At 46.4% G+C, this 1,153,433-nt stretch overlaps 1 protein-coding gene across 1 annotated transcript; it reads right to left on the minus strand.

Moving 5' to 3' along the window:
• Positions 1-7,925: 7,925 nt before the first annotated feature.
• On the minus strand, positions 7,926-620,000 carry RAB4B (RAB4B, member RAS oncogene family). Its single transcript, XM_069644452.1, has 8 exons — positions 619,869-620,000; positions 430,193-430,273; positions 273,824-273,938; positions 257,834-257,896; positions 231,167-231,321; positions 96,372-96,467; positions 41,240-41,389; positions 7,926-8,972 (listed from the first exon to the last, which is right to left on the minus strand). Exons 1-7 carry the CDS (start codon positions 619,882-619,884, stop codon positions 41,274-41,276), a joined length of 642 nt encoding a protein of 213 aa, XP_069500553.1. The 5' UTR covers positions 619,885-620,000; the 3' UTR covers positions 7,926-8,972; positions 41,240-41,273.
• Positions 620,001-1,153,433: the final 533,433 nt, after the last annotated feature.

A 1,153,433-nucleotide genomic window follows, 5' to 3' on the forward strand; every position in this document is an offset into this window, starting at 1 on the left:
GGGATCGGATTTAAGGAGTTCTACTGGAATTTACTCTGGGCTGGCTCCTTGCCCCGAAGTTGGCTATTCAGGGCCTTCTTTATTTCTTTAAGCGAGAATACCAAGTGAGTTTAACCACCTTGGCGGGTTAATAGTACAGTTAATTCATCCATTCCTCTACTCATTAACGATCTATCCTCTGTGTGCAATTTTGGGAAGTGATAGGAGATCAAACCCCACGCTATCACGGTGGTCTCCTTGTTACGCAGCTTTTCAGAATGTTTTCATATTGTTTGAAAACTATGCGTTTATCGGATCCTCCAATCTTTCTTTTGCCTTTTCTTTTTTTTTTACAAATCAATTTCTTGCAATCTTTCCTGATAATAGCAATCTCCCTGGTTTGAGTGTTTAATGTCTTAATCAGATCACCCTTTTCTTCCTACATTTGCCATCCAACAAACTTCTTTTCTTGTGTGCGATTAGCATATTTTCGTACATGGTTTAGTCAGGAAGGGTTCAAGAGAGGAGGATGTGTCAGTTTATGCAAGTCCCATAGCTGCTGGTCATTACTGTTAACGCCTCCCACAATTTTCTCCAGGGTAGGCAGCAGGGAGCCATATATTCCTGGGGCCCACCTAGTTAAAGTAATAGCCTGCCATTTTATTCTTAGCTTTTCTGTTTGAGCAGACCTGTAGTCCCTAGTCTTCTCTTTGGATCACCTACAATCATACTTGAGCACTTTTTTTGAAACAGTAGCAGAAACTGCATTATGATCACTTTCCCTCCTGTTGAGGACTGTTGTGGCACATGTTCCCAATTTGGAAGGAGGATCAACATGTAATGTATGAAGCTCTTCTTTGAGTCTCGAATAAAGTTTGGGAAGCTTGAATATCATCACACCCTCTACCACTGCATGTGTACAATCCTAGTTAAATAGAATTTTAGCCATTTATAATGCATAATTATAGTGTCACTGTGTCTTAGGCATAGAAACAGGGGAAATGCTCTCATCATCCTCATCCATGATTTCCTTTTATTTTAGGGGATCCAATTGCACATTAAAAACACCCATTATGATAACTGGAGGGATAGTCCCCACTTTATTTAAGCCCTTTTCTAATGAAGATTCTAATTTGTACAGAGTTTTCATTCCATTTGTACCATATGGGTGTTTATAAATGTTGGATAAGAGTAACCCTTCCCTGATCACAGGTTCAAGAAAAAACACAGTAAATCACTTGAGTAGGTTTCTCTTTGCAGAACTTTCATGTTTAGACTTCTACTCACCCATGCGGTTAACTCCCCACCAGGTCTGTCTTAAGTATAGGAACCAGAGGTAGCTTTGCTGATGAAACAGGAATACCCTTCCAGAGTTACGCAGGGGATGTAGAGGTACAACACTGCATGCGTATGAAATACCATCCTAAAAGATAACTTTTTTTTTAGGAATGGTGCTGAAGTCATGCCTTACAACTGGTGCAAGTGAAATGGGTAAGCACTGGTTTTGGCTTGTTGTGATATGGATTAAGTTTCCCATAAAGAAAGCAAGTGCCTTGCCAAGCTAATTTATGTGAAATTAAACTTTGAATTCATTTATATACTGTATGTTACGGCAATGGGGAATCCGAGGAATTAAACCAAATGGCGTTTGTTTGCTGAGGAATTGAAACATAACATTGCGCACATCCACAAATGTTTGCGATGCCCTACAATTTAAGTGACCATCTTGTATGCTCTACTTTACATTATGCTTTTGTAAAAGGTCTCAATAAAAAGCCCTATCGGATCATGTAATGCCTTCTGTTCCCTGTTAAAAATACTGTTTGTGCATTCACTATACACCACTTATGTAGCGGTTTCACCTAGTTGGGGATTATGTGCAATAACCAAAGTTCAAATAAATATTTTACTGATAAGTGAATACCAAGATCTTTCAGAAGATATCTAGGTGTGTTGAGCACTTTGCGGAGTGACACACGTTAATGTGCCCGTCCAGAGGTGTAGCCAAGAATTCTTTATATGGTGGGCCTGGCACCATAGTGATGCAGGCTTGAGGGAGGGTCACCCACAAACGAAAGGAGATATCATATTCTATTGAAGCATTGTCCTTTGACACAGATGTTGACCAGGCTTTAATCACCTACTGTATGTTTTTAACTAAAATGTTAAAATACACTTGAAATGTTTACTTTCTTTATATCAAAACACTGAGACCCAAAAAAAACTACTAGGAGTTTTTTTCAAGGTGTACAACAAAAACTGTGCTTGTAATCCATTTCCGACAGAGGCATGCAAATTGTTGTGTGCAATATGTCAATAATGCAACGGTTACGAAAATGCAAACCATTTGTGAATGTCTAACATGAAGATATTAGGAAAACAAGTTCAGCTTAGAATTAGACAGTAGGTGTTACCTTCCATTAGTCCAGCTCAACCATTTGGGAAGTCTGGGTTAGGGTGGAGGGAGCCCCCGGGAGGTTAAGTATAAGACCAGGGACTCTCCTTGGTCTGGCTCTCCTGCAATCCCTGTGACAATTAACAATACATTCTCGAAACTACCTAAACAAGTTGTGGAGTTCTTAAAGCCATCTGTGACAAACAGCTAAGGTCCTTCATCTTGTGTGCGTGCTCCATTTCCATCCAAGGGAGACTCATTAATAGAAGAGGATTTTATACAATGGAGGAAAGTGCTCTGTGGTCACCCTCATTTTTAAGGGTCAAAAGCCTTGGATTTATTCTCACCCCCACAATGATTACTATGCTTGCATAGACTTCAATAGATCACTGAGATGGAAAACAAAGACCCAACAGGAGTCCAAATCATTTCTCTAGGGTCAGCTGTCAAAAGTAACTGACTCCACCAACTATGGACACTGATATAGTGGGTAAATATTGTATCATGTTTTACCTGTGCTGTGCCCAGTTATTAGCTGCGCAAATGATATCTGTCGGGGTCTATATAATAAATGGGCGTTAGCTTTCTGCAATTAAATGTTAATACAAATTCTAAAATGACTGTTGACTGCTTTCTGTGTTTTTTTGCGAAAATACTTAAAGAAATATGTATGAAAAACTGGGAAACCCTCTCCCGTTATGCATTGGAGAAGAAAGCATCTTCTGTGTTTTGTTGTGACAAAGGATTGCATCAAGACGGACAGGTTTGAGGTCGGCAGCTTCACACGTCAGCAGGGGAATGCGTTATCTGATCTGCGTCACAAGAGCATTCGATGTTAACTCAAATCGGGTCTGCCTGTCCATTAAGGCAAGATGGCTGTGCCACATAAGTCTATGTTGTTTCTTCATAGCATTAAAAAGCGATGTTCCATAGTACGCATTATTACAATACATAGCTATATATGTGGAGCAGGTGTAAAGACAATACATGGAGAAATGCGAGAAGGGTCCTTTAAACTCATTATTATTTGATCAGCTGTAGGTCTGCTTCTGTGGGTGCTAACTGGCTATCTGCGGGCCAGGTGAGTGGATCCACCTGGTCCCTTAGTCCGAGTACATTCCTTTCTTCGCAATATTATCATTTCTTTATTGCATGAAATGGTCACTTAACAGTCCAGCATGAATTCCACTTATACCTCAACCTCGGCAATACTTCATAGAGGTCTGTGTATGTCCCTACTTGGAAATCAAGACAGAGGCAACTGACATCACATACAGTATATGCACAATTAACTTCTTTGCATTGTAGTGTACAAGTTCTTTCATCGCAAATTGCATTCTGATATGGTATCACATGGGAATCTAGTTCAAATAAACAGGTAGACAAGCAACATTTTGTAGAAATAAATGCTTTTTTATTATTATATATTTATACATATGTTTTAACCTTAGGACTTACAGTAACACTGCAGTTCGCATTGGACGCGTACAGTAGTAAAACAGTGCCTCAATTCCACTGTGCACCCATGAAACAACTGTCAGGATGGGACCATTTGGGACACTAGTCAGAGAACACAAAAACCCTAACATTTCTCACAATTAACTGTGCAATTCAGACTTGTTACCAATATCCGGCTCTTTTGTGCAAGGACATACAAAATAACATTAGGTAACAAGGGGACATTTTACTGATGCATAAATATTTGTAATGCACTTCTACATGTTCTAACATTGCCAATTTGTTTTAAAGCCCCACTGTGAGCAGCAGTTACTAGAAAACTGTGCCTAGTGCTTTCAGTTATATGACCAGCCAAGTAAAATATGGCCTGAAGGGCATAAGCAAAGAGGAAGGAGACTGGTCCATGTCAAAATTGGGTAGCTATGATGCACATGAGATTAAGAGTGGAGTTTGCATGTGTGATCACCTATGAAGACGCTTTCAGTATTTTGGCCAAAGATCCAGTTCCAGAAATTAGATTTAATGATCTAAACTAAAAAAAAAATCAGTATATCCTCAAGACTTTTATTCCACTCATTGCAATGCAGATATAAAAGGGAATGTCTCCTGGCAAGGCTATTTCACCGTTATAGAGGTCAGTACAGTGGTGCACTAACCAATATGAAAACGGTGTTTGCCATTAAAAAAAAGACAATACTGATTCCATATATGAACACAGAAATCATAAAGAAGGACCATCTTCAATTACAGCCATTGTGACGAAGTTAAATTGGGAACCATATTAAGCTAAAACAGATATTGCATGATTAGATTGGAATCTGGTCCTTATATGCTAAAATGATTCCTATTTGGAAAGCTATACCTTGTAAATCTAAACATTTCAAATGAAGTAGTGTGCAGAAGTCCTTCCTATTTCTTCTCCCCCACCACCTTAAAGATGCAAGTTAGAAGGCCATCTTGGAGGAACACGTTTACTACAGTTTGGACATGGTGAGGCAAGATGATCTCTGGTCTGAAAGCATGAATCATCAACTCTACAAATCTGCTAGAGGAATAATGCTTTTTGGTACTATATTGCAAAGAAAGCTATAGTTGGAAAATGAGTAACAGAAGGCAGTGGATCCGTCCTAATCGTTCTAGCTACATTTGTAGCAGTGCTCTGGATTAGCTGAACATCTATTTAGTATGTGATAGCACGTGAGAATTGCAACATGCGCACAAGAACCTTTTGAAACTGGAGACATTTTTAAAGGTGCAAATTAAAAACCTATGTAGAGCAGGGACTGTTTCTAATTCAGCTGTAGGCCACCATCAAGGTGGACAGTGAGTGACGCAAGTGCAAAGTTTTCAGTTTTTCTTTTCGGAACTGGCTGTATGGACAGTGGGGAAGTTTGGTTTTTCCAAATCTTTTCAGCAAGCCAGTGAACATTTCCTAACAGGAGGGAGGAGAGAAAACTCTCAAGGCATGCAATACCCCATGATGTATTGAGAGATGTGCTGCCGACAGTCACCATTGAGTTACCACCAATCAGGCTACGGTTGTAAGAAAATCCTAAGCACTAAAGTCCATATAGAAAGGCACTTTTTAATACAAAAAAACATGGGAAGTATCAAGACAAGTCCACTTGCATTGGAATGAAGGGATACATTTCCATTTTTACTTTCGGGGTGCCTTCGGGGTATAGCACAAAATGTGCCTAAAGTCCAATTCCCCCCAAAATATTCTATTAAGTCAGAATGTAAGAGGTTGTTCCAGTGATGTGACTATTTGCACAAAACTCGTAGATAACAGTGCATATTTGTTCTATAGTTGTTAAAGTTGCATTGTAGCTACAATAGCTACAATAACATTCTGCATTATTTGTGAAAATTACAAGAAGCTACAATTGACAGCAAAGGTCTATGGGTTCACTGATTGAGCATTTGAGATACTGACCCAACAAATAAGGGTAATACTTGCAAAATTATTCCTGTGAACAGTTTGCTATATATTGTATAGGAACAAAGCATATGGAAACTGGGTCTCCAGGGCTCCCTTCATGCATCAGCATTAAAACCTATGGCGTGTTCATTTTAAATTCCACAGCGGCTCAAGAGAACATAGGCAATAGCAAAGGGAATTGGAATAAAACTCTTTCAGGGATATCAGATAAACATTGGAGTACATTCTGGCTGAAAGGGAGGTTCTTGTTCCTAGTCTTTTCCTATGCCACATTAAGTATTTAAAAAACACTAAGAAATCGATGCTATTGAAGAAATTCATCCCAGACAAACAAAACATAGTTATGCCCCAGTAACTAGCACTAGTAAATATTTTAATTCAAAAAGTGAATAAAATTAACGTTAAAAGCCTGAGATTATGAAAGAGGTCTTGTGCTGATCTAGGCATATTCGATTTAAGAAAAAAGGAATTGTTAATTGCACTTGAAATTAGCACAACCTGAAAAGAATCATCACAAAACAGCAGCAGCCCTACTAAAATAAAGGGAGCATGGGATCTGCACTTGACTATCAGTTTCATACTTAAAGTCACACAGTCACTGTATGAATACTCCGAGGATGTGAAATGTTTCTTTCTATGAAAGAACCAATAGTGTAAATACAAGACAAAAAAACAAACAAGAATTGAAAGACCATTTTAGGAAAACTTCTCAATCAAATGTTTTTTGCGCAATCCATCTTCTCTTCCTCGCTTGATTTAGAAGCATACAGTCTACTCCATTCCAAAATAAGAGCTGTCCCGCATTTCTTTTTGTACGCAACACCACACAATGCTGGAGTGTGGCCATTGCAACACTATCCAATGCGTTTCAGTGATGAAACAGTAAGTACATATACTGATTATCACAAAGTCGGGAAGCTCAACAGTGATTTCTAAAGTTCAAGCACACTGAACAGCTCCAAGGTACTAGAAAAGCAGACTAACTTTAGCAGAAAGAACCAGCTGGAATGTTGCCAGATTAAAGACACTAAAAACACTTTCCAATGTCACACTACATTTATATGCTCTAACTCTTCCTTTAAATAATGGAGGACAGTGACAGTAATGTTAAGTAAGGCCTGGGAGAAATCCGCTCCATACAAGTGACGAGATACAAGCCAGCTAATAATGGAACAGGAGTAGATCACAGGAGATATTTAGGAGAATAAAATATCCAGGCTACCTTTAGTCGATTTGTTTATGGGAAGTATTTGCCTCGTCACTCAGCTCAGGTACCGTGGATGCATTGTGCAATGTCTTTCTCTGTGCTTTCTACCAGATCTCAAGTGCACTGAAAAAGAAAAAAAAACCTAGGAAATAACAAAAGGCTTCTTGTGCTATTATTTGAAGATAACTGTGACTTGTCACACCCCACTGCATTATTTTTAAATGATGTAATTTAAATAGTTTGAGTTTTTTGTATCCATGAACACCAGTCTCTCCAATGCTGCCCAGATGTAAGGGGGAGGGAGCGGGGACGACGACATCAATGAACGAGTTTATTACATAGCACTTTTATAAATCGCCCCCACCAAAGTAGCAGCATGAAATCACATCCAGTTGCATGATTTCAATGCGGCGGCTAATTAAGCCCTTTGTGTGCCATGGCTCTCGCCTCGCTCAGGCGAGAAATACATGTGATAAAGATCTTCTTTTCACATATTCTACATGCAACATAGGTCAATTGTAACTGCTGTCATTCTCATTTTAATATCAGGCACTCGGGCATAGTTGAAAGTGTGTTCTTTACCATTCAAATACCAGTTTAAATGAAGACCCTAACAAAACTAAGGAGTGGTGAAGAAAAGGCTCGATATGCTCCAGTTGCACTCTGGTCTGACCTTGAGGGCTGGGGACGATTAGCTGCATGTTCAAATCCAGGCAAAGCTAGTGTAGGAAAAGAGGGCGGTTAGTCATGGCTTTGCTATCGCAACACTAAATTCAAGCTAAATTTAAAACCACCTTAAGTCACTTTTTCAGGCACACACCATGAAAGTCTTAGAGAAAACTCATTGCTATACACTAAGTGACCTTCAAAAAGACTAACAGCAGGTATAGATCAGGGCAGAACTCACTCTACCACTACAAATGCATCATTTTGAGAGAGACATGCAGAAATGCAAAACAATTGGGTTCAGGGATAAACACAAAAATACTACCAAAAAAATAAATGCAGAACATATGCTGCAAGATGGTACTGTGGCAGGTAGGCAACATTAATATTCTGTCTGTAGCATTTTACTTGACTGTGCATGCTTATGTGCTTTTTCTTAAAGGAGTAGGCATTTGTGTCTGAAAATACGATAACTGCTATTAAAAGCATTATTAAAATCCCAGTTATTAGACTTGAAAAGAGGACACGTCTCATCTGAACTAAAAACTCAAGATTCAAGTGGAAACAAATATTCTTATCCATCTGTTTTCAAAGGACGTTAAAAAGGAGCAAAGTTTACCGGAGAAAACCCTTTTTGCACAACTAAATATATAACTACATAAATAAAAGCAGAAATACTGAAATAAGCATGACTACTAAAGTACAGGGGGACAGCACTGGGGATTGCAGAAATGTATCCGGAATAAGGGAATCACGAGTCAACTTGCATATCCAGGGTTATGCGGCTAGTTCCATCGAGCAAACACTACGCTGTCCTGTGGTCAAAGGTAATTTGCCTCAAATCCTGAGAAAAACTTAAGTTAAAGTGCCAACTCCAAATACGTTTTTGCTTTCCTCGTCCCTAGAGTGCACATATTGTTTCCCATCAAAGTGTGGTGTTACCTATCGCCTCGTCGGCACATGGTTCCTACATAGCCAAGCACCTTTTAGAAGTAGTCTGGGACGGCAGGAGTGGATGAAAGCAGCAGCTGTTTCTAAAAACAAAAGAAGGGCTTGCAACTACCTTTACTGTCTTAAGAACACAATCTGCCAGCAGTGGTTTCAGAAAACATGTGCGGAGAACACCTCCCCCTGACACTCGGAGTATGCACCAGCAGACTGTATCCAGCCAGAATACACAGGGGAGAGAAGCCCTCTGGCAGGCTCATCGGCAGTGGAATAATTATGCAGGGGGCAAAGGATTCACTGGAAAAGCAGCAAAGACCAGAGCTCTTGAAATAAGGAATCCTCCTTCACCCTCGGACCACAATGGGCAGGTTACAGCACTAGAGAAAAACAGGAGACAAAAAAAGCAGTTAGTAATTGAAAGTCGACTTCATTATCACCAAGTTCCACAGTTAAATCAGACCTTCAAACATTTTATATATTTGCAATCTTTTCTAGGTCTGCTCTTATGCAATTACACCGAAGTTCAGCGGTGGACAGAGTAGGCAACAACCTGCCAACCTAAACCCAAGGTAGACCATAGGGTAGCAAAGGCTCAGAGCGGTTGCTGCCTTATCCGCCCCCGTGGGACGGATAGGCCAATTTCCCATAAACAAATTAAAAACACCAAAACGGCCACTTGGAAAATAAATAAGGGGACATTGCCCTTTCCCATTTCTGCAGTGCACAATTGGCATAGGGAAATGTGTTGGCTGGTTGTTTGCCGAGGAACGAACGAGAACCATGGTTCCCCATCCGTGTCCCTGACGATCCGATTGGCTGCCAACTGTCCCAATAGATACATATAGAAAAAGCATTGGTAAAGCCAACTGTTTGGGCTTTGCAAACTGCTACTATCAGTGTCCAGTTAATACCAATAGGCAGTGCCTGGTTTTTCAATGGTTTGGTGGTATGCAGTAGACAGGAAGCAAGTAGGAGTCTGCAAGTAAGTCTTCAATGTAAGTTCCCTATTTAAGTTCATTGTCTCAAGTAAATATTAAGTACATAGGGAGATGGAGACATGCCGGCTCCCAGCACCCAGGTAGCTAGCTCTAAGTGGCACATACCCATGAATCCCTGGGTCAAGAGCATTCTATGAGAGACCTGAACATCACATGACATCACACCCTCCCAGCATAGACATACCAGGTAGCATGAATGGGGGTCCGGGGGGGGGAAGTGGGACAAGATACCACAAGTTTCAATCTGGCACAGCGCACGTCCTGAACTCTTTGCATAAGTGAACTGATTTCTCCCAAACCATGACCAATACTGCTTTGCTGAAGTTATGGGGAGTGCTGTGTTATGTTCCTTTGTGTTTCTTTTTAATGTGACTATTAGATTGCAGTTTTTGTTTGGTGATTTGCCCACCCATTGACTGCACATGGCCATGCTAATCCCTTTGGCCATTCCCACCCAGATCCTACCCTTCCTGCCCAAAACACGTCCTCTTGGGAACTCTGAGGTCACTTTAATCAAGCCCAACCATCAAAAGTTGCACTTGAAGTGCCTGCCAGTGTTTTTTCAAAGCGTCTTCTGAGAGTTAATGGCTTAATTGGAGCTGTAAACACGTTACTGGCATACGTTTTGGCTTTTGTATAAGTATTAGGCATTTGACAGACACTGCTATTAGATGCCCAGGTATCTGCACCATTTTGCATCTGCTACTATCAATGGGCAGTTAATCTACTGCGGAAGTACCTGGAAAATGTCTTTCCCAGGCCTAATCAAAAGCCCAAACTGTTGGCATTGTCAATGCTTGTTTAAAGATGGACTGAAATGTGAACAGCAAATAATTTAGCATGTCTTTTAGCATTTTCACTTCGTTTTGGAAATGCAAAGATTGAAATTTTGCACATAAGTGCAAACGGATATCGTCCGTTACAATGCAATTTAATAGTCATGTAAAATGACGTCCTTCGACTTCGCAGTTGGAATGTTTTGGTTTCTTCGTGACTTCATAAAAGACAAAGTATGTAACTGAAATTAAGTCTTGGTTCCAACAGGATTCAAATCTGTGAAAAGCAGGTTGCATAGATTTCTCCAAATTGTACAGCAACCTGCTGAGCTATATTATCTTAATGCTAAAATAGCTTCCTTTCCCCACACTATAAAGGGGCGTTGAGGAAATTATAACGGGCGTCAAGCGATCTGTACGATATATCATTCTTTTGAATTTGTCTTCAGAAATGGTTACGGGATAGTTTCCATATGTACTAAGTAAGTACCGAGTGCTTCACAACTGTGAACGTTGGTGGAACCAACAAAGCACAATACACGTGTGTCAGATGAAAACGGGAAGACGTTTTTGTTTCTAATCTTTTTTTAATGTAATTGAAGAGCGTACTAGATTACCAACAAAAACAAACTGTCTGCTGCAATGCAAGGGAGCCGTGACACAACCCAGGCCCCTGGTAATGTACGAAAAGGCAGGAAGCAAGCCCAGCTTGCTGGATACAGTACAAGTAGGTCAAGTTCCTCCAATACTGACGTTAAGCTTGTAAAAAGCCTTCTCTTCATAAAAGTACAATTGAGCTGCAGTGCGAAATGTGTTCCTCTGAGGTAGGACAGGCATGCGCTTCTCACATACCTGAGGGAGCTTGAAACTTCCGAAAATATTAATTTATTCAACGTAAACTGCTTTTATGGGCACGGGCTGCAAAGCTCAGCTGGTTTACAGGAGGAACGAAGCCCATCTGGGTACAGAATGTTTCCGACGAGCCCGGGGAGAGTCATGAAGAAAGCACACAGTGTGCCGCTCAAAGGCACGCCTCTTAGATGCAATTGCATGGATGCAGTGAGAGCAAAAAGTACCTGCTGCGCAAACTCTTCTGCTGTTACAGAGCGCCCAATGCGGGAAGAGGCCTTGCTTATCCGTGCACTGTACCTCTCACAGGACCTCACAGCAAGGACTACAAAATATGCATTGAATTTAGTCTGTACGAAGTGTGAAAAAACAACACTAGCGCTGGAGAGGAACAATTTACTTACCAACTGTAACGTTCTTTCGACTGGATGTTCCTCCCACGTATTCCTCATCTTGTGATAAATCGTTATCTCCAGCTTCGCTGCTTCGGAAAAAATGTTTCTCGGCAGAGGGCGCTGTGCTCGAGGTCGTGGCGTCGATTGTCCCTCGACGTACTCCGTACTCTGTCGACGTCACCGATGGTATAAGTAGCTCGAGCCGCGCCCGTTGCTTCAGTTCTGTTTTTTCGATGAAATATATATAGGAGGAACACCCAGGCGTGTCCCATGACTGATACATTCTTCGTGAGAGGAAAGTGTAAGAAAACGTAAACTGTACTGTGGGGTAGGATGGGAGGGTCGATGAGGAATACGTGGGAGGAACATCCAGTCAAAAGAACGTTACAGTTGGTAAGTAACTTGTTCTTCGAATGGATTGTGTCCTCCGATGTATTCCTCATCTTGTGATAGGCTCCCATAGCAGTATCAATTTTTGGAGGTGGGAGTACTAATTTCAGTTTTCGTGGACAGAGTGCAGAACTGCTTTTGCAAATAAACCCTCATTAGAGGAGGCAGTGTCCAAACAATAATGTTTAACAAAAGTATGCATTGTTTTCCAGGTTGCAGCTGCACAAATGTCTGCTGCCGGGACTCCCCTCTTTAGAGCCGTAGCCATTCCCCTTGTAGAATGGGCACGAAGCCCATCTGGTGGTTCTTTTCCCTCTAATCTGTAGCATTCAACTATGGCTAATATGATCCAGCGGGAAATAGTCTGTTTTGTTACAGATGAGCCTAATTTTTTACCAGTATAACCCACAAACAGTTGGTCATCTTGTCTCAATTTAGCCATCCTAGAGATGTAAAAACTAAGATCCCTCTTGGGATCTAATCTGTGTAATCTCTGCTCTTCTTTGCCCAGATGAGGAGGAGGATAAAAAGTAGGTAGTACTATTTTTTGTGAAAATGGAAGTCCGAGACTACTTTTGGCAAAAACAAAGTTAACTTTAAGGACTATCTTATCTTTATAAAAAATAGTATATGGTGGTTTGCATGAGAGAGCCTGAAGTTAGCTAACCCTGCGTGCTGATGATAGGGCCACAAGGAGGACAGTTTTTAGAGTCAAAAGCCTCAATGGACATGAGTGCAGAGGCTCAAAAGGTATGCTAGTCAAGTATTTTAATACTAAATTTAAGTCCCAGATTGGTACATGAAAAGGTACTGGAGGGTATACATTAGTGAGCCCCTTTAAGAATTGAATTATTAACAGTATTTTGAAATATGAAACCTCTTCCGAGGAGCGCTTGAAAATGGACAGCGCAGCAAGGTATCCTTTGATTGTTCCTATCTGGAGCCCCAGATTAGCTAGATGTAGCAGAAAGGAAAGCACCATTGGGGTGCCACACTGAAAAGGGTCCACATCCTTGTCTTTGCACCAGTTACTAAACCTATTCCAGCGACATCGGTACAAAGACTTTGTTGCTGGGCTTCTGGCTGAAAGCAAGATTTCCATTACGTCATCCGGAAGATCCCAATCCTTGTATCTCAACCTCTCAGAAACCATGCGTGAAGGTTGAGTGTCTTGACCTCTGGATGGAGAACCCGACCTTCCTCTTGCGAGAGAAGATCCTCTCTTTGCGGAAGACGTATTGGAGGGCAGATGGACATGTCTAGAAGGTCCGGGTACCACGTTCTCTGGCCCAATCCGGGGCAATTAGGATCATGGTTTTCCTGAACTTTCTCAACCTCTGATTACTTGAGGAATCACGGGGATTGGGGGAAACACGTACAGCAGTGGAAACTTCCACTCCACTACGAATGCGTCTCCCGAGCTCCTCTTTGAGGAAATTCCCTTGAGCAGTACTCATTGCACTTCCGGTTGATCGTGGTGGCGAACAGATCCACTTGAGGGGTTCCCCAAAGGGCGAAGATCTCCAGAAGGACTTCCTGAGCCAGCTCCCACTCGTGAGAGACCGTGCTCTGCCTGCTCAGAGCGCCTGCCGCCGTGTTCTTCTCTCCGGCTAGGAGGTGAATTGCCGACAGAGAGATTCCTTCTCGTATTGCCCAAAACCATAGCTGCATTGCCTCTCTGCACAGTGGCAGTGACCCTACACCTCCGCTCTTGTTGAGATAGTACATGGCCACTGTATTGTCCTTCATTATCAGGACATTCTTTCCCTGTACAGAGGGCAGAAAGGCCTTCAGAGCTAGTCTGATTGCCCTCAGCTCTGATAGGAGGTCAACCTGAATGGCAGAACTCGAAACTGATCATGAGAATTGCCAATCGCGAACCTCAGGTACTTTCTGTGCTTTGGATGGATTGGCACACGAAAGTAAGCATCCTGAAGGTCCAATGATACCAACCAATCTTGGAGTTGGAGAGCCTGAAGGATCTGAGACGGAGTCACCATCTTGAACTTGTCGTTCCTGAGGAACTTGTTCAAGTTTCTCAAGTCCAAGATGGGTCTCAGTCCTCCGTCCTTTTTTGGGATGAGAAAATATGGGGAGTACCAACCCCTGTTCCTCTCCGCTACAGGTACCAGTTCTATGGCACCTTTCTCTAGCAGGGTTAAAATTTCCTGCAACAGGAGCGGATCCGGAATTTCGGCAGAGTTGGCTCCCGGTGGATGATTCTGAGGCCTTTTTAGAAAGGGGAGACAGTAACCTTGGGCTACTGTTTCCAGTGCCCAAGCATCTGAGGTAATGCCTCGCCATTCCTTCAGATGTTGAGAGATCCTGCCTCCCACTGGTGTTTTGTGTAACAAGGTCTCAAAGGGATTTGGAGGCGGCTGCAGGAGTGGCTGAGGCTACAGATGCCACTCCTGAGACTGATTTTGCACCTCTTCCTCGTGCTCCACGAGGGAAGTTTCTTTTGCCCCTTTGAGAATCCTGTCCTCTTCCTCTACCAAAAGAGGAGTAGTATCGAAAAGAACGACCCCTCCAGGAAGATGAGCCGGAATAGGGTTTTAGAGGCTGGCGCAAAGAGGCGCTAAGTGATTTAGCTGCCGCTTTCGAGGTCTGAAGTTTTTCTAGGCTTTCATCAGCCTTACTGCAAAAAGAGCCTCGAGCCATCAAAGAGCATGTTGAGGAGTCTAGCTTGCACGTCCGGTGCAAATCCCGACTTCCTCAACCACGCAAATTTGCGTAGCACAACGCTTGCAGCTATGGATCTGCTGATACTATCAGCAGTATCCAGTCCAGACTGGAGGCATTCCCCCATTGCCTCCTTCCCGTCTTTGACTATATTCAGGAAGCCTTCCCTTTCTTTGCCTTCCGGAATATGATCAGCCGCCGCCGAAATACAGTCCCACAGGGTATGGGTAAACCTGGCTAGAATACAGGTGACATTTGCCGACATAAGTGCCATACTGCCGGACGTGAAAACTTTACGTGCCCAGGCGTCAATTTTTCTATCCTCTCTATCTGGAGGGATAGCTGGATAAGCAGTTTGTTTTGAAGTAGATGCTGCTTGAATGACTAAACTCTCTGGAGTCAGATGTTTATTCAAATATTCAGGATCCGTTCCAGCTGTATATTTTCTTGGAAAAGTGCTATCTGCAGCAGCAATAGTTTCTGGTTTCTCCCAGTTTTTCAAGGGCCCTGTGAAAAGGGAGAACAGGATCTTTCTGAGGTCCCTTGACGATAATATCCATCATGTCATCTTGTTCAAAAATGGGTTAAGTATTACCCAAACCCATGTATTCAATTACCCTGGTCATAAGACCCCTGTACCCAGCATCTGCATGCTCTGCAGCATCAGGTTTGGCGAACTCTAATTCTGGGGATGGGTCAACTCCACTGGCAGAATGTAGAGTACCACTCAGGTCTCTCATTCTAGATTCTTGGTCAATAAGATCTTCAAGAACTTGTCTTGTACCATAAGTAGCTCCCAAAGGAGTAATCTCGTCTTCTTCTGAAGCAGACTCTTCATAGATTGCTGACATACATTTGAAAAAGTCTGATCTGGGCAAAGGAGTGAATCTCCTTTCTTCCTCTTCCATCTGCTTAGAAGGAAATGGCAAATCCCTCGAAGTTTTCGAGGGTGTCTTCGAAGTCTTCGAAGTTTTCGAAGATGACTTAGATAATGGCGTCGATGACGCATTTGGCTTTGGCGTCGAAATTATCGACGTCGACGAAGTTGTCGAAGTCTTCGACGACTTGTGTTTCTTGGCCGGCACTGGAGAGGTGCTCGACTCTCGAAGATTCTTCGACGGTTTTACGTCGACTCGAGGTTTTTTGTATTCCTCGTCGCTACTGGTCTTGGCCATTGTAGCCTTGGACTTCCCTTTGTCGTCCAATGGAGCGACTTTAGGGGTTAGGTTTTTTCGAGGTTCTTTCGAGGGGGTTGAGGCCGCATTCTCGAAAACCTCCATCATCTTTTTGCGGAATTCTTCCCACTTACTGGGAGAGTCCGATTTAGTCGGAAAACAAATTTCTTCGGTCGACTCTGAAGAGGAAGATAATGAGGGAGATCTATGTCTCCTCTTAATTTTTTTCGATGACGACAAAGAGTGTCTCGATCTACTCCTAGATCGAGATCTCTTCGAGTGCCTATGGTGAGCCGATTCCTTAGAATCAGTCGCTTTCTTATGTCTTTTTGACAAAACCTTTTTTGAGGCCTCCCTCCCCACCGACAGTTTACCTCTCCTCTCACGAAGAGCTTTTTCGGTCATCGATTGGCAGGACCCGCAGTCGTCTGTTCGGTGACTGGAACCGAGACACCAGAGACAAATCCGGTGGGGATCGGTGATCGACATCTTAGATCCATAATCTGCACACTTTTTAAACCCAGTTCTGGGCGTCGAAGGTGTCGAAGATGATGACATTTTCTTCACAGAAATTAGAAGTGCGCCGTTATCGATAGCGAAGCGATCGGAAAAACGGAACTGAAGCAACGGGCGCGGCTCGAGCTACTTATACCATCGGTGACGTCGACGGAGTACGCCGAGGGACAATCGACGCCACGACCTCGAGCACAGCGCCCTCTGCCGAGAATTTATTTTCCCGAAGCAGCGAAGCTGGAGATAACGATTTACCACAAGATGAATACGTGGGAGGACACAATCCATTCGAACAACAAGTTACTTATCCCTGGTAACGTTCTTTCGACTGGATGTTCCTCCCACGTATTCCTCATCTTTGATATACGATATCCAGCTTCAGATTTTTTTTTGGGCAGAGGGCGCTGCACGTTAATGGCGTCAACTCAATGTCCCTCGAAGGCCTCCGTCTCGATGATGAGGTCATCGAAGGCATATATAGCACGTGCAGCGCCCGTTTTCTTCAGTTCTGTTTTTTCCCTTACAGCAGAAATACCTGCATAACTACGGGAATGACGGTACTCCGCCTTGAAGGAACAAAAGTTTTAATAGCATGGGAAATTCTACTGTGGGGGCAGGCTGGGAGGGCGATGAGGAATACGCAGGAGGAACATCCAGTCAAAAGAACGTTACCAGGGGTAAGTAACTTGTTCTTTGAATGGATTGTGTCCTCCCACATATTCCTCTCATATTTGATAAGATTCTGAAAGCAGTATTTGATTTGGTGGAGGGAGTAGAATTTGTATTTTAATTATTTGCATGAACCGAGTACAGGACTGCTTTACCAAAGCTACCATCCTGACCGAGGGAAGATTCCAGGCAGTAATGCTTTGTGAACGTGTGGATAGTAGACCACGTTGCTGCTCCACAAATATTTCTTATAGGGACACTCCTTTGCAGGGATGCATAGGTAGCCATGCCTTTGGTGGAATAGGCCCTTAATACTTGCAGAGGTTCCTTCCCTGCCAAAACGTAACATTCTGAAGTGGCCAGAAGGATCCATCGGGATAAGGTCTACTTAGAGACAGCCTGACCCAATGACCAGCTGATCATCAATACAGAGATTTGACATTCTAGATCTAAAACCTTAAAGCTCTACGAGGGTCCAACCTATGTAATCTCTCCTCCTTGCTAGGATGCGGGGGATAGGGTGATAGGATAGAAATAAGGCAAAACCATCTTTTTGTCCCATGAGGAAATCAGAAATGATTGTGGGTAAAAATGAAGGTTTAACCCTTAAAACAACCCTATCCTTGTGGAAGATAGTAAAGGGTGGCTTGTACGAACGTGCCTGTAACTCGCTCACTCTACGGGCTGATGTTAGAGCTACCAATAGAATGGACTTAAAGGTTAAAACCTTAAGGGACATGAAAGTAAAGGTTCAAAAAGTGCACACATTAGAAATGTTACCTGGAACAGAGATAGGGGCGAACACATTGGTGAGCCCCTTTAGAAATTGTGTCACCAGTGGAAGCTTAAAGTATGAACATTCCTCTGATGAGGGCTTAAATATGGACAGTGCTGCCAAATGGCCTTTAATAGTACCAACCTGGAGCCCCAGATCGGCTAAAGATAGCAGAAAAGATAAAACATCCAGTGTTTTACATAGAATTAGATCTACATTCTTTTCTCTGCACCAGTTGCAGATTTTATTGCAACGGCAACGTTACAAAAACTTTGTTGCTGGCCTTCTGGCCAAAAGCAAAATCTCCATTACGTCTTCCGGGAGGTCCCAATCCTTGTATCTCAACCTTTCAGAAACCAAGTGTGAAGGTTGAGTGTCTAGACCTCTGGATGGAGAACACGACCCTCGTCTCGCGAGAGAAGTTACTCTCTTTGTGGAAGACATTTTGGAGGACAGAGGGACATGTCCAGAAGGTTCAGGTACCACGTCCTCTTGGCCCAATCCGGGGCAATTAGGATCATGTGTTTCCCGAACTTTCTCAACCTCCTGATCACTTGAGGAATGATTGGGACTGGAGGAAAGGCGTACAGTAGTGAAAATTCCCAATCAACCACTAACGTGTCTCCTAGAGATACTCTTGAGGAGGAAATTCCCTGGAGCAGTACAATTCACACTTCTGGTTGAAACGGGTCGCGAACAGATCCACTTGAGAGGTTCCCCAAAAGAGTGAACATCTCTTGAAGGACTTCCTGAGCTAGCTCCCACTCACGGGAGACTATGCTCTGCCTGCTCAGAGGGTCCACCACTGTGTTCTCCTCTCCGGCTAGGTGAACTGCTGATAGGGAGATTCCTTTTTGTATTGCCCAGTAGCAGAGTTGCATTGCCTCTCTGCACAATGGCAGTGACCCTACACCTCTTCTCTTGTTGAAGCAGTACATGGCTACTGTGTTGTCTGTCATTATCAGGAAAAATGTTCCCCGTATAGAGGGTAGGAAGGCCTTCACAGCTAGTCTGATTGCCCTCAGCTCCAAAAGATTGATGTATAGTTTGGATTCCAATGGAGACCAACGACAGCCAACTGTCAGATCGTTGGTGTGGCCCTCGCACCCTGTGAGTGAGGCGTCCGTTACTACTGCCATCTCCGGCCATGGTCGCCAAAATTGTTCTCCCTTCAGAATATTGTCCTCACAGGCCCACCACAGAAGATCCTGTGCGACCCTGCTTGGAACCTGAAGTAAGTCCTGCATCTTTCCTCACAACTGGGACCATTGAGGTTTTAGAGCCCATTGAAGGGATCGCATTCTCAGGTGGACCTCTGGCACTAGAAAAATGCAGGACGCCATGAGGCCGAGCAACCTCAAAAAAAAAAAAATCGAAGGCCAGAAGAGACACTGGCCACTCTGAATTTTGGTGATCATCTGAAGAATGTCTTAAGCCCCAACCTCGGGTGATATGATATTTTATTTGTATCATGCTCATACACAAGTGTTTCAGAGCATAACGAGGCAAGGGAGGACAAAACAACGATCTTACTAGGTCCAGTGACATTGAGAACGTGCAAGTGCAAGGGAAAGGGAAGGGGGAGAGTGCAAGAGAGAGGGGAAATGGAAAGTGCTGAGCAATCGATAACAAAATAAACAAATGGTAGTGCAGCCAGCAAGGTGGCAAGTGCAGGTTTCGGGCGCAGACAGGGGGTGTCTGATAAGTTTCGGTAGGGGTATTGTAGGGCTACAGATACAGACGCAAGTGCAAGGGGTTGGCAGGAGGCAGTGTGGGTGTGTGGCTGGGTGTGCAGGGACCTGGACCTGAAATCAGAGGGTAACCCAGGTGCACAGTGCCAAAGCAGAGCAGATCAGCAAGGGAGAGGAAGAGTGGAGGCCGAAGCAAAGAGGAAGGTCTTGCGGTGCTTCCGGAACCGAAGACGGTTCTCAAGTTTCAGAGTGGCAGGGAGGCTGTTCCAGAGGGAGGCTCCAGCCTAGCAAAGAGATCTACCCCCAACTCGTTGCTTGGAGAAGCGACTGACCCTGACGGAGTTGAAGGTGGACGAGCGAAGAGCTCGGGAGGGAAGTTATTTACGGTGGGAGAGTTAAAGGTATTTAGGACCCAGGCCCCAGAAAGCCTTGTGGACAATGCAGAGGGTCTTGAATTTAATCCTTGCAGCCACTGGGAGCCAGTGAAGAGATTTCAGGGCTGGAGAGAAACCATCCGAGGGCATGAGGCAACTGACAAGACTTGCAGTCCTGTTCTGGATGAGTTGCAGAGGGCGGAGAGTTGAAGCAGACAGATTTAGAAAGAGGCTGTTACAGTAGTCCAGCCTAGAGAGGACCAGAGCTCTAGAGATCGTAAGCTTCTGGGGGGAAGGAGAGGAAAGGAAGAATACCTCTGAGGAGGTGCAGTTGGTAGTTTGACCTTAGAGACGACAGATGTGAGGAGCAAAGGAGAGTGTGGAGTCGAAGAGGACCCAGGGGTTCTTTGCCTCACAGGTGTGAGCAGAAAGAGGGCCAAGGGAGGCAGGCCAGAGAGTGACAGGAAAGGAGGGTGCAGGTGTGCCAGAGAGGAGAATCTCTGTTTTACAGGCATTAAGGCAGGGATCTCATTGGCGGTACACCACTCCTGGATAGCAGACAGTCGGAGATGAGAGGAGGTGGCAGAGGGAAGCCTAAGAACGAGCTGAGTGTCATCCGCATAGCACTTATAGTTGGAGAAGAATGCAGCAATGAGGCGGGCAAGGGGTGCCAGGTATTGGTTGAACAGCCATGGAGAGAGGTTAGAGCCCTGGGGAACACTACAGGTAGAAAGTGAGATGGAAGAGAGGAAGGACCCAAGTTGAACCTGAGAAGGTCGGTCGGAGAGGAAAGAAGTCAGCCAGGCCAGAGCCTGACCAGTGATACCCAGGTTATCAAGGAGACCGTTGAGCAGGATGGTATGTTGTTTTTGTTTATTTTAAATATTTTCTTTTATAACATTTTATTGATTTGCATTTTTCACGTTACAACATATAACATTAGACTCTTAGGGAGTCAGCCAACATCAACTTTCATCTGAACTTTGGATCCAAAGAGACATTTACCACGAACACTGTTTTCTTAACATCATTAGCACATCATATATACAGGTTTCACAACAGTTAGTATGTAACAGATTATTGAGCATCTTCCCATTTCTGCCATATTTTCCGGACTTTCCTCAGGCATCCTATGGCTGTGTATACCCTCTGTTCCAATGCTATGCATATGTCTACGTCGGTGACCCATTGTGCGTGTTGCAGGGTTATTTCGGAGCCCCACAGTTTAGCTATTTTCCTTTGAATTCATGCAGTAGTAGTTGAGAAAAGCAATTATCATACCGCGTCATAGTCCCTTCGTCCTCAACTCCCAGTAATAGCAGTTTAGGGTCCCCAAGAACCATTTGTCCCAAGGCTTTCGAAAGCGTGTCACAGCACTGCTGCCAATATTGTTGAATTAGGGAGCAGTCCCACAGTATGTGAAAGAATGCGCCTTCCTCACATTTACAGCGCAGGCAGTTTGGGCTTGTGGTCCTGCCCCAGCGATAGAGTGCTACTCTTGGGTAGTATATTCTATGTATTCCCTTTAGATGTACAAGCCAGAGTCTAGATGATATGGCCGTTTCACAGGGGTACAATAGGTTAGTGATCCAGTCTTCGGGCAGGATTTCACCCACATCCCTTTCACATTTCGATTTCAAGCTTGCTAATTCGGGAGTAGCAAAGGAGGTTATAGCACTGTACATTACAGAGGTGATTTTATTGTCGATACGGTCCAAGACAACGTTTCTCTCCATGGGAGTGCAATCCAGCATGTTGGATAGGGCTGGGAGATGGTTCTGTAGTGCATGTTGTAGTTGTGTGTAGTAGTATCTTTCAGTATCAGGGAGACTGAACTGGGTCGCTAAATTCTCCAAGGAAATGAGCTTCCCTTCTGTGATTACATCGCCAACTTTTGTTATCCCCACCGATACCCAGCTCGGCCACCTCAGAAGTCTGCCTACCTCAGGGAGATTCCCATTTTCCCATAAGGGTTGTACGGGGGTGATTTTCTTGTCCCATCCAATAAATTTGTGGGTTTCTGCCCATATAACCATCATATGAGTCTGCATCGTCCGGAGGGGATGCAATGCTTACTGCCTCGTAGAGACCTTCTGTCTACTTAGTTTTGGTCTTGCAGTGGTTTCCGCCCTAATGTGTGGTAGTGTTGTATCGCCGTGTAGCATATCATTCACTACTGCCATCTAGCTCGGCCAGTAATAAGTCTGCAGTCGGGGCAGCCCCAAACCCATGGACCGTTGAAATGTATGGAGCGCTATCCGTGGATGCCCCCCTACCCATAGGAGCTTTCTGAGTAAGATGTCAATTTTGGGGAACTCACACATTGGAATGTGAACTGGGGCGTTCTGTAGGATGTATAAAAAGTGAGACAGTGCCATCATTTTGAACAGCGCTGCTCTTCCTAGCAAAGTTAGTGGCAGAGAGACCCAGTGTCGTGCACCCTGCGTAAATCGTTCCACAATAGGATAAAGGTTTCTAGCCACATATTAATTCAGGTTTGTAGTGATCTGTACTCCTAGATATCGAAAGTGGTTCATTTCTACGCGGTAAGGGCAATTATTCGGGACAACGTCTCCTGCGCCTTTAATCGGGAATAATATGGACTTGGACCAGTTTACCCTCAGTCCACTGAAAGATCCATATCTTTCTAAAAGGCGCGTTACTATGGGACAGGAGTTGGCTGGATCTTCAGGTCATCTGCGTATAGGGTGATCTTATCTTCCTAATCCTCTGTTCATCGGAAGCCACACCATGTCTATGCATCTCTCAGTAGTCCGGCTAGGGGTTCTATCGCTAGCGCAAAGCACATTGCAGATAGGGGACAACCCTGTCTTTTTCCCTTCCCTGGTGTGAAGGGTATTGATGGCCATCCATTCACCCTAGTCTCTGCCTCAGGGGAGTTGTAAAGGAGTTGTACCCAGCCCATATATTTTCACTAAAGCCCATTCGGTGCATTATTTCCCATAAAGCTTCCCAGTACACTGAATCGAAAGCTTTTTTGAAGTCTATGGCGAGTAATGCTAGTTGGACTTGGAGAGTGGGTGCTCTTTCAAGTTCTGAATGCAATCTGTGTATGTTCATGCGCGTGGACCTTTGTGGCATGAAACCACATTGATCCGGGTGTATCAATGTCGTTATGACTCCCTGTAGTCGAATGGCCAGTATTTTCGCCAGTAGCTAGGTTTTTGCTTTTGTGTATGAGGGAGATTGGTCTGTATGAACTGCATCGATCTGGGGGTTTATATGCTTTGGGTAATACTATTATGGTGGCTTTCGTTAAGTCTGCAGGTAGGTGGCTCTGTTCCTTAGTGTGTACATACCAGCGTAGCAGGTGTGGAGCCACCTCACTCACTCCTATCCTCTTCCATATCTCAATTGGGAAGCCATTCGGTCCCGGGGTTTGCCCCGATTGGAGTTGCGATATGGCGAGTCTCAGTTCTTCCATGAGGTCTTTTTCCAGAAGGGTTGTTTGGTTGGGACTAAGTGAAGGGAGGTTGATCTCATTTAACACTGCAGTGTGGGAGTGTTAGGGGTTTTATACAGCTCTGCGTACAAAAGTTGCAAATCCCTCAGTTATGTCCCGATCAGTGAGCAGTGGATCTGTGTCGTCCGGTTTGATCACCCTGACCTGGCAGTGCCCTTCATCTCTGCGTTTAAGCCACGGCAGCATTTCGCCCGCTTTGTCACCTGTTTCGTATACTCTGCCACTCATCGCTCTGTGTGCCTGTTTGGCACAGTCTAAAGCTATGTTCTGTAGGCGTTTTTGGACCAGTATTAGTGATCTACTTGCATCAGGTAGATCTAGCGCAAGATGGTCCTCCTCCGCCTGTCTCATGTCTGCCGCTTTCAGCGTTTTCTGATGTGGCTTTTTGTGCGCTGTGGTCCATGAGAGAATTTCTCCTCGCAGCACCATCTTGTATGCCGCCCATAACACCCCAGGGTTATCTACTGACCTAGCGTTCAGTTCGAAGCTGTTTGTAGCTGTTTGAACATGTTCTATAAAGTTTGGAAAGCTTAAATAGTAATTGTTAAAGGAATAGGAATAGTGCGCTCAAAAATATTATCCCGAGGGTTCGGGCATGTGTTTTTAAGTATACGTTGATCGATCGCACAAACATTTCCAATGCACCTTACCGTAGTTTTCCTCTTTTGTACACATGCAAAATCAGGCAGCAGGGCGCGGCCATCTTGTGATAATTTGATCAGTTGCTGCATCGCCCAAGGTGGACTGCCATGCCGGCACTAAATCATATCCCCCGCCCTGAGGCTGACATCACCAAACCTAGTGATATTCTCCGCCTATCTCCATGACCTTACTGGGCAGCGTAGCCAAACGCACCAGGTCATCACCTATGGGCCATGATGCAGAACCCGGAAATCAACACACATCAACCCACAACACAGCGCGTCACAATTCGGAATACAAAACTATTCTTCAAAATGAAATCGCAAAACAGTACAATTTCTAAAGTACCTTTATTTAATAATAATCAACGATCCAACAACATCCAGCGATTGCCATATTCAATGAAATGAGTAATTTTTTTCTTTATTCTTGTTTTTTTCTCGCTCCACAAATGTTTGTTGTGAGTCACGCGGTGTTCCTTTTGGGTAGGTATAAGAAACGCATCAGACGCACCACGAAGGGGGTGGAAGCGGTCTTGTCATTGTTAATTCCATTAGTAAGGGGGAGTGGTCTGAGATACCTTGCAGGAGCAGAGTCGCTATGGTTGCTCTGTGTATATCTGTTGCTGGGAGGAAGAAGTAGTCCAGCCTCGAGAGTGAGGCATGGACTCCAGAGTGGTATGAGTATTCTCGAGTGTTGGGATGTAAATCACGCCACACATCTTTCAGTCCTAGTGCAGCAGTAAAGGTGGCAAGTTTGGTATGAATTCTGGGGTTCCTTGCCCGTAAATGTGTGCGATCCATCTCCATGTCCATAACCTAATTGAAATCTCCCCCCAGGATCAGAGTGTCCAATGTGTCTTTGGTGATTATAGGTGGGATGTCATTTATTAACGCCAATATCAGTGAGGGAGGCAAATAGATCGCTGTTACAGCAATGGTTTGGTTCCATAATGTACCTGTGATGTGTGTAAATCTACCCCCCTGTGTCCTGTATCACATTGGAGAGGGTAAAAGAAAGTTTTTTGTGCAGCAGTATGAGCACCCCTCTTGAGACCATGGAGAACCCGGCATGTATCGCTGTGTGATAGTTAGTTCACTTAAATAAGTTACATGTTGTGCCTGCCAGGTGGGTTTCATTGAGGAGTACTATGTCTGGAGAGTGTCTATTTGGGAACTGCATGACTAGTCGTCTTTTGACTCCACTGCCCAGCCCATTGACATTCCATGTCAGAATTCGTAGGGTTCTGACATCACTACTAGGTAAGGTCATTGTAAGTGGGGTGGATGTTGGTAAGCACTATACTGTGATTTCTGTGTAGAATGACGCATCAGTTCCATGTTGCGCTATGATCTCGACGGGGTACATGCGATATGGCCTTTGGATCCGTATATAACGAAATAGGGTAACCAGCATGACAGTATGATGGTTGATGGTGTGTTGCGTGATTGTAAAGATGCCTTGGGTATACTCCTTGGAACCGTGAATAACCAGAACAAACAAAAAATAAATTCCCCTCCCCATCCCCATCCCCATACTCCACCCAACCTGAAGCATCTGTCGCCCGAACAACAAATGACAGCTGAAGAAAACAATCAGCTATCAAACAAACAAACCCCTCTTAGTTGGACTTGTTATATCATCAGAGTTGCCTTAGTGGCACCCAACCTCTCAAACAAGGTGCGCTGCCACCCAACAAAGTGAAATAGTCAACTGTTTTATAAGCAAACTTAGACTCGCTAATTCTAGTCAGTCCCGAGTCTCCTCTGGCTAAGCAGCACTTGAGTGACCTCTCAGTGGGGTAGTAGGGGGAGGGGGGGGGAGCATTTGTCCCTGCTGTCTGCCAATTCTGTGTCTATCTATGTTCAGCACAGAGGTTCATTACGTTTCATTTCACAAATTGTTTACTTTGCCCCTCACTTGAGGTGCGGCAGGAGGTGGTGGTTTCCGGATGTCTTTAGGCATCAGTCTTCCCTCTCATGCAGCGGTAGTTCTTGCTCTGGTGATCACTGGTCCGGTGCTTCCCGCTCCGGCAAAGGTCATGGGTTTCTGTTATTCCGCACTGATCTCCAATCTCCTATGTGTTGCTCCACCCATTTCCATGCTTCTTTTCGGTCCGTGAAGTGAACTGCCTTTGTGGTGTATTTTAAGTTGGGACGGAAACATTAGCCCATACTTCGCATTTAGGGACTGTAGCTGTCTTTTAAGCTGGTCTAACAATTGCCTGGCTTTCTGTACTTCCCTCGTATAGTCCGGGAAGAACGTAATTCTGGATCCGTTGCAAGTTAGCGTGCCTTTGGCTCATGCCATTTGGAGTAGCGCATCGCGGTCCCTATAGTTCAATAATTTTGCTATCACGGTGCGTGATGGTGCACCTGGCACTGGTCTTTCAGTTGGCATTCGGTGGGCGCGTTCGATCGAAAAAAACGTGGAGAAAGATTTTGGTTCAAACATATCTGTGAGCCATAGTTCTAGGAATAGTTCCATGCTCGGCTTTTCTGTTTTTTCAGGTAGGCCTAGGATCCGAATATTGTTACGTCTTGATCTTACTTCACTGTCGTCCACCCTTTCCTCCATGGTTTTCAGGCGTGCTTTGACTCCAGCCAGTTGTTGATCTAAGTTTCGCAGTCTGTCTTCCGTCCCAGATATTCGCTGTTCTGCCTCCCCAGTACAGGACGTCAATTTCTGTAGGTCGCCGTGGGAGAGTGAAAAATGCATGCTGATATCGTCCATCTTTTGTTCCATGGAGGCGCGTGAATCTGCAATTGCAGCCATGACATTTTTCAAGGATATTGAGATTTCTGCCATGTTGTCCGGTTGTTCTTGTTCGACTTGCTTATTTGTTGTGGATGTGAGTGGTTAGTTTTTTTGATTTGTCTTTTCCCATAGTGGGCTCAGACGGTGGCAGCACACACTGTCCGGGAATCTGGGTGCCTGTGGCTCGCCCACGCAGGCCACAATCTTTGCGCAGGGGCAAGTGGGGGAAAGGGGACTTCAGACACCTCTCCACTCAATCACTATTAGCTGCATGGGGTTATTGTCTCACCAGTAATATGGCGGCCTGCTGCAGGGACGTCGGGCACACGTGCGGGCCACTTACCAGTGTATATCTTCTTTAAGTACCATCCCCAGCACATCTCTGCTCTGCTTCGATGTGCGGGAGGATCAAGCGGATCCTGGGCAAGGTAGATCAATGCTCCTCATTTTCCAGTTGCAGAGTGATCGTGGTTCTGTGTCCCGCCTCCTTTCAGTGTAGGCAGATGGTGTCGGGTGGCAGATTACCAGAGGGGGAACCTTTTCATGTGCTCTCCTGTCCGCTCGTTGGGTTGGGGCTGAAATGAACGTGGCCCCTCTGTCCACCCCCGCCAGGAGTTCCGCACACCCCATTTGCACCGGTGGGGGTTCGACATGGGGGGCGGCACGATATCAGGAATTCTCTTCCTCAGGCAACATTGCGGCGGGACAATTACCTCAGTTCTCCTGTTCCCAGCCTCCAGTGGCCGCGCTCCAGTCCCAGTGGTGCGTCGCAGGGCCGCCTCAGGTATCTCGATTGCCTGCTGCCATGTACGTGGTCTGTGCAGGCAGCGCAGTGTCACAGGGCACCGGAGCAGCTGGTGGGCTGTCCTTATTTGCTCGGCTACAGTATTCTGCCATTTTCCTCTGGTCTTCTCGCAACGTCTCATATTTCAGCTCTGTTCTTGGTCCTCCCCGGTCAGTACGTAGTACGCGCCCATTTTGAGCGTTCAGCTTGGCATTCAAGCGTGCTATGTTGGGCGGTTCCGAACTTGGTCCAGTAACCACCTTCAGCGTCCACGTTGCTTCTGTATGTTCTCGAAGCCTTTATCTTTCGATAGGAATGCTTTTCTTCTCAATTCATGCGTATAGCAGGCTGATTTTCAGGATATATGTGGCGGCCACAGGAGCTTCGGGGACTCACGTCTGCATTGCTCTGCTGCTGGCCACGCCCCCCAGCAGAAGAGAGTTAGAGTAGGATGAGGACAGAAGGGATGCTGGAATCAAGGTTGGAGAGCAGGTCTTCATGTTCCGTGCTTCTGGCAGCTCTAAAGCCAGACTGATGGTTGTGGAGGCAGAAAGCAGAATCAGTGAGCAGACTGAGCTGAGAGATGGCCAGCTTTTCCAGGAGTTTTGCCCAGGAAAGGAGTGCTGGAGATCGGGTGAAAGTTAGCCGGGCAAGAAAGGTTGGCTGTGGGTTTCTTGAGAAGAGGGTGCACAAGAGAGTGGTTCAGGGGGAGGGGAAAGCCCCAGAAGCAAAGAAAAGGTTGCAGAAGTCAGCAAGGGTGTCGATATGGTCCTTGATTGTTTTGGATGAACAGGGAAGAACCTGTTTTAACAAGAATTTCATAGATCGGACTTGTCTAGAAACCTCGTCTGGGGAGAACAGAGGAAAAGAAGAGAAAAAGTGGGGGGGTATGTGACTGCAGGATGATCAGAGTTAGCAGATAGAGAAGGGGGAGGAGGAGAGGAAGAGCGAGTGGACAGACTGTGCTGGGATTAAATGAAATGTGGGTAGACCATGCAGAGGGCCTGAGAGGCAACAGGAGATGTAGAGACTGAAGAGGGATTGGCCAGCTCTTTGCAGATTGTAAAGAGTTCGGCCAAGTTGTTAGATGGCGTAGAGACACAGGATTGGATGTGGGCTCTCAGTTCGGACAAGGAGCTTGTATTGCCTTTGGAGCAGGCAGCAGGCCAGTTCGTGAGAGGATGTACAAGAAGCCCATTTCCACTCAGCCCCCATACACTTACGTTTAAGGGTAGCCAAGTCAGAATCATACCAGAAATTGCACTTGGACTTGGGCTTCAAGTGGATCCTCGTGACAGGGGCAAGAACATCCACAGTGTCGGAGATAGAGTAGAGCATGGAAAAAGCTGTGTCAGGATGAGTCAGCCAGGAGGAGGAGATGGGGGCGATAAAGTGGTGGCAAAGGCCTCAACTGACACACATTTCATTGGTTGGATGACCAAGAAGGTAGGTGGCAGTGTTGGAGTTAGCTTGGTCTGTGGGGTAGAGAGGGAGAGGTGGGAGGAAAGAAGAGAATGATCATTCCAGAAGAGAGGAGTGGTCAGAGGGGTGGAGAGGGGGAGGTCAGAGGAGATCAAAACATCAAGGGTGTACCCTGCAGAGTGAGTCAGGCCAGAGGGGAGAATAAACAGGGAAAGAGAATAACAAAGGTCACAAAAGAGAATCGCAGAGGTCACGAAAGAGTCCATAGGAGGGACACGGAACATCCAGATGGATATTGATATCACCAAGCAGGAGGAGTTAGGAGGACAGGAGGCAAGAGGAGAGGTCCGCCCACTCAGATGTAGGAGATGATCTGACCAGGAGTCCGATAGATAGTAGCCACGTTAAGGGGTGGCCAGGAGAGAGAGAGAGAGGCTGCAGACAAGGCATTCAAAAGAGGAGTAGGTCTGCGAACGGATGACAGAGGCAGGAATCCACTCCGGGAAGATAAGGGCTACACCCACTTGAGACCGGGTGGATCTGGGTGCAGAGAGGATCTTGTAATCATCAGGGAGGAAAGTGTCAAAGCTTGTGACAGAACAGGCCATGAACAATGTCTCAGTGAGACTGAGGACACTGAGGTCAGGTTCTTCCAGGAGGCGGCAGATGTCAGAGTAGTGTTTGACGGCTGAGCGAGAGTTGAGAGTGGCAATATGGAGGAGGTTGCCACCTGTGAAGGACTTTCGGGGAGGGGAACAGATCAGAGGTATGCCCTAAGGGGTGTAGAAGAAGCCCAAGGGGGGGCAGGAGAGGGAAAGGTTGCCAAAGAGGGGACAGGGTGGAGAGGCAAGGAATCCGGGGAGGGAGGGGACAGCAGGAGCTGAAAGGAAATTGATGAGGCATGGGAAGCGTCTATCAAAGAGGAGAAGGTTGGCCTGAGGGCCTTGGACCAAGACCGTGCCATTCAGGAAAACATTAATGATGACCTTAGAGGAGTCAAAGGGGGCCAGCAGGGCTTCCCAGCGGGTGCCACCATTAATGGGAGAGGAGGATAAAGGAGAGAACACAGTGATCATATGAAGAGTCCATAGATCTGGTGAGGGAACGACAGAGGATGTCGGTGAGGATTTGTTTAGAGGAAGCGCTAGTGTAGGTGTCAGTGACAGAGAGACCAGGGTTTGAGAGCAGGATATCCTTTTTGAACTTCATCCTACCAGACTTAGTGAGAAGGGAAGGATAGTCAATGGAGAAACAGTTAGAGAAGATAGGAGAAACAGAGTGCCATGTGAGAGATAGAGAGGGGGGGGGGGGCTGAAGCAGCGGGGGAGGGTAAGGATCAGAAAAGCAGGGGCAGAGCAGCACAATGCAGTCACTGGGCCAACCGAGTTAAGTGAAAACACGCAATACAACCAAAAAGGACACAGCAAAGAATTCAAAAACAAATGTTGAATCAAAAATGAAGCTATATTCATAACAGCTAGAATAAAAAATGCAGCTAGATTCAAAGAAGAAAAGGTAAAATGCTAGCAAAGGGTGAACGCACAGGGCAAACACATACCATAGGCATGGGAGACAAGGTGAGCAGGAGGAGAAGGCAAAGGTGTAGGAGTGGATTCAGTAGGGTGTAGCTAACCCATTGTAAAGGAGGTGGGGAAAAAAAAGTCACAGAAGTCCAGGTCCCATTGAGGTGTCTCATGAAAGCTCATTGAGGGATGCAGAGCTCACCTTACTGCGTACCAGCAGCGGACAGGGGCCTTTGCTGAATGGCCGGCTGTCGCCTCCCGGCGCCACCTATTGGCTCCAATACCAGAGGGAAGCCAATGGAGAGGGGGCAAGCCCAGGCAGAACGAGACTGGTAGAAGGTGGTGCAGTCATCTTGGAATGGAGACGAGCGCATGGCCAGTGAATACTGAGCAAGGTCTCATATCTAAACAAGCAGCATTAGCACACACAGTGCAGTTGTAATGAAATCGCACCATATAAAAGCACACTATAGTTTTAAAACATGTGCTTCTTGATGATGGTGCAGCAGCGTGTATCACGCGACGAAATGCAAAGTATGAAGTTCAATGGTTAAAGTAATATTGAATTTCGTAATGCTGCGGGCAATAAATAATGGAGATGTAGCCACAGGGCTTACCCTCCATTCATGAGAATCAGTTGCAGGAAAAGATGAGGGATGCGTGCGTGGAGCGCGAGATCAGCTGTTATCCGATGCACAGAAAAAGAGAGGTAGTCCCAGGGCCCCCCCGTGGGCCTTTGCTGAGTGGCTGGCTCCCGCCTCCCAGTGCCACCTACTGGCTCCAATAGCAGAGGAAAGCCAATGGGGAGGGGGCAAGCCCAGGCAGAACAACAAGCCTGGTGGAAGGTGGTGCAGACATCTTGGAACGGAGGAGAGCGCAGGGCCAATGAATAATGGAGCTGTAGCCACAGGGCTACCATCCATCCACAACAATCAGTTGCAGGAAAAGATGAGGGATGCGGAGCGCGAGATCAGCTGTTGTTGATCCGATACACAGAAAAGGGTGGCAAGCTCTTTCCCAAAGATGAATCCAGAACAGCTCTGATGAATTGTAGTTTCTGAGAATGTGTCATATGGGACCTCTTGTAATTGAGGAAGAAAACCCCAGTCTGTGAAGTGAGTGGCAGGTGACGTTGAGATGATCCAGGACTTGTTCGGAAGAATGTGCCCTGATCAGTCAATCGTCCAGGTAGGGGTATATGTGAATCCCCCTCTCCTGAGACTCGCTGCCAAGACCGCCCATCAGTTTGGTGAAAACCCTCAGGGTGGAGGTCAGCCCAAATGGCAGAACTCGAAATTGATAATGAGAACCGCCAACTGCGAACCTCCAGTATTTTCTGTGCTTAAGATGGATTGGCACAAGAAAATAAGCATCCCGAAGGTCCAATGACACCAACCAATCCTGGAGCTGGAGGGCCTGAAGGATCTGAGGAAGCTTGACCATCTTGAACTTGTCCTTCCTGAGGAACTTGTTCAATTATCTCAAGTCCAAGATGGGTCTCAGTCCTCTGTGCTTCTTGGGTATTAGGAAATAAGGGCAATACCAACCCTTGTGCCTTTCTGCTACAGGCACTGGTTCTATAGCGCTCTTCTCCAACATGATTAAAATCTCCTGCACAAGGAACGGATATGGACTCCTCAAAGAGTGGTTCCCCAGTGTATTGTTCTAAGGTCTCTGTATAAAAGGAAGCCAGTAACCGTGGGCTACATTTTCCAAAGCCCAAGCATCCAAAGTAATGTCTCACCATTCTTTTAGATGCTGAGACAATCTGCACCCCCCACGCCCAACTGGTGACGTGTGACTGAATACCTCAGAGGGGTTTTGAAGTGGCTGATGCAGCGGCAGATGGTAAAGAAGCCCTGCTTGAGCTGGCTTTGCACCCCTTCCTCGTCCACCACGAGGAAATCTTCTTTGGCCCCTTTGACTGACCATTCCTCTCGCCCTTCCAACTGAGGAGTAGTAGTGAAAAGATCTACCCCTCCAAAGTTGTCCACTAGGTTGAAAAGACTGAGGTTGCCTAATAGCAGGGGCCTAAGGATTTGGCTGCTGCCTTCGAGGTCTGCAACTTCTCAAGACTCATCAGCCGTGTTGCCAAAAAAGTGAGACCCGTCAAAGGGCATGTTGAGGAGTCTGGATTGCACATCCGGTGCAAAACCCGACTTCCACAACCACGCAAACCTGCGCATAACAGTGCTGGTAGCCATGGCTCTGCTGATGCTATCAGCAAAATCCAAACCTGAGTGAAGAGACTAGCACATGGCTTCTTTACAGTCTCGAACTATGGGCAAAGAACCTGTCCCTTTCACCCCCCTCGGGAATGTGCTCTGCTGCCATGGAATTGCAGTCCCATAGAGTAAACGTAAATTTTGCAAGGGCAAATGTGGAGTTGGCAGATTACAGTGCCATACTCCCTGCGGAAAATACCTTCCCTGCCCATCCATCTACTCGTTTGTCGTCCCTATCTAAAGGGATCGTAGGGAAAGCTGCTTGCTTAGATGTTGCAGTAGCTGCCTGCACCACCAGACTCTCTGGAGTGGGGCGTTTCGACAGGTAGTCAGGGTCACTGCTGGAAAGGCGGTACTTCTTGGTCAAGTTCTTATTTACAGCTTGATTGGTTTACATTGTTTCCCAATTCGTCGCCAAACCTTTCTGGCAACATGAAATGGTAATATGGGATCTGACCGAGGACCCTATTCTAAGATGTCGGTTAGATCATCTTGTTCGAATGACAATGGAGGTCTACTCCACCCCATGTAGTCCACTACCTTAGACATGAGCTGTCTGTAGGACGAATCTGCATGCTCCCCAGCCTCGTCTCCCAAACGCCAACTCAGGTGAGGTATCCACCCCATTTGCAGTCTGTAAGTTGTCATAGAAGTCCCTCAACCTTGACTCCTCTGCAATAAAACTGTCAGGTACATTGACCCTCTTCATTTCTCCATCTTCATGCTCATTCTCTTCATAAATTGAAGAAAGACATCAAAAGTCTTTCCTGGGTAGTGGTATGAGGGATTTTACAAACAATGGCTATGACGCTGGACGAGTCGTCAAAACATTCTTCATTGGTGCCGTCGATTTTACTGGGGCACTCTACGTCAATGGTGCAGCTGGTAATGATGGCGCAGCTGGCGTCGATATCTAGGGCTTGGCTGGCGTCGGAGGCACTGGCAAAGGTGTCAATCAAGTCGACCACCTCGACTTATGCTTCCGGGTTGATTGATCCTTTGATGAGACTTCATCAGATCGAGGCCTTGACGCCTCTCAATGCTGATCGGGACTTCATCCAGGGCTCGAGGGCACATGGGATTTAGGTCCAAGCCTTTTCCTTCCCGGCTTCTTTCAATAGCTTGGAGGCTTTTGGTTTTCAAATATTTTGAGCATCGCTGCTCTGAAGGCCTCCCACTCGGCCGGAGTTTACTTTTTGGTTGGGAAAGAAACCCTCTTGAGGGAAGCGTCCGAAGACGAAGGCGACCTACGGTGCCTTCTCTTCGACTTCGAGAACAAAGAAGAGTGGTGGGAGCCACTCCTCGATCTCGACCGCTTGGCCTTTTTCCTCTGAGGAGAGTCGCCCCTCGACTTAGGTTTCACGGTCGGGGTAGGAGATTTACGGATTCAACCTACCTTCAATTTCCCCTCACGTTCCTTCAAGGCCTTTCTAGACATAGACTGGCACTTGGAGTAGTCTGAAGTGTTATAGTCCCTCCTTGGCACCACAAACAGATTCGATGGGGATCGGTCAAAGACATTTTCGACCCACAATTCCAACACTTTGTGAACCTGGTCTTCGGGTTGTCGATGTCAAAGACATTTCAATTTCTCGAAATAAAGTCGTCACGAATGTGAAGAAGTGCACCGTATTTCTCAAAGCTAAAGCTGCCACGGAAATACAGAACTGAAGCCAACAGGCGCTGGGTGTGCTATATATGCCATAGATGACATCCTCGAGACAGAAGCCTTCGAGGTACATCGAGTCGATGCCATCGATGGACAGCACCCTCTGCCGGAAAAAAAAAATCTGAAGCAGCTGGATATCATATCAAAGATGATGAATACGTGGGAGGACACAATCCATTAGAAGAACAAGTTACTCTCTTACTTGGTAATGTTCTTTCAATGGGATGGTCCGACGACGTATTCCATATCTATGACAGGTAATGTCCACAGCTGTGCTGCTCCGGAAAATTTTCGGCGTCTGCGTCCTGCGTCGATGACATTGATGCGCCGTCCCCGAGGACCTCCTCCGATGGCCGACGTCACCCGATGTGATAAGTAGGACGCACATGGCCTCAGTTGTAGTTTTTTCCCCAGAACGTGACACTAGTTTTCTGCCAGTCAGACACACAAGGCCTTGCGGAACGCAAGCTGCAATCGCATAAGAAATTCCGCAGCGGGGAAGGTAGGTAGGGAGCGATATGGAATACGTCGTCGGACCATCCCATCGAAAGAACGTTATCAGGTAAGAGAGTAACTTTTTCTCCGACGTATTCCATATCTATGACAGACTCCCAAAGCAGTACCAAGCAAGGAGGTGGGAAAATAATTTAGAACACAAATTTAGCATGCCCAATCAAATAGCGGAATAAAGGACTGCCTTGCCAAAGGCCAGATCCTGCCCTCGGATGGAATCGAGGGAGTAGTGACGTACAAAAGTATGTACCGAAGCGCAGGTGGCTGCATCACAGATGTGACGAATAGGAACACCCCTCTGCAGGGCAGTAGATGCAGCCACACCCCTGGTAGAATGGGCCCGCAAGCCAGCCGGAGGGTCTTTACCCCGCCAAGCGGTAACACTCAGAGATAGCTAAAATAATCCAACGAGACAAAGTCTGTTTTGTCACAGCTTGTCCCAAACGCTTTCCAGCGTAACCAATGAAATGTTGATCGTCCACTCTGACCTGGGACATGCGCGAAATATAAAAGCTCAACGCTCTCCTAGGATCAAGCCTATGGAGCCTCTCCTCTTCCTTACCAGAATGTGGAGGAGGATAGAATGCTGGAAGAACCACCTTCTGGCTCAAATGAAATTCCGAAACCACCTTCGGAAGAAAGGAAGGACGAACTCAAAGGACAACCCTGTCCTTATGAAACACAGTGAAGGGTGGCTTAACTGAAAGTGCCTATAACTCACTCACTCTGCGAGCGGAAGTAACCGCAACCAAAAACACAGTTTTAAGAGTCAACAGTCTCCAAGGGCAAGAATGCAAAGGCTCAAACGGAGCACCCATAAGAAACTTAAGAACAAGGTTCATATCCCAACCGGGCACCAGAAAAGGTGACAGAGGGAACACATTAGTGAGCCCTTTCAAAAACTGAGAAATCAAAGGAATCTTAAAATAGGAACATTCCTCAGACGAGCGCTTAAATATGGACAGCGCCGCCAGGTAACCTTTAATGGTACCCACTTGCAAGCCCCTGTGGGCCAAGGAAAGCAAAAAAGTCTAAACCATTGGAGTGTCACACTCAAAAGGATCCACATTCTTAACTCTGCACCAGTCGCAGAATTTACGCCAACGGCAACGGTACAGAGACTTTGTTGCCGGCCGTCTGGCCGAGAGCAACACCTCCAACACGTCTTCAGGGAGGTCCCAATCCTTATACATCAACCTTTCAGAAGCCAAGCGTGAAGGTTGAGGGATCTGACCTCTGGATGGAGAACCTGACCCCCCTCCCCCCTCCCGTGAGAGCAGATCGTCTCGGTAGGGAAGACGACATGGAGGGCAGATGGACAAGTCGATAAGGTCCGGGTACAACGTCCTCCGGGCCCACGCCACAGCAATGAGGATCATCCGGGAACCGAAGCTCCGTAAACCTCTGCAGTACTTGCGGGATGACGGGGACTAGAGGAAACGCATACAGCAGTGGGAGTGACCACTCCACCACGAACGCGTCTCCTAAGGCTCCTTTTGGACGAAATTCCCACGAGCAGAACCTTTCGCACTTCCGGTTGACACTGGAGGCGAAGAGATCCACTTGAGGGGTCCCCCAAAGGGCAAAGATCTCCAGGAGAATCTCCTGAGCCAGCTCCCACTCGTGAGAGATCGTGCTCTGCCTGCCGAGAGCGTCCGCCATCTCGTTGTTGTCTCCGGCCAGATGAACAGTCGAGATCGAAACTTCCTGCTGGATGGCCCAGAACTCGAGCTGCATCGCCTCCCTGCACAGAGGAAGTGACCCTGCCCCCCCACCAATTTTTGTTAAGGTAGTGCATGGCCACTGTGTTGTCCGTTTGGATCAGGACACTTTCCTCGCACAGTTGGCAGAAAAGCCTTCAGGGCTAGCCTGACGGCCCTCAGCTCCAACAGATTGATATGGAGTCTGGACTCCGACGGAGACCAACGACCGCTGACTCGAACGCCGGGAGCGTCTGGGCAAGTTGAAACTTGTGCACCATCTGCTGAATGTGAAGAGCCCTCACCTGGGGAGGAAAACACAGTCCCAGGGATGTGTCGAGCACTGCTCCGATGTACTGGAGCCTCTGAGTTGGTGTCAAATGGGACTTCTTTAAATTGAGGGAGAAGCCCAGCTTGTGAAGGGAGTGGCAGGTGACGGACAGATGATCCAGGACTTGCTTGGGAGAGCTCCCCCTGATCAACCAATCGTCCAGGTAGGGGTAGACGTGAATCCCCCCTTTCCTGAGATGCGCTGCCACCACCACCATGAGCTTGGTGAAAACCCTCGGGGCGGAGGTCAATCCGAACGGCAGGACCCGAAACTGAAAGTGCGAGTCGCCAACCGCGAACCTCAGGTACTTCTTGTGCTTGGATGGATCGGCACATGGAAGTAAGCGTCCTTGAGGTCGAGAGACACCAACCAGTCCTGAAGTTGAAGGGCCTGGAGGACTTGAGAGAGAGTAACCATCTTGAACTTTTCCTTCCTGAGGAGTTTGTTCAAACCGCGCAAGTCCATGATGGGTCTCAATCCCCCCGTCTTTCTTCGAAATAAAAAAATAAGGGGAATACCATCCCTTGTTCCTCTCCGCTACAGGCACCAGTTCTACGGCGCCTTTCTCCAGCAGGGCTTGAATTTCCTGCGCAAGGAGCGGATCCGTGGATTTTCGTGAGGCCTCTGCCGAAAGGGAAGACAGTAGCCGTGGGTTATGATCTCCAGAACCCACACATCTAAAGTAATGGCACGCCACTCAACAAGATGCTGCGCCAGCCTTCCCCACAACCGGCGAACCATGGGACCTGGCCTCATGACTGAGTGGAAGCGGCTGCGGCGTTGCCTGAGGGCAACGAGGCAACTGCCCGAGCGGCCTTGGCACCTCGAGTACCCCGTTTTCCACCTCTGGCACTCTTACGGTGGCCTCCTTGACTGGCCGTTCCTCTCGCTTTACTGAAGGACAAGTAATAGCGAAAGGAACCTCCCCTCCATTGTTGTCCCCTAGGATGAAAAGGCAGAGGTTGTCGAACTGCAGGGCCCAACGACTTCGCTGCAGCTTTGGAGGTCTGCAACCTCTCAAGGCTCTCGTCAGACTTGCTGCCAAAAAGATGTTCACCGTCAAAGGGCATGTTGAGGAGCCGGGACCGCACATCAGGAGCGAACCCTGACTTCCGCAACCATGCAAACCTGCGTATTACGGTGCTCGCCACCATGGACCGGCTGACACAATCTGCCATGTCCAAACCCGACTGAACGGCCTTACTCATGGCATCCTTGCCATCCTGAAACATAGCAAGGAAACCATCCCGTTCGTCCTCTTCGAGAATATGTTCAGCCGCTAATGCAACACAGTTTCACAGAGTGTGTGTGTGATATGAGACAAGGCACATACGGAGTTGGCCACCTGAAGCGCCATACCCCCTGAAGAAAACACTTTCTTTGCCCAGCCATCAAAACGTTTGTCGTCCCTATCCGGAGGGATAGTAGGATACGACGCCTGCTTTGCCGGGGCCGTAGCCGCCTGCACCACCAAACTCTCCGGAGTGGGGTGGCTGGACAAGTAGCAGGGGTCGCTACTGGCTGGACGGTATTTTCGCGACAAAGACTTGCCCACTGCTGGGAGACTCTCCGGAGCAGTCCAAGCCGCCGCCACCCTTCTCTGCAGAGCCATATGAAACGGCAGTACCGGGTCAGTGGGGGGACCAAGATCAAGGATGTCCGTGAGATCATCCTGAACAAACTCCCCTGGGGGAGCCGACCATCCCAAGTACTCGGTGACCCGAGACATAAGACGCCGGTACGAAGAATCGGCATGAGTGCCAGGCTCCGGCCTACAAAACTCCACCTCCGGAGAGGTGACCAGTCCACTGGCATCATGCAGCGACTGCCTCAGGTCATCAAATTGGCTGTGGCCCGAGAGAAGCTCATCAGGCACTGTAACCGGAACCAAGCCCTCATCAGAGCCCTCATCACCCTCTGAAATGTACTCCAGGCGGTGAGAGGAAGACACCAGAGGACCAAAGTTATGCCTGACCTTAGCCAGAGCCTTTCTAGGGGCTACCCCCGTGCTAATGGGCCCCTCCGACACCACCGCCTCAAAAGTCGTCGAGGGCGGCGAACGAGTCGGCGTCGAGAGAATCGGATTCGAGCGAATCAGCGTCGAAGTCAGCGCAGCGCCGCCAGCACTGGCGGCGTTGACACAGACCTCGAAGCCATGGCTCCGAGCGTGTCCTTCGACGACCTAGGCGCCGACAGCGTCGACGACCCCCTCGAAAGCGGAGCCTCGAGAGAGGTCGACGACCTCGGCACCACAGGCGTCGACGTCTTCCTCGAAGACGGCACAGGATCACGCGGTCTCGAGCGCGTCGAGGACCTGGAACGGGCATGGCGAGAACAGTTACCCTTGTCCGAGCGGGACCTCTCTCGCGAACCGTGCCGACCACCCGAGCCCGAAGGCGTGCGAGCAGTGTCTCTCGACCGATCACGACCGACCCCACTCGGAGGCGCGGACAGACCGGTGCCCTGCGATTCAAGAATCGCCAACATCTTCTTTCCGAAGGAAGCCCATTCCTCCGGTGTCGCTTGCATGGTGGGATAAGCGACCCGCTGATGGGCGGAGTCCTCGGAAGAGGACGGGGAAGGCAACCGATGCCGGCACTTCCGGGAATGCCTCGAAGAGGCGGAGGAGTGGCGAGACCGACTCCTGGAAGGAGACCCACTGGACCTCAGACGATGATGCGGAGAGTCGCCTCTCGAATCATCCGTCGAAAGCCCCGCAGACCTCGACTTCCTGGGCTTAGACACCCAACCTACTGACAACTTCTTCTTGCGCTCCCGCAAGGCCTTGGCCGTGAGCGACTGGCAGTCGACACAGTCGTCCGTGTCGTATGCCTCCCCGAGACACCAGTGGCAGGCGTCGTGCGAGTCCGTTACCGACATCTTGGACCCACAGTCCCCACATTTCTTGAAGCCTGGACGCGGGTTTGAAGACGAGGTAGACATTGTCACAAAAACCGAACAGGTTCAAAGAACCGTGAAGAATACAACAAACTCCAAAGAGTCGAGGCGTACCGAGATTCACGAAGCAAACACGTTCGTGGAAAAAACGGAACTGAGGCTACGGGCGTCGTGCGTCCTACTTATCACATCGGGTGACGTCGGGCGTTGGAGGAGGTCCTCGGGGACGGCGCATCAACGTCATCAACGCAGACGCCGAAAATTTTCCGAAGCAGCACAGCTGTGGACATTACCTGTCATAGATATGGAATACGTCGGAGGACCCAATCCCCTCGAAATGTTGATCTAAAACAGATAAAAACTAATAAACAATGTCACCGATATACAGATCCAGTGACATTCCTTGTTCAAATGCAGTTACTTAAGGAAAACAGAACAATATGAAGGCATGGACTTGCATTGTATTCAGCAAAAGAAATGTCAAACACATTCTTTATATAGATTTTCCACACTAAGATGCATGGTATCTTTCTTATTCAAAGATAGCTGCTAGTTTTGGCTCGTTTCCAGAGAGCTTCCTTAGAGACAGTCATCCAAGATGGCTGCCTCCATGAATGAGCTCAGAGCTCAAAGTGTTCTGAGATGGGCAGGAATGGGTGGGATTAGCCATAGGAATTTCAAAGACAGTATCAAAGCGCCACAAGGCAAAAGTAAAGGCAAGGGAGCAAATATACATTGAAAAATAGACGAATAAAAAGCAACCAATAACGTTCCTACTAGGCCTCGAGACATTCAGAGCGTGCAAGTGCAGTGAAGAGAAAGAAAAAAGGGGGTGTATGTGCTATTGGGGTCCCCCGGGGAGGCAGGTGGAACTGGGGTCGGAGGAGTGGGGCCAGAGGTGCCTGTTAAAAGGCACCAGGTAAGGGAATGGGCCGGCGAAGAGGGGGGGGGTGCTACCTCCCAACAAGCAAGTGCAGGGCGAAGGTTAAACCAACCAATAGCTGGGTGTGGGCCCAGAGGGCAGTGCAGAAAGGTGAAGGGGATTAGCATGGCTAGCGGCAGAGAATGGGAAGGGATTCATAACCAAACACCACCAAATACACTGTGTATCCCTCCTCAAACATCTCCATTGAAAAACATTACAGACGCTCATTCAAAGCCCATATTTGAAGCTTTTATGTTAAAGCTCTTAAAGACAATAGTTTTGGCTTAAACATAGCACTTACAGCGCCACCTAAAAGCACAAACTAAACACGTGCATGTCTATCTAAACCATAGTGACACAATGGAGGCAGCATGCCTCATGAGATAAGAATTCAGACAAATCCAATGCTTTCTGCATACATCCAATACAGACAGTTTATAGGATTGCAGCTCAATCACAGTTATCATTCAACAGGGCATCCTACCTTCTAGAAGTCAGCACAGCATTCACAATTGGCCTCAACAGTTGCATTGCTGCCTTGTCTGCGCCTGGGATCCTCGCGGCTGCCGGAGCTGGCGCAAAGAGGTGTCGCCGTACTGAATACCAGAACCCATCCTTTCTGGGTCAAGTTCCCCTGCAAACCAAAAGAACCTTGTCATAACTAGTATAGGATAGTCCAAATCTATTAAGAGAAGCCACAGGTGTGTGACTTAATGTGGCTTTGAAAGAGTAGCCAAAGAAAGTCACAGACGCCTGTGAAGCGACTTTTTTTTGTTTGTAATATTATCTGGGTGCTGCATACAAATGATCGTAGAAATAATTGTAAATGACTGTAGTACATACATTCATCATTTATAACATGTAGTAAAACTGGTATTAACTCGAAATGAAGAGGGAAAAAGGAGCAAGACAAAGCACAAGTATAACTTCTAAGTTTCTTAAAGGTTTTACAAAAATAAAACAATGGAAGGAGGTGGATGAAAATGGGGAAAGAATGACGCCAGTGGCATCGCTACAGAAAATGCTTGGGTGAGAACATGGAAAAAAGTTAAAATGACTCAGCGCGGTGCCTATTATACTCGCAGTCCGTAGTACCATTTCCTCCATACCTTTTTGGATGCCGTCCCTGGGGGAACGGGACCAGAGCACTCTGCCCTGCAGATTTAGGAAGCAACAAAGCATGTAAACATGGGAAAGCCTGCATGCTCACCCCCCCCCCCTCCTCACACACTGCTCACCCCCAAATCATCAGTGCCTTTCGTAACAGGAATTATACTATAAAGGGAGACTTATTCACAGGCAAGGCGGTCAGGTAGCATGGATGAAAAATGACTATGGACTAGGAGTACACTAGTCACCATGGTAACGTTAACCTACTCCTACATCTCAGCACTCTTCTTCCATACCGTTTGGAGTAACTTGAAGGGGGAGATGGCTAGTGCAAACTGAACAATGCCAATTTCTTTTGCAGATTAATTTAACCACATTTCTATGATCTTTTAAAATACACCATTCCTAGTAATAAGGTTAAGACATGGGTTTTTCTGTAAATCAGCCAAAATGTGTCTTACTGGTCAATTTCTTTTTACTGTAATGGCTGAGATTTTTCCACAATTTGCCTTTAGGTATTGGTTGATACAAGACATCTGTATGGTTTAGGGATTTACAAGAGTAAGGTTAGAGCCTTTATTTTCTCTGAAAATAGGATTAATACTTCAAAGACGTATTGGTTCATTTAGTATTGATTTAGAAAGGGAGGTAGACCATCCTTATCTACCCTGAAGGAGAATATGAATATCCAAAACGCATAGGATCGGATGTAGAGAGACATTTGATCTGTGTCCTGAGAACAATTGTGGACTTTAACTGGTATTATCGTTCATCTCTATGCTGTCACTACACATTTTTGTAAATAGAAATTTCTTGAATGAATTTGTATCCCTCTATTGAAAAAAAGAGTCATGAGCCGAATGTTCATTAAAAAATAAGACAGTAAAAGAAAAGGTACGCTATTTACGGTTTCTTGAGTAATTTTTAGAAACAAAGATTTTTCTGAAACCTAAAAGGTTACTTTACACTTTAATATTTGAATTTCTTTGAATTCCTTTTGAAGACATTGAAGTTAAGGAAGGAAGATGCGATAATCGTGCCATTTGGGTTTCTCATCTTTTTTAAATGAACATTTGCTTTCTGTATATTAACTATTTGTCCACTAACCTAGGACTTTACCCAAGGCACCAGAAGTGTTCATAAGGATGGCGCCTATTTTTTCTGTATCTTTTTTAATTTATGCTAAAATTCGCTGTGCACCCTCACATTTTTTCAAAAGCTGCCATTCGCTCATAAGCTGAAATCTTGACAGTATGCTTGCAAAACACGTGTGCCAGAGACCAAGTGGCGGCTTTGCAAATTTCCTTGTGGGGGACGTACCTCCAAAATGCAACAGAAGCTGCATTGGCAACGCTCGAAAGGGCTGAATGCCTTTGGAGGTCGAACGATCCAGTGCCTTGAAAGCTTCCAAAAAGCATGCAAAAAGCATGCAACCAGCCATTTACCTACAGTGGATTTGGGTGTCAGTTCCTGGGTAAAACCCCCCTGCAAGTGCCTGTTTGAAGACCTGACTTGTTCTGCATGTTCAAGTTAAAACCTGAGTGCCTTTACAACATCCAAATTATGCAGAGCCCTTTCCGATTGCCTAAAGGATCTGGGAGAAATACTGGGAGAGTTATCTCCTGGATGAGGTGCAATTCCATCACTAACTTAGGGAAGAATGAAAGGGTATGTCGTGACACTTTCTCTGTGAAATTGGATAAAGGGACCCTTGCAACAGAGGACTTGCAGCCCCACAATATTGCTGCCCAAAACGCCACAAGGAATGCAGTCGTCTTGGAAACAAAGCTGAAAACTGAATGCCATAGGCCTTAAAAGCTTTTTCATAAAACAATAAAACCACATTGTGGCCCATTGTGGCCTAAGTTTTTAAGTCACCCGAGTTACACTGAGCACCAATAGTCGACAGATTGGAGCAACATGAGTGACAATTACTGATTAAGAGAGTTTATAGACAAAGGAAAGAATGTCATGTAAACCTTGCCCATTTACTGCAGTATGACCTTCTTGTAGAATCCTTGCATGCTATTTTCAGAACTGACATTCTCCTGTGAAAGACCGCGATGCTTACAGATTAAGCCCTCCAGAACTAAAGAGCAAACACAAGTGATTGAGGGGACGGGTGGAGAATCTCCGCCATTTGCCGGTTGAGAAAATGCATTACCAACATGAGCAGAGAGACGCAATGCCACTTCCAGTAGGTTTGAAAACCAATCCATTGTGGACCAGTACAGAACTACAAGGAACATTCTACAATTCTGTGACTGTCTAATCTTGTGCATTACTTTGCTCGAAAATAGAATGTAAGGCGAAGAACAAAGACAAACTCTCCCTTCCACTGAAGTAGGAATAGTTTTCCAAGGGGCTGTGGTCCCTTGCCTACGTTTGATGCATAGAGGGCATTGAGAATTCTGTGCAGTCACAAAGAGGCCAAAGCATGGGAGAGCCCTTATATTGGGAAGATTCCTGCTAGAATATGTGTTGGGTTTCAAATTCTGTGGGGCATTTGACATCCTGCTGAGAGCATTTGGCTGCATATTGAGACCCTGGCAGGTTACTGGCTTACATGGAGATCGATTGTGACAAGGATTTTATATATTAGCTATGGTGTTTTCAGGCATTGGTTGGGACTTCATGGTTAACTTTCAATCCATATCAAACCATGCCTGGATCTGATGAAGATGTCTCAAGGGCTTTCATCATCAGCTCCATCAGAAGGCGGGCGAGCTGGTGGTGGCAAAGGTAAGGACTGTCCCCATATGTGTGAGGGATGAGGTAACAGCCAAGTTGCACAAACTGGAAAAGAAGGGAATTATTGAGCAGGAGGAGACTTCCTAGTGAGTTTCACCCATTGCGGTGGCACCGAAACCCAATGAACAGATCTGTTTGTGTGTGGATTTCAGAGGACTAAATCGTAATGTTGCGATGGACTGGTACCCCTTACCGGACATAGGAGAGATGGTCAGTTTGGTGGCAGGAGCTGACGTTTTTCAGTACCATCCCCAACACCCAAGTCCACTCCACTCCCTACCCGAAAGCTCAGTGATCTGCTCCTCAATGTTTCCTCCTCTGGTTGCTTGTAGACTCCTTGCTGCCAGTTGCCCGCTCTCACCGGTTAGCTCCCACTCCCTTTTTCCCCTGTTCCCTCACTTTGTTCTTCCCCTTATGATTGTAAAGCGCATCATTGCTTCCCGAAGCCAAGTCTGTGCTCAATAAATGCCATCATAATAATAATAATACCCTTGACCTTGCTTCTGAATACCACCAGATTAGGCAACTGCCAAGCTCGTGAGATCTCTCAACATTTGTAACTTAAGATGTACATATAGATTCAAGAACATGCCATTTGCGTTGGTGTCAGCTGCAGATTCTTTCAGAGAGTCATGCACACGTTGTTTAGGGATGTCGAAGGGGTGGTTTGTTTCCAGGTGATATTCTAGTCTTGGGAAGAATTGAACAAGAAAATGTGTTGAGACAGGGCAGAGTTCTGCGAAAGAAATTGGAGGCAGGGTTGATGCGAAGGAGGAGCGTAACATAAGGGTCAAGTCCATAGAGTATCTAGGTCACACCTTGAGTGGGGTGGATCCCAGGAAGGGGTTTGGTATGCGCCATAGAAGATTTGAGAAATCCAAGTATTGATAGAATGTGCTGTCATTTTTAGGATTAGTGGAATATTATTCCAAGATTGTGAGAAATGTTGCTGATAGTTAAGTAAGAAGGGTGAGGAGTATAACTAGACAGAGGTGTGCAAGTCTGAATTGAATGACAAAGGGCTATTCCTTCAGCACCTGCATTGGCTCATTTCGATACGCAATATGGCACCTGGATAATGACTGAAACCAGTGAGGCGTGTCTTTGAGCTGTGCTCTTTGTTAGGGAGAATTCTCATAAATGTGCCAATTCCCTTCACCTTAGCGACCCCCAGCAACTTTGCTGGATTTTGAGAACTTGATTTATTTACCTGGACAGAGTGTGAGCCTTTTTTGCCCACTCCCTCATGTATTTTGCTGTGTGTTTTACACTTGTGTTCTTTGATTATGGAGTTTTAGACAACTGCATAGGCATCATCTTTTCATGTGTGTCACACAGCACCCTCAGTGCAGTGACACAGGGAAGCCTTTCAGGCTGTCCCAAGGTACTATACTTTCTCTGGGATAAACTACTGTTTCCCAGAGAAAGTGAAGTGAAATTGACTTTAAAAGTCTTTTCGAAATTCCTACAACCAGAACACACTATCTTACAATAGAGTGCTGGAGGGGTTACTTAGTATCCCCCATGTCTAGAAACTTATGTAGCAGTCAAATGCTAATGTCGAAATGGCTGGTGGCAGTGGTTTTACAACAAACTACCACAATTTTTCCAGACCGCGAACACCGTTAGCGTTAAATGGTGGGAGTCATGTTTTTCAAGATGTCGTCTGAGCCTCCTTTGTTTAAACAGGTCCCGGTCTTCTTTTTTCGCCATTTCTTTTTGGAAAGGTCCTTCTAGAGTTTTTCTCTGCGCACCAAACCAGGTTTGGTCCCTTTGTTCCTACACCTTTGGCAGGTATCAGGACTGAAGACCGCCTCCGCACCTGAGTGTCTGGGGTGGGCAGGAAGTGAGGGAGGTGCCCGAAACTCCCTGTGCTTAGTCTCCTAGCAGACCCGAATGCACTCTGGCGTGATTGGCTGGCTGACTGTCCGGCCAGGACAGCTGCCCTGCCGGGTGAGTGGCAGCTACTTTGGAAAGAATGGGAGAAAACGGTTTAAAAGGCGAGTCTCTTGACTTGGAAGGCAGAGTTGACCACTGGAACGAAAGAACCAAAGATGAGCTGGAAGAGGACGGCTGCTGCAACTCCTGGGCCGTTGGTTTGCTCGGTGAAGCCTTGCTGCAGGTTCGAATCGCCAAGTTCATCTCGACAGAGAAGCCCTTCAAGGACGACATCTCCCTTTGAGTTGGTGGGACCTATTAACTCGTAAGCCACCTCGTAAGCTACCATTCTCGGAGCTGGTTGCATTTTCCTCAGAGTGCTGCAAGAAACCAAATAGCCAGGGAGAAGGACACCAGTTTGTGTGCTTCACTACAGCTACCGGAATCAAAGATGACTTGCTTTTGACAGCTTTTTGACCAGTCCCGTGCATTGCAGGAGTCCCCCGACATCCTCCCTCTTGTCCCCATGACTGAGGCTCAGGAACAGCGAGATCTGCAGGAACTGCCAGGAACAGAAGTCTTCAGCTGTATCTTTTTCTTCAACATAAGGTACTGTGAAAACCCGACCGAGAGAACTTACCTCTCACTGCGAAAGTGCGTGAAACTTTGGCAACTTGCAGGCCTAGTCAGCTTGTGACCCAACATATGAATCTTTCTTCTATGAACTACTTCTGAGAACCGTGGCGAATACTTTTCCGTTTAACTACCAGAACCATTTTTACCTATACAAAACTCTAGCCTGTTGGCCTACCTATTGCATTGAATCAACTCCTCTGGTGAACTCAAACTATTTGCACTGTTTAAGAGTAACTGTAATATTCATTTTATTAACTTATCCCTTTTTGCTCCTACTTCAAATGCTCTGAATGACATTTTGCTCCTCCTTCAACGTAGTTTAAATGTCACAGAAGCAGATAGTGTGAAGTACTGTAGTATATTTTTGTGTGATATTGATTGCCTCCTTTTAGTGAATGTTTTCTAACTGACTGTGTAAAAGATTAATAAGTGTTTTTACCAAGAAACCTTGAATACAAGTGTCTATATGAATACTTGTGATTTTAGACCTCTGTGTAAAACCCTTACAGCTCACATTCCCTCTGGACATATGTCTGGCTGCACAACTCGCTACCAAAAACTGTGTGGTACAGATTTATTTGAGAGGTTGGTTTTGCTTAAACCTGTAGTCATAGTTGTGTGTAGTGGTCACAGAGGGTACTGCATGCAAACTTTGCCTAACACTCTTACAAAGGCAGGTTGGTGTAGACAGAGTGGTAGCATTTGCCTTGAGAGGTTTAAGAGGAGCTGAATTGTGATCCCCCAGTTATCGATAAGGAAGCGCTCAGTGTAGTGTGGGCAAAAAATACATTCAAAGATTTTCTTTGGAGCCATATAATTTACCCTTTTACTGATCACTAACTGTTGATTGGCGTTTTAACAACTCATGGACTGGAAGGGATATCTCGGAGCATCATGAGTTGGGTCACCTCACCACAAGGACAAGATTATACCATTTAACATGTGGAGGATAAGGAGAACATAGTGGCATACTTCTTGTTCCGAGCAAGGTGATGTGGAGAACAGGTAGAAGGTGATGGAGTGGAGAATTTGGAATAACAGGTCTATGTGGTATGTGGGGGAGTGACCAATAAGCAAGAGCGAGACAAGGCAGTGGAACAGAATGTGCAGCTAAGGGATGTTGTCAGTGGAGAGGAGTCAGGATGGGACAGGCAAGTGGATTGTCCAGGACTCCAGCAGTAAAGTTAACGATGAATTAAGCATAGAGGAAGGTTTCCTCTGCAAGGGAGGTAGAGTAGTACCTCCTTAGGGTATAAGCAAAAATGACTCGATGTCTCTCATGAAAGAAATCTAGGCATGTCAACGGTAGGCATTCAGTGCGACTATTGTTGGTCTGGAATGGATTTGAATGTTGGAAAAAAATTGTCAATGAATGCAGTGTGTGTCGTGATGCTGATGAGATGTTGAGTAACAGGATCCGTCCATTAAAGCCGCTGGAATTTGGCAGCTTAGCTTGGGAGTTTGTGGCATTGAATATACTAGGTCCTCTGATGGTGAAACGGGGTGCAATTAAGTATCTTCTAGTACTAATGGTGCTGAGAAGGAGGAAGCCACAGTGCAGTGCTGCCCCGGCTTTGGGATGTGCAAGGTTTGTGGAATGGGACGAAGCGAACAGAAAGGGTGAATGAGGAGTTGAAAAACAAATTAAGGTGAGGTAAAATCTTCAGAAGAATATTAAAAGGAGTGATTTTCAGGAAGGGGAAAAGTGAAAAAAGGCAGGAACGTCAGTAAAGGACTCAGTAGGTTTTGGGTCCCACAAAAGATCTAAGTATATGATAATGTTGTAGTCATGGATGATGGGAGGATATGGAATAAAAGTAAGCTTGCCAAAGTGAAGGCTTGTAAGGGATAAGTGGAAGGAGTTGGTTGGAACCTCATGGATAACTCATTATGTCAAAAAAAAGCAATTAGATTGAACACTAATGTTAAAAAGAGGTTTATTTAAGTTCGGTATTATCATCAGTCCTGGTGTCAGAGGCTTCTAGCGAATAGCCCATAAAGACATTGCATTTTTTCAGACTGTGCAACCATAATTCAATCAATACCACGCACTGTGTGGGAACTTCCAAAAATGATAATGCATTTCCAAAAATTTCAAATTGATTTCAAATTGATTTCTTATTTTTTTTTTTACACAAAAAATAGCATTTTATCACGCAATAATCATTCAAAATATTTTTCGGGAACATTAAAAGTACAATAACTTTTCAATAAATCAAAGAAGACATATATTACTCACTGTAATCATATTTCTGGTGCTTGCATCTGCTTAGATTCACATGCTGTGCATCTGACATCTAGTGGTAATCGCAGAGCATTGCATCTTTTTTTCGATGATCGATAAGGCACGTCGACCTGGGCTTGTCTGTAATACTATCCCTACCGTGACGTGTATTGTACCCATGAGCTATCACGTGTCGAGGTCCCCCCAGTTGTTTTTGTTCTGTATTGAGGGAGCTTGAAGAGAATCTGTGAGTGAGCACAGAAGAAAATAAGGTGTACGATTTCTATGTTCCTTCAACTCCAAGAGGGGAGGAAGGAAGGCGCATGCGAGTGCAAGCAGATACAAGCACTAGAAATACGATTGTAGTGAGTAATGTATGTGTTCTGATGCTTGTGACTCTGCATAGAATCACATGCTGTGCATACACTAGCGTGCAATACCAGGAGATGGTGGTGGGATGCAAGAAGGAATAGCAGCAAAGAAATGTCTTACCACTTGACCCACCTGAGAATCCATTTTAGAATGTCTATGTAAGCAGTACTGTTGTGTAAAGGTGTGACCTCCAGGTAACTGTTTTGCAAATAGAATTGAGAGGAACATTTGCAATGAAAGCTATAGTAGCTCCGTTGCCTCGAATAGAATGTGCTCTAGGCGTAAATGGTAAATCTCTCAGAGTAACAACTACATACATTTAACAATCTATCTGGAGCATGATGACCTAGAGGAAGGGTCCCCTCCTCTACCAGCGGCAACAGAGACAAAGAATTGATCCTGTCATGGTGCTTGCCCCCAGACATCAGGAGCAGACCAGCCTGCCCCAGGCACCAGCACCTATGGGGACCTTTAAGGCCCCAAAAGGTTGCCTCAAGACTTCCTGGACTCTGTCCTGGCGCCGTTGGTGCCAGGCTCATAATGTTCTTTCAAGTAAGGCAGGTTGCAGGGGAAGAGGAATCACATTCAGCCCAGTCTGAGTCATGCTGGAGGGACTACTTTACCTGGGACTACTTGTATATGGTGTGGTTGGAGGGACTACTTCACTTGGGACTACTTGTATGAGGCTATACAAACAACACCCTAAGAACAGAACACGATTCGCGTTATTCTGCACTCCTGCAGCGTAACGCTCACCGTGTCTGCTAGCTTCAGTCAACCCGGTCTTCAGCCACGCCCATCCTGAATTTCACGAACCATCGCTTGTGGAGAAAGAAAGGAGGAGAGAGAGAAAACAAGAACAAGACAGCAGTTAAGTTCTTACCTGACGCTCCATCTTCAGTTGCTCTGGAGCCGCTGCCGAACAGTAAAGAAACATCAGGTTAGTCGCGCAGAGGAAAAAGGCCACATTAAAGACATTTCAACATTACGCAGCGCTAATACTCACCCGAAGGCTGCACACTCTTGCGATCCATCGAGACACCATCACGCGATCGCTGCTCGAGTCACCGCACCTGCAGAACAGAAAAGGAACAGCAGGTTAGTCGCACAGAGGGACAAATACCATATTTTAGACATTGTCACTTCACGCTAGAGTTGAAACTCACCTCTGGAATTCTGCTCATCATTGTGGAGGGGAGACACTTCATCGGGTGCATCAAAAAACGCATCTGCAAAGAAACAAGTACAGTAGTGAGGATTTTGGCAACTTGAACTCAAAGCAATCTATACCAAGAAACTATTGGCAGAAAGACTTACCTACAGAGTCACAGTTGTTCAGGGCTCTACAGCAACCTGTAGGATCAGTGATGTAACTAGATCCTATGAACAGCAACGCACCCCTGCATACAGTCGCAGGACAAGAGTCTGCCATTCATAACTCTAAGGTGAAACATAGAGGGGTGCACACAAGCAGGTCACGGGAGGTGGGAGCCGGTCCTCCTCCTTATGGCTAGATAATATTTTGTTTCAACATTTCAGGCAAGTCTTCATTTGTGACGGAAGGGTAAAACAGAGAGGGCACATGCAGCCATTGACCACTCTGCTTCCTGTGACGCTGGTTGAGACAGTCGCCGCCCAGCTTCGTTCGGCGCCCCAGTGGACACAGGGTGAGCATAACAGATCTGTCTTTCTGAGAGGTTTTGTCTTATTAAAGGTAACACATCACTGCTCTCCTAACATATGGTGTATGGGGGCTTCTCTCAGCCGAGTTAGTGGGATGCTGAAAGAAAGTTGGAAGTTCATTGGAATGGTTTATATGGAACTTGGAAATGAATTTAGGTAAAAAACGTAGGTGTGTGCACAAAACTACGTTGTCTTTATGAATAGTAAAAATGGGTCTTGAACTGAGAGAGCCTGCAGTTTACCAACTCTCCTAATGGAAGTACTAGCTAGCAGAAAAGCAGTCTTATAGGTGAGATCCTTAAGACTAGCTTTGTGAATTGGCTCAAAATGTGGGTCCATAAGCTTAGTAAGGATAACATTCAACTCCAATCCAGGAGTTGGATTTAGGTGGGTGAAGTCTTTTCACTCCTCCCTTGAAAGCCTCGATTACTTAGTAAGGATAACATTCAACTCCAATCCAGGAGTTGGATTTAGGTGGGTGAAGTCTTTTCACTCCTCCCTTGAAAGCCTCAATTACAGGGAATTTCCACCAGGAAACCTTGCTTTGAGAGGTGGTGTAAGCCGGAAGGGCAGCAAGGTGGACCTTAAGTTAGAAACTAGTCCTGGGTCTAAGAGGTGAGTTAGATAAAGGACTATGGGCCTCATTACGACTCAGGCGGCAAGGGGTTTACGCCGGCGTAAACAGCGCCGACCCTTACCGCCTGAGTACGAGGTCCCTTAGCGCCATGGCGGATTTAACACCTGCTTTTAGCAGGTGTTAAAATCCATGGCGCTAAGGGACCATGGAGTTAATTACGCCACCGTAATTTACGGTGGCGTAATTAACGCCTTCCCCACTCCCATTATGCCCTATGGGGCAAAAATGGGGAAGGGTAAATGGGGATTGGGGACTTACCGGCCCGGCAACCTCGGAATGGGGAGGTAAGTCCGCCAACCACCATGGCGTAAACCTAGTTTACGCCATGGTGGTAAAGTCACGGCCCAGGCGGTAACTTACCGCCTGGGTCGTAATGAGGCCCAATGTGTGTGGGTGAATAGTCAATTGGGTTGATGTACCAAATGACAAAGTGTTTCCACTTACTGGAATAACAGTGCCTGCTATAGATTTCCATGTCTCTCTAAGAATGCCATACACCACTGAGGCAGCAGGAGATGCCCAAACACTATGACCTCAGGAGCCATGCTGCTAAATTGAGAGTAAGGGTGTAGTGTTGTCCCTTGATCCTGGGACAGCAAGTTGTAAGGCCAAGGCAGCTTCACCGGAGGGCAAGTTACACTCTCATGAGATGTGAGAAGCACGGTTGACAAGCCCTCATTGGTGCCATCAGGATTAGTGCAACCTGTTCCTGGTGCATTTCGTGAATTATCCTGTTGGGGGGGATGGGGGATGTAGGCAAATCTCCCTGGCAATTTGATCCAGAGACCATTCGCATTTGACATCTTTTGGGGGTACCTGGATACATAATCAAGGCATTGTGTGTTCTCCAGTGTTGCAAAGAGGTTGATGTGTCGATGTCCCCATTCTGCAAAGACATTGTGCAAAATGTGTTTTTGCCAGTGCCACTCATGTTCAACGGGTATATGCACGTCTCTGCTGAGCACATCTGCAAGAAGATTGTGTTCCCCTGGAACGTGTTGTGACGGGAGGAACATGTGTTTTAGTGCACGTTTCCAAATGCTCTGTGGAAGTTTGGACATCCCTGGCGAGTGAGTACCTTCCTGTTTATTTACATAATGCATGGCCGTGATGCTGTCTCTAAGGACTAGTACGGTATTCCCTTGCAGTTGTGTCTGAATGACTTTCAGGGCCTTGAATACAGCAAGTAGCTTGAACAGGTTGATGTGTATGTTCACTACTGTTTGTGACCATGTGCCATGCGCTGTCTGGTGTAGAAGATGAGCTTCACACCCTGACAGGGATGCGCCTGTGGCGAGAGTGGCCTCTACTGCAGGGGTGGTGAATGATTGTCCTTCGACCACCACTGCAGGGACAGGAGGAGGGCTTTCGAGACAATCACTAGATCGTCCCACTGACCGCTTGCTTGACACCACTGGCTCGAGAGCCACTCCTGCAAAGGACTCATGCGCTGACTGGCGTGTGGAACCAGGAAAATGCAGGATGTCATCATTCCTAATAGCCTCATGGCTTTCTGTACAGTTATTCGACGACCCACTACATACGGAGGGATCTGAACAACATGTTTTGAACCCTCTCGTTGTTTCACTTGGCTGGGGACAAGACCATTTCTTCTTATTGTTGGAGAACCCCAGTTGAAAAAGTAGGTCTATAGTATTTTGGGTGTTCACCAGACACGCTTGATGTATCTCTAGTTATGAGGCAGTCTAGATAAGGGTACACTAGAACAGACCGTCTGCGCAGGTGAGCTGCCGTTACTGCCAGTGCCAGTACCTTGGTAAAACCCTTGAGCCTGAGGCAATCCGAAGGGGAGTACTTTGAATTGATAGTGAGTGATCTCTATCTGGAACTTTAATTCCTGTGCACTGGTAACATTGAAATATGAAAGTATGCATCTTTCATATCCAGGTGGGCATGTAATCCCTGTGCTTCAGCAGAGGAATTAACTCTTGCAGAGTTGTCATCCTGCACCTCTGAGGCTTGACATACTTGTTTGCAGGGGGCAGGTCTAAGACAAGGCTGTATGGTTGGATCCTTTTTGGGTACAAGGAAGTACATTGAATAGATACCCTCGTTTAACTGATGATCTGGGAGGAGTTTGATTGCTCCCTTTCGCAGCAGGGCTTCCATTTCTTTAAAGGACGACGAGATGGTCTGGAGACAGTCTTTTTTTCGACAGATGATAGAGGTGTTTGAAGAAGCTTGATGCAAAAACCTTCGCCTATAGTCTTGAGCACCCACTTGTCTGAAGTGATCCACTCCCATGCATCAGCAAAGCATATATTCCAACCTCCTATTTGACATGCATGGGAGGGAACTCAAACTGGAGAGTAATTTCCTGGCAGGGGAGCCTCTATCGGCTGCATTCCTACCCCTTTTCTTTGCCACACCGAAATCCCTGCTGTACAGTGGTCTGATAAGCACTGGAATCTCCTTGGCCAGAGTACCAGGGTTATCTGCCTGTACTGTAGGAACCCTGAGCAGTTAGAGAGCAGGATTGCCCACAAAAGGAGCAGCAGGTATTAAAAACCCAGCGTTGCACATACGGCCTGCTAGAGATTTGGTTGAGAGACTATTGTCTCATGCTCTTTCTTTGACGTCTAGAGAGTGGCGCCCACTGCTTTGCCAAAGAGAGCAGACTGCTCAATGGGTTTATTGAGGAGTGAGGGATGCGTCTCGGGTATAAACCCAGAATTTCTTAGCCAAGCATGGCGTTTTAAAAGAGTTCCCTCTGCTAACATTCTGCCAGCTGCCTCTGCAGAGTCAAGCATGTTCTTTAAGATATTTTGCATGACCTGATGTCCTTTCTACACAATCGCAAGTAGTTGTGATTTTGTTGGTTCAGGAACATTTTGAAGTTCATCCTGTATCAGGCCCCACTGGACAAAATTGAGGCTGGCAAGCAGAGTGGTATTATTGGCAATGCGGGTTCTATGGGCTGCAGAAGAAGTAATTCTCTTGCGCAAGGTATAGAGTTTCTTACAGTCTTTATTAGGAGAAGCCTTGGATGAAGACAGGGGAACACCTCCCCATTTTCTAGTTGTGGTGACCACCAAGTAGTCTGCAATGGAGTGTCCCCGAATATAAAGTGGGCACCGGCAGAAACATCTCAAAGCGCAGATTCGGCGCTTGAGTAAAGGAGGACATAAGTAAAGATGGGGCAATGCGCTTCTTAATGGAGTTGAGAAGGGGTATAGCCTGGCTGACCGGAACGTTCGTTATCTTTGAGGATGTCTTCCACAAAGTCTGAGTCAGGCTCCACTTCTTGAGTGACAATTTGAAAAGGGTCCGGTGCCTTCGGAAGGATGTTATTGAAGAGCAGCTTGTCTTCAATAGGGGAAGAATTCCGGACTGGGTAACAGGAGGGGCATCCCCAAAAATGTTATCAGGCTCTGCCTTACGAGCAGGTGTAGTGGGCCAGTTCCCTATATCATCTGCATTAAGCCACACGTTTGGGTCGTAAGAAATGGGGTCCTGGAATCGATCATCATGATCCGGATCATAGAACATGTATGATCATACTGATCATCTGGAAACATTTCTTCAGAGGGATCAGGTAGTTTCAGACCAGGAGAGGCAGGGTAGCCACGGGGAATCGAAGCCTAGGAGACTTGTAGAACCTAGGGCTCTCCTCAAAGGAATGAGACCTTCTAAGAATCTCATCAAATTTTGTTGCAAAACCAATAATTCAGCGACCTTGTCCACCTTTCCCTAGTACAGGAGCTAGTGACTGGTGTTTCTTCAAGTGGAAAAACAAACTCTGCCTGAATAGGGCCATTGGGTCCCTGTAAGGACTGTGATAATGGATAGGAGGCCTGTGTATAGCGTGGGGGCAGAGAAGAGGGTGTCTGGTGACCAGAACTATGTAAAAGGGCCTTAGCATGCTGTTCCCATAATTTAGAGTGAGTTCGGCCTAAAGAGGTGCATTTCGTCAGTTCTTACGACATGCCAGAAACAGGTGTCTAAACTTTAGGGGAGGCACCCAGTGTAGAGGAAGACCTGGGACCATGCACCACACGCGACGGCAGAGGAGCAGATGGCCCTCACCAAGCCCCAGTGCTCCAGATAGGATTTTGAGGTGGGAGCATTTTGCGCATGCTTTTTCAAATTAGAGAGTAAATGCAATATCAAGAGAGTAAAAATGAGTTTTCTCCTGCAAGAGAGTAAAACGTACCCAACACATACTATTGAATTGTATATTTTAAAGCGCAATATGCAGAGATGTGATGGAAGTCTTTCTTGAAAGTAACAGCTTTAAAGTTTTACTGCGTTTGTTCCAAGTACATTTTTCTGAACAAACACAGTAAAACTTTAACACTGCCAGTTTCGGCGAAAGGCTTCCCTCGCCTCTCTGCCTAACCAAAGGCAAGTGTGCACATCTAGGGGTGCACAGAGTCATAAACCTTGTGCCCTTTCTCTCTCTATGCACAGCCAAACCAATCTGGCTGTATGTATTTACCTTACCAATGAGGAGACTTGAACCTGCAACCATGCCACTGGAAACCACATGCCCTAACCTAGGAGCTACTGGGCCCTCCAAAGCGAAAGCACAGGTGACTATGTAAATGATTCATGAAAATATCCTAGAAAACCGTGCACTAAATCTGCTGACACTAAATCATCACAGAAACCATTGTGCCCCCCACTACCGCTGTGAGCCCTTGAAGGAAGCCCAGTACATGAAAACAAATAAGCTGCAACGAACATTGCTATGCACTGCAATCGCTCGGACCATGGGTTTTGCCCATAATGGGACACACATTAATCCTTATTATAGGAGGGATGGCTTTGAAGGGCTATGACTAACATAAATGAAACACAGTACCACCGATATACACTTTTAGACCAGACACAGACAGAGGTAGTCATCAAAGTATACCGGATTATTTGAAGGACTGTGCAAAAGTGGTCTTCACTATTCATCACAAATGAATCACATTTACAGAAAGCATTATACTTGAAGACTATACACTGCCAGTCGTAACAATCGTTATGGAGGAGGCATTTACAGTAGCTAAGCGAAGAAGTAATTCATGCAAAACCCATTAACTCGTTATTGGGCAACTCTGTGCCCTGTTACTGCACTGCGATTTGTAATTCTACAGACTTTTTCGTATGGTCAAAGCCATACACCTTCACCCCTAAACGCCCATACGAGCAAGCAGACCCTAGCACTCACTAGACATAAGCCAAGTTATCCTACTCCACGCGACGGCTGGAAAGATCGGCTGCTCTGCAGCCATTGCCTCGAAAAAATAAATAAAAACACTCCCCTTTGCCGATCAAGCAGACCCCCTTGGCTGTGCATATTTTTGCAGGCTGAGCAGTGTCTTGCAGAGCTTGATATCCAGAAATCCAGTGGCACTGCAGTCTGCTGACGAAGCTCCTGTGTGCAGAACTGATCATTCCTATAACAGTGCCATCTACTGGCAGAAAGAGGATTTTTTTAAATAAAGAATTACAGTGAAAATCCAGCGTCAACCGTACGCATTTAAAAGTGAAATGTACCGTATTGGAAAGAATTAAATGCGTACAAAGGGCTGTTACGCCCCTTATCTGGAGGGCTGCCAAGCCCCATTGAAACCTCTGACGGGCCTGCGAGTGCCAGAGGCCTTTTTGATGGTACTGTCAAAGGAGGCTGAGGGGTTGTCTGTTTAGCCTTGGTGGTGTGAGAATGTGTACCCTTGTCGCCAGTAGGTGGACTCCCCGAAGCAGTGCGTTCGGCATGCCTAGTGGGGTGGGCACTTGGGAGTCAGCCTACTTGGGAGTCCGCCTACTTCACAACAATGTCTTCGGTCTCCAAACTGGAGCAGTGATTGCTAGAGGAATCCTTGTCCGAGGCACCGGCAGGAGAATGGGACTCTGCCTGTACGGCGCAGGCCACCTACCGCTTTGTGAGATTTTCTTTAAGCGTCTTCGGCCTAAAGAGCCAATAGGCTTTGCAACAACGCTTGTCGTGGTCACGAGGTAAGCAGTTATTACACTCCTTTAATATGAAGTTTCTGTGGAAGGGCAACATTTAAACAGTTCTCTCCATAATAAAGTGGAAAAAGATCAGTCAGACAAGTGAAAGAAGAGTCGGGAAAGGAAAGAAGAGGCATTCTCTAAAGAGAAATGCTGAGAGTAAGAGTCCTCTCCCTACTGTAAAGGCTGAAGCCTGAAGGTCGAAATTTCGATCAAATGTTCGCAGGGTGGCCATCAAAGAAACCTTTGAAATTATGCTTCAAAGACGCGTAGAAACAGCAACACATCTCATTAACACAAGCTCTGCATGTAAACGACTGACCAGTATAGAGGAGAAAAACAATCTGGTCGGGACCTCAACATGTGAGGGATCATGGGTACAATACATGTCACGATAGGGATAGTGTTACAGACAGACCCATGTTGAGGTCCCTTTTCAATGTTCGAAAAAGATGCAATACTCTGCGATTACCACTAGAAGTCGGACTAAATGCACAGCATGTGATTCTAAGGAAATTCACAAGCATCAGGACATTAGATTTAAGTATTTCAGTATCTTTCTGAAATCACAGAAATTCTGCTTTCACTTGTTAGCCACCAGCTCTATCTCCAGTTCTATTTCTAGTTTTGCATAGATCTTAACACCTATAGTGTGTGCATTAATGTTAGATGCTCCATATTTGAAGATATGGTTGCATTCCAATGCGTAACAAACCCTTCTTCAGGGGTAGTGGGGTCTAACTTCCTTTCTGTAGCTCTAAAAAAAATCCAACTAAGTACAGTCAACAGCCAATAGGGTCTAAATGTAAATAGTTAATAGAAATGCAAATTAATTAATTTACTAACCATCTTCATCTGTGTGGAAAGGTAAAGAAGGAAACCTGATTGCCAGAATTACGTGGAGAAACTTCCACAACAGGGATCCTGAATCGTATATGTCACCCATTATATCCATTATTTATCTTCCATTGAGGTAAAAGAAAAAATATCTGCATCTCCCTAAATGTTATTCCGCATCTTCAAGAATTCTGTATGCCTGCTAAACACCTCATCCTCATCAGAGCGACTCAGCTTGGAAATAAATCTTGCCAAAATCGCAAAAATACTTGTGGTTTCCTTAAATGAATAATCAACTAAAGAGCTGCTATGCCATGGTTAAGTACCATTAGTGCAAACATATTGTGTAACACAACTTCATAAAGTCCTAATAGTTATCCTCAATATGTACTGCTTTGTAGAGAAAAGTGTACTTTTATAAGTAAAGATGAAAAGAACCACTCCTGAAATAATTGAGAGAGCATCCATTAATTATTGAAAATTCGAAATTAACAGTTGAATAAAATAAAGAATTTAATTTCTTCAAATTAAAGTAAAGCCAAATAGCAATACGTAATCAATGACATAGTATGTTGGCAATTCAAGTCAGTACAATGGAGAGGGAACATTAGAGAAGACAAAAGAGGAAGCCTGTACACTACCACCAACAACTGACCCCGCCCAGGGAACCTTGTTTATCATGGCACAGATTCACCCAGCTCCTAACGTCTCTAAGGAGAATCATCTGCTTAAAAACGTATCATTTGGGCTTGGAGTCTTTTGCCAGAAGAGAAAACATCATCTTTTATAGGCTGCTCACAAGCACGCCCTGCAGAGGAGCGGTCCTGCTGCTGCTCCTTTCTTGGGCATGCAACTGGAAGCCTCCAAATGCCCAGAACACACTACCTTTGGAGAAATGTTCAAGTCATTGGACAAGCGTCCTTTATCAAACTAGGCCCGTCACATCCGTGAACTCTGGTCTGTGCACCTCAGGAACCACATGGTATAAAAAGTGTGCACGTCTGCTGGGTCACTGGACCCTTTTTACCAGGCTGGGCCACAGAGAAAGTGTCATGCCTGCAGGGAGCTCTCCCATCTCCTGCCCACCCGACCATGCTCCCTCACCAAAGTATTGCAAATCTTGGGGTCTCTGATAGTGAGAGAACAAAACTCGAGACTGCCTGCGCTGGTGTTCCATGATTAAACTTTTTTTTTTCCTCAGTGCGAGATATTGTATTCTAAATATCAGCCAACACATGTTTCAACCCTCCTGCGTCTTTATCAAGGCAATCTAAGTCTTAAGAAAGGCACATATACTATGGATATTCCATGCAGTAATATGGGGTGATTATTTCTTTTTACAGCTTTATTCGGCGGTTGCTATAAAAGCATAAAACATCTACAATTTGTAGTGATTAAAAACGATAGTACATCAAAATCACACCACCATTAAAAGTACAGACCACAAAATAAAACATGAATTCCTATTAAATATCTAAAAACCATCACTAGCTGTTCTCTACAAAGATCATAGGCTTAGAATTCCACGTAAGGCCTATAAAAAAATAAAAATAAACATAAGCAGATCGCAGTGACCAATTGTAAAAGACATACTTCATGTTTCATACAAGCGTTTCTGAAGAGCTTCTCACACGCCACATGGTGCCCTGCCACAATACAATGGTATATCTAATTAGTTAGGGTGCTGCACAACAACAAAATACGGGTGCATTAAACATGGCTCTCAAAGCGAATTTCACCAGTCACTATTACTTTGGCCCTTCACAGCCAGGCCATATGGATGTCATTTTCTGCAAAGTGAACAGCATCAAAGTTGCCAGAGGATCTGCATAACTTCATGGTATCATCAGTTGTTGAAATACCAAAAAGCCGGAAGACGGGCTTCAAATGCCTAACCCAAAGGTCTTTTTGGCCTTCGCATATTAGCATGAAATGGAGCAGATTCCACATTTGCCCACATAGCGGACAATCACCCATGAGGTTCCTGTCCCAGTGGCTGGTATAATCCTGCACCGGAAGGCAACAAGCATATGCTGGAGTTATTGTATCCAAGAATTCTTCAAAGCCCAGGGTTGGTTTCAGGTTAAGATAGTCTGGTCCGCTGGCCAAGGCGAGACACATAGTTGACGCCCTATTTTGCTTGTCTCTCGCAAACGCAGATTTCACCTTGGCCTTTGCACCTCCTTTCATGGTGCTTGGGTTGTCCCAAAAATCAGACAAACCCAGAAGAGCAAGTCATTTTCTCACATGGGCGAACCAGCAGATCTTTTACCAGCCCCCCCAGTAACATTACATATTTTAGAGCCTCTCGCTATTTCCCCAACTCCTGTCTTCCACACCCACAGCCAATAGTAGACCGGTCTGATCTCAACTTGTTCTCCGAGTGGGGGCAAGTTGCATTCCATGAGAGTTGTCATGCTGGGCATACTTTAAAGGCAACAACAAGGTGCTTTTCTGAAATGTATTTTTCGTGACGGTCAAGGACACAGCATCTATGTGACCCCAAACTTCCTGATACAATTTTAGGGCCGGTTTTATGCCACGACACCCATGCCTTGCATGATAGCTTTTCAAGGCCACGTAATTTTTCTGCAGTATAGTGTTTAGTTGGCCAACCCAGTTTCCCCCACTAGAGAAACGAATTCCCAGGTAGTGATACCACTCACTTGTTCCAATCTGCAGCCGCCCGCCTATACATTCATGTATGCTTTATGCCCTGATTTCTTGGTGGTAAACATTATGGCCTTGTTCCTAAAGGTATTAATCTCTAGGCCCCAACTCGCTGCATTTCTCTGAAAAGATTGTACGGGCAAGATGCAGCCCCATTGGAGTTGTTGACAGGAGGATTGCGCCGTCCGTAAAAACAATGCCGGCTATCGGTCACCCACCATCCTTTGCGGGTCCGTTCTGTTAGCAAGGAGTGCTTCGATGATTAGATGTATGTATATGCAGAACAAGACAGGTGCCAGAACACATCCCATGTAAACTCCTCTCTCAACAGCAAATGAATCTGTCACTTCTCCCGCCAGGCCACAACAAACCACTGCAGTGTTATTCATTTACAGAAGTTTTATCAGCTGCAATAACCCCTGGGGATGTTTTTGGCATGCAATGTAGCCCGAAGCTAATCTCTAGGACCATGTCAAACGCAGTTTTTAGGTCTATAAATACACGTACATCTAGGTATTAGAGCTCGTTAGGTGCTTTTGAATTGTCAGATAAAGCCTGAAGCTTTGGTCGACCGTGCTCATTCCTACCTGGAACCCAACCTACAGATGGCTAAGCTGGTTGGTGTCCCCCACTCATTACATTAAGTGGTACAACAGTGTCTTCGCAAAGATTTTCCCTACTGAGTACAATAAGGAGATAGGGAGGTAGTTGTCAGGATTGGCCCGATCACCTTTTGAATATTGGGACAATCACGGCAGAAGTCCAGCTAACGGGCACCCGGTTTAGCTGCATTATGACATTAAAGATAGATGTTAGCACTGGGGCCCACGTAGTGATCTCACTTTTTTATAGGTCCACCAGTACACAATCCGGGCCAGGCGCTTTTCCTCCTTTCTGAGCCTTGATCAACCTCTCCAGGTCTCCCAAGGTTAATACCAGATATGGGGCTGCCCCTCTCTTCCTCCAAACCTACACCTCTAGTACACAGCATGCCTTGCCTTCCCCCACCAGCCGGCGGCTGGTAAAGTGCTTGAAAGGGACCTTTCCAGCTGGTAGCGGCAATCCTCTCGTAAAAATGTTCATCAGCCTTCAGATCTGTGTCGGTGATCGATTTCCAGAATCTGACGTGGTCACCATCATTCACAAAATCTGCCATACTAGCCCACTTCTCTCCCATCTACTGGCTTCCTTTTGTGGCCACTACTCTCTCAGGGAGCGTAGGTGTTCGCTATCGATCCGTGCCGCTCCCCCCTCAGGCAAGCCATCAGAGTACACTTGGCTTCCCTAAAGTCCCCATCATACCATGTTGCCCTTTTTTTCCGCCCTTTTCATATTGCCAGATGCCAGGGTTGTCACTGTGGGCTTTATGAGCAATGCGGTTACGTCAAAGTTCCGGAACATATCCTCGGGCTGCCTGTTCACATCACACATTGTTTCAAATCTGGCTCAGAATTTTACCATATAATATCGGGGCAAAGCCCTCCTGAATTATGGAGGCCCATTTAATCGTATGGCGGGCATGGCCTTAGAGAGCTGTGTCCACAGAGCTACTGCCAGCCCTGACGGTGGGTTGCGTAATGCCCCTAACACATAGCATTATTGGCCCGTGGTCACTTTTTAAACGATTCAGCACCCCAAACCTCACCACCAAATTCCATTGGCGTCCCAAAACAAAAGCATAGTCTCTCCTCGATCTCCAGTTTGAGACATAATGTGTTCTTTGCCGGTTGGTCGGCTTGAAACTGGACATTGCAGGCCCTGAGCCTAATATTGTGGAGCCTCCTCGCAATATCTGCCCTTCTGGAGTAGGTTCTTGCTGGTAGATCTGCCTTTGCTTGCGGGACTCCCCAGGCCTTGTCCTGGTCATCTCATAGACCTTCCAAATAGCTCGGCAGATCCAGTTTGGTATTAAATCTCCCAACACGATAACCCCCTTATTTGACCCACCGATCATTTCCCTGTTGTCGACCTCTTCACATAGGGCTATTACTGCATTTGACTTTCACTTGTCTTTCAGTCTATTGTAGACGTTGAATAATAGAAACGTGTTGCATTTAGGCATACTAACCTCTAGTAGTATGAGATCCGGTGATCCCATGGTACCTTACTTAACCTACCAGTTTAGGGCGGTCTTCACCCAAACTCCCAGGCCTCCAAACGGCCTCACGCTCAGTCCGTTTGAGGGTTTAAGTCTCAAATGCCTGTATCACTGTGTCCTCCTGGGCCCAGGTCTACTGGAAAGCAATAACAACATATTCCTCCAAAGACCTGACCCATTCACTGTCCACAAGATGTTTGCCTAAGCCTGCTATATTCCAGGACAAAAATGTAATCAGGGTCTGACCAAGGGTTGTTTACGATTCATCGTTTTGGGATAGTCAGTTAACGCCCTGCAGGTTTTTGGTCAGTACACTATGTGCAGTCCACCTGTCCATTATGGTCAGCCCCAGTGGTTCCCTCATTCCGCGGGTGCCCCAGGGCTCGCTCATTATATGTCTGCCCTCCTCAATGCATGCAGTAGGGGGCATTACCTTGGTAAATGTGGCCTTCAACATTATGTAACAACCTGGGGTGGGTACGTTTTAAGTTCAATTCCCAACAATCCCTGTACCAGTACCAACCACTCTTCCTTCAGGAAAACCTGTATACAATCACCCTTAGCATAGGGAACACCTAATTGCTTGCAGTAGACAATGTCACCTCGGATCACCGTGGTGCATTCAATCAATAACTTTATTGGTCAATGACTCTCGACTCTTGCATCTCCCTTCGTCTAGCCTAGGGACCCTGATCATAACTATGAAGTGTTTATAACCCCAGCTGTCTTCTGGCCCATCAGGGTATCTTGGTGGTACCCACCTTGGTGCCTTCCTGGGCTCAAGTACGGGCCCCAGATTGGGGTTTCCTTGGGCCAAAGTTGACCTACCCATTGAGGTTTTTGGGCCCATGGGTTCCCGCTTACATTGACCTTGTCCCTACGCGATCCATGAGCCTTTGCAGCTTGGTTCGTGATGACTTCCATTAATGGACTTGCCCAGTTGGGGGCCATATTCCCTTGCTTTGAGCCAGGATGCTACTCACCCTTCCTTGTCACACTTTGGTTGAAAATGACCCAAGTCTGGCCCTCATTACTTTTCAAATAGGTCAGAGGCTTGGGGGCGCTCACGCTTAATCCTTTGTAACTATTTCCAAGGGTGCTAGCATGCGCCTGGCCAGGGTTTGCCAGTGCTCCATCTAGTTCTGCCATGATTTTCACCAGCATATGTGCCACACCCTAACTAATGCTTCAATAACCCCACCGTACAGTGACATAATGGCCATTTCCTTTCCACTTTATTCTGCCCCTTTTCCCCCTCTACCAACCCCTGGCCTCGGTGCCTGCCGTTCCCTTCCCCTTATCGGATCTTGGTCGGAAGAAAAGGGCCTCTTTGGGCCTTTGAGTCCCCCCCCTCACCCCCGGGGTTTGGTCATCCCTTTACTGTGGCATCCTGATTATTCAGTGTGGAGAACTTATTTGCAGTTGAAACAGCCACAATAACTTCCACCACATCCTCCTCTGCCATGTCTCCTCTCCCTGCTGTTCCCTCCCCCAGGATTGAGACATCCTTAATGCTTTGATTCAGGCAGATGGGGGGGGGGGTCATTTATTAAGCTGGCAACTTCCAGGAATTCGGGAAGAGGTTGTACATGTCTTGGTCCATGATCTGGGGGAAGGTTGTGGGGGATAATGTGATCATTCACAATCTCCAGCAAGCCTCCCTCTGCATTGTCCACAGCTATTTGAAACGGGCATCCCTCTAGATCGTATAATAGGTCCTTAATTTCAGTTATTAGAATATTGACATAGTCGATTGGTTTACAAATTTTAAAAAGTCTTTTTGCGCCTTCTCCTGAAGATTGCTTTCCTTTTTGACATAACTGGAACACATGTATGCAAATGCACGTGCACTGTTGCGCTTGTGCCCGAGTTCTATCACAAGCTTCTCCAAGTTTTATTAGCGGCTGCTCTGCACTGGAGCTTGGTAATTTCCCAAATTCAAATGCGCAGTCAGCTGCTTTTGGTTGTTGCCCCTGAGGTGCTGTGTGGAGCCTTTGGGAGAGAGAATGCCCAAACAGAGTACGCCCGACTAGCTAATGGGGCACCCAGAGTCCGACTCCCCATCTCTGTTCAAGGCAATGAAACCAGGTCCAATTCTTGACATTTAACAAAGGCACGTTTGAGTTTCACCCATGATGTTGGTTTTGCTAACTTAAATCTACATTTAGCAAAGTAGCAGCAGTAATGTAAGCAAGGTTAGGCAACGTCAGTCTGTGCTATTCAAATGGCAAGCGACTTGAGAAAAAAATAAAAATAAAAATGGTTAAACATTTAAAGTAAACACTGAGCACCAAGCTCATCTAGCAGCCATCATAAATGTGTTGCAGGGTTGATGAATACGTGATTGGGGAGTAAAAAGAGGGCGTCCTACTGTTGCAGCTGCTTTTGCCGAATACCTTGAGGAGAGCCTGTGCTGGCCTTTTTACGTCTCTCCAATGCTGCGTTCACCCTCGTAAATACCACCTTGGTCATCCAAAAGTAATCGCATGTGCTTTTGTCAAATTGGCTTTATAGTGTAGCCTTACTGTGAAAGTGTGCGCAACAGGAAGCGTTACAGGTGATGGCTACCATGGTGGCGCCTGGGGCCTGGGACAAGCTCCTCCGGGGGTCAGAGACGCACTTGTGGTGCATGTCTCCACAACTTATTCCACCCAGAGGACGACCGTTTCGGCACCCGCACTATGGGGAGAGGGCGAGTACGCATGGCGCACAGCCCCTCTCTGATTGGGATCCTATCTGTGGGGCATGCTGACATGACGTTCACCACCACAGGGACTCTGGATGGCCGCCCGAACAGTGTGCAGCCCCCGGCTCCCACCTTTCACATGGGGAACATGTGTGCTGCTCCCATGCATCACGCCGGAGGCAGGGCTCACCCATACTCAGGGTGTTGGCGTACCCAGCGCAGAGTCGGTGATAACGCGGATGTTGAGTGCTGGAGGGGAGGTGCCTTCAGCAACTCGGGAGGGGCAAGTTTGAGGTTCCGGACGGCAGCCAATATAGGGGCGGGCTATTACGACATCACCCAATCAGGAGGGGTTGGTATTGAAAGACCCTGATTGGTTTAGAGTCAAAACGGAAGAAAGGGATACATTGCCTTAGATTAACCACATGGTTGTTGATCATTGCAGAAAGCTGAACACCGGGAGCAGAGTGGAAGCGACTGGTGGGCCTACCTGGGCTCGAATGAATAGGAGGAGGCTGAAAAGGGATTGCTTTACCCCCATAGCTCTCAACTCACACGCTTTTGGCGGGTGTCACCAGCCTTGTAAAAGACTGACTCACCCGCCAAGCCTCCTGCACGCCCATACATTCCAATGGCCGTTTCACCCGCCAAAAACAAAATCGGGTGATTTCACCCGCTGTTGCAACACAAATGGTTGAGAGCTATGTCCCAAGTCTGACAGTGAAGTAACTGTCCAGAAGCTCAATTACCATCCTCTTGCTTATTGATTTTGAGGACTCTTTACAAATTCAAGTGTTATTTTGGCATTCATTACCGACTCCTGTCCTGAATCTTACAAGTGGTGACGAAGGTGGGATATGGTTGAGCGCCATGGAGAACCTGATAAAAACCCTGTCGGAAGAACAGCAGCAATTACAGCAGTTGATACAGATTCAATCCCCGACAAGTTGTGCCCGACCGCCAAGCGCTCCAACATGCAATCCAATTGCAAGGTTCGTTGTAAACGACAGCCCAGGATAAACAACATGAAACAATACTCAGACTTACCGATGCGGTTGCAAGCTCAAGAAATTACCATTAGCACCCTCCGCCATATTACAAAAGGAACAAGTTACTTACCTGTAACTGTTGTTCTCCAGCATGGGTCTGGAATGGATTCACATGCTCATGAATATTCCCCGTCGTCAGGCCGGGAATCCTCGGTATAGAAAAAAAAAAGTCAGTATCAGTTTCGTTTCTGATCCGTCTTTCTTAGTAGTAACCAATCACTGGTCTCTGGGTCATACTGCCCCCAGCCAATGACTGCCCTCTCCCTAAGCCCCGCCTCGGGCAGCCATCCTCAGATTTGGTAGCACGTAAAGTGGCAGTATGACCAAGTGAAGAGCCGCAGAGGGGTAGGCGGGAGGGTTCCCATGTGAATCTATGCCAGACCCATGCTGGAGAACAACAGTTACAGGTAAGTAACTTGTTCCTTCTCCAGCATGGGGTCTGGCATGGATTCACATGCTCATGAATAAGAGAATACATAGCAGTACACACATGCACAACCACGGGAGGTGGCAACAGGCTCAACATTAAGCAATACAACAACTCAACATTAAGCAACTCTTACCTCCTCACCAGGCTCACCTTAGGCGAACAGGTTGCGCAGCACTGCTTGGCCGACCCTGGACTCCTCCGTGAAGTCCCGATCGACACAGTAGAATCTTGTGAAGGTGTGCGTCGACCTCCACATCGCAGCCCTGCAGATGTCCAGCAGGGGCACACCAGACAGGAACGCCGTGGTAGCAGCGATCGCTCTGGTCGAATGGGCTCTCGGACGGCCGGCAGCTGTCGGTTTGCCAACCGGTGACAGTGCATGATGCAGCCGGAGAGCCATCTGGAAATGGAAGTCTTCGAGAGAGCCTTCCCTTGATTCACAGTCCCAAAATTCACAAACAGCTGTGACGTCTTCCGAAACCTCTTTGTGCGGTCCACGTAGAACTTCAGCGCTCTAGCTACATCCAGCGAGTGCAAAGTCCTCTCGGCCGGCGACGAAGGCGATGGGAAGAAAACTGGCAACACCAAGGGCTCGTTGAGGTGGAAGTCCGACGGCACCTTGGGCATAAAGGTGGGGTGTGTCCTCAGCACCACCCTCGTGTCATGAAAAGTCAAGTATGGAGGCTTGCAAGATAGGGCCTGGATCTCTCCCACTCGTCGTGCGGAGGTGATGGCCACGAGGAAAGCTGTCTTCCATGACAGGAACTTCAAAGGCGCCGAATGCATTGGCTCGAATGGGGCCCCCCATGAGCCTGGTCAGCACCACATTAAGCTCCCACGCCGGGGCAGGAGCCTTCACCGGCGGGAATGATCGGAATAGTCCCTTCATGAATTCTTTCACCAGGCGATGAGACCACAAGGATGCCCGTCCCGTAGTCCTGGTATATCGGGAGATTGCAGCCAGATGTATTTTGATGGAGGCGTGAGCCAGTCCAGCTTTGGCCAGCGACAGTAGGTACGGCAGTACTTGAGGGGCCGTAATCCGCAGAGGGTTAATCTTCTGTGCACGGCACCAGACAGAGAACCTCTTCCATTTATGTCCATAGCACTTGAGAGTTGAGGACACCCTGGCCTTAGCAAGAACCTCTCTGCAGTCGGCCGGGATGTCGTACCCTTCAAACTCTAGTGCTGCAGGAGCCAGGCCTGCAAGTTCAGCGACTCCGGGTTGTGGTGAAGAATGGCGCCTCCTTCTCTGTAGAGAAGGTCTGCGTCCGTCGGTAGCTTTACTGGTGGGGACGTTGACAAGTCCAGAAGGTCCGGGAACCAGATCTGTCTCGGCCACGCCGGTGCGACGAGGATCATCCTGCACCGGGATCTCTTGAGCTGGTTGATGAGCCGGAGCAGCAACGGCAGCGGAGGGAACGCATAAAGAAATTGGCCGTCCCAGGGGAACGAGAAAGCATTGCCCATGATCCTCGGCTGGGGGAACCTGCTGGCGAACCTCCGGCACTTGGAATTCGTCGCCCTTGCGAAGAGATCGATTTGGGGTTCGCCCCATCGTCGGAAGAGTCGATCCACTTGATCCTGGCGTAGTTCCCACTCGTGGCACGAGCGCAGCTCCCTGCTGAGTGAGTCGGCGATCGTGTTTTTTATTCCTGCCAGATGAAGAGGCACCAGAAACATCCCCGGGGCGACGGCCCAATGCCACAGATCCTGGGCTTCCTTGGATAGGGCAGGGGACCTGGTTCCGACCTGCTTCCGGATGTAGAACATCATGGTGGTGTTGTCGGTGAAGATCCTCACCACCTTGCCCTTGAGGGACGGAAGAAAGGACCTGAGGGCCCAGAACACTGCACGGAGCTCCAAGATGTTGATGTGGAGAGACTTCTCCTCCGGGAGCCAAAGGCCCCTCGCGTGAAGATCTCCGGAGTGCGCTCCCCAACCTTCCAGGGAGGCGTCTGTCGTCACCCTCACCTGGTGAGCTGGGGTCTGAAAGTCCGTGCCCGCCGACAGATGGGAGCGGGTACCCCACCACCGGATCGCCTGACAGAACGTCTCGTTGAGAGGGATCCTGTCCTCGAAGCTGCCCGTCGACTGGACCCAGCGGGCGTCGAGGAACTCTTGTAAGGGGCGCATCCGAAGCCTGCAAAGGCGCACCAGATAAATGCAGGAGGACATCATCCCGAGGAGGGATTTGACAGATCTTACCCTGGCCATGTCCGTGGCCAGCAGACGCTGCACCTTGCCCAGAATGGTCCTGGTCCTTTCCTCCGACGGCTAAGCCAGCCACGCCACTGTGTCGAGCTTGGCTCCCAGAAACAGGGCGACTAGCGACGGAACCAGGTGGGATTTTGGAAAGTGGATGGAGAATCCCAGGTCCATGAGCAGCTGGACGGTCTTTGCAGTGTGCTCCACGGCGAGCTCCCTTGTCCTCGCCCGGATGAGCCAGTCATCCAGTTTGGGGTAGACGTGGATCCCCTGTAGGCGCAGCCGCGCCGCCACCGGTGCGAGGCACTTGGTGAACACCCTGTGTGCCGACTTCAATCCGAATGGGAGGGCCTTGAACTGGTAGTGCCGCCCTTGGACCACGAACCTGAGGAACTTTCGGTGTCTTTTTAGAATGGGGATGTGGAAGTACGCATCCTCCAAGTCCAACGACGACAGGAAATCGCCCTCCTCCAGTTGTCCCAGCACGTGCTGGAGGGCGACCATACAGAACTTCTGTGCCTTGATGTACTTGTTCAGTCAACTCAGTAAACTCCGGAGCCCTAAAGCCTCTTTGGGACGAGCTCGATGGCGATGCTCAAGAAGGGTGCCCTTACTTCCAACAGTAGTTGAGGGACGTGATTTTCCTTCCTGGCCATGGGTGGAACGCGAGGGCACTTCTGAAAAACTCGAGGGCGTGCCCTTGGGCCAGGGCGTCCAGCACCCAACGGTCAGTGGAGATGGACTCCCACACGCTGATGAACCTCGCCAGCCGGCCTCCCACCGGGGTGCTTCGGCGGGGGCCCGACCCCACGGTCGGTTCAATCTTGTTTGGAGGCCGCCTTGCCTCCTTGACCTCCCTGTCGACGACGATGGGCACCACCTGACTTGCCGTGTCCCCTGTAGGCTTCCTGGGACGAAGATCTTGCCGCTTGGCGGTATGTGGAGGAGCCACTGCCGGATCCCTTGGAGGCACCTTGTCTGCCTCCGGAGCTCCGAAAGGACAGCCGTCGTTGTTGGAGCACTCCCAGTGCCCGGGCAGTCTCTGTGTCTGTCTTGATGGCCTGAAGGGACTCATCAACCGCCTTCCCAAACAGGTTGTTCCCGTCGAAGGGCATGTCCGAAACCTTGGTTTGTACGTTCTGGTGGAAATCCGTGGCCTTGAGCCATCCTAGTCGTCTCAAGCAAACGCCGTTGCCCAACTGACGGAAACCGGTGTCGACGATGTCCGTTGCCACCGTGATGGCGTGGTCCGAAGCAATCTCACCCTCCTGTAGGATTTCAAGGGCCTCAGCCCTTTTGGCGTCCGGAAGGAAGTCCAACAGAGGGGCGATTTTGAACGACAACTCCCTGTCGTAGCGAGCTACGATAACCAGGGCGTTGTCCGCCTTGGTAGTCATCGCTGTGGATGAAATGATTTGCCGTCCCATCGTGTCCAACTTCCGGCCCTCGCTGTCTGGCGGGGAAGTTGATGTCGAGGCCGATGCCCCCCCAGCTTTCTTCTTTGCCGCTGCCGAGACGGTCCCTCTTTGCCGGCACAAACCCTGCGGCAGGGTTCTTGAGGAGGGCGAGCCCTTCATCCCAGATGTCATCAAGAAGCGGTACGGCGAGGACCGTCTTCCTTTTAGCCTCGCGCCGTTGGTAAAGGAACCCTTCCTTCTTCTCTTCTGGGCAGAGCTGGAAGAGCTCGGATGCCCTAGAAATCATGGCATGAAAGGATCCAATTTTGTCGGGCAGGGACGCCCGAGCAGGGGGCGACGGGGGACACGTCCCGTCGTCGCCTCCGTCATCATCTGTACCTGTCGTAGCCGTGTCCGGGCCTGTATCATATCCGTGGGTAGTAGACCGGGGGGAAGGCAGAGCAGGCCGCAGAGGTGGGAGAGGTGGCGTAGGATGCGTCGTCCTCTTATGCAGTGGACTTTCCGAAAGTCCTGGCTCCGGTTCCCCCGTCGGGTCTGGCTAAGGTACCTCCATCGGGGGGAGGGGCAACCTTGTCTTCATCTCCGAACATAAGGACTGAATCGCTGACAAAATGGCCGCCGAAGTGGCCGGAAACGACGGGCGCGAGGGCTCTTGAGGAGCCTTGTCGGCGACCCCATCGCTCTCGTCGTCGCCCTCGTCGGGATCCCTCCCGATGGGCTGGGCCCACGACTTCGATGAGCTCTTCTTCAGAGGTCGTGTCCATATCCACGATGGCCACCAGCCCCTCCCCCACCTTTTCCAACGAGGACTTCGTGGGGGTCTTCTCAATGGGCCTGAAAGACGACTCCCTCCGTGGTGGCAGGGAGACTTTGGGTCCTGAGGGCGCCTCCACTGGTGTAGCCTCCACAGGCTGAGCCAGGGCCGCGGCAACATCCTCAATCGAGGTTTTAGCAGGGTGAATTAAGGCCATCGTCACCTTCTGGACACCTGGGGCCTTCACCTTGGGGGGAGGGTCTGAGCCCCGCTCCCCCTCTGCTGGAATCTTCGAGATCGACCGGGGCCTCTCCAGAAGCTTCGCCAGGTTCTCGGACTTCCTCTTACCCGAGCCAGAGCGTTGTCTCGTGGTTGATGGCCCGGGGAGGATGCGCCCTGCCTGGCAGCCAAGGAGCCCGACCGTTCGGCGCTCCCGGTGCCCGCGGACTCAGAGCGCTTAGCCTTTTGTTGGGCCCCCGTCGCCAGGGTGCCCTCACAGGACAAGACCGCTCAGACTTCTTTTTCTTCTTCTCGCCTGACGGGCTCTTCCCTTCCAGCCAGTTGGCAAGACGGAGGTGGTGATCCTTCATGGTCCGCTCCGACATGTTCGCACAAAATGCGCAGTCCTTCTCCGGGTGCGTCTTGTCCTCATGGAGACAGTAGAGGCATAACGAATGCTCGTCCTCCTTGAAAACATTCTGAAGCTGGCATCCAGGGCAGGTCCTAAACAGCTTCCCGGGCGTCGAGCTTCCTTTCTCCTGGGCCATGTCCGGGGTAGGCCTTGGAACTTCTGGAATCCTCCAAAAGGGTAACTCGACGAAATCTTCACCCTTGAGGGGCGTAGAAAACTCCGAAACGGATCCCCGTTGATCGGATGTAGAAACGGTGGAGCTTGAGGCTCTATTTAACCGAAAAATGAGAAAAATCTCCTGAAAAAAGCGCGAAAACGCAGCAAAAGCTCGAGAGCTACAGCACAAGGACTCCCAACAGGAGGATGGCTGCCAGAGGCGGGGCTTAGGGAGAGGGCAGTCGTTGGCTGGGGGCAGTATGACCCAGAGACCAGTGATTGGTTACTACTAAGAAAGAGATCAGAAACGAAACTGATACTGATTTTTTTTTTCTATACCGAGGATTCCCGGCCTGATGACGGGGAATATTTCTATATATTCATGAGCATGTGAATCCATGCCAGTCCCCATGCTGGAGAATTGTAAGTATGGAAAGGCCCCGGCATTTTTTAAAAAAACTAATTTTGAAAGAATAGCATGGAACGTACAAAGGCCACCGGACCGCTGGGGTCAATACATGGCGCCTTTGTTATCAGAAATGATGCAAGGGTCGTACCAGGCAGTCTACCCCAACAGGAATACCCTGTATGCAGAAATTAAGACGGCGGTATTGGACAGACTGGGCCTGGATAAAGAAGCCTACCAAATTCAGTTATGGGACACCAGACTGAAAACTGGAGAGAGTCCACAGCAGCTAGATTACCGGATTAAGGACCTTGTGGAGAAGGGGCTACAACCTCCCTCATCTGCTATTCCAGACCTGTTGGATAAACTTAACTTGGAGCAGTTTATAGAAGCACTCCTCAGTCCAAGGCAGAGGTGGGTTAGACCGCATCACTGACCGACATTGGCTGAAGCAGTGGACATAGTGTGTGCCCATCAGAAGGCTGGTTTCAGCAGAACACTCCTGGCGAGTACCTCAACTTGCACGTTCTTGCCCAATATTGAATCACAATCACCCAAGGGAACAAGAACCATGCTACCAAGATGGAGACAACCGGAGGAACGCATGATAAGACCAGAGGAAAGAAGGCCTGGCTCTGAAGTAAAAAGGCCCACCGTGGCCACCCTATATTGACAACCTAAATGTTTTGATTATGGGGAATGGGGCCACATTGCTCGGTTCTGCCCAAAAAGAAGGGGGACGGAGCCCATGGAGATCGGATACATGAGGGCAAACCATGAGCAAAGCTTTTCTGGTCCCTACACAGTGGATATCCGGGTTGATGGGATACCAATTCGAGCCCTACTTGATAGCAGAAGCAGGCGGACTGCCATCACTCCAAACGTGAGCGACTCTCCTTTTTTTACTTAATGTAATAGTAACTATACGTTGCATTCATGGGGACGTAAAAAACTAACCAATGAAGAAAATCCAAGTTGAATTAGATCACATGTTACAACCTTACAAGCTGCCGTCCTACCCTCCTTGCCCACCCCAGTTGTGATTGGAACTGACCTATCACTCTTCAACAAGGCCATAAAAACCCTGGAAACCGATTGGTGGAGGAATCGCCTTATGGTCGAGACACTGTAGAGGCAGACACTAAGGTCCCAAAAAAAAAAGAAGTGATAGAAGGGAGAACCGACTAGCATGGTGTTGTAATATATATGTCGCACAACCAATTGACTGGAATCCCAAGGACCATGTAGAATCCATTCAGGGGGAAACACTGGCTGACCCAACTCTCGGAGTAGCCAGAGAACCAACTCTCAGAGTAGCCAGAGAAAAGGCCCTCCAGGAAATATACCCCGACGTAGACAAGGGTCCAGGATTCATTTCCCGTCATGGGTTGCTATACCATGTATATAAGGCCAAAGACGGAACTATAGGAAAACAACTCCTACCAAAATCTCACTGGCTGATTATCCTACAGCTGGCCCAAAATCACCTGTGTGGAGGACATATGGCCTCATTGAAAAACTGAACAAAATATATTGAAGAGATTCTACTGGCTGAGTGTTTATGGAGATGTGGCCAAATTTTGCAAGGAATGTGCAACGTGTCCACTGACTAGTGGAGTAAAACCAGCAAGCACCCCCGTACAACGCACACCTCTCATAACCATACCCTTCCAACGTATCAGCATGGACATGGTAGGACCACTTGGGCCTGCCTGTAGAAGTTAATACCTGCTGGTAATTGTGGACTATGCAACCCGGTATTCGCAAGTATTCCTGTTAAAAGGGACATCCACCCGACAGATCTGTGATCAGCTCATACCATTTTTGTGAGGGTAGGAATACCTACAGAGGTCATCACAGACCAAGGGACCAACTTTATGTAATGTAATGCGCCAGGTCTGTGAAAGACAACAAATAAAGCAACTAAGGGTCCCTGTATACCATCCTCAAACGGATGGGCTTGTTGAGCGATACAACAAAACAATCAAAAAAATGTTGAGAAGCGTTACAGGACCAGAGGGAAAGAATTGGGATTGGGTGTTGCCACTGATCCTCATGGTGCTACAAGACACGCCGCAATCCTCAACCGGTTTCTCTCCCTTCAAATTACTTTTCGGGAGACAACCGCGAACCATCCCCGATTTGGTGAAGGAAGAATGGGAAGACACCAAGGAAATCTCTGACGGAATATACCGAAGAATTGAAGGAACATCTAACCACTCTTAGAGCACTGGCCAAAACAAATTTGGGCCAGCCCAAGCGAACCAAGAGAAAGCCTACAATAAAGAAAGCTGCATTAGGACATTCCAACCAGGTGATCGAGTAATGGTTTTGCTGCCCACGAGTACTAATAAACTATTGGGAAGATGGAGAGGAGCCTATGCAGTAAAATATGTTTTAGGACCTGTCAATTACAGAATACACCAACCTGAGCGAACCCCCCAACCAAAATGTACCAAATAAATCTGTTGAATAAATGGACGGAACCCACTACCATGGCAATCATGACCCCTTGCAACACAGAAGACGACGAACAATATATCACTAAAACGTCCGACCACCTGGGGGAAGTATAGTGGGGCAAACGTTGTCAAAGGCAATGAAGGAAGAGCTAAATTGTAAGACTTTCTAGTTACAACCAGACCTTCTCGACTCTGCCCAGCTGAACAGACTTGATAAAACACTGTATTGAGACAATACCTGGGCAGATAGTCAGGCTCAGACCCTATCGAATCCCGGAGGCAAGAAGGCAAGTAATAAAAGATGAAATAGAGGAAATGTTATGACTGGATATCATTGAACCCACCAACAGCGCATGGTGTTCCCCCATCGTATTGGTACCCAAACCGGATGGAAAAATCTGGTTTTGTATGGACTATCAGCAACTCGATCTGCCAGTATGAAGGAAAACCCATGCCAAGAATGCATTAACCTTTAGAAAGATTCGGATCGGCCCGTTACCTCAGCACACTAGACCTCACCAAGGGATATTGGCGGATCCCACTACAACACTTGGATCGAGAGAAAACAGCCTTTTCCACACCACAGGGTTTGTACCACTTCATGGTGCTGCCCTTTTGGTTGCACGGGGCCAAGACGACCTTTCAGAGATGAATGGACATCCTTCTACAGACCCATGAAGACTACGCAACTGCGTACTTAGATGACATCGTAATCTACAGCAATACCTGGGAGGAACATCTACAGCATTTGGATACAGTGATTGGAGCCTTATCCCACGCCGGTCTCCACATCAACCCAAGTAAAACAGTGATTGGGGCCCACGAGACCAAGTATTTGGGACATACAGTTGGTGGGGGTATTATCCGACCACAAGTCTCAAAAATCGAGGCGCTACATGGAATTCCGGTACCCTCCACAAGGAAGCAAATATGGGCCTTCCTAGGCTTTGTCGGCTATTACCACTGATTAATACCTGAATTCTCGAGCAGCGCCCTTGATGGACGCTTTATTGAACGGTGGATCACCCGACCTGAAAACAACACTGCGAAAGTCTGAAACAAAGTATTACCTTGGATCCAGTTTTGAAATCCCCGATTTCATCAGTCACTACTACCTACAGACCGACGCCTCTGGCTAGGGACTAGGGGCTGTCCTTTTGCAGGATTATGATGGTGTTCTCAGCCCAATGTGTTTTATAAGATGCAAACTTTTAACACATGAATTGTCATACTCAACGATAGACCTGGATATTAAGTGGGCTGTTGACTCGCTGTGGTATTATCTCCTAGGAAGGCGCTTCACGTTGTATACGGATAATGCCCCTCTACAATGGCTCATGAAACACAAGGACACCAACCAGTTGCAGTGGTTTTTGTCACTGCAGCCCTTCGACTTCCTCACCTTACATGGACCGGCTGGATTTCAGGTTGTGGCCGACTACCTGTCCATGTGTTTGCCCTTGCCCGATCGGCATAGGTCTGTGACAGGGGTGTGTGAAAGTGTGAGCGAACAGGAGGCGTTACAGCCGCTGGCTACCATGGTGGTGCCTGCGCTGCGGGGACAGGGCACAGAACCGTACTCGGCCCTTGGACACACTCTTAAGGGGGTCGGAAGACGCACTTGTGATGCACGTCTCCGCAACTTTTCCTGGCCGAGTGTGACCGTTACGGCACCCGCACTATGAGGAGAGGGAGAGTACGGGATCCGCACATGGTGGCCAGTCCCTCTCGGATTGAGATCCTACCTGTGGAGCATGCTGATGCAGCATTCCCCGCCGCAGGCACTCTGGATGGCTGCAAGAACTGTGTGCAGCCCGGGGCTCGCACCTTTCGCTGGGGAACATGTGTGCTGCTCCCAGGCATCACCCCGGAGGCAGGGCTCACCCATACTCAGGGTGTTGGCGTAGCAGGCACAGAGTCGGTGATCACGCGGGTGTTGAGTGCCTTCAGTGACTCAGGAGGGGCAAGTTCAAGGTTCCGGGCAGCAGCCCATGTAGGCGGCGGACTATTGTGACATCATCCAATCAGGAAGGGGTTGGTATTGAAAGACCCGGATTGGTTTAGAGTTAAAACGGAACAAAAGGATAAATTGCCTAACATTAACCAAATGGTTGTTGATCATTGCAGAAAGCTGAACAACGGCAGAAAGGTAGCGACTGGTGGGCCTACACAGGCTCAAATGAATAGGAGGAGGCTGAAAAGGGATAACTTTACACCAAGACTTTGACAGTGAAGTTACTGTCCAGGAGTTCAATTACCATCCTCTTGCTTATTTATTTTGAGGACTCTTTACAAATTAAAGTATCATTTTGGCATCCATTACCAACACCTGTCCTGAATCTTACACTTACATAGTACTATGTCACGACTAATCCACAGGCTTAATGCAGGTACTTAAGCTGCACAGATGGTGGTGGAACAAATCGAGCCACTTACTACAGGGCTTGAGAAGTCAGCATACAAATGCACTCATGTGTTTGATGACTTGCGTGGTCCATGAAATCAAGATCCTGTCCACCTGTCAATCAGCCCAACAGTACTGCAGCACCCTTATTAGCAGCTGGCTTTCTATGGAGCCCCCTAATATAGGGTGATATGTTTCCAAAGTAGAGATCTCTGGAGGGGAATAAATTGTATCCCCTACTGCGCTTTTCAGCATTTATGTGGCGTCCCGCTAGGGATAGTGACCTCTGACTGCAACACTTCATCATTACCACTGCCTCTGCTGCTCGTATTAACTTCAACACTCGGAAAATGTGTTCTTTTCTTACTAACCACTCTACACAAAACGAAATCTCATGCTCTGCAAACCTAACTACTAAGGCTACTCCTGGGCCTCTAATCCTTTCTCCTTCTAAGCAAATGTTGTCTACTCAACTTTGCTACCCCAACAAGCTAATCCCATCCACTCCCATTTCTAACTACCGACAACATGCTGGTTGGCTCCCGATGCACAACCGCTCTTCTCACGTACCTTCCAGTCTACACAGCTATCAATGGTCTTGCTCATCAGTATCTGTCTGATTGCATCTCAGTTTACTTGTCATCTCCTTCCCTCTGATGCTTCTCTGCACTAAACTTCACTGTCCCCATACCCTCCCTGTGCCTCTTCTAACTTCTGCACTTTAACAATTAAAGCAAGCCCAAGTGTGGATCTCTTCAAAGCTCAGCTTAAACTTCATTTACTTGCTAAAGAGGGAGTTCACCCTCCCTCTGCCCCACCCTCCCTACCTGACCTCACCACTTACTCCAGCAAAGATAATAATGTAATTTTATAGAGCACTCTTTAGTTTGAAGCACTTTTTTAAGACATCGGTTTTCTTATACATCATTTTTTTGTTTGGTTGTCCCCGGTATGGATCACACATTTTTACACCCTCAACCTGCCTCACCACTTGTTCCACCTTTTGTGCTATCATACCGGCACACTGTGTGGGAACCCCTTCACCATCTTTAAATATGTTATTGTAAGTAATTTCTGATAAAAATCGACATCTCTGTCTTTCAAAGAAATAGAAATACGAAATAGAAAAGGCGCTGCACATTACCCCTTCAACAAAGACTTGAAAGCACAGAGGGACCAGGCACTGGAAAAGGTCCTTGCAACATGAGACTCTTGAGTTGAGTCATTTTAAAGTGTGTTACAAAGCATGCAGGGTAGCCAGTCGTGATCTGGGCCTAAACAGGCCAGACACAAATGGTGGGGATACGCTGATGAGAAAGTCTTGTCAAAAGAGCGTCAGCAACTTCAACCCCAGGAACAGTGCACAGAGGTGGGCCAGCAAAAAAAGTACAGCAACAGTAGTGCTCCTTACTCAACTGGGCAGAGAAAACGACTGTATGAGCGGAGGCTGCAGCAGGTGAGCATTCCCAAGCATGCAACCTTTTCTGTAAATCTGCTTGGAGCACGCTTGGGGACAAAATCCCAAAAGTATGGATGAAAGGGGATGGGACATAGGAGCATCTTGAGATATTCAAACTAAGAATGCGCTGGTTTGGGGTACTTTTCAGTCTTCAGAAATCTGCAGCTCATCAGCTAGGTAGGTGGCTTTGCAAATTACAGGTATTACATTATAGGTAATACAACAAATCTTCAGAAACGTGTTCATGTGTACGGGTAAACAATGAAGCGATATTAAGGTATGTGAAAACGTCCACTGGACAGAAAACAGCTGAGCTCCTGACTTTAAAACATTAAAGAGCCATTCCCATCAAGATGACATTACTTCTGACAAGCTGAGATAAAACTAAGGCTTGGACAGCAATGCTGAAGTATGACGAGGGAATAACCTAATAAAGATAACTGAATAAAACAGCATTCTGTTAGCTGTGCAATGTAACCTTTATGGATAGGTTAAAATTAAGAGAAAAAAACTCAGCTTTAACATAGGACAGGAGGCCATGAGTGCAATCAAAGTAGCCATTCTTGAATTGTAAGTCCTAATTATGAAGTAAAAACAACATACATTTCGGTTTTGTATGATTGTGTTTAGGTAAAGTGGGTACATTCAGTCCGACAGCACCCAGACAGTTCAGCAAATGGATGTTTACCTTGGATGACACTTCGATATAATTCAGCACCATATGCATGCTGGTTTACTGAGAAACCAGAGTAGCAATCGGATCTCCTGTGTCTGCATATAAACATTAAAAGAAACCGTGATAGAATACAACCTGTGTCAAGAATGGCAAGACAAGATGTAACCTACCTTGGCACACTGTGCACAACCATACAAATATGAGGAAAATCACCACATCAAAAGACGCCCAACCGGACAATTTTATTTTACATAAATTGTGAATTTAACTAAGGCAAAATCCCTATGTAAATCTTGGGCCTTGTGTAGCTCTACATAGATTAAATCAGATTGAGCTTTTCCCAAATCTTCAAGCAAGCTATACATATGCATCTCAGGATTTGCGCAGGATAGGTATCATTGTCTCCGCTAAGTTTGAAACAGCTTCATTTTTAAATGAGTAGACGTTGATGACTGGACAGGAGTGGAATCAGAATAGAGATTGTGGCAGAGTAGCCAAAAGGTATAAAAGGGACTAGCAATTTTCATGATTGATCTAAAAAGATTTTGAGAAGCTTAAAGTGTGGGTAGCAAACTACTGAAAGTCCCCTACAACGGCCACAGACTTGGCCCCTTCTGGCTTTGGTTTGGAGGTTGTATCGGTACCCTTGTCTTTGACTTTGTATTGCAGATTTGCAGTGTATCCGAACACGGATGAGGAGGCTTCAAGTTGGAAAATGTCTGGGCTTCAACAGGCAGGTAGAAGAACGGCTACAGGAGGCAGCCAGCAGGGTGAATGCCTCCTTGTTCAAGGGGTTTAGTCCTTGAGTTACTCCCCTCCATTATGTCACTACCAGAACCTCCCTGTCCCTTGGTGAGGCAGCACTGCCATGTTCCTCATCCCACATATACAATCTGGTCCACTGAAACCTTGCTAGTTATATAGTAGAGGGTGTATGTCCTCCCTCCTCCGATTGTTGACGGCCGGGTTCCTCTTATCCTCTGTGCAAACTTTATTCCTCCTCCTCTTCAAACATTTCTCCTCCTCACAACACTCTTCCCCAGATAGTAACTGCTCCTCTACCGTTCACCCTTTTCCTCCCAGTACAATGCTAGTTGCTGGAGGTCTCACCCCATGAAGGCTATTTGCCACCTTTTCTTCTGTGCTAGCTATTCCTTCCAGCAGTGGAGCCGAGCCTCAAAAGCAGTGGTATTCAAGCTATTTTATGCTGCGCTCTCCCCAATCACCCTTGAGTGAAAGTGTTGCTGAGGCCCCACACAAGCCATAACTGCTTATATGTCCCATTAAAAGCTGTCGGCATACTATTTTATTTTTTAAAAAGAGCTTCATACAGCCTGGCACAGGTGCTTTCGACCCCCCGTTTGCGTCCAGCCCTACAATTTGAAAACCACTTCTTTGCAGCCTCAGGGTAGTCAGACTAATTCTCTGACTCCACATATGGTGCCTGCTACTTTCTTATTGCTGGTAGAACCCTGTTGATGAGCCCACCCCCCAGCCTCGAAGTGCTTAAGCATCTTGTCTCCAAACCTTTCAATTTTATCTCTCCCTTCTGATGAAGGCCATCCACCATCAGCGTAAGACAATCCTCTTGGGAAGGAACAACTCTGCCTCACATATTTCTGCAACAGTTCATGCAGATATTAACTCACCCTATTTTTCCTCAATTTTTTCTCCAAACAATTCTCTCTCTCCAACCTCCTCCACAATATTCTCCTCAGTACTCTGCTTCCTCTCGCCACTCTGACAAATCCCTTCCTCCAACTCCTACTCTAACATCTCACACACTCGAAGTATGCTAATTTGTATAGCCTGGTCTTTCCTCCCCTTTGTTCGGATTTAGGGACATGGTTTTCACTAGTCTACTGTTGCCTGGCTGGTCAGGTCGCCTGTTATAGAGTTAATCTAATTCTATTTATTAAGCAAATGTGCGCATGGCGTAACCACCCAAAGGCATCCATGCACACAGGGCTTACACCTGGAGTAAACAAAGAACAAAACAGACTTGGGTAAAGAAACATACAAGGAAAGCCACAACTTGACTATGAAAGTAAATTTTACTCCTTTTCCTGTACTGAAGGAGGTTCAGTATTCCCCGTATTTCAACTAGTAAAGCATTCCAGAGTTTTACTGCCTGGACTGTACTTGATCTACCCAAGAGCCTACTCTCTTCAGATTTTTGGGAAAATAAATTGGATGTGAGCAATATTGTCTTGATGGGCGTCCGCCTAATTGAAAGAAAATCTGGCTATTGTAAGCATCATTTTTGTAAAGGATTGTCCAATAGATAGCTTAACACGGTGTAACAAAATCGAACAGTTTCAAATACTGCAGATATCTAATAACATCAATAATCCTGTGTAGCCTTCATCAATGATCTTACGAAAGATGTCTTTTGACATCCAACGTTGCCATCGCTGTGCTTCTGTAGAGTAGAAAGCCTGACTGCCTGTTTCACAAAACATGTGGGGCTTTATGATGAATTTGCAGCTGAACTTATGAAAAGAAAAGATTATACCAAGGATAAGTACAGATAAAACGTCAGCCCATTCCTTGATGATAAAAGAATGACAAAGTTACCTATTAGTAGGATTCAAGCTCAAGATAATGTTTTTGATGTCTTTAGCGGTTACATCCTTAAATATAAACTGCGAGGGGGTAGTTGTCAAATTCTTTAGTATTGGTATAACTTGAGTTCCAAATCACAACGACTTTTGTTGTTGTGACTGTCTACATTGATGTGGAAAGAAATATCACAGACTGTTACACCAAGTCTTTGACTGACATCTTTTAGCCATAGGTGGGGGATTTCTTTGTTCATTTAGAAGAACTAGTTACTCTTACCTTGTAACGTTCTTTCGATGGGATGTTCCTCCGACGTATTCCTTATCTTAGATAGAAATCCTTCAGCTTTGCTGGCCTCGGAAAATTTTTTCGCCAGAGGGCGCTGCGCGTCGATGATCGCCGAGTCGATGACCCTCGACGGCCTCCGTGCCGACGTCGACGTCATCCTGCCTATAAAGGCCGCGCGCAGCGTCCGTTGCTCAGTTCCGTTTTGTAGTCCCCAGTAATGTTTTTGGATTAGACTAATCACCTTGAAGGAGCATAGGCTGCAAACCCACAGGAAGTCATACTGCGGGGATGGATGGGAGGGTCGATAAGGAATACGTCGGAGGAACATCCCATCGAAAGAACGTTACAAGGTAAGAGTAACTAGTTCTTCGAAGGGATTGTGTCCTCCGACGTATTCCTTATCTTAGATAGACTCCCATAGCAGTGGTATTGTGACTGGAGGCGGGAGTAATAAAAGTTATGTTACCCTTCCAGAATGGACAGAGTGTAACACAGCCTTGCCGAATCTAGTTTCTTGACTAGAGGAGGAATCCAGGCTATAGAATTTGGTAAATGTATGTGCGGACGACCATGTGGCAGCCGCACATATATCTCGAATTGGCACCCCTCTTTGAAGGGCTGAGGATGTTGCGATACCCCTGGTAGAATGAGCCCTTAGATTTTGAGGAGGCTCCTTTCCTGCCAATTTGTAGCACTCCAGAATGGCTAAAATAATCCATCTGGAGATGGTTTGTTTTGTTATTGGAAGGCCCAACTTATGTCCTGCATAACCTACAAAGAGTTGGTCTGCTTGTCTGATCTTAGCCAATCTGCTGATATAGAAGCTCAAGGCTCGCTTAGGGTCCAGCCTGTGCAGTCTCTCTTCCTCCTTCCCCGGATGAGGAGGAGGGTAGAAAGAAGGTAATATAATCTTCTGAGTGATGTGAAACTCCGAGACTACCTTCGGGAGGAAGTTAGGCTTCACCTGAAGAACAACTTTGTCCTTGTAAAAGATTGTATGTGGAGGTTTACACGATAAGGCTTGCAACTCGCTAACCCTTCTAGCAGATGTCAATGCTATTAGCAAAACAGTTTTGAGGGTGAGAAGCTTCAATGAACAAGAGTGTAGTGGTTCAAAAGGGGCACCCTTTAGGAAGTTTAAAATTAGGTTTAAATCCCATAAGGGAACTTGAAAAGGTTTCGGGGGATAAACATTAGTTAATCCTTTTAGGTATTGTATTACCAATGGAATTTTGAAGTATGAAGGCTCCTCTGCAGTGCGCTTAAAGATTGATAGCGCTGCGAGATAGCCCTTAATTGTGCCAACCTGTAGGCCTGAATTAGCCAGGTAAAGTAAGAATGACAACACCATAGGTGTACCACAAGAAAAGGGTTCAATATTCTTTTCTCTGCACCAGCTGCAAAATTTGTTCCAACGGCAGCGGTATAGAGTTTTAGTTGCCGGCCTTCTGGCCGAAAGCAACACCTCCATAACATCATCCGGAAGGTCCCAATCCTTGTACCTCAACCTTTCAGACACCAAGCGTGAAGGTTGAGGGTCTTGATGGCTGGATGGAGAACCTGACCTTCCTTCTGCGAGAGAAGATCCTCTCTGTATGGCAGTCGAATTGGAGGGCAGATGGACATGTCTAGAAGGTCCGGGTACCACGTTCTCCTGGCCCAATCCGGGGCAATTAGGATCATGGTCTTCCGAAACCTTCTCAACCTCCTGATCATTTGAGGAATGACAGGGACCGGAGGGAACGCGTACAGAAGTGGGAACTCCCAGTCCGCTACGAACGCATCTCCTAGAGCTCCTCTCGGGGGAAATTCCCTTGAGCAAAATCTGTCGCACTTCCTGTTGATACTGGTGGCGAACAGATCCACTTGAGGGGTTCCCCAAAGGGCGAAGATCTCTTGAAGGACTTCCTGAGCTATCTCCCACTCGTGAGAGACTGTGCTCTGCCTGCTCAGAGCGTCCGCTGTCAAGTTCTTCTCTCCGGCTAGGTGAATTGCCGATAGAGAGATTCCTTCCTGAATTGCCCAAAACCAGAGCTGCATCGCCTCTCTGCACAGTGGTAGTGAGCCTACGCCTCCTCTTTTGTTGAGGTAGTGCATGGCCACTGTATTGTCCGTCATTATTAGGACGTTTCTTCCCCGTACAGACGGCAGAAAAGCCTTCAGCGCTAGTCTGATGGCTCTCAGCTCCAACAGGTTGATATGTAGTCTGGACTCCGATGGAGACCAACGACCGCTGATGGTCAAGTCGTTGGCGTGAGCTCCCCACCCCGTGAGTGAGGCATCCGTGACTACTGTTATCTCCGGCCATGGTTGCCAAAACATTTCTCCTTTCAGGATGTTCTCCCGACAGGCCCACCACTGAAGGTCTCGGGCTACTTTGACCGGGATCCGAAGGAGATCTGTCATCCTTCCTGAGAACTGTGACCACTGAGTTCTCAGTGCCCACTGGAGGGATCTCATTCTCAGGCGAGCCTCCGGCACGAGGAATATGCAGGATGCCATGAGGCCTAGCAACCTCAGAAAGTCGTAGGCTGGGAGATATTGGGCATTCTGAAATCTGATGACCATCTGCAGAATATCTCGAGCCCTCACCTCTGGTGGCAAGGCTTTTCCCAGGGAAGTGTCCAGGACTGCTCCAATGAATTGGAGTCTCTGTGATGGTATCATCTGTGACTTCTTTAAATTGAGGGAGAAGCCCAGCTTGTGAAGGAAGTGGCAAACATAATCTAGTTGTCTCTGAGCCTGTTCCGAAGATACAGCTCTGATCAACCAATCGTCTAGGTAAGGGTAGACATGAATCCCTTCCCTCCTTAGACTTGCAGCCACAACCGACATTAGCTTGGTAAAGACCCTCGGGGCGGAGGTTAGCCCAAATGGCAGAACTCGAAATTGATAATGAGAGCTGCCAATTGCGAACCTCAGGTATCTCCTGTGCCTGGGATGGATCGGCACATGGAAATAAGCGTCCTGGAGGTCTAGAGATACCAACCAGTCCTGAAGCTGGAGGGCCTGAAGGATCTGAGAGAGAGTCACCATCTTGAACTTGTCCTTTCGGAGGAATTTGTTCAATTCCCGTAAGTCTAAGATGGGTCTCAGTCCTCCGTCCTTCTTCGGTATTATGAAGTAGGGGGAGTACCAACCCTTGTTCCTTTCCGCTACAGGTACCAGTTCTATGGCACCTTTCTCTAGCAGGTCTAAAACCTCCTGCAAGAGGAGCGGATCTGGAAGCTTCAAAGGGTTGTTCCCCGGTGGATGACTCTGAGGGATATGTAGGAAGGGCAGGCAGTAACCTTGGGCCACTGTCTCCAGAGCCCAAGCATCTGACGTAATAGCCTGCCATTCCGTCAGATGGTGAGTTAACCTGCCCCCTACTGGTGTTCTGTGAGGGGAGACCTCAGAGTGGTTTTGAAGCGGCTGATGCAGTTGCCGAAGGTAAAGTGGCTCCTGCTCCTGCGGGTGCGGCTTTCTTTCCCCTACCCCGTCCACCACGGGTAAATCTTCCTTGGCCTCTTTGAGCCGGTCGTCCCCTGCCCCTTCCATATGAGGAATAGTAACGAAAGGACCGTCCTCTCCACGATGATCCCGAAGGACGAAAGGTATTCTGACGGATAGCAGCTCCCAATGACTTGGCTGCTGCCTTGGACGTTTGCAGTTTCTCCAAACTGTCATCCGCCTTCTTTCCAAAGAGGGTAGAACCGTCAAAGGGCATATTCAAAAGCCTGGTCTGCACGTCAGAGGCAAAACCAGACTTCCTCAACCACGCATGCCTGCGGATTGTGGTACTTGCCGCCATGGCCCTGCTGATACTGTCAGCAGAATCTAGGCCAGTTTGTAGGGTCTCGCACATCGCATCTTTACCATCCCTGATGATGTTTAAAAATGCGTCCCTTTCCTCTCCTTCTTGGAGGCAGTCAGCCGCTGATGAAGCGCACTCCCAAAGGGTGTGGCTGAACCTAGCGAGCGTACAGGTCGCGTTAATAGACTTTAACGCCATGCTACAGGCAGAAAAAACCTTCTTAGCCATGGCATCATACTTTTTGTCATCCCTATCCTGCGGAGCAGTGGGGTATGCAGATGTGCTGCCTGATGAGGTTGCAGCCTGTACAACCAAGCTCTCAGGAGTAGGGTGTTTTGACAAATATTCAGGGTCAGAACTAGCCACCCTGTATTTTGTTGACAGTTTTTTATTTACTGCCGGGATAATTTCTGGCGTTTCCCAGTTTGTCAAAATCCTTCTCTGTAGAGCAGAGTGAAATGGAACCACAGGATCCTCCTGTGGGCCCTTGTCCAGTATGTCAGTGAGGTCATCCTGCTGAAAGGCAGGAGAAGGTGCAGACCAACCCATAAATTCTATGATTCTAGACATCAGAGCTCTATATGGAGTCTCCGCATGTTCTCCTGGGTCTGGTTTGATAAATTCTGCTTCAGGAGAAGTGTCCAAGCCACTAGCTTCCTGAAGTGCATCCTGAAGATTTTTTAATCTTCCTTCCTCAGAGGCGAAAGTCTCTGGCTCTGGTGATGTGGTCCTCTGTAAATCAATATCTTGGTCTGAATCCTCCCTTTCCTCAAAAATCGAGGTTAAAGGGGGATACATTGGTTTTTGGAATGGTATAAACCCCATTTCCAATGCAGAAGGAGCCATCATCACAGGCCTTGAAAACGTCGATGTCGTCGACACCGACGTGAAAGTACTCGAAGGCGCCGTGAAAAGCGTCGAGAAATGTGTACTAGGCCTCGAAGAACTCGAAAGGATCGGAGTCTTGCTCGAGAACGACGTCGACGTTCTCGGCGTCGAGTCGGAGGTCTTTTGTCTAACCGTTGGCTGTGGAGTAGCCGTGGTTCTTTCCTTCACCGGCGTCGATATCGGCGTCGACGTCGGCGTCGACTCGATCGACTGATGCGCCGATGAATCCTTCGACAACGGCGTCGATGGCGCCGACCTCTGTTTCGAAGGAGTTTTCGACGATGGCGTCGATGATGCTTTATCTCCCGATGGCTCGAGGCGCTTTCGGGTTGACTTTTCCGCCGGGTACTGCGACTCGCGGCGTTTAGATTTTTTGGGTTTTTTACCCGGGGTATCACCCTCAGCTGTCTTCGAGGGGGACGAGGCCGCTTTCTCGAAGACGCTTAGCATCTTTTTCCTGAATTCCTCCCACTCAGCTTGCGAGCTGCGTTTTGTGGGGCAATGAACTCTCTCAGGAGAACTCGACGAAGATGACGAAGGGGATCTCCTACGTCTCTTCTTCGAGTGTCTCGATGTCGACGAGTGGTGGGAGCCACTTCGTGATCTAGATCGAGAGTGTTTTTTATGGTGAGGAGACGAACGTCTCGACTCTACCGAAGAAGCTTTCGAGGAAGTTAAAGTTGACCTACCTCTCTCGAGCTTCCCCCTACGCTCCTTCAAGGCTTTCGCCGTCATGGAAAGGCATTCCTCACACTCCGAACTCTGGTGCGTGATTCCCAGACACCACAAACAGACCCTGTGAGGGTCCGTCAACGACATTTTCTTCCCGCAGTCTCGGCACTTTTTGAAACCGGACCGAGGGGTCGTCGGGTCGGAGGAGGATGCCATCGATATCGAGGTAAATAGTAGTTATTATATACGTTATCTTGACGAGAACTGAGCAACGGTGTTCCGAGGCACAACGAAGCGCGGAAAAACGGAACTGAGCAACGGACGCTGCGCGCGGCCTTTATAGGCAGGATGACGTCGACGTCGGCACGGAGGCCGTCGAGGGTCATCGACTCGGCGATCATCGACGCGCAGCGCCCTCTGGCGAAAAAATTTTCCGAGGCCAGCAAAGCTGAAGGATTTCTATCTAAGATAAGGAATACGTCGGAGGACACAATCCCTTCGAAATGTATTTATTTAGAAATATAAAAAAGGGCTTTCGAAGAGTTTGCAGAAGAGTCAATTTTACTGGCAAAAATGTTTCTTTTGGCATCAAGTACAGCCAATTGATATTTAGAGTGCAACCTTTTTAGATTAAAGCAATTCCCCCTGGTATGGGTTTTTACTCCAGGTACACCCAAGTTTCTATACAATCTTTTTCATGACTTTCAAGCTCTTAATATACCAGACATCGCTGTGGGTTTTTACTTCAATACTTCAATAGTTTCATTTTGAAAAGGTCAGCATCCTCAATTGTTTGACTAGCACATATTATAATTGTTTATTTGTAAAGCGCTTATACATAAATGAAGTGCTTCAAAGCGCTTCAAGGCGGGAAGGGAGCAAGGGGCCTTGGTGATTCCGAATGATCGTAACAAAAAACTAGCATACTGGGCAAGAGGCATTTCAAATAGTGCAAGTGCATGACAGGAGGGAATGAGGGAAGGAGGATGCCCAACGACTAGCCAGATAGTGCAGGTGCATTACAAGGAGTGAGGAGAGGACAGTGGGGGGGGGGGAGGGAAAAGGACATATTGAACATTAAGCTACCGCCTGGTGACATTTCAGATTGATTGGCGATTCGTTGTAACTAATATGCCTATGTTCGAGTAGTTCAGGTACAACCAAACAAGGTAGGGGAGACAGAGGGAGGACAGGACAGAAACTTGGAAGGCCTAGTGCGTTCACGGTCATGCAAGTGCTCAGAAAGGAAGTGCGAGGGAGGGGGCACGCCCAGTTCAGCAAGGGCCTGAGTTAAGTGTAAGGTGATTAACCCTCTCGAGGAGCGCATTACGAGTGCAGTGGTGCCAAGAAAAGTGCAGAGGCCTGGAGGCAAGTGCACGACTGGAGGGGGGGGGGAGCCTAGGACCTGTGAGGTTATGGAGGTACACCAGGCAACCAGTCAACAAACTAAGCAGGTTGGGAAGATAAAGAAGGAGGGGGGCAGGCGAGAGTGAAAGAGTGAGAAGAGGAAGGTCTTGGGGAGTTTTCAGATCTCAAGGAGGTCTGGTTCAAGACAGAGGCAGTGAGGCTGTCCCAGAGGCAGGCACCTGCAGAAGATGGAGATCTACCCCCAAATCTCGGGTTTGGAAAAATGGCTCACCCGCAGAGAATTGGAGGAGACCGAGCAGAGCGCTCGAGAATAAGAGAATTTAGGAAGAGTGCGTTGTAGGTAGTACCGGCCCCAGAAAGTCTTGTGGATTTTGCAGAGGGACTTGATCATTGCAGCCACTGGGATCCAGTGGAGAGATGTCAGCTCCAAAGAGAGGAGGTTCTCTGTTCTGGGGAAAGTGAAGAGGTCAGAGATTAGCAGTAGGAAGATTGAGAAAGACTGTAGCAGTAGTCCAGTCTGGAGAAGAACCAGGGCTCTGGAGACAGTGAGCCTCTGGGGGAAGGTGAGAAAAGGTAGACTTACTTTGAGGAGGTGCAGTTGATGGAGGGACTTTTTGGAGGTGTACGAGATGTGAGAAGAGAAGGAAAGAGTAGAGTCGAAGAACACCCCCAGATTTTTTGCCTCACTGCTGGGTAAGGGCACAGAACCAAGAGAGGCCGGCCAGAGTGAAAGTGGGAAAGCGGGAGCAGGGGTCCCAATGTGGATTATCTCTGTCTTACTGGCATTAAGGCAGAGATTGTTATCAGCACACCAGGACTGAATTGCTGACAGTCTGGAATGAGCGAGAAGCAGGAGGATGCAGAGGGTAGCCTGAAAGAGAGCTGTGTGCCATCCGCATAACACTGAAATTTTGAGGTGAAGGCAGAGATCTTGTGGGCAAACGGGGCCATGTAGACATTGAAAAATCAGGGGTTAGATTGGAACCCTGGGGAACACCACAAGTAGAGAGCGAAAGCGGAGAGAAAGGGCCCAAATTCCACGTGGGAAGGAGGGTCAGAGAGAAAGGAGGCTAGCAATGCCAGGGCCTGATCTGTGATGCCTAGGGTATCACAGGGACAGGAGATTAGGATCTTGTGATTTGCTGAATTGAAAGCAGAGGAGAGGTCAAGGAGAATGAGGACAGAGGGAGAGTTAGAGTCAAGATTTGAGAGCAGGTCTAGACAGGTATCCAGAGGAGCATTTTCCGTGCCACTGGATGCTCTAAAGCCAGACTGATGGTCATGGAGACAACCAACAGATTCAGTGTGGATCGTGAGCTGAGAGACAGCCAAATTCTCCAGGAGTTTGCCCAGGCAAGGAGTAAAAGATATCGGGCGATACCGGAATGGAAGGGTAGGCAGAAGGTTTTTTGAGAAGAAGGTGTACAAGATAATGCTTGAGAGAAGTGGGAAAAACTCCAGTGGCGAAGGAGAGGTTGCAATGGTCTGCCAAAGCTGGAGCTAGAGAGATATGAATGCATATAATGAACATACAGTACATTCATTATATGCATTCACTGAAGTGTCCCACAGGAGCACTTAGCTCAAAATGGTCTTAATTTATTCAAGAAGGGTTCAAATACTTGGAAGGGAGTTCATTTATCCATGTATGGAATAGGGCCTTCTCTGCTAGAGGACTCAAATTTTGACAATAGGTGAGAAGTTACATATAGCTCGATCACGCCACTACACATGGCCGAATTAGATATCCAATCTATATTATGCATGAATATTCAGGCCAAAGTTTGTCCTTTATTGTGGGTGCATGTACTGACCAAATTCGAGAAACCCAAATACAAAAGAGTATTTCTTAATTGTTTAGCATAAGAATATTTAGGATTGTTACAATCTAAATTAAAATTCATTGAAAACAAGCGAGGAAATCTTTATCTACTGTGCAATAGTGCTAAGAATAGCATTCCAGAAAAGCGGATTGTACTTCGGCGTCAATAAATGATAAATAACCATATAGGTAAAATAAAATGACCACACACTTTAGGAATCCCTGAAAATGGCATGGCATTAGCTTTTTATGTATTCCTTAAAATAAGAGTTACTCTCCTCCCCTTTTCCCTATAGTCTATTTGAAGTGATAATGAGGCATAAGGGAATGGACACTGCAACTGCTGCATCTGAGAAATATGGTTATTGCTAAGAGATTCAGATTATGCTAAATGAAATCCAATATTTCCATAGTGTGTTCCGGAATAGGAAGCACAATAATAAAATTGCCATTTTAATGTTTTGTGTACTTATTTGAATAGAAGACTCATCTCCTGAAGAAATGGGTTCAGAAATAAAATTGCAATGTATCATGCCGTCTAAAGTGTAAGTTGATTTGTACAAACTGAAATCACAGGTTTTATAGTGGCTGAAGAGGAGTAATACTGCCAAGAGTCAATGGGATCTGAAAGTCTTTGAAATAACGATATAGGACTAGTAATCAGGAGGGTACCAGCGAAGTTATGGACTTTTCCTTGGATGCGGTCTCAATAATTATCTTGTTCAAACAAATCTGTTTTCTACAGACTAAATGGTGGTAACAACAGAGACTGTTGTATGATGGGCATTAGCAAAGGCAGTTGTAGATTCTGTAAGAACTAACACACCCAGCTCTTTAATTGGATTTATCAAAAGGATATTATCCGTGATATGCTTTGCAGTCAGTGAGCTCTCATTAGTAGTGAGTTGTTTAGGCAATACAAATTGAGTTGCAGAGATCTTGAAGTACCATATGTAGATAGTTGATAAACCTGCTGTGGGAAGTCAAATTCAGGAGGCGGACAAGAGATCAAAGCTTTTTATTAGCAAGGGGAAAAAAGCCCATGTTTCCATATGTCTAATGAGGACTTTGCCTTAGTCTACAAGAACAATAAAAAAGGAGCTTGTCAGGATGTTTTCACAATGAAAATCAGTCCTGTTTCAACCCTAGTCTACTTCAAGTATGTCCCTAAATAACAAAAAGGCATAAATTCTCCCAGAACCCGCCCGGAAGCAGACTTCTGCTCGATCCTATAAACTCTTGGCTAATTTCCAACCCCCGCCAAAATGGTGCAACTCAATCTCACTCAAGGTATAATATGTCTTATCCTCTGTGGTAGGCTCTCACATATTCTCTTGGGTACTCTGGGTTTCCAACCCATAATTGGGACTCTTTCTCTCTTACTCCTGCTTGGGGCTATCTCAACATCGTTTGGGACTTTTTCTCTTTTTCCCCAGCTTGTGGCTTTTTCCCCCTCAACCTAGTGTAGGGCTCTATCTCCCTCATCCCAGCTTGGGGCGGGGCTGTTTCTCTCTGCCCAGTTACCTGGAACAACCACGTACATTGGTTGCTGTGGGTGTGTTCATCTGGGGAGGAGTTTGCCGGTCTGGATGTGGAGCCATGGCTCAGGTCCACCCCCTGCCCCCATCTGCATCTTCTCATTGGCTTAGTTTTGTTCAGTCAGTGATTGACAGGTTTTCAGGATCTTTGGTTGCAGGTGCTGTTTACCACCATTGGCGTGGTCTGTTCTCTACATTAGCTGTCGAATCGCCCCTTACGCGATGTGGCCACTTTAGAAAAGGCAGTATCACACGTGCCAAGAAGCTACTATGCGCACCGTCCGAGTGGGATGGTCTTTGGATTCCACCTTCCAGGGGGACGTCTCTTCATGCTGTTCTGGCCGTAGGAATTCCTTCCCTGTCTTTGTTGCTCTAACAAGTCCTTTAAACTCCCAGCTGTAACGAGATTAATCAACCTCCTGTTTTTGCAAGTCAGACACCTTCCTGATCTTTAAGGATTCAGAAACCATTTTGGCTATGTCAAAAGGAGCTTGTATGCAATTCCTGCTTTGATTGACATAACCAACAAATAAAATGGTACTTGTCAGATACAGAAAACTGAATATGAATCCTATCTATGCATTCCATGACCTCAAGGGTGGTGGGGGGGGGGGAAGAGGGTCAGCAACAGTGGGGCACCATTTGCCCTGTCCCCTACGGGGTGTTCAGCCTAGTGGGCTCACATTCCTACTCCAAAAGAGGGTGGCCACCCCTTGGGGAGAAGGGATGAATTCCCTGGATTCGTCACAGTGGGGAACTTTGGGCTATTTTAGTTTCCATAAGATGTGTACTAGTTATTTATGTAACTGCAAAACTTGTCATACACAGACTAGAATAAGCAATGAAAGCACCAAGCATACTTCCGATAGGTAGGGTGGACTAAACAGGCAGCAGTCTGTGCCCATCAGTCCACCAAGGTACTAACAGGCTAAACGGTTTTGCGTCAATAAGAAGCTCGTCAGGCAAAGACTGAATGCAGAACAGCCATTGACAACCTGAGGCTGTTACGAGGTTTAGTACCATCTATGTACAGGAGATCTAAAACCGCTAAGAAAGCACTCTAAATAAAAGCTTGAATAAAACTTCACAATGTTTACATCTGTAGTCACACATGACACTTTATATCAAGGTAGTGGAACGAAAGATGTAAAACAAAGAAAGAAAACATGAGCTATCTAACAGAGTGGACTCATGCCGATGCAAGTCAGTTACTCCAGTCTGGTACAGACTGATGACACAGAACATACAGTATCTCACACACCCAGGCTGTTGGGAGGAGCAGTGCCTTCTAGCTGCGACAACACAGCCAAAAGCCCACTGAACTGCTAATGTGCGTGCAGTGAAGGAAGCTTGTGAAACAAAGCTTGAATAAAAAATCCAAAATTAGTCACACGGCAACTTTGTATCAATATAGATGACCAAACACTATAAAACAGAAAATAAAATGCTTAGAAACGTGAGCTACAGAAAAGCTTGATCTGAGTTTATATAAACGTCTCCCACTGTTTGTCCCCAAGGGTAGGCAGAAGTGTTTGTCAGAGAATATATCCAGGAACAGAAAAATGTAACATGATCAGACCAATCTAGGCAAATGGTGAGGGGTGGGGGTAAGAAATAAAATATAGCCTTAAAACTCAATTCAAACATTGGCAAGGCATTGAGCTGCTAAGTGAACACCTTGAACAAGACAAACTGAACAAGGTTTCAGAAAGCCTGAGGAAGCGACTCAGCAGCAATATTCCAGTGAATAGTAAAATCATGTCAAAATATATTTGTCAAATAGAGCATAGATTTAGGCGTACAATATTCTCAAATACCATCTTTCGATACAGGCACATGTTGTCTGAACCTCATTGAGTGGATATCCAGTGATAATGCTGCTGTTAAAATGGCCGTCAGGTGGTGACATTTACCTAAAAATGCACCATCCAGACAATCAAATACTTTCCCCAAATATTCTACAATATTTGGGGAAAGAAATTTAGGGGTCAGTGCGACATTATCACATGGAACCATATCGGATTGATAGGCAGACTAAGAGCAGCCAAATAAAGGAAACTATCCCGTCTATATACTTGCAAGCACTTTTGTGGCCTATACAAAACTAGATTTACAGAATGCAATGTTGTTTTAAAGCATTTAGGAGCGTTATCAATCAAATTTGAGGCACTTCTGGCAAAATCTAACCAAACCAGTTACTGTGGAAATCATTACAAAGGAGCTATTACACTAGCTCTGACACCAGCAAAGCAATCCATGCGTTGGGAGACATAACCAATGTGCCCCCATCCTATGAACTTTAATGTTTTGCACTATGGAAGGACGGTTAATCTGTGCATGTAAATGTGGACATTACGATATCAATCATCTACCAACGGATGTGGGACATATAATCTTCAGCAGTACTCTTATGGAACAAGGTACCAAAACAGACTGATGCAAACACGCATGTGGCCAGTCAGGGTAACTGAACAAGTTAAGCACATGTAGACTTCTCTAAGCCATCAAAGTTCACTGTTGGATTTGGCACTGGGATGGAGCAGATGGACATTGGTGCCCAACTGACACATCAGATGAATGAAAGTATGGCTTCTATTGAGCTACAACCATGACAGTCAAGTTATGCCAGTTAGGTCTAGATGCAGCGGCCCCGGAAGCCTGAGGCAGAAAAGGTCAGGCAAAAGCGTGGCGTGCAGTGCGTCAAGCTTCTGGGGTCACGGTATCCAGACAGTCGGAGGGAGGAAGCCCGGGAAGCAGAGGTTGACGCACAACAGAAAGACCAGGAGATGGCCATTTACAAAAGGCTGAAACTGCGAATTGCACGTTTTGCCTTTTGTTAAGGTCATTCTGACATAGAACGGGGGGACGGTCTTGTGATAGGCACCCAAGGAGAACGACAGCGTACACCTCATGCATTAACGACACAGCAGCAGCCTTCGCAAGCATTGATAGAGAGGAGAGAGAGTACATCTCAGAAAAAACAGGATGTGGGATGTCAGTCAAATTCTATTAAAGAGAGTAGACAAAAAAAATTAAGTAGCCATAGAGCTCACTTTCAGTGGCTAATGACTTGTCATACATACCAGATTCAATTTTATTTAATATAGTCCTTGCGCATTTTAAAAAAGCTTCTTCTACGTTTTCACCACTCAAGGCGCTTGTCTCCAAAAACATCAGCTCTGCAAGGCAATAAGCGAAATTAGAGAATGGAAACAAATATACCTGTGCTGCTTCCAGTATATCTGTTCACAGCTGTGAGCCAAGAGAAAAGAGGAAAAAGCAAACATGCCATGGAGTGAGGAGGGCAGCACAGTTAGCAAATCATTGAAGTCCAGAAACCCGTAACCAGCTACTACTAGGTCCTGCATTAAAACAGAATAGCGTAGCTCAAGCATTACCACTACTGTTGGTATGGTGTGCACACATACAATAATTGTGTAGCTGGTTGTGGAAATATAATTTCACCCCACGTTTCTTTCAATACAATTCTGTACAGACCCACACTTGGGTATGAAATGTTATAAATGTGCACAATACATTTAACCATATCACTTCTGTTTACAATCCCAGTGGCTTTTTGCAACAGTCCGTAAAATACTCATGGCTTGATATTTGCTGTAAGAAAATCTAAAGGTTTGTGTGCATAAATGTAAAATTGTGTGCGATGGTGCACATGAACTAGTAGACAATATAGTACAACGATGGCAACCTTTAGCACAGACTCTTGCTGAATAACAAAGCTTTTATAGGTAAACATAGCTCTCAAAGTAAAAATATAATCTAGATCTACTAAATCCATTTCAGGGTACTACTCACACATTCCTTGGACATTTAAAGTGTCAGCAAATTGGAGGAAAATATACTCTAAAACTGGAAAAATAATTCAAAATGAACAGTGGACTCTTTAATATACTTGATTAAATATTTACTGATTCACAGAAATAACCATACATTTCTACAAATTAGTTTAATGCAGACATGTCACATTACATTAATTAAAAGAAAACAAAATATGTTGTATGATTGAGCTACACTACAATAACCTAAAAAGATCCAGTACTTCAAATAAACACATAGACACAATGAATATCTTTGACCTCGTGTGAACAACATTTCAAAGCCAATCCTGGCTCCATTTAATACATTTTTGTTAAATGTTGTCCGTTTGCCCTCCAAAAGTGAAAAATGCCCTGATACTAATAAATTCCTCGTCACTGTCTAACAAGTTCATTATAGCGACCTATAGACAGAAAAACAGGAGAAAAAAGATAATGTAACAAACAGCTTTTATTTGGTCAACAATCTTGAGGTACACCATGAACTGCAGACATGTGGAAAGCAATAACCAGGTAAAGTGGATCTATTCTGAGGAAAGAGGTGCAAGTTCACCATATCAACTACTGACTCAGTAGATACATAAGTCTCACCAAATGTTCATGGCATGCAAGCCTCTTATAAACTTCTGTATGCATCTCCCATTGTTAGAACAGATATAATATTGTTTCGTCCTCATAGTATATGTTGGCCTATGCCCAGTCGCTTTGCGAGGAAAATCGTATTACAAGGTCGTGACCTCAAGTGAATCAAGCCTCCATTTTAGGTTAGAACCGCCATTTTAGTTTATTGTACAGGGTCACCCTGTAGTCTAAAATGGCTGTCTCGTGTGCTCTTGTTCTTGCCTTAACCTCTTCAACCTCTGTAGGAGGGTTAATGTCTAACCTGCCTTCAGGCTACATGTTAGGGTCATGTAGACCTTGTCCTTCGTTGACCTCGGGATCAGGGGATTACTTGAATTAGCAATGTTAACCTACAAGTATACAAGAACAATAATGCTATCCAAATACGACATGCGAAACATTTGTTCGATCTGTATTAAAGCAATGTGTAAAGAGTGTAACGTTAAATTAGAGAATAATCATGTTTGTTAGTAAATGTATTTAAAAGTATATCGCATGCACGAGATATGTAAATTAGGAAAACGAACCTGGAGTAAGCCTAGCACAGTGTATAATTAACTTGTAAGAAGCTGGACATCATTACAACAAACTGTATAAATATGCTGATGTCCAGCTAGCAGATTCTGCTCACTGCTCACATTGAACCCTGCTGGTGGTCTCTGTGATGTATTGACAGCCAAATAGCTATTTGTGTACTTTGTTCAATACTGTTCAGTTTTGTAATAAAGATTCTGGGAATCTTTACAAGCCTCTGTTGGTGTATTTTCCTTTGCATGGTGTAACAGCCTTAATATTGTATTTTTCTGATTCCACAGATGGCGCCCGAATAGGGACCCTCAAGATCGACTTTGTCTCGTTGAAGGTTGGCTCAGCTATCGGACCGGGATCGGACGGTGCCAACAGAAACGGCCACTCTAGACGAGAAGCAAATTCCTTGACAAAACTGCACGATCCGATCCCTGAACGGTGAGCTGTAGCCCGAGACGACGTCTTGACGAGGGTCCATGAATCGAGGTGGGTAAATTTGCCGAAAATCACCAGACACGTGGGTCCTTAGCATTGTCCTTAGTAACCCGATCGGGCCTCCCAGTCCTTTGGTCAGGTGAATCGTGTCCCGATTCTTAATCTAACCCTGACAATTTGAATTTGGAGCATTGTAATCGCGAGCACAATTACTTAACCAGGTCACACCAAAACTTTGATATGCCTGGGAAATTGTCTGCCTGCTTTAGGGCATTATTCCGCAGCGACAGACAATCTTTGGAAGATAGCCGTGCCGCACCACAGGAGGGGTCGCCGGCATGTACTATGTACTGTAAGAAAGGCATTGGTAGTATAGCATTTAATTACATTTGGCACAGATAGACCAGACATAATTCTAATCTTCGGTGGCCAACCAATGGTAGTTTTGAAATCCCTAGTATAGAATATTTAGAGTCTGTATTAGTAAAGAAAAAGGCTAGACCTGCAGCATTTTGACACATTGCACAGTTGGAAAACAGATGCTTTGCAGCAACAAAAGAGTAGAGAGAAACATATGCGTAGACATATGACAAGTGTCGAAAGAGGCACGGTTATATGATCAAAATAAACAATTGGAGTCAGTTAGGAACACCGACAGGGCGTTTCAATTAGGCATTCAGAAAATCTACCCGTCAAAAGATTTTCATACGTCAGATGAATTGATTAATAAACTTTTGCATGAACGAAGGCCCAAATGCCTCCGCGCCACCTCCCGGCGCTTTGCCCCTTCCCGTTGTTGTTCCCCCTCCTATAGTTCCTCCGGTCCTCCCTGTTGTTCTTCCAGCGTCGCTCCTTTGCCTGCCCCCTTGCCTCCACATGTTGATATTCAGACTGTGCCTACTCTTCCTCTTCCAATTGATTCTGCATCGCTTGTAGTAGTCGAGGGAGCGTGACCAAGGGTTGTGACTCGTAATACTGTGTCCCCAGACAAAAAGAATGAATTGATTGCTTGGGCTAAACATGGTATGGAGAAGGGTGAACAGGCTGATGTTTTTTCCACACTCGAAAATTTAAAAGGTATTCCTGAGAAAAATGTTTTTATTGAAGGATTAGGGACTCATTTGAGTATAATGTGGAATAGATTAAACAATGTAGATTTCCCACAGGGGTTACGGGATTTGAATGCCTTAGCGTTGTCCAGAGATACTGCGGAGAAGGTATTTGAGCATGTTGAGAGGATTTTTGAGTATAGGAAGGAGTTGGAAGGGTTACAGAATGAGGAAGCAGATGGTGGTAGTTTAGGTATTATGTACTTATAGAAACGGTTTTCTCCTCGCCGTGAATTAAAAGGTGAGGAAGCGCAAATTTGTATAAAAGATGCGAAAAGATGGATTTCGGATATGTCGATAACTCCAGATGAAGTATATGACACATATAGTCAGTATACGTTAGAAATACAAAAGAAGGTGATACAGGTGATGGTAGAGTACCTGCAGAACGAGTGCGTAAATAGAAAGATTTGTTGTCCCGCAGAATTGTTGAGTGTTTATAAGAGAGCTTTTTCGGTTGATACTTCTTCAACTGCCTTAGCGCTTGATCTGGCTCTGTTGCTTAGTAAGCGTTCGGAGCTGCCTACTTCTCAGTTGCCTATGAGAGATGTCCCTCCGACATGTGTCCCGAAAGTTGAGATTGCAGCCGATGCTGTGCGAGGAATACTCACGGTGGACATTCCTGCACATTACGTATCGCAGTTTGTTCACGTCCCGTTTTCAAGACAGGAAGTGAACACCATAAAGCAATCTATTCCCGATGTAAATAAGAATCCGACCGGGTTCTATAAAGAAATAGAGTCGGTCTTACAGTCGTCGGTATTCACCTTAAGTGATATTGACTTATTATTTCCCGTACTCCTGCCAGTCGATTTGTGGAAACAGATTAGGACTATAGATGACATACCTGGGTTGGGAGATACATGGGATAACATGGTTAGGCTAGATAGAGAAAGACCAGCTGGTGAACGACCGCCTCAAGTGATATTAACCTTGCCTGATAGAATTATTGTAAAATTGAAACCTATAGTTCCTGAAAAAAGAATCATTTGGGACAAGTTTACGGCCTGTGTCCAAGGAAAGTCTGAGGGTGCTACCGATTTCTTCAATCGGTTCGAGCAGGTATTTTCAGATTTCAGTGGACAAGACTTAGGCACAGAGTCAGGGAAAAGGCTGTTTGTCGACAAATTTGTACATGGATTGCTGCCTGACATCCAGTTACAGATTATGTCTTCTGAAAGCGCTTGGCAGGCGAAGTCTCAATCAGAAGTACTGCATATGGCTCAGTACTACGAAAATCGTGTAAATACTGAAAAGGAAAAACTTGAGAAAAAAAAAGGGTGACCTGAAAACAAAAGTTTTATTACAACAGATTGTTAGAAGCCCTAGAGGGGGTAATCAATTTAGAGGTCAGTACATTCCACAGGGAAGTGCGCCCTTGGCTCCGGTAACCATTAACCAGTGTGCCTATTGTCGGCAGGAAGGCCACTGGCGCGCACAATGTCCGACCTTGCAGCAAAGGTCATTTGGGAACATGGGTAGACGCCCAGGTGCAGGGGGCCCTGGCAGAGGTCAGTTTGCACCAGAATCACAGCAACCTCCTTCACAGGATAAGCAAGTTTTGAATGTGGATAATAGAAACATTTTTGATCACCCTTCTGCCGCGTACCTCTCTGAAGAGCTTCCTTTTGATAATATTCTGTTTCGCTAGGATTGCCCGAAGCAGGATTTGGAACCTACGCCTATTCCCGTTCATCAGAAAGGCCCCCTACGTTGAGATGGTGGTGGGAAATAGGAAGCATCTATTTTTAGTAGATACGGGAGCACAGAAATATTCCATTGATCATTCACGGGTTCCAAATATTCCCCTGTCAGGGCAGTCCAATGTTTCTGTAGGGTTTTCAGGCACACCTGTAGTTTGTCCGGTCTCTTTGCCGGTACCGATAACACTGGGTACCTTCACGGAACAGTGTCCATTTCTACTTATCACAAACTGTGGGGAGAACTTGCTGGGGCTAAATTTGTTGAAGGCATTGCATGCAGTAATACATTGTTCTCCGGACGGAGTTCGGTTAACGATTTCACCTGAGCAATCACTCGCCTCTCAGTTTTTGACTCGACCTTTATCGCCAGAATTCAGTAATGTTCCAGAATGCTTATGGGCAATTGATGATAATTATGTGGGCATTCTTCAAATTGAACCTGTTAAAATTATTTTGAAACATGGAATAAAATTGCCTCGCATCCCGCAATTTAAGATCTCAGTTGAAGGCGAGCAGGCTTTGAAATGTATAGTTTCTGATTTTGTGCATTGTGGAGTAATTGAGGAAATTACGGGTAGCCTATGTAACAGCCCCATTTTTCCAGTATACAAAAAAGGTGATAATGCGATTCCCTTTCGTTTTATAATTGACTTACGTGCTATTAACAAAATTGTGGCTCTTCAATTTCCTATTGTACCTGATGTTACAACGATACTAACCATGAATCCGGCTTCTGCCACTCATTTTAGCATTGTTGATCTTAAAAACGTGTTTTTCAGTATTCCCATACACAAAGATAGCAGGTATTTGTTTGCGTTTACCCTAGGTGGACGCTCATTTACATTCACTCGTGCACCACAAGGGTACACTGAGAGTCCAAGTATTTATAGTAGGGCATTGAAAGAGCAGCTCGATACTCTCGAGTTGCCGACTACTTGCACATTACTACAGTATGTAGATGATCTCCTCTTGGCTGCTGATTCTGAGAGCACCTGTAAAGAAGGCACCGTGTTGTTGCTTTGACATCTAGCGAAACATGGCCACAAAGCTTCACTTAAAAAAATTACAATATTGTTGTCAGGAGGTCGCCTATTTAGGCTACCTCCTGTCAAAGCAGGGAAGACGGTTGACACCTGAAAGAATAAAGACTATTTCTGGCATGTCTGTCCCAAACATGCAGAAGGAAGTTAGAGCCCCAATAGGTATGGCTTCTTACTGTAGATTGTGAATCCCTAACTTTTCGTTAACGATTAAACCAATGCTGGCTTTGACAAAGAAGGGCATTTCTTTGCCATTGCCATTGAATTTGGAAAACCAGACAGCATTTGATTTGCTCAAATCTGCGCTGTGTTCAGCGCCGGTTTTAGGAACTCCGAATTATGACAAGGCCTTTGTATTGTTTGTGCATGAACGTGATGGATGTGCTTTGGCTGTATTAACGCAGGAGCATGGAGGGAAGAATAGGCCGCGCGGTTACTATTCCTCCGCCCTTGATCCTGTAGCATGCGCTTTGCCAAGATGTTTGCGTGCTGTCGCTACTGCGTCTGTAAAACAGTGAGGGAATGGTCCTGGGTCATGCGTTAACCCTAATGGTACCTCACTCTGTAGCTATTTTATTGAATAGAACTCAAACGCAACACCTCACTTCAGCACGATTGACAAGATATGAACTAATCTTGTTTGCCCCCCACATTTAAATTCAGAGGTGTTGTGTATTAAATCCGGCTGAACTTTTACCTGTCCCGCAAGATATTGTTGATGGTGACGAAACGTCACACGATTGCCTTTATGTGACAGAACAAGAGACTAAAGGCAGAATCGATCTGAAAGACACGCCTTTGAATAGCCCACAAGCAGAGCTATTTTGTGATAGCTCTTGTTTTAAACTTCCGAACGGTACATCCACGGCTGCTTATGCCGTCGCTACTTTAAACACGATTGTGGAAACCAAAAGAATTATGCATAATTCTGCGCAGGCCGCAGAAATTATAGCGTTAACTCGAGCTTGTGAACTTGCTCAAGGATTTACAGTAAATATATATACCGATAGTCCGTATGCTTTTGGGGTGGTCCACAACTTCGGTAGACTTTGGAAAGAACAAGGTTTCTTGACCTCGCACGGAACGAAAATTCAACATGGCACTTTCATAGTGCGATTACTTTCAGCACTTGCACTCCCTGTTCAGTTAGCCATTATAAAATGTTCAGCACATCAAAAGGTTACAGATGATGTAGGAAAAGGGAATGCTTTTGCTGATCAGATAGCTAAACAAACTGCCACTGATTCCAGTTCAGAAATATATGCTGTAAGAGAAACTGTAAATATTTGCACTTTGGGTGAAAGTATCGATGCTGTAAAAGACATTCAAGCAGATGCTACCATAGAGGAAACTAAGCGATGGATCGAGGGTGCAGGGAGATTGGATGATGATGGGTGTTGGGTGGACAATATTGAAGGAAAATGGTTACTCCCCGACGCCTACATTACAATGATGGTTATTATGGCTCACGGTCCGACACATGTTTGTGCGTGTAAATTGACTAAAATGCTAAACAGTGTATGGGCTAATGATAAGATTTTCAAAACCGCGGAGCGTTTTGTCCAAGGGTGCATGGTCTGCTTGCAGCACAATGTAGGACAAGGTACCTCGACTCCTAGAGGAAGTTTCGCTCCACCTTCTGTCCCGTTTGAGGTTATTCATTTTGATTTTATTGAAATGGAACGTTGTAACAATCTTAAATATGTGTTGGTTGTCATTTGTGCCTTTAATAAGTGGGTTGAGGCCTTCCCGGTTAGAGATGCAACGGCCATAACCACGGCAAAAACTCTGTTGAAAGAGTTTTTTCCTAGGTTCGGGCTGCCAAGAGTCATCTGGTCGGATAATGGGCCACACTTTATCGCTACTGTAATCCTACAAATTTGCAAAGGATTACAGATTGACAAACGGTTCCATTCGGCCAGACATGCCCAAAGTGCCGGATTAGTGGAAAGGCATAACGGCATTATAAAGAACAAGCTCGCTAAAACGTGTGCTGGCACCAAGTTAAAATGGCTGGACGCCTTACCGATCGTGTTGCTGTCAATGAGAACAACCCCTCAAACTAAGACTGGGCTCTCTCCCTTTGAGGCGGTAATGGGGAGACCTGCTAATATTTGGGGTTTGCCAAAAAGCAATTCATTACAGGACATAGAAAATGTGCTTCTTTCAGATTACTGTAACCAGCTGACTAGAAATCTGTTTTCAATTTATCACCAGGTGCGAGAGGCATTACCTGTACGCTATGAGGGTCCCGGTCACAGTCTACGACCGGGGGACTGGATCCTCACAAAGGTTTTTGAGAGGTCATTTTACCTTGCACCTCGGTGGAGGGGTCTCTACCAAGTCCTGCTAGTCACTCAGACTGCTGTACGAGTAGCAAGAACTGGATCCATGCGACACACACCAAACGGATCCCACAGCCCGTGCCATACGATACAGAAGATACAGAATCTCTTCCCACTGCTGTAACTAGCGTGCCTGAAACAGCAACAACCAACAAGGGAGAATCGGAGACCGCTTCAGAATCCGCAAGGCCAGACAAAACAGCCATCTTGTCTCCGCACTCTCGGAAGTTCCACTGTTGGGATCAATCCTTTGCTGATCCCATTCCCGTTCATTCGCCATTTCCAGGAGGAAGTGACGACCCTTTGTCCTCACCAGAAACTGTGAAGTATAATTTGCGTCCAAGGAAGTAAACGTACAGCATGGTCTGACTGTGCGATTGGAAAAAAATCATTTGAGGACTTGTCTTTTGGCCCAACTGTACGGGAAGATTCTGTTGGCTAAGGGTTGTGGGAAAGACATTAAGAAGACGCGCGACTGGAGTCGCCAGCAAACTAACAATTGGTGTTTTTCGGTTGAAGACTACAATGACCCGCTACCGCTCGTATCGAACTTTTAGATAAATATGTAACTAGCAGAGACAATGATCAAGCATGTAAGGGGACCCCCAAAGTGTATTGTTGCCTTTTTGTGATAATTATTGGATTTTTAGTAACTGTTGGTCTTGGGTTATGGTACCTGGAGGAAGCATATGCGCTAGAGGACTTTTTACCTATTGAAAATGTATCTGTTATCCCAACTCCTTCCATGCAATTACATACTTTATCGCCCAGAGATTCTTCGCATAGACGGAACTATCAGAATAATACCCTTTTGTTAATTATGAATGCCACTCATGCAATTTTAAATAGAACCAATTGTTGGATCTATTCACATCTACCGCAACATGGGGATAAGGGGCTAGGTTGGTATATTCATCCTTTACCTTTGACAACTGCCTGTTACGATTCTCTTAGAGCACTATTCTTTGGCCGATGGAATGACAGCATCTCAGGGAACTTTGATGGTACAAATTTAAATAGTTTTGAAAAACATGTTTTGATGCCCCTGGGATGCTCGCTTTTTGCAAATAGAAGTAAGCCAAACGTTGCTTCTGTTAGGCCCTCTGATAGATTGTCTCATCCTTTCAGCCTTTAATCTCTTTCAAAATGGCTCCTATAGGCAATAAGTATGCCACGCCTCCATCTTATTCTGTTAACCATAGCCCCGATTCAGTATCCTTCTGCATACAGAGGAATGGAACACGGTCAATGGGTAATTTTAGAAAGTGCGGCAACGTTGCGAATTTGACTAGTGAGAACAGACCTCTGTACGTAGGCAAACCTGTCCATTTTGTTTGCGGTAATGTGGCATTTCCATGGTTGCCCAGGGATTGGCAAGGAACCTGCTATTTAGGGATTCTACTACCTGGGGTATTTATTGCCAGTACTGCATAGGTTTCGAAAACTCGTCCACGACGAGGTGTGAAAGGGGATACTCCAGTGCAAACTCTAGGAGATATCATGAAATCCTTTGTGCTATTTTTTGGGCAAATTACGAATTCAGAAGATATCAGGGGACTAGCGAGAGTATTGAAGAGAACCATCAATCGGACCACTGACATACTCTATAATATGACGTTAGAACAGAAAGCGATAAGATTAGTGGCTCTTCAGAACCGGAAGGCATTAGATGTCATTCTGGCCGAGCGTGGAGGAGTATGTAAATTAGTGGGGTCCGCTTGCTGCGTTTACGCACCAGACTCCTCTCCAACGATCTTTAGGGCTATCCAAAATCTACATGTTCTTAGTTCAGAAGTACATGTTCCTGACGGAAACTGGGAACTTAGTGCATGGTTTTGGGACCTCCTACGGTCATGGGGATGGAAGTTGTTTTCAGCCCTGCTGATTATCTTGGGAAGTTTTCTGTTTCTTTGTTGTTGTATACAGTGTCTCCCTGGTATATGCTCAGTATTAGGGAGATGTTGCGCACAAGCAACAAGTGTATTAGGGCATAAAATATACGCCCCAGAGAAGGTTTCCAAAGAGTATGTGTTAAAAGAAACTCTGGTGTCTGATCTAATGGCAATAGATATGTCAGACAATGATTCGGGATGTATAGATGATGAAATGTGGAGTTAGTCGCAAAGTGATTGAAGGTAGTTTAGCGCTTGGCATAGGCCAAAAGGAGGGTTTGTTAGAACTGATATAATATTATTTCGTCCTCATAGTATATGTTGGCCTATGCCCAGTCGCTTTGCGAGGAAAATCCGTATTACAAGGTCGTGACCTCAAGTGAATCAAGCCTCCATTTTAGGTTAGAACCGCCATTTTAGTTTATTGAACAAAGTCACCCTGTAGTCTAAAATGGCCGTCTCGTGTGCTCTTGTTCTTGCCTTAACCTCTTCACCCTCTATAGGAGGGTTAATGTCCAACCTGCCTTCAGGCTACATGTTAGGGTCATGTAGACCTTGTCCTTAGTTGACCTCGGGATCAGGGGATTACATGAATTAGCAATGTTAACCTACAAGTATACAAGAACAATAATGCTATCCAAATACGACATTGCGAAACATTTGTTCGATCTGTATTAAAGCAATGTGTAAAGAGTGTAACGTTAAATTAGAGAATAATAATGTTTGTTCGTAAATGTATTTAAAAGTATATCGCATGCACGAGATGAACAAGTTACTTTCTTACCTGGTAACGTTCTTTCGATGGGATGGTCCGACGACGTATTCCATATCTATGACAGTATTCACCACAGCTGTGCTGCTTCGGAAACTTTTTTCGGCGTCTGCGTTCTGCGTCGACGTCGCCGATGCGCCGTCATCGAGGACCTCCTCTGACGTCCGACGTCATCCGATGTGATAAGTAGGACGCACGACGCCCGTAGCCTCAGGTGTAGTTTTTTTCCCACAGAACGTGTGACATTAGTCAACTGCCAGTCAGACACAAAGCCTTGCGGAACGTAAGCTGCAATCGCAAAAGAAATTCTGCAGCGGGGAAGGCAGGGAGGGAGCTATATGGAATACATCGTCGGACCATCCCATCGAAAGAACGTTACCAGGTAAGAAAGTAACTTGTTCTTCGAGGGGATTGGGTCCTCCGACGTATTCCATATCTATGACAGACTCCCAAAGCAGTACCAGAGCAAGGAGGAGGGAAAGAATTTAGAATCAAAATTTAGAATTGCCAATCAAATAGCAGAGTAAAGGACCGCCTTGCCAAAGGCCAGATCCTGTCCTCGGATGGAATCAAGGGAATAGTGACGTACAAATGTATGTACTGAAGCCCAGGTGGCTGCATCACAGATGTTGCGAATAGGAACACCCCTCTGCAGGGCAGTAGATGTAGCAATACCCCTGGTAGAATGGGCCCACAAGCCAGCCGGTGGGTCCTTACCCCCCCAAGCGGTAACACTCCGAGATGGCCACAATAATCCAGCGAGACAAAGTCTGTTTCGTCACAGCTTGCCCCAAACGCTTTCCAGCGTAACCAATAAAGAGTTGATCGTCCACTCTGACCCGGGACATGCGTGAAACATAAAAGTTTAAAGCTCTCCTAGGATCAAGCCTATGGAGCCTCTCCTCTTCCTTACCAGGATGCGGAGGAGGATAGAATGCCAGAAGAACAACCTTCTGGGCCAAATGAAATTCCGTCACGACCTTCGGGAGAAAAGAAGGACGAACTCTAAGGACAACCCTGTCCTTGTGAAATACAGTGAAGGGTGGCTTAACTGAAAGTGCCTGTAACTCACTCTGCGAGTGGAAGTAACCGCAACTAAAAACAGACTTAACAGCCTCAAAGGGCAAGAATGTAAAGGCTCAAACGGAGCACCCATAAGAAACTTAAGAACAAGGTTTAAATCCCAACCGGGCACCAGGAAAGGTGACGGAGGGAACACATTAGTGAGCCCTTTCAGAAACTGTGAAATTAAAAGGGATTTTAAAGTAAGAACACTCTTCAGACGAGCGCTTAAAGATGGACAGCGCCGCCAGGTAACCTTTAATGGTACCCACTTGCAAGCCCCTGTGGGCCAAGGAAAGCAAAAAAGACAGAACCATGGGGATGTCACATGCAGAAGGATCCACATTCTGAACTCTGCACCAGTCGCAGAACTTACGCCAACGGTACAGAGACTTTGTTGCTGGCCTTCGGGCCGAAAGCAACACCTCCATCACGTCTTCAGGGAGGTCCCAATCCTTATAACATCAACCTTTCAGAAGCCAAGCGTGAAGGTTGAGGGATCTGACCTCTGGATGGAGAACCTGACCCCCCTCCCATGAGAGCAGATCGTCTCGGTAGGGAAGACGACGTGGAGGGCAGATTGACAAGTCGAGAAAGTCCGGGTACCACGTCCTCCGAGCCAACGCCGGAGCAATGAGGATCATCCGGGAACCGAACTTCCGTAACCTCCGCAGCACTTGCGGGATGACGGGGACTGGGGGAAATGCGTACAGCAGCGGGAATGACCACTCCACCACGAACGCGTCTCCTAAGGCTCCTTTTGGAGGAAATTCCCGCGAGCAAAACCTTTCGCACTTCCGGTTGACACTGGAGGCGAAGAGATCTACTTGAGGGGTCCCCCAAAGGGCGAAGATCTCCAGGAGAATCTCAAGAGCCAACTCCCACTCGTGAGAGATCGTGCTCTGCCTGCTCAGAGCATCCACCGTCACGTTTTCGTCTCCGGCCAGATGAACTGCCGAGATCGAAACTTCATGCTGGATGGCCCAGAACTCGAGCTGCATCACCTCCCTGCACAGAGGAAGTGACCCTGCCCCCCCCCTTTTTGTTGAGGTAGTGCATGTCCACTGTGTTGTCCGTCAGGATCAGGACACTCTTTCCTCGCACAGTCGGCAGAAAAGCCTTCAGGGCTAACCTGACGGCCCTCAGCTCTAACAGATTGATATGGAATCTGGACTCCGACGGAGACCAACGACCGCTGACTGTCAGCCCGTTGGCATGAGCTCCCCATACCGTGAGGGATGCATCCGTCACGATCGTCACCTCCGGCCAGGGAAGCCAAAATGGAGCCCCCTTCATCAAGTTGCCTTCGACGGCCCACCACAGAAGGTCCCGGGCGACCCAGGGCGGCACCTGAACCGGGTCCGACATCCTGCCGGAGGACTGCGACCATTGCATCTTGAGTGCCCACTGCAAAGATCTCATCCGCAGGCGAGCCTCTGACAGCAGAAGAATGCAGGATGCCATGAGGCAAGCAACCTCAAGAACTCGAACGCTGGGAGCGTCTGGGCATGCTCAAACTTGTGCACCATCTGCTGAATGTGAAGAGCCCTCACCTGGGGAGGAAAACACTGCCCCAGGGAAGTGTCGAGCACTGCTCCGATGTACTGGAGCCGCTGTGTTGGCGTCAGATGGGACTTCTTTAAATTGAGGGAGAAGCCCAGCCTGTGAAGGGAGTGGCAGGTGACGGACAGATGATCCAGGACCTGCTCGGGAGAGCTCCCCCTGATCAACCAATCGTCCAGGTAGGGGTAGACGTGAATCCCCCCTTGCCTGAGATGCGCTGCCACCACCACCATGAGCTTGGTGAAAACCCTCGGGCGGAGGTCAATCCGAACGGCAGGACCCGAAACTGAAAATGCGAGTCGCCAACCGTGAACCTCAGGTACTTCATGTGCTTGGGATGGATCGGCACATGGAAGTAAGCATCCTTGAGGTCGAGTGACACCAACCAGTCCTGAAGCTGAAGGGCCTGGAGGACTTGAGAGAGAGTAACCATCTTGAACTTGTCCTCCCTGAGGAGTTTGTTCAAACCGCGCAAGTCCATGATGGGTCTCAATCCCCCGTCTTTCTTCGAAATAAAAAAATAAGGGGAATACCATCCCTTGTTCCTCTCCGCTACAGGCACCAGTTCTATGGCGCCTTTCTCCAGCAGGGCTTGAATTTCCTGCGCAAGGAGCGGATCCGGACTCTGCAAAGAGAGGTTCCCCGGTGGATTGTCGCGAGGCCTGTGCCGAAAGGGAAGACAGTAGCCGTGGGTTATGATCTCCAGAACCCACACATCTGAAGTAATGGCTTGCCACTCTACAAGATGCTGCGCCAGCCTTCCCCCAACCGGCGAACCATGGGACATGGCCTCATGACTGAATGGGAGCGGCTGCGGCGTTACCTGAGGGCAAAGAGGCAACTGCCCGAGCGGCCTTGGCACCACGGGTACCCTGTCGTCCACCTCTGGTACCCCTGCGTTGGCCTCTTTGACTGCCAGCTCCTCTCGCTTTACTGAAGGAGTAATAGCGAAAGGAATCATCCCTCCACTGCTGTCCCCTAGGACGAAAAGGCGGAGGTTGGCGAACTGCAGCGCCCAACGACTTCGCTGCAGCTTTTGAGGTCTGCAACCTCTCAAGGCTCTCGTCAGCCTTGCTGCCAAAAAGGTGTTCACCGTCAAAGGGCATGTTGAGGAGCCGGGACTGCACATCAGGAGCAAACCCCGACTTCCGCAACCAGGCAAACCTGCGTATTACGGTGCTTGCCGCCATGGACCTACTGACGCATTCAGCTAAGTCCAAACCCGACTGAACGGACTCACACATGGCATCCTTACCATCCTGGACCATAGCAAGGAAACCATCCCGTTCGTCCCCTTCGGGAATATGTTCAGCCGCTAATGCAACACAGTTCCACAGAGTGTGTGTGAAACGAGACAAGGCACAAATGGAGTTGGCAAGCGCCATACCAACAGAAGAAAACACTTTCTTCGCCCAGCCATCAAAACGTTTGTCGTCCCTATCAGGAGGGATGGTAGGGTACGACGCCTGCTTTGCCGGGCCGTGGCCGCCTGCACCACCAAACTCTCCGGAGTGGGGTGCCTAGTCAAGTAGCAGGGGTCGCTACTGGCTGGACGGTATTTTCGCGACAAGGATCTGCCCACCGCCGGGAGACTCTCCGGAGCAGTCCAAGCCGCCGCCACCCTTCTCTGTAAAGCCATATGGAACGGCAGTACCGGATCAGTTGGGGGACCAACATCAAGGATGTCCGTCAGATCATCCTGCACAAACTCCCCTGGGGGAGCAGACCATCCCAAGTACTCAGAAATCCTAGCCATAAGGCGCCGGTACGAGGAATCGGCATGAGAGCCAGGCTCAGGCCTACAAAACTCCACCTCCGGAGAGGTGTCCAGTCCACTGGCATCATGCAGTGACTGTCTCAAATCGTCAAACTGACTATGGCCCGAGACAATTTCATCTGGAACCTGACTAGGAACCAGGCCATCAGAATCCTCATTCGCCTCTGAAATATAGTCCAGGTGGCGAAAAGAAGGCACCCGAGAGTGCTTGCTCTTAACCAGAGCCTTCCTAGGGGGTTCTCCCGTGCCACGGGGTACCTCCGACACGAAAGGCGTCGATGGTGTCGAGCGAATCGGCGCCGGCGTCGAGAGAACCGGCATCTGCGCCGAGAGGATCGGCGTCGAGGAAATCGGCGTCGAAGTCAGATGCAGCGCCTCCAGCAACGGCGGCGTCGACACAGCCCTCGAAGCCGGAGCCCCGAGCGTGTCCCTCGACGACCTGAGCGTCGACGGCTTCGACGACTTCCTCGGAGCCGGAGCCTCGAGAAAGCCTGTCGACGCCCTCGACGCCTCAGACGTCGATGTCTTCCTCGAAGACCTCACAGGTGCATGCGGTATCAAACGCGTCGATGACCGGGACCTGGAACGGGTACGTCGAGAACGAGTCTCCTTGTCCGAACGGGACCTCTCCCATGACTTGTGCCGACCACTCTTGCGAGCGGTGTCTCTCGACCTCTCACGACCGACCCCACTCGGGGGCGCGGACGGCTTAGTACCCTGCGACTCAAGAATCGCCAGCATTTTCTTCCCGAAGGAAGCCCATTCCTCCGGCGTCGCACGGCTGGTGGGGTAAGCGACGTGCTGGGCAGAGTCCTCCGAAGAGGACCTGGAAGACGACCGGTGTCGGCGCTTCCGAGAATGCCTCGAAGAGGCTGAGGAGTGGCGAGACCGACTCGTAGAAGGAGACCCACGAGACTTCCGACGATGACGCGGAGAGTCACCCCTCGAATCATCCGTCGAAAGCCCCGCAGACTTCGACTTCCTGGGCTTGGACACCCGACCTACCGACAACTTCTTCTTACGTTCGCGTAAGGCTTTGGACGTGAGCGACTGGCAGTCGATACAGTCATCCGTGTCGTGGGCCTCCCCGAGGCACCAGAGGCAGACGTCGTGCGAGTCCGTCACCGACATCTTGGACCCACACTCCCCGCACTTCTTGAAACCCGGACGCGGGGTCGAAGACGAAGTAGAAGACATCTTCACACGAAGGATTTTCACAAAACGAACAGGTTCGAAGAACCGAGAAGAACAGAACTCCAAAGAGTCAAGGCGTTAACCGAGATTCACGAAGCAACACGTTCGCGGAAAAAACGGAACTGAGGCTACGGGCGTCGTGCGTCCTACTTATCACATCGGATGACGTCAGAGGAGGCCCTCGACGACGGCGCATCGACGTCATCGACACAGACGCCGAAAAAAGTTTCCGAAGCAGCACAGCTGTGGTGATTACATGTCATAGATATGGAATACGTCGGAGGACCCAATCCCCTCGAAATTGACTTTATGCAGATATTTAAAAATAATTCACCATCTAACTACTGCTCCTATGATTCTAAGTGCACAAACTAAGACCCCTGGAAGTAGTGATACTGCCAGCGGTCTACCACTTCCTACCTCTATAGATGAGATGGAAGATGGTTGAGGGGGAGGGGGGCATGGCCACCCCAGTTATGAGTCGAGTGCCTATGTATGTTGACCAAACATCTCAAAACTCTGTCTTGGAACATATCTTCCAAGCTGCATGATTCTGGCATCCCCTTCTTTAGGCAGCACATATTTGCCTGCAGGAGACGGTCTTTCCAGTCTGTGCCCAAACATGGATAAAGAACCCTCCCCCCCTTTCCTGCCATAAAGGTTTCTCTGGGGAGCCCAGCAGAGGGGCTGCCAACACTCAGTATATTCAAATAATTCTTATCAAAATCCAGTTGCTTAACATTTAGAACAGGCCCCAAAGTTCTAATCAAGATCCATCCACCTCAGTAGAGCTTGAAAGGTAACTGGATACAAACCAATTCGAAACAGGGTAAAAGAATAATAAAGATTGTTGTAGGTGATCTAACTGTACAGTGTAAGCCTATTTAACCATATGGGGATATCCTGCAGGAAGCTAATGAGCCATGGAGCATCCCCAGCTCAGAATACCCTTGCCTAAACACACTCTTCAATAAAAGGCTTTGCTTGCTCCCTTTGTTGCACGCTTTTAGGAGGCTCCTGATTGCCAAACTTAAATCCACCAGATGACACAGGCACAATGCTTTCCGTTTCAGAACTAGGTTTAATGTTAAATGAAGGCATCTTTAATGCAGGGGCAGTTTTGTCTTGCTCAGACTGTCCAAATTTAAAGCTGCTTTCTGAAAAAACGTTCTTAGATTCTGGGTCAGATTGCTCACAAATAGGCTCTGAGACTTTACTCTTCAATCCAAATGTAAAGGCTAATGAAGCTGGGGAAGGGGCAGGGCCTGTTTTGGTAGGGGAGGAGGAGGAGCACGTTTCCATGCCTGCAATAACACTCCTTTGGAGATATTCTGACTAACCCTGCCTTTAAAACAGCTTGGCAAGAAAGCCACATTTACCCTATTCTCTTGGCCCTAGATTGCTGGGAATGAATAAACCAGTTACTGAAAGACCTGAATGTGATCATGGCCGTCTAGTTTTAAGTTGGACCCTTTATGATAGCGGAAAGAACGCCCTACCTGCCCATCCATTTTAGCTAGGCACACAGATGTGTGATGCAGCAGAAAACGATTCCCTTGAGGTAGGATACATCTGTTAACATTACCGCTAATTTACAATGCTGTGGGGAATTTTACAATTTTAAGGGAAAGTTCTCTCAGGAAAGTTATGATTTTTAAATGTCGGCCACAATATAAAAGATATATGCGCATTTCTTTAAAAAAAGTTCCAATGGAAAATCATTTTTAAAGTGAGCCTACAAAAGTCTTGCTTTTCAAGGACTCCGAGGCATCAGTTTTCTAAACAGGAGCAGTTTCATGTGTTTCTTTTAAATATACACTTGTGGCAGTAATCAAGCCAGAGTCCCCTACTTGGAGCTTTTGCTTGTTGATCCCGGCGAGCAGTGAACATATTCAAACGACAGCATGTCGTTTTCAGTTGGCCACTTAAATCTTTGTGACTTGTGTTGGAGGGTCGCAGGGGGACTCCTGAAGTGCGAGGCTCCATGTGAAGGAAACCAATCGGGAGCAGACACAAACAGATGAGACATTTCAGAGGTGAATCCTTGAGCTGTCCTGCTATTCCAAAAGCCTTAATCTCTTCCTATGCCCAATTAAGTAATTTGAAGATTGCAAGTAAATGACTTTTTTGGCCTAAGGTATCATCTTCTTGTCGTTTATACCATTATCAAATATAGCACAAGAAAACTGAACAATATATATATCTGGAGGAGCTGGTATTTTAGAGTCTTTGGAGTGCAGCCCATGTGCTTCACAGCATTACACATACATATATATATATATATATATTCACTGAAAAAAACTTTGTTAAAGGGACCTTATGGTTACAAGTAAAATCGAAAAAACCCTGAAATTTGCCAGTTAAGGTAAGCTAAGCAACCATAACTCGTGCCACCACCGTGCACTGATAAGACTAACAGCCAGGACATCAAAGATGACATCACAAATATCATTGACCACATCACATGTGTATTTACTTTTCATACAAGGGGTTGTGAATGTAATGTTGGCAAAAATATCAGGGATTATCGGGAGATGTGTAATAAACTACATACTTCATTACGTAACAGTGTTCTAAAGAACATTCCATTACAGTGTTCTTTCTAGTACAGGAACCTACTCATACAGAAATGTGCATTAGTGCAACTTGACCATAACATCCCTTTAACAAAGTTTTTTCATTGAATTTCATAGGTTTTTATAAGTCCAACTTAACCATAACGTCCCTTTAACAACGTTTTTTCAGTGAATTTCATGGGTTTTTACCAGTGCATGCTATTTTCCTACAACTTACTAATATCATATTTACCAAATATAGCAATATTTGTGTCTAATTTACAAAGTGTCACCTTAAACCTCTGCAATTTCCCACCTTTTAGAATAATTTTTAACACTTCTATACACTTTTTGCAACTATTTCAACTAGTTTTGCATCCGTAGAAGTCTACGAACATCTGACTTCATTGCGGACCTTCCGGACAGTGCCACATGACCATACGCTGGCGCGCGGCATGATGACGTGTCCGAGAACCCATCCGCACTTCACAATAAGATCTGTCCTTTGTGGACAGTTCGGAACTGCATTTTCTACTGATCTAGGAACTTTCAACTTAAAAAATGTCCCTTGCACACCTCCTACACCTTTTCATACTCATTATCCATTACCAATTTAGTACACAGTACATACTTGGAAGAATGTTATCAAAACAGCAATGTATCTTAAAAATGGCATCAGATATTGCCATCCCTCCTCCACATTAGCCGCCACCACCATCAGCTGGAGGACCTTCACAACAAAAAAAGTGCAGTATTTTCAAAGACAATGAAGAGGACCAAGAAGATGAGGTAGAGGAAGTGCCTACTTCTAACACCATGATCGAATCATGGGTGTGCCAGTTCTTTGCTTCTGTTGGGAGTGTGCCAAAGGCTAAAGCTACCAAAGTGAAATGCACTGAGTGCAATTTTGTACTCAGTCGCAGACTACCTGAACAGTACTCCTATGGGACCACCTGTATGCGCCGCCACACCAAATCCAATGACCGCACTGCTCTCAGAAAGATTGTTCCTTTCTCAGAAAGTAGTAAGCTGTCTTCCTACAGCTCAAACCACACAGCCTGATGTCTGCGGGCATTGGTGCGTTATAAATAAATAAGGAGGGCTACAGACCATTATCGTCCATTGCAGCCCCTGAAATAGGGGATGAAGGCCATTAGCACCCCTGGTTCCCAAAGCGGGAACCCAGGGTGCTAAAACATAGATTTATCTTCCTATAGCGGGACGCCTATAGTGTCCTGCTGTAAGAAGGAAGGAAAATCCTTTTCCAAGACAGCCAACATGGAAAGAGAAGGTGGGGCTCCGTACACAGCCCCTCTTCCCTTGCCATGGCAGCCTGCAAAACCCTATGAACATATTACCACAAGCACTTTTTTTTCCCTTTCAAACCTATCCACCTTCGAATAACTGTACCACCATTTTAACACCATTTTTCGTCCCCAACGGTCATGGCCAGTAGCCAGATTGTCTGCGTCATGACATTATGCCATGACCCAGACAATCTGGCTACTGCCCACGGCCACAGGCTATACCTCAGTCACCAAAGGTATATGACTATTTTCTGTACCTACATTATTACACTTGTCAAAAAAGAAAACACGGCACATGTACAAAACCATGCTTTAATGTCCTTGCCAATGCTCCTCATGAGTTTGCTCGAAATCCGCCCATGTTTTTTTTTTAAAGTGTCAAAATGTATGTACATACAATAGTCATATAACTTAGCCCCCACTTGACAAAATCCATTCAGTCTTTACACAAACATTGAAGGTTGGGTCTATAATCTTTCTCAAAACTTTTGTCCACATTCGTCAAATAGCAACAAAGTTATAATCCATCTAAAAATGTTGAGACCCCCCCTCTAATTTTGCCCCCTCCTGACAAAATCCTACCAAACTTTAGAAAACCATTTATATCTCGATCCAAAATCGTTTTGCCAAATGTTGTGCAGATTCGTCAAATTACCACATTTATATGCCTTTACAATATTCTGGGACCCCCCTCTCTAATTTTGCCCCCTCTTGACAGAATCCCACAAAGCTTTGCAAAACCATTCAGGGTTAGTCCTGGAATAAAATTGCACAATTCCATGTAGTTTCGCTGAGTAGCGCAAAAGTTATTGGCCATCCAAAAACTGCTTTTCCCCCAACCCTGTAATGCAGAAATAGGTACAGATGTCCTAGGACATCTGAAGTGTCCGCGAATACCACAGGAGTGTTCGCGGACTTTCAAGGGATGAAACAACCCATTTTGGGGCTTCTTATGGCCACATCCAATCCAATCTTCACCCTCACCCATCCCCAGGGATTGTTGAGTTTGACAAGTGAAATGCTGCTTTTTTAAATGTTTCCACAGTGCTGTCCGCGCACCCCAAAAAGTCAGCGAATCCAAGATGACGGGCGTTTCAGGAAAACCGGCGCATTTCACGTTTTCCCACCAGCCAATCAACAAGCACGTCCCGATGTCCAGAAGTCCGCAAATTTTCTGGCCAATCCACGGACTGAACAGGGAAGTGAGTCCACGGAGCGGACATAGATATCACACATTTTGTTGCCTTACGTTTTGGTTGTTTAAAAAAAAAAAAAAATTATTGGACGGATTTACACCAAATTAACAAAAGCATCCTTTCGGGACCAAGCTGCCGCTCCAGGGGGTTTGGGCTGTAGGCGTGAGTCAAATTTTTTCCCATTATGTCTATGGGAAAAAAATACATTTTGGGCCCCCCCCTCCCTATAACTTTGCCCTCCCTTGCCCAAACCTCACCAAACTTTGCTTAAAGATTTAAAGATTCAGAGTGGCCCATATACTTTTTGTTTGGTGAGGACTCGTCCAGGGGGAGCGAGGTTATAAGCCACCCAAAAAGTGCTCTTCCTATGGGTTTAGCAACTTAACCATAACTACTGCAGGCCATGTATATATATATTACATTACTCACCGTAATCGTATTTCTGATGCTTGTATCTGCTTAGATTCTAATGCTGTGCATAGGCCGACATCTAGTAGAAGCTGCAGAGTATTACAGTTTGTTTTTCAAAACTCGAAAAGGGGCGTCGAACTAGGGTGTGCCAGTAATAGTATCCTTAGTGTGACGTTCACTGTACCCATGATCCCTCACACGTGTAGGACCCTCAGATTGTATTTTTTCTGACATGAGGTAGCATGAGGAGTAGCACAAGTACAGAGTATCCAAACAGATAAGATAGATAAGACTACAAGCATCCATTCACCTTCTCTCAGTGGGGAGGAAGGGCGGGCACATGTGAATCTAAGCAGATACAAGCATTACAAATACGATTACAGCGAGTAATGTATCCCTTCTGAGGCTTGTGGAATCTGCTTAGATCACATGCTGTGCATAGATTAGCGAGCAGTGTTAGAGGAAGGAGGTGAGATGTGAGAAGGGTCATGAGCAAACAAATGTCTTAGAACCGCTTGTCCCACTTGAGTATGTCTTGGAATGAGTGTCAATGCAGTAGTGCTGAGTAAATGTGTGAAAAGAGCTCCATGTAGCTGCTTTGCAAATGATGTCAATGGGGGTACATTTGCAATGAAAGCCAGAGTGGCTCCAGTACCTATTGTAGAGTGGGCCCTTGGCGTAAAAGGCAGTGTTTTATCTGAAAGGGAATAGCACAGTTGGATACATCTGACTATCCATTTTGAGATGGCATTCTTAGAGACGCGATCTCCCTCAATGTCGGGAGCTATGGAGATGAACAGTTGATCTGTTTTTCTTAGCGGTCTGCTTTTGTCTACATAGTAGAGGACCGTCCTCCTCACATCTAGTGTGTGGAGTTTCACCTCAGCAGAGCTTTTGGGTTCTTGGAAAAAGGCTGGTAGCTCAATAGACTGGTTAACATGGAATTTGGAAATTAACTTGGGTGCAAACCTAGGGTGAGTGTGTAAAACCAGTTTATCCTTATGAATAGTAAAGAAGGGATCCTGCACAGAGCTTGAATTTCACGGACTCTTCTTATGGAAGTGATGGCTACTAAGAAAGCAGTTTTATAAGTCAGGTGTTTGAGACTAGATTTGTGCATGGGCTCAAAGGGGTGTCCCATGAGCTTAGCAAGTACCACATTAAGGTCCCAACCTGGTGGTGGGTTAGAAATTGGGGGGTGGAGTCTCTTTACCCCTTCCATAAATGCTTTGACAACTGGCACTTTCCACCATGGCACCTTGTTATGGGAAGTGGTATAGGCTGATAAAGCAGGCAGGTGCACTTTACGTGAGTTAAATACTAACCCTGCATCCAATAGGTGGAGCACATAGGTGACAACATTAGGAGGAGTACAATCAACTGGGCTGATTTGCTTGTTCTGGCACCAAACAACAAATCGTTTCCATTTGTCATAGTAACAGTGCCTTGTGCTAGGTTTTCTTGACTCTTTCAAGATATCCATACATCTCTGGGGTAAATTGAGATGTCCAAACTATGAATTCAGGAGCCATGCTGCCAAGTTCATTGAGTTGGGCTGAGGATGCACTGTTAGCACCTCGTGCTGGGAGAGTAGGTTGTACCGGCATGGGAGTTTGATGGGATCGCACAGCGCCAGTTTGCGTTGGTGTGGATACCACAGTTGTCTCGCCCACATAGGAGCAACTACTGTAACGCTCACCTGATTCCCGTAGAGGCGCCGGTCTTGACTGGGCGTATACCGTATCTTCAAAGGTGATGTGTAACACACGGCTGGCTCTTTGGGCTGGACCTCTGTGCACTGTATGTTTGACTCGAAGGGTAAGATGTCTTAGGTAAGTGAACGCCGTGCTCTCCATCTGCCTCGGGGCAGGGTGCTGTAACCAGTTTCTTCACTGGATAAGGGGAGCAGGCCTCTTGACTTCAGAGGACTGCTGTCCGTCGTTTACTGCACGAACGGTAAGTTTCGAGTAATTCTAATGTCTTTAAAGTCTTTAGTAATGATGTTTCTTGTTTTGCAGGGTTCCGGCGATGGCGGATGATGGGCTGAAGTGAGTTGAAGATGGAGCCCGTGTGATGAATAGAAGCGCCTGGAAGCACGTAAGTAAGCGCTAGTTGCCTGCTTCACGATGCGCTCTAACTGTCTTTTTATTTTGCAGGTATAAGTTTGGAGCGACTGCAGGGTGCCGGAATACCCACTGGGTTAGATGTGGAAAGGAGTAATAGCACGTGAGTATTAAAGTTCCCCAATGTCTTTAAACGCACCTTGTTTTGTCTTTCAGATGTGGGATGCAGCGCCGAAGGCCTCCGGAGCGTGCGAAGAGTTGGTAAGCTTTTGTCTTTCAGATGCCGGAATGCAGTGTGAAGACCTCCGGAGCGCACGAAGAGTAGGTAAGCCTTTGTCTTTCAGATGCCGGAATGCAGCGCGAGGCGTTGGTGACAGCCGATGGACCAGGTAAGTGAAGAGCTGTCACTGAAGACCGTAATGCTAACCTGTTCTTTCTTGTCTTTATAGGTGTTGCTGAAGACTGAATTCAGGATGGTAAGCCTTTTTCCTTAGGCCCAGGATCAGATGCAGAAGACACGATGAGCGTTCTGCTGCAGAGGATGCAGAATAACGCAAAGCAAGATTCATCCATCGGGTGTGGTTTAAATAGCCTCCTGTAGTGCTTAGGTGTCTCCTTCCACAGCCACGCCTAGGTAAGAAAAGAGTTCCTGCTTTCCAGAAGAGTTCCAGTGTTCTGAATCTAGGGAGTGGCTCCTGCCCCACCCAACAGGAAAAGTACTTCCAAACAGAAGAGGATCAGAGGCTCAACTGGCAGGCAAGTAAGCAGCATGGTCTGCTGCAGGTAAGTCCACCCAAGCATTATGAGCCCGGCGCTTCCAGCGCTGGGAGTGGGCATATTTATGAGCCTGGTGCCACTGGCGCCAGGACTGGGTCCAAAAGGTCCCAATTGGGACTGGTTGGCACTCGGAACCTGGGTTATGGATCTGCTTCCAAGGGAGTTGGGAAAACCCTGACCCTTTGGAAGCAGAGATCATGACACTACGATGAGTGTCATCGGTTCCCTGTGGATCTTGTTCACCACCTTCCACATCAGAGGGGTTGGTGGAAAAGCATAGGCAAACATCCCTGACCAATTCATCCACAGGGCGTTCCCCTTGGAGCCCGGCTGGGGGAACCTGGATGCGAAGTCTGGGCATTGCCTGTTTTCGCTTGTGGCGAATAGGTCTATAGTGGGGAAACCCCACAGAGAAGAGATCTCCTACGACCTCTCTGTGTAGTGTCCACTCGTATTCTTCTGGTAGGGGATCCCTGCTCAGAGCATCCGCTAGAGAGTTGAGATCCCCTGGAACATGTTGGGATGATATGCAAATCTTCTGTTCGAGTGCCAATCTCCAAATTTTCAGGGCAAGCTTGGACAGATTTGGCGAACGAGTGCCCCCTTGTTTGTTAAAGTAAAACATTGCCGTCGTGCTGTCTGTTAGGATCTGCACTGACAGGTTGGATAGGAGAGGTTCGAATGCTCGAAGCACTCTGAAGACTGCCAGAAGTTCTAGCAGATTGATGTGGTTTTGAGCCACTGTGTGAGACCAGAGACTCTGAGCTGTATGGTGCAGGTAGTGGGCTCCCCTCCCTGCTAGGGAGGCGTCTGTTGTGACAACGGCCTGTATCTCTGGATCGTAGAAGGGTTTCCCTCTCTCTTTCTCTCTTGTCCACCAACGAAGACTCTGTACTAGTGTTGGCGAAACTACCACTAGATCGTCCCACTGACCACTTGCTTGAGACCACTGTTTCGCCAACCATTCCTGCATGGGTCGCATGCGCAGGCGCGCGTGGGGAACCAGGTAAATGCAAGTTGCCATCATGCCTAGCAAACGCATTGCTTTGCGCACCCTTATTTAGCGACCGGACTGACATTGAGGAATTTGCAGCAACAGATTCCAAATTCTTTCCTCTGATGGAAAGGCCAACCCCTCTTGGGTGTTTAGGACAGCTACTAGGGACTGTTTTGAGGTGCTTGGCACCCGGCATGATTTTTTCTCGTTGATCGAGAAGACCGATTGGAAGAGGAGGTCGATTGTTCTTTGAATGTTTAGTCTGCAAATTACGGGGGTTTCCCCTGTGATGAGCCAGTCGTCCAGGTAAGGGTACACTGGGATTGCCTCCGTGCGTAGGTGCGCCGACACCATCGCCAGTACCATGGTGAATACCCTTGGAGCGGAGGCTATACCAAAGGGCAGCACTTTGAACTGGTAGTGCTGTTTGTTTATTTTGAAACGCAAGAATCTTCTGTGCGCTGGGAACACTGAAATATGAAAATAGGCATCTTTCATATCCAATGTTGCCATGTAATCCCCCTTTTTAGTAGGGGATTACCTCTTGGAGTGTAGTCATGCAGAATTTATGTGGCTTGACATACTTGTTTGCAGGGTGCAAATCTAATACTGGGCGCATTGTTGGATTTTTTTTGGCACAAGGAAGTAGGTTGACTAAATACCCCCGTTTACCTGGTTGCCCGGGACGAGTTCTATGGCGTCCTTTGCAAGTAGAGTGGCAATCTCCTCGAGAAGGATTTTCTGGTGCTCCAACGAGTGTACCTTTTGTCTTGGGGGATGGTTGTGGGGTGCGCTAATAGTTCTATACAGTATCCTGCAGGCACTGTGGACAGCACCCATCTGTCCGAAGTGATCCCCTCCCATGCGTGGGTGAAGGTGGAAATGCGCTGCGCCCCCCCCTCCAACTGGGGATGCATGGGAGGGGACCTGAAGCCGAACGTCACTGTTTACTGGGTGGCGTACCACCTCTGACGGGGCTGCCTCTACATCACCTAGGCTCCCATTTATGGGTTGCATTTGTGGAATTACGTTGCATCATTACTGTGGAGTGATTTTTTTCTGTTTATGTTCTTGTTTTCTCTGTATTTAGTACTCTCTTGATTTATTCAATGAGAGTATTCTCTAATTCACTTTTGTATTCAATTTATATGAAATATGTGTATGAAATTTCAAATTAAAATATGTAATGGTTTTAGATTTTCTAACTTTGGTATTATGCATGATTGACTAATGTGTTGACATTTGAGCACATGGGTTAGTATCCCCTATTCATTCTATGAGAGCGGTGTTTTGTGATTCACAGGCTTGTTTGTATATATCAAGGGTTCCACCCTTTACGGGAGGGTTTGCCTGTGACTCCAAGTTTTCCCTCAACCTCCCAGTGTTTTCTTGTGGGGCTGCCTCTACCCCTAGTGCGGCTCCTGCGCTGGCCTCTGGTGAATCCCTGTGATGTCTGGAACTGATTGTTGCCCCATGAGGTTCCGTGATTTTGGTAGTAGTTGGAACCCCTCTGGGAGCCTTGGCAGTGAAAGCGACGAAAATTATTATTTCCCCCGAGAGATTTTAGGGTCTCGTACTCATCTTTAGCTGTCTTTAATGCCTCTTCCACTGCCTTGCCGAACAGAAAGTTCAGCTCTACCGGCATGTCTATAAGCATGGCTTGGGTCTCGGGTTTGAACCCAGACTGCCATAGCCAAGCGTGGCGTTTTATTACTGTGCCTTCGGCTATCAATCTTCCAGCATTATCTGCTGCATCAAAATTTGTATTAAGGATGCATCCAGATACGGACCTTCCGTCTGCTGCAATTTGGGCCAACTGGCCTTTTAGGGGCTCAGGTGCGGAGGATACTAAGGCAGCTACCTTTTCCCATTGATGGCAGTTATAACTTGTCAAAAGAGTGGCACTGTTGGTGATGCATGCCTAATAGGCTGAAGTGGAAGCCACTTTCCTACCTAGAGAGTATATTTTTTTGCTCTCTTTATCGGGGGTGCTTCAGAAGAAGCAAGAGGTGTACCTGCCCTCTTTCTGGTGGTTGTAACTACAAGGGACCCCTAATGTACATAGGATCAGAGGGTGCAGCACAAAATAATTTTCCAACTGTGGATTAACCGCACGAGTCAGATTTGGGGTTACCAGCGAAGGATTAATCCTATGTTGGATAGATTTTAATATCGTAATAGCCTGGGTAATAGCTCTTTTGTCTCCAAGGATCACTTTCGCGAAATCCCCATCTTCTTGCACACCCAGTGTGTCGATATGGAAATGGGCTGCTGCCTTAGCTAATACCTCGTTGAGGAGTGGCTGGTTATCTACCGGTGAATCATGCACCGGAGGGCCTTTAGGAATAGGGGAGTCGAGATTGTAGGCTTCCGCCTCATCCTCCTCCTCCTGGTCCTCGTGATCCCCATAATAAGAGACGCCTGTCTGGTCATCTACCACTTGGGGTTCTGTCTCCTCGCAGTATGTTTCGGGGTGGTAACATTCAGCCACCAAAGGGTTTGTGACCAAACTCCTTGAGTGTACCTCAGCAGGGGGCTGAGAGTCCTTAGACCCCCGAAGGAGCAGAGGTAGCGGGGGTGTTAGCATAACTATGAAAATAGGTAGGGTCTTTCTCATAGAAGTCTGACATAAATGACATCCTTCTCATCACCCTATCAATATCAGCTGAGTTCCATTCCCTGGAACTAGGAATAAACCTCTCTTGTTCTGGTTCCTCATCCATGCCCATATCATGAGGAGTGGGAGGGACAATTTTACTCTTAGGAGTAGTGTCAGGGACCTTGAACTTCCCTATTACTTTGGAAGCCTTCTGTTTTTCCTTATGGTGTTCTGAAGGTTTCTTGAGTTGTTTATCCCGCTTCCCGTGAGTAGAGGAATGTTTTCTGGAGGTTTTAGGGGTTTCCGAGGATTTCAACGCTTTGCGTCGAGGTTCGAAGACGGTTTTTGATGCTTTGCATCGAGATTCGGAGGTAAGTAATAAATGGAGGGTGCTGAATTTCTGGAGTAGACGCTAAGCGCTTTGACTTGGGAGCATAGAGGTCGGAATCGTCTTCTGACGATCGAGCCTCTGGAACTATTGGGAGTGCAGCACCTTTTTCAACTGCGGACGGTTGATCTTTGTCATGTGGCGAAGGGGAACGCCCAGAGGATGCCGAATCGTTGGACTGCTCTCTCAGTGCCTTCCGTTGCTGATCGCTCGACACGCGTGTCGAGTCACGGCTGGGGCTGTTGTGTTTAGAGGAAGTGGTGTCAGTTGCGCTTCTGCCGCCGGGTGTTGTCCCCATAACTGGGCCGTTGGCCAGTCCTCCAAGGTCAGGGGCTTACGTGTCTGAAGTCACCCCTCTGCCCAAGCCGTCCGATACGGTGGTGTTGCTGCCATCGCTGAATGACCCTTCGACGTCCATGGCCTCTAGCTGCCTGGCGTAGTGGGCCCAGCGCTTCGTCGAGCGGACCTTAAGTGTCTTTGGCTTTAAGAGCTTACAAGCTCGACACATAGCCTCGGGATGGTCCCATGGGAGACACAAATTGCACGTATTGTGCTTATCTATCCTCGGCTTCCACTAGATGTCGGCTTATGCATAGAATGTGATTTAAGCAGATTCCACAAGCCTCAGAAATTATATATTCAGTAAAAAAAACTTTGTTAAAGAGACGTTATGGTTAAGTTGCGCACCTATGAAATTCAGTGAAAAAAACATTGTTAAAGGGATGTTATGGTTCCAAGTAAAACCGACAACCCCCTGAAATTCGCTTGTTATGGTAAGCTAATCAAGCATAACTCGTGCCACCACCGTGCACTGCGAAGACTAACATCAAGGACATCAAAGATGACATCACAAATTTCATCGATGACATCACATGTCTGGCTCCCTCTTTTTTCCTTTACTGACATATTTAGGCCAGCAACAGTCAGGAACAAAAAATTCAAAAAGTACTAGATTTGTAGATTATACTTCAAATATGTTCTTACAGTAATTCACTTGGGGTTCACTCAGAGCATATGAAACATACATAGGGAAAACACAGACTTGGAAGACACCAATGCTTTCTATGTATGAAGATGATCAGCTCTGAACACTTATAGTTCTGCTGTTTTTTTATTACTGTACTTTCGCTGGATATGTTCTTATGAGCAAGTTACTCTCTTACCTGGTAACGTTCTTTCGATGGGATGGTCCGACGACGTATTCCATATCTATGACAGTATTCACCACAGCTGTGCTGCTTCGGAAAATCTTTCGGCGTCTGCGTCCTGTGTTGATGACATCGATACGCCGCCCTCGAGGACCTCCTCCGATGGCCGACGTCACTGGATGTTATAAGTAGGACGCACAACGCCCGTTGCCTCAGTTGTAGTTTTTTCACAGAACGTGTGGCACCAGTCTTCTGCCAGTCTGACCACACAAAGCCTTGCAGAAACGTAAGCTGCAATCGCATAAGAAATTCTGTAGCGGGGAAGACGGGGAGGGAGCGATATGGAATACGTCGTTGGACCATCCCATCGAAAGAACGTTACCAGGTAAGAGTAACTTGTTCTTCGAGGGGTTTGGGTCCTCCGATGTATTCCATATCTATGACAGACTCCCAAAGCAGTACCAACGTAAGGAGGTGGGAAAAAGAATTTAGAAGATAGAAATTTAGAATGCCCAATCAAATTGCAGAGTAAAGGACTGCCTTGCCAAAGGCTAGATCCTGCCCACGGATACAATCGAGGGAGTAGTGACGTACAAAAGTATGGACCGAAGCCCAGGTGCCTGCATCACAGATGTTATGAATAGGAACACCCCTCTGCAGGGCAGTAGAGGCAGCCATACCCCTGGTAGAATGGGCTTGCAAGCCTATCTGAGGGTCCTTACCCGCCAAGCGGTAACATTCAGAAACTGCCAGGATAATCCATCGAGACAAAGTCTGCTTAGTAACAGCATGTCCCAAACGCCTTCCAGCGTAACCAATAAAGAGTTGATTGTCCACTCTGACCCAGGACATGCGTGAAATATAAAAGCTTAAAGCTCTCCTAGGATCCAGCCTATGGAGCCTCTCCTCTTCCTTACCAGGGTGCGTAGGAGGATAAAACGCCGGAAGAATAACCTTCTGGCTTAAATGAAATTCCGACACCACCTTCGGAAGAAAGGAAGGACGAACTCTAAGGACAACCCTGTCCTTGTGAAACAGTGAAGGGTGGCTTAACTGAAAGTGCCTGTAGCTCACTCACTCTGCGAGCGCAAGTGACTGCAACTAAAAATACAGTTTTAAGAGTTAACAGTCTCAAAGGGCAAGAATGCAAAGGCTCAAACGGAGCACCCATTAGAAACTTGGGAACAAGGTTCAAATCCCAACCGGGCACCTGGAAAGGTGACGGAGGGAACACATTAGTGCGCCCTTTTAGAAACTGAGAAATTAAAGGAATTTTAAAATAAGAACACTCTTCAGATGAGCGCTTAAATATGGACAGCGCTGCCAGGTAACCTTTAACCGTACCCACTTGCAGGCCCTTGTGTGCCAAAGAAAGCAAAAAAGACAGAACCACAGGAATGTCACATGAAAAAGGATCCACATTCTTAACCCTGCACCAGTCGCCGAACTTTCTCCAACGGCAACAGTACAGGGACTTTGTTGCCGGCCGTCTGGCTGAAAGCAACACCTCCATCACGTCTTCAGGGAGGTCCCAATCCCTATACCTCAACCTTTCAGAAGCCAAGCGTGAAGGTTGAGGGATCTGACCTCTGGATGGAGAACCTGACCCCCCTCCCGTGAGAGCAGATCGTCTCGGTAGGGAAGACGACGCGGAGGGCAGATGGACAAGTCGAGAAGGTCCGGGTACCACGTCCTCCGAGCCCACGCCAGAGCAATGAAGATCATCCGGGAACCGAACTTCCGTAACCTCCGCAGCACTTGCGGGATGACGGGGACTGGAGGAAACGCGTACAGCAGCGGGAATGACCACTCCACCACGAACGCGTCTCCTAAGGCTCCTTTTGGAGGAAATTCCCGCGAGCAAAACCTTTCGCACTTCCGGTTGACACTGGAGGCGAAGAGATCCACTTGAGGGGTCCCCCAAAGGGCAAAGATCTCCAGGAGAATCTCCTGAGCCAACTCCCACTCGTGAGAGATCGTGCTCTGCCTGCTCAGAGCGTCCGCCGTCACGTTTTCGTCTCCGGCCAGATGAACTGCCGAGATCGAAACTTCCTGCTGGATGGCCCAGAACTCAAGCTGCATCGCCTCCCTGCACAGAGGAAGTGACCCTGCCCCCCCCCCCCCTTTTTGTTGAGGTAGTGCATGGCCACTGTGTTGTCCGTCAGAATCAGGACATTCTTTCCTCACAGTCAGCAGAAAAGCCTTCGTGAGGGATGCGTCAGTCACGATCGTCACCTCCGGCCAGGGTAGCCAAAATGGAGCCCCCTTCATCAGATTGCCTTTGACGGCCCACCACATAAGGTCCTGGGCGACCGAGGGTGGCACCTGAATGGAGTTCGACATCCTGCCGGAGGACAGACCACTGGAGCTTGAGTGCCCATTGCAAAGATCTCATCCACAACCTGGCCTCTGGCACCAGAAGAATGCAGGATGCCATGAGGCCGAGCAATCTCAAGAACTCGAATGCAGGGAGACTCTGGGCATGTTGGAACTTGTGCACCATCTGCTGAATGTGATGTGCCCTCACCTGGGGAGGAAAACACTGCCCCGGGGACGTGTCGAGCACTGCTCCGATGTACTGGAGCCTCTGAGTTGGCGTCAAGTGGGACTTCTTTAAGTTGAGGGAGAAGGCCAGCTTGTGGAGGGAGTGGCAGGTGATGGACAGATGATCCAGGACTTGCTCGGGAGAGCGCGCCCTGATCAACCAATCGTCCAGGTAGGGGTAGACGTGAATCCCCCCTTTCCTGAGGTGCGCTGCCACCACTACCATGAGCTTGGTGAAGAACCTCGCGGCAGAGGTCAATCCGAACGGCAGGACCCAAAACTGAAAGAGCGAGTTGCCAACGGCGAACCTCAGGCACTACTTGTGCTTTGGAATGATCGGCACATGAAATTGAGTGTCCTTGAGGTAGAGAGACACCAACCAGTCCTGAAGTTGAAGGGCCTGGAGGACTTGAGAAAGAGTAAGCATCTTGAACTTGTCCTTCCTGAGGAGTTGGTTCAAACTGCGCAAGTCCATGATAGGTCTCAATCCCCAGTCTTTCTTTGAAATCAAAAAATAAGGGTATTACCATCCCTTGTTCCTCTCCGCTACAGGCACCAGTTCTATGGTGCCTTTCTTCAGCAGGGATTGAATTTCCTGCGCAAGGAGCGGATCCGGACTCTTCAAAGAGAGGTTCCCTGGTGTATTGTCGTGAGGCCTCTGCCGGAAAGGAAGACAGTAGCCGTGGGCTATGATCTCCAGAACCTACACATCTGAAGTTATGGCACGCCATTCGACAAGATGCTGCGCCAGCCTTCCCCCAACCGGCTAACCATGGGACATGATCTCATGACTGAGCTGAAGCGGCTGCGGCGTAGCCTGAGGGCAAAGAGGCAAAAGCCCGAGCGGCTTTGGCACCTCAAGTACCTTGTTTTCCACCTCTGGCACTCCTACGGTGGCCTCTTTGACTAGCAGCTCCTTTCGCTTTACCAAAGGATGAGTAATAACGAAAGGAACCTCCCCTCCATTGCTGTCCCCTAGGACGAAAAAGGCGGAGGTTGGCGAACTACAGCGCCCAATGACTTTGCTGCAGCTTTTGAGGTCTGCAACCTCTCAAGGCTCTCGTCAGCGTTGCTGCCAAAAAGATGTTCCCTGTCAAAGGGCATGTTGAGGAGCCGGGATTGCACATCAGGAGCAAACCCGACTTCCGCAACCACGCAAACCTGCGTATTACGGTGGTCTCCGCCATGGACCGGCTGACGCAATCTGCCATGTCCAAACCCAACTGAACGGCCTCACACATAGCATCCTTACCATCCTGGACCATAGCAAGAAAACCATCCCATTCGTCCCCTTCGGGAATATGTTCAACAGCTAAGGAAACAGTTCCACAGAGTGTGCGTGAAACGTGACAGGGCACATACGGAGTTGGCAACCTGAAGAGCCATACCCCCCCTGAAGAAAACACTTTCTTCACCCAACCATCAAAACGCTTGTCGTTCCTATCAGGAGGGATGGTAGGATACGACGCCTGCTTTGCTGGGGCCGTAGCCGCCTGCACCACCAAACTCTCCGGAGTGGGGTGCGTGGTCAAGTAGCAGGGGTCGCTACTGGCCTGGTGGTATTTTCGCGGCAAAGACTTGCCCACTGCCAGGAGACTCTCCGGAGCAGTCCAAGCCGCCGCCGCCACCCTCCTCTGTAGAGCCATATGGAACGGCAGTACCGGGTCAGTTGGTGGACCTTGGTCGAGGATATCCGTGAGGTCATCCTGAAGAAAATCCCCTGGGGGAGCAGACCACCCCAAGTACTCAGTGACCCTCGACATAAGGCGCCGGTACGAGGAGTCGGCATGGGTGCCAGGCTAAGGCCTACAAAACTCCACCTCCGGAGAGGTGTCCAGACCACTGGCGTCATGCAGTGACTGACGCAGGTCCTCAATCGGACTATGTCCCGAGATAATCTCAGTTGGCACCATAACAGGGACCATACCATCATCAGAGCCCTCATCCACCTCCGAAATGTAATCAAGATGGTGGAAAGTGGGCACAGAATGGGGAACAAAGCCATGCTTGGCCTTCCCCAGGGCCTTTCTAGGGGCTTCCACCGTACCCCGGGGTACCCCCGTCGAAACAGCCTCGAAAGGCGTCGAGTGAATAAGCGTCGACGCCGAACGCGGCGCCGACAGCATCAACGCGTCGACCCAGGCCTCGAGGGAGGAGCCCCGAGCGTGTCCTTCGACAGCATGGGCGCTGAGGGCGTCGACGACTTCCCCGGAGGCAGAGCCTCGAGAGAGTCCCTCAACAACCTCGGCGCCACAGGCGTCAACGCCTTCTTGAAAGACATCACAGGTGCACACGGTCTCGAGCACATCGAGGACCGGGACCTGGAACGGGCATGACTAGAATGATTCCCCTTGTCCGAGCGGGACCTTTCCCGCGAATCGTGCCGACCACCCGAGCCCGAAGGCGTACGCGTGGTGTCTCTAGTACGGTCATGCCCTGACACCACTCGTAGGCGCGGACGGACCGGTGCCCTGCGATTCAAGAATCGCCAGCATTTTCTTACCGAAGGAAGCCCATTCCTCCGGAGTCGCATGCTTGGTGGGATAAACGAACCGCCGACGGGCGGAGTCCTTGGACGAGGACGGGGAAGGCGATCTATAACAGCACTTCTGGGAGTGCCTCGAAGAGGCAATGGAGTGGCGGGACCCACTCCGGGACCGAGACCCCCTAGAGTTACGACAATGCGGCGAGTCGCCCCTCGAATTGTCCGTCGAAAGCCCAGTGGACCTCGACTTCCGGGGCTTGGACACCTTACCGACCGACAGATTCTACTTGCGCTCCCGCAATGCTTTGGACGTAAGCGACTGGCAGTCGACACAATCATCCGTGTCGTGGGCCTCCCAGAGGCACCAGAGGCAGGCGTTGTGCGAGTCCGTCACCGACATCTTGGACCCGTAGTCCCCGCATTTCTTGAAGCCCGGACGCAGGGTGGAAGAAGAGGAAGACATCTCGAAAACTTCGTACAACCGAATAGGTTCGAAGAACCGAAAGAACAGAAACTCCAAAGAGTCAAGGCGCGCCGATATCTCCGAAGTGAACATGTTCGCGGAAAAAATGGAACTGAGGCTATGGGCGTTGTGCGTCCTACTTATAACATCCAGTGACATCAGCCGTCGGAGGAGGTCCTCGAGGGCGGTGTATCGACGTCATTGACGCAGGACGCAGAAAGATTTTCTGAAGCAGCACAGCTGTGGTGATTACTGTCATAGATATGGAATATGTCGGAGGACCCAGTCCCCTCGAAGTGTACACATTGTACTCACTACTTTCCTTAGGGTCCAGTCACATTATGTGATAGTTATACATAGGGAAGTAGTAGCTTTAAAGTAGAGCAATCATTTCTGTGCATGAAGATAATTAGTTAGGTATGAAGATTGCCTGGTAATACTGTTTTTTTGTTTACTTAATTTTCCCTGTATATACTCCTATTTGTATGTGGTGTTGTCGGTCTGTGTTTTCTTTGCAATAATGCAGTAAATGGTTCTTATTGGGTACTTATTAAATGTTTACAGTATGCAGAACACTAATAAGAAAGCAATTATAATGTTTGTATTTAACATAGCATGATTATTAATATTGCACCTCCATCATGTCTGCTGCTCACTATACCTATGTTTCTACATATGTACCTTAGTATACTGGAAAAAACTTCATAATAGAATGCTATTTTGATTAATGCATTGCTTAATACACTACGCACCTCATGATATTTATTCCAATGATCCTTGACACTTTATTAACATGACAAAAAGAATCCCTTGTACAAACTTTTCATGAAAAGTAAATGCACATGTGATGTCATCAATGACATTTGTGATGTCATCTTTGATGTCCTGGGTGTTAGTCTTAGAAGTGCACGGTGGTGGCGCAAGTTATGGTTGCTTAGCTTACCATAACTGGCGAATTTCCAGGATTTTTCGGTTTTACTTGGAACCATAACATCCATTTACCAAAGTTATTTTCACTGAATTTCATAGGTTTTTTGTAGCGCAACTTGACCATAATGTTCCTGTAACAAAGTTTTTTCATTGAATCTTAAATATATAGATAATGTAAATTTGATAAATGTTTAGTAGGATGCCCTTAGTTTATATACATATAACATAAAACATACTGAACCCCAACCTGCGCTAGTGCATCTGATATCCGCGGACCATGCACCCATTAGCGGACGGACTCGGACAACATCAACACTATCCAAAAACTCAGGGGGTATCTTACATTGTTATATCATCCAAAAAAGAAAAACACTAAACATGTTCAAAAAGCAGCACATCAATAAATTACATTCAATAATAAATGAGAAGTGAAACTATGTATGTAAAACGCTAACAGTCCAATTACATAGCATATGCAACATAGTGGAATAAACAAAAACACAATAAATAGACCTCCAACAGAATTACCTCACAGAAATTGCACAGCAAAAATCAACAGGACACCTATGCAGCAGTAACAGCAAAACTTAGCAAGAAACTATTGAGTACACTACATTTAGTGTATATATTTATAAACTTTCTGTATTAGGTACACTAAGACTCATTTTTTTTTTTTTTACACAGAAATGTCAAGTACTTTGGAATGGCTGGCAGAAAATCTTCCTCGGGATGAAATGAGTGAAGACAGTGATACTAATGGTAGTCATTACACTTCTCTATGTAAGCCAATTAATAACCATTACTTTATGTGTACTTAACACTTTTTTTTAACAGACAGACCACACAGACATTAAAAATAATATACCAAGAGAGAAGTTAGAAAATCCTCTACATCGAATGGAGCTAAAAATGGATCTGTTAATGAAAAAAGTCATTCTTTAAAAAAAAAAAAAAAACGTTGTGGAGGACCATATAAAAGAAAACACTAAATATCACTGTCCCACATGTACCTGTACCCACTCTCCATGTCCCAGCTAACTAGCCCAAAAAACTACCCAGCTAGTAAAAAGTTATGAGACTTCAATCCCTTCCTCCCCTACCATCCATCATGTCCAAACCCCTAATTCCCCTGTTTTTATATCAGTTTCTGCTTCCCCCTCTCTTTCATAATTTTTATACTTTTATACAATAAAATATTAAGTGTATTGTTAGTATATTCCTCTGTGTCTTATTTTTTTTAAAAAGGCAACAAGTGTGTCCGTGGACAGCGGGGCTGTCTGGGATGTCCTCAATTAACCAAAATGGGGGTGTCCCAAGGACACTATACCTGTTCGAATTGGGCATAGTCAAAATGGGGGTGTCCATAGAACACTAAAGACGTCTACATCTTCGTAGCTATGCAAAATAAAGTGTCCTAAGATTATTCCCCCTGTTCGCATTGTTCATAACCAGAATGAATATGTCCGTAGAACACATAGCACAACCGCCTGTCCGCAAAGTTGTGACGCACATTTGTTTTGTTCGGGGACCTGAACACTGTCTGTAGAACACCTGCGTGCATGCGTAGCACACCTTTGCCCCTACGAACATTGGCCTGTCCGAAACTGTCCGCCGCACGTGTGTCGCACTTTTAATTAGTTTGGGGACTGGAACACTGTCCATAGAACACCTGCACGCATGCGTAGACCTGACCACGTGCATTTGGTGTCCTACAGACAGCTGTCACATTCGCCAATGTATCGTCGATGTCATCATGTGACCGCACACGCGCTAAGTGTAACAAACACTGTCCGGGCCCCCGGACACCTAAAGTGTTTTTTTCAGCAATCCAAGTTATTTTCCTGGGAAAGTTCACCCATGCACGTGTCCCACACTATGTCCCTGGTGATCTGCATACTTTTGGGATTTTTTTTAGCTGTTTCTTGGTGTTCGAAATGTTCGGGGACAGTGCGGGTGTGCGTGCAGCACGCCCCAGCACCCCTATAAAAGGGCCACACCCTACAGCTGCTCCTTACTCTGTTTTTGGGCTTCCACGACAGATACTGCTCCTTGTTGCATTGGATTGCTCTTTGAAACAGCTGTCCTGATGGCATCCATGGCTGCTGCTGGTACTACTGCTGTCTCAGCAGCACCCCCAACCCCTCCACCACCAACACCTCCCCGAGGGCCTGCAGAGGGTAACAGGCGGCAGGATACAGAGGAAAGTGATGAAGAGGATGAAGTAGTGGAAGTCCCTAATACTAGTTCTCACTGTGAATCTTGGGTGTGGAAGTTATTTACCACCGTTGATGGAGTACCAAAAGCACGTGCAGACAAGGTGACCTGCAAACAGTGCAAGATTGTGCTGAGTCGTCAGAAACCAGGTTTGTACAGCTATGGTACTAACTCAATGAAGCAACACCTAAAATCGTTCCACAGTGAGGCTTTCCGTACGGTTGTACCTTGCGATAAACGTAGTACGTTGAGTTCCCCTGCAGCATCCTCCACTTCTGCTCCTGCCACCACAAGAGACACTCCTGTGGGGCAGCGCATGCCTCTAGCTGCCTTGCAGGCCATACATGATGCTGTTGATCATAACCTTTCGAGAGTCACAGTATTGTGCATTAACTGTGATGCAGTACTCTGCAGGGGGGGGAGAACCTTCAAAGTGCTTTCGAGACTGTGGTCAAGGAGTATGAGAAGAACTGCTACCTACCTGAATAAGGCCCACCCTACATCTTCCTCTCTCCACCTCCCCTTTCTTATCCCCGTGGCTGGTGTCCCTTCCTTACCATCCTTTCCCTTCCTTTCCTTGTGTGTCATGTTTAAAAAAGCAAAAAAAAATATAAAACAAAAACCAACAAAAAGGTTCTTTTCAGAGCCACCTTTCACAGTTCGAAAAGTAGTGTCAATGAAATGCACAGTGCCCTGTGCATTCTTAGAAGTATACGGACTGTCCGCGGACCTCTAAATTCTTTGCGGTGTTGTCCTACCACAACCATTGCACTCTTCGCTCAGAGGAAGTGGTGGCTCTGAAAAGAGCTTTTTGTGGTGATTTTTTGTGTTTCGAAAACTTTAAATGGTCAACACCTACTGCAAAATGGATTGCTTTAATTCCAAAAAAGGTTGCAATGCATTTTGTATATTTCGCAGAAAAATCTGATTGCCGGCATAAGTAAGATGTACTCCATCTCTGCAAAATGTGTGTACTACGAAACATAATGTTTTCATTGTGAAAAGAGGACATACCAACATCTCTCAAAAAGGCATAGACAGCCTCGTTAAAATTGCGCCTTGCTTTCTTCATTTGTGGACAAAATGAAGAAGAACGCAGACACATAGGTCTCTGCGTAATACAGGAAAAAATTACTCTGGAGTTTGGATACATGTCCATGACTTGGCAATTTGCAATGAAAGAAGGACTTGGGAAAGAGATTCCAGACACATGCCCTAAACTGTTCCCTCCACAATGAATAATAATAATGTCTGGATGACACTGTGGGGGGTAATTCATGGAATTTAGTGCACAAGTGGCGCACGCGGCTGGCGCACAGTGTGCGCGTGCGATAGTCTGCGCCAGCCGCATGCGCTAAAATCCATTTCGGCGCACAGCGTATTCATGGACTTTAGCCACCAAAAGCAGCCGCGGCGCAGAGTGGCGCAGCGACCCTGCAGCTGTGCCAGTAATGTCCCCAAGAACGCCCCTTGCGCAAGGAAAAGCCATCACAATCCCCAATCCAGCGCAAAGGGCTGCGCTAACCCTGGACCAGTATACAGGGCCGCCACACGGCAAGCGGGGAACGTGTATTACTGGGGTTCGCGGGAAGTTTCACACGCGATTTCAGCAGGGCACGTGTATTTCTGGGGTGCGGGGAAGTTCCACACACGATTTCAGCAGGGTACATGTATTACTGGGGTGCGCGGGAAGTTCCACAAGCGATTTCAGCAGGGTACGTGTATTACTGGGGTGCGCGGGAAGTTCCACACGCGTGGGGTACGTGTATTTCGGGGGTGCAGGGGATTCCTACACGTGAATTGGCAGTGTGGGTCCTCCCAGGTGTTCCCTCTACACCCTCCACGGCCCCTGCACCCCTGGTCATGTCCCGCAGGCAGCCCATCCACCATGGGCATGCCCCCCCCAGCCAAGCCACATGTCACCTTGCACTAGTGATCACCAACGCATTACCCCCTTGCACCTCCACCCCCCCAGCTGTGCAGGGCACCTGCCTGCAGGCCCCCACTCATGTCCCCCAGCAGTCAGGGACACCTGCCTGCAGGCCCCCATTCATGTCCCACTCATGTCCCCTTGCACCCCCACCCCCAGCAGTGCGAAACCTGCCAGCAGGCCCCCACTCATGTCCCCTTGCACCCCCCAGCAGTGCAGGGAACCTGCCAGCAGGCACCCACACATGTCCCCTGCACCCCCACACCCCAGCAGTGCGGGGCACCTGCCAGCAGGCCCCGACACATGTCCCCTAGCCAACACGTCATCACAATCTAGATCCCTGGCCCTTATGGGCAGCCTCCACATGCCAAAGACCCACCCAAGTATTGCATCCTCCCACATAGAAATGCCAATTACATGATACAACTCCAATGGCAAGTATGTAAATGAACACGTCAGTCACACACACACACAATGGGTGCAAGTGAATGTCAAAACCCATATCATGACATGCATGAAAACAATGAGATAATACCACAAATGGAAGTATAAAAAAATATATATTAAAGATAACATGAACGTAAATCAAATTAAACACACAACAATGGGAATAACAAAAGAAATGGTCCATGTACGATAAATTATGAAAATCAAGAAAACATAAGCAAAAGAAATCCCAAAAGAAATGTTGTCCGAAGTCACAGTTCAATAAATCAAATCCAAGGGAAAATAAAAACCATTGCTGCATGGTGAACACAAAAAAATATTAAAAAAGATGAATCCAATGTAGAACTATGTACAATAGAAGAATCCAGGGTCCATGAGCCCAACTTAAGAAATGAAACCTACCAAAAACTACCTAATAAAAAACCTATGTACAAAAATGTGGTCCATTGTCCAAGCGGTCCAAAATAAAGAAAAAACGAAAGGAAACCTAATAGTAACTAACTAACTATTTACAAGGGCAGCGGGCAAGTCCAACAGCTCACATGTTGATGTCCCGGGCCAGCGCATCATCAAACTCCTGCTCGATGTCCCGGAAGCGGTCCTCTTCCATGGCCCAGAGGGTTCGCAGGGACGATGACATCTGGAACTCCAGGTCCCTGCGAATGGCTTCGAGGCACTCGGCCCGCCTCAGGGCCCTATGCCTGGAGTTCTCCGCCCTGACCATCGTGAGCCATGCCTCTTCCGCCTCTGCCGCTCCGCATCTATCGCATGGCCCAACCGCTCCCACACGGAAGACACTTCCCCGTCCAGGGTCCTCCTGCCCTCCGGCCGATGCCTGCCCCTCCGATGTTGATGGCCCCGAGCCATCATTGCTCCCACCTACAGCCTGCTCCTGCTGTCCATGTGCCTTGTCCGATGGTGCCTGCACATCCTCCATCTGCTGGTCTCCAGTTGTGGTGTCCACCCCTGCTGGACCGCCAACTCCCGACTGTGGCAGGGATGGGATCTCCACCAAGCTGGCTGTGTTGGTCAAGCCAGGTCCACAGGGGGCCCTGGTGGAATCTGGGCCGGAAGACGATGTGGAGAGCGACCGGCGCATAGCCTCCACAGAGGAGAAGAGGTCCGCCAAGTGCGCGTCACATGTAGGAACCACCCCCAACCATGGCCCCTCCCAGCAGGGCCACGTCACGACGCTGCTCTTTGTGATGGCGTGCGTTCTCTGCCCAGGAAGAACGCACGTCATCACAAATGCGCGCACACACACACACGCACACACACACACACGTGCACCATACATGTATATGACATCAGCACCCATTCCTCATCCCCCCTCCATGTCCAGGAACAGAGACTGGCAAGTTTTCAGGTGTGCATTCTGCATAGAGGTCCCCATGTTGCATGAAAACACATGCACCATCGCTCCACAGCCAAGCCCCAGGACCCAGTTGCCCACCCATGTGTACACCTCCGCCAACTGTCGCAGTGTTGAGATCGGCAGCCATGTCACATATGCCAATCAGTCTTCCACATATCAGTGTCACATGCATCCATGTTGCATCACTGTTGCACCCTTGTCAAATACACACATATGCACATGTAAACGGTGCAGATACATGCAGCTGGAACCAACATCCATGTGTGACACCACAACCATGCCAACTGACATACACAGTAATCCAAACATGTGTGCTCACACATCTGCATTTGGCTTGCATGCTTACCCATACATACACCATCCTTGTGTCTCACACATGAAAGGACTTGCATGTGTCAGCCTCACAGCCCTGTACATACACATCTATACATGGCCCTAGAAAAACACATGTACAACCTACACACTACTGGCAGACCACCACACGCACAGCTTTCAATCAGTATGCATGTACACTTATCGCTCAACTCCAGACGGGTCTGCCTCTCAAGGACCTGGACGTAGAGCGCTGGGCATATGCATTCCAGGACCCTCATCTGATGTTCCGACAGGTGGCCCCGGCGCCCCTTAGCATCAGCTGCCTTCAAGAGGTGCCGGGCCTTGTTGAGGGTCCTGGACCTGAAGTCCTCCGAGCGCTTCTTGACATTTTGGAAGTCGCGGACTGCCACCCCCTCCGTGTTGATGGCAGTCACGATGTCCATCCAGATCCGAGTCCGTCCTTCCTTCCTTGTTGGTGCATCTTGTTCCATAGAGGGCATCATACTGCCCCAGGACTTGCTCCACTAGGACACCAACTTCGGTGGCAGTGAAGCTGCTGCCCCTCTGCCTCTCTGGCTGGGGGTTGCCAGTGGTGCCAGATGGTGTAGTGCCCGACATGGCAACCCCAGAGGGCAGGTGTGGGTGGGCAACTGGGTCCTGGGGCTGGGCTGTGGAGCGATGGTATCCCAGTCGGGAGTCTTCAGTTCCAGCAGGGGTGGTCACAGCAACTGCACCCCTGGCTGATGTGCAGGCAGCAAATAGTAGGGCATGTGGGCAGCAGGCAGTCAGGCGGCAGCAGCAGATGGCAGGTGGGAGCGTGCTCAGGGCTCTGGGGGGCAGTGATTCGGCCTTTTGGGCAGGAGCGTGGTCTTCCGTGTGTTTTCATGTGGCCAGCTTGATACGGAGTGATTTGGCACGTGAAAAATGTGCACGTCAGCGTGTAATTCGAGGAAAGGCCTCTAGCGCGTAAGCGCGTCAGCACTCGTACGCGCTTTCATTGGACCAAAGGCCCTTCAAGCGTAAGCGCCTCTGTGACATGTCGCGCGCGGGCGTTTCCCTCGTGACGTTAGCATAGTGGTTCAGCGCGCGTGAAAAAACTGCACGTCCGCGTGTGAATGCGTGTAATCCGAGGAAAGGGCCTATGCGCGTAAGTGACGTGACGCCCGCGGGCGTTTCCCTCAGCACGGTTAAAGGTGAGCGGGGGCAGCATTTCGCTGTACATGCCTTTCGTGGAGACCGACGAGTGTTGCTGCTTCCTGTTTCGCGCGCCATCACAACTTCACAGCTATCAAGGACGTATCTCTTCTTTTGGCGGGGGTATTGGCTACACGTGTTTTTCTGCATCGCGCTAGTCAGATGCTGAGTCACACACGCTATTTTTCCCACTGCGGGTGCCCCTGTGTATCGCACCCATTTTCGAGGTCATAGTAGCCTGCGTGTCCCACGCGTATGCGTTATTCGTGTTACTGGGTGCCACCGCATACTGCGGGAGGTTGATTCCACGCACGTAGGCTGCAGGGTTGCGTGCACGGTTTTACTGTAGTTTTGGGGTGCCTGAGCATTGCGTGACCCGTCACTACATCACCGGGGTCACATACAGCCTTGCAGGTGCAGGGGGGCTGTTAACATCTTGCTTCCCACCCCCTTTGCCCAGGTCAATTGTGGTGTACACCTCCCATTGGCACTACTACATCTGTGCCATGGTTGGGAGGCCACCAAAGGTGAGGGGCGCCTCAGCTGGGCGTACTCCTCGTGGCAGGCGTGGTCGGGGACGTGGCCCTGGTGACCAGGGAGTAGGGGTACTCCAGGGTGTCCAGGGCAGCCACAGAGGGGGAAGAGGCAGGGGTGTGCCACTTGAGCACAATGTTGTGCCATGTGTCGGTGCAGTCATGCCACCACCCCCTGTGGTTCTGGGAGATGCAGCTTCTGCATCTGGCACTGGCGCCCGTGTGACCCGGCAGTCTGTTCCATCGACTGCCACGGGCCCAAGGGTAGTGGTAGCTGCAGGTGCAGCTGTGGACACCGCCACCCAGGCTCAGGGTCTGCCAGCGCAGGCTGCGTTGGCACTTAAGGAGCCCTTGGAAGATTTCCAACAGGCCAGGAGGGAAACCGTAGGGGCACGCAGGGCTGCTCTGACCAAGACACGTGTCCCCTGGGGCAGTAATGTCATCGGCTGCCCCGAATAGCCGGGTGTTGGCAAGTGCAGGGGCAGATGCACCCAACAACACCCCGGTTGTGAGTCTGCCAACCAGGACCGTTGCGGTCAATGACCCTGCCACAGCGGATGTTGCTGCGCAGGGTCCATTAGAGGGCACCCAGCTGCCACTGACACAAGTCAGGCCTTTGGTCGTCCCTCCACCTGCCACTCCCTTGGCTCAATCCACCGAACCCACTGGCCATACTGGTCAGGGCGGCATTAGCCAGCCAGGGTCTGCGCCACAGTCCAAGAGGAGGAAGGTTGCACCTGCAACACAGGCTGGGACCCCACACACAGCCATGACCTCCTGCACGTCAAGGAAGAAGCCTTTCTGCAAGCAGGAACTGGACTTCCTCGTGGACTACGTGCGGGGCCACAGCCGTGACATGGTAGTGGGTGCCAATAGTCAGACTACGGCTGCCCACCGTGACACCCACTGGAAGCAAGTTGCGGAACATGTCGGTTCATTCGGCCATGAGGTGCGCACGGCGCAAGAGTGCAAAAAGCGTTGGAATGACCTCAAACACAGCGCTAAGGCTAAGCGTGCCTCAAATTACAACTTGACTCTGGTGACTGGCGGTGGGCCTGCACCAGAGGAGGAAGAGCTCACTCCGCATGAGTCACTCGTTGCAGAGTTCATACCATCTGAATCGGTCGAAGGAGTGGGAGAGATGCTGGACTTTGATGCCCAGTCCAGTGAGTGTTGATGTGTGTTTGTTGAGGACGTGTGTGTTTTACTTGTGGGATGTGTTGTGCATGATTGCCACTACATGTGACGTGTACATGGTTCTGATGTGCAAGTAATGCAATGCTTCCGTGATGCATGTCTGCTGTGCTGGATGGTGGACATGTGGAGCAGACGCGGAGTGTCCGCATCACCACTATTGCACCCTACTCACATGCTGGTTACCAGTATACCCCTCCGATCCATGTTCCAGCTCACTGGCCCTTCTGCATGTAGCGTGGGGTGACCTTCCTCTCAGCCCAGGCACAATGTCATAGCATGACTGACGTGCATGTGTCCTCTGCTTGCATGCGGGTACTCCATGTAGGCATGCTCCCTTGCCCCTCCTCCGCCACTCTGCACCCCAGTTCCACCTTTGCACTGGTCTGCTTCAATCTTGCCATTGGGTACTTTCCTGTTCATGCGTCCTGTGTACATGCTAACTTCCAGCGGACAATCTGCCAGACATATGCTGTGTGGTACAGCCTTAGTACTTGATGCAGGGTATCTCACATGTACTGTGCAGAGGTCAGATGCCCCGCAGGGACATGAGTGCCCATTCATGCTCCATGTGCATTGCACGCATGCCCCTATGTGTCCTTGAATGGATGATCACTGTAATACAAGTCCTGGGTGACATACATTGCATGGCATCTCATCAGCCTTCCCATGTCAACTGTGGCTCAGTACTGCGTTCCACACATGTTTAGGATCTGACAATCTGTGTGGGTCACAGGCCTCAGCCTGTTTAATGGCCAATGACTCTGTCCGACTGTTGTAGTGTCTTCTTCACACATGGGCGGCCTCCAGAGGTTTCATCATGTGTCCCGCTTACTGTCCCATCATCGTTTGAAGTGTTGTCACTTGAATCACATTAAGCTGTTGATGCCTGTCAATACACAGGTCTATGGTCAGCCTTTTGATACCATGCTAGGCATCTCTGCTTTTGCACTTGGGTGGATGGATGCTTTCCTTGTAGATATGCTACCCATTGAATGCACATTGCACGTGATGCCTGAAGTTGACCTTGCACTGCATTCACATTTCCTGACACACACCATGAAGTCCTTGTACATGTAGGTAGTGAGTGACATACACATTTGCTGCACTGCATAGACCCACTTCTATGCAAACTGCCACCTTTCAACAGGTCTGATCACAGAAGCAATTCAAAGTTGACCCAGCATGCATGCCAGGTTCTATTTTGTGTGCCACATGTCTGCCTGATGTGTTTGTTGTCGGTGTGTGTGTTGTGTGCTTCTGACATGTGTAGTGACCTTTTTTATCTATATTTTTCAGATGATGACGCAATGGAGCCGGAGGATGGTGTTGTCATGCCAGACACAGGGTTGTTACCACTACATCAACCCGGCACAAGTGGGGGTCGTGGGGTGGTAGGCCACGAAAAGCCCCAAGTGCTACAATCCATCTCGTCTCTGGCTGCCTATGAGTCCAGCCCTGATGACGACTCCGACGTCCATGTCGAGTTGGATGAGCATCAAGTCCAAGTGTCAGGGGTGAGTGATTCTGATGTGGACACTCCTCTGTCCGCGACACCTGCACTGAGGGGTCAGACAGTCTTGGTACCTCTGCCCATGGTGGATCGGGACGCAGGGTCACCCTCCATATCAGTCACTGATGTGCCTGGGACATCATGTCGACGGGGGCATGTAGTCGTGCAGCCGCGGGCGGTGCCAACACAGCGAGGACACCCGGTCCTTGGGTCCCACAGGGGTCAAGCCCAGCAACGCGGTCGCCGCACACAACCGCAGTATACGGAGTGGGAGCAAGACATGACTGCCAATTCTGAACGGCAGGGGGCAGCAATGGAGAACATCGCTGAGAGATTGGAGCGTGTGGCCCGATCTGTGCTCCCCCCTGCTAGGCAGGTGCTTTTCCAGCAGCAGGCGGCATGGTCCACGGCCCGCTCGCTCACTCAGGCTGGGCATGGCGGCCTCAGACAGGGCACGCCAGGCTGAAATGTCGTCTCTGCGTAAAGCAATTGCTGCTCACGCAGAGGTGCACATGGAGGCCCTGAGGGAGGAGTATGCTTCCCTCAAATCCACTCTGGGTGTCCTTCTGATGTCCCAGAGGCAGCGGGCAGAGGAGAGGTTTGCACAGCTTGAGCGTACCATCTCGGCTGAGCTACAGGCTTGCTGGGAGGTGCAGACGTTGTCCAGCCAGGCCTTGCAGGAGGAACTCTGTGTTACACGTGCTACCTTGCAAGAGGAAGCACGTGTATCACGTGAGGTTCTGCATGCAGACCTACGTCACATCACCACACAGAACCAGGCTCACCCGTCCGGCAGACTTGCTGCCGTCGAGGGGCAAGCTGCGGCTAGGCGTGGCCAGGCTACTGTGCCACGTCCTCCTTTCCAGGATGAGCCAGACTCGGACGACCATCTATCTCCCACATAGGTCGGGCTGTGCAGGCGTTGAGCCCTTGGAGGTTTTTTTTTTTGGCTCAGCATCATCGCATGTGGGTGTTGAGCAGCACCCTGTACCTCCCCACTCCTGGGTGCCTCCCCCCACCCCCCATGTCGTATGTGGCCATTTTTGATTTTTCTTTTAGTTTAGTTAGTTACGTTTCTGTTTGATAGTTTAATTAGGTAATGTAGGTTTTTCATAGTTAGTGTAATTAGTTAATATAGTTTAAAATTGCTCGTCTATTGTGCTTTCATGTGACGGTGCGGTGCTTTGTGGCTTTTGAAAGCATCCACTGTCTGTTCCAGCTGAGCCCTTCAGGCTTGTCTTGTGTATGTGTTTGCTGCTTGGGGTCCTTGACTCACGTATGCCACTCCTGCTTCCCTTATCCATGGGCTCGCAAGGATGGTTCGGTCTAACAGCCTATTACACAAGGGCTTTGGACTGTCATATCTGTGGCATGTCTGGTGCTGTGTAACTTGTGTTAACACCCCTAGTGGGGATGATTGCGGTGTTATTGACCACTGTTCTGCTTTTGCTAGATGGGGTGTTTCATGATTAATGTGTACATTCATTGCTATGCATTGTGTAGTATGTTTCTTATCTTTACTGTACACGTGCTTGTTGCAATTCATGGCGTAGATAGTGTGTTCCACACTTTGGATGTGAAAGACGGACTGATAGTGTGATTTCTGATGCACGTCTCTGACATGGTCCAGTAATGAGATGCCTGAAGAGACACACACAGATGACTCTAAAGCATTAATCATGTGTTTCATGCCCTTTCTGCAGGGGGGGATGAGCCTCCAGACCACCTTTGCCAGCAGACATGGCCCATTGGACGTCTGGATTCTGGACACGTTTGGTGGTGCCCACATGCACATGTGTGCGCAAGCAGAGGCACAGGGATTGCAGACATACATCCTAGAACTGCTGACGTGTTTCAAGGGACTCCAGGCAAGGTGAGCAGCAAAGGGGGGCCACAACACAGCAAAGCTTCCACCAGGCGAGTTGCACATGCATGCTTAGTAGCAGCACTGACGGTGAGCTTGGACGAATATTGGTGTTGAAGCGCACAATACAGCTCAGATGTGTTGGTGGACTGATGGCTAGTTGATTGTAAGGTTGTCTGGGGCACCTGCAGGGGCAGTGGCACATACCCTCCGGTCCACCATGGGCCATTGAGGCACTTGTATCACCCATGTAGCCTTCCGAGACATGGAAAGGAGCAGCTCACAGGGACATACAGCAAGGGACAGACTCGGTCATGGTGGAACACAACTTTTTCTGAAGTCATACCTTGCTATATGCGTCGGTCTGCTTACCCAGGGAACATTGCATGTTGTGTGAATCGTGACACATTGGTGTTCCATTTGCAACGCACCCACCGGCGCCTGACTAACTGCATTGACTGTGTATGAACCATCACAGGGGTAATGTTACGTATGGGTACGAAGCATCCACACCAGATTGTCTGTTTGTAGAGTAGTTTGTTGCTATGGGGCATATTTGGTGGTGTGTTTGTGTGTTATGGGCAAGCACAGATTATTAACTGTGGCTCTCTTTGCAGCATTGAAGTGCTCCTGTAACCGGACCTGAGAGTGCGCAGACAGGATGCCAGCACTCAAAACCAGAGCCAAGTGTCTTGTTTTTTTTTCTTTCAAACTGCTCTGCATAGGCTTGCTGGGGGGTGCACTAATGCATGGATGAATGTGTAATTCTATTTGGTATGTTTTCTTTTCCCTAATCACCCGAGTCCTATCCAATACTAAACCCTGTACCCTCTACCCGGTGTTCCTGCTTCCCGTACCTATCCAACCAACGTTCCCTAACCCTCTTTCCCCGCTGGGGTTGCGGATGCCTGTGTAAGCCCCAAGCTTGCAGGCGCCAAAACCCTAGAAGGGGTGGTTGGTTCGTGCCACTCCTGCACCTGGACTCCGGAAGGCCCTGACAATGATGTACAAGTTTGTTATGATTGTGTATGTGTTAATGCAAGTACTACATTTTAGTGCATTCCCTACTTTCACGTGTCATTCCTACTCCCCTCTCCTGCCCCTCATTCCAGTTATCCAGTATGCCAACACCTGTCCCGACTGCATATCCCTGACCCTCCTTCCCCACCAGGGTCTCAGAGGCCTGTGTGAGTTTGACCTTGCAGGCACCCAGGCCACGGTGGGGGTGGTTTGTTGCCACTCCTGCGCCTGTACACGGGAGATGTGACAGTGCACATCCGTTCGTGGTGCATCATTCTATGTTATGTACCACACATGGTTCACATCCTGTTGTGACATTGTTCTACTGTGCTACCTTGGTTGTTACAGCATTGTGGTAGTACTTGGCCTTTGTGAGGTACTGCTACTTCAAGTCATCTACTGGAGGCTGTTCTGGTTCGTTTTTCTGCCTTGGATTTTGTGTTTTTGCAAATGAAGGTGGAATCTGAGGGTGAAGGCAACTTTTTACACACAAGGTGGGAGATGGTGACGAAGGGGAAGGGTGATCCTGTGGCCAGGTGAAATTGAGGGTTCAAGGCTCCATGACCCAGGTGCAGTTGTTCAGTGGGTCATGGTCATTTGTGAGGGGGGGGTGTTTTGTTGTTGATAGTTGCCTTGCCCTGCATTGTGATGGGAACCCTGACATTGTAATTTTGGTATCCTATGTACATGATGTGTTCTGCTGATCAATGCCTGTTCATGTGTTGTGTTTACCTTTCAGGTGTGAGGGGATAGTTGTGGTTTGACATGCTGGGGTGTACACATGGTGAATGTTCACATGTGATGTGTAGAGGACACTGATGGTCACTTGATTGCACATGCATATGTTGAGTGCATGTCCTTACTGACCCACACACACGCACTATGATGCACTACATGTACAACCACCCTTCGATATCCACATGTACACTCTGTTTGCCTTCTGCTGCCCACTGTGTCCCTGCAGCACATGTTCTGTGACCAATTATGGATCCTGTACATGCCTAATTTGCTTTTTGATGTGGTTTGTCGCTTAGATGTGATGCTAACGGTGTGCATCACACACAATGGCTGTTCACTGTGCTGTTTGCTGAGCAATGTGTTGCAGGAGTTGGACACAGCACACAGAAGCTGCAGTGTTAATTTTGCAATGCGCATGTAGACAGGCATTCATTGTTATGTTACGGCTACAACTTTTGTAATGCATTTGGGAATTACTTATTTTGGGTGGGAGGTTGTTGGTCAGTCATTTCATCTGATTCCATGTCAGGCATCATTGTCTGATGCCAATTTACATTTTTCACATGGCAATGTGTACCTTATTGGTACTGTGTTGGTGTATGGCTATTGTTTGCCATGTCATGTTGTGGTTTGGGAGGGTTTGAGTGACATAACAGTGATGGTCATGGCCTGTTTTGCAGGTGTGTGTGATTTACATCTTGCATGTCAGGGTCAGCCGCTTCTCGAAGCAACGAGCTAGGGGTAGATCTCTCTCCGCGGCAGGGGCCTCCCTCTGGAACAGCCTTCCTGCCTCCCTGAAACTTGAGGAGAAGCATCTCCGGTTCCGGAAGCACCTCAAAACCTTCCTCTTTGCTTCTGCTTTCTCTCTCCCTCTCCCTTGCTAATTTCTTCACTGAAACTGCACTGAATCTGCAACTGGGCCACTCTCACCGACCTCGGTCCCTGGCCCAGCCACTCTCCACTTGTACTGCCTCCCTGGCAACCCCTGCACTGCGGGACTGTGTCTGTATCCCTACAGCCGCCCCCTTCCCAGCACTTGTCTGCACTTACCTTTGCACATGCCACCAGCTGGCCTATTTATTTATTTTTTATTCTACTTACCCTGTACTGCACTCCCCCCCTCCCCTTCCCCTTGCACTTTTCCCTTCCCCCTACCCCTGCACGATCTAAATGACACCTGGCCTAGTAGGATCGTTGTCTGTCTTCCCTTGTTCCCCCCTCCCTGCCTCGTCGCGCCTTGAAACACTTGTGTATAGGCGCGTTACAAATGCCATATATCATATATCATGTGTGCCTTTTGGTCACACAGGATAGCTTGTGTTTAAGTAGCTAGGGATGCACACAATGTGGCACTTCCATGGCAACAATCTCAGGGTGGTAAGGTTGTGACAGTTGACTGTCTCTTTGTCATCATCGATTGTCACCTGGTATGTGCCGGGCCTGTGTGCACTCCGCAGGAGTGGGAGTTTAGGTGAAAAATGTGGCCACAAGCTGGGTCCGGCCGTCCTCGCCATGTACCCTATCCCCTGCCATGGGCAGCGCCTGTGGTTGGGGATGTGGGGGCACCACCATGTCCACCGGTACGCCCTGCCGTGTTGCAACATTATGCAGGACACATGCTGCCACAATGATCCTGCACACTACTGGGGGTGCATAGAGTAGCTGCCGCCAGAGCGGTCAAGGGAGCAGAAGCGTGACTTGAGCACTCCGAATGTTCGCTCCACTATGGCCCTGGTTGCAATTTGGGCCGCGTTGTATCTTACCTGGGGTGGTGTGGTGGGGTTCCGGATTGGCGTCATCATGTGGTTGCTCAGAGGGTAGGCACTGTCCCCTGGGGAGGTGAAAATGGTTGTGGTTATTGGGGTTTGTGTGTGTGTCTGTGTGTGACATGCATGCATGTGCAAGGGCATTTGTACTCACCTAGGAGCCATGTGTCGCCATGCTGCCCAGCTTCCAGGGCCCGGCTCAGGGTGGACATTCTGTATATGAAACTGTCATGGGTGGAGCCAGGGTAGTTTGCATAGACAGAGGTGATGATTCCCTTTGCATCGCATACCACCTGTACATTGATGGAATGCCAGTGCTTGCGGTTTCGGTAGATGTGCTCAGTGGCCCTAGGGGGACGTAGGGCCACATGGGTGCAATCTATGGCACCGACCACTTTGGGGAAGTGTGCTCCCTGTAAAAATCCAGGACAATCGCCTGCCTGTCTGCGGGTGTTCTGCACATGTATATGTGCCTGCGGACTGAGGGGCGCGCTGTCTTGATTGCCAAGACCTGGTGTAGCCAGCGTGACTGCGTAGCCTGTGAGACCACCCCCCCCACTATGGCAGTAGTCCATTGAAATGACCCACTGGCCAAAAAATGCAGGACATTGAGCATCTTCTCCAAGGGACTCAATGCTTGGGAGCAAAGGGTGGGGGATGTAAGTTCATCTTCCCACTCCCTGACGAGGTCTAGGATATGGGGTGGAAACCTATACCTGCCATAGACCTGGTCGTCAGGCATCCCAAAAAGGCTTGTCCGTGGTGAGAAAATGCGTGCCCTGGCTATTCTCCTCCTCCTGCGGTGTCCCACGATCAGTGCTGCGACAAATGGGGCATTCATCGTAGCTGTATATACGCGTTTGTTGTTTGCGTGCACATTTATACTGTGCGCGGGGACGCTTCCGCCTGCCTTCGTGTGGCGAACGCATTGACGCCTGTGCGCGTCTTTTGCCGTGCGCGGGTTTCCCGTATTCGAATCCATGAATACGGGTTGTTCGCGTGCGTGTGGGCGTTCCGTGTAGTTCCCTGCAGTACTTCCCCAGTTACGCCTTCTTTTTCACGCATTGTTCCCCATTCCGCGTGTTACGCCCACTGTTACGCCCACTTTTGTTGTGTGCGTCGCACTATGTGCGCTTTTGCTGTGCGCGTAGCACACGCCGTTTGATGACGTGTGTGCGCGTGTGAGACATGCATGGATTTGGCACACGACCAGCGGGAAAACAAGCCAGCGCCTTCCTTGAATCGCACGCGTGCGCTTGGTTTCTCACGCTTGCGCCACCTTGCGCCTGCTTGCGCTGGGATTTTCGGCGCACGTTTGTTCCATGAATCGACCCCTGTGTCACCAAAGCAGCACAAAGAGGTACCAAATCCAGCCACTTCATTCCATGCACTCCATGCCAGTGCACTTCCACATGAGGGAATCCAGGATGTACAGCCACTCCGCAGCGATCTGCATGCACCTCCAACCAATTTATCCACAAATCTCCCAAAATCCAGACAATCTGCTTTCTAAAACACACAGCCAAAGCTATCTCCTCTCCTCTCACGAAAAATACAAGTTAGAATACGCCAACAGGTATCTAACTGCCCCAAGAATCTGCAACAAAGAAACAGATAAATGAATACCACTAAAATGGAAAAAGAAATAAACAAATAGAATTCAACAACTGCTATCTAATTGGAACAGTACTACCACCACTTCCAAATGAAAAACCATACACCTATTCAATTCCTCCTATTGAAATCAATGAAAGAAATATATTGTACCACAACGTAGAAAGTTTTTTTTTTTTTAATCCAGCATGGATTTTTTTCCCACCGTCCCAATGATTTAATCAACAAACACAGGAACTGAGCAAATTGCACAGTGCATAGGTTTGAACTATAGTACTTCTAAAGTACTAACTATGAGGGTCGACAAAAAACAGAAATGTGTACTATGCAATGCAATACTCATTATAAACTACCTACACTAAGAAGTGATTTTTTTCTTTTATCACAGTGATTGAAAAAGTATGTGCGCTCCAACTACCCATGTCAGGAAAAAACTGCATACAACCACAAAAAGTCAAACAGTAAATATATAATGATTGGACTCAAACACCACAGCATAACACACCCATTCAAGCAAACACCTGACCATAAACCACAATCCAAAATGTTGGCTTCCATGGGTATCCCATGCTGCAGCGTTTCTTGCCAAACACTACAATCTTGACTGCATGGCCAGGACAAAACACTTCATACAACCTCAACAAAAGGAAACAGTAAGTATATAATAATTAATCTCACTAACACCGCAACATAACACAGCCATACAAATGAACACCTCACGAATAAATACAAACCAAAATGCCTAGTCTTTAATACCAACAATCTGAACACAATCCAACAAACAAACACACACACATCATCTCACTATCCTATAAACACTATTGCACTACTACCAATCAGTACTCGCATTTTTGAAAACATATCCCCTAAGCAGCCCACATACCACAATCAAAATGTTTGGTATAATTGTAGAGTTATGCTGTGGTGGTTGTGGCCAGGGCCTAGAGTCTTGTGCCTAGCCACAACCACCACAGCATAACACACCCATAGAAACAAACACCTACCAAATGACCAAAACCCAAAAACATAACTCCACCTCAAAACTATCCACTTCAAGTTAACATTCTAAAAAATAATTACAACCAACGTACACACTCTTCAATACATACCCTCTTCACCCAAAGCTCTTCTAATGACCCAAAACCAACATCAAACTACAGTAAAATGCCACGTAGTGTGCCCAGTGTTAGTATGTCTGTGTGTTAGTATGTCCGCGGACACTGCTAACACATCACGGCTTTCTCCCACCTAAACAAATACAGCATTTGACCCATCTCTTACTCCCCCACCCTCTCCAAGCACTCATACACACCAATACACTCCCCAAAATTGGATTTATGCTCACTCCCAGCGCATGTCCGCACATCCAATATGGCGGGCGCATCAAAACAATTTGACGCACCTCACGCCTCATCCCAGCCAATCAGACCACATGGCGGGTGTCCGCGGACATGACGCAAGCCCATTATCCAATCAGTTGCCTGTCCGCAGAGCGAACAGGGAAGTGTGACCGCTGGGCAGACATAGATATCACATTTTTTTGCCTTACATTTTGGTCGTAAAAAAAAAAAAAAAAAAAAAGACGACAGATTTACACCAAATTAACAAAAGCACGATTCTTTTGGGACCAAGCCACTGCACCTGCTGCAAATTTGGTGAAAATCCGTCCAGCGGTTTGGGCTCTAGGCGCGACAGAAATGTGTTCCCATAATGTCTATGGGAAAAAAAATAATTTTGGGTCCCCGTATAACTTCACCCCCCCTTGACCAAACCTCAAACAACTCAGAAAAATTCAGAGTGGGCCACATACTTTTTTTGGCAAAGTTTGATGAAGATTCGTCCAGGGAGAGCAAAGTTTTAAGCCACCCAAAAAGTGCTCTTCCTATGGGTTTAGCAACTTAACCATAACTACATGGCCACTACAGAGTACCGAGGGCCGTGTAATTATTCACATGCTGTGCATAGGCCGACATCTAGTAGAAGCTGCAGAGTATTAAAGTTGTTCTCGAAACTCGAAAAGGGACATCGATAGGGCGTGCCAGTAAAACTATACCTAATGTGACGTCTACTGTACCCATGATCCATCACGCGGCGAGGTCCCTGAGATTGTTATTTTTCTGACATGAGGTAGCAAGAGGTGTATCACGAGTACAGTTGTCTCCAAGCAGATCTGTATCAGGCAAGTTCATAAGCATCCATGCACCTTCTCTCCGAGGGGAGGAAGGGTGGGCGCATGTGAATCTATGCAGATACAAGCATCAGAAATACGGATTACGGTGAGTAATGTATCCCTTCTGAGGCTTGTGAAATCTGCTCAGATCACATGCTGTGCATAGATTAGAGAGCAGTGTTAGGAGATGGGATGTGGGAAGGTTCATGAGCGAATAAATGTCTTAAAACTGCTTGTCCCACTTGTGCGTCTGTCTTGGAATGAGTGTCAATGCAGTAGTGCTGAGTAAAAGTATGTATTGCGTTCCATGTAGCTGTTTTGCAAATACTGTCTAAGGGGACATTTGCAATGAAAGCCAGGGTGGCTCCTGTGCCTCTTGCGGAGTGAGCCATAGGCGTAAAAGGCAGCGTCTTATCTGATAGGGAATAGCACAGTTGGATACATCTGACTATCCAACTAGAGATGGCATTTTTTGAAATGCGTTCACCTTCTGTGCCTGGCGCTATGGAGACAAACAATTGATCGATATACCTTACCGGTCTGGTTTTGTCTACATAGTAGAGGACCGCCCTCCTCACATCTAGTGTATGGAGTTTTACCTCAGCTGAGCTGTTGGATTCCTGGAAGAAAGTCGGTAGCTCAATTGGCTGGTTTACGAGAAATTTGGAGATGAATTTAGGGGAGAACCTAGGGTGAGTACGCAAAACCAGCTTCTCTTTGTGTACAACAAAGAAAGGATCCTGCACTGAAAATGCTTGTATTTCACTCACTCTTCTTATGGAATTGATCACTTCTAAGAAAGTGGTTTTGTAAGTCAGTGTTTGTGACTAGACTTGTGCATAGGCTTGAAAGGGGGGTCCCATGAGCTTAGCAAGTAACACATTGAGGTCCCATGCTGGCGGTGCATTAGAAATTGGAGGGTGGAGTCTCTTTACCCCTTCCATAAATGCTTTGTTGACTGGTACCTTCCATCATGAGACCTTATTATGAGAGGTTGTGTAGGCTGATAAAGCCGCCAGGTGGACTTTTAGGGAGTTAACCCTGCATCTAGCAAATGGTGCATACAAGTTAGAATGTGGGATGGAGTACATTCTATGGGGTTGATAGGTTTAGCTTGGCACCAAATTACAAATCTTCTCCGTTTGTCAAAGTAACAGTGCCTAGTGTTTGGTTTTCTTGATTCTTTCAAGATATCCATGCATCTCTGTGGCAGGTTGAGATGTCCGAACTCTATGACCTCAGGAGCCATGCTGCCAAGTCCATTGAGTGCTGCTGTGGGTGCACTGTTAGCCCCTCGTGTTGGGTGAGTAGGTTGTACTGGCACCGGAGTTTGATGGGATAGCATATCGCCAGTTTACACAGATGTGGATACCATGGTTGTCTTGCCCACATAGGAGCAACTAGGATGAGCGTCACTTGTTCTTTGTGGATCTTATTCACCTAGAGGTGTTGTGGAAAGGCGTAAGCACATTTCCCTGACGAGTTCATCCATAGGGCGTTCCACCTTGGAGCCTGGTAGGGGGAACCTGGACGCGAAGTCTGGGCATTGCTTGTTTTCGTTTGTAGCGAACAAGTCTTGCCACTCATGTTATTCTGGTAGGGGAACTCTTCTCAATGAATCCGCAAGAGAGTAGTGTTCCCCTGGAACGTGCTGCGACGATAGGAATATTTTCAGTTTGAGTGCCCATTTCCAAATTTGTTGCGCAAGCCTGGACAGATTTGGAGAGCGTGTGCCCCCCGTTTCTTGATGTAAAACATTGCTGTAGTGCTGTCAGGACTTGCACCGATTGGTTCGCTAGGTGAGACTCGAACACCTGAATGGCTTTGAATACTACAAGAAGTTGTAGATTTATGTGGTTTTGCGCTGCCGCATGAGCCCACAGACCCTGAGCTGTGTTGTGAAGGTAGTGAGCCCCCACCCAGCAAGTGAGGCGTCCATTGTGACAATCACTTGTACTTCTTGATCGTAGAAGGGCTTCCCCCTCAACAGGTTTTCTCTTGTCCACCAGTGAAGATTTTGTACTAGGGTTGGCGAAACGACCACTAGATAGTCCCACTGACCACTTGCCTGAGACCACTGTTTCGCCAACCATTCCTGCATGGGTCGCATGCACAGGTGCACGTGAGGTACCGGGTAAATGCAAGATGCCATCATGCCTAGCAAACGCATAGCTTTGTGCACCCTTATCTGGTGGCCGGCCTGATAATGCGGTATTTGCAGTAACATGTTTTGGACTCTTTACTCTGATGGAAAGACCAACCCCTCTTGAGTGTTTAAGACAGCTCCTAGGAACTGTTGGTCGTGCTTGGCACTAGGCTTGATTGTTTCTCGTTGATGGAGAAGCCCAATTGAAAAAGAAGAACAAGTTACTTCTTACCTTGTAACATTCTTTCGACGGGATGTTCCTCCGACGTATTCCTCATCTTAGATATCTCCTTCCAGCTCTGCTGGCCTCAGAAAATGTTCTCTCTCTAGAGGGCGCTGCGCGTCGACGTCCTCCGAGTCGATGTCCCTCGACAGTCGCCGTATCAACGTCGACGTCATCCTGCCTATAAAGACCGCGCGCAGCGTCCGTTGCTCAGTTCCGTTTTGTAGCCCACAATAATACTTTCTGGACTAAACTAATCACCCTGAAGGAGCGTAAGCTGCAACAACAAGGGAAGTAGAACTGCGGGGATGGGTGGGAGGGTCGATGAGGAATACGTCGGAGGAACATCCCGTCGAAAGAACGTTACAAGGTAAGAAGTAACTTGTTCTTCGAAGGGATTGTGTCCTCCGACGTATTCCTCATCTTAGATAGGCTCCCATAGCAGTATTCTATTATCGGAGGAGGGAGTACTGACTTCACGCTGTCTTCTATTGATGAATAGAATGCAGTACAGCCCTTCCAAACCTAGTCTCTTGACTGGAGGAGGAATCCAAATTGTAAAAACGTGTAAAGGTATGGACAGACGACCATGTAGCGGCCGCACAGATGTCTTTAACCGGCACGCCTCTTTTGAGGGCCGATGAAGCTGCAATACCTCTGGTCGAATGAGCCCTAAGGTTTTGAGGGGGCTCTTTCCCTGCCAGTTTATAACATTCCAGAATGGCTAGAATGATCCATCTGGAAATGGTCTGCTTAGTTATTGGTAACCCCAGCTTGTGACCTGCGTAACCTACAAACAGCTGGTCTGCCTGTCTTATCCTGGCTAGTCTACTGATGTAAACACTTAAAGCCCTCCTAGGGTCTAGCCTGTGTAACCTCTCTTCCTCTTTCCCCGGGTGAGGAGGAGGATAGAAAGATGGTAGGGTAATCTTCTGAGTGATATGGAATTCAGAAACCACCTTTGGGAGGAAATTAGGCTTCACTTGCAGGACAACTTTGTCTTTGTGAAATATTGTGTGAGGGGTTTACAAGTAAGAGCTTGTAATTCGCTCACCCTTCTAGCAGATGTAAGTGCTATTAATAAAACAGTTTTAAGGGTAAGGAATCTTAACGAACAAGAATGGAGAGGTTCGAAAGGTGTGCCCATCAGGAAAGTTAGTACTAAGTTTAAATCCCATAGGGGAACTTGGAATGGTCTTGGGGGATAAACATTGGTTAACCCCTTTAGAAACTGTATTACCAAGGGTAATTTGAAATAGGATGGTTCTTCCGCAGTACGCTTAAAGATGGATAGCGCTGCGAGATAGCCCTTAATGGTGCCAACTTGAAGGCCTGAATTTGCCAAATATAGTAGGAAGGACAAAACCATTGGTGTACCACATGAAAAAGGGTCGATATTCTGTTCTCTACACCAGCTGCAAAATCTGTTCCAACGGCAGCGGTATAAAGACTTTGTTGCTGGCCTCCTTGCCGAAAGCAACACCTCCATAACATCATCAGGGAGGTCCCAATCCTTGTACCTCAGCCTTTCAGAAGCCAAGCCTGAAGGTTGAGGGTTTTGATGTCTGGATGGAGAACCTGACCTCCCTTCTGTGAGAGTAGGTTCTCTCTGAGTGGAAGTCGAATTGGAGGGCAGATGGACAAGTCTAGAAGGTCCGGGTACCACGTTCTCCTGGCCCAATCCGGGGCAATTAGGATCATGGTTCGCCGGAATCTTCTCAACCTCCTGATCATTTGAGGAATGACAGGGACCGGTGGGAACGCGTACAGAAGCGGAAACTCCCAGTCCACTATGAACGCGTCTCCCAGAGCTCCTCTCGGGGGAAATTCCCTTGAGCAGAACAGGTCGCATTTCCTGTTTAGGCTGGTGGCGAACAGATCTACCTGAGGGGTTCCCCAAAGGGCGAAGATCTCTTGAAGGACTTCCTGAGCTAGCTCCCAGACTCGTGGGAGACTGTTCTGCCTGCTCAGAGCGTCCGCTGTCAAGTTCTTCTCTCCGGCTAGGTGAACTGCCGATAGAGATTCCTTCTCGGATTGCCCAAAACCAGAGCTGCATCGCCTCTCTGCACAGGGGTAGTGATCCTACGCCTCCTCTTTTGTTGAGGTAATGCATGGCCACCGTGTTGTCCGTCATTATCAGGACGTTCTTCCCTTGTACAGCTGGCAGGAACGCCTTCAGCGCAAGTCTGATGGCTCTCAGCTCTAACAGGTTGATATGTAGTCTGGACTCCGATGGAGACCAACGACCGCTGATGGTCAAGTCGTTGGCGTGGGCTCCCCACCCCGTGAGTGAGGCATCCGTGACTACTGTTATCTCCGGCCAGGGTTGCCAAAACTGTTCTCCTTTCAGAATGTTCTCCTGACAGGCCCACCACTGAAGGTCTCAAGCTACCCTGCCGGGAACCTGAAGAAGATCTGTCATTCTCCCTGAGAATCTGTCCATTCTCAGGCGAGCCTCTGGCACTAGGAAAATGCAGGATGCCATGAGGCCTAGCAACCTCAAAAAGTCGAAGGCTGGGAGACGTTGGCATGTTGGAACTTGGTAACCATCTGTAGAATATCTTGAGCCCTCACCTCTGGTGGCGAGGCTTTTCCCAGGGAAGTGTCCAGGATCGCTCCTATGAACTGGAGTCTCTGCGATGGTATCATTTGTAACTTCTTTAAATTGAGGGAGAAGCCCAGTCTGTGAAGGAAGTGGCACACGTGATTTAGCTGGATCTGAGCTTGTTCCGAAGAAACAGCCCTGATCAACCAATCGTCCTGGTAGGGGTAGACGTGAATCCCTTCCCTCCTTAGACTTGCAGCCACTACCGACATTAACTTGGTGAAGACCCTCGGGGCGGAGGTCAGCCCAAATGGCAGCACTCGAAATTGATAGTGAGAGTTGCCAATTGTGAACCTCAGGTATTTCCTGTGTTTGAGTTGGATAGGCACATGGAAATAAGCGTCCTGAAGGTCCAGAGATACCAACCAGTCCTGGAACTGAAGGGCCTGGAGGATCTGAGAAAGAGTGACCATCTTGAATTTGTCTTTTCTGAGGAATTTGTTCAATTCTCGCAAGTCCAAGATGGGTCTCAGTCCTCCGTCTTTCTTTGGAATGAGAAAGTAAGGGGAGTACCAGCCCTTGTTCCTCTCCGCTACAGGTACCGGTTCTATGGCACCTTTCTCTAGCAGGTCCAAAATTTCCTGTAAGAGGAGCGGATCTGGAGATTTCTGAGAGCTGATCCCCGGTGTATGACTCTGAGGTATACGTAGGAAAGGCAGGCAGTAACCTTGGGCAACTGTTTCCAATACCCAAGCATCTGACGTGATAGCCTGCCATACCGCCAGATGTTGAGTCAACCTGCCTCCTACAGGTGTCCTGTGAGGGAAGTCCTCAGAGTGGTTTTGGGGCGGCTGATGCAGATGCCGATGCTAAAGAGGCACCTGCTGTTGCTGCGGCTTTTGAATATCTACCCCGTCCACCTCGGGTAGTTCTTCTTTGTCCCCTTTGAGCCGGTCGTCCTCTACCTCTTCCGAATGCAGAGTAGAAGCGAAAGGACTTGCCCCTCGCAGAGCTTCCTGTAGGACGAAAGGGAGTCTGACGGATTGCAGCTCCTAGGGATTTTGCTGCTGCTTTTGAAGTTTGCAGTTTCTCTAAACTGTCATCCGCCTTTTTCCTGAACAAAGAAGAGCCATCAAATGGCATGTTCAAGAGCCTGGCTTGCACATCTGGGGCAAAACCAGACTTTCTCAACCAAGCGAATCTCCTGGTTGATGTACTTGCCGCCATTGCTCTGCTGATACTGTCAGCCGAATCAATGCCTGTCTGGAGGGATTCGCACATAGCGTCTTTACCGTCCTGTATAATATTCAGGAACGCATCCCTTTCTTCTCCCTCCGGGATGCAGTCAGCCGCTGTAGAAGCACACTCCCAAAGTGTATGGCTGAACCTAGCAAGGGTGCAAGTAGCATTAACAGATTTTAACGCCATGCTACATGCTGAAAAGACTTTCTTTGCCATAGCATCATATTTTTTATCGTCCCTGTCCTGTGGGACGGTAGGATAAGCTGTTTTGACATCGGTAGAGGATGCTGCCTGTACCACCAGACTTTCTGGGGATGGGTGTTTAGACAAAAACTCCGGGTCTGTAGAAGATACCCTGTACTTTGTAGACAGTTTTTTATTTACTGCTGGTACTACATCTGGGGTTTCCCAGTTTGTCATGATCTTCCTCTGAAGAGCTTTATGAAAAGGCACCACAGGATCCTCCTGTGGGCCTTTGTCAAGAATATCCGTGAAGTCATCTTGTTGGAAAGATTCTGAAGGTGCAGACCACCCCATGAACTCTGTGATCCTGGCCATTAAGGCTCTATAGGGGGTTTCAGCATGCTCCCCCGGGTCTGGCCTAGCAAACTCCACCTCAGGGGAAGTGTCTAACCCACTTGCCTCATGTAAGGAATCATGAAGATCCTTTAACCTGCGTTCTTCAGAGGAAATTTCCTCTCTAATTGGGGTTACAGGTCCCTGCAACTCAAATGTGTCTTCCTGTTCAGACAATTCACCCTCTTCCAAAATTGAGGACATAGTTCTCAATTGTTCTGAACTCATAAAGGGAGTAAATCCCATTTCCAAGGTAGAGGGAGCCGAACTTGTCATTATCGGCCTCGAAAACATCGATGTCGTCGACGCCGAAGGCTTCGAGCGTGGTGTCGAAAACAAAGGCGGAGGCCTCGAAGTCCTCGACAGAATTGGAATTCTACTCGACAATCTCGAAGCCATCGACGTCGAGGATCTGGGGATAGTCACTGGGTGTGTCGTAACCATGACTTTTCTTGGCGTCGATGCCGGTGTCGAAGCTGGCGTCGAGTCGACAGACCCGTGTGTCGAAGGTCCCTTCGACAACGGCGTCGAATACATCGACCTCGACGGAACCCTCGTCGACGGCGTCAACGGAACCTTCGAGTAAGGTTTGGAGGTCATAGTCCTACTCGAGGGTTCGAGAAGCGCTCGAGAGGTTTCCTTCGCCGGGTACTGCGACTCGCTGCGTTTTTGACCTTCGGGTCTTTCGACCAGAGCATCGCTCTCGGCAGTCTTCGAGGGGGTCAAGGCCGCTTTCTCGAAGAAGCTCATCATATTTTTGCGGAATTCCTCCCATTCAGCCCGGGAACTATGTTTCGTGGGGCAAGGGATTCTTTTTGGCGAAACAGAGGAAGAGGAAGACGGAGAAGGGGATCTTCGACGTCTCCTCTTCGAGTGCTTCGACCTCGAGGAGTGATGAGACCCACTCCGAGACCTGGAGCGCGAATGGTGACGAGGAGACGAGTGTCTCGACTTACTCGACGAAGAAGAAGCGTTAAAAGTCTTACCTTTCTCCAGCTTCCCCCTACGCTCCTTCAGGGTCTTAGCTGTCATGGACATACAGTCCTTGCATTCCGAACAATGGTGTTCAGCTCCCAAACACCACAGACAAACTCTGTGAGGGTCAGTCAGCGACATCTTTTTCCCACAATCTCGGCATTTTTTGAAGCAGGATCGAGGAGTTGTCGGTTCCGACGAGGAAGCCATCGAGTACGGATCGAATAACTCTAAGTAAATAGGATTAATCTGACAAGAGCTGAGCAACGGTATTCCGAGGCACCGAGTAAGCGCGGAAAAACGGAACTGAGCAACGGACGCTGCGCGCGGCCTTTATAGGCAGGATGACGTCGACACGGCGGCTGTCGAGGGACATCGACTCGGAGGACGTCGACGGGCAGCACCCTCTAGAGAGAAATTTTTTTCCGAGGCCAGCAGAGCTGGAAGGAGATATCTAAGATGAGGAATATGTCGGAGGACACAATCCCTTCGAAGGTTGATAGTTATTTGAATGTATTTTTTAACATTATTTTTTATTAACATCTCAAACACACAAAACGATGCACAGGAAATCCCTGGCGCTCCAACATCAACAGAGAAAAGGTGTTAACTTTTCCTTAAATGCTGTATAAACCACATCCCTCCCTCCCCCCCTGTCCCCAACCCAACCAGGAAGGGAGAGATTTTAGGGAAGTCCACAACAAATCCCTCACTTTCTTCGGATGGGTATGGCAGTCCTCAATATAGGTCCAATACGTCCACATACCATCCCTCATATGCTCCAACATCACGCAAATCTGTGCTGCCTTGTGGTACCGTTTAAAGTCTGGAAGGCCAAAGCCACCATACAGCTTAGGTAGGGTTAGAGTCGCAAACTTGATTCTTGCTTTTTTGACATTCCAGATAAAACGGTGAATACGTGAGTGCAGAACCTCAAAAAAAGGCATCCGGAATCACCACAGGGAGAGCTGAGAAGAGATAAAGAAGACGGGGCAAGATGTTCATTTTCACCGTGACCATACGCCCAAACCATGAAAGGGTAAGAGGGGCCTATCGAGTAGAACAAGTTACTTTCTTACCTGGTAACGTTCTTTCGATGGGATGGTCCAACGACGTATTCCATATCTATGACATGTAATCACCACAGCTGTGCTGCTTCGGAAACTTTTTTCGGCGTCTGCGTCCTGCGTCGATGACGTCGATGCGCCGTCGTCGAGGACCTCCTCCGACATCCGACGTCATCCGATGTGATAAGTAGGACGCACGACGCCCGTAGCCTCAGTTGTAGTTTTTTCCCCCAGAACGTGTGACATTAGTCAACTGCCAGTCAGACACAAAGCCTTGCAGAACGTAAGCTGCAATCGCAAAAGAAATTCTGCAGCCGGGAAGGCAGGGCGGGAGCGATATGGAATACGTCGTCGAACCATCCCATCGAAAGAACGTTACCAGGTAAGAAAGTAACTTGTTCTTCGAGGGGATTGGGTCCTCCGACGTATTCCATATCTATGACAGACTCCCAAAGCAGTACCAGAGCAAGGAGGAGGGAAAGAATTTAGAATCAAAATTTAGAATAGCCAATCAAATAGCAGAGCAAAGGACCGCCTTGCCAAAGGCCAGATCCTGTCCTCGGATGGAATCGAGGGAATAGTGACGTACAAATGTATGTACTGAAGCCCAGGTGGCTGCATCTCAGATGTTGCGAACAGGAACACCCCTCTGCAGGGCAGTAGATGCAGCCATACCCCTGGTAGAATGGGCCCGCAAGCCAGCCGGTGGGTCCTTACCCGCCAAGCGGTAACACTCCAAAATAATCCAGCGAGACAAAGTCTGTTTCGTCGCAGCTTGCCCCAAACGCTTTCCAGCGTAACCAATAAAGAGTTGATCGTCCACTCTGACCCGGGACATGCGTGAAACATAAAAGCTTAAAGCTCTCCTAGGATCAAGCCTATGGAGCCTCTCCTCTTCCTTACCAGGATGCGGAGGAGGATAGAATGCCGGAAGAACAACCTTCTGGGCCAAATGAAATTCCGTCACTACGTTCGGAAGAAAAGGACGACAAACTCTAAGGACAACCCTGTCCTTGTGAAATACAGTGAAGGGTGGCTTAACTGAAAGTGCCTGTAACTCACTCACTCTGCGAGCGGAAGTAACCGCAACTAAAAACAGTTTTCAGAGTTAAACGCCACAAAGGGCAAGAATGTAAAGGCTCAAACGGAGCACCCATAAGAAACTTAAGAACAAGGTTTAAATCCCAACCGGGCATCAGGAAAGGTGACGGAGGGAACACATTAGTGAGCCCTTTCAGCAACTGTGAAATTAAAGGGATTTTAAAGTAAGAACACCCTTCAGACGAGCGCTTAAAGATGGACAGCGCCGCCAGGTAACCTTTAATGGTACCCACTTGCAAGCCCCTGTGGGCCAAAGAAAGTAAAAAGGACAGAACCATGGGGATGTCACATGCAAAAGGATCCACATTCTGAACTCTGCACCAGTCGCAGAACTTACGCCAACGGTACAGAGACTTTGTTGCTGGCCTTCGGGCCGAAAGCAACACCTCCATCACGTCTTCAGGGAGGTCCCAATCCTTATACCTCAACCTTTCAGAAGCCAAGTGTGAAGGTTGAGGGATCTGACCTCTGGATGGAGAACCTGACCCCCCTCCCGAGAGAGCAGATCGTCTCGGTAGGGAAGACGACGTGGAGGGCAGATGGACAAGTCGAGAAGGTCCGGGTACCACGTCCTCCGAGCACACGCCAGAGCAATGAGGATCATCCGGGAACCGAACTTCCGTAACCTCCGGAGCACTTGCGGGATGACGGGGACTGGAGGAAACGCGTACAGCAGCGGGAATGACCATTCCACCACGAACACGTCTCCTAAGGATCCTTTTGGAGGAAATTCCCGCGAGCAAAACCTTTTGCACTTCCGGTTGACACTGGAGGCGAAGAGATCCACTTGAGGGGTCCCCCAAAGGGCGAAGATCTCCAGGAGAATCTCCGGAGCCAACTCCCACTCGTGAGAGATCGCGCTCTGCCTGCTCAGAGCATCCGCCGTCACGTTTTCGTCCCCGGCCAGATGAACTGCCGAGATCGAAACTTCCTGCTGGATGGCCCAGAACTCGAGCTGCATCGCCTCCCTGCACAGAGGAAGTGACCCTGCCCCCCCCCTTTTTGTTGAGGTAGTGCATGGCCACTGTGTTGTCCATCAGGATCAGGACACTCTTTCCTCGCACAGTCGGCAGAAAAGCCTTCAGGGCTAGCCTGACGGCCCTCAGCTCCAACAGATTGATATGGAGTCTGGACTCCGACGGAGACCAACGACCGCTGACTGTCAGCCCGTTGGCATGAGCTCCCCATCCCGTGAGGGATGCATCCGTCACGATCGTCACCTCCGGCCAGGGAAGCCAAAATGGAGCCCCCTTCATCAAGTTGCCTTCGACGGCCCACCACAGAGGGTCCCGAGCGACCGAGGGCGGCACCTGAACCGGGTCCGACATCCTGCCGGAGGACTGCGACCATTGCGTCTTGAGTGCCCACTGCAAAGATCTCATCCGCAGGCGAGCCTCTGGCACCAGAAGAATGCAGGATGCCATGAGGCCGAGCAACCTCAAGAACTCGAACGCTGGGAGCGTCTGGGCATGCTGAAACTTGTGCACCATCTGCTGAATGTGAAGAGCCCTCACCTGGGGAGGAAAACACTGCCCCATGGAAGTGTCGAGCACTGCTCCGATGTACTGGAGCCGCTGTGTTGGCGTCAAATGGGACTTCTTTAAATTGAGGGAGAAGCCCAGCCTGTGAAGGGAGTGGCAGGTGACGGACAGATGATCCAGGACTTGCTCGGGAGAGCTCCCCCCTGATCAACCAATCGTCCATGTAGGGGTAGACGTGAATCCCCCCTTGCCTGAGATGCGCTGCCACCACCACCACCATGAGCTTGGTGAAACCCCTCGGGGCGGAGGTGAATCCGAACGGCAGGACCCGAAACTGAAAGTGCGAGTCGCCAACCGCGAACCTCAGGTACTTCTTGTGCTTGGGATGGAACGGCACATGGAAGTAAGCATCCTTGAGGTCGAGTGACACCAACCAGTCCTGAAGCTGAAGGGCCTGGAGGACTTGAGAGAGAGTAACCATCTAGAACTTGTCCTTCCTGTGGAGTTTGTTCAAACCGCGCAAGTCCATGATGGGTCTCAATCCCCCGTCTTTCTTCGAAATCAAAAAATAAGGGGAATACCATCCCTTGTTCCTCTCCGCTACAGGCACCAGTTCTATGGCGCCTTTCTCCAGCAGGGCTTGAATTTCCTGCGCAAGGAGCGGATCCGGACTCTGTAAAGAGAGGTTCCCCGGTGGATTGTCGCGAGGCCTGTGCCGAAAGGGAAGACAGTAGCCGTGGGTTATGATCTCCAGAACCCACACATCTGAAGTAATGGCTTGCCACTCTACAAGATGCTGCGCCAGCCTTCCCCCAACTGGCGAACCATGGGACATGGCCTCATGACTGAGTGGGAGTGGTTGCGGCGTTACCTGAGGGCAAAGAGGCAACTGCCCGAGCGGCCTTGGCACCACGGGTACCCTGTTGTCCACCTCTGGTACCCCTGCGTTGGCCTCTTTGACTGCCAGCTCCTCTCGCTTTACTGAAGGACAATTAATAGCGAAAGGAACCACCCCTCCACTGCTGTCCCCTAGGACGAAAAGGCGCAGGTTGGCGAACTGCAGCGCCCAACGACTTCGCTGCAGCTTTTGAGGTCTGCAACCTCTCAAGGCTCTCGTCAGCCTTGCTGCCAAAAAGGTGTTCACCGTCAAAGGGCCTGTTGAGGAGCCAGGACTGCACATCAGGAGCAAACCCCGACTTCCGCAACCACACAAACCTGCGTATCAGGGTGCTCGCCGCCATGGACCTACTGACGCATTCAGCTAAGTCCAAACCTGACTCACACATGGCATCCTTACCATCCTGGACCATAGCAAGGAACCCATCCCGTTCGTCCCCTTCGGGAATATGTTCAGCCGCTAACGCAACAAAGTTCCACAGAGTGTGAGTGAAACGAGACAAGGCACAAATGGAGTTGGCCGCCTGAAGCCCATACCACCAGAAGAAAACACTTTCTTCGCCCAGCCATCAAAACGTTTGTCGTCCCTATCAGGAGGGATGGTAGGGTACGACGCCTGCTTTGCCGGTGCCGTGGCCGCCTGCACCACGAAACTCTCCGGAGTGGGGTGCCTGGTCAAGTAGCAGGGGTCGCTACTGGCTGGACGGTATTTTCGCGACAAGGACTTGCCCACCGCCGGGAGACTCTCCGGAGCAGTCCAAGCCGCCGCCACCCTTCTCTGTAAAGCCATATGGAACGGCAGTACCGGGTCAGTTGGGGGACCAACATCAAGGATGTCCATTAGATCATCCTGCACAAACTCCCCTGGGGGAGCAAACCATCCCAAGTACTCAGAAACCCTAGCCATAAGGCGCTGGTACGAGGAATCGGCATGAGAGCCAGGCTCAGGCCTACAAAACTCCACCTCCGGAGAGGTGTCCAGTCCACTGGCATCATGCAGTGACTGCCTCAAATCGTCAAACTGACTATGGCCCGAGACAATTTTATCTGGAACCTGACTAGGAACCAGGCCATCAGAATCCTCATCCGCCTCTGAAATATATTCCAGGTGGCGAGAAGAAGGCACCCGAGAGTGCTTGCTCTTAACCAGAGCCTTCCTAGGGGCTTCCCCCGTGCCACGGGTACCTCCAACACGAAAGGCGTCGAGCGAATCGGCGCCGGCGTCAAGAGAACAGGCATCGGCGCCGAGAGGATCGGCGTCGACGTCAGATGCAGCGCCGCCAGCATCGGCGGCGTCGACACAGCCCTCGAAGCCGGAGCCCCGAGCGTGTCCTTCGACGACCTGAGAGTCAACTGCTTCGACGACTTCCTCGGAGCCGGAGCCTCGAGAAAGCCTGTCAATGTCTTCCTCGAAGACCTCACAGGTGCACACGGTCTCGAACGCGTCGAGGACCGGGACCTGGAACGGGTACGTCGAGAACGAGTCTCCTTGTCCGAACGGGACCTCTCCCGTGACTCGTGCCGACCACTCTTGCGAGCGGTGTCTCCCGACCTCTCGCGACCGACCCCACTCTGGGGCGCAGACGGCTTAGTACCCTGCGACTCGAGAATCGCCAGCATTTTCTTCCCAAAGGAAGCCCATTCCTCCGGCGTCGCACGGCTGGTGGGTTAAGCGACTTGCCGGGCAGAGTCCTCCGAAGAGGACCTGGAAGACGACCGGTGTCGGCGCTTCCGAGAATGCCTCGAAGAGGCTGAGGAGTGGCGAGACCGACTCCTAGAAGGAGACCCACAAGACTTCCGACCATGACGCGGAGAGTCACCTCTCGAATCATCCGTCGAAAGCCCCGCAGACTTCGACTTCCGGGGCTTGGACACCCGACCTACCGACAACTTCTTCTTACGTTTGCGTAAGGCTTTGGACGTGAGCGACTGGCAGTCGATACAGTCATCCGTGTCGTGGGCCTCCCCGAGGCACCAGAGGCAGGCGTCGTGCGAGTCCGTCACCGACATCTTGGACCCACACTCCCCGCACTTCTTGAAGCCCGGACACGGGGTGGAAGACGAAGTAGAAGACATCTTCACACGAATGATTTTCACAAAAACGAACAGATTCGAAGAACCGAGAAGAACAGAACTCCAAAGAGTCGAGGCGTTAACCGAGATTCACGAAGCAACACGTTCGCGGAAAAAACGGAACTGAGGCTAGGGGCGTCGTGCGTCCTACTTATCACATCGGATGACGTCGGACAAAGGAGACGAGATGCACCCATTGACTAGAACCCGCGTCAGAGGATCGTTGTACAGGGCCGACACCCATACGCAAAAGTTCTCCCCCATACCCATTTTCCAGAGCACTTAACCCACATAAGGCCATTCGACACGGTCAAATGCCTTTTCTGAGTCAAGTGAGAGAAGGTACCCTTCCTCATCCTGCCTAGAGTCCTCATGCATGAGATCTACGGTCTTTCGAACATTATCGGATCCCCGACGACCAGAAATAAAACCAACCTGGTCCCCATGCACCAGAGCCGGACGGTGTTTCGCCAGCCTATTCGCCAACAATTTAGCTAAAATGTTGACATCCGTATTAAAGGATAGTTCCGGGACTTTTTTTTTTATTGTCCCTACGGTTCGGCCATGTGTTTTTAAGCATAAATCGGTAGATCGTAGAAAACTTTCCTATGGACCTTACCCGACTTTTCGTCCATTAACGCACTCGAAATCAGCCGCCATTTTGTGATAATCCTATCATTTCCCCCCATCGACCTGACTCACCTGCGTTTGCGGCACTAAATCAAATCCCCCGCCCCTGAGCCTGACATCAGCAGACGCGTACCGCCCATTTCCCAACGCCAAAGCACGTTTCGTGTCAACAATCGCTGCGCCTCAGCTAATGAAGTGTCGCCATGGAAATGGCAGGACGCCTCTTTCCTCAATAAGTATAAACACACCGTTTCACAACACACAGCAGCAGATTTTCGATTCCATTCCTCTCTCTATGTTACTTTGAGTATTCTGTGACTCGTTTCTGTGCTCTGGTCAGCTACCTTCGCCGCTTCTAGGCCTTGTGAACACCTGTACCATCTCTGTAAATTATTTTACTTTCTTTACCACACAATGGCTACAATAATGCCGTAAATGTACGAGCCCCAGTACACCGAGGAGGAACTACTGGAAAGGCAAGCACGCGAAAACGATGGGGATTCGGACGGCAGTTGGGAGGACCAGTCAACGGATGAAGAGCCTGGACCATGTCACATGGACGGCGTCTCCACCTGGTGCACGTGCAATCGGTGCGAGCTAATGCCAACTGAGGAGGAGAACTGCTGCTGCCGTGAAAATTCCGGGTGCTTGGCCTACATTTCGGAAGGCGAGCCAAGTCCGCAATGCATCACCGAGCTGCCAGAGTTCGGGGAAGCCTGCCTCTCACGGACCGTGTTGAGGATGATGATGGTGCTTATGCACGAACTTCGCGGCACTGTTCGTCCGCGTAATCCGAGTAACGAGTAAGTATACTCTGGTTGTGATGTCAGTGATGCCACTACTATTTCATGGTCGTCTCCCACATATAAAATTACATCTACATATCATTCGAACGCATGTAAATTGGTTCCATTGCATCTTTCTTTTTCACAGGTGGTACAGGCTGGTGGCCTATCGTTGCTTCACTTGGTGGCTTCACGGGAGGCTCGGACACCGCGTTCGGAGAGTAATACCTGCCTGTGCGGTACTTGCCATTAGACAACATTTCCCCAGCGACAGTGGACAATACCGCGGATTTTCCCTGGATGTGCTGCAACCGGAACTTTACAATGTGTAATGTTTATTATTTATGTTCAATTGAAATTAAGATCTAAAATAAAACCCAACATATATTTTAACAATGGTTGTTTTGATTTTTTAAATGAATCTAGTGTGTCTCCATTGAATAGTCTTCCTGTGCCTTGTCTTGTCACACCACATGTCTCCGGCCAGCATCCTCCCTCACGCTGGCCGCCCACCTTCAAACCACATAAGTGTGTTTCCTTTCACGAGTCTTCCTGTGTCTTGTCTGCACGACCACCGCCCCAATCCACCCCCCACCCTATCAAAGGCAGTTCGCACCGGGGTACTTGCGCTGGCAAGTGGAGCTGTCAGGGAGCGATAAAGGCCAAGAGGTGCCAAAGACCATGTACACTTCAAAGTGGTCTATAGAGCATGGGTTGTTGTTCCCATGTCTACCTCCAGACCCCGTGTATCCTGCCAAGCATCCTCCCTCACGCTGGCCGCCCACCTTCAATCCACATAAGTGTGTCTCCATTCATGAGTCTTCCTGTGTCTTGTCTGCACGACCACCGCCCCAATCCACCCTCCGCCCTATCAAAGGCAGTTCGCACCGGGGTACTTGCGCTGGCAAGTGGAGCTGTCAGGGAGCGATAAAGGCCAAGAGGTGCCAAAGACCATGTACACTTCAAAATGGTCTATAGAGCATGGGTTGTTGTTCCCATGTCTACCTCCAGACCCTGTGTCTCCTGCCAAGCATCCCCCCTCACGCTGGACGCCCCCCTGCAAACCGCATAATGCCACGACATATACACGTCATTCATTCACAAACACACCCCTGTTTCGAATTCTTTATAACCCACTTCATATTTCGAATGAGAACTTCTTTGCGCTTTGCTAGTCAACCCGTGAAGGTGCTGGTTATCTGCTCTTCGTCTCTGTGAACTTCCGTGACCACTTCGAGCAAACTCGTCAGTTTGCAACCTGTGAACTTCTCCCTATTCTACGACAAGAAACTACTCTGATCCCTGCATCTGTTTGTTCGTCAAGGTAAGGCCATGTACCATAATCATTTTGCGTCCAATTTTTTCATTTATATCTATTTGCTAGTAGTCATCAAATTGCATCCATGTTTTCTTTTCGTTCAAGACAGTACATGCAAGGAACTAGTCACATGTTCTGAGTTTAGTCAAATTATTTTTCTATTTTTTTAAAGTTATTCAAATACTTATCCGCATGTGAATAACGTGTATAGTTCCAAGAACCAAAACGAACCTTGCATTGGACCTTTTATGTGTCATTTAATTTTTTAACACATTGGTATTCATTGAGAATTGTTGATCTTTACTTTTCAGAACTTTCCACAATGCCTGCCTGTTCCATTGGCGGTTGCCCTTCGAAGACCCATAATAAATCTGAAGGTACTATAATGCATGTTTTCCCTAAAACAATATATCAGATAAGAGAATGGGTCCGATATTGCGGATATCCACCGTCTGAGCTTGAAAGTAGAGTCCTAGAAGTCTTTGCGGACAAGAGGGGTGATCGATACCGCATCTGCAGCAGGCACTTTAGCTCAGACATGTACTACACATCATTGCTAATAAAGAAGAAAACACCGCGAGCGAGGTGAAAATTGCTCTCAACCGCTATTCCCACTCTATTCGTCCACATCCCTCCACTGGTGAGTCAAGTTTACGGATTTAGCTCTCGGCCTTGCGGTAGTGTGTAGCATTAGCTAACAATAATTTCCCCATTTATGTATCCACTCAATATGAAGGCGGAAGATTCTCCATCCGTGTCGTTATTGCAGTCATCAGCCACTTCAAGCGCCTATCGGGTAATCTTACTTAGCTATTCTGCCACTGACTTGTTTTAGGCATGTAAATCAATAGTTTTAATTTATCGTGTAATTATTTTACCTAATGGTACACCCTAGTACTCGTCCTCTAGTCTTTGTTTTCAGTTATAATTATTGTTATCCAAAATAATGCAAGTACTGTCTTTCAGGGAGATGCTGAGGAGTCCAACGCATTGACGCCAACTGTTGATGTCACTCAGATGCTCGAGGTACGTTTCCGGACAGTTCCATCGATGGAGATCATCAGATCTTGCATTCTTGTAGCGTGATTGTTACACACAATGTTTCTTTCGTTTTTAGCCATTGATATGTCCTTCTGTCGTCGCCCTCCTATGTGTCTTCTTTTTTCAATATTGTGTTCATTACTAATGAAAGTCCCATGTTTCAGGGAGTCGATGGAGCATTAGTCCAAGAAGAAGGGGGAGCATGCAGTTACGGGTCGGCGCAACAGCTTGCAGAAGTGTGCACCGCAGTTACAGCGTCCTTTGATGTTCTTATGCATTTCGAGGTATGGATACTGACAGTTCGATCAAGCGAGATCATATGACGTGATTACATCCACTATACTTCCTTCTTTATTAACGCAAGTACTATGTTTCAGGGAGATGACGGAGCTTCTTCTACAAGAACATCACCCATAGTAGTGGATGCAGATCTCTGGGTGGTGACACTTCCTACGATCGAGCAAATCGAATCATATTTAGATATCCATTATTTATTTTAGACAACTGATCATTTGTGCACGTCTATTTAGATGAGCCGTTGACGCCTGCACAAAGTTTATGTTCTTTTTAACAAAATAGAAAACCATACTAATGCAATTACTGTGTTTCAGGGAGTTGCTGAAGCATCATCTTCAATAATATCATCAATGGAAGTCTATGCGGAGCCCGAGGTATGGATCTTGACAGTTCCATCTAACTAGATCAACAATGCGTGAATAATTGTCGTTTGAATGTTCTACACAATGCGTTCATTCGTGTTTTGCTATTGAGATGTATGTGGGTATTGGTCCCCAAGTACATTTTGTGTTTTCAATATTATTATACATACTAATGAAAGTTCTATGTTTCAGGGAGTCGATGGAGCGTCAGTGCGTGATGGATGTGCTTATCATGAAAATATAGTCGTTGCAGCGCAAGAGGAAGTGGAGACATGCACACAGGAGTCGGAGCAACAGCGTCCAGATGTTGAAGTTCGAGGCAAGAAAGTTTCAAAGAAAAGAAAGCAAAAGAAGGTTAGTGTCCTGGTCACTATATTATGTTGTTTTTCACTGTTAATAGATCAATACTGTAAGTTGTGTTTAAACTGAACATCCCTTTTCCAATCTGTCCTCTAGTTGCGAGTGGGTGTACGAACTACATCTACACAGACAGTGAAGCGAACGAGAGATGTTGCTTGTCAAACCTTTTGGCAGGGACTTGAGACTGGAGATGCATCGTGCCAATGGGAAGAATATGAAGTGATTGACAACGGAGCTATACCACCACCAGCCATTGATAGCGAATGTCCTCCTGGTAGTTCGGATGCAGTCGGAGATCAATTCACAGAATCCACACCCGCAAAAACTAAGACCGCGAGAAAGTTGAAGAAATTGTTTTATTCTCCCATCGCCGGAGAAGGAACAGATGTTGCAATGGAAGAGAATGTAATGGACGACAATGAAACACCATCAATATCACTGAACATAGCGGAAGACGATATCAGAGATTGTACCTTTAATGTGAGTGACATGTCCTCAACGTTACAGGCCGAACCAGCTGGGATGCAGAGTGACAGTATAAGGAAAGAGGCCAAATTCATTGTATTCGATAGTTGTTTGATTGATATTATTATTATGCTGAAATGTGGGCATTCGGTTGGTGGGGAAGTATGTGGGGAGCCATTGATTAATGTGACTCGTGCAATTGGAGGCACTAACCTTAAAATACATGCCACCTGTACACAATATCATCCGTTCTCATGGTCTGCACAACCCATGCTGGGGCAACTGCCAGCAGGCAATCTACTTTGTGCAGCGGCCGCACTTTTTAGTGGTTCAAGTTTTAAAAAGTTAGAGTATTTCTTTCAGTTTGTGGGAATCCATTTCATTGCGAAAACTCAGTTCTACAAATACCAAACCGATTATCTATTTCCAGCCATTAGCGAAGCTTGGAGAATGGAAAAAATGTCTATTGAAAGTACATTCGCGGGCAAACGGTTCAGGCTAGCCGGTGATGGACAGTGCGACAGCCCAGGATTTTCAGCCAAGTACTGCACCTACCACTTTCAGGACATGGAAAGTAAGAAAATTGCGAGTTCGGTGGTCGTGCAGGTGTCACAAAGTACATCCTCAGTGGCCATGGAGAAAGTTGGCTTTGTAGCATCATTGCAAGAACTACAATCGCGGGGAATGGTGATCGACCTGATAGCCACGGACAGACACGTTTCAATTGCCAAGACAATGAGAGAAGAGTACAAAAATATAAATCACCAATTTGACGTATGGCATCTTGCAAAAACAATCAATAAAAAAATGTCGGCTGCAGGTAAAAAAAAAGATATGCAAGGTATTTCACAGTGGTCCAAGTCAATCAGCAACCATCTTTGGTGGAGCTCAAAAACATGTGACGGGTCGTTGGAAATTCTACTGGAAAAATGGCGGTCAGTAATGCTACACTGTAGCAACGTTCACCGCTGGACCACAAACCAACATTTCCACAATTGTGAACATGGCCATTTGTCCACAGAGGAGGCACGGAAGAAGAAGTGGTTGATTCCTTCATCACCCACTCACAAAGCCATTGAAAAGATTGTATTTGATAAAACTATAGCAAGAGATTTGAGGGGACTCACAGAATTCTGCCACACAGGAGATTTGGAGGTGTTCCACAATATGTGCCTAAAGTACAGGCCAAAACGATTGCATTTTGGCATGGAGGTCATGATAAATCGGACTCTTCTAGCGGTCTTGGCACATAACCATAATGTTGGCCGTCAACAAAGTAGGACGACCGGAACTTTAGGGACACTTCGCTACAATAAGGCCTTCACTAAAAGAAGTAAACAATGGGTGATCAAACCAGTGTTTGAGGATATGCAATATGAGTTTATTGAGAGACTTATTGTTGATGTCCTAGATAGGCACATACATGGAGTTGTGAACGAACCTGTGCAGGGGACAACTGCATTGCCACCCAACATTGCCTCTGTTCCATGTCTACCTAAAGCAGAGCTCATTGAGAAATACACATCACGGTTTAAATGATTGTAATTTGATTGTCTGTTCTCTCGAGTCTCCTCATGTCGCAGGCCCATTGAATATGTGTAGCTATGTATTGTGTAAATAAAAGTGATTGCTCAGTGTACATGCAATGTGTCTATCCAACCTTGTTCATTTGCGCATTAAATTAAACCAAACAGTAATATAAATCATTTTTCAAAACATATAGAATCTCTCCGTATTTATGGTTCTCTGGGGCTGCAAAGCACGCAGACAAAATGCAAAGATGGACTGTAAATTTCAAGTCCTGTGAGATGGCCTTACACTGAATGTAGCTAACTAGGAATGTGTGCTCGTTCAAAGTGAAGGTCAGCTGCTTTGATTTTTTGCTCGGGTGCCGGAATGGCCCACGACTCAGTATAAGGTTCTATTGTTATTTGACCTTGACAGGCCGGGACCATCCCGAAAGACTTCTTTTTGGGGGTGTGGTGCAATAACGTAAGAAACGCTAATGAATAAAATTTCAGAAACGATAGCCATTTAATGTTCGTTCATTAGAAGAAATAACGTCGGCATAGAAGGAGTGGTATTTCGGGGCTGCCCTACGCACAGACACAATGGAAAATGCAAATATAATGTAAGTAACTCTTTAGATGAGTTTATACCGCAATTTAATTACTATACAGTTGCTTTAAAGACGGGTTAAGTTGTACTTGTTCGTTCTATGTGGCATATTGTTTTGCATCGCGCACTATCTTGAGGAGAACCATCTCCTTTTACGGAAGCACCTCAAAACCTTCCTCTTTGCTTCTGCTTTCCCTCTCCCTCTCCCCTGCTACAACTGGTCCACTGTCTGCGACCTCGGTCCTGGGCCCTTCCACTCTCCACCTGCACTGCCTCCCTGTCAACCCCTGCACTGGGGGACTGTCTCAGTATCCTACAGCCCCCCCTTCCCAGCACTTGTTCTGCACTTACCTTGCACTCGCCACCAGCTGGCCCTATGTATTTATTATTTTATGCTACTTACCTTGTACTCCACTTCCCCCCTCCCCTTCCCCTTGCACTTTTACCTTCCCCCTACCCCTGCACTACTTCTCCTTGTTCCACCCCCCTCCTTGCCTTGCCACGCCTTGAAACACTTGTGTATAGGCGTGTTGCAAATGCCATATTATATCATATCAGTGACAAAGTGGTCCACTGGCGCTCAGGCGGCTCTGAAAAAGGCGGAGGAGAGGGGGTGGGTTACTGGAAATGACGCACTGTCCTAGCTATGAAATAATTTCCCGACCTAATATATAAAATGAATAATTTTAATAAAGATCTGATGGTGAGACTAATTTCATTTTTTATGTTTTGAAAACAGGTACATCCTTCATTATTGTCCGTGTCACGAGTACCAGACACCGGCGGATGGCTTTTACAACCGCCAGTTGCTTCTCCGCGTGAACAACGTTACCACCCTGACCATTTTATGGGACGATCGCCAAGTACAAGTATGCCCTTACGCGGTACTAATGGCTAGATGCAACATACATACCGTTGTGGTGGCCTAGTGCCTCGTTGTTGGAACAGCCATGCGATTATCAGTGCGACCGAAGAGCTTATTTTATCGTAAACCAACACCCTGTGTACTGCACACGAACATCGCTTGCCTCAAGACGAACTATTTTGGATCGAGAGCAAAGAAAAATGCAAATCGCTGAATATTCTCTAAACATTTGATGTCCAATAAATGTACTTTACCAAATGTACCGTGTTGCTGTTTGATTTAAAAGTACAGTTTCATATTCCGAATTGTGGCGCGCTGTGTTGTGAGCTGATCTGTGTTGGTTTCCGGGTTCTGTGTGGAGTCGCGTAGAAGACGCCTGGGCGCGTTTGCCTACGCAGCACAGTCACGTCACGGATAGAGGCGGGGAATATGAATGTTTTGATAAAGTCTGTTTCAGGGGCGGGGGATTTGATTTAGTGCCGCAAACGCAGGTGAGCCAGGTCGATGGGGGGAAATGATAGGATTATCACAAAATGGCGGCTGATTTCGAGTGCGTTAATGGACGAAAAGTCGGGTAAGGTCCATAGGAAAGTTTTCTACGATCTACCGATTTATGCTTAAAAACACATGGCCGAACCGTAGGGACAATAAAAAAAAAGTCCCGGAACTATCCTTTAAGGAGGGAGATAGGGCGATAAAACTGGGAATGAGACAGATCTTTCCCCTCTTTGGGGAGAACCACTATGAGGGCCGACAACATGGAGCGCGGAAGGGTACCTAGCTCCAATGCAGCATTAAACATTTTAGCCATGAAGGGGGCCAGGGTGGATCGGTACGTTTTAAAGATACTGACGGTGAAACCATCATTACCTGGGGAGGTGCCACTCTTCAGGGAGGAAATGGTATCAATTATTTCTAGGGGAGTAATAAGCTGTTCAAGAGAATCGGCTTTTTCAGGGGGGGCGCAGGGGAGGGGTATGGGCAGGGACTCCAAGAAGCGATCAACATCACCACCATCCCTAGTATATTCAGCGGAATATAGACGCTCGGAATATAGTCTAAACAGCTCCGCAATCTCTGCCTCCCGCAGAGCTATAGACCCCTCAGGGGTGTGACTAGAATTAACTCTCCTACTGTTCCTAAATTCACGCAGTCTCCACGCCAATATCGTATCTGCTTTCTCCCCTTTCGCCATGTATTTCTGTTTCAGGAAAGACAACTTTCTTTCTGTCCACCCCACAAGTAGAGCTGCTAGCTTAGAGCGCAGCTGCTGTAGTTCTTCCCATCTACCTGGAAACATCTGCGCCTTCAATTCCCCCCCAGGCTGGATAGCTGTTCTCTTTTCCCTCAACAGCTTCTCTTCCCAATCCCTTTCTTTGTTTTTTCTCAAGCCCACCTCAATGAGGACACCCCCAATGGTAGCCCTAAATGCATCTCAAACTCCCATGACACCCACCTCCCTGTTGTCATTATTAGAGAAATAATCTTTGATAGCCGCTAAAACCATTTGTCGCACCTCCTTATCCTGTAGCAGAAAGTCATTGCACCGCCACTAGGAGGGAACCCACCGGTGAGGAGAGAAGAGAAGACCCATCTTAACCCTAACCATGTTGTGGTCGGACCACGGAATGACTTCCACCCCAAACTCTGATCTCCTCCTTCAATGACATATCTACCAGGATGTAGTCAATCCGGGAGAACGCTGCACGCGTCTTAGAGTAGTGGGTAAAATACGGATCCCGATCATGTTCTCCGGTCCCTGTATCCCACAGCCCCAACTCCTCGTCCAACAACCACTTGGAAGACTAATTACATTTTTTTTATGGACAACTTCCTATCTCTATCCGGACATAGGGTCATAGTAAAGTCCCCACTCACCAACAGAGTACCCTCTGTGAACTCCACAATTCTACCCTTCATCCCCTCCCAGAAGGCATCCTGAGCCTCATTCAGTGTGTATAGAACTACCAGTGTAAGCATAGAACCCTTCACTTCTCCCTTGACTAGGATATACCGTCCCTCTGAATCCGTCTTTTGGGCTTTAAGCACAAAGTACGCCTTGGGGGAGACCAATAGGGCTACTCCCCGTTTTTTGGCAACATAGGAAGAGGTGCACACATGCTGAACAGACTTGCCCCTGATTTTTGGTTCTTTACCTTTAACCCAGTGCGTTTCCTGCTGAAAGAAGTGAAGCTGAAGCCTAGTAAACTCTCTCAACAGCATCGACCGCTTTGTAGGGGAGTTCAAACCTCGCACATTCAGGGACCCCACCGTCAACCATTGAAGGTTATCCTTCATCAAAGAAACAAATGTTGCTCATAGAAATGCTTAGTATCGTTCCCTCCCCTCACCAGTCTGGTTTTGGGGCCTTGTAATAGAATAAAACGCCCTCCAAATCTACAATTATTCCCGGAATACTTGGAACAAAACCCCCGTGAACAACCCCCAGCAACCACCCCGACTCCCCCACCCCCCACAGAACGCCTGCAACCCAAGCAACACCATCTTGCCACTAGGTCCAGCCACCAGTGCCTTCCCTCCCCCGAAACCATACACCCACTAAAACAGCCAAAAACAAGAGCTCCCTCCACCCCCCCCCCCATCTCCAGTGCTGATCCGAGGAGCGACTACCTCCATATTACCCCCTTCAGTCTGGGCCCCAGAGGAACCCCGAACCCCCTCCAGCGCCCCAGATGCAAGCCCACCAACAAGAGTTAGAAATGAGATCCCCCCATAGGATCGCAACCAACACCAATGCCTGAACCAAGGAAGAATGTCAGGTGTTAGAGGCACTCGGTGAAGCTGGAGCCACTCTCCTGAATTTCCTGTGCCCTCTGACTTTCCTCCTTTCCGTGGAGGCCTCATACCTTCCTGGGCCGACCGGGGCGCGCTTCTTATCGAGGTCCAATGTTCCTCCAACTGGGGCACCCAAAAGCTCACGTGAAACCCTGCGGATATCTTCCTCAGTAACCAGCGCATATTTGTAGCCCTCAAATTCGAAAGAGAGCGAGAATGGGTATCCCCAGCGATATCTCACCCACTTGGCCTGCAGCATTTTCGTGAGAGGAGAGCAGAGCCGCCGCCTCGCCAGGGTGAAGGCTGAGAGGTCTTGATCTACAGAGATCTGTGTCCCTTCCCACTCCACTGGGCCTTTTCTGCACGCCAGCTCCAGTATTTTGCTTTTCTCAGAAAAAGTAATGAAATCGGACCATAACAGACTTGGGGTCTTTGCTGGGAGCCCCAGCCCTGTCGCCCTGATCAATGGTGGATCTATTTGTGTTGGCATCAAAGAGCATTCTCACCACGGCTCTAACAGCTTTAACAATGTCCAACTGCGTTTCTCCCTCTTGCTCCGGAAGGCCCAAAAAACGCAGGTTGCATCGGCGCTCCCCATTCTCCAAAACGTCCAGTTTCAGAGCACACTTTTCCCCCTCCTCTCCCGCTCCGCCAGACGCATGTCCGACTGTATTTCCACTATATCCATTGAAGCAGTGTTGGCCTCCAGAGTTTGAACCCTATCATCAATAGCATCAATCTTCTTGCCGTGAAACCTCGAATTTACTCCAGGAGGGCGCTATACCCTTAGCCACAGAGGAAGGATCCCCCACCCCTTCGGAAGAGCAGAGGACGCCATTGCAGGACGGAGATCAGGGGCTGACCGGCGAAACTGCTGCAGGGACTCAGACCAGTTCATGGGCTCATGCAGCCCTCCGCTCCACCGACAAGAACTCCCCGCAGCCCCCCAGGAATGAAGGCAACACCCTCCAAACCGGGGTCCAGCCAGGCTCTGGGTGCCCCTTAGTCCTGGGGGCAAGCTGAAAACAACCAGTAGGCCACAGGCTCACCTCCACAGGCTGCCCCGAGTTTCAAATCCCCGGACCCACTCTCTTCCAGGCGAAGATCCCCGGGGGCAGGGGACAGGCCCAAGAAGCGGACGCTCCCCCCGTCACCGGCTTAAACCAACCAACTAGGTAGGGCTCCAGCACCACTTTCAACCAAGGACCACAAGCTATCAGCGGCTGGACACTCTTCAATTGGAACTTGTCATTTTGAATTTGATATGCCGACAACAGGGGCCCCCTCACAGGCCCCCTGGGCAGGCCCCAGACCACTCCAGGAGCCGCTGGAACAATGTTGGGCCACCGGGCCCTGGACTGCTTCCCAGCTGTGTTACCCCGTCATGCGGCGGCGCCCAATCTCAGCCACCCAGGGAGCGCAATCCAATGCCACACACTCCTATCTGGGACCTTCAAACGTCTCTTCACCAGGTGTCCTCCAAGGTCCGCCCGCAGGGCCATGGGTGCTCATCCACCGCAGCAGCGTCGGTCCCGCTGCCTCGCCTCTGGCCTGAAAGGAGCTCGCCCGCCGAGTCACCCACACCGCAGCCCGGGCGGAATTCCTCACAGGGATAAGAGGCACTCCTCCTGCCTCTGCACGTGCCTATCGGCCAAGTCCTGCGCTCCACCAGATATGCGCTGCCGGTCCAGTTCTCCTCGCTGGGGCACAGGACACCCCTTCAGTCCCGGGTCACTTTCCACCAAGAGGCCTCACGCCCCTCCCCCACCATCGGTGAGGCCTTCCTGCCGTGGAGCGGCCGACGGGGGCTGCACTTCAGATTTCACTGCTCAAGGCTGACAGCGCCGTTCTCCCGTTATACTCCACCACCAGATGTCCGGATTTCAACCCCCAGGCGCACGGGGGCTAGGGGCGCTGATTCGGGGGGCCAGTCACCTCACGGGGGGGGGGGGGTCTTGGTGGGGAGGCTCAGGTCCCGCTTACTCGGACCGCAGAGAGAGGAAGTCTGAGGCACGTCAGATCATCTTGGCGCCCCCTGGTGGTTCCCTTTGAATGTTTTTTCTGCAAATTAGGGGAGACTCCCCTGTAATCAGCGTGTCATCCACGTAAGGGTACACTGGGATTGCCTCCCTGCGCAGGTGTGCTGCCACCACCACCAGTAGCTTTGTGAATACCCTTGGAGCAGATGCTATTCCGAAGGGTAGCCCTTTGAATTGGTAGTGCTGGTTCGCCATCTTGAAACGCAAGAATCTTCTGTGTGCTGGGAACATTAAAATATGAAAATAGGCATCTTTCATATCCAGTGTTGCCATGTAGTCTCCCTTTTTTAGTAGGGGGCTTACTAGTTATTGTAGTGTAGTTATGCAGAACTTTTGTGGCTTGACATATTTGTTTGCAGGGCGCAAATCTAATACTGGGTGCATTGTTGGATCTTTCTTTGGCACAAGGAAGTAGGTTGAATAAATACCCTTGTTTACCTGCTTGGCCGGGATAACCTCGAGGGCATCCTTTAAAAGAAGTGTGGCGATCAACACGAGGAGGATGAGCTGGTGCTCCTTTGAATGGGTCTTTTGTCGTGGTGGGTGGTTCTGGGGTTGTTCCAAGAGTTATATGCAGTATCCGCCTGTTACAGTGGACAGTACCCATCTGTCTGTGGTGATTCCCTCCCATGCGTGGGTGAAGCTGGATATGCGCCCTCCGACTGGAGAGGCATGGGAGGGCACCTGAAGCGGATAGTTACAGCTTTTGAGGTGGAGTGCCACCTCGGGAGGAGTTGCCTCTACCGCGTCTGCGGTCTCTGCACACTCCTCTTGGGTAATACTGGGAGGACTGACCCCGATTATTTCCCCAGGTAGTACCTTGTCTGGCTATAAGTGGAACCCCTAGGAGAATGTTGGCCACGAAGCGACGAAATTTCCTGTTTCCCCTCTGGTCAGTGGGTTTATTGGTGATTTGGCTTAGAGACCTGAGAGTCTCGTACTCTTCTTTGGCTGTTTTTACGGCATCTTCGACAGCCTTGCCAAAGAACACATTGGGTTCAACGGGCATGTTGATAAGGGTAGCTTGTGTCTCTGGTTTAAAACCCAATTGGCGCAACCAAGCATGACGCTTAACAGTACCCTCCGCTATTATTCTGCCTGCGTTGGCCACGGTGTCAAGATTGGTCTTTAATAAGCAGCTTGACACTGCTCTGCCCTCTGCGTCTACTTGGGTAAGCTGAGATGTAAGTGGTTCTGGGGCCGATCATAGTAAGGCCGAGACCTCATCTCATTTGTGGCAGTTGTAACTGGCCAACAGAATGATTAGCAATTCTAGTCTGGAAAGCCACGGAGGAGGCCACCTTTCTGCCCATCATGTAGATTCTCTTGCTTTACTTGTCAGGCAGGGCCTCAGAGGAAGCTAGGGGCATACCAGCTGTTTTCCTTGTTGTAGTTACAACTAATGAATTGGGCTTCAGTTGCCGTCTGATATACAGCGGGTCAGCAGGGGCAGGTCTAAACAGTTTCTCTATGTTGGGGTTCACTGCCCGCATAAGATTAGGGCTGTATAGTTTTGAGGAGTGCGATAAAAAGTAACAGCCTTCTTATGCCCAAGGATTTCTTCTACAAAGTCATCTTGTTGTAAAGTCTCTATCTAAAAATGCTATGCCGCTTTGACTAGCACCTCATACATATTTGCCTCGGGGTCAACCTCAGGGTCTTCTTCATCCCTGTAATAAGGGTCTGCTGCATCATCTCCATAAGGGTCTGCTGCCTCTTGAATAGAGAGGTCTTCATGGTCATAGTCCGGGACATGGGGATCAATGACTGTGCTTTGCAATGGAATCTCGGGGGGGGGGTGGGGGGGTGAGACCTCTTAGCAGGGGGTTGAGCAGGTAGAACAGGGATCTGCGACCCAGAGGGTGCTGTAGTGGAGGAGTAGACTGACATCCAGTGGACTGTGATGTCATCTTTGATTTCCTGGGTGTTAGTCTTAGCAGTGCACGGTGGTGGCGCGAGTTATGGTCGCTTAGCTTACCTAACTGGCAAATTTCTGGGGGTTTTCGGTTTTACTTGTAACCATAACGTCCCTTTAACAAAGTTTTTTTTTATTGAATTTCATAGGCTTTTATTAGTGCAACTTAACCATAACATCACTTTAGTTTTGTCATTGACTACACACTTTTTGCAACTATTTAAACTAGTTTTGCATCCGTAGACATCTACGAACATTGGACTTCACTGCAGACCTTGCAGACAGTGCCACATGACCATATGCTGGCGCGCGGCATGATGACGTGTCCGAGAACCCGTCCGCACTTCACAATAAGATCCGAACTGCCTGCGAAGCACAGAACTGCATTTTCTACTGGTCTAGGAGCTTTCAACTTCAAAATTTCCATTGCACAGTTCCAACACCTATTCCTACTCATTATCCATTAACAATCTGGTACACAGTACATGCTTTTAGCAAAACTGCTATTCATCTTAAAATGGCATCAGCTAACGCCATGCCTCCTCCCCAAGAGCTACCACCACTGCTGTAATCAAGAAGCATGAGAAACACTGCCCCCTACCTTAGAAATAACACACGCGCAACATTTTCCCCTGTCCACCTACCCCTCCATATTAGTGTTTGGTGCCTCTTCCCTCATTTCCCTCCCCACCTTTCGTTCTTAGCTCTCCTGCCAACAAAAAGATACATCCAAAAACAATAAAAGCAATGTTCCTTTAGGAACCACCTTTCACAGTTAAAAAATAGAACTAACAAAAACGTATAGACTCCATCTACTTTATATTTCTCCGTAAAGTACATAGACTCAATAAGATTTTCCAACATTTCCATTTGCATTTTGTGTTATGCTAATGGGAATATTGTAGCGTTCATCCTCTGTTCCAGGGACTGGAAGGGTGGCTACCGGCCCGGCAGCCCAAGTTATCAGCCCAAGTGAAGTGAGGGTGGATAACAAGGTCTCTAGACCATTATCCCCCCCATTCCAGCCCCTGCAATGGGGGATGAAGGCCTTTAGCACCGGGACGCTGTGTAGGTAGGAAAATCCTTTTCCAAGATGGCCACCATGGAAAGGGAAGGGAAGGTTCCATACAGGGCCGCTCTTTGCTTTCCATGGCAGCCTTCAGAAGGCAAAAAGAGAACTCTATGACCATATTACCACAAGCACATTTTTCTTCCTTTTCAAAGCTATCCCAATCTCAAATAACTTTACCACAAAGCCAGTCCCAGGTGGACATGGGCAATTTAACCCCATGTTTTGTCCCTCGTGGTCATGGCCAGTAGCCAGACTGTCGGATCATGACATTACTCCATGACCCGCACAAACTGGCCACTGCCCATGGCCACAGGCTACACCTCAGTCACCAAAGGTATATCACTATTTTTTGTACCTACATTATGACACTTGTCAAAATATAAAACACAGGCACATTTGCAAAACGATGCTTTCAGGTCCTTCTCAATGCTCCTTACACAAGTTTGCTAGAAATCCACCCAGGTTTTATTTTTTCAAAAGTGTCAAATGTATGCACATCCAATCATCATATAACCTAGCCCCCCACTTGACAAAATCCATTCAGACTTTAAAAAAACATGTATATCTAGATCTATAAAACTTTTTGCAAACCTTTGTGTAGATTTGTCAAATGGCGCCATACTTCTAAGCCTTTACAATATGTTGGGACCCCTCCCCCACCCTCTAATTTTGCCCCCTCTTGACAGAATCCCACCAAACTTTGCAAACACATCAGGTCAGGAATATAATTGCAAAACTGCATGCAGTTTCATTAAGTGGTGCCAAAGGTATAAGCCATCCAAGAACTGCTTTTCACCAACCCTGTAATGCAGAACTGTCCATGAAATTCACAGACCGGTTGGCGAACATCCAAACCGTTTGCTGACTTTCGCAGTGAAAAACACCAGTTTTTTTTTGCATCTTGGAGCCATATCCCATCCCATCCTCATCACCCCTCACCTACCCAGAGATTATTTGATAAGTTTGACAGTTGCAATGTTGTGTCCGCGAATCCAAGATGGGGGCGTTTCCAAAAATCTGATGCACCTCACGCTTCACTCCAACCAATCAGTGAACACTTTGCGTTTTCGCGGACATCACGCAAGCCGATTAGCCAACCAGTGTCCTGTCCGCGAAGGAAACAGGGAAGTGTGTCCGCGGAGCGGACACTAGCACTAATTTTTTGAGACCTACTTTTTGGTCGTTTAAAAAAAATACTTGACGGATTTTCACCAAATTTACAAAAGCACGATTTCTGGACCAAGCCGCTGCTCCTGTTGCAAATTTGGCGAAAATCCGTCCATCGGTTTGGGCTGTAGGCGCGACAGAAATGTTTTCTCCATTCAGTCTATGGGAAAAAAAGAAATTTTGGGACCCCCCTATAACGTTGCCCCCCCTGGACCAAACCTACATACATTTTGATGCTTTAAAAAAAATAAAACATGGGCAGATTTCAAGCAAACTTGTGAGGAGCACTGGCAAGGACATTAAAGCATGGTTTTGCAAATGTGCCCATGTTTTCTTTTTGACAAGTGTCATAATACATAGTACAAAAAATAGTCATACCTTTTGTCACTTAGGTATAGCCTGTGGGCGTGGGCAGTAGCCAGACTGTCTGGGTCATGGCATAAGGTCATGACGCAGACAATCTGGTTACTGGTCATGACCGCTATGGACAAAAAATGGTGTTAAAGTGGCTATTTTTTTTTATTTTACCTGGACTATGTCGTAAAGTTATTCGAAGGTAGGATAGGTTTGAAAGGCAAAAAAGTGCTTGTGGTAATATGTTCCTAGGGTTTTGCAGGCTGCCATGGCAAGGGAAGAGGGGCTGTGTAAGGAGCCCCACCTTCTCTTTCCATGTTGGTTGTCTTGGAAAAGGATTTTCCTTCCTACATCGGGACACTGCAGGCGTCCCACTATATGAAGAAAAATCTATGTTTTAGCACCCTGGGTTCCCACTTTGGGAACCAGGGGTGCTAATGGGCTTTATCCCCATTTCAGGGGCTGCAATGGACAATAATGGTCCGTGGCCCTCCTTATTTATTTATAACGTGCCAAAGCCTGCAGACATCAGGCTGTGTGGTTACAGTATTTGTTGAGGTCAATGAGGTGGAGGAAGACCGCTTACTACTTGCTGAGAAAGGAACAACCTTTCTGAGAGCATTGCAGTCATTGGAATTGGTGTGGCGGTGCATGGAGGTGGTCCTATAGGAGTACTGTCCAGGTAGTCTGCGAATGAGTACAAAATTGCACTCAGTGCATTTCACTTTGGTAGCTTTAGCCTTTGGTACACTCCCAACAGTATCAAAGAACTGGCACACCCATGATTCGATCTTGGTGCTAGAAGTAGGCACTTCCTCTACCTCATCTTCTTGGTATTCTTCATTGTCTTTGAAAGTACTGAACTTTTTTGTTGTGAAGGTCCTCCAGCTGCTGGTGGTGGTGGTGGCACCAGAGGAGGAGGGATGGCAATAACTAATGCCATTTTTAAGATGAATAGCAGTTTTGATAAAATTCTTCCAAGTATGTACTGTGTACTAGATTGGTAATGGATAATGAGTACGAAAAGGTGTAGGAGGTGTGCAAGGGAAATTTTGAAGTTGAAAGTTCTTAGATCAGTAGAAAATGCAGTTCCGAACTGTCTTCGAAGCACGGATCTGATCATGAAGTGCAGACGCCTTCGCGAAGACGTCACCATGCCACACGCAAGCGTATGGTCATGTGGCACTGTCCAGAAGGTCTGTGATTAAGTCAGACGTTCCCGGACATCTAGGGATGCAAAATTATTTCAAAAAGTTGCATCAAGGTGGGAAATGGCAGAGTTTTAAGGTGAACCTTTGTAAATTGGACACAAATATTGCTTATTGGCCAAGTATGATATTAGTAAGTTGTAGGAAAACAGCATGCACTGGTAAAACCCATGAAATTCACTGAAAAAAACTTTGTTAACGGGACTTTATGGTTAAGTTGTACTAATAAAAACCTATGAAATTCAATGGAAAAACATTGTTACAGGGACTTTATGGTTATAGGTAAAACCGAAAAACCGCAGAAATTCACCAGTTAGGGTAAGCTAAGCAACCATAACTCGCACACCACCATGCACTGCTAAGACTACTGCTAAGTCATTTTTACAATTCTTTCCCCCATTAAAACACCTCCTAGCAAATTTGTACAAATCGCACACAAAACTATCAGGCAGCCTTTCCGACCAAACTATCCAAAGTGCATACATTTCAAGCAGAAAGACACCCGCACGTTATACATAACAGCAGTTAAGCAATAAAAAATGTTATCGCCACATTCACAAGAGTAACATTCGTAAATGTGCACAATGAAATTAAAACCCAAAAGCAATGCCTTCACTCATGTACTAAGTATACATATGCAAAAAACTGAATACAAATGGACGCCCGAAAACTTTGTGCTTTCCACTCTGTACATCTTTCCGCACCTTTTGTCTCATCCTTCCCAATGTGCACTACTGCATTTGTGAAGTAAATAGGCCTACACTAATACACACACGTTTTTCATAACAAGTGATACACTAAATTCCCAAATAGCCCGCCTACTCCCTTAACAAACATGCTTATGCTCCCAAGTGCCCTCCATATTGTAGACCTTCCATATTGTAGACCTTCCATTTATACACACACACTTAGTCTTCCTGCCAAGACATCCCACTATAGTTTTGAAAAATGTAACTTACAAATGTAAGCCGTATGTAATTAACCAAAATATTTTCTTACTATAGTCTTATGCAGGAGCAGTACCCACTTGTTTCTGGAAAGCCGCTGGAGTGTGCACTTCAAAATACAGCCTGCAATAAACCTACTCTCTGCAATCAACAAAGTAAGTACAATACCAGCATACTCGTATATGTCTTACTAAACAAGTGTACTATTGTTGTACTGTAGCATATAGATGTGTGCCCATCCAGCCGTATGTACTTCATGGTTACTTATCACACCTCTACAGGTGCTAAGTGTTTGTTATGTCACCACCATTATAATAATGCCCACATACTAACAGTGTCCCCAAACTAACCTTGCACACCAATGCACAGCCACACACTTGCAATTAAATAGCTGCCTACCCTCCCCTTCACCCACTTGACTCACATTACACACACATACATGTGAAAATGTGCACACCCACACTTCCCTTTCTTCGCCAACAGCTACTACACAATGCCTACCAAACGGCAATTCCATAGACAGCAACGTAGAAAGAGTCACGCAATCTACAAACACAGAAAGTAGCCATCCACTGCAAACTCAATGTGAACAGAAAGGTGAAGGAAAAGAGGTAATTTAGTCACTAAGGAAAACGGATGCATCTAACAGTAAAGACAGTGTAGGCGATCTGGCAAAATGTGAGAATGTAAAGAAAACCACTACATAGAGTGGCACACACACTACTGCTAAGAGAGCACATACAAATGGTAATGTAATCACAAGCAAGCATTCTAAAAAGGTAATTTTACAATAAATGCTCCACCACAGAGTCCTTCAGAACCTTACAGGTAGAGGGCAGAAATCACGCTCAACCCTCAAAACCTACTGCAGAAAAGTCATCCTAGAAGCTCCTGTAGACAGTGCTAGAAGCGTGAAGCAGAAATTGTTTACAGTAATTTTGAAGAGAATGAAACCAATAACAAGATTAATAAATTGCAAGCACAACTTCGCAACATGAGCATAGATACCTTTGGCTACATCTGTACAGGTGAGTGGAGTCACACCACAAACACAGAGCCATACTTCAATGAAGAATCAAACAAACAACAACAAACTAACCAAATTGCCTTACATCAAAGTGGACGAGGGTATGAAAAGATACACAATACCATAATGGAAGAGGAAACACTGCTTTCAGAAATATCCCCATCAAATTTAGATGTCACTCTCCAATCCACCAAACCAACACGCCTCACCTCCAAATGGCCATGCACATCAATGTGCAACGTTCACCAAAGCCTAATCAAAAATCTGCAGCAATTCCTCAATCAGTATGTCAAAGGCAACAACAAAAGACAAATGAAAATACTGCAAACTAAGGACTCCTGTGCAGTGCGCAACTAAACTGGAATACAAGGACATTCCTTAACCTGTATTTCTGGACCAACTTGCAAAAGCACCTTCCACCGTATTAAAATGTTAGCAACCCACCATTCAACAGTCAGAAATCTAGTGTACAAACTGTACTGTACAAAAACGCCAGCTTTAGCACTCCAACATTTAAATTATATTCTCTTGCATGGTACAGCCAAACAAGTGCTCGATGAAATGCAGCACATCCAAAGGAAATACTGTGGAACTGAAGAGCAGTTACAAACAACATTTCCAGACAACAGTACTGAAAAAAGTGCAGCTATCAATTTTTTTATATCACACATAACAGAAAAGAAATACAAACGTTCAAAAGCACTTCTGCTGAAATGCCAAACCAAGTATGTGTGTTGTCGTAGAACCTTCTACAAAAAGAGCACCAAAACTGTAGATATAATGCAGAAAATAGAAGGCAATGAAGAATCCTATAGGTTTCAATTAGCTCTGTACCTTCTAGCAGAAAACAAGTACGACATTGCCAACAACTCCATACTGTGTGCATACTGCACTGCAAAACTTGACAATAACCAAAGGCCTTCATGGGCATAATCATTTGGCACTATTTCCACTGCCAAACACACTGCAGCAGCTTAATTTGTAGGAGAGCATTATAATACAAACAGTAATAATACGTCTTCAACCAAAAACTGCTAAATTACCTCCCACCGAATTACTGAAAGGCATTTGTGGTAAAGTAGTCTATTTACCATTAGATCTCAAAGAAAATGTAGACACTCTACGAGTGCAAAGGCCAATACATGAATAGCCAAAATAATGCAGGACACCTCAACAACTGCCAATTTGAACATCTAGAGCCTAGTGCAACCTCCAGTATTTTAGACCTCTATACAATTCACCGACTGCACTCCAAAGACACCATAGACGATGCACGGAAAAAAGTGTGGAAGCACGAGCCTTTCCTCAATTCGTCGCAACTGGAAAAAATTGAAGATATGATGAAAGAAGCACACAAATAACAGCATCAGAATACCGCTGTTTACGAAGGTATTCTGCAGACCCTAGATTTAGACAGAGCGTGTAGTACATATTCCACCTGCTCTTTGAAAGTGAGCTAGCTACGCTATATTATGGAGTTGCCCACACATTAAAAACAGGTTCGCATTTTCAAAACATGTCTGCTACACAACTACTTCAAACGGTGCAAGAGAAGGATGAAGTTTTACAGTCAAGAGTTACAAATCTCTTGGCAAACATGCGTGGTACGAAAGAGTACTGATTCCGATGGCACGCAGATGTACGGGGTATGCTACGCAACCTTGGCCCTCCCACATGGTTTGTCACTTTAAGTTGTGCTGAGTATGCATGGGAAGACTTGCACACTTTCCTATGCATAACAAAAACATGCTCCTAATTTTGGTGAGGAAAGTGATGTTTTGCAGTTCATTCACAAATATGTCACTTGCAAAATCCCTTCAGAAAGTACCCATAGTGACCTTTGCAATTCCAAAGGCACAAGTGTGGCAAGTATTGTTGACGCAAATATAAGTACAGAGGCAAATACTACACCAAATGTCGCTTGGTTTCCCTGGACCAGTTTCAACAACAGGCCAAGTAAACCGCTTCATGTCTTCGGTTCGACACAGTGTGAAAGGAAAATCTCCTAAAAACACATACTGCTTAAAAAGGAGTGAAGTGGGAGAATGGAAGAACAGGCTCCCGCCAATCCCCTCTCGCGCTTGGCCTAGAGGATCACGGCCTAGACACCCGCCACGAGCGAAGTTTGCCTATCTACCAGACGACCAAATACCCTGGTACAGGAACATACGGATGTACCCACCCACCTGCCCAGCAGCCCGACCTGCCCATGCCGACACCTGCGGCATAGATCAACTCGACTAAACCAACACATCGTTAGAGATGCCATGACGACCTAGCCAACGGTCAGCACACCTGTGCAAAACATACACACCGGACACTCCCACACCAATCCACACGAAGAACATACTCAGTGCTATGACGTAGGCGACGGACACACCCACGGACGTGCATCTTTATTATTTTCCACATAGGCTCTCAAAATTCAGAAACGCAAGACGCATAATGAACTTATCTAAAAAGGCTTGCTCACGCTTCTTCTAAAAACATGTACCATAATGAAGAATATAACGAAGACACGATACTGGGGATAGAGCAATATGATACCGTAACCTAAAGCGCTCTGCATCAAACGGTTCCACCTATGCACCAGGCCCAAGTAGGCCGCAAGCAAAAGCTTCCATGAACATTGAATGAGCAAGAGCTCGGTTGCTGACCCTGCAGAATGAGCCCGGCGAAAGCACACAGCCAAGGGTACAATGTTGCAATCTCGCACGCCGCAAGCCGACGTCAAGGTCGCACCTGCAAATTAAACCAGGCACATAGTGGAAAAAACAATATTAATTGTGCAGAATTCTGCCTCAAACACGGTCCCACCTCACGTGACCAAGCCAAACCTGACAGGATGCCAAGGCCAGGGGGAAGGAGACGCCTGAATCCCACGTTTCAAGACACAGGCAGATACAATTAAAAGACTCAATGGACATCTGCGACAGTGGGAGTAGTCGGCCTTCCAGCATATGAATAAATCCTCACATTGTCTGCACCTACCCATAGTGAAACATTGTTGCAAATGACAGGTGCACCGCGAGCTGGGAACAGCGATGGTCCCAGACTGGGAGGCTCGCGAGCGGACCAATCAGAACATGGGGCTCTTATCACTGACGCCATTAATATTGACCAATCCTCAGGGGTCTTCATGTAACAATTTTCATGTATCAAATTGAAGGGACAACCCAAGTATATCACCTGACTTACCCTCAACCACTAACACCGTTCTCTATACGTATGCTATACTAACTCTACCACTCGAGTAACCAATCCAGAGTGGAGATAGGTTTTTGCTAAACTTTCTAAGGTGACGCAAGTAGCGCGTCATACTAAGGTAAAAAGGGCCTGCGAGCCCCACGATTGAGTGTGTGTCAGGACGGACGCGTACGATCCTTGACCCATCCCTGCCGTTTTGTCTAATAAACAGCAGAATCACCTTGCTTCTTGCGTGTGTCTCATACTCTCTCTCTTTTGGGATATACGGGAGGAGTTGGGGCCTCCCTGCCCGGAGGTCTGCGGACGGCCCGGCCGACCCCGGCAGAATTTCCCCCCGACAAGTTGGAGGCACTGCTGAGATCTGTTTAAGATCTGCTTTTTATTTTTCCAGGTACTCCCGTTGCGAGGAGGCCCGGCGGCGCGGCCCCCTCTGCCGCTGCCCCCTTCTGAGGACTACAGGACCATCGCGGAACTGCGAGAAGACCGGACAGCGCAATCCGGATATTGGCCTTCGGGAGCCGGTTGAGAAGTATCCCGCCCGCGGTTGGCGAGTGTCCAGACGTGGTCCAGACGAGGGGAGGTGGCGAGCCGCTTGGAGGGGTGCACGCAGTCGAGCGGCCCCGTATAAAGAGAACTTGGTGAGCATGCCACGCACAAAAAGCAATATGAAATTGTGAGGGAGGGGGAGAGGAATTAAATACGGGAGGTGGGAGGTGTTGCACAGGTGTGCGGCGAAGGTTTGACAATTTAGTGTTGGCAATGAAATGAATGGTAGCCGAACGAGTGCGAGAGCAGTCGGCTACGTTACGCGAGAGAGGGGGGCGGAGCACGAAAACATCACGTGCGGCCGCTCGTAGACACTGATTGGCCTAGGTCGCGACTACGTGTAAGGGTGTGTGTGTGTGGTTTCCTACGATTTGGCATTTTTTGATCAATGAGTAGATGAGGATCCCTATTGTTCGAGCAAGAAACTCGATAGGTAGATGACGTTTCCCTGTAGGCGGTAGCTAGCTAGTTGCCCAGTACGGAAGATGATTGGCTGGTTAAGCCCTCCTGTCGAGGGGCGTATCACACGCGAGGGGACGCAGCGTGCGCAGTCCGATTATATTATTGATTACCTTGTTCCAGGCGAGACAGGAAGACAGTGGTGGGGTTAACGGGGGTAGATTGCAAGTGTATTAAGAACTTACCAGTAGTTTGAAGAGATCGGTGACGTCACCAGTAGGGCTTTCATAGGATATCCCGAGCACAAGGCATCTTTCTTTCTGAGAGTGGTGGGGAAGAGAATTGTGGTAAGAGAGTGGAAACGGAGATAAACGGTAATGAGTTGATCGGGGGAAGGCGAAACGGGGGACGTGGCTGCGCACGGAGAATGCCGGCCACGGCAAGTGTAGAAGAGGGAGAAGGAGCAAATGAAAATAGGACGGCTATATAAGAACGTCACAAGGGGTACGCAGCCGCAGGGGGCTACGTGCGCCTCGGCCGCAGGGGGCCGTAAGAGTGTTCTGTAAAGGAAGAAAAGAAAGAAAAGAATATACAAATGCAAATACTATATTTTAATAATTTTCCTCAGCGGACTATCGCAAGTCCCCAAACTTACGGGGCCAGGTAAAGGTATAAGGCTGTGTATCGTAAGTGTTAGTAAGATAATAGCTACCAGATAGGTGAAAGATAACAAGTGGAGCGCTACTATGTCATACGGGGCAGGATCGGGAGGGTGGGGGAACACCCTCACTACCCCACTACAACACATATGTAAAACACTGTCACCCCATAGGGAGAAACTGATCAAGTATAGCATAGAATGGAATGGACACAGGGGACGGACAACAAAATGATAACACCATGGCCGCCTAATGGTAGCTTCGATCCATATACCCAACATTCACTATTGAACCATCTGCATAACACATACAAGGGGAAGAAGTTGACACACAACGTGGAGGTGTTTAACTTATGGAGGATGTTCCAGGGGTCCCGACCAGGACCAAATGGAATGTTCACTGTGGGGGAAACACCGGAAGAAAAAGAGATCAAGGGGGAAGGAGAGAATGGGGAAAAGGAGAGTGAAGGTCCAAAGAACACGGGTAACGGACAAGAGGGAGGAGAAAAGAATAATAACTCAAAAGAAAATGAAATAAAAAAGGAACAGGGTGACGATATACCCCTAGCGAAGGTAGTGAAAACAGAGGGAGGGGGGTTGTACCCTTTAAGAGAACTAGGAGAAATAGAAAGAGAACAGTTAAGGGCGGCTGAGGGGTACTCGAACCCGGCATACAGCCCGCCACCATATGCAGCTCATAGGAAGATGCCAGCAGGGGTGGGGAGGACTGGAGAAGAGCAAACTGCAGAAATAGGACATGATGAGTGGGTAGCTGCGCAGATACTATTAAAGTTACAAGGTTCATTAACGGGAGAAGAGAAGGAGGTAGTAAGGAAAGTGGACGAGGATAATACCAGGGAGAGTGAAATGAAAGGGGAAGAGCTGTTACGACAAAAGGAAGAGATTTTGGAGGAACGACTAGCAGACTTAAGGAATGAGCAGAATGAACTGATCAAACAGCTTGAGAGGGAGGAAAGAGAGAGGGCGAGGGCAAGGAAGGAAGGTAAGAACGAGTTGGAAAAAATAAGGGAACGAACTGAGGAGCAAAGGAGAGAAGCCGAAAGGGTAAAAGCAGCAGCAGAAAGGGTATCAAGTGCAGTACTACGAGAGAGGAAAAAGGAAGAAGAAGAGAAAGAAAAAGAAATGGCAATGTGGAAGAAGAGATTACTATCAGAAACGACTAGGAAATACGAAGAAGGGAGGGTGATAGAGAGTATATTAGAACGGGAGAGGGTGAGATGGGAAAGGAAGAAAGAGGATGAAAGGATATTGGAAAAGATGAGTAGTGAAGTAATGGAGGAATTAAAAAGGAAAAGGGAGGAAATTGGTAGAGAGATGGAGGAGAGAAATAAAGGGGAAAGAGAAGATAGGAGAGGGGAGAGTGAAGTAAGGGGGTATGTATATAGAGACACAGAAGTAGCAACAACATCAGCGCAAAGGGGAGCGGTTGGTAAAGAAGAAAAGGGAGAACCGGACCTAATAGACTTAAAAACAGTAACGATCAAGGGGAAAAAGACAGAGTGGGGGCCGCCATTTACAAATGACTTTTGTAGTGAGGAAGAAGAAGGAATGGAAAAGGAAGGAAGAAATAGTGAAAGAGAAAGCCTAGATAAACTATACACCACCCGGACCAATACAGACTCACCATGGATTTGTAGGAGAAAGGATGAACTGGAGAGAAGTGAGGAGGAAGAGCAAGGAATAGCGGAAAGACAGACACATGAAGCCACACCGTCACCATCCCACCCTACATGCTCAACCACCTCACGCCCATTACGTACAACCAAACTCGCGACCTTTACAAACGAATTGACACCCTATGCAGGTAGGCTTAGAGACCTCCCTAGACGCAGGCAGGAAGGACGAATACACACGCCCACACTAAATACAGGAAATGATGAAAGAAGGGGAAAAGATGGAGAAGAAAGAGTTACGAGCAGGGGAAATACGGACGAAATTGACGATGTAGGAGAGACGGAAGAAGAGGAGGGGTGTGGGGACTCGATTTTATGGAGCCCAAGGGGTAAAACGAGACACAATGTAATGCCACTTCTGGAGAGGGGAGGGGTTAGACCACAATACGTCCCTTGGAAGCATGCAGACAAAGAAAATATAAAGTGCAGGCTCCCATCATTAAGCGGAGGTGCGGGTAAATGGATATATGAAATGAAAAAACACACCGCAGGACAGAAACTGGCAGTGGGAGATGTAAAGGGCCTTCTAATATCCATATTAGGGGATGCAGCGGATGACATTTGGAAGAGAGCGGGATTCACTGGGGTAACAATAACAAACACATCGCACGATGGGGCACCATTTGCAAATTGCAGACATGCACTATGGCAGGCACTGAGGGTACAGTACCCAGACACAGCAGACATAGGAGCAATTACCTCACGCAAGATGCGTGAGAACGAAGATCCTGTTGATTATATCCAGGAAATCCAAGAGAAGTGGCGCATGGAAACTAGAGAACAATGGGACAAAACACCAGCAATATTCTATCATATACTAGTACAAGGGCTCCCAGAAGGAGTTCAGAAACAACTGAAGAAAGTAGTGGGAATGGAAGCAAAAGCATGGCCAGAAATACAACTGACAATAGTGCATCATTGTAGGACATGGCAAGGAAAAATGAAACAAAAAGAAGAGGACAGGAAAACGGAAGAGGCTAAACTAGTACAGAAAAAACTTACTAAATACACAATGGAAGGGGGCACTAATAACTACACCTACAACAATGACCCAAAGCCCCACACAAGTAGTGGCCGCACAAGATCCCTCCCAAATACCATCCTCACAGACTATAACACAACAGGTGCCGCCACTCCAACCATACACGACCAACATGGGAGGAGGATACTCAGTGCCAGGAGCTGGGTATTATAATTACAACAGGGGAAGAGGAGGAATAATGAGAGGGAGAGGATACGGATATAACACACAACAGCAGGTGGGAGGACTTAGAAATTCCTACCCCACCGGGCAACCAGTATACCAGGACAACACAGGAAGCTTTCCATGGCAGAGTAGGGAACCACTGGTGTGTTGGAGTTGTGGATTAGTAGGGCACATGTCACGCACGTGTAGAGTAAGACCAGGAGCACCATCATGGGGCGAACAGGGACAACTAAGGCCAACACAGGAACAGCAGGGCATACAGCAACAGCAGACGTTGCAACAGGGAAATGAACAGCAACAACTAATAACACAACAACAGCCACAGACATATTCAATGCCACAACAACAGGTAGCGATAACACAACAACCCCAAGCCCAACAAACACAACTGGGTAGGGTGACGGTCCTGGGACATAACCCTTACACAGGAAATGGTCAATCGTTGTACCCTCAATAGGACAGCCCACAGACGGCCTTGGTGTGTCCCATCCTGTCAGTAACACCTAATAGTGCGGAGGAACCACGCATAGAGGTAACGATAGGTGACAAAAAATTATCATTCCTTGTTGACACCGGGGTGACCCAGTCTTGCATAAGGGAAGGTAAATTTAAGATGTCAGGCGAAGCCATGAACACCCAAGGATTCTCTGGGGCTAGAGGGTTGGTTCCCTTTACTGATAACATTCCCTTATCAATAGGGGATTACGACATGTCAGTCCCACTTTTATATTCTAGTGCCTCACCAGTAAATATACTGGGGAGAGGCATCATGAACAGGTTGAATATGACGATCTCCTTTACGGAGGACGGCATAATTTGCTCTACTCCAGGAATTAACATGCTCACAGCACGACAGATTATGCAAGCATACTGCGGACAGACAGCGATTAGGGCTGAGCCAGTAGATGGTGAACTATTCCAGTACGGGACAGACATGGCATTTGCATGGATGCCAGGGATAGAAGGAAAGATCTGGAGGAGGCCAGCAGCCTATTTGTTCAGACCAGAAACACCAGCCAATGAACCAGAAGGAAAGGTGATTTCAGTGGACATAGAAAGCATTATAGCAACAGCTGATTACATTGCGGTGCAAGCCCAAGACAGAGAAGGAAGAGCATGGAGGGCAGTGATAGCACTAGCAGAGGGATGTAGACTCACCCAGGTGTCAGATGAGGAGCTGTTCTCAGAAGAAAAGGAGGAAGGTGAAATGGTGTTTATGATGAGTGTGGAAATATGGCTAAGAGTAGCGTACAAACAAGTGGCACAGAAAATTACAATGGCACTTGAGGCACCCACATCCACCCCAGTTCCCTTCTTTAAGGAGGATATGTCAAAAGTACCCACGTCATTATGGACTACCAGCCCCTATGACGTGGGGTGCATAAAAAGTATAGGGGGAGTAAGGATAAAATTGAAAAAAGGTGCAATACTCCCCAGAGTGAAACAGTACCCACTATCAAAAAAGGCAGATGAGGGTATATATGAAACAATAACGGCCCTTATAAATAATGGCATATTAGTCCCCTCAGAATCACCATGTAACACGGCTGTATACCCAGTGCGCAAGGCTAAAGGGGGGGTCTTGGCACTTCATACAGGACCTCAGGCCCTTAAACAACATAGTGGAAGCAGAATACCCCATAGCCGCAAACCCGGCCACAATATTGTGTGGCATTCCAGCAGAAGCATCACGATTTACAGTGATCGACCTTAAAAATGCTTTTTTCTCAATACCATTGCACCCAGACTCACAAGATCTGACAAGCTTTACTTACAGAAACACAAAGTGGAAACACACCAGATTGCCACAAGGGTACTGCGAATCACCCTCAATATTCAACAGAGTAATACAGATGGATTTGGGTAATATTGAAGTAGAAAGCACAGTGTTGCAGTATGTCGACTACATAATAATTTGCAGCACAAACGAAAAAACATGCAGAGAGGACTCATTAAAGATGCTGACAATATTGGCTGAAAAAGGTTACAAGGTAGACATGGAAAAGTTACAGTACTGTCAGGAACAGGTACTTTACATTGGTCAGCTGATATCCCAACATGGAAGAAAGATTGCACCGGAAAGAGCACAGGCCATTTCAAAAACGCCAGTGCCACAAACAGTGAGGGAACTGCAGCAATTCCTAGGTTTGTGTAACTACTGTAGAGCATGGGTATTTGATTACAGCTCATACATAGGACCCCTTCTTGAGGCGTTAAAGGAAGCTAACAAAGGGGAGAAAAAGTTGGGATGGACAATGGAAATGAAAGAGGCTTTTGATGAACTAAAAGATGCGATATCAACTGCTCCAGTACTGGCAACCCCAGACTATGAGCGACAATTCTTTATATTTATTTTCACATTGCGACTCAGCAGTAATGAAAGCAGTGTTGGCTCAAAAAACAAGCCTGGGCTACAAGCCAGTTGCGTTTTACAGCGGCCACTTAGATCCTGTGATGTTAGGACATTTCCCTTGCGAACAAGGTCTCGCCGCAGCTGCTTTTGCGGTAGAGAAAGCGTCAGCAATCACCATGGGGTGCCCAACCACGCTATTTGTGGAACATGCACTATTTGCAATATTGAATAAACCTAAGTCCACCCTAACCACGCAGAGGGCATCAGGTTATGAGATCATCTTATCTAGAGCTGAACTATCAATTGTTAGATGTAGCACAGTCAACCCTGCAAGGTTTTTACAAGAAGTAATTGAGGAAGGAGATTATGCACACGATTGTACACAAATCACTGAAATGTACTCATGTACTAGAAAGGTTGAAGAGAACGCACTAGAGGGTGGTGAGCTACTGTTCATTGATGGGTCATCAACAATTGACCAAAGGGATGGCATAAGGAGGACTGGGGCAGCGGTGGTAAAAATGATGGAGGTACCGGTGTGTGTGGCAATGAAATGTGTACAACTACCACAGCATTACTCTGCCCAAGCAGCGGAATTGGTCGCACTGATCTTGGCGTTGAAGGGACGCTTTGACAAACGAGTGACCATATATTCTGACAGTGCATATGTTACGTCCACTGTCCACTCAGGGCTGTCGAAATGGAGAAGAAGAGGGTTTAGGAGAGCTGACGGCACTCCAGTGCAACATGCTCTCTTATTGGCTGAACTAATTGAAGTCATAAATGACCCCCAAGAATTAGCTTTGGTCAAATGTACCGCACACAAGTATGCTGCATATTTTGGTGAGATATGGAACCCCCCCAGAGTCAGAGAGAGGGAGAGGGAGGGGAATGGCTAAGGAGATGTTGATAAGAGAAGGGTATACCCATCTCCCAGCCACACAGATAATGGAGCTACAAGCGGCTGCGCCAATGGCAGAAAAAGAAACATGGGTAAAAAGAGGATGCACAATGTCACCGACTGACGCACTATGGCGCCAGGGTAACACTGGAAAGATTGTAATGCCACTGGCACTATTGAACACCACCCTGAGCCAACTACACCACCCAGCCCACACAGGCAAGGAAGTAATTGCAGCACGAATTAGAGAAGATTGGTTCTGCCCCGAGTTAAATTCCCATGTGTCAAATTTTATCAGCAATTGTCTCACATGCCAACAGTTCACGGCCGGTCACACGCTGAAGGTGATAAAAGGTACTATACCCCGGCCAGAGGGACCCTTCCGACATCTCCATATTGACTATGTTGATATGATCAACGTATGTCAAGGAAATAGGTATATGATTGTAGTAGTATGCCCATTCTCGAGGTGGATTGAAGCAGGGCCCTGTTCACACCCAGATGCATTCAGAGCAGTTAAATTCCTAGTGAGGGAGGTCTTCCCCAGGTGGGGAGTGTGCGAGGTACTGCGGTCAGATAATGGCCCACATTTCGCAAACGAAATGTTCCAGCACATCACATCCTTGCTGAACATCAAACATAAATTTGCATGTGCATACCACCCACAGGCCAACGGTATATGCGAACGCCTGAATGGCCTACTAAAGGAGGCAATTGCAAAAATACAGCAAACAACAAAGAAGAGTTGGTTGTATTGCCTCCCGCTAGCCCTATTTGAGCTAAGGAATAGACCAGGTTCCGACCACCACCTCATCCCTCACGAGGTGATTACCGGACGTCAAATGCGCCTTCCCCTAACGCCAACATCAAGAGCATTCACCGATCACGAAAATACTGCAACTGTTCTTGGTGATGAAATGTACCAATATGTGTCTTCTTTGATTACTAGTGTAGTGTTTGTGTCTCAACAGCTCGAGCGCACGCGGGGCGGGTCTAACAGCGATCAACGAGAAGACGCGGACAAAGAACTGGAAAAGGAAAGACTGTGCAAAGTTGCTAAAGGTGACCACGTACTACTTCGCAATTTCAACAGGAAGTGGAACAGCCCACGCTTCACTGGCCCTCATCTGGTAGAGGAGGTATCAACAAGAGCAGTAAAGCTACAAGACAAACGTGCCTGGAATCACCTACACGACGTAAAGATCTACAAACTCCAGACCCGCCCCAGCACCACCGACAGGGCCACTGGAAGAACAACAACAGCATCGCCAACGGAGGAAGAGACTTCTACCACAACTAACAGCCAAAGTGTCCCCATACCCTGCCACCCCCCAGATTCCCCAGAGACAACTACCAGAAAAGAAAGGGGTGATCCCCATACCGCCCACCCCATGGTCACACGATCAAAGAGTAAAGAGACTTCCGCCAGTTGAGCCCAAACCCTCTGCCCATTGACCCCCTACCCACTGCAGTAATAACTGAACTGAAGGACATTGTCTTGCACATATACACATGTAAACACTTGAATGCTCTTTCTTTTCTCTCGCACATGCAGGTACAGCGTATTATTGTACTGCTAAGAAAGTAGATAAATAACAAATTCACTGCCCAGGAGTAGATGGTACCCTCAGATGATAACTACCCAGAAGAATTGTCACACCAATTTGTATATGAAATAAAAAGGCCAACGAACCTGAAAAAAAGGAGGGTACGTATCTACTACACAGCATTCCTCTTGGCCATAGAACATTCAATGCCCCACCTCCAACCATACTTGACTGCCCTAAGAGATAGATTGCTTAGATTGGCGTGCAAACAGCTCTTCACCTGGGCACTGAATGACTATTTAGTAGGGAGAGCTTAAAAATAACAACTAACACTAATAACAAGCATATTGAGAATTTTCAGGCGGGCAACTTTAACGTCGCAAGAATAAGCTTCCGGACTGCAGCAAGGTAAGAGCAAAATGCCGGTGAAATTAGCCTCTGTAATAAAGTTGATAGGGATTTTAATGATCACCGGGTTCTTGGCTGCCTCTGTATGGCAGTACAGCTATGCTATCAATATTATTGCTGTACCCAAACCTAATGCACCCCCAACCCCAGCTGCAACAGGTGTTACGTCAGGTGGTACTAGTAAAATCCCACACAAGGGAAATAGAGTTAAACGCAGCACATACTCAGATAATAAAGGTATTGACAACTACATACAAGATTCAGCACACATCTCAAACAACATATGGTACCAACACATGACCCACATAGGTAAGCAGACAACAGAAGACAGCTGCTACGTTTGCTCATTGATCCCATACGCCATGAGCGCTTCTCGAACATTCGTTGCCACGGAAATAGATGAAAAGATAGCACGATGTATAATATACCTGGCACTGTTCCAGACGAAAGGAAGATTTCAAGGGACAGTGGTGCAGCTGGTGTGGAAAACACAAGATAAATATCCATATGAAAACAACTTCCTCAAGACTTATTTGAGTTACCACAAGAGCAGTTTACATGCTGAAGCATTCAGATACATAACAAGTGGTCCTGAAAAAGGAGAAACAAAGAAAGTAACACTACAGTACCTACCATGTGATTGGTACGCCACTGAAGTTCCTGGTAAACAAGGATGTTGGGAAAGACCACTGGTGACAATAACAGGGAAGGTGTACATGGACAACAAATGGGACATAGGAGTGGTTGGCAGCAACATGGTAACAAGAGAAAATATTTCAACTATTGATGGACACAACCATAGGTGTTGGATGACTTGGGTCAAGTACGTACCCATGCTCACGTGGATGGAGAAGGATGAAGACCCAATAACAATACTGCCGCTAACTGCGCCTAAGGTATGCTACCAACATAAAGGAGAGGTGGACGTAGGATACAACACCAACTGTGCAATCGTGATGGAGTTACCTGAGGGGGGAGCAGGAACAGCAGTAATAATGGACCATTACTGGGCCTGTGGAGAAAAGGCATACCACACACTGCCCCCTCTGTGGAATGGTATATGCACAATGGTGCACATTAATGTACCATCACTAGTGGTACCCCAGAAACATGTCAATGTGGCCAACTTCCCCAAAATGGATGAAGGGAACAAGAGGAAGAAGAGATCTGTACAACCTCAGAAGGGGCCAGAGAACAAAAACAACCGCAATAATACTGTCCTGAATAGAAAGAAAAGACAAGGAGAACCTCTGACAGGAAATTACCTATGGGGAAGGTCGGAAACAGCACTCACTTCAATTCCGCCAGAACACAGACTATTCAGCAGAGCAGCAATGTTCTTCTCCTCAATAATACATCCAGGACTGCAGGCTTACGCAAACGCAAAGTGGCTCCAGATAACTCGATGGGAACTAATGATGACTATTAATTCTACAGTAAATGGATTCAACGCAATAAAAGAGGAACTGCGAGCTGTGAGGATGGTAGCACTTCAGAACAGATATGTACTGGACCTCCTCACAGCAATGGAAGGAGGAGTTTGCGCAAAGATAGGAGAATCATGCTGCACATTCATCCCTGCCAACGATGCTGACAATGGTACACTGACAGAAGCAGTTTCACAATTGGCCCAGATGCACTCCAAAATGATGGATGAAAGTAAAGGTGTGAAAAAGGATGAGAGCTGGTTTTCAATATTATGGTCATGGATGCCATCTTGGCTGTCGGATGGACTGAAGATTATAGTTGGATGTACTATTTTGGCTGGAGCTACACTGATCATAATAAGATTTTGGAAGGCCCGGAAGGCACGCACCACAGACGAGATGATCGAAATGGTTAGTATGCACCCCTTGATGCCAACAGATGACGGCCAACACACAGGCACAATCATAAAAGAGAGAGAGAAGTTGCGCAACCAGATCATCACCAACCACCTGGACCCACCATCTGTGAAGCTCGAAAACCCAAGAAACCCAAGGAGCTACATAGGGAAATGGGTATACTGCACTCCTGGAGGAACCTGTGCATATATGTATTGGTCATTTGAAGACCATGTTAACCACTATGGACATTTGGGAGGAATAACTAAAATATGGAGAGTGAGAGGAGATAAAGAAAAGGATATGTTTGTGGTCGACAAGTCAACCAGAGGGGGGACTGAAGTGGGAGAATGGAAGAATAGGCTCCCGCCAATCCCCTCTCGCGCTTGGCCTAGAGGATCACGGTCTAGACACCCGCCACGAGAGGAGTTTGCCTATCTACCAGACGACCAAATACCCTGGTACAGGAACATACGGATGTGCCCACCCACCTGCCCAGCAGCCCGACCTGCCCATGCCGACACCTGCGGCATAGATCAACTCGACTAAACCAACACATCGTTAGAGATGCCATGACGACCTAGCCAACGGTCAGCACACCTGTGCAAAACATACACACCGGACACTCCCACACCAATCCACACGAAGAACATACTCAGTGCTATGACGTAGGCGACGGACACACCCACGGACGTGCATCTTTATTATTTTCCACATAGGCTCTCAAAATGCAGAAACGCAAGACGCATAATGAACTTATCTAAAAAGGCTTGCTCACGCTTCTTCTAAAAACATGTACCATACTGAAGAATATAACGAAGACACGATACTGGGGATAGAGCAATATGATACCGTAACCTAAAGCGCTCTGCATCAAACGGTTCCACCTATGCACCAGGCCCAAGTAGGCCGCAAGCAAAAGCTTCCATGAACATTGAATGAGCAAGAGCTCGGTTGCTGACCCTGCAGAATGAGCCCGGCGAAAGCACACAGCCAAGGGTACAATGTTGCAATCTCGCACGCCGCAAGCCGACGTCAAGGTCGCACCTGCAAATTAAACCAGGCACACAGTGGAAAAAACAATATTAATTGTGCAGAATTCTGCCTCAAACACGGTCCCACCTCACGTGACCAAGCCAAACCTGACAGGATGCCAAGGCCAGGGGGAAGGAGACGCCTGAATCCCACGTTTCAAGACACAGGCAGATACAATTAAAAGACTCAATGGACATCTGCGACAGTGGGAGTAGTCGGCCTTCCAGCATATGAATAAATCCTCACATTGTCTGCACCTACCCATAGTGAAACATTGTTGCAAATGACAGGTGCACCGCGAGCTGGGAACAGCGATGGTCCCAGACTGGGAGGCTCGCGAGCGGACCAATCAGAACATGGGGCTCTTATCACTGACGCCATTAATATTGACCAATCCTCAGGGGTCTTCATGTAACAATTTTCATGTATCAAATTGAAGGGACAACCCAAGTATATCACCTGACTTATCCTCAACCACTAACACCGTTCTCTATATGCATGCTATACTAACCCTACCACTCGAGTAACCAATCCAGAGTGGAGATAGGTTTTTGCTAAACTTTCTAAGGTGACGCAAGTAGCGCGTCATACTAAGGTAAAAAGGGCCTGCGAGCCCCACGATTGAGTGTGTGTCAGGACGGACGCGTACGATCGTTGACCCATCCCTGCCGTTTTGTCGAATAAACAGCCGAATCACCTTGCTTCTTGCGTGTGTCTCATACTCTATCTCTTTTGGGATATACGGGAGGAGTTGGGGCCTCCCTGCCCGGAGGTCTGCGGACGGCCCGGCCGACCCCGGCAGAATTTCCCCCCAGCATCAAAGTACATCAAAGATTACAATGCAATTATTGCCCTCTTATGGAATGCCAATGCTGATGTACAGTACATTGCAAACAATTCCACTGCTGTTGCACGATAGGTCACCGCCTACTTAACCAAAGCAGAGACAACAGAGCTCAAAGACCTCTGGGATGACATATCCTCTGACAAAACATTGGCACAAAAATTGTACAGCTTTGGCATTACAATGCTGTCCCATAGAGAATGTGGCAGCTGCAAAGCCGCTGACCGCTTAACCGGGACAGCCTTATATGGGAAATCTGACAACAGTGTGGCTAAGCCTTGGGCCTGCTGCAACCAGAAGAAGAGTACTTACATTCTACAAAGACATACAAAAAATAGCCAAAAGCGATCCCAACAGCCAGGACATTTTGAAGAACTTATTGGACACATACTACCCAAACAGAAGTAGTACTTTAGAAGCCTTGTGCTTATACCAGGTAGCCCAAAACATTTCATACAAAAACAACATTACACCAAATGAGGTAAAAGGTAGATACAGAGTGGAAAGTTGTGAAGGCAGCCTGGTGAGACTTACCAAATGCAGACTAATCATATGAAGCTGTCCTTAAAAACTCCTCAACACAAAGATCTGTACTACATGGCTCTACTGTAACTTTTCAAACCATGGAGAAAATAAGATTCATAAGCCACCTACACCTCCTATGAAGATGCTTTCAAAGCTACTCAAAGTGCAATTAGAGATGAAACCTTTACACAGTAAAAAACCATATTGGACAGTGAACGCCAACAAGAAGAAGAACTTCAAGTACAACTAAATGTAGACACTTCTGAGAGCAGTGAACCTTCACAAACAGGCAGCCAAGAACCACTTGGAGCCACTCATTGCAAATAAGACAGGATTAGCCATGATGGAGGTATCCGGCACTATGCTTCAGTATGAGCACTCTACAGAAGAGTTGGAAGTACTTAAATCCCAACTAAACGATGAACAGCATACAATTTCTGTAGAAATAAGTAAAACCATTGAACATGGTATACAGCACGAAAGTAAAACTTGCACCTGTGACAACTACAATCCTGAACTAGTGCATGTAAGTGGTGAAGCTGAGTCAGGTAAAACATTCTTAATAGAAATTACAGTAAATACCTCCAACAATTTACAAAAACTTTCTGCGGTTATAACCGCCCCTTAGGTTTGGCTGCCTACAACATAGGTGGAGTCACTACACCGATTGCTGCTCCTTCCAGTAGAACACTAAAACAAATTAAGTACTATAAACTTTCAGCAGAATCTGCTATGGAGCTACGCAGAGTTTTGAAACAAATGAAAATGCTCCTAATAGATGAGGTGAGCATGGTCTCCAACCTAATGTTGGCTTTGATTCGGATTGCAAGAGGTACTCAAAACAGACTACGAAGAACTCTTTGGAGGAAACCATGTAATTGTTTTCAGAGATTTCCTTCCATTGACACCAGTCAAAGGTGAACCTATCTTCAAAACCTTAGGACACAAACAGTGCCGTAAAAGTCTTGGAAGCATCGGGAATGTAAATCTTTGGCAACATTTCCAATATAGAGAACTAACTCAAAACATGCGTCAGTCTGCAGACCTCACCTATGCCAACATTTAAAAAATCATACGTATTGGTGTACTATCAAAGGAGGCGCAGTCTACCCTCAATAGTAGACACATCCATGAGCTGTACGGGCGTAACACGTGTGCTACTGATGTCATGGAAAAAATTAGCTCTTAAAAAGGTCAGCTGTATGGCCTTAATGCCAACTCTAGCACGCTGTGCACAATTTAATGCAACAATGCTTAAAAAAGAAAAACAACCACTAGTGGAAATTCATGCCACAGGCAAACTGGAGGTACACGGTATGACAATACCTATGTGTCAACAAGGCATAGCACGACTACAAGCCTTGGAGAACTCCATCTCCAACACAGCTTGTTTGGAGAAAATGTTAACTTTATGTGGCAACTGTAGAGTTCTGCTAAAGCGTAACATTGACGTAGAGCAAGGTTTAGTTAATGGAGCACTTGGTACAGTTGTTAGCTTCCAGACATACCAACGGGACAACAGCATTCAGTTTGTAAACTTTCAGAAATCAAAAATCTAGGACGCACAACTGTGAGATTCTTTTCAAAGACATGTATGTACGCAGAGAACAGTTCTCTCACTAGCTTATGCAGTAACTATTCATAAATCGCAAGGTCTAACCTTAGATGAAGCATTGATTGATATTGGCAACACAGTCTTCAAAGAAGGCATGAGTTATGTAGCACTGTAACTACATACAGTTGAAGGACTGTATGTAGTTAATTTTGATGCAACTACAGTCAGTGCAGAAATTCCTTTCACAGTACAACAGACTTTGTGCACTGTACACACACCATCTAAAAATGGTATCCTATTCCTAAAAACCAAAAAGGTTTGAAAAGAAGGCTTATTCCATCAGTACTAAATGATTTCGCCACACTACCTTCAAAGAAATTGAAATAAACTCATATTACAGCAACGACCAAAAGCATATACAAAAGGAGTAAAATTGACAAACCATACCCAACTCCACCCACACAAAAAATGCCTCTGCAAAGAAACCACGTACCCTTCCATCAAAGGGCTCAGGCACAGAATTACCTGGGACCAAATTTTCCCAATACAACAGGCGGTAATTGCTATGCAAACGTAACAATCCATGTTCTATTCTAAACAACAGCAGTGGTGAAAACATTTATTTAAATGGCGCATACCAGTTGTGTTTGCAAATGCTCGTCCTTCACAGAAATGCAGTAAATAATCCTGACACCATTTACAGTGTCTCAGGAATAAGGCAAGAATTGGACTACAGTGCTGGAATGGTGAAATTCACTTTAAACCGACAAGAAGATCCACAGGAATTTCTAATGTACTTACTACAAATGCTGGAAAGAAAACACATACTTATAAATGTAATCTTTCACATTTCCTACATGTGAAAACATACATGCACCCTTTGCAACCATGCCATTGATGAGCAAGTCCCTTACAAATTCTTTGTGTATGTATCAATACATAACGGTGACACCATTCCATTTCGGCAACTAGTACAAAATGCAAACCATAGCATGTGGTGTACGTCGTGCAATTCTGATATTCGTTTGACGCTACATATACACTCACATAGTCAATATGTGATATTAATGCTCTTAAAATACATTGCCTACGGTACCAAAAACAACTGCAAACGTACTGCCTTAACACATGGACAGGTATCACTTGGCAAAAAAACCTTCACAACTGTAGCCATAATTTACCACACAGGGGACTCCACCAATGGAGGCCACTATACTGCATACATTAGAAAGCAATCGTCATGGTGGGAATGCAATGATACAGCCATCAGTTCAAAGCACAGACTACCTGCAAATCTTTCAAATGAATAATTAATATTCTTGAAGCTAAAATGTACTCATTGATGTACAAACGTACTATACCTTACTCCCCAGCACCAGTAACGCTAGTCAGTGACTGCTGCATGGTGTGTGCGGCACACAGACATTACTAACGGAAGCGATGAACACATTAAAATTGCACACACTAACAGCTCCACCCGCTTCAGTTGCCCATCTCAACAAGTACGCCAAACAAAGTTAACAGTGTGATGGCCTGCCCTCCTGTATATAGCTGGACTTAACGGCGTTCATGTTGTTATCGGCTGCAAGTGTATGTGTCTTGAACTGTACACTATCCCTACTTTACATGTGTAATGCTTATTAACTCGTGTCATGTCGCACTACCTTCGATTCGCTCTCAAAGTACAGGGTATTGCAAGACATATACCATACAGTACATTAATTGTGGCATTTCCGTATGTGAATGGCAACAAGGCCAATGACGTTCACCATATTCAAGTGCAGTCACTTCACGCCACCTCTACTGGTGTGCCAACTGCAAAATTTCCTCCACAACCATGCTGTCACAGTGAGCACCCACAGGAGACGTACATATTTCCAACTGTGTAAGCTGGAGTTACATATCAGTACAAGAACTGACGCAAAGAAGGCAACATTCTGAAACCTACTTCCAAACAATGTCCACATTGTTACTTCATACTTCCATACATGGCAGCAGGCGCTTGCCACTGCCAACACAACATGGTACATTGATTACAAATATCCCTACATCATCTGCAATACACGCCCCATCCCCAATAGCCTCTGAAGGTTGTCGCCTGCGCACCTACCCCCACATCTCTTTATGTGTTAGTATCTGTGTACATGGGCTATGTCGCAAACGTTACGCAGTGAAACAATCCTTTCATGTCACACTTTCTTACTACACTCCCGGCCTACGGCCTCCACCCATGCACCCAATAGCCTACACCTTCAAGACATCGAGCAAAATGCAATAGAGGCATACATGGTACCATGTGGCCACGTACCTTTCCTGACTACCGGTACGAATGGGTACAGTAAAGAACTCACAACGCTACATTCCCCAACCTACTTCCAACCAGTGGCCAGCATGGAAACATGTGACCACTTACCTTTTCTGTCCACAAGTACATATCGGTACAGTACTGAACCCAAGCAAGGCAACTTTCTGTTACCTACTTCCAACCAGTGCCCACCCGGTTAGGTCCAAGGGCCCCAGCCATGCACACAAGCCAGTATGGGTTTCGCAGGCACAAGACAATATAGCACTCCGGCTGCAAATATCCTCATATTGTCTCCAATGCACTCCCCATCCCCAATGGAGTCTCCCTGCACTCACCAAAAAGGATAGTCTCCTCCACAAATGTGCCCATGTCTGACTGCCCTCCCTAAAGCAAGGCTGTGCCCAAGCCCTAGGCTCTTCAGTGCATATGCAGAGGCCGATGGCCTCTGCCCATGCACACAACTGCCTAGTCCTACTACACACCCACTGGAAGGAAAGAGGCATGCATGGTAACATTTCCCACAGTGCTTTCCTGCCTACAAATACGTATAGCTACACTAACGGACCCAAACAAGGCAACATTCTCACACCTATTTCCAACCAGTCCCACACTGTTACGGCCACGGGCCGTAGCCATGCACACAAGGCAGTAGGGCCTTTGCAGGCACAACATAGTACACTGACTGCAAATATTCTTATATTATGTCCAATGCACTCCCCATCCCCTATACAGTCTGCCTACACTGACCAACATATGATGGTCCCCTGTGCACCTAACCTCCAATGCAGTGTATGTCAGCAGCTGCGGGAATGCTCCACATCGCAACAGTTTGCTGCCACACAATCCTTCCATTTCTCCATGTCGTTATGGCCTCCCTTGCAGTAACGGTGTTCTCAGACTCGGCTACATACCTAACCGCTAAGTGCATGGAGGCATTACATTGCGAGGGTGGTTCCCAAGCGCTAGGCTCTTGCTACATGACATGCCCATGCAATAAAAAGGCTACGCCTCACCCATAACCACTACAAGCCAAGTCAGACAAGCAGGCGAACATTTCGCCACAAACCCACCACCGCAAAACAACGCAAACGCACTAAGTCAACATAACCACTGGCAGCCGTATGCTACAGCAGAAAACATTGCCAATATCTTCACTTCACCCTCTTTCACCCAGCCGATCCTGCAAACCATGTTTTCCAATGCCTTTCGTGGGCGCCACTATCCTCCGATACACCATGGCAGCGTTTCCCAAAAACATTCACGCACAGCACGCTTCCCTCCAGCCAACCACCAACCACCGGCCGCTTCCAATGTTCGCCGACATCACGGCGTACTGCAGGCCAATGGAACTTTGGTCCCGGAACGAACAGGGAAATGGGTCCACGCAGCGGACCCAGATAGCACTAATTTTGTGGGACGTACATTTCAGTGTTTTACATAAAAAGTACTGGTCCGATTTCCACCAAACACACAAAAGCACGCTTTCTAACCCAAGCCCCCACTCATGCCGCACATTTTGTGAAAATCCATCCAGCCGTTCATGCTGTAGCTGTGCGCAAAGTTTTTCCCCATTCAGTCTATGGAAGAAAGAAAATGTGGGACCCCCCCTATAAAACTTAGCTCCCCCCGCACAAAACCTCACCAACTTGGTGTAATAATTCAGAGCCGGCCATATACTTTTTTTGCAAAGTTTGGTGAGGATTCATCCAGGGGGAGCGGAGTTATAAACCGCTGAAGAAAGTGCTCTTCCTAGGAGTTTAACAACTTAACCATAACTTCAAGCCTGCTACCGCGGGCCATGTAATATATATTTTGAAGACAACAATCCCACAGCTCGCAGGACGACTGCACTCTAAGGACTACAGTCGATTCAGAACATAAAAAATTGTCGAAAATATAAATAATAGTTATTAAAGCAAAGGCCTCGGCGAGGCAGGCAAACGGCAACACGTTTCACATCCCTGGGTGCTCGATCACACAATTTCATATGTCCAGATTTCCACAAACAAAAGTGTCAATTTTCCAGGTTTCATTCCAGAAGGATCATAGAGATTTTCTAGCAACAACGGCAGCCATCTTTCACCGTCATAGCCTACACAAAATGTCACAAATGTGGAATATAGACCACCGCCTGGGATCCATAAACTGTTATGCATTTAGTGCAATATATTATTAAATTGCTATTTCTCAATTTGTATTTCTAAAAGTGAACGCTGTAGAAAATAAAGTGCATAGTGCAGAGTAGCCATTGAATATAACATAATTGGCTAACCGTTTTGTATAAACTAAATGCAATTTGATAGTCAACAATTGGTGGGCCACCCAGGACAATGCTGGCCAAATGTTCATGTAGGCATAAAATGCGGTCTACAATTAAAGTGCTCAATGCATGCAGCACAAATCTGATGCCATAATCACACTTGTAAACGAACCACTATGCAAATATAGTTATTTACATCAAAGTAATAGATGTACCAAAAGAATAACTCGAGTTCAGCTGCACATGAGCTAAACTGAACATAATTCAAAGTGCATAGCAGCTATTGGAACATTCAAATTCCCTAAAATGAGGCCACCAGGGGGCGCATACATGGGAGCAGCCCAGGTGTCCTGCTCTTGTGCCACGGGCTCTAAAAAGGAATTGGAGCCCCACCACCACCCGTGACCACTTCGGGAGGTGGATGGCTGTCTGCCGGAATACCCGAGGCACTGCTGGCAGAAATCTTGGCGCTTTTGACTGGAAGGGAGCTGGGGCATCTGCGGCAAGAAATCAGCAGGGGAAAGTGCTCCTGCTTCACCTGTGGCAATGCTCTGCCCACGCTTCCCACGACCAACAGTAGATCGTGGGGCGATCTGGGCATGTCCTTCTGGGCCTGTTGTGGCTGGAGGCTCCTGGGACCCTGATTACGCTGTTGGATGAGCGAGGAGTGGGACCTAGTGAGCGAGCAAGGCTGCACACTGATGGCGAGCAGGGGACAATGGAAAGAGCCTGGAGCAGCAACCACACAGTGGTGGTGACCGAGGAGACTGGCAGCAGACACAGCAGCCTGCAGTGTGGAGGCTTCGGCTTAGAGAATTGGGTCGGAGCGGCAGGCTCCACAAAGATGCTTACAGCCGCAGCTTGGGAGGACACAGCTGCTCTGAGCCAGAGAGAGGAACTGCCCAACATCTACCATCTCACAGGCAGAGGTAGGGGTGGGTCTGTGGAGGAAGCCACGAAACGTGCTGGACCTTGCTAGTCCCCAGGGAGGCTAAATGGAGGCCAGTGAGGTAATTTTGGGCTTTACCTGGGGGGGGCAGGACTGGGCCCCAGTGGGCTGCCAAGAATAGGCCCCTCTTCCTGGGTGAGGGCCTCTGGGAATGGAGCTGTGGAGTGCAGGTATCCGGTTGAGTCTCTGCTGGGTGAGGTCAGGGAATCCCCTTGATACAGCCTATGGGGACGTTTGCTGCTCAATTTGCTCTAGGCTTCCAGATTAACCACAAACAGCAGTAACCACAGGACACCTAAATGGCCCCTCACTGCTGTGGTACCCCTGTCACTGTGGTTATCTGTGATCGCCATTTGGAAGACGGAGGGGCGGAACATATTGTAGGCACAGGTTATATTGACAATATTTCACACACTTGCTTGGAAGCTGGGGGCACTTGGAGTGGACCAGACATTTTCGGTGGCATTTGCAGAAGCAGTCTCTGCAGGCTTGTACCTAGGGGGTGTGGACCCGATTCTGTGGACTCTGGGTGGGGATCTTGGAGGAGCCCGTGGGGCTATGGCTTAGTGGCGTCCTGCTGCAAAAGGTATGCTTGGCCCACGGTGCCATTTTGGGGTTGCTATGCATTGGAAGAAGGCTCAGTGTACCCACTCAGATTGTTGGCCTATATGAAGCAGCTGTTGGTGGTGGTGAATGGTACTGGACCACAGCGCTTGGACGGAGGGACCTGCTTGGGGGCCTAATTCCCTCTCCCTGGTCACAGTTTGGGACAAAATATTGCGAGTGGCTGATCAAGCGGAGTTATCACTCCTCGTTATGTTAGACCTCTCTGCAGCCTTTAATACAGTGAACCATGACATTTGGTAATGTCTCAGATCGGGTTATTAAATGGTTCACTTCCTTTCTGTCTGAACGGTCCCAATGAGTGAAGGGGTTTCCCATCAGATGCCCTCCTGCAGCATTGTGGAGTCTTCCAGGGCTCCTCTTTGTCACTGCTATTGTTTAATGTATACCTTCGTCCATTAATGGATAGCCTTCAAAAGCATAAGGTTTGCTTTTAATCATATGCTGATGACACCCAGGTCTTCCTTAGACTTGTGATATCGAAGAGTCCTTTCTACGGGTGAGTGAACTACCTAAAGGAAGTCAGTGCATGGATGTGCACTAACTTGCTTCAACTCAACCCGACTAAAACCAAGGTTATACTGTTCAGCCCAACGCACCTTCTCGGCGAGAATAGAGGTCCTCTGCCCATTTCTTCTGGGTTCAGAAATTAAGTATGTTAGCAGAATAAAGAACCTGAGCTGCATATGACAGATATTTGGGTTGCTGAAGACAAATTGGAGCCAAAGTACAGGCGGTTTTCTATAACCTTCGACTGCTTCGGCAGGCGTTTCCTTATATTCCCATAAAGGACCATGCAGAAGTTGCAGAAGCTCTGGTCAATTCAAAGCTGGACTATTATAACTGTTTATTGGCCAGGGCTCCTGCCAACCAAATATCCCGGCTGCAGAAAGCTCAGAATGCAGCAGTTAGAATGGTGTTTGGTGTTAAGATGTCCTCACCAATCTCAGGGCTTCGCCTGGCAATCACTGGTTGGCCGTGGAAGACAAGATACAAATTTAGATCGGGTGCATTGTATTTAAATGCCTGAAATATCTAGTTCCCTCCTATTTGGTTGACAAGCTAAATCGCTACCATCCATCACGGCTAAGGTTAAAAGATGAATCCTTACTGATAATCGCCTCGTCCCGCTGTTTATTCAGGGAGGACTGTCGATTTTCGGTGCATTGGCAAGATTGTGGTACAGTCTACTCCTAGAGATTAGGACAATAGAGTTGCGGCCCAAGTTTGGAAAGAAATATAAAACCTTTCTGTTTAAATAAGGTTGAGGTTGTCGGCTTAGAGACAGTATAGCAATTTCATTGTGGGGGAAACAGAACTGCGGATAAAGTTCCAACATCTGCGCCTTGATATGATTGGTTTCGTGATAGCGCAACATAAATCCCTCAATCAATCTCCGTTAGAACTGTTGAAAGACTTGAAAGCTTGGTGATGGGAACCCCTTTTTGTACTGCGAAATCTTTGAACCTTCGGGAAGGGAAACCTTTTGACCAAGAGCTGGACGAAGCTCTGAACTTTAATTTGAACACTTATAATTTTGAGGCCGACATCCCTGCACATTGTATACCAATAGATGCAAGGACAAGTATAGGTTTTGGGCACAGGCAGATTTGCTTTGGACTTCCTGGTACATACCATCCTTAGTTTTATTTAGGTAGGGAACTCATACCTTAGCTTAGGGCAAGTTAGGCCTTTTTTCCAATGTTTATTTTAAATAAATGTTTGTTGCCCAAACTTTCAGTGCATTGTCTGGGTCTCATTCACAATACCTTCACAGAAGGAGCCCGGAAGAAAAGGGAGAGAACCTTGCTGGAGAATCAGTTGCAGACCGAGATTTCCCTCCTTGAAAGGGAAGTACAGGAGTCGGATTTGGAATAGAGGAGCAGATAGAGAAAGTGCGGGCAAAAAAGAGGAGTTGCAGTTGTTGGAGGAGGGTAAGATTGTTCAAAAGCTTAAGTATTATGGAAAAACGGTATCCGGTGATTCTATCGAATACAAAGCATCGAATGCAAAAGCATTGAAAATAATTCATTTTTCATAGGTAAAGGTTTTATTTGTATTATAATGGTTTTTGAGGGGTAAAAAAAACAGGGGCTTGGGGAGACACCCCCCCCCCCCCATAAAAAAAGAAATTATTTTTTTTCTATGAATTTTTTTCAATGCTTTTGCATTCGATGCCATCACTATAAACCTGGAAAAAGTACTAAGGGAAGGGGGATAAAGCTTGTGCACTGCTGGCGGCCCTCCTTAGGGGACAACAAGCGGAAATATGGGTCAAGGAGATACAGGGAATGTAGGATCAAGTTGAAACTACCTCAGAGGGGCTTGTAGATAGATTTGCGTCCTTTTACGAGGAGGTGTATAGGAGGAAGGATCAGGAGGATGCTGGAAGTCTGGAGGGCTACTTAAAGGGGGTCTGTATTCTGGTGCAGAGTCTCGAGGATGCAGCAGGTATTGACACTCCTATAACGGAGGATGAGCTTTTGATGGCTATTCGTCAGTTGAAGCTGGACAAGGCCCTAGGGGAGGATGAGTATACATCAGGATTTTATAAATCATTCTCCGTACTGCTGGTGCCTCACTTAACAAGGTTAATAGCATCTTGCTGTCTGGGTGGGCTCCTGGTTGTTTTGTGAGGGCTCTCATCTCAGTGATACCAAAGGTTCTTCCCCTTGGCAAGTGGGTCCTATAAACCCCTCTCGCTTCTTAATTTGGATGCAAAGATTTTTACCAGAGTACTTGCTTCTAGGTTGGACGTGCACATGCCTCGACTGGTCCACTCGGACCAGGAGGGATTTATAAGGGTGCACCAGGGACCGGATACAATGCGGAAATCCCTGCATCTGATTGACTGAAGGAAGGGGGGGTGGGCAACCCTACGTTGGTCTCCATCGATGCGAAGAAGGGCTTTGAGTTTACTGGGTGTTCCTTGAGGCTATGTTGCGCCAGTTTGGATTGCGGACCAGAGTGACGAATGGGATTATGGCTTTTTATTTTAATCCGAATGTGTGTGTGTGGCGTTGAATGGATGGTTTTCCCACTGGTTTGGCCTGGGTTGGGGCACAAGACCGGGCTCCCCCTTTGTGGGAAGGATGGTATATACATTGGGATTATATGCGGATGACATCAAGCTACATCTTCAGAACCCTCTGGTGTCCGTGCCAGCAGTGATTGATCAGATTGGGAAATATGGGTTGTTTTGGGCGGGCAAGTCTATCTTGTTTCCCTTTGATCAGGAGGGAGAGGGAGACGCGGGAGGGCTGGACCGGTTGGGAATGAAGGTGAGAGTGGACCAGCTCCTCTACTTAGGGATGCAGCTCACTGGAGATATACAGGGGTTTTACAGGGGTTGTACAACCCTCCCCTTGCTGCATCGGTTGTTTGCAGACATGGTGAAATGGGAGGGATTTACGATATCATGGATGGGTCGCCTTAATGATGAACTTCCTCCCCAGATTATTGTATCCATTTCAGATGCTGCCTATTGTGGTGCCTGAATATGTTCAGAGAAGTGAAGTGACGTTTTTGCCTACAATGAGTTACTGTTGCCGAAAGAGAAAGGATGTGTGGGTTTTCCAGACCTGTGTTAGTATTATAAGGCAGCTCAGCTTCGGTTCGTGGTACTATACTGCATTTGAGGGAACAGGTGGAGCATCAATGGGTGGGGTCAGATAATTTCCATCTTCGGCCGGCAATGGTGGGGGAATGGTTGTGGGTTCCGAGGGACCGGCTCAACCAGAGGATACTGGAGCATCCTATTTTGAGGGTCATGTGGAATATTTGGCGGAAGGGACCCGAGATGTTAGGGGTTAAGACTTGACCCTCCCATTTGAGCCATTTATGGGCCCCGGGGGTGAGGGAGCATATCCCGAATTTAGAGAGTTTTCAGAGTTGGTTCGAGGATGGCTTGACGAGGGTGGGACAGTTGTGTAAGAATAGGGAGTTTCTCAAGATCTCTGAATTGGAAGAGGCCCTGGGTATTGGGAAGTTGTGCTTTTCATATCTGCAATTGAATGGGGTACTTACGGCAGAAGTCGTGAGGGTGCAGGTGCAGCAGGATCTCACCCCGATCAAGAAAGATCTCGACTCTAGAACGGTGATGAAGGGCTTGATCTCACTGTTATACGATGCCCTAGTGGAGAAAGGTAAGGGGAGTACTGATAGACTTCGGGGCAGGTGGGAAAGAGACCTAGGCTGGGAATTGGACAGGAGTTTGTGGCACAAACTGTGTTGTAAGACATTTAAGGTGTTGATTGCCTGCCAAAACAAGCTGCATGCCATTGATGGCAGTACAATCCGGTTCGCCTTTCTAAAATGTTTGTTGGCGTTAATCCACTTTGTTGCCACAAGTGTGGTGTGCGGGGTGATTATTTGGCATATGTGGTGGGGGTGCGAGTGGGTGCAGGTCTTTTGGGACAAAGTGCTTGGATGGATAAAGGAGATGGAGAGTGAGAGGGCTATCCCGGGACCGTACCCAGTTACTGGTGCGGTTTCATGTGGAGGCAGTTTAGGGGGACTTCTGGGGGTTGTCATACCTGGCACACTGATTATTGTTGGCGGCTAGGGAATGGTTGGCTATGCACTGGAAGAGGGTATGACCAGGGAAAATGGAGTGGGTCAATGCAGCTAAAAGCATTTATGTAATGGAAAGGATCACAGTAGCCATGTAGGGTTAGAGTGTGGAATTCGAAACAGAATGGAGTGGATTTCGTGCCTGGGTTTTGACTTCTGGCGGTTTTCTGCTGCTGGAGAGGTTGGTATGGTGAGGGGCGGTCCCCCCATGGGGTTGGTTGGTCACCTTGCCAAAGATTAGATTTTTTTTTTCTTCGGGCGCTGTATCGGATTTACTGTTGGTGGACTTTCTTGGAGATCAGAGGGTGCTTCTATTTTGTTTCCCCTATACCAGGAGGGTGGAGCTAGGGAAAATATGGGAGTTGCAATGGTTTGACTGTTACTTGTATTGAGGAGGATGGGTTTGCTTCTTCACATTTGTTTGGTGAGAAAATGCTAATAAAACTAAGAATTAAAAAAGAAATCCCTAAAATATAAGGTGCAAAAAGCTTTTAAAATGCTCAATTCTACCAGCTACAAAAATATTTACAATTCATAATTTCAGGCAAAATACATAAGATATATGCCAAAAAAGGTAGCAGGCCCTCCTCTACAGAAAGAACATGGCATGAAAACCTGTTCTGAGATGAGAGTTTGCAACACACGCTTTTTGCTCACTGTACCTTTTACAAAGGGGAAATATCCGTTTGCATATCAGTCTTTGTTCCGCTCACATAGGCAGTCCAGCACCGAAATGCAATGGCAATTCCTCTCTGAACAAGAGTACCAACAGCAACCCCATACACGCGTTTCAGCCCTGTTGGGGCTCATCAGTGAGGTGAAGCTGTGCCTCTCTGGAAGGCCTCTAGTGCCTCAACTGGAAGGGGGCGATGGACAATCGGGAAGCTCGGAACGCGGGCGGTATGGTACAAACTCAAGTTTCGAAGCAGCCTGTGTGCTGCATGCCAGCACCCCTTCCAGCCACCTTCTGTTCCTCACCTGCCACCCTTCACCTCTTTGCACCTGTGCAGTTTCCTACATCGGTGGCAAGTGTGGAATTTAAAAAGAAAAACAAATGTGTGCACGGCCCGGCCCTGCACTGTTACCCAGAGTCTATTTCAATGCTGATTTTAAAATATATCAAACCATTAGCCCCCGCACGTACAACTTTGCTTGACTCTTAACTTGGATGGCAGGCTGTTACAGACAGGGTTAACCCGCCGCCTTGGGGCATATTGCCTAAATAGTTAACATTGTATATGTTGTACATGTTTGAATATTTATAATGTATTAATTTGTTGAAGTGTCGTTACTATTGATTATAGAAATGTTTTAGAATTACTTCAGCAACGCTTAGACCTTACAGTATAATTACGTGTTTTATATGGCTTGATTTTAAAAATACACATTTTACATATTGCAACATTTTAATTGTTAACTAAACTCAGATACTTCCTTGTATTGGTAGGTTTTGAAAAACATACAGTAAGTTTATGTTATGTGTAGTGTTTATGAAATATTAATACGCCCATTTCTAATTGGAAAGTTAATTATAAAACTTGTATTAAAGCGACGTAACATTTGTATTTGCAAGTAATGTGATGTATGTTTATTTTTACAATTTGTACTTTAAAGTAAACAATAACACTGAATATGGGTGACCTCTCGGGTGCTTCATGTACATCCTCTCACAAACTGGCCTGCCGCCTGCCGCAAAAGCTATACCGGCTCTCTGTCCTAACCAAGAAGGTAGCGCATATCCAAGCCCGCGTCTCTGCGGCATCTAACAACTCGGCCGAACTCTTTAAAATCTGCAAAGAACTGGCCAATCCTGCCACAGTCTCTACCTCTCCTGTCCCCTCCCAGGCCCTCTGTACGGCACTTGCTTCTCACTTCATCTCTAAAACTCAGGACATCCAGTCCTCTCTCTCCTCCTATCCCCTCCCTCCCCAACTCCCTTCTCTTCTCTTCCTCTGGGCTTTCTGCAGCCACCTCCCCTCTCTCCTTCTCTGCCTTTCCCTTTTTCTACGCAGACGAGGTCTCGTCGAAACAGGTTCACCCCTGTTCCTCCAAAACTATCAAGGACCAAATTGACTCCCTGGCTCCTGTCCTGGCTGATTTTTGCAATCACTCCTTTGCCACTGAAGTCTTCCCATCCCCCTGAAGAACTCCCTTGTGCACCCCCTTAACAAACCCACTGCCGACCCCTCCTGCCCGGCCAACTATCGCCCAATCTCAATCACTCCCATCTCCCAGCTTAATCTCCACACTGAATCTGTTGGTTGTCTTCATGACCATCAGTCTGGCCTCAGAGCTGCCAGAAGCACGGAAACTGCTCTCCTGAACATCTGTGAAGACCTGCTCTCCAACCTCGACTCCAACACCCCTTGCGTCCTCATCCTGCTTGATCTATCGCCTTTGACACGGTCAACCATGCCATCCTTCTCAACCGTCTCCGTGATAACCTGGTCAGGCGCTGGCATGGCTGACTTTTTTCCTCTCCGACCAACCCTCCCAGGTCCAACTTGGGTCCTTTCCCTCAGCTATCTTTTTCTCTACCTGTGGTGTCCCCCAGGGGTCTAACCTCTCTCCCTGGCTGTTCAACCAATACCTGCCACTCCTGGCCCACTGCATCGCTGCTCTCTGCCCCAACTTTCAGTGCTATGAGCATTGCACCCAGCTCGTCTTCAGGCTACCCTCGGCCTTCTCCTCTACTTCCCTCATCTCAGACTGTCTGTCTGCTATCCAGGAATGGTGTGCCACCAATAACCTCTGCCTCAATGCCAGTAAGACAGATTCTCCTCATCGGCACACCCACGCCCTCCTTTCCTGTAGCTCTGTGGCCAGCCTCTCTTGGCCCTCTTCATGTTCCCACCTGTAAGGCTAAAAACCTTGGGGTCATCTTTGACTCCACACCCTCCTACTCACCTTCTCTCCTCACATCTCTGACGTCTCTAAGAAGTCACACTACCAGCTGCACCTCCTCAGAGGTTTTGTTCCTTTCCTCTCCTTCCCCCAGAAGCTCACGGTCTCCAGAGCTCTGGTTCGCTCCAGGCTGGACTATTGCAACAGCCTCTTTCTAAATCTGCCTGCTTCTACTTTCCGCAACTTATGGAGAAGAGAACTGCAAGACTTGTCCTTGGCCTCAAGCCCAGGGACCATATCTCTCCAGGACTGAACTCTGCACTGGCTCCCAGTGGCTGCGAGGATTAAGTTCAAAACCCTCTGCATCGTCCACAAAGCCTTCTTGGGGCCTCAATACCTTCAACTCTCTCTCCCTAAATACCTTCCTTCTCAAGCTCTTCGCTCATCTACCTCAAACTCCCTCAGGGTCAGTTGCTTCTCCAAGCAACAAGTTGGTGGTAGATCTCTATCTTCTGCTGAGGCCTCCCTCTGGAACAGCCTCCCTGCCTCCCTGAAACTTGAGGAGAATCATCTTCGGTTCCGGAAGCACCTCAAAACCTTTCTCTTTGCTTCTGCTTTTTCTCCTCCTCTGCCTTGCTGACTTGCTGGCTGACAGGGACATTGCACTGGTAACGTGGTCACCCTCTGATCTCGGGCCCAGGTCCCCTCCCCCACCAGTCACACTCCTGCACTGCCCTCCTGGCAACCCCCGCACTTGGGGACTGTTTGTGTGTCCCTACAGTCCCACTACCAGCACTTGACACCTGATGTCTGCACTTACCCTTGCACCTGCTGGCCGTACTTTTACTTATTGTTTGTTTTTCTTATCCCATGTACTGCACTGTCCTCTCCCCTTTCCCCCTGAACTTCTCCTCCTTCCCCTTCCCATGCACTTGCACAATCTGAAAGACACCTGGCCTAGTAGGATCGTTGTCTGTCTTCCCTCTGTTGCCCCTCCCTTGCCTAGTCACGCCTTGAAACACTTGTGTATAGGCGCGTTAGAAATGCCATATCATATCAATAGGTATGAGAGAAGAAGCTACAGCAATTCAAGAATCCCAGGTTTCTAGGGACAATAAATCATCTTCAGATCCTTCACCATTGAGCAAGGTATCTAAAGAGAAGGATACTCCTGCGATTATCTCATCTTCATGAGAAAAATCCAGATTCACAGAATGGACCCCAAAGGGCTTACCCTTACATTTGCCCCATCCCCACTTTCACGGCATCACTTGCGCCACAGGTTACACAAGATCTAATGCATCTGTATATGTAGGGAGGCTTGGAGATTCCACTGCCAGGCTTTGGGTAGTTAGTCCCACTACCATTTCCATGCACATGTGGCTTATTCCCCTTATGAAACGTTTTGTGGGCCTTATGGGAAGATGTTATCAGTAGTCCCACTCACTCTCTTTTCGCTTTTTCCCCTCTTCAAGCTTACCTGACACATGTTTGTCCTCATGGGGCACTCAATGGAAAACCCAAATATCAGCAGCAATGGCCAGCTTCTTAGGAACCAACTCCTTAGAATATGCCAAATGCAGCTTAAGCTCAGGGGAACACGAGTCTAAAATATGTTCCACAACAAGGAATCTGTAGCAAAAACAAGCATCATTTTCTTTTTTCTTGGGCAGTTTTCCAAAATTTTAAGCATGATTAAGTTGGAGATTGAAAGGATTGATAAACAAAAAGATAGGGCTCACCTGTTGGAGCTGGCCAGACTGCAAGGGTCTCAAGGCCCCTGCAGAGGTCCTGGCTGTGGTACTGGATCCGCTTCTAATCCTGGTTTCCCAAGGATCTGCTCAGTATGTATGATGAAAAGAATGACATCTTAGATTGGCTTATAACATTTGAGTATGCCTGTGAGGTGCAAGAAGTAGGTGAGACTGACAAGAGTGCTTGTTTGCTCAGCAGACTACCCCATTCTGGTTGCCGCTAACTATCAAGTAGTAACATCAAGCCATGTTTGGTGAAGGGCCTGCCAGTGGCATTTCAGAGCAGTCTTCTGAGAGTTAATGGTTTCAGTGCGGCGGTAAATGCACTACAGGTGTAATATAAATGGTGGGGGAATGCCGGCAGGTGTCCTACCAAAGAAAATTGCTTGGGGTAGTGTATAATGGGAGTCCAGATCAGGGATTATCCATCGGATGACAGCAAATCAACCGTTGTCTGCTTCACTACCTCCCTGAGCCGTAAAGCAAAAGATACATTTTCATACCTCTAGCAATCATCACCAAGTCTCCTTGAAACCTAAGCAAAGAAGGGAATGGCTACTAGATTCAAGAATGCCAATGATCTGCATGCAAGAGAAGAGGACTTCGTAGTGATATTCAGTCTCTAGGCAGTGAAGTGCCTTGTGGAGTAGTATTATATTTTAACCTAGATTCTTTCTCCAATATGGAGCCAGGGCAAAGATTTATGGCATGTGTTGACATTAGGGCCGGCTGAAGATGCGCCAGAGTTCGTGGGTGGGCCGAATTCAAAATGCAGTTTGGAGGCCTACTAGCCCACAGCTAAGCAAACCAGTCTGAGGCACCTGTGGAGTGCATATATTATAATGCAGAGATAAAGGAATGGAGAGAGGGGGAGAGTAGCTGCAGATATCACATGTGACAGGAGTAGTAGGTTATCTGCACAGAACGAAACACTAAATGCTCACTGAAAAGCTGTTTTCTTTTAACCATTTTATTAAACCATAACACATTTTATATATATATATATACATATATATATATATATATATACATATACATATATATATATACATACATACATACACTTGTATTCCTAAGAGTTATAATGAACGAGATAAAGAAGAGAAAAAAAAGAAAAGAAAAAACCACCCCACTTAAACCAAGGTAATATTAAGCTGAATTAAAACATTGTGAGACAAACCTCCATATTCTGTAATCCTTTTACAATACGCACTTTATCCTCAAGGTACCAATTCCCAAAGCAAGAGGATGAAAGTAGAAACCTTTAACTATTATAATGAAACATGAATGTCCACTTATCTTCACACAGGCCATCACAAAACTGGACACAAGATCCAAACAATTCCGTGCTCAGAAAGGCCTTCCAAATCCTGTAAAAAGTAAGCATTTTCTTCTGCACAGAATAGATCACATTTTCAAATTGCATGTGCGATCTCCTCTAACCAAATGCTTTTTGTCAGATATGCAGTAGATTTCCAGTTATGTAGTATCAACTTCTTTGCCAACATGGTCCCTCTCAAAATCCAGGTGGACTGATGCGGACTCAAAGAATTCAACAGGGTGGATTCATGGCGACCTCACTCCAGAGGTTCTTCACCTTATGGCACTCCCATAGCATATGCTCCACTGTGCCAAGAATGTAACCACAACATCTGTCTGATGTTGCCAAATTCCTTTCCTTCATCCTGGCCGGTGTACAAAACACTATTCAAGATCATAACTTGACGGGACCTCTCCCCTATATTCAGGAACATTCTTTTGATATTCCTGCTTAGATCACTCCATCTAGTAGGTGTCAACTCTTCCCTCAGGCAACCAGACCAAACCTGCTGAATCTAATCATTCCCTCTGGCATAACCGCCCAGCAAATTATACACCTTGGAAGGTGAGTGGTCACTTTCGCCAATTCTCCCGACATCATACCATAACTCAGATTTGTCCAAAGATGGAATGTTCACTGCTTTCTTCAGTTTCCTGTATAAAGGCTGGTAAATCATATTCAAGTTTCAGTTCTCAAAACGTCTTCCGTTTCGCTCCTACAAAGAGGTCCTTGATTCTATTCATACCAGCAGAGAACCATGTCGGCCAAAATAAGACTTTTATCCACTTTGATGTCCAGGTTCATTCAGAGAGGGGAAACGTCAGTTTTATCATGGGTTAATTTTGCTCCTATTTCACACGATCTCCATGTTTTTTTGAGGAAGTTTGTTAATACAGAACGGCCATTCTTCTCCTTTGTGGTAGTGGAGAGAAAGGCCCGAATACCTAATGGGTCTGCACCACTAGCCTCTGCTTTGGCCCATTCGTCTCCCACATCTTTCAAGAATGACACGATGTAACGTAGAGAATATGCTAGATGATATTGTTCGAAGTTTGGAATGTTCAGCCCTGCTCTGATCTCCTGCAATTGCAATTTCAAGAGTTTTAATCTCAGTGTTTTCTTGTTCCATAAAAAGCAGTTTAAGATATTATCTACCTTTCTCCATGTGTGTTTGCCAACTTGAAGAGGTAACATGCCCAAAAAGTAGTTCAATTTTGGTACCAGAATCATTTTAATAGCATTGACTTTCCCACCAATAGACAGGTTGAGCTCGTTCCATCGGTCCATCGGTCTACTTCCGATTTCATTTTCTGTAATACCGTTTCCAAATTCAGACTCATCATGTCTCTTAAACTCAGTGACCCAAATCCCCAGATATTTCATTTTCGTGGGGCACCATCTGAAGCCCTGATCCTTTAGGAGCTTACTGTTTGTCAGTTGAGAGCATTGTAGAGCCTCTGATTTAGACCAGTTGACTTTATAGTTTGATATGATACTGAAAGCTTCAATCTAGTTAATCAGCTCTGAAATACAAGGGCAACCCTGCCTTGTCCCCCCGTTGCAATTCAAACCTTTCAGATACAACTCCATTTGTGTTGATCTCGGCAGTTGGTTTTGAGTTGGGTGAAAATGCTGTAAACAAAACCTCTAGGCCGAAATTCATTCTCTCCATGGTTCCTAGCAAGAAGCTCCACTTCACACGGTCGAATACCTAAGCAGCAACTTTCTCATATTCGTGGAGGAATCTCTGCCTTTAATGAAACCAACTTGATTTTGGTGAATAATTTTAGGGAGGATCTTCTCCAGCCTGATGGCCAGGATCTCAGATAATATTTTTGAGTTGCAATTTATTAGGCTGATTGGTCTGTAGCTACTTGCATCTAGTTCTGGACGGCTCTGTTTATGCAGAAGCGAAATCGTAGCATGTCTTAGAGTTGGCGGAAGTACGCCTTTTGACTTGCTCTGTATGAACATGTCTCTCAGTAGAGATATAACTTTTTCTGGTATCACAAGATAGAATTCGATTGGAAGCCCGTCCGGACCAGGACATTTCCCTAGGTTTAGCTTCCATATTGCAGTTCTCACTTCATCAAGGGAGATCGGAGTCCAAAAATTCTCTTTCTGCATTTGATAATTTCTTCATCTTCAATGATTCGAAAAACCTGTTAAACTGGTCCGTATCCATTTGAGAATGATGCTGTACAAGTCCTCATAAAAGCTTTTAAAGATTTTATTAATTTCACTTGGGTCTCTGGTCACACCCTGATTGCCCTTAATTGCATCTATTAACCTACTTGCTTCCCTCAGCTTTAATCTATGGGCTAGTAACCTACTGCATTTCTCACTCCCTTCATAATATTTGCATTTGGATCTAAAAATTGTGAACTCTACTTTATCACTGAGGATATTGTTAAAATCGTACTTAATTTTCATACATTTTGTGGATTTCTCTGCATCATGACATTTCATTAGGTCTTTTTCTAAAGTTTTAATTGAAGTTTTCAATTTTTCAACCTCCTTAACCCCTTTTTTCTTCTTAACCCCAGACAATTTCATAGCCACACCACGCATCACACACTTGAAGGCCTCCCATGCAAAGTCAGTCTCCACCTCTCCATTTAAATTTGTCTCAATATATCCCTTAGCCACGTCTATTAGCATTTCTTTCAACACCTCTTTTAAAATCATGGTATTCATCCTCCAAACCCTCGATCTTACTGACGTGTAGGTGAGTGAGAGATCTAACCCAACAGGTGCGTGATCAGAAATAATGATGCTGTTGATTTCACAACTTATAATATTCTGAGTCACCACTCCAGATGTCAACACATTGTCTATTCAAGAGTAAATGTCATGGGCACCTGAATGAAAGGCATATACCCCCTTCCAGTGGGATGTTGTAATCTTCAAACATTGGATAAACCAAAATCTTTCATTAGTAAGTGCAGAGTGTCCCTATCCCTTTTTCTGCAATCTCTTCCCATTCTACTACTCCTGTCCAGAGCTGGATCGAACACCAGATTGGAATCACTGGAAATCAACAAGTATTTTTTTCCTTTCATCCAGCAAACTACGGCCTAAGGCATTAAATAACACACCACTGTTCATATTGAGAGCGTTAACATTACAAATGGTGAATTCGAAGTCTTGGATCTGGAGTGTGAACAACAACCAACGACCCTCCTTATCTTTTTTAGAACTTAATATTTCCCCTTGGAATTTCTTTTTAAACACTGACACACCTCTTGAGCTTGAGCAGTATGTCGAGTGGAGCATTTGCCCAGGCTAGCCTTTCTCAAACTTTACGGCTTCCTCCAAATGAGTCTCCTGTAATATCTGCCATAAGATGTCAAGTGTGTTAGAACGTTCTTTCTTTTAATAGGGTTATTCAACCCATTAACATTCCATGACACCACTCGGACAAGATCTTTTGTTGAGTTAGGATGGACAGCCATACTAGAACTATGGGGACTTTATCCACTAAAAATAAAATTGTTTCTTTCCTTTCTATTTTCAAACAAAAAAAGTCCAAGTAAACAAGACTAACAAAGTACTAAAAAGGCCTAAGCCAAACCTAAAAAACATACCACAACACAGAGCTGTGCTGAGAATAGAACCAGTAATTAAACTGTGTTCCCCGCCCTCACGGAGAGCCGTATCTCCCTTTAATCCATGAATCACAGAATTCAAAATATCCATACCACATCCCCTATTCTGGAAGGCAAATTGCTTTATGCATTAATGGGTCAGTGAGACGTGCAGTATTAATAGGCATAAATACAAATTTGGAAACATCTAGGAGTGTACAATGTGTAAACCCGAATCACTAATACCTTAACTACAACGCCCCCAAAACACCAGTGGAATACCTAGGCACCTCCCGATTCTGAAAAGTGGCCAAAAGGCTGTGAACCATACCTCCCTGGAATTACAAACTTTCAACATGCTGAGAGAGCTAAATATCGCTTAATCACCTCTGACCTCTGTTCAGATGTAGATGGCAATAACTCATAGCTTGCACACCATTGGTAAACATCCAAGGGAGTAAGACAAACCTTACCTAATAAAATGTAAAGCCCCAATATCCTCCGTCGATCCATCCAAACACCCATAAACCTTTGACAATGTGCAATGTATATTGAATGATGACCAAACAGGAGGTATATTCAAATGTATAAATAAAAATACACAACATCCCCCCTGGACGTGCACACGCACGAACTATGCGTTGAAGTCCTGGACCTATATGATCAGCAATAACTGAGAGGTCCGGAACAGTATGTGCGACTTCTGAGCAACCCCCAACACTGGGTGAATATGTAAAATACGTGAAAAGTGTGGTTTATGCTCCTCTGAAGACACTTCCCATAATGTCAGTGCAGAACCCATTAATGTCATCTATTAGCCCAGAACGAAACACTAAATGCTCACTGAAAAGCTGTTTATTAATCGCTCTTTGTCAGCAAGGTGCTAATGTAGTCAAAACCAGAGAAAAAAGACCACAAAGTGATAAGAGCACTGATGTAGGTAGGGGATAGCCTTTGGGCACCAGTAAAAGCAGCACTGTAAAAATGCAACACAAGGCGTACATGCATTTGCTCATTTATTGTACTGTACCAACATGCGGGCAGCAGTGCTTGGATGGGGTCCTTGTGGACAGAGGCCCATTTCAAGGGAATAGGTCATAAGACTCTGGTGCCGTCCCTCCTTCAACCGGTCCGAGGAAGATGTAGCAGAATTGCTCCAGACTTTGAAGTTTGTTGCTGGACATTGACGGGAGCTCTTGGAAGTTGCAATAGATCGGTAAAACAGGGAAAACGGAATGCATGCTACTAAAAAGCTGAGCACGTGTCCTGGGCGGTGCATTTTTTTGAAAGGTATTGTAAGGTCTACAACATATCAAATGCTTGACCGGAATATGGATTGAGTAAAAAATGTAAGTGTGGGGGGACTCTTTTGTATGCAGTGGGAGGTGACATCCCAGGTACTGAGTGTAAATTGAAAGAAATTTCCATATTTAAATTTAGGATGTCTTTCTCAATCCCGGAAAGTGCACAATACAAGTAAGCATTTCCCAAGAGAATGGATGATCTAAACATTGCTTGCCAAGCACAAAAGCTCCACATTTGTAATGTCTTACAATGTATCCGAAAACATGTACTGTACAGCAGAAAGTCCATATGATATATTTTACTACTACTTGCTATGAGATGCAAGGCGGGCTGCTCACTGCTTACTGGAGGGGGGGGGGGCTGTCTTGCTCCACACCTCTGCCCCTCACCTGCTTCAGAAGAGAGGCAGGCAGTTCCAGCTGGGACCTGGGCTTGTTGGGTAATACAGTTGCAAGGATATATGCTGGCAGTCAAAGAGTATCCCCCAAGACAACACGCCATATAACACGCAAATATCTCCTCACCAGCGCTTTCTGTGCTGCACCGTGCAATTGAGCAATACCAAGGAGTATTAAGCACACCAAGCACTAAGGAGTATTTATCACTGTACGTACTGCATGAAAAAAGGGACAGCGGCAATAGCCGCCTTGGTGCTGTAGGGTTGCGGGACCAAGTGCGTTCCTACCCTGTTTCTGTATTTTGTTTTTGCTTCTTGCTCGTCCGGCACGGAGGTTCACCATATTAGCTGCGCCGAGGGGGCACGCCCCGAATGGTTAGGCGATTGCAGAGGCTTGACACAGCAAAACGTAGCCTGCACACGAGCCACTGCCCTGGATCCGTAATTTTCCACTCAGTCGACAATGTAAGGAGCCATGCTAAGAGAGGGTGGGGGGAGTGTGCTGTGCTGTACTCCATCTTTGATTCCCTTTCAGGCCACCCTCTCCCCTCTCTTTTTATACTAGTGCAATTGTCGAAACTGTTGATAGAGATGACACTGCCCCCTCTCAACATTGCAAAGCCCCCCCTTGCTGGCCAAATCTGAGAGGAAAATAGTGACCCTCAAGTGGAAAATAAAAATGGGACACTGCCCGTGTCTCCCTCAAGCCACAGCAGCCTCGAGGTGCAATCGCAAAGCTCTGTTATGGTAGCGGGTGATGTATACAAACTGATCAAAAGATCAATCTGTTCCTGGGAAGTTCAATGGACAAAAAGTGCTGATAAACTACTGGCACCACCATCCCCCCTCCTAGTGATTTACCCCTCAGTGACATCGCAAGTGGGGACCAGGGAGTATTAGCCTGTCCCTTAGGGAATGGTGGGTGGGATTGTGGCATAGCCAGCCAGTTGCAAGTGGAGCTATCAAGATCGACCAGTTTCGCCAAGGGGAAGCTGAACGGGTTAACGATAATGAAGAAAATCCGGATGCAACTGCTACTGCAATTGTACCTTCAGTCCCTGCCCCAGCTCCAGTCTTAGCCCTAGCTTTAGATGCACCTTCCTTTACCACCCCCGTCAATTTCAAACTTGAGACTACAGAGCTTATTCCTGAAAGCATGCCCAAAGAGATTACGGCAGTCACCCCGGATACTGGTCCACCCCTAAAGTCTGGGTTAATTAATTAAGGTGTCACCGATAGCAAAAATACTAGTCCCTTGAACATGGTGCATTCTCCTAATGTTAGTCTCTAGAATATGGTGCATTTCCCTACAATAGAGGGGACACAAGGGGGAGAAGCTCCTCCCTTCAGGACGAGTTCCCTTCCATCACTGAGAACCTCTGAAAAATGATGTTCTATGTGTTTTGAATACCCAAGCACGTAGTTCCCTCAGGATCTCCCCCGCCTCCTCCAAAGTTACTGAGGCCCCACCACCACCAGGTTGCAAATGTTCCCTTATTTGGACTGAAATAATGGCTTTAATAAAACAGCCAATGCGTGTGCTACAAGACTGCAGAGACCCAGGTGGAAGTGCATGGGGGGAAACCAGCCCAGCATTAAGGACAAGCTAGGAGTCATCCATCCAGCTGTGAATAACCATGACATTCCAATGGAGGCTGCAACTCAACTTGACACAAATGTCATGAATACCAACCTTGTTGATCATCCCGCTGAAATGGAAGAAAGGGCCCCCAGCGGTATGTCGCACCTGATATTTGTGCTGCCAGCAAAAACTTGCAGTATACACCAGGACATATGGCTTGGCGGGTTGATCATGAGAGGGAAACTGTTAGGGTCAGTAAATTACCACAAGAAGGAAGACTGGGTGTTGGGGATGTCAACACAGTGTGGGTCTAGATGCTGGTAGACAAAGACCTAAAAAAAAAAAATCAAAGATATGGTACTTAGAGTGGCAAAATGATAAGGCCCCATATGTCCCATAGGGGGAATTGAGGGTGGGGGGATACGACAATATTCCTGCATCGAGTGCCGGAATGCACAAGTTCCCAACCAGAAAACAGGGATTCTTTAACAAACAAATGTACTCACTGGCTCAAAATAGTCTGTGTGCGCTATTCCCTGATCAGAGAGGACATCGTATGCTACAGAAGAACAAGTTACTTACCTTATCTGGTATCTTTCTTTCGATGGGATGTTCCTCCGACCTATGACACAATCGCCTCGAAGAATTTGTTATAAGGGGAGGGACTCCCGAGATTCTATTCGAATTGACTTGAGGGAGTATGGAATGGCTCTACCCGAATAAAGTTGTTTTGATGATGATGATACTAATCTCGAGGTCTATTTGCTTGCCTCATAGCCACGCGACTGGTGTTCAAATCCAAGATGCAGCTTTTATGAAGCAGGGGCATCATATTTTTCATTCATTGAAAAAACGCTGTCCACCTGCGTGTTACCTCGACTTGTACCCAGACTGTAATTTGCAAAGGGGATACAATTGAACAGTCCTGCACGCTGGTCTAAGTTTCAAAACACTTACCGCTTTCCTGTGCGAACCTTGAAGCCTCTAAGAAGGTCACTTCGCGATCAGCATCCAGGTCTTTCTTGTTTCCACAGAGAATGATGGCTATATTCGGGCTGGCCAGTGTACGTGCATCTGTTAACCAGTTGGTCAATGCATTATAGGTCTCTCGGCTTTCAAACATGAACAAAAGAGAAGAAAATAAAATCTGGATAGCTGATAAAATACAAAGTGTCAGTTTACATTTCATTAAAATGTTCTTTGCCAGGCTTAATAGTTGACTAATCAGTAAGTAAACTAATTTGAAAGTACTATTTCATAAAAGAGCAACGCAAATGAACATAGAATACAAAACATGCACTAAAATACAGCAGTAGGAACATTGAACTTTCCAAGAAGGCATTTTCAATAAAACCATAAATAGAATGGGTAGTCACGTTCTTGCAAAGAAGAGAAACCAAAAGCATCTTTGCCTCATTTAATGTTCTAACATTATACAACCTAAAACTAGGAAGAAGAAACTTTAAATTATTCAGGACAAAGGAATACAAATCAGCGACATTGTCCATTGTACTACAGTCACAATAACAAAATGCAGTAATAGCCTATATCTTGCTAGAATTCCACATAGCCCATACAGAGGGAAAAGGTTAACAGTTAGCTCTATAATAATCTGACCATCTGGGGTGGGTTTGAGAACCAGTTTTTATAATTATACAGAAAGAATTGGGGACAATGCTCAAAACAAATGTTGAATCATGGGCTTTGCAACCTCAAATCTTTGAAGAATCAGGTGGCCCAATCCCCTCAAAAACCACATCTGCTAACCAATTTGAAATTCCTGTCCAATCACCAAGACGCCAAGTACCTGCAGATGTTCAACGAAAGTCATGTTATTAAAGAACTACATAAATAGCAAAAAACATGAGTAAAGGCAGTCAAATTTGGTAAAGGTACCCAAAATAGTAGTAATGGTGTATAATCTGTATGAATTATTTATATAACACTTTATTACCCAACCGAAGTTGGTTCTCATTTGAGGGTTGAAACGCGCATATCGTGGTTAAGGGTGAGCGCAACAACAATTATAGTGGAATCTGCATGTTCCACTCCCCAATTCTAAACAGCCAGGTTGCCCACTGACCACAATCCGACTGGTTGAAGCACATGGCATTCCAGCCAAACAGGGTCTGCAAACTGTTCCAGCCTCACTAATTAACAAACTCCGATTGGCCCACATTTTGCCTAATGAAAGAGGCTGAAGTAGTGGCTGATCAGTGGTCTGCACGACAGAGAAGAACTGCAGATGGGTTGATTGCAACCCCATTCAACCATTCCACTCATGTACCAACTTTAGCTGGGTAGTAATAATTGTATAAAAAACATTTCTATTTACAGCGCTCTGGTGAAAGCGCTATATAAATAAATGTATAACTGTGGCCAACGTTTTCGTTCAGCAGCAACTGCAGTTTCATCTCTCCAGTAGCTCAGCACAGTCTCTTGAATTCCATTTTTTTTGCTCTATTTTCAGCATGGCAGCAACACAACACTAAGACAGGAAAGCTCAAATTGTAGCACCAGATTTTCCAGCAGCTCAGCACAGTGCATCTTTGGTGTCCAAAGTACTTGGCTGCATGGTTTCCAACATCACAACAGTTGAAGATTATACATTTTCTTTTGAGTTCTTTCTGACGCTAAGCAAAAACATATTTTCCAGGTGCACACATCAGCAAGATGCATGGGAAGAAAAAGATACTTATCCGTGGTAACGTTCTTTCGACTGGATGTTCCTTCCACGTATTCCTCATCTTTGACATTCAAGTCTGCTTGCAGCTTGCTTCGGAAATTTTTTCATTAAGTCGAGCGTCGTGCAGCTCTGAGTCTTCGTCCTCGATGGCTTCTGTGGTGTCCCTCATGATGGCGATGCTGGTATATAAAGCACACACGCTGACCGTTACCTCAGTTCTTCGTTTTTTCCCTTCTTAAAACTTACATGCTGTGTCATAGGAGGAGACAATCTTGATGTTGCGAGAAAGGAAGGAACACGTTTCTTACCTGTAATTGTTGTTCTCCAGCATGGGTCTGGCATGGATTCACATGCTCATGAATATTCCCTGTCGTAAAGCTGGGAATCCTTGGTAAAGAAAAAAAATAATCAGTTTAATTTCTGAACCGTCTTTCTCCTAACAACCAATCACTGAGCTCTGGGTCATACTGCCCCCTGCCAATAACTGCCCTCTGCCCAAGTCCGTCCTCAGGCAGCCATCTTCAGATTTGGTAGCACGTAAAGTGTCAGTAGGACCAAGAGAAGAACCGCAGAACGGTAGGAGGGTTTGCATGCGAATCCATGCAGGAGAACAACAGTTCCAGGTAAGTAACTTGTTCCTTCTCCAGCATGGGGTCTGACATGCATTCACATGCTCATGAATAAAGACTACATAGCAGTACACACATGCACAACCACGGGAGGTGGCAAGACTCAACATAAGCATCTCCTACCGCCTCACCAGGCTCACCTTCAAGCGAACAGATTATGCAGCACTGCTTGGGCGACTCTGGACTCCTCCCTGGTATCCCTGTCGACAAAGTACAATTTCGTGTAGGTGTGCTTCGACCTCCACGTAGCAGCCCTGCAGATGTCCAGCAGGGGCACACCAGACAGGAACGCTGTAGTAGTAGTAGTGATTGTCCTGGTGGAATGGGCTCTCGGACGGCAAGGCAGCGGTCGATTTGTCAACCAGTGACAGTGCATGATACAGCCGGAGAGACACCTGGAAATGGAAGCCTTGGACAGGGCCTGCCCGTGGTTCACAGGACCAAAGTTCACATAAATCTGAGATGTTTTCCAGAAACTATTCGTGCGGGCCACATAAAACTTCAGCGCTCTAGCCACATCCCGAGAGTGCAAAGTCCTTTCAGCCGGCGACAAAGGCATCAGGAAAAACAAAGGCAACACCAAGGGCTCGTTTAGATGAAAGTCTGACGGCACCTTGCCCAGGCCTTGGGCATGAAGGAGGGGAGCGTCTGCAGCACCACCCTCGTCTTGTGGAAATTCAAGTAATGTACATGAGAGGGCCTCACCCACTCGTCGTGTAGCAGTGATGGGCACGAGAAAATCTGTTTGACGCAGAAACCTGAGTGGAACAGAATGCATAGGCTCAAACATGGGTCCCATGAGACTAGTAAGTACCACATTGAGCTCCCACACCGGGGCCGGAGCCTTCACTGGCGGGAACGAGCGGAATAGTCCCTTGACAAATTCCTTGACCAACTGGTGCGACCACAAGGAGGTTTGTCCTGGGCATCTGGTGTAGCGGGAGATAGCCGCCAGATGAACCTTGGAGGCGTGAGCCAGCCCCGATTTGGCCAACGACAGCAAATATGGAAGTACCTGAGGAGCCGTGACCCTCAGAGGGTCCATCTTCTGGGAACGGCACCAAATAGCAAATCTCTTTCACTTGAGTCCGTAGTGCTCTAGCCTTGGCAAGAACTTCCTTGCAGTCTGCCAGGAGATCGTAGCCACTGAATTCTAACGCTGCAGGAGCCAGGCCTTCAGGTTCACAGACCCTGGATCGTGGGGACATGGACATGCTGAGAAGGTCCGGGTATCAGATATGCCTCGGCCACGCATCCGGCACCTGAGTTGACTGATGACTCGAAGTAACAACGGCAACGGAGGGAATGCATGCAGAAAGAGGCCTTCTGACAGGAACGAGAAAGCGCCCCCAATGCTCCCCTGCTGGGGTAACCTGCTGGTGAACTTCCGGCACTCGGTGTTCGTCGCCGTCACAAACAAGTCGATCTGGGGATTGCCCCATTTGAGAAAAAGATTCTCCACTAGGTCCTGCCGAAGTTCCCACTCGTGGCAAGAGCGAAGCTCCCTGCTCAGAGAGTCGGCGACTGTGTTCTTTACTCCTGCCAGATGAAACGGAATTAGGAACATCCCATGGGCGACAGCCCAGTGCCATAGTCCTGCGCCTCTTTGGAGAGCGTTGGAGATCTGGTGCGGTCCCCCCTCCCCCATTTCCTGATGTAAAACATTGTGGTGGTATGGTCTGAAGACCTGCCCCACCTTGCCATTGAGGGACGGCAGGAACGATTTGAGGCCCAAAAAACTGCCCGTAGCTCCAAAACATTGATATGCAACGTCTTCTCCTCCGGCAGCCACAGCCCTCTGGCGTGAAGACTTACGGTGTGGACTCGCCATCCTTCCGGGGAAGTGTCTGTCATGACCGTCTCCTGGTGCGGTGGGCCTGGAAATCCGTGCCTCTGGTCAGATGCGAGCGGATGCCCCACCACCTTATCGCCTGACAGAATCCCTTGTTGAGGGCAATCCTTTCCTTGAAGCTTCCGGACACCTGAATCCAACAGGCGTTGAGGAACTCCTGCAGTGGGTGCATCCGTAACCTGCAGAGTTGAATGAGGTAAATGCATGATGACATCATGCCGAGCAGAGACTTGATGGTCCTCACTGTGGAGATCTTCTGAACTAGCAGCCGTTGCACATTGCCTAGGATGGCCACTACCCTCTCTTCCAATGGTGACGCCAGTCATGACACCGTGTTGAGCCACGATCCCAGGAACAGCGAGTCCTGTGATGGAGTCAAGCAGGACTTTGCATAATTCACTGAGAACCCCAGATCCGTCAATAGGCGGACGGTCTTCGCCGTGTGGTCGACGGCCTTGAACTGGCCCGGATGTCGTCCAAGTACGGGTAGACGTGGATCCCTAGTAGATGTAAGATGGGCCGCTACCGGCGCGTGGCTCTTGGTGAAGGCTCTGGGCACTGACTTCAGCCCAATGGGAAGGGCCTTGAATTGGTAATGCTTCCCTTGAACGGCGAAGTGGTGTCCTTTGTGGATGGGGAAGTAAGCATGCTCCAGATCCAACGACGACAGAAAGTCTCCCTCCTCCAGTTGTCCAAGCACGTGTTGAAGAGGGACTTTATGTATTTGTTTAGTCGTTGCAAATCGAGATTGGGCATTGCGCGCCCGCTCTTCTTTCGCACAAGGAAGTCCCTTGAATAAACTCTGGAGCCCCGGAGCCACTTTGGAACTAGCTCTAGCGCCCCTTTCTTGAGGATGGCCCAAACTTCCAACAGCGGCTGAGGGACATGGTTTTCCTGGCAGGCCACCGGTGGCATTTGGGGAGACCTTCATTGGAACTCCGAGTGTGACTGTGGGCGAAAGCATCCAGCACCCAGCGGTCGGTGGAGATGGTCTTCCACACGCTGACGATGTTCACTAGCCGGCCTACCAACGGGGTACATGGGTGGGGGGCCAGACATCCTGGATGGTTCATTCCTGCTTGGAGGTCGACGGGCAGCATTGGGGTCCTTGGCGACGACAGTGTCCTCCTCCGAAACCAGAGTCCGGCGATGGTTGGACCCGCAAGCACATAGGCGCAGAGTCCGGCCCCTTGTACTTCTTCTCTAGGCGGTCCCTCTTCGCTGGAACTGTAGAAGGGTTCTTCATGAGCACTAGCCCTTCATCCCAAATGACATCCAAGAGCGGGACTGAAAGGATGGTCTTTCTCTTCGCCTCGCAGCGTTGGTATAATAAACCCTCCTTCTCCTCCGCCGGTGCAAGCTGGAAGAGCTCTGATGCTCTGGAGATCATTGCATGGAACGATCCTATCCTCGTCCGGCGGAAAGGATCTGGGCGGAGGCGACGGGAGGTACCCCAATCCGTCGTCGTCCGTGCACGTCGTCACTGTGTCTCACCTGTGGGGGGTGGGAGAGCAGGCGGCGGCGCCGACATCCTCTTTTGTATCTCGGATACCAGTGTATGCAGGGTGGAGAGAATGTCGATTGAAAGATATCTAGGTGGCAGTTGCGGCGTAGGGGTAGGCGGCTGGGGCCTAGGATCCGGGCCAGGGCCCTCATCGTCCTGAGGCCCTCCATCGCCTTCCTCAACGGTATCGCCCGAGTCATAGGGCGTGACTCCGATGTCTTCCTCGTCGCCACTGTCTTCCTGGATGGTCGGGGAGGCAGACAAGTTCCCTCCTTCTCGGCAGAGGAGGTATCCGTGCCCTGGAGGACTTCTACACCCCCCCCCCTTTCTTAGCATCCAGAGGGGACAGTCTCAGGGAGATGATCGGCATCGTCTTCTCCAGGGTCTTCTCAATGGGTTGGAACGCAGCCTCCCTTCTGGGAGGGAGGGACACATCGAAAGGGTGCCCTGCGTGTCCACCCCCGCGGCTTTTGAAAGGGATGCTACCCCACCTCGATGGAAAGCGCTGCCTTAGTCTGGTGCACTGGGCCTTCATGGTCAGGCCAGGCCCCTTGTCCCGCTTGGCCTTCGTGGTCGCCCCGGACACCTTATCCTGCTTGGCCTTCTCCTTAAGGGCTGGGTCAGAAGCTCGTTCCCCTTTGGCCTTCTCCGCAGAGGGTAGGCCGGACGCCGTACCCTGTTTGGTCTTCTCCTTGGTCGTCTCCGGGGCCACCTTCAACTTGCCCGGGTGATCCGACTTCCTCTTGGATGAAGATCCAGAGCGTTGACTGGATACCGATGCAGCTGGGGATGTCAAACGCACCCTGGTTGCCGAGGAGCCAGTCGCAACGGTGCTACTGACAGTAGAGGACTCGCTGTGATTGGACTTTTGTTGGACCCCCGTGGGAGGGGCGCTCTCAAAGGACTTAGAAGCCTGCTCAGCTTCTCCGGATCCGGGTGAAGCATGCTCCTGGGACCTACCCGGTGCAGAGGCCTTGGCCTCCATCCCCTCCTCCAGCCGTTCACGCCGATCCTTCAACGTGCGTTTAGAGAGTTCACGGCAAAACATACAATCCTCTTCCTTATGCGCTGGGTACAGGCACTGGGAATGTTTATCGTCCATGTAAACATTCTGTAAACCGCAGTCGCAGCAAAGTTTGAAAAGGGAAGAGGAATCCTTCTCATCCGACATGATCCACGTGGTGTAGGCCTGAAGAATCTTCTGGAAGCTCCCATGAAGAAACTCGAAAAAATCCACCCTTGAGGGAAGCTGAAGAATCCGAAAAACGGGTCCCCGTTAATCGAAAGGATGATCGATGGAGCACAAGGCTTGATTGACTGAAAAATAAGACAAACTCTACCAAAAAGCGAAAAACGCAGTAAAAGCTCAAGAGCTAAGCACGAGGACTCCCAACACTTGAACATGGGGTAAAAATCTGAAGATGGCTGGGTGAGGAGGGGCTTGGGTAGAGGGCAGTCATAGGCTAGGGTTAGCGATCGGTTGTTAGGAGAACGACAGTACAGAAATGAAACTGATTTTTTTTTCTTTACCGAGGATTCCCAACCTGACAACGGGGAAAATTCATGAGCATGTGAATCCATGCCAGGCCCCATACTGGAGAAGGTGTAAGACGTGGACATTTCTAATTAGGTAAGAGGGGATGGATGAGTGGGCGATGAGGAATACGTGGGAGAAAAATCCAGTCGAAAGAACGTTACCATAGTTGAGTAACTTGTTCTTCGAATGGTTTGTTTGCAGTTTGAGTTAGGCGGTGGGTGCCAAGAATGTTCTTATTTAATATTATGAAGGACAGCCTGGCCAAATTTGGCTTCCTCTCCTGAAAACAAATCTACACAGTAAAATTTACTGAAAGTATGAATCGATGACCAGGTTGCTGCTCTTCAAATGTCTTGCACGGGCACACCTCTTTACAGACCTAAAAAGCATCCACCCCCTGTAGTGGAATGCACCCTCAAACCTACGGGTGAATCGTTGACTGTTAATGAGTAACACTGTTATGCACATTACAATCCATCTCGAGATTGTTTTTTCACTGCCATGCCCAGTCTTTGGCCAGTATAACCGATGAAAAGCTCATCATGCTGAATACTTGCAGTCCTTGTAATGTAGTAGCTTGGTGCCATTTTCGGGTCCAGATAATGTACTCTCTCCTCCTCTTTAGATGGATGAGGAGGGTAAAGACGGCAATGCAATACGTTGTGCTAAATAAAACAGACAACTTTCTGAAGGAAAGATTACCTGAATATTACTTTATCCTTGGAAAAGTATGCAAAAGGTTGTTTGGAAGATCAGGCCTGTAGCTCACTTACACTACAGACAGACGTGATAGCTACTAGAAAGACTGTTTTCATAGTGAGCATCCTCAGCGGACACAAATTAAGGGCTCAAATGGAGCTCTCATAAGACTTCTTAATACAAGACTTAAATCCAATGATGGCAGATTAAGGGAGTGGGCGGAAAACAAATTAGTTAAGCCCTTCAGAAATTGTACTACAATCGGCACTTTGAAGTATGACCCCTCATCTGGAGATCTTTCTTTTTTTAAATTGCATCATTTGTTTTTAGTGCATAAGCACCTTTACAAATAAGTAATATAATACATATCATACATATTTCTTTAAAACATAAATATTGTGGCCACACAAAGATACATATTTCCCAGATCAGAAGTAGTACATTAAAAGATTGTGGGACAGTGGTCAAATTAGAAGAATTGATCCAAAATAAAAGGTTAAATCAACAAACAGTTTTAGAAACACTCTAAATATATGACATCAAATTCATCATTTAAAATCAACCATAATATCTTGTAGCATAACAGAGTTAATATGGTAAAATCAGAGAGTATAACATTATGACAGTGTTCATACCTAAGTGCAAAGGAATTGCTAACATATTCATTCAATAAAAATCGACTGTTAAGCCTGCACCATGTGCAGAATTGGCATACACAAATCAAAGTACAACAGAACAAGGAAACAACCTAAAAACAAATAAAATGAAAACCTAATAAGTCTAGAACCATAACAAAGATTTAGTCAGAATAAACACAAAATAGCACATGAATATACCATAACTACAATATGCAAAATAACAATCAAAATAACATACAATCAGACATACATGCAAGTGAATTGTGGCACTACCACTATAAAATATTGCTTGAAACCATCCCTTGTTTTAATTCTGATTCAATATAAGTTAAAAAACAACCTATGGCAAAAATAATTGATTTGCTTCTGCCCCACATACATCTAATCCAAATGAGATTACGAGCCAGTATCGAGGGAGCGTACTGAAAATCTTTCAGGAAATATAGTCTTTGTTGTTAAAAATGGGAGCCATGGAGGAAAAGATGTTTTAAAGATTCCTGATCATCCATAAGGCAATAAAAGCGACATATGTCAGGAGTTGCATCAAAACTAAATCCCCAATTTTTGGTGTGAAACAGGTCTAATTGGAATCTCATATAGAGAGTCTGTAACTTATTACATGGAAAAAGAATAAGGTAAGCGAGACAGCTGGCTATGTCTACATTTTGTATATTCCCCAAAGGAGGAATAAGTAGTAATATGATCGGAAGTGGCAGCCCAATCGTTTTGAAAATGTCTTTTTTGCTAAGCCGGGACGACATTTAAGTTCTTCTGGACACATATTGATAACTACTAAAAGCAAGCATGCCTTACTGGAATTGAGCAATCGAAATAGGAAGAGTATTTGATAGCATAAGAGAACAATCTTGATAAAGAGAGTTAGCAGGCAGGAATAACATTTTGGTATAGTTGGATAGCAACCGCCAATTAAATTGGGAAGCCAACGAGTGGAGGCCAATTCATGTCTTAGTATGGCATTGGGTAAATATTTATGAAGACCAAGAAGGAACTTCCACATTTTTCCGTGAAGATTATTCAGGTAGGGTTCAATTTGAGCAAGACAAAGGTCCAGCCCATAAAGGATCACTGCCTCCACCTCCATGGAGGTAAAAATCAATAAGGGGAGTGAGAGAGAATTTACAATATTTGCAGAAAATGAGTTTCATTTGCGCCATTAGGGGAAACAGCTTATCAGAAAGAGAAGCTTGCCATTTAGTAAGAGAGTTACTATTGGAGAGGTTGTAACCTAGATTGGTCAAGTCATAGGAAAGATTAATTTTCTTAAAATTGATGGACCATTTAAAAATACGTTTTTTTTTTTTAGGAAAAAATATATGTTCCATTTTGAAGGATTGATAGATAAGTTGTTTTGTGTGCAATAAAGAGAAAAGTATTTAAGCTTGTTTTGTAATCCGCATTGAGTGCGGTCGAACAAGTTGCCATCGTCCGTGAATGCAAGCCAATTAAGGCGAAAAGCACCCATTCTGACAGCAAATATATCTAAAGAATTCCAAATGCGATTGATGTCAGCAAGGTAAAGGTTAAAATGAACCGCTGCAAGGTTGCAGCCTTGCTCGACACCGATTGCAGTGGGAATAGCATCTGTAAGCAGTCCTGCATGGTTGATTCGGACTTTGAAGTTAGTGTTGTGGTGGAGGAGTGATATAAGCTCAACTTTATAGGGAGGAAAACTATAATCCAACATTTTCTTCCATAACAATCTTCGCACCACACTGTCAAAAGCTGACGACAGGTCTAGTGATGCCATGAAAATCGGACCATTGGAGAGATGATGGGACATGGTAATGAGATGTGTGAGAAAGGTTTTGTTTAGTTGGGTTCCCATGTCTTTTCTGAAGCCAACCTGTGCTTTAGAGAGAATGGGGTTGGTTGCCATGAAGTTCTCTACTTCATTCAAAATGAGCATGTCAAAAACTTTTACTGCTACATCAATTAGTGCAATGGGCCGGAAATTGTTGGGGTCGTTAATTGCACCTTTTCTATGTAGTGGAATAATGATTGATGTAAGCCAAGTAGTAGGAATGTTTTTAGAACGAAAAATGGTGCGAAATATATCTAAAAAGGATTTTGCCCAAAAGAGCGGGCCATCTTTTATTACACAAGGCAGCAAGCAACCCGGGCCATCCGATTTAGAAAATTTGAGCTTGTGAATAGCAAGAACAATATCATCAGAGGACTATGGGCATTCAGAAGGACTGTACTGAAGTAATGAAGTTGGATCGAAGAGAGTGAAAGTCAGCAGAAGCGTATATTTAGTCTTAAAAAAAGTAAACCAAGACAAGCCATCAACTGATGATTCAAGAGAAGAAGTAGTGGGCCTTGCAGGCATTCTCAAGAGTATCCAAATATCTTTGATGTTTCCTTTACAAAGATTATGGACCATTCTTTGATTCACTTCCAGATGAGATTGAAAGCAATTTTCTTTTAGCTCCAATTTATATCGAGCTATAATTAGTTTCTTGACCAGAGGATATGAAATATGGTCAGAGGCAAGAGTTTTTGCTCTTCTGAGATCGCAGTTTTTAGAATTTTTAAGAACTATAGAGGAAGAAAAGGAATTGGGGTCGGGGGAAGTGGACGTAGACAAGACGGAACAGGCTATGGTACACAGATGAGACTTGATAACTTAAGGCGAGACGGCATCATTCGTAGCAACCCACAGGTCACGGTTGACTAGGAATGTCAGTTCCCTGCACGTCTTGGGGTTCCAATAAATGGATAGCGCATGTCTGTCCATTTGTACGAGAGAAAGGGAAGGCATGGCTGTAAAGCTACGTGGCAAAGATCGCAAGATGGTAGATAAAATCCTATGGTCACAGGATTATTAATGACAACAGGGGCAAAGAGACCTGCCAACATCCTTGAAGCTGCTATGAAATCAATCGATAAGCATACTGCTCCTCTCTGCCAGGTTGTATAAGTGTGCAAAGAGGCAGGGAGAACAAGATGAATGTCCCATTCTTACAGAAAGTGGACCCAGGTGCGCCCTCTCATAAGTGAAAGCTTGTGATAAGCAGACTGTCGACTTCGAGATGCAAGGCATATCAACACACATGTTCAATATATTGCCAGCCCCCCCAAAGGTCTTCCAACTGATGTGCGTTTAGCAGGAGAGAGGAAGGACGAAAATCCGACAAAGTGCAAGTCGTAAGTGCACATAGTCTCCTGTATCATAATGACAGATGGGAGTGTATTAGAAGAAATTTGAGCCACGCTCGAAGATTTTTGAGGCCGCAACAATTCCATGAAAGAATAGAAAAGGAGGTAGACTATGAACTAGTTTTGGGTTCCCCACCATGTGCCACCACTTTCAAAGGTTCTAGCCATGTTAGTCCTTTGAGGGCAGTAGCCAAAGATGTTAGCTGTTCTAACATTTCATTATTATTGACTTTGGGAAGAGAGCTGTTACCAACAAAGCCTAATTCTTGTTTAAGAATGGGCTGGAAATCAAGAAAAACCCATGCATCTTCTAAACAGTGAAAGGCCTGCATTTCCAGACCAAGTAAAGCTAGGTCTGATTTGTGGTCCCAAAGAAGCTTTGCAATCATGGGAGATTGCAATTTGTACAGCATCCGATTGTTGTTAAAATTAGAGAGCTTGATCCATTCAACGTCGTTACATATAAGATTGCGTAAGGATGGAATTTTATATAAAGCGTTCATCAGATAAGACCGGTTTATGCGTGCAGTACCTTTAAGTAGAGGGTCGCTAGACCAACCCAAGATGTTCTTCATTTTGTTGGGAATTTCCATAAAAGAAATTAAAGCAGACCTCGAAATCACTAGAGGAAAAGGAGGCAAACCAGCACCATGCGCGTCAAAAGAACTCACATGTGATGGTGCTGGGGATGGACCTGGAATGGTACTAGGATATGGCTTAACTGCAGGGAATTGGGACCTGTAGGTGAACCTGAATACTCAAGACAGGTGGCTGTGCGTTGTTAAATTCAGATTTACTTTGGGACCAAGTTGTCAGAATAATCGAGGAGTGTCTCTTCCCAGCCCGTGAGGTGCACAAGAAGGAGACACATGGGACTCCATACTGGTCTTAATAGACGCCAAAGGGGTGCTCTTTTTCTCAGACTTCAGAGGGGCACTTGAGCTTGCCTCTGGAAAACTACGAGCATTTTCAAACAGAAGTTTTCTAATTCCGCCGGAGTAGGGTTCTTTTTTTTTTAAAAGAAATTTGTTCAGGAGAGTTGGACGATCACGAGGATTATGGTGTAATTTTTTACTCTTCTAATGAGAAGAGGACAAGTGCCGTGAACTAGACCTCAAAAGTCTTTGGTGTTTTTGGGCCCTTTGTAACGGGAGAAACATCTCTCGATTAAGAGGATGATTTTATTTTTTTATGGGGTCATAGCCAGTGATATGGGAAAGAGGGCTTACCTGCATCAAGTATTCCCTTCCTTTCCCGCAAGGCCTTGACAGTCATGGATTGACATGAGCCACAGTTTTTGACTTTGTGGACGACCCCAAGCACCACAGACAGACGTTGTGAGGTCTGTGGTAGACATTTTCGCACCACAGTCTGAACACCGCTTGAAGCCCGTCTTCGGTGTCATGGACATTATTAGAAGAATATGTAGAGAAAGGAACAAGTTACTAACCTGTCACTATTATTCTACAACATGGGTCTAGGATGGATTCACATGCTCATGAATATTCCCCGTTGTCAGGCCAGAAATCCTTGGTAAAAGAAAAAACACTTTCACTCTGAAACTATTTGTGCTATAAACCAATCGCTGTCCTCTGGGTCATAGTGCCCCCATCCAATGACAGTCTTCTCCCTAAGCCCCTCCTCTGGCAGCCATTTTCAGATTTGGTAAGCACATAAGATGGCAGTATGGCAGAGGGGATGGAGGTAGGGTTTGCATGTGAATCCATCCTAGAGAACAATAGTTACAGGTAAGTAACTTGTTCCTTCTCCAGCATGAAATTCACATGCTCATGAATAACGAATACAAAGCAGTACAACATTACACAACCACCGGAAGTGGCAAGACTCAACAGAAGCAATGAACTCTTACCTCTGGAACATACTCGCCTCAAGCGAACAGGTAGCGTAGCACTGCTTGGCCGACTCTGGACTCCTCCCTGAAATCCCCATCGACCCAGTGGAACTTTGTGAAGGTGTGCGCGGACCTCCACGTAGCAGCCCTGCAGATGTCCAGCAGGGGCACACCAGACCAGAACGCCGTCGTTGCAGCGATCGCTCTGGTGGAGTGGGTTCTGGGACGGCCGGGCCGTGGTCGATTCACCAAATGATGACAGTGTGTGATGCAGCCGCAGAGACACATTGAGATGGAAGCATTGGACAAGGCCTTCCCATGGTTCACAGGACCAAAGTTCACAAACAGTTGAGAAGTCTTCCGAAAACACTCTGTGTGCGTGTCATGTAGAACTTCAGTACACGAGCAATGTCCAGCGAGTGCAAAGCCCTTTCAGCCGATGACAAAGGCTTCTGTGAAAAACACAGATGACACCAATGGCTTGTTGAGGCATGAAAGAGGGGTGCGCCTGCAGCACCACCCTCGATATGTGGAAAGTCAGATATGGCTGTTTGGGACCTGGCTCTCTCCCACTCTGGTGATGACCTAGCCATTTTCCAGGAGAGGAACGAGATGGGCCTGATGCATAAGCTTGAAGGGGGCTCCATGAGCCTTGTCAGCACCACATTGAGTTCCCAAGCTGGGGCAAGAGCATTCACCAGCGGGAAAAATCTTGAGGAACTCCTTGACGAGTTGATAAGGCCAAAGTGAAGATCTTCCTGGAGTCCTAGTGTAGCGGGAGATAGCCGCCAGATGTAACTTGATGGAGGCGTGCGCCAGTCCGACGTTGGCCAAGGATAGCAAGTACAGAAGAATTTGCGGGGACATGATCCTCAGAGGGGTAATCTTCTGAGACCGGCACCACGTCGCAAAACGCTTCCATTTGTGACCGCAACACTTCAAAGTCGACGACGCCCTGGCCTTGGCACGGACCTCCCTACAGTCTGCCGGCAACTGATATCCTCCAAACTCAAGGGCTGCAGCAGACAAGCCTTCAGGTTCAGTCATCCTGGGTCACGGTGAAGGATTGCGCCTCCTTCTCTGATGAGAAGATCCGGAGCCAGCAGCAGCTTGACGGAGGCGACGCTGACAGACTGAGAGGGTCCGGGTACCAAATCTGCTTCGGCCTCACCGGGTGATGAGTATCATCCTGCATTGGCACTGTCTGAGTGCATTAATAACTCATAGCAGTAGAGGCAACAGAGGCAAGGCATACAGAAACAGGCCTTCCCACGGGAAGGAGAATGTGTCACCCAGGCTCCTTGGTTGGTGGAATCTGCAGGAAAACCTCTGACATTTTGAGTTCTCTGCTGTCGCAAACAGATCTATTTGGGGCCTGCCCCACTTGAAGATGCAGTCCACCTGGTACTGCCGAAGTTCCCACTCATGGCAGGAGCGCAATTCCCTGCTGAGGGAGTCTGCAATGGTGTTCTTGGCTCCCACCAGGTGAAGAGTAATGGGGAACATCCCCTGTCCATTCCCAGTGCCACAAGTCCTGTGCCTCTTTGGGGAGCGCTGGGGATCGAGTGCCCCCTGCTTCCTTATGCAGAACACTGTGGTGGTGTTCTCCGGGAAGATCCTCACCACCTTGCCTTTCAGAGACTGAAGGAACGGCTTGAGGGCCCTGAACACTGCCCATAGCTCCAGGATATTTATATGAAGATCATTCGCCTCTGGCAGCCACTGGCTTCTGGCGTGCAGACGTCTGGTGTGGGTTCCCCACCCCTCCAGGAAAGTGTCCGTGGTGACCATCGCCTGGTATGGCAGGGTTCTGAAACCCTGTGCCCGGGCAATGTTGAAGCAAATGCCACACCACTGTATCGCGCAACGGAACTCCTGGTAGAGAGGGCTCTCGAGATACCTGTATCCAGCGAGTGTCCAGGAACTCCTGAAGAGGTTGCATCCGTAACCTGTAGAGCTGGATAAGGTAGACAACATTGTGCCGAGCAGCGACTTTATGGTTTTCACCGTGGGGGTCTTCATTAACTACAGGCATTGCACTGTCCACAGAATGGCCGCTACTCTACTCCGAGGGCGACGCTAGGAAGGTGACTGTATTGAGTCTGGCTCCTAGGAACAGCGGACTTCGGACAACTGATGTAGAATCCCAGATCTGTCAGCAGCTGGACGGTCGTCTGCGTGGGTCCGATGGCCAACTCTTGCGAACTGGCTCCGATGAGCCAGTCTTCAAAGTAAAGGTACCACATGTATCCCCCATAGATGCAGATGGGCCACCACCGGTGCCAGGCACTTTGTGAACACCCTGGGGGCCAACTTCAAGCTGAAAGGAAGGGCCTTGAACTGGTAGTGCTGTCCCTGCACTACAAAGCATAGAAATGTTCTGTGTTTCTTGTGAATGGGGACGTCAAGAAGTCTCCTTTTTCCAGTTGGCCGAGCACATGCTGCAACTTGACCATCCTGAATTTGTGGGACTTGAGGTACTTGTTCAGACGTCGCAGGTCCAGAATGGGCCTCCAGCACCCGGTGGTCTTTTTAACTAAAAAGTATCTGGAATAGACTCCGGAACCCCAGAGTCGCCAGGAACCAGCTCTATCACCCCTTTTCGTAGCAGGCCTGTAACTTCTCAAAGACCTGAGGGATGTGCTGCTCCTACCGGCCACCAGAGGGATCTGCAGACAGCTGTGTTGAAACTCCAGGGTATGTCCTTGCGCGAGAGCATCCAGCACCCATCTGTCGGTGGTGTTCTTTTCCCACTCGCTGATGAATCCCATCAGCTGTCTTCCCACTGGGGTGTGCGGGTGGGGCCCCCCTCTCCCTGTCCCGACATCCGGGCCAGTTCAGGCCCGCTTTGGTGCCAGAATCCTGCCTTGCAGGCGACAGCGGCGACTGCCGCCTCCAACGTAGGTCTGGGAACCACCTCTGTAGGCTTCCTGAGTCGTGGATCTTGAAGGTTGGCGGTACAACGAGGAAAAACCTTTTCACGACCTGCTGGACTTTCCTTCGAAGGAGCGAAAGAAGAGCAGTGCTGCTGGAGCGTGCCCAGGGAACGGGCCGTCTCAGTATCTGTCTTGATGGCCTGCAGGGACTCGTCGACTTTCCCAAAAAGGTCATCTGTCGAAAGGCATGGCCAGCACACCTCGCCTGGTCCTCCTGGCAGAAATTTGTGGCCTTCAACTAGCCCCGACAACGAAGGCAGACACCGTTCCCCATCTGCCGGAACCCTGTGTCAGAAATGTCCGATGCCACGGTGATGGCGTGATCCGACGCTACCTCTCCCTCCTTGAAGAGGGCGATCCCCTCCATCTGCTTGTCGTCGGGGAGGAATTCCAGAATCGGGCCCATCTTGTACCACAGCTCCCTGTCGTACCTGGCTAGGATCTCCAGTGCATTGGCCACCTTGATGGTGGATGCCGGGGTGTTAATGACCTTCCTTTCCATAGCTGTCTGGAGGTAGTGCAGGGACGGGTTAGCCAAGAGTTTTCTCACGGCCATCGAAACCACAGAATCCGGCGATGGTTGAGACCTCAGGCACTTGGGTGTGGATTCCAAAAACCCAGTTCTTCTCCAGCCTATCCTGTTTGGCCGGAGCCATATAAGGGTTTCAAGAGGGCCAGGCCCTCCTCCCAAGTGTTGTCCAGAAGGGGCACCATGATGGTCTTCCTCTGGGCCTCACGCCTCTGGTACAGGAAACCCTCCTTCTTGGTTTCCTATGGCACAAGCTGGAAAAGCTCAGAGGCTTTGGCGACCATGGAATGGAACAACCCCACCTCATCAAGTGGGGATGCCCTTGGCTGCGGAGACCCACCGCCCGCTGCAACAATATCGTCATAGTCAGCCATTGCCGTATCCGTCCCAGTGTCTGGGTCCAACTAGGGGGTAGGGTGCCCAGCGTGGATGGGGAGGCTGAAACTGGGCCATCAGATGACCCTTCCTCTTTGTTGGAGGCTGATCAGGGGCTTAGGGGGGGGCACAGGAACCGGGCCCTGCGGCATCCTCTTCTGGATCTCCGACACCAAAGTGTGGAGGGTCGATAGGATGTCCAAAGATACATCCTTCGGCTAAGCTGGCGTGATCAGAACACTAGGGCCAGCACCATCGTTGCTGGCGTTAACGTCGTCCTCCACGTCCTCGTGGACTGTAAGGACTCAGGTCCTCGCTGCCTGTGGACGGGGGCTGGTCCGGGACTTCCTTGCGCCCCCTGCCCCCTTTTTCCACCCTGAGGGGTCGGAGCCATGCTCAGAGATGGCATCCTCTTCTCTGACATGCCAGCAGACTTCGCCAAAGTCACTGCCGCGGTTTCTCGCCTTGAAGGCAGGGACACCTTCTGCGGTGTGGGGGTTACCTTCATGGGGTCAGCCCCTTTCGCCTTCGTGAGAGCAGCCGCCACCAGCTTCATCATCGACAAAGACTTCTCCTGAGCCGCTTGGGCCTTCATTGAGCAATTCGGGAGTCTTCGGCTCTATCCGTGGCTGCTCAGGCTAAGCTGTTTTGGACGATTTCCTCTTCGAGGACAAGCTTGATCACTGGCTAGCAATTGGGGCGGATGGTGATGTCGATCGCGTCCTGTCCATCGCAGGACCAGCTTGCGCGGTGACTCCGATTGAATCCGAATTGCAGTGCTTGACCTTGTCTTGGGCCCCCATGGATGTGGCGCCCTGGAAGGATTTAGAAGCCCGCTCCTCGGACCAGCCGGTCCTGGGTGAGGCATGGCCCTGCTCAGAGCACAGGGTAGAGGCCTTAGCGTTCAGCAACACCGCCAGTCTGCTGTGCCCATCCTTCGTCGTCTTCTTTGAGATGTCGAGGCAGATCTCACACTCTCCATCCTTGTGGTGCGGATGAAGACAGTAGAGGCAATTGGAGGTGTTGGTCCTCCACAAACACGTTCCATAGCCCCCACTTCCTTCTCCTCCATCATGGTCGGAGGGCCCAATGGCCTTTGAAGAAACTTAGTCGATCTTCGCCCTTCAGAGGCTCTGAAAATTCACAGACAATGCATCCCGCTGTCTGGAGTTGGAGAACAAAAATAGAACTTTTTTCCGTCGAAAAACTAAAAAACATAAAAGCAGCTCTCAGAGCAAAACTTGCAGACTCCCAACACTGAAGCGTGCAGTAAAAATCTGAAGATGGCTAGCAGAGGCGGGGCTTAGGAAGAGGACTGCCATTGGATGGCGGCAGTATGACCCAGAGGAGAGTGTTTGATTTAGAGGAGAGATACAGTTTGTAAGTCAAAGTGAAACTTGTTTCCTTTTATTGAGGAATCCTGCCCTGAAGGGGAATATTCATGAGCATATGAATCCATGTCAGACCCTTTTTGCTGGAGACCGTATCTAAATTTCGCTGAGACGAGTAGCTCTGAAGTACAAAGCAATGCAGAAAAAACAGAACGGTCAGCGCGCGTGCTTCATATACCAGCGTCGAAGTCACGAGGGACCCTACGGAGGCCATCGAGGACCAAGACTCGACACTGCACGACCCTATGAAAAAGAAAATCCGAAGCAAGCTGCAAGCAGACTTGAATGTCAAGATGAGGAATACATGGGAGGACACAATCCATTCGAAGTGCAGCGTTCAGTTTCCGGTATCTTAATACTTCAGGTGCAGTGCTTTGCAGAAAAAGTAGGGAGTGCATCTTGTGTATGGCAAATGACAAGAAATATAAACTGCCTCAACAACCTCGTCCTAAAAGGATCCACCTTAAATCGCCCTGCTTGACAGATCCTTGGATCTCAACAGCTAGCTCATGCATATCAATAAACTGAGACAAGAAGACATTTTCGAGCAACAGGCAAGGCAAAAGCTCCTCCTGGCTGAATAATAGAGTGCATGTGGAATCATGTGCTGTTTTGAATGAGTAGTTAACAGATTATTTAAAGCGAATAAATAATATGCTTTTAGAGAGGTTTTTAGCACTATTGCTTGCCCATAGGCAGGACTACCCACCCAACAACAGGTCAGGCTGAGTGGATGCTGTCATACCTTGACCTCCCCTAGAAGCAATGACTCTCTCTGGGACATTCAAAAGCGTAGCACAATGCATTTTGGGAAATGTAGTTTCTGGCTTCAGAGTATTTAACATCAGGAAGGTTGTAAAGTTCACATTTCATCTCTACATCTTACAGTAGGAGATGCAGTTTCTGGCTGCATCATTTAGCATTACAGCCGGAACAAGTGTAGATTTAATTTTCAATTCTTCCAGTAGCTCTGCACAGAGCAACTTGACAGAAGTATTTTATGTTCACATGGAAGATTACAAAACACAGTTCTTGTTTTAAGATCCTCCATAAGTTCAGAACAGTGTATTATCAGAGGTGTAGTAATTTTATCTTGTGCATGGCAATTAATGTTAATTTCTTATAAAGTACATAAGCCCCCACTCGACTGCATGAGCACAATGCACCTGCCACTGTGGAAGTACTGGGAACTGACCCCATCAGTCTTTTCTGCATCACTTTGAGCTTTGCCCCCTGGCCACCAACCTAGTTCCCCTTTGGTGGAGGTCAACTGAGAAGGTTTAGGGTTAGGGCTTGGAAAGCTACGGAGGATTTATACAGGGTAGGAGACAAGGCAGCGGCGGCCATTCGTTGAAAACACCAAAGACTAGTCTACTCACACAATATTCCCATCCTTGTACACCGACTCCTTCCAAGAAGGACACTGAACTCCCAATGTAAATTGGCCCAACTTTCTTTTAGCACATGGAGGTTTCTCCATTGCCACGCTGGTCTGCCATACTGCTATCAAGTATGTAACCTTGATTGCGTTTGTCTGGGCTATATGTCAATAACACTTTTCACCAACTAGGCTGGCCTCTCAGTTCTCACACAAGGCTGATTCTGAAAATCCATGCTACCAACAACCATCAAAGAACCCTCTCTGGAAAACAGAAGAAAGACACGGGGGACTCATTCTAAATGTGGCGGTTCAGAAATGAGGGTGCTGCTCGCACCATACCGGCAGTCTTTCCGGACCGTCACACTACAACTCTGCGGGCGGTGGCCGTTGCGCCCGACATGTCTGACCTGCCGAGCGTAACAGCACCCGCATGCAGAGTTTTCACAGAAGCACTGGGGCTCCTATGTTCCCATTCCCATGGTGTCCAATCGGACTCTGTGGGAATGGGGACTTACACTTCCCACCGCCTGATATCCCAGTCCGCCGGGACTTGTAATGTCCCAGCGGCATCAGGATCTCAGGCAGCGGAAATGTGTCCATCTGCAATAAGCCAGTAGCAACGGTGGGTTACCGCGGGAAGTGTAATGAGGCCCACTTTCTGAATGTCCCTTTGCCTTGGTTTGAATTTTAAATTACAATATACATAGTATAAAGCATGTAAAAGCATTTCTGATGGTTGTATCTGCTTAGATTCACATGCTGTGCATAGTCCGACATCCAGTGGTCACTACGGAGTATTGCATTTTGTTTTTCGTAGTCGAAAAGGGGACGTCGACAAGGCGTGTCTGTAACACTATCCCTATAGTGACGTGCAGTGTACCCACAATCCCTCACGCGTCGAGGTCCCTCTGTTTGTATTTTTTCTGCCCTGAGGGAGCCTATTAGACGTGAGTGAGTACAGAAAAGAGAGATATAGAAGAAAGTCTATGTTCCTTCCATCCGAGCGGGGAGGAAGGGTGGGCGCATGTGAATCTAAGCAGATACAACCATCAGAAATGCTTTTACAGTAAGTAATGTATTGTCTTCTGATGTTTGTTAATCTGCTTAGAATCACATGCTGTGCATAGACTAGCGAGCAGTACCCGGAGTTGGAGGTGGGCTGTGAGAAGGAACAGTAGAAAAAAAGAGGTCTTAATACTGCTGGTCCCACCTGGGAATCAGATCTAGTGTGGTCATCTAGACAGTAGTGTTTTGTAAAGGTGTGAACAGAACTCCAGGTTGCCGCTTTGCAAATGGACTCAAGAGGGACATTTGCAATGAAAGCTATGGAAGCCCCGGTGCCTCGAGTGGAGTGTGCTCTTGGCTTGAAGGGTAGTTCTCTCTTAGCAAGAGTGTAACAGAGAGTGATGCATTGTACAATCCATCTAGAAATAGTGGATTTTGAAACTGCATCTCCTTCTCTTCCTGCTGCCACCGAGACAAATAACTGATTAGTCTTTCTCAATGGTCTAGTTCTTTCCATATAAAACATCACGGCTCTGCGAACATCCAATGTATGCAGGCTCTTCTCACCTAAGTTTGAAGGATTTTGAAAGAACGTTGGTAGTTCTATTGACTGATTGACCTGGAATTTAGAGATACATTTTGGTGCAAACCTAGGATGTGTGCGTAGAACCACCTTATCCTTGTGAACTGTTACAAAGGGGTCTAGTACAGAGAGCGCTTGTAGTTCACTTACTCTCCTAATGGAGGTGATAGCTATTAGAAAAGCAGTCTTAAGAGTGAAAGTGTTTATTTGTGCATGGGTTCAAAGGGTGACCCCTTGAGCCTGGTTAGTACCACATTTAGGTCCCATCCGGGAGCGGAGTTAGCTATGGGAGGGTGGATCTTCTTCACTCCTTCCATGAAGGCTTTAATAACTGGGACTTTCCACCATGACACTAAGTTGGGAAGTGGTGTATGCGGAAAGTGCAGCTAAATGGACTTTAATAGAGTTAAACACCAAGCCTGAGTCTAGTAGGTGAGTCAGGTACAGAACAATTTGTGTGGGAGAGCAGTCAACTGGGTTGATGCTCCTTCCCCTACACCAGATGACAAATCTTTTCCATTTGCTAGAACAACAGTGACGAGTGTTAGGCTTTCTAGCCTCCCTGAGAATGTCCATGCATCTCTGTGGGAGTTGTAAATGTCCAAATTCTATGATCTCAGGAGCCAGGCTGCCAAGTTCATGGTCTGAGGGCATGGATGCAGTGTTCTGCCCTTGTCCTGTGACAGCATGTTGTACGGGCAGGGAAGTTTCACTGGAAGAGATAGGGACATCTCCATCAAGTGAGCGAACCATGGCTGTCTGGCCCACATAGGGGCCACCAGTATCATGGTAACTTGTTCCTGGTGCATCTTGTGCACTATCTTGTTGAGAAGGGGAGTCGGGGGGGGGGGGGGGGGGAAGCGTAAACAAATTTCCCTGAAAATGGCATCGATAAACCGTTCCCCTTGGATTGGTTCTAGGGGTACCTGGAGGCGTAATCTTGTCATTGGGAGTTCTCCAGAGTTGCGAACAGATCTATTTCTGGGAATCCCCATTGTGTGAAGACGTCAAAGACAATGTCTTCGTGTAACCGCCATTCGTACTCCGAGGGCAGAGGGAAGTCTCTGCTGAGTTCGTCTGCTAGCAGATTGAGTTCCCCTGGTACATGTTGTGACAGTAGGAACATGTTGTGTTTGAGAGCCCACTTCCAGATGTTCTGGGACAGCTTGGACAGTCCTGGAAAGTGAGTGCTCCCTTTGCTTGTTGAGGTAGTACATGGCTGTGGTGCTGTGCGTGAGGACCATCACTGTCTTCCCTTGCAGGTGTGCCTGGAAGGCTTTCTGTGCCTTGAACACAGCTAGTAGCTCCAGTAAGTTTATGTGCTTGGATGCTATGCTCAGAGTCCAAACTCCGTGAGCAGTCTGATGGGATAGGTGAGCCCCCCATCCTTGAGGGATGCGTCTGTGGTTAGAGTGGGTTCCACTGCGGGGGTGGCAAATGGTTTCCCTATTACCAGGTTTTCTTTCGACCACCACCGTAGCGGGAGAACCAAGGCATGCGAGACCACCACTAGATCGTCCCATTGTCCGCTGGCCTGACACCACTGGCTGTTGAGCCACTCTTGCATTGGGTGCATGCATAGGAGCGCGTGAGATACCAAATAAATACATGACGCCATCATTCCCAGTAAGCGCATTGCTTTGCGTACCGCGTCACCTCTCAACCGGCCACATATTGAGGGATCTTAAACAGCATGTTTTGGACCATCTCGTTGGAGGGGAAGACCAGGCCGTCCTTTGTTCGAATTAGAGCCCCTAGGAATTGTTTGATCTGGTTGGGGTCTAAACTGGATTTCCTCTCATTGATGGAGAAGCCCAGTTGAAACAAAAGGTCTACAGTCTTTTGGGCATTTGAAAAGCACGTTTCATAAGAATACCCTGTTATGAGCCAATCGTCGAGGTAAAGGTATACTGGGATGGACAACCTGCGCAGGTGGGCCGCTGCCACTGCCAGTACTTTCGTGAATACTCTTGGCGCTGATGCTATGCCGAAGGGTAGCACTCTGAACTGGTAGTGTTTGCCCTCTATCATGAACCTGAGGTATTTCCTGTGCGCTGGCAACATTAAAATATGAAAGTATGCATCTTTATCTTTCATGTCCAGTGTTGTCATGTAATCTCCCTGTCAAAGCAGGGGGATTACCTCCTGTAGAGTCACCATACAAAACTTTTGAGGTTTGACAAATGTGTTCCCTGGGCGCAGATCTAGTACAGGGCGCATGGTTAAGTCCTTTTTGGGTACAAGGAAGTACACCCAATAAATACATTCCGTTACCTGAGACAGAGGCACAACCTCTATAGCTCCTTTTTCTAGTAGTTGGTCCACTTCTTGAAGAAGGATGGCGAGGTGTTCTGGTGACATGCGTCGTCCCCTTGGGGGTCTGTATGTAGGGGAACTGTTGAATTCTATTCAGTAACCGGGGGCTATGGTTGATAGTACCCAGCAGTCTGATGTTATCCCCTCCCATGCTGGAAGAAAGGATGTTAACCTGCCCCCGACTGGCAATGCATGGGAGGGGACCCGAATCTTTGAGTCATTTGGTGTTGGTGGCTTGGGAACCTCTAGGGGTGGGACCCCGACTTCTTCCCTTGCCATGACGTTGTCCTCTTTGGTTGTATTGTCCACTGGTGCCTTGGTTGAAGGACCAGTTACCTGCAGAGTATTGTTGCTGCTGGCATTGGCCTCGAAAAAAGCATTTTTTGCCATAACCAGGTTTGTTGGGAGGCCTTGAAATTTGGTCTAGGGTTTTGATGGTGTCAAATTCCTTCTTTGCGGTCTCTAGTGCCTCATCCACCGCCTTACCAAAGAGGTTGGCATCTTCTATAGGTATGTTAATTAGAGATGCTTGTGTTTCAGGTTTAAAGCCTGAATTACGTAGCCAATATGGCGTTTGAGGAGGATTCCTTGGACTAGGGAACGGCCAGCCGTTTCTGCAGCATCCAGAGTATTTTTAATGATGCTTTCGTTGACTAAGGTCCCTTCAGTAACCGTGGCTAGAAGCTGAGTACGTAGGGGTTCCGGTACCTCCTCGATGTCCTTACGTAGTTTGCTCCATTGTGCATCTGCGTAACTTGCCAGCAAAGAGTTGTTGTCAATTCTTGCGGCAAAGGCAGCAGATGCTGTAATCCTCTTTCCTAGGGCATACAATTTTGTACCCTCTTTATCTGGTGGTGCCTCGCTAGTTGACAGCGGGACCCCTGCTCTTTTCCTTGTATTTGTCACCACTAAGGAGTCTGGTACAGAGTGGCCCCTGATGTATAACGGGTCCGATGGGGAAGGACTAAATAATTTTTCTATCCTCGGGTTGACCCCTCTGATCAACGCGGGTGTCGATAGTGAAGGAATAATTTGTCTCTTTACTGAGGCAAGAAGAGGAACGGTTTGGCTGACAGGGGGTTTCTCCTTGATGATCTTTTCTACAAAGTCTATGTCAGGAGAAATTTCCCCGGTCTCGATTTTGAAATGCGCTGCTGCCTTGCGCAGTAGTGCATTAAAGGTAGGCTGATCGTCTATAGGTGACGTATTCCTAATAGGTGAGTCCTTGGAAAGTGGGGTCCCCTCCAGTGAGGTCATATAAATCAACATCCTCTTTGGGGGGGGGGGGAATCAAACATCCTAGGGTACTTGGCCCTGGGATCCTGCTGAGGTCCCTCTCTCTAGGGTTTCTTGAGGTACCCCAGAGCGGTCAGGGGGGGGGAAAAGGGAGGGCCTTCACTTTGAAAACGCTTCGACCCATCCCATAACGCCAAAGAAACATTCCCCTCGCCTTCTGAAAAACCTTCTGGTAGGCTAGGAGTCCCTCTCGACGGAGGGGGCAGTTCCTACCTTCGTTCTGACCTTTTCGGCGTCTCCCGGGCCTTGTGAGCGGTGATTGACGTTTCTTTCGCCGTCCGTCTCTGGCTATCGGTGGAAATAATCTGCGCCAGGCTCTCGACAACTGAACTGTCTGTCGAGGGTACCTCCGGCGTCCACGTTACAAGCGTCGCTTGCTCTACGTCGACGGGCGCTCTCTGACGGTGCGCGTCGTCTGGCGGTTTTGTGATAGCGCCCTTATTTGGGGGTAGCCCAGTCGCTAGTCGCGTTTCGAGGGGGGCTTAAGACTCTTACGGTCTGAGGCGGCTATCGGTAGGACCTGCGTCTCCGTTGGCGCTAATGCTCTCTTTGTCTTCGACGAGGAAGAGCTGTGGGTCATGTGTTTATGTGAGTGTTCTTGAAACGCAGGCAAAACCTAAAGGGTGTCCTCTCCATAGCTGAGGAACCAATTGCATGCAACAACAACCCCGAAGGAAAGGGAGGGGAAAGGGAAAGGCATTCTCAAAGAGAAACAATAAATTTCCCACAACCCCACTCTCCCTACTGTATTTGGCCGGCGAGGCCACGTGTTCGGCGAACACCGAACAACCTCCTCCGTCGAAGGCACCGCCGTCGGAGATCTTGATCGGCAGTGAACAGCTTTGCAGCTACGACGCCGAAGGAGGGGTGTAAAGTAATAATAATAAGTTAATAACGACCAAAGGTCGAATAAATGTTTTTGCAATGTCTCTCGAGGAGCTCTGCGTAAAGGCGACCAATATCTGGGTGGAAAAAAACAATCTGAGGGACCTCGACGCGTGAGGGATTGTGGGTACACTGCACGCCACTATAGGAATAGTGTTACAGACATGCCTTGTCGACGTCCCCTTTTCGACTACGAAAAACAAAACGCAATACTCTGCAGTGACCACTGATGTCGGACTATGCACAGCATGTGATTCTAAGCAGATTAACAAACATCAGAAACCAAATTACTCTGTTCATATTCGCAACAAAACTAAAGGCTAGCAGCCAACAGCAGTGTAGAGACTCACCTGGTTATGTCATATACTAGGAGTGCTCCAGCTGCACCACGATAATAGCTCCTGGTCACAGACCTATGGTGGTGGTAAAAAAAGAAAGAAAAAAAAGGTTTACAATTACTTCAGAGTCAATGCAAAACAAATTGTATACAACACCTGGAAGCGCTATAAAAACTCTGTTTTTCGCCAACACATTTTCAGCTAAAAGTCAATCTATCTGGTCAGTTCACACGGAGGTCTCATTCCAGACGATCCTTGGGCAAACATTTGTGAGTCTGGTCATGAATAATGGCATGATTTATATAGCAATGTATACAAAATAAGAATTTTGATTTGATAGGTCTGCTTTAAAAATTAAATATAAAAAAATTGCATATCAGTCAAGGTTAGACAAATAGTAGATCGTCAAATTGGCAGCACAAATTTAGTCCTGAAAATCTACATTTGGGTGACACTCTAGTTACTAGCAGTGAGGATTTCTGTTAAGAGTTTGCAACTCTGGTCTCTGCACCGTGCGTAGGCGCTAAATATGATATCTGGGCAGAAAGGGCATTTGGCGTAGAATGGGCAGGGTGCAACTGAAAGACAGAGAATGAACTAGCCAGTCATCCGATACACAAGTCACACAGCACAGGGGTGCTGAAAAGAATGTGTCTGAAAAGAATGTGTCTGAAGCAGTGCAAGCTTCTCATCATGAGCACCAGTACACACAAAATTCACTAAAGAAACAGCAGAGGATACGTTTGGAGGTCATGATATTACAATACTTGGCCTTGCCTAGGAATTAAACATTCCAATTGATGCCAAAGATAGAATTGTATCTGGTAAATGGGAAAATAAATAAAGACAAACATATGTACAGTACACAGGGCACCAAAGTGCTAGTTGGTATCAATCGCTGGGCTATATCAACAAGGATCCAGTCAAGCAAGTGACAAAAAGCATTATTTATCAAACCAGTCATCTAGCACTGCTTCGCCTGCACCCTTCACGTCTTTTGTGGTCCCTGGTACATTTCCAAAGAGCAGCACAACTTCATGGCATTTTCAAAAAATTCCAAATTCTTTCAGAGTTTTAGAGGGCATCCCCTGAAAGCAGGAACACCTATGTAATCTAATGGAGCTTTTGGGGCCCAGGATGCCCACAGGCTAAGTGAATTGCTACGCACAGGTGGAATACAAGGGGTCCAACAGATTCCCTCCTCACATCCTATACCCTTATGCTCATAGTCTGTACTAAGTACACTGTAAATCACAATCCTAGGAAGCAAGTCCCCCCACCGCCTTCTGCTGCAAACCAACCCAATCCCTGGTAAAACAACACTTCCTTAAATGCATGATCCTCCGTTCACTTCGCCATGAAGAACACAAGAGAGGAATCCCTTTGGCATTACAAGAATCTTCATTCCCAAATACTAACCCAGCTTTGGTTGGGAAGCAGCTGTCAGCAAGTGCTTATGCAGACACTCTGTTCCATGCAAGTCTCATGCTGGTTTTCACTGCAGTTCAAGCACACAGCATGGATGCTGAACCAAATGTTTTAATTTAAATAATGTCTCTAGGTCTTTGCTGCAGGGAATAGTCAAAGCTTAGCTTGTGTATCTATTCAAGAAATTAAGTGTTTTTTTGTCATCTGCACCAGATGCAGTTTATTTTGCCAGGATACCTAAACGCATTATATTGCATCGGTTGCTCTATAACATTACTAACATTTTAATGCAACATTTCACTTAAGGCAAATACAGTTGAAGCATTCGATTTTCTCTGACATCAATGCACTTATGTGTTGGAGAAGAACAAGTTACTTACCAACTGTAACGTTCTTTCGACTGGATGTTCCTCCCACGTATTCTTCATCTTCGATATATTGTCTCCCAGCTCTGCTGCTTTGGATTTTTTTTTTCACCAGAGGGCACTGTGTTCGAGGCTGTGGAGTTGCAGTCCCTCGAGGGCCGCCGTCTAGCATCAACGTCATCCGCAGTATAAAGGGTTCGAGCCGCGCCCATTACCTCAGTTCTGTTTTTATGATGTTCATGGTTGCATCAGTTAGTCAGGCTTTAAGTCCTTAGGCTCATAAGAAAGTTTGAGTGCAACTGCCGTAAACTGTACAGACGGGTAGGTTGGGAGGGTCGATGCGGAATACGTGGGAGGAACATCCAGTCGAAAGAACGTTATAGTTGGTTAAGTAACTTGTTCTTCAAATGGATTGTGTCCTCCCACGTATTCCTCATTTTAGGGAGTACCAGAAATTTCAATCATGGACTGAACGGAGGACAGCTTTTAGAAATAAGCCTCCTTGACATGATGTAGAGTCCAAGCAGAAATGTTTTATGAAAGTATGCACTGACGACCAGGTGGTCGCCGCACAAATATCCTGCACCGGGACACCCCTCTGAAGAGCTGTGGAAGTTGCCATGCCTCTAGTTGAATGAGCCATTAGCCCATCTGGAGACTCTTTTCCAGCCAATATATAGCACTCCAAAATTGCCATAATTATCCATCTGGATAAAGTTTGCTTAGACACTCCAAGGCCCAATTTGTGTCCAGTATATCCAACAAACAGTTGGTAACTTTGTTGGAAATTTGCCATTCGAGAAATATAGAAACAGAGCCCTTTTTGGGTCCAGTCTGTGGAATCTCTCATCTTCCTTACTAGCGTGTGGAGGAGGGTAAAAAGAAGGTAAGGTGATTTTATGTGACAGGTGGAAATCAGACTATTTTAGGCAAGAAGGACGGTTTGACCTTTAGGATAACTTTGTCCCTATGGACAATGGTGTGAGGAGACTTACAAGAGAGCCCCTGCAACTCACTCACCCTGCGGGCTGATGTTATAGCCACTAATAAGATTGTTTTTAAAGTGAGAAGCCTTAACAGGCAAGAATGTAAAGGCTCAAAAGGGGCACACATGAGATATTTTAAGACTAAATTCAAATCCCAGATGGGGACGTGAAAAGGTGTCGGAGGGTACACATTTGTCAGTCCTTTCAAGAATTGAATGACCAAGGGCATTTTAAAATCGGATACCTCTTCCGAGGAGCGCTTAAAGATAGATAGCGCTGCCAAATATCCTTTTATAGTGCCAACTTGGAGCACCAAATTTGCCAAGTGTAAAAGGAAAGAAAGTACTGTAGGAGTATTACATACAAATGGATCCACATTCTTATGCCTGCACCAGTTACTGAACTTGTTCCAACGACACCGATAAGGATTTTGTTGCTGGCCGGCTGTCCGAAAGCAGGATCTCCATTACATCATCCGGGAGGTCCCAATCCTTATATCTCAGCCTCTAACAAACCATGCGTGAAGGCTGAGTGTTTGACCTCTGGATGGAGAACCCGACCTTCCTCTTGCGAGAGAAGATCTTCTCTTTGTGGAAGACATATTGGAGGGCAGATGGACACGTCCAGAAGGTCTGGGTACCACATTCTCCTGGGCCAATCCGGGGATAATGGTTTTCCTGAACTTTCTCAACCTTCTGATAACATGAGGAGTCACGGGGACTGGAGGAAACGCGTATAGGAGTGGAAATACCCAGTCCACCATGAACGCGTCCCCTAGAGCTCCTCTTGTGGGAAATTCCACTTGAGGGGTTCCCAAAGGGCGAAGACTTGAAAGACTTCCTGAGCTAGTTCCCATTCATGAGAAACTGTGCTCTGCCTACTCAGAGCATCCGCCGCCATGTTCTGCTCTCCAGCTAGGTGAATTGCGGCCAGAGAGATGCCTTCTTGCATTGCCCAGAACCAGAGCTGCATAACATCTCTGCACAGTGGAAGTGATCCTATGCCTCCTCTTTTGTTGAAATAGTAAATGGCCACTGTGTTGTCCGTCATTATCAGGACATTCTGTCCCCGTACAGAGGGCAGAAAAGATTTCAGCGCTAGTCTGATTGCTTTCAGCTCCAAAAGGTTGATGTGTAGTTCGCTGATTGCCAGATCGTTGGTGTGGGCTCCCCACCTAGTGAGTGAGTGAGCCATCCGTCACTACCGTCATCTCCGGCCATGGTTGCCAAAAAGATTCTCCCTCGAGGATATTTTCCTTGCAAGCCCACCATAGAAGATCTTGAGCTACTCTGACCGGGACTAGCAAAAGATCTGACGTATCTCCCGAAAACTGGGACCATCGAGTCCTGAGGGCCCATTGAAGGGATCTCATGCACAATCTGGCCTCTGGCACCAGAAGGGTGCAGGATGCCATGAGGCCGAGCAACCTCAGAAAATTGAAGGCCAGCAGATGTTGGGCATTCTGAAACTTTGTTACCATCTGCAGAATGTGGTGAGCCATTTCCTCGAGAAGCGAGGCTTTCCCTGAGGAAGTAGCCAGGACTGCTCTGATGAATTTGGCGTGGAATCATTTGTGACTTCTTGTAATTGAGGGAGAAGCCCAGTCTGTGCAAGAAGTGGCAGGTCATGGCCAGATATTCCTGGGCTCGTTCGGTTGAACTTGCCCCGATTAGTCAATCGTCCCAGTAGGGGTAGACGTGAATTCCCCCCTCTCCTGATACTCGCTGCCACTACAGCCATCGGCTTGGTGAAAACCCTCGGGGCAGAGGTCAGCCAGAAAGGCAGAATCCGAAACTGATAGTGAGAACCGCCAACCGCGAACCGCAGGTACTTTCTGTGCTTGAGATGGATTGGCACATGAAAGTAAGAATCCTGAAGGTCCAATGAAACCAGCCAGTCCTGAAGCTGAAGAGCCTGAAGGATATGAGAAAGGGTCACCATCTTGAACTTTTCCTGCCTGAGGAATTTGTTAAATTTTCTTTAGTCCAAGATGGGTCTCAATCCTCCGTCCTTTTTGGGAATGAGAAAATAAGGGGAGTACCAACCCTTGTTCCTTTCCGCTACAGGTACATTTTCTATTGCACCTTTCTATAGCACGGTTGAAATCTCCTGCACAAGGAGCAGGTCTGGAATTTTGACAGAGGTGGCTCCTGGTGGATGATTTTGAGGTCTTTGATGAAAAGGAAGGCAGTAACCATGTGTTACTATCTCTAGCGCCCAGGCATCTGACGTAATGCCCCGCCATTCGTTCAGATACCGAGTGATCCTGCCTCCCACCAGGGTCTTGTGGGTGAAGATCTCAAAGTGGCTTTGCAGTGGCTGCAGCAGTGGCTGAGGAGGTAGTATCCGCTGCTGGGGCTGACCTAGCACCTTTCCCCTTTCCACCACAAAGGGGTTTTCTCTGTTGGCCTCTTTGACTGGCATGTCCCCTCCCTCTTCCCAAAGAGGAGTAGAAACGAAAGGGACGACTCCTCCAGGAAGATGACCCTGCGTAGGAGTGTTGTTGAGGCTGTCTTGTAGCAGCGCTGAGTGATTTCGCTGCCGCTTTTCAAGGTCTGCAGCTTCTCCATGCTCTCGTTCGCATTGCTGCTGAATAGCCTCAAGCCATTAAAGGGCATATTGAGTAATCTGGACTGCACATCAGGTGCAAAGCCAGATTTCCTCAGCCATGCAAATCTGCGTAGGACCGTGCTAGATGCCATGGACCTGCTTATACTATCAGTAGTGTCCAATCCTGACTGGAGGCATTCCTCCATAGCCTGTTTTTCATCTTTCACCATCGCCAGGAAATAATCCTGTTCCTCACCATCCGGGATGTGTTCAGCCGCTGATGTCATACAGTCCCACAGGGTGTATGTAAATCTTGCCAAAGTGCAAGTTACATTAGTCGTTTTAAGGATCATGCTGCCTGAGGAAGAGACTCTCCGGGCCCAAGCATCAACTTTTTTATCTGGTGGTATTGACGGGTAAGCTGACTGCCTAGTGGAGGTTGCAGCTTGTACCACTAAACTTTCAGGTGAGGGATTTTTATATAGGTATTCAGGATCTGATGAAGATGGTCTGTACTTTCCCACACATTTTTATTTACTGCAGAACCCGAATCAGGGGTATCCCAATTTGTCATCACCCTTTTTTGCAGTGCCTTATGGAAAGGGAGGACAGGGTCTTTTTGGAGGTCCCTCATTCAGGATGTCAGTGCTATCATCCTGGTCGAAACCTGGGGAAGCTGTTTTCCAACCCATGAAATCAATTACCCTTCCCATGAGGTTCCAATAACCAGGATCTGTGTGTCTGGCTTCCCAAATTCCACTTCAGGGGAAGTGTCTAGGCCACTGGCATTTTGAAGACAAAGATCTGTCATCTTGGTACTCGGGTCTACTAACTCGTCAGGAACCTGCCCGGCTCCAAACTTAACCCGAGCCGAAATAACATCCGCTTTATAGAATTGCTCTTCAAAAATAGATGACATAGACCTGAAAAATTCCTGCCTGGGTTGAGGATGGAAAACCTTTTCTGGTAAAGGGGGTGGCATCAACCTAGGCTTGGACAATGGCATTGACTTTGGTATCGGGATTAAAGAATGCCAAGATAAAATGCATCGAAGGTATAGACGCTGGCTTCAGCGTTTTTGAAGGAGGCTTCGACACTGTCGAAGGTGTTGACGCCATCGTCGTGGACTGCGTCGAGTCGAGTTTCGACTTTGATTCCGCTACGCCCGATTTATGCACCAGTGGTTTTGCCTTTACATGAGGTGTCGGAGAACTTTCTTCTGATGACACCCTCGACTCTTTGTTGGCTTTCGCATGCCTGGTCTTTGATCTCCCTCTGTCACTTTTGGAGTGGGCAGGGCATGAGATCCACGCAGCTTTTTCTAGGGGGTCTGGGCTGCTTTCTCAAAGATTTTAAGCAACAAAGCCCTAAAGGCCTTCCAATTTCCAGGGGAATCGTGCTTGGAAGGATAAGTCACCCTTCTCTCAGAAGAGGAGGAAGAAGATCTGTGACGTTGTTTCTTCGACCTCTTGGACGAAGACGAGGAAGATTTCTTCGAGCGACTCTTGGACCTCGACCTCCTCGACCCATGTCGAGATTTTCCACTCGACCCTCCTGAATCTTTTTGTCCTTTCGAAGACCTATAAGATTCCGCCCCCACCGTCAGCTTACCTTTCCGTTCCCTAAGAGCCTTATTGGACATGGCCTGACAGGAGCCACATCCGTCAACCCGATGGTCAGGGCTCAGACACCAAAGGCAATTCCGATGGGGGTTGGTAATTGACATTTTCCTAACACTCTTCAGACATTTTTTAAAACCTGTCTTGGGTGTGGTCGGAATAGATGACGAGGACATTGTTGAGAAAAAACCTGATGCGCTGTTCTGTGACACGAAGAAGTGCTCGGAAAAACGGAACTGAGGTAACTGGCACGGCTCAAGCCCTTTATACTGCGGATGACGTTGACTCCGAGGCCTCGAACACAGCGCCCTCTGGTGAACAAAAAATTCCGAAGCAGCAGAGCTGGGAGACAAGATATGTAAGATGAGGAATATGTGGGAGGGCACAATAAATTTGAAATTAACTTTACTCCTATTCAAAAATATCTATGCACGAACTTGCCTGTGAACATGGAAGTTAGTGACTGTATTAGCTATCTAGACGCCGCCTGACATATAGGCAAGGAAGAGCCAAGTCATTTCCATGCAAAAAGCAACTTCATTGCATCGGCTCATCTAAGTTTGCATTCAAAAGTGCTGTCCTCGGGGATCTATATGTTCGGTTCTGAACCCCCATGTCCAATATTTTTCCTATGTGTGGGGGTGCAGATCTAAATATACCTGTAAATGTGACTTTCATTAAACCAGGATTTGTTCTTTCATTTATCGGGGGTGGACAGGTGTATGTCTTTTCTTGCACATGATTGTGTCTACCAGAAACATGCAGTTTTAAATGGGGCCTATATGTAAGGTTTTCAGTCTTTTTATATTTCTTGTCTGGAGATTTACTATTCTCCAGTAATCAACATTTAGTTGACAAATTTGTTCCCTCCCACCCCACACTACACTTGACTCTGCCTAGGCAATGACAGACAGGGGAATGAAGACGATTTGCACTTCACACAGTTCTTAATTAATAGAATTAATATTTTAAGCATGCATTCATAGTGCAGACATCCATAGTATACTATGGCCTAGAATGGCTCCATCAGTCATCCCAAGCGATAATACTTCGCTTTGCACTACGATCCACTATGACAACACCAACTTCAACCACTCAATATATTTGCAAATACTTAGCGTTACGAAGGCAATAGCCCTTTAAAGTGGCAGCCAAAATATTTTCAAATTTGGATTTTGTTTTACACTACAAAGTCAATTGGCCTTTAAAGGACAACAACTCAACTTGCATTCAATATGGGATACATTACTCACTGTCATCGTATTTCTGATGCTTGTATCTGCTTAGATTCACATGCTATGCATAAGCCGAAATCTAGTGGAAGCTGCAGAGTATTACAGTTGTGGTTTTCAAAACTCGAAAAGGGAAGGCGATAGGGCGTGCCAGTAATACTATCACTAGTGTGACATCCACTGTACCCATGGTCCTTCACGCGTCGAGGTCCCTCAGATTGTTTTATTTCTGACATGAAGTAGCAGTAAGTGTATCGTGAGTACAGGTGTATCCAAGCAGATAAGTATCATAAAAGTTCTTAAAACATCTATTCACCTTCTCTCAGGGGAGGAAGTGTGGGTGCATGTGAATCTAAGTGGATAGAAGCATCAGAAATACGATTACGGTGAGTAATGTATCCCTTCTGAGGCTTGTGGAATCTGCTTACATCACATGTCATGCATAGATTAGAGAGCAGTGTTAGGAGAAGGTGGTGGGTTGTGAGAAGGAGCGGCAGCAAACAGATGTTTTAGAACCGCTTGTCCCACCTGTGTATCTGCTTTGGAATGGGTGTCAATGCAGTAGTGCCGAGTGAAGGTATGTACTAAGCTCCATGTAGCTGCTTTGCAAATGCTGTCTAAGGGGATATTTACAATGAAGGCCAAGCTAGCTCCTGTGCTTCTAGTAGAGTGAGCTATTGGTGCGAAAGGCAGTGTTTTGTTTGATAATTAATAGCACATTTGTATGCATCAGACTATCCATCTGGAGATAGCATTCTTGGAAATGCAATCTCCTTCTGTGCCTGTTGCTATGGAGACAAACAGCTGGTCTGTTTTCCTTAGCGGTCTGGTCTTGTTTACGTAGTGAAGGACCGCCCTCCTTACATCTAATGTGTGGAGTTTTACCTCAGCTGAGCAAGTTGTATTTTGGAAGAAGGCCGGTAGGTAAATGGATTGGTTTACGTGGAATTTGAAAATTAATTTTGGAGAGAACCTCGGATGAGTACGTAAAAACAATTTGTCCTTATGAATGATAAAGAAAGGATCCTGCACTGACAATGCTTGCAATTCACTAACTCTTCTTATGGAAGTAATAGCCACTAAGAAGGCAGTCTTATGTGTCAGGTAATTAAGACTTGACTTGTGCATAGGCCCGAATGGGGGCCCCACGAACTTAGAGAGTACAACATTGAGATCCCAGCGTGGTGGTGGGTTAGAAATTGGAGGGTGGAGTCTTTTTACCCCTTTGATGAAAGCCTTTATGACTGGAATTTTCGACCACGATACCTTACTCTGAGAGGTGGTGTACGCTGATAAAGCCACCAGGTGGACCCTTATAGAGTTGAAAACTAACCCAGAGTCTAACAAGTGAAGCATATAGTTTAGAATGTGGGATGGAGTACATTTTACGTGGTTTGTTTAGACTGGCACCAGATTACAAATCTTCTCCACTTGTCAAAAGAACAGTGTGCAGTGTTTGGTTTACAAGCCTCCTTGAGGATATCCATACACCCTTGTGGCAGATTAAGGTGCCCGAACTCTATGACCTCAAGAGCCAAGCTTCCAGGTTCATGGAGTGTGGTTGAGAGTGTACCGTCAGTCCCCTGTGTTGGGTCAATAGGTTCGTCTGACACGGGAGTTTGATGGTATCGCACATCGCCATTTTGCGCCAATGTGGATACCAAGGCTGTCTTACCCACATGGGAGCAAATGGATAAGCGTAATTTGTTCCCTGTGAATCTTGTTCACTACCTTGCTCATTAAGGGTGTTGGAGGGGGAGGCTGGGGAGGGAAAGCATAAGCAAATTTCCCTGACCAGTTCATCCATAGGGTGTTCCCCTTGGAGCCTGGTTGGGGGAACCTGGATGCGAAGTCTGGGCATTGCTTGTTTTCTCCTGTAGCAAACAAGTCCAGTGTGGGGTAACACCACTGGGAGAAGATGTGGTCTACCACACCTTGGTCTAGTGGCCGCTCTTGTTCTTATGGTAGGGGATCTCTGCTCAGAGAGTCTGCTAGGGTCTTGAGTACCCCTGGAACGTGCTGGGATGATAGGAACACCCCCCCCCCCCGTTTGAGCGCCCACCTCCATATTTTCTGTGCCAGCTTGGACAAATTTGGAGTGTGTGTGCCCCCTTGTTTGTTTATATAGAACATAGCAGTGGTGCTGTCTGTTAAGATCTGAACCTTCTGGTTCGTCAGCCGCGCTTCGAATGCTTGAAGAGCTTTGAATACTTCTAGTAGTTCCAACAGGTTGATGTACATCTGTGCCGTGATGTGAGTCCACATACCATGTGCTGTGTGGTAAAGGTAATGAGCCCCTCAACCAGAGAGTGATGCGTCTGTTGTAATGATCGCTTGTGCCTCCGGATCGTGGAAGAGTTTTCCCTTAAAACAGATTTTCCTTTGTCCGCCAGCGTAGGATTTGAACTAGTGTTGGCGCAACGACCACTAGAACGTCCCACTGACCGCTTTCCTGAGACCACTGTTTTGCCAACCACTCCTGCATTGGGCGCATGCGCAGATGTGCATGTGGGACCAGGTATATGCACAACGCCATCATGCCTAGCAAACGCATTGCTTTGTGTACGCTTATCTGGCGACCGGCTTGATACTGGGGTATTTGCCAAAGCATATTTTGAACTCTTTCCATGGATGGAAAGGCCAAGCCCGCTTTTGTGTCTAAGACAGCTCCTAGGAACTGTTTTGTTGTGTTTGGTACAAGACTTGACTTTTTCTCATTTATTGAGAAACCCAATTGGAAGAGAAGGTTTATGGTTCTTTGCGTGTTTGGTCTGCAAAGATGGGGTGATTCCCCTGTGATCAGCCAGTCGTCCAGTTAGAGGTACACTGGGATTGCCTCACTGCGCATGTGCGCTGCCACCACCGTCAGTACCTTGGTGAATACCCTTGGAGCCGAAGCTATACCGAAGGGTAGCACCTTGAATTGGTAGCGCTGGTTTGCTATTTTGAAATGCAAGAGTTTTCTGTGCGCTGGGAACATTGAAATATGAAAATAGGCATCTTTCATATCCAGTGTTGCCATGTAATCTACCTGTTTTAGCAGGGATGTTACCTCTTGTAGCGTTGTCATGCTGAATTTTTGTGGCTTTACATAAGTGTTTGCAGGGCGTAAGTCTAACACAGGGCGCATAGTTAGATCTTTCTTTGGCACAAGGAAGTAGGTTGAATAAATATCCTTGTTTACCTCGTTGGATGGCACAATCTCCATGGCAACCTTGAGAAGCAACGTGTTGACTTAGAGAAGGATGAGCTGTTCTTCCTTTGCCGTCTTCCTTTGGCATGGGGATGGTAAAATGGTTTTTGGATGAACTCCACACAATAACCTCCCGCTACTGTCGATAGCACCCACTTGTCCGTGGTTATTCCCTCCCATGCGTGGTTGAAGTGTGAAATCTGTCCCCCTACTGGGGAAGCATGGGAGGGGACCTGTTGTGGGCTGTCATTGCTTGGGAGGTGTTCCTCCACCTCAAGAAGTGGAGGACCTTCCCTGGCCACGCTCTGGTAACCTTGTGACGCCTGACCTTAGTTGTTAGTCCAGGAAGAATTTTGACCTTGTCCGTAACCAGAGCCTCTTAGGGAATTTTGCCCATGAAAGCGGTGAAAATTGTTCCTGCCTCTTTGGCCAGGCGGTTTATTAGTTAGTTGGCCGAGGGACTTTAGGGTGTTGTATCCCTTCTTGGCGGACTTAAGGGCGTCTTCTACCGCTTTGCCGAATAAGACTGTTGGTTCCACTGGCATGTTAAGTAACGTCGCCTGGGTCTCAAGCTTAAAGCCAGACTGGCGAAGCTAAGTGTGGCGCTTGATTATGGTTCCTTCAGGGATTATTCAGCCTGCATTATCTGCAGCATCTAGGTTATTCTTGTGAATGCAGCTGGAAGCCTTCAGCTGCTACTAATGCAAGTTGAGAGTTAACAGGCTCGCAAGCAGAATCTATTAGGGTAGTTATTTCATCCCATTTATGGCAGTTATAGCTTGCTAACAGTGTAGAGTTGGTGGCGATTCTACCTTGAAACGCTGCAGAAGTCGATACCTTCTCTCTCATGGTATAGAGCTTCTTGCTCTCCTCGTCTAGGGGAGCCTCTGAAAAGGCCAGTGGTGTCCCTGCCCTTTTACCGGTAGTTGTGACCACTAGCGAATCAGGCTTAAATTGGCCCCTGATGTAGAGCGGGTCAGACGACGCTGGGCAAAAAGATTTCTCTACACGCGGGTTCACTGCCCGTTTATGTTTTGGTGTCTCCAGTGAAGGTTGGATTCTTCTCTGGACAGATTTTAAAATTGGTCTCCTGTGTCTGGATGCCAAAATGCTCAGCTGCTTTGATTAATATGTCGTCGTGAAGGGGCCGATTATCTACAGGAGAATCATGCAGTGGGGAATCTTGTTGAATTGGTGAGGTCAGGGTATACACTTATGCCTCTTCATCATCATAGTAATGGTCAAATTGCCGGTAGTCCTCATTATCCCCTTCAGTGTCTGTATTAACGTCCTAAAGATCAGCTACTGCACAAGACCTTTTTGCTGGGGCTGGCTTGAAGCCAGGGGCTGAGAGCTGGAAGCCCAAGTAGTAGGAGGTGTACCCTGAAAGTTATCGGAAGCCTTAGTGATTTTTTTCCCTGGAAAAATCGGTCGAAAAAGGTCATTCTTGACATTACCCTATCTATATCCTCTGCAGTCCATAGGGCTGAACTGGGGATGACCCCAGGGTACTGGGAGGTAGGGACTAGGTGTGGATAGGCCCTTATTTTGTAAGGCTTCGGCCAAAGAACCCTCTTTGGGGGGGGGGCAGGTATAGTCTCTTTAGAGGGGGTAGACATGTCCTTATGAGACTTGTCTTTAGACTTCAGACTTTTCTTTATGCGTTTTGGAATGAGTAGCCTTTAGTAGGCTCTCCGGGGCATGTTTTTTAACCAGGTGCGACAACCCAGTGTTTTTTTACCTTAGCGCCGATTTCGACGAAGAATGTTGACTCATGTTAGTGGGATGGACCTCCACCTAGTTTGCCGATGATTGGCCGATGTTTTATGGGCGGCGTCCTCCAGTTTCCGGGGCCCGTCATGGGGCGATCGAGACCTCAGGTGCCCAGATGACAGGGAATCTGCAGACCTCCCCCTTGACGCCGTATCTGGGCGTTTGGTCGATGGCGCCGATTTATCGCCCCAGGATGTGTGTCTAGTGGAAGTGCTCTTGCCGCTGGGTGTCGTCCCGTAACAGAGCCGCCGCCCTGTCTCTGGGGGTTTGCACTCAGGAACTTGGCTGTTTGGCTGTTGCGTGATGGTCCCAGCGCTTGGTTCTACGGTTTTTAAGATTCTTGAGTTTGAAGAGCTTGCAGGCTCAACAATGCCCCTCGTCGTGGTCGCAGTTCAGACAAAGGTTGCACACTTTGTGTTTGTCGATCCATGGACATTTTTTATTACACGTGGGGCAGAATTTAAATGGTGTTCTATCCATGTTTGGGAAAGGCAGTCAGGTGAGAAAGGGAATGGATGGGAAAATGTACTGTACAATGACCGCCCCCCACTCTCCCTTCTGTAAGGGCCTAGGCCCTGTGGGCCTTCCAAGGCCGAAAGGGTAAGTCGAATCTTAAATTCATCAGACGGGGCTGTCTGTTCCACCACGTCGAAAAAAAAACAACCTGAGGGACCTCGACGAGTGAAGGACCATGGGTACAGTGGACGTCACACTAGGGATAGCATTACTGGCACACCCTGTTGAAATCCCTTTTCGAGTTTTGAAAAGAACAACTATAATAGTCTGCAGCTTCCACTAGATGTCGGCCTATGCATAGCGTGTGATCTAAGCAGATTCCACAAGCCTGAGAAATATATATACACACAAACACACATATTGGGGGAAAACAGGGCATGCATTTGTCAACAATTCAATTCCTGTTTTAAAGTGCAACCCCTATGCATTCCCAGTCCTGATAACTTCCCAGATTTTACCCAATGTGGGAATTGGGGTTGATTTACCTTTTCACATTTAAGTTCTGGTTTTGGGGAAAACCAGTGAAGGACCCAGTCAGGCAAGCATCATCCGGTCAGCAAACCCTCAATTCAGGGGGCCTTTTTTGGATCAATAACGAAGCATCTACTGGTCATCCCTTTAAGGGCTGGTCTTGTTTCTTTCTCTCAACTGACAGGTCCTAAGGGAAGGGTCTGTCATCTGCTAAGAGCCTGTTCTCTTTCCCCAGTTGGTTCTACTGCTGTCTCTTCCTCGCCCAATATTGCATAATCCATATCTCTGGCCTATGGGCATCCCATTATATTTCCCTCTAATCTTACTCCTGGTTTTTCACAGAGGAGTGGTTTGTTTAACACATGACCAAAAAGGTGGGAGGGAGCTTACTCTTTCTGAAGGGAAGCATATTTAGCTTTCGTGCTCCAATTTGCAACTAATCTATGCTACCTTGAAAAGAAAGTATATTTGTAGTTTTGGAACGATGAAGCAAATATTTTCCTTAATAGAATTCTGACGATTTGATGCGATTTAGTAAATTTGAGCCATTGAAACATGACAACATAGAATTATGTTTCAAGATTCTGATAGAGCTTCCTTTGTATATATAAAATATCAATGGCACAAATCGGAACTTGCATGGCGATGCAAGGCTTAATTTCCTTTTTATACATTTTAATTGAGATTTCTGTTCATGTAAATGCAATGGGATTTATTTGGTGTGCTTTTACAGTGCTTACCCACAAGGGGTCAGTACCACGTTCATCACTTGTTGCAAAACTGGAATTCTCACATTATGTAATGAGGAAAAAGTAGGTGGCCTGCTGCACAAAATTCTGCTTCTAAAGAAAATGTGATAAATCTGACGCAGTGCCAGTGGCGACATGGGAGTTTGCTGCAGGCATAAAGACACAAAACATGCAAACATCAATACCCTAAAACAATTTCTCCTCGACCAAGGAAGAATGCAATCATGCAGCTTAAAGCCAAAGTAAGAACCCCTAAAAGTCTGTTTTCAGAGAGGTTTAAGAGCAGAATTCTCTCAATTGTCCAGCGGTCTTTCCATTCTTTTGACCTGCTGCTGTTCTTTTGTCTTATGGTGCAATCTAAGGGTAGTCCTCAACTCCCACTACTTCTCTGGGATCTGTTGTGCTTGGGTAAATGTAAATCTCAGGCTAGGGTTTTAAATGAGAAACATTGTTGCTTCGTTTTGGATCGCTTACAATTCGGCAGAGCAATTTTGCTACCAAGGCACACCAGAAAAGAAAACGTATCTAATGGATATTTGTGGCAGGCTCTTATCATTTGAGATTTTTCAATGAGGTTTACCCATGGTTGCAAGACACTAGTTGCAATTTAGGCTAAAGGGTGACCTGTTTAAGTCATTGCTTGGAACTTAATATGAGCCAAGGTTATGAGTGACTGACAGACTATTATAGAACACTGCACTGGTACACAATGAAAAATGTTTGCACCATGTGTCGCAACAAATGTTAACGTGCAAAAACACTACAGAATCCAACCGCTTTGCAGAACATGCATCTTTCATTGCATAGAATTTTGCCAAAACCATGCAAATATGCTAAATTTTACACAAAAAATAAAATATTAGCCTCTACAGATTCCAATATATTTTGGATAAAAAAAGGGTACTGGTTATTTTGTTTAATGTATTTTTCTGATTAATCGCCACACTATCCACCTCCAGCCATAGCAATCGGAAAGCTCTACTGATGCAGCCACACTAACAACCATAGCTGGGCCCATGCTTAAGCCATGTTCACTCATCCAACTTTTGATAAATATTTTGCTGTGCTGCAGTCAATTATCTACTTGATAATGTTTAACTACCTGTCCCATGCCTCTTACCGGAAGCGTTCCTGGCCAGCAGTGTCCCAGATCTGGAGCTTGACGCTCTTCCCACCAACGTTGACCACTCGGGAGCCGAACTCCACGCCGATCGTGTGATTGGAATCCTGTTTAACTGGGAAGACAAAGAGATAATTGTGAAGAACAACTTTCAAGTAAGAAAAAACGCCTCATCAGTATCAACAGATCATTTCCATGGCATGAGTCGATATGCAGCAAGATTAACCATTATTTTTGTCTGAAATCATTGGAGCAAAGCAGGATCAGCTCAAATGAAAACACAGCTAAAGCCTCTGTCTTCACATTCATTCTTAGAAGAAAACAAATGAATATGGGTTACATCAGTAGAGTGCAGATTAACAGAAGCGTGTATTCTTCTACACTGCACTGTTCAGTCCAATTATTTCTTTTTAAATGCCACAGCACTAAAATTCCTTGAGAGGTCACAAACCAGGTTTACCAATGCAGGATTAGCGTTTTCAAAAGCAAACATACCCTCCTACTATGAAGTGAGCTCATCTCATTGATACATGTTCTTCAGTAAACCAGTCCACCTTCAAAATAATTATGCACTTGTAACAAACACCTGAAGTGTGTTTTTATTGGCGCCAAGCAACTATCCCATGTCCCTGCCTGTCTTCGTAAACTGTGCTAACACTTGTGGTGAATTACCTAATGCAAGACGTGTAAGGTCTGAAGATTATAAGTATGTTGTTATTGTTGAATGCTTTTAGGGAGATGTATTGTTTTTATGCTTCATTCCCTTCACCTAGTGAGACCCCCAAAGGTTTTTGCTGGAGTGGGGCCTTTTTCCACTCATTCCTTCTGGTGGGGTCTGTATTTTGGAATTCTATTCTTTGCATTCCACTGGTAATATGGAGTCTGTCTGCTCCATAGCTGTTAAAGGCATCTGTATTGTCCTACCGCAGCACACAGCTCCTTATGGGAAGTGTTGCTGGTGACCCCTTAGTGTCCTCCTTGAAGATTATTTTTCTGTTTCCTCAATTAACTACAGTTACTAAGGATGGAGAGATGCATAGTATCTCTCCAAAAACTCTATAGTCGAAGATGGGGACACACCACCTTTAGTGGAGTGCCAAAGGGATATCTAATATCCCCCATCTCTCTACTCCTGTAACTTTAGTCACATAGACAATCCCCTAGTTATGGCTGGTGGCAGTGGACATGTTCTATCAACTATTGTGTCATTTTGTTCCGCAGGCTATGTCCATAGCCTCGTTAGTCCACAATAGGAGCACCCAAGTACCAACTGGGGGCCTCCCTTCTTTGTTCGCCATTACTAGTGTGGTTGCTCTTAGTTAGGCCTTCTTTTACCGTTCTGGGAGGGGGAGATCAGTGTTTATTTTTGCCTTTGGCGGAAATCCTTGCGAGTCCCTGTCTAGGCTCCAGAGTGTCTGGGCAAGCAGGAAGTGGGGGAGGAGTTTTCAACCCCCCTGTCCTTTATTTGGCCAAGTGCCTGAATATGACCAGCTCGCACAGGGGGTTCTGACTGTCCTGATTGGACAACCAAATGCCCCCTTCTGTAAAATGCTCAGAGTGATTGCAGAGGTGTGTGTGCTGGAATTGTATAAAAGGTGAGGCTTCTAGAGTGAAAAGCAAGTCGACCACTGTACGTAACCGAAGACGACAACCAGAGATGCCTGCAGACCCTTTGCAATACCGTGAAGCGACCACTGCTGTCCTGACCCCGTTTTCTGTGGTTGAAGAGGACCTCTGAAAAGGCCAACTCCTTCCCGTTGGCTGGTGGGAACAACCAGTCCCAAGACGAACTTTGTATTGAGCCATCTCCCGAGGTCCTAGGAGATTCCAGAGCTGCAGAACCCCAATACCATGAGACCTGCTGCCCATTTTGAGTGCTTCGACGGGGAAAGGCTGAATCTGTCCAAATCATTGCTGAACCCGTAAGGACACTCCAGAGGTCTGGCTTAACTCGCCCAGACCCCCTCATCGGAGCGTGGGACTGCAGGAAGCGAACAAGATTGACCTGACCATCCGTCTCCTTTGTTGGTGCTGCAGGAAAGGTGCCAAAACCGCAGAGTGAACAAAGAAGTTGGTGAAAGTCGTGCCCCAGGTCGTTCCTCGGGACTGCTGCTGAGAGATCCTGTCCATTGTCCTGCCTTCAGTAATCAGACCAAGGAATCGGGAGGTCGGGTCCAGAGCTGCAACATCGTGGAGCATTCAGCACAAACATGTTCTTCTAACATAAGGTACTGGGGGGAAAAGTGTATTGCTTACCTGATTCCAAGAAGTCACCCCAGAGCGTTGGAGTGCATGTAAAGGTGCCCAGGGCGGCGCCCTCTTACCTCCGACTCAAGCTGCTGCTTGTGTCCTTTCATCATGTCCTTTGAAAGGTCTCCTTTGTTAGTAGTTATACTTACTATAACTAGTACTTCTATAACACTAGAGACAGGAAGAACTTTCCGTATTCTGCTGCTTGTCAAGACTTTGATTCCAACTAGCTAGGGCATAGGGGTAACTATGGACCCAATTTGTGTGTGCAATGCCTGCAAGGGGAGTATTTATTAATCATTTTGTAAGAATACATGTATTTATATATATTGTAAGAATACATGTTGGCATGTTTTGCTCGAATAAAGTATGGTTCAGTATTCTAAACTATGGCCATTGAGTGTTACAGTGCGCACAAGCGCTGCCCATGTCCGGGGGTGCGTGGCTAGGAGACCTCCGGTGGACCACCGGTCCACACCAATGAGGGAAACAGGTAGGCGAGTTCCGGCCTGCTCGCCAAGGCCCTCCTGCCAAGTCCCCTGTCGGAGCCCCCCCCTTCTCCTTTTATCTCGACTACCTAGAGAAAGATGCAGTGATCAATCCCACTTCCCACAAGGCTGCTGGAGCAGCAAATTCCATCTGATGAGCAAGGTAAGACAGGATGGGCTTTACTGGAGGGCAGTTCTTTATTTTGGTGACTTGAGCATTACGCACTCGAAAAAATAAAAAATAAACCTTTGCCCAAATTTGTCTTTTTAATTAATACCTACTAATCGCGTCGCTGCACTGCTGTTTCTTTGTTGCCTTTGTGAGGAACCTCGTGGCAAAAGCCCAGTCAACATCTTGGTCCCAGCCACTTTCCATCATGGCGCCGCATCTTGCAGCACTGGAGTGCCTGCTTTAGCCATACACCGATTGGCCCAGCTTACATCATCAGTGCAAATGAGAGGAGCCGGTAGGCAAATGCCTGGCCCCTTGCCAAGGCCCTCCTTCCAAGCCCCTTGGGTGGGCCGCGAGCCCCCACAACGTTTGTGCTCCTAACGATGCAGCGGCCGCTTGCTACACCCTGCTCCCAAATTAAATTAACTTGGACCTCTTTGCACCCTTTTGGATCACGTGAGTGACAGCTGAACTTGTATACTGCCTGCTTCTCCTCCAGCTCCTGAACCTTGCTGTCTACTTCACTTTGCCTCTACATCTTCTTCCTACTCTAAGTCTTTCTCTGAACTTGCTCTGTTAAAAATTTGAATCTAAGTGGGTGTGCCTTTTACATCTCTGCATTCATTTTACTTTGTGCTCAGTTTTAAATTGTTTTTGAGGGTGTGTTTTTTTTTTTTTTTAACATCTTGCACCCTTTTTATGCACGGCACTCATTGTGATCTTTTTTGATACATTCCTGGCACCTCCACCTATTGCTCTGTAGTTGTGTCCTCAACTTCTTTTAAGCTTCCTAGAGACTGGCCAGGACTCTGCATTGCAAGCCCCACCCCTTTTTCTTTCTTTCCTCTTTACATCTGCATCCACTTTAGTTTTTGTGCCTAGTGTGCCTCTCCCTGCCACCCTTACCCTCCTACTACTTGTCTCATGCACTTATCACCATCAGAAACGCTATCAGGCATGCATGATGGACTCATTGCCCTGTTCATTTGAGTGCTAATTCCCTTCAACCTTAGAGACCCACAGCTCTTTTGATGACTTAGGACTTTTTAATTTTAACTCCTGAGTGAGTGGTACCTTTTTCTCACCCTCTCATGTGTTTTTCCCCAATTTGGATTTTATGTTTTCACCGTTTTTGAAGTCTGACAGAACTCAGTGCAGTGTCACTGAGAAATCCTTTAGATTTCCCTTACATTTTAAATACCTAGTTCCCAAGAATAGTAAAGTGAAATTGACTTTACTTACCTTTTCACTTTGTACGTCCAGCACACACCATCTTATGTGGAGTACTGCGAGGGGTTCGAGGGGTTGGGGAGGAGGGGGTTACCTAGTAGCCCCCTTATCCTACTTTCTCATGTAACTTTGTTACCCTCACTATTTTAAATGGCTGGTGGCAGTGGTTTACTTTTTACTACAATTGTGCTTTTGTACTGCAGGCTGAACCCTCAGCTGAAGTACAGCACCCATGGTGATCATTTTGTCAAAATGGCCCAGTCTTCTTTTTCGCCATTTTCTGTTTGTGATGTCTTTCTTGGCTTTTACTCGTTGGGTTGAGACAGGTTTGAGCCCTTTGTTTGTCTTGCCTTTGACAGGCTTCAGCCCTGAAACCTGCCACTGGCTCCAGTGTGTCTGGAAGGACAGGATGTGAAGGAGGGTCCCGAAATTCCCCTGTGCTTTGTCTCTAGGAGTGCTTAAACGAAACTAGTCCCGATTGGCTGGCTGGCTGTCCTGAAACCCTGCTGTGTGACCGACAGCCTGGGTTGTGCATGAATGGGAAAACTTGCTTAAAAGTTAAGGTTCTTGGGACTAGAAGAAACAAATGAAGAAGAAATCAAGAAGAGAAGCCCGCTGCAACTTCCCGGACCTCGTTTTGCGTGGTGAAGCCTTGTTGCTCTGCTGAACTCTTTTTTCACCTCAAATAGAGAAGCTCCGGACGAACGTCATCTTCCCTTGGGTTAGTGGGACCAACTAACCCTGAGACGAACTCCACTTTGGCGCAATCACCGACTTGCTGTGGCTCTCCATTGCTGCAGAAGCCCAATGCCAGGTGTCCATAACCGGGTGCAAATTCTGCCGCAGAACGAATCTGGCCAAAAGCTCCAGGAGCCTCCTCCGGAAACTCCAGAATCAGGAAATCCTGAGTCCCATCACCAGAGTACAGGACTGAGGGAGCAACGAAAGTCCAACCAGTGTCAACCGTTCTGCATCAGTGCTGTTTGCGAAGCGCTGAAACCGCGAAGTGCAGCTGAAACAAAGAAAACCCATAGCTGCCGACAACCTTCCCTAGCACTGCTGCCGAAGCCCTCCAGACGTCCTCCCTCTTGTCCCCACTACTAAGGCTCAGGAACCAGGGTCTGCTTGGCTGTAGCAAGACTGAATCCAGCTGGACCGCTTTCTTAGAACTAAAGGCACTTTTTCGGGCTTGGGGATACTTACCTTCTTGCCTTAAGTCATGCTGTTCACTTCAGATGTACACCTACTTACTTGAGTTGATTTCAACTCCCTTTGCACAGGCTTAACAGCTTGTGTTCCTACAAGCGACTTTTCTGAGCTCTGCAACTTTGTGCAAGACTTTTAACCAAGAAGTGCATCAGAACTATAGCCTGTCCAAATGAGTTTGGCTGTCCTGGCTCCATGAAAGCGCTCTTCTAAATCTATTGACTTTAGTATTGCTTATCCCCCCATAGTTTGTAGCTTGTGGAACCCTCTAGACCTCATTGGAGGACTCAGTTGTACTCACATTTGCTGAGAAACTGTTCTAAGCTTTTTGCTTCCCTTAACCCTGCCTTTCTGCAACTCAGAACCTACAAAGTATATTGGTGTGATATATAAATGCAAATACTATCCTTGTGATTAAAGTCACCTCGGGGTGTAGGAGAAGTGTACTGAGCATATCCAAAGATTATCCACCAGCTTATTGATTCTGAAAAGTCATTTCAAAGTTTATTTGAATTGTGACAATCAATTGCCCTTTTTAAAGAATGCTTATTTAAAACTGATGTTAAATCATTATTTATAACTGAAACCTGAGTATTAACCAGGTTGTTCACCGTAGTGACCACCTTACTCCTAGTCTAAGGTCCCCTTTTCTCCATACTTATGTGACATTCCTCCGTCCTGTGGGACGGGACCGGAGCACTTTGTAAAAACCATCTAATTTTTCAAAAATGTGTGTCCTTCCTATTTTTACGCAGGGTACTGCCCGCTGCTGTAACCCCGCCATTCTTAGCTCCACCCAGCGCATCGCCCATCAGTCCTTTTCTATCGCCAGGTCAGAGACCTTTAAGCAATAATAGAGGAACCTTATTAGAGGGGACGGCGGGCAGGCGTATGGAGGAAAGGGCACGATGGACTAGGAGTAAGGTGGTCACTACGGTGAGTAACCTGGTTATACTCCTACGTCCCGTCCCCTTTCCTCCATACTTATGGGAGATTCCCAAGCACTCCTCACAGGAACTATGGGTGGATGGAAACCCCTTTACTGAAAAAGATTTTTCAGCACAGACTGCCCAAACTGAGCATCAGATCTGGAGCTCAAGTCTAAGCAGTAATGTTTACAAAAAGCCGATGGGGAGGCCCAAGTAGCCGCTTTTGCAATGGTCTCCCAGGGGACATACTTTTGAAAGGCAACAGCAGCTGCCTTGCCCCGTACCAGATATGCATGAATCCCTTTAGGAGGCTGTAGACCTCGAACAGTGTAAAACTCTGAAATACATGCAATCCATCTGGAAATAGTTGCTATGGAGGCCTGCCTGCCTTGCGGGCTACCAAAGGTTACCAAAAGTTGAGAAGAACTCCTAAGTTCAGAGGTTCTGTCCAAATAGAACTTAAGAGCTCTTCTAACATCCAGGCAATGCAAAACCCTCTCAGCTTCCGAAGCTGGGTTTGGAAAGAAGACAGGGAGCGAGATTGACTGATTTAGATGGAAATCAGAAACCACCTTTGGTAGGAAAGAAGGATTTGTCCTAAGGACAACCTTATCCTTGTGGAAAACTAAGAAGGGATGCTCCACAGACAAAGCTTGGAGCGCACTCACTCGCCTTGCCGAGGTAACAGCGACCAAAAAAGCCACCTTCCACGAAAGGTATTTAAGATGTACCGTAGCCATTGGTTCGAAAGGCTTGTGGCACAAGGCCGTAAGAACCACGTTCAGATCCCACGTCGGATGCGGTTTACGAACCGGAGGGTAAAGACGCATAAGACCCGCAAAGTGCTTTTTAATCACTGGATTTGATAGTGAGAACGAGCACTGGTCTGTGGATAGGTAGGCGGCCACAGCCGAAAGATAAGACCTGCATGACAGAACATGAATGCCCGACTCGGCAAGATGAGAAACGAAAGACAGCAAAGTGTCAATCGTAGCCATCCTGGAGTCCAACTATTTGGCTAGGCACCAGTGACAGAACCAAAGCCACTTGCTTTGCGACCTCGTCAACGGCTTCCTGGCTGCCTCAATTATGCACATGTTGTCAGCAGACAGGTTGAGATGTTCTAAAGATCTAAACTCAGGCACCATGCTGCCAAGCTGAACGATTGTGGGGAGGGGTGCCACAGTTGCCGATCTCCCTGGTGAAGCAGGTCTGGAGCTAGCAGAAGCCTGGTGGTGCACACACCGACAGATGTTGAAGCTCTGAAAACCAGAACCTGACTGGCCACCACAGAGCTATGAGCAGAAGAGAACAATTCACTGTGTTCTTCAACTTGCAAATCGTCCGATGAATCAGAGGCAGAGGTGGGAAAGCATAGGCCCTTATGTTGTGCCATGGAATCTCGATAGCATCTCCCAGAGAGGAGGCGCCCAGGCCGTTTTTGAAGGCATACAGAGGAAGTCTCTTGTTTGCCGATGTCCTGAAGAGGTCCACTTCCGGAGTGCCCCAACACAGGAATTATCTGCAAGAGGACCTCCTCCTTCAATTCCCACTTGTAGCTGACCATTGTTTGTCAGTTGAGGGCATCTGCCGTGACTTTCAGCTGGCCCGGAACGTGTACTGCCAACAGCCAGACACCATGCTGAATCGCCCATTCCCAAATCTGAACGGCCATATCCACAAGAGAAGGAGACTTGGTGCCCCCCTGCTTGATGTAAAACCTGGACACCACGTTGTCAGTGCGGACATGCACCACTTTGTTGGCAATGTCTGGCCTGAACGCCTTGAGCGCCAGGAAAATTGCCAGAATCTCCAAATGATTTATATGAAGGAACTTGTCTTGTAGCGACCAGAGGTCAGAGACCTGAAGAAGATCCAACTTCGCGCCCCACCCCAGAAGGGAGGAGTCCGTCGTGATTGTGACCATCGGTGTGGGGTCTTGGAAACCCGCACCCACCGACAGGTTGCTGAGAGACAACCACCACACCAGGTCCACTCTCATGAAAGCCGTAATCAATATTATCTCGGAGTCCGGATCCACACCCTGACGCCAAGAACTCTGAAGAGCCATTTGCGAACGCCTCATCTTGAGTCGAGCAAGGGGATGAGCCAATACACACGAGGCCATAAGGCCCAGAAGCCTCTGGAACCACCAGGCCGACATGCTCTCTGACTGCGCAAGCCTCTGACACGTGGCCAACAGATCTGTCGTTCTGTCCCCGGTCAGGTAAACTCTGCAGTCGATCGTGTTCCAACGAAAACCCAGGAAAATCAGGTCCTGAGAGACCGTCATGGAAGATTTCCACCAGTTCACCGACAGCCCAAGGTGAAATAGGAGCCGGAGGAGACACTGAAGATTGCTCGAGGTTTACAGCGGACAAGGACTGCGCAGCAGCCAATCGTATAAATATGGATAAACATGGATACCCTGTAGCCGAAGATAAGCTGCGATAACCGACATCATCTTCGTAAAGACATGCGGTGCTGAGCTGAGGCCAAAAGGGAGTACTCGGAACTGGAAGTGCTCCTCCCCCACAGAAAACAGTAGGCATCTCCGATGCGGATTCCAAATCAGGATATGCACATACGCATCCCTAAGGTCCACCACGCTGAGCCAATTGCCCTTCTGTAAAGAGGACTTTATCTGACAGGGCGTGATCATCTTGAATTTCTTTTGAGGTAGAGTAGGTTCCGAATCTCGGCTCTGAGGGAGGGCGACGCCGACTGCTGGGAGGGAGAATTGATGTGTGGGGTAGGGGGAAGGGGTAAGGGGAAGCCCGCCCGAGCGACTGACTTGACCCACCGGTCCTCGGTGATGGTCTGCCACGCCTCCAAATGAGGGGTATCGTGCGAGCGCAGAAAACCCTCATTTTGTTGGCTTGTTGGTGGCAGCACCACCAGACCCTGAAGGGGAGGCTGAAGAGCGGGAGAAAAACCGGCTCAGTTGCTGCCTTCGGCAGGGATTTCCCCAAGGGGTGTCAACCCTGCGGGATTACTGGTCAAAAAAAAACCTGAAACCAGAGAAGGGCCGAGGGTTTGACAACGATCTCTGTGTCCTGAAAGGAGGTTTAACCAGGACAGACAAGGACTTGGCGGTCTGAGTGCTGTCCTTGGTTTTGGTCAGCTGCACCGTCAGTTGTAGAATGAAAGAGCTCCTTGCCATTGAAAGGCCGGTCCAAAACCTTATCCTGCACCTCCTTGGAGAACTTGGTGGCATGCAGCCAAGCCTGACGAGAGGTGTACATACCGAGCATGAGGCCTCGGGCCAAGGTGTCGACATGGTGAGCCGCAGCCTCCAGGAGATCCTGTGCCAAGACCCTGGCGTCCGACAAATCCGCTTTGAAATCTTCCAACTTTTCAGCGGGAATAAACTTCTCGAACTCAGACAGACCTTTCCACATTTTTATATTCGCCCCCGCTAAGACCAGTTCTGCATTGCTTTGAGTTAACGAAAATATTCCTCCCTAGGGAGTCAAGAAGTTTATCCTCTCTGGCCAGAACCTGGGCAGCCTTTGTAGAAGAGGATGACGCAGGTCTGGTTTGCAAAGTGGCTGCCGCCATAACCGTGGAGGAGGGATGCGGACACGACGCTAAGGCCACCTCTTCCGAAGAATGGAGCCTATAACGCGCGTCAATCTTCTTGTTGACAAACAGTCCAGAGTGTGGCTTTTCCCAAACTTTACGGACCTCGGCCAAAACATCCTTCTGCAAGAACAAGCCGGTACGCTCCGAAGGAGATCAGGTGAACGCCCCCGAAAGCGCGCCCTCCTGCGGAGCAGGTGCCTGAGGTACTGGAACATCTAACAGACACATCATGTCCAGCAACCGGTCATGAAAAGCTCTAACAGAGCGTGGCTGGTCTTCGCTTTCCTGCTCGCCCTGTACATCATCCGATAGGTCCGGATCAGGTTCAGATACATCCGGCACCACAATAGCCTTGTCCACTGGGGACAATGGAGGCAGGGGTGGGAGAGATGGGGGAGGCCCTGCCGGTAAATGCGGTGAACAAGCCTCGAAAGTACTCCTTCATGGGGTCGGTACGCATCAGTGTTTGAAACCTGCCGAAAAAGACATCCTCTGCCGACGGTTTAGGTGCAACAGGTGGAGGCCTCTCATGAGCAGAGTAACTCCATGGGCGCAAGGGAGAGGGTTGCCAAAAGGGTCCTCCCTACTGTTGTCTACGTAAATCAAAGGCGACAATGCCGTAGGAAGCGTGACATTGTGCAGTAGAGGCATCCGCTCGTGTCATCAACTGGACGAAACGGATGTGCACAAGGAAACTGATGTACACCTAAAAAAAGTGCCCCCTACACCTAGGGCCGATGGTGTAGTTGTAAGGGATGTATCCAAAATGGCAGCCGTGGTCTTGGGGGGAACGGCTGCCATTTTGTCAGCACCTGAGGAGAACTGCGACACGTGTGGAAGTGAGGCAGGGGTCTTCACAGGTGGGTCAGGGGTCTTCATTTTAGCCTTAACACAAGGAACCTCGGCAGAGCCGGTACTGTGTGGCCTAGAATGTTTCTGTGACATCGTATCAGCCAAACTAGCCTTCGAAGGAAGGACCTCAGCGCTGCCAGTGACGGATGGATTACGGTCCAAAACCTCACTCCGTGCCCCCTCAGAACTGGGGTCTCTGCAAGAGCGGAAACGATGAGGAACACACCTCACCGACAAGACCTTAACAGGCCTTTCAGAACTGTTGGTCACCTTAGCCTCTAAATGACGTGCCTGACCCTAGTCCGGTAAAAGCCCCCTCACGAGAGGCCTCAAACTTTCATTCAGTGTCAACAACCTCAACTGAGGTCTCATGGTGTACCCCAGTGATTTTACGGGAAGCTCCAACCAAGGAGACCTCGGAGCAAGCTCCGGTGCCCGATGCCTCAGTAGAACTGGGCCCACAAACAGCCCCCGCAGGAGGGGCCTCGGAATGCAATCCGGTATCGATAGGCCCCTTACGGATGCCTTTGGAGAAAACTCTGGTAGAATTTTTAGGCCTAGAAGGCACCTCAGGGCAAGCCCCGGTAATAGAGCCTTCGACTACCTCCCGGACCGGGAAGACCCGGAAAGGAGTCCCCCGGCCAGGTTGCCCTAAAAAGTAAAGAACTCACTGGGTTGCCTTGCTTTTCGACGATGAAAGTTTGAAAATGCGCTGGAGGAGTACCTCCTCCCACCGCTCCAAACGACGTTGACGCGCCTGGACCGAAAGGGAGTCACAATAAAAGCACGAGTCCCACCGGTGGTCCAGACCCAAACACTAAGCACAGAGGATAGGGATCCACCCTAGCGAAGCGTCACTGACAAGAACAATTTGGAAAGTCTAGCTGAAACGGCATAGACGGACCACCATGTGACCGCTAAGCCAGAGCAAGAGGGGAGGAACTGGAAGGAAAAAAATCTTCCGAGGATGCAAGTGCGTCCAGTCCCAAGCGAGTGGAGAAAAGGACTGATGGGCGATGCGCTGGACGGAGCTAAGAAGGGCGGGGTTACGGCCATGTGCGGTACCCCGCATAAAAAGAGAGGAAGGACACAATTTTGAAAAATGAGATGCTTTTTACAAAGTGCTCCGGTCCCGTCCCACAGGACGGAGGAATGTACCATAAGTATGGAGGAAAGGGGACGGGATGTAGGAGTAAAAGTGTTACTTGGCTACTTGTATTGACCGATTTGTCTGTACAGATCTACAGCTTACATTTACCCCGCTTGAGATAGGCCTGGCTGCTCAGTCAAACTACCAACGTGTGTAGTACAGACCTATACCAAAAGGTGGGTTACCTAATAACAAGCAGATATGTCTTTTGTAGTATTACACAGCGTGACTGCATGCATTCTTACATAACAGATAACATTGTCTTTTCCCTTTTTAACGTTGCTACAAATGCAACCACGAACCAACACAAAAGCGAAAGTGGCCTTTGAAATGTATTCTCAAGTATTCCGAAGTGTCACAGTTAAACGTCTAAAGTATTAAACGTGATTCTAGTGTGTATATATAATATATAATGTTATATTAAGTGTAAGAGTTTCTTTGGTGTGCATGTCTACCTAGGTTCAGTGTACTTACTTACAGCTCACATCTTCCTCTTAAGATGAGCCTCACTGCTCTGCCACTCTACGAAGGTCCTGAGTTAGTACAGCCTGATACTAAGAGTTTGAGATCTACAAACCCCTGGGGACAGCTTACTAAAATCTTACTGCCAGTAGGACTTTCGGAAAACTCCCCTAACTGCTGCTATGTAGCTGGGCCCACGGAGTCACTACCCTTCAAAGGTCAAGATTTATGGAGAGGGGGTAGAGCAAAACATGGAGTGGACAATGAAATAGACAGAGGAAGGAGACCAAGGAAGAGGATCACCATGGTGGTTTGAGACTGCTTTGTTTGTAAGGCATGACAGACTGCTACAAATTTAGAAAGATGCTGTTTTTGAACGAGAGAAGGGAAGGAGCCCATGAAGAGGGGATAGAGCAAGGGGGGAATCAGTTGACCAAAAAAGATGACAGCATTCTGCTGTGGAATGTAGAAGGAGATTTTTGGTTAAGAATTCAGTACCATTGTTGAAATAGACCAGCGCATTACATCCAAATGCGATGTTGCATCAAAATACAGTCCATGAGGTCCTAAGGAGGACTCTGGCATGAAAAGTCTTTCAGATGGCACAGAAAGAGAGCAGTGCAAATAAAGGGGACTCCGTTTTGTGCCGCGATCCTACGTCAATAACATTTCCTGCATAGGTCGATCAGCATCAGGGAACTACATTTCCCAAGACAATAGTAGTTTTATGTTGGCTTTAAGGACACATTGGGCGCATCTTAGCTGGTTTGTGGTGGTTCGTGAGCGGTGAGAGGGCACCCCATGCTGTGCAGTAGCACATGCAAAACTAAGTACTTAGGTACACTGCATACTAATATAGCATGTTGAGTAACAACTTGATTAGGCGAATACAGCAAAACCGGTGAATGAGGTTACAGGCACAAACACGTGACTGCACTTTGGATTATCCCTCTCTTATTGAGAGGGATACTCACACCAGTACATACGATGTCGAGATGACTCAACCTGCTGTCGATACGCTTGCTACTACAGAGGAGACTGAGGGGGACGTTGTGGTTTATCAATTAGATCCTGAGTTAGCGATTAGCACTTACCTTACCGCCAATACATCTTTAACAACATTGTTAAATACTCGCTCATTGGCAGGTAATGCCACAGAGGTGGCCGACTATATTTTGTCTTGGATCTTGTGATTTTTACATAAACAGAGTTATGTAAGGTTAATTTACACTCCCTAGAATTAGCCACACCAGTTGGCTATAAGATCTTGCACACAGATCAGGTGGGACAAAGAGGTGGGGCGGTGGCCACAACTTTTAGAGATAATTTAAGAATATTCACATCAAGCATCCCAGCGCTCGACGCATACAAGGCCTTGTTTGTTAAACTGAACCTGAACCACACAACTACTCTTAGCCTCCTTATGCTTGATCGCTCTCTGACCACTCTGTCATATTTTCAGGAACAACTTTGCATTTGTAGGATCTCATACTCACCAAGGAGGAAACATATTGGACTGAGTTTCTCCTGGAACCAGCCTATTTCCGTAAAATGTACAAACCTGCTGGTCTGATCACCATTTTATTAACTTTTCCATTCCTATTCATGATCAAGCAACGGATAGTGCATGCCTTAGAGGGCAATAGCTCATTAGAATCATTCACTGTCCAGCTACGGGACATTTTGAACTATGCCTTTCATAGACTTGCACCTCTTATGCCTTCTATAATAAAAAAAGAAATGCAAAACAGTGCTAACCAGTGGTTATCTCCCAGCTTCCTGGCAGCAAGGCGACTTAAACGTGCGGCTGAAAGAGGCTGGTGTAAAAACCCTACAAATACTAGATTGACACTATATAAAAAAGGTAGCCAAGCTCTAAAAAATGTAAGATGGAAGAACGTATCTTAGGGGAAATATCAAGCACTATAGAGCTCTTTAATATTCGGAATGAGTTAAAAGGGAAGACAGAGTCACACAAAGTGTGGAGGATATATGGTGCCAAAAGATTCATGACAGCTTTATTCAGAAGGTTAGTCAACATCAAGGGATTGTATTAACACACTCCTACACATGTCATGCTACAGGTATGGACGATAAGGACACTCGCCCTAAGGAGGATAGCGGGGCTGATGCTTTCGCATTCAAGCAGGTTACCGTTTCCGATGTGTCAATGGTTGCAAAAATGAAACCTACAACATGCGCAATATTCTTCCAGCCTCATATTTTAAGGAATATTTCTCCATCTTTCAGGCACCAGTCACATCATTTATCAACCGCTCCTTTCGGGAGGGGACAGTCCTGGACTATATCAATGAGGTTTGGATTACACCACTGTTAAAAAAGGAGGGTTTAGATTCTAATGAAGCCCATAACTATGGCCCCATAACAAATTTCCCTTTCTTGCTACAGATTATAGATAAAGCCGCCTGCATTCAATACAATGACTTTGTGGAAGAGAGGGGACTTTTATCTAAGGGCCAGTCTGGCTTTAGGAAGAAGTATGGGACGTAAACGGTATTGGTGGGTGTAAAGTCCAGGCTAGCTGGAATTGTAGATCAAGGTAGAATGGCCATGCTGTTGCTGTACCTGTCCTCCGCATTTGATCTGGTGAACCATGACAGGATGGTGGAAAGCCAGGGTAGCGGGACACTAAATCACAAGACATCCAACTTTGCTGTGGTGTACAACAGGGATCTTGCGTCTCCCCTTTGCTGTATAACATATACTCAAAACCCCTATTTGTTCTCTTGGATAATTTGGGTGTCAAATTTGCAAATTATGCTGAGGGCACTCAGATCATCCTCGAATTGTCTAGATCCTATGAAGCCGACTCATTCATGGTCGGTAGGATATGCAATGCTATCAAAGCTTGGATGGAAAACAACTTTTTAGCTTTGAATGATAAAAAGACAGAAATCTTGATTCTCGGCAGCACTGCAAAGCTAAATAAACTAGACCCCCAGTATGAGGCGTTTGTAATAGGGGGTGCTAGAATACAGTCTCCAATCATGTTAAAACCTTGGGGGTTGTTGTTGACAGTAACCTAATCTTTAACAAACATGTGTCTCTCTTGAGTTCAAGTTGTACTTGTATGACGCAGTTGCTATAGCAGATACAACCATATCTGTAGGAGGAAAATAGGGCCTTAAAAGCCACAGCAACAATATACACCAGGCTGGATTATTGTAATGGGCTGTTAGTAGGCACTTCTCAAGCCAATGTGAAAAAGCTGCAGACTATTCAGAATGGGGCAGTCAGAGCTGTTTGTGGCATCAGATGCAGAGACCATATCTGTTACCCGTAGGAAGCTACACTGTCTTCCCGTTGCTCAGAGAATTAATTTTAAGGCATCTTGACGGGTTTACAAATGTCTAGCAGGTGATGACCCAGGCTACCTCAGCTCGTGAATTAAGAGATTGCCACACAGGCGAACGCTACAGTGCAATGACAAGGACCTACTTACTCAGCCGTGTTTTAAACTCAAGCGATTTGGAGGTCTGCGTTCTAATGCCTGGGCCCCAAGGGTCTGGAATGATCTCACCCATTATATTAGGCAGTTGCTGTCAACCGCCCAGTTTAAAAAGGCTCTGAAAACCTACCTGTTTGACGGAGGAAGAATTTAGGCATCTGTTTGCCTTCCTGCTTGCTCTACCCTAGCACATTGCTTCTAGACCCCTGCCTGTGTTTTAGGTTTGTGAGCGCCCCAAGGCCTGCAGGCGTGCTAGCGCTATAAAAAAGGTCCCTAGAATAGAATGAAGCAAAACTGGAGTCACACGCTGGAAGGAAATCATAAAGCCATCAGTTAAAAAATGAGGAGAAGCATACAGACAAGTTGCAAGACGCATGCACATGGGAGATGCTGAACGGCACAATGAAGCAAAGGAGGGAGCAGAATACAGAGATCACAACACAAATTAGTCGTAAGTAAAATGAGGCACCTGACAAGGTTAAGGCTTGTTATGACCTCTAGTCTTGTGTAAGACCAGAAAGGATATATTTTAACACACTGATAATATCTAGGCCAAATCAGGAGATCATATGAGAAAAAATGGCATGACAGGGTCTGTAGTCCACAATACCACTTGCATCGTATCATAAGTCAAGCATGGGCTTCCGTCAAACTGTCCTGTCCATCAGTGTGGTAAATCAGCCAAGTGCTCACTATTTTCAAGGGAACAACTTGGCTCCCTTCTTTGCCCTCTACCGGCCCCATCCTCAGCTTGCTTTATTTCCCTCCAACCATCTTCCTTATTCTAACATTGCTAGTACAACTCCCTATAGTAATTTCAGTACTACTAAGTGCTCAGAACCTCCTCACACCCTTTCTAAACACTCTGATACATTCGAAAATCTCCTCAAAAAGTTATTTAATATCTTTTTTCTCATGGAAATCTGGATTTACCCAACTACTAACCACCTGGAGTGAAGATATATCCTAACAAATTGGCAACGAGCAAGCTCACCTGGGACCGAGCCCCTGCTCCCATGTGCAGCCAAAGTGACCCCACTGAACATAGATGACCCGAAGATATTCAAGCATTGCGGTCGAAATCCTGGAGCAACAAGGACTTGGACTTGTCGATGGTGAAATCGTAGTTGAAGTGCCACCAGAAGGATAACTATGGAGGTAACGGGGACAGGCTGTGTGCAACGAGATTAGCAGTACAGAAGGACATTCATTGATTGCGCATCCTTAGAGTAAAGGACCCACAAGTATCAAACATGCAACGCATTGCCAGGGAAACCAGCATAATGAAGAAACATTTTAATTGCTTGGAGGAGTGTCAGACCAAACACGCAAAGGAGCACTGTGTTTAACTACGTAAAGAAGGCGTACATTTAGGTATTTGGATGTAGAAAAATGGAAGTGAATATCAAAGAAAGCAATTGGTGAGCAAGGCCCTGACTAAAACTGAGGGCATTATAAATACCAATTACTCATTGCAAGCCAAAGGAAACTAACAATGCAAAATGTGCCAGGACCAGCACTGTTCATGGCACATCCTGGTTCACCCAAGATTAATTGGAGGCCTTGGAAGAAAGGAGTTATGTATTACCTATGAGCAACCTGTGAGGCAACATAGGAAGGGACAGAAAACCTCTTCTTATTAATTCACTGTCTAGGCAATGAGGGTCAACGGATATACAAAGCTCTACATGAACAAAATAATGGAGCAGTTGTCAGTGAAGGAGGGAACTCGGAAAACTTGACAAACACTTCAACCCAAATGTAAGCACCATATTAGAAAGGTATAACTTTGAAACGAGTGAACAGCAAATGGGAAAAGTGTTGAAAAATGTGTAGCAGCCATGAGAGAGTTGGCTGGGATATGCAATTTTGGAGACACATTCGATGAGCATATCGGAGATGAGATTGCACCCTAATACTAGTGAACAAATACTTACAGTGGTTGAGGAATTTACACAATGGTATCTGAACTAGGGGTATACAGAAGTATTCTCGGACAGGGTGGGTGGAAACTAAAAGGTACTGTGCATAACAAAATCCTTAAGGAATGACCAAAACCTGTGGTTGCCATATTAAGAGCAGTGTCCAAGTCTTTAAGGAATGTTGTGGAGAGCGAGTTGAGCAAATTGCCCGACAGTGGAATTGAGCGGGCAGGTGCGATAGAACAGGCATCCGCTTTGGTGGTAACAAAGCAGCAAAGAAGCCCAACTATGATGTGAGGCTATGTTTAAATCTACGGCAAATAAACAGTTTAGTAGTACGTCATCTATTACCAAACATGAGTGAAATGTTCACCAAGCTAGATCTCACATCTGCATATCACCAACTGGAGTTACACCGAAAGTCCTGCAAGGTTATGCACAAACTTTTCTGAGAAACCAAAAATGTGCACTGCTTCCAGGATGACATCAGTGTGCAGGAAAGCTGAACACAATGTGGCTTTGGAGAAAGTCCTTGGTATTTTAAGTGCATTTCGGAAAGAGGAGTTTTTGGGCACAGCATTTACAGGTAAGGGGTAAAGTCCAAAGAAGAATTTCTAGGCACGATACGATCAAAAGGAGTAAATCCCGCAAATCAAAGCAGGAACACAAGCCATTCCTTGGGCTAGTGGAGTTTTATCAAAAATGCGCAAGGAACTTTTCTGAGAAAGTGGAGAACATGAGAAATGCATTGAGAAATCAGGGAGAATTGAAGTGGGATGCTAAATGCGAGAGTTTGAAGCGATTAAAGGGGAGATTGATTTTACAAAACCTTTAGGGCAATTCAACACTAAGAATAGCACAATCATCACCACAGAGCCAGTGAAGTAGGGCTTGCAAAAATGGAAAGATGGAAGTGAAGTTATCACTGCACATGCCTATAAGGTTTTGAAAGGGGCAGCACGCAGGTACTCAGTGACTGAGAAGGAAGTGTGTGTGCGTTAGATAGGTTACGTATGTTTGTGTGGGGAGCAAAATACACATTGGGAACGGACCACAAACCGCTCAAGGTTTTGTTTTAGAGGAAAGGTGTGGATAAGGGGTCAAGGAAACTAGCAGGATGCGTGACTTGCCTGCAGTGCCATGACTTTGAAGTGGAGGTTATTACAGGGAAACTAAGCATCTTTGCTGATCACTTATCGAGAATACAAGCAGAGACTAAGGGTGGAGAAGAAATGGAAATGTGTAGTGCGAGAATGTTCAGACAATTACAGACGCAAACGTGCATGTGAATAAAGGGTCGCCTGGGAAGCATGTCTCAAGGAAGAGTTGAAGTTCTGTGAAGGGTGTGATGGGCTCACTGTAGAGAATAATGTGCTTTACAAATTGATTTTTATCACCCATGAGGTGCATATAGGGATAACAAGGACAACGAGGGAGCTAAAAGCGGATTAAGGGTGGTCATGACTAGACAAATATGTCAAACATAAGATGAGTGGTGTGTGGGATGCAAGGAGTTCGAGAAGAGGCTGTCTGCTAGAAAACAGCACCTGATAATTCCCGAGTTGCCGAGAGGAGTGGGGGAAGAAGCGGCAATGAACATACTGGGGCCTCATAGGTAATGGGAAGCAGGTGAAGAAATTCGTTTTCGTGCTGGTAGATCAATCAAACAATGTCCCAGTATCAGTAAAAGGAAAAATAATTCCCCACCATACAGTAGTGAATGAAAGAATTCAAAACAGAGAGGGCGTTGGCAAGGCTCACCCGAAATAGCACTACTGAATCCCCCGAGAATCCACACGTTCAGGCAAGGAGCGGAGTAGCTGTGGTGCTTCGGGTGGGTGTTCGTCAGCAGTCTGCGAAAGGCAGCTGAAGCAGGAAGAGTCTGTTCCGCGACTGCCAATTGAAAAGGTGCCACGAGAGGCTGTAGGAAGCAGGGAGAACAATCCAGTAGCGTTCTGCGTCAAGAACCAGGAGGGTACGACTGAGACCAGGGGAGCGAGAGAGCAGGTCAGGAGCAGTCCGGGTCAAAAGCCGTAACAATCGATAAACAGTACCAGAGAAGGAGAAAGAGTCTCAATCCAGAAGTCAGGCAATGGTCGGAACCAGGTAAGCAGGGTTAAAATCTCGGGAGGAGATTTCACAGGATAGGACGGACGTAACCACAGTAGATAGTAACGCTAATTAGCAGCAACGAGCCCCCATGAAAGACGGCGATTTAAAGCCGTATGGGGGCGTGTCTTGCCGTACGTCTCATGTACAAGCCATGTCAGCTGACACGGATTCCGCCGCTGTTTATGCAGGCGCCATTGCAACCTATACCGGCTCCACAAAGGAGCATGCAAATGAGCCGGACGCTGCCAGGGACGCCGAAGTGTAACAGCATCCTCCCCCAAAGACACTGGCAACCCCCGGGCGGAATGAAATTCCCTCAAGAGTTGTGGGCAATGCAGGTTTGCTAAAGGTTCCCAGGTACGGTCCTCTGGTCCATAACCCTTCCAATCCACAAGGTAAAAAACCGCACCCCTAGACGTCGTGCAGTCCAGAATGCAGGAAACTTCCTACTCCTCTTCACCATCCACCATGATTGGCGAAGGACGCGCAGGTAGACAAGTACCCTGGAAGAAAGGTTTGATCAGGGAGACATGAAAAACTGGGTGAATGCGCCACGAATGTGGCAGTGACAACCTGACCGCCACAGGGTTGATAACCTCAGCAATGGCATAGGGCCCCACATATTTAGTCAGAAGAGAACGTTTGCCCGCAATCCGTAAGTTACAGGACGACAACCATACCTTCATACCGCTTCGATAACACGGTGTCGGGGAGCAATGCATATTCGCATATTTTCTGGCACGGTCTTGAGCTCGAAGCAAATGATACCGCACATCTTGATGAATCTTGTCCAGATCTCTAATGCAGTCTCTTGCAGCCGGATTAATAGCCGGCAATACGGGATCGAGTGGGAGCGCCCTGGGATGACCACCGTAGACAGCAAAGAAGGGAGAAACCCCTGTAGACGTATGCATGGAATTGTTGTACGCGAACCCAGCGTAGGGCAGAGAAGTGAACCAGAACTGTTGAAATTGGAGACAAACATCGCAGGAACTGCTCGATGGTAGCATTGGTCCTTTCGGTCTGCCCATCCGTCTGCGGATGGTATGCTGAGGAGTATCTGTCCTCGATGCCTAAAGAGGTCGTAAGAGTCTTCCAATACCGTGAGGTAAATTGGGTCCCACGATCGGAAACAATGATTGAGGGTAGTCCAAAGAAACGAAAGACATTTGTCATGAATAGTCTAGCCAATTCAGGAGCTGAGGGCAAGCCGGAACAAGGGATGAAAAGCGCATATTTTGTGAAGTAGTCCACAACCACCCAAATGGTGTTGTGCCCCTGGACGTCCGGCAACTACACAATGAAATCCATCGACACCATATGCCAAGGTTTGTACAGAACAGGCAAAGGCTGTAACAACCCCACCGGTTTGGCTCTGGAGACTTTACATTGGGTGCATATGGCACAGGTCAATATGTAGTCCTTTACATCACGTGCCATGGAAGGCCACCAGGCCCAACGCCTCAGTGCCTCAAGGGTTTTCTGGCTTCCTGGGTTTGCAGCAAACAAGGAGTCGTGGGACCACTGGAGAGCCAAGGTTCAAGTGTGACCCGATAGAACAAAGATGTGTCCTTGGATGAATGGCAAACCCTGAAGCACCTCCAGGTTCAAGTCAACAATTTCCGTTGGATGGGTTGAAACCCATTCAAGGATTATTGAAAGTAAGGACGGCTGAACCGAACACCCGCAAACAACCTTGTTCGGTAAAAGAGGGGGTGCTTCGGTCTGTTAGAACTGATCACCCGCAGAGAGGCAGGAGAGAGTGTCAACCGATACTTGGGCTTTGGCAGGACGGTAGGTGATAAACTGGTACTGCAAAATTTTTTTTAAAAAATGCCACCGCGCCTGCCTGGCCGTAAGGCATTTCATGGATTTGAAGGCCAACAGACTACGATGATCCGAATATACCGTCACAGGGTGTTTAGTCCCCAGGAGGTGATGTCTCCATTCCAAGAAGGCATCTCGGATGGCCAGGAGTTTGCGTTCCGTAATGGAATAATTCCTTTCGTAGGGTGTCAATTTGCGAGAGAAGCAGGCAATGGGATGAAGTCGCCCGAATGGGGACAGGATTGTGACAACACAGCACCAATAGCATAGTCCGAGGCATCAGCCTCCACAAAGAAAGGAATATCAGGAAGTTTGAGGACCGGGGCGGAAGTGAAGGCGGCTTTCAGCTGATCTAAAGCTTTCTGGGCCCCAGGGGACCACACATAAGGCACCTTGGCACTAGTCAAAGAGACGAGGGGTGCAGATTTCACTGAAAAGCCGCTGATAAAACGCCTATAAAACTTTGCGAATCCCAGAAATGATTGTAGAGCTTTGACAGATTTGGGTCCTGGCCATTCCAAGATCGCACTGATTTTTGATTGACTCATACGAACCCCGTTGCTGGTGAGGTCATACCCCAGGAATTCCACCTCTGAAACGTGATATATACATTTCTCAGCCTTTACGAACAGTTTGTTTTCTCTCAGACGTTGGAGCACTGTTTTGACATGTATTTTGTGTTCCGTTAGATTTTGTGAATAGACCAAAATGTCGTCCAGGTAGACCACCACGAACTGGTCAAGGATGTCATGAAATAGATCGTTCATAAACGCCTGGAAGGTGGCCGGGGCGTTACAAAGCCCAAAGGGCATTACCAAGTATTCGTATAGACCGTAACGCGTTTTGAACGCGGTATTCCATTCGTCCCCTCTTCTCATACGGACGAGATTGTACGTCCCTCTGAGATTCAGTTTAGTGAATATCTTTGAGGATCCCAACTGATCAAGGAGAACAGAGATCAGGGGAAGGGGGTACTGGTTTTTTACGGTAGCTGCATTCAAGGCATGATAGTCAATACAGGGGCATAAATCCCCCTCTTTCTTCGGAACAAAAAAGAGCGGGGACGCAAATGGGGATTTAGAGGGACGAATAAACCCCATGGCCAGAGCCTTGTCGATCTATTCTTTGAGTACTGCATCTTCTTTGAGAGTGAGTGAATACACTCTCCCGGCTGGTACCTTTATCCCGGGTAACAGGTCTATTGGACAATCATAGACCCGATATGTGGGGGTAGCGTTTCTGCCAGCCCTTTATCGAAGACATCCGCATAGTCTGCATATTGAGAAGGCACCACAGAGACAATGTTATTTGAAACGGCTCTGATGTGCAAGGATAGGGACACCAGTGCCCTGGCAGGGCTATCTTGGTTGATTACAAGCAAAGAAGTGCGTCGGGTATTACAGATGGCGGAAGGAAACTGGATCTGAGACGTCGACCAATCGATAACAGGATAGTGGGAGTGCAACCATGGAATACCTGGATGACTCCGTAGGCAGGCGCTTTAATATCATCGAACAATATCTCTTCAGTATGGCCATCATCTGTAATCATAAGCAAGGGAACTGTCTGATGGGTTACCAATCCGGAAACCAGGATCGATCCATCCACTGCGTTCACTGTCTCCGGTACGGCCTTGCGAATCAGTGGTATTCCAGACTTGGAGGCAAAGCATTGGTCAACATAATGGCCCGTTACTCCTGAGTCAATCACTGCCATTGCCTGGAACGAATCACCATGACTCAAGGAAAACGTAACAGGGAGGCGGACTAGTTGTACCGAGTTTTGTACTGGGGAGTCCATGAGTGGCCTTCCTGACATAGGGACTCCGTCTACTGTCGGGGTTTGGCGTTTCCCGCCTATCTTTTGGGTTTCTTGGGACACTCAGGCAGTACATTTTCAGAAGCCCCACAATACATGCAGAGATTGTGCAATCTACGGTATTTCCGTTGAGCAGGGGTAAGCGGACCCCTAACCACACCAATCTGCATAGGTTCTGAAGCAGAAAGTGGCGGGGCTGATGTGTCCGCAGGAGGCGAGGTAAACAAAGGTGTTTTCTTCTCTCCCCGTCTTTCAGCCTTACGGGCATCAATCTGAAGGACTACGTCAAGCAGTTCCCCAAAGGCTGTGGGGACCACCGGAACAGTGGAGAGGATGTCTTTTAGCTCATCCGAGAGGCCTTGATAGAATACCGCAGTCTTCTTTTCTTCGGGCCAGTCTGTTTCCGCTACCAGCTGATTGAAGCGGACCAAATAAACCAAGAGGGTGTTGTTCACTTGCCGATGCTTTCAAATCAGTGGCTTGGGTAGTGTAACGTGTGTCAAACACTTTACTCATCATAGCCAGAAGGGCATCGCAATTGTAGAGAGCATGACTGATTCTAACAAAGGATTAGCCAAGGCGGCCACAGTGCCTCCCAAATGGGACAAAACAAAAGCCGCCTTAGTCGTGGAAGTAGGGAACGAGGCGGGACGGCACAGAAAATGCAGTTTGCATTGGTTAATTAAGGTTCTGTATTGTTTGGGATCACCCAGGAATCGTTCTGGAGGAGCCATAGGGAACTGGGTTCTAAGCATTATAGGGTTTGATTCCTGCTCAGGAGGTGGCAACCCAGATCCCAAAGCCGTTGCGCCGGCACCTGCCATCTGTGAGGCTGGAGTTGTAACCAAGGCCTGAATGGCGTCCATACATTGGCGCAAAGCCTCTTGTGCATTGGTCAAGTCGGTTCTTAGATCCGTGACCATTAGCACGATTTGATTCAAGGCATCGCTGGCCTCCATGGACATCATATAGGCTGCTAATTCTGTTACTCACCACTCCTTTGAGGTCAAGGAAGTAGATAGATGACCTTGGAGATGACGGGTGTGCAATATCGATATTCAGCTTTCACTTCCAGCCCCCTGAGTACAAAACTCGGGCTTCCTCAAAGAGGGGCTCTTTTCTACAATGTACTTCTCTGCTGTTTCGACTGGGACAGACGGAGGTGTCAATTGAATAAAACAGCGGGGAGGACATGCACCGCCAATACCAATGCTGTAAAGGAATACAAAGAATATTAGACAGTGTTGAGATAACCCAAACAATCAAACAGTGGTATAAGGGATTAAAATACCTAAGTATTGGAGTGGAGCTTCCCCGGAGTGGATCTATGAAAATAAGGAACTAAGCTTAGTGAGTGGAACAGTGGAAGAGATACCCAAAAACAGTATGAACCAAGAACAACAGACCTGAGTAGTGGGTTTAACAGGTTTGAAACAAGTCCCGATTTGGAGGCAACGGCAGGAAAAAATAACGAACAGGAAGATTAGTATAGGGAAGCAACCCGGGCGGCACGAGCGTTGCACTAGTGTCGGGTTGGTGCAGTATCAGGAAAGCATTCGGATGCACTTTGATGGTATGTTCCCAAAGTCTAATAATCCAACAATGTCCCAGTATCAGTAAAAGGAAAAATAATTCCCCACCCTACAGTAGTGAATGAAAGAATTCAAAACAGAGAGGGCGTTGGCAAGGCTCACCCGAAATACCGCTACTGAATCCCCCGAGAAGCCACACATTCAGGCGAGAAGCGGCAGTCTGCGAAAAAGGCAGCTGAAGCAGGAAGAATCCGTTCTGCGACTGCCAACCGAAAAGGTGCCACGAGAGGCTGTAGGAAGCAGGAAGAACAATCCAGTAGCGTTCCGCGTCAAGAACCAGGAGGGTACGACAGAGACCAGGGGAGCGAGAGAGCAGGTCAGGAGCAGTCCGGGTCAAAAGCCGTAACAATCGATAAACAGTACCAGAGAAGGAGAAAGAGTCTCAATCCAGAAGTCAGGCGAGGGTCGGAACCAGATAAGCAGGATTAAAATCTCAGGAGGAAATTTCACGAAGGATAGGACGGACGTAACCGCAGTAGCTAGTAACGCTAATTAGCAGCAACGAGCCCCCTTGAAAGACAGCGATTTAAAGCCGTATGGGGGCATGTCTTGCCGTACGTCTTTCACGTACAAGCTTTGTCAGCTGACACGGATTCCGCCGCCGTTTATGCAGGCGCCATGGCAACCTATACCGGCTCCACAAAGGACCATGCAAATGAGCCGGACGCTGCAAGGGATTCCGAAGTGTAACATTATGGCCAAGATACATATATGAGTTTGAGTTTGAGTTTGAGTTTGAGTTTATTATTTATAGCGCGCGCCAGACCCGAGGGTAACCGGGCGCGTTGTTCAAGGATACTTTAAACTTTACAGGTTACATATGATTACAAATAGTGATTATACATAGTAGAAATTACATAATGCAGGCCAAGGTGTATACATGTAACATAATATAAACAGGAAATATGCAGTAGGGAGAAAGAGGATATATAATTATGTACATAGTCCATTACCATTGTTCTACAAACGTACTATCGGTCATTTTCTTTGATCCAATTGATACAGTTGGATCTGAAGAGAGCGTAGGATTGGGGGGATCTCAGGCCGGGTGGGAGGGAGTTCCAAAGCTGGGCAGCTTTGACCGGGAAGCTGTTTCCTCCGGCCGTACTTAGTTTGAATGGGGGTATCATTAACTGGTTAGAGTATGCTTCTCTGGTGGGTCTAGTGGAGATTTTTCTGTTGAATCTAGCGGCTAGGTATTTAGGTGCTAGATGGTTGATGCTTTTGAAGGTTAGAGAAGCTGTCTTAAGTTTGATTTTGTCCGCTGTGGAGAGCCAGTTAGATTGTCTTCTAGCTTCTGAGATATGCTCCCTTTTTGGAATTCCTAAGGCAGCCCTAAGGGCATTGTTTTGTAGTGTTTGAATCTTTTGCACCGTGTGTTTGTTGGCTCCTATATATAGAGCGTTACAATAGTCCAATTTCGACAGCACTAATGCTCGGGCAAGGGTTAGGCAGTTGGCAGTGGATAGGTATGGTTTTGCGGCTCTGATCAGCTTGCAGGTATATGCGGTGCTGGATGCCATTGCGCTCACCTGTTTGGTTAGGGAGAGGTGGGAATCAAGGTAGAACCCTAGTGTTTTTACCACTTTTGCCACCTTGATAGTGTTGCCGTCTATGACGAAGGATGAGTATTCTTCTTTTAGTCTTTTGATGTTTTGTGTGTTCCCCAGTATGATGAGTTCAGTTTTGTCATCATTCAGGCATAGCCCGTGGGTGGCCATCCATGCCTGAATGATGAGATAGATCTTGTTCACCAAGGCCAAATCTTGTTCATAATCCCCTGAGAGTGGTATGAGAATCTGAGTGTCATCCGCATAGTTAGTGTAGGTGACACCCAGATTATCTAGATCATCGAACAAGGGCTTCGTGAAGATATTGTACATAGTGGGGGAGACACAAGAACCTTGTGGGACTCCACATGTGATGGATACTGGGTCTGCAGCAGCAGAAGTAGAGAAGACTCTCATAGTTCTACCGGATAGGAAAGATTTGATCCATGCGATGGCATGCGTGGAGAAGTGGGCAGCTGTTTCTAGGTGGGTGCATAGCACATCATGATCCACTAGGTCGAAGGCTGCGGAGAGGTCCAGCAAGAGGAGTAAGGCCATCTTTCCGGAGTCTCTCAGCTCATCGACCTGAGTTTTAAGATCGATAAGTGCGGTTTCAGTTCCATGCTGAGGTCTAAAACCTGATTGTCTTGTGCCTAGAAGGTGGTGCAGCTCCAGGTGTTTTTGGATCTGCAGGTAGGCTACCCTGTCTAGGATTTTTAACAGGAACGGTACCGTTGTGATAGGCCTGTAGTTAGTCGGGATGGATGGGTCCAATGTTTGTTTTTTTAGAAGGGGGAGGACCCAAGATTGCTTGAGGTTATCTGGAATAGTGCCTGAAGTAAAGGAGGCATTAATAAGCTTAGAAATGAATGGTGAGAGGTCTCTGGCCATGTCTTTTATTAGTTGGGCTGGGCATAGGTCACCTCGGCAATTGGATGGCTTGAGTGAAAGTATTATCTTTTCGGTTTCAAGTATGGTTACTTTCGAGAAGTTAAATATATGGTTTAGTTTAGTGCTAGTTGGTGGTTTGCCTCTTAAGTTAGTTGAGGGTGGAATATTCTGTTTCTTTATCTCAATTTTTGTTTGGAGTGTGGCAATTTTGTCATTTAGTGCTTTTTGGATGTTCGAGCACCATATTTTATTTTTATCACAGTTATCCTGGACAGGAATAGGGTTTTCTAGTTCCTTTAGTATAAGGAATAGTTCCTTCGTACCAGATTTGGCCTGCAGTATTCTGTTGTTGAAGTTCTCTCTTTTTGCTTTCTTTATTTCATTTTTATAAATCTTGGAGGCATTGATGAGTGTAATTTTATTTGTCTCTGTTGGGACTAGTCGCCAAGCAGATTCACATTTACGTTTTTCAAGTCTTAGAGATTTGAGGTGAGGAGTAAACCAGGTGTTTAGGTGGGCTTTGGGCTTACTCTTTCTGAGTTTCAGTGGGGCAATAGTATCTAGAGCTGTAGCCATAGAAGAGTTGAATTCATTTACTAGTGATGAGGTGTCCGATGAGTCAGGTAGAGAGTTTAGTCTAGGGAGGATGAGTGGTAGCAGTTTTTCTGTAGTTATAAGTTTTTTGTTTCTGGTTGGCAGGGGGGGAGCCAGAACAATTTCAGTAGGTATGGTCAAGTTAACATTTAGGAGGAAGGTTATCAGTGCATGATCTGTCCAAATTTGTGGTTTGATGTCGACAATCGTAGTATTGCAGTTATAGTCAGCAACCCAGTCAAGTATACGGCCTTTTTCATGTGTGGGTTGTAGGATTTTTTGGGAGAAGCCTAGTTCTGAGATGATATTAGTGACATTAGTTGCTTGCAGGTCTTTAGGGTCGTTGTAGCCTAGGTTTAGGTCTCCCAGAAGGATAACTTGGGATGAAGTTTTTAGGTTGTTTGAGAGGATCGTGGAGATGTCCTCCTCGAACGTGCCAATAGGGCCAGGTGGTCTGTAGATAAGGTGGATATTAATAGAATGAGAGGGAGATGCGAGGAGTTTAGCAGTTAATGATTCGCAGGAGTTAGTCGTTGAACTTGATTCAATTTTTAGGGTGAGATTTTTTTAGCAATAATGGCTAGGCCACCTCCTCGAGAGTTGACTCTATCTTCTCTAAGTATGGTGTAATTATGTGGTAGGGCAAGCATTATGGCAGGTCCTGCAGCTTGGTGCAGCCAAGTTTCTGTTATGGCGAGGATGTCATAGTCTCCTATTTGAATGAGATCAGCAATTTCGGTCGCGTGTGCTATTAGTGACCTGGCATTAATAAGGGCGCACTTCAGTTGGAGGTTCGACTTTGCTATGGCCTGGGTGGCATTGCTTTTCTTTTTAGGTAGGCTATTGTTAGCATTGGTCTGCTTATTTGGGCGGTTATTGCGATGGGGGTCAGTTTTTATAGGAGGAGTGTTTCGGAAGTTGGTGTTACTTCTGTTGCAAGAGGTGTTGAGTCTAGCTAGTGGTTCGTAAATTTTAGGTAATCTAGAGCGTAGTTTTGCGTTTCTACTTGCAGTGTCACAGGGGAGGTATGTTAGCAGTTGGTGGGTAATAAGTGAATGTGAAGGTTGATGGCTGGGCTCTAGTGGGGGAGTTAAGAGTCCTTCGTCCACGGGCGGTATGCCCTGTGGTGTAGGCCTCGGTTGCTGGTTTATTTTTGGCATTGTGGTCCAAAAGGCTGACAGGTAAATAAGAGTTAGTATCATTCTAACTTAGTTTTAGGCACGAACAGTTGGTTTGCGGGAGTCAGGTACCTCTAGGTTGGACAGCGCAATCCTATGTAGGCTAAGTGCAATCGGGGACAGGCTAAATGCAGTTATAGGCAAGCTAAATGCAATCAGGGACAGGCTAAATGCGATTATAGGCAGGCTAAATGCAGTTATAGGCAAGCTAAATGCAATCAGGGACAGGCTAAATGCAATCAGGGACAGGCTAAATGCGATTATAGGCAGGCTAAATGCAGTTATAGGCAAGCTAAATGCAATCAGGGACAGGCTAAATGCAATCAGGGACAGGCTAAATGCAATCAGGGACAGGCTAAATGCAATCAGGGACAGGCTAAATGCAGTTATAAGCAGGCTAAATGCAATCAGGGACAGGCTAAATGCAATCAGGGACAGGCTAAATGCAATCAGGGACAGGCTAAATGCAATCAGGGACAGGCTAAATGCAGTTATAGGCAGGCTAAATGCAATCAGGGACAGGCTAAATGCAATCAGGGACAGGCTAAATGCAGTTATAGGCAGGCTAAATGCAATCAGGGACAGGCTAAATGCAATCAGGGACAGGCTAAATGCAGTTATAGGCAAGCTAAATGCAATCAGGGACAGGCTAAATGCAATCAGGGACAGGCTAAATGCAGTTATAGGCAGGCTAAATGCAATCAGGGACAGGCTAAATGCAGTTATAGGCAGGCTAAATGCAATCAGGGACAGGCTAAATGCAGTTATAGGCAGGCTAAATGCAATCAGGGACAGGCTAAATGCAGTTATAGGCAGGCTAAATGCAATCAGGGACAGGCTAAATGCAATCAGGGACAGGCTAAATGCAGTTATAGGCAGGCTAAATGCAATCAGGGACAGGCTAAATGCAGTTATAGGCAGGCTAAATGCAATCAGGGACAGGCTAAATGCAGTTATAGGCAGGCTAAATGCAATCAGGGACAGGCTAAATGCAGTTATAGGCAGGCTAAATGCAATCAGGGACAGGCTAAATGCAGTTATAGGCAGGCTAAATGCAAGTCTGGGTGCAGGGTGGCTCTGGGCTAGTCAGGGCAATCATATGTAGGCCAAATACGATTATAGATCGGCAAGAGCAGTCAAAGGATAGGCTGTCAATAGGAGTAAATGTACCTTTGTGGAGAGAGCCATGGGGTCTGGCAGACGGCAGCCACGGCACCGAACAGGCACAAAACAGGTGCTGGCCTTGCCTCTCATGGGCCTTGGAGTGAGGGGGCCGGCTTCGCCTTCCGGCGGCCAATGGGCCAAGAGGTAGGCCCGGCAGCCAATCAGCTGGCTGTTGGAGGCCTGGATTAGTCGGCTGTGGATGCTGCTTTTAGGGGGCGGCCATCTTGGAGTGGGGGAGAGCCTCGTGGGCTGCAATGTCGGCAATTGGGTTAATAGTACCCTTCTGGTGTGGGGCAGTGTGGGCAAAGCCTCCACGATCGAGGTTGTCATTAATATAAATTAATGCTGGAGCGCGGGCGAAATGCGCATTTTGCAGGCGATTTTCGGCGTCGATCGAGCGCTTACCAGAAATGCTGCGCTTGGGCTTGGGGACAGCTGATGCCCTCGTTGGTCCTCTGCTCCTGCAGGGACATGGTCCGGAGCTCCTGCTCCTCTGGTGGGTGGTGGGAACTGCTATGCTGGCACAAAACAGGTGCTGGCCTTGCCTCTCATGGGCCTTGGAGTGAGGGGGCCGGCTTCGCCTTCCGGTGGCCAATGGGCCAAGAGGTAGGCCCGGCAGCCAATCAGCTGGCTGCTGGAGGCCTGGATTAGTCGGCTGTGGATGCTGCTTTTAGGGGGCGGCCATCTTGGAGTGGGGGAGAGCCTCGTGGGCTGCAATGTCGGCAATTGGGTTAATAGTACCCTTCTGGTGTGGGGCAGTGTGGGCAAAGCCTCCACGATCGAGGTTGTCATTAATATAAATTAATGCTGGAGCGCGGGCGAAATGCGCATTTTGCAGGCGATTTTCGGCGTCGATCGAGCGCTTACCAGAAATGCTGCGCTTGGGCTTGGGGACAGCTGATGCCCTCGTTGGTCCTCTGCTCCTGCAGGGACATGGTCCGGAGCTCCTGCTCCTCTGGTGGGTGGTGGGAACTGCTATGCTGGCACAAAACAGGTGCTGGCCTTGCCTCTCATGGGCCTTGGAGTGAGGGGGCCGGCTTCGCCTTCCGGCGGCCAATGGGCCAAGAGGTAGGCCCGGCAGCCAATCAGCTGGCTGCTGGAGGCCTGGATTAGTCGGCTGTGGATGCTGCTTTTAGGGGGCGGCCATCTTGGAGTGGGGGAGAGCCTCGTGGGCTGCAATGTCGGCAATTGGGTTAATAGTACCCTTCTGGTGTGGGGCAGTGTGGGCAAAGCCTCCACGATCGAGGTTGTCATTAATATAAATTAATGCTGGAGCGCGGGCGAAATGCGCATTTTGCAGGCGATTTTCGGCGTCGATCGAGCGCTTACCAGAAATGCTGCGCTTGGGCTTGGGGACAGCTGATGCCCTCGTTGGTCCTCTGCTCCTGCAGGGACATGGTCCGGAGCTCCTGCTCCTCTGGTGGGTGGTGGGACAGAAGATGTCCTAGGTGCTTCATAAATTTGTTTATTGTATAGGTGTATATGTTTTTGATAATTGAGTAAGCCTTATAGCAAAAAGGCACATCAGTAACAGTTGTGAAAACTTGAACATGACTAGAAAGTGATTGTATGTCATAAGAGAATGAATTGTTAAATTACTGTGAATAAAAAGAAAAAACTGGGTGATGAATAGACCCACCAGGAAAGTGACTGTCACTAGGAATGTAGCAAAGACTAGTTCAAACAAGTGGATATAAATTGCCACAGAGGTGTAAATTAATTACACATTTGGTGCATTTGACTTATTAGGACATCTTCTGCTTTATATATAGATTCTTCATTCCTGCCTTCCAACGGTTCTCCCATTATAAGATACGCCAGGCTTTCAGCATCTCACTTTGGCTTCACCAGCTCTTCGAAAGTTGTGGGATCGACGACGACTCTCTGGTCCGCCTCTTCCAGGAATGCTCTCATCAGGGGGCTTCCAGCAGCCTTCACTCATCCCAGCTAAGTATGTGTTTTCTCTTAAAGATATATTCTCATTTCCCTCTTCAGGCTGGTATGTTCCAGCAGTACCTTCAGCCAAACAAGTATATTGTACATTAGTCTTTGTAGCAATTAGACCCATGAATGCTACTAGGCTGGGTGGCTTAGCGGTGTTCCTCACAGAAACTGAAGTTCTTGGCACCTAAGGGTGAGGGTCCTCTTTGGGAGAAGGGATGAATCCCTTTGATTTGTCATAGTGGTTAAGGCGGCAACAGCGAGAAGTGTAGATAAATGTCTTCAAGAGGTTTTTGGGAGAGAAGGAATTTCGTTCAGCATTTTAATTGATGATTGACCGCAATTTGTGGGTGAGGGGATGAGGATATTGTGAGAGTATGGAATAAAGCACAAACAGTGTTGTACCATCCCCAAATGAATGGAGTGAGTCAGCAGAAGTCTCATGAAGTGTGTGCAGTTCAAGTGATTGAGGTTAGTGCCACATGGTGTGGTGACATTTGAATTGATATAGGGAAGCAGGGTGGGTCCGCCATGGCTATAAAGATAGGAAAGAAGGTGTGTGGATGTCTAGAAGATCAAGGAATTGATGAGACGATCAAGGAATTGTTGTATGAAACAAATTATGTCCAAAGGAAAGATATTGTAAAGGGGGACCCTCTACATGCCCTTATCAGCCGGACGTCAGTGGACTCTGGCACTGGAACAAGAACAAAGGAAGACGGACGCCTGGATGCGAGTTCAGTGTCATCTTCAATAAGTTCAGAAAGATACACTGGAAGCACACAGCGCTCCTACAGCTTGCCCTTTATAGGCTTTTGAGAACAACAAGTTACTCTCTTACCTGGTAACGTTCTTTCGATGGGATGGTCCGACGACGTATTCCATATCTATGACAGTAATCACCACAGCTGTGCTGCTTTGGAAAATCTTCGGCGTCTGCGTCCTGCGTCAATGACGTCGATACGCCACCCTCGAGGACCTCCTCCGACGGCCAACGTCACTGGATGTTATAGCCGGTCAAGTGGCACAGTGAGTAGAGCGCTCGCTTTGACATCCGTGCAGAGCCTGTTAACGCAGGTTCGAATCCCGGCAGGGCCAAACTCAGCCTTTCATCCTTCCGAGGTCGATAAATGAGCACCACACACCGTGGGTAATAATAAGCAGCGCTCAGATACCTGAGGGTTCGTAGCGCTATATAAATGCCTAATTATTATTATTATTATTATTATTATTATATGTAGGACGCATGATGCCCGCACCCTCAGTTGTAGTTTTTCCCCAGAACGTGTGCCACCAGTCTTCTGCCAGTCTGACACACAAAGCCTTGCGGAAACGTAAGCTGCAATCGCATAAGACATTCTGTAGCGGGGAAGGTAGGGAGGGAGCGATATGGAATACCTCGTTGAACCATCCCATTGAAAGAACGTTACCATGTAAGAGAGTAACTTGTTCTTCGAGGGGATTGGGTCCTCTGACGTATTCCATATCTATGACAGACTCCCAAAGCAGTACCAATGCAAGGAGGTGGGAAAAGAATTTAGAAAACAGAAATTTAGCATGCCCAATCAAATAGCGGAGTAAAGGACAGCTTTGCCAAAGGCCAGATCCTGCCCCCGGATGGAATCGAGGGAATAGTGACGTGCAAAAGTATGTACCGAAGCCCAGGTGGCTGCATCACAGATGTTGCGAATAGGAACACTCCTCTGCAGGGCAGTAGAGGCAGCCATACCACTGGTAGAATAGGCCCGTAAGCCGACCGGTGGGTCCTTACCCGCCAAGCGGCAACACTCAAAATAATCTAGCGAGACAAAGTCTGTTTTGTCACAGCCTGTACCAAACGCTTTATAGCGTAACCAATAAAGAGCAGCTTGTCCACTCTGACCCGGGACATGCATGAAATGTAGAAACTTAAAGCTCTCCTAGGATCTAACCTATGGAACACCTCCTCGTCCTTACCAGGATGTGGAGGAGGCTAAAATGCCAGAAGAACCACCTTTTGGCTTAAATAAAATTCCGACACCACCTTCGGAAGAAAGGAAGGACGAACTCGAAGGACAACCCTGTCCTTATGAAACACAGTGAAGGTTGGCTTAACTGAAAGTGCCTGTAACTCACTCACTCTGCGAGCGGAAGTGACTGCAAATAAAAATACAGTTTTAAGGGTTAACAGTCTCAAAGGACAAGAATGTAAAGGCTCAAATGGAGCACCCATTACAAACTTGAGAACCAGGTTCAAATCTCGACCGGGCACCTGGAAAGGTGACGGAGGGAACACATTAGTGAGCCCTTTCCGAAACTGAGAAATTAAAGACATTTTAAAATAAGAACACTCCTCAGACGAGCGCTTAAATATGGGCAGCGCCGCCAGGTAACCTTTAATGGTACCCACTTGCAAGCCCCTGTGGGCTAAAGAAAGCAAAAGAGACAGAACTACAGGAATGTCACATGAAAAAGGATCCACATTCTGAACCCTGCACCAGTCGCAGAACTTTCTCCAACGGCAACGGTACAGGGTAGTTGCCGGCCTTCTGGCCGAAGGCAACACCTCCATCACATCTTCAGGGAGGTCCCAATCCTTATACCTCAACCTCTCAGAAGCCAAGTGTGAAGGTTGAGGGATCTGACCTCTGGATGGAGGACCTGACCCCCCTCCCGTGAGAGCAGATCGTCTCGGTAGGGAAGACGACGTGGAGGGCAGATGGACAAGTCGAGAAGTTCCGGGTACCACGTCGTCCTGGCCCATGCCGGAACAATGAGGATCATCCGGGAACCAAACCTCCATAACCGTCGCAGTACTTGCAGGATGACGGGGACTGGAGGAAACGCGTACAGCAGTGGGAATGACCACTCCACCACAAACGCGACTCCTAAGGCTCCTCTTGGAGGAAATTCCCACAAGCAGAACCTTTCGCACTTCCGGTTGACACTGGAGGTGAAGAGATCCACTTGTGGGGTCCCTCAAAGGGCGAATATCTCCAGAAGAATCTCCTGAGCCAACTCCCACTCGTGAGAGATCGCGCTCTGCCTGCTCAGAGCATCCGCCGTCTCGTTTTCGTCTCCGGCCAGATGAACTGCCGAGATCGAAATTCTGTACTGGATGGCCCAGAACCAGAGCTGCATCGCCTTCCTGCACAGAGGAAGTGACCCTGCCCCCCCTTTTTGTTTATGTAATGCATGGCCACTGTGTTGTCCGTCAGAATCAGGACATTTATTCCTCGCACAGTCGGCAGAAAAGCCTTCAGGACAAGCCTGACGGCCCTCAGCTCCACAGATTGATATGGAGTCAGGACTCCAAAGGAGACCAACGACCGCTGACTGTCAGCTCGTTGACATGAGCTCCCCATCCCGTGAGCGACGCGTCCGTCACGATCGTCACCTCCAGCCAGGGCAGCCAAAATGGAGACCCCCTCATCAGATTGCCTTTGACGGCCCACCACAGAAGGTCCTGGGCGACCGGGGGCGGCACCTGAACGAGGTCCGACATCCTGCCGGAGGACTGTGACCACTGGAGCTTGAGAGCCCATTGCAAAGATCTCATCCGCAACCTGGCCTCTGACACCAGAAGAATGCAGGATGCCATGGGGCCGAGCAACCTCAAGAACTGGAACACTGGGAGACTCTGGGTATGTTGAAATTTGTGCACCATCTGCTGAATGTGGTTAGCCCTCACCTGGGGAGGAAAACACTGCCCCAGGGACGTGTCGAGCACTGCTCCGATGTACTGGAGCCGCTGAGTTGGCGTCAAGTGAGACTTCTTTAAGTTGAGGGAGAAGCCCAGCTTGTGAAGGGAGTGGCAGGTGACGGACAGATGATCCAGGACCTGCTCGGGAGAGCGTGCCCTGATCAACCAATCGCCCAGGTAGGGATAGAATCCCTCCTTTCCCGAGATGCACTGCCACAATCACCATGAGCTTGGTGAAAACCCCCAATCCGAACGGCAGGACCCGAAACAAAGTGTGAGTCACCAACCGCAAACCTCAGGTACTTCTTGTGCTTTGGATGGATCGGCACATGAAAAAAAGCGTCCTTGAGGTCGAGAGACACCAACCAGTCCTGAAGTTGAAGGGTCTGGAGGACTTGAGAAAGAGTAACCATCTTGAACTTCCTGAGGAGCTTGGTCAAACCACGCAAGTCCATGATGGGTCTCAATCCTCTGTCTTTCTTCGAAATCAAAAAATAAGGGGAATACCATCCCTTGTTCCTCTCCGCTACAGGCACCAGTTCTATGGCGCCTTTCTCCAGCAAGGATTGAATTTCCTGCGCAAGGAGCGGATCCGGACTCTTCAAAGAGATTCCCTGGTGGATTGTCGTGAGGCCTCTGCCGGAAAGGAAGACAGTAGCCATGGGCTAAGCTCTCCAGAACCCACACATCTGAAGTAACGGCACGCTATTCTACCAGATGCTGCGCCAGCCTTCACCCAACCGGAGAAGCATGGGCCACATGACTGAGCTGAAGCGGCTGCTGCAGTGCCAAAGGGCAAAGAGGCAACTGCACGCGCGGCATTGGCACCTCAAGTACCTTGTTTTCCACCTCTGGCACACCTACGGTTGCCCCTTTGACTTGCAGCTCCTCTCGATTTACTAAAGGACGAGTAATATCGAAAGGAACCTCCCCTCCATTGCTGTCCCCTAGGACGAAAAGGCAGAGGTTGGCGAACTGCAGCGCCCAACGACTTTGCTGCGGCTTTGGAGGTCTGCAACCTCTCAAGACTCATCAGCCTTGCTGCCAAAAAGAGGTTCACCATCAAAGGGCATGTTGAGGAGGTGGGCCTGTACGTCAGGAGCAAAACCCGACTTCCGCAACCATGCAAACCTGCGTATTACGGTGCTCGCCGCCATGGACCGGCTGACGCAATCAACCATGTCCAGACCCGACTGAACGGATTCACACATGCCATCCTTGCCATCCTGCACGATAGCAAGAAAACCATCCCATTCCTCCCCTTCGGGGATATGATCAGCCGCTAAGGAAATGCAGTTCCACAGCGTGAAACGAGACAAGGCACAAATGGAGTTGGCAGCCTGAAGCGCCCCCAGAAGAAAACACCTTCTTCGCCCAGCCGTCAAAACGTTTGTCTTCCCTATCAGGAGGGATGGTAGGATACAACGCCTGCTTTGCGGGGGCTGTAGCCGCCAGCACCTGCAAACTCTCCGGAGTAGGGTGCATTGTCAAGTAGCAGGGGTCGCCACTGGCTGGGCAATATTTCTTCGGCAAGGACTTGCTCACTGCCGGGAGACTCTCCGGAGAAGTCCAAGCCGCAGCCACCCTTCTCTGCAAAGCCATATGGAATGGCAGCACCGGGTCAGTTGGAGGACCTTGCTCCAAGATATCAGTCAGGTCATCCTGCTGAAGATCCCCAGGGGGGGGGGCAGACCAACCCAGGTATTCAGTGACCCGCGACATGAGGCGCCGATATGAAGATTCAGCATGCGTGCCAGGCTCCGGCATACCAAACTCCACCTCCGGAGAGGCGTCTAGACCACTGGCGTCGTGCAGCGACTGACGCAGGTCCTCAAGTTGACTGTGACCAGAAACAATGTCATCGGGAATCTCACCTTCCTCAGACCCCTCATCCACCTCAAATATAATCCAGAGGCTGGATAGAGGGTACAGAAAAAGGCACAAAGACAATGTTTAACCTTAGGCAACGCCTTCCTGGGGGGTGCCACTGTGCCACGGGGTACCTCCGACAAGGCTGTTTCGAAAGCCGTCGAGGGCGTTGACGGAATGGGCGTCGACATCAAGCGCGGCGCCAACAGCTTCGACGGCGTCGACACAGGCCTCGAGGGCGGAGCCTTGAGGGCGGAGCCCCGAGCGTGTCTCTCGACAGCCTGGGCGCCGATGGCGTCGACGACTTCCTCAGAGGTGGGTCCTCAAGAGAGTCCGTCGACGACCTTGGCGCCGCCGGCATCAATGTCTTCTTTGAAGACTTCACAGAGTCTCACGGTCTCGATGGCGTCGAGGACCGGGACCTCGAACGGGCATGCCTAGAGCGACCATCCTTGTCCGACCGGGACTTCGAAGGCGCCCGGTGGTCGCGACAACTGCTCGAGCCCGAAGGCGAACGAGCAGTCTCTCTAGCGCGGCCTCGACCGGCACCCTCATACGGCGCGGCCGGACTGGAGCCCTGCGATTGAAAAATCGCCAACATCTCCTTTCGGAACAAATCCCATTACTCAGGAGTGGAATGCTTGTTGGGACAAACTACCCGCCGACGGGCGGAGTCCTCGGAAGAGGACGGGGAAGGCAACCTGTGATGGCACTTCCTGGAGTGCCTCAAAGAGGCAGAGGAATGGTGGGACCGACTCCCAGACCGAGAACCCCCAGACTCATGACGATGCGGAGAGTCACCCCTCGAATCGTCCGTCGAAAGACCAGTGGAACGCGACTTCCGGGGCTTGGCCACCATAGCGACCGACAGCTTCTTCTTACACTCCACCAAGGCCTTCGAAGTGAGCGATTGGCTTTCGACACAGTCGTCCATATCATGGTCCTCCCCGAGGCACCAGAGGCAAGCGGTGTGCATATCTGTCAGGGACATCTTGGACCCGCGCACCTGACACTTCTTAAAGCAGGACCGCGGGGTGGAAGAAGCCGAAGACATCATATTCGATAGCAATGAAGAAATAGGTTCGAAGAACCGAAAGAACAGGATTCAGTAGAATCGAGGCGCGCCGAGATCTCCGAAGCGAACACGTTTGCGGAAAAAACGGAACTGAGACTACGGGCGTTGTGAGTCCTACTTATAACATCCGGTGACGTTGGCTCGACGGAGGCCCTCGAGGACGGCGTATCGACGTCATCAACGCAGGACGCAGACGCTGAAAGATTTTCCTTAGCAGCACAGCTGTGGTGATTACTGTCATAGATATGGAATACGTCGGAGGACCCAATCCCCTCGAATGATGCAATACTTCACACAATTTCAGAATACATATCAGATTGGTCCCTTCAGCCAAAAATAAACCCCTTCTTGTCTTTGATTTGTTGGCTTATCTGCCACTCACCAAGACACATTAGCTAATTTTTGGGACGCTTTGTCTGACTGACACAGACTGATAAGCCCATTCCAGACTCAGCTAAACATAATTGCTTATCCTTCAAATCCTGCCAAGAAACAGTTATCTGCTTCTTGAGACCCTGCCAAATTTACTTGGCAGCTAGTACTGTGAGAACCTTCATGAGTTCATCGTATTTCCCGCTAAGTAAGCAGTTGTTCTATCTAATTGGCAGCCTTCACATGCCTTTATTTGATTTACTATCAATAATTGTCTGCTTTCTCTGCCAAGAAATTCTACATATACCACACCGGACATGCTTATCTCACATTAAAATGCTGCCAAACAATATTCAACATCAGAATGATTCAGGGCTTTGCACACCTTCTTTCAAGACACCATTTTGTATTTGGCATCCATTTTAGAATCTATCTCAGCCTGTTCAGCCTAGATGTTCGGCTACCAAACAGCAAACCAATTACATTTTTTAGCATAACTCGCTGTCTTTCCAGTTTTCAGATTACATTTTTACATATTCATGATAAGTGGGTAATACTGGAGACACCCTTTACTTCCCGTCATTCTGACCCTAAAAATATGTCACCCTATATGTACTCTTTTCCTTCAAAAAGCACTATAATTCCGTTTTTTTGCAATACTGGGACCCTTGATCAGCCTATCATGCTATCTGTATTCAGTTTGAGAGGGGGGGTCTAGTACTCGTACACTATGATATAATTAAATGTATTCAGGGGTTGTGTGTTGAGAAGGGAGATGTGGTGAAGGTGAAGAAAGCGTTGAGAGGTAAAGTGGATGTTAGATATGGCTCCCCACAAGGGTCAAGGAAGGTTTGAATGGGGTAATGAGGTTAGAGAATGGGCAAAGTATGAACAGGTTAGTCAAAGTGTAAAAGGCAATATTGGTACGAGTTGAAGGTTGGAAGTATTTTTATAAAACGCTTACGGTGAACTTAAGTAGCTTAAGAAATCCTTTGTAAAGAAATGAGATGTGGTGTATAATATATAATTGAAGGTTTGCGTGTCTCCATGGAAACTCAAGAATGTTAGGTTTAGAAGTAGAGTATGAGAAGCAATTGGAGCTGGAGCAGAGGTTGCCTGGAGCGGGGCTCTTCAAATGTGCTTAATAAAGGATTTACTCAACTAGTACCTCTCTGGAATAAAGATATAGCCTAACACTAAGCTCTTACTGAACCACTCACAGTTTTTTCATCCAGGCTCTTCAGTCTCTCAGACATGATGGCCTTTTCACCAACTCCTTTATGGACACATCTTATCGTCTTTGGAGATTAGGGACTGCCACAAGCACCCTTCTACTCAGCTTCCCATCGACATGTCCACCATCAAACTTATTCACCAACTGTTTCCCTATAGAAGACCTACGCTTGGGTGGAAAAGCTTTCCCTACATAGTGGTGATGTATCGCCCATCTCAAATCTATAGATGAAATTCTAAACCTTGTAAAAAACTAAAGATTTATCAGCTATGTTTTTACTCCATTTATCGGTGACCAAATGTCCAATGAGGTCAGGCGACCCCCAGTGGGAGCTGGTTCTATTCAGGCATTCTGTTAGACAAACAGTGGGATGTAAAATTCCTCCCCCACTTTCTGCCTGCCCAGACACGTAGGGTTCCCGCCAAAGGCAAAACACACACACAGGCCTCCTGCACCCAGAATGGTAGACAAAGAACAACCATGCTAGGAATAGCAAAAAAGAAGGGAGGCCCCAAGTTGGTACTTTGGTGCCCCCATTGTGCACTAGCGTGGCTATGGACATAGCCAGAGGTATAAAAATTATACAGTAGTTGTAAGAACACGTCCACTGCCAAAAGCCATACCTAGGAGATTGTCCATGTGACTAAAAAGTCACAGGCGCAGAGAGAAGGGGGATACTAGGTATCCCTTTTTGGCACTCCACATAAGGTGGTGTGTGCCAATCTCTCAGACTATAAAGTTTTAGGAGAGATACTAAATATTTCTCTATCCTTAAGAACTGTAGTTACACTAGACTAAAGAAAATAATCTCATAGGAGCTGTGTGCTGCAATAGTAAAATACAGGTGCCTTAAAGAGTTATGGAGAAAACAGACTCCATAGTACAGTTACAATACAAAGAATAGAGTTCCAAAAGAGAGCCCACAAGAATGAATGAGTGAAAAAAGGCTCCACTCATTCAGGATTAAAGAAAAAGGTACAGTAGTCAAGCAAAACGTGCTGGGGCTCTCACTAGGAAAGGAGATTAAGCATAACCATGATAAATCTCCCTAACACGCAGAGCCAGCCATCTTTGTGGTAATCATCCAAGGTCTTCACTCCAGCCTCAGTGTCTGGGAACACGATCAGCCGCATCCTTCAATTTGTCAATACACCATCATCAGTTCATTCGGGAGCCTTGAGAGGCTCCCCAAGCTTGAGATAAGTAAATATGTTTGCTGTGAACAACCTAAAGCATGTTCTCTTGTGCAGATTGTAGACCTGTGGGGCAACCTGGATTTTTGGGGAATTGAAAGACACAAAGAGCACTTTTTGTGTTTCATGTTCATGTCTTGTTAATGCTCATTGCTTGTATTGTGGCTGATGCAATGTTAAGTTCACATTCATTGCTTTTGTATTGTGGCCATAGTCAGCAATTCATGTAACCATTTCTGTGCTCAATGTAATTGTCATATCAGTAAGCAAGTGGAAAGAAATGGTTAAAAGGTAAAAAAAAGGTACTCTTATGCGTCAGGGGTCAGAAGGAGTTTGAAAGTACACGACACAAGGTTATGTATGTTTCCCCATCATCCCCTTCCAAATCCAATCAAGTGTCCTAACCATCTTTACTGTTTCCCTAACCTCCCCCATACCCATCCAAAACTTCTGCCCAACCCTCTTCCCCTCCCCCCCATTGGTTGCCTCTGTTGGACCTGTTAAGTAAAAACCAGGAACCCGTGCCAACCAAGGTGGGAGGGTCATACTCCATTCGGCTTCTGTGGTGAAGGAGTTGTGTCTCCTCCCCAGGCTTGACATAGTAATTGCTTTTCATCTCAATTGAAGATTACAAATACATCTATGTATCTCACCCATGTCTGAATTCAGGCAAGGAAATGATTTGCTTCCTGGTAGATACATACAGGTTTGCAAGACTTGGAGGAGCGGGCTGGGGATAAATGCGGCACCCAAAGCGATTTGTTCAAAAAATGAATTCTCATACAAAAAATAAGCTTTGTCAACACTAGATCAGCTAACTGGAGAATAAGTGGAGTCCGAACTTCCATCATGTTCTTGTATAACCTGTATCACCAACAATGTTTCTTAATGTGGAATCTTACTATACAGTGACTCTATATCGAAAGTGACCAAATTGAGCATAGATGTATGTTGCGATGGATTTTCAGAGTCACCCATGTGAAAATATTATGAGAGACAACCCAATTCTAATGAACACGGACAAACTCCAAAGTCTAGACAAACTATCTGGGTAGCGTGAGTGAAAAGTAAGGGTTAGACGTAAGAGGGCATGAGAGTACCGAAGCGTTCAATTAAACCCAAACAGAGCAATCTTTATTCAAGATAAGCAGAAAGTATACAAATAGTTATTTACTTAGATCTTAGACAACTATATTATCAATGAAAATGTACAGGTAAGTATCACTAAAATATTTAATACCATTATACACATGCACCTTGGTGTGCTCTACTAACTATGCTTAAATACAGTTCGAGATGTGTTATAAATACTAGTGTAGCAAAGCAAGTGAAAAGAAATGGAACCAGGTAAGTAATCAATACTTTGAAAACTATCGGGTTTAAAAAAAAGATAAACAGCATACAAAACCATATAAGACGTACATTACTCACCGTATTCATATTTCTAATGACTATCTGCTTAGATTCACATGCTGTGCATTTAGTCCGACATCTAGTGGTAATCTAGAGTATTGCATATTTTTTTCAAAGATCGAAAAGGGAAGTCGGCATGGGCGTGACTAACACTAACCCCAACGTGACGCGTAGTGTACCCAAAATGGCTCACGCGTCAACGTCCCACCTGTTTTCTTCTACTGTGAGGGAGCCTTGCAGAACGCATGAGCGAGCACAGAAGAGAGAAGGTGTAACATGTCCATGTTCCTTCTACTTCAAGAGGGGAGGAAGGGTGGGTGCATGTGAATTTAAGCAGATACAATCATCAGAAATATGATTACGGTGAGTAATGCAAGTCTTCTGATGCTTGTAAATCTGCTTAGAATCACATGCTGTGCATAGACTAGCAAGCAGTACCTGGAGATGGTGGTGGGAAGTGTGAAGGAACAGTAGCAAAGAGGTGTCTTAGCACTGCTTGCCAAACCTGAGAAACAGACTTAGAATGTGTGTCTAAGCAGTAGTGTTGGGTAAAGGTGTGAACAGAACTCCTGGTTGCTGCTTTGCAAATGGAATCTAGAGGAAAATATGCTATGAATGCTATGGTAGTCCCTGTGCCCAGAGTAGAGTGAGCTCTAGGCGTAAAGGGTAGATCTCTTGTGGCAAGAGTTTAACAGAGTGTGATGCAATTTACAATCCACTATGAAATCGCCGATTTAGAGACAGGGTCACCTTCTCTACCAGCTGCCACAGAGACAAAGAATTGGTTTGTCTTTCTCAGTGGCTTCGTTTTTTCAAGGTAATGCATTACTGCCCTCCTCACACCCAGTGTGTGGAGGCATCTTTTTGCCAAGTTAGTGAGGTTTTGGAAGAAAGTGGGAAGTTTGATTGACATTCACATGGAACCTCAAAATTAATTTAGGTGCAAAACTTGGGTGTTTGCACAAAACCACATTGTCTTTGTGAATAGTCACAAAGGGATCTTGAACTGGAAGGGCCTACAGTTCACCAACCCTCCTCATCGAGGTAATGGCCACTAGGAGGGCAGTCTTATAGGTGAGGGCCTTAAGGCTAACCTTGTGCATGTGCTCAAAATAAGGCCTCATTAATCTGGTAAGGACAGTTTTTAAGTCCCATTCAGGAGTTGGGTTGGTAATAGGGGATGAAGTCTCTTCACCCCTTCCATGAAGGCCTTAACAGGAATTTTCCACCATGAAACCTTGCTCTGGGATGTGATATACGCAGATAGAGTGGCCAGGTGGATCTTTAGGGAATTGAAAACAAGTCCTGAGTCTAATAGGTGTGTTATATAAAGGACGGTTTATAGTGACTTTTTCGAATGCCATATTTTCGAAATGCTATTTTCTCGACACAATTTTGCCGAATTTCTTTTTGTTTGTAATTTCATTTTTTGGAATGGGGGGTTCCCCCCCAAACCACTGTTTATTTTTATTGACACTTTCTTTTTTTTTTTACTAACGAAACAAAACAAAAAAATAAAAAAAAAAACAAAAAAAATTCTGCATTTTGTTTTCATCAAAATTGCATTTCGAAAATATGTTTTCGAAAAATTAACCGGATACCACAAAGGACAATATCTTCAGGGAAGCAGTCAATGGGATTGACATTCTTAGTACTGCACCAGATCCATTTGTTGGAGTAGCAACGTCTGGTGTTGGGTCTGCAACTCTGAGGGAGTTGAAATTGCCCAAACTCTAGGACTTAAGGAATCAAACTGCTAAGTTGAGTGTTTGGGGGCACTGATGCTGGGTCTCTCCCTGGTCTTGAGACAGCATGTTTTACAGGCAGGGCAGCTTCCTGGGAGGGGAGACTGACATTTCCATGAGATGGGAGAACCAAGGCTCCCACATTGGTGCCACCAGGATCATTGTGACTTGTTCCTGGTGCATTTTGTGCACTATCCTGTTGAGAAGGGGAATGGGGGGGTAATCAAGAGAAATCAATGAACTTGACCATTTTGTTCATATAGGCCTCAAACGTGTCCCTGACCAATTCAGAGGAGTCTGAAGGATCTGGAGGGGGGCAAGGACCTTGCAAGAGGAGCTGGGCCATGAGAGGAATAGCCCTCAGGCGAAGATGGGGCATTCCTTGGGTCCAAAGCGGTCAAACTAGCCTTAGAAAGCTTCTCCCGAACTTCGGGAGTGTTTGCGCAGAGTGGACCCGTTTTGGCATGTCTTTTGGTGCTACTGTGTCGTGAGTTGAGGGTTTAGAGGGAGCGCGCGCTACAGAAGGAGATTTAGTACCATGAGTAGGCCACGAAGACGGTCGCGCAGAGAAAGCCGAACCACAAGGTTTTAAAGGCCAGTCGAAGACTTCAAAAAGCCTGCGGGCATGGAAACATTCCTCGAGGGGTCCACTGGGGAGAGTTTGTGGGTTGTGTGCTTAGAAGTATGCAGTGTTTCAGTGACCTTGTCACCCGGATGTGATTTCCCCATATCACTTCTATAAGTAAAGGGGTGCCAGATTATAATCCCTGGTCCTTCAGGCTATATACTTAAAAAAAAACACTGGATCCAATAGGATAGAGGATGACAGATCACATGCATTTAGCTTTTTATATATACCAATAAATGCCTCAGTCGAATTTTAACTTTGTTTTTTTTTATTATTACAATCACAAAAAAGATCACCAAATATAATATACCTTCACAATAAAATTCAATGTTTGAAAATCGACTCACATACAATTCATTTCTACCATACATTCAATCTCATTCTCTCTTAAACAGTTCACCTCATACCTATATCCGTAGCCCACCTGGTCACCATAAACCATATGCAATTTTAACACTGTTTGATTCCATTTGCCTGTTGTCAGGTAATTCAATCTGTGTACAATTGATTTCACAGATATAATCGTCGACACGCGTTTCGGTTGTCTCTAAGGACTTAAACAGTGGTGTCCAATTATTAATGCAACCTTCATCAAGCTGATCTGAATTTGAGTGTGAATTTAAACATACAAAGAGTTATCTTGAAGAAACAAACAGATGATTTACACCGGCTGGGTACTCCAAAGGAGATCCCACTTACAGTAATTAACGAGTGGTGGAGGTGATATAGACAGACCATTCAACAAGGGGCACTTGTCTTGAACTCCTAATCAGCACTTTGGGATTAAGAACCCTTTTCATTAATAAGGATACACTTCCTGACCAGAAGGCGAGGCAAAGCGCCCTGTGGCATCACACAAGTGGTGTGGCTCACCCTACCTTGTCAAATGGGATCCACCGACTTTCCCGTTTTAGTCCTGATGAGGGTTGCGTTAATAATTGGACACCACTGTTGAAGTCCTTAGAGACAACCGAAACACGTGTCGACGTTTATATCTGTGAAATCAATTGTACACAGATTGAATTACCTGACAACAGGCAAAGGGAATCTAACAGTGTTAAAATTTCATATGGTTTATGTTGACCAGGTACGTCACGGATATAGGTATGAGGTGAACTGTTTTAAGAAAGAATAAGATTGAACGTATGCTAGGAATGAATTGTATACAAGTCGATTTTCAAACATTGAATTGTATTGTGAAGGTATATTATATTTGGTGATTGTTTTTTATTATTACAATCATAAAAAATATTAAAGTTAAACTTCGACTGAGGCATTTACTGGCATATATAAAAAGATAAATGCATGTGATCCGTCATCCTCTATCCTATTTCCCCATATTACTGCTGGTGGCATGCCTGTTGGGACGGGGATGGTTACGTGGCAGCGCGAGGACTCCACATAAAGGTCAACGGCCTCCGAATCAGAGTTATGGCTGCCGACGGATTCCTCGTCTGGGGCGACGGTGGGCGAGTGACTCTCAGCCTGCATGGCATAGGCCACCCACTGTTTCGTACGACAAGAGTTTATAGGCGGTGCACAAGCAACGATGGGTGTCCTTCCAAGGGAATTTGTCATTGCAAGACAGGAAACATTTAAAGTGAATCCTCTCCATCGCAGACAGAAGCAGCAGCCAGAGGAAGAGAAGGGGTAAAAGAAAGGCATTCTCAAAGGAGAAAATACCAACAAGGCCCGACTCTGCCTACTTTGAAGGCCGAGCCGGAGGGCCAAGGACACGTGGTAAACAGTTGCTGAGCAGCCCACGATGGAACGGCGGCAGACAGGACCAGGCGTCAACAGCTGTTGCATAGTCGTCGAGGGCTAACTAAGAAAAGTGGAATTATCGAAAAATACAAATAGCAAAATAAACTGTTTACGAGCTCCGCATTATGTGCAACCAACTAAGTAGGCAGAAAAAAAAAAAACAATCTGGTGGGACCTCGACACGTGAGGGATTGCGGGTACACTCTTCGTCACGTTAGGGATTGCGTTACAGTCCCGCCCACGTCGACATTCCTTTTCATCTTCAAATAAAAGATGCAATACTCGTGATTACCACAAGATGACGGACTACATATGTGATTTGAAGCAGATTCGCATGCATCAGAAACGAGGTACTATCATTAAAAAGTCCTTCCTTAGGTAGAAAAGCAGGGTCCTAGTGTTAGTGAAGAGAGACAGATGAATGTGGGCCTCGTCGCGCCAGCCCCTCCCTCATCTCGACGTTACAGGAATGAAAGGTGTACATGGTTTCTGGCCCACTACTCCCCATCACCACCATACTGCAGATGCGAGAAACGCTAATCACTCAGACAACCATACAGAACCTACCCTGATGACATCGTAAAAGAGATGAACTTGCAGACAATGGAGCAATAGTACTGACCGACCGACTGTGCAGGGAGCCAATGACATCACAGCTGTGACCAAGACGTAGATGCATTAGACACAAAAGACATACTCATCCATCAAGAAGGTACACAGACAATAGGCCACGTTGCACAGACATGAAGAACATGCTTTGACCCACTAGGATAGAGGACATATACCCTTTTGCTATGCTGGAGCACAAGACGCACAAGAATGAACAAGAGGCTTGTACAATGCAGAACGTAGTTAACATAAGTAGCCATAAAAATCAAAATGGAAGATGCGGCCACAATGAAGTGGATGGAAAACACTGGGAAGATTCGAGGACGCAGGGAGGGGCCTGGCTCGCTGATTTAGCAGGAAAACGTACACCAGACTGTTCATGCTGCCGGCGTACATATTTTGGCCAATGCCATAAAGGGAGGGAGAGTTTCACATCGGCACCCAAAGGTACAGACAAGGGCTACCATAAGGAAACTGCCTTCTTAGATTAATAGAGTAACACATGTTGCATGAAAGAACAGAGAGACACCCCATCACACTGAACGTGACCAAAAGGTAGCTCGAACAAGCTTCAAGAGCACAGGGAAGTTATGACACCTGCATGTTTAAAGGCTAAAAGTCATCTAAGTGTTGAGCAGGAAAATCAAGTGCTTGGTCTCTACACAGGTGATCAAGAACTGAAGGACAAAGCCTATTAATTTGAGCCAGACCGAGACAGTCATTCCCATACATCTTAGGGCAGACGATACAAAGTAATATTAGGTTGAAAGCTAAGTGTTCTAACTCAAGGCTAAGAGGATCAGAGATGGTAAACTTATTGGTACAGACAGCACCTTGAATTGTTTCTCATGGGCTGGTAACCTTCCAAGGTATCAAGGCTGAGAAGACCCTCACTGATCAATCCCTACTCATCTCCCGTGACAGTTCCCACTTTGTTGAATCGACCAGTTATAATGCACTTACCGAACATGCCTTTAGTTGCAACACTTAGGAGGTGGTCGCAGATGGAGCCACTGGATAATGTGTAAACCATTAGAACACTAAACCCATATAGAAGCTATATTTCGTTTACCCCACTAACCAACCCCAGTCTACCATAGGGTTTGTGAAATAACTTGTAATATCTGATGTCATAAACCCCTATACACTGTTGACAAGCCTGTAACCAGCCGAGGCCATTGGAAATCCTGAGATGTCCATTACTGCCCCTGTTTTACGAGATCTTGTTAATTAAGCAGTGATTTTGTCACATTTCTGGACTTCTCCGTTTCTTGGGTGTGGGGATTTCCCCCAAACCATACCTCTGTTTTTATAATGGGGGCTTTCCCACCCCTTCAATACTAGTGGTAGCATAGGATGGTTCACCAATAGCCCCCGCAACACACCTTTTTTTTTCTTCCGCTGCACGCATGAAGGGATGCGTCGCAACATGGGAGGACTGGATTGTTGATCACAAGTGAACAGAGGCGGTTGTTAGGAGCTCCTTTGGTAAAATTCCTGCTTTTCCCAGTGGGATGCCCAGCAGACCAGAAGGCGGAGTCGCAGTTTGCAGGAGTGACTTCAGAGGGCTTTAGCGGATCAACGGAATGCGAGTATGAGACCAGCAATCGTACAAATACAGGAAGGAAGGAATTGTTGTACTTCAGTATGGGGGAAGAATTAGGATTTGTTATTTATGAGATGATCCATGTTGTCAGGCGTCAGCTGAGGTTAGGAAAGTTGGCACCTTGTTGAATACTACAAAGAAAAGACATAAAAAACTAAGAAGAGAAGGTTATGCTATGCTAGGGCATAGAAGAAGGGCCACGCCCCTGAAAGGGAACGTTAAGAGATGATCCCTTGTGAATATGAGTACAGCAGGAAGATGGCTGCATGGTCTTGATGTTGGGATATTTTGATTATTGTGGTGGTTTAAGAGTGCACTCATATGTTTTGCATGCATAGTGGTTGATGACGTCAGAAGGAGGTTGTGAATAGGACATAGCACATTGGCACAAGCTTGTCGGCCCGCAGTGTGGACATAGATATGTTGGTGAAGAAAAGGTGGAAAAGGATTTGTTTTGTAGCGGCGTAAGGTGATGATTGGAGAGGAAAGTGTCGACTAGTTCAAAGGTTTGAGGTTTTTGAACATGAAGATTGTAGTCCAATTAGGTTGGGCTCTGGGAGCACTGTCATGATGCCTACCTCCAAGGAGCCAGGTCCGACCCAGCAACCCCAGAGGCAGGCATCATTCCCCCCCAGGGAAGTGCCAGCGGGCCCAAGCTGGGGCCCTTTGGACACAGTCCTGGCGCCTTAGGCGCCAGGCTCATAAAGCTAGACATGTGTTCAAGTGTTTTAATGTGCACTTACCTGATGCAGACCATGCTGCTACATCCAGGCCCTCTTGAGGCCTGAATGGAACTACTTTACCTGTGGGACTACTTTCCACCTGGGTGTGGTCGGGGAAGGATACATACCTGATCGGTGGAAGGATACATACCTGGAACTTCTTCCAAAGCTATTTAAACCACGCCCGATCAGCAACTCACGCTTCGCGTTGTTCTGCTCCTCGCAGCTGGACGCTCACCGTGTCAGCTCCTGCATCTGGACTTCAGCCACGCCTGTCAGCATCCTGGGTCACCTGCAAAGGGAGATAAGAGAGAATTGGAGAGAAAGAAGACCTTACTTGCTAAAGCTGCTTCACAGAGACATCATACCGACGATCCTGAAAGGGAAGACATCATTTTTAAAAGCATTTCGCTTCGATAGCTGCAGCGCTGCATTTCACTCACCTTTCCTGGGCACCTCCATCTTCAGCAGCGATCATCCGGATCCGCAGTCACTTCCCAGAGCCTAGAGAGAAAAAGACAAGAACACAAGGTGAGAGAAGGAAGGGAATAGGAAAAGCTCAGTTTCCTTCTAAGACTTACCTGTTGGGTCATTCCCATTTAATTTCGGGTCCTGCCGCTTCCTGGCATTCCGGACCGCGGCCCCTAAGCGGAAAAAGACATAAGCGTTAGCGCTTGCTGCAATAAGACAATGAACATTATTATTAAGCTTGAACTTTTGAACTTGCTACAGAACTCTTACAGCGCCTTACCTGAATAGTCAAGCTTATTTGAACTCCCATCAAACCTCAATCCAGTGAAGTAACTGGGTTTCAACACGCCCCTGCATCAGAAGCAGGATGGAGAACTCATCCTTCCTGACCCTAAGGTGAGACTTCACAGGGAATCGTGGAGGGTTGGAAGGGAGTGGGAGGCTTGAGCATTATTCCGTCGTAGGTAATACTCCCTTTTCACGCACAGGGGAATATTCCTGCGAGCCAGAGAAGCCAGAGTAGAGGGGCCCTACCTGTCCATCCTCAGAGTCCTGCGCTTCACCTTTGAAGAAGCATCAGCACTCGAAGCCAGACCTGCGCCTCCGTGGGAATCAGGTGAGCGTGACAGCACTTGGAGGTTTGGATTGGCCTTTAAGGGCAGAGGTTAGAATAAGGGCGGCTTGTGGTGTGCGCCCTCGTCGATATTGGTAAAGCCGGAGAGACTAGGGGAATAGATCAGAGATTGTTGCATTTTGGAACAGTTGATTATTTTTGACAAGAACTGTAAAATTAAGATTGACAAATACACAGACATCCCGCTTTGAGGTCAAGTAAATATCGGCAGTCCGAAGGTGATGTGCCATCATGCGGGACACTCCCCCTCAGACATTTGTGCAAGTCCCTTCTGTGATATAAGGATATGATATTCAAGTATAGCTTGGAAAGGCTATGCAACCGATATGCTGGAAATACCTTATGGAGGGGAAAGGGCTTCCTGTCCTGGTCCTACCACTTCTCTGTGAGTGTTTTCTTTGTTTTCTGCCACTGAGCCCAGCCTGGACCTCTGGCAGTGCAGCTCTTCATTTTATCTATTGGTGAATACCACCTATGGGATACCCGTATGGCACCCATGGGTGAGGGTACACCCTTGTACCCCATGTGTGTTTTGGGGAACCTGGGTGTTGCCTACAGAGCAGGGTATGGGCTGCTGACAGCTACATGCTGAGATGGCAGTGGCTCTAAGTAGCCTCCATTTTTGGGATACCCAGACCCTGCCATAGGAATCACTGGGTTCCTACACAAAGGCAAGATGGACAGTGTGGCCTCTTGGTTTCTAATATGTGTTATATTGTTTCCCAAAGTCCTGGGAAACCCTGACTCTGTCCCTTCCTCCTGAATGGCTGTTGGGTAGAAGAACAAGTTACTTCTTACCTGGTAACGTTCTTTCGACAGGATGTTCCTCCGACGTATTCCTTATCTTTGATAATACGTTGCCAGCTTGCTGGCCTCTGAAATTTTTTCTGTAGAGGGCGCTGCGCGTCGATGTCCGCCGAGTCGATGTCCCTCGACGGCCACCGTATCGGCGCAGACGTCACCATGCCCATAAATAGCCACGCGCTGCGTCCGTTGCCCAGTTCCGTTTTGTAGCATAAGAAAAGTCATGCCTGAATTGGTTAGTGACCTTGAAGGAGCGTAAGCTGCAACCACAAGGGAAGTTATCACTGCGGGGATGGTTGGGAGGGGCAATAAGGAATACGTCGGAGGAACATCCCGTCGAAAGAACGTTACCAGGTAAGCAGTAACTTGTTCTTCGAAGGGATTGTGTCCTCCGACGTATTCCTTATCTTTGATAGACTCCCAGAGCAGTGGCATGTAATTGGAAGTGGGAGTGATAGTGTTATGTATCCCTTTAGGGATTGACCGAATGTAATACGGCCTTGCCAAATCTGGTCTCTTGAGCAGTGGAGGAATCCAGATTGTAAAATTTTGTGAATGTATGTGCGGACGACCATGTGGCAGCCGCACATATGTCCCGGACCGGTACCCCTCTTTGGAGAGCCGAAGAGGCTGCGATACCCATGGTTGAATGAGCCCTGAGATTTTGGGGTGGCTCTTTCCCTGCTAGTCTATAACATTCCAGGATGGCCAAAATAATCCACCTGGAGATGGTTTGTTTTGTTATGGGTAGTCCCAACTTGTGACCTGAGTATCCTACAAACAGTTGGTCTGCTTGCCTGATCCTAGCCATTCTGCTGATGTAAAAGCTTAGAGCTCGCCTAGGGTCCAGCCTATGTAGCCTTTCCTCCTCTTTCACCGGATGGGGAGGAGGGTAGAATTGAAGGCAAGGTAATTTTCTGAGTAATATGAAATTCAGAAACCACCTTTAGGAGGAAATTAGGCTTCACCTGTAGGACAACTTTGTCCTTGTGGAAGATTGTATGTGGGGGTTTACAGGAGAGAGCTTGTAGCTCACTCACCCTCCTAGCAGATGTTAGTGCTTCCAATAGGACAGTTTTAAGCGTGAGAAATCTCAGCGCACAAGAGTGAAGTGGTTCGAATGGAGTGCCCATTAAGAAGTTTAAGTCTAAATTTAAGTCCCATAAGGGAAGCTGGATTGGTTTTGGAGGGTAAACATTAGTTAGTCCCTTGAGAAATTGTACCACTAGAGGAATTTTGAAGTACGATGGTTCCTCTGCAGTGCGCTTGAAGATAGAGAGCGCTGCCAGATAGCCTTTTACAGTGCCCACTTGAAGGCCTGAGTTTGCCAAGTAGAGTAGAAACGATAACACCGTTGGTGTACCACATGAAAAAGGGTTGATATTCTGTTCCCTACACCAGCTGCAAAATTTGTTCCAACGGCAGCAGTATAAAGACTTTGTTGCTGGTCTTCTGGCCGAAAGCAACACCTCCATGACGTCATCAGGGAGATCCCAATCCTTGTGCCTCAACCTTTCAGAAGCCAAGCGTGAAGGTTGAGGGTTCTGGTGTCTGGATGGAGAACCGGACCTCCCTTCTGCGAGAGAAAATTCTCTTTGAGTGGAAGACGGATTGGAGGACAGATGGACATATCTAGAAGGCGTTAGCATGGGCTCCCCACCCCGTGAGTGAGGCGTCTGTGACTACTGTTATCTCCGCCCATGGTTGCCAAAACAGTTCTCCTTTCAAGATGTTCTCTGGATAGGCCCACCATTGAAGGTCGCGGGCTACCTTGTCCGCAATCCGGAGGAGATCTGTCATTCTCCCTGAGAATTGTGACCACTGACTTCTCAGTGCCCACTGAAGAGATCTCATTCTCGGACGAGCCTCTGGCACAAGGAAGATGCAGGATGCCATAAGGCCTAGCAACCTCAAAAAGTCGAAGGCTGGGAGACGTTGGGCATTTTGAAACTTGGTGACCATCTGTAGAATATCTTGAGCCCTCACCTCTGGTGGCGAGGCTTTTCCCAGGGAAGTGTCCAGGACCGCTCCAATGAACTGGCGTCTCTGTGATGGTATCATCTGTGACTTCTTTAAATTGAGGGAGAAGCCCAGTCTGTGAAGGAAAAGGCAGACATAATCTAGCTGGGCCTGGGCCTGTTCCAAAGATACAGCCCTGATCAGCCAATCGTCCAGGTAGGGGTAGACGAGGATCCCTTCCCTCCTTAGACTCGCGGCCACTACCGACATCAGCTTGGTGAAGACCCTCAGGGCGGAGGGCAGCCCAAATGGCAGAACTCGAAATTGATAATGAGAGTCGCCAATTGCGAACCTCAGGTATTTACTGTGTTTGAGATGGATTGGCACATGGAAATAAGCATCCTGAAGGTCCAGAGATACCAGCCAGTGCCGGAGCTGGAGGGCCTGAAGGATCTGAGAGAGAGTTACCATCTTGAACTTGTCCTTCCTGAGGAACTTGTTCAATTCTCGTAAATCCAGGATGGGTCTCAGTCCTCCATCTTTCTTTGGTATGAGAAAGTAGGGGGAGTACCAGCCCTTGTTCCTGTCCGCTACAGGTACCGGTTCTATGGCACCTTTCTGAGGCAGGTCTATAATTTCCTGCAAGAGGAGCGGATCTGGAACTTTTAGAGAGCTGTTCCCCGGTGGATGACTGAGGGATGTGTAGAAAGGGTAGGCAGTAACCTTGGGCAACTGTCTCCAATGCCCAAGCATCTGACGTTATAGCCTGCCATTCCGTCAGATGGTGAGTTAACCTGCCCCTTACAGGTGTATTGTGTGGGAAGGCCTCAGAGTGGTTTGGGGGCGGCTGATGCAGATGCCGAGGGTAAAGAGGCACCTGCTGCTGCTGCGGTCTTAGTACTTTTGACCCGTCCACCTCGGGTGGATCTCCTTTGGCCTCTGTGAGCCGGCTGTCCTCTGCCTTTCCCGAATGCGGAATAATAGCGAAAGGACTTTCCTCTCCCAGAGGTTCCTGAGGGGCGAAAAGGAGTCTGGCGGATAGCAGCTCCTAAGGATTTTGCTGCTGCTTTAGAAGTCTGCAACTTTTCCAGACTGTCATCAGCCTTTTTCCTGAATAATGAAGAGCCGTCAAAGGGCATATTCAAAAGTCTGGCCTGTACATCGGGGCAAAGCCCGACTTTCGCAACCACGCATGCCTGCGGATTGTTGTACTTGCCGCCATGGCCCTGCTGATACTGTCAGCGGAATCGATGCCAGTTTCGCACATGCCATCTTTAATCATGTTAAGGAAGGCTTCCTTTTCCTCTCCTTTGGGTATGCAGTCAGCCGCTGATGAAGCACACTCCCATAGTGTGTGACTGAACCTGGCGAGCGTTCAGGTGGCGTTGATGGACTTCAACGCCATACTACAGACAGAGAAGACTTTCTTTGCCATAGAGTCGTACCTCTTGTCATCTCTATCCTGTGGGACAGTAGGGTAAGCGGTCCTACTGCTAGAAGAAGTTGCCGCTTGAACCACCAGGCTCTCTGGGGTCGGGTGTTTTGACAGGTATTCAGGGTCAGCAGCCGCTACCCTATACTTGGTTGACAATCTTTTATTGACTGCAGGGATAACTTTGGGAGTTTCCCAATTAGATGCAATTTTTCTTTGTAAGGCTGCATGGAAGGGGACCACCAGGCCCTCCTGTGGGCCTTTGTCCAATATATCAGTTAGGTCATCCTGTTGGAAAACAGGTGAAGGCGCAGACCAACCCATAAACTCAATTATTCTTGCCATCAGGGTTCTATATGGTGTTTCGGCATGTTGCCTTGGATCTGGCTTAAACAATTCCACTTCTGGGGAAGTGTCCAGCCCACTTGCCTCATGTAGTGACTCCTATAGATCCTTCAGCCTTCTTTCCTCAGAGGTGAAATCCTCTGCAGTAGGCAGTGTGGTCCTCTGTAACCCGAATGTTTCCTGGTCAGAATCTTCCCCTTCTTCATAAATTGAAGAAAGTCCAGGGTATTCTGACCTCTGAAATGGAGTAAAACCCATTTCTAAGGCAGAAGGAGCCAAACTAGTTATTGGACGAGAAAACGTTGATGTCGTCGACGCCGATGTAACATGCTTCGAAGGCGCCGAAAACTGTGTCGAAAAAAACTGGAAGGGGTCTCGAAGAACTCGAGAGGATCGGGATCCTACTCGAGGGCATCAACGACGGTCTCGGCGTCGTGCCGGAGGCCCTTGAAATCACCATTGGCTGTGGGGTGGCCTTGGTCCTCTCTTTCATCGGCGTCGAGTCGATCGACCGATGCGTCGAGGAACCCTTCGACAACGGCGTCTATGGCGCCGATCCGTGCGTTGAAGAAATCCTCAACGACGGCGTCGAAGACGGTGCCTTCTTACCCGATGGCTCATGGCGCTCTCGGTTGGAATGTTTCGCCGGGTGCTGCGACTCGCGGCGTTATGATTTTTTGGGTTTTTCACCCGGGGTATCACCCTCAGCTGTCTTCGAGGGGGTCGAGGCCACGTTCTCGAAGACGCTTAACATTTTCTTTCTGAATTCCTCCCACTCAGCTTGAGAACTGTGTTTGGTGGGACAAGAGACTCTTTCTGGGGACACAGAAGATGAGGAATGGGACCTTCGACGTCCCTTTTTTGAGTGTCTTGATCTCGACGAATGGTGGGAGCTGCTTCGAGATCTAGAATGGGAATGTTTGACGGCGAGGAGACAAATGCCTCGACTCAGCCGACGAAACTTTCGAGGAGGTTTTGGCTGGCTTACCTCTCTCGAGCTTCCCCTTGCGCTACTTCAAGGCTTTCGCCGTCATGGACATGCAATCCTCACACTCCGAACAATGGTGCTCGGATCCCAAGCACCATAGGCAGACCCTGGTGGATCCGTTATTGACATTTTTATACTGCAGTCTCGACATTTCTTGAAGCCGGATTGCGGCGTCGTCGGTTCTGATGAAGAAGCCATCGAGAACGATAAGGAATATTCGAGTAGAAATAGATAGTTAACCTGACTGAACTGAGCAACGACGTTCCGAGGCCCCACGAAGCGCGAAAAAACGGAACTGAACAACAGTCGCAGCGCGTGGCTATTTATGGGCATGGTGACGTCGGCGCCGATACGGTGGCCGTCGAGGGACATCGACTCGGAGGATGTCGACGCGCAGCGCCCTCTACAGAAAAAATTTCCGACGCCAGCAAGCTGGAAACGTATTATCAAAGATAAGGAATACGTCGGAGGACACAATCCCTTCGAAACACCATATATGTCTCTGTTGTTCCCTCCCCCACCCCCGGCTGGCTGTTGGGTGGAAATACAATATATGGCTCTGGGGGCTGCCTCCTGCCAGATTGACTGGAGCTTTGCCAGGTTTTGTAGGTACACCCCAGGGGTGGGACCTGCGTGAATGGAGTTGGGAGTCAACTCACATTCTCAGTTGTGGGTGTCTTGTTTCTGTCTGTGAGACCCAATGAATGAGACAGCCCTGACTGATACTGACATGAATGCAGTGTAGTGTGCTGAAAGGCTGGGTACTTGCCCCAATCCATATATTTTGTTATGGATGTCTGGGTGGAGTGAATGGCCTGAATTCCTGTGAGCCTGATTGGCTGACTGCATGCATGAATGCCCTTCTGCGTGATTGGCTGATGGAGCCTGGCTCAGCCAGAGTGAATGAGGGATGGATGGGTATATCTGGGGACCTCTTACTTACCAATTTGTTCAAGCAAATACAATCTGTTTGTTAAAGACCAGCTGGAAGAGAGGTCTGCGGCTGCATTTCTTCAATGTAATCCGAAAGCCGTTGTGCCTCCCAAGGACTGGTCCAGAGAGAACCTACAAAAGAGATCTCCCTGAGCTACCAGGGACCATCATGCAAAGCTGCAGCACTTCATCGAAGTATCCTGGAAGCCAGTCCTATGGGCCTGCCATCGGGAGAAGGGGTCTTCGAAGTCCAGAAGGCGAGTGCCGAATATCTCGAGCGAGGATAGTCCATTGGTGTTGCCCAGGGTCCGGAGGATCGTTTTGTGACCGTTGGAAGCCATTGCAGTTTACTGCCCAGAAGAGGGGGTACCCTGGCATAGCGCTGCTGGACACCCAGAGCTGCGAAAGTTCCGAACTGCCTCAGAACAATTGAAAGTACATCCTTGCCGTCACTACTGACCACTTTATTTCCTACCGGAGAGAGTCCAGAGTCGCTAGAAGCAGAGGAAGGTCCACCATTGGGTTTCCAGCTACAAGAAGCTAAACAAAAGGGTATTATCCAAAATGACCTTTTACAAGTGACGTTTTGTTCTAATTGACCCAATTATAGTGGTCCTAATTAACCTTCTGCACAATTGACCTTTATATTATTTTAGTTATTTTATATATGTGTTGTGTTGGTTTTGAATTATAAATAATATAAGGGGATTGGGTGGGGTGTTGCGGGGGTTTCCCCCGCATATATGTCCTAATTGACCTTTTAAATTAGGGCAATTCTCCCGAGGTCAATTGTGAGAAGGTCAATTAGTATACATCCAAACAAAGACGTCCCGAGGGTCCAGACTTGGTGAGTGTCTGAGGTCCACTCCAGAGGTCAGAGCTGCAGCACCAAAGAACTGAAAGTCAGAAAAGCGCAATATTCTGAAACCCAATGCCAAAAGTGACCTAAGCACCAGTCGCCATCAAAGGGTCCCACAGGTCTTACTTTCATCTGCCAAGCCTTTAACAAGCCTGTTAGTTTAGAAAATACCCTACCATAGCATAGACGGTATATTATGTTGGCAGAAATTCAACCGCATCATATGCCCAGCATCGCCAGTACAGAATCATCTGCATGACCATAGAGCGTCCATTTTGTACCAACAGAACCGCCATTTTGCTTCCTCTTGCTTTTCTGTTCAAACGCTTTGCATTAATGAATTTAATTTTGGTCTGCTCCTGTCTTCATGTCTAGTGGGATTTTTCCACTGCGGTAGACAATTCTTGGAAACTGGCCAGGCCGTCAGCATTCGAGATGTATGTGAAGTATGGAGTAGGGGCAGTAATGTTTAGTGAAATTTGGCATAGGCAAACCAGACACGTAGAAAATTTGCAATGGCCGAAGGATGGTAGTTTTGAGATGCCGCGAATAGAGCATTTGGAATCAGTATTGCTGCGCAAGAAAGCACGCCCTGCGACATTTGACGTCATTAGAGACTGGAGGAAGGAAGTTTACCTCTGTTTAAGAAGTAGAGAGAAACATGCGCGTATGCACAAATCTAATGCAGATAGAGCGCTAGAACAGGAGGAAAAACAATGGGATGAGGATATCAGAAGGGCATATAGGAGTCTTCAATTGGGCATAGAAAAAATATACCCACAACAAGAGTTGCATGCATCAGATGAACTAATCAATAAGATATTAAATGAAAAAAGGCAAGAACACCCTAAAAGTAAGATTTACACAATTGCACCAGTGCCCATTCCTCAACCTCAGTCCACCCTTTCCCCTCCTCAGCTCAAGTTGCCACCCCCCCCTTCCATTTGTTCCATCTGTGCCAGCCCCTCCTGAGCATGTGATCCCATTTCCCCTTCCACCTACCGAGCTTGAATCAGCAGCTATCAGAGAAGGCAGCGTTGGAGAGGTGGGGTCTGCCCAGAGAGGACGAACTAGAATAACCCGGAGTACGGTTAGCAGGGAGAGAAAGAGAGAACTGAAAGAACAGGCAGAAATGTACATTGAAGGCAATGATAAGGGATCGACGCTGGGTTCAATGTATGATTATAAGAAGCTCAGTGAAAAACAGGTATTGTTGGAATGCATGGGAGAGTATCTTATGGAGAGGTGGAAGCAATTAACTGGTATGGTGCCGCCGCAGAAGTTGCGGGATTTGAATGCCTTTTCACGTTTGAGGGAAAGTGATTCAGAGATGAAGGAGCACGTGGACATGCTATTTGAGTTTAAAGATGAACTTGATTAATTATATTCAGAAATGTTTTCTGCTCCTGGGTTTCGGTACAAAGAGGTAAAAAGAGGGAGACAAGGGTCGGCAACATATGTACAGCGGCGATTTTTCCCGGCATCAAAACATGTTAGTGAAGAAATGAAAATATGTACGCAAGAAGCGCTTAGATGGATTATGGATTATGGATGCTAGTATTCCTATAATGGGTGTGTATGATATGTTTGAACTGTATACGATAGCGATGCAAAGGGAAGTATTGCAAGTAATGGTTGAATATTTGCAAGATAAATATGTTGAGAGAAATGACTGCTGTCCCTCTAAATTAATGACAGTATATAAGAGAGCGGGTTTATCTGAAACTGGAAAGACTGCTCTATCCCTTGATCTAGCTAGAGTGCTTAATAAGAGAGAAAGGAGAGAGGGTCAGTGCAGTATTTCCGATGAGAGAAGTCCCTCCCACTTTTGTGCCGAAAACAGAAATCCCTGGTGTTGATGGAGCTCCAGCACAAGTAACAAACACATTACACAGCACAATATGTACATGTCCCTTTCTCTAGACAAGAGGTGAATAACATAAAACGAACAATCCCTGATATAAGAAAGAATCCGACGGGATTCTATAAAGAAATTGAATCCCATATGAAATCGTCCATTTTTAATATGAGCGATATTGACCTATTATTCCCTGTAATTCTCCCAGCAGATATATGCAAGCAAATTAGGAATGTAGATCATGAAAGTTTGGGTACGACTTGGGAAAATTTAATCAAAGAAGATACAGACAGATCAGCAGGTGAAAAACCATCGTCAAATATGTTAGCATTACCGGCACGAATAGTACAGAAATTAAAGGTTATAGTACCTGAAAGAAGAATTATATGGGACAAACTAACTGCATGCGTGCAAGGCAAAGATGAGTTGGCAACTGACTATTTCGATAGATTCGAAGAAGTGTTTGCAGATTTTGGCCTGTCAAGACTTAAGCACTGAACCTGGGAAAAGATTATTTGTTGACAAATATGTGAGAGGGTTGTTACCGAAAATCCAAAATTTGATAATGACATCTGAAAGTGCGTGGCAAGCAAAATCACAGAGTGAAGTATTAGACATGGCACAATATTATGAGAATAGAGTAAATTCAGAGAAAGAAGTGAGGGATAGGGTGAATTTAAAAATGAGAGTGTTACTACAGTAGGTAGCGAGTAATAATAGGGGCAGAGGAAATGTACAAGGGAGAGGGAATTACTCCAGCATGCACGGAGGTCCAATTGGACTAAATCAATGTGCATATTGTGAAGAAGAGGGTCATTGGCGAGCACAGTGCCCACATTTGCAGAATAGAAATGGGAATGCCTCGAAAAGATAGAACAGAGGTCGCCCGGGAACACAGTGGCAAAATAGAAACACTGGAATGTCACAAAATCAGAACAACCAAGGAAATAACCAGAATCAGAACCAAAATCAAAATCAGCAGAATGGAGCAGGAGATGGAAAAGTTGTTGATACTCAATCAAATACATACTATTCTGGTGACTTTACATCAGATGATGTATTATTCCGCGAGGACAGCCCAAGACAGGTGTCGGAACCAGTGTCTATTCCCGTTGATCAGAAAGAACCCTACGTAGAAATGAAAGTTGGGAATAAGGAGCACACTTTTCTAGTGGACACAGGTGCACAGAAGTGCTCGATAGACCATCACTTGGTTCCAGAAATACCACTGTCAGGGCAACAGAATGTTTCAGTAGGGTTCGCAGGCACCCCAGTAATTAGTCCTGTGTCACAGTCAGTGCCTATAACACTAGGTCCATTCACTGAGTCTTGCCCGTTCCTTTTGACACAAAATTGAGGCAAGACTCTATTGGGTTTACATTTTTTTGAAAAAACTAAGTGCAGTTATTCCTTGTTCTCACGATGGAGTGTTTTTGACGATCTCACCACAGAAAATGCCAGTGTCCCAATTCTTGTCCAAACCCCTGCCAACAGAGTTAAGTAAGATACTTGCATATGGGCCATGAATGATAACGATGTTGGTTGTTTGAAAATAGAGCCGGTGAAAGTTGTTTTGAAAGAGGGAGTAACGTTGCCGCGTATCCCCCAGTATAACATTTCAGTGGAAGGTGAGAAAGCATTGAAAAGCATTGTTTCAGATTTGGTTAAAAGAAATGTGATTGAAGAGATTACTGGTAGCACTTGCAATTCTCTCGGTTTATAAGAAAGGAGGGAATGAGATACCATATTGTTTCATAATTGATTTACGCACGCTGAACAAAGTAGTGGATCCCCAATTTCCATTGGTCCCAGATGTCACCACCATTCTGACAATGATTCCAGCCTCTGCAACACATTTTAGAGTTGTAGATCTTCAGAATGCATTTTTTTAGCATCCCAGTACATCCCGACAGAAGATATTTATTTGCCTTCAAGCTAGGAGGACGTTCTTTCACATTCACACAAATTCCACAAGGTTACACTGAGAGCCCAAGTATTTATAGCAGAGCTTTGAAAGAACAACTAGACATGTTAGAACTACCAGCAGGTTGTGTATTATTGCAGTACATCGATGACCTGTTAATTGCTGCAGACTCAGAAGACATTTGCAAAGAGGGTACCCCCATATTATTAACACATTTAGCAGTGCTTGGACAAAGCTTCATTGAAAAAATTCCAGTATTGTCGAAAGGAGGTGGCCTATTTGGGCTACCTACTTTTGAAAGAGGGAAGAAGACTGACACCAGAAAAGATAGACAGCATCTCTGGTATGCCTATTCCAAAAACAGAGAAAGGAATTAGAGCCATAATAGGCATGGTTTCATATTGCGGGCAATGGATAGCGGATTTCGCCATGATTGTGAAACCAATGGTGGCATTGACAAAAAAAGGATGTTGCCTTGCCTTTGCCATGGAGTGAGGAATGTCAGAATGCATTTGATCTGCTCAAAGCTACTCTGTGCTCATCTCCAGTTTTGGGCACACCAAATTATGAAAAGGATTTTAAATTATTTGTGCATGAGAATGACGGTGGCTGTTTTGGCCCAGGACCAAGGCGGTAGTAATAGACCATGCGGTTATTGAGCTGGATCCTGTAGCATGCGCTTTGCCGCGTTGACTATGAACTGTCACTGCGGCTGCCACGTCAGTAAAACAAACCGAGGGAATGGTTTTGGGTCACGCCTTAACTTTGATGGTGACTCACACAGTAGACGTTCTTTTAAATAGAAAGCAGACGCAACCTCACACATCAGCTAGATTGACTAGATATGAAATTGTCCTGTTTGCACCACATTCAAATTCAGAGATGTTGCGCTTTGAATCCTGCAGAGTTAATGCCCCCTCCCAATGAAGGAACGGGTGACAATGAATCACCACCCCATGATTGTTTAATGGTTACTGAACAAGAAACGAAAGGGAGAATTGATCTAACAGACACCCCACAGAAAGAGCCAGACGGAGAACTGTTTTGTGACGGTTCCTGTTTTAAATTACCCAATGGCACGTCAACTGCTGCCTACGCCATCACGACACTGAAAAGTATTGTAGAGAGCAAAAGAATTCCATACAATTCAGCACAGGCTGCAGAGATAATAGCATTGACAAGAGCAAGTGACATTTCTGAAAATCTGAATGTAAACATATATACTAACAGTCAGTATGCATTTGGGGTGGTGCACAATTTTGGCCTACTCTGGGCTGAGAGGGGTTTTCTAACATCACATGGAACTAAAATTCAACATGGCCCTTTGATAGCGCGATTGTTGTCTGCACTCACATGTCCAAAGCGACTAGCAATTATGAAACGCGAGGCGCATGAGAAAATAACATATAACATTGGAAAAGGAAACGCATTTGCAGACAAAATTGCATAACAAACTGCCACTGATTTGCACACGAAAATGTTGATAGTACAGTCAGAAGAAGTGCCCTGCATGATAGAGAATGGGATTGCTACAGTCAAAAAAGATGCAGGTGGAAGCAACTGCTGATGAAATAAAAGGGTGGGCTGAGGGATCCGCAGAATTAGACGTAGAAGGTTGCTGGGTGGACAAAGAGTAGAAAGTGGATGCTGCCCAACTCCTACGTAACTGCAATGGTCACCGTGGGCCACAGCCCCACACACATGTGCGAATAAAATGATTCAGAATCTGCCTACAGTATGGCAGAACCCACACATTAGATAAAATGTTGAGAGGCTAGTTCAGAATTGAATGACCCATTTGCAACATAATATTGGGAAAGGAACAGCCACTCCAACAGGTAGTTTTGCCCCCCTATTCCTTTTGAAGTCATCCATTTTGATTTCATAGAAATGGAAAGATGTCAGAATCTTAAGTACATTTTAGTGGTGGTTTGCGCATTCAGTAAATGGGTGGAAGCATACCCACTAAAGGACTGCACAGCAATAAGCACAGCACATGTAATGGAGTATTTCTCCAGATTCGGCCTGCCACGGGTCATATGGTCAGACAACGGCCCGCATTTTGTTGCCGCGTGATATTACAGATTTATGCAGGCCTTCAGATTGATAAACGATTCCATTACGCCAGGCACCCGACGAGTGCCGGTCTTGTTGAGCATCAGAACGGCATTTTAAAGAATAAAATAAGTAAGATCTTTTCAGGGAGTAAATTAAAATGGACAGATGCGCTGCCTTTAGCTTTGCTGTGCATGCGCACGTCTGTGCAAGCGAGGACTGGACTCTCCCCATACAAAATTTTCATGGGGAGACCTGCTAATGTTGCCCGCAGCCTAGGCACCTGAGTGAAGTGGAATATCATATGCTTAGTACATACTGTGACATTTTAACGCAGAAGCTCTGTTTGATTCATCAGCAGGTGCAGGAGGCTCTTCCTGTCAGATATACAGGCCCGGGGCATTGCCTGCAGCTAGGCGAGTGGATCCTGGTGAAAAATTTCGAAAGAAAATCATCACTTGCACCGAGGTGGCGGGCCCTTACCAGATACTCCTGGCAACACAGACTGCAGTCCGTGTGGATGGTCGTAAGGCACGCCACCCACACGAAAAGAATTCCATCGCCATTGAAAGAACTGCCTGACCCAGACGACCAGAAAGAAACAGCTGCCTCCGACTTGAAAGACACCATTGCCAGTTCCCTGCCACAAATTCTGCCTGAGAGAAAGCCTGAGAAGATTGCTAAAAAGGAGAAAGGGCTAAATGTGCCCCAACTTTGCCCAGCTGAATCTGCATCGCCACAGGCTGACAAAGCCTGCATCATCACTTGCTGCATCACAGGCCGACACTGAGCCTGCCTCTGGAAGTGCATCTGCACTGTTCATTGAGCACACAGTACCTGGAGCGATAAGGTACAACCGATGTTCTCAAAATCGAAAGTGATCTAATCTGCGCATTTTGTTGTCGCCTCTATTCCCATCACGGATGAATTGGGAATCGGAGGCCTAGGGAAGTGGAGCATGGGTGCTGTACCAATCTGGGAGCTCTGGAACGCGGCTTCCCGGTGCTATCTTTGAAAATAAAAATCCATTTGTTGATCACCCTGTGCGAACGAGCGGGGCATAGAGATGGTACAAAGGCAATTGATGTTTGCTCTGGAGTCCGTTGAGCAATGTGCAAAGGCACGATAATCTTGCCACACGTTTAGCAATCCAGGCTGCCGAGAACTGGCCTAAACACTTTGTTAACCTCTTCGAACATATTGGTGTTTCAACGAACGCTGCTGAGAGAAGTATTCACGACGAACATTGTTGGAGAAGAAGAATCAAGCACAATGCCCATAATTGCTTCTGTCCCCTCCTGCACCAACGCTGATGATGTACAGAGACTATAAAGAAATCTAGAAAGAGTTGCTGTAAGAAATTAATGTTGATGATTATAACACTTCTGGGTATTCTATGTACCATTATCACAGGCAGTCCAGTCCATGTACTCTCTTCTTATACTCTCCCTCCAATAGAAGAGACACAGGGAAGGTTATGGTAATAACACATTGCTTTTAATTATGAATATGAGTCACTCAATCTTGAACAAGACTAATTGCTGGGCCTGCACCCATTTACCCCAGCATGGCGGAAAAGGAATAGATTGGTATGTACAACCCTTACCCCTTAATACAGAATGCTATGCATTACTAAGTGCACTCTTATGGGAAATGGAATAAGAGAAGCACAGGCAAATTAGACAGGACAAACATAGATGAATTCGAGAAAGTGGTAATGGAACCTGCAGGCTGTTCCATATTTAACAGAGCAAGAGTGATAAAACCAGTAGTAGCGCCAGTAGACAGACTATATGTGCCTTATAAATCATCTGTAATCACGTTTCACATGAACCCAGTAGAGAAAGATGTAGTGCCCCCCTCGTATACAATACATTTCAATCCTCACACTGTTCCATTTTGCTTACGAAAAAAAAAGGGTCCTATTCAGTAGGGACATTCGATAGATGAATGAATATTGCGGTACTTGAAAGAGAAGAACCACCAATATATGTAGGTGACCCTGTTTATTTTGTATGTGGAGAAAAAGCCTATCCCTGGTTACCTAGAAATTGGGGTGGAACATGTTACTTAGGGATCCTTTTCCCCGGGGTATTCCTTTCCCGAACATCTGAGATATCGAAATTATCTAGATCCCGGCCCCGACGGGATGAAGCAGCGGGATTTGTTGTGGGAGATATAGCAAAATCATTTATACCATATTGGGGCCAAGCAATAAACTCATAAGAAGATTGTCAAGAATTTTAGAAAAAACGATAAATGGAACGACTGATATATTGTATAATATGACCCTAGAAGAGAAGGCAATTAGATTAATGACACTTCGGAATAGAATGACTCTTGATATCGTTTTGGCTGACCGTGGAGGTATTTGTAAAATCGTGGGGTCAGTGGGCTGCGCATTTGTAAGTGGTGACTCCCCTACGATTTTTCAGAAGTTACACATTCTGAGTTCTGACCTTCATCCCCCGACAGGTGGATGGGAACTGAATATAAGTTCCTGGTTGTGGGAGTTACTAGGCTCATGGGGATGGAAACTAGTTGCAATTTTAGCAACAGTACTCAGGATCTTCCCGACATGATGTTGCATACAGTGCCTGCCAATTATTTGCTCTGAAATAAGTGATTAATGTATACACATGATAACAGAGAAAAGAACTCCCAAAGTGGGTACGAATGCAAATAACGAAACGCAAACTATGAAAGAGTTTATGTCAACTGATATTGATGATGACTATTAAAGTAGTATGCATAGTTAAGAATTAGATACATGGTCAGAGGAAGATGCGATGTATGATTGATGCGTTTGGCTTACGGCCAAGAGGAGGGTTTGTTAGTCTAGAAAATACCCTACCATAGCATAGACGGTATATTATGTTGGCAGACATCAAATCGCATCATATGCCCAGCATCGCCAGTACAGAATCATCTGCATGACCATAGAGCGTTCATTTTGTACCAACAGAATCTGCCATTTTGCTTCCTCTTGCTTTTCTGTTCAAACGCTTTGCATTAATGAATTTAATTTCTGCACAGAGCGAGGCCACAATTTCTATATGAGAGACAAGTCCAGACAGAAATACATTGTTTTCCTCCCTCACAAGTCCTTGAAGGCAAGCAGAGAGGCATTTAATCACCAATCCAGGTGCCAGCTTGTCTCGCTGAAACTGCAGAAACTGTAGAAATAGACCGTTAGAGGCATGAATTATACTCTCTTTCACGCCCCCCCCCTTGTGGGCCCCTTTAGATCAAGCTGACCTCTAGCTCACAAATAGAAACTAGAAGATAGCAGGTCTTGGAATGTGTCTCTCCTACGAACACAGTTTGCTCACTGAACAAGAGCATTATGTTCTCTGTAACATAGAATAGTGTCTGCGCCTTCTCAGATGGTAACTGTTGCTAAATCAATGTCTTACAAGGTGTCATACTCGTCATAATTGTCAATCACCGAACCCTTGCTCAGAAAGATACATTATGGGCGGTTTTGATGTGTCACAAGCTGATAGTATGATGGTCTTTTTGTATATATGTCACTGTTGTAGAATGCTCGCTCTCTTGCGCCTCACGAGTCTGGGTGACACGTTGCGAGGCGCGAGATCCAGTCGGCCTACTGAGACTATTTGCTTTGCAATAAACCCTATATTTTGGGAATTGAACCTCGTGTCTGGAGTATCAGTTCGTGTATGGTGATTGTGCCTTGTTTCCATACGTGAGGGTCTACAGTGCCCGTCAAGCCCACAACAAGTTTAATCTTCACACGACTTCTGCAGTCAGAGAAATCGTCGACCAAATGAGAGCACCACTAAGAGCCAAACTGCTTCACTTCAGAAAGACGTTGGTTCCTTTTTATTTTTGGACTCAGCATCCCAGTGGCTCCTTCTTCCAAAGGGGGTCAATGCTTGGAGGGAATCGTTGAGTAAGTCCAGAAACTCTCTTCACCTGCCAAGAAACCAAAAGGTACTGTGACGAGGAAGAGCATCTTCTCAGGTACATTGGGGTGGTAGAACCTTTTGAAAGAAAGTAGAAGGTTATTGAACATTATTGGAACTGGCTGTAAAAGACAAAATAAGTTACTCCCTAACTTTTCCCTTACAGGTTACCCAGGTGGGGGGGGGGGATCCTCACTCTTTTCAAGTCTAAAGAAAGCATTCTACCACTGTTCATACCTAACCTGCCTTTCTTTCCTATTCTATGCTGTTATACCTAATTTAAGAATCCACCTGCCTATTAAAAACTGTTTGTAGTAAGTACATCCATTACTGGATTTAAGAAATGCGTGGTACCACATAGAGTGTATATATTTATCATTCTTTGAAGAAGTATTCCAAGTACAAAGTGTTATTTATGTGTATATATTCCTGAACCCTTATTTTATATAAAGAATCTGTGTTATCACCCAACAGTGTGTGGACATTCCTTTGTGGGAGCTTTGGGGAAGCACTGTACTTAAAAACCAGCCTGCATCACTTCCTGAAAGCTTAAGCCTGGTTGCTCGTCCATTGCTACCAATTTGAGAGCCTTGCTCGGGTGTTCTGTCCCTTAACCCAACGATATAGAGTGCAGAAGTACAGATATTCCCTGTAGTCTTTACAGTGACCCAGAGAAACTTGGCGAGGCCATGGCAACGGGAGGGCAGTCTTTCGAAAATCTGTGCTGCAACACAAGACCAAATACTTGCATGGTGCATACAAAGGAAAGACATTGAGCAACAGATTAGCAATATGTTCGAGGCGGACCCCGCCAAGGAGGAGTGGATGCTCAGCCAAGATGACGTGGGGGACGCAGCAACCACAGCTCCTCCGGCTCCTCCTCCTCCTCCGACAACTGACTCACTGACAGGAGGACAAGGATTTTACCGCTTGAAGGAATTAAAAGCAGGAGCCGGTTGCACCAACCCTGTGTGTGCACCTCATGCATACAGTAGTGAAGACCCACTTAGTGGAGCTAAGCAACTAATCAGAAAGTAGGGACCATGACTGCCAACTGTAAAGAGCGCAGCGAGCTGTAGGCGAAGTTGATGGGGGGTGAGGAGGTGACGTAAGGCTGAAGAGAAGGCAGTCCCACAGAATGAGTGGATGGATGGGCAAATATTGCTTAAACTAGAAGCAAGTAGAATGGAGCTTGGAGATCCAGAGTGGGAAGCCAAGAAGCGAAGGGAAAAGGAGCAAGAGGATGAACACAAGAGAATAGAGGAGGATGAAAGATAATGGGTAGAACTAATGGAGGAAGCAAAGAGAAGAGAAAGAGGAGAGGAAGGGGCAGGAACAGATGAGGGAATTTGAAAAGGGAGAGAAGGAGAACGAAAAAAAAGGAGAAGGGAAAATAGAAGGAAACCGAGGAGAGGGCAACAAGGAAGGCTGAAGAAGAAAAAGAGACCGGTACAAATGAGAAGGGAGAAGGAGAACGGCGATTGAGAGAATTATAAAAGAACAATGGCACAGACAGGAGGAGGAAAGGGGTAAAAAAGCAGGAGCAGGAAAGAAAGAAGTAGGGAGAGATGCCTCAAGGAAGTGGAGGACATAATGAGGGTTACCAGGATTTTGGACTAAGACGGGAAATCAGGAATGCGAAGGATGACTGCAACACTATAGCGAAGCACAAGGGATAATCCAGTCACCCTTAAGGCAAGCAGAAGCACAGCGGGATCCCCGCCGAGAAGGAAGCAACCCACTGTTTAGCGCAATGGGAGGATGACAGGGAAAAAATAAACTGAAACAACTTCGAGAGCGAAGAGAGTGATAATAGTTCGAGGAACGAGGGAAAAGCGATAATGAAGAAGGGAGACTGAATTTGCGCTGCCCCTCCGAGAGAGTGAGCTCAGAGCAGGAGACACAATGGGTCGAAGGAGGGAATGGAAAGAGGGAAGCTAGAACCTGAAGGGTGCACCAAGCGCCCAAAAGACCAACCATATATCACAGACTACTTTACCCCGTACGCTCAGAGGTTGAGAGCATATAACAGAGCGGAAGAGAACTAGCATGAATGGAGCATTTACAATAATGAAAGACATAAGGACACCTGAGAAAAGTGTGGGGCTGACAACTCCCACTGTTAGAAAAGGGTGGAGGATGACCACAATATATACCATGGCAGCAAATGGACAAGGATAATCTGAGATGTAAGTTGCCATTGTTGACTGAAGGGGTGAGAAAATGGATTTACGAGATCGGAAGGTTGACAGAAGGTACAACATAAGCAGTGAGTTTGCTCTCTGCCATTCTTGGGGACAGAGCAGACAATGGTTGGAAACGAGAATGGTATCCTGGAGTGATGGAACAAAACACGGCGCATGACGGAGCACCTTTCAACAACTGTAGGGCGGCAGTATGGCAGGCCCCGGAGTACAATACCCAGATACATCTGACATAAGCGCGATTATGGCATGCAAAATGCATGAGGACGAAGATCTAATTCAATTGATTGCGAATGATATAAGAACGCAAGCGTCTTGAGACTCGTGAACCATGGGACAAAACAATGGGTCTGTCTTACCACATCCTAAGTCTGGGACTAACAGAGAAAATACAGAAGCAATTGAAGAAATTAGTGGGGATGGAGGCGAAGCTGTAGTCGGAAATTCAATGGACTATAGTATATTACTGTTGGTTATTGCAAGAGAACGAGAGAAAGAAACCGTAAGAAAGGAAACAAGAAGAAGCAATGTTATTTCAGAAAAATATTCAAAGTATTCACAGACCAATATAGACTCTCTATCCACTCCAAGAAACAGGCCCATAGCCAATCCCACATCTCTAGAGCCATAAACACAGCTGAACTTTTCAAATTATGTAAGGAACTGGCCAGTCCTACTGCAGTTTCCACCTCTCCTCTTCGTTCTCTGGCCTTCCGCATGGCACTGGCCACCCACTTCACAACTAAGACCCAGGATAGCCTGACATCGCTCTCCTCTATGCCCCTCTCTCCCCTACCTGCATGCCATGCCTCCCTATCCCCCATACTCTCCTCCTTTTCATCCAAAGCACCTGATGAGGTCACCAAGACAATCTATGAAAGTCTCCTCCAAACAGGTGCTACCCTGCTACTCTGGAACTATCAAGGACAACATTGCCTCTCGCACTCCCTCCCTGGCTGAGTTCTGTAACCACTCTTTTGCTACTGGCTCCTTCCCTTCCCCTGTCAAGCACCCCCTGCTAAGAAAGCCATCTGTGAACCCTTCCTGCCTGGCTAACTACCACCCTATCTCTATGTAAAGACTGGAGGGGGTATCTGTATTTCGGCCCTCATTATGGCAGAATAGAGGCATAGAGCACCCAAGCCAAGGTTCTCTACATGGTAGCCATGTATGAGCAACCAAGGCTTAAGCTCTCGGGAGGTGATGCAGGCTGGTTCTTAAGTACAGTGAGTCCCCAAGCCCCACAAACGAATGTCCAGACACTATAATATGTGTGAACACACTTCTTTATATAAAAATAAGGGTCAGAGATATATACACAAATCAATTTCACAATTTGTACTCTGGTATTTCTACGAAGGCAAATCTATACAATGCTATGTGGTACCACAATTAGATTTTAGATTCCTTTAAAATGCACCAACTGCTGACAGTTATAATAGAGCATACACATCTTTCAGTAAGGTGTATCAACAGACAATAAGGAAGGAAGGCAGGTTAAAGTTAAACAATGGCAAAATGCTTACTTTGGATAGAGATGCACAATTTTGAATGACGATCACCCCCCCCCCCCCATCCCCCACCAGTACATATATGCTTAATGAGCCTTCCTTCTTGGTAAAAATCTTCTGGACGTCATGGACTTCGACAACCTCGATGTCCAGGTGCTCTCTTCAGGATTCCTTGGCTGACCCCTTCTCCGGATATCAGACTCACAGAACTGGCTTCCAGGGTGTCTCGAAGAATAGCAGTTTTTGCACAATGTTCGTTCATAGCTCAGGGAGAGGTCTCCTAGCCAGGTCCTCTCTCAGATCATTCCTCGACAGACTTGACAGCTCTTGGATTGTTTCGAAGGAAATGCAGCAGCAATCTTATCCTCCAGCTGGGCTTCAAGGATGAGCTTAAAGTTTCGACTTCAGCTTCTGGACAAATTGGGAAGTCAGAGGTCGTCAAATATATACATCTGTCCCTCATTCACTCTGGCTGACCCAGGCTCAGTCAGCCAATCACACAGAAGGGCATTCATGCAGGCAGGCAGCCAATAAGGCTCACATGCATTCAGGCCATTCACTTCCACCCAGACACCCATAACAAGGAACGTCGATTGGGGCAAGCACCCAGCCTTTCAGCACACTACACTGCATTCATGTCAATTTCAGGCAAGGCCATCTCATTCATAGTATCACACACACAGAAACCAGCCACCCATATCATAGAATGCATATTGGTCGTACACTCTATTCACCCAGGTCCCACAAGTCCCACCCCAAGGGTGTAACCACAACATACAATCACAGGGAAGCCACCAGTCAGTCTGGCATGGACTTCCCCATAATACCACACATGGTTCTTCAATCCAACAGCCAGTCAGAGGAAGGGACAGAGTCAGGACTTCCCAGGACTTTGGGAAAACAAGCTAACAGGCAATAGAAACCAAGAAGCCACAGCAGGGGCCATCTTGCCTTCTATCAGGAATCCACTGATTCCTATGGCAGGACCTGGGTATCCCAAAATTGAGGATACTTGGAGCTCTTATCAAATCAGCGTGAGGCTGCCACTAGCCCATACCCTGCTCTGTGAGCAACACACAGGTGCCCAAAAACATACACTATGGGTACAGAGTTATACCCCCACTCAGGGGTGCCATAAGGGTATCCGCAAGGGTCTCTGTTCACCACAACCAAAAAGAGGAAGACCTACTCTGCCAAGGGACCCAACCGCTACAGAAAACACTGAACACACATAAGGGAGTACAGGATACAGACATGGAGGCCATGTCCCTCTAATGCATTTCCAGCATCATACTCTACTACTCCTTTCTTGGACAAACTCCTGGAGAAGTTGGTCATCTCCCAACTAATCAATCACACTTTATCTGTTGGCTGCCTTCACGACCACCAGTCTGGTTTCCGAGCATCGAGAGGCAGGGAAACTGCTCTCCTGAACACCTGTGATGATCTGCTCCAACCTCTATTCCCACTCTCCTTCCGCCCTTATTCTCCTCGGTCTGTCTTCTGCCTTTGATACAGTAAATCACGGCATCCAAAAATTACCAGATTACTCACCGCAGTGACCACCTTACTCCTAGTACATAGTCCCCTTTCCTCCATACTTATGGGACATCTCTCCGTCCTCTGGGACGGGACCGGAGCACTTTGTAAAAAGCATCCACATTTTTTTTCAAAAATGTGTCCCTCCTCTCTTTCCTGTGCGGGGCCCGGCGCACGGCCGTAACCCCGCCCACCTTGGCTCCGCCCCGTCCATCGCCCATCAGTCCTTTTCTATTGCAGGGTCAAAGACCCATTAGCAATAACAGAGGATCCTTATTAGAGGGGACGGCGGGCGGGCGTATGGAGGAAAGGGGACTATGGACTAGGAGTAAGGTGGTCACTACGGTGAGTAACCTGGTAATACGCCTACGTCCCGTCCCCTTTCCTCCATACTTATGAGAGATTCCCAAGCACTCCTTACAGGAACTATGGGTGGATGGAAATACCCCTTACTGAAACAGGTTATTCAGCACAGCCTGGCCGAACTGAGCGTCAGCTCTAGAGCTCATATCAAGGCAGTAATGCTTACAGAAAGCAGATGGGGAGGCCCAAGTAGCCGCTTTAGCGATGGACTCCCAGGGAACATACTTCTGAAAAGCAACCGCGGCTGCCTTGCCTCGCACCTGGTGTGCATGGATACCTTTAGGAGGTTTCAGCTTTTGGACGGTGAAAGATTCTGTGATACAGGCGGTAATCCATCTGCAAATAGATGCCTTAGACGCCGGCCTGCCCTGAGGCTTACCAAAGGTCACAAACAGTTGGGAAGAGCTCCGAAGCTCGGAAGTCCTGTCCAGGTAGAACCTAAGAGCACTTCGGACATCCAGGCAGTGTAGAACCCTTTCCGCCTCCGAGGCAGGGTTCGGAAAAAAGACCGGAAGGGAAATCAACTGATTCAGATGGAATTCGGTCACTACCTTTGGTAGGAAAGCTGGGTTCGTCCGAAGGACTACCTTGTCCTTGTGAAAGACCAAGAAAGGGTGCTCCACCGACAATACCTGGCGCTCACTCACTCTCCTCGCTGACGTAACAGCTACCAAAAAGGACACTTTCCAGGACACGTACTTGAGGTCAACCGTAGCCATTAGCTCAAAGGGTTTATGGCACAGCGCCGCCCGGACTACATTTAGGTCCCAAGGCGGGTGCAGACTATGAACCAGAGGGTAGAGGAGTGTCAAGCCTGCAAAATGCCTCTTAACTACTGGGTTACTTACGAGCATTGGTCTATAGCAAGATAAGCGGAAAACGCTGAAAAGTAAGTTCTGCATGACAGAACGTAAACACTCGACTCTGCTAGGGAGGACACGAAGGACAGCACCTTGTCAATCGTAGCCACCCTTGGATCCAACTGCTTTTCCAAACACCAACGACAGAAACTGAGCCATTTACTCCTTTACTGGGATCTGGTCGAGGGTTCCCTGGTTGCCTGGATAATAAGCATGTTATCCGTAGACAAGTTAAAAAGCTCTAAGACTTGAACTCAGGCACCATGCCGCCAAGCTGAGCGATTGTGGGGAGGGGTGCCACATCTGCTGTTCCCCTTGATGAAGAAGATCAGGAGTTACTGGTAACCTGATCAGCAGAAACACCGACAGGTGTTGAAGTTCTGAGAACCAAAAACTGGCCGGCCACCACGGGCCATGAGCAGAAGGGAACAGTTCACAGAGTTCTTCAGCTGCCCAATTGCTCGATGAACTAGAGGCAGAGGCGGGAAGGTGTAAGCTCTCATGTTGTGCCATGGAATCTCGAGAGCATCCCCCAGAGAGGAGGCTCTTAGCCCCCCTCCGGAGGCATACCGAGGAAGCTTCTTGTTTACCACCGTAGCGAAGAGGTCCACCTCCGGTGTCCCCCAACGCAAGAAAATCCATGAGGATCTCTGCCTTCAACTCCCACTCGTAGCTGACCACTGTCCGCCGGCTGAGGGCATCCGCTGTGACATTCAGCTGGCCCGGGATGTGCACCACAAGCAGCCAGACGCCATGAAACATGGCCCACTCCTATATCTGGATGGACAGATCAAACAAAGGTGCCTACGCCGCAGGCAACAAAAAATTGTGCGGAAGAGGCATCCGGGCGTTCCAATCATAAACTGGCCGGTAAGGATGCGCACAAGGGACCTTAGGTTCACCCGAAGGACCGAACCCTACACCAGGGGCCGAAGGCGTAGTTGTAGGGGTAGTACCTAAAATGGCTGTCGTGGCGGGAACGGGCGCCATTTTGTCATCACCTGAGGGGAACTGCGGCACGTGAGGAAGTGAGGCAGGGGTCCCCGTAGATGGATCAGGGGTCTTAACTTTAGCCTTAACACAAGGAACCTCGGCAGAGCTGGTACTATGAGGCCTGGAATGTTTCTGCGACATACCAACCGCCAAATTAGCCTTCTCAGGAAGGACCTCGGCGCTACCGGTAAAAGAAGAATTTCCCTTCTTTGCCCCCTCAACAGATCTGGTGTCGCCGCAAAAGCAGGAACGGTGAGAAACAACCTTCACCGATAAGGCATTGCCAGACCCTCAGAAATGTTGGTAGCTTTAGCCTCTGTACGAGGGACCTCGGATCCAGGTCTGGTAACAGCCTTACTCACGCGGGCCTCGAACATCCTTTCGGTAGCACCAAGCCCCACCAAGGCCTCGGGCGCACCCGGCATAAGAGCCAGTCGTCCAAATACGGATACTCATGGATACCCTGGAGACGAAGATAGGCCGCAATCACCGCCATCATCTTCGTGAAGACACGCGGCGCCGGACTGAGGCCAAAAGGAAGCACCCGAAACTGGAAGTGCTCCTCTCCCAAAGAGAAGCGGAGGTATCTCCTGTGTGGATTCCAAATCAGGATATCCATGTACGCATCCTGAAGATCCACCACGGTGAGCCAATCGCCCATCTGAAAAGAGGAGCGAATCTGGCCGGGCGTGATCATCTTGAATTTCTCTTGGGGTAGGAAAAGATTGAACTGGGAAAGGTCTAGGATGGTGTGCAGGCCAGCCTGGTTGGGTTTGGGCACCATAAACAGCTGGGAGTAGAAGCCCTCCCCTCGCTCCCCAAGGGGAACGGGTTCCACAGCTCTGAGGTGCAGAAGTTTCTGAACCTCGGCCTTGAGGGAGGGTGAGCCCGACAGCTGAAAAGGAGGGTTGAGGGGTGGGGTAGGGGGTAAAGGTAAGCGGAAGCCCGCTCGAGCGACTGACAAGACCCATCTGTCTTCTGTGATGGTCTGCCACGCCTCCCAATGAGATGCAATGCGTCCTCCCACCGGGGTCTCGTGCGAGCGCAGAAAACCCTCATTTGGCAGGTTTATCGGGGGCGGGGCCACCTGAACCTGATGAGGAGGCTGAGGAGCGGGAGAAATACTGCGTACGCTGTTGTCTACGGCGGTTATTCCCCGCAGGAGTATCCACTCTGCGATTTTTGCGGTCGAGGAAGCCCCTAAAACCAGAGGAAGGTCGACCTTGCGACAACGGCCTTTGAGTCTTGAAGGGAGGTTTAACCAGAACAGACAATGATTTGGCCGTCTGGGTGCTGTCTTTGGTTTTGGTGAGCTCTACATCAGTAGAAGAGTGAAAATGCTCCTTACCATCAAATGGAAGGTCCAGAACCTTGTCTTGCACCTCCTTCAAGAACTTAGTGGCATGTAGCCATGCTTGCCGCGAGGTATCAACCCCTAGCATCAGACCCCGAGCCGAGGTGTCTATGTGGTGAGCCGCAGCCTGCAGGAGATCCTGGGCCAAGACCCTGGCATCGGAAAGGCCTCCTCTGAAATCCTCCAGCTTCTCGACTGGAATGTGCTCCTCAAGCTCCGACAGACATCTCCACATCCGCATGTTAGCTCCCGCCAAAATCAATTCTGCATTGGCCTGCCTAAGCTGCAAGGCCGAATTGTCAAAGATTTTCCTCCCTAAGGAGTCCAGGAGCTTGTCCTCCTTTCCCAAGACCTGAGTCGCCGTCGCGGAGGAGGAAGCTGCAGGTCTGGATTGCAACGTGGCCGCAGCCACCACTGTGGAGGAGGGAGGTGGACAAGACGACAAGGCCACTTCTTCCGAGGAATGTAGCATGTACCTCGCGTCAATCTTTTTATTGACAAAAAGTCCCGAGTGTGGCTTTTCCCAAACTCTTTGGACCTTGGCCAGAACGTCCTTCTGCAAGAACAAGCCGGTACGCTCCAAAGGAGACAAGGTGAACGCCCCAGAAAGCACGCCCTCCTGCAGAGCAGGTGCCTCGGGCACTGGAACATCTAAGAAGCTCATCATGTCCAGTACCCGGCCATGGAAAGCTCTGGTAGAGAGGGGCAGGTCCTCGTTGTCCTGATCGCCTTGAGGGTCATTTCACAGGTCCGGCTCCTGCTGAGCCGAGTCAGGTACTGCCTTGTCCACTGGGGACAATGTTGGCACAGGCGGAAGCACAGGGGGAGGCACCACGGGCAAGGGAGGCGCCGGCGGAACCACCGACGGGACGGGTGGAGCCGGAGGCGTGGGTGGATATATCTCCTTGAAAAGCCCCTTGAAATATTCCCTCATGGGGTCGGTGCGCATAAGCGCTTGAAATTTACCGAAAAAGGCGTCCTCAGGAGATTGCTTCGGAACCTGAGGAGGCCTCTCATGAGGTGGACAAATCCAGGGACGCAACGGGGAAGGGTGCCACACAGGCCCCTCTGCCGACGTATCCACATAAATCAAGGGAGCCGTCCCCACGGGCAACAAAATATTGTGCGGAAGAGGCATCCGGGCGTTCCAATCAAACTGGCCGGAAAGGATGCGCACAAGGGACCTTAGGTTCACCCAATGGACCGAACCCTACACCAGGGGCCAATGGCGTAGTTGTAGGAGTAGTACCTAAAATGGCCTCCGTGGTCGTGGCGGGAACGGGCGCCATTTTGTCCTCATCTGAGGGGAACTGCGGTACGTGAGGAAGTGAAGCAGGGGTCCCCATCGATGGATCAGGGGTCTTAATTTTAGCCTTAATGTAAGGAACCTCGGCAGAACCGGTACTATGAGGCCTGGAATGTTTCTGCGACATACCAACCGCCAACTGAGCCTTCAAAGGAAGAGCCTCGGCACTGCCGGTAAAAGAAGAAACTTTCTTCTTTGCCCCCTCAACCGATCTGGTTTCACCACAAGAGCGGGAACGGTGCGCTGTCATCGACAGGGCCTTGCCCGGCCCCTCAGAACTGATGGTAGCCTTAGCCTCTGTACGAGGGACCTCGGATCTAGGCCCGGTAGAAGCCTTATCGGCACGGGCCTCGAACATGCGTTTGGTAACCTCAAGCCCAGCCAAGACCTCTGGGCGTACCCCGGTTTTGTTTTTGAGGGAAGCCGAAAGAACGGCCTCAGAGCAAGCTCCGGTACCCCACGACTCAGTAGAACTGGGTCTACACAGCCCCCACAGGAGGGGCCTCGGAGTGTACTCCGGTGATCACAGGCCCCTTACGGAGACCCTCTGAGAAAACTCTGGTAGAATTATTAGGCCCCACAGGCACCTCAGGGCGAACCCCGGTAAAAGAGCGATCAACGCCCCTCCCGGCTCGAGAGGAACCCGGGAAGGTATCCCCCGGCTGGGGTGCTCTGAAAATCAAAGAACTTACCGGGCGTTTTTTCTTCTCGTCGATGAACGCCTGAAAATGCGAAGGAGGAGTCTGCCCGAACACCGCCTCCCACCGCTCCAACCGACGTTGAAGAGCCCGGACCAAAAGGGAGTCACAGTAAAAACAGGAGTCCCAACAGTGTTCTGGACCCAAACACTCTAAACAAAGAGGATGGGGATCCGCTCTCGCAAAGCGATGGTGACACGATGAACACTCTGGAAAATCTAGTTTAAAAAGCATAGACAGACTAGTAAACGAACGCTAGCGAGAGCCAGAGAGGGAAAAACGGAAGAAAATCATCCGAGGATGCAAGTGCGTCCGGCCCCGATCGTGCAGAGAAAAGGACTGATGGGCGATGCGCGGAGTGGAGCCAAGGTGGGCGGGGTTACAGCCGCGCGCTAAAGAGAGGAGGGACACATTTTTGAAAGAAAATGTGGATGCTTTTTACAAAGTGCTCCGGTCCCGTCCCACAGGACGGAGAGATGTCCCATAAGTATGGAGGAAAGGGGACGGGACGTAGGAGTAATAGATTCTACGATACCCTCGGCATCAAGGACGGCACTGGACTGGTTAACCTCTTCCTACTGAATCGGCCCTCACAAGTGCAACTGGGCCTCTTTCTCTTCTCTACCTCACTCTCGACTTGTGGCATCCCTCAGTGCTCTATCCTCTCGCCATGGCTCTTCAACAAATCATTTTCCCCCCCTGCCCACCTGTTCTCCACCTTCTCTCATTTCGAGTGTTATGCTGACGACGCACAGCTTTCCTTTAAGCTTCCCTCCTCTGCCTCCTCTCCTTCCTCTCTCATTCCCGACTTTCTGATGACTGCTATTCAGGCATGGTGTGCTGCTAATGAGCTCTGCCTTAATGCCAGTAAGACTCAGATCCCCTACTCTCTCCTTCCTGCCTACACTCTGGCCGCTCTCTATGGGCCCCTTCCCTTCACCCTCACAGGAGGATAAAAACATGGGTGTCATCTTTGACTCCTCTCTCTCCTTCTTACATCCTATTGCTGAGCTTGCGAAGAAGGCCCACTATCAGCTTCACCTCCTCAGAGGCATTCTCCCTTTTCTCCCCCTCCCCCAGAAACGCAATGTCTCCAGAGCTCTGATTATTTCAACAGCCTCTTTCGTAATATGCCTTTCCCATCACTCTGCCCTCTTCAATTAATCCAGAATAGGACTACAAGACTTCTACTTGGCCTCAAGCTCAGGGACCGTATCTCTCCAGCCCTAAAATCTCTCCACTGGCTCCCGGTGGTTACAAGGATCAATTTCAAGACCCTCTGCATCATCCACAAGGCTTTCTGGGGCATGGGACCTCCCGACATTCAACTCTCTATCCCTAAATACCTCCCTGCTACAGTCCTTCAGTCCTCTAGCTCCAACTCTGTGCCTGTCGGGCATTTCTCCAAGCGAACAGTGGGGGTACATCTCTCTCTCTCTTCGGCTGGAGCTTCCCTCTGGAACGGACTACCTGCCCCGCTCAGTCTTGAGCCGATCTTCTTAAGTTCCGGAGCTCCTCAAGACCTTCCCTCTCCCCTGCAAGTCTCCTCCTCCGCTACGACTGGATGCCTGTGTCCCTTATGAGCCTACCCAGGTTCAGGCCCTCCTTCGTTCAGTCCTTTCCTACCAGCATTTGCCATTGGGAGCCCTTTCCCGATTAGACTTCTGAGGCTGGTCCTCCTCATCCCCTCACACTATTACTTTACCCCTAGCTTCCCCCGGCTCTAGCTCTCCTGGACACCGATTGCACTTTCCCAGCCCTCTGCCTCCCCCTTCCAGCGCTTTTTCCTCAACCCCTAACCCTTCCCTGCACTTCTTGATAATGCACTTGCATGATGTGAATGTCACAATCAGTAGGACCTTTATTGTTTTCTCCTATGCCCCCCCCCTCTTTTGTCCTGTGGCACCTGGAAACACTGCTGTATAGGCGCCATACAAAAGTTCAATAAATCAAATCAAACCTAGGACCACTGTTCCAATGTTGGGCATGTGGGAAAATGGGACACACAGCAGTGAGTATATAGGGGAAGCGGAGGGGATGCAAAAGAATCAGCAGCGCCAAAGGGGGGAGGGGTGTGGCATACCCACCCACAGACAGCACAGAGCCACCAAACTATTATGCCCCAAATCACATGCAACCACTGGCCTACGCGCCACAAACGGCACCAGCACAACACGCACCAGCGCAGTCGCAACAACCCATGACGCAGTCACCACATGCACCAGCACAGCAGGTCACTAGCCACAAGGAATTTTAATACTGCAGTACAGACTCCCACACCAAGGCTAGGGAATGTGGCCAGGGACCGGGATAAACCTATACTCACAACAGGGCAGCCCACAGACTGACTGTTCAATTCCATCTGTCACGCCTGACCGAACGAGGAACCACGAGTAGGCGGAACCATAGGTGACCAGACTTTCTACTTTCTCGTAGATACGGGGGCCACCAGGTCCTGTGTAAGAGAGGGGAGATAGCCTTGGTCAGGCATTGCCATGAAGGCAAAAGGTTTTTCTGGGGCAACAGATATGGTTCCGTTCACTGAAGAATTGCCAACCACGGTTGGAGAGCATGACCTTACGATGCCACAGTTATATTCCTGCCAGACACCAGTTAACATAATGGAAAGGGACAGGAGTAAGCTCAACATGACCATCTCATTCGCTGATCTGGGGATAGTGTGCTCTACCCCAGGGATTCATCATATGAATGCACAATAATCTATTCAAGCATTTTGTGGCCAAACTGTACAGAGTGGGGGGAGGGAGGGGCTAGATCCAGAGGTAGTCCTGAATGTGGTGAATATAATGCTAGCATGGCTCCCAGGAATATAAAGTAAACTACTTTGCTTACCAGGCGAGATTTAGTTCAGACCAGAAATTCCCATGGACGAGGAGGAAGGATTTGTATTTGTATTTGTATTTTATTTATTTGTATAGCGCACCAAGCCCTGAAGCAACTGGGTGCATCTTTAACATATGTATCACAGGTAAAGACATACAAAAAGGTTCAGTAAAATGCAATTAAGTAATACAGGCAGTCATGACAAGAAGCGGCCAACAAAAATTGCTAGTTGCCCTCAGAGAAGAGCCACATTTTTACATTTTTCCTGGATATGTGGTAGGAGGATTCTGCTCTTAAGGTGAAAGTGTTCCACAATTTAGCTGCTAAAACGGGAAAGCTGCTGCCTCCTGCAGCTTAAACCTGGGGATCTTATGGCAGTGAGACTATGCAGATCTAGAGGGCCGATCTGAGGAGATGCGCGCAAAATTGTTATCTGGGCGCTAGATTTGCAAGACACTTATGTGTGAGTGACAAGGTTTTATAGGTAATCCTTTGATTGAAGGATAGCCAGTGCAGTTGCATCTAGCTTCAGATATGTGCTGGTATCTAGGGATGTTTAGCGCTGATAGCATTATTTTGGGATACTTGCATCTTTTTTATGTTCCTTTGGATGGTTGCAGTTTTGACTATCATAATGCTCTGGCTATGGATATGCAGTTAGTTGTGGATAAAAACGGTCTGAAGGCATTAATTAGCTTGCAAGTGTAAGCTGTAGAGGAGGCTGTCGCATTGGTTTGTCTTGTAAGCGTTAAAGCTGAGTCAATGTAGAAGCTAATGTTTTCACATCCTTCGAGACCTTATTGATCCTGCCGTCTATGTCAAAGGATTTGAACTGTCAGTCTAATCTGTTGAGTTTAGTTTGGGATCCTAGGAGAAGTAACTCTGTCTGATCATCGTTTAGACAGAGTCTGTGCTTAGCCATCCAGGCTCTTATGATGAGGTAGATGTCGGAGTGATTTGGCGTTGGTTTCGTAGTCTTCGTTGATGGGGATGAGTATCTGGGTGTCATCTGCATAATTAGTGTAGGTGACACCCAGACAGTCAAGGTCATAAAACAACGGTTTTGTGAACACATTATACAAAGTAGGGGACATGCAGGATCCTTGGGGGACGCCACAAGGGACTGGTGTAGTTTCAGCAGAGGCCGCTGGTGCAAGTCCCTCATCAATCTGTTATCCAGAAAAGACTGAATCCATGTATTAGTTTTATCAGAAAAATGTGCTGCGCAGGATAGATGATTACAAAGGAATGCAGTCGATAAGTCTAATAAAAGCAAGAGGGCCAGTTTACCTTTGTCCTTAAGATCTTCAATTTGTATTTTAAGGTCAATCAATGTGGTTTCTGTACCATGTTTGGGTCTAAAGCCTGATTGCCTTAGACCAAGGAGGTTATTGATTTCTAAATGTTCTTGAATCTGCAGGTAGTCTGGTCTGTTCTGAATTTCCAGTAGAAATAGTACTGTTGGGGTCAAGAGTCGGCTTTTTTAGTAGGGGAAGGACCCATGCATCTTTTAGGTTATTGGGGACAACGCTTGTTTCAAATGATGCATTGATTAAGGATGTAATAAATGGAGCAAGTTCCTTAGCTGCCTCTTTGATGATGGGCGTGGGGCAGATATCACCCTGACATCTCAATGGTTTTAGTTTTAGGATTATGTCCTCAACCTCTTTAATAGAAAGTGGAGAGAAGTTAAATATATCCTGAGTGGTTGAGGTTGGCACTAAGGGACTGGTTGAGATGTGGCTGAGGGGAGACTGTTTTTTCTGTTCTATTTTCCCTTGTAACATTGTTATTTTGTCCAATAATGCTTTTTGAATATTGGAGCACCAAGTGAAGTCTTTAATACAGGTGTCCAGTGGAGGAGCAAGAGATTCCAGGTCTGAGTATATTAAAAAGTTCTTTGGTACTAGATTTGGTTTCAATGATACATGGATTATAGTTGTCTTTTGGTCTGAAGAATAACCTCCTTGTAGTTCAGTGATGCAATTAGTAGTTTGTCTTTGTTGGGGGTAGACTAGCTTCTGCCTTTCTTTTGATTTTGCATAGTGATCCGAGGTGGTGAGTGAACCATAAATGCGCACGCTGTTTGGCTTTGCGCAATTTTAGAGGAGCTATAGTATTAATGGTCCTGAGTAAGGTGTGGTTGTAAAGGTCAACTAAGACGGCAGGGTCTGTGTGTGTGTGGTGGTGATGTTGGTGATTGGTTTTAACAATGGTAATAGTTTTGCAACTGTTATGTTGCAGTTATTTCTTGTGTGTTTGGGTGGAGAGAGTAGGTTCTGGTGGATGAGATGTTTATCTTTTTTTAATGGTGAATGAGATAAGGTTGTGTGCCGTCCAGGCGCATGGTGTGTTGGAGAGTAGATTTGTGTTACAATTGAGGTACAATTGAGGTTGGTCAGCCAGAGGGTTTAGTGATTCGATGTAGAAAGCCTAGTTCTGAGATTGTGTTGGTGAGGGCAAGTGCATTAAGATCTTTCGAGTCCTGGAAGCCTCGGTTCAGGTCGCCCATTAGTATAATTTAAGAACATGGCTTAGTGTTGGCAGTGAGGAGGAGGGTAAGGTCTTCTTCGAAGGTGGGAAGAGGACCCAGAGGTCTATATATGAGGTGGATGGTGTTCGTTTGGGATACTGAGAGGGGTAGCTTAATGGATAAAAGTCCTGCTGATGGAAAAGATTGACTTGGTACGGGCCAGAGACCTAGAGAGGTTTTAGCTATAAGGGCAACACCCCCCCGCCCCTGGCTAGATTAGAATCTCTGTCAAGGCGAATGAAGGAGTACTCATCATGGATGGCCAGAGAAAGTGCGGGCCCTGCTGGCTGCGGCATGAAGCCAAGACTCTGCAATAGCTAGCAAGTCAAGGTCTTGAGATACTATGATGTCAGCAATGTCTAAGGCGTAGGCTGGTAGGGATCTAGCGTTGATGAGATCTTCTTTAATTGCAGTGGTCGCAATGTTCAGATTACTATTTTGGTGAGAGGTGTTCTCTGGGCGAGGAAGTGCTTTTTTCTATATTGATTGTAGAGTCAGCTACTTTTGTTTTAGAGGCGAGTTCTTTGGCATTGGGGGAATTGTTTGAGTTAGGTAAGATGTTAGAGAATCTGGAGCCAAGTCTGGCATTCCTATTTTTCAGTGAGCATGGTTGGTTGGGTCTAGGTCTTGTGGCAAATTGTTAAATCCATTGGGCAGGTGTGATGAGGTAAGGTTTGCTTAGTGTAGTTGGTGTGTTGAGCAAGATTTTAGATCCTACTTGAACGCAGGAAGGTAGGAATGCTGAAAGTGGTATGCCGTCAGGCAACGGTAGGCGTAAGGACATGGAAAGAGAGACACTCGGAGTCCAGGCAGTAGTGTTAGCGTCAGAATTACATTACATGGCATTCATAATGTGCACTGTAGACCCGCAGGCATGAAGGCGCAGACAACAGGAACAAAACGGACAAATAGAAACTCCCGAAAAAAACCAAGAATCATTTAAAGGCAAAGTTAAGAATTAAGAGATAAAGGCCACAGATGGAGTGTGCCTTCTAGGATACTGCAGTCTTGAGCTATATCAATATCAGGTGAAAAGTAAGGTTTTCAATTCTTTCTTGAAATTTGCTAATAATTTGTGGTTGCGCAAATAACCTGGCAATTGGTTCCACAAACTAAGTGCTTTAAAAGCAAATGCACAATTTTCTGCTTTCAAAGTCCTGTGTCTAGGTTGCTCCAACAGATTTTGTGACCCAGACCTCACGGATCTAGTATTAGTTTTATCCTTAATGTGGCACTGAAGATAAGGTAGCATCAATTGCATTCTGCACTTAAAAGCTATAACTAATGTTCTAAACTTAATTCTTGATTCAATTGGAAGCCAATGAATTGATCGCCTGGCCTCCGATACGTGTAAACCCCTCTAAAGCCCCACAACCACTCTCACCGCCCAATTCCTTACAACCTGCAGTCTCTAAGTCCCTGATACAGGTGCCCAGTAATAGGCTACAGCAGTAATCCATCTTGGCTCCTATAATCGCTCTTGCGATAGTCTCTGCATTTTTTTGGGAAATAAGTGGTCTCAGATGAGACAGTAGTTTGACATAATAGACCGCAGAAGACACAACCAAGGTAACATGCGCTCTCATGTTAAGAGTCTGATCGAGAGTGATTCGCAATATTTTAGTTTTTGGAAGTGGACTTATAATATCGTCCACTAGCTTAAATGTACTGTAGGCATGATCTAGAGCTTTCAGAGCATGTGAACTACCTACGATCATTTGTCTTGCTCCTATTAAGTGCAAGAAAATTATCCAGCATCCAACTCTCAATTAAGCTAAAGATTCTGTTAACTTCATGCTCGTCCTGTTCGTGGGAACCGTTAGAGGTACTACACATTGGGTGTCATCTGTGTAATTTGAAAATACTACCCCCTCCCCCTCTAACAAAGAAGGAAGCCATGAACAGGATATATATATATAGATATCTATATCTATATCTATATCTATATCTATATCTATATATAACCTGTTCATGGCTTCCTTCTTCTTTATGTTAGAGGGGGAGGGGGACATTATATATCACACACTAGCACCCTGAGGGACACCATAAAGAACTGGAATTGGAACCACTTCTGCAACAAGGAAAGATGAAATCCATGAGGCAGCCAAGTCCGAAAAGTTTCCTTCAGCCTAGAGTATAAGGGAATAGTTTCTTACCTGTAACTCCATTTCTCCAGCATTGGTATCTTTCATGGATTCACATGCTTAGAATATTCCCAGTCGTCAGACTGGGACCCTCGGTACACATATATAGCCTTTTCCTATAGGAAAACTTCCAACACTTTTGTGTCCCATCTACGTCCTTTTAGGACCCGCCTACGTACGCTCCGTAGGCCGTCCCAGTATAAGAGGCCCACCCCCGTGGCTCCCCTTCAGATTTCGGCCCCTCCAAAGTAGGAAGGGTTAAACCTATCAAGCAAATACATTGCATTCCGGGGAGGCTGGCGGGCGCATGTGAATCCATGAAAGATACCAATGCTGGAGAAATGGAGTTACAGGTAAGAAACTATTCCCTTCTCCAGCATTGGATCTTTCATGGATTCACATGCTTAGAATAGATTGTATAGCAGTGACACCTGAAACGGCGGTGAGAATGTAATGTCATATACCCTCACCATAATACCCAATGCATATGTACAGCAGGAATAAGTTTACTCATATAACCTTACCCACATAAAGTATACTGTCATCAAAAGGTAGAAAACAGACTCTCCACAGCGTGGAGCTTACCTTACTGAAACAGATGGCGCAGGACAGCTCTTCCCATCTGCACCTCGTCCGCATGCTGCCTGGCAAGGCAGTAGTGGCGGGTAAACGTGTAAACGTGTGGGGCACTGACCATGCCGCAGCCTGGCATATGTCTGTTAGCGGAATTCCTGCCCAGAATGCTGCTGAGGAGGACGTTGATCTTGTAGAATGGGCTCTAGGATGCCCTTGCAGCGGACTTCCGGCCTTGGAGTGGCAAAACGCAATCGTCGATGAGACCCATCGAGCCAATCCTTGTTTAGAGATTGCTTTTCCCCTCTTCGACGGACCATATGCGATGAACAGTTGTCGAGTAGACCTGAGTTCCTGTGTACGATGTAGGTAAAATTTCAGAGCCCTCTTAACGTCCAAGGTATGAAGAGCTTTTTCTGCTGCCGATGATGTGGTCGCGAAGAAAGTAGGGAGAACAATGGACGAGTGTTTGTGATACACCGTCGGAACTTTTGGGACGAACGTAGGATTAGTTGCCAGGACCACCTTGTCCTTAAAGAATCTTAAGTATGGCGGGTCTACGACCAGCGCTTGCAGTTCCGAGATTCTCCTAGCTGATGTGATAGCAATTAAGAATGCCAACTTCCACGATATGAATTTCATGTCCGACGTGGCCATAGGCTCAAAGGGCGGTTTCATTAAGCCTGCCAACACTGTGTTGAGACTCCAAGTTGGAGGGAAACGTTTTACCGGGGGAAAAGTTCGAAATAAACCCCTCATGAAGTGTTTCACAAGTCTGTCGCTGAATAGAGGAGACGACCGTCTCTTCCTCGTGAACCTCGAGATGGCCGCCAGGTGCACCTTTATCGATGTGAAGGATAAGCCCCTCTCTGCCAAGAGAAGCAGGTAAGGTAGAACTTGTTCCGGCGTCACCGTCAACGGTTGTAGGCCTTGCTGTCCTCGACACCATTCACAGAACCTCTGCCACTTATAGGTGTAAGATTTGTTGGTAGAAGGGGCTCGAGCCGCCTGCAGAATTTTTTGACAATCCTCCGAAACGTCTAAAGCACCGAACTCCGAAAAGTCAGGAGCCAGGCTGTAAGGTTGAGACTGTCCGGGTCGTGATGCCACACCGTGCCTTTGTCCCGGGATAGTAGGTTCGGGACTCTCGGAAACGCTATTGGATGTTCCAGCGACAGGTGAAGCAGGTCGGAGAACCACGGTTGCCGCGGCCAGTACGATGCCACTAGAATTACCCGGCAACTGTATCTGCGTATCCACTGTACTGTCCTCCGTATGAGGGGGAACAGAGGAAAAGCATAAAGGAACAAGTCCGTCCATGGGAAGGAGAATGCCTCCCCCATGGAACCCTCCTGAGGCCATCTGCTTGCGAATTGCTCGCATTTCTTGTTGTCCTTGGTTGCGAAAGCGTCCAGAGGGGGGGTGACCCCATTTCTCAAACACTTTCATCAGCTGAACTGTGTCCAGTTCCCATTCGTGTATCTGGGCCATGCTTCTGCTGAGGGAATCTGCTTGCGAATTCCTCACTCCCGGGATATGGTGAGCCACGATGGAAATCTTGTACTTTAATGCCCAATGCCATGTTTTCTGGGCCTCTATGGAAAGAATACTTGATCGCGTCCCTCCTTGTTTTCTCAAATAAAACATGGCCGTCGTATTGTCGGTCAGTACTCGTACTCGCGATCCCTTTATGTGTGGCAGGAATGCCTTCAGGGCCCATCGTACTGCTCTGAGCTCTAACACGTTTATGTGTAGGAGTGACTCCGTTGGAGACCAGCGACCTTGCGTTTGAAGAGTACCCATGTGAGCTCCCCATCTGGTTAGGGACGCATCTGTGACTATGGTTCGCTGAAAATCCGGTTCCTGTAGGGGTACACCGTTGTTCAGATTGTGGAAACTCTGCCACCACTGAAGGGTCCGAAGCAGCTTGTCGTCGTCGACGGTTATCTTGTCTGACCACGATCCTTGGGCCTGCATCCATCGGTCCTCGAGGAATTCCTGGACTGGCCTTATGAATAGGCGACAGTTTGCCACCAGATGGATGCAGGATGCCATGGCCCCTAGGACCGAAACGTAGTTCCTCACTGAGAGCCTGGTGGTTTGTCGTAGTCGGCTCGCCAGCTGATTGAGTTTTGAGGTTCTGTCGAGAGAAGGCTTCACTAGCCCTAACTGGGTCTCGAACTGTGCCCCCAGGAACACCAACGTGCTCGATGGCCGCAGAGAGGACTTTTCAAAGTTTATGGCAAATCCCAGCTGTTGTAGAAGCTGCATGGTGGCTTGCAAGCTTGTGTTGGTCGACGCTGGGGAGGATCCCCTTACCAGGCAGTCGTCGAGGTATGGGTATACGTGGTGGCCTTGCTTCCTTAGCCAGGCCGCTACTGGGGCCAGGCATTTTGTGAACGTTCTTGGGGAGGTCTTGAGCCCAAAGGGAAGAACCGTGAACTGGTAGTGAGTCCGCCCTATTACAAATCTCAGGAATTTCCTGTGTTTCCGACACATAGGAATATGGAAGTACGTGTCCTGTAAATCCAGGGACGCTAGAAAATCCCCTTCTTGAACGGCGCGGATCACTTCCTGCAGCGTGAGCATTTTGAATTTTAGGCTCTTTAAAGACTTGTTGAGATCGCACAAGTCTAAAATGGGACGCCATTTGCCGTTCGGCTTTTTTACGACAAAGTATCTTGAGTAGACTCCTTGACCTCTCTGTGATGTTGGAACTAATTCTATCACGCCCTTTGCTAACATGAGTGTTACCTCTTGTTGCAGTATCCTCAGATGGGAATGAGCGGTGAACGCAGGTAGAATGTGCGGAGGGCTGTGCTTGAATTGTAGAGTGCCCGTTCCTTATATAGTGTCCAGCACCCATTGATCCGTCGTTATTCGTTCCCATTCGTCGACATATGCGGACACTCTTCCCCCCAGAATGGTGTGTTGTCTGTCACTGCTGATCTTTATTTTGCTTGTCTCTCGACGACGACGGATATGATGGTCTCTTCCTGGACGTCTGGAAGTTCCAAACGGCAAACCGACGCCGGGAAGCACGCCTGTATCCCTGGGAAGGGTAAGACGACCTGCCAAAGGATCTGTCTCCAGACGCAGAGAATCAGGAATTACCTGAAGCCCCTCTAAAGGGACGAAAAGACTTGTAGCTTCGGCCACTCTGGAGGGCACCCAATGAACGTGCCGTGTCCCAGTCCTCTTTCATTCCCTTTAGGGCCTCGTCTACCGTCTCTCCGAATAGAAGGTCTCCCTCAAAAGGCATATCTAATACTTTGTATTGTACCTCTGGTCTGAAGTAGGTACACTTAAGCCATGACTGTCGTCGTAATACGACCCCATTATTGACTTGCTTGAAGCCTGACTCAGCGAGGTCCACCGCGATGTTTATTGCGTGATTGGAGGCTTCCTCACCCTCTCGGACAAGTAACATCGCTGCCTTCCTATGCTCCTCCGGAAGATGATCCAGTTACGGCGCTAGCCTGTGCCACATCTCTCTGTCGTATCTGGCTACAATAGCCAGAGAGTTTGCGGCCTTTACTGTGGTTGCTCCCACGGATAGCACTTTTTTGCCAAAGGCATCCTGGCGTCTTGCTTCGTTTTCAGGCGGAGTCGTGCACTTGTGCTGGGCCTTCGCCTTCCTCGCCGCTGCCGCCGACACCACCGATTCTGGCGTTGGTTGGGAGGATAAACACTTGGGGGTAGACTCTGCAGCCTTAAACTTTTTCTCGAGGCGTCCTTTCACTGCCGGCTCCGAAAAGGGGTGACGCATTGTCTGCAACCCCTCCTTCCACACGTGGTCTAGTATTGGTATTGAGAACACAGACCTCCTTCTCTTACCCATGTGGTCGAACAAAAAACAGTCCTTTTTCTGTTCTTCCTGGGACAAACCAAATTCCTTACACGCCTTCTCCATCATAGAATGGAATGATGCAATGTCGTCCGGAGGGGACAGGTGAGCTGGGCTTCTTGGGGTTTCTAACTCCACCTCGGACTCCCAGGTTGGATCCCTGGAGGGGGATGATGAGATATCCGACATGGCTCCCCTGTCAGACTCCGAATCTGGCAGCTCACCTTCCTCTTGGGGTGCCAGTGCTGAGATTGGCGTGCATAGGTGCGTCGGTGGACGGGACGGGCCCGGCTCGTCGACGGGTGACTGTGGCAGGTTTGCCTGAGGTAGTCTCTGGTCCAACGACTGTACCAAAGACTGAAGCGTGGACAGAATTTCCAACGACAAAACAGATTTAGGATTGAGAAGAGGGGCAGATACCGGTATATCGGATCCCCTCGTCGACGACTTGTCAACCACTCGTAGCCCTAGGTCTGCCGGGCCAGCTATTCTCCCGCTCTCGTCCTCCCCCGAGGACAGCGACACAGCCTGTTCTTGCAGTAAAGTATCCGAGGGGATCGGATCAAAAACTTCAGGCCTCCAGGCTTCCTGTAGAACCCCCGTTGACGAGGCCACCGTCGCAGTCGTCGGTGGGACGGTGGATACCACATACGTCAGTGGCAGGGTGGAGGCCGATGACTGGACCGCCGTCGACGACGGTGACTTAGCAGGTGGTTTAGGCGGTCCCGCATTTTCCACACTTGGCCTGCCTTTACTCGACTAGAAGTCGATCTATGGTGATCGCCCGAGGAGGATTTCGGCCTTTCCTTGTCCTGCTTTTTTGATGAAGATAACGATTTTTTCGACAAGGACTCTCTAGCTGAATGACTCCGAGATGAGACTTTTTCCGTCAGTCGAGATTTCTTCGCCGGTGGTTCCGACGAGGCAGCGCGGTGTGATGTTTTCGCCGATTGTGTGGAGCCTACCTCCGAAGGGGGGTATGCCCCCGCTCCATCATTCAGCCATGCCACCAGCTGTCGATTTCGGTCTTTGAGGGTCTTTTGAGAAAACCCTTTGCATATGTCGCAGTTATCCGTCGAATGATGAGGGTGGAGGCAGTATATACAATCCATATGTCCGTCCCCCCCGTAAACTTTTTTCAAGCCGCACGTCGCGCATGGACGGAACAGCGCTTTTCCTGACATGGAGGAAAAATGTCCTCGAACTCCAACTCCAGGTACACAACCTTGTACAAAATAGTAAGACGACGCGAGGAGATCCCACTACTTTGGAGACGGTTGAAATCTGAAGGGGAGCCGCGGGGGCGGGCCTCTTATACTGGGACGGCCTACGGAGCGTGCGTAGGCGGGTCCTAAAAGGACGTAGATAGGATACAAAAGTGTTGGAAGTTTTCCTATAGGAAAAGGCTATATATGTGTACCAAGGGTCCCAGTCTGACGACGGGGAATATTCTAAGCATGTGAATCCATGAAAGATCCAATGCTGGAGAATATGGAATGTTCAATGAGGTCTAAGGCCGCCGATTGATCTAATGATATGATCAATGAAAGCCCACTCTTATCCACTGTGTTAATAATTTGGATTTCAACTCCAAAAGCGAAGTCTCTGTGCCAAATGATTTTCTGAATCCTGACTGATGGGAATGCAGAATAGTAAATTGATTCAGATGCTCAGCAATTTGATGGTATGCTACCCGATCAAGTATTTTAAAAAAAAAAGGGGGTATTTGAAATAGGTTGAAAATTCAATGGGTTATCCCTTGGCAATCCCGATTTCTTAATAATTGGGGTGACCATAGAATGCTTTAGTTCAGTCGGTACCTTACCCTGTGTAAGTGAGACGTTTACAAACAAACAGACTGCTTGAACTATAGATGGGCCACATATCTTGATAATCATTGAAGCGCATTGGGTAGCAGGAGGTTATAGCTAAGAACTTTGGTGTTGCTAGTACAACAGGGAATACTAGTACCATCAGGGGGTTAATCATGAAATTTCATTCAGGACGTGTGCCCTCTGAATAACATTGTTGAAGCAGAGTTTCCCTTAGTTCCTAATCCACCGACATTATGTAATATCCCACCAGAAGCCACACATTTCACAGTGATTGATTTGAAGAATGTGTTCTTCTCAATTCCACTGCATTAGGAATCACAAGACCTTAGTTCGTTTCTATATAGAAATAAAAGGTGGAAGCAAGGTTACCACCAGGGTATTGTGAATCTCCTTCCATATTCAATAGGGTCCTTCAAATGGAGCTGGGGAATGTACCTTTGGACAGCACAGTGGTTCAATACGTGGATGTTATTATAGTATATGGCAGGACAGAGGAGCAGTGTCGAAACAACTCAATACAGTTGATGACAGTCTTGGCAGAGAAGGTGGACATGGTTCTATAAAGGTAACCCCTGAAAGTGCAGAGGCGATTATGAAAACACTACAGCCAAAGACTGAGGAAAATGCAGCCATTTTTGGATCTTTGCAATTATTGTAGGGTCTGGGTGTTAGACTACAGCACATCCACTGGACCCCTTTAAAACAGACTCAAGGATGCTGAAAGGGGAGACGGAAAACTAATCTGGAGAGGTGAAATGACAGAAGCATTTGATTAATTGAAAAGGGCAATGGGCACGGCCCCAGTTTTGGTAGACCTTTACTTATTCTCACACTCAAATGGAGTAGTGATGACAGCAGTACTCACACACAAAACTACCTTGGGGCACATACCATTAGCCTACTACAGTGGCCTTCTGGATCCAGTAATGAAGGGTCATTATCCTTGTGAGCAAACTTTGGCTGCAGCTGCAATTGCAGTTGAGAAATCAGCAATCATCACAATGGGCTGCAGTACAACACTCTACATGGAGAATTCCCTCCTTGCCATTCTTGAGAAACCCAAAAGCACACGGACCACACAGAGAGCATCTGGATAAGAGTTGATCATCTCAAATCCAGCAATATAAGTAGTGAAATGCAGAGTTGTAAAGCCAGCGACATTCATAGTAGAGCCAGTGGATGAGGGAGACTACGTACATGACTGCACTAGATACACAGAACACTGACGACATCCCATGGGTTAGAGAAAATGCCTTTGGGGTGGGGAAGTACTCTTTATTGACGAGTACTCAATGATTGAACAGACATCAGGGGAAGGGCACAATGGGATGGCAGTGGTAAAATTGAGACAGAATGGAACATTTGAAGTAGTGGCAAGTGCAAGGTTGCCCTCACATTTCTCAGCAAACGCAGCAGAACTGTTAGCACTCATCTTAGCACTGGTAACACATGCGGAAGAGGAAATTATAGTGTACTCCGATCCCTCCGCATGCGTGACTTCAACCGTGCATGCCAGACTGTCACAATGGAATAGGTTGGGCTTCTGATGCGCAGACGGCACACCAGACTCACGAGTGCACTACAACTCCCAACTATCGTGGTGGTGAATTGCCAAGCCCACACGAGAGGTGCGGGGTGGGGGAGGGGGGTATCATGGTTTCCCGCAGCAACAAAGTCACAGATGCAGAAGCAAAAAAAAAAAAAAATCTGCATACTTTCCAGTGATAAATTAATTTGATACTCCTCCCATTAGACACACAAGCGCATAATATGGTAATGAAAGAAGGGTTAAATTCATTGTCGATAACTGAGTTACAGGGAAGAGCACAAGTTCAAGAGAACGAATTGTGGAAAAGGAGGGGGGTTTCAGTATCCCCCACAGATGCGATGTGGCGGCAAGAGAGTACCGGAAGGCTGGTCATGCTCCTTGCACTACTCCAGACAGCCTTAGCGCAGCCCCACTATCCAACCTATACAATTAAGGAGAGTCTTGCAGCGCAGATAGCAGAAGACGGGTTATGTCACAACTTGCCAGGGCACGTTGCCTCCTTCATATATAACTGTATGGTGTGCCAACAATTCACAGCAGGACACACGTTGCGAGTGGTGAGATGAGTAATACCCCACCCTACGGGCCCTTCCAACATTTACACAAATATTAAGTGCACATGATGCAGAAGTGCAACGACTACAGGTATGTGCTTGTGGTTGTATGCCCATTTTCTCGATGGATCGAAGCGGTCATGCACTTACCTTGATGCCACCTGCGCGGCAAAGTTTCTCGTTAGAGAGGTATTCACACAATGCAATGGGTGGGGGTGTGCAAGGTCCTCCAGTCTGACAATGGACCGCACATTGTGAATGAAGTGTTCAAGCATATCACAAACCTACCGGGGAATAAGCACAGGTTCTCCTGCGCTTATCGCCCAAAAGTGAACAGGTTCTGTGAATGCCTCAACGGCCTGCTCAAAGAAAAGATAGCCAAAGTGAAAATGACATTGCAAAAAGTGGTAGCTTCATTTCCTACCCTTAGCCCTGTTTGCATTTGGCAATCAGCCTGTGACCGACCACCCTTTAACACCCCCCCCCCCCATGATTTGGTCCTCCCACTACACTAGAGCACTGACGGATGCCCAGAATGCTGCAGTTGTTTTGGGAAATGAAATGCATGACTATCTCACTTCAATGATGGCCAGTGCTTCTTTTATTTCTCAACAGCTACAGATTTGGCAATGGAGTTTGAAGAATGATAAAGACGGTGCATCAGTAGGACCATCAGAACTGCTCAAACCCCTTCTCACTACCCAGGATCTAGCCCCATTACAAAACTTTAACAGAGGCTGACGCAAGCCCCGCTTTACTTGCCCATTCATTGTAGAAGAAACCACCGAGAGCTGTGAAATTGTTAGCGAGGGAGCCTGAGATTTATCTGGGAGACGTCAAGCCCTGCAGAGGTGATACCCCACTTGCAAAGACGCAGATGGTGCAGCGCAAGGAGAAATAGAAGATCAGATTTCAATACACTCCAGGACCAGGACTAGACAGGAGTATACAGAAAACTAGTTTAGGCACACATTTTTACACTAAGCAACCAGCATACCAGCATGAACTGAGTTTCTACAAGCATTTGTGTACTTGCACAATACAACAGAGAAGCACTTTCGAATATACATGGCCAGGGATCGAACGTTGCTAGTAACACTCTTTGTTTATGCTTTCCTTATCTGCGTAACAAACAGCTATTCGATGCTTAACAAAACTGAAGTGCCCATTATCGCCTTGCTTCGTAACCCTAAAGTTCAGTTCATTTTGAGGGACTCTCTTACCCTATTCGTACAATTCTTTGACTAGAAAGGTTGGCAACGGATAACGATGACAGTCCAAGCGTTGCACATTTTGGTAAGCACCAACTCTGAGCTCATGGAGAATGCCATGGGCATACATATATGCAACACATGGACACCGCTGCGAGAGCTATTGTATTGACACTCTTTGCATTCTTCCATCTCTACCTCTTCACCCACTTAGCACTACAGAAATCTGCATTATATTATACGCACCCAAGCATATGCCAACATAACACCCGCTCCATCAGCGACCGAAGCCATGAAGGAGCTGGTCACCAGCGCTCAAGAGGCTCAAGCGAAAGGCTAACACCAATTTCGAACATGTGAATGCTTATATGACCAATCCGGGCCCACATCACCAATAACTTGTGGTACCAGCACATGACCAATGTGGGGGAGAGATCTCAGGGAAGAGCCATGAGCGCCTCCAGGACATTTGTAGCAACAGACATGCCAGTAGCCAGGGCACAATGCCTTATGCACTTGGCGCTCTGCACAAGGGGTCAGCTTCAAGGGAAATGGGTCACTATGCAGTGGATGTCACAAAAGATGTTTCCCTATGAGGACAGCTATATAAAGTCTCAAACAATGAAAGAAGACTATTGGAGATCAGATAGTGATACACTACATATTGGTTGGTCAGAACCAAGGGGGTGAGAGGGGCGGGGGGGGGGCTAGAGTAGTTTGCAGTGCCCCAACCAGGGAAAAGGGAAGTAGGGGAATGCCAGAGTGCTGGGAGAGAACGCAACTGTTGGTGTATGGACAAGCATTCACAGGAGAAGAATGGGTAGAAGGACTGATGGGATGTAAAGCACGGGCGCTCTTGACGGTTCCAGTGGAAGCCGTGCAGAAAGAGAATGACAAATGTCTCAAGGAATGGTGTCACACTCACCTATGTCTCTGCAGGAGCGATGGTACACCCCCCTCGGCCCAGAGCACACACTTCCCCCGATTCAGCATGGTAGATGTACCTGTCAAGTAAAGAGATACACACTAAGGTCTGGGTTAACTTGACCCCTTGAGCTCCCTTCCTTCTCCCTAAGAATGTGCTGAGATGTCCCCCCAAGGCTCACATTTGCTTTTAGTTGGGTGCGCACTGCATCCTGCTCTCTGCAGGGGCGCTGTTCTATTGGAAGAGATTTGTAGTCCCCCCCCCACGTAGGTTTGATGGCCAATGTCTATTTAGCCAACGTTCAGATGCCACATTGTTCTGGTTTCACAGCGTGTACTTTACAGTTCAAAGTGCCAGTTGCTTCACTAACAGAGTTCCAAAAGGACTCCGGTAAGTGTACCTCGCGATTGACGTAGCACTAGGATTCGAGTAAGCACTGATTTATGATTCTGTTCTCAATTGTCTTTCAGATGCTGCCAAGCGTTGAAATACCAAAAGATACCTTAGGTAAGTATGCGCAGCGGGATGAGCTCCGAAGGTCCGGTGAGTAGGCGCAGCGTCACCGATTTATGAGCACCGAGTAATGTCCCTTTTTTCTTTTGCAGGAGTCGGCTGGTGGATGTACGCGCTACTAGCCGAGAGGCAAGCGCAGCGGGATGAACTTCGCCGGTCCGGTGAGTATGCGCAGCGTTGCTGGTTCGCGAGCTCCAAGTAATATTCTCCTTTTCTTTGCAGATGCTGGTGCAGTTGTAACCTCGTATCCAAACGAAGATTGCTGCTCGACGAATGCACAGTGAAGGCTCCGGAGTTGGTAAGCCCAGAAGCTGAAGCACATGGACAGGTCCGGAGCACGGTGAGTGTGTTGCTGATGCAGCTTACAGAAAGCAACACGAAGCTTTGGAGAAACTAGGGCCGTGGCTTATATAGCCAGCCACGCCCAAACACTAGAGAGCATATGAGTTCTTACACACTTTCTTTTTGGCAACAGGAAGTGGTAACAATGAGCAATGAGCAGGAAGTGACTGAACTAAGCAGGTGTCATGAGCATGGTTCATGCCCCTAGATTAGCCTCTAAGAATTCGTAGACCACGGCTTATCATGCTTGATCTGTAACAAGGGAAAAACCATGTCTAGGCTATATGGCAAAAGACAGCTCCTCATTACCTAGGATGGCGGCCTAGAGGTCCTATGGGAAGTGATAGTGATGGTCTAGTGCTTCACACTCACTGCATATATAAGCCCCTCCCTGCTCCTGCTTTGCGTCATCTGCTTCGCAGTGTACGCTTACCGCGGTGCCAGTCACAGTTTTCCTCAGCCCATTCTTGAAATATCCTTCACCATAGTTTCCATTGTTCCCTCTGAAGTTAGCCTGGTACTTTCCAGTCATCACCACAGTATTCCATTGTGTTCGGTTTTAGTCAGCATTATCGGAAGTTGCCTTCATGTCTGCCTCAGCACTGTTGCCGCGCTCATTCCTGTCAGCGGAATATTTTCGTTGACTCTCCTTCAGCGGTTTGAAGCTCGTTGTCTTGTCAACCAACATTTATCGCAAGTATTGGCTGTTAATGTTGTGTGCGCACTTGTTTTAGCGTGCATTTTCCAGTCAGTTGAGTTACCTTGTTTCTGTGTCAGCTGTAAGAAGTTGTTCCCCTGTCAGTCAGCCTTTTACACACACTGTGAGGTACTGCAATCCTGTGACAAAGTTTTGAGTCATCATATATTGGGTGTTACAATTTTTTCCAGTCAGCGGAACTAACTAGGGTCATATTAGTTAGCTGTTGGAAGTTGTCTCCACTAGTTAGCATACAGCACATTACGCATAAAGCTAGTGTTTCATGTAAAAAAGGACAATACATTTTCTCAGCAGTTAACATTGTCTGGTCACTTGTTCACACGCACATATAGTCGTTCCTCAGTTGTTGGTTTAGGAAGGTTAGGAGTTCCTGTTCTTGCTCTAATTGTGCTATTCGTGTCAGAGATACTTTCTAACTCCTACCTTGTCCTAATAGCTCTCCCTATCATATCACGCACCCTAGTTGTCCTTACTCCCTTCAGAAAATTACATTTCAGCTCCATTCTTCAGAACAAGCGCCCCTGCGTAGAAGCAGGATGGAGAGCTCACCAACAAATAACAAAAGGTAAAGACCCCTGGAGAGTTAGAGAAGTAATTACTGAATTGGTGCATTTGACGAGCATATTGAGGATTGCTGAATGTTTTTTCTTAGATAACCAGACTACATAGATTAACAACGCACACTAAGAATAGTACAACCAGATTTTCCAGAGAAGTGCTCCCGCAGAGTTTATGAGGTAAGCGTTGCAATAGGAAGCAACCATGCAAGGCTAACTAGAGGAAGCCTGCCACCTAGGGGTGTTTTTGAGTGTACAAGCCCAGCCTGGAATCTACCAACTATGGGTGTTTGTGTGTCTATGCCAGGTCTGCCAAGCCTTTAACCAGCTTACCCCAACCACATACCTGGTATTCATGACAAATGGGCAGAGAGTACTAGACTGCTCACGTGGGTCGAAAACGAAGCGGACACTGCCAATAATATCACTCGAGAATGCCTCATTGGGTTTACAGAATGATGGTCCAGTAAAGGTTGGGTGAACAAAATATGCAAAGAAACATCGAAAATACGCGGCATGAACGTCGGCACAGCAGTACTAATAGACCAATATTGGGCTTGTGGTTCCAAGGCAGGCATGAAACTGCCACCAAACTGGTGAGGGATATGGTCTCTGGTACTGCCCAACACACCAGCCCTGGAAGTACCCCAGAAAGACATAGAAATGGATGGATTCCCCAAGATGGATACACACCAGAGAAAGAAGATCAGTGGAATTTACCAGAGTGAAGAGAAGTATCGAGCAAGGTGGAAGAAGCCCTCAATGCAATACGACAGGAGCATAGACTGATCAGCAGGACTGAGATTTTCTTTACTTCGGTTGTTCCCAGGATCCAAACCAATGTGAACGCCAAGTGGCTCCAGATAACTAGATGGAAGCCTTTGCAGTCAATCAATTCAACGGTTAAAGGGTTCAACGCTATAAAGGAAGAACTCCGAGCTGTGAGACTCATGACCCTTCAAAATAGGTACGTCTTAAACCTCCTCACAGCTATCGAGGGCAGCGTCTGCACAGAAAAGGGGCCGCCCTGTTGCCCATACGTACATGCCCACGATGAAGATATAGCACCCTTACAGAGGCTATAATGCAGCTGGCAGACCTGCATGCCAAATGTAAGAAATAACCAATTCAGTTGGGGAAGACAACGATTATCGGGCATATTTCTTTTCCTGGATTCCATCACAGAAGGCCAGCGGACTGAAAGTACTAATAGCTGCCCTAGTACTAGCACTATTTGCATTCTGTGTTATTAGAACATCTATAGCACAGTGCAAGAAGGCTACCAAGACGACGATAGGGATGAAAACATTACTAGATGTGGAAATGAAACCAGACGAGCAAACACTAACTATTGAGTGCTGTAGTGACAATGGAAGCAGAATTCCCTTTTTCCTCCAGGCCTTGGTCTGTATCTTGGGGGGCTGATGTGAAACCCTCCATCCCTTGGCAGAAATATGTACACCGGCTGCATGAACAGTCTGGTCTGCGTTTACCCGCTAAGTCAGGCCTCTCCCTGTGTCCGAGCCTTCCCAGTGTTTTCCATCCACTTCAATGTGTAGAAGGGTAGTTGAGATACTATGATTGAAAGGGGCATATTCATAGATGGAGCCAATGCAACTTTGTGGCAGGGTACTGGCCACAGCACCTTGAAATTCCCATGGAGTATTATTGTTCATAGAGCGGATGGAAGTGAGGGATGCAGGGGGAGTAATAGCAAACAGTACATAGAAATGGTAAGACCAGCCTATAGGAACAGGTTGGGCAGCAAAGGCAAGATATGGCATACTAAAGGTATTCTAGTAGCGAACCTTTCAACTGATCGGTTAAATAATGAGCCAAACGTCTTACAAACAGAAGTTTCTTTTGTGCACACGGCCCTACAGGAAACTTTGCAAACTAGAATAGAAATGCCAACTCATAAGAAAAACGTGTTTGAAAGAATATTTCGGGAGACCAGGATATAGTTCGGGAGAAAAACCATACAGGAGTTAGACAAAAGAAAGTCATGGACTTCCAACTCCCATTACCACTCGGGTACTGAAACGAGAACAAGGGTGTCCCATTACCACTCAGGTATTGAAACGAGAACAAGGGTGTCTGTGAAAAGTGAGAGGAACTCAAGTACAACATGTGAATTAGTTATTTTTCCAAACCTGCAATGAGCTGGACATTTACATATGGCAACTGCATTATAGATGGGGAGGTGCAGAGCAATGTGCAGCGAGCAGTGCAGGAGGAGAAGCTACCATCTACACCGGGGTTCCTAGGTGCAAGGCACACAGAGAGCCGGTCGAAGCAGAGGAGGCCACCGGGACAGGGAGACCAACGCTGCATGCGAGCAAGAAGTGCTGTGGAGACGTCGGGAGCAGTGCAGGAGCTCCTGGAGTTTGTTCGCTCACTCGACGAGGTAGCAAACTTCAACCTGGGCCCAGATTGAGAGCTGGCGTGTGACCGCAGAGCCATGCCCGGTGCTGGGGAAGCATTGCACACTACAACCTGGAAGGGAGAAGGAGAAGCCATAAAGCAGAGGCGCGAGCAACGGAGACGCTGGAAAAGACTGGTGAGTCTACCCAAGGCAGCTGGGGACCCCGGGGCGGGCTGCCAACCGTGCCAACAAGTCATTGGATGGTACAAGATTGCTAATGCAGAAAGTATACAAAAAGGTAACGTTTGTTCGAATGCAGTCAAGGCAAAGTACAAATTCAACACTCAATAGGAGGAGTGTTTGATGCATAAAATATACAAAGACAAAAAGTGTTTGAATGCAGTCAAGGCCAAGTACAAAGGCAAGATTTAATAATGTTAATAAATGAAGAAGAATGTTTGAATGCAGAAAAGGCAAATTATATAGGCAAACCCCAATCAAATACAGATGCACGAGATGCCAATGTGGGGGAGAAGTTTGAGCAAGTGCATTTCAGTAAAATATTACCACAGATAGATAAACCAAACACCAAATGGCATACTGCTATTGTGGTATATCTAGGAGCTGTGAATCACAAAAAGTCATGGCCGATGAGTATACCAGGCAGAGGAAATTGTACAAAGATTCCTGGTGGACTAGTACACCAAATGATCTGAGAATCCTAAAGGTAAGTCCCCGGCAGGCGGGTACACACCAGGCAGCTGGAAATTCTGGAAATTGCTTAACGATTCTTGGCAGGGGTGTATACCAGGTAATTTGCAAACATACAAGAACTTTTACAGAAAGACTGTTACAAAACGTTTTGCTTGAACATATATTTCTAGTTGAACAAGAACTTTGTGAGTCCAATAAAGACACCAGGGAACTGTTAGCTAAAGAGACATTTTGCCATCCTGTTGAAGAATACATGGCAAGGGGGCTTCTTTCTGAACCCAAAGGTATTTACCTTGTAGAATAATTATTCTTACCCTTTTGGTTTTTTAACACTTTTTCTAACATCATGTTAAAGACATTTCCTTGCACCTTTTGTTGTTTGTTTTTAAGTGTGTGGGTCAGGATAGGTTGGTTTGGACACAAGGACTGCTTTTCAGTTGGTGACATCTTGACACAGACAGAAGAACAAGTTACTCTCTTACCTAGTAACGTTCTTTCGATGGGATGGTCTGACGACGTATTCCATATCTATGACAGTAATCACCACAGCTGTGCTGCTTCGGAATTTTTTTTGCCTCCTGCGTCGATGACGTCGATGCGCCGTCCTCGAGGACCTCCTCCGACAGCTGACGTCACCCGATGTGATAAGTAGGACGCACGACGCCCGTAGCCTCAGTTGTAGTTTTTTCCCACAACATGTGCCACCAGTCTTCTGCCAGTCTGACACACAAAGCCTTGCGGAAATGCAAGCTGCAATCGCATAAGAAATTCTGTAGCGGGGAAGGTAGGGAGGGAGCGATATGGAATACGTCGTCAGACCATCCCATCGAAAGAATGTTACCAGGTAAGAGTAACTTGTTCTTCGAGGGGATTGGGTCCTCCGACGTATTCCATATCTATGACAGACTCTCAAAGCAGTACCAATGCAAGGAGGTGGGAAAAGAATTTAGAAAACAGAAATTTAGCATGTCCAATCAAATTGCGGAGTAAAGGAACGCCTTGCCAAAGGCCAGATCCTGCCCCCGGATGGAATTGAGGAAATAGTGACGTACAAAAGTATGTACCGAAGCCTAGGTGGCTGCATCACATATGTTTCGAAAAGGAACATCCCTCTGCAGGGCAGTAGAGGCACCCATACCCCTGGTAGAATGGGCCCGTAAGCCGACCGGTGGGTCCTTACCCGCCAAGTGGTAACACTCAGAGATAGCCAAAATAATCCAGCGAGGCAAAGTCTGTTTCGTCACAGCCTGTCCCAAACGCTTTCCAGAGTAGCCAATGAAGAGCTGATCGTCCACTCTGACCGGGGACATGCGTGAAATATAAAAGCTTAACGCTCTCCTAGGATCAAGCCTATGGAGCCTCTCCTCTTCCTTACCAGGATTTGGAGGAGGATAAAATGCCGGAAGAACAACTTTCTGGCTGAAATTAAATTCCGATACCACCTTCGGAAGAAAAGAAGGACGAACTCTAAGGACAACCCTGTCCTTATGAAACACAGTGAAGGGTGGCTTAACTGAAAGTGCCTGTAACTCACTCACTCTGCGAGCGGAAGTGACCGCAACCAAAAATACAGTTTTAAGAGTTAACAGTCTCAAAGGGCATGTATGCAAAGGCTCAAACGGAGCACCCATCAGAAACTTGAGAACAAGGTTCAAATCCCAACCGGGCACCTGGAAAGGCGATGGAGGGAACACATTAGTGAGCCCTTTCAGAAACTGAGAAATTAAAGGAATTTTAAAATAGGAACACTCTTCAGACGAGCGCTTAAATGTAGACAGCGCCACCAGGTAACCTCTAATGGTACCCACTTGAAGGCCCCTGTGGGCCAAAGAAAGCAAAAAAGGACAGAACCATGGGAATTTCACATGCAAAAGGATCCACATTCTTAACTCTGCACCAGTCGCAGAACTTTCTCCAACGGCAACGGTACAGAGACTTTGTTGCGGGCCTTCTGGCCGAAAGCAACACCTCCATCATGTCTTCAGGGAGGTCCCAATCCTTATACCTCAACCTTTCAGAAACCAAGCGTGAAGGTTGAGGGACCTGACCTCTGGATGGAGAACATGACCACCCTCCTGTGAGAGCAGAACGTCCTCCGGGCCCACGCCGGAGCAATGAGGATCATCCGGGAACAGAACCTCCTTAACCTCCGCAGTACTTGATGGATGACGGGGACTGGAGGAAACGCGTACAGCAGTGGGAATGACCAATCCACCACAAACGCGTCTCCTAAGACTCCCTTTGGAGGAAATTCCAGCGAGCAGAACCTCTCGCACTTCCGGTTGACACTGGAGGCGAAGAGATCCACTTGAGGGGTCCCCCAAAGGGCGAAGATCTCCAGAAGAATCTCCTGAGCCAACTCCCACTCCTGAGAGATTGCGCTCTGCCTGCTCTGAGCGTCCGCCGTCTCGTTTTCGTCTCCTGCCAGATGAACTGCCGAGATCGAAACTCCCTGCTGGATTGCCCAGAACCAGAGCTGCATCGCCTCCCTGCACATAGGAAGTGACCCTGCCCCCCCCCTTTTTGTTGAGGTAGTGCATGGCCACCGTGTTGTCAGTCAGGATCAGGACATTCTTTCCTCGCACAGTCGGCAGAAAAGCCTTCAGGGCTAGCCTGACGGCCCTCAGCTCCAACAGATTGATATGGAGTCTGGACTCCGACGGAGACCAATGACCGCTGTCAACTCGTTGGCATGAGCTCCCCATCCCGTGAGGGATGCGTCCGTCACGATCGTCACCTCCAGCCAGGGCAGCCAAAATGGAGCCCCCCTCATCCGATTGCCTTTGTCGGCCCACCACAGAAGGACCCGGGCGACCGAAGACGGCACCTGAACAGGGTCCGACATCCTGCTGGAGGACTGAGACCACTGGAGCTTGAGAGCCCATTGCAAAGATCTCATCCGCAACCTGGCCTCTGGCACCAGAAGAATGCAGGATGCCATGAGGCCGAGCAGTCTCAAAAACTCGAACGCTGGGAGAGTCTGGGCATGCTGAAACTTGTGCACCATCTGCTGAATGTGATCAGCCCTCACCTGGGGAGGAAAACACTGCCCCAGGGACGTGTCTAGCACCGCTCCGATGTACTGGAGCCTCCGAGTCGGTGTCAAATGGGACTTCTTTAAGTTGAGGGAGAAGCCCAGCTTGTGGAGGGAGTGGCAGGTGACTGACAGATGATCCAGGACTTGCTCGGGAGAGTGCGCCCTGATCAACCAATCGTCCAGGTAGGGGTAGACGTGAATCCCCCCCTTTCCTGAGGTGCGCTGCCACCACTACCATGAGCTTGGTGAAGACCCTCGGGCGGAGGTCAATCCGAACGGCAGGACCCGAAACTGAAAGTGCGAGTCGCCAACCGCAAACCTCAGGTACTTCTTGTGCTTTGGATGGATCGGCACATGAAAATAAGCGTCCTTGAGGTCGAGATACACCAACCAGTCCTGAAGTTGAAGGGCCTGGAGGACTTGAGAAAGAGTAACCATCTTGAACTTGTCCTTCCTGAGGAGTTTGTTCAAACCGCGCAAGTCCATGATGGGCCTCAATCCTCAGTCTTTCTTGGAAATCAAAAAATAAGGGGAATACCATCCCTTGTTCCTCTCCGCTACAGGCACCAGTTCTATGGTGCCTTTCTCTAGCAGGGATTGAATTTCCTGCGCAAGGAGCGGATCCGGACTCTTCAAAGAGAGATTCCCCGGTGGATTGTCTTGAGGCCTCTGCCGGAAAGGAAGACAGTAGCCGTGGGTTATGATCTCCAGAACCCACACATCTGAAGTAATGGCGCGCCACTCTGCAAGATGCTGCGCCAGCCTTCCCCCAACTGGCGAACCATGGGACATGGCCTCATGACTAAGCTGAAGCGGCTGCGGCGTTGCCCGAGGACAAAGAGGCAACTGCCCGAGCGGCCTTGGCACCTCAAGTACCTTGTTTTCCACCTCTGGCACTCCTACGGTGGCCCCTTTGACCGGCAGCTCCTCTCGCTTTACCAAAGGATGAGTAATGACGAAAGGAACCTCCCCTCTATTGCTATCCCCTAGGACAAAAAGGCAGAGGTTGTCGAACTGCAGGTCCCAACGACTTTTGCAACCTCTCAAGTCTCTCGTCAGCCTTGCTGCCAAAAAGATGTTCCCCATCAAAGGGCATGTTGAGGAGCCGGGCCTGCACATCAGGAGCAAACCCCGACTTCCGCAACCACGCAAACCTGCCTATCACGGTGCTCGCCGCCATGGACCGGCTGACGCAATCTGCCATGTCCAAATCCGATTGAACGGCCTCACACATGGCATCCTTGCCATCCTGAACCATGGCAACGAAACCATCCCGTTCATCCCGTTCGGGAATATGTTCAGCTGCCAAGGAAACACAGTTCCACAGAGTGTGCGTGAAACAAGATAAGGCACAAATGGAGTTGGCCGCCTGAAGCGCCATACCCCCTGCAGAAAACACTTTCTTTGCCCAGCCGTCAAAACGCTTGTCGTCCCCATCAGGAGGGATGATAGGGTACGACGCCTGCTTTGTCGGGGCCGTAGACGCCTGCACCACCAAACTCTCCGGAGTAGGGTGCTTGGACAAGTAGCAGGGGTCACTACTGGCTGGGCGGTATTTTCGCAGCAAAGACTTGGTCATTGCCGGGAGACTCTCCGGAGCAGTCCAAGCCGCTGCCACCCTTCATTGCAGAGCCATATGGAATGGCAGTACCGGATCAGTTGGTGGACCAATGTCGAGGATATCCGTAAGGTCATCCTGAACAAACTCCCCGGGGGAGCAGACCATCCTAAGTACTCAGTGACCCGTGACATAAGGCGCCGTTACGAAGAATCCGCATGAGTGCCAGGCCTACAAAACTCCACCTCTGGAGAGGTGTCCAGCCCACTAGCATCATGCAGGGACTGCCTCAGGTCCTCAAACTGACTATGGCCCGAGAGAATCTCGTCAGGCACTGTATCAGGCACCATGCCATCATCAGAGCCCTCCGCCACCTCTGAAATGAACTCCAGATGGTGGTAAGAAGGCACAGAACTGGAACCAAAGCCATGCTTGACCTTGGCCAGAGCCTTTCTAGGTGGTTCCCCCGAGCCACGGGGTACCCCCGTCGACACAGCCTCGAAAGGCGTCGAGTGAATCGGCATCGACGACAGACGCGGCGCCGACAGCATCGATGGCGTCGACACAGGCCTCGAAGGCGGAGCCCCGACCATGTCCCTCGACATCCTGGGTGCCGACGACTTCCTCGGAGGCGGAGCCTCGAGAGAGTCCGTTGACGACCTCGGCTCCACAGGCATCGATGTTTTCCTCGAAGACTTCACAGGCTCACGCGGTCTCGAGCGTGTCGAGGACCGGGACCTGGACCGGGCATGCCGAGAACGATTCCCCTTGTCCGAGCGGGACCTTTCCCGCGAATCGTGACAACCACCCGAGCCCGAAGGGGTGCCAGCGGTGTCTCTCGGCTGATCACAACCGACCCCACTCGGAGGCGCGGACGGACCAGTGCCCTGCGATTCGAGAATCGCCAACATTTTCTTCCCGAAGGAAGCCCATTCCTCTGGTGTTGCATGCTTGGTGGGGTAAGCGACTCGCTGACAGGCGGAGTCCTCGGATGAGGACGGTGAAGGCGACCGATGACGGCGCTTCCGGGAGTGCCTCGAAGAGGCAGAGGAGTGGCGAGACCGACTCCAGGACTGAGACCCACTGGACTGACGATGACGCGGAGAGTCGCCTCTCGAATCATCCGGCGAAAGCCCTGCAGACCTCGATTTACGGGGCTTGGACACCTTACCTACCGACAACTTCTTGCGCTCCCGCAAGGCTTTGGACGTGAGCGACTGGCAGTCGACACAGTCATCCGTGTCATGGGCCTCATCGAGGCACCAGAGGCAGGCGTTGTGCGAGTCCGTGACCGACATCTTGAACCCACAGTCCCCGCATTTCTTAAAGCCTGGACGCGGGGTTGAAGACGAGGTAGACATCTTCACGAAGAATAACTTCACAAAACAAACAGGTTCGAAGAACCGAGACAGAAACTCCAAAGAGTCGAGGCGTACCGAGATTCACGAAGCGAACACGTTTGCGGAAAAAAACCGAACTGAGGCTACGGGTGTCGTGCTTCCTACTTATCACATCAGGTGACGTCGGCCGTCAGAGGAGGTCCTCGAGGACGGCGCATCGACGCCATCGACGCAGGACGCAGAAACATTTTCCAAAGCAGCACAGCTGTAGTGATTACTGTCATAGATATGGAATACGTCGGAGGACCAAATCCCCTCTAATTATATATTTTTAAGAACAGAGTGGAGGTCTGCCTTGCCAAAAGTACCATCCTGACCAAGGGAAGACTCCAGGCAATAATGCTTAGTGAACGTGTGGCTGGAAGTCCACATCACTGCGTCACAAATGTTTCTAATTGGTGCGCCCCTTTGATGAGCTGTAGATGTAGCCATGCCCCTGGTGGAATGAGATCTTAAACCTTCAGGAGGGTATTTTCCTGCCAGCCTGTAACATTCTGATATTGCCATAATTATCCATCTAGAGAAGGTACATTTGTTAGCAGCCTGACCCAGCTTGTGTCTTGTGTATCTCCAATGAAGAGTTGGTCATCAATTCATAACTTATACATTCTTGAAATGTAAAAGCTTGACGCTCTCCGAGGGTCTAACCTATGTAGTCTTTCCTCCTCCTTACCACGATGAGGTGGTGGATAGAAAGAAGGTAGAACAATTTTCTGACCTAAATGAAAATTCGAAGTGATTTTGGGCAAAAAGGAACGTTTAACCTTTAAAACAATCCGATCCTTGTGGAAGATGGTAAAGGGTGGTTTGGATGAAAGTGCCTGCAACTCCTCACTCTAGCGGCTGATGTCCGAGCAACCAATAGGATGGTTTTAAAGGTTAATAACCTTAAAGGACACGTGTGCAGAGGTTCAAAGGGTGCACACATTAGGAATTTTAAAACCAGATTAAGGTCCCAAACCGGAACCTGGAGAGGAGATGGAGGGAACACATTAGTGAGCCCTTTTAGAAATTGAGTCACCAGTGAAATTTTGACAAAGGATCATTCCTCCGACTAGCGCTTAAAAAATTGACAGGTAGCCTTTTAACGGGGTACCAATCTGGAGCCCCAGATTAGCTAAGGACAGAACAAAGGATACAACATCCGGTGTTGTACATAGAAGAGGATCTACATTCTTTTCCTTGCACCAGTTACAGAATGTATTCTGCAAAAAGGTACAAAGACTTTGCTGCTGGTATTCTGGCCGAAAGCAACACTTCCATAACGTCATCCGCGAGGTCCCAATCCTTACATCTCAGCCTTTCAGAAACCAAGCATGAAGGTTCAGAGTCATGACCTTTGGATGGAGAACCCCGACCCTCCCCTTGCGAGAAAAGGCCCTCTCTTTATGTAAGACGCATCAGAAGACAGATGGACATGTCCAGAAGGTCCAGGTACCACGTCCTCCTGGCCCAATCCGGGGCAATTAGAATCATGTGTTTCCTGAACTTTCTCAACCTCCTGATCGAATGAGGAATGATGGGGACTGGAGGAAAAGCGCGCAAGAGTGGAAATTCCCAGTCCACTACCAACAAGTCTCCTAGAGCTCCTCTTGGGGGGAGAAGGGGAGGGGAAAAGTGGGGGTGAATTCCCTGGAGCAATACAGTTCACACTTCCGGTTCACCTTATTTGCGAACATATCTACTTGAGGGGTTCCCCAAAGGGTGAAGATATCCAAGGACTTCCTGAGCTAGTTCCCACTCGTGGGAGACTGCTCTGCCTGCGCATGTATTCTACCACTTTTGTCATGAACTGCCTGTATGATGCATCCGCATGCTCCCAAGCCTCTGGCTTTCCAAATTCAAGTTCGGGTGAGGTATCTACCCCACTTGCCGTTTCTTTCTGGACTCTTCAGAAATAAAAGAGTACCGTACTGTAAACCAAATGGGGCTCCATCATCCTCAGACCGCTACTCTTCTTCAAAACCGAAGTAAGAGATTTAAAGAAATCCTTTTTAGGAAGTGGAGCATATTCTGGTTTTTCCATAATTGGCTGCGACGTCATCGAAGTCGATGCTTTCTTAATCAGTGCCGACTTAGGAGAGGCGCTCGGCACTGACGGCTGGCAAATGTGGCACGGCTGGTGTCGAAGGCTTCGATGTCGAGGGCTTGGTGGGCGAAAGGTCCCGATGGTGTCCTCGACCTCGACTTTTCCTTGTGTCTCGTATGATGCTTAGATGCAACATTGGATCGAGGCCTCGAAGGCTCAAGATGCGGATCAGGCCTTTTTCCCGGGCTCGAGGGCGCGCAGATTTTCAGACTTCTCGAAGGCTCGTTAGGAGCATGGCTTTTTTGTTTGTCAACATTTTTTAGCATTTCAGCCCTTAAGGCTTCGCACTCGGCTGGAGTGGACTTCTTAGTAGGGCAAGAAACGCTTTTGGGCGAAACGTCCAACGAGGAAGTCGATTTCTTCGAGGACGAAGAGTGGTGTGAGCCACTCCTCTACCTGGATCGCTTGGTCATGGACTGGCATTGTCGTGGTCCACTCCTAGGCACCACAAACAGATATTATGCAGGTGAGTGAGTGACATTTTTGACACGCAATCCCAGCACTTCTTGAAACCGGACCTCAGAGTCGTTGGTGATGATGATGAACACATTATCGAGAGGTGTTTGTAACAAAGATGTCACAAGATAAGTCGTGCCAAATTTCGCTCAAAGCCATTGTGGAAAAACGGAACGGAAGACAATGGGCACTCAGCGTACTACATATGCCTTCAATGACCCTCGACGGAGGCCTTCGAGGGACATAGACTCAACGCCATGGATGCACAGCGCCTTTTTTTCAAAAGCTGCTGAAGCTGGACAACTAGTGTCATAGATGAGAAATATGTGGGAGGACACAATCCATTCGAATTCCTCATTTTAGCTTCTAGGTAGGGGAGTTCCCCTTTAGACTAGTACTAGAGAGGTGTTTTTCCAAAGCATTTTTATCTAATAAAAGAACAAGTTACTTTCTTACCTGGAAACGTTCTTTCGATGGGATGGTCCGACGACGTATTCCATATCTATGACAGGTAATCAGCACAGCTGTGCTGCTTCGGAAACTTTTCTCGGCGTCTGCGTCCTGCGTCGATGCGCCGTCGTCGAGGACCTCCTCCGACGTCCGACGTCATCCGATGTGATAAGTAGGACGCACAACACCCGTAGCCTCAGTTGTAGTTTTTTCCCCCAGAACGTGTGACATGAGTCCACTGCCAGTCAGACACAAAGCCTTGTGGAACGTAAGCTGCAATCGCAAAAGAAATTCTGCAGCGGGGAAGGTAAGGTGGGAGCGATATGGAATACGTCGTCGGACCATCCCATCGAAAGAACGTTACCAGGTAAGAAAGTAACTTGTTCTTCGAAGGGATTGGGTCCTCCGACGTATTCCATATCTATGACAGACTCCCAAAGCAGTACCAGAGCAAGGAGGAGGGAAAGAATTTAGAATCAAAATTTAGAATTGCCAATCAAATAGCAGAGCAAAGGACCGCCTTGCCAAAGGCCAGATCCTGTCCTCGGATGGAATCGAGGGAATAGTGACGTACAAATGTATGTAGTGAAGCCCAGGTGGCTGCATCACAGATGTTGCAAATAGGAACACCCCTCTGCAGGGCAGTAGATGCAGCCATACCCCTGGTAGAATGGGCCCGCAAGCCAGCCGGTGGGTCCTTACCCGCCAAGCGGTAACACTCGGAGATAGCCAAAATAATCCAGCGAGACAAAGTCTGTTTCGTCAAAGCTTGTCCCAAACGCTTTCCAGCGTAACCAATAAAGAGTTGATCGTCCACTCTGACCCAGGACATGCGTGAAACATAAATGCTTAAAGCTCTCCTAGGATCAAGCCTATGGAGCCTGTCCTCTTCCTTACCAGGATGTGGAGGAGGATAGAACGCCGGAAGAACAAACTTCTGGCTCAAATGAAATTCCGAAACCACCTTCGGAAGAAATGAAGGACAAACTAAGGACAACCCTGTCCTTGTGAAATACAGTGAAGGGCGGCTTAACTGAAAGTGCCTGTAACTCACTCACTCTGCAAGCGGAAGTAACCGCAACTAAAAACACAGTTTTCAGAGTTAACAGCCTCAAAGGGCAAGAATGTAAAGGCTCAAACGGAGCACCCATAAGAAACTTAAGAACCAGGTTTAAATCCCAACCGAGCACCAGGAAAGGTGACGGGGGGAACACATTAGTGAGCCCTTTCAGAAACTGTGAAATTAAAGGGATTTTAAAGTAGGAACACTCTTCAGACGAGCGCTTAAAGATGGACAGCGCCGCCAGGTAACCCTTAACAGTACCCACTTGCAAGCCCCTGTGGGCCAAAGAAATTAAAAAGGACAGAACCATGGGGATGTCACATGCAAAAGGATCCACATTCTGAACCCTGCACCAGTCGCAGAACTTACGCCAACGGTACAGAGACTTTGTTGCTGGCCGTCGGGCCGAGAGCAACACCTCCATCACGTCTTCAGGGAGGTCCCAATCCTTATACCTCAACCTTTCAGAAGCCAAGCCTGAAGGTTGAGGGCTCTGACCTCTGGAGAACCTGACCCCCCTCCCGTGAGAGCAGATCGTCTTGGTAGGGAAGACGACGTGGAGGACAGATGGACAAGTCGAGAAGGTCCGGGTACCACGTCCTCCGAGCCCACGCCGGAGCAATGAGGATCATCCGGGAACCGAACTTCTGTAACCTCCACAGCACTTGCGGGATGACGGGGACTGGAGGAAACGCGTACAGCAGTGGGAATGACCACTCCACCACGAACCCGTCTCCTAAGGCTCCTTTTGGAGGAAATTCCCGATGAGCAGAACCTCTCGCACTTCCGGTTGACACTGGAGGCGAAGAGATCCACCTGAGGGGTCCCCCCAAAGGGAGAAGATCTCCAGGAGAATCTCCTGAGCCAACTCCCACTCGTGAGAGATCGTGCTCTGCCTGCTCAGAGCGTCCGCTGTCACGTTTTCCTCTCCGGCCAGATGAAATGCTGAGATCGAAACTTCCTGCTGGATGGCCCAGAACTCGAGCTGCATCGCCTCTCTGCACAGAGGAAGTGACCCTGCCCCCCCCCCTTTTTGTTGAGGTAGTGCATGGCCACTGTGTTGTCCGTCAGGATCAGGACTTTCTTTCCTCGCACAGTCGGCAGAAAAGCCTTCAGGGCTAGCCTGACGGCCCTCAACTCCAACAGATTGATATGGAGTCTGGACTCCGACGGAGACCAACAACCGCTGACTGTCAGCTCGTTGGCATGAGCTCCCCATCCCGTGAGGGATGTATCCATCCGTCACGATCGTCACCTCCGGCCGGGGAAGCCAAAATGGACCCCCCGTCATCAAGTTGCCTTCGACGGCCCACCACAGAAGGTCTTGGGCGACCGAGGGCGGCACGTGAACCGGGTCCGACATCCTGCCAGAGGACTGCGACCATTTCATCTTGAGTGCCCACTGCAAAGATCTCCTCCGCAGGCGAGCCTCTGGCACCAGGAGAATGCAGGATGCCATGAGGCCGAGCAACCTCAAGAACTCGAACGCTGGGAGCGTCTGGGCATGCTGAAACTTGTGCACTATCTGCTGAATGTGAAGAGCCCTCACCTGGGGAGGAAAACACTGCCCCAGGGAAGTGTCGAGCACTGCTTTGATGTACTGGAGCCGCTGTGTTGGCGTCAAATGGGACTTCTTTAAATTGAGGGAGAAGCCCAGCCTGTGAAGGGAGTGGCAGGTGACGGCCAGATGATCCAGGACTTGCTCGGGAGAGCTCCCCCTGATCAACCAATCGTCCAGGTAAGGGTAGACGTGAATCCCCCCTTGCCTGAGATGCGCTGCCACCACCACCATGAGCTTGGTGAAGACCCTCGGGGCGGAGGTCAATCCGAACGGCAGGACCCGAAAATGAAAGTGCGAGTCGCCAACCACAAACCTCAGGTACTTCTTGTGCTTGGGATGGACCGGCACATGGAAGTAAGCATCCTTGAGGTCGAGAGACACCAACCAGTCCTGAAGCTGAAGGGCCTGGAGGACTTGAGAGAGAGTAACCATCTTGAACTTGTCCTTCCTGAGGAGTTTGTTCAAACCGTGCAAGTCCATGATGGGTCTCAATCCCCCGTCTTTCTTCGAAATCAAAAAATAAGGGGAATACCATCCCTTGTTCCTCTCCGCTACAGGCACCAGTTCTATGGCGCCTTTCTCCAGCAGGGCTTGAATTTCCTGCGCAAGGAGCGGATCCGGACTCTGCAAAGAGAGGTTCCCCGGTGGATTGTCGCGAGGCCTGTGCCGAAAAGGAAGACAGTAGCCGTGGGTTATGATCTCCAGAACCCACACATCTGAAGTAATGGCTTGCCACTCTACAAGATGCTCCGCCAGCCTTCCCCCCCAACCGGCGAACCATGGGACATGGCCTCATGACTGAGTGGGAGCGGCTGCGGCGTTACCTGAGGGCAAAGAGGCAACTGCCCGAGCGGCCTTGGCACCACGGGTACCCTGTCGTCCACCTCTGGTACCCCTGCGTAGGCCCCTTTGACTGCCAGCTCCTCTCGCTTTACTGAAGGAGTAATAGCGAAAGGAACCACCCCTCCACTGCTGTCCCCTAGGACGAAAAGGCGGAGGTTGGCGAACTGCAGCGCCCAACGACTTCGCTGCAGCTTTTGAGGTCTGCAACCTCTCAAGGCTCTCGTCAGCCTTGCTGCCAAAAAGGTGTTCACCGTCAAAGGGCATGTTGAGGAGCCGGGACTGCACATCAGGAGCAAACCCCGACTTCCGCAACCACGCAAACCTGCGTATCACGGTGCTCGCCGCCATGGACCTACTGACGCATTCAGCTAAGTCCAAACCCGACTGAACGGACTCACACATGGCATCCTTACCATCCTGGACCATAGCAAGGAAACCATCCCGTTCGGGAATATGTTCAGCCGCTAACGCAACACAGCACCACAGAGTGTGCGTGAAACGAGACAAGGCACAAATGAAGTTGGCCGCCTGAAGCGCCATACCACCAGAAGAAAACACTTTCTTCGCCCAGCCATCAAAACGTTTGTCGTCCCTATCAGGAGGGATAGTAGGGTACGACGCCTGCTTTGCCGGGGACGTGGCCGCCTGCACCACCAAACTCTCCGGAGTGGGGTGCCTGGTCAAGTAGCAGGGGTCGCTATTGGCTGGACGGTATTTTCGCGACAAGGATCTGCCCACCGCCGGGAGACTCTCCGGAGCAGTCCAAGCCGCCGCCACCCTTCTCTGTAAAGCCATATGGAACGGCAGTACCGGGTCAGTTGGGGGACCAACATCCAGGATGTCCGTCAGATCATCCTGCACAAACTCCCCTGGGGGAGCAGACCATCCCAAGTACTCAGAAACCCTAGCCATAAGGCGCCGGTACGAGGAATCGGCATGAGAGCCAGGCTCAGGCCTACAAAACTCCACCTCCGGAGAGGTGTCCAGTCCACTGGCATCATGCAGTGACTGCCTCAAATCGTCTGACTATGGCCCGAGACAATTTCAACTGGAACCTGACTAGGAACTAGGCCATCAGAATCCTCATCCCCCTCTGAAATATACTCCAGGTGGCGAAAAGAAGGCACCCGAGAGTGCTTGCTCTTAACCAGAGCCTTCCTAGGGGGTTCTCCCGTGCCACGGGGTACCTCCGACACGAAAGGCGTCGATGGCGTCGAGCAAATCGGCGCCGGCGTCGAGAGAACCGGCATCAGCGCCGAGAGGATCGGCATCGACGTCGAGAGGGTCGACGTCGAGAGGGTCGACGTCGAGAGGATCGACGTCGAGGAAATCGGCGTTGACGTCAAATGCAGCGCCTCCAGCATCGGCGGCGTCGACACAGCCCTCGAAGCCAGAGCCCCGAGCGTGTCCCTCGACGACCTGAGCGTCGAAGGCTTCGACGAATTCCTCGGAGCCGGAGCCTCGAGAAAGCCTGTCGACGCCTCAGACGTCGATGTCTTCCTCGAAGACCTCACAGGTGCATGCGGTCTCGAACGCGTCGAGGACCGGGACCTGGAAAGGGTACGTCGAGAACGAGTCTCCTTGTCTGAACGGGACCTCTCCCGTGACTCGTGCCGACCACTCTTGCGAGCGGTGTCTCTCGACCTCTCACGGCCGACCCCACTCGGGGGCGCGGACGGCTTAGTACCCTGCGACTCAAGAATCGCCAGCATTTTCTTCCCGAAGGAAGCCCATTCCTCCGGCGCCGCACGGCTGGTGGGGTAAGCGACGTGCCGGGCAGAGTCCTCTGAAGAGGACCTGGAAGACGATCGGTGTCGGCGCTTCCGAGAATGCCTCGAAGAGGCTGAGGAGTGGCGAGACCGACTCCTAGAAGGAGACCCACGAGACTTCCGACGATGACGCGGAGAGTCACCCCTCGAATCATCCGTCGAAAGCCCCGCAGACTTCGACTTCCGGGGCTTGGACACCCGACCTACCGACAACAACTTCTTACGTTCGCGTAAGGCTTTGGACGTGAGCAACTGGCAGTCGATACAGTCATCCGTGTCGTGGGCCTCCCAGAGGCACCAGAGGCAGGCGTCGTGCGAGTCCGTCACTGACATCTTGGACCCACACTCCCCGCACTTCTTGAAGCCCGGACGCAGGGTCGAAGACGAAGTAGAAGACATCTTCACATGAAGGATTTTCACAAAACGAACAGGTTCGAAGAACCGAGAAGAACAGAACTCCAAAGAGTCGAGGCGTTTAACCGAGAACCACGAAGCAACACGTTCGCGGAAAAAACGGAACTGAGGCTACGGGTGTTATGCGTCCTACTTATCACATCGGATGACGTCGGAGGAGGTCCTCGACGACGGCGCATCGACGCAGGATGCAGACGCCGAGAAAAGTTTCCGAAGCAGCACAGCTGTGGTGATTACCTGTCATAGATATGGAATACGTCGGAGGACCCATTCCCCTCGAAATATCTTTACTTAAGAATACAACCACCTTGTGTCCATCTCATTTATGACCCTTGGCAGAGTAGAGGAAGTGATCAGATGGGAGGGATTCAAGTTCAATGCAGGTGGCTGCAGAGAGGTTGAGAAGTTTAAAACCCAGCATGACAATGGAAATGTTGGTAGGAAGACGGGTCAGATCAGGAATGAAGGAGTTGAGAAAACGAGGTCGTCGATAGAGGGGCCACAAAAGTGAGAGGAGTAGGAGGGAGGAGTTGAATAGTGGCATATTCAAAAGAAGAAGTGTTGAATTCAGAGAGGGGAGCAGGGTAGTGTCAAGGGGACTGGTATTTTTTCTTGCTGAAAGGGTGCTCTTGTCCAGTCCCTGTGTGTAGCAACTCCCTCCTATGGATGGAGGGAGGCAGAAGGAACATCGGAGTAGTAAAGTTCAGTGGAGTGATTAGCAACATATTCTTTCAAATAGAAGGTCTTGAGGTTGTTCCTGAAGAAAAGGTTATAGGGGGTCCAGTTTGATCTACATTAGTTACTTGTTTCAGAGACAGGGTACATAGCAGGAAAAGGACTATTCCTGAGTTGCGTTCCTCTTGCTCTCCTTAGTTTCCAATCTAGTAGTTCCTAATTTTCCAGGCGATGGGTGGCAAGAATGAAGGTCATGCAGGCTTTTTTTAACATGATGCTTGCCAAGGCAGGTCCTTGAGGATGGGAATGATGTTGAAGAGAGTGACTGTGGGGTTAGGGGCGTGGGGGGCAGCGAGTGGGAGAGTGAGTGTGTGTGTGACACAAAATGACTACCGCTCTTCTGGAGTTCAGGGATGAGTAGTGGCTAATCCGCCCGCTTAGCCCCACACCATTACTAACCCAGCAGTGGTCACAATCAAATGTAAACCAGACACAGCCTGGTGGGTCTACACCTCACTCTCTTTTCGTGGTATGGGGCAAGGCAGGATATACTCTCAGGAGGGGTGTGAAGTGATAACAGTAAAAACACAAACAGCAATAGTCGAAGACTCCAAATAAATAAAAAGTCCAATTAAGGTATTATATACAAAAGACATACTTTAATTAAAACAGAAAAAATGCAAATAACTACATAGAAAACACAAGAAAAAACCAACCTGTGTGAAAGAACACAAAAGATTTAGAATTGGTATAAATAGCATTGCCACAGGTCGCGTCAGCTTGAAGGGGATCAAACTATGTACCGATGGAGTTCGAAGCTGTGCGAACAGGATTCGAGTTGATCTTGGGCTTTCTGGCTGCTGGGAGCCTCACTCCAGGGGCTGCAGGACAATTAGAGTCCTTATTGTTCTACACTCCCATGCCACAGATTTAGAGCATCAAGTAGCCTGATTCCGTAACCTGATCCATGGCAGCTTAGCCTCACTGTTCCCAGTGGATGCTTAATGGACACTGATCCTGCTGGCTTAGAAGCCTTCTATCTTCACCTCACTGATGGGAGTTTTTTGGAATCGATTACACTCCCATAGCGGTCCAATAAATTCTTCTAGTTTTCCCGAAAACCCAAAATGAATCAAGGAAGGCAGAGACCCCTTACTTAAAAAGGCAAATTCTCACGAGTAATTGGACAAAAGCAATGATGCTGTAAGGGATCCAATCCCTATTTCTCTAACACGTGACCCATGCCTTATTACATCACACCCAGAGTGCCTTCTCCTTCAGGCAATTTGGGGGGGGGGGGGGGGAGGGTGAGCAAGAAGAGAAAGAGTCCCAAAAGAAAAGCAAGATGGTAGAATAACAAGTTACTTACCAACTGGTAATGTTCTTTCGACTGGATGTTCCTCCATCGTATTCCACATCTTTGACATGCAATGTCCACAGCTGTGCTGCTTCGGAAATATTCCGGCAGAGGTCTTCCTGTGTCGATGGAGTCGGGTCGATGTCCCTCGAAGGCTTCCGTCGGATGATAGCACGCACGGCGCCCGTAGCCTCAGTTCATGTTTTTCCTCCACAACGTGTGCCATAACCGCACACAAAGCTTCCTTGAATGCACATAGCCTTGTGGGAACGCAAGCTGCAATAGCATAGGAAATTCTACAGAGGGGCAGGCTGGTTTGTGTCCTCCAACGCATTCCACATCTTTGACAGACTCCCAAAGCAGTATCAGTGATTGGAGTAGGGAGAAGAATTTAGATATACCCAATCAGATGGCAGACTAAAACACTGCTTTACCAAAGGCCATTTCTTGACCATATCCAGGGAGTAATGCTTGACAAAGGTGTGGATGGAAAACCATGTTGCAGTATCACATATTACCAGGTTACTCACCGTAGTGACCACCTTACTCCTAGTCCATAGTCCCCTTTCCTCCATACTTATGGGACATCTCTCCGTCCTGTGGGATGGGACCAGAGCACTTTTGTAAAAAGCATCCACATTTTTTTCAAAAATGTTTCCCTGCTCTCTTTCCTGCGCGGGGCCCAGCACGCGGCGGTAACCCCGCCCACCTTGGCTCCGCCCCGAGCATCGCCCATCAGTCCTTTTCTATCGCAGGGTCCAAGACCCATTAGCAATAACAGAGGAACCTTATTAGAGGGGACGGCGGGCGGGCATATGGAGGAAAGGGGACTATGGACTAGGAGTAAGGTGGTCACTACGGTGAGTAACCTGGTAATACTCCTACGTCCCGTCCCCTTTCCTCCATACTTATGGGAGATTCCCAAGCACTCCTTACAGGAACTATGGGTGGATGGAAATACCCCTTACTGAAACAGGTTCTTCAGCACAGCCTGGCCGAACTGAGCGTCAGCCCTAGAGCTCATATCGAGGCAGTAATGCTTACAGAAAGCTGATTAGGAGGCCCAAGTAGCCGCTCTAGCGATGGACTCCCAGGGAACATACTTCTGAAAAGCAACCGCAGCTGCCTTGCCTCGCACTTGATGTGCATGGATACCCTTAGGAGGATTCAGCTTTTGGACGGTGAAAGATTCCGTGATACAGGCAGCAATCCATCTGGAAATGGATGCCTTAGACGCCGGCCTGCCCTGGGGTTTACCGAAGGTCACAAACAGTTGGGAAGAACTCCGAAACTCGGCAGTCCTGTCCAGGTAGAACCTAAGAGCTCTTGGGACATCCAGGCAGTGTAGAACCCTTTCCACCTCCGAGGCAGGGTTCGGAAAAAAGACCGCAAGGGAAATCGACTGATTCAGATGGAATTCGGTCACTACCTTTGGCAGGAAAGCTGGGTTCGTCCGAAGGACTACCTTGTCCTTGTGAAAAACCAAGAAAGGATGCTCCACCGACAATGCCTGGAGCTCACTCACTCTCCTCGCTGACGTAACGGCTACCAGAAAGGAAACTTTCCAGGACACGTACTTTAAGTCAACCGTAGCCATTGGCTCAAAAGGTTTATGGCACAGCGCCGTCAGGACTGCATTTAGGTCCCAAGGCGGGTGCGGACTTCGAACCGGAGGGCAGAGTCATGTCAAATCAGCAAAATGTCTCTTCACCACCAGGTTAGTTAACGAATAAGAACACCCGTCTGAAGAGAGGTAGGCGGAAATCGCTGAGAGATAAGTCCTGCAGGACAAGACATGAACCCCTGACTCTGCTAGGGAGGAGACAAAGGACAGCACTGTGTCAATCGTCGCCACCCTCAGGTCCAATTTTTTCTCCAAACACCAATGACAGAACCTGAGCCATTTACTCTTGTATTGGGATCTGGTCGAGGGTTTCCTGGCTGCCTGGATAATGCGCATGTTATCCACAGACACACCCAAAGGCTCTAGAGGCGTGAACTCAGGCACCATGCCGCCAAGCTGAGCGATTGTGGGGAGGGGTGCCACATCTGCTGTTCCCCTTGGTGAAGAAGATCAGGAGTTACTGGTAACCTGATCGGCGGACACACCGACAGGTTATGATGTTCTGAGAACCAAAACCTGGCCGGCCACCACGGAGCTATCAGTAGAAGAGAACAGTTGACAGAACTCTTCAACTTCCAAATTGCTCGATGAACCAGAGGAAGAGGTGGGAAGGCATAAGCTCTCATGTTGTGCCATGGGATCTCGAGTGCGTCCCCCAGAGAGGAGGCTCCCAGCCCCCCTCTGGAGGCGTACTGAGGAAGCTTCTTGTATATCGCTGTGGCGAAGAGGTCCACCTCCGGTGTGCCCCAACACGAGAAAATCCATGATAGGATCTCCGCCTTCAACTCCCACTCGTAGCTGACCACTGTCCACCGGCTGAGGGCATCCGCAGTGACATTCAGCCGGCCCGGGATATGCACTGCAAGCAGCCAGACCCCATGAAGCACGGCCCACTCCCAGATGTGGATGGACAGATCCACGAGAGGGGGAGACTTTGTTCCCCCTTGCTTGTTTATGTAGTAAATTGACACTGCATTGTCCGTTCTTATACGGACCACTTTGTTGACAATGAGAAGTCTGAACGCCTTGAGCGCCAGAAAAATCGCCAGAAGCTCCAATTGATTTATGTGCAGGAGCTTGTCCTGAGGTGACCATAGGACCGAGACCTGATCTAACGTCGCACCCCACCCGAAAAGAGAGGAGGAGTCTGTTGTGATCGTCACCATGGGGCTTGGGTCCTGGAACCCGACACCCACTGACAGGTTGCTGAGAGAAGACCACCAGTCCAGGTCCACTCATGGAATCCGGAATAATTATCTGTTTGGAATCCGGGTCCACAGCCTGACGCCAGGAACTCCGAAGAGCCATCTGGGTCTGTCTCATTTTGAGACGAGCAAGAGGAAGAGCCAGCACATACGAGGCCATGAGGCCCAGAAGCCTCTGGAACCACCAGGCCGACATGCTCTGCGACTGCGTAAACATCTGACAGGTGGCCAACAGATCCGCCATTCTGTCCCCGGTCAGATACACTTGGCAGTCTATCGTGTTCCAACGAAAACCCAGGAAAGTCAGGTCCTGTGAGACCGTCATGGAGGATTTCAGCCAGTTCACTGACAGCCCAAGATGGAACAGGAGCTGAAGGAGAGACTGGAGGTTGCCCGCTGCTGCCAACGGGCAAGGGCTGCGTAGGAGCCAGTCGTCTAAATAGGGATACACATGGATACCATGGAGACGAAGATGGGCTGCGATCACCGTCATCTTCGTGAAGACACGCGGCGCCGAACTGAGGCCAAAAGGAAGCACCCGAAACTGGAAGTGCTCCTCTCCCAAAGAGAAACAGAGGTATCTCCTGTGTGGGTTCCAAATCAGGATATGCATGTATGCATCCTGAAGATCCACCACGCTGAGCCAATCGCCCGCCTGCAAAGGGGAGCAAATCTGGCCGGGCGTGATCATCTTGAATTTCTCTTGGGGTAGGGAAAGATTGAACTGGGAAAGGTCTAGGATGGTGCGCAGGCCAGCCTGGTTGGGTTTGGGTGCCGTAAACAGCCGGGAGTAGAATCCCTCCCCTCGTTCCCCAAGGGGAACGGGTTCCACAGCTCTGAGGAGCAGAGGTTTCTGAACCTCGGCCTTGAGGGAGGGTGAGCCCGACAGCTGAAAAGGAGGGTTGAGGGGTGGGATAGGGGGTAAAGGTAAGCGGAAGCCTGCTCGAGCGACTGACAAGACCCATCTGTCTTCTGTGATGGTCTGCCATGTCTCCCAATGAGACGCAATGCGTCCTGCCACCGTGGTCTCGTGCGAGCGCGGAAAACCCTCATTTGGCAGGTTTATCGGTGGTGGTGCCACCTGAACCTGATGAGGAGGCTGAGGAGCGGGAGAAATACTGCGTACACTGTTGTCTACGGCGGTTATTCCCCGCAGGAGTATCCACTCTGCGATTTTTGCGGTCGAGGAAGCCCCTAAAACCAGAGGAAGGTCGACCTTGCGACAACGGCCTTTGAGTCTTGAAGGGAAGTTTAACCAGAACAGACAATGATTTGGCCCTCTGGGTGCTGTCTTTGGTTTTGGTGAGCTCTACATCAGTAGAACAGTGAAAAAGCTCCTTACCATCAAATGGAAGGTCCAGAACCTTGTCTTGCACCTCCTTCGAGAACTTAGTGGCATGTAGCCATGCTTGCCGCGAGGTATCAACCCCTAGCATCAGACCCCGAGCCGAGGTGTCTACGTGGTGAGCCGCAGCCTCCACGAGATCCTGCGCCAAGACCCTGGCATCGGAAAGGCCTCCTCTGAAAGGCCTCCTCTGAAATCCTCCAGCTTCTCGACTGGAATGTGCTCCTCAAACTCCGACAGACCTCCCCACATCCGCATGTTAGCTCCCGCCAAAATCAATTCTGCATTGGCCTGCCTAAGCTGCAAGGCCGAATTGGCAAAGATTTTCCTCCCTAGGGAGTCCAGGAGCTTGTCCTCCTTTCCCAAGACCTGAGTCGCCGTCGTGGAGGAAAAAGCTGCAGGTCTGGATTGCAACGTGGCCGCAGCCACCACTGTGGAGGAGGGAGGCGGACAAGACGACAAGGCCACTTCTTCCGAGGAATGTAGCCTGTACATCGCGTCAATCTTTTTATTGACAAAAAGTCCCGAGTGTGGCTTTTCCCAAACTGGACCTCGGCCAGAACGTCCTTCTGCAAGAACAGGCCGGTATGCTCCAAAGGAGACAAGGTGAATGCCGCAGAAAGCACGCCCTCCTGGGGAGCAGGTGCCTCGGAACATCTAAGAAGCTCATTATGTCCAGTACCCGGTCATGGAAAGCTCTGGTAGAGAGGTGCAGGTCCTCGTCGTCCTGATCGCCTTGAGGGTCATTTGACAGGTCCGCCTCCTGCAGAGCCGAGTCAGGCACTGCCTTATCCACTGGGGACAGTGGTGGCACAGGCAGAAGCGCAGGGGAAGGCACCACGGGCAGGGGGGCGCCAGCGGAACCACCTACGGGACGGGTGGACATATCTCCTTGAAAAGTCCCTTTAAATATTCCCTCGTGGGGTCGGTGTGCATAAGCGCTTGAAATTTACCGAAAAAGGCATCCTCAGGGGATTGCTTTGGAACCTGCGGAGGCCTCTCATGAGGTGGACAAATCCAGGGACGCAACGGGGAAGGGTGCCACACAGGCCCTTCCGCCGACGTATCCACATAAATCAAGGGAGCCGCCCCCACGGGCAACGAAATATTGTGCGGAAGAGGCATCTGGGCGTTCCAATCACAAACTGGCCGGTAAGGATGCGCACAAGGGACCTTACACCAGGGGCCGATGGCGTAGTTGTAGGGGTAGTACCTAAAATGGCCGCCGTGGTCGTGGCGGGAACTGGTGCCATTTTGTCCTCATCTGAGGGGAACTGCTGCACGTGAGGAAGTGAGGCAGGGGTCCCCGTCGATGGATCAGGGGTCTTTATTTTAGCCTTAACGTAAGGAACCTCGGCAGAGCCGGTACTATGAGGCCTGGAATGTTTCTGCGACATACCAACCGCCAACTGAGCCTTCGAAGGAAGAGCCTCGGCACTGCCGGTAAAAGAAGAAACTTTCTTCTTTGCCCCCTCAACAGATCTGGGGTCACCACAAGAGCGGGAACGGTGCGCTGTCACCGACAGGGCCTTGCCCGGCCCCTCAGAACTGTTGGTAGCCTTAGCCTCTGTACGAGGGACCTCAGACCTAGGCCCGGTAGAAGCCTTATCGGCACGGGCCTCGAACATGCGTTCGGTAACCTCAAGCCCAGCAAAGACCTCGGGACGTACCCCGGTTTTGTTTTTGAGGGAAGCCGAAAGAACGGCCTCAGAGCAAGCTCCGGTACCCCACGACTCAGTAGAACTGGGTCTACACACAGCCCCCACAGGAGGGGCCTCAGAGTGTACTCCGGTGATCACAGGCCCCTTACGGAGACCCTCGGAGAAATCTCCGGTTGAATTATTAGGCCCCACAGGCACCTCAGGGCGAACCCCGGTAAAAGAGCGATCAACGCCCCTCCCGGCTCGAGAGGAACCCGGGAAGGTATCCCCCGGCCGGGGTGCTCTGAAAATCAAAGAACTTACCAGGCGTTTTTTCTTCTCGTCGATGAACGCCTGAAAATGCGAAGGAGGAGTCCGTCCGAACACCTCCTCCCACCGCTCCAACCGACATTGAAGAGCCCGGACCGAAAGGGAGTCACAGTAAAAACAGGAGTCCCAACGGTGTTCCGGACCCAAACACTCTAAACAAAGAGGATGGGGATGCGACTTCGCAAAGCGACGGTGACACGATGAACAGTCTGGAAAATCTAGTTTAAAAGACAGACAGAATAGTAAACTAACGCTAGCGAAAGCCAGAGAGGGGAAAAACAGAAGAAAATCTTCAGAGGATGCAAGTGCGTACGGCCCCGATCGTGCGGAGAAAAGGACTGATGGGCGATGAGCGGGGCGGAGCCAAGGTGGGCAGGGTTACGGCCGCGTGCCGGGCCCCGCGCAGGATAGAGAGGAGGGACACATTTTTGAAAAAAAATGTGGATGCTTTTTACAAAAGTGCTCCGGTCCCGTCCCAAAGGATGGAGAGATGTCCCATAAGTATGGAGGAAAGGGGACGGGAAGTAGGAGTATGTTCTTACCAGGAACTCCCCTGTTGCAGGGCTGTGGATGTGACCACGCCCATGATGGAGTGAGCTCGCAAACCCTCAGGAGGGTCCTTGCCAGCCAATCTATAACATTCAGCAATGGTGAGGATAATCCACCTGGACAAGGTCTGTTAGTTAACAACCTGGCCCAATCGGTGTCCCGTGCATCCCACAAAAAGTTGGTTGTCCACTCTGACCCTGGACATCCTAGAAATATAAAAGCTCTCCTAGAGTCCAACCTATGGAGTCTCTCCTCTTCCTTACGAGGATGAGGAGGATAGAAAGCAAGAAGTACCACCTAATGGCTCAAATGAAACTCAGACACTACCTTAGGTAGGAAGGATGGACGTATCCTCAGTACAACCCTATCCTTGTGGAACAAAGTAACGGGTGGCTTAGATGAAAGTGCCTGCAACTCGCTCACTTTACGAGCAGATGTAACTGCAATCAAGAAAACCGTCTTGACGGTCAATAGTCTCAAAGAACAAGAGCGCAAAGGTTCAAACGGAGCACCCATCAAGAATTTCAAGACTAAATTCAGATCCCAAACCAGCACCTGAAAAGGGGACGGCAGGCACACATTTGTGAGCCCTTTTAGAAACTGGGAAATCAAAGGAATCTTAAAATAAGAACATTATTCAGACGAGCGCTTGAAAATAGACAGCGCTGCCAGGTAACCTTTAATGGTACCCACTTGAAGACTCTTGTGGGCCAAAGAAATTGTGTTCTCTGCACCAGTCGCAAAACCTAGGCCAACGGTACAGGGACTTGGTTGCCGGACGCCTGGCCAAAAGCAACACCTTCAGCACGTCATCCGAGTGGTCCCCATCCTTATATCTCAACCTTTCAGAAACCATGCGTGAAGGTTGAGAGTCTTGACCTATGGATGGAGAACGAGGGAGAGAGAGAGAGAGAGAGAGAGAGAGAGAGAGAGAGAGAGAAAGAGAGAACGAGGGGTAGAGAGAGAGAGAGAGAGAGAGAAAAAGGGGAGAGAGAGAGAGAGAGAGAAAGAGGGGGGAGAGAGAATGAGAGAGAACGAGAGACAGAGAGAGAACGAGAGAGAACGAGAGAGAGAGAGAGACAGAGAGAGAGAGACAGAGAGAGAGAGAGAGAGAGAGAGAGAGAGAGAGAGAGAGAGAGAGAGAGAGAGAGAGAGAGAGAGAGAGAGAGAAAGAGAAGATCCTCTCTATGGGGGAGACAGTGTGGAGGCCAGATGGACCTTGAAGGTCCGGGTACCATGGTCTCCTGACCCAATCTGGAGCAATTAGGATCATGTGGTACCCGAACCTCCGCAAACTCCTTAGAACCTGAGGAATGACGGGGACCGGAGGAAATGCGTACAGAAGTGGGAATTACCAATCCACGACGAACACGTCCCCTAAAGCTCCTCTCCGAGGAAATTCTCTTGAGCAATATCTCTAGAACTTTCGGTTGGCACTGGTCGTGAACAGATCTGCTTGAAGGGTTCCCCAAAGGGCGAAGATCTCCTGAAGGACTTCCTGAGCCAACTCCCACTCGTGGGAGACTGCGCTCTGCCTGCTCAGAGCGTCTGCAGTCTCATTCTCCTCTCCTGTCAGATGAACTGCAGAGTGAGATTCCTTGCTGTATCGCCCAGAAGCAGAGCTGCATCGCCCCTCTACACAGCAGGAGTGACCCTACACCTCCCTTTTTGTTGAGGTAATGCATGGCCACTGTGTTCGTCATGATCAGGACACTCTTCCCTTGTGCAAATGGCAGAAAAGCCTTCAGGGCTAGCCCAATGGCCCTCAGCTCCAAAAGATTTATGTGGAGTTTGGACTCCGACGGAGACCAACAACTGCTGGTGGTCAGGTCGTTGCCGTGAGCTCCCCAGCCTGTGAGGGAAGCATCCATCACTACCTTCACCTCCAGCCACGGTTGCCAAAACGGCTCTCCCTTCGCTGGCCCACCACGGAAGATCCTGTTAGACCGTGAGCAGAATCTGAAGGAGATCCGACATTTTGCCTGATAATTGCGACCACTGCGTCCTGAGAGCCCACTGAAGGGATCTCATCGTCAATCTGTGTTCTGGCACCAGATAAATGCAGGATGCCATGAGGCCGAGCAACCTTAAGAATTTGAAAGCCGGGAGACTTTGGGCATGTTGAAATTTGTTGACCATCTGGACAATGTGATGAGCCCTCACCTTGGGGTGGGGGGTGAGTATTTCCCCAAGGATATGTCCAATACAGCCCCAATGACCTGGAGCTGTTGGGAAGGTGTGATATGCGACTTCTTGAAATTGGGGGAGAAGACAAGCTTGTGAAGGGAGTGGCAGGTGAGGCTGAGATGATCCAAGGCTTGTTTGGGAGAACATGCTCGAATCAGCCAGTCGTCCAGGTAAGGGTAGACGTGAACCTCCCCTATCCTGAGATATGCTTCCGCCACCACCATGAGCTTGGTGAAGACCCTCGGGGTGGAGGTAAACCCGAATGGCAGGACCCAAAAACTGAAAGTGTGAGTTGCCAACCGCAAACCTCAGGTATTTTCTGTGCTTTGGATGGATCGGCACATGTAAATAAGCATCCTGTAGGTCCAGTGACACCAACCAATTCTGAAGGACCTGAGAAAGTGACCATCTTGAACGTGTCCTTCCGGAGGAACTTGTTCAAGCAACGCAAGTCCAAGATGGGTGTCAGTCCTCTGTCTTTCTTGGGAACCAAAAAATATGGGGAAGACTAGCCCTTGTTCCTCTCCGTCACAGGCACTAGTTCTATCGCGCCTTTCTCCAGCAGGGTCAAGATTTCCTGCACAAGGAGCGGATCCGAAATCTTCAAAGAGCGCTTCCCGGTGGATTGTTGTGAGGCCGATTTAGGAAGGGTAGGCAGTAACCGTGGGCTATTGTTTCCAGAACCTACGCATCTTAACTAATGGCAGGCCACTCTTCGAGATGCTGAGACAGTCTGCCCTCAACCGACGAACAATGGGACCTGGCCTCATAGCTGTTGTGGAGCGGCTGCGGCAGCGCCTGAAAGCAAAGAGGCAGCTGCTTGAGTGACTTTGGCACTTTTCCCCATCCACCACGAGGAACTCTACAGTGGCCCCTTTAACTGGCCGCTCCTCTCGCTCTACCAAAAGAGGAGTAGTAACGTTAGGAACCACCCCTCCATTGTTGTCCCCTAGGACGAAAAGGCAGAGGTTGACGCACAGCAGTGGCCAAAGATTTAGCCGCTGCTTTGGAGGTCTATACCCTCTAAAGGCTCTCGTCAGCCTTGCTGCCAAACAAATGAGTACCGAAAAAGGGCATGTTGAGAAGACGGGCCTGCACATCTGGTGCAAACCCCGACTACCGCAACCACGCAAACCTGCCTACCACGGTGCTCGTAGCCATTGACAGGCTGACACCATCAGCCGTGTCCAACTCAGACTGAAGGGATTCACACATGGCATCCTTGCCATCCTGCACAATAGCAAGAAACCCATCCCTTTCTTCCCCCTCGGGAATATGCTCAGCTGCCAGAGAAACAATTCCACAGAGTGTGCAAAAATGTTGCAAAGGTACAGGTGGAGTTGGCCGATTTCAGTACCATTATCCCAGGCGAAAACACCTTGCGTGCCCATCCATCGAAGCCCTGGTCATCCCTATAAGGAGGGATGGTAGGGTACGCCGCCTGCTTCGAATTGGCCATGGCCGCATGAACCACCAAACTCTCAGGATTGGGGTGTGTGGATAGGTAGCTGGGGTCGCTACTGGATGGGTGGTATTTCTTGGTCAACAACTTGTTGACCGCCGGAAGAGACTCTGGGGTGTTCAAGTAGCAGCCACCCTTTTCTGGAACACCGTGTGAAAAGGCAACACTAAGGTCAGTGGATGGACCCTGATCTAAAATGTCAGTCAGGTCATCCTGATCATATTCAACTGGCGGGCCGGACAGCCCTAGGTACTCCGTAACTCTCGACATCAACCTCCTATAGGAGGATTCAGCATTAGCCCCAGGCTCTGGCCTACCAAACTCAATTTCAGATGTGCCAAGGCTACTAGCATCATGTAAAGACTGATGTAGATCCTCCATCTGACTGTCCTCAGAAAAGACAATGTCAGGAACTTCAGGTTCACCAGGAATATCAAAAGGCTCCAACTCCACATCAGACCCCTCCTCATCCTCATGTTCTGTAGAGAATGAAATTACTCCTTCCTAGGTACAGGAGCAGACCTGGATTCAAGAACAGGCTTCACAGTCTCAAACAGAGCCTTTCTCAGAGGATCCACAGCCACAGGGGCCTCCAACTTCAAACTCTGGCCTTTAGGCCCCGATGGCATCGACAGGGGCACAACGGCTGCGAGGGCAAACCCCCTGGCAGTCGCACTCGATGGACACGGCGCCGACACCTTCCTCGACACCTTCCCAGACTTTGACGGTTTTGTCAGGGACAAAGACAGCGACCTGGATCTGGCACGTCTCTGGCTCTCTGGTGATCTACAGGAGTCTTGTCCACAGGACCTCGACGGTTCTCGATGTTTATCGTGCCGACTTCCCGGGCCCGAGAGCACGAGAGCGTCGGACCGAGACCGTTCCCTGCCGGCTTCAACCGAAGGCAGGGACGAAACAGTGCCCAGAGATTGAAAAATCTCCAGAGTTTCTCCCTGAATGCCTCCCGTTCCTCAGGAGCAGAGCATTTGGTGGGACAAGCCACTTTCCTCGCTGCTCGATCAACCGACAAGGACGGAAAAGGCGAACGGTGACGGCGCTTCCAGGAGTGCCTCGACGAGGACGAGGCTACGGGCGCCGTGCATGCTACTTATAACCTCCGATGATGTCACCCTCGACGGAGGCCTTCGAGGGACATCGACCCGATGCCAATTGAAGTAGGACGCCCTCTGCCAAAATATTTATGAAGCAGCACAGCTGTGGACATTACATATCAAAGATGTGGACTACGGTGGAGGACACAATCCAGCATTACCTCGTCTGGATATTCTAAACCCTTTCTCATGTCTGTGGACTTCAAAGGCTTGTTGTAGTGCAGCACCCAGGTGTGAGCCAGACATATGTTAAGCAAGTGCCACTTTGAAGGAGGTTTCTCAGGACTTCCTGAGGAATCAAAGGACTGCAGAATCTGGCTATTGCCCCATTTGGAACACTGGAGAGGGGCAGGCTAGCCCGGTACATACATTGCCTTGTCAACACTGAAATGGGCACACAAGTTTGACACTTATATGATATCAATTTGATGTGGCTTTAATAATTATGTGCTCTTATCAGTCACTACAGGGTAACCAGGTATGGCTTACCCTTAGAGATTATCCTGCCACCAGATTGATAAAACAAAAAACGATTACATTTTAGCTTCAAAGATGCATAAGTTAAAATGTTACTGATGGCTCGAATGACCTTGAGTCACAGCAGCTGTCAGCGATGCGCATGTGAAATTTGAGCCTGTCCTGTGCCACTGGAGAGTAGGAGCCACATAGGTCAGTATACTGTTGCAGCAATGTTTTATCAAAGGGGGATTGATGAGCAGACTAAAAATTGCAAAATACTAGGGCCTTTACCACCTCGCCAGATGTCATTCTGTTGCAGTTTGCTGCAGAGTATTTGGGTGGCTTTGAGGGGTCAAGGTCACATCAGAGACTCCTGAGAGTAGGGAGCTGTCCAGTCAAGTTGGGCAACTGTTTTGAAACTTGGGGTAGGGATACAAGTTTTAAATTTGAGGAGTGTGAGCTGGGGCCATGCTGCCTGGATTTCCTTGGGGATGTGCCTTTTGAAGGAGAGGTCACAGTCTGTCGTAAAGCCAAAAGAATGTTCACGAGTTAGTCCAGTCGTGAATCCGTCAACCTTCAGGTTAGTCAGCCAATTCTGGACTGGAGAAAGCTTGGTGTGGTTAACCAGGAGAATTAATTTGGTTATTTGTCGATTTGAGCATTTGGATAAGGGAGGGACAATACTCGAGCTGATGTCTTCCAAGCAACAGTTCTTTAGGCAAAGCGGCGTGCCATCTCTATATTGGTGTACCGTAACATCTGTATTGGTGAGGAGTTCCCACAGATGTTCCAAATAGGGGATAAAGATTAATGGGGAGAAACTACTGGACACACTAACAGAGTCTAGGAGTGAGCTGGGCATTGTACAGGACCTTGGTGGACTCAAGGAGGGGGATGGTAGATAGGCTGAAGATGAAACAGGAAAGGGACATGGGGCTGGAATTGACCCGCAAACGTGGTTAAGGATGTGTTGTGGGGCATTCACAACCTCTGTTTTCTGTCAATATAAGCTGTCAAGCTATTACACAGATAAAATATGACCCAGTTAAGCTCTCAAGAATGTATCAGGATGCGAGCCCATTGTGCTGGCGTGAATGTGGGTCAAGAGTCGATTCACATATGTGGTGGGGATGCTCGGAGGTCCAGTCCTATTGGGATGAAGTTTTGAGCTGGATCAGGGATCTGGGTGGGCTTACTAGAGTGAAAGCTCCAATGCCAGTGCTCTTCGGGTTGGAAGTACGAGAGTGAGAATATATTAGGCTGCCGAGAATGGCACACAGCCTTCTCCTGGCGGGAAGGGTGTGCTTGGCAACACGTTGGAAGGGAGTCTGGTTGCCAGGGAAGAAGGGGTGGATTAACGTAGCCCGGAATATATATGGAATGGAACACCATAGCAGCAGCAGTCCATGGGTCGATCAAAACAGAATGTTCGGACTTCTGTCGGCATATATCCAGCAGGGTTGCAGAAACACTGAAGGGGAATAGGGATTGGTGGAGGAGGATGACACCTCAAGCAATGAAAACCGGGAGAAACTATACCTGAACTGTGATTAACTGCATAAGGAAAACAGAGCGGTAAAGTATGGGATTAGAGAATTGGTCGAATCAGGAAAGGGACCCAGGGGGATGGGGGAGGGGTTGGAGGAGGGAGTTGCAGTTGGAACACATCTTGTAGGATTGATAAAATGTTACCTTTGTGATGTATCGAGTAATTCATGAGATTTGCAATGCAGCTGAGTAACCTTGCTTTTGTTAAGTACAAAAAAGGCCAATAAAGCAAATTTTAATTTAAAAATGGAGAAAAAAAAAAAGATGAATGGGGACAGGAGTCTTTTTAGCCTTCCTCCCCTGCTGGTTGTCATTTGGGGTACAATGGACAGTTCCTGTCGCGCTCCCAGTGCAGAGACAGCACCACCATTTCAATTTACCTTTGTAAATATGTGCTGCAAGGACACTGTGCCTTTTTCCTTTTCGTCTAAGTAATTAATGTTACACTTTTCGATGTGCACAGAACCGGCTGGTGGCATTAAACCTGGAGTTCATTGCTTTTGCGGTGCACCAGTGATTTCACCTTGAAAATGCTTTTTTGAGTACCATAAACTCCAAATAGATGCTCCTCATGGTACAAGACATGTACTTTGTTCCATCATACTTTTTGGAAGTCTTCCTGCCCTTCAGGCCAGAAATAGCCAGATTAGGTCATGCACAGGGTCTGGCCATGGACTCGGTCAATGCTGCCCCCCCCTCCAAATTGGCTGAAACTAGGTCTTAAGCCCCTAAACCACATTCCAGTGAGAGCGAGGAGATGTCTGCTGCTGTGCAGATGTAGGGTGGATCATCTCTGAACAATGGAGATGCTTAACATTGTAGGGCTGGGTCGCTCCCAGCCCGGATGTAGCATAGCAGAGGGTCTGGAGCCATTCTAGATTTCACCCACAGGAGCAGACCATGGAAGAGTACTTTAAATGCAGACCATCAGTGCCAAAGCCATGCACTAGGGAACATCTGGGCCATTTTCTTATGTGAAGGGGAGACCGTCACATAGCACTCTTCCCTTAGATTGGTGGGCTTTAACAGTCTGAAGTCCTGCACAGACAACCTGCTCTCTCAGAACTGCAGAGGTATCACAGAACTTGCTGGAGCCTGGTCCTCAGAAGGGACACTGCTGCTACAAAGCCATGGTCTTGGCTGGATCCATCCATTTTGGGGCTCAAACCTACTCGCCTGCTACACTTCACTGTGAAGAGGTCCTGTGTGCTACCACCCTGTGAAATTGAGTCTCTGACCATTTGGGGTGTCAGTTAATGACTACAGCTGAAGCAGTAGTCTGTCACGGTTGTCAGTCCTGTCCAGCAGGTCGGTGGCTGGAACCGTTCATCTTGCAAAACCACAAGTGCTGCTGGCTGGGACCACACCCAACACCAAAAACAATAATTGCACCCGTCCCCCGTGAACTCTTGCAACAAGACCAAAGGCTTGAATAGTTTTCCCCAACACCACCTCCTAACCTGGGGGGTTGTTTTCCATCGATTCAGAGTTTGAGGGCTGCGATTGCATGTAACTACTTAAGACCTCCTGCTCCCATGAGGATTAAACAGCCGTACAGTACTATCCCTGCAACTACTCTTAGATAATGGGAGCAGTGGAGTTCTAGACAAGGGTACATTCTGTGGTACCCCCACACTACTTGCAGAGTTGCACCACCCCTTTGTGGGAAACCATTTAACTGAAATTGGTGTGTCACTATTTAAATAACTTACTGATTGGCTTCGTCAAAATCTTTTGACTGCCTTCAACCCTTCCAGGTAATTACCACTGTACTGATCCCACTAGATCCCTGGTTACTGAACTGATTAGTTAGGGAAGAATGAAACACTTAGTACTTTACAATTCCCTCCCACTTTAGTTTGAATAGTGTACCGAGAGAAACCTGAGGTTATCCTTAATCCTACTCCCCCTGGATCCTCTTCTCAGGTGGCCAGGGAAAGGCCATCACATTTGGATTCTGACCGTGGGGGTGGAGAAGCGAGGATCACCATGGGTGGAGGTTCCTTGGGGATTGGCAGTGGAGTACCCACAGGCGAGACATGGTATCCCCTTTCCCAATTGAACACCAACCTAATCCTCCCCCAGTCTTCATAGGCTATTGTACAACATCTCCCAAAACTTTCCCAACACTTTACCTCTGACAGTACCGGGACGAAGAAGAGACAACTAGGATTAATGAACACTAGCTCCTTTCACCATTCTAGTACTGGGACGAGTTAGATGCCTGCAAAGTACTGTGAAGGTCAGACATGTCCCTTTAACTATGATCAGGCAAGTTCAATTGGGAGCTTGCACCTGCAACCTGTTAAGTGGTTGCAGGTGTACAAAAGGAGACCAAAGGAATAACAAGGCAGCAACCAGGAGACCTGTGTGAGGGCTGAGCAAAGGCCATTACTTTCAGCAGCACGTGTGAACAATCTGAAGCAGAGGAGGCGTGGTAGCCATGTGGACTGTGGCAGACCGAGTAAGCCGTCGGGAGCAGAGCATGCCGGGAATGAGAATTCTTGGACCTGTGAATCCCATCCAATGAGTGGCCAAGAAGCTTATACCCCTTGTGGCAGAGGTTGCACAGCAGAAGGGCTGTGTTTAAGGGGCTGTCTGAAGCCCCATTTGGAAGCCAGAAGCAGCAGCACTTCGTGCCGAGGTTCGCTGTGCAACCCAGCCACTTTAGAGAGCCGATGAGTTTCTCAGAACCCCGTAACCCCAGACCGCTATGCACGCAAACGCTAAAAAGTGACACTGCAGTATGGTTTAAGCGATTCCCATTATTTGAACCAATACGCAAGCTGAAACCAAGTAACAGACCATTTGCGCAAGCGTTTACTTCACACAGCAATTAACAGGAAAGTCACGTGTGAGGATTTTCAGAACTGGGAGACCGAGTCTTTGTATCTCTTGTCAAATGAAAGTGGTATTTAGCTAATTGAAGGAAATGAGAGAAACACTCATTATAAAACGATGCTTTTTTAGTAATGAACTGAATGAAAATTCACAGCAAAGCTAAATCACACGCATTGAATTCCGAGTTGAGTGAAACCTTGTGGGCAAAACTGTTCACTGATGAAAGTCAAACAGGAAAGTACCCATTCGAAAATAACCTGCAGAAAGAGGCACAAGTGTAAAAGAGTGTTACGGAGCTGTGAGAAATTGATAAGACCACCACAAAGTGAACTATATGAATGGAAACAGTGTGGCAAGGCCAAAGCCTGGTATAAAGCATGCCACGCCTTTATGGCAAAGCCAAGAGACTGACCAGGAGAAGCCAAGAGAGCGTGAAGCTGCACATACTGCAGGGGCTGAAGAGCCTACGGTTCCTGGTTGCACGACCTGTGATGGGTGGACCATGCGGTCTGACAACTGCACCTAGACCAAGGACCCTAAAATGTGAGAACCAAAGACATTGTGAAATACACCAAGAAGGAACACTGTAAGTGAACTGTTGATACAATCCAGAGGAAAAGACAAGTAGACCTGGAGTTGGGCGAACTTTCGAAAACAAGAGATGGGTATAAATTGCTACGTTGAAGTCTTGGGGAAGGGAACCATGCGACTCGAGGAATTGCAGATGCTGTCTTGAGGATGGAGCCTCAAGACCCTTTTCTTTTTGAACTGTGTTGCCTTGAACTTGGGGAAGGGAACCCTGAGGATTGTGTGGAACGGTATTGCTTTGAGAAAGGTAATCTTATGCCTTTTTTTTAATGTATTGTTCATTTTTTACTTTCTCGAACTTGGACAAGGGTAGCTGAAAAGAAAGCAAAGAGCTGGAAGAAGCTCAGAACTTTGTTTTAATCACCATTTCTTTGATTACTGACATCCCTAAACATTGTTAAGCTTTAGTTGTGAGAGCAAGAATAGGTTTTGGATACAAGACAGACTAAGTAGAACTCTTGACTCAGACTTTCCTTAGTTTTGTTCAGGTAGGGAAATCCCACCTTCGCATAGGCAAGTCAGGCCTTCTACCAGCCTGACATTTGATTTAATAAATCATTTGTTTGAATTTTGAATCTGTTTTCTGTGTATTGCTTCATGATGTCTTCACAATTCCTTATGTTTCGTAATGCTTAATTTCAATAAGTGTGCGTTACCAACTGTGTATGCACATAAGGAGATTTGGTTTTTGTCTAGCGAGTAGCTGTGTTGACTTTTAATGCATGTGTCTTAAATACAATTTTACATATCTATCTATGTAGACATTTAATTACTTGTCAGCTTCATCCGATATTAACTGTACCTGCCACAGAACCTATGATCACTCAAGTCTAAGTCTTACTGTTCAGAATATGCTACCCAAAGAGAATGTTGTTGAACCAAAGTGTGAAAATCCTGTGCAAGTCCACTAGGTAGGTTTCCCAGAATCCCAACACGAGTGTTTGTTCTGAAAATCCTGCCCAACGGTCGTTGAGCACTTAGATGGTAGGTGTTTCTGTGATGCATCGTGGTCAGAATGTGGCTTGGCAGTACTATACGAGACAGTGGTGGGGTATTTTCTTGCAATTGCATAGTGACTGTCTTCTCAATCACTTGGTTGAGGAAGACTAGATGCAAGATGGGCATTAGTTGGCCAGGTTGAGTGTGAATTTCATCAGCAGGGCAGGATGTGCCCTGTTTTCAGTGTATTGGGGAAGGTGCCGTGAGCGAGAGATGCATTGGCAACATTTAGAAGTGGTTTGAAAGCATCACCTGTAGTGGTTTGAAAGCATTGTCTGTAATAGTCTTCACAATGAAGTATGTCATCTTTGTAGGTGGTGGGTGTTAAAATGGATTTCTAAAATCTGGCCTGGTCGGCAGGAGTTTAGGAGGCCACCCTAGTTTAGCGAAACAGGAACCTGTAATACGTAGTAGCAGGGAACTGCTTTACACCGTTTGTGATATATATATATATATATATATATGGGATACATTACTCACCGTAATCGTGTTTCTGATGCTTATATCTGCTTAGATTCACATGCTGTACATCTAGTGGAAGCTGCGGAGTATTACAGTTTGTTTTTCGAAAGTCAAAAATGGGCGTCGACACAGGGCGTGCCAGTAATACTATCCCTAGTGTGACGTCCACTGTACCCATGATCCCTCACGCGTCTAGGATCCCCAGATTGTGTTTTTCCTGACATGAGGTAGCATGAGGAGTAGCGTGAGTACAGATAGTCCAAGCAGATAGACAGAAGGGTAGGACTACAAGCAACCATGCGCCTTCTCTCGGAGGGGAGGAAGGGTGGGTCGCATGTGAATCTAAGCAGATACAAGCATCAGAAATACGATTACGGTGAGTAATGTATCCCTTCTGAGGCTTGTGGAATCTGCTTAGATCACATGCTGTGCATAGATTAGCGAGCAGTACCAGAAGAAGGAGGTGGGATGTGAGAAGGGTCATGAGCAAACAGGTGTCTTAGAACCGCTTGTCCCACTTGTGTATCTGTCTTGGAATGAGTGTCAATGCAGTAATGCTGAGTAAAAGTGTGAATAGAGCTCCAAGTAGCTGCTTTGCAAATGGTGTCGAGGGGAACATTTGCAATGAAAGCCAGAGTGGCCCCAATGCCTCTAGTAGAGTGGGCCCTTGGCGTAAAAGGCAGAGTCTTTCCAGAAAGAGAGTAACACAGCTGTATACAGTTGATAATCCACTTAGAGATAGCGCCCTTAGAGACGCGATCCCCCTCTCTGCCTGTAGCTACGGAGACAAACAGTTGATCTGTTTTCCTTAGCGGTCTGGTTTTATTTATATAGTATAAGACCGCCCTACGCACATCTAGGGTGTGTAGTTTCACCTCAGCCGAGCTTTGTGGGTTTTGGAAGAAAGTCGGAAGCTCGATGGACTGGTTTACATGGAACTTGGATATGAATTTTGGTGAGAACCTAGGGTGTGTGCGTAAAACCAGTTTGTCCTTGTGGATAGTAAAGAAAGGATCTTGCACTGACAGAGCCTGAATTTCACTGACCCTTCTTATGGAGGTAATGGCTACTAAGAAGGCCGTTTTATAAGTCAGGTGTTTGAGACTACTTTTATGCATGGGTTCGAAGGGGGGGCCCATGAGCTTAGCTAGCACCACGTTGAGGTCCCATCCTGGCGGTGGGTTCGAAATAGGAGGGTGAAGTCTCTTTACTCCTTCCATGAAGGCTTTAACCACTGGTACTTTCCACCACGAGACCCTGTTATGGGATGTGGTGTAAGCCGAGAGGGCTGCCAGGTGTACTTTCAGAGAGTTAAAAACCAACCCTGCATCCAGCAGGTGGAGCATGTATGTTACAACGTTGGAAGGAGTGCAATCAACCGGGTTGATTTGTTTATTCTGGCACCAGATAACGAATCTTTTCCACTTGTCAAAGTAACAGTGTCTTGTATTTGGTTTCCTGGACTCTTTTAGAATGTCCATACACCTCTGTGGTAATTTGAGATGTCCAAACTCTATGACTTCAGGAGCCATGCTGCTAGGTTCATAGAGTTGGGTTCCTGATGCACTGTTTGACCTTGTTGCTGGGACAGAAGGTTGTACCAGGCTGGGAGTCTGATGGGCTCGCACACCGCCATCCTGCGTAGGTGTGGAAACCATTTTTGTCTCGCCCACATGGGAGCAACTAGGATGAGCGTCATTGATTCCTTGTTCATCTTGTACACCACCTTCCTGATGAGAGGAGTTGGTGGAAAAGCGTACGCAAACATCCCTGACCAGTTCATCCACAGGGCATTCCCCTGGGAGTCCGTTTGGGGGAACCTGGATGCAAATCCTGGGCATTGTTTGTTTTCGCTTGTGGCGAATAGGTCTATAGTGGGGAAACCCCACTGAGAGAAGAGATCTTCTACTACGTCTCTGTGAAGGACCCATTCGTGTTCTTCTGGGAGGGAGTCTCTGCTTAGAGCATCCGCTAGGGAATTGAGCTCCCCTGGAACATGTTGCGATGACAGGAAGATGTTCCGTCTGAGTGCCCATATCCATATTTTCTGGGCAAGCTTGGACAGATTTGGCGAACAAGTCCCTCCTTGCTTGTTCAGATAGAACATGGCTGTCGTGCTGTCCGTCCTGATCTGCACCGACAAGTTTATTAGATGGGGCTCGAACGCCTGCAGCGCTCGGAATACTGCCAGAAGCTCTAGCAGATTGATGTGGTTCTTGGCTACTGAGTGAGACCAGAGACCCTGAGCTGTGTAGTGGAGATGGTGAGCTCCCCACCCAGTCAGGCATGCATCTGTAGTCACCACTGCCTGTACTTCGGGATCGTAAAAGGGTTTCCCCTTTGCGAGATTCTCTCTTGTCCACCAGTGTAGGCTCTGTACGAGTGTTGGCGAAACGACCACTAGATCGTCCCACTGACCACTTGCCTGAGACCACTGTTTCGCCAACCATTCCTGCATGGGACGCATGCGCAGACGCGCGTGGGGGACCAGGTAAATGCATGACGCCATCATGCCCAGTAACCGCATAGCTTTGCGTACTGTTATCTGTTGACCTGACTGATAATGCGGAATTTGCAGAAGTATATTCCGAATTCTTTCTTCCGAAGGGAAGGTCAATTCTTTCTGAGTATCTAGGATAGCTCCTAGAAACTGTTTTGAGGTGCTTGGCACCAGACTTGACTTTGTCTCGTTGATAGAGAAGCCTAATTCGTGGAGGAGGTCGATAGTCCTCTGAATGTTTGACCTGCAGATTCCTGGGGTTTCCCCCGTTATGAGCCAGTCGTCCAGATAAGGGTACACTGGGATTGCCTCCCTGCGTAGGTGTGCAGCTGCCACCGCCAGTACCTTGGTGAATACCCTTGGTGCTGAAGCTATCCCGAAGGGCAGTACCTTGAATTGGTAGTGGCGACTGTCCACCTTGAAGCACAAGTATTTTCTGTGCGCCGGGAGCATGGAAATATGAAAATAGGCATCTTTCATATCCAAGGTTGCCATGTAATCCCCCTTTTTTAGGAGTGGGATTACCTCTTGTAGCGTGGTCATACGGAATCTTTGGGGCTTGACATACTTGTTGGCAGGCCGTAAGTCCAATACTGGGCGCATTGTTAAATCTTTCTTTGGCACAAGGAAGTAAGTTGAATAGATACCCTTGTTTACCTGGTGTCCTGGGACGAGTTCTATCGCGTCCTTTAGGAGCAGATTGTAGATCTCCTTGAGGAGGATCTTCTGATGTTCTAAAGAGTGGACTTTTTGTCTTGGAGGATGGTTTCGGGGACGTTGCAGTAGTTCTATACAGTACCCCCTGGATACCGTTGACAGCACCCATCTGTCGGATGTTATCCCTTCCTATGCCTGGGTGAAGCTGGATATTCGTCCCCCTACTGGGGTTGCATGGGAAGGGACCCTGAAATGAGCGTCACTGCTTTGGTGGAGGCGTGCCGCCTCCTTTACTGGGGCTGCCTCTGCCTCTACCACGTCCTCTTCTACCAGCCCTACCATACCCCTGGGTAGACTGTTGTGAGTTGGTGTTCCACTGTGTACCCTGGGTGTGGGAATAGCTATTTCCTCTATTGGAATTTTGGCCGCGGGGGCGACGAAAATTGCCGTTCCCTCTTTGGTTAGGTGGTTTTGTAGTTAGCTGGCCAAGGGATTTGAGGGTGTCGAATTCCTCCTTAGCGTTTTTTAGAGCGTCCTCGACTGCCTTTCCAAACAGGAGATCACTTTCCACTGGCTTGTCTAAGAGTGCAGCTTGTGTTTCTGCTCTGAATCCCGACTGCCTCAACCAAGCATGTCTTTTGATGACAGTCCCCTCTGCTATAATCCTACCCGCATTGTCTGCGGCGTCCAAAGTTGCTTTTAAAATGCAGCCTGAGACGTTTCTTCCCTCTGCACAAATGCGAGATAGCTGGCTCTTAAGGGGTTCGGGAGCGGAATCTATTAGTGCTGCCACTTCTTCCCACTGATGACAGTTGTAGCTGGCCAACAGTGTGGTGGAATTCGCGATTCTGGTTTGGTAGGCTGCCGTGGAAGCTACTTTTCTACCAAAACCGTAGAGTTTCTTACTTTCCTTGTCGGGGGGAGCCTCCGAGGAAGATAATGGGGTTCCAGCTCTCTTGCGGGTGTTAGTTACGACTAGAGAGTCTGGCTTGAGTTGGCCTCTAATATATAGAGGGTCCGACTGGGCTGCTTTAAACAGCTTCTCTACTCTCGGGTTTACAGGTCTTGTCAGGTTTGGGTTGATAAGGGATGGTGCTATTCTGCGTTGAATAGATTTCAGGATGGGAATGGTCTGGGCTACCGTCTTCCTTTCCCCTATTAGTTCCTCCGCGAAGTCCCTCTCTTCTTGGACACCTTGTGTGTCTATGTGGAAGTGGTTAGCTGCCCGAGAGAGCAGTTCATTCAGGAGGGGCTGATTATCTATTGGGGAATCAGACACTGGGGCTTCCCTTTCGACTGGTGAGTCCATTCTGAAAATATCTGGGCTATTTTCTGGCTCATCCTCGTCTTCGTCCTCCCCGTAATAATCTGACACTGCGAGATCTTCTGGTGTCTCAAAATCCTGACCCTCTATCAGGGAAGAGTCTCCTTGGCCTGTAGGGAAAAGGCAAGAATAGGGTTGGACCTCGAAGGGGTCTGAAGCCTTTAATGGTGTCTCGACCCGGGGCCTTTTATTTGAAGGGATAGGGTCCCTTGAACCTGAGGGAGAAGATTCCTGAGGGTTTAAAGCTAGGAGTTGGTCAGGGTGTCTTTCGAAGAAATTTGCTAAGGAAGACATTCTTGACATTACTCTGTCAATGTCCTCGCATGACCAGAGTTTGGAGCTTGGGGTGACCTTGCTGGAACTTTCTATGGACTGTCCCTGAGAAGACTTGGACTGGGAAGTCAGTTCTCTTGTTGTGGGGGATTGCAAGGGTTGTTTCCTTTGCTGCTTACCCCCTTCCCCGTGGGTGGAAGTATGTTTACCATTTCCCTTATCTTTCGACGCCTGGCGTCGAGGATCGGAGGTGGAATCCCTGTGTTTCGAACTAGGCTTCGAAACTGGGCCCTCCTTACTACCAAGTGATGTACCCTTTCCCTGGGGTGCAGGCTGGGGATGGAAGTCGTGTTCGTCTCCGGACGAGTGATCTTCCGTGATGTTAATGGGCGAGGCACTATGTGCAAGTGTGGAGGCTTGCCTGACGTCGTGCGGCGACCTCGACCGGGACCGCCCAGAGGACGTCCTTTCGGACCGCTCCTTCTGTGCCTCTTTCCGAGGTTTCGACGACGTCGAATCTCGGGTGGATTTTTTGTGTTTAGCGTGTGTATGTGTAACGCTTTTGGCGCCGGGGGACTTCCCCATAGTCGCCGGGACGGACGACCTTCCGAGGCCGGGGACGTGCGTTAGGCTGTCTTTCGACGCCTTGGTGCCCTCGCCGTCCGAAAGTCCGGCGTCGCTGCCGTCGCTGAAGGTACCCTCCGCCTCCATAGCTGCTAGCTTGGCGTGGTGGGCCCAACGCTTGGTGGAGCGGTCCTTAAGAGTTTTAGTCTTAAACCTACTACAGGCCCTGCAACCCGCCTCGGGGTGGTCTCTGGGCAGGCAAAGGTTGCACGTAGCGTGCTTATCTACCCAAGGGTATTTCTTATTACACTTGGGGCAAAACTGAAAGGGCGTACCCTTCATACGCGCCTGTGGGCAGCGGGCAAGTGTGTGTAGGTAAGAAGGTGTCTATAACCGAGTGTGGAAGTGTACCACCCCCCACTCTCCCTACTTGTAGGGCCGAGGCCAGCGGCCCAGGCCCGAGCCGAGGCGGAAGCCTCAAGGCCCAATCCGTCGGGTTTCGACGTAGATCTCCTCCCCGGTTCGGCGTCGAGATGCTGATCGACGTAAGGGTGAGAAAACGGGGCAAATTAGAATTAGTTTTGAGTGCAAATATGGCAAAGCCAGGGAACTCCGATGAAGTGCTTCCGACCAGAATGGCGGAAAAAAACAATCTGGGGATCCTAGACGCGTGAGGGATCATGGGTACAGTGGACGTCACACTAGGGATAGTATTACTGGCACGCCCTGTGTCGACGCCCATTTTCGACTTTCGAAAAACAAACTGTAATACTCCGCAGCTTCCACTAGATGTACAGCATGTGATCTAAGCAGATTCCACAAGCCTCAGAAATATATATATATATATATATATATATATATATATATATATATATATATATATATATAGCGGTGCACCAGTGATTTCACCTTGAAAATGCTTTTTTGAGTACCATAAACTCAAAATAGCTGCTCCTCATGGTACAAGACATGTACTTTGTTCCATCATACTTTTTGGAAGTCTTCCTGCCCTTCAGGCCAGAAATAGCCAGATTAGGTCATGCACAGGGTCTGGCCATGGACTCGGTCAATGCTGCCCCCCCTCCAAATTGGCTGAAACTGGGTCTTAAGCCCCTAAATCACATTCCAGCGAGAGCGAGGAGGTGCCTGCTGCTGTGTAGATGTAGGGTGGAACATCTCTGAACAATCTCAACTGTCAGGAAAATGGAAGCCACCTACCTTGTTCAGACTAGAACCCGGACCGTGGCCGCAGCATGCAGCGGGAATGGTGTATGGCAATGAAATAGGCCGGTATGATGAAAATGAGGATATACCCGATAACCTATCCGTGGTCCGAAAGAGACTGGAACAGAGATAGGGCAACAGGGAAACCCTCCTCAGGGAAAAAAAAAACTTGGGTAGAGCTGCTAGGGTGGGTAGAGTCCGGATCTCAGAATGTCCGGAATGCTGAATGTAGGTGGAGATGTACCGATTCCCTAGCAGCGGAGCCGTGGAACCTAGGTAAATAAGAAGTGATAAGTTACCAGAATCTATGATTGGGGAAAGTGGCTTAGAAAGTAGGAGAATGAGAAAGAGTGATAGTACTGGATTACCTAGTCTGCAGGAACCAGGGATGTCAGAGGGGGAATGGATGCCTGCTGCAAAGGCTGCTGCATGTGCCTTTAAGCCCAGGAAGAAATAAAGTAAATGAGCCAGAATTTGGATTAGCCGACGGTCTGAGGAGGAACAGAGTCACCAATGTCTCCCTCCGAAGATAGATTACCCACCAGGAACACAGCTGATGCAGAGTCAGAGACGAGTTGTTAAAGTCCTCGCTAATGCTTCTGGGAAACGTAGTTCCAGAAAGAAGGAATGCTGGGCGTCCTACGTGGCGGCTGGAAAAGAGTGAATTAACCATTAACACACAAGCATATCGCTATGTAACATATATACAACTACTGTAGCCTAATGCGATAATGGGAGTAAAACATCCACAACCTGTAAAAGAATGGGCGTTAACACGAATTATGCACTAGGAAGTCTTCAGGATGGAAACCCCAACTTATTCAGTGCAACCCTACGAAGTGGGGAGCCTTGTACTCAATGTACAGCAGTGCGTAAAAACATGAGGTTGTGCGTATAGGGAAGGCGGTACCTTTTCAAGATGCATGGACAGTTAGGTAAGGGTCTGGAAGGGGGCAGAAGAAATTCCAATCGTCAGGGAAAGGTCTGCCCTCGCGTACAGAGCAGTTTCTGTCTTTCGGAACATGCCACGGAGCGTGAGCTATCCCAGCCAAAGAGAGGTTTCAAGCGACCCTTCTGCGTAAAAACAAATGGATGAGCCAAGGGCCGAGTTATGCAAGTACTCACCGCCCCATGCGTCAATCCAGACCAAACTCCAGTTTAGTCAAGGTCATCCGAGGTTGTAAATTCCACCTTTGCTCTCTGATCTGGCTCCCAGGTGCTGCGGAACGGGACAGTAGCCACAACTCCACCCACGAAGGGAGGAAGAAGAAAATTCTGGTGCAGCAGGACTCAGGACACAGCAGAAAAGGCGAGAAAGTCACCCACAGCGACCATCACCATAACGCAGGGAACGCAAAGGCTTGAGGCATGATGCAATCTCCTAATTCACCACACAGCGGAGGAAGCTTATGAAATTCGACGGGAGAGTGTCAAGAACCACAAGCTACGGATTCACAAACTTTCCGGGGCACAGCTGGTCAGTTCACTGGACAGCCGAGGAACGCTTCTGAGAAGGATCTTTTGGCTTTAAATCAGGAGACGCAGAGAGTAGTTCTTCCCACAACTCAAATGTGTCGAAGCGCCCTCACATGCCTTTTAAGGTCCAGAACGAAGCAGGGGTCCGTCACGACAGCAGTGGGCTCATGGTGCCAAACCTTCCATCTAGTCTCCAGCGGGTCCTCGCGTCTGCTTCAGCTCACAGGATAGTTTTCTCCTTCTGTAGTTCGGTATGAACCACTGTAGATTGACCTGGAATGGATACAGGACCCCCTTCTCTTATCCAAAGTTCGATGCGTGATCAAATATGGACAACCAATAGAAGATCTGCTCCCTTGCAAGCACACCAGCCGTGGTCCAATTATGGTCCACGGTAGTCCTCATGTATTCACCCACACCAGACACCCTGGCACCAGTAGTGTGAATTGCGACCAGACTGTCCCAACCCTCTTCTTGGGCATTAGCACACGTGACATGCAGTCCCCACGAAAGATGAGGTTTTTGCAGGAGGCTGCATGCCCAAATAAGGAAGTCCCGGGTCAGCTCAACATGGGGCAAGGCCAAGGGACAAGATGGCCAAAGGACAGAAACTAAACACTTTGTGGAACAGCCATTTTTGGCACTGGCCATGAGCCATCTGTATTAAATGCAGTGTGGTTCGCTAAAAAGAAGTAAAAATATCATTATAGTAAATTGCTGCCACCAGTTCATCATAGGCACACTTGTACATTGACCATAAATTCATTAGAGGGTGTCTAGGGCCATAAAACAAAAAGGGCCCGAGTGCATGGGACAGTAATGTACTTTGCGTACTGATAAAAAGTTTCCAAGAAATGGCAACAAAGTAAAAGACTAAGGGAAACAGTTTCCCAGTACGGACAGCCTGAAGGACGGGTCAGTTTCCCAATAACAAATTAGCAAAAGCCCAGGGGAGTGCAGCAGAAAGCTGTGCTCCACTGGAAAGTAAGGTTAGCATAGCCAAACAAAGGCAAAAGGTTTGGGGGGTCCATAATATGAAGGGGAAATTGCATTCAGAGAAATGTTTCTTAACAGTGGGGTTGAGAACTGAGTGTTAGTGTGGAGTAATTGTCCTGAATTTCGACCATCTTGACCTGCTGTGGGCCAACAGGACCGAGACAGATGAGCCGTGTTTGGAGGTGCAAATGTATCCCCTTATCTTTTCTCTGTGAAGAATCAGTTAATGGTGTTGCATTTGTTAGTGGATTGCGGTATGACAGGTCCAGCAAGGGGTTGATAGTGCTTCCTGGCTTGAAACATTGATCTGCTCATTGGAGGTTACCATGACAATTTCTGTGTACTAGTTTGGTTGTGTTAAGTCCTGGCCTGAGACCTGAACAGAAGATTCAAGAGGAGGTCTACCTGCTGTTGAGTGTGTGGACACCACAGTGTAGGAGGGGCTAATATTTGGTGATGTGACGTTTTAGTGTTGTTGGTCTAGGTTAGGGTGTAGTTGGGCATGCAGAGCATTGATGCAGAGACCATGTGGATGAGGTTTCCTTACAATTCGTCCATGGGGAAAGAGTAGTCAGGTGTCATGGTTGGGTTGGACAGAGTGAGTGGCTGACGCCGAGTTAAGATGATCATCACGTGAATTTCAATGAATCATATCACCTTAACACTTTCCTGACCAAGTTTTTTTTCACTAAACAGAGATTGAGAGAGCTGTACCACTCCCACAATTACCGTAGTTCTCAGAAGGCAGCTTGTTTTCTTCAGGCCGATATAAAAAAGGCATGTACTACTCCAGACCCTTTGTATTCAAGCAGTAATGGGACAGTAACATAATGAGATGCTTTCAATCACATACATATCTGTGAGATTATGAAATGGTCTTTAAACATACATAGGCCTGTTATTCCCAAGTGGACGTCTGGCTAATTTACTAAAAGGGCTTACCACGTCTTGTAGCAGGTGAGAATCATGAAAGACAGGGTGCTTGGAAACTTCTTCGGCACTATTGTTGACTGGGATCCCGCCATTACTCTTGCCTGCGGAAGGTGGGTTACGAAACATAGGCAAGTGGAGGTTTCTGTGCATTGTTTCCACTCCAAACAGATCAGAAGAGGTAATGCAGGCTGTCAGTACATGCACAGCAGCCAGCATTACAATAAATCTCCATGGATCTATTTTTTACAGGTAGAAAAGCAGGCATTATTACGTGGAGCAGGGTGAGCATGCGACGTGGATTAACCAACCTGGCACTGAGTACCCACTGCGATGACCTACCATTGAGATCCTTACGAGGCACACTGAGAAACATCTGGTGTTAATGAACCACCTGGACTGGGGTGGCTTTTTTTCGCTCAACATACATGAGCATGGTGAGTCCAATCAGCCCCCTTGAGTTCCTCTTCTCTAGTGGCAACGCACTTACTGCCAGAGGCTACCCCAGGGGGACATGGGCGCCACTCTTAATCATTTCGCTGCATGTTGTCCTCATTGCTACGTTTCTTAAAATGTAAGCAATTCTTATTTTTTGTGCATTCTTTGCCATTTTCTCTCAGATCAATCAACTCATTTTTTACCTTCCACCTCCGCTCAAAAGGGACACACACACACACACACACACACACACACACACACACACACACACACACACACACACACACACACACACACACACACACACACACACACACACACACACACACACACACACACACACACACCCCCCCCCCCCCCCCCCCCCCCTTCCCCCCAGAAAGACATAGGGATCCGGCCCGCGCACCGCGGTAGACCCATTTCGCACTTCAACCTCCTGTTGGCTGCCGCTCCAGAGGACCAGCTCAACTCGAGGCGCTGCCTGCGGATACTGCACAGATTAGCACACCGTGAGGTGAATCTGGGACAGAGCGCTGCTCGGCACCATTGTGCTGGATTTAACTCTTTCCAACACTGGCAAGGCGCCGTACGTAGGTAAATGCTTCTGGCACACATGCTGTAGCCTGCATTTGGGTTTCTGTCCTCACTTTGACAAGCGGAGAGGCGAATGTAGATTAGAAATTGATACCAGCAAACTAACAATGGTATTCATCACATTATACCACCCCTCTTCTCCCTTTGTTTTCTGTAGTTTGTCTCCAGCACATGGAAAGAAGCACTGGGGGACCTTGAATATACGCTTCCTGTGCATACAATACATAAAACAAAGGACTACCTACTCAGTGATGTAGGCTGAAGAATTCCATGGGCATGACAAAAGTGCACATACAGGAAATATCCAATGTTAAAACTATATGAGACAAGATACGGCACCCTGATGCAGGTTGTACACCTATGCAGGACGATATGACCAATAACCCATCATACCCCTTCCTTATTTTAAGGAATTTGCATTAGCAGACTTCCTGCATGCCTACTCAACTGACCGGTGCTAGTCGGCTTCATCAATTTAGAACTCCCTATGGACAAATACTACAGAGGCAGCCGAGGTGAGAGCAGCTTCCCATGGGGCGTTTTCTTGTGAAGAACACTTCTAGGATTTCCATGGTGAGCTAATTTGGAACTTCTTTCCCCTCGCCACTGTATGTTTGAGTTAGCCAATTCTTCCCACTCCCTCCTTTGCCCCCGAAATTGAAAGTTCATGACTACTTCTTTTGCAAAACTATTACTTGATGCCTTTAAGTATCTGTGAAAGAAACACACAGAACTAAAAGGGGACCTTTTAATCTTACAGGGGTCATTTATCTCGAAGAAGGCGGCTAATACCAACACTCACAGATTGCATTTATTCCACTTGGACTGTTGTACATCTGCCGCCGAAACGCATATTAAGCAAGGGGGAATTCATAAAATAGTTCTAAGGCGGACAACTATGGACTCTCAAGAGACACTGTCAGCATTTATCTACTGGACTTATCCAGTCTAACCCCTTGCAGCGTCGGCAAAGAGTGACTTTTGGTGAAAACAATCAATAGATACCACTGCTCACTCCAAAGAATGAAACATAGAATACTTATGTCAACCATCTGGTAGGATCAATGTCAGTTGGACTATCTGGTGGCATAAGGGTTAAAGAACTATGATTCAATGGATAGATGCAAACCTAGCTTGCACGCCACACTCTATGTGTGTTCTCTGTGATTCACGCAACAGCGAACCTTTCTCTCTCTGGTGAGCACTTAAGGGTTAAAACTTAGGCGCTTTGTGATTTACTGTTTAAGAATTCTAACTGTCATTGTTTGGTAACCATGTCCAATAGGTATTGGTTTTTTATTGTTTGTGTATTACGTGTACTCTTTCACAGTAGTTTTCCTTCATTATGATCTTTTGGTACGCTAGAGTTAATTTAGAAGCAACTTCACCTTTAGGGGCGTCATATTTTCTCAACTATGTATTGTTATTTGTGAAAATCAACTCCACCTTTAAATATAACCATTTGAACTTATTCCTCAGTCTATCTGTGTGTTTCTTTTCGGACTAACTTCTGGATTTTTTCAATCAGTAATACTGAGGGTACCCAATTAGGTCTGGCTAGAGTATGACCAACAAGGTAAGACCCCCTGGTAGCAGTACTTCTCCCCTTGCTTAATTGTCTTTTTTGATTGCCCGAGTCTGCTACCTGTCACTTTGGGCAAACGGAATCTCTCATGTATGTTTTTATGTCAGTACATGCACAGCAGCCAGAATTACAATAAATCTCCTGAAATAAAGAGGCACAAAGTATGGGAGAAGAGAAGAGCTTTATTTGAGGCCCCCAGGTAGCTGCAGTGGAAGCATCAACTGGCGAGACACTCTCAAATGGAATCTACATGCACAAGGTTCTAAGGAGACCTGTGCATGTATTACCATAACATCTCCCCCACGTGAGGCAAAAGAAAAAGGAAAAACAGGTGAGGGAAAAGCGGGAAAGTGAAAGGGAAAAAAAGGGTGTCAAGTGGGAGAGGCAGAGGGAAGATGGGTAAACTGGGGTACATTAGTAATAAACATAGTCATTGTTGAAGTTTTGGATGATTTTGCGGTTCCTTCTGGACATTCTTCCAGTGGGGACTCCTTGATGCATGGAGTGAGGTCTGTCATTGTCCACATGTTCACAGAGGGATTCTCTTGGGGAATGTGAGGTGTGTTGTGATGGTTTGTCAGGACTGTTGTCCTTAGATATGCTGGTCTCTTGGATGTCTTTTGTTACTTTTATGAGATAATCTCCAGACCATCTCTTTCCATCATCGAGGATGACAGACTTCCCATGACAACTCACAACTCTCTGTGGAGGTCTGAAGATGGATTCACCCTTGAGAGTTTTCTTCGGTTCTTTGACACGTACCCAGTCTCCTTCACAAACCATCATCTCTTTTACTCCATGTCTGGAGTCGTATTGTCTTTTGTATTTTGCTTGTTTTTCTCTTACTGTCTTTTGAAGTAGATCCATGTTCACCCTTGCTTCTCCCGTGTATAAGAACATCCACGCCGGTCTAAATCGGTTAGTTGCAACCCTACCTCGCATGAGGGTGAAGGGCTCTATGTTCGTGGTGGTGTGTGGGGTAGTTCTATACGCATGCAAAGCTTCTTTGAGGGTTTCTCTCCACGGGAGGTTGTTGGCCGTGGCCAGTTGGACTACGCTCTTCACGAGCCTGTTCATGCGTTCCACAAGTCCGTTGGAAATTGGATGGTACAAAGATGTTGTTATGTGGCTGATGGACCTTTTCTTGAGGAAATCAGCAAATTCCATAGATATGAACTGAGACCCGTTGTCCGAAACCAATTCCTTGGGGTCTCCCTCCCTGCTGAAGATCTCTGTCAGGAAATCTATGACTTTCTTTGAGGTCACATTGTCCTCAGCTATTCCCCATTCTGTCCATTTAGAGGTGTAATCGACAAGTACTATGATATATACTTTGACTGTTTTGAGGTTCTGGAATGGACCCATGATGTCGATTTCCAGTTTAGACCACACATGTTTGGGAGGTTCAATAGGCTGTAAGGGGGTCTTTCTTAAGATCTTGGACTTGTCACTCATGGCACACGTGGAGCAATTTTTGACCAGTTCTTCTGCTTCTTTCCACATTCCTGGCCACCAATAGTTGTTTCTCAACTTGTTTTTTGTCAAGCTTCTTCCTAGGTGACCTTTGTGTGCCAGTTGGAGTACTTTTTTCTGAGTTGGGTGGGTGGGATTACTCAATCGCCTCTGAAGATATGCTCATCGTCCATGGATAATTCTTCCTTGAAGGGAATGAAGGTTGTTAAAGCCTCTCCCGTTTCCACCCAGTCATTAGCTATCGCTTCCCTGATTTCTCGCTGTTCCGGATCAGTATTGGCATTAATTTTCCATTCATCTCTCGAGATGGCAGGGTTTACGACAGCTATGATGTCCTCATCTGGAGATGCAATCTCAGTGTCGATGTTGGTCGATAATCTGGAAAGACAATCTGCTACTTGGTTTTGTGGACCAGGAATATAGCATAGTTGGAGGTTGTATTGCATGATGTCGAGGAACCAACGTCTTATTCTCGGTGATATAAGGTGAGGAGTTTTGGACTGAAGGACATTTACTAGAGGTTTATGGTCTGTTGTCAGTATGACGGGTAAGCCCCAAATTAGGTTCCTGAAATGCTGAAGAATCCACCTCAGACCCAGAGCTTCTCTCTCAATGGTGGAATAGTTTAGTTCGGCTCCCCTCAGTACTCTCGATGCAAATGCGATCGTCACGATGTCCTTATCTTGTTGCTGTTCTAGGACACCACCCAGTCCGGTTTTACTTGCATCCACGGATATGATGGCTTTAGCTTTACAATCGAACATTCCTAAGGCTGGGGCTTGGTTAATTTGAAATTTGATTTCTTCGAATTCGTTCTTGCATTCAGTGGACCATATGAATTTGGTTGCCTTCCTCAAGATGTTTCTCATGTTTTTGGTCTTATCAGCATAGTTGCTTATAAACTTGGAGTAGTATTCTGTCATCCCGAGGAAACTCCTTAATTGGTCTTTATTTTGAGGCTCGGCGATATTCATTATGGTGTCCATGAGTTTCCTCTTGGGGCTGATGCCGTTGGCGTCAATGGAATGGCCCAGGTATGAAACTCGGTCGCACTTTATGTGTGTGAGCCCACTTTTTTGTATGACCTGTAGGACACCCACAAGTTTTGCGTTGTGCTCTTTTTCTGTACTGGCTGATATGAGGATATCATCTTGGAAGCAGTGTATGCCATCAAGTCCTCCAAATAGATGTGACATGAGTCTCTGAAAGACTGCTGCGGCTGAAGCGAGTCCGAATGGCATTCTGTTAAACATGAATGCACCGAGAGGTGTGACAAAAGATGTTAGGTTCTTTGAGCTCTCTTCCAAAGCAATCTGGTGATAGGCTGAGGAGAGGTCCAGAGTTGTAAAGTATTTTGCAGGTTTCATGGTCGATAGGAGTTCAGATATATTGGGAAGTGGGTGTCCGTCAACCCATATGTTTTTGTTTAGGTCTCTCAAGTCGACGCACATTCTTATGGAATCGTCCGTTTTTTTTACTAAGACAATTGGGGCAAGCCATTCTGAACTTTCGATGGGCTGTATGATATTTTCATCGCAGAGGCGCTTAAGTTCTTTCTTCAACGCCTCTTTTGTTCCAAAGGGAATACTGCGGACTCGGTGGGCCACTGGGACAGCACCTCTTTTGAGGATTATTCTGTGTTGGAAACCTTTTAGGAGTCCAATCTTGTCGCAGAACACCTTGGGGAATTGTTTTGCTAGATTAGATTTGATGTCCATATCATTATTGAGCACACTCAGCACGGGGATTTCTTCTCCAGGGTGTATTCTTACTCGAAGAGCGGCTTGTTCTTCCCATCCCACAACGGAGGAGCCATCTTTGGCTACAAAGAGTTTGCAATATGTTTCTCTGTCAGGGAACTTGAGGTTCACCCACACATATCCCATTATCTCGATGGGCGTTTTTCCATAACCGGTAGCTCCTACACAAGTGCTTCGCAGGTCATGTATCTTGCCAGAGAGTACACTCAAAAAGGTCTTGAGATCCACGATGGTGTAGGGGGAGCCAGTGTCTACCATTACAGGTAATGATATGCCGTTGATTTGCATTTTGACCCAGGGACTGTTGCTCTGTTGTTGGGATGTTACAGTGAGTATTTGTACCTTTTGTTGCATTGGACTGATAGATAACATGTCATTGTGCTCTTGGTTGCTTTCGATTACTCTCACAGAGGACGGTCTGATGAAAGGTCGCCTGCTGAGATTGCCATATCTGGTTGTCTTGCCGCGTGTGTTCTTGCAGACTTTGGCAAAGTGTCCAATCTGGCTGCACTTATAACACTCCACAGCGATGGCGGGGCATTCTTTGTCAGGATTTGCATGCTTGTACCATCTGCACCTCTGGCAGCGCGTTGGATTCTGGGAGTTGTATGGCCTCGCTCTGCTTGAGCCAAATTTCGAACCCCTTGATGGCGGAGCCTTTCTTACTGCTGCTACTAGAGGCTCGTAAGGCTCGGACTCAGGGCTGACACATTTGATCTCCACACTGGTCGTGTGGTCACGTCTTTCCCTCATGCATCGATCTCCCAATTCCATGCTCCTTGCTATCTCCGTGGCTTGGTCCAGGGTGGGATTTTTGGTTTGCCACAATTTTTGTTGGATGCGTGGATCAGCCACATTCAGCACCAATTGGTCTCTCAAATACTCATCACAGACACCTGTGAAACTGCAGGTTGACATAAGCGCCCTGAGGGACGCTATGTATGAATCAATAGACTCGCCTTTGAGCTGCTTTCTGGAAAAGAACCTGTATCTTTCCAGTACTACGTTGGTCTTGTTGCCAAAATGACTGGTGAGTTTGGCCAATGCTATGTCAAACTTGCGGTTTTTCTCCTCCTATGTTGCCGGGTTCGGGAAGGGTCCTGAAAAGTCTCAGTGCTTCTGCCCCTATACAGTTCAAGAGGGTCGCCTCCTTGAGGTCATCATTGAATTTGCTGCCCCCAATGGCTCTGAGGTAGACGTGGAATCCATCGATCCATTGTTCCCATGGGCAGGTTGGGCTCCCAGGGCATGGAAGAAACTTGGTGGGAGGCGGAACGCCCTGCATGGTGGTGTGCCTGATTCTAGGTTTTAAGTGGTGAGGAATGGCGTTGAGTGGCACCAGTTGCTGTAGTGTAGGCAGAGGTTTTCAGTACTGTTGGCAGTTAGCAAGGAGGCGCTGAGATACAGTCTTTATAGAATTGCTTGCATGGCAGGGTGGGACCCGATTCAGAGAATGCCCAGGTGTATCTGTACTGCAGAGTCTTTAGGCTTCAGTGTATGGATGGTCCTTAGTACAGATTGTGACCTCACAATGGGCTGGGAGCGCAGGTTGGCTGGTTCAGGGAAGACCTGATGGAATGTTCAGTTGTGATGTCACAATGGACCAAGATAGTGAGTGATTAGTCCCGGAAAGTCAGAGTAGCCATTGAGAGAATGAAGACTGCTAATGCTGTGTGTGTGTTGCTGGGCAACAGCTAGCAGCTTTTGAAAATGATGCAGGGTTCTGCTCAGGGCAGCAGTGAGGGTTTTACACAAAAAAAATGCCAATAAAAGGAAAGCGTACGTTTCATTTTGTCCGTTTTACACATAAAATGCCAAATGAAAGGAAAGTGTAAGTTTCACTTCGTCCTCCCCCCTCCTCTGACCTGATAGATGGACAGCTCCTGCTGTCTGAAGCACTTTTGGAGTAGGGCAGGAGTGCAATGTGCGCCGCTCTAAACTCCCAGCGGGGAGGAGCGGCACCCTTTACAGTGGAGAACTGAAAGGTGATGTCGAGGCCTCTCTTGGCTGTTCCTCTTGGCTGTCCACAGCTGACAGGCAGGCCGCTGCAGGCGCTGGCAGCAGAAGTCGGCGGCAGCGAAAAAAGGGGGGGGCAGCGCCCAATCAGGTGACCTAATACGCTCCCGGGGGCCTCGGGGTACAGTGCCTCATCACCATATGAAATAAAGAGGCACAAAGTATGGGAGAAGAGAAGAGCTTTATTTGAGGCCCCCAGGTAGCTGCAGTGGAAGCATCAACTGGCGAGGCACTCTCAAATGGAATCTACATGCACAAGGTTCTAAGGAGACCTGTGCATATATTACCATAACATCTCCATGGATCTATTTTTTACAGGTGCAAAAAGCAGGCATTATTACGTGGAGCAGGGTGAGCAAGTGATGTGGATTTTACGCTTGGTGCCCTCGCTCACTCTAGGAAATCAAAAATGGCACGGACGGTTGGAAAAAAGAAGAAAAAAAACAAATTTTTAACAAAATGGAGAGCTTCTATCCATCGTTTAACCATCTGTGGAATTTTGAGCATCGTTTAAAATTAGTGCAAGGGTCCAGTAATGATTAAAGTCAATACTATATGCAGTTCAGATAAGAGTGGAGGGGATCAGTGTGACGAACGTTAGGATGCGTAGCAGATAAATACCAGTATGCTTGTTGCTTGCCTACTCACTCTGCTGAAAGACAGAGTATGAAGGTCTGAACTATCTTCGCATAGTGAAGCACTGTGCAAAATAAAAAGATCGAAAGTGATGGGGAGAGATAAGCAAAGAGAGAAAGAGAAGTGTAATACTGTTGGCCTGTACAATATATGTTCAAATGAGATAACATGTCACCTTGCATACAGTTTCTTTTCAGCACCCACAAAACGGACCTTCCTAAAAGGCAGCGAAATTGACACTAGATTTATAAAAAGTCTGGGAGCTGCACGAAATCTAAATTTGATGCATGAAAGGTGTTGGTGGATGCTGTGTAGTGTGGCATGGGTAGGCGATATTAATGAAGAAAGGCATGTAAAACCTACATTTATTTTCGATAAACTGATGCAGCAGGCAGGACTTGCCTGTGCCGGCACTGCCAATCACCAGGAACTTGAAGAGAAAATCTGAAAGAAAAAAACAATACAATACCAAATAAATGACTGAGCAACGACTGGGACAAAAAGGTGCAACCTTAGCACACCAAACGTGGCATCCCAATCTCCTTTACAACGTACGAAAATGCATAGGTGCTAGCAAGGAGAAAGTAATTTCCTGGAAATATGTGAGACACTGCTTATTTGAAAACGGGTTCAGGGACTTTAATGCCCCGGGCAGAAATAACATCTAAAAAGAATTATTGAAGTTGATCAGTAACTAAGCGGCATACTCCCCATGGGGACTTCTAGAGTCAAAATCAAATGCAATTGCATCCAACGGTTACATATTTAAAAAGTATGGACATGCATAGCACATTACAGTACACAAATAATTGAAAGGAAGGAGAAAAAATAATAACTAATGTGAAGAAACAGGGGGATGGGTGGAGAATCAATCTCATCACAACACATTTAATTGAATTAAAACCACACAGCTAACTTCTTATAGCCATCAAGTGGGGGTAGTTTGCCATCTACTCTCAAACAAACTTTGCATTACATTTTAGCTATCCACCCGTCTCCAAACCTGCTAAGCTCTCCATACATAATTTGATGCTGAAAAGAGCATGATAGCGGACTACCATCACATTATTACCAATCCACCAGTATGACTAGAAAATGTCTGATGACCGATAGCTTTCACCCCAACACGAATCACCAAAGTCTAAAGAAACAGACTACTAGGGGAAAGGAGAACAAAATACATGAGAGAACTGGTGCTCTAGAAATAGAGAAGGGGTAATTTATATCTGTATCAAGGTCAATCCTCAATATTTCCCCTGACTTCCAACATCTGGCCAGTGATAATTGACCCTGGGGTGAGTAAAAAATGGTGTGCTGAGTGAATGTGAAGAATTGTGAGGTCGTGTGCTTTTTATGCCTGGCTAGTGGCTTGCAACTTCATTATCTTTCCCCTGATGTAGGTGACCCAGATTTCACCCAGACTCCATTGGCCAGCAGAGACCCAGGCTAATCATGTTCAAAGTTGCCTCCCCTTGTTTATTTTCAGTCTGGTGCAGCGGCAAAATGTACAGACTCGACTGAAAAAACCTCTCCTAAGTGGGAGATAAAAAAAGCCTGATCCAAATAAAGTGCACTGAAAAACAAACTCTACAGTGAAAAAAAAAAACACCCTGGTAGGCCTGCCCAAATGATGGGGCGTAGGAAGCCAAAAGATTTCAGGGAGAGAAAGAAGCAGAGAAAGGGCTAGAAGCAGGTTCTCGTAGACTACACAGTGTGGTAAGGCAGTAGAGGAGGGCTAGGATACTGACCTCTACTGAACCAACAGAAACAGGATAAAGACCCGGGGTAGCACATAAGTAGGCTACAAAGGAATGTTGAATTGGTCAAAGTACTGGAATGCGTTGTTGACGGAAAAGGACAACGCATAAGGTAAGAAAACTAGACAAGTAATGGGAATCCTAGGATCTCACAAAATGTCAGGGAAACAGTTAAGGGGATGGAAGGATTCTGGAGAAAAGGGCAGGTAACCAAGGAAGGGAGCAGAGCAGCAAAATCAAAGGGATAAACAGAACAAAGCTCTGCCAAAATGACCCTGTGTGGGGCTGGGGGAAGCAAACCGGTTATTCAAAAGGGGTAGTTCTAAATGAAGAGTCCAAAAATGAAATTATCACAAAGGGACCCGCACATCCTTGATATCAGAAAAGAAAAAAGGTTGTCTGGCAAATATGTTGTATTTTCTATGGGTTATAAAAGAACCCTAACCTTTGACCTAGAAACAGTACCCACCGCTAGCTCCCATTCTTTTAATGTGTCAACTGCAGTTGCTATCTTCAAAGGGAGTCTTTATTATATGCATTATCCATTAATTCCAAAGTTTTCACTTGTTCCTTCTCCTAACAAAGATAACCAAACGAATGACAGCCTTTAGTCAAATATCATGTAAGGACTTCTGGTGGACATCTTGGAAAGTGCCAAGCATGTATCATAGTCATGTTTTTTTATTTCTAAAAAAGCACACGCAACAAGATGTACCTATTCCACTGGGGGATTTAATTTCAACTACATAGGTTGTTTATAACATTAGGTATGGAGATGCGAACATTGTAATCCACAGTAGCAAGACAATAGTGTCCTATTCTACACTTTTGATCTCCAGTTCGGCATGGAACAGGATATTAGATGTGCTTTTGGAAAGGCCCATAAATCTTTTGACACCATTCTCTGCAACCCCTTAAGGTTTTAGGATCGTCATACCGCAGATCTCCCTCCAAACTACTACTCCGAAGATAGCTTCGGATCAGTAATATCATATATGAAAACAATGATTATGACAGACATAGGATCACTCTAGGCATTTGCACATATTTAGACCACCCTTACTACATATGCGATTTAGCATTTTAGAATAGTTCATAACAATGAGTACATTGTAAATAATAGTCACCAGCTACACATACATCATATGACTCCTTCTGAAGCTTTCATTTGTAGTAGTTTGGTAAAACAATATCTGAATTAGAAGTCTGAAGGAGTGAGAGAGAGGAGACCCAATGCCCCCAGGAGTCGTATCCCACCACCAAGGACGAGAGTAAAGGGGAATAGGAGAGTTATATGGCAATACAGGATAAAGTAAGTCCAACAGCAGGGGGAGAAGCAGGGCACAACTGTGTTATCGAGAGAAGCATAGAGTCCAGCACAGAGACAGCACCGGCTGTCCAAGGACAGGGTCTGTGATTAAATAAACCAGATGAAAACTGTGTCGTTCATCAGGAAGTGGAGGGGACAGGAAGTACAGAGCCGCACAGAAAAATAAGACAACAAAACCCTGCTCAGTACCCACTCTTACATCTGTGAATACTCAAAACACACCCCCTTCTTAAGCCTTAAGCTTCAAAGGCCCTTTAGTGTCCAACCCCCTGGAGTAAGGATGGCCTTTGTTAGTAGTGTGCCATTTTGGAGTATTGTTCCAAGGAGACCCCACGCACTCCCACCCGGTGCAAGCTACTGAGAACTTGTGGGGACATGTCATCAAGCATCCCAGAGAACCAAATGAGAAAGCCATCCTGCCTTTTGGATCACTTGCTGGAGTACAGACATAGCCTTGCATACACATAGCCTTGCATAGCAGGTCTTGGCCCTTGTAAGATATCAAACTGTGCGTTCCATTAATAATTGTGGGCACTCAGTCACCATGCTAAAACCAGGTATGGCCTATACCAAGAGTTTAACCTGTCACCAGGCTGATAGGATCACAATTATGATATTTTAGATCAGAGGTGCAGAAGGTAAATACATCCTCTGTCTGCAGAAACATGGTGTCCGAGCAGCTGTCAAGAAGGCACATGTGACCTCTGAATCTTCCCTGTGCCACTGAAGGGCAGGTCCTACAGATGTCAGGAGACTGGTATGGCAAGGTGTATGTATGCAATATTCTTTTGGCATGGAGCTTTTTATGAAAAGGTGGATGGGTGGGAATGGCCGGAAGGAAATGGCAGAGGCTGCTACAGAAGGGAAGACACTGGTGGGGCATGATACTAAATGGAAGGGGTCTACATCGACAATTTAAAAACATGCAAGCTCAGGCAGACCTTTTGTTTGTGTGTCACAGAGTGATCATGCCCCCACCAGCTTACATTTTGCCACTCTGGTTTCTCCCTTGAAATGTATTCTTCTCGACTCTGCACAATCTGTTCCCATCCACTTGCTCTATCCCCTAAAACCATGCACTACATGCACCCACTCCCATCGCCTTACAGTAAACCACTTGGTTTCCAACGCTCAATTGGGCTCACTCTACCACGCCATCATATTGGCATTGCAGCGCCAGCTTGCCTCTTCAGCCCAAGCTTTCTGCTCTGCATTTATATTCATTTCAGCACCCCACCATAACCTCTTGCTTGCCGTCCTGCACCCCCATCAACCATGGTTTTGCAATCCATACAAGTGCATAGATTAAATATTTGGAAGAGCACATGCACCACTATTTCGTGCACAAAACTGTATTTGGCATACAAGCACTTATTTTTGGTCTAAGCTAGTACATGTCCAATAGAAGTCATGAATGTGAAAAATCATTGAAACCTTTAAAACCTGCTCAATAAATTTAGCAAGTACGATGCCTATTCAATTTGAACAATAGACTGAAAAAATAAAAAGTGGCTATAATGATAAAACTGAACTACAGGTCGAATAATGAAAGATGGAACTTAGAACATGGGAAGACTAAAATGTTTGACAAACAAATCCAAACTGCAAAAAAAAAATACTTAGACATACAATCTGTAAAGGCATAAATGATAATAGCATGGAAGCAGTTGGTATTATACGAAAAGCTAAATTGCAATACAAATTAAGGCTCAGACACCACCTTAAAAAGAAAAGAGAAGAAATTTGGCTTATCAGTCGAAGAATAAAAATAGCCAAGCTATGTGGACTATTATAAATAGTACTAAAAGGAAAACGTTGCCAATTAATAGTATCCCTGAGAGTGATTGGATAACTCATGCTAAGAAAACACTAGGTACAATGGCGCATGATGAGATAAATAATCAGAACGAAGAGACGGTTTGGCAAGGCACATATACGGTAGATTGCCTTGCCAAACTAATAAAGAATCTCCCCAATTCAAGAGCTGCCGGACTAGATGGTACTTGCAACGCCCTGTTGCGCCAATCTCCAGAAAAATGGTCTTGGGCATTAAATATTTTATTTCAATGGATTTGAATTAATGGCCAGATCCCCGATTCCTGGCGGAGCAGTATAATACTTCCAATATATAAGAAAAGTGAGCGGAACGATCCTGCAAATTATAGGATGTTGACGATGCTGGATATCCCCACAAAAATCTTTGCCAAGATCTTATTAATTAATCTACATCAGTGGATATCATCTTGTCAGATCCTTCCACTCTACCAATCAGGATTCAGCGAAAGATCAGCGACATCTCATAACATAGCACTATTAGTCACTGCAGTATAGTACTCCTGGAAGAGTCGAGGGCTACCAGTATACGTAGCCTACATAGATTTCACAGCGGCCTTCGATACAATATTGAGGAGTAAACTCTGGGAAAAACTAAAACAATGGGGAATGCCGCCTGGCTTACTTTATATGATTCAACTGCTTAATAAAGAAACATCGGTAAGAGTCCACCATGATGCAGAAGGACGATTGTCGGAAGCTATATCCACCCGGCATGGAGTCAAGCAGGGCTGCATTTTAGCGGCAACGCTATTTAACTTCTACCTTGCTGACTTCTTATGAGATGAGGTTGATCTACTTATAAATAACATTAAAATCGGTACAATCAGGTTAGGGTGGCTAGGATATGCCGACAATCTCCTCCTGCTAGACTATACACCCAAAGGACTCCAAGCCAAGTTAGATGCGCTTGAAAGATTTGCCTCTATGAATATAGTTAAACTAAAATAATGAAGTTTCAGAATAAAGCACATACTAGCAACACAAAAAGTGCAAAATGGTCGATAGATAACCAGCAGATTGAAATAGTAAATATAAATATAAATATTTGTGTGTTATCATAGATAATAAGCTTAGCTGGAAAATGCATTGGAATAAAACCATGAGAAAGTGCATGATAGCCAGTATGGCATTAAGTAATTTTATAGGACGCCATGGTAACTTTTCCCTAAGCACCATCTTGCAAAGATAGTGTCTTGTTTGCTGTATGGAGCAGATTTTTGGGGAAGCTACTTTGCTAGAGAACTGGAAAAATTGGAAGCCAAAATATTGAGGATCTTATTGAAAATGCCCAATCATCTTCCTTATGAATACATCTTGTTGGAATGTAACAAATAGTGTTAACAGTAGACTTCAATACATGATGGCTACATTGTATATTAAACTGTCAAGATTAAATAATGGCACTTTTATTGTTAAGATAATAGAACAATACGTACATCTAAATAACAACAAGCTTTAATGACACTACATAGATGGTGTGGAGAATACCTTAAATGTACAAAATGATGATGCCTCCAGTTGGTTACTATACTCATTATTAAGATCAAATTGAAGCTGAAACAGCTGATGTACAACCTCGATAGATAACAAAAGATGGTTAAATTGGCAACAAAAGCAAATAGTGGCATGTTTTGGGAATATTGGTGTAATAGAGAACGTAAGCCATCATATCAGTTGGCTTTTCCACATTCCACATTCAATGGTATCTACAGTTTACATTTTACATGTGTGATGTTTTAGAAATAATGGGTGCAAAAGTAGGCATCCTAAAAGAAGTTAGATATTGCAGATTATATGGCATGAATATAATTGAATCTGCGAAGCATATTTTAAGAGAATGTGAAAGTCTAATATTGCTACGTCTTAAGTACCTCCTCGCTTATGATAATACAAAGAATAATTGTAACCCAAGTGAAATCTGGGTAAGACTATTAGAGGGTAATGATTTAAACTTATTTTATATGATGAAATTGTATGTGGTGGTTTTATCGAATTTAAAAGAATTATCTTACGGAATATTGGTTTTTAAATAGATGTTATTTAATTGGAAATATCTGAGATTTTAGACTTTTGCTAATAATGATTGTTTATCTGATGTATGATGTATATATATGCAAAGCCTTGACTGTTGTGAGCATATCAATAAATAAATAAAATAAACTCAATCTGTCTCCTGACCAAGAGCCTGTGGAGTTTACCTAGCAACGAGGTGATCTGCTCAGATCTAATGGCCCCAAAGGCGAGGCAGGCTGCAGCGTTCTGAAAAATCAGATAGTCTGCTTGGCCTCGATAGATCCCAATACAATAATCAATGGATCCCATTGTGGACGTGGCACAACAGGCAAAAGGAAAGAAAGGCAGGTCTTTCTTAAGCAGTTTCAGTCTGTGTAAACCGGCCCTACAGACTGAATCAATTTGGGCCTTTCTCGATCCCGAGGGTAGAATTTTAACCCCCAGGCTTTTTACACTACTGCCGGGAACAGGTAGGACACCTAGTGACTGGCCAAAAAGAAGAGTTCCAGAACCAGCTAGGGTCTGAGGTACCAAAGACCAGGACCTCGGTCTTACTTCCGTTCACTTTGAGGCTTTTTGCCATCAACATTGACAGTGCGGAAAGGCAGTTCTTGAGATTAGAAGAGTCAGTCGACTGAGCCAAGGCGGAAAAACAACTGAGTGCAGTAGGCATATGTATAAAAACGTAAAACTAGCACAATGCTATTAGATCAGCCAGAGGGTGGGGATATAGTTTAAATAATAAAAGGACAGAGGGAGGAACCCTGACGAACACCACAGGTGATTGGGTAAGGAGCAGACGAAAAAGGATAAAGTGAGACGGTTTGCGAACGATCAGATAAAAAAGAAATAAACCATTTAGAGGCCTGCCACCAAGGCCATCCTAGACCAGCCACTGAACCAGAATTTCATGATCTATTGTATCAAAAGCCGAGGAGAGGTCAAGAAGAATCAAGATGCCGATCTCTCTGCGGTCTTGACACAGAGCTAAATCGTCAAGAACCTAAATCATTACCGATTCGGTTCCCATGGTAGGTCTAAAACCTGCTTGGGAGCCATGTAAAAGATTGTTAGCTTCAAGGAAATGGGACAGCTGAGCTGTAACAATGACTACCAGGATTTTCTTAACAGCAGGGAGTAGAGATATCGGGCGATAGTTGTCCACAAGGGACGGATCAGATTTGAGGTTTCTTCAGAAGTGGAGGCACAACAGCATGCTTAAACAAGGAAGGGATAACACCATGAGAGAAACAGTGGTTAACAGCTGCTTTGTGAAAAGGAATACAGTCTGAGGGAAGAGATTGCTGAATCTGAAGGGGGAAAGAATCTGCATGCGAAGCAGATATTAGATGAAGAGCTTTAGATATCGTCTGGTCTGAAACTGCCTCAGATTTTAATGCAAAGGTCGAGGTTTCAAGGGACTCTCCGAAGACAGGACCTCAGTATATTTACTGGGGCCTCTGGCCAGAATCAAGGTCCGAATTTTGGTAATTTATTTCCTAAAAAAGTACTGATGTTGCACTTTACTTGAGAGCGGGTCGGATCGTGCAACCGAAGGGAAGGTATGGATAGTTCTTTAACAGTTCAGGGGCGAACAGGTGGATGTCAAAATGCGGTCTGCATAGTGAAGAGATTTGGCTGACTCGATAGCTTTGCGATAAAGTTGAGAGGCAGCTTTATACAGCATGCCCGGAGCAACAGTCATATTTCAGCCTCCATTTCCGTTTAGCGAGGCAAACTGCTTGTTTGAGAATGTATACCACAGCGCTGATGGTCTGGTGTGGGTTAGGCCAGATTTCAAAAGGCACTAAAGTATCTGCCGTAATGGTCATAGCCCTGATAAAAGATGTACAGGGGTCGGAATGATCTCCATTTTGATTGTCTAGATTAGCAATAGTGGCCCAGAGGCAGGCTCCAACTTGATCTGGAGTGTTTCTGAATCAGCTGCGCCAACAAGACCTGGGGGGCCTAGAGGGAATGATAGGGGTGCTTTGTGCCCATGCGTTCTTGGGGTGGACACTAGGACCCAGACGCTCTCGGACTATGCTCCGGTGTCGATTATTCTGACAGTTGTGGGTAGGCCTGGGATGATCCAATGCCCTTGGAAGTTACATGATCCAATACCAAGTAACCCGGTGGTGTGCCTGGAGTTGGCAGTGTCAATGGACAATAACTGTCAGGGAAAGAGGGACTCGGGTCTTTGCCCGGGGATTGTGTGGATGCCATGAAGGTAGTATTCGGGCTGAACTTATTAGCAAATCTGCAGTGTACTAGGGAGCGGCAACTGATTCGGCTGATTCTTGAGGAGCGGGTTTAAGCAGGCTGAACAGGAACATAAGAGAACAGGTTCACGTAGGGCTTTACAGCTGCAGAAGATGGCAAGAAAGACAATTGAGGGGCACCTTGTGGATAGGACTGCTCAGGCGATGTTGAAGACCAACCAATTTTATTATGCAAATGGCAACACGGCCAACCGTCTTTTGGTAGCTAAATTAAGGAACCTCCAGAACCGTAATGCAGTCTTGGTTCGAGAGATGCGCACGGCATACTGCAGCAAAGTGATGCTGAGAAACACAGAATATTAAAGGTCCATTTTGGGGGGTATTCCGCGATAAGCCTGGCCAGGTGGGTGCTCAGGGTCAATATTTGAGGGACACTGATCTACTGACACTGACAGCTGAGTAGCGCGAGGCACAGGAGGTCCTGATTGGGTCAGGGGAGGTGGAATGAGCTATTGAAACACTTAAAAATAAAGCCTATGGTCGGGCTAGATTTACGGCCCCCTTCTATGAAACATTTTGCTCTCTTGGTTCCCCTATTGGTGGATCTTTTCAATTCGTTTTTGGCGTCTGTGAAGGTGGCCCAGTCTACGGGTATCTACGAATACAGTGATCCCCAATCCTGGGAAGGACCCAACACAGTGAGATTCTTACTGCCCCATCACTCTTACCAATATAGACTCAAAGCTCTTTTCCAAGATTTTGGCCCGTCGCATGATGGAGGTTCTTCCCAGGATTATAGATGGCGATCTGACAGGGTTCATCGTGGGACGCAGCACACATGATAATGCGAAACGAGTTCTTGATCTGGTGGAAGCGGGCCAGCGCTCTGGGGCGGATATGGGGAAAATTGTTCTGGACGCCCATAAAGCCTTTGAAAGTGTTAATTGGGGGTCCCTCAAGGGGGTCTTCAAACAGTTTGGGTTTGGGTTTGGACCAGAGTTTATTAAATGGGTCATGGTCATATTAGGACCAGTCAACATCACCTAGTGTTAATGGGTGGCTGTGTTCCAGCTTGCCCATAACCAGGGGCAAGAGGCAGAGCAGCGTGCTATCCCCACTGATCTTTGCATTGAGCCTCTTGCTTGCCATATTAAGGGCAATGCAGACATGGATGGGATTGGGGGCGGATTTGTCGATTATAAGATCTCTCGTTAAACAGATGACCTTCTGCTCCCTATGTGAAACCCCTCCACCTCATTGGCAGATCTATTAAGGGAGGTGGAAGAGTTTGGTCAGGTTTCCAGCTTCAAAGTCAAGTACAATAAGTCACATGGTTTGGGCGTTTCCTTGAACCCCCCAGGACAGGGCCCCGATTTGACCTCTGGCCATGATAAAGTGGTCTAGGGAGTCTATCCCCTTTCTGGGGGTGTGTATCCCCAGTAGAATGTCAGATGTTTTTGCTGTCATTTTCAGCCATTGTTCCAGGAATTGTATGAGGATCGGCAGGAAATAGCCTGGTTTGGCAGGATTAATGCAATTAAGATGAATCACATCCCTCTGTTTTACCTTTGCTTGGCGCTGCCGTTTCGGATCCCTGATCCAGAGGTTCGGGCACTTCAGGGGAAGGTTTTTAAATGTATATGGGGAAAAACAGACAAGAATCTCCAGGGGGTTGTTACTGAAACCTACTGGGGTTTGTGGTCTAGGTGTTCCTGATATATTTTGTTATCATTTGGCAGAAAAAGTATTGTAGTAGCTTGGGGAGACACCAACATGCAACCAAAATGGAAAATAATTGAACGTGCACATTTAGCAGTGAGTTTGCATGAACTCCCATATGTAGAGAAGAGATTCTTTGACATCAGGACTCGGAATATCCCCATTAGCGGCAACTAGTAATACATCATATGGGGATGGCGCTGCACAGATGGGGCACATCACTGGGGTATGTCTGCTTGTACCTGTCTGGAACAACCCGGGCTTCGAGCCAGGGTGTGACAGAGGGAGGTTTGAGGCATGGGTAACTGGGGAGTTGGTGACTCGCAACAGTTACATAGGGAAGGGCGCCCCTGACCTTCAGGAATATAAGGAAACCTTTACCCTACTTGAAACTGAGGGATTCCACTATTTTGAAGCACTGGGCTCTAACCCGGCCATGAGGCGTGGAGCTACTAGGCCATTTAATGCTCTTGAATTGGATCTTTAGGGGGAGGGGGATGTCTGGTCTCAACTAAACTAACTGCTGGACACAGGGGACACAGTGGTGCGCTTGCCATTTATGGCTAAGTGGGAGGAAGGAAGACTTGGGGGGACCGTGAGTCTTCACTGCATGTCTGCCGATTACTCAGCAAACTGTTGGCATAGCTGCACTACAGTGGGCTCTCTCTGCCACACGGCATGGGAGTGTGGGAAGGTGGGTTTCTTCTGGAAGGCGGCATTGTCTTAAATCAAGAACATCTCAGGGTGGTCTCTACCCATGGATCCCTGAGTGGTGCTTCTAGGTGACATGGGGGATGCAATATTGCCTTTGACAGTTCCAATGGCCACACTGATTCGACACATTCACTTGGCAGCCAAACTGACTATATTTAACTGGAAATCAGTGGAAGGCCCGATAGCCCAGATGTGGTGGGTAACTTGGAGTCCCCCATTGTCTTTTGGGGTAAAAATCTGGGACATTTTGATTGCGGACAAAGTTACTGCGCTGTGTTAGGGGAGATATTGCAAATCTGCGTCGGTCTGGATGCCATTCATTGACTTCATTGATTGCGGAAATCCATCCATCGATTCTGGGCAAACACCCCCCCCTATGCAACACTTCTCATTGTTCTAATACTGTTTTGTGGAAGGGGATGTCGAGTCTAACAGTCTAAAGTGTTATGGTGGGTTGGGGTTCTAGTTGATGGTTCTCTCCCATTGCGTAGTACATATGCCACTCTGAAGTTTGTCATTTTGCCTATTTGAAATGTGAAACCTGTGTTTGTGCATACGTCATTGCCCACAGTATGTTAAATAAAGGTTTTTTTAAAAACAAGGGAAAAAAACGAAATTCAAGAAAGACTGCGATACGAGGGGATTAGTACTAGTATGAATGCCACTATAATAAAAAGGAGACATTTTTCAAACAAACTAAAAGGGTAATCTGAACTTAAACACTTAAGCGCTTGGCAAATGTTTTCTAATATGCTGCACTAATTTCAAACTAACCAGTGTGATTGTGAGTCTGTTACACCATGGGCCCTTTATTGTACACTTGACGAAACTAATTGGAGTTAGGAAGTGTACACTATTCCTGAGGAACACTTCTAGTACACTCTCAGGACTGAAGAACATGGACAGGGGAGGACAACACCGACTAGTCAGAGGACTAGAAAGTACTAGTATTCGATTATATGAACATTTTCAAAATATTAGTGTAGCTTTTTGTACGTCTCATTCCAGCAAGCAAAGAGCCATCTTGCAGTTCATAACGGACAAAAACAAAATGTTCCTAGCAATCAACAGTTTAATCTTATGGGAGGCGCGGCCAGAAGCAGAGCGGTGTAGACACGCGGCTTGGAGCTCTGTGGCTGACCGCTATATAGCCAACATTGAAGCTTTGCGCCTTAAAACACTTGTGTATAGGCGTGATATAAATAAAATATATCTTTCCCGATCTGACAGCTGAACAGTTGATGTGACATCCCGACCGAGCTGTGTGGAGCTGTAGAGCACTAGTGGAGCAGCGACAGTGATGACAGTGATGAAATAGCCAGAACGGTTGGATACGCTGTGATGTGAAGAGATGTGGCCATCTTGGAGGCTGGAGGGACCGGCCTGTCTCTGAAGGGTCCCTTTGAGAATGAAATTGTGAGCTGTGTGGTACACAGTTGAGACGCAAGCCGTCGCCCAGGGAACACTTGCAGAACACAGCAAACAAAATAAATAATAAACCTGCACACCAATCAACAGTGCTGCTGCATTTCAGAGGTGTGGCCCTGACATTGCTGGCTGGAGGATACTGACGGTGTGCACAGCGTAGGTGGTGCAGTGGCGATATCAGAGTGGATCTGCTCACTGAAAAGAGCAGAGACCCAAACTGGGAGTTGGGCTGCTCATGCTACATTGTCAAACCGCAAAGTTGTTTTGAGTGCTAGGTGCGCACAGTGGGACCCGGGTGGCGAGAAGAGGCCTGGAGGAAAACTGCAGACACAATAGACCCCAAACAATTGCAGAGGGGAGTGCGGAGTGCTATTGTTCAATGATAGAGGATGCTGCTTTATCAAAGGATGAAGCCAGCCTGTAAGGCAGGGAGAATGCCTAAAGGAACACCGTGCATTGATGGTGAAGAGAGACACTAAGGGTTGCAGGAAGCACTGACCTGGAGTGAAAAGCAAGGAATTTGTGACTCGCTGTGAACTGATGAGACAAGCCAGGAGCATTGGAGGCTTTGCGCATGGAGGGGATGCAAGTGACTAATAATATATGTGGAGAGCTCTCCTCCAAGAAGAGTGCGATCTGAGAGGCCAATTACATGTGAGAAGAAAACACTGAAGTCAAGAGGACAATCCCCCCTAAAGGGGTTGTGAACTGGACTCAAATGGTGCAAGGCAAAGCCAAGATGGAGCAAAATGTGGGCGCTTAGCCAAAACATCGAAAACAAGAGGTAGCGGAGGCATCTAAAGGCATAGATACAGCAAAAGAAACAGAAGGTGTCACAATGGAGAGTCTCATGGCGGCGATTCAGGAGTCTAGAGCATCCAGGGAAGGGTGAATGCAATCAGTGGTTGTTGACGTCTCACTAGTGAAAGAGGATTTTAAAAAGTGGCATAGAATGACAGACGTGGAACGAGTAAGTGACAGAGGATGCACTGACTTAACTGAAGAATCAAGTGAAGGGCCTACTGGGGGCAACAAGAGCTCTGGATGAAATAGCGGCTAGCGCAGATGCAACATTCAGATCATGGGGATCCCAGAGGGAGAAGGTAGTCAGTGTAGGGAGCTCTTCATGAGAAAATGTACTGTTGGAAACGTTCAAGCTGAAGGGGTCATCAAGATTGTTTACAGTGAAGCTGGCCCACAGGATACCAGAGAGAGTCCCACCCCCAGGGCCAACCCCAGAGCCCTCATTGCCAAGCTACTGAATTTCCACTGCAGGGACACCATCCTACAAGAATCACAACGGGAGGGACATTTCCAACTGGGTAATGCAAAAGTTCATTTACCTGGATTTTACACAGTAAGTCCAGAGGCAAACGAGGTCCTTCGTAGCAGTGAAGAGGCGGCTGTGGGAAAGGAATATACAATACATGTTGTTCTTCCCAGCTAAACTGAAGGTGTTGGTGAACAGAAAGTTGTTTTTCTTTCTCTCAGCACAAGAAGTGTGGAACTGTAAGTGAGAGATGGGCAGAAGGAACCGAACAATAGGGTTTTAACGGCCTAACTAGTGATCAAGTAGCAAGGATATAGGCGCTTTTGCCAATACAACCCTATGGGGTAGGACGCACTGACAATACAGTAGACACAGGAAGAGAGTTTTGAAGTTATGGGTAACCGACAGGCGATCACGCCCAGAGAACTGACCTACCAACCCCCAGACTGCCATACAGAGAAGTTCCTAGTGGAGGTGAAAGGGATTCAATGGTTGTAGAGGTTAAATGGGGCTTGGGGGGCTTCGGGCAGCAGAAAGCTGCTGCGTTTTGGCGGAGGATATACATGTTGAAGATTTGGTGTGAGGGGAATGGGGGGTGAGTGGAAATCTGTTTAATTGGAGTTGTTGAATGGTGGGACGAAAACAGTTTGGAATCCGAAAGGAACACAAGGGAAACGTTAGAGGTTTATTTGCTGAAATGTTTTGCTAAGTGGTTGTTCTATTGTACAGTTTTCAGACATTGGGTTACAGTATGGGGGACTTCCAAGGAAGCAGATGGAGAAGGCTATAGGTTATAACACGAGAATTCTGCAGGATATTTTAACACTTTAGATAGGAATCACAGTATTTAAAATATGCACCTGGAATGTCTGAGGGCTGGGTAATAGATGGAAAAGACTAAAGATTGGGAAATATCTGAAACAGGATCCAAGCAGCATTATTGCAAGAAACCCATTCCTTCAGGATATTTGGACGATATACATCGGAAATGGGGAATTGCAGTGTTTGGATTCACATTCTCGTCATACGCCTGGAGGTTGTTGATTTGGACAGGAAGTGGACTCCCGATACAGATAACTGAAAGATCGGGAGACTAGGAGGGGTGAACATTGATCATTCAAGAAAAACTGGAGAGCTTAAATATATGTATAGTGAATTCATAAGCCACAAATGTGGACACACAGTACTTTAGTGCGCTACAGACATTGGCAGGGCTAACTGATCAGAGATCTTTGTTTAGGGTGAAGGGGGCAATAATTGTTTATTGGACTCAGACCTAGATAGGTCAGGGATGGGAGGGCCCATGAAGCAGAAATCTACTATGTTGAATAAAGTTGTGGCAGATTTAGATCCAGTGGAACTCATGGTAGGGAAAAGGGATATTCCTTTTTTTTCTCACAAGTTCATGGCTCCTTCTCCAGACTTGATTATATGTTTGTTGGAAGGGGATATGCTTGGCGGTTTACAGATACAGTATTTCGTAAGGATTTTGTCAGATAATGCCCCGTTGGTAACTAGGTTTAGATGTGGTAGAAAGAGACCAGCAATAACACAGGCAGAAGCCCTGGGGATGTTGCATTTTGGAACATGATAGGGCAAGAAATTGTTCCTTTTTTAAAGATAAATGAAGGTTTGATAACTGAGGCAGGAACCATGTGGGAGGCCTTTAAAGCGACTATGAGTGGGGACGTATATATCAGAAATGGTAGGAGTGTGTAAATCCTGAAAACAGGAGGAGAGGGAAATTAAACAATTCAAAGAACGACATATGCAAGGGCAACAAGTGGGCAGTGAACTCGCAAAGGCGGTCCATAGATAGCAGGGAATATGACTTAATATACGATTTGTATACATGTAGAGGGCGATAAAGTAGGTCAAGTACTAGCCTGGCTCCTACTTAGAGAAATACAAAGGCCAGCATTAACTCAGATTATATTACCATGGGGGACAATTGGTGGTTTCACAAGAAGGCATTCATGGAGTATTTCAACATTATTATGAGGGTTTATATAAACGAGTGAGGACTTGTATTTGGATAGGGATGCAACAAACCTGTGGATGTTGCAAGGTTGCCTCAGGTGTTGAGGGACAGCCAGGTTGAGTTGGATGCATTGGTAGAAGAGGAGGAGATGCATTGTGCTTTAAGAGCAATGCAAAGGAACAAAATGCCTGGAATAGATGGTTTGCCCAGTGGATTATTCTCAGATGTTTGCTGAATTATTGGTCCCTTGAAACAAGTATATGAGGCATATGGAAAAGGGGTTCTGCCAGAGTCTATGAGGGAAGCAACGATTCCGGTGCTGTTGAAACCATGGAAGGACCCGAATCACTGTGAATCATATAGACCAATCTCATCGATTAATATTGATACGAAATTTATGGGTAAGGTTTTGGTGGGAAGATTAGCTAAGGTGGTAGCTAGACTGGTGCATCCAGATCAATGTGGCTTCATAGCGGGTAGAAACACCACAATTAATCTTTGTCAATTAAATTAGGTTATGGAACAGGTTCAAATCTGTAAAGGAGGAGCTTGAACTAAGAGCAAGTCAACGCCTTCACTGCATCCACTGCTAATGGGAGTGACAGTTTAGAGTACTAGAGGTGTTTGGTATGGGACAAGGTATAATACGGTGGATCAAACTGTTATATAGGAACCCAATGGTGATGGTAAAGACGGGAGACTGGATTTCCGCTCGGTGGATACTGGAACAAGGTACTAGACAAGTTTGCCCGGTGTCTGCAATATTATTTGCCATGGCACTGGAGCCACTAGCTGGAAATATATCCCGGGAATCGTAATACTGGGTCTTTCTCTTAACATTTCCCTCTCTGCTGATGAAGTCCTATTATATGTTAGCAATCCCTCAGAGAATGTTCCCATCAAATTAGAAATACTGAATAACTTTCAACGATTTTCTGGGTTTCGGGTGAGCACAGAAAAGTTTACTTTATTCCCATTGCAAAAACAAAGATGTGATGGCTGGAAGGTTAAGAATGAATCTTAACCACTGGCAATGCTCTGGGCAACCCTCCAGACCACTGCTCTTCGCCTGCCAAGCCATTACAGAAGGGGAAAGACCATATGCAAATCAGGCTTGGCCCCACCCCAAAAGGGGCAGTCCACCCCGAACGGTTAGGCCACATCCATTCTGCACGAGACCACAAGCATCCCCAAACATGTTTCGCCCTTGTTGGGGCTCATCAGCGAGGAGTAGCTTGGGTCTCTAGGCCCAGTAGGCACGGGACCCACGTCTCGGCATACACGTCCCATTCGGGGTGACAAAGCAAAAATAAAGAGGTGATGGCTGGAAGGTTTAGAATTAATCTTAACCACTGGCAATGCTCTGGGCAACCCTCCAGACCACTGTTCTTCGCCTGCCAAGCCATTACACAAGGGGAAAGACAATATGCAAATAAGGCTTGGCCCCAAGCCAAAAGGGGCAGTCCAGCCCAAACTGCTAGGCCACATCCCTTCTGCACGAGACCACAAGCATCCCCAAACCAGTGGCGCCCCCAAAAATGTTTTATAGGGGTGGCCTGATGAGGCCACAGGAAATCTTGGGGTGGCACACCAAAACAAACACATAACTGAATTTCAGGAAATCTATTATGCCGATGTATACAGTCCAGTTGAAAACAATGTATATATGAGAGTTAAGGAATTGCATATTGATATAGTTCCATTTATTATTTAACTGTTAACTAATTAATGTATCTGATACGCATAGACTAATACCAGTACAGTTAACATTTTGAGTTCCACAATCCTGTTTGTGTGAGACTTGTCCTTGGCCTCAAGCCCTGGGATCATATCTCTCGGGCCCTGAAATCTCTTCATTGGCTCCCAGTGGCTGCAAGGATTAAATTCAAGACCGTTTGCATTGTCCACAGGGCTTCCTGGGCCCCGAGTCCAAAATACCTTTAACTCTCCCTCCGTAAATACCTCCCCACTCGAGCTCTTCGCTCCGCCACCTCCAACTCCATCAGGGTCTGTTGCTTCTCCAAACAACAAGTTGGTGGGAGATCTATTTCCTAAGCAGGGGCCTCTCTCTGCAACAGCCTCCCTGCCACTCTGAAACTTGAGGATAACCATCTATGGTTCCGGAAGCACCTCAAGACCTTCCTCTTTGCTTCTACCTTCTCTCCCCCTCTCCCCTGCTGATCTGTCTGCTTTGGCATAATGCAACTGGTTTTCCCACTGCTTTCGGGCCCAGGTCCATGCCCACCCAGCCACTCACCCGCACTGCCCCTGGCAGCACCTACACTTGGGTCTGTATCTGTTACCCTACAGTCCCCTTACTTGCACTACCAGACACCCCTTGTCTGCGCTCAAAACCTGCACTTGCCACCTTTCTGGCTGCACTACCTTTTGCATTGTTGTACCCCTTACTTCGCACTTTCCACTTTTCTCCTCTCCCTTGCACCCCCCCCCCCTTCCGCCCCCCTGCGTGTTCTCAATCTCACTGGGCCTCGTCGTGCTCTGAAACACTTGTGTATGAGCACGAAACAAATAAAATATCATATCATAGCCAGAGAATCCTCTAAATCTTCACTCATAAGTTTTTCATTGCCAACATGTCTATCGAATATGGTGCACTCAGCAGGGTTTGACTAGAATACTAGATGTATCTTGCCATTGGACTGCATTTACGATGGGAATACACCCAGTGGTACATTTTAGGCATTGGTCGCCACAAAAGAATCTTAGGGAAGTCAGGTTGATGGTAAGATGAGGGTCTACCAAAAGGCTTATTTTCAGTTTCTGAAATGGCAGCTCTTCTGCTATCCCCGATTTAGTTTTCAGAATGTTACTTGTAAGTTTGAGCAACACATCTTTCCTTTACTATTTTCTGTTTCACTGAGACCACCACCCAGGTAAAGTCACTACCTGCCAGTGTACATAAAAAATCCCAGGCAGTTCAAAAGTTAGACTTTCTTAGGAATACTCTTACTCTTCAGGTAGTGGGTTTGATGATTGTCCATAGGAATTAGCATGGCCATGGGCAGTCAGTGGGCTGGTAAATAAAATGCCCTCAAGTGACCCTCCTCAAGTCCTGTCCTTCCTAAATGTACTCCGGTTCAATAGTTTCAGTTTACAGCAAAAATTCAAAATGGAATGAAGTAAAACTAAAGTAAAAGTGAACCTCTCTGTTCAGTTGCCCCTCTGGTCCTTGGCTGCTGTGGTGAACTCTCATGTGGTCCTTTTCTCCCTTTCAGATGAACCTTTGGTCCATCCCTCCTTTGGCTTTTGGCTCTGGTGAGTTGGTGGCAAAAACAAGAAGCGAAATGCTTCAATTTTCTGTCAAGCACATAACTAGTGCTCCACACAGCTGACAAAATATCTAAAACGTTCACCGTACAGAGCAATTTCTTTTGAGATCTGCAAACATCAATGTTGTAACAAAGCAATCATGGCCTGATCACTCTACTACTGCATTGGCCCCCTACCCTATTACTTGCAGATTCCAAGAAAGTGTGAAAATGGCAGATGGTGTGCAATGAAAGACTCAATATCATATCATAACAGAGCATTGCAGAGTGTGGGGCAGTACTCTGGACGGCACAAGCAACTTCAGTGGCTGGGAGCAACAGGGGAGAAAATGTAATGTTGGTACAACCACAGCTAGTTCGCTATACAAGAAACTCTGGTGCACTGACTGGCTGGAGAGACTGTCTGCCTGTCAAATCAAGTGATTGGAGACTGGGGGAGGGCCAGTCCAGCAATCATGCAATGATATGTGACAGTATTGGAGCCACTAGCAGAGAAGCACCAGGGTACACCAATTTATCCAAACACTTATTAAAACTGTCCTATTGTAAGGGTGAAACATAATCACTGATAAGCACTCCAATTTTTGCAGTTGAAGTCAGGGAGGGATTGCATTATTTGCCCAGGATCACACGCTTATGCTAAACAGCAAAGCAGGGATTTTAACCCATTCCCCAATTTAGGCACAACCACCTTCTTCCACGCTTTACGTGAGAAGAAAAAATAACGTTTTGGGAGTCAAGGCCTACAATAATACTGTCTGATCAAGTTTACTTGCAAAATACACAAATTGCATAATAAAGCATCATGACAACATAAATCCTTATAGCAGCATGTTGAGATACAATAATATCAGAGTACCTTTATTTTTCACATCCTGAATGGAAAACTAGAAGATGCAAAAGGCAAACTATCTATTTACCCACTTTATTTTCAGTGCTTTAAGACGTACAATAAAAGAAGTTGTACTCACTTAGGTTTGGGGATTCGTCACAAACCTCCAGCGTGTATGGTTTTAAGAAACTTCAGCTAAGGACATTAACGCAAACTTTACTTTTTAAGCAAATCAAGCTATTAGACATTATGGGTATGAGAAAATATTTCAAAGGGTGATTTATTGTGTTGCTTGCTTTAAGTGTCACAGATTTGCAAGGTGACTGGCAATTAGCTCAATGACTTTGCGCGTGTGGTGTCTTGTATAGTTTCACTTCAGACTGTATCTCCAGACATTTTGCGTACCTCTTCGCTCCTCTGAAGTGCTTGCTTGCCTGCCTGGTGGAATCTCTCAGCGCTGCAGCCCAGGTCTCCTTTGCATGCAGTGCCACTGCCAATCCGAAAATATTGCACATGGGCTGGCACAAGTTTGTCTGGGGTAGATGCTAGCCGCACCACGGTAGGGGCCCCTCAGCCCTACTCCCAATTCGCCTGTGCAGGTTTGGCACGTGCCGTGTCTTCTTCTGTCCCCTTCTGGTGAATTATTCCACAGCTCACCTCTTGTGCTTGCTTTGGGTCAGTTCGGCCTCTTCGATGCCTGTTACGCTCAGATCTCTGCTACCAGTGCTGACCCCCCCCCCCCAGAAAGCACCCAGGATCACTGTCTGTAGGCAGAAAGCCAGTCTCAATGGAGGGGGGTGCCCCACCTTAGCCGTGCCCACTCAGGACGTAGTTGATGTTGTAGGTCTTCACCCTGACAACTGTTCTGATCTTTTGAGGTGATCAGTCCACTCTCACAGAGCCCCTCTGACTTTTGTGGAGTGCTGCTTCCCTACTTGATTGAGTAAGCATCACCAGGTGGGTGTAGCTTTCTCGGATTTCATTCTATGGTGAGTAGGCTGCAGCCTTGTAGATGCCAGACAGGCAGGCAGCAAATAATGCACACGCTAGAAGCTCCATAGGATTGGGTCATACCAGTTCCATCAATCCATTTTTGGAGGGTATTCTAGAGAGAGAGTTTAACATGCTGTAGCCTGAATGTTGTAGCTTAGTCCTGGAGAGCTGGACGCGTTTCCTGAATGGGTGTATTCTCCAAGCGCTGGATCCCATTCATACATTTGCCAACCTCTTTCTCAGGAGGACGCTCCTCTCAGTATGCATGGTAAATAACCCCCAGGGAACGGGGGCCCTCCCCTGACTCCTCCCCCATCATGCCATACCGTCCGTGGGTAGAATCTCTCATACAGGACACTGCGTGCCGCTCTCCAGGTCAGTGGGCCCCCGCCACATGTTTCGCTCTCCGGCGGTAGATTCAGAGCCTGATAGCGGTCCCTGGACAGCCTGCTGCGTACCCCGTCACGGAGCTGGAGCTTCTAGTCTGTCCCCAGCATCGGATGCTGGGAGCCAGCAGCAAGAACCTTTGCCCCCCCCTTTCAGCGCCGACCAAAATTCTGCTTGCACCCTCAGGTCATGGAGCACTCTCCTCTCGGACCCACCATAGATGCGGCGCTGCAGCTGTTGAGTGGGTCCTCAGCGCCCAGCTGCCATTTTGTCAAGTACGGCCGAAGATTTTCGGTGGGCTGTTCTCGCCGCTCCGTCAACCAACCTGAACAAGATTTTTAGACCAGCCGTATGTTTAGGCAGCACTTGTTAGCCGGAATTGGGCATTTTTCAGGGGATTAGGGGGCATATTGAATGGGCTCAGATCCATGCAGCCTGATTAGGAAACCCGGAAATAAACACAGCATGGTTAGAAGCACGAGCCAAAGCAGAAATGCGCGCATCCAGGCTCAAGCTGTGTTTATTTCCGGGTCCTCCTCCAACCCTGAGTACAGACCATCGCGGGCGGTAAAAAAGCTGAAAAAAGACTTTCACACTGAACTGGGCATGTTTTTGTCCATGAACAGTTGAGTGGGGAAAAAAAAAACTGAAGAAAAAAAATCTTTTTGTTGCTTTTTCGCAGGGTGGCAAATGGGGGGGCCTGCATTTTTATAAGGGTGGCCATGGCCCCCTCCCTGTCCCCCCCCTTGGTGGCGCCCCTGCCCCAAACATGTTTCGCCCTTGTTGGGGCTCATCAGTGAGGAGTAGCTTGGGTCTCTAGGCCCAGCAGGCACGGGACCCACGCCCGAACTGCTAGGTCACATCCCTTCTGCACCTTCTTCCAGCCATCACCTCTTTGTTTTTACTTTATTCCCATTGGCAGCTTTACAGACTAGAGAAAGAGATAGCTTTCACCGTTTGGGAGGTGAAATGGGAGTTTGAATCCTTCCAGTATCTCAGAGTAACATCCCGTATATGATAAAAATTGATTTCTTTAAAGATGTTGAACACCAGGATAGGGGAATTACTTTGCAGAGTAGGAAGGAGAAGAGTAGCTCTGGAGACACTTAGACAGCCACATCAAGAGGGGGGGGGGGGACTGGCACACCCAGATTTTGAGTTGTATTTTACGGCAGCCCAGTTACAGTCATCATTATGGTGGGTTGACTCACCTGAATGAGATCTGAGTAAGTGGATGGGTAGCTTTCCGAGGCATAGACAGGGGATTGAAAGTTACTATGGGAAGCAATAGGACCTGCAGGTAGATATATATATATATGATACATTACTCACCGTAATCATATTTCTGATGCTTGTATCTGCTTAGATTCACATACTGTGCATAGGGCGACATCTAGTGGAAGCTGCGGAGTATTACAGTTGTTGTTTTCAAAACTCGAAAAGGGACGTCGACAGGGCGTGCCAGTAAAACTATCCCTAGTGTGACGTCCACTGTACCCATGATCCCTCATGCGTTGAGGTCCCTCAGGTTGTTATGCCTTAGACACCATTACCCCCTTGAAACCCCACAAAAGTAAACCAAAAGCACATCTCAACACGTGGTTCACCCCACATTTAAAAAAACTCTTAGATCTGAAAAAAGGAAATGTGAAACCACCTGGGAAAACCTACCCACCAAAGAAAACAAAGACAAAGTCACCAAAATCTCCTCTCTATAGAAAGCAGAGATCATTAAAACTAAACACAAAACCTATAACGTCAGGATTCTAAATGCAAGTTCCAGCATCAATGAACTATTCGGAATTCTCAGAGAGTTAGAATCACGTACAATCCCTGAGGACTCTCACCCCAAAAACAAAGACTGGTGCACTGGCATACAAAGTGCCTTAGCAAATAGAATGGTCACTCTGCAAAATAAAATTGCCACTAAAAGACTGAACATCAATTGCACTGAGACCACCAAGAAACCGGAAAAACTTCTAGCCCTCAACTCCCTACTATAATTTAAATTCACCCCAGTCACCACATCACAGGCTGTAAAAAGTATAGCTTCTTTAAATCTCTCTCATTGCCAAGGCGACATTTGCCTGGCACAAATTAAAAAAGATGCTGCTAGGGATCTCGCCCCCTTCATTACGAGGATAATAAACGCATCCTTCAAATCATGTCAGGTCCCTACTAACCTGAAAGACGCCTGGGTTCTCGCATTACTAAAAAAAACTTTGCTCGACCCCACTATCCCGACCAACTACAGACCCATAACGACGGTCCATTTTTTACTGAAGATTATCGACAAGGCAGCGTACATCCAAATCCAGACTTACCTTTAGACTAACAATCTCCTAGGGCTCAGACAGTCTGGCTTCAGACCCCTTCACAGAACTGAAACAGCCTTAATTGACTTGAAAACACAAATGGACCTTTTGAAAGACGACAGACAATGCGCTCTACTCCTTCTGCTAGACCTCTCCACCGCCTTTGACTTGGTAGATCATAACATACTCTGCGAACACCTCACCTCATCGACCAATTTTTCACAAGAAGCCTCTAATTGGATCAAGTCATACCTAAATAACAGAGGAATTAGGGTTTTCTCCCCTACGGACTCGGCTGACCCCATTCCCATTACTTGCGGAATGCCACAAGGTTCTTGTGACTCCCCCACTCTATACTTCACTATCCCCTGTTCAACATATTGGACCGCCTGGGTGTCATCTACACCAACTATGCAGATGACAAACAAGTTAATAGTAACGTCCTTTCGATGGGATGGTCCAAAGACTTATTCCATATCTATGACATTAATCGCCACAGCTGTGCTGCTTCGGAAAATTTTCGACGTCTGCGCCCTGCATTGATGATGTCGATGCGCCGTCCTGGAGGACCTCCTCCGACGGCCGACGTCACCCGACGTGATAAGTAGGACGCACGACGCCCATAGCCTCAGTTATAGTTTTTTTACCCAGAACGTGTGCCACCAGTCTTCTGACAGTCAGACACACAAGGCCTTGCGGAACGCAAGCTGCAATCACAAAAGAAATTCTGCAGCGGGGAAGGCAGGGAGGGAGCGATATGGAATACGTCGTCGGACCATCCCATCGAAAGAATGTTACCAGGTAAGAAAGTAACTTGTTCTTCGAGGGGATTGGGTACTCCGACGTGTTCCATATCTATGACAGACTCCCAAAGCAGTACCAATGCAAGGAGGTGGGAAAAGAATTTAGAAACAGAAATCTAGAATGCCCAATCAAATTGCGGAGTAAAGGACCGCCTTGCCAAAGGCCACATCCTGCCCCCGGATACAATCGAGGGAATAGTGACGTACAAAAGTATGTACCGAAGTCCAGGTGGCTGCATCACAGATGTTGCGAATAGGAACACCCCTCTGCAGGGCAGTAGAGGCAGCCATATCCCTGGTAGAATGGGCCCGTAAACCGACCGGTGGGTCCTTACCCGCCAAGCGGTAACACTCAGATAGCCAAAATAATCCAGCAACACAAAGTCTGTTTCGTCACAGCCTGTCCCAAACGCTTTCCAGCGTAACCAATAAAGAGCTGATCGTCCACTCTGACCCAGGACATGCAGGAAATATAAAAGCTTAACGCTCTCCTAGGATCAAGCCTATGGAGCCTCTCCTCTTCCTTACCATGATGTGGAGGAGGATAAAATGCCGGAAGAACAACCTTCTGGCCTAAATGAAATTCCGACACCACCTTCGGAAGAAAATAAGGACGAACTCCAAGGACAACCCTGTCCTTATGAAACACAGTGAAGGGTGGCTTAACTGAAAGTGCCTGTAACTCACTCACTCTGCGAGCGGAAGTGACCGCAACTAAAAATACCGTTTTCAGAGTTAACAGTCTCAAAGGGCATGAATGCAAAGGCTCAAATGGAGCACCCATCAGAAACTTGAGAACAAGGTTCAAATCCCAACCGGGCACCTGGAAAGGTGACGGAGGGAACACATTAGTGAGCCCTCTCAGAAACTGAGAAATTAAAGCAATTTTAAAATAGGAACACTCTTCAGACGAGCGCTTAAATGTAGACAGCGCCACCAGGTAACCTATAATGGTACACACTTGAAGGCCCCTGTGGGCCAAAGAAAGCAAAAAAGACAGAACCATGGGAATGACACATGCAAAAGGATCCACATTCTTAACCCTGCACCAGTCGCAGAACTTCCTCCAACGGCAACGCTACAGGGACTTTGTTGCGGGCCTTCTGGCCGAAAGCAACACCTCCATCACGTCTTCAGGGAGGTCCCAATCTTTATACCTCAACCTTTCAGAAACCAAGCGTGACGGTTGAGGGACCTGACCTCTGGATGGAGAACCTGCTCCCCCCCCCCAGGACAGCAGATCGTCTCGGTAGGGAAGACGACGTGGAGGGCAGATGGACAAGTCGAAAAGGTCCGGGTACCACGTCCTCCGGGACCACGCCGGAGCAATGAGGATCATCCGGGAAACGAACCTCCGTAACCTCTGCAGTACTTGCGGGATGACGGGGAATGGAGGAAACGTGTACAGCAGTGGGAAGGACCACTCCACCACGAACGCGTCTCCTAAGGCTCTGTTTGGAGGAAATTCCCACAAGCAGAACCTCTCGCACTTCCGATTGACACTGGAGGCGAAGAGATCCACTTGAGGGGTCCCCCAAAGGGCAAAGATCTCCATGAGAATCCCCTGAGCCAACTCCCACTCCTGAGAGATCGCGCTCTGCCTGCTCAGAGCTTCCGCCATCTCGTTTTCGTCTCCCGTCAGATGAACTGCCGAAATCGAAACTTCCTGCTGGATTGCCCAGAACCAGAGCTGCATCGCCTCCCTGCACAGAGGAAGTGACCCTGCCCCCCCCCCTTTTTGTTGAGGTAGTGCATGGCCACCGTGTTGTCCGTCAGGATCAGGACATTCTTTCCTCGCACAGTCGGCAGAAAAGCCTTCAGGGCTAGCCTGACGGCTCTCAGATCCAACAGATTGATATGGAGTCTGGACTCCGACAGAGACCAACGACCGCTGACTATCAACTCGGTGGCATGAGCTCCCCATCCCGTGAGGGATGCATCCGTCACGATCGTCACCTCCGGCCAGGGCAGCAAAAATGGAGCCCCCCTCATCAGATTGCCTTCGTCGGCCCACCACAGAAGGTCCTGGGCGACCGAAGACGGCACCTGAACAGGGTCCGACATCCTGCCGGAGGACTGAGACCACTGGAGCTTGAGTGCCCATTGCAAAGATCTCATCCGCAACCTGGCCTCTGGCACCAGAAGAATGCAGGATGCCATGAGGCTGGGCAGTCTCAAGAACTCGAACGCTGGGAGAATCTGGGCAAGTTGAAACTTGTGCACCATCTGCTGAATGTGATGAGCCCGCACCTGGGGAGGAAAACACTGCCACAGGGACGTGTCGAGCACTGTTCCGATGTACTGGAGCCTCCGAGTTGGTGTCAAATGGGACTTCAAGTTGAGGGAGAAGCCCAGCTTGTGGAGGGAGTGGCAGGTGACTGACAGATGATCCAGGACTTGCTCGGGAGAGCGCGCCCTGATCAACCAATCGTCCAGGTAGGGGTAGACGTGAATCCCCCACCGCCCCCCCTTTCATGAGGTGCGCTGCCACCACTACCATGAGCTTGGTGAAGACCCTCGGGGCGGAGGTCAAGCCGAACGGCAGGACCCGAAACTGAAAGTGCGAGTCGCCAACCGCAAACCTCAGGTACTTCTTGTGCTTTGGATGGATAGGCACATGAAAATAAGAGTCCTTGAGGTCGAGAGACACCAACCGGTCCTGAAGTTGAAGGGCCTGGAGGACTTGAGAAAGAGTAACCATCTTGAACTTGTCCTTCCTGAGGAGTTTGTTCAAACCGCGTAAGTCCATGATGGGTCTCAATCCCCGGTCTTTCTTGGAAATCAAAAAATAAGGGGAATACCATCCCTTGTCCCTCTCCGCTACAGGCACCAGTTCTATGGCACCTTTCTCCAGCAAGGATTGAATTTCCTGCGCAAGGAGCGGATCCAGACTCTTCAAAGAGAGATTCCCAGGTGGATTGTCTTGAGGCCTCTGCCGGAAAGGAAGACAGCAGACGTGGGTTATGATCTCCAGAACCCACACATCTGAAGTAATTGCGCGCCACTATGCAAGATGCTGCGCCAGCCTTCCCCCAACCGGCGAACCATGGGACATGGCCTCATGACTGAGCTGAAGCGGCAGTGCCTGAGGGCAAAGAGGCAACAGCCTGAGCGGCCTTGGCACCTCGAGTACCTTGTTCTCCACCTCTGGAACTCCTACGGTGCCCCCTTTGACTGGCAGCTCCTCTCGCTTTACCAAAGGAGGAGTAATAACGAAAGGAACCTCCCCTCCATTGCTGTCCCCTAGGACGAAAAGGCAGAGGTTGTCGAACTGCAGCGCCCAACGACTTTGCTGCAGCTTTGGAGTTCTGCAACCTCTCAAGGCTCTCGTCAGCCTTGCTGCCAAAAAGATGTTCCCTGTCAAAGGGCATGTTGAGGAGCCGGGCCTGCACATCAGGAGCAAACCCCGACTTCCACAACCACGCAAACCTGCATATCACGGTGCTCACCGCCATAGACCGGCTGACGCAATCTGCCATGTCCAAACCCAACTGAACGGCCTCACACATAGCATCCTTGCCATCCTGTACCATGGCAAGGAAACCATCCCGTTCATCCCCTTCGGGAATATGTTCAGCCGCCAAGAAAACACAGCTCCACAGAGTGTGTGTGAAACGAGACAAGGCACAAATGGAGTTGGCCGCCTGAAGCGCCATACCCCCTGCAGAAAACACTTTCTTCGCCCAGCCGTCAAAACGCTTGTCGTCCCTATCAGGAGGGATGGTACGGTACGACGCCTGCTTTGCCGGGCCGTAACTGCCTGCACCACCAAACTCTCTGAAGTAGGGTGCTTGGACAAGTAGCAGGGGTCACGACTGGCAGGGCAGTATTTTCGCGGCAAAGACTTGCTCACTGCCGGGAGACTCTCCGGAGCAGTCCAAGCCGCTGCCACCCTTCTTTGCAGAGCCATATGGAATGGCAGAACCGGGTCAGTTGGTGGACCAATGTCGAGGATATCCATAAGGTCATCCTGAACAAACTCCCCTGGTGGAGCAGACCAACCTAAGTACTCGGTGACCCGTGACATAAGTCGCCGGTACGAAGAGTCGGCATGAGTGCCAGGGTCAGGCCTACAAAACTCCACCTCCGGAGGTGTCCAGTCCACTAGCATCAAGCAGGGACTGCCTCAGGTCCTCAAACTGGCTATGGCCTGAGAGAATCTCGTCAGGCACCGTGTCAGGCACCATGCAATCATCAGAGCCCTCATCCACCTCTGAAATTAATTCCAGATGGCGGTAAGAAGGTACAGAACTGGAAGCAAAGCCATGCTTGACCTTGGCCAGAGCCTTCCTGGGTGGTTCCCCCGAGCCACGGGGTACCCCCGTCGACACAGCCCCGAAAGGCGTCGAAATAATCGGCGTCGATGACAGACGCGGCGCCGACAGCATCGATGGCATCGACACAGGCCTCGAGGGAGGAGCCTCAAGCGTGTCACTCGACATCCTGGGCGTCGACAACTTCCTCGGAGCCGGAGCCTCAAGAGAGTCCGCCAACGACCTTGGCGCCACAGGCGTCCATGTCTTCCTCGAAGACTTCACAGGTTCACGCGGTCTCGAGCGCATCGAGGACAGGGACCTGGACCGGGCATGCCGAGAACAATTCCCCTTGTCCGAGCGGGACCTTTCCCACGAATCGTGACGACCACCGGAGCCCGAAGGCGTGCGAGCAGCGTCTCTCGGCTGATCACGACCGACCCTACTCGGAGGCGCAGACGGACCAGTGCCCTGCGATTCGAGAATCGCCAACATTTTCTTCCCGAAGGAAGCCCATTGCTCCGGTGTCGCATGCTTGGTGGGGTAAGCGACCCGCCGACGGGCGGAGTCCTTGGATGAGGACGGGGAAGGCGACTGATGACGGTGCTTCCGGGAGTGCCTCGAAGAGGCATAGGAGTGGCGAGACCGACTCTGGGACCGAGACCCACTGGACTTCCGACAATGATGCAGAGAGTTGCCCCTCGAGTCGTCCGCCGAAAGCCCCGCAGACCTCGACTTCCGGGGCTTGGACACCTTACCTACCGATAACATCTTCTTGCGCTCCCGCAAGGCTTTCGACGTGAGCGACTGGTCGACACAGTCATCCGTGTCATGGGCCGCCCCGAGGCACCAGAGGCAGGCGTCGTGCAAGTCCGTGACCGACATCTTGGACCCACAGTCCCCGCACTTCTTAACGCCCGGACGCGGCGTGGAAGACGAGGTAGACATCTGCACGAAGAATAACTTCACAAACTAACAGGTTCGAAGAACCAAGATGAAAACCAGAAACTCCAAAGAGTCGAGGCGTACCGAGATTCACGAAGCAAACACTTTCGCAGAAAAAAATGGAACTGAGGCTTCGGGCGTCCTACTTATCACATCGGATGACGTCGACCTTCGGAGGAGGTCCTCGAGGACGGCGCATCAACGTCATCGACGCAGAAAATTTTCCGAAGCAGCACAGCTGTGGTGATTACTGTCATAGATATGGAATACGTCGGAGCACCCAATCCCCTCGAAACCCAGATACTGACACCACTATCAGGTAACTATGACACTGACAACACCCTACTTAACAAAATCTACCTTGTCATTCAAGCCTGGATGGCCACCAACAGCCTTTGCTTGAATGATGAGAAGAACGAAATTCTCATCCTAGGTGCTCTTCACACCTCAATAAACTTAACACTAAATACGTGCCTTCAACATAGATGGCAATATAATAAAATCTGCCAAAGAAATCACAACGTAAGGCTTTTATATCCCCACTGCCTCGGCTACAGGCTACACTTGTAAGCTTATTAATGCCTGCAAGGCCTACCTATCTACAAACTGCCGTATTACACTAGCTCAAGCACTATTCTTGTCTAAACTTGATTACTGCAATGCTCTATATGCAGGAGCTAACAAACAAGTGCTAAACAGACTGCAAACAAATTTTTTAAACCAAGTTTATTTTTGGATTGAAGGCATACAAGTAAATACAACATAACACTTGCCAACAGTTATTAAGTTCTGTATTTTTGTGTTCGTACCCTTCAGTTCGTAGAAATTCCCTTTGCCTTCGAAGATGTTCAATCCCCTTCCCTACAACCGCCCTCCCCTTTCTTACTCATCACCCCCACAGCTTTAACCACTACTTTACACTATAGAGTTAAGCAGATTTAAGATCCTTTCCTGACGCTCGGGTCCCGGGGTCTTTATGTCTGGTAGGCCTCAGATGACATGCGTGTTCTGGAGTAGGCAGGGTTTGAAGAATTGGGCTTCTCTGTCTCGCACCAGTTCATGGAATGGATTCCTGACAGTTAAGAATTTTAGATATTTTCCAGGGCTAAGTGCACATATCTTCTCCATAGCCATTACTCCCCAGACCTTGATCCACCACCATTTTGAGGTTGGGCCCTCTTCGTTTTTCCAGTTTTGTGCAAGGGTCCTTCTTGCTGCTGATAACAAGTGAGTAATGAGAGTGGCTGTTGTTCCTGACATTGCGTATTTACCTTCTATGGGGACTTCTAAGAGAATTGTTTTCGGAGATCACGGCAGTTCAACTCCCGAAATGTCTTTTATGTGGCTTAGTATTTCCTTCCAATACGCCACGGCTTTGGGGCATGTCCACCAAATTTGGAATCGGTCTCCCTTCTCACCGCACTTCCTCCAGCAGTTTGGTGAGTAGACTGATTTTATGGATGCGGTTCAAGGACATATATCATCCGAGATAGTTTGCAAGCCGATTCCTTAATCGAGGTGCATCTGGAGGTGCCGTGTGCATGTGCCCATATTTGGTTCCATTCCTCCTCCGTTAGCGACTCTTGCATGTCTCTTTCCCAGTTCACTTTGTATGTGAGATTGTCGGTCGATTGATCGTTGGAGCAGTCTGTAGAGTCTGGTGACCCCCTTCGCCATGTTCCCTTCCTGCAGGGTCAGTTCTAGGCCTGATGGCGTTCTTGTGCCCGCTCTCTTTACCGTTGGGTGGGTTATCCAGTGCTTTATTTGTGCGTATCTATAGCGCTTGTTTTCTCCTATGTTGAATTTCTGCTAACAGCCTGTGAAGAGTAATGGAGAGCCATCTTTGTACATGTCTCTCAAGTACAGGAGTACAGGGTCTCAGCCCCTGACCATCCCGCCCAGTACTTTCGTATAAGACCCGGAGTGAAATCTGGGTTGTATATCGGGATGTGTTTCTTTTTCCGGGCTTTGTCCCAGCTTTGCAGGGACCATTTCGTCATTTCCAATAGCGCACACCTGCTCTCTCTGTTTTCTTCTCCCAGGATCAACAGGTTATTAGGGGGGCAAATGAGGCCGATTGTTCGTTTCTACACCATCCCTTGTGGTTCTCTGGTTTTGCCCACCTCAACATTGGTGCTAGTTGCGCTGCGAAGATGTATCTGTCCATTTCTGGAACTCCCAGGAGCGGGGGGGGGGTTGGGGATTCATTTCTGGATCCTGGGTTTCTTACCGTGCCATATAAATTTAAATATTGCGTTTGCAACTCTCGGATCTTGGCTGGCGGTATGGGCACCGGTAATGAACTTATTACATAGAGGAGACGAGGGAGGATATTCATTTTGACAGCTGTGATGCGGGCGAACCATAACAGCTTCTGAGATTCCCATCTGAGCAGGTCTTCTTGTAGCTGTTTCCACAGCGGAATTATGTTTGCCTGATATAGCTTGTGTGGTTCTCTAGTAAGGTGGATCCCCAAGTATTCCAGTGTTTCCCCCACACAGCTCATTAGGAATGAGCTTTGCAATGTCTCAGTCACTTCTCTCCTTGCTGTTGTGTTCATGGCTTTTGATCTGGAGAAAAACTGCAAACTTTACAAAGCAATGGCCTGAGACCAGCTATGAGTATTCCAAGGAAAGAACATATCTCTGAAATAAGACAGAGCTACAAATGGCTATCAATCCGAGATAGAATCTACTTCAAACTGATCACCATTTCACACAAATGTCTCAATAACGCTGCCCCACAATACCTGAAAGACAAAATTATCTGCAAAACCTCTTCCAGAGCCACCAGATCAGCCAGCTCCTGCTGTATCATCACTCCTCGATTTAACCTAAAAAGAGCTGGTGGCTCTAGCTTCTCGGTTCAGGCAGCCATAGCGTGGAATGCCCTCCCACTTAATTTAAGCACAGACCAAACCTTCCACAGCTTCAGATTCAACACAAAAAAGTGGCTCCTCACAAATGACGCCAGGTGCCAGGGTTGCCCTGAGTGCCAGTGCTTGGTAACTCTGCTATTCCACGACCATTACACCTGTACTACACCTGTACCTCCGACTGCCACTGACCGGTCTTATTTATACATGTTGTGCTTGCCTTGATTATTGAAAATGATTGTCATTTCTCCCTGTACATCTCATGCCTGCCTACTTATTTTTGTATTCCCATCTGTCTTGTAATGCGCCCAGTTACCTAAGGGTCCGGAGCACTTTATAAATATTAAACAAAAACAAATAAACAAGCTCATAAGCATCCATGCGCCTTCTCTCCGAGGGGAAGAATGGTGGGTCGCATGCGAATCTAAGCAGATACAAGCATCAGAAATACGATTACGATGAGTAATGTATCCCTTCTGAAGCTTGTGAAATCTGCTTAGATCACATGCTGTGCATAGATTAGCGAGCAGTGGAAGGAGGATGTGAGAAGGTTCATGAGCGAATTAATGTCTTAGAACCGCTTGTCCCACTTGTGTATCTGTCTTGGAATGAGTGTCAATGCAGTAGTGCTGAGTGAAAGTATGTATTGAGCTCCATGTAGCTGCTTTGCAAATATTGTCTAAGGGGACATTTGCAATGAAAGCCAGGGTGGCTCCAGTACCTCTTGTGGAGTGGGCCCTTGGCGTAAAAGGCAGTGTTTTATCCGATAGGGAATAGCACAGTTGGATAAATCTGACTATCCACCTAGAGATGGCATTCTTAGAGATACGGTCACCTTCTCTGCCTGGCGCTATGGAGACAAACAGTTGATCCGTCTTTCTTAGCAGTCTGGTCTTGTCTACATAGTAGAGGACTGCTCTCCTCACATCTAGTGTGTGGGGTTTTACCTCAGCAGAGCTTTTGGGCTCCTGGAAGAAAGCCGGTAGCTCAATAGACTGGTTTACATGAAATTTGGAGATGAATTTAAGTGAGAACCTAGGATGAGTACGTAAAACCAGCTCGTCCTTATGTATAGTAAAGAAAGGATCCTGCACTGACAATGCTTGGAATTCACAAACCCTTCTTATGCAAGTGATGGCTACTAAGAAGGAAGTTTTATAAGTCAGGTGTTTGAGACTAGACTTGTGCATAGGCTTGAATGGGCGTCCCATGAGCGTAGCGAGTACCACACTGAGGTCCCAACCTGTCGGTGGGTTAGAAATTGGAGGGTGGAGTCTCTTTACCCCTTCCATAAATACTTTGGTGACCGGTACCTTCCACCATGAGACCTTATTATGGGAAGTGGTGTAGGCTGACAAGGCCGCCAGGTGGACATTTAAGGAGTTGAACACCAACCCTGCGTCTAGCAAGTGGCACATATAGGTTAGAATATTTGATGGAGTACAACAATCTATGGGGTTAAACTGCTTAGTCTGGCAACAGATTACGAATCGGATCCATTTGTCATAATAACAGTGCATAGTGTTTGGTTTTCTCGATTCTTTCAAGATATCCATGCATCTTTGCAGTAGACTGAGATACCCGAACGCTAAGACTTCAGGAGCCATGCTGCCAAGTTCATTGATTGTGGGTGTGGGTGCAAGGTTAGTCCCTCGTGCTGGGTGAGTAGGCTGTACTGGCACGGGAGCTTGATAGGGTCGCACATCGCCAGTTTGCACAGATGTGGATACCACGGTTGTCTTGCCCACATCGGAGCAACTAGGATAAGCGTCATCGGTTCCTTGTGTAACTTGTTCACCACCTTCCTCATGAGAGGAGTTGGGGGGAAAAGCGTAAGCAAATTTCCCTGACCGGTTCATCCATAGGGCGTTCCCCTTGGAGCCTGGCTGGGGGAACCTGGACGCGAAGTCTGGGCATTGACGATTTTTGCTTGTGGCGAATAAGTCTATAGTTGGGAAACCCCATTGAGAGAAGAGGTGTTTTACGACTTCTTCGTGTAGATGCCACTCGTGTTCCTCTGGTAGGGGATCTCTGCTCAATGAGTCTGCTAGAGCGTTGAGTTCCCCTGGAACATGTGATGACAGGAACATTTTCCGCCTGAGTGCCCATTTCCAGATTTTCTGTGCAAGTCTGGATAGATTTCGAGAACGTGTACCCCCCGGTTTGTTGATATAAAGCATCGCTGTGGTGCTGTCTGTTAGGATCTGCACAAACAGGTTTGCTAAATGGGGTTCGAAAGCCTGAAGGGCTTTGAATACTGCCAGAAGTGCCAGCACATTTATGTGGTTCTGAGCTGCAGTGTGAGACCACAGACCCTGAGCTGTGTGGTGAAGGTAGTGAGCCCCCCCCACCCTGCCAGTGAGGCGTCCGTTGTGACCACTGCCTGTATCTGTGGGTCGTAGAAGGGTTTCCCCCTCGTTCGGTTTTCTCTCGTCCACCAGTGAAGATTTTGTACAAGTGTTGGCGAAACGACCACTAGATTGTCCCACTGACCGCTTGCCTGAGACCACTGTTTCGCCAACCACTCCTGTATGGGACGCATGCGCATGCACGCTTGAGGAACCAGGTATATGTAAAATGCCATCATGCCTATTAAACGCATTGCTTTGCGCACCCTTATTTGGCGGCCGGCCTGATAATGTGGTATTTGCAGTAACAATCTGTGTTTAGGATAGCTTCTAGGAACTGTTTGGAAGTGCTTGGCACTAGGCTTGATTTGTTTCTTGTTGATTAAGAAGCCCAATTGAAAGAGGAGGTTGATTGTTGTTTGGATGTTTTGTCTGCAAATCAGAGGTGATTGCCCTGTTATGAGCCAGTCGTCCAGTTAAGGGTACACTGGGATTGCTCCCCTGCGCAGGTGCGCTGCCTCTACCGCCAGTACCTTTGTGAATACCCTTGGGGCCGAGGCTATTCCAAAGGGCATCACTTTGAATTGGTAGTGCTTGTTCACTATCTTGAAACGCAAGAATCTTCTGTGCGCTGGGAACACTGAAATATGAAAATAGGCATCTTTCATAGTCAGTGTTGCCATGTAATTCCCCTTTTTTAGTAGTGGGATTACCTCTTGTAACGTAGTCATGCAGAACTTTTGTGGTATGACATACTTGTTTGCTGGGCGTAAATGTAATACAGGGCACATTGTTTGATCTTTCTTTGGCACAAGGAAGTAAGTTGAATAAATGCCCTTGTTTACCTGGTTGGTTGGGACCACTTCTATGGCGTCCTTTAATAGTAGTGTTGTTATTTCTTCTAGAAGGATCTGCTGATGTTCCTCTGAGTGGATTTTCTGTTGTGGGGCGTGGTCATGAGGATATTGAACTAGTTCTATGCAGTAGTCCCCTGCTACCATGGACAGCACCCATCTGTCCGAGGTGATACCCTACTATGCGTGGGTGAAGTTGGAAATGCATCCTCCTACTGGAGATGCATGGGAGGGTACCTGGAGCGGAATATCACTTGCTCTGAGATGGGGTGCCACCTCGAGATGGGCCTCTGCCCCGACCGCCACAACCTCTGCATTGTCCTTGTGGAAAGCTTTTAAAGGCTTGTCCTTATTGCCATATTGCCTTGGCCTTGATTGAAGCCGGATCCTCTGTGAATTTTGGCCCCGAAAATGGCGTTACCCCTCTGACCAGTAGGCTTGTTTGTGAGCTGACCTAAAGATTTTAGAGTGTCATGCTCATTCTTTGCTGTCTTAAGTGAGTCTTCCACAGCCTTGCCGATGAGCACATTAGGTTCCACTGGCATATTTATTAGAGTGGCTTGTGTATCTGGTCTAAAGCCTGACTGGCAAAGCCATGCATGCCTCTTTATAATAGTCCCCTCTGCAATGACTCTTCCGGCATTGTCAGCTGCATCAAAGTTTGATTTGAGGAGACAAGCAGATACGGCCCTTCTGTCTGCTGCCACTTGAGCTAGTTGTGATTTAAGTGGCTCCGTCGCGGACAAAAGTAATGCAGAAAACTCCTCCCACTTATGGCAGTTATAACTTGCCAAAAGTGTAGCGTTTTTTAGCTATTCTAGTCCGATAGGCCGCAGAGGAAGCAACCTTTCTGCCCATGGCATATATCTTCTTGCTTTCCTTATCCGGTGGGGCCTCGGAGGAAGCCTGCTCTTTTCCTTGTCGTGGTAACAACCAATGAGTCCGGTTTCAATTGGCCTCTTATATATAAGGGGTCTGATGGTGCAGGCCTGAATAGTTTTTCCACACGCGGGTTAACAACACGTGCGAGATTGGGTGCTTCTAAGGAAGGCTGTATTCTGCGTTGGACCGATTTCAGTAGCTGGATAAACTGACCTACTGTCTTTTTGTCCCCCAGTATTTGTTCAGCGAAGTCTCTATCCTCCTGTACCTTCTGTGTGTCAATATGGAAGTGTTCTGCCACTTTGGCTAAGACTTCATTGAGGAGTAGTTGATAATCGACAGGGGAATCGACCACTGGGGTGTCCTGATTAAGAGGGCAATATATGGAGTACATATTAGCCTGCTGGTCTGTGTCTGGGTATTCATCATACCAATAATAAAGTTAATCTGTATTCTCTTCATTAAGTTGAGGGTCAGATGTTTCCACAAAAGAGATCCTCCTGGTCTTCTGGTTCTATTTCGGGTCATATAGATCTAGAACTGTGCTTTGTATAGGTACATTAGAGAGAGACCTCTTAAAAGGGGGTTTTGTGGGTAAGGCAGAGGCTTGAGAGCCGGAAGGGGCTGAGGTGGGAGGAGTAGAGTGAAAACTTTGAAAGTAATCTGGGTTCTTTTCATAAATATTGAGCATGAAGGTCATTCTACGCATAACCCTATCGATATCTTGTGAAGACTATTCCTTTGAACTTGGGATAACAATAGGTTGAGTGGAAATACCCATATGCTCATCAGTGGGAGGTATAATCTTTGGCCTAGAGATCTTCGGTTTCTCTATGGGTTTGGACAATATTCCCTTTTGTGACGACATGTCCCTCGTAGGGCTCTTGTCCCTATGAGGGGTCTTTGAGGACTTTTTATGATTTTTTTCCCCACCCTGGGGCCCAGAGGAGCGTTTAACAGACTTCTTGGGGCCTGCCGTTTTATCAGACGAAGAACGTCGAACTTTGGGTGTGGGAGCCGAGGCTTTGTCCGCGAACCACTGCCTTCGGAAAGAGTTTTTCGTGCGAAACCTCTGCCGTCTTCCGACGGTTGAACCCTGTTGTGTGGCGATCTTGAACGAGATTGCCCAGAGGACCGGGACTTGGTGGACCTTTTGCGCGGTGTCGAACGTTGTTGAGTTTTCGACTCATCTGTCAAATGTCGATGTGTTTGCTTGTGTGTGTGCTTTTGTAGCGCTGCCGCCGCTGGGTGTACTCCCAACAACATGGCCGCCAGCCTGTCCTACGGGGTCGGGGGTCTGCGCTTGAGTAGCTGAAGCTACTCCGATGCCCTCACCATCCGAAAGTACAGCCTCGCTGCCACTGCTAAAGGCTCCCTCTACCTCCCTGGCCTAGAGTTGCTTGGCGTAGTGGGCCCAGCGTTTCGTGGAGCGGTCCTTTAACGTCTTAGGCTTGCAGAGCCTGCACGCTCGACAAGACGTTTCAACGTCGTCTCTCGTGAGACACAAATTGCAAACTAAGGGTTTGTCGACCCAGAGGAATTTCACGATTACACTTAGGGCAACATTTAAATGGTGTATTTTCCATAATTATGGGTTATGGAAATGGCAGCTGGGTAAACAAAGTGTGGGAAGGGGAGAATATGCATTCTAAAATGGCCTCCCCACTGTCTGGGCCGAGACCCGGGGCGGCCTTCCAAGGCCGTACGGTCCGTCTCAGTGGTCTCCGACGGGCAGTTTTCTTTCTTCACCGGTGTGGTGTTTCAGCAGTCGAAAGGATAGAAAGAAAAACAAACGTAATTGTATAAAAGTCAATGGCTTATCACCGAAAGGAATTCCGCTATACACGTCCGTCTAGCATGGTGGAAAAAAACAATCTGAGGGACCTCGATGTGTGAGGGATCATGGGTACAGTGGACGTCACACTAGGGATAGTGTTACTGGCACGCCCTGTCGATGTCGGCCATGCACAGCATGTGATCTAAGCCGATTCCACAAGAGTGTATTATATATATATATATATATATGATACATTACTCACCGTAATCATATATCTGATGCTTGTATCTGCTTAGATTCACATGATGTGCATGATGTGCATAGGCCGACATCTAGTGGCAGCTGCGGAGTACTCGAAACTCGAAAAAGGGCGTTGACACAGGGCGTGCCAGTAATACTATCCCGAGTGTGACGTCCACTGTACCCATGATCCCTCATGCGTGTAGGACCCTCAGATTGGATTTTCTCTGACATGAGGTAGCATGAGAGTAGTGCGAGTACAGATTATCCAAGCAGATAGATAAGACTACAAGTATCCATGCGCCTTCTCTCAGAGGGGAGGAAGGGCGGGCACATGTGAATCCAAGCAGATGCAAGCATCAGAAATACGATTACGGAGAGTAATATATCCCTTCTGAGGCTTGTGGAATCTGCTTAGATCACATGCTGTGCATAGATTAGCGGGCAGTGTTAGAGGAAGGAGGTGGGATGTGAGAAGGGTCATGAGCAAATAAATGTCTTAGAACCGCTTGTCCCACTTGAGTATCTGTCTTGGAATGAGTTTCAATGCAGTAGTCCTGAGTAAAAGTGTGAATAAAGCTCCATGTAGCTGCTTTGCAAATGGTGTCAAGGGGTACATTTGCAATGAAAGCCAGAGTGGCCCCAATGCCTCTTGTAGAGTTGGCTCCTGGCGTAAAAGGCAGAGTCTTTTCAGACAGGGAGTAACATAGCTGGATACAATTGACTATCCACTTGGAGATGGCACCTTTAGAGACGCGCTCTCCTTCTCTGCCTGTAGCTACAGAGACAGACAGGTGGTCTGTTTTTCTTAACGGCCTGGTCTTGTCTACAATGTAGAGGACCGCTCTTTGCATATCTAGAGTGTGTAGTTTCACCTCAGCAGAGCTTTTGGGTTCTTGGAAGAAGGCCGGAAGCTCAATGGACTGGTTAACGTGGAATTTAGAAATGAATTTAGGTGAGAACCTAGGGTGTGTTCGTAGAACCAGTTTATCCTTATGAACAGTAAAGAAAGGATCCTGCACTGACAGAGCCTGAAATTCACTGACCCTTCTTATGGATAATGGCCACTAAGAAAGCCGTTTTATAGGTCAGGTGTTTGAGACTGGCTTTCATGCATGGGTTCAAAGGGTGGGCCCATGAGCTTAGCAAGCACCACATTAAGGTCCCATCCAGGTGGTGGGTTTGAAATTGGAGGGTGGAGTCCCTTTACCCCTTCCATGAAGGCTTTAACCACTGGTACCTTCCACCACGAAACCTTGTTGTGGGAGGTGGTGTAGGCTGACAGCGCTGCCAGGTGTACCTTGAGTGAGTTAAATACCAATCCTGCATCCAGCAGGTGGAGCATGTATGTGACAATATTTGAAGGAGTGCAATGAACCGGGTTGATTTGCTTATTCTGGCACCTGATAACGAATCTTTTCCATTTATCAAAGTAACAGTGCCTCGTGTTAGGTTTCCTAGATTCTTTTAGGATGTCCATACATCTCTGTGGTAAGTTGAGATGTCCAAACTCTATGACTTCAGGAGCCATGCTGCCAGGTTCATTGAGCTGGGTTGAGGATGCATTGTTTGACCTTGGTGCTGGGACAGTAGGTTGTACCAGCACGGGAGTCTGATGGGTTCGCACACCGCTAGTCTGCGTAGGTGTGGGAACCACGGTTGCCTCGCCCACATGGGAGCAACTAGGATGAGCGTCATCGATTCCCTGTGCATCTTGTTGACCACCTTCCTCATGAGAGGGGTTGGTGGAAAAGCATAGGCAAACATTCCTGACCAGTTCATCCACAGGACGTTCCCCCTTGGAGTCTGGCTGAGGGAACCTGGATGAGAATCCTGGGCATTGCCTGTTTTCGCTTGTGGCGAATAGGTCTGTAGTGGGGAAACCCCACTGTGAGAAGATGTCTTCTACGACTTCTCTGAGGAGACACCATTCGTGTTCTTCTGGGAGGGGATCTCTGCTCAAAGCGTCCGCTAGCGAATTGAGATCCCCTGGAACATGTTGAGATGATAGGTAAATGTTCCGTCCGAGTGCCCATATCCAAATTTTCTGGGCATGCTTGGGCAGATTTGGCGAACGAGTCCCTCCCTGTTTGTTTAGGTAAAACATTGCTGTTATGCTGTCTGTCAGGATCTGCACTGACAGGTTCAACAGGTGGGGCTCGAACGCTTGAAGCGCTCTGAATACTGCCAGAAGCTCTGGCAGATTGATAGGATTCTTGGCTACTGTATGAGACCAGAGACCCTGAGCTGTGTGGTGAAGGTGGTGTGCTCCCCACCCTGACAGGGATGCGTTTGTTGTGACTGCAGCCTGTACTTCTGGATCGTAAAAGGGTTTCCCCTTTGACAGGTTCTCTCTTGTTCACCAGTGAAGGCTTTGTACAAGTGTTTGCGAAACAACCACTAGATCGTCCCACTGACCACTTGCCTGAGACCACTGTTTCGCCAACCATTCTTGCATGGGTCAGATGCGCAGGTGCGCGTGGGGGACCAGATAAATACATGACGCCATCATGCCTAGCAAACTCATCGCTTTGTGCACCCTTATCTGGCGACCGGGCTTATAGAGGAATTTGCAGCAGTAGATTCCGAATTCTTTCCTCTGATGTAAAGGCCAAACCCTCTTGAGTGTTTAGGACAGCTCCTAGGAACTGTTTGGAGGTGCTTGGCACCAGGCTTGATTTTTTCTCGTTTATGGAGAAACTCAATTCGAAGGGGAGGTTGATGGTACTTTGAATGTTTGATCTGCAAATTACTGGGGTCTCCCCTGTGATGAGCCAGTCATCCAGGTAAGGGTACATTGGGATTGCCTCCCTGCGTAGGCGTGCCGCCGCCACCGCCAGTACCTTGGTGAATACCCTTGGAGCCGAGGCTATACCGAAGGGCAGCACTTTGAACTGATAGTGCTGACTGTCCACCTTGAAGCGCAAGAATCTTCTGTGTGCTGGGAACATGGAAATATGAAAATAGGCATCTTTCATGTCCAACGTTGCCATGTAATGCCCCTTTTTTAGGAGGGGGATTTCCTCTTGGAGAGTAGTCATGCAACATTTTTGGGCTTGACATACTTGTTTGCAGGGCATAAGTCTAATATTGGGCGCATTGTCAAATCTTTTTTGGCACAAGGAAGTAAGTTGAATAAATACCCTTGTTTACCTGGTTGCCCGGGACGAGTTTGATCGCGTCCTTTGCTAGAAGATTGACATTCTCCTTGAGGAGGATCTTTTGGGGTCAAAGGAATGTATCTTTTGACGTGGAGGGTGGTTTCTGGGACGCTCAAGCAGTTCTATGCAGTATCCTGCGGAAACTGTGGACAGCACCTATCTGATGTGATCCCTTCCCAAGCTTGGGTGAAGTTGGAAATGCGTCGTCCTACTGGGGATGCGCGAGAAGGGACCCTGAGCGGAGCGTCACCGTTTTGAGGGAGGCGTGCTGCCTCTGGCTGGGGCTGCCTCTACCTCTACCACTGCCCCTTTTGTTTCCTCTGCCGTAACTCTGGGTAGTCTGCTGGTTGTTACCCCATGATGTACCCTGTCCCCTAGTATAATTGGAGCCTCTTTGGGAATTTTGGCCGCGTGGGCGACGAAAATTACCATTCTCTCTTTGATTGTGGGGCTTGCTGGTCAACTGTCCCAGGGATTTCAGAGTATCATACTCGTCTTTGGCAGTCTTTAATGCGTCCTCTACCACCTTGCCAAATAGGAGATTCGGCTCCACCGGCATGTCAATAAGGGATGCTTGTGTTTCAGGTTTAAACCTGTCTTAACCAAGCATGCCTCTTAATGACAGTGCTCTCTGCTATAAGCCTGCCCGCATTATCTGCAGCATGAAAAGGTTGCCTTAAGGAAGCAACCGGACACGGCACTCCCCTCCGACGCGACCTGGGCCAACTGACCCTTTAGCGGTTCCAGTGCGGATTAAAGGAGGGCAGCTACCTGCTCCCACTGGTGGCAATTGTAACTTGAGGGAGGCACTCTTGGCAACTGTGGACGGTTGCCTCGGGTCGTGCAGCGATCTTGACCTGGAACGCCCAGAGGACACCGATTCAGTGGACCGCTCTATTCGTGCCTCTTTCTGGGAGCCCGATACGTGTGTCGAGTCTCGGTTGGACTTCGAGTGTTTAGCTGTAGAAGTGGTGTGGGTAGCGCTCGTGTCACCGGGTGTGTTCCCCATAACTGCCCTGTCGGACAATTTTGCGAGGTCAGGGACTTGCACTTGTGCGTCTTTCGACACCTCTTTGACCTCGCCGTCCGAAAGCAGGCCTCGCTACCATCACTACCATCACTGAAGGCACCCTCCACTTCCATGGCCTCGAGTTGCCTGGTGTGGTGGGCCCAACGTTTGGTCGAGCGGTCCTTTAGTGTTTTCGCCTTGAACCGGCTACACGCTCTGCAGTTCGCGTTGGGTGACCGCTCGGCAAGCAGAGGTTACAGGTGGCACGTTTGTCAACCCAAGGGTACTTGCGGTTGCACTTGGGGCAAAATTTAAAAGGGGTACCCTCCATATGCACCCTATGGCAGCGGGCTAGTGTATGTAGGAATAATAATAATAAGAGTGAGAGTATGTACCACCCCCTACTCTCCCTACTTGCAGGGCCGAGGCCTTCTGAGGTCCAAAGTCCGTCGTGTAGCTCTCGACTGTTTGTTCTTCGGACCGGCGTTGATCTTCGAACTTCGATGTCTCGACGTGGGAGTGGAAGAACGAGGAAATGAATATGATATTTAGCAAAATCTGGCAGAAAGCCACAGGACTTAGCGCAATGCTTCCGACAAGTATGGTGGAAAAAAACAATCTGAGGGCCCCACATGCATGAGGGATCATGGGTACAGTGGACGTCACACTAGGGATAGTATTACTGGCACGCCCTGTGTCAACGGTCATTTTCGAGTTTCGAAAAACAAACTGTAATACTCTGCAGCTTCCACTAGATGGCGGCCTATGCACAGCATGTGATCTAAGCAGATTCCACAAGCCTCAGAAATTCTATATATATATATATTATATACATATACATACACACACACTCTTCTGGAATCTGCTTAGATCACATGCTGTGCATGGCTGACATCGACAGGGCGTGCCAGTAACACTATCCCTAGTGTGTCGTCCACTGTACCCATGATCCCCTCACGCGTCAAGGTCCCTCAGATTGTTTTTTCCGCCATGCTAGACGGACGCGTATAGCGGAGTTCCTTTCGTTGATAAGCCATTGACTTTTATACAATTACGATTGTTTTCCTTTCTATCCTTTCGACTGCCGAAACACCACGCCGGTGAAGAAAGAAAACTGCCCGTCGGAGACGACTGAGACGGACCATCCGGCCTTGGAAGGCCGCCCCGGGTCTCGGCCCAGACAGTGGGGAGAGAGGGGGGAGGCCATTTTAGAATGCATATTCTCCCCTTTCCACACTTTGATTACCCAGCTGCCATTTCCATAACCCATAATTATGGAAAATACACCATTTAAATGTTGCCCTAAGTGTAATCGTAAAATTCCTGTGTGTCGACAGTTTGCAATTTGTCTCTCACGAGAGACAACATTGAAACATCTTGTCGAGCGTGCAGGCTCTGCAAGCCTAAGACGTTAAAGGACCGCTCCACGAAACGCTGGGCCCACTATGCCAAGAAACTCAAGGCCATGGACGTAGAGGGAGCCTTTAGCAGTGGCAGCAACACAGTACTTGCGAGGGCATCGGAGTAGCTTCAGCTACTCAAGCGCAGACCCCCGACCCCGTAGGACAGGCCGGCGGCCATGTTGTTGGGAGTACACCCAGCAGCGGCGGCGCTACAAAAGCACACACAACCAAACACATAAGCCCCAGTCGACATTTGACAGATGAGTCGAAAACTCAACGTTCGATACCGCGCAAAAGGTCCACCAAGTCCTGGTCCTCTGGTCAATCTCATTCAAGATCGCCACACGACAGGGTTCAACCGTCGAAAGACGGCAGAGGTTTCGCACGAAAAAAACTCCTTCCGAAGGCAGTCGTTCGCAGACGAAACCTTGGCTCCCACACCTGAAGTTCGACGTTCTTCGTCTGATAAAACGGCAGGCCCCAAGAAGTCTGTTAAACAATCCTCTGGGCCCCAGGCTGGGGAAAAAAAATCATTAAAAGTCCTCAAAGACCCCTCATAGGGACAGCCCTACGAGGGACAAGTCATCACAAAAGGGAATATTGTCCAAACCCAGAGAGAAACCTAAGGACTCTAGGCCAAATATTATACCTCCCACTGATGATGATACGGGTATTTCCACTCAACCTATTGTGATCCCAAGTTCAAAGGAATAGTCTTCACAAGATATTGATACGGTTATGCGTAGAATGATTTTCCTTTGTCCCCAGCGTAGGTTTTGGACTAGTGTTGGCGAAACTACCACTAGACCGTCCCACTGACCGCTTGCCTGAGACCACTGTTTCGCCAACCACTCCTGCATTGGGCGCACGCGCAGACGTGCGTGTGGGACCAGGTATATGCACGATGCCGTCATGCCTAGTAAACGCATAGCTTTGCGTGCGCTTATCTGGCAACCTGCTTGATACTGTGATATTTGTTGAAGCATGTTTTGAACTCTTTCCATGGATGGAAAAACCAAGCCTGCTTTTGTGTCCAAGACAGCTCCTCGGAACTGTTTTGTTGTGTTTGGTTCAAGACTTGACTTTCTCGTTTATTGAGAAACCCAATTGGAAGAAAAGGTTCATGGTTCTTTGCATGTTTTGTATGCAAAGATGGGGTGATTCCCCTGTGATCAGCCAGTCGTCCAGTAGGGGTACACTGGGATTGCCTCCCTGCGCAGGTGTGCTGCCACCACTGCCAGTACCTTCGTGCATATCCTTGGAGCTGAAGCTATACCGAAGGGTAGCACCTTGAATTTTGAAACCCAAGAGTTCTGTGCGCTGAGAACATTGAAATATGAAAATAGGCATCTTTCATATCCAGTGTTGACATGTAATCTCCCCGTTTTAGCAGGGGGATTACCTCTTGTAGCGTTGTCATGTGGAATTTTTGTGGCTTTACATAAGTGTTTGCAGGCCGTAAGTCAAACACTGGGCGCATAGTTAGATCTTTCTTTGGCACAAGGAAGTAGCTTTGAATAAGTACCCTTTTTTTACCTCGTTGGACGGCACACTCTCTATGACGTCCTTGAGAAGCAACACGTCGACTTCTTTGAGAAAGATATGTTCTTCCTTTGTTGTCTTCCTTTGGAGCGGGGGGTGGTTTGATGGTTTTTGGCAGAGCTTAACACAATAACCTCCCACTATTGTCGATAGCACCCACTTGTCCGTGGTTATTCCCTCCCATGCGTGGGTGAAGTGTGAAAGTGGGAAGGCATGGGAGGGGACCTGTAGCGGGCTATCATTGCTTGGGAGGTGTTCCTCCACCTCTAGAAGTGGAGGACCTTCCCCAGCTGCGGGATCTGCGCTGACATCTCTGGTAACCTTGTGACGCCTGACCTTGGTTGTTATTCCAGGAAGAATTGTGACTTGTCCGTAACCGGAGCCTCTTTGGGAATTTGGGCCACGTAGCAGCTAAAATTGTTCCTGCCACTTTGGCAAGATAGTTTATTAGTTAGTTGGCCGAGGGACTTGATGGTGTCGTATTCCTCCTTGGCGGACTTAAGGGCGCCTTCTACCGCTTTGCCGAATAAGACTGTTGGTTCCACTGGCATGTTAAGTAACGTCTCAAGCTTAAAGCCAGACTGGCAAAGCCAAGCGTGGCGCTTGATTATGGTTCCTTCAGCGATTACTCGGCCTGCATTATCTGCAGTATCGAGGTTATTCCTGAGACTGCAGCTGGCAGTAGCTTTGCCTTCAGCTGCTACTAATGCAAGTTGAGGGTTTAAAGGCTTGGGAGCAGAATCTATTAGGGTAGTTTGTCATCCCATTTATGGCTTGCCAACAGTTTAGCGTTGTTGGCGATCCTAGCATGAAACGTTGCCGAATTTGCTACCTTCCTTCCCATGGTATAGAGCTTCTTGCTCTCGTCTGGGGGAGCGTCTGTAGAGGCTAGTGGTGTCCCTGCCCTTTTACGGGTAGTTGTGACCATGAGCAAATCAGTCTTAAGTTGGCCCCTGACAGTGTGGGTCAGACAGCGCTGGGTGAAAAAGTTTCTCTACCCGCGGGTTCACTGCCCGTATTTGATACTCTAGTGAAGGTTGGATTCTTCTCTGGACAGTTTTGAAAACTGGGATGAATTGGGTGGCATCCTAATTGTCTCGCAAAATATCCTACGCAAAGTCCTTGACCTGCTGAGAATCCTGTGTCTGGATGCCAAAGTGCTCAGCTGCTTTGGTCAATATTTCATTGTGGAGGGGCTGATCTACCGGAGAATCAGGCACTGGGGTATCTGGTTGAATTGGTGAGGCTAGGTTATACACCTAGCCTCTTCATCATCATCACCATCATCATAGTAATGGTCAGATTGCTGGTAGTCCTCATTATCCCCTTTAGTGTTTGTATTAACATCATAAAGATCAGCTACTGCACAAGACCTTTTTGCTGGGGGCTGGCTTGAAGCCAGGGGTTGAGATCTGGAAGCCCGTGTAGTAAGAGGTATAACCTGAAGGTTTTCGAAAGCCTGACTGTTTTTTACGAAACAAATTGGCAAAAAAAGGTCCTTCTTGACATTACCCTATCTATGTGCCATAGGGCTGAACTGGGGATGACCCCAGGGTGCTTGGGGGGGTAGGGACTTGTGCTAAGGATGTAGGTGTGGATAGGCCCTTATTTTGTAGGCTTAAGCCAAAGAACCCTCTTTTTGGGGGCAGGTATAGTCTCTTTAGAAGGGGTAGACTTGTCCTTATAAGACGTGTCTTTAGACAGCTATAAATGCTTCTTGGAATGAGTAGCCTTTAGCAGGCTCTCAAGGACATGTTTCCTAACCAGGTGTGACAACCCAGTATTTTTTTACCCTACCGCCGATTTCGACAAAGGATGTCTACTCTCAGTAGTGGGATGGACCTCCTCCTAGTCTGCCGACGATTGGCATTCGGTCGATGTTTTATGGGATGCGTCCTTCGATTTGCGGAGCGGTCATGGGGCGATCGGGACCTAGAGTGCCCAGAGGACAGGGAATCTGCAGACCTCCCCCATCGCCCCAGGATGCGTGTTTAGTGGCGTGTTTGGTGGAAGTGTTTTTGCCGCTGGGTGGCGTCCCCGTAACAGAGCTGCCGGCCTGTCTCTTGGGGCTTGCACTTGGGAACTTGGCTATTCCCCATCGCCTTTGCTGTCCGAAAAGACGGTGACACTGCCGTCGCTGGAAGCTCCCACCATGTCAATGGCGGCCTCGGCCTGCATTGCTTGATGGGCCCAGCGCTTGGCTCTACAATCTTTAAGAGTCTTGGGTTTGAAGAGCTTGCAGGCTCGACATTGCCCCTCGTCGTGGTTGCGGTTCAGACAAAGGTTGCATACTCTGTTTGTCAATCCACAAATGTTTTATTACACGTGGGGCAGAATTTAAATGGTGTTATATCCATGTTTAGGAAAGGCACCTGGGTGAGAAAGGGAAAGAGTGGGAAAATGCATTGTACAATGACCGTTCACTACTCTCCGTTGTCCTGATCACTGCTTCCAAGGAGCTAGGACCAGCCCAACGTCCTTGGAAGCAGGCCCCTAACCTTCATCCTAGGCACCAGCCGGTCCCCACTGGGACCTTTTGGACCTTGTCCTGGCGCCGGTGGCACCAGGCTCATCAAAGTCACTGGTCCCGGCACTGGAAGCGCTGGGCTCATAATTTGTATGAAGATGCTTGGGTGGACTTACCTGCAGCAGACCATGCTGCTTACCTACCAGCCACATAGGAATCCTCTGTGAGCCGGGACTACTTTCTTACCTGGGTGGGGCAAGCTCCACTCCCTGGATACAACACTGGAACTCTTCTGGAACAGGAACTCTTTTCTTACCTAGGCGAGGCCGTGGAGGAAGACGCCTCATCACTCCAAGGCTATTTAAACCACACCCGATTGATGAAACGTGCTTCGCCTTATTCTGCATCTGCAGCAGAACGCTCACCGTGTCTGTTCCAGTTTTCTTCTTTCCGATCCTGAACCTGCAAGAACAAATGCTTACCATTCCTGTATCCAGCCTTCAGTAGCACCTGCAAAGACAAGAAACAACAGGTTAGCACGGCAACCTTCACGCGCAGCAATTTCCTCACCTGATCCATCGGCAGCTACCATCTCTTCACGCTGCTCCTCCACCTGTGAAGACAAAAGCATAGTTATTCCTGTGTGGAATTACTTACCGGCACTCCGGGAATTCCGGTTTTCTTCAACGCTGCAATCCTGCACCTGAAAGACAAAAGAAGAGACATTAGACAGGTATTTTACTTACGCGCCATCGCGCCCGCCACAATAGGGCGCCTGCAAATATTCCGGCGTTTCCAGGACTCTTCAACACCCGAACTCACAACTGCAAGGGAAAAGAGACAGTTAGAGAGCTTTTGAAAAGCAGGCAACCGGCATTTACTTACGCATTTCCAAGCGCGTCATTCCAAGACTCTGGCTCGAACTTTGGCTTTCTTCACACCATCTTCTACCTCAAGAGCCCTGCAAGACAAAATAGAAAAAGCATTATACAGAGCCCTGTTCCACATTAACGTGCCCACACACCTAAAGACTGTAAGGACTTAAAAGGTGTCCGGAAACTCACCGTTCGTGCAGTTAACGACGGTAGCAATCCTCTGATGTCAAGAGGCCTACGTTTCACCCAGTGAAGGAACTGGCAACGGCACCCTGCACCAGACGCAGATGGAGAGTCCAGCATTCACCTATCTAAGGTGAGCACGTTGACCTTGGGGCTCCACGGAAAAGCGAGGAAGGGAAAGGGAGAGAGATACCCGACAACCCCAGATCATTAACCCCATATTCTTTCACCTGCAGATATCTCACTCTTCGAGTTAGACACACAGTGCGAAGAGGCTCAGCCCCGGAAGCCAATCGAGTCCTGCACTTAACTTTTCGAGTCACAGACACCATCCTGCCAAGACCGGCGCCTCCGTGGGAATCAGGTGAGCGTTACATCCGTACTGTAAGAGCCTAGGCTTGGTGGGCCTTCCAAGGCTGAAAGGGTCAGTCAAATCTTGAATTCGTCTTTTCCACCGCGTCTATGAATTGGTCGATGTCGGAAGGAAAAGGACAGAGAGTAAACTATTTTTAATTTGTCATAAGCAAATGGCGTTAGCCGAAATGTAACTCTGCGATAAGCATCCACTCACAATGGCAGAAAAAAACAATCTGAGGGACCTCGACGTGTGAAGGACCATGGGTACAGTGGACGTCACACTAGGGAATAGTATTACTGGCACGCCCAGTTGACGTCCCTTTTTGATTTTCAAAAACATATTCCACAGCTTCCACTAGATGTCGGCCTATGCATAGCATGTGATCTAAGCAGATTCCACAAGCCTCAGAAATATATATATATCAGGAAGTGTGGGGGTAGACTTCAAAATGGATTACAGATGAAGGGGGTGGGGGATACAGTCCAGACCTTCCTTAGGGATTTGACATGACTCTTTGGGATGCAGTGAAGAGTATGGTTATGGCAAGGTTTCAGGAGCAAGGGTGTTCCACCGTTGGAGCTTTCTTCTTGGATGGCAAGTTACTCACCTTTGATCAATGGAAAGCTAAAAATCAAAAAGGGAGGCACTTTCCTGGCGTATACACGAGTGGTAAAGGGGCTAGTCCGTTTGTGGGATAGTATTCTGGAAAAGCGAGATGTGGAACCTGTTCTACAAACATTACTGGCATTGAATGAAGGCGTGATCAAGATTGTAGAAGGGATTTCAGGATAAAGTACTGACGGCATATGGGGATCAAGACTAAATCGTAAAGGTATCTAGGATTTGATATTTTGGAAGAGAAATTGGCCCATATTTGGGAACAAGAGAAAAACGTATCGAGGAATGCAAGATTCCAGCTGATTTAATTTAATTTGATACAGAGGGTGTATATGACCCCATTGAGACTCCATGCTATTAAACAGATATCTCATTGCTGTCCTAGATGCAGGGGAGGTTCAGCAGGCTTCTGCCATATGGGGTGGGAATGTTCAGTGATATCGCCCTACTGGAGGCAAATGATACCTAGAATTAATTCTTTAGTACAAGGAGTGTATGAGACTGTACACCGTCTCTGTGCTTGTTGGGACGGATATCTGGGAAAAAGAGGGCCAATACTCAGATAAAAATTGTAAGATTTCTGATACTTCGAGATAAACAGCGTATAACACTGTTGTGGAAACGGTCACAAGGCCCGATGCCATTATTGTGGGTTAGAGATATTGAAAGGTGTGGCGTAGCTCAGATGGAAATATTAGGTAAGCAAGGGGAACATAAGGAGTAGAAGGCAATAGTACTAGATTGGGGACAAATGCTAACGAATTGATGATATCACAGGGTTTGGAGACCTCCTTGAGAGATTACTTTTTTGGAAAGAGAATTGGTAATCTGTATTGGAAGGTAAGGAGTGATCCCTTCGTTGCTAATGCAGGGAGACCAAGGGGATCTACATATATGACAATATGATAACAGTTGAGACGATTGTACATGAACATTGATGATGAAAATGCTGTAACCACTCATAACTTAGGTTTTACCTGGTAATCTGTGAAGAAAAATATTATGTAATAAAAAAAAAATGTATCACCTTATTAGTGTAGTCCTAGAAGCAAACTTTGATTACACATATTCAAGGTGAAAAAATACATTTTGCTGCTTTAATGGGCATTAGTGTCAATCTACAAGTTTCGACAAGCTTTCAAAAACTCTTTTTAAACAATATAAATCTCATCCACACAAATAGCTAGACACTTCGTAGGTCTATAGATTACGTATTTACACAACTTCAGAGGCATGCATTTTTTCAAGGTGCCAAAGAACAAAATAATAAAGAGCAAAGAAGAGGTTGGTGTGGAAGTCTGCAAGAAAACTCAATGCAACAACACGGAAGTGTTTAAAAGCAATTAACAGTTCAACAGTTAGTGTAAAGAGGAAGTTGTACGGTTAAGATAACTGCCAACATTGTGAAGTCTGCAGTCAGAAGAGAAATTTCACTAAGACGTGTAAAAAAATGAAATAAAACGGGGTCAAACTAGGCAGTGAGCAAATGAGACCGAGTGATGCAGAGGAAACGGACCATGTAGCATTGTTAGAGCAAGGCAAAGGGGTAAACAGAGGTGACCCTCCATAATGTACGATCTAAAGGACTTGCCTCAGGATGTAAGCATGCCCACGTTCTACACAATAAAATTCCAAACATGGTATCCCAGAGATTTTTAACCGATTGACTACTGACACTCCCCGACAACCCAGACTGCCTCGGCCACAAAATAACTGGAAATTGAAGGGCGCACAGTTCCTTGCCCACCTGCCTACTTGGGATGTACATATAGATTATACAGAGCACCCAAAGGTTCAAAATGAATGACATGGGGCAATAGAACATTCTGCCAGATATAAGCAGAGCTGAGGGGATAATTTTGCTGGTTATTTCTCTGCAGATATCAAGAAGGTGTGGGGGGGGGGGGGGGGGGAGTAGGAAAATTGACATATGTGGAAGATGGAGTGGTGATCATGAGAGATTAGCACTTCAGACGTACTGGTACCGCGGTAACCAAAGTTATGTAACACAAATAAGAAATCAAATGGTATTAAACACCATATTAAATAAAAAAAGATAAATTGCCACAGACAAAGTCAGTGTATGCCCATGGAAATCAAATTAAGAACAGCTGTAGAAGCACTGTAAGAAAGGAGAGGAGCGTCATCGAAATGAATATACTGCCTAGATTTGTGTACTTTCAACAGGCTCTACCTGTGAAGATCCCGATAAGGGTTTTACAAGAGCTCCAATGTGAGACAGTAGCATTTATTTGGAAGGGGTAAAGGCCTTGCATCGCAACTGGGGTTTTGTTGTGAAGCCTGTATATCAGAGGACTGTTGAGAGTATTAGCATGTGCCCAAAAAGGACCACGCCTTTGCTCTGTGCAGATAGAAGAGAACAGGACATCTGTTCCGCTTCCTAAACTGCTGTACATGGAGTGCTCTAGCCTGGCCGAAGCACGCCAACTATGGTCATCCACCAAAACATTGCTTTACTATTTGCAATCCGTCGCGGAGGTGTAAAGCCTGGGCACCCTGTCTCCAGTATGGTATAACCATGATTTCAATCCAGGACCAACAAAATCAGCATTTAAACAATGGGCTGTAAGGAGCCTTTAAGCACTGGTCCAACTTTATGATGCATCGCCCCCACTTACATTCACATAATGCAGAGAGATGTTTAAGTTAGGCGAGCAGGGGACATCGCTATGCTAAACTGCACCATTGGGCCTCATACCCAGAGGTCAAGGAGTGAGGCACGAGACCTGAAACAGCCCCAGAGTTGACATTTGCAGAGGGGCTCAAGAGGGGCAGCATCACTACACTGTATAAACTATTAGAAAGACAGCAGAATCAGACAAATCTGCCATACAAAAGGTAAATGGGCAACATATATAGGCCAATAAATAGACAAGGCCACGTGGAAGTCAATATTCGCATGCATTCACACATCTAGATGCTCCACGAACAAAAAAGGCTCACTAAAGCTTTGTCATAGGTGATAACTCTCCCTTGTAAGACTGTACAAAATGAGCCCTCTGATTTCCCACCCCCCACCCAGACTCCTGGAGCGCATGCAGGGCACCGGTGGATTTCTTCCATATGTGGTGGGCATCCCATAAGAACCATCTGGGAGGACATAATTGAAGCGATCAAGGCTATAACGGGCCCCACATTGCCACTTCATCCACTGGTTGTATTGCTGGGGCCTCCAACAGAGGAACACTACACTAGAACTGGGAGGGTAGACAAGTTTATAACTCAATTATTGCTGGCAGCTAAAAATCTGTTGGCCAAACAATGGAAAACCACTGAATGCCCTTTAATCCTGTTGTGATGGCGCAAGGTATGGAATGCCTTAGTAGCACAAAAGATCACATTAGTCGATGGCCAATTCCCAAGATATCTGACAACATGGGCCCCTCTCCTAGCCCACAAGCCACATCTGTTGCACAATTACAGTCTCACCTGAGGCACCGTGGACCAAGAAGGGGAATGTGGGGGCGAGTTCAGTGGGGTGCTGGGAGTTGGGGGAGGTGTGTGCAGTTGGAGCAGAGAGAGTTGTAACGGGAATTATGAAATGGTTATACTATGATGAACTTGATCCGATTGTGTAATTTCTATAATTTGCTGTACTTGCCACAGATATGAAAAAGTTCGATAGATACAGTGGTACCTTTCCATGGATAGATTTGTGAACCAGGAGCAGCAATTTTAATCTGGCCTTGTTTTGCGTCGTCAGCTATTTAGCCAGGTGAAGGTATGAGGAAGTAGGTGTGAAGTAAGGGAGCTCAAAGAGTCCTGCTAGCCAAGTTGATGATCTTGTTGAGAGGACAGAAAGCATAATTGGGGAGACCACCAAGGATGCTGGAACAGTAATCCAGTTTATCGAATACAAGAGTGGTTAAGAAATGCCTGTTCACAGGAAAGAGGTTCTTGATTTTTTTTATATTTAGGAGGGTGAGGTGAGACGGCATTGTAGTTTTGGAGATTAAAGTAGAGAAGTTGTCAGAAGGGCCATAGAGGACACAGATTTCTAGCTGAAGGAGAGTACGGGAGAGTGTCAGGTGGAAACTGGAAAGGTATAGGAAGAAATGAGAAAGAGTATTTGGCAGGGAAGAAGAGCACCTCTGTTCTGGTAGAATTTAACAGAATGCGATGCCACCCACTATTTAGTGGCAGAGAGACAATTTGAAATATTTACTGATCAGAGGAGAGTTCAGGAAAAGAGAATATGATTTGGGTGTTGTACTAGAATCCAAGGGAAGAGATTAGTGACCCAAGAGCAGAGGTGTAGAGTGGAAAGAGACGAGGACCCATAACAAAGCCCTGTGGAACACCAACAGTTAAAAGAGTGAGTTGACAGGTGTTGTTCCAGGAGGCAGAATTGGCGAGGTGCCAGGTATGATTCAATCCAGGCAAGGGCTAGATTGCAAATACCAAGTAGTATTAAGGAGATCAGAGTGGTCAACAGTGTCAAAGGCAGTGGACAGGTCAAGGAGAATTAGGATAGAGGATAGGTTGGAGTGCTTAGCAGAGCAGATGAAGGTGGAGATATTCATGAGAGCAGTTTACATGGAGTGACACGAGTGGAAACACTTCTTGGAAGGGGTCTTGAAGGTTATGGAAGTTTAGGAAATTGGTAAAAAACAACAACCCTTTCAAACGCTTTAAGTAGTGCGGAAGAAGAGACACATGGTGCAAGTTAGCCGGTAGATTTGGATCAGCCACTTCCTTTTTTAGAAGAGGGATGCAAAGTCTAAGAACAGGTTGAAGCGTTCAGCAAGGTCAGAGGCCATTAAAGGAGCAATAGGCTTGACTAGCTGGGGAGCAAGAGTGTCCGATGGAGCACAAGAGGGGTTAGCCTTCATCAGTAGAGGTAATACTTTTTCAGTATTAGTGGGACTAAAGTGATGGAGGCAGAGGATAGAGTAGGAGGAGTGTACAATGTAGGAGGAGGGAGTGTGACAGAGGTCAGGAGAGAGTCTCACATTTTGTAAATTTTTGCAGCAAATTATTCAACAAGGCAATTAGTTGTGAGAGTGGAGTAAATAGTCAGGTTCAGGAGGAGTTATGAGCGAGTTTAGGGTGCCCTGTAGCCGGCAAGGATGGTTGGAGTAAGAGTCAATGAGGGTAATATGATAATACGATTCTGTATTAATGACGCGCCTTTACACAAAAGTGTTTCTAGGTGTCACAAGACAAGGAGGGGAGACATAGGGATGACAAGACAAACTGTCGTACTAGACCTTGTGACATTCAGATTGTGCAAGTGCACAGGAAGTGCAGGGGAGAGGGTGTGGGGGAAGTGTAGGGAAAGGGTAGGAGGGTAAGTGCAGTCAAGGCAGCAGGGCTCTGAGTAAGTGTGAGGACAGCAGAGGACTGCACAGGTGCAATCCCAGTAGGGCAGAAGGCAGCAGTGTGACTGGTCAAAGGAGTGGGGGGTGGGGAGGGGGAGGTTGGTAACCTGTGTGACTCAGCGGGTAACCACGGCAGCAGTCAGGATGAGCAGACAGGTGGATCAGCAGGGGAGATGGAGAGAGAGAAGGAAGAGAAGAGGAAGGTCTTGAGCAGCTTCCGGAACTTCAGCTGATCAGGCTCAAGTCTGAGAGGGGCGGGGAGGCCATTCCAGAGGGAGGCACCTGCAGAGGAGAGAGATCTACCCCCCCCACTGTCTGGAGAAGCATCTGACCTGCAGAGAGTATTAGGTAGCTTGGCGGAGGGCTCCAGAAGAGGAAGTGTATTTTAGATATAGAGAGGACCACAGCCCCAGAAAGCCTTGTGGATGATGCAGAGGGTCTTGAACTTGATCCTCACGGCCACCTCGGCCAGTGGAGACATTTCAGAGCTCGAGGGATGTGGTCCCTGGCTTGAGGCCAAGGGTAAGTCTCGCAGCCCTGTTCAAGATTAGTTGAAGAAGGTAAAGAGTAGAGTTAGGAAGATTGAGAAAGAGGCTCTTGCAGTAGTTCAGCCTGGAGAGAACCTAAGCTCTGGAGACAGTGAGCTTCTGGGGGAAGGTGAGAAAAGGTAGGATACCTCTGAAGAGGTGCAGCTGGAAGTGGGCCTTCTTGGCAAAGGTCTGATGTGTGGATAGAAGGAGAGCATGGAGTCGAAGATGACGCCAAGGTTTTTTGCCTCACAGGAGGGTTGGAGGAGGGGGCCCAAGGAGGGTGGCCAGAGGGAGAGAGGAAAAGCGGGAGCAGGGTCCAAATGAGAAGAATCTCGGTCTTACTGGCATTAAGGCAGAGGTTGTTAGAGGTGCACCATATAGCGGATAGCCAGTTAGGAATGAGCGAGGAGGGAGAGGAGGCTGAAGGTAACCTGAAAGAGCTGAGTGTCATCCGCATAATACTGAAAGTTGGAGGAGAAAATAGAGATCAGGTGGGCCAGATAGAAATTGAAGAGCCAGGGTGAGCGGATAGAGTCCTGGGGAACAACACATGTGGAAAGAGAGGTGGTGGAAGGAAAGGACCCAGGTTGGACCTGGGAGGGTCGGTCCAAGAGGAAGGAGGTCAGCCACACCAGAGCCTGACTAGTGATGCCAAGGTTCACACAGACGGTTGATCAGGGTGGCGTGATTGGCTGTGTCAAAGGCAGAGGAGAGGTCAAGGAGAATGAGAACAGAGAGCGAGCTGGAGTCAAGGTTGGAGAGCAGATCTTCACAGTAGTTCAGGAGAGCAGTTTCCGTGCCGCTGGCCGATCTGAAGCCAGACTGATGGTCATGCAGATAACCATCAGATTCTGTGTGGAGGTTTAGCTGTGAGATGGCCAGTTTCTCAGGGAGTTTGCCTAGGAAAGGACTGATAGAGATAGGGCAATAGTTGGCCGGGTAGGAAGGATCAGCAGAAGGCTTTTTTCAGGAGGGGTGCACAAGGGAGTGCTTGAGAAGAGAGGGGAAAGAACCAGTGGAAAAGGAATGATTGCAGAAATCGTCCAAGGCTGGATCGAGAGAAACAATGTTGTCCTTAACGATTCTGGAGGAGCAGGGGAGCATCTGTTTGGATGAAACTTTCATAGACCAGACGTGTCTAATGGGCGAAGCAGAGGGGGGGGGGGAGAGAGAAAGGTGGCTGGAGGGGGCCTGAGAGCGGTAGAGGGCAGAGATGAGGAGGGGTGGATAGCGTGGACTGGATGTCCTGAATTTTAGGGGTGAAATGAGAAGCCAGGGCCATACTCGTAAGTACTTGTTGAAGTACACTTGGCCGCTTGGTTGCTCCTGCCCGTGATCGAATCGAGTGCATTTTGCTTCAGTGCCTGCATTGTGATTCGTGGACTGTGGACTAAGTATGCCAGTGATTGCCTACTATTGTAAGAGGAAACTTATTGGCAACGTGTTGGACACTTGGACTTAACTAATTGCAGAAAATTGTTTCTATCTATATAGGTTCCGCCCACCAATCTGACCAATTGCAGCCTTCTATTAATAAGAGTTCACACGCGCACCCGCACGCGCGCACTCGTAGTAAGTACTTGTTTAAGTACGCTTGGCCGCTTAGCCACGAAGGCGCAGAAGGTGGGGGAATAATTAAAAGTTCAGATCCTACAATAACATTTATTTAGTCCAGTGGCTTTCCTGGTGATTATTTCAAGAGCAAATTGCAGGCACAATTGGAACAAGTGGGACTGGTGCCAAAAATCAGTTGGTGAGGGTTTGATCCAATTGACTATTTCAGGCCCAGTGTTTACACCATTGCTGTGAGGTTTATTGTTTATATTAATTGTTGTCTTGTTGTTTTGCTCATATATTCTGTGCGAAAGGATGTCTTTTTCGACATACAAGCTCACTACAAACATGCCGCCTCTCGCACCTTTAATAATACCAATTTCTTCCTTTTGCCCGGTTTCCTTAACAGACATGCCCTGTTCAGCCACAAATCTTCAAACATTTTTTTCTGCTTCTCTGCTTCTTCTTGCACGCCAACTGCCTATGCGGGTAATTTAAACACCAGATTCCCATTTGGTCTCCATTCAAACGAAGCAGTTCCGACCTCTTCATCCCCGCTTCCCGCCTCTTCTTCAAGTGCGGGTACGCTTTCTCCGCAAAGCTCATGTAGCAAATTGTACGCCATTAGGGCGAGTCAACCCACTCCCCATTTCAGATGTTACCATGATAGCATCATTGAAAAATAGACATGCACTGTCCAAATTAGATATGATTATCTCTCCTATCGCATTTCCGCGTCTGTATCCCGACCACTCTGTAATTCCAATCCATGCAAGCAAACGCGAGTCTCCAATTTCACTGGAGAATATGAACATAACGCCCAGTCAGGAATCAGCGTCATGTGTGACCATAGAGTCCATTGCGACTCCAATGACCAGTCACCACTCAGTGCATCTCAACCCAATGTTGCAATCTTTCGCTCTCCCCACCCCTCACCCCAATAAACCCTTCACCACTGACAATACACTCCAACAACTGCTTATGATTCATCCAGCCCTTACAGCTATAAATACTGCTGTGTACAGCTTATGTAAACTGTTTAAGTCATTAGATTCCAAATTGGCTAATCAAGTACACCAATTTGAGGAACTAATGAAATTGCTATTCTCTCAGAATCTAGTCAAAGAAAATAACAGAAGCCATAGTCAGTTGAAATCTATGGCGCAGAGTGAGTCGGTTCTGTGTGAGGAGGTGTCGGGGGCGGTGGAGCCTGCTCCTCAGTCATCAGTAGCTGCTGCGCCTGTGTATATGTCGCCTTGTCCAATACCACCAATTCCAGGTATAATTTGTGATTTGGAAACATTACCAATTGCACCACCCCATCAAGATTTAGAACCGATTCACCCGCCTCCTAGTGTTGCGGAAGTAATTACGGTTCCATCAAATAAAAAGAAAGATGATGTATTCTCCCGTTCTGGCTCTGGGCATGTTCAGCAGTTACAACCCAGGAATGTGAAATTCAACAACAAAAAAAAAATCATTAGCGCTTATTAAGAAAACAAAGAACATGCCAGGACTGAAGCAGCCTAAAACAACACTCAATGCATTTTTTTTAAAGCGCTTGGGAAATCCTCCACCATACACCCATCCCGAGAAAATGAGGTGTCCATATCAGCAAACCTGGTGGAAGGGGTTAGCTGATAATTTGAGCTTACCAGCAGTCGGTGCTAATGGGTCCACTCAAGGCGCAACAAACTCTCTTTCTCCACTTTCTCAGTTGGTAAGTGCCCTGAAACAACTAAGGATAACGCTTTTCCAACTGAACCGGTGGAGGAGATGTTAAGTCTGGTACAAACATCACCCCCAAAAAAGCACCGACTGACCTGAATCCACGGGGCGCCGTTGGCTTGTTTGCACCTGTGGGCTACCCCACTCAGGAATTGCAGAGATCTCAGCCACCTGGGATTGAACCTGTGCTACAGCCTAAAACAGTGTCATTTGCCCCACTACCCAAGACAAGTTCCCTAAAGGAGTCGGGCATGACAAGTTGCAATTGAGGAAATAAAAAAGAAGGTAGATGAATACATAGCAACTAACTTAGCCAAAGCTCTCTCTAACCCATTACTGTCGCAATGCACCCCGGTAGAAGCATCTCAGGGCATCTCGGAGCTTCGCTCTTGCCAGCAAACAGACATGCTTATGAGACCTGTTGGCAGAGCTTGGTCCAATGAACAGAATGTACCAAGGTTTCCTGACAAGACAGCACAACCAAAAGGGACTCCCCGTAAAATTGAGCTGCCGGTGATACCCAGACATGCCCATCCACATCGAGAATTTTTTTTTACCTTCATTTTAAAATGTAGAGAGGGCAACTATCCAGCATATGATCTAAACCGGCAGCGTGCTTTGAACATCTTTGGGGAAATTGAAGAGCTGCAGAATATCTCAACTTTAGATATCGATCAAATTTAATTTATTTCAGATCATCTATCATCAGTAGTGAGAGTATGGATGCCGTCAGGGGTGGTGTGACAACCCATTTGGCGTTGTAAGATGCAACTTTTTGAAATGGGTTTTCTATTAGCTGAAGACCCAGAGAGCATTCCATTCAGAGTGCAAACCCCCAAAATAAAATGAAATATCTTCAGAGGTTCCAACGGTGGAAGGCGCAAACCAACAAGAACGGGGAATTCGCATAAGTAACCACCAATCAAATCGACATTGCCTAATTTAACAATTGTAAACTGGAACACTTGAGGACATGCTCATTTACACTCATTTAAAGACACGTCGGAACTGTTCCATATCATAGCGCTACAAGAGACATGGTTAGTTAATACCCCAATTTGGGACAACTATGAGCCTGCACTGATACAGGCTTTCCCGAGTGGGGGTAGGCCGTCATCTGGTCTACTTGTAGCAGTACATATTAAATCAGGCCTCAAGATCGCACCCTGGGATTCTGTGGGGGCTCATATCCAGCTTGTGAAAATCTCAAATCAAAACATGTCCCTTGCCTTAATCAACATCTATCGCAATGTAGCAGCAATGACTGATGAGGTATTTTATGCTGGCTTCATCAACATCTTTCACAGTATCATACTAGATAGTACTATCACATACACAATCATTGTTGGAGATTTAAATCGGGACTGTTGGAAGGAGAGAAGTAAAAATCAAACCGTGCAGAAAGGGATCACCTTTATGAGTGAACAAAACTACATCATGGTCAATGGCGCAGTCCTGGGTGACTCACCGCCACATTATGCATGGCATCGGGGACGTAGCTCTAGCATCATAGATTAGATCTATGTTGACCGTAAACTTTTTCAGCAATTTAAAAATGTAACCATCAAAGATCATTTAAATAGTGATCATAGTCTGCTGATCCTTCAGTTAGAATGGAATTACACACAAACAAATAACAAGGGCACAATATCATCCCCAATTAACAGTAAATTCTGCACGATCGAGATTAACCTGCAATGCGAATACATTGGATATGTTCAAGAATACCATAAATAACAATTCAGGCTCTATGCTCTCAAAACAATACTCTGATTTACTAATTCCTTTTGCAAAAGAAATTACCATTCCACATAACAATAGAACCCGCCATGCCCATGTCTTTGACTACGAAACTCATCGTATTAAGGCCGAGTTAAAAAAAACTAAAAGATCCCTGCTAAAATTTTCCTCACTTACTTGCTGGCAAGATCTAGCGGCTGCCAAACGTAAATGTAAAAACTGGCTACGAGGGCGCAGAGCACTCTTATTTCAACACGATAGTGAAGCTATGTCCCACGCAATGTGCAATAAGAATACTTCTGAAATGTGGCATCTACTGAACAATCACACTTATCAACAAGGCATTGTGCAAATAAATGGAGTTCAGGAACATGAGTGGATAGCACACTTCACTGCATTATATGCTGATTTAACTTATGCAAAGATTCAATATACATCCAAAGCAGCTTGGCAGCTTGAAGCTTCCTACAATATCATACACGCCCTGATAATAAAGAATAGCAGCTCCAGAGCGGAGGGTCCTAATGGACTATCCAATCACATGTTTAAAGTTAATCCACATGAATGGGCACTTATCTTGCATTCCATCTTTAAAGACATACTAATCAAAAGACTGATTTCACCAACGTGGAGAACCTCAATTATCACCCCCATATTTAAAAAGGGAGACTGGTGCGTCCCATCGAATTATCACCCTATCGCGTTGTTGGACGCACCTGGTAAGATTTTCACAAAATTAGTATTGAATGAATTTAATGATTGGACGAAAAAGTGTGATCTTCGAGACCCAAACCAACGGGCTTTGTGGCGGGAATGGACACTAATATAAACCTATTGGCATTAAATGCGTTTAAAGCTGAATGCCATGCTCAGAAACAGCAAGTATTCTTTGCGTTTATAGATCTCAACTCCGCATTTGACTCAGTCAGCCGACTGATATTGATGTCTAAATTAAAGAGAGATCTTTGCCCAAGTTATATAGATATGACATCATACATTCGCTACATTCAAATACAACAATTCGGGTTCGCATTTCCATTGACGGGTTATTATCCAACGACATTGATACGTATCAAGGTTTGAAGCAATGTTGCTCACTGGCATCCGCGTTTTCAACTACTTAATTCACAATGTCAGCATGCCATTGTCTAAAGTAACATCCGACTCTCCTAAATTTAACTCCCATCAAATACAATCCATAATGTATGCGGATGATCTTGTACTAGTATCTAAAACCCAGATGGGACTCCAGCGGTTACTAGACACCTTTTTGGCATATATACAACTAAATGAATTAAAAATCAACATAACAAAGACGCAAATAGTGCAATATTCTCCAAAGCGCAATGGCCCTCTAGCACATGTCTGGAACATCAATAACTCACCCATTTTGGTGGTTCAGCACTACAATTATTTAGAAATGTTCTTTGAAGGGAAAGGGAAGGCACAAGGGCATTTGGAGCACGTGGAAGCGAAACTAGCCACAAATACGGAACATTTTCAATTAAGCCGACCTGGCATTATTGGAGAATGATAACCATCCCATCTTTAATGTATGGATTGGAAACCATCCCCAGTGATTCATCTTTTCAATTCTCCAAATGGGAAGCTAAATATTGGAGAGCGGTGTTACATCTCCCTCAATGTATCCTGGTAGCTTGGATCAGGTATGAGCTTGGGCTGGTTTCGTTCCAAGCTCATTATAATTGGCGAATGTGCCCTCTCTTTAGAAAATGTTTATTTTCAACTGAACTAAATGTATTATTGAAAGTGGTTTCTTATTATATGTTTACAGTTAAGCACTGGTTAGGTAATGTATACAAAATACTAGCTGAAACAGAGATATCAATTGAGACACTACTGGGAAATCCGGATAAAGCCAAACTAAAGATCTATCAGCTTGACTGGATATAAACCAGAGAATTATGTTTGACTTACCGAGATGGGGACGTGCTTCCATTTCCACCTAAAAAAATGAGTATTCTACCACAATATTTGCTACGTTGTCCCTCTGTCAAGATTAGAAGTGTCATACTTCGCCTAAGTTTTAATATATGGCCCACACTTGATCTCAAAGAAAAACGGAAATTTGTGTCACCTGAAAAAAATATATGTCGATTTTGTGCGGCAAAGGACATATGCAAAACCCTAGTTGACATAATCACTGAATGCCAGGTGCACAAACCAAAAAGAGAAATCTTTTTTGGAAGACATTGCAGACGATTGGGTAACATCACACAGCAAGAATGTCCGTCTAGAATACTGGGTTTGAATACTATGCCCATTCAAATAGCAAATTGGAAGAGGGAGTTGATGGCAGTGAAATGCAAAGGGATGAAATGAGTTTTGAAGTCCTGAATCAGAGTTGTCTGCTCAATAACATACAAGTGTAATCAATTTGTATAAAGTGTTTTCTTTTAAGGTCTCTGTAAAAATCTTTGAGGTTATGTGTATTTAGAGCATTTGTTAAATCCGAATATTGAATATCGTTTGAATTTTTTAATTTGCTTAGAATTTCTCTGTGCTGTTTTCTAATATTCCAGAAATGTTCTTAATTTTCTCTTTTAGCTTAAATGAGTAGATTTTTTGTGCAATACGTTCTTGTGTCTATTTCGAAGGATATAGAAAGCAATTTATTTTGTAAATGCTATTTTGTAATCGTTTTAATTATTGTGAACTTTTATTGGAACTGTATTAATGATTTTGTACATATTTGAAAGGTTGATTAAATTCAGCAAATACAAATAAAAAAAATAATAATAAATAAAATAAAAAAAAAAAAGAAGCCAGGGCCGTACATTTTTACTTCAAGACGCAAGGAATAATTAATCTGGACCTCATTTGGGAAAGCTGATCTTTCCAAAGCCTTCAGCCATTAAGGTGAAGGAGCCATCCAAGTCAGGGGCAACCTCTGCTTCCTACACACGTCCAGGGAACATTGGGGGTGACTTGCTGCCACTCTGCACCAACTCCCTGTGCGGGAAGAAAGGATCCTGAATGGACACACCCTGCCCTAGAATCCCTGGAGTGAGTCTCAGCATCTGGAGGAACAGATCAGCCAAAGCTTACAGAAAACACATTCAAACCATATTCACCAGTCTAGAACCAAAGTGAGTCGGCAGTGCTGCATTTGGATCGGCATCAAAATTCAAACTACTACTGCATTGCACCTGTCGAACCGTGTCACCGTAGCATCGTGCCAGGAAAAGCTGGCCACCCGTCAGCTCGAACTACCTGCTTGCCGCTGCAGACCAAACACAAAACACAGTCTCTTGGAAACCTACAGAGGAGCACTAAAGTCACCGGATTGAACCAAGGGACCTCAAATCGAACCGGTACACGCCGACCCGAACCAGTGGTTACCAAGGTCTTGAATCACCTAAACAGTAAGGAAGTACAGATGACTCATGCATGCCCCCCCCCTTCCCCCAGGTCCATCTTTGGGCCCTAGATACTGGTTGGGTCAATTTTTGATCCCTTTTTACCTTTTATCCCGGTTTCAATAACCACAGTGCTACAAATTTTGATATTTTGCATTGTATATGTTCACTCTACAGAGGTCAATTTGTAGTTATTTGTACATTGGTGTGTTTAAATTAAGTGTATATATTTTTTTATAGAACCTTGATTTGACTTTCCTTTATTTCGGACGGTTATACTGTGCTGTTGGGTTGCTACTGATCACATGTGCATCCCTTCTGAGAGTAAAGCCTGTCCTCTGCTCACGTTATTACAAAGGTGAAGGAGGTATATCCCTTGGCTGTGTCCATTTTACCTTTATGACTGGGATCACTGTTGGTTTGTATAAATGTGGTGGCTGAGTAGGGGGGGAGGGTCAAGCCACTACTCATCCTTATCCTCCTTCAGAGCAGAAGTCATTTCGTCACTGAAGGTCACTAAACAGCAAGGTGAAAATGCAATATCATTTTATTTCTTAAAATAGTCCCACCATCGTCTCATTTAATATGTGGTCTTTTGTATGCTCCAATACAAGATCTCATCCTGTTGTAGATACATAGAAGATATATTTTAACAGATAAAATAGAGCATGTAAAAAACATATACGCAGTTTAAAGAAATGCATTCAAAATTCGGTTTTGTTGTTTACAAAACATTAACATGCAGATAGATACCCGACTTCTTGTAAAAAAAACTCTGAGCAGAGCACTAAAATATCATCTTTGTAAAATATAAGTGAACCTAAGTTTAGAAGCCATTCTGCAAAGGACAAACCTCTTTCTAATTGTATTAACGGGAGCTGGAATTCTCAGTCACCCACACTTATTTCTGGTTGCAGGGGGTGTAACAAGTTAGAACACTGTCCTTTTCTTTTACAGTAAACTGGTCATGTCACAGATTCATTGGAATAATGTTATATATATAGGTTGTTTGAGCGATTGAACAAGTTTATGTATTATAGAGGGTTACGGCACTTATACTGTTAGTCAGTCTAAAATACAATCAGTACTCTGTCCAGTTGTGTTGCACAGTTGATTCAGCCACTTCTGGTTTCGGCCAGGAAGCAGCTGGTGAAGAGGGAACAAGCTACAAACAGATGCAGTTTCACTATGTCAAAATTCCTTGGTCATCTCCATTGTTACTCTGCCAGTTCATTTCTTCTCAATTACTTTCTTTGGAAATTGTGCACAACATTATAGGTGATATAGGTGAGTGTGGTGGGGCTTGGCCAAGTGGTTGGCCTCCCAAGCCAATGCCTGGTCAATAAACAGGCTGAAGCTCCCTGCTCGCAGAGAAATAAATACAAATACATAGAATGGGCTCAGCCAGTGCTCCAGATACAATTTTGAGGTGGGAGTATTTAACTCCCTATTTTTAAACAATGAGAGTAAATGTGATTTCAAGAGAGTAAAAAATGACTTTTCTCCTTTGCAAGCCAAGTACGCGACATCCAGCCGACGTGTGCAAAAACTGTATGGAAATCATTAATATGCGGCAGCTTTCTGCATTGTAACAGAGTACACCTTTCATTATTTCTCTAAGGTCTGGCCATTTGATCTCATTGTATTGTGTGTTTTGAGGTTCGATAACAGAATTGGTTTTTGCTGTTTAATGAAAGTCCTCATTTCCTGGAGCTATTACTACCTAATGGTATGCCAATGCTACGATACAACAGTGCAGAGAGGAAAGGACTCCATGCTAAATTCTATATCTAATCTCATGGTCAAATGGTTATTTATATAGCGATTTTGGCAAAGCGCTGTATATAGACCATATTGATCACAATCATCACCAAACCAAGGTTGGTACTCCTTTATCACTCCTTCCCTCAATCCACATTATCACAAAAGGTGAAGGTGGTATATCTTTTAATTGTGCCTGTTTTACCTTTATGACAGTGTTGGCTCTTGGTTTGTAGAAATGAAAGGGACAAGTGGGCATTTTAGCCTCCACTCATCATTGTACTCCTGCAGGGCAGAAGTCAATTTGTCACAGTTACGCAATCTGAATTTAGACTAGAGCAGTATGAAATGGCTGCAGATTTGATGCCACAAAGCTTTCCAATATCTTTGGCAACCAGGAAGCTGGTAATCGGACGAAAATTATGGGGGGTCCTATGAATCTAAATTGAGTTTCTTCAAGAGAGCAAATAAGCCCATTCTTAATGGGGGTAATATAAATCGGTCTCAGGTAATTATGTTGTTGTGAAAAACATTGTCAGTTGGTCACTGCATTAATGATGCACCCTCCAGGCTATCAAACACTTTCCCCAAATACTGTAGGGCTGAAGTTATAATATATAATTATACCCTCCTAGAATATTTGGGGAAAGAATTTTGGTAGCCAGGAAAAAGTCACCAGAACCCGATGACTTTTTCACTGCGACATTAATTCATGAATACTTATAATCATAATCAGTAAGTCATTTAAGATATCAATGCGGAAATGGGTAACTTGTGTAATGTAGATTTTAAATGCCCAAGAATTAGTGGGATATAATGGTAGTATGCATGTTGCACTTTGTTAAGCAAGGGAAAAAAACACTCAAACAGTGAAAATTCAAAACAGGGAGCACATGTGGATTCAAATTCAAGGGATGATTCTGGAAACTAACTTAGAACTAAGGTCTGCAACCTTTGTGTCTACCTCCCTGCCACCTTGAAACTTGAGGAGAACCATCTCCAATTCCAGAAGCACCTCAAGATCTTCCTCCTCAGCTCTGCCTTTTCCCCTCTTCTCCCCTGTTGATCTGTTTCTCTCTCACAGCACCGTGCACCTGGCCACCTTCTGTAATTAGGGCCCAGATACCTGCTTCACCCTGCCACCCTCCTGCACTGCCTCCGGGCCACCACTTGCACTGGGGTCTGTATCTATACCCATACAGCCCCCCACCCACTTTCTTCTGCACTTGTCAGATATACCCTGACTAACCTAGCAATTGGCACTTGCTGGCTGCATTGACACTGTTTACCGCCTTTATTTATTTTACTCATTAATATTTATTCTGTTCTCGCCTCTGTTCCGCACTTTCCACATCTCCCCCCTTCCATGCACTTTCCTACGCACTTACGCACTCTTAATGTCACTGGACCTAGTAAGATCGTTGTGTTTTTTCTCCAGTTTCCCCTCCCTTTGCCTGGTCGTGTTCTGAAACATGTGTATGAGCGCAATATAATTAAAATATCATATTACAGTCTTAAACAGCAATCAATGGGAGAGATCTTAGGGGTCATTCTGTTTTCAATGATCTTTGCCCTTGGGAAAAGAGGAAAACAAAGAAAAAAATAATAAAATCACACGAGGATAGATCTAAATAACTATGGGAAAAGAAGAGATCCCCAAAAGGGTGGTAAGCCAGTTCCCAGACTGAGGAGAAACGTTTCCTTACATATTCTGTAGGAATCCTTAAGTATTTCCAAAAGAGCGGTTTGGTGTCCAAAACAGCGTAAGGGATTTATAGAGTCAACTATCTGCACCAGGCCTCAAACATGCCGATCTAGCTCCCACTATTCATCTGTGTAGGTGAGCAGCATTTTGCTAATGCCACCCCAGCCGTTGCTGTCAGCAGCACAGTCAGAGGGGAAAAAAAGGAGGTAGGGGATTTTTTTTTTCTTTACAAAAGCAGCCGCAAAAATTGATACCAGTACTAACATTGTTAACTGGCTCTTATATTAATATGTCTAATAACTTTCAGTACATATTTTAAGCATAAGAACACATTAAAGCGGTCTTACGGTGCAGAGCACACTTTCAAAATCTAATATAACCATATACATTTTCTGAAGTACCCCATTCCTATAAGAAACGGCACAAACAATCCCCACTGAGGGTAACATACTGCTTTGAATCAAAACGAAGAGCCTTTTCGTAACAGATCAACACAGATTCTTCATAGTTGGCAACTTGGCCTCTATGCTTGTTAAGATGGATTTCTGAACTCTGACCTTGAGGGGCAGAGGTTCAGAAGGGCAGCCTCGTTTCTTGGAACAGGGTAACCTCTGGACAAGCCAGACGAATCAGGGTAGCAATGGCGGCAGTGAAGACTAAGTCTCAAGAGGGGTGAGGGTAACGGAAAGACCTCAATGAGCACACAAAGCAAGGACACTTACAAATTACTTCAGACAGGCGTTATATTAAAAATATAGACACATTTATTACAAGGCCTTTGTAACATCGACCATAGCAAAGAATCACAATAATACTAAAATAAACCAACACATCACAATCAATACAATATATATACAAGACTGAGGGGTCTAAGGAGATAGGAGCACGTAATATGGAGACCACCTAGATGGGGAGGAAAACAGGCCGTGCAAGTACTCATTAGACCCAGTTCGACATCCGAGATACACCTAACTAGGAGGAAGTCCGAGCCCTACGAAGAGAGGAGCCTTATGCTCAAAAGAACCTGCACGCGCCAATGGACAAAAGAGGGCCTCTTCGAGGATATCAGGCAGTTCAGAAAGGTGAATAAAGCGATGTAGAACAAGTCCCCACTACTCAAGCAAGACCTCAACTTGTGGGCAGTGGCAGGGTGAGAGTGCGGGATAGAGTCGCTATTTCGCAACAGCGGTAGAAAAGAAACGGGCTCCTGCGCGAGGGGCCACCGGCGGGGGTATGGACTACTCACCGGTCCCCGACGCAGGCAGATCCAGACTTCTCCAGTTCCGTTCACGTTGCTGGCAGGTTCAGCTGCGATGATCAGGACGTCTCGACACCGTGTAGATTATGCGTAGCGGTATGCAGGGTAGAGGGTGTCCCAAATGCAGCGGACGTGCACAGGTGGTTACCACAGCAGGGCAACACGGCAACTGCGTTTACTCTGGTCCGGGCGCACTCGTCTCACTTCAGACCTGCGAATGCCAAGTGTACGAATTCGGTGTGAGGGTGGACGCAGAGCAAGCAGTAGACCAAGTTTCGAGGGCTTCCCCGAAACGGCGGCGGTGACAGAGCAAAGCGTCCTGCATAAGCTGGTCAGCCCACTGGTTGGTTCAGGGACACTTCCAAAGAGGCTTACTTGCAGGGTTTGATGAAGGCGCCGGGAATAGTTGATCCCACTATTCCAAGGGGTCGAAGCGCCTTTGCAGACCTTCTAGGATGATCAGATGCAGAGGGGTCTCGCAGGACGACAGCGGCTCAGGGTGCCAAACCTTCAGCGGGTCACCAGCGGTTCCTCGACTCAGCTTCTTGTTGCAGGATACTTGGCTCCTCATCCCTTGTTCGGTGTGAACTCGGAGGGGGCCCAATGGGAGATCTGCTCACAAACACTCACACCATACTTGGACCTATCACGGACCATGGTGGTCCCAGGCATTCAGGACACTCCAGACTCTCTGGCACCTAGGATGTGTATTGGGAACAGACATCCCAGCCCACATCCTGGAGGCACACACAAGCATTGCAGAAGCCCGCGAAAGCGTTGTGTTTCGCGGGAAAGTGCATGACCAAATAAGGACTGCCCTGGGTCGGCTCGACCTGGGGGAAGGTGAAGGGGCAAGACGGTCAGCGAACAGAACAAAGAACCTCGTGTCATGGCCATTTTGGGAGCCAGGCCACCTATTTGTGCCAAACGCGGTAAGCGTGGATACATGGCAAAAAAGGTATCAAAACACAAGAGAAAAGATAGCTGCCACCAGTCCCGTCCGTGACACACTTGCGCATTTCATAATAAGTCCAGCGAGACTTTCTCGGGCCTTTGGAATGACTAGAGACCCAAGAGCGCGGTAATGTAAGTTGCGGTGCACTCTTGTTTCATGTTGCTCAAAAGCTGCAACATGAGGAAAGGACTAAGGGAAACGAAGTCTCCCAGTACTGACGGTCTTAAGGGCATGTCAGTTTCCCCATAAGAATTGAGCGAAAGCCCAGAGGAGTGCGGCGGAAGGCTGCGCTTCTCTGGCAAAGTCTAGATCAGGGTGTAAAAGAACAGGAAAAGGTTTGGGGGTTGCCACTATATGCCCTCTTAATGTTTCACAACATTCACCCTAACATTACAACGTTAACATTGAACCATGTACACCAAATTAGAGACTCAGTTTTGCGTGTGTGGAAAGAATGGCTGCAACATCAGTCACTTCCTTTGAGTCCAATGGCGAACTGGAAATGTTTCCTTGCCCCATGCAGATTTTTAGGGCTGAGGTAAGAATGGTTGTGCATCTGCCTAGCACCAAAAGCAAAAGCATCCCAAAAGAATGATTTCCGTTCTCTGCATAGAGGTTTTCTCGACGTCATTTGGAATGTCAACATTGCTTCCATAAATCGAGGCGTTTAACAACAGCCATAGCCGTCTCCGGAATATGCTCAGCCGCCATGGAAAAACAGTCCCACAGTGTGAATGAGAACTTTGCTAAGGCACATGTGGAGTTGGCAGATTTAAGAGCCATGCTCTCTGCAAAAAATACTTTCCTTGCCGATGCATCTACTCTCTTGACATCCCTATCGGGAGGGATGGTTGGGTAAACTGTCAGTTTTGAAGTTGCCGTAGCTGCCTGCACCCTCAGAGTTTCTGGAGTGGGGCGTTTTGACAAGTAGTTAGGGTCACCACTAGATGGGAAGTATTTTCTAGTCAGGTATTTGTTTACTGCTGGATTAGACTCTGGCGTTCCCCAAATTGCTGCCACCCTTTTTTGGAGAGCAACGTGGAATGGTAAAATGGGAACTATATGTCCGTTAGATCATCCTGCTCGAAGGGGAGGGTAGGTCTGCTTCATCTCAAGTAATCTACAACCTTAGATATTAACTGTCTATATGATGCATCAGCATGCTCACCAGCTTCAGGTTTACTAAATTCTAGCTCTGGTGAAGTGTCCACTCCACTGGCTATTTGCAAGTTGTCATAAAGATCTTTTAGTCTTGACACCTCTGAAATAAAACTCTCAGGCACATTTGGGGTACCATATTGTAGCCCAAATGGCGCATCTGATGGCTCATTTTCCTCATAAAATGAGGTTAGTGATTTGAAAAAAATCCTTCCTTGGTAAAGGAATATATGTCTGGAATGGGCATCGAATCAAATTTTGAACTTGACGATCGAGGCATTTTGACTGAAGTCGTTTTCTGCTTAGACGGCTTCGAAGGTGCCATTGGTGTAGATGGCGCGGTTGGCTCGATGGCGCGGCTGGCGTCGATAGTGTTGACGACCTCAATATGCTTCAACTTACGGTTCGACGGATCCTTCAATGATTTCTCATCGCGTTGAGGCCTCAACGGCACTCAATGAGGATCTGGCCTTCCGCCAGTGCTCTAGTGCGTGCAGGATTTGGCTCGATCCCTTTCCTTATGGCTTTAGAAGGCGCATGGCTTGTTGAGGGTTTTTGTTTCTCAAATATTTTTAGCATTTCTATCCTAAATGCTTCCCTTTCGGCAGGAGTAGAGGCCTTTGTGGGACAAGATATAGCCCTCTCAGGCGAGGTGTCTGATGACGAAGTTGAAGAGGGTGACCTGTGGTGCCTCTTTTCGACTTCAACGATGAGGAGGAGTGGTGGGAGCCACTCCTCGACCTGGACCTTTTTACCCGCTTCCTTCGAGGTAAGTTGCCCCTCTCGAAGGTTTCTTCTACGGTGTAGTCGATAGGGATTTTTTGGGTTTCCACCTACCGCCAATTTCCCCTTTTGCTCCTTCCAAACCTTTCCGGTCATCGACTGGCATTTGGAGCAGGCCGTGGTCTTGCGCTCCACACCGAGACACCACAAAGCTACTCGATGTGGGTCGGTTATCGACATCTTGGAGCTGCAGTCCTAACACTTATTGAACCCTGTCTTCGGGGTAGTAGGTGCCAAGGAAGAAGACATTGCGAATTGAACAACAGAAGCGCGTCGTAGTTTCCCGAAGCGTAAACTTACTCAGAAAAACTGAAGCCAACGGGCACTGCACGTGCTATATATGGCATCCCCCTCAAGGGATATCGAGTCATCTGCATTGAATCACAGCACCTTTGACGAAATTGTTTTCTGAAGCAGCTGAAGCTGGATATAGAATATCAAAGAGGAGGAATACGTGGGAGTACATAATCCATTAAAAAATCTAGGCAGATTAGAACAACTGAAGGCTAGTCAGCCAGTTTCAAAAACAGGTCAGTGCTCAGCTAGGAGTGTCAGGGAGGAAAGGTTTAGTGTCTCTTTTCAGGTTGAAGGGAGTGCTGAGAGTCTACGGAGGGCAGTACTAAAGTCTCTCCTTGTAAAACAGTACAGATCTGAGACAATTGACCAAAGTAAAGTCAATTTAAACCTGGAGGACTGAGAAGGCTGTTTATCCAGAAGCTTTGGACTACTACTACCAGCAGGCCTTTACATCTTACTCAATTCTGGAGGAACATGAAGTCTTAGTCCAAAACGTCTCTTGGAGCCGCAGGTTGCAGACACGTGCACTGTTAATGAAATCTTGGCAAAAGCTGTGGACTGAACCAAAAGGTTGAAATCACCAGTTACTACTACAGATAGGTTTCCCAGGCAGTTTAGAGATACAATCACACATTGGTAAAGAAAAACATGGCGATAAACTAGCATTGCTTGTGCGAGGCCAAGACACCACTAATGGTTCACAGAGTGCGTGAATATCTGTGAAATGTGGCACTCCAGATAACATCCACTTCCCAACCATGTCATCTAGGACTCGCTGCTCTTGTATCATAACCTGATGGTTATAAGTTATGAACGCCACTGTCCATAGTTTCAGGGAGCCAGGTTTCACAAATGCAGACAAACACTAGACAAGATGTCACCCCAACGTAAACACAGGGTCGCCAGAAAGCTGTAGTCAGCCCGCATGCACCACCTGCAGCAGGAGAGCTGCCTCTGCACAGGCATAGAAAATGCTACTTTGGAATCAAAAGATGCAATTTAAACATGTGTTAAGATTTATGTGATTAAGGTATTAGGCAAAAAATGGAAAAAGCAGTACCTTGTAACCAGGGCTCAAAAATCTGCAATAGCCATTGGCTAGTAATAGTTGGCTCTTGACGAGTACGAAACGGGGGTTGAGTGTAGGTGGCGAGTGACTTTTATGGCTAGCTAGTAGCTTGCAATTTTAAAATGTTCCCCCTGCCCTGTAACAGCTCCCGAGTGTTATCTCACAAAGTGAGTCGAAAAAGAGGACACCGGAGACGTGATGTACTTATACTTTCACTTTTGTTCACTCACTTCATCCGGCCGAGACGACGACTCCTCCCCAGACTCACATGTGTGTTATTAAAGGGCACTTACAATCAGGCTATGCTTGTAACACCTCCCCCATACATCTCATAACTCTTTAATGTGTCTGCTGGGCCTCTTGATGGTCCGTCTCAGCGAATCATCCCTCCCCCTCTTCACCACCTGATGGGTTTAGCCCCTGCAGCCGTTCGGCTCCTTCTTTGCTGCCCTACAGCTCCAGTGCATCCCGTGTCACAGTATTCTTCTGGTTCCGCTCTCTCCCTCTCTCCGCCGGTTACAAGGTGCTTGAAGAACAATGCATTCGTATTCACTTCCCTCAGCCAGTCACCGGCGGTGACCATCGTCCCCTTCACGTTTCACCTACGAAAGCGTGCTCTCACACCGCAGGTCAGTCTTCCTTTGTAACTTCCGTTTAACCAGCACTTCCATCTCCTTCCCAAAAAACCTCTGCCCTTCCCTTCCAATCGATCCGTTCTCTCGCTACTTCTTTCCCTCTGGCATCCTTGTCACATATCTCGGCTTCCGTGATCTTCATCTCCCCTTCTTTTATCTGCCCGGGGTAGCCTCGCCGTTGCATTGTAAGCGATCATCAGGTCGCGGGGTGGGGCGTGTTTCTGTATGGTCGCAGCATTCGGCACAAGGCTTGTTGCATCGGTATCCCTTTAATCAAGCTTTTTGAATTGTCGTTTTTATTGATAACCTGAACCGCTCTGCCATTCCGTTAACCTGAGGCCACAGGGGCGTTATCTTCTGCTGTACAAAACCCAAGTGCTTTGCAAATTTCTGAAATTTGTGGCTGTTAAACTGTGTCACATTGTCTGTTTTCACAGTGTGGGGGATACCCCACTCCCTGACGACCTCATCAATTACACCAACAACCTGGGTGAATGCTGTTGAGGAGGTCCTCTTCACAAATGGGAACTGAGAATTCATCCATAATGACCAGCAGGTAGTCTCCCGTCTCCAACGGCACGTAGAAATCCATTGCGACCCTGTGCCATACTCTCGGGAATTTTAGTCACTTGGAGTGGCAGTGGTGGGTCGCTCCTGGCCGTACAATGGCACGGTAAGCACGTCTTGACCGCTTCATCCACCATGTGAACCATACATGGGAACCGTACAGTCTGTCTGAGCATCTTCTTGGTAGATTACAACCCCCTTGCCCGCTGGTGTCCTCCATGCGCAATCAGCACCAGCCTCCTTCTAAGGGAGGACAGTATGACCAGGCAACATCCTCTCAGTAGTATCAGTGTTCGGCTATGGCTAGCTCAGTGTTGACTTTTGTGCCACCTGCTCATCTCCCCACTGTAACATAGTAGCCGTCACTTACAGTCCTTCCGGGTGCTAGTCAGCTCCATTGCTATGGCAATGGAGGGGTCTGCTTGCGACGCTTGGGCTAGTTCTTCAAACGTCAGCACTGGTGGCATGGCCTGCTCAGTGACGTAACAGATATTTCTGCATCCCCTTCCTTTGGGGGCTGTGTGCCAGAACTCTGGTGCCGTGAAATGTAGCCAGTGGGGCTACAGCCGCCCCCCGGTCAGTGTACATTGTTATAGTCGTATTCTTGGTGACGGATGCCCCCATCTCTCTATCCTGGGTAGCATCTTCGTCCTCGGGTTGACGAACAGCGACAGCGGGCCTGATGGCCAGTTACAAGGGTGAAACTCTTCCCAATAACAAAATGGCTAGACTGCCAAACGTTCTTTTATCCGCCTGCAAGTATGCACTCTCCATCTGGGACAGCGCACAACTAAGCCACAACAAAGCTTGCCGGTGCCTCGGGCTGTTCACGTTGGACAAGGATGTCTCCCAGTCCCACGAGGCTGGCATGAATCACAATCTCTGTGTGCCAGGTTGGGTTAAAATAAGCCAGGTGGGTTGCTCCGGCAAGCTATGCCTTGATTGTTTTAAATACAAACTCTTTGCATCGAATATGTTCTAGTATGGCAGCTTAGTCGTGCGAGTTTTGGATTTATTGAAGATTGCATTGTTACACATTGAAAAACTGAATCGTGTGTCGCCACACGATAGCCCCATATGCAGGCCTAGGGAACCTAGATTCCAAATAGTGTTACATGAGTCTATAGTCGTGCAAGCCCTGTAAATAGGGACTAGCCAGGAATATAGATTGGGTCATAAATATGCAAAAGTTTGTTAACCTTAAGGATCTCAGAATTCAATAACCTCAGGAGGAGGGTAAAACCATTTGTTCAATTGTATATAGAAAAACCAGCAAATCTGTATACTTGACTTCACCAGGCACGAGAAGATCAATTTCAGAAATAAAAAGTTATAATTCAAATGATCAAAATAATCTTTCTTTAAACCAATGTTATACAATTCACACATCGTGTTTCAAAAGGAAATCTTTTAATAAAACAAATAACCTTCACTTCGCATCGGTCTCCACATCAATATCGCAAAACAATAATTGTATCAGTAAAGATATATTACATGCACATCTAAAGTAAATCTCATGACTAGTGTTCACAACATCCACACATAGTCATGGAGGAGAACCCTTGGTTCAAATGTAAATTGTCCCAAATAACACCAATCGTTCATTTTGTTGCCAATGCATTTCGGACTAAATACAAGTCCATCAACAGGGCTGGGATTGCCATTGGTTCCGACTGGTCAACATATTCAAACTGTAAATTCCTAAAGGAAAGTTTGAAAGGAGATTGCTATCATATCAATATACAGGTCAACCAGCATATTCACAAGTTAAGTCAACTTCCACGAACCTTTTTGTTCCACATGTGGGACTTGTCACTGGAACTTAACCATACTCGGGTGTAGTTGCACACTGGAGCGCGGTACAGATATTTCACAGATGATTAACATCCAAACGCAGTAGAATATTTAAAAGACATTTTTGGGAGATTTTTTATCGGATATTACAGTGGACTGTCACTCGCCATGTAACCTGCACAGCTGTTACCATACATATCGCCAGTGCTAGAGTGAATGTAAATAAACTCAGCCAAAGGCCAAACTTTGGTCGCCATTTATGTTGTCAACAATAGGCGGTCCGAATTCACAAGTCGGAATTTATTGGTTCATATTATTAAGGACAAAGGAGTTAACTGACGCAAATGTACGGTCTAATTCTCTGAGCGAAATCACCTATTTAACTTTACACGGAAAGGTAACACCGAGTACACTACCAATGGAGTGAAAAGGAAGCACCAACTATACATATATGTAAAAGGGTTTTAAGAGTACATTTTATGCCAAATGGCGGCTGTAAAAAGGTCATGGTGGACCAACAGATAAGTTCTACATACTTAGGGGGGACTTGGACTATATCAGTTGATCGTTACAAAGCCTCATCTTACCTCGCCAGGAGAAATGCTACAGTCAGTCATCCGACGCAAATGCACGGTGCTGAATTGCGGATGTCGTTATGGTTTCCATAGAAACCCGACACATGCGTGTTTGTACCGCATTCCGCCATCTTGGTATGGATTCCAATACACAGAGTCATAGCTCCGATATTTCCAACTTACCGCCTGGATGCCCGTAATGCGGTGCCATCCAGAGTCATTGGCTAAACCTTAAGTGCAGGTTTTTACTATTCCTATACCGGACCTAAATGTGGCCCAATCAGGGGTTAAAGAATGTACCTCGTGTGTATGCTGGCACGGGGGAAGTGCTGATCATGTCTGCTCGAGCCCCCATGTCAACCAATAGTCAGGAATGGCTTGCTCACGATGCCTCACCTGGAGAGATGGGGATGATTGACCCCCATGCTCTGGCCCCCATGTTCTCAACGTTGGGGTCATCCTCAATCAAAGAGGTCAGAATCATGCACGTAGCCTATTTGTCTGTCACCAAATACAGATCATCATTTACAATTAACCCTCACAGTCTCGGGACTGTTCACAATGTACAACAAGACTTGCAGTTTAAAGTCTGCTCACATTCTTAATGAAGAAATAAGAACTAGCCACACAGAAATTTCAAACCATAAATGACATTCATAGAGTCACAGGTGCAGGAATGCTTTAGCAAAATTGGTTTACCTGAATGAGGATGTCTGGTGCTATTTCCCTTTATTATGTTGCGGCAATGCTGGCAATTCAAACACAGGATCGTGCCCTTGAATGTGGGGGTTACTGTTGCTGGGGGTCAATATTTCAGCTCTAATGAGGCTGTTGCGTAACGCTTTATGGTTTCTGTATGCAAAGGTAGGTGTCTGTGGAAAGAGTTGTTGCAATTTAGGATCCATTTGTAACATCGGCCAGTGTTTCTCGATTATTCTCTTAATCCTTCTGCTTTGTGATGAATGTGTGGTCATATACGAGCTTTCCCCATCTTTGGGTGGCTTAGGTGTCAGTAGGGTTTCTCTTTGTATGGTACTGACTCTGTTTCACATCAACGATCAATCTACTATCATAGCCTCTTTCTATAAATTTAGTTTGCAATAGAGAGGATTGTCGTGTGTGTATTCTGTAGATTCTGAAATATTCCGTCTATACCGGAGAAACTGACTTAATGGGACACTGTCAAGGGTTCTCTGAGGATGAAAGCTCGTAGGTAAAAGTAAACTGGTCCTGTCTGTGGTTTTTGTAACGATCCGTGTTTCTAATTTCCGTTCTTTCACGTAGACTTCAACATCCAAAAAGTGGATGCTGGATTCGCTAGTCATAGTGGTACATTTTATTCTCGGGTGGATTTGGTTCATCATGGAAAAGAATTCTTGAAGTTCTTCCTCTGGACCAGCCCAAATCCCAAATATATCATCAATATAGCGTGTATAAAGTGCCATTGTTACACATGCCACTTTAAGTGGGTGGTCTATAAGATGACAGCAGAAAGATTGATTGATATTTTTTTTCGATCGCGCTCATACACAAGTGTTTCAGAGCGCGACAAGGCAAGGGAGGGGAACAGGGGAGAACAAAACAGCGATCTTACTAGGCCCAGTGACATTGAGAACGCGCAAGTTCATGGGAGAGGGGCAGGGGAAAAGTGCATGGAAGGAGGGAGGAGTGGAAAGTGCGAAGCAGAGGAGAAACAGATAAATAACAAATTAATAATAAAGACAACCAACAGTGGTAATGCATCCAGCAATTTGCAAGTGCTAGGTTCAAGGCAGCAGACAGGGTAGGTCTGATAAGTGCAGGAAGAAAAAGGGGGGGCTGTATGGGTACAGATACAGACCCCAGTTCAAGGCAGTGCGGGATGGTGGCAGGGTGAGCAGGTACCTGGGCCCGAAGGACAGAGGGTGGCCAGGTGCACAGTGCCAAGAGAGAACAGATCAGCAAGGGAGAGGGGGAGCAAAGGCAGAAGAAAAGAGAAAGGTCTTGAGGTGCTTCCGGAACCGGAGATGGTTCTCCTCAAGTTTTAGAGTGGCAGGGAGGCTGTTCCAGAGGGAGGCCACAGCCGAAGACAGATCTACCCCCAGCTCGTTTCTTTGAAAAATGACTGACCCTGAGGGAGTTGGAGGTAAAGGAGCAAAGAGCTTGAGAGGGGAAGTATTTGCAGAGGGGTAGCTGAAGGTATTTTGGACCCAGGCCCCATAAAGCCTTGCAGACAATGCAGAGGGTTTTGAATTTAATCCTTACATCCACTGGGAGCCAGTAGAGATATTTCAGAGCTGGAGAGATAAGATCCCAGGGCTTGAGGCCAAGGACAAGTCTTGCAGTCCTGTTTTGGATTAGTTGCAGAGGGCGGAGAGTAGAGGCAGGTAGGTTTAGAAAGAGGCTGTTACAATAGTCCAAACTAGAGAGAACCAGAGCTTGGGATACCATGAGCTTCTGGTGGAAGGCGAGGAAAGGCAGAGTACCTCTGAGGAGATGCAGTCAGAAATTTGACCTTTTAAGAGTCCTCAGAGATGTGGGCGGAGAAGGAAAGGGTAGAGTCAAAGATTTCTTTTTAAAAAACAATTTTATTGATTTATTCAAACAAAAACAATACAAACCAAACATGCAGTGCATATATCAACAGTACAACAGTACAACAGTAATTTCGGTCACTGCTCCCCTTATCCCACCCTCCCTTACAAGCCTATTTGTTCCACGCATTCTGTATCTGCCTCGCGTGGTGGGGTCTCGCGTTCCGTGGATTCTATCACATCTTGTATCGTTCCAAACAATTCCGCTATTAATAATTTCCATGCCATCAGGGTTCCCGCCTCCTCCTCTCCCCCTATATTGCTCGCCTCTTGCCATACCATGGTTTCTGCCTCTGCCCATTTCTGCAACTCCTTCCACCACACCTCCACCGGTGGCCTGTGACATGTCTTCCATCCCATGGCAATCCTTTTTGCGAGCACATATGCCAGGTCTTTCAGTTTATTTATTTTTTTTTAAAAAAGATTTTTATTCATTTTATTCAAACCAAACAACAATACAAACCAAACATGCAGTGCATATAACAGTTCAATTGTTCACTACTTAATTTTGGTCACTGCTCCCCACATCCCCAACCCCTTTATGAGCCTATTTATTCCTCACACTCTGCATCTGCCGCACGTGGCGGGGTCTCGCTTCCCGTGGATTCTGTCAGATCTTGTATTGTTCCAAACAATTCCGCTATTAATGATTTCCATGCCATCAGGGTTCCTGCCTCCTCCTCCCCCCTGCATTACTTGCCTGTTGCCATTCCATCGTTTCTGCCTCCGCCCATTTCTGCAACTCTTTCCACCACACCTACACCTGTGGCCTGTGATACGTCTTCCATCCCTTGGCAATCCTTCGTTTTGCAAGCACATATCCTAAATCTTTCAGTTTACCAACATGCTTAAGTTTCTGTGATCTGGGGAACCCTCCCCAGCAAACAGGCCCAGGCTGTATCTATGATGATCGTGACCCCCTTTTCCGCTAGTTTCTGTGCCACTTCACCCCAGAAACGCTCATTTACTGGGCATGACCAAAACATGTGTACCATGTCAGCTTTTTCCCCCCGTCACATTTGGGACATGCTTGTCGTCCAGCATTTTCAAACCTGGATATCCTCAGAGGTGTCATGTATGCGCTGTGCGTTATATACAATTGTATCTGTTTTAGTCTTGCATTCCTTGACACCGTCTTGTGGTACCCCAGGGCACGTTCCCACATCCCATCCTCTATCGGGGCTCCTACATCCGCTTCCTAGTCTAGTCTCAATTGTGTCGAATCCTTCCCGACCTTAGACATCACCATCTCGTACAGTCTAGAAATCTCATGCCCCCCTTCCGATATATCATATATTGACTCTATGATAGCATCTGGTTCTTATGGCAATACTGTTTCAGGCCATGTTTTCCGGATTTTCTGCACCATTCTGTGATATGTAATTAACTGGCCCGTGTGTAACCCTGTTTCCTCCCCAAGCACTTCAAATTCGTAATGGTCCCCTCTTGCCAGATGTCCCCTAACATTACCAGCCCCACCGATTCCCAGTGGGTCCCGAGTATCATCCTCAGCTGCTCATCTTCCCCTGCCAATGCAACCAGTGGTACCTGTGGGGAGCATGGGAATGGGTTCCCCATCATCCGGCATGCCCGGCACCACATCTTCCACCCAAGCATCATCATCCTAGGCGCTCTCTCATTTCTGTCTTGGGCAGCCAGATCATCTCTCAAATGAAATGGGGCGCAATCATGTCCAAACAACCTAAAATTGGGGGTCGCTTCATCTGAGAGTCATTTGGCCACATATTGCAGCTGGCTCGCCACATAATAAACCTCAAAATTAGGCAGTCTTATCCCCCCTTATTCATAAAAGTTCTGCAGCTTCCATAGCGCCACTCTGTTCCGGGTACCATGCCACAGGAAATCCCTACACATACTGTTCAGTTTTGCAAAGAACTTCTTGGGTATCATGTATGTAATATTACCAAAATAATGCAGGAGCCTAGGTAGGACCACCATCTTCAGCATTGCACCTCGTCCCATCATTGCTAGGGGCAACTTCACCCAGAATTTCATACACTTCTTGTTAGGGAGAATTCTCTGTTTAGGCTGAATTTCCTAACCTAGTGAGTCCCCCAGCAGCTTTGCTGGATTTCTGGAGTTTGTTTTTTTCCATCCTGCCAAGAGTGAGACTCTTTTCTACCACTCTTGGACAATGTATGTGTGTAATTCCTTTGAAATGTCAATGTGTTCGATGGGCTATGGGGTCTTTTACTCCATAGGGTCTCATATGTTTTTCTATGTGTGTTACACCGCACCCTGCGTGTCGTAACACGGGGGCGCCCTAGCGGGTCCCCCACCATAGACTCCATACCCGGGGACTGACTACTGTCTCCCCGGGCATGTAAAGTCACCATTGGCTTTACTAGACCTAAATTTACTAACAGAACTAGTACCAACCATCTTATTGTGGACGTACTAGTAGGGGTAATTCGATTACTCCTGGATCTGTTACTCGAGGGGGCACTGTCCCGTCCCCCCCTCGTCGAGTTTTGGCTGGTGGCAGTGGAAACTACTTGTTATGTTCGATCCCGAACATAACCCTATGGGATTCGTCCCATTGTTGGAGATTGATACTTTTTCTCATTTATCTCTGACGTACCACCGGTCGACTTATCTTAAATAAGTTTATCGAATGGTATTTTCTGCCAGAACTCTGTTTTAAAATGGCGTCTGTGTTCGTCTCTGTGACTCCTAAACCAAAGGTTGAGCCCTTTGTTCCACTTTTGGCGGGCCTCTGTATAGAGACCCTCCGAAGTGGTGCCATTCTGTCTGGGTTACCTCAGGGGTGTGGGAGGGGGTTTAGGCACCCTGGACCGAGTTGCCTTGCCAACTCAGGTCGCACTCTGGAGTGATTGGCCCAGGTGGTGAGCCTTCCTGCTCACCACTTAGCATGTGTTGATTGACAGCTAGGCTGAATGAATGGGGGTTTTCTGCATAAAAGCAGGGCTTTTGGGACTGGATCTTCAGAAGTCGCCACAGGACCTAAGAATCCGACGAGGGTAACGCTGAGCCGACCTGCAACGACGACACCTCCGGTGGAGCCGTGCTGAGCCGACTCACCACTTCCCGACGACAGAGGAGATCTCCCTGCCGGAGAGTCTCTTCCCCTGACTGGCGGGAACAACCAATCTCCTTCGCTTTTTATTCGCCTCAGGACGCAGTGGTCGAATTGCCCGTGCAGAGCACCTCGGCAACCGGATAGCCACTACCCCTGTACCGCGACCAAAAGGTGGTGCCTTGTGACTGAGCACTACGCGGCTGGTCTCTTCCCTGGTGGTGCACCAGACTTCACTTTCCTTCGACGACAAGATCATCTCTACTCTTGGCCAAGACCCGACGTGCATCCACCACCAGGAACAACTGCCCCCGCCGGAGCTGCCCTCCACAACAAGGTACCGTGTCCGCCTGGCTTCCCTTTCGTTCGGTTCGAGTGAGGTGTCTTAATCCTCTTCGTTCCGCTGGGTCGTCTCCAAGCTTTGCTCATTCTTTGTTCTGAACTGGTTCAACCTGCCGATAACAATTTGCTATAAAGACTGGAATGCATCACCACTAGAGACTTTTTGGGACATCGCGCCTTGCCTCTCTCCGAGTGGGCCTGGCCTCTGAACTTTACGATCTATTGTGATTCTTGCCTTCCTGCCTTGCATTTTATCCGCATAGGATTGAACTGTGTTGATTTCATAACCTACCTATCTTTTTCTCTCCCGTCCTAACTAATATTCAAGTGTCATCTAGGTTGAGGTATACACCTCTGTCTGAAAATAAGTGGTACCGGTAGAACCTAGAGTTCTCGATATTTTGCTAGGGGGATTGATTGTTTTCTACTTCGTAGAGGAATTGTGTTTGATTTGTTTGCCGTGATTTGCTTTAGTGTTTTTCATAGACATTTTGTTATAAATAAATACCTTAATATCTTTACACTAAGCCTCGTTGCGTGTTTGCTTGTCTTGCTGGGAAGAATTGCCCTATTTTGTATACTCCACATACTGCTCAACTTTTCTTGAGAGAAGTCTGACTGCTCAGCCACAGCTACCAAGTGAATCTGTGTGGTACAGAATGCTACCAAGTGGGTTCACCGCCAACGCCTGTAGTCCTAATTCTTTTGCAGTGGTCCCAGAGGGAACTGCACAGGTTTCCGCCTAACACTTCTCGATTTTCACAATAGCTACCTCAGTGTTGTGCCTATGTTCCTCTTCTACCGTGTGGTACACGTCTATCGCAAGGTACCGGAAAGAACTAACCGCCCATGGTATTTGGAACACCGGTAACCGTCTCACAGGGGTTCCCTTATAGCTGCCCAATGGAAAAATACTAGGTTTTTGAGGATTCACTGCTAACCCAGACCGCCCTGCATACCTCTCCATCACCTCCTGGATGTACTGGAGATTTTCCTCCGGGTACCTCAAGTACAGCAACAAATCATCCACATATAAGGAGATCAGGTGTCGTTCCCCTCCCCATTTAAACAAAAAGAGAGATAGAAGGGTATGTAGCACTAGCATACCCTCAGCATAAAGGGATTTACCCATAACAAATTGCAACAACCGAGCTGGTGCTCATCATCACTGCCTTTTCTGGGTGGGTTCTATTCTCATGCCGTAATCATTTTTGGGCAAGAGAAAAACGACTATTTAGACATGAGATTGTAAAAAATTATAAACACATTTTATTATTCACTTACATGCCATTATTAAAAAAACAACTTCAGTTATTAAATTTCCTATGTTGGGAGTTTGACTGTCACGTTAACAGCAGTATATGCACAAACTTAAACCCCTGCCATCGGTAATTCAGTTAGTTCCGATTCTTAACCATTAAAGTGTATTGTGCTGTGTTCCTTATCACACCTCACTCAATCTTATTCCATTCACTCTTATCTTCAGTCACTGTCACGATCTCATTTTACACACACACACACACACACACACACACACACACACACTCCCCCCCCCCCCCCAAACCCCCCCCTAATGCTCGACATGTTTCTTTTCGCTTCAATGTAAATGTAATTAATATTCGGAAATTCTTCAAGGGCTTTTTAGTAAAGGGTTAGTAAGAAATGCATAACAACTCTGTCAACGTCATAACCTAAAAACAATGATTACTAAAAACAATGTCGTATGAACAGTTCGCGTTGAGATTCTAATGGGGTCTTTCTTTAAGGATTTGTAGTACCCTTGCCGTCCATCTATCTGGAAAGGGATCACCACCTATCAGAAAGCAGTGACAAAGAATAGGCGTATTAGTGACCTATTCGACTACTGTACTCATAAGACAACTGTTGTTTAATAATAGCATTCATCTCTTAAAGTCTAGAAATCAACCGTTTTGGAGTCAGGAAAGTGCTTTTTTACATCTTGGAAAGGTCAAATGACTATCAGTGCTTAGCCCATGTCTACCCTCCTAACAAAACTTTGGAGATGTATCTTCAGGGCGAGGGCGTCATCTATTCAATTTAGTGACTGGCCAGTGGGGCATGCGAATAGATTCCACTCACCCTTTTATCCGCTGTCAATCCACTGCTTTTAACGGTGTAGCCATGTGCTAGGGGTCGTCTCACTCCTATGGATCACGTGCCCTCACTGAACTGAAAAGAAGTTTGAAGAAAAAGGCCCATTAGGCGCTTCAACAAGCTCATCACATGGTATCGATTGTGCCCATTACACAGTCGGCTTACCCCTTGGGGCGGGTTCCGTTAAAAGGGTCTTTAAAGGGTCGTCTAGTCTCACTCGCCTTCTACTGGGCATGATGTGTGGTACTGCTTCGACCTGATTTTGCCCCTAAATCACTAAAGAGACGAAATCACACTTAACGTTAGTGTTGCGTAGTTTCTAACGGGGTACATTCTGCATAGCTGCAATAACAGTTAGTGGAACTTACTATGAATGATATTTCCTATGGGCATGTTGTTTGAGTACCCTAGGTTCTTCAGTCCAGGTGGTTTGTTACGCAGATGTGTAAAGACGCGCATTGCCATCTGTACCCGTTGTGCGTCAATTGTTGTTCTTGTTCAAATCACGGGTTTGTTTTGGTCTAAACAGAAAAGAGATATCATTTTAGACAAATGCACATTAGCACCTTCTCACTGTAGTAAAAGGTCTGGGTTCCTAGGCGTTGAAACCCACAGTAACACCCGACCGTACGCCATGTTTATTTGTTCCTGAAGACCTGAGTCCTCATTCACCGGGGAACTAGTGGTTTATAAAGAACCTTCCAGCTGGCACAAGAAAAGCGGTTATACAGCGTAAAGGTTCTGTGTTACCATGCGCTTTCTGAAAAACAGTTTCCCCCCCCTCCGGACTCATATCCAGTCAAGGAAATATCTCTCTTGTGATTTCATTAATTTTCTCGACGCATCGTTGCAGTTAGTTTCAAACTGAGCTACAAATACGATCTCATGAACTTGGTGAGGCTGTGCTTTTTCTGTGTTTATTTTCTTCTGTTATGATCTGTTTTTGATCTTACCTTGATTTTTTTGTATTTATTTCTTTTGAGAACATCAATCTTGGTCTACAATCCATTGGTATGGAGTGGAGAGTTCATTTTTTTCTGTAATTAATGTAACAAAAATTTGATAGAATATATTGAACTGAACTGAAGTTTTACAATAAAATTAAAAAAAATAAAAAGTTAATTGGTGTTAATACTGTTCAGGCTTGCTCGTCCACCGCACGGTCATCATGGAGGAATGAACTCGATTTTGAATTGTTTTCAGTGTCCACTTATTTCATAAAGTAGCACTGTCATGCATCATCGGATTACCGCCCGGACTGTAAAAGCTCCATATAAATATGATTGAGCTCTAAAATTCAGACCCACCAATCCATTTTCTTGTTGAGTCCTGTAATCATACTGTTGGTAAGGAAAATGAGCTGCTGTTCTTTTTTCAAAAGAGTTATTTTGTCTTTATTACTGTCCATAGCCGACCTCTGTCTGTATAAGACAGTCCAACTGATATCTTCCACCGTGTGGTTGTGCTCAATCCAATGGTCTACCAGGGGTGCATTCCGAGTCCTATTTCTTATGCAGCTTTTATGTTCCCCAATCCGGATTTTGATTTTTCTTTCCATTTTGCTCACAGATTTTTTTACACGGGGACCAGACTGCGTAAATGACCATGTTGGAGTTGCAGCTAGTGAAGCTTTTCTGTTGCCAAGGAGTCAGCAAACCAATGTCTACTGCTGTACTTTTGAATGTGGAGGGACAGCATAGGCAGTTTCCACACTGAGTGTGTCCCGTCAGTGTTTGGAACCCCCATTGTTGAGGTAATGTCTTTTGTTTCGTCGGTTACTTACTGATGTCATTCTTGGTAAGAAGTTCTTTAACGTTCCGACTTCTTTTAAAAGGCAATGATGGGTCTTGCAATTGGATGGTCACAATTCTCCAACAAGTGCCAGTTTTTCCCAATGATTCTTTTAATTCCATTCGAGAGATGATTGTATGTGTTAACTAACACAAGTCTTTTGCTTGTCTCATTCTGTGTTTGATGTTCCCTGTTCCCTATATTCTAGGAGGGCTTCTCTATTGTTATTGTTCGCCCGTTTCCAGGCGTTCTGGGTGATCTTCCTCGGGAAGCCTCTGTTATCAAGTTTTTCTTTCATTTTAGCTGCTTTTACCTGATAGTCAATTCTGTTAGTGCTGTTTCTTTTCAACCTTAAGAACTGGCCAAATGGTAAATTGTCATGTACGTGGCGCGGGTGAAAGCTGGAGTAGTGTAGCAACGAGTTTCTATCTGTTGGTTTGTTAAATGGTTTAATGTCTAGTTTTTATTTCTTGGGTTCGACACAGATGGTGATGTCCAGAAAGTCTAGAGAAACTGTACTGTGTTGGTGTGTGAATTTCAGAAAACCATTCTGCAGGTTTATCCAATTGTAGAACTGTTCCAAATCCCGTTCATTGCCAATCCAGATAATAAAAATATCGTCTATGTATCGATGCCATTTTCTAATGTGGTTCCTAAATGGGTTGGAATCATTCATGATGATATTCACCTCGAATCCCTCCATATACAGGTTAGCTACACAAGGCGCAAGGGTGGTGCCCATGGCTGTTACTTGTATTTGTTTGAAAAACTCCCCGTTAAAGTGGAAGTAGCTTTCCACTAGGGCCATTTCTGCGCACCATAAGATGAAGGAGACTGGGGTGGTTTTCACAGTAGGGTCTCTTAATAGTTTTTCTTCTAGCACCTCCAAGGACAATTGTTGGGGAATAATGGTGTACAGGGCCACTACATCCAGTCCCACCAAGATCTCTATTTGAGGATCAAAATTCAGATCTTCCACTTCTGATATGATTTGCGTAGTGTCCAATACAAACAAGGTCATCTTCTTTACCATCGGTTGAAGAAATTTATCTGCAAATCGCAACAAGGGTTCTAAGACTGAGTTCACAACCGAGACAATTGGTCTCCCTGGTGGATTAACCATCGCCTTATGTATTTTTGGCAAAATGTAAAATTGTGGAATCTGAGGTTTGTCTGATCAGAAAATCACAATCTTTCCGACTAATCCAGCCTCTTTCTTTTGCTTTTAAAACTTTGTGGGTGATTATTTTCAATAGGTGTAGTGTGGGGTCCTCTGTAAGCAATTGGTAGAATGTTAGATCTAACAATTGATGGTTGCATTCCCGTATGTAATCTACTCGATTTAGAATCACTGTAGCTCCTCCTTTGTCCGCCTTCCGTATTAGAATTCCTTGATTGTTAGACAGTTGTTTAAGAGCATGGGTTTCGTTGTTGCTAATATTTTGGAAAGTTTTCTTTCCTTTAGCTTGTTGGTCTAGAATTCTGATCTCTTTGAGCACCCTCTTTTGGAATACCAGTGCTTCTGGACTTTGGGCTGCTGTCGGCACACAAAAGGTAGATTTGTTGCATAGACCCGATTCTGAAAACTCTTGTTCATGAGCGTCATCCTCGAAGAATTGGTGTGAATTAATTTTTCTCATGAATTGGCTAAATTGCTGCCTGAAAGTGAACGGGGCTATGTAAGTTCGTGGGGACAAAGCCCATCTCTTTCTCCAGGACCTTCATTTGTTGTTCTGTTGGTTGGTAATCTGAAAGGTTTACCACAAGGCTGCCATGCTTCGGGTGACCCGGGGTTCCAGATCCCAGGCCTCCGTGCCCTTCTCTAAAAAATGCTGTTGGTCGTGTGGTCTACCTCCTCGATTCCCCCTCCCCTATTGCCTCTCCGGCCTCGGGAGTTGTTACCTCTCCTCATATTGCGTCGGTTGGATTTGCCACGGTATGTTGTATTGTCACCAAATGTGCTTCCATCACTCGGGCTGAAGGAGGCATTTCTGAAGGACACTTTTTTCCTTCCTTTTCCACCCTGAGTGGAGGTGCCATCAACTGGCTCTTGGGTGAAGTACTTTTCTTGTGTGTACGGGAAGGCTTTCTCATGGCTGAAGTTTGTAAGATCTTTGTTCATCCTTCTTACTCGTTCACGCAGAGTGTCTTCTTTAAAGATGTTCATCTCTGTCAATAGATTGTCAACTCTTTTTTTATAGAGGTCTAGGGGTATTGTTTTTTGTATTTCTTCCTCAAGTTTTTTTTAAGGTCAATCAGGATTTTCTCTGTCATTTCTATGGCAGTCTCTATTATCAAAATCAGCCAATCCCGGCCACATTTATTGGCCACATAGCTCCATTCCAGTATGAACCTAGGATTGTCTAAGAAGAGCCTTGGGTCATTTCTCACCACCAGGCCTTGGGGTAGTGTCCCTTTCCTTAGGTAATCTAGCATAATGGAGCCATGTAGCTCTGTTCTTATTAGTCTTTTTTTTCCATGTTGCTTAACTCATCCCAATTTGTGATATTCGTCGTGGCTTCAGCGGAGCCTCCCAGAAATGACGCTTTTTCAAGTAGTTCCATAACGTATTTGTCGTTGTAGCTTTTGCATTTGTCCAACGCTATTGTTATTTTTCACTTTAAACAATGTGGTGCATTTATCTAGCTCTACTAGGGGTTTACTAAAGTGGATCCTTCTAGTTGGGTTTTGGGCATATCAGCCCGTCCCCTTGAGTTAAGTGCAGTCAGCGTGACCTATCTCCAGAGTCCATCTGCGACCAGTGTTGGGGCGTATTAGCCCAGTTGCATTTTGTGTTCCAGGGTCCCGTGAGATTTTCAAATGGTCAACCCAAATGTTCAATTGCACTTCTGTCCTCCCTTTTTCAAGATTCAAACCTATTCCTGCCTCCCGTCCTCAATTACGGTGTTCAGACTTTAATAAGAGCAGTAGTATAAACATCTCACGATCAAACGACCGTACTAGAGCCTATTTAAACAAAAAGAAAGATAGAAGGGTATGTAGCACCAGCATACCCTCGGCATAAAGGGATTTACCCTTAACAAATTGCAACTACCGAGCTGGTGCTCATCATCACTGTCTTTTCTGGGTGGGTTCTATTCTCATGCCATAATCATTTTTGGGCAAGAGAAAAACTACTACTTAGACATGAGATTGTAAAAAAATAAACAAATTTTATTAGTCACTTACACGCCATTATTAAAAAAAACACCTTCAGTGTATAATTAAAGTGCTTATTAAATTTCCTATGTTTGGAGTTTGACTGTCACGTTAACAGCAGTATATGCACAAACTTAAACCCTTGCCATCGGTAATTCAGTTAGTTCTGATTCCTAATCATTAAAGTGTATTGTGCTGTGTTCATATCGTATCATACTGTATCATATTGTTGGCTGAAGTATATTGCTAGGGGCTCCAGGGCTAATATGTAAAGCATCGGGGAGCATGGGCACCGCCGTCTGGTGCCTCTGCTAAATTGCCACCTCTCGGATATCACTGATCCCGTTCTAACTCTGGCCACGGCTCACTATATAGCATCTTCGCCCACCTTATGTAACCGGGCCCCATTCCGTACCCCTCCAGGGCCGCCAGTAGCCATGGCCACTTGTCTAAGGACACAAACGCCATCTCGCCTTCAGTCTTACTTCCCCATTCGACAACCCGTTGGAGTCGCCTGTGATTATGAGTTATATTCCTATTCGGGACATAGCCCGTTTGGTCGGGGTGTATTAGTTTGCTAATTACTCTTTGCATTCTGTTTGCCAAGACAGCCGTCAATATCTTGCTGCCTTGGTTCAACATCGACAAAGGTCTGTAAGAGCCACAGCTATGCCCAGGTTTGTTGGGTTTGGGAAGCGGTATTATGAACGCCTTTCTGAGTGATTCCGGCAACCGTTCCACCTCAAACGCTTCATTGAACATTTCTGACATTGGGGGGAGCACTTCCTCTCTATATACTTTGTAAAATTCACTTGGGAACCCGTCCGCCCCCGGGGTCTTACTAGTAGGCAGCTGCCTCACCACTTATTAGTATTTTGCATTTTTTTTTAAAGCGCTCACACAACCCACGGGCATCGAGGCGCTGTTACAGGAATTGTTTTTTGTTTGTTGGTCTTAGTTGCGAACGCGCTTAAATACCCAGAGGTTTCTAAGCGCGGACCCGGGGATCGAACCTGTGTTGCTTTGTGTCGTCTTGCTTCCAAGGCAAGAACGTTGCCGCCGAGCTATCCTGCCAGGAGTGATTGGTGCATCTAGCTCATCTCTTTCCTCCACACTTATCATAGGCAGTTCTATGTCTTTTAAGGTTTCCGTTATCTCTCCATGGCTACTTCCCTCCTCATCCCCATATAGCAACTTATAATAATCTGCAAACTCTTTGTTAACTCCTTCTTGGGTATACAAAACACTACCATCTTCTCTCATCGTGGATCTGGGAGTTTCGCTCTTGTATAGCCATGCTAAGAGCCGTCCTGTTTAATCCCCTCCCGCATGCTGTCTTCTATATACTTTTTGTAGTTGAGGTTGCAGAGCCTTCCCCAGTGTTCCGCACATTTCTGCTGCAGCTTAAACCGGCTCCATGTCTTCGCTTCCACCCTTTAATGCCTTTTCTAGTTCCCTTTCTGTTCTTTGTAGGTCAGCCAAAACCCCACCCTGCAAGCCTTTTGATTTTGCTATGGCAACCCCTTGCATCACTAACTTGAAGGCTTCCCATAATGTACTTGCCGAGTCAACGCTACCCGTATTCGCCTCGAAGTAGTTAGTAATCTCCACCCTTATGTCCTCTCTAAAAGCTGGGTACCTTGAGTGCCTCTGCTCGGAGGCGCCATGTCGGAATCCGTGTTCTCGGAGGGGCGGTATTGCCACAAGAACAAGTGGCGAGTGATCCGAGAGGACCCTTGCTTTATATTCTACCTGAGTAATCTCCGTTATTACATCCGACGTAGCAGAGACATAGTCCAGCCTTGTATGTAGCTACTGCGGGGCGGAATAGTGTGAATATTGCCTTTGTTGGGGGTATTTCGTTCTCCACACATCCGCCAGACAAAAGTCGTCTAGCAGTGTCTGCAATACTTTAGCCGCTGGGGCGGGTCTATCAATCTTGCCATCTGATCTATCTACCTTGGGGTTCAGTACGCAGTTAAAATCCCCGCCCCAGATCACCGCACTACCCATACACATATTAAGGTTGGTGCACAGAGTTCTGAAATATGCTGCCGTGTTCTGGTTGGGGGCATATGTATTTACAATGCTTATCTCCTTATTCTCCACCAACCCCCTCAATATGACCATCCTCCCATCTGTTTCTGGCACTTCCTGTAATAGTTGAAAAGGGACGTGCGGCGCCACCCAGATAAGTACTCCTCTAGCATAAGCGGAGTATGTCGACCCCACCACAACCCCTTTCCATTTCTTAACCACCATCTCCATCTTTTCCCATGTCAGATGTGTCTCCTGCAGTAGAGCAATATCTATTTTTTGCCTTCGCAGGTACAACATGACCTTATTCCTTTTCAGATAACTGTTAAGTCCCCTGACATTCCACGTGATTATTTTGAGAACCCCCCATGGCTCGTTAGAGTTCCCCTTCCTTACCTCAAACAGATCCCTCCCACCCGTGCAGTGCAGATTCAACCATCCAACTCTTCTATGTAGGCTCATGTTCAAACTTAAACTCCCCAAAACTATATACGCACCAAACTCTCTCCCCTCCCTCCCGCCCACTTCCCAATCCTTCCCCCAACAACACCCTCCCCAACTGTTGCCCAGCTCCATCCCTGGATCTCTGGCGCCCCCACATCTAGCCCTGTCCAGCACAAGCCTATGCTCAGGGCTCAGTAGGGTGAAGTCGCCCTAGTGGCTACTTAACTACTAGTTCTCAGGGGTGGGTTGCTTCCTTCCCTTTGCTCCTATCTCCCCATTTTATTACGCTTCATGTTAGTACTATGCAGCGCCTACATGCATTTTATCCACTATATTCCAGTCCAGCCGGGCACAAGGCCCGAAGGCTACATAATGTCCATCCGGTCTCACTTTTTCCACCATGACAGGGCCACCCTCCCACTTATCCCCTCAATGTCCATGACACAGGCTTCTCAGTTGTCATGCTCCTGACGATCTCGGTCCGCCTCTTGTTCCGGGCAGCCCTGCGGGTCCAGCCATGACACCACCTCTTCTGGAGTGTCAAAGAAAAGCACTCTGCTCTTGTGCAGCACCTTCAGTTTCACCGGGTACAGAAGCATATACTTGATGCCAGCCGTACGCAGCCTCCTTTTGACGGCCACGTAGCTACACCTCTGCCTCTGCACCAGCATCATGTAATCCGGGTATGCCGTGAACCTGGTGGATGCTCTCTCTATTGTTCCGCCCTTACGAAAGTATTCCAAGATCTTCTCCCTGTCTTTATAGTTCAGGATCCTCGCAATTATCGGTCTCGGCGGGCCCCATGTCGTGGTTTCCTCATCAGGGCACGATGCGCTCGCTCCACAGTGAACCCCTGTGAGAGCTTGTCTGCTCCCATCTCCTGGAGGATCATGTTCTCCACAGTTTTTGGGTTCTTGGCCTTCCTCCCCCTCCGGCAGGCCAACCACCCGTATGTTATTTCTTCTCGCCCTTCCTTCCGCTTCCCACACGATTTTCGAGATTGGCAACCTGCCTGTTTTAACACGTGGACCTCTTTTGCATTATTTGCGCTGACATCTTTATTGATCTTCATTGCGCGTTCCAGACCACTCGTTCTCTCTGCCAACGCCCTAGAGTCTTGTCGTAGGAGGGTGAGTTCAGTTCCCAGCGCATCAATTTTGTTCTCTAGGGCTGTCCGCAGGTCCGCCATTGCTGAGCCCCATTTGGTGCTCAATTCCGTTATGGCAGCCAGTATCTGATGCTTGTCACCTTCTAAGGCTTCTTCTGCAGGAGTCGCTACCATGCTTTATGTCACTGTTGTAGGGGTCCTCTGCGCTTTTGCAAAGCTCTCCACTGTAGGTTGTTTAGTCTTCGTTCTCAGTCCTTTCACTGACACTGCGCTACCCTTCTTGCGTGTCTAGTTCCGACTATGCGGCGTTGTGACACTCCCAGGTCCTTCAGTCGTTGGGATTACTACCTCTGCAACTTGCTTTGTGCTAAGGCGCGTGAAATTGCTTTTCAAGTGGATTGTATCCTCCCACGTTTATTCTCTACATACAATTTTGTTGGCACACCTTTTCGCTGTCACCTCCTTATTGTGGTTGGATTGCCCGGCACATGTTACACACACTCACTCAGTGGCTAATGGTTCATATTCTGTAACTCCGCCGTGCATCAGCCAGGGGTACAATAGCGCTCTACTTCACTGGTAGTTTTCAACCTGCTAGGTCGCTTTCCTGCAATTATGTTTCACTATGTTCATGCCGGACTGTCCTTGATCACGGTCCCAAGTTACGCGCACTGCGCTTCCCCCGGCTTGCTCGTGTGTCTGTGAACACTCGCGGGCCAGTTTCCAATTATCTCATGCAGCAGCAGCCCTTCCGTGTGCAAGTCGGCTCTGTAGAGTCGGATGACACAGAGTTCGTAACAAGCGACGCACGACCCGAACGCTTCCGACCTGCTCCACGGGTTACAGTGGATATTCGCTGCTACAGCGGATCTTCGTTCTGCAGGGCCCAGCAGTCACTTCTGCTTCCAGCGCCGCACGAAACCCATGCAATCTTTCATTCTCACTCCAACGGGCTCGACTTTATCGGGTCGTTGGGGGCACTTCTTACCCTGCAAGAGGATTCTAGCAGGCACACACGTTCAGTGTGCCCCCGCAGAGCATCGAAGCCCTCAGCTGTGTTTGCAAAGGCCACTCGTTCCCCGCAGCCGCCCGAACTGTGCAGCGTTTTATTTTGTATCTTGCTTGACAATACGCAACTGTAGCTATCTGCCCGAGACAGCTACTCCATTACAGGGATGCGCCCCTCGGGATCCCTTTGTTCTCGGCTGCCGCCATTGTCTCCCCACGCCTCCTCATATGTTGTGAAGTTGCCGTTGATTAAAGAAATATGCGTTTTTTCGTCAGATTAGGTCGCCAGATCACAGAGCTCATGGAGATCACAGCCTATTCCATGGCTGCCAAACCACACTCCCCTTGGTAGAGTCAAAGATGACCCAGAGGTTCTTAGGAGGAGGGCCAAGGGAGACCGACTAGAGAGTGAGGGGAAAGGATGGTGAAGGTGTGTCGATGAGGAGGATGCAAAAGTTATAATGATGAGTACATCACTGAACTCCTTACCAAATTAACTTCATTCGGGGGTGAAATAGAAGACACCACGAAATTTATCAAGCTGGGATGAATTACGTTTCAGTGGATAGTGCTTTTCAGAGGTACCTCATTTAGCTCAAGCAAAGGTAGCAATAATGAAGAACAAGGGATCTGTACAAGAGGCAGCATGACAGGAAGAAGAGACCCCAGAGTGGGACGAGGCAGGAATAGTCAAATAATAACCGAAGAGGCTATACAGGACGTGAATAACATTTTTTAGAGATCAGGACTCACAGAACTGGGACATGGAGCCAAGGATCAAGAGAAGCATGCGAGCGCTGTGGTGAACTTAACTAATTTCTAATTAACCAGTGATGAACCGCTGGTCCTAGAGAGATGTCTAGGTTTCGTCACAAGTAATAAACATAAGGGATTCCTATTTAGGCAAGAATTCAGCGCCTTAATGCAGAAAATTCATCTGAAAATATTCTTTAGGGACAAAGATGACAGAAAAGGGAGTGGACAGTGGCCTATGCAATGCATCCACTTTTATTCCCCCTGTGCAAACATGCAGCCCAGACACACAAGTGTTTGAAAACTGTGTACTTAATGATCTGGGTAAGGTAGAAAAGAACAGTTGTAAGGAAGGATGGTATCAGATCATCAGTAAGACAGAAAGAGCTACTATTAAATCCTTGTCTGAAAATAATATAATACGCAAGGCAGGTAAGGGAGGATCCAGAGTGATACAGGACAGAGTGGACTATGTCCAGCAGTGCGAAAGACAACTATTGGATAACAAAAGTTATCTAAGACTAGAGGGGGATCCTACAAAGATAATAAGTACAATGATGCCCTTGAAGGTGCAAAAAGCACGAGAAAGAGGTTGGATTACAAACAAAGAAGCAGGCTTTCTTGTATGGACAAACCAAGAATGCCACAGTTGTACACACTTCCAAAAATCTACAAAACACAGGAGAAGCCCCCCAGGATGACCAATAATCTCGGGCATTGAATCAATACTAGAACCCCTGTCCAAATTGGCCGACGTTTATTTACAACCTCTGGTTAAAGAAATGGCTTCCTATGTGAAAGACACAACTCAAATCATTAAAGAAGTAGAAGGATTGGACTTTGACCCAAGTCAAGGGTTACTAATCAGCCTGGACGCTGTGGCTCTTTATACGAGTATTCCACAAGATGTTTCCCTGGAAGTGATAGAAGAAAGATTGAGCCACAATACATTGGAGACCCAGACACCCATTTCATTTTTTTTTCTGGTGTGCCAGGGGTTGCACTGAAGGAGAATTACGTCCAAATCAATGCTAACTACTATAAACAAAGGGGACTGCAATGGGGGCAACCCTTCCAAGTGTTGCCAACCTGTATATGGAATATTTTGAGGTTAAATGTGTCTATGCAGATACTAATCCCTTTAAAAAACATCTACGCCTTTCACTTTTTCGAATGGATTAACCAGCAAGATGGCCACCGGAACTTTACCTACACAGTAAATTGCAATGCAATCAATTATTTAGATCCCAAAATCACATTGGAAATAATAGATTGATGGTGAAACCATTCCATAAGCTTATGGAGAAGATAGTAGTTTTCACCCTAAGTACACACGTGATAATCTGCCGTTGGGCCAATTCCTCAGATTAAAAAGAAATAGTACCAACCAGAAAGATTACAAACAAGAAGCAGAGAACTTGAGGTAGGAACTACACAAGGGGGACATCCACCAAAAATCACGGCGAGGGCTATGAAAAGGGCAACCGTGAAGCCCTAAACCCTAATGGACCAGAGCAGAAAAGAGAACAAAAAGGAAAAGTGAAAAATTGGTATTTGTGAATTCCTTTAGTCACCTCCAGAAGATTATCCACAAAAACTGGAATGTGTTGGTATAAAATAAGAGTCCATTGGAGGGAATGCCAATTGCTTTTAAAAGAAGCAAGAATATCAGGGTCCAAGTCACTCGCAATAACATAGCGGGACGGAAAGCAACAACAAACCATCACAGAGAACGGAGGTTTGGCGGGGCCAGGTGGACATACTCCCTGCAGGAACTGTACACGTTGCAATCAGACCCAAAAGAGTACAACAGTGGACCTAGGTCTACCAAGATCTTGGATTCAAAACACCTTTACTAATTGCAATTCCACAATGGTGGTGTACGCGATCCGATGCCCCTGTGACAAAACTTTACATACACAAGACAGAGAGGAAAATAAAAAAAAGATTACAGAGTACAAATGCTGTATAAAAATTACAATACATACAGCACCCATGACAAGTCACTTCATTGAATATATACATAAGGCTGAAGACATTAGATGGACAATTTTGTACCGGGTGAAAACGAGGAGCGACACCAATATGGATAAAAGAAAATTGAGAAGGTAAATTAACTAATTTGTTGAGCGAGAAGTGCAGTAACAGGCCTGAATGAGCAGGCAGAGGAATGGTGTGCACAGGGGGAACCAACAGCAGATACAGATATAATCGACTCCAAAGTAGTGAACAGGGCGATATTCAGTTTACCATACAGGTGATCAGGAAAATTGCAACCAAAAGAGTAAAATCTGACCTAGGCTAATGTTAAGAAGGTAGCATTGGATCCTGCCCGATTGTGCATGGTTAGGGACTTTGAGCTTTTTTTAGCGATGCAGTGGAGTGTAAGAACAAAGAGATAATGTGTTTAATCAGTGCAGTGTAAAATGAAGGAAGAAGCATTTAGAGGAAAGGACCTAGAGCAAATGGGTTTATGAGGCCGGTTACTAATGGTATCCAGTTGCAACATCGAGCTACCGTAGCAGTAGAACACGGAAGGACTGTATTTTCAAAGAGTACGGTAAGCTGGAACAGAAGACGCATCGGCATAGAGATATGCTGTGGGATTAGAATCCAGTCTTACTTCGTGCCTATTCTGTTTTTCTGGTAGCGGTAGGCAACATTTGTGAGCGTTACCAGCATGCCAAGACGCACAGCTTTCCTGCGCCGCCGGGGCGGAACCTGTGGGGACAATTGGACTACACGGCCATAACACCGGGTAAGTGCTCCCTGTGTTTGTTTGCGCTGCATCACGGGTCTTAGAGGTGAACAGTGTTGGGTGATGTGTTTAGGCTAGAGCATGTTATAACGCAGAGCCTTTCCCTGCCCCTTAGATGTAAGCCCCAGTGTAGAGCCCATTAGAAGCCCAAGCTGCTGTTGGTAAAGCGATACTAGAGTTTGCCTGCGTCTGCCGCCACAGTTGAATGGGCTGGCTTAAAAGTCATACATTTTTAGAACTAGAAGGGAAACTTTGACACTGTACCTAAAGGACAACAGCTTCTGGGAATATGGCAAGAGGAAGCACATTGAATGGTAGTCTCCAGTAGGAATAGGGGTGCATGTGCCGCATAACTGTAAGAAAAAGTTGTTTTCTTAAAATAAATGACCCGGGACCCCGTACTCTTTACAATGCTTGCATTCATGTGTTTCATGTAGAGACATTGGACAGTGGTCTAAAAATCTGAAGGTAGTATACGCTGAATTTGACGTCTGTCAGCAGCCTACTTGGGCACAGAACAGAATAGTCGACCCACATAGAGATACATTATGATTGCAGTGAAGTAACTTTGGCCGGTCATCTGGGCACAGAAAAGACTCACGCAGGGAGAGTATGTTTACGATGCAATTGTTTCAATACTGTTTTTTTATTTGAGGGATTGTGCCTATGATTAATAATTATAACTAAACAGCATTTCGAATGATGAAAGTTGTGAATGGGGAATTTAAACCCTCTCAATATGTAATTTCTATAGGCTACTCCCATAGACGTGTCCAAATTGGTGCGGTGAAGAAGAAACAGGATTCACCTGCAACCGGCTTCAATCAGCAAAAGTGTTTCAGTAGACACTGTGTATAAATATAGAAAGGAATGAAAACTTGTTTCCGTCAAAAAGGAAATGGTGGAAATTCGAATAGTGCTACCCTGAAGAATTTCCAAATACATTTTTAATGAGTATGAAAGGAATTAAACATGTTGGTTAAGAGTATAAGTGGAAGGAAGTTGTGTGAGGTTTATGGCTGTGAATACATGGACACAGTATTTGTGTAATGTACACCGTATATTGTTTTATTTTAGTTTAAAAATGACTTGTGCACTATTGTTGGAAATATCCATCGTATGAAGTAAGAAAAGTGTCTGCTGACAAATTCATTATAGCATGATTACTAAGTATTGAATAAAAGTTAAAAAAAATAGTGAGATGATTTTTATATCCGTGTTGTAATTAAGTGTGTTCATCTTACAATTGATGTAGTCTAACAGAGTGTTTGGTGTATCACTGGGAGTACCTTAATAAGAAATGGCATAAATAGCATATGAACATTGTTGTTCAGTTTTATTAAATGCACTCTGGCATTCTTGTGACCATTGGAAGGGCACTTTTTTCTGCAACAGCCACCGTAGTGGTTCTGTGGTAATATATTTTGGGAGGTACCTGGCACAGTATCCCACCATGCCCAGGTGTTACCTGAGGTCGCCCACTTGCATTGGCGCCATAAATTCCCTGATGGTGCATTCCTTCTCCGGTTGCATCCCCTGGCCGGAGAATGTGTGTCCATAAGACTGCAATTTGTCCTTACTGATGTTGCATTTCTCGTAATTCAATGTCAGCCCTGCTCTGCGCAGGATGTTGAAGAAGGCAAAGAGTGCCTGATCGTGCTCTTTCTGCGATGTCCCATTTATCAGAATGTCATCTGAGTAATTGACCGCCAACCTCATGGGGGATCAATAATTGCCGTATGGCCTCCTGAAAAATGTCAGATCCCGAAGTTTAGGCGTTTGAGTAACGCAAATGTGTGCTGCAAATGTTATTATTCTGGACTCTGGGTGTAGTTCCAACTGATACCCCTGGTTGAGGTCCAATTTGAAGAACTTGGTGAAACGATTAGATTGTACAGTCAACCTCCAAAAGGTGATATCAACGGCGTGGGCCCTGTCGCCGTCTCAATTATATCCTTGTCCATCAGCTGCTGTAATTCCCAGGATACTGCCTCCTGCAAATGATATCCTACCCTCCTGGGGTGCTGTGGGACGGGCCTGAGGTTCTTGTTGATGTGCAGTCGTATAACAGTGTCCTTTAACTTGCCCAGCCCACATAATAGCTCAGGAAATGTTTGCTTGATCACCTCTTTCCTCATCAAATCCCTGGACATGTGAGCAATGTTGTCTTCAGCTGAGTGTGTGCTACATTGGACTACATCATAGTCCCGATAACGGATATCAATCAGCCCCAGCGCCTTTGCCATCAGTAGCTGAGCAGGCAATTCCCACCGACGGGGCTCCTGAGCATGTGGATGGTGGCGTCGGTTGTCTGTGTTGTGCGAGAGCGTCCTCTGGAACTAGCCAAGTGATGGCAGAATTGTATTGGCTCCCCACTGGAAGATGTGTACCTTTGACTGGGTCAACTCCCTCACATCTCCCATCTGTGAAAATTCCTGCTCTCCCATTATGCGGATGATGGTGCCTGTGTCCATCAAGAAGCAGTGCGTCGCCTCCCCCATGTCGACCATCATCTTCGGGGTCTCGGTTCCTTCCTGCTCACCATGCACAATATTGACAAATTCGTCTGTATATTCTCGGTACAGTTCTTGTGAATATTCATCATAGTCATGGTACATCTCCCCAGGGTATTCGTACTGTTCTGGATCGTACACCGCCAGCAGCAGTTTTCCCCTAGGGATTCCCCATAGTCCAGCCCCTGGTCCATCGCTCTCACCATTCCCCTGGGCACCGGTGGGCATATTGATTGTGGTCCCAACAGTTGCAGTAAGGTTGGCCCGGCCAGTGGGCGCCAGCTCGTGGGCATCGCTTGCAGTTGCCGTCCGGTCGGGAATGATTTTCCTTCGACAGATGGTGTGAAAATGGCCTTCCCTGCCACACTTTGTGCATCTTTAGTGTATGGTGGGACACATACCGGTATGTGGGAATGCTTGGCCGCAGCGAAAACAACCTCTGGGGGAAGAGGACCTGGCCGCCCTTGCATGAACCGGTCTCTTTGTGGCCCTAGCGGTTGGATTGTTGCCCGGTCCCATTTACATCTCTCTGGTTACAGAAAACGCAGCCACGGTCACCTCCTTCTCACTTTTCTTCTTACCCACTTCCATGGCAGTCGCCTGAATCTCTACCCTTCCGTGGACTCTCGCCATCTCAGACTTCATCGATCTTCAGCGGCTTCTTCAGGAGTCATTTCCAGAGTGCCGACCACACACACCCCTCTATGACACAGAGGTGAACTGCCTTCTCCTTGCAGAAAGCTGAGAACTGGTAGTGGGCCAGCTTCTGTCGAAGTCATGTGATAAATTCCTCCAATGTCTCATGTAGAGACTATGGACATTGATTGAAGACGTAACTCTCATAATCCCTATTGGGCTGTATCACCAGCTTTTCTTTTTTAGGGCCGTCACAAGGTCATCATAGGTGGTTCTGTCCTCAGCAGGGATCGTCTTGATGATGCCTTTCATTTCCTTTCCGGCTAGATTCATGAAAATGTCCTCTGGCACTGGCGACTCTCCTACCCAGGGGCCCTGATGAAGTCAAAGTCTTCGACCCACTCGGTCCATTGCGGTCCTTTATCCTATTGGGGCTGTAGGTTAAACGGGCACACTTTATTCAGAAAGGCCACACTCATGCTGCTTAGCTGTAGCGCCCCCTGAGCGCCAGCCAGGTCCACCATGTCGAATTCTTCTAGATTACGGGGCACTCCTGGCGTGCAACATCCCATGCGGCACAGTCGCAGTACGTCGTAGTCCTCGTCAGCGGGCACACCGATCTCCCCCTTCCACTGACAGACCTCAACTTCGTTGCCCCACCCTGTAAACTAGCATGCCCGTGGTGCTGATTGGACTGTCCTCTCGGTGTGTGCTCCTGGCCTTGGTGGAAAACTGAATTTGGGCCCCTGGCGCACATTAGTCAGGTAGTGTGCAGCCTTGTGTGTAGTGTTGAATGGACAGTGCACTCACTGGCAGCACTTACCGTTCTCTTGATGAACCCTGCAGCTAGTGCAAATACTGTTTCCTTCAATGTTGAAGCAGACCGTCACATAATCCTAGGCTAAAGCAGCCAGCCGCTATAAATTTTAATCAGGGATCGGAAACCTCAGACTTTGCAACCCACGTGGGGGCGGTCATCATGACCAAGTTGCCGGGCTCAGCCCCCGGCTCAGGGGCTGTAGGAGGAGAAGGCTGCTGGTAGTGCGTGGCGGCTTCCCAGACCAAATCCAAGCCGGGATAGCAGCCAAGCCGGGAGTAACAATACAAGAAGCTTCGGATGCAGTGACATCTTTGGATACGCCACGGAACGCGGGAGAGCAGCAGGGCTCGTCAACGGATGCACTGTAAGCACCACCTCGTAGCTCCAGAGGGCCCTGCGGTAGGCGCTGCGTGACAGGGACAGCAGTGGTTTGTTCAACCTCGTCACCAGTTATCTCCCAACGGCAGTCGGAAAGGAGGACATGGGAGACCTGATGTACTTATACTTTCACTTTTATTAACTAGCTTCATCAGGCCGTGACTCCTTCTCTTCCCCCAGCTCACATGTGGGCTCTTAAAGGGCACTTACAACCAGGCTACGCCTGTTGCAATGAGCAACCCCCTCCGAGGGTCTGGCATAATACACTGTCCATCAAGTTTAACAATGTGTAATAAGGAGAAGCTGATCAGCTTAATTTATGGGTTATCCTGCAGATTACTGTAGTTAAATGCTGAAAACTAAGTTATGACAGTTTAAAAATTGTTCTTTCCAATGCTGTGCAGGAAATACCTCAAGCCAGGGGTCAGACATCCAGCATTGTGGCAAATGAAATACTCTGAACTGAACCGGCTAACAGGAGGTTTTTCTCTGAGAGGTTGTTCAGAGAGGGTTGGTGAGACCGTGGAAGACAGACCGCGGGAGCGTGGGTGTTTGAGAAGACCTTTCAGACCGTCAATCCTCTGCCAGACCCCCAAACTGAGGTTCCCTATTGCCTGCCCGCCAGCCCACTCAAGGTAGCCCGTCTGGCCGTCTGCCGATTACACTACTGAAACTACATAACTTTCACCTAAACTTCACAGGCAAACTGGCTTCCGAGTCTATGTAGTGTCAGTGACTGGCAGCAGTGCTGAAAATTGACAGAATTTACTGGGGGAACTCCTCTCCCCCTTCTTGGAGGAAGGGGAAGGGACAGGGGTCAGCCTGCCAGTGGTGTGGGAAGGACTGGGGTTAGAGTCTACATACAAATTACCACCAATTTATCAAACATGTCTGTGCTAGAAATTCCAACAGTTATTACTTCTGAGCATGAAATGCACACTTGGTATTGGTGCTCATGTCCTCCGTCAGAATAGTTACCCTGACAGTAAAATGTGTGCAAAGCAGGAGACATTTACACAGCTTTGGACAGTTGCATTGTTTGAGTTTGGGCTGGTGAGCAAATGACAACTTTCAGGTACAGACTGAAGTTGCATATCGCAGCTCAGCTGCATGCATAGAAACACTGTCTCTATGCATGCAGCAGAGCGCTATATATCCAATGAGCCCTGCAAACCCCCGCCCTGCAAGTTGAGGAAGCGCTCTGCTGCTTGTGGCAGTTTCCTGACCACTGTGAGACACGGCGAGACTCAAGCAGTTTCCTGAATGTTGTGTCTCAGATGCAGCGTTCAGGAGACTCACGGCAGTCAGAAGCAAATAGTTTCCTCAACTTGAGGAGCAGGTGGGGGGGGACGGGGGGAGAATGGTGCTCCGGCAAGACAGTTTTTCCCAGAGCGCAGTCCGTCTTGTTCGGCCCAATTCCTCCCCTGACTGGAAGTCAGATCACAAATACCCACCGAGTCAGCACCGGAGCGGCAAAATCATGCAACTGTTTTCTACATGAGAACAGTGATGTTAGACATCTAACCGAGCAGCTCTCCACTCCCCTGGATACAACGGTGTTCTCTGGGTGCCAGCATCGGGTGACCCAGGAAAGGTGGTCACCTCTAGGCACATGGTTGGAAAGAACAAGCAGGAGTGCCCAGACACGCGTGAACTCTACTTCAAGTAAAGGTGACATTAAAGTGTTCTTCAAACTAATTTTAGGTGCAGCTTAGGTTTTGTACTTTTGCCGGGCAAACTTTAGCCCTGCAGGCTCAGTGATCATTTTATTTTTGGGTATAAACTATTTTTCTTTCCCTCCTTACTGCACCATCCTTTCCCCTATTGCAAGGAGGATTAACACTGTCTTCTCAGAGTTAGAGGACATGGTCCATCAAACCACTCATTAGACCCAAATCGAGGAAAGGGCCGCAGAAGGTGACTACCTGAAAAGGGGGTGGGGGATTGATATGTATGAGCTACTCCCATATTCAAGCAACCCTGTGAATATTTGTTTATAGTTAAACTCCACCTTACTTCTTGCTCATGGTTGCGATTTTTTTTAAAGGTTTAAAACCACCATAATTTGTGAGAGTATTTGTGGGTCACAAGGGTTACTCGGAGAGCCCCTAATACTCCAAGTAGAGTAGAGGCACATCATAGACAGCCTGGAGTTTCAGACGTATAAACGAAAAATCAGGGGTTCGCCACAATTGTTAATGATGGCCCTTCTCCTGTACAGGTGCAGCGCTATAGCAATTCTCTCTCACCACCTAGGAACCACAAAGGAAAAGGAAGATTTGCAAGTAAATTGGGATGATTTCTACTAAATAATTTCTCCCTGGCACGTCATTTTCCGTGATGCCTCTGCCAGGGATAATGTACATGCAATTCAGGGGGCAGCCACATCTTGTACTGAATTGGGCCTCACAAATTCAAAAATCACCCCTAGTTTCCACTTCCTCTCAGATAAATCTAGAATTGGATGAGCCAGGTGGTGGCAGGACGGCAGGTATGAGTTTTGTATTATGGGGAGGCAGGGGACCAGGTATGGATCATCCATTGTAGGTGGTGGGAAGGCAGAACAACAGGTAACGACACAGACATTTGCTTCCCAGCTTGACTTGTATTTCAGCATTAGAGCCAAACCCGGAATGTGCTCCAACCATGAATCCTCTGGTTCCGCACCTATAGTTTTTTGGACCGCACAGTTATCAAACAAGCCACAACTGTACAAACCATTAAAATGAACACACAAAAAAAAAAACATGCAGCAAAAGGCTGTCTTTGTCTCTTTCTGCAGCAACTTTCGAATCTGTGTGGGGGAGAGAGAGAGTATTATAGTGTTAGGCTAGCAAAGACAAACCCAACGCTACTACCAGCTCTTCAGTGGCTTAAAAGGGGAAAAGTACAGCAAATATGCATAACAAACGCAGATTTATTTTATCCCATTGAAAATGTTAGAATAGCCATAAACAGCACTGAGGTTTAATTGCAGCCATGTAATATTAAGATGAGGGATATTGCCCGGTTCATAACAAGGGCACATCAATGTGCAAGATTTAAAGCTGAAAAAGAAAAATATTGTAGAAGCGCAACCATGGGTCCAATAACCAGCTCTACAATCCAATGTGTCTTTGGAGGTTGTGGGGGAGTTGCTGGGCAACTGATATGGGCTGCACCCGGTTGAAGCGAAGAGTAAGATGTACAAGAAGCATGTAATACCACAAACACGTAAAAGGGCTTGACAACGATAAGAGCTCTTGAATAGCGACAACCTTTGCAGCTGCCTGCTGGTGAAATTTCAAACCGAAAAACCATTCCCCAGTGCAGTCTTGCACAGGTCTACCCCATGCCCTCTGAAAAAAGGTTTTCAAAATAACGGGACAAACTAATTGAATAAGTTTTACAAGCACACTCTGACGTTCCTTCTAACACAGGGCCTTGGGATCCAAGGCGCGTTTATATGTATAGAATTTAACCAGGAGGAGATAGACAGATGAATGGAATATGAAGGTCACAGACGCAATAGACAACATGGAGGCAGTGGACAGCAAATTAAAAAAGAAATCTAAAGTCTGTCCTATGACCCAGAACAGTCCAAACAGATGCATTTGAAGACCTAGTGTAACAGAAGATCTTAGAAGGCTGGCATACAAATATAATCATAAGAATAAATACAACTTGAGTACTAGTCAATGGAAAGCGATGGAGGATTTAAGAGGAGAGAAGACTGTCATTATCAAACCATCAGATATGGGAGGGAACGTGGTAGTGCTAAATGCCAGTGACTATATAATGGAAGTGACAGCAATTCAAAGAAGTAAACCTCTACAAGAAACTGACCATATGACCAGGGCTCGAAATTAAGATAGTATAAGCAGGAGCTACAACTTATCCAGGAGCTATCACTCGGGAACAAAGAGCTAGTACATAGGGTTACACAAATCTAACTTCCACATGAAATGCAAACATGTGGTTATGACCACTTTTGCTTTAAATGGCATATAGATGTGTCCTAATGTTGATTTATTTTGTCCCAAATGCAGAGTTCAAATCACATAGTTGTGTTTGTTTGGAATCAGTTGCCTGGGAAGCCAAAAGTAGCTCCTGGTCACTGTTGATTTTAAGATAATCAGGCGCTTCTTGGCTATAAGCAGGAACAATTAAATAGCTCCCAGTCCCCTCAATTTCGAACCCTGTATGAGCCCATATCCGATGTATAAAATCAAATAGGATGTGAAACTTGTTTGATCAAGGTTTATTGGAATGGACCAAAAGGTAGTTTCTAACTAAGGATTTTCCCATTGTACCCATCATACACTTTGTCCCAAAAATACATAAGCTCAAGAAAAGCCCCCCCAGGGAGGCCCGCTGTGGCCTCTATTGATTCCTTTCTAGAGAACACTTCTAAATGTATAGACAAATTCCTCTTGCCCTTTGTAGAAACACTACCTTCCTATACTAGGGACAAAACAGATTTCCTCAACAAAATTGACAACATTCCCTGGTGTGAGGAATATATACTGATTACTCTACATGTGGTTTCACTTTACACCTGTATTACACATCAACAAGGCAGTGAGACAGTGCCTGTCAACGAGATCACGTCAGGGAACACACTAAAATTATTATGGCAATGCTACACTTCTGCCTTACACATTACTCATTCATGTTTCACAAATAGTATTAAAATCAGCTACGTGGTACAGCGATGGGGATCTCTGTAGCTCCGATATACACAAATCTATTTATGGGGGCATGGGAGGACGACACTAACATCAGAGGACCTGGTAGCTCACAAAACAGTCATATTGTGGAATAGGTATATTGACAACCTCTTTATCTTGTGGGGAGGTAGTGTGACAGAGTGGCTAGAATTGTTTAACTCCTTAATATTAATGACAAGAACTTACGGAACACAGTAAAGAGGAAATTGTGTTTTTGGACATCAAAGTTAAAATTGTCGATGGAAGGATAACATAAGAAACTAGCACGAACGCATTTGTACATGCGGGCAGTGCCCACCCTACACATCTTAAGAACAGTATCCTGTATGGAGAGTTTTTAAGGATAAAACGGGACTGTAGTGAAGATAATATCAATGCACAAAACGAGAAAACGGCAGCCACCAGATTCCAAGAAAGGGGATCCTCCAAAGGTGTAATCAACAGAGCTCATGAAAAATTACATATTAGAACTAGGAGTAGTACTCATTACGGGCAAGACTGAAAAGAGGACGCAGGAGAAGCCCATCAATAACATCAGATTCATCACAACATACAATAAAGAAGTCAAAAGGATTTTAGAGAAACATTGGCACCTACTGATTAAATATCAGGACATTCTCCAACATATAGAGGCGAATTATAGTGTCAAGTTTAGAAGAGCTGCATCTGTACAGTCAAAAGTGTCTCCTAGTCTTCATCAATTAACCCCGCAGAGAGCACAGAATAGCTAACAGAGAAACCTATGGGATTCTGTAAATGTACCAAATACAAGGCATGCATATTTGGGACTATCGTCAAGAGCTATAACCATTCGCATATTGGGAGAAAGATGAAGAAATGGATCACACGTGTGACAACATTTGTGATTTGTGATAATGTGTAGTTTCAATCTGTGGTATATTGCAACTACAAAGCTGGAGGTAAAGACAAGAATACTACAACATATAAGGGCCATCAAGAATGGGGACATGACATCCAATAGCGAGACATTTCCTCTTACAGATATTTTGCAATTGATGCAATAAGCACTAATCCCAGAGGGTGACCGGGGGGGGGGGGAGGGGGAGGGGGAACAGGGAGGGGGGGGGTTGGGGGGGACTGGGTTAGGACAGAAAAAGACTCAGTCAAGCAGAATCTAGATGCATCATAGATTATGACACAAAGACCCCAAAAGGGCATAACAAAGATGTGAAGTTATATACATTTGTGGCAAACTAACAATGTGTGCAATAGCCCAAAGGAGAAGGAAAGTAACATGAAAATGAATGTAATTTTGTGTAAATCAGGCTGTTTCTACTTTTCTATTTTAAATGTGTTTATGTTATAACTCAAGATTAGCACTTTACCAATATATTTATTTTATTTATGGTTTACTTCTTTAGGCGCTTATACAGGAAGTAAATACTGTTTCAAAGCACCCACAGAGCAACATGGAGGGTACAGGCGATATTAAACCATTAAAATACATAAAATATAAATACAGTGTGGGGTGGGGGCGTACCTGCTATGCCTGTTGAGTGTTCAGAACGTGCAAATGCAGAAGAGAGGGGGTGGGGGGAAATGGGACAGGTGCTGGGGTGCTCATGGGTGAGCAAAAGATGAAGTGCAATATAAGGTAAGTGCGAGCCTCCATGGTGCAGGGTGAGCCGAGGCAAGTGCTGAGGATAGACAGAAGCTGGGGAGATTAGGTGTGGGAGGTCAGGGCCCCAAAGATACATAAGGGCCATGAACACCAAACAAGAAACTGTGAGATTAGCAGAGGAGAGGAGGGTGGGTGGGGGAGGGGGCTTAAGAGGAAAGTCTTGAGGAGCTTCAGGAATTTAAGAAAGTCCTGCTCAGGACTAAGAGAGCGGGGGAGGCGGTTCTAAAGAAGGGAGTCAACTGAGGAAAGCGACCAACCTCCTACCCTCTGTTTAGCTAAACGCTTTACACACAAAGTTAGTGCCAGAGAAGCGCAGAGGTCTAGAGGGGGAATATTTAGTAAGAGAGAGTTGCAGGTAGTGTGGTCCCAGGCCCAAAACAGCCTTGTGGATGATAAAGGGGGGTGGGAGGGGAGAGGGAGAGGGAAAATACTCCAAGGTTGGCACAAAGGCAGTCAGGAATGATTGAAGGTGCAAGAGGGTCAGCAAGCACTTTGAAAGAACTAGTTGTGTGTTGTCAGCATAACACTGGAAGTTGGAGGAGAAGGAGGAGACGAGGAGTGCCAGCTGAGTAATGGAAATGTTAAAGATTCAAGGCTAGAGGATAGAGCCCTGGGGGATGCCACAGGTGGAGAAGGAAGTAGGAGAGACGGTGCCCAGGAGGACTTGGGAGGAGCGGTCAGTTAGGAAGGTCAGCCAGTCCAGTGCCCGCTCTGAGATACCAACAGTGTCATGGAGCCTTTGTAGGAGGACGGAGTGGTTGACTGTGTCAAATGCAGGAGAGATCAAGAAGGATGAGGGCAGCTGGGGAGTTGGAATCAAGGGATGCAAGCAATTCTTCATGGGTGTTCAAAAGAGCAGTTTCCGTGCCTCTGGATGCTCAGAATCCAGACTGATGGTCATGGAGACCCCCAACAAGTTCAGTGTGAGAATTGAGCTGGGACAAGGCCAACTTCTCCAGCAGTTTCCCCAGGAAGGGGGGGAAGGAGAAAGGGCGATAGTTGCCTAGACAGGTAGGGACTGCTGACAATTTAATAAGGAGGGGCTGCACAAGGGAGTGCTTGAGGGAGGAGGGGAATGAACCAGTAGTAAAGGAGTGGTTACAGAGATCAGCGAGTGCAGGGGCAAGAGAGCCAATGTTGTCCATGATGGTTCTGGATGAGCAAGGGGAAAACTGTTTGGAAGAGACCTTTATGGAGCGGACAACTCTGGCGACTTCTGGTGAGACAAGGGTCAAATGAGGAGAAAGGGGGGGGGGGTGGTCAAGGGAGGTAAGGGGGTGTGGCATTGGTTGAGCAAGTGAGTTAGAAGGCTGTTCAGGATGTCATGCGTTTTGGTGGTGAAGTGAGTGGCGAGTGTGTTGCAGAGGGCCTGAGAAGGAATAGGGGAGGAGAATACAGGGTTGGGTAGTTCCCTGAAGATTTAGAAAAGTTCAGCCATGTTGGTGGATGCGCCAGATACCCGAGCCTAAATGTGGGCCCTTTTCATGGCACAGATAGAGAGTATGTATTGCCTCTGGAGCAGGTGGCAGGCCAGTTTCTCAGAGAGTGAGCCTGAGGTTTGCCACTTCCGTTCCGCAGCTCTGCACTTTCGATTCAGGGCTGCAAGTTCTGAGTTGTACCCGGTGTTGCGCTTAGAGGCGGGTTTCAGGTGGATCCTCATGACTGGGGCAAGAATTTCAAGGGTTTTGGTGATGGACAGGTGGAAGTTACTGAGGGCAGTTTCAGTGGTAGAATGAGTTGGGAGGGCAAGGGGTGATAAAGGTGGAAGTGGAGGCAGCAGCTGACACTCGTTTCATCCAGGGTATGTTCATGAATGAGGTTGGCAGGGCTTTTGGAGGGGTGGTCGCAAGTCCAAAAGGGACCCAGGTGGGAGGAGAGAAGAAAGTGATCTGACCATGAGAGAGGGGTGATCAGGAGAGATGACAGAGGGAGGTTGGAGTGGATGAGGGCGTCCAGAGTGTCCAGCAGAGTGAGTTGGACCAAAAGGGAGAATGGAGAGGTGCAGAGGCCAATGAAAAGAGTGGATGCTGTGCCAGTACTGTCCAATTGGATGTTAAAGTCCCTCAGGGGGATCAGGTTGAAAGTAAGGAGGGACAGAAATCAGCCCATTCAGAGAGGAACAGGAAGGTTGTGCAAGGTGGCCAGTAAATGGTAGCAATGGTCAGGTTGGAAGAGGGAGAGAACCAACTTGCATACCAGGCTCTCAAAGGAAGAGTAGCTGAGTGGGTAAGATGGAAGAAGGAACCCACTCAGGAAAGATTAAGGTAACCTCACCATCAGCACAGTGAGGCTGTGGCTTGGAAACAATCGTAAAGTCGACAGGTAGGTGGAGATGGCCTATGCCTTTGAAGGTTTTCTGAGGTGGAGTACAGGGGTGTAGTACTTCAATCAGAAGGGGGTAGAGGGACAGAGGAGGAAGTAGGAGGAGAGGCAGCAGAAGGAAGAAAATTAATGAAGGACAGCAGGACCTGGTCAAAGAAAAGGAGGTTGGCCTGAGGACCCTGAACCAGGATAGTGCCAGTGTGGTAGACATTGATGATGCAGCGTGATGAGAAGAAGCCCGCCAAGAGCACTTCCCACTTGGTGCCACCATTAATGGGAGAGGATGGGAAAGGGGAGAGAGTGGAGATGAAATGGGAAGTCCATAGGTATGGTGAGGGGACACGAGGATATCAGTGAAGATCTCTCTGGAGGATGCACGGAGCTTTTTTCATCCAGATTTGGTGAGAGAGGGAGGAAAGGTGATAGTGTAGCAGTTAGAAAAGATTGGAGAGATGGCGACTGCTATCTGAGTGGCAGAGGATAGATGAGGGAAGGAAAAAGAAAAAAAGGTGGTGGGGGAGGCACTGTGTAGTCCCGGCCGTAACTCACCGGAGGCCTAATAGTTAAGGAGGGAACAAATACAAATGCTGGGCAATAGGTGGGGTGCATTTTTTAAGAAATCGATTTTTAAGAAGGATTACATACAATGCAGTGCAAAAACAATGGATGCAAGATGTAAAGCACACCCGCCCACCTGGATTCGATTTTCAAAAAGGAACACAATGCAGTGCAAAAACAATGGAGACGTAAAGCAAAACCACAATGCGGTGCACTCAGGGATGCGAGAGGAAAAGGAGAAACACAACGCGAGATTAATTTACCAGTTGCAGAACACAGAGTGCAGTGACGAGAAGAGGAGGTCAAGGGAGAAGGCAGAATGGGATTGGCACAGATATGGTTCAAAGTGCTAGCTGGGAGGAAGAAATAGGACAGATCAGCCATCACTCACTTTTGCACAGAAAGGGGATTCTGGGGTGCTGTGGACAAAGTTCATGCAGGAGCAAGACATGCACAGTAGGCTGCAGCATGGTTTGTGAAAGCAGCAATGAGGTTGGGACCTTAGACGTGGGCCTTAAGATGGAGGAGCGGGCTTTCGCCTGTCGGTTCCCCCGGTTGGCTTAAGTGGAAGTGAGGCAGCCAATGGTGGAAGGGACATGCTTGCAGATAGTGGATGGCGCCTCTGCCCTGCACAGCATGCACCCACAACAATGATGAAAAAAGGATTGTGCTCACTGCGCAATACTTTGCCTACTTCAGTGCAGCCCCCCTTCGAGACATTGATTTTAGAAGTACCATGCGAGGAATAGTAACACTCTCCCCCAGCGTAAAAATTGATCTCATTAGGATGCTCACTACATGAATGAGGCAGGTATGTAGAATATTTGCACTAAGCACTTTATAGATATAGACAATAGTAGCAACGTGTCCTTCATAAACAAATCCCATTACCCTAAGCTGATTTGCACAGCAAGACCAAATTCCATTACCCTAAAGCTGATTTGCAGTGAAGAACTTTGTTTCCACTTCAATGTTCATCACATGAATGAGGATGTACTGTAGCACATTTACACTAGGCACCATACACTTTAAATATGTATGGAACCAAGACGACAGTAAGGAATTATTATCATCCTCACTGATAAGACATGCCGATTTGTACAAGGTAAAATAGCGACTATTTAGATACCTTTTCCAGCTCAGGGAAATACTGTGGATCATTTGCACTAAGTATTATGCACTTTTTAGAGCACTATGCACTTTAAATTGGGTCTATTGGTATTAAGAGTTCCCAGAGTCTGTTTCCTTGTCCAGGATTTAGGACGTGCTCAATAGAACATACAAACAGGGCTTGAAATCGACTTTAGACTACCAACTGTCCCCAATAAATTTAAGTTATAATGTAGATCCCCTATATAAGTGTACTATGTACCTTATGAAATACGGTTCAACTATTTTTGCACAGTGGACAAAATAGGGAAAGAGGGCAGAGATCATAGTACAGATAAGCAAACCAATTAGATGAGGACGGCTGGTCTAACAGCCGTGTATTTACAAAGAAAATGATGGGTTGTATAAAAGCAACACCCGTAGAAGCCTCAGACTCATGATATGTTAGGCAAAGAAAATATAACATTAGGAATAGGAGGTTACACTTACCAAATAGGATTGTATAGCATTAACAAAATAAAGGCATTAGCTGGTTATGTAATGTGACATTTAAGAGATGGGTATTAAAAGCACCAAATGTCATATACCATCTGTGAAACGTTAAGGCATTAGACATATCTGAGGAAGGCATGGTATCAGTAGATACAGACACAATGGATACAACTTTTGAAAACCTTTATTTTATAGATGGTAAGGTTGGGAGAATTCCTAACAAGCCCTAGCTCTAGGACGGGAGTAATCTCGGACATCAAAACAGTCAAGTCAGTTCAGTCAAACTAAGGCCTACACTAACAAAACCTAACCTTGCGGTCACTCTTAAATAACAAATGTGAAAATTGAATATATAAAAAATGTAGCGCTTCAAAAGAAATGTCAGAATGGCAAAGAACAGCTCCCTGAAAAGAAATAGGTGGATGGCACAGTTCTGTCACAATGGCACACTCTGGGTTTGAGCAGACTCCTCAAAAGTTCAATTAATTCTTGATCTCTCAAAAAAAAAAAAAAACACCCAGTTCAAGACTTTCTGTCTTACTTTCATTCAACTCTGCACGGGCTTCCCTCCATCGGGCTCAAGCCTCTGTAAGTCACTGGGTCTCCCTCCGCTGGGCTCAGACCGTTTTCTCTTGGCTTTGTGGGGATTCCCTTACCCAAGCTTTGTTTCACACAAATAAAAATCAAAAAAAGAACCTCACCTTTTCTTTCAGTTTTACACAGGCTTCCCTCTGCCGGGCTGGAGCCAGTCTTGTTCTTCGTGGGGGTTCCCTTTTATGTTTTATCTAAGATATCTTTCACTGTCGAAAACTTACAAAACTGCAAGGAATTTACATAGACCTTTGCCATGATCACTTCGACCTCTCTTTTCATATTTCTTTCAATTCACAATCTTTTCTTGTAGCACCAATGCCTCTTGGTACTTGTAGTTCTTATTTTCTCTCACTTGCCTTCTTGGCCTTTTCAAAAGTTCTTATATTTGACTTTCACCCTCTTGGCATATTTTACAGATTTCATTTTCCTCTTATTCAACTTTCTTTCCTTTGATCTCCGCTTGTAAAACCTTACAAAAAGTTAATAATATTTCACATAGACTTCGAATGTGCACTTCCTCTCACAGGACCACTATGCTACTTTGTATAATTTTCTTTTAACAATTGCTCTCTTCATCTGCGTTTTATTGACATACGTGCAACCTTCACCTTTCAAATCATAGTCATTTTCCCTTTAACATCAACCAGCCTTTTGTTGTGCTCTATAACTCACTGGTTGTGTTAAATGAATATATCATCTTTTCCTCACAGCTCAAGGCAGTTACAAAACGACTCCTCTGCTCCTCCCCAACTCTACCATTCACCTAGTAGGATTGCGGTGCGTTTCCTGCGCCTTCTTTCGTTCCTCCGCTGGCTCGGCTCTGTCTTTCGAACACTCACAGCTTCCCAAAAAGCTTGGAAAATCTTGCCTGGCTTTCCCTCGATCCTCTCAGTTGCTGATCAGCCTGTTGGCCTTCCAGCTCCCACAGCCTGGTTTCCACCCGCCTCTGAAGAGCTGTTCCTTCGCGTACCGAGCCTCACTCGGCTTCTCCAAAGAAAGTCTCTAATTTTTAATTTTCCCAAATTTCAAACATCAAGTCGCACAATGCTTCACTCCCGTTTTGCTCCCACTTCACTAGCTCCCCTTGGCAGCATTCTGGCGCTCTAGGGAGCATAATATTGTAATGGGATGAAATTGGAGGTCAGAGTCTTGCCACCTGCCCCTCAGATGCCTGGGCTTCAGTACCTCACCCAGGGGATGAGCCCTGGCTTGAACATTGCCAGCAAACTCCAGGTGTCCCATGTTTGGCTCCTTGGAGACAGCTTCCTGGCCACTCTGCAGACTCCCTTTTACTTACAGGTTCAGTTGGCAGTCCGTCCTCCTCTAGGCTCTCCAGTGTTCTCCCAGCTGCTGCTTTCTCCTCCTTGTATTTCCAGTCCTTCCAGCATTCCCAGCTCACTCACTTTCTGGCTCCACCTTTTATACTTGGTGGGAAGGTCAATTGGATTCAGATGGTAGTAGTTTTCCAGCCTTGCCCAACCGTTTTCGTGGGACAACCTAGTGGCATTGTGAAAAGTCTTTCCTAGGTTTCTCAGGGTGTGCTATAGAGGTGATTTTCATGGCTCTCACTCGCCTCCTTCTTCCCAATGTTTGTTGAAATTGGGGAGGGGGAGTTGGAATAAGATTGAAAATGTCCCCTGGAAGTCGATGGAGAGGGTTTTGGGGTGCAATGAAAAACAGGTCTGTGGTAACTGCCGTGTAGTTATGGTTAAATTGCTCAACCCATAGAAAGAGCACTTTTTGGGCAGCTTATAAGGTTGCCTCCCCCCTGGACAAATCCTCCCCAGTATTAGCACAGAAAAAGTATATGGCCCCTTCGGATCGATTCTGTGAAGTTAAATGGGTTTTCGTCCAGAGGGGCAAAATTATAGGGTGGGAGGGGGGTTCCATAATTTGTGGTTTTCCTCAGACGCAATGGAAAAATGTGCTCGCGCCTACAGCCCAAACTGCTGGACGGATTTGCACCAAATATGCGAAAGAGGCACGGCTCGGTCCCGAAAGCGTGCTTTTGTAAATTTGGTGTACATCCGTCCAGTATATTTTTTTTAAACGGCCAAAAAGTAGGGTCAACAAAATTACTGATATCTGGATTCGGTCCGCGAACAGTCCTTCAGGCCAATCAGGGGGCGACGTGATGTCCACGGACATCGGGCATGCCCACTGATTGGATGGTGAAAAACGTGAGGTGCATCAAAACTATTGAAACGGCCACCATGTCGGATTCGCGAACAGCGGCCGGTGTCCGCGGATAGCGCGATGGGGAAAAAGTATGGAAAACACATTTTGTGTTATTTGTGGCAGAAAGAGAGCCTGGAAAGGGGAAGTGAAATGAAGATATGGGGCTGTGTTTATAGGTGGAAAAAGGATGTGCTGGTGCTGCGCTGTCCGCCGTTAATTCCGATGTCCGCGGACATCATTTCAATGACAGGCGGTTAAGGGCGAGTTTTGTTATGTACTTGCTATATGGTTTAGTTATATTGTGGTGGTTGCGGCCAGCATACCTCTACTAGGACTTGTTAGATGCACCTCCCGACCCCCTTCGATTGGACGTCATGTCCACGGACAATGAGGTAGTCCACAGATGGCGCGTGCCACATCCGGGTGTTTTGAGCATGCCTGGAATGGAAGGGGGACTGGATACAGCGGGCAGTCGTGGATGCCCACGGACATCAGGGGAACAGCCAATCAGGTTTCGTGGGTGTGGTGTACAGGAAGAGAGGGTGGCAGAAGTTCTGTTTGGTGAGAGCACTAAAGATGGCTATGGCGATGTCTTTGAGGAGGTAGAGTGTACAGATTTTGGGAGATTCTTCGATCCAGTCATTGAAGGTGTACGTTAAAAATCATGGCATCTGCGAAAGTATTGAATTGTACGAACTGGAAGTTTTGTGGCATACAGTTTGTGGGTTGAACTGGGCAAGCTTGCTATCATTCTGGCCGAGTATGGCACATTTCAAAAGCTGGGATCATGGTTGAACATCATGCTGTAGGCAATTCAATGATGATTTGCATCTGCGGCATGCACTGCTGATAACAATAGACATAAGTACGAGAATCAAAAAATATGTTTGTATTAGGTGGTTCATAGCTCTTTCATATATATTAAAAGAGAAATTATTAATAACTTGTACACAGTGATGTAACATGAAACATTTTCACTTACAAAAACCTATTAAACGGACAGAAAAAAACTTTGTTAAAAGGGATGGTACAGTTAAGATGCATCCCACCATTGGGACGCCTCCGCCTCAGCAGTTAGCTAGTGGCCTCCCACCTTAGCATCCCCTTGGCACTTCCCTCCTGGGCTCCCATGAGCACTTGCCCATACGTACTGCCCCTTCTATATATGCACTTCTCTCACTGCACAATGCATATGCGCATTCGTTAAGTGGCAGTTGGTGTGTGGATGTTTAACATGTTCATAGGGTTATATGGAGAGTGTTTGGAAGTGATTGATGGATGGCTGTCTGTTTCAAAGTAGGCAATGAGGGCGTGTTCCAAATATAAAACGATAAAAGGTCAGAAAGGCTGTCCTGTGCGATCGTGTGCACGTGCCATCCGGGTCTTTTAATGACGAATGGCCTGGAAAGGGGGGTGCGGATACCAGGGATAGTTATAAAGGCCAGTGGATTATGGTCCTTATTGCATGGTATAGAAAAGTATTTGGGACAGAAAATAGTTTCCGTTTACCATTTTTCTCTAGTATACAATGGCCCATTATTTTCGTTAGCATAATACAAAAAGGTGATGGAAATGTTGGAGAATCTTATTGGGTCCAACTACTTTACTGAGAAATGTAAAGTAGATGGAGTCTATAAGATTATTTTATTTAGTTCTATTTTTTTTACTGTGAAAGGTGGTTCCTAAAGGAACCTTTTTTGATTTTTGATTTTGTATTTTGGTTTTGTCTTGTTTTGTAGGAGAGGCTAGGAAGTAAGGTGGGGGAGGGAAGTGAGTGAAGAGGAACCAACCACAGATAAGGAGGGGCAGGTGCCTAGGGCAAGATGTTGGGTGTGCCATAAATGTAAGGTAGGGGGCAGTGTTTCTCATGCTCCTCGATTACAGCCTCAAAAGCACTTTGGAACCGCTCCCCCCTGCAGAGTAGTGTGTTGAAGTATTTACAGAGTACTGTTGTCTTGGAAAGATATGGATCAACAGCCTCTTTTATGGCTTGCAAGGTAGCTGGTGGGATCTTCTGCCCCACAGGAGTGGCCCGTGTGGCGGCAGTAGCGGTTGAGGACGATGATATGAGAGCCTACTACTTCCTGAGAAAGCCTTTCTAAGAGCATCCCCAGTGGTTGGATTTGGTTGGATTTGGTGTAGCGTTGCATGGAGGTGGTTCCGTAGAAGTACTGCCCCGGTTGTACTCTGCCCCGGTTGTCCACGGCAGAGTACAATGCACTCAGTGCATTTAACCTTTGTAGTCTTAGACTTCGGTACATCCCCAACGGTGGTAAAAAACTGCTACACCCACGATTCTCTCTGGGTGATGGAGGTAGGCATTTCCTGTATCTCATCTTCCTGGTCCTCTTGATTGTTTTGTGCATGATTCCACTTTTTCCGTTGTGGAGGCCCTCAAGGTGATGGTGCTGGCTTCTGGGGAAGAGGGATGACCATGGCTAATGCCAATTTCGAAGTAAAATACAGTTGTGCTAATATTGTTCCAAGCATGTGCATAGTCCTGAATTGCAGATGGAAAATCAGTAAGAATAACTCTAGGAGTTGTGCAAGGGTAAATGTTAAACTAGATCAGCTGAAAATGCCGTTTCAAACTGTTTGCGAAGCACGGCCCCATTCACAAAGTGCAGACGCGTTCGCAAACACATCATTACAGCGCGCGCGCTCAAGTGACATTGCCCGAACAGTTTGCGGTGACGTCAGATGTCCGCAAACAGAAAACTGTGCTAAAGTTTTCTAGATTGGCTGACAATGCTGATATATTGGGGGTAAGTATGATATTAGAAGTTGCAGCACATTAGGGTGCACTGGTAAAAACCTATGAAATTCATAGAAAAAACATTAAAGGGACGTTTTGGTTACAAGTAAAACCGAATGTGGCTCTATTTTTTATATATATATATATATATATACATACACACACAATAACAAACTATGTGTTCCCACAGAGATCAACATATTAATATGCTGTACAAAGTAGCCCATACTCCCTATCTTTTAAAGGTGGGAGTAAAATTATATTTTCAGGGAGTAAATAAAAGCCCATTTACAATGGGAGTACTTTATCAGCGAGCAAAATTATGTCTTAATTATGAAATGAATGTTTTTGTAATATTTCTTTGTGCCTAGCTATCAATGTACATTAAAAGATAAAAGTTAACCTCTTCGGATCAGATAGTAACAATAGTACTTTCTTCCTGTGGCACTAGTGGTCCAAACAGATCAATGGAGAGGGGGAGAACTTCTACAGGTCCATTTCCTATTTTTTGTTGGGAATATTTGTATTCCCCATTTGTCTTTTCTGGGAGTATTTGCCAATTTTAAGGGCGTAAAAATAGGCGATACACCCCGTATCTGTAGGGCTGTATTCTACTTGCATGCACTTTCTATTTTACTGTATAATGATACGATTACAACTCAATGCATCATGCACGTTAGTAGGAAATGGCAACTATAGCTATAGAGTAACAACTAATTTATTCCTGGTCAGATAATGTTTTTACAGGTCCATGTACTTTGCACTTCGATTATAGCCTTCTTTGCAAAATATGCAGGACGGATATTTTACTAAGAACTAACTTGTGTTAGTGACATTTATCTGTGATTTAATTCTTGGCTGTGGAATATGTTCTGGCATTGTGAACTTTGTGCTATGCATTTTTGCACAATTGCATATTTGCACCGACCTCAATGTGATTGGGGCATGTTTTATCTAGTTGTAATTTGATTTGTTGGTGTCATCAGATATGGTTCATATTTGCATGCACTTTCCATTTTACTGTGTAATGATGTGTTTACAACTCAATGCACCATGCACTTTAGTGGGAAATGTGAATAACAGCTATAGAGTAACATCTTAACTATTACGTGTCAGATACAAATGTGTTTACATGTATATGCACTTTGATTATAGCATTTCTTGCAACATTTCATAGATCTTGGTATTTTCTAAGAGGCAATTTATGTTCGTGATATTTAACCGTAATCTGATTCTTGCATGTCTATGGAATGTGTTCATGCACTCTGCATTTTACTCCATGCATCTTTGAACGACTGCACATTTGTAAAGACCTACATGCGATTCGGGGCATATTTTTAACACATTTGCAGACTTACAAATGTTCATTTTGCAGTTTTTAAAACCATTATCTCCTTTCCAGCGCTTAGTAATGACGCATCTGGCATTTCCATCTATGCAAGCCAGTGCGAATCTCCAATTCCCATTGTTGACAAGGCATTCGTGTCGGGCTCTCAAGCCGTCATGCTCAACTCAACCATGGCGCAAGTTCATTCTTTAATAGACTCTCATTCATCCAACCCCAAGACCCCCCCAGATTGCCCCCACGCGAACTTTTTTTTTAAACCAACTTGACTTGCTTCACCCAAATTTAGTGGCAATAAATACCACCATGACGAGCTTTCTGAAATTATATGAAACGCTGGACTTAAGTGTTCCAACAATCTAACCAACTAGAGGAGTTAGTCAAGTGGTTGCACACACATCAGGTGACTCCCACCGACCACTTGACTAATGCCCCTCCATTACCTTCAAATTCATTTGTAATCTCGTACTGCTCTACAGGGTGCACCCACTATTGAGCCGGTGGTGGAGGGCCCATCACGGCTCCGGAGCTCAATTGAGGGGCGTGGAGCAATTCAAAAACCGAAGAGCTCCAAACCCCTGCTGAAAGGTCTCTGGACCATCACGAAAAAAATAAACAAATATGGCCGCCTCTAAACCCATCAAAGTCTCCCTGAATGCCTTTTTTCAAGCTCTTGACAAATCTTCCAAACTATTGTATAAGAGCGTCACTCCACCACAATCTCAAGTATCATCGACCAGACTGCCCTATGAGTATTAATAACTTGCAAAGTGCAAGGGACCTTGACTACAAAGGCCCATTAAACAAGCATTTGCAGAACCTTTCAAGACATGCACACTCTTGGAATTCTCTGTGTAATACGCTAATTATGAAGTGTAGAGACTGACAATTTCCAAGCTTTGATCTGAACAGATGCAGTGTCCTGAATATTTTCAGTGACTTTCTGGAATTTGAAGATGTAACTTCAACGGATATTGAGCAAATTGATTTAATTTCTGATACTTTGTGCTCTGTGGTTCGACTATGGATCCCTTCTGGAGTGGTCATGAATACTATCTGGCAATCAGAAATGCGCCTTTTTGGAAGGGTTTTTTTGATTGCCGAAAATCCGGATCGCATAGCCACCAGACCACAACTGGAAATACCAAAGCCCAATGTTTACCATAGTTCAAACATCTGGTCGCTGGGACTCAACTCCTGATTACCCTAATAATTAACTATCAACTCAGGGTGGAGGCCCAGTGTTGAAAATTGCGAGTTGGAACACCAAAGGGCATTCACATTTACAACTTTCCATAAAATAACTGCCTGGTATCTATCACATAATAGCCCTACAAGAGACATGGTTATCCTCGTCTCCGTTATAGGATAATTATGATCTTATTCTGCTCCCTGCAATTCTTGGCCGGGGCAGACCCTCCTCTGGTCTCCTAGCTTCAGTAAACACATCACTGGGCCTTGTTATTTCACCTTGGGCGTCAGTGAGTGCCTTTATTCAGCTAGTGCATATAACCTATCAAACGCAATCAATAGCAGTGAACCTGTATCGAAACCCAGCAGCTATGGTTGATGATGACTTTTATAATGGCATCACGAGAATACTAGAATTGATAGACATGCATGCATGCATACATCACCCATAAGATCATCATGGGTGACTTAAACCTAGACTGATGGCATGGCAATCGCGCATCGAAAGAGGTGGCCTTGTGGACCGTCTATATGAAAGGTCATAATTTCCACATGGTTAATGGTGCAGTGCCAGGAGACATTCAACTTCAACATACCTGGCATAGAGGAAAGAGCACTAGCATCATTGATTATATCTACGTGGAGGCTTGGTTATTACAGCGTATTAAAAACCGGTCATTTCTGATACTGGCTATAGTGATCATAGGCTTTTAACCTTAGAAATTCTCTGGAATTCATCCGCCTCGATGCCCAAGCTCTTCTGTCAGGAGATGGCCACGAATACCTCCAAAACAGGACTAACGCTGAACCCAAACAACCTTGCTGCATTTCAGAATCTAATGTCAAAACACACCTCTAAGGGTCAACCATTACAATACCCTGAGCGATTGAAGTCTTTTTTCTAATACCATCATTATCCCACACAAAAACTGGATTTGCCACAATCATAGTTATGATCCTGAGATTCGTCTTAAACGAGCTGCATTTAGACAACCTAAGAAAATTATCCTACAAAGCAACTTAGATTCATGTTGGCAAGACATTAAACCAGCTAAATGTCACTACAAAAACTGGCTTAAGAGTAGGAAGGCTCACATGTTTCAGCATAACAGTGAAGTTACGATGGCTTCATTGTTGAACGAAAACGAATTGTTAAAAAACAACTCGTCCAATATGCAAGCCGATTCCCAGATCAATGGCGTCAAAGTACAACACTGGATGAGACATTATTCTGACCTCTATGCCAATGAGCGCTACTCTGGCATACCAATGGTCCAACAGTCTGTTGGTCCTTGGCAGCTAGATTTGCTCAGGAAGGCAAGTTCATCTAGGGCCGTGGGCCCGATGTTCTCAACAATGCAATGCTTAAATTGAACTCAGCTGTGTGGGCCCAGATTCCTGACACTATATTTCTTGAAGTCTTGAGATCACGCATGGTCCCCTTATCATGGAAAACTTCAATAATCGTCCCAATCTTGAAGAAGGGAGACTGTAACTTACCATCTAATTATTGGCCAATTGCATTGCTAGATGCACCGGGGAAAATCTTTACCAAACTAATCTTGAGACTTCAATGCTTGGGCTTTGAAATACCATCTGCGAGACACCCAACATAAACTTGCTATGTTTGCATGTCATTAAAGCCCAATATCTCTTTCTCTCCCCTTCCCTTGAATCTTCCCTACATCCTGTTACGCTCACCTGGTATCCACGGGGACGCCACCCAGCCCTGGTTGGATGATTTGCACTCTCGAACCCTATCCCGGTCCTTTGGTAAGGCCTCTGATTAAAGATGGGTCTGCAATATAGGAGAGCTGGATTCAATACCAGATTGTCTTTATGTTTTCCCAACTCCCTTGGCCTCAACTCCTTCCTCCCCCTTGAGCCCTCTCCTCACCTTAATATTGTAAAAGGTGGATTCTCCGTCCTGCTCCTCGTGGCAGAGGCGCGTAGATGTGGGGGGCGAGCAGCGACCAAGTTACTTCACTGGTGCGACTCCGTAGGTTTGCTGCTTTACAGTCTTTATGTGCAGTTCTTATGTTCCTCTTAGTTCGAATAATAATGTCTTGCTTCTTTCCTTTTAGGTATGGAAAGGTATTTTGGTGTTGTCATGCAGTTTGAAGATGAGCATGGGCTGGTAGGCGAAAGCGCGGTGTGCGCGATGCTGTCCGGTGAGTAATGCGTGATGCAGTGCTGTTTCGCCTTTTAGATTGCTAACCTGTGTCTTTTCTCTCCTTCCAGGTTGCGATGTTCTTCGCCGAGCGCCGTAATGTTCCAGCAATGATACTGACCAGGAGAGGACTACCCAGGTCAGAACTGTGTGGCTTTCTTAATTCTGGAGGAAACGTGAGTAAACGCCTACTAATGCTGTCTTTCTTTCTCCTCTTTCCAGGTTATGGTATTCCAGGATGCATGCGTGTACCTTCAGGTGAGTGGAACTGAAGTCGGCGATGGATTGAAGACAGGATACTGTTCCAGGTAAGTTCCGTAGTTTTCTTTCTCTCTCTGCAGGTCCTTGATTTCAGGTAAGCTGGCATCAAAGAACTGGACACTGTGAGCGTTACGCTGCCCACAGCAGTGGTTGCGGTTTAAATAGTCTCAAGTAAAGTAGTCCAGGTAAAATAGTCCCAGGCCTGCCACAACCAAAATAGTCCAGGTAAAGTAGTCCCAGGCCTGCCACACCCAAAAGACTAGACCGCATAGCTCAGTTCCTTGTAACTGAGGTAAGTGTGTGCCTCCATGTTGGCTGATAAGCCCCTCCCACGCCCCCCCAAGTCAAATAGTCCCAAGTAAATAGTCCCATTCTAATGTTGGTCTTCATGATGGTTATGAGCCTGGTGCCAAAGGCGCCAGGACTGACTCAAAGAGAGTCTTCGATGAGGTTTTAAGGCCTTTGACCTGGCCCCAACTGGAAGGCTGATTTACTGGTGAGGGGCAAGGGTCATGACAGATCCTCTCTACCATCCCCCTTCCTCATTTTCGTCCTCATACCCCTCCCCCTTCCCTTCCTCACCCCTTCCCTATTCCCCCACAGATGAATTGCTCTGCCTACTGTTTTTATCGGTTCGATTCATGATTGCTTATTGCTTCTACTGTTACAATGTTCTATGTATTCTGTTGTTATAATGTAAAGCGATTTGGATGAAAGTGCTATATAAGCAAATAAATACAAACGTCCGCTTACAAAACAGGCCCTGTATATTTGTAGACCTACATGCAGCCTTTGATTCGGTGTCCCACTCCATTCTACTGGCAAAGCTGTGCTGAGATCAGTGTCCATCCACATTTCATAATCTCATCCAAGCACTGCATTCCGACAACTCTGTTCACATCAGATTGTCCTTAGATGGCGTGCTATCGGACCAGATCCCGACAGCTCGAGGTTTGAAACAAGGCTGCCTTTTGACCTCTGCAGTCTTCAACTATTTCATCTATGACGCCAGGCATGCGTTTGAAAAGGTAGCGTGTGATTCACCAAAACTCAGTACTCATGCAATCAAAGCATTAATGTATGCAGACGACCTTGTCATATCAAAAACGCAAGTCGGCCTTCAAAGGCTTTTATCAGCCTTTCAGCTGTACATACAGCAAAAATGAACTTAGAATGAACACAGGGAAAACCTAAATAGTGATCTATTCGCCAAAAAGATCTGGCCAGTCATCCTTCCGGTGGTTCATTGATAAGATTCCATTGAATGTAGTGCCATCTTATATTTATCTGGGCGTATCTTTGAGGGCCACAGAGATGCCAGTAGTCAAATGGAACGCGTGGATTTGAAACTAGCCACAGTATTCTCCCAGGCAAAAATTATAATGCATAAATATGGCAAATTCTCCATCAAACCAGTATGGTTCTTTTGGACAGTGAAGACAATTTCATTCCTTTTGTATGGACTTGAAACTTTAGCAATAAAGGCTCGCATTCAGTTTGATAAATGGGAGTCCAAATACTGGAAACAAATTTTACATCTACCGCAATGCATCCGAATTGCCTGGATCAGATATGACCTGGGGCTGGTTTCTCTCCAGGCGCTTCATCACTGGCATATATGTGAACTTTTTAGAAAGTGTCTCATATCTACAGAACAAAATGTTATCCAACTATATATTTTCTGTACAACATGTCTTTGTAACTTCATGGCTGGACACAATTTATCAAGTCCTGGCCGATGCAAATGTCTCCATCGACCAGCTAGTCACCAATCCTGACAAAGCCAAAATGAAAATTTATGAGATGGACTGGATTAAAACACGGGAACTATGCTTGCAGTATCAAGATGGTGATGTTTGCCGCTTCCCTCCCAAAAAGGTGTGCACTCTTCCGCAGTATTTGGAGAGTGCTCCTTCGGTAAAATATTGCTCCGATATACTGCGCTTACGATTCAATCTTGGCCCACAAGAGATATTCTAGGCAGGCGAAAACTACTCTTGCCACATTGTAATGTCTGCCGTTATTGCCTGAATGAGAATATTCGAGAAACTTTATTACACCTGGTGACAGAGTGTGTACAACAGAGTGCGTAGACAATCACATTTTTCTCGCCACTGTAAATAACTCGGAGGGCTACAAGGTGATCAATGTTGGTTTATGATCCTTTCTTTCTCATATATGTGAATACAAATTGCTACTATTCATTTTTTGACAAGCCTCAAAATGGAAGACTTGCTGAATTGAGGGATATTTTGCTTTATCAACATCATTTCGACACACTTTGTGTATGACAATTGATCACCTTCTCATTCATTTTTGCATCATTTTGCTTTTTACCTTATTGTTTTGCATATTTACTCGTCGATTATTACATGTTTCCTTTCTTGCATTTGCACTTTCATTGTATGTATAACTTGGTTTTAATTTTAGTTTTTATTCATTATGTTTATATCTTTGAAAAACATTTTTTTAATGTATTCATTTTATTTGTAAATTTTGAAATGTTGATTTAATTCCGCTAATTCAAATAAAAAAAATAAAACATTATTTGGGTTTTGACAGCACGGGCAAAAAGTGTATTGTGATCTACATGCTTCGAGTCACTTTGTTGGGAATGCAGAAGCAGTATTTTCATTTGGGTGCATAACTAATCTTGATTTGGCCCAGGGCCCATTACATCGTGGGGCTACTGCTGGCATTTCCTTTGGCAATTATGAAAATTGTGGAACTAAATGTACCCTAGTTTTATGTCATATATCCCCAATAACCTTAAAAAAGATGTCCTCCCCTCGTGAACATATTTGCATCTTATCTATACTTGAAATGTAGAAGCAAGCAAATTGACTGTTGTGGACTGCGAATACTAGGCAAAGATGGGTGCCATATTCTGCAAATCAGAGTAGTACATGTAGCAAAGAAGGGCTATTTAAATAAGCACCCTGACATGCGCCAGGAACTCAGAACAATATAAGGCAGTCATAATAGCCCAGACATTCTGTGCACTATTATGATGGGGCAACACTAAGGGGCGTTATGACCCAAACTCTATAACCCAAGCACTATAACCCAGCATGTGTGAAGACAGGGGCCGAAACTTGCACATCATTTGTACGTTCTCTGGATTAGCTAAGAACACGGAAATGGTGCATTTCCTGCCTTACACTGGCCGACTTACCACACAAGGTCAGTTGGCAGCCTTTAGCATTGCGCAATTGTTATCTGATAGACACAAGAACAGGAAATGGCCAGTTGACGTGAATAAGTTTGAAGTGAGCACTTTACAGATGTACAAACTTGGGTCCCATGGATTGTAATGAGAAGCGCTTGGTAAAAAGTTAAGATGTCACTTGATATCGGAACGCCCTCTAGCATAGCTTGCAGAAGAATGTGAATCTGTAATGTTACAGATTTCCACTTTGCATAAAAAGCAACACGACTGTTGGAAAAGCGGATAGGACAAATCCACACGTGCAGAGCAGCAATTTTTCTGTTAATAAATATGTCCCAGCACGACAGAGGGACACAGAGGAGAGGCCAGCAGACTTGTCTTCGCTTTGTAGTGAGAGGGGCTGGGGAGAGGAGAGGAGAGACATTGCCAGGCCGAGAGCAGCAGATGCCTGTTGATTATATTTCCTCTCTAAAAAATAAGTAACAAATGGATTGACCCGCTGCAATAAAGCATAATGTGAGTCATGTAGCGCTGAGTAGTTTGGAAAGAGAGTTATGCATTTCCCTTGCTTTTAAAAGGAACATCACTTGTTTCATCATTTGAATCTTCAACATGCTATTTGCTTACATGATAATCTTGTTCATAGGTTTGATGACATGTTATGTCTGCTTTTTTCTCTAGCTTGTTTAATGTGGATGAGAACCCTCAGAAAATAGGTGGGGGGGGGGTCATATTAAAATGCCATAAAATAACTTGTCAAGTGTATATTCAAGTGCAACTAGCCAGAACATTCCCTCTAAGCGAGTCAAGAACCTTCAGTCTATACGATCATGTTCATACCACCAGATATTAGGCCAGCCCGTCTTCAAGTGCTTGGACATGGCCAATGGTGTTATAAACATGAATGACGGAAAACCAGGGGTCAATTGTCATAGCCTCATAAGAGGTTGAGAGAAGGGGCTTGTGGTCACGCCTATGTCACAGGCAATCATATCAACTTGAGAGAGAAGTGTTTGTGTGATCAAGCACTCAGCAAGGTGTGAAATGCATTACATGTTTTTCTCCCATCTTGTTGACGGGGCATTTTAAATTATGAAATAATAAACTTTCTATTATTTTTATTGGAATTGTGGATTGGTGAGCATTATTTTTGGATGGTGCAGCGGAGTGCGGCCTTTGCACATTACTGTGCATTTCTTATATACATATACAAATACATATACACACACACACACACACACACACACACACACATAAATACACACTCAGACAACGCAGAGAGGGACTGTTCCAACCCCTTTATAAATAGCACTGAGGGCCTCCCAGTCACTTCCCCTCCCTTCCCTTCTTTCCCCTAAACCCGCCTCCACATAACAAGGCTGACTGAAACGTTACATCTCCCCCTTTCTTAAATAGTGAGTCCACGCTAACCAATCTCTTCTATAAGTCTTGCTGGTTTTATTCAATTCCTGGCGGGACGCTCCTCTTTGTGTCGTTGTGTTCGCTCTTGGGCAGCTTTGCGTCACAACCTAAAATTCTTCGTCTGTGATTCACCATCACCAAGAAACTAGTCTTCTAAGTCGCATCAACTCCCTCCACCTCTGATTTTTTCCCCTGCATGTCTTCCACTCTCTGGCATGCTTTGAATTGTGACATGTATCAGGTGATGGTTCTTCTCTCGCCATCTCCCACTGTAATCATTGTGCCTTTCTTGTGCGTCAGTCAGATGTCCGGGATGAATGATGAAACTTCTTTCCTTCTTGAAGATGGTCGCACCTCCAAGATTGTCCCACCATCACTTGATCACCTACTTTGATGTTCCCACCCCCAACTCCTCTTCCGGCATCAGCCAATCTTTTCATCTTCCTAATCCTTTAACCTGGCCCGATCGTTCCTCTGTAGTCTCCCAGTATCTGGTATAGTACTTACTCAAACGGTTTGTCTGTGACATTTGCAATTTGTAGTGCTCTCATTAGGTTGGCCATAAATCACTCTACCATGCCATTAGCCTGTGGCCATAACGGCGTGGTTTTCTGTGATTGAAACCAATGTATGGAGAGAAATTTACAAAATCCTGGCTTGTGAATGGTGGACTTGATAACTTCTAGGATATCATAGGCCATAAGTATCTGGTCCAGAACAGGAATAACATACGTCGCTGTGGTAGATGACGCCACTGGTACTTGGGGGAATCTTGAATATTCATCCATTAAACACCAAAGCATATGTCCAATTCCTTACCGGTCTGAAGAAGTCAATTGCCACTTCATCCCAAAACACCTTCTCATAGCGCTGACATTTGCAGCAGGTTGGGGTGGGGGGCTAGGGCTACCACACAGCATGCAACACCCTTCTGAAATTTCTCCCCTACTCTGGTGTCCAGCTTTGAGAACCATATTTTCTGTGTCCGCAGTCTTTTGGTGGAGACTACTCTGCAATGTCTTTCATGGGCTAAGTCGATGACCTGCTGACTCAGTGACATGCAGTATGATGTGATCCTCCATCTTGTATTTTTTATTCGGATTTGTAAAGCGCGCAGCAGCCCTAGGGCATTGTGGCGCTTGTTACATACAATGCTTAGTTACATATACATGATCATACATAAGGTTACAGGTTTTGTGATATTGTACATATTTACAGAGATGGTTAGAAGATAGTTACATTTTACTGTACAAGGAGTGAAGTCTTGAGTTTCCTACGAAATACGGGGAGTGAGTTTTCCGCTCCGATGTCTGTAGGTAGTGTGTTCCAGGTTTTTGCAGCAATATATGGGAAGCCTAAGCCACCGGCTTTGGATCTATTGATACGTGGGATGTGGAGTTGGTTAGCGTATTGTGTCCTGGTGGGACGTGTAGAGGAGGATTTGGAGATAGTCTCAGATAGGTATGAAGGTGCAGAGACAGTGAGGCATTTATGTGTAAGGGTGAGGATTTTGAATGTGATGCGCTCTTTGACCGGGAGTCAATGAGCCGATTGTCTGGCCTGGGAGATATGCTCCCTTCTTGGGATGCTTAGGGCGGCACAGAGAGCATTGTTCTGCGTGACTTGGAGTGGTTAGGTTTTTTGCGGATGTGCCTGCCAGAAGGGAATTGCAATAGTCTAGTTTTGCTCCAATGGTTGCTATAGCTATTGATAGGCAGTTGGGTTTGGATAGCTTTGGTTTTATGGCGTTTATTAGTTTGGTGGTATGTGCCAAGGAGGACGCGATAGCGCTAACCTGTCTGGTCATGGTTAGTGAGGAGTCTAGGTATACTCCCAGCGTCTTGACAGCTGTAGATACAGGGATAATGGAGTTGTCAATGGTAAAGTTGGCGTACAATTTGTCAAGTTTGGCTAGGGTGTTCATTTGGCCTAGTATCATGATTTCTGTCTTGTCCACATTGAGGCAGAGGCCATTTACTGCCAACCAAGCCTGGATGGTTGAGTAGATTGTATGGAGTGCCTTGGCGTCTTTGTAGTATGATCCTGAGAGAGGTAGAAGTACTTGTGTATCGTCAGCGTAATTCGTATATGTGATACCAAGTGAGTCAAGCTTGTCGAAGAAGGGCTTTGTGAACAAGTTGTATAATGTGGGTGCTGTGCAAGATCCCTGAGGGACTCCGCACAGGTGGGTACCAGTGTTAGACAGTTCACATCGTACTGTGTGGCCCTGTCTTTGTCCCTTGCCATCTCTTTTTCATGTCTCATCTTCCTGTTTGGTATGCATCAGGCAATAACGTCCAGAGCAGGCTCTTGTTCTGGTTTGTTTTGAAGAGTGGGCCAGTCAATTTATCTATGAATTTGTGTAGTGCACTCAAACCCTCAAGCATCAGGGCGCTGGTGTTAACCGGTTACAAGAGGGCCTTAGGCCCCATAGGAGGTAAACATAGTTACAATGTTACATACAGTCAGAGACGTAAATATGTTACAGTCATAGGAGTACATGCATGAGGCTACAGTTGTCTGGATGCAGTTGGATGCATGAAGCAAGGAGGGTTAATAGAAGAGCCATGTTTTGAGAGCTTTGCGGAAAGCCCAGTAGGAGTCTTCTAATATGAGTTGGAGTGGTAGGGAGTTCCATTGCTTCGCTGCTATGACTGGGAAACTCGGGTCAGCTGATTTGGCACATTTGAATGTCTGTTGAAATAGTCTGTGTGTATGGCGTCCCAACGGGCCTGGTTGAGTGGAATTTGGAGAATCTTTGGGAAAGGTACGGCGACGCCGACTTAGCAATGCATCTGTGTGTGATGGTTAGGGTCTGGAAGAGTATTCCTTCCTGGATGAGGAGCCAGTTTACCGCCTTGTGGGCTGCTATGTGTTCAGCTCTGGGGAGGTCGAGGACAGCTTGTAGGTCATTATTTTGGACAGTTTGCAGTTTCATGGGCTGAAATGCCGGCAAAGAGAACATTGCAGTAGTCTAACCTTGCGCCCACCACAGCGCAAACAATCGTCAAGCAGCGGTCTGGTGATCGGAAGGGTCTTGAGGCGTTTGGGAGTATGCAGCTGAGGAGGCAATGGCATTGACTGTCTTGTTAGTGAGGCATCCAGATTACAGATAGACTTTAAGGATTTTAACAGATGGCAAGACTGGGCTTGGGATGCCGGCGATGACGAAGGTCAAGTATTCAGGGTTCTGTTTATTTAGTGCTGTTGTGTGCCCTATGATTAGCAGCTCCATCTATGGGAGGCCATCCAAGCTTGAATGATGGCGAAGGTTGAGATAAGCGTGGCAGCGTCATCTCAGTATTTGCCAGAGAGAGGGAGGAGCATTTGCATTTTGTCTGTGTAGTTTGCGTATGCGATATCAAGGGAATCTAGGAGGTCGGAGAGGGGCTTTGTGAAGATGTTATCGAGGGCGAGAGAGACACAGGAGCCTTGGGGGACTCTGCAGTTGATTGGTGAGGGTGTTGCAGTTGCATTCTCTGAGAAGACTAATTCTGCTACCTTCTAGGAACGAGGCGATCCATGACATTGCTGCTGGTGAAAAGGATGCTGCTTGCGTGAGGTGTCGCCAGAGTATGTTGTGGTCGACTAAGTCAAAGGCTGCGGACAGATCTAGTAGCAACAACAGCGCTAGTTTACCCTTGTCCCTGATTTTTTAAGTCAAGGAGGGGAGATTCGGTTCCATACCCTGAGCGGAATCCAGATTGATGGATTGCTTTGAGGTGTCGCTGTATTTGGACAGACTGCTCAGTTGAGTATTTTTAGCAGGAAGGGGACAGTTGTGATGGGGTGATAGTTGTTGGGAGATGTTGGATCAAGGTTTTTTTTTTTGTCTTTTGAAGGAGCGGTAAAACACATGCTTTTTTGAGGCTGGCAGGTACCACACCTGTGGTGAAGGAGTTTATAAACGCTGTGATAAACGGGGCCACAGTTTCAGCACAGTCTTTGATCAGAGGAGCTGAGCATATGTCTCCATTGCATTTTGAGGGCTTTAGGCTTTTCAGGATGGCCGTGATGGTATAGATCAGGGTGGTTTGTTTGGTATGGCTCAGGGTGGCTTGTTTGCCGATGATTTCTTTGGGGGAGTAAACACATTTTGTTCGGCATGGCACTCTGGAAGCTGTCGCACCAAGCGTGGTCTTTAGTAAACAGGGATGGAGGGGTGACCGGGGCTTCAAGTTCCCCAAGAATGGAGACCAATTCTCTGGTATTAGAAATAATTTTCTGGTATTAGGGGTTGTGTTAGCGATTCTGTATTGGCTTTGGCTTGGCTAATTGCATTTTTGTATTGTTTGGACAGGTTTATGAACTCTTGTTTGAGTGTGTCAGAAGGCAGGTGATTTCGGATTGTCTCTTTTTTGCTTTAAGTTCTGTGAGGTCCTGGGTGTACCAGGAATTTGTGGGTGCTAGTGATTTGACTTTTTGGAGCTAGTCGGCCAATCGATTTGATAGCATTTGCTAGTGTTTTATTGTATAGGTCCACAAAATTATTTGTGTCAAGGTGGTCGGCTATATCTGGAATGATGGCATCCAGAAAAGGCAGGAGATTTTCTTTAGTTAGTTTACGGGCACTGCAGGCTAGGGAACGGGGAATCACGTTGATGGGTGTTTTGGCTTGTCGACTGAGGGGGATGGTGAACAGGATGATATGGTGGTCCTACCATGGGCATGGGGTATTTGATATGATAGAGATGTGGCAGTTTAAGTCGGCTATCCAGTCTAAGGAGCGCCCTTTGTTGTGTGTGGGGCTGTGGATACAGTGACTAAAGCCAATGGCGGATAGAGAATTGGCCAGTGAAGTGGGTGGTAGGTCATTTGGGTTCGTAAATCCTAAGTTCAGGTCCCCCAGTAGGAGTGTGTTACGCTCACCTTGTCTTTGCAGGAGCGTCTGGAACCTCAGCACGGATATCAGCTGGGCGACTGGACTACCTTGGGGTCTGCTCCTGAAATGAGGGAATAAGGACTGATGTTAATAAGTGCCAATATCTTCCTCTTCCCATTTTCCCAGTGTCTCTAGGCCCCTCCCCTGAAGTTTTGCTCACCTTATATTGCTTGTAGGCAAGCTCTCCATCCTGCTTCTTCTTTGCAGGGGCACAATGTCTGTGCTCCGTGTTTATGGAACCAGTTATGTCACTGGTTAACTCCGAAGCCCAGACCAGCTGCGGAGTTGTTTTTTATAATGTTCTTGTAAAGTCTATTGGTCCTGTGCAACTCCTTAATTGGAGTGTGGCAGTCTTTATGCGGGTTGGTGCTCCCTTAGCACGTGTGTAAGGCGAAAACGGCAGAGGTTGCAGCGTTCGTATGTATAGGAATTCCTGGATGGTAGGTAAGTCTTAACACGAATGCCGATAGTAAAGTTTGCTGTGTGATGTAGGACTTGCTGCTGTGTTGCGTGTGCGCTGCGTTCCATGCGCTCCTCCGACTTAGTTGTTCGCTTTGTTTTGTCTTCTCACAGGTATCGGATGACTCCGGAACGGAATACTCAATTAAGAAGGCTGGCGGGCTGCTCCGGTGCTTCGAGAGATGACAAGGCAGAGCAGAAGCAATGGTACTCGAACCGTTGTGAGATGTCCAGGTATGTAAGGTTTGTAGCGTTGTGCCGCGGTCACTTGCAGGCTAAAGTTGAATTCTGGTTCTTTCTCTTCTTGTTGCAGGTTTCGGACGCGGTGGGCGTTACGCTGCCTTTGCTAGCAGAATAACGCTAAGCAGTGTTAATTGCTGGGGTGTGGTTTATATAGTCAGCCACACCCAGAAACTGGACTGCATATCGAATAACATGATGGCCCATTCCTCTGCCATGTTGGAGGAACAGGAAGTTCCCGATTCCCTATCTGTTGCCGGTCAACACAATGAGCTTGGCACCAAAAGCGCCAAGACTCAGTCCAATTTGTCTTTCTCCTCAGTTCCTGTGCCTTATGTACGATAGCGCCACAAGTACCTTTTCTGGGTGGCAGTCGATCAGTACCATGGAGGTGGCAGCCAGGCAACAAAAGAGTGTGTGCATGGTATTGAGCCTGTGGTTGCGACCGAGCGTTTGTGTGGATGGTTTTGTAGGATTTGAATGTTGTCTTCTTCAAATGTGAGGATTGGGCCGGGAGGGCGGTAGACTAGGTGGGTAGTGATCGTGTTGGAAGGGGATATGGGCATTTTTATGGATAGGATGTCACAGTCGTTGTTCAGAGAGGTGTTTGCTTGTCTAATGCGTAGGTGGTATTTACTGATAACGGCGACTCCGCCACCTTTAGTGTTTAATCTGTCACTCCTGTGGATGGTGTGTCCTGGAAATAAGGGAAAGAGCTGGCCCTGCAGCATTGTGGAGCCATGTTTCTGTGATTGCGAGGGCATCTAGGTTATTGGTTAGGAGTTTGTTGATGTCGAGCACGTGGGCTGCAGCGATGGGCATTAAGGGCTAGCTTGATATGGGCTCTGGGGCATCTGGTTCTCTGTTGTAGGTGATTGTAAGAGGGTGGGAGGGCAAGGTATCCGTGATAGGGGGGGCACACAGGCGTTGGCAGTGGGAGGGCAGGTAATCGCATTGGGCAGACAGGCAGTAGGCAGACAGGTGCTAGTATTGGTCCAGGCACTGGCGATAGGCAAACAGGCATATGTTTTGGGAGGATAGTAATCACAGTAGGCAAACAGGCATCGTCCATCGGCATGCATGCGGTAGGTGAGTGGGCATTAGCATAGGTCATGGCATTGGCATTGGGTCCATCACAATTGGACAGGTAATAGTCGTATAGGCGGTAACATTGGTTGAGGCACGAGCATTTGCAAGTATGCACTAGTGGGAGGAGGACTGGTAATCACAAAAGGCATACAGACATTGGAATTGGGCATACAGGTAATCATAATAGACAAACAGGCATGGTCAATAAGCATGCATGCAGTAGGCTATTGGGCATTATAATAATTGGTCATGGCATAGGCATTGGGTCCATCACAATTGGGCAAGCAGGCATTGCTATTAGGTATACAGATTATAGTCGTACATGCCCCAACATTGGTAACAGTACTGTCATTGGGCATACATGTAGTAGGCGTTCCATCATTAACATTGATCATCACAATGGGCCCATCACAGTTGGGCTGGCAGGCATTAACCTTAGGCATACAGGTAGTAGGCGTGTCCGTGGTAACATAGGTCAAGGCACTGGTGTTGGGCAAACAGGCATTAGTAGAGGGGGGACGGGTAATCGTAAGGGGCTTGCAGATATATGCATTGGGAATACTATTACTGCCATTGGTTGCATGGGTACTGCTCGAGGTCCTGCATGCAACAGCAGAGGTCATGTGGGCGCTGGTAGTGGGGGCATGGGAGTGCATAGATGCCCCGGTAGCATTTCTCAAAAGGTATAGGAGCATATGGTGGAGGCTGTGCGTGTGTCAGGGGCAAGTTTCCTCTTTTCGTTCATCTTTGTAGGCGTTGAGTGCGGCGTGGGAAGGTTCTGGATCCGTTCCTGTAGTTGCGTAATTGGGTCGACACAGAGCGGCTGATGCCAGGGCTGCAGGCAGAGACGCCTAGGTTCTGGAGGGATGGAGACAGTGTTTGGAGGGGTGGGTGAGGTAGGTGAGCTACTTGGGTCGCTCAGGGTGAGGAAAGCTTTCCACAGGGATTGGATGGAAGGCAGGAAGGTGGAGGGTGGGACAGTAGAGTGTGGAGGCAGTGCGATCGCAATGCAAAAAGAGGGTGCGATGACCAATTGCCCTATGCATGGGTGAACGTACCGTATAGGTCCGGCAGGCCGATATGGGGCGGACAACTTGGCCCGTTACAAGTCTGTGTCTGTTGTAAGCAAGGCCTTTCCTTCACTCAGGGTACTCCATGGCAGTACAGCGGAGGGCAGGGGAGCTGCTATGCTGCTCTCTCAGAGACTTGGGTTTGCAGGGAGGGTGTCTTAGAGGCTCTTAGGTTACCGGCTATGGCCTCATGTCTGTTTGGGGATTTTACAAGTCCATGGTGCGGTAGTTCAGCTTATAGTGTGTAACGAGGAGCATAACGGGTGAGATCTGCGGCTCCATTCAGCGGCGCACAATATCACGTTCTTGGCCTGTGCAGGCTTTGCCGCAGAGGGTCGGGTGCGTGGGTTTTCACTTGGCGGAAACAAGCAAGCATCATGTAGAACTTAGATTGAGCAACATGCTCTGCGGCGCACAACACTGCGCCTTTGGCCTGCGCGGGCTTTGCCACAGAGCGACGGGTGCATGGGTTTTAACATGGCAGAAACAAGCATCAAACGTTGTGTAGAGCGTAAAGCATGCTCTACGACGCATAACACCCCGCCCTTGGCCTGAGTGGGCATCATTTGGGAAGGGTATTATTTGATGAATTATGTAATGTATGTAGGCATCCACGATCTAGTGTTCCACCCTCGCTGATCCCATGGGGTGGCGAAACAGATAGTATGCCAGATTCTCTTCCTTTCCTGGCCGGTGTTGAATTGTACGTTTGTAGCCTTGTAGCCACAAGCACAATCTCGCAATTCTTGGATGCATTCTTGCTTTCGGGTTTCCATACATGGGAGCGCTTGATGGTCAGTGACAATGGTGAAGGTCTTTCTAGAAAGGAAAAGGTGGAAATGTTTACAGGACCATACCACCGCCAGGCTCTCCCTTTACGCTTGGGAATATGGCTATGTGGTGGATAAACTCCTGCTGGCATAAGACAACAAATTTGGTGCAGTGTCTTCGGATCATGTTGATAGCTCCAAGTACTACGGGGCTGTCATCCACCATCACCTCAGTTTCCCTGTTGGAGTGTAAATATGTCATGTCCTCCAGTGATGTAATGTTTCTTTGAGGCGTTTCGAATGCTGCGTGGGATTCTGGTGTTCACCGGAAATCTGTTTGCCCTTGGTGAGCTCCTGTAATTGGGCACTTACAGTGGCATTTTTTTAATGTATAGATAGCAGTAGCGTGCCAGTCCCAGAAATTACTGTAGAGCTGAGATGTTTTCAGGACTTGGGGGTTCATTTAGTGTGGCCACTTTGTCCAGGTCCGGTCTCGTTCCTTGTTCGTAGAATATGTGCACGAAGAACTTTCGCTCTCTTTTGGAAATTCACATTTGTCCCTATGGAAGGCTAGCTGTGCTGCTTCTTATGCTAGACAGATGTGATAGAGTGCGGCTTTGTGTTCTTCCATTGATTTGCCGAAGATCAAGATGTCATTAATTCGGCACATGCTTTATCACTTGGTGAATCTCCTCCTGGAATATCTCAGCCGTGGATGATACCCCGAAGTGCAACCGCTTGTATCTGTATAACCCCAGGTGCGTCACAAACGTGATGTAAAGGGACTCTGGGGCCAGTTCCAGCTGGTGATATCCTTCATTAAGGTCTAGTTTCGAGAAGACGGTAACAATTTAGTAAGTGGATTAGGTCCGTAATTCTGGGCACCTGATGTCGCTCGCACTGCATCGCCTCATATTTACAATACAGTCATATGGACCCATCTTGCGACTTCTTCGGGACTGGTACTATAGGGGGGGAATTCGTGGTGGGTTGGATCCAGTCACTGGCTCGATGATATTTTAGTCTAGGGGTTTTCTCATTTCCTCTTCTACCCGTCTTTGAATGTTGATTGGTATGCCCAGATAGTGTTGGGCAACTGGTCTGACAGATTGATCGATGTGTAGCTTTACTTTGCAGTTTCACAGTTTTCTCAGGCCTTTGAACAGTGCCGGAAATGCTTTCTCCACGTTTCCTTCTTGTGTCAAGTAGTTATGGGCCAAGATATGGTATAAGCTATGTACCAAACCCATGCCCACAGCTGTCTTGAAGCTCAGGATGCATCCACTGGCCATTTCAGTCTTGAGCATGTGCAGCTGTATCTGGGCAGAGTGGGATTTGTGGGTGCATACTGCAGAACACATAACCTTGCTGGGAAGAGGGATATTTGAGCCCAAAGGATATTTGTCCACAGTGCATGGTTTTGGCTTCAGTGGATGACTTAAATTGTTGTACGCTTCTTCACCGAGCAGGTTTACGGTCGCTCATGTGTCTAAGGTATTTCGTTTGCCGTATTGTTCGCTGTGGCATTTCCTAGCACCCACACAAATACCTTTTTTCTCAGATCTGTGGATGAGGTCGATTCACTCCCTGATGGAGATCTAGTTTCCATGTACCGTACATTTCTCCAGGTGTACTATAGTCTCTCCTAGACAGATATCTTCTGCCGTCTCCACCTGAATGTGTTTTTTTTCTGCTCTCAGCTTGTTCTAGTGCCGCTGGTCCTGTGCCCCTGGTCCTATGCCACTTTGTGCACCGCCCTCCTTGCAGAGATGTGTTCGGATGGGCTGCAATTGGTGCGTTCCTGCACACTGCACGAAAATGGTTTTCCCCTCTGCAGACAGCACACGTCTGACCTATCGCTGGGCAGGGACCGCCATGCAGGAATTCATAACCACATCATATAGGATGTTACGTACTGCCATCCATACAGCTAGGGTCAGTATGTTCCTTTTCCTTTAGCCAACTAGATGGCCCATTGCTCCAATCTACACCTTAAAATCCTGGATCCAGTGCGCCCATCGTGGCCCTAGGTTGCTGATGTCAGTGAGGTCAAAAGCTGGGGGCAGTTGCAGCAATAGTGGCTCACCCTGTGTTAACAAGAACATCCATGAAGAATGTGCCGACACTGTTGTTGGTATGTCTGTGTCCCACATGGTATGCAGTTCTACACCCTCAAATTGCTGAAAAGCTCATCTTTGTGCTGGTACTGTGTCTGCTTTGTTGCACACACCCGTTTGTTAGGCACTCCGGCGTGCGTCCTCTTGACAACGTGGCACATTGGGCCCCCTGGTAAATGTGATGCGTTGTGTGCAGCCTCCATTTTTCAATGTCAAAAAGGAGCCCAATTTCTTATCTGGGAAAGATATCAGTCATCTAGATGCTAGATATGTCATGTAGTGGCAGCATGCCCAACCGCCAGTGATGCGAGCCTTGCACAAGGTGGGGCTCTTCACCTACTCCCACCATGCGCGCACGTGCCCCAGTGTGCACTGCATTCTGGGAAGAAGGCCCCACAGCAGGGCGCTGCCTTCAAGCCGGCGTGTCTGCATTGTTGGTCTTCTGAAGTCCTACCATAGGCCACCCTGTGATTGGGGCCGCAGGACCTCCACAGCAGGTTCCCGCCGTTGTCACCCAGTGCAGCCTTTGATCTGGTCCACACTGTGCCAATATCTTCCTGTGGGCCGCTACCTCACACCTGCCGCACCCGTTGCGCCCATTGATCTTGGCCGCGCAGCACCAATATCTTCCTGCAGGCTCCTACCTTGTGTCGGCTGTGCATTGGGGGTTTGTATCCGGTCACCATTGTGACATTGCTTCTAACGCAGGGCCTTGGGATCCAAGGCCAGTGTATGTATAGAAGGATGGAGACACGCAGAGAGGAACTGTTTCCAACCTCTTTATTAATCACATGGAGGACCTCCCCATCTTCTACGTCACTTCTCTTCTCCTTTTCATCAACCCTAACCCCGCCTCCACATAACAAGACAGACTGCAACGTTACACACACCCTCCTTTCCACAAAACTGCAGCTTCTGCAGCGCAGGCATAGACCCAGCGCCTCTTAATCTACTTCTAGCTCATCTCTTTAATTGTGATGCTGTGTTGCCACTGACCTAGTAGGTCATCATCCCTATTCCCATTCTATCTCATATCTGCTGATTAGAGCTTCTTCCTGGCACAACGACTCCTCCCAGCACACAACAGAGGGGTCAATTCCGCAAAGACATGTACCTGGCCTTGGTTCTCCCTGTGCAGTGAACCCAATGCAGACTTCCTGTACCCTCACTACGCAGCAATAGAGGAGCACATGCAAACAAACTCCTAGTCGGCCCGGACTCTCATCCTTGTGTTCCACATCTCCCCTTGCACTATTCCGTCTCCTCTCCTCCCGCTGCTAATCCTCATGCAATCGCCCATCCTACAAGCTTGCTTGTAGCACTACTGGTACTTACTCTCCCGATCAATAGGCAAGCTAAGAACACCGTGCTCCACGCCAAAGGCACCATAGACTCCACTACCATGGTCAGTCTTACCCTGCATTCACCCTTGAACAAGATCTACTGACCTATAGAGTGAGGTCCCTCAGAAAACATTGCCGTATATCCTTTGACGATTTAATCAGGCTGTGGTATGGAACACCTACGTACTTGCCTTCCAGCACCTCAGTCCTGGAAGAACCTCCATCAGAGGGTGCGTTAAGAATAAAAAGAAAAGCTAGATGGTCCCACCTGTCGACCTCCCAACCAAAAGCCAAATTGCCTAGATTCTCCCTAAAAAAAGAATCCAACACTTCCTGTGCACCACACAAGAAGCAGGATATTTAATCTGAAACTACCAATACCACAATATAAGGAAAGTAGGCAAGAAAAGGCTTTAAGACTAACACAATACACAATCATTCCTTAGTCTTATTCGCAGACTACTACATAAACCCTACGCTGGGCATCACTACTCCAGATCTGTGCTTTAGCACACTCTACAAGTCATGCTGGTACAACGATGCTGCTGCCCGTCATGGTCACCATAAACAGCACCCCATTATGATGGCACCTGAAATGACAAAGAACGCAACAAAAATATATATATATATCAGCTGTTACACCAATTGCATCATATGGATTCCAAGCACAAGAAGGTTCCTGGCTATCTTTGCCAACCGTTTTAAAGAGTTCTCATCTTGTATACAAAACCACCATTTTCAACAACAACTACCAAGTCTCTCGTCCCCTGCCCTCCCTACACCCAGACAAGAAACTAAAAACCTCCAGGCAGAACATGCTTGCAGAAGCCAACAGGCAAGGAACACGAATACTAGCAACAGCAAACCGCAGCTTCCACTCCACAACAATCATTGTGACACTACCCTACCTGGAAGTGGAACCTCAGCCCTGGCCGTTCGAACAACCACCCTTCGTACCACAGCTCTATAAGAAATCCTCAGCTAATGCAGAGTTTTGCTCCCACACCTCCATCTCTACACACCTTCCTGATCTTTGACTTACTCTTTCAATGTTAAGATGTGTCTTATCAACACCATATCATCAAAAGAATATGGCAACCACAACATCCTGAGAAAGTCGAACACAGCCTACATGCCCATCACAGAAATCTAGTTCCCTCCTATCTTCATTGCGACACTTAACACTGATCTGAAGTGATTACAACATAATGGCAGTACAACAGTACTCCAACAAAACTTGAGGCAATATAGCGTGGGTCAATCCAGCAAACCTGAAATGTGCCACCTTACAAACGAACACCTAGCCTTCTCTCAAACTATTATCTGTAAAGTGATATATCCTGCAAAATGTTTCCCATCGTCTATCACCCACCAAGGTATGAAATCCCCTCCCACCTTCACAGATCATTGGACAGAGCCTCGATAAATGTATTGGAGATAATCATCATATTCAGAGACCTCAACACATGGGTTGACATCCCCGATCAGGGTTCAGAATTACTGGGAGCTAGAAGCCATTTAGCTCATTGATAGTGCCTAAAAGAGGATACAGTGAAGGTAACCGCTCGACCACGACAAACAACTCAGCCAGCTCTCACCAAGCACAAACTTACTTACTGGAAATCACCTTGGAGAAATTAGATGAAAAGAAACCAGCAGCGTGTTTGCTCTTTCAACTAAGTGGAGCCCATCACACACTGGACCACCAAGTCCTACTGCCCATACTCAAAGGATAAGGGAATCAATCGCAATGCTCTCAATTGGATTTCCTTCTTTCTTGCTGATCGATTAATACAAAACAATTTGGCCTTTTGCAGTGTAATGTCACCTCCAAACCTTGGGAAGTCTGCTAGGGATTATCACTTTTCTCATAGCATTTCAATGTCTACATCCATCCTGTAACTCATTTGATTGAACACTTCAATGTTACATTTACACCACACCACTCACAATCTCGTGGATAACACAGACTACAAACTCTCAAACATTCCAGCCTGTCTGAAATCTATACATAGATAGTCTGTCTGAATGCATTAAAAAGCAAAATCATATTGCCTGAAGACCTCCCCTCAAACCCGCCCATCTGGAATCCTAAACATTGTCCCACTTTGATATCGGCCTACCTCCATTGCCAGTCCTACCCCCATTGCCAATCAGTAATGCATGCAACCCAGAGATTTGTTAAGCAATTATCATTGTTGTTTGAAAGTTTCAATACTGGTCATAATAGCCTTTGAGCCTAGCCTTGTGTGTGTGGTAATTACTAAATGTTGCCTCTCCTACTGTACCCCTCCCCTTTACTCCCCCCACTTTCTCCCCCATGCTGCTCTGAAACATTGTGCATTTATGTGGCTTGTTACAAACGAGTTTGGTCTCTTACAAATGTACTCTGGTCTAAAGCAAATTCATTAAGGAGACTAACAGAAAATTGGGAATGTGACAGGAACACTAGATGAACAGTAGATTTGAAGACCATCACCGATGTGCCTCATGCAAAGCCTTGGCAGTTTCAACAATGGAATCCTCATTTTGTGGCAGTTAAGTACATTCTAATGTTAGCTTCTATACTTTGCCAAAATTGTCATGTCAGTGTTGCCAAGTTAAAACACCTGGCACCGTTGAAACTGTCATGGTAATTTCTGGTGGAAATGTAAGCACTATCATGACCAAGGTAGTGTTTCCCAATTTAAGCACAATGTCATATTAGATTGGGCAATGTCCCCAGAAAATTGTCATGCCAATTGTTAAAGAACAGCTCAATGCCGTTTCACAATGCTTGCTGAAAATTGCAGTATGCTGCTTTCATGTTGCCAATAATCATTCCATTAGTATTTCACATTGCCTCTTCCACCTCCACAATATCGGTGCCCCCTCTTTCACATCGCTTTCAGAATTTCCCCATACTACTATCCTATTGTCCCAAGCACCTCTGTTCTCTGGTATTCACTAGCAGACATGCGACGCACCTAAAAAGCATACTTACCAGCTCTACTGAGTTCTATCTTTCAATTCTAAGACAGCATACAGTGGCCTTGGATATAGCAGCCAAGTGATGCATGGCTGCCGCAGGATTATGCAAGATGCGCTCTGCCCAAGGGAGGAGTCACCCATAACTCAGTGTCTCCCTTCACGAAACCTTTGCCAATCTGACTGTCTAACCGTCTGGCAGACGCAGGCATCCTCACGTCCTGCTAGCCACAAGTGCAAACAGTGGGACTGGAGCATAATGCTGCCCCTTCATGGGCAAAGGCTGCGCATAGTGTCAGGAAGTCAGTCTTTCCATCTGCAATTAACCTGGCTGCACATTCATGCCAATGGAAAAGCACAAAACTGCAACTTAAGTTGCATTTTAGAGTGAGTGCCAAAGTCTGCTTTCTTAATACAACTTATGTTGCAGAGTTCCAGGGCTCCAAAGGGAGACTAAAAAATGTTTTGTAAATTATGGCTATGGATGGGAGGGGGTTGGTAGTGAAACAGAGAGGGGCCTCTCCATCCCCCGTTGACAGGTTTTCTCCGCCAGTTTGACAATTCAGACTAGACTCCACCCAAGGCCTGGGCCTAAGCATTTAGAATGCAACACAAATGTTTACCACTTCAAAAGGGAACCAAAACATCAATACCCTGTGAAATTAGAAACACACCCTTTCTGGAGAGAGTGAAACTGCACATGTGCATTAGTCACAAGTACAAAACCTCATGCGGCCGTTTTAATTATAGTTCATCACGGTTGAATAATTATGATGCCGTAATACCTCAGTGCATATGGTGATTTCCTGTCAAACTGCAAGAGCCCATGCACAGAACTCCATCTTTACGCACGCCAAAAACCTCAGAAAACATTACATTAGAACACTTTAATAAAATAAAAAACAAAAGGTTTGTTACTATTTATAATTTCTAATGTGGCTATTTTCCATAGATCTATCTAGTTTTCAACATTTTTGTAGTTATTTTTCTTGCTAGTCTTGTCCTCCATTTTGTGAGTGGCTTTCAACCCTGTAAAGACTAAGCAAAGAGATCAACTGCAGTCCACAAATCCATTGAAGCAGCAAAGGAGCAAAGCAACAAAATTGCTTTTCTTGGACTATGGCACAATAAGTTTCCCTACTATTCTTGCCCCACCAATAATAGTAGTAGCAGAGCTACTATTAATAGTTGTAATACTAAGTATTACTACTACAGTACTTGAACTGCTATTAATAGTAGGAGCACAGTGGCAGCAGTAGTTAACTACTACCATTAGTAGCACTGCTACCACCACTACTAGCATTGATACTATTACAACTACCAGTACCAAGTTTCTACTACTACATTGCTTCTATAAAAAGTACTACCTTTACTAATAGTACTGGTATCAATATGGATGCTGCCAGTAGTAGGTGTGGTTAGTAGTGCTAATACTGCTGCTACTACTTGTAGTAACTCCCATACTACTACAAGAAGTAGTAATATAACAATTACTCCTTCTGCTAGTAGCAGTATGCAATAATATCACTTCTACCAGTAGAGGTGCCAACACTGCTGGCATTATTATTATTACAGTATGTATTAATCGCAGGTTTAGCTTTAGGAAGCAATGGATCACTTTACAATCAGAGGGTGGGGGGTGGAGAATAAAGGTAAGGGAGCAGAGAAACAATGGAGTGGGCGTCTAACAGGGAAGGAAGGCCAATTGTCAGCAATTGATCCACAAGTAACCAGGGGAAGAAACAGGACTGGGGGGTTCATTCAAGTCTCTGTATGATGGGGAGTGGACAGTGTATGGACCTATTTATTTATTTTTATTTTAGCATGTGTAGAGCGCACTACAGCCCAAAGGCAACGAGGCGCTATAAGGAGTTTTTAAGAAGGCTTGCTTGAGGGTTACAGTAAGCGGCCCCAAAGGTCTGTTTAAATACATTTGCTTGTGCACATTTGCATGGTTACATATGATACAGATCGATTGTTACAGTTGGTTACTAATCTTGTCTAGGTATATAGTCTCCTATACATGGTGAATACAGTAATAATGCATACCTAGAGTGACAGGCTCTTTAGATGAAGAGCTTGGTTTTTAAGGCCTTGTGTTCAAGAGCAGCCATTCCCTGAAGAGTAGGGTCTTGAAATCCTTCCTGAACTGTAGAAACTAGAACGCAAGTCAGATGTTGATGGTGAGCAGATTCCAGAGTCTTGGGGCGAAGACAAAGGAGGCCCATCTTCTGGTATTTCCTTCTTCCTGCACCAGCAGAGTACACGTTTCAACATGTCTTGCAATCTGGTGGATCGTAGGCATCGGGAGGCACAGAGTTTCTTCAGTGAGATAGTTGGAAGACTACTGGGTGACAGCCTTGTAGATGAAGCGGCAGGATTTGAAGATCATACAGGCTTGCAGAGGGAGCCAGTGCAGTTCGACGAGGGTCGGGTGATGTGGTCGAATTTGCAGAGTCCTTTAAGGAGTCCTGCTGTAGCAAGTAGGACACATCACAGGAGACCCAGGGTAGTTGCGGGTGGCCTTACAAAAGGGTACAGACACCAGCCTGGTGCGAGAGAACCAAGGCTTGCACAGCAGATCTGAAGTTATTTTCTGTAACAAAGGGCTCGATTTTACACAGAAGAGAAAGTTCCTTGCTATGTGCTGTTTGAAAGAGAAGTGTCTGTTGATGCAAAATCCAAGGGTCTTGGCTTCACACAGCAGCTGGCCACCTGCACCCCTGTGGTGCATAACAAAGAGGCAGGTCTGGGTGTTCAATGTTGATCAGAAGTAGGAATTCAGCTTTGGAGGGGGTTGAGCTTCAGGTTAGCACTGGACATCCACAACTTCATCAATGAGAGCAGGCCATGAGCCTGTGGATGTTTTAGATGGAGGATATCTTGAGGAAGAGCTGCGAGTCATCTGGGGGAGAAGATGGATCCTTGCGGGACTGCACAGGAATTGAGTAGAGTTAGTGATCTGGATGAATACATTTGGAAAAACTGGTGTCAAGGTACAATTTGAACCAGGTGAGGACAATCTTGCTGATCCCCATGCAGCGATGTAGATTGTCGATGAGTGTCTGGTGGTCTACTGTGTCAAATGCTCCTGAGATGTCAAGGAGAACCAGGGGGCAAGGATGGCCATCATCAAGGATTTAAAGGGCATTGTTGATTACCTTGTTGGCAGCAGTTTATGTGCTGCATCTGGGTCTTAGGTCAAATTGGTAGGACTGAAGGAGGTTGTTGGATTAGATGTGTTGGAGGAGCTGTGTGGCTACTGCTTTACCACAGATTTTACCTAGGGTGATGGAAAGGTAGTGGCTGAGGACTTCAGGGTTCTGCATTGGTTTCTTGAGAAGCGGGAGGATTTGTCCGGTCTTAACGGTTGAGGGGAAGGTGCCTTGAATTAGAGAGCGGCTGATGATTGTCAGGTAAAGGAGGAGTGCCTCTTTTGAAAGTGTCTGGAGTACGGAGGCAGGGAGGAAGTTGCTTCATACGATGCAGCCTTGAGGGATGCTAGACATACTGAATGTGTGGGAAAGTTGTTCAGGTAGTTGTGGGTTTGCGAGATGTGTAGTGTGCTGTCAGTTGTAGCGTTGGTGCATCATGTTGATCTTATTTATGAAGAAAGAATTGATAGCAGTGGATTTCTCGATGGAGGTACAGATGGGTCTGGCAGAGTGTTGATGCAATGCTTGTTGGCCTCGACTATGGTGTATTGGTAGTAGCTGGCCTTGGTGATCAATAGTAGTAATTCTGGTAGAAGTCATATTTTTAATAGTAGCACTACTACGGCTGGAGATACTACCATGACTGGTGAGGTGGGGGAAGGGGGTTTGGTAGGAAAGTAAGCTTGTTGGTTTAAAAAGTCAAATTAAAAACTTTCTTTTGCCCATTTGCTGCAATTATGGATGTACATTGCTCGGAATCGGTATAAAATTTAGAATAAAAGAAAACGAATTTCGCTATATGAAAATTACGTACAGCGAAACATTTCGAATAAATCCCCCATTCGGTGTCATTAGAGAGAACAAGGCAGTGGGGCTTCTTGTTCACTATAATGCATTCGGGAGTTTTCAGGGTGTCCCCTGCTCCAGATTAAATAACGTTTCCACAAAAAAGTAGGACCCTGCGGCACCCGTCCCCGATCACAGAAGTGAAGGGAATAGGCGTTGCAGGGACACAGCAAAGTGTGCCGCCAAAGGTTAAGAAGTGGGTGGACTGTGGAGCGGGTTGTCTGAAATGACCGCGGGATGCAAAACCATAAGGTTTTTTCAAAAAAATTCCTTTTGTTTTTTTTCTACTTCGGTCTATTCAGATTCGAATAAATTATGGTAATACCTTTCGCTCCCCCTAAAAGTCACTTCCTCTTCAAGGGCTTGAAAGCAGCTCACAGAACGGAGAACAACCATAGCAAGAAAAATGCGTACAAAAGGTTGATGTCCTTTACAGTTAAGTACGATTCATAAATCACTGTCGGAGCACAAAACCTCTGCAGCTACAAAAGGGCCACTGCATTGTAGGCTCTTTCTTAACAAAAGAACAGCAACGGAAAAGGAACAGCTTCAATACATTGCAGCAAACAAGACTTACGAGCCAATTGTGGACCACATTTTTATTAATTGACCCTTTAACCTTAGGCACACAAATGAAAATGTTTCCCATTGCTTCATCTTCGGAAGTGCTTCAAGCAAAAACTTTAAAATTGAACCTGAAATAGGATTTGACAGCATTGCAATAGCCATGGGGGATTGGTTTGCAATATCAGAACCTCAAAATAAATAAGGAAATCTATAGTATCCCGTCAACCCTACCAAGAACATTGTGCAGCTATGTCCCTGCTAAGCAAATGAAGCAGTAAAAACAGAGGGTTGATTTGTCAACTTCAACAAAGTCATCCGCAAGAGGCAACAGACTAAATGAGGTTCAAATAAAAATGTCTGAACAGAGCTGTAGAAATATTTTCTGTAGCATAATTTAGATAATAGGTGCCATATACTGAAGGGTTGGGCGGAGGCCACAAAATGTACCCAAGCTGAGAAACTCAAAAAGGGAAGGAGAAACTAGCAATAACATTTTGAAGGGTAGTGACATTCTGCTCCATTGTAATGACTACCACCCATCTTCTACACCTTTTGGGTGGGAGCAGGATGTGAAATTCTGCACCTATGTTTCGCACCAACAGGTGATATTGTGAAACAGAAATTGTGACTATCCCTTTGATGGAGGAATTGTATTCAACTGAGACGAAGATGATAAATAACAAAGACAAAGAGCTTTAAGAGGGCGAGACAGAGCAAGAGGCAAAAGGTACGCCCATGGATACGTCATCTCTGCAAGGTGAAGAGACTAGAAACTCTGAGAAGCCTGCGAATTACAAACCAGCCGTGAAGCCAGACTCAAAGCGGTGGACATGCTGCGTCCGGTCAACTGGAGGGAGAGAGGACCGGCAAGCATTGGCTTGGCCACAGAGAGCCATTGGTTGACAGACGGTCCTAGTAATCACACCGAGACCGCCATGCGGCAGAAACCGTGCAACAAACCGGTACGTGGGATACCGAAAAGCCGTGAGGAAGTACGCTAAGGAGAATGAGAGCTCGGAAGTGGAAACATTTGGGCGAGCGAAAGCAAAGCCAAACGAAAATGAAAATTGGGAACATTATCCCTGAGAATCAGGTAACTGGGTAAATGGGAGACCTGTAGAGGAGACTGAAAGTCTTTATATGAACATTCATACTCGGCCCAGACAATAGATCGGTGAGAGAAGGGTGGGTGCTTGTGAATATAAGCTTCCCGGTCAAAGCTGCCCAGCTTTGGAACTCCCTCCCGCCCGGCCTGAGATCTACCCAATCCTACGCTCTCTTCAGATCTAACTGTATTAACTGGATCAAAGAAAATGACCAATAGTCCTGCCCTACACCAACACAACTACTGTTCTACCGACGCACTATGCACATAATTATATACTCTCCATCTCCTACTGCATATTTCCTGTATATATTATGTTATATGCTTATACTATACTCAATGTATATTCTCCCTACTGTCCTGCATTATGCAATTTCTACGATGTACCACTTGTAAGCATGCGTAACCTGTAAAGTTTAAAGTATCCTTGAACAACGCGCCCGGTTACCCTCGGGTTTGGTGCGCGCTATAAATAATAAACAAACAAACAAACAAACAAATAAGCAGATACAAACATCAGCACAAACATCAGATACAAACATCAGCAATACGATTAGTAATGCATTCCTTCTGAGGCTTGTGGAATCTGCTTAGATCACATGCTATGCATAGATTAGCGAGCAGTGTTTGGAGAAAGTGGTGAGTTGTGAGAAGAAGCGGCAGCAAACAGATGTTTTAAAACCGCTTGTCCCACCTGTGTATCTGCTTTGAAATGAGTGTCAATGCAGTAGTGCTGAGTGAAAGTATAAACTGAGCTCCATGTAGCTGCTTTGCAAATGCTGTCTAAAGGGACATTTGCGATGAAGGCCAAGGTAGCTCCTGTGCTTCTCGTGGAGTGAGCTCTTGGTGTGAAAGGCAGTGTTTTGTTTGATAATGAATAGCACAGTTGTATGCATCCGACTATCCAACTGGAGATGGCATTCTTGGAAATGGTATCTCCTCTCCCTGGAGCTATGGAGACAAACAGCTGGTCTGTTTTCCTTAGCGGTCAGGTCTTGTTCACCTAGTAAAGGACCGCCCTCCACACATCCAATGTGTGGAGTTTTACCTCAGCTAAGCTAGATGGATTATGAAAGAAGGCTGGTAGCTCAATGGATTGGTTCACGTGGAATTTGGAAATTAATTTTAGAGAGAACCTCGATGAGTACGTAAAACCAATTTGTCTTTATGATTGATAAAGAAAGGGTCCTGCACTGACAATGCTTGCAATTCACTAACTCTTCTTATGGAAGTAATAGCCACTAAGAAGGCAGTCTTGTATGTCAGGTGTTTAAGACTAGACTTGTGCATAGGCTCGAATGGGGGCCCCATGAGTTTAGCGAGTACAACATTGAGATCCCAGCCTGGCGGTGGGTTAGAAATCGGAGGTTGGAGTCTCTTTACCCCTTCCATAAATGCCTTAATGACTGAAATTTTCCACCAAGATACCTTACTCTGAGAGGTGGTGTACACGGATAAAGCCGCCAGATGTACCTTTATGGAGTTGAATATTAACCCAGAGTCCAACAAGTGGAGCATATAGTTTAGAATGTGGGATGGAGTATATTCTACAGGGTTTATTTGTTTAGACTGGCACCAGATTACAAATCTTCTTCACTTGTCGAAATAACAGTGTCTGGGATTTGGTTTACGAGGCTCCTTGAGGATATCAATACACCATTGTGGCAGATTAAGGTGTCCGAACTCTAGGACCTCAGGAGCCAAGCTGCCAGCATCATGGAGTGTGGTTGAGGGTGAACTGTTAATCCCCCATGTTGGGTCAATAGGTTTGTCTGACACAGGCGTTTCATGGGAATCGCACATCACCAGTTTGCGCAGATGTGGATACTATGGCTGTCTTGCCCAGCAACTAGGATGAGCGTCATTTGTTCCCTGTGAATCTTGTTCACTACCTTGCTCGTTAAAAGGTAGTCGGGGGGAGGGCGGGCGGAACGGAAGCAAATTTCCCTGACCAGTTCATCCATAGGGCGTTCCCCTTGGAGCCTGGTTGGGGGAACCTGGACGCGAAGTCGGGGCATTGTTTGTTTTCTCCTGTAGAGAACAAGTCTAGCGTGGGGTAACCCCACTGGGAGAAGACACCTTGTCTACTATACCTTGGTTTAGTTGCCACCCGTGTTCGTCTGGTAGAGGACCTCTGCTCAGAGAGTCTGCTAGAGTGCCGAGTACCCCTGGAACGTGTTGGGATGGTAGGTACATTCCCTGTTTGAGTGCCCAAATCCATATTTACTGTGCCAGCTTGAACAGACTTGGAGAGAGTGTGTGCCCCCTTGTTTGTCTATTTAGAACATTGCAGTGGTGTGGTCTGTTAAGATCGGAACCTTCTGGTTAGTCAGCTGCGCTTCGAATGCTTGAAGTGCTTTGAATACTGCTAGTAGTTCCAGCAGGTTGATATGGTCCTGTGCCATGATGCGAGTCCACAGACCATGTGCTGTGTGGTGAAGGTAATGAGCCCCCCACCCGGAGAGTGACGCAGCTGTTGTAACGATCACTTGCACCTTCGGATCGTGGAAGGGTTTTCCCTTTAACAGATTTTCCTTTGTCCACCAGCGTAGGTTTTGAACTAGTGTTGGCGAAACGACCACTAGATCGTCCCGCTGACTGCTTGCCCGAGACCACTGTTTCGCAACCACTCCTGCATGGGAACATGCGCTGACGTTTTTGCAGGACCAGGTATATGCACAACACCATCATCATCATGCCTAGTAATCGCACTGCTTTGCGTACGCTTATGCGGCGACCGGCTGGATACTGATGTTTTTGCCAAAGCATGTTTTGAACTCTTTCCATGGATGGAAAGGCCAAGAATGCCTTTGTGTCTAAAACATCTCCTACAAACTATTTTGTGGTGTGTGGTACAAGGCTTTTTCTTGTTTATAGAGAAACCCAATTGGAAGAGAAGGTTTATTGTTCTATGTGTGTTTATTTTGCAAAGATGGCGTGATTCCCCTGTGATCAGACAGTCGTCCAGGTAGGGGTACACTGGGATTGACTCCCTGCACAGGTGCGCTGCCACCACCCCCATTACCTGGTGAATACCCTTGGAGCAGACGCTATTCCGAAGGGTAGCATCTTAAATTGGTAGGTGCTGGTTTGCCATCTTGAAATGCAAGAGTTTTCTGTGCGCTGAGAACATTGAAATATGAAAATAGGCATCTTTCAAATCTAGTGTTGCCATGTAATCTCCCCGCTTTAGCAGGGGGATTACCTCTTGTAGAGTCGTCATGCCAAATTTTTGTGGCTTTACATAAGTGCAGCGCATAAGTCCAACAGTGGCCGCATAGATAGATCTTTTTTGGCACAAGGAAGTAGGTTGAATAAATACCGTTTTTACCTCATTGGACGGCACAATCTCAAAGGCGTCCTTGAGAAGCAGCGCGTTGACCTCTTCAAGAAGGATGAGCTGCTCTTCCTTTGTCGTCTTCCTTTGGCGCAGGGGATGATTTGATGGTCTTTTGATGAGCTTGACACAATAACCTCCCGCTACTGTCGACGGCACCCACTTGTCTGTGGTTATTCCCTCGCATGTGGGTGAAGAGTGAAATATACCCCCCTACTGTGGAGGCATGGGAGGGGACCTGTAGCATTGCTTGGGAGGTGTTCCTCCACTTCTAGATGTGGTGGTTGTTTCCCGGCCGCTGGATCTGCGCTGGCCTCTCTGGTAGTCTTGTGATGCTTGACCCTGGTTGTTGTTCCATGAAGAATTTTGACCCTGTCCGTGACTGGAGCCTTGTTGGAAATTTTGGCCATGAAAACGGCGAAAATTGTTTCCACCTCTCTGGCCTGCTGTTTTATGAGTCAACTTGCCCAAGGACTATTCCTCTTTGGCAGACTTCAAGGCGCCACCACTGCTTTACCACTGGCAGTAACGTAGCCTGGGTCTCAAGCTTAAAGCCAGATTGGCATAGACAAGCATGGCACTTGATTATAGTCCCCTCAGCGATAATACTGCCCGCATTATCTGCGGCATCAAAGTTATTTTTAAGGATGCAGCTGAAAGTTGCTTTGCCGTCAGCCGCCACCAGGGCTAGTTGTGATTTTAAAGGTTTGGAAGCAGAAACTATTAAGGCAGTTATTTCATCCCATTTGTGGCAATTATAACTTGCCAACAGTGTTGAATTGTTGGCGATTCTGGTCTGGAAAGCCGCTGAAGTCGCAACTTTCCTCCCCATAGCATAGAGCTTCTTGCTCTCCTTGTCTGGGAGGTGCCTCTGAAAAGGCTAGTAGTATCCCTGCCCTTTTACGGGTCGTCACCACGAGTGAATCTGGCTTAAGCTGGCCCCTGATACAGGAGCGGGTCAGATGGTGCTGGGCAGAAAAGTTTCTCCACTCGCGGGTTGACTGCCCTACTCTGGTTAGGTGTCTCCAGTGAAGGTAGGATCCTCCTCTGGACAGATTGTAAAATTGGGATGAATTGGGTCGTAGCCTTGTCTCTGAAGATATCTTCCACAAAGCCTTTGTCTAGCTGTGTTTCTTGTGTCTGGATACCAAAGTTTACAGTCGCTTTGGTTAACATGTCATTATGGAGGGGCTGATTATCCACTGGTGAATCGCCCACTGGGGAGCCCTGTTGAATTGGTGAGGCCAGAGTATACACCTCTGCCTCTTCATCATCACCATCATAATGATCTGATTTCTGATAGTCCTCATTCTCGCCTTCAGTGTCTGTATGGCCATCATACAGATCACCTAGTACTGGATGTACTGGTAGTGAGTCAGGACGAGCTCTTTTAGCTGGGGGCTGGGAGTTGCAAGCCAGAGGCTGGGGGCTTGAAGGCTCAGTAGTAACCTCAAAGTTTTGATAAGCCTGAAGATTGTTTGGATGAACTGGGAATGACACCAGGGTACTGAGGGATAGGGACTTGTCCTAAGGGTGTAGGCCCTTGTTCTGTAAGGCTTCAGCAAAAGAGCCCTCCTCTTTTGGGGCAAAGAGAGTTTCTCCAGTGGGAGTAGATTTGTCCTTATGGGACTTATCTTTGTGATTAGAACTCTTGGAGGAGTGTTTCTTGGAATGAGTAGGCCTAAGCAGGCTCTCAGGGACATGTTTTTTGACTAGGTGTGATAAACCAGTCTTTTTTTGACACTACCACCGATTTCGATGTAGGATGTCGACTTCGGTAGTGGGACGGACCTCCGCCTCGTCAGTCGATGTGGTTTGAGGGACGGCGTCTTGATTTCCAGGGTTTGTCATGGGGCGATTGGGAGCTCGAGTGCCCAGAGGACAGGGATTCTGTAGACTTCCTCCTCGACACCGTACTTGGGCGTTTTGTTGACGTAGATTCATTGGGATGTGCGTTTAGTGGCAGGGGTAGTGGAAGTTCTTTTGCCGCCGGGTGTCGTCCCCGTAACAGAGCCACTGGCCTGTCTCTTGGGGTCAGGGGCCTGCACTTGGGAACTTTGCTGTTCCCCGTCGCCCTCACCGTCCGAAAAGATGGCAACGCTGCCAACACTGGAAGCTCCCTCCATGTCAATGGCGGCCTCTGCCTGCATTGCGTGCTGGGCCCAGAGCTTGGTTCTTCAGTCTTAGGTTTGAAGAGTTTGTAGGTTCGACAACGCCCCTCATCGTGGTCGCGGCGCAGACAAAAGTTACACACTCAGTGTTGGTCTATCCACACACATTTTTTATTACACATGGGGCAGAATTTGAATGGTGTTCTATCCATGTTTGGGAAAGGCAGCCAGGAGAGAAAAGGGAATGGGTGGTAAAATACATTCTTCAATGACCGCACCCCATTCTCCCCACTGTAAGGGCCTAGGCCTGTTGCAGCCTTCGAAGGCCGAAAGGGTCTGTTGAATCTTTAATTCATCCGTCGGCTGTCTTTTCCACTGCATCGATGAATTGGTCAAAGCCGGAAGGAAAAGGACAGAAAGAGTAAACTATTTTTAATTTGTAATAAGCAAATGGCGCAAGCCGAAATTGAACTCTGCGATAAAAGTCTGCTCACGATGGTGGACAAAAAACAATCTGAGAGACCTTGACGCATGAAGGACCAGGAGTACAGTGGACGTCACACTAGGGATAGTATTACTGGCACACCCTGCCGACGGCCCTTTTCGAGTTTCGAAAACAACAACTGTAATACTCTGCAGCTTCCACTAGATGTCGGCCTGTCCCCCTAGTCCTTCCGAGAAGGTTTCTAGAGGCATTTTAAGACCCATTGCTCTCTTTGTGCTGAAACCAAGTAACCTAGAACTTTTGTGATTAATTAATGTATCAACTACCTTCCTGTCAGAATCCAGAGTGAATCCCTTTTCCTTTTTTGATACCATCTGTCATCTGCATTCCTTTACAGGGTGAGTTGTATTTTGTATTGATACCCAGTAGTGGAGATGGTGAGGGTTGTAGGCTCTCAGCCAATGAGAAGGCTCCGAATGGGGGGCATTGCCACACGGTAATCCCGCCGCTCCAAGCCTCATCAGGGTTGGAGGCTGCCATCTTCCCCCACCTGGGAATGAGGTTAAGTGCGGCCTTTCACGACACCCCCACACCCCCTCCACAGATTCCAGCCTGCCCCCCGCTTTTTTTTTTTTATCCTCTTCGGGAGCGGACTTCTGTCCCAGTGCGTCCGCTCCGGATCTGCGACAGTGGAAAGATAGAAGGGACTACACGTAGTTCCTTCTACCTTTCCAAGGCGGCCATTTTGTTTATTTACTCTTTTGTATTATTTTCAATGAATGCCATGGAAAGGGAGAACAGACTTCGCTTTCCCTTCCACACTGGCCATTTTTTTCATTTTTTTCTTCTTCCCATGTGGAAAAGCCAGAGCATTTCGCAAAGGGAGAAAGAAGCCGGGCCGGGGTACAAATAGCAATAATCCCCTCTGCGAGGGAGCATTACTGGGTAAATTGAGGCTCTCGCAACACTCTGGCCTATATCTATGGGCCCAGGGACATTACCTGTCTTGGTAATACCCCGCCTGCTTGTAAGTGTTGCTAGAACTGTCTTATCATAATATTAGCACCCAGTTGGAGGGGGAAGAGAGGTGTGGCAGTCTCTCAGCCAATGAGACCACACAGAACAGCGGCATTACCACATGGTAATTCCACCGCTCCGAGCCTCTTCAGGGATGGAGGTAGTCATCTTCCCGCATCTTCCCCTTCTCCTCCACAGATTTCCCTTCTCCCTTCCCTACTTTTTTGATCCTCTTTGGGAACGGACGTGCTGGAAACACTTATGTGCCAAGCGCGTCCGCTCCCGATCTGCGACACGCCACCATGGAAAGGATCATAGAGGCCATTTTTTGTTTTACCTTTTCCGATTGTTTGAGTGGATGCCATGGAAAGGGAGAAGGGACTACATGTAGTCCCTTCTCTCTTTCCTTAACGGCCATTTTGTTCATTTACTTTTTATTAATATTTTCAATAGCCATCATGGAAAGGGAGAACAGACTTCGTTGTCTGTTACATGGCAGCCCTTTTTTAATCTTCCTTTGTGAAATGCTGGAGCATTCTGCAAAGGAAGAAAGAAGCTTTTAGTGCCATGGTCCAACAGGCCAGGGTACTAATAGCAATAATCCCCTCGCTGGGGGGCGGAGGAGGCCATTACAGAGTAAGATAATAACTAGTTACAGGCTATAGTGCAACTTGGGCCCCGGGGCATTACCTGACTCGGTAATGCCTCCTGCCCCCAGTATTCTTATATAACCTTGACTGGACAGTCCCTTTTATCATTGGGTAATAATTGCATTATCGCTGTTTTGCAAATAACCAACGATCTATGACCTTGCGGAGATGAGCCTGCCGTTCCGTCCACATTACTAAATTGGACACAGTGGTTTATAATTTGCTTGTTATTCTAATCTGTTTGGATCCATTCTGGTATGCTAGAGGTGTAGGGCTGATTAACCGATATTAACCCATAGACCACTGTTGCCCCGAAAGTTGATTCTTCACAGGGTACCGTGACGAATGAAGGGTATTTGTCCCTTCCCCTTAGGGGAAGTCACCCCCTTAGAGGTTAGAGAGGTGGGCCCACTCTGCAATACCCTCCCTTGGGGAACGGGCAACTCGAACCTCACTAGGAGCGGCCACTCCTTCGAGAGACAAAGACACCGGTTCCTACCCGATTGCTCAATATATCGGCATATATGGGACTGCCCGCTGGGAAGAAGAATGACATCTTTATATTTGGCTGTAGGCAATGCGGAAGTGAATCTATCAGAAAAACGAAAAGTGGATGTCTCCAAGATGAGACTTTAATTTAACCGAGACAAGAGGAATATGGAGAATGAGAGAGTTTGGTACGCAGAGGAAGCCCCTGACGTGATTGCGGCTTGGAGGGGCGGATCAGAGCCAAGCCTCGGAGGCCACGACTTTCGAATCAGCAAGGAACTCCACAGCGAGACGCCAGGAGGCCTGCAAGAACCATAATCGGGAAACCGCTGCCCGAGAAGAGAGAAGTATCCAGGAGCTGATGGTGGCATGACCACGAACACCTTGTGGTGGGTGAGACAACTGCTGAACGACAACGAGACATCACAGCTAGAAGTGCAAGCATCACCCAGTCACCCACACCTGTAGACGGATGCTGCCTGTGGGGAAGCCGAGAACAAGACGCTGCCGAGAACAAGACAACCGACAACGGTGAAGAATACCTGAACGCGAACCAAGCCCTGCAACATTCCGCTACACAGATGAAGGTAACGGGAAAAGCGGGAGGCCGCTGGGACAAATGCACATAAAGAGCACATCTAGTGCCAGTCATAAAGCTGAGATACAAAGAATAAAGCTGTTGGATTGCCAAAGTGAAAGGTCTTATGAACAAATAGAGTGATAGAGTGGAGAGAGCAAAGCCCAAGCATGGCTTCTGAGGAATGGGACATAAGACTATCAAGAGAACCAGATAACAGAAGAAAGGGTAATAAAGAGACAACCCAGGAGTGGGGGAATCAAGGGGATCACGTCTCATGCAAAGTAGCCAAGGGTGAATTGAGAGACTGAAAGAGTCACAAGTGAAGATAAGAGTATCTCAGAACAACCCGTAAGCAGTGTAACCTTAAAGAGAGCACCAAGTCCAGAAGTGTTTTACAAGAGCTCTTGAAAGACATCCTGAGCTTACCAAAGAAGATTGCATTAAGATACCAGTGTGAGAAAAAGACATAAACTGAAGACCTTCTCTTGGCTGAATTTAAGTGGTAGGGACAGGTAGGGTTAGGTTTGGACCGAGGACGTTTTTACTTTAAGACTTCCTGACAGACGAGCAGAGCACCCTTTGTTTTGTTAGATAGGCAGGATGATAGGCAGCAATAGAAAAAGCTAGGCCTTCTCATATAATTTCATCAAATAGAATTCTTAATGTCCCTAATGTGTCAGACTCTGTCGTCCGACCCGCCACAGTACTTAAATACAAGTAAGCAGGACTCCACGAAGCAAAGGCCTCATAGGCGAAGTTTAAAAGAAGCTGCTCGTTGGCAGTTTTTCACCCATCACTGTTCTGCCCTCAACTGCGATGCTCCTGGCTGGGCACCCCCAGGGTGTTCAGAAGGGATGACACGCTCTTGCCCCTGATCGCCTAGTTGCTTACAGATGGATCTGTGTTTATATCCTGAATTTCTATCAAAGAAAGGTCCACGTGGGATCATATTTTATCATCATCAGGTTAATTCAAGAGCTACTCACTGCTGGCATTATACCGTACCGCTTGGGATATTCCACCCCCGTCATAACCAGCCTTTGCAATCTCAGGTTTCTTTAACCGATGTTAGGGTGTACGAAATACATTCAATCAGAATGATTATCTAGCACGCAATAATGCCGGATAATCAAGCTTCTTCTGTATTTTGTTAGCTTTCTCCACACCCACCAAACATAGCACTGATCATTTTGTTGACATTTTATGATAGAACCGTGGCTCACACGTGTGCCTAACAAAATATAGAAAGACAGAGAAACATGTTAGGCAAATCAAGCATGTTTCACTTTATGAGCAGAAATGCAGACAAGAGAATGCCTTTCTACAAAAGGCAGCAGTATTGCTGGATTCAAACATTAGATTTGGCTATTTGTTATTCTACTAAATGAAATGTCAAATGAAAGGAATGAAACATGCTAAGAATTAAGAATCTGACAATGAAACAATGCATACTTTCAGATTTCAATAGAGGCGATGAATTGCTACATTTGACGATAATAGGGGATCACTCATGCAAAATATTGCTCCAAGCTTCTGTAGCTAAACACTTAATTTCATTTAATCACAACAGCCTCTTCCCAGAGTTTGACAATCATGAGGTGTGAATGCCCAGCCTACAGGTGTAAAAAAGGACATTGCATAGGAGGTGCAGAATGGATATGTAGCTCCAGGAGTTTCCTCCACCTCTCCCCTCTCCCCTCTCTCTCCCAACCCCCCCAAATACATGGCGTCCAGCATTTAATAAAAACAAAATTAAAAACTGAATTGGGAGGGAGGGGGTCATTATCAACTATAGGCACACACACACACACCTTGGACAGAATGCAAGCAAAGAAGTTACTTCATTATTAATGCTCTCCCACCCAAACACATTGGCTTACAACCCTGTGGCATTTTCCAAACGATTCCCCTTTCGGCATCGAATTCAATCTTCAGCAGATTTTATAACAGCTCTCCCATTTTCCCTCTGCTACATTTCACGCAAAAAATAGTCCAAACAAGCAAGACCTTGTATTGTTCTAAATCAATGTCCTGTGCTTCTGTAGTTGTTCTGCACATTTTAATACTCCCAACAGCACTAATGGTACCCCTAGAAAATTGTATAACCCCACTATGGTTCCACACGCTTGCTTCAGATGTTTTCACGGACTGATAAGAGTTTGATCCTATGGCAGTCAAGGAAGTACATTGTGGCATCCTTTGTACATAATCCAGGAACCTCTAGTTGGCCCATCTCCGACAATAAGGTGTTGGTGGGGTTTACTTGCTATAACTTTATTAAAAAAGATAATTGCTTACTCATACCCATGTCTCCAGGCTACAATGGTGGCTAGCAATCATCCCACCGAGCGCCTGGATCTACCAGAAAGACGGGGAAGAGTAGAGGGTGGGGCAAATGCTGAGCAAAGTCCAACCGACTGTTGGGAAATACAAGTTTGAACTCTGCGTGCCATACCACTGACTGCGCGGTGGACACATCATCGTCATTTCTGTCACTTTCGCAAATTGCTACAAATATTGCCATATTTATGGTAAATGGGATAAGTGTTACATTTAGGTTACTTTGTGTTATTTTGTGCAGAGGCAATACCTTTGTAGATTTGCATGCGCGCAGAAACAACAATGGAAAATTGACACACGGAGGGGCCCTCCCTACTTAGGTGAAGCAAGGGATCAATATGTGCACGTGCAGTTTAGCTGTATGAATGGCGGTCATGAGAGGAGATCATACTAGGTATAAAATGCACGCATAGTGGTATACAAGTATGGGAAGTATTTTTCGAATTTAGTAAAAGATATGAAATATACGAGGTGAGGTTGCTCTCTGTATCATGGGTCTCCGAATTATGGAATAAGAAGGGTGTTTTTGCAATCATGACAAATGCCCGTCAGCAGTCAGGGAACAGGTTTCGTAAGTTGGCCAACGGGGTGGTTGCGGTCAGGTTGCAGATGGCTCAAGTGCTGGAGGGCAAAGGGAAGATATGATCTCTGGTAAAGAGGAAAGCTCATTGTTGTAAGGGATAGCTTGTCCTTTTTGGCATTCTGTTTTGCGCAATCCCTGCTCGTAAATCCAACCCCCGGGCTATGTGAGGGGGAGGTTCTTCCTCACGGCCCGGGGGTTGGATTACCTTCAGTTTCACTTCAGCATGTGTAATGCACACCGAGATGAAACTGAAAGTAATTTACACTGCGGCAGCCGAAAATGGCTGCATCTGTGAAAATGAAAGGCGAGTCTCCACGTTTCTCCCCCTCGATCTGCGTCACTATTGTGCCGTGCAGACTGAGGGAGGTGTCGTTGGAAAGGGGAGACTCTTCCCTTTCCAACGACACCTTTCTTGAAGCATTGCTGGGCGCCGATCGGGTGCAGAGGGCTCGATCCACGCCCAGCAATGCCCACTAGACCACCATGGATCTGTTTCTGAAGTGCAAGGCATAAAATAAGCAGTGTCGCGTAGCAATTTGCTATGCAATTCTGTAGGTTTGCTAGTCAAAGGGACACTTGTGTAGCAATGTTAGCTATTAAGCTGCCCTCTTTAAGGAAAGCATAGCTCTCCGTGCATTCATTTCTTGCCCTTGGTGCTCTTTTCACCCTCTATCTCTGTTCAATTGAAGTGCTAATGGAAAGTTACCTATCTCTTCTGGCCACACAAAGGGAGTTGCACGCACCAATTTAATCATTGGAGTTATAATTTACTTAACCTTCTGAGCTACCTTATTTGCTCGATTTAATATGTCCTTTTCCAAAATAGACCAGACCACAAATAACAGAGCTGAAACTCTGGCCTTCAGCGAAGAGGAGGCTACAAGGATATTAGGGCTGATCAAAACAGCCGGCACTGAACTCACAGCATCAGATAAACCTGAGGCACTAATTCGACAATTAGAGTGGAAAATTCGTAGAGAGATCAACCTCAAGTTACATGCATCCACGCTGGCACAATACTATACTATAAAAAGGATACCAAGAGGATTACGTGTGAACCTTGAACCCACGTTATGTAAGGAAAAGCGAGGCTTCGTCAAAAGTTGGCACTTAATTCTTAACAAATGCTCCCTCGACCTAATAATCTTAACGATTGAAGAATTAGCACGCTCGCTTACAACACTGAATGAGGATATAGAAGGATTAAAAACCTCACTGAGAAAGGCCTATACAGCTGACCAATTGAAACAAATTCTTGAGGAAACCAACCAGAAACTGGCAAGTTATAAACAAGAACTCGAGGTCAAAAAGATTAGGAAATTCAGATGGGATACACAAGATTACAAACTTGATATAGTTTACAGTTGGCAAGCCTACTACGGTCATTACCCTAATAGACCTAATCCAAATAATCCACGTAAAACAGGATCACCGTTGACTGGCAATACTTCCTCTGAAGCCTCCAGTACAGAATTAGAAGTTACACCAGACCGAACGGCAGAAGCCACACCAGGGCCCTCAGGCACTCCAGCTGATGCGCAAATTGAAGCTCAAAGTTTTCTTCAATTCATTGGAGGAGGACAGTATAGATAAGGAACCACATACATTTCTGAAGTCAGTCCAAAAACCACTTTCAATCTGCCAATACAAAACCATATTCTGTCAACCTTTGAAAAAACAGTTCTGGATGAGTTTAAGAAGATTCGATTTAAAACTGATGCTCAAGTAAATTTCTCCAAAATAGAACGTCAGACACTGCGAAACCTCCTAGACAATCAAACCATCATCTTCAAACCAGCAAACAAAAGGGGAGCCCTTGTTCTAATGGACAAACAAGATTACCTCCACAAAATTGAACGCCAGTTGAGGGATGAAGACACTTACTTGGAAGTACCTATGAATCCTACAGAAACAGTGCGAGCATTAATCAAAAAAGTGTTATATGAGGCTGAAGAAAATGATGTCATCTCTGAAAAAACGCGACGCTTCCTCGAAAATCAACATCCAATCATGCCGGTGATGTACATTTTACCGGAAACACATAAGAGACTGATAAAACCTCCAGGACGCCCGATCAAAGCAGCTACCAACAGTATCCTTGAATCACTTGCACAATATCTGGACAATATTCTCCAACCTCTGATTCAAAAAACACCAACATACATGAAGGACACAATGTGTGTCTTTCAAGAGTTGCAAAAAGTGCAATTTGTGAATGGAAGAGACATTCACCATGGACATCACGTCTCTTTACACCAACATAGCCCACGAAGCCGGATTAGAGGCCATTGAATGGCTCATACTTAAAACCGATAAATGCCAAGGTGACAGACTGTTTGTCCTTACCCTCTTGAAACTGGTCCTCAGTAACAACTTCTTTAAATTTCAAGATATATACTTCATTCAGACATCGGGCACCAGCATGGGAGCAGCCATGGCACCATGCTATGCAAATGCTTTTATGTACTATTTAGAAAATGAACACGTCCTCACATCACCAAGGTGGATGAGGCACCTTTCAATATATCAGAGGTACATAGATGATATCTTCGTTATCTGGACAGGCCCCCAAGAGGAGTTAGAAGAATTCTTTACAATGATGAACGGGATGAATCCACATATCAGGTTTACAACGGAAACAAGCACGACAGACAACCATCCATTTCCTTGATGTAGAGGTATATGTTTCAGAAGCGAAATTGGAGACTAGGATCTACACCAAACAAACTGATAGGAACAGTTTATTACTCGCTACAAGTTTTCACCCGAAACGGACGATTGACAGCGTACCCTTCAGCCAGATTTTGCGCTACAGGAGGAACATCTCTGAAAATACAGAATATGTCCGTTAGGCAACTACACTGGAAACTAAATTTACAGCAAGAGGTTACAACCCCACTTTGATAGCCAGAGTGGCAGAAAAAGTTAGAAACATCGACTGAGAAACATTACTGGTACCCAAACCTACAAAACCTGGAGAACCACTGGTATATGTCACCACCTATTCGGTTCAGAGCACGAGAATAAAAAAAGAGGACGATCAAGAAGAATTGTACAATGCTACAACTGGATCTACAATTGCAACATCTTTTTCCAGACCTACTAACATTCGCATATAGAAATAGCAAGTCTCTACGTAAGAGTCTGGTGAAAGCAGAGATTTCCTCCTCCAGTATCCCAACTCAACACAAAGGAACAATTCTGTGCTAAAATTGCCAGCACTGTGGCAATATCATAAAGGGCAGCTTCATCACACATCCCCATTCAGGCAAGCATATACAGCTACGTCATTCATGCGATGCTCAAAACGTAGTATACGCATTGAAATGCCCATGCGGCCTCTACTATGTAGATATGACTACCAGAAAAGCCAAAACTAGATGGACTGAGCACAAGACCAACATTCGTACAAAAAGCTTAAAATCCCCTGTGGCGGTTCATTTTTTAGAGGCACAACATACAGTGGCACAACTACAATGTGTCATCCTTGAACAAGTAACAGCTGGCAGGAGAGGGGGCGATGTGCAAAGAAAATTAGCACAACGTGAGATACTGTGGATTGAGCTTCTGGACTCTCTAAACCCTCGAGGAATGATTTCAGAGTTTGACCTTATGTGTTTCTTGTGAATCCCGCCCACCCTAGCGGGTGACAAATGGTCATATTACATATATGATGTTCTCTGTCTGAAGGTGTACGTTATCAACTTGTAAGTCCTTCTGTACCTTGTAATGATGAACAATTCCTAGAATGTTGTTGTGATGTATCATTCTTGTAGATCACTAGATGTAACTTTTGTTGTTGACTAATCTACACCCAAATAACAGGTCCATTATCACTCTGAAGAGCGTCAGACTAAGGTTACTTTGAAACCACCAGTTAACGACTTATACACAGATGTGAGATGGGGCACCCCGCGGTTACAGTTTTGTGCCGCAGTGGTGCCCCCACTCACATCCATTACGTCTTATGTAAACAATCAGAATGCCCGAGAATCATGGGAATCGTGTGTTCCCTCCATATATAGGCACTTTTTAGTATCTCTAATTTCCTACATCTATTGCAACAGACTAAGGTCACTTAGAAGCCCTCAGTGAGCGACCAATACACAGATGAGAGATGGGGGCACCCCGCAGTTACAGCTTGTACCGTGGTAGTGCCCCCACTCTCATCCATTACGCCCTATGTAAACATTTACAATGGCCGTGTATATGGGAATCATGTGTTTGCTTCATATATAGACACTCTAGTATCTTTAATTACGTACATCTTTGTTTTCCAATCCTTTGGAATATACCTGGGTCCTTAGGACCATTGAATCTTCCCTAGTAAGTATAAGCCTACATACACAAAAACTGGAAAAATGGTGTGGTGCGTCGCCATGATTACTCAATGGCGAACCTGCGCCCATAAAAACATGGCCGACTCCGAATGAGCCTCACGAGCATGCGCGGGGGTGCCGCGACTACAGTGAACGCTACCGGCATTTGGTCAGCGGACTCTGCAGCAACCGGCACGGAGCGAAGAGCCTCTGTAAACAGGTGAGCCTCAGTAAATTTCCGTACAGCATCCGAGAGCGGTCTTCCCTCTGAAGTCGCCCTGGGAGCCATGAAACATCAGAGTGCACTATGCGCGCCTTTGGTTTTAATGTTGAATCTGGCCACAGAGGGCCATTACACCTTCCCTGGAGCGGCTTCTATTAAACACACTGTATTACTAGGACGCATATAAGCCCATGAATAATCAACACCAACTCTGTTTTTAGGGTCTCTTGTGTAGCTACCTGTCACTTCCCATTTTCAACTATGCAAAAGTCAACTATACTTGGAAACATATGAGCATTAACATACACAAAGTCAATAGTGGAAGAGCATGAGCCTCTCTTCCATGTAGATTGCGGGGGAATATCAGATGGAAAAGCTCTATTAAGCTTAATCAAATTATGATGTGAGGTAAAAGCTTGCCAATTTGCCAGCCTTGATTGATTAGGAGATGGATGCTCTATTGTACAATCAAGGTTCAAGTCTCCTGCAATGATAATTTGAGAAATTGCCCAGGGCAATCAAACCCAATAAGTCACTCAATTCTTTTAGAAATCTTCCATCAGATATGCCCACCAGGTTCCAATATACATTGATCAATGCATAGGCGATGTTACAGATTTGTATTTTTACCAATTGCATGTATTTATTGGGGGACACCCAATCCTGTGCTACAATACCTTACTCTATTTTTATGGCTATTAACAGGCCAGATGTTGGTCTACCGGCGTTCACTTTGGTCGCAGGATTTAGGAAGACGTCATAATTGTCCCTCATGGGAACTGACGTCATCCAGGTTTCTTGGAACATTAGAATAGTATGATCTGTTAATGAATTTAGATTGTTATTGATCAGATGAGTAAAGCCTCTAGTGTTTCAACTAATAAGTGAAATGTTTTGAGTATTTATAGGGTATGCTAGCTAATTTGATTGGGGATTTTCTCCACAAGTGCATTGTTTGCACATTGTTTTGCTGTTTGGGAGACATTTTGTTATAGACTGGCTCATTGTGGTTTACGACCCAAATCATGCGTTTCCACTGAGTCAGTGGTGACTACAAAGCCTAATGTAGGTAATTCGCTTTTTGCCTTCCAAATAGTGTTTTGTAGGACTCTGGAATTCATCCAGATTCTGATTGCATTTAAGTTTTTCTTTTTAGATGAATTCTACTAATGCAATATCAGCCGTGCTGAAGTCCTCAAGCAGAGAGATATCAGAGAAAATGGCCAAGAGTTACCTCCGGTAAAAATCATATTGAACAGACAGACTGGGTTTACAAGCTAGTCTAAGTGAAAAATTGGCTGGCAGTTTCTTCTTACTGTTTTCCATAGAACCGTCATTTATTTGTTTGAGTTTTGAATTGGGGTTATTAGTGTCCAATGACACCTTGAGTTTTGCATTTATGGCTGTTTGGATCAGCTGTATAATTTCTGGAGCAACTTGAGTCAACAATGCATGCATATTCTTATTTGGCATTGCCGAGTTGCTATCAAACGAGACAGACATTCTGCAATTCTTGGTTATGATTAGAGGCGTGAAGGACATTCTCTGAACTGTTGGTCTTCTCCGATTCGAATGCAATCATGGCCTCGTTCTCTGCAATTCACGGAGCAGGGTTTTCTAGTTGCATGCTCACTTTGGACTCTGCAGGCTTTGTTAGGTTCGTTATTCCTGAATGATATATTTGATTAATGTTGTTTGAAATGGGTTTTGGGGGTTGACTGCTCATATAGGCATCAACCGCCTTCCTTATTTCTTGACGATGAAATAAATGTTCAACATAGAATCAGATTTACCTTTATTGCTAGCAGCTTTAGTTACAATGGGATCAGGTGAGGTGCGATTGTCATTGTCGTGGTTGCTTTGTGCCAATGCCGCTTTTACAAGGTCATCTGAAGGGGCATAGGAAGGCAATATATTTGGTGCTTCTGCCACCGGTTTCGCAACCTTGTTGAGCATAATTTGTTGATATTTCTTGGTTACTGAATGAGCTGTAGCTATTGGGGTTTTTTTGGTGCATTCAATCTTTTAGTAAATTGTTTAGTTTTAGCACTGCTAGCATTCTTCAATTTAGCTTGATGATTTGATAATTTAACTTGTGGAAGAGAAGTCACTGCAGCATTGCACTTAGTGTTTTTTGAAAAAAATGTATATGCACCTTGTGTGGTTTTCTCAGGTGCTTCCTGAGTTTGACTTTGATCCTGTTGATCGCATAGTGGTTTGGTATTTGGACCAATTTCTGGGCACAAAGGATTATCACTGGCGCCCTTTTTGGTGTTTGTTGGTTCAATATTTAAGCCAGTTTCAGGAAACAAAAGTTCAACGTTGAGGCCTGGAGCACAAATAATGTTTTCAATCTGTGGAATAGTAGAAATAAAAAAGAGCTTTGGTTGGGGATGTTTGTGTAGCTACCCTCTTGGATGGTGGAGCAGCTCTGGAAACTTCCAGGACTGCAGCCAAGGACGTGAAGGGAGCTTTAGGGGGCAGGCAGGATGAGCACTTATGATGCAGCGTGGGTGTGATACCTTGCTGCCGTCTTAGTAATTTTTCAATTTGAACTGCCTGTACAATTAGTTTGTCATCGAGTGAGTCATATAACTTCACTAACATAGTCAATGTTAGCTGCATAGCATTCAAGGAAATTTGGATTAAATTAGTCCCGCCCTCTTTACATTTTGCAGTAGAGACATCAATGATTGATTTCTATACAGATATAGCTCTGCAAGGACTTGTCTTACCTTCATTACAAGTCATAGCAGTGACATCAACAATAGGTTGTTGCAAAGCAGTAGGTCTACGAGGAGTTGGAACACAGTAAAAGATGTTAATACTAGAATTATTTGAGCCACTGCTAGAAAAAATTATTGGAGATTTGGAAAGGTTTTTAGATAGTAATTGGGGAGAAAAACATGAAAGATAGATTGAGATCGATAATGGCAACATCAGAATCATTCAAGGTGGCTGGAATATCAACTAGAGTCCTTTGCACCGTGAGGGGCAGGTTCTCAAGCAGACTAATATCCGTGATTGTATTGTACTCTCCATTATGTTCGCCAGTTGAAAAAGGGCGAGATCTTGGAGCACCTTCTGCTTGCGTGCATTCAATGTCTTTCCGTTTACTTTGACACTCTTAAATGTTTTGGAATTTTGTATATGTGCCCTCAAAGATTGACCAGTGGCAATTACAGTCGAATTTGTGTTTCCTACCTCTGAAGTCAGCACCGATGTGAAAGGATTTAATTCTTTGCAGAATTTACGTATATCGGACATAATTGTGTCCTTAGTGGCAAGTTTTGTTTGTTTAATTCGCCGCAGATCTTTTGGAGTGGAAGTTTGATTGTAAAAGCACTTCCGTCCATCAACCACCATCACTCTCGTGGTGGCTGATTGTGTTTTGGGCAACATGCCTTTCGGCATACCAGTTTTCAAGGTGGAACATGTTGCAATACTGCAAGACTCGATGCACCTGAGAAGCCCGCTTTGAGGCGATGCCGGGACGCCGAGTCGAAGAGGCAAAGAGGGACTTCACGGAGCTTCTCTCGGTACGCGCGAGGCGTCACTTTTATGGCAACGTAGAAAAAGTGGACGTGGTTTCGTCCTAGTGAGTGAGGAAAGCCGGATTTGGGCTTGTAAATTACACTACAAGGAAATACAAATGAGAAGCATGTATTAGATTGGCTAATAAAGTCTGTAAAAGACTGCTTCGTGATGGAGTAAATACCGTGTGTAAATCAATGTCCAAATTCAAATCCAAGGTAGCAGACGAGGGAGCTCCGGGCAAAGAGGGACTTCTCTCAGTGTGCACGCGCGGCATCGCTTTTATGGCAACGTAGAAAAAGTGGGCGTGGTTTCGCCTGGTGAGTGAGGAAAGCCAGATTTGGGCCTGTAAATTAACCATGTGTAAATCAATGTCCAAATTCAAATCCTAGGTAGCAGATGAGGGAGCTCCGGGCAAAGAGGGACTTCTCTCGTGGGTGGGTTTTAGATTTCTCTGTACAGGGTAAGCAATCATGTTTGGGGGATGTTTGCAACAATATCTTGGGGGGGGGTGCATTAACTGTTCAAAACTGTATAGAATGTGTGTTCTTTGTGTGGTTAAGCATACCAGGGTTAGTGTGAATGTTAGATGTCATCTAAGCCCCCTCCCGGCCGTTTGTACAATAATCTTGCTTTATGGACAAAGGCGACCTTACTAATTCTAGAGGTGGGCCTAATTTGGGTAAAGGGACGGAACTAAATGACCAAGCCTGCAGGACCTTCATTCATGGCAGAGTCTGGAGGTGAGTGGATACTACAGGAGGTGAACATGGATATGGAGGGCAGGGTGGTGGCACCCAAACGTCGAGGGGGGCATCAGTGCATGCCATCAGTAATGGCTGTGCAAGCAAGAGGGCTGCACACAGTCGCAAGCAAACGCATAGAGAAGCATGTTGCTAGGACACAACCATACACATTGCCTGGAAACCTAAGATGCTGCTGCACACTGCATAGGAGTGGTGAGCGTCAGAAGCTGCTGCTCTATGGCAAAAACAGAGGCTGAGCAGGTAGACTGTACCTTTTTAGTGGAACTATTTTTTTTATTGTATATTTAGTTTAAAATAATCCTTTTATAAAATAGAATAAAAAAGAAACCAAAAATGAATACAAGAGGGCATCAATATGTATACAATTATTATAAAGAATTAATTTCGCATTTAAATTAATTAGCTGAATTTGTCTAAGAAATCCAAGTACAGCTAAACTGTTGAAATCTGTTTCTCCAGCAATAATGCGTACTATGGACAAATCAATTAAAATAAATGATATGCAAAGAGGACAAGTCAGGGCATTGCATAATGAGATGCTTAAGATTCTCGACTTCTGACACAGAATTACAAAGGCGATACAATGACACTGCCTTAGGTAATTGATAGCGTACACATAGGATTTCTTTGGCAATTAAAACATTGAATCTGAATCTCAAAGTGGGTGCACCAGTGGGCATAGGAAATTTAGTCAAATAAGGAGCGTGGTAAGGAGGTGCATACAACATGTGTACTTAGGAATCGCTAAACAAGTTCAAGCCAGTCAATATGGATCAAGGCTGCAACAAAGAAATTCTGTCATTAATGAGAATTTCACTTGTAGCTTCTAATTCCGACAGCATACTCATGCATTTTGTCAAAAGCATGCATCTGTTTTCCCTGATTTCCTAAAGCTACACCAGAAAGGCTAATAAAGATAAAAAGGGAATGAGCAGCTGGGATTTCATGATAAAGTAACAATTGTTTCCATGCAACCCACACTTTCAAGGACTGCACGCCTGGTACTGAATGCAAGACTGCTAAGGGACAATTCAGGAAAGAACGTTGTTATCGATGTATAGGTCGCGTGATGATCCAGCTCATTAGAAATCCGATGCTGAAGGATCTCTAGGCACCTGGACTACCTATAGAGCGACTACATGGAACAGTGGTGCCCAAATAAAATTTGAATATTGGACATGTTTCACTAGAGGAATTAAGGACAGATTCTCGAAGCTCAGATGCACCTACAGAGACACCTTTCGGAAGGGACGGGAGGGGATAGGGTAGGGGGAGGAGGGGAGAATGTTTCAAGGTTCCATCTTTGTATGAAAATGATAAAAAAACGTTAAAATAAAAAATAAAAAAATTGAACTACAGGAGATGTTTTCCAGGTTGGATGGGTGGGGGGTGCCACGTCAAATATAGAAAGCATTTAAAAAGAATGCGGACTATCGCAGCCCATATTTGTGCTGCCTGCTTGCATTAGTTTATTGGATAGACCATTTGGTTCCAGTGTTTTAGAGCAGCTGGCTATGCCGATGATGGCAACATAGTCCACTAGGAAAAAGTTTAGCATCCAGCTAGTCGTGGGGTGAATAAGAGAAAGATAGCTCTCATGCTTGATTTTAGCATACAGTTGGAGGCTCAAAATAATTCTACGCAGTCCAGTTCTAGGATTGAGTCACCCGACTTTCAGGTTGATTTTCTTCCCATAGAATTAGAGTCCAAAAATTAGAATGTTTCTCTGCAACAATTGCCAAAATAGTTTCCCCGTCCCTCTGAAGGAGCAGGTGGCAGAGCGGATATAACCAAATTTTATACTTTTGAAATTCCTTTTTTAAAAAGTCAGCAACACTTTATTCATAGGATCTAACTTACTAATATTTTGTATCGTTCTCCTAGAGTTCTACTTGTACACCAACTCATCAAAAGACATGAAAGTGTTTTGGGGCATTTATAGGCTTCAAGAGTGGTATACTTACAAAGAGTAACATCCGTACACATAACATCAAGTCACCAGTGGCTAGTCATTTCTCAGAAAGAAAAAAAAAGACACACAGTAGCGCTTTCAAGTACTAGATGTAGTCTGCAGAACACAGAGAGGGGGGAGACCAGTCTAGAAAACTGAAACAGGAGCTGGTATGGATTGACAAATTGGATTCTCTATACCCAACTGGGATGAATGAAGATTTGTGGGGCATTCCTATAAGATAGCCCTCTATTCCTAATGACAATGGAAATCTAGACAGTAGATCTTAGCATTGAGTTAAGATTGTTGATCTAACTTTAAGTTAAATAAGTGTGTCGGGTCACCAATCCATACAAAATAACATCAAGTACAGACTTGAGATTTATCATGTAACAGATTGGAATACAGAGTGTTTGGCTAAGTCCAATATTGCTATAATAATTGGAATCAACACTATATTTTTGAAATGATCGAACATTAGATAATTTATCTATTCATGAGACCCTTGGAATTACACTGAAACCGAGGCAGATTTAGAATGCAAGATTATGTGCATAGACTCCTTACCATTTTTGAAGTGCCATCCCCCTTGTATGAGTATTATGTAATACCCTGCTTACTGTAAGGAACTGGCGGTGGCAACAGTAAAGACAGACACAAGCGATCACAGTTGAAGGGTGTTTATTAAACTGTATATGCGGTTTGGAAATAGCCTAATCTAAACCTAAATCTAAGATGGGAGCAAGCTACGATCATCAAATAATAAAGGCAGTCCTAGTGGCGCCTGGTCAAATAAAAGGGCCTATACTGAGAAAAACCTATTGCAATCCTTACACTTAATACAAAAGAGTGTGGGATAATGTTCACGAGAAAGAAGTGTTCACAAATAATGAGTCAGGATGTGGTAGCCGGGGGTCTCCCTTCCCCACGTTTTGAGCACAGGACAAGGCGGGACTCCGGAGCACAGCACACGCTCGAGCTTTACAAGTACAAGACTACAGTTCCACTCGCAAGTATCAGGATATTTGTTGGATAAGTCTCTTTTCTACAAAACGTCTCTTGCCTCCGAGGACCTGATGTGTTCCAAAAATAATAAACAAAAGTTCCTTTCTGCTTGTACTTTGGGGGATGCCTTTTCACCCGTGGATTCGCCTCTTCTGGGCTCAGACCCTTCTCGACTGTTTGCCTCCCTCCGTTGGGTTGACTGCGGCTTCTCAACACATTCTCATCTGTGACATTCACGAATCTCAATGTCTTTTTAAACAGTTCACTGTGGACATCCCTGTGACGGGTTCACCTTTGTCAACACATTGTTCATCAGGACTTTAAGCTTGGCCCCTTTCCATCAGCATGATATGATATGGCATTTATAACGTGCCTATAGACAAGCGCTTCAAGGCGCGACAAGGCAAGGGGGGGAGAACAGAGGGAAGACAACGATCTTACTAGGCCAGGTGACATTGAGATCGCGCAAGTGCAGGGGATGGGGCAATGCAATACATAGGATCAACAGTAAATAAATTAAAAATATAAAAAAATAAAAACAATGGGTAAAATGTGCAGCCAGCTTGTGGCAAGTGCAGGGGTAAGTGCAGACATCAAGTGTCAAGAGCTGGAGGGGACAGTAGGGATACAGAAACAACCCCCAAGTGCAGGGTTGCCTGGGAGGCAGTGCAGGTGTGCAGCTATCGGGGAGGGGACCTGGGCCTGAGATCAGAGTGTAGCCAAGAGACCGGTCTAGTTTCAGTGAGGAGTTCAGCAGGGGAGAGGAGGAGAGAATGCAGACGCAAATAGGAAGGTCTTGAAGTGCTTCTAGAACCGGAGATGGTTCTCGAGTTTCAGGGAGGTTGTTCCAGAGGGAGGCCCCAGCCGAAGAAAGCTCTACCACCAACTCGTTGCTTGGAGAAGCGACTGACCCTGAGGGAGTTGGAGGCGGATGAACGAAAAGCTTAAGAAGATATTTAGGAAGATAGTTGAAGGTAATGAGGCCCCAGAAGGCCTTGTGGACAATGCAGAGGGTTTTGAACTTAATCCTCGCAGCCACTGGGAGCCAGTGCAGAGATTTCAGTCCTGGAGAGATACGATCCCTGGGCTTGAGGCCAAGGACAAGTCCTGCAGTCCTTTTCTGGATGATTTGCAGAGGTGGAGAGTAGAAGCAGGCACATTTAGAAAGCGGCTCTTGCAGTAGTCCAGCCTAAAGAGAACCAGAGCTCTGGAGACAGTGAGCTTCTGGGTGAAGGAGAGGAAAGGAAGAATACCTCGGAGGAGGTGCAGCTGGTAGTGTGATAGGATTATGGATGTTAGCATACACCTCACTTAGCTGGAATTCTGAACTTTAGCCTGCGTCGCATCTAGATAGGATTATGAATGTTAGCAAGCATTGCATCTAGACATAGTTGCAAGGACAGCAACGCCAATTAACCAATCACTACCAATTTCTCCCATCTGCATCCACCTCCCAAACTCTAACCAAACCACCACAAGCCTACAACACAACAATCCGCACAAACTTCACTACAGTGCAACAACAAAACAAACCACACATAGACTTGCACAACAGCACATGACGACTACTGTCCGTAAAACACCCAAAGCCTAGCCAACCGACCCACCGGCTGAGACCGCCAACAGCACATCATTGCTCTCTTGCACGTTTCCAGCTTATTCCCACTAACTCTCCCCCCTTCCCCTTTTTCAGAGATGCCAGAGGACCACTCTGGAGGTGATAGTGCGTGGTACATATACCCTTTAACATTAACATTCTTCGAGACGTCAGATGTGAGAAGAGAAGGAGAGTGGAGTCAGGTTTACTCTTGACAACTTTTGACAATAACCCAATAGTGCCTGTGACCGAAGTGGCCCATAGGTCATGGTACTGGAGAAGCCACACGTAGGTCAAAATTACAGGAGTCATGAAAAAGTGTATACTTGCATGCACACAGATTGGGAGGATTATTAATTAATAGAGGAGCGGAGGTGTGAGCCGAGGTGGAGCCAGTCTGCTGCAGTCGTGCAGACCGACCACATCGTTGTGTAAGGAAGTCCTTATCAGAGCCAGTACACCGCGGAGCGGTGAGCGGAGGTGTGAGCCGAGGTGGAGCCAGTCTGCTGCAGTCGTGCAGACCGACCACATCGTTGTGTAAGGAAGTCCTTATCAGAGCCAGTACACCGCGGAGCGGTGAGCGGAGGTGTGAGCCGAGGTGGAGCCAGTCTGCTGCAGTCCGCTGCAGACGCGTAGCAAGCGAGCAATGGAGACAGAAGTACGACCGCTTTTAGTGATTACCTCCGAAGCAGCCCCGGTATCAGGGGTATCAGGGGGTCAACCTGAAACGCCAGAGGTGGAGGAACTGTTGTCATTAATTCAGCCCACCAAAGAAAAGGCACTGTTGGCTGCCGCCTGCAAAACATCAGAGGACGTACGTCCAGCCAAGCCAAGAAACCCCAGAGGTAAGCCGCTATTAAAAACACAGCAGAAACTCTTACAAACAGGCTTACCTACCACGTGGGTGACGAAGTCATCTTCCCCGGTCCTAGCCCAGAAGTCCTCTGACCCCACCTGGTGCCACGGTGGGCAAGAGTGGAGCTTGGGAGGCCCGGTCGCCGAGGGAGGATGAGCCACGAGTCCGAGGTGATGGATGCGTGTGGACTGAGGAAGACAGCAGCCGCGCCCGCCCCGCTCGACTGCGCCGCAACAAAGGGCACGCATACCGTCTTGGGGACGAGCGGGGAAGACGCTGTAGCTGTCGGAGGACAGCCAGCGGCGGGGCCCAGTTTGCGGGGCAGGAGGGGGGGGCCAGTGGGAGGAGGAGGACGGAGGTGGTGTAACCACGTGCGGGACAGTCCCGCGGGAAAGTGGCGCAAAACAAGCAGAGCCCGGATTCGAGGAACTGGAGATGTTTAAGAGACCAGTGGAACACAGGGTCCTGCAACAAAAGGGAGCCGTAAAAAGTCTCAGCTCCCAACATGAGAGAGGCCCAACCTCAACAAGCAAAAGGAAGATCTCGCTGGGTCCGAATCCCCCGGCGTTGCAAGGACTACATAACCACTGCAGCCAGTATGCGGAACCACTACAGGCAAGCAACCTTCAAAATCAGACTACTATGGAACAAAGAAAAGCAAATCTATCATCTGCACCTTTGGACTTAGAACCAAAAACGGACTATAGGCAGACGTCTTCTATCATCAAAGTAATGATACATTCCGCAAATACAATGCAGGACACTGACCAGAACAGCAAGCCCAATGGATCAAAATCGACACAACCGGGCCGTTCTCCAACGACCATCAATAAGAGACCTATTGAGATTAATACCGGTGAATCACCCTCAGATAGGGAGAGTGACGAAGTCTTCGTAGAGAGCTATACATCAGAAGAGTCAACTAGTCTAAGTGAACAGGAGGATTCTAACAAGGAAACAGAAAACGAGCAAACAAAGACAGGTCGAACTCAACAAAGAAAGAAAAAAGTGAAATCCAAGAAAAACCAAACCCCTAGGAAGATTTTTGTACCGCAAATGAACAAAAAAAATATCAAAGAAAGACCATCCAAAAAAAAAGACTTTCTACCACGAAGCTATCCTTACCTGCATTATCCTGCCCTTTAAAAGCGTTCTTCACCCAGCAACACAAACGAAAACGGACAGTGGACTCAGAGGCATCAGATGCAGAGATGCTGGAAGTGATGCAAGACTCGACATCAGGGTCGAACCTAAGAGAAAAAGATGAAAACCCCTCAAAGACCGTGAGGCCAGAACCCCAACTGAAATCCTTAGAAAACGCAAAAAACAGCAACGAGAGAGCTAACGAAATCCAGACCACGACCAGGGAGGTGAACCAACCTCAGATCAGAGACATAGAATTAACGCACACGAAACCTACATGGGACCCTGACAAGGCCACCTCGGAACAAAATAACAAACTACAACCATCTTCGGAAGCCAACAAGGGGGGGGGGGCAGTGATGACAAAAGAAAATCGTACCTCAAGCCCATTTATGAAGGAAACACAAAAACCACTCGAAGTAATGAATGACAAAGATCAGCGGTTAATATGGACGAAACCGCACCTCACTAAGGATCCGCACAACACGGCGGATTCAACAAAAAGGAACGAAGAGCCGACACGCACCCCGAGTGATACCAGGATGGGTCGACAGCGAACAGACCAGGACAACAGTTCCATAATGGACTATCCAGGCCTACAAACCCCAGGCACATCAAAAAGGACGGAAAAAGCCCAATTATCATCAAAAAATCGTCGGCTAAGCGACATCGCCATGGCAATCCATAAAGACTCTCCAAACAAGAATCCGGATATGGTAACAATTATGTCGGCAATGTCCATTGTCTTAGCGCCCTTCTGCAAACTATATGAAGCACTAAAAGAAGAGTTGCAGAACAACACTGCAATCCTTACCAGCATGATAGCAAAAATGTCACATGTGGAAAGTTACATAACGGCTGTAGAAGCACAAAAAGGTATTCAGGAAACGCTCTGGGAAAATAAAATCGAGTTCCTGGAAAGAAAAATAGAACAATTGGAGAAACAAAACATCTAGTAGCGGGCAAGCACGCGACAGTCAAACCTCAGAACCTATGCATAGGACTAAATATGCGGGTGACCAACACAGAAAAGAATATGGCAAATCAACCATCAATCAAAAACAAATTAGCAACATCGAGTGCATCACGCTCACTTTCCTGGGACAGCAACGTGCAACTGGGACCGCGGGTGCCAACCTTAAAACAAAAAGCAGAGGCGAAGAAAGATGAGAGCTCAACCCGGGAAGGTCTGTCCCCGTCAAAATCTCTCGCTCAGAGGTCACCGAGGACGGCAGAAGATTTTCTGTTGGATTCTTCGTTGATGAATGTCTCATTATACGAGGAACAAACTCAAACAGCCAGTAGATTACAGGTGGCTACCGCCTTGCCGGCAACCAAAATAAGGAGGGAAGAAAAAAGTAACACAGAAGAAATAAGAGCTATGAGCGACGAAGAGGTTAAAGGGGAAGGAGTAAAAGATAAAAAGAACTCTTCCAACAAAGGAGTAGCCAACGTGCGAACTAGTAAAACTCAGAGGGACAACAAATACACGCAGCAGAGCCAAACTTCAAGAAGCAGAAGCAGTCCGAGAAAACAAACGCCCACAAGAGTAACGGAGAAAATCGAACCAGCAGAAAAGGGCGCAATCCGCCTATTTAAGCTGGAGCAACAAGACCTCAAAAAAACCAATTTAATCCTAAACCGGCCAACCATCTTGCAGATCTTGAAAAAATCTAAGACTCTCAAGGGCGTGAGAACAAAAGATCTAGTACTGGTCGAACCATACCACAAGGGCAAGATTGCAAAATCTTACTTGCACGTAAAAGCTGAGAGTATCACACACATGGACAAATCGGTGTTTGAAGACCTCTCATCGATGGGATTTCGGTTGACTGAATTAACAAAGCCGCAGCAAGAGGAGCAAGTCCAAAAAACACCAATAGTCAACAATCACAGAGTACATTACCATTCCAGAACAGAAAAACGGTATTGTCAGAATCGATGGAATAGAAGGAAAGAGGACGAGATTTCTCGAGACGACCAGAAACACCGCCGAAGACCAACACCGTTTGACCAGGAAGGAACCTGGAAGTACGAGAGACCAAGATCGCACCCACGAAGGGCCTCGGATTATACCAAGCGACCGTACGAAACGAGACCAAACAGAAACAGTGGGAAAAAGGATGAACCATCAAAAGCAAACAGGCACGACAGTGTAGAAACACCAGAGAGGATTTCGGCGGACAAAACAAAGGACACTCGTCCAATGAGAGGCCCATGGGACTGGATTACATCTACCTGGTCAAAGAAAGCTGTCAAATAGCAACAAAAAGGGCCGAGCCTCGAGGGAGAGAATGCAGCGACGCCCTCTAAGAAACGGCCCGACAAAGACCAGTACAGTGTAGGATCCTGGAACACCAGAGGACACAACCACTTAACAACGCCCGGAGACGTGAATCTGGGGGCCTTTGACATTCTATGTCTGCAAGAGACGTGGTTACTGGAGAAACCAACGCTGGATGGATTTTGTTTGGAAATCTCTGCGGCAGTTAGGGGTCCTTTAGGAAGACCATCATCGGGCCTGTTAACAGCCATCAAAAACAGCCTAGGTTTAGACCCACCAAAGAAATGGAGAGAATCATACGAAATGCTGGTGACATTGTCCACATGGTCCCCAGCCACGGGGAAAAGCATGAGGGCCAAAAGGAACGCCTTGGCAATCATAAATTGCTATTGGAACCCGCAGCGTACGACAGCGAAAGTCTTCTGTTCCTCTATGAGTGCTACCATTGATCAACTTTATGAAGAGTTTGACGAAATTGAGATTATGATATGCGGCGACTTCAACGCCAACTGCAATAAAGCAACTGAGAGAACGTGGAAGACCTCAACACTGGAACGTGGAAAAGCCTGGTTGGAAGTAATCAGCTCCAGAAACCTACAAAACATAGCAAACTTGTTTCCTAATCAACAGAATTTACCTACCTGGGAAAGGGGAGCATCAAAAGCAACCTTAGATTATATTTTCACCTCGTCAGCCCTGGCAGCAAACGTAGTCAGCTTCAAAGTGGTAAAAACAACCAACAGCAACCATAACTTACTCACGTGTACGTGGGGCAGTCGGAGACCAATGAAACTCGTATATAAAACCAGGGTTGAAACTAACGCTCAACAAACTCGATTACGAATAACGGAAGCCAATATTCAACAAATAAAATCAGCTTGGGAAGAAAAAGTAACAGCAAACCAACGCTATAAATCAAGCGAAAAACCAAACTACCTTCCTCTCCTTGCACCCTATCAAAAACCAATAGGAACTAGAAACCCAGCGGCCTCTCAACCCAGCCATGCATACAACAAAGAGCTGGTTGAACAAAGGAAATTAGGCAGACAACTAAAAAGGAAGGCAAGGAAATCAAAAGCTGAACAAGACTGGGCAAATTGGAAATGTGAAAAAAAAAGGTACACAACCTGGCGAAAACAATCTAAAGCAACACAGCACCAGTTGGACGCAGAAGAAATGATGAGAAAATTAGCAACCAATAAATCCAGTGACTTCTGGTCCCTAATCAAAGAGAGCAACTGGGCATCCAATCTAGCGCCGACAAATGCAGTCTCAGAAGAAAAATGGCTGGAATATCTATCGAGAGAGTTTGAGAAACCCAAGACATCGGTTGAGCCCCTGGAAATAACAAAATACACAACATGGGTGTCGACATCGAACGCAGAAGACATTGAAGCAAAAATAAGAAACCTCAAAACTTCCAGAGCACCAGGTCCCGATGGTCTCACAAACATAATGCTAAAGCAATTCCCGAAGGAATGGTCAGAACTAATTGGAATGATATTTAGCATTTGTGAACAAACCCACGAAATTCCAGAGTCTTGGTCTAAAGCAATCATCGTCCCGATTTATAAAAGGAGCTGCAGCGAGGACCCCGTGAATTACAGACCAATTGCGCTGCTAGGTATCATAGGAAAGATCTTCTCCTCTCTCATCTTGGACCATCTGAGGATATGGGAAAAATCGGCAGAGTGCAAAGACATCTTACAAATGGGCTTCCAAAAAAATGGAACAATAGCAATCAACATCTTGATAATAAACATCTTTAAAGCAAAAGTTAAAGAAGGGGCGCCAAAAATCTACTTAGCTTTTGTAGACCTGTCAAAAGCCTTTGAGAAAGTGGACAGAAACATGCTATGGAAAAAATTGGAAGCCTGGAAATGCCCCAGATCACTGCTCAACCCACTAATAGCGCTTCACACAAACACAACAGTAAGAGTAAAGCTTAACCAACAGGGAACCTTATCGGAAGAAATACAAGTGGAAAGGGGTGTAAAACAGGGGTGCCCACTTGCTCCTGCACTCTTTATCAACTATCTGGGGGACCTGCAGTACTCAGAAAACAAGATCAGAACGTTTCCACCTAAACTAGGGAAAACCAAAATTCCTCGTCTCCTATATGCAGACGACGTGATTCTGATTGACCAGACGAAAGTGGGCGTGCAGCGGAAATTGACAAATTTGACAAAATACCTAGAGGAAAATCACTTGGAGATAAATAAAAACAAAACAAAAACCATGACACTGGAGAAACAACAGAAATGCTCTATAACAAGGGAGTCCTGGTTTTTAGACGATACAAAAATCGAAAAAGTAAATAACATCAGATACCTGGGATTTGAACTAGACAACACACCAACAGACAAAGCAATGCAAGCTGCTCTCTGGGATAAAGCGAAGAGACCGCCAGCGCAAATGAGAACGTTGGACAAGAAATTTGGTAAATTCACGCTTACCCCGGCAATACATTTCTATAAAATGAAATTGGTGCCCGCGTTGACATGTGGAACGGAAGCATCATTGTGCATCCCGGAGAACATCTGGAACAGAATAGAAGGCATGGTCTGGAGAACCGTTCTGGGGCTTCCCAAATCAACCGCAATAACGGCTATCAGAAGGGAGCTTGGATTAATATCCTTGGCCTCGATAGTCGACATTAATGCAATGAGGCTATTCAGAAAAATCATCCTGGCTGACTCCCTGCCAATCTATACATAGATTAAAGAAGAACTTGATACTGGAAATTGCAGCTTATTCAAGAAGTGGGCAGATTCTAGAAAGGAAAGGTTGTCTGAAATACTGTGCACGGAAACAGACCTAAAAGAAAACCCAGATAAAATCAAACGGAAACTCGAAGAAAGGGATTGGATCAAAACAATAGAGGCAGCAACAGAAAATAAACTATTACAACAGCTTCCACCAACGTTCAACAAACCAAAGGTTCCAATGAAATACGTGAGTAAATTCCCGGATAAGAAAAAAAGACATTTGTTTATGAAAGCAAGATTAAATTTACTACAAACTAAACAAATACTCGCCATTCGGAACATGGCAGAAAACCTAGTATGTCGACTATGTAAAAACCCAGACACTGTGGAAACGATCAGACACCTAATCCTAAACTGCCCCTGCATGAAACAGAATAGAACCACCTACCTATCACCGTTGATCACGAATCAGTGGATGATTCAAGAAGAAACTTTGTGGAACAGACTCATCGCCGGTGAAGCCACTAGGTGGACAATAGCCATGACAAATTTGCTCGAAATGGCTTTCAAACAGATAAACGAGGCCCGGCTCACTGAATCTACTGAAGCAGAGCATGGCTAGGGGAACCACCAGTCAGATGACTTTGGAGGTCTCCCACAAGCACTTTAATAAGTCGGATCTGTGAAAAACCATTGTCGAGAAACTCATTTTCAATGAAACCAAGAGGAACAAATTGCAGAACAAAAATGTGCCACACTCTTTTTGACAAAATTACAGGTTTTTCCTGAATATAAGTCAAATAAATAAATAAAAAAAATAACCCAATTCCTTCTACTCTCTTATGCCACGTGATTCACTTCCCTTAGTTTTACAATGATCCGCCGGCCAAAAACTTGACTATACAGAGGATTTGACTAACCCATGTATGATCACTTTGACCCCTTTCTCGCACCTTTCCCTAGGCCTTCTGGTAACTGTAGTTTCAACAACATGGTAATCGCCAAGTGTTTCCTAGGTGAGCATCCATGTGGTGCCCGACTCCTCTGTAAATGGTTCCCCCCTTTTGTATTAACAGTTCCTTGCACTTTCTTCAATTAGCCGTTTGCTAATTTTGTTCAACACAGTTTAGTTTAATCGGCTCTCCCCTCGAGTCACCGGTTGTGATGAACCGCTTGGCTTTTCTTGTCTCTAGATTCAAGGATGGTATCACGGTGGCAAGGGTCTCTCCCCAGCTTGGTTATCAGCAGACGAGGGGCCTGTGCACTGTTGACATCTGCTGTAACACACTCAGGCTACTGTTTGCAGTCTTACAATTCCTTCCACTGAGGTTTCAGGGGTTAGGGTCGGAAAGGGCAAGGTCGCTTCTCTCCTTGTCACCCTTTCGGTTCTGGCCACCATTCTCCGCCTCTTGAACTGCCGTGCTGGGTTAGCTCTCTCGTTGTGCGGTCTGCCTTGCTTGTATTGTGCTCCAACTTTTATCCTTGTGGGGAAGGGAAAAGGCTGTCAGGTGTGAGAGATTCTGGTCAATTGCCTGACTTTGCCTGACCCTTGTGTTGGGACATGTCAGGTAAACATCTCTTGTTTTTCTCGGTCGTCTTTCGTGGTGTGCGAAAGTGTTTGTATCGGAAAAGAGGGCAGGGGGGTTAGAGTGTTTGAGTATCCTGCTGGGTAGGATGGGGAAAAGGGTGTTCTAAGAAGGGGGATACCACATCTCATTCGGAGGTGTCCCACTTCCACTCCCCGAGGACCCACATCCAGGTGATCCTCCCTCACTGGTCCACCCCCAGGAACTGGATCCAATAGCGATGGCAGTGTCCTGGCCACCTGGATGACAAATCCCCGGGGATTAGTCACGGAGACACCTTCAGGTTCCTCACATTACCTGAATGTTCACCATCATATTTTGACATTATAGATTACAGATGAGACAGGTCTAGGATGCCATCACCTCAGAACACTGTGTGCAGTAGCCACAGTTTACTTGTGTAACTGCTAGAATGTGAACATGATCAACAAGTGTTTATGCAACTGGATTGTCAACCACTAGTCTGTATAGAGCCAGACATTGTTCTCTAATACCTTGATTGTCAGTATACACCCCACCTGAGACGTCCATAAAAAAAATGTATCCACAGTATTTCTATTGATAAAAGTACTTTTTATAATTCTCAGAGAACTGTACTCTTGATAGAATTACACAATTTGAGGGACATTTGTCTCTATACTTTATCGGCAACTGTTGGAAGAGGAAACCTTCGGTAAGATATATACATGGGACGAAACGCCCAGTACTGGTCCCAACAGCACTCAAGTTTGCATAACTAAAAGGAGGTGGTCTACAGACCAGCCACGGGCCACTATGCGTCTTTTACCCATGGGCATTTACATTGTGACGCCATCCATGCCCAAACGTTGCCATTTTTGGATTGCTCGCGTAAATGCCGATTCACAGGAGAGGGACGGGAACAATGCAGTCATAAATGTTTGTGAGATCTTGATCCTCTGGTACCCAGGAGTTGTCCTTAAAGCAAGCCTATTAGAGATATTACACCTATGTGGCCCTCATATATCTCCATTGTGTTTGCGGCTTCGAGCTTGGCTATTGTACAGGTGGTGATATTAGCAAGTGATTCTACACACATCCATCAGCATTTCCTGAAACAGTGGACATTTTGACCAGAGGTAAGCCTGGTCATATCCTAGAGAACCAGTTGGCACCACCATATGACTACCTTTTGAGACTCTATATGCCCCCCCCCCCTCTTTATCCTTTTCTCTCTTTTGGTCTCTAGATTCTTAGAACTGATGATCCATAGCATGATGAATTCTTGTTTTATCACTGCACATTTATACTTAATATTAGAGGTAATGTTCCATCCTTAATGGTAGACCTTGTGTTAAAAAGATTAGTTACATGTGTCAATACAGCCTTTGCTGCTGGGCTCAGATGCCAATTTAGTTGTACCACAGAGTCCCTTTTCTTTGAGTGATATAGATCACGGTAGACATCTGACGCTGATGAGTTTTCTCCTCTGATGAATCCAATACCCAACGAGTTTTGACTCGCTCTACAATCCAGGTGAATGTCTCTTGATCATGGGAGACCGCAGAGGTTATATAATTTTAAAAGTGGATTGATTTTTTTGTTTGAATGATCGATATGATGAAATCTCTTATCTAAATATTATTGTACTTACCTTGTAGAACAGGGAGATTGAAATGTACTGGAATCATTTGCTCCTGACGAAGAGGGAATCCCGAAATGTGTAGCGCTCTGTTCCATATATTGTTTGATTTTATTTTTTATGTTTTGTTGGATTTTGTTCCAATTAGAACATTCATAGATTTCATTGAATTTTGACTGCATTGCAATATAGTGGTATCCAAGGGATGCGAGGGCCCTTATCACTTTGGGACTCTTTGTTATTTGCCACCTTATACCAGGGTGGTATTATTCTCCCCAAGAACATCTAATTATCAATTCTTCTTAGCTTACACATAATGAACCAAGGTGTGCAACATCAGTGTGACCCTTTTTCCTAATACATACATTACCTCTCATTAATAAAAATGAGTCAGGCACAATGACGTATAGCTTCCAATACAGTGTTGATCGATCGATAAAATATAGAAGTTTGTCTCAAATGTTATTGTGTTGCTATTGGTCCACCCGTTATTTTGCAGGATTCAAGACTATGGCAGTTGGTCCCTCAGTAGAACTGCCCCTCACAACCAAATCAAATGAGGAAGAGAGCATGTTGTAATCACTTAATGCAGGGTCCAATATCATTATGGATTGGCATTTGTCAAATAGCCCTATGGTAACAAACAATCTAGTATAGAGTGTAATTCTCCTCTATGCCAAGTGTGGCCTTACTAGGAATGTCACTTTGTATATCCCTGTTAACAGTATGAAAACCCCAAGAATTAGAGTGTGAACCCGCAATTTTCCAAAACATTCTTTAGAGGATTGGTTTAAAGGAACACAATTGAGATCTGCCTCAGTCCAGAAGAGTCATCAGGGGACAGGTTGAATTAAGGTCCCCTGCCAAAAAAAACTAAATAATTATCCTATTATTCACCATGGTGTTCCACTCTATTAATAAATCAGAGATGTTATCCAGGAAAACGTTAAGTTTACTGTACGCAAGTTGCCAATAGATATTAATTAGGAGGGTTTCGTCGCAGACATGATTGGTCAAATGATGTAATTTGGAGGGCTACTGCCATATGTCAAATTGGTGGATATTCTACTCCGAGGCTGTTCTTACCAGCCATAATTAGACCAGTTGAGGGTCTGCCTCAGAGGTCCTTCACTGCAGGTTGAAAGGCAATGTGTTAACCATCAAAATAAGTCAAGGCATGAATTAGATTATTTTTTTTAATGATTAGCAGTTTGCTAATTAAAATGTTCTTGATTAGAAAACAAACCCATTTGATAAGCAATGTTGAACAAATATGTCGCGAGACGTTATTTGAACACACGACAATATGAGCAACAATACACAGCTGAAGACATTAGTGAGATAAGTCAGGCACTGAACGTTCTTTAAAATTCCACTAGACATGCAGGTTGAGTAGCTTAGTTTACCTACTCGACCTAAAAAAAATGCACTTGACCCAAGGCAGGCAAAGGATGACAAAGTTAAAATGTGCTTTCTGTAAAATGGTGCATGTCACCACAAACCCACTTTGTTTGGCACAATGCTGCCACTCAGAGGCCAGCCATGCACAGTGAAACTTATTTGACACTTACTGCAAAGTACATGTTAAATAAAGTTCTCAAACATCCCGTGCAAATGGTACTTGCCTGTCATAAAATCTACTCTACTATTCGAGCAGACAAAGAGACTTTACTGTGCAAGCCCTGGAAGAGTGCCTATAAGATGTAAAAGGTTAGCTGCAAGACAGTACACAGATATGAAAAAAAGGCTCTGAAAACAGGACATAATATATAATGCAATCCTAATCATAGAGCAAAGCAAGCACTGGAGGCCAACTACAATGTTTGCTGGTGCAGTAGATATGAAGATGTACAGACTGGATGGAACTATTGATCACTACTTTGCGTAAACATCTAGTGAGCTTATGTATTCATTATGCAAGAGCAAGTAGTTTGCGGCCATCAGAGTTTCAGGGTAGTGGGTATAAAGCTACAGGGTGATAAGCTAGAATGTCAAGGAATATGTACTCAGCTCATGGGCACCTCCTGCACAATGTAACTAGCAGGTCACAGAATTAGGTTTGTCAGCTAATGCATTTGGCTGTGTGATCATGTACATTTTCAAAAGTGTTCACTCTTCAGTATGATGCATCTTCCCCAACAAATTGAAATATAGCTGGCACTGAGACTTAGATACAGAAACCTAAACTTCCCTATAATGCTTTGAGACAATATAGCGTTTTACAGTAGCAATTCTGTAACTATGTATTATGTAACAACTTACATTTTTAGGAATGGAATTGCAAGACTCTTTTTAAAAAAAATGAAGTTAACACATGCCTGTCTTTGCCATACAGGAAATAAGTTAGCTTAATAAATGTATCAGCCCAATTACTTCGAGTTTGCAATTATTTGAAAAATAAAAATAAACATTCTTGCCTTGCCCTCGCACACAGGCCTTTACTTAAGATTAGATTGGAGGCTCCTACACTCCCTCTCTCTCTCTATCCATTTGACCCTTTGAACTTACAGAGAAATGAGTTGAGACAGCCCTGAAGGCAATAGCGGAATGCAGGGCGAGCTGTGCTTTCATTAAAACAGGGCAACTTAAGTGCCAATTTAATTAGCAAACATTCAAAATTGCATAGCAAATTGCTATGCAACATTGCTGATTTTATGCCTTGCAAGGGCAGACTGGTGGATTGTTAAATTGCCCTGATGGGTCTCACAGAATGTACTTATCCCGACAGATTACTCCCATTGGCGGCAGAGAGAATCAAGACTGATGAGATTGTCTAGATCGGAAAAGGCACAGGGAATGAAGAAAAAGATATATTTATATTGACTATGCACAAAGCAATTCCAGTTGTTACAACGATTCCAAAACTTTCCATTTATCACACTTTTTGTTGCCTCTACTTTGAGTATCTCTAGGTGGGAAGGGGGTATTCCCTGGCTTGATTGCCCTAGTCACTCTAACAAGAAAATTAAAGGCTGACACTGTACAATGCTGACACACACCTGGGGTTGCTTGTATTTCTGTTTAGGGAGGACGTGGCCAAGCAGTTTGCTTAGACTGCTACCATTTGTGGGAGGACCAAGATTAATTTTCTAAGGACTGGTATAGGTTGTTCAAGCAAGCTAAAAAGAAATGGAGTGGGTGCTGCACACACACACACCAATGCCAGTGATATGATATGGCATTCATAGCGCACCTATACACAAGTGTTTCAAGGCGCGATGAGGCAAGGGAGGGAGAACAGCAGGAAGACAGAGACAACGATCTTACTAGGCCAGGTGACATTGAAATTGCGTAAGTGCAGGGGAGGGGAAAAGTGGGGGTGGAGAGGGGAGGGGGAGTGCAGTACATAGGATAACAGTAAAAATAAACAATAAATAAAAAGTGAGGCCAGCTGGTGGCAATTGCAAGGGTTAGTGCAGACATCAGGTGTCAAGTGCTGGCAGGGGGTTGTAGGGATACAGAAACAGACCCCGAGTGCAAGGGTTGCCAGGGGGGCAGTGCAGGTGTGCAACTGGCGGGGAGGTGACCTGGGCCCAAAATCAGAGGGTAGCCAGGTAACCAGTGCAGTTTCAGACAGGAGATCAGCAGGGGAGAGGAGGAGAGAAAGCAGAAGCAAAGCCAGTGCAGAGATTTCAGTCCTGGAGAGATACGATCCCTGGGCTTGAATCCAAGGACAAGTCTCGCAGTCCTGTTTTGGATGTGTTTCAGAGGGAAGACAGCAGAGGCAGGCAGATTTAGAAAGAGGCTGTTGCAGTATTCCAGCCTAGAGAGAACCAGAGCTCTGGAAACAGTGAACTTCTGGGGGGAAGGAGACAAAAGGAAGAATACCTCAGAGGAGGTGTATCTGGTAGTGTGACTTCTTAGAAATGTCAGATGTGAGAAGAGAAGGAGAGCGTGGATTCAAAGAAGACCCTGAGGTTTTTAGCCTCAGAGGTGGGAGCACAAAGAGGGATAAGAGAGCCAGCCAGAGAGTGACAGGAAAGGAGGGAGCAGGTGCGTCGATGAGGAGAATCTCAGTCTTACTGGCATTAAGGCAGAGACCATTGGCGGCGCACCACTTCTGGATAGCCAACAGTCTGAGATGACAGAAGGAGAAGAGGTGGCAGAAGGGTGCCTGAAAATGAGTTTGTTGTCATCCGCATAGCACTGAACGTTGGGGCAGAATGCGGCGTTGCGGTGGGAAAGAAGTGCCAGGTATTGGTTGAACAGCCAGGGAAAGAGGTTAGACCCCTGGGAAACACCCGAGATAGAGGAGAGGACGGACCCAAGTTGGGCCTGGGAGGGTCATTCAGCGAGGAAAATAGTCAGCCAAACCAGGGCCTGATCGGTGATAGCCAGGTTATCACACACGGTTGAGCAGGATGGCATGGTTGACCGTGTCAAAGGCAGAAGAGAGATCAAGTAGGATGAGGACACGGGGTGTTGGAATCGAGGTTGGAGAGCAGATCTTCAAGGATGTTCAGAGAGCAGTTTATAGCTTCTGGCAGCTCTAGTGGTAACTATTAATTAAAAGCTTTCCATTCACAACATTTCACGGATTAACCTTCTAGGCAGGACTCAACACCTGCCTTTTTAAAGCAACATTTTGACCCGAAATCTCCAGTTCTGTTAATTTTTCAAAGTACATCTTTGCATCTCAGAAATTGGTGCAGTGCCCCACAAAGTGGAAAATGCCCTACTCTATATAAATCATACACAAATCCTTGCTTTTCAGTGCATAATGAAATGATCATCACATGCAGGCGACAATCAAATGTGTTAAGCTCCAATTTGTAATAACTTACGGCCAGAGACATTATCAAAAACAGCGTAGAATTGTGCTGACTTAGAAACATCTACTGAATATTTTAAGAAGAATACAAATTGTTGTTTTAAAAAGACTCTGAATAACGTATCGCCATGAAGACTATGGACTGATTAACTTTCTTTAAGGAAGTTAATAAAGAAGGCGACAGCTTTTTCGTTTGTGTACAACAATTTGGCAAGAAAGGGAAACTCCGTAATAAAAGCAGTGCAGAAAGCGCGGTCACATGGGACAAACATAAGCGACCGCAGTATTTCACCATGGTGTCAGAAGCAGTAAATACAGAATTAAATGCAAGGGGACATCGGATGAGGCTGTTAGAGAAGTGATAACTGAACAAATAAAAACGGTAATTAATAAAACCAACAGCAGTTTCAGCGTTAAAACAAAACTCCCGCATAAGAACAGCGGCAGGTGGGGTTGTTGGAAGTAAACAGAGCGGCTGTCATTAGGACGTGGAGGTGTCACCATAGGCAACAGTGGTAGCATGTACGTTAGTGACAGCTAGCCAGCGCTATCTCAGTGGTGTAAAACCTTCAGCCCCGTTGTCCAACACAGGAGCGCATTTTAACCCTTACCGTAGGTCTCAGACATGATCCCTCCCGCAGATGCCGTGTACTAAGTCCTCTCTCCGCCGCAGCTCAACCCAGCCGCAGGGAAAGAGGGTAATCCAACATGGCTGCCACGGACAGCCCACCTCAGCTGCCAGCGCACCTGCGTCACCACGCTCCACCCTATTCGAAGGGCAAACTTTCCACGCAGACCGGATAGACAGTGAGCAATTGGCTGCCGGGACAGGCACTCGAAGAAACTTCTTTGCAGTGCATGCGTCCACAGAATTCTTCGTAACTTTCTTGAGGGGCACTCTCTGACAAGTTAACGGAGGACCATTCACCTACCATAGGAACGAAATTAGGCGGAAACACACGTGCTTCTCGTATGAGCTAACATTGCAGCCATCTTGGTATAAAGCAGTCGGAATGAACGAGCCCTGTAATATGTGGTGTCACAAATGAAATTAATTTAATTTTAGGTACAAATCCTAACTATGACTGATGCCTGGATTCCTCTTCCCGGTACATAATATGAGGCGTCCCTCCTCCCAAGGAAGGAAGCCTTCTTCTATTTCTTTTTTCCTTTCGTGATTTGCCCCTCCCTCGGGGATATAAGCCTCACAAACCCGACCACCCTCAGTTACATTTGTTCTGCCTTGGTTAGGGACTTAACTTGGTTTGAATACGAGAGGATGGCGCTATGCGGCTGGCACCTGTTGGCAGACTCTTCTGAGCATGCCTGCCCAACCTCCGGGTTTTCACGCTCCTCTCCGAGTCTCTGGGGAAGAGCTTGGCGTCTCTGGGTTTTCTCACAAGGCCCCAAGTTGCTAATGCTCTGAGGCTCGGAAGGGCTGGAGCAGTCAGCATTGAAGCGGCTATGGTGACACTTGCGCCACCTGCATTACCGAAAAGGGTGTTTTTTAAATTATCCGCGATTTTCTAACTAAGGGTTACTTTTATTTGTTCCTGCCAGGGAAGCACTGATCAAGGGCTTGCTAAAATGTTAATGCGTGGTCTATACCTGCTGCAGGCATTTTTCCCCTCGTTCTTTGTTTCTTTTAAGTAAGCCACTTAGCACGCCTTATTGCGAGCATTGGCAGACAAGTGTGTGGGAATGGTCCATTTCTCTATCAAGCCACAGTTTTCTGTGGTGGGCTGTTTGGCTGTTTAGCATTTAAAAGCCCCATAATCTGCATCTATGCCAAAGTAAACACCAGACTATGCATACTAGTCTGTGCCATGTCAGCTTGGTTGACATGAAAACAATGTTTTAGGAGGCATTGCACATTTTATTTACGTCCTGCATAATAAGGTGCATGCCATTGTGAAATGACTTAACTGCATTCTGGGACTCGTAGTCTTGTTATAACGGGGAAACCAGGGGTATATTCTTAGAAAAGAGTCTGGAAGGCTGCCTCTGAATGGAATGGTGTGTGGTGGTTGTGCATTTCAAAATGATGTTTTGAGACCCCCCCCTGCCTGCAGCTGAGAAGACCTGCCTGCACATATTAGCAAAAATGCCTTTATCTGGATTAGTGTAATGCTTCCAAATGCAAAAGTACCTTGTAAAAATGGTAAATGCATTTTTTGAGGGCACAGTTAAATTTGATGCGGTTTTGTGCACATAGCCGATCACGCATTCAATATAGTTTATCTTGTGACATGTGGGCTGAGCCCTGTGTAACTGTATGGCTATGTGCGGGGCATAATTCTCAGGTTTTTTTATTTTCAAATGTATGCAGGTATGATTCTAAATTTGTCGCTCCGACGGCACCTGCGCATACATGCCAACATTCCGAAGCACCTGGGAGGGAGAAGTCATCATCGGAGGAATCTGGAGAAATTTGGCAGCTGAGTTGGCTGCAGTCCCTGGCAGCGATGGCATCGAAGCGTGATCCCAATGAAGAAGGAAGCCGGCTTCGAAGCCAGCGTTCACGAGGATAAGACTGCGAGCTCGAGCATCGAAGCCCCTTGAAGTCCGCTCCGAGCCACAACAGGACGCTGCAGCTCCACGAGAAAGGTGAGATGTCTGATGGAGTTAAAACCCAACAAACGTGCATTTAAAAAATTAGAATCTCCAGAAAACAGTGACATTTCTACAATCATGTTCCCAGACTCCCAGCACCCCTCGCCACGCGAACCTTGCATGCAACCCCAAAAAACCAATTCAAAACAAAAAACGCACTCACCCGATCCATGTCCGTGGCTGATGAGGCAGTGGAGGATGGAGAGGCTTTAGCGGCGGGAGAGGCGGCTGAGGAGGGGGTGCTTGAGGAATGCAGAGGTGGTTGACATGGAATCAGAGCCCCATGTTTCGGAGGAAACCTGTAGAGACCCTGAGTTCCGCTTGTCACCGCCAACCGACATGAGCTGTACCCACCCCGATAATGACACGGCGGGGAGGGTGTCTCCTACCGTAATTTGGGGAAGCATACCTGAAGGCAATGACCATCCAACCTAAGTTTGCCCAGGAGAGAATTTCCCCAGGGGCAATCAGCCTGGGGCATGCACCAACAGAACACTTAAAGACACCAACACATGTTCTAACGACATGCAAAGAGTCGGACGAAGCAACCCTGTCCAAAACAGGGCAGCGCGAACAAATGCCCCCAAACATCAACCTTAACATCGTGCAGAAGGGAGATCAAGTGGAAGAGTCCAGGAAAAACAAAATCACGGCTCAAATAACTATCCAGGTAACAACCAGTATAGAAAACTTGCAGAGTCCAACCACACTGATAAATGGTCATGAGACATCAGTGAAGAACATACAGGGGTGTTGGAAAAAGCAAACGGAGGGTACAAATTGTTGGAAGAGGACCAACAAGTAGAAGATCTTTTTTGACCCTACGAACGAATTGGAAAGCTCAATGAATTCTACGGATGTAGATGGCAAATTTTCAAAATCGACCAAAAAAATCACAAACTGTAAACACAACTAAATATGCATATTCAAAGGAAACCAGACATGTAAAAAACCTGTGGAAATCGGGGAAATCACGAGGACAGCAAATAACTCAAAGAACTGCGTTTCATCGATTGTAAAAGAAGACAAAACTAAAAGAATTAAAAAAAAATAACTGCACAAAGGTGCACGAACTTGCCTTCAGAAGGATCCCTACCCTTTTTCTTTCAGAAAAGCTTAACTTCAACCCAGAAAAACCTTGACAAACTATCTGATGCGGAAATACTGGAGGGAGCCCAGTTTGACAACTTGAAACCAGGTAGTAGAACACAGGGTTTTGCGTGGTCTGGTCTTTCCACAAAGATGGCATTTAGCACAGAAAAAGCAGCTGATCCTTCACAGCTAACATCAGTGATAGCAGCAATTGACCAAAATAACCAGCAGTCTTACCAATTTTGTGCTGTGATCCCAAAACCTAACGGTTCACATTGATAACATGAAGAGTAAAACATATACAAACACAAATTTACAATAACCAACTTACTTTAGGAAGACAGAGAGATCACCCAAATCCCTGTATTTGTCCTCAAGTGGAATTGAGGGATAGCACTATCCGAACATCGATCACACCCTGCAATACGAGTGTTACCCCCACCTTGTGAAATTAGTCAAGATCTACCACAACCTGGCTTGGACTTAAACCCCACCGAGCATAAAGGGAAGAGGACTGAAGACATTCATCATAGCAAACCAATGATAACACATTAAACGGTAAAATGTAAACTGGTTACCTCCCCACCTACACTAAACTTAAACGAAACCCTGGAACCAGATCAAATACCAACACCACTGGTCTTGAGGGAAAAAATCTACAAGGATATCTGAAATAATTGAGGAAACCCCCTCAAAAAAAAAAAACCTTTTCGCAATGATGTCGGCAGTTATAGCTTTGGCACCTTTTTCAAAATTGTAAGAAGCGTTGAACGATACCCTGAAGGACCACACCACGCTATTAGCCATGATGCACACAAAGCTGATCTATCCAGAAGGCTACATTACGGCCCTAGAAAACACGAAAGGAGCTGTGGATAACAAAGGTGGACTCTGTTTATTATTTGGCAGACTACCGAAGTGGAAATTCCGACGATTTCGGAGGCAAATCTTCTGCTGCAGGACCGAAATCATAATTTCGTGTAGTGGTAAAGTTGGCAGTGATGGAGTTACCGCCAACTTTACCACTTAACACCAAACTCGTAATGAGGCCGACATTTTTCTCTGTGCAGAAGTATGTTTGCAAAATACTGTGGCAGATATTGTAGTCTTGGACTGCTTGACGAGTTTTCTGTATAATCACATATATGACATACTTTATTTTAGCCTTTGTGTTTGGAAGAAGTGTTGTACGATTTTTAAAGAATTGCAGTGGCTGGGAAGAGAAAATTCCTTTCCAACTCCCTTCTGTGACGGTAGCTCAAAGTGGCTTACCTCATTAGTCAGTTGCGCACATGCAACCTAATGTGCGGACAACAAGACAACCGGTTTCGCACATAGAGAAAAATAATTAGAGGGAACATTGCTGACGACCTGACAATCTTTGCTCTACAATCTTGAAACACTTGTGTATAGGCGCGTTACAAATGCCATATCATATCATATATCTATCCCCAGTTGTACTGATTACAGCAGAGGTGCTGTGTGGGTGCTTTGGTGCCTGGGCATCCACAGAAAAATATATTTAGGGTCAAGCCACCCACTGGAGCCTGTCATTAAAACAATGTTACAAAATAGATAATAACACTACTGTTATTATATATGCTTCATTTAAATATTCTTTTAACATAAATTAAAATAGCAGAAGGTAGATTCAAACTGTTGGCCTCATAACAGACTGACAATCTTTGAAAGCGAGCTAAAGCATCCACTGAAATTAAATCTCTTCCTGAGGTTATAACCCTAGATAAATTACAATTGTATTGCAAACTCAATCAGGCATTTTTAAAGCATATGTATCAACGTTTATATTTCCCATTAGTAGTGGAGATGGTGGTCCAAGTGTGGCCCTCGTGACCCCCACCCGATTCACAGCCTGAAGGCAGAGAAATGAGAGATGTCTGGTTGTTTGTTTTATTATTTATAATGTGCACCAGACGCAGGGGTATCGGCGCAACAGTTACAGGAATATGCAAAGCTTAGTTACAGTGTTACATGGCATGAAATGCAGTTACATAGAGTGAAATACAATACATAACTAAGGCATGTTACAAATATGGGACACAATACATACATATGTTTTTCTTTTTTTACCCCGGATCCGGAGTGGGTAGTGCTCAGTTATAACTGAGTAGCAAGGGTCTAGGGTCACAGGGTGGAGATTACCTCGCCAGTTTTACAGGTCAGAAGATTTGAGTCATGTGATAGCATTTGATCTGAAATTCAGGTAGGATTGGTCTTCTCTGAGTGAAGGGGGCAAGGAGTTCCAAAGCTGGGCAGCTTTTACGGGGAAGCTACAGCCACGAATCTTGGATAGTTTGACGCTGGGAATGGTCAGGCAATTCGAGTTAGCTAGTCTGGATGGTGTTACAGATGTCCGTCTGTGGAATCTTTCAGTGAGGTAAGTATGGGCAGCATTATTTAGTGATTTGTAGGTAAGTGATTCCGTTTTTAAGAGGATTTTATCATTGGTCGAGAGCCAGTTGTTTTGTCGCCTACTCTTGGAGATGTGATCTCTTCTGGCAATGCCTAGGGCTGCTCTTAATGCATTATTTTGCAGAGTTTGAACTCTCCTGATAATGGTTTTGTTCGAGCCTATGTAAAGGGCATTACAATAATCTAAGCCGGACAGAATAAGGGCTCTGGCCAAGATGATGCAACTGTTGTTAGAGAAAAAGGGTTTGCCAGTTCTGATAAGTTGACACGTGTACACGGTAGTGGATGCTAGTGTGTTAACTTGTTTAGAGAAGGACAAGGTGGAGTCGAGATAGACTCCTAATGTCTTTACCTCCTTGGCCACCTTGACAAGGTTACTGTCAATTGTGAAGGATAAGTATTCAGGACCTAGCTTTTTTAAGTTGGTGGGGGTGCCCAGGATGATGAGTTCAGTTTTATCATCATTCAGGCATAGACTGTGTTGCTGTGTGTGGCCATCCATATGTGGATGATGAGGTACACTCTATTCAGCAAGGCCAAATCCTTATTATAATCCCCTGATAGTGGGAGGAGAATCTGAGTATCATCTGCATAGTTAGTGTAGGTGATACCAAGATAGTCCAGATCATCGAAAAGGGGCTTGGTGAAGATGTTGTACAATGTGGACGAGACACAGGACCCCTGTGGTAGCCCGCAGGTGATGGGTGTAGGGTCTGCTGCTGCTGGCGGCGAGAAGACCCTCATGGTTCTGGTACTTAGGAATGAACTAATCCATGTTATAGCCTCTTTGGAAAAGTGTGCCGCTGATTCGAGATGGTTACCTAGTACCTTATGATCCACCAGATAAAAATTGGCTGAGAGGTCAAGGAGGAGAAGCAGAGCAGATTTCACCATGTCTCTGAGTTCATAAACCTTGGCCTTTAGATCGATAATGGTGGTCTCCGTGCCATGGCATGTTGTGGATGGAAACCGGACTGTCTTGTCCCTAAAAGGTGGTGCAGTTCTAAATATTTTTGAATTTGCGTGTAGGCCACTTTGTCTAATATTTTTAAAAGAAAGGGAACTGTTGTAATTGGCCTGCAATTAGTTGGTGTTTGTTGGTCTAGAGTAAGTTTTTTTTTTATTAATGGAAGCACCCAAGATTCTTTGAGATTCGTGGGAATAGTACCAGTGGCAAAGGACGCGTTAATAAGTTTAGAAATGAAGGGCGACAAGTCACGCGCTGCATCCTTGATGAGTTGTGCTGGCAGAGGTCGCCCTGACAGTTGAAGGGTTTGAGAGACAGGATAATCTTTTCTACTTCGATAATGGATGTATCAAAGATGTGAGAAATGCCATTCACTCCGACAGCCAATCAAACCGTACCCTACTGACAACATGGAGGAGATAGAGTTGTCATCGATCGAACAAGTTGACTCACTATAACCTTGAAAAGCTGCTGACGTCATTACTGAAATCACAACATAGGTGCATTTACACATGAAGCATATAGGCAGCCACGCATGAAGATACAAAGACACGATAGTTTATTGCTGCTAGACACAAAACAAATGCTTATCACGCAGATAGAGGACAAGCACATACATGTATATCCTTTGCTAAGCGGAATCAGCAAGGTGCCAAGAATACGCTCAATCAGCTTGCACATGCTTAATTGCGACTAACATGGACGTCCATATGAACAAAGATGAAAGCCATAGGTGCATTTAAGTGAATGGGGAAGGTAAGATGTACTTCGAATACATGGAGGTGCTGACAGCCTGATTCAGCTAAAGGCAGACAGACAGGGCTTCCAGCGCAGACACAGTGCACATCCTAGCCAAGGACAAGCAGAGTCAGAAAGATTTCAGTTTACCAAGGCGATAAGACACCTGCAAGGAGTACAGCTTAAAATCCTCATAATTACAAGCAGGAGAGCTTAATTTTGTGGTCCCAACACACGTGACAAGTGCCTAATCATCGAACCGGAGGTTGAAAGATACAATTGCTACACAGGTTCAAAGCTGAATATATGCTCTCAGGGCTTCGGTGATCAGAGATGGCAACTTCTTAGGAACACACAGCACCTTTGTCTTGAATAGGTTCAATCAGCCTGGTAGCTCTCGGTGGTCCCAAAGCTGAGAGGAGCCCTTCTGTCCAATCCTTAGCTACTTTTCACGTTAAAGCACACTATGTTGCAGTGGCCAATAATTTCCCTGTTAACCTTCAACTTGTGATTGACCACAGAGGTGGTCCTAGGAAAAGCCACCAGATATGGCGATCCAATAACCAGACTAACCCCTATGTATTATATGTATAGTTTTCCTAAACTGACAAATCCCTATCCCTGTTTTTGGGGACGTTACTTGTTTTATGACATCACTGCCCCTTAAAATGGTGTATCCCACGTTTGGAGGATGAGAACCTGTGGGCTGCTATGCTGTTCTAGTGTGATCCCTGTCACTTTGTTTGATAATAAAGACAGTAAACTTTGCCCTATGGTTGACTATTCTGTTCTTGCGGCAGGGATTTAGTTGGGGCCCAAGTACCCTCTAGCTGGTAATCGGGGTAGCTGCTAAGAGTGCCCCTGCAGCTTGTTCACAAGTGTTAGAGGAGGATGGTTGCTAAAACCTTTCGCCACTAAGCCCGCCTCGCCCTGCCTCATGCCCAAAGGGATGCACAGCGACCCCCGAGGACCGACCCCCAAATCCACACGTGGGAATAATTGAAGAGGTCGTCAAGCCCGACCGGATGGCAGAGTGGCAGATTCTGGGAGAGTCGGTGTCCAAGGGGCTTCAGCGGATCACAGAGTATAAGTATAGACTCAACTATATGGCAAATATAGGGGAAGCGATAGTTCAGCTTGTGTTGTGTTTCTGTGATTTTTTGTTTTTGTTAAGGTTACCCGTTCTTTAGGCGTTCAGTTTAGGCGGTCAGCTTAGTTTACGTAATGAAAAATAGAAAAATACTATAATAAGGTTACCTATACTCGAGGTGTTAGCTTGGTTTATGGATGAAAAACATTAAAAAACACAAAAAAAGGATACCTGTGAGTTAGGCAGTTTAGCTTGGTTCATGGATGATTATGTATGGTTACCTGTGTCTAGGTATTAGCAGAAGACGCTAACTTAGATCGCGGAAGGTGGTTTCTTAATTTACCTCATTCAGATGTATTCTTATATGCGGCGGTATAGAAGAAGGACCACATGAATTTTTGCGATACCCTGTGATGCAGGAATAAGGCTGTGCATTATGTTATGTTTGTTTTTGTGTTTATGTTGTCAAAAGCGCCGACATATATCGAAGTATTAAGGATTTTGCTCTGGCCAGTTTGTGATGTCACAATACAATGTGGGGTTGTTGGTCACATGTGAAGTTGTTGAATGGGACGTAAGGTGCTTAGAAGGTGGTGGATTCCATTTTTGTTGAACTGTTGTTTGAATTGATGAAAATTGTTAAGCCATTTGGGCAGCGCTTGAGGAGCACATTAATGAAGTTGCGGTTTGAGCCTTAAGGGCAGTAAACTCAGTGTGACCTGTGGATGGAGCATGCTTTTGTTGATGGTGGTGAGCCGGAGAGGCTGTTGAAATTATTCTTTGGATTGCTATGGTTTTGAGAATTTGATCAAAAAGTGATGTGTAATCCGTGAATTGACAAATTGAGAGTGTCGAAATCCCGATTTGAGGTTGTCAACTAAGTATTGACGATTAAAAGTAACGTGTCAAAATGAGGGATACACCCATTCAACATTTATGCAAGTCCCTCCCACGATATCAAGACAAAATACGCAAGTAAAGTGCAGAATGGACTCGCGATACAGAGGGCAAATTGGTGAAAACATGACCCAAAGATGGAAGCTATACCAAATGCGTGCAGCAACATATGACCACGTATTGACTAGTCGCCTATAAGGGAAATAAATTAAGTAATCGATTGGCTATATTAAATGCAGACCAACTGCTGAAAGTCAGGGATGTGACCCCTTAAAGCAATTGAGAGCAGCGGCAGGATATACTAATCCTATTATTGCACCACCAGTTTATAGCAGCAAAGACAGACCTAGCCTGTGAAGCAGGTGATTAAAAAAGCATAGGCTGTCAGTAGCGAACATAAGGAGCGCAATGACTTGCAAGCGAAACTCAGAAAAGATGATGAGGGATGGACAGGACATAGTGGAGGAGATCAAGAGGCAACAGTCCCGACAAATTAATGGGTTGGCGGACAAATATTGCTTAAACTGGATGGGAAGAGTTCAAGTGAGTTAGGACATCCGGGAGATGCAGGACATAAGTTGTAAAGATGCAAAGGAAGAACCTAAAGAATGGGTAGATGAAATGGAGGAAGTACAGAGAAGAGAAAAGAGAGAGATTGAGGAATACGACAGGTTGAAAAGAGAATGAGAGCGAGCAGAAGAGAGGGTAAGAGAGAGAGAAGAGGCAGAGAGAGCTAGAGGAGACAGCAATGATGGAGCCCAAAGAAGAAAAGGAGAGACAGTTGCAAATAAAGAAAGAAAAGCAAAGGGTCAAGTGACTCGTTAAAGAGCGCTGACATAGAAAAGAAGAGGAGGATAGGAGATGCGAGCAGGAAAGAGACAAAAACAAAGAGAGCCATTCTAAGGAAACAGCAGACACTAAGACAGACCTGACATGTCTAAATGGCGATGAGGAAGAGGGGATACGAAGAAGAGTTGGGGAACTCTATAGGCGCAGAAGAGACAGTTTAGTTGCCTCAAAGGCAAGTAGGCGTACAACAGGGTCCCTGTTGAGGGGGGAATGCGATTTTCCAGATAAAATGAAGGGGAAACAATGGAAGAAACCAATGTTAAGGATGTTGAGCTTCGATGACGAAAGAGATGGAGACAGTGATGATAATATTGGGACCCTGTGGTTGGATGAAGAAAGTGAAGATGACAAGGGGGAGAGGGCTCACCGCCACTCCAGAGAAGTAAGCCTGGACAGAGACACATTATGGGGAGAAGGGGAAGACAAGGGAAGTGTTGAGGGAGAACCTGAGGGACGACTGGAGTCTCCCAGGGACAGATTGCATAGTGCAGATGAAATTACTCCATATACGCAGAGGCTCAGAGCCCTGCCAGTACGGAAATGGGTGGAGATGACCAGGGCATTCACAGCCACTAAAGACATGGGGAGACATGCCAGAGGAATGAGATTGACACAGTTTCTGTTACTAGAAAAGGGTGGCGGACGACAACAGTATATATTGTGGCAACAGATCGGTAAGGATAATTTGAGGTGTAAGCTACCATCGTTGACTGCAGGGGCTGGGAAATGGATTCATGAGATAGAAAGACTGACAGTTGGGACGACACTGGCAGTGGACTATATGAAGAGTCTACTCTTAGCCATTCTAGGGGAGGTAGCTGATGACGTTTGGAAAAGAGCAGGATACCCCGGAGTGAAAGTACAGAACACAGCACACGATGGTGCACCATTAAATAACTGCCGAGCAGCCGTATGGCAAGCTCTAAGGGTACAGTATCCGGACACATCTGACATAAGCGCGATTATGGAATGCAAAATGTGTGAGGACAAAGACCCACTTCAATACATTCATGTCAAACACAATACTAGAGGAAAGTGTGTCGACACTCTCCCCGAACCACAGAAGCCGAATGAAGTCAACCCTCCACCCGTGGCTGGCACAGATACCTGATATATATATAAATACAGGATACCACGTGGCAGCCAATGGGGGGGGAGAGGGTTAGGAAGAGGTTGTGGACAGGGAAAGGAATGTTAGGAAAACCGGAGAGAGGGTTAGGAAACACCTAAGTTGGACAGGATGGGGGACGTAACCAGGAAAAAACCCTACATGAAGAACATAACACATTGCCCGATGGGCAAGCAGTAGCACATTGACATACATAAAACATGTAGGCACCAGTGGTCTGAGTAACAACACTAAACATAGCACTGTCCCCACACAGGGTAATTAGTTATTAGCACTATTACACGGAGGCAGGCGTCCTTATGGCCAGGTATAGTGCCTGTCCAACATACACACACAAAGGGTCCACTTCAAACTATTGATAATGACAGTTGCCAAGTTCAATGCTGCCCACGCAAGTAAACGAGAAGAAGAAACCCAACCAGCACTTATCTGCGTGTCTGGGAAGCTCGAGAGCCTTCCCAGACGTAAGATGATGACGCCGTAAATGCAGCGCGAGTCAAACCTCCGCCGCATCGCGTTTTCGTGCAGCGTTCAGTGACAAAACGCAGAGCGGCAACCTCCGCCTCGTCGTGCTCTCCGTGCCGTATTCAGTGAAAGGAGGCAGAGCGAGAGCGGCATGGGAACAGCGCATAGCCACGGTGTGCTGCTGCTCCTGATGCTCCTATTCCAATTGCCTGCTTAGACCTGAAGGCGGGCGTTCCTCCACGAGATCCTCTGGCATGGCTTCACCTCAAAACACAAAATAAGCCACACCTGCCGTGCGCCGTTGAGCCCTAATAAGCTGTTACTAATTACAGACAGCTGGCTCAACGCGCGTACGGCCAGAACTACACAATACCCAGAGGCTGCTGGGAAATGTAGTTTTTTTTATCATTATCACTTCTTTCAAGCGTTCTGAGGACCCTGACACCTCTTCCTCCTCCACCACCCCAAATTCCTGACATTACCTCCTCTCTCAGGGCCCTTCCAAGGGCCTGGTTTATCCGGATACTGCCGATGAAATTGTCTGACCAACCTTGGGGCATGTACCTCCTCCGCGAGTTCCCAAGAACAGTCTTCTGGTCCATATCCTTTCCACTTAATCATATACCAAAATTTCCGATTCCTTTTCTTTACATCCAGAATACGTTGAACTTCATTTTCTTCTTGGCCTGCTTTCATGATAGCTGGAGGTCGTTTCGTAGTCATGCATGGAGCTGCAGGTTTAAGTAAAGAAACATGGAATACCGGGTGTATGCGCAAAGATTTAGGCAAACACAATTTCATAGCAGTTGCAGAGATGCATTTACTAATCACATAGGGCCCAATGAATCGAGGTAGACATTTTCGTGACCCTATCAAAGATAAATTTCGAGTAGACAACCAAACTCTGTCTCCCACTTTATATTGAGGACCTATCTGTCGATGCTTGTCAGCTTGCCCTTTGTACTGCCCCTTGGCTCTCTCCAGATTTTCTCGTGCCTTCCGTCTCCTCTCAAGAAGCAACTGTTTGCGTTCCTGTAACACTGGCATATTCCCCATTTCCGGCAAATGTTCCGGTATCATATTCAGTTCATGACCATATAAACATTCATTAGGGGCCATTCCCAGGGAAGTGTGATAGGTGTTATTATAGGTAAATTCCGCCAGCCATAACGCCTGCACCCATGAATCTCTGCCATCACTCAGATAACCACATAAATATTGCTCAAGAGTTTGATTCACTCTTTCTGTCTGTCCATCTGTCTGGGGGTGATAACTGGTGGACAGAACACAGTTAATTCCAAACATTTGACAAAATGCATGCCTAAATCTGGAGGTAAATTGTGAACCTCTATCCGACACAATACTCTTTGGCAACCCATGTAGCCGTAACACATGTTGCAGAAATAACTCTGACAATCTACCTGCCCCAGGTATTCCCTCACAAGGGATGAAATGGGCTTGTTTTCACAGAAAATCTACCACTACCCATATGGTATCACATTGCTTATCGGGCGGCAGATCAGTGATAAAATCCATAGAAATGTGTGTCCAGGGTTGCTCAGGAGTGGGTAATGGCTGGAGTAACCCTCTTTTCTTAACATGCTCTGCCTTATTACGTGCACAATTTTCACATAATTCCACATATCTTTCCATGTCTTGTTTTAAGGAAGGCCACCAAAAGTATTTTTTCAACAAGGTCTGCATTTTTCTCAACCCTGCATGCCCTGCTAAGGGAGACTGATGACACCAGAATAAAGCCTTGTCTTGTAGTTCATTCACTGGCAGGTATAGTCGCCTCTGATGGTATGGCAACCCTTCTCATATAGTTTGTGCCGGATGACTGTACTGCCACTCCAACATTTGTTGAGGATTTCTTGACTAAATCAGTGACCTGTATGGTAATAGCCCCAACAATTTTATCTGGTGAAATAACAGTTTTAACTTCACCTACTGTATGATACAAGTTTTGTTTTCTAGAAAGCGCATCTGCCTTTCCATTTTTGCTGCCTGGCCTAAAAGTAACCACAAAATCCAATTCATTAAAGTATTGCGACCATCGCAATTGTCTAGGGCTAAGTGTGTGAGCTGTTTTGAAATATTGCAAATTTTTGTGGTCAGTTACCACCACCACCTGTTGCCTTGCTCCCAGTAAATAGTGTCGCCACTCAAGGAATGCAGACCGAATCGCCAACAACTCTTTATCCGTTATAGAATAATTTTGCTTACAACATGTACATTTTCTGGAATAAAATGCTACCGGGTGCCATACCTCTTTCTCATCTTTTTGCGACAAAATGGCTCCTATCGCCACGTTACTAGCATTTGTTTCGACTTGAAATACTCTGTCAGTGTTGGGATGTTTTGACACAAGAGCAGTAGTAAAGGCTACCTTCAACTCCTGAAAGGCGTTCTCCGCGTCAACACTCCAATTAAATTTCACTGCCTTTTTTAACAACTGCGTGATTGGGGTAACAATGTTGGAGAAAATGCTGTTAAAACGCCTATAGAAGTTGGCAAAGCCTAGAAAAGATTGTATGTCCTTGATGCATTGTGGCGAGGGCCAGTCTCTAACTGCCTGCACTTTCTTAGGATCCATCACTATTCCTGTATTAGTCAAAATAAATCCCAAAAATTCCACTTGTGTAACATGAAATGCACATTTCTCCAACTTGACACACAGTTGACTCTCCTGCAACCGTCTTAATACTGTCTTTACATGTTGTACATGCTGCTCTGGAGTTTCAGAATAAATCAAAATATTGTCAGTATAAACAATAACAAAAACATCAATGAATTCCTGCAAAACTTCTTGCATAAAGAACTGAAAAGCGGCAGGGGCATTGCATAAACCAAAGGGAATGACAAGATACTCAAACAAACCAAACTTAGTTCTAAATGCTGTCTTCCACTCATCTCCTTCTTTGACCCGTATCAAATGATACGCACCCCTAAAATCCAATTTCGTGTAAATCTGGGTGGACCTCACTTGATCTAACAAAACCGAAATCAACGGCAATGGAAATCTGTTCTTGATAGTTACCTTATTTAAGGCCATATAGTCAATACAAGTGCGTAAGTTACCTTCTTTCTTGGGGACAAAAAATAATGGTGAAGAAACTGGAGACGTGGAATGGCGAATAAACCTCTTAGTCAACATCTCATCCAGCTATTCTCGTAAATACTGATTCTCTTTTTCTGTAAGCGCATAAATTCTTCTGCAAGGCAATTTTGCTCCTTCCTCCAAATCAATAACACAATCATAAGGTCTATGTGGAGGCAGTTGCTCAGCAATTCTTTTATCAAAAACTTCACTAAACTCTCTGTACTGTGCAGGAATTCCCTCCATCACTGCTCCCACAATCTGATCTTCTGACCTTTTTTCAACTAACCAGGTCTATGGTCCTGCTTCCGAATAAATATGCTCTTGACATCTTAGGTCCTCAAACCACACTTTTGTTTTTCCCAATCAATCCTGGGATTATGAAGCACCAACCAGGGCATTCCCAGAATTAATCCAAATTGAGGGGCTGCTATTAGGTCAAATGTGATTTCCTCTCTATGCCCTGGTCCATACATCACTACCAATTTTTCTGTCTGCTTTCTTATAGGACCTGATACCAAAGGTGAACCATCCACTGATTGTACACCTTCCACCTTGATTTTGTCACACAAAGGCAATCCTAACTGCTCTGCTAAAGTAATATCCACAAAATTACCCATAGCCTCTGAATCCACCATTTCCAGAACTTCCTGTTTAGTCAAAGCAAAACATAACGTCACCAGTATGTATAAGTGTGAAGTCTTACCCCCCACTATGTTCGCAATCCATCTGGGGAACCTAGTCTCCAACGGGCCCGTCACCCGTGTTCCCCTTAAGGCCGGCCCATCTCTTTTCCCGCTTCCTTTGTACTCTTCTCACCTCCTCCACTTTTCTGTGGAGTATTAGGACATGTACGTATGAAATGTCCTGCTTGTCCACAATAGAGACACAATTTGTTAGCCTTGTGCTGTTCCTTTTCTGCTGCTGTCAATGGTCCTCTGATACTACCAATTTGCATTGGCTCCACTTCACCCATCCGGCCTCCTCTACTTCTATCTAAACGCACAAAGGGCCCTGCTTCCGGTCTCTTTTTATCTCATTTCCTTTCATTCATACGATGATCCAACCTTAATGCTAAATCAATCATGGCTGTGCAAGTGTTTGGTTGTGGCTCCACTTGAGCTATCACATCTTTCAGTTCCTCGCGTAATCCCTGATAGAATAACACTGTTTGTTTAGCCACTGGCCACTCAGTCTCAATTACTAACCTGTTAAACTGGGTAACGTATGTGACTAAATCCCGACTTCCTTGTCTCAAACCCAACAACTCCTTATCTTGAGCTAAGGAAACCTCTCGACGATCAAATAACCTACCAAAATCTCCTAAAAAGCCATCCCAATTGTATAATAAAGGATCGTCTTTCTGCACCAACGGCATGGCCCATGCAGCTGCATCCCCAGTCAGATATGAAATTACAAATGCCGTTCTAGCCTGGATAGATACGAACGCAGTAGGTTTACACAAAAAATGAAGTTGGCATTGGGTCAAGAATGTCATGTACTTCCTAGGGTCACCTGAAAAGCGCTCTGGCGCTGCCAATGGCACACTACTAGGTTGTTGAACAATGACAGTGGGATTCTGATTCTGAGAACCTCGTGTCCCACTAGCCCCTTCCAATGGGGTTTGTTGAACTACCAATCCCTGTACTTGATTTTTTAAAGTATCTGATTCCTGTCTTGCCTGTAATAACTGTGCCAGAATATCCTGAAGTGCCTTAACCACATCTGCCAAGGCCGGAGTGGTCGCCTCCATTTGACTCGGGTGGTTATAAGTATCCCATCTGGGGGTGGCCTATTATGTCAAACACAATACTAGAGGAAAGTGTGTCGACACTCTCCCCTGAACCACAGAAGCCGAATGAAGTCGACCCTCCACCTGTGGTTGGCACAGATACATTATATATATAAATACAGGATACCATGTGGCAGCCAATGGGGGGAAGAGGGTTAGGAAGAGGTTGTGGACGGGGAAGGGAATGTTAGGAAAACCGGAGAGAGGGTTAGGAAACACCTAAATTGGACAGGATGGGGGATGTAACCAGGAAAAAACCCTACACTGCCTAACATAAGATAAAGTACCATATAACCTAACCTAAACTCATGTCAACAGTAATGTCCTCTTAATACAGGCCACTACTGCACCACTACTAAGGCCCCAGAACCTCCTAGTACCTTCTTGCTACAGGTACACCTAATACTCCCATTACATGAAATACATATATGCAAGCACGAGATGAAACAAACTCATGGGAGAGTATCCCAACATGAAGAACATAACACATGGCCCGATGGGCAAGCAGTAGCACATTGACATACATAAAACCTGTAGGCACCAGTGGTCTGAGTAACAACACTAAACATAGCCCTGCGCCCACATAAGGTAATTAGTTATTAGCACTATTACACAGAGGCAGGCATCCTTATGGCCAGGTATAGTGCCTGTCCAACATACACACACAAAGGGTCCACTTCAAACCATTGATAATGACAGTTGCCAAGTTCAATGCTGCCCATGCAAGTAAACAAGAATAAGAAACCCAACCAGCACTTATCTGCGTGTCTGGGAAGCTCGAGAGCCTTCCCAGACGTAAGATGATGATGCCGTAAATGCAGCGTGAGTCAAACCTCCACCGCCTTGCATTCTTCGTGCAGTGTCCAGTGACAAAACACAGAGCGGCAACCTCCGCCGCCTCGCGCTCTCCGTGCCGTGTTCAGTGAATGAAGGCAGAGCGAGAGCGGCATGGGAACAGCGCGTAGCCACGGTGCGCTGCTGCTCCTATTCCAATTGCCTGCTTAGACCTGCAGGCGGGCGTTTCTCCACAAGATCTTCCGGCATGGCTTCACCTCAAAACACAAAATAAGCCACACCTGCCGTGCGCCGTTGAGCCCTAATAAGCTGTTACTAATTACAGACAGCTGGCTCAACGCGCGTACGGCCAGAACTACACAATACCCAGAGGCTGCTGGGAAATGTAGTTTTTTTTATCATTATCACAAATTCCTGACAATTCAGGAGATTCAAGAGCATTGGCGATGAGAGAGCTTAGTGATTATTTGATTATATATTATGTAAATGGTTGCCAAAACAGATACAGAAGCAGATGAAGAAATTAGTGCGGATGGAGGCTAAGCCATGGTCAAGGATCCAGCGAACTATAGTGCACTATTGTCGGTTAATGCAGGCTAATGCGAGAAAGAAGCGTGAGGAGAGAAAGCAAGAAGTAGCAAAGTTACACAATGGAAGTGGCGATGTTGACGAGTGGCGAGGGAGTAGTTGCCCAGCATACAGGAGATTTCGCAGGAAGGAGCGATGCAAACCACTAGCCAAGGGTTTGGATACCCATTGCAGCAGGGGGAGCTGGATTTAATGGGGTCAGCCGAGACCAATGATGGGTCCAATACAATGCTGGCTATGTGGAAGCATAGGTCACACAGTGCGAATGTGCAGAAGCAGGAGGGGAATGAAACAGAATGGGGGAATGACACACTAGCCAACATATCAGACAGAGCAAGCCAACTATTATGCCCCAGATCACGTGCATGCGCAGGCATGCGCTCCACAACCAGCAGAGACAGAGAGCATGCCAATGCAACCATACTAGCTCATGACACATGCACCGTGAGCACAGGAACATGTGCAACCACCTCACCCGCATGACAAGCACTGATGCAGCAGAACATTCTAGCTACAACACATGCAGACTCTAATGCAAAACCTGGGCATCACGGATCAGGCCCTGGAGTGGTTGACCTTCCTCCTGGACCGACCCTCCAATGTCCAACTTGGGTCCTTCTCTCCACCACCTCTCTCTCCACATGTGGTATTCCCCAGGGCTCCATCTGCCCTCCCTGGCACTTCAATTTCTACTTGGCCCCTTTGGCCCACCTGATCTCCACCTTCTCCTCTAACTTTCAGTGGTATGCGGATGACACTCAGCTTTCTTTCAGGCTCCTCTCAGCCTCCTCTCCTATCTCGCTCATTCCTGACTGTCTATCCATGATTCAGGATTGGTGCACCTCCAACGATCTCTGCCTTAATGCAAGTAAGACAGAGATCCTTCTCATTGGGACCCCTGCTCCCGCTTTTCCTCTCTCACTCTGGCTGCCCTCCTTGAGCCATCCTCCTTCGTCTTCTTGCAAGCCAAAAAACCTTGGTGTCATCTTCAACTCTGCTCTCTCTTTCTCTACCCACATCACAAACTTTGCCAAGAAGGCCCACTACTAGCTGCACCTCCTTAGAGGTATTCTTCCTTTTCTCACTTCCCCCAGAAGCTCACTGTCTCCAGAGCCTTGATTCTCTCTAGGCTGGACTGCTGCAACATCCTCTTTCTCAATCTGCCTTCCTCTACTCTCCGCCCTCTGCAGCTAATCCAGAACAGGACTGCGAGACTTATCCTTGGCCTCAAGTCCAGGGACCGTATCTCTCCAGCCCTGACATCTCTCCACTGGCTCCAAGGATCAAGTTGCTGACCCCCTGCATCATCAACAAGGCTGCCTGGCGCCAGGGCTGCACTACATCCAACTCTCTCTTCCAAAATATCTTCCTTCTAGAGCCCTTTGCTAACCTACCTCCAACTCTCTGAGGGTCAGACACTTCTGCAGGCAGAGAGTGGGGGGGGGGTAGATATCTCTTCTGCAGGTGCCTCCATCTGGAATGGCTTCCCTGCCCCCCTCAAACCTGATTCGGACCACCTGAAGTCCTGGAAGCAGCTCTCAGGACCTACATTTTCTCCTCTGATTTCTCTTCCTCTCTCCCCTGCTGACCAACCTGTCTGATGCACTGACTGGTTGCTTGGTACCCTCAGAGTCTCACTGGGTACCAGGTTCCTCCATGGTCAGTCTCCCCTGCACAGCCCCTGGGCCTATTGCACACATAGGGTCTGTAACTGTGACCTCTATAGTCCTCTGCCTCCTGGCACTTACCCAGAGCTGTGCTGCCCTGGCTGCAGTTCCCCCTCCCTCTCCTGTCATGATCTCTGCTTCCAAAAGGTCAGGGTTTTCCCAACTCCCTTGGAAGCAGATCCATAACCCAGGTTCCGAGTGCCAACCAGTCCCAATTGGGACCTTTTGGACCCAGTCCTGGCGCCAGTGGCACCAGGCTCATAAATATGCCCAGTCCCAACGCTGGAAGCGCCGGGCTCATAATGCTTGGGTGGACTTACCTGCAGCAGACCATGCTGCTTACTTGCCTGCCAGTTGAGCCTCTGATCCTCTTCTGTTTGGAACTACTTTTCCTGTTGGGTGGGGCAGGAGCCACTCCCTAGATTCAGAACACTGGAACTCTTCTGGAAAGCAGGAACTCTTTTCTTACCTAGGCGTGGCTGTGGAAGGAGACACCTAAGCACTACAGGAGGCTATTTAAACCACACCCGGTGGATGAATCTTGCTTTGCGTTATTCTGCATCCTCTGCAGCAGAACGCTCATCGTGTCTTCTGCATCGGATCCTGGGCCTAAGGAAAAAGGCTTACCATCCTGAATCCAGTCTTCAGCAACACCTATAAAGACAAGAAAGAACAGGTTAGCATTCCGGCATCTGAAAGACAAAGGCTTACCTACTCTTCGTGCGCTCCGGAGGTCTTCACATTGCATTCCGGCATCTGAAAGACAAAAGCTTACCAACTCTTCGCACTCTCCGGAGGCCTTCGGCGCTGCATCCTGCATCTGAAAGACAAAACAAGGTGCGTTTAAAGACATTGGGGAACTTTAATACTCACGTGCCATTACTCCTTTCCACATCTAACCCAGTGGGTATTCCGGCACCCTGCAGCCGCTCCGAACTCGTACCTGCAAAATAAAAAGACAGTCAGAGCGCATCGTGAAGCAGGCAACAAGCGCTTACTTACGTGCTTCCAGGCGCTTCTATTCATCACACGGACTCCATCTTCAACTCACTTCAGCCCTTCATCCGCCATCGCCGGAACCCTGCAAAACAAGAGACATCATTACTAAAGACTTTAAAGACAATAGAATTACTCGAAACTTACCATTCGTGCAGTAAACGACGGACAGCAGTCCTCTGAAGTCAAGAGGCCTGCGCTACCTATCCAGTGAAGAAACTGGTTACAGCACCCTGCCCCGAGGCAGATGGAGAGCTCGGCATTCACTTACCTAAGGTGAGAGCGTTAACCTTTGGGGGTCTACAGGAGAGCAAAAGGAAAGAGATAGGGACACCCCAATAACCCCCATTCATTAATCCCATATTTTCTATCTGCAGACATCTTACTCTTGAAGTCAGGCATACAGTGCACAGAGGTCCAGCCCAAAGAGCCAACCGGGTGCTACACATCACCTTTGAAGATACGGTAGTCGCCCAGTCAAGACCGGCGCCTCTGCGAGAATCAGGTGAGCGTTACAGAACGCAAAGCCTACCGCAAAACTCTCGCCCAGGCGCTATGGAAACCTCGGATACTGACCACCTAGCCCGGTTACTTGGGGAACTAAGGGCAGAAGTGCATGCAGCTCGTCAGGAAACGAATGCTCTAAGAAGGGAACTAATTATTTCCAAGGAGAGAACAGACGGTCTTGCTAGACAATTGCTACAGTCACAAGCCGGACAAACCCCGTTACCCGCATCAGGGGCAAATCTTCCTTCAACATCCTCTATGAATCCAGTGCAGATCAACCTACCTGGGAATGTACCTCTGGCTCCGCCCGAACGATTTTCTGGTGACCCAAAGAGGTTTGCAGTATTTATCAATCAGTGCCGGTTGCACTTCTTATGCCAGCCAGCAGCCTTTCCAACTGATCAAGCTAAAGTAGCTTTTGTACTTTCGTACCTTAGTGGCAATGCGGCAGACTGGTCGATCCCTCTAGTTAATCAAGATGATCCGGTTCTCCATGATTTTCAAGCCTTTCAGCTAAGTATGGAAAAACTGTTCGCAAGACATTCACAGGGGCAGGCCTTGGACAATGAGCTTCTTTCGTTGCGACAGGGTAATCAAGACCTTTTGGCTTATATTGCATCTTTCAATAGACAAATAGTGGAAACTCAATGGCCTGAGGACAAAAGGATTACGCTGTTTTATAGAGGTCTACGTGGAGAGCTCAAAGACGTTTTAGCCCAAGTAGTGAATCCCCCACAAGACTGTTCGGATTATATAGACTTGGTCGTTCAAATAGATCATAGACTGCAGAACAGGAAGGCCGACCGTTCCAAGTTTGATGCTCGAGTATTTTCCAAACCGCCAACTCCTTCCAAAGGAGTAGACTCCGGGGAACCCATGCAAATAGGGGGTCTGAAAGGTCCTCTAACACAAAAGGAGCGGGAAAGGAGAAAACAGTTGCAATTATGCCTATATTGCGGAAACTCAGGGCACTTTCTTCGAGACTGTCTGGTGAAACCTGCCAAGAAGGCAGTAGGAGCTGCAGTTACCAAAGTTACAAACTCTGAGCAGGGAAACGACCTCGCCCGACAAGAATAGAGGTCCTCTTGCCGAGCGTGAAAACCAGTTCCGTGACCTCGCATTTCGTGATACCTATGGTCCTCATTAGCCCTGATAATCCGGATCGATTACATGCAATTGATGCTTACGTCGACAGCGGTGCCATTGGCAAATTTGTGGATCATGAAATGGTTTTGTGGATGAATCTAACTCTTTGTCCCAAGGCTGTAAAGGACGTCATTACTACAGTGGATGGTACGGAGATAGCCTCCGGGCCAGTAACGCATACCACTCAAGAGGTGACGCTAGTAAGTCAAGATGGACACCATGAGAAGATCGTGTTCAATGTGATCAAGGCCCCTCAGTTTCAGATTATTCTAGGAATACCTTGGTTAGAGAAACACAATCCTCTGATCGATTGGCGAGCAAGAACGGTCCAGTTTCCAGAATGTGTCTCTACTTGTCACCCTCCACCTGGTGTTGCACTGGCAGCAATTTCTTCAGAGACTCCCCAGTTACCTCCCGAATACCTAGAATACCAAGATGTTTTCCGGAAGGATCAGGCTAACTCTCTACCCCCTCATAGGTCTTATGACTGCCAGATAGACCTGATACCTGGATCTACCCCTCCTTGTAGTAGAATTTATGCCCTCACCGAGCCTGAGAACCTTCACCTTCGACAATACCTGGATCAATACCTGGCGAATGGGTTTATTCGTCCTTCCAAGTCCCCTGCTTCTTCAGCTTTGTTCTTCGTTCCAAAAAAGGAAGGAGACCTTAGAACTTGTATCGATTATCGCTCCCTGAACCAGATCACCGTTAAGAATAGATATCCGTTACCTTTGATCCCTGAACTCCTGGACCAAGTCAGAAAAGCATGCATATATACAAAGCTGGATCTTAGAGGAGCTTACCACTTGGTATGAGTAAAAGAGGGCGATGAATGGAAGACGGCCTTCCGCACCAAGTATGGGCTATTTGAATATCAGGTCATGCCCTTCGGACTTTGCAATGCCGCGGCCGCCTTTCAATATTTTATGAACGATGTCCTCAGAGAGCTCATAGATGTGTGTGTTGTTGTTTACATTGACGACATCCTCGTTTATTCTTCATCGGAATCTGAACATCGGAAACACGTGAAAATGGTCCTCGAAAGATTGCGTCAACACAAACTTTTCGCTAAATTGGAAAAATGTGTTTTCAACGTGACTGAAGTTGAATTCTTGGGATTCATATTATCACCTGGCGGAGTACGTATGGATTCAAAGAAGGTCGATGCAGTTCTCAAATGGCCATCACCATCCTCCGTAAAAGGTGTGCAAAGCATGTTAGGCTTCGCTAACTTTTACCGCAGGTTTATCCCTGAATTCTCTCGAATAGTCCAGCCCATCACTGCCTTGTTAAAGAAAAACAAATGTTTTGAATGGTCTACCGAGGCGGAACAAGCTTTCCAGGATTTGAAGACTAAATTTATCTCTGCACCAATCTTAAAACACCCTCGCCCCGAACTCCCCTACATCGTGGAAACTGATGCTTCAAGCCTTGCCATGGGGGCAGTTCTATCACAAAAGGACCCGGTAACCAATCAGTTGCATCCCGTGGCATTTTGGTCCCGCAAATTCTCACCTCCTGAAATCAATTACACGATTACTGACAAGGAACTTCTGGCTATCAAGTCTGCCTTTAAGGCTTGGCGGCATTATCTGCTGGGGGCCCGACACACCGTTACTGTGATTACGGATCACCGAAACCTGCAATATTTGAAAACCGCAAAAGCCCAATCCTCTAGACAACTCCGTTGGGCATTATTCTTTGCCGAGTTTGACTTCATAATTACCTATCGACCTGGTACAAAGAACGGTAAAGCTGATGCCCTTTCTCGGATGGGAGTGGAAGAACACTTGATCAACCCTAAACCTGTACCAATCATTCCCGAACAAAGAATTCTGGGTGTAATCGCCACAGAATCCATAGAGGAAGTTAAGGATAAAGCCAGGCAACTTGTAACTCCAGCAGACATACAGAATTGGCATCTGCAGGGAAAGGACTTTGCAGTAAAGGACAACTTATTGTATTTCCAAGAACGATTATACCTACCCAGCACAGATTTACAGAAAAAAGTAATCTCTTGTTATCACGATTCTTTAATGGAAGGTCATCCCGGTATGGCCAAGACCTCAGAAAAGATCAAGCGCTACTTCTGGTGGCCGTCTTGGAAAAAAGATATCAGAGACTTTATAATGTCCTGTGGAGTATGCGCCCAAAACAAGAGTCAAAAGGAAAGACCAGCAGGCCTCTTACGCCCTATTGACATCCCACCTCGCCCTTGGCATACGCTTTCTATGGACTTCATCACCGATCTACCTCCATGCTCCGGATACAATACGATTCTAGTAATCGTGGACTTATTCTCCAAGATGGCGCATTTCATTCCGCTCAAAGGCTTGCCAACAGCAGCAACTCTGGCCCGAGAATTTCTCGAAAACATCGTCCGACTACACGGTTTTCCTTCGGTTCTAATTTCGGATCGAGGTAGTCAATTTATTTCTCATTTTTGGCGAAGTTGCTGTCGGTCGGCTCAAATTGATGTGAGACTATCGACCAGTCACTACCCTCAGACCGACGGACAAACCGAGAGGACCAATCAAACTCTGGAACAGTATTTACGCTGCATGCTGCAACAAACTGAAAAAACTTGGAAAGACATCCTTTGGATAGCCGAATATGCCTACAATAACTCTGTCCATTCGGGAACTGGGAAAACACCGTTTTTTCTTTTGTACGGCAGTCACCCTCGAACCTCGGAGTTGGATCCCCTCCAAGATCTTGAAACACCAGCAGTAGACTACCTGCATTCTACAATCACCCAAGCCTTTAAGGAAGCTGTTTCTCACCTTCAAAGGGCTAAAGAACAATACAAGAAAGGAGCAGATCAACATCGGAAGGAAGCCCCTCAATATCAAGTAGGGGACCAAGTCTGGTTATCCACCAAATATCTACCTCTAAAAGGGCCACGCTCATTCAACCCAAGATACCTTGGTCCCTATTCCATCACTACCATAGTAAACCCAGTAGCGGTCAAGTTGGACTTGCCCCCGCACATGAAGATACATCCGGTCTTCCACGTCTCTCTATTAAAACCCGTGCAACCTCAAACCCGACTAACTAAATCTCCAAAACCCATCCTAGTTGATGGAGAACTCGAGTTTGAAGTCAAAAGCATTCTGGACTCCAAGATCTCCAAATCTAAACTATTTTACCTAATTGACTGGAAAGGCTACGGCCCCCAAGAGAGATCCTGGGAACCTGCTGAATATGTCCACGCTCCTCGCCTAATCAAAAGATTTCACCGAACATTTCCTGACAAGCCAAAACCCCCGGAGAAGCCCGGTTTGGGAGGGGCCTTGAGTGGGGGTACTGTCATGATCTCTGCTTCCAAAAGGTCAGGGTTTTCCCAACTCCCTTGGAAGCAGATCCATAACCCAGGTTCCGAGTGCCAACCAGTCCCAATTGGGACCTTTTGCACCCAGTCCTGGCGCCAGTGGCACCAGGCTCATAAACATGCCCAGTCCCAGCGCTGGAAGCGCCGGGCTCATAATGCTTGGGTGGACTTACATGCAGCAGACCGTGCTGCTTACTGCCAGTTGAGCCTCTGATCCTCTTCTGTTTGGAACTACTTTTCCTGTTGGGTGGGGCAGGAGCCACTCCCTAGATTCAGAACACTGGAACTCTTCTGGAAAGCAGGAACTCTTTTCTTACCTAGGCGTGGCTGTGGAAGGAGACACCTAAGCACTACAGGAGGCTATTTAAACCACACCCGGTGGATGAATCTTGCTTTGCGTTATTCTGCATCCTCTGCAGCAGAACGCTCATCGTGTCTTCTGCATCGGATCCTGGGCCTAAGGAAAAAGGCTTACCATCCTGAATCCAGTCTTCAGCAACACCTATAAAGACAAGAAAGAACAGGTTAGCATTCCGGCATCTGAAAGACAAAGGCTTACCTACTCTTCGTGCGCTCCGGAGGTCTTCACACTGCATTCCGGCATCTGAAAGACAAAAGCTTACCAACTCTTCGCACGCTCCGGAGGCCTTCGGCGCTGCATCCTGCATCTGAAAGGCAAAACAAGGTGCGTTTAAAGACATTGGGGAACTTTAATACTCACGTGCCATTACTCCTTTCCACATCTAACCCAGTGGGTATTCCGGCACCCTGCAGCCGCTCCGAACTCGTACCTGCAAAATAAAAAGACAGTCAGAGCGCATCGTGAAGCAGGCAACAAGCGCTTACTTACGTGCTTCCAGGCGCTTCTATTCATCACACGGACTCCATCTTCAACTCACTTCAGCCCGTCATCCGCCATCGCCGGAACCCTGCAAAACAAGAGACATCATTACTAAAGACTTTAAAGACAATAGAATTACTCGAAACTTACCGTTCGTGCAGTAAACGACGGACAGCAGTCCTCTGAAGTCAAGAGGCCTGCGCTACCTATCCAGTGAAGAAACTGGTTACAGCACCCTGCCCCGAGGCAGATGGAGAGCTCGGCATTCACTTACCTAAGGTGAGAGCGTTAACCTTTGGGGGTCTACAGGAGAGCAAAAGGAAAGAGATAGGGACACCCCAATAACCCCTGTTCATTAATCCCATATTTTCTATCTGCAGACATCTTACTCTTGAAGTCAGGCATACAGTGCACAGAGGTCCAGCCCAAAGAGCCAACCGGGTGCTACACATCACCTTTGAAGATACGGTAGTCGCCCAGTCAAGACCGGCGCCTCTGCGAGAATCAGGTGAGCGTTACATCTCCCTGGTACTTCCCTCTCTCCTTTCCACCTGCACTTTTTTCGTTGTCGCACTTGCACGATCTGAATGACACAAGGCCGAGTAAGATCGTTTGTCTTGTCCTCCCGCTGGCTTCCCTCCCTTGTCTTGTCGTGCATAGAAACACTTTTGTACAGGCACTTTAGAAATGACATATCATATCATAATTGGGAGGAGTGACTGTAGTGGGGGGCAATCCTTTTACCGGGACAGGAATGTCATTGTATCCACAATAGGACAATCCACAGACAAATCTGATGTGTTCAGTCCTATCCATTACACCCGACCCAAACAGGGAACCACATATAGGGGTGACAATAGGTGACAAGAATTTCTCTTTTCTCATAGATACAGGGGCAACTCGATCCTGTGTTAGAGAGGGGAGATACCCGATGTCAGGCATTGCCATGAATGCACAGGGATTTTCTGGAGCTACAGTTTTGGTTCCTTTTACTGATGAACTACCAGTCTCCTTAGGAGAACACGATCCAGCAATGCCATTTCTATTTTCCCGACAGACACCAGTAAACCTAATGGGTAGGGATATGATGAGCCAACTCAATATGACCAACTCATTCAATGACCAGGCAAATAGTATGTTCAACTCCAGGGGTTCACTACATGAATGTGAGGGACATCATTCAGGCATATTGTGTACATATTGTACAGAGGGGGTGCCAGCCAGCATGGAGTGGAAGTGCTGATAGTATGGCTTCTGGGGATACAAAGCAAACTGCTACATATACCCAACAAGTTCTTGTTCAGACCAGAGTTTCCCCTAGATGAGAAGGAAGGACATACCAATAGAACTGGAGGCGGTTATAGTAAAGGATGAGAGAGTAGTATTGCATGGGACTGACGACACAGGACGGGCATGGAGGACAGTAATCGCGGTAGGAGAATGGTACAGACTCACTGACTTTACAGGAACTGTTTCAAGACGATCGTTCAGATAGTGTTGATGACAGTGGTGAGACAGTGTTTTCCATGAGCATTACCCATTGGGCGAGGATACATTACAGGGAAGTACCACAGAGAATGGTTTTGCTGAAAAAAGCACTACCACTATTTCTCGAGGAAGACTTGGTGCGAGTATCCAGTGTTCTATGGACTAGTAGTCTATATGAAGTGGGCCTGTAAAAGGGGATAGGAGCTGTCAAAATAAAGCTCAAGCTAGGGGCTATTTTACAGAGGGCAAGACAATATCCCCTATATAGAGAGGCAGACGAAGGTATCTATGAGACGATTGCTGCTTTCAGAGTCACAGTGTAATACCGCTGTGTACCCAGTGAAGAAGGCGACGGGGGGATCATGTCATTTTAGCCAAGATTTAGGTCCACTGAATCAAATTGTTGAGGCAGAATTTCCGTTAGTCACCAATCCAGCGACAATTTTATGTAGTGTTCCCCCAGAAGCTACCCATTTCACAGTAATAGATTTGAAGAACGTTTTCTTTTCCATACCACTCCACGAGGAGTCACATGACTTGACTTCCTTCCTGTATAGAAACTGGAAGTGGAAACGCACGAGATTACCACAAGGGTACTGTGAATCACCCTCTTTCTTCAATAGGGTCCTTCAAATGGACCTAGGGAACATACAATTAAAGAGCACCTTCATTCAGGATGTAGACGACATTTTGTTTTGCAGCAAGTCTGAAGAGCAGTGTTGAAATGACTCAGTTCAATTGTTGACTGTATTAGCAGAAAAGGTTTACAAGGTAGACAAGGCAAAACTACAATATTGCCAGAAGGAGGTGTTGTACATTGGACAGCTGATATCACAGGAAGGCCGAAAGGTAACTCCAGCAAGGGCTGAGGCAATTTTCAAAATGCCGCTGCCACGGACAGTTATTGGGAGCAACAATTCTTGGGCCTATGTAATTATTGTAGAGCCTGAGTATTCGACTACCGCACAAACAAGAGACCCCTAAAGCTTTTGAGGAGCTGAAGAAAGCAATATGCACAGCTCCAGTGCTAGGGATCCCCAATTACCAGGACAAATTCTATTTGTTATCGCTCTCCAACAGAGTAGTGATGACTACGGTACTCACACAGAAGACAACCTTGGGACACAAACCAATGGCCTACTATAGTGGATGTTTAGACCCAGTGATGAGAGGACATTACCCTGGCGAACAAACTTTGGCTGCTGCTGTGTTCACATTAGAAATGTCAGCGAGAATCACAATGGGGTGCAGCACCACACTTTACCTGGAGCATGCCCTCTTTGCGATCCTCCAAAACTCCAAAAGCACATTGGCTACCCAGAGAGCATCTGGATACGAACAATATGACGACATTTCTAAAGTGGGGAACAATGCCCTTGAGGGGGGAGAAACACTCTTTATTGAAGGGTAATCAATTATAGACCAGATGACAGGAGAAAGGCATACTGGGACTGCAGTGGTGAAAATTAAATCAGATGGTTAGCCGAAGTAGTAGCAAGCGCAAGATTGCTTTCTCATTTTTCAGCGCAGGCAGCATAATTAGTGGATCTCATAATGCCATTAGAAGCAATCAAAAAGAAAGAGGTCACAGTGTATTCCGATTTAGCTAATGTGACATCTACAGTACACGCTGGACTGTCACAATGGCAGAGGAGAGGCTTCCGACGTGCTGACGGCACACCACTGCAGGAAGGCCCCTATTGGGCAGGCTCATAGGCATGCTACACCACCCATCAGGCATAGCGGTCATGAAGTTCCAAGCATACATGAAGGGGAAGGACTTAGTCTCCTGTGGCAATGAAGCCGTAGATCCAGAAGCAAAGCACACAGCATATTTCACAGAAATGAATGAGTTTGACACTCCATCTAACACACGGATACGCGTGTGCAATATGATACTGAATGAAGGATATAGCTCACTACCTACCATGCAAATAATGGAGTTTCGGGGAAAGGCACCAGTAGAAGAAAATTAATTTTGGGTAATGAGGGGTTGTTCAATATCCCCTACAGATGCATTATGGCGACAGGAGAGCACAGGCAAGCCAGTAATTCAAGTAGTATAATTGCAAATTGCGCTCACACAATTGCATCATCCCACTCATTAAAGTAGGCACATACTTCCTGCACATATTGGGGAAGAGTAGTTCTGTCCAAATATGGTGGAGCATATAGCCGCATTAATGGAAAATTGTACTGTCTGTAAAAAATGTAATGCGGGTCATACTTTGCGTGGAATTTGAGGAGCAATACCCTGCCCCAATGGGCCTTTCCAAAATCTCCACCTTGATTATGTAGACATGATCCAAGTCTGCCAAGGCTACCGTTACATGATAGTAGTTGAATGTCAAGCTGGACCGTGTTCACACCCCGATGCCCTCAGAGCCCCAACATTTCTCTTTAGAGAGGTGTTCCCACGATGAGGGGGGGCGAGGTCCTGCATTATGACAATGGACCTCATTTTGTAAACAAGACTTTTGACCACATAACAGCCCCACTGGGGATCAAGCACACGCTTTCCTGTGCTTATCACACACAAGCAAATGGAACATGCGAGCGCCTCAATGGCCTACTAAAGGAGAAAATAGACAAAATTAAAGCCACATTGAAGAAAGGATTGCTTAATTGCCTGCCCTTAGCTCTGTTCGCATTGCGCAATCAACCTGGATCTGACCATCATTTAACCCCTCATGAAGAGTTGACAGGGCGACACGTGACTTCCATGCGACTTCTACTTGCTCCTCCCACTAGAGCATTGACAGACGCCCACAGTTCTGCTGTTGTTTTAGGAGATGAAATGCATGATTACCATGCTTCGATAATGGCTAGTGCCTATTTTATCTCTTGACAGCTTCAAGAAGAAGATTGAGGTAGACAGCACACCGGAAACAAACTTTGAATTTCTTAGACAACCACCACTTTATCCTGGAGACTTGATGTGCCTGCGAACTTTCTTCAGGCCTTGGTTCAAATCACGGTTTGAGGGCCCTTCTCTCTACAGCAGGCCACTGATCGCGCATTGAAACTGAGTGGCAGGAAAGCCTGGAATTACATTAGAGACTTCAATCCCTGCCGAGGTGAGACCTCCCGCCAGTGAGAAGACGATTTGATGCAAGAAGAATAACATGACAAAGAAGAAGCACCACAACAAAGATTGACTCGATCAATCAATGGCTAGGGAAGGACAAAACACAGAGTTAGAGTAGGCACACTACCTTTTCTCACACTAGGTATTCATTGTGAAAGTAAAAGGACTGCCTTAAGTACATGATTCCGTACCTGCACACAACCTTTGAGGAGCACTTTATTAGATTTGTAATTGAAAGTGAGACCGAGAGGATGATCCCGCCTAGACTGTTCTTTCATTCTTTTCTGCTTTATGTGGCACAAAACTACCCATGTCTGACCCATGGGGATGCATCCATCATCACGCTGTTGAGTAATGCTAGGATTCGTATAGTGTGGGAACTATTGTTTAATGCAGCACTCACCCAATATTTTAGATGAAAATCTTAACTAACACACTAAAAGAATAATAATGTGTTTTTGAGGTTTTTTTAGGTGATTCTACGACCCTTCTACACAACAAAGCACATCCAATATTACAAAGAATGCAAACTGTAATTTGAGCTGCTATATTGATGTTTTGCGCATTCTGTTGTCTCTACTTCTTTTATCACTTTGCATTATGAAGGATTCTATTGTCGCATTCACATGCTTTGACCCCTACTAATGCAACCACTATCCATGCTTTCATGGTAGCCATATCTGGGCAGAGGACAAGTGCTGTAAAAGAAGCAAAAAGATTTAAATGTAGTGTGGGTGTAGACTTTGAACAGGTAAATTCATATCTAACAGATTCGGCCCACATATCCAACAACATGCGGAATAAGCACATGACCAAGGTGGAGAAAGGAATGACAAAGGAGAGCTGTTAGATATGCTCTCTCCTCGCCGATGGTATGAGTACATCCAGAACATTCATAGCAACTGAAATTCTAACCACCAGAGCACAATACCTCATGCACTTGTCACTCTACACAACCAGAGGCCGGTTTCAAGGAAGATGGGCAACACTTCGATGGATGTCACGGAAGACATTCCCATAGGAAGACACTACATCACGACTCAAGAAAAAATAGATGATTACTGGAGCACTGACAAGAAACTAGAGTACATTCCTGATGGCCCACACAAAGGAAAAGCCAGAATAGTGACACAGAAGGAATTACAATGCCCCAAGACAGGATAAAGGGAGATATTAGGAATGCTAGGATGCTGGGAAAGACAACAGCTGCTAGTATATGGACAAGTATACACAACTGAAGGGAGGAAGGAGGGAATGGTTGGGAGAAAAGCACACACACTCATAATGGTCAAGCAGAAGTGGTACAAAAGGCAAATGACAACTGCCTCAAAGAATAGGAAGCAATTGCAAAACTGCTCACATGGGTAGAGATTGAAGCAGGTCCTATGCCAATTCTGCCAGTCGAGAGCGCTACATTATGTTTCCAGAATGATGGTCCAGTGAAGGTTGGCGAAAATAAGGGATGCAAGCAAATATTGAAGATACCTGGCATGAAGGTAGGCACTGAAGTACTAATGAAGCATTACTGGGCCTGCGGGTTAAAGGCATACATGCAGTTTGCACCTGACTGGGGAGAAATATGCTCTCTACTACAGTTAAACACACCAGCATTAGTAGTACCCCAGAAAGACATACAAGTAGACAGTTTCCCTAAGATGGATGCTCACCAGAGGAAGAAGAGATCTGTAGAGTTGACAAGGATGAGGAGAGGAAACTATGCATCATCAAAAATGGAAGATGAACTGGACGCAATACCACCAGAACATAGGCTGTTCAGCAGGACTGAGATGATCTTTGCGTCCATCTTTCCAGCGGTTCAAGCTAATGTGAATGCTAAGTGGCTCCAAATCACACGATGGGAGCTGATGCAGACGAGAAAAAAAACTCAACCGTTAAGGGGTTCAACGCTATTAAAGAAGAATTGAGAGCTGTCATATTAATGGCCCTACAGAATTGATACATCCTAGACCTCCTCACAGCTATGGAAGTAGGCGTTTGTGCCAAGATTGGGCCTTATTGCTGTACATTTGCACCTACTCATGTAGAAGAGAATGGGACCCTGACAGTAGCTATCACTCAACTATCATACCTGCACATGAAAATGGAGGCTGAGACAAATGCGATAGGAAAGGATGACGATTGGTAAACATATATTTTCCTGGATACAATCATGGATGCACAACAAACTACCTGCTAATGTCGTATTTGGATGCAAAATGAGCATCACACCTAAAACAAGAGAAAGGTGAAAAATCGTCTTTCCAAACATATATAAAGACGATGAGGTTGGATTTTACCAAAAAATATCCGTTTTTATTTTTAACACATGATAAAACATGGACATAAGGAGTGATGTCCATACAGATAAACAATATATATATACAATAGAACAGACAAAACAAACTGGTATTTTTTACCATCCAAAGAGGAAACCTATCCTATATCTACAGGGTGATGTTAGTAACTAGTGGGTGAATTTTTGCACATTTCTTTACACAAAGCAAAAACGCCCATTAGAAAAGTGTCGAGAGTAACAATATCTGTTTCCAGCCTTGATACGGTAGCTACTAGTACCCCACAATTCAGGGTCGATAGTAGATTTGTGTCTTTCCCGTTAAGGCTTTCATCAGGACACTTGTGATCCAAATAGGGAAGTATTTTAGATGTCGTGTTGATGGTCTATATTCATTTATAACCAGCAATTCTAAAAAAACACATAAAGAAAACATTTTACCGACCATATTCAAAGAATCAAAGAAATTATAGTCCTTTCATGTATAGGTGACAGTCTATATATTAAACAGCCAAAGAATAGAATCTTTATACGCATCAACATGCTAGTTTATTTCTAAACAAGCTCAAGAAAAAACCTAAATTAGGTCCATGTGACAACCATCATTTGTCACCTTATTTCATTCCATTAACAAACAGCTCATGGCATTTTGAAAAATTGTGCCCAAACATGGTGAGGGAGGAAAGGAAGGGAAAGGGAGGGGGGAAGGAAGGGGAGGAAAGAGAGAAGGGATTGAGTGGCTTAAAACCTTCTATGCATATCAGTTCAGTAAACAAACATTTACAGAATGAGACTGTACCTTTTGATACTGACCACTATCAGCAATCTTAATTCTTTTGCTTCAAAGGGCCATGTATAATGGCCAAGACACAAAGCATAAGTCTTCTGTGCATTTAACTGGGGGGCGAAAACAAGTATAACCACTTTATGAATTTTAGCCTGATTTTATTTTTTGTATCCTGACTCTATTTAATAAATAATTGAGGAAGCCTAACTATAGCGGAGACAGGTAGATGAATGCTGCATACCAATCAAGCAAAGGCAGCGATATCAAGGCATAAGTCCTTGGTGATTCAGACCAGAGAGTGCAAAGATGGCACTTAGTGGTGGGTGAAACCGCGTCTGCCTCTGGAGTGTGTGCCGGTTTCCCGGTTGACCTGGGGAACAGGAGGGAAAAGCTGTTGGAGAGACCAGCCCGTAACGTGGAACAAATAGTAGCTAGCTAAACAAATGTAGCAAAACTAACGGTTTTCAAACTTACTTGGGAGATTGAAGGCAGACACAGCAGTTTGCTGTTTCTTTGTCGGCGTCTCCGTAGCGAGTAAATCAGCGTTCGTCAGCACGGGCAACACATGATCTAGAATTAAAGTACTAATCACGTGAGCGCGTGCTGCGTGACTTCCGCTTTTTAAAGAAAAACTACAAACGCAGCTCAGAACTACCCGTGATTTAGGTGGAAATGCTTAACAGCAGACGGCCACCCGGCCTGACGGAAAAGTGCCTGCCAATATAAACCTCATAAATGGGAAGGACCTGAACACAAAAATGGTTCGGATGCGAACAACTGATACTTGACTTTAGAAATGACCTGGGGAAAAAAGCGAATGCTTGTTTCACCACAAGTGATGCATCCTGGTTCAGGTGTGCAAAAGAAAAATGCTTTTATCGGGGTGCCCATATGTACGGGTATTACGCATCCGATATTATGTGCAATAAATCACATACCCAAAGGTGGCTGCGTGATTCGTGGGTTCCTAAGATGTAACACCGACAAAGGTTGTAAGTGTGTCAGTATGATGGATACATAATTAGTGTGAATACGCTAGACTAGAGACACAAGGGCATTATTTTCGCAAAAACAGGTTCCATTTCGATGGACAGATTGAGACCCTTATTCACTGAATCCAGATTATAGATCCATTTTTGTTCCAGTCTGCGGAGCTTCAAATCTCTATCACCGCCACGAGGATGTGGACCCAAAGTTTGTAAAACACACCAAAAGAGATCATCATGGCTGTGTTTCATTTGTTTATAGTGTTCTACCAAAGGTTTGTCTGTTGTGCCATTTTTGATACATGATTGATGTTCACCTATTCTAGTACGGATGGCTCTTTTTGTTTTCCGATGTACCAAAGGCCAAATGGGCAAATGATGCAATAAATCACCCATTTGGTAGCACAATTAGTGAAAGATTTTAGTTGCCAGATTTTGCCCTTAAGGTCAATTGATTTGAGATTTTTTGTAAATTTGCACATTAGACATTTGCCACATCTATAGTGACCTGTGACCGGTGGGAGATCCCATAATGTAGATTGTGTATTCATCACATCTCTTTGTTGCGGGTATGTATGAACCAATTTGTCACCAAGGTTTTGCAGTCTCTTGAAAGCGAAACGGGGAGGGAGTATGTTGAAAGATTCGGTGTTCATCATCTTCCAATTTTTTTAAATAGACTTCCTCAAATCATTACTGATGGGAGTAAAGGACGAAACACATGTGATTTTGTCAAGAGCAGTTTCTGTTTGTTTTTTAAGGCATTCTCCTCTCTGTATATTCTTTGCCTTTCTATAGGCTCTTCTTATGATGTGTGATGGGTAACCTCTGTCTTTCAGGTCCTGTTTTAAAGAGTCACTGTGCAATTTATAGTCTTGTATATCGGCACAGTTGCTGGTTACAAATGAATATAGACCATCAACACGACATCTAAAATACTTCCCTATTTGGATCACAAGTGTCCTGATGAAAGCCTTAACGGGAAAGACACAAATCTACTATCGACCCTGAATTGTGGGGTACTAGTAGCTATCGTATCAAGGCTGTAAACAGATATTGTTACTGTCGACACTTTTCTAATGGGCGTTTTTGCTTTGTGTAAAGAAATGTGCAAAAATTCACCCACTAGTTACTAACATCACTCTGTAGATATAGGATAAGTTTCCTCTTTGGATGGTAAAAAATACCAGTTTGTTTTGTCTGTTCTATTGTATATATATATGTTTTATCTGTATGGACATCACTCCTTATGTCCATGTTTTATCATGTGTTAAAAAATAAAAACTGATATTTTTTGGTAAATTCCGACCTCATCGTCTTTATATATGTTTGGAAAGACGATTTTTCACCTTTCTCTTGTTTTAGGTGCAATGCTAATTTTGCAGCCAAATATGACATTAGCAGGTAGTTTGTTGTTGACCCTGGTTGTTTAAACATGTTTCTAAGTCCTCTCCCAACAAGCCCCTAAAAAAGGAGGACACCACATTGCTCGTTTTTTGATTGCATTGATTTAGGACAACTCACATGGTTGGTTGAGCATTTTTTCCAAATTCAAAAATGGAAAATGTAGATATTGTGTCATTCGGTGAAGACATTTACAAAAAATGCCTAGAGATGCCCTCAATAAGCACTCCCATCGCGGGACCATCTGCCACACCACAGGCCAACACTAATGATCTGGACCTCTTCACACAAAAAACCAAAAAATTGATTAGGACCCAATCCAATGGGCAACTTATGATTGAATACTTACAAAATGAAATGGAGTTATCCCTGAAGGTCTACAGATTAAAAATATACCCAGAGTGTTTCTTGAAAATCCCAAATTTATGAAAAGTTTCAGTGGTGTTGGCAATAAAAGTTCCTGCGATTGGATCATTCTCATTATTGAGACAGCGGAGGAGGAAGGCAAAAAACAACAAGAAGAATTAGATACGCTCGAAAAAAAGATGAAGGACGAATCAATAATTCCAGATTTAAAATCCGCCTTGCAAAAAATGAATGAGGAAATGTCTAAATTCAAAACTTTTACTTTAGACAGAAAAATCTGGAAGTTGAAAAAAGACATTTCAAACCATAAAGAAGAAACCACGTACCCATTCTTGGTGCGTGGTTTTTTTCAACTGTACAACAACAATCAAACCGGCTGGAAAGGACAGACTAATTCCAGACCCCAGAGGAACAGAAAGTTAGTCACTTTCTCAAATTCCTCAAATAGTAGTGATTCTGATACTACCACCCTGAATAATCCCAACACCAGTGGGAACAATCCCCTGCAAGGGGGACAGTTTTTTCAACGGCCAGGGAATCGGGGCAAGAACAGACAGTGGGGCAACCATGCAATGCTGACCCAACAATGGATCCCCCTGCAGCAGTGGTAAAAGCAGTCAACCCCATTTTTAACCTTAGCATGCATGTGCTATCAAAAATTGGGGAAACTGTCTTGACAAAAGGTCTTTCCTTCATTCCAGTATGCAGGGCTGATGTCTTTCAGACAGAAATTGAAATGCAGAATTTTTTCCGCCTTATTAGGTTAAAATATTTCTTCCATAATAAAGACAACCCAAAAACTATGGATGAGAATTATTCAGGAAAAAAACCTCCTTCTTCCTTCATACCAATGCAAACGATGGTATCCCCAGAAATTTTGGCATTCGAAAATAAAATCCTGAGAGATATGAAATTTCTATGTGCCAATAAGACCAGGTACAAAGATAACCTCTCAAAAGCAGAGTGCCTGGCCCTAAAAAACTTGGAGAACAATCACCTCTTTGTTATAAAACCAGCCGACTAGGGTGGGGGCATTGTTCTATGGGATACCCTTCTCTATAAAACTGAAGTTGAAAAACAATTGTTGGATGTAAATGTTTACAAACAAATCCATTCTGATCCAACTGTTAAAATCATGGAAGAAATTGTAAGCCTTATGACACATGCACATGAAGAGGGATGGATCAATGATGAGGGAAAACTATTTTTGATCAACACACAACCAGTGAAACCAGCATTTTATTGCCTCCCCAAGATTCATAAAAACTCCATCACACCTCCAGGACGCCCCATTTTTTCAGCAAGAGGCTCATTACTTGAGCCCTTATCAATATATGCAGATGTTTTTTTGAGACTTTTTGTTAAGAAAATGAAGTCTTTTGTACAGGATTCTACATCTATGATCAAAATTCTAGATGCATTGACCATTGCGACTCAAGATATTTTTGTGTCCCTTGATGTAGTATCCTTGTATACTAATATTCCCCAGATGAAATGCATTAAAGTAATGCTTGAATTGTTGGAGACTAGGGAGAAAAAAAATCCTCCCTCAGCCTTTATTGCAGAATGCATTCACCTTGCTCTCACTATAAATTTCTTAATATACAATAACACCTATTTTCAGCAACTCTATGGCACAAGTATGGGAGCGACGTTCGCTCCGGACTTAGCCAATTTATACATGGACTCCTTCGAGAATCACCAAGTATATGCCAATATCAATCGATATTTGGCAAACATCCAAGCCTGGTATCGTTACATAGATGATATTTTTATGATTTGGCGTGGCACTAGTGAAGATTTGAAAGCTTTCAACATGTGGCTGAATAACCAGGAGCTAACAATCAATTTTACATGTGAGGCACATAGTGAAAAAATAGCTTTCTTAGATCTCCTTATTTACCGTATGCCGAATAAATCCATCGGCACCAGTCTTTTTAAGTAGTGATGACTACGGTACTCACACAGAAGACAACCTTGGGACACAAACCAATGGCCTACTATAGTGGATGTTTAGACCCAGTGATGAGAGGACATTACCCTGGCGAACAAACTTTGGCTGCTGCTGTGTTCACATTAGAAATGTCAGCGAGAATCACAATGGGGTGCAGCACCACACTTTACCTGGAGCATGCCCTCTTTGCGATCCTCCAAAACTCCAAAAGCACATTGGCTACCCAGAGAGCATCTGGATACGAACAATATGACGACATTTCTAAAGTGGGGAACAATGCCCTTGAGGGGGGAGAAACACTCTTTATTGAAGGGTAATCAATTATAGACCAGATGACAGGAGAAAGGCATACTAGGGCTGCAGTGGTGAAAATGAAATCAGATGGATAGCCGAAGTAGTAGCAAGCGCAAGATTGCTTTCTCATTTTTCAGCGCAGGCAGCATAATTAGTGGATCTCATAATGCCATTAGAAGCAATCAAAAAGAAAGAGGTCACAGTGTATTCCGATTTAGCTAATGTGACGTCTACAGTACACGCTGGACTGTCACAATGGCAGAGGAGAGGCTTCCGACGTGCTGACGGCACACCACTGCAGGAAGGCCCCTATTGGGCAGGCTCATAGGCACGCTACACCACCCATCAGGCATAGCGGTCATGAAGTTCCAAGCATACATGAAGGGGAAGGACTTAGTCTCCTGTGGCAATGAAGCCGTAGATCCAGAAGCAAAGCACACAGCATATTTCACAGAAATGAATGAGTTTGACACTCCATCTAACACACGGATACGCGTGTGCAATATGATACTGAATGAAGGATATAGCTCACTACCTACCATGCAAATAATGGAGTTTCGGGGAAAGGCACCAGTAGAAGAAAATTAATTTTGGGTAATGAGGGGTTGTTCAATATCCCCTACAGATGCATTATGGCGACAGGAGAGCACAGGCAAGCCAGTAATTCAAGTAGTATAATTGCAAATTGCGCTCACACAATTGCATCATCCCACTCATTAAAGTAGGCACATACTTCCTGCACATATTGGGGAAGAGTAGTTCTGTCCAAATATGGTGGAGCATATAGCCGCATTAATGGAAAATTGTACTGTCTGTAAAAAATGTAATGCGGGTCATACTTTGCGTGGAATTTGAGGAGCAATACCCTGCCCCAATGGGCCTTTCCAAAATCTCCACCTTGATTATGTAGACATGATCCAAGTCTGCCAAGGCTACCGTTACATGATAGTAGTTGAATGTCAAGCTGGACCGTGTTCACACCCCGATGCCCTCAGAGCCCCAACATTTCTCTTTAGAGAGGTGTTCCCACGATGAGGGGGGGCGAGGTCCTGCATTATGACAATGGACCTCATTTTGTAAACAAGACTTTTGACCACATAACAGCCCCACTGGGGATCAAGCACACGCTTTCCTGTGCTTATCACACACAAGCAAATGGAACATGCGAGCGCCTCAATGGCCTACTAAAGGAGAAAATAGACAAAATTAAAGCCACATTGAAGAAAGGATTGCTTAATTGCCTGCCCTTAGCTCTGTTCGCATTGCGCAATCAACCTGGATCTGACCATCATTTAACCCCTCATGAAGTGTTGACAGGGCGACACGTGACTTCCATGCGACTTCTACTTGCTCCTCCCACTAGAGCATTGACAGACGCCCACAGTTCTGCTGTTGTTTTAGGAGATGAAATGCATGATTACCATGCTTCGATAATGGCTAGTGCCTATTTTATCTCTTGACAGCTTCAAGAAGAAGATTGAGGTAGACAGCACACCGGAAACAAACTTTGAATTTCTTAGACAACCACCACTTTATCCTGGAGACTTGATGTGCCTGCGAACTTTCTTCAGGCCTTGGTTCAAATCACGGTTTGAGGGCCCTTCTCTCTACAGCAGGCCACTGATCGCGCATTGAAACTGAGTGGCAGGAAAGCCTGGAATTACATTAGAGACTTCAATCCCTGCCGAGGTGAGACCTCCCGCCAGTGAGAAGACGATTTGATGCAAGAAGAATAACATGACAAAGAAGAAGCACCACAACAAAGATTGACTCGATCAATCAATGGCTAGGGAAGGACAAAACACAGAGTTAGAGTAGGCACACTACCTTTTCTCACACTAGGTATTCATTGTGAAAGTAAAAGGACTGCCTTAAGTACATGATTCCGTACCTGCACACAACCTTTGAGGAGCACTTTATTAGATTTGTAATTGAAAGTGAGACCGAGAGGATGATCCCGCCTAGACTGTTCTTTCATTCTTTTCTGCTTTATGTGGCACAAAACTACCCATGTCTGACCCATGGGGATGCATCCATCATCACGCTGTTGAGTAATGCTAGGATTCGAATAGTGTGGGAACTATTGTTTAATGCAGCACTCACCCAATATTTTAGATGAAAATCTTAACTAACACACTAAAAGAATAATAATGTGTTTTTGAGGTTTTTTTAGGTGATTCTACGACCCTTCTACACAACAAAGCACATCCAATATTACAAAGAATGCAAACTGTAATTTGAGCTGCTATATTGATGTTTTGCGCATTCTGTTGTCTCTACTTCTTTTATCACTTTGCATTATGAAGGATTCTATTGTCGCATTCACATGCTTTGACCCCTACTAATGCAACCACTATCCATGCTTTCATGGTAGCCATATCTGGGCAGAGGACAAGTGCTGTAAAAGAAGCAAAAAGATTTAAATGTAGTGTGGGTGTAGACTTTGAACAGGTAAATTCATATCTAACAGATTCGGCCCACATATCCAACAACATGCGGAATAAGCACATGACCAAGGTGGAGAAAGGAATGACAAAGGAGAGCTGTTAGATATGCTCTCTCCTCGCCGATGGTATGAGTACATCCAGAACATTCATAGCAACTGAAATTCTAACCACCAGAGCACAATACCTCATGCACTTGTCACTCTACACAACCAGAGGCCGGTTTCAAGGAAGATGGGCAACACTTCGATGGATGTCACGGAAGACATTCCCATAGGAAGACACTACTGTCACCCGCAGGCGTTCCACTTGGCGGCTTCTCCCGCGTTGGAAATTAGGACACAGGTATGCAGGGTACTAGTCCCTCCTTTGTGTCCATCACGCTTCCTCCTCACGACGCGGGGCCGCTGGGAGTATAATTACCTTCCCGGCCCAGCGGTCCCTGCGTTGCAACTGTCCAGTGGAAGCCCTCGTTGCTTCCTGGTTCTTCGCTCCTACCCCGTTTCAGCTTCCGTCTACTCTGCTCTGCTCTGCTCTGCTCTCGCGCCCCTTCACGGCGTACGTTTTTTCTCTTTTCTCTCTCTCCTCCAGTTTTCCCTGTAGTCACCGTGCCTCGGCGACTTTTGTTTCAGTTCTCTGCGGTTCCGTCCTCGCGGATAGGCTCCGCCCCTTTTTTCCTTCGTTCCTCTGCTTTCTCTCTGGACTGCCTTGCCGGTGCCTTGCCGGTGTTTTTTTTCCTGACCTCCTCCCATTCCTGGTCCTCGCCCCGCTAGTTGCTTGGCTGGCAGGGGTTTCGGGGATTCTTCCACTCAGTAGGACCCTCCTGCTGCTTTGCTGTTCCTGCAACCAACACGGATCCTGCTTATTACTTTCTCCTGCTCACCTGCACGGCCACGTACAATACTACCTTGCTGACAACCTGAGGAGTCCCAGGGTTTTTTCCCCATCAGGGGTTTTTTCCCCTATTTTCGGCTTAGTCCCGGAAGGGAGGTCCCCGGCCAGCTGTTCCCAGCAGCAGTCAAGGTGGCCTCCCTCCGTGACAAGCAGGCACTTCGAAAAAAGGAGAAGGACTATCTTACTCGACGGCGGCTACAGGATCCCAGCAGTAATTCCGGCAGTTCAGGTGAGGAGAGCTGGACAGAAGGGGGAGAAAAGGGACATCAGGCACCTAAACCATCACAGATTGCAACGCCCAGTAAAGACACGATGTCCGCTGAGGGACAAGTGCAAGAGCTTTGGAAGGCGATCCAAGCTATGTCTCAAGAACTCCAGGGAGTCAAGGCGGAGAACGCCCTCCTTAGACAAATGGTTTCCGCCAGGGAACCCCCTCCTCCAGAACTACCACCTACGATACTATCCTCGGGAAAGTTTGACGGTGCCCCCAAGAAGGTGAAGGAATTCCTAGAGGCATGTACTGTCTACTTTACTTTCCGACCCCGCACTTTCTCTACGGATCAAGCTAAAGTCGGCTTCCTAATCTCGAATATGACCGGCAATGCTTTGACTTGGGCTACTCCCCTAGTCATAAGCAACAATGCCATACTTCAAGACTACTCAGCATTTCAGAATTCTCTGAGACAGACATTCGAACGCCCAGAATTATCATTCACTGCTTCTGAAGAATTGTTGGACGTCAAGCAGGGTTCCTTGGATGTCCTGTCATACATTTCGGCCTTTAAGACAGTAGCTTCTGGCGCTGGCTGGCCAGAACCTGCACAGTATGCCATTTTCAGGAGGGGTCTCAAAGAGGAAATTAAGGACGAGTTAGCCAGGTCTACTCGCTCGCCTACTTTTTCGGACCTACTAACGGCTGCACTGCATATCGAGTATCGTCTACAAGAAAGGAAGACAGAAAGACGCAGACAACGTGGCTCAGGATTCCCCCTGGATGTTCGGGCATGCTCTCCCCCTCGTCGCTCTTCCACTGCCGCGTCAGAAGAACCCATGCAGATAGGTGCCACAAGAGCACCTTTGACTGCTGCCGAAAGACGGCGAAGAAGGGAAAAGGGACTTTGTGCCTATTGTGGGTCAGACCAACACCTTCTTAAGGATTGTTCTGAATTGCCTAGCAAGAGGCAGGGAAACGAGCACCCTCGGCATCAATAGGGACTAGTGTCCGGGGGTTTCCAGTTCTCTCTACTCGTCCCTATGTTTCGCTTACAGTTTCTTCTTCTGAACCCAAGGAAGATACCAGACTCATGGTAGTTACTGCCACTCTTACGGTAAAAGGCGAGAAGGTGGAGACTCTCGCGTTACTGGACTGCGGAGCAGCCGGCAACTTTGTTGATACCCTGTGGGCAGACCAGGTCGGTCTACGCAGGATACCCCGGAAGGAAGGACAGAAGATAGAAGGAGTCGACGGCTCTCCCTTATCATCCGGACTCATCACCCATACCACTGAAGATCTGTCCTTAACAGTTTTTCATCATTCAGAAGTGGTAAGATTCGACATTATCCGGGCTGCACATTTCCCAATCATACTGGGAATCACATGGCTTCGCAAACACAATCCCCAGATCGATTGGACTAAGAACCAGCTGAGCTTTGGTTCTTCATACTGCACCGAACATTGTCTTTCTCCGAAGAGCCAGAAGGGCCCTGAATCCGTTACGGCCTATACCTCGGACTGTGTGAGAGTGTTTGCATTGCCCAACTATTGTTCAGAATACTCTGAGGTGTTCCGGGAGAACCTTCACTCCATACTGCCACCTCACCGGCCCGAAGACTGTACTATAGATCTGGTACCCAATGCCCTAGTTCCCTTTGGCAGAATGTTCTCCCTTACTCTGGCCGAGAAACTTGTGTTACGACACTATCTGGACACTAATATGAAGAACGGGTTGATTCAGCCTTCAAAATCCCCAGCAGGGGCTCCTCTGTTTTTCATAAAAAAAAGAGACTCTACTGATCTGAGACCCTGTATCGATTACAGAGGTCTCAACAAGGTGACGATCCGTGATCGTTATCCTATGCCACTTATCTCCGACATCATCGAGGCGGTACAAGGGGCCAGAATATTTACAAAACTTGACCTCAGAAACGCTTATCATCTGCTCAGAATCTCCCAGGGTGACGAATGGAAGACGGCATTCCGCACTCCATTCGGTCTATATGAGTATAAGGTGATGCCATTCGGGCTAGTTAACGCCCCGGCTGTGTTCCAAAGATTTATGGACAGAATGTTTTCTGACATGCTCTCTACTTCCGTCATCATCTATTTGGATGATATCCTTATCTACTCCTCCAACCTACAAGAACATATCGGGCATGTCACTCAAGTCCTGGAACGTCTACAAAAGAACGAGCTGTTAGTGAAGGCTGAGAAGTGTAAATTCGCGGTCCCTTCCGTGCAGTATCTGGGCTATCAGCTGTCCGAAGAGGGTATAGATATGGATCAGAGGAAGGTTCAGGCCATCCTCGAATGGCCCGCACCCACATCTGTCCGGGAGGTGCAAAGGTTTCTGGGACTTTCCAATTATTACAGAAGATTCATCCCCAACTTCTCTGAAGTAGTATATCCCATCACTCGCCTACTCAAGAAAGAGGCCTCTCCGTTCTACTGGTCGCCCGATACCGAAAACAGTTTCAGACTACTCAAACATCTTTTCTGCTCGGCTCCGATCCTCCACCACCCAGATCAGACTTTGCCCTTCATCCTGGAGACTGACGCTTCTGCAATCGCGATTGGAGCGGTTCTACTTCAGACTGTCAACGGTGTGGAGCATCCAGTAGCCTACTTATCCAAGACTCTCTCACCTAGCCAATTGAATTATTCGGTCCTAGAAAAGGAGTTGTTGGCTATGAAATTGGCTTGTGACGAATGGCGCCATTTACTCATGGGGGCCAGGCATCCATTCCTCATCAGGACTGACCACAAAAACCTGAAAGCCCTCCAAGAAATGGAGTGCTCAAATTCCAGGCAAGCTCGTTGGGCCTATCTTTTCTCACAATATGATTTTCAGATCTCTTACATTCCCGGTTCGCTTAACCGTCTGGCAGACGCTCTATCTCGCAAGGACTCCAGCAAGGAAAGGGCTTCACTAGACACTGAACCCATGTTTCATCACAATCGGATATTGGCCCAGGTCAGTACTTTCCTACAAGGGGTTAAGACCGCCGTGAGTCAAGAGCTTCCTCGAATTGCGTTGCACCCCACTTCTCCTTATCAAGAGAAAGACGGCTGGCTGTTCTTCAAGAAACGTCTATACATTCCGGAAGGCCCGCTGCGGAAGAAGATTCTGGATTGGTGTCACACATCCCGCCTTGCGGGTCATCGCGGGGGAATCAACACTCTGGAGCTCATCTCGAGAACCTTTTCCTGGCCCACCGTGAGGAGAGACACCCTAGACTTTGTGAAGACCTGTCCTATTTGTGCCCGATCAAAATATCCGACGGGGAAACCGTTGGGATTACTTACCCAAGTTGAAATGCCTACTCGCCCTTGGGGGTTGGTTTCTACGGATTTCATTGTAGACCTCCCGGAATCTGGATCATGTACCTGCATCATGGTCACGGTAGATGCTTTCTCCAAGATGGCACACTTCTCCCCTCTTTCTGGGGTTCCCACAGCCACCAAAATGGCTGAAGTGTTTGCACGAGACATTTTCAGGCTACACGGTCTACCCGACAAGATCATCTCGGACCGGGGAAGCCAATACACTTCGAGATTCTGGACAGCCCTGTGTACCCGTTTAGGAATTGAGAGAGCACTCTCTTCGGGTTTTCATCCCCAGTCCAACGGGATGACGGAACGACTTAATGCCACTCTCGAACTATATCTGAGATGTTACGTCACTCAACACCAGGAGAATTGGGTTTCCCTACTCCCTACTGCAGAATTCTCGTATAACAATGCCAAACACTCTGCCATAGGTCTTTCACCTTTCTTTTGTACCTATGGGGTTCACCCTAAGTCCTTTCTCCCTGAAATTCCCAGTTTCACCAATTCCCCGACGGCCGAAGAGGTGTTAGATCAGATCAAGGATGCCCATGACACAGCATTACAGAGTTTGGAGAACAGCAGGAGACGATCTAAGATGGGAGTGGATAAACATCGCAAAGAATGTCCGGACTGGAAGCCAGGCGACAAGGTGTGGCTGTCCACCCGGTTTCTACCCAAATGGACAAGACCCTCTAAACTGTCCCCTCGTTATCTGGGTCCTTTTCCCATTCTTCTCAAAATCAATCCTGTGGCTTACCGTCTTCGGCTGCCGCCTTCTCTAAGTCGCATTCACCCAGTCTTTCATTCCTCTCTCCTTAAAGACTTCTATTTCGATTCCCATCACAGACCAGTGCCCAGACTTGCTCCATCACAGACCCCCACTCAAGCAGAATATGAAGTCTCCAACATTAGGGACTCTAGGTTCTATCGAGGCAGGTTGGAATACCTTTTGTCCTGGAAGGGTTATCCGGAGTCGGAGGACTCTTGGGAACCGGCTTCTCAGGTGCATGCGCCTCGTTTGCTTGCTAGATTTCACCGCCTGCACCCAGGGAAGCCGGGGGTGATACGGTCTGGAAGGGGGCATACTGTCACCCGCAGGCGTTCCGCTTGGCGGCTTCTCCCGCGTTGGAAATTAGGACACAGGTATGCAGGGTACTAGTCCCTCCTTTGTGTCCATCACGCTTCCTCCTCACGACGCGGGGCCGCTGGGAGTATAATTACCTTCCCGGCCCAGCGGTCCCTGCGTTGCAACTGTCCAGTGGAAGCCCTCGTTGCTTCCTGGTTCTTCGCTCCTACCCCGTTTCAGCTTCCGTCTACTCTGCTCTGCTCTGCTCTGCTCTCGCGCCCCTTCACGGCGTACGTTTTTTCTCTTTTCTCTCTCTCCTCCAGTTTTCCCTGTAGTCACCGTGCCTCGGCGACTTTTGTTTCAGTTCTCTGCGGTTCCGTCCTCGCGGATAGGCTCCGCCCCTTTTTTCCTTCGTTCCTCTGCTTTCTCTCTGGACTGCCTTGCCGGTGCCTTGCCGGTGTTTTTTTTCCTGACCTCCTCCCATTCCTGGTCCTCGCCCCGCTAGTTGCTTGGCTGGCAGGGGTTTCGGGGATTCTTCCACTCAGTAGGACCCTCCTGCTGCTTTGCTGTTCCTGCAACCAACACGGATCCTGCTTATTACTTTCTCCTGCTCACCTGCACGGCCACGTACAATACTACCTTGCTGACAACCTGAGGAGTCCCAGGGTTTTTTCCCCATCAGGGGTTTTTTCCCCTATTTTCGGCTTAGTCCCGGAAGGGAGGTCCCCGGCCAGCTGTTCCCAGCAGCAGTCAAGGTGGCCTCCCTCCGTGACAAGCAGGCACTTCGAAAAAAGGAGAAGGACTATCTTACTCGACGGCGGCTACAGGATCCCAGCAGTAATTCCGGCAGTTCAGGTGAGGAGAGCTGGACAGAAGGGGGAGAAAAGGGAAATCAGGCACCTAAACCATCACAACTACATCACGACTCAAGAAAAAATAGATGATTACTGGAGCACTGACAAGAAACTAGAGTACATTCCTGATGGCCCACACAAAGGAAAAGCCAGAATAGTGACACAGAAGGAATTACAATGCCCCAAGACAGGATAAAGGGAGATATTAGGAATGCTAGGATGCTGGGAAAGACAACAGCTGCTAGTATATGGACAAGTATACACAACTGAAGGGAGGAAGGAGGGAATGGTTGGGAGAAAAGCACACACACTCATAATGGTCAAGCAGAAGTGGTACAAAAGGCAAATGACAACTGCCTCAAAGAATAGGAAGCAATTGCAAAACTGCTCACATGGGTAGAGATTGAAGCAGGTCCTATGCCAATTCTGCCAGTCGAGAGCGCTACATTATGTTTCCAGAATGATGGTCCAGTGAAGGTTGGCGAAAATAAGGGATGCAAGCAAATATTGAAGATACCTGGCATGAAGGTAGGCACTGAAGTACTAATGAAGCATTACTGGGCCTGCGGGTTAAAGGCATACATGCAGTTTGCACCTGACTGGGGAGAAATATGCTCTCTACTACAGTTAAACACACCAGCATTAGTAGTACCCCAGAAAGACATACAAGTAGACAGTTTCCCTAAGATGGATGCTCACCAGAGGAAGAAGAGATCTGTAGAGTTGACAAGGATGAGGAGAGGAAACTATGCATCATCAAAAATGGAAGATGAACTGGACGCAATACCACCAGAACATAGGCTGTTCAGCAGGACTGAGATGATCTTTGCGTCCATCTTTCCAGCGGTTCAAGCTAATGTGAATGCTAAGTGGCTCCAAATCACACGATGGGAGCTGATGCAGACGAGAAAAAAAACTCAACCGTTAAGGGGTTCAACGCTATTAAAGAAGAATTGAGAGCTGTCATATTAATGGCCCTACAGAATTGATACATCCTAGACCTCCTCACAGCTATGGAAGTAGGCGTTTGCGCCAAGATTGGGCCTTATTGCTGTACATTTGCACCTACTCATGTAGAAGAGAATGGGACCCTGACAGTAGCTATCACTCAACTATCATACCTGCACATGAAAATGGAGGCTGAGACAAATGCGATAGGAAAGGATGACGATTGGTAAACATATATTTTCCTGGATGCACAACAAACTACCTGCTAATGTCGTATTTGGATGCAAAATGAGCATCACACCTAAAACAAGAGAAAGGTGAAAAATCGTCTTTCCAAACATATATAAAGACGATGAGGTTGGATTTTACCAAAAAATATCCGTTTTTATTTTTAACACATGATAAAACATGGACATAAGGAGTGATGTCCATACAGATAAACAATATATATATACAATAGAACAGACAAAACAAACTGGTATTTTTTACCATCCAAAGAGGAAACCTATCCTATATCTACAGAGTGATGTTAGTAACTAGTGGGTGAATTTTTGCACATTTCTTTACACAAAGCAAAAACGCCCATTAGAAAAGTGTCGAGAGTAACAATATCTGTTTCCAGCCTTGATACGGTAGCTACTAGTACCCCACAATTCAGGGTCGATAGTAGATTTGTGTCTTTCCCGTTAAGGCTTTCATCAGGACACTTGTGATCCAAATAGGGAAGTATTTTAGATGTCGTGTTGATGGTCTATATTCATTTATAACCAGCAATTCTAAAAAAACACATAAAGAAAACATTTTACCGACCATATTCAAAGAATCAAAGAAATTATAGTCCTTTCATGTATAGGTGACAGTCTATATATTAAACAGCCAAAGAATAGAATCTTTATACGCATCAACATGCTAGTTTATTTCTAAACAAGCTCAAGAAAAAACCTAAATTAGGTCCATGTGACAACCATCATTTGTCACCTTATTTCATTCCATTAACAAACAGCTCATGGCATTTTGAAAAATTGTGCCCAAACATGGTGAGGGAGGAAAGGAAGGGAAAGGGAGGGGGGAAGGAAGGGGAGGAAAGAGAGAAGGGATTGAGTGGCTTAAAACCTTCTATGCATATCAGTTCAGTAAACAAACATTTACAGAATGAGACTGTACCTTTTGATACTGACCACTATCAGCAATCTTAATTCTTTTGCTTCAAAGGGCCATGTATAATGGCCAAGACACAAAGCATAAGTCTTCTGTGCATTTAACTGGGGGGCGAAAACAAGTATAACCACTTTATGAATTTTAGCCTGATTTTATTTTTTGTATCCTGACTCTATTTAATAAATAATTGAGGAAGCCTAACTATAGCGGAGACAGGTAGATGAATGCTGCATACCAATCAAGCAAAGGCAGCGATATCAAGGCATAAATCCTTGGTGATTCAGACCAGAGAGTGCAAAGATGGCACTTAGTGGTGGGTGAAACCGCGTCTGCCTCTGGAGTGTGTGCCGGTTTCCCGGTTGACCTGGGGAACAGGAGGGAAAAGCTGTTGGAGAGACCAGCCCGTAACGTGGAACAAATAGTAGCTAGCTAAACAAATGTAGCAAAACTAACGGTTTTCAAACTTACTTGGGAGATTGAAGGCAGACACAGCAGTTTGCTGTTTCTTTGTCGGCGTCTCCGTAGCGAGTAAATCAGCGTTCGTCAGCACGGGCAACACATGATCTAGAATTAAAGTACTAAGCACGTGAGCGCGTGCTGCGTGACTTCCGTTTTTTAAAGAAAAACTACAAACGCAGCTCAGAACTACCCGTGATTTAGGTAGAAATGCTTAACAGCAGACGGCCACCCGGCCTGACGGAAAAGTGCCTGCCAATATAAACCTCATAAATGGGAAGGACCTGAACACAAAAATGGTTCGGATGCGAACAACTGATACTTGACTTTAGAAATGACCTGGGGAAAAAAGCGAATGCTTGTTTCACCACAAGTGATGCATCCTGGTTCAGGTGTGCAAAAGAAAAATGCTTTTATCGGGGTGCCCATATGTACGGGTATTACGCATCCGATATTATGTGCAATAAATCACATACCCAAAGGTGGCTGCGTGATTCGTGGGTTCCTAAGATGTAACACCGACAAAGGTTGTAAGTGTGTCAGTATGATGGATACATAATTAGTGTGAATACGCTAGACTAGAGACACAAGGGCATTATTTTCGCAAAAACAGGTTCCATTTCGATGGACAGATTGAGACCCTTATTCACTATATCCAGATTATAGATCCATTTTTGTTCCAGTCTGCGGAGCTTCAAATCTCTATCACCGCCACGAGGATGTGGACCCAAAGTTTGTAAAACACACCAAAAGAGATCATCATGGCTGTGTTTCATTTGTTTATAGTGTTCTACCAAAGGTTTGTCTGTTGTGCCATTTTTGATACATGATTGATGTTCACCTATTCTAGTACGGATGGCTCTTTTTGTTTTCCGATGTACCAAAGGCCAAATGGGCAAATGATGCAATAAATCACCCATTTGGTAGCACAATTAGTGAAAGATTTTAGTTGCCAGATTTTGCCCTTAAGGTCAATTGATTTGAGATTTTTTGTAAATTTGCACATTAGACATTTGCCACATCTATAGTGACCTGTGACCGGTGGGAGATCCCATAATGTAGATTGTGTATTCATCACATCTCTTTGTTGCGGGTATGTATGAACCAATTTGTCACCAAGGTTTTGCAGTCTCTTGAAAGCGAAACGGGGAGGGAGTATGTTGAAAGATTCGGTGTTCATCATCTTCCAATTTTTTTAAATAGACTTCCTCAAATCATTACTGATGGGAGTAAAGGACGAAACACATGTGATTTTGTCAAGAGCAGTTTCTGTTTGTTTTTTAAGGCATTCTCCTCTCTGTATATTCTTTGCCTTTCTATAGGCTCTTCTTATGATGTGTGATGGGTAACCTCTGTCTTTCAGGTCCTGTTTTAAAGAGTCACTGTGCAATTTATAGTCTTGTATATCGGCACAGTTGCTGGTTACAAATGAATATAGACCATCAACACGACATCTAAAATACTTCCCTATTTGGATCACAAGTGTCCTGATGAAAGCCTTAACGGGAAAGACACAAATCTACTATCGACCCTGAATTGTGGGGTACTAGTAGCTATCGTATCAAGGCTGTAAACAGATATTGTTACTGTCGACACTTTTCTAATGGGCGTTTTTGCTTTGTGTAAAGAAATGTGCAAAAATTCACCCACTAGTTACTAACATCACTCTGTAGATATAGGATAAGTTTCCTCTTTGGATGGTAAAAAATACCAGTTTGTTTTGTCTGTTCTGTTGTATATATATATGTTTTATCTGTATGGACATCACTCCTTATGTCCATGTTTTATCATGTGTTAAAAAATAAAAACTGATATTTTTTGGTAAATTCCGACCTCATCGTCTTTATATATGTTTGGAAAGACGATTTTTCACCTTTCTCTTGTTTTAGGTGCAATGCTAATTTTGCAGCCAAATATGACATTAGCAGGTAGTTTGTTGTTGACCCTGGTTGTTTAAACATGTTTCTAAGTCCTCTCCCAACAAGCCCCTAAAAAAGGAGGACACCACATTGCTCGTTTTTTGATTGCATTGATTTAGGACAACTCACATGGTTGGTTGAGCATTTTTTCCAAATTCAAAAATGGAAAATGTAGATATTGTGTCATTCGGTGAAGACATTTACAAAAAATGCCTAGAGATGCCCTCAATAAGCACTCCCATCGCGGGACCATCTGCCACACCACAGGCCAACACTAATGATCTGGACCTCTTCACACAAAAAACCAATAAATTGATTAGGACCCAATCCAATGGGCAACTTATGATTGAATACTTACAAAATGGAGTTATCCCTGAAGGTCTACAGATTAAAAATATACCCAGAGTGTTTCTTGAAAATCCCAAATTTATGAAAAGTTTCAGTGGTGTTGGCAATAAAAGTTCCTGCGATTGGATCATTCTCATTATTGAGACAGCGGAGGAGGAAGGCAAAAAACAACAAGAAGAATTAGATACGCTCGAAAAAAAGATGAAGGACGAATCAATAATTCCAGATTTAAAATCCGCCTTGCAAAAAATGAATGAGGAAATGTCTAAATTCAAAACTTTTACTTTAGACAGAAAAATCTGGAAGTTGAAAAAAGACATTTCAAACCATAAAGAAGAAACCACGTACCCATTCTTGGTGCGTGGTTTTTTTCAACTGTACAACAACAATCAAACCGGCTGGAAAGGACAGACTAATTCCAGACCCCAGAGGAACAGAAAGTTAGTCACTTTCTCAAATTCCTCAAATAGTAGTGATTCTGATACTACCACCCTGAATAATCCCAACACCAGTGGGAACAATCCCCTGCAAGGGGGACAGTTTTTTCAACGGCCAGGGAATCGGGGCAAGAACAGACAGTGGGGCAACCATGCAATGCTGACCCAACAATGGATCCCCCTGCAGCAGTGGTAAAAGCAGTCAACCCCATTTTTAACCTTAGCATGCATGTGCTATCAAAAATTGGGGAAACTGTCTTGACAAAAGGTCTTTCCTTCATTCCAGTATGCAGGGCTGATGTCTTTCAGACAGAAATTGAAATGCAGAATTTTTTCCGCCTTATTAGGTTAAAATATTTCTTCCATAATAAAGACAACCCAAAAACTATGGATGAGAATTATTCAGGAAAAAAACCTCCTTCTTCCTTCATACCAATGCAAACGATGGTATCCCCAGAAATTTTGGCATTCGAAAATAAAATCCTGAGAGATATGAAATTTCTATGTGCCAATAAGACCAGGTACAAAGATAACCTCTCAAAAGCAGAGTGCCTGGCCCTAAAAAACTTGGAGAACAATCACCTCTTTGTTATAAAACCAGCCGACTAGGGTGGGGGCATTGTTCTATGGGATACCCTTCTCTATAAAACTGAAGTTGAAAAACAATTGTTGGATGTAAATGTTTACAAACAAATCCATTCTGATCCAACTGTTAAAATCATGGAAGAAATTGTAAGCCTTATGACACATGCACATGAAGAGGGATGGATCAATGATGAGGGAAAACTATTTTTGATCAACACACAACCAGTGAAACCAGCATTTTATTGCCTCCCCAAGATTCATAAAAACTCCATCACACCTCCAGGACGCCCCATTTTTTCAGCAAGAGGCTCATTACTTGAGCCCTTATCAATATATGCAGATGTTTTTTTGAGACTTTTTGTTAAGAAAATGAAGTCTTTTGTACAGGATTCTACATCTATGATCAAAATTCTAGATGCATTGACCATTGCGACTCAAGATATTTTTGTGTCCCTTGATGTAGTATCCTTGTATACTAATATTCCCCAGATGAAATGCATTAAAGTAATGCTTGAATTGTTGGAGACTAGGGAGAAAAAAAATCCTCCCTCAGCCTTTATTGCAGAATGCATTCACCTTGCTCTCACTATAAATTTCTTAATATACAATAACACCTATTTTCAGCAACTCTATGGCACAAGTATGGGAGCGACGTTCGCTCCGGACTTAGCCAATTTATACATGGACTCCTTCGAGAATCACCAAGTATATGCCAATATCAATCGATATTTGGCAAACATCCAAGCCTGGTATCGTTACATAGATGATATTTTTATGATTTGGCGTGGCACTAGTGAAGATTTGAAAGCTTTCAACATGTGGCTGAATAACCAGGAGCTAACAATCAATTTTACATGTGAGGCACATAGTGAAAAAATAGCTTTCTTAGATCTCCTTATTTACCGTATGCCGAATAAATCCATCGGCACCAGTCTTTTTAAGTAGTGATGACTACGGTACTCACACAGAAGACAACCTTGGGACACAAACCAATGGCCTACTATAGTGGATGTTTAGACCCAGTGATGAGAGGACATTACCCTGGCGAACAAACTTTGGCTGCTGCTGTGTTCACATTAGAAATGTCAGCGAGAATCACAATGGGGTGCAGCACCACACTTTACCTGGAGCATGCCCTCTTTGCGATCCTCCAAAACTCCAAAAGCACATTGGCTACCCAGAGAGCATCTGGATACGAACAATATGACGACATTTCTAAAGTGGGGAACAATGCCCTTGAGGGGGGAGAAACACTCTTTATTGAAGGGTAATCAATTATAGACCAGATGACAGGAGAAAGGCATACTAGGGCTGCAGTGGTGAAAATGAAATCAGATGGATAGCCGAAGTAGTAGCAAGCGCAAGATTGCTTTCTCATTTTTCAGCGCAGGCAGCATAATTAGTGGATCTCATAATGCCATTAGAAGCAATCAAAAAGAAAGAGGTCACAGTGTATTCCGATTTAGCTAATGTGACGTCTACAGTACACGCTGGACTGTCACAATGGCAGAGGAGAGGCTTCCGACGTGCTGACGGCACACCACTGCAGGAAGGCCCCTATTGGGCAGGCTCATAGGCACGCTACACCACCCATCAGGCATAGCGGTCATGAAGTTCCAAGCATACATGAAGGGGAAGGACTTAGTCTCCTGTGGCAATGAAGCCGTAGATCCAGAAGCAAAGCACACAGCATATTTCACAGAAATGAATGAGTTTGACACTCCATCTAACACACGGATACGCGTGTGCAATATGATACTGAATGAAGGATATAGCTCACTACCTACCATGCAAATAATGGAGTTTCGGGGAAAGGCACCAGTAGAAGAAAATTAATTTTGGGTAATGAGGGGTTGTTCAATATCCCCTACAGATGCATTATGGCGACAGGAGAGCACAGGCAAGCCAGTAATTCAAGTAGTATAATTGCAAATTGCGCTCACACAATTGCATCATCCCACTCATTAAAGTAGGCACATACTTCCTGCACATATTGGGGAAGAGTAGTTCTGTCCAAATATGGTGGAGCATATAGCCGCATTAATGGAAAATTGTACTGTCTGTAAAAAATGTAATGCGGGTCATACTTTGCGTGGAATTTGAGGAGCAATACCCTGCCCCAATGGGCCTTTCCAAAATCTCCACCTTGATTATGTAGACATGATCCAAGTCTGCCAAGGCTACCGTTACATGATAGTAGTTGAATGTCAAGCTGGACCGTGTTCACACCCCGATGCCCTCAGAGCCCCAACATTTCTCTTTAGAGAGGTGTTCCCACGATGAGGGGGGGCGAGGTCCTGCATTATGACAATGGACCTCATTTTGTAAACAAGACTTTTGACCACATAACAGCCCCACTGGGGATCAAGCACACGCTTTCCTGTGCTTATCACACACAAGCAAATGGAACATGCGAGCGCCTCAATGGCCTACTAAAGGAGAAAATAGACAAAATTAAAGCCACATTGAAGAAAGGATTGCTTAATTGCCTGCCCTTAGCTCTGTTCGCATTGCGCAATCAACCTGGATCTGACCATCATTTAACCCCTCATGAAGTGTTGACAGGGCGACACGTGACTTCCATGCGACTTCTACTTGCTCCTCCCACTAGAGCATTGACAGACGCCCACAGTTCTGCTGTTGTTTTAGGAGATGAAATGCATGATTACCATGCTTCGATAATGGCTAGTGCCTATTTTATCTCTTGACAGCTTCAAGAAGAAGATTGAGGTAGACAGCACACCGGAAACAAACTTTGAATTTCTTAGACAACCACCACTTTATCCTGGAGACTTGATGTGCCTGCGAACTTTCTTCAGGCCTTGGTTCAAATCACGGTTTGAGGGCCCTTCTCTCTACAGCAGGCCACTGATCGCGCATTGAAACTGAGTGGCAGGAAAGCCTGGAATTACATTAGAGACTTCAATCCCTGCCGAGGTGAGACCTCCCGCCAGTGAGAAGACGATTTGATGCAAGAAGAATAACATGACAAAGAAGAAGCACCACAACAAAGATTGACTCGATCAATCAATGGCTAGGGAAGGACAAAACACAGAGTTAGAGTAGGCACACTACCTTTTCTCACACTAGGTATTCATTGTGAAAGTAAAAGGACTGCCTTAAGTACATGATTCCGTACCTGCACACAACCTTTGAGGAGCACTTTATTAGATTTGTAATTGAAAGTGAGACCGAGAGGATGATCCCGCCTAGACTGTTCTTTCATTCTTTTCTGCTTTATGTGGCACAAAACTACCCATGTCTGACCCATGGGGATGCATCCATCATCACGCTGTTGAGTAATGCTAGGATTCGAATAGTGTGGGAACTATTGTTTAATGCAGCACTCACCCAATATTTTAGATGAAAATCTTAACTAACACACTAAAAGAATAATAATGTGTTTTTGAGGTTTTTTTAGGTGATTCTACGACCCTTCTACACAACAAAGCACATCCAATATTACAAAGAATGCAAACTGTAATTTGAGCTGCTATATTGATGTTTTGCGCATTCTGTTGTCTCTACTTCTTTTATCACTTTGCATTATGAAGGATTCTATTGTCGCATTCACATGCTTTGACCCCTACTAATGCAACCACTATCCATGCTTTCATGGTAGCCATATCTGGGCAGAGGACAAGTGCTGTAAAAGAAGCAAAAAGATTTAAATGTAGTGTGGGTGTAGACTTTGAACAGGTAAATTCATATCTAACAGATTCGGCCCACATATCCAACAACATGCGGAATAAGCACATGACCAAGGTGGAGAAAGGAATGACAAAGGAGAGCTGTTAGATATGCTCTCTCCTCGCCGATGGTATGAGTACATCCAGAACATTCATAGCAACTGAAATTCTAACCACCAGAGCACAATACCTCATGCACTTGTCACTCTACACAACCAGAGGCCGGTTTCAAGGAAGATGGGCAACACTTCGATGGATGTCACGGAAGACATTCCCATAGGAAGACACTACATCACGACTCAAGAAAAAATAGATGATTACTGGAGCACTGACAAGAAACTAGAGTACATTCCTGATGGCCCACACAAAGGAAAAGCCAGAATAGTGACACAGAAGGAATTACAATGCCCCAAGACAGGATAAAGGGAGATATTAGGAATGCTAGGATGCTGGGAAAGACAACAGCTGCTAGTATATGGACAAGTATACACAACTGAAGGGAGGAAGGAGGGAATGGTTGGGAGAAAAGCACACACACTCATAATGGTCAAGCAGAAGTGGTACAAAAGGCAAATGACAACTGCCTCAAAGAATAGGAAGCAATTGCAAAACTGCTCACATGGGTAGAGATTGAAGCAGGTCCTATGCCAATTCTGCCAGTCGAGAGCGCTACATTATGTTTCCAGAATGATGGTCCAGTGAAGGTTGGCGAAAATAAGGGATGCAAGCAAATATTGAAGATACCTGGCATGAAGGTAGGCACTGAAGTACTAATGAAGCATTACTGGGCCTGCGGGTTAAAGGCATACATGCAGTTTGCACCTGACTGGGGAGAAATATGCTCTCTACTACAGTTAAACACACCAGCATTAGTAGTACCCCAGAAAGACATACAAGTAGACAGTTTCCCTAAGATGGATGCTCACCAGAGGAAGAAGAGATCTGTAGAGTTGACAAGGATGAGGAGAGGAAACTATGCATCATCAAAAATGGAAGATGAACTGGACGCAATACCACCAGAACATAGGCTGTTCAGCAGGACTGAGATGATCTTTGCGTCCATCTTTCCAGCGGTTCAAGCTAATGTGAATGCTAAGTGGCTCCAAATCACACGATGGGAGCTGATGCAGACGAGAAAAAAAACTCAACCGTTAAGGGGTTCAACGCTATTAAAGAAGAATTGAGAGCTGTCATATTAATGGCCCTACAGAATTGATACATCCTAGACCTCCTCACAGCTATGGAAGTAGGCGTTTGCGCCAAGATTGGGCCTTATTGCTGTACATTTGCACCTACTCATGTAGAAGAGAATGGGACCCTGACAGTAGCTATCACTCAACTATCATACCTGCACATGAAAATGGAGGCTGAGACAAATGCGATAGGAAAGGATGACGATTGGTAAACATATATTTTCCTGGATACAATCATGGATGCACAACAAACTACCTGCTAATGTCGTATTTGGATGCAAAATGAGCATCACACCTAAAACAAGAGAAAGGTGAAAAATCGTCTTTCCAAACATATATAAAGACGATGAGGTTGGATTTTACCAAAAAATATCCGTTTTTATTTTTAACACATGATAAAACATGGACATAAGGAGTGATGTCCATACAGATAAACAATATATATATACAATAGAACAGACAAAACAAACTGGTATTTTTTACCATCCAAAGAGGAAACCTATCCTATATCTACAGAGTGATGTTAGTAACTAGTGGGTGAATTTTTGCACATTTCTTTACACAAAGCAAAAACGCCCATTAGAAAAGTGTCGAGAGTAACAATATCTGTTTCCAGCCTTGATACGGTAGCTACTAGTACCCCACAATTCAGGGTCGATAGTAGATTTGTGTCTTTCCCGTTAAGGCTTTCATCAGGACACTTGTGATCCAAATAGGGAAGTATTTTAGATGTCGTGTTGATGGTCTATATTCATTTATAACCAGCAATTCTAAAAAAACACATAAAGAAAACATTTTACCGACCATATTCAAAGAATCAAAGAAATTATAGTCCTTTCATGTATAGGTGACAGTCTATATATTAAACAGCCAAAGAATAGAATCTTTATACGCATCAACATGCTAGTTTGTTTCTAAACAAGCTCAAGAAAAAACCTAAATTAGGTCCATGTGACAACCATCATTTGTCACCTTATTTCATTCCATTAACAAACAGCTCATGGCATTTTGAAAAATTGTGCCCAAACATGGTGAGGGAGGAAAGGAAGGGAAAGGGAGGGGGGAAGGAAGGGGAGGAAAGAGAGAAGGGATTGAGTGGCTTAAAACCTTCTATGCATATCAGTTCAGTAAACAAACATTTACAGAATGAGACTGTACCTTTTGATACTGACCACTATCAGCAATCTTAATTCTTTTGCTTCAAAGGGCCATGTATAATGGCCAAGACACAAAGCATAAGTCTTCTGTGCATTTAACTGGGGGGCGAAAACAAGTATAACCACTTTATGAATTTTAGCCTGATTTTATTTTTTGTATCCTGACTCTATTTAATAAATAATTGAGGAAGCCTAACTATAGCGGAGACAGGTAGATGAATGCTGCATACCAATCAAGCAAAGGCAGCGATATCAAGGCATAAATCCTTGGTGATTCAGACCAGAGAGTGCAAAGATGGCACTTAGTGGTGGGTGAAACCGCGTCTGCCTCTGGAGTGTGTGCCGGTTTCCCGGTTGACCTGGGGAACAGGAGGGAAAAGCTGTTGGAGAGACCAGCCCGTAACGTGGAACAAATAGTAGCTAGCTAAACAAATGTAGCAAAACTAACGGTTTTCAAACTTACTTGGGAGATTGAAGGCAGACACAGCAGTTTGCTGTTTCTTTGTCGGCGTCTCCGTAGCGAGTAAATCAGCGTTCGTCAGCACGGGCAACACATGATCTAGAATTAAAGTACTAAGCACGTGAGCGCGTGCTGCGTGACTTCCGTTTTTTAAAGAAAAACTACAAACGCAGCTCAGAACTACCCGTGATTTAGGTAGAAATGCTTAACAGCAGACGGCCACCCGGCCTGACGGAAAAGTGCCTGCCAATATAAACCTCATAAATGGGAAGGACCTGAACACAAAAATGGTTCGGATGCGAACAACTGATACTTGACTTTAGAAATGACCTGGGGAAAAAAGCGAATGCTTGTTTCACCACAAGTGATGCATCCTGGTTCAGGTGTGCAAAAGAAAAATGCTTTTATCGGGGTGCCCATATGTACGGGTATTACGCATCCGATATTATGTGCAATAAATCACATACCCAAAGGTGGCTGCGTGATTCGTGGGTTCCTAAGATGTAACACCGACAAAGGTTGTAAGTGTGTCAGTATGATGGATACATAATTAGTGTGAATACGCTAGACTAGAGACACAAGGGCATTATTTTCGCAAAAACAGGTTCCATTTCGATGGACAGATTGAGACCCTTATTCACTATATCCAGATTATAGATCCATTTTTGTTCCAGTCTGCGGAGCTTCAAATCTCTATCACCGCCACGAGGATGTGGACCCAAAGTTTGTAAAACACACCAAAAGAGATCATCATGGCTGTGTTTCATTTGTTTATAGTGTTCTACCAAAGGTTTGTCTGTTGTGCCATTTTTGATACATGATTGATGTTCACCTATTCTAGTACGGATGGCTCTTTTTGTTTTCCGATGTACCAAAGGCCAAATGGGCAAATGATGCAATAAATCACCCATTTGGTAGCACAATTAGTGAAAGATTTTAGTTGCCAGATTTTGCCCTTAAGGTCAATTGATTTGAGATTTTTTGTAAATTTGCACATTAGACATTTGCCACATCTATAGTGACCTGTGACCGGTGGGAGATCCCATAATGTAGATTGTGTATTCATCACATCTCTTTGTTGCGGGTATGTATGAACCAATTTGTCACCAAGGTTTTGCAGTCTCTTGAAAGCGAAACGGGGAGGGAGTATGTTGAAAGATTCGGTGTTCATCATCTTCCAATTTTTTTAAATAGACTTCCTCAAATCATTACTGATGGGAGTAAAGGACGAAACACATGTGATTTTGTCAAGAGCAGTTTCTGTTTGTTTTTTAAGGCATTCTCCTCTCTGTATATTCTTTGCCTTTCTATAGGCTCTTCTTATGATGTGTGATGGGTAACCTCTGTCTTTCAGGTCCTGTTTTAAAGAGTCACTGTGCAATTTATAGTCTTGTATATCGGCACAGTTGCTGGTTACAAATGAATATAGACCATCAACACGACATCTAAAATACTTCCCTATTTGGATCACAAGTGTCCTGATGAAAGCCTTAACGGGAAAGACACAAATCTACTATCGACCCTGAATTGTGGGGTACTAGTAGCTATCGTATCAAGGCTGTAAACAGATATTGTTACTGTCGACACTTTTCTAATGGGCGTTTTTGCTTTGTGTAAAGAAATGTGCAAAAATTCACCCACTAGTTACTAACATCACTCTGTAGATATAGGATAAGTTTCCTCTTTGGATGGTAAAAAATACCAGTTTGTTTTGTCTGTTCTATTGTATATATATATGTTTTATCTGTATGGACATCACTCCTTATGTCCATGTTTTATCATGTGTTAAAAAATAAAAACTGATATTTTTTGGTAAATTCCGACCTCATCGTCTTTATATATGTTTGGAAAGACGATTTTTCACCTTTCTCTTGTTTTAGGTGCAATGCTAATTTTGCAGCCAAATATGACATTAGCAGGTAGTTTGTTGTTGACCCTGGTTGTTTAAACATGTTTCTAAGTCCTCTCCCAACAAGCCCCTAAAAAAGGAGGACACCACATTGCTCGTTTTTTGATTGCATTGATTTAGGACAACTCACATGGTTGGTTGAGCATTTTTTCCAAATTCAAAAATGGAAAATGTAGATATTGTGTCATTCGGTGAAGACATTTACAAAAAATGCCTAGAGATGCCCTCAATAAGCACTCCCATCGCGGGACCATCTGCCACACCACAGGCCAACACTAATGATCTGGACCTCTTCACACAAAAAACCAATAAATTGATTAGGACCCAATCCAATGGGCAACTTATGATTGAATACTTACAAAATGGAGTTATCCCTGAAGGTCTACAGATTAAAAATATACCCAGAGTGTTTCTTGAAAATCCCAAATTTATGAAAAGTTTCAGTGGTGTTGGCAATAAAAGTTCCTGCGATTGGATCATTCTCATTATTGAGACAGCGGAGGAGGAAGGCAAAAAACAACAAGAAGAATTAGATACGCTCGAAAAAAAGATGAAGGACGAATCAATAATTCCAGATTTAAAATCCGCCTTGCAAAAAATGAATGAGGAAATGTCTAAATTCAAAACTTTTACTTTAGACAGAAAAATCTGGAAGTTGAAAAAAGACATTTCAAACCATAAAGAAGAAACCACGTACCCATTCTTGGTGCGTGGTTTTTTTCAACTGTACAACAACAATCAAACCGGCTGGAAAGGACAGACTAATTCCAGACCCCAGAGGAACAGAAAGTTAGTCACTTTCTCAAATTCCTCAAATAGTAGTGATTCTGATACTACCACCCTGAATAATCCCAACACCAGTGGGAACAATCCCCTGCAAGGGGGACAGTTTTTTCAACGGCCAGGGAATCGGGGCAAGAACAGACAGTGGGGCAACCATGCAATGCTGACCCAACAATGGATCCCCCTGCAGCAGTGGTAAAAGCAGTCAACCCCATTTTTAACCTTAGCATGCATGTGCTATCAAAAATTGGGGAAACTGTCTTGACAAAAGGTCTTTCCTTCATTCCAGTATGCAGGGCTGATGTCTTTCAGACAGAAATTGAAATGCAGAATTTTTTCCGCCTTATTAGGTTAAAATATTTCTTCCATAATAAAGACAACCCAAAAACTATGGATGAGAATTATTCAGGAAAAAAACCTCCTTCTTCCTTCATACCAATGCAAACGATGGTATCCCCAGAAATTTTGGCATTCGAAAATAAAATCCTGAGAGATATGAAATTTCTATGTGCCAATAAGACCAGGTACAAAGATAACCTCTCAAAAGCAGAGTGCCTGGCCCTAAAAAACTTGGAGAACAATCACCTCTTTGTTATAAAACCAGCCGACTAGGGTGGGGGCATTGTTCTATGGGATACCCTTCTCTATAAAACTGAAGTTGAAAAACAATTGTTGGATGTAAATGTTTACAAACAAATCCATTCTGATCCAACTGTTAAAATCATGGAAGAAATTGTAAGCCTTATGACACATGCACATGAAGAGGGATGGATCAATGATGAGGGAAAACTATTTTTGATCAACACACAACCAGTGAAACCAGCATTTTATTGCCTCCCCAAGATTCATAAAAACTCCATCACACCTCCAGGACGCCCCATTTTTTCAGCAAGAGGCTCATTACTTGAGCCCTTATCAATATATGCAGATGTTTTTTTGAGACTTTTTGTTAAGAAAATGAAGTCTTTTGTACAGGATTCTACATCTATGATCAAAATTCTAGATGCATTGACCATTGCGACTCAAGATATTTTTGTGTCCCTTGATGTAGTATCCTTGTATACTAATATTCCCCAGATGAAATGCATTAAAGTAATGCTTGAATTGTTGGAGACTAGGGAGAAAAAAAATCCTCCCTCAGCCTTTATTGCAGAATGCATTCACCTTGCTCTCACTATAAATTTCTTAATATACAATAACACCTATTTTCAGCAACTCTATGGCACAAGTATGGGAGCGACGTTCGCTCCGGACTTAGCCAATTTATACATGGACTCCTTCGAGAATCACCAAGTATATGCCAATATCAATCGATATTTGGCAAACATCCAAGCCTGGTATCGTTACATAGATGATATTTTTATGATTTGGCGTGGCACTAGTGAAGATTTGAAAGCTTTCAACATGTGGCTGAATAACCAGGAGCTAACAATCAATTTTACATGTGAGGCACATAGTGAAAAAATAGCTTTCTTAGATCTCCTTATTTACCGTATGCCGAATAAATCCATCGGCACCAGTCTTTTTAAGTAGTGATGACTACGGTACTCACACAGAAGACAACCTTGGGACACAAACCAATGGCCTACTATAGTGGATGTTTAGACCCAGTGATGAGAGGACATTACCCTGGCGAACAAACTTTGGCTGCTGCTGTGTTCACATTAGAAATGTCAGCGAGAATCACAATGGGGTGCAGCACCACACTTTACCTGGAGCATGCCCTCTTTGCGATCCTCCAAAACTCCAAAAGCACATTGGCTACCCAGAGAGCATCTGGATACGAACAATATGACGACATTTCTAAAGTGGGGAACAATGCCCTTGAGGGGGGAGAAACACTCTTTATTGAAGGGTAATCAATTATAGACCAGATGACAGGAGAAAGGCATACTAGGGCTGCAGTGGTGAAAATGAAATCAGATGGATAGCCGAAGTAGTAGCAAGCGCAAGATTGCTTTCTCATTTTTCAGCGCAGGCAGCATAATTAGTGGATCTCATAATGCCATTAGAAGCAATCAAAAAGAAAGAGGTCACAGTGTATTCCGATTTAGCTAATGTGACGTCTACAGTACACGCTGGACTGTCACAATGGCAGAGGAGAGGCTTCCGACGTGCTGACGGCACACCACTGCAGGAAGGCCCCTATTGGGCAGGCTCATAGGCACGCTACACCACCCATCAGGCATAGCGGTCATGAAGTTCCAAGCATACATGAAGGGGAAGGACTTAGTCTCCTGTGGCAATGAAGCCGTAGATCCAGAAGCAAAGCACACAGCATATTTCACAGAAATGAATGAGTTTGACACTCCATCTAACACACGGATACGCGTGTGCAATATGATACTGAATGAAGGATATAGCTCACTACCTACCATGCAAATAATGGAGTTTCGGGGAAAGGCACCAGTAGAAGAAAATTAATTTTGGGTAATGAGGGGTTGTTCAATATCCCCTACAGATGCATTATGGCGACAGGAGAGCACAGGCAAGCCAGTAATTCAAGTAGTATAATTGCAAATTGCGCTCACACAATTGCATCATCCCACTCATTAAAGTAGGCACATACTTCCTGCACATATTGGGGAAGAGTAGTTCTGTCCAAATATGGTGGAGCATATAGCCGCATTAATGGAAAATTGTACTGTCTGTAAAAAATGTAATGCGGGTCATACTTTGCGTGGAATTTGAGGAGCAATACCCTGCCCCAATGGGCCTTTCCAAAATCTCCACCTTGATTATGTAGACATGATCCAAGTCTGCCAAGGCTACCGTTACATGATAGTAGTTGAATGTCAAGCTGGACCGTGTTCACACCCCGATGCCCTCAGAGCCCCAACATTTCTCTTTAGAGAGGTGTTCCCACGATGAGGGGGGGCGAGGTCCTGCATTATGACAATGGACCTCATTTTGTAAACAAGACTTTTGACCACATAACAGCCCCACTGGGGATCAAGCACACGCTTTCCTGTGCTTATCACACACAAGCAAATGGAACATGCGAGCGCCTCAATGGCCTACTAAAGGAGAAAATAGACAAAATTAAAGCCACATTGAAGAAAGGATTGCTTAATTGCCTGCCCTTAGCTCTGTTCGCATTGCGCAATCAACCTGGATCTGACCATCATTTAACCCCTCATGAAGTGTTGACAGGGCGACACGTGACTTCCATGCGACTTCTACTTGCTCCTCCCACTAGAGCATTGACAGACGCCCACAGTTCTGCTGTTGTTTTAGGAGATGAAATGCATGATTACCATGCTTCGATAATGGCTAGTGCCTCTTTTATCTCTTGACAGCTTCAAGAAGAAGATTGAGGTAGACAGCACACCGGAAACAAACTTTGAATTTCTTAGACAACCACCACTTTATCCTGGAGACTTGATGTGCCTGCGAACTTTCTTCAGGCCTTGGTTCAAATCACGGTTTGAGGGCCCTTCTCTCTACAGCAGGCCACTGATCGCGCATTGAAACTGAGTGGCAGGAAAGCCTGGAATTACATTAGAGACTTCAATCCCTGCCGAGGTGAGACCTCCCGCCAGTGAGAAGACGATTTGATGCAAGAAGAATAACATGACAAAGAAGAAGCACCACAACAAAGATTGACTCGATCAATCAATGGCTAGGGAAGGACAAAACACAGAGTTAGAGTAGGCACACTACCTTTTCTCACACTAGGTATTCACTGTGAAAGTAAAAGGACTGCCTTAAGTACATGATTCCGTACCTGCACACAACCTTTGAGGAGCACTTTATTAGATTTGTAATTGAAAGTGAGACCGAGAGGATGATCCCGCCTAGACTGTTCTTTCATTCTTTTCTGCTTTATGTGGCACAAAACTACCCATGTCTGACCCATGGGGATGCATCCATCATCACGCTGTTGAGTAATGCTAGGATTCGTATAGTGTGGGAACTATTGTTTAATGCAGCACTCACCCAATATTTTAGATGAAAATCTTAACTAACACACTAAAAGAATAATAATGTGTTTTTGAGGTTTTTTTTAGGTGATTCTACGACCCTTCTACACAACAAAGCACATCAAATATTACAAAGAATGCAAACTGTAATTTGAGCTGCTATATTGATGTTTTGCGCATTCTGTTGTCTCTACTTCTTTTATCACTTTGCATTATGAAGGATTCTATTGTCACATTCACATGCTTTGACCCCTACTAATGCAACCACTATCCATGCTTTCATGGTAGCCATATCTGGGCAGAGGACAAGTGCTGCAAAAGAAGCAAAAAGATTTAAATGTAGTGTGGGTGTAGACTTTGAACAGGTAAATTCATATCTAACAGATTTGGCCCACATATCCAACAACATGTGGAATAAGCACATGACCAAGGTGGAGAAAGGAATGACAAAGGAGAGCTGTTAGATATACTCTCTCCTCGCCGATGGTATGAGTACATCCAGAACATTCATAGCAACTGAAATTCTAACCACCAGAGCACAATACCTCATGCACTTGTCACTCTACACAACCAGAGGCCGGTTTCAAGGAAGATGGGCAACACTTCGATGGATGTCACGGAAGACATTCCCATAGGAAGACACTACATCACGACTCAAGAAAAAATAGATGATTACTGGAGCACTGACAAGAAACTAGAGTACATTCCTGATGGCCCACACAAAGGAAAAGCCAGAATAGTGACACAGAAGGAATTACAATGCCCCAAGACAGGATAAAGGGAGATATTAGGAATGCTAGGATGCTGGGAAAGACAACAGCTGCTAGTATATGGACAAGTATACACAACTGAAGGGAGGAAGGAGGGAATGGTTGGGAGAAAAGCACACACACTCATAATGGTCAAGCAGAAGTGGTACAAAAGGCAAATGACAACTGCCTCAAAGAATAGGAAGCAATTGCAAAACTGCTCACATGGGTAGAGATTGAAGCAGGTCCTATGCCAATTCTGCCAGTCGAGAGCGCTACATTATGTTTCCAGAATGATGGTCCAGTGAAGGTTGGCGAAAATAAGGGATGCAAGCAAATATTGAAGATACCTGGCATGAAGGTAGGCACTGAAATACTAATGAACCATTACTGGGCCTGCGGGTTAAAGGCATACATGCAGTTTGCACCTGACTGGGGAGAAATATGCTCTCTACTACAGTTAAACACACCAGCATTAGTAGTACCCCAGAAAGACATACAAGTAGACAGTTTCCCTAAGATGAATGCTCACCAGAGGAAGAAGAGATCTGTAGAGTTGACAAGGATGAGGAGAGGAAACTATGCATCATCAAAAATGGAAGATGAACTGGACGCAATACCACCAGAACATAGGCTGTTCAGCAGGACTGAGATGATCTTTGCGTCCATCTTTCCAGCGGTTCAAGCTAATGTGAATGCTAAGTGGCTCCAAATCACACGATGGGAGCTGATGCAGACGAGAAAAAAAACTCAACCGTTAAGGGGTTCAACGCTATTAAAGAAGAATTGAGAGCTGTCATATTAATGGCCCTACAGAATTGATACATCCTAGACCTCCTCACAGCTATGGAAGTAGGCGTTTGCGCCAAGATTGGGCCTTATTGCTGTACATTTGCACCTACTCATGTAGAAGAGAATGGGACCCTGACAGTAGCTATCACTCAACTATCATACCTGCACATGAAAATGGAGGCTAAGACAAATGCGATAGGAAAGGATGACGATTGGTAAACATATATTTTCCTGGATACAATCATGGATGCACAACAAACTACCTGCTAATGTCGTATTTGGCTGCAAAATGAGCATCACACCTAAAACAAGAGAAAGGTGAAAAATCGTCTTTCCAAACATATATAAAGACGATGAGGTTGGATTTTACCAAAAAATATCCGTTTTTATTTTTAACACATGATAAAACATGGACATAAGGAGTGATGTCCATACAGATAAAAAATATATATATACAATAGAACAGACAAAACAAACTGGTATTTTTTACCATCCAAAGAGGAAACTTATCCTATATCTACAGAGTGATGTTAGTAACTAGTGGGTGAATTTTTGCACATTTCTTTACACAAAGCAAAAACGCCCATTAGAAAAGTGTCGACAGTAACAATATCTGTTTCCAGCCTTGATACGGTAGCTACTAGTACCCCACAATTCAGGGTCGATAGTAGATTTGTGTCTTTCCCGTTAAGGCTTTCATCAGGACACTTGTGATCCAAATAGGGAAGTATTTTAGATGTCGTGTTGATGGTCTATATTCATTTATAACCAGCAATTCTAAAAAAACACATAAAGAAAACATTTTACCGACCATATTCAAAGAATCAAAGAAATTATAGTCCTTTCATGTATAGGTGACAGTCTATATATTAAACAGCCAAAGAATAGAATCTTTATACGCATCAACATGCTAGTTTATTTATAAACAAGCTCAAGAAAAAACCTAAATTAGGTCCATGTGACAACCATCATTCGTCACCTTATTTCATTCCATTAACAAACAGCTCATGGCATTTTGAAAAATTGTGCCCAAACATGGTGAAGGAGGAAAGGAAGGGAAAGGGAGGGGGGAAGGAAGGGGAGGAAAGAGAGAAGGGATTGAGTGGCTTAAAACCTTCTATGCCTATCAGTTCAGTAAACAAACATTTACAGAATGAGACTGTACCTTTTGATACTGACCACTATCAGCAATCTTAATTCTTTTGCTTCAAAGGGCCATGTATAATGGCCAAGACACAGAGCATAAGTCTTCTGTGCATTTAACTGGGGGGAGAAAACAAGTATAACCACTTTATGAATTTTAGCCTGATTTTATTTTTTGTATCCTGACTCTATTTAATAAATAATTGAGGAAGCCTAACTATAGCGGAGACAGGTAGATGAATGCTGCATACCAATCAAGCAAAGGCAGCGATATCAAGGCATAAGTCCTTGGTGATTCAGACCAGAGAGTGCAAAGATGGCACTTAGTGGTGGGTGAAACCGTGTCTGCCTCTGGAGTGTGTGCCGGTTTCCCGGTTGACCTGGGGAACAGGAGGGAAAAGCTGTTGGAGAGACCAGCCTGTAACGTGGAACAAAGAGTAGTAGCTAGCTAAACAAATGTAGCAAAACTAACGGTTTTCAAACTTACTTGGGAGATTGAAGGCAGACACAGCAGTTTGCTGTTTCTTTGTCGGCGTCTCCGTAGCGAGTAAATCAGCGTTCGTCAGCACGGGCAACACATGATCTAGAATTAAAGTACTAATCACGTGAGCGCGTGCTGCGTGACTTCCGTTTTTTAAAGAAAAACTACAAACGCAGCTCAGAACTACCCGTGATTTAGGTGGAAATGCTTAACAGCAGACGGCCACCCGGCCTGACGGAAAAGTGCCTGCCAATATAAACCTCATAAATGGGAAGGACCTGAACACAAAAATGGTTCGGATGCGAACAACTGATACTTGACTTTAGAAATGATCTGGGGAAAAAAGCGAATGCTTGTTTCACCACAAGTGATGCATCCTGGTTCAGGTGTGCAAAAGAAAAATGCTTTTATCGGGGTGCCCATATGTACGGGTATTACGCATCCGATATTATGTGCAATAAATCACATACCCAAAGGTGGCTGCGTGATTCGTGGGTTCCTAAGATGTAACACCGACAAAGGTTGTAAGTGTGTCAGTATGATGGATACATAATTAGTGTGAATACGCTAGACTAGAGACACAAGGGCATTATTTTCGCAAAAACAGGTTCCATTTCGATGGACAGATTGAGACCCTTATTCACTGAATCCAGATTATAGATCCATTTTTGTTCCAGTCTACGGAGCTTCAAATCTCTATCACCGCCACGAGGATGTGGACCCAAAGTTTGTAAAACACACCAAAAGAGATCATCATGGCTGTGTTTCATTTGTTTATAGTGTTCCACCAAAGGTTTGTCTGTTGTGCCATTTTTGATACATGATTGATGTTCACCTATTCTAGTACGGATGGCTCTTTTTGTTTTCCGATGTACCAAAGGCCAAATGGGCAAATGATGCAATAAATCACCCATTTGGTAGCACAATTAGTGAAAGATTTTAGTTGCCAGATTTTGCCCTTAAGGTCAATTGATTTGAGATTTTTTGTAAATTTGCACATTAGACATTTGCCACATCTATAGTGACCTGTGACCGGTGGGAGATCCCATAATGTAGATTGTGTATTCATCACATCTCTTTGTTGCGGGTATGTATGAACCAATTTGTCACCAAGGTTTTGCAGTCTCTTGAAAGCGAAACGGGGAGGGAGTATGTTGAAAGATTCGGTGTTCATCATCTTCCAATTTTTTTAAATAGACTTCCTCAAATCATTACTGATGGGAGTAAAGGACGAAACACATGTGATTTTGTCAAGAGCAGTGTCTGTTTGTTTTTTAAGGCATTCTCCTCTCTGTATATTCTTTGCCTTTCTATAGGCTCTTCTTATGATGTGTGATGGGTAACCTCTGTCTTTCAGGTCCTGTTTTAAAGAGTCACTGTGCAATTTATAGTCTTGTATATCGGCACAGTTGCTGGTTACAAATGAATATAGACCATCAACACGACATCTAAAATACTTCCCTATTAGGATCACAAGTGTCCTGATGAAAGCCTTAACGGGAAAGACACAAATCTACTATCGACCCTGAATTGTGGGGTACTAGTAGCTATCGTATCAAGGCTGTAAACAGATATTGTTACTGTCGACACTTTTCTAATGGGCGTTTTTGCTTTGTGTAAAGAAATGTGCAAAAATTCACCCACTAGTTACTAACATCACTCTGTAGATATAGGATAAGTTTCCTCTTTGGATGGTAAAAAATACCAGTTTGTTTTGTCTGTTCTATTGTATATATATATTTTTTATCTGTATGGACATCACTCCTTATGTCCATGTTTTATCATTTGTTAAAAAATAAAAACTGATATTTTTTGGTAAATTCCGACCTCATCGTCTTTATATATGTTTGGAAAGACGATTTTTCACCTTTCTCTTGTTTTAGGTGCAATGCTAATTTTGCAGCCAAATATGACATTAGCAGGTAGTTTGTTGTTGACCCTGGTTGTTTAAACATGTTTCTAAGTCCTCTCCCAACAAGCCCCTAAAAAAGGAGGACACCACATTGCTCGTTTTTTGATTGCATTGATTTAGGACAACTCACATGGTTGGTTGAGCATTTTTTCCAAATTCAAAAATGGAAAATGTAGATATTGTGTCATTCGGTGAAGACATTTACAAAAAATGCCTAGAGATGCCCTCAATAAGCACTCCCATCGCGGGACCATCTGCCACACCACAGGCCAACACTAATGATCTGGACCTCTTCACACAAAAAACCAAAAAATTGATTAGGACCCAATCCAATGGGCAATTTATGATTGAATACTTACAAAATGGAGTTATCCCTGAAGGTCTACAGATTAAAAATATACCCAGAGTGTTTCTTGAAAATCCCAAATTTATGAAAAGTTTCAGTGGTGTTGGCAATAAATGTTCCCGCGATTGGATCATTCTCATTATTGAGACAGCGGAGGAGGAAGGCAAAAAACAACAAGAAGAATTAGATACGCTCGAAAAAAAGATGAAGGACGAATCAATAATTCCAGATTTAAAATCCGCCTTACAAAAAATGAATGAGGAAATGTCTAAATTCAAAACTTTTACTTTAGACAGAAAAATCTGGAAGTTGAAAAAAGACATTTCAAACTATAAAGAAGAAACCACGTACCCATTCTTGGTGCGTGTTTTTTTTCAACTGTACAACAACAATCAAACCGGCTGGAAAGGACAGACTAATTCCAGACCCCAGAGGAACAGAAAGTTAGTCACTTTCTCAAATTCCTCAAATAGTAGTGATTCTGATACTACCACCCTGAATAATCCCAACACCAGTGGGAACAATCCCCTGCAAGGGGGACAGTTTTTTCAACGGCCAGGGAATCGGGGCAAGAACAGACAGTGGGGCAACCATGCAATGCTGACCCAACAATGGATCCCCCCGCAGCAGTGGTAAAAGCAGTCATCCCCATTTTTAACCTTAGCACGCATGTGCTATCAAAAATTGGGGAAACTGTCTTGACAAAAGGTCTTTCCTTCATTCCAGTATGCAGGGCTGATGTCTTTCAGACAGAAATTGAAATGCAGAATTTTTTCCGCCTTATTAGGTTAAAATATTTCTTCCATAATAAAGACAACCCAAAAACTATGGATGACAATTATTCAGGAAAAAAACCTCCTTCTTCCTTCACACCAATGCAAACGATGGTATCCCCAGAAATTTTGGCATTCGAAAATAAAATCCTGAGAGATATGAAATTTCTATGTGCCAATAAGACCAGGTACAAAGATAAGCTCTCAAAAGCAGAGTGCCTGGCCCTAAAAAACTTGGAGAACAATCACCTCTTTGTTATAAAACCAGCCGACTAGGGTGGGGGCATTGTTCTATGGGATACCCTTCTGTATAAAACTGAAGTTGAAAAACAATTGTTGGATGTAAATGTTTACAAACAAATCCATTCTGATCCAACTGTTAAAATCATGGAAGAAATTGTAAGCCTTATGACACATGCACATGAAGAGGGATGGATCAATGATGAGGGAAAACTATTTTTGATCAACACACAACCAGTGACACCAGCATTTTATTGCCTCCCCAAGATTCATAAAAACTCCATCACACCTCCAGGACGCCCCATTTTTTCAGCAAGAGGCTCATTACTTGAGCCCTTATCAATATATGCAGATGTTTTTTTGAGACTTTTTGTTAAGAAAATGAAGTCTTTTGTACAGGATTCTACATCTATGATCAAAATTCTAGATGCATTGACCATTGAGACTCAAGATATTTTTGTGTCCCTTGATGTAGTATCCTTGTATACTAATATTCCCCAGATGAAATGCATTAAAGTAATGCTTGAATTGTTGGAGACTAGGGAGAAAAAAAATCCTCCCTCAGCCTTTATTGCAGAATGCATTCACCTTGCTCTCACTAAACATTTCTTAATATACAATAACACCTATTTTCAGCAACTCTATGGCACAAGTATGGGAGCGACGTTCGCTCCGGACTTAGCCAATTTATACATGGACTCCTTCGAGAATCACCAAGTATATGCCAATATCAATCGATATTTGGCAAACATCCAAGCCTGGTATCGTTACATAGATGATATTTTTATGATTTGGCGTGGCACTAGTGAAGATTTGAAAGCTTTCAACATGTGGCTGAATAACCAGGAGCTAACAATCAATTTTACATGTGAGGCACATAGTGAAAAAATAGCTTTCTTAGATCTCCTTATTTACCGTATGCCGAATAAATCCATCGGCACCAGAGTCTTTTTAAGAAACCCACCCAAAAAAATACCCTTTTGCAATTCAACAGCTGGCATCCCCAAGCACTAAGAGAAAATTTGCCCTTTGGGCAGTTTTTGCGTATCAGGCGCAACTGCGCCGATATACAAGACTATAAATTGCACAGTGACTCTTTAAAACAGGACCTGAAAGACAGAGGTTACTGTTAGGAGGTGGTTACATTTACTTCATTGAGTTTACAATCACATCAATTCAGCTGCTGCCATGTAACCTAGTTACCAAGGAACCTTTGTTGTTATGATTAAGCAAAGGTTCCACATTCTAGCAGCAGAGAGAGAGGGGATTGAGAGCAGGAGGACAGCCACAGCTGGGGGCCTTTCTCTTGGATGAACTAAAGAAATAAAGCCTCTCTATAAAGACAAGCATCAGCGTGAAGCGTGGTCATTTACCTATTAACAGTTACCCATCACACATCATAAGAAGAGCCTATAGAAAGGCAAAGAATATACAGAGAGGGGAATGCCTTCAAAAACAAACAAAAACTGCTCTTGACAAAATCACATGTGTTTCGTCCTTTACTCCCATCAATAATGATTTGAGGAAGTCTATTTAAAAAAATTGGAAGATGATGAACACCGAATCTTTCAACATACTCCCTCCCCGTTTCGCTTTCAAGAGACTGCAAAACCTTGGTGACAAATTGGTTCATACATACCCGCAACAAAGAGATGTGATGAATACACAATCTACATTATGGGATCTCCCACCGGTCACAGGTCACTATAGATGTGGCAAATGTCTAATGTGCAAATTTACAAAAAATCTCAAATCAATTGACCTTAAGGGCAAAATCTGGCAGCTAAAATCTTTCACTAATTGTGCTACCAAATGGGTGATTTATTGCATCATTTGCCCATGTGGCCTTTGGTACATTGGAAAAACAAAAAGAGCCATCCGTACTAGAATAGGTGAACATCGATCCTGTATCAAAAATGGCACAACAGACAAACCTTTGGTGGAACACTATAAAAAAATGAAACACAGCCATGATGATCTCTTTTGGTGTGATTTACAAACTTTCGGTCCACATCCTCGTGGTTGTGATAGAGATTTGAAGCTCCGCAGACTGGAACAAAAATGGATCTATAATCTGGATTCAGTGAATAAGGGTCTCAATCTGTACATTGAATGGAACCTGTTTTTGCGAAAATAATGCCCTTGTGTCTCTAGTCTAGCGTATTCACACTAATTATGTATCCATCATACTGACCCACTTATTTGAGTAGCTAACACTCAACCTTTGTTGGTGTTACATCTTAGGAACCCACGAATCACGCAGCCACCTTTGGGTATGTGATTTATTGCACATAATATCGGATGCGTAATACCCGTACATATGGGCACCCCGATAAAAGCATTTTTCTTTTGCACACCTGAACCAGGGTGCATCACTTGTGGTGAAACTAGCATTCACTTTTTCCCCAGGTCATTTCTAAAGTCAAGTATCAGTTGTTCGCATCCGAACCAGTTTTGTGTTCAGGTCTTTCCCATTTATGAGGTTTATATTGGCGGGCACTTTTCCGTCAGGCAGGGTGGGCGTCTGCTGTTAAGCATTTCCACCTAAATCACGGGTAGTTCTGAGCTGCGTTTGTAGTTTTTCTTTAACAAACGGAACTAAGTCACGCAGCACACGCTCACATGACTAGTACTTTAATACTAGATCACGTGTTGCCCGTGCCGACGAACGCTGATTTACTCTCTACGGAGACGCCGACAAAGAAACAGCAAACTGCTGTGTCTGCCGCCCTCAATCTCCCAAGTAAGTTTGGAAACCGTAAGTTTTGCTACATTTGTTTAGCTAACTACTACTCGTTGTTTCACGTTACGGGCTGTTCTCTCCAACAGCTTTTCCCTTCTGTTCCCCCAGGTCAACCGGGAAACTGGCACACACTCCAGAAGCAGGTGCGGTTTCACCCACCACTAAGTGCCATCTTTGCACTCTCTGGTCTGAATCACCAAGGACTTATGCCTTGATATCACTGCTTTTGCTTGATTGGTATGCAGCATTCACCTACCTGTCTCCGCTATAGGTAGGCTTCCACAATTATTTAATAAATAGTCAGGATACAAAAAATAAAATCAGGCTACAATTCCTAAAGTGGTTATATTTGTTTTCTCCCCCTAGTTAAATGCACAGAAGACTTATGCTTTGTGTCTTGGCCATTATACATGGCCATTTGAAGCAAAAGAATTAAGATTGCTGACAGTGGTCAGTATAAAAAGGTACAGTCTCATTCTGTAAATGTTTGTTTACTGAACTGATATGCATAGAAGATTTTAAGTCACTCAATCCCTTCTCTCTTTCCTCCCCCCCCTCCCTTTCCCTTCCTTTCCTCCATCGCCATGTTTGGGCACAATTTTTCAAAATGCCATGAGCTGTTTGTTAATGGAATGAAATAAGGTGACAAATGATGGTTGTCACATGGACCTAATTTAGGTTTTTTCTTGAGCTTGTTTATAAATAAACTAGCATGTTGATGCGTATAAAGATTCTATTATTTGGCTGTTTAATATATAGACTGTCACCTATACATGAAAGGACTAGAATTTCTTTGATTCTTTGAATATGGTCATTAAACATTTTTCTTTATGTGTTTTTGTAGAATTGCTGGTTATAAATGAACATAGACCATCAACACAACATCTAAAATACTTCCCTATCTGGATCACAAGTGTCCTGATAAAAGCCTTAACGGGAAAGACACAAATCTACTATCGACCCTGAATTGTGGGGTACTAGTAGCTACCGTATCAAGGCTGGAAACAGATATTGTTACTGTCGACACTTTTCTAATGGGTGTTTTTGCTTTCTGTAAAGAAATGTGCAAAAATTCACCCACTAGTTACTAACATCACTCTGTAGATATAGGATAAGCTTCCTCTTTGGATGGTAAAAAATACCAGTTTGTGTTGTTTGTTCTATTGTATATATATATTTTTATCTGTATGGACATCACTCCTTATGTCCATGTTTTCTCATGTGTTAAAAATAAAAACGGATATTTTTTGGTAATTTCCAACCTCATCGTCTTTATATATGTTTGGAAAGACGATTTTTCACCTTTCTCTTGTTTTAGGTGCGATGCTAATTTTGCAGCCAAATACGACATTAGCAGGTAGTTTGTTGTGGACCCTCGTTGTTTAAACATGTTTCTAAGCCCTCTCCCAACAAGCCCCTAAAAAAAGAGGACACCACATTTCTCGTTTTTTGATTGCACTACAATCATGGATGGCCAACGGATTGAAGATACTGATAGAAGCATTGATACTAGTATTATTCACCTTCTGTGTCATCAGAGTAGCAATATCACAATGCAGAAAGACTACTGAAAACACTATAGTGATGAAAGTACTGCGCAACGTAGAGACAGAAGAGGATGAGGACACGAAAATATGTAATGGACTGAAGTCACAGCTGATGCAGTGTCCTCTGTTGCCGCAGGGCACAACGTTCGAGTTTCCTTCCAACTCTCGCGACTATTGGGGAAAATGGGTAGGGTGCGTCCCTGGCAGAGATTGCAGCTTTATGACCTGGAGTTTGGATGACCACGCAAAATATCATGGACATCCAGGACATCTAGGAGGAGTAACAAAAGGTTGGGTCCCAAAACTATACGTGAAGTGGGGACTGTGGTCGACTTGTCGGCCAGAGGGAGGATTGAAGACGGAGGTCCTAGTATGGCCCTCATGACCCCCACCTGATTCGCAGCCGACGCAGAGAAATGAGAGATGTACATCACTCCTGGGCCCCTCCTCACCATCGTCGATGTATCGCAGAGGTGAGAAATGCTATTCACTCAGACAGCCATTCAAACTGTTCCCTACTGACAATATGTAGGAGATAGAGTTCTCATCGATCGAACAAGTTGACTGACTATAACCTTGAAAAGCTGCTGATGTCACTACTGACATCACCATGTGCGTGCATTTAGACATGCAGCATATAGGCACCCATGCATGAAGCTACGAAGACACAATAGTTTATTGCTGCTAGACACAAAACAAATGCTTATGACTCACACAGAGAGAGGACGAGCACACACACAAACACACATATATTCTTTGCTAAGTGGAAACAGCAACACACCAAAAATACATTCAATCAGCTTGCACATGCTTAATTGCGACTAACATGGACGGCCATATGAACAAAGATGGAAGCCATAGGTGCATGGAAGTGAATGGGGAAGGCAAGATGGACTTTGAATACATGGAGAGGCTGACAGACTGATTCAGCTAAAGGCAGACAGACAGGGCTTCCAGCGCAGACACAGTGCACACCCTAGCCAAGTGCAAGCAGAGACAGAAGGTTTTCAGTTTACCAAGGTGATAAGACACCTGCAAGGAATATATTTTAAAATCCTCATAATTACAAGCAGGAGAGGTTAATTTCGTGGTCCGTACACACATGACCGGGAAGACTAGGACAGTGCCTATTCATTCGAGGCATATGGAGAGAAGCTGCTCCCAACGAACCAGATGTGGAAAGATACAATTGCTGCACAGGTTCAAAGCTGGATGTATGCTGTCAGGGTTTGGGCGATCAGAGATGGCAATTTATTGGGACACACAGCACCTTCGTGATTGTTCCCATTGCCTTGAATAGGTTGACTCAGCCTGGTAGCTGTCCAAGGTCCCAAGGCTGAGAAGCCCCATTCTGTCCAATCCCTAGCTACCTTTCATGTTAAAGTACACTATGTTGCAGTGGCCAATAATTTCCCTGTTAACTTGCAACTCTGTGATTGTAAAATTTAGAGGTGGTCCAAGGAGGAGCCACCATATATGGCGATTCAATAACCAGACTAACCCCTATGGATTACATATTTAGTTTTCCTAAACTGACCAATTCCCATCCCTGATAGGTCTTTGGGGACATAACTTGTTTTATGGCGTCACTGCCCCTTAAAATGGTGTAACCCACTTTTGGAGGACGAGAACCTGTGGACTGCTGTGCTGTTCTAGTGTGATTCCTGTCACTTTGTTTGATAATAAAAACAGTAAACTCTGCCGTATGGTTGAGTCTTCTGTTCTTGCGGCAGGGATTTTGTTGGGGTCCATGTGCCCTCTTTTTTTCTTTTACTTGTTTATTTTGAAACTGTTGCACAGTGGAGATAGTACATAAATACAAAGCATACATCTTATGATAATGCAAAGATTATTTGCGGATCAAACAGTTACACATTAGTTCTTCTGTTGCCCCCCTATACCTCCCCTCCTTCCCCGCTCCGTAGGTCAGGCATCCCCTTGGCCACACAGGTCAGGATTATACAGTGTTAATTCAGTGCTATCTCGCAGGGCCAATCAGGCTGCCTGAGGTTTATAAGTTTGTGCTGGAAACCTTTGGTCGTATTCCATAAGCGGGACGCAAATGTCTGTGAACCGGTGTAGGGGGGCTGCTTTCGCCGCCATGGCCTTCTCCGCCACCAAGATGTCCCATAGTTTAATCCACCACAAATTCAGTGAGAGGCCTTTGGCGGTTTTCCACGTCTGGGCCGTAATGATCCTCGATGCTAATAGCATTTACGTAAGAAGCTTGGCAGTCTTCCCGGTCCTTTGGTAGGAGACCGGTGCCAGTGCACCCAGTAAGATAACTACAGGTTCATTGGGGAGTGTCACCTGGGTGATATCTTTTATAGTGGCAAAGCATTGGTTGCAAAAAGTTTGCATAAAGGGGCAGGTCCACCACATATGTTGGCATGTCCCGGGCTGTTCGCATTTGCGCCAACATAGGGGGCTAAGGGATCGTTTAAATTGACTAAGGCGTATCAGGGAGTAATACCAACAGAGGAACAGTTTATAGGCACATTCTTGCTTAGTAATGCAGAAGGAAGATGAGTGAGCTGTAGCCCATATGTCTACCAAGGTTTGGTCGTCCAGTGGATGTCCCAGGTCTGTTTCCCACTGTGTCATTTACAGGGGCCTGGGGGAAAGGAGATCATCTTTTAACAGTTTGTAGAGCTTGGCGCTCCCACCCCTCGTTATCATTCCCTGCAAGGTAAATTCGAGAGGGCTGGGATTCCGTGTGCCTTCCCGTCGGACCAGAGGATGAGTAGACCAGTGTCGAATCTGTGCATAAGAGAATCTATCTGATTCGGCTAAATGAAAAGAGAGTTTGCAGTTCTCAAAGGTGCAGGGTTGGCCATTTTCAAAGAGCTGGCCCAAGGATTCCAGCCCTCACGCGACCCAGTTTTTAAAGTTCGAGGGGTGGGACCCAGGGGAGAAAGCCGGGGAGTGCGGACCTAGGCCACGTGTGATTCCCTTGGACTTTAATTCCCAGTCCCATATGCTCAGGGTGGTTTTGGTGGAGGCCAGGATCCCCGCCCAGGGCCTCTGCAGCAGGGGTGAGACATGTGGAAGAAAGCGGAGGGGAAGCGGGAGTTGAGACCAAGTACCCTCTTGCTGGTAATCGGGTTAGCTGCTAAGAGTGCCCCTGCCGCTCCTTTACATTACCAAGTGATCCGCTGTAGCCAAAGAGCCTGAATAAACAAAGGCTGTTTGTAGGGTGGCGTAGGGAGGGGTAATAAAATGGTGCATTTCACATCAGACCTTTTGTTAAAAATTGGGTGAAAATCCTTGTTTTTTATAATCGGTTTTGCTGGATAACACATGAAAATATACTATAGGTGCCAGGTCACCAACAGTTTCAAGATGTCCATCATACACCACATGACAGAGCGTAACATTCACTCGAAGGGTGATTTAAATGCCCACCTGTCGCTGTGGTGGGTTTTGTGGCAGAGAATAGTGCTATACCTGATGTAGCAGGATCTATGTGCTTAGTGCCAGAGAAACCATCACCCCTGAGCACCTGACAGGATTAAAGTTGGATATCATTAGTGTTGTGGCTCTAGTTATAGGGTGTCTTCGAACCAATGGTTATTACACTTGTATACATGATAAACATTAGATGTTATCAATATCTTTCCTACACAGTTTTATCACTAAACCAACAAGTATTTACACTTGTAAGACAGTGTCTTTCATACTCATGAATAGGAACACATTATGAATGCTGTCACTCTCTTGTTTATGATTTGTGTATATTTATTATCGTGCGAAGAATATATTAGCATTAAAAATAGTATAGTCAAATAAACAAACAATGCGCAGTTTCCAATATTAGCAATAAAGGAATTGAGTAGATACCCGGCATCCTACTGTTCTCCTATTTACTTCTAAAATGTTAAATCTACCTAAGACCAACCAACAATGTGTGTGAATCCATTGTGCACAGTAAAACTTAAACTCATACCCACAATCATAGTGCTGTGTGGATTGGTAAGCCACAGCAAATGTTAGGTTTCACAGCTTAAGCCCTGAATAACACATTAGATGGAAAGAGTTAAAAACTCTATCAAACGTTCATGGCTTATTTCATTTAATATTATATTATTGTTTAAAGCACAGACCGGACTTGAGAGCAGCAAAGCGCAGTAATGGATGAGGGTAGCCAAAGTTTGGGCTGGCGTCTTTTAACAGTAGCATAGTAATGCGATTGGCTGTCTTTGCACCGGTCTGTGATTTCATCATGGCTTCTATCAGCAGTTAACTAAGAACAACCGAGTAACCACCTAAAACATTAGTTCTTTTAAATCCACCTGCAAGGATTCCTCTTGTCCGTCTTTTGTGCTTGATGGATCCATTTATCCTGGTCAAAGAAGTGTGAGGGGCAGCACGGGTTATCTTTATGCACTGTGCCAAAGCTCATACCACGCTAAACTGAGTGTTCCACCTGCACAGGGAAAGTTGAAAGGCTTACCTAAAAAAAGACACCATGGTGTTTCTTAATGGTGGAACCATGGAAAAGAAAAATTGGATTTGCAATCATTTTTAAAATGGCTTATGTCAGCCCCCAATTTGTTGACACTTTCAAAAAATGAGGATTTGGAAAATATTGGTATTGTGAAGGCACCTGAAATCTGTTTGCTTCTTGTTTCCAAAGCATATACCGTATGCATAGGCAGGTTACTCGCCTCTTTCAAATAAATTTTACTGCTCAACCCTAAATTGCACACTGTGTGTTCTTGCTTAATGCAAATGATTTTTGCACAATAATTTAACGCCTTTATGACATCCGACACCTTCTAGCACTGTCACTTATGGTTTATCCAGTAAAACTAAGGACCTGAACCCTTAAAGTAGACCTGAGGCCATTGATTTTTGCTCAGGCTAGCAATACCTCTTTGGACCATATAATAGCATGGTCCTTGGTGACCCAATTCTGTGCTCGTCCTCTGCACCAAGGGGCGTACCATCCTTGATCTTCATCTTGTTGACAGTTTTTGATCTGTCAGTTGTGTTCTGGATACCGAGGATAAACCTCTTCACTCCAATTTCTCTGCCTGAATGAGTAATGACCTTTTGGGTTGCTTCCTGTCCTTCGGGTAACTCCCTACTTCAGTCTTCTCCCCATTTAATTTCAGCCGGTTTCCCGCCATCCAGTGCCGGCCTCAGTAAGACACTCCTGAGTTTAGAGGGAGGATCCGTGGTCGGGGACTCGAGGTGGAAAACCATCTGAGTATCATCAGCATACGTATAAAAACAGATGACATGGGAGGAGATGAGATCCGCAAGAGGGTGCAGATAAATATTAAAAGGAGAGGCGACAGAGAGAACCCCTGAGGGACCCCACAGGAAAAAGAAGTGGCAGATTTCTATAGTTGATTATCCCACTTAGTTAAAACACACTACTTGTCAAAACGGCTGGTATGCTACGTCAGCACTCCTCATTCAGTCAACATCACTCTGCCTTTTAGCACATTTGCACGCTACACTCTTGCCCCACTTCCAGGCCAATTATACTATGTTATGATGCCTAATGCAAGACTAGTCATCAGTGTCTCTTCTTCTGCCTTTTGAAGCTGTGACATGCTAAAGGTCTATGTTAAGCTTCATCTGAAGTTTATGTCAATGCCAATGCAAGTAACACTAATAAGGATATTGTACTATGGCCTACCAGCGAGAAAGATCCCATATCTGTAATGAGCACAGGCTTTCCCATGTAAATATCCACTGCATCCAGCCAGAACACAGCACAGTAAAACACCATTTTCATTATATTGTCCAATGGTCCCTTTATAGCATAGGATAAGGTCAGGCCATTCTGTTACATAACTGTCACACTCATTCTCTCCCCGCCACAGGATGTTATGAAAGTAGGGCTGCAGGTGGGAGGGGGGTTTAGTTTGCCAACTTTTCTTTCCTTTCAGCACACAGCTAAAACCTGGCTCTGATACCTCTGTCAGCTGGCTCAGTATCACCAGGTCTCTCGAGGACTCCTCATAAGGGACTCGCTATAAATATTTGGTCTCTAAGGCTCAACAATATCGAGGAACTCTTGAGCACATGCCAAGGCCATCACACATCCATAACCTTACTTAAAATTAAACCTACAATACATTGCACTCCTAATTGACAAGATAATTGATTGGATGAAGGAACTGGTAAGTAGGCAGGGATTGACCATCTCATAGGATTCTGTAGGCATGACGCTAAAACAATATAAGTCCAAAATCAAAATCATTCTGGCTGACTACTCCATGGAGCAATTCATTCTAAATCTGGCAACAAAGATCATGCCTCATAATGCATCAGTTACATCCAGGAGAGAGAGGGCGTACCTGCCTATGCTAGACAATTTATTGGAAATGATCTAATATGGGATTATATGAAGATTACATTAAACATGGCTCGAATGTGTGAAGCAACTGGGGCCTGGGTTCTGAATTCAAGAGAAATGAAGGCATGCCTTTTGTGTGGTGAAAACAAACTAGAAACAGTGAAACATATCTTGGAAGAATGTGAATCCCAGTTACACTTGAGGCTCTCAGCACTCATACAGTCGGGCCTTGGGGGGACATTACTATGAAAAGAATACGGTCTCTGTTTATGAGTGGAGAGCATGAAGCGTGCATTATTTATTTTTGTCTATTCTGGTAGAAGGTGATGGACATTGTTAGCATTTTAATGTAGGCCCAATTTATTTTGGTTTTTTAATGATGTTCAATAAGTGATCTTGTATTATGGACTATGTGCCAAGATGCGTCAAGATGAATTGGTAGTTTTAACATTCTTATGGATTATGTGTTAAGATGTGTTATGGATGAATTGGAATTTTTAACATGTTTATGGGATGGTGTTAAGATATACTTGGAGACATGTTTATTGTTTTAGGATGAAATTTGAAGATTTTAGGAGTGGGTTTTTAGTAAGTGAAAAGTTTGAGAAAAAACAGTGTCACAATAAATAATTACATTTGTCCGTCATGGACAGCTACTGATTCTTTTTATGACCATTTTGGTCTAAACCTATGCTACTGTACATGCATCCCAGCTAATGCCACTACTCAATCCTCATGTTATCTTCACCTTCTCTGACGCTTTCTCCCGTTGTGCTAATTCTCACTTACCTTTATCCCCATTTCCTTCTCCCCCCACAGACCACGGTCTGGTTTACACCCTGTGCAGGGTCACAGTTCACCCACACTGATAAGGTTTTGGTGCTTTAAGACCACTACGGTGATGATGTGTGGAGCATAAAAGCTAATTAACAAAACAAAACAAAATAAAACATTTCATCTCTGTAATTTAATTTTGCCTCTAATTTATTGAAACAAGCATGAAAACATGGAATCTGGAAAATATAATGTAGTTTAAAGTCACCTTATATAGCGCCCCTTCTGCCAATAAGGTTACCCTTGCTGTGCATGGCTCTGTAAAAAAGGAGGGCAGAGTATGTTAGTCGTATAGCCGGAAGGCAGATACAGAAACCTGTGGTGTTGATGGATGCAGGCCAGAAGAACACATCACCTATGTGTTGATATGAAACTCTTTGTTGTTTGTAGCTGATACAGACTGGGTAGGTCAGCCCTCTGATTGTGAATTGCAAAAATGGACAGACTAGTTGTTGATAGAAGATGGATAGGGTCTGAGGGTCTGAGTCTGTTAAGTGCACTAGGAGTGTGGGTAGTGCATGAACACAAGATGTTAGCAGTTAGGAGTTAGTTGTGGGATCTGATGGGGTGTAGTGGGGAGGGTAGTTAGCTCTTGGTAGCAGATTTCACTGTGATTCAGGTGCCAACCAGTGTCTCGCAGCCGAGTATCCATCAATCAAATTGGATTCCCACAAATGGTAGTGAGAAGAATTTCCCAACTATGCATCTTAAAGTAGTCCAGGTTTCTGCTGGACAGTCTTCTTTAGTCAGGTGCAATTAGCTTTCATTTCTTTCAAAGTGGTTGGTTGAAAAGTCATCTTGAGCTGTTTCCTGAAAGTCAGGCGATTCACTTCTAGGCTGAGAGGTTTCGGTAGGGTGTTTCACAGTTTTGTTTCCAGAACTGAGAAAGAGAATCCTCCTTGCTGCTTCTTGTTGAAGTTGGTGACTAGTTCTAGTGCAGCATTGCTGAACATAAGATTTCTGGAGGGAGTCTAATAGTGTTGAAACTTACTTCTGAAAGAGGAAGGACCCCTCTATGGTATGAATGAGGGATGATGTACAATGTTTTTTTAATGAACCCTTTTTTTAATTGTTATTCAGTGGAGAATAAGTAAAATACTTGTGTGATATCTACAAGTCACTACATTCTGAGAAATTGGGCCTCATTACACGGAAGGCGGTAACCATGGCGCTGTTAGCGCCATGGTTGCCGCCGGTATTTTACCGAGTCCGCCATGGTGAATGGCGGAATTACCGCCCTATTCCAAGGTGTGTGGGGGCGGTAATTCCCCAATCACCATGGCCCTTCCCCATTCCCATTTTTGCCTGCATAGGGCTCAATGGGAATGGGGAAGGCGGTAATTACGGTACCACAAATTGCAGTACCGTAATTACCTCCTAGGTCCCTTTGCGGGTCCCGTCCTTAACGGCTGGTAAAACCAGCCATTAGGGTAGGGTCCCACAAAGGGACCTCGTAGTAAGGCGTTAAGGGTTTACCGGCACTGGTACCCTTACCGGTACCGGTAAACCCTTACCGCCGTCCGTGTAATGAGGCCCATAGTCTTGCGGCTGCATTTTGAACAGTTTGAGGTTTCCTCATTAGGTTCTCTGGGAGTCCAAGATAGAGGCTGTTGGCATAGTCTAGATGGGATAGTATACGAGAAATGATGGTCATGGCCCTGTGGGTGAATGTTAAGTAATGTAAGATGTGAAATAGCATTTACAGCTGGGAGATACACCTGATGATGGCTCTAATCTGCAGATCAAAAGTGAGGGTGTTGTCCATTGCGGGTCCAAGGTTCCTCAGTGTGGTCGATGGGACCGGGCCAGAGTCTATCTCATCAGGCAAAAGGATTGTGGTGGAGTTAGAACCTGTAGGATTGCAGGGCATCCGTTCTGTTTTGCTAGGGTTGAATTTTAGTCTTTTTGCTGCCATCCACGTTTGCAAAGCAGTTTTTAATTTATGGAGCATTTGGTGATGGGTGCCTTGCAACTTTGTAGAATATTTGTGTGTCATCCTTGTAGTTGTAGCAGGAGATAGCAGATCTATTGATGATGTCTAGTAAGGGTGTCATGTAGATGTTGAAAAGTAGAGGTGGGCGAGGCTGGGAATTGTAGAGACCCAAGATAGTGGTTTCTGTTCTACCCGTGAGGAAGAAAGTGATCCAGAGTAAAGCTGTTTCTTTAATATCACGTTCTTCAGTCTTTTTAGGATGTCCTTGTGACTGATGCTGTCAAAAGGGTGTGCAGTAATAAAATTGCAGCAAAAAAAGTCAGCTGTACAAATAATCATGACATAAATGCTGTAGTTTGACCCAGCAAAGGCGTACCCATTATACCATTTAAGGCGATCGGCGGTTGTCGGGGTGTCCCTCACTCCCTTTAAATGGTATAATGGTTGCAGGGGTGTCCCCCGCATCCATTACATGGATTGCGGTGGCAAAACCACAGCCTTTTTGCCATGATTTTAACAAATGGAACCTTCAAAAGGGATGTCTATCAACATGAGCGCACTCTGAGTTTTCATCCACATTAATTTTAAGTGTATCCCAGATGGAGCACAGACCCCAATTCTGTACTCCTAAGTCTAAATCTGTGCCTCCTTCAGGGGATATAGGGTGATAGCTCGCTGGGCCATATGGGTCAGCTGTGGGCTTTTTAAGCAGAGGTGTCATGTATGCAGATTTCAGCTGATCTGGGACTCTTCCTGTGCTGATGGAGACATTGAGGATTGAGAGGAAGATGGGCATTAAGTCTGGAGATTTCATGGTGGATTTGTAAAAGATTGAGGGCACATGAATGCTCAGGAGATCCTGATCGGTTGCAGGAGTCAATGGTAGCTTGTCGTTCTCTGCAGACAGAAGGCTGAAAGACAGTAAAGAGTAGTAATGGGAGGTGTTGGTGGAATCTTGTTGCTGGCGTGTGAGTGCAAGCAGCCTTTGTTATTGAGGTGATGCTGGATGCCGAGGATCTTTTGGTTGAAGTTTGCAGTAATCTGGCCACAGAGCTCAGAGTTGCATTTCAACTGTCGGGTGCTTGAATTCTCTGATGATCTTAAACATTTCCTTTTCATTGAGATGCACTGAATTCAATGCGTTTGGAGTAGCACACTTTCTTTGCTTTCAATACTTCAGCTCTGTAAAGGCATAACGTTTGATGGTAGGCGAATTTGCTAGTGTGTAGATTATTTTTCCACCAGATGTTTCCCATTTCCAGGCTTTCTTTATGTAGGGGGTGAACTATTTAGCTTGATTCTTTTTCTTAGAGTTTTTTGAAAGGTTTCTTAGGGGCAATACAGCCCAATGCAGAAATAATCCAGTTGTGCATGTGCAGAGTCTTGCATCCAGGTTTATTGTTGGAACATCTGTGGGATGGTAGATTTGGGTGCTTCTAGTCTTTGTGATAGGGAGTGGCTATATATTTCTTTCCATGGTCTGGTCATGGTAGCTGGTTCTTTTGATGGTACTGCAAGGCGTGGTGTCTTTGTGAATATTGTGAACGGGACAGATAAATGGTCTTCCCAGAGGAGCTGAACAGGGGAGCAGACAGTGGTTATGTTTCATCACAGAAACTGTCATGCAGAGTTTGTCAGGATATGTGGGTGGGACCCTTAGCCATCTGTTTGAGGTAAAATGCATCAAGGTTCGCTCCAAGTGTCTTTGTAAAAATGTTGTCTTCTTTATCGAACCAGGTGTTACAATCTACAGGTATAGATGGTTGCCAACTTGATCCATTCCAATCTGTATGCGCTTAGCCAATCCAGGATTTTTCTTTAAATTCTGGGACTTGTAGTCTGAGTTTTATAATGGGAAAAGCAGAACTGCAAGTCCTAAAATGCAAAGAAAAAAACCCGGACTGGATACGTGTCTACAGATTGGAATGTACCATGTTCGCAACTATGGCATAGTTAGTAGTTGATGGTCTATGACCAGGACGCAGCACCATCTGTGATTTTTTCAGCAAAGTGTGGGCTGTAGGAGGGAGGTCTGTAGATTAAGAGGAAGCTTAGTGCAAAGTTTAGCAGGTCAGATGGAGCGATTCACAGTCTGGGATTATGCAAAAGGAGGGTATGAAGGAGTCTCTGTACACCATTGCTATGCCACCTTCTCTTCTATAGTTGCTGTTAGCACATATTATCATGGAGTCTGATGGGATAGTTTCATAGCTAACCATCGGCAGATCATCAGAGAGCCAAAATTCTGTAATGAAGAGCAAGTCTGTCTGGTCTTCAGAGAAAAGGTAAAAAATGTCAGAGGAGTGCTTGGAGGTAGAACGTGCATTGATGTTTATGTTTATTTTTACACATTTATAGAGTGCCTTAAGCCCATGGGCAAATGGGTGCAACACAACAAGTAAACAAACACAAGTTCACAGTAAGGAGGCATCTTGTGCCTGTCATTTCTGGGTGGGTCCGGCTGCTTGGACGAGTGCGGGTGGGTTGTTCAAGATTGCTTTTGTTATTTTCTCAGAGCTCCATGTCAACACATTCAGATTCAAAGTGGCTTAACAGGCTTTTCTTTGGGTCTGGAACATCTATCAGTTCCTGCCACGTGGTTGTGGTGGATTGTGTAGGGGTTCTAGTGCTGAATGGAGTAACAGGCATTGATTCTTGCAGGTCCAGACTTATGGTTGGTTGAATGGCAGTTGGGATAGATGTAGGAAAGGGTATTGGGAAATTGGTGAGTCCTGTTTCTCAGACCAATGATGTGATTCAGCTGGGTGCTTCAGGACATAAAAGCCATCAGTGCTCTATTGGGTGAGGTATTGGGGACCCTGCGAGTCTCGGCATAACTGATCCGAAGGTGTAGTGAGGGCTGCTTCCAATTCCCTCCTTGTTCTTTCTTCCTTTGTGATTCTGCTATTTTAGCAGTTTCTAGGCATCTAGTTAGTTTTCACTGTGTAGCTGTTGGGAACCACAGAGAGGGGTGATATGGTAGTAAGAGATTAGAGGAGTATAATGTAGTTAGTTTGAGGATTTCTTATTCCTCTATGATGTTGGTGAGCTGGAAGATATGGAACTGTTCTGAGAGTGCTATACGCTAATTAGCTTGTAGACTATATAGATGAGATTGCAGATGTGAAGATTTCTAACAATGTCTGGAACGGTATTGTGGCTAAAAGTCGCATTAGTAAAACATGAGAGAAATTAATTAAAAAGTAAAAAAGTATTTAAAATAATGTTTGGTGATTTTACATCTCCATGGCAGGTTGTGGGGTGTATCTTTTTAAGAATATTCTCCATTTCAAGTACGGAAATGGAATTAAACTTAAAAACAGATTGGGATGTATTTCTCAAGAGCTCCAATACATTAGGCTAAGTATCAAAAAACGTGCTGCTAGCAATCCTAGCTTGGGCTAATTTAATTTTAGTATAAAAAGCCTTTTGGGCCTCAGTACAATCCTCCTTAGTGGGTACAAATAATTGTGCTTGTGAATGGCACTTCTCCAATTTTTTGAGAATTTCTAAACCTTTTTTTGTATTTTTCCCGGACTTCTCAATTTGAGCATCAAAATAGTGCTTCTTAGCATCATATATCTCTCTTCTGTAGGTATTTTCAAAAGTTTTCCATGTCATCTAATTTTGTTCTGTTTTGTTTTTTCCCTAAATTCGCTCTTCTTGTCTTTTATCCTGTTTCAACGCAGTCATGGATGATGTAAACCATGTCTGATGGTTTGATCTTTCACGCATTGTCTTCAGCTTCATAGGGGCCACTCGGTCTAGAGGTTCAGTCAAATGTTTTTCGTAACAAGTGGCTAAAACATGGGGAGGATGAGAATCTGCTGTAGAACTCATGAGCCTATGCATACAGTCTGCCAGAACCACCGGAAGAACTTTATTTAGATTTCTACTCATAACTTTTTTTAATGCATTGGTTTTCTGCGCTACCTTTTCAGGTAGAGTAAGTTGGTAACTAACGAAGTAGTGGTCGAACCAGAAGCAGCTGTTAATAGTCATGGGACTCAGGTGTATATTCTTCGATAGCACGCAGTCTAGGACTTCTTGGCTTCAGCCCATGACGAAACTGGGAGTTTCGAATCATGTCCAGAGAAGAACCAGGCATTGGGGCGGATGCAGGCAAGCAGCCATGGAAGTCCCGAGGAGGCCTAGCAGGAAGCAACCTCCCTGCCAATCCTGAAGAACCATGTGGTGGTGAGGCTAAGAGAAGCAGATGGTAGACCTGAGCAGCCGGTGAACCAAGATAGAAGGAATGCTGTTGCTGCCGTAAGTACCCCAATCCCAGGAAGAACCGGAGAGCAACCTGATCCAAACGGCAGGTACGGGAAAGTTCAGGAGGCCGGGTAGGGATGCAGGGCAGGTGGCAAAGTGGTCCTGCATCAGAAGAACACATCCTCAGCCAAGTGCCCTAATGAAAACCACTGACCACCAGAGAGACACAGGGGTCAGGGACCCATATAAAGGAGCGAGGCATCTTCCTCGTATCAGTACTTGGCGAGAGAGTAAGCCAAGTGAGCTGATCCGAAGAGTGAAAGAAACAGGGGTCTTAGACCCAAACCAGGAAGTGAGGTATCTCCTTCATGCTCATACCTGGCAGGAGAGGGAACCAAGTGGGCCAAACTGAACAGAGAGAGAAGCCACGGTCTGGTACCCAAAATCATTAAGTAGCACGAGCCATCTTCCTTGTCTCAGTACTTGGTAAAGAGAGATACCAAATGAGTCTGATCACAGAAGAGAAGAAGCCAGGGTCAGGGCACACTTCTAACATTTGAGAATATTGTGGTTTGAGCTACAAGAGACTTGGGCCAGGGTAAGGGAGTCATTCCCCCTGGTAGTAGTGATCTGTGAAACTAAAGTGAGAGAGAGAGACCAGGAGAAAGGAGTCATTCGTCCCAGTGATCTGCAACAAGTGAAAAGATAACAGGAGAAGGGAGTCATTCTCCTGGTAACCAAGACCAAGTGAAGGGAGTCATTCCCCCTGGTTGTGTGGAACTGCTAAGATACTAGGAAAGGGGAGCCATCCTCCTAGTAAGCACACTTGTGAGATCTTTCTGATACAGACTGTTAGAAGTTAGGCAGTCTATCTGCTAAGGGGGAACAGCTTGAAATGTTTCTTTTGTGTTCTGACCTGGGGAAGGGAGCCCTTGCCCCAGGAAGAAGCCAATACTTTGGAACAAACTTCTACCAGAGACCAGAAGAAGGTAGTGATTTTTCGGGACCAAGAAGACCTACATTAGCTTTCCTTTAGTATTGAGTGTAAGGGACAGAAGTAGGGTTTTGATACAGGGCGGTGGACTATTGATTTACACTGACATTCTGACCGAGCCATACTTCTTTTTAGTTGAGGCAGTTAAACCCCTCTTAGAGTTAGGGAAAGTTAGATTTTCTCTTTATTTTCTTAAACAATAAAGTTATATAGAAACCCATATGCCACCTGTGTGTCAGTCACCTCCTTCTGGACCCTTACACAATAGTTAGATGTACAGATTCAGTCTAGAGAAGTGCTAGTCATGCAGTCTCTCACAATGAGTTAATAAAGACTCTTAGCTGGAAATCCAGGCAAAACAAATAGTCAATCCAGCTATTTGCCAAGGGGTCAGAAGTATAATGAGCTATACAGATTTTGTGGATGCTAAACACAGGGATTCCGCCTACATAATTGCTAGTTATGAAGTCTAACACAATGAGTAAATCAACATTCTTAGCTAGACTTTCAAGCAAAACAAAGAGTCAGTCCATGAATGTGTTATGGGGTCAGTAGTATGACGAGCTATACACATTCAAAGTTGTTGTGCAGGCTAACATAAAATGCAATATCCCTCTGTTATAAGTATTCATGGACAGATATTGTGATCTGGACAGTTGTGAATATATAATCTAATGAGTCTAGATGGATATATGTTATGTATGCAGGGAAACAACAGTGAGTCAGGCCAGGTTATGTTCGGGATATATGGGCTGCACTGTAATTAATTATACAAATGTGTGGCTAGGATAAGGAATTAATCTATCTGTTTGCTAAGGTGTTCAGGCATAGATATCAGGATTCAAACACATGTATTTAATGGTACAGATTCACACAGTCGGTGAATTCAAACAAGGTATGTGCTAAGAGTAGAGGGAAGATTAAAGCGTAGATTCATCTTACCTGTATGTTGTGTTTTCTCCGACTGAACGTTAGTGGCATCAGGGAGACAGGTGAACAGACAACCACCAGACACCTTGGGACTGGGGGTGGTTCAGGTGACTTCCTGGGCCTATTGAATGTCTGGACGTCTTAAAGGGATTGTGGGGATGGGGATGGAAAATGGCTCCTTCCAGAGTGAACGCTGTTCTTTCAAAGGCTAAAAAAGTAGGGAAACGATGCCAATCCATCTAAATGTCCAGAAAGGGCTTTTTTAAAGACTTAAAAAAGGGAGAGAAAATCCAGATTCAAGCTGAAAACACACCAAAAATACCTTAAGCAGGACCTCAGACAGCTCCTTCCAAACACCAGACCTCTTCTCCACACTAATGCCAGTGCTCTGCATTTCCTGCCTCTACTTCACAGGACTGGGGATGGCTCAGGTGACTTCCTGCCTATCTCATTCCTACACCAAAGTCATAACCTTTGGCATTGGCAATGCTTGTTTTTTCTTTTCATGCCTTGCAGTCCTTCCTTTGTAACAGAAAATGCAAAACTACTGTTCCATGAACAGACAGAAAAAAACACTGCATGGGCTATGCCTGCCTTACATTGCTGTATTTGGGAGCTCGGCGAATTGGATGTTGTTAAGAGTCAGACCCAAATATTCTATATTCCCATCAAGGCTTGTTTTCAAAACCAATGTGACAACTGTGATGTTTTATCACTATGTTTTTGTACTGTGCCGCACAGTGTGCAAAAGCCTGGGGACAAAACATAATGTGCCGAATCACTACAGTAATAGTTTGAAAGCACTGATCCTGGTCCGTGTTATATTGTGCCCCTGCTGGCGAAACCAGACCTTAGTCTTTTGAGAAGAAGAGAAAGAGCAAGACAAATACATATTACAGCACAGTAAACCCACCTGGCCACACATTACTAGATATTACCTATCAATATGTTATCTTAATATGCTGTTATACTGCGCCAAAAAAGAGTGTGGCGGGGGAGCAGCCGTATAATATGTGGGTGCAGATTTACATCCAGTTTGTGCACTAAACAACGGTGGCAACCATACCCCCTTGTCTGCCAACTCTCCCACCCTCTTTATAGAGACTTGTCTCGCCCACCTTCTAGGACCTTCCCTCATCATTGCCTTTCCGTTTTGGGGGATCATTGGTTAAGGGATGTTATTGGCCTCTTTGAATTTCTCGACCATGCTTCACCCAAGTTGTGGTCTTGTTCACTCTCCCTGCATGGCTCGAAGCCCATAGTAGGTATCTGGAGCCAGTGCCATCTTTTTTCTTAGTCCTGTGCATGCGCGCTACGGGGCCTATGTGCAATGAGATGCATAATGTAGGTTTGGAATTTGCTAGACGTTTTCCCATGGGCAGGGCTCACAAACTGAAGTCTGATGAGTGTTTGGTTATGGTCTCAGTCCCCTCATTGTATGTCATGGCGTGGTGGCATTTCCTTGATCTCCCTACTTCTTCAGGCGTTTGCTACACATCCCAGTCTCTCTTAAAGAGGCCAGGCACACTGTTGAGGGCCCTGTGACAAGCTCCTGCCATGATCTTGGGAAGGGCGGGTTGGACCAGGGATCCACCCCATGCTGGCCCCATGTCGTGCATCACTTACTCAGTGGTGGCGGGACCCGTCCACCATAGTCACCCCACCCCTAACCTCATGGCCAGATAGGGCAATTTGAGGGTCATCACGGGTTAGGCGGAGTGACAAAAATGCAGCGGTTACGCTATTGCTGCTGCATTACCACTCCACCCAATCCAGAGTTGGGGAGGAAAGTGGGAGATTTGCCTCCAGCTTTTTGCTGGAGGTAAATCTTGGCACTTTCTGCCCATTTGTGGCGCTATAACAGCAGCGCTAATAGCGGTGCAGTAACAGCACCCAGAATGTCCTACCCCCTCCAACCCGCAAATCGGTATTAGCGCAGGACCGAGTTGCGTTAACAGAATTTGCGTTGCCGGTATTCTGTCAGCTTTACTGTTGGGATACCGCCAAGATTATGATAGAGCCCCTTGCGCCGTAGCCAATTGTAAACCAAGAAGTGGATCAAGAGTTGTCATTGTCTGAAATTGAAAGGAGGACAGTGGGCACTGCACTGTGACGAAGAGGAAGAGAAATGAACTCTGGCTGCAGATGGTGTAGAGAAGTAGAGTAGATTACTTGCCACCTGAGATACTGAACAGGCAAGACAAGCACATGCCGCATGAGATGCTGTATAGGTGACATGAGCATTTGCCACCTTATATGCAAAGAGCACTTGCCAAATAAGGTTCACAACAGGTGAGATAAGCAATTGCCAAATGAGGTGCTCATATGCTGGGAGCAGCACTCTGAATAGGTGTGACAAGCACTTTCCACACGAGGTACTGAGCATCCGATAAGAGCACTTGCCACATGAGGCGCTGTACAAGTTAGATTAGCACTTGCCACATGAGGTATTCAGAATGTGCCCCCTGACGTACCGATAAGCAGGGAGGAGCACTTTCTGCATGAGGTGCTGACCTTGAAAGATGAACATTTGCATCCTGCTGAGAAATTGAGAAGACCACTTGCAATATGAGATGCTCAAGTCTAGACAAGCCTTTGTCACATGAGCACGTTCCACATTTATTTGTTTATGTTTGGTTCTTATGAAAGGCGAACCTAGCACAGATGTGTGCCAAAGTGATGTATAATGCAACAGATACAACATTTAAAAATCACATGTTCAAAGACCAACCTTTTTGTAACTAGAGACAAAGAGACGGCAGATCCAAAATAGGAAACGGGGTATATATCACTCAAGTTCTGAGGTAATGGTAAAAATGGTGTTCTTTTTTCTAATAGTACCGTTTTTACAGCGGCCTCCAATTGCGACAAATGTAGGGACCTCTGGTGATATTGCAATTGAATACCACCAGAGGTATTACGAGTTGGATTTTCAAAATCAAAATCTGCCAATCCTTTCCTCCACTGCAGAGGGGGCGGTGCAAATTATAAAATGGCCCAACATTGTTTTTCCAATCTACAGAAGAGAAACTCCTTTTTTCATAGGGCCATTTAAAGGGGTGCAAAGGTAAGAATCTCTGATGCCCACCCACTCACCACCTTACTCATGTAATGCAAAACAGTGGCATGCATTATTAATTTCCACCATCAACATGATGGTGAAAATTAATAAAACATCGTTTTTTATTAATATCTAAAGCTGTTTTGCTAGTATAAAACCAGCAGTATTCCAGCCATACCATGACCATTACAACGGCACAGGTTATAAACTCGAAATGTGGTGGCTTTTTAATAATACTTGTAATATGTACAATTATGCATGCATTATAGTTGGAGCCTTAAATTGTCACCCTTTGCAAATGTATACATGTTCAGTACCATGGTGGTCAGCCCATTCGCAACCGGGAAAGGCAGATTGACATGCATTTTGCCTGTCCGCCTGCCCTGGCATTTCACCTTTCATGCTGTGCATTTAGGTCGTTTTTCCCTATGAAATGCTGTCTCACTAGCACCACTGTGCAAAGTTAGTATTAGCAAAAATCATCACGCCTAGCATGGGGGATGCATGCCTGCTACATAAGGAAAGCATGCAAGTTGTTGTGGCGGTCACCCTTTGGTTGGCAGTTCAAGGCAGCGACCTGGCAAGCGGTTAACGCTTAGGCAGGGAGCATGAGCAAAGTGAATATCTCCAGCGGGCAACCTCTTTTTATTGTTACGTTATCTTGCCGATGGTAGGATGTGTGTATATGCTTACCTCAAAACCATACTGAACAGTACACTCACTCCACTCACCCTCTATGATTTCCCCCAGCGCATCACCTGCACACAACCATCGCTGGAAACACTCTCGACCACCGGATTTCTTGTAAAAATCCCATCTCTGTGCAATTTCCTTCATGCTCCCCCTTGCCACACAACATCCCCCCCCCCCCCACCTGGACAGGGTCGGACTGGGCCATGAAATTGTCTCGGGCACCAATGAAAAAGTGGCCCACAGTTGCAAATGGCAATTCATTCCTTTTGTGGCACTGTTTGAATAGCAAAGGGGAGTTTTTTTGGATAAAGCTTGATGCAAAGTGAGCGTTGTAAAGAATATGTATTCAGCAACACTGGTCAAAACTACTCGCCGCATCGCAAATTAAATGACTCATCAAACTGGCCCAAAATGACCAAAAAAGTAGCCCACTTTGACCAAAACAAACTGGCCCACACCAGCATTTTGCGTTTTTAGTTCGTCCATGGGTTTATTGCCTTAGAGACCAGCCTTCGCCTGCACCTGGTCATTAGTTAGCCAGAAGGACTGGGCGCAGCCTTAAAGCCCGGAAGTGTTCAGGTGGGATGGGTCTTGAAGACCCTGGGACTGCGAGCTGCACTGTTGTAGAGAGACCTGAGGGAAGACCTCAGGACTTGGCCCCTTTTCCTTCTTAGTCTCCCAAGTCTTACAGTTTGAAAGACACTATATTCCCTTAGCCAGAGAGGGCACAGGGCCACGTCTGGCCTTACAGTGAGAAGGGCGCTATATTCCAAATGCTAAACAACGGAGGTATAGAAAGAGTGGGATGAGCAGAGGTGTGAGGGACGGCTCTGAGAAAAGGAGTGAGAGGCACTCCGTTAATCTTCCTAGCGATTTCGGACATTATAACTTCTGGGAAGGATTACAAATAGCGAGGAGGGTGCTATACCCCCACGAAGAGGACTGGGCAAATGCATCCCAGCATTTCCCTTGTACCGTGAGCCGACTAAAGAAGAGACTAGGCACTGTACCACTCAGACCTTAGTATTCTTGAGGGACATCAGTAGCCCTGCCATATGGGGAGAACATTTTTTGAATAATGGGTGAAAATTGTAAATTTTACAGCACACTCTAAGTGAACAATTGGGTAAAAGGCCAGTTAGTTTGCAATTCTTGGGTGGCACCCAGCCGGGTCTGCATATGGTCTTTCCCCTTCCCCTTTCTCTAATGGCTTGGCTTGCTGAAGCACGAAAGTGCTAGGGGTTTGCCCAGAACAATGTCAGAGACTAAGGTTAATTTCAAACCTTCCATCTATCACCTCCTTTGTTTTGTTTGTGCCATAGAAGACAGACTGAGCCCAAAGAGCCAAGTAGCTTTAAAACGGGGACCTCTTCCATACTCCCATTGGTATGACATACAGAGAGCTGTGAAACTATTTCTCTCACTGTAAGCAATGCCCTGAAGGGGTCTGAGAATAGAGCCCTGGCCTGCTTTGTTTGCATCTGAAAGACTTCTCCCAGCAGAGATCCTGACTGTCTTTGATGTTTGGCTTATCCAGGGCATGGTTGCTGAATGTAGATAAGGTCTGCTGTAGCCGATAGTGTGCATTCATGTAAAGTTAAGGGCACTAAAAATAAAATATAAAAATAAAGTACACTGACACTCACCAAGTGGGGTAGGTGTATGCAGTGAATGCAATATGCATAAAAATGCAAGTTACACTTGAATCGGAAGGCATAAAATGTATTCCCATTTTCCCATGCCTTTCCATGCCCTGCATAGGAAAGATGGAGGCATTGTAAAACATATTTAAAAAAAATAAAATGCAGATGTAAATCACATTAAAGAATACAGCTTGGCTGTGATGGGGGTGTAGGGAATTCCAAAACTACTCGGGCGGCAGAAGGCCAGCCACCTATTCTGTTGAGCATAGACTGGTGCGTGTCAGAATGCCGAACATGCATTTGCAATGCCAACAGTTTGGGCTTTTGTGTAGGAATGGTAAATGCACTTCCGAGGCAGTGCCACAGTGTTATTAACTGGCCTTTGATGGTAGGAGGTGCACAATGGTGTGAGTTCCTGGGCGTCTAATAACAATGGCTGACAAATGGCAAATACATACACAAGCCAAAACTGTTGGCTTTGCCCATGCTTGTTCTTAACAGGACTTCAGTGAAGAATACAAATAGCACTTATAATATGAGTGGCTGAAGGAAGTCCCAGTTTAGACATTTGAATTACAGTTACAATTATGCCATTAACACTCAGAAGACTGCTTTGAAAAACTGGCAGGCACTTCGAGTGCAAAGTTTGATGGTAAGGCTTAATATAAGCACGCTGAAAGAGTTCCCATGATGAGGCGTTTGGGGCAGAAGGGGGCAGTAACTAGGTGGAAATGGCCATAGGAATGTGCATGATCATGGGCACCTTCAAGCTTTGTACCCCTCCTCATATGCTATTTCTCCCTATCTTGAATGCAATAATCTCGGTTTTTATGTGGTTTATACTCCAAACCAAAAAGAGGCGTTTCACTCCCTCTCAATTCTGCAGCTCGTTTCAATGAGGACTCTCTTGCTCGCTGTTGCTGTCCCTACCACTCTTTCTCTTGACAGGGGTGTGGGAGCCGATGGGGACGCCGGGCCTTTTATGCATTCCCAGCACCTCACCCTGACCTCCTCCTTCCGCACCTTTGAAGAGCGCACCGAGGAGGTTGTTGCCCATCTAAAGGGCTGCTACCACCGGTAAATGATAAGACCGGGGATTCAATAAACCACAGTGAGCCAATGAGATCATCGTAATCAAACAGGGCCCTGTTAATCGTTGGATTGAGGATAACAGGACAAATAAAGGGACATTAAATGCGCAATGCCTATCTAAAACGGCACTTAATTTACAGTTCTTTATACAGCCAGAAGGGGGCAGGCTTGTACCATGAATCACAAAGCAGGCTGTTATTTTGCAAGCCTGTCAAAAGAGTAAAAGTAAGGAGGCTGTCCTTTCTTAAAACTCTGAACATTATGTGTCTTCATTTATACCTCGATCCTTATTTATCTTTTTAAGTACATCCTGCCCAGTGGAAGCCCTTTTTATAAAGTACGTTGGCCAGTGATGAGTGCACTTTTGCATAGTTCTCCTCTCATACGCTTTTGGAGGGTGTCACCCAATTTACAATCAGCTGACTCGGCCGCCAAGCCCCCACACTCCCATTCATTTCATGGGGCTCTCACTGGCCGGCAAAACATCGTGTTTTCACCCGCCAGGGCGACACACAAGGTTGAGAGCTATGCTATTGTGCAGTTCCTTACCGTTTGCCCTCACGCTGCAGTGACAATTGCATTGGAATTCTCATGGGAAATGCGCATTTCACAGCCTTTTTAAATATTCGAGTAATGTTCACCAAGCTTTGCAAACGTGTAAGCACGCTAAGTATTGTGCGACTTGGGGCGTTTTTTCAAAATTTATTTTATTGTAATCTGAATGTACATTTTATTTATGTTAAATGCATTGACATGTCTTTTACGACAGACAGTATTCAAAATATGTTGCATCACTTTTCAGTTTCTAATCCATGGCACGGAGGCTACTGTGAGGTTGCAGACAGGCACCACTGTGATCCGTAATAATGGAAGCACACTATGTTTAACTTGCTTCAACCTCGTTTATTCGCTATCTGAGGACTTCCCGTCCTCTCACGTCATTTCCCCTCAAGCGATCTCTCCCTCGCCTCTAACATAACGAGGCTAACATACAACATGACACTTACCCCCTTAAACTAAACAGTTACCCTTCAACTCATTTCTTCAGTAAGTCTTGCAGGTTTGAGGGGCGGACCGGCCGCCCCTCCCTTTGCTATGCAGGGCATCTCCTTGGCAAAGTTGGCTCTGGCGCTTCCCACTCGTCATAGGACGCCTCGCTGTCTCCCTGACAGGGCTTGTCCGGTCCCACATCCACCAATCATCTGTGGACATGTTACTTCCTTCAATCTTCCCTCTGCTCTCTCTGAAATGGGGTGCATTTCACCTGACTGTCCTTCCCTCATTGTCTTGCGCCGTGATCATGGTGCCCTTCATCTGCTTGACTGTGGGAACACTTGGGGTAGATTTGGGATCTTCCTTCTGCATTGTGACTGCCACACCACCACTCTGTCCCCTATAGTAAGGGCACCTTCTTGCGCAGCCCTCCTGGAGTCTGCCACCGCTTTCCTCTTCCTCTTCTCCATCGCGTCCTTTACTCGAAGCCAGAGGCCATCGGCACCCTTTGATCTGGACCCTGCTGAATATGAGGCTTTATTCTTTTGTCTAACATGAGGGCCGCCGGTCATATGCCTGTGGTACTGTGAGGCGTGTGATGGTAATCCCTCAATAGCTGGTAGAGTGCTTGCTCAAACGGTTTTCCAGACACATGCCCAACTTGCAATGCCCTTTTGATGTTCCCCATAAATCGTTCAACAATGTCATTGTACTGGGGCCAGAGGGGCGTGATCTTCCAGTGTTTAAACCCCATGTATTGTGCAAAGTTGGCAAAATCCAGACTTCTAAATGGTGAGTCATTGGGCCTCATTCCGAGTAGGGCGCAAAAGGATACCGGGCACCGCTAAGGACATCGGTGCCGGTAATCCCTTTGCACCATACTACCAGGTCCCTTAGCGGGTCCGGCTATGGGCGTCTGGTTTTACCAGGCACCCTTAGCGGGAGCCGCAAAGGGACCAGGGAGCAAATAACGGTACCGCAAACTGCGGTACCGTTATTAGCTCCATCCCCATTCCCATTGAGCCCTATGGGGGCTCAAATGGGAATAGGGATTGCCTTTTTCAATGGGGACTTACCGGTCCTGCAAAGGTCTGACTACACCGGTAAGTCCCCATTGAACCAGGTCGGAGTCGGTACCGGTATTGGAGGCAGCCATGGTGCTAATAGCACCATGACTACCTCCAATCTCGGAATGAGGCCCATTGTCTGATTTGATGGTTTTGGGGATTCCATACAGAGGCGTTTTTATGGGAGGGAAAAGGGGGCACTTGCCCAGGGCCGCCACCTTGGAGGGGGGGCCCACAAGGCTAGCTGACCTGAAAAAGTAAGATTTCTTTGTTCACCAGTCTTAAATAGCTCACATCAGGATATTTTATTGGGTGCTGCTGAGGCTCTTAACTCATTGCCTTTCGTTTTTGACAAGTACATTCTGCATTGATCAATTCATCGTGTATTGCTTTCTGCGTTCACTGTGGTATACCTAGTTTGTGCGTTCCTTATGGCACAACTCTGTAGCATTCTTTCCTTCCTGCGGGAATTATGCTGGTCATGTGCAATAGGCATTGGTGAAATGCATATAGATAAATTGAGTGCCACCATGGTTCAAAAGGTAGCTCAGTGTGTGAAGCACCCATTGCAGAGATGTGTGTTCATATGCAAAATTCGAATCTCACATTCCAGCAAGGCTGGCTGAGCCATTCCTACGCCTGAGGTTTATAAACCTGCCTGCATATGTACTTGGTTTAGCAGAACATCATCTGCTATTATCAGCAATGTACCTGCACCAGATAGGGGTTACTTTAAAAACTAACATGTCATCCTTATGGTGAAGGTCTAGAAATAGGTTTGTTCAGATGGGGTGTTGTAAAACATAGGCAATCGCCTCCAACGATGGCATAAACTGTTAGTCCAAGAGGTGAATAAGTATCCAAATTCAAGACTCTGGAACGACAGCGTTCATGCTTGTATCCTGGATTTGCCAGCAGTGGATACAGTGATCCTGGACAAATCATCTAATAAATCTTACATTACTGTGCTGCCTTCTGTGAGGTTTGCCTTCTTGCATGCTGTTGGTATCGTTTAGCCCATTACTTGATCTTTCTTCTTATGCAGGCCATTTGGGTGGAAGGGGTGGTAGACAGAAGAAAGCGGACCATATGTTGCAGGCCTCAGGCAAGCATATTTTAAGGTCTGCTTGATTGACACAAAACACGGTTTGCTTTTTGGTAAAAGTCAAAGGTTTTTATGCACGTTTATAAATGAAAATGTCACAAGCCATTGTTTTGCAAGTATTTAAAGCATTAAAATACAAAAGACAAACTCAGATTAAATTTGTTAAATCACGTCGATTGGTATGCTGGTTCTTATATAGTTCCCTTGATGATGGAGCAAGTGAAGCTAGAATCATTTCCATTTTGCATAACGCCCTTCTACATTTTGTTTAAAAATGGTCATGTTTGGTAATGTGATTTGTGTACTTTCCAAGTCCGTTTTTTTAATAAAATGAGATTGTTTTACTTCATGGTAAGAACTGGAAAAGAAATTGTTCATATGCAGAAATTGCAGAGTTGGCACAAATCCCAGCTTCCCCCATTCAGCCCTTAACCAATGTGTGATCCTGGGCATCTCATTTAATCTTGTATTGCTTAACCTCTCAATATTGCCAGTCCCTAAACCTTTATACATTATCAGCCCTTCAGAGTGATTTCCTTCTCCTGGTATGATCTTCATAAAAGCCTTTTTCATGCTTTCACTGTCAATAGAGAGCATATTTATATCGTAAACAACAAGCATTTGTTCATTTGATATCTAATGGCAACACTATTTGAACTGCCATGGGCTCGGCTGTGGCACCTTCTCTAGCCAACCTTTATGTTGATTTTGTAGAGCAGATGAGCATTTATAGTGAACAGAATGTCTTCAAAGAACATATCCTGTTGTGGCGTAGGTACATTGACGATGTACTGTTAATATGGCATGGCGATGAAATCACTTTACAAACTTTCTTCCAGTGGCTGAATGGTATAAATCCCTTTTTGAAGTTCACTATGAACTTTCATAGGGAATATATAGATTTTCTCGATTTGACCATCTATTCTAAACCCTACAGTAATGTATTGGGATTGAAACCTTTTCATAAAAGCACGGATAGGAATTCCCTCCTTAGGTACGACAGTTTTCACCCCAAGGCCCTGAGGGATAATCTCCCTTTCGGACAATTTCTCCGACTCAAACGGAACAGCAGTGAGAAGGATAGGTTTGAGTCAGAATCTTCTGACTTGAGTCATAATCTGATCAAACGCGGATATCCCTATAAAATTGTCAAGAGATCTCTTAAGAGGGCCTCCAATAATCACCGGGAGACCTTGCTAGATTATAGACCTAAAACCAATCCTTCTGAGTCAGACTCATTAGTGTTTGTGAGCACCTTTAACCATCTTTCTAATCAAGTGGTTAAGATTGTCAAGAGACATTGGCATCTGTTGGCACATGCCAAGATACCAGTGCCTACACTACGGTGCGCCTTTAAAAGGGGCCGCAATGTTAAGGAGATGGTGTGTAGAAATGACATTAGTATCAAGTCTAACAAACAAGCCACCATTACCCAACAGTGGGGGTTACCTAAACTAAGGGGTCATGCTCCTTGCGGCATGTGCGCATGCTGTTCCCTAACGAGACGCACCACCGAGGTGGACATTGGACTTCCCAGACTTTGGGAACAAAGAGGTTTCACTAATTGTAATTCAAGTTTTGTAATATACGCTATCTGGTGTCCCTGTAAAAAAATCTATATTGGTAAAACCGAACGAAGAATCAAAGTTCGTATCAGCGAACATAAGAGCTGTATCAGACTGAGGAATTTAACAGCTCCGATGGTGGGACATTTCATAATGCGGAATCACAATTGTGAGGATTTGAGATGGACCATACTAAAAAAGATTATGATTACCAACAATGCCTCTGTGGATAAATACACTTTATCAAAGGAGGAGACTAAACTCATCTTTCTGAGTAAAAGCCATATGATTGGCCTGAATGAGGCGATTGATTGGAATTTCTAGTTCAGAGTGTTTTCACCTAAGGAATTCCAGTCTGGCGCTCAGATTAATGGCCTTCTTTGGCCCCACCCCCCTTTTTAAGGCTTTTTTAAGGTTTTTTAAGGGTATTTTTGTGTTGGGGTTTGTGCTTCTTCTTGTTGCATGGCTTGATTGTGATTTTTTGAATCGCATTTCTGTTCCCCTGGTCTGCGAGGATTGATTGTGTTTGTGTCCCGTTGTGTGTTTGGGGAGGGTTCGTTTCCCTCTTTTGCACACATTGGCATCCCATTTTTGGTTTGTTTCTTCGGTTATTTCCCGGTTTACCGACACCTGTTTTTGTCCTGCGCGCGGTTTCTGTTTACATTCATGGACCGCCCATTCTATTTTCGAGGTATCTGTTTACATGGACCAGCGGGACCTTATTGGTTAATAAACTGGCCGCTCTCCTAATGTTCCTGTCGGGGGTGTGTCCCGTTGATTCAGCTGACGTTGCGTGCGAGTCACGTGATAGTCACGTGATAACACGGGTACGTTTTTTAACCAGGGTCTTTGAGCCGGAATGTTGGATACACCGTCACTTTGGATCTACACGTCTACCCCGTTAGTTGGATAATAACCACTGAGGTAAGAAAGGTGTTTAGGGATAGTTCCCTTTGAAGCTATACTTCACGTGTAAGCTTTTCCCACTCACACGTGGTTATTATATTAGTCTATTATCGGAAGTGAGTCACTGAGGCACAACGGTTTTAGGAAGAGCCCCCATACAACTTTGTTGCATGTGTATCATATTTCTACCGAAGCACGGTTATCATGCCACATTCGTTTTGACTTTATGACTGTTTAGATTGTATATAAGGAACTTGTAGTATACTCTTACAGCCTCCTTACGTGTTATTCGTTTCTTAGTTCAGACTATTTAGTGTTGACAGGAGGTAAGTTGTACTTATGTGTATACACAAGGATGACACATTCTGTGTATTAGATTGTTTTTTTGCAGTTGCAGGAGTTTGGTCCTAGTTAAGTCTTGGGACACTTAATAGATTAAGTACAGGATCCTGATGCATTTCTGTTTACGGTTCCTTCTCTTTTGTCCCAGATGTCGATATTTTTACGATCACAACTAACTTCGTTGCCGCGGTCCATATCAATGGATTAGAAACATTCTGCCTTGATGTGGTCGAGACTTATGCAGAGACTGAATAGAACCTGATTACTCTATAGAGGTGAGTTGGTTAACAGTTAGGATACAGGCACACCTAGAGGACGTGTGGAGTGTACAGACATTCCTGTCGGGTACCACTCTTTCACCTGCCTTCCTGTTGCCACACTTGTATGGAAGGCGTTCTGTGTTGTTCTTTATGATTCCGATAGTGTTTGGTTTCCCATTTAGTTGTGTTCTCATTTTTTTGCTTTTTTACCCCTGGGTTTCAAGACAGGTATCAAGTCGTCATCTATCCTGTATTGAACACAGGTTGAGAGTTTTTCACTCTGAATATCAGAGTTCGGATTCCAGGCGACCCCTTTTTTTTGGTGATACGATGCCCAAACTACAGTGATCTTGTGGGTTACTTCTGTTCTGGCTCGTACACCACATAATTACAGGATACGTAATGTAAGTGTTTTTTTATTTAAATAATCACTTTCACTATGGGATCCTTTCTTTCCCGTGGGGTCTTAGTGATGCCGTTCACTGGGTCACTCGTGGTCTCACTCCTTGGCGAGGTATTACTCGGTTGATTTGGAATGTCTAAGAGGTTTCACGAGGTGTTGGTGATGGTGGATAGATTTTAGAGGCACCAATTCATTATGGTATCTCTGACATGTTTGTGGATTAGGGTCCGCTTTCTGTCTTCTCAGTAGAGGATAGTTATAAGGTATTAATAACCTAGTCTACGCCACGTTTAATAATAACACGTTGGCAGTATTGATCAATCATATAATAAGAGCATTTTCAGCTTGATTGATTCAGTGTTCTTTTGTTTACATCTAGGTGTGCGTTGTTGGTGTATTCTACATATCTCTTTCTTGTCCATATATAATCCATCTGACTCTGCTGGACCATAACACCCCTGAAGAATTTCTGTTTACTAGATGTGATACAGAAAGAAACATGTCGGGTTGGGGATGTTTTGTTATTCATGAACAAAATTAGAAGTCAAGTCTACCCGAGCCAGGAAAGTTCATAATTACATAGAACAGGCTCTTAGGTGTTATATTGACGGTCCTCATTAATGATGGATCAGATATTGTATTATGATGTTTTAGATTGTTGGATGTTTTATTGAAGAAAAATTGTTTTACCATTGTTTGTATTATGAATGATTTTTTGATGGGCTTGTGTATGTATGTGGTATGGTTGTAGTGTGGTTGGATGTGTTTTATGGATAAGAATGATGTATCAGATCAATCCGACAATGAATTGGAGGGATTGATCCACATGAATTATTGTTGATATTATTATTGATACCAATGTTATTGTATGTTTTTTATTAAAATATGACTTTTTCTAGAGATTCATTTAATAAATGTTAATAAATAATAAATACTAAATTATTTGAGTGTCTAGAGGGCTCAATTTAATTGTTTCTCCTCATAGAATGCTCATATGATGAGAGATGTAGATGCTGTATGGCTGTTGGGAGCATCCCATATTTAGCATGAGTATGTAGGTTTTGTTACTACACCAACAACAGCCACCTGAACACTTCATTACTCTGACCTTTGATGTTATTTTTGTGCTTGTTCTATCCAGGCCAGGTCACAGTAGTTGTATATTCCTGGTATCCCCTGTTACTCTTGTTCTTTGGAACACTATTTGAAAACCATATCCCACTTCTAATCTCAGTCTGTCTGGATAAAGACACCTTCCTGCTAGCTTCTAATCTGCCTCCGCTATCCATGCTACAGTATGTGTAGCGTTCTCCATCCTTCCAATTGGTGGTCTCTATTCATGCATGAGCACTTTTGTGTTCTGTGAGGAAGCTAATGTGAGTTCTCTGTCTATTATGGGTTACATGTACCTTTTACATACTGTCCTGAACTAATACTACAGGCTGCATACCTTCCTGGATGTTATTGATAAAAAGTAGCCTGTATGTACTAGAACAGTAACCTCTTCGTAGACTGCTAATGTTGGTCTTCAAATGCTTGTTTGTTTGTTTATTTGGTATAGCGCAAAACCAAACCCCAGGGTAGCAGGGTGCAGACATTACAAGAATACTTGAGAACTTGGTTACATAGTGATTACAACTTGTGTAACTTGGTTACAAGTGCTACTTGTTTATCAGGATCTGTGTGATTTTCCTGTGGGTTTATTAACCTGCGCCGGAAATGTCTGCATGGGAAAAATGTTCGTCCATTTCCCATGCGGACATCCATTTTAAATCAACCCCAAACACACACCCCCACCCACAACCCCAAACACACCCCCACTCCTCTACTTACCTTTCATCGTGACACGCTGTGTCCCTGCAAAGCTAGTTCTCTTTCACTTCCGTGATCGGGAACCGGCACCGCAGGGTCCTTTTCTTTTCTTAATTTTTTTTTTTATATTTGATCGGGTGAGCTGCGGGGGTGTGCCCCGCAACCCCCACTCACTATACTGTTTGTTTGTTTGTTGGCTGTATAGTACAGTGAGCGGGGTGGTGCGGGGTACACCCCCGCAGCCCCTGGCTTTTTATTTTTTATTTTTCAGTCGGGTGAGCTGCGTGTGTGTCCCCTGCAATTCCCGCTCACAATGCTGTATAGTATAGTGAGCAGGGTGTTGCAGAGTACACCCCCGCGGCCCCCGGCAGTTTTTAAATTATTTTTTAATTTAGAGCGGGTCAGCTGCGGGGGTGTCCCCACAACACCCGCTCACTATACTTTATAGTATAGTGAGCGGGGTGTTGCGAGTAACACCCTTGCAGCCTTTGTGTTTCTTTTTTTTTTTATTGACCCCACCAAAACACCCAATTACAAAAAAAAGTTCAAACTTTTGTAGTTCAAACTTTTTGTGGTATGTGTTTTAGGTCTTTTGGTGGGGTTGGTAATTTCGATACGGTCATTTTTGCCCATTCTGTTTATCATTCTGAATGAAGAGGGTAAGGGGACTTAAATGGAGTAAATGTGCTTATTATGCTGTGAGACAGCATATCGACCTATAGGTTGTGAGCGTGATGGGTGGGGGACGTGACCAGTATTCTTGATCCCTTAATTATGGCCCTGATTCCATATGCCATGAGTATGTGATCCAAAGCTGTTATGACTGATGTAGCAGCTGTGGAGGGTATGGGTTGCGCATCGGGAAACCTCAAATACTGGTCCATGACTATCAAGGCGTAGGAACCATCTTGGATCAGGCCCAAGATGTTGATCGCCAGCTCCTCCGAGATGCCTTTCAGCAGTGGGGACATCTGTAAAGGATTTGGTTGGGATGTGGGGAGGCGGGAGCCACCACGCAGCAGATAGAACAGTTCTTTAGAGTTTCCTCAACCTTGTTGTCTAGTCCTGGGAACCCCTATGTCCCTCATGCACCAGGTCTATGACTTGCTGGCGCAAGGACTTGGGCAGAATGATCTTGCAACCTTTCATCACAACGAACCTTTCATCACAACGTGGTCCTCTGTGACCGAGAGCTGGTCCTGCACAAGGGTCATGCTTCTAACATCTTCTTGAGAGGTGGGGTTGAGGAGTTTCCCCATGTCTCTGGCATGTTTCAGTTTTTCTGTGGAGATGCAGTGTGCAATGATAGCAAGCGCCGCGTCTGCAGCGGACTCTTGCTGGAGTGTTTGTCACGCCACTGGGAAAGCCTTCATCTGGTGAATAACATAGTGGAGATAAGCATCAATGATCAAGTGTTCTGGCCATGTGGGTCCCGCGGGGCGATGAGACAAGTAGTCTGCAGGGTTCTTGTCTTTCCCTGGCCTGTGGCAGATCGTTCATTTGTAGTCTTGGAGGTGTAGTCCACATCTCGCTATGCAGGGAGGCATCCTCATCTTTGGATTTCCATAGATAGTGAGGAGTGCCTGTTGATCTGTGGCCTATCGTGAACACCTTCCCAAACAAGAAGAGGTGAAAGTACTCACAGGCCTAGACCACAAACAGGCTCTCCTTCTCTGCTTTTGAGTATTTCTGTTCCGTGGCAGACAGACTGCTGCCGGTATATGACACAACCTGTTTGATATGTGGGGTCTTTTTGTCAAATTGCGCCAGCAGAGCCTGGGCTGGTGTCCTCCATCATCTCTGTCTCCTCGGACGAGCTGAAGTAAGCCATATCAGTGATGGATGTAATGTTCGGCTGTATCATTTCAAAACTTGTCTCACACACAGGGGTCCAAACTAATTCTTGCTTGTCTCTTGTGAGCTCTCGGAGTGGAGCGCTCACTGTTGCGTAGTTTTCCAGGTAGTTTGAGCAGTAATTAGCTAGGCCCAAGAATGACCTCAGGTCGGACACATTTGTCTAAGGCGAGGGGCTCCATTTAGAGCAGCAACCTTGTCTGGATCCGGGCGCATGCCCTGTTCTGAAAATATGTGGCCAAAGAATTTCAGTGTTTTCTTCCAAAACTCAAATTGACTTGACGAATACCAAAATGTCATCACTATAATTGATGCAGTTGGGTATATGCTTGATGATTTGATGTATTTCCTCTTGCAATATCTCTGCTGTGGATGATATCCCAAAGTTTAATCTTTTGTATCGGTATAACCCAATGTGAATCACAAACGTAGTGCTGTAGCGTGACTTTGGGGCAAGTTCCAGCTGGTGGTAATCTTTGTTGAGGTCTAGCTTGGAGAACACCATCGCCCCATTGAGTACATTAATCATATCAGTGATCCTGGGGGCTTGGTGATGTTCCCGTTTTATGGCTTGATTAGTCCGGCGCATGTCTACACAGAGGCGGATGGACCCTTCCGCAGAGACATTTTTGGAACTGGGACTAACGGTGAGACCCACGGGCTAAGTTGAAAATCAACAGTACATGCAGAAATGCCTACATTTGGGATACATGAGCAATTGGGGAAAAATGGCAAAATTCTGGAATCAACAGTACAAGGCTAAAACACCTACATTTGAGAGACATGATTGGACATGAATTACTAGCTGACTATGGGCCTCATCACAAGTCTGGCGGTAAATCGGCGCAATTATCACCGGTTGTAAATAGTGTTACCGCCAGTTCGTGCGGCGCAAACAGCGCCGTATCACAACCTGACATGAATGTAGCTCTGACACCGACGGTAGGGCTACCGCTGGCAAACCTGGCACTATTAGCGCTGGTGCTGATAATGCTGGCGGAAATTGCATCACCGCCAGAATGGGAAGCATTATGGTGGCCATTTTGAAAAACACAATCAATTGAATATCTCCACTTCCTGCAGCCATCCGGTCCTGTAAAGCTGCAAGTATGTCCCACAAGAGGCATGGAGGCAAGGGGGCTGTACATCGCCTGAGAAAGCCTACATTTAGTGAGGGGGAGCTTGTGGTCCTCACAGATGAGGTAGTGGCCCAATGTGAGGAGCTGTACGCAAGCAGGCAAAGGAAGACCAGTGGCGGACAGCAATCTGGAACACCATCACCCAGAAGGTCACAACAGTATCCAGTGTACCCCGTGAAAGTGAAGACTGTCGCAAGGCGTGGAATAACCTGACGGTAAGGGTGCAGGGACTGCTGTTCCAATACCACCGTGAGTCCCTGCTGACAGGAGGAGGCACTGCCGAGCCACTGGTCCTCACCGCCTAGGAGGAGAAATGTAGCACAGTGCTGGACCTTGATGTGATAGAGGGAGTCAGTAGTGCAGAGGCGGGAGCCAGGAGATGGGAGGTGAGTGACCCCCTGACCCCACAAATACATGCACAAATGACCACCCAGCATAAGAAACCCCAGTGGACAGGGACACAAGTCAGCAGACCCTGAAGCTGGGCATGCAAACAGGGTAGAGTGACGGGGAGGCACATCAGCCACCCTTCACAGCATGGCACCAAGGGCAACCCTGAGCGTCACAGCAGCAGGAAGGACAGACAAGTGAACCAACCAAATGCCATGCACACGACACCCATACTGGCACACCCAGCGAGATTGGCACACCCATCGACACAAGCAACGCAATGCCGGTGGTCCCACGTGCATCCGTCCATGTCCAACCATGCCGATTTGCCCATATGTGTGGGATCAGACTCTGCAACATTGCAATTATATCCTGCATGCTTACACACATGGGGGATCCATACCTGACGACATTTCCTATGTCCCCTACAGGCACTCGCGCATCGCCAGAGACCTCACAGGTGGGGGAGGTAGCAGGCCCATCAGGGAGTGGTGCTTCAAGGCCCTCAAGGTCTGCCACCAACACCCCACAAAGGCACACATGATCCAGATGTGGACACTATACCTTACAGCTCACCAGCATACAGGCCTGGACCAGTGCAGAGCCCCTCACACAGATCGCGTAGTCCATCTCGCAGCGTGCTGCTGCAAAGGCTGGATGACATGGAGCGCAGACAGTGGGAGATGGAGGAGATTGGGCACACTCACTCTGCACACCTGCAAGCCATCAGGGAGAGTATCCAGGGGGCCAACCACAGGGTTATGCGGCAAATGGTGCAGAACAGGGCTGAGATGAATGCCAACACGTCTGCTCTGACACTATATGCACAACGTATCATAGAAATGACAGAGGGTGTCTCTGCCCTAGAGGTAGCCATCCGGCATGGCAATGAGCTGCAACGACAGCAGAATCTGGTGATAGGAGGCTCTGTCCCATACACCTCCACCACACCCACGGAGAAGTCACAGCACAGCATGCCATAACGATGGTCCCAGCGCCTTCTTCACACAAAGTCACCAGGGGCAGGCAGGGGTCGAAGATGCCCAGACTGTGAATGACTCTGGGACACTGGCCGCTATGAGTGAGCATGCTGGGTAGTTGGTGGTGCGAGGGGAAGGGGGATAGTGTCCTGGGGAGTTGTTGGTGGGTGGGATGTGGGGGGATAGTGTGCTCGGGAGTTGGTGGTGGGAGGAGGAGGGGGATAGTGTGCTGGGGAGTTAGTGGAGGGAGGAGGGAGGAGGAATAGCGTGCTTGGGAGTTGGTGGTAGGAAGGGGAGGGGGGATAGTTGGGGCACTTCATTCCGAAACAAACGTAAAAATGTCATCAATGCGAGTACATTCCTGTTTGTGTCATTGCCGTGTTTATTGATTGGGGTGGTGTCACACAGTGGTGCATGGCTTGTGCCGTGTGAAAGTGTCAATAGTCATTTTCTATCAGTTCCTGGTGTGCCATTTTCCCATCCCTCACGTCATCTCTGTCAATTTGTACATTTGGCTCTGCCGCAGGCACTGCTTCCTCATCCTTTGGGGGTGGAATGTCCACGTCAGGGGGTAGTGGAACATTTCTCATCAGGCAGAAATTGTGCAACATAGCACACAAGCACAACTTTCCCAACTTTCTCTGGAGCGTACATCAGGGCTCCACTGATACGGTTGAGGCAGCGGAAACATGCCTTCAGGAGGCCAAAGGTATGCTTGATGCAGATCCTGGTCCTGCAGTGGGTATCCAGAGTCACCTGCATGGGAGGAGGCACAGGCACTAGTCACGGTGTAAGGTGTGGTGATGGACTTACACAAGATCAGGTCAATGGACTACTTGTGCATGCACATGGGCCTTCATTTCACGGCATGTATCTATTCATGCTGTGCCACTCATGCCATGCATTGTTCGTGCTTCACATGCACCAGGTTCCCTTGCAGCATATCTTACATAGGGTGTTTGTCGGTGACATACCCAGCGGCCATGGTGGCTTTTATGTGAATGTGTATACACACTATGCATGTGGCATGTTACTGGGTTCCCCATGTATCCTCCCTGGCTGTTTGGTGGCAACGTGGTGGGGGGGCATTGTTGGCTGGCCGCACATGGGTGCATGGCTGTGGCACTGGCAGGGATATTGTGCTGTGTGGGATTTTGGCCATTTCTCTGTAATGATTTGGTGGGTGCATGTTGCATTGTGGTACCTGTGATCATATTGGTGTATTTGATTGGTAGTGTAAGTGTACTACTGCTTCTCCATGCAGGTAAGTCCGACACGTGCATGCTCCCTGGTCTGTACTGTGACGTTGGTGCGGGAGGTGGTAAAGTGCTGATTTCGCATTCGCTGGTCATGCCAGCCTTTCCATGGTCATCGAACCCCCCCCCCATTTGGGCATGTGACCCACAGCGCATGTGTGCTAGATTTTCTACTCATCAACTATCCATGTCTGTTGTCCTCTGTGCCTCTCCATGTATCCTGGCAGTGTTCTGTCCCGTAGGTCTATGCCATTATGGGTGGAACCAGGGTAGTGGGGACAGCAGTGGGTGATCATGAGGTTGGGGTCACAGGTCACCTGCACATTCATGGAGTGGTAGTGCTTGCAGTTTTGGTACACTGCTTCGTGGGCTTTGGGGCCCACCAGCGCACCATGGGTACAGTCCAAGTCAGGAATCACATTTGGCTTCTGGCCAATGACATAGAACTGTGACTTCATGGCATTGACCTGTGCTGGGGTGGTAGGCAGTGAGATGTGATGTTACACTTGATGCAGGGGGGCTTCAAGCACCTGGGTCAGTATTGCACTGAATGTGGGCTGTGCAATGCCATGCATCAGGGCCACAGAGTGCTCGAAGGTGCTAGTTCCAAGGAATTGTAGGACTGACACTAGTTTCAGCAGTGAGGGCCCAGTTGTCGGATGTTGATCCTGCTCCCTAAGTCGTCCTGTATTCAGGTGAGCAGCTCTGTTATGGTCTCTCTGTTGAGAAGGTACATGGGGACCAAAGTGATAGTGAGGGTCCAAGATGAGGGTCTGACCCCGGGGTTTGGGGCACGCCTTCCTTGGCCTCCCCTCCTCCTGCCCACCCCCCTGCACTCCCTGTGCCCTGTCCTGGTTGTTCAGCCTCTCTACTTCCAAGCGGCGCATGGTCAGCTGCCTGTCCCAGCTAACAGGGGCTAGTGGCAGCATGGTGTTGGAAACAGTATTTGGGGTATGGGTATGCCTTATGTAGCCCTCTGGGGTGGATTGGGATTACATGTGGCTTCATTTCAGGCACCTGTCTTCATTTACTGCACCATGTTTTTCTGCGGTATTTGCGCCAGTTTTCAGCGCTAATACCGCTGGACATGGACTTGTGATGTGGTTGTGTTTGCCCCTCGTGTGGCCGACTGTAATAGGGCTGGCTGTAATTGCGCTGGCTGTAATAGCGCAGGCTGAATTTCATGTCAGAGGTATTTGCGCCGCCTCATGATCCGGCAGAACAGTATTGGCAGCGCTAATTCTGTTACTGCTGCTTTTAAGGGTTATCGCTGGACTTGTGATGAGGCCCTAACAAGAGTCTGCTATGTTATGTAGGATAATAAGGGCCTTATCACGAGTTGGGTGGTAGCCCTTAAATGCAGCAATAACACTATTACTGCCGCGTTTAAGGTTTGACCCAATCATGAGTTGGGCAGAAACTTTGGAGTGTTACCTCCAGCTATTAGCTGGAGGTAAATCTCCCGCTTTCCGCCTGTTTTCGGTGCTATTACGCCGGCATAGTGCTGAAAATCCCCATAGAGTCCTATGGACTCTTAAAGAATTTGGGAATTACAGCCTTACCACTTATTGTGATCCGGCGCAAAATGTGCTGTACCGAGTAGCGGTAAAGCTATTTGCATTGGTGGTATCCCGGCGGTATTACTGCCAGGATACTACCAAGGCCGTGATGAGGCCCAAAGAGTGGTAGGGTTTGACTGGAATACAGTAATTGCTGTACTCCCGCCACAAACCACACTTACCTTATCAGTCGCTACTAGTTGATGGTGGCAGGCTTACCAGGTGAAAATGGGCAAACACGGACTGAAGCTGCTTCTTTGGGAGCTGCCCTTTGGCTTGGGACCTTAGCCAAGGGCTGTCCAGCCAGTGGCTGCCCTGGAAAGATGGCTGGGAGGTGGGCAGGAGCAGCAACAAGGAAGTGAGGGGAAGCAAGGGTAAAAGCTGCAGCAGACTGTAAAGCACGATAAAAGTCACAGACAAGTATTTGAAATTAGGGCCGAAGGCCAAATGTCCTCATCAGAGCCGAGCTCAGATGCAAAATTGAACACACAACCCCTTCAGGCTATTTAAAAGCACTCAAAAAGTTCAGAGTTAGCCCGGGTCCCATGTGTAATGGCCTGCTGACCAATGAGACACTAGGGAGGGCGGGCAGGGGGAGGAAGGAAGGTGGGTCAAAAGAGTGAGCAGGAAGTGAGGGGGGAAAGCTGTAGCAGGCTATAAAGCACAGTAGGAACTACACACAAGTAGTTAAAATTCGGGCCCCCACATCCAGGGAAACTTCTTCTTTGTCAGCTGTCTGAATGAAGCTGCGATGAGGGCCAAGTCTGGTATGATGCGGCTACAGTATGAGGCCATCCCCATGAAGCTCCGAACCTCAGTTACTGTTGTTGGGGGGTGGGCATTCTGGATGTCGGCAACTTCCACTGGGTCCGGCAACACACCCTTGGTGTTAAAGACATATAGCCTCATCACGAGTCTGGCGGTAACCCTTAAATGCGGTGCTGGCGCTATTATCGCCGCATTTAAGGGTCCGCCAGATCATGGCATTGGCGGATTTCTCCCCAGCTCTGAGCCGCGGGGAAATACGCAGAAATTTTGCGCTCTTACCGCCGGCGGGAAATCCGCTGGCGGTATGAGTGTGAAATTTCCCCATTGAGCCCAATGGGGAATGGGGAATTCCCGAATGGGCTCAATGGGGAATGGGCAATACCCGTTCCACCGAACCCGTGATCCGGCGCTATTAGCGCCGGGGGATTCGGCGGTAGGGCTATTAGCCGCCCAACTCATGATGAGGCCCATAGTCGAAGAAAGACAGTTTGCCTTGCCAAATACACAATTTTCAACATGTAATGTGAGGCCGGATTCCTCTTGATTCCTGAGGACTGCTGCTAGCCGTTAATTATGTTCCCTTTTAGAGGTGCCATACACCAGGATGTCATCTGCCATACACCAGGATGTATGCTCGTTGCACCCTGCAGGTCATGTAGCACTTTTTTACGAATCTCATTTTGAAAAACCTCTGCTGCCGACGAGATGCCGAAGTTGAGCCGGTGTAAGTGTCTGAGACCTAAGTGCGACAAAAAGTTGTTATATACCTGGACTCCTTAGCCAATCGTATTTGGTGATAGCCAGATCAAAGGCCTAGCTTGCTGAATACGTTTGCACCCATTAAGTCCACAATCAACTCATCTATAGTTGGGGTGATGTGATGTTTGCGCCCGATTGCCTGGTTCGGCAGCCTCATATCGATGCATATTCTAGCGGCATTCAGTTGCTTTGGTTTTCTGGTGACTACGATGGGTGAAACACAGGGGGTTGGCCCAGACACTTTTTCTATAATGCAGAGGTTTTCTAGCTTGTTGAGCTCCTTCTTGAAGGCTGGCCGTAGGTGAAATGGGACCCTCCGATAATGGCCCGCTTTCGGTTCGATGGTCGGGTCAATGTGGAGTTTCACTATCCAACTTTTTAAGCAGCCAAGGCCCTTGAACAGCTTTGGATGTTGTGTGATGATATTGTCGACCTCTGTCAAGCTGAGATGTTCGTGAAGACTGAGTACCTGTTTTCCTTGATATGGATCTTGTTGGGGCCGCCAGACTGCAGTCAGCTGAATGATGAGTGTGTGATTCGGGGAACCCGCCTCTCCACCACCCAAATGGTACAGGGTGGAGGATGGACAGACTCCCAGCGTCACGGAAGGCACTCTCCTGATTAACGTGACGGTGGGACTGTGCAAGCACAGACATGAGAGGCAACAGTCAGTTTGAAGAGTTGAAACAAGGCGAAGTCCAAGGTGAATGTCGATGCACCAAGCTGCAGGCAAACTTCGGATAGCTGGTTGAAGATGGGACACCAAGCACCAGGCGGAATCAGACTGAAAAAAGGGGAACCAGATTGGAAGGGAACAAACTGGAAAGGGCCCAATAGGTCCCAGGGGCATCAGCGGGGAACCCTTGAACCAGGGAAACACAGGGCAAGAACAAGGAACCAAGGAGACTGAAATCAGAACAAGAGGGACCCAAAAGACCCTGAGCTAACTAGACTCCCAAGCAGACAAAAGGGTAAGCAGGCAACAGGACCCTAGGTAGAACAGGGTACCCCGGTAGACTGAAGGCAGGGTAAGTAGAACAGGATACCCAGGCAGGCTGAATGCAGGGCAAGTAGAACAGGATACCCAGGCAGGCTGAATGCAGGGCAAGTAGAACCAGGATACCCAGGCAGGCTGAAGGCAGGGCAAGTAGAACAGGATACCCAGGCAGGCTGAAGGCAGGGCAAGTAGGACAAGGGACCCAAGGTAGGGAAGGGTGCCCAGGCAGGCAGAGGGCAAGGCAGGGTAATAGGAAGCTGGAATCTCAGGAAACCAGGAGCGAGCAACACGAACAAAGCTTCCGCGTTGAGACGCGATTAGCTTCTGTTGCGGTTTCCTTTTATGGGCCGCCGGCACCCGCGAGGCCTGAAACGCAAGCAGTTTCATCTCCGAGCTCCGGCGGACCCAAAACGAGGCTTGGAAGGCAAGCCCTTCCCAGTGTACAGGCCCAATCTACGGCGCATGCGCGGAACCGAGACAGCGGTCTGCCGCGCATGCGCCGCAGCCCACCAACAGCGGTTCCTGAAGCTCTCCTCCTGGCGGCTCCCCAGACGCGAAAGCGTGGGTAGATCCGCCAGGAAGGAGAAGGGAGAGCGATCGCACTGGACCTCGGTCTCCCCAGAAGTGGCGTGACACTATGTCCCCTCCCAGGAAGACCCGGAGCCCCGGGTTTCCAAGGAAACCGATCATAGAACTTCCGCACCAAGCGGGGGGCATGCACATGCCGATGAGGTTCCCAAGTACGATCACAAGCCGGATACCCTTTCCAATCCACCAAAAAATGGAGCACCCCCCTACGATAGCGGGCATCGCAAATCTCTTGTACCTCAAATTCTGGGACCCCTTGGACTAGGATAGAGGCAGGGCGAGGACAGGACCGACCATAGGGATCTGCCACATAGGGTTTCAAAAGGGAGACATGGAAAACAGGGTGTACATGCCAAGAGGGAGGCAACTGGAGACGAAAGGCCACAGAGGATAGCCGTTCGGTTATCGTGAACGGACCAAAGTACCGGGGAGCCAGTTTAACCAGTAAATTGCGCAGTGGCAGATTCTTGGAGGACAGCCACACCTTATTCCCTACTTGAAAATCTGGTTCCAAACTCCTTTTCCTGTCAGCCTGGGCCTTCATCCGTTCCTTAGCTCTCTTCAAGATATTACATGCCAATTCTTGTTGTCGTTGAATATTAGAGACCAGGGCATCAGCAGATGGAACGGTACTGGTGGGCACAGGATGGAACGGCACCAATTTGGGATGTTGACCAGTAGAGCAAAAAAATGGACTGATTCCAATGGAAGCATGAATAGTGTTGTTGTAGGATACTTCAGCGAGATCTAAGCATGCCTTCCAGTTGGACTGGGTGGCGTTGGAAAAACAACGGAGGTACTCCTCCAAGGTCTGATTGGTCCTTTCAGTAAGTCCGTTGGTCTGGGGATGATAACCAGAACTCAACGCTCTACGTATACCCAGATGATTACACACCTTGTTCCAAAAGGCAGAAAGATATTGAGAACCACGATCCGAGATTATCTTTTCTGGAAGACCATGTAATCGATAGATTTCGTGGAGAAAGACGGAAGCCATCTGAGCAGCTGTAGGGATCTTGTGGAATGGAATGAAGTGAGCATATTTAGTGAAACTGTCGACCACAACCATGATGCAAGTGTACCCGTCAGAGGGAGGTAGATCAACCACAAAATCAGTGGCGATAGTATGCCACGGGTATGGTGCCAATTCAGTAGGTACCAGTAATCCCAGAGGTCGTCTCCTTGGGACTTTACATTGAGCACAGACGGGACAACTCTCGATGAATCTCTGAACATCGGTAGCCCACCTAGGCCACCAGAATTGTCGAGATATCAGTTCACGTGTAGCTCTCATCCCACGATGCCCACCAATGGGTGAATCATGAAACCCATGCAATATGCCTTCACGAATCTTACCCTCGGGAATGTAAAGCCTCTTCCGGAAAAACAGGAGTCCATCATGTTCCGATACGGACTTGCGCCGAAGAAGGGCCGGTCTTTCGGGATCCGTCCAGGTGGCGTCAGCAATTGATTGTAGATGAGAAGACAAAGTCAATAAGAAATGTTGGGGGGAAATCAGAGGCTGATCCAAACTAGGTGTTTCTTCCCCTTTCTCCAGGGATCGAGAGAGAGCATCTGCTTTCGAGTTAGCTGTTCCCGGAATGTATGTGACGTGAAATACAAAAGGGGAGAAAAAGAAGGCCCACCTAGCCTGTCGGGGTGTTCGGCATTGCAAGGAGTGTAGATACTGCAAGTTGCGATGATCGGTACGTACTTCCACCGAAAAACGGGCTCCAAGTAGATGATGCCTCCATTCCTCAAACGCAGTTTTTATAGCCAACAGTTCCAACGCTATAACGGCATAATTTCTTTCACTGGGACTCAGCTTGCGCGAGAAGTAGGCCACCGGATGTTCAACGGAAGTTTCTGGATCTTTCTGCAGAAGTACTGCACCCACAGCAAAGTTCGATGCGTCCGCTTCTACGATATAAGGTAGATCATCCTGAGGATAGCGCAAAATTGGGGCGGCCATAAAGGCCGACTTCAAGGTGTCAAATGCCTGGGAAGCGAGAGAATCCCACCTGAAAGTGATCTTACTGCTGGTCAGACGGGTAAGGGGCGCTGAGATTTGAGAGAACAGTGGAATAAAGCGCCTGTAAAAATTTGCGAATCCCAAAAAGCGTTGTAGGGATTTTACATCGTGGGGTTGTTTCCACTCCTGAATGGCTTGTACCTTCTTGGGGTCCATCTCTATCCCATCCTGATTGATCACAAATCCCAAGAACTCAATACTGGATAAGTGAAATCTGCATTTCTCAGCCTTTGCGAATAGGTGATTGGAAGATAAACGTCGAAGGACCTCACGAACATGTTCTACATGTTCTTCGATGGATCTGGAAAAAACCAAGATATCGTCCAAATATATCCAGACTGACAAACCAATGAGATCACTAAAGATGTTGTCCATAAATCGTTGAAAGATGGCTGGGGCGTTGCACAGACCGAATGGCATGACTTTATACTCAAAATGCCCAAATGATGTCTTGAAAGCCGTTTTCCATTCGTCCCCGTTCTTGATGCGTACCAGATGATATGCTCCACGTAAATCCAGTTTAGTGAAGATCCGGGCAGTATGTAAAGTATCCAGGATAGTGCGAATCAATGGAAGTGGATATCGGTCTTTAGCTGTTATTTCATTAAGTTCACGATAATCAACACAAGGTCTCAAGGTGCCTTCTTTTTTCTTCACAAAAAATGAGGGAAACCCTGCGGGAGACTAAGACGGAACGATGTAACCTTTCTGTAAACAATCCGACAAGTAATCCTGTAGGACTTGTTTCTCATCCCGTGTTAAAGCGTATAGTTTCCCATGAGGTATCACGCAGTCAGGTAACAACTCGATTGAACAATCAAACGGGCGATGTGGTGGTAGAGGTATATCGCCCGGTTCAGAGAACACGTGCTCAAACTCGGCATACTCCTGAGGAACATGAGAGATAGAACACACACGGACCCCACTTCCATTAGGATTCAAGGGGGTCGATGGAGCCCGAGTTGGCGAAGACACACAGCACTTCTGAGCACAAACTGCAGAGGAAAAGGTCAGGGTGTGCATTCTCCAATCTATTACTGGATTATGGTGTTGCAGCCAAGGTAAGTCCAAAACCACCTTGTAGGTGGGGGATTTAATGACGTCCAAAGCGAGTTCTTCAAGATGGTTGGCGATCTGAAGAGATAGACCCACTGTGGATTGTCGGACAGGCCCAGAGGACAAAGGATTTCCGTCGATGACTTGCACGGGCAGAGCAGTGGCTCTGGACAGGAGTGGAATCCGATGTACAGAGGCAAATGTTTCATCAATATAATTGCCGGAAGCCCCGCTATCCAACAGAGCAAACACCTCCAAACTTCTGCCAGGTAGCTTGATTCGAATCTTCAGAGTCTCTAGTACCGCAGGTTGCATGGGATGTAGAACTGAACAGAACGTGGAAAGGACTGAAGAAAGAGGGGGACCTGTCGCTGCCTTCCCAATACACGACAGGTCCACTAGTTTTCCGCCTTCTTCTTCTGAGATCGTAGAGGGCACGTACCCAGGAAATGCCCAGCAGCTCCGCAATAGAGACATAGGCGCAACGTTCTTCTCCGTCTTCTCTCTTCCTCTGATAAAGGACCCCTCATAGCTCCTAGTTGCATAGGCTCTGGTCCGGATTCAGTAGACCCGAAAGATCCGGCAGGTAAACTGGTTGTTCTGGAACTGCCCCTCTCGAACCGACGTCTCTCGGCCTTCCGTTCTGCCAGACTCTGATCAATTCGGAGCACCTGCTCAATTAGGAGTTGAAGAGTCTCTGGTTCGGGTATATGGAGTAACTCATCCTTAAACTCCTCTCTTAGCCCACGACGAAACTGAGTCTTTTGTGTGATTTCAGGCCATTGGGAATCGGTTGCCAGTAGACGGAATCGACTAATGTATGTTATTATGTCGACGTTCCCCTGTTTTAAATCCATCAACTGGTTCTGCGCAGCGGAGGCCAGGTTGGGGGTCTGAAAAACCTCAAGGAATGCTTTTTCAAAAGCTGCAAAGTCGTTCAAAATTGGGCTATTGGTAACCACAAACGGAGTTGCCCAGGCCAGAGCATTGCCCGTCAAATTTCCCAAGATATAACCAATCTTGGCCTTGTCGTTATTGAAATGTGTCGATCTGAAAAGAAAATGGATTCGACAATGATTACAGAATTCTGCTACCCGTCTTGGATCTCCATCAAACTTGATTGGCGTTGTGTGTGCCAAAGATCCTTCCACCTGTGAGGTACTCGGAACCCCTTGGGTTATCATTTGGCGTAGAGTTTGGTTCTCCTGGCGTAAGGCGATCATCTCTGCCCTGAGTGCTTGTAACTCATTCCGCACTTCTTGCGAATCCTCCATCTCAAGGTCTGAAGGCAGGCGTCTCAATCTGTCAAGCTGAGATGTTCGTGAAGACTGCGTACCTGTTTTCCTTGATGTGGATCTTGTTGGGGCCGCCAGACTGCAGTCAGCTGAATGATGAGTGTGTGATTCGGGGAACCCGCCTCTCCACCACCCAAATGGTACAGGGTAGAGGATGGACAGACTCCCAGCGTCACGGAAGGCACTCTCCTGATTAACGTGACGGTGGGACTGTGCAAGCACAGACAGGAGAGGCAACAGTCAGTTTGAAGAGTTGAAACAAGGCGTAGTCCAAGGTGAATGTCGATGCACCAAGCTGCAGGCAAACTTCGGATAGCTGGTTGAAGATGGGACACCAAGCACCAGGCGGAATCAGACTGAAAAAAGGGGAACCAGATTGGAAGGGAACAAACTGGAAAGGGCCCAATAGGTCCCAGGGGCATCAGCGGGGAACCCTTGAACCAGGGAAACACAGGGCAAGAACAAGGAACCAAGGAGACTGAAATCAGAACAAGAGGGACCCAAAAGACCCTGAGCTAACTAGACTCCCAAGCAGACAAAAGGGTAAGCAGGCAACAGGACCCTAGGTAGAACAGGGTACCCCGGTAGACTGAAGGCAGGGTAAGTAGAACAGGATACCCAGGCAGGCTGAATGCAGGGCAAGTAGAACAGGATACCCAGGCAGGCTGAATGCAGGGCAAGTAGAACAGGATACCCAGGCAGGCTGAAGGCAGGGCAAGTAGAACAGGATACCCAGGCAGGCTGAAAGCAGGGCAAGTAGGACAAGGGACCCAAGGTAGGGAAGGGTGCCCAGGCAGGCAGAGGGCAAGGCAGGGTAATAGGAAGCTGGAATCTCAGGAAACCAGGAGCGAGCAACACGAACGAAGCTTCCGCGTTGAGACGCGATTAGCTTCTGTTGCGGTTTCCTTTTATGGGCCGCCGGCACCCGCGAGGCCTGAAACGCAAGCAGTTTCATCTCCGAGCTCCGGCGGACCCAAAACGAGGCTTGGAAGGCAAGCCCTTCCCAGTGTACAGGCCCAATCTACGGCGCATGCGCGGAACCGAGACAGCGGTCTGCCGCGCATGCGCCGCAGCCCACCAACAGCGGTTCCTGAAGCTCTCCTCCTGGCGGCTCCCCAGACGCGAAAGCGTGGGTAGATCCGCCAGGAAGGAGAAGGGAGAGCGATCGCACTGGACCTCGGTCTCCCCAGAAGTGGCGTGACACTATGTCCCCTCCCAGGAAGACCCGGAGCCCCGGGTTTCCAAGGAAACCGATCATAGAACTTCCGCACCAAGCGGGGGGCATGCACATGCCGATGAGGTTCCCAAGTACGATCACAAGCCGGATACCCTTTCCAATCCACCAAAAAATGGAGCACCCCCCTACGATAGCGGGCATCGCAAATCTCTTGTACCTCAAATTCTGGGACCCCTTGGACTAGGATAGAGGCAGGGCGAGGACAGGACCGACCATAGGGATCTGCCACATAGGGTTTCAAAAGGGAGACATGGAAAACAGGGTGTACATGCCAAGAGGGAGGCAACTGGAGACGAAAGGCCACAGAGGATAGCCGTTCGGTTATCGTGAACGGACCAAAGTACCGGGGAGCCAGTTTAACCAGTAAATTGCGCAGTGGCAGATTCTTGGAGGACAGCCACACCTTATTCCCTACTTGAAAATCTGGTTCCAAACTCCTTTTCCTGTCAGCCTGGGCCTTCATCCGTTCCTTAGCTCTCTTCAAGATATTACATGCCAATTCTTGTTGTCGTTGAATATTAGAGACCAGGGCATCAGCAGATGGAACGGTACTGGTGGGCACAGGATGGAACGGCACCAATTTGGGATGTTGACCAGTAGAGCAAAAAAATGGACTGATTCCAATGGAAGCATGAATAGTGTTGTTGTAGGATACTTCAGCGAGATCTAAGCATGCCTTCCAGTTGGACTGGGTGGCGTTGGAAAAACAACGGAGGTACTCCTCCAAGGTCTGATTGGTCCTTTCAGTAAGTCCGTTGGTCTGGGGATGATAACCAGAACTCAACGCTCTACGTATACCCAGATGATTACACACCTTGTTCCAAAAGGCAGAAAGATATTGAGAACCACGATCCGAGATTATCTTTTCTGGAAGACCATGTAATCGATAGATTTCGTGGAGAAAGACGGAAGCCATCTGAGCAGCTGTAGGGATCTTGTGGAATGGAATGAAGTGAGCATATTTAGTGAAACTGTCGACCACAACCATGATGCAAGTGTACCCGTCAGAGGGAGGTAGATCAACCACAAAATCAGTGGCGATAGTATGCCACGGGTATGGTGCCAATTCAGTAGGTACCAGTAATCCCAGAGGTCGTCTCCTTGGGACTTTACATTGAGCACAGACGGGACAACTCTCGATGAATCTCTGAACATCGGTAGCCCACCTAGGCCACCAGAATTGTCGAGATATCAGTTCACGTGTAGCTCTCATCCCACGATGCCCACCAATGGGTGAATCATGAAACCCATGCAATATGCCTTCACGAATCTTACCCTCGGGAATGTAAAGCCTCTTCCGGAAAAACAGGAGTCCATCATGTTCCGATACGGACTTGCGCCGAAGAAGGGCCGGTCTTTCGGGATCCGTCCAGGTGGCGTCAGCAATTGATTGTAGATGAGAAGACAAAGTCAATAAGAAATGTTGGGGGGAAATCAGAGGCTGATCCAAACTAGGTGTTTCTTCCCCTTTCTCCAGGGATCGAGAGAGAGCATCTGCTTTCGAGTTAGCTGTTCCCGGAATGTATGTGACGTGAAATACAAAAGGGGAGAAAAAGAAGGCCCACCTAGCCTGTCGGGGTGTTCGGCATTGCAAGGAGTGTAGATACTGCAAGTTGCGATGATCGGTACGTACTTCCACCGAAAAACGGGCTCCAAGTAGATGATGCCTCCATTCCTCAAACGCAGTTTTTATAGCCAACAGTTCCAACTCGATAACGGCATAATTTCTTTCACTGGGACTCAGCTTGCGCGAGAAGTAGGCCACCGGATGTTCAACGGAAGTTTCTGGATCTTTCTGCAGAAGTACTGCACCCACAGCAAAGTTCGATGCGTCCGCTTCTACGATATAAGGTAGATCATCCTGAGGATAGCGCAAAATTGGGGCGGCCATAAAGGCCGACTTCAAGGTGTCAAATGCCTGGGAAGCGAGAGAATCCCACCTGAAAGTGATCTTACTGCTGGTCAGACGGGTAAGGGGCGCTGAGATTTGAGAGAACAGTGGAATAAAGCGCCTGTAAAAATTTGCGAATCCCAAAAAGCGTTGTAGGGATTTTACATCGTGGGGTTGTTTCCACTCCTGAATGGCTTGTACCTTCTTGGGGTCCATCTCTATCCCATCCTGATTGATCACAAATCCCAAGAACTCAATACTGGATAAGTGAAATCTGCATTTCTCAGCCTTTGCGAATAGGTGATTGGAAGATAAACGTCGAAGGACCTCACGAACATGTTCTACATGTTCTTCGATGGATCTGGAAAAAACCAAGATATCGTCCAAATATATCCAGACTGACAAACCAATGAGATCACTAAAGATGTTGTCCATAAATCGTTGAAAGATGGCTGGGGCGTTGCACAGACCGAATGGCATGACTTTATACTCAAAATGCCCAAATGATGTCTTGAAAGCCGTTTTCCATTCGTCCCCGTTCTTGATGCGTACCAGATGATATGCTCCACGTAAATCCAGTTTAGTGAAGATCCGGGCAGTATGTAAAGTATCCAGGATAGTGCGAATCAATGGAAGTGGATATCGGTCTTTAGCTGTTATTTCATTAAGTTCACGATAATCAACACAAGGTCTCAAGGTGCCTTCTTTTTTCTTCACAAAAAATGAGGGAAACCCTGCGGGAGACTAAGACGGAACGATGTAACCTTTCTGTAAACAATCCGACAAGTAATCCTGTAGGACTTGTTTCTCATCCCGTGTTAAAGCGTATAGTTTCCCATGAGGTATCACGCAGTCAGGTAACAACTCGATTGAACAATCAAACGGGCGATGTGGTGGTAGAGGTATATCGCCCGGTTCAGAGAACACGTGCTCAAACTCGGCATACTCCTGAGGAACATGAGAGATAGAACACACACGGACCCCACTTCCATTAGGATTCAAGGGGGTCGATGGAGCCCGAGTTGGCGAAGACACACAGCACTTCTGAGCACAAACTGCAGAGGAAAAGGTCAGGGTGTGCATTCTCCAATCTATTACTGGATTATGGTGTTGCAGCCAAGGTAAGTCCAAAACCACCTTGTAGGTGGGGGATTTAATGACGTCCAAAGCGAGTTCTTCAAGATGGTTGGCGATCTGAAGAGATAGACCCACTGTGGATTGTCGGACAGGCCCAGAGGACAAAGGATTTCCGTCGATGACTTGCACGGGCAGAGCAGTGGCTCTGGACAGGAGTGGAATCCGATGTACAGAGGCAAATGTTTCATCAATATAATTGCCAGAAGCCCCGCTATCCAACAGAGCAAACACCTCCAAACTTCTGCCAGGTAGCTTGATTCGAATCTTCAGAGTCTGTAGTACCGCAGGTTGCATATGATGTAGAACTGAACAGAACGTGGAAAGGACTGAAGAAAGAGGGGGACCTGTCGCTGCCTTCCCAATACACGACAGGTCCACTAGTTTTCCGCCTTCTTCTTCTGAGATCGTAGAGGGCACGTACCCAGGAAATGCCCAGCAGCTCCGCAATAGAGACATAGGCGCAACGTTCTTCTCCGTCTTCTCTCTTCCTCTGATAAAGGACCCCTCATAGCTCCTAGTTGCATAGGCTCTGGTCCGGATTCAGTAGACCCGAAAGATCCGGCAGGTAAACTGGTTGTTCTGGAACTGCCCCTCTCGAACCGACGTCTCTCGGCCTTCCGTTCTGCCAGTCTCTGATCAATTCGGAGCACCTGCTCAATTAGGAGTTGAAGAGTCTCTGGTTCGGGTATATGGAGTAACTCATCCTTAAACTCCTCTCTTAGCCCACGACGAAACTGAGTCTTTTGTGTGATTTCAGGCCATTGGGAATCGGTTGCCAGTAGACGGAATCGACTAATGTATGTTATTATGTCGACGTTCCCCTGTTTTAAATCCATCAACTGGTTCTGCGCAGCGGAGGCCAGGTTGGGGGTCTGAAAAACCTCAAGGAATGCTTTTTCAAAAGCTGCAAAGTCGTTCAAAATTGGGCTATTGGTAACCACAAACGGAGTTGCCCAGGCCAGAGCATTGCCCGTCAAATTTCCCAAGATATAACCAATCTTGGCCTTGTCGTTATTGAAATGTGTCGATCTGAAAAGAAAATGGATTCGACAATGATTACAGAATTCTGCTACCCGTCTTGGATCTCCATCAAACTTGATTGGCGTTGTGTGTGCCAAAGATCCTTCCACCTGTGAGGTACTCGGAACCCCTTGGGTTATCATTTGGCGTAGAGTTTGGTTCTCCTGGCGTAAGGCGATCATCTCTGCCCTGAGTGCTTGTAACTCATTCCGCACTTCTTGCGAATCCTCCATCTCAAGGTCTGAAGGCAGGCGTCTCAATCTGTCAAGCTGAGATGTTCGTGAAGACTGCGTACCTGTTTTCCTTGATGTGGATCTTGTTGGGGCCGCCAGACTGCAGTCAGCTGAATGATGAGTGTGTGATTCGGGGAACCCGCCTCTCCACCACCCAAATGGTACAGGGTAGAGGATGGACAGACTCCCAGCGTCACGGAAGGCACTCTCCTGATTAACGTGACGGTGGGACTGTGCAAGCACAGACAGGAGAGGCAACAGTCAGTTTGAAGAGTTGAAACAAGGCGTAGTCCAAGGTGAATGTCGATGCACCAAGCTGCAGGCAAACTTCGGATAGCTGGTTGAAGATGGGACACCAAGCACCAGGCGGAATCAGACTGAAAAAAGGGGAACCAGATTGGAAGGGAACAAACTGGAAAGGGCCCAATAGGTCCCAGGGGCATCAGCGGGGAACCCTTGAACCAGGGAAACACAGGGCAAGAACAAGGAACCAAGGAGACTGAAATCAGAACAAGAGGGACCCAAAAGACCCTGAGCTAACTAGACTCCCAAGCAGACAAAAGGGTTAGCAGGCAACAGGACCCTAGGTAGAACAGGGTACCCCGGTAGACTGAAGGCAGGGTAAGTAGAACAGGATACCCAGGCAGGCTGAATGCAGGGCAAGTAGAACAGGATACCCAGGCAGGCTGAATGCAGGGCAAGTAGAACAGGATACCCAGGCAGGCTGAAAGCAGGGCAAGTAGGACAAGGGACCCAAGGTAGGGAAGGGTGCCCAGGCAGGCAGAGGGCAAGGCAGGGTAATAGGAAGCTGGAATCTCAGGAAACCAGGAGCGAGCAACACGAACGAAGCTTCCGCGTTGAGACGCGATTAGCTTCTGTTGCGGTTTCCTTTTATGGGCCGCCGGCACCCGCGAGGCCTGAAACGCATGCCGTGTCATCTCCGAGCGCCGGCGGACCCAAAACGAGGCTTGGAAGGCAAGCCCTTCCCAGTGTACAGGCCCAATCTACGGCGCATGCGCGGAACCGAGACAGCGGTCTGCCGCGCATGCGCCGCAGCCCACCAACAGCGGTTCCTGAAGCTCTCCTCCTGGCGGCTCCCCAGACGCGAAAGCGCGGGTAGATCCGCCAGGAAGGAGAAGGGAGAGCGATCGCACTGGACCTCGGTCTCCCCAGAAGTGGCGTGACAACCTCTGGTTGTTGGAGTTGGAGGGCAAAGTGGATGATTCTCAGTTTTTCTGCTGTTCTGCAATTTAGCAAGGTCTCCGCGCCGGCATCCACCATGTAGAACCTAGTTCTGCATGCCTCACTGTTGTATACAATGTCAACTTTAAATGACCCTTTCACAGGAAGGGAGTTTCACTCCTGTATGCATATAGGCAGACAGTTCTGTGTTGGGTGACTGGTTGGGTGTCCATTGTTTTTAGTTTATGGAGCGGTATCACGTTCACGATTGCCCCGTGTTGTTCAGAAGTACTGTGCAGGTTGGCTTGGGTTTGTGTGACTTCTTCCATGCCTTGCCATGTGGCTCCACAGCGGAGATGAGATGCATTCTTTCACCTCGTCATTTGCGGTGCGAGACGTGTCGCTATTAGTACGATTCATCCTCTGAATCCACACTTGCCTCACTGTCGCTGCTGCTTGTGAACATCCTTTCTCCAGCATGGGGTCTGGCATGGATTCACATGCTCATGAATATTCCCCGTCGTCAGGCTGGGAATCCTCGGTAAAGAAAAAACCAGTATCAGTTTCGTTTCTGATCTGTCTTTCGTAGTAGTAACCAATCACTGGTCTCTGCGTCATACTGACCACAGCCAATGACTGCCCTCTACCTAAGCACCGCCTCTGGCAGCCATCTTCAGATTTTTACCGCACGTTCATGTGTTGGGATCCTCGTGCTATTGCTCTCGAGCGTTAGTGCTATTTTTTCACGTTTTTTGCTCAAAAACTTCGTTTTTTCGGTCAAAAGAGCCTCAAGCTCCACCGACTCTCCATCCGATCAACGGGGACCCGTGTCGGATTCGTCTGCGCCCCTCAAGGGTGAAGATTTCGTCGAGCTACGCTTTGGAGGACTCCAGAAGCTTCTCAGGCCCGGACATGGCCCAGGAGAAGGGAAGCTCGACGCCCGGAAAGCTGTTCAGGGTCTGCCCTGGATGCCAGCTGCAGAACGTCTTTAAGGAGGACGAACACTCCTTTTGTCTCTACTGCTTACATGAGGACAAGACGCACGTGGAGAAGGACTGTGCGTTTTGCGGCAATATGTCGGAGCGGACCATGAAGGACCGCCATCAACGTCTCGCCAACTGGCTGGAAGGGAAGAGCCCGTCAGGCGAGAAGAAGAGGAAGGAATCCGAGCGGTCTTCTAAGACCTTTGAGGACGCCCCGGCGACGGGGGTCCAACACAAGGCCAAGCACTGCGAGTCCGCTGGCACCGGGAGCGCCGAACGGTCGGGCTCTACGGGCGCCAGGCAGGGCGCACCCTCCCCGGCACCTTCAACTACGAGCCAACGCTGTGGGTCGGGTAAGAGGAAGGGCGAGCACCCGGCGAAGCTCCTGGAGAGGCCCCGGTCGAGCTCGAAGGCCCCATCAGAGGGGGAGCGAGGCAGTGTCCCCCCCCTCAAGGATAAGGCGGTGAGCGCACCTAAGGTGGTGAAGGCCTTAATCCATCCGGCCAAGCCCTCTATCGATACTGTCGCGGTGACCCTGGCTCAGCCTGTGGAGGCTACACCAGTGGTGGCGACCTCGGGGCTCAGAGTCTCCCTGCCACCTCGGAGGGAGTCCTCTTTTGTGCCCATCGATAGGACCCCCGTGAAATCCCCGGCGGGGAAGAAAAAGGGGGGGCAGGGCGTCGTCGTAGATTCGGCTTCAACCTCAGAGGAAGAGCTGATCGAGGTCTTAAGCCACGGCCTTGGCGTGGAAGAAGACCGGCCCGTCGGGATGGATCCCGACGCGGGTGATGACGACATCGTCGAGGGTGCCGACGGGGCCCCTGATCGCCCGTTGGATTCCCCTCTGCCAGCGCCGCAAGACAACTCGGCGGCCATTTTGTTGGCTATACAGTCCTTATGCTCAGAGATAAGGACGAGACTACCGTTGCCGACGGAGGAACCTCTCCCGTCGGGGGATCCTGAACCGGGACCTTCTGGCGTTCCCCCGCCCAAGAAAAGAAGGATTCACCCTCCACCTCCTTTTCAGCCGTCGCGCACCGTCCAGCCCTCCTCCCCGTCCACCCGAGGGGATGATACGGGGACTGACATGGCAGCGACGGGTACGGACGAGGAGGTATACGATGAGGATCTACCATCGTCACCTCCCACCAGGGCTTCTCCGCCCGACGAGATTGGTTCGTTCCACTCCATGATCGCCAGGGCATCCGAGCTTTTCCAACTCTGCCCTGAGGAGAAGAAAAAGGAAGGATTCCTTTATCAACGGCGCGAGGCCAAGAGGAAGACGGTCCTCGCGGTGCCTCTACTGGACGACATTTGGGATGAGGGCCTCGCCCTCCTGAAGAACCCTCCCACTACGCCAGCTAGAAGAGACCGGTACGAGAAGAAGTACCGGGTCCCGGACGCGGCCCCCCTGTGCCTCCGGGCGCAGCCTACCCCGGACTCCGTTGTCTCCGCGGCGGCCAGGAAGAAAGCGGGGGGGGGGTGCAGCCTCCACATCGACTTCCCCACCGGACGGCGAGGGAAAGAAATTGGACACTATGGGACGCAGGGTCATCTCGTCTGCAGCGACGACGATTAAAGCGGCCAACGCCTTGGCTATCGTGGCCCGCTACGACAGGGAGCTATGGTACAAACTGGCTCCCCTGCTGGACTTCCTACCGGACGACAAGAGGGCGGATGCCCTGGAGATCCTACAGGAAGGTGAGGTGGCGTCGGACTACGCCATCACTATTGCGACGGACATCGCCGACAATGGGTTTCGCCAGTTGGGCAACGGCGTGTGCCTTAGGCGGCGTGGATGGCTCAAGGCTACGGACTTCCATCAAGACGTACAGACCAGAGTCCTGGACATGCCGTTCGATGGGAACAACCTGTTTGGGAAAACAGTGGACGATTCCCTTCAGGCCATTAAAGCGGACACTGAGACGGCCCGGGCCCTTGGGGTTCTGCAGCAACGACGGACGCCCTTTCGGAGCAGCGGAGGCAAGGGCGCCTCCAAAGGTTCCGGCGGCGGTTTCTCCACCTACCGTCAAGCGGCCCGCTCGTCGTCTCAGGAGGCCTACAGAGGACGAGGCAAGTCTGGCGGACCCCGCCGTCGTCGCCAAGGAGGTCAAGGCGGCAAAGCCTCGTGGAAACAGGATTGAACCGACCGTGGGGTCGGGCCCCCACCGATGCACCCCGGTGGGAGGCCAGCTGGCGAGCTTCGTCAGCGTGTGGGAGTCCATCTCCACCGACCGTTGGGTGCTGGACGCCTTAGCCCGGGGCCACGCGCTCGAGTTTCAAAGAAGGTGCCCGCGCGTCCCCCCCGTGGCCAGAAAAGAGCTTCACGTCCCTCAGCTTCTCCTGGAGGTAAGGGCGATGCTCAGGAAGGGCGCCATCGAACTCGTCCCAAAGAGGTTTCGGGGCTCCGGAGCTTACTCGAGATACTTCCTCGTGAAGAAGAAGACGGGAGGATGGCGCCCCATCCTAGACCTGCGACGTCTGAACAAATTCATCAAGGCGCAGAAGTTCCGGATGGTCACCCTCCAGCACGTCCTGGGTCAGCTGGAGGAAGGAGACTTCCTGTCGTCGTTGGATTTGGAGGATGCCTACTTCCATATTCCCATCCTAAAGGGGCACCGAAAATTCCTCAGGTTTGTGGTCCAAGGGCGTCACTACCAGTTCAAAGCCCTCCCCTTCGGCGCGAGGGGATCCACGTCTACCCCTACCTGGACGACTGGCTCATCCGGGCCAAGACGAGGGAGCTCGCCGTGGAGCACACGGCAAGGACCGTCCAACTTCTCACGGACCTGGGATTCTCCGTGAACTACGCCAAGTCCCACCTGGTACCCGCGCAAAACGCACTGTTTCTGGGAGCGAAGCTCGACACAGTGTCCCTTCTGGCCTCCCCGTCGGAGGAAAGGACCAGGTCCATCCTGGGCAAGGTACAGCGGATGTTGGCTTCCGACGCGGCCAAGGTGAGGTCCATCAAGTCCCTCCTCGGAATGATGTCTTCTTGCATCTACCTCATTCCCATGTGCAGGCTCCGGTTGCGCCCGTTGCAGGAGTTCCTGGACGCGCGCTGGATCCAAACGACGGGCGGCTTCGAGGAAAGGATCACACTCGACGAGAGTTTCCGCCGCGCAGTCCGGTGGTGGGGCACCCGCGCGCATCTGACGGCGGGCATGGACTTCCAGACCCCAGACCACCAGGAGACAGTGACCACGGATGCCTCCCTGGAAGGGTGGGGAGCGCACACCGAAAATCTACACGCGAGAGGCCTTTGGCTCCCGACGGAGAAGTCCCTCCATATCAACGTCCTGGAGCTCCGTGCAGTGTTCTGGGCCCTCAGGTCCTTCCTTCCGTCCCTCAAGGGCAAGGTGGTGAGGATCTTCACCGACAACACCACCACCATGTTTTACATCAGGAAACAGGGCGGAACCAGGTCCCCAGCACTGTCCAAGGAGGCGCAGGACCTGTGGCATTGGGCCGTCGCCCAAAGGATGTTTCTGGTGCCGTTTCATCTGGCAGGGATAAAAAACACCATCGCCGACTCACTCAGCAGGGAGCTGCACACCCCAGATCGACCTGTTCGCGACGGCGACGAACTCCAAGTGCCGGAGGTTCGCCAGCAGGTTTCCCCAGGCGAGGAGCATGGGCGATGCTTTCTCGTTCCCCTGGGAGGGCCTGTTCCTCTACGCGTTCCCTCCTTTGCCACTGCTAATCCGGCTCGTCAACCAGCTCAAGAGGTCACGGTGCAGGATATCCTCGTCGCACCTGCGTGGCCGAGGCAGATATGGTTCCCGGACCTTCTGGACTTGTCAACGTCCCCGCCAATCAAGCTGCCGGTGGACGCGGATCTACTCTCCAGGGAAGGAGGCGCCATCCTCCGCCACGACCCGAAATCGCTGAACTTGCAGGCCTGGCTCCTGCAGCGCTAGAGTTTGGAGGATACGACATACCGGCCGACTGCAGAGAGGTTCTTGCAAAGGCCAGGGCGTCCTCGACTCTTAAATGCTACGGACACAAATGGAAGAGGTTCTCTGTCTGGTGCCACGCACAGAAGATTAACCCTCTACGGATTACGGCTCCCCAGGTACTGCCGTACCTGCTGACGCTGGCCAAAGCTGGACTGGCACACGCGTCCATCAAGATTCATCTTGCTGCGATCTCCCGATACACCAGAACCACGGGGCGGACGTCCTTGTGGTCTCATCGTCTAGTGAAAGAGTTCATGAAGGGACTGTTCAGATCGTTCCCGCCGGTGAAGGCTCCGGCCCCGGCGTGGGAGCTCAACGTGGTGCTGACCAAGCTCATGGGACCTCCGTTCGAGCCTCTGCACTCGGCCCCGTTGAAGTTTCTGTCGTGGAAAACAGCGTTCCTTGTGGCCATCACCTCCGCACGACGGGTGGGAGAGGTCCAGGCCCTTTCCTGCAAGGCCCCGTACTTGACTTTTCACGACACGAGGGTAGTGCTCAGGACGCACCCCTCCTTCATGCCCAAGGTACCGTCGGACTTCCATCTCAACGAACCCTTGGTGTTGCCTGTGTTCTTCCCGTCGCCTTCGTCGCCGGCTGAGAGGACTTTGCACTCGCTGGATGTGGCTAGAGCGCTGAAGTTCTACGTGGACCGCACGAAGTGTTTTCGGAAGACGTCACAACTCTTTGTGAACTTTGGACCTGTCAATCAGGGGAAGGCTCTCTCGAAGGCTTCCATTTCCAGATGGCTCTCCGGCTGTATCATGTACTGTCATCGGTTGGCAAACCGACCGCTGCCTGGCCGTCCGAGAGCCCATTCCACCAGAGCGATCGCAGCTACCACGGCGTTCCTTTCTGGTGTGCCCCTGCTGGACATATGTAGGGCTGCTACGTGGAGGTCGACGCACACCTTCACGAAATTCTACTGCGTCGATCGGGATTCCAGGGAGGAGTCCAGGGTCGGCCAGGCAGTGCTGCGCAACCTGTTCGCCTGAGGTGAGCCTGGTGAGGAGGTAAGATGCTTAATGTTGAGTTTGATGTAATGCTTAATGTTGAGCCTTTGCCACCTCCCGTGGTTGTGCATGTGTGTACTGCTATGTATTCTTTATTCATGAGCATGTGAATCCATGCCAGACCCCATGCTGGAGAAGGAACAAGTTACTTACCTGTAACTGTTGTTCTCCAGCATGGGTCTGGCATGGATTCACATGCGAACCCTCCCGCCTACCCCTCTGCGGCTCTTCACTTGGTCATACTGCCACTTCACGTGCTTCCAAATCTGAAGATGGCTGCCAGAGGCGGTGCTTAGGTAGAGGGCAGTCATTGGCTGTGGTCAGTATGACGCAGAGACCAGTGATTGGTTACTACTACGAAAGACAGATCAGAAACGAAACTGATACTGGTTTTTTCTTTACCGAGGATTCCCAGCCTGACGACGGGGAATATTCATGAGCATGTGAATCTATGCCAGACCCATGCTGGAGAACAACAGTTACAGGTAAGTAACTTGTTCCTTGCTCGACTGTGCTTGCCTTGCCTTTGCGATACATTTGTCACCCGCTCCTCGGTCTGGGTTGGTCATGTGGGTGGGACTCTGGAATCTCTCGCCACTGGCTGAAACTGAGACAGACTGAAGTGAAGTGGTTCAGATTCCCACATTTTTGACACATGGCCCCAATGTCTGGGAAAGGTTCATTGCCGTGCCATGCACCTCCACACCATTTACATGAGCGCTGAGGGTGCAGTGTGTTAGGGAGGATTCTCAAAATGTGCTAATTTCCCTTACCTTTTGAGAAACCCCAGCAAGTTAGCTGGATTTCTAGGATTTTATTTTTTTCCTGGGAAGAGTGTGAGCCTTTTTTTTCCCACTCTTCCATGTATTTCGATGTGTGTTTTACTTTTGTGTTCTTTGGTTATGGAGTTTTAAAACAACTCCATAGGGATCATCTTTTTCTGTGTGTGACACAGCACCTTCAGTTCCGACTCTCCAAGGTTTACATACCTCCTCTGGGACTGACTACTGTCTCCCAGAGCATGTAAAGTTAAATTGGCTTTACTAGTCTTTTTACATTTACTGACCCAGCACACACTATCTTCATATAGAGTGCCGGAGGGGTTGCCTAGCTTCCCCTGAGTCAAAACACTCATGTAACAGTCAAATGTTACCCTTTCTTACTTTAAATGGCTGGTGGCAGTGGTTTAGATCAAACTACCGTGATTTTTCCCGACTGCTAACAACGGTAGCTAAAAATCAGCCATGTTTTTCAATATGGCGCCCCAGACCTATCTATAAAAACGGACTTTGGTCATCTTTTTTCGCCATTTCTTTTAGGAAAGGTCCTTCTTGTGTTTGTCTCTGCACGCCAAACCAGGTTTGGTCCCTTTGTTCGTTGGCCTTTGGCAGGCTTCAGTGCTGAAGCCCTCCTATTGCGCCTGAGTGTCTGGGATGGACAGGATGTGAGGGAGGTGCCCGAAACTCACTGTGGTTAGTCTTCTAGGAGACCTGAATGTACTCTGGCGTGATTGGCCGTCTGACTGTCCTGCAAGGACAGCCACCCTGCTGTCAGAGTGACAGCCAGGCTGGAATGAATGGGGGAAAACTGTATAAAAGCAGGTCTCTGGGACTTGGAAAGCAGAATCGACCACTGGAATGAAAGAACCGAAGACGAGCTGAAGGAAGGGGGCTGCTGCAACTCCTGGATGACTGGTGAAGCCCTGCCGCAGGTCCGAATTGCCTGAAACTCCATCGACGGAGAAGCCCTTCAAGGCTAACTTCTTCCCTTGAGTTTGGTGGGAACAACCAACTCGCAAGCCCCCTGGACTCCGTCCCCATCTGGTTGAATTTTCATCAGAGTGCTGTTGAAAACTGGATAGCAGGAAGGAAGGAAACCAGCTCGTGGACTTTAAGGCACTCACACCTTAAACCAACGTCTGGCTAAGCTTTTGGCCTCATCCCTGGGCAGTGCAGGAACCTCCCGACGTCCTCATTCGTGTCCCCACGACTGAAGCTCAGGAACAGCGAGATGTGCTGCAACTGCCTCAGCTACAGCTCTTCTTCACTTAAAAAGGCACTGTGCAAACGCGTTCTGGAAATCTTTTTGGCCATGGAGAAAGTGCATGAAACTTTCCCGACTCTGAAGGCTTGTCCTTTCCTAAATATTCGTCAAACCTTTAGCCTAGCCAAATTCTTCTAAAAACGGTGGCAAAGACTTAACCGTTATCTAGCAGAACAGTGCTATCAATACAAATACTCTGAACCATTGACTTTGGCCCAGGCCTATGAGATGAATTGCTGGTTGTAGTTCACTGAAACCCTTTGCCCTGTCTATGAATGCATTTGTGCTGTTGATTCTTATAACCTTCTCTTTTTACTCCTTTTTCAAGTTTCTGAAGTGCCATTTTGCTCCCACTTCAGGGAAGCTAAACTTGTTCATGTACTTTTCGGTTCTGTACTTGTGGTTTATTAGTGTGTGATATTGAGCTGCTCTTGCTAGTGTAATGTTTTACAACTGACTGTGTAAATAAATGTATATTCTTTTACCAATAAACCTTGAGTAAGTGTTTGTTTGAATCACTGTAAGTGTTGGTTCTTTGTGTAACTTGTTCTACTGCTCACTTAAACTCTTGAGATAAGTCTGGCTGCTCAGCCATCGCTACCACTTTACTGTGTAGTACAGGCTTGTACCAAAGGTGAAATTGTGCTTACACTTGTAGCCTTAATTGCATGTAGTGTTCCCAAAGGGTACTGCATGTGATTATGCCTAACATAGTGGCCTTGTTGGCAGGATGGGGTTTCATCCCGGTGGTCGTCTTTTTGTTGTCTACAGCAGCAATGGCAGCAGAGGTTTTTTTCCACGTCGATCGGTAGGCGACTGATGGCTGCCTCCATTGAGGCTACTTGGCAGTCAGTTCTCTCCCGCTGGCATCCCATTTCAAGGATGCGTAGAGGGGGATGTTGGGTTCGGATAGAATGTCTCTCCGGAGCTTCTCTGACAATATTCCGTGAATGACCCGCTGCCTCACAGAGAATTCTTCGTTGGGGAATTTGCATCCTATGACTAGTTCACAGATTCTCAAATGGAACTTATCAATGGATTTTGCTGGCCCTGTCTCGCTAGGCTCAGTTGAAAACGTTAATTGTCTGGATTTAGCTGGGAGCGGAACATCCCACTGAGTATGTTCCTCGCTGTTTGGCACTCCTCCTCTGGGCCTCTATTTGGAAGCCTGTTGAAGAACCACAACGCAAGTGTGCCTAAGTTCAGCATTAGTAGTGTGCATTTTTCTTTGTCTACCGTGACTTTTTGGGATTTGAGGTGGAGCTTGAATTGCTGCAACCAGAGCTCCCACTGGATGGCCACTCTTTCAGCGTATGCGTCAAAGGGTTTCATGAACGCACCCTGTGCCAAGTCATGCCAGGTGCTCCTGTCTTGCCGTGGGTTTGCTGGGCTGAGATGCTCTTCCGGGGACCAGGCTCTACTGCGGCTGTCAGGTGTGGTTCGTTGTTTGTCTGCCATATTGTTCCGCCCTGGGTCTCTGGCTTCCTCTTTTTGCATGTCTCACTGCTTGTGCATTGTTTATGAGCATTTGGTGGGCTTGTGTGGGCTTTTGCACTGGGCAGTATGCTGGTCTGCTGTGGTGCTGGACCTTCACTGCCAGTAAGGTTGCTGGCTCTGCCCCACTGATGGTGTGGCACTGGTAATTGTTAAAAGTTCCTCACTGGCCCTCATTAGAGTTAACGTTTTTGTCATGGGCCCTTGTTTTTTCCCTATGTATTCTTTAACTTACTCTGCAACGCTCACACATTGGGCCTCATTACACGGTAGGCGGTGAGCCATGGCGCTATTAGCGCCATGGCTCATGCCGGTAAAATACCGGCACCGCCTTGGCGGAAAGGGGATTTACCGCCCCATTCCAAGGTTGGAGGGGCGGTAAATCCCCTTTCTGCTATTGCCCTTCCCCATTCCCATTTCTGCCCCATAGGGCTCAATGGGACTGGGGAAGGCGCTAATTACGGCACCGCAATTTTGCGGTGCCGTAATTAGCTCCGAGGTCCCTTAGCGGGTTGGATTTTAACGCCTGCAAGAAGCAGGCGTTAAATCCTCCAACCCGCAAAGGGACCTCGTAGTACGGCAGTAAGGGTTAACGGTCACCGTTGCCATTAACGGTGACCGTTAACCCTTACCGCCGTCCGTGTAATGAGGCCCATTGTGTTGGGGTGGTTTTATTTGTTGGCCACCAGGTGGCGCAATTATCGGCGATTACCGCTCTCACCTTTAGTGTGGTTCAGCAGGGCTCTGGTGAAAGGCCCAGTGGGACACAGATGTCAACTCCCAGGGTGGGCGTGTTGCCACGCTGCGTTCCCCTTCCTTGCCTGCATCTTGTCAGTGCACCGTGGCTTCAGCTCTCCCCCGCAGGAGCCACAGCTCATTTGCTCATGCTCCATGGCAGGGAGAGCAACTAAAGGGCACGGGTGACTGGGTTTTTGGGCTCTCCGTCTCGTCAGTATGATATCAGCTGGGATCGGCCTTCCTGGCTCCAGGAGGCCGGGCCCTGTGGGGTTTGTTTGGTGCACCAACAAATCACATAGACACGCAGTGGTAGTGGCTTACTCCTGACTGTCCTGTTTTGGTGGGCAGTCAGCTCTTTTATTAATTCATCTGCGTTCTGACGCCGACAAGTCAGAACACCTCTGGGGCCTTTCCTCTGGATGCCACATGGCCCACTGACCAATCAGAGGATAGGGAGGACAGGCAGGGGGAGGAAGGTAGGCAGGTCAAAGGAGTGAGCAGGAAGCGAGGGAAAAACTACAACAGGCTGTAAAGAATGATAAAAGCCACACACAAGTATTTGAAATTAGGGCTGAAGGCCAAATGTCCTCACCAGAGCCGAGCGCAGTTGAAAAATGTGAGAGGTATGCGGGTGTGGAAAAGAAGGGTTGTTAGTTGATTTCTGTATGGCTCTGGGTGTGTGGTTGTTTTATTGTTGGTTCTTCAATCCATATTGTCCCATGTTTGCTTTGGTCCCAGAGTATGGTTTGTGAGGGTGAACATTTTTAGGCTTGTGTCGGTTAGTTGAATAGTCAGGTTTTCAGTTGTTTAGGTTGTCTTCCATTGATCTTATTTCCCTCTGTACCAAGTTCCATAGTTTGGCTATCAAATAGGCGAATGTGGTTCCTCTGAATGTCCTTTTCTAGTAGTGTTTTGTTTCTATTTGGACATTGTTGCTCAATTATAGGTTTCTTCCTGGTTGGTAGCAGTGGATTTTAGCTTGGAGAAATTGGGCTCCTCATCCGTGCAGTGATTTGGAGTAGTATTGCTGCAATATATAGAATGCACTGTTGTTTATTTGTGAGCGTTCTGACATTCCAAGGTAGAGGCTGTTTGCGTAGTCTAGTCTCGATAGCACCAACGATATGATTGTGAGGGTTCTGTGTGGGAAGTTGAGGTCGGGGAGTATCCCTCTTATTAGTTGTAGGAGGAGAAGCATTTTTTTGCTATTGCGTTGACTAGTGGTCCTAGAGAAAGTCTGTTAGTCATGAGGACTTCCAGGTTTATTTTATCACTGACAAGGTCTCCAGTTGGGTTCCCATGCACTGTGTCCAGCTCAGGTATGTCGGTGTTGCATTGCCTTCTGCAGAGAGGAGATTATTATTTTTGTTTTGGTCAGATTTAGCTTGAGATTGTTGTTTGTCATCCAGGTGTATGTTTGTGAGGTATTTGTTGAGGGTGTTGTTTGGGTTTTGGGCAGAGGTTTTCTTGAAGATGAGTGGGCATCATAATTGTAGGCTTTTAGTCCATGGGTTTCAATGAGTTTCATTAGGAGGAACATGTAGATGTTGAAGAGGGAGAGCAGAGAGAGACTTGATCCTTGTAGTACGCTGCAGGTGATGGTTTAGTGTTAGATGTGAATGGCCGTAAGTGTGTTCTTTCTGTCCGGTTGGTGAGGAAACATTTCAGCCATTGTAGTGCACAGTTTTGTATGCCACATTCCTTGAATCTCTGTATTAGTGTTGTGTGTCTGATTGTGTCAAAGGCGGCTGATATGTCTAGTAGTGTGAGGGACGATTGGGTGCTGTTGTCTGCGTTTATTTTAGGCTGGCCTATATGGAGGGAAGTGCTGATTCAGTTGCTCTCATGGGTCTGAAGCTGACTTGAGAGTGGTTGAGTATTCCGTTGCTTTCTACATGGTTGAGTAGTACTTTGTAGTTGTGATTCTCAAGGTTTTTCGCTGGGTAAGGAAGATCTGATATAAGTCTGTAGTTGGTAGGGTGTTAGGGTGGTCCTCATTTCATGTTTCATTTTTTAGGAGGGACTTTATGTATGCTGATTTGAAAGTTTTAGGTACTGTTCCCGTGTTTAGGGATAGATTTATTAGTAGTCCGAAGTATGAGGCTGGCGTTCTGTGGTTGAGAAGTTTTTGAAGATGCTTGGTGGGTTTGGTCACTGGGGAATCTGGCACGGTTGGTGTCTTTTATTAGTTTGTTGGAAATGTCTTCGCTTATAGGTTCAAAATGATTGAGTGTTGTGGCGGTTGGTGTCATGCTGGTTTGTGGCGGTTATGGGGGCGTGTTTTTGGTAAGGCGGCTTGCGTCGATGATCTGTTGTATTGCTTCTATTTTTGTTCCTAGTTGGGTTTTGATGTGGTCACATAGAGACTGTGATGGTACGACGCATTTGTTGCATGAGGTAGGTCTTTAATTTCCTTGATGATTTACAATAATTCTTTTTGTGGGTTTGTTGCCGATTTGATTTTTGTAGTGTAACTTTCTTTTTTTTTTTTTGCTTTCAGGACTGCTGATTTGTTAAGTCGGATTTGTGGTCAGTATTGTTTTTTGTCCAGTTGTTTTAGTGATTTCTCCATTGTTTTTCCAGTTTGTGGTTTGTTTTTTTGAGTTCCCTCAATTCTTCTGTGAACCATCTTGTTGCAATTCTCTTTGGGGTGGATTTGAAGAGTTCTGCACCTACTAATTGTTCTAGGGCGTCTGTGATCCAGGTGTTAAGATTCCCTTCTGCTGAGTCCGGAGTCATTCTATTTAGCTGGGAGGTGTTTGATTTGGTTGATTTCAGTAGCCCCGTTAGCGTTTCCAGGTGAAGACTCTTCCAGTTTCTTTTGTTTGTCACAGAGAGTTTTATGTTTGTAGGCATCATAATGCGGTTTGTGATTTTTACGGTGAATGGGATCATATGGTGATCACTCCATATGATTGATAGCGGTGGTCGAAAGTCCATTTCTGCAGAAGGTTGCATCTAAGGTGTGTCCAGCACTATGGGTGGGGCTGTTTACTATTTATTTGAAGTGGAGGGTTACCAGTAGGGCACTGAGGGAGTTCGCTGTGGTTTAATTTTCTCTTTGAACCATATGTTGAAGTCCCCTAGAACAATTAAGTTGGCATGATAAGTGGAGAGGTTGGCAATGGTATCAGTGCGATTCGTGGCAAAATTGGGGTTGTAGGATGGTGGTCTGTAGATCAGGAGGAGCAGTAGGCTGGATTGATTGTTGAGTTTGATGTTGTTTAGGAGTGAATTATAATCTTATATGTCGGTTGAAGGGAGTGGTGTGGAGCAGATGTAGTTTCTGTGCGCTATTGCGATTCCTCCTCCTCTTCGGGTTTTCTCTGTTAGAATGTATTAAATTGAAGTTGTTTCGTATGGCTTCATGGGCGATTGTTTTGTAATTGTCCGATAGCCATGTTTCTGCGAGCAAGAGCGTGTCAGTGCTGCCTTCGCTTAGGGGGTTGTACATTTCTGTTTTGTGCTTTGCCAAGAATCTTACGTTGAGTAGACTGCTGCGTAGAGTGTGTGTTTTTCCTTGTTCTTAGTTGCGTATAATTTCTCTCATCTTGGTTGGGGTGGTGCCTGTTGGATTTTCAGTTCTATCTTGGGTGAGGCTGTTATTTGCTGGTTGTGTATTTGGAACCTCTATTCCTTTGTTGAGGAGTTCACTTAAGTTGAATGATGGGTTTCTTTGTTCTGGTTCGTAGTCAGGTGTTTGGTTGTCCGTGTGGTCTTTTGTCCAGTCTCTGATTATGTAAGGGGTTATGTAAGGGGTGCGGATGGTTAGGTATTCTAGTTTGGCTCTGATTTTTGTTGGGGTTTTCCAAAATTATCTTTGGAGTTGCTGGGTTCTGTGTGTTGTGGTGTGTGGTTTGGTAGTCTGGTGAGGTCCACTTTAGGATTCATTGGGTCCTTAGTTGTTGGTTGTTTCTTTCCGTTCTGAGAGGATGGTAGGTGGAAAGGTAGCGGGAGAAGTATGTGGTTTTTGCTCTGTTTTGGTCCGTGTTTTTAGTCCACTAAGTGGTGGTTGATGGGGATTTTGAGGTGGTGTGAATACTGGTAGGTGGTTCCAGTTCAATGGGGGTGCAATTTAATTCCTCATGTTTGTGGTCTTGATGTGTCGGGCTGTTGTGGCTTGTTGTTGTACAGTGGGTTTGGTTTTGTGATTACGTTGTTTTCAGGTGTTTGGCTTCCTGCTTGTGAAGTTCTCTGTTAGTTTTGATCTGAGGAGATGAGTCGTGGTGTTAACTGGTTCTTGGTTGGGAAGATTGATTTTGGGCTAGATGTAATAGCAGGTGCCTCACTGTGGTTCTAAGGTGTGGTGGCTTGCCTTGTCCCAGGTGATATTGATTTGTCCTTTGTTCTAGGTGCGAGGTCCTCCTGGGATGACTTATTTCTTTGTCTCGGTGGTAGGTCGATGTGCTGTAACCCACAGTGGCGTGTGCCTTACTGTGATTGTAGAATTGTGGTGTCTTGCTTTTTCACTTTGGTCTTGGATTTGGGTTTGTGATATATTCCAGATGAGGGTGCCCTCCTGGGCTGCTTTCTTTCATGAGGTCATTGATAGATCGATGTGCTGCAAAACACAGTGCATTCTGCCTCGCAGTGGATGTAGGATTGTGGTGGTTTGCTTTTTGACCTCGGTCTTAGGTTCTGGTTTGTGATATATTCCAGGGGCGGGTGTCCTCCTGGGTTGATTACTTTCCTGGTCTCAGGGGTAAGTCGATGTGCTGTGATGCACAGTGGCCTCGTCCACACTGTAGTTGTAGTGTTGTGGTGACTTGTTTCTCTCTGTGGTTGTATTTTTTGGTTTGTTTTTGATTGATTGGGTGCTGAGCTGTGCAGCATTTCGGGGTTCCCTGGGGCAAAACCCTCCCTGTGGAACTTGTCTCATGGTTGTGACAGGGGCGTGATACAAGGCAGCAAAATCTACTTTTGGAACACTCTGGGGGTGAAATGAAAGTAGTGCCAAAATACAAACAGTGACAATATATCAAGGCAGCAAAATCTACTTTTGAGCACTCTATGGGCTAAATGCAAGTAGTGGCATTACACAAACATTGATGTGATAAGAACACAGACAAGTCTACTTTTGGGGCACTCTGTGGGCTAAATGCAAAGTATTCACACACCCACACAGCAGCTTAACTCTACTTCTCCATCTTATAGTGTGCCGTTTTGGTCGTAGAGAGAGCGCTGCTGACATAGGCCACACCATGCTTGGAGGAAGATGAATCTGGTGTTCCTTTCGCAAGGATAGCCCCTAGACCCACGTTGTTGGCATCCACAATTCCAGTGTGCGAGGATGGGTTGAAGTATGCAAGGTGTTTAGCCATCGACAGTGCAGACATTATGTTTTAAAATGCATACTTGCATTTCTGGGACCACTAGAAAGAAGAATCCTTCAAAGGTTCAGTCATGGTAGCATAGTTGGACATAGTTGGACAGGTACCAGGTGCAATATCCTGCCATGCCAAGAAAAGGTCTCATGTTAGCTACTTGACAATGAGTAGAGAGGTGACATATTGCATGCACCTTTTCTGGGCATGCGTTCATGCCGCGATCAAAGAACACATGTCAATAGAATTACAGACATTTCTTGTTAACTTTGCCTTCCTCACTGAAAATGTGAGGCCGGCTTCCTGAAATGCTCTACAAACATTCACCAGTCATATTCCTCTTCGATATGCTGAAAATCAACATGTCATTGTGATAATTTAACACTGTTTTAAAGGGAGCAGGGTCTGTTGGATTGTTTCCTGAACAATTTCGGCAGCAGACGAAATTCCAAAAATGAACCGCTTGTATCTGAAGATGCGCTCATGCGTGGAAAGCGTTGCTATGGGTTGGGACGTTTGTGTAGCTCCAGCTGATGGTAGCCCTGATTAAGGTCTAGTTTTGAAAATTGAATTGCGTTGTTTAACTTGACAATCATGGCTTATATGTTCGGGCCAGGATGTCTCATCCGTTGGATTACGGTGCTGGCCACTTGAATTTCTATGGAGAGGTGTTTGCGGCCTCCATATTTGAGCATTACCACCAGCGGTGAGATCCATGGAGTTGGTCTTGAGGCTCTTTCAATAATGTCATCATGTAGCATGTGATGTATTTCATCTGTCACTTTTTGCTGGAGGTGGAAGCCAGTGCAACGTGTCTGTTGAGGGACTGGCCTGATGGACTCATCCATATGCAGCTTGATCATGGCTCCTTTGAGCTTTCCCAACCCAGAAAAAGCATTTCAGGAATATTTGGTGTAGGGTGTCCTTAGATAACAGGGCACTGGCCTTTGCAATTATGCTTTTTTATTTGATATAATATCACAGTGGACTTCCTCAGACTCTCTGTAATTCATGTCAATGAGACAGGCCTCATCACGACTTGGGCGGTAACGGTAACGCTATTAGCGCGGGCAGTATTAGCCCTACCGCCGAACTCCCCGGTGCTAATAGGGCCGGATCACGAGTTCGGCGGTAATGTCAATCCCCATTCCCCATTGAGCCCATTCGGGAATGCCCCATTGGGCTCAATGGGGAAATTTCACGCTAATACCGCCGGCGGATTTCCCGCCGGCGGTAATAGCGTAAAGTTTCGGCGGATTTCCCCCCAGCTCAGAGCTGGGGAGAAATCTGCCGAAGTCCTGCTTTGGCGGACCCTTAAATCCGGCGGTAATAGCGCTACCGCCGGATTTAAGGGTTACCGCCAAAGTCGTGATGAGGCCCTTAGTGCTTTGAATATTTGGAAACTGAGACAGCATTGCTCTCTCATGGGACTTTCAAGCACATGTTGGTCAATGTTGTTGATCCTCCCCTGTGCGTAAACGTAACTTGGAATTGGCCAATTGATGGAAGAGGATAGCTCAAGCACCATTGTTATATCCTTGCCGTTGATGTAGAGAGTTGATTCTTAACTCCAGTTTGGAGAAATTCTCCCATAATGTTAATGCTGGCACCTTGTCAACAATATAGCAATGGTTGCAATGGTTGCTTGTGGTGCTTCTGTGTCATCTTGTGATGCGTCCATCAGGTAGACAAATGAGTTGGTGTAGCGATCATCCAGCTCGAATCACCTGCTGTGTGCTGGAAGCAGGCAATGCTGGCTCTCTCGTACGCATTTGTCTCAGTGATGAGTTTGGGTCCAGCCTCCTTGGTGCAAAGGATTTTCCTTCCCTGCAGATGGATTGAAAATGGATCTCTATACAGCACTTGGTGCACTGTTGACCAATCGCTGGGCATGTCCTCATGTGAGGGAATGTAAATCCACATCTGTAACATGATCTGGGCGAGATATGAGGCTGTGGCAGAGGCATAGAGAGAGCACTTGGGTGGTTCTTGCAGGCCTCGGGCAAGCATTTGTTTATCAGGATATTTGGAGGTGTGCATTACCTCAACAGTGTCTTGCTTCTTCAGCGATTCTATGGCAGCCACCTGAATATCCAGGCTCTCATACATGTGGGCCAGGTCGATAATATCTAGTGCTAGCAGCTCCTTCAATAGATGTTTGCGGAATGTAGAAGTGCATCCTTCAATGATTGGAGGTCATATGGCTTAGTCATCAGAGAACTGGCAATGCATAACCTTTTGTCAGATCCTCATCACAAATTTGTCAAGTGTCTCGTGCAAGAGCTGGTGGCATTGGTAAATGCATACTGTTCATAATCTCTATTGGGCTGGATAATGAGCTTCAGATTAAGGGCTGCTACACCCGTATCATAGGACATTTTATTAGCATCAGGTAGAGTCTATATCAATGTTTTGATTTGCTTCTCAGCAAGATTAGTAAAGATGTCAGCCAGTGAATGTGCTTGATCCTCTCACACTGCCTTGATGAAGTCAGAGACATCTTCCATCCACTCCACCTATCTGTATCCTCTATCCTGCTGGGGCTGTAGTTGGAAAGGTAGTGGTTTCCTGAAAAAGCAACCCTGGATCTAAGCAACGTCACAACCAGATGCGGACCTTCAGCTACCTCAAAACCTTTCATGATGATGAAGATGATGAGGGAGTATGTGTCCGTGGATGGTGCTGAGAAGGCCTTGCGAGATTGGTATAAGCTGCAAACATTTCACAGAATAGCTAGATCAGATAGATCAGACAGGCATCCTGGGCATACAAGGAGCACCTTTGACTCCGCGCAGAGTGACAGTGGAACAGGGCTCATAGGTAAGAAGGCTGCATGCAGAGTAGGTCTGTGTGCATAGAGCAGGCCTTTGAACTGGATCCTAGTTGGATTGATGGGGACATTGATATCTTTGTGGAATGAGAGGGGCACAGGCCTTACAAGCGAACAGGCTGAATAATGAGCAGGCTTGTGCGGAAGGAGCAGGCCTTGTCTGGCACTGTTGTGGTGAGCATCCATAAAAAATAGCACTCACTAGAGGTTTCCTTGAGGCACGTACTCACTGCAAGTCCAATGATGTCTTCGGAAGAAGAGACTGCTGTGGGATTGCTGTAAGCGTCAGATGCATCAGCTCATGGCCACAGGCCGGAGGGGAGGAGGCAGCAGAGAGCAAGCGCGATGAGCACCATGGCTCTGCAGCACCGCTGCATGTTGTGGGCACTTGGGCAGAGTCAGCCGTGGCATCTCAGGAGGAGGCACGGGAGGTCGTTGATCGACCGGGTGGAGTTCGATGACCAGGATGGAATGAGGCATGGTGGATTAGTTGCCCTTCATCGCTAGTTGTTGTGTAGGCCTATTGGCCTACCATAAACATGGATAGCAAGAAGACACACTCTCGGTAGATGGGGATAAATATAAATCCTTGCACTCCGTATCTTCCCCGGTGAATGGATGGTTATCTGATTAAGTTTGACAAGTTATTATTGGGGTGGAGGTGATTCACTGGGCCCCTGTTATGTGTGTGTGAGGGCGAGGTGGTGCCTCGGTAGAAGAGCAATTTATGGCTTCATTTGAGGTGTGGGCCTCAGGCATAGTTCAGATGCATTTGCTGTGGTCACCTTCAATCTGGAGTTTGTTTATCTATCACTGAGCACTCTTCTGAGTTGGATTTAGAGTAACAAACAGATAGTTACAGAGATCCTGGTATAAACACTAGAAAAGGAACTACTGTTTGGACTACTTTGAGTACTATAGGAGGTTGGTGCCACTATGCTTCTGTTGGTTTCCCTGGGCAGAGGCTGAGGAATGTCTGTCCCCTCCATTGAATCCTGTGACTGCTTTGAGCTCTGTTAAATTTCAGGCTAATTTAGCAACATTTATTCACAATAATGCATCTAAGGCATGTGGAGGCATGGTAATTACGAATGAATGAATAAATGACTTCCATGGGTTTAAGCTTTGGGGAATTGTTTGCCATTGCTGTTTGACAGAGTTTGAATGACAACCCAGAAGAGAAAAGAAGTTAGGTTTGATGATATTGGGATTCACTCAGTACCACTACAATGTCTTAAAAACGTCACTATGTGCAGATAAGTCACGGGTCTGCCTTTTGTATGGATTTTCAGTCCAGCTTCACAAGGACTGCGTTGTCGTCAGGAACACCTTTGGTGCTTGACTTCAGTACACTGCTTGTACCCCTGGCGGAGTGGATGGTCAGTATCCTAGAAGACAACTAAACTATCAATTTCGGAGCTCTTTGTCAGGTGTATATTGTCTGGCAAACAATATATGGTTCCTAATATTGATCCAAAGTTGTCTGTATTTTTTTTTCCTTGTATGGGAAGGACGTCTCAAAGGAAGCAGATACAGCTTGAGCCATTTGCCAAGATCGTCTTAGGAATTAAGTGGGTCCAATTCTTACAATTCTAGACATGGCGGAAACACGTTAGGGTGATAGAAAAACTGTTGGATCAATAAGTAATTTAGTGTTGGGCCCAGAGGACTTTATGCATTGTTAGAAGGCTAATTGAAGAGCGCAGGAAGGGGATCTTGTGGAAAATCAACCTAATACTGGTGGGTCTGCCAGGCGTCCACTCCCAAAATGACTCATGGGATATCTTGTTGGTTGATGGTTAAGTCAAGGAGATTGGGAAGTTTGTGTCATCATTCTGTAACTTGGACAGAACCCATACTTCAGTGAGGAAGCTGTTTCAGACTCCAGTCTCCACTTGGGCTGGCTGATCTAGGGGTCAATTCACTGGCCAGCAACAGGCCACAAGATGAGGTGGCAATTTTTGACCATTTGAGCCAGGCTTTTGCAACCTCATGCCTTCCACCAACAACCCAGTTCTAGGCCCAATTCCCCCTCTCCCCCAAGTCAGCAATCAGAGGATCCAGGTGAGAGTCTGGAGGCAACTCATATAGATATAAGTATTTTTCCCGTTCACCAGTCCCACATTTTAATGGGCGGCGAATTCAGTATTTCTTCAAAAAACGTATAAATGTTTCCAGGTATCCCTGAGTAGCGGATACAGCCAGAGGGTATTACAATTGTTTTGTAATTCTTGTTCCCTTAACCTATTTTAATGTCTTAACTCACAAATTCTCTATGTGGGTGTGTGGGATGTTTCAACCCACTTTTTGCTCTGCTATGCTGCAGCACTGTGTTATGATGGTGCCAGAAATATAAAAAATGGCTGCAAAACCCATGTGCGCACCAAAACCTCTGAAAATCGCGCTTTGCAACACCCTAAAAGATGGCTGCCCAATCTGCCATGCAGGTTGTCAGTGATGGAACAGAGAGCTTACTCCTGGAATATGTCACTGGGCTCCACAACAAGTAAAAAGGGAGTACAGAAGGAAAAAGCAGTGTTGCTAAATAAAACCCCAAAATCGTGCTTTAAATCCTTTTTCTTTGTTACTGAAACTGCAGAATACCGGTGCAAAACACCGTCAAACACTCAAAATTCTTGCTGGGTGCTACAATTCACTTATTTTTAGAAATCATTGTGAACTTGCAAGGTCCTGAAAAGCTGAAAGCATAAAGGGATTTCCACAGCAAAAGTGGCCTGTCTGTGTGCAGCAGAGGACTGCAGGGATGACAGAGGTCAGGAGCCTGCCTGATTAAACTCTAAACATGTATAAACTGAAATCAAATGTTTGCAATCTTAGAGGCCTGTACTGATGGTAACACATACTGTAATTGTTTTGATTCCATGGTTTAAAATCTTGAATGAGAATATTAGCTGCTATTTTGAAATCACAAGTTTGTTTTAAACTAAGGGAAAATGCAACAGAATTAACAATTAAATCAAGCCTGGCTAAAAGCTACCAAACTGGAATACCAGGTTTCTCCACAGAAGGATGGCCTTTCCCGCCCACCAGGAAATCACACCAAAGCGATAATTATAGGGTTTGGAAAGAACCTGGTCTACAGAGGCAAAAGGGAACAATCAACAGCTGCTACTAAGGAAATTCGGGGTGTGAGGACAGTCGTAAATGACCCCTGCCAAGAGCAAACAGGGAGGAGACTGATTCTGGACTGCTGGGAGACAAAAAGAGGCGGAGATAAACAACCATCTGGGGCTGAACCTTCACAAAGAACACTTTTTTTTAAAAGACTTACAATTTGCCAGTTAAAATTGCAAAAAATGTAAAAGTAACAGATTTGTGAATCTAAATTTTGGCTGCACGTTTCAAGAGGCAGAAAAATTGTGTGACATGTTCTGGAAAGAAACGGCAGAAAATGTAATTTTACACCAATTTTACACCAAATGTATTTCTGCTAGAAGTATGAAACTTTATACACTTATGTACATGTTAAACGTGCACACTTGTAGACATTTGTTTATAAATTGGACATTGTGTTCCTGATGAAAAGGGCAAAATTCTTTTCAAAAGCCGAGCCAAGATCCCACAGCTACGGGAATTTGAGGAAACGCTGTCATATAAAATATGTAATCTGTATATGTGATTGTTATAGAGGTTGCACATGTGTAAATATGGATTGTGCCAAAAGTAGATTTTGTGTTCCAGGGGCTAGGGGTGTATTCTCAGCCTCATAAAATCACACCATAAAGGTGACACCCTGGTTCTCTCCTCCTATCAAGGCAGAGAGGAGACTCTGACCCAATCGCCTGTCAAGCGGGCGAGCTTAGGATAAACCAGCACACACACCCCTTTATCATAGCATAAATAGAGACAGCGCACCACTCAAAAGGACAGACAGATTCACTCACTACCCTGATCCTGGCGGAGCACCCTGTTGCAGAACTCTCCCTCTTCCTTGCTCCAGACTCCAGAAACTTGGCAAAGCAGAAACCCATTGCATAGCTGAACCATTTTCAGCTAGGCCTCAAATTCCAGAACCAGAACCCCACAAATCAAAGGGGAAGCCTCAAAATACAGCCAGGCTGCCCAGTACTGCTTGCCTGCTGAAATAATGATCATCAGAACCAAGAAGGGCAGATCCAATCCAGTGCTGTGCCGTGCTGTGACCAGGGTGCTTTGCAGATCCAGTCCAGTCCTGTGCCGTGCTGTGACCAGAGCGCCTTGCTGATTGCAGATCCAATCCGATGTGCCAAGGCGTCTGTCCTAGAACCAGATCCAATTCCCTGACCAGAATCTTGATGGACCAGAATCCTGACAGTTCCGTTGAAATACATATCTAGTGAGTACCTGTAGATAGAACTGTGTCACTAGCATATGTACCTTGCTTAGTTAATCCTTATCTTAAACCCATGCTGTCTTGTATTCAGAACCTGTATTGTTAGGAGTATTTTTGAATTCTTTGAACCCTGCAGGCAGTCATCCTGATCAAGTGGCTGTGTTCCTGTATGGTATTCATTTTGTTCATAGTCCTCCTCTAGTGTGAGAAATCCTTTTTTCAATTTAAAAGTGCATTCCTGTTTTCCATTCTTGCGCCTAACTCGAAAAAAATGACCTCCACTAAAACGTCCATAACTTCCTCAGTTTTTGTGCTAGAAACAAAATTTCAACTTCTCCCGTTATCACGATTATCGCGCAGTGAAATGTTTGCTGCAAATTTCGTTTTTGGGAAATTCTAACACGTGTAAAACTGTTTTTGATTGCTTCCGACTTGAATTTTAAGATTTCAAATTGTTTCTTGGTATTAAATCATTACTTGTGTTTGTGTGCAACTATCCAAAGCGGCTCCCATACGAATTTATAGCAATTTCAGCAATTTTGACCATATTAGTGTTTTTGCCCAGTCCATTCTCAAGATAACTTTAAAAGCCATTCTGACAGCTTGACAGTCAATTCTGTTTTTCTCTTGTGTTTGAAAGGGGGGAAAGTGGGATTGATATTCTGTTGAGTTCTGCCATTCCTGAAAACCTCTCTCCTCCTATCTCTTTACATTGCCTATTGGGGGGTTGAGGGGTGTGCAGGGGGAACCTTTAACCACAGCGCTATCGGATCTGAACACACACACACAAAAGTATTCTTTCTGTGCTGAATTGTTTTGCTCACTATTGCCCCTTGTGTATTAAAGCGATTATTCAGTGTTACATCACCCCATTGGTGATTATTGAGTACCCATTAAAACATAGTGTGATTAAATTGTAAATAATTAAATAAATACTTTACCTTTGCAAACCAGCCTGATTCCTGGTTCAGTGTGACTGGGGGGTGGGGGGTTCCAGGAGAGGGGCGTGATATGAGTGGTATATCGTTCAGAATAAAGAACCTTTAGACAAAAATAAATAACTGGTGATGAGGCCCTGTGAGTCCAAACTGGCTTGAAAATATTTGATGTCTTGTCTCAACATAGCATTATAGTTAATTTCAATTATTATCTGCTGTTCACTATGCTCTAGCTTCATTCCGACTAGCATGGCTAGTGTCAAATGCACTGGGTTTGGATGATAGTGATTTTGTCATGTCACGTTGCTCCTTCTGTGAGTGTAGCTCCTTCCGTAAGGAGTCCTTTCCTGGCTGATACACTTGTGTTTCTTCTGTTGACTCCTGACGGATAGTCTGCCAGCTGGTTAATTCTTTCTTGAGATGTGCGTCATCAAGCTCTTTTTCCAAAATGTGCCCATTTTCCTCCTCAATTATGCGTTTTCCTCTATTCTCTGCATTAACTCTTGAACAGATACCTTACATTTCCCCTCCTGTATCAATTGTGAGGTAAGCTGATGTAGTTCCTGAATTGTAGCGTCTTTCTCTTGGGCTAATTGAGCCCTTTGCTTCTTAATGATTTTTATATTATTGTATAGATGATTAAATTCTGTCGGTCAGTCAATATCCTTTTCATTACACCTTTTGCATCTGCATCTTGCCACTGTTTCAGTTGGGTTTTTATATTCACAATGCCATCTAGTAAGCCATAAGTATACATTGCTTGATTAGTTATTTTGGCCTTCATCTCATCATGCGTCTGTAGACATTGGGCCTCATTACAAGTCATCCAGTCCGGAAAGAACAGTGGTGGTAAATCCGCCACCACCGTTCCTTCCGAACCAGCTGATTAAGAGTCCTGCAGGTGGGAGATGTTATTCCCGCCAGGTATGACCTGGCGAGTTTAACACCGCCCGCCTGCAGGCGGACATGGAAACACTGCCACCATTACCGCATGGTGCTGGTGTTTCCACTTCCCCATTCCCACTCTTTTAGAATGGGCATTAACAGATTTCCCCCTCCAGAATTACCGGGTCACTGGGGTTGTAATGCCCTCGTGATTCCGGCAATCACAGAGACGGAATGGTAATACGAGTCCGGCGGTAACCTGCCGGAATTTCCAGCACGGTTACCGCCGGACTCGTAATGAGGCCCATTGACTGGGAATGTCATTATGATCTGAAAGTTCGGCCTCCAGGCACTGTTTGGCTTCTTGCATAGGCACTAATTTTGTTGAGCCTTTTGTGTATTTTTTGTAAAGCAGTGCAAAGCATGTGAGTTTTCAGCTAACCTATTCTCCACCATTTGAAAGTAAAAAAACAGATGTGCCGAATTATTCACACGAGTCACTGTCTCAGCAGCTTCAATTTCTAAAGCGATTCATCTAGCGAACGTTATGGAGCTCAAATATCCACACCCACGTTTTGCACCATGTGTTTCCTTTCTACCTGCTATTTTTCCATCCACGTTTTGCATCTGCCAATGACCATGCAAAAGGTATGTAGTTAGTGGATTTTCAAGAGCCAAGTCCACATCTTCTCTGACGTCTTTTGACATCATGGCTGTGTTGTGTGCTTTTATGCACATATTGTGTTACTCAAGGCATCAGTGCATGAACAGTTATGTCATTAGCCTAACGTTCCAGCATATGAGCCCCCAATCTGTGAAAGATTTATATAGGATTTTTATAGGTTCGCACTGGGGTGACATGACTAATTTCATGTCCCCTGTATACAGTCCCACCCCAAGATTCTGGGTAAGAAAAAACGATAGTATAGTCAAAACTTGAAATTTATTTTAAAAAGGTCAACTTCAAACAAAGGTAGTATTGAGCTTTATAGCAGGGTAATCACTACACTGGTATATACTCATGAACAATTAGTCAACAAAACGTATTTCTCCCTGCCTATTTGAATCTTACTAATATCAATTCACACAAGCATTCATTTCCATAATCAATTCTAGGTATATATTATACTCTAAAAGATACTAGATACTGAAATATACTAAAGATACTCCTTCTATGATTGTTTCTATCAGCATTCTAAGCAACACAATGGACCTCATCACAAGTCCGGCGGTAACCGTGCCGGTAAAACCGGCAGGTTGCCGCCGCACTTGGGAATTTTACCGGCGCCTGGCTTGCCAGAACCCCGGGGAATTACAACCCCGGCGTTCCGGGAAGTCAGGCGCTGGTAATTGCAAATCCCCATTCCTATTGAGTCCCGTGGGACTCAATGGGAATGGTGACCACAGAAGTACCGGCAACATTAATAACGGTGCAGTTGCTTCCATGAAACTCTGTGGGCGAGTGCCATTCTGCCCACCAGGTCTGATCCTGGCGGGCGGGACGGCACCCGCCCGCAGAGTCGTACTGTGCCGGTCCGGTAACAACGGTTACCAGCACTGTTGTTACCGGACCGGCATAGTTGGAATGATGCCTAATGCTTCAATAATAGCATTGCAGCTTATTTTCCACTGTGTGTTGTGATGAATCTGGATAATGTGTCCCTTCTTCCCATGGGGGAGCCACTCCCTTTGAGTTTAGGGAGGTGAACCCGCTAAGCAAGATCCTCCTTAGGGGTCAGGGATAGTGGGACCTCAGTGGGAGTGACGCCCCTCTAGGGGACAAGGGCCCTCATTACAATTTTTCCGGTATCTGCCAGTATTAAGCCGGTCAAGTGGCACAGCGAGTAGAGCGCTCGCTTTGACATCCGTGCAGAACTTGCCAACACAAGTTCGAATCCCGGCAGCGCCAAACTCAGCCTTTCATCCTTCCGAGGTCGATAAATGAGCACCACACACCGTGGGAAATAATAAGCAGCGCTCAGATACCTGAGGGTTCGTAGCGCTATATAAATGCGAAATTATTATTATTATTATTATTATTATTATTATTATTATTATTATTATTATTATTATTATTACCGGCAGGATACCGGCAAAACTGTCCCTACTGGCAAACTTGGGTTTACTGGTCCCAAAAAAATGCTGCTGTCGTAATTACTAGCATTATTTCTGGCATTTTCTATGAAGCAGGGAAGTTATAATGAATCTCAAGGACTCCATTCCTGCAAGGAACTCTTTATTTATTTATTTATTTATTTATTTATTTATTTATTTTACATTTATTAAGTGCACAAAACCCTCAGGCATCTAGGCGCTATTACAACCAGGTACTTTTATATGACTGACAATGGACATAACCAGGGTGTAGAATGGTTAGGAAGTCCTCAGGTGAATAGCCACATTTTCAGAGCCTTTCTGATGATCCAGTAAGATTGTTGCGCTCTCAAGTGTGAAAGGAGGGCGTACCACTAGAGAGCGGCAACTGAGGGAAAGTTCGAGCCTCCACTTTTTGTTCTCTTGGTTATTGGGATGACGAGTCTGTGCGCATAGGCATTCCTTACTGGTCTAGAAGATTGAGCTTTGACAAGACTTTGAGACAGATAGGGCGGCGTTGTCTTGTAGAGACATTTGTGGGTGATACCCAGTGTTTTAAAGATGATCCTTTCTTTGATTGGCAGCCAATGTGCATTTCTTCTTGCTTCCGAAATATTCTCCCTTTTTGGGATGTTGATGGCCGCTCTGATTTTATTGTTTTGGGTCACTTGTAGTTTGTGTAGATTGCGAGTGGATGTGCCTGCACATAGGGTATGGCAGTAGTCAAGTCTTGCCCCGATGATGGCTCTGACAATAGTGAGGCAATTGGCTGTGGCTAGGAAAGGCCTGGCAGTATTAATGAGTTTTGTGGTGCAGGCCGCTGAAGTAGCGATAGCGTTCACCTGGTGTGTCATGGAAAGTGAAGAATCCAAATAGACACCCAAGGTCTTTATTGAGGCTGAGACACTGATGTTAAGCTCGTTGATGCTGAAATTGGCATAGAGTGGACTGAGTTTTATTAAGGTTGAACAGGAACCAACCAGCAGGATCTCTGTTTTTTCGTCGTTTAGACACAGGCCATTCAAGGCCATCCAGGTTTGGATAGTAGAGTAGATTGTGTTCAAGGTGAGTGTGTCTTCTGTGTGGTTGCCTGAGAGGGGAAGCAGGATCTGCTTGTCATCAGTGTAGTTTGTAAACACGACTCCAATTGAGCCCAAGTGGTCGAAAAGGGGTTTAGTGAATGTTATAAAGCGTTGGGGAGACACATGAGCCCTGGGGGGACTTCAAATGTGATCGGTGAAGGGGGGGCAGAGGCGGCTTCAGAGAAGACTCATATGGACCTCTCATCTAGGAAGGAGGTAATCCAAGCCGTGGCTTGCTCAGAAAAGTTGTCTGCGGAGGTAAGGTGACTGCAGAGGATTTTATGGTCCACCAGATCAAAGGCGGCTGAGAGGTCGAGGAGGAGATGGAGAGAGGACTTGCCTTCATCTTTGAGGGAGTCCATTTGTTTTTTTTTTTATTATTTTTTTTTATTAGCATATTTTAGTTTACATTTAAACTTTTTTATGCCATTTACTAAAACAAAACAAACTTTCATAAAATTACTAAGAAAAAAAAATTCAAAAAATGTAAAACTCTTAATAGTGAAAAGGAGCCCCGATTCCCATCCCAAAAGTCTAAAATCGCTCCATCATCTTCTATTTTTTTCCTCTCATCTCAGTGAAGCTCTTTCCCCATCTTCTTCTATTGTCAGTCTCTCGAAGATTTTTTTAACGTAGGCCATCAGGGCTAAAATCTCTGTATTTCTTCTCCCTTGACACAGGCTGACCCAAAGTGAATTCGCAAGTGATGTTGTTGGCTTCTGGAATGTCCCAAATATGTCCCAAATATGTTGTTCTTAAATCCTTCAGTGACTCGCATTAACTTGTTAAATGTTCTAGGGTTTCAAGCGAACCATTGCAAAGCCGGAACGTGTAGTTTCTCATTGAGGCTACTTTGCGTCTCTCGAGAACTTCTTTTGTAGGGAACAGGTTAAAGCGGAACCTCATGAACTCCTGTCTGATAGTGGCAGAGGGAAACTTTGTCAGGTATCTTGGAACTTGACCACGTTTCCTAACGTCTTTCGTTATCCCTCCACCACTTTTCATGCTCCGAATCCATTCACCTGTATCCACCCAGTCCTGATCGTAAAGTTTCTTCTTGACGTGGTCAGGATTTTTCAGTAGAATCTCTTCGCTCAGTGCTAGACTATTTAGTATCTCCACACATGTAGATCTCCATTCAGTTAGAGGCTTCTCGCTGTTTAAGGAGATGGCTTTTTGAAGTACTTCGTACCCTCCTTCACTGGTGGTTGTAATCATTTCCTCAACATCGACAGTGATCTCCAAACCATAATGGTGTACAGTGACACCATTCCCATTCCTCTCCTGATCACTTCCACCGCTAGGGATCTTGGCATATTCAAAGCTTGTCGCCAAAATGTTCCCTCAACCTGGTTCCAGAGCGATCCTGCAAGTTGTAACTGCGTTTCAGAGCCAAACGTCAAAATCAGGATCACCTTTGATTTGTAAAAGTTAATGATGGGAAGTAGGGTGAATTTTCCATAATTGCGGTTGATTATTCTAGCCTGGGTTGCTAGGTTCTTGGCTCTGGACTTCACGACTGCTGCCCCGTGTGAGTCTACCATACTGATGTTCACTGTTAACCCCAAGTACTTCATAGATGTAACCTCGGGTATTTTAACCCCATGGAGACTCCAACTTCTTTTCGTTCTGTGGGTTCTATTTGATTCTCCTATAACCATAATTTTGGATTTCTTAGGGTTGATGGTTAGTGAATTGCCACACACGTATTTAGACAAAGCATTCAGCTGTCTCTGCAGTCCCACTTCAGTTTGATCCATGATTAGGAGGTTGTCAGCATAGAGTAGTCTTCCCACTGGAGTGCCTGCAATCCTTGGGCAGAAGCACCTCACATCTTCAAAAGCCTCCTCGATGTCAGATATGTAAAGATTAAATATAGCCGGTGCTAGTCTGCATCCCTGTTTTATCCCTGCTGATGTTCCAATTTCGCTAGACAGAGTTCCTGCTCTGTCCAAGCGTATTCTTAGTGCTGTCCCAGAATGCAGGAGTTCCAGGGCTTCCCTCAGGTCAGTCGGACAGCCCCATTTTGACAGTTTTCCCCATACTGTGTTCCTGTTTATTGAGTCGAAAGCATGGGCCAAGTCTATAGAGGCAATATAGGTCTTGTTTTGCTTAGTTACTTTTGCCCTGCATTTCAACAAGTTTATCAGGAAAAGATTTAGGGCAGTTCCCGTCCCTTTTTTGAAGCCAGATTGCCATCGGTCTTGGTGGTTTGATTGTTTGGACCACGTGTTCAGGTGTTTCAGGAGCATTGCAGAGAACAGCTTTCCCACCATGTCCAAAAGGGCGATTGGTCTATAGTTGGCAGGGTCAGACCTATCGCCCTTTTTGTAAATTGGGACCACAATTGACTTGGTCCATGAAGTTGGTATTTTCTTTGTTTGTTTAATTTCCTGAAACAAGGACAGCATGAAGTCGGCCCAGTGTCTCGGGTGTTGCTGCAGGATAGCATTTGTTAGGCCGTCAGGGCCCGCCGCCCTTGAAGCACTTGCATTTTTTATTAGGGTAAGTATCTCCTCCCTGTCAAATTCAAAGGTCCAGGGTAGGTTGGATAGTATATCCTTCTCATGTCCTTCCCCCAACTTATTGGAAAACAAGCCTGCGAAGTGTTTTTCCCAAGTTGACGATGGTATTGAGTTTTCAAGAATCGAGTTTTGTGGAGCCGTTGTAGAGTTCAACAGCTTCCAAATCTCAACTGTGTTGTTGGCCATCAGGCCCAGCATTCTCTCCCCATCTGCCTGCAGTAGTCGATATTGGTGTGTTTTCAACCAGTTTTTAAGCGATTGTTTCTCTTTTCTCAGTTTTTCTTTTGCGTCAGGGAGTGTGCCCTTTTTAAGTTGCCTGGCCAGTTATTTAATTAGCTTTTTCTTTTCATAAACATCCTTGTTGAATACGTGTTCCCTTGTGAAAACACTTTTTAAACCATTTCCAGCTTTGGCCTGAAAGATTTTCAGGGCTACTAGATAATGAGTTGGATGTATGATGTTGCCAGAAGCATCTCTGCTTTTGCCATTAAACAACGACGTGGTTAGTTTACTGAGGTCTTTAGAAGATATTCTTAACCGGTTAAGACCTGGTGTGACATCGATGTTGGTAGTATTAAGTGAGTGTAAAGGCTGCCCAGCCTTGTCTTCGACACGGTTTCCTACCATCTCCAGTAGGTTCTGGTCACTGTTTTTACATGTTATCACAACTAGGTGACTCATCTGGGCTGATAGAGTCTCTGACGCAAAAATGTAATCTAGGATCTTGGTGTGAGCACCTCTTTTCCATTTTGCTTTCGGCAGAATGTCACCCCTTGTATTACCATTCATCAAGCTTATGTTTCTTTTTTGCAGTTCTTCTCTCAAACTTATGCCCCTTAGTATCTTCAGATTAGCAGTTCTTGATGGATTAATTATCAATTCATTCCTGGAGTCAAAACATTCCATATTCAAGTCCCCGCATACCAAGACGTCAATGTTGTTGTAAGTGGATCTAGCTTCATCGATGTAATTCATAACTGTTTCTTGAAGATTGGCTGCAAGTGGTGATGCGGCGTTCCAATAGATGTTACATATCAGGAGATGACGAGTGTGTTGACTATAGTATTTTATTAGCGTCACAAACTGAATCGGTGGCGTGGGATTCTGTACCCAAAGCTTTGTCCAACCGTTTGTTCTTTTACATGCTGTGATCAGTCCTGCCATGGGTCGCCCGAGGTTCCCCTTAACAGCTGGGTTCAAGAATACTTCGTATCCCTCCAGAGAAGGTTCCTCTTTCAGCCAAGTCTCCTGGAGGCACAGTATATCGTATTTCTTGAATACGAGTTCCCCTTCCCCAAACAGGTGCGTAAATCCCCTGGTGTTCCAGGAGCAGATGGTCAGGGTCTGGAAGAAGGCAGTTTCTGAGGGCTTTTGGCGTTATGACTTCCTAGCCAGTGTGCCCGCTAACCAGCTCCAATCATTTCTTGGGCTACCCAGGCATGTTTTTTTTTTAAGTCTAACAAGGCTCACTCTGTTCCATGGCCTGGTCTAAAACCAGATTGGGGTAGGCCTTAGATTTGGTAGGATTCTAGGTAGTGCTGAATTTGTATATAGGCTACTCTAACAAGTATTTTTTTAGCAGGAATGGCACTGTTGTAAGGGGTCAGTAGTTATTCGGTGAGGCTTGATCAAGTGAAGGTTTTTTTAGTAGTGGAAGGATCCATGCATCTTTCAGCGAGGTGGGGACCCTGCTGGAGGCAAAGGAGGCATTGATGAAGGTAGGGATAAACAATATGAGTATATCTGCACAGTCTTTGATGACTGACGCAGGGCAGATGTCTCCTTTTACATCTGGAGGGTTTTAGGGTTTAATATTTGTCATGCTTCCATTTCAGTGACAGGGAGGAAATGTAAGTGTACTTGGGTCTTGGCGGTGGGTGGTGGCAGGCGAGGCTAAAGGGCTTTAAAGGAAGTTTGTTTTACATGGGTTTTAGCTTAGAGGGTAGTGGTTTTGTTTAGCAAAGCTTCCTGAATATTTGCACATCAGGTGTTATCCTTGATAATGGCCAGTGCCACTGGAGCTTCAAACTCTCTAAGGATTGTGACAAGATCCTTGGTGTTTGATTTAGCATTTGATATTCTGTCATTGTAGCAGGTGGTTTTGTCTTGGGGGATGGCAAGTTTGTAAGTTTTGGAGGCAGATTTAAAAATGTCTGTGGGCTACAGTTGGATGTTTTATCCAAATTGCTTCAGCATGACACTTGATTGCTCTTAGATTTTGGAGGTGATCAGAGACCCAGGAGTTGGTTTTGGAAATAGATTTGGCTTTGCGAGTTACTAACGGGCAGAACTTATTTACGGCTGTTTCTATGGTTTTGGTATAGAGATCTAAAAGTGCGTCTGGGTTAAAGTCGCTGTGTCCCAAGTGTTCCTGCTGTAGGTCAGAGAGAAGGGGTGATATGCTAAGTTTAGAGATTTTACGTGAGCTTCGTGTCCAGGTTGGTGGCAATGGGGTGCCAGTTTTACAGTCAACCTGAGCTTGGGGTATATCTAAATTAATGATGAAGTGGTCCGACCAAGGGCATAGGAGATGTCAGTGATGGATGTCCCACAGTTTATATCGCCAAGCCAATCCAGGGTGCAGCCTTTGTTGTGGGTTGGGCCGTTTATCCTGAGTGTGAAGCCTAGGACCTTGAGGGCATTAGCTAGCGAGCAGGCATTACTGTCTGACGGGTTATTCAGTCCCAGATTCATATCTCCTAGCAGAATCGATCTAGTCAACAGTTTGAAGTTAGTATTATGAGGTGTAGTTGGTCATCCTCAAACGTGCCAATGTGGCCTGGAGATCGGTACAGTAGGTTCAGTAAAATGGAGCTTGTATGGGATGTGATAATTTTGAGGGAAAGCAGGTCACAAATTCCCTCTAGGTTGTGACAATATTCTCTGATATTAAGGTTGTCTCTGTAAATCAGGGCAACCCCATCCCCTGGCATTCTGCCTGTTCGCTCTAGAGATGTTATAACCTGTTTGGATAGCTAGTGCGAGCGTAGGGCCTGAAGCAGGAGGAAGCCATGTTTCAGTTAGGGCTAGGAGATCTAGATTGTTAGCTACAATAAGATCATGGATGTCCAAGGCATGGGCATGCACAGAGGCATAGACAGGGTTTGGCGTGAGAGGGCAAGGCCCACACAAAATCTGTAAATGCCCACTCAGCAGTGTTGTGGGGACATTTACAGAGGTTAATGTCACTGTGGTGGGCCCAACTACATTAGCTTCAAAGCCCACTTGTTAGACAACCCTGGCTACGCCTCTGGGCATGCATCAATCTCACGTTGATGAGGGCAGCTTTGAGCGGTGCCTGTGGGTGTGAAGGAGATTGGTATGAGTTGGGGGAGAAGTGGGTGAGGCAGGAGATGTTTTTTAGTCAGATGGTCGCAGTGTTGAAGAATACTCTGTCTGCACATATAGGTTTATAAGAGACTGATGTTACTTTTGGTTTGCATCCAACAAATACTGAAATTGCTTTTATATCACTGGGTTAAGGTAGTACTTGCAATCCCTTGAACTCGAAACTGATAAAAAAGAACATGCCACTTTAAAATACGGTGGAGAGAGTAAAGGGACCAAGAACCTTGAATGTTTGAGGAAGAATACTATGCAGAGGAATACATCTGACATACAGACATCCTGGAGGGGTGGAGCCGCTCTACACCACAGAGACAGTGGTAGCTTGGAGAGTCGCAGAGAGCAGGCTGAGTTGTTGGAGTGCCAGTGCTGAGAAAGGCGATACAGCCAAGTAAGAGACGGGGACAGAAGGACCGTCTTACCTGGTGGCATTACCATGATGCAGCCGTGGTGGGTCTGGGACCTGGGAAACTACACCATGGCCAGAACAGATCGGAGGGATGAATCCTCCACTTGGAAAGAAAGGACCACAGAGACTGCCAAATCGGGCAGAAAAAGAGAAGCAGACGCTTAAGTGCCGGTGATGCCATGGAGAAGGGCGAACTGTAACATCCCCGCTAAGACACCATCCCGGTGGAACACACCCTAAGGAATAGAAGGTACCAGGGTTGCCCTGGGTGGAGGGAGGCAAGGAGAAACAAACAGAGAGAAAGAAAATGAGAAGGAGGGTTACAGGAGCCCTAGAAACCTGAGTATTGCGTCTTGGCAAGAAGTACGTATACAACCATAGAGGTTAAGGAAACTTGAAAGCCAGAGGGACCTAGAGAGTCCTCAAGAAATAAGTTACATTGGTACAATCATAAGGAGAAGGGAATTTAACGGGTTCAATTAACCTGTTCAAGATATAGAACCAATAGAGAGAAAGTGGTCAAGGTGGTGGAAAAGGAATAAGGAAAAGGAATAAGGGAAACATTCCTCCATGTAACGAACTTGAGGCCTTTGATTTATATAGAGACTTGCATGTCTATCTGAAGAGGCCAACCGGATAGCTGAGAACACTTCGTTTCTGAACAATTTTTGTATGAACTGGAAACCATCTGCAGAGAGAGATCCGAAGGACAACTGGCTGGACATATACTAAACTGAGAGGCTATTGCTTTGGCTTATATTTTTATGTTGTTTTTTCCACAGTGCTAGGCCAGATAGACATTAGGTTTGGACTGAGAACTACTTTTGATTTTTATGACAGACAAGCACCCTTAGTTTAGTTTTGTAGGTAGGGAAAATCCCTATTCACATTAGGGATTGATAGGCGTTTTCTTTGTAGTTTAATAAACACTGTTGAAATGTCATTCTTGAGCCTGACTCCTTCTTCCGTTTCACCACAGTGTACATCTCAATATATAAAGCAGAACATCTGTTAGTTTGTTCCTTATAAAATTCCACACTGTTCTACCAATTTTCACCAAATTGTGCATAGTTACACCTGCTTGGACCTTCTGGATATTACTGCCTACATGACATTTGGACACCACCACCCCATTCTTCGATCTCAACCCCTTCACACATGAGAAGGACCGGACAAAGCTCATTTTAAGTATCTCGATGCAAGGAACAAAACTCAAAGGGCCTTGAAAACCAAGGTCCTACGATGCACCGTTTTTGAGATATTTGCACTGCAATGTACCACAATGCACTGCACCATACCAGGGTGAGGCAACAGGTGGGGATAGTGCACAGAAGGTCCTAGTATACTGCAGAACGCCAACTCTCGTATCCCCTTCCCTCTTCTCCGGGGTATGTCAGCCAGCCTCACGCTCCCATTCTCAGTGCAGTTCACTTCAGATTGCAAAACACATCAAGTGATAAGTGATTCGGAACAGCGACCTACAGGATCATTGATAGTCAACAATTGATGAGAGTGTTATCATGTCTGTCTACAGAACCCGTGCGGAGTACGGGTAATTTTTGTTTGCTAGTATTGATATAAAACTATTTTATTTAAAATGTGTCAAAAATACTAGATTTCAAGACAAGTATGATATTAGAGAAAAGTTAGTTGAATAATTTTCATTTATAAACACAGATTACTTCCCCTGTATGAGTGTTGGGTTGTGAATGTATTGCTATGAACAGGTCATTTAAATGTATGCAAGACCAGATTACGTCTGACTCCTACAGGTTCAGATTAGGATTATTCTCAGGAATTGCACACTTCTTTCTGAACACATGTGGGTTCAGTTTTCAATGAACCTGTATGTGCACCTTTAAATCTACTTCTGTGTGTGTTTTTAGTCTATATATGTGTATACAGCTTTCAATCTACATGTGTTTTGGGCTTGAGATATAAGTTTCTCCAGTAAGAGGTACCATGCTAAAACACCACAGGCCCTTTAAATTGCACATAGGTCTTCCTGTGCATTTTCTCTGTTCTCATTTCTGTTGCACAAACCTCTAATTTATGGCTAAGCTTCCGCTGGCTGCAAATATACATGATATCTCACCAAACAACAATGTTTCATGATGGCACTATGTCCTCCGTGAATCTATGCCGGTTTGAACCACTGATAACAGCTCACTTGCATTCAGTTTCAAATAGAAGACATAAGGCCTCATTACATGGTAGGCAGTAATCATGGCGCTATTAGCGCCATGGTTGCCGCCGGTATTTTACTGTGTCCGCCTTGGTGGATGGCGGAATTATTGCCCTACTCCAAGGTGAGCGGGGGCGGTAATTCCCAATTCACCAAGGCTCTTCCCCATTCCCATTTTTGTCCCCATAGGGCGTAATGGGAATGGGGAAGGTGCTAATTACGGTACCGCAAATTGCGGTACCGTAATTAGCTCCGAGGTCCCTTTGCGGCACCCAACTTTAACGGCTGGTAAAACCAGCCGTTGAAGTCGGGTCCCACAAAGGGAACTCGTAGTAAGGCGGTAGCGGTTTACCGGTACCAGTGCCCTTACCGGTACCAGTAAACCCTTACCGCCTACCGTGTAATGAGGCCCAGTGTGTATTTTATTTAACACTGCACCTGTATCTTTGTCGAACTAGCATTCCTCTTGGATACCCCTTTATTGCATGGATCTACCATAGACAGTACTTATGGACACATTTTATGCATATTGGGGGTTCTATACTTACATTTTAAATGGGGTTTCTTTTTTTTGGAGAATCAGCTGGGAACCCTTATGCCTGGAATTACTGCCTCTGCAAGGTCACTTATAGATGGCTGTTTGAAACCCAGTTTCCAATATGGGCTGCTCATCTCTCTCTTTAAGGGCGTCTTTCTCCAGCCTGCCTACAAACCAGTCTTCAGTCAGTCCCAGTCCTCCCCAGCCATCTGCTTCCTATTGTATCCAAAACTATTCTTCAGTATTAATCTTGCATTATTATAACGAATAATCTATGTGCCAGCTATTTTATATCCTCAACTTGAGTATTTGAATTGATTCCATTGGGGTTCCATGACTACAAAGGTGGGAGGGAATTTCACTATTCTTGTTACAGAGAGGCATTTAATTTCATTGCAATAACTTTTGATGTGGTTGTGCAAGTTTAATAAAATAAGGATCATTACATTCTGTAGATCAGAAGGAATAATTTAAGACATCAAATATGTGTGTACATCGTGCACTTCCAGACACAATCATGTTCCCTATTTATCTTCATTATTTTCCATTACTCACCAGGTGTTTTTTGTATAGATTACAAGATGTAATGTTTAGCTATGCATTGAAATTTATTTTAAGTTGGTAAGACCTTTCTTGATAGAGATGGCGATTTTCAAATGATTATAATTTAGATTTCAACAACACACATATAACTTTCCAATTTAGTTTATAAGTGAAGAAATGGCCAACAGAGGTCACTGTCAATATATTCCATATGAGCTCTTTTTCATAATACTGCTATAGGAAGCTCCAAACCTGTGATTTTTTTTTTCAACGTACAATATATTTGTAGTTTGTCTTGTAACTTGCATTAGCTTTCAAACTGGTTAAAACAGGATTCAGGCAGGGGAATCTGACATGAATACAATAACAGAGTCTTAGCTTGTAATCAGGGTCTTATGGCTGCATTCCTGGGGTTGGGGCTGATTCCTCCAAGCTGAATCCAGTTACTTGTTCAGGCATATTCCATTTCAAGATAACTAATTGCAGTGTTTTTAAAAACTTAAAATAAAAATACAATGATTGAAAATGAATAACAGGTTATTTTCTACAATAGTACAAGTGTGTATTCTGCCAACAATATTGGGAACATGGTACTGTGATAGATTACAAAATATGTGTTTGGGGACCCAGGCCCATATCACTTGTGTCACTTCTGGAATTGTTCCTTTTGATTTTGATGCTCTGAATATATGTCCTTAGGCCTGCTAAAGTCTTTAGAATGTGGCAAACACATTCTGTTTACATGTGGCGCAGTTCCAACTTCCAGATTCCTTTTTCCACATGTCTTTACATACTGCTCAGGCAATAGTTGAGAAATATATGTGATTTATATTTGTGTCTTTCAAGTATGAAATCAGGGCTTTTTGCACCTTTGCAAGTAGAATGTCGCCGTTTAAATAATCAGTTTGCTTACGTTTGTTCATTTTACATTTCTACTTCCATGTGTTTTTACTGTGGCTTTTGTGTGTAGTTTGTATGCTACTCATTTTTTTATGCAGTTGTTTTGTTTAGTTTTTGTGTGCTTATATTTGATTTGGGTTGTCCATATGTTAAGGGATGAATTGGATATGCATTGTAATTATCTTCCTTTGGGGTATTAGGCCAACTGGTACAACTTGTATGTTTGGGTACTGCCCCTACTGTTTTCTTGTGTTATTTTTCTTTAGTTTTGTTGGGGGTTTGCCTAATTTAGTATGTGTTGGGCTACTGGTGGTTGAGGTGTGTGCACACGAGGGTGTGTGTGTGGCTGGATGCGTTTTGGGGATGTGTTAGCTGTGAATTAAATGTTTCTATTTTTGGCTTATTTCATGAGCATGTTCTTTTTATGGGTTTGTAGTGTGAGTCCACTTTTCTTTTTTCTGTGTCTGTTTGTGTTGGTTTATTTGACTTTTTTTTTTTTAGCAGACCTTAGTCTGCTAGTTGTTCTGTGCGTGGATGTGTTAGAGGTAATCATGATATTTTCATTTTTTGGAGGTTATTTGGTGGGCTTATACTATTTATATTACTTGATCCCATGGCTACTCTTTTCCTTTGCGTGTTTTGGTGTTTTGATGTTCTTTTGTTGGTGTGCTATCCTGATTTGTTAAATGTTGGCCTCCTATTTGTTGTGACAAGGTCAGCATACTAACCTTGTCAGGATGGCATGAGAACCCAGAGCATCCTGGGGTCGGAGGTCCAGAGTCAGTCCAATCCCAGAGGTGCACAGTGGCAGCTGGTAGGGTCCCATTTCCTGTCCCCTCCCTGGGGGGCAGCCTATACAGCTGCTGTACCGATTTACATCTCCCAATCCCTCTTAATCAAAGTGTTGACCAACGTTATTTGTGCTTTTCCAGAAATGCCAAAGAAATCACTGTCACAGTAGAAGACCACCCGTAGCACTGCAACCAATCAATGACACATGTAAACCTCTACCAAAACCCAGCCGGGGAGAGAGAGCCAGTGGAAAGGGAACCGAGGCTCTCGCAAATTTTCCCTGACCCCTATGTGAGTGGCAGAAAATCACGACCAGGAAAGATAGAGCAAGCATACGAGGATCGGGAGCGGCGGGTGGGGAAGACAGGCCAGATTGGCCAAATTTAGGTTACCAACCACAGAAGAGGGAGGGGATTAAAATGACTCCTTGGAAGCAAGAAGGTGTGGGTTGTGTAAGGGTGCAGAAGGAGGAGACTGACACACAGGTGGCATAGCGGTTGCAATAAACTTTTATTCACCAAGAAAATAAAAGGGAAAACCTAACTTTCCATACTATGAGGGGTTTCCCTGCCTCAACTAAAATGCTAATGGGTTTGTCAGAATGTCCTTGTAAACTAAAGAGCCCACCACCATGTGTCAAAACTCAAACTACGTCCCTTACACTTATGACAAAACTAGAAGCTTGTGTCAATGTTCTTGGTCCAGGAGAATGACTCCCTTCGACTGGACAGGGTACAACAGTTCTGGTTACAAGTTCTTAACCAGGGGTAATGGCTCCAATACTTTGCAAACAAAGGACTGTCAACCATGTAACACTCTACATTAGAAATGTTCTCAATGTCCTCACTCCAGGGGGATCACTCCATTCCCCTCGATCACGATATTCTGTGGTTTGATCCTTTTTGCATATTCAACTACCAGGGGAATGGCTCCCTTCTCCTGGGGCCTCATTACAACCCTGGCGTTAAGGGGTTAACGGCGCCGTAAAAGGCTGTGGCGCCGTTAAACCATTAACGCCAGATTCCCACTTTAACGCCTGCTTTTTGCCGTATTTTACGGTGCCGTAATTAGCGCCTTCCCCATCCCCATTGACCCCTATGGGGCAAAAATGGGAATGGGGAAGGGGCCATGGTGAATGGGGATTTACCGCCCCACCAATTTTGGAATGGGGCGGTAAATCCGCCATGGACCATGGTGCTAATAGCACCATGGTCCTACGCCAGGGTTGTAATGAGGCCCCTGGTCTCTGGATTCACTGTTTCTGACATACAAGCAGGTGGACTGTCTCCCTTCCCCAGGCCTCTTGGTTAGGTTTTTCTTTTTTTCCTGTAGATGTAACACTACCAGGAGAACCACTCACTTCTACTGGTATCTTGATTTCACAGTCACTTCACACTCAGCAATCCTCAGGGGGATTAACTTCCTTCCCCTGATGATCCTGATGATCCGTGTTTCACTGTTTTCCATCTTTCTCAATACTTCATGTACAAGTATGGTTCTTGACCCAGGTTTCTCCATTATATCTTGGTCTTCTGGCTTGCCAAGTATAGCTATGAGGGACAGGGTCACCGTATCTGGCCTTTTCAGATTGTGGGTCCAAGGGCCAGGTTTTATCATCTCTAGACGTGGGCAGACTGGTTCACGCTCCTGCCAAGTACTTTCCAGAGGAAGATGGCTTACACTTCTCTTCTCTTGTGAGTGAGGGTCCCACTGATTGGCTCTGTCAGACATAGTTTACCCTCCTGCGAGGTGCTGCCACGAAGAAGATGACTTATAATTCTCCTCTCTTGTGGGTGCAGGTCCTAGAGCCATATTTCTCTATAGATTTGTTCTGTCAGACCTGGTTTACTCTCCTGCCAGGTACTGCCATGAAGAAGATGACTTATACTTCTTTCTTGCGGGTGCGGGTCTCAGTCCTGTATTTCTCTCTTTAGATATTTAAAGTGGTTCTTCTTTACCCGAGGGGTTTCCTTCTTGCCCCTGCTCTGTGGGTCTTGCTTCATTAACCTCTTCTCTGAGTCTTCCCCGACTCTGTTGTTCCCCCACCAACCATCCCGGCAACCTGCGTATCTTTAGGGTTTCTTCTGGTGTGCTCTGGTCAGTCTCAGATACTTCCTTCTCTCGTGGCTTCCTTTCTGTTGTACTGCAGCGGCTTCACAGTCCCTCGCAGACAGTGCATCTGTACCTGACCATACGGTCCAGCTTCTCCACGGGTCTGATCTCTGCTTTGCCAGCTTCCAGGTCGGTCCTTTATTGCCAGACCATGTGGGGATGTCTCTGCCTTCTCACTAGTGTTCTGGTCAGTAACCCTTGCTTGCTTCCACACCGAACCGCTTCCTCGCTCGTGGCTCCTCAAGGGTGGGCTTGATAAACTCTCTAGCTCATCTTCTGTTTTTATGTTGGTGTTGGTAGTCGCGCTTAGTGGAGAACCAGAATGCTCACACCTACTTCTGGTAGTGATATTCATAGTTCTGCACTTCCTCCTTGTCTCAGTTTTTGTGATGTAAGTCATACTTGGGTAGTCCTGGCACTTCTTTGTTTCAGTGGATTGTATGCCGCTGGCCCTACACAAGTACATGGGGTGGTTGGGTATATTACTGGGGTGTACCTTAGGTGTAGGCTTAGAAGGGGTAATTGGGAGGCGGTCATAACACGTTTTCCCTAGATGTCTGTCCCTGTCTCCATAGGGGGAGTCTCTTCCCATGAGATCCTCCCACTGTGTACCACCCCCATGGAGACTATCGAGTAGCAGCCTCACTTCCCTGGCCTAATGGAAAGGGGCTCCCCCTTGGGGAAAGTGACGACATCTAGGGATTCATTACAGACGTTTGTTTGAGGTCAGAGGCAGATGAGGTGGCAGACCTAGAGACCAGCAGGAGGAAGGACGGTGCAGTGGAATGTAGAGGCAATTTTTGGAACAGGTGAAGCATTGCTTAGTGAATGCAAATGGTTCTGCATTGCGAGTGTGTGTGAAGGGCTAGAGAATGTGATCAGGAGAGCGAGTGTAAAATGTGAATGTGAGAGTGAAAGAATGGCGTCTGTGTAGAAGGTGGGGTGGAGTTGAAGTAGTAATGTGGAGGTAGGAGTAGTAGTGTGGTGGAAGGGAGTAGTAGTGTGAAAGAGGGAATAGTAACATCAAAGGGTGGAGGCAAGGCTTAAAAGGAGTGAGAGACATGGGAGGGACAGTGGATGTGAAAAATATGAGTTATTATTTCTTTGTGGTGCAATAATCTTTGGCACCTTTAATACGGACATATTAAACCTGTGGACAATGTAGATATTGCACTGACTTTCATTAAAAGTACATACGTTTTCCCTAATGTTATGAAATTAAGACATTAAGGTACATTCTAGATCTTAATATAATGACAAATAATTTGTTTTGTTGGGGCAGTTGTGTAACAGATCTAATACAATGGAGTAAATACATATTGACAAGAATGTGACCAGAAATATTAACATTTATATGGCTAGGGTAGTGCATCCCTTTTTTAACCTTTATATAACAACACAATCTGGTTCCAAATGGTGAAGATTTTGATCACAGAAAATCAAGAATATAAAATAAAGTTGTTGAAAGATTGAAGAGATTTTTCGAGAACTCCCAACACTGACTGTGTGTTAAACAATCTGAAGATGTCCTCCAGGGGTGGAGCTAAGGGAGGTCTGTCTATTAGTCAAGGACATTGCAAATAAATGGGTTGCGATTATATAGCACCAATATAGCATACCATTTATACAGTTTGTGCCATATTCATATATTTTTTTGTTGTTGTTTGCAAATGTTACCTTGACCTCTATCTATTTAATGTTGAAAATGAACATCAATATGTAAGCATTTAAGATAGGAATGCGCACATATAATGCATGTTGCAGAAACCAACAGGCCTCCGGAAAAGGGTCGTACCAGCCTTTTTACACATTAAAATATTGTAAATACAACACCTTTTTTCCATCTCTGCCTATCATTTACACACTAGTTGAGAGCAGGGCAGTGCAAAGGTCAGGTCACTTGACAGAAACCAGAACATCTTGATTTATATCTGCCTGGAAGAAATTGCATGCTGCAGAGAAGCAGTCTGAAAACAAAACATTTTTTTTTTGAGTTGTGCGCATTTAGCTTTTCAGAAAGAAACAATACACATTGCTATTATGAATGGTTTATTTTGTTTAACTTCTGCTGCAATTCGTGTCTGTAGATGTCACAGAGAGGAGTATTATGAATGCATATTTGTTTTCCTTGCATGTTAGGTGGTATCAGTAATAAGATGGAAAACTTAGTTACCATTGGCAAGTATCCTTTGTAACAAACACTGCTTTTTAAAGTGAATGCATGGTTGCATTGAATTCAAGTATTATTTTTCCTGTGTTGTGTGCATTCATCATCCAGATGCATATATGTGGTGTGTTCATATGAATGGGCAGCAGAAGGTTTTCTACAAATGTAATACATTGTTTGAAGCCAGACATCATTGCCACACAACTCGGTTTTGTTGCTGATATGTTCTGTTCATTTTCATGTTAAGTTATCTTTTGGTTGCCTGTTGCATATATTTTACAGTCTTGTGTAGGCAAATCATTTTTACTCTTACAATTTAATTAGCACTCTAATTATAAAACGGGTATATAATACTTGCAGCTCAAAACCTTATATGAGGCACAGATCTTCATGGAATACCTAGTTTAAACATACACTAACCTTAACTTGTAGCCAATGTGGTAAATGGCATCAGAATTGGTCAGCATCAGCCAGCAAGGCCCTTGCTCAAATGTGATTGTCATCACACCAATCACAGGGTTCACAACATCTTTCATATCTTAAAGACTACAATTCTAACATTCGAAGCCGAACACTCCAGCTAGTGCATGCGCTGTTACGAAACAAAATAAGTGGTTTCATTTGTAGCTGAAATTGAAACTAAGCAAGACCTGTCCCTGTAGAGATAATCCAGATAGGTAGTTAACTTTAAGTAGTGGCTCATGCAGGATTCCTTCAACATCTAGCCACTCTGATTATTATTGCCTCAGTCGATAATTTACTGACCTCTGAAGGATGTAAGACTAACTTCAAGCCAACATTTGACCATGTGATTCTTGCCATACAAAGGCGGCTCAGAGAGTTGATGCTCATCTGTTATATTAGTGGGAGGGTGCTACTGAGCTCTGTGCTTTATCTGTTAATTGTGAGAGAAACCTTCTTTTCAGTCACATTGTGGACCACGGACGCATGACAATCATTTCCATAAAGTTAATTTTTCAGACGCGTCAGCTGGATGTCACATAGGTTTTACTCTCTTGCAAAGAAGAAACACATTTGAACTCCATTAAAATTGCATTTACTCCTAAAGTTTTAAAATAGGCAGTAAAATACTCCTGCCTCAGAATCTTACCTGGAGAACTGGATACCAGTGTTACAATATCACTGAAGACTTGAATCGCATATAATGTGACTTGGATTAAAGAACTCTTCCACTACAACACCAAAGCATTTGTTAATTCACTTGTTACTTATATGTTTATGCATACATCTCGATGTATTATGTACCAGTTAGGGATACTTACCAAGTGGGAGGTGTGGACTCTTGAATGTGTCAACATTTCTGTTACACTCATTCACTCTAAAGTCACAGACCACGGACTTATGACCACATCTCAGATTAATATTAGGGTGCTGTTGTACCTTGGTTTCCCTATATAATGGAGGTAAATAAAGGAGGTAGAAGGAGTGGAATGGAGGCGGGTGGAGTCGAAAGGAGAAGAGTAGTTAGAGATAAGCATTAGAGAGGGAGCATGTGGGTATGATAGGAATAAAGCTGGATTGTACAGCATGTCCTGAAAGGCGCATCTGTGATAGGTCAGAAGAAGGAGACATAGTAACTGGTGGCATTTTCACCAGTAGATTTATTAAAAAAATAAAGAAGAAGGCCTATCTGGCCCTAATAGTATGGTGTTTGCCCTACTGGACACAAAACTAACTATGGTGCTCATCATCAGTGACACTGTCCTATGTAACAGTCTGTCCTTCTTCCCAAACTACCCTGTTCTGTCCCTACCACTATTCAAAAAGGCTCAAAAGAAAAAGGAGTCTAAGAGAATGATTCCCTTGTCCTGGACAGGCTTCTATAGCCGCAACCATTCTCTCTTGGTATGGATTCTGGTGATATTCTGAATAACTTCTCTTAGTTCTTCAAAGGGGCTAATGTCTCTCTGGGGCTCCCCCTTTTCTACTATTGATACAGTTAATTGTTTATATGACCAGAGACTTTGGGCCTTCCTTTCCTCCAAGTCTAACAATGTCTCAATGTTGTTTGCCAACTTCTGGTATGCCCGGGTTTTGCCCTGGCCTGTTCGTGTAGTTTCACAAATAGTCCTCTTGTTGTACAGGGAAGTGAGTGAGGGTTTTGCTGGTAATTTTCACTAACTTGCCAACCTTCACTTACATTGTGTGGTGTATTTAAAGGCCCTAAACAGAAATCTCTTTTCACCTGAAAAAACCGCATTGAAACTCTGCACCAGAAATGGCTGTGCTTTGCTTTCCCTGTCACATGAGCATTGGAATATTGCATCCAAAAAAACGGCCCTGCTTTGTTTTATTCCACCTGAATGACAAACAGTATGAACTACATTAAAAAACGACCCTGCATAGTTTTTCTTTACATAAATGACATGACATTATGCACTGCATCCCAAAAATGGCCCTGCATTGCTTTTGTTTCACTTAAATGACATTAAGTTATGCACTGCATCAAAAACAGCCTTATTGTACTTTTCATTCACATGAGGGGCAAGAATTGCAATCCTACAACCAGACACAGCTTTTGCTTTCCATTTCACTTGAACATCTGCCTTTTAAAACATTGCAATTGAAAACGGCTTGACTTTTTCTTTTATTCAGTGTCAAATCAAAGAACCATGTGGAAGGGGGCCTACCCCTCATTGTCAATGGACCCAGAGCAAATGCAAACTTGAACAAAAAGGACAAATTAAACAATCCCGTGACATACAAGACAGGAGTTCAAGCATCAGATGCAGAAATGGCTTGCACACGTGTCAAAAATAAATAAAGACATTACTTAAAAAAGCCACCGTGAAAGGATAGCTTTGCTCTCACAGAAATGTCAGTGAAATATGCTGTGGTGGGGGGGGTTCACTAAGCAAGGTACATTATGATTCCACCCACAAGACATCAATCAACTTGGAAGAGGCTCACAATACCGGAAAAAACTGTTTTTGGGCTCAGGCAGGAGACTTCTCAATTAAAAGCCCCTCTCTCCATTGAAAGTCGCACCTACTAGTGAATCAGCCTGCAATGACATGTGATGTACCAAGGGTATTATAATTCCCTGCTGAGGCTCGGGGACTTCAAGGAAAGCAAGTGTGGCTAAAAACTTGACTGGGAGGTGTGAGTTCGTCCTGCACCCACTACCAAGGACGAATTGACAACTTCAAAGGGGTAATCAAAATCTCTGGTCACCGGCTGTGGGGGATAAAACACCCCTCCCACAAAGGGGCGTGATCCTCCAAACTGACATTAAAGGACTGAGTCAATTTTTAGGCATTTTTGTAACAATTAGAATGAGAAATAATGTTGTTTTATGCTATGTTTATATGTCATTTCCAGGCGGTTTTTAACAGCTAATTGTGCATTTTCCTAAGACTTTGGGGGCTGAAATGGCCAGTTAAGACTAGTTTCTTGCTGCTCGGAAGATGTGACAAGTATGAGATTTGATGGAAAGATGGAAGGAGAAATTAGCAATATGCTTGATCATATGCAAAGTCACATATAGTTTATGAAAATGACAAAAATGTGCCAACGAGCCATGCTTCCTTGTACAGAGTTGGTGATCGGCTTACCTAATTCCCTGTGACCCCCTCAAACTGCATATCTAGTGCATATGTCAGGGGCTAGTAGAAAAATGAAGTTATGAGACATAACTGGGTTTTTGTCAAAAAGTGGCCAGGAGAACAAAGAAGAGTAATAAAATGCCAATAGACAGATGGTGCTCTCTTCCCTTGGACCAATCATGCCAGGGGGTAGAGAGAGGAATGGCAAACTGTCCTATCCGAGGGGTAGGGGTACTTATAGAGTACTCCCCCTAGATTGTAAAGTGAGTGATATCATTTCAGCTATATGACGGGGATTGTACTAGGTCAGAGGAGACAGACACAAAAAAATCCAGAGATACAGGAGGAGGACGGAGAGGAGGCAGCTGAAGCATACCAAGGAGAGTACAGTGACCAGAGCCCTTGCCTAGCTGTCAAGAGTGTCCTGAGATCCAGCTAACTGTCCAGAATCCCAAACCAAGGAGAGTGTAGTGACCAGATGCCTTGCCTAGCTGTCCAGAGGGTCCTGAGATCCAGCTGGCTTCCCAGAATCCCAAACCAAGGCTTACTTTGTAAGTAGCAAATAGCCAAAGCCCTACATTGCACAAGCCCTTCCTTCTGTAGCATTGAACCCATTGAAAACACATTAAAACCCCATTGAAAACTCCATTGACAACCCAATTGAAAACCTCACATTGCTAGTGTAACTCAGTTACCTTCCCATAGAATAATCTGTGTTTAGCCTGTGTATGTTAGCATATTCACTTTGGTAAACCTCTCAGTGTTTGTGTAAATCGTTAGCATATTGTCACGCCTCTGCGTACCGAGACCCTCAACTGTTATCAACCGCACACATAATGCAATTGCCTTTTGATGTTACTTATGGCACTGCACCTGTAACTGTGCCTGCCATCCTCATACCACAATTGCCCAGTGATGCTGTTGTTGTAACTACCGCCCTCATACCACAATCGCCCTGTGATGTCCTTGATGTTAGTGCCACCCTCATACTGCAATTGCCCTGTGATGTTATTGATGTAACTGCCACCCTCATACCACAATTGCCCTGTGATGTCATTGATGTAACTGCTGCCGTCATACCGCAATTGCCCTGTGATGCCATTGATGTAACTGCCAGCTCATACTGCAATTGCCCTGTGATGTCATTGATGTTACTGCCGCCCTCATACCGCAATTGCCTGGTGATGTTATTGATGTGATTGCCCCTGTATCTGTGCTAGCCGCCCATACATTGCAGCTGCCCTGAGATGTTGCGGCTACTACTGTACCTGTACTTGGCCATGCCACCCATTTACCGCAATTGCCTTGCAATGCTGTTACGTCACTTGCGGACAGCCTTGTCCTTCCCTTACCTAAGCCCACTGCACGCGACCTTCAGGACACTGTATCCCCCCCACTCGCACCTTGCTCCCCCTGGCCGATGTCCCACTTAAGTGTGCCTTGATCAACTCCTGCTCTCTACCAGCACATTCCCTAGATGTGCAAGACCTTATCAGTAGGAACAACCTCGACCTACTGTTCCTAAGTGAGACATGGCTGAATGAGACGTCTGGCCCTGCCCTCTCCCTCGCCATTCCAGATGGTTACACCATTTATAGACAAGACCGTTCCTCTCATAGAGGCGGTGGGGTAGCTGTCATTGCCAGGGAGACTCTCTCTATCAGGAGGATTCAAGAGGACCTTGGTCAGAATTCTGACTACCTTCTGCTCAAACTGAAACTTTCCCCTAACTGTACCATTGCCCTCCACATTGTCTACCGCAATCCTGGCCCCACCACTGATTTTCAGGAAGCCTTAATCCACTTGCTTTCAGATAACCTAAAAAACTCATCCAAATTCATGCTCTTGGGTGATCTTAGCTAGGGCTTAATGCCACTGCCTTGCAAAAAGCGCTCCCCAACCTAGGGTTCTCCCAAGCAATTTCTAAGCCCACCCACATTAAAGGCCACCCGCTGGACTGGGTGTCCCACCATAACTGTTCCCTTCTTGTCTTATCAAGGAGATTACTCCCATTCCATGGTCTGACCACCATTGCATTAAATTTGACATCATCACCTCTAAAGGGCCCCCTAAGCCAACCATCCCTCTACCTGCTGCACTCTCGAGAAGCTCTCGGCAGCTCACGAAGGAGAATCTCACCCAACACCTCATGGTGCCTGCACTTCTGCCCCCTTTCTTCAATGACCCTGAGGTACTCGCTAATGCATTTAAAAGGAACACTACCCAGACTATCAAAACTGTGGCTCCACTTACCTTCAAAAAAGCCAAAAGAGTGAAGCATTCAAATGCCTGGTTCACCCAGGAGCTCCTGGAGTTACGTTCCAAAAAAAGGGCTGCACTTAATAAGTGGAAAAATAACCCTAAGGACACTACTAAAGCAGCCTTCAAGGCTATGTCTAAAGATTATAAAACCGCCATTATTAAGGCTAAAGCTTCATCCTTCAACACCAGGATAGCTAACGCCAAATTGGGGACAAAAGAAATCTTTACTATCTTCAGAGAGCTGGAGACCCCTGCCTCCCCGCCTTTCACTCTCCTAAAGGATGAGGCCTGGTGTATTAAAATCCAATCTGCCATGTTGGATAAGCTGGACACCTTGCATAGCAAAATCCTAGCCCACCTACAGGCACTTACCAACCTGATAGCCAACGTTCACAGCAGCCCATCACCAGTAACCTACTCAAGCCAATCCCCTATGTTTGAATTTAAGGATATGAGTGAACTTGAAGTCATTGCCCTCCTCAAATCCATTACACCGTCCACTGTAAAGGGGACGCCTGCCTGGCACAGGTCATTAAGGACTGTCCCCCTGCCTTGCCCCTCTTATCACTGCCTTCATCAATGCCTCTTTCCAGTCTGGCCATGCCCCAACTGGATTTAAGGAAGCGTGGGTTTATCCACTCCTTAAAGAACGTTTCCTAGACCCATCGGTCCCAGGGAACTACAGGCCCCTTACCACTGTCCTCTTCTTATTAAAAATCCTGGACAAAGCAGCCTACCTGCAAGTACACAAATTCCTTGAGGACAACCATCTTCTTGGTCTCCGGCAGTCATGTTCCGGCCGTGGCATGGCACCGAAACGGCCCTCCTTCACCTCAAAAACCAAATGGATGACCTCAGAGACACAGGCAAACCTGCGCTCCTTCTCCTCCTGGACTTATCCACTGCCTTTGATCTGGTGGATCACAAGACCGTCTGGCATCACCTCTCCACTGCAGCTTCTCTCCAAGGGCCTGTGACTGGATAACTATATTCCTGCAGGAAAGAGCAATAAAGGTCTTCTCTGAATCCTCTTGTGTCAAACCTAGCATCATTAAATGTGGGGTCCCACAGGGTTCATGCATTACTCCCACCCTCTACAACCTCTTCGCGAGGCCTCTGTTCAAAATCCTGGATGCCCTGGGCATCTCATATACAAACTATGCTGATGACACCCAGGTGCTCATCCGCCGCTCTGGTGATTACCTGTCTGACCTGAACACCCTCAATTCCATCTACTCAACGATCCAATCCTGGATGGCAGAAAACTGGTTATGCCTCAACAGTGAGAGGACCAAACTTCTGTTAATTGACTACCCGTCCACCCTGGGCAAGCTGGACAAGCAATACAGCTCCTTCACCGTTGATAATATCCACATCACTGTCTCCCAAGCGGTTAAGACCCTGGGTGTTTATTTGGAACCTACCTTGACCATGAACAGGCAGGTTAATGCCATAGCATCTTCCTCAGCATAGCACTCCAAACTTCTTAATGCAGTGAGACCGGTCTTATCCCAAAAGAACTGCCTCACCATTGCCAGGGCAATAATTGGATCAGGACTGGACTACTGCAATGCCCTTCTTGTAGGAACTTCAGGCAAGAATCTTGCTAAACTGCAACTAGTTCAAAATAACGCCCTTAGGGCTGCCACAGGCCTCTCACACAGGGATCCCATATCTGGGTTCAGGAGGCAGGTCCACTGGCTGCCAGTTAAGGAAAGGATTGTTTTCAAAACCCTTGCCTTGATGCACAAGTGTCCCCACGACCTAGCACCCCCTTACTTGGTCCAAAGGATCTCCAAACCCACTGCCTCCAGGCCAGCCAGAACGGCATACTCTAACAGGATAACCATTCCCAAAATACATAGAGCTTGTGCGGGTGGTACCAGCTTCCCAACTATGGCCACCACCTACTGGAACGCCCTCCCTCCACCTATTAGGCTAATTGACTCTCATGCAATATTTCAGAAAGCCATCAAAACCAGGCTCTTTGTATGACACTGCTCGTATTTCTCCTGTATCTACCTCTGTATCTGTAACCAAGTAATCTATACCATATCTACCTTTGTATATGTAACCAAGTATCCTGTACCAAGATTACTTCTGCTGGGCAGCATTACCGTAACCCTGAATCAAGCCTTCTTACGTTCCTGTTATATCGACTTGATGCCTGTGGGCTGTAGTGCACTCTACAAATCCAAAAAATAAAAATAAATAAAATATTCTTAAGTAAATCAATTAATTCCCCCATTGAAATTCACAGTACAAATTGGTTAAAATTCTAAATTAACCTCCTTGTCCCTAGTGTCTTTCTTTAATAATTATAGTCATTAAAGTATAGCCTCAAAAGAAGTAGTCTCCTTGTAACTGAAAACCGAATTTGCCCTTGTGTTGTGTGCATTACCTCATGAACTCCTATTTGCATCTGTCCTATTAAAACCCCAAATCGTAGTCCTATTGAGAGCAATCCCATTTTGACCACAAAAATATTTGTTATGTGTCTCTGTCCGTGTCCATGAAAACCAATTTTCCTATTCTGAACTATACTCCTTCCCGGAGCTGCCTGTCATTGTAAATCCTGTGTAAAACGAATTTCCATTTGCCGTTTGTATTTTTCCTTTTGCATTTGCTTTCCCCCCAAAACCAATTTTCCTACTTTATTTCTACATTGCCCTGGTGTGCTGAATAGTAGTCTCTAAGCTTCCCTATCCCCTCAAGTGTAGCAACATGTATTTCCTTTCATTCTGTCTCACTGCCGTGTGAGTAATAAGCAAAATCCAACTATGCCATTTTGCTCCATAAACGGGTTTTCACTTTGTTTGCTGACTTCTCATCTGAAGGCGGTGGGCTTTACTCAAAATCTGATTTTCTCTATCCCTCTTCCTTGCCACTGCCTTCCATTCAAAGGGATCAAGTATGCTAATGTTTGGGGGTAAGTGTTACAAGGGGGAGTGCCCCTGGTGTTATCCCTTTCTAAATATGACTCTTTTTCTGGATTGCCAAGATTGTGAGAATTGTAACAGTATATCTTCACGGAATTGTTTTGTCGAGATTAGTGCAAATGTGTACCACAACAGTAGTGGCTGTAAACATTTGTTTGATTTTTCTTTTTCATCAAATAATAAATTAATACATATTTTTTGATACACACCAGCCTGATTCCTGGTCCATTGTGACATGGGGTGTTTGTGGAGGTTGGGTGCGAGGGGGTTGGAGGCCTACTCAAACAGAAAAGAACCCATGGTTTATTCAAAATAAAAAGCGCTTTATTGTACGCCACATTCATTGTCGGGAAGGAGACCCTGGCTGGAGTGTGCCATGTAATAAAACCGTGACAAAGTGGGGGCTCGTCTGGGATTGATGCTAGAGTTTTGACAGTGAAACACAGCAGGCTAACCCATTGAAGGTAGTGTTACTTTTAGTGGCTAGAAAGCTGGGTTGCATTGTAAAGGCGCCATCCAAAAATGTGTAACCAAATAAAATATTGTAACCATAAACTAGGCAAGAGCAGGGTGCAAATGTTGCCATTGCATAGATAACCAAAGGAAGAACACTTTTCATAATGAACACCATGGAAATTAATATGGCTAGACAGCACCTTCTGTCCAAATTATTCATTAGAGGGGAATGGGCAGAACAAAAAGATGAAACCTGGCTATCTAGTGTGATACAACAGGTGACCTCTATAAGTATGGATGTGTGGCAGGACAGTGGCCTGTTATATCAAGTCCTGACTAACTTCCATATGATACAGAACATTAAAGATGAACAAACTAAAATGGTCCAACTCACTGCATACATGTACTTCCACATGATAGTCATGGAAGAAAAGTACCAAGAAAGGGTAACCTCTGTGCAAAATCAGTCTGAGCTTTCAAATGAAACCCAGAGTGAGTTAAGGCAGGTAGAGGAGAAAATGCGAGAGATCAAAAATTCTGAGTTAGAGTTAGGAAACCTCATCAAGCAGCTAAAAGAAGAGTTGGCAGTACAGCAACAAACCATTTCAGAGCGAGAGTCCCAACTCTCTGCACTGAAAGAGGAGTGTCAAGAAGGGCTTCTGAAAGAGAGTCAACTAAAATTGGAGCAGCAAGTGACATATAATACAGGCCTGCTTAGAGGAGATGTGTACATATCAAAAGCAGATTAAGCAACTAGAGGAGGAGAATAATCAGTGGGTTATAGAGGAAGTCCATTGCCAAGCAGATTTTGACCAAGAGCGCCAGAAGTTAGGCACTATGAAACAGCAGAGAGATAACCTGACTGAACAGATTGGCACACTGTATCAGGAAAAAGATGCCCTATGCCAGGAAGTGTGCTAATTAAAAACAGACCTGGAGAAAAGTGAGTCATGTTTTCAGGAACTGACTAACATAAAATTAGAGAATGAAAAATTAATGGGGCACATAAGACAAATAGAAGGTGATTGAGAGCAGACAATACAGACCAAAAATACGCAGAGTGAGGAGATGCATCTCCTGCAACAGAAGAGGTCTGAGTACTCCCAGACAATACAAGAAGCACAGAAAGAAAATTAGGCCTTTTGTAATGAGAACGGGACTCCAGAGCCAGGTAGTAGCACAATGGAAGGTCATAGAAGCCATTCAATCCCTGATAGCAGAGCACAAGGCTCAGGTCTTTGCATACTATCAAGGAATAGGGGCTGAGAAAGAGAGTGTGCTAGATTTAATAAGGACTTGAGGAACCCCAAACAGTTAGAGAGTGGCAGGGCAATCCCTGATCACAGTGTGATGCCCTCTGTACCAAGGGCCTCAAGCCAACTTACCACCCTATATGGACAAGGCACTGCTAACTTCATGTCCACTGGTTCACAAGAACCAGGAGCAATGAGGCAGCTGGTCTCAGTTAGGCCCAGGAGGATTGAGCCGGCAGGCCAGCGTCCATCAGAGATTGATGGGCGTGTATCCCTGTTTAGGTTAAAAAATATTGTGGCCAATGTATGAAGACTCTTATGAAGAGAAAATCAGGGAGTTAGACTAGCAGAAACATCAGCTACAAAGGAACCACCTGGTCTACTTTGCAGATAAAAAGGAGTCTGAGTTTTGGCCCCAAAAGAGCATCTTGAAAACCTCCACCTGATCAGGGAGGTGGGAGGAGTTCTCTACCAACCCCAGAAGAAGGGAGGTGTCAGATGAGTACTGCTCTGTGCGAAGGCGGGAGTCCAAGGAAAGTGACCCAGATAACCCACAATACAACAGGGGAGAAGACTAGGCCCCATCATTCTGAGAAAGGCTTTCAGTCTCCAAGAATCAGGGAGCGCCTAGAGGATTGGGATAGGACTTCAAATAGAAGCAGCTGTGAGCCTGAGGGCGAATGGACTCCGGTGCAGCGGAAAAAGAAGGCTGCCAAACAAAAAAGAACTTTGGTAGAAGACCCCATTAGACAAATAAAAGCCATTAGAAACTTCATGACCTTGTACCATAAAATTACCAACTCTGGGAGCATCTGGAGCTATTTGACTAGATGATGACCTCATTTGGCATTGGCATTAAAAATTATCGGAATCCCATGGAGTTTGCCAAATGGACATTCTTCCCAGAATACTTCAGCTTCTTTGCTGGGCTGAAGGATCAGAATCACTCAAGGTGGTCTACCTACAAGGCATCCATCTTGAAACATTTCTCCATGCACAGAAACCCCCAGGTGGCTCGCAAGGTGGCCTACAGCCTGCAGTGCGGAGAGGATCAGGCCTGAGGGAATTTGTGCAAGAATTAAAGGTTGCATTTGCACAAACCACTAGGCGGGTGCACATGAACAGTAGGGAGTTCATCAATACCTATTTTCATGCACTTCCTAAGTACATTATGACGCCGTTGGTTAGGGACTTCCACGAAGAAAGGACCCTGGACTGGGTAATAGAGCAAGCTACCCGGATCTATGAGGTCCAAAAGCCAGTTAAAAACAAGGATTCCCCCAAAAACCTCAAACCACCCAACATCCCCGCTGCTGCCGAGGTGGCAGAGGTCAAGGTTACCCCCATTTTGGAGCTAGAGATGGGGGCCTAAAAATACACATTCCACTACCCAACCAAATCGGAGGCAAAGAAGTCCCTCTGACCAGTCCCAAGCAGGTGGTAGCCAGGCAGGGTACCCCACAAATGTGTCACCTGACTCTGCCATCTATATAGGCCCGAGGTACAAGGGGAACTGACCCATCTTGGGTTACGTATGCACTCCCCCGGCTCTGGGGGGTGGATCCACATAGGTAAGTACGGCCCCTGGAAACTTCCCTCTGAACCTCCCTCCAAACTTCCCTCAGGAGGGCAGTAATCTTCCACCCTCTAGTTTACGTTTCTTCCCCAGGTACCCTCAAAACCCCAACATTCAGAACAACCCTTCTTTCTCTCCCCACTTTCAGGAGCCTAGACCCCCAAATCAGGGAGAAGGGAGGCCAAGGATGGACGCCTTCCATATCAAAGTTACTCTGGAGTCAGAATTCTGTCGGACGCAGCTGACTTTCTAGCTCTGGCGCGTTTGTCAGTGCGGCTTGACGGAGACAGTGACGCAGTGTAAGGTCCTTTCCTCTGTGTTGCGTTGCGTTGTGCTGAGCATTGCGCTGAGCTGTGGGATCGGGAGCAGAGAGAGGGCAGCCGCCGTAAGTCATAAGCCATGAGTGGGTACGGAGCTGAAGAGCATCCAGAGCAGCCTGCACCAGGCCTCCAATCAGCTGTCTGTCCGATTTGTGTCCCTATTCCCCATGCCCCCCGTGCCTGAACTGTTTGGCAGCAGTGGCTGTGGTGGAGAGCGGTTTGGAGTGGGCCTGAGCTGGTAAGAGCAAGGAGGCAGTGTACCTTGGGTATCCTCAGCAATCATGCCGTCAGAAACTGTATAGAAGGCGATACGAGGATACAGTAAGACTGGGCACTGGGGGTTGAGGGCATTTGAGTGGTTCCAGCAGACAGTAAAAGATGTTGTCTTTAAGAAGCCCTTCCCTTTGGATCTTGAGCAGTCACTGGCAAGAGTGTGCCACAGTGGTAGCCCTTTATTTGCTTCCTCCATTCTGTCCTTTGGTGACAGCTGTGTCCAGAAAACGACCAGAAAATGACCTTATTTGAGGTTGGGGAACTCAGGCACTCAAAGACTAGAGAGTTATTAAACCTCATTACTCTCCCGGCAAAACCTGATGTAAGAGGGCATTTCCGTAATTTTCCTCGCAAGTCCAGAGCCCCAGTATTGTGTAGCGAGGGGAAGCTTGCAAAGTAGGGAAACCCTCGGCTTGATTCAATACCAGGAGTATCTGGGACAACTATATTCTGGGGGGTAGATTCCGGTGTCTAAGGTAATGAAGCTCCGAAGTACAATGCTTATGGACGACATTAGAGCCCCAGAGTGGGACGGCTCTTTTATAGAAGCTTCGGCCACTCCAGACTCTCGGACACCAGTGGATCCCTCAAGCTCCTTACCAGTCATCTCCACTCAAGTGATTCAAGCGCAAGTCCACGTGGGGCATCTCCACCATTCACCCAGGACTGGAGAGCTCAACAAAGAGGGGCTTCCATCTATAACCCAAGCATGGAAACGTGGTCTTGAATATACCGTGACTACAAAAAAAATACAAAGGAGGATAGAACATCTTTTTGGCCGAATAAAAAGCAGGAACATGAATGATCAAGCTGGGACTCCTCCAATCCCCCTCCTGCCCTCCCTGTTTAAACAAACGGAAAGGGAATTAGATCCTTCAGCCAAGGGTGATAGCCAGGATGGAATGTTCATTGATGGGGAGCCATTGGAGGACTTAGATGTCCAGTTGGAGCCAGTCCCCAATTCTCAAGGGGTTGTCTTATAGGAAGAGAGGAGATTTGAGAACAGAGAGGATCTAAGTACTCCTTTGGAGATCAAGGAGATGTCGGCCGAAGTGACACTCTCTGCCTTGAACTTCGTTCTAAACTCTTTGGTCTCAGTTTTTGAACTTCTAAAAACAGAAGTGCAATCACAAGCAGTGATTTTGCTTGAACTCATTAAGGAAACTGTGAGCTGTGAATCATCCTTAGTGGGGATTAATAACGTAATTAATTCAGTTCTGATCCCTACCCTAAAAGATTCACGGCTGGAGGTGGCTAAACAAGGGCTGGACTTCTCGACAATCCAGCAAGCTCTTGGAGTGAAAAAGAAAGAGAAAGAAGATATTAATCTGCAGCTTCAAGAAATGTTGACCTATCTGAAACCTCTGCTTCTCTCAGCTGAAAAAGAAGGTGAAGAGGGTAGGGATGAAGAAACTCCTCAAACCTTTGATGACACCCCCCTCTCTGAGTCGGTTTTGGAGGAGTTGAGAAGATTAGCTAATGTGGTAGAGAGGGCTTGAGAAGGAGATTCAGTCCCACTCCAGTCATCGTTAGAGGACAATGTTCGAGCTACTGATGCTGTTACCCCAAAATAGATAGAGGCAGGAGACAAGCTCTCCCGAGGAAGAAGGAGAGCAAGGAAAAAAGAAGTCAGAAAGAGGAGATCGAATTTAATCTCTATTCCAAGTAGGAAAGATGTTAAAATAAACAAGAAATTAACTTCTGTAAAACCAAATAAATCAGAAATGAATGCCTTTCTTAAATCATTATCGACGCCACTCCAAGATGATGATTCAGGGGTTTCAGATACACTTAACTCAACATCTACGTCCAGGAGGGACAAAAGTGAAAATATCTTGAGCGAGGGCAAAAAGGGGAAATTTAGAAAAAATCAAAAAGGGAGGAAGATCACTCCCCCGGAAGCCTCTCAAAAATTGATTGAGATCATTAACATGAGCGTGGGGCTCCAAACGGATCCAAAAGAGTGTGTGTCGAGCAGCAGAGATCAGCCTCCAAATAATAACAACACGAAAGGGGTCACTACTTTGTGTGGAGTCTTGGGAAAGAACAACGTACCGTTGAGTCAGCAAGGGTTAGGGGTTTTAAGGCCCCCATTAGCCCCAATTTTCATGAAGAACAAACAAATCTTACCCACTACAAAATTAACTCTTGACACAGTTAAAACTTGTACCCAGGAGACAACTGTGAAAATAGCCCCCATATTTCTTAAACATCAAGGCAAGGAAGCAGCAAAAACTCTAAGTATCGAGTAAGTGAGAACTGGGGAAGGGAAGCAGACTGCGATCACCACAAAGTTTAATGGAGCTGGAAAGTCAGTTGAGATTTAGGCACCTGAGGATGGGTTCAAGATAGCTCATCAAGATATGGGGAGGCCGGTGGCATCTCAGAAGAGCAATGACGAAGGAATCTCTGACTTTGCAGTCCGGAAAGTTTGGCTTACACTAGTAGCAAAACAGTCTCCACACAAATCTCTTTGTAGAAGTGTATCACTTACTTTAAAAAGGTGTCTAACATTTATCTTCTTGATTCACATGATATAGAATTTGTACGATTTCCTAATGCTCGTGATGGTTACAAGGAAGAAATTAGTTTAGCCTCAAGAAAAGCACAAGAGGCTATTGTAGGCGCTGCAAGAGAACTGGAGAGGCAAGGTCTATTTGTCTCTCCTTGCCCTCCAGTAGAAATCAAAAGAGGGAACCATTCTGCCATGGGCAGTTTATGTAAGTCAACCTCGTATACTGTGGTATCATCGGAAGAAGTAGCCATGCCTGGATGGTGAAAAGAACTCCCTGTAAATTTTCAGGCTAATGCCCTCACCCTGCTTCCAGAAATCCTGACCCAGGTTTGCCAGAAACTGGGGCTAGGAGAGCATTCTCTTTAGGCAGAACGACCTCCAACTGATTAGTTGGAACATGCAGGGTCCCAATACTTTCACATCAAAAAAAATTAGAGAGGCATTATGCGGTGACGCTGATATTATAATCCTCCAGGAAACCTGGCTTGTTAATGAAACAGCAATTGAAGGCTACACGGTTTTCTCCTTACCAGCTCTTCAAAAGGCTAAAGGTAGGCTGTCAGTGGGTCTGCTGATGGCTTTTAAAAATTCCTCAATTGGAGAATCATCACTCATTTGTAATAATAAAATGGGCATACAAGCATGTAAAGTAACTGTACAATCTCTAAAGCCAGATTGCCAGATGATTGTTGTCAATGGGCCTCATTACGACCCAGGCGGTAAGTTACCGCTTGGGTCGTACCCTTACCACCATGGTGTAAACTACGTTTACACCAAGGTGGATGGCGGATTTACCACCCCATTCCAAGGTGAGTGGGGCGGTAAATCCCCATTTCCCATTTTACCCTTCCCCATTCCCATTTTTGCCCCATAGGGCATAATGGGAGTGGGGAAGGTGCTAATTACGCCACCGTAAATTACGGTGGCGTAATTAGCACCATGGTCCCTTAGCGCCATGGATTTTAACGCCTGCAAAAAGCAGGCGTTAAAATCACCATGGCGCTAAGGGACCTTGTAATCAGGCGTTAAGGGTCGGCGCCGTTTACGGCGTCGTTAACCCCTTAACGCCTGACTCGTAATGAGGCCCAATATCTATTGGAACCCTGCCTGTATCAAACTTCAGGAGTTTTGGGGAATTCTGTCGCCATTCCTAGAAAAGAATCAACTCCTATATGGGGCGGGGGGTGTACATAATTCTTGCATGGGATTTGAATACCCAATGTGTCACATTGACACGGGAGAAGCATGCACTGAGAACACAGAGAGTCTCTAGCAAGGGCAGACACTGGGTGGATTTTATGGATGCCTGGGGGCTGAAGATGTTAAATAGGTCGATTTCGGGGGATATTCCTCCGACTCCGACATGGCATCAAGGGAAGTCCGTTTTCGACTTTAGATTACATCTTCATGTCATCAGCCTTATTCCTCCGAAGTGTATCATTGACCATTAAGTCGGATGGAGGTAGTGACCACTCCCGGCTTGATTTGGTGCTCTTGGACATGGATGTTAGACAAGTAGATAAACAGCCTTAGGCACTAATGTATAAAAAGGGTGGAGTACGTCTTTCTAAATATAGATTGGAGTGTAGAACCCCTAATAAGAATCTATTGCAAATACCTGCCAATATTCAGCAAAAAAAATGTCTGCTAGAAACATTTGTAAAGTTTGTCTGGTCAATCTTTCTGCCAAGTGTGGGGCGGAGGGAAGTGAAAGTTCCACTGCCCTACATTTCATGAGGAGACCTGGGTGCACAAAAAGCTATTAAGACAGAAGCTGAGAAAATTTAGGAGGTCACATCCAAGTCCGGAGATGCTCAGGAGAGAGTCTAGGCTCCTAACTCTTGAGTACAAACATTGGTCAGTGGGTAGAAGGATGCTGCGGTTGCAGCAGGATGAAAAATTGATGTTGAACATTATTTGTAATAACAATTCCAGAAATGTTTGGTCGATCATTCACGAGCTGGAGAAAAACTCCAACAGTATTCAATGCAATCTGGTGTCCGAGGAAAGGTGGATAGATTATTTAACATACCATTTCGAAAACTCTGATAAATCCCTGTGTAGACCAGGCCAAGATGTTATCTGGCATCTGCCTTTTGAAGAACAGGACTTAGTGGACCTGATCTCGAGGTCCACCACCTCGAAAGCGGCCGGACCAAACAGCTTGACGTATGAAGTTCTAAAGAATAATGTCGCTTTATGGTCTAAATTGCTATGCTGCCTTTTTAGGGAGCTCCTGGAGATGAAAATGTTCCCCCCCATCGTGGAAAACTGCCATCATTACCCCTTTGATCAAGGGGGGCGATAGATTACAACCGGCAACTTATCGCCCGATCGCCCTCCTGGACATTGAAAGCAAACTACTCATGAAGATCCTGCTAAATGAACTAGAAAGATGGACGGAAAGTGTGCAAATCCTGTCGAAATTTCAAACAGGATTCAGAAGAGGTCTTTCTACTGGGCTGAATGGGCTGGCCTTGAATATCATGAGCGAGAACACCAGGGCTAAGGGGGTTTTACAACTCTTCAGGACTTGGGTGGACTTCTTAAAGGCCTTTGATCAGGTGAACAGTGAACGCCTTTGGAATAAACTCAGGAATTGGGGCATCCCAGAGGGTATCCTATCAATGCTAGTCGAGTTGCACAGAAATACTACCCTGAGAGTGAGACTCAATGAGGAAGGGCACATGTTGGGTTCTCTCAGGGTGGAGAAAGGTGTTAGACAGGGTTGCCTGGGTGCACCTCTATTCTTCAATTTATATCTGGCATATTTGGGGGCTTTCCTGGAATTGTCGGGTTATTAATGGGACTAAGATACTCTGGCTGGCCAATGCCGACGATATTGTCCTGCTGTATAAAACAGCGGTGGGACCGCAACATCTCCTCAATAAGGTAGGTGAAGATGCCAAGGAAAATGGGCTTTCCATAAACGCAGGAAAATCCAAAATAGTTGTTTTCCGGCATCTGCGTAAAAGAGTTCCATTCTCCCAATGGGTTTTGGAAGGACAGGTGATCCCGAGAGTGGAGGAGGTTGTTTATCTGGGATACATGGTCTATGCGTCACCTTCAATATGTGAACGTGGAGGTGGATAACCAGGTAAAAATCTCGCAGTTAGTACCACAAATGAAAAAGGTGCTGTTCAAATATTGTACATTTTCCTTCCTCTCTGTGATCAAATATTATTTAGCAAAAGAAATCCCAGTCATCCTGTGCGGCTTGGAGGCTAAACATCTCCTGTGGAGGACAAATTGGCAAAGACTGGAAGGTTTAGTTTGGAAGAGAGTTCTTGGGCTTCCAATGGGTCTTTCATTTTCCAGCCTAAGATTTGAGTTGGGCTTTCGGTCGCTGAAAGTATTGGCAGAATGGAGACTGGCCTCCCTCTCCCGTCTAATCATAACTGCACAAGAACATACGCTGTATGCAGATATCAAGGCACAGTTGGAACATTAAAAATTTAAAATATTGTCAAATCTGGAAACAATAGTTAAGGAGTCTCTCGCTAGCAGACACTGATGTCAAGACATTGATCTGTAATCCGCTAAAGGCAAAAAAGTAATTAAAAAAGACGGATTGGTTTAAAACAATTGAAAATATGCGTTCTTCAGCATCTACAAACTCATTCTTGAGAGTAGATAAGAAATTAGGAACTCTTCTGCGATACCTCGTGAAGTTTTCAGATTGGAAGGTTAGGAAGGAATTTCTTAGAACATGCCTGAATTTGTTACATATTGGAGAGGTCCTCGTCAAGGGGGGGCAAAGAGAGGCTACCATCGTCCTTTGTGACACTTGTAGAAATCTGGTAAATCAATCATTAAAACATCTGCTGATGGAGTGTGAGGGCACTAGGGGATTCTCTCTCAAATGCTATGGGACAGTTTGATCTCTGGATATGAGACAGCGTTAACAATAGCTGTGGTAAAGGTTCTAGAAAGATGTAATATTATAACCTGAAAACACCCCATATGTCTGATATGTTTATTGTACCTTCTAAGATTGATTGCTTCAATTTTTAGATGAAAAAAGAGGCGATAGGAGGGGTGTGTTAGTTTGGTTCTGACTGTTAATTTCTGGATCTTCCCTCTCTCTCCTTTTTCACTGGTTACTGTTTTATGAATTCATTTTTTAATGTTTTAAACTTTTGGATCCTTCTTTTTTCTTTCTTTTTTTCCTCTCTCTCCTCTTAGCATATTACTCTTTTTTTTCATGTGTTTTTCTTCAACACAGATAACTGATTCTGCTTTTTCATTTTTTTCTTCTTCTGGTTTTTGTAACCAGATACAAATAAAAAAATGTTTTAAAAAAGTTACTCTGGGAGAAGGGACAGTTATCCTTCCAGAGAGCAACTAGGATTTCACCCAAGACCCCTTATCAGCCAGAGAGGGTGTCACAACTAAAGAGCCAGGTTCAGAGCTGACCCAAGACCTGAGTCACATTTTGAGGGCTCAGCAGAACCCTCAGATGAACATGGCTGTGCAGAACAGCTCCAACCAAGGGTCTGGCACCCCGGAACAAGGACAGGGAGTGAACCCCAACAACCAGCAGGTTCCAGAGGAGGAGGCTCAGGAGGAAGGGGGATGCAAAGCCCTAGTGGAAGCTTCCTTCCTCACCCATCAAAAGCCCGGAGAAACCTATGAACCTGAATTCCAAATCACCTACCCACGAAAAGGTAGGAGAAACCAAGGGACAAGAAGACCCATTTTGTGGAGGAAGTCCGTGTACTCCCGTTTGAAGAGGAAGAATCCTTGGAGGATTCTGGGAAGAAAGTCTTCTCTTTCAAGGATGGGGGATTCCTCCCAAAGAAAAATGGGTCTTGAAAGACCATAAATCAGACTCGGTAGGTATGAGGACTAACTTAGAACCTCCGATCCCTGAACCCCAGAACCCCAGAACCCCAGAAATGTCTTCCTGAGAACACAGAATCAGGGGGAAAAAAATTCACAAATCCCCCAAACCAATTCAAGTGACTGTCTTCAGGATAAGGGGGAGAGCACTAAATCAAGGGAAAAGGGGGATTCACAAACTCCCCAAATCTCAGGATGCCATATTTTATTTACAGACTCCCGAACTCCGACCCAGAAAACTGCCCAAGATCCCACAGTGTCGGAGTCCAAAATAACAAAACTAAATGCCCAGCTGGCCCAAAATGCCTACTTCATTTGCCCCCTGGAGGAGAAAGAATTTAGGTTTTATGCCCCTGTCCGGGTGTAGGGGCAGTGTGCATTTCCAGCACTGGCGGATACCGGATCCGAGGCCACCCTCCTGTCTAAAAAGGCATTTGAGCAAATCAATTCAGGAAGGGGGTAGAGTCACCAAATTCCCCTCAGACCTCTTCCTGGACAACTCCAGAACTTCGACGGGAATGACATTCCCGTTGAGGGGACTGCGAATCTGGAGATCAAAATTGGGCAACACAATGTGAAACACCCAGTTATAGTTGTTACTCCAGAGGGGACCCCCTGTCGCTTAGGGAATTACCTCCTTCGGAGGTTGTCACCACTAATAGACTCTGTGAACAAGGTCCTCTGGACCCAGACTAACCGGCCAATAAAATTAAAACAGAGCAGCTGTCGGAAGAAATTGATTTCCATTTTAGGAACAATCAAGTCCCCAACAACACTGTAATTGCTGTAGGACAACAAAATGATAATGGGGACCCTTCTCCATTTCTGAAAATCAACCTTCCTTCCAGTTCCAGGTTGCATGACCCAATGGAACTGGAAGATTCCCAAATCCCCCAAATCACTCAAATCCCATGATGAAAAGTGATGAGAATCCAGCTCAAAGCTTGGCTGATATTCAGAAAAAGGGTGAACAGCTGTTCCTCCCCATTCAGGTAAATGAGGGGGGAGCCTGTTCTCGCCAGGGTAGGCCTGAATACTGAGGAAAGCTTCATCAGTGAAGCGTTATTCAGGAAACTCCCAAAAGATCAGACCACTCCCACAGTTGAGTTGTTTTGTCAGTGGGTATGGGGTCTGGAAATTCACGATTCCAAACATCTCCTGCTTAGCAGGTGCATGCTAAACATTTCTATTTGTGGTAAAAGCATAAAGCATGATTGTTGGGTTGTGCAAGATGTCCCCTCTACCTTCTACTTAGGCAGTGAAATTCTCAATCAACTCGCAATTAATTTGGACCTCGTTAATTGCCAAGCCTGGTCCCAACTGGAGGGTAACCCCAGGGGCTTTGACAATCCTGGAAAAGCATTTTGGTCAGCTCCATTGCTACCATAGGCAGTAGAAGTTCACAAATGGAGAAGAGGTCATCCCAGGACTGGCCCGACAATTCACCATCCCACTAAAAATTAAGAGAGCAGGACTTGTGGCTGATTGAAGAGCTCCATGAGGGTAGGGCCCTGGCATCCTCCAAAGAATACAGGTAAGAATATATATAAATTATCTTGGTGTTATTGTAAAAATGGAAAAAAGGAAAAAAAAAAGTGGATGTCGTAAAAATATGGTAAGTGTTGTTGCTGTGAATTCTTTGTAAATCCTCCGGAAAACTGTTTTTAAAAAGTACTGAAACTTGTTTCTGTTTAATCTTCTATTAGAGAACTAACATCCCTAAATTCCAGCCTGGAGAGTGATACCCCAGGGACCTGGAAGGAAAAGAGGAAAGGGGGTGCCGTGCCACACTCTCCAACCCAAAGATGGAAGGGGATACTGGAGTGCCCGCTCCCAAAGAAAGGAAGGAAAGGGGGTGCCATGCCATACCCCAAACCCAGAGATGGAAGGCGATACTGGAGTGCCCACTCCCTGAGGAAGGAAAATTATGCTGAAGGAAATCCCACTGTGCCCTACTCTTGCCCAACTTAAAGTCATGGAACAGCAGGAGGGGATTTGTGGGGTGTCTTTAAAGGCCCTAAACAGAAATATCTTTTCACCTGAAAAACTGCATTGATACTCTGCACCAAAAACGGCCCTGCTTTGCCTTCCCTGTCACATGAGTGGCAAGCATTGGAATACTGCATCTAAAAAAACGGCCTTGCGTTGTTTTATTCCACTTGAATGACAAGAGGTATGAACTAAATTAAAAAACAGCCCTGCATTGTTTTGCCTTATCTAAATGACATCAAGTTATGTACTGCATCCCAAAAATGGTCCTGCATTGCTTTTGTTTCACTTGAATGACATGAAGTTATGCACTGCATCAAAAACGGCCTTATTGTACTTTTCATTCACATGAGGGGCAAGAATTGCAATCCTACAACCAGACAAGGATTTTGCTTTCCATTTCAATTCAACATCTGCCCAATAAAACATTGCAAATAAAAAATGGCTTGACTTTTCCTTTTATTCAGTGTAAAATCAAAGAACCCTCTGGAAGGGGGCCCACCCCTAATTGTCAATGGACCCACAGCAAATGCAAACTCACTCAAAAAAGACAAATATAAGAATCCTGTGACATACAAGGCAGGAGTTCAAGCATCAGACGCAGAAACGGCTTGCACATGTGTAAAGAAATAAATAAAGAAATGACTTTAAAAAGACGCTGTTAAAGGATAGCTTTGCTTGCACAGAAATGTCAGTGAAATATGCTGTGGGGGGTTGACTAACAAGGTACATTATGCTTCCACCCACAAGAATTCAATCACCTTGGAAGAGGCGCACAATACCGGAAAAAACTGTTTTGGGCTCAGGCAGGAGACTTCTCAGTTGAAAGCCCTGCTCTCCATTGAAAGTCGCACCTACTAGTGAATCAGCCTGACATGTGATGTACCGAGAGCGTTATAATTCCCTGCTCTCCCAGACTTGAATGCAGGGGCTCAGGAATTTCAAAGAAAGCAAGTGTGGCTAACAACTTGACTGGGAGGTGTGAATTCCTCCTGTACCCACAACCAAGGACAAACTGACAACTTCAAAGGGGGTAATCAAAATCTCTGGTCACCGGCTGTGGGGGATAAAACGCCCCTCCCACAGAGGGGGAGTAATCCTCCAAATTGACGTCAAAGGACTGAGTCAATTTTTAGGCATTTTTGTAACAATTAGAATGAGAAATAATTTTGTTTAATGCTATGTTTATATGTGATTTCCAAGTGGTTTTTAAGAGCTACAGTGCATTTTCCTAGGACTTTGGAGACTGAAATGGCCAGTTAAGACTAGTTTCTGGCTGCTCGGAAGATGTGACAAGTATGAGATTTGATGGAAAGATGGAAGGTGAAATTAGGAATATGCTTGATCATATCCAAAGTCATAACTATTATACAGTTTATGAAAATGACAAAAATGTGCCAAAGGGCCATGCTACCTCGTACTGAGTTGGCGATCGGCTTACCTAATTCGCTATGACCCCCTCAACCCGCATATCCAATGCATATGTCAAGGGCTAGTAGAAATATGAAGTTATGAGACATAACTGGGTTTTTGTCAGCAAGTGGCCAAGAGGGCAAAGAAGGGTAATAAAATGCCAATAGACAGATGGTGCTCTCTTCCCTTGGACCAATCATGCTAGGGAGCGGAGAGAGGAATGGTAAACTGTCCTATCCGAGGGGTAGGGGCAATTATAGAGTACGCCCCCTAGATTGTAAAGTGAGTGATGTCATTTGGGCTATATAAGGGGGACTGTACTAGGTCAGAGGAGACAGACACAAAGAATCCGGGGAGACAGGAGAAGGAGGATGGAGAGGAGGAAGTTGAACCATACCAAGGAGAGTACAGTGACCAGGCCCCTTGCCTAGCTGTCCAGAGGGTCCTGAGATCCAGCTGACCTTGACTTTCCAGAATCCCAAACCAAGGCTTACTTTGTAAGTAGCAAATAACCCCAGCCCTAAATTGCATAACCCTTCCTTTTGTAGCATTGCGCCCATTGAAACCCATTGAAAACTCATTGAAACCCCCATTGAACCACCATAGAAAACTCCATTAAAATGCCATTTGAAAACCTCACATTGCTAGTGTAAATCAGTCACCTTACCATAGAAGGATCTGTATTTAGCATGTGTATTTTTGCATATTTCCTTTTGTAAACCTCTCAGTGTGTGTATAAATCCTTAGCATATTCTTAAGTAAATCAATTAATTCCCCCATTGATATTCACGGTACAAATTGGTTAAAATTCAAAATTAACCTCCTTGTCCCTAGTGTCCTTCTTTAATAATTATAGTCATTAAAGTATAGTCTCAAAATAATTAGTCTCCTTGTAACTGAAAACCGAATTCGCCTGTGTATTGTGTGCATTACCTCACAAATTCCTATTTGCATCTGTCCTATTAAAACCCCAAATCGTAGTCCCATTTTGCCTACAAATCTATCTGTTATGTGTCTCTGTCCGAGTCCATGAAAACCGATTTTCGTATTCTGAACTATTTTTCCTTTTTCATTTGCTTTCTCCCCAAAACCAATTTTCCTACTTTATTTCTACGTTGCACTGGTGTGCTGAATAGTAGTCTCTAAGCTTCCCTATCTCCTCAAGTGTAGCAACATGTATTTCTTTCATTCTGTCCCATAACCATGTGAGTAATAAGCAAAATCCAACTCTGCCGTTTTGCTCCAAAAATGGGGTTTCACTTTCTTTGCTAACTTCGCATCTGGGGGTGGTAGGCTTTACTCACAATCCGATTTTCTCTCTCTATCCCTACTCCTTGCCACTGCCTTCCATTCAAAGGGATCAAGTTAGCTAATGTTTAGGGGTAAGTGTTGCAGGGGGAGTGCTAAACCCCTGGTGTTATCTCTTTGTAAAAATGGCTCTTTTTCTGGGTTGCCATTAAAGATTGTGAGAGTTGTAAGAGTATATCTTCCTGGAATTGTTTTGTCGAGATTAGTGCAATTGTGTACCACAACAGTAGTAGCTGTAAAATTGTTTGATTTTCCTTTTTCATTAAATAATACATTAATAAATATCTTTTCATACACAGCGGCCTGATTGCTGGTCCATTGTGACACAGGGTGTGTGTGGAGGTTTGGTGCAAGACGGGTTGGAGGCCTACTCAAACAGAAAAGAACCTGTGGTTTATTAAAAATAAAAAGCACTTTATTGTACGCCATATTCATTGTTGGGGAAGGAGTACTTGGATGGAGTGTGTCGTGTAATAAACCTGTGACAATTGGAACGAGTATGATTGGTACCTTGGTACTCTTCACTAGCTTTCCAATATTAATTTATATAGAGACAAGTATGATTAATCCCTTGGTACTCTTTATTATCTTTCCAATACCCCGATTTGCTTCTTTTATCCCCCTTGCCTATTTTTCCTTCCTGGCTTATGTCCTGCAAATAGAGCTTAGGTATCTATGGGTTATGCATGCTTGGCAAGTGTAAAAAAATAAATAAATACATTGATATGATATGATATGGCATTTATAACGCGCCTATACACAAGTGCTTCAAGGCGTGACGCGGCAAGGGAGGGGGAACACAGGCAGGACATACAACGATCCTACTAGGCCAGGTATCATTCAGATTGCGCAAGTGCATGGGCAGGGGGAAGGTTTAAGAGCGGGGGGGAAGGGACAGTGCATTACATGGAAAGAATAATACAATAAGTAAAGGCATCGGCCAGAAGTTGCAAGTGCAATGGTAAGTGCAGAATCAGGTGCCAAGTGTTGTTAGTGGGACTGTAGGGATACAGAAACAGTCTCCAAGTGGGGGTGTTGCCAGACAGGCAGTGCAGGTGATTGTGACTGGCAGGGGAGGAACCTGGGCCTGCGATCAGAGGTTGACCAGGTAGCCAGTACAGTTCAAGATTCAGCCGAGAGGTCAGCAGGGGAGAGGAGGAGAGAAAGCCGAAGCAAAGAGAAAGGTTTTGAGGTGCTTCCAGTACCGGAGATGGTTCTCCTCAAGTTTCAGGGAGGCAGGGAGGCCCCAGCCGAGGAAAGAGATCTACCGCCAACACGTTGCCTGGAGAAGGTACTAACCCTGAGGGAGTTGGAGGCAGATGAGCGAAGAGTTCGAGAAGGAAGATATTTGGGAAGAGAGAGTTGTAGGTATTGGGGTGCTTGACCCCAGAAGGCATTGTGGATAATGCAGAGGGTTTTGAACTTAATCCTCAGAGATTTCAGTCCTGGAGAGATATGGTCCCTGGGCTTTAGGCCAAGGACACGTCTCGCAGTCCTGTTCTCGATGAGTTGCAGAGGGCGGAGAGTAGAGGCAGGCAGATTTAGATAGAGGTTGTTGCAATAGTCCATCCTATAGAGAACCAGAGCTCTGGAGACAGTGAGCTTCTAGGGGAAAGAGAGGAAAGGAAGAATACCTCTGAGGAGGTGCAGCTGGTAGTGTGACTTCTTAGAGATGGCAGAGATGTGAGGGGCAAAGAAGAGTGTGGAGTCGAAGATGACCCCAAGATTTTTTGTTTTTTTACATTAATATATAGTAGGACAAGTATGATTGGTCCCTTGGTACTCTACATTAGCTTTCCAACATTAATTTATACTTGGACGAATATGATGGTTACATGTCTTTACCTCGAAAAAGTTGCATCAAGGGCATCTTTTACAGATCTTTTTTTTACCAAATATTTTTTTCACCAAATTTAAATACATAAAGTGAAAAAAGTGTATACACTGAACCACTTTTACCATAAAGAGCTTAGTTATATAAACACTTTTAATTTGTTTGCATGTAAAACCCGTAAATGCACTTTATGTAAAAAGAATCGGTGCAACATGCACTCTATCTGTTGACTTGCATAACGGGCGCTGTCCAGTTCTGAAATTACTCGCTGACACTACACTAGTCAGTGTCAGCGAGTAATTTCAGAACTGGACAGCGCCCGATGACTTGCATACAGTCATCAATGAAGTTCAGCACTGGACAGTGATGGCTTTTGTCTTCTTTTTTATTGGGGGGGGGTACCCTCCAACCCTTGTTTTATGCCCTTAAACAAAAAAACATTTGATAGCTTTTTCATCTGAAAATATTTACTGAAAGACTTTTTCATCGAAAAATTCAGTGAATGATTTTTTCAATGAAAAAGTCTTTCAGTAAATATTTTTAGGTGAAAAAGCTCTCGAAATAAATTCTTTCAGTGAAAAAACTGTATACCGAGTATCATTAGTTCCTTGGTATGCTTCATTAGTTTTCCAGCATTCATTTATACTGGGAAGAGGGTGATTGGTCTCTTGGTATTCTTTATTAGCTTCTCGTCCCTCTCCCTGCCCGGGTCTCCCGCCACTCCCATTACCTCTCTTATACCGGAATGGCGTCGCGGTTTCTTGTCCCAGGATCAGGTTTGTCCAACTGACACAACCTGTATGGGCTGCCTTTCCTTCCTTGCTCAGCTTGCGGTTCCACTGAGCCCGTCCTGGTATGGCCTCTGCATCATTAGAGGACCACACAGTCCACCTTCACTGGGTCAAGCCGCCACCTTCAGGTCTTATTTCGGCACTCAAGTCAAGCTCCTGTCTCCTCAGCACTTCTTTGTTCTCGAGATTTCGAGTGTCTGTCCAACAGCAGACCTCACTGCATCCTCCTACTGCTTTCTCCACCCCAGTTCGAACTTCCTGAGCTCTGAGAACGACAATGTCTTTCATTGGTCCTTGGAAGCATTGGGCCCTCCCCAGCGTAGGCACACAGTCCTTTGTTTCTTTCCAGGGGCATAATCGGTATGCCTCATTCTATCTCCGTCATCTGAGTGTGGTTGGCTGCCAATCACCGATGACTCTTCATGTTTCTCTTAATCTTCTTCACACTATGAGTGGTAGCTGAAGGTTGGTTATTACTAATATTACAGTTGCAAATAGTGAATGGTTTGGAGGGAAGGTTTTGGTTTTTTGACATTCTGGTTATCTCCGCAGAAGAGGTCATAGGGAGTTCCTGTTCGGAACCAGAGTCCATGTCCCCAAGAGGGGAGTCTATCCTTGTGAGGTCCCACTTTCTGCCACCTCTAGGGAGAATGTTGCCTAGCGGGCTCACCTCCCTAGGCTCACGGAGAAGGGCTCCCCTCTGGGGAGAAGGGACAAGAGCCCATCAATCATCACACATTCCATTATCTGTTTTAGTCAACTAACCATTGTGATAATACAGGGACCATCTAGGAAATCCCTGAGGAAGGACAAGCAGGGAAGGCTATTGCCTCTAGGCAATCCCATCCAGCTGAACTAGACCTTAGACAGTAGGGGTCAATCATCTGTACATAGTAATCTGGGGAATAGGGACACCCAGGCTAGGGGGGTTGGTGCTTTCTAGTTGAGAGGGATAGAGATGGCCCTAAGGTCCCGAGAAACCATTAATTCTAGTGTGTCTATGTCTTGCTGTGTCGTTTGCACATTGTTGTGTACTGTGTTGCTGGTTCCATGTCTTCTATTGTTTCCTTTTTTGTTCCTGTAGCTTTTGTAGTGGTCTTCTCATGTTGCGATATATGTCTGGGTGCTGTAGAGAGAGAAGTAAAAACATGTTAATTGTTTGTTCTTTTGATCCAGCTATTTATTGTGCATCATTTCCTTGTTCTGTACTATAGCTGTAAAATTATCCTAAGAGGAGAAAGGCAGACGAGGAAAGTAGGTGAAGATCAGAATGGAGAAGGAGAGAGGAGAGGATGGTAGAGAGGAGGAGATAAAGGAGAGAGGGAGACTAGTATGATCAAAGGAGGTGGAAGGTGGAGATAGCAGAAGTAGCAGCAGCAGAGTAGGAGCAGCGCGAGGAGGAAGGTGAGAGAGGAGTGGAGTGAGGGGAGATAGTGGAGAGGAATATGACTGGTGGAGTTAAACATCAGAATATAGAAGCAATAACATCGACTGGAGCAAGGTTCCTTTAGAAAGTTCCAGAGGGAGATAGATAGAGAAGGATAGGGCCTTTAGGTTCTCCCTTAGAAATAGACTAGTTGAAATATTAGGGGTTTCCTTACATTAGTCCAAATATCGGGATCGTTGTACTGAGTAGGGATGCATGGGTTAGGGTGAAGGGAGCATGCCTGGAGGTAGAGAAAGTTCTAGTGCACTCTTTTGTCCTGACCCAGCACCATCCCCCCCAGAATACTTTAAAAATTTCAATAAATCTTAAGAAAAAACACTATCCGAGACTGTGCATTCTTGAAGCTGTCTGTGGCAATGGCATACCCATAATCCTGGAAAGGAGGGCTGTAGTACTTCTAGATAGGGGTGGAAACATAGTGAAAAAAAGAGAAAACATATGTCATTGATGTATTTGGAATATCTACGGCAGAGTTTTTGGGTGTCATCAGTCGGCTTCTTGATGGCTTTTCATAGATTTGGGACCCTTTCATAGAAATAATAATAATTGTAGGTGTGGTAGGGCATCGTTTTGTGGGGAAGCGCTTTTCTTTCTCATGTAACAATTTGGCTTGCGCACAATATTCACAAGTGTGTATCATACCTTGTTTGATTTGAAGTGTGGGATTGATTGGTGGCTTTTGAGTAAACAATGTGTCTCTTAATTGTCTGCTGCCTTTGTGTATGTATCAAGGATAAAAAAGATTGACCTCTTGGTCTGTACATTCTCATTTGTTCCTGTTGTTAGTTGTTCTGTAACTATTGTTGCCTCTAAGATCTTTGAGGTCGTAATAACAAGTTCCCGAAAAGCGTCAATGTTGCTATTAGGGGTAAATTGTTGAATAAAGAGTGGTTGATTTGTATGCTCAGTATTGTGTGTCTATGCAAAAATCACAGCTTTACCCATTGCTGTCTGTCTGGGTTAGTTTTCATCATCATCTCATTCAATGCCAGAAGGGTTATGAGATATGCACCCTGCAGGCTTACTCTGCCTGTGACTGTTACTGGTTGTGGAGGCCGCCTCGAGTCCATAGCAACAACGCAGTGAGCTTTAGTTTCCGTATGAATTCCCCCTAATCTTGGCTTGTACAGAAAGTAATCCCCTTCTTTAAAACGCTAGTTCCAGATTCAGAGATGTTTCTAGCTCCTGTAGTGCATTTTTTGACCGTGTAAATTGTGATCCCATGGTTGATTTCACTTTGTGGCCACATGTGTCCTGTTCTCGACGTCCACTTCCTTTCCTGGTCTTTCTCTTCCAGGACGTTTCCCTGTTTTGCGATGGGGAGCCACATGTCTTCCAAAAATGCTCGTCTTTCACATTGAGAAACAGGAGCAAAGGTGATTTGGTAACTTGCTGGTTGTTGTAGGGGGAGGGGTGGTGGTAAGGGTTTGCCCATCCCCGCAATCCAGAAAAGATTAGCGTATCTGTTATGTATCTGTTGTGACTATCATCTGGTATCCGCCCGGGAGATGCCTCTGTATTTCCTGGTGGAAATAAGGTCCAGAGCCGAGGGAGTGCCTTCCGGGGCTTGACTCCGGGGGACCCAATCACGGGTGATCCGAGGAGCGGCTGGGAGCCAGTTCCGCCATTGTCGCAGTTAAAGGTAACTCAAGAATTTAAAACGAAATGTTTTTGCGGATGTGAATGTTTTTGTGGCTTTACATTTGAAAGTAAAGAGCATGTGCGAGGGAATGGAGCATGTGTGGACGCAAGTGTCTGCTAGTATGTGCGACAAAGAGGGATGATGAGATGTGAGCGACTGCGGGGTTGTTTAGATGAGTGAGCAAGTCGGACCTAGAGAGATGGTTAATCTTGAAACTCGTTCTGAGGAAAGGTCAACAACATCAATATTAATCCCTTGCCTAGTGTTATGTACCTTTAAGAGACTGCCAGGGCAGTCATGCGGAATGCCAATAAAGGCATCACTGGTGTCTGTGTGTCTCTGTATGCTCTGGGGCCTGACCTGGACCAGGCCCACCCCCCATTACATTGGCGACGAGGAGGAAACGCCCCACCCCCTGCTACTTTCAACCTGCTGCTGCTGTTCCTGCTCACGGAAGTGTGACGTCCCAGTCAGTTGTAGCGCATGCGCGAGCCTCGCTCGGGACCCACGCATGCGCAGGTTAATAAACTGCGTCCGTGCGGGCAGTTGCCGCCGGGACGCGTAGCAGGCAGCATCGCATCCCGTGTCTCTCTGAGTGCGTGCGTGCGTGCGTGCGTACATGTATGCGTGTGAGCCACCCGAGGCACGGGTGGCTATACAACAACATCGCAACGTTCGCTTGATGAACACGGCGTGTTTTACATCGGCGACGCTACACGGTGGTGAGTCACGGACCCGGCAGGAACAAATCCATGGTGCCCTAGCGTCTGGTATGCAGCAGTAGCGGCCTAAAAAGGTGCTCGTGCGCTGCTCATTCCACATTTACAGAATTATTGGAACTCTGGCGGTCCTCTACAACCCAGAGGACAGCCAACATCGCATAGCTATCGAACAAAAGGTGGCTGGAAAGCACAGCAGGCAACAAGGAAGACACACAAAGCTGGAGGGGAGCAATGGCATGCTGAATTCCACCGTACAGTAACGTGAGGTACGTGCACTGCCCACCCAAGTCAGGTTTGCGGCCTCTGAGCCATAAGGAGGTGCCTGTGCGACCTGTAAACATGGCGGAAAGTGACGGAGAGGCGGAAGCTGCGACTGTGGTGGTGAAAGCACAACAGGGGTCGTTGTTACCCATGCAAGAGTTTGATGTGTCCGGTCCCCCTTCGAAGTTGGGCCCAAGAAGGTTGCTATGGATAAAAAAAACTTGATATGTACAGCGACTGGGATAACCAATGACGATGCGAAGAGGGCCACTCTTTTGTACTCGGCAGGCCTGGATGTCATACGCATATATGAATCCCAGAACCTGCAGGTAGTCACCTATGATGCCGTCAAAACTGCTCTGGAAAATCACTTTATACCACTCTCTAACGTCGACTACGAGAGGTTTCTCTTCTGTGGTGAAAAACAGCGGGAGGAGGAGTCACTGGATCAGTTTTGCGCTCGACTGCGGCTCATGGCCACCACGTGCCGATGGGACAATGAGGAGTCGATGATTAGGAATCAAGTACTTCAAGGGTGTAGCTCAGGAAAACTACGAAGGCAAGTGTTGAGGGAACCAGGCTGGACCCTGCAACAAATCCTAGACAGTGGTAGAACCTATGAACTGGCGGAGTCGAGAGGTGCCAAGATGGACGCAGCAGTGCGCCCTGGGAAATCGGAAGAGGCATTTGCTATCAGTAAACAGACTGCGTTGAAAGACAAGTGGGGTCAGAAACGACAGGAAACTCGTTCCCCGACAGGGTCTGGATCTATCTGCCAGTATTGCGGATATGATTTGCCCAACTCTGAAGAGTGTCCGGCCAAATCGAGGTCATGTGGCCGGTGCAACGGACCAGGACACTACGCCCGTATGTGTCTTGCCCCAGCTCCCGTGTCAATACAGAGGGGCCCGGCCAGGGTACGAGGGGGTGGTTCGAGAAGGCAGAGGAGCATAGCGGCTTTGGATCAAGAAATGCAGAGACTTCAGCTAGCTGAGGAGGAAGAGGAGGAGGAAGACGAAGTATTTTTCATCTCGAGCATCGCTACTGGGGCGAAGAGTAAAAGACAGCCCAAATGTGTTGTGAACATTCAAGGGGTGCCGACACAAGTGCTAATTGACACAGGGGCCTCAGTATGCGTGCTGGCCTCAGAACATTACCAGAAGATTCCTGGCCCTCCCGCGCTGGACATTTCGACGGCAAGGATTTTCACGTTTGGCGGAGACACTCCGCTCCCCATCAAGGGTGTGTTTGTAGCACCTGTATCCAGGGGCGGAAAGACCATAAAGGCCCGATTTTTCGTTACAGATGTGAGTCCCCACTCTCTACTCAGCTGTGCGGCATCCGAAGCCCTGAACCTCGTTCACTTTGCACTAGAGGTCTATCAGGTGGATATTGAGACACTGCTGGACAGGTTTTCGGGCATTTTTGAAGGAGTTGGGAAGTTGAAGGCGCCCCTGGTCCGTCTGCACATTGACGACACGATCAGATCAACAGCTCTCAAGCACAGGCGAATTCCGTTTCATCTTCGAGAGAAAGTGGAAGAAGAGCTCCGGTCGCTTGTCAGTATGGACATTATCGAGAGGGTGGAAGGACCGACGCCCTGGGTCTCGCCCATTGTGGTGGCGCCCAAACCAAAACAGCCAGGGGCGGTGAGAATTTGTGTAGATATGCATCTCCCCAATGCCGCAATTAAGAGAGAGAGACACTTAACGCCGACCCTCGATGATATCATTGGGGAGTTGCAGGGGGCGAAAGTTTTTTCAAAATTGGATCTACGGGCGGGCTATCACCAGCTTGAGCTCCACCCAGACTCTAGATTCATCACGACCTTTACCACACACGAAGGCCTTTATCAATTTAAGCGCCTGAGCTTCGGCATTTCATCAGCCGCCAAAGTCTTCCAGAACACTATTAGGGGGGCGCTGGCAGGCCTTAAAGGCGTCTTGAATATGAGTGACGACATCTTGGTGTTTGCCGACTCGGAAGCCGAACACATGAAGAGGCTCGAGAGCACGCTGAAAAGGTTGAGTGATCTGGGACTTACCCTACACCGTCAAAAGTGTGAATTCTTTAAAGACCTGATAGGGTTCTTTGGATTTATTTTTCACGCCGCTGGAGTGTCACCGGATCCAGCTAAGATCAGAGACATTCGAGAAGCTGCGGCACCATCATCCCCCACGGAGGTAAGGAGCTTCTTGGGGATGGTGAATTACTGTGGGCGCTTCATCAAGGGTTTGGCTTCCTTGTCTGAACCCCTGAGGGCGCTGACCAGGAACGACGCCGTGTGGAGGTGGGAAAGCAAGGAACAGGAGGCATTTCAGGCCCTCAAGAATGCTCTGTCCGATGGGGACACCATGGCGTACTTTAACCCTTCCGTGGAATCGGAGATGGTTGTGGATGCCAGTCCCATGGGTGTTGGGGCAGTACTATTGCAGCCTGATGAAAGAGGGGACATGCGTCCCAATTCGAGTAAGGCTCTCTCCAACACCGAAATGCGATATTCGCAAATTGAAAGGGAGGCGCTAGCCATTCTGTGGGGCTGTCACCATTTTCGACTGTACATCCTGGGCAAGCCTGTCGTAGTGGTGACGGACCACAAGCCGCTGCTGCCCATATTGGTGGGGGTGTCTTCGAAGCCGTCGCCCAGGATCGAGAGGTGGATGTTAGCCTTAATGGAGTATGGGGTTCGACTAATATACAGACCGGGAACCAACAACCCGGCGGACTATCTCTCACGACACCCCAACACAGAGAATACGGACAAGGACGGTGGCGTGTCCGACTGCCAAGGATTGCTCTGTCACGTGGTGGATGGGGCGCTATCGGTGGCGCTGTCGAGGCTGGCTATAGCGACGGAATCATCCAAGGATGAGGTGTTCGGCATCATCAAGGCGGCCGTGAGAAGTGGCGCCTGGAGAGAGGTGCTGCGTAACAATTCAAGGCGACAGTCAGATGCCCAAAAGGACCTGCAGGCACTCTGGAAGGTATGGGACGAACTGTCGGTCTCAGATGATGGGTTGATTCTAAGAGGGAGGCAGATTGTGATCCTGCAGGCGTTAAGGGGGCACGTATTAGAGCTGGTACATATCGAGCATCAAGGGGTCGTCAAGACAAGGCGAGACTTCGGCCCAAGGTCTGGTTTCCTGATTTGGAGGGGATGGTGGAGAGTTTCGTGAGAAAGTGCTTGTCATGTCAGGCAGCCAACCCAGGAGACAAGGCCCCACCTATCAGTTCTATGGAACGGAGTGAGAAGCCGTGGGGAACCGTCCATGTGGACTTTGGCTCGACTGGTTGGGGCATGTATTTTCTGGTGGCGGTGGATCAGTGGTCGAGGTATCCGGAGGTGGAGGTAGTGGAGTCCACAGCAACGGAGTTTACCACGAGGGCCGTAGACAAAATGTTTGCGACGCATGGATTCCCAGAGATACTTTGCTCGGACAATGGACCGCCATTTACCGGCAGCCAGTTTGCCCAGTATCTCCAACATAGGGGGATCCGTCACTGCAGGGTATCCCTGCTGTGGCCTCGAGCGAACGGAGAGGCCGAAAGGATGATGCGTACCTTGAATAAGATACTGAGGATTTCCGCCAGTGGGGGTGAAGACCTTCTGAAAAAGCTTGTGGATTTTCTGCGAGAATATCGCACCACGCCTGATCAATCGACGGGGATTGCCCTTGCGGAGGCGCTGTTCGGGCGTTGCCCTCGGGGAATGATACCAGAAGTAGAGGGCAGGAGACCAGGTGTCATAGACAATGACAAAGTTCGAGAGGAGCGTGCCGTGCGCAATCAGAAGGAGAGCGAGAGACGAGGGCTGCACGACACCGAGGTGTGTGTCGGGGACTCCATGTTGGTTCGGAACCGACACCCCGATGGCAAACTGTCTCTACCATACGAGCCTCGCCCGTGGAAGGTCACCCACGTGAAAGGAACTATGGTGACAGCGGCCTGTGACCACGTCACTGTCACCCGCAATAGGTCTTTCTTCAAAAAAGTGGACACATCACCAGAGGCCACAGGTCTAGAGGAAATGCCACACCAGGACACTATCCCCGAGGCCCCAGTCGAGGATCCCACCAGGGCCATCGCCCCCGCGGGCGTCAGTAACAGTGGAACTTTGCCGGGTACCTCGAGGTACCCTGTGCGGAGGGACCAGAGACTGCCGGCTTACCTCAAGGACTATGTCCTGGACTCAGGGGACTGAGCAGAGGTCTCCACGGGCTGTCCCCAGTGATGGGAGTATCCAGTTTGTGTTTACCAGTTTTGCGTTGTTAGAGCACCATATTGTTGAACTGTTTTGTTGATGGAAAAAATAAGGGATGTGACTTCCCAGTCAGTTGTAGCGCATGCGCGAGCCTCGCTCGAGACCCGCGCATGCGCAGGTTAATAAACTGCGTCCGTGCGGGCAGTTGCCGCCGGGACGCGTAACAGGCAGCATCGCGTCCCGTGTCTCTCTGAGTGCGTGCGTGCGTGCATGTATGCGTGTGAGCCACCCGAGGCACGGGTGGCTATACAACAGGCAGGATTCGTATTGCTGCTGGTAAACCCGGTGACTCACTCAAAGTATGCAGGACAGGGCAATCCAGCCCCAACACTCCACCAATACAGTGCCACTCACTGTCAAAGACATTGTGGGTTGTGACTCCTCGGAGGAGTCCCTGTGCGCCCAGCCGCCGACCAGGTGGCCAACGATAGGCAGGGTTGCAGAGCTGGAGTTGAGTGCTTTTGCACCCTAACCCCACAGCTGACCACTACGTTGGTGCATCCATCGCCAGTTGGCCCTGGGCCTACATATAGGAGACACCACCACAGCACGTGGACATGGAGGATGAAGGGGAAGAGCGGCGGGTTGCCAGGCTGCCACGCTCGTCGGGGCAACTCAAACCTTTACAGGAGTTTGACATTTTGGGGGCCCCGTCATCATTGGGTCCTAGATGGATTGCATGGGTGAAGAGGTTGGATATATTCTTAAAGGCCACCGGAGAGGATGACGACAAGACAATGACGTCCATCATGTTGTACTCAGCCGGTCCGGCTGTACACAATACTTTTGATACGCTACGACCCGTTTCGCAGCAGCCAAAGCTGCCCTGCTGGAGTACTTTGCACCCATGGCAAGTGTGGACTATTAGAGGACCCTCATGAGGACTGTTATGCAGAAAGAAGGTGAATCTCTTGACGCTTTTCACAGCAGACTGCGTCGCATGTCAGTGGCGTGTGCCGGGCCAGACGTGGAGCACGAGATACAACAACAAGTCATACAGGGCTGCCTCGCGATCAAGCTGCGGCGCCAGATACTGCATGAGCCCGGCATCACACTTAGGCGCATCCTGGATCTTAGGCGCCTCCACGAGCTGGTGGACATCCGCGCAAACAAGATGTGCTCGGCGATGAAGGCAATCAAGCTTGAGGACTCATATGCGGTAGGATGGAGGCAGTTTCAAAAGAGTGACAGGTGCCAGCAGTGGAGCAGGAAAGAAGATAAAGGAGGGGACAGCCCCCAATGCCTTAACTGCGGTTATGACCTGCCCCACTCCAAAGAGTATCCGGCGAAAGGACATGTGTGCAGTCGCTGTGGCATAGCAAACCATTTTGCGCGTGTCTGTAGAGCACCGACACCATCAACGCATTCAAGAGGCCCGGTGTCCTTGAGACCGACGCTGCAGAGGACACAGCGCAAGGTTGCCCAGGTCGAACAGCCCACGGTGGAGGAGGATGAGCCTGAGGAACCGGAAGAAGATGAAGAGGATGTCTTCTTCATCTCTAGCATGTCGGTCCTACAAAGGTCCAAAAGGGGACAGCCATTGTGCGTAATTCGCATCTGCGACTCCCCGATACCCGTGTTGATCAACACCGGGGCTTCTGTGAGCATAATGGCGGAGGACCACTCCCGGCAGCTGGAGAGTGCACCAACCCTAAGAAAGATGGAAGATGTCTGTATCTTTACATTTGGCAGGAAGTAACCACTACCGCTGGAGGGCCCGTTTGTGGCCCGGGTTATTCATGAGGACATATCCATCAGGGCCAGTTTTTTTGTAAAACAAAGTGAGCAAGGTGATTCTACCAGGGTGCGCTGCCGCTGAGGCCTTACACACCGTGAACTTCACGCTTGGAGTGCACCTGGAGGACATCCAGATGCTGCTTACCAGATATGCAAAGGTATTCACTGGAATTGGGAAACTCGTAGGAGACCCGGTGCGGCTGCACATTGACAACACGGTACAACCGGTCGCATTGAAGCATCACAGGGTGCCATTTTACCTGAGGAATCGCGTGGAACAAGAACCCGACAATCTGATCGGACTAGACATCATCGAAAAGGTGGAGGGTCAGACTCTGTGGGTCTCTCCCATAGTGATCGCAAGAAAACCCAACAGCCAGACGCCACAAGCATCTGTGTGGAAATGTGCCTCCCAAACAGAGCAATCCGTCGGGAGGGACATATTACACCAACCCTAGATGACATCCTGGCGGACCTACAGGGCGCCCGTTACTTGGATCTTGGATCTCTGCGCCGGGTGCCACCAGCTCGAACTGGATCCAGAGTCGCGCTATATTACGACCTTCAGCACACAGAAAGGGCTATACAGTTACAAGTGCCTGAGCATCGGGTCTCCTCAGACACAGAGGTTTTCCAAATCTCCATCAGAGGGGCGCTGGCTGGACTACAAGGAGCAATTAACATCAACGATGATATCATGGTATACGCGAGATCTGAGCAGGAGCATCTGGAGAGAAAGGAAGGTGTATTGCAGCGTATCCAACACCTAGGCCTCACGCTTCATTGGGACATATGCGCGCAGATGCAAAGAAAGATCGAGTTCTTTGGATTTGTATTCCAAGAGGGTGGCATAACCCCTGACCTGGCAAAGGTGAAGGACATCAAGGAAGAATGTGCCCCAGTAAATGTGTCAGAGGTGCGCAGTTTTCTGGGGATGGCCATGTATTGTGGCCGGTTTATATGAAACCTAGGCACTCTTGCCGAACCACTCCGAAGTCTAATGAAAAAGGAGTGCGCATGGAGATGGATGGCGCTTGAACAGAGCGTGTTCGACGATATCAAGGGAGCCCTGACAGCAGAAGACACAATGGCATTTTTTAATCTGGAAAAGGATTCAGAGATAACAGTCGACGCCAGCCCGTTCAGCTCGGGGGCTGTCCTTATGCAGCCAGGTAAAAACCGTGTGGACCGTCCAGTGGCTTTTGCCAGCTGGGCACTCTCGGCAACCGAGCAGGGATATTCTCAAATTGAACATCCCTGGCGGTGCTCCGGGGGTGCAGGCATTACCATCTCTACATCTACGGCAAACCCTTGAAGGTCATCACAGACCATAAACCTCTGATCCCGATTATGACCGACTCCTCCTCCAAGCCGCCAGTGAGAATCGAAAAGAGGCTTCTTGCCCTACAGGAGTACAATGTGGAACTTGCGTTCCGTCCCGGGGCCACCAATGCTGCAGACTATTTGTCACACCACCCCAGCCTGAGAACAGAGAACAGTGAAGAGGTGGAAACAGAGGAGTACATAAACAACACTGCTGAGGCGAAGGACCCAACCCTCATGTCAATCGATGACATTCGAAAGGCTTCAGTTGATGACAAATGTTTCAGAATTCTCCAGACTGCTGGAATGAAAGGGGATTGGCAGAGAGTCCTTGAAAAGTTTGAGGCAAGGACCACAGAAGCTAGGACAGCACTTGAGCGGATGCAGAGAGTGAGAGGGGAACTCACATTTGTGGAAGATGGCTTTCTACTAAGGGGCACAAAGTTGTTGGTCCCCGCCAGCCTGGTGGGCAAGGTGTTGGAACTAGCACACAAAGGTCACTAGGGTGTTGCCAAGACCAAGGCCCGGCTACGCATGAAGGTGTGGTTCCCGGGCCTAGAAGAGTGAGTGGAGGAATTTGTCTGCAACTGTGTGTGGTGCCAGGCAGCACTGCCGCACAGACGAGAACCCCAAATTGAGTGTATGGACAGGAGCTGTGTGCAATGGGGCACGATACACATGGATTTCGGATCTGGTGTGCAGTCATAATGTCGACATCAATAATGTCGACAGTCAAAATGTCGACAAATTAATGTCGAAAATCAATAATGTCGACATACAAAAATGTCGACATTTTACATTAATGTCGACATTTTTTCGAAATGTTGTATAAATAAATAAATATATATTTATTGTTGTGTTGTATGTGTTGAGTATGAGGGGTGGGGGGTGGCAGGGGGTATTGGGTGAGAGGGGTTGGGGGGGACATCCCCATAGTAAATGATATTCTTTTTATTTATTTGTTTATTTATTTATTGAATAATAAATAAATAAATAAATATATAATTACTATGTGTTGGGAATGAGGGTGAGAGGGTGGTTGGGGGGGGTGTGGGGGGGTGTCAGGGGGGTGTTGGGTGAGGGGGGGTTGGGGGGGGACCCCCCCCCATAGTAAATTAGACTCTTTTTGGTTATTTATTTATTGAAAAAATAAATAAATAAATAAATAAATAATTAGATTGTGATGAGTATGAGGGGTGAGAGGGTGGTTAGGGGGTGTGGTGGGGTGGCAGGGGGGTGTTGGGTGAGGGGGGGTTGGGGGGGGACCCCCCCATAGTAAATGATACTTTTTGTTGGTTATTTATTTATTTATTGAAAAAATAAATAAATAAATATATAAATAATTAGAATGTGTTGCATATGAGGGGTGGGAGGGTGGTGGTGTGGGGTGTGGGGGGGTTGCAGGAGGGTGTTGGGTGAGGTGTTGATAGTGTTAAGGGTTTATAGTCATATTGTCGAAAAAAAAATGTCGACATTTTTTTTTCGACATTATGACTTTTTACATTAAAAGTATAGAATGTCGACATTATTATTTTCGACATTATTTTTTCGACATTTTTGTCTGTCGACATTTTTTTGTCGACATTATGACTATAAACCTTCGGATCTACCTGTCAAGATAACCATTTTGTGGTGCTTGTCGATCAGTGGTCAAGATACCCAGAGGTCGAGTTGTTGAATCCACATTCCTAGAGGACGTAATCCCAGCGCTAGAGAGGATATTTGTCATGCATGGACTCCCAGTTGAAATATATTTCGGCAACAGACCTCCTTTTCAAGGTAGAGGGTTTGCAGAATACTTGCGCGACCTCGGTGTTGCCCACCGAAAAATCATGCCACTGTGGCCGAGAGCAAACGGGGAAGTCGAAAAAGTCATGAGGACATTGGACAATGTCTTCCGGAGAGCCCATGGGCAAGAGGAGTGCGAGAAACGCACCCTATTCAAGTTTTTGGTGGAGTATCGTGCGACTCCTCACTGTTCTATGGGCTGAAGCACTATTTCAACGTTGCCCGTGCGGATTTCTCCCAGACCACCTGCCACGCTCACCTTGGATCACTGATGATGCACAAGTAGCTAAAGGAAGGAGAAAGGCGAATGAGAGGGTGAATGACCGCAGGAATCTGCAAAGCAACCGTTTTGAAATAGGGGATTGGGTACTGGTGAGAACAAGAAATGTGCACGGGAAACTGTCCCTGCCTCGTGAGCCTGCTCCCCTCAAGGTGGTGGACACCAATGGTTCAATGATAACAGCGTCAGACTGAAATACGACAGTGACCAGGAACTCCTGTTTCTTCAGGAAGATGGGACAGTCCCCAGACTCGAGCCCCGAGCGATGCCGGGGGACTGACTGCACACAGAGGTTGCTACAGGCAGACAGCGAAAGAGAAGAGACGAGCCAGGAGAGCCCGACATCCAGCAATGGGGAAGACAGCCTGACCGACCAAGGAGGAGGTCTGACCTCAGCAGAGGACGACCCAGGAGGGGAAAGGCGATATCCTGTAAGAGAACGCCACAAACGTCCCACATATATGCAGGACTTTGAAGTGGACTTTTCCTGAGGACGGAGGGCACCCGTTGGCACAGTTCTTCAAGTGGTATCGTTGAGCTGTGATATCTGTGTTTGAAGTTTGATTTGTTGAATTTAAGAGGAACATTTCATTTTTTTTATGCTCTGTGATATGTAATTATATTCTGTTTATGGTTTGTTTGAAAAAAATATATGAAAAGGGAGGAGTGTTTTGTCACTTTAAGAAACTGCCAGGGTGATCATGTGGCACACCAATAAAGGAAGGCATCACACCGGTGTCTGTGTGTCTCTGTAAGCTCCGGGGCCTGACCTGGACCAGGCCCACCTGCTCATAACACCTATGATCCACTGTGTGGTTCCCATGCTTTTTCTCAAGCCATCGAACAGTCTCCTCAAAGAAATCGACTCTATTCTGCAAAGAATTCTATGGAATGGCAAGCCTCTGATGCGCGTGCAAGTCAGCGCCAGCAATGTAGTTGTCTGCACAGGTCCAGTGTGAGGCGTGCTCACCCTTCAACGGGATGCTCCAGGGCAATGGCGCCAGAAAAATGGACCCCCGATGAGGTCAGTGAGCCATCACAGACTTCCATGCAGGCCTCCAGCAGAGTTGGGCAAGGATGGGAACACTGTGCATGCCCAGACGTAGCACCAGAAAGATAGCAAAACTTCAGCCTCCCACCTGCTAGTCCAGGCTCAAAACACTCTGAAATGTCCACCCCACATCAGGATGTTCTCGAAGATAGCTGTAGAAGTGGACAAAAAACACCACAAATTGTCCAAAATGGTATAAAACCATTACTTGAAACACAGCCAGTAGACAACAATAGCTGTGAGTAATTGCAAAACACCCAGCAGTGTCCACCCCACAGCAGGATGTTCTTGAAGATGGCTGTAGAAGTGGACCACCACATCAAAATTGTCCAAAATAGTTCAAAATTGTGAATATAAACACAGCCATTGGTAACTAACAGCTGTGAGGGTTCCAAAAAGTAAAATGTTTGGCGCACAAGCACCCCATGAAGGGCCGCTACCATTCCAGCACACAAAATGGCGGCCGCACATGCACCGCGCGGGTGACACGTCTAGTGAGCGCCGAGAAAATTTTCCAGAATTGAATGAATGATCCCGAGATCCTCTCCCTACTCAGGCGTGTCATCGTCACCAGTGTTAAATGCTAATGAGAGCCCAGGATCACCTCCGTAGTTGGGCCCCCTGGCCCCTGTACCTGCAATAACACACAGAGACAGGTCTGTCACTACGGAGTCCCGGCTGCAACTGGCGCACGGGCTCCCTTTATTCCACAGCGCAACCGCAGCCTAGTTACGGCACGCGCATGTGCACATTACTTCGTAACACTGTCTAGTGGGCATGCATGTCTCCGAATTCAGAAACCACCTAATACGTGATTGCAATATCCTTTGCCCGTTCAGTTGCCTCTTTGGATTCCTCTTTCGTGCTACGCTAAAAAAAAATAGAAAAGTATAAGGTAGAGGAGTGGGCATATGAGGTATGGGTGTCTGCACGCAAGTGCTGGTATGTGTGGAGGTGAATGCCTGTAAGCATTGATTGTGTATGTTTGACAGGAGCAAGTATGTATGTGTTGGGGTTAGGTGACCTAGGCCGGAAAAGGACAAATATGTTTAGGTAAAACATGTGGCTTTATTATGCATAGTGCAAAGAAAATAGGACGTTCCTAAAAAAGCAAAATATATTTTGTTTGTGTCATACGACTAGAGATAATAGAGATAATGGAATTAAGAGTTTAAAGTGGGGGTGTTATTGGCTCTTTTTTATTTTGAAAGCAGGCGCATTCAACTCCTGTAGGAAATCAAGAGTTGAGTCCAGTGAGCCATCAGGCACCACACATCAATCATCCCGATAATGAATAAAGGCGAAGTTGAAACAAGCTGCTCCTCCAGTGCCACAAAACCGCAACATGAGGAGGGAAATAGTACCTCAGTGGGGTGGCGGGAGAAGGTGTTTTCAGTCACTGAGATCCAGATCATTTACAAAACTAAAGCTAGATGGTGGGAGGTTTTTAATTATTCATTATCGCGGGCATTGCTCAGAGAAGCCACCGAGCTCATTGTTCTTTAGTCTGCCATGCCATTACAGAAGGGGAAACACCATATGCAAATCAGGCTTTGCCCAACTTCACAAAGTGGAGTACAGTCTGAATTTTAGATGCCACCCATCCTGCACAAGACTACAAGCACACCATAGGTGTTTTGCCCTGTTTGGGTGCCATCAGTGATGTCCGTTAATAACAAATTGAGATGATCTGCTCAAAGGTACTCTTGCCCCCTATATTTTCTCTGAAGTATCAAATACTGCAGTCTTTAGAGCTTCCTACTGCTGCATTCTAGATGGAGCACAAGTCCTGCTGGGCAAGATTGATCTGAGGATCCAGGTATGAAGGTGCTGTGACTTGGAATCTATCTCCCCCATTGCTCTTCCTTTCACAGCCCTTGCTCTCCCTTTCACCCCCAACCAGAATCCCACTTCAAACCCCTTGCACTCCTTGGAACTCACTTGTTCCCCGTTTCACCACCTCATGACCTACCAGTCCCCTCATTCTCCTTTTCACCCGCCTCGCTCCCCATTTCACCACCCTCTCCCCGATTCACCCAGTCATTGCTCCATCTTTCACCCGCTCACTCTCCCTTTCACCTCTCTTTGGTTTTGAGAGCAGGCATATTCAACCATTGCAGCTGCAGGCAATCGAGCGTTGAGGCCTTCAGGCCAGGACCACCACATATCTGCCATGCAGATCAGGAGCAAGTAGGTTTTGCAGAAGGGCCAAAGGTCACGTTTGAGCCAACTGCAGCTCCAATGCTAATGGGGTGACAGACGGTTGGTTTTTCAGCCATTGGGGGCAAGATTAGACAACACGGCAATGCCTGTCACATCTTCTCTTGATTTACCTTTTTTTAATCTGCGGTGGAGCCGATTGTAGTCTATATACTAGTATACACCTGTGAACACACCCTACTAATGTCACCCTTAATGGGGTACACATCTTGATAGGAAAGACCAATCTGGAGGTGCAGGTTATAAGATGGTGTGGCCTGCAATCTTTCTCCCCACTCACTCCCCCGTTCACCGTTCATGCATTCCCTTTTAACTCCTTTTCACCCCCCTCTCTTTGTCACTCCTCAGGCTCTTCCTTTCACCCCCTTGCACTGGCTTTTCACCCCCTCATTCCTTCTTCCACTGTCCTTGCTTCCTCTTTCACTCCCTTATTCCCCTCCCCTCTCTTTTCACCATCTTGCTCTCCCATTCGCTCCCCTTGTTCACAGTTTCAGCCTCCTTCCTCCCCTATAACACCCCAACTCCCTCTTGTGTCTCCCCCACTCTCCCTTTCAATGCTCATTGCTCACTCTTTCACCCCTCACACTCTGTTTCACCTCTTCCCTCCCAATTTCCCCCATCACTCTCCTTTTCACACACTTGCCCTCCCTTTAATCCTCACTCTCCCATTCAGCCCCCTTACTTGATCTTTCAGCCTCTGTTCTCTCCCTTTCACCTTGTTGCACTCCGTTCCTCCCTCGTTCAACCCTCTCCCCTACTGCAAATAGACCACAAGTAACTATGCTACCTCCCTATGTGAGGCACTCGACACACATTCTGCAAATCATAGAAAATATTGTTTGGAAAATGGACTACTTGTCACCTTAGATGTTACAGCATTAACAACTTAGTTTGAGCAGGAGCTAGCACTCAATGGGCCTCATTACAAATGTGCCGGTAAGGCAACAACAGTGCTGGTAGTGGTAACGGCGCAGTTATTACCATACTGCCACATTACGAGTTCTGCTTGCGGGTGCCGCTCTGCACGCCTGGTCATACTAGGCGTACAGAGCGGAACCCGCAAGCAGAACTCGTGATTGCATATAAACAGTGCCAGTGCAACCATACTCCCCACCCCATTCTGGGGCAGAATGGGGATCGGGAGCCCAGCCACACCGGCACCCGCGAATGGGCAATTACTGTCCCATTCAACTCGTAAAGGGCCGGTAATGGCCCATTTGCGGGTGCCGGTAGCGAGTTTGGCGGTAGCCGTGCCCTTATTAAGGGAGCGGCTACCGCCAAACTCTTAATGAGGCCCAATGCCCTGTATTACACCTAATAGTTCTGCATCTTACTTGGCGGACATTCATATGATTAAAGAAATGCTAAGACTCACTTTAGACAATAAAATCTTCATATTCCACAATGCATAGTATAGACAAACTAAGGGTGAAGCAATGGGGGATAAATATGCCCCATCAGGGGCTAAATATGCCCCATCATTGGCTAAACATTTTATGTCCATTACAAAAAATCACATGCTTTGATGAATAATCAATATGTCTCCAACATTATTGCATGGCATAGATAATATATATGATATCTTCATGATATGGCAGGGATCACAATAACAATTACCTGAATTTGCTACAATAGTTAATGAGAACACGGAAGCACTCGAAAGCACGCTGTTTGCTGGGAAGGACTTGTCTTTTTGGAACCGTATGCTGACACTGACGTTTTTCATTCTGCCAGACTGGACGCCCCTTGCTGAGCGCTGAATCTACAGTGAAGCGGACGTCCTTTACAGGCACACAGGAAGCTGCCTGACCTATCTGGGTGGAAACTATTTTCTGATTGGGCTCTGAACGCTAAGCTCACCCTTGTGCTCACCCACCTAAAGCCCAAAAGCAGTGTGTGTAGCGCACCCATGCGTGCACACGGAAGCACTCGAAAGCACGCTGTTTGCTGGGAAGGACTTGTCTTTTTGGAACTGTATGCTGACACGGACGTTTTTCATTCTGCCAGACTGGACGCCGCTTGCTGAGCGCTGAATCTACAGTGAAGCGGATGTCATTTACAGGCACACAGGAAGCTGCCTGACCTATCTGGGCGGAAAGTAAATATACACTCTCAATTGACATTGTAATTGACATTGTAAATTTAGGACACACTGCTATCTCCCCCAATCTCTCTTGACCTAAATCTTCCTTTTTACTCACTTCTAGCTATTTTCTGATTGGGCTCTGAACGCTAAACTCACCCTTTTGCCCGCCCACCTAAAGCCCAAAAGCAGTGTGTGTAGCGCACCCGCGCGTGCACACGGAAGCACTCGAAAGCACGCTGTTTGCTGTTCGCGGTTCGCGCTTCGTGTTGCGGGTGTTCGGGTGCTGTTTACCACCAATCTATCTTGTGTGCGCAGGGGGAACTTTAACAGGTATTTAAATCTTTGGTGCAATCCAAATACACCTCATAACCGCTGAAGTTGGGTGTTCATATCAATACCTTAGTCGTTTGGCGGTAGTATTGAGTGATCTTAACTAATCACAACATGGGTAAAGTAAAATTAGCCGCCCTACGTAAAGACCATAGGGCGGACTTCTTTACTGCAGTAAGTACCCGCAGGGCTAGCCTTTCTCGTGCGGCGGTGCTCGCTTTGCCTACACCGTGTGCAGATGAAGAGGAATTGTTACAATGTGCGTAGGATTGTTCAGTTGAAATTAGGAATCTGGAGGTAGTCATGGACTCTTCCCAACCAATGTTTGGTGACTATGAGATAGAAGGGGTACACAATGATCCACATCAGGGGGATAAGGTTGCTGGAAATGACGCTCTTGACTCTGACACTCCAGCTATCTTTATTACTGACGACAATATGTCTGATCCTATATACGATATACTCTCAGAGGGCATAAATGATTTTCCACCAGCTGATGACATGACGACGATGGTAGGTATTTTCAACCGAGCTATTCTGGTTGAACTTAGAAAACATAATGACTTGTTGACTTCTATGGTAACAGCTATTGACAACTTTCCCAAAGTCCTACCGAGTTTGCTCTTACCTATTGTTAAATGTATAGAGACTTTGCCTATAGGATTAGCTGACATGTTAGTCCCCATAGTGAAGGAAACAATGGTAACACGGAATGCTGATCTGAAATCTATACGCCAAACAAATGGGGTTGAAATTGGGAATGGTCTGCCTGATGTACCCTCTCCGCCTAAAAATAAAACATCTAGAAATAACATGGTGGCCCCTAAATTTTCGGAAATTGTGGCCAACTCTGCGAAAAAGGACACTGTCATGCCAAAAATTATTCCTAAGGGCAATGACTTAACTGAAGGTCCTATTAGGGATACTATGCCCTCTAGAGCAGAAGAAAACAAGCAAAAAAAACCAATAACAAAGTAAAAAAAACAGAACAAAGAAATAAATCATCTAGAAAATTTATGAGAGACCTTGATATGAAACACATGATTGATGAGGATGCTTCGGATGCAGTCGTCTGTGTGATATCGAATTGCGGAACCACACAGACGAATGCAGCTGCAACTGCGAAAACATCCGCTGATCAGGCAACCCAGAGTGAATATGAAGAAGGAGTGGAGGGAATGTATGAGGTTATGAAGAAAAAAAAAAGAGCTTCCTTTACGGATAACACGAGTAGATTGGAAAATGGTTTGAATGACATTTTTAAAATCTTTAAAGGTCCAATAAGTACGTCGCATAAGGAAGCTGACTGCCTAAGTACAAAGGAACCTATTAGATCTGGTAAAAACATGAGTGGTATAGAACAGGTTAAAAACAATCATACACTCTTGGCCTCTGGGGAGGTAGTGAAGCGACGAATAAGACCAATTGTACAATCAGTAAACACGGGATTATACCATAAAGACACTACGAATATCAATATACTACCTTTTACAAATACAACAATGGTAGACTCGTGTAGTAAACAGGATGAGAGATCAGTCCTGCAAGGTGTAGATGCAGCACTTAACCCTCACCATGCGCTCACAGATATTGAGACAAATGTGGAGGAAATACTCAGAAATGTCCAGGATTTGATGAATGAAAATAAAAGATTGAAAGAACAAGATAGAGTAATGCAACACACGAATACGAGTTTGTGTACAAAGGAGAAGGAAACTGCACTTGCTACTGAGATGCTGAATGCAGGGCGTACACAATATGATACCACACAGACAGTTATCACAGATACTAGCATAAATCGGAAGGCCAATGAACATGATCAAATTGGTGAACTCCTAAAAAATGTGAATAACATTGTAGAAGAAAATAAGAGGCTTAGAAATAAAGATATTTAGAACAGGGGGGTGGTCCTGACCTTAAACATTTAAGCTACAATGATTTGCTGTAGACACAATCTTCATACATCTCCATATACAGTACTGCACACTTAATAGATTATGCATCTTGGGAGGAAAGACATACAAATCCAAATTCTGAAAGGGCTGGAAAACCAGTTTTTAGGCCTTTATTACTTTAGGTCACATATTATAGCGTAGTGGTCCCACTGTCTTATAAACTTCCAGATAAACAGTAGACAGAAAAATCAACAACTTAGTCATCAGCTTACTCCATTTTGTAAAGCGAGGACTTGAGTATTTAAACAGGGGGAGAAAGGCATTGAATGCAGCTTTTTGTATTTGTAAGCGTACCAGAGTTAAGCTGAACTTTAGACATTCTATTTACATTTTAAGAAAGAACACATTAAAGAGAAGAGAGGTGTAGTTTGTTGGCTCCACAATACTACCTTTTTACTCAATTCTGTTATCTATGTGTTAGTTAAACAAAATATTGATTCATATTTGTCATCAGTGTTTTGTACAAAACAAACATTTGCTTGAAGGAACCTGAAAGTTAGGTCTGCTGAGAGGCAACACTTATGCAGCCACTACTTTGTACAAAACACGAAAGAAAAAGAGAACTCAATAGGGAGCTCCACAGACTGCGTAAACTGAATATAGCCGTTCGGGTCATTGGGTGTCTATCAAACGAGTAAAGCAATCATACAAAAACTGGCTGAGGAGCCATAGATGTATCATTGCTCAACGGGATGGTGAACGGATGTTAGGAGCAATGAGAGGGGTGACCTCGCATAACTTCTGGCAACTAATGAATAATGTGGACCCGACTCAAGTTAAAATAATGATAAATCCAATCCCTGAAGCCATCTGGGCAGGACATTTTTCTAAGTTGTATAAAACCAATGACCAATGCTATTCACCTCATAGAGTGAGTCCTTCACCTTGGACATTGAGATGTGAGGTAGATATAATAAAGAGTCTTATAATAAAATCTGAAAATACAGGAGCCCCTGGGTTAAACAATCTCAGTAATAAGGTGCTAAAAGCTGACCCTCTCTTATGGGCAAGAATCTTATGTATACTTTTCAAAGACGTGTGTAGACTAAAAACCATTCCGCAATCTTGGAGGGTGTCTGTTGTCATCCCGGTGTTTAAAAAGGGTTCTCGATTGGAGCCTAGTAACTACAGACCCATAGCTATCCCGGATTCTGACTCTAAAATATTCGCATCCTTGGTATTGATTGATGTTCAGAGGTGGATGGATGATAATCATATACTTAGCATGAACCAAGTGGGTTTTAAGAAAAACTGCGGTACGGATTGTGGTGGGTTAGTCTTGCAATGTATCCAAAGCAAAGCTTGGACTAAGGGGAAGAGTTTTTGTGGCATCAATGGACCTTAGCAAGGCATTTGACCTTGTTGACCAGCCAATGCTTTGGCATAAACTAAAATGTCTAAAAATGCCAATGCATCTATTGAATATTATTATCGAACTCTACACAGATACTAGGCTAGTTGTAAGAATGAACACTGTCGGGGACCTCTCTTCCCAAATTTTAATCAACAATGGCTTAAGACAAGGATGCATGCTGGCACCAACGATTTTTAACCTATATGTCAGTGGAGCTCAATTTGCCTTTATGAACATGGGTCTGGTTTCACCCAAACTGAATGGAAGAGGAATTTCGTGGTTGGCTTATACCGATGATTTTCTCCTCTTGGACAATACCAAAGTGGGTTTACAGCGCCTAATTAAGACTTTTTAATTGTTTATAAGTAATCTACACCTAAAAATGAATCCCTCCAAAATGATTATAATTCGAATGGGACGGGCCAATAAGAAGCAGAACTATCTCTCATGGTTCTGTGAAGGCAAACAAATGAAGCCCCAAAAAGCATTCAAATATCTAGGCTATTGCTTCATGGGCACTGAATCGGTCACGCTGTTTAAAAACCAACTTAAATCAAAAGCAGAAGTAGCTTTAAAACAGATGCGAATGCTGGAAAGAAAATATGGAGGTTTTACGATGAAACCAATGAGAGAATTTTACCTAAGTAAAGTGGTCCCGCGGATCATTTATGGCATAGAAATCTTTTCAGTTGATATTGATGATTTTCTGAAAACATTGGAAGGTATTGTTTGGAGGGGGCTTTTGTTCTTTTTACCAAATTGTATCCCCATCGAAGTATTGAGATACGAATTGGGTTTACAATCCCTCCACTCGTTAGTCGCAACTAAAAGGCTTATGTTATGGAGAAAATGCCAATTATTGTGAGTCACCAACTTTTATGCGGAAGCAGGGGCTGATGTGTCTTGCCCGTTTATGGTTGCTCTAAACAATGAAATTGGGCTGATGCTAGAAGAAATTGGTATTGCTAAATGTACTGTTATGAACAAACCCATCAAATGCAAACAGATTATAAGGGGCATGGATTGGTCTCTGACAAAGAGTAAAGTGTTAGCGTCCAAATTGTACAATCAAGTCCATTCTTTTTGGAAAGTTTTTCCGGTTATGGAATTCTACTTGACAAAATACCCATCTAGGAGTATTAGAAACTACTATATGAGATTTAGACTTAAATTCATGCATACCAATTGTATTTTAAATATAAGAAACCCCTTGGAGAGAAAGAAATGGTGTCGTTTCTGTAAGGTGTGTGAAACAGACGAGACTCTAGGACATATTATGCTGAGATGTCCTGATTTGGTCTAACAAAGAACTGAATATTTTGCAGATTTATTTGACAATAGTTTTAGCAATGATCCTAATTATATATAGTATAGAATTAGAAATGGATATTCATTGACATTGTTTATTCGTGTAATTTCCTTTTTAAAAACAGTATGTGATCTAAGTTAGATATTCTTTGTTTTTGGATATCTGTTTCATTGTCTATATGCTGTGATTGTGTGAAATTTTAATGGTTCATTTTTCTTTTTGTGTTTTAATCTTTCCATTTTGTGTATATTTTGTAAAGGTTTATGACAAACCATGAACAAATAAACAAAAAACAAAAAAATGAGAACATATTTGTTATGCAGCTTATCAGCACAAGTAGTAACACTGAAATAGACTTTTCAGATCTTCACATTTATGTAGCTGACATCAACTATAGAGTAGAATTAATCGTAAAGCAACAGCTGTGAACTCAACTCTTGTTTGTGACAAGTTGTCCCCAGAAATGTACTATGGAGGATATTCCTAAAGGGGAATTTATAAGAGCACATGCGAATGGCAGTGACAATGCAAACCTTTTTCAATAATATGATTTTCTTACATAAAGATTTCAAACAATAGGGTACACATCCAGTTCTCTGAATAAGGCACAGAACAAGCATTAAGTCTGGATAGGAAGGGACTCTTGGTACCCAAATCAGGCTAGGGAGGTAAAAGTGAAAAAAAAACACTAGCATTCGTTATTAAAGGATGAGGACCTTAAAAAAGTCTTAGGGACAAAACCTGGTATTACATTTGCTAAAGCGCCCACTTTCAAAAATAGACTAAATCCATAATTTCTGATCTACTTGGATGGCCACACAAGAAGAGCAAAATCGTGGGTCAGAGAGACGGACAATTGTTTTCACTAATGTGACAGCTGTAAAAAGTGTCAATATAATCAGGATATTACAAGATGTTGATTACTGATTCAAAAATAGAAGTACATATAAAGGATTTTATCAACTGCAGAACGAAATACACAGTATATCCCATAATCTGTGTCTGCAGAAAGATTTATATTGGCAGCACCATTCGACAATTAGGACACAAATACGAAAACACCTGACAATGACGGGAAGCCAGGACACTAAACTTCTTCTTGTGCACAATTGGCAGAGACACCACTAGGAAGACGACAAAAAAGATGTGAAATTAATTAGATTACAGAGAGCGATGTGTGGCAAGAGGGATGGAGACAAAGAATTGAAGCTTCAATATTTGTAAGCTTTGTATATTCCAGGGTGGCCTAAATAGAGACATGAAATGAACATTTTTCTGTAATTCCTGTTTTTGTGAACTATGTTATAATGCAAAAATAGGATTTAACTAACTCAAACTGCAATTACTAATATGAGTATACTCATAACAATGCCCAGGTCTTCTGGATATACTAATTATTTCAGCAAGGCAATATATATTACTGTAATGACACGGTGCGATTGCCTACATTCTTAAGGTGTGAGGATGAAAAAAGTTGAACGAAATAACTCTAGTATTGTGTGTCACAGTGGAATCTAGTGTCTCTGGCAAGCATACAGACGCCTGCCTTATACTTTGAGAATAACCATTCGTCATTAGGATGGTTTACCCATTAGGATTATAATTAATAACATGATCACTACATAAAGATGATGGCATTAGACTAACTGCAACAGTAACAACCCTTACTTCTACTCATTACATAAATATTATTACCCCAGCACAGTGAAAGAATGGATTGGATCTGCTATTTTTGATAAGTATTATGTTATATATAAGTTCTCACCGATTTAGGATAAACATACGCAAAACTAGAACTGCTAACACACATGATAATTTCTCATTAAGAAGTCGAATATATTGACCATAAAACACTATAGCTGCAACAATTCAACCATTCTTTATTGCTGATTCCAATGTGTCAATTGCTAATCAACACGTCGAATATTGATGGATCAATGATCTTTCGCAGCCAATATACTGCTGCCGTATGGGAAAAGGTATGACTGCAAATCTTTAACATATCCAAAGCTACAAATCTAATTCAGACTGCATTTTTTATTTTGAGTAGAGCCTACCTTACTCCTAACTGTATTTCTAGATTCGCTTCCAACTTGACAACCTTATGCTGGTCTTGTAAAAAATGTATGGCTGATTTTAAACACTGTATCTTTTACTGTAAGTTAGTTTGGGTAACACTACAAAAAGAAATTCATTTTACAGCCCAACTGTCTTGACTTGACGTGTCGTGAAGAATATATGGGCCTCTGTCCCCAAGTTCCCCACAGAGAGAGAGAAATCTACTCTCTGCGACCCTTGAGGCCACAGGTGGTTGTTGTTTCGCAGGATCAGACGCTGCCGAGGACCCAGAGCTGTTGGAATGAATTTGGTTATTAGTACAAACAAGCACAGTACTGTAAACAATGTAACTGTATTGAAAAGGGCTTACGTAAGTTTAATGGAAAGGTGCTAGGAACTCTGAGGCTGTGATGCAAGGAAGCGTCAGCAATCCAAAAAGCCAGGCGCCAGAAACTCAGTGCTGGCTACACACCTGATGATCCTGGAAGAATTTGTGGCACCATGGTACTCGTGGAATACTTGGAGGCACCGTAGCAGTTCAAGGAACCTCGAAGACAGTTGAATAAGTGACAAAGCAGAGAAGGGTAATCCAAAACAATCCGTTAACCGTTAGCCATAAAATCCAAAGTCCGTGAACCCGAGCAGAAACCAAAACCACAAATTCAAGGAGCAAGAATAAGCAGTATGTAATCCGTAAGCTTGAGGTCTTTTTCCAATGAATCCAAGACGTGAATCGAGAACGCCGAACAGTGTCGTGAAAACAGCTGTGAAGCAGTGAATGATTCAAAATGCACGGCTTTTATGTCTGCCGACTCCCGATTACGTGAGCGGAGCTCAAGGCACGGGATCGGGATGTCGACCCGAAACCAGGAAGTGGTTGCGGTCGGCTGCTGCAGCCCGCTCGCAATCTCCATGGCAGTTGCCACTGGAAACGAGGAAACAAACGAAGTCGCCCTCTGACAGAGCCTTGGAGCTGATGACGCTTCCTCCACACCACAGGTAGCGTGACATTATGAGGGGCTGACTGTGACTTGGGGAGTCTAGCTGTGTTATGTGTCGGGGAGTACCCGGGGGAATGAGTGTCATGTAAAACGGTGTGCCTGAGGGTACCCTTCCTTCTGCACATGTCACCAACTCAATCTTGACAATCTAATTGTCGGATCACATGGTTACTCTGTTTTTAACTAATATTTCCTCTCGCAGGTTATTTCACCTACTTGCCTTCATTGGTTTCCATCTAATATCTTCTAACTGGAAATGTTTTGATGATTTATCTTATGCTACTTGGTTGAATTATGTATGGTACATTCACAGAATAGAAAAGGGTTGTGCCACTTCTCTAACTGATGTATATAAATATAATCAAAGGTGGAGTTGACTGATTGAATAGCTTAATGCCTCCTCAGCAGAGTCTTTTTAATTTGTTGCTCAGTTTTAGTTTTGTTTGTTCTTCCTTCTCCTCTTGTGTCTTGTATTGTCCTGACTGTTTTGTTCTTCTTTTGTGTTCCTGTAGCTATTTAGGTATATATTCTCATATATTGCTTAAATGAATTCTGATGTTAGAGTTTTGCAAAGAACTTTTAGTGAATCTCTGCATTTATTGTAACCTTGATACACTACGTAGTGTCTCTTAATTGTTAACTCAATTTACATTTTTATCTTGGACTATTGGTTAGCAAGTCTTACAATGGTTAACTGTTGATTATTATATTCTGTATTTATCCATCACAAAGCTTAATACAAATTGCTTAACAAATACAAAAAATAACTTCTTTAATAACTGATACTGAATTAGATACCATTTTTTAACCTGCATATTACATGAAGAATGCATATCGCGGGCAGCGTATGACATCACACATATATCTGATGTCATCATTACATATAAACGAGCAAAACAAAATGGCATCTGCGGTAAACACATGTGGGATGCCATTGCTGAACACAACAGGGTTCTAATAACACCCCAAAACCATATCTCTAAGTTAAGTTAAAAAGCTGGGGACTTTTCGTCAAGTAAACATTGGCCCAAATATAGATCTTTTGAGATTGTATCTATATCCTTTAACAGATAGATACCTAAAACAGGACACATGAAGAAACAATACAATATGTTGGTCTAGACAGAACACTCATGAGATGAGTTATTCACTCGACCACTTATGGTTGATTGTTCTTTTTTGCAAGTTGGGTTTAACATATGTCCAGTGTATACCAAGTCCTTTTCCATATTAAACAATTTTAATTTTTTTAAATTAATTTATTTTCAGATCTGAACATGTAAATGCCAAAACAAAGAAACACTATTTTTAATAAAGCAGATTAAATATTAAAAACATACTGCAACAATGACTCACTAGGCCGCTATGAAACAGGACACTTGATAGTTGGGTGTGCTACTGTGTGCTTGTCAGTCTTGGGGTGCACAAATACTGGCTGAATTATCCTGTATACTTATCTTTCAGACTCACAAATGATTTTGAGTGGTCAGGTGGATAACTGACTAGAGCCAAGTGTCGGTGCTAAACATGATAATATGAAAACTCTTAGTAGAAATTATGTTCTGGTAAGGGCAAGGATATCATTTGTACACTCAACTCCTCGTATAGTAATTGGTGTTTGTCAAATGAGTAATTCTGCTGTCTAATTTTTAAATTGTGTTCATCTTTTTTCGTTCCTTCTCTACTGTTCTCCCCACTTATGTATAAGAATTCATGAAAACAATTATTTTGTTATGTCATAGGACTTCTTTAACCAATTCCGAATGTCTAAGAAATCCACCACTGCATATGTATGAACCTTTGACTTGCCACATGATATCCTTGAAAAGGACCTCGATAGATTGAAGCACGTGTTGGCTAAGGCAATAACACCTATAAGCTAATAAGTGCAGGGGAGACTATTTTGGGGGGGAAAAAATTATAGGTTAGAATACAATATCCAGAATAACAATCCAAAGGCTGTTGATGCAAGTTGCTGAATAATGAAAGATGTGTTTCATGATCATAAAGAGTTAAACCCCGTAATATATCTAATGAGAGATACACACAAGTGTATACTAATAATAAATACTAATATCACACAATTGTCTTGCGCATAGGGGCACAAGGGCAGTATACATATGCTCCTTACTTTTATTGAGGCTATGGGCATAACCTTGTATCCCAGTGCACACGCAGCAACTTAAAATGCTGCCTATGTAAACCTTGATCTTGGTGCAGTGCACTCTGTTTGTTTTTGCCCAAGACATTTATGACCAGTTCATTTGAAGCACTTCAATGTAACAAAACCCTTGAAATTCGGTGAAATATCTTTAATCAAAGTGATGATATGGTGCCAGTTTAATGCACGAAAACTCCTGAAATTTGGCATGTATTGGTAGTTATGACACGTTATTAAGTCTGAGCCCCCCATTGCACAGCCCAGGTGCATAGTGATTACATCGCATATGTTATCAACCAAGATATCACATATGAAATAATGTATTATATCACTTATGACAGCATGAATAACGTCACTAGAAACTATAGCACACTGATGACATCACTGATGACATTGCATACAACATCACCTGTGACATCACACATGACTGTTAGGGAGAATTCTCTGTTTAGGCTGAATTTCCTAACCTAGTGAGTCCCCCAGCAGCTTTGCTGGATTTCTGGAGTTTGTTTTTTCCATCCTGCCAAGAGTGAGACTCTTTTTCTCCCACTCTTGGACATGAATGTGTGTAATTACTTTTAATGTCAATGTGTTCGATGGGCTATGGGGTGTTTTACTCCATAGGGTCTCATATGTTTTTCTATGTGTGTTACACCACACCCTCCGTGCAGTAACACTGGGGCGTCCTAGCGGACCTCCATCATAGACTCCATACCCGGGGACTGACTACTGTCTCCCCGGGCATGTAAAGTCACCATTGGCTTTACTAGACCTAAATTTACTAACAGAACTAGTACAAACCATCCTATTGTGGACGTACTAGTAGGGGTAATTCGATTACTTCTGGGTCTGTTATTCGAGGGGGCACTGTCCCGTCCCCCCTCGTCAAGTTTTGGCTGGTGGCAGTGGAAACTACTTGTTATATTCGACCCCGAATATAACCCTATGGGATTCTTCCCATTGTTGGAGATTAATACTTTTTCTGGTGAATCTCTAACATACCACCGGTTTACTAATCTTAAATAAGTCTATCGGATGGTATTTTCTGCCAGAACGCGGTTTTTAAAATGGCGTCTGTATTCGTCTCTGTGACTCCTAAACTAAAGGTTGAGCCCTTTGTTCCACTTTTGGCGGGCTTCTGTACAGAGACCCTCCAAAGTGGTGCAATTCTGTCTGGGTTACCACCGGGGTGTGAGAGGGGCTTTAGGCACCCTGGACTGAGTTGCCTTGCCAACTCCGGTCGCACTCTGGTGTGATTGGCCCAAGTGGTGAGCCTCCCCGCTCACCACTTAGCGTGTTTTGATTGACAGCTAGGCTAAATGAATGGGGGTTTTCTGCATAAAAGCAGGGCTTTTGGGACTGGATCTTCAGAAGTCGCCGCAGGACCTAAGAATCCGACGAGGGTAAAGCTGAGCCGACCTGCAACGACGACACCTCCCTGCTGGAGAGTCTCTTCCCCTGACTGGTGGGAACAACCAGTCACCTTTGCTTTTTCTTCGCTTCAGGACGCAGTGGTTGAATTGCCCGTACAGAGCACCTCGGCAACCGGATAGCCACTACCCCTGTACCGCGACCAAAAGGTGGTGCCTTGTGACAGAGCACTCTGCGGCTGGTCTCTTCCCTGGTGGTGCAACGATCTTCAACTTTCCTTCGATGACGGGATCATCTCTTCTCTTGGCAAAGACCGGACGTGCATCCACCACCAGGAATAACTGCCCCTGCCGGAGCTGTCTCTCCACAAACAAGGTACCGTGTCCGCCTGGCTTCCCTTTCTGCCGAATCGAGTGAGGTGTCTTAATCGTTGCCTTTCCATTGGGTCGCCTCCGAGCGTTCTTTAACTTTCTGTTCTGAACTGGTCCAATCTTTCCATAACAATTTGCGATAAAGACTCGAAGCGCATTTCTACTGAGACACTTTTGGGACATATCGCCTTGCCTCTCGCCGAGTGGGCCTGGCCTCTGAACTTTGTGATCTGCAGTAGACCCTGCCTTATTTGCCTTGCATTTGTCCGTAAAGTATTGGTACCGAGTTGATTTCATAACCTGCCTTATTTTTCTCTCCCGACCTAACGAATACTAGAGTGCCATCTAGGTTAAAGCACCCACCTCTGTCTGCAAATAAGTGATGCCGGTAAACCTAGACTTGTCGAACTATTGTTAGGGGGATTGATCTTTTTATGCGTATAGTAAGTGTGATTGAAGTTGTTTGCCGTATTAGTGCCAGAGTGTTTTCCATAGATGTGCTGTTATAAATAAATACCTTTATATCTTTACACCGAAGCCTTGTGACGTGTTTGCTTGTCTTACTGTGTAGAATTGCACTATTTTGTATACTCCACATACAAAATAACTCTTCTTGAGGGAAGTCTGACTGCTCAGCCACAGCTACCAAGTGAATCTGTGTGGTACAGACTGCTACCAAGTGGGTTTACTGCCAAACACCTGTAGTCCTAAATCTTTTGCAGTGGTCCCAGAGGGAACTGCACAGGTTTCCGCCTAACACTGACATCATCAATAGCATAACTAGAAACTACCTTTCAGAGTGAATAATTCTCTTTCTCAAATTCAAGACACATGCCAAAGATATTCATAATGCATGCTCTATAAGAGATGTGATATACCCTGTCAGTACGTCACGCATACTTAATCGAGTGAGAAAAGTATGCTAGCAGCATTAAAAAATTAAGAGAGAATACCTTTTAGAAGGTTGTCATGCTGCAAGTAATCTACAATTAAATAGACATAAGAAACATCAAATCATTAAGCAAAAGAGTACATTATGTTCCTTTGCACTGATAACCGTTTGTCCTTGTAACATGTAGCTGTTTTTCCTTTTGATTGACCTTTATGGGTCGTCTAACTGCCGAATCCCAGGGTATTGTCACTGCTCCCATGGGGGAGCCCTTTCCCATAAGGCCCGGGAGGTGAGGCTGATACCCGATAGTTGCGCATGTGAGGTCCCGCTTACCATCACCATCTATGAGGAATGTTGCAGAGCGGGCTCACCTCCCTAGCCCCACAGGAAGGGGCTCCCCTGTTGGGGGAAGTGACTGAATCCATCAATTCGTCAAACAAAGCATACAGAACTGGGCTTAGAAAGAACATGAGAGACCCGGACGAGGATGCGAATGAAGGACTGGGACAAGTATGAGGAAAGAGCATGAGAGACTCCAACCAGGAAGAGCATGAGAGGTTGGGAGGATGAAGAGCATGAGGGTCTGGAACACGGAAGAGCATGATGTAGTACTACAATGGGGAAGAGCGTGAGACATTGCAACAAGTAGGTCAAGCATGAGGGATTGCGACCAGCAGGATCCTGAGGTACTGAACAAGAAAGAGCATGAGCGCCTACAAAAGATCATGGAACTATTAGGAAGAGTATTAGGAACAAAATCTTCACATTTTAATTAACTGCCTTGTACTCTGAGAATTTCACCTTAAATTCACTTAAACCATTTGTGGACCCCTAGAGAGGTCACTATAAGTTTATGTAAACATACTTTTGCTTTCTGTTACTTAAAGCCATGTTTTGTTTCCCTGGCTCGATATGGTATTTGTGAATATTCAGACAAGTTCTAACACAAAAATGAATTTCCACGCTGCTTACAAATACCAAACTTTCAAAAATGCTACTCTTGTATCCTCCTCGCATTCTTCCCAGGGGCCACCATTTCTTTGCTCCCCTTCTAATATCAATTTAAGTACAACATGAAAAGTGTACCTATTCAAGAGCAGTTGTTAAATTCTCGCAAATACAAGATGATGACTTTTCATTTATGAAAAGTCCCAGCTGCTGCAAATGCTTAATTAAAAAAAAACATTTTTTTTTATAGATTTCCGCCAAGTCAAGCTTGGAAATGAAGCCTCTTTCCTCGCTCTATAGTAAAAGATAAAGTTAAACGTATGTGCCATTAGATTTGTCAGAATTCTATTATTAACCATTGACGCATCAGCAAGACATTTTTCAAAATCTAATTTTGGCGCAGGCCTCTCAAGAATAGAACATTTCTTTCAAATCCATCAAAGCGTTTCAAAGATATAAAGCGAGCAGAAAGGGTGCTTTTACCTTTTGCATTGTCTTTCCTATGTGTCAATGTCTATGTTTTTAGACAGGGACTGAGCTGAACCACTAGATGGATTTTTGCCAGGCTTATTCCAAATGTATAAGGAAACGAGGCAGTGTGTTACTTTGTTGGTCTAGCGAAAATCCAAAATAGCTATGTCTCCCAAGGTGCAGTGCTGTTTTTGTGAAGGATCGGACTTTGTAGATGCCAGAGAAACACTTTTTTGGGTAACTTTCTGACATTACAGTGTGAAAGCTCGATGTTTCACGCGTCTCATAGAAAATACATTAAAACAAGAGATAAAACATGGACATTGAGATTTCGCAATAAAGGGAGAGCTTAGTGAGTGATACATATTTGAATTACATTTAGAAAATATTACCACATTTTGAAAAGAATGAGGGATTGCTTTCTAAATATAATTAAAAGAATGTTGTTGGTGTGTGCCAGGGATGAGGCGAAATGGTGCTGGGAAATAAGGCCGAGAGTAGGAACAACAGGTGTTTTTTGAATTCATACATACGCCTAAGATGTGCAGGTGTGTGATGTGTGACATGTATGTGTATTCACTGTGGGTTATTAGAAATGGCTACGGATTTCACGCCCGGTCAAGAAAACAAGACAATGTCCACTGCACTATAAACATACTGGTGTTCCATGTATGCCACGTATTACAAACACACACATTAAGAAGTAGTTAGTCTTCATTGGGCAGAAGAGACAAACTGAGAAGGGTCCTAAGATCTCAGCTGCAGAGGTGTTGGTGTATATTGCTAGTGTCCGTGCAAAGATGGGCAAACATTGGGATGCTTCCCATGATGCACTGCTGGAGCAGAAACTTTTCAGTTTTGAAAAGCGACCATTTAAAAATCGCGATGTTTGACCACAATAAAAAAAAGAAATAAATATATGCTTTCATAAAACGCGCTGAAAGTGGTATGTGGGTGGTTCCTGAGCTATGTCTGAAGGCAGCAGGGATGTGGTGGGTGCTATTGATGTGGATTAATTAAGGTCTGGAGTTTGTGGATGCCTGAGAAATCTTTTTTTCTTGAGCAATATTCCGACACGGCCACGTGACAGCTTGTTGTTTTACGAGCACGACAGAAAAAGCATTACAAAAGGCATCAGAAATGAAAATTGTGGGATGGTAATAAAGGGAGAGCTTGGAGGCTGGGTGAAGAATATTTTACTTACACTTAGAAAGCATTTCCCAATTTAAAAAAAGAGGAAATGCTTTCTAAATATACGTTTTAAAACTTGTTTGGTTTGTGAAAGGGGTTGATGTGAATTGGGGTTGGGAAATTTGACCAGCAGAAGGGAAATAGGAGCCATATTGATTTAAATGTATGCCACAGAGGCGCGATCACATCCAGGATGGGTACTCATCGTGGGTCCATACAATTGGTCATGCCTTTTCGTGTTGATTTGAGAAAACATCTCAATGCTGCCCTCATCAGTGTAAACATCGGCATGTGGCATGGCAGTATTTACATATCTGCCACTGTGTGAGCTTCACCGGCTCTCTCTCCCGGCCAGGAACATATTCAAAACTGCATCTACCACCTACAAAAGCAGCCTTGAACTGAGCACCAGCATTGCTGTGGCTCAACCGCACTCCTCTGGAGGCTCCCACACCTCACACAGAAAAACTATCCAAAGACACCCCATGGACATCCGTAACACAATCCCAGCAGAGGCTGGAAATGCTCCCACCAGCCTCCAGTTCTCCAAAGAAATACAAATGTCTCTCGTTCAACAATACTTGACTGATGCATCAAAAGACCTCCTTCCGCTGACAGTACTGAGCTGCTGTATAAGACCCCAAGCCCAACGAGGGCGCATTGTAAAACGCCCATTGTAAAGCGCGCTGCTGCTCTCAAGCTAGGCGTGCCTCATAAGCAGTCAAATAAAAAACTTGAGTTGAAGGGACGGCAAGGTGCCGGTTTGACATAAAATTAACTTGAAATTGAGCAGGTGTTGGAAGCTACAGCTCCCAAATATGTCTTCACGTATGACATCATCAAACACCACTAATAAGATTGCAGATGAAATCACTGCAACGTATTCGTCTTACTGAAAAAGCCTATTGCAAGACAAAAGAATAGCCTCTTCTATGGGTGCAAATATGCTGCACGCGGACCCAGATGTAATAAACCGCATCACAAAATGGTGACTCCCTGTGGGAATCACATGACCACGCATTGCACGACCAGGCGATTCGCATTCACCTGGGGGTATCCGCTCACCAACTCCTCATCGCGTTCACCCAACAGTGAGGCACTCGCATCACAACTCAAAGGCAAACGAAAAGGTTGTGCAACCCCATTAAGGCACTATGAACCAAAATCCCTTTCCACCAGTAAGGTGTTAAAAACCAACAAAATACATGTGTATAATGTGGCAACTTCAACCTGCAAGGCATATTAAAAGATGGTGCTCATCAGCGCAAACGTCAGTAAACAAGGCCTAAAATATAATACACCTCGCCCCATGACACCATCACTTAAAAATAGTCTCCGAAAATGCACCTGATAAACAGTTCTTTTATATTTAGCCACCACGAGATGGCAGACTTGGGCCATAAACCGCATAGCAGCAACCTGTCACGCGTACTTTGTAACTAGTTGTAAAGTTCAGGAACGACCCGGCAATGCTCTGATTTCAGTGGCGTTCATCTGGCTTTAGTTGGCCGTTCCCTGAGAGACAGGGTCTCATTGGGAAACCAAAGGCCCACATTTACCACAGATAACGACTGTTGCCGCACCGTGTTGGCGGGAGCTTTTGGGGCGCGGGAGTGGTGTGGCAGGGTGGGGGGAATATCTCCTGAGGGTCACCAAGATTTTAAGCAAGCCCTCGTGTGGGTGGTGAATGTTTTCAGTGGAGGGTTCTAAATTGTTCCTCCAGCGTAGCGAGGGAACTCCCAAAAAGTAAGCGGGGTTCTGGGAGGTTTCCTGCCCCTGAGAATTCTTTTTGGAAGAATGTGCTGAAATGACATATTCCGCAGCACAATTTTTACAGAAGAAATGTGGTTAAAAAGTATACAATTTACATTTGGTTCTCTCAGGTAACACATTAATAATTCAGGCAAATGCCATTTCACCAATAGTTCACTACCTGGGAGCATTTGACACCATTTTCATAAGGCGGCAGCCACAACCTATGCAAGCCAGGAATGGTCAGTGTAAATCACAGGCACGAGGCTGCTGCCACAAGCTATGCATGCCAGGAATGGTCAGTGTAAATCACAGGCACGAGGCTGCTGCCAAAACCTAACAATGCCAGTAATGGCCACTTAAAGTCACATGCATGAAGGCTGAAGTGCTTCATGCATGTGATTTAAGGTGACATTACTGGCATAGATAGGTTGTGGCAGCAGCTTCATGCATGTCATTTAAAGTGACATTACTGGCATAGATTGGAAATCTAGCTATGCCAGTAATGGTCACTTTAAGTCACATGCATGAATGCTGAAGTGCTTCATGCATGTGATTTAAGGTGACATTACTGGCATAGACAGGTTGTGGCAGCAGCTTCATGCATGTCATTTAAAGTGACATTACTGGCATAGATTGGAAATCTAGCTATGCCAGTAATGGTCACTTTAAATCACATACATGAGGGTGCTGACACAACATATGAATAGCAGCAATCACTGCAAGTAAGTTACAGTGATCAACCGTATGGCTGGCCACTGTAAATCCTTTGCAGAGATGCTACAAACACGTGCACACACACATGCCCAGACATACAGTGATACCACTATATGCATGCATACACACACAGCCACTTGCTCAACTAGTCCTGCACACACGCACAAACACACACACACACACAATGCATTACATTCAGGCACACATGCATACATTCAACCATATACCTGCATACATTTCAAATTCAAATGTATGTAAGTGTATGTTTGAATACATACATTTAAAATATATACATTTTAAATACCTCGGCTCTGCCACTGTTGGAAGGGTGTGTAGTGGTTTTCACTGTGGGAAAGGGTGTGGGGTGGTGGCATGCGTTAAGTGGATACTGGAGTGTTACAAGCATCTCAGGAACTTACTTTCTCAGTAGCCATTGATTCTATTGACATATATGTCCCTTACAAGTTAAATAACGAGGAGTAGTCCACCCATTCACTGACTATGACCATTCACGTGGGCAGTGACAGAACAGTATTTTTTTTTTTATTTATTTTATTTGGTTTTTGTACAAACCTTTAAAAAATAGGAGCAATTTTACAAGATTTTCAAAAACTTTCGAAAACAGCCCTCATAACTTTGCATTTTAGGTTTAGTATGTGTGATTACACCCCGAACTCATGAACCACCTCGTGGCTAAACCTCATTTTTTATGGCTGACATAGCCAATAGGCGAGCTTTAGCTACTTGAAGAAAAGATACCAGAGCATACAAAACAAGTTTGTTAGAACCATCAAACAAGGCTTTCCACCAATCGTTACGAGTTAAGCATTTAAAGTTCTTTGTAATTGTACTAAAAATGCGTTTTCTTTCTTGCTCAAGACCGGAGCATGACATCGTCAAGTGCTTCAGCGTTTCATTCGGGCTGTTACAGAGGCGACATCTAAGGTCTGAGTCAGGTCGTTGGGACCAATAACATAACCGTTCCTTCGTCGGCAGAGCGTTCAATCTGAAATGTAGGTATAGAGAACGTAACCACTGATCCGGAAACCGTGACAAGTAGGTCGGCACGCAGCCATAGGCTCTAGCTTCTCCCGGAACTTCTTGCATTGACCTTGATTTTGCTCTTTGGGCACAGGTGTTTATCCAGTCATTTCTCCAGAGCTTCAGTTTGGCTGCATCAGGATTTTCTAACAATAGTTGTGACGTAATATCGTATGAGGTAAGAACCTCCTGACATAGCTCATTCCATTGATGGACCATTGACGGCGCATTGGCAGACTCTGGGTTTTGGAGGATTGCAGTTTGGAGCATGGGTTTTGTTTGTGTTAGCTTCCTATAAAGGTTTAGCAGATTCCAAGCAACCCTTGCGTGTAGGGAGATATACCCAAGCTCGTATCTAATACAGACCGTCGGAATACCTTTTGGGAGATATAAAACTTTGGACCAAAAGATATTTTCAAGAGTGTTCCACACTTCGTTCCCACAACCAAAGGCATTTTCGCCAGCATAGATTAGTGAGGGAACAGCCTTCTGCTGGAAAAAATATAAGGTCGGTTTTAAGGAAAATTTTCCAAATTTTCTGTTTATTAGAGAAGTTTGACATGCTAGTTGGTGGCATTTTCTCTTTGCATCTTCGACCCAAGGAGCGTCATTTCTACTTGCACTTAGACGCATCCCTAAGTATCGGGTGTTTAATACACGCCCAATGGGTTCTTTGTCTATGTACCATTTGAATGTCCTCTTATTTGTTTTTACACCTTGCAGTTTCTCAAAGACGATGATTTCGCATTTCCGCCTGTTGATGTTTAGACCATTCTCTGATAAGTATTTTGCCACAGCAGTAAGTTTGCATTGTAGACCTATAGGTGTTAAATCTAGCAAGATGATGTCGTCCGCATAGATTAAATAGTCTACGTGTGTGCCGTGAATTTTGGGTGGGAACGTACGTACACCGTCGAAAGTGTCTTTGATGTCAGATATAAACAGGTTGAATATGCTTGCTGCAAGGGGACAGCCTTGTTTCACACCTCTATAGGTGTTAATAGGAGCTGATAACTTGCCTTTTAGATCTAATCGCACTCTGATTGAGGTATTTGTGTGGAGTTCAAAAATGGCGTCCAACAAACTAGGTGGGCAGGCCCATTTGGACATTTTTTTCCATAATAGCTCTCTGTTTATGCTATCGAACGCCTGAGATAAGTCCACCAGCGCGATATAGATCTTGGCATTTGAGCAAAGCGCTTCCATCTTCATGAGGTTCAGCAGTAGGAGATTAACGCAGCAACCTACCCCCTTTACAAAACCTGTCTGTCTAGGGTCTACAAGCTGGTTATTTGAAGACCACTCCAGCAGTTTTTGCTGAAGCAGGGTGGCATACACCTTTCCCAACACGTCAAGGAGTGCAACGGGTCTATATTTTTTCGGATTTTTGCGATCTCCTTTTTTGAAGATTGGGATGATCACTGCGGATTTCCATGAGCTTGGGGTCTTACGACACTCAATGGTCTTTTTGAACAGTGCCTCACAGAAAGTTGCCCAATATTCGGGCTGGTGCTTAATCGTAAAGTTTGTTAGTCCATCAGGACCAGGCGCTCTAGAGTCATGTACATTCTTGATGACTCTCAGGATGTCTTCGTATCCAAAAGCGAGATCCCAGTGTGGTAAATTTAGGTATGATTATGAGTACCTTTACGAAATAGATCAGCATAGAAATCTATCCATTCTGACTCGGGCACCAGGTTGGCCTGAAGGGCATGTTGAGGAGCAAGATGGTCGTTTATGAGTCTCCAGTAATCAGCTGGATTAGCGAACTCCATTTTTGCCAGCATAAGCTCGGCGTCATTTTGCAGCATTATAGCCTTATGGGACTTTAACCAGTTCTTATAGTCCTGTTTGATCTTTTGAGCTTGACTTTCACCTTCTGTTGGAGTTTTTTTTTGTGCCGTTCTCAACTGTCGGCGTAGAAGGCGTTTCCGTTTTTGTACTTCAAGATCAAATTTATGTTTAGGTATAAACTGGGTGTTTCTTAGTGAATTTTTTTGTTCTAGGTATTGCGTCAACAAGTGGTCATACTCCAGAGAGTCGGAAGACTGGAATCTCATAAGAATATTGTTCACCTCACTTGGTTCAAGATTTAAACGAACCCGGCCAGTGCCTGTTCGAACAGAGTAAGACCTTAGATCCTGGAAGGGGTGAAGATTCGAAGTAAACTTCTGTACCACCATGTCGTGATCGCTATGAATCATTTCGATGACATTAAACCTGTCAGTTCTTTTGTGGATCATTAGAGATACAAAGATGTAATCAAGTGTGGACTTTTGTTCACCTCTTCTCCAGGTTGGAGCCGCCGGAATATCACCAAGGGTTTGACCATTTAGCATTGTCAAGTCACGTAGCTCCATTTCTAAGCACCATTGAGAAGACAATTGGTGACCCAAGTTGTTTAAGCTCTTCTTATAACCCGATAGATTTGAGAAATTAAGGCAATCGATGTTAAGATCGCCGCAAATGATCAGCTCATGTGGAGGGCCAACTTCCAGAATCTCATCCAGCGCAGTTGTAACTTCGTCTATAAAGTGTTTAGACTCAGCAGCTTCGTGGTTCCAATAGAGATTGACGATGTGAAGGTTTTTAGCCAAGCCATCGGCTGCCTTACCAGAGGCAATCTTTACCACTTGGATAAAGGGAGAAATGTTAGTAGAACCTAGTATCCGAAAGCCTGAATCGAGCTTAACTGCCACCAGCAAACCTGCCACAGGTCTGCCTTTACTCTGTTTAATTGCAGGGTTATGGGCAAGTTCGAAACCTTCCAGTATTGGTTTGTCACAAAGCCACGTTTCCTGCAGGCAAGCAATGTCCAATTCGGCGGCCCAGGCTGTGTTGAAAAGATGATTGAAGCCTCTGGTGTTCCAGGATCCTAATGTGTAATGTTTTCGTGAAGAAGGTGCCTGGCGTTAGCATGACTGGTCAATATTTAAAGTTTCAGCGAGCCAGGACCAGTCATTTCCACTCGTTTTGTGCGACAGGCAAAGATCAGTTGCTTCAGTTTTGGCGTGTGTTAGATTGGAACCTTGAATGGTTATTTTTATCCGATTGTTGCTAGATGGATCGAAGGCTGGCTTCCAGTTATTTACTGCAGGACATTGTGATTTAACACAAGAAGTCGTTTTAACAAAATCATTTGTCTTCATGTTATAAACTTGATTTGCTTTATCGTCATGTGCCCTGTTAAGAACTGCTTTTGGTACGCCAGTAAGGGTGCGGGCCGGTGCCATGGAGATGTCGAAACCCAAAGACATTAGCACCGGACCGGCTTGGAGAAGTGTGTCAACTATCAGTTTGGACTGCACGTGTAAGTAGACTGCGTCATTTTTCGTCTCGTCGAAGAATTCCACTATTTTTAGGTCTTCGGATTCAATTGCTCTAAGACTTGGGACGAGATGGCATAACCATAAAATGTTGTGCCGATTCAGGATCAAATCATCTGCAGAGTCAATACGTTCCAAGAGCACCTGATAAGGCAATGATTCATTTGTTATTTTGTGAGGATTGATCTTTTTAGAATCATTTGTTAGGTTACATCTTGTTGGTCTCGATGAAGGATTCATATTTGAGGTCGCTTGAGGGAGTGTGGGCAAAATGAAAGCCGTTGGGCCTTTGTTTCCTGAGTCCAAAGTGACAGTCTCGAATATTGACATCTTTCCACGATTATCCAACATTGTCTCAGCACTTGTCTCGACTGGTTGACCAACCAGATTGTGGGATAATGTTGCCAGCCTGGCACGCTTTTCGTCTAGGGTCAAGAATGTCTTCTTTTGACAGTTCAGGCTGTCTGCTGGAGCTATTTTAGGTTGTCTGATTTCGCATAATGTGACCACTCTATTTGATGGCTGAGATGACTTGTTTGAGCAAGGATAGCTTACAATTGCAGCTCCATTGATCTCTGAATTTGCACAGCCCACTGCCATTAAATCTGAATTGATCTCTGCAGGTTCAGCAACTTTGGCAGAGTTATTGTGCGAGATTTTTGAATGTTCGACCTCACCCAGATCATCAGTCTCTACATCCTCGTATACTGACATGTTTAGTAGTTCTTCGGAAGAGTCACATGAGTTGATTTTGGCTCCAATCGATTGGTCCTGTTCAATGACACCCTTTCCGGAGTAGGTTGTGGCTCCAGTCGGTAGGTCCAGTTCAGTGACAACATTTCTAGAGTTGGTGTCCAACACTCCACTTTTTTCTTTTAGCGCCGTCTTGTTGACAGTTACATTAACTGTTTTCAGGTTTCTCAGAAATTTCCTCGAGTCGTTGCCTCGTTTTGTTTTTTTCAGGGGCATGTTTTTAGGTTTTTTCAGCCCGTTTCCTCTGCCGATTTTAGCACTAGGTCCAACCGGAGGATCCTTCTTGGCAGATTTAAAAATATCAAAGACATCCGAGGCAATGCTGCACACCTCTTCTGTTACGAATATAGGCTCCTCACCGATTAAGTCTAGATTTCGGGTCCGAATCGATGAGGAAGCCGGTTGAGGATCTAATAAAGCCAAATTTCCAACGGCTTGAGTTGCCAACAATATGTCTTGAAACTGTGTTAGGTTGCTTGGATTAGGCCCGGCTGAAGCTGGAAGATTGTTACTTGTCTGAGCCCCAGGTTGCCTACCAGCAGAGAGCTCCACCACAGTCGTTAGATCCTCGATACTTATCGAAGGAGCTTCTTCCATTATAATCGTCGGAATCTTACAACCTGTGTGAACAGTTGCAGGATTCTCCACGGACTGCGCGCGGGAGGACTCAGACAGACTACTAGGGAGGCCAAATGTAGACTGGTGAGAGCTGTAAGAGGACTCAGTTCTTCTGTCATCTAAGAGACCATTGCACGGGTGGTACGCTGACTTTTGATGAAACAGGTTGAGAGCTTGTTTTGCCACATCTGCCAGTAATTTTCTATCTAAATAGGCGTTTTTGTTGCAGTCTATTAGGGCCCCCAGAGCCATTTCAGCCTTTTTGTTGGTGTTTAGCACTACGTCCATATAGGACGTCTGCGTATTTTCGAGCATAGCAATCTTAGTGTTCATTCTAGAGATAGCGACTGACAGATCTTTTAAGCTTTCATTCAAATGTTCATACATTTTGAGAAAAGGTGACAACGACAACGTTGTTGACGACATGATGATGGTCTGTAGATCTTGCATGTTTGGCAAATGACGTGCGTTGGCAATTGACTCTGTTGTGTGGCTCACATGCCGTTTTTTGTTTAGCGGAAATCGTCTGATTTTAGGAAAGGGCCGTTCCATCAAGGATGAATCAGAGGATGAAGAGTCAGTTGTGGAGTCAGCACGCCCATCATTCAGTGGAGAGCCGCACGCATCCTTACGTGCTGTATTCGATGAGCAGATTTGCCTTTGCGTTGCAGCCGCGAGACCTGTTTTAAGGAGCTTCCTCTGTGAGCATTGTATGTTCGGCGATGTACTCGAATAAACTCTTCGCCTCTTCATCAAATTGTTTTTAGGAGGGCTCTGCAGTTGGCATTTGCTTACGTCCGCCTGTGGTTTAACATTTGTAGCGGCTTCAGATACATGTGTCTTTGCCGTGTGCGTAAGTTGCAATACGGCCTCCCTTGTATCCACATCTCCCGTTGTGCTATCTTTTGTGGGTGAGATAGGGAGTCTTTCTTTGTTTATCTGTTTCAGATCTGTTAGGAGCTTGTTAACGATATCTAAAGAATTTCTACGGTTAGTAACAACCTTGTCTTCCGATGGCTTCGATGTTTCCCAGACAGCTCCTACAGACGAGTGGCAGTTAGAGGCCACTGGGCACGGCTCAAAGACATTCTCCGCAGCGTCCATGTGCGAGAAAGCAGCGCTGTGAGGGCATTCAGCCTGGGCCCTGTTGGGAGATGTGGCTGACAAAGGTATTAGATTATCGTACGCAGTGAAGAATCTAGGTCGGTACGAGCCCGTACTTTTCTCTTCATGAGCTGTATTGTTTGTTTTGTTCAGCGCACATGCGCTCGATTTCTGAGCTTGTTTGCCAGTAGATTTGCACTTTGACATTGTGGGTACAGACATCAGGACAGACTCAGATTGCCACTCGCTCAGGTCGTTTGTTGGAGTACCAGTGATCGACTTGATGGGGCTATGACTTGTGACCGTGTCGAACACGTTTTCTCGGGCTTTATCTTGAGTGGAGTTTCCGTTTAGCGAAGAGGTAGATGAAACCTCTTGCGTAACGCAGCTCGCAAAAATAGAGGCAGAGTGTGTTTTCGGTTGTGTGGAAGGTGCTGAGGAGTCCGCTGCAAAGTTACCACCCATGCCTCTAGCGTCACTGACCTTGCCCCTCGACGAGGTACAAGCCGCAGGTATCACCAACACTTGTATAGATGGAATATTCACACACTCACTTACTTTTGTGGGAATTGTTGTTGTCTGTTTCGAGGCCATCGAGGTCGTCGACGTCGGCGTCGTTCGTTTGTCTTCTGGGACACGATTGAGCTCCGCTGTAAGTGGAGCCAAAACAGGCTCAAGTGCCTCTTTAAGATTCATCTTCTGAGGGGCGTCAGGGGGTTCAGGAGAAGCCGCCGATGTCCAAGATCGATCCAAGTCAGTGCACGGCGACTCTCGTACCCGCTTCCTTTGGGCCCGTGTCTTCATTGATAGGCACGCAGCTTTGCCTTTGGCTGCAGTAGCAGCAGTGTTCACCCTCATGATCGTGTTAGAAGGGGCAGAGGAGAGGAGAGCCCACAGGGGGAGACCGAGATTCCGCGGACTTCCTAGGACTTCCTCGGACTCCTCAGACTCTGCCAGACTCCGCGCCCGCTCCGCGGGGATCGTCAGCTTTTGAAGTCACTCCCACAGTAGAAAGAGTAGAGTTACTGGCAATCACTCCTCAGACTCTGCCAGACTCCGCGCCCGCTCCGCGGGGATCGTCAGCTTTTGAAGTCACTCCCACAGTAGAAAGAGTAGAGTTACTGGCAATCACTCCTCAGACTCTGCCAGACTCCGCGCCCGGTCCGCGGGGATCGTCAGCTTTTGAAGTCACTCCCACAGTAGAAAGAGTAGAGTTACTGGCAATCACTCCTCAGACTCTGCCAGACTCCGCGCCCGCTCCGCGGGGATCGTCAGCTTTTGAAGTCACTCCCACAGTAGAAAGAGTAGAGTTACTGGCAATCACTCCTCAGACTCTGCCAGACTCCGCGCCCGCTCCGCGGGGATCGTCAGCTTTTGAAGTCACTCCCACAGTAGAAAGAGTAGAGTTACTGGCAATCACTCCTCAGACTCTGCCAGACTCCGCAGTAATTATACACCTTGATTTGCCTGGATAGAAACAGCCTCAAGAAAAGAACGCAATTGGTGGTGAGTGACCCACAAAGTCAACTGTAACGTCCATGCAACCATGCCCCGACTTCTGAAGGGGGTGTCAGTTCAACAGTTCTGTGTTCAGTCATTCAGCAGGGTGCACAGTATGTCGCAGCCCACATTTTCCGTTGTGCTCGCCCAGGTGTAACATGCCCACATTTAATGTGCCTCTGACCACATTGCACTGCCTAGCACCCCGGATGCCATCATAGTTCACTTCAGAGCATCATAGGTGCCCTTGCCGGCACACGCGTGACATTGTTCCAACTGCAGGTGTACAGACAGGCAACAAAATACGGTCGGTGTCCACGTCTTCTGTGATGATACTCGGAATGTCACCAATTTGCCCATTCAGATCTCAACCAACTGCTGCCACATGAACTGGCCTCTTCTTCCTCTTCTTGGTGAGATATTGTTCTGCGTTGGCATTGGGGTAGTCCACCTGATGCATATGTTGTACAGCATGCAGCATGCAATGATGCTTTGCTCCCCCCGCTTCTAAACTTTCCATCAGGGCTCCCCAGTCCAGTGTAGACACCGGAATCGTGCCTTCAGTGTGCCGAATTCATTTTTGATGGTACAGAGTCATCTGAAAAAGAAGGTTTGTATGACAGTAGTCTGTAGATTACGACATATGTATGTGTGGATGTGTGCAAGATGGTTCAGTCTGATAGAAGGCATTTGCAATCCGAAGTGGTGTCACAGAGTGATATTTCTGCTTTAAGTCTATGTATTGAGTGCAACTCCTCCTCCAATCCCGCCAGAGTGGTCGACAAATGTAATTTTCCATTCTGGTGGGATGACCTTGCGTGATACAGCAGAGTAATCGTCAGTTCTCAAGGTTGCGTTGATGAGTGAATGTGTGTTATCCCTGCTGGGAAAGTCCTGGATATCTGTGCTGTGCTTGGATACGTAGCAGGCAATGATGAGGAGGCAGTTCCTGCTGCAGTGGTTTCGCTGAGTCTTCTTGGTTGGTTTCCACGTCGTTTGGCGGGTTGTTTGGTAGCTTGGACAATGCAATTGGGTTTCTCGATTGCCTTGGATTTATCTTGGAAGAAGATGAGAAAGTTCCTCTTAGGACTGAGATTATCTGCATGACTGCAGGTGAACTTGCTTTGAGGGCAGTAGTTGGGGATGAATAGGTTGAGGTGTATGTGCGTGATTCACAAATGGCAAATTGTGGGAGGTTTCTTTGGAATGCGGAATATTGGTTGGTTGGAGCTTGGCTTTTCTGTTCCTGGCTTGAGTAGAGGGACTGTGCTGAATGGTTCTTGACCATAGGAGTGTTTCTCTCTCTTGCACCAGTTGTTTCATCGATGAGATTGTTTGGGGGTGATGGGGGTGTACATGCTCCTGATTGTTGCAAGGTATTTTCCTCAGTGGCCACACAGGAGGGTGATGCAATTCAGCTCTAGGGTTTCTTGAAGATAGGTTGCTCAGCATCTCACATGAGGTTTCTGGTCCTTTCGAAACCTTTGTGGGGAGGCTTGGGTTCTTGAACCTCTCTACTGCTCCGGTGCTGCTGTCTTTGCCTCCCTTCGCTATGGTGTTGTAGGCTGACAGTGAGACTGCCCAGGCAGGCCTGTAGAGCTGCTCTCAAAAGTAGTCATAGATAGGGACGCTCTCTCTGTCGTGTTTGAAGCAGGTGTGACAAAGCTCGATCAGATACTATGGATATTGTGGTCAGTGTCGCTCTGTGTGTGTTGGTCTATTTATGTGGTAGTGACATCATCTTTGGAGGACGGACAGTCAAAGGGTCTGCGACCAATCGCTGGAATCAAGGTTAATCTGTGAATCTGACGGTAAGACGTGCAATCAATGACGGGAGCGGCACCCGTCTGGAAATAGGATCAAAGCAGGATTCCAATAGTAGTGCATCGGTGTAGAAGCTCTCTCTGGAAATAAATGGTCATCTTCTAGGTGGTCTGGGGCGATGCTTGCTACATTGCACCACGCCCATGATGGAGAACCAAAGGCGGTGTGTTTGGGGCGTACCAGTGCCAACCGGGTACTGGAAATAAATGATGACACCACTTCAAAGCCCCCTTTTTTTAAATTGTATTTGTATTTATTAGGTTTATATAGCGCTTTACGCCAAAGTCCTTTACAATACAACAACAAGAATACATTGCAAACACGAAGCATAAAGTTACAAAGACATGAAACAAACCATCATTGTTATAGGCATTTTGGAGGGGTGACTGGTCGCCTCTTCTGTGGAATTATTGGCAGGATTCTCTAAATTCTCTCAAAGCACACAATGGCCTATGGTGGTCATCCCATCGTAAGCGTAAACCTCTCTTTCTTCCCTCTCATGAGAAGTGGCCCCTGTAGGGATGGACCCCCTAAACACAGCTGCAGCCTGTAGAAAATCCACCTTTCGTGGCGGCCAGGTGAAGACATGCCCCAGTTGGGTTTGGGCCTTTTCGGGCAGAGACTAGAGCGTCTAGAAAGCCAGCACACCGGACCTCTCCATAGCCCATTCCCATTTAGATTCTCTGGCCTGTCACTTTTAGTGCCTTAGCCTGCCACAGGTGCAGGATCCTCTTCTATATAGTTTTGGTTATTCATTTTCGGTGGTAGGGCGTTGCTATGTCTTTTAATAACAAGAAAAGTAATTGTTTTAATATGCCACGGTTTTCCAATAGAAAATATAAATAACGAATAAAAGGGAAAAGTGGAATAAAAAAAGTCAGGTAACTGTCGGCCCGTCTACACTCTCGGGGCAGACATTGTTAGTAGCAAGCCACTAAAATCTGGATATCCCCTCTGGATACACATGCCCCAAGTGCCCTCGCCAGGAATCACCCCAAAGCATGTCAGAACACAGATATCACCACTTCAGGTTTCGTACATTAGTTTTCCTTCTGCTACCATTAACCTTTCCCTCCCCTCTTCCTCCCTCTCCCCCCCCCAGCGCCACTTATCTTTCAGAATCAGGCACAGAGAGGCTGCCAAAAAGTGGAAGCTGTGATAAACAAGAGCTCTTTACATTCATTTACATAAGCTACTGAATTGCAGTGCAGCAAACATTGAACCATTAAATGTATTTGTTATGAGCATTATAATGTTACGTTATGTTATATGAATTTATAAAGTGCACGTCACCCAAGGGCACCATCTCGCTCACCAAACAGAAAGATCAAACAGGATACAGCAGGCTAAGCTCAGAACAGAAATGTGTTCAGAGACCTGCGAAAGGGGAGATGGTCCGAGGTAGCGTGCAGGGACAGGAGGAGTGAATTCTAGGATTAGCCGCTGCCGCAGAAAAGGCGCAGCCACCCATGCGAGAGAGTCTGACCCGAGAGACTTGAATCAAGAAGGCTGCTTGTGAACGAAGGTATCTCGGGGAACATAAGGAAGGAATTTAGTTTGCAGGTATTCGGCGTCACAACTATAAAAAGCTATGTGCACAATACAGAGTGTCTTCAAAAGGATGCTTTTCTCGACCGGAAGCCGGTGAAGCTGGCGGAGAAGGGGTGACATATGTGCGCCAAAAAGGAGGGCGTGTTACTGACCTGACAGCTGCATTCTGAAGGAACTGCAGACGGCGCACAAGATAAGCAGGTTGAGACAGATAGAGCACGTTGCAATAATCAATATTGCTAAGCATGAGCGGCTACCACGGGTGCCTGAAATTTCAGAGGAATAAAAGGCAGGACTTTCCGTAGGATTTTAAGTTTAAAATGAACTGATTTACACACAGAGGCGACCTGAAAGGAGGAGATTTAAACCCCCAAATCCTTCACAGAGGAAACAGGGGAAGGGAATGGGCCAAAAATGGCAGGCCAGAAGTCAGGGGCCCAGAAAGACAGGGGGCTGGAGGTGCCAACAACCAGAACCTCCGTCTTTTCACCATTCAACTTCAGCCAGTTCTGGGCCATCCATAAACCCAGGTCTTCAAGGCACTCCTTCAGCTGTGCTGCAGTATCAGGTCTGGCGACTCCTGCGTGTCATCGGCGCAGGAGTAACACAAGAGGCCATGGGAATGCATAAGGCAGAGAAGTGGCCGAATATAAATGTTGAACAAAGTGGGAGATAGAGCAGAGCCCTGCGGGACTCCGAATGACAGGAAACAGACCTAAAGCAAAAGGGAGCAAAAAGAACAGACTAGGAATGGTCAGCTAGAAAGGCAAAGAACCAAGCCAGGACCTGGCATGACAGACCTACACAGGACAGTTGAGTGATCAGGGTGGGATGATCAACGGTATCGAAAGCAGCTGACAGATCTAATAAAATCAGTGCCCCAACGCCAACCTGATCAAACAGGCAAGCACGGCCGTCAATCATGGACTCCAGAACTGACTGGGTGCCCCTGCCACGGCAAACACCAGATTGAAAAGAATCAAAGAAACTGGAAGATTCAATGAATGAGGAAAGCAGGGGGGAAACCAGGTACTGAGGAAGCTTCATAAGGAAAGGGAGGAGCGGGATAGGGTGGAAATTAGAAAGAACAGAGGAATCAAGAGAGGGTTTCTTAAGCAGAGGAATTACTGGAGCATGTTCCAAGGTACTAGAAATATCACGAGGACAGAGGTATTAACTGCTAATGTTATCAGTGATACAATCTCCCCTGAAATCTCCTTAAGAAGAGCAAGAGGAGTAGGGTGAAGTGGTGAGGCAGATTTAAGCTTATGAATAGCAGCCAGGTCATCATGATCAGTAAAGATAGGAATGGTAGACCAGTTCGCGTATGAGCTAGAAAGAGAGGGAGAATGAGAGGAAGCCACAGACGTGAGGCAGTATTAGTCATTTTCTGACAAATGATGTCGATCTTATTGGGAAAAAAGTCAGAAAGAGACTCTCAGAGGTCCTGAGAAGGCAGAATCTGTGAGCTGGCTTTGACAGGGGAGGACAGAGAATGAACCGGGAGGATACCTCACAGGCAACACACTCACCTTGGAAGCAAGACGACGTGGAGAAACACCGGTTCGGTCCGGGTCCATGCTTAGAAACCTCTGGGTTTTAAGGGTGTTTTAAATAACCAATTAAAATTACTACCAGATCGAACAGTTCTTTAGGTTGGTTTATTGCTGCCTCAACTTGCGCACTAAAAAAGATTGTTTGGCTAAAAAGATGGCTTTCTGATCAGTAGTGGTGGCTAGGTGTAAGAGAGTCTTATCAGCCACACAGTAGCTTGCTCTCCACTTCCTTGCCACCTGCCTACAAAGAGGTTTATAAGCCAACGTTCATCAGAGAACCAGGGTTCCGAGGGGCGTTATTTTCTTTTACAAAGCTTAAGAGGAGCCAAGGAGTCAGCAACAGTGGAAAATGTAGAAGCCAAAGTCGTCAGGGAACAAGGCTCAGTCCAAGCACATTGGGAGATGAGGCAAGACGCAAGATCAGGTTTGTAAACAAGGTGCCAGCTGCGTTTAAAAAAAGTCCTGTTTGACCACAGGCTGAATAGCAGCCAATAGTGAAATGGAAAATGGCACAACAAAGTGATCGGACCAAATTACAGGCAACGAAAGAGTAATGGTAAGAAAGGTATCGGGGCGAAAACAAAATCGAGGATGTTGCCCAATTAATGGGTAGGGTCAACAACCTGCTGTGGAAGACAGAGATCTAACATGGACGCTAAGAAAGTGAAGACCTGCAGAGCACTAGCCATTCTGACAGGGAGATTTAAACGCCAACAATCAAAAGGCGGGAATACTTGAGCTGTAGTTCGGACATAAAGGCAGGTAACGCCACACAGAAAATACTATCAGGGCCCGGAGCCCGAGAGACCACAAGAATAGGCAGGGTGAAAGTGGATGAGATCGCAATATGGACTAATAGGCTCTCCATCTTCAAGGTTTGATCAACCTAATACAATAGATTTGAAAAATGGCTTTATGAATTAAAGCATCTCCCTCGCCCCTGGATGACTAGATGACTATCATAATGGACAAGCTCATATTAAGGGGGCAGGGCTTGAATTATGGAAGGGCTCGAGCTGTCCTGGAGCCAGGTCTCAGTCATGAACAACAGATCAGGTTGAAAGGTATTCAGCAGATCATGACAATCCAGGGCATGATCGACCAGAAAACGGGTGTTTCATAAGAAGCAGTTTAGTGAAACAGAAGATTTGAGTTGACACTTGGCCGGACGGGATGCTTTACAGAATCCAGGAGGCCATACAGTCTCAATGGGGGCTAGAAACAGGAAATCACTGCGGGCCAAGTAGCTGGAGGACATACGTAAGGGAACATTACCTTTAGGATGTGCCCCTTGCCCGGCCTGCACACGGACAAGCACAGACGGGCTAGACTTCGGCGCGACTTTGGCGTAACATGTGCATGTGTAATAGCCAATGCATATCGTAATTCATGTTGCATAAAGAAACGACCTGATGATGCAATGTATATAGTAGTAATAGTAGTTGTCACTTATATCGCACCTTTTCCCATGTGTACGGCCTCAACGCGCTTTGTCGTAGGAACGCCCTTGGGGACTGAAGTCCAGGTATGGGAAAATTCTCAGGAAAGGCTTAAAGCGCATGTGTGCATTTGGCTAAGATTAGGAGTTAGGTGCGCTCGCTAAGCTACAGTAAGCAATCCAAGAGGTCAGGCACGTGGCTGGGTGCTGAGGGAGGTCACGACAGAGAGCTAGTGCAATAGACTTGATATGTGACCAGCTAGACCTAAAATTGTCATAGGTTGTCGCTGTATTCCAATGGAAAAGGTGTTGAGGCACGTCTAGTGTACGGGTGAAGCCGTTCTGTGCCCAGCTAGACCGAATTTGTCATAGTTGTAGCAGCATTCTAAAGTGTGTGGATGGGTAGCCGTGCCTGCAGCAGATGTCCACCGAAGTGGTGCGTTTATACATTCCTTAAACTCAGATGGAGCTTATCCTTGATGTTGCTGTATCATCCGCTCGCCTGTGGGGGAATATTCGAGCATCATGCTCTGACAGACCTGTGCCACATCAATAAACATTGCAGAAACGTACTGAGAATCCGATCTTACATTTCCTGAGGAATACCCTGACAAATTGGGAATGCAAAGACCAAAAAAGTCCTGTAAACTAGCATGTCTAAAGAAAGTGGGAACAATATTGAAGGAGAACACTGGAAGGGTCTCTTGGATCCTGAGACTGATTCAGACAAAAGCTGTTAAAAGGACTAAGATCTACTGCTGCTGAATCCAGACAACTTTGAGAACTTTGTGCTTTGACCTTGACAAAGCATGCTGTGTTTTGTGGTATCCAGTTATAATGTCGAAAAGAAATGGTCGAATGAAAAAATGTCGAAAAAAAGAATGCAGACAAAAAAATGTGAATATGTTTTTTTGTTATTAGTATGTTTTTTTTTGGTTTAGCTAGTAAAAATAAACAGGGGGTTGGGGGGGAACCCCCCTTAAAAACAAATGTAAAAAAAATTCTAAAAAATAAAATTCTGCATTCTTTTTTCAACATTTTTGCATTCGACATATTCACTATAAACCGTGTTTTGTTGTATTAAAAACCGAGAAACCAGTTATTTTATGTTTCATGGCCTTTATTGTGCAATACTCCAGAGTGCACTCGAGCATGCATTGTGTATTCTTTTTCTTGCCATGGATCCTCAGGTCTCTGTCTGGGGTGTTTATACCACATGTGGAAGTGGCTTCCCTGGCGCCTCTATATTCAGGAATTGCAACAGATTCATCAGTTGCTTGTGAGGAAACCAGGATCCCACTTGCTGTGAATGAGCTGACATTCAGAGAAGTTATTCATCTAAATACCCCGTGGGTGCGCACAGTTCATTTAGCTCCTCAGTATTATAGTAGTTTGTTATAGAGTGCATTGCAATGGTGTCCAGTCATTATCTCGAAAACAAAATGTCGAATTACAATAATGTCGAAACAATAATGTCGAAAACAAAAATGTCGAATTGTTTTTTTTTTAATTTACATGTTTTTTTGGGGTTCCGGTGGTAAAAAAAAGGGGTAAAACATAAAAAAAAAATTAAAAAAGAGGGGTTGGGGGGGAACCCCCCCATTTCGAATAAAAATCAACAAAAAAAGAAATTAGACATTTTTGTTTTCGACTTTATTTTTTCGACATGACTTTCGACATATTTGTATTCGAGATTATGACTATAAACCCATTGCAATGCTATGGCGCACTGTCTTTGGTCCCAATTAACTGGCTTGTTCTTCTGGTATTTCATCCTAGTGAAACCTGTCGATTAGCAGTCTTATTTGCCGAACATGTTGGGCTGAAAAAACTCATCAAAAATATGTGGTGGGGGGGAGTAAGGGGTGTGTGATATGATATGATAGGTTATTTATAACTGGCTTAATACCTAGAGGTTTCTAAGCACGGACCCGGGGATCGAACCTGTGTTGCTTCATGTCGTCTTGCTTCTAAGGCGAGCATGTTGCCCCTGAGCTATCCTCCCAAGACTGTGGAGAATAGGACAAGATAATAGGGAAGGGGAGTTGGGGGAATCCCCCTAAATATGTAGATTCTTTTCTTCAGCCGAAAATATTTGGCAAAAAAATGCAGGAAAAAACCCTGGTGATCTAAGAACATAGAACCCTGTGTATGGCATTCCAGAGTCGGCAGCGTGTACACTGCGCGGTGCTTCAATATCCGGGTATTTGGCTGATTGAAAGGGCTTCCTCCCTTTACTGATAGAGCGTGAAGACCCACATCTTTTGTCCACTCTTCCCAGTCTGTTTTTCTGATCAGTTTCCAAATAAACCCAGACTCTAGTGAGTTGTGGGGGAGCAGGTGGAGTCATGCCTAGGCATGGGGAACAGCAGGACTCTCGGGGAGCAGGATGCAACAGTTTGCCCGCAGGTGTGAGGACCAGCATGGCATTCTGGGGGCATTTGGATCCGCCAGACGCAGGTCTTCTGGGCTAGCTTTGCATGTATCGCCGTCCTGTCAGTGTGGCATTTCCTTACATCGGGATCCACAGAGCACCCAGATGTGTTGGGTCCAGCAAGCTGCCAAAGGGTCTCGTGACATTTTGCATGAAGTGAATGCAGGTGACATTTGTGAAATGATGTGTTATACTGCGTCCTGGGAGATTTTAGGCCTGGTTTGCAGGGGTACACAGATTTATCTTTTTATACAGCCCGCAGGCATCGAGGCGCTGAACAAGAAAGTGTACGCAAGTGTATACATAGAGAACCTGAGCTACTTAGTTGCAGAATCAGAACATAGTTACAAGTGCCGTTGGCATGCAGGACGCAGTCAAGCAGGAGGGTCAGACAAACAGCCTGGTTTTGATGGCTTTGCGGAGAATGTGAAGCTTCTTTATTGTGATCTACTCAGGCCACTCAGATCCCTAAACCTTTGAGGTGTTTTCCTGGCAGGCACTCAACAAAACACATGATATGATATGATAGGATAGGCTATTTATAACGTGCTAAATACCCAGAGGTTTCCAAGCGAGGACCTGGCGATCGAACCTGTGGTGCTCTGTGTCATCTTGCTTCCAAGGCGAGCACGTTGCCCCTGAGCTATCCTCCTGAGACCACATGCACTTATACACATTTGGAAACAAGAGACCTGCTACTTTCGAGAGCTCCAATACAGGATCAATAACTTTGCACATTCTGAAGATCAATATTAGACCTGATCTATATTTCGGAGAAAAAAAAACAAAATGGCAGCGGAAGTAGCCACACATGTAGATGCATTTGTAAAACGTTTGCAACACTTATTGCTCTCTAAAGCTTTGGCAACACCGGAATTTATGTAAAAACAAGATTAAAAATGAATGAGGAGCCACAAAAAAGCAAAAGGAGTGTTTGACAGTTTGGGATCTGAAAAACCTACACAAGACGAAGAGTCCCAGACACTGTTCTTAATGTCCCATCACACAGAACTGGAGATTAACCGTCCCAAAATCTGCTGCAGGAGCAGAAGAGGCAAAGCTGCGGTGAGGCATCTTAATTGATCCATAATGGGGCTAGAGTACAAACCCCGCAAAGGCTTAATGAGACACCTCGTCAGTCGTTGAGGAGCTGCCCCCAGCGCTCCCTTTCACCCCCCTGCAGGTCACGGGGAACACCTGCGCGGGTGAGGGGGGTTCAGGGCTGGCCTAGGTGGTCTCAAATAAATACCTGTCCTTTTTTATTTGAAGCCACTTAGGGTCTCCGATTATTTTCAGCCCGGGGCAAAACAACAACAGCTCGACTAAAACCCCTCTCTCTATTCACACGGTGATCCCAACCTAATCCTTCCTCTAGCCCTCGGGCAAGCGGGGGCTGAATGTGGGCTCAGTCTGTAAAAGCACTAATAAGAGACGAGTGAAATGGGAAGCGAACTCTGACCTGTCTCCGCCTCTCCCCCTGCTCCCTCACCTCTCCTCTGGGGAACATTCCACCTTGGTGATGTAATCGCGCATAGTGTGTAAGGCTGGAAAAGCAATTCCGCACACGGGGCACGCGAAGGCGTCCCGGGCCTCCACAAACGTTTATGGCAAAATATTTATGCTTGCATTAAACCATTTATGAAGTGAGCTTGGGCGTTCGGGGAGAACGAATGGGGAAATGACGCAACATGAATAAGGTACGACGCATCGCGCCAAGCCAGCTGCAGAAGCCTTCTTCCTATCAGCCATAATATACCAGAGCACGTTCTGGATGTGTTGCACAGATTTCTTTTACTTTCCAAGGAAAGATCTACGTATTTGAACTTTGTCAAGCTCCCCAGCGCGTGGGTTGGCCATGCAATTGTAAATTCAAATGATACAGCTGTGCCTTGATCATCAGAAAGATAAGTTTTCAGGTGTAAGTTACGCAATGTGTGTATGGCGGCAGGGGTAGAGGGGAGATGGAGGATGGTTGTCAGAGAGGCTTAACGCAGGATCTTGGATTTACACAATCTATTACAAACTCCTACCCCCAAAGTGTCACCTTCCTTCTCCTTGTTGATAGCCCTGGCTCCCTTCACCGGCACCTACTGTTTTGGATGTCTCGGGTGCCTCACACTAAAAATCACATGCAGCCATTTCATGGCTAACCTTCCCTTTATTTTCCTTTCCCCTTCCCCTTCCCCATCCCTACTCTCTGCCCTTTCCTCCCTGTCCCGCATGTTCTCCCTCCTTTGGCCCCTCTCCCTTTTAAGGGGCTAGCGCCCCATTCTTTACTCCGTAACATCTCCCCACTACTTATCATGAAACTTCTCACATCTGCTTGATAAGTCTTGGGGGTTTCCGTATGACCCATCTGAGACGCCCATTGGACTCTTGCGACTTCCCCGCTCCAGACTCTTTAGTTTCCACCAGGTCTTCCATCGGAAGTTCCATGGGGCCATCCCTGTGTGGGCTCCCCTTTTCTGTTATTTGGTCTTCATCACCTCTCGCCTGCTTCGCGGTGTCTGTGGCTGAAGTGTGGAGTGTGCAGTAGAATGACACATTGCGGCTTATGTCCCAACCATCCCTTGTGGCCATGACCATGGATCCTTTGACCCCAGTTACTTGAAAAGGGCACAGGTCATACCGGGTGTCAGTGTTTTTTTCTGCTGTTTCTGGCGGTTAAGAACTTCTTCTCCGACCGGCATTTGTATCTCACTCACTCATTTCCGTTGATCAGCCCATATATCTGCCTTCCTTTTCCTCCCAGCATCCTTTTCCCTGATCTCTGCAACATGTTCCTCCGTGTAGTCCTCAAATTGTAGAAGGCGGGTACAGGGCTTATAACGAATCATAACTTCTGGTGCGGTCTTCCTGGTGGCCTCGTGCAGGATACTGCTGTAGCTTCTCAGCATCTGGCATAAGGCCTGTGGAAATGGTACCTGGTCAATGAGCGCCTTCAGCCGGGTCCTTTTGATAGTGGACATGAAGCGCTCCACCATCCCATTAGCCTGGGGCCACACCGGCGTGACCTTCGTGTGAAGGAATAATAGATGGGCCGCAAACCTCCCGAAGTCATGACTCTGAAATGCGGGTCCGTTGTCTGTTTTCATTACGTTTGGCATGCCCCACTCACTGAGCAATTTGCCCAGAACTCCCACCACGCTGTGGACACTGTTGATGGCACTTGCTTCATGACTGGGAAGCATGAGTATTTGTCTATGTCCTCCCCCTACCAGGGGTCCGTAGAAGTTTAGTGCAACCTTTTGCCATGTGCCCTGGGGAGCAGTACACTGTTGAGAGGGTATGGAGCTCTGGTTGCTGCCGCTGCATCCACATACGGGAACCATATCTGGTTGTGTATTATCTTTTTGTATTAGCAAGTCTCCAGTAACATTTCATGCACCAGGTTGGCAATGACCTTTCTCAGAGATTTGAGTACCACGATGCAACTCCCCCTCACTAGGACCCCTTGATCGGTGGTGGCCAGTACACCTTGCATCTTGGCCATCCTCTCTTTTTCTTTCATGTCCACCCCGTTGCCCACCTGCAGCTCATGTCTATAGTTCCTCCATTTGTTTGCATTGGTCAGCTGAACCGTGGCCTCGATGGTGATACCGCTTTTTGCTCTTGTCGGTGAATGTTGCCAGGGTGAGCGTCACGGGCAGAGCATTCTCTGACAGATACTGGATGTAGCATTCAGCCTCTTTTTCCAATGTGTCCGCTTGGCCTTCCTGGTGTCTGAATAGGTAGTCAGTTGGGTTTTACTCCCCCCCAGGTTTGTGAATAATCTGGAAGTCATACTCCTGTAGTCTGAGGGCTCACCGCTCAATCCGTGGGAGTATCATGGTCTTTGGGTTCCCAAACAGGGACAGCAGAGCCTGGTGGTCTGTTATCAGGGTGAATCAGCATGCAATCACAAAGTGGTGGAACTTTTCACTGGCCCAAGCATCCCCTAGGCTCTCCCTCTCAGCCTGTGAATATGCTCTCTCGGTGGGAGACAGAGCTCTCCTGGCGTAGGCAACAATACATTATCCAGGCTGTGCTGCAGATTCAATTTGAGCAAAGATGCATTTATGCATAGGATATTTATAGAGTGCACAAAGACTGTGAGGTATCAAGGCGCTGAATGTGAGAGTGGGCTGAAGAAAAAACTAGTAAGTTTATTTGGCGAGCACAGTGGCCGGTTAGGAATGTAGGGGAGAATCCACGAATGCAGGAATTTGGCCCCAACATTGTGAATAGCCTGATGGACCATACAGCGAATCTTGAACTTAATTCGGCTTCTGATGGGAAGCCAATGTAGTTGAAGTAAAAGCTCACAAGAGTGAACAAGTCTGGGAGCACCAAGGGCAAGCCACGCAGCAGTATTCTGAAGAATTTGGAGGCATTGCAATAGCCTGTCCAGTTGCCCAAGGTAAATTGCGTTACAATAATCAAGAGAGCTCATAATTGAGGCTGTAAAAATGTTGGCTCTAAGAGCAGCAAGGAGAAGGGGTAAGACTTTTTAAAAAAACCTTGAGTTTTATAAAGCCCGTCTGACAGACTGCAGACACCTTGGTTTCCCGCGAGCTAGTGGTCATAAGTTTGATCCCAAGACTCTTGACCACAGATGAGGGATTGGGACAAGGACCAAGTGAAGAAGGCCAATAGTTACAAGTCCATGACTGACTATCCATATTCGAGCCAACCAGAAGAACCTCCGTTTTTCACCATTAATCTTCAGCCAGTTCATAGCCATCCATTCTCCAACTGCAGTTTGTTAGTTTACTGGGGGGATCAGAGGAGGGCATGTTGAGGCGAAACACAATCTGCATGTCATCGGCGTAGGAGAAAAATTAACTCCATGACCGGCGATAAGTTTGGTGAGTGCCTGCATATAAAGATTAAAAAGCAGTGGCGACAGAGCAGAGCCCTGAAGGACTCCACAGTTCAACCCACTGGGGGGAGAAGTGTAAGGGGGAAGAAAAACGGATTGGGTCCTGTCTGACAAGAAGGAGGAAAACAATTTAAGCAGAATGCCCGATATGCCTGCCTCATAGAGGCAGGAAAGGAGTTTCTGATGATCGGCTGTATCAAAGGCCGCAGGGAGGTCAAGGAGAATTATGGCTCCCACCTCTGCGTGGTCCTGAAGCAGTGCAGTATCATCCAGAAGAGCCACCATCACGGATTCGGTCCCCATCCCGGGGCGGAATCCGGATTGAAAAAGGTGAATAAGAGTATTGGCCTCAAGAAAAGCAGAAAGTTGAGGTGACACAATGAATTTCATTAGCTTCATAAGTACTGGAAGGAGAGAAATATGGCGGGAGTTTACAGCAACTGCGTGGTCGAGGTTAGCTTTTTTGAACAAATGTTACATTATTGCATGTTTGAGGGAGGCCGGAATATGGCCAGTCATAAAGGAGTACTCAAGTGCTGCAGAGAAAAGGGAGATAGCATTGTTGGAGGCCTCTTGAAGCACCCCAAGTGGAATGGAGTGCAAAGGCAAAGCAGAGCAGAGTTTATTCAAGGCAGATCAGACCAGGCTATCATTAACAGCCTTAAAAAGGAAGGCATTGGTATGAGTTTCATCCCTAGCACCAAAAGCCACAGGGGGCTCAATGAGTGTTGGTCTCCCTAGAGTGATCAGTTGACGAATGTTAAGGATCGTGTCCCTAAAAAAGAGGGCAATGTGATCACAATGGGCATGAGTAAGAAGAGTCGCTGGGGGCACTTTAGCAGGGGAAGTCAATTCCCTGGTCACACGGAACAGCTCATGCGAGTAACATGAAGCAGTGAGAATACGATTGGAATAAAAATCTACCTTGGCCGTTTTTATAGCTGCATGATATACAGAGCCGGCCTTCAGATAGACAGACAAGGCAACAGAGTCTGATTTAGAGAGCCAGCTGAGTTCCACTCTGCGACAAAGCTGCTTTAATGCCCCCAGGCTGACAGGACTGGCGCCCACCGTTATTTCAGTGTACCAATTAGGGTCAAAGTAAGCCAATCTGCGGCTGGTGACAAGTTCATCCATTATGGTCTGAAACGCGTCCCTGCAGTCGGCACCCCACTCAAACTGCGCGTCTTTCTTGAGCATCTTCCGGCGATGGTCCGTGAGAGTGGCAAAGTTGGGGAGGTATCGAGCACAATACCCTGCCATGATCAGAAATGATATGAGCTCTGTAAAGGTTTTTTGGTGTGTCTAAATTCACAATCGCGCTGATCTTGTCTGCGTCAGCCATCGTGCCTTGGTCAGAGAAAATATGGCCAAAGAATTTCAGACTGGGCTTTTCAATGTCGCATTTGGTCCCATTAAGGGTGAGGCCTGCTGTCTGTAGAATCTCAAATACCTCGTTTAGCGCTTTGTCATGTTGTGCCTGGTATGTGTCGAACACCAAGATATTGTCACTGTAATTACTCTGCACTGGGATTACTGTAACCCCTATGAGCACGCCCAGGACGACATGCCCTGAAGGCCAGCGTCTTCAGTACAACTCTATTAATAAGCTGCACACCCTGCTACGGGTTAACATCTGCTACGCAGGCACTGCCACTTTATTTCCCTCTATGTTACTATCACTCTCTAGCAAACTGCTAGCAGGTTCTCACAACCATTTATCTTATGCCCATGGGCTCACTGTTCTTGGTTACACCGGGAATTAGACTATTTATTTAGGCTTGACTCACCATACAGCTTGACTCCACCTGGCAGCCACGGCCATGTCCAGTTTGAACTGTGCTACGATCAATCCACCCCCTTCCATGTATGATAGACACTATGGGAGACCCACCCACTCTAATCACTCATCTCCTTCCCGTGTTTTGTTGAGTGCCTACTCAGCCTTTAGTCAGCCTGTCCCTCCCCGGGCAGCCTAATCCCAAATCCATTCATGTTCTTGGTTATAGGTAAGGCTTCTAGTTTTCCATTTTTACTGATTTGTACACATAAATACAGACGGAAATCAATCTGCTTTCTGTCTGTATTTATTTATAAAAAAGGTTAAAAATGGAAAAGCATGTCTTTCTGTCTGGTTCTCTATGATGTCACGTATATATCGCAGACCAATCGCATTGCAGATTGGCAGCATGGAGAGTGTAATAGTTGTAAACAAATGGCATTAAAGTTCTTCAAATTGCTGACAGCATATATCTTAAGGCAGCAGCAATCACAGAAGCAACCGTTTGTTGTTATGGAAAAAAATGAGCAAGCCTTTCTTTCCTATATGGCTGCATGCATGCTTTAATAAATGCATACAAATACTGTTTGCGAATGATCTTTTTATATGACAAAAAATAAATGTGTATAAATATAGAAAAAAGGTCCACAAATAAATATGAATAAATACAGACGGAAATGGCAGAAAAATAAATACCATAAGACCGGAAGCCTTAGTTATAGGTAACTGTCCAGCCTTCCTGTGGATCAACCACCCTAATTGTTCACTGGGGCCTCCCCCATCCACCTCCGATCTAGCCACCAGGAGCTTATGTGATTCCTCGGTAAGCATTCCACACATCCATTTTCCTACTTTCCAGGTGCTACCTAAGCACCACATTCATCATTGGTATTCTTCCCTTTTGCCCTTGTAGAGGAGGAGCCAAGTACCCCCCACTCCACCGGCCTCGCCTACATTACCTGAAAAGTATGAACCAAAGTATGTGACGTATACTGCACCAATAAGAAAGCAAGAAGAAGAGCAAAGGCTCTGTGCAGTACCTATAAGAATACCCATACCTAAGAGAATATGTGAGGTCAAGTAACCATTGAGGAAACCATACCTACATCCAAGACAATTTTCTGGCCATTTTAACGCGATTCCTGATGAAACAAAGAAACTGAATAACTGAATGACCAGGATTAATGGTGACGTCATAGAAAGCTGAATCGACTCCATATGGAAGATAACCAGACCAGAGAGGCAGAAGATTTACAAGGAACGAAGAAGTACCATGGATAAGTGACATCTTGGGATCAAGATGAAGAGACTTATGCCACAAACATGATGAAGCAACTTAGTTAAAACGTTTATAGGTGCAATGAAACACAAGCAGCAAAGCAATCATGAAGCTAGCCACATGCTTTTAAATAGTTAGACTGCGGCAAACACCCATATATACATGTATACCTCAGATACATATGGATTAAATAAAGAATGAATGTTTCCACTACGTATAAAGCAGTCCTGAACAACGAGGAGGGCCTCAAGTCAGGGTCGCAGTTACAAAAGCAATTGAATTAAACAGAATATATTTCAACTAAGGAGTTGGCTGAGCCACAAAAGCCAAGGTCTTATCAGAACTGGAATTGGCTGATATTGGATAAAACTAACGTGAAAGAACAGAAGCTCCTGTTCAAGAAGGTCAAGTGAAAACAAAAGACGTCAGAGGACTATTGAAGAATAAAATCAAATACTTTATATTATAACAATAATATTATTATTATTATTATTATTATTATTATTATTATTATTATTATTGTTAAATACACAAAAAGGCTCAATTCGGGGTGTCCAGTCACGTGATGGACGCAAATTGGACGGATGAGAAGATGACACCTACGCAAGGAAGCCAGATAGTACCGATACTCCTTAAAAAGTCCCAGAGAACAGTACAAACTCAAGGCCAACTTCAAAGTGCTAATTAACACTGAACCATTGAGGTGATGATGGAGTGTATTTTTAATTGGTGGGAAGCTGGTATCAAGTCAAGCTCTCTCGCACCTGGTTGTTCGCTCTGCGTGCTGCTCACGGAGGTGGAAGATTATTGACGGGGGGTTAGTAGCCAACCAATTATAGAGAACCATGTAGTTGGGGGTCCAATAGTTTGTGTAGCCAATGGGACGTCGTACATTTAGTGATGTTCATAGCAGCCATTTTTAGGGGAGGACTTAGTTGCCCCACCTGTTGTTGACTATCCAATTATTTCTCTCCATTACTCCATACAGATATAACACCTATGCTTAGCTATTCACTTAGAACCAATCCCGCTTCCCGATAGGTTTTAGGAGTTTGCCACGTAGGATTATTTATTTATTTTTTATTTATTTATTACATTTATTACACGCCCATACCCCGAGGTATAACCGCGAGGTTACAGACAGCTTCGTAAAAATTGGAACAGGAAAAAACATTAAACTACTAAAGAATGAAACTGGAACAGGAAAAAAACATTAAACTGCTAAAGAATAAACAAAATATATACAGTTATGTACATTGTGTAAACATGGATAATGGCGGGTTGCAGTGATCAATTATACAGGAAAAAATACAGCATTATTTACAGATTCTGGGAGTGCGGCTTCATTTGTATTGGTTGAATAACCAGGTTTTTAGCAGTTTTTTGAAGCCTAGGAGGGTTTCCTCTTTTTTGATGTTGAGTGGTAGGGAGTTCCAATGTTTGGGAGCTAGATATTGGAAACTACTACCCCCAGCTCTGATATTTTTGAAGCGGGGAGTTGCCATAAGTAAGTGGTTGTTAGATCTTAATGGTCTGGTGAATTCTTTTTTAGCTATGGCATGGTTCAGGTAATTGGGCGCTTTATTATAATGGCATTTGAAGGCGATGCATAGAGTATTTGGAGAGATGCATTTAGGAAACAGGTCATTAGCTGGTTACTGAACAAAATCTAGCATTTACCATTTTATCTCTACCACGGCAGATGTTGCTAACTATACCGTAATTATGTTTTTCTATGTACAAACTGGATAAATGTATAATTGTAAACTGTATATAATGTAACCGTGTACCAAGTGCCCTTTTACCTCTGGGTCCGGAAGCGCTATATAAATAAATAAACAAACAAAGAAACAGAGTTTTAAAGATGATTCTGGCATTAATGGGTAACCAGTGGGAATCTCTCATTATCTTTGAGATATGATCGAAATCTTTTATTCCTAGTGCAGCTCGTAATGCTTTTTTTTGTATTAGCTGTAGTTTATTGGGTTGGTGTTGGAGGTTCCGAGAAGCAGAACATTGCAATAGTCGACCTTTGATAAGATCAAAGCTCTGGCCAGGGTGATGCAATTAGTCGGAGTCGGCTCAGAGCAATTAGTTTAGCAGTGTAAGAGGTGGATGATGAGAGTGTGCTTACATGTTTGGACATTGTAAGGTTAGCATCAAGGTAAATTCCTAGGGTTTTAACTTGCTTGAGTACGGGTATCGTCATGCCGTCTATGTTGATGACTGAGTAGTCTGGGTGAAGAGCACATATCTTGTCTTGGGAGCCCACAATGAGAATCTCTGTCTTTTTATCGTTTAGGCATAAGCTTTTCAAGGCCATCCCATTTTGTATTATGGCATAGATTTTGTTGATGGTCAGTGTGTCTTGGGCGTAATTGCCTGTGAGAGGTAGAAGGATCTGGGTGTCATCTGCGAAGTTGGTGTAGATGATACCCATGTCATCTAAGGCTGAGAAGAGGAGCTTTGTGTATGCGTTATAACGGGTAAGTGAAAGGCATGATCTCTGGGGTATTCCAATAGGGACTGGGATGGGATCTGCTGCTTCTTTACCTATCGATACTCTGGACGTTTGTTCGGTTAGAAAAGATTTCACTCACCTAGTGGCACCATTGGAGAAATTGAAATCCTTGGCTAGGGTGGAGCACAGTTTATTCTGATCAACAAGATTGAATGCTGCAGATAAGACAGCAGAAGGATAGTGCTTAATTTCCCTGAATCCCTAATGGTGTCCATCTGGATTTTTAAATCCAGGAGAGCTGTTTCTGTACTGTGGTTGGGACTGAACCCAGATTGTCTAGTTCCAGGGAGCTGATTGCTTTCCAAGTGGGCTTGGACTTGGGTATAGGCTATCTTATCTAAGATTTTGAGCAAAAACGGGACTGTTGGTGGGATCTAACGTAGGTTTATTTTTAGGAGAGGGGTGACCCAGGCTTTTTAATGCTGGCTGGGACCAAATTCGCGTTGAAGGAGGCATTAACAAAGTTGATTATAATGGGGGTGAGGGTCAGGGTGCATGATTTGACTACTTGTGCTGGGACAGTGTCACCTTTACAATTTGAGGCTTTGAGTTTCTTAATCGTGTTAAGCACTAGTTCTTGTGTGACTCGAGTGAAGTGAAATGATGGGTTTGTGTTCTCGTTGGGTTTTGTGTGGGGGTTGCTAGTGGCAGGTTTATCGGCTAATAGTTTCCTTTTAGATATAATTTTATTTTGCAGAAGAGTAATCTTAGTGGCAAGGGTATCTTGAATGGTGGTTGTTTTGCTTGCCAAGAATGCACGGACAACTATTTATCACCAGTACATTTGCAGAGCAAAGAAAATATTTTGAACGCAGGTAGATGGAGCAATAACTCACAACCAGATAGTCAGTTAGAAATAATGAGCACTTATACGGCCATTTATTCATAGCTAAGAAGCAACAAGTGATAAAACAGAAATAAATCACAGAGAAGTCAGAGAATTCAAAAGAAGATACATCACCGTGGGCGTAACTGAATCCCTCATCTCGCCAGAAGTGGCTGGAAGACCCCGGTAACAGCCAGGCAGAGAGCACAACAGCCCACAGGAAGGTCGGAACAAGGCATCCCCCCTCCGACTGAGGTCTTTGTGTTTTTTCCTTTTCCACCTGACCTCTCCAGAGCCTCCCAATATATGCCCTCCGCAAAAGGGGTGGCAATTTCTCGAACCTTTTGGCATTAGCACTTGCACATTGTTCAGTGACCGTTGGTTGCCGGCCGGATCAACCGACAGTAACCCTCAAGGAGCAAAGCTTCCATCTTCTAAACACCACAGAAAAACAATTCCATAACGCATAGCAAGATATAACAAAACCAGCTTTCCTAGCACAATGTCCTTGACTAAAGTCTGCATACCAGGCTCAGCAACGGATAACATTGAAAGGAGGTCTTTTAGCAAAACAAGTGCAGTTTTCACTGAGGCATGGAATAAATATCCATTATAGCTCTGAGTGCCCCCAGAATGCACTGCGCATGAGCGCCATGTTTTAGCTCAAGCATAACAATTTCACCCTTGGATATTTATCTTCCATAGCCCAGTGGCAGAGGAGCCGGTCTCTGAAACCGACGAAACATTAGAACCAAGTTAGGAGTACATTGAATACAACAACAACCAATTATTATATTAGCCAAAATAATGCAAATGCAGGCAAAGGCGTAACGCAGTGTACCCCCAATATCAGGAATCCATGAAAATAACCAATCCCACCAATTCCCAGTATGATCTGAGACACTTGGGAAATGAGGTCCCTCAAACCTCCAATATGACTTTCAATGGATTGTGAATGGTCACTTAGATTGAAGCAACACATACCTTCAACTGCCTTACAGCCCAAATTATGTTTCAGCAAGAGATAATCAACGGCAGCCCTGTTTTACAAAGTTGCTTTTCTAATAACTTTGCTATCAAGGAGCAACTCTTCTAAAGCTTGAGAAGTATGATTCAGTCCTTTTACCACAAACCATGCTAGTTTAATCAGAGATGTGTAACCCCCAGCAGCTAAACCCCAGACTCCCACAAATGAAAGGGCTAATGCTAGAACTTCAGCCTCTGATAACAAATGCACATGTGAATCACAATCTGGGAATAAACCCACAGATTCATAAGTTGACCTTCTGCTTCGAGACATTGCTGGGTGTAAAGGGAACATCATTAGCCCTAATCGAGTTAAGGCACATGGACATCCAGAAATGTTAGCTGGAATGTAAGTGTATGTGATGTTGCCACATGAGAAGAGCCATCCTGCTGGAGGTTGCACATGATTTAGATGACTGGCAGCTATCACTGTATGATTACAAGACATACTTTTATTCACACTGGTACATGAGCTTGGAACTCGTGAACACAACCTTCTCTCAAACATAGTTTGATTTTTCTGTTTGGTTAAATTCAGCTGTTGTCATTTGCCAATTTCTTCTACATTGCAGGTCATAAAGTAACACACATCGCCTTGAGTTATATTGTATGTTATAATACGTGTCAAGTTTCTCTATTTGCGATCTGTTTCCTGGCAAAACCTGCAGTACTCATAGACTGAAAAGGATTGTCTAATATCGGAATCCTGAACCAAAGAATCATTGTGCGTGACGCCAAAAATGTGCTTTAGAACCAGAACTGGCGTTGGTACCGCTACTAAACATGTAATCAGCAAAGCTTCTGCATGTTGCACGTCAGTAAGGCAAAAGTGCGTAATGTTGAGTACTTGCTGTGCCAAATATGTCCACATATTCTCTGCTTGTGTAATAATCAGGGAATATTTTCATCGTCCTAAAGACATCTGTTGTATAGCTGGCATCAATGTTGTTTGCGTCTGCACCTGATGTGATTTTCGCATTCCACAAATCCATTTCTTCGGTCTGGCTGGCTTTTCGGCATCGGCATAGGGCTGCTTTTGGACATCATTGCTCATTGTCATCGGTCTCCCCTGGATGGCTGGCACAGATGCAACATGTTTCGTGGGAAGCAGCATGCCGTTTGACTCTCCCAAACAGAGTCCATTTAGTCCCACAATTACACCAGCCAGACACAGGATCTACAAGGCAAACCCAGATAAGAGATATCAGTGTTGAAAATCACTCTCTTAGGTAACATTTGTCTGCGGGCACATACTGCCATTTCTTTCTACCGGGCTCTATCGCTAAGACTACCTGGTCTTTGCCTGATGCAATAACATCTGCGGGCACTGGTGGGCCACTTGGTCTTTCAACCCACACCTTCGCACCCGGTATCATACTGTCCGAAGAGCCAAAACTACGATCCCCACGGGCAGTTAACACTTTAAGAGGCTCCCGCTTTTTAATTATGGGCGACTTAACAGGAACAATAATCAACTGGGCCACCCGGTCACCCTTATGGATCGGTAACCATTGGTCCCCACTATTCATCAAGATGACTATGATCTCGCCTTGATAATCGGTATCAATGACCCCTCCAAGCACTTGAACTCCCTTCAATGCTAGGCCAGATCTAGGGGCAATCCATCCCATATGCTCTGGAGGAATTTGTACCCCAATCCCACTTCCAATCACAACAATCCCTCTTGGGTCTAATCTGATTTACTCATGAGAATGCAAGTCTACCCCTGCTGACTCTGGAGTCGCCCGATAAGGAGCTAAAGAACCCGGGGTAATTTCCCAATACAAAAGGGCTTCTCTAACTCATTGGGTTGAATCTGTAAAGCAGGCGTCATTAGCCGCATCAAAGGAGTTTCATGATTATTCGCAGGCCTATTGTTTAACACTTGCACCGCATCAAACACACGATCACGCCAGCCTGCTAAACTGCCATCTCCAGATTTGCGCAGCTGTTCTTTCAACAAGCCATTCATCCGTTCAATTAATCCTGCAGCTGCAGGGTAATAGGGCACGTGGTGGAGCCATTCAATATTCTTTTCCTGACAGTAGTTCTGTATTAATTTGCCTTTGAAGTGTGACCCATTGTCACTTTGAATCTGCAAAGGCACCCCATAATGCAACGTGATCTGATCCAACAACTTAATGGTGTTCAGTTGTGTGGAACGTTTGCACGGTAAAACCATCATCTATCCAGAGAATGTATCCACAATAGTGCATGCATACTGACAGCCTTTACTGATTGGCAGGGGACCGATCTAATCAATCTGCCAAATTTGACCTGGTAATTTTCCTCTTCGCAACGTACCCTGGACATTCTGGGGGATAGGCCTATGCTGTTGGTGTTGGCACACTGCACATTGCAAAATGATTGTTTTCACTACCTCTAAAGGAATACTGATTCCTCGATCTTGTGCCCACCTGGTAGTAGCCTTTTCTCCAAGGTGCCCACATTTCTGGTGAGCCCACTTGACCAAACCCTCCAAATTGTTTTCCTGAGCCTCCGCATCCACAGATGAAATCTTGGTGTGTTCATCTGCAACAGAATTAAACCAACGTTCTAATGAATCTGCAGCACAATGCACATCCACATGATACACAGTGACTTCACTTTGTGATAACAGCTCAGCAATATCTTGCCACAGTTCTTTTCCCCAGAACTCTTTTGAATGAATCATCCACCCATTCTTTTGCCAGGTTGGCAGCCACACCGCCAATCCATTCGCCACTGACCATGAATATGTGTACAAATGACATCGACCAGGGATCTCCTGTTTCAATGCTTGGTAAACTGCGTAAAGTTCCGCAAACTGACTGCTCTTCCCTTTCCCTAATGTTGTCAAAATCTTTTTTGTCTTGGGATTATAAAACACCAGTTTCCAATATCACTCAGTTCCCACATATCGAGCCGAGCCATCTGTAAACCAGGCATGTTCTGTCTGCTCTACGGTCAGATCGCCATAAGGTACTCCCCATTTCACGGGAGATTTGCGTTTTTCAGGCACTTCCGGTGGTATATAATCTAAGGGTGGTATGTTGGCCACTTGTTCATGTAATTTGGCAACTCCACCCTTCCCTGATTTAGCTCTTTCTTGAATGTACCATTTCCATTTGATTATGCTGGCTTCTTGAGCATGTCCTATTCTGTGTGTTTTAGGAGAGCTCAGCACCCATTGCATAATAGGGATTTCAGGCCTCACCAACACATCATGCCCCACTGTCATTTGCTCAGTATCGACCAGGGCCCAATAACATGCCAGCAGCTGCTTCTCAAATGGAGTGTATGAGTTATCAGCCTCGGGCAACTTACGACTCCAAAACCCCAATGGCACACGTTTCCTGTCCTGTTTCTGCCACACACTCCAGTTGGCGTAATTGTCTTGCACAGACACATTCAATTCCACTTCGCCTTCCTTCAATGACCATAGATCAAGCACCTGTTGCACAGTGTCTTTTGCCAAATCAAATGCTTTTTGCTGCTCCTCCCCCGATTGAAACTCATATTTTTTTCGGGTCACTTTGTAGAGGGGAGCCAGTATCTGCCCTAAATGGGGAATGTGCTGTCTCCAAAACCCAAACAGCCTTATGAACTGCTGAGCTTGCTTTTTGTTCAGTGGAGTGGTGAACTCAAGAAATTTCTGTCGGGCCTTCGGTACCATCGGTAACATCTCGCGCTGCCCATTATGCCACTGAATCCCTAGGAATATCACTGTCTCAGCTGGCCCTTGGATTTTGTTCGGGTTAATCTCCCACCCTTCCTTCTTCAATCCTTCCATAATGACTTCTAACTGGTTTTGCACACTGCGCTCATCCTTACCCTGAATCAAAATATCATCAATATTATGAGAGATTTGTATGTCATGTTTACACAGTATGTTGTCTAAGTGCTTTGCCACCAGCCGGTGACAGATAGTCGGGCTATGTATGTACCCTATAGGTAACCTTGTGAAGGTGTACTGACGCCCGCTCCAAGAAAATGCAAACTGTTCTTGGCACTCTTCAGCAATTGGCACAGAGAAAAATGCATTGGCTAAATCTACCACTGCATACCAGGTCCCCTCAAACTTTTGGACATTCTCAATCAAGGTAATGGCATCTGGGACTGTGGGCGCCAAGGGAGGAGTGTGCTTGTTTAATTTGCGGTAATCCACAGTCATCCTCCAAGACCGGTCCCCTTTTTTGACAGGCCACAGTGGGTTGTTCTATGCGGTAGTAATAGGGCATAACACACCTGCCTCTACATACTCTTTGATGGTGTCTGAAATGTCCTTGTTCCCCCCGGGAATGCGTTATTGCTTCATCGCTACCCGCTTGGTCGCCAGAGGCACCTGCACTGGGGCATCTTCAATTTGCCTACAGTAATGGGTGTGCAGGTCAATGCACTCACCGCAAACTGATACGTTCTACCTCCAAGTCCCAAGGTCAATCCTTCTAGAATGTCAAAGCCAATTATATACTCGGGTATCGGGACAATCAACACTTGGTATTTCTTCCTAGTCCGATTGCCTATTTTCATATCCACTTCTGTTTGTACTGCGGGGGTCTCCTTCCCCCCTAGCCCGGTAATGGTAAAGTGTCTGCCTTTAAATCGTGTTGGATTTCCATGAATCAGAGCGGCCTCCGCCCCGGTGTCTATCAATGCTCGCACCACTTGTGTATTTCCCGGCCCCCAAAAAATCTTAACATTAACATGGGGACGCCTATCAACTTTTATGCGAGCGGACGCTGCCGGGACTTGGCCATAACCCTAGTCAAATTTTGAATGAGTGTAACCTGACTCTGCCTCTAACATTGCACTCACCACCTTCCTCAAATCGGCATATGTTGGCTGGTACGGGGAAGGTGTCCCCATAGGCCCTTCTTCCTGTTCTTCCTCAGGAGGGGCAGAAGGTGAGGTGTCCCTCTGTGGCTTAGTCACCACCTGTTTCTTAACCTGTTTATAGGGCTCTTTGGCTGCAAGCCCTCTCTTTTTGTATAGTTCATACATTACCCTGGTTTCAATGCCATCAATGTCTTCTCGTGGCACACCATCTTTTAACAAAGCCAAAAACATGTCCTTTCTGGACACTCGGGAGTCTCTACTATCTTGCCTTCTGCCTTCGGTTCTTCTCTCACTATGCCCCTCTCTCTCTAGGGGCTTGTCATCACTCTTGTCCCACTCCCCTAAGTCTGCCAATTGCCGAATGGCATCGACTACTTCATCAGTGGGTTTGCCCATCATACCTACGAACAAAGTCATAATGACACTTTTGTATGCGGGCGGTGCAGTTCTGATCACCATATTCCTGGTTGAAACTAAAAGCGGCACGGCCCCCATGTGTCCTGGAGCATCTACATGAATTGCCTCCTTCATAGCATGCTCTCTGACCTTTTGAATTGCCTCTTTCAAAGTGTACCACTTCTTTTCCTCGCTGGGCCAATCTGTTGTAAAGGGGTATTTACGGTTGCATGCCTGGGCTGCTAGGTGCAACAAAGACACCTGTGAATCTTGCCCATTGTCATCAGGGGGGGCCCTGCCCTTAAGACCTCCTGTACATTGGTGTCAGTTGACAAAGGCAAAAAGCACGGTGAGTCTGTGGAATCTACCAACAACCCTGCAGCACCCCCATCTAGCAATCTCACCACCCATGTCAGTAAAGGTTCCCCTGACTTTTGCCTCAAACGAGTAATCATTTCCCCAACCTCCTGCTGGGTGTAATCTTCTGGCGTGGTTAAATCCACAACCCCACCCGCAGGACCCCAGCACGCCGTCTCCTAACCGGCTTCACTGCCACTGTCTTTTGCTTCAATTCTGCCTTAGAATCAGACTCATTTGCCGAGCTACTCTCTGGGCTTGTTGAGTCAAAAATGTCTCCATTCCACTTATCAGGGTCCCAGTCCACACCTGCAGTAGCGATTACAGTTGCCACTTTCATTTGGTTGACCCCCCTCGCCTTTTCTAATACATAGAGTGAGCTACCCTAACCGCGGCATGCTCTGCCACAGCTTGATACTTATCAGCTTTGTCTTTAAAAAGTTTCATCTGAATTTCCTGCATCAACGGTATTTTTTGCTTGGCAGCTAAATCTTTTTCCAATTATAAAATATGCTCTGTCATTTCCACAGTTTTCTGATGCATTTTCCTATAGGCATGCAGGAGGACCCACCCCCGCCTGCCCAATGCAATGCATTCACGTCCCCTTTCTACTGAAATCTGCTGTAAACAAAGCATTACTTCTGACGGAGCAGCTTCTCGCAAACTAGGGTCCCATGTTTCGCTCAGCCCCGCTCTGCACGCCCACACCTGGGCTAATTTATCATATGGGCTTTTAGCCCAATCTGGAATCATAACCTCGGGGCATTCACCGCCAGCAGGAACACCCTTTTTCCTGAACAAACTATTTATTATTACAATAATTTGCAAAAACTCATTTTCTTTTCTCCTTTCCACACTGCCGTCACTCGCGCAAGCACACAAGCACACACACACACACTCAAAGAAAGAGAGAAAAAAAAAACAGATTAACACAGTCCAACGTTCACTGCCAAATGAAAACAAACTTTCACTTGCAATGAAAGCAAAGCCTATCTGCGTTCAAACAGATTATTTTATATTTGAAAACAATTCATCACAAATATCTTGCTTACAGTGCCAAAATGTATTGCTCGCCAAGAATGCACGGACAATTATTTATCACCAGTACATTTGCAGAGAAAAGAAAACATTTTGAACGCAGGTAGACAGAGCAATAACCCACAACCAGATACTCAGTTAGAAATAATGAGCACTTATACGGCCATTTATTCATAGCTAAGAAGCAGCAAGTGATAAAACAGAATTAATCACAGAGAAGATAGTGAACTCAAAAGTGAATTCAAAAGAAGATACATCACCGTGGGCGTAACTGAATGCCTCATCTTGCCAGAAGCGGCTGGAAGACCCCGGTAACAGCCAGGCAGAGAGCACAACAGCCCACAGGAAGGTCGGAACAAGGCATCCCCCCTCCGACTGAGGTCTTTGTGTTTTTTCCTTTTCCACCTGACCTCTCCACAGCCTCCCAATATGCGCTCCGCAAAAGGGGTGGCAATTTCTTGAACCTTCTGGCATTAGCACTTGCGTATAGATGAGTGACCGTTGGTTGCCGGCCAGATCAACTGACAGTAACCCCCAAGGAGCAAAGCTTCCCTCTTCTAAAAACCACAGAAAAACAATTCCATAACTCATAGCAAGATATAACAAAACCAGCTTTCCCAGCACAATGGCCTTAACTAAAGTCTGCATACCAGGCTCAGCAAAGGATAACATTGAAAGCAGGTCTTTTAGCAAAGCAAGTGCAGTTTTCACTGAGGAATAAATATCCATTATAGCTCTGAGTGCCCCCAGATTGCACTGCACATCAGCGCTATGTTTTAGCTCAAGCATAACAGTGGTACATCATTCTTTACTAGCATTAATAGGGACTGAGGCAGGTGCTGGGTTTTCCAATTCTCTCAGGATCGATAAAAGTTCTTTGGAATCCGAGGCAGCATTGCTGTTATGATTATTGTATGCATTGGTTTTATGGGTGATGATGGCATTTTTATAGATTGTGTTAGTTACCTGGAAGGAGATTTCAGATTCAGTGGTGGGATGTCTTTTGTGGGCATGTTTGAATGCCCGTTTGGTTCTCCTTAGTGATACAAGGTCTTCATTGAACCAGAAACAGGTTTGTTTGTCGGTGCATCGCGTTTTGGTGGTTAGCAGTGCTACTGCGTTAATGGTAGCGGTAAGACATTTATGGTAAGAATCTGCAAGGGCACAAGGGTTATCACTGGAGATCGAGATGGTGTCTAACGATTTACTGAGTATGGGGGCAAAATTATCAGGCGTGAGCTTCCACATGTTTCGGGTTTCGTAAGAGGTCGTTGCATTTTTTTGAGTGGGACTGGTTCTTCGGACACCAGAGTAAATATTATATTATAGTGGTCGGTCTAGTCTAGTGGCGAGATAGAATCAATGGTTATGGATGTATTGAGAGAGAGGATCCAATCTAGGGTCCTCCCTTTATTGTGGGTGGGAGCATTAACAAGTTGTGTGTAAAGTTCATGTCCTTAAGTGAGGAGTGTAAAGCTTCTGCTTTGGGTCATTGATATCATTAAATCCTAGATTCATGTCTCCAAGGATAATGCATTTGGTTTTAGGCTTGATGAGTGGAGCTAGTAGCAGTGGAATGTCTATTTGGGGGTGGCTATTGGAGTTGGGAGATCTATAGATCACCTACAAATTAATCATGGTTTTATCATTCCAATGATGATCCCGAGGTGGAGAGGGCAGGAGCCCCCACTACCCCGATCCTGAAGCCACATCCACCATTTTCGGATCAGCATGGCTCCCCACATCCCTGCAGCCACCAGTCCCTGTGATCCTGCATCCTGCTCTGCACTGGGTGAGGCCCATAATAATTGCCCCCAGATTGGCTGATTTTACCCTATTCGTGACGTTGGTAATGATGCAGGTCAACACGTCAGCCATGACCAATTTTGGGTTTAAGAACCCAACTTTTTAATGAAATGTTGGAGATTGCTGATGTTTGTAGTACTCCCTGTTTTAATTACTTGCATTAAAACAGACAAACATTTGCAAAGCCATTTGTGTCGTCTGAATTATTGATGTTTGATTCAAATATGCATCCCCATCTATCTCCAGGGTATTGCTACTCATCTTAAAGGGCTGGAATCCTTCAGTTCAATGGTTAGCACAAATTTATGGTTAGATAAGATACCATCGGCCTTTGTCATACGAAATTTTTGAGTCTAGGCAATATCACACAACCTTTGCTATTCAGCTGACAGGACGTGAAGCTCCCCGTAGATCATTGTTAGAATAGGACAAAATCCTTGCAAGGAGGGTGTGACAGGACCCCTAGTTTCTAAAGGAACCCCTCCCACATCTATGAGAAGCGGATCGGAAAACGCCTCGAAGAGGCGGTAACAAAGGTGGTGATCCTGAGGGTCCGAAGACGAAAAACATGCGAACGATGAGTGAATAAGACAAAGAGAGTGGCAAAAGGATGCATACGTGGTAAATAACAGAGAGTATCAGAGCGAGGTGGGATGAAAAATAATGCAAGAATAAGAGTGTAATATATATGCATATGGGGAAAAAGATATTGACTTGAGTGTTGCCAAGTAATATATGAGGAAAAATAGTCAGGAGGTGTATCCACGCTATGAGGATATGCCCTTTTCCTAGACTTTAAAGAGTGCTAGCAGAAGCATTAATTCAGAGCCCCCTTACATGGGACGTATAGAAGACTAGATTAGTTAAAAGACTTTCTTGAAGGAATTGGCTTAAGTTCCAATCGGAGCAGAATTTAGAGGGTAAGACGAGTCCTAAGAGAGGATGGTGAGGTGCACGTACATGTGGCCAGTCAAGTCTGCCTGTTTTGTTTTATGTGGTTGCAAGGAGTGATTACATCAGAGTTGAAAAAGAAATGTATTAAATAATAGAGAAACGTGAAGTTGAGACGCGAAAAGTGATTACTTTCAGATTAAGCTTTGATGTTTGTATTGTGACGGGATGGGAGCTTGCAATGGTTGGTGCTCGCTCATAAGTGTATGTTGATTGAAACAGAAAGCTGACAACTGTAACTAAAGCATAAGCGAAGTGGTAGCAAAAAAGAAAAAAGAAAAGTAAAAGTTAGAAATGGAAGAATTTACGCCATTAGAGCATCCTTTCAAACAGCTACCAAAGCACATGCTTAAACTTAAACAATACAGTGTGGAATTGGTTAAGGGGACTGCAGACAAAATGTTCATGCCATGGCCACAAGGTGGGTCATTATCGAGAGAAGTTCTGCAGCATATGACAACATATTTGCATGCTGCATACACAGGAAAAAAGTTAGAAAAGCGCCTAGCGAGTCTATAGCTTTGGAAAATGTATAAACATGAAAAGGAGGAGGAGCATCCTTTAGATTGGATACTTATTATATGCAAAGAGGGGAGTGAAAAGCCTTCCACTCCAACCGCCCTGTCTGAAATGAAAGATGAGATTAAGAAAGATGAAGGGTTATACCCATTAAGAGAATTTAAAGCAGCAACAGGATATAGCAATCTGTCATATGAGTCACCTATGCAAAGTAGTGACGAGGGCCCAGAGAAACATACTGAGAAAGATATAACCTCCAAAGTCCAGAGGGACAAGGAGAGATGCGATAAGGAGAGAAGTGATCAAGCAAGCACATCTCTAGACATAAGGAGAGAAATAAAGAGATGGAAAGGAGATAAGGATGAAACTGATGAGATGGCGCGTGTACAGAACGAATGGTTGGGAGGTCAGAGTTAACTTAAACTTGATGGTAAAGGCATTGAAGATGTAAGACAAAGAGGAGATCTAGATGACAAGAAAGAAAAGACAAAGAGGAACGATTGAGAGATGAAAGAGCGAAAAGAAAGGATAGACAAAGACAAGAACAGTTATATCAATATGAGAAAGCTCAAAGGCAAGAGAGAGCAGAAGAGCAAAGAAAGTGTGATAATAAAAGAACAGCTGATGAAAACGAAAGGCTGAAAGAGAAAAGAATAGAAGCCGATGAACAGGAAAGGATAAGAGAGAAAAGAATAGGTGAAGAGATTAGGAAATACGAAGAGCAAATGAACAAAGGGATATGAAAAAGAAAGAGAAAGATAGAGTAAGAGAAGAAGCGAGAAAGCACAGAGAAGTCGATAACGACATGGAATGCAAAAGGAGACAGAGAGCATGCAATCTCGAGTATTTGGAAAGGGAAGTAAGAAATCCCCATCTACGGGTAGAATAAGAAGACACAGAGCAATTCTTTCACAAGTCCGAGTGTTACCGGTCACATATAGAATAAATCTAGAAGACGAGTTTGACTCTCAAAGCATTGAGGAAATGATCAATAAAGTATACCATGAAATGCAAGCCCAGAAAGAAGCACACAGGAAGGGAAACAATGATTGCCTTGGGAGCACTGAGTTGTATGACACGGAGGAAGCCTCATGTAGTATGAGACAGAAGGAGCTGTCTTTAGACCGACCAGCATTAAATAGAGATAATGATGAGAGGAGTTGCACGAGTTGGGCACAAGAAGTATCAGACGAAGAAAGGGAAACCTACTTGAGGGAAATTAGGAATGACATATGTGGCCCAGAGGGATGTTCACCTTTGGATAAGGAAGTAAGATGGTCAGATTTAAAGATACCTATGTCTAAGGCATCAGAGCCACTGACACAGTCAGACCGACATAAGGGGTAACCCCATGGTCAGAGGGGGTGTCCCCACCTTATGTAAACAGGCTAAGGTCATAGCCAGGTAGACTGCGATTTGGGAATATTACTCCAGCAGTAGATAGACAAATGATGAGAGATGAGAATGAGTTTGGATCATCACAGTTCCCCTTGTTGGAAAAGGGAGGAGCCAGGCCACAGTACATACCATGGCCCCAGATGGACAGGGAAAACTTAAAATGTAAACTCCCAAATTTAACTTCCGGTGCTGGAAAATGGATATGTGAAGTTAGAAAAAATGACGAGAGAGAATACATTAGCTATAGGGGATAGAAAAGGTCTTCTAATCGCTATACTAGGTGAAAGAGCTGATGTCGTATGGTCAAGGGCAGGTTACCCTGGTGTGAATGCAGTCAACACCGCTCATGATGGAGCACTGTTTAATGATTGTGGAGCAGCAATTTGGAAAGCACTTCGAGCACTATATCTGGACATGTCTGATACAGGAGCTATAATGACAAGAAAGATGAAAGAAGGAGAGGACCCGTTGCTTTATATTCAAAACTTTCAAGACACATGGGCACTTGAAACATGCGAGGATTGTGGGAAGTATATAATTGTATTTCATCATAAATTATGCCAAGGGCTGCCAGAGCAGGTGCAGAAATAGCTCAAGAAATTAGTGGGGATATAAGCAAAACCATGGTTGGAAATTCAGTTAACCATTGCACATTATTGCAGACTCCTGCGGGAAAAGAATCACAAAAAAGACGATGCACAAAAAGGTGAAGAAGCAAAGTTAGTTCAGAAAAAATTAGCCAAGTATGCCATTGATGGGGAAATGTTAACTAACGTGAGCAGATCAAACTTGCAGCAGGCTGTAGCCATGCCACAAGTAAATAACCAAAGACAGTTTGATCAGACAAATAATGGATATGCTGCAAGAGGAAGGGGATATCGAGGAAGAGGTTGGTAAGGTAATCAAGGCTATTGGCATAATAATCAGGGTGGTTTTCAGAATGGGCAACAAGAGTTTCAAAATATGCAAAATGGTAATCAAAACATGGGCAGATGGGAAGCCAACCGCCTGTATGTTGGACATGCGGAATGACAGGGCACATAGCTCGTATGTGTAGGAGCCAAGGGATGGTACAGAAGGCTCCGATGTTCAAGACAGGGAATTCCAAATCCACTTGCATATTCGCAGCAGAGTGGAAATGGATCTGCGCAAGATCAAACAATGTAGCAGCAAGCACAGAGTGCAACAAGGCTTGCAACCACAGCAAGTGTCAGGTAATCAACCACAAGGACAATCACAGCAATCTCCTATGCAACTTCAGCAGAACACGAACACAGAGCAACCGACGACGCGTAGAATAGGAGGTGTCACTGTTGATGGAGGAAATCCATTTACGAGTGATGGGGTGAGGCTGTACCCGCAATAGGACAGCTCACTGGGAGATCTGATGTGTTCAATCCGATCTATTACGCCGAATCCTCATGAGGAGCCAAGGGTCGACGTAATTGTAGGAGGCAAAGCTTTTTCCTTCTTAGTGGACACGGGTGCAACAAGCTTGTGTATACATCAGGGCAAATTTTCAATGTCTGGCGATGCAATGAATACTTAGGGCTTTACAGGAGCAATGAGTCGTGTTCCTTTTACAAAAGAATTCCCAGTCTACATAGGAGAATGTGATATGAAGGTGGCACTTCTTTATTCAAGGCAAACACCTGTCAGCATATTAAGATGAGATTTAATGACAAAAATCAATATGACCATTTTGTTTACAGACAATGGCATAGTGTGCTCAACACCGGGAATGCATTATTTATTATTTAAACGTGAGCCAAATGATCAGGGCATAAGCAGGACAAATAGCGCCTAGAGCAATACCGCTTGAACCTAAATTGTGTTCCATTATGGAATATGCATTCTGTTAACATGGCTGCCTGGTCTAGTAGGCAGAACCATAAGAATACCAAATGAGTTTCTATTTAGACCACAGATACCTATGGATGAAGAGGAGGGACAAATGTTCCCCTTAGCCTGAGGAAAAATGGACCTGCTTGATGCAACTGATGACAAGGGTAGACAATGGAGCATAATAACTGCCATTGAGGAAGGCTGCAAAGTGACTGACGTCACTGATGAGGATTTGTTTGGAGATGACAGATCTGACGATTTTGTGATATTTGAAATGTGCATTACTTATTGAGACAAGGCGATTAAGAGAGAGGTCCAGCAGAGAATGATGTTAGCAAAGAAGCGTCCTGAATATTTTGATGAAGAAATGGCAAAAGTGCCAATTTCAGTATGGACCACTGGCCCCTATGACGTAGGCTTACTGAAAGGAGTTGGGGAGGTGAATATTAAATTGAAACCAGGAGCAATTTTGCCTCGAGCACGGCAATATCCCATGTTCCGAGAGGCAGATGAAGGAATTTTCAAGACGATTTCCTCCATGATGGACCAAGGTATCTTAGTGACAACAGAGTCACCATGTAATCCTTTGATTTACCCAGTGAAAAAAGGGAAAGGGGGGTTGTGAAGGCTAATCCAAAACCTTCACACAATAAACAAGATCGTAGAGGCCGAGTTCCCTCTAGTCCCGAACCCTTCTACGATTCTATGTAATATACCTGTTGATGCACAATATTTCACGGTGATTGACTTGAAAAATGCGTTTTTCTCAATCCCATTGCACAAAGACTCACAAGAATTGACATTGTTCACTTTTAGACAAGTGCGATTAAAAAGCACAAGGCTACCCGAGGGGTACTGTGAGTCCCCATCAATATTTAACAGAGTCCCCCAGATGGACTTGAGCAATATCGCATTAGAGAGCGTTGGGTTGCAATACGTAGATGACATTTTAGTTTGCAGCACCACAGAGGAAGAGTGCAGGCACGATTCTGTTCAGCTAATGATTATACTTGCTGACAAATGATATAAGGTTGACAAGGAAAAGTTACAATATTGTCAACAAGAAGTGTTGTACATAGGTCAATTGATTTCCCATGAGGGAAAGAAGGTCACCCCAGAAAGAGCTGAGGCCATTTTAAATACTGCTAAGCGACACACGATGAAACAGATGCAGAGTTTTCTAGGATTATGTAATTATGTCAGAACTTGGGTCTTGTACTACAGCTTGTATAAAAGGCCTCTCTTACAGGCCTTGAAGAAAGCACAGGCAATGCAAGAGAAAATCGTGTGGACTGAGCCAATAGAAGAAGGTTTTGATGAATTGAAAAAATCCATTTGCACGGCTCCAGTTTTAGGGATTCCCAATTATGCAGAGGAATTCTTTTTATTCTCGCACACCGATGGTACTTTTATGACAGCAGAACTTACACAGAGAACTACATTGGGGTATAAACCCCTTGCATATTACAGTGGAATTTTAGATCCAGTAGTGAGAAGTCACTTTCCATGCGAACAAAGGTTGGCAGCCGCCGCGTTTGCTATAGAAAAGGCTACAAATATAGTGATGGCATGTTCCATAACATTGTTTGTTGAACATGCATTATTTGCTATTTTAGAAAAACTGAAAGGCATGTTAACCAATCAAAGGGCTTCTGCCTATCAGGTAATCATATCGACTCCAGCGATTAAAGTAGTTTGATGCAAACTAGTATACCCAGCTATGTTTATAGCTGAGCCAATCACAGAAGGAGAACCTATACACTATTGTCCGAACTATGAAGAGTTCTGTGATGAGCTCCCTACAGTAAAGGAGAATGCGCTCACATGGGGAGGGATTGTCTTCATTGACGGATCTTCAAGAATCGATCAAAATGATGGGCAAAGATATACAGGTGCAGCGGTAGTGAAACATTTGGCAAATAGAGAATTTCGAGTGCTTGTGAGTACTCGATTGCTATCACAGTATTCAGCACAAGCTGCAGAATTATTGGCATTGATACTCGCAGTAGAGAATCACTCAACCAGAAGTGATGGTGTACAGCAACGTCGCCTATGTGACGTCAACAGTGCACGCAGGATTAACACACTGGAAAAGGAGGGGCTACCTCCGAGTGGATGGCACGCCAGTGCAGCACGCAGCCTTATTGGACTGGCTCATTAAGGTGCTACAACTCCCAATTTGCATAGCAGTCATTAAATCCACAGGTAACACGAAAGGGACATATGTTATCTCGCGCGGAAATCAAGCAGCAGACGCTGAAGCCAAGGGCATAGCAAATGTAGATATAGGAATGATGAATATCCAAACCATTGGTGTGAATGAAAGAATGACTGTGATGACGATTGTGGATGAGGGTTACAATCATATGTCTAAAACACAAATAGTGGAGCTTCAAGGAGAGGCACCGCAAGAGGAAAAGAATTTGTGGACACGAAGAGGGTGTTCTTTAAACCCCTACGAAGCATTGTGGTGACAAGACAGCACTGGTTAACCTGGTGATGCCTATAGCCTTATTGAGGGTAGCGCTGGAACAGCTACACAACCCCACACACACAAGTAGGGAGAATCTTGCTGTAAACATTGCTGAAGATTGGTTTGTACCAAACCTAATGGAGCATGTTGCATTTTTTATGGTAAATTGTATTATTTGCCAACAATTCATGGCTGGGCATACAGTGCACATAATGAGGGGGGGTCACCCAAGACCCAATGGCCCTGTTCAGCACTTGCATATCGACTATGTCGACATGATACAAGTTTGTAATGGATTTAGATACCTATTAGTTGTAGTATGTCCTTTCTCTAGATGGATAGAGGCAAGTCCATGTACACACCCAGACTCTACCTGTGCAGCCAAGTTCTTGATGCGTGAAGTATTTCCTAGATGGGGAGTGTGCAAAGTAATGAGATCAGATAATGGACCTCACTTTGTTAATGCAGCTTTCGAGCATATCACCTCGCAGCTTGGTATAAAACACAAGTTTTCTTCGGCTTAACATCCGCAAGGATGACGAATGAGGACTCCTTTAATGCCTCCATCCCAATTTAGAAGTGATGCTCAGCCAACGTCAGAAATATTAGGACTTGAATTGCAAAACGATTTGAACTGTTTAACATTTAGTTTTTCTGTAATTTCAGGACAGTTGCAGAGACAAGGGTGTAAGTCAGTACAGAACACAAAAGGAGATGCTTCAACAATCCAAACTCCTGAATTTCTACGTCCAAGAATCTACCCAGGAGACAAAGTCCTGATCCACAACCACACAAGGAAAAAGTGGGAGGGGCCCCATTTCACTCGATTGCCATTACAGTTTTCAGCTCAAGCTGCAGAATTATTGGTGTTGATACTCGCAGTAGAGAATCACACAGACCAGGAAGTGATGGTGTACAGCGACTCCACCTATGTGACACCGACAGTGCATGCAGGATTAGCATGCTGGAAAAGGAGGGGCTTCCTCCGAGCGGACGGCACACCAGTGTAGCACGCAGCATTATTGGAGAGGCTCATTAAGGCACTACAACTCCCAGTGGGCATATCAGTCATTAACTGTGCAGCTCACACGAAAGGGACAGATTTTATCTCACGTGGAAATCAAGTAGCAGACGCTGAAGCCAAGCACATAGCAAATACAGATATAGGAATGATGAATATCCAAACCATTGATTTGAGTGAAAGAATGACTGTGATGACGATTGTGGACGAGGGTTATAATCACTTTCATGGCCCTTTCCTTGTTGGGGACGTCACACCATCTGCTGTCAAATTGCAGGGGAGGCGAGCTTGGATATTCCTGTGAGATACTAAAATCTACGCCTGATAGACTCCTCTGCTTACACCCCACCGTAAAGAAGCTACAAACATCAGGGAAGAACCACAGCATGTGCAGACGAGCTCCATGACGTGGAAGAGGGACGCATAACCTGGCAAGTGGAAAGCGTGAAGAACTCTTTTGTTGGACTGTGGCTTAATTTGGACACTCCCTTTTCACATACAAATAAAAGGGTAACAAGGCACATTCAAACACTCTGTGCATCCTAGTTGGAGAGTAAGGGAAGATCTGCATTCTTGAAAGCCACTGTAGCGTATTGACTTTGGACTAAACAAGAAAAGTGAGAAAGGTTTATTAACTTTGGACTGAAGCACACTTAAGCCTTGATAAGAATAAGGATATGCCAAGTTTTGATCGAGGACACAGCAATTGGTAAAGGATTCAGTACCCTGATTCCTTCTATACAGAGCTCTTGTTCAGTGTTACTCATGGTGTTACCCAGTGATGACCTTTGTAGGTTCGTGCTCACGTATCTTGAGTGGGTATTACGTTCTTATCCATCACTGGTGGGGAGAACTTGTCGCATTCCAGAATTTTTTGGTAATTCTGATAACAAAAAGCTCATTAGAAGATTGCTCATAATCATCATTGAAGTGTTTTTGAAGTTGCCTGAGTTCAGTAGGGAAAACACAAGTGCAGCACATATACTGGTCAGTGTGGTGTTCTTTCACCTAATTGAAGAATATCCGCATCTTGTTGGAAGACACACTGACGTTGTGACATTTCTTAGAGACCCAAGAAATACTGCAAATTTGAATGTGATCCTGGAAGGAATCATCATCCAGGTGGCAATCTATTCTGAAAGAAATCACAGAGCTGTGTAGAAACTTTCCTCCGAGGGACAGATTGAGGACGTGATAAAACTTAAAACTTTGTTCATGTTCACAGGGAAGCTACAATGTCATCTGGACTGAAGTTGATTCAAGGCATTGATTGGGAACTGGTCAATGAAGCAGAATTTATAGAAGCTCTCAGGAATCATCTGTTTTCAGATAAAGGAACATTTGCACCACGACTGGTGAAGGAACTGGTTCCAGAAAGCATCTAGTTCATCGAGGGCAAATGCTGAAGAAAACAACAGCTTCCAAAAACAATCTAAAAAATGCAGTGTCATTAAAAAGTGTTTTTCCTTCCTTAGTATCAAATGATCGAGATGGGGAACCAAAGCAGTCATTTTGTGTTCCCCCAAGAGGACAGACGTACATACTGTCCCAGAAGCAGATGCTCTAGGCTCACCCACCACTGCATTGTTTACACATGTATTATATTCATACTTATATTGCTTTCACTGACAGTAAGAACTGCTTTTTATATAGGAGCACAAGATGCAAGGAATCCTATATATGTTTCTGAGCAGAAGGAAAAGGTAAGCGTGGCAACTACAGGGCAGCCTAGGCCATACATAGTCATTCCTGTCCCTAGAAAAAATGGGCAGATACCTGAGCTCGAAATGGATGTTATTAGTAATACATCACACACAGCCCTTGCTTCAAACACTGCCTTTAAACTCCGGAGACAGGGTCAGCGGGATAGGCAAAATAAAGGGTTGACAAAGATTGAACCTACACAGATAAAGCATGAAGACATACCTAGTCCAACAACAAAAGGTCCAAGCACAAGTCCCACAGAGAAATCATGTGCAGAGATGATAGCGGAATCTATATGGCCAATTTTAGCTATTGCCAGAAAAAAGCAGAGGGGTAAAGAAAGACTTGCTGAACTTTCGTCTACACAGTGAACCCGGATTAATGAACCTGCAAACCGACCAGCTGGAAGCAGTTATACTGATGCATTTAGAGATGTGGTTATAGAAAACTACATGAAGAATTTGAGAATTAAAAGAAGTACCCAAGAAGACAATTATGAACTGAATGATTATCTAGACAGCACAGCACACTTGGGAAACAACATATGGTACCAACATATTAAAGAAGTTGGAAGAAGGACGTCAGATGAAGAATGCTTTGTATGTGCACTCCTACCATACAGCATGGGGAAGTCAAAAATCTTCATAGCAATTGAAATTGATGTCCAGACAGCACATTGCCTTGTACACATAGCACTTTGCAAAACAAGAGGTCAATTTATGAGAAGTGATGCTTCTCTTAAATGGGCAACTGAAAAGACAGATGCAGATGAAGATGACTATGTTCAAGATATATAGACACGAAACAAAGCCCATAGGAGTGTGGGATGTTTCAACCCACTAGTCCAGGCCCTGCAACATTACTGTGCAATGCTTGTGCAGAAACATCAGAATGGCCGGCGGAAAGCATGCTGCTTGCTAAAAATCACCAGAAAGTGCGCTGTAAAAATATGAAAAAATAGGCTGCCATCCACTTTTGCCTATGTCAGTGGGAATGCAGGAGACCACTGCCAAAACCCATCATTTGGCTGCCCCCAGAGCAAAATCATTGCAAAAGAAACACAGAGCTGTTTTAAAAATCCGTTTTTTTGCCTCGCTGTCAAAATTGCAAAAATCATGGCTCACAAACCACACAAAAAGATCCAACATCCTTGTTGGGTGGTGAACATCATTCTACTTCGAGAATCCGCATAAATACAATGTCCACAGAAGTATATATTATCTGAACAAAGTCCACTTTTGAGGATGGTTGAGCTGGAAGAAATCTGTCAAAAATGGGTGTAGTACCGTTACTCACCTCTGTCAGAAGCTGGCGATCTTAAACCTGTTATGTGTAAGGTTGTACAATGAACTCAAACTATGCCAAAGAAAGACTTGCTATCAGAAGCCTAAGAGGTGGATACAATTCAAAACAATATTCTAAAAAGGCTTGAAGTAAGAAATTGATTGATGTATTTGTCAAAAATGTAAGTTATATTTTAAGACAAGACACTTTCAGACATTGTGTTTACAAGTTAAAGTTTCCCACACTGGGCTTCAAACACATTCCACACCTTCTCCCTAAACAAAGGAATCTGTTCTCCTCTGCTCTGCTAAGAAACTGGCAGGCTGGTGTGAAAAGGAACTGTGAGGGGCACCCTGGCCTGTTGCTCTGAGCGCAGACAAAGGGCTCCCTTGAGCTGAATGGAGATGCTAATTTGGGGCATCAATAGAAACTGCCCTGGCAGGAAGGAGGTCATGTGACTCTTTGACTCAGCCAAGACCTTGGAGGTGGGCCAGACTGAAAATGTGGATTTGACATTGGATAAAATATATGTTTAGGGAAAATACTTCTAAAATATTGTACCGAACTGACAAAAATATGAAACTTAGAGATAATTAAAATGAAAAATGTGCTCACAGTTTAAAACTAATCTGGAATCTGTGCGATGTTCTGAGACTGAACCACAAATGTTTTTAATATTGTAGCTAGTATGGTTGTGCTAGGAACATGAAAAATTACAGAAGTATGACCAGATGGTATGTGCATGTATATGTAAAAAATTGTATGGATCCAAAAATGTGTAACTAACCAAAAGCGCGAAAAAACTTTCATTTGTGAACTGAAACTCGTAGGACCATGGGACTTATACAGAGACGTGCCTTATTTAATCTGTGATGTGTATATGTAACATTAACAAGTTGTGCATAAGGGAAATATGTTTTTGGGAAAAATAGATTTTCTGGATAAAAGCAAAGGGGATGTTCTTCTCTAGATTGTAAATGGCAGCATCACTATGACACATGATGACACACTGTTCCCTTCTCAAATCAAGGGACAGGGAATTCGCTGACCTATCAGATCCTTAGAGGGTTGGGCATAGGCAATCAGCCTCCCCACCCACTTTGGAAAATGGATAAATAGGGACTGTTGAGGACCCACAGACACACTTTCTCATTCATCAACAGATCCCCTGGCGAAGCACCCTGCAGGAAGATCCAGACTCCAGACTTTAGAACCAGACCCGGAATCTAGACTCTAGAACTTTGAAGCAGAAAGGCCAATCCAAAAAGCTGAACCCTTTTCAGCAGGCCTTTAAAATCTAGCAACCTGATTTTAACCCCTAAACTTCCAAGGGGCACCACAAAGTCCAACAGCCTGGCTGAGCTGTTTTGCTTCTGGCCAAGAACCTGTGCTAGAACTCAAGATCCCGACCAGTCCAGCAGAGCTGTAACCCAGAACCCATCAGATCCAGTCCAAGAGGCCGCGCAGACCAGAGGGCCTTGCTGAAAGCAGAACCCAGTGCCTGAGACCTGTCCGGTGGCGAGAGAAACCCAGCCAAACCCTTGACCAGATCTTTGACGGGCCCATTCCATTCAAAAGCCATAGGAGTGAGTATTTAGTATAAAACTGTCCATAGTCATCTCTTAGTTTAAAGTAATCCTATTCAATCAATTTTAACCTATCCAGAACTGCATTATAGAATCTTGTGCCCATCCTGAATTCTTCTCAGTATGTAGTCTGTGATAATTGTAGCGATAATCATCTGTGCGCTGATATTTTCTGAAGAAAGTCAAGTGTCCTGGCGCACAGCAATCAGAGCGGAAGTTGCCCTGTTCTGGTGGTTGTCCCGTTGGGTATCTTGTACTTTCATAGCTCCTTAGTATAAGTCCATCTTGGTTCCTAATCTTTAAAGCGCATCTTTCATTTCTTGACTCTGTTTCTGAAAAATCTACCTTCACAAAAACCTCTGTAACTTTTGAACCGTACGTCCTAGAAACTAAAATTAAATGTCATTTCGAAGCTAACATCTTTTCCATAATCGCGTTTACCGCACGCTGAAAAGTTGCTGCGATTTGCAATTTGGCTCAATTTCACCACATGTAAAAATAGTTATTTCTTGCTTTCAACTTCTGAATTTCGTTTTCCATCTGCTAATCATTCTACAATCATTGCTAGTGTTGACCTGAATCATTCCAAAGCAACTCTCACTAGTTCTGAATCCATTTAGTGAATTAAAGTCATTTTTGGCATTTTTCCATACGTTACTAAATCAGATTTAAAAGTAATTGACCTGTTTAAAATCATACCTGTTCTCTCTAAGCTTGCTGGGGGAATTGGGATTGAAATTGCAATTGTTGATTGTTATTCCTGATACCTGTGTGCACTCATTCCATCTCTTCATATTGCATATTGGGGGGAGTGAGTAGTAACAGAGGAAAGAGTGATCATATTGTTTTTTGATTGAAGTCATATCAAGTTTTATTTCTGTGTTGCATTCTTTCCTATCATTGCATTTTCTTGAACCCATACAAAGTATTCTCTGCTAGATTATTCTTCATATACCTACTCCTAATTGATTAAAGAGGTTGTTGATATTGTAATATTACCCATTGCTGACATTGTTGATATTCATAAGTGTGATATTCCGATATTGTTCATATTCATAAAAGTGTAATCTATATATTGTTCAATTCTTCAAATAAATCTTTTAATTTGCAAAACAAACCTATTTCTTGGTTCAGTGAGACCGGGGGAATTCAAAGAGAGGGGTGTTATATAAGGGTACATCATCCAGAATTAAATGAACTTTTGACATAAAAATATATAAATAAGGGTTTCCGTTGGGCATCCCATACTAGGCATTGACTTAGTTGGAGTGCTGGATTGAAATCACTTGCAGGGGAAATCATGTGATCAGATATAAGAAACAAGGAATAAAAGGAGCTTGCACACGATGGGAAGTGAACAAAAAACTTGATATCAAAGGAAAATCTGCAGAAGACACTCTAAGATGGAAGAACAGAGGTCAAATGCAAATTTGGGGAACAGTACTGTCACCAGGTGGATGGGAGAAAGGAGTGGTGATCTGCAGAGCATGGGTAGTTATTGGTTGTTATCAACCTACTATTGACATAGTGCAGAATGGCTGCAAGCCATTATGGCCAAAAATTGCTAAACTACTGACATTGGTCGAAGACAGAGGAGGACCCTTCCAGATAGTACCATTGGAAAGTTCTAAGTTATGCTTCAGGAGAAATGATACAAGAAAAATGGGGGAAAATCAGAATTGTGGGCGAATATTCGATGCACCAGGAATGAAGATTGGAACAGCAGTAATAATGGATCATTATTGGGCTTGTGGATCAAAATCCTACATCAGACTGCCTAAAGATTGGGGAGGAATTTGCAAATTGGTGAATGTCCATGTTCCTGCATTGGTGATTCCTAAAGGTGACCTGAACATTGATAGTTTTCAAAAGCAGATGCTCATCTAAGAAAGAAGAGATCTGTAGAACTAATAAATTGAACAAAGAGATATAACTACTTCTCTGTCAAATCAATAGACGCCTTTGATGCTATTCTGTATGAACACAGGCTGTTCAGCCAGACCCCATCAGTGTTTGCGATGATCTTTATGCCAAGAATCCAAGTTGGAGCAAAACACCAAGTGGTTACAAATCACCAGATGGGAATTGTCGCAGACGATTAATACAACTATAAAAGGATTCAATGCAATCAGGGAAGAGCTCAGAGGAAATTGCTGATGACAGCTGGATTGGATCACTCTTCTCATGGGTTCCACAATGGATGGCAGATATGTTCAAAATTATTGGAGCTTTGCTATTATTAGTGATGCTTGGATTCTGTGTGATCAAGGCAATAATCCCACAATGCAAGAAGACAGCAAAGAAAGCCATAGGGATGAAGATCATGATTGATGTTGATCCGGGATGGAAGCCTAAAGACCTGACTGATGACGAAATCAGAGACTTTGGGAAGGCTAGTATCCATGCACCTGAGGTAACAAAGTTCCTGTATCCAAAAGACCACAAGAAGTATATGGGAAGATGGATCTATTGCAGTCCAAGTGGAGAATGCATTATGACATGGAACAAGGATGAGCATGTGAAAACAGCAGGATGTTTGAAGGGAGTCATGAAAATATGGGTCCCTAAAAGGCACTTCTTCAGACCAGGATGTCTAGGAATAGAAGACAAGGTAAGAGTGGTCATTAAATCACTCAGAGAGGGGAGTGTAGAGGAGGAGCCAAGTACCCTCACTCTACTGGCCCTGCCTACATTACCTGAAAAGTATGAACCAAAGTATGTGACGTATACTGCACCAATAAACCAGCAAGAAGAAGAGCAAAGGCTATGTGCAGTACCTATAGGAATACATATACCTAAGAGAATATGGGAGGTGAAGCACCCATTGAGGAAACCATACCTACATCCAAGACAATTTTCTGGCCATTTTAACGCGATTCCTGATGAAACAAAGAAACTGAATGACCAGGATGAATGATGACATCATACAAAGCTGAATCGGCTCCATATAGAAGATAACCAGACCAGAGGCAGATGATTTACAAGGAACGAAGAAGTACCAAGGATAATTGACATCTTGGGATCAAGATGAAGAGGTTTATGCCACAAACATGATGAAGAAACTTAGTTAAAATGTTTACAGATGCAATGAAACGCAAGCAGAAAAGCAATCATGAAGCTAGCCACATGCTTTTAAATAGTTAGACTGCAACAAGCACCCATATATACATGTATACCTCAGATACATATGGATTAAATAAAGAATGAATGTTTCCACTACGTATAAAGCAGTCCTGAACAACGAGGAAGGTCTCAAGTCAGTGTCGCAGTTAAAAAAGCAATTGAATTAAACAGAATATATTTCAACTAAGGAGTTGGCTGAGCCACGAAAGCCAAGGTCTTATCAGAAATGGTATTGGCTGACATTGGATACAATTCATGAAAGAAGGTCAAGCGAAAACAAAAGAAGTCAGAGGGCTATCCAATTATTTCTCTCCCTTACTCCATACAGATATATCACCTATGCTTAGTTTTTCACTTAGAACCAATCCCACTTCCCGAGAGGTTTTAGTAGTTTGCCACGTAGTATGACGTTGGTAATGACGCAGGTCAACACGTCAGCTGTGACCAATCATGGGTTTAAGAAACCAGTTTTTTATGAATTGTTGGAGATTAGAGTATCAAGCGATTGCTGATGTTCGTTGTACTCCCTGTTTTAATTACTTGCATTAAAACAGACAAACATTTTCCAAGCTATTTGTGTCGTCTGAATTATTGATGTTTGATTACAATCTGCATCCCCATCCATCTTCAGGGTATTGCTACTCATCTTAAAGGGCTGGAAACCTCCAGTTAACCCTCTTTCTTTCTCTTTGTGTTTAGTTGTTTTGTTGTGTTTGTCCCTTCTTGCCAACCATGCTACACACACACTAATTCTATGTTATACCATGCTATTCTTGTAACCATCATGGCATGATTTATTTTTGACAAATTATTTACATGGGTGACTTATGTTATTGAAATCGATTAGCCTTGAAAATGACCTTGTAGGTGAAAACACGTGTAAGCAAATCACAATAAAACAAATCTTTTGACACAGAATATATGATTCTGTAAGCATTCCTTAAAAGGATTCAATTGTAATAATACAAGAGAGAATTCCTTGAGGATGCAGTGCGTACTTGATTGGTCTCAAAAACACAAAACCTTGTGATGGGCCTCGAGAGTGGCTGGATGACGTGACAAGCTGGTGATAGCCCTTGCTAAGGTCGAGCTTCGAGAACCTCACAGCTTGGTTTAGCCGGATAATCATGTCATCAATGCTCAAACCTGGATGCCTCTCCCTCTGCGTGGTGGTGTTCGGGATGTGCATGCGCAGTCACAGGCGTCCAATGTCCTTTGGTACCACCACTAGCAGTGACAGCCACAGTGTCAGGCCCTTCACCCATTCAATTATGTAGTTGTCAAATAGTAGTTGTAGCTCCTGGGATACCTGTGCTTACAGGTGGAACGCCAATCTGGAGAGATCTTGTGGCACCGGGGTCACCATCTGGTCCATGTGGAGTGTTATGACTGAGTCTTTGAGCATGCTGACACACTCAAAGAGCGTTGGGAATTGATCTTTAATGCAATGCAGTGTCATTTGTTTGTGCATCATCCTGTTCACCTGTATCTCACCCACCAGAAGTCCTTGTACAACCTCTGACTGGTCATACTGAATGCCAATAATGACTAGAGCTTGTGCAGTGCTGTAACTCAGCAGGCATCTGCCTTTCATGGGGCTCAAGATCACATGAATGATCACCGAGACAATGCAGCCCTTGTGGTGTAGGTCACACCAAAACTGTCCAACCAAGTGGAGTGGATTTCATGTGGGAACGGGTTAGTGAACAGAGTTCTCTTATAAGCTGGTGGACATTTTCATTCATCACGTTGACGGTATCTTCTGCATCAGCGATTAACTGATGTTTCAACCCCCCTATTTAGATAGTCACTCTGGGGGTGGTGCACTGATCAGCTACATGCATTCACTGCTGTATTGGTCATTTTGGACGTAGTCATCTTCCTCTTGTCCAATGGGTGGGTTCTCGCATGGGTCCATCATATAGCAGGATTCATATATCTGCTGGTCCTGACCGATAATCCTGCACCTCAGGGTATTGTGGCAGCATGTGTACACTCTGATGACCATTTTTCTTGGGGTACAAATGGTGTACTGGGCCACCCTTGCAGGGCTCTCGGAAAGTTCTGCCCCGGGTACATCCTGTTTCTGGGTCCTTGGGGTGATTCTTGACACCCTGCCGGTCCTTGCGACATTGGGTCTTGTATCCATTGAGAGCCGGTGAGTTTTCCAAGCACATCGCCTGGAAGTGGTTTTCTCTGCCAGAATGCATGCACATCTGCCCTATCACTGGGCACGGTCCTAAGTGGGGAAATTCAAAGCCACATCAGTAGCACGGTCTGTCCCCTTGGTGTCTCTGGTATGGGCCACCTTGCACTGCCCTGCGTGTGCACACCGTCACGTCCCGCTCTCGCCTCTATTGGAGTTAACCTTTTCTTGGCTTCCCCACCGCTCTGCGCTGCTCGCCTCTCCACTGCAGTAACAGATGCCTGCTCGCTGGCAGCCGCGCCGGCGTTACTGGTGCTCGCCCTCCTCTTTGCCATATTCCAGCGCAGCAGACTTGCTGCCAGGAATTTTCTCCCTTTTGGTCATCATGACAGTGGCTGGTGGATGAGAGGGGTTCCTGCACACACACGCAGGCCGTCCATTGTCGCCAATTGTTTAGGCTGTCTCGGGTGACTCACACTTTATAAACCACACGGAGCCATTTCATGGTTAACCGTCCCTTTATTTTCCTTTCACCTTCCCCTTTCTCGTCCCTACACCCCGCCCCTTCCTCCCCACTCCCGCATGCTCTCCCTCCCTTGGTCCACTCCCACTTAAGTGGCCAGCGCCTCATTCTTTACTCTGTAACACCTACCATTGACATGCAGACACACGCTCAATCAGTGAAGTCTACCATTAAGGCAGCAATAAATGGACAAGCAATGGGGATTGCTGGAGTAATGATGTAGCACACAATTTTTTTCCACAAAGGGGAAATGTCCATGCTTTGTCCCACACTTGCTGCCTGATAGCTGGCTGATGAAGACCGATTCATTTCAGTTGATTTGGTGCGGCCCTTAGAACGCATAGCATATGCTCTGATATGAGATGATTGATTATTTATAACGCACTTTATACCCAGAGATTTCTAAGCGCATACCCGGGGATCAAACCTGCGTAGCTCTGTGTCGCCTTGCTTCCAAGGGGAGCACGTTGCTGCTGTGCTATCCTCCCGAGCCTGGGAGGTTTCACAAGACCAGCCTCACAGCCTAGCCGTTCCCCTACCTGCCCCCACTCCCTCCCACGCTGACGTGTTTTCTTATAATTTGGAGGATTCACCACCCAAGGAACCCCCTTTTGTCCTTGCTGCTCCGCACCTCGCCTCCTTTCAACCCAAGCATTCCCCCTCAATCTATCAGTACATACACACACAAACATGCAAACAGTTACAGTCAGCGCCGTTAACCCTTAACGCCTGATTCACACTTTAACGCCTGCTTTTTGCAGGTGTTAAAGTCCAAGGCGCTAAGCGACCTTGCTGCTAATTACGGCACCGTAATTTACGGTGCCGTAATTAGCGCCTTCCCCATCACCATTATGCCCTATGGGGCAAAAATGGGAATGGGGAAGGGCAAATGGTGAATGGGGAATTACTGCCCCACTCACCTTGGAATGGGGCGGTAATTCCGCCATCCACCATGCCGGACACCGGCATGTACCCTCAAGTACCCTCAAGGCGCACATTACTTTGATTCACCTATGCACTAGCGTACATCCCTCACCACCATTCATTTGCAAAGTGCTCTAAGGAGACTGGTATGCATGATGGCTTCACAAATGCACAAATAAACTAACAAAAATGCAATGAACAAAAATGCAATGCAGAAAAGAGCATGGTTGGCTTTGAGGCACTCATTTAATTTCACAGTCATAAAAAGATGGAAGCAAGAAGGGCTGGTGTTGCAAGCATTTCTCTCCGACATTCCTGCCCGACCGCCTACACCACACATATTCCTGTGCTTCCACGCCTACATTCTTTTGCATTCTCACTCCTTACCAGCATGTCGTGCAATGATGCTTTGATATTGCAGAACGTCACCACCCTAGTAGTCTCTGAGTGCATAGGCTTGCCCATAAATTGGTGTATTGTGACTCCACCAGGGGAATCCAAACCATAGTCTGCAGAAGGAAGAGTTGAGAGAATGGGAAAGAAGGAGTAGGTGCTACAGACAAAAGGGAAGAAGCGATGCAGCCAATTTTGGGTTAGCATTGGTGCATGGTGCCACATCCATCTAATCATTTCAGATAACACTTGTGAGAGGGTGCTGGAAACAGATTGCTGGGTGGTGCTGTGCGCCAGGGCCGCAGTGTGCTAAAAACTGCCTGTGACATAGAAAGGGAGCTTTAACAGGAATGGTGGGGACTGGGTTCCTGTCAGGCTGTATGTAGTGCTCGATTTCTGCTAGGAGACTGAAGATGGTGGGCATGTCCAGGTAGTAGGCGGTAAGGGCCTGTTGGTCTATGGTGTCTTGGTAGGACTGCCTGGGCCGGTCCACACTCTCTGGATAGGGCATTAAAGCACTCCTACTCCCACCTCTGTCCTGTTGCTGGGAACTGGGGTCCAGGCTGGTGGGCTGCCTGGAGAAGGGACTAAGGTCCAAGTTGTTCGACTGCCTGGGTTATGGATTGGGGTCCAGGCTTATAGGCTGTCTGGGGTCTAGTCTGGGTCCAAAGTCATGGGCTACATGGGTAGGGTCTGGGGTCAGGTTTTGGGGCAGCCTGGGGCAGAGGATGGGATCCAGGCTGATGGGCTGCATGGGCTACGGGTTTGGGTCCAGGTTAATGGTCTGCCTTGAGTAGTAGCTGCTGCTGCTGGGCTACTTGAGCATGGACCATGGCTCTTCTTAGATGCCTCATTTGGAGCAGCAATGATAGTTCTTCTTGATTGGTGTATAGAAAATTGAGCCTGCTGTTTTCTGTGTTTTTTATGCAGTGCCCACCCCCAATTAGTACTTATTTGCATGTATGGCTGGTTGTCAGTTACATGACTTGTTATGGAAATTGTTGCCTCCTGTGTGATAGCCTAACTTTACTTTATTAAATTGTACATGTTCCAACACGATTTAAAGGCAGACACTTTACCATTACCGGGCTAGGGGGGAAGGAGACCCCCGCAGTACAAACAGAAGTGGATATGAAAATAGGCAATCGGACTAGGAAGAAATACCAAGTGTTGATTGTCCCGATACCCGAGTATATAATTGGCTTTGACATTCTAGAAGGATTGACCTTGGGACTTGGAGGTAGAACGTATCAGTTTGCGGTGAGTGCATTGACCTGCACACCCATTACTGTAGGCAAATTGAAGATGCCCCAGTGCAGGTGCCTCTGGCGACCAAGCGGGTAGCGATGAAGCAATAACGCATTCCCGGGGGGAACAAGGACATTTCAGACACCATCAAAGAGTATGTAGAGGCAGGTGTGTTATGCGAAACGTGTTTTTATTGAAGGTTTAGGGATTAATTTGTGTGTAATGTGGGGAAATTTAAATAATACAGATCTCCCGCAAAGGGTTAAGGGATCTAAATACTTTAGCGTTCTCTAGAGACACTGTGGAGAAAGTAAATGAGCATGTCGAGAGGTTATTTGGGTATAGAAAGGAGTTAGAAAAGTTGCAGAATGAGGATGACGAGGAGGAAAGTATGTATGTACAGAAACGGTTCCTTCCTTGTCATAAATCGATATCTAAGAAAGCACGAATTTGTATGAAGGACGCACTTAGATGGATTTCGGATATGTCGATAACTCCAGTTGAAGTACATCACACATATAGTCAGTATACGCCAGAAATGCAGAGGAAAGTGATACAGGTAATGATAGAGTACCTACAGGATAATTGTGTAAAAAGAAGGATTAGTTGTCCCACAGAGTTATTGAGTATTTACAAGAGAGCTTGTTCACTTGACACTTCTTCGACTGCTTTAAAGCTCGATTTAGCTCTCTTGCTTAGTAAGCGTTCAGAGTCACCTACTTCTCAGTTGCCTATGAGAGAGGTTCCTCTGACATTTTTCCCGAAGGTTGAGATTGCGGCCGATGCTGCACGAAATATAGTCGCTGTGAACATTCCTGCACATTATGTATCACAGTTTGTTCACGCCCCGTTCTCAAGACAGGAAGTGAATACTATTAGACAATCTATTCCTGATATTAGGAAAAATCCGACAGGATTCTATAAAGAAATAGAGTCTGTCTTGCAATCCTCAGTGTTAACCTTAGGTGATATTGATGTGTTGTTCCCTGTACTCCTGCCCGTAGATTTGTGGAAACAAGTTAGAACTATAGACGACATGCCATGTTTGGGAGATACATGGGTGAATATAACTAGACTCGATGGAAAAAGGCCAGCTGGTGAAAGACCGCCTCAGGTGATATTGACTTTGCCTGATAGAATTATCGCAAAATTAAAAACCATAATTCCAGAGAAAATAATGATTTGGGACAAACTTACGGCCTGTGTCCAAGGAAAGTCTGAGGGTGCTACCAAGTTCTTCAATCGGTTCGAACAGGTATTCTGGGATTTCAGTGGACAAGACCTAGGCACAGAGTCTGGGAAAAGATTATTTGTGGACAAATTTGTGCGTGGATTGCTGCCTGACATCCAGTCACAAATTATGGCTTCTGAGAGCGCTTGGCAGGCGAAATCGCAATCAGAAGTACTGCACATGGCTCAGTACTACGAGAACCATGTCAATAATGAAAAAGATAGAGTTGAAAAATGAAAAGGTGATTTGAAAACTAAAGTGCTATTGCAGCAAATTGTTAGAGGCCCCAGAGGGGGTAGTTCTCAGATTAGAGGTCAGTATGTCCCGCAAGGGAATGTGCCCTTGGGTCCTGTGAACATTAACCAGTGCGCCTATTGTCATCAAGAGGGTCATTGGCGTGCACAATGCCCCGTCCTTCGACAAAGGTCGAATAACACATTTGCGGATATGGGTAGATGATCCAGAGGTCGCCCGGGTTTAGGGGGCCCTGGTAGAGGTCAGTTTACACAGGAACCTCAGCAACCTTTCTCGCAGGACAATCAGATTTCGAGTGTGGACACCAGGAACATATTTGATCATCCTTCCGCTGCATATTTATCTGAAGAGCTTCCTTTTGATGACATTCTGTTTCGTTAGTATTGCCCGAAGCAGGGTTTGGAACCTACACCTATTCCCGTCAATCAGAAAGGTCCCTACGTTGAAATCGTGGTGGGGAATAGAAAACATCAGTTTTTGATAGACACTGGAGCACAGAAGTGTTCCATTGATCATTCACGGGTTCCAAACATTCCACTGTCAGGGCAAACCAATGTTTCTATAAGGTTTTCTGGCACACCAGTTGTTTTTCCAGTTACTTCGCCGGTACCTATTTCTTTGGGTCCCTTTACGGACCACTGTCCATTTCTGTTGACTTCGAAATGTGGAGAGAACTTGCTGGGGTTGAATCTGTTAAAAGAATTAAATGCAGTGATTTATTGTTCTTCTGATGGAGTGCGCTTGACGATTTCACCACAGCAATTTTCTGTCTCGCAATTCTTGACTAGACCTTTGCCGCCAGAATTCATTAATGTACCATGAGCTTGTGGGCTGTTGACGACAATGATGTCAGTGTTTTACAGATTGAACCTGTTAAGATAGTTTTGAAACATGGAATTGAGCTGCCACGCATTCCCCAGTATAAGATTTCTGTTGAGGGCGAGCGAGCTTTGAAATGCATTGTTTCCGAATTTGTGCATCGGGGGGTGATTGAAGAAATTTCAGGAAGTTTGTGTAATAGTCCGATTTTACCCATGTACAAGAAAGGCGATAATGCAATTCCATTCCGTTTCATAATTGATTTACGTGCCATTAATAAAGTCGTCGCTCCACAATTTCCAATTGTGCCTGATGTAACGACAATCCTAACCATGATTCCAGCTACAGCTACTTACTTTAGTGTGGTGGATCTAAAGAATGCTTTCTTTAGTATTCCTATACACAAGGATAGTAGATACTTGTTCGCGTTCACCTTAGGGGGACGCTCGTTCACATTTACTTGTGCACCTCAAGGGTACACAGAGAGTCCTAGCATTTATAGTAGGGCTTTGAAAGAACAACTTGATACCCTTGAATTGCCCTCTACTTGTACATTGCTTCAGTATGTTGATGACTTGCTCTTAGCTGCTGACTCTGAGAGTGCCTGTACGGAGGGCACTGTGTTATTGCTTATCCATCTAGCTAAGCATGGTCACAAAGCTTCGCTTAAAAGATTTCAATATTGTTGCCAGGAGGTCGCCTATTTAGGCTATATCCTGTCAAAGGAGGGAAGAAGATTGACACCTGAAAAAATAAAACACATTTCTGGCATGTCTGTCCCAAATACACAGAAGGAAGTTAGAGCCTTGATAGGTATGGATTCTTACTGTAGGTTGTGGATCCCAAATTTTTCACTAGTGATCAAATCGATGTTGGCTTTAACAAAGAAGGGCATTTGTGAGCTTGTGAACTTTCCGTAGGGCTTGCAGTAAATATATATACTGATAGTCAGTATGCCTTTGGGGTGATTCACAACTTTGGGAGACTTTGGTCAGAGAGAGGGTTCCTAACTTCACATGGCACTAAAATTCAACATGGCTCCCTAATAGTACAACTACTCTCAGCGCTTGCGCTCCCTACTCAGTTAGCAGTTATGAAATGTGCAGCACATCGAAAGATTACAGATGACATAGGGAATGGGAATGCTTTCGCTGATCAGATAGCTAGACAAACTGCTACCGATCCCCTTACGGAGATGTATGTTTCGAGGGAGACTGTAAATGCTTATGCAATGGATGAGGGTGTTGGGTCTGTACGGGATATCCAAGCTGATGCCACGTTAGAAGAATCCAAGAGGTGGTCTGAAGGCTTGGGGAAACTTGATGATGACGGGTGTTGGGTGGATATAGCGGAAGCGAAATGGCTACTCCCTGACGCGTATATAATGATGATGGTCATCATGGCCCATGGTCCTACGCATGTATGTGCCCAGAAGATGACAAAAATGTTAGAGAAAGTTTGGGTAAATGACAACATTTTGAAAATTCCCCAGCGCTACGTCCAGGATTGCATGATTTGCCTAAGACACAATGTGGGAAAGGGGACGGTAACTCCAAGGGGAAGTTTTGGGCCCTCCTCTGTCCCCTTTGAAGTTATCCACTTTGACTTTATTGAAATGGAACGATGTGACAGTAAAAAATATGTGCTGGTGGTCATCTGTGCTTTTAGTAAATGGGTTGAGGCTTTCCCCGTTAAAGATGCTACAGCCATGACTACTGCAAAAACCATGTTAAGAGAATACTTCCCGCGGTTCAGGCTACCAAGAGCTATCTGGTCGGACAATGGTCCACATTTTGTCGCTTCTGTAATTCTGCAGATATGTGCGGCATTACAAATTGACAAACGGTTCCATTCGGCCAGACATGCTCAGAGCGCCGGACTAGTAGAAAGACACAACGGTATCATCAAGAACAAGCTCGCTAAGACGTGTGCCGGCACCAAACTAAAATGGCCGGACGCCTTACCGATCGTGTTATTATCTATGCGTACAACCCCTCAAACTAAGACTGGGCTCTCTCCATTTGAGGTGGTAATGGGGAGACCTGCCAATATTTGGAACCCTCCTAAATGCAATTCATTGAGAAATGTTGAAAATGCATTACTTTCAGATTATTGCAGCCAGTTGACTAAAAACCTGTATTTGATTTATCACCAGGTACAAGAAGCTTTGCCTGTGCGATATGAGGGCCCGGGCCACAGTATACGGCCTATGAGTTGGGTGCTCATCAAGGCATTTAAGCGCTCTTCCTGCCTTGCGCCTCGCTGGCGTGAGCCGTTCCAGGTCCTGTTGGTCACCCAAACAGCAGTGTGGGTCTCTGGAAGAAAGAACTGGAACAACGCGTCCGACGTCAAGAAACTTCCTCACCCAGTGCCACACGTTACAGAATAAACAGAACCCCTTGCTAATGCTGCAACCAATGATCCCAAAGCAGTAAGTAGCACTGAGAGTGTGTCGGAGAATCTCTCTGAGTCTGTGAGGCCTGGGGAAGCCGCCATTTTGTCTCCACACTGTCCAAATGTTTTGCATCCGGAAACTGCTGTTTCAAATTTGGCATCTTCATTTGTCTCTGACACGTTGCTTCCAATGGGAAGTGACGACATATTGTTTCCGGATCAATCAGTACCGGTAAAAGTAAGGTACAATCTGCGTGCAAGAAAATAGACTTACGGCATGGTTTTGCTGTGCATCTGATAGACTTACGGCACGGTTCGGCTGTGCATTCGAAAGAAGAAAAGGATCATCAATGGCTTGTTTTTGCCCAACTTTGAGAAAGGGGATTCTGTTGGCTAGGGTTGTGGAAGGACTAAGAAGTCGCGCGACTGGGAGGTCGCCAGCAACGAACATTGGGGGTATCCGTTGAAGACTACAATGCCTGCCATTACTACCGCTCGTATGGGACTTGTAAATAAGGGGGTGACCAACCGGGACAATGGCCAAAACGCCTGGGCCCCAAAAACATATTGCTGTGTTTTTATAATGATATTTGGGTTTTTAATAGTCGCTGCCTTAGGGTTGTGGTACCTTGAGGAAACTCATTCTTTAGAATTTTTGTTGCCTACTGAAAGTATACCTACTGTTCCTACTCCCTTTGTACATTTGCATACTCTGTCCCCTAGGGACTCTCAGCATAAACAAAGGTACCACAATAATACTCTACTACTTATCATGAATGCTACACATGCTATTTTGAATAAGTCTAACTGTTGGGTCTGCTCACATTTACCGCAACACGGGGATAAGGGGTTAGGTTGGTATATTCATCCTTTACCTTTGACAACTGCTTGCTATGCCTCTCTTAGAGCACTGTTCTTTGGCCGTTGGAATGTTAGCGTCTCAGGGAACTTTGATGGCACCAATTTGAATAGTTTTGAGAAACGTGTTTTGACTCCCCTGGGATGCTCGCTTTTCGCAAACAGGAGTAAACCTAACGTTGCTTCTATTAGGCCTTCTGATAAACTGTCTCGTCCTTTCCAATCTTTGATTTCCTTTAAGATGGCTCCAATAGGCAATAAGGATGCCATGCCTCCTTCTTACACCGTTAATCATAGCCCTGATTCAGTTTCTTTTTGCATACAGAGGAATGGAACTCAGTCAATTGGAGATTTTCTAGGTTGTGCCAATGTTGCAAATTTGACTGGGGAAAACAGACCTTTGTATGTAGGCGAACCTGTCTACTTTGTCTGCGGTAATGTAGCATTTCCATGGTTGGCCAGGGATTGGCAGGGAACCTGTTATTTAGGGATCCTGTTACCTGAAGTGTTTATAGCTAGTACAAAAGAAGTTTCAAAGGCTGGTCCATGGCGGGACGAGAATGGTGACACCCCAGCACAAATCTTGGGAGATATAGCAAAATCAGTTGTGCCATTTTGGGGGCAGATAGCAAATTCAGAAGATATCAGAAAACTAGCGAGAGTACTGGAGAGAACCATCAACCGGACCACGGACATTCCCTATAATATGACGTTAGAACAGAAGGTGATAAGACTAGTAGCACTTCAAAACCGGATGGCATTGGATGTCATTCTGGCTGAACGTGGTGGTATGTGTAAATTAGTTGGGTCCGGTTGCTGTGTTTTTGTACCAGATTCCTCCCCAACCATCTTCAAGGCAATACAGAATCTGCACGTCCTTAGTTCAGAAGTGCATGTTCCCGAGGGAAACTGGGATCTTAGCGCTTGGTTCTGGGACTTCTTGCGATCTTGGGGTTGGAAGGTACTTTCGGTATTGCTGATTATTTTGGGAATCCTGTTGTTTCTTTGTTGCTGTATTCAGTGTCTACCTGGTATATGTTCGATGCTAGGGGGATGTTGCGCACAAGCGATAGGTACGATAGGACATTAAGTGTATGCCCCAGATAAAACTTCCAAAGAATATGTGTTGAAAGAAATTTTAGCGAATGACCTAATGGCAATAGATATTTCCGACAGCGAATCAGGGTGCATGGACGATGATGCACGGAATTATTTGCAAGGAGATCCAAAGTAGTTTTAGTACTTGGCATAGGCCAAAAGGAGGGTTTGTCAAAAGAGAAATTATATCGTACCTCCTATTGCAATAAATATAGGTATATTGGCCTACGCCAAGCTGTTCGTAAGTCGCTTGTGAAGGAATCCGTGTTGCAAGGTACTGACCTTAAAATCAATGTAAACCGCCATTTTAGGTCAATCCGCTATTTTAGGTTTGCCTTGTAAAGTCACCCTGTGAGTTAAAATGGTGGACGATGTCATTCCAAAATACAACATGGCCGTCTTGACCTCTGTACGTAGCTAATATGCAACTTGCCTGCAGGCCACTTGTTGAGGTTGTGAACTGAGACCTTGTCCTTCATTGACCTGTGTGTAAAGGATTACTCGTGCAATGAAACTAATCCACGAGTATACGATAAAGACAATGTATTCAAATACTGAACGTAGAACACTTGTTTAACTACATTGTATTAATGTTTAAGAAGACCTACATGGAAAATCCCAGAATACACAGTTGCCATATAGGCTTGTTGATATATGTATTAAAAGCAAATCAGTTATATGAGGATCTGCAAGACTTGGCATGAACCCTAGATCGGTGATGTATAAGTGGAATATTAACCCGAAGTGGGGCTGGATATCGTGCTCACAAAAAGTATAAAAAGCCAATGCATTCTAATGTACAGCGTCTCTCACTGAACACATTGAACCATGCTGGAGTTTGTTGTGTTGTACTGAGGGCCGATAGCTATCTGATTTTTGCTCTGTTCTTAGTGACTGGATTCAGTATAAAATAAAGTACTTTGTATGTTCCTTTGTAACCCGTGTTCGGTGTGTTTCCTTTGGGGTACTCAGCCTCAATATTTTGATTTTGTTTTCACAGGAACACCAAATAATGTGTCTTTCTAGAATTCTATACAATAATTGCTAGACTCATTAAAGGTTTATTTCAGGCACAATTCAGGGAGTGAGTCACTGATTTAGTTTGTTCTTAAACGCCTCAACTCAGCCTTTCATCCTTCTGAGGTCGATAAATGAGTGCCAACTCATGGTTGGGTGATGTTGGGTGTCTTTTTTTTCTATATAAAGTGCTTAAGCGTAAGTGCTATATAATAACACATTATCATTTGGTCATGGATGTCTGCTTGCATTCACAGTAATTTGGTAATATGGGCCTATACACACTGATCTTAACGATACATATGGTGATCCATTCTTGTATGAAATGTACATCACATTATAGTGATATTGTAACCATATTTTTGCTAGTGTACAATGCTATGTGATGCAACTTCCTGTTCTGTCAACGGGTGAAAGTTCATGTTCCATCGCTTCCCGCGATATCACTCGGAGTGGGGTCAAATGACAACACTTCCTGCAATGTCATCTGGAGTCAAGGGTCACGTGATGTCACTTCCGCTACCCCTGGCATTTTGGTGAAATGACGTCCTTGCTTTAGGTGCCTATTCCCAAGAGTACTGGGGACCTCTTTGCAGCAGACCCCTGAGTTGGGTCGATCTCACACGTTGGATGACTCTGGGGCCTAAAGAATAGTGGATGCTCAGAGACAATTGGAAATTGGAGAAGAAATTGTGGTATGTTGAGCTCTGAGCAACAGGCCAAAAATGGTGGCAAAAAGCAAGCATGTTGGCAGTGTCCCCTGACAACGGAATTGTGTGATTACTACAGGCAATGTCAACCTCACAAAGAGTGTAACGCTCACCTGGTATCCACGGGGACGTCACTCAGCCTGTTCTGACCTCTTACGACCTTGAACCCTTCCCTGGAGTCTACTCAACTGGAGACTGGGCCTGAAACACAGGATTGGTAGAGTTTAACTCCCTATTGTCTCTGTGTGCTTGAACCCCTTCTTCCCCGGAGTCCAACCCTTCCCTGTGATCCACAGCTCACCTTGTTTTCTTGGAAAGTGTGCTCTCCATCCTGCTTTCAGCACAGGGGCGCGTTGATTGATGCGGGCTTGTTGCTTCCTAGTTACTTCACTGGCAAGAGTCCGACAGGTAAGTATAATGAGTCTTTTGAACAGTTCTCTAACTTTGTTCCTTTCCTTCCTTAGATGATGGCCGGTGTCCGGGAATGGCGACGTGCTGCTAAGATGAGTAGCACTGACGGTGAGTGAGAGCGTGATGCGTGATGCGACCCTTTCGTATTTGTATTGAACTGAGTTCTTTTTCTGTGTCTTTTAGGTGCCGCGACGTTTTCAGCGTGGATGCCGGTTATGAAGAAGAAATGCAGTGAGTAAGCGCAGTATGCAGCGCCTCTAGATGTTTCCACGCTAACCTGGAGTGTCTTTTCCCTCTTGCAGATGGATGAGAAGTTCCGGAGACAGAGTTCCCCCAGAGTATCTGGGATTCAGGTAAGCGTTTGAAGATTGTACAATCTTTAAAAATAAGCAAAGATTTGCTGAATGCTTACTAATGCCTTTTTTCTGTTCTTTTCCCTTTTCCTTAGGAAGCGGCGTGCCGGGATGGGAATGACACCGTCGAAGATGCCCGCATAACAGAAGGAGTGATGAATGATGGGCAGAAGCGCCGCAAGGTAAGGCTGTTCCTAACAGTTTTCTTGTTCTTGCAAGAGCTGAGCGCAGCAGAAAGATGCACGCCTACTGGAGACCGATCCGAACATGGTGAGTGTCACGCTGCAGGTGCAGAAAACACAAAGCATGTTTCTCAGCCTGGGCGTGGCTTAAATTATCTCTGGGTATCCCAGGTGTCTCTGGGCTGAACCACAAACAAAAGACTAGACTGCACATGCAGTTCTGGGAACCAAAATATGCAGAGGCATCCACCTTGTCCCCATCAATGCACTACAAGTCCAATCCCCAATGTTATCCTAAGGGAGTGAGTGAGTCTGGTGCCACAAGCGCCAAGTCTGACTCCAAGTGGGTCTTTGGAGGGATGGAGAGGCCCTTGAGGGCCATGTAGGTGATCGTGGCCTGGCTCCAGCCTGACATCTTGGAGGGCTGGGGACATGAGGGGCAGGAATCATGACAAAGAGCCAGTCAGGGATCAGAACAATGGAAGATATTTTAAACTCCACCACATTAAAAGGCTTGCAGATCTCAAGTTGAATCACCAAAAGGAAATCTTCCCCACTCACAGGCCGAACTGGATCAACCATACACAGCTACAATACAGCAACCTGACTAAGGAGAGGTCTAAGATTTGTTTACATAGTGACGGAATGCCATTTGCGGGTGTGTAGAAGCCTAAGCTTTTACAAAATGTTAGATATAAAATGATGTGGTTAGCTCTGCCTCTGAAATGGAGGTCTGCTAATCGCACACCCCTCTGCCATAATGCTGCAAGCTTGAGAAGTATAGTGCACACATGTGACTTTGCTGAGCGTGCCTACTGACACCTCTCTGCGGCTTGCTTGTGCTTTGGCAGCATAGCAGTAACAAAGTAAATTGTGCATTCTGGGCAGCAACAGTTGGAATCAACATTCCATCATGGCAGGATCTGCCTTTAACTGTGGCCCCAGGATTTGGTGGCAGATGACAAATCTAAATATAAGCCATGTCTGGTTATAACATGCTGATCTCTGAAACTTCACAAATGTATTAGCCAAAAACGATTGATATTATTTTATAATCAGCTTGATTACTTGTGACCGTCCTAGTCAGAGGCAAATGTGGTTCACTGCCTGGTGCCGAGTTTCTCCCAAAGGAATTCATTTTACGCTTTGCATCAGCAAAAGTATTTGTCTACCCTGGTAAAGGATAGTCACATAACAGGAAGGTAGGTGCCGGCCCCGGGGCCCAGAAAGTGGTCCAATGCTTCAAAGAGCAGGCTCTGCCAGGCCTTAGGAGTCACACCAGTGTATTCATTAACAGAGACCTTTTGATGTTGGCAAACAGAGGAAGGGGTGGAGTAGAGAGATTTTCAGAGGGCTCACAAACACCCAGGTCGCTTTTCCATTTCCTGCAGACAAAGCATTCTGGGTATGCATCACCATGCAATAATGTATTCTGAAACAGCAGTCAGGATTGCACTCCTTACAGAAGGCTAGAAGGGAACCAATCTGCTTTGGTCTTATGCCTATATAACGGCAGGGAAATCCTCCCCATAGCTGATTCATCTTAGCACACATGAAGATGAAGGATTCATAAAGAACCTGTTGTGAGTACACACTGCTCAAAGACCTCTGCCACAGAGGTCAAAACTAAAATCTTCAAGGCAGAAGCAAGCTTTTCTCCCTAACAAAGTTGGGATAATTGCTGTCTGGACACGACCGACTGCAGCTCAGACCACTGGTACCCAGAACCTCCTAATTGGAGGTGAAAGAGCCCTGCAAATGCTCTCTGCAATCCTTTGTAATCAAGAAGCACAGAGGAAAGGACTTATTTTGTCTTTTAAGACCAGGGTCGGACTGGGACAAGAAATAGGCCCGGTCACCCACAAAAAAGTGGCCCACCCCTCGCCTCAGGACCCTTGACCTCTGATGACATCACCGGAAGTGATGTCATTTGACCCCCACTCCAAAGTGACATCCTGGGAAACGATTAAACACGAACTTTCACCCCTTGACAAAAGAGGAAGTGGCATCAAATAGCATTGTTCCTAAGTACACTAAATTACTGTGAATCCAAGCAGACGTCTAAGGCCAAATGATAATATGTTATTGTATAGCACTTACTTTTAAACTCTTTTTATAGAACAAATATGCATCCAATATCACCCAAACTGTGTTGGTACTCATTTATCGACCTAATAAGGACGAAAGGTTTTTTGAAAAAGAAAATGTGAGGGAAAAAACATTATTTTTTTCACATTTTCTTTTTCCAAACTGGGCCAGGCATGGCCAGAAACCGGCCCCAACTCCCCGGGGACGATTCCGGCCCGGCCACAGGCCGAAAGGCCCTTGGGCCATTCCAACCCTGTTTAAGACCCTGGATGGGGTCCCGCGATAACGAAAAGTCAATCACAAGCACTATAACCTGTTTTCCAGCTTTGATCCATTTTTGAGTTAGCTCAACCACTTTGAAATGCATTTCGATCTGAAGCAGGTATTCAGACCTGCCTTTGATAATCCCCACTTTTCCAATCCATTGTTGAGTCCCTGTCTCAACCCATCGCCTGCTTGAGCTCCAGAAATTTCTACGTGATGCTATTGTTGAACCATATTGCACCGTTGGACCTCTTTGAGCCGCTTCAACCGATTTCAGATGTCTAGCGGACACATCACTGTTCTATTCCTTCATCTGATTTGAGCCAATCACTGCTACAGTACTGCACTGCATCTTTGGACCATCTGGAACCGACTTGACTGTCTGAACACCCACAATCCAGTGGGAAATCAATGACTTGAAATGTCTTGATACCCACTCGACCCATTTAAAGCCCCTAGTAGCCATGCTTGTTGCTGTTAATGTGATAAAATGGCCATTTGGATAGGGCGGCATTGCCCGACATTTTTTCCAACAACCTGGGTTGGACCCCTTACAGCAGGTTTGCTTTGGACCAATCCTCTATGACATTTTGCCTTTAACAGCAAAGGGCCACCCCTCTTTCTTTGATTCTTATCTGGACTTTCAAGAAGGAAATAAAAATTCCCTGGATCTCTGTTGAGGATACAGTTTATCCTAAAGTTCCCTGCTAGGGTAGTGAATACAGAAAGAATCCAAGTCAGAGGAGAGCTTTGTCCCATAAACATTGCTAGGGAACAGTGGCAATCTCAGAAGCCCAGAAGCAACCGGAATCCTATTTTCGCCACCATGATGCACCTTCAAGCTGGATCGATCACGCTCGCCGCCTTCGAGCAACCACAGGATCTGTGGACCGGCTTTTAGTACTTCAAGTGAACTGCGAACCTTTTGCTGTATTTTAAGTCATTCCGATGACTGGCTCAACACATTACTCAGATCGTCTGTAGCAACCTGATTGGAGTCTTAACATCATGGGAGCAACTGATGTGAGCACCAACTTGACTGCTGGAAGCCTTCAAACTTTGCCGTCTCAAAAGCTGCCTCGACCCAGCATAGCCCTCAGTTCGTCGCCGACTAGACCACTGCCACAAACCGATTGGAAGCCATCACTTCATTGTCTCAATGCCGACTTCAGCCATCAGGATCCCAGCATCTATGAACCGACTTGATGCCAACCACCATTAGGATCACATCGATTCAAACGTCTTGACCGAATAAAGGTACTGTGGAGGGGTCCTGTCCCTCTGGTGCACTTTGGGACCATGGTGACTTTTAAGCCTCATCTCCGTACATTTTTCTTCAAGAACTTATCTTGGAACATTGACATTTTGCCAAATCCGATTACCTGCTCATCTACTTATGTGAGTATCAATGATGACACCACATTTAGGCGCACAGCATATTCATGGATTTATACATCCATAAGCAGCCGTGGTGCAGAGTGGCGCAGCGTCCCTGCAGCAGCGCCAGTTATGCCCCCAAGCCGCCCTGTGCGCCAAAAACATTGCACAAATCCAGTACATGGCGCAAAGGCCAGTGGACCAGCATACAGCCCCCCAATCACGAAAACGTGTGTAAAACTCCCCGCGCATGCCCCAGAATACACGTAGCCCACTCAGGCTAGGCCAATTGCGTGTAAAACTCCACGCGCACCCCTGAAATACACGTACCCAGGCCAATCGCGTGTAACAATCCCTGCGCACCCCTCGGAATCCACGTACCCCGCTCGCGCTAGACCAATCGCATGTAAAACTCCACGCGCACCCCCGAAATACACATACCCAGCCCAATCGTGCTTAAAACGTGGAAAAAGTCCTCCCTGTAGAGTGGGCTGCCTGTGGGGCGTGGCCAGGGTGGATGGGCTGCCTGTGGGGCATGGGGAGGGTGGATGGGCAGCCTGCGCGAATTTGGGGGTGCGTGGGAAGTTTTACACGCAATTGGCCTGGGTACGTGTATTTCGGGGTTGCGCGGGGAGTTTCACACGCGATTGGCCTGGCTATGTGTATTTCGGGGGTGCACAGGGAGTTTCACACGCGATTACTTCACAGCGGGTGGGTGTTGGCTATGCATTCTTCTTCTACACGCAAGGCAGACGGTGATTCGCACATGCTATTTTTCACACTGGGGGTGTCCATGTTTGTCACGTACCCCTTTTTTCAAGGGCATACTAGCCTGCGTGTTGATCGCATACGTATTTTTGGGGCTCATGGCTGCCACAGCATACTGCGTGTGTTTTTTTACACGCACGTAGGCAACAGGGGTCGCTTATCTCTTTTTCTTGCTTTTCGGGGATGCCTGTGCGTTGCGTGACACGTCATTTTTCCTACGGGGCCACTGAATGGGACATTCATTGTAGCTGTATATACATGTTTTTTGTTTCTGCACACTTTTGTAATGCACAGGGATGCTGCCGTCTGCCTTCATGTGGCGGACGTGTTTAGGCCTGTGTGTGTCTTTGGCCGTGCGTGGGTTTGCCCTATTCGATTCCATGAATACGTGTGGTTCGCCTGCGTGTGGGCGTTCCGTGTACTTCCAAGCAGTACGTCCCCAGTTACGCTCTTATTTTCACGCGTTGTTCCCCATTCCGTGCGTTACGCCCGTGTTCTGCCCCCTTTTTGGTGTGTGCGCTAACGTTGTGCGCTTTTGCTGTGCGCTTCACACACAGAGTTCTGGATGTTGCAATGACGTGTGCGCCGGTGTGCGCTACGCACGGATTTGGCGCACATCTAGAGGAAAAGACGCGCAGGGTCTTCCATTAATCGCACGCGTGCGCCTGCTTTTTCACATTTGCGCCAGCTTGCGCCTGCTTGTGCCAAGATTTCCGGCACACATTTATTCCATGAATCAGCCCCCTAACTGTCAAAGGAAAACATTGTTTCCCTTTGACAGTTTGAACTTCCCTAGGGTACATGCCCAATGAGCCATGTAAGGCCAGGACGTTTTGCTTCCCCAGTCTTGCATGGCACAGTGGGGATGCAGGCTGGGGAATTGAATGTCTGTATGTGTATAGGGGGCGCTCCTACACCTCCCATGTATTCAGACAGCTTGGGGCATAGTGGTTGGAAAAGGCTAACTCCTACGTGCATGTGCAGGAACCAGGGAACGTTGCCTGTTTCCTGTTCTTGCTATGCGGGAGTCAGGGGACTTTCCTGCATATCGGCTTGAGAATTAGAGTCAGATCTGGGGTTAAAGTTAAGACAAAAATAAAAGTATGAATGAGTTTGTTTATTTGTCTGAGTGCACGTGTGAATGAGGGAATGTATGGGTTCACATGTGAATGAGTGAGTGTATGCTGTATGGGTGGACCTGTGAATGAGCATTTCAATACTGTGTGAAAGTGTGTGTGAATAAGTGAGTAAGTGAATGAATGTTGTGCATGAATGTGTGTATACTTTTATGTTTGTGCTGGGCCTGGAGACCTGTGATTTCTGGTGGGGGGAGTATTTTTCACTGGGAAACAATGACAAAGCAAACATGATACATATTATTATGTGGATGGACTGGCCTACTTTCATGTAGCCAGTCTGGCCATTTATATTTTACTGTGGTCTGATATTTTATACTGGACAACAATGATAAAGCAAACATAAGTGTTATTACATGGCTATACTGCCCTACTTCATGTAGCCAGCCTGGCATGTGGCATGGCTTTTTGTTTACTGACCATTAATGAGAAAGCAAACAAGATATATATTATTTTATGGCCAGACTGGCCATACATTCTTACTTTGGGATTACATTTTGTTACTGTGCATCAAGGGTAAAGCAAACATGATGAGTGTTAGTACGTGGCTAGGCTGGCCTACACTGGTGCAGCCAGTTTGGGCATGTTTTTTTTTACTGCGGCATGGCATTTGTTTTTACTGGGCATCAAGGGTAAAGCAAACATGATACATGCTATTACTTGGCTAGGCTGGCCTATATTGGTGCTGCCAATTTGGGCATATTTTCATATTGTGACATGGAATTTTTACAGACGAATCTAACAGGAGTATGTCCTTACATGGAGATACTGGTTTATAATAGCAGAGCCAATATTATAGTATCATTACTGCCATTGTGCGTAAAGTGAAAATAAATATGTTCTTATATGGCACTACTGTATATAATGGTGCAATCAGAATGGAAATATATGGAAACAACCAGCGTGAAACTGGTTTTTATTCTGGCATATTTTCTAAAAAAAGGCATCATGAAAACATGTTGGAAAATCCTTATGTGCACTGTTGGTGAATTGCACCTATTGTTTTTTTTTTATAAGTTATCCTACAATACGATTGCAAATTGTGTAATTTTTTCAGTGCACTGTAAAATCCACCATTGTAACCCCTTATTTATAAAAAAATGTTCTCTGGGGAGAATCTTCCCAAACTGTCTTTAGTTGGTTGGGGCTCCATTTTAATGCTCAGTCGCTCCAGCATATTTGTGGGAAATCCTTACGCCCCTCCAATTAAATAAATCACCAGCGGCCACTGAAATCCTCTCACTGCAAAGGGACCTTAGTGCAATGCAGAGGATGTCTAACACCGACACACCTGATTTGGCCATGACAAATAAAGTGGATGTTGGATGGTACTGGTCAGCAATGTCTTTTTGGTGTCTTTGTGGGTTTTTTGAGGCCTGGTGTGACCTTGGATTTCTTGATGTTTAAGTTGATTCATTTGCAAAACGCACACGGCACACTCTGACGCCTGTAGTTTGTACAATCCGAGCAAAGCAGGAGTGGCAAAAGGGATGGAGGAGGTAATGAAGAGATGAGAGAAAATATGAGCAGGGGAAGAAATAGTAGACAGGAAGAGGAAGCGTCGGTCCTGGGAAGGCCTGAAAAGCGGAACTTTGAGAATCAGGTAAACTACCAAACTTGAGGAAATATTTTAGAACAGATGAGCTCTGAGGACAGACAGGGAGTCCAAGAGATGTTTATTTTCCAAAGGATCTAAGATGAAAAGAGCAAAACTAGAAATAAAGCGACTTCCGAAGATGAAATAAAGTAGTGGTCATCGAACGATTTGCAGCTGAGCAAGCCAGGAAGTCAGCAGAAAAAGGAGAAACAGTTTAAGGGGAGTGAAGGTGAGGCGGGGCGCCTACAGTGTCATTCACCTTTACAGTAGCATGCCCACCTCCCCCATGCAATGATTACAAGATGTGTGTACGTTTTAAATGCAGAAACTGAAACCTGGGCAATAAATTCAAGGCATTTTTACACCGGCCCTAGGGTTTTTTTTATAGGCCAGTAATCCCTGCCTGCCCCTAGTCCCTCATACCTGTATATGATGCAACATGTTCATAACACTAAATACAGATCCCGCTGCAGCGATCTGCGGGGGGCGATGAAGTGCTAGGGTGGGAGGAGATGGGGTGACAAGCAATGTATAGGGTAATAATGTATGCACGAACACTTCCCAGAGACATGGGTCAGGTTTCCGCTGCCCATTCTGTGGCACCCACACACACAATAAATACTTTAGCGATGATGTAGACTATCACACAGAGGCGTTGCTGGAGGGGGGGGGCTAAGGGGGCTATAGCCCCTGGTCTTTTGGTTGTAGCCCCGGATAGAATCTCAGGAGCTACAACCAAAAGGCTAGCTAGCCCCCAGTCACAATAGTTCAGACATCAGCGTAGCCCCGGGTCTTTTCCAGACCTAGCAACACCCCTGCAGTGTCATGTAATAATATTCCTTCCTAAGGGCCCACCAGGCTGCGTTAACAGGTTATGCAGAGGGGTGGAGGAAGAGAAGTGGGGCTGCCCAAACAGAAGGCTCAGAACGCGAAGTGCTTAGAGATTCAATTTGGCCCTGCAGTTGGTGCCCAGAACGTTGAGTCATCTACCAGAGGCCACAGTGCCAGGCTCTCTGTCCAGGAGAGGTAGAGGGGAGGGTGCGGGGTTTGGGGGGTGCAGGGGGCTAAATTGCATAGGGAAATATTGCACCTGGGCCCAGATTTGTTCCAGTACTGGACAATTTGCTATTTAAAATTGCGCCCACCAACTGGTGCAAAAATCTCTAGTCAATGCAAATAATGTCCTTGAAAGCTTCTCTGTACAGATACAAATACATTGCCTTGCATTGGTGAAACATTCCCCAACACAGAAGCATTATTTATAAGCTAGACCCTTGTGTTGGTAAATTGGGGCAGATTATGTCTTCCTTTTGACATTTATAAAATGAAAAACAAGTGACAATTGTCGGTGCAGTATAAACTTGTCGTGGGCATTTCATCAAAAACGTGTGAATGGGATATGATTCACTACACCTTTAAATAACAAACCAAACCAAAAACACACGTGACAATTTGAGCATATCACCTATCACAAGTAACCAACTCCATCAGCCAGAGTACATCTTGTGCTCTGGTGCTTGCAATCACTAAAGGTAATGGATGATAAGTGGTCTAGTACAGTGTACGTTGGTGGCCTCGTGGCGCATGCTTCTGACGTAATGAGGGAAAAGTAGGAGTGAAACCTGAGGTGTTGATGAGGGCAGGCCAGAAGCAGCCTAGTCCGGCGTAGCAGGAGGATCCTGGGTGATGTGTGACAATAACAATTGGGTGTATGTTTATACGGAGCAGAGAATCCAAAAACTATTAGCTGCCAGTGCTGTGACATCAGGAGAGCCATTGATATGTGGTTAGTTAGGAGGTTTGTGATAGAGCTAAAAGTGTGCATACCATGCAGTGAATTCTTAGTGACTCTACTGTGTTTAGTGAGTTGCTGGTAGCAGGTGTAAGGCTTCAGTGTCTGTGTATGTAGTGCAGTGGTCATTCTAGATTAAAATGCAAGTAGATTAGTTGAGGAGGGAATGGTAGATAGGTAGGATTTTTAGGGGTCCTGCTTGTTGTTATATATCAGGCCTAACCAGTATGGTTCAAAACTGCAGTCAGAGCAATGCTATCAGTCAGGATGGTGGTTTCTGCTATTCTTGAATGCTTTGGGTGGAGTTTAGATGCTTCAGGTTTTGTGAGGTGCTCGTCTTGCTTCATGCCCTCTGTGGTCTAATGGTTGTTGATGGAGCCATGCTAGTTTTTTGTATTTGTATTTAGTGGTTGACAAGGATTGACACTTTGACCAGAAGCGACATACTGACCGCAAGCAGGAAACGGAGGCAGTCCCCTTGCAGGCTGCCTTTACATTGGCAATTAATATAGGTTTAGCAGTGAGGTGGGTTGTGGGGTTAGGGTGACCAGGGCTCAGTAGGCAAAAGGAGCGGAAGAAGGAAGCAGAGCGTGCAGTATGGGGGGCCTGGGACAGATGGTGATGAAGACTTGAGAATTGAGTGATGTAGTTTGAGTCAAAGAGCGCATCTAGGTTGCTTGCCTTGGGGATGGAACGAGGAGTTCAGTGGAAAAAGAGATAGCGGATGGGAGAGTTGGGTTTGTATTGCAGGCCGGAAGAACAATGAATTCCATATTAGAGGAGTTCATCATCAGGCAACAAAGTGACATCAAAACGTGAATTGCAGAAAGGCAGCTGGTGATGACCTCAGAGATGTTAGGGGTTAAGGAGAACAAAATATGTATGTCACTGACAAAAAGTTGGTAAGAGACTGTGACAAATCAACTTCCGGTGTACCAGTGATACAGGGGTGAATATCAGTTTCTAAACCATCAATTAGCCCCACGCCTTTAATACACCAGAAGGGATCTGAACGGATTGGAATAACAAGCAAATTATAAAACTTCTTGTCCATTTTTGGTAACGTGGATGGAACGGCAGGCTTATCTCTGAAAGGTTGTGGATCGTTGGTTAGTTGCAACACAGCAAAAATACAATTATTACCCAATGATAAAAGGAGTGTCAAGTCAAGGTTTTATTACAAATATTACAACAGACAGTCTAACAACACTACGAAATACAATCTACCCTGTCAAGGAATGCTAAGGACAGTTTCACAGAAGGAAAAGAGATACACTCTGGATACTGACAGGAGGGTAGTCAGTATGGTTAATAAGCACAACAGTTTAAGGTTTCTTGTCTTCATCAAAAAGGGAGCAGTGGGTCTTTATATGTCTCTAGGGGCCTTCTGGGAAGGACCAGGGGAACAGAGGCACAATTTACCTAGTGCTGTAAGTGTTCTTGGTGTTCGACAGGGTCGAGTCGGCTTCAGAGTGCTTTGCAGGCTTTTGTGACAGAATTAGAGATGTGAGTCAGCTGCAGGTATCAGGCGGCAAGACGGTTTGGCGAGCAAAGCTGGGCGAATGGCTGCAGGCTTGCCCTCACGGCCGCTCAGGGTCAGGAATCGTTATTTTAGTGCTGATCAGTGGTTTTGAAGCATGGTTCGAGACATCTCAGATGTCTTGAAGTGACTGCGGCTTGACAATGGTCAGCATTGCAGTCGGTTAAAGCTTGAGGAACTCGACTGGCTCGAAAATGTCCTTTAATGCGGACGTCGGTAGATGCTCATCAAGGCACTTCTCCCAGCTTCTTCAATGGTCTTGTGTCGTTCTTTAAGGCAGATAGCCCACAGCTGTGGAGTGTGTTGCAGGCAGCTGCATTGTCTTTAGTTCAGAGGCCTTTTGGCAGTCTTTGTACAGGGAGCTTGCTGCAGAGCCTAACAGGGCACGCTGTGTGCTGGCTGGGTACCGTTTCTGGAGAGGCAGGTGGGCCCTCTGAGTTCTGTATCTTCCTCTGTTCCCTGGGAGATGTTTAGGGGAGGGAGCTTGCTTCCCTCTTTGGATATCCTGGCCTTCCTTCACTGGCTGAAGGATCTATATGAATACTACGACCCCCATCAATGCAACCCCCGAAATTGCAGACTTTTTTATTTTGACCCTCTTTACACCACATATATATGTGGTGGGAGAATCCCCACAGCCCCCCTTATCTGCATTATATACCATATATATACATGAGGTGTAAACGGGCTGAAATAAAAAAAAAATCAACATTTTCAGAGGTTGCAGTGATGGGGCGCAGTAATGGTGTAATTCTCTGGCGGAAGATGTAAGACAGACTGTACCTTCAGCCAGGGTCCAAGGATGAGTTCTTATTTGTTACTTTTGGTGAAGTCTTCAGATGATCTGCTTAAAGAGGGGCTCCATCTCTTTTTAAGACAAGCGGGCCACAGTCACGGATGTAGGCTAAGCCCACCTTAATGAACCAATCCTGGGGTCCCTACGAACAATTGACTATGTTGATGAGGTCATAACCAGAATGCTTTGCAAAAGGAACAGGTAAAGGGGTGGAACAGGAAACAGGGGTGTCCCAGAACCTGCCAGTCTGCTGTGATAAAAGAGTCTCTCTGGTTAATGGATCTCCCTGTGTGGTCCCTGATAAAGCGGCATATCTCCCTTGAAGCTGCGTCAAGACCATATTTTCTGTCTCCAGGAAAGCACATTCTCGTACCTTTATTAATGGGGTCCACCTGGTGGGTGGCCTACGGTAAACAACTGATCGACACATGACAGTTCACTTGTCTTTGAAACTGGGGGTGGGAGATGGCTTCAGGTTGACACAGTTACATATGAGAGGTTGTTGAGTTTCCTGTCTTCTTTGTTAACCTATGCATCCAGGCCCCATGTGGGCCTGTTTGAAGTACCCTCTATTGGTATGGTGATCACTGCCAGCAGCAGCAGGGCCTAACAAAACAGCAGGGTGGTTTGTAGGTTAATCATGAGGACCATGGCAGGGGGAAGTTTGGTCCTCCCCCATCCTGCAGATGACATTGTGTACTCCTTGCTGTCACTTTCCAACTAAATATGACAAGGGCGGACTGAGCCTGTAGGCTGTGTCCACGCCAAAGTACACAGGTCTGTGCATTTGTCGTGGTGTGAGCATAGGAAAATGTGTGTGGATTAGCCCCACACATTTTACTGAGGTTGGTCTACCATCATTCTATTTAATTAAGAATTTCAAATAAAACCCAGGTGAGCACACGCCCACCATGCAGCTGGTCAAATTCCTCACAGAGACACCAAAGGAAGAGAGAAGTTTGCTGATGGAAGAGATTCATAGAGTAAAAAGGAATGGTTCTAGGAGTTATCTTTGTGGGGCACACACTAGAAGAGGGGTAAGGGAGGAGGTGTTAGAGTTCCAGGAGATGGCGAAGGAATGGTCAGACATATAGGAGACTCCCATATAGATAGGATTTCCTTGAAGCCAATGAAGGAGAGGGTTTGTAAGAAGGACGGCTGATCCAGTGTCTAGGGTGGCAGATTGATCAAGTAGAATGAGAATGGAGAAGAGATGTGAGTTTGAGCAGTGTACACAAGTTAGAGAGATCAGTCAGAACAGTTTCAGTAGTTCCGCCTGCAGAATTCAATTTGAAGGAGGCCAGAGTATTTACTTTACGGTAGTAGACAATGCATTTTAAGATAACTCGCTCAAGGAATTTGGAGTGGTTAGATGAACGAGAGACAGTTTGGTAGAAGAATGATTGTTAGGCTCAGGAGTGGCCACCTTCTATCAGGCTGAGAAGATGCTGGTCAGAGAGACATTAAAGAGGAAGTAGAGGGGAATGAAGGGTGAGTGTAAATAATTGGTGCAAGCTCTTTGATCATTTAGGGGCAAATATATCACTAGGAGTTGTAGGATGGGCGAAAGTTCTGGGTGTCTCACATTTTAGTGATTTTGGCAAAGCATGAATCAAAGTCGTCAATAGAGAATGAGGAGGGTAAAGAGTGAGATTTAAGTGCATGGGGGTCTGGCTTTGAGTGTCATGGACAGTTCGAGAGATTGAGAAAAGAGACAGGATTTGAGATTAATGTGTTAGAAATATTTGGCAGTGTGAAGAGCAGTGTTGAGTGCAACTAGAGTCCTTTAAGCAGGTTGTTTGGTGGCCTATGCCATGTCATTGGGCTTGATCATGTGTTTTGGATTTGTCTTCAGAGAGAATGAGAAGGTTTCTTCTAGAGTTGAGATTGTTAACTTCATTAGTCTGGATTCCTCTGAGAATGCGTGTGTACCAAAGTCGCCTGTCCTTTAATTTTGATGGAATCCCTTGATAAGTAAAGCCGGAAATGTGTGCTGCATACCCTATCTGCACAGTTTATTGCCTGTGCTGAGCACTCCTATAGAAAAAAACATTTAGCAAAACCAATGCGTTTTGGTTGTCATATTTTAAATGTCAGCTTTCATCTAGATAGAACTGTGAAAATTAGCATTGCGTAACATCTAGACAGAATTCAGAAAATTAGCATGACATCACACCCAGTCAGAATTGTAATACTAGCTCGCATCATAACAAGACAGAATTGTGAAGATTAGCTTAGGTCACATGTGGACAAAGTTATGATACTTGTATGCGTCGTATCTAGACAGAATTGTCAAGGCATCTTACATCACACCTAGATAGAATTTTGGAGGTGGGCGTGTGTCATAGCTGGTCAGAATTGTGAGGGTTATTATTGTGCCGCATCTAGACAGAATTGTGGTACTGGCTTGCGTCATATCGAGACAGAGTTGTGGGGATTGGCCTGCGTCACATCTAGGGTGAAACCCAGGCTTTCAGCCCACTATATAGGAGCGTCAAATCTAGGTTTTACCCCCATTACCAGCCTACTGTATAGTAGGGTGAATCCTAGGCCTTTCTCCCACAATACAGTAATCTTCAAAACAGATTTCTCCCCATATCCTCCTATTGTATTTCATTGTCAAACCTAGGCCTCTCACCCACTATACAGGAACCTCAAATCTTATTGTCTCCACCCAATCCGCCTATGGTATTGTATTGTGAAACCTAAGCCTCTCCCAGACTATACAGGAATCTCAAATCCAGGTGCCCCCGCACTCTTAAGCACCTATTGTATTGTAGGGTGAAACCTAGGCACCTTTACAGCTAAACAGGAATCTCCAATCCAGGCATTTCTCCCTTATCAGCCTATGGGATTGTACTGTGTTACCTAGACCTCCTCCCCAGAATACAGAATCTCAAACCTAGATTTCTCCACTTGTATCTTTATACTGCTTACAGGAATCTTAAATCAAGATGTAGCCACTCCCATGTGCCACCTTCAAACCCTAGTCCTCCCGTTATCCTGGCTCACCCAGCTAATTGCTGGAAACAACTACCTACAGCAAAGTCACTGCCCCAGTTAAATACAAACCCATCCTACAACTCAGGAAACCCAGAGTTCATACCTACTACGCTATACTCCACCAACGATTAGTACACGGACATCGCCCTGCTTAGACCCCCTCCACCCATGAACGGAAGAAGGCCAGGAAAGTAATCCACTGATTGTCCTACCACCCAGAACTCTGAGCTAACTACACGAGGCATAGAACAACCCAACCTGGAACCACTCCAACATCTATAACTCATTCTTATGCAGACACCTCAGCCAACCCACATCAGCAGCCTCAATAATAACCATTATCTCTGGATCATAACCAATGTGCAAGACAGAAGCCCTCAGAAGAGAATAAGAATCAACACCACCAAAACATACAAGGTCCTACAAGCGGGCTACAGCCCATGTAACCCAAATTTCAATACTGTCCAATAACAAAGGACCGCAAGATGCCCCAACACAGTGATGGACGCTGACAAAGAGAAACGGAACAAGGAACACTCCAAGCAGATACAGGCCCTGTACCAGCAGAAACAGCCACAAATACAGAACACACCCCTAAAAACAAGAGTGTGTGGGAACCACATGCACAGGAGAGGCTTCCGGTGCAGTTTCTGAAGAGGAAAGGAGAACAATCTAGATGGTAAGCTTGGCCCGCGGGCTCTGGCATGGATCAACCTAGCTGATGGCTGACCTGGTGACTTAGCTCGAGGCCATATTGCCAACTTTCAGAAGAGTGGGGGTAGCTTAAGGTTTGGGCAGTGTGTGCAGTGTGGACCCCACCTTGGAATGAACATTATAGTGTGAATAGCAATGAGCATGTAGGCAGACCTTGAGGTAAAGCAATTTTCCAGGGACCTGTTTCTTACCTGATTGAACAGGTTCAGGGATGGGGCAGAAGAGCATGGCTTGGGTGAGCAGGCAAACATGAATCGCCCTTTGCCAATGTCCTTTGCCGGCAAGACTGCCCTGTGAGATCCAGAAGTGTGGGCGAAAAGGAGGGAGTCACGCAACTAACTGGCCCCAGTCGCGGGGATTGTGGAAGAGAGAAGGAAAGGTGCTTTTCCAACTGCTGCCCACCAATGCAGGGTTAATGTCAGCCCAGCCCTCCACAGGGCAGGCGTTGTGATGAGGAAAAGAAGGGGTTGCTGGGAAAGGCGCGGTTGGCACCAGTTACGAGCCGGCAGTTAATAAAGAGGCTGTTTAACTAATCCCTCCGTCTGTGCGTGTGATTATTGCTTTCAGCCCAAATCCCGGGCAACACTGGTGACGAGGTCGGTCCCCAGCACACCCGCAGGAGTCTTCCGTGCCGATCATCCTTCGGACTCCTTGGCCCCTGCCGGCCGCTCCTCCTCCTTCCTCCCACCATCCACGGCGATCCTGCCGTACAAACACAGAAGCCTCTCCAGCAGGCCGATGTCGGGCAGTCCGGCCACTCCTCCACTCTTCCTCATTGCGCTGGCGATACTGCCGGGCGTGTGCATTTACATCGGGCAGTCCGCCTTTTCCTCCGGCTCCTTCCACGAGTGCCAGCGAGTCACGCTGGGTGCTCAGTTCAATGTGGGCGGTCCGCCCTACCTCCGCCGCAATCCTGCAAGTGCCAGCGATCCTGCTGTGCACATCCCCACAGCGGACAGTCCGCCCAGCACTTCCTCAGCCTCCTGACAGAGCGGGTGCACCCGCTACAGAAAAGAAAAAAAAGAGGACAATAAATAAACATGACAGAGCCCTGAAACCCAGCGGCAGTGAACTTCACAAGCCCAGACACACACGCAGGACCGTCACAATGGCCTACAGTGACCAGCCAGCCACTCGTGTAAAACTGTCAAGACAGGTGGCCTCCAGAGACATGTGCACAAAACAAGCGGTGAGTGGTCCTACACACATCACCCGCGCATGCTGCCAACCTGTTCCATTTTTCAATAAACAACAGTAGGCCCATGCCGGGTCCAGAAGGCCCACGTGATCGGGGCAACACACCCCTGCGCCACCATCTTGAATGCCCTTCCACAGACAAATATTGTCCTAACATGAAACAGTTTACGCAGCAGCACACAAAAAGGCATACCGTCCCCTCAAGATGAGCAATCCAACATCACCCCAGCCAGCCCGTGCGACTAAGTCCATCCAACTACGGATGCCACCACTGTTCACCACAACGGCACAAGCCACGAAAGGGCCGAGGTGGAATGAGTGTATTGAAGACTTCCATCACTTTGTGTGGGGGTCAGGGGACGGCGACTCCCCGCACAAAAGGGACATATTCCTCAACCTGGTGGGGGGTGAAATAAAGACTATCATCAAGACAATCCCAGCGACTGAACAGAATGACTTTGCAGCGCTAGTCAAAGCCTTAGACAAACTACTCATAATTGAGCCAAACCGCGATTATGAAAGATACCTCTTCAACCAGTGCTCTCAAAGACCGCAGGAAACGGTGGACGAATTCATAACCCGTCTAAGAGTGAAAAGAGCGCACTGCCAATTTGATGCATTCTCGCTGGAAGAAGCAATACGCCTCAGAGTCATAGAAGGCTGCATATCACCCGCACTCAAGAAGCAGCTGTTAAAAAAATCACTCACAATCCCCGAAGTCAGCGAACTTGCCCGCATCTTCGAAAGAGTCGATGCACAAGCCGCGTCCATTTGCGGCACCAGCAACCTTAAACAAGATACAACGGAACTCATAGCCGCTATCCAACCCCCTCGCAAAAATGACAGAGGACCACATCCATACAGGCCACAAACCCAGCAAACACCACAGCAACAGAGACAATGTTACCAATGCGGCATGGCATTTCCACACTCAGGTTCCTGTCCAGCGCTGTCACAAAGGTGCACGAACTGCAGAAGAGAAGGACACTTCCAATCAGTATGCAGAGAAGGAAAACCTTTCCCCACACTGCCACCCCAAGCACCAGTGCCTCCCCAATATGGAACCCAAAGATACTATCAACAGAATCAACAGCGCTATGTGAGATCTGTTGATGAATATCAAGACCACGATTATGTCCACATGTTTGACTACATTGACCGCCCACAACACCTCACAGATGAATTTGACAACCCTCCAGAAGGATATGGGGAAGACAAGTACTACTACGACCCACCAGCAGCGGTGTACAATATGCAATATAACCCACATAACCAGGACGAGTATGTCAACCTCGTGCTCGATAATGAGGAGGCCAAAGAAGCCCTGAAGATACCAATTAAAATGGAGAACTGCCTCTTTCCCTTTATGGTAGACTCAGGCGCCACCGTGAACATTATGGGTGAGCAAGACTACAGGAGGATTCCATGTCCGCCCATACTCAAGCCCTCACACTCCAGAATTTTTCAATGGGGTGCAGGCACAGCCACTACAGGCAATCGGACACTTCACAAGCCGTTTTCTCCTAAACGGACGTCAACAAACACCACCATTCATATTATTAGATCCCTCACCAAAGGGAGATGCCTTCTGAGCTCTCGCCTAGGACTAATTGAGATCCACTTGGGCGTTGGGGACACCATCACATCCACTATGATACGCCAAAACTTGAAGGAACAGATCAGGGCGTTAGTCCACGAACAACCACATAGCCTAATCTCAAAGGCGGACATTGAACAAAGTTTCCCAAACATCTGCTCTGGCCTCGGAAAACTCAAGGGGCCCCCAATCAAACTACATATAGACCCCAACGTAAGACCAGTGCCACAGCACCCGAGAAGAGTCGGTTTTCACCTGCAGGAGGCAGTGTCACGAGAAATTCAACAACTACTCGCTGAAGGCATTATCGAACCCGCCACCGGACCAACTCAATGGGTTTCCCTTCTTGTTGTTGTACCCAAAGAAGGGGGCAAGCTACGCCTGTGCGTCGCCATGAGGGTGGCTGTAACGCTCACCTGGTATCCACGGGGACGTCACTCAGCCTTTTCTGACCTCTTACAACCTCAAACCCCTCCCTGGAGTCTACTCGATTGGAGACTGGACCTGAAACACAGGATTGGTAGAGTTTAACTCCCTATTGTCTCGGTGTGCTTGAACCCCTTCTTCCCCGGGGTCCAACCCTTCCCTTTGATCCACAGCTCACCTTGTTCTCTTAGAAAGTGTGCTCTCCGTCCTGCTTTCAGCGCAGGGGCGCGTTGATTGATGCGGGCTTGTTTCTGCCTAGTTACTTCACTGACAAGAGTCCGACAGGTAAGTATAATGAGGCTTTTGAACAGTTCTCTAACTTCGTTCCTTTCCTTCCTTAGATGATGGTCCGCATCCGGGGATGACGACGTGCTGCTGAGATGAGTAGCGCTGAAGGTGAGTGAGAGCGCGATGCGACCCTTTCATATTTGTATTGAACTGAGTTTTTTTTCTGTGTCTTTTAGGTGCCATGACATTTTCAGTGTGGATGCCGGTTATGAAGAAGAAATGCGGTGAGTAAGAGCGATATGCGGCACCTCTAGACGTTTCCATGCTAACCTGGAGTGTCTTTTCCCTCTTGCAGATCGATGAGAAGTTCCAGAGACAGAGTTCCCCCAGAGAGGCTGGGATTCAGTTAAGTGTTTAAAGCTTGTACAGTCTTTAAAAATAAGTGAAGATTTGCTGAATGCTTACTAATGCCTTTTTTCTGTTCTTTTCCCTTTTCCTTAGGAAGAGGGATGCCGGGATGGGAATGACACTGCCGAAGATGCCCGCAGAACAGAAGAAGCGATGAATGATGGGCAGAAGCGCCGCAAGGTAAGGCTGTTCCTAACGGTGTTCTTGTTCTTGCAGGAGCTGAGCGCAGAAGAATAATGCAGGCCTACAGTAGACTGATCCGAACACAGTGAGTGTCACGCTGCAGGTGCTCAAAACACAAAGCATGTTTCTCAGCCTGGGCGTGGCTTAAATAGTCTTCCGGTATCCCAGGTGTCTCTGGGCTGAACCACACCCAAAAGACTAGACTGCACATGCAGTTCTGGGAACCGAAATATGTGGGGGCATCCATCTTGTCCCCATCAATGCACTACAAGTCCAATCCCCAATGTTATCCTATGGGAGTGAGTGAGTCTGGTGCCACAAGTGACAAGTCTGACTCCAAGTGGGTCTTTGGAGGGATGAAGAGGCCCTTGAGGGCAATGTAGGTGATCGTGGCCTGGCTCCAGCCTGACATCTTGGAGGGCTGGGGACATGAGGGGCAAGAATCATGACAGTCTTCCCCCCAAGGCCCCTTTCAAGGTGGCTCTTCTGTCTGGTCCTGGTTTGTTTGGATGGTTTTGATGAAATCGTCTAAGCAAGCGAGGTGCATGGATGTACTCACAAGGCTCCTATGTCCTGTCTTGTGGACCATACCCCTTCCAGTCTACTAAGTAGTATCATTTGGATCTGACGTACTTTGAATCCAAGATGTCCTTGACTTCGAATTCTGGCTCCCCAGCGACTACTGCTGGCTGCGGTGGCGTTGCTACCCGGGTCCCAGGTTGAACATGTTTAAGGAGAGACATGTGGAACACAGGATGAATCTGCAAGTTTGACGGCAAAGCTAGTCTGACCGCCACATGATTTATCACAGAGGTGACGGTGAATGGACCCAGGTATCTTGGACGGAAAGTTTGGGTTCCTTTAATGGACACATGTTTAGAGGCCAGTCAGACTTTGTCTCCCACTTGGTAGTTGGGGGCCTTTGCTCAGTGTTGATCAGCAAACTTCTTTTGGCGATTCTTAGCTTGAAGTAGGTGTTCAGCTGCCCTTTTAAAGGTTTGAGAAATGGTTGTGTGCAAGGTTTTGACTGCTGGCATTTCCAGGGTTGTAGGAACGTCCAACTCAGAAGTACGTGGGTGCCTGCCATACATGGTATAAAAGGGTGTCTGCCCAGTGCTGGTGTGTAGGGAATTATTATAAGCATATTCAGCTATCCATAATAGGTCGAACCAGCTTCCTTCAGCTTGGTGTAACATGCAACGCAGATACTGCTTGAGCGTCTGATTTGTCCTCTCAGTTTGACCATCCATTTGGGGATGGTGACTGGTGGATAGCCGGATGTCGATCTGGGCCATAGAGCATCATTTTCTCTAGAAGTTAGATACAAATTGAGTACCTCAGTCTGAGACTAAAACTGAAGGAAACCCATGGAGCTGTACGATGCCTTCAAGAAATACCTTTGCCAGAGTGGAAGCATTTGGGAGCCCCTTAAGAGGAATGAAATGTGCCATTTTTGAAAATAGGTCCACGACCACAAGAATAGTGTTAAACCCTTGACTGGGTGGTAAGTCAGTAATAAATCGATGGACAACGTGTGCCAGGGTGCTGGTGGGATTTCCAATCATTGTAGTAGCCCGGCCGGTTTCTGCTTGGATGACTTGTTTTGAGCACACACTCCACAAGATAGGATGAATTGGATAATGTCTTTACGCCACGTGGGCCACCAATAATTTCATTTTACCTTGGCTAGGGTTTTAGGGATTCCGGGGTGGCCCTCGATCAAGGAATCATGATAACCGGACATGATTTGTTCTCGTAGTTCTTGGTTTGGAAAAGAATAAACGATTCCTGAAGTAGGGCAACTGATATTTTATCATGTAATGTTCTCCTTGTGCACTCCACGCTTGTAATTGCTCCGGACTCATCGGGTTTTGGATTTCTTCATGTAATTCTTTCTGAGTTATGGTTGCTGTGATTCCTAGGAGCTTTTCACTCGAGATGATTGCTATTGGGTCAGGGGTCTGATACCCTTGCTCTTGCACCCCTATACGGGAAAGGGCATCGGCCTTCCCGTTTTTCATCCCTGGTCGAAATGTAATCACGTAGTCATATTCAGCAAAAGAAAGAGCCCAACGTAGTTGTCGTGAGGATTGGGCCTTTGCCGTTTTTAGGTACTGGAGGTTCCGGTGGTCAGTTATTACGGTGATTGTGTGTTTGGCGCCCAAGAGGTAGTGCCGCCATGCCTTAAAGGCTGACTTAATGGCCAGGAGTTCTTTTTCTGTGATAGCGTAATTGAGTTCAGGGGGTGTGAATTTACGCGACCAGAAGGCAACAGGGTGTAACTGGCCCGTTTCGGGGTCCTTTTGTGAGAGGACGGCTCCCATAGCCATGCTTGAGGCATCCGTTTCCACCAGGTATGGGAGATCAGGGCAAGGGTGGCGTAAGATTGGGGCAGATGTGAATCTTGCTTTAAGTTCCTGGAAAGCTTCCTCGGCTTCTGTTGTCCACTGGTACTTTTTGTTGCTTTTCCTTAGCAATGATTTGATGGGATGCACGATTTGCGAAAATCCTGGGATGAACCGGCAGTAGAAGTTTGCAAAACCCAGCATACTTTAAACCCCCTTGAATGAATTTGGGGATGGCCAGTTCAGGATAGCATCTACCTTGTGTACATCCATTCGGATTCCATTCGGGCTGAGAATAAAGCCCAGGGATTCCACCTCGGAGACGTGGAATGAGTACTTTTCGAGCTTGGCGTAGAGCTCGTGTTGACAGAGTTTCTCCAATACGGATCGGACGTGTTTAACGTGGTCCTGCTTTGATGCGGAATATACTAGAATATCGTCAATGTACACTAGAGCACAGACATCAATCAATTCCCATAGGACATTGTTCATGAAGTATTGAAATGCTGCAGGCGCATTGCAAAGGCCAAAGGGCATTACTTGATATTCGTACAAGCCGTATTTGGTGCGAAAAGCGGTTTTCCATTCGTCCCCCTGTTTTACGCGAACAAGGTGATATGCCCCCCTCAGCTCTAGTTTTTTGTAGATTTGGGCATCTTTGCCTTGATCAAGCAATTCAGGGATCAGTGGCAGTGGGTAGCGGTTTGTTACGGTAACCTGGTTCAGTGCACGATAGTCGATGCACGTTCTCAAGTCCCCCTCCTTTTTTGGTATAAGAATAGAGGACTGGCTGCTGGAGACTTCGAGGGACGGATGAACCTGCTGGCCAGGTATTGGTCAAGATAGGCCTTCAGGTGCTGGTTGTCTGGTTCCGTGAGTGCGTAAATTCACCCACAAAGGATTTGTGCACCGGGTATCAGGTCGATCTGGCAATCGTATGGTCTATGCGGTGGCAGTGTATTAGCCTGTTCTTTCTGAAAGACATCTTGAAAGTCCTGGTATTCACTTGGTAGGGTGCCGATTGCCACAGTCGCAAGCATGGAGGTTCTGGTGTCTATTGGTTGTTTCTCTTGGCGATAACATGTTTAGGCGCAAGTCTCAGGAAAGGCCAATTCTTTTGCCTGCTAATCGATTCCAGGATTGTGAGCTACCAACCATGGCATTCCCAAAATCAACCAGAACTGTGGTGCCTTAATGAGGTTGAAAATGATAGATACTTGCTGTCCATCCTGGCACAGAAGGGTTAAAGCTGCAGTGCATTGGGATACTGGACCAGAAGCTATTTCCATGCTGTCGATAGTGGTAACAGTGTCGGTGGTTGATTTAGGGCGTAACGGAAGCCCCATCTTTGCCACAAGATCCTGGTCGATGTAATTCCCAATGGCTCCACTGTCAATGTACGCTCTTACTTCGTGCATCCAAGATGGTTGTTGGTGATTGATCAAGACCACACATAGTGTAAAATGGGAGGTCTGTAGTTCACTTTCTTCGCTCGACAAGTGGACCCCTACACTTGCCGGGCTCTGGAGTTTTCCGATTCCTTGATGGTATCGTCCTTGTCCGTGGCCCTGACCGTCCTCCTTGGTGGCTTCACAGGGCACTCTTTAAGGAAATGACCTGACCTTCCACAGTACAGACAAAACTGCTCTGTCTCCTTTTATCCCTTTCCGCTTTAGTCAAGGGGGATATGACCCCCCCGATTTGCATTGGTTCTCCTGAACCTTCCGTTGTGCGGGCAATATTGTCCTTTGAACGCACACACATAGGGCGAGGGTCCGGTCTGGTTCGATCTGCTCTTCAGTCCTGCAACCTATGATCCATTTGAACAACAAGGTCAATGAATTCTGAGCAGTCTTTCGGGGGGTTCACTACTTGTGCGAGAACATCCTTGAGCTCACCCCGCAACCCCTGATGAAATAACGTGGTTCTCTTCTCATTCTGCTTCAACTATGAGTCTATTGAACGTGGCTATGTATGTTAATAAGTCTTGATTTCCTTGGCGTAGGGACAGAAGTTCGTTGTCTAATGCCTGCCCAGAGTACGACGGGAAAACAGCTTTTCCATATGCTGCTGAAAGCCCCTGAAGTTATGCAACAAAGGATTGTCTTGGGCCACAAAGGGTACAGACCAGTCCGCGGCGCTAACACTCATAAAAGATAGCACAAAAGCGATCCGTGATTGGTCATTCGAAAAGGCCCCTGGTCTACAAAGGAAGTGCAGGTGGCACTGGTTCATGAACGTTGCAAACCTCTTAGGATCCCCTGTAAATCGTTCGGGCAGGGCCAAGGGAAATGCCCCAGGAAGGGTTATCTGAACGGGATTGGCTGATGGTGCTGGCATCGAGGGCATGCTTCCTGGCAATGGTGCATGCCCTGCTTGTGACTAGAGAAGTTGCCGGCTTAAATCATCAGTGCGTTCTTTGGCTACTATCAGCTCTCTCCTCAGGGTGTTGGCTTCCTGCCTGGCTGCATGTACTTCGGAACCTAGCTGCCCCAACATGTGGGATAACTGGTCGGTTTCTGACGTTTCCATGACGCCCAGATGGATTTTGATGTGAGGCTTTGTGTTCTGCAAAGCTCACCTGGTATCCACGGGGACGTCACTCAGCCTGTTCTGACCTCTTATGACCTTGAACCTTTCCCTGGAGTCTACTCGACTGGAGACTGGGCCTGAAACGCAGGATTGGTAGAGTTTAACTCCCAATTGTCTCTGTGTGCTTGAACCTCTTCTTCCCGGGGTCCAACCCTTCCCTTTGGTCCACGGCTCACCTTGTTTTCTTGGAAAGTGTGCTCTCCATCCTGCTTTCAGCGCAGGGGCGCGTTGATTGATGCAGGCTAGTTGCTGCCTAGTTACTTCACTGGCAAGAGTCCGACAGGTAAGTATAATGAGTCTTTTGAACAGTTCTCTAACTTCGTTCCTTTCCTTCCTTAGATGATGGCCGGCGTCCTGGGATGGCAACGTGCTGCTGAGATGAGTAGCGCTGAAGGGGAGAGCGCGATGTGCGATGCAACCCTTTCGTATTTGTATTGAACTGAGTTCTTTTTCTGTGTCTTTTAGGTGCTGCGACGTTTTCAGCGTGGATGCCGGTTATGAAGAAGAAATGCAGTGAGTAAGCGCGGTATGCGGCGCCTCTAGATGTTTCCACGCTAACCTGGAGTGTCTTTTCCCTCTTGCAGATCGATGAGAAGTTCCAGAGACAGAGTTCCCCCAGAGCGGCTGTGATTCAGGTAAGCGTTTGAAGCTCGTACAGTCTTTAAAAATAAGCAAAGATTTGCTAAATGCTTACTAATGCCTTTTCTCTGTTCTTTTCCCTTTCCCTTAGGAAGCGGCGTGCCGGGATGGGAATGACACCGGCGAAGATGCCCGCAGAACAGAAGAAGCGATGAATGATGGGCAGAAGCGCCGCAAGGTAAGGCTGTTCCTAACAGTGTTCTTGTTCTTGCAGGAGCTGAGCGCAGAAGAAAGATGCAGGCCTACTGGAGACCGATCCGAAAATGGTGAGTGACACGCTGCAGGTGCAGAAAACACAAAGCATGTTTCTCAGCCTGGGCGTGGCTTAAATAGTCTCTGGGTATCCCAGGTGTTTCTGGGCTGAACCACACCCAAAAGACTAGACTGCACATGCAGTTCTGGGAACCGAAATATGTGGGGGCATCTATCTTGTCCCCATCAATGCACTACAAGTCCAATCCCCAATGTTATCCTATGGGAGTGAGTGAGTCTGGTGCCACAAGCGCCAAGTCTGACTCCAAGTGTGTCTTTGGAGGGATGGAGAGGCCCTTGAGGGCCATGTAGGTGATCGTGGCCTGGCTCCAGCCTGACATCTTGGAGGGCTGGGGACATGAGGGGCAGGAATCATGACAGTGGCCAACAACGCCATCCAACGTGAAAGGCACCCGGCCCATGCATCGAGGACATGATTGTACAATTGAACAATGCCCGCATGTTCTCCAAACTTGACCTAAGACAGGGTTACCACCAATTGGAACTACATCCCGAATCCAGGCCAATCACAACCTTTGCCACACATGATGGTTTATTCAGATATTGCAGACTCAATTTTGGCATATCCTCAGTGGCCGAAACCTTTCAGAAAACGGTGCATCAAATCATCAGGCCAATGCGAGAAGCGTTGAACTATAGTAACAACATCCTCATTTTCGGTTCGTCCAAAGAAGCCCATGACGCCGCCTTATTTGCCAACTGCGAGGCAGTACAAGCCGCTGGCCTCACACTTAACATCGAAAAATGCCGTTTCAGCAAGCCAAAGCTCACATTTTTTGGACACATTTTTTCCAGCGAAGGGATGATGCCCGACCCTGAGAAAGTGGACACCATCTCAAAACTCAAAGAACCTCAACAGGCGGCTGATGTCCGCTCCTTTCCGGGGATGGCCGGCTACTGCGCCAGGTATATACCACGCTACGCATCCCTCACAGAACCGCTCAGGAAACTTCTACAGAAGGAAGCACTATTTGACCGGAATCAAGGATGCCAACGTGCCTTCGAAGACATCAAGCAGGCCCTCACCGAGGCCCATCGCCTAGCATATTTTGACCCATCATGGCACATGAAAGTAATTGTTGACGCAAGCCCGGTGGGCATGGGCGTGATCCTGGCGCAGAGGAGCGGAGCAGACGTCTACCCCAGACACGTGGTAGCATACGCAAGGAGGGCTTTGTCCACCCCGGAAACTGCCTACTGCCAGGCGGAGAAAGAAAGCCTACCCACAGTCTGGGCATGTGAACATTTTCATAACTTTCTGATCGGGAAAAGGTTTACCCTGATAACTGATCATCAAGCTTTACTTTCACTGTTCGGCAATCCTCACACCAAGATGCCTCCGAGGATAGGACGCTGGGGCATCCGCCTTCAAGAATACAATTATGATATCATTCATCACCCCGGGGGCAAATTCAACCCTGCCGACTACTTGTCATGACATCCAGTGGGGGCCCCACAGACACGGAAAGGAGATGTCACATATGTCAACCATGTTGCTGAAAACGCCCTACCACCAGCGCTCTCCATAGACACAGTCGCAGCAGCATCCACCGCAGACCCCACCATCTCATTGGCCATGAGTCTGATGTGAGCCAACAAGTGGAGAGACCACCGACGAGTGAGGGTGCACAACGAATTGGCGGTAAAAGACCACAACATCCTACTCAGAGGTTGTCGCCTCGTAATCCCAGCTGCACTGAGAAAAGAGGTTGTCCGCACCGCACACGAAGGACACAGAGGCGCAGAAAACATAAAGAAACAACTGAGACGCCATGTCTGGTTCCCATTCCTAGATGCTACAGTGGACGAATGGGTAAAGAACTGTCATGCCTGTCAGTGCACAACCCTGTTACGGAGTGGACCTCCGATATGTGTTTCCCCTTTAAGGGGGTGTGTACCTTGTGACTGTGTTGCCCTTTTAACATCGGCCATGACTATGTCATGGCCCAAGATAATAAAAAGGAGCCCGCAGGCACGTGCGGGCAGACACGGCTGCAGACACCATGACTAAGTAATCTGTGTGTGTGTCCTTTATCGTGGCCTGCAGGCCCTCCTGGAATCCAAGGGGCCTGCAGGCCACGGCATCATGGGGCCTCCCACACGGCCAGCCACGCGAGCCGGCCTGTGTCTGCAAGGTTAGCCTTGCCACCTACTGAGGCACTGAAGCCTCCCCAGTGCTGGTGTCCCATAGCACTGCAGGGGGAGGCTGGTACGATGTCCCATGGCCAGCCCCCACCTTTCCAATCTCCGAGGCCCTGGGCCTGCTGATGCTGGTGTCCCATAGCATCCAACAGGGGAGCTGGTACGATGTTCCATGGCCAGCTCCACCCTCCAACACTGGCGACGAGGAAGTTGTCTCTCTCTCAAGATGGAAAAGGAGAGAGAGAGAGGACCACAAGCACACGATGTGCAAGCAGTCTCTACATTCCTTTCAGTGCAGCGCCCGACCCTCACTGCAGCCAGGAAGGACCTGCGCTCCACCGCACATACTACGGTAATAGCCCGGCCCACCCTGCAGTGAGCTGCATCCTGCGGTGCCTGGCAAGAATGAAGGAAAAGTGGAGCGGCCACAGACGCAAAGAAAGTGGCGGTTCCTGGGGGAGAAAGTGATGCTCCTAGGCCCCCGCTGCAAATGCCGCAAGCCAGGAAGAAAGGACCTCGTGCCCCACATCGGCCGCATTGTATTGGAGGCGGCGTCAGAAGGAGGCCGCGTGTGCTTCCCAACTCCCAAGAGGAAAGAGGAAGAGCGCCCGACCCACACCGCAAGCTAGGATTGGCCTGCGCCTCACTGCCATAGCTGCGGTGCAGGCCCAGGCCACCCTAGGGTGAAGTGCACCACGTGGCATCCGCCGCATCAAAATGTCTGTGTGCCCACCCAAGGGCAAAGGATTAGAGCGGACACCGCCGCGAAGGAATGCAGCCTCGGCTGCAAGTATCGAGCAGCAACATCGCCCGCATGGAGGAGGTGAGCTGCCCCCACCATAAGGAGGAGCATGCCCGTCGGCCTGGCCCTACCGTTTTGGGGAGGGGGAGTCCTGGAGGTAGGCCCCCCTGGCCGCGGCCCTATGCATGGAGGGTGCTCGTGCGGCCAGGGAGAGAGCCTGCCCGCAAGATCCAGTGGCACCCGCCGCCGTCGTGGGGGAAGAGAGTTGGCAGCCCCGCCGTGCTGCGAGCAAAGGAAAGGAAGATGCCAGGCGACCAGTGCCGCACCGAGAGCCCCCCCAAGTGGCAAACCCCAGAAGAGGAAGACGGCTCGCCGGGAAAGAGGTGAGCTGCCCGACCCTCCCCACCTCTGAGCAGAGGAAGCCCGTCCTGTGGCCGCGGCCGCAATGAAGAGGGGCTGCCCCTCCCCCTCCCACACGCCGCACAACACGAAGCGGCTACACACGCGGCATCCGCCACATGGAGAAGTGAGCCACCTCTTCCCCGCATGCCTGCCGCCACCACGGGCCAGGCCAGAGGGAAAGCGGAATGAGCCAAATTATGAAAGCCGCAGATGCGCTGCGGCCACTGCGCCCGCGGCGGGGAAAGTAAATGCTCCGGAGCGGAGCGAAAAAGGAAGTAAGGTGCTGCTCCCTGACCCTCCTCAGACCCGGGCCGAAGGTGCTGCTCCCTGGCACATGCCCGCCGGTGGTGAGTGCCACACTGCTCCGGTGGGAGCTGTAAATAAAATAAAACCAAATGCGTGCTCTAGGCTAGCGCTGCCCGTTTGTCCCCAGGATAGTCAACTTGCACCTCAGTGACTGGGGGCCTGCAGCCCCAAGGCCATGGCAACGTGTATAAGCCCAAGGACACATCAGCCCACGTATCCTGGGCCCTTGTTGCGCACACTGTCAGTGGACTCTTCCAACATAACCAGATCAATGGCGAGGATAGAAGAAAGCGAAGAACAGAAAGGGAGGGTTGCAGCTCTCACGAGTGCTTGTGCACCCCCTAGACATGTATCTCCAACACCCTGCCATAGAAGCCACTCGGACTGCCTGCTCTACGAGTGGCCTCAACACCATGCGAGCCACTGGAGTCGCCCTGTCTGCCCAGCAGGTGGGGGGGACACCGAACCACCAAGGTTCTTGAACGGCCTGCCACTGATGCCGCCACGCATGCCAGGCGGGCACAAAACTGAACCAACACCCAGAAGTCATGGCCCAAGATAATAAAAGGGAGCCCGCAGGCACGTGCGGGCAGACACGGCTGCAGACACCATGACTAAGTAATCTGTGTGTGTGTCCTTTATTGTGGCCTGCAGGCCCACCCGGAATCCAAGGGGCCTGCAGGCCACGGCATCATGGGGCCTTCCACACGGCCAGCCATGCGAGCCGGCCTGTGTCTGCAAGGTTAGTCTTGCCACCTACTGAGGCACTGAAGCCTCCCCAGTGCTGGTGTCCCATAGCACTGCAGGGGGGGCTGGTACGATGTCCCATGGCCAGCCCCCACCCTTCCAATCTCTGAGGCCCTGGGCCTCCTGATGCTGGTGTCCCATAGCATCCAACGGGGGAGCTGGTACGATGTCCCAAGGCCAGCTCCTCCCTCCAACAGACCCCAGCCGAACATCCAGCCCCCTTGCAGCATACACAAATACCAGAATACCCGTGGGAAAGGGTAGCCATAGATTTTTATGGACCCACAGAGTCTGGCGAGTACTTCTTACTCCTGATAGACTAACACTCGCGATTCCCCATAGTGAAAAAATTAGCCACCACAGCGTTTCCCCAAGTAGGCGCAGTGATAGAAGAAGTACTCAGCGAATGGGGAATCCCCAGAGTGATTAAGTCGGACAATGGACCACCTTTCTGTGGCTATGAGTTTGCGGCGCTAGCAAACCACCTGGGGTTCAAACACATGAAGATTACACCTCGGCACCCGCAAGCAAATGGGATGGCGGAACGATTCATGGCATCAGTAAAGAAGACAATCCAGAGAGCCCGAATCGAAGCATTCAACCCCCATCAAGCACTATGCCGGCTCCTCAGAGATTACCGTAATACGCCACATGAAGCCACGAACAAAACGCCTGCCGAAGCTCATGATTCGGTATGAGGTACATACGCGCATACAACACAACCCAGCTGCTACAGAGGACCTCGACACAGAAATACTACAGAGAGACGCGGAAAAGAAACTGATAGCGAAACAAGACACCAACACAAGACGTAAGGCGACGTCAAGAGATTTCCATATTGGAGATGAGGTGCTAGTTCAGCTACCCAAGATACGAAAGACAGACTCACGGTATGCTCCGAGCCCGATGAGAGTCACAGCAATAAAAGGGACCATGGTGACAGCCCAGGACCATGACAAGGCAATCACAAGGAACTGCCAACAGTTCAAACATTACATCCACAGAGAAGAGAGCGAGTCCCCCCCCCCCTAACTCCCTGGAGCCAAGGGCCCCCCGAAACGACCTATGGATTCCGCCAGGAGAAGACACCAGTAAAACGCATCCAGGCGAAGGCATCCGGAACGAAGGAGAAGCAGAGGTCCGACATGAGAGACCACAGAGAGTCATCAAGAGACCAACACGACTGGTCGAAGAATGTTAATGGGCACGTTTGGACATTTGTCCGGGGGTGTTGTTGCCCGCCACTGCAGGGTTAATGTCAGCCCAGCACTCCTCAGGGCGGGCGTAGTGACGAGGAAAAGAAGGGGTTGCTGGGAAAGGCACGGTTGGTGCCAGTTACGAGCCGGCAGTTAATAAAGAGGCTGTTTAATGAATTCCTCTGTGTGTGTTTGTGTGATTATTGCTTCCAGCCCGAATCCCGGGCAACACCAATTTATTTTAAATTAATATTCTCTCAGACATCCTAGCTGTGCCCAAAAATGGAGCATAGCTCCTCTCACCGCCAGTCCAGCCTCTGTAGTGCGCTGATCACAGGAATGCCGGTATACATCACATTTGCAGAATGGCAACCTTGCAGATTACTTATTTGGCGCACTTGTTTTGCTTTTTTGTTTTACCACAAACCATTAGATGGTGAGTTGGGGTATGGTATATCTTGGGGTGGAAGTTGGGGCGTTGTGAAATCCCTCCCCTCCCGCCCGTTGTTTGGGGTAAAAGAAAATGGCAAATTCGTCAGAAAATAAAATCGGCAAAGTTTCCATTCAGCAAAGAAAATGCATCGAACCTTCAAAGAACCGAAATACAATGGGGAAAAACTTCGACAACGAGGTGGCTCACGTGACTAGCTGGGCTCAATACTATGCTCCTCATTACGAGAAGAACAGTGCTGTAAAAAGCTGCAGTAATTCAGCAGTAATTCCATTACTGCCATGTAACCCCTGTATTACCTCAACACTGTAGTATAAATTTGGTGGTAAGGTGGAGGAATTTCCATGTCAAAATTGACAGAATTACCACCAGCGGTAATCCTGCTGAAATCCCTTTAGAGTCTTATGGACTTCAAAATTGGGGACTTAGACCGCCTACTACCTCGTGTAATCCTGTGGGAAGTCCATTGGACCAAGAGGCAATAACGGTAATTCCGTTTGCTGACATTTTGGTGGATTTACTGCCAAAATACCTCCAAACTCGTAATGAGGCCCTAATGTGCTCTTCAAGCTCTCAGGTGGAGTCTCAAATACCTCAATAAATATTATGTCACGACTAAAGGAAAGCAACTAAGTTCACAACATTACAATGGATAACAATAATTAAAGTAAATAACACAAAACAGGTACACACCTCAAAGAAAATCAGAACAAACACTATTCTTTACGCCTTGTCATCTGAGACTCTTCCCATTAAACTGAAGCTAGGGCACAGTTATAATGTTCACCTTTCAGGAATTCACGATGCCAGAAATATACAACAGGAGTGGATAGAGGAAAATGAAACAAGCAGACGTGTGTTCCCTCCCCTTGCCCTGTGGGCGCTTTGAAACACAATTTCTTGATGTATAAGAGCCTTGCAAATGCACAATAAGCAAATAAATAAATATGTGCCTGGCCTCTTTATGAAATAGTGTTTGCTCCACGAGGTGTAAACGAAAACCTACAAAAACAGCCAGTAGAGGAGGTTATATCTCAAGTACAACTTAATATTGACATTTGAAGTTTTCTATCAGAGAACACCGGTGTCCCGTAAGTTAAGGGCTGTGTGAGCAGAGAATGTGACGTGGAACATTCAGAGGGCAAGAGCTGAGGCAGTGAGAAGCCGCAGGTGAACAGAGGCAGTAGGTGGATAAGGGGCATGTGTAGCACATGGTTAGTGCTGAAGGTGGTGCAGGGGGGGGGGGAGGCAGAGAGGAAGAACAGGCAGCAGGGCCTATGCTACAATAAGGGAGGTCTAGGCATCAGCAGAGATAGCCACCAGCAAAGGGGCAGCAAGCGCCACCATTCTAGCCATCAGGTCTGGAGCAAGGGAGCAAGGCAGCAAGGGAGAGGGTTGGCAAACATGGTAGGCCCATAGAGGAAGAGTGGTGTAGTTTGTGAAAAGGTGATAATCTATAGGTATTCATATAGGAGCACTGTAGAAAGAAGCCACCGCCCAGGGTTCCAGGTAGGGTCAAGGCACAATGCCACTGGGGATGGGAGGCTCGTAAAAGGGAGAAGTAGTGCTGCGAGCAACAACTGAAGATTAGCAAAAGGTTCTTTGAGGAGAAGGGTCTTCTGGTCCTTCCCAAAGTGAAGAATGGAGAAGTCCCCTCGGATCTGAGTTGGTAACACGTTTTAGAGACAGGCTGCATGCCAGGAATAGGCGACGTTTCGAGTCTGACGACATCAGGGCTTTTCGTGGTCTGTTGGCTTTCAGAGTTGTTGAGTTTCTTGGCCATGTAGAGTGGTATTCTAACTCTGACTGCTTTGTAGGTAATGCAGGCTGTCTTGAACATGATGCAGGCGTTAATGAATAGCCAATGCGCTCCTGTGAGGAGGTTTCTGCAACATGCTGGGCGGCTCTCATAGGTAGCAGAGTGATTTCTGGGACCCCACAAGCAGGACATTGCTACTGTCCAGGTACAGGGCTTGGGCAGCTGTTCTGAAGTTAGTGCTGGCATGAAGGCCTTGAGTTCTTGGCAATCAGGAAACCAAGAGATTTTGTGCTGGGTGAGAGGTGAGGTCTGAATCTATCAGGCTTCATTTCTGTCAACCAATTCTAAACGTCAACATCCTTTGTGGAGGTTTTTAGGAGAATGAATTTGGGTTTTGTTAGGTTGGGCGTCAGATAAGTGCTTGACAGTGAGAGATTTAGTTAATAAGTGTTACGGATGCAGTTGATCTTTAGGTAGTGCTGTATAATGGGGAATCTTCACATTGGTGTTAATGAAGAGTTCCAGTAGGGGTACCATGTCGAGGTTGAAGACAACAAAGAACAGAATGGAGTATTGTGGAATTGCACCAGTTACTGGTCAGTGCTAAGATACGTTGGGGCCCATTGGGACAAGTTGGTGTCAGTTGAAGTGTAGGAAGTGGACCAATGCAGAACTGTTCCATCTAACCCTCTGAGGGTGTGAAGGATGTTGAGAAGATGTTCAACAAAATAAAATGCGATAGACAGGATGAGTAGGTAAAATAGACATGGATGGGGTGGCCTTAGAGGGTGCCAACAGTAAAGGCCGCCTGATCTGTGTACATCGCCTGGGATGCCAGCCATCTGTTCCAATCCAGAGAGCAGCGTCTACTGGGACGATGGCAACCTTCCTCTAACACATTGCCAAGTGTGGAGGGCAGCTGCCGTGCAGTGATTGGTTGGATCGCGCCTGAATATGACCTATACCCGGGCAAGAGGCCTGCTGGTGGCATGAACGGCACATGCTATCGGCCAGTGCCAGCTGGGCCCAGGGTACAAACTCAATGCTGCAGTAACTGTGCCGAAACTGAGATTTAGTGAGAAGCATCGGGACCTGAATAGCCCTGATTGCCAATTTGGAGAGGTTTCAGGATCTCTCTGGTGAGTAGTGGGGGCAAGCAAGGCCCCAGAGGGGCGCAGAGAGTGGGAGTCACCAAGCCTGCGGCCTTACAGGTGACACAGTATCTGGGGAGGCTGCAGCCCCTGCTACAGAGTAGCGCTGGGAGTGTGGCAGGAGGTGGGTGTCGGTGCCCAATCCTCCACCTGGAGCCAGCGGGGTGCGGACCGTGCAGCATTGAGCGGCCTGCCCTAGTGAAGTAGCGGATTGGCAGGGGGCCCTTCGCCACAGGCGGCGGGCTGCCATGCTGCACTTGCAGGGATTATGCTGCATGGAATACCTGCCTTTGGGCTTCTGAGCTGCCTCCCACCTTTAGACCCCTCGCATCCGCTTGAAGGTGTCGCAGCAGACTGCTTTGAGATATCCCTATGTCCTAGCCTGCCAAAAACCACTTTGGCCTGTTGAAAACCATCGTGGTCACATGGAGGCAGGGCATTTGAGCCTGGTTAGCTCCTACATCGTGACTCTCGAGCTGCCCCTACACACAGCCAACAAGATGCCAGGCTTCAGCTCTAACAATAAAGCTGACTCGACACATTCACCAGAAAGACAAATAAAGGGAAGGACGCTCCTACGCTGTCTACAACTAACCCCTCGGGGGAACCAGCAAGGGAGCGGCAAACTGATGAACTGCCATCATGCTGGAAGTGAAAGGCACACTGCGATGAATGGACAAGAAAATGGACACGCTAACCAGTAAGTTGGAAATCATGCAGCATAAAATAGAACTTCTTTGAGGTTGTATGATGGAGGCAGAAATGCACATTGGGTGCCCAGAAGACTCATGACCACCCTGGAAGGTAAAGTGGCGTGCATTGAAAAAGAAATGAAGATTGTGCAAGAGAAGATTGACGACCTGGAATCTAAGTCCCTGCGAAATAACATACGCATAGTCGGGGGTGAAGGGCCCACTGGAGGTATTCCTCGAGAAGCAATTCCGTTTAATGGTGGAGCATCCATCTTCTCTGACCAATTCTTAGCTGCGTGCACCACAGTCTCGGCCTGCGCCCAGCTCCGGGTTTGCCCCCCACGCGCTGTCAACGCAAAGATACTTAACTACAGGGACAGAGACTTGATCCTGAAGGCAGCCCAAAAAAAGGAGCTCTTGCATTTGATAATGCGCGTATCTCAATATATCCGGATTATAGCATTGCGGTGCAGGCTGGGAGAAGGACATAAATGTGAAGCACAATAATGCACAATAATGTGAAATATCGGGGGCCTTCACCTATTCCACCTTACTGCGAAGTGTGAGTGGCAAGCGCAGAGAAGTTGCTGCACCATATAGTGGATACAGTGCATAACGCTGCTCTAGAAGTGTAAGATATCTTAATTTGGTGGTTTCCCAGGCAGCCACTATGGTGAGAGTCCACCTTATAGCGAGACACGCAAGGTACTGTTTAGGTTGGTTTTTCCTTTTATGATGGTGCTGGTTCTATATGTTGGAAGCTGATCTGGAGGTGGGGTCTGTTTAAGTGAGGGTGGAGGGTTTGTTTTCGGTGAGAATGGTTAGAATAAATCAGTTAGTAGCAGAGAAAATGGGTGAAGGCATAGGTGGAGAAAACGTGCATGATCAGTGCATGGAGCGGCACTCTGAGAAATCACCCTGCATGGGGCAAGCGAGCAATGCAGACAGAGACAGAGACCATGGGCCTCATTACACGGCAGGCGGTGAGCCATGGCGCTATTAGCGCCATGGCTCATGCCGGTAAAATACCGCCACCGCCTTGGCTGAAAGGGGATTTACCGCCCCATTCCAAGGTTGGAGGGGCGGTAAATCCCCCTTCCACCATTGCCCTTCCCCATTCCCATTTCTGCCCCATAGGGCTCTATGGGAATGGGGAAGGCGCTAATTACGGCACCGCAATTTTGCGGTGCCGTAATTAGCTCTGAGGTCCCTTAGCGGGATGGATTTTAACGCCTGCAAAAAGCAGGCGTTAAATCCCCCAACCCGCAAAGGGACCTCGTAGTAAGGCGGTAAGGATTTACCGGTGCCGGTATTTTACCGGTACCGGTAAATCCCTACCGCCATCCGTGTAATGAGGCCCCATGACTTACACTGATCTAACCAGCAGGCTCAATATCATATTGTTGTCTGGAATGTCTGTGGTCTCAATAATACTATAAATCAGCAGAAGCTTATAGCGTACTTAAAGTGCACCAGAGATGCATAATATTGTTACAGCAGACTCACCTCACGCAAGCTGGCAACGCAAATGTTTTGGGGATTGGGGATTTAGAATGTACTCAAACTGGTCCTCTGACTACACTATTTACTCCCTTGATGTCATAACCATCATTCAGAACTCCATTGGCTTTCAGCTACAGAAGAAAATGCTGGACACTGATGGGAGGTACGTCATTCTAGCAGGATGCATCACTGGTCACTGTAGTTCTAGTCAACTTGTATGCTCCAAATGTGAAGCACCCAAGCTTCTTTAAGAGCATTTCCATTAAGCTGCAGGGGCTCCTGCAATCCTGAAACTCATCGATGGTCTCCCATTCCTCGTCCCCTGAACTCCCTGTCTATACTGCTGTCCGACCTTGCAATTCCATACCCTGTGCCTCCTGCTGGCCCGTCGTCTCCTTCTCGATCTGCATATCCTTGATTGCAAACTGTCCAATCTGAACAAAATATCTCCTGCTCTCAATTCATCTAGCCCCTTCCCCTTCTTCCCCTGTCCTTCCTGGGCCACGCTCAATCGAGCCAATCCCATCCACGTAGCTTCCAATGCCTCCTTCAGCTACTTCTGTACCTTACTTGCCTGGGGTGGGATATCACTTGGTGTTTGTATCTAGGGAGGTGGGGCAGTAGCCGGGGTGGACAGGTACATCCGGTTTGTGTACCCTGTGGCTGGGCGAGTCATGAGTGGCTAAATCCCTGTGTGCCGGGGCACAGTGCCAGTTCTCTGTGGTGTTACAGACATCATTTTCCGAAAACCCAGTATCTCCTTCCTCTTCTGAAACTATTTAACCTTATATTTAGCAGCTAGGAATGTGCTCATGTGATCTAATATCCCTCTACTGTGGGTGCCCTGCTCTGGCCAGGAGCAGACATCCCTGCCCCTTGTGTCTCTACCACCCATTTTGTATGATACTTTTCAGTTTTTTGTCCCTGTACAATTGTAATGCGCCATACATATATTCTAATGGCGTACCCCCTCCCATCTTGCAATTTGCATGCCCCAGAAAGCCCAGTCCTTACAAATATGCGCTTCACACACTTTAATTATAAAAGTCTCTATCAGTCCATTACTCCCGCCTCCCCGTCGCCCTATGTGAACACATGCCTCATCACCTTTCCGCATGCACCCACATGCTAATTCACCACATGCTCTCAAAACAGAATATCAACACTGGCCCACCTCTGGCCTCCGCCACGTACACAGAAAACCGGAATACACTAATACAACAAGTTAAAATAACAAGTTAAAACAACAACCACTACTTCCACCCCCCCCTCTAATTATATGGATCTCCCATTTTTTCCGTTATCTCCTTGTCACAAAGCAAATGGTGCCATCATCTTCCCACACTCAGAAAGTCTCCCTATAATCCTCTTTTTGCTCCGTAAAATCCTAAATTATCCAAAATAATAAATAATAATAAAACCTAACTCTTGCCACGTGGCCTTAACACACTTTATTTTCACTCATACATGCCACACTCCCCCACACACGCTACCCCTCGTTTTTATCCCTCACAAGGGGTGTACTCATGTCTGCGTGTTCACCCGAGCTCCTCCATCACAGGGTCCCGATAATGACCTGCACTCTCCTCGGAGCAACTCCCTGCTTCAAAGAGCAGACAGGAATTCTGTAAGAATGGCTCCTTCACACCTCTGCGGTTTGCGGGCTTGGAACCGGTCACTGTAGGTGAGAGCAGGGATCTCCAGAGATGCGGCCTGGAAACCTCCGTCGTCATCGTGGCAGTCACTGGTATCACGTCGGGGGTCACCAAATGTAGGAGAGCACTCGAGATGCTCAAACCAGAAAAAATAAAAGCCACTAGGGAAAAATACCCAATACACCTCTTGCAAGGATAACAGGTTTTTTTACCATACAAAAGGAAAAAGCGCCAACAAAGAACTCTGCTGGCGCAAAACATTCTTCAAAAACCTGCGTGAGCAGTACATTAAGAAGGTACACAGTATCATCAGTGAAATTATCGCAAACAGTAGGAACCCGCGTTGCTGGTTGGTGAGGCCCCACACATAGGTCACCTGCTCCATAGGGGATACCAGGCCATTGGCCCACCCCCGTCTGTCCATCTTGCTCCACATGGGCGATTTTGCAGTCGTCATTGATCAGTAGGCCGCCCTGTAACAATTATATTACTAACTAAGAAAAACACATCATAACAGTGCACCTGGGATGAAGAGACAGGGACCCCTGGGCAAAGCCGAGGTCATACTAACTCGCACACTTCACTCGCTCCCAGACAGGCCGGCATTTCTCCAAGGTCTCCAACCCTCGTTCTGAGGTATAATTTCATCCATCCCTACACCTCGCAGCACAAAACATGTGACCTTGGAGTGAAGGCAGGAATGCCATGCTTTCTGTCTTCTGATCTTTCTGATCGATTGGGGTTCCAAAAGGTTTATGGTCAGTAGTCTGGGGTTATCTGGAACATTTTAATTCAGGGCACCTAAATTCAGGGCATTGGGGTATTATAAGGATTGAGACTGGTGGCGGTTGGAGCCCCGTGCCCTCCTTCTCATGGGATCGCACTGATCACAGGCACTTAGCCCTCCTCCCGTGGCCTGGCAGGGCACATTCTTCGCAGGACACGAAGGTTGGCAACATTGCAGGACAATGAAGGTGTACAGGAGGGTGGTGTTTCCACTGACGGGCCCATAGGTCAGTGCTCACCCTCTAGTACCTGTAAGACAAGATAGTTGCACCATGTGAGGAATGGGGGTGCAGGATTCACTTACTCCAACACGACTCAATAAGGAGGACTTGGCAAAGGGAAGTCCGTTTAATGACAAGTACAGGAAACGGGGAAACAAATGGAAATCAGCTGCGTTGCGATCACCTGTCTCGCTTCAACTTCCAAATTCTTCATTCAAACAGCAACAGTTATAGTCTAAACTCCTCATCAATGCTGTCTAAATCTACAAGTTTGTCATGCAATATAAGTGGTTGGAAAAGGTAGCTTAAGTATAGGTGCTATATCTGTATATGGTAACAGAGCATGCGGATTGGATAACTTCTTATCGGGTGGGCATCTACGCCCCTCCCTCTACATCACGCCTAATAGACGTCACTACAAGTACAACGTCCTACTGGTTCTACTATCTATAGGACCCAAGATTATATGTTCCATTGTGATTGGGTGGGTTGCACCCTTAGACATAAATCTCCATTTTAATTAGCAGCATGCAGAATGGACACCCAGGTGCCTCGTGTCCCAAGATTCACCCTGCCTCCCTTCCATCAATCAGTGCCTTTGGGCTATGTGTCAATTAGTTGGCTGGGTATGGCCTCGAGTCTGTAGCCTCTTATCTGGAGAAGTTATGCCATCCTTGAATTTGGGTTTAGTTTGATAAGTATAGTTTATTATTTGATAATGCGCACCAAAACCCAGGGGTAGCCGGGCGCAGCAGTAAAAGAATGCTTAAGCTTGGTTACATAGAGTAAATGCATACATGTTATAACAGTATTTACAGTGCAGATATACATCAAATCACACAGGGGGGAAAAGGGTAGTCTATGTTACACGTTTCAGTAGAGGACAGGTTTCAGAGTATTTACATGCATAAATCCAAAGGCAAGGCCGGGGACCAGTTTAGCGGGTGTCATTAGTCTGGGGCCAACTTTTCACTTTACATCTGAATCTAGAGTATGGTTGATCATCTCTTAGAGCAGATGGAAGTGCGTTCCAGGCCTGGGCAGCTCTAACGTGGAAACTTGCACCGCCCGATTTTTTGAGCCTGAATCTAGGGTTTTCTAGCTGGAGGTTTTTCTGGTCAGTCTAGGCCAGTGGCGTTGCTAGGGGGGGCTCAGGGGGCATTAGCCCCTGATCTTTTGGTTGTAGCCCCGGATAGAATCTCAGGAGCTACAGCCAAAAGAGTAGCTAGCCCCCAGTCCCAACAGTTCCGACATCAGCTTAGCCCCGGGTCTTTTCCAGACCTAGCAATTCCCCTGGTCTAGCCGCTATGTATGGTGGCGCTGTATTGTTGAGACCTTTGTAAGTGATAGATAGCGTCTTGAGGAGAATTCTGTCACTAATTTTAAACCAGTGGTGGTCTTTCCTGATATTGGTGATATGCTCTCTGCGGGGTAAGTCCAAGGCTGCTCTAAGAGCATTGTTCTGCAGTATTTGCATTTTATTTATGATAGTTTTATTAGCACCTGCGTATAGGGCGTTACAGTAATCTAGTTTAGACATTATTAAGCCGTTAGCTAGTGTGATGCAGTTAGTTTTGGAAAGGTAGGCTCTGCAGGCTCTGATTAATTTGCAGGTGTAGGCTGTAGATGAGGCCAGGGAGTTAACTTGTTTTTTGAGAGATAGTGTGGAATCAAGGTAGAAGCCTGGTGTTTTTACCTCGGTTACCACCTTGATTATGTTGCCATCTATATTAAAGTCTGTATATCTGGGGCTACGTTTTTTGAGGTTAGAGTCGGAACCCAGGATCAGTATCTCTGTTTTGTCATCATTGAGGCAGAGGCCGTGGGAGGCCTGACATCAGACGTTGGTAACTCTTCGCGCCTTGCTGGTCACATGTCTGTTCACCGTGAATCTGCTTCAGTTTCCAGCTTTTCGTGTATTTTATTCTTCTTTAGCCTCGCCACCTGCCAGGGCCCCCCTTATCTTTAAGTTTTGATTCTCCAGCATTGCCGCTCTCCCCCATTCCTTGGGTTGACCTCGAATTCCCAGGCATGAGCTGCTCTTTGTTGAGTTTCGATTCCGTTCCTTCTCCTGGCTTTGGCTGGGATATGAAACCTGGCTTGTTAGGCTTCTGACCGCCTGGGCATACATCTGCATTACAAAATGGAGTCACACTTGTACAGCGTGCCTTATTGAGGTAGATCTATGGTTGGCACTTGCCGCTCTATTCTTCTACTAAGCACTGCAAGCAGTATCGTTTTCTTAGCTTCTTGCGTTCCGAGCCTATTTACACGCGTTAACTGGTTGGCTACTTCCATCTTGCCTCATAGCAATGGTTCCTTACGTTTCAACATCATCTCTTCTCCTGTGTCCATTACATCTATTTTCATAGTTGCTCGCACAGGCATGTGATCCTTGCTTGCCGTTTACGTTCATCCGCGAATCTGCCCAGGCCCTTGTGTCATTTCCACTGGCCATCCATTAAGGTTCTTTGGGTCTCTTCGTGGACCTTCTGTAGGTACTCTTTGTTTCTTCTCAGTTGTTGGTACGGTTCTCTAAGAGGGTATCGTGCAGCCCATGGTTGTCTATTTACGGGTGTTTCAACAGGTATTGCTCTTCTGATGTACACTGGGCAGAGCCTGAGTGCTGCTCTCTGTTGGTTCATTTGCTCCTCATACATCACATACCTTGGTGAGTATGCTCCTGGTACCTCGAAATGGGGGGAAGGGGTGCAGGCCATGTCTGGGACCTCCTCTACACTCCCCCTCTGGTCGGTTCATCGACCACTTCTGCTTCCTCTTTTGCATTTATTTCCTTTGATTCTTCGGTGTCTTGTTCATCGTCTTCAGGGTTTGTACATGATGGTGTGAATGTGTTTGTCTTTGGAGTCAATATTTTTATCACACCTTTCAAACTTCCTGCTGTTTTTACATGTTCGTCTTTATTCCATGTCATTAGCTGGCATTGTCAATTTGGGCTGCAATAGATCCATTTTCCTTCATACTTTCTTCGTTTCCTGGGATATCTAAACTTTGTACCTTCTAGCACAAATTCACTGGCTTTCACAAAGGCTCTTATTTCTTCATCAGTCAGGTCTCTGGGCTTCCATCCTGGTTCAACATTGACCATGATTTTCATCCCAATGGCTTTCTTTGCAGTTTTCTGGCATTGTGTGATGATTATTTTGATAACACAGAATCATAGCAGTATCATTGCTAGTAAGGCTCCCAGAAACTTGAATATGTCTGCCATCCATTGTGGGACCCATGGAACAGGGCTCCAAACTAGCTGTCATCGTCCACCTCATTACTTTCATCGATCATCTGGTTCTTTAGGTTTGCCAACATACTTATGGCTTCTGTTAGGGTTCCATTTCCTTCATCGTGCGATGGTATAAATGTGCAACACGATTCTCTGATTTTTGCACAAACACCTCCATCCATCGCTGTAATCATGTCAAGTACATATCTGTTCTGGAGGGTCATCAGTCTGATTGCTCTCAGTTCTTCTTTGATTGCGTTAAATCTTAAGGATAGTGGTGTTGATGGTCTGCAATAACTCCCATCTGGTTATCTGCAGCCAGCACTGTGGTGCATACTGTTGAGGTGAGGCTGAACAGCCTGTGTTCGTACGGGATTGCATGGAATGCCTCTTCTGATTTGACAGAAAAGTAATTTTTTCTCTTTATCCTGGATACCAGTTCCCCAGACCTCCTTTTTCTTAGATGAGCATCTGCTTTCGGGAAACTATCCAAATTCAGGTCATTTTTTGGGATCACCAGTGTGGGAACGTGGATGTTCACAAGTGTGCATATGCCTCCCCAGTTCTTCGGTAGTTTTATATATGCCTTGGATCCACACGCCCAGTAATGGTCCATGATGACTGCGGTTCCTTGGGTCATCCCTGGGGCTTCAAAGATTCGTCCGCAGTTTACATTCTCTCCCATCTTCCTCGTGCCATTACTTCTGAAGCATAGTTTCGGGCTTTCCAGTAGTACTATTTGCAGGGGTCCCCCTCTGTCTTCGACCCATGTTAGCAGCTTTACCGATTTCGGTCATAGAGGTTTGCATAACCTCTGTGAATTCTTTATTGCTTCTTGGCAGGCTCCAAGGACCATCCAAGCTCGGCAGATTACTACTCCTTCTTCCCATCCATTTGGGGGAACCACTGTTCCCCAGACCTGCATTTGGCCTCTGTTCTTCCAGATTTGAGCCTCTTCTGCAGTTTTTCCTCGAACGTTCAGTCTCGAGTTTATTTCCCATCTTTTTCCTGATCCTTTAACTTCAGGGTTCTCGTATCTGATCACGTGATTCCTGGTATGCGCCCTGTTTCTTGTTTTAATGTCCTGGATGTAGCCATCTTCATCTGGGTAATCCTTTTCGGTGGGCCATATCAGTGAGGCGTCTCTTCCCATAAATTGTCCTCTGGTGTTACACATTGCTACGTGCGACATACAGTGTGCTGTAGGGACATCAATTTCCACTGCCACGAAGATCTTGGATTTTCCCATGCTGTGCACAGATGAAGCATTCTCCTTCTGACTGCTTTCGTCCTACTTCCTTCATGTGTTGGTTCCATATGTTGTTTCCGGGATGGGCTGTGCTGTCCAGGTAATCATTGAGTTCATTGTTATCTTCGTGCGGGCTTCTCTTGATTCTCAGCGTTCTCCTGTAGTTTGCTATAACTATGTCCTTAAATGCATCTGTGCTGCATTTCCATTCTGGGCGTCTCGGTGGAGCAGGATTCCTTGGCTGCATCACTGTGGTAGGAGACGGTTTTGTGTTTCTTTTCCTTTCCTTTTGTAATCTTTCATAGATATTCTCTAGCCACCATTGGCTCACCAACTTCCCAACGCGAGGCTGTGTCGTGGGCCTGGTGCTTGTTCCTTGCGTTGGAGCTGGCATGCTTGTTGTTATAGTCTCTGTAGTTTTATCTTTCAGCTCCTCGTGCAGTTTCTTTGCTCTAACTATGAACAGGAACAAATGATCTATCAGTGTTTGTGTCATCTCTGTGAGTTCCTTTGTAGCTACTTCTGTTCTTTTGAGGGATTTTGCTATGCCCTCTCTCTTTGGTTTCTTACTTGGTTCTTCTTGGTTACTTCCACTATTTTCTGGGACTGGTTGTTTGGTAGGCAGTCTCGTTTTCTCTGTTGCCTTCGTTTGTGGTCCTGAAGCCATTGACACTTGCCCTTGTTTGTGGGCATCCTGTGTGTGGGTGCGTGCAGTGGTCAGTGCTGTGTTTTCATTCATTCCGTGCTGACCCTGTCTCCAGCTTTTCTCTTCATTCGTTACCTTTTGTGTGTATCACTGTTAATTACATTTAATTTTAGTTTGTTAACTTTACCATTAGGTTTTCTTGGAACTGGAATAACTATATAGGGTCTAGGTGCTTTCGTGGGACCCAGGCGTTCATTGTCTGGTGGGTGCACTGAAATTGGGGCGCTTTGTGCGCTGATAAAAAATGCAGTTCTGATGGTCAATGACAGAAACACAATGATAATTACCATGCATATACACATAATAGATCTATAAAATAGCTGGCAGCATTTTCTTCCAGGGAAGCGGGGGCGCCCCTCTGTTGGTGGTACAACCAGGTTACTGTTCTGGGCCCCCATTTCGAACATAAGTCTATTGTCAGCGTTTAATTATTTTTCTTACTCCGATTTCGTTGCTCAAGAGTTCGTGAATTACTAAAGTGATGAGTGCTTCTCAAGTGACCCCCTTCTGTGGGTGATGATGGCAGTCTCTGGGTACGGAGTACAATTCCCTTGCTAGACTATGTAAAGAGGTTAGGCTAACGCCTTTGGTAAGTCACATTCATTATGCATTTCTACAATAGGTAAGATCCCAGTGCACTCCTCGAATTTGCTTTGGTCCTGAGGACGTGCTGGAACCTGTTCTATACGAAGGAATGAAAAGATGGAACTGCTAAAAATCACACAAAGATAAAATGCTGTAAAAATAAAAATAAAAACAAAAATAAAAGTAAACATGAAAAAATAAAAAATAAAAATAAGAAACAATAGAAGAAAAATAAAGGTAAACAGAAAAACAAGATGGTGGAGTTCTCGTTTCCACTCTTCTCGATTTGTTCCACGGCGGAAAGATAAAGCACTGTCTCTCTGTCTCCTTGATCTGTCCCACAGCGGAAAGTCTCACTGGAATCTCCTTAGGTATTCTCGCTGGAAGTTAGATAGCTCTACCTGGAGCATAATGCCGTGGAGGAGTGTGCCCGTGTGTGAGATATTGGCTGGATCTCTGAGGAAGGTGATGACGTCAACATCTGCAGGCCTTCCCACCATTTCTGGATAATCTGTGACTAGTCTGAACAGGACATTATGTGCCAGCTGGGTGTGCTCGGGTGATAGGGCCATTTGTCCTGTTTTGCTCAGTCTTGATCACAAGCTTTTCTTTTGACTCGAACAGTCTCTGCACTTTCCTGTTGCGTGGATTGCCACTAGGTAATTTAGCTTAGTCCACAGCTGGTTCAATTGTTCTAGGTTTCTTGGGTCCGTGGTTCTTCCGACAAGTGCCGGGCACTTCTCGATTATTTGAAAGAACAGCGTGAAGGTGAGTTCATCAATGTCTGCCGGTGGTGGAAGCATTTGTGTCCTTTTCACTGTGCTCGGGTAATTTGGTGAAGGCTTCCGCGATGACAGTCAGCAGTTGCCAGATTATTTTCTTGTTAGCAGGATCTCGAATAAAGTCTGTGACACTGGTTACTTCAGGATACTGTGTTAAGCTCTCAGAGACGTCTTGTCTGTACTTTATCAGAGTCTTAGGTTTTCACAATGCTTGGGTGACTTGATTCGAAAGTTCGTGCTATCAACGTTGTTGTGGCTTCGGATGCGCTTCTCTTTACCCTGCACTTGTGATGCGCGGAGTGTTTCTTTTATTGTCCTTTATCACCTTTCTCTCTTTTTCCCAGTGGTAATGTCCAGTTTTGGAAGTCCCAATTTTAAAACAGAGTTCTTTTGCCTTGATTTTGCTGCTCATGCGTCCTTCTTCCTTGCCATGTATTTTGTCTGCATGTGCTGAGGTTCTTCCCCGTTGTCTGTGGTTTCTTCATGGGTAGATGCAGCCGGAGGGCTCTCTCCTATATATGGTTTAATGTCATTTAGGAAGAGCCATGCCCTTCTGCCCTGGACTTTGACAGCAGAAGAATTGCAGTCCTCCACTATGAAAGGGCCATTAAATCTTGGTTCGTCCCACCTTTTACTTGTATAATTTTTTATTAAAACAGCATCACCAGGGAAGACGAGAGGTGCACATAGACTTTGAATTGGGTCTGTTTCAGCACCTCCTGCTGTGTTTTGTGCTGCGCTGCACCCTTTTTGTCATCGCTGCAGTTGGCCTGTAATGAGAGAGATGCTGGATGTCATGCAGCTCAAATATTCCTGCATCTCTGTCCCCAGGACCTCTCTAGTTGGCTGGGCATCACATCTAGCTCTATTTCAGGTGGTAAGAGGGGTCCTCATCCTTCTGCCAGTGACTATCTCGTGCGGTGTGAGATGATGGTCGGAGCCTGGTTGGTTCCGAAGTACATACAATGCCAGTGGTAGACAGTGCAACCATCCCTTTTTTAATGTGAGTATAAGCTTGACTATCCTCTCCTTTAATAAGCCGTTGAGCATCTCACATATGACATTTCCCTCCAGATGATACGCCAACGAGAACTTGTGTTTTATACCAAGCAACAAGCTGATTTGCTCAAAGACTGTGTTGACAAAGTGAGCCCCGTTATCTGACCTCATTACCTCGCACACCCCCCATCTAGGGGACACTTCCCTCACCAGAAATTCGGCAGCACAGGTAGAGTCTGGGTGTGTACAGGGGCCTGCTTCTATCCATCTTGAGATTGGACACACTACCACAATTAAATACCTGTACCCATTGCACACTTGAATCATGTCGACATAATCAATATGCAAGTGCTAGAATGGGCCATTGGGCCGGGGGATAACTCCTCTCACTACTTTCAATGTGTGTCCAGTGGTGAACTGCTGGCATATTATGCAGTTCACCATGAAGAATGCAACATGCTCCACCAAATTCGGTGTAAACCAGTCTTCTGCGAGCGTTGCAGCGAGATTTTCTTTTGACATATGAATAGGGTAATGTATTTGCTCCAATGATATTTTTAGTACGGCGACAGGAATTACTGGTTTACCAGTGCTGTCTTGCCTCCACAATCTGTCAGAGGGGCTTAAGGAGCACCCTCGACGTTTCCACAAATTCTTTACCTCCTGAGGTGCCTCCCTTTGTAGCTCCATTAGCTGAGTCTGCCCCATGTTGCTCTAGGCCTCAGGTGTGGCTCGTGCTACCATCATCCTCTCATGAGTATGTGCCATCTCGACCTCCATGATTGTTTCACTCTTGGATGCCATACGCTTGGCTTCCGTGTCTTCTTCATGATTTCCACTTGACACGAAATCCGTCCCTTTGGTGTGGGTGGCGCATTTCACGACCGCTATGCCCACTGGGAGCTGTAGTGCTTTTATCAACCTGTCCAATAAGGCTGCATGTTGCACTGGCGTGCCGTCCGACCGGAGGTAGCCCCTCCTTTTTCAGAGTGCTAAGCCAGCGTGCACGGTAGATGTCACATAGGCGGAGTCACTGTACACCGTTACTTCCTGGTCTGCATGATTCTCAATGGCAATTTTCAGTGCCAATAGTTCTGCAGCTTGTGCTGAATAGTGAGATGGTTTTCACGCACTGACGAGTACCTGAAACTCTCCATTCGCTAGGTGTTTCACCACGCCCACACCTGTGTATCTTTGTCCATCCTCTTGGTCGATTCTTGATGAACTGTCAATAAACACGATCTCACCACCTGCCAGGGCATTTTCTTTTACCCTGGGGATTTCATCATAGAATTCCTCATAATTCGCACAGTCGTGCACAGGTTCTCCCTCTGTGACTGGATCAGCTATGAACGTAGCTGGGTTTACAGTTTTAGATCAAACTATTTTGATCGATGGGTTAGAGACAATCACCTCATAGGCAGATGCTCTCTGAGAAGTCATTGTGCCCTTTGGTTTTTCTAGTATGGCGAATAATGAGTGCTCGACGTACAAAGTCATGGAGCACCCCATCACAATGGATGATGCCTTCTCGATGGCGAATGCAGTGGCAGCTAGATTTTGTTCGCATGGGAAGTGGCCTCTCATAACCGGGTCCAGACTCCCACTGTAATACGCTAGGGGTTTATACCCCAGCGAGGTTCGCTGAGCGAGTACTGCCGTCATAAAATTGCCATCAGTATGTGAAAACAGGTAGAATTCCTCTGCATGATTTGGAATAACTAACACCGGGGCCTTACAAATCGCCCCCTTGAGTTCTGCAAACCCCTATTCCATTGTCTCAGTCCATTCAATTTTTTCCCTTGTCGCCTGGGCTTTCTTCAAAGCCTGAAGCAAGGGCTTGGTATACGAGCTGTAATCGAAGACCCATGCTCTGACATCATTGCATAGGCCTAAGAAGCTTTGCATTTGTTTTATCGTGAGTGGCTTAGCTGTGTTCATGATGGCTTCAGCCCTTTCTGGGGTTACCTTTTTCCTCTCGTGAGAGATTAGTTGACCTATGTATAACACCTCTTGTTGACAGTATTGAAGCTTTTCCTTGTCAACCTTATATCATTTCTCAGCCAGTATAGTCAGTAGCTGGACAGAATCGCGCCTGCATTGTTCTTCAGTGGTGCTGCAGATCAGAATGTCATCTACATACTGCAAGACAACACTGCCTACCACAATATTGCTTAGGTCATCTGTAGGACTCTGTTAAAAATGGACGGAGCCTCACAATACCCCTGTGGCAATCTCGTGCTTTTCAGACGCATTTGTCTGAAAGTAAATGACGTCAGATCTTGTGAGTCACGGTGCAGCGGGATTGAGAAAAAGGAATTTTTAAGTCAATCACTGTGAAGTACTTTGCCTCAGTGGGTATGTTGCAATGAATCGTAGATGGATTAGGGACTAGAGGGAACTCGGCTTCAACAATATCATTTAATGCTCTTAAATCTTGGATTAAACGCCAAGAACCTCCCTTCGATTTCTTGACTGGGTAAATCACTGTGTTACATCACTTGGATGCCCTGCTCCATCATGGCAGAAATTGTCTTTGCAATCCCTTCATCCACTTCCTGGACATGGGATATTGTCGTGCTCTTGGTAAAATTGCTCCTGGTTTCAGTTTAATTTTTACTTCTCCTGCCCCTTTCAGGAGGCCTACGTCATAGGGCCCTGTAGTCCATACTGTCACAGGCACTTGAGCCAAGTGCTTTTCAAAGTACTCTGGACGTATCAGTGCCAACATCATTCTCTGAGGTACCTCACGTCTGATCATTTTGACCCAAAATATGAGACTCACTTCCATTCTTGTTTCTTCTAGGTCAGGGTGTTCTTCGAACAGATCGTCATCAGTGACGTCAGCCACTCGATACCCTTCTTCGATGGTGATAATAGCGCACCACTGTCTACCTTCATCATCGTATCCTTCGACCAATGCAACTTTCTCTCGCACTGCGGCAGATTGTATCATTAAAGGAAATACTTGTCCCTCTTCTTCATGCATCAGTATTCTTGGTCTGAATAAAAACTCATCAGGGGCTCTCATCGTTCTGTCTGCGAGGCCTGGCAATCCTGCCATGAGCACCCGCACGCCATATGCGTAAACGTCTGGTTCTAACGGTATAGCCCTCATGGCTATACGAAAGGAGTATGCTCTGATCATTTCACATACATTTGAATAGTGCATTCCTGGAGTGGAGCATACTATGCCCTCCTCCGTGAACGAGATAGTCATGTTCAACTTTGTCATTAAGTCTCGACCCAGAATGTTTACCGGGGTCTGACGTGAATACAATAGGGATACATTCATCTCACACTCTCCTACTGAGACTGGGAGTGCGTCTGTAAAGGGAACTCTACTGTGAGCTTCTGTGAAACTCTGAGTATCTATGGCCTCGCCAGACAAGGAAAACTTGCCTTCATGTATGCATGAGCGCGTTGCAGCTGTGTCAACTAAGAAGGAATATTCCTTACCGGCTATGACGACATTCACCCTAGGTTCCCTATTAGGGTCTGGTGTCACTGATAGGATAGAGCACATCAGAGTCTCCCGTGAGCTGTCCTATTTCATATATAAGTTCGGCCCACTGTATACCTGTGGATTTCCCCCATTTCCAGGGTTGACTCCCCCTCTGGAGTTAGTGCCCTGAGACATTTGTGGAGGTGCCTGTTGGGATTGTCCCTGTGGCAAGTTCAACATGTTCGGGGGTTGAACCCCTTGCTAAACACCTTGCTGCAAGCCTGACGCCTGCTGCTGCACTGTGTGATTCTGTGCACCGCCTTGTTGTGGGACAGCAGGCTGATTCACCATGCCCGTTCCCATTCCTTAGCCATTTTGCCACATACCTTGGCTTCTGCACATGCGCGCCACATGTCCTGTCATTCCACACAGTCAACACACTGGCGGTGGTCGGGTGATCTGTCCATCTGGCGTAGCTGGACTGCCCATCGGCACATTTTGAAATCCAACTGGGTTGTTCTGAAAACCTCCCTGATTACCTTGAAACCCTCCCTGATTACTCTGCCATCCTCTTCCTCTGATTCCCCTACCCCTCGGGTAAAATTCTGCGCTACCCTGGTTATTCTGCGATGGGTTAGTTGCTTGTTGTGCGCTTGGTTCAGCTGGGCTTGTCAGCATGGCTCCCTCGAGAGCATACTGTGCGAGTTTCTTTTGCACCAGCTTCGCCTCCTCACCCTTACGTGTTGCCTCCTTTTTTCAGTTCTTTTCTTGCAAAAATCTACAGTAGTGTGCAATTGTCAACTGTATTTCGGCCCATGGCTTAGTTTCTACTCCTACCAATTTCTTGAGCTGTTTCTGCAATGGTTCAGGCAACCCTTGGCACAATATATGGTAGAATACAGGGATGGATTTTGTCCAAGACTCATGCGTTTCGAGCAATTTTGGATATAAATCAACGTATCCTCTGACTCTTTCATTTTCCGAGTCATTATAGCTCCCATATCGTAAGTGTCTGGATACAGCGTTCGTAGCGCTTTCCACACTGCTGCTCTACAATTATTAAATGGCGATCCGTCATGGGAAGTGTTAATTATGGTTACACTAGGGTACCCGGCTCATTTCCATACATCGTCTGCCCTTTCACCATGTATGGCGATTAGGAGGCCCTTAATGTCCCCTATAGCTAAGGTGACTCCCCCTGTCATTTTCTCTAATTCATGTATCCACTTCCCGGCTCCCGATGTCAGCATTGGAAGCTTGTTTTTCAGGTTTTCTCGATCCATGTATGGCCATGGAATATATTGTGGTCTTGCTCCCCCCTTTTCTAGCAGCGGGAATTGGAATGCGCAGTCTTCCTTCTCTTTCCCCATAGCTCTCCTGTCTATCGCCGGGGTAGCATTCTCACATGGCCATCTACCTGGCAATGTCCTCAATCTGTCTACATAGGCAGATGCTGACACCCCCCTCTGACTGTGGGGAGTTCCGTATGTCAGCCGGACTGCGCAGCAGACTTCGGTGTCCTAGTTGCGGACTCGCTAGCGTCTGACCATCGTACCCCTTGGTCCTTGGTTTTGCGCCGTCTCCCTTCTTCATGTGCTTCATCCTCTGTCTCTTCACCAGAGTCGGACGTTGACTGATCCCAGTTCACGCAACTCCTTGCCTCTTCTTCGTCCTGACCAATCTCCAGCCTGCCAGGGACAGTCCCCTGCTCCCACTACTTCGGGTGACATCCTCAGTGTCATATAGCTGAGTGCTCTCCAAGCGCTCGTCTTCCCTTCCTCCTTGGGAAATTTGTTCCAGCCCCATCTCATCATATATTTTATCAATCGTTTCCCCGATGCTTCTGGTGTCGAAGTCATCCTCAATATTTGTCCCACTCGTACCTGGTACCGAGTCATTTGCAGGAAATAATTCTTTTATGTCTTCCCATTCTACAACAGGATTGGGTTTTTTAACTTCCCGCTCCAAATATTCCAGATCTCGTGCCCTCTGTCTGCATTTACATTCTATTTCCTTATCTATTTCCTTGCGCTGCCTCGCTTCTTCTCTGGCCTTATCTACTTCTCTCATCCTTTCGTTTCTACATTCCTTTCCCCTTCTAACTTCCTCCTCTTCTCTTCTCTTCACCCTCTTCTCACATACTCTTTGCTCTTCTTCCAACCTTTGCTTATTCTGTCTGTACTGGTCATAGGCTGCCTTCTGTTTGTGATAGAGCTGTTTCTCTTGCTCTTCGCGATATAGTTGTTCTTGCTTCAGCCTATTCTTTCTTCTTATTCTTTCGTCCCTCATTTCCTTCTCCTTTTCTCTCTCCCTTCTTTGCGTCTCATCAGACTTCTCTCTCGGTCTCACATCATCACTTCCTTTTCCATCAAGTTTCAATAATATGTTTCCTCCAATCCATTCGTCTTTTGCGAATGCTATCTCTTCTGTTATGTCTTCACTTCCTTTCCATGGCTTTCCCTCTCTCTCCTTAATGAGAGGTTCACAACTCTGTGCCTGGTCCTTCCCTTCATCATCGCGTCCCTCCTTGTCCCTCGGGACTGGTCCTTCTCTTTGATTTCGTCACTACTGTATGTAGGTGACTCATATGCGGGGTTGCTATACCCCTTGGCTGCCTTTAGTTCTCTTAGCGGGTAGAGTCCCTCTGACGTACTTCCCTCGATGACTGGCTCTGGTGGGGCTGGTGGCGCGGTAGGCGTCTCACCCCCCTCTGTGCATATGTTTAATATCCAGTCTGCGGGTGGTTCTTTCTCCTTCACCTGTTCGATCATCTTCCAACCTTCTAGAACAGCGAGGCGTTTCTCTAGCTATTTGCCTGTGTATGTGGCATGTAGGTAAGTCGTCATGTGTTGTAAGACGGCTTTGGATAAGGACCCATTTTGTGGCCACGGCATAAACATCTTGTGGGCGGTACCCTTAGCCCACTCACTACTGTACTTATCAAGCTTAGGTGCATGCTTGGGTAACTGCTTACACAGATGTGCAAGTGTGGTAACCTCCTCCATTCTCAATTTTGTTACCAACAATACTTATGCAGTTTTCATCCTTACAATAGTATGAGCGAGCACCAATACGCAAGCTCCAATCCAAGCTTTTGCCGCCAAAATGTTATACTACCAGTTTGCTCAAGAACATCAATTCATTGGCGATTCCCTCTTAGTTATAGAATCGCATAAAACCAAATTTTATTTCAAACAGTTGATGCTACAGTTCTTTTTACATTTGACATAAAACAGAACACATATGACAGACACTTGACAGGCTAGATGGACACCAGCTGGTCATACATATACCTGCCTTCTAATCAGTACCCCGCCATGGAGTTTATACAAACCCCTTTGATGCCATCTTTAAACGTCACTGTAGTCTAATTGTCCCCCATTATGTGAGCTATGAGTTCATGTTTCTTCTGACTGCTGTATTAAAGCGCAGGAACAAGGAACTTACCTTTTTATCTCAGGTGTCCCTCCTGGTATCCTTCGTTTTCTCTCGGGTGTCCCCCCGGTAATCACTCGTTTTCTCTCGGGTGGCCCCCCGGTCACCACTCGTTTTCTCTCAGGTGTCTATCCCGGTAACCACTTTTTATCTCGAGTGTCTATCCCGGTAACCACTTTTTATCTTGGGTGTCTATCCCGGCAAACACTTTTTATCTCTTATACTTGAGCCATTAACCCCTTATATATTTACAGTCTTCTCTACTTCTGACTATTTAATTTTTTCTCCGCCACCCTCCGTTACCTCTTCCTTACTTGTTCTAATGCCTACGAGACATTTGCCAAAGTAACAAGTTTATTGTTTCACTCACTGCTCGCATCTTTTCCTCTCTGGAACCTCAGGATCACCGCCCCTTCCTCTTCAGCCTCTTGCGGTCTTTTCGTCCGATTGGCTGCCCGTGGGAATGAGAAGGGTTATGAGCATGCGGACTGGATAACTTCTTCTCAGGTGGGTGTCTACGCCCCTCCCTCTACATCACGCGTAATAGACGTCACTACAAGTACGACGTCCTAATGGTTCTAGTATCTATAGGACCCTAGATTACATGGTCCATTGTGATTGGGTGGGTTGCACCCTTAGACATAAATCTCCATTTTAATTAGCAGCATGCAGAATGGACACCCAGGTGCCTTGTGTCCCAAGATTCACCCTGCCTCCCTTCCATCAATAAGTGCCTTTGGGCTATTGGTCAATTAGTTGGCTGGGTATGGCCTTGAATCTGTAGCCTCTTATCTGGAGAAGTTATGGCATCTTTGAATTTGGGTGACATCAGACGTTGGTAACTCTTCGCACCTGGCTGGTCACATGTCTGTTCACTGTGAATCTGCTTCAGTTTCCAGCTTTTCGTGTATTTTATTCTTCTTTAGCCTCGCCACCTGCCAAGGCCCCCCTTATCTTGACCTTCACAGGGCAGGCTGGTATGCTCTGAAGTTTCGATTCTCCAGCGTTGCCGCTCTCCCACCTTCCTTGGGTTGACCTCGAATTCCTAGGCATGAGCTGTTCTTTGTTGAGTTTCGATTCCGTTCCTTCTCCTGGCTTTGGCTGGGATATGAAACCTGGCCTGTTAGGCCCCTGACTGCCTGGGCATACATCTGCATTACAAAATGGAGTCGCACTTGTACAGCGTACCTTATTGAGGTAGATCTATGGTTGGCGCTTCCCGCTCTATTCTTCTACTAAGCACTGCACGCAGTATCGTTTTCTTAGCTTCTTGCATTCTGAGCCTATTTACATGCGTTAGCTGGTTGGCTACTTCCATCTTGCCTCATAGCAATGGTTCCTTACGTTTCAACATCATCTCTTCTCCTGTGTCCATTACATCTATTTTCATAGCTGCTCCCACTGGCATGTTATCCTTGCTTGCCATTTTCGTTCATCCACTAGTCTGCCAAGGCCCTTGTGTCATTTCCACTGGCCATCCATTAAGGCTCTTTGGGTCTCTTTGTGGACCGTCTGTAGGTACCCTTCGTTTCCTCTCAGCTGTTGGCACGGTTGTCTAAGAGGGTATCGTGCAGCCCATGGTTGTCTAGTTACGGGTGTTTCAACAGGTATTGCTCTTCTGATGTACACTGGGCAGAGCCCGAGTGCTGCTCTCTGTTGGTTCATTTGCTCCTCATACATCACATACCTTGGCGAGTATGCTCCTTGTACCTCGAAATGGGGGCAAGGGTGCAGGCCATGTCTGGGCCCTCCTCTATAAGGGGTTTTTGGACCAGTGTAACTCTGGCTTTTCTCATCGGTGTCTGGGATACAACCTATTTCTTTCCTCATGCTCGCAGCTTAGTCCTGGAGTGCTGACTACTGTGCTACATTTAAGTTTTGAGCCACAATATGGCTGCTATTATCTACGATGGTTGCTATTCCCGCATGTGCACTTCACCTCCAAAACATGCACTAATATGATCATGTAGAAGACTGTAAGAGCACCCCCTACCCCCTGATTTCTTACATTACTGATGACGGTCTTTGCCTTATTCTAAAGCGCCTGGGGGTGCGGGAAGATCGTGTCCCCTTCCCAACAGTTTCTACACGCAGAGAGTACTGGTCTCAGTCTGCGCCAAAGAAATTTTGATATATGTATTGGACCCAGTCAATAACCTGGATCCCATTGTGCGAGCTGTGGTACAGTGTGGGGAAAACTCTGGACTCAGGATGAACTGGGCCAAGTCTGAACTGCTCCTGCTCATGCCCAAGATGGTGCCCAGATGGGGTAATTTTCCTGGCCAGGTCGTCACAAGCCATCAAAAGCTGTTTCTAGACAATTACCTTGCAGCTTGGGTGAAGCTAAGTTTGCTATGTTGGGTAAACTTCCATTATCCATTGTTGCACTCATATCGGTCATCATCAAAATGCTGGTCCTCCCCAATTCATTTTATGCATTTCTGAACATTCCGGTTAGGCCACCCAGTGTGTACTTCAATAGACTATGGTCCATGCTGATCAAATTCATCTCGGCGTGCAGACAGGTGAGAATAACGTGGGAGGTCATGCTCCTGCTCGAGGAAGGCGGTTTGGCAGTTCTGGATATCACCTGTCTGAGATCAGATAGCAAGGCAAGACTCATTAATCACGGATATGGTGTACCCATACTCAACAATTGGTGTAGATAGAGCCATTGTGTCCCTGAAAAGACTTGCACATCCCTGTTGGCTCATGCGCTACCTTCATGCAAAGCACAACCTACCCGCCCCCATACCAACTGACATATTTTTCAATAGAATAGGTGGCCTGAGCAGCACATTTGACCCTGAGATGCATAGGGAGCTTGCTGCACTAGGTATCATCAAAATGGATAACAGGTTCAGAGCGGCAAATTTATCTCTGATGAGGAATACTGGGAAATTGGAGGCGTAACACTCAAGCTGTAGATGATTTACCACAGGGTTAAAGGGAAGTAAATACAATACTTAACATGTTCATGCACATGCCTCTGCCTTTCAATATACCACAACACAAATGGTCCAGGGGTGGCAAAGCGGCAAGTTGAGGATAGCCAGGTGGAAGTGGGAAGCACTCTAGGGCATGGCATAACTGGCGAGGACTGGAGAAACATAAGCCGGCAAGTTAGGAAAGTTACCATGATTTACAAAGATTAGCTGATCCAGTTCAAATGTATGCACCAAGCGTATGTCACCCTAAACAAATGTAAAATGTGACCTGACCACTCAGGGCTTGTGCTTGTGCTGTAAAATGTGCAAGACTGTTTTTTTACATATGGCATGGAACTGCGCCATGGTGGCCTCATAACGGAGGAAATTAAAGATAGCGCTTGGGGAAATACTCGGAGCTGCTATCCAGATAAGCCCAGAGATATGCCTTCTGGGCCTCTACCAGAGCTTCCCACAGAAAGATAATAGGTTTCTGGGCATTGCTTTGTTGATAGCAAAACTCTGTATTGCCATCGAATGGTGGGCGCAACAGCCTCCAACTGCGGATGACTGGTTAAGGAAGCCTTACTTGGTGTAACGAGCAATAGGACACTTACAGAGAACTTGTGGCACCTTCTGCCCAGCCTAAGGACTACTGGTCTAGCTTCAGTTCTTACCTCAACGTTAGGGTTAACCGCCAGTGAAGATGGAACCACTTGGACTGCATGGTATTGTGGGATATATTGACCGACTCAGCTGTGCTATACTACATCACTTTGCTGCAGCGGTGCAAGAAACAGCAAAATGGCCGCGATGACTCCTGTGCGCGTCAGGATCTCAAAACTGCATTTTTGCAACAACCAGAAAATGGCTGCACCACCCTGCCACACACATTTCATGTGGGATGGAACAGAGTACTCACTGCAGGAATGTGCCAATGTGCTCTGCAACATTTAACATGGAGTTAAGTGAAAGAGGCAGCATTACTTTGCTGAAAACCCAAAATGCCTCTTTAAAATGATACCTTTTACAACCTTTAAAAGTGATGCTTGGCGCTAAACTCATCCAGTCCTTGTGAACCACTGGGATTAAAAAGGCCCGGCAATGCCCAGGATCATCCATTGTGTCTCAGCAGAACCGGGCCTAATTCTTGAATGACAGCTCCTCTCAAAAGTATCTTTGAAAAATCAACCAGGGGCTTTGTTTTCATTTTACACGGGAAACACGTTTATTTGCTTTGCAAAGTATCTAAAAATCAGATGTTCAGAGAAAGACTCTAAATAGATGCCTGTTTAAATGTATCCATGCTGTAAAACAACTCCAGCACTCAAGAAAAGAATTGTGGATGCATAAAGTGTGTATCTTCTGGAGATGAAAACCTAATTTAAGGAAATAGTAAAATGTGCTTTTTCTGACTGAAGAGAGAAAATCGCCTATTTAAAAGTAAATTGTTGTGCAAAGGCCTGCTTACTTAGCAATGTAAAAGGATTTGTTGCTGGTAAAAGTACACCTCATAAACTTCTGGGACAAGAAAGTGCTAATTGGTAGCTTAAAAGACTTTGAATGAACCAGGACAATGGTGGTTGACATCATCATCAGACATTTGTCTGTGCCCTAGGCTGAGACCATAACAGGCTGGGACACTCACTGGAGGGGCAATCAATACTTCAATTAAGACTTGAAATTCCACTTTGCTTTGCAGGAAGTGACAATTGACATCAGTTGGGGGAAAGAAAAAAAAACGGATCAAGTGACAATGGACTTCCTTTTGGTTTTAAAGGCTATTTTGTAACTGAACTTGAAAGACATTTAACTTTGCAGCAAGAATTAGGAAAAATATGAAAAGTTTGTAGTTCTAAATCTAATGTTATGCTCTTTCTTTGAAAACTTGGTAGAACTCATTTCTGCATAAGGAATAGAAGTTATTAAAAATGACAGATTATGGGGAAAGTACTGATGTTGTGAACATAACATTTTGTACATACATCCCTGGGGATAATGCACATCTGTGTACAAAATTGGGGAATTTCAGGCCAAATCTTTCATGTTTAAAATGACCAAAATGTGTCAGCAAGGCGAAACCAGGTCCCACAGACTCGGGGCTTGGATTGAAATAGGACGCACAAAATAGGTAACCTGTGTATCTGATTTTCTCAGAGGTTGCAACTGCATAAATATGTGTTTGTGGCAAAATTAGATTTTGGTTCCAGTAGCTAGGGGAGGTTTTTAAACACTGTAAAAATCACCCCATATACATGACATCCTTTTTCTGTGATCCAATCAGCTGTGGGCAACGTGGAACCTATGCTCTTGCCCAATCCTAGTATTAGGGGCGTGAGTAGTAAGCCTGCCCCTGCCATATACTGTGGTGATGTCATCTGGCATGATAAAAAAGGGCCCCTGACAGCACACAGGGTACACACTGATTCCTGACTTTCTTCCTGAATTCCTGCGTGTCGTCCGGTTCCTGATTTCTTCATCCTGTTTCATCCTGATTGCAGATTTTCATTACAAAGCCAAGGCATATGCATTGCTGACCCCATTTTCATCTAGGCCTCAAATTCTAAAAAAAATCCCAAAAACTCAAGGGAAGCATCCTGATCCAGCCTGGCTTGTTGCTACTAGATGCATGCTGCTGCTATCCTACCCTGATGATCTGTAGTATCCAGTAACCAGAAGTGCTACCCGGTATCCAGTCCATGCCCGCTGATTTTGTCCGGCTGTCCTGTGTTAGACTTGATCCATGTGGCGATCCAGAGCACTGACTGTCCAAAATCCAAATTAGCAATGGACTGTGAGTATCAAAAGGAACCATAGAACCATGGCATGACGTGCCTTGCCTTGTACTATCCCAATCTCTAAACCATCCTCTCTTTACCTTAATAACTCGTAACACTGTCAGAATCCTTATTGCAATCCTGTCAATGATACATTTTGCTAAGCACCATTTCTTTAGTCATTTTTATCTTGTGTAAATCCTAAACTATCAATCCTATTTCGAGTGATCGGTCTGCAAAGGTTCAAATCTGTTTTTCTCTCTTGTTTGGGAAGGGAAGGTTGGATTCAAATTCTGTTTCTTATTCCTCATTCGTGATTACCTGCTGCTTCCTTGTATCTATTTAGAATTGCTTATTTGTGAGTTGAGGAATATTACAGGGGGAAATCCTAACTTAAGTGCTATCCTTCCAAACAAGCAAAAAGTGTTCTATTCTGTGGTGTTCTCCATCTGTGTTGCTAAAGGGTTCATTTAAGTGCATTGTTCACATTCCTATCTGTTGTTGTCATCACATTGGTGATTGCTGCTCCCTATTAAAAAGTATGTTTGATTTGAATTTTAAATAAATAAATAAATATTATCTTTACCATCCAGACTGATTCCTGGTCCATCGTGACACAGGGTATTTGAAAAGGGAGTTTTGATATGAGCGGTGTACCTCTCAGATATTGAACCTATACATAACAAAATAAGCATTTCCGTTGTGCGCTGCATACTAGGCTGAGACCAGGGTGTATCGCCTGATTGAAATACTTAACAGTATTAATGTTTGGCAATGTCAGACCGATGGTTGCATGCTCATAATTGTACTAATTGCTGCCTGCTTTTGATTTGATAAGATATTGAAGTGTATTTGATTAGTGTACTGCCAACCATGCTCCATGCAATATTGAAAAATCAATAAATAAAGTTCTAAAAAAATAGACAGGGATCGCTTGGATGGTGGCAGAATCTGTGCAGCATTAATGTCAGAATCTGGACTGATAGTCTTGTAGGAGGCTGTGCCATCCTTTTCATAAAGCTGGATGGCGAATGGCTTCACGATCATCTTGCTGAAGGGTAGATTTGCAATGCAGTGATAGATGGACAGTTTGTTCAGGTCATGTTATGGTTTCTGCGGTAGGGGGAGGATCTGTCCCATTTTCAGTGCATCTGGAGAGGGGCTTTGCATGAGGGATGGACTGGTAACGTTGAGGAATGGCATGAAGGATTATCTCCCGATAGTTTTCACAATAGAAGACGAAAGGGTGTTGTCTTTTTAGATGGTGGATGTGACAACATGAATATTGTTTTGCAGAAGTATAGGGAAGAGTAGCAGCTAAACTGCCTACTCAGCACACCTACCATTATTAAACTATCCGTGAGCCCAATCATTAAGATGAAACAGGCGAATCCCGACAGGTACACCCATCTTGACTCTTTTGGTAGCACAGGTCAAGGGCAGGCTATATCTTCACGAGTGGTGTGAGCTGATAACAGTAGCACACAAAGAGCTTTAGCACAATGGTTCCAACATAAATGAATGATCAATCAAGGTTCTATAGAAATATAATCAATACAACATAATTGAAACACTACAAACACAGGCCTGGAATATAAAAGAAACACAACGAATGTAGAACTTGGTGTGAAGGGGTGTTCAGGAAATAGACTTGCCAACAATGTGAATAGTTTATGACATGTCTTTGTAGAACAAATTTAGTAAAAGTGGGGCTTAGAGTGATTACGGTCCAAAAAGTATACCAAGGTGTACCTGGGAGATGGGGCCTCTTCACAATATCTTTGTTTTCTTATCTTTGTGGGCTCAACAGCATTGAGTCAGGCTTGTAGGAGCTTCCTGAGGTGGTGATTTGGGGTTGGGTTGGTGAGCAGGTTGACAGGGTCCAACACAGTGCTGTCCAAGCAGTAACAGTATGTGGCATGAAGAAGCTTGGTACAGGGAGATAATGTCTGGGTCGGTGTAGCTCATACACTGTTCAATGTGAGATTCAGCGCTCAAAGCAGTTCCTTGACTTCTGGGTTGCTGAGAGGTCCAATCGAAGGCATCCAGGAACAAGGTGAGTCTTTAGTTCTGCACTTTCAGACCAGGCATTTGTCCAGCAGCTACAGGTTGATCCTTCGCCTCTAGTGAGTAGGATCCTGGTTTCAGTGCACAGCCAGTAGAGAGGACTTGATCCAACTGCAGTTTCACCCCCACTGTTGCCTGGGGATGGTTACGGCCAGAGCTCTCCTGTGTCTTGGAAGCTTCTGTGTTCACCTCCGTGGCAGGGGACTTTGAAATAGACTGCAAGCCAAACAGAGTTCCAGATGAATCATTCTTCTTTCTGAGTCCAAAGATAAATCAAAGAAAGTGGAAGTTCCTCTTCCTTATGAAGGCAACATGTCACAAGGGATTGGTCCAAAGCAAGCCTGTTATAAGGGGTCCAATCCAGGCTGTTGTAACAAGTTTCCTTTGCCTTCTGACATTACACCCAGAGTGCCTTGCCTGCATTAAATTGGGGGGGGAAGCAGGAAGTGATAGAGGGCCATAACAGAAACCAAGATGGTGGAATACTTCTCTCAGTCCACCTGTCCCTTTTGGGTACCCTAACTACTTCCCATGACTGCTGTCTTTAAAGGGACTACAGTGGACAGCACCCTGGTGTGAGTGTGGCTTTGTTATGTCAGTGCTGCCTTTGAGGCACCAGTTCACAGGGGATCTCTGGGGAAGGGCCCCTGTGTCCAATACGAAAGTGTTTCCCTTGCTGCACTGGTATCAAAGAGGCAGCATCCTGGCCATTGTTCCATGTGGCAGCTGGGAGACAGTCAGACCAGATATCAATACACATAAGGCCAATAGATGGGCACTACTCAAGCAGTGTAGGCAATGTAGGTAGGACAGGGGTGCAGGCAGGAAGGCTTTATAGGCAAGGCAGCAGCATAGGCTACAGGGAAGCGCTGTGACAGATAGGCAGGTCTAGTGCAGGTGGGGACAGACGCAAACAGGTGAGAGGCAGTAAGAGCATAGCAATAATTGTATATGCTACTGGGACGTGTCGATAGTGCAAACAATCGTCTGGTTGGATGATGGTAACTGAAAGGAACATGATTTTCATCATTTGCACCACTCTAGCCACTAGCTAGTTCATCGCCCTCTTTTACAAGCCATTATCCTTATCCCCAATTTGGTGAATTGCTTTTGGTGAAGGGCCAGTGCCCTGAGCGGGAGCTGGGCATCTGAGGAGCAGGCGGAGGCAGATAGTCTGAACCCTTGCAGCATACCACACTAGGCTCAGAATGGGGTACCAACTTGTAGAGTACTAGCATCAGCACCCAGCTGACTCTTTGTGCGTAGAGAAGGTGCTCGGGCAGTGCTAACAACATCTATACAGCATAAATCCTGGATCACTTGTGAATTTAATTTCCTGTTGTCACCTCGGCAGATGGCAACAGGTGTGATAGGGCGGGCAGCACCAGACACTCTGAGGTGTGGCCAGGCTATGAAGCAGGTCACTGCATGCCATTATTCTATTGGTTAAAGTGTAAAACCGTGAAGAAGACTTTGTAGAATTGAACACATTAATGAATCATTGGATCATTCCAGTTTTCTTCATGCTGGACCTCCGGACGGTCAACTGCTGCTCCTCCAAAATGCTGCAGTTCGCCTTTCTTTTGGGTTGTCAAAGGGGGACTCCATGTCACTGCTTGGACAGAATGTGCATTGTCTTCTGGTTACATTCAGGATCTCCTGGAACATGTGGTGCCTAGTGATTGAGTGTCTACATCGTCTGGAAGTAAAGATTGCGCCTTACAAAGCCGGTTGTTCATGGCAATCTGAGAATGTGTCACTTGTAGACATTCCAAAATCAAGATTTAACTATAGGGGATAACCACAGATTTTCATTGATTGCGTCCCATATATGCAATGATCTGCCTCTAATGTCGCTTGAAATGGAAGCCTATCATGCTTGAAAAATGCATATTTTAAAAAATAATCTCTGAGCAGTTTTCTTCTTTAATTCTGTTTTTTTCTGTCCTTGTTCTATCCAGTTCTCCTAGAAGCAGTTTAGTCTTCCAGGCTGCCCATTATAAATCCTATTCAGAAATCAGATGGCAGAAATGAAATCAGAAATTGGCATAATTTAGCCTAATCAAGAGATTATTTGTTTCTATGACTCGAATTGATTTTCCAGTATTTGTTGTATTGTGTAATTTACTTTTTGGTCTTTGCAAGTTTCCATTTTATGTTTGAGTGTGTGAGTGTATCACGTATTGGGCTTCCGAATAAGCATTGTGGAAAAGGTACACCCTGAGCTGCATGTTGGGACTTGTAGTCCCTTTTATAATGTAACAAAAAAACAGTGCAGGAAAACTATTGTAACAAAACAAAGTATACAAAATATAATTGCCAGTAGTAGCGCTATAAACAACACATTATTTCCAACCACACATTTCCCATTGAAAAAAACATATATATTTATTTAAGCTGGCCTGATGACTGCTTGTAGTCTGATGTATCGTTTTTTCTAAGAAAACGAAAGGGCTATTATGAAGTTTACATAAATCAAGAAATGCTGCCCAGAGGATGAGTCTGCGACTGCAGCCATTGAGCCTGAGGCGGAGGGGATCCCTGCTGAGTCATGCAGGCTCGGCTGTGGCCTACACGGAAGCTTCCAAAACAATCCATCATCGGGGCAATTGTAGTCAGGATTATGGACTGTCTAGGAGCACTGACTCACCATTCTGGGCCGGAATTGTCTCTGCATGATGTGTGAAGTGTAGCCTGGCTCGGGTCACACGCCTGCCCCAGCGCAGTAACACACCCGCAGGGCCGCATTGAAGGACTACTTGTTAAGAGGCCAATTTAGACGGACGGACCTGAGGCCACAGTCGGCAAGTTAGTCACTAGAATTAGAGGTTTACTAGTCTCTATGGAAAACTGCACATTTCTCAAAATGCAAGCACGTCTGAAAGGTTAGAATCCTGGGGGCAGTGCCAGTTCTCACCTCGCGACCAGTGTGTCCAATTCAAGTTTAAAACCAATACAATCAATGACCAAGACAAGGATGATTTTGCATCAAGACACATTAATTTCGACATAACCATAATCACTGTAAAATCACACACCCTCGTGCATCATGTGCATTTTGTGAATAAGTGGCAGTGAATAGAAGAAGCAGCGTACAATGCCCCTTCAACCCAAGTTATGGCCTGGATTCATACAAGTGGGGGTTTAACTCGTCAATATATGGAATAAGGAAAAGGGGAGTGAGTACTTCATTCGTTCTTCCTTGGCTGAGGGGGAAAAAGAAGTCATCCTCAGATCTCTAACTCGGATTAGAGATTTGTAATGAGGTTTTATTAAGTGTGGCACTTCACCCAAAGGCCTCTTGGTTCTGTGGAAGAAATAGACACACCAGTGTGAATTATTTATCCTGATATAACTGCCTTCCATTTATTTCTAAAGGCAAGATGAGTGTGCTGATCTCTCACGCACAAAGGCAGAAGGATTCCATCTCCTTGAGTGGAGTCTAGAGAACCACTTACCCCGGGATTCCTGCTCTTGGGAATGACCAACGAGAGGTGGTTTTGACACTGATAGAGGTTCAGAATTCGTAAGTTTCATGGATGTAAATGACACTCCATGGAAGAATTGGAGCCAGTGAAATGCCAGCCCAGCCAGAGCTAATCAAATCTACAGTGATCTTACTACTGCTGACAGCTACAGAGAGCTCTGTGTCTGTGATGATGCCTAAGGTACATAATGTAGCCAAGGGGACTGGACAGGAATCAAAGAATTATGGCCACTATGTATATTTGGTTGAAGGCAGGTTGAAGGCAGGTTCACAGTTTGCATCCAGATTTTGCTTGAAGACAGACTGGAAGTAAGATCTCAGTTTCCTGAGAGTTTCACAAAGATCTGTGTGCCAACTGTGTAATTTAGGAAAGGGGGCCTGCTCTCTTGAATCAACTCAGCCAAAGGCTGAACATGAAGGTCGAATGAAAGGGGGCACAAGGCACTGTGGAAACCCACTGTGTCGAGGCTTAAGTCACGGCCTAAATGGTTGTACTTCCACTGGTTGTTCTCTTCTCAAAGGAAGGATCTGATCCAACTGAGACTTTAAGTGATCCAGAAGTGAATGGCCATTGGCATCAAAAGCTGCTGACAAATCGAGAAGAATCATGGCTCTAGCACTTCCTCGCGGTGCTGCAGTGTGGTTACCAGCTGAGTATGCCTTCCCAGCGGAACCCCCAGCATGGTTGGGTCATTGAAGGCGGCTTAAGAATCTCTGCAAGGCTCTCTCTTCGGCATTCCCTTCTGTTCTAGCAGCCACCAATGAGGTCGACACAAAGGTCAGATCCATGAAGGCGGTAGAGAGGAGCCTCCTCCCCCCGCCCCCCACAGTGTATTTGCTAGCCCAAATATAGCAATCTAACACTTGCTAATGATTCAATTTCTCACTTGCCAGGCTGCAGAGTTGTACGTTTGATCTGCAGGATAGAGAGTTGCATTATTTATGTGAAATCTATTTCTCGTGCACAGAAGATTTTGGGGCTAATTCATGGAATTTGTGCGCCGACAAATGGGGATTTGTGCGCCATTCTGTCCGCAAATCCCCATTTGTTAAACAGGGATTTGCGGGCAGAATGACGCACAAATCCCCGTTTTTCGGCACACAAATTCCATTAATCAGCCCCTTTTGCGGTTTCACCTTAAATTGCCAGAAGGCAGCATTGTATTCTTATGTCATGTTAATTTAATAGGCTTTTATACTGTGCCAAATCACCACCACAGTAGTCTAAGAGCGCAGAGCCATATCGGTGGAGTGGTGTACTGTTACCCCGCCAGAGGTATGCAGGGGTTTGCTGCTGGAGGAAAGAAAATGAGCAAGGGGAAGGTGGAGGTTAGGAAAGTGGGAAATGGATGCTATAAACAAATGTGGAATCGCTTTCTCATTCAGATGTCACTTAAGGACTACAACTTCAAACCCCAGGATGCAGTGTTCTATTCTCATTTGCATTCTCTTTCTCAGCGGCAGAATGCTTAGGGATTTTTAATTCCATTTCCAAAATGCAGCATTGCAATTTAGCTGCTCTCTCGTTCAAATTAGTAGAATCCTTTGCGACTCTATTTCCTATAATGCATTGTTGCATTCTTGGGTGTATTCTCTTTCTCATTCAGAGAACACTATGGGACTCCATTTTCCGAACGTAGCTTTGTATTCCTATTTTCAATCTTTTTGCCATTCACAGAATGCTTTGGACCTCAATTCCCAGAATGCAGCATTTTTTTTTACTTTGCTTGTTTCTTTATACATTGAGATGGGCAATCAGTTAATTTGTAGTTCTCGGTATTGCGTCGCTTTACCCCACTCTAAGTTCTGCCTCTAGTTTGCCACTCTCTCAGATCTCTACGCCTCCTGGGGTCTCAGACTTGTCCACAGGGGCATGCCAGACCTATAGTGTACTTGTCGATTCGATAACTATATGTTCAGAGAAAGGGCTGCACAGTATCTAACATGGGTCCTTTGCTGCTTCTCAGGCTACTTGTAATGAAGCTTTCCTCGCAGCTGTACGCATGCGCATCAGGGCATCTCCAACATACCATACATAGCTTCACATATATCCAGCAGTAGTCATATGTCTCTGCATGTCTCGCACCAGAGTGCTGGATGCTCTGGCTTAAACACGACTTCTTCTACCAGGCCAGAGTGGTGTAACAATTAACATCAAGAGAAGCTTAGGTGTTTTCTGTCTATTTTACATGAAACATCTGCAATACAGCAATATGTTCCGGTGACTCTCCCAAATAACGGTGATATTTCAGGATTGTTTACTCAGGATAGGTGTGGAGCCCAAGAATGAAGTCAAGGTTTATGAGAGGTTGTTGATATTTGCAGTGCCATGGTGCATGTCCTCAGTCAAATGGAGACAGCTGAATGCCATACAATCCCGGGTTCCTTTGATGCGGACAGTGCATGCCCTATTCTGGTTGCTATATGCCCCAAACAGTTCATTATTTATACATCATCTCCGCAGAATTGGAATAGTGAGTCATGGACCTCAATTAAGGAAACCAGGTTCCTCGTGTAAGCAATGAACAAGGAAGGGATAATTGCTGGACCTTGAGGTACCCTATACGGCACACTCAAAACTTGGCACTGAAAACAACCAAGTTCAACTTGACAGTCCTATCTTGAGGAAAGACTTGAACCCGTTCAAAGCATGCCCATTGTGTACTACAAACTGGGAAGTTGGGTGGAGGGATCGACCGTGTCAAAGGCAGCAGGCAATTTGAGCAGATTCTGCGGCAGGTTAGCTTGAGCTCAAGCCCAGAAATAGGTTCCCTTTCATACTTGCTACTGTTTTTCCACTTCCCCTGGTTGGGTGGAATCCAGAGTGGGAGCCATGATCAAGCTATTTTCCTCACTCTACTTCTGTCCTTTGGTGAGGACAGCCCTTTCCAGGATTTTAGACTGCAGCAGTAGACTGGTAATTAGATGATAGAAGGACACAGTTGATGGCTCTGTAGTAACCTTCTTTAGGAGATATAAAATGGTTGATGCTTCACCATGTGTGGAATATCGCCTGCACTCAGAGATAGGCATCACAGAAGACAGAGGAGCATGCCCTGTAAATTCTCTCTCTTGATATATTTCCCTAAAAAGGAAAGCAAATGTTCTTCCTAATCTGAAAACATGTCACCAGTAATGGTAGGGTCTTGTGAATGATGAACTGTGGTAACCGGTATCAGAGACATAGGAGGTCATTCCGACCATGGCGGTAGGGGCTTATTGGGGCCGGTAGAGCTGCCGGCCCCGTTAAACCCCTGCCGCCTCATTACGAGGTCCGCTCGTGGGACCCGATAAGGACGCCTAGTAAAACCAGGCGTCCTTAGTGGGTCCTGCAAGCAGCCCAGCATGCTAACAACGGGCCTGTCATTAACGGGCCCGTTGTTAGCTTGCTCCCCATTCCCATTGAGCACTATGGGGGCTCAAATGGGAATAGGAATGGTCCGGGTCCGGGTTCCCTGAATGGGGAAATACTGGGCCCTCCAAGATCGGAATGGCCCAGTAATTTCCCATTCAGGGATCACGGACCCGGTACCCGGAATGGGGGTAACCATGCCGTAAATAGCGCCATGGCTACCTCCAGGGTCGTAATGACCTTTATAGGCTGGTAATCCCTCTGAGCTTTGGCTCCAAACACCTTGTTAATCTCCAACGCAGACCTGTGTTGAGAATAAGAGGAATGCTACCGGTGGCCGTAGTAGCACCTAGACAGGGACTGGGAGGGAAATGAAGAGAGAGGCTTCCTCTTCTCTGAGCACTTGTTGTGTTAATGATGCTGAACTACATACACTTCTCCAAGCAGAGAACAGAAAATGTATACATTTGCATTATTAATATTATTACAGTATTTATTTGGTGCAGACCTAGCTTTGGAAAGTAACGGAGCGCTTTACAATCATAGGGAGAAGAGCAAATTCAGGGAACAGAGAAACAAGGGTGTGGGAATTGTACTACAGGGGAGGGAGGGGCAATTGTCAGCAAAGGGTCTACAAGTAACCAGCGGAGGAAACTGTGGGATCTGATCACCTAGTCTAAGGTATGGTGGGGAGTGGATAGTGTATGGAGTAAAGAATTGTGGAGGAGACATTCATTGAATAGGAGGGTGTTGAGCTCATTCCTGAACTGTAGAAGCGAGGGGGCGAGTAATGTTGATAGAACAATTGAAATGAGTGTTACTTTGTGATTTAGTTGAATACATTTTAGAGTCACAGTAGGCAGCAACTGAGTAGCAGTAGCATGGATACAATGTATTGTGCAATGTACAAATTGTAGTGCTGAGAAGTATGTAGTGTGGAGCTTTATGCATGCGATAGAGGAGTTCATTGAAGAGGAAACTAACATGTGGGAATTTGACAATGATTTCTATTGCAGAGACATTTAGGGCATTGGGAAATATGGGTTTCATTGTGGGTACATGGAGACATTGCAAAATGCAGGTTTCATGTATTTGGAGTCTTAGTAGGCCGCAGAGTCTCTGAGTTCACAGAAATTGGTTTTTGCCTGGTTTGGAGAGCTGGATAACTGAAGTCATGGAAGGGGGTAGGAAGAAATCCTCATATGGGCAGTTGTGATAACATCGCAAAGGGCTGAAGGCGAGAATGGAATGGAAAGCCATTTGTTAGATTTTTATGACCAGATTGGTTTCTTAGAAACAAAGGGTAATTTTCCGGGGAGCACAAAGGCTTGTTTTTTGATGACCAGAAAGGTCTGGTTACGTGGAATGTTAAATTGAGAGCTGATGGTTTTCAGGGAAAAAAGCAGAATTCATGCCGAAAGCTATATGAATTGCGATGGCAGTCGCAAGTAGGATTATGTTCAGGAATGCAGGTAAAATAATATGGGACGCCAGAGCATCTGGAAGGATAATGATTTTACTGCTGCTTGAAGGAGTACTTATTTATTTCCCTCCCACCCCATGAATTGTTTATGGAAAGCATTGCACAATCACTATCTGGGTTAATGGGGTTCTGTCACATGGCCTGAATAATAAACAGAGTTATTACTGAATGATAAATGTATTATGTGGAGTATGTCATAACTGACTATGAAAGAAGATAACATGTCAAAGTGGTTGTACTTTGTGAATTTATCCAATGGGGTTTTAGGGATTACATTACTTTGTATTAGAGTTAGCCAATGGGGTATTGGGGTTTACTTTGTAGATGAATATTTGTGATTATGCAAATTGTCTGTGTATATAAGTTGCAACTTTCTTGTAATTCGGAGGGATTCAGGTTAGTTTTCAGCTCCAAGGAACTGACTAGCCCCTCCCGAATGTTACCATGCAATAAAACTTGCTTTTCTGAAAAAGTGCATTCATTTCTTCATAGAAGCCATTCTTTTGAATTGTAATCTTTGAGTCACTTCCTTACACTTCCAAGAAGGCCTTGCCAACATCAAGTTGGGAGAGGACCAAGGCTTGGACAGCAGATCTGAAGTTCTTTTCTGGGGCAAAGAGCTTGATTTTCCAGAGGACAGAAAGTTGGTACCAAGCCGTTTGTGTCTTCCTTACTATGTGCTGTTTGAAGGATTGGTGTCTGTCAATGTCAAACCCAAGGGACTTGGCGCACGTGTCCAATTGGGGTGTGACGCTGTCAAGTTGCATAGCAGAGAGCCAGGTATATAATAATAGATACATAGAAAAATCAAACAACTAATAGAGGTGAGAACAAAGCCAGAGAAGCCTGTGTCGGCTTCAAACATCTGCCATCTTGCATTCAGCCACATTACTCAAGAAACACCATCCCAAGCTCCACATCCTGTCCACCAGCTCTTGAGATCTAGTGCAGTGCAATTCTATGTTATGGAAAAAAGGTCTGAAACTGCGTGAGCTTTATTGCCATAGTGAGACCCTCCTGTTCTTTATCTAGGATATGGGGCATGCATTGGTGGCACAGGGCTTTGATAGTTTCATACCACCTAATTTCTGCTATGGCACAAGCCTGAATCTTTAGTGAACTTGTATGAAAAACAGTCCTGCAACAGCTTGACTCTCAGTGTGCACTATGGAAAGGTGTGCAGAAGTGAATTATTTAAGGTGCCGTGACCATGGGTCTGGAACAGCCTGACCCTCGATGTTCCTTAAAAATGGGTCAGTGATGGTAAGACCGTCAGCTTTAACAATGCATTACAACAGCACAACCCATGATGTTTGTATGAACAACACATTAAATTAATTACCTATCCTTTGCTGGGCCGATCCCACAACACTGCCAACCAGACAGAACTTCATTGAGTGGAGCTGGCTATAGCCATATCACACATCGAGGAGTTTTCCTCTTAAGGGAAGGCTTTATCCTGAACTTAAGGCGATAATATAACTCACATGCTTTCTAGGGAGGCAAATACTTTCACACTGTCAAGGAGTTCCCTCCTTCTCACCTGAGTCCGTTCTTTACCGGCGTCCTTGGTTGATGCCTTCTTACGGATGGAGCGGGTTTTGAAGAAGGCGGCCCGTGTCTCTGCCGAATCCAGAATGCGTTCAGTTTTCCAGGAGGCCGAACCCAGGAATCCAGGAGGCAATGCAAGTTCGCTAGAACTCGAATCCAGGAGGTAAGATGAAGGGGGAGGACAAGGAAGGGAAAGCGGGTGTGGAAAAGGAGAAGCGCTGTGAGCTACGGAGCACACGTCTGGTCGCTACTTCGCAATAGCATTGAGACGCGCGGAGACGCGCAAGGCGTGGTCTAGAAATAGAGAAGGGCTACGTCCAGTGCATGGAGCGAGAAGGGAATACGCTGGACGGCCATATTGGAAGTATTAATGTGAACAAGCTCGTTGTGACAGGGACCATGAAGCCCAAAAGGGGCGCACCCTGCGATTCATGACAGCATGCCTCCTCTGAAGACCCTTCCCTCCTGGTTTGCCCGGGTGGATGAGGTGGAACTTTCTCAGCAGCCGTGGGGCCTTGAAGTTTGAGACAGGCTCTCAGGTTCTTTCGCTAGGAGGATTTCCTTTCCATTCAACCAAGTATTGAAGCTGGCCCCTTCTATACCTGGAATCACAAATCCGAGATACCTCATATTCCAATTGGTCATCGACCTGTATAGGAGGAGGTCTGGAGGATTTTCGGGAGGATGGATAGTAGGGTTTCAGTAGAGATGTGTGAAAAACTGGGTGTATCTTCTTCCACGATTCTGGCAATTTGATCCGATAAGAAACAGGATTTATAATTTCTTTAAGTGAAAATGGACCATAGTACCGAGGGGCCAGTTTACTAGGCCATAGATGTCAGGGTAGTAATTTTGAGGATAACCAGATCTGATCACCGACTGCATAAGAAGGGCCAGGTCTTCTTCTGGAATCTGCATATTTCTTGGTCTGTTTCCTGGCCTTCTCCAAGAATTCCTTGGCTTCCTTATGTATGTTGACAAGGGTTTTGATCCAGGAGTCAACTGTAGGTACTGGTGTAGATTGAGGAAGAACAGAAGGCAGGACCGATGGATGAAATCCTTGACTGCAATAAAAGGGGCTGATCATAAGTGCCGAATGGTCAGAATAGTTGTAGGCGAATTCAGCCACGGGTATCAGGAGTGACCAGTCATCCTGGACCTTGGTGGCGAAGCATCGAAGATACTGTTCCAGGGTTTGATTGACACGTTCTGTGATTCCGTTGGTTTGAGGGTGATAACCTGAAGAAAGGGCACGTCGGATCCCTAAGCATTTCCAGAATTGTGAGATGTATTGAGGTCCGTGATCCGATATAATCTTGGAAGGGAGTCCATGCAAACGGAATATGTGTTCCAGGAAGATTCCTGCTAGTTCAGATGAGGATGGTAATTTACGCAGGGGCGTAAAATGAGCCATATGAGTGAACAAGTCTATGGTAACCATGATGGTGGTGTACACACGGGAAGGTGGCAGTTCCACAATGAAGTCCATAGCGATAATCTCCCAAGGCCTTGTTGGCAGTGTAGGTTGTAGTAGAAGGCCCGCTGGTTTCTTGTTATCGTGTTTATTTTGGCTATAGACAACATAGGATTGAATGTACTGCCGTACGTCGGGTCTCATCCTAGGCCACCAGAATTGCCTTTGTATCAGATGGAGAGTATTGGTGACACCACGATGTCCGGAGTGTAGGGTATCATGACAGAGATTCATTATTCTCTGTTGTAGTTTTTTGTAGGGATGACCAATACATTGTCCTTGAACAAATAACCTTCCCGGACCTTTATATTCCATTGATTTCTTTTGGATGTGTCCTTCCACAGATCAGAGGATTGGGTTTGGGCTTGGATTTCTTCAAGGAGGTTGACTGCCTGGCCCACAAAGATCGTGGGGGAAAACATCTGAGGATATGCCTTGTCTTCAGTGGGCTCGTAGTCAGGTCGTCGAGATAAGGCGTCAGCAATTAGGTTTTGTGATCCTGGAACATGAGTGACATGAAACTGGTACTGGGCGAAGAAATATGCCCAACGCGCCAGGCGACTGTTCCTACACTCCAAAGACTGCAGAATCTGAAGGTTCCGTGGTCGGTACGGACCTGAACTGGATGTTTAGCTCCCAGAAGTAAATGTCGCCACTCAGTGAAGGCTTGGCGAATGGCTAACAATTCTTTTTCCAGGACTGAATAATGTGTTTCACTGGGAGTCAGGGTTCGTGAGAGGTAAGCAATTGGGTGTTCCAGTTTATCTCCTAATTCATGTTTCAGGACTGCGCCAATGGCGTAATTTGAAGCGTCCGTTTGTACCAGGAAGGGACGGCTAGTATCGGGTTGAGCCAAGATAGGAGCTTGTGTAAACTCTGCCTTTAACTGCTGGAACGCCATCTCTTGTGGTGTTGACCAGAGGAAGGGAGTGTCTTTCTTCAGGAGAGCAACAATCGGTTGTACTATCTCCGAGAAATTAGATATGAAGTTCCGGTAGAAATTGGCAAGTCCCAGGAAAGATTGAACTTGTTTCACGGAAGTAGGAGCAGGCCAGGTCAATATGGCTTTTACCTTTGAAGGATGGATACCAATTCCTTCTGGGCTAAGAATAAACCCTAGGTAATGAACAGAGGTTACATGAAACAAGCATTTTTCAGGTTGGCCAGGAGTTTATGATCTCGGAGTCTCTGCAACACTGCCTTCACATGCTCTTCATGTTGTATAGGGTCCTTCGAGAAGATCAGTATGTCATCCAGATATACAATAACAAAGGGAAACAGCATGTCAAAAAACACCCTGTCCATAAAGTGTTGGAAAATTGCCAGGGCGTTAGCCAGTCCGAAGGGCATGACTAGATACTCATAATGGCCAAAGGGTGTTCTGAAGGCGGTTTTCCATTCGTCCCCTTCCATGACACAGATCAAATGATAGGCGCCCCTGAGAGCCAACTTGGTGAATATTACTGCGCCTCTCACGGCTTCCAGGATATCCGAAATCAGGGGTAACGGGTACCGGTCCTTGAGGGTGCATTGATTTAGCCCACGATAATCAAGGCAGGGTCTGAGTTCCTTGGTATCCTTCTTGGGAACAAAGAATAGAGAAGCACCAGCAGGAGATTTCAAAGGTCTTATGGTGCCATTTTCAAGGTTGATATCCAGGTATTCTCTTAGGGCCTTCTTCTCGGGTTCGGAAAGAATGAACATCCTGCCGAAGGGAATCACTGCAGAGGGTTCCGTATCTATTGCGCAGTCTTCAGGTCTGTGTGGGGGTAAGGCCTGGACAATGGCAGTCGAAAACACATCAGCATATGCTTGGTAGGCCTCAGGAACTTGCATGACATTGGATACCATTAGTGGTGTCTGTTGTTCCTTTGTTGGTTCCTTTGGGTGTGTTAATGGAGGTTCTAGGGATAGACAGTGAGACATGCAAAACTCCGAGCCTAGGAATAGAGAACCCGCAGACCAGTTGATATATGGGTTGTGTTTCTGTAGCCAGGGCATTCCCAATACCAAGGGGTAATGAGCTGACTTAATAATGTCAAACCTGATCAGCTCCTGATGGTGATTTATTGAAAGCCGGATCTCCTTGGTCTGCAGGCTTATGGGCCCTGATGTGAGGGGTCTTCCGTCGATAGCTTCCACAGGTTGCATGGTGCTTCGTGTTTCGTAGGGAATCCGATGTTTAGCAACCTACTCATGATCAGCGAATATTCCCATAGCTCCGCAGTCTACCAGGGCCAAAATGGAATAGTTCGTATTCTTGGATGGTGATAAAAAGGCCTGTAGTACCACCAAATTGTTTTGTCCAGGAGAGTTCAAGGATGGAATGGATGTGGAGCAAACATCTCTCTCCCGAAGCTCTGCTCCATCTAGGATCGGGAGCTGGCGTTTCCCGAACACCGAGGGGGTGTTAAAGGACATTCCCTAACCAAATGCTTATCTGAGGCACAGTACATGCACAAGCCCGTATGAATTCTCCTCATTTTCTCTTGTGGAGATATGGGTCCACGAAAGGCCCCAATCTGCATGGGTTCGGATTCCGTGACTGGGCTTGGGTTGATGTCCGGTCTGGGGGTACCCTCAAATGATACCTTGGAAGGAGTTCCCCTGGATTTTTTCTTTTCTGACTTCCTTTCTTGGATACGGAAGTCAATCTACATGGCAAGATCCATTAGTGCCTGGAACAAGCTTGGTCGTGCCACTCTGGCCAGCTCATCCTTAATTTCTTTGTCAATCCTCTCCTGAACAGGGTAAAACTCGCCTCAGTGGACCAGTCAGCTTCCTTTGCCAGTTGTTTAAATTGGGTCACATACGTGAGCATATCCTGGGTCCCTTGCTGAAAATCTAACAAGCGTTCTTCTGCACTGTAGACTTGCTCAGGGCAGTCAAACATGCCTTTAAGGGCCCGTATAAACCCATCATAATCGTCCGAGTTAACGAGGGGAGTGGCCCAAGTTAAGGCATTCCCGGAAAGGTGAGAGATTATAAAACCCACCTTGGCCCTGGGGGTTGCAAAGTAGTAAGGCTTGAAGGTAAAGTGAACCAAGCATGAATCCAGGAATGCACAAAGGGTTTTTGCTGAGCCGTCGTATTTATCCACAATGCCGCCCAGTATAACACTTTCTTTTGTAGCAAAATCCCGGGATAGGACCAATTGTTTGAGAGCGGCGTTCTCTGCTTTCAGATTCTGTACCCCGGTTGATAGTTCCTGCATACGACGCATCAGGTCCTGCACGGCAGCCTCCATGTCGATATCGCTTTCGATCGGGTGGCGTCTCAAACTGTCAAGGAGTTCCCTCCTTCTCACAGGAGTCCGTTCTTTACCGGCGTCCTTGGTTGATGCCTTCTTACGGATGGAGCGGGTTTTGAAGAAGGCGGCCCGTGTCTCTGCTGAATCCAGAATGCGTTCAGGTTTCCAGGAGGCCGAACCCAGGAATCCAGGAGGCAATGCAAGTTCGCTAGAACTCGAATCCAGGAGGTAAGATGAAGGGGGAGGACAAGGAAGGGAAAGCGGGTCTGGAAAAGGAGAAGAACCGCGAGCTACGGAGCACACGTCTGGTCGCTACTACGCAATAGCATTGAGACGCGCGGAGCCGCGGAAGGCGTGGTCTAGAAATAGAGAAGGGCTACGTCCAGCGCATGGAGTGAGAAGGGAATACGCTGGACGGACATATTGGAGTTATTAATGTGAACAAGCCCGTTGTGACAGGGACCATGAAGCCCAAAAGGGGCGCACCCTGCGATTCATGACACACAAGGGATGATATCTGCCTAAAAGGCAGGAAGTCTACAATCAGTAAAGCCTGTCACGAGGAGAGGGGCTCGGCGGTGTCAAACGTGACCCACGTCCTCTACCCAGGTCAGTAAGGAGGGCCCCCCAAGGTGGTAAGAACTAAAACAGCAATGCAACTGGCACCCTACAACCCTTTAAGGGCATGGGAGCCCCCACAATCTAACGACCCCCAGACTCTCCCAAGTCCATTGTAAATATCTGGGTTGTGGAAATATTATGGGACCTGAGCACATTTTGTAAGGGCGGCCATTTTGTACAGTGAATCTGATTGAGGAGTGTAAAACGACACTATAATGATCGTTTTAAATCATTTAAGCTGCATACAATGGACCATCAATGTTTGCACATACGTGCTGATGGTGCCCCTGCATTTGCAAGGCAGCGGTGAGAATGAACGTGTAAAATCGAGGGAGAGTCACTTTTATGTTTTCACTTCCCCCCATTACACCTTGCTTTTGCACCCTGATTTATCACCCTCCGCCATTTAAAAGGAGGCTCTATGGGATGGGAAGGTACACAGAGAGGGTGAGGAGGGAAAACAGATAGGGGGGTGAAGTGCTGGGAAAGGTTGGTTTGGGGGTATCTGGCAAGTGTGGTTACCAGAATATTTCACGATGTTAACGAAAAGTCATTAAATCCTGCCTGAAATGCTGCAGAGAATACTGGCAACGGACTGTTGTGTCAGGGTTGCGCACCAGTGGATTAACTTTGTGCTGACACTTTTTTTTTTACATACTTTTTTTATATTTTTAACAAAACAGAACATGTAACGAAACATTTTGCAACTCCGAATTCTCCTCCTCCCTTCCCATCCCCCATATTGCGGCCGTGGACCGACCTCTTGTCCTGTTCGCTCTTGTTGAGATAGCCAGCTCCTCCCCCTCCCCTTGGAACCTCTGGGCCAAGTGGCTCATGAAATGTCAACTTGGTCCCCTAAATTAGGTCCAGTAGTCTCATTCTCCTAGGGCACCAGACCATTCTGGCCCCCTGTTGGAGGTAACCCAGCACATTCGAGAAGTCTGAATGAAAGCCCTGGTGTTTACCTTGTGTGACCCATTCAAGTGCAGCGAAGTTCCACCAGGGGTGGTGCTAGGTCTGGAAAAGACCCGGGGCTACGCTAATGTCGGGACTGGGGGCTATCTAGCTTTTTGGTTGTAGCTCCTGAGATTCTATCCGGGGCTACAACCAAAAGACCAGGGGCTATAGCACCCTTAGCAACGCCTCTGTTGGCCACCCAGTCTTGCTCCTGGGAGGGGTCTTTTGATTTCCACTTTTGTGCCAAAGCAAGTGCCCCCGCCAACAGCATTATCATGTAAATTTTCCATTTGGCTTTGGTGTGTACCTCCTCTAAGTGAGGCCCCATCCCTAACAGGACTAGACCCTTATTCCCCCTCATTGTTATCCCCAAGGTTGCTTCAAGAGCCTTGTGAATTGTGTCCCAAAACGTAGCAATCTTAGGGCATTCCCACCAAATGTGACTCCACATCCCCTCACCACCGCAATCCCTCCAACACATCTTGGAGGCCGACTCATAGCTCTTGTGTAGCCCCCTGGGGTTAAGTGCCACTGGAGCATTAGATTCACCCACATTTCCTGGGTTTGCAGGGACCTAGTCAATTTAGGAATATGTCTCCTTAGCTGAAGCCACTCTGTCTTCTCGATCTCCTATGCCACTTGCCCCTTCCCATTTATTCATGTAGATTCTTGCCCCTGCCGCCTCCCCCTGTTTGGCCTACGATTAGATATCTCCCACTATATGGGTGTTCCCTGTTTGTCTTGTTAAGTACTTTTCAAATTGGGTCAGGGTCCGGATCGCCCCTCCCTTAACTGTGGCCTGCATCAGCCAGTGATGAATTTGGGTGCACCTGAACCTTTCCCTTTCTCCCAGCCCAAAGTCTTCTTTGCATTGGCTGAAAGTTTTCATTTCATCTCCCTCCCACCCGTGGTGTAAACTGCGGTTGTCGAATATTGGGGTGCATGGTGATGGGTACGTAGTGAATCCTGCCTTCCCCTCCAGTTCATCCCAAGCTTCTCCCACTCTCGCCACTATAGAATTTTGGTTCATCCTGGCTGGTCTGTGTATTTTGGGCTGCCATAAGACGTCCTCTAATTTGCCACCCACTGCCGCCTCATCCATTGCCCTCCACTGCTTTCCCCTGTCGATCCTGAGCCAGACCCTCAAGACTCTCGTCTGAGCAGCCAAAAAATAGACCCTGAAATTGGGCTGACCCATTCCCCCTCTGTTTCTGGGCATCATCATAACTTGCCTACCCACTCTTGGTTTCTTTTTGTGCTGACACTTTTATGGCCAATTCACATACAACCATAGGATAAATGAATACCCTCCCCCCCCCCATTTCATGAGTAAACAAGTTACCTCCTAGATGTAATTTCGCAAGAGCTTTTGTGCCCTTTTACACATCATGTAGGTGAGGTCACTGCACCGTACTGTGTTTTAACATCCATGTACAAATGTCGAAAGAAAGTCCCCACCCCGAAGTGGGGCATGTCTCTTGTATCTTGGCCACACACGTTCTGACAGCCTGAAACATACAGTCTAATATTCAGGGTTGAGTTTAATGCGAACCCAAGGTCATTCATTACACGTTTGGTGATACAGTACCAAATGGCAGCTATTCCCTTACAGCAACGCCAAATTACAAGGTGGCCCTTGGAGTGGAGCATTTATCACAAGCAGCCGCTGGAGGTAAATCCTCCTCTTTAATAGCAAAAGCGGGAAAACTCCAAGAATGGGGATCAACTCTGCCATACTGCCGTCCATAATCTGGGGGGAATTCTGCCAGAACACGTGGAAGCATTACCACCAAACCCAGAATAAGGCGCGTTGAAACACCCGAAATATGTTCTCACATTCCAATAAGTATTCCAAAATTAAAATCCGAATTCCATGTTCCAGTGTGGAATTGCACATACTTGACATCCAATTTACAAACCATTGCCTTTCAGAGTGGAAAAGGCTGCCTCACAGCCTAGGTTTCCAGGAGGGAAAGGTCTTGACTCTGTGAGTCATTATCCAATCACATTCTCAGATCTCCCAGGTGGCAGAGCGAGTACCCGTGATCACATAGTCTAAAAACAACTCCAGACAGCCTCTGTCACATCACTCACACGCAGTCATCATGCGTCTCCATTAACCACACACGGTAACCTTTTGTCTCACAAACCTCTTATCATAGGTTAGGGGCTTTTGGTCCCTCGCAGAAACTGACATTTGTGCACCTGAATTTCAATCTCATCATGACAGAAAGAGTGACGCGATAATAAATGCTGCTTTGTTTAAGCCCCTAGCAGTATGTCGTCTTGTTTCTCCATTAGTGCCAAGGCCATTGCAAGTTGGGCGGTAATAGTACATCTGGCGGTATTTGCCAAATAATGCTGGATTTACCGTGCATCCAATTCGAGGTTGAGAAGTATATTTATCTCAAGCAGTATTCTGAGCAGTGATGCCTCGTACATTTTATAATTGAAGGAGCGCAAACGTTTCCAATGACTGTGTGCAAGTTATAGTTTAGCGAGGGAACCCAAACCAACCAAGATGAGACCAGGGAGGATTTCCCCCTGAGAAGATTTTTAAAATAATGGGTTAAAATGATGCATTTTACAACACACTTAATGTAACAAATTGGGTAAAAAGCCACACTGTTTCAATCGGGTTTGTCGGGTAACACATGAAAACATCTGAAATATACCAAGTCACCAACAGTGCGCAGCAGCATTACCCAACACATTTTGTATGATGATGATGCATTTTCCCACAATATATGCCTGTATTCTGCCACTTTGAAATGATTTACATGCTGGCTCTGCTCAAACATGTTCATGGTGGCTGTGCCAATGTTTGCCAGGATTGCCACATAAGAGCATACTCCGGTTGGCATTTCCTACAGCGACAGTAAGAAATGCCATGCCACTGTAAGGAAACATGTCCATGCTGGCTACACCAATTAAAGTATGCCCATGTAAGAACACTAATCATGGGGGCATTTTACATAATACCAGTAAGCAATATCATGCCACTATGCGAAAACATGTCCATGCTGGCTGCAACAATCTAGGCCAATATGTGACATCATTTATCGTGTTTGCTTTGCTCCTAATGCCAGCAAGAATGGTGTGCCATTGTAAGAGAACATGTCCATACTGGCTGTAGCAATGTAGGTCAATAAGCCAACATAAGAAAACTCATTGTGTTGGCTTTGACCATAGTGCCAGTAAAAATAGTAATGCAAGTGTACGGAAACATGTCCATACTAAATGTGGTTACACGTGCATGTGCCACTTAGTTACTAAACACGCTCTTTAATAATGAGGCCTCTGAGAAGGCCCTCCATTCTTAGGCAGTAAATCAGCACTACTCTTAAAGCCAGGAACATATGGTAAGGCATTCCATAATTGGGAACTGAATAACCAGGGGCACACTGGTTAGCCGCTAGGCTCCCAACCTGAGATTTGAAAGCTATGTCACCAAAATGCAACACTGCTACTCTGCTGAGGCTCAGTTCTAAAAGTTGTTCAAAGAATGATTTGAAACATGGACTATTTTTAGGGAATTTGTAAAATCCTCCCCATAAATATTAAAACACTTAACCCGCTTTATATGCCGGCTAACCAGTCATCTTTTTGTCCAGTCTCTGAGTCAACTCAGTGAGCACAGTTGCCAATTCTTGCCAGGGGCCATGACTAGACTAACCCTAAAGAATCCTCATGTTTGAGAAGCTTTTCTGTTTGCAGAAAGCCAAACAAGCACGGAAAATAAGGTTCTGCATTTGCAAGTTTAAGGGCCCCAGCTCTCAGCACGAAGGAGCGACCAACAGGAGCTTTAAAGGGAAATATCCCTAATTATGGGACATCATTTGTGCTCCCCTTAAAGAATCTTTGAACACCTCAGGACACTGCCAACTTTCAACATTCCAAACATAGGCGCTTACATCACTGTGAGTCATACAGGGGTCCTCCCCCATTACATCACCGATACTTGCAGCCATCACCCTAGTGTCAAAAAAGTGTCATCACAGTCAACACATCTGGGCAGAAAAGGCACTGATGTCACAGCTCAAGTAAGGAGGAAAATACATGTACCCTTCAGCTCACCAGTTGCAGCTCCCAGAGGGACAACACAGGCATGCAAAGGACAATCACATGCTACTTCTAACCCCAAATTCATCCTGGGGTTACACATCATAGAAACATTTTTGTGCCACTAGAGAAACAGTGCCTCTCTGATGCAGTGTGCTGCAGTGAAAAATGCCCATCATCAATGCTGTCCATAGCAGAGTCCTCCAACACATGCATCTGACCCGAACGATAGTTCCCTGTGCTTATATCTCAAGATTGATCTTCACACAAAAAGGTTTCGGTGTGTACTCAATAATGGTGGAATAACCGTTGCTTTTGTCCATTAGGGACCGATTGGCCATGACGAAGGATGGATTTCTGAAATGCATTGGTCTGCTTTTTAACGTCTGCTTCTATAATATTTTTGCCCCAAGAAGAATAGAGGATTGCGCCTGAACATTGATAATTGGATTGATTTCATGAGAATCTTTCACACATGTTATAAGTCTACTGACTCTACGAGTGCGCGCGCATCCCTCAAGGCCTTCGCCTTTGGTCCTCAGTTTGAAACAACAGTAAACATTATTTTCTTGAAAGCAAATGGTTGAAATCACATTTTGCTGAAAAAAATGGCTAGATGCCAGTAGTTCGAAAATGTGTCCTATACTTTACTAATAATATTCTGGGACAGTGTCAAAAAAATCTAGACCTAGACCTGGAATGCTTAGAGTCACGGCTTCTAGGGAAGGCGGTATTGTGTGTGGTTGTCCAAAATTCTTCACATAACACAAACCACGTGACATTGCAAAGGTTCATTGACATATTTTGCTAGGATTGGTTTAGTATCTCTGAAAATGTCCTTCAGGATTTGGAGGACCTGCCCATTCCTCCATTCACAGCCTCTCACGTTGGTCCTGCCTCTCACAATACCATGCATTCAGACTCATCTCAGTCTCCAAGAAAGAGGCGTTTTCCTTACTTTGATGGCGATTTGGGATAAAGTTTCTTTTCCTAGAGTGCAAAGTTCCTCATATTCTCCTTTTGTGGCTCATTATTTTGTAGGATTATATGCCATTCCCCAGCTTGTACTATATCATTTGTGTGTTCCTTTGGGTCTTTCCCCCCTTTTTGTTGGACTCCTTTTCTTGGAATGCAGACTCCCACTTGGCTTCATCTTCTTATTTTGGTGCTCTTTGGAATTGTTTTGCGTATCTCAAGGTACAGTGTTCCATTTGTCCTTATCTTCGCTTTGGTCACATGATGGCATTGTTCTCTCATTGCCAGAACGCAGCCTCTCAATTGGTTTGCTTGGCTTAACATTTTTGCACTTAGGATTTGACTTAGCCTTCCAGAATGCAACCTCTCAACTGGCTTCCTTACCTCACCTTTCCTTGGTATGCTTCTTCTCCCACTCTCGTTTTCAATTGACCTCCTTCTCTCTCTCTTGTCACACTTTTGGACTTATCTCTGTCTCCCAGAATGCAGTGTTCCAATTGACTTCCATGCCTCTCTCTTTGGGATTAGACAGTATTTGAATTGCTTTCCTTCCCTTACTTTTATTAAGAGGCTTATGGGGACTCCAACACCCAGCAGCCAGCATGTAACTGAATTCCAACCATCTCTTTTCTCTTTAATCTTCTAGAGTGAGACAGCAGTGACCACGGGCAAGAGGCTGGCTCAAGTTCCACGGTCGCCCTCTCTTAGTCCATCATTTCCTTCTCGTGGTCTGTTTTCCATAATCTCGATGGCATCCTCACTCTGGCGTTATTCTGCTTCGGGGCGCGTTACAAATCACAACATACAAAAATACAATCCCTTCACCCTCGCCCTTTGTCAACAGCCCTTCGTCAAAATGAAGACAGCTTCTACATCCCTGCTCCTCGTCGATCATTTGCTTTACTTTGCACCTGCGGCTCCATCATAGAAGTTCAGGTGTGCTCATTCAGGTCCCATATGGTATCGAAGATATTATTCTAGAAGGAAAAAAATAACTTTCCCAAAATATACATCATGGTTCACACTGCTTGTGCTGGTGAATATTGTATATGAATTGCCCTGACAGAAAATACTATAGCATGAAAATTGAACCCAGTCCATCTAGGGTGCTGGTGATATATTGTATTTATTACTATGAATGTAGGATGGATGGGGAGCTACAGAACCCTCTGTATAGGGAGTAAACATTTAGATATATGCGATGCTTAGCTATTGATCAGCAACTTGTAATAGTAGCAGAGGTAGCATGGGTGGACCAGGAACCAAAAGAGACCCTGGAAATAATTTTCAAAGTAGCCCCATAATACCTAAATTTAGAAATACCACACAAAAGAGGCCCAGGGTGCGTAGGCCTACTGGGTAGTCTCCAGAGTTCCCCACAGGCTAGTCCACTCCTGAGCGGTACCTCCATAGATAGTTCAGAGGAGATCTGCTGATGTCAATCTGATCTGGCTCTGATTGGAGGGGGGCGGCAGGGCATTCCAAAGGGGGGGCAAGTTAAGGGATCCAATTCCAAAAGGTTTGTTCTTGGGCTAGCTTTGACCACGTTTTGCAATGCTGAATGTATGTGTCTGGCCAGCTGGTAGATTGGTATCCTGGTGTTGGGTCATAGAAGGCATTATGGGCATTGAGCCTTAAAGCCAACCGGCTCCTCAATCGACAAGTATTGTAAGATCTTCATGGCTATGCTGATTTGGTCAAAACATTTCAGGTTGGAAATAAGGAGTGCTGCATGGTTTTAGGCCAGTGGTAACTTGTATATGCTTTTTGCTGCTAGACTAAGCCACATTCCATTGCAGTAGTCAAGTTGGGAGATGCTGACAGTGATTATAAGAGACATTTTGGGGGCTGGGGGTGGTACAATGATACTTACTGATGGCATGAATGACATGGCAGTGAGAAATGTAAGTTCAATTGGTTGATTGAAAGCCAGGGGGTTCTGCTTAACTGGACCGAGCAGTAGGACATCTGTCAGGCCTTGGAAGGTGTTTTGTATGAAACATTAATTGTGCTATTGAAGAATTTGGCGTTGGTACATTTTGATTAAATTGGTTTTTGAAGTATTTAGCCGCAGGCAATTTATCAGCATCCATTTCTGATATTTGGAAGGGAGTCCACTGCTTTATGTCAGCCGCTGTTTAATTTGTCTAACTTTGCCTGTATCTGGATATGTGTGTCCCGAGCTGCGTGCTGGTCTTTCCCCATCTTCCTTTCTAGCACTATGAGAGTGGGCACTAAGATTTTAGCCACTCAGGGGAAGACTGATATGCGCCAGTAGGGTATATATTTATTTTCTGGCCTAAATTGTAACTTATTTTCAGACCCTGTTTCCTTTAAATCCATTGCCAGTACAAATCAGTGGCAGGCCAAATGAATGCCCGTGAAGCTTTTCTTATCATTTAATCATATAATTATTGATTTACTTAGGCATTTTTAAAACACTGCGTGTTGTTTTCTGGCCACTTGTAAGGGGGTCGACTTTGTGAACAGGGCTGTGGTGGAAATTCGAGCGTCCTGTTGATTAACCACATTATTTGTTTAAACGTTTCACGGGTTATTTTATCTGGTGTCTGGAGGAGAGCGACCCGCACAGTGTTCACTGATTGGTGGAGCTGGGTTCCTCAGCGGTTGAAGGGATGTGCTGGTCTTGTCTACTATCATACAAAACGTCGCTAGACATAGAACAGTTGCCAGTCCAAGAAGAAATAGACAGTGTGGGACTTGATGTCACCGTGCAGTCAGGTGAGCCCCACACCAGCTCAGTTGCAAGGAAAGGGGTTGGTCTGGGCTCTGGCTGTGTCCAAGAGAGAGCAGATTGAATATTCTCTGACTCGCTCCCCGTGCCATGAATGGCATGGTTAAATACGAGAAAGCTAAGATCATCTTACCTCACCTTTCAAAGATCGCAGGCTTTGATTGGTGGGTGCTCGTGGAGCATTGTCATTTTCCTGACTGCGTGGAAGTATTTGACGCCTGCTTTGCTTTGGTTTTTGTGGGGTTCCAAGAAGATTAACTCGTTATTACATTTGTCAGTTGAAACCAGCTTTGATAATCCCCACTTCTTCTAATATTTTAATTGACAGCCCATAGGCCAGATGGCTCTTCAGATGTCAAATCATCATTTGTTGCAAGGCCCGATAGTTGAGAGGACCGCGGAAGATGGCTTGGATTGAGAATGCTAAGAGAACCCTCAGGTTAGCACGTTGTGTCAATGAGATCCGCTTCTTCGCTAATGCAGCCCTTCCTGATTGCTTGATCCTTCACATATGGAAGACTGAGGGACACTGCCCGACAGTTGACTAAGAATCCCAGGGTATCCGACTTCTGAAACGGCAGAAGCTCAGACCTCTTCCAGTCAATCAGGAAGCACAAACCTTGCAGAAATATTTCTGCTAATTGACTTGAGAAGACAGTGACTCTCTTTCCTGGGATATGAAAATCATGTTGTCCAGGTACTGGATCATCTGGATTCCTTGGTGCAACAACCTGGCTACTAAAGGCATCAGAAGCTTGGTAAAGTGTCAGCGAGCAGATGAAAGTTCCAAGAGGTGACGTGTAAACTCCAAAGCTTGGCTTCCCTGCATGAAAGCCAGGAATCACATGTAGGCACTACAAATAAGCTAGTCTTTTTCATGAAATCGGTCACTCAAATAAATTGATCACTTTTATCTTGAAAATACAATACTCCAGCAATACATTAGAGATGAGATTTATGACTGACCTTGACTTCAGTTTTGTTTTTACCAGAAACATTTTCTTATTAAATGTTCTGGCCCTCAGATCACTGGGGCTATGACATTCCTCCACGCACACCCCCTTTTACTAAAGTTTCCTCCAAGGAAAAATAGCATCTTGAAAAACTCCAGCTGAGACCCTTAGGCTGTCTCCAGCACCCGAGGGTCCACAGTGATTGTGCACCGATTTACCAAGCTGTCTGTTAACCTGCCCACCTGCACTGGCATTGCACTGTGATCCCAGATGTTCAGTTATACTAGGACTTGCTGTCTCCTCTCAAGCCTTTACCTCGGCCCTGTCCTCAGGACAGGAAGAAGGGTGTTGCTACATGATGGTCTTGCCACTGATTGAAGATGCCTAGTCCTCCTTGGAATATTTGTCCTGGACTGTAGAAGTGGCTGGATGAGTGTCTTAACCTTGACCAGCCCTCCATAAATCCTTCAAAGAAAATATTTCCTGAATGAACAAGTCTCCAAAGAGAAATCTGTTCATATTTCCTGCCACTTCTGACGTTGTCAACTCTCCAAGGTTGGGGTCTATATGTTGACTAGGATGGCGCTCCACTTCTACCCCAAAATTGGGACAACCTGGCTGGGACATGGAGATCCACTGGGAACCTGATTTGCTAGGCTTCTCAGCCAGCTGCAGGTTCTTAGCCATTGGCCCTGTGATGCATATAAACTTGTCTTTAGAAGCTTGCCATGAACTAGCCATCCCTTGTTTCGGGTCTTTGCGATATCTGCTCATACATGTCAACATACTGGACCAAGGACTGGGGTTTCGGCTGCACTCATTTCTATCCAGGCCGCAGGGCACTCTGTACTAAGCTTACTTCTCGCTTCCTGGTCCAGTGGGGTTTGTAATCTTCTACACAGGTAATATGCAACATTCTGCAGCGGCTCATAGTTAGAGGAGCTGTGAAGTGCAAGGTTGTCTGTTCCTAACTTGTCCCACTGAATACTTTCCTCACCTTCCTGTTGGAGCAACTTTCTGTTAACCTTCCTGAGTGCCATCATGTACTGTCCTCTGGTTAGAGCTGGGTGACGGAGAGGGGGTTGTTGCTTTCCTCGTCCTCTTAGTAGAAGAACACATCTCTGCCCAGTTTATCTTCCTCTAGGCTCGAGTTGAGCTTCTGCCTTTTGATACCTGCACCCTAGGCACTACGGCAGTCTTCAATTTCTCAAATGGGTTGGACCATGCCCATGGGTGCATCTTTCCTTTTGTAATGGTGCCCGGGCACTAGAAAAGCTCTTTTGCTTATGGGCTGTATGTCTTTACCCTTAAATGGAGCTGCTACATTCCAAACTTGCCTTCTCCTGAGAATGGGATTTCCAGCCACTTGTACTGTTGACATTCTGCGAGAATGAAGGATGCCCATTCCTCCATGAAGGCTAATTTATCTTGGCCCAGTCTGTCGCAAACTGCCTGCTGGACTGTTTCATCCTCTAAGGACCGCAGGACTCTCTTAAAACTCAGTGCCACGCCAGGGTCCATGTCCATGTCAGAGCGCCCTTCATGTTGAGTTTCCTACTCAATTGGGCTATGAGCAGCCAATTTGCTAAGGATGATGCCCCTTGTTTCTGTGCAGCTCGAGGGATTATACTTAAGGCCCTGAGAATGCTGGCCAGGTCGGCAAGGCTTCTGTGCTCAATTGTTGAAAATAAGGGAGTGGCTTAGTCCCCGGAGGCCAGTGCTGCACTGAAGGCTAATATGTAAGTTAGGGAACGGCCCAGGCCCCTGTCTGCCCACCTAGAGGCTGGAATTGCACACACGCTTGTACCTGCTCAAAAGTGGGTAACATGGGCCACTTTCTGCTGTCCGTCTTATTTGCTCATCTTGTCCCTATGGATGTACATCCTTCAAAAGAGTTCTGTGGCATGAGTGGGCTTTATGTTTTGCCTCTGGCATGATGTCTGTTTGGCTCTGAATACTTTAAAGAGATCTGGTGGGCAAAATGACAAGGAAGGCTCCTTGTATATGTGCAAACACCTGCTCTGCCTCTGTGCCACACTATATAGGATAAGCACTTTATGGGATGCTTTGCTTCCTTTCTGACTTAAGACAGGTGGCCAGCAGCACCAATTCACTGTTGTTGCTCGGCGTCTGACAGCTTGTCTGTCACTCATGCAAGGAACAAGAATTAGGCCGTCAGATCAAATGTGGGGGGTGAGCAGAGGCCGGGAATGGCTGCCGATATGAAATGATGCTATGTTGTTGGGCAATTACACATTTCCAGTGCTGACATCAACGAAAAAGCGAGTTCTACTTATAATTATGGACAGTAACATTTTGATGCCTTGTTAGTCCAGTTTAAACCAAATCACCAAAGTTTTAGTTGTAATACCTTTGATTGGTCAAAGTGGGAAATATTCGGCTGGTATGGAATAATCCATGCACTTTCAAAGTCACATAGATCTTCTTGATCAGATGATAAAAAGCAAATTCATGGGACTGAACAATAAGAGCTTTTCATCCAAGGCTGGTATGAAAGGGATGCAGTGATGTGATCATCTTAACTAATAGAGCATTTTCAAATATTACACAGCTTAAACGGACGAAATTAGGCAGGCTGCAGACTCCATGCTCCCATGGCTTCCCTGACTGCACGGCTGGCACTTGCCCGGGACAGAAGTGTAGCAGTGGTACAGGGCCAGCATCAGGTCTGTCCGTGGCACAGTCTATGCTATCACAGACTGGCATTGACAGGCACAAAACTGAGAAATAAGTATACATGGGCAAGGGAAGTGTTTTGAAAGTGTGGGCATGGATTGGGAAATGTAATGTTTCACTGGAGCTGCAATTATGTCAGTGGTGTAACGGTTTGAGAGGCCACCCTCAACACCGGGAGTCCCCCCCATCAAGGTGTCACACAACAAACTGTTTAATGTCAGTTCTTTGTTCAGCACTATTTTAGATTCATGTCATGCCCCTTGGATCCCTCCGCCTGTGCCACCAATGAGCCAAGAGCCAGGCCGGTGTACAGAAATTGTTTGACTTATAGATAATAGAGATCGCACTAAAACCACATACGCCACCTTCTTTGTAGATTTAAATTCTAGACATAATCAACACTGGTCAATGAACAAATTCAATTTAGATATGCAGTGTTGTGCGGTTTCAATTTTCCTGTGTGCTTAAAGAGGCTAGCAGTTGGGTTTACAGATTTGTACAAACGCATATGGCAATTATTATTTCACCCACACTTTTGCTCTGAAATAAACACAGTGTTATTTAGCAGTTTGTTTTTCAGAAACCGCCTCACTTAAAGGTCAGTGTTGGGGAATGTGGACAGAAAAATTGGGATTTTAGGAATTTGGGATTTTCTGACCCCCCCCACCTAAAGACCTTTGGTGGGAAGCTGTAGAGAAAAATTGGGATGATTTTTTAGGAATTTGGGATTTTTAGACCCGCCTCCACGTAAAGGCCTGTGTTGGGGAAAGTGAACCGAAAAATTGGGATTTTAGGAATTTGGGATTTTCTGACCCCCCCCTCCACCTAAACGCCTTTGGTGGGAAGCTGTAGAGAAAAATTGGGATGATTTTTTGGGAATTTGGGATTTTTAGACCCGTCTACACGTAAAGTCCTGTGTTCGGGAGTAGCTGGATAGAATTTCTTTTATTTTTAGGAATTTTGGATTTTCAGAACCCCCACTCCACTTAAAGGACCGTCTTAGGGGGAAGTTGACAGTTTAGGGATTTTAGTTTAGGGACACGGACACGGACACCCCTCTTCCTATAAGAAGTTGGGGTTAACAAGAAAAATAGGATTACCCAATTACAATACAGGATATTGTTTTTAACGTACACTGGGAATGAACTTTGTTAATTTCAAATGTTAACAAAATAATCCCTTGGTGTTTTGCTAAAGGAAAATTAATTAAATTAATATTCAGTCAAATAGGCTAAGGATTTACACCTATAAAGGGAACTGATTTAAGATTCCCTCACCGTTTGGTTTCAAATGGCTCAATTACAATTACATTGAAAACCTCTGTTTAAAGTTCAGGAAAGCCAGCTGCATTTCAGGACTCTCTTTGAGAACAGGGCAGAGGTCTGGTCACACCACTCTCAAGGATGGTTCCCAACTCTTCACTGTCGGGCCCAGTCAGCATTTAGGCCTCGCCAGCAATAGACAGCTCCAGGCCTCTTCCAAACTCCACCCAGATCCAATTTCATCAAATCTCCTTTGGTGTTTCCTTGCAGCTGTCAGCTGGTTAATTTTTAGCAGCTCCCCCCTTCTCTCATAGTGCATCCACTTTATGTACCACTGATGATACCATCAAGATTTCAATATTGGGCGGTGCCCTACAAGAATTGTCACATCCAGGATTGAACAGTTACCCTTCTCTCAGCCCCCAAGCCTCTCTCTAAGGATTGCTTCAGGAGTCTAGAAAAGATAGAAAAGAAACATGGCAACTCCCATTTGAAATTCCCCCCTTTTTTATGTCACCTTTAGTCAGAAAGTAGTTATGTGGCAATACTTCGTAATTTACCAATAAATGCCATGCTATATATATATATATATATATATATATATATATATATATATATATATACTATTTCAGCTAATCATGGGGTATTTAATAAAATGACAGCCATTTTTGCACCATGTTGCACAGGCGTGTGGCAATGTTCTGCCTTTTTTTACAAAAAGCATAATAGTTACGAACATACAATTTACTTTCCAAATGCCTAATTGTACCCTCCACCAGTTCACCAACTCTTACATTTTCAGAGAGGTCAAAAGCACATTTTAGCGTGCCATTACAGTTCCCTGAGTTGCAAATGGATGAATTTTATTTCACCAATATCGCCTGGAAATTATCTAAAAAATAACACATAGATGAATGCAGTACGACCTCTGGTTGCTGAGAGCAAATGCATCAGTTATGATAGCCCTTTAAACTAATGGGACATCTTCATCTGTATGCAAATTTGGGCTCCCCTTGCTCCAGGCCATTTGCCATTCCTGGCCAGCTTGTGATCTGTCATCTGAAGTTGACCACCATTTCGATCTGAACCTTCTATTGTCTTGTATATTTTTCAGAGGTCAGCCTTAATTGCAGCACCTGTTTTCACAACACCATTAAGAACAGGCCACACTTTTTTTGCGGTTGTAAATAGCCGGGATGCAAGAGCCAGGCTTGCAGTGGGGGAATCCATTTGTGAATTCTGTCCAGTCGCCCACAGATTGTCCCTGGCTGAATTATCTCACATACTGCATTTCCTAACATCAACCTTTATTCTATGAATCCTATGTATTTAACTGATCAGGGTTCACTTTGCTTTTGCATTGGTGTATTTCTTCTTTCTTTTCACACAGCATTGTTTATTAAATAGGACAGCTGAAAGTATAGGGCAGTTTATTTCCATCATTAATAAAATATATTTTGAATTATCTGTGGTTAGTCTTTATGGTTAAAAGAGGGTCTGAGTTGTCATAGTGCACCCCCTTCTGGTGGGCGGCAGTTTCAGTTTTTGTTTTAGCTTTCTCAATTTCACCTGCAGAAAGACACCCAGATAGTCTGCCTAAATGGACCCATTTTCAGTGTCAAGGTTATTGAAGGCTGGCAGATCATCTTTCCACTGGGCCCTTCAGTTGTGTTTGTCTGGGCCTTTGATTAAACCCCACATACCCCCGGTTACACCATGATTCTTTTGTAGGAAAGAGCAGGACAGAGTGGGGCTTTCATCCAAAGTCCCTTCTTTTTTCTTTTCTATTTTCCTTTCTGTTGGAGCCTGACCGGCTCAATTTCTTTCCTTAGGGAGTGGGATCTCCGGCATTCACTTCTGTCTTTGGGCTGGGGGGTGTAGCACAGCACCTCCTTTCCTTCCTTCTTCCCGAGGTACCTGGAGTCCCCCCCCAAACTCCCCTCTTGCCTCAAGGCTGGAAGTGAATGATTTAGCAATTGAAACAAAAGAACGGTTCAGTACTTTTTGCACAACGTATTCCCCGGAAGATGGGCATTGCATTCAAGAGAAAACCATTACATAGAAACAGACATAACATTTCAGAACATCAATTCGGGAGAAAAAACATTGCGTAAAAATAGACATAACACTTCAAAACATAAGCATAGCATATTTTTTCCTTAGCATTTCCAAAGTAACTACTCACCTGTTATAAGTCTCCATCCGGGGGGTTGAGCCATTTCTTTCACTCCTTGGACGGTTCATCTGCTTGACTTTCATTTCGCTTCTCCATCAGTCGTAAAGCTTGTCTGGGAGGACAGCCTTTCAGCTGATTGATGTGGACACATTTTTCCGCTGTATGTTCTCCTTTTGGATGCATATCTTGTAGGCAACAGGTGATATTTTATCTATAATTTCAAAGGTACCAGGCCAAGACAGAAGACATTTATGCTCCTTGGTCTGATTCCTTTGAAAATTGTACAGGTAAACCTTGTCACCTACTTCATATTCTTTCTTGGTGGTCTTTAGATCATAATAGGTCCTCATTCCTTCGGCCGACTTTTCTAAATTGCACTGAGCAGAAGCAAAAGTGTGCTGAACATGCGTCCTTAAATTTAAAATGTACTCATGAGTAGTGCACACATCTATCAGTGCCTGCTCCTGAGTTCTATTGAGCAGATGCTGCGGTAACACCATTTTATGTCTGGTCATACGTTCAAATGGAGACATCTTTGTTGCAGAAGATGGTGCAGACCTAATAGCCCCATCACTTCACTGGAAAATTGGCTTACTCGATCTGACTAAATCCATTGCACGAGGCTGAAACGAGAGAAGATGTGGTTGATCATTAGTGCAGCAGCTGTCTCCACCTTAAATTTTGGGACTGGAAGACATTCTACCCACTTTGTGAACAAGCATGTCACAGTCGACATGTACTTGTGTCCTCTAGAGGAGAGAATTACTGACCCGATGAAATCGACTTGCAAATCTGACCAAGGCAGTGTCATTCCCATTTTATGTAAGGGAGCTCTGTGTGTGAGTGAACTTGGTTGAAATTGAGCACACACAAGACACCCCTTTAGTTAAATGTCGAGGTCCTGGCCCATATGTCACCAGTAGGCAACTTCGCGCAAAATTTCTAATGTCGTGTGCAACCCCTTCTGACTGGCAGTGGCCACATCATGGGTGTGGTTAAAAATTAGACTTCAGAATGAAGTATGTACCACCCACTGGTCACAGCCAGATGGGGCTCTCCTTACCAACAAACCGTCTTGGATCTGGAACATCTTGGAAAACTTCAACAACACCCGTAGATTATCTTTACCACCATAATCCAAGGAAACTCACGGGGTCTTCAATATGTCCATAGAATTTTCCAATGATCGGGTCCTCTTTCTGTGCAGTGATCAAATCTGCATCTGGGGTATCTTTACTCCACTTGGTAGTTGATAGTTCGCTGTATAGCACAAGCTTGAGACCAGGTGACAGCAGCAACTTGGATTTCACCCAGCAGGGATTCTGTTTCTGTGAAATACCCCTGAAGACCTTCAGTTTTAGCCAGCCGACCATTCCCAGTCTTATCGGGCAACTCTATTTTGGAATAACCTCTTATCTTCTTAAAATAAATGGTAATCGGATTCGAGGACAACAGATTATCAATTGACTGGATCAGTTTGGCATGCTTTAATGGCTTGTTGTTGGCACAAAGCATGCCTAGATTCTTCCAGTTAATCAGGTGCTCCATGAACCCATTCCTGACATAATCAGAGTCAGTGATTATGACCAGTTCTTTGAGTTGGTGGTGCACTGCAGTGAGGATGGCTTGATGAACAGCCATCAACTCTGCAAACTGAATACTTCAGGGTCCTATTTTGTAACCAGCAGAGGGTTCAGGGGATCATTTATCCGGGCATTCCCAATGCCAGCAACTAGTTATTTTTCCCTGTTGTTCTCAACATGGTAGACCCATCTACATAAACTCTGGGTATCCCCTGACACATGTCTTCTTCATAGACCTGGTGTGGGGAAGTTAAGTATGCCTCCATATTGTTGCTGGTCATTAGACCTTTGTCCTAAAGACTGTTTCCTTGAGCACAATCATGCAAGTCCGCCAACCCTTGCGCTTGGGAACTTGTTTTGACCATATCTGATATCTGACCTCCAAAGGAAAGCCTATCATTGACAGAATCCAGGAAGTTATTCAAACTTACTAACATACCCCACATGCATTCTGTCACTTTGTAGATATCGCAAGGGTTGGTGAGGAGTCTCGATAATGATGTGCTCCCCCTGGATGAACGGGCAGAAATTATTCAATGCCCACACCGTCGCTAGGAGTGCTTTCTCGGATTCATTGAATTTGCTAACCTTGTCATGCTTTTGATACAAAACCACCGCTTGGCAAGTATCTGAGAACCCTGTCTCCAAGAAGAACTCCTTATTCTTTATAAGGATAAGCCAAACACGGACAGAGCCTGGGAAAGGCGTAGTCTTCAATGAACTTCTGACTATAATTAGTGAGTCTGAGAAGGCTTCTTAATTCTTGCAGAGCAGCAGGGTCTTTTAATTTCATTAAGGCTTCCACCTCCTTCACCTGAAGATTACGACCCTCAGGGGCTATCTTGTGCCCATAGAAGTTGACTCAGACACCACTGTGCCTTCTGAAATCTCCGGCTTTCTGCAACTGGGTCAGAACAAAGTGGATTTCTGCTATATGTTCCCCCACAGTTGAGCTCTTGATCAGAACATCATTTACATAAGCCAGGTTATCCCTTTTGCCCAAGTCGGGCATGGCCTTATGTAGAAAGATGTTGAACTCATTGCTGGAGTTGATGTATCCAAAGGGGGTTCTGGTCCACGTGTACTGCAGGCCCCCAAAGGTAAAAGCAAGCTTGTACTGGTCTTGCCTACTCATAGGTACTTCCCAGGAGCCTTTGGTCAGGTCATTGGTTGTGTGCGCCTTTGACCCTTGGATCTGTGCCAGCCCTTGATCAATGTAGGGAAGTGGTCATCTTGACATGTGAACCCATTTGCTTATAATTGATTTTTTATAACACGCTTAATACCGAAGAGGTTTCTAAGCATAGACCCGGGATTCAAACCTGTGTTTCTCTGTGTTGTCTTGCTTCCAAGACAAGTGCATTGCCACTGAGCTATAGTACCCAGGTACAACTCAGGTCTGCACATAGTCTACATTGGCTGTTTGGCTTGAGTATTCCTAGTTACAGGTTTTTGAAGGTACTGGGGATCAGATGAATTATTCCACAGGATTCAAAATTCTTAATAATCTCTCTGAGTGACTCAATGGACACAAGAGGTAACCGGTATTGTTTCACAAATACTGGAACCATCTTTGGGTCTGTGGGTATGGTGGTGGAATGAATGGATGTGCACTCACAATTGCATGAGGCCACTAAAAAGATATCATGGAATTCCAGGAAGACCTGTTTCAGCTTTTGTCTTTGCTCCTCAGTCTCACAGGCATCAGCCAGATCGATCATTTCCTCAACCATCTGTTTGAAACCTGGAAAAACCCAAGGCTTGGCAATTTCAGCGGTATCCTCCAGTTGGGAGGGGAGATCTATTTTGATGGTGTTGACTTGGACAGTAGACTCTAGGGATTCAAGTAAGTGGTCCTTGACTCTGAACACTACCTCCTCCTTCTTGATGTCACAGGTCACCTCTTCCACCCCATAGGGGCAGGAAGAGTACACCAAGAAATTTCCCCCATGCCTTGTAAAGATCTTTTCTGGAGGAAAACCGTTGCTGATGGCAAAACAGTCGTTTTGGATTGGTCCCATGATTTCATTACCTAAATCAATAGAATAATGGTGGGCATCAACCGCCATTCCAAAAAAAGTTGTCTGCGCCCAAAGTTACACTTTGAGGGTCACTGTTATCCACCAATATTCAAATGGTGTCATCTTCTAGGTCTACTAGAGGTGTCGAATTTAAATACAAACCTTGTTGTTGGAGGTGGGAATTTAAGTTTATATAGTCGTCCTGATGTTTGAGGTTGTGTCCTCGCTTAATTTTGAGGGGAAGAGTAAATTGTCGCACCTGTCCTGGGATAGTAGCCTCTTCTCGCACTGGAACTTCAGCTACATAAGGCACCAATTGAGCTGGCCAGAATGCTTTTTTTGTTGTTGTCAAAGCCCCATGTGGTTACCCCCCAGTCATGACCAGGCTTTATTATTAATTAGGTTCAATTTGATTGCTAAATCAGTTGAGAATGTCACTGGCTAAATAAAAGGTAGAAGGGACATCTCTAACGATCCAACAATTATCTTTTATGCTTTTGTTGCCAATGGACATTTTTAGCATACACCTGGTAGGTAGGAGATGCTTGGAATTTGGGGTTTCCAGACCTACATCCTATTTGCCAATCAATTTAAATGTGGGAATGGTCTGCTCTTTTGGTAGTTTCCTGAATAATCATTTGCTGATGAAGCTCCTTCCATTATTCAGTCATACCCTGGCAAGCACGGGCCCCTCGCCCTCATTTAACAGAATGGGGAAAAAACAACTGTTCGTCCTTTTTGTTGAATGTAAATTAGACTTTGAATGGATTCTTCCTTGTGTAGTTTCACAGAACTCAAGTTTTCTTCTGATTTTGGACTGGTGTAAAATTTTAGGGTGTTCCCTTTCAGTGTGGATTGCCACTTAAAACTGGGAAGAATGTTGATTTTCAAGAAGAATGGTGAAGGGTTCCCATCACCAGTTTGATCTCCCACAGAGATGACAGTGATGTCTGGGACGTGGTGATTCTTGAAATTAAATTCTAATTTCTCAGAAAGTCGATCAATTAAATGACAGAGACCATTCATGCTTACATAATTGGCAAACATGTTTAATTTTATATGGCTGTTAGTCTGGGTCCAGAGGACCTTGTTTACACAGACGATCAGAGTTGATAACCTCCTCAGGAGATTGTTCCTCAGTAAACAAGGTGTACCCTCTGGAATCAAGACTATCACTGTGTGTTTTAATTGATGTCGCCCAATTTTTATTTCCAGATCTGCAGTCCCTTTGAACGAAATATAATTCCAGTTGAAATTTTTGAGTTGTCCGGGAAGTGGTCTGAGGGTAATTTGGTGGCCCTCCCCCATCTTTAAATGAGTTGGTCAAAGGCCTTTTTGGACAGGAGGGTGGCTTGTGTCCAGTGTCCACCAGAGCCGATAATGCACACTCACCCTGCACCCTGACCGGTGCATAGAATCAGCCTTCTTTCTCCTCCAGGGTGCAAAGAAAGTGTGAGTTATTTGACAACCCGCTGGTAATTTTCTTAATATTGAACTCTGGGACTGTGTGACCTTGGGCGATTTTCTGTGTCGGAGATCAGGAATCTGTAAAGACAATTTTGGAACTACCAATGGGTTGATTTGGTGAATCCTTGTTCTGCCCCGATTCTTTGCTGTGCCCCTTTACCTGGAAGCACTTCTCTGAACCTGTTTGGGAAAAGGATACCTCCTCAGTTTCAATTCTGTCTGGCTCACCTTTTTTGGGTTCCTTGATCTGGGTTGGTTTCCATACTTACCCAGTCCAATTCAGGGTGTTTTGGGACCCATTTCCTTTTGGGAGGGATCCCCCTGTTCCTGAAAGATAAGATTTCCTTACCTGAATCTTGCAGGGATTCTTCTCTTTCAAAGGGGATGATCTGGAGTTACTCATTGGCCCTTTTTGTTCTTTGGGTTTTAACTTTCCGGGGGTAGAAGAGTCACTTTTCAGGCTAAAAGGTTTCTAGAGGTTCTGTTTGGTAGAGAAAGGAAGCTTCCTCTACAGCTTGGCATCTCATCTCCTCCTCAGGAACCTGTGGTTTGTCGGATTTTTCCTCCCATCATTTCCCCCCTGGGGCATCAGCCCTGGGTGTTGGTGCATTTTGGGAAGAAGAATTAGGTTGAAGGTTGGACTGAGCCCTCAGCCTTCAGCATGCGCCACAGGTTGCTGGTTAGTTGCTGGACCTGTCATTCCAGCTGCAAGACCTTTTCTGGGTTGCAACCTCTGTTGCTCCTGAAAAAGGGTAACTGTTCCTTCTCCCACAGTAGCTCAGGTACTGGAAATTTCCCCCATAATTTTCCATCCTGACTCTCCCTTCTCCCGGGTTCAGGGATCTGTTGTCCTGGAACCGGGGAGAGAGAGAGATGAGGATTATTACTTCTCTCCTAAGGGAAGTTTGGAGGGAAGTTTCCCGGGGAAGTACTTACCTGATTGGGCCCCCCCCCCTCTGCCCCGTGGGAGTGTATACATACTCCAGGATTGGTCTGTCACCTAACCTAGGGCCTATATAGGTGGTAGGGTCAGAGGGGTCATTGGTCTGAGATCCTGCCTAACTAACCTTCGATTGGACTGGGTCCAAGGGGATCCTCTGCCTTTCATTCTGCTTGTTGGCAGGAGGAGTATTTTTAGGCTCCTGTCTCCAGATCCAATGGAGGAAGAGTTTTTACCTCTGCCACCTTCGAAGCAGCAGTGGTGTTAGATGGTTTGGGGATGTGGGGGTGTTTTTACTCTCAGTGGCTTCTGGACCTCATAGATCCTGGTGGCCTGTTCAATCACCCGATCCGGGTTCTTGTACTCATGAAAATCAGGCACCAACTGAGCCATTATGTATTTGGGGAGAACATGGAAATATGTAGTTATGAACTCCCTACTATTTGTGCTCACCCACCTTGAAGTCTGAGCAAATGCCCACTTGAAATCCTGCACAAACCTCCTAGGTGCTAGAATTGACCCCACATTGCAAATTATATACAGCCTTATGGGCCGCTTGTGGGGTCCTATGTGTGTTTTTTCAAAATGGCCACCTTATAGGTGGACCATTTATAATGATTCTGGCCCTCCAGTCCTGAAAAGAAACTGGAGTACTCATGAGAGAACGTCCATTTCACAAACTCCATACAATTTACATAATTATTTATTCTGAATGAGGATATCATTTGTTCATACAATTCTAGATGTTCCCACACTGAATACTTAGCATTTTTATGGTATGGGGTCATAAAGCTCTTTATCGCCTTTATGTGTCTAATTGGATATTTGACAAACCCTTTCTTTGTTTCCCTGTCTTCCTTTTTCTCTGCGCCTGAGTCCATTCACCTTCTGACTCAGAGCTACTACTGGTACAATAGGCAACCAACCTGAAACAATCTAGGTCGATCATGTGGGCCCTGCAGCCGGACTAACCAACAAGGGAACCAGTCCCAACGCCATTTCTCACAACAGACCAAAATTCATGAACCAGAAACCCTCTCCTTATCCCACCACAGAACAGACACAGTGAACTGCAACCACAGTCACTTCTCCAACAATAACCTCCAAACATAGTCAACACACCAACACCTCGACCACCCATAAAACAAGACAACAGGAACCTATAAACACCAAAGATACCATACCTCTCAAAGGAACCGAGTGTCCTAACCAGAGTATTAGAGGAAAAAACAGGTAAACCTCCCAGTGAAACTAACTGGTGTCCAACTCCCCAAACAATAGGCACAGGTCCTAGACACCTCTACAATGTGCCCAGGTGACCAACACCCTGGATGGCCTGTGGCAGGGTCAAGCTCCAGTAGCAGACACTGCACCACCAACAAACAGATAGATCAAGCACCACAGCAGACACTGAACTGCACTCATGACCATGGTTTGCTACACCAGCGGGCAGGGTTTACAATAAGATACATACAACATACAGAGGCATCAACAAACACAAGTACAGGAAAATTAAACATTTAAGGCATGGCAAATGAGAGAAATGTTCTCTAATCGAGTCCAAGGTCCTAGAGCTACAAAGTCCTTCATCATTGTTGGTAGTGTGGAGGCAAAGATTCTGTTAAACAAAAAAACATACATGACATATACATTTGCTAATTAACCATAGCTAATATCCAATGACAAAGGCCACATCATATATGCTGCAAATTCACATAACAGGATGAGCTGACAACATACCCCAGTTAAACACAGTCACATCCACTTCAAGCTATACACATGCAAAAAGAAGATGGAAAATAACAGGCCTCACAAGAACTATGGTTTAACAATGAAACACTGTTGATGCAAAGCATAACATTGTTTTCTGCAAATGATCACATAACAGTGTAAATGGTTCCACATTGACTGTGCCAATATCACTAATAAAGCAGGATTTCGGAAGCAAAGCAGCCAGAAAATACAGCAGAGCTGCTCTCAAATATCAGACTCTTTCTCAGACATAGATCCTCAATGCCAACATGCAAAGTAAAGGTACCAGGAGCACTGCGATCCCTGTAGTGCAGTCAAATGAGGGCCACCCACTTAAAAATTGCGACAACACGGCAGTTCGCTCCATAAAACAGATCACTGGCAGCACCAAAATGCACCAAAACGCAGACAGCTGCCGCTCCTCCCCCAAACACAAAACAGTACCTCTGGTGCTTGCCCTTTACTATGTCTCTTGATATGCGCTGACATGGGCACACGAACGGCAAGTCTCATTTTGTAGCCATGATCGCTGGCTGAAATTTTTCCAGTAGGTGTGTCTCTTTCTTTTTTTTCTTTTCGAAGCTTATCCCTCGTGACTGCCAACACCCCATGACTGTGAAGCGCAATGTAGAAAAGGGGACCTTGTGGTGAGCAACGCTGCACGTAGCCCACCATGTCAGGACACATAGCTGCTGGGTGCGTGCATTCTTACAACCAAATGTGACCTCAACACCAGCACATCACCCCCGGCTTCTTTTTGACATCATAATTCTCTCTGCTTCTCCCGGTGGGCAGAGAGCTCTGGTGTCCGTCCCAGCTGCTCCAATGTCCGTAATTGCACTGGATCCCCAGATGCTTCACTCCGCTATGGTGCCCTCCCTTCCCCCTCACACTCAGCACCATGAGACCCACGAGCAGACAGCTAGGCAGTGTTCAATCTCCCCTCACTTTGGGCACCACCGATGGAAGGGAAAATCAGATTTATAGAGCTGACCGGGTTCACTCCACATATCTGCCCCAGGCCCCGGGCCGCATGAAATGCGGGCCGATGGAGGGCCTGGGAGTTTTGGCGCAGGGTGGGGGAAACGGTGCGAAAGCAGTAGGGAGGGGCGTCCGAAGGGCGCCACAAGAAACAAAAGCCCAGGAAAGGGCAGGAAACAGCACCTGGGGAAGGTGCGAAATATAACAGCAAGGGGCTGGGGGGGAAAACCCGGCCCCCAAGAAGGAACAAAAGGTCTGGGGGGTATAAGTAAGCCGGGAAAGGAGAAGGGGCACAAACCAGGTAAAGAGCTCACCTCTCTCGGGTAGGCTCTTAGTGCCTGGACATGGGGAAGGAAAAACATTTGCTCTTGCGGGCTTACGCCTTTTCCACTTTCTCTTACTTTGGCCAAGTGCAGCGGTACGAGTTCGCCTACCTGTGCCGGAGCAGCGGAAAGAGGGCCAGAGGAGCACAGGAGCGACGTGGAAGTACCAGCCAGAGGACGGGGCAGTACGCCGGACCGCGAGGACACAAGTGAACAGAGCTCCTTCGTCGGGGGCAGGCGAGACAGGCGGGAAAAAGATTGATAAAAGAAGATCAGGAGAAGCAGAGGGCACACAGCGTGCAGGAACTGGAAGGCTTGGTTGACAGCTCGCCGGCGGAGAACGAGGAAGCGGTTGGAGGAGCAGTGAGGGTCAACCCTGCAGAAAGAAGGAATTCAGACAAGGAGGATGGCGGAAGGAAGAGCAAAAAGGGCACAAGAATTTGCAGAATGGGCAAAGAAGGCAGAAAAGGAATATGGGGCGCAATGGGTGCTGGAGATAATGCAGAAGGAAGAAAGGGCAAAGGCAATGTCACCCTTGCTGTTCATAGAGCCTAGCAGTAGCGAAGGAGAAGACGAGGTGCCGCAAGGAAAGAAGAGGGGGAGAGAGGGGCCAAGGAGATTGGAGGAACAGACTGAGGCACCTACCAAGAAGAGGAAAAGAAAAGAGAAAAACAAGGGTACTGTCAATAATGATGTGGGGAATAAAATCGTAAAAATGTTAAAAAATTGCATCACAGTTTCAGGTAAGTCGCCCAGAATCAATGGCAAGAAGAGCAGAAGTAATAAGGGATCCAGGGAGGAGCAGCAGGGGATTTCTTCAACTGAGGGGGAAAGCAGTGATGACGAAGAAAGGGATCACTTAAGGGCTTGGGTAAAATGGAGAGGGGTGGTGAGCAGGGAGAAACAGAGAGGGGCAAGTGGGGTAGGGGCAGAACCCAGAGAAACCCCGGTCCCAGCGCCACAAGGGGCACCAGTAGAGCCAAACACAGGAGGGGCGGGCACCGAAAGGGCCCAACCCACAACCGGTGGTGCCAACAGGGACACCAGCGGCACCAGTGGCGGGGGACCCGCTGCTGGGGATGGTACCACCAGTGGCAGCGACAGAGGTTGGGGGACCAATCATGACGAAATATGGCAGACCAACCATGGGTAAAGATGCAGAGGGCAGGTCAATGAAGGCAATGGCTTGGTATATAAATGACAAAGTAAAGGAGAAAATATGGAGAAAGGAATTAATTGATATTTACACATTGCTAGATTGTCAAAAGAGGGGGATGAATGTGGCACTGGAGGACATTAAGGAGGATGAGAAAAGCCTACTAAAAAGGGGGCCAGTAGTAAGGAATTTTGACAACTGGATGGCGGCTTTTAATATAATGTCTACAATTATATTACAGAAATTCCCAGAAGACGGGATAGCATTAGTTGCGTATCAGCAGAGGGTGCTGAAAGTACACGCGGCATTCAGGGGAGACGCGTGGCAGGAGTATGATCATGAATTCAGAAAGGAGATGGACTGCTTTCCGGATATGGGATGGGATGAGGAGAATTTTAATCTCTACATATTTAATGTGCTGAAGGAGAAATGGGATTCCAAGGAGCGAAGCACAGGAGGGCAACAGAGAAGGCTGTATTGGCAGAATGAGTACAAAGCTGAGTATAGATACAATAACAGGGGGTATGAACACAGCTATGACAGAAATAGAGACCAACATTTTCGGAGCAGGAACTATGGGTCACAGAGAGGGTGGCAGAGCAGCCTGCCCCCAACCACGCAGGGGGGAGGCAGAGGGAGCACGGGGGCAACGCGGGCAGAACCAGGGCAATGTCGGAATTTTGAGAAGGGAGTACCCTGTAGCTGGGGATGGAAGTGCAAGTTCAGCCACAAGTGCGAGAGATGTAAGGGTGATCACAGCAGCTCCAAGTGCACAAGGGCCGCAGCTCCAAGCGGCAGGAGCGATGAGAAGCGAAACTAAGAGCTGGGACGAGAAGGGAGCCACACCAGTGAAAATTGAGAGGATGGAAGGGTGCCTCCAGAAAACCCAGACCAAAAAGCAGCAAACGTGGTCAGGCAAGGTTTTAGAGAAGGTTTTAACATCCCGTTTATCGGGCAAGGAAAGCAGGACATTCCCAGAAACCTGAAATCTGCTACCGAGAACAGGGAAGTAGTGACCAATAAAATCCGAAAAGAGGTAGAACTGGGTAGGGTGGAGGGACCTTTTACAGCCTTACCATTTGAAGAATGTATATGCTCTCCACTGGGGTTGGTGCCAAAAAAGGAAGAAGGGGAATACAGGATAATCCACCACCTATCATACCCCCCGGGGGCCTCGGTGAATGACGGCATCGCACAGAGCGATGCAACAGTATCATACTCAGACTTCGAGGAGGCGGTGGAACTAGTCAGGAAGGCAGGAAAAGGGGCATGGATGGCAAAAGCAGACATTAAATCAGCATTCCGGCTGTTGCCAGTCAACAGCAGATCTCAGAGGTGGTTGTGTATGCGTTGGGAGGGGGAATACTTCATCGATAAATGTCTCCTGATGGGGTGCGCCATCTCATGTGCATATTTTGAGAGGGTACATTCATTTTTACAATGGCAGTCACAGAAGAGATGAGGGAGGCCAGGATGGTATATTACCTGGATGACTTTTTATTCGTAGGGCCCAAAGGTTCAAAGCTATGCAAGGCAACCCTGGATACATTTGTGGAGATAACAAGCGAAGAAAACAATGGGCCCAACGTAGATTATCCAATTCCTAGGAATAGAAATTGACTCAAGCCTGGGGGGTGTGCAGGATCCCAGATGACAAGGTAACAGACCTACTGAAGACAATAAAGGAACTACAGGGAAGAAACAAAGTGACAGTGAGAGAATTGCAAGCGCTGGCAGGAAAGCTGAACTTCGCAGGGAGAGTCATACCACAGGGGAAGGTGTTCCAGAGAAGCATTGAGCTAAAGACAAGAGGGGCGACAATGGGGCACCACAGAGTCAGGTTAGGGGGAGGAATCGAGAGAGATCTGGAAGTGTGGCCGGAATTCCTGAGGTATTTCAATGGGTCAGTGATATGGCGCTCACCCATAAACGAGGAAGGGAAAAGGGTGTTGTTCACCGATGCAGCAGGTGGCCTTGGTTTTGGCGCAATACTGGGGAGACAGTGGTGTGCAGGGAAATGGCCAAAAACATGGCAGGTGGCGGAATGGACAAAAAACATAACGCTGCTGGAATTCCTCCCAATCTGGGTCGCGATGTGCGCTTGGGGGAAAGAGCTAGGAAACAAGGAGTTGGCATTATGGTCAGATAACATGGCAGTGGTGCACGTGTTAAATAAAGGGAGTGCGTCATGCCCAATAGTGTTGGAATTAATGCAGGCAATCACCCTGGAAAGCCTAAAATTTAATACATGCATAAGGGCGAGACACATCGCTGGGGAACCAAATGTGGTGGCTGATGCAATCTCTCGCTTTCAGTGGGAGAGATTCAGGGAGCTGAGACCGGACGCCGACAGGGGAAGAACGCACACGCCGCAGAAGGCATGGGTCCCGTTGGAAGCACTGGAAAGAAAAAAACGGTTGGCTACAAGGTCGACTCTAAAGAAGTGGGAGAAACACGGAGAATGGAAGGGGTCATTGACAAACTGACCAGGAACGCCCTAACGTACAAACGGGTAAGCAGTAAGAAAAGCATGTTAAAGATGTGTTGGTGGAAGCAGGAGTGCAAGATGTGGGAAAAATTTCAACCGGAAAAATGTGTGAATTTCTGGAAGGGGCATTTGCCAAAGGGAGAAAGAAAAGCTGGGCGGCGGCACACCTAGTGGCGGTGGCATATACCACAAAAGTGGCAGGCATACCGGATCCAACCGACAGCGCTAGAATAAAATATGCGATGAAAGGATGGGCTAAATTAGAGGGGAAGAAACCAGATAACAGAAGGCCAGTGAACTTTGGGGAGGTAATAATTCTGTTAAAAGTGTTGCGAGATGCATGCAGCAGCACGTACGAAACTGCGCTGTTCAGGGCAGCATTCACGCTGGCATATTATGGGGCTTTTGGGGGTAGGGGAGCTGGTGGCCAGTAATACAGTGGCAGGAGACGGCCTGGCAAGGAGGGATATTAGTATGGGAAGCAAGGGGATGTCTATAATGTTAAGGAAATCTAAAACAGACCAAACAGGGAAGGGGAGAGCAATAGACCTCAATTGCATCAAAGAGAAGGACCACTGTCCCAGATGCATCACACAAGAATTCCTAGATCTCCGACCAGAGGTCGACGGGCAGCTATTAATACATAGGGACGGCAGCGCACTCAGCAGGTACCAGTTTCAGGCGGTATTAAAACAGGCGGTGGCCAAAGCAGGATGGGATCCAGCCGAATTTGGAACACACTCATTCAGGATAGGGGCGGCAACCTCTGCATGGGCGGGGGGCCTGGGAGCAAAGGGAGTGAAAAGGATTGGGGGTGGAAGTCGCAATGTTTTAAAAAATACATAAGGGAGGAACTGATATGAACGCTTATCTCCCCCGTTTCCATAGAGGCTGGACCCTACAAATCGGCATGGATAGTGGGGCACTCTTTCGTGACCTGGGCAGGGAGGTGGCTGGAGGAAGTGAAGCAATGTCTGCATTTCAAAAACACAATTACATCCTGGTGGGGTCTCCCGGGGATGCACTGGGAGGACATTCACAACAGGCTGTCGGACCTGATAGGTTTCAGGGACCCCCCTGAGTACCTGGTTACACACCTCGGGGGGAACGACCTAGTGAGCACAAATAGGGGTAAGTTACAGAGGAACATTTGCGAGTCGCTACATAGCATAGCCCACAGTTGGTGGAAAACTGAGATTTTCATGTCAGAAATAATACCAAGAAGGGTCTGGTATGGGGCACATAGGAGGCATGCAATCGAGATAGCCAGAAAGAAATTAAATAAATCAGTGGAAAAGTACTGCAAGAGCACAGGGCTACACTTCATAAAACATGGCCTACACCAGGACAATCCGGAAATATTTCAGCAGGATGGGGCGCACCTATCAAGCAAGGGGATGTTTTTTTTTTCCAACAACATTTTTAGGGCACTCCAGGAACGGGGTTGTAGGTAGAGCGCTTTTGGGGGGGACCAGAACGGGCACAAATAGCACCCACTCAGGTGTGGCGGCATGTGCCCAGGAACGAAGGCCCAGGGGTAACAAGGACTCGGGTGGAGCCTTGGGCAACTTTGAAACTGGACACAAGGTGCCCAAAAGCATATGGCAGTGTATTGATTTTTGTTGTTATGTATTTTCTGTAAGAAAATAAAATGGCTACGGCCTACAACTTTTCCATAAATATAATTGGTCTGTGATTTATAATTTAGGTAGGGATCTGGTAATAAGAGCAAAGTGAGCCCACACTACTCAGCCTATGCCCCAGGCACCGGGCCGCATGAAATGCGGGCCGATGGAGGGCCTGGGAGTTTAGGCGCGGGGTGGGGGGAAACGGTGCGAAAGTAGTAGGGAGGGGCGTCCGAATGGCGCCACAAGAAACAAAAGCCCAGGAAAGGGCAGGAAACAGCACCTGGGGAAGGTGCAAAATATAACAGCAAGGGGCCGGGGGGAAAACCCGGCCCCCAAGAAGGAACAAAAGGTCTGGGGGGTATAAGTAAGCCGGGAAAGGAGAGGCGGCACAAACCAGGTAAAGAGCTCACCTCTGTCGGGTAGGCTCTTAGTGCCTGGACAAGGGGAAGGAAAAACATTTGCCACCCAACCCACCCTACAAGGATAACGGAAGAAGAAGGAAGCAGGCAGGAGCCGGAACGCCGAGTACTCTTTCGGTACACGGTCCAAAGCAAGTCGTAGGCGGCATGTGCCCAGGAACGAAGGCCCAGGGGTAACAGGGACTCCGGAGGAGCCTTGGGCAACTTCGAAACTGGACACAAGGTGCCCAAAAGCATATGGCAGTGTATTGATTTTTGTTGTTATGTATTTTCTGTAAGAAAATAAAATGCTTACGGCCCACAACTTTACCATAAACATAATTGGTCTGTGATTTATTATTTAGGTAGGGATCTGGTAATAAGAGCAAAGCGAGCCCACACTACTCAGCCTATCACAGGCAGTGGAAACGTTCTCATGCCGTCTCTGCCAATTTAACTTAGTCACTCACTCCCAGGCTATAACGTCCACAAAGATTGTCTCTCAGATGCCATTCGGGACTGCCAAACGTGGTCTCTGTCGCCAGGTGTCCTGCCATACAGGACAGCCCAAATGAACACAGGGTCCTCTAACTGCCCCTTTCAGTCACGCTCCCATCCCAGGCTGCCCCTTTCCTGCCTTTACTTGCTGGTTTGCTCTGCACAGGGGTCAGCTAACCTTTGGGGGAAAGGGCCGGTGGATGTTCCCCAGATGCTCTTTTATTTGTCCCAGCACTGTTCCTTACTGTCCACTGCTCTGCTATCAGCCCTTTTTCTCTTTTCTTCTTTTCAGGCCGGCGGAGGTTTCCCAGATGCTCTCTTCTTTGTCCCAGCACTGTTCCGTACTGTCCACTGTTCTGCTTTCAGTCCTTTTTCTCTTTTCTTCTTTTCAGACCTGGTCCATGGGTTCTTGAGTAACCTCATCGCCAATGTTAAGTGGTGGTCTTCATGGAAATGATGAGCCAGGAGCCTTGGGCAGAGTTAAGCTCTTTACTTATGTTCAGGCATCACATATACAGGTATGAGCTTAGTAGAAACACACAAGTGGGTAAATCCATGGGAGAAACATCCATCAGCCCCCTCACTCCAGGCCAGACTCAATCCAACTGACATACACAGAATCTCCAGGAGCACTCACAACACAACATTCCAAAGGGAAGCATTCCATCAGGCACACAGACTCACAGGCAGGGGGAAAGCGGTAGGACCAATATATAACACTCTTCCTAGAAGGCTTCATTCTGCCTCTGAACTGTAAAATAAGCGCCTGCTCCTGGCGCTTCTCTGTGAGACTGACTACTTCTTTCTCCTGAGCATCTCTCTCATGAGCTGCCTGCAATAGGTCAAGCTTTTGTCTGCCTCAAATGCTCTAGAATCTCCCTATTTTCTTCCATCACTTTGGTGAGTTCCTGGAATCCAGGTTCACCTATTTCTGTATCCATCTTCAATTGAGTTACTTTTTTTAACAGGACACTATTGTCCTTCTGTAAGATTTCTTTTTCTTTCACCAGTTGCATTTGCTGTTGTTTTAAAGCCTTTAAATATTGGTGCAACTGGTCAAATTCATCCTGGGAGTCAACCCCTTTTATAATTAACTGGTTATTTTCATATTTCAGTTCCTTAATGAATTGCTTGGAAGCCACTATTTCATTCATCAATGCACTACTATAAACAGTCTGATCGTTCAATGTACCTTGAATATGGTTTACAGTTTCTGCACACTCGCTATAGGTGTCTTCATGCTCTGCACTGACTTGCAAATGGATTTTTAACTCATCTTGTAGTTGTTCTATGAGACTTCAATACCTCACCCACAAAATGTGGGTCTGTTGCAATTTCTCCTTCATTTGCTCACATGAGTGCTGAACCTTTTTTAGGGCCTCAGTTTGACTCAAGACACTGGTCTCTTTTATTTACAACCGCCCTTCAGCTAACTGCAAATAGAAATAGAAATGAGCTCTGTGTTGAGCCATTTGAATCTGCTCCTCACGTGTAGTTTAGGTCATGTAAAATGCCTCTAACGTTTTGTGTAACCTCCCATCTTCAAGCCAAATTTCAATTCCTTCTGATGTAATCTCTTGCATCATCATAGTTTGCCAGCACCCCTCATCCGCCTCTGTCCACTCTCCACAAATGAACAGCTTGGTGAGAAGATGTTTCCTGCATTTAACACATCTATGGTAGTCATTTAAAATGGCTTTCTGCTATTTTTATAACTTCCTTAGCGCGGGGGCAAAAATCTCCCTGTTCCTGCAATTTTCACTCACAGTGCCAAATCAGAATCTGTTCTTACTCAATCATAATTATTCACCTATCCACCTCCCTGGAACTCAGAGGTCAAGTCCTTGTGGTACTTTAACAAAGCAAATATGACTTTCCCTCCTCCGTAATGCAATTACATCAAATGAATAGTCTGTCACAATGCACTTGTCATGAGTCAAAAATAGGCAGCCAAATGCCAGCAGGGGCCCCCAATTTGTAAAAGTTTATTTAGATGCCACCCTCAACACAGGGAATTCCTTCCCTCCCCAATCATGGTGTCACACAGCAAACTATTTACTGTCAATTCTTTGTTGAGCCCTATTTTAGATTCCTATTATGCCCCTTGGATTCATCCCATGTGCTACCAATGAGCCAAGAACCAGGCCAGTGTACAGAAAATACATTTATATTTATTTGACTTATAGGTATAGAGATCACACTAAAACTACACATGCCACCTTCTTTGTGGATCACAATTAAACTTATTTTTACATAAATGAATCCCACACGTTGGTTGGAAAAACAGAAATCACAATACTTTACTTCATGCCGATTTCAGTTCTAGAAATAATCAATACTCGTCAATGAACAAAATCAATGTACATATGTAGTGCTGTGCAATATCGATTTTCCTGCGAGCTTAAAAAGGCTAGCTGTTGGGTTTACAGATTTGTACAAATGCATGTGACAATTACTATTTCACCCACACTTTTGCTTTAAAATCAACACAGTGTGATTTAGCGTTTGTTTTTCAGACCCTGCTCACTTAAATGTCCATGTTTGGGAAACTGGACAGAAAAATTGGGATTTTAGGAATTTGGGATTTTTGGACCCCGTACACTTAAAGGCCTCTGTTAGGGAGAAGTTGACAGTTTAGGGATTTTAGTTTAGGGATATGGACTCCCCTCTTCCTAAACAAAGTCAAGGTTCAGAGGCAAAATAGGATTACCCAATCACATTACAGGCTATAGTTTTTAGTGTACACTGGGAAGGACCTTTGTTAATTTTGAATGTTAACAACATCACCCCTTTGTGATTTGCTAAAGGGGAATTAATTACATTAATATTCTGTCAAACAGGCTCAGGATCTACACAGTTTTGCCCCCACCCCGCCCACTAAAGAGGGAAAGGGTTTAAGGCAAGAAGATCCCCCCTTTTAGTTTGAAATGGCTTAATTCTACTTACATTGGATCCTCTTTGAGGACAGGGCAGGGGTCTGGTCACACCACTCCCAAGGATGGTCCCCAACTCTTCACTATCGGGCCCAGCCAGCTTTTAGGCCTCCCCAGCAATAGACAGCTTCAGCCCTCTTCCTAGCTGCACCCAGATGCAATTTCAGCAACTCTCCTTTGGTGTTTCCTTGCAGCTGTCAGTTGGTAATTTTTATCAGTTCTCTCCTTCTCTCATAGTGTGAGGAGTGGACAGTTACCCTTGTCTCTCCTCCTTCCCCCAAGTCCAGCCTCGTTCTAAGGATTTGTTCAGTAGTCTAGAACAGAAATATGGCAACTCCCATTTGAAATGTGCCTTTTTTTTGTTATGTCAACTTTAGCCAGAAAGTAGCTATGTGGCAAAGCTTTGTAATTTACTAATAAATGCCATGATATATATATATATATATATATATATATATATATATATATATATATTTAATTTCAGCTAATCATGGGGGATATAATAAAACAAATGCCTTCTTCGCACTGTGTTGCACAGGTGTGTGGCACTTTTCTGCCGTTTAAACAAAAAGAATAATAGTTATGAAAATGCAATCTACTCTCCAAATCCCTAATTTTACTCTCCACCTGTTCACCAACTCTTAAATTCGGGACATTTTCGAAGTAGCCAGAAACACATTTTAGCTCGCCATTACAGTTCCCTAACTCACAGGTGGATGAATTTTATTTCAACAACATTGCCTGGAAATTAATTTAAAAAAGACATAAATGAATGCAGTACGACTTGTGGTTACTGAGAAAAATGCATCAGTTATGAAAGCCCTTTTAAACCAATGGGAAATCATCATCTGTAGGCAAATCTGGGCTCCCCTTCCTCCAGGACATTTGCCATTCCTGGCCAGCATGCGACTTATTATGTGAAGTTGACCACCATTTCGACCTGAACCTTCCATTTTCTTGTATTTTATTCAGAGTTCAGCCTTGATTGCAGCCCCTGTTTTCACAGCTCCTTCCTACATTCCAGTCATATACTGGCTAGGTCATTTCCCTGCACAGAAATGAGCTTTCAGAACACCATTAAGAGCAGGCCACACTTTCTTGCAGTTGTAAATAGCTGGGATGCAAGACCATTAGAGTTCATTCGACACAGTAAGTCTAGGAAACTCTTCAAAGTGTGACCAGCTTCCATTTCATGATGATAATATCTACACATTCCCCCTACTTTATTCACATAAGGGTATGCTTCCTGTTCTCCCCATCTACAACATAAACATGATGTTGGTGTAACATTTCCTAGTTGCTATTGATTCCCCAGCACATCTAATACATAGTGGGTGAAGCGCAAAGTAGAATTCATGGCTCTTGACAATTTTAAGCTTCTGCTGACCTCAGGGAGTTTTTGGCTGCCTGAGACTGAACGACTACCACCAGGCATTCTATGTACCATGATATGCATCCCTCTATGCACAGTACTCCGTTGCTTCCCTCGTAGTTGTGCGCTTTATAAATCCCATGCCTACATACATGCTTATTGTCCTAAACACTGCCTGTCACTAGATTCTCCAGAGCTACTGAATGGACATGCTTTGAAGGCTTCGCGACAGAGAATCTATCCTTATCTGCGCTCTGTACGCCAAGAAAATCCCCTCAAGGAACCTGCCCTAGACGTGTGAAGCACACAAGACCGACATTCAAACTGGTCTGCAACATAATTAACAATCAGTGATACACCACCATGTATGTAAGGTTCTGGGAGAACAAATCCCTCATAATAACTGATGTGTGAACTCTGGTCTGCTGATAGTATACATATTCTCTCCCACGTGCTGAAATGGATTATTGACCACAGGTCGACTTCCAGCTTCCAACCTCAGAGCATGATTCCTACGTCAAAGTGATGACTTGTAGTAAGCATGTTTTGGTGGACTCCAGTCTGCATTTAGTCACAAAGGAAATTGGACCTCCTGCTCGCTCAATGAAATCTCAGTTTTTCCTCTAGGATCTACTGGATCCTACAGGCTCCACTAGCTCCCTTTACCAAATGTATTGTATGTGAAAACCTAATTCAAATAATCTCTTGTACCTGTAACAGTGCCTTGATGCCTCCGGACTGCTGTGCGCTTTATAAACACATGCAAAGCCAGCCAGAGCCGCTAGTTGGTTTACCCTCACGAAAGGATCCTGCGTAGTGCTGCTGGAGTGCAACAAAACTGCAGCATCTCCATTTGCTACTGAAAAAGCATCGCTGGAGATGTGATGGTAGCAGGGTGACTTTGCTTTAGAAGTTCTTCTCTGGCACTCACTTGCCTGATTGGTGAAAGAACCTCATTTGGAGGATTGCTGTGATCCTGCAAACTGATGTCAAGCTATAGCTAAAGTCAATCCTCTTCAAATATCTTTTAACCCATGGTGCCTGTAGAATAGTGCTGCAGTCCTTGAAATACAGAAAATAGCTTACCTCAAAGAGTGGCTGTCAGAGTGAGGTGATCTGGCATCCAATGAGAAATGGTCCCGCAAGATGAATTAAGGCAATGGCAGCTTTAATAATAGACCATGGAGTAACTACCTGGATTTATATTATAAGAGGCCAGCTTGCCGTAATCGCATATCAGTCCACACAGCCTGCAATGACCTTCTGCATGTTTTGCTGATCTATTGCTGCCTTACTTGCTTCTGCTGGCTGTCCCTCCTCCACCGAGTCAGTTTCACACTGTCTCCCACTCCTCAGTTTCTCATTGTCTATGAAGCAGTTTCTCCATTCCAAGTGCATTTAAATACATTACATGGGACAAAAGTGAAAGCTAGAGGACTGATGGTGTTTCAAGTGTAACTCTTCAGGTACTATCACCATCTATTGCAAGAGATTTGCATCATTCCCATGTACTTTAATGAGAGAACTAAAGAGTGTACTTACTGCTATAGGTGGCAGAATGGAGTAATATACCAAGCTCCGGGGTTGAAAGGGTGAACTGCAAAGAAAATCAGACTTTACTTTGCTTTGCGCTGAAATAATGACGCAATATAGTCAAACCGACCAAATCTCCATATTGTTAGAGGAGAGCCCCAAATTCTCAGCCCAAAATGAAATTGGGCCACATTTAAATGTTCTTCCACCTAAAATAGTATGTGTTCAGTTATTTTACGTTGTTAGTTTTTGCTGTTTTTTGATCATTTTCCACAATCGGAATAAAACCTTTTGTAATAAAATGTGATTTGGCTCATTTAGAAATAGGGCATTTAATTGTGGCAAATGGCATATTGTCAATTGACGGAATATACAAATGTGCAGGTGGGCGCATGGGGGTTGTACACGCATGGGGGATTTACATTCTATACAGTGTTTAAACACACTTGTGATGTGTGGTCCAGTAATACGCCAGGCTCTCTGCTATGATCCAGGATGTGAGCAGGGAGAGGTGGGAGATGGACACAAAAGCCTGGATCGAGACAGGTGAGGGCTTCACAAACATGCTTTCCACCAAAGACACTTCAATTACGTTTCAACGTGATGGCCTTTCGGAAAAGAGTGCACCTGTCTAGTTAGGTGAAGCCGAAATATCAAACGAAATTCCATTTCTGAGAGTGTTCTCAAAGTATGGCCCATGAGCCATAATGGGCCTCATTACAAGGTTGGAGGTAGCCTTGCCGGTAAAACCTTGCCAAACTTGCAAGAAAGTCTGTCACCCGCGAATGGGCAATTACTGCAGTATTCCAGCCCCGCTGGACCCGATAATTACGCTTTCGCGGGTGGGGCTCCATGGGAATGGGGATGTCTGTAGCACCGGCACTGTCCATAACGGTGCCTGTGCTACAGGCATGATGTGCTCGTGGGTGCCTTTCATTCCGCCAGGTCAGACCTAAGTCTCAAATGGTATGGGCAATTCTTAAGGAATATTTGAAGCATGTTTACAAACCCAAGAACAAGCTGAGCTATTGGATGATGGCAAACATTTTTGGGCAAAGTACCTTTGAATGACATTTGTTGGAAGACAATTAGCTCTGTGAAAAGAGTGCCTCCAATTGCCAATAAATAGAACAGGGCTGCACGGTCCACACAACTCTATTGCACCTCTCCGCCTCTCTGCCTTTGAACTGGATAGCACAACCACTGTAATGCATTTGGACTGCAAACATTTGTTTTGTCTAATGGGCCTCATTCCGAGTTTGGCGGGGTGGGAAATAAGTGGTGGTAAATCCGTTACTGCCACTTACAGGTTTTGGTGGAATTACCACCAGCGGAATCACCAAGTGGTAATTCTGCTGAATTCTGGAGGAAAAGTAGAGGTAAATACTTTTCCTCCAAAAATCACCGGATTTACCATTAAGTAATTTCGCCAGTGGTAATTCCGCCAAAAATCCCCAATGGAATACTGTCCATTAATGGTAACTAACACCACCCTAGCGCCCTACCACCACTTGTAATCCCGTGGTAAACCCACGGGACCAAGTGGCAGTAACGATATCTGATTTGGGCAGTAACTAGTACCGAATTACCGCCAAATTCGGAATGAAGCCCAATAAACCTAGAGAGTGAAGAACGTTGGTGTTAAAATGGATGCTTCGCTTTCTTTAACTGCTGAGAACTCTGCCACAGCACAAGCACGCTTCTGCAGAACTCTTGAATATTTGTGAATATGTTTCATTTAATGCCTACGTGGTGTTGGTTGATTGGCTGGCTTACACTAGATTGGATGACTGCAATGCAGTCTATCTTGGTCTTTCAGGTACAGAAATCTCGAAGCTCCAGCGGGTTCAATTCCTTGCAGCCGGATTCTTTGTAATCTTGGGACTGCATTTCAAAGGCACCACTGGCTGCCAAGAAAATAGAGACTTATACAGAAAGCTCTTTGCATTGTCCATGAAGCTCTTCATGGAAACGACACTGTTTCTAATGGTTTCAGATTTACCGCGGGATAAGAGCATCAACCAGCAGCCTACTGCAGATACCAATAAAAAATGCCAGCATGGGAGGTAGGGTGCTCTCCTATCAGGCAGGCAAATTATGGAACTTTCTTCCCTAGTACACCAGACGACAGCAGAGTAGCTAAATTCCAGAAATGAGCGGAAACCTTGCTGTTTCCTTTGTCATTTCTAGGTGTTGTTTCTGCTGTAAGGTGCATGTTTTGTACTCTTGAGTCTTCAGTCAGTGATAAAGCACTGCTTCCAGTGGTAATGAAGCATTCCCTCCTCCACCCACTGGAAAGAAACATTCGGACCTCCTTACTTGTGCAAGACGTCTGTCCTGAGTGCCGCAAACGGCCACGTCCAAAGGATACTTTGAAGCTGAAACCGTGGCGTCATGACGATAACCCATGCATCCGTCCATTTTGGATCCATTACTTAGCAATAACTCATACCTTTTTTCCCCCAAGAAAAGTGTTACATGAGCCTTGCTTGGTTTTCTGGCATAAAAGGCCGCAGATTTATTCTCCACAGATCATAAATCACACTGCACACATTAGTGGAGATACTTTGGAAGATGCGGCGACTGCTCCGTGTCCGAAACCTGCTTCCCCCTTGCTTTCCAAAAGTCCATCATAGGCCCAACTCTCCCAACCCTTTGTGCCTGAGCCTCGCCTGCCCCTTCAGGTAACCTTGGGCGGGGAGAGTGCTGTTTCCTTTGGGGAAGCTGAGCCCTTGTTGTTCCCCCCCAGACGCCCCTGCCATGTTAGGCTCCCAAGGGGCGCTGGGTCTGGAAAGGGCGAAGACCCTTCCCACTTTCTCCTGGCTCTTCCAGAGTCTGTCTCTTGTGTTTGGTTGCCCAAACACCGCCACAACGCCTACGTCCTGCGACGTCGACGACCAGGCCTCCTGCTTGTCCCTGTTTTTAAACGAATTCCTCGGTGGCAGGCAGGTCCCACTGCCAGGGGTGAATGATTTCTGCAGTGGGGACCCGCCTGCTTTAAAGGGGGGTAACTCCTCCCCTTTCCACTGTCCCGCTTTCGCGGGCTTTCTCTTCCTTTTGCCGCGCTCATCTCTTCGCAGGCTTTTCCTGATTTTGCCGCGCTCTGCCTCCCCTCCTCTGAGGAGGGGGGAGGGCGCTTTCGGAGGAGGACACCTCCCGGGTTATCGGGGTGCCTCCTCCATTTTGGGTTTCCTCGTCGACACCTGGCATAACCCGTGCATCCGTCCATTTTGGAACCATTACTTAGCAATAAATCATACCTTTTTTCCCCCAGAAAAGTGTTACATGAGCCTTGCTTGGTTTTTTGGCATAAAAGGCCGCAGATTTATTCTCCACAGATCATAAAACACACTGCACACATTAGTGGAGATACTTTGGAAGATGCGGCGACTGCTCCGTATCCGAAACCTGCTTCCCCCTTGCTTTCCAAAACTCCATCATAGGCCCAACTCTCCCAACCCTTTGTGCCTGAGCCTCGCCTGTCCCTGCAGGTAACCTTCGGCGGGGAGAGTGCCGTTTCCTTGGGGGAAGCTGAGCCCTTGTTGTTCCCCCCCTAGACGCCCCTGCCGTGTTAGGCTCCCAAGGGGCGCTGGGTCTGGAAAGGGCGAAGACCCTTCCCGCTTTCTCCTGGCTCTTCCGGAGTCTGTCTCTTGTGTTTGGTTGCCCAAACACCGCCAAGCCACAAGTGGGTTACCGCCCTCTGTGGCTCCCCCCTGCCTCCTTGCTTATAAGTCTAATAAATGAGAGCAAATGTTCCAGAAAAACAAATCCAACCCCAGTGGGGACAAATGCACCCTGTCCTTCAGGAAATACTCGGGAGATTTTAAATTGATTAAGCCGTGCCTGGTCTGGCCAAAGCCCCTGCCCCTGCAGAACCTGGCCATAGCGCCGTTCAACTTTCTTCTGGACCTCTCTACGGCCGCATGATTATCTGCCCCCCGCCATTCCTGCCTCGGGATTATCTCGGACCAGATGATTTCCGTGTCCCCCAATTGACCTGCCAGCTCCTGTAAGGAGGCCATCATCGCCCGCATCAGTGCCCCTCTCCCTATGCTTGTCAGATCATTCCCCCCAGGTGTATGATCAACAAATCCGGTCTCTGCTGCTTGGCCTGCAGCCTGCGCACCTGCCCCTGAAGCTGAGCCCACTTCATGCCTGGTACCCCATGCCACTCCACTCGAAATCTGCCGTCCGTCATTTCCTCCTGTTCAGCCGACCAGCTCGCCCCTGCCCTTGACACAAATGAGTGTCCTACCACCCAGATCGTCCGTTTCTCTTTTGGGGCTGCCGCTGGGAGGGAGAGAAGGTGACATGTCAAGTTATATCTTCTCGGGCCTAATATATCTCTTAAAACACCCTGACTTCCATCTGCCAATCTGTTTGATCGTCCCTTCTCCCATACCCATCACTGCGGCAGATGTGGCCGCCCCAATCCTAAATGAGTGTGTTCCAAAGACGCCCTTGGTCTCCCCAATTCCCTCCAGAGCTATTTCCATTACCCATCTGAATTGAAAGCGGCTTTAATGCCGACCCCTCGTGATGGATGAGCAGAGGCGTCTCTTCTCTTGAGGGAGGCCTCACTTTTAGGAACTCTGCCACCGCCCTGACTGGGCAAATAGGGTTGCCCACGATGGCTTGGAGCGTTTCTGTGCACCCTCTGCCTCCTTGGTCTGTTTTAGACCGCCTCACCCACACTGCCAGCTGCGTCCCTACGACCTGGACATCCTTTACCCTCAAAAACCCGTTCCCTTTTGCCTCCTTGTTTTTGGGCACTAATTCACTAATTCTGAAGGCCCCAAAAAACGCCAGTGTGAATGCTGCTTTAAAAAGGGCCACCTCGAACCCCCCCCGGCACACCTCCTGCAAATGTGCCACGATTCTTTGGAGTTTGACCACGTCTATGGGCCTCCTATCATCACTCTTGGATGCTCCTTGTTTAGCCCACCCCTTCATGGCCGTCACTATGTAGTGTTCCTTGGTGGGATCCAGTTTACCCTCGAGTTTGTAATGGTGTGCGATGGCCGCCAAGTGGTACGCCATCCATGCCCTGGACTTCCCCTCGTGCCAACCCCAACCCCCAAAAGCCCTTACCGGTTGCTCCCCCCTCGTTGCCCGCTAACACCTCCTGCTTGAATTTCAAATAGCGCTCCCAGAATGCCTTGTATCTGCTCGTGGTACCCGGGGCCCGCGCCGTTTGGATCAGTGCGCTCAGATTGCCCCAATCATGCCCCACCACTGTGCCTTGAAAGTGGCCATCGTCTCGTCTGCTCCCGGGCAATTCCCTCGAAATTTTTCCAACTGCAAACGAGAGAGAGCATCAGCAGCTGTGTTCTGCACCCCTGGAATGTGCCTAGCTCGCACCTCAATGTTGAGTTGCAGCATGCATTTGTTGAGCACCCTTAACAACCGCAAAACCCTGGTGTTGCTAGCGGAACCCTGATTAATGACCTGGACTACCGCCAAGTTGTCGGACCATAGCATGATTTTGCTGTCTTTCAGTTGTTCTCCCCATAATCTGAATGCAACTACAATGGGAAAGAGTTCCAACAGCGTGATGTCTTTGGTGACCCCTGCCCGGTGCCATTCCTCTGGCCAGGCCATGCCGCACCATTTGGTGCCCAGGATTGCCACGAATCCCAGAGCCCCGGATGAATCTGTGAACAGCCTGAACCTGCCATCTCTGTCCCTCTCCCTTCTCCACATTCGTACCTCGATAAAATGGTCCAAAAACTTGTCCCACATGTCAAGGTCTTCCTGAACCTCCAACCCCAACCTTACGTGTTGATTTGCATGTTGTAACCCCACTGTTTTCAGCTCAACATTCCTCACAAACACTCTGCCTACTGGGATGACCTTCCCTGCGAAGTTGAGATTGCCGGCCAAGACCTGGAGTTCCTTCAAAGTAGCCTTTTTCTTCCCCTTTAGCCCTTTGATGATTTCCTTCAGTTTATGCACCTTTTCCTGAGGGAGCCTGCACTCCCCTTTTAAAGTATCAATTTCGATTCCCAGGAATGTTAGGCAAGTCACAGGCCCCACTGTCTTGTCCCCTGCTAATGGGACCCCCATCACCTTTGTCAATCTCTGGAATGTGCCCATGAGAGCCCCATACTCATCAGACCCCTTTTTCCCCACAAACAGGAAATCATCCAGATAATGTACCACTGCCCCCTTCCTGCACTCGTGCTTGACTGCGAACTCTAGAAAGGTGCTAAATGCCTTAAAATACGCACAAGAAATGGCACAACCCATCGGTAGACATTTATCAAAATAGTACATGTCCTGAACTTTGAACCCAAATAAATGTTGGCTGTCTTTGTGGATTGGTAGTAACCGGAATGCAGACTCAATATCTGCCTTCCCCAAGACGGCTCCTTTCCCTGCCTTTCTTATCACTTCCACTGCATCTTCAAAGGAGGAATACTGTACTTTGCACAGTTCCTCATCGATCCCATCATTGACTGAGTCTCCCTCGGGAAACGAGAGGTGGTGAATCAGCCGGTACTGCCCTTCCTCCTTTTTTGGAACCAGCCCTAAAGGGGATACTACCAGGTCCTCCAGCGGGGGTTTAAGGAAAGGGCCTGCCACCCTTCCCAACCTGATTTCCTTGGCGACTTTGGCTGCCACCACCTCTGGCATTGCTAATGCTGACCTGAGGTTCCCCGCCTCTGCTCCTTTCTTTACTCCTGCACATGGTATCTTAAACCCCCATCTGAACCCTTCCCATAAAAGTCTAGCATCCTCGCTGTTATGATACATATTCAACCATGGAGTCATAGCTTGCAGTTTGACCGGAGTCGGCAGTCCCTCTTTAATGATTTTTTTACACAAAAGCAGTTTTGTCCTAAACATACCGTTAGCCCCCTCAATCCCTCTTGACTTTCTCCTTTGGTTTGGGGCTGCTTTTACGCTTCCCCTCTCTCGCTGAGGAGTTGAGTTCCCTGGCCCTCCCCCTCGGGGGTGTTTGAATCTGCATGTCTTCCCAAAGGGGCAGCCTTCTTCAGAATTGACCCTCCAGCATTCCGCTTGCCTGGTAGCTGGTTCTACTGGTCCAGGAGGAGTGCCCGCGAAAGGACGCCCTCCACCGTTTGGCGTATCCTCCCCTACCCCTCCAAACTTGAGGTTTCTCCTCCGGGGATTTCTCTCCCCCCGCCCCAGGCTGGATCATCTTATCTAAGAAACTGCCCACATCCATTTCATCCCAAGACAAAGCTGGCCACACTTGCATTTTTAGACGAAACGCTCGGTCATATTGCAACCAGCCATCCCCCCCATGCTTTAAATACAGGTCATGGATATATTGTACATATGCCAACATTGATGACGCATCTTGTGGATACTTTTCAATCATAATTGATGTGTAAACCTTAAATGATTTCAGCCAATTGTGTATGGATGCCTCTGTTTTTGGTTGCTCCTTGTCCCTCTTCTCTTTCTCCTTCTCTGATAATTCTTTCAACCCGTTACCCAGAGGTTCCATCCCTACAAAATCCAGAATCTCAATAAATTCCTTTCTCCACACCCTCTTTTTCACAGTCAATGGGATATGCCATGACAAAGAGTTCACTGCAACCCTTACTGGTCCAAACCCTGGCATTGTCCTCCCATACTGTGTCATCATGGGTCCCCACATCCCCTCTAGGCCTCCATTGCCACTAGGCCCCGGGGTTGGACCTGCCCTGGCCACCCCTTGGCCCCACCAGGCCGGCGCCTGTCCGGCCCCTGCCACGGGCCCTCCCCCCTGAGGTATCCCTGCCCCCGTAAGGCCTTGCCCCCACCAAGCTGGTGCTTGCGCCACCCCTGTCATTGCCCCTTCCCCTTGGGCTGCAGCTAAACTGTGCCCCCCTAAGAGGTTAGGACTGCTCCCAGCCGTGGTGTGTGGACCTTGTGGCCCCTGCCCCTGGCCTTTCTGACCTAAAGAATTCACATTGTGCATAGCAGTGGGCCCGTGCCCCTGCTGTGCCACCCCACTTGCAACCAGAGAGTTCAACCAGGCCCCGGACCACTGGTTCGCCCCCAATGGCTCCCCACTAACTAGGTTCACCCCCCCTGGCAACCCATTGATGCTCTGGTTCCCTGCCTGGAATCCCCTTGCCCCCAGGCCCCCTGGTCCCCATGCACCCCTTGGCTGTTGCCCCATTGCTGTGCCGGTGCCCACATGATTAAATGCATTCACATTTCCACTTAGTACTTGCCCCGCACCCCCGCTACCCCATGCCTGCATACATTGTATTAGCATACCTTTTACCGCCTCCAGGGATGCTGGCCCCTCTTCCCTTGCAGCCACCGGTACGGTCGCAGGCGTGCTGGGTGGACCTGGTTCCCCTGGTGGCGCCAGAGGTGCAGGTGCCGGTATGGCTACAACCTCCTGTGCCCGCCCCTTTTTTTTTGCCCCCACGGTCCTGGGCTTCCTTGTTGCCTGTTCCTTGCTCGCCTTGGCTCGCTGCGTCTGAATCCTCCTCCTCTTTCCGGCTGGCTCCTCTTCTTCCTCGACCTGTTCCTTTTCATCCAGCTCTTGCACCTCATCATTGTCTGGGAAAAGCACCGGGGAGCTAGGCCCTTGGCTTGTGCTTGCTTGTCATTCCCCTTCCTGCTGCACCGCCAAGACCTCCATCCAATTGGGCCCATGCTTTGCAGCAGCCTGTTTGGCCATGTTCATGAATGCTGCAAGGTCCATTCTCGTTCCCCTTGGAAGTCGCTCGCCTTCTTTGCTGGCCGCCTGCCCCAGTTCGCCTTCCTGTGCGGGGTCGTGCCCTGACCTCTCTCTACTTATTCCGGCTCAGACCCGGGCACGGGCCGTTTCACCTCAGCCTTGATTGCTTTTCCCAAACGGGGTGAGTCGACCTGCCCAGCCCGTCGAGTCGTGGCCTGCCAAGTGTCCCTGGCTTTTCCCAAACGGGGTGAGTTGACCTGCCCAGCCCGTTGTGTCGTGGCCTGCTGAGTGCCCCTTGCCGTGGGCGGGACCCGCTCGTTCGCCGAGCTGTGGCTTCTTAGGGGAGAGCTCCGACCTGCTTAACTCGTGTACCGGCCCGCTTTTGAAGCCGCCGTGAGCTTCCCTGCCGTGCCCTGGATCGCTGCTCCCCCGCCGATCACCTGACTCCGTTGCCGGCTCTTTCTTCTGCGGTTCCTCCTCTGCAGCTGGGCTCTCCCTCTGCGTCGCTGCCGCCGGCTTCCTCTTCCCGGCTTTCTCCCTGTATCGCCATCGCCGCGCACTTTGCTTGTTCGGCGAGGTCTGCTACCGCTGCTGGGCTCCACGCAGTCCTCACACACGCCGACGTCCCAAAACGAATTCCTCAGTGGCAGGAGCGTCCCACTGCCAGGGGTGAATGATTTCTGCAGTGGGGACCCGCCTGCTTTAAAGGAGGGTAACTCCTCCCCTTTCCATTGTCCCGCTTTCGTGGGCTTTCTCTTCCTTTTGCCGCGCTCATCTCTTCGCGGGCTTTCCCTGATTTTGCCGCGCTCTGCCTCCCCTCCTCTGAGGAGGGGGAGGGCGCTTTCGGAGGAGGACACCTCCCGGGTTATCGGGGTGCCTCCTCCATTTTGGGTTTCCTCATCGACACCTGGCAAGAAATGTTCATTTCGGGGAGGAAAAAAGTGTTACATGTGCAAAGGTTGATGTCACGTAAAGTGACCCCCATATTGAGCATAAAAGAGAGAGAGAAACACCAATTCTGGGAAAGTTCTGCATGCTGGAGACCACAGTGCTTCATGTGCAGCAGACACACGTGTGGGCACTGAAGCTCATTGGCAGGAAGTTATGTGTCCTGTGTGACATCGTTGCACCAATTAAATAGATTCAGAACAGGCAACAGTCCATCTTTGTATTTCGTTCAGCACTGCCTCGCTTCTCCTCAGCAGAAGCACCTTTACCATACAGGAGCACCTTACAAGGACTCTTGTACAAATGACGTAATTGCTAGGTGCGTTCCAATCACAAGTACTGTAAGGCATGATTCATCTATTAGAAGTAGTTGTGCACCTGTAGCTGCAACTCACACCATAAAGCCCTTTGATCCACAGGGCAGAGACACAGACACAGCACTGGCGTACCAGGGCCCCCACAGTGCATGGGGAGCGGGAGGCCCCACACATGTCCTGGGAGGGGACCCCGCAGACAACAACAAAAAAGTTAACAAAAAGTTTCTTTAAAAATTAAAAAAACTGAAAAAATAGTTTCTTTTTGATGTCACTCTTCCTTCATAAAGTAGTTATTTTTGTAACAAATAATTTATTTTTGAAGGTAGAGTGACTAGAAAAAGCTACTATTTATTGATTAAGTGCAAGGGCTCCTCCACCCCATGACATGGAAGCCTACATGCTAGAGGCCTCCATGTCATGGGGCAGGAGAGCCCTATGACTTCAAAAAGAAATAGTTTCTGTTTGAAGTCACTTTGCCTTCATAAAGAAAATATTTCTGTTCCAGTTCGGTCCTTTAACGGAAATAATTTCTTTATGAAGTTAGAGTGACTTCAAAAAGAAACCATTCTTTTTGAAGTAATGGGGTTCTCCTCCACCCCATGACACAGAGGCCTCCAGATCATCTGCAGATGATGGGAACAAGCATTCCTGGCTGCTGCAGGGAGTTGAAAGTCACGTTCCCTGAATGAATGGATTAAAGGTAATTAAATGTATGTTCTTTAAATGTGTGTGTGTGCGCATGTAAGTGTGTGCATATATGTGTATAATGTAATGTGCATTAATGAGTGAGTGCATGATGTGGCCTGGGTATGCCTGTGTGCGTGTATGGTTAAAGGTTGCACACTCAAATGTATCGGTGGGTGGGTGTGCATGTGTGATTGCATGGTGAAAGGGTGTACACTTATATGGGTGGCTGCCTGGGTGTGCTTGTATGGTGAAAAGGTGCACTCTTAAATGTAAAGGTGGCTGCCTGGGTGTGCCTGTATGGTAAAAGGGCACACACTTTAGTGTATGCGTGGCTGGCTGTGCGTGTGTGTGAGTGTATGTGTATGGTGAATGGCGTGTGTGCTTGTGTTCAGGGGCTCAACAAATCCTACATTTTGATGGGGCTAACCCTTCAAATGTTGGGAGAGGCACTAGCTTCATGGGCGGTGGGGGAGGGGTAATCTTATGTGTGTGCGGGCATCTAATCCCTTTATGCATTCTAATGAAACTATTCAAGTGCAGCGTCAATGTTACAAGCAGTTAACTCTCTCCTTTAAGTCTGAAAACACCCACTTATGGACTGCTGTGAGAATGTGCGGTCTCCTGTCCCCTCTCTACCCTTCCAATCACTCCCCTAGCATCAGTGGAGTAACTTGGGGGCACATGACATCTTAAGAAAAGGTGCCCCATCCAAATGAATGGGGACAAAATGATGTGTGATGAAAGTTGGGAGGGGGGGCAAACACCCCTGTCCCCCCTAAACTTACGCCTTTGCCTGGCATACAAATACTAAACCCACATAACGGTATTAAATGCCTAAAAACTAACAGTGAAATGCCTTACGTTAGTAATTATAGGGCCTTTGGTAATGACGAAACATAGGCGCAGTGTATCATCAACGGCTTTGTAAGTCAGCCAGGTTGAGTGAACACAGCCCAACATTTCAGGGGGCTGGGGAGAGGACTGAGGCCCAGCCAGATCAATAATGTTGTGCTACTGCTTGTGTTTAATGCCATGATTACTTATCAGTAATCTTCATGACTTGTAACCCCATTCTTCCTCCTCCCAGCACTTGTGTATGAGGCACTTTGTATCATACACAAGTACTGGGATGAGGTAGCGGGACATGAAGGTAATGTCTGGCTTAGTTAGTTGTAATCTTTATTATTTCTAGCCCCACTCTTCCTCGCGCTAGTACTTATCTATGAGGCAAGGTGCCTCATATGTCAGCACTGGGACAAAGAAGAGGGACATGGAGGTAATTCTTGGCAGATGTGCTGATTTTCGGGTTTGGGGCAGATGGTTGGAGGGAGAGGGATTGTGTGGGGGTGGGGATTGTGCAATAAATCGTAATGGTAATCCATCTCCAGGCTAAGCAGGCGTGATATGTGGTATTAGTGGCCAGAGAGGCATTTTGGTGCAGCCAGTCTAGCCATTTTTTTTTTGTTTGGCTTGACTTTTTTTTAACTGGGCATCTGTAATAAAGCAGTCCTGCTAAGCATAATTACCTGGCATTTGGGTGCTGGAAGTCTAGCCATTTCTTACTGTGGCATTGTATATATTTCTGGGGCATCTGTGATAAAATAACCATAAGTGTTATTGCTTCGGCTGATATTTTGGTGCAACCAGCCTAGGTATGTCAAAATGTGGCCTGGGATGCTTTACTGTAATATATTATTACGTGTCTAGACTGGTCTATGATGTGCAGCCAGTTGGACATGTTTTCATTGTGGCATGGGATTTTTAATGGCAAAGCATTACATTAATTAAAGCATTAATGTTCCTCTGTACTCTTGGTGATTTGTATGTATTGGATTTTTGGACTGGTGTTACTCTACAAAATAATTTCAAATGCTCTGGCTTTTTAGCCAATTTCTCTGAAAGTGTGCTGTACAATGGCAGTAAAACACACACACACACACATATATATATATATATATATATATATATATATATATATATATATATATATGTGCTTCTCCTAGTACAGTGTGTGGTTTACCCCTGAAGCAGGCCGTTCATGCGTATTATGTATTCAATTTATACATCAGGTATCTCTGTTTGATCCTTGAAAAAATCGGCGTATTTTTCACAAATTACGCCGATGATACCCAGCTGATCATCGAGCTGAGTGGTGGCTATGCCCAAGACAGCTCCAAGGTCAAGAAACTATATAAAATCATCTAAACTTAGATGACCAACATCTGGTTGTGTTTAAATGCAAAGAAAACAGAACTGATGATCTTTGGGACAAACCAAGCCAGAATCAAGTTAAGCCAACAATGTGACTGCCTGCTTATAAACAACGCCCAAATAAAAGTTGTAAATAAAATCAAGACATTAGGGATGCACTTAGAGGCTTCTCTATGCACTGATGCACATGTCATACAGTTAAATAAGAATTGCTCTTACTATCTAAGACTACTATACAGAATCTGGCCTGACCTTAATGAGGAAAATTACGCCACAGTAGCAAGAGCAACCATGTTGTCCAGGTTGGACTACGGAAACACCCTCCTATTGGGGGCCAAAAAGGGTCACACAGCAAAATGTCAAAAAATCCAAAATCATACAGTGAGAATCATAAAAGGAAAAAGGAAATCTGAACAGATTAGTGAGGATAGGAGAAAGCTCCATTGGCTAACTATCGAGGATAGAATTACATTTAAAAAACGTATCCTAACTCACAGTAGCATCTATAGAACAGCCCTCGCATACCTCAAAACTAAATTGATCACGTACATACCAAGGCGGGCCCTCAGGTCTCAAGCACAGGGCCAGTTAGAAACCACCAGGTAAAAAGAAAACAAATGGCCCAGGCAAAGCCTTCCACACCATAGCGGCCACCACATAGAATAATCTTCTGTTGTCCATCAGGCTTCAGACCTCATATAGCACCTTCAGAAAGAAGGTCAAGACACTTCTGTTTTGATAAATGACACATGGACTAATCCCGGCCCACCTTTGACTGAAACATATATGTTAAGTGTTGTCCTGTGGCCTAGATGCTTTTAGTCTCTTGTGTTGATGTCTGGCGTCATGATGCCTGCGGCTCCAGTGCGGCACAAACCAATACATAAATAAATAAATAAATCATAAAAATATGCAAGCGTGGTAATCTAGTCTGGCCCAGAGTGTGGTGCGACCCATGATTTGTTGCTGAGCTGGGGCGGGTGGAGGGCTCCCCTCCGCATGGCTCGCAGGGGCCCCCCACATTTTGTGCTATGCCACTGAGAGACAGGCATGCCACGTGTCATCCTACACAAGCAGAGGAAGCAGTAGTGCCTGTCAATATGTCGCTAAAGAATTGTGTGACATTATGTGTGTGTTAGTATGTGTCACTATGAGCCTGAGTAACTGGTGCAATTGTGTGCTACAGCACCTTGTGCTTGTCACCTGTGCTATTTAATTTGTACATTCTTCCATTGCTAAAAATCTTTGCGGAATTTGATCTTCAGTACCACTCTTACACAGATGTACTCATGGTGGCCCTGAATCATGCTGTTCCCATCTTCAACTTGTATCCTGGCTTGCAACATTTTGTGTTACTACTGACTTCTGCAATTGTATATGCTCTCCACTCTTGCTTCTCCACTCTTTTTGACTGCTTACTCTATTTTGTCTCCTGCTTTCCCTTCTCTCTTTTCCTATCTCCTCCCTTTACTTTCTTCTATGCACTTACTGTATCAGAATTGTCCCTGGACCTAGTATGATTGCAACCTCGTCTGTCTCCTCCTACCTCCCCTTACTGGTTTTTCCTCCCCACCGCCCCTCCAGCACTATCTGAAATGTCGTCAGGCCTAATATGATAGTCGCTTGTTTTGTTCCTCCCCTCCCTTTCTGCACCCCTCTCCCTCACCTTTTGTTTTTCTCCAGCTCTACCAGAAATGTCATCAGGCCTAGTACGGTAATTGCCTGTCTGTTTCCATTTCCTTCCCACTCTCCCCCTCCCTTCCTTATCTATGTCTTAACTCTTGCACTATCTGAAATGTCGTCAGGCCGAGTACGATAGTTAATTTCACATCCTTACTGTTCATGGCCTTTAAGAATGTGGTTGTATTTTCCCTTGTTCCCTCCCTTGCCTTGAAGCGCTTTGAAACAAATTGTGTATAGGCGATATATAAATAAACAATCATATCATATCATATCATACCCAGATTTATGTGAGCTTAAAACAACCACTGAAGGTAAGAGAGCACATTTTACAGTGTGCAGAAATAATCCGTCTTTGGATGGTTGAAAATAAACTTCAGCTGAATCCTAGTAAGACAGAAATTATTATATCTGGATCTAAAAACAAATTGGAGAACATTTTTCCTATATTACCATGTCCAACTCTTTTTGGAATTGCCTGCAAATTCACTGATTCTGTGAACAATTTAGGATGCATCTGGCAATCTAATTTGGATTGTAATTTACAAGTAAATCAGATTATTAACTCTGTATATTGTCAATTGAAGACTTTGAAAACAATTCTTCCTCTGATGGCTGAGCATGACCGGGCAGTGGTGGTGGGCTCCCTTGTTAATGCTAGGCTAGACTACTGTAATGCGCTCCTGGTAGGTAGTCCGAAATATCAGTTAAAGTGCCTTGCAGTGGCCCAAAATTCAGCAATACGTTTGATCTTTTGCCTGCCTTGGAAATCACCAGTCTCAGACCCGTAGAAGCCTTCATTGGCTGCCGTTTGAGCTGCGGATTCAATTTAAATGATTGTGTCTTGTGTTCAGATGCATTTATGATTTGGCACCGTCCTATTTGTCATCAAAAATCAAGATCTATAAACCTACACGCTGCTTGTAATCCCTGGATCAGGGCCTGTTGACGATTCCCTCATCTAAAACCACATGTGGTGACAGACGCTTTTCTGTGGCTGTCCCTCGGGCCCATAATTTACTTCCACTATATCGACAACAGATTGAATCTATGGTCATTTTTAGGAAGAAACCGAAAACCTATCTATTTATATAAATCCACAATATCTATACTACACTTTTGTGCTATTGTGATATGATCTGCACATAGATGCAGCTTGTTGCTTGGTTCCTATGAATATGTGCAATATAGATTCCTAGCATAACATAACATAATGTAGAGAAGGAGCCAAAATCCTCCACTGGAAGTCCCTCCCCTAAATTGCCTATATGTTGGGGACCAGAAATAGTGACAAGCAAGACACCTGCAATGATGCCTATAACACGAGCAGCCTTTTAAGCAAAGTATCCATTGAGAAGACCATTCTTTATGTACCCACGAAGAACTGACAGCCATTTGGGGAAGATCCCTGAAGAGCAAATGAAGGCGAATGAAAGAAGAGACTGGTGATGTCACATGAAGAAAGTGACACACCACAGAAGAAATGACAAAAGAAAAGATGAATAGACCATATAGAATCTGAAGATGAAGTAAGAACTGAGTAAATGTTCACATGCGAAATAAAGATCACACGTATGAAAAGCATGGAAGAAAATGACAATCATTTTATAATTGTGCAGATGCAGTAACGCAAGTAGACAAAGTAATCATACGGATGGCTATACATAGTGAATAGATTGCGGTGATGTGCCAAGGTATATATATGCATAGGTATCTGGAAGTTCTACATCTTATTTGAGCAAATTTGACCCCGTGAATAGAAGGGCTGGAAAAGTGTAGTGCAGCAAGATGCACTCAGCTGAGAATAGAAGCAGCATCAAGAGGCCTACTTGGCCAAGTGTCAAGGGGTGGAGCAGCCAAGAAACAAGTCAATTATAATGGAATGATACAATGTACGAGAAGGCGAGAAGCCAAGCTCCCGTTAAGGAGCGGCGGAAGGACATTGGGTGCCAAGTTGTATTCGTTTAATATTATTAAATGCAGCGAGGAAGCTCAAACGTGGTCTCCAGTCACATGGTCAGATGAAAATAGACTCTTGGACAGCTACACCGAGACCAGAAGATAACGTCTTACCCACACTCCCTTTTATTCCCAGGAGCAGTGCTACTTCACAAGGCTGAGTACAAAGACTATTCTCATGGCAGACAGCTTGAATAATGATGGATGATGGGCTAATTGGGTGGGGAGGCATGGTCAAGCCCGACCCACTGGCACCTGGGGTACCAGCATGCATGCTGCTAATGAGTAGAATATTCCAGAAGGGCACACACATGCCAACAAATTATAAAGGGCCACGTACTAAAGAGCCCTATAGTTTAGAAACCCAATAAGACATTGGGCCTCATTACGAGTTTGGAGGTAGCCATGGTGCTATTAGCGCCATGGCTGCCTCCAAAATCTTGTCCGGGTTCTGTGAATAAGGAATTACCGGGTCATTCCAACCTTGGAGGACCCAGTAATTCCTCATTCACAAAACCATTCCGCATTCCCATTCAAGCCCCCATAGGGCTCAATGGGAATGGGGATGGAGATAATAACAGGCCCGTTGATAACGGGCCCGTTGGTCCCCTCGCGGGACTCGGAAAGGACGTCTGGTTTTATCCGCGAGGGACCCTCGTAATAGGATGGAATGGGCTTACCGGCACCGGCACCATTGTCAACTTCCTGAGCCGGTTGAATTATTGATGTTGAGTAATTTCTCCATCCCCATCCATTCTGTAGAGTGCTACCTCATTTTAAAGAGCCTAAAACGGTTCACTAACATCTACTGCTGTTGTTACTGTAGACTGATGGCTGCTGGAGGCCATAAGGTGTAGTGAGCATGAAAGCTGCACGTGTGTGTAGCGGATTGTAGCGTATGACTCTGATCTATATCATATATCCTCATAGGATTCCAGCCCAGTAATAATGTTTGATCTTTCTTGTGGATGTGCATTGTCTGCCATCTCCTCATCACTGTGATCACCCCTTTATCTGAACACTCTCTCCCTTCACCTTCACCTATTCCCTGTCCCATACTTGTCCTCTTACCAGGTTACCAAGAGATACACATGTCTCACCACAGCAAAAAGTGCATCCATTTTGGAGAAGTGCTGTTCTTATTTGAATTCCTTCTATTTTGCTTGAATACGGTGCAGATATTTAAATGTAGCAGGTTTTGTGTAGAGATGCCCTAATCTGGGTGTGTTGTTGCCACACTGCACTATAGATTCAATTTCCATACTGCACATATGTTTTACAGTGGAAACACTGTGTTTGGTTGTAGCTACTATGACTATTTCGGAATACACAGCCGGTTCCTACTTACGACCCTATTTGTTAAATCTAAAGAGAAAATCAAATACATTTGACAATTTTGAAGTCTTGATAAGATTTAGAAAAGAAATAGCTTTTCGTCTTAATTGAATGGTGCCAGTACTAAGACGGGAGGAGCTTAGGGCTGCTAACCACACACGCCTTCGCTGAGCAGAGGAGCGTTGGGGTGATCAGAGAGATCTGATAAAGAGGCACCCAAACTTGCCGCCATATTGCTTGGCATTGATTAGCAGGAAGATTCCGCTTTTTGCACTGACCCATGGCAATCGAATTAGCATGTCTGGTTTCCTGAACCCACACATCTTTACAAAATGTAGATAGTACAGTAATTAGGGCACTGAATGGTTTGTATTAATGGTGCACACCAACACAGACCATCACTCTGCATGTGTGCTGCGCGAGGAACGTTTTGAACATAAACAATGAGATGCAATATATGTTCTGGGATGGGGCGATGCTACAGTTGTTATTATATTCATTATTATTATTAGGATAGTTAGTAAGCGCGGACCTAGCTTCCAGAAGCAACCGATACGCTTTACAATCATATGGGGAACACCACAGCGAGGGGAGCAGAGGAACAAGGGAGTGGGCAGCTTGCAACGTGGGAGGCGGGGAGGGGGGCAATTTGTTAGCAAGGAATCTAAAAGCAACCAAGGGAGGAAAAAGTGGGGATCAGATCACCCGGTCTCAGGTAGGGTTGCGAGTGGAGGGTGTGTGGACCTAGGTGTTAGGGAGTCGTTGACCAGGACCCTTACTCTAGGAGGGTCATGCTAGTGGAACTCCGCCTAGAGGAGTAAAGTCCCCCCTCCATATGCCCTATTCTGCCCGAAGTACCTGGATGATCCTGCTGGGGGCTTTCTTCAAGGTTACACCACGTGAACAGGGGGGCCACCTTGTAACTGGCGCTCCCTGCGGCAGCACACCTAGTTCAGTGGCCTAGGCTGCAGAGAATTTCCTGCATGGCCCCCTCCAAAGCCAGTTAGCTACTGTTAAGATTCAAAGAACATAAAGGGACAGCTCCTCAGGCAGCCCTGGCCATGCTACCGGCCACCAACAAAGAACAATAAAGAGCTCATTTTGCTTCAAATCGTAATTTGGCAAAGGGGAGCCGTTCCATGAAGACATGAAGAGGTGGCTCGCCACAGCTACATTTTGAACATTTGCACTCAGCCGCACAAATGAATAAACGCTGCCTACCATGCTCGCATGCTAGTAGGCATTAAATTGTAAACCCAGCGTGTGCAATGATATCTATGGAGTCCGCGCTCCATAGGGATCCCCCGGTGCAATGCTAGGGCATTTCGATGACGGAGAGGAAGGGATGTGGTGGACATGCAAGATGTGTTCCGCCCGTCCTCTGCCATACAAATGGATGAAAATGAGCCGTAACATAAATGTATGGCGCAGGGGTGTTGCTAGGTCTGGAAAAGATCCGGGGCTATACTAATGTCTGGATTGTCGGGACTCGGCGATAGCTAGCCTTTTGGTTGTAGACCCTGAGATTCTATCCGGGGCTACAACCAAAAGACCTGATGCTATAACCCCTTAAGCCCTCCCCGCCCTAGCAACGCCTCTAAAATTAGCTCCTATTACTCTTGCGTGGACCACATGTGCCAGTTCATGCTCAGAGCACCAAAGACCTTCCCCCACGACGCTATATTATTTAATCCATCATGTATTTGATATTCCCAAAGGTTTGCACTGCACCAAATGAGACGATGTCAATGAACATCTCAGCTTTGTGCATGCAACATTCTATGACAAGACAGGAGGCTCGCTTTATGCTTTATCTTTCTTTAATACTGCCACAACAGCTTTTCAACTTATACTTTTAAACATCTTTTTTTGTGCTTTTTTTTACAAAAAATAAAATAGCCAATCCGAAGTTTAAAAGTTTCAAACCAGAGTCTTACATCTCCAAAACACTCAAACTCAAACTCCCATGCACCTCCAGTAGTGCCGTAGTCCTGACCCTATCCCATCCTCCAATGCGGTGATAGGTCATCCTATAAGAACCCTACTGTCCCAGGTCCTTTCCTCTTTCTTTTTGCTGCCATGAGATAAGTACATCATAATTCATTCTCTTGTTTAAGTAATAGTGATAGCTACGTAGTATAGAACTTTGTATTAGAAGCGCGTAAACCGCGCGAATGTAAACTATTTATCAGAAAGTAAATACAATTCTTACAGTGAACTAAAGTGTACTTCAGTGCGTTAGTTTTGTTTTCTCTCACGCGTTCGCGTCAAGCGCCGCAAGATATTTCTGTGAAGAGGAGGCGGGGCAGGTGCCGCGAGCGAACGCGCTCGCCTCAGGCTCTCTGCCCCGCTCCTCGGTTCCGCACAGTCGAACACGACGTGCGACAGGACCTAGGGGAGCAAGAGGAGCTGATTTTCCGTCATCCCCTAGGAGGTCTTCCGCCGGCAGCGCAAAGTTTTCATTGCGTTGCGTATGCTGAGTGAAGAGAAAGTGGAGTGACACGGTCTTAAAATGTTTTTTTTTTTTTAAAGTATAATCAAATTTTCCACCGGAGAAAAAAGGGATTCACACTAGAATTGTCAAAGGTGTCTAACTTTAATCCCTTGCTGACAGCACAGCAGTTAGCGTTGCTAACACTATGGCTCTTTACAAAAGTCCCGGTGCTACTCCCTCTACCTCACCAGAATGGTCAGAAGAGGAGTGGGAAGAAAGTCCTTACCAACAGGACTCAGACCTGTGACAGAGCTTCAAGCAAGTACTAGGAGATTCCTTGACCAGAGCGGTGTCTCAAGGCGTGCAGCCTATTACCCAAAGGCTGGATATACTGGAAGCTGTTTTTAACGAGCAGCAAGCTCTGCTTACAAAAAAGAGAAAGGCAGAATGGCAAGATCAAGAGCTGTCAGCCAGACACCCCGAAGATGGGGTTGAACCCAGGAGGAGGAAAGCGGCTCGCAAGAGTAAACACTCTGTGACCCCCCCCCCCGAGCAATCTGAATAGGGAGGATTCCATTCCCCAAGAGAATAGCGACCCTGTCACCAGGCTTAAAAGAGCCTTCCTGGAGAAGGAAAGAAGCCAGGACAGACCCCCTACCCCAGGGGTGAGTAATCCAGGGGACAACGATGAAGGCTACATGCCAGATGTTGAGGGTAATGAAGTAGAAGAGGATCAACTTTACGAAGAGGCTATAGATCCTCAAGAACCTGAGAGTTCAACAGATATGTTTGACCCGGAAGCTATCAGACACCCTAAGTCATCAGAGTGGGTCCCATCACCCAGAGTGGCAGCCTACATGGCTCAACGTATACGCAAGCCACTGGATAGATAAATAAGATCGCGGATGCGGTCAGAATGCCCTAGACCAGAGTTGCCAGGCAAGCTGGCCAACACTCCTGAACTTGACCCCAAAATGGTCACCTTCGTTGCAAAGACGGCGAAATACATACGTAAGGGCGTAGACCAAGCCTGGCGAGGGTGCCAAGATAAGATCCTCGACCTAGCCGGCCCATTGGCAAAGATAATGGATCTAGCGGCGAAAGCGAAAGACACAGGTACTCCTGTAGATGCTTCCGTGTTAGCCAGTTGGGCTCAGAGAGCCGTATGCATCTTGGGAAACACGAATTGCGCATTATCAGCCGGGAGAAGAAGAGGTGTTCTTCTTAAGATTGACAGTAAGCTAAGCGACTTAGCGTCCTACGAGGCAGGTGAAGGAGCAAGAGGCCTATTTTTCGGCAAGGCATTCGCTAAGGAGATGTCACAGTTCGTGGGAAGTTATTCAGCTCTTGAACGAGCACAAAGCTCAATCAAAAAGATTTTCCCCAATCGAGTTTTTTCCGGGACCGGATGTTACAGGGGTCGTACGTCCAGTCAGTTTAACTATCAACGAAGACCCCAGGGGCCGCGCGCCCAATATTGGGAAGGAAGACAACAAGACACATTCTTCCCGGCCAGGTCCAGATTTCCCAGAGGACGAAGAGGGAGAGGTGCATACCAGCAACCAAATGCCTCAGGAGGTGAGTGCAATGAGAGTTCGAGTAGGAGGGAGAACCCTCCAGTTTCTAAGCACATGGCAAGCATTATCGCACGATGCATGGGTACTGCGAGCAGTTGCAGGATTACAGCTAGAATTTGTGGGGAACCCAGTTCAGAGATCAGACCCCATTTTATTCAGATACCTCGAGAAGAGGCAAGGTTGTTGAGCAGCGAAATTCTTCAATTAGCAGACAAAATATGCTATAGGAAAAGATACGCAAGGAGGGCCAGGCTTCCTCAGCAATTTATTTCTTGTTCACAGGGGGGACAAAGTACGCCCTGTCATAAACCTGAAGAAACTGAACGAATGGGTGGTTTACAATCCTTTCAAGATGGAGGGCATTCATCTGCTCCGAGATCTCATCCGGACGGGGGACTGGTTAGCGCGATTAGACCTCAAAGACGTGTATCTAATGATTCCGATAGCTCAAGAGTTTCAGAAATATCTGAGGTTTCGGTGGGAAGGAGAGATATGGCACTTCAAGTGTGTTCCGTTCGGACTAGCATCGGCGCCTTGGGCATTCACCAAGTTGATGAAACCCGTTGCAGCAGCCATAAGAGAGCGAGGCATTCGCATAATCATTTATCTAGACGACATTCTCATCATGGGTACTTTCCAACAACGTGCAATGGATATTCACGCGCTTGACCTCTCGAGGATTCCTAGTAAATTTAGACAAATCTCAGCTAGTGCCAGTGCAAAATATAGAATTCCTGGGTTTCAGTATAGACACAAACAAAGCAACCCTAGAGCTACCACATCACAAAGTGAAGGCTATAAAGAAAGTGCTCAGAACAGTTATAGCAAAGAAAGTCATATCTCTTCAAGCTCTCGCAAGGGTAGTTGGCCTGCTAGCGGCTTCGATTCAAGCGATTTTCCCGGGTCCGCTCCATTATCGAGCTCTACAGAGGCTCAAGATAAGACACCTACAAGAGGGGGTAGGATATCTGTTACGAAGTGACTTCCAGGCTTACTTGGTTTACTTATAAGGTTTATTACATGAACTTAAGGAACGTTACATAAGGATATATACATGAGAGTATGGAATATATCAGCACTGGCCCCATCACCCAGACAGGGGAGCTCTAACTGCCTGCCTCAGTATGGAACCCTCAGATCAACATTCCATCATTCACACCCAACACTCCATGTGACAACACAGACTCACAGCATGACAGCATGACACAGACAGTCACTACATAACACATCTCCTTCCCTTACCAGACCCACACACACACACACAGAAGGTCACAACATAACACATTTCCTTCCTTTACCAGTCACACGCACATACACTGGGACAATCACAACACAACACTTTCCCGGACCCGCCTCAATGCAACGCATCACCATCTAAACAGGAGGCAAAGACAACACAGCACTACTCACAAATTCAAACGCCAAATAGACTCAGCCTATCAGGTGCAACTAACTTAGCCAATGCAATCGAATACTGCAGATAACCATGAGACACTGGCCAGATATCCCAAACCCATCTGCATACCCAGCATTTGACCACTGACAACCTGATGGCAGTATTGCATGAGTCCGCCATGCCAAAACCAACACTCTGGAGAAGGCACATGCGTTGGCACAACAACATATAAGAGAATATCACTTACAAAGGCGCTACCTCCTTTAACAATTGTGGAAACAATCTGACGTGGCACTGATCCACTCAGATCCCTGCCCTACTTCATACTGGCAGAGGCGCTACCTCTCGCACAACACAATGTTCCACAAACTGGAGGCGCTACCTCCCTCACATACACTTGCGTGCATTCACACCAGAGGCGCTACCTCTCTCCAATACATTTGGGTCCATGCACACCAGAGGCGCTACCTCTCTCCAATACATTTGCGTCCATGCACACCAGAGGCGCTACCTCTCACTACTATCACAGCGTCACCCACAACAAAGGCGCTACCTCTCTCCAATACAATTCTTCGCATAAAAACTGGAGGCGCTACCTCCCTCAAATACCCTGGTGACACGCACATCAGAGGCGCTACCTCACTCAAGTACCAATTGTGCCACACAGACCGGAGGCACTACCTCCCTCACATACACTGCGTCCATGCACACCAGAGGCGCTACCTCTCTTCATGTACCAATTTTGCCACATAAACCGAAGGCGCTACCTCCCTCAAATACCCATTGGGCCATACTCACCAGAGGCGCTACCTCTCTCAATCGTGACCCACATACCAGAGGCGCTACCTCTAAGTAATACCACAGTGTCACTCACATCAGAGGCGCTACCTCTTGCTAATACTAATCGTGACACATACATACATACGTAATGTTATGACTGTAGTATAATGTAAATGCAACTCACAACTGTAGAACAACATAGGTTTCAACATCTTTGTCCTAAAAGTCCATGGCCAGGTTATGACCCTAATCTGACTTGTGTAGTCCTACAAGTCCATGGTCATCTTTTGACCCTATGACATACTTTGCTCCTAAACGTCCATGTTCCTTGTAGCAACCTACGCCTGAAAATCCTCAAGAAGATTACTCTAACCCATTCTTCCACAAGAAACTCCTTTCAATCCAACACAAGGTACTATCAAACACTTCAATTCCTCTTTATGGCTTACTTCGATCTCCTTGATAACATATCTCTAATATTTCTAAAAATCCCTGAGTGATCTGCATCTTGACCTGCAAATCCTCTAACTTGTTGTATCTAGTTCACAGCATCTCAGATACAACCATTATTTCAAAAAGAATACAGTGCATCTTCACTTCACTTGCGTTATGGACTTCAGCTGTGCTCTCCAAATCTGCTTGTTGACCTGGACACATTTCCCTACCATGTCTCTGCTGATCGATAGCAGCGACTCTGCAGTGTATTAACCTTCTGCCTCCTGACTTCAAAGCAGTTGATCTGCAGAGACATGGTAGGGAAATGTGTCTAGTGACCCTAGACCCAGAAGCGATCTCGGAACTCCACTGGCGGCTCGCCAACATGGAGGCCTGGAATGGCCGTGTGGTTTTCGGAGACTCACCGGACATCGTCATAGAATCAGATGCAAGCAGGTCCGGATAGGGAGCCAGATGCGAGAACTTAGAGACAGGGGGAAAGTGGTCAGAACAGGAACTAGAAATGCACATAAACTGTCTCGAACTTTTGGCAGGGTCCTTTGCAGTGCGAGCATTTACGAATGACAAAGTTCGGTGTTGCGTTCTGCTCAAAATGGACAACATTTGAGCAGTGCGTTATATCAACAAGCTGGGAGGAACGAGATTGAGGATGCTAGCAGAACTAGCGAAAGATTTTTGGCACTACTGCCTTCAGAATCAAGTAGCAGTCACAGCAGATTATCTGCCAGGGACGCTCAACGAGAGGGCGGACTGGAATTCAAGATATCTTGTAGATTCAAGCGATTGGAAACTACACCCGAGTGTGTTCAACAGATTGCAGAACCTCTGGGGTCCCGTTCATATAGATCTATTTGCGTCCAGACTGAACGCTCAGACGCAGACTTATTTTAGTTGGAGATTAGACCTAGGAGCAGCGGGCACAGACACCTTCCTCCAACCTTGGAACGGAACTCTGAATTATGCCTTCCCTCCGTTTCTCATGATCTCGAGAGCACTAGCGAAAGTGCGCAGGGAGCGAGCAGACCTATTGATAGTCCTTCCCCTCTGGAGTTTGCAGCCTTGGTTTCCAGTAGCGATGGAACTTTCTACGGATTTTCCGAGGATAGTTCCACAGCAGCAGGACCTTCTACTAGACCCAATCAGGAGAATTCACCCCCTAATATCGACAGGCACCCAACGCTTGATAGCTTGCAAGGTTTCAGGAGAAAGTGGGAATTGCCAGGCATTTCACGACTCACTGCAGACTGTATCAGAGATTCATGGCTGCCTTCCACCGTCAGGAGCTATAACACGGCATGGAAGAGTTGGGCTTATTGGTGCACAGAGCATGGTTTGGATCCTGTTTCTGCCCCTGTAGTACAATTATTGAACTTCCTAGCAATGAAATTCCAAGAAGGTAGTGCCTTCAGGACGATAGGTGTACTGCGGTCCGTGATCTCTGCAGGTCATGACATGGTAGATAGTAAAGCTCTAGGAGAACATCCGTCAGTCTTGCGTCTTTACGACATTATGCGTATACGACATTATGGGATGTCAGGGAGGTTTTTCAGCTGTTTCTAGCATGGCCAGACAATAAAGATCTATCTCGATCACAACTCTCTGGCAAGCTGGCAATGATGTTGTTCTTTTTCACAGCATGCCAAAGAGTTTCCGATGTAAAGGCGCTAGAGATAAACAGGAAGATATTCTATCCAGAGGGAGTAGCATTTTCAATAGCTAAAAGAAAAAAACAGACACTCGAGTTTCATACCCTTATTTTACAGAAAATAAGAAACTGTGCGTAGCCCAATGTATTAAAGATTATGAAACAGCCACAGTACTGCTGAGACCGTGAGGCGTAACGCAGCTGCTAATAGCACGTAGAAAACCTTTTCATGCAGTAGCAACAGCGACAATTGCGAGATGGGTACGTGAGATAATGCAATGGGCAGGCATAGACTTGTCACAGTTTGGGGCGCATTCAGCTAGAGGGGCGATGGCATCTAGAGCATTTGCAGCGGGAGTGCCACTTCAAGATATAATGAAAGCGGCCGACTGGTCCTCCGAGTCTACTTTTAAGACTTTTTATTTCAAGCCAGTGTCACATTTGGCAAATAGAGTGGTGGCTAGCTTTGAAGAAGCATAAGATGAGCCTCCTGTCTTGTCATAGAATAAAGATTGCCAACCCTGACATCTCAGGAAGTCGTCATTCTATTAAAGATGAGGAGGCGAGCATTATATCCCACCCGGAAAGACTCGAAAGTTGATGTTATAATGTTGATATCACATGTTCAACTTTGTCTTATCACCCGCCCTTAAAAAGAATATGTTTCTGTTTTTCTAGGAGATGATCAGAAAGCAGCATGATCTCAATCACGGGACCGGTGAAGTGCTCTATGTCGTCTGAGAAGCAGCAGCGTTTGGTTCCAAGAACACTGTTTCAGTTATAAGTTAGAAGTTGGTTGTTGACAGTTCAGAACAGAGTTGGATTTGTTTCAGAGGATTTTCAAAGGCAAGAAAGAAAGAGGAAAGGACCTGGGACAGTAGGGTTCTTATAGGATGACCTATCACCGCATTGGAGCATGGGATAGGGTCAGGACTACGGCACTCCCGGAGGTGCATGGGAGTTTGAGTTTGAGAGTTTTCGAGATGTAAGACTCTGGTTTGAAACTTTTAAACTTTGGATTGGCTATTTTATTTTTTGTAAAAAAAAAAAAAGCATAAAAATAGATGTTTAAAAGTATAAGTTGAAAAGCTGTTGTGGCAGTATTAAAGAAAGATAAAGCATAATGCTTGCCTCCTTGTCTTTAATAGAATGAAGCCTTCCTGAGCTGTCAGTGTTGGCAATCTTTATTATACCTGCTTCCCAGACCATCAAACCTTTGAAAAACCTGAACATACTGGGAGTATCTCTAAGATGCCCTTGAGCAAATCCTTCTTCATCAAATGTTCATGCACGCATTTCAGAGAGACTCCTGTCACCTGCACATTGGCTCCTCTCTAAGGCTTTGGGAATCCTGGGTGAGGGGGACAATGCAGTTATGAGATGCTTAGGGCTTCTCTCTAATTTGTTGAGTGCAAGCCATTGTGAATTATGCTCAATATGTTTATACTTTCGCAATTAAAGGGACACTTCAACCAATTTGGGGGGCTATGGTCTTGGTGTAATACATTATTTTGTGGAGGTTTAATGCAAATGTATCCATTTGTGGAGATTAACCTTTAACATCTGGACTGGGGACATTGCTAGCCAATCCCTGAGGGAGACGCCTATGGTGAGATCAGCAGGGATTGGGCTGTATAGTCCGTGGGTTGCTTTTTTGAGGAAGTAGTTTCTACTGTGGGTGAGTTGCCCTCGCCCCACTTACCTCATGCATCTCCTGCTGCTACTCCGGCTCTTCCTTGACCCCTCTTGCCATCTTTCCCACTTAACGCTGCCCTTTCCCAGTACCCCTTCCTGCATTTTTTCCTGTTTTTGGCTCCAACCGCCGCACTGCTCTCACAGGCTGCGCGGGCCACGTCCAACTTCCCTCTGTCGTAGGGGAACCCCCTTGTCCACTTTTTGAAATTCATGACTTGCCCTCTCCAGGGGGTAACGTCTCTCTTTTTATGATTACCTACGGGGGCACTCAAGTGACCCCTGCCTTTTATGTCTTGGTTGCCTAACTCATTCCGCCCTAGCCTCCTCCACCCCTCCCGCGCCCCCCACCGCCCCGCGCCCCCACACTTTATCATGTGACCTAGACCTTGCCCTGCTACATTGAAACCCTTTGTTGATGCGGAAACCCTGTCTGCAGAAAATGACCTGCAAAAAATAAACCGGGTCCCGTCTGCTTTGGCATAACTTCACGTCAGCTCGTCACCCCTACAATGACATCTTGATTTTATCAATTAGTTTACCTGGTTCCTATGGCAGCTACCTTGGCAGCAGTGATGATGTTGATAGTGGTGTCCTGTACGCAGCTGTGCATCTTTACCTCTCACCACAGGCCTAGGGCCAGGCTTCCGCTTCCATATAAACACAGTATCCATAGGTTACTTTGCGGTGCCTGGGATGAGTCACAAAAGCCCCAGACAATAGGTGGCGTCCCTCCCTTTGTGAATCACCGCCCCATGAATCAGAAGCGCGGCTGTCTGAGCGGGACATCCCCACCTCCCCGGCAGCACCCATTCATCAGGGTGTTCGATGGGAAGGCAGGTGTGGGGACTGCAGACAGCTTTGCAAAGAGCAGTCTCCGTGCTTCTGCACACAAGAGGAATGTATCCAGCTGCAGAGCGAAATCCAACATTCCTCGATATTTGTGTGGACTTCAGGCTTTTGGCTTTTGTGCAATCATGCCTTTGAGTATTTAAGCTGGTTTGGCAAAAGCAGAATTCGATTAGAAAAGACCCGCCAGCTCAAGTATCTCCTTCCAATGATGTTTTAAGTTCAGCAGAAGATTGTTAGGAAAGCGGCGGGGTATGAGGCCTAGTTATAGCAAGCAATATATCGTGCACATTTAGCGCCATGTATATTGATGTTTTATTTATATAGCGCCTTTATCCAAAGCGATTTACTGAGCACATATTTATATACAATATCACCCAACCGAAATTGGTACTCATTTATCGACCTTGGAAGGATGAAAGGCTGAGTTTTCCTTGCTGGGATTTGAACCTGCGACTTGCAGATCACGCCCAGATCACAGCAATGAGCGCTAAACCCACTGAGCTATCTTATCGGCTTATTTATATGTTTATCAGTGTCAGTGATAACCCCCACCCCACATCCCTCCACAGAGCAGAGAGCAGATGTCTGGAGGTGGCTTATTCTTCTTTTAACTTGAATTTCTAAGCAGGAATTAAAAAGTGTGGGCGCAATTTTGTAATTGAAAATTGAGTTTGTTTGAATTGGCTGCAAGAATACAGAAACATTTATTTCTGAAATGTTTGCCAGGCAGGACATTCCCTGGGCTGATTGTTTGTGTGCACTCACTGGTGGTGATTGGTGCATTATAAAAGCTTTGCAGCATAGCATAACACCACACAATATGATAAGATAGTAAGTGTCTTCATTTTCCGCACAGTAGAAATGTAGGATTTCTTCTATACTCACTTATCCATAACTTAATTCTGTTTTGGAGGTCTGTTTAGCAAATCACTACTCACCTGTAATAAACTAACAATATGGCATTACCTCTCTAGTGCAATATTTTATGACAGTTATTTGTTTACGGTTGAATTCTTTCAACATAATAGTGAGATAGCAGAAGGTTGCATCAGGAGAAGCCTGTGACATCACTCATGCTTCTGATATTTGTTTGTACTCGGGTTCTCTCATAGCATTACTCTGTAAAAAGGTATCAAGGTCAACTACAAAGAAGAGTCCTTGACTTAGGGCCTAACTGATGAGGGATGGTAGGCTAATTGGCCAAGTGGGCAGTTGTCTGATGTTGTTCCCCGCACCTGCGTTTTGTTTTACTTACGTGCTGCTAACGAGCCGAATGTCAGAGGATGTAAGAGAGTGCCAACCAATCATGAGGGCCTATGTGATGATGGACTATACATTGTTGCAGAAGCCAATCCGCTGCTGTTATTCTGCTATTATCTGTATTCTACGTAGTTAGAGGTTGTTCCAGGCGTGCCTACTCGATAAGGGGCAGCCAATGATGTTAGAAACACCTAAATATGCTATAGGTGTATATGTTCCCTTAACCTAGCCCTCCATCCAATAGGTTTGAATTATTTGCCATGTAGGATGACGTCATTGCTGATGTATATTGAGGTATAATCTCTTTGTGTAACTGAAATATAGTCGAGAGTGTGTGAGCTGCGATTTGTTATGCTTGCATAGTGTTTTGCCATAAAAAAAAGGTAGCAATAATGGAAGTGCAAAGTTAACGTTTAATGGAAAGCATGGCAATCTTGCAATTTGCTGTCAATTTGTCTTTTTCTCTCATCATTGAATAACAAGAAAACCTTTATGTATCTCATTACATGCCCAGATGAAGTTCAGGAGAGAGCTCCAATCTATATGCATGATACAGCACATTAAAAAAAAAGCATTTGTAAGGGGGTGACATTTAACTCTCCCACAAATTGTTGACTACTTATTGGTTTGCTTTAATTGCACAATATGGAACGGTCTGAACTTCTCGGGCATTACACAGCCCAGGGAAAGCATTTCTAAGCTCCAACCATCATGTATGACTGGTGGCGAGGGGACCTTGATCAACCAAACCTACACCCCAGGGAGATGGAGACATCCCGGTCCTGATCCTGGGCAGATCAGAGATGATGCAAACTTGTTCGGAATGTCTTCTGCATCTGGTGTATATGGGTAATGGCTGAGGCCAGGGAAGCAGCCTGTGAGGTCCACTGCAACATGGTATGTCTGGCACACCAAAAAAGTGCCAACCACCATTTTCTCCACCCTAAGGTTATGACTTTGAATGCAGTACAAAAGGTCTGCCAGAGGTCTAATTTTCCACAGTGAGAGAAGTTGTCCAAAGCTGCTAAATTTCAGGCTCCTGGTATGTACAGGAAAATTGAGATCTCTGGGTTTGGCCTAGCCTGGATGTGACAAATCAACTTCTGGGGTGTCAGTGGTCCAGGGGTGAATATCAATTTCTAAACCATCCATCAGCTCCAAACCTCTAATACACCAGAAGGGATCCAAACAGATTGGAATAACAAGCAAATTATAAACCTCATTATCTAATTTTGGTAACGTGGACAGAATGGCAGGCTTCGCTCCGAAAAATACAGTTATTAGCCAAGGATAAAAGCGACTGTCAAAAATGTCTACTTTATGTATTTCACACCAGACAGTTCTAGCAACACTATGAAATACAACCCACCCTGTATAGGAATGCAGAGGACAGACAGTTTCAAAGTAGGAAAAGGGATGCACTCTGGATACTGACATGAGGGTAGTCGGTATGATTAATAATCACAAGGTTTCATGGCTTCAGCACAAATGAAGCAACAGGTCTTAATATGTCTCTGGGGACCTTCTGGCAAGGAACTGGGGGACAGAACCACAATGTATCTTGGATTGTAGATGTTCTTGATGGTCGACAGGGTTGAGTCAGATCCAGGCACTTTGCAGGCTTCTGTGACAGAGTTCGAGATGGAAGTCAGGTGGCAAGACGGCTCGGCGAGCGAGGCTGGGAGAACGGATGCAGGTTGGCCTATACAGCGGCTCGAGGTCAGGAATCGTTGTCTCAATGCTGATCTGAGATTTTGAAGCACTGGTCGAGATGTCTCGGATGTCTTTAAGCAACTGCGGCTTGACAGCGGTCAGTGTTGTAGTCGGTTGCAGCTTGAGGAACGCAACTGGCTGGAAAATGTCCTTTAAGGCGGAAGTTGGAAGATGCTCATCGAGACACTTCTACTAGATTCTTCAATGGGTTTGTGTTGTCCTTTAAGGTGGACGACCCACAGCTGTGGAGTGTGTTGCAGGCAGCTGCTTGTCCTGGGTTGTAGGTTCAGAGACATTCTGGCATTTCCTATGAAGCTTACTGCCGAGCCTACCAGGGCATGCTGTGTGCTGGCTGGGTACTGGTTCTGGAGCAGCTCAAGGGCCCTCAGAGTTCTTTATCTCCCTCTGCTCCTTGGGAGATGTTTAGGGGAGGGATCTTGCTTCCCTCTTTGTATCTCCTGGTCTTCCTTCACTGGCGGAAGATGTAAGGGACACTGTACTTTCAGCCAGGGTCCACAGTTGAGTTTTTCTTTCTACTTCTTGTAAAGTCTTCAGATGATCTGCCAAAAGAGGGGCTTGGCCCTCTTTTAAAGCCAAGTGGGCCACAGTGATTGGAGTTGGCTAGGCCTACCTTAATGAACCAATCCTGGGGTCCCTACAAACAATCTCCTGTATGCGTGAGGTCATAACCAGAGAGCTTTGCGACAGGACAAGGTGCGCCCCAGACCTAAAATGGCAGAATTCTTCTTTCAGCAGAAAGTGCTCTGGGCTCACTCCCTTGTGACACTAAGTCCCACCCATCTTCCTGTCTGTTGTTTTCAAAGAGTCCCTCTGGTTAATGGTTCCCCCTGTGTGGTCCCTGTTAAAGCGGCAGGTCAACCTTGAAGCTGCAGCACGACCAGACTCTCTGGCTCCTGAAAACCACATTCTTCTACCTTATAAATGGGGTCCTCCTAGCGGGATGGGCTGCTGCAAACAACAGTCCCAGACATGACAGCTCACTGTCATTGGTACTAAGGGTGGGAGCTGGCTTCAGGTAGAAACAGTTGTATATGAAAGGTTGTTGGGTTTCCTGTCTGCTTTGTTAACCTCTGCAGCCAGGCCCCATGTGGGCCAGTTTGAAGTACCCTCTTTTGGTATGTTAATTACTGCCATCATCTGCAGGGCCTTATAAAAGAGCAGTGCGGATCCATGACCCTTTATTAGTTAATCAGGCTGGCCATGGCAGGGTGAAGGTTGGCCCTCCACCTTCCTGGAGATGACATGATGCACTTCTAGCTGTCACATTCCAACTAAATATGACAGGGTGGGCTATGCATGTAAGCTTTGTCCACCAAGAGTGCACGTGTCAATGAGTTTGTCATGGTGTGAGCATAGGGAAATGTGTGTGGAATAACTCCACACATTTTCCTGAGGTTGGTCTTCCATTATTCCATTTATTTAAAAATGTCAAAAAGCCAGTTGAGTGCATGCCCAACATGCGTATGGTCAAATTCCATGCATGCCCCCCAGCCTCAATATTTGAACCACCACGCTACTGAGGGTTTGGTTTATCATCTAGGTGAAAGTGCCAGCTTAGGCCATCTGCATTTCCATGTGGGGAACCTGGCTTGTGCTGGATTTCCATATCTAATCCCTGTGGTGATATGGCCCCATGCAAAAGTTTAGGGATCTCCCCTTGCATGGCCATTAACCATCTAAAAGACTGGTGGTCTTTATGGATAGGGAAGTGGGACCCAATGATGTAGGGCTTCGGCTTCTTCACTGCCCACACAACTGCGTAAGCTTCTTTTTCAATGACGGCCCGGTAGTTCTTATCCTTTTTGGTCAATCGCCTGCATATGTATGCAACAGGTTGCTCAAACCCATGAGAGTTCAGTTGCGCTAACACTGCTCCAATCCCAAAATCACAGGCGGCTGTCTGGATAATGAACTCCTGACCATAGGCAATTTCAGTACTGGGGCCCTGCATTATCCATCCTTCAAATCCTGAAAGGAGATGTGCCAGGTAGGGGGCCAAGTTACATGACTAGGCATTATCTTTGAAGTTACATTATTCAGGGGCTTGGTAATGGTCCCATACCACTTGATGAAGAACCGCTAGTACCCGGTGAGGCCTAGGAACGCTCTCACCTGTGTCTGTGTGGTTGTATACAAATTGATCGTATTACAATTGACCTATTCACAATTGACCTTCTGTACAAAGGACCGAATTTAAAAGGTCAATTAGGATATATATGCGTAGGGAAACTCCCCGCAACCCTCCACCAAATCCAAACTCCCCCTCGCAACCCTAGACCCAATCCCCTTAAATTATTATAAACCCAAACCAACCCACTATATATAATAATAATAACTTAACGGTCAATTGTACAGAAGGTCAATTAGGACCACTGAAATTCGGTCAATTGTGTCAAAAGGTCAATTGTGATCGGTCAATTTGGGTAATACCTTCTGTGTCTTGGGGATGTCCCAATCCTTCACAACCTGTACCTTTGCTTCAAGACGCTGTTTCTTACTCCACCTACCAGGTGACTTAGGTAAGTCACTGTGCCCTGCGCTATCTGAAACTTCATGGCCATAATTGTAAGGCCAGCTTTCTGCAGTGCCTGAAGCACTTGTTTCAGGTGGGATAAATGATCCTCCCAGGTGTGGGTGAACACATCATTGTTGCCAAAATAGGTGACAACCAAGTTTTCCAGTCCAGACAAAACTTAACCATCCTCTGAAAAGTGTCAGGAGCCTTCTTCAATCCAAAAGGCATCACAGTGAACTGATAACGTCCTTCTGGGGTTGAAAATGATGACTGCTCTCGCGCTCTGTCTGTCAAGCCTACCTCCCAGGGGTGGGTGAACACAGAAATGTCACCTAAATAGGCGACACTGAGGTTTTCCAGTCCAGACATAACCTGGGTAACCAGCCTCTGAAAAGTGGCATGGGCGTTCTTCAATCTGAAAGGCATCACAGTGAACTGATAACATCCTTCTGGGGTTGAAAATGCTGACCCCTCTCTCACTCTGTCTGTCAAACTGACCTGCCAGTGCCCTGGCATGAGGTCAAAGGTACTCATGTACTTGGCAGCACCAAACTTGTCAATGAACTCATCTGCCAGAGGAATGGGTTGAGCATGAGCATATGTCTTCCTGACAGAATTGAGCCTCCTAAAGTCCACGCAAAAGTGGACTTCAGTCTTCCCACCACTGGTCTTTTTAGGGACCAGTACCACTGGGCTAACCCAGGGGCTGTGGGATGGTTCTATCATTCCTAGGTCCAACATCTTGGAAACTTAATCCTTGAAGGTGTACCTCACCTTATCAGACATCTGGTGACTCCTACTCTTCACCAGCCTACTGTCTACAGTGTCCACACTATGGATGCACAAATCTGCCAGCCCTGTAGTCAGCGAAAACAGAATAAGGGAGACAGTCTGTCAGTTGCTGTTCTGACAGATGCGCTGCAAGTTTGATACCTTCAACTGACCCATCTGTGGCTTCAGTGTGCAGGAGTTCTGGGAGGGGATCGGTCTCCTCCTCAGTCTCTCCATCGGTCACTAACACCATGACCAAGTCATCCCGGCTATAATGGGGTTTTACCCGGTTGATGTGAAAGACCCTGCACATCTGTTTAAGTCCTTTCACGTCAATGAGATAATTGACTTCACTGACTTTTTCTAACACACAGTAAGGCCCAGTCCACTTGTCCTGAGGGACACTGGGTTTGACAGGTTCCATAATCCACACCCACTGGCCTCGTGAATAAACTGTCACTGTGGTCTTCTGGTCATGCCAGTGCTTCATCTGCTCCTGACCGGCCTTTAGATTATTTGGTGACTGTTCCATGTACTTTGCCATTCTAGACTAATGGGCCAAGTCCATAGTCCACCACATCTCATGTGTGGGATGTGGTGTTGTCCTCCCATCGCTCTCTCACTAGACTTCAAATGCGCTGAAATTAAGTTTTCCCCTGTCAGAAATGACTACCATGGGGAAACGAACATGGGAGAATATCCCAATCAGAACCTTTGCAGCCACAGGGGCTTTGATGCTCCTCACAGGGAAATCCTCATGGTATTTAGTGGCATGGTCTACCACCACCAAGATGTATCTGTTCCCTGAACTGGTTTTGGGATCCAAAGGACCCACAGTGTACAAGCCTATTTTCTCGAAAGGCTGCCCACCATGGGTAGTGGAATTAAGGGGACCTTTGTGGCACCACCTGACTTGCCAGGAGCCTGATAAATTGGGAAGCACCGGACAAAATCCTTTTTTTACGTCAAACTGGGGCCAGTAAAAGTGCGCAGACAACCAGTCTGATGTCTTAGTCACTCCCAAGTGACCCTTTAAAGGAATCTGGTGAGCCAAATCCAATAGGAACTGTGTGTGGCATTGGGGAATCAACAATTTTCTGGTGCCTTCATGCTCAGAGTCATTTGGCTCATTGTGCAGGAGTCCATTCTTCCAGTACAATTTGAACAGTACAGGTGCCTTGCCCTTAGCCTGTTCCTCCGCCTGCTTCCACAGGCCTACCAGAGTCGGACACTATTTCTGAGCTTTAAAGAAGGCAGTCTGATCTGGGCTCCCAGCTGATGCAAACTCATCCAGCTTGGGCACGTCTTTCATATCTGAACTTACCTGGTCCTCTACCCCAGGCTCCTGTGCTGCGCCAAGCAACTCCGAAGTCACTGAGTCCTCTGCTACCAAAGTAGGGTCCTCAGTGGCTACTGGCCCCTTTCCCACAGGAGTAGGTGACTCAGTAGTCTGTGGCACTGGACCAGGGGCTACCGGCAATGCTGGTCCCTTGTACAAACTCTCTGGAAGCACTCCAGGCCCTACGGCTTTGCGAATCTTCAATCTGGTGGCCTCTTTGGCTTTCATTCTTGTAGCTGCCGCAACTATCTCGGGGTCTGGAAGATAATTACCCAACAGAAATGACACAGGGATAGTGTCTTTCACCGCTACACGGCACAGGTCGTTTCACCTCACCAAGTGAACTCTACTATCGCCAAGGGGCACTTACTCTGTCCACAAACCCACAGACCATACAATCAGGTCCAGTAATAAACTACCCTGGCTGCGCCCACTGATGTGTGACAGCAGTGAGGCTAACTGCGTTATCTCTGACCACCAGAGTTTTGTATCCATTGATATACACATGTTCTAAGAACAGTTGAGTATTATTGGGAACTGGGATCTCTTCTAGAGACCCAGTACCGTTCCCACTCAGTGTAACCAATCCACAATCAACCACTCCTTGGCCTAGTGGGAAGTTCTCCTTTAGGAGGCCCACACTAATGATGGCCTCCTCCACGAGTCCAACATTCACCATTTCTTGCTTGGGTAAGCCCTTACAAGCAGGATCCCCTTTCCTTTGGCCCAGTTGCTTACACACAAAGCAACCTTTGGGTGGTGAGAACGTAGGTGTCCAAGAGTTAGGGGTTCCTGCGTGCTGCTTTTTGGAGTACATGGCTGAACTAGAGTTGTGTGATTTCCCATCATGCCTTTGGGAGCCTGACTTTGAAGAGTAGTGGGTTGGACCTTTGTCCTTCCCATCCTTGTTATCTTTCTTGTCCGAAGATTTCTCTTCACGTTTGGGTGTGCTCGCCTAAATCTTTTTCTGGACTCGAGTGCTGACAAACCTGTTGCAGCCTTCACAAGCTCCCACGGATACCTCAATGTACCCCTTCCTAAAGTCTCCTCCCAGGTGGCCAGGGAAAGGAAGACGCTTCCTGATCCTGACCCTGGGAGTGGTGTTCTGCAGGAGGATCATCTCGGAAGAGATAAGGCCCAAGGTGGTGAAGGGATCCCGTGGGATGAGACGCAGTATTCTTATTTGAAAGGGAGTAACCTTTCGTGTATACTAAAACATATAATGGCCTGTTACCATTATAATGTATCTGAACCCCATGTTAAGTTCAGAAATTTGGCCACAATGGGTGCAACATCCTGTTATGCCTTGTATGGATAAAAATCACCCTTGCTCCATAAGGTACAGAGAAAGGAAACCGCAAATGATAGCATACATGAACTACTTTCCCCTGCTGTGATAAAACCTAACGAAGCATTTTAAAGAAATTATACACAAAGTAATTCTAAAGTTGAAAGTAGTAAATTACCAGTTAGAACTAATTTTGTTACAGGGGACTTCAAGTCCCATAATCCCAAGAGTACTGGGACGAAGAAGAGGGCTGAAGAGCAATGTAGGCCTGACGGTCCGGCAATTAGGCTTAACAGCTCACACCTGAGGGAGGATTACAGGCTTAAAAAGCTCCCTCAGGTGCAGGTCATTAATCATGGTCGTGGTTGGAGTAGTAGTAGTAGCAGCAGTTGTAGCAGCAGCAGAAGCAGCTGGGGCAGGAGAAAGTGGCAGAAGAAAGCATGTTGCTGGCAGACTCCACAGAAGTGGGAGGAACGAAAGGACACTGGGATTTTGTCTCAGTTTATTCCAGTTACCAGTCCTGAGTTGGTCCGGTTCCCCCAAAGACTGGGTTTCAGAGGTTGCACAACAGGAAGCGTAAGGTTCGAAAGCTTTCACCCATGTGAACCTGATCGCAGAGCGTTTGCTTCAAGAGGCGTGCAGAAAACCGTTCCTGGAGGCTGGCTTGCTCCAGGGGGTCAAAGTGAGCTGACTTCTGTGCCTGTATGTTGGGACCGAAGGCAGCTTGATGTGAGCAGTGTGCCTGGTCGAGAAAATACACATAGTAGAAGTCCTGAAGCCTGTGACAGAGGCCGAGAAATCGGTGAGTGTTTCCGCGCATTCCAAAGCCTTCAGGCATTGCAGGCGGGCAACTCTAACCAGTTGCTTTTCACTCAGGAAGGAGTGAAATTGAATGAAGCTGACCAGACAATGGAGTGGAACAATTGTAGCACTCACGTATAGAGAAATACACTTTGGAAGGAGGTTTTCGAACATTATAAATTACAGAAACTGCTTTAACAACGTTAATAATGGTCGCGTGTACATAAAAGTGACTCTAACACAAAGACAGCCTAAGTAAAGGCACAGTAACATTTTATTCTGTGAAACCAAGTGTTAAACCTCAATATTGTGAACCAAAGAGAACAAACAATCATTGCCGTAAACCCAGAATTGAACAAACATTGCTCTCAGTGAAAAGAGGCTAAAGAAAAGGTTTCTGTAGAAATAACTGTTGCTCCCAGAGTAAAAGGGGCTAATATAATGGACCTCATTACAAGTGTGGCGGTCCAGAAATAAGGCTGCCGAACGCACCGTACTGGCACCCTTTCCGGACCGCCACACTAAAACTCTGTAAGCAGGGACCGTTGCACCCGACAGGTCTGACCTGCTGGGCGCAATGGCACCCGCCGCAGAATTTTCACGGAAGCACCGCTGCTTCCTTCTTCCCACTCACGGGAATGCAGAACAACATTTTGCATGGTCTGACATCTGGGCCGCCAGGACTTCCCTGTGGCACTGGAGTATCAGGCACAGGAAAAGTGTTCTACGGCAAACGACAGGTCGCACCAGCGGGTTACCCCAGGACTCATAATGAGGCCTAACATCTCTGAAGGTAGAGCTTGTAAATGAATGACTGTGGTGTAAAAGAAACAAATGTTAGTCATAAGCTCACGTTGCCAAAGCCAACAGAGGTTACATTAAAAATACTTGGTTGGTGGCTTGAAAATGGAACAAAGTTGGTTTTAAGAAGAGAAAGAGACATTCCCTGTCTGGCAGAGTTAAAAAGGGCATTGGTATAAATCTTGTCTTTGCTACAGAGTTGTGAAGAGTTGTTTAAAGCTGTTTAAAGTTGAGGAAGTGATAAACCTTAGAAGTGTCAGTGCAACTGGGACTTCAGATGCAGTACAATTGAAACATTGTGCAGCAGAGAAGTGAAACGGTATGGTGTATCTTTGTAGGAGTTAGTTCTGGCAGGAGAGTGGACCAGGCAGAAAAGGAAGTAGAGGACTGGTCTGAATCAATCCCGTACAAGTTGAATATATTTTGAAGTAATTTTGTTTCATGGTGCTAAGAGGGAAGCACTGGGAAGATAGCCATTGGTGTTTACAGTGCTAAGAAATAAACACTGTGGCATTCCTCAAACAGAAGTTGTTGTGTTTCATGGTGCTGAGAGAGAACCACTATGAGGAGAAGCCAATTTCAAGCTATTTGTGTTTGTGAAGCATTTAAGTTTCAACAGAGATTATCCTGACTAAGAATTCCTTTGATAATGTTAAATGAACTGAACTACATATAATTCCAGAGGAGAGGAATATTTTCTGTGCTGAACTGTAGAGTGCTGGGCGATTTATTCTTTAACATCTTGACTTTGTCAAGAACTGTGTTGGAACTCTGTTTCAACCCCAGATTTCTTTGCTGTTTTGTGTTCGTCAACAGAATTGACTTTGACTTAAAACCTGGGGAAGGGGGATTCGCTCAGGTTACAATGAAAGACTTTGAAAGTGTTGTGAACATAAATATTGTGAATTGCCATGTATTTTCTTTTTTGTTTATGTGCAAGTGTGAGAGCAAGAAATGTTATGTTACAGTATTTCCCTTTGTTTATTTAGGCAGGGAAGTGCCAGTTGGAGTAGGGCAAGTTAGGCGTTTGGCTGACATTTTGAATTTTGTAAAAAGGCATTTTTTGATGAAACATCTGAAAGTTGTCTGCCTCGCTTTTCTGACCCCTCACAGTATGTAATAGACTTGTTCACAAGATACTGGTGTAGGTCAACCTCACAATTCTTCAAGCCATGCTCACACACAATCAAATTGTACATCCCTTTAAATGTGTAAGCTTTGTTACCAGACACCCACCCACCCAGATATTTCAATGACAATTGTGTGATGGCTCCAAATGTCTACCCACTTTCTTTCCAAGCTCTCTGAAGCTCTTTAGATACTGTTCCAGGGTATTACAGAACTTCCTGAGAAGGGCTGCCTTCATGCCTCTTCTCAGGAGTTAACTGAAGAATTGTGTCAGTCCACTGGGTTGGTAAGTAACTCATTAGGGCTGAACCCCACAATACCTCCTCCACTTCCTGCAGCTGAAAAGCCAACTAGAACACTTCAAACCAATCAAAAATATCTTTCCCCACTTCATAAGCTTGCACTAAATCTTTAGGGATTTGGCGCCGGGTCTTATCTCGGTCACCTTTGCTTGAGCCACTAATGCTGCTCTCGCTAGAGGTGGATCTGTTTGCTTCCTTATTCTCTTCGAGTGCCAGCTCGCGCAGCTCTATGATGGCCCTGTTCTGCTCTATGGCAGCCCTGTCCCACTCTATGGTGACTTTGTCCTGCTGTTTTTGTTCCTCCAGCAGAACTATTACTGGGCCACTTAGAGACTGTGCCTGGGACTACAGAATGCTGCACTAGCCCCTGAACTACCTGACATTCTGGACATTCTCTACTGTGTTGAGAAACCACACTTGCCCCCCAGAGTGATAGTTGGCGAGAAACACTACTCATGCAGTCTTCCCCATCATCTTCCACTACCCCTCCTGGAAGGTCTTCTTCATTCGGGTACACAGAGCCTATCCCATCTCCTGGGATCTCCTCCCCAGCTGCCCTCGCTTCTATCCAAGCTTGGGTGCTGGTCAGCAACTCAGGTTTATTAATCCGGGTGCTGTGGTGAAGTCCCCTCTCTTGACATAGGACGTCCAGGACATCCTGGCTCATGCCTTTCACTGTCTCTATGTCAAGATCCATGATTATCAACAAATACCTAGCAGTGTCTAAATGTTGCCTGCAACATTAGTTCTATCATTGGGTGACTAAGATGTGTGCAAGGCTCCAACTAGACCCGACAGTCTGTGACCAATGTGGTCAAGGGGTGAATATCGGTTTAGAAACCATCAATCAGCCCCACACCTCTACTACACCAGAAGAGATCTGAACCGATTGGAATAACAAGCAAATTATAAACCTCCTTGTCCAATTTTGACAACGTGGACAGAACAGCAGGCTTAACTCTGAAAGGTTGTGGATTGTTGGTTAGTTGCAACACAGTGAAAATACAATTATTACCCAAGGATACATGGGACTGTCAAAAATATCTAATTTTTAAATCACAACAGAAAGTTCTAGCAACACTATCAAATACAATCCACTCTGTAAAGGAATGCAGAGGACAGACAGTTTCAAAGAAGGAAAATTGATGCACTGTGGTTACTGAAAGGAGGGTAGTTTGTATGTTTAATCACCACAACAGTTTAAGGTTTCTTGGCTTCAGCACAAATGGAGCAACAGTTCTTAATATGTCTCTATGTGCCTTCTGAGAAGGACCAGGGGACAGACCACAATGTACCTTGGGCTGTAGATGTTCTTGGTGCTTGACAGGGCTGACTCAGCTTCAGGGCGCTTTTCAGGATTCTGTGATAGAGTTCAAGATGGGAGTCAGCTGCAGGTATCAGGCGGCAAGGCGGTCTGGCGAGTGAATCTGGATGAACGGTTGCAGGCTGGACTATACAGCAGCTCGGTGTCGTTGGTAGATGCTCATTGAGTCACTTCTCCCAGATTCTTCATTGGGCTTGTGTCATCCTATAAGGCAGATGACCCACAACTGTAGAGTGTGTTGCAGGCAGCTGCCTTGTCCTGGGTTGTAAATTCAGAGACCTCCAGCAAGTTTGCTGCACAGCCTTGCAGGACATGCTGTGTACTGGCTGAGTACTGGTTCTGGAGCCGGTGGAGGGTCCTGTGAGTTCTTTATCTCAGTCTGTTCTCTGGGAGATGTTTAGCAGAGGGATCTTGCTTCCCTCTTTGGATCTCCTGGCCCTCCATCATTGGGGGAAGATCTAAGGCAGACTATACCTTCAACCAGGGTCCATGGTTGAGTTTTTCTTGCTACTTCTTGTGAAGTCTTCAGATGATCTGCCAAAAGAGGGGCTTGCCCTCTTTTAAAGCCAAATGGGCCACAGTGGTTGGTGTAGTCTAAGTCTACCCTAATGAACTAATCATGGGGTCCCTACCAAAAATCCCCTCTATGTGTGAGGTCATAACCAGAGTGCTTTGCAACAGGAAGATGAAAGGGGAGAAAACAGGAACAAGGTGTGTTCCAGAACCAAAATGGCCAAATAATTCTTTGGCCATTTAAGTTCTGGCTCAGAAAGAGCTATGGGCGCACTCCCTTTTGACACTAGGGCCCACCCATCTTCCTGTCTGTTGTTTTCAAAGAGTCTCTCTGGTTAATGGTTATCTGTGTGGTCCCTTTTAAAGCAGCAGGTCTCCCTTGAAGCTTCAGCGAGACCAGACTCTCTGGCAGGGTGGCCTACTGTAAACAACAGTCCCAGACATGACAGCTCACTGTCATTGATACTGTCACGCTTTCTCCTCATTCTGTCCCTATTCCACAAGCATCTAGGTCAGACAATTCTCACACTCTAACTAGGACAGGCAACACTCACAATACACCAGTTACCCCAGCCAGGTTTCCATTCCCTGTCACTCACAGTGGACGGGTGTCACGTGAGCGGGTTTACCCCAAGGGCCACATATGCAGACTCAAGGATTCCCCGTTCCTCCACTGGCGTCTGCCATGGCATCTGCAGGAGGGAGCTCGCAGGCGCCGGCTATAGGATGCTGCGCGCAGAAAGTCATTTCCGCGATCATGGAGACCATTGAGTTCTAAACAACGCTCACGTGCTGCGTCTGCGGGTCATGTGACGCGTTCATCCGTCTCACTCGCGGATCAGGTGACGCGGAAGCATCCACTACTTAAGCACTGAACTTCCGCACGTCCGCGCTTCACAGCTGTTCTTTGGAGGACTCTGTTCGGCGTTTGGATAATTTTTGTTTCACGGCTCTTGACTGTTTTTGGATTTGCTTTGCTCACGTCCTTTGGCTCTGTTTGCTGGATCATTTTGAACTCGGAACGCTTTCTGGACTGTCTTGGATTACTCTGAATCGAACTTGGCATTTTTCCTCTTCACTGCATTACGTTATCAAGTACTTTGGATTTTGGTCCTTTCGTTCCATCAAGTTACAGGAGGGCGAGTTGGGTTTTTAACCCAGCCTTTGTTCTTCTCCCTATTGTCATCGGGGAAACCAGCTCACGTGCCCCTCCACGGAATTATCAACCATCATAGGATTCTGGGCTTCGTTACCCATCAGCTTAGGTAAGCCCTGCTCTTTATTCTGCTTGTTTGCTTGTACTGTACTCATTTGATTGCTAATTAAGGTTTTCCTTTACAGCTGCCTTGGGTTTCAACATTTCCGTGGTTCCGGGCTTCAAGAACTACCCACCTGTGGCTTCAATGATCGCATAGGGAGTAATCTTGTATTCTCTCTCTGTGGTACTTGGGGACGGAGGTTTCAATACTCTTCACGACAATCAAGCAACCTGACAGATAATGAGGGCGGGAGCTAGTTCCAGGTTGACACAGTTACATATGAAAGGTTGTTGGGTTTCCTGTATCCTTTGTTAACCTCTGTAGCCAGGCCTCATGTGGGCCTGTTTGAAGTATCCTATATTGGTATATTAATCGTTGCCACCAGCTGCAGGGCTTTACAAAAGAGCAGGGCGGATCCATGGAGGACAGGCGAGGTGAGGAGGCCATCTGGAGAGTGAGGGTAGCTGGCACAGATGAGGAGGGCACTTGGTGAGGGCCTGGGGGGTTATACATTATTTTTTAATTCTGGACATTTTTCCTTTATTTGCGGGTATGCCGTGTGTTTTCTTGGTTTTAAATATCTCATAACACACAGAATCCACATTTAATTATTGTTTAAACCATGCTGATGTCAGTCCTTGAAAGTTTTGCACTTAGAGACCATCTATTTGCCATTTGCTGAATTGTATTCTGGAATTTGTAGTCTCCCAGCCAAGATTGGGCGAATAATGCCACAATTGCGCACTTTTTGCCTAACAGTTCTATAAGGATGTATTTATTTATTTAATTTATAAAGTGCACAAACAACCCAGAGGCATTGAGGCGCTGTTACAGACCAGTTACTCACAAACAAACAGAAGAGACATATGGCCTCATTACGAGATTGGTGGTAGTTATGGCGCTACGCCATGACTGCCACCAATAACGGGACCGAGTCCAGTGTGGTGCAATGGGGACTTACCGGTCTAGTCCGAACCTGGCGGGACCAGTAAGTCCCCATTGCACCAACCATTCCCCATTCCCATTTGAGCCCCCATAGGGCTCAATGGAAATGGGGAAGGCCCTATTTACGGGCTAATGGCAGGCCCGTAATTAGCGGCCTGGTCCCCTAACGGGGTCCGACCACACGTCCCTTGCATTTCCCGTTAGGGGACCTCGGAATCGGGCGATAGGGGATTTTTTCGTACTGGAATATTGTGATTGCGATTTAACCTGTGGCTTACAAAAGATGTACAAGTCAAACAAAAGTTGCTTTTGTCACAGCATAACTATTGTCACTTCTGCTTGAAATGTGAGTTACGAGAAACCTTTTCACAGCGTATTGCCTAAAGACATTGTGAGTTCTCAAAGCCTGCAATCTTTTATACATAACAATACCATTGTCAAAACAGGACAAAATCTGTTTGTGATCAATAAATGTCTTTAAATGATGAGATGCAAGTGTTTTAAAATATAGAGCAGCCGTGCCCACCGGCCATGGATGAAGGCCATGGCTAGTGGTTTGATGGTGTTTTAAAATGGACAGTGATATGGCCAAATTCAAGGAAAAAAACGTTAGTTGCTGGGTCATTAAGGTTAGCCATACATTTTACCAAAACCTTTGAAATTCAAAGAAAAAGTTTTTGTTGCAGGGATGTTACGGTGAGAACTTAATGCAACAAAACCCCTGAAATTCAGCTAAAGCCACCTTAACTTCGCACCTCCTGTTGCACAACATTTGACCACAATGATATCACAGATGACATAGTCAATGACATCACAGGTGACATCACTGGTGACATCACTAATGACATCATGGATAACATCACGTATGGCATCATTGGTGACATTGCTAATAACATAATGTACAACATCAATGATTATTTAAATAAGGGAATCAGACAGATAACTCTAGGTATTTGCCCATATTCACATCACCCTTATGTTTCTACATATGTGATATTAGCATTTAAGAATAGTTCATAATAATGAGTACATTGTTTGAAACAGTAAACAGCTACACATGCATCATATCACTACTTGCAAAGCTTTCTTTTATTGTACTTTGGTAAAATATATCTGAATTCTAAATAGTACACTGCTTAGAATGTTCCTGTTTCTGCCAAATATATCTAAGCCATGTTCACTATAGTATAATGTGTTTAAGAAATTAGTAGAAATTAGGAGAAATAAATAGAATGAGACACAAGTTGAACCCCAATTATTTACTTTGTTTTAAAATAGACACATGCAAATACTCAATTGTTTTATTGTAAGAAAAATGTGTACACATATCTATAGCTATAAAACAAAGTCATGTTTGTTTGTGGGTTTGTGAGTTTGTATGTGGTGTTCTTGGTGACTTAACTCCTCATGAATGGTGAGGTCTGGTGTCATGAATTTTGCATGGCATATTCTTTATGTCATTGCCGAATGAATGCAACTAATTCTAAGTCGAAAGGTCCAGACCTAAAAGCAAGTCTTGGGTGGAAAAAATAAAAAAGAAGCTCAGAAGCTTCCCTGCTAGAGCCCAGTTAGAATTCTTCCGAGATTCCATTGGTCTCCAAAAATGGGGACTTACACCAAAGTATCAACACTTGTGATCCCGCGGTTAGTCCGTGGGACCATGTTGCAGTAACAATAATTGTGTTAAGCAGTATTTCAGTGGATTTACGGTCTAAATACTGCCAGAGTAGTAATGAGGCCCAATTGGGGGCATTATGATTTGGGGTACTAGTGTGGCTGAATAACCTTAACTGCTGTGGTATGCGCTGCATTACAACCCGTCAGGAGCCCGCACACACCTTCGATGGTAACAGTAATTCCACCTGGCTGAAACAGGGCACCCCGGCTATAAATCCACCAATATCCAGCAGAATTACCATTACCACTGGCCCATCAGCCTAATTCCACCAGCGGAAATAGTGTCATTGCAGGAACGGGTAGCATGGAGGTGGCCACTTTGAAAAACTCAATCCACCCTTAATCTCCCACTTCCTGAAGCCATCCAGATCCACAAGTCAACGAAAACATGTCCCAAGAGAAGGCCAGAAGGAAGGTGCCTTAACATCAGCTGAGTAAGCCAAAATTCAATGAGGGAGAACTCCATGTCTTCACTGATGAGGTGATAGCCCATTGCCAGGAACTGTATGGCACCCGCCAGAGGAAAGCATCTGTGCAGTCAGCAATCTGGGCATCCATTAGCCAGAAGGTGACGGCCGAAGGCATGGTACCCCAGGATGCTGAGGACTCCCATAAAAGATAGAATGACCTTAGGGTCAGCCTCCTCTCCCAACACATATAGGAGGCACTGGCCACAGGAGGCGCAACCACGAAGCCCCTTGCCCTAGCCCAGTGGGAGGAGAAGGCAAGCACCATCCTCGACATGGAGGGGAGTGGAGACTGGTGTCAGCAGCCAAGAGGCAGGAGGTGAGTTTGTTCCTCTGCTCCCCCATGGCCAATGCACAGGGCAAATTACCAACCAAAGAATGTGTCCCTTAGCTCATATGGGCCCAATGGACAGGGTTAGATGCCAGCACATGTCCATAGGTATACGCTATACAAAGCCAGTTGCATGCATGGGTGATCTAGCCAGTTGCCTGGAATGCCCCATCAACCCCACAATCACAGCAGGGGGTCGCAGAACAACATCCTTCTCTGTGTGCTGCAGGGCAAATGCTATAACTGCATGCATGGGTGGTGTGTAAACTGTGCACGTAACGTTGCACAGCTGCATGAATCTGCAATTGCAGCACAGATGTGTGCTGTGAAGGGCCAAGTGTCACAGTGGACCCCCAGACCAACAGTGTAGACAGGCCGCCTTGGTAGCACAGGGGGAAAAGAGCACCTGCCCATGGGGTGGACACACTCAGCAGCGACCATACCCACCTTGCTTTGGTCACATGCAATGTCCCATGAACAACCATACCCTTCTGCCTACATGTGTGTGATGTCCCTCAAACAGCAGGAATGCACAACAACAGTATGTAATCTGTCCCTCTACAGGTGTATGGGATGCCATGGGGCAGCAGGGTCCTGCAGCAGCACACCTGCCAGTGCCAGCACAGACACTGCACCCATTCCACCTGATGCAGACATGGCAACCCCAACTGCTCCCCAACTGACGGCCAAAGTGGTGATGATGGGTTAGCCAGCTGCTGGCAGACATGTGGAAGCCACCGTGGTTCCACCCACCCGACAGGCCCATGATACACCCACATTGCCTGGGCAGGACAGCCTACATCCTGGGCAGCAGGGCCAGTCACCTGAGGGAGACTCAGACATCCCATCCTATGGTTCACCTTGCTCCAGCCCCAGCCCCAGCCCTCCCCATAGCCCTCAACCCATTCCCCCAGCTACACCGGAACAATACGCTCATGCGGAGGCTTGAGGCGATGAAAAGGTGCCAAGTGCACCCAGAGGAAATTGCCGACACACAGTTTCCTTCATCTCTAGGCCATCTGGGACTGCATCCAGTGTGCTCCACACCAGACTTTGCGTCCATGGAGCGTGACCCGGCTCAGGTGGTGCTACATCTGCCGCCTTCACTGTCTACGGATCAAGGGTACATGAAGGAATCTCAGCCTTTGCTGAGGCCATGCAGCAGGATATGGAGCTCACAATGCAACATATCCAGGGGCCAGGGTCAGTACAAACCAGTCCTGTGACCCCAACGGAGGGTCCATTACCAACCACCCCAAGGTGCTCTTCTGAGCACATTCTGGCCCAAAAGGTCCTGGGGGAAACAGTAGGTGGAAGAGGCACCAAGTGACTTTGAACTCAAGGGTGTGTTGAGGATGGTGTTGTGGGAAGCGGGAGGGGGGATGGTGTGTTTGGGGTGGTGTTGTGGGGAGCGGGATGGTGTGTTGGGGATGGTGTTGTGGGGAGCGTGTGGGAGATGGGGTGTTGTGGATGGTGTTGTGGGGAGTCTGGAGGTGGAGTTTGGCCATTTTCACATTAAACCTTAGTTCACTCGAAGCAATGCCAGAACATTCCTTTTGGTGTACATGTTTTTAATCATTACTGTGACAATATATACTGTGGTGCATGGCATGTATAAAGAAATGTGCTCAGAAGTAAATGGCCATGAGTTCCTGACAAAACATTCATCCTGCCCTGAACTCATTCCGGCCACTGCATGCAACTGCCTCAGCCACAGACAGTGTATACGCCTCCTGGTGGAGTGGCTTGTCCACATCACGAGGTAGAGCAGAGGTCTTCAAACCTTTTGGCCTGGCCCAGCCGACCAAAATGTGGGCAGGTCACTCCCCTCCCCCCAAAAAATGCCAAATGTACAGTACATGCAAATGGCTATGAACAATCGCACGCTCTCACAGCACACTAGTCCCAGTATAGTCCCTGGGCTCCCCACCTGCTACCGTCATAGTATCTGGGCTCCCTCATCCCACTCCTAGTATAGTCCCGGTGCTCTCCCCACTGCAAAACAGACCCTAGGTTCTCCCCACCCTGCTCCCACCAAAGCTCCTGGACTCTCCCCACCCTGCTCCCACAACTATCCCATGGTACCCCGCCATCCTGCTCCCACAAAAGTCCCTGGACTCACCCACGCGTCTCCCAGCACAGTCCCAAGGCCAGTAGCAGCTGGTGAATGTTTTAAGTGTAGGGGCATAAATATTTCCCCCAGACATGCCATAGTGACCGAGCATAGCAAGGGAGCCCAAAGCAATAAAGGGGGTTCTCACCCCCGTGATTTATTTTAAAATAATGGGTTAAAATGTTTAATTTTAGAGCCCACTGTGGAGAATCCTGACGAACCCTCACTAAAGCCCTGCCTAAAGTCTCCTTCCAGGTGGCCAGGAGAGGGCAGATGCAGATGCTTCCTGGTCCCAATCCTTGGGGTGGTGTACTGTGGGAGGATCACCTGGGTGGGGACCAGGCCCAGGGAGGGTGAGACACAGTATTTTTCCTTGAAGAGGAATACTGCTGACCCAGACTTAGAGGAGGAATTGGCTTATTGCCATATCGATATATCTCAACCTCCTACTACGGGTGAAAAGGAAATATCTGAAGGAGTGACTCCACTCAGTGTTGGACCAGAAGAACCAATCTTTTATACCCCGAAGTTCCCATGTCCTCCATAATATCAAAGGTATGCCAACAGGAACAATGAACATGTGACCTTTTCTGGCCCTTCTGTTTCTCAAGGGGCTAAACTTTATAATTCCAATTCCTCTTTTAATAATTTCAAGGGAGGAAAATCCATCTTGAAGCCTTTTAAAGAAGTAGAGATATTGAATTTTCCTCAAATGAACTGCAAGTCCCAGAATTCCTCAGGGACTGTGAAGAAGAAGAGGGCTGAAGAGGCATGCAGAAGTCCGGGTCAGGCAGGCAAGCCTAATAGCTTTTGGCAAGGTCAGGCAATTAGTTCTAAGGGCCTGTACCTGAAAGTATTTAATCCATCTAAGGGGCGTAAAAGGCTGCAGCAGGGAGAAGCAGTAGAACGAAGCAGAAGGATAAGCTGGAAGGTCGGCAGAAGCAGAAGCAGAAGAAGCAGGGCATGAGGCTGGCAGTTCACAAGAAAGTGTGACCACAGAAGGAACGCCGGAGCAGAGGAAGGGCATATTTCACCTGCAGGCTCTGAGCTGGTCCTGTCCTCACAAACCCTGTTTGGCTGTGACAGTATTGGAAGAGATGGACGAAGCGGTCAGTCTTTCCAGGTGCACCTAATTGATGTGAATGTAGAGCTGAAGTTGTGCTTTCTCCCAAGGCCTGGGTGTAGAAGCAAGCTGAGGGAAACTGGAGAGTGGAACACTCTCCCTTAATGAGGCTGGATCAGAGATACCCGTGCACCAGTGGGGTGAGGGTCTCAAAAGTGCCTGTAGCAGTAGAAGGAGAAGAAACCAAGCCAGGCCAGAAAGCAGAAGCAACCCACAGATGTTGTAATTGGGGAGTCGGAAAAAGGAAGCTACGCGCTCCTGATCAACAGAAATACCTTGCCAGTAACTGTAGTCAGCTTTATTCACACTTGCATATACATCTAAGTGAGTAGAAGTTGTTTGCAGAAGTGAAAAGTCTCTCTGATAAGGGAAATGTAACACACGCTTATGTTAACAAGTTGAAGTGCTTGCATGTTGTGAAAGCATCTCTTTCCCCCTTTATTAAAAATAACTTGTTGCTGAGTGGTCGTGTGGCTCCTATTAACGTGGAGAATGTTGCTGGTAAACTTAATCGAAGCAGAAGTGACTTTCCTGAAATTTTACAAGCACTGTTTAAAGAGGCCACGCACAACACAATGGGCCTCATTCCGAGTACGGCGCTAACCAATGTCGCTATTAACGCCTTGGTTGACGCCGTACCCGGACCGGCAGCGCCTTGGTGGATGGCGGAATTACCGCCCCATTCCAAGGTTGGCGGGGCGGTAATTCCCCAATCCCCATTTACCCTTCCCCATTCCCATTCTTGCCCCATAGGGCATAATGGGAGTGGGGAAGGCGTTAATTACGCCACCGTAAATTACGGTGGCGTAATTAACATCAAGGTCCTTTAGCGCCATGGATTTTAACACCTGCTAAAAGCAGGTGTTAAAACCTCCATGGTGCAAAGGGAACTCGGAGTATGGCGGTAAGGGATTACCGCCACCGCTCTCGTTAGCGGTGGCCGCTATCCCTTACCGCCATACTCGGAATGAGGCCCAATGTTTCTCGATACCTTGGAAGCTGAATGCTGACCAAAATGTAGCAACGTGCATCTATTTGAAGTGGCAGAACAAGAGTAAAATGCTATTTTGTGTGCCTAATTTCATTTCCATTAAGAAGTGCACATCTTGTAACATTTCACACACTGAAGCAGAAGTCGTAGAAGTGGCTGAAGCTGAACCAAGAACAAACATTACCCAAGCCCAAAGAGGGAACTCTATAAAAGTGAATCCCGCTCATTTAAGAACAATACACCATTATTCTGGAGTCGTTAAAGTTGTTGCACCCCAAGTGCCCTCTAAAAGAAAGGTGATAAGGTTATCCAAAGCTGCAAGATTGGCACAACAGCATTGGGCTAACTGTTGGAGGAAAAGGTGTTTATGAAGCTGGGAAAGCGAGCTGGGTACTTGTTAAAAGAAGCTGATTTCAAATCTGCATGGATGAGACTACGTAATGGGATAAGTGGTCAAAAAGCTATAGGGAGATTTCGTGGTAGCTGCAAGACAGAAGGAAATGCATAGAAGCTGCCCTTTCTCGCCATTCAAGAGAGAAGTAGAAGTCAAAGAAGTCTTGTTGAAGTTGCCTAAAGTTGAAGTTGTAGTGGTAGCAGCACATTTGTCAAACACTAGAAGTTGTGGTAGCAACAGGAGAACTGCGGTCCTCAACATTTCTGTCAGAATTGTAGCAGCTGGAAGAAGTGGAAGCAGAAGTCAACTGTGAGGCAAGGGAGCCTGCTCACACAGTTCACTAGTAAAAAGGAGTTGCTGAAGAGTGAGAAACCGTAAGTAGAAGCATCCTGAAAAACTGTGGATAAAAGATGACACAGAAGTTGAAAGCAGAGGTGTTGATGTAAGCAGAAGTAGTACTTTTGTATTCAACTTTATCTATTCTTTCCTGGCAAGAAGTCATCCAGGAAACCACATTGGGGCTGTTATTTTCTTTGTGGAACTGGAAAAGGTAATCTTTTCATAAAGCAAAGAAAAGACTTTTACCAGTGGATTTTTATTTGAGTGAACTTTTGTTTCTTTGGAACTTTTCAAGTCTTTCTGTTCCTTGGAGGAAATTGACTTTAGGACATTCATTGGGGAGCAAGATCTGCCTAGGACCAGTAGAAGTCATCCAAGACACTGTTTGCATGGTAACCTTTTATTTATGTTGTTTTCATGTTGCATTGAATGTTTGTTTCTTAGTGTGAGGGTTAGTTTTGTAAATTCTGGGAGGTTTTCTGGTAAGTTTGAGACTAGGTAGGGAATTTCCTGGTAGAGGAGGTTTATTTATGATCTATTTTATAATTTTGTGTGAAATAAAATGTTGAATTTTGAGAAAATTAAACAAAGTCATAGTCTCATATTACTGACCCCTCTCAACACTTTAAGGAATTGGGTAAAACGCCAGACCGTTTGCAATTAGAGCAGGAGGACCAGGGAGCAGGCAAGGTATTTTTTACTGGACATGTATGATAGCAAAAATATACCTTCCCTGTCCTTTGGGCCCACCAGCGCCTAACACACTCACACAATCAACTGAGCCTGACCGAGCTTGTCATGCTCGAGTGCGCCCGCTATCCGGCATCAGCACACTACGCTGAGACTCCTGTTCTACGTCCCCTGAAACGCTGCCCGCGTAAGACTGCCGTAATCCCAGTGGCCAACCGACTTAAACACGGCCTCCCCACCACCCTGTCACCGATTCACTATCCTTGCCTACAACAGTGCGCCCACGGCACCTGAACTATACTAACACTTGCAGCCAACTAATGTACTCTGCGCTCTTCCACATGCATGCCTTCTCTGCTCAAAGCCTCCAATATCAACCTCACCTACCATGGTAATGATCATAAAGGCACGTGTAACTGCAAATGCATGCTATCACTTGTTTACCTTCCATCCTGTCTGCCACTACTGTATGCCTCACCAGTTCCTCTCCTATTGAACTAAGACTGCCTCTCACACAGCATTGCCTGTGTCCGTTCAGTGCCTGTATGAGCTGCTCCACATTCCTTAACAGTTCGCATTATTAATCGCTCGTGCTATTACGCACATCACCTGTGACCCGTAGTACTTCTCCGCCTCTTGTGCCCACCCGACTCTAGCTGCCATTATAACTGAAACTGCCCTTCTTGCACTATATCAGCAATTTCGATTTTAGCCTATGCTTGCCTGATATTGCACAACCGAAACTGCCTTTTTGCACCTTGCCAGTACTTTCGATTTTAGCCTATGCCTGCCTGATATTGCACAACTGAAACTGCCTTTTTGCACCTTGTCAGTAATTTAGATTTTAGCCTATGCCTGCCTGATATTGCACAACTGAAACTACCTTTTTGCACCTTGCCAGCAATTTCGATTTTAGCCTATGCCTACCTGATATTGCACAAATGAAACTGCCTTCTTGCACTATATCAGCAATTTCGATTTTAACCTATGCCTGCCTGATATTGCACAACTGAAACTGCCCTTCTTGCACTATATCAGCAATTTCGATTTTAGCCTATGCCTGCCTAGTATTGCATAACTGAAACTGCCTTTTTAGCAACTTGTCAGTAATTTCAACTTTATCCTAGGCCTGCCCTGATGTTGTATAACTGAAATTGCAGCTGTAATCTAATTGAAGTTGCCCTTCCTCTGCACCATATTAGCAATCTCGAACCGAGTACTTGCCCACCTTGCTGTACCAACAACTGAATTGCCCACTCTCTGCATAATATTAACTATGCTCCCTTGGCTCATTCTCACCATGTTCCCTTTTTGCATTATGAACAACAGCACTCCATGTAGCAGCAACAGCTACATACCATTCAACAATGGACTAGCTAAACTCGGCTGCCCTAGACACCATCCTATCCCCTGTCCCACACCCTTCCTCGCCTCCCTCCCACCATTCCCACACATTGCTCACCAACACATCACTGCTAAAGTTCATACCTCACCAGTTAATACCCTACCCAACACCACCAACCTTACCAAAGCTGACTACACGGCCACCAACCCCTACCGTCCCAATCCATCAGGACACCGCCCCACAACCAACCCTACCCTCCATGACCGCAATAACAGACTCGGCGCTAGACTCCCCACCACTTCCAGCAAGCTGCCTGCCACACCTATGACCAAGACTACAACTAAGGACAGCGCTAATGTCACTAACACGAAACCTCTAAAAGGTACACTACTCAATGTTAGATCCCTAGTAGCCCACCCCACCGAAATTGCCGACATTATCCTATCAGAAGACCTCGACTTCCTTGCTACTACAGAAGCATGGTTACATGAAGCAGCAGGACCTTACCTCACTCTTGCTATTCCCGACAACTATTCCATTCTCAGAGTGTACAGACCTAATGCTCGCAGAGGAGGTGTAGCAATTATATTCAAATCCTCTCTCGACCTCAGACCGATCACTTCCCCATCGCTAAATTCTTGTGAGCACCTCACCATCAAAGTGCAAACTACCCCTAAGAGTAGAATTACTCTGCAACTAATATACAGGCCCCCAGGCCCCACAGGCTCCTTTGAGGAAGACATTACCACTCTCATAGCAGAGAATTCCAAGCCCCACTCCCAAAATATTATTCCAGGAGACTTTAATCTAGGGTATAATGACCCTAATGACACTCCAACCGCCTCTTTGGCTAACGCCCTATCAGAGCACAACTTCACTCAAATCATTACACTACCTATCCACCAGAAAGGTAGAACCATTGGCTGGGTCGCAGCCCATAATTGCAATATCACCTGCAAAGCCCCACAACCTCTTGTATGGACTGACCACTCCCTCATAATATTCGACATCAACCTAAACAATCCTAACCCCAAGCAGCGCCCCCTAGCACCAACCTGCCTGACTAGAAACAAACGCAACATCACTGCGGAGACCCTCACTCCTCTGATCCTCCTCCTCCTCAGCACACTCCCAGCCACAGCTGACCTTAACCTTCTAGTCAACACTTACAATGATGCCCTAACTGGCGGCATTGATGCCGTTGCCCCACTAAAGCTACGCAAAGGTGAACCTAGAGCCCATTTGAACCCTTGGTACACACCGGAACTCAAAACTCTTAGAAAAAAGAAAGCCAAGATGCAGAAAACAAATCCAACCTCATGACCATTTCCTCCCACTACAAGAAAGAGATAATCTGCAACAAAAAGGAAGTCTACAATGTTAGAATAAATAATGCCCAATCCTCTGCTAAAGAGCTATTCACCATCCTGAAGGAATTAGAAAATCCCAACCCTCCGACCGATACTTGTGTGAAGGACAAGCCATGGTGCACCAGCATCCAAAATGCCCTGGCTAACAAAATCAGTGGTCTTCAAAACAAAATTGAGTCCAAAAGACTACAACTTTCAAACAGTAACGCCTTCATACCTAGCACACCCACCCCGACCAGCAACACTTCTGGCTTCACTTTCAAAATGGTCACTATACCCGAAATCCAGAAAATCATAGCATCCCTCAAACCATCTAATTGCAAAGGGGACAGTTGCCCCGCCCAGATCATAAAAGATGCTGCGCGAGACCTAGCCCCCTTCATCTCCAAACTAGTAAACCTATCCTTCTCAACCAACTCTGTACCTAACAACTTGAAACAATCATGGGTTCTCCCCCTTCTAAAAAAACAATCTCTCAACCCTGCCATTCCCACTAACTACAGGCCCATCACCACGGTCCCCTTCCTGCTACAAATCCTCGACAGAGTTGCCTACCTGCAAATTCAAGATTATTTAGAGTCCAATCAACTGCTAGGCCTGCGTCAATCTGGCTTTGGTCCTCAACACGGAACAGAAACTGCCTTTGTTGACCTCAAAAGTCAGATTGATGACATCAAGGACAAAAACAAAGCAGCTATCCTACTCCTCCTAGACCTCTCAGCAGCCTTCGACATGGTTGATCACAAAATACTCTGCAACCACCTCTCATCTGCTGCCCACTTCTCCCCCTCTGCTCTGCTGTCATGTGGATACAATCCTTCCTAGCCAACAGACCATGAGAGTCTTCTCATCTGTGGCTGCAGCAGACCCCATCACCTGCGGTGTCCCACAAGGGTCCTGCGTCTCCCTCACCCTCTATAACATCTTTAAAAAACCTCTCTTTGATAAACTGGACCATCTGGGAGTTGCCTACACCAACTACGCAGATGACACCCAGATACTCCTCACCATCACTGGCAACTACAATACAGACGCCACCAGGATTAACGAAATCTTCGCCATCATTCAGGCATGGATGGCCACACACGGCCTCTGCCTGAATGATGAGAAGACCAAGCTCCTCCTAGTCGGATCCCCTAATAACTTACAGAAACTTAGTCCCGATTACTCCAACTTTATCATAGATGGCAACATCATCCCAGTCTTGAAAAATGTGAAAACCCTAGGCTTCTACCGCGACGCCAATACCAACCTCTCCAAACAAGTTAATATGACCGCCTCAGCCACCGCCTACACTGGAAAACTAATTAGGGCCTGCAGACCTTTTCTATCCACGAACAGCTGCCTCATTCTGGCTAGGGCCCTCACACAATCGAAGCTTGACTATAGCCTCTACCTTGGTGCCAGCCAAGCTATAATCAAGAAACTTCAGATCCTCCAAAATAATGCGCTATGAGCAGCATTAAATATTGCCAGGAGAGAGCACATATCCCACATAAGAATATCCTGCAAATGGCTATCCATTCAACAAAAAATCGACTTAAAAACCCTCTGCCTTACCTATAAAGCCCTAAACCACCTAGCCCCCCCGTTCCTCACCAACAAACTCACCTTAAAACCAAACACAAGAATCACTAAATCCTCTAATACTCTCTGCCTCACCATGCCCAAATTCACCACCAAAAGAGCTGGGGGCTCGAATTTCACTGTCCTTGCCCCTCCACTTTGGAACACCTTGCCGCTGAATATTAAATTGGCCAAAACCTTCCAATTGTTCAGAAAATTAGTCATTAGCTGGCTTCTGGAGAAGGCAACCCTCAGATAGACTAAGCCTATTACTAACTGTATATATTGTACATACCCTGAAATGTTTAACCGTGAAATCGAACTACTTGCTTGTATATACTGAATATGGCATATTACCGCCACAATTGTATAATTGCAATCATTTTCTATATATACTGTAATACTGTAACCATGTAATCTGTCCTTAAGCTCCCATTTACCCCTGGGTCGGGAGCGCTATACTAAATAAAATAAACAAACAAACAAACATGATTTATGTGTGCATGCGAGGTGTTGGGGGCGGTAGGGGGCATGCATGGTGTTTTTGACTGGACATCTATAATAGATGTCTAGTAAAAAGATACTAACCCTGTCCCCTGAACCCCAAAGAGCCTAACACACCCACACAATCAATGTGATTATGTGTGTATGTGAGGCGCGGGGGGCCCAGGGGACAGGCATGGTATGTTTACTGAACATTTTACATAGATGTCTAGTAAAAAAAATACCATCCCTGTCCCCTGGCCTCCACAGCACCTCCGAAGGAGAGCTGATTTTGGCAGGTGGGTAGAGGTATGGTACAAGTATAGGGACATAAATATTTCCTCCTGATATGCCATAGTGACTGAGCGCAGCGAGGGAGCTCAAATCAATCAAGATGGTTCAGGGAGGTTCTCTCCCTGGACTTTCTTTAAAATGATGGATTAAAATGTTGCATTTTTGAGCATACTTTAAAAAATAACTGGGTAAAAAGCCAAACAGTTTGCAATTGGTGCTGGAGGGTCAGGGGGCAGCATGGTATTTTTTATTGGACATCTATGATAGATGTCTAGTAAAAAGATACCAACCCTGTCCCCTGGGCCCCACAGCGCCTAACACACTGACACAATCAACGCGATTATGTGTGTATGTGAGGGGCTGGGGTCCCAGGGTGCAGCGTGGTATTTTTTACACTGGACATTGTGACAGATGTCCAGTAAAAAATACCATCCCTGTCCTCTACGCTCAACAGCGCTTCAGAAGGAAAACTGATTTTGGCAGGTGGGTAGAGCATTTTTAAAATGCTTTTGTTGTAAAGCCCCCCCATTCACCAAACTCAGCTCCACGGACCAACACAAACACACACATACACACACATTCACACAGCATTCATACAGCAAGCACGCTATCTTTCACACCACTACTCATCATCATACACTCACTCATAACACAAGCATACACGCATCCATACACATATTGAAATAAAAAATAAATGAACATAAACCTACCTTCTGCCCCAGTCCTAAGGTTTCCTCCCAGGGCTCCAGTTCCTGCATCACGAACAGGAATTCGGGAAGCAAGAGTGTGCAATGGCCTGCACATGGGTGATGAAATGCCCTGCTCCAGCCTACTCTGTCTGTATGTTCAGGGAGGCGCAGGAGCTCCCCCTTGCACATGCCGTTTCCCAGCCAGCATTTCCAATGAGCTATGTTAGGCTGACTAAGCAAAACACCCCCACCCCCAGCCTTGCATGGCTCATTGAGCCTGTGCGGCTGGGGAACTGAACTGTCAAAGGGCAACAGTGTTTCCATTTGTCAGTGCAGCCAGCCCAGGAGCGCTCCCTCTGCTGGAAAAAGCAGATGAGCGTGCTCAGGGTCGATGCCCCTTGCCCATTATGAACGAGCCGCCCCACCCTGCTTTTTCTTTCCTCCCTTTTTAAAAAAAGGTGTAAAAATGTTTTACAAAATTGATAACTATCTTTTTTCCATTTCATGCTTTGGTAATCTTTTCAGGCCTATAAATAAGTACCCCCCGGTACTATCCAGGCAGTGGAAACAGGCCTTCAGGAGGCCAGAGGTCCACTCAATACAGAGCCTGGTCCTAATGTGTGCGTCATTGTAGCCCACCTCCTGTGGCATCTTTGGATCCTGCACAAGTGTCATGAGCCACTGCAGCTGTGGGTATCCAGAGTCACCTGCAAGGGGAAAGGTCAATGTTGTAGGTCAGAGTGCATTGTGTATGTTTTGCCATTTAGTACATCATCTCGATGGACATTCTTTGCATGCATTGGGGGTTTCATTGGACCACATGTCTTGCTATCCCAGTAAGTGCATGTGGAGTATTTGCATTGCTGTGTTACCCCATGCACCCAGCTCACTGGCAGCAGTTTTAGGGTCTATGATTGTTATGGCAAGATGCATGGTGCCTGTTGTAGGCATATATATTGCTCTCATGCATGTGCCCTTATGGTTGGTTACTTGTATTGCATGTGTTACTGGTATTTGGTGCCATGTCATACTTTGTGATACAATGATTAGGGATGCATCATATTGCATTTGGTACATTTAGTCATGTGTGTGTGTGTTGGTAGGCCATTATGTCAATGTGCATATGGGTATTCATACAACATTGCCCATCATGTACTAGTCCTGTGGGTTGTAGGCTGTCATTTGTGTGGTAAGAGGTCAGGTCCTGCATGTCCATGGCCTTGTCAGGGGTTGCATTTTGCTTCTATGCCCATGCACCCCCCGAATATGCTTCTCTGCAGTGCAGCACATTGACATTGTGTGATGGCACTTGTACTCATCCACTATCCACGTCCATTGTCCTCTGTGCCTCTCCATGCATCCAGGTACCTTACTATTGTGTAGGACCATGGTATAATGGGTGGAAGCAGGGTAGCAGGCACAGCAGTGAGTGATGTAGAGGTCTGGATCGCAGGTCACCTGGACATTCATTGAGTGGTAGTACTTTCTGTTGTGGTACACTGCTTCATGTGCCTGTGGGGCCACCAACACCTCATGGGTGCAGTCCAAGACTGCAATGACATTTGGCATGTGTGCCACAACATGGAACCATGTCTTCATGACATGCTCCTGTGCTGCAGGGGTGAGCAGAGAGATATACCATGACACATGGCACAAGAGGGCTTCCAGCACCTGTCCAAGCATGAAAGAAAATGTTGGCTGTGACATGCCATGCAGCATGGACACAGAGTGATAAAATGTGCCAGTTCCCAGGAATTGCAGGACAAACTCTAGCTTTAGCAGCAGGGGCACAGCTGTCCGGATGTTATTTCTGCTCTCAAAGTCTCCCTGGATTATGGTGAGCAGCCCACCTATGGTCTCCCTGTTGAGCCGGTACAGGGTTAGCAGCTGGATGTGCATGAGGGACCTTTGTGAGGGCCTGACCCTGGGAATGGGATATGGCATCTCCTCCTACTCTCTGCACCCTGTGCCCTGTGCTGGCTTTGGTGGAATTACTGCCAAATGCTGGTGGTATTACTGTTGTGACCAGACGTAATAGGATGGTAATAAAGCTTTGGTGTTTTTGGCGTTAATTCTTCCGACTGCAATTCGGCTGACTGTAATTCCACTGATTGTAACAAAATTGGCAGAATTACTGTTAACTGTATTACTGCCGACTCATAATTCAGCAGAACGGAAAATGTGTTGGTAATTCCATTACCGCCACTTTTAAAATGTACTGCCAGACTTTTAATGTCTTACAGTGCTGGTCTAACTGTTCAAACCATAGCTTGCATGTGTTTTGGGGGATTTAGAAGTAATGCATAGGTAATTATGTTTCCTTCACACAGCTTTTTGAAAAGGTGTTATCTCAATCTCAAAATGCATACTCAAATCATCAGAATTACCTACAAAGTCCACATGCCTAATATTGACTTCGAAATGCCCAAGAATGTATGCAAGCTATTGTTTATACACTAGCTTGCATATGCTGAAAATCTGCAATAAAAAACACAAGAAAAATCATTACATTTATAAATACGTCAACTGATTAGTACGACTGATTATGTGCCCTTTTAAAGGAACCTCCTATGTTTGAGAAAAAGAGAAGTAAGAATTCGGAAGACATGTTGCTGAATAGATGTCCAGCTGCAGCTGTTTCACAATAGCAACTACAACCATTAAGAAGAGGCACCCTCCTTGGTTCATACTGCATTAACTGAAACAATATTTCTAAAGCAAATGTACTTTATCTCCCCAAAACCGTGGCAAAAATATTACAAGGAGACTATGCTACGTGCAACAGTTCCAATGTTGGGTAACACATTTGATGCCCTTGGGGTATTTATTATATTGCCCATGAACAGAAAATTGGTCTAACTCGAGACTGATAAACCTTAAATCTTCAGTAGTCATCATTTTGAGTATTTGAGTTATCAAATCAATCAAATCCAATTCTACTTCTTGGAATTCATAGAATCATCAATTAAAAGCAGTAATACAAATAGACTTTTTCAACAAAGAGAATGTTACTGTGCTGACCATTTAAACGTGGCTAGTCCGTGTGAAATGAATGAAGAATGTAATCTATAAAGTTTCTCATGGTATCATATATTTTCTGTTTTCTTATCCCCTGTTTTAATTATTAGTCTGAAATAGCAGTTTAGGTGATCTATGAGTTTTGACAAACATTCAGTAGAAATCCTCACAGTCCAGCAGGCTTTTTTCTCTGCTCATGACACAGTAGTTCTGAATGACATAATTATTATCTAGTTGTTTTTCTTTCATTTATATTAATGTGAAATATTTTTAGATGTATTTTCTTGTTTTCTGGTATCGCGGAGCATGAATAGGTAAAGTAAATATTTTTTTATTTCATATTTTTTTTTCCCTTTCTTTTCAGGTTCTAGCCTCTCTTTCCAGAGTGCTGTTTTGTGTATGAGTTTTGGCTTCCTAGTCTCCTGGGTGTGTTTTTCTCAATGTTTTTATTTATTCTATTCTCTTTCTCATCTTTGGGAACTGGGTTTACTTTTCCCTTCTCCCAAGGTAACGAGTTTTCAACTCCTCTCCCACTTTGTGTATTTCATGTAGCTCTGGCTTTCATAATTTTCATTCCTTGGCTTATTTCCAATACTTTTCTCATTATCACTGGTACCAGTTTTGAGTTATAATGAGTCCCTTTTAACTGTCAGTTAATCCCGTTACCCATATTATGTTCTGTTGCAGGGGGTAACATCACAGGTATTGGTAATGTCATGTGCTTGATAGCAGAGCCATGCCCTCAAAGCCGAGGGGAGAAAAGTGCACAAGAGACAGGAGTGTAAGGAATCCTGCAGCCAAGAAAGCATAGGCAATAACTACAGACAGGCAACAAAGGCAGTGAACAGAAAGGGGCAGAGAGTACAAGTATGACAAAACACATTGGCCCTCATTACGAGGTCGGCGGTAACTCGTCAGTGTGATCAGCGGGTTGCCACCGACCTCGAAACACTGTTTCTGGCGCCTGACTTCCCGGTTCCACTGGGACAACATAAGTCCCGGCGGCCCGGGAAGTCAGGCGCCGAAAAATGTAAGTCCCCATTGAGTCCGATGGGACTCAATGGGAATGGGGACCCGGAAGCACCAGCACCATTGCTGATGGTGCCTGTGCTTCCATGGTAACTTTGCCTGCCGGGGCCACTGTGCCCGGAAGGGCCAGACATGTCGGGTGCAGTGTCCCCAGCAGGCAGACTCATAGTGTGGCAGTCAAGAAACAAGGGTGCCGGTAAGCTTACCAGCACCCTTGTTTCCGGACTGCCACAATTGTAATGAGGAGGCTTTAAAAAAAATAATAATAATGTATTTCATGATTTAGTTTATTACAAACCTTGCATTCCCATCAAACCTTACAATCATCAAAACGAAATGTGTACATATTCCTTAGTTCTGACTTAATTATAGTGTAAGTCCTTTACAGGTCAATCATTAGTTCAAACTGAGAATTTCTTTTATGAATCTCGTCCCTGCGAGTATCATAGAGAAATTTCCTCCAATCAAAAACATGGCCCACCAGTCTTCCACCGATAGGTTCCTAAATGTTTACAGTTCTGAGCCAAAAATGTAGATTCCGTCAAGGTCAGTGCTTTCACAGATTCTATCTGATCATGTCTTTGGCAGAATCTGCAAAACGCCTCAGACTTGTTAATTTTGCAGACGCAATACTTCTCTTGTAGGTAGCAGGTTTAAGCGAAGCCGCATGAATAAATCTCACAATCCTGAGCAAGGAAATTTGGACAGGTATATAGGGAGTTGACCGACCGATCTTCTTTCATGTACAGATTTAGCGATAGTTTGTAGATGCATCATTTTTCTTGGGTGTTTATTCAATCTCGTCTGCGTATGGTATGTTTCACCTTCTCTGGATTTGTTGTCAGGACCTCTTCGGACAAATCAAAAGAGTATAGCCAGTCTCAGCATGTCTCTTTCCACTTTTCAAACAGCCACTCGCTTTTCTTATGAGGATTTGTTCGTAAGATTTCAAAGGGAGGGAGATGATCACACATAATGCACTTACGGTATAGTGCTAATGACTTCCATAATATGAGGGATTCTAACGATTGTAAGCCCAATTTGTATCTCACTGATGTTATGGGTGCAATGCTGGGGACATGAAGTCCTTTTTTCCAGAAGTCACTCTCTAGAAGCTCCCAAATTATCCACGTTAGGGTTAAGGCTTTTTCAGCTCCATACGTTAGGATAGGGATTACTTTCTGTTTGTAGAAGGTTACCATTGGACAGATTGTAAATTTACCATACTTCCTCTTTAATAGCAGGGCTTGTGATGACAAACCTTTGCATTTGGATCTCAGCACTCTCGTTAATGTTACAGATGATTTGTATGCCCAAATAGGTAAAAGAGTGTACTCTTTCTAGGGACTGGTTGTACATATACCATTTCTCTCGTGGGTTTCGTTTTACCTTGGGCGCTAGCCAGCACCATTATTTTGGTCTTCTTTACATTAACTTGTAGACCATTGTCTCTCATATGGGTCTCTAGGATGTTAAGTCTTCTCTGCAAGCCTATTGTTGTCTGATCCATGATAACTAGATCATCAGCATATAGGACCCATTGAATAGCAGGCCCGTATATTTTGGGCAGGAATGCTCTAGCTGTTTTTTTACTTGCACCTATATTGGACAAATAGATGTTAAATAAAGCATCAACTATTGGGCATCCCTGGTTCAGGCCTCTGAAGGTGTTAATTTTCTCTTAAAACACTCTGGCCCTCATTAGGACCCTGGCGCTAAGGGGTTTGCGCCAGCGTTAGCTGCGCCGACCCCTTACCGCCAACTACGAGTTCCCATAGCGCCATGGTCATTTTTCCGCCCGCTTTTTGCGGGCGTAAAAATCCATGGCGCTATGGGACCTCGGTGTTAATTACGCCACCGTAGTGTACGGTGGCGTAATTAACACCTTCCCCACTCCCATTGAGCCCTATGGGGCCGAAATGGGAATGGGGAAGGGTAAATGGGTCAATGGGGACTTACCGCCCCGCCGACCTCGGAATGGGGCGGTAAGTCCGCCATCCGCCATGGCGTAAAGGGACTTTGCGCCATGGCGGAAAAGTCCGCCGATGGCGGAAAAAATCTGCCAGGGTCGTAATGAGGGCCTCTGCCTTGAGATAGCCTAACCTGGATAGAGGTCGAGTAGTAAAGGGCCTTTATTGCTTCCAACAGGGATTCAGGGCATTTCTATGATTGCATCTTGGCCCATAGCCTCTCCCGCCTAACACTGTCGAAGGCTTGTTGAAGATTGGTGAAAGCCATGTATATTTTAGTTCTTGACTTGATGGTTTTAAGTTTCAACAGGTTTAGCAGGCAGAGGTAGAGATTCATGCCCACGCCCTTTACAAAGCCAGATTGGGGTCTAATTAACCTGATTAGTTAGCCCATGAACCAAGGTTACGCATTAGGAGTGTGCCATAAATCTTCCCCACGATATCAAGCCAGGCAATGCGACGGTAACTGCGCTGGTCTTCTCTGCTTCCTTTCTTAAATATTGGGATGACTAGAGCAGTTTTCCAGGAAGCAGGAATCAGTCTGGTAGCTAGAATCTCATTAAATAACAATACACATAAGTCAACCCAAGCTTCACGGTTTTGCTTCAATATTGCATTTGTGAGTCCATCGGGCCCCGGAGCACAAGAGGAGCTTAACTTGTTTGTTAGGATGACAATGTCATCTCTTTCAAATTCAAGCAACCATGGATGATTCGAGGTTGTTTCTTCCAGATAGTGCTTAGATTTAAGTCGCGGAAAAAGGACGATGAAATGAGATTTCCACCTCTCCTCTGGGACAACAGGGAGAGATCTAATTGAAAAGTTGTGTTATTGTTCAGTGTGGACCATAGATCTCATGTGTTTTTGGAGCAGATGGTTCTCAGCATTTGATCTGCATTGTGCTGTGATCTAAGGGCCTTATTAGAAATTACCCAGTTCTTGTACTGCTGTCTTCTGAGTTTCCTTAATTTGGTTCAGTCCTCTTCTGGCCGTTTTTTAAAGTTGTCTCATGTAGCTCAGTAGATTTTGTGAACTGGAACCAGATTTTTATCATAAGTGTGAAATCTTGTAAAGTTGGCCTTCAAGTCCTTCTTGCAATTTTCTCTGAATGCTACTAGAACACCAGAATAGTCTAAATCCACGGGTTCTGAAGCCAATTTCCTGTCATAATTCTCAACTATCAAATGAACCTGGGAAGGTTTCATTCAGAGTCTGTTCCCACCATAGGAAGTTTGAATAGAAAGTGTTGGTCGGTCTGCTATTGAGGCTTGCAGGGCTTTCCATGTTATTGTTAGGAGATGATGGTCACCATTTTCAGTTGGAGTAATAATGAATGTATCAATCAGATCTATCACATTTCTTGGTTCAATGGAATAATCAAGATGAGCTTTTTGGTCTCTGCCATACCATATAGTTTTGCCTGGAATATTTCCTTTGATTTGTCCATTCAACATGAAAAAGTCCCAAGCTTTAAATTCTCAAATCCATAATGCTGGTCTACATGCGGATCTGCAAAACTGAATATAGGAAGTGTCAATCAATGATGTTAAGCTGTTCAGAAAGTTTACATCTACAGTCTTGTTTGTTTCCAGTATAAGTTAAACACAATCAGTGTTTTATTACTTGAAAACAGTGGCTCCTGCGAGTTGATGATCAGCGTTTGTAGAAACAAATTAGGATTTGTCTCTTCTAGTACTGTCCATCCTTGCCCCAGTTTCACCAATGTCATTAGTCCAGAATGAGGGCAGCCTGTCATGCCTTTTGTGGCTGGGTTTAAGAAGACACTAAAGCCTTTGCAAATAGGTTTTTCCTGGATCCCGGTTTCTTGGAAACACAGAATGTTGTATGTTGTAAAGCCCAATTCGTCATTATTGAAGAGATGGGAAAATCCTCTAGTGTTCCAGGATCCCATTCGTAATGGGCTGGTTTCTGGATTTTTTAAATATTATCTTGCATGAGAGGTGGCTAATGAAGCGGCAATCTAAGACCAGTCTTGTTGCTGGTTTTCAGAAGCAACATTCCTATGAGGATCTGATGGGTTCCTTGAATGGTGTTGGGTGCATTGAAGGTTACTTTTATATTTGTAAGCATTTTCCTGGAGATTCGTCTCGGTTTTTCTTTGTCACCATTGCACTCTTTAGGAAAGTTGTCTCATGCTTTGTCTGTTTTTGTTTGTTCTCATTCAAGGTCGTTGACAGTAAAATCATTGCTATAGACTATTGTCGGCGCTCAGATGTTGTTGTTGTAACTTTGATTTGTCACTTATTGCAAAGCCTAGAGGCAATAAATCAGTTGACACACTCAACAAGGTCATTCTAATCAGTCTCAAGTTTACATGCAATATGACCCAGTCTAAACGGGACTCGTTTAAGAACTGGACTATTTGAAGGTCATCCAATACAATGGGCCTCATTACGAGGTTGCTGCCAACCATGTAACACCGTATCTGGGGCCTGACTTCCCGATGCCACCGGGACATAGCAAGTCCCGGTGCACGGGAAGTCAGGTGCCAGATTTTGTAAGTCCCCATTCCCATGAAGTCCCATAGGACTCCATGGGAGTGGGGAGACGGAAGCACCGGCATCATTGCTAACAGTGCCAGTGCACAGTGGCCAGGCAGGCAGACTCGTAGTGTGGTGATCCGGAAACAAGGGTGCCAGTGAGCTTACCGGCACCCTTGTTTCTACACTGTCACACTTGTAATGAGGCCCAATGTCTTGTAATCTTGGACTGCAATGTGGAAATTTTAATATTTGCTCGGTTTAGAATTAGACCATCTTTGGAGGCAAGTATTCTCTTGACGCTCTTTGCCTGGACAAGGTTGTCGATGTGGCATTTTTAAGTTCTGATCTGGCACACATTCACAGGGATCTTTGAGATTATTTATAGAAGGGAGTCCTTTCTGTACCGGAGCATTTCTTTTTTCTTTCAGTTTTTTCTTGGGAATCCTCATTTGGGATCCCTCATTCAAACACGTTACGCTCCCAATTGTGGTGTAAATAGAATGGGGGAAGAGTTTCCCACAGGCCGAGGGGAACTCTTGCCTTCTGAGCTCAGTACTATTACAGGGCCCCTCTCTGAATGCTCATGGAAAGGAGCAGCAAGAGTGGGTGTCTGTGTCTGGACCCCAAAGCACTAACAAGGAAACAGTACTCACAAGACTGAAGAATGTACGGGTCCAACAGGACCTGAACATTGGCTGCCTCCTGAAACAGGAACCAGAACACTGTTAGCACTTATGACACAAGGTACAATACTTAAACACAACAAAGGAGGGGGGCAGAGATTGCCTGCTGGGAAACGCAGCAGCCAAAGTCTGAACAAAGGAATTACACAAGCACAAGGGAGGACAAGAACAATAAGAGAAATATCCCAGGAATTAATTGGAAGTCAAAGTGAGCAAGGTTCAGGACAAGGAACAGGAAGAAAGAGGAAAAGCAAGAAGACAACAATCAAAGTGCACGGGTACAGGAGACTTGAACTGCAGACTAGAAACTAAGGACCGGAATCAAGGAACAGCATACTGAACTATAGACCAGGAACAAGGAAACTCAGAACCAAAAGTCTGAACTAGGATAACAAGCACTGAACTGCAGACTGCTAACAAGGAACTGTAACTATGGGCTGGAATAACAAGGGCAGCACTGCAGACAGATAACAAGGAACTCAGGACTGGAATCTAGGAAGCTAAAGCAAGGAAACACAGACTATGGACACAGAACAAGGAACTGCAGGCAGGGAACACGATAATTGGTGGTAGAGAGCAAGGGGCTGCAGACAGGGAACAGAGGACTGCCAGCAGGAGAGCTGAGTTTCAGTGCAGAAAGCACGGAGGTGCAGGGCAGAAGGCAGGGAAGTGCAGGCAGAGAAGCAGGGCTGCAAGGCAAGGAACACAGGGCAGTGGAAGAGGAGCAGGTTCCGGAGGCAACAGGACACAACAGAAATCCAAGGATAAACGAACAAAGGGGCTGGGAGGAAACTCAATGCAAGAGCCCTGTTCTCTTGCAGGCAGCTACTTAAAAACGGACCTGCTCTGTGCTGAAGCAGGCTCATTGACAGCACCTGGAGCACCACACCTGAAGGTAATATGCCTCCTTCCTCTTTAGTCCTGGGAAAGTGAAAGCAGCACTGATCTCTAAGGCTTCTTGGGATTGCAGTTCTAAGACTGCTGCATAGGAATAGCCAAGGAATGTGAACTGCCACAAGGTGCACTATGGGACAAATAGTTTGTGAAATTAAATAAGGAAGTGCCAAAGTCTTGCAAACGGAAAGTAATGCCAAAAGTAGGAATGGGGGGATTAAGGTGATTAATGAGTCCCAGATAGTCCACAATGGGTGCCAATTGGTAATTCAGTGGCACAGTCATGACAGGTAAGGTCTTGGACTATCTTTCAGGATTTTCTTGGCTCCACAGCTCAGTTGTGGCACTGTCTGTTTCACCTGTGTTTCATTCTCATCTTCCGAATCACACTTGCTCTGTATCTTGGGATGGGAGTGGTTTTCTCCCATCAGTAGTATCGGGATTGTTCTGGGGCGAACTGCCCACCACCGTTGCTGTGTGGTCACACCACCATAGAACTCCATCTTCAATCATGTTGTGATTTCATATAATCATACACTGCCCTCCCAGCATCTTTGGCTCTGCGTCAGAGCTCAATTGGCTTACTCAGGCTCGGTGCTTTGCGAGAGCTCCACCTCCTTCCGCTCTGCTACGCACAAGGGCCTTCCCATGGTTCGCTCTGCTTTAACAGCTTCTCTCAGCTTCTCGACCCCTCTCGTCGTCTCTCTCGGCTGTTTGTTGTCATATCATCCCTTTTCAGTGTCATCAGCACAGTCCATTGGAGGGACTGAGTTAAAGCAAAAGGCTTAGTTTCCTGTTGTGAATAGCATATGTTCACTTAATCTTTATGAAATTGATACTCTTCCGTTATGTTAGACAAATCCATGCAGGCCATCACTTTGAGGGCATCAGGGAGTTTCTCACTGGAACAGGAGCCCTTGTCCCCTTGGGGAGAAGGGGCAAACTGCTTCAATTCATCACAGGAATTACTACTCACAGTAAATCTGCCAAAAAGGGGGCTTTACACTGCCATACCACCACAGTAATCCTGTGGTAATGCCACAAGACCAAGTGACGATAATGGTAAACAATTTTGGTGGTAAATTTGTGGATTTACTGGTGATTCACCACCAAACTCAATAGTGAGGCTCATTGTTTTGTAGTACACCCTGAGACTAGCAAGGTCTTTATGACCCTTTACATTTTTTGTATTTTTTCCTCGCATAGTTCCAGAAAGGTTCGGGTATTTGCACTTTCTGAAATAACTTTATAGTTCATTCAGTAACATTTTTGTAAATACTACAAATATTTGTGGTGCTAGTCTTATTGTATACATTTAAACTATTAAGACATGATGCTAACTGTAATTAAGCTTGGTATTGTTGCTTCAGTTGGAAGTTCAGCCGAGAAAAGCTGAGTACTAGGGTGCTAAGTACAGCACTATTTTGCCAAATGATGTCTGAAACAGGAGCCGCAGCAGGAAAGGAGGTACGGCCGGGCCCATCTCCTACCTCAGCCCCACCCCCTGCATGTGCTATCCGAGCTTTCCCTTCTCCGAACTGTCCTGTCTCGGAATGGCCATGCCCTTGTTGGGGGTTGGAAGGCCTCAATGAATACACGGACACCAGCGGGTGGAAGTACGTCTCTTTCTTCCTCATACCCAATTACCTAACCCGTTCCCCGGCACCCCCTTCCTCTCCCTCCGTCATTTCCTGTGGTGACGTCTCACCACCTAACGAGGGCTGCCTTAAAGGGGCAGCCACTCGTAACAACACCCCCGGACAAATGTCCTTGTAAGTAACTTTGAAAACTGTCCAACTGGCAATAACCTTAACACTCCTCCACTAACCTGGGAGGTCTCCTGATGCTCCTTTGGGGTCTTCCTCGCGGCTCTAGACTTGGGCCGCCGCCAGCGTCTTCCTTAGGGTTGACCTGACGTTGAACCTGTGGTCCGAGGGGGACCCACGCTTCATCGTGAGTGTCAATATGTTCAAATTCAGGATCTTCGTGAGGTGGCCTGTCTTCTGTTCCTCTCACAACATGCTTAAACCTCGAGCTGTTGCGCGTCACTTCGCGCTCTTCATTCGCGGCTGTGACCATCGTTCCTTTCACCACTATTACTTGAAGCGGCTCGGGTGCAAACTGTGAGTCTGTCTTTCTTGTTACAGCCCTTTGGACCCACACTTCATCTCCTAATTGAAATTCCTTGGACTGGGCTCTCCTCCTTCTGTCAGTCTGCTCCCGAGTCTTCTCTTTTGTTTCTTCATCTCTTTTGATGACTTCTTGGTCTGCTTCGGGCCGCCTTGCTGGATTGGTGACGATTATGGTCCTGACCTGATATTTCATCATGAGCTCTGCTGGGGTTCTATTGGTGGCTTCGTGAGGTGTGTTGCGATAGTCTCTCAACATCCTGCATAGTGCTTGGTGCGGGTCAATCCCCTCTAGACGTGCTCTTTGTAAGGTCTTTTTGATGGATGCCATGAACCTTTCTGCCATTCCGTTCGCTTGTGGCCACCTTGGTGTTACTCTCTGGTGACGGAAACCCATGTGTTTTGCAAACACTCCAAATTCATGACCACTGAAAGGCACTCCATTGTCTGATTTCAGTGTGTCCGGTATTCCCCATTCGCTGAAGACTTCATTGAATGTCGCAGCAACATGGACAAACGCCGATGACTTGACATATTTCACAAAGGGGAACCTGGAGTGTTCATCGATGAACAGTAGCAAGTAGTCGCCTTCCTCCCGTGGTCCATAAAAGTCGACCGCGACTCTTTCCCAAGGATGTTCCGGGATTGTGGTTGTTCTGAGCGGTACTGGGGGTTCAGGTTTTGCAGTGCACTGACATGCTGCGCAGTTCTTAACCCACCGGTCGACCATATCGTCCATGAAGGGGAACCATACATTGCATCTTAGTTGCTTTTTCGTGTTCTCCGCTCCACGATGTCCCTCATGTGCCGTCTTAATGACTTCCGAGCGTAAAGTCGTGGGGATCACTATTCTGCATCCTCGTAATAGGATAGACTCATCCTGGACTGCTAATTCCGTGTGCACCCTCGCCAGTCTCTCAATCTCATCGCGGCATGCGGCTGGGTGTTTTTGGACCGCTCTGCGAAAGTCTTTCCATTTGCTGTTTACTGTTAAGCTGATAGCTAGCGCCATTGATGGGTCTGCGGCTGACGCAACAGCAATAGTTTCAATGGATATGGCGGATGGTAACGCGTTGGCAGTGACATAGCTAATGTATTCCGAGTCACCCTGCCGTGGTGCGTGGTTATCAACCGGGTGTCTAGAGAGGTAGTCCGCTGGATTGTTCTCCCCTCCTGGTCTGTGTATAATGTCAAAATCATATTCTTGCAGACGGATACCCCATCTCTCGATCCTGGGGGGCATTTTCGTTCGTGGGTTGCCAAAAAGGGACAGTAAGGCTTGATGGTCTGTGATTAAGGTGAACCTCTTACCAATGATGAAATTATGAAAGTGTTTGCACGCCCAGACAGCTGCCAGGCTTTCCTTCTCTGCCTGGGAATAGGCAGATTCAGGCGGGGCTAGGGCTCTGCTGGTATACGCCACTATGTGCCTTGGGTGCGTGTCCTGACCACTGGTTTGCGCTAGGATGGCGCCTAGGCCCACCGGACTGGCGTCTACCACTATCTCCGTGTGCCACTCGGGGTCGAAATATGCTAGCATCCTCGCCTCGGTGAGGGCGTGTTTAATAGTGTCGAAAGCTACTTGGCATTCCTCAGACCATGCAAACGTGACATCTTTCTGCAGTAGGCGCCTCAGGGGTTCAGTGATGGAAGCAAAATGCGGAATGTAGCGAGCGCAGTACCCGGCCATCCCTAGGAATGATCTGATGTCGGCCACCTGGGTAGGTTTGTCCAGCTGAAAGATGGTCGACACTTTTTCGGGGTCAGGGGTCATTCCATCCGCCGAGAAAATGTGGCCAAAGAACTTGAGTTTGGCCTTGCTGAACCGACATTTGTCAATGTTGAGGGTTAGTCCAGCATCCTGCACTGCCTGGCATGCCTCTCTGAGAGCTTCATCATGTTTGCTGCGAGATTTTCCAAAGACCAGGATGTCATCAGTGTAATTAAGAGTCCCTTTTACAGGACGTATGACCTGTCGAATTGTTTCATGAAAAATCTCAGCCGCAGAGGAGATCCCAAAATTGAGCCGCTTGTAGCGGAATAGTCCATCATGGGATGCGAATGTGGTGATGGGTCGTGACTCAGAATGAAGTACCAGCTGATGGTATCCCTGGTTTAGGTCTAACTTCGAGAAGAGGACGGCTTTGTTTAACTGAACTATCATGTCCTCAATCTTGGGTCCCGGATGTCGCTCTCGCTGAATGGCCGTGTTGGCTACTCTCATGTCCACGCATAGTCTCAGGCGACCACCCTCTTTTGGGACAATTACGAGAGGTGAAACCCACATTGTCGGTCCTGTGGCTCTTTCAATGATGTCGTCGCGTAGCAGTTGGTCTAGCTCTTTTGAGACTGCATCCTGTAGGTGGAATCCTACCCGACGTGGGTGTTGTGGGACTGGTTGAATGGCTGGGTCTATGTGTAGCTTAATCGGTGGGCCTTTCATTTTACCTAGACCCTGACACAGTTGTGGGAATTCCTTGATGATGTCATCTTTCGTGATGACAGAGCTGTCATGTGATACCATGGTACGTATTTGTCCCTGCTTGTTGGCATTTGACTCTGAAGATCCGACGACATCTCCCTCTCGGACTGGTATATTGATTAGACCCAGGCATGATGCTGTCCTATAACTCAGCAAGCAGCGCCCTTTGGTGGGGCTTCTTATGACGTGAATGACGGTGTCAGTGGATTTGTCGGCGAAAGTTAGTCTCCTTTTGAATGACCCTATGCATTTCAGCGGCGTATCTGCTCCCCATTGGTATATGTTCGAAGTTGACTGGTGCAGAAATGGCTTGTTGTGAAGTAATTGAAATTCTTTTTCTCCCATGACGTTTACCGTCGCTCCTGAGTTAATCAGAAAACAGAATCGATTGTCACCAATGTCTATTGGAATTCTGGGCGCCTCCTGGGCTTCCTGTTCATCCATTATAAGATTGACAAACTCATCATTGGCATGCGGGTCAAATGCGCTATCGTATTCGTAGTCCCTCTGAGAATCGAATAGCGACTCGCGACGTATCGGTGGTGGTCCATCATATTCATCCATGACTTGCACGGTTTGTCCTTGCGCCGCATATTCCTGGCTGTCTTCATCAGGATATACTTCCTCCACCACTCGTACGTATCGCCTCGGTCCTTGTGGATAGAACCGTGCCTGGTGAGTTTGGGTTGGGAACATTCTTTGGGTCGGTCTCTTCTGCGAGCTCACACCCAAACGTGGTGTGGGAAATGGTATTCCTTCCCTGCATACAGACTGAAAATGTCCTTCCCTGCCACAGTTGCCACATTTTTGGGAGAGCGCCGGGCAGGAACCTGCATGCGGAAATGCCATCCCACATCTGTAACATTGTCTTTGCATGCGTGGGGTCGATGTACCACTTTGGTTGCTGCTTCTGTCGTAGCTTTTGAAATTGCCAGCATTGATTGCCGCAATGACGTCACACATGTCGTGTTTTGTGGAGGTATTGCTGGCCATGTGTGAGGCTTGTTTTTCTACTCTCTCCAGTATGCGTGCCATTTCGCTCACTTCTTCAATAGTAACAGGTTTTTTTAGAAGCTGCTTCTGTAGCGTCGCTGACACACATCCCTCAATCACCCTGAGTCGAAGTGCTTCATCCAGTGAAAACGCGTCAAACTGGCAATGCGCTCCTTTGACGCGAAGTCTCGTGAGAAATTCATCTACCGTCCCCTCGCTGCGCTGCGAACATTGGTTGAAGACATATCTTTTGTAATCCCTGTTGGGGGCAATGACGAGGCGCTTGTTTAAAGCGGCTATGAGACTGTCAAAGTCAGTGATTTCCGCGGGTGGAATGGTTTTAATCAGCGTTTTTATCTCTGTACCCGCCGTGTTAATGAACATACTGCGTAGACGTGTGGAGGTTTCTTCCCCTGCAGCATCAATGAAGTTATTGAAGTTATTGAAGTCCTCCAACCATTCCACCCACCTTGCTCCTTTGTCAGCTTGAGGCATCATGGAAAACGGGGGCGGCATGACTGCAGGTGGTTGTTGCGAGCTGGAGGTAGCTTGATCTGCTGTAGTACTCATGGTGAGGCGATTGTTGTTCCTCGCGGGCAGCGTTTCTTTCAAGCGATGACACAGTAGGCTGGGATGACCGTGTTGTGGTGATCTGTGGCGTCAAGTTCAGTTGGGGCGGCGCTCCTGGGCGTTTAGCTGTGGTCGTGCGGCAAGGGAAACACTTTGTGGTGTTTTTTTTTTTTTTTTTTTCTTTTGCTTGCCCACGTGTCACGTACTGTGACGAGGAAGAGGGTTGTAGCAGGATGAGGAGTAGTCCATAATCAAAAATGTATTTATTTATTTATTTATTTTTCTGGAAATAGCCGCCGGATCCTGGGGACCCCGTGAAAATGTCTTGGGGGCCTGGTTTGTTGCACACAACTCCGGCAGCAGCCTTGAACCTGCTGCCTGTGCAACGATGCGTGTGGCAGGATTACTGCACAGCTGTTTCTCCTCTCAGTGGGACTGCAGGCGGGAAGGAGGCGGAGTCCAGGAATGGCGTTCGCAGGAGCGGGGATCCGCAGGCCGGTGGGATCACCGGGATATCAGGAGGAGCATGCACGGAGGGATCTCCGGCGTGGGCAGGAGGAGGACCGCTGGCAGGAGGTTTCCTCGTCACCAAATGTTGGGGGTTGGAAGGCCCCAATGAATACACGGACACCAGCGGGTGGAAGTACGTCTCTTTCTTCCTCATACCCAATTACCTAACCGGTTCCCTGGCACCCCCTTCCTCTCCCTCCGTCATTTCCTGTGGTGACGTCTCACCACCTAACGAGGGCTGTCTTAAAGGGGCAGCCACTCGTAACAGCCCTCTTCTTCCATTCGTGGCCCTAACATGGCGGCCTGTATTCTTCTATGTTTCCTTAGTCGAGGGCTGGCCATGTGATGTGTTCTGCATCCCCACGGCCTTGGCTCATTTCCAGTTGCACAGTGAAGGGGCTAGGAAAAGAAGCAGAGTCATCCTACTTGCACACCCTCCTCACTGCACACGAGTAGCAGCTATTAGCGTAGCCCATTTGATGTGCTGCACCTTCCCAGGTCTCCCTCGCTGGCCAAGGTCTTTAGGTTGGGTTGTGTGAATGGCAGCTGTTGGCAATGTAGAGTGAATGATGCCCGTGTTCAAACTCACCCACCTCTTCAGAATATGGCTTCAGCATCCCACTCCCTGTATGCAGTTCCCAACACATGGGAAAGAGTCTGGCCCCACTTAGATGTGTGGGTGGCTGGAAACACCCGAGATTTTATACATTTAGGAAATCTCTAAGGCTGTGTTGTCGAGTAAGTGGTCTGCAGTTCATAACGTTGGGGTGTCCCAGTCACCTGGAAATTAAACACCCATGGAAACTCCAGGGCGCTCAGGAAGTCCTTGTGCCTGTTCTCGTTCTGTTCAGTCAGATGATACACAGCGGTGCTTATTCTGAGGCTTTGCTTTTCTGTGACAGCTCATGTTCGCTGGCTGCAAATGCTCCTTTAAACAGACCTCAAGTTGTCATGTCTGTCGGCGTGAGCCATTCACAAAGCCACAGTCTTCCTTTTCCCATGATACATGCAACAGTGTAGTGCTACTACTCAGGGGTCGTCTAACATGCAGCTGCCCTGGGGTGCACACCGGGGCCGAGCCCCAGTCACCCAGAACTTTCTCAAGTCCCTGCAGGGTTATCATCTTATCCTATATGCGTGAATCTCTGAGGATCGGTTTGCACTCCACGTGCCCTCGCAGCCCCTCCTCTCATACAATTCTATGGGAATGTAAAGGAGAAGCAGGACGTCTTGGGAGTGGCAGATGTTGAAGCCATTTTAAGTTGACACACAAATCCTGAGGCTGCCCAAATGAGTATGGTTCATGGTTACAAACACTTTAATGTAAGTACAAGTGTTCTGAAACATGTAATGAACACTAAGTCCAATGAGTATTGTATACCTGGTGATTTAAGCATCAAGTCCTTTTATCACAGATATATCTGTCAAATTGAAAGATCTTTGGCCATTTTTATGTTCCTAAAACGATATTCGATGTTATGCATATCACCCGAGAAGCCTCATGGGTGCTATTTGTTCCTTCCCCTTTTTCAGAGGGTTATTTTGAATGCATACAAGAGGAGTATACTAGACGGGCCATCTTGCAATGACAACCTATCAGAATATATTCTGTATGGTTCTTCTAGGTATTGATAATGTGATTTGCTCAGTAATACAAGTGTACAACAAAGGAGTGCATTAAGTGATCCTTAGAAATTCACATTATTCAATTTAAAAATAGGCCAGTATACATTTGCCCAATTAAATAATTTCCTTTTTTAATTTTTACATTAATTCGTATTCCAAGACAAGCAATTTTAACTTTACGTGTTTGCCACTGATAGAGTGTTTGTGCACAAACACTAATAATGACCAAAAAACAGAAAATAACAAACACAGTTGCACATCTTGCAACCTAGTCTTCTGGCTCCTTACAGTGTCTCCCAGAACAACCTACAGAGCCTCTGCGTTCTGCTCAGCTGTCTCTGATTAGCCTTCAGCATGAGGGTGACCATGACGATGTATGTCTACAAATACTAGGCCAGTCCCCTCCTTGAGGTATGCCTGTTTGGCTGCAGCTCTCATTCTACCTTGAACCATCAACCCCCTAATTCCCTTCCATAAAAATATTTATCTTTGTTTGTGCAGCTGTCAAGAATGTGATTCTGAATCAGAGGGAGAGAGGAGGAGAAGGAGAGAGGGAGAGAGGGAGAGAGGGCGAAGGGGGAGAGGGAGAGAGAGAGAGAGAGAGAGAGAGAGAGAGAGAGAGAGAGAGAGAGAGACACTGGTGTAAGATATGCCAGGTGGAGCTAGTTCTTTAAGGATGTCTGTGTGTTGGGGACTGGGCACATTCACAGGCTCACATCTGCAGACATCCGTCCTCTCAGACTCCAGTTCTGCAAGTGAGAGACCCCTGTGTAGAGGAGCAGCTGTTTGCATCCACAGGAGATCCCACCTCTCTACCTCTCGTGTATTGGATACCTGAAATTGTGCCGTGTGTAACACCAGCCATAATACCAAACCCATAGCGAGTGTTTGAAATAAGATACCCATTGAGACAACCCTACCGAATGTACCCTTGATGTGATGATAACCTGCAGGAGAAAAAACCTGAAGGAGTGTAAAAAGAAGCTAACCAATGAATTGATGACATCATAAAGAAGTGTGTAGACATCTCAAGATACTTGCTAAGGATGATGTATAGATCCTGAAGAAATGAATGACGAAGTAAAGCATTGAGTGAGTTTCCCAATATAAAAAAGGAAGATTACACGTGCACAAAGTGCTGCAGAAAAACAACCATTCAATAAATGTACAGATGCTGAAACGCAAGCTAGATTGAGAGATGTTGGGCTAATTTTGTGGTGCGATAGCTTCATGTCCTATTTCCCTGCACATGGGTCTTGGATTACGTGATGCTAAATGAACCGAATGTTCCAGATGTGGAACAAGTATGCCAATGGATAGTATTAGTCCATATAACGAAGGACCTTATAGTTTGAAGACCAATGAGAAACTGTGTATCTAATGTTTCTGAAGTGACTTTTTTTTTAGAGGTAGGCATAAATTGTTCACCTGATAAATGAACAACCAATAACACTCCTAGCTCCTATAGAAACGTATACTTAGATGTCTCCCATAACCAATCCCGACCCTTGATAGATTTTTTTTCATTCCAGGAGGCTAGCTCAGTGGCAACGTGCTCGCCCTGGAAGGAAGACAACACGGTTCGATCCCCGGGTCTGCGCTTAGAAACCTTTGGGTATTTAAGCACGTTGTAATTATGCAACTAAGCCAACAAAAACATAAATTCTGTAACAGTGCCTCGATGCCCCCGGGCTGTGTGAGCACTTTAAACATGCAAATAAATAAATACATTATTGTCACGTATTCTGCAGGCAGCCCATCACTTGTGTCCATGCCCAGCAGGAAGCCCACACCACAGGGGACCCCCAACACCCATGACCGTGCCCCGCAGGCAGCCCACAGTCTCATTCTTTATCTTACTGACAGCTTTGATTCGTCAGTGGGGTTATGGGGTACAGAAGCTGTGCTTCATTACCCCAATTTCTCTGGTTTAAGTTCTTGAATTGGGAACATTTAAGGGGTTGCCTAGCACAAAGCATCATTGCAGGAAAGAATTGAGGTGCATGGAAAAAGTGTAAGTTGTTGCACCGTTTTGGGTGACATGACGAACTGCAGTGCAAGTGTGAGGTGCATTGGCAGGACTGCCTGGGTGGGAGGTCCCAGGGCTGGAGGGCAGGTAGAACTAACAAGGAGCTGTAGTTACATGCACTCATATAATCTCATTTTCTACTGCCCAATTTACAAAAACCGTGTTTTGTTTTGAAAGCTGTTGACAATTCCTGAGCCAAGGTCCTTTCATCCATTCCTGCTTTCTGGCCACTCCTGGCGTCGGGCAGATTTCAGCAAAAAATGAACAGGAAAAGATTGCATCTTATCGTGTCTCCTTGAATGCTGGACGCCCTCCTTTCAGTCACTCCGGCGTAATTCTCCATAAAGTCTCCTTTTGTAAATGACATATCGGAAACTGTTACGACACCTGAGGTTCACCTGGATAGGGCGCCTTTGAAGAGTTCAAGGAGAGCCCTGCTGCTTCAAAGCTAATCTGTACATGCTGTCTAGACGTCTTGAGGGGGGAAAAAGAAAAGAAAGAAAAGAAAAAAAAAACGCCACCTTAAATCCTCGGGAAGAAATTTCCTTTTAAAAAGACAGGCTTTTCCCTGACATACATTCACTTAATGAGGCAGTTTGTAAAATAAAATCAGCATAATCCCGAGCTGGAACACCAAAAAGCCTTATTCTATTTTTCTTTTTTTAAATGTGGGTATATGTCTACCTCTACTGTGGGCCAGTTTAGCAAGAAAACAGGAGATTCTGTATCACACCTTTTGTGTCCTTCATAGGCTGTCCCTCACAGGGGAAGGACTCTTTCCCAAACCCAATGGACTTTCAGAGGCACCGGTTTGTCGGTGAAACGTCCTCTGTTTATTTCATTTAGTACAGTTCATCTCTGCCAAGACATGATTAGTAAGTGATACGGGATGGCCCCGGGTTCCTTACACCGAGCCAGACCATAGCCTCCACGTCCCGCTTCCTCGTCGCAGTGCTTTGTTGCAAGACCACCTACCTCTATTTAGGAACCCTTTTTTTACTTTATTGTTTCGTTCGAATTTTTGTTCGCCACTGTCTCTACAGTCTACACAAAGGGTCTCAGAGCGCTTTATAAGTTTCAAAAGGTGGGAAATTAAACTGAATTTACAAAATACTTTTAGGATAGGAAGATTAGTGGGTTATTAGGAGCTTTCCTGTATCCCGCCTGTAATTACGGTGGGATACTGGCAAACGGACCCACTGTTACCGGCTCCTGATATCCTGGAATTTCCAGGATATTACAGGTGCCAGCAACAACGGTCCTTCCCCATTCCATGGAGTCCTGCAGGACTCCATGCGGGGAATACCGGTGCTGATAATACCGGTGGTGTTTTGCTGGCAGTGGCCTGATTTACCTCTAGCTCTTGGCGGGAAATAAATCAGTGATCCCCACCGGCAAACTTGGAATGGAATTACTGCCACTTTTACCCGGCACTTTTCCCGCACTGCAAAACCTATAATGACCCCCTAGGATATACTAGTGGCAGATGGGTATTTGGAGGGGCTGAGTTATGGGTGGAGAAACAGGTATGTTTTGAGGCTCTTTCTGAAAGTGGTGATGGAGGATGCAGTGAGGATGTGAAGAGGTAGGGTGTTCCAGGCTCTAGGAGCCCACTGCGTACATGCTTGTTTTTGTGTCCATGCCAGTTTGCAGAGTGCAATGTGCAGGAGATGCTGGCTTGCTTGTCTGGTGTTTGTGATGGGTTTAAATATGTCGTGAGGGTAGATGGGGTTTTGTGGTGTATGGCTTTGGAAACAATGCAGATTCCTTTGAAGGCATTTCTCTCAGATACAGGGAGCCAGTAGCGCTGGGCGAGAGCTGAGTAGATGTGTGAAAGTTTGGGTATGTGGAGGATGACTCTGGAAGCTGCATTTCACATGGCTTGCAAAGGGGCAACAGTGCTTTTGGGGAGTCCATTGAGGAGAGCATTGCCATAGTCCAGCTTGGAGGGAACCAGTGCTTGGACTGCTGTGTGAAAGTCAACAGGAGAATGTATGTATCTGATCTTTTGTAGGCGTTGTAGTTGTAGATTGCATGTTTTTGCATTAGATATGATACAATAGGTTATTTATAACGTGCTTAATACCCAGAGGTTTCTAAGTGCTGACCCGGGGATCGAACCTGTGTTGCTCCATTTCGTCTTGCTTCCAAGGCGAGCATGTTGCTGCTGAGTTATCCTCCTGAGCTGCCACCTATTCTTCATAGACAGTTGAGATGCCCTAGCAGGCCTTAAAATGCTTTCCAAAGCCCTTCTTGAGTGGACCAACCTTGTGACTGTCCTACAAGAATTTCAGGTCCCACGTGGAATTCATATCCGACATGGCCTATGATGGGGTCAGAGGCTTGGCCATGGCCATGGGTTCAACCAAAGCTGGATGTCGTCTTCTACTCAAACAGTACTGTCATAAAGAATATCTACAGAAAACCACACCCATGAAAATTCCCTTTGAGGGACAAAGTCATTTGGTGATTGCCTGGACGACAAAGTCCATAAGGTTTTTAAGGCCAGCAAGCATGCCAGAAAGCTAAAATAAAAAGCTGACTCAAAATCCAAGTCTGCTTTTTCCACCAAAAGAAGCACCTGCCCACATGCATCAAGCTATGATTCTCGCTGACGCAGAGAAAGTGACAAGCAGAGATGGGCACAAAGAAGTAAACGTCCTCCTACCCCTCCTAAAACACATAGGTCCTGATGCCAGGCCAGTTGGCGGTCACCTCAAATGTTTTGGAGATGAACAGCGCAGAGTCTCAGGACATGTTTGGGTCGATAGGCTAGTTTGATGGGGGTTTTGAATAGAATTCAACGCGGTTTACGAATCCCTCTGGGACCAGTCATACTCCATTGCCCAGAGGACATGCAAAGAAGAAAGCCATGTTACATGCCATCCGGGAATTGGTCCAAAAGAAGGCCATCTGGTGAGAGAGAGAGAGAGAGAGAGAGAGAGAGAGAGAGAGAGAGAGAGAGAGATTTTTACTCTATAGTTTTTCATCAGGAAAATACAGGCTGATCGTAGACCTGAAGAGAGAGAATCTTGCTGTGGCTATGTAGCATTTCAAAATGGAATGTCTTCAGCTGATGATTCCCCTAATTCAATACAACTCATGGCATCCCTAGACCTACAATGTGCCTACCTTCATATACCAGTAGTTCTTCAGATTCACTGCTGGCCTAAATCATTTCCAATTCAGAGTTCTCTCCTTCAGGCTGAAGTCTACTCCCTGATTATTCACAAAGAAAATTAGGCCAATGGGAACCTCACTACATCTGAAGGGGATGCAGACTTTCCCTTACTTAGATAACAGGTAGATCAAACACAGAGACACAATCTGCTGGTACAAAACGTGGACCGGACTTGCAGGCCCATGAAGTTAGTGGAAATCCTTACCAAAAAGCTAAAGACCCAGATTCTTCTCTCACAGGAACTCCAGTTTATTGGGGAGATATTCTGGACAGCAGGAAGAAAGGTGTTGCTCCCAGGATACAGAGCCGCCGACTACAGGAAGCCCTAAAAGACCTCCTCTATAGATCATAGGCAGACAGTGAGAGAGGTCCTATAGGTTCAGGGACACATGATCTTGTGCGTCTTTCTGGTTCCCTGAGCTTTCTTTATATGAGACCACTCTTGTCACATTTCCACACATTCTGGAAGGAGGAATCCCAGAACTTCAAAGCCCTGATCCCAGTCCCTCCAATACTGCAGGTCAAACTACAATTGTAGATACAATTGGACAGTCTCCTGAAGGAACTTGCTCTGAGTCAGCCCTCACTGACCAATCTTACTGTAGATGCCAGCATGAAGGGCTGGGGACAATGGTGGAACAACAGGAACACCAGAATGAATGGACAGTGCAGGAGGCCTCCAATTCCTCCTATTGGAGGGATATTGCAGCAACATCCCGGACCCTGCAGTTATTTTCTCTGCTTCTCAAGGGGAAAACTGTGCTGCTTCAGACAGACAACACTACGGCAGTGTCTTACCTCAGCAGGCAGAGGGCTCTTGCTCCAGAGACCTGGATCTTCTGGCAAATGATCTGGGTACGTGGGAAGAGGAGAACCTCATGTCCCTAAAAGTAGTGCACTTCAGGGGCTTGGACAATTCAGTAGCAGACAACTTGAGCAGGGTATTTCCTTAGGCAGAGTGGGAACTTCTGGAGGAAGCATTTCTTAGCATGTGACAAATCAAATTCTGGGGTACCAGTGGTCCAGCGGTGAAAGTCGGTTTCTAAACCATCAATCAGTCCCACACCTCTAGTATATCAGAATGGATCCAAACAGATTGGATTAAAAAGCATACAATAACAATTATAAACCTCTGTGTCCAATTTTGGTAACGTGGACGGAACGGCAGGCTTATCTCCTCTAAAGGCAGTGGATCAGTGGTTATTTGCAACACAGCAAAAATACAATTATTACCAAATGATAAAAAGAGTGTCCAGTCAGGTTTGTATACAGATATCGACTTTATTATTATCACAGCAGGCAATTGAATAAAACTACTAAATGCAAACGACCCTGTAAAGGAATGCAGAGAAAAGAACATTTCTAAGAAGGGAAAAAGGGATGCACTCTGGATACTGACAGGAGGGGAGTTGGTATGGCTAATAACCACAATTGTTTTTTTTTACAGGCTTCTTGGCTTCAGCAAAAAAGGGAGAAAGGTTCTTAAAATGTCTCTAGCAGCATTCTGGGAAGCAACAGGGGGACAGAACCACAATGTACCTCTTAATGTAGCTGTTCTTGGTGCTTGACAGCATTTAGTCAGCTCCAGGGTGCTTTTCAGGCTTCTGCGACAGGGTTCCAGACGGGAGTCAGCCACGGGTATCAGACTGCAAAATGGTTTGGCGAGTGAAGCTTGGTGAATGGATACAGGGTGGCTTTCTTGGCGACCCAGGGTCAGGAATCGTCTCAGTGCTGATTGGTGGTTCTGAAGCGCTGGTCAAGACATCTCGGGGTCCTTCAGCAACTGCGGCTTGATGGCGGTAGCTCGAGGCTTGACGGTGGTCAGCATTGCAGGCGGTTGAGGATCGAGGAACTCGACTGGATCGAGAATGTCCTGTAAGGCGGACCGTGGCAGGTGTTTGGCATTGCACTTTTCCCTGCTTCTTCAATGGGCTTGCATTGTCCTTCTAGGCAGACGGCCCAGAGCTAGGGAGTGCACTGCAGACAACTGCCTCGTCCTTGGTTTTGGGTTCAGAGACCTTCTGGCACTCCCTTTCCAGAGAGCTTGCTGCAGAGTCTAGCAGGGCATGCTGTGTGCTGTCAGGGTACCGGTTCTGAAGTGGCTGGAGAGCCTTCTGAGTTCTTTCCCCCCCTGTTCCCTGGGTGACGTTAAGGGTAGGGATCTTGTTTCACCTCTTTGGATGTTCCTGGCCTTCCTTCACTGGCAGAAGCCAGAGTTTAAGGGTGAGTTCTTCTTCATGCTTCAAGTGAAGTCTTCAGGTGATCTGCCTGAAAGAGGTGTGCCAGCCCTCTCTTAAAGTCAAGTGGGCCACAATGATTGGTGTAGGCTGGGCCAACCTTAGTGAACCAATCCTGGGGTCACTACCAACAATTATCTGTATGTGTGAAGTCATAACCAGAGTGCTTTGCAACAGGAAAAGATAAGGGGGCCCTTCAGGAACAAGGGGTGTCCCACAACCAATATGAATGAACTCTTCTCTCAACAGAAAGAGCTCTCAACTCACTCCTATGTGATACTAGGTCCCACCCACCTTCTTGTCTGCTGTGATCAAAGAGTCTCTCTGGTTAATGGTTCTCCCTGTGTGGATACTTTTTAAAGTGGCAGATCTCCTTTGTAAATGCTGAGAGTCCATATGAACGGTTTGTTGGGCTTCTTGTCTCCTTTGTTATCCTCTGCAGCCAGATCTCCGTTGGGCTGTTTCAAGTATCCTCTATTGGTATGTTAATCACTGCCACCAGCTGCATGACTAATCAAAAGAGCAGGGCAGTTCCATGGAGTCCTTGTTAGTTAATCAGGCTGTCCATGGCAGGGGAAGCCCGCCCCTCCTCTTCTTGGGATAACATTGTGTTCCCCTCTCCTGCCATATTCCAACAAAATATGACAGGGGCGGACTGTACCTGTATGCTGTGTCCATGCTGGAGTGCACAGGTCTATGCATTCGTTGTGTGAGCATAGGAAACTGTGTGTGGATTAAGCCCACCCATTTTCCCGAGGCAAGTCTACCATCATCCATTTACTTAAACATTTCAAAAAAGCCCAGACAAGCCCATGCCTACCATGCGGATGGACAAATTCCTCACATGCCCCCAACCTCCACTCTGAACCATCACCCTACTGATGGTCTGGTTCATCATCTAGACAAAAGTACCGGCTTACGCTATCTGTATTCCCATGCTGGGAGCCTGGCTTATGCTAAATGTACATATCTAAACCCTGCATAGATATGGCCCAGCCCAATAGCTTAGGGTTTTCCCCTTGCATGGCCATTAACCATCTAAGAGGCCGGTGGTCTGTTTGGACTGTGAAGTGAGACCCAGATATATAGGCTTTCAGCTTCTTCATGGACCAAACAACTGTGTAAGCCTCTTTATCTACGGTGGCACCACCTTCTTTGCCTTTTTGTTAATCGCCTGCTAATGTAGGCAACAGTTTGCTCCACCCCTTGAGAATTCAGCTGCGCTAAAACTGCTCCAATCCCATGATCACAGGCATCTGCCGGGATAATGAATTCCTGACCGTAGCCTGGCACTTTCAGAACTTGGGCTCTGCACAATCCATACTTCAAAAGGAGGTTTGACAGGTGGGGGTCCAAGTGACCTTTCTTGGCATCTTTTTTGAAGTTACATCATTCAGGGGCATGGCAATGGTCCCATATCCCTTGATGAACAACTGGTAGTACCCAGTGAGGTCTAGGAATGCTCTCACCTGTGTCTGTGTGGTGGGGATGTCCCAATCCTTGACAGCCTGTACTTTGGTGTTAAGAGTTTGTTTCTTACCTCCACCGACCAGGTGGCCCAGGTAAGTCATTGTGTCCTGCGCTAACACTTCATAGCCTTGATAGTCAGACCTGCATTCTGTGGAGTTGGAGGCACTTGCTTCATGTGGGATATGTGGTCCTCCCAGGTGTGGCTGAACACAGCAAGTTGTCTAAACAGGTAGCATTGATGTTTTTCCAGGCCAGACAAAACCTGGTTAACCATCTTCTGAAAAGTGGCAGGGGCATTCTTCAATTCGCAGGGCATAACAGGGAACGGATAATGTCCTTCTGGGGTTGAGAATGCGGACCACTCTCTTGCTCCATCTGTCAAGCCCACCTGCCAGTACCCTACCGTGAGGTCAAAGGTACTCATGTACTTGGCAGCGGCAAGCTTGTCAATGAGCTCATCTGCCAGAGGGATGGGGTGAGCATCTGTCTTCATGATAGAATTGAGTCCCCTGTAGTCCACACAATAGCGGACTTCAGTCTTCCCACCACATGTCTTTTTAGGAACCAGTACCACTGGTCTAGCCCACCGACTGTGGGGTGGCTCTATCACTCCTAGGGCCAACATCTTGGAAACTTACTCATTGATGGTGTCCCTTTCCTTATCGGACATCCGGTGAATTCTGCTTTTCACTGGCTTACTGTCTCCAGTGTCCACATCATGGGTGCACCAATCTGCGTGACCTGGAGTCAGCGAAAACAGACCAGTAAACTGTCTCAGTATACGCTGACAGTCTGTCAGTTGCTTTTCTGACAGGTGAGTTGCAAGGTTGATACCTTCAACGGACCCATCTGTGGCTTCAGTGTGAAGGAGGTCTGGGAGAGGATCTATCTCCTCCTCCTCAGTATTTCCATCTGTCACTAATACCATGACCAAGTCATTTTGGCTATAGTGGGGTTTTAGCCAGTTGATGTGAAAGACCCTACCCATCTGTTTAGGCCCTTTCACATCAATGAGATAATTCACTTCACTGACTTTTTCAAGCACAGAGTAAGGTCCAGTCCACTTTTCCTGAAGAGCACTGGGTTGGACAGGTTCCATAATCCACACCCAGTAGCCTGGAGAATAGACTGTCATTGTGGCCTTTTGGTCATGCCAGTGCTTCATTAGCTCCTGATTTGCTTTTATATTTTTTCCATTCTAGACCGAAGGCCAAGTACATAGTCCACCAGATCTCGAGTGAGGGAGGAGGGGTTGCCCTCTCATTCCTCTCTCACTAGACTGAGGAGACCTCTTACAGGGTGTCCAAACACAAGCTCAAAAGGGGCTAAAACCCTACTGCGTTCTGTGGCACTTCCCTGTTGAAGGACAGTAGACATGGCAGGAGAATATCCCATTTTCTCCTCAGGTGCTCTTCCAAGCCACCTATCATGTCTTTCAGGGTCTTGTTGAACCACTCAACAAGCCTGTTAGTTTGTGGAGAACCAGTAGGTTGCCACACATTCTTCCCACATAGCCTTCATATATGCTGATATGAGGTTTGGTGAGGAAGGATAGCTCAGGGGCGATGTAAGACGTAATTCTAACTGGCTCGCCATACAAGACAGGATAACATTCAGAACCTTAGTGATCAATCACAAATGTCTTTCAAACTCGGCCCCCAAATACCTGGTCGATACATTTTCCAGAAAGCAATCCACCAGACCTACTAGATCCAACTACCTACATTGCCTTAATATTCCCAAATACAAACTACAAAAAGCAGGTGGGTCTAGTTTCCCAGTGATAGCAGCAAAGACTTGCAATAAACTACCTCTAGCTCTTAGAGCCGAACCCTCTTTCTGGCCCTTCAGAAATAAGGTAAAACCTTGGCTTTTCTCCCATCCTAATTAAGTTCATCAATCCACCTCGTCACAACTCTTGCGTCTAGACAAAGGTCGGTGCCCAGATATGCAACACTAGGCATTTGCCTCTCTAGTCCTTAGTCTCCATTCTTGTAACCATACCTACCTATGTATTTTACCTTCCTGCCAGGCAAGGCACATTAGCTTGTTCTGTAACACAAGTTAACTGCCTACCTCTCTTCCTATGTATGTGATTACCTTCATGTCTGTAATGTCAGCTGTATACTACCTCCTAGTAACAATTGTTGTACATGTAAGTTAAAGAGCCTAGATACCCTTGGGTTATGTGTGCTATGTAAGCAAATAAACTAAACTAAACTAATGTGTTTGTCTTGGAATCAAGAGAATGCAGGGCAACACAGGTTGGAATCCCGATCCTGCGCTTAGAAACCACTCGCTGGTATAAACAGCGTTATAAAAGATCAATTATAATTATAATAATTGTAATTCCCCTATCATAAACAACTTCCTTGGGGAAACCAACACCTGAGAATATCCCAATCAGAGCCTTCACTGCCACAGGGGCTTTTATGCTCCTCAGAGGGACAGACTCAGGGTATCTAGTGGCAAGGTCTACGACCACCAATATGAATTTGTTCCCTGAGCTGGTTTGGGGAGGCAAAGGACCCACGCTGTCCATGCCCATTCTCTCGAAAGGCCGCCCAACTATAGGTAGTGGAATTAAGGGGGCTTTCGTGGTACTGCCTGACTTGCCATATGCTTGACAAGTCGGGCAGGACTGAACAAATTCCTTACCTTTTATGCCAAACTGGTGCCCGGAAAAGTGTGCAGACAACCAGTCTGATGTCTTAGTCACTCCCAAGTGACCCGCCAAAGGAATCTGGTGAGCCAAATCCAAAAGGACCTTCTGTGGCATTGGGGAAACCAACCTTCTGGTGCCCACCACCTCAGAGTCTTTTGGCTAACTGTGCAGGAGTCCATCCTCCCAGTACCCTTTGAACAGTCCAGTGGGCTCACCCTTAGCCTGCTCCCATGCCTGCTTCCGCAGGCCTGCCAGAATGCAACACTCTTTCTAGGCTTTGAAGAAGTCAGTCTGATCTAGACCCCAGCTGATCTAAACTCATCCAGCTTGGGCAGGCCCTTGAGGTCTGAAACTACCTGGTCTTCAACCTCAAGTTCCTGTGCTGCGCCAGGCAACGCTGAAGTCACTGAGTCCCCTGCTACCAATGTAAGGTTCTCAGTGGCTACTGACCCCTCTCCCGCAGGAGTAGGCGACCCAGCAGTCTGTGGAACTGGACCAGGAGCTACCGGCCAAGCCAGTCCCTCACACAAGCCCTCTGGAAGCAAGCACTCCAGGACCTAAGGCCTTGACATTTTCCAATCTGGTGGCATCTTTGGCCTTCAATCTGGTGTCTGCTGTGTCTATCTCGGTCCAGGAAGATATTTACCCAAAAGACATGGGACAGGGAGTGAGTCTTTCACTGCTATGCAGCGCTGGGTGGTTTCACATGGACAACTGAATTCTACTATCACCAAGGGGCACTTACTCTTTCTGTCAAACCCACTGACTCTACAATCAGGCCCAGCAACATACTGTCCTGGCTGTACCCACTGCCGTGTGACAGCAGTGATGCTAGCTGCAGTATCTCTGACTGCAGGAGTTTTGTGTGCATTGATATAAACTTGTTCTAAGAACAGTTCAGTATTGTTGGGAACAGGGATCTTTAATGGATATCCGCTACCGTTCCCACTCAGTGAAACCAGTCCACATTCAGCCACTCCTTGGCCTAGTGGGAAGTCCTCCTTTAGGAGGTCCACACTAATGATTGCCTCCTCTATGAGTCCAGCATTCACCATGGCTTGCTTGGTAAGCCTTTGCAAGCAGGATCCCCATTCCTATAACCCAGCTCCTTACACAAGAAACAACCTTTGGGTTGTGAGGACGCAGGTGTCCCAGTGCTACGGTTGCCTGTGCTCTTCTTTTCAGAGTGCACGGCTGAACTAAAGTTGTGGGGTTTATCTTCATGCTTTTGGGGACCTAACTTAGAAGAGGAGTGGGTTGAATCTCAGCCCTGGTTAACTTTCTTTTCAGGAGGTCACTCTTCTGGTTTGGGTGTGCTCGCCTGAGCTTTTTTCTGAACTTGTGTACTGACAAACCTGTCGGCAACTTTGTAATATTCTTGTCCATAAGATGCTGGTGTAAGTCGACCTCGAAATTCTTCAAGACATGCTCACACGCAATCAAATTGTACATCCCTTTAAATGTGTAAACGTTGTTACCAGACACACATCCTCTTAGATATTTCAATGCCAAGCGTGTGAACGCTTTAAATGCCTGCCCACTTTTCCTTCCGAGCTCTCAGAAGTCCTTGAGATACTGTTCTGGGGTTTTACAGAACTTCCTGAGAAGGGCCACCTTCATGCTCTTATAAATGGGCCTTTCGTCAGAATTTACCTGAAGAATTGCATCAGTTCCCTGTGTAGGTAAGCCACTCATCAAGGATGAACCCCACAGTGCCTCCTCCACCTTCTGTAGGTGAAAAAACAATCTCAAGTGCTTCAAACCAATCAGAAATGTCCTTTCCAACTTCATACGCCTGCACTAAATCTTTGGGGATGTGGCACCTTGGCTTGTCTCGGGAACCTTGGTTTGAACCACTACTGCTGCCTTAGCTAGATGTGGATATGTTGGCCTGCTTCTTCTCTTTCGAGTGCCAGCTTGCACAGCTCTATGGTAATCTTGTCCTGATGTTTTTGTTCCTCCAACGCTAGTCTCCTCTCCTCCAACAGGAGCTTTGTAGCCGCTACATCATTTACAAATGGAACAATTACTCATCCACTTAGAGGCTGTGCCATGGCCTGGGACCTGCTGGATGCCTCACTAAATCATCCATTTACTTAAAAATTTCAAAAAAGCCCAGACGAGCCCATGCCCCCACCATGTGGTTTGTTGAATTCCTCACACAGCATGTGCAAGAGATTTGGGACCATGAGCATGTATCTCTTTGCTTCTCTGAAATACGCAAAAGAACCAGTTTTGCTCTCGGTTCCCTTGCCTGAGGATTAACTGAAATGGCTATGAAATAGCCCTCCCTCCTCTTCCACTGATCCCCACAGGGTGGTTCTAAAGATCAGGGAATTAAGCAGTGGAAGTCATACTGGTGGTGCAGTGTTGTCCCCACAGAGGCTGGATTTCCCTCCCCCTGAGGCCTGTGATGATTCCAGTGTTTTCTCCTGAAACACCTATATTCCGTAAATCAGGACCAAGAAAAATCATGGTCAAATTTTCTGGGTTTGGGGGCTAAAAATTGAGAGGGAAAGACTGCAGCACCAGGACCTGTCCTGGGAGCTACCATACACATTTCAGAATTATAAGAAACCAAAACCATTAACTTTGAATGCATTATAGTCATTGGGGTAATTTTCAGGTCTGGTGTGAAAAGAAAGAGTATCAACAGTCCTAGGGCTTATTCCCATTATCCTTCATTTCCTTCAGGAGTGATTTAATCTGGAATGATCAGTCTCTATCTAAAGGGTCCAATGGTCGGGGATTCGGGCATTCAAGGATATGGTAGGGGAGGATTTTGGGGATCTCACCTTGGTGAAAAGGCTGTTGAAGATTCTTTCCTCTCCAGACCGGTGGCTGTATTTGGGTTGCTCCCTGGAACTTTCTTCTTGTGTTAAAATCTTTACTGTAGGCTCCCTTTGATTACCTGGAATAAATATCAATACAACTGCTGACCCTGAAAGCATTATTCTTAGGCGCCATCACTACTGCCAGAAGGTTGGGGGAAATCTGTACCTTAGTAGAGTGCTTTGGTTGTAGAGGTGCACACGTGAGTTACTAAAGAGAGTTAGATAAATTGACTAATTAGCTCAAACGTAACAGTACTTCCTATTAGATCTGTGCTACCAGATCAAATGTATATGTGAGAAGAAATGGTACCTCAAAAAGCCTCGAGATACAAACAGGGGCACAACCAGTACAACTCAAAGTTGTAAACATGATTCACAGACAAGTACATTAGAGAAAATCACATTTTAAGCTGGATATATTTCCAAAATTAAAGTATAGTGTTGCTTGACACAATTAAATGTAAATTGCGTAACTCAAAGTTTCAAGAATATAGAGAACCAGTAACATTTGCATTACATTAAGCATCAATTACATCAACAAATTTATAACCACAATTTTGCAACAATAGTTAAACAGAGATCATTTACTCCTGAGTTTACTTAATGGGATACAGCAATTTTGTTTTCGACCGAAAACTAAATAATATCATGTTATCTAGATAGGGAATCACGATCTGGATGGACTCAAGGATACTCCGCCAGTATAATACTATGCTTTTCGGGCGTTACACCCTTCTTCAGGTATTGATAGCATAGATAGTCATTCTGAAATTTTTACAGAAATGAATACTTTTTAATTTAAATTTAAATTTTCTGTTTTTCACGGGTTGAATCAAGGTTTTATTCATTTAATGTAAATAATAATTCGGCATAAATCTGACTAGGTAAATCAAAAGGTTCTATTCACTAACCTGTAAGGTACATTCAAACAATGTGAGAGTGTTGATCGTTCACTGCCACAATATAATTCAACTCCTAAAAATAAGAGTAGAGAAAATTGGAAAGTAAGGGGGTGTAACCATCCTATACACGATATCTAAGACACACATACTTGACGTCATTCCCCAGAGGTACTTCACGTTTGATCTGAGGCGGGACAAGTCGCTCATAAAGCGCAGTGTCCCGCTCAACAAACAGATCTACGAGAAGACTGGGGGAAAATGTTGAGAGCACTGCACTTCATTGTGCACTCATGGACCGCAGTAAGGGTAGCATGCACTTTGCCTATTGTATGACACCCAACACAAGTAGTTAGAAAACGTGCACTATTTCTGCGCCAGCGTTTGCGTTCGAAGTATAAGGGCAGAATCTTCCCCAATAGGATTCAGTCAGTGATCTTAACGTTGTAGGCAGATCTCGGCAAGCACGCCTTAACCCACTGAACTATCTTGCGTGATTTCAATGAAATTGTATCTACATTTCTAAATGCATGCATCTGTAACATCAATATATCACCTGTGGTGTCCCTGGTCTTTAAGCCTTTTTTTAATGCTGTGGTAAAAAATGACAGCTGCGGCACCTCTGTTTACCGCCAGAGAATGACTTCCTTATGCAGCACTGAAAGTTAAGTGGGGCGGGCTTTGTTAATGTTATCTATTAACTCGGCATACAGTGTAGTGCTTGTCATAGGGCGGATTTTATTAGTAAGCCTTTTATTAGTGAAGCGAAAGCACTCTATCCATACAAAACTTAATTTAAAAGTATTCTTTTTTTAAATATGGTGATTATACCAGACTTATGATGGCTTTATTGTGAGGTTGCATTTGGCTATACCTTACATATGGTGAATTGGTGAATTGCCAGGCGCATGCTGTTCGCGGCTGCCCTTGCAACACCTACACAGGTGGGGTTATACATCAGTATGTAGTGACTATACAAGGCACACATTTTAGGATATTCTCATTGCTCCCCCTCACACCTCCTTCTCACTCTCCTGCCATTAAAAAGCAACCGCAGCTGAATCAAACACACAACACGGAAGCCTACTCTGCCCATATCAATATAAATGTTGAGCATGTGCCATGCGGCCTTGTGTTGGGGTAATGTGTAAGTGCGCAGGAGGGAAAACGTTCTAACTGAGAGATGATGAGTGATGGACAAACTCAGGAATGATGTGACTGCTTTTGACACCTTGAACCTGAGCACCAAATCCACTTCCATGCAGTAGCTGCCTTCTGGCAGATGTACTGACACACCTATTATAAGTGTGTTCCTGTGAGACAGGTTGACCTTCTGGGCTGCATGTTATTGTGGCTGTGTGACTGAGCTGCTACACACCCCTAGTTTCATAGACATACAACTACATTCCTACAATCAGCATATGCTACGCCACATCTTAACTTACTTCACTTAATTTCTCTAAAATGATCCAAACCAGACTATGCGAATAGCCTCTACCTCGGATTACCAGATTGTCTAATGAGGAAACTTCAAAGAGTTCAAAATGCACAGCAAGACTACTTCTCAGAATGAAGTGATTCAAACATATCATGCCAGCATTATGTATTCTCCCCTGGCTGCCGATCAAAAAAAGGGTTCATTTCAAAACCTTCTGCATCGCCCATCATTAATGGCGTGAAAGACACCTTTCCTCCTTCAGAAGTAAGTTTCAACGCTGCGCTCCATCCAGAACTCTTAGGTCTGGCAATGCTGGACTAGTACGAGTCACTAACGTCAATAAGGAACAAGTAGGAGGATCCTCTTTTTCATTTCTAGCCATGAAACTCTGGAACACCCCACACAAACATCTCTGCCTGGAAGTGAACGACATGACTTTCAGGAAACAGCTCAAGACTTGGCTCTTCAACCAACAACAGTGCACCAGAAACATAAGCTACTTCATGACAAGCAATTGTGAAGTTCTTGGCACTACCATTCTTTGGAAATCAATTTGATTGAAGGATCTTCTGTTGCCTGACACTGGTCCGCACATGTATCCCAGTGAAATGTACAACCAAGAGCCAGAAAGCAGAAGCACCCTAATCCCCACCCCCTCTCCACTCTCATCCACTCTCATCCCTCAAATCACTCCTCACGTCTAAAATCTTGCAACCTTATACACACCCCGTCAGACGACCGACCAGGTCTAGTGTACCTAACACGCTTAGGACCTCAATACAAGTATGGCAGGGCTGGAAAAAACAATGGAATTACCACCAATATTCTCACTTCGTCATACTACAAGTATGGCCCTGGAGTGGAAGATTTACCTCCAGCATCGTGCTGGAAAATCACCAGAATTAACGTGTCAGAATTACTGCTGCAGTAATTCCGCCCAAAAGGCCCCATAGAATCCTAATGGGGATTTACACCATCACTGCCACTTGTAATCTGGCGGCAATTCCGCCAGCCCAAGTGGCGGTAACAGCAATTCAGTTGGAAATACTGCCCAACTCGTAATGAGGCCCCTAGACCCTATCCATCTTCTGTCAACACCCATTCTGTCAATTCTCCACTCCACAACCTGGCATTGCCTGTATAGCTGAACCGGTCCATACCAACCACAAAAAACTGTGATTTTCATATGTGCACACAGGTAATGGATACTTCCGACCTACATTAATCTACACCACAGGGTGCAGTATCTGCCTTCCCGCTATCTGACTAACACACCCTGCTTCCTTTCTTACAGAGCCATGTGCACTGAGGCCAAAATTACGACAGACGAGCTTTTAGTAGCTCAGACCTCTTATCATTAGCACTCCTTTGTGAGAGGAAACATCCTCTGAAAAAGGTTGGAAGGTGCCTCAAATGGGCCATAGGAAGGCACCATAGACATTCATTCTCCTTGTCTCAGAGGAAGTGGGAGGGTAAATGGTTTCAGAAGAAGGGGAGGGGTTAACAACCCAATGGGTTAATGCTCCAACTGCAGTGACCTATTTGTAACCCGCAAGCCACACATCCAGTTCCTGTAAGATACTGATGCCAGCATGCTTGCTTTTCTGGGACCTGTTTGCTTACTAGCACAAATCACACTGACTGCCCATGTTTCAAATTGTTTCTTCATTTCTGCAGGCCAGTTGGGAACAGAGAGATCTCATGTATGAGGGTTAACAAAGTCATAGTGCACAAATACATAATTGATAGTGGGGACGCCGATAGCTACCAAGTTTCCCAGTTCCATGCGTGACACCTTGAGCCAGTCCAGATTGTTTTCCAATTGCATGCTGGGACTTGTAGTTTCGTTTTCCCATTGTGAGAATGGGCCTACAACTCCCAGCATGCAGTGAGACAAACACCAGGGCTGGCTCGTGGTGTCACACATAGAACTGTGAAACTTGGCAGCTATGCATGCCAACACTTGGGGAGGTGTTGGGTGGTCACTCATGGCCCCACTCTTTAGAACTGTCCTCCAGCCCGCTCACCTCCTCTAACATGTGAGGCTGGCTCTTCCGCTTGACATATGCCAGCCAGCACTAATTCGCTCTGCCAGCGCTTGTTTAGACGAGTAGAGCTGGAATGGTTACAGAACCTGTTCCCTGAATGGGCAGCGTCGATATGAGCAAGGCATGGAAACCTCTCAGGCAAGCGGAAACAGAGGTGATTTGATGAGTAATTACAAGTGTAGTTGCTTTTACAATGAGGGGAGGCCACCGTGTGTGAGCCTCTAGCAGACTTGGACGCTGGCAGCTGCTTCCCTGCAGATAGCAATAAACCCGGAGCTGGTAAATGTCAATAAAAGCGGCCTTTTCATCTCGGACGCAACACTGCAATTACCGATTTCCTTGTTCCGCTGTAATGGGGCGTAATCTGTGGCATATCTTGCCAATTGCCACAACAAATCGCCTCCCCAATTAGGGGCATGTGCAGGCAAATGCTAAACAGTGAATATGTTTAAAAGCATGAGGCTTAGTGCTGAAAGTAGGTCATGGAACCAGACCTGCTCCCCTTCTGGCAAGGCTCCCCAATAATGGCTTCCCTTACACAAACTTCTCCCATAAACTGAGCCACCAATTTGCCCCATGTCGTGTGCATCCCCGTCAGCCAGTTTTTTTTTTTTTTTAGCGAGCAACACTTTGCTCTTGGGGTTTGTAGGCTAATGCTTTTCATTGGAAGGTAAAACTACAAGTCCCAAAATACAACGTGCCATTGGCTAAAAGGTCAGGAGTATAGCCATACGGATCTTCTGATGACTATGCATAATTACTACACTATGTGCGCCTGTATTGTTTTTATGATCTATTCCTGAAAAAATACAGGCGCGCATACATTACATACTAGTACCCCTTCGTCGTCCCAGCCCTTACTGAATGAGGCATCTTGCCTCCTGAGAAAGGCAACTCCCTGTTTTTCTACCAATAGAAATTGCCGGCTCGAGTGACCACTGACCCATCTCTTCCCTTGTTGCAGGGAGGGTATAATGATCCTCCTATTTTTCACTTGATATGTAGACTTCCGGTAAGTTTACTAGTTTGTTTTCTATTTTACCACGGGAGCTCCTCTGAAACGTGTGTTGCTGCATAGGAGCCTCTTTTCTGTCAACCTGCCTCAGGCCTTTCAGGCAGCAGGTGGCAGAAACAGGAAGTCACTATAGGACACGTGATTAGTGGGAGCACCTGTAGGACAGCTTCCTCCCCGCAGCTCCCACTACGGCACTACTGCATGGGGAGGCCCATTGGCGCCGTTTTATTTTTCAGGAGGTTTCCATGCTGGGTTGGAATCAGAGTAAGGCTCGGCAGAGGAGCTTTCACCAGAGCCAAAGAGATGATAAAAGCGAGCAGCGTTGCAGGTAGGAGTTGGCGTTTGTGCTTTGTGTATATATTTATTGGCAACTGTGAGGTTGTGCACTCCTTCACCATGGCACCTGACGTTCACCTGAATGGGGGCTCCCTCCTTTTAAAAATAAAAGGAGTTGAAAGACGGTTCCCACACCTCGCGCGCACAGGAGAGCTTCCAGGAGGGGCTTAGATCCCGTTGCCACGCCAGGGGGTGGGCAAAGAGCTGCGAGGGCGAGAGGCATCGCTCCATTACCTCCTCATGCAGAAGGAGGCCCACGGGGATAGAACCACTGCCCCAAACCTGTTATTAAACCTGCCATGCCCGTCAAAGCTTATATAGCTGAGCGGAGGGTCCACGAGTATAGAGATTGCAAACAGTGTTATTAATGCAGTGTTACTTCTTCCACAGCCTCTTTCTCTCTCCCGCCCACCTACTGCAATGGCATCACCCAGGAACCCCTCCTGTAGGAGATGGTACCACCATGATGAGGTGCTAATGTCTAGCAAATGTCTAAGAATGGAGATTGTGCTAGAGGTGGCCCCTCATCTCCTGCATAAACCTGATCTACGAGATGTAACAGCCACCCCATTCTGAGGATTTACCTTATACCCACAGCCACTATGTGAACTTTCGGAAGACTGTTTAACCTTTAATACACAGTGTCTATGACATTTTAACCAGAGATTTGAAGGCGACATATAAGGTCTCTATTCCACGGAGATGGCCCAGGCCCTATCTGCTGCAGGGGTATGGGCAAGGGTGTCCAGAGCCCCTGAAGGTGGACTCCATTCTTTCTCAGAGCATTTGTCTTTGGCCACAGAGGACGCCAGATCGGACCCCACAGACAGATGGGTGAAATCCCCACTCAAGCGGGCACATGGGGCCACAAACTTTGTGCTAAGAGCTGGCTCTTATGCTGGCTATTTTATTCTCAAGTCCTTTCAAGCCCTCACCACAGGACCTTTGGAAATGATCAAAATGAGATGAAGCTGACCTCTTATCTTTCCTGCGGTGTGATGAGAGCTGTTGAACTGAGGGATGTATCAGTGGTGTCAGAGAGAACAAGGTCCTGGCTCTGAACTTGGAGTGGGGAAGCATCACAGAAGGATATTCTGGTGCAGCCTCCCTTCCTGATCTCGTCAAGCATGACAGAGAATATAATTCCCTGAGCATGCCACCCGATCCTAAACCAGCCCACCCTAGGGCCCCCTAAATGTGCCAGTCCAGGTCCTCCATCCAGGATATGAGAGGCTTCATTCGGGCCAGATTCATGGTGGTGGGGGGAGGTTTAAGCCCATTTAGCCTAATGCTAACCCCACTCCAACTTCCTGACTCATGAAACCCCATGTACATCTCCAGTGCGGGCCTGGCTCCGGTTGTTCAGCTCAGTTTAGGAAGAAGGGAGCAGGGATAGCTGAACCAGTGACATCATGTTTAGGGAGTAAACCATACAGTTCAAGTCCTTGCCTCCAGACTCAGGAGTGGTTGCCATCCCTTGACCCAAGAACCTGCAGAAGAGTTTAGCCGTTTGAGCGGGAATTAATCACTTTATATGAAAGGGGGCAATATATCTGGTGCCCAAAGGGGATAAGCATCAACTTCTTCCTGGTGGTAACGGTCACAGGGGAGTGGTGACCGATCATAGATCTGAAGAATGTCAGTCACTTCATCATGGATACCGCCTTCAAGATGGAGATTCTCCAATGGATTATTCAGCTGGTCTCGAAGGGAAACATTCTCACATCTATCAACCTCATTTTTAGGTCATGCCCTTTGGCCTCCCATAGAAACCATATTACATGCCTGGGGCATTTATTACCACCCCTACCCAGATGAATAGCTGATCCATGCCCATTCATCACCCTTCCTCCACGAACACATTACTGTGCATTCCCTCCTGGAGAATCTTGGTTGCTGGTGCTGACCTAGGAAATAGAGTTTATCAGGGGACTATTTAACACTCAGGAGGGGATCAATTGGATGATGCTTCAGCTCACAAATGGTTGACAGTTTGGAGGGACATGGCGGTGTTAGTCTTTGGTGTTCCCTGGGCGAGGCCCAATATGAGACCTTTAGTGCTGTATCTTCTGTCCGGCTGGGATGCTGCTTCTATGGACTATTCCAAGAGAATCATGGCCAGTCCCCCCATAAGACAGAGTATAGCACAGTGGCTCATGGATGGTCACCTTCTCCGAGTGATTCCACTGGATCCACCTTAGCCAGCCCTTATCCTCCCGAGAGATGCCAGTCAGCTGTATTGGCTTCTTCCTCCATCCAGGGGAAATAGACCAAAGAATTAGAAAAGAGATACTCAAACTGCAAAGAGCTTTTTGCCATCTGGAGGGATCTACTTGGTCTGGACACAGAGCTCGGGGGGTGGGGGGAGAGCGAGAGGTCCCCGGTTTGCACAATCAATCAGGTGACCAAGGCAAGGGGCATAACTGTCTTCCTCCCTAAGCATGGTGGATAATGGATGGTCACCTTCTCTGAATGATACCACTGAATCTTTCGCAGCCAGCCTCTTATCCTCTTGATCGATGCCAGTCAGCTGGCTTATGGATCCACTATGGATTCTTCCTCCATACAGGGGAAATAGACATGGGATTCTGAAAAGAGTTCCACTGCAAAGAGCTTTCTGCCATCCGGAGAGAACTACTGGCTCTGGATCCACAGCTCAGTTGGTGGGGGAAGGGGGAGGGGGTGGAAGAGGATGCTCCTGGTTCGCACATTCCATCAGCTGGCCAGTGCTTATTTCAGTTGGCAAGGGGCATAGAGTCTTCCTCCCTACAACCGGTGTCTTAAAAGATCATGTGCTTCCACATGCTAAACTGATTCCTCTTTCTCCTTTACTCTCTTCTCTGTGCTCTCTTCTCCCTCTTCAGGACTCCTATATACCTGATGTGGAGGATTTCAGAGCAAACACCCTGAGCAGGGTCTTCTTCTCCTCAGTGGACTATTTTCTAAGAATCACCACTTTCAAGAAGATCTGCAACAGGCTTGGAGTACCAGTTGTGGACCTATTGGCATCCAGCCGTAATGTTCTCCTTTCAAGGGACATGTCAAGGAGTTGGGATCCTCTGGCAGTGAGGGGTTCCCATTGTGGACCTATTTTCCTCCAGCCAGGTTACTCTCCTTCCACTTTACATGTCAACGGCTTAGGAACTTCTGGCAATGGGTAAGGACACAGTCGCATCTCCCTGGCCATCAGCCTATCTCTTTGCATTTCTGCCCTTCCCGTTCATTCATATGGTCCTTCTTTGTGCAAAGAGGGATAGAGTGTTGCTGATCTTGGTTCCGTTCTGACCAAGGAAACCATGGTCACAGTTCTCCTTCACCTCTCACTGAGCTCATCCGCCCTTTATCTGGGTCAATCCTTACTGAGGTGGAATGGTCTTCCAGCCCCCACACCCCCTGCCTTCGTTTGATGGCCTGGATCAAAGGGCTGGAGTAAGAAGGCCTTTCCTCTGACCTTGCCCCAGCAGTGCAGGTTTGCAGACTCCTGTCGACCCTTAAGGACTATGTTAGGCACTGGTGTTCCTTTGCTTCCTGGTGTCTTAAATCTAGTCTTGACCCCTTTTCCTGTGATCCAGTGTGGGTGTTAGATTGTTTCTTAGAATGGTCTGTGCTAGGCCCATTCAAGAGACCTTTGACACCAAAGATCAAATTGAAGTTAGCTCTACAATTTTAACACATGAAAGGTGGGAGTAATACATATCGCTTCCTCAGTTGAGCTCAGGAACAATATTCTCTAATAAATGGTGTAAGGGCTTGAAGAGTGGAAAGGTAGGGGCCCCTTTAGCAGTTGCCTACAATACCCCTTCTGTATGAGATTCACCAGCTTTAAAAGTCCTTGTCTGTGTGGAGATAAACTATTCTATAACTGTGGATTCCTAGCGATCGCCAAAAGGACAGCTAAAAAAACGCTATTCTTTAGAAGTCCTTAACCTTGTGGCTTTCCTATGCTATATCAAAAAATCCAAAGGATTGACCAAAATCAATAGTCCTACAGTCCATTAAGCCCTTCAGGAGACAATAAACCGGAACAGTTTCTTATGCAGGCTATTGACAGTCTGTGCTCCCTCTCGCCTGCTCTGCATTCCCCTGGTGCCTCTCTCCTTAGGCTACTTTACAGAAACTTGTCTACGGCTTTCTTGAAGAAAGCCCTTGCCTTCTGCTCAGGGTCTTTGACCTTTGCCCATGTTTTTTAGGGGACCTTCAGGTACTTCACATGTCCTCTATAGCAAGATGTTCTGTTCCATGGTCTCAGGATGTATTGACATGTCTTAGTGGCTTGCTGAAGACTTTGGGTTCATGGTCTCCAGAGGTACATTTCCTAGACCTGTGTTCATAGTTCCACAAAGTTCCTTCCTCTACCGCTGGTTCTATTCGTATTGGCTGGTATGCGCTCTCCAAGACTTTGGGCCTTCTCCAATGCGTGCCTGCCTTTGCAACTCAGGGTTCTGAACAGATCACTTAGGCTTGTCTCCTTTCTACCTCAGATCCCATATGCCCATCCTTGCCAGCTTGTGATGTGAGGTGGTTATTTCTTCCCCCTTTTAGGCAGAAAATATTATTTTCAATTGCCCTCCTGTCATGGGCAAGCTTTTATTACTTGGGGTCACAGGAGGAGGCACTAAGCTGTGGCACCGCCAGTTCCTAGAAACTCAATGGGACCTTCCCTTTCTTGGAAAGCTTCAGTGTTGTAGATTTCTTCCTCAGGTTATTCCTCTTGGTGGGTAGCAGTCTCTCCCTGAGCAAAGAAGGGCTTCACCAGACAACATTCTTCTGGGATTCCTCCTTCCCTTGGTTCAGGGGACCAGGAACACACAAGTTTGTATCCTTTGGTATATGCACCCTGACAGGGTTTTTCCTGTCTCTTTTATCCTGTTGCCCCATGTCATAGGGTGTCCTCCTTAACTTCACATAGTATATTTACATTTGGGTTTGAATTCTGAATGTTGATTGTTAGGCTCCCAGTATCAGTACCTCCCTTTTATTAACCCTTACATTTTAGACAAAGAGGATAGATCTGGGGCAGCACATTCATCTTGGGAACAAGAGAGCACTGAGCAGCATGGATTTGAAACCACGTCCCACACTTGGGGGCTGGAATCCGGCATGAAACACAATTTAAAGAATCCATTGTCTGGTGATCAATATGGACTGGTTAATTGGCCGATGGTCTTTATTCCCCCTAATGAGGGTCTGCTAGGGTTTGGATCTTGGACTTGGAACTTACTGTGTTGCGGAATGAGCAATTGCAGGGTTTCACCTCTCCATGGCTTTGTCTGCTCCAGTGTCCGTCCATAGTTGCCAATGCGCTGCGTGTGCCTCTGCATCCTGACATCCACTCAGGTAATACTCCTTTGAGTTTATGACAAATCTTGCAGACTTGCAGCATGGCCCACATAATGTATGCTTCTTTTCATTGTGTCTGGGAAGAGCTGTTGGTTTGTTGTCCTCCTAATGCCAATTCCATTATTCCCATGAGAATTCTGCAACACACTGATTCACACAATGTTGAGTTTCCCCTTAGGATCTATAGTCTCCTAAGTCTACACCTTCCCTTAGGGGGTCGTCATATGTGTTGCTGCGTCTCCTGGGGAGTCGTGGGTCCACAGGATCCTACCTCAACAGTGCTTGGGTAGACACATCGGGTAGTGGCAAGACAACCCTGTCTCTAGTGGCCAGCTACTCCTGCACATGAAAATAGAGAGTTTGTGGAACTCACCACAGATCTGGTGTGGGGTTGGCTCATTCTATACTGAGGGTTCAGCTGACAGCATTAAGAGCATTTAGGGTCTCCTGAATTTCTCCATCAACCCCATTGAAGGTTTGACTTCTTGTATCCTTTGAGGTATAGACACTTCTCATCAAAGGGACCTTTCTCTGGTTCTTCAGGCCCTCTCCACTTCTCCATTTGAGCCTCAGGAGAAGCTGTCTATCAGCTTTCTTTCTTACAAGTGCATTATCCTGGTGGCTATGGCTTACACTCCAACATGTAGGAAATCAGGGGCCCTGGTTGCTTCTGAACCATGTTTACAGTTTGTGCCAAAGGGTCAGGTGCTTCGGCCCCCTCTCTTTAGGCCAAGCTTATTTCAGATTTCCATCTCCACAAGGATCTGTTCCTTCTGACGCTGAGTAAAAGGGTTCTGATGCAGCTGCTTGATGTTGGTAGTGAAACTTTACATGTCCAGGACCTCCGGCACCCGGCATTACAAGGAACCCTTTGTCTCTTTCCACTTAGGCTGTGTTGGTCAACAGCCAAATATTGCAACCCTTTGCAGATGTATTTGGACAGTCGTCATTATGGGGACCCTCTGTGGCAAAGCCCTCGCAGGACAAGGCTGCGGTGTTGAGTGACGCAGGTATGCAGGAGATGCTGCCTGACGTACCGTAGCACATTTGCAACGTCCATGCATCCACGTCTATAAGTAACGAGGTACGGACCCGCTGCGGCAAAGCCCTCGCAGGACAAGGCAACTGTGTTGAGCGGCGCAGGTGTGCAGGACATCGTTTCCTGATGAAACGTAGCACGTTTGCTACGTCCACGCGTCTCACCTATAAGAACCGAGGCACAGACCCTCTGCGGCAAAGCCCTCGCAGGACAAGGCAGCGGTGTTGAGCGATGCAGGTGTTTGGCGCCGAAGGGGTTGGGGCGCAGACAGTGAGCGTGGACGACTCACCCTCCTGTCTGCGGCTGCTGCCAGGTAAGAAGTTGTGGGGAGAGTTCAGCTTGCTTACTCCACGTAACTCCCTGACCTGGTGGATCCTTTTCACCCTTACACTCGCACTGTTGTTTCTTCTGTGACCCGTTCCTTTTCTATTCATGGTTGCTTGCTTACATTGTACTGCCTGCATCCTTGCTTTTCTTTCTTTTCTAGGTTCCCTGGTTGATTGCTCTTTCTTTGTGCATTTTGTAGCTCCTTGTTGTTTGGATCACTGTTTCCCTGCTGTTCATTCTTTCTCTAGGTTCTCTGGTTTATTGCTCTGTCCTGGCGGTTTCGCAGTTTGCGTCATTGAATCCCTGATGTTCATTCCTTTCTAGGTTTCCTGGTTGTTTGCTCCGTCTTGACGATTTTATCCCGGTTGTTTGCTTCATTTGTTTTGCCTACATCTTGCTGTTCTTTCCTTCTTTCAGGTTCCGTGTTTGATTGTTCTATTCTCTAGCATAGTTTTTGCTCTTGTTTGCCTGTCTATATTTGTGTCTGATTCCGGTCATTTATTTATTTTTTAAATTTATTTATTTTAAATTTTTAAAGCGCTCACACTGCCTGTGGGCATCGAGGCGCTGTTACAGGAATTTTTTTGTTTATTTAGTTGTTTAGTTTTTTTTTTGTCTTAGTTGCATATTTATAACGCGCTTAAACACCCAGAGGTTTCTAAGCGCGGACCCGGGGATCGAACCTGTGTTGCTTCTTGTCGTCTTGCTTCCAAGGCGCACACGTTGCCGCTGAGCTATCCTCCCTGTATGTGCTGTCTGCTTTGTGCCCTCCTCCTTCTGTGTCCTCCCCCATCCTAGTGTTTCTCCCCATCCCCTCTTGTCTGCCCCCTCAGCCCACTGTTCACCCCACCCACTCTCCACCCTCCATTCCCCGCACTCTGGTCCCTCTGCACACTCTATGTGCTCTCTGTCTCTCCTATCATCTCCAACTGTTTCTATATCGACTAGCCTATCCTTCTCATTAAGTCTGGTAGGAAGAAGTTCAAGAGGGATATCCTGGTCTCCAGCACCGGCCTCCTATCCCTGATACGTACACCAGCGCTTCCTCCAGTAAGACGATTACTGACATACTCTTTGTCGTTCCCTCTCCGCGCCTATGGACCCTCCATATGGTCTCCGTTCTTTCTCCTTTTTCCTCTTAACCCATTAATGGTGGCAAGTGATCAGAGGCACTCCTTGCCCCCTTTCACTCCTCCAAGACAATCACTAATGTTTACCTAAATGGCACCATCCAAGGCCCTCAGGCCAACCTCCTCCTTTTTGATAGATGCTTACCACACCTTATCAACTTCCTATCTTCTCCTGCTGTCCCTTCTCTCCCTTCTTTGGATCCTCTGCCCTCCTCCTCCTTGGCCACTTCTACGGCTGCCCCTGCTGCTTCTTCTGCCACCCTGTTGCCTCTTCCTTCTGCCATCGCTCTGGCACCCACCTCCTCTTCATTGGCTACCTTGCCCTCTCCTCCTTCCTCTTCTGCCCACCCTCGGGCGCCTCCAACACTTCCTCAGGGTATACCTCTGACCTGCACCTCTCCACAGAAGTCTTTTAAAGGTGGCAACCTGCTCCACATTGCCACTCTCAAATCTCGCTCAGCTGTCAAACACTCTTCTGACACCTGCCATCACCTGGAAGAACTCAATCTGGATGTCCTCGGTCTCACCGAGACGTGGTTCATGGCCAGCTTTGTTATGAGCTTTGACACTCTCCTTCCTGGCGGCTACAAGATCCTCTCCACATCCAGAACCAAATGTCCCGGTGGGCGGGGGTAGCCTTCATCGTCCCGCAGTGGATCCCTGCTTCTATCATTTCTACGCAGGACTACTTGAATGCCTGGTCTGCAGGCCCTCTCTCTCCTGACCTTTTTCTCACTGTGGCCACTATCTACCGGCCGCCCGGCCAGGTAGTCACCTTCCGCTCTGGGAGGGCAGATCTCTCCTACTCCTTCCTCGCCTCTACCTCTCAACTTCTCCTCCTCTGAGACCTTAACATCCATCTGGATGCTTCTTGTCCTTCTGTTGGAGCTTTCTCTTTTTCTCTCCCCTGCTGATGACCCATCTGTTCCACGCAACTGGTCACCTGACCACCCTCTGAAATTGGGCCCAGGTCCCTGCCTCTCCAGTTGCACCTGCACTGCCTCTTGGCCCCTCTAGCATTTTTGGTCTGTATCTGTAACCATACAGTCCACCCTCTCTCTCTATTAGCCACCTGCTGGCTGCACCCTCTGATTACCGGCACTTAGCCACCCATTGGCTGCACTCTGTTCCCTGCACTTCTGCCTCTCGCCTCCCTTTTGCACTTCTCCAAACCCCTCCCCCTTTTACACTTCTCCTCTCCCCCCCCCCCCCCCTACGCTTGCGTTCTCTGAATGACACAAGGCCTAGTAAGATCGTTGTTTTGTCCTCCCTTTGTTTCGCCCTCTTTGTCTTGTCCCGCCCAGAAACACTTGTGCACAGGCATGTTATAAATGCCATATCATATCAATTCCAATGAGGCTTCAGTTCAGACTTTTATTTATCACTATAAGCTGTATGTTGGCCTTCCAAGGCAGTCTTTATAGTTTGTGGTTCTATCACTGATCATCAATTGAAGCACTCATTACATTTGGTTTGTTTGTACTGCATCTGGCTAGTTATCCAGTGTTTGTGCTGCAATATACCCCCTAGGTATTGATGGGTATACCTTCATTCAGTAAGGACTGGGGCAAAGAGGTAATGTCAAGATTATTTACCAGTAATCCCATCAGTCTAAGTCCTTCTCTTGCTTTTCCCAGTCTTAGTTCCACTCCTGCCCACCCAGGGGGGACACTGCTAGTGTCTATCTTGCTGGTGTACTTACAGAATCATCATTGGCTGGGAGGTGCCCTTAGAACCTCCTGTAACGGGCGAAGAGCTTGGGGTCACTCCACACACAGTTGGATTACTATTGGTAGAAAAATAGGGAGTTGCCTGTGTTGCGTGGCATGCATGCTGTAACCCCTTGGAGGCAGGACTCTGGGAATAAAAGGGACACCATGCACTGTGTTTAACATGCAAGTACAACTTTACTGTACATCTCTCTCCTTCCTTCTCTAGGTGTATTCTGGCACCTTCCCACATGTCCACTCCCCTTTCACCCATGTGTCCTTTCCACACGTGGTTGTTCCACTGCAACATGGTCTGTTTCAAGGGGCAGTGTCCTGCCCCATGTGACATCACCCCCTCACAAATGTTTTTGGGTTGCCGCTGCATTCTTGCACTAGTCGCTGTGGCTTCCTAATCACTCTCTCGGGTCTGCTTCTTGCACCATCCTGCATCAGCATCTCTCGACTCTGTTGGCCTTGCTGCTGTGTCTCCCTCTCCCCTTCCGTGAGCCTCCCTGCGTCTTCTGGTGGGCCCTGTTCTTCAATCTCCCATCCAGGGGGTGGGGGAATCCACCACCTTGGCATCCTTCCTGAGCAAGCATCTGAAGTGTGCGGCATTTCTCGTCAATTCTTGATCCCTGCTCTTGGCAGTCACCATGGGTCCTTTTATGCCCACTGCACTGAACATGGTTGGGGCATATCGTGAGTCCGTTTTCCTCAGCACCCTCTGTCTTATAAGCACTGCTTCTTCTGGCTTAAACTACTTTGGTCGTGCTCCTTTCCTACAATCAGCTTCTTCCTTCGCCTTGTGTTTCGTTGCAGCATCCTTATCTTTTATTTCCACGTCCTTGTCCCCACGATCTGCCAACATGTTGATGAGTCTGGTGTTGACTTGGAAGGCCATCTTGATGTCTGCCGTTGTTTTCCCCATGGCCTGGGGCATGTTTCGATGGTCCGTTAGCATCCTGCATAGGGCCTGATGTGTTGACGTGCCTTCAACGCCTGCCCTCTGAATTGTTTTCTTCAGGTATGACATGAATTATTTGGCCATCCCATTGGCCTGGGGCCACAGTGATGTGGTTTTCTGATGGATGAATCCCATGTGCCTGGCAAATCTTTCAAAGTCATGTCCATTAAATGGGGGCCCATTGTCGTATATGATGGTGTGAGGAATTCCCCATTCACTCAGTATTTCATCCATGAATGCTGCCACTTGAAGAAATGCCGTTGTCAGTGTATTCTTGACAATGGGGAACCTTGAAAAATCATCTATTAGCACCAGTAGGTATTCCCCTGTTTCCATTGGTCCAAAGGAATCTGCAGCAAGTCTGTGCCAGGGTTTTTTTGGGATCTCTCTGCGGTGTCACAGTGTCAGGGGCTCAGCTCTAGCTGTGCACTGACAAGGTTTACAGTGGTGCACCATGTCGTCTACATGGTATCCATGTCTGGGAACTATTCATGGCGGCGCAAAACCTTATTTGTGTTTTCTGCTCCCCCGTGACCCTCATGTCATGGGGTGCTCAATAAAGGTCCCAATAAGAAAGAGGGGTTTGCATTGCGCACGCCATATTGGTGACTAGGGTGATGGCAATGTTGACGCAATGTTGAAATTTACCATGTGTCTAGTGTGGTTAAAAAGGTAGGGATAGGTGTTACTTTGTGTTTAAGTTGATACATTTTAGATTAACGTGATACCTTAGCCCCTAGTGAGATAGGAGGAACCTTAAAACAAAAACATGCCCACGCATATGATGAGGAGACACAGAAGAAAAAAAGAGAGCATAGGAAGGTTCTGCAAGAAATCAGATCTGCTGGGCTCCCACTGGAAGAATACAAATTTGAAGTAGGAAGAGAGAAAGCCAATTATAAATCATGGTAATTTCTTCACAAACAGGCCCGTATGCAAAATGATGGAGAACAGGTATTGGGAATGCTCAAAGAAAACAGTAAAAATGTTTGGGCAACCATCAGTCAGTTCGAGGGTGGAGTAGGAAACCATCTAGGCAATTTGGTCCCTGAAGAAGGTTGGGTGGAGCACCTAACCGAAACCTTTAAGAACGTAAGTGGGTCCCAATTCATAGTAAACGCAGAAACATCATGGCTGCTCAGTTTTGAGGAAAGAGACATTGAAGAAATTATAGTTAAATCATCAACCTCAAAAGCAGTAGGCCTTAATGGTCTGACATATCAAGCACTTACAAACGAACCAAAAATGTGGTCGAGCTTGTTATTCTGCTTATTTAAAGAAATCCGGAAGAGACGGTCATTTCCATCATCTTGGAAGATCGCACTGGTCATTCTTTTTTTTTTAAGAGCAGGCATTGTCAGGCAGCAGTGAACTATAGACCAATCGCTCTGCTTGACATAGAAAGCAAGATATTTATGAAGCTCTTTCTAAATAGAATGGCACAATGGGTAGAAGAGCATAGTATCCTTTCCCGCTTCCAAACAGGATTTTGAAAAGGCATGTCAACATCATTAAATGGCCTGATCCTAAATCTTGTCAGTGAGCGGACAGAGGGAAATAGATCAATCCCTCTGTATGGAGCCTGGATTGATCTTTCTAAGGCTTTCGATCAAGTCGACAGGGTTTTACCCTGGCATAAATTTAGGCAATGGGGTCTGCAATATTGATGGAATTACACAAAACACCAAATTAAGGGTCTGATTGGACGAGTTAGGCCAACTCTCAGATCTTATAGAGGTAGAAAGGGGGGTCAGACAGTGGTGTCGAGGGGCCCCCCTTTTCTTCAATCTTTTTTTTTTGGCGGACATGGGACTCTTTTTCGGGTCATCTGCATTGGCCTGCCCTATGTTAAACGGGAAAAAGGTCTTTTGGCTGGCCTATGCAGATGATATAGTGCTCCTGGACAGAAAACCAATTGGGCTCCAGCGCCTACTGACAAGATTGAATGAGTTTGCTGGAATTAACAAGATTTCAGTTAATCCTGCGGAATCTTATATTATGATCTTTAAACATCCTAAAAAAAAATCTAAAATATGAGCTGGGAACTAGGTGGTCAAAAAATCAGATGGTTAAATATTTGGGATATAATATCCACGCTTTTCCATCCCTGTCCAAAGTTGAGGACGAGGTTTCAGTAAAGACAACCCAGGGTGCATGACAAATGCTTAAACTGAATCAAAAGCTTTGCAAATTTTCCAAGTCTCTGCTAATTAGATACTACCTGGCTAAAATAGTCCCAATTGTTCTTTATGGACTGGAAGCAAGATCTCGACTCTGGCCTATAAACTGGGAAGTATACGAAGGTCGGCTGTGGAAATAAGTATTGGGCCTTAGGTTTGACCGGGCCTAAAATCCCTAAAATGTATAGCGGACTGGAAGTTAATCTCCCTATATAGGGAGATCTTTATTGGAAAAGAGACTAATCTCTATGGTGACATAAGGTAACATATGCTGAGCAATAAGTCAGAAAGCTTGTCGTCACTGTAATGAAGTCTCTCTCCAATGCTGACCTTGATGTAGAGACTTTCATCTCCAATCCGTTTAAGATTAAGAAAAAATTAGAGTCACTTGACTGGATTGAGACAATCAAGAAAGTAAGAATGGTCTCTGTTGAAAACCCCTTTTTAAGGGGGGAGAAAAAACTTGGCTGCCCTTCGAGTTATCTTGTGAAATTTCGATCCAGACTGTTGCGAAAAAACTACCTCAGGATGGGACTTAATCTGGTCCATTGTGGAGAAGTTTTGAATAAGAGAAAGCAGGATGACAAGGCAAAACAGCTATGTAGATTCTGTATTGATCCAGCAAAATGGACATTAAGACACTTGTTGATGGACTGCGAAGGGACATGGAATGAACGCTCAATGCTATTGAGGAGTTTTGTTCGCCATGAAGAGGATCTCGTCTCTGAATTTTTTGGGGACAGAATAACTGCAGGATCGAGTGCCGCACTAATATCTGCAGCATTTCTGGTGGTGGAAAATTGTGAAATCAATGTGTTGTGTATTGTAATCTCCATTACACGAAGCCGGAAATGCAACACCAAAGCAAACCATTATTTTATCCTTTTTTTTTTTTTTTTTTTTAAATTATTTTTTTTTACTCTTCATCTCATTCTAAAGGATAAGCGGGAATCCAGACAGATTAATCCTTCTAAGTGCCTTAATGGGTTTTATTTTTAACTGTTGAAGTAATTTTGTGAAGAAATGACCCTGTATATGATTGTATATGTTTCAAAATATGTTTCAAAATTTTGTAAAGATTCATAAACAAATGAAAAAAAAAAAGATTCACATGATACATTTTAGATTCACATGCATGCAGCAAGATAATGTCACATTTTTCAATGCAATATAAACGCAATGTTGGGGCGTGGTCTGCCTCGTAGCGCCTAAAGTTGGCCAGCGAGGAGCTTCATATGTGCACGCAAGATAGGAGATTTGCAATGGAGAAATCACTGTGAGAGGACACAGTAGTCTTCAACATACATGCACAGACATACATAGATGGTGGTCTTTTGGGACGTGTTTTGGGACAGTTGAGGTACATGAGACATAGTGAATACACAGATCTGTATGCTGCATTTCCTCTCATAAACTAAGGATTGTGCAGACCAGAAGCCCGGGGTGACGAGAGGAACTCTGCGTGACTGGGAAAACTGGTTGAGAAAGGTTGAAGGTTGAGGAAAAGCACCAGGTAGCTGCGATAATATTAGGTGGTCAGCTATTGCCATGCTCGGGATTTTACAACTTTGTACTATTGTGGAGAGGAGATGCAAACTTAAGTACATGGGAGCCTGTTATTCATTGTCCAGGGAAGTCCGGCCATCTGGTAGAGGTAACTTGAAAGTTAGGGAACGTGAAACGGAGTGCGCGTACACTCGTGTTATTTATGTGATAGAGAGGGGAAAGAAATTCCGGGGACGCTTGATGTGCTGCAGTAGCAGGGTATCTGGTGACTTCCCTAGGTCACCTTTTGAAACAGAATAGACAATAAAAGATATTGAGCCTCATTATAACTCACCCGGTATGGAAACAACATTGGCGGTAAACCCGCCGCCACCATTGTTTCCATGCCGGGTGATCACAACTCCTGCAGGCGGAGGTGTCAAACCCGCCAGGTCTGACCTAGCGGGTTTAACACCGCCCGCCTGCAGGAGGACGAGGAAACACCGGCACCATCACGAGATGGTGCTGGTGTTTCCATGATCCCCATCCCCATTGAGTCCTATTGGACTCAATGTGAATGGGGATTAACACCATTCCACCTCCGGAATTCCCGGGACACCGGGGTTGTAATGCCCCGGTAATTCCGGGAGTCACCGAGGCGGAATGGTAATACGAGTCCGGTGGTAACCGGGCGGTTTTACTGCCTCGGTTACTGCCGGAATCATAATGAGGCCCCCTGTCCTCTTCTTGCTGCGCTCTCCACCAAAGATTTTGTATGTATGTTCAAATAAAGCGATACAAATTCCATTTTCTGCCTGCGTGGCTCTATTTATTCATGATAAACAGTCAGAGATGATGTGAAATATAGGACATGTAGTTGTAATACTTAGTACAAGGTCAGCATGGGTGGGTTTTCCCAGACTGTTTAACATTCAAAACATTGGGTTACATATTTACAAAATCTACAAAGTTATTTTGAACAAAACACTGATTTGAACGTTTTCTTGAAGGTAACAAATAAAAGTAGAAAGAGGGACTAACATAAACATCAATTGAGGATTTTCCACAGAAGTGTGAAATGAAAATGGGCAGATTCTAGACACTAATAACTGCCACTTTAAGACACATATAATTCTCTCTGTTGAAATCCCAAAGAAGGGGGACTGACATAAACTTAAAATTGTGGATTTTCCTCAAAATGTGTAATGGGATTGGGCAGATTATAGACACTGATAACTGCCTATGGTCGTCATCAGGGTTGAACAATTGCAGTCAATACATGTGCATTCTCCAATACATTGATGCAACTCTTAGTGGCAAGCGCAGCAAGCAAAGGACAATATCTTTTATTGTCTAATCTGGTAGAGGTAGCCTGAGACTGAGTAATACAATCAGTGCAAGGGATACTTAAGGGCAGAATGAACAAATGGTTTATGGGTTTTGATCAGTTTCTCAGGATGTGCCCACAGGCCATTCTTGCTGAATTGGTAGTCATACAGATTAGTGTGAAATAAGGACGTCAGCAAGTCTGGGCAGATAAGATATTTATCGCCAGTTCAAAGGGAACTTGTTTATTCCTTCCCCTCCTCATATCGTTGAAGTGTCCTTGCAAAAACCATGTACATCACGTTCGCAGTTAGAGGTACCCGACCAGTTGGGACTTGTAATGAAATATGTTTGTTCTGTGAATGTGTAACCATGGAACGATGACCATGGAAAGATCCCAAAGAGGGGTATGCTGTAAAGATGAGCTGATGCAAAGATATGTTGAAATCGGATGGTAGTTAAATAAATGTGTCGAATGACCGCACAGGAATGAAAGTAGATTGGATTTCTCTTGTATAGGTTTGACCAATCTTGTGATGGGATGATTTGTAATAAAATGTGTGAGTGTTTTAAATGCTGCAAAATTTATAAAATGTGTAAACTTGTGTGGTTTGAGGAGACTCAGGATAGTTTGACTCCACAGCATCATCTAGCTCCTCCCGGCCATATGTACAATAAATTTGCTTCACAGACAAATGGGCACTCGCGTCTTAAGAGGTGGGCCTACTTTGGGTTAAGGTGAACAGAGGTCCATATGTACACTACCAAAGAAGCCTGGTTTGTAGCTCATTCAAAACAATTAATGAAAACATCTTGCTGCTTGCGTCTAAAAGTGATATACAGTGATCATTTGATGGTTCCAGTCTATCACCTTGTTTATACACAGGAACAATGATTGCAAGTTTCCACGATGTGGTGACAGATTGGGCCATTATTACATTCTGAAATAAGCCCCATAACACAACTGGCCAAAGATTAGGGTCCAATTTAAACATAGCATTGGGCATCCCATCAGGCCCCAGAGCTCGTGAAGATTTGCATCTTTTAATAACAATCCAATCAACAGTTAACTCCAAATGCCAAACACATACTTCTGCCGAATGTCTAGCTACAGATATTGTAGGGGAATGGCCAAATAACATTTAAACACGAGTGATGGGTATCAGTTATGCTTGAAGTGAGCCCTGTATAAGGTTTTTTTTATCAGGGACCAAAAAGCACCTGCATCCTTGTTACCCAAACATTTTAACATGGCTTTGAATCTGTATTGTTCATTAAGAACTTCTGATTCTTTACCCAGTTTTTATACAGCAGTTTACGCACTTCACTTTTATGGGTGCCAGATGCTTTCCCTCTCAATGCTCTTCCCTCAAATTATGCAGCAGTAGTTGGTAACATTTTGAAAGGGCTCAAAGTTGCTAAACAACGGGATGCATTAATTCCAGAAAATTGGAGTGTCCACGTTTTTGATGTGGAAATTCAAGCTAAAAAGAATCATACCACAGTTTTTCTTTTTAGCTTGAATTTCCACATCAAAAACGTGGACACTCCAATTTTCTGGAATTAATGCATCCCGTTGTTTAGCAACTTTGAGCCCTTTCAAAATGTTACCAACTACTGCTGCATAATTTGAGGGATTAGTTATCTCCATTATACTTTAATTTAAAATTTCACTAACTTGTTCATTAAAGCAGAAGCCTAAACTAGGTCTCCATATTAAGGTAGAATCTTGTGGGCGACCACCCTGACCCTCAACTGAAATTCAGGAGCAGTGCGAGGTGTAAAATGCAAGTCAATAATTAGATCCAAACTCAAAATACATTGATTACTTTCTGCATATCAATGGACAGAAAAATATAGTAAAAAATTGAGGAGTGTGTGGAATTATGGCAAGAAGAGCATGGCGATCTGTCTCTTTTCACGTTTCCATTCAGTATTTTTAAATCTCAGGAGTCCATTTCCTGTTGCATTAACTTTCCCCATTATTGCGCTTTATGACTAGCTTTCATATATGGTGAAGTTAAGTACCACTCAGTGTTTAAACATTTGCTATTAAAATATCCTAAAAGCGTCACCTGTCCCACACAATCAGAAGCCCATGTCATTAAAATATCTGTTAAAACATTTAAAAATGGATTTAAATCTCAATAAAATAAACATTAATCAGTAAACAATGTTGATTTTTTAATTCAATATCTTCTCACTAACACAACTTGACACATACAATATCTTTGTCATCAAGGTCCCATTTGACCATGAATTGCCAATGTTATTTCTTGTTTGCAAAGCAAACCCCCCAAAGGGTCTTCCCATATGTACCCTCTGAGCCGTAGTAAAGCAAATAGTAAAACCATTAATTTTGGAATATCCTCTAACCAAGTTTCTTGGAGACAAAATAACTTATATCTTTCATCATGAAATCTTTCAAACGAAGATACCAGAAGATGGCAAAAACCTCTCATATTCCAGGAAGCAGTTTTAAAAACCTTAGCTCAATGCTCAATTAATTAGCTTCCTATCCTTATCCGTAAAATGCAAAGTGTTTAATATTGGGGCCCAATCAGTGAAAATTCATACCTGGACGAGCCACAGCCATATTTGTTAATATACGGGGAGACTGATCAAATCTCCCAACCCTTATTCTCAGCGATTTGGCTAAGTAATGGCAAAGTTTGTTTTTTTGCTGACCAAGCGACACAACTGATTAATTGAGCTTGTTACTACACAAATTCATAAAAACATCATACCCAAGGGATAGAAACATGGAGGCTTCTTCCAGCAAAGCATTTCGATCCATATTAGATCTAAAATATTCATACAAAATCTGTCCAATCGTCCCAAACAAACTCTTCCTGAGCAATGTCGTCAAGCTAATCACATGCTTTTTGGGTATTTCATACAATAGTGCTAGGATAAAGTACTGATTAAATGAGAAACAATCATGATTTTTGGATAGACTTTCTATGTATACCGTATACTTGGATGTGGAGTCTGTATGCGCAGAAGGTAGCTACCACTTTCTACTTTTGGAATGTTTTTTGGGATTCCCAACCTAAGCGCTTCAAAAGGAATCGCCAATTGATTTGCACGAATTGCAGGCTCCTTCTAAACTGATTTAGAGGTTGGATCATGTATAAGCTGAAAGGGAAGAGCTAAATTATTAACATCATACATGGACCCAACATTATTCACCTATTTTTTAATAATTTTTCTTCCATTGTTAAGAATCGAGGAAAGACTGGTAGAGTCATGTAAGTAGGTACCTGCTACACATT

Source organism: Ambystoma mexicanum, chromosome 2p, assembly GCF_040938575.1.
Source record: "Ambystoma mexicanum isolate Mex_15411 chromosome 2p, UKY_AmexF1_1, whole genome shotgun sequence".
NCBI classification, from domain to species: domain Eukaryota; kingdom Metazoa; phylum Chordata; class Amphibia; order Caudata; family Ambystomatidae; genus Ambystoma; species Ambystoma mexicanum.

What these genes read in the sequence shown, in the direction of transcription:
- RAB4B (XM_069644452.1), bottom strand. An exon ending in AAGGTTCGCACAGGAAAGCG is followed by an intron (nt 96,468 to 231,166) that starts GTAAGTGTTTTG and finishes ATTGCCTTGCAG; the next exon opens with AGCTGATGTTTTTGGAGACA. An exon ending in ATTAAATAAAATTGAATCTG is followed by an intron (nt 41,390 to 96,371) that starts GTATGTATGACA and finishes TTTGGTTTGCAG; the next exon opens with GGGAACTTGACCCAGAAAGG.